General features: G+C 32.8%; 10 protein-coding genes and 1 non-coding gene across 19 annotated transcripts; 5 read left to right on the top strand and 6 right to left on the bottom strand.

Annotated features, from left to right (window-relative positions):
- Window positions 1-3262: 3262 nt before the first annotated feature.
- On the bottom strand, window positions 3263-59320 carry LOC140436121 (SUN domain-containing protein 1-like). 2 transcript variants are annotated; one of them, XM_072524829.1, is made up of 6 exons: window positions 59162-59320; window positions 43832-43894; window positions 43646-43763; window positions 20501-20613; window positions 15455-15675; window positions 3263-3575 (listed from the first exon to the last, which is right to left on the bottom strand). In XM_072524829.1, the coding sequence occupies exons 1-6, from the start codon at window positions 59235-59237 to the stop codon at window positions 3366-3368; spliced, it is 801 nt and encodes a 266-aa protein (XP_072380930.1). In that variant the 5' UTR covers window positions 59238-59320; the 3' UTR covers window positions 3263-3365. The 2 variants fall into 2 exon arrangements, with proteins under 2 accessions (XP_072380930.1, XP_072380929.1); XM_072524828.1 differs by having other exon boundaries at window positions 15455-15738.
- LOC140437289 (uncharacterized) lies at window positions 25135-28317 on the top strand. The gene is made up of 3 exons (XM_072526721.1): window positions 25135-25261; window positions 25678-25830; window positions 26085-28317. Exons 1-3 carry the CDS (start codon window positions 25235-25237, stop codon window positions 28095-28097), a joined length of 2193 nt encoding a protein of 730 aa, XP_072382822.1. The 5' UTR covers window positions 25135-25234; the 3' UTR covers window positions 28098-28317.
- A 5219-nt stretch (window positions 59321-64539) lies between the features above and the next one.
- On the bottom strand, window positions 64540-108780 carry LOC140437290 (uncharacterized). 2 transcript variants are annotated; one of them, XM_072526722.1, is made up of 6 exons: window positions 107691-108780; window positions 82349-82656; window positions 71300-71578; window positions 68430-68573; window positions 65515-65808; window positions 64540-65460 (listed from the first exon to the last, which is right to left on the bottom strand). In XM_072526722.1, exons 1-6 carry the CDS (start codon window positions 108740-108742, stop codon window positions 64604-64606), a joined length of 2934 nt encoding a protein of 977 aa, XP_072382823.1. In that variant the 5' UTR covers window positions 108743-108780; the 3' UTR covers window positions 64540-64603. The 2 variants fall into 2 exon arrangements, with proteins under 2 accessions (XP_072382823.1, XP_072382824.1); XM_072526723.1 differs by having other exon boundaries at window positions 65295-65460; window positions 65520-65808.
- Window positions 108781-136192: 27412 nt separating this feature from the next.
- rho-5 (rhomboid-5) lies at window positions 136193-829314 on the top strand. 3 transcript variants are annotated; one of them, XM_072526724.1, is made up of 17 exons: window positions 136193-136675; window positions 216932-217027; window positions 331481-331966; window positions 347273-347782; window positions 352552-352806; window positions 358516-359238; window positions 731611-732099; window positions 736563-736833; window positions 763184-763380; window positions 775029-775235; window positions 799432-799674; window positions 807066-807243; window positions 813868-813888; window positions 814112-814200; window positions 820176-820437; window positions 821060-821314; window positions 827896-829314. In XM_072526724.1, the coding sequence occupies exons 3-17, from the start codon at window positions 331512-331514 to the stop codon at window positions 828328-828330; spliced, it is 4590 nt and encodes a 1529-aa protein (XP_072382825.1). In that variant the 5' UTR covers window positions 136193-136675; window positions 216932-217027; window positions 331481-331511; the 3' UTR covers window positions 828331-829314. The 3 variants fall into 3 exon arrangements, with proteins under 3 accessions (XP_072382825.1, XP_072382827.1, XP_072382826.1); XM_072526726.1 differs by lacking the exon at window positions 813868-813888 and having other exon boundaries at window positions 136194-136675; XM_072526725.1 differs by lacking the exons at window positions 136193-136675; window positions 216932-217027 and adding an exon at window positions 304562-304683.
- Window positions 179640-179730, bottom strand: TRNAY-GUA (transfer RNA tyrosine (anticodon GUA)). Its single transcript is given in 2 exon segments — window positions 179640-179675; window positions 179694-179730. It is a non-coding gene; the product is annotated as a tRNA-Tyr (tRNA).
- Window positions 829315-853424: 24110 nt separating the features above from the next.
- LOC140437292 (mitochondrial 2-oxoglutarate/malate carrier protein-like) lies at window positions 853425-897926 on the bottom strand. Its single transcript, XM_072526727.1, has 4 exons — window positions 897669-897926; window positions 869519-869832; window positions 859725-860052; window positions 853425-853922 (listed from the first exon to the last, which is right to left on the bottom strand). Exons 1-4 carry the CDS (start codon window positions 897725-897727, stop codon window positions 853694-853696), a joined length of 930 nt encoding a protein of 309 aa, XP_072382828.1. The 5' UTR covers window positions 897728-897926; the 3' UTR covers window positions 853425-853693.
- A 6422-nt stretch (window positions 897927-904348) lies between these two features.
- Window positions 904349-956476, top strand: LOC140437293 (zinc finger-containing ubiquitin peptidase 1-like). 5 transcript variants are annotated; one of them, XM_072526730.1, is made up of 10 exons: window positions 904349-904542; window positions 904593-904847; window positions 925450-925567; window positions 936876-937042; window positions 944341-944548; window positions 947367-947651; window positions 949980-950261; window positions 951473-951698; window positions 955110-955333; window positions 956106-956476. In XM_072526730.1, the coding sequence occupies exons 2-10, from the start codon at window positions 904603-904605 to the stop codon at window positions 956148-956150; spliced, it is 1800 nt and encodes a 599-aa protein (XP_072382831.1). In that variant the 5' UTR covers window positions 904349-904542; window positions 904593-904602; the 3' UTR covers window positions 956151-956476. The 5 variants fall into 5 exon arrangements, with proteins under 5 accessions (XP_072382831.1, XP_072382829.1, XP_072382832.1 ...); XM_072526728.1 differs by having other exon boundaries at window positions 904349-904537; XM_072526731.1 differs by having other exon boundaries at window positions 904349-904516.
- Window positions 956477-969780: 13304 nt separating this feature from the next.
- LOC140437294 (2-phosphoxylose phosphatase 1) lies at window positions 969781-985883 on the bottom strand. Its single transcript, XM_072526733.1, has 6 exons — window positions 985435-985883; window positions 983351-983493; window positions 982024-982147; window positions 977364-977619; window positions 974626-974829; window positions 969781-970384 (listed from the first exon to the last, which is right to left on the bottom strand). The coding sequence occupies exons 1-6, from the start codon at window positions 985670-985672 to the stop codon at window positions 969895-969897; spliced, it is 1455 nt and encodes a 484-aa protein (XP_072382834.1). The 5' UTR covers window positions 985673-985883; the 3' UTR covers window positions 969781-969894.
- A 4208-nt stretch (window positions 985884-990091) lies between these two features.
- Window positions 990092-1093632, top strand: Rim2 (replication in mitochondria 2). Its single transcript, XM_072526734.1, has 5 exons — window positions 990092-990832; window positions 1042249-1042556; window positions 1064361-1064620; window positions 1078801-1079095; window positions 1090575-1093632. The coding sequence occupies exons 1-5, from the start codon at window positions 990786-990788 to the stop codon at window positions 1090721-1090723; spliced, it is 1059 nt and encodes a 352-aa protein (XP_072382835.1). The 5' UTR covers window positions 990092-990785; the 3' UTR covers window positions 1090724-1093632.
- Window positions 1093633-1100759: 7127 nt separating this feature from the next.
- Window positions 1100760-1115396, bottom strand: LOC140437297 (uncharacterized). The gene is made up of 3 exons (XM_072526736.1): window positions 1115212-1115396; window positions 1110653-1110805; window positions 1100760-1101064 (listed from the first exon to the last, which is right to left on the bottom strand). Exons 1-3 carry the CDS (start codon window positions 1115336-1115338, stop codon window positions 1100895-1100897), a joined length of 450 nt encoding a protein of 149 aa, XP_072382837.1. The 5' UTR covers window positions 1115339-1115396; the 3' UTR covers window positions 1100760-1100894.
- Window positions 1115397-1121712: 6316 nt separating this feature from the next.
- On the top strand, window positions 1121713-1130658 carry LOC140437296 (UPF0047 protein YjbQ). Its single transcript, XM_072526735.1, has 3 exons — window positions 1121713-1122120; window positions 1122186-1122322; window positions 1128882-1130658. The coding sequence occupies exons 1-3, from the start codon at window positions 1121961-1121963 to the stop codon at window positions 1129095-1129097; spliced, it is 513 nt and encodes a 170-aa protein (XP_072382836.1). The 5' UTR covers window positions 1121713-1121960; the 3' UTR covers window positions 1129098-1130658.
- Window positions 1130659-1153433: the final 22775 nt, after the last annotated feature.

Raw genomic sequence — 1153433 nt, forward strand, 5'->3', positions numbered from 1 at the left:
TCGCTCTATGAGTGCATCAACATCTAGAGAAATTTTAGGATGCACATTGATCAGTGCTAAACCAGTTAACCTTTCTGCATAAGTTCTATTTCTAAGCCGTCTTTAGACGCTTAAGCGTAGAACGCTCTGCTGTTGCTGCACTGACTAGCAGTGTAATTAATATTTGCAGAAATCTTCTGATATTTGGATACATATGAATATCGCAATTTTCTAATACTTCTAAAATACAATCAGGAAGTTTTCCATTATTTGGCACGACTCTTTTCCACTTTTGAATCCACAGTGGAAATTCTTGTTCTACTGTGGAATATGCAGTAAGTAGTTGATCCAATAGTATCCTGGAAGGTGCCAATAATTTTTTTTAATGCAACTTTATCTTCTGGTGTGTTATCAGTTTTAGGTAAAACAACTCGAAGATTAAATAGATTTATAACTTTCGGTGAAAGTCGTTCTTGTAAATCAGTTAAGATATTGTCTAAAAGGGGTAAATAAATAGATCTTCGGAAATATTCTTCGCAAGAGTTAGCAGATTGGTTTTGACGACAAGTTTGACGAGAAACTTTACGAGGCATTTTCAATTCAATGTCTAGTTGTTCAGCTATTTGTTTACTTCATAGTAAAGTTTGCTAAAAACAGATTCAGCATTTGATCTTTTATTTTGAAGAATGCATTTAATGTCCTCTATGGCCTCAGTAGCCTACTTGAAATCTAATTTTGGTCACTGAAGAAGACGACTAAGTGATATAGTTGTACCTAAAACATCACTAAGACAAACTTCTGTTTCACAGTTTCACAAATATCTTGGCCAGCAGCCCCCAGTTCCTTTATTTGTATTCACTAACATATCAGACAGAGCTAATGACACAAAAATATTCACTTTGATATTTATTATAGATAAATTATAAAATGTAGCACACAGTCTCAACAATTATAATACATATTCAAATTACAAACAACCAATTCGTAGACAAAACTGAAGATAAGAAATACCTAATACAAAATAAAAATGTGCTGATTTCATGCGAAAAGTCATGTCATGTACATTGAATGAGCAATAATGTGTGGGCGGTAATTCTATCTCATCTATAATCGAACGATTCTCTGGCACTCAAATGACTAATTGACAAAATTTGAAAATCGCGAAATCGCCAAAAACTCTTAATTCGTGGAAGTCTTAGTCGAGGTATTACTGTATTTAGAATTGTTGATTTTTTTAAAGAGCAATTTAAAAAGGCTTCCGTATAATTCTACACTTACCCCTAGAATAAATGAGTTTGAATCATTTCAACTCTTGACTTCCTGCTTATAGGGTTGATGGGTTTTAATTTTTTTTTAGGATTATTTGATTGATATTTAATTTTGTTTTTGGGGTGGTCATGACGCCCGTGACCCCCCCTTGGATCCGCCACTGATCGCTACTTATTCTGGGTTAGAGGTGGCCGAATCGATCAATAATCGATCCGGACGAGGCACAGTGTTTCGATTAGAACAAGTTAGCTGGACATAATTAGTTTTTGCATTTTTTTGTTTCTAATGACTTTATTTAATATTGTTATAAACATTTTTTCCAATTTTTAGGAAATAAAAATATTTTTATAGAGGAAATGAAATGTTTATGTTCTCATATTTAAAATTTGCATTTAATCACTAGATTCTTCGTCAGAAGTATCATCGACTGTATAATCTTATAACCAAATATCATGAGTAAAAGTTGTAAAATTTGCACATGTATTTACAGAAGGTGGTATTATTAAATCTAAAAAACTTAGAAGGGAAATTACCTGTCTTTTTTTGGGAACCTCTCTAAGGCTGTTAATTAGAGGGTCAGATGTGATCAAAAACATATTCAGTAATCTCTATTGTTAACAATATGTGATCGCTTTCGACTATTGTGCCCTCTGAATCTTCTGCAATTTTTATTGGGCTTCTTGGGCTTCCTCAGAAAGTTGTCCAATTGGCAGAAGAACCGATTGAATAAAATTTGCACTGTGCACTAGAATTTTGTGCACAGTAACAGGCATATAATACCATGAATAGAGACTCATACAGATTTCTAGTATCCTGTGCTAAATGTACAATTTTTTCTATATTAATATTATAACCAGAAGATAAAGCTCTAAGTAAACTGCCGTAAGGGTCACATCTAAACCTGTAATCCCAGCACTTAACTCGGCGTCCGCAAAAAATCTGCGGGCAGTATTTCTGTCATTTGTGTTGCCATACCCTCGCTTTGGTTTATCCACAATTAAGCCCATTTTAAAACTAATCTGAATGTTACGGGAACGTTCATATTAGCTTTGTCAGCCGCATTTCGCAGTTGCAATTTTTTTACTTTAAGGCTTTAACAAAAACCAAGATTATCCCTATTCGCCACAAATTCCCTAAACTCTTCAGTGTCGGAGTAGGTACACAAATAGAGCACTTTTGTGACATAGAAGTTTCGGTCAAAGCGTTGCACACTTTACCGCTAATCATGGCAAAAAGCAGTTCATGCTTAACAGATACCTTATTACCATCTATATTACACATTGTCGTCGGCAGCAATTCATTTATTTCGTCCAACACTTTGTTTGTCCCAGACACGGTAAAATTAGTAGGTACTTTCCTTGGAGAAAATAAACTTAATTGGACAATACATAGTAGAAGATTCTGCCGGGCAGTAGTACCACTTGCATCACGTAAATAAAGCGGTACCAGTTTTAGGTTCACAAAGAGCATAAAAAATTCGACCGATGTGGGTTTGTATAAGTTTTTGCCAGATGAAGTAGAACGTCTTCACTTATTATCTTTTAAGCTTAAAATCAAATCACACTTTTTAATACACTGTTTTTATTCAAAAATAGAGTACTTAATTAAGTACAGCTTTTACACAAAAGTACTAGTTTGGTCAGGTTATTTGCCTATTATGACGATATTTCCTGTTTTCATATTTTGATTTAGTGTGTTTGTCGTTTCTTAAATTGTTAGTAATAAATATCTGTTTGTAATATTTAAATTTAAAAGCAAAAATTTTACTTAAATTTTATATGTATGTATGTAATAATTGCCACCGTCCCTTTGACTTGTCAAAAACAAAACTATTTTTGTATATTGACCAAATAAATTCTATTCTATTATTTTTCTTCTTCGCCCTCTAGCTTGTAACCAGTAACATAACCACTGCGCTAAGGCCGCCACTTTTAGAGGGCGGTAGGATGCCATTTCAATTCATAATATTGAAGATGGTAAAATAAAAAATAAAATAAAATATTAATTTCTGTGTTTTTATTTCTTTATATTTCGTTTTTTTTTTCACATTAGTTATACCACGAACTCTAAATTTATTGCTTTTTTACAACCTATTCTATTAAAACTTAATAAATAAATTAGTTTTCTGTACAATTACCATGGACTCTAAATCTATAGATACATGTGTATTCGTCTTTTCCATAATTATTAAGTATATGTAGTTCAACTATTTCAAAAGCTTTGGTATCATTGCTGACGATTTGAAAAGTTTGATAGGGTCTCCCAGTGAGCTGGTACGTAAATGTTCCCAAAACTTCGGGCGTTTCTTCATTTTGATGGGCAAGACCCTAAAATAGAAAAAAATAGTAAAATAATAGTAATATCGGAGCCGTCTTTTTAAATTTCGTTTCTATTCTATATTTTATTTAATAATACACAAAAAAAAACGTGCGGTTTTGCCACTTTTGAAGGTTATTTGAAATAAATTAACACATTAATTTAAATTAAAAACGTTAAGATGATATTAAATTTAAGATTAATGTAGAAAGAAACAGAAAAATCGAAACAATTAGGGCTTAACGACACCTAATAATATTATTCTTCGTCTAATATTCCAACTGCGACTGAGGAATATACCTAACAGTGTAGTCTGCTATTTCTTGACCTACGAAAAACAGTGAAAAACAGTTAAATTACAAATTTAGAAGATTGGATAAAGAAATAACTTCAAAATGTATTTATCGAAAGATGGAAGGTATTAAAAAAAATCTAATAAAGAAAGTAGGAACCTGCAGTCTCTAGTGCAAGTGCTGTAATCAAATAAAGAGTTCTCATTTTATAAAACCTGATTCAAACATCATTCGCAATGTGTGTAGTGATGCTCTGTCACACGGTTATATGAAAAAGAGTGTAACATATTTGTGAATACTATCAGAACGCAATAGCAGTTATGCAGTAAATCCAACATAGCTTCTGTTTCTCTGAACCTATTATTACCCCCTTTACATGCAGCTTACTTCCGCGGCAGTGAGCAAGGGAAGTTTGCATCTTGAGTATGTAAATACGTTGTTGGCGCTGCTATTACTCATGCCACTGCCGCTGTCATTGTCATACGCTCCCTTCATTGGCGGTTTTTTAAACGAAAATCAAAGGACTTGCAGTGCAAATGACAGTGACTGTTTTCGTAAACTATAGTTGAGTGGAGCAGAAAATAACTCAATAGAAGAATTGAAAACGAAAAAAAAGTTGCCAAAAGACGCCATGGTGGAAGACAATACTTCATTGCAATAATCGTTAAACAGAATAAACACTTCCTAACTATTATTTGTGTTTATTACTTACCTTAATTTGGTCCTTTAAAATGATATTAATTGCTTTAAAAACTTTCGGCACAATAAGCAAAATTGCTGGTGATAATACGTTAAATAAATAATGCCAACTTTGGTAACTATTCCCAGTGGCCAAATATCGTAATGTTATAGCCAAGCGTATTTTTGGTGGTATTGGAATTCTTACTTTAGTCTGTTTTATCATGGGCTCAATTTTCTGAAGCAAAAATTTAAAATCTATGCGTGACATTCTGCAAAAGTTAAGAAACTATGCGGATTCCTCACAAGTCAGTTCATTGAAAAAGTTTGTCATATTTCCTCTGTAAAAAATGTTTGAAGCCAGTTTCAGATTATTATCCAAATAAGACTTTTTCGACATCGACGTTTTTTTTTCTTTGTTTTTCAAACGTAATTTCTATGCCCTCCATTACTGATGGTACAGTGATGCAACACTTTGGTAACTGTATGTAAACAGTCATTTGCCTTAAATGCTGCCGTGGAATTATTTCGGAGTAGCAGCAGCAATGGCTGCATGTAAAGGGGATATATGTTGACTCACGAGTTTCAATTAGTTGCAAAATACGTGTTCTATATTCACAAAATTGTAAAATTCAGCTTTTTAAAATTGGGACACAAATCGTAGTCTTGAGCGGCTGGTGTACTCTATTCACTGTCTTTGTATGTATGTACAGCGTTAACAGGCCTTTTAGGCCCATTGCTGGATGGATAATTTCCATCGTTTTCTATTCTTAGCTAACAGCTTCCAATCTCTGATTCCCATCTCTCTGACATCTTCCATCACTGCATCTCTCCATTTCTTTCTTGGTCTTCCTCTCTTTTTTTTGCCCTCAGGTACTCTCCAAGCAATATTCTTGACTAGTCTATTACCTTGCATTCTTTTTAGATGGCCGAGCCATTCTAGTCTACGTTTTTCACCACATTTGTTATTGTAGGGTTAGCATACAACTGATACACTTCTGCATTAGTTCGTCTTCTCCATTCTCCCTCTACTACTTTTCCACCAAATATTCTGCGAAGTATCTTTCTTTCCCATGCTTCCAATGTGTTCTGTACGGTTATGTTCATAGTCCATGTCTCGGCAGCGTATAGCATTGTGGGTCTAATTATAGTTTTGTATACTCTTATTTTTGTATTACGAGATATATCTTTGCCCTTAATTATTTTGCTCATGGCTCCAGCACACCTGTTGCTCTTGGTCAGTCTCAGGTTGATTTCAGTTTCTTCTTTACATGTCTGATCAATAAGAGTACCTAAGTACATATATTCATCCACCTTCTCGAATTATACAACTGATCCATTCTCCACCTCCAATTTAAAGGATCCCCTGGTGCTTATTCCTTTTTTGTTCGAGATCTCCATGTACTTCGATTTATTAATATTACCTTTCAGTCCCATTTTAGAGCTTTTCCGAATCAGTCTTTTTGTTATATTTGATAGTTCTTTTCCATTTCTTGCAATGAGAACCACATCATCAGCGTATGCTAAGCATTGGTGCTCCTTGTATAAAATAGTACCGGACCTATTTATCCCACTAATCCTTACAATTTTTTCTAGAACTATATTGAATAGCAATGTAGACAACGGGTCTCCTTGGCGAACACCTTCTTTCACTTCGAATTCTTCTGAGACTGTACCGTTGCATCTCACAGCACAAATGGTTTGTCTAATTGTCATTTTTACCCATCTTATTATTTTTTCTGGCACTTGGAATTCTTTTAGTGTTTCTATTAACTTGTTTCTGTTTATTGTATCGTAGGCAGCTTTGTAATCAATAAAAAGTACTTGTGCTGAAATGTTGTATTCATAGCAATTGGTCAGGATTTGTTTTAGCATAAAAATTTGATCGGTTGTTGATCTTCCTTTCCGAAATCCTCCCTGGTATTCTCCTAGATTCTTCTCTATATATATTTCTAATCGTTTTTTAATTAGTATGGCGAGTACTTTATACATTACTTCTAATAAGGATATTCCTCTATAGTTTATGCATTCAGTTCTATCTCCCTTTTTGTTTATAGGAATTATAATCGACTTATTCCATTCTTGAGGCATTTCTTCGGCATCCCATACTTCTAGTATTAGCTCACCAAGTTTGTTTATTAAGACCTCTCCTCCATATTTTATGTTCTCTGCCACAATGCCGCTCTCCCCGGGACTTTTTTGGTTTTTCATATCTTTTATTATTTCTTCAATTTCTTCTCTTGTGGGCTTTGGTATTTCTTCTATTACTATTTGAGGTCTAGGAACATAACAATTTTCTTTAGTAGTCACTTCGTCATTTAGTATCTCTTCGAAATATTCTTTCCACCTTTCACATATTTGGTCTTCATCCACTATCAGGTTTCCTTGCTTATCTTTTACATTCATCGTTCTTCCCTGGTACAAAGTTTTAATGTATTTTACTTCTTTATAAAAATTTTTTATTTCATTTTTCTTGTAATTTTCTTCAATGCGCTTAATTTTATTCTCCATATACTTTCGTTTCCGCTCCCTTAGGATTCTCTTTACTTTTTTTCGTTGTACGGCATGGCATACCTTTCTAGGTCGTCTTGTATTTGCGAACGTAAACTGTTTAATCTCAAATCTGATCTTTTTTTTTAACTCTGTTCTGCATTCGTCATTGAACCAGTGGTTTTTTCTAAATCTTTTTGCTCTTGGTATGTTCTTCGAAGTAGCTTCCTTTATAGTGTTTGTCATTTTCAAGAACTTTTGTTGTATGTTACTCACAGTAGTACTATCTTGTTTGGCGTAGGTTTCTTGTATATCCTTTTGATAGTCCTGCTTTACCTCAGTTTCCAGTTTCCAGTTAAATGTGTTTCCTGTATTGCTAAGATGTGTATTTTATATTTTTTTTAGTTCTTCTAAAAAAGTCTTTAAAAAACTGTCTTTACTAAACTGTCTTTATTATTAATAAATCAGCAAGTTCCTTAATACATGTTGACTTTCTTATTTCCTAGGCAAAAAAAGAAAACCAAGTAAAGAAGATTAAGAGGAGGAGGTCGACGCTATGAGTAGCGTCAGTAGTAGTAACAGAAGAAAAAGGAGAAGTAAAAGATGAATTTTATGAAGAATTAGTCATTGTATGAAGAAATGCCCAGACAAGATATTAAAATTATTATAGGTGACGCCAATGCAAAGGTTGGAAGAGAAGATATATAAAGTATAATTATATATATATATATATAATTTGTGTATTTTATAAACAAATTTTTGGTAGTCCTATGGGATCTAGTCTTTCACCCATTCTAAGTAGCTATGTCATGGATGATGTTATCAGTGATTGTATCAGTAATTGCACTTTTTTCATTCCTTTTATTAAGAGATATGTAGATGATTTAGTTTTGGCACTTCCTAAACACAAAATTCATGAAACAGTCAACATTTTCAACAGTCATAATCAGCATATACAATTCACAGTTGAGGAAGAGGTAGATAATTCTCTACCATTCCTTGACATGAGAATTGTAAGAAATACAGACAATATGTTGAAAACCAGATGGTTCAGAAAACCCATATGTAGTAATAGATTTATAAGCTATTACTCTCACCATCCAAATAAGATGAAAATGAACCTTATAACAGGATTAAAAGAACGTGTTTTAAAACTTTCTCATCCAGATTATCTACAGGAAGATCTTCAGTTATTAAAAAATATTCTAATTGAAAACTCTTATCCTCCAGATATGCTACATAGGATGCTTTTTTCTAATATTGGTAATATAAATAATTTAACACCATTTTTTGCTCAATCTCAAAACATTGTATCTAACAATCAGAACATCTATTATCATTCACTACCTTTTATACCATCATTAACACCTAAATTAATACAAACACTAAAGGTTATTGACAATATAAAAATAGCAACAAAGAACATCAAAACTATTTCATCTTTATATTCTAAAACTAAATATCCTATAGACAAATTTGAAAAAACGAATTTAGTATACAGCATTAGTTGTACTCAGTGTGAGGCTGAATATGTTGGTGAGACCGGAAGAAATCTTTCAAATCGCATTATTTCTCACAAAAGTGATTGCAGAATTAAAAAACCATCTTGTGCTTTGGCAGAACATGTAATCGATAAAGACCATATTATGGATTTTGATAACATTAAAATTTTATGTAGTGAAAGTAATAAATTTAAAAGGACTTTTTTGGAAATGGTTTGTATTAGCAAAAATGATAAGAGTTTAAACAAAAGATCTGAAATTCAAAATTTAAGTAAAATTTATAATTATATTCTTTCTTTATGATTTATATATAAAACTTGTAAAATGTCATATTTAATTCTCCATATATCTATCACATTCTTTCAGACATCTGTCAAGGGTGAATAAATCTTCTTCTTTTTGTTACTAAACAAAAAAGAATGTTTAAACGAAGTTTTACTTTTGGCAATATAATTGTCAAAAATAAAAATTTTATGTTGGCATTTATGACATTGAGGCTATTTGTAATTGGTTGCTATTTGAACTTATTTATAAATTCAATTATTTTTATATTAAAAAAATGTTTTCAAAATTATAAAAATTTTCAGAGAAACATTTATTAGATCAAAACATTTTTGTATTAAATATTTTGAACATGTAAGCAGTGATTTTTACTTACCAAACTAATTTTTATTTGGTAAGTTAACAAAAAAATTGTTTTTTCTTTTTAGTTCAACCTTGTAAGTATTTTGTCTTTTTTAGCTCTTGATAATAATTGTAAACACAATTGAAAGCTCGAGAATAAAAAAAATAGTTAACCAATAGCCCTATTATTGACTCCAACCCATCCAAAACAGTTATATATATTATATATATATATATATATATATATATATATATATATATATATATATATATATATATATATATATATATACATAACAGGGGACGAAAGTAATCATATTAATACTGGCCAAAGATTGATTACATTCGCAATTGAAAACAGGAAGAAAATAATGAGTACGCATTTCAGGAGGAAGAATATATAGATAAAATATGTTCACTTTAAAAACACTTTCTGATTCTTGAAAAGGCTCATCTTCGCAAAGTTAGTCAAAATACCTATCTCCGACGAGTTTAAAAACTCAGAATTAATTTACCTCTTTTCTGTTAGTGTTTGCTTCCTTTTTTTAAATTCTCAAATTTATGTCGATACCTTTCCAATTCTTCCAAATAAATTTTCAAACGTTTTAAGACGTTTGAAAGATCCGGTGCTTTCGACTGAAGTGTGTTAGAGACTTAATCGATAGTTTGTAGCATTTTGCAGTGAAAAACTAAGAACATAATAAAATTGTTGTTTTTAATCTTTTTTTTAAGTGAAATAGCTTCATTTATTTCATCTCATTTGTAATTTAACAGAATCGTTTTCGTTAGCGTTTTTACGAACCACAATTTAATGTTGAAATATGTTAATGAAACAAAAACATATTCCAAAAGAAAAGCTTAATATAAATTAAAAAATCCTAAATTTAAACAATTTAAAATTTTGAAAACAATGAAAATAAAGTTATTATTAAATATAAGTTATTTATGACCTAAGTGACGGGACAGTTCTGAATGTTTTTACCGGAACTTAATTCAGTCTGTGTTGTCGAATTTGTGCAGCTACCTCGAAAACATTTATACAAATTTAAGATTTTGAAAAGGCAAAAGAATTTATTCCTCAAGAAAATTTATTGCAATATATCCTGGGTCCACAACACGCGAGTGTATATTATTTATTGCATATCAACTCGATTTATGTACATGGGAATGTAGGGAAGATAGAAATAAAGGAACTGTAAAAGCGAGAAAAAACATTTGAGTTAAGTTTTGGGAGAAATTTCATTTGCCGTTGCTAAATTTTAACAAACGGCTTTGGTATCACAAACGACGGCACTACCTCTCATCGTGCATGGAGTGATACTAAATTATTTATAAAATTGACGGTTCTTGACGAAGAATTGATACAAAAATTTAAAATAATTTTTTATATAAAAGGGCATTCAAAATACAATATTACCTTTTGGAAATTTCGGAAAGGAGGCAATAAGATCTATAAAGAACCTCGGCCCTTTTCTTATGTAAAATTGGTTTCAGTTAAATTGATTGAAACTTTGCAGAGAGGTAGCTTTGGTCATGCTGATAAGAAGTTATTATTACATCAAGACTCAGAAATCAATTGTTTCTGAGATACAGAGATTAAAAGTGTCGGTTTTTAGTCCATTTGAATAATACATATTTGTATAATATATAGGGTCTTAGTAAACAAGTACAACAAATTCCAGGAAGTAATTCTGCATGATATAAAATAATGACATTTTGCTATATAAACGTATATCCGCAAATGCTTCGTTTTCCGAGACACGGGGTATTGAAATTTTTGTTGCAAACTGACGATTTATTTATTGGCTTATTTCTCTGAAACAGTGACAACTGAGCTTTATTGCAGAGATAGGCAAAATACATATAGTGGGTTTTAAGAGGTAGTTCTTGCGCATTATTTACATACAATTAAGAATTTTATATTCATCATTGGCGCGCATACGGGCAATGGTCTCAATTAAAAAAAATCATTTTTTAATTCTTCGTTTAATTTGTGACAAAAATCTATCTTCTTTTTTTCATATGAGGCGTAGTTTTTGTGAAAAAAAAATAATAGTAATAAAATAAAACATCTTAACGCGTATTTTCCATTTCTTTAATTTATTCTTAAGAACTATCAAAAACATTAAACCAGAACAATAACAGAAAGTACCACTAAATTTTCAATAGGAACAAAGCTACAATAAAACTTTCGAAATAACCTCCCTGAAACGTGACACAAGATTCAACTCTCAGCCTCATTAGTTTTCGCATTCCTATAATATATAATCCTTATACAAATATTTTTGGTGCATTTCTTAACTCTGCAGAGGGCTTTGGTCATGCTAACCAAAAGTTCTGATTGCCCCAAAACTCAGGAATCAGTTGAGCTATAGAGCTTCAAAGTGTCCGTATTTAGCTAATTTTTCAAAATCGTGAATTTAGAAACGTACCGTCCCATATATTCACGCCGATATACGGCATCTGAATCTTAATAAGATAAATCGACCTAATAACGGCCCAGTTAAGGAATATTTAACTTTAGACGTAAATATTAAGAAAACGAAATAATAGAGAAAATGGATTTAAAGTGGGGGAAGGGTGGGCAAAGTGGCTATGCTAAGGAATATTTTTTTTATCTTGAAGAAAATAAATAAGAAAAATACACTATACATTAACATACTATATCCTATATACTTAGCTACATAAGGCAATTTTAATTTTCACTTTATCTTGGTAAATTTTTTAGATACATATTTTTTAGCTTATCCCCACCCAAATGGCCACTTTGCCCTGCGGGGTGAGGCAAACTGGCCATGAGGTGGCCACTTTGCCCGATGTAAAATACAAAATTTAAACTGAATTTGTATGCTAAATGAAAGTGTATTTTCAAAATAAAAACATTATTGCCATCGTAGAAAAAGAAAGTTTCACACCGAGTTTATTTACAAACATCACAAATAAAGTTATTGTCTTCTTCTTCGCACCCAGCACAAGCTTCATGTGCCCATCGTAAATAGTCCGAACACTTTATACATCCTTAATTTCCCTTGACTTGGAATATAAGTCCCCGCAGAAAAGTCAATCAGTATCACTCACGTCACTGTTCGAGTCATTAAATAAAGCACGCTTTGCTGATTTTGATTTAATTTTCTGCTTTCCTTTAAATTTTTCTTTGCTTCCTTCATTCCTCTTATTACTGTGCTTTCCTTTTTTCAGTTCCAGCTTTATTTTCCTAAGCCTTTCCTTTTCTTCTTTTTCTGCTTTTCCTGCTACTAGTTCCATCTTGAAAGGGCTTGAGGTCAAAACTGCAGCTGTTCCTTTTTTTCACTTATTTTCTCGTTTGATAATATTTGCTTTAGGGATTGAAACAATATCCTGTGGGCTTACAGCAAAACTATAGTGCCCCTTGCCCTTAGAGTTGCTGATTAAATCACATGAAGTACTGAAATAAGGCAGTGGACTGGGCTGGAATGTTGAAGTACTTGGCTTTGGCGAGTCTTTAGAGATTAGAACGAATGTAGAGTTCAGATCCTACAGTGACATTTTGTCTGTAGTCATCGAAAAACATAGAAACTGAAGCGTTGGATGCAGAGGTTACTGGTCGAAAATCTATATCTCCAGAAGGCGGGTTCTCTTTACTTGCACGTGGTGTCTCTTGACGTCGAGGAATATTTTGTTGCGAATCTGCCAAATCTTTTCCTGGCACCACAGCAGAAGGTTCCTCTTGGTATTCAATACCCAGTTCTTGATTTTCAGCGTCTTGAAGAGAGATCGAATTTTGCAGGGAAATTTCTGTGGTCATGGCTGCAGCAAAATCCGCGTCAGTAAACTTCTGTCTGTTTATAGGAACTATGCCACATTTTCCAAACCCCTTTACCGTAATAGTTGGAGTAGCTGCAAATGGAAATGCCCCTCCAAGAAGTTTAGATACCTGATACTGTGTCACTAATCTACCAGGATTATTACGCAAGAATCTTTCACTCACTTGGAGATAATAAGTAGTGAAGAGCCCCATGAAAGAAACATCGAGTGGCTGCAGCTTATGACTACAGTGGACGGGAATGCAAACTACAGTTGTGTGATTTTCTCTAGCCCTTTCAACGAAACCTAGATTTTTTGTATGGGTGGAATGTCCATTAAGTATGAGCAAAACTGGGTCGTTTTCGGATGGCTTCGCAAAGTTCAAGACATGGTCAAACCATTGTGTGAAAATCTCAGTTTGCATCCACCCTGAAGGATGACAAACAAAAGCTGTTCCAGGTGAAGCACCGACTTGAAGTTCCACTTTCATCCGCTGTCTAGGGAAGATGATAAAAGGAGGAATAAAAACTCCCCCAGCTGACATAGAAATTAAAAATGTTCTGAGAACAGCTCTCTCCTCAGATATAAGAGATCCGACTTGCCGTCGCCCTTTTAGAGCAAAAACCTTTGAAGACTTTGACTGGATAGTCATAAGTCCAGTTTCATCAACATTGTAAACCCTATACAAGTGATGTTTTTGAACATCCTCCAAAATGTCAAAACACTTGGTTACATTCGTTTTGTTAAATGTTTGCGCCCTTGCTGCTGAATTCGCCTCAGGTTTTCTTAATACAAGCTCAGGATGGCGCTTTTTGAACCCAGTTACCCAATCTTTTCCTGCTAATTTCGTTTCTTTATTGAAACCATGGGGGTTGTTATTCCGTTCAGCCAGTTGGTAAGCAAGGCTGCACAAATCAGCTACGGTAATTCCAAGAAACGTATCTCCATCTCCAAGAAATAATTTACCAACTGCTGTTCTTGTTCTTCGTTGAAAACATCTCGAAAATGACCTAATACTTTTTTATTGTCAGTGTCGTCTTCATTTTTATTTAGTACGTGACGTTTTAGTGTGTTTCTAGGCACATTGTAAGTAAAGTGAGTATCTGTATCATCAATGTTTTCTGTAGTAGCTGCCAAATTGTGATTTTTTTTTTTAATTGTTGGAAGTTGATGGGTAATTTTTAGCAGGAGATGAACCATCATATCTATTCTTAACATATTTACCTTTACCTAGAGGAGACTGATTACCTGTTATCTATTTCGTTCGTTTTCGAATAGTTAATACACCAGTATTGTTTAACGGTGTAACCAATACCTGTCAAAAAAATAAGTGAGATATCCCACTGAACCATGGGGAAAGTCTAAAGTCTCACTAATACCGAGAACAGTGCTACAGAAATATCCCTCTTTCCTAGATAGACTAATTTTGTGAAAGACTAGATTGGCACAGAAGCTGTCAAAATAATGCCAATCTCCACAGTCACAGTAGGGACCAACGTATGCGCAAAACTTTTCAGTGGTTTGCGCCAAAGTGTATCAGTGCAATGTGCAGTTGCACCGGAAGTGTTGGAGGAAAATAAAATTTACTTCTATTATATGTCCTACCGGGATATTCACATGGATATCCTACCTAGGATATCCCACTTTTTTTACAGGGAAACATTAAGAAATGTCATTCCCATACCATATTCGTGTTTGTTCAGATTCAGACGCCGTATGTTGAATGTGTAGGACGGTACGTTTCCAAATTAGGATTTTGAAAAATGGACTAAAAATTGACGTTTGAAGCTTCAATTTGAGCTTCAGTCAATTTTAATTTCTATTTTGTTCTGGTTTAATGTTATTATTGGAAAACTATCATTATTTTTTATGTAGAATCACTACCTGAAGTTTGTTGTACTTATTTACTAACAAACTGTGTTTGTAACTTATACAAATATGTGTTATCCCAATGGAATGGACTAAAAACCGACAGTTTGAACCTCTGAAGAAATTTTGATCAGCGTTACCAACGCTACTTTTCTGCAAAGTTTTAGCCAATTTACCTGAAACTCCTTGTACATAAGAAGAGTGCCGGGGTCCTTTGATTGCCTACATAGCATAATGGCTTTATTGCAATTACTATTAGAATATTAATTTCAATTACTAAAAGGTATTTAAAAAAAAAAATAATTATTAATTTTATGCAATTATTGCAGCAGAAAATAATTTAATTTATGAAATGTTATTTTTAGTAGTTTTATTAATTTTGGCCAATTAATCAAGGCTCTCAAACCATAGTGCATTGTTGTTATGACAGCAAATTCATGGTCCCTTCCTGAAAGGGAATTTTCTTGAAATAAGTATTTTTAGTTGTAACCGTGTGTTTGTTCGATACATTGAACTAGTAATTTTCATCTTCTGCTTATTTGGTTTCTCCTTTTTGGTGACATTTTGTTTTGGAAACAAACGCTAGGCTTTAAAAAATATTTGTAATAAGTACATGTAACTATTTGTTCATTATTGTTTTCTAATACTTACATATACATGAAACTCTCTCGGCGCGCTGCTTCTATCTACATCTAGCCGAATGTGTTCCATGGTGACGGCCTTAATTTCAATTTTTCTACCTAACTTTATTCGGACTCTTCCTTCTGTACCATCAAATGCGAAACAATTACCTGGTAAAGTAGTGGGTTGTAAAATGCTCTTGGGATCAGACAGAAGGTTCATATTTATGAGAAATATGGTGGCATGCTCTACTAAATAAGGAGAAGTATTAGGAGTCGAAATCACTGATCCTCCTGCATATAAAGCAGCATAATCTAAAACATTGCGGTTAAATACTAAAAAGTTAAGAAATATGTAAAATTATAATAGGGTAACTGATAATAGTGTTTCTATACGTTAATTACTTTAGGCTACTGGTCAGAAATAGGTTTTTTTTTAAATATCACAATTTAAACTTAATTTTAAATCGTCGAGTAGAAAACTGTTAAGTTCCAATATAAGATAACGTGAGTTTGTTAGTTTTGAGGTTAGTTGTCTTATCGATCAGAAATTTGATAGATTAGATGTTCGCGTACTTATTTGCGAGTAAAGGTGGGTACACATATGCGAGCCGAACGGTATACGTACAGTACGCGTACAGATCCTTGAGAAATATTCTACATCGTACTAATCGCATACTTATCTCGATCCATGGAAAGCGACAAACCAACAACGAACACACATGTGCGAAATGATTCATTTTATTTATAATTTGGGTACTGATTTATGTTCCTGTTTTTGCTTGTTTAACAAAAATAAAATTACGTACAGTAATCATCGACGTATAAATAAATATTTTATCTTTATTTATACGTCCATGACAATAATCAGTTTACTGTTTTCTCACGTCTCTCTAGGAAGGAACACGTCATTCACACAATGTCGATTTGATGACACAATAAAAATGTTCGCTGCGTCTAGTAAGCGCCGTCCAAACTGAAAGCCGAGCTTCCTTTGAAGTCGTGAAATAAACCGCAACAATTTGGTTCGCGACGAGTCACGATGAAACAGTACGCAAGCGGTTTTTTCTGCCGTACACATTAACGAATATAGCGTTCACAAACGGTTCGCGAACAGTTTTGCTCGCAAATGTGTACCCGCCTTAATACGTTACTAAATTATCACGGTTACGTGACACCTCGGATAGCAGAAACTTACACTATTGTGATTATGTCGCGATACATATATTAAAGAACGCTTTAAATGCGGCGACTGATTCCTTATCTTTTACAACCGACCGTTTTAGTAAGATAAGCGTTTTAGTTGGGAAGCAGTTCGTTAGTAGAGCATACAGTGTTGTTTGCCGTAATTTGATTATTTTGTGATGTAGCCGTTCGTTAGTAGAGTGTAGAGTATTGTTTGCTGCAATTTAATTAATTATTTTGAATGGTGATGTGACGCCCTTGGAACAAGGTGGTTTAAAATATTGTGTACTGTACTGAACTGATGAAAATTTGTTGGTTCCAGCAACTTCTAATTTAACAGAAATTCTACTTTTAACTATATACAAAATAGTTGTGAATGAATACAAAGCATTGAAATATCTACAATAGAAATATAATAATAGAAAGAAAGAAATTGGAAACAACTGGCTGGAACATTAACTGCTGTGAGAAAACTCTTCAACATGGGACAATTCATTAAATGACTTGACCCACGTGCGGCAGATTAAGAGTGCGGATGAAAGACTGTTAAGAACCAATGTTGAAATAAAGCAAAGATGGTATGAGTACTTTAGAAAGTTGCTTAATGAAGAACACCAGAGCAGAGACAGAGGATGCGGGATCCCAAATAAGAATGTAATACCGGTGATAGCGGGAGATGAAATTGTCGAGGCGTTAAATAGGATAAAGAATGGTAAGGCAGTAGGTCCTGATGAAATACCTGTGGAGGTTTGGAAGGCTCTAGGAGAGGAAGGAGTTGATATTTTGTGGCAAATGATGACTGTTGAGTAGGATATATGAGGAAGAAAGGATGCCCAATACATGGAGAGAGAGTGTGATGGTATCATTGTATAAAGATAAAGGGGACATTTAGGACTGTAAGAACTATAGAGGGATAAAGTTAATGTCGCACACAATGAAAATTTGGGAAAAAACTTGCTCTTCACTTCACAATCCTTACCTGTTTAATCTTGTTATAAATTTACTGATAGAGAAAGTATGGGAGGGGGCTCCATGGTCAATGCTCTTTGCTGATGATATCGTGTTAGTAGAGGAGAGCAGAGAAATGTTGGAGAAGTTGGAGTGTTGGAGAAGGGCTATAGAAGACGGAGGACTTGCAGGTCGAAAACGGAGTATAAGTGGTTAACAGGAAAAAGAATTGTTGGTGACATAGAATTACTTGGAGAAAAACTAGAACGAGTAAGATAATTTAAATACCTTGGCTTCTACTGGAAAATAGGACACTAGATCGACAAATTGCTGACAGGATACAGGCTGGTTGGTTTAACTGGAATCGAACGAGTGGGGTACTTTGTGATCGAAAAATCGGGGAAGGGCTAAAAGGAAAGATACAAAAGTGTGATGAGACCAGCGTTGTTGTACGGCGATGAAGTGTGGCCTGTAGAGAATACTCAGGAAAAGAAGATGGAGGTAGCTGAAATGAAAATGTTGTGGTGGATATTGGGTAAGACTAGAAGAATCAGGATCAGAAACAACTTGATTAGGGAAAGAGCCAGGGTGATGACAGTTTTAAAAAAGATTCAGGAACAAAGAGTGCAATGGTTTGGTCATGTCAGATGTAGAGATTAAAACTATGTTAGAAAGGATAGAGCTGTTAGAAGTTGATGGAAGGAGAGGTAGAGGAAAACCGAGGAGAATATGGAAGGACTGTGTGGCAGAGGACTTGAGTGAAAAAGATTTATGTGAAGAAGACCCGATGGACAGAAATGAGTGGTGACGAAGAGTAAGGAACAGCGACCCCTGACAAGGGAAAAGCTGGATCGCGGCTAATTATTGTATAATGCGGAGGAAGTTGGGATGGCTTCTGAATGATTTATACTTACGTGTGAAGAGAATAGAGGATTGTAACGTTGACTACCTTCAGAGTATGGGAGCTGATATTTTTGAAGATTGGTTTAAAAACTCACTGATCCCTAACTTGGCAAATAGTATAATAGTGCTGACTACTGCTCGTAAGATACCAAATACAATATTAAAGAAAGCTAAACTGCTTTTTTAATGGAAAATGATTTGTACGTACAATTTAACAAATTATACGCCTTAGAGAGTATTGCCGAAAGATATGGACAGATTATATTGAGACTTCTCCCTATATTTGTATGTACAATCCTATAGAGTTAATTTGAGGACAATTAAAACCAAGTATAAGGCGTGCAAATATCTTTCCTAAATTTGATATGAAGCTAATTGTGGTAATTAAAAAGGAGGTATCTAATATTACCAATGAAGACTGGTAAAAAGAATTGCTAAAGTGATTAACGTTGAAGAATACCATAAGAAGATTGGGCACTTCCACACTAATGGTGAAAATAAATTTATTTTTGAATTGAATGATGATAGTGACACAGAAAATACGGAGGAAGGAAAAATGTATGTCTATACATATTTTAAGTGATTCCTTGTTAATTGTTGTGTCGTGCAATTAATATTCCGACAAATTACAAGTGTAATACTGAAAAGAGTTTTGTTTTGAAAAATTTGTTACATTTCTAGGGTTTTGTATTTTTGAAATATTTAAAAAAAGAACGGGGACAAGTTTGCATTTTTGATGGATTGCTGAATTGCTAATTTGAATGCATCCCATTGATCTATAATTTTAATTGTTGCATTATATCGAGACAAACACCTTGTACCAGCCAATTTATCAATTTTAAGAGGATGTTTATCTAAAAGAGCAAAGCATTTTGGTGGGATCAATTGACTTGCTTTCGTCAATTAGGTATAGTTGAGTACTTACTGCTACCTTCATGTGAGATTAAATTGTTTAATAATCATGGAGATATTACACTGAAACTAAACTGCTACATTTTGTTCTATGCAATTTTACATCATTTAACACTTGGGAAGAACGGTCTAAATTTTTTACCAAAATTCCTAAATGGTCCACGGTGGATAATAAAGAATGTTCACAAATGAAAGCTGCTATTTTTAATTCGACCATCTTCCTGGGCAGCCAAACTAGTGTTACACATTTTGCAGAAAGCCTTGGTAACATCTCCTGAAGTCTCCGCAGAAATCCAAGCTAGTAGTAAAAACGTCTAGTGTTAAACCACCAAATTCTCATAATTAATAATTCTTAATATATTTAATATAATTTAAGATTTTTCCAAAATTTATACGTAATCATTAGTTAAGTTAGTAGATAGAAGTAATTTTTTTTATATAATTGGTAAACAATTTTTACCAATAAAATATATAATTAATAATATATAGAAATAAAATTAATAGATAATTTTTATCATTTGAAACACTGCATATAAATTACTAAGGTCTCAGCTATCTACCTTTCAGCTCTACACGAGATTCTCAGGCCGATCTATATTTTTCGTTTTCTTTTAACATCATGAAGAAATTTCAGTTAATTTTCAACAAATGCGTAGAAACTGTGGGACTTTATTTTAAGGCAAAGAAACGTTTGAAACTTTGGTTTGAAATGAGTCAGTCACCACCACTATAAGGCTTTTTATAAACTAACCCATAGCACATAAAAAATGGGGGCTATATACTCTGAACTAGCCTACAAAGTAATTACTTGATTACTTGGATCGAAATGAAATTTGATTTTTGGGAAGCATTTAAAAACATAACCATAAAATCCCCCCCAATTTTTTCGCCTAAAAAATTCCCCAAACCAGTTCAACTTATAAAAATTCCCCTATTCGCTTTTAAATTGCCCCAAGATCACCAAACGAAGCTTTGTTAAGAATACGACTACCACTCCGAAATGCTGAAGATACTAGGTGTTGATTCTTCTTAGCTAGCAGTTAGGACTATACATATATATATATATATATATATATATATATATATATATATATATATATATAATATAGTTTTTGATTAAAATACTTACCATATAGTCCAATTTTGTCTGAATCGTAAATATCTAAGGCATCTGATATCTTTTTATCAATGATAAATTCATTTTCCAAGTAAGATGATGAAAGCTGCCTTTCACATTTCTTTCTACAACAAAATGGTTAACTATTTACAATGTATTCGTATACGTATATATATATATATATAATAACAACTTATCATAATAAAGTGGTGTTATCAAAGTAATTCTGCTTCAAAATGTGTAGATCAGTTTTCAGTTGCTTTTGATTGCAGACCTGTACTCTGTAGCAAACTGTTGATTCACATATTGTAAAATAACTGAAAAGCATTACTGTTTAATTTTGGAGAACTAATTTAACGAATTAAACTATTAAACCCATCTCTAACGTTGACTGAATGTCAGAATATCGGCGGTCAGGTTCGCTTTGCACTCTTCGCGGTCACGTTTATCCTAAAATAGGTCTCGCGAAAAACTCGGGTTCGTTCGAAACAATATTCCCATGAAATATTTTTGCATAATCATATTCGTGAGACACCCCCGAATAAGGTTGGTAAGAGCGTTTATAAGAGGACGTACGCTTGGTAGTTATAGATTTGTGAATATACTATTGACGTGCTTTTCGCCTTAGCCTTAGCTATTTCGCCTTAGCGCTTCACTAACAATTAAAAATCCCCTTTGGGAGCCGTATGAGACCTTGTGACCGGTGAAAGGGCTTAAGAGACCGTTTCGACTGAGGGGTGAGACTCTCGATCCTACGCTAAACAGTAAGTTACTGTGGTTAAAGCATGAAGATACTGGGACTAACAGTATTAAACGGGACCTTTGAGGAATTTCCTGAGTAATTATATATTAGAGTGCAATATGTCTGAGAAGAAGACCTTTGTAGACCATAAATAAATAAGATACACCTGGGAGGGGAAAGCAGCAAAAGTCACTTATCAGATGTTAAACTAACTTGGAGGCTTCATAAAGAAGTTCGAGACCAGCAACTGTCGAGGGTGAGAACGATTAATGACACTACGGACTTCAAAATGGCAGTGGATAATCTAAATGAAGCTGTCATTACAGCATTCCAAGAAACATGCCCTCTAACGGAAGTGAGTTTCACCAGAGATACTCCATGGTAGGATAAAGAACTGCCTGTGTTAAGAAAAAGGGCGAAAAACTTATTCAACGAAGCCAAAGTAACCGGGAGTAGGGGGAGTATAGAACCACAAAGCCAGAATACTATACAGCTAGAAGAGAAGCCAAGACAGACACTTGGAGAAAATACTGCGAGGAAATAGAAGAATTAAAAAGATCTTTTTTATTCAGAGGGATTCAAAACTTATAAGAAAAATTTGTCCGAGCCGAAAAAATAAATTTTTATAATTTGTTTAAATATAATTTGGATCACTTTTCGTATGGGCGACTGTTTGAATCTTATTTGGGGGTATCTCCCGAATGTGATTGTGAACAAATATTTTATGTGAATATTTTTTCGAACGAACCCGATCTTTCCCCTTATCTAGACAAGGAGAAGTCTCATATTCTGAAGACCTCCAAAAGAGCACGGACATATAAAAGTTGCTGAGGGTACTGTGTATGAAAAAAAAAGCTGAACACTTAAGAAACTTGAAAACGAAGTATTCCAAATGCCTGGAACCTCCTGCGCTAACCTCTTATACAAAGGGAAGAATTATCGATTTTTTTTTAAGTACTATTCGATTATGACTAGTGACGAATATATATTTTCAAACACATATCACAGTGTACTAAACTTAGAGCATGGCAACTGTTACAAACTGAAGATTTAAAGATTTCTCTAGAGAGGCTTCGAAATTTCATCGAACTTCTCTATGCTTGTAGAATTTTGGAACAAAAATACTTTGGTTTAAAGAACTTATGTTCAACCAAGTGCAAATTTTTAGAATAAATTGAGATTTATAGAAAATGAAAAATAACCCAAATAATTGAATCTAATATTTTTATACACTTTAGTAATCAACGTATCATTTAAGTTAATTTTTATTTCTTCTAGCTATTTAAATATGCCTAATACAAAATTTTTAGACTTTAAATAAACATTCAGTTGCTATTATGTAAAAATAAAAGATCAGTCTATTTAGGAATTTGCAACTCCCGTTTTGCCTACATTTTTTTCTACTTATTAATTTAGTTACCCTTAAAAAATAATGTCAGCTCGCCAAAAAATCTGAATACTAATACGAGCTCGTTTAATATATATTTTAAAATTAATTTTTTTCTCGTGGTTTTTTTGTGTAAGCCAGAACCTTTATGTCTACCCCTAATATAATTATGGTTGGCTTCAAATATTAGCCTGTAGACAATGCCTTGTTTAACATTCTTAACATTATTCAAAACGAAACCGCGGAGCCCACTAAATTATCTAGAAATAATAAAAACAGTACGGTACGCTGACATGTTATTAAAAAGGAGACAAAAAAAACTTGTATTATATAGAGGTTTTACCTTAATTAAATTTTGTTTGTTTTTACTTTAATATCAATAAATAAGAAGATTTGTAATATGTGGGAAGAAGAAACTATACCAGGCAGTGGTGAGAGTATACTAATAATACGATAAACAAATCAACTAGCGGAAAACACATCTATGCGATAGCGTTTACGATGCGACCGCGATTGGACGCGTCTGAAACAAATAAGTGAATCAGCACATACTTGTCACGACCTTCTTGGCGATCAAAGGAATTTGTACAGCGTTCTGAAATCGCGGCAGTGTTCCCAAACTTAAAAAAATAAAATCGGTAGAATTTGTTAAAAAAATCGGTAGATTGTGGTGTAAAATCGGTAGATTTTTCAAAATATACTATTTTGTTTAAATTTCATAATGTTTTGCAATTCGTTTATTTAAGAAAAAATAAAATATGGTTATTCATCTAAATCTAATAAAATAAAAAAATGAGAACCGAGATACTAAACTTAAAACGAGAAGGTTGGCACTGCTGGCACGTTGGCACTTGGCTGGCAGTAACATCCAACAGTAACGAAGTGGGAAATACGAAGTTGTCACATCAGTGTTGCCAATCGGCGCATAATTATGCGATTTGCGCATAATTTAATTCCCAGCGCATAATTTTCGCATCCTTCATAAAATCGCACAATTTCGCATAATCCAGCTAAGCAAAAGAAAAAGCCAAGGCCAAGCCACAGCTTACAACGTTTATAAGAAGAGTCCGCGTCTTCTTTTTTCCTTTAAAAAAAGATGTTTGTACTGACCTGACATTTTATAGTTATACAGCATTAACTTTAGCAAATAAAAATTACTTTATGGAAGAAAATTTCCATTCTATGGCGGCATTATATCGAAAATAAATTTACAACATGTAAAAATTGATTTTCGGCCACCTGAGTCACCTTCATTAAGAGTGGTTTAGGGTTAACCCGGGAGTGGACGGGTGGTCTGAAAAAGTCACCTGTGGAGTCCATCAGGACCAAAATTTAAATGACTTACAAATTTCAGATAACATTCACATAATGTTTTTAAGTATTTTGTCGGTTTACGTGTCTATTACTTAAGGACCTTATGTTATTCTATTTTTGTTGTTTTATTTTTCAAAAAATATAGGAATTAATCTAAAACCTTTAATTTTCTGCTTTGTTTAACTTTTATTAGCACTTGGTAAACAAATGTTTTCCAAAATTCCTACAGATGTTTTATTAAAATACAAATATTAACCTACACAAATTTGGTTATAACAATAAACAGAAAAATTCTCTGCTCAAAATACAACTTTGAATTTTACTCCAAATTGTTCTCTGTGCATTCAGAGCAACATGCTACAATGTTCTCCATACACAACCAGGACAGACAAAATGTGCAAAAATATCGCGTTTTCTATCTTTTTTAGTATTTGCAATTTCTTTTTTTTATTGGTGGTCATTTCTAATGGGCCTGGTATAGGGGTATTTGATAAGTGTAATGCTGGTTGTTGTACAACTCAAGCTAAATGAGGGTTCAAAGCTTTCCTCATATTTTATTTTGTCATATTCCTAAATCTTTCAAATATTTTTCAGCAATGTTTAAATTCTTCTGAATTGTTTTTTTTATAATTCGAACGAATTGACAGCAGCAACATTCATGAGGCCATAGAATAATACCATAGGTTAACATCTAGAAGTGTATCTAACAAAATTATAGGAATCTCTATTCCTTACTTTGTCAGATCATAAAATGTAATAATTTCTATATATGTAATAATTTGTAAGAAACCGAAAAAAACTGCATAACAAGTATATGAATCTCAATTTCCCATAGTAACAGGAGTAGGCGGGTGAGGTCTGCCAAGACATATTAAATATCTCAAAACCAAAAAATAAATTTGTTTTAAAAATTTCACCATTATTTGGAGGGAGCAATTATTGAAAGGTACTGAAAAGGAAAAGGTCATTTGTATAATATAAATAACATTTACATTAAAATCATTTTTCATTCTTTGTAGTAAGAATCTAACTATAAAGTGCCCTGTTATTCCCCAAGCAAATATTTCTCACCAGAAAAATCCCCCTATCTGACAATACCCAATCAATACACATTGAAGGAAAGGTTTCACATATATTTGAGTAGGTAGGTACTTCACATTTGTATTTACAGGGATTTCACATTAAATTACATATATAAATATAAGGCACAAATTGAAAAAAAAAATTAATTATTCAAGTGTACTTCTTCAACTGTTACTTTGTGTGTTGTGTTTGTGCAAAGAAACTAAAAAATATATAGAAAATGGATAAGTGGCTTTTCAGTTTTAAGGTAAATATAAAAAATAGTTAAAAGTTACAATCATTTATATATATATATATATATATATATATATATATATATATATATATATATATATATATATATATATATATATATATATAATAGAGAAATCACATAAGCATTAACCATAACTAAATTTGTACCTTCTAGGATGCATGTTCAATAGTTTAAAATAATTATTTTTTGTTCACATCAAAAAATCATTTCCTATACAATAATTAATGGTACTTATTGGTTTTTTTAAGTACCATATAGTTTACAATATCTTTATGCTTCTTCAAAAATCAAAATTACCAACATATACCTGCTGTGAATGAGAGGTAAAAGTTCAGTAGATTTTGTATAGATCTTTTAAGCTTCTTAAAATTAAATTTTGTGTTTTAATAAAGCAAATTGTTTTTTAGAGTAAACATCAGGAAACAGAGACAAATAAGCAGAAAGATTCCCCAGTACCACTTGATGTAGAAAAGCCAGGTTGCAGTCATCAAGTTGAAGGCTCCCCTATTTATCCTGCTCCCACACATTCTCATATTATGAGTGACAATGGCGATACTATGGTAATGTATTGAAGCAATTGATAATTTTATAAAAATTACATAAAAACACAGACTTCATATCGTATTTATTTATTAAAATTATATAGATAATATAATTAAATTAAACTATAAACTACAAATATCAGATATAATTACAGAAATTAGGTATAATATGAGAAAGATTTAAAACTACTACAGTAGTGAAATACATTTGTATTTGACTTTGACTAATATTTTATTGATTTACACCATCTAAATTATGATTATATTTTTAGAATGATCCTACACCAGCAAAAAAGAAAATAAAAATAGAGAAAGCATCAAAGAGTGAAAAAAAGAAGACTTTTAACAGCTCTTGGAAAAGTGTACCACAGTTTAAGAATTGGTTAGAAAAATCAATAAAACAACCATCATCTGAGGGTAATGAGTACGCCTATTGCAAGGTATGTGATTGTGATATTGTAGCTCATAAAAGTGTATTACTAAAACATTCAATAAGTGAAAGGCATAAATTAAATTGGACAAAAGTGGCGAGCAATACTAAACTCACTGAATTGTATAAACCAAATGCTGATGATGTAGCTGTAAAAACGGCAGAGTTAAAGTTATGTGCCTTGTTGGCAAGCAATAACCTGCCATTTTTATTAGTAGACACCCTAACTCCTTTAATTCAAAATATATGTTATGACTCGAAAATTGCTAAACAATTACACTTAAAACGAACCAAAGCTAAGTCAATTATTTGCAATAACTTGGGGTATAATTTTCTTGAAGAACTATATATTAAATTAAGGGAGCCAGGATGTTTTTTTTCTTTGGTTATGGATGAAACTACTGATATTTCAGTAAAAAAGCAATGTGCATTCACTACTATAATTTATGAAAATAATTCAACCAAAACACAATTTTTTGATCTTGTCGAGGCTCATGGATCAACAGCTAGTGATTTATATGGTATTCTAAAGAACTGTTTAACTTCAAAGAATATTCCACTGACTAATTTTGTAGGGTTTTCATCAGATACCACCAATGTTATGGTTGGAGAGTTTAACTCTGTATTTTCCAAGTTAAAAGAAGAATTTCCACACATAGTATGCATTAGATGCTCATGTCATATGGCACATTTAGCTACATCAAAAGCCTGTTTAAAATTACCTAGGCATGTGGAAGATCTGCTACGGAACATAGGCAGTCATTTTAATAGGAGTGCTTTGAGGAGACACAAATTTATAGAGTTCCAAAATTTTTTTCAAGTGAAAATTCACAAGATACTCTCTCCAGCCATAACAAGATGGTTATCTATTAAAGAATGTGTCGATAGAGTACTTGAGCAATATGAGCCACTTAGAGCATATTTGACAGAGTATGTATTTGAAGACCCGTCAATTACAACAGAAACAATGTTGGAAACCATGTCAAATTTGTTCACACCGGTGTATCTAGAGTTTATGTCATATTCTTTAGGACTAATGACAGATTTCAATTTACTCTTTCAGTCAGAAAAACCACTTCTTTGTAAGGTTCAGCCACAAACTGAAACTCTGTTGAGAACGCTGTGTTCTAATTTTATAAAGATGTCTGTAATAAAAAGAACCAACGACATATTTAGACTTAACCATGAAAACCCTACAAATTTTGTTAGTTTACATGATATTTATATAGGAGTTGCTGCAACAGAAAGCTTGAAAGAATTAAAAAAAAAGCCAAATTTGAACCAAAAAGAATTTGATAGTTTTTTTAAATGTATTTTAGAATTCTATATAGAGTTAGTTAGTAATATTAAAAATCGATTCACCTTTAACGACCCTATCTATAAAATAATTTCAATATTGGATCCCAAAATTGCACAAAGCTTTGAAATAAAATCATTACAATGTGTAACTAATCAATTCCCTATTTTAAAAGAATATGTTAATATTCAGGAGTTAGATAATGAATGGAGAAGACACGCTTTATTAGACTTTGAAAAATTAAATTTAAATTCAGATGACTGTGAGCAATATTGGTCTCAAATATTTAATTTAAAAAATGATGCTAATGCTTTTTTATTTCCGAATTTAAAAAAAACGCTACAGCTACTTTTTGTTTTGCCATTCTCTAATGCTAGTGTAGAACGTATATTTAGTGATTTGTTTAACATAAAAAGTGACAAACGGAATTTATTAAACTCTTCAACAGCAAAGGCTATTTTGGCAACCAAAGCAGGAGTTGAAAAGAATGGCGGTTGCTTAAAATTCATACCATCCAAAAAAATGCTAGGCCATAATACATGGAAAGACAATCAGTAGCTTGTATTTTAATATAGTATGTTTCTACTTTAAGTATACCTATGTTTTTGTTTTAATAGAATAATTTACATTAGTTTAAGATATTTAATCTGTTGTTTACTTGTAAGTACCATTCATAACTGATTATTAAAGCTAAAATATTACAAATGATGTATATTTTTCAAAATATCCTATTTTCCTGATAATATTTTAAGTAAAGAAAATAACTTGGCAAATAATTTGCAAACTTTTATGTCTTCAGTTTCTGAGGAAGAAATTAGTTGAACATGTTCTTTTTGTATTCACATTTTACCGATCTGAGGTATATGCAACAGTTTTCAATTGCAAAGGTACATTTTCTTTGCTGATATGAATAACAGGAGTATCATTGTTATCCTCAAAAGCACATAAGTAAACTCCTTCCACAATAAGTTGTCTCTAGGAAACATAGAAAAATACCATGGAGGAACTAGACAGGTTCATCAATTGCTCATGACACAGGACACAGTACATAAGGTATTCTGAAATAAAATAAAAAAAAGTTAAACTACATAATTATAAAAAAAGTATTACAAATATGTAGGAAAGAGTCATAATTATAATTTTTATTGTATTCAGTTTCCATAGATATTTTACTAGAACCTTGCAGTTCCCAGTTGCCACTTTAAGAGCATATTTTCATATGCCTATGATGATGGAATAGTTCTTATTCTTAGTACCATATAAGCATTAAAAAGTGAACAGGTTCCACAATCAAATGAATTGTAGTTAAATAGGATAAAAATATATATAATTATGTACTCACCTATTAAAATTAATCCAGTCTAGATGCGCCATATTCTTGTTTTTAAGTTATAACATAACCATCAAGGGCAAGGGTGTACCAGTATCACACACTTTTTTTGGGCATTTCGCATTTTAAGGCACTCTAACCTAGCCAAGCTTTTATATGACAGTTAACATACTCTTAAATCAACAAATAAAAATTAAACCTCAATCCTACTTATTTTCTTTTCAGTTTCTTGTTTATTTTGTTTACCATCATTTACCATTTTGTTTATTTGTTTTGTGACTGTGACACGCTTTCAATCCATTTTCAATCACTATTACAATGACAACTGACAGGACGTGACAGATGACAGTAAGGACATAAAAATAAGGTTTGTTTGATGTTTGTTGATTGCTTCACACGTTTTACAACACAGCGCATAATTTTGGACAAAATCGCATAATTTTTGACAGGGAGGTGCATCTTTCCATGCCCAGCCATTGGTAACACTGTGTCACATTTATATTGGGTACATATACTACATAAATATTAAGGTCTGGATTCTACTAAGTAGACGAGAGAAAAAAAAAGAGGACTTAAAAAACTTTATTTGTCATGTTTATTTTAAACCATATAATATAATCTCAAACTAAATGAAATATTGAAATAGACACCTGCTACTTGTTTCACCTAGGTTTGAATCACTTTCAGAACTTGACGACATAACTATTAAATTATTGTTACGCGTACAATAAAAAATTACGCTACTAATACAATAACACGACGTTACGAGTTACGACTTCACAAACCTCAACTGACTGAAATTTAAATCTTTAAATGAGTCTGTGACTAGGAATCGAATACTTATCCGAGAAACGAAAACTCAAGTATAAAACCTTTTTACAAGGAAATATTATTCAACAAACAAACTACCGAGTTTTTATGTGAGGTGCACTCGGAAGCTTAGATTAACTATGCGTTGTTCCGTTCCTAACTTGACAAATTCCCAGAACCAAGCGGTCGGGATCACAATGAATTTGGATTCATTTATTGCATTATTAGCTTTTATGACATCGTGTACTTTGTAAAGTACCGCTTAGGTATCATTTAAGAATAAATTTTTGAATGTTTTCACACGTTTTCGTGAATACACAAAAATGCTCAATGCAAATTACACGTATCGGAAGAAAAATTGTTTTGTCTCTTACATATTTCTTCTCAAATTTAAGAATAAGTAAAAATTTCTATCTGAATATAAAAATCGGTAGAATTTAAGCCTGTGTCGGTAGATCGGTAGAAATACGTCGAAATCGGTAGATCTACCGATTTATCGGTAGGTTTGGGAACACTGAATCGCGGCGATATAATGAGTTTAGCGTTCAGGACGAAGCAATTTACGTTTATCGCTGGTCGCGCCGATGCAAATAAAAATGGTTACAGCGGAGAACACATCTAAGGGTATGGCTCCACGAGCGACAGATTGTCGCTAGTAGTGTTGGTGAAAAAGTAACTATTCGTTACAAAGTAATCGTTACTTTCGAATACCCGAAGTAACGACATAACGATTACAAATTTTGGAACCAAATCGTTACATTCGTTACTTCGTTACTTATGAGTATTTTCTACCGAGTACAATATACCAGTACCGATTATAAAAGTAACCAAAGCGACTAAGGTACAGTAATCATACGCTCTGAATATACGTGAAAAATATACCGATACCGGCAGATGATAGATACATTCGGTGTTGCCTTGTACTTAGGCAAATAGAAATTCTGAAATTCTAATGAAAATGATTTAATATTGTCAAAGTAAACAAATTTATACATTAAAAATTTATGAAATAAAAGAATTCAATTTTTTCACTCTAGCCATAAAATAAATGTATAACCAGATGGTTATCTCTTTAAGGGCGACGATATTTTAAGATAAAAAAAAATTTATGAAGAATAGGTATTAGTCAAGTTTCATATTATTTCTGTTTATACAACGAGTATTATAAATATAGACAAGGCAATAACTTTTATTATCTGCATACCTCTTCAAAAGAAGGGTACCAATTAAGATAAAGAAAACTCTTTAGATTATGATTTATTTGTTGGGGCTGGAATAAAAGGTTCTTTATGGGAAAGGTTTTTTTTAACAGATAATTAACTTGTGTAAAATAATGATCACAATACTGTTAAAAAATATATTTGGAGAACGAATATTCATAATTTATCCAAAGAAAGCAACTAAGGGTAATCAATTAATCATTATCACTTATCCCAAAAATGTCTTTGGTATGAATGTTTATAGAAAGCAATACAAATCTAAACATTCTAATGCTTAAATTGTTAATGCCATCACTAGCCTTTCATGTGGTAATAGATTGATAATGATGAAAAGGGTTTCTTTATATTTTAACTTGAACCTCTTACACTCGTTTTGTTAGTTGTGCTCGAGCTGTTTAGTAGCTAATACTGTAGAGACTTTTTTTGCGTAAATACCCCAAAGTGTATTTGTTACGTTTAGAAGTTTTGTTGTACAAGAAAGTATTTTGGTTCCTGTTTTTTCTCTTAACAAAGGTAAGAGCTAATATATTGAATAATGCTACTGGTATTTTTAATTCAACTGATGAAAGACAAATTTTTGTTAAAGTTTATTTTCAATAAAATCTAATTTTAGATTACATACTATGGAAGGAAAATATAAAAGAAGCGACATCTGGTTACGTTTTTCTGTCTTGAGCAATGGCAAGGCAAAATGTAACATATGTGGAAATAGCTATTCCTATAAAGGAGGATCGACTTCCAATTTAAAAAAACATTTGGAAACAAAACAACATACCTTTGGTTTTAAAAATGTTCAAAGTCAGCCTTCTACATCAACAGCGACTATTGAAGGTAACTATACTATATCTTATAACATATTGAAGTGCTAATCATATGAAATAATTTTAGAAAGAAACATGCAAATATAACACCGCCCAGACGAACAGTCAGAGTCATGTTTAGTTTCTGTTTCTGGTGTATCAGTACAAGGCAGTAACACTAGTAAAGTAAGAACCATTAATTATCCATTTCAAACATCTATAGCTAGTCATTTTCTAAAACCGATTTCTTTGTTGAAAAAGCAAAAAATCAATGATTTAATAATAAATATGATTGTAAAAGATTTACAACCATTATCCGTAATTGAAAATCCGGGATTCAAGGAATTAATTGCCGGCCTTGAACCATCTTACTCGATTCCCAGTCGATTTACCTTCTCCAATTCTTTCTTGCCACAAAAATTTCAACAAAAACAGGATAAATTAAAGGCATTGCTCTCTAAGACTTCAGCTATAACTATAACTACAGATTCATGGACAGCTCAACATTCACAGACTAGTTACATTAGTTACACCGCTCACTTTATCGATAATGATTGGGGTCTATATTCTTGTCTCCTAACGTGCCATTAGTATGAACAAAGTCATACTGCTGAAAACTTAAAGGATGATTTATATAATGTTTTAAAATAGTGGAACATTTTCGATAAAGTGTTTGCTGTAACAATCGATAATGCGGCTAACATGAAGGCTGCAATTAAGTTAACTGGATGGGGCCATATAGGTTGTTTTGCTCATACAGTTAATTTAGTTGTACAAAGTGGTATCGAAATCACCGAAATCGCTCCACTGAAGAGAAAAGTAAAATCAATTGTTGAACATTTTCATCGCAGCACTAAAGCAAATAATAAATTAATAGATCTACAGAAACAAATTAATGCCGGTCAACTCCATTAAAATTAAAAAACGATGTAATTACTAGATGGAATTCGACTTATTTCATGTTCGAAAGATTTTTAAAAATTAAAGAACCTCTTAATGCTGCGATGGGAGTGTTACAAATTGGTGTGAAACTTTTAACGGAATTGGAGTGGTTAGAATTAAAAGAAATTTGTTTGGTACTAAAGCCATTTGAGCAAATTTCGACAGAAATGTCCGCCGAAAAAAATGTGAATTTATCCAAAATTATCGTTATAGTAAAGGGATTAGAATCAGCAATGCAAAAAATTAAACAGAAGATTACCACAACAAATGCAGCAGCGTTAATAAATCATTTCGGAAAAGAAATAGTTTTAAGATTTGGTTCTGTTGAATCTAATGGTCTAATGGCAAAATGTACGTCTTGAATGTACGTTCTGTTGAATCTAATGTCTATTAGACCCTAGATTTAAGACAAAACTTTTCTGTTCGGAAGCAAATCTTAAAATGGCAAGGGAGCGATTGGAGAATGAAGTCGCCAACTTAATTGGTACACAGCAAAGAACTGCAGAACTCACCCCACCTGAAAATGAAATGGAAACCGAGATAAATAAAGAAGAGGAAAATTTAATATGGGAAGATTTTGACAAAATTGTTCATACTCCAAAACAGACAGACTCAAAAATCAAAGCAATAATTGAAATTAAATCATATTTAAATGAAAATTTAATATATAGAAAAGAAAATCCTCTTGATTGGTGGAAATCTAGGATTTCAATATACCCGCATTTGGCAGAACTCGCTAAAAAATATTTAAGTATAATGTCAACGTCTGTGCCATCGGAACGAGTATTTTCAAAAGCGGGTATATTGATATCGGAAAGAAGGAATCGGTTGAAGGGAAAAAATGTTGAAATGATTATGTTTTTGCATTGTAATCAACAACTATAGATGTTTTAAATAAGATACTTTTTTATATTTAAGTTTTTCTGTATTTTTTTTAAGTTTACATTGAATGTACCTATATACATATTCAAAAGATATATTCTTCAGTATTTTAATATTTTATTCTTAGTTATTTGTTTTTTACACTAAAGAAATCTATATAGTTCCCTTAAATACCCCGTATATACATTTTTTTATATTTAGCAGTTTTAAAAATTTTTTTTTATTCCTAAAATCCTATGTTCATTTTGTTGTTGCGGGTCTCCGATTTCTTTGTCGTTATCAAGGATGATTTCTATTAATTGAGAGCTGTCGATTTGATCACGCAATCTCTCATCAATTGCCCTTTGATACTGATCTAAGTTTTCTTTTAGATTATTAATATTTATACCGCTTATTGATGGTTTTACGATTAATTTTATTCTCTCTAGTTTTAGATCTAAAACAATTTTTGCTCTGATTAGTCTATGGTCGCTGCCTGTTTGAAATTTATTTATTACACTGATATCTTTTATTGTAGCAATCTTGTTGGTTAGAATAAAGTCAATTTCGTTCTTAGTGATTCCATTTGGTGCTACTCAAGTCCATTTTCTGTTGGATTTTTTCTTAAAGAATGTATTTGCAATATGCATGTTTTGGTAGTGAGCCAACTGAACCAGTCTCTCTCCCCTTTCATTTCTCTCGCCGACTCCATACTTTCCCATGACTTGTTCCTGCTTGTCGTTTCTTTTTCCCACTTTGGCATTAAAGTCACCAATTAAATTCTTGAGAAGATATATTCTTCATTATTTTAAAATTTTATTGTTAGTTATTTGTTATTTTTATAGTAAATAATAATTAAAGAATGTGTTAAAACATTATATTTTTTCTTAATTGTATAGATTTTTGTTTATTTTGCTATATTTATTAGTTAAGAAACTTTGTATTTATTTGTAATCTAATTTAACATGCTTAATCACAATATATTCTTAATTTTACTTTATTCTTCATTATTTTAAATGTTTATTGTTAGTTATTTGTTGTTTATATAGTAAATAATAATTAAAGAATGTGTTAAAACATTATATTTTTTCTTAGTTGTATAGATTTTTGGTTATTTTGTTATATTTTTATTAGTTAAGAAATTTTTTATTTATTTGTAATCTAATTTAAAATGCTTAATCACAATATATTCTTAATTTTTTTTACTAAGTTTATTTATTTCTTGTGCTCTACCCCTACTCTTATTCCATACTGCTATGAACGTGGCCAAGATTTATAAACTAACGCAAAACATCAACGATAAGTACATAGTACTCATTTCATTTGTAATCTATATTCTAACATAACAACTAGTAATCAAAGTAATCAAAGTAACGAATAGTTACTTTGATTACTCGATACAAAAGTAACGAATTGTAACGAGTACTCGAAAGTAACGATATTCACCAACACTAGTCGCTAGCAGTAGCAGTAAAATTACGGCGGCAGTAAAGTAGTAAAATCATGGCTCCACGAGCGACAGTTTACAGCGCCCATATCGCCGCGTTTTGGTCTTGTAGTGGCTCCATGAGTGTTAATATGACGCAGCTACAATCAGTGGTATCTTGTCCGTTTATATAGTGTCCGTGTATATAGCAGATAAAATAAATAAATAAATAAGTAAAATAAATTCAGACCGATAATACAATAATATAGTATGTAGTATGGATAATCTATCATTTCAACAAAAAGTTGCTTTAATATTGGCATTAAGCCGTCGACGTAGGGTTAAAAAACAACGGAGATGGAGGATTCACCCTGTTCTAGTGCCTAGACAGACAGAGGGAAATTTTTTTCTTTTACACAACAAATTAAAAGAATATCCTGACAAGTTTTTTGAATCTTACAGGATGTCAATGTCTTCTTTTAATTTTTTATTATGTGAAATAGAAGATGTCATACGAAAACAGGATACATCAATGCGTGATAGCCTAAGCCCAGAAGAAAAATTAGCAATTACCTTAAAGTAAGATTTTAAATTACATATTTTATAATCATATACATGTATCTACCTAAAATAAAAAAAAAAAACAAAATATTTAACTATTTAACTTTCATTAGAATAAAAAGGGGCCGCCACCACTTCCACCACCACAAGTGACCACGGTCACAATCGCGTTCACGATGGCGATGGCGATCTCAGTTTATGTAAAAAGAGAACACATCGGACCGATAGCGACCTGCGATTTCATTAATATAAAATACAGTGGAAATATAGTGTATAAAATGTGCGATTCATAAGAAGAAGAAGCATTGCTTATTGCAGTATATTTGGACGAAGAAAGACAATTCAATAGAATTTAAAGGTAGGTACGTAACATAACTAATTCAGATAAAGAACAAATTTAACAGGTTAAACGCCACAGGAAAACTATTGTTTTTTTCTGTTGGGCCGAAGTTTTTTTTTGCTTGATTTTGGTTAGTAGTTGATCATTTATAACTATTATGGTAATTAAAATTTATTTTGAAAGTAAAAATTTGTCAATATTAGCAAAAGTTTTTGGCGGTCCACAGGGACCGCCGCGGTCCCAGAGTATAATTTTATTGGCATATCACTAGCGGTCTCCTCGCGGTCCAGCTGAGATGCTTGTCGTGTCTTGTTTTATTGTATTGGTTTTCGTCTGATTCGATAGAGGATCCCAACTACTCTCCTGAATATTTGAATTCCGAAGATGAGGTGATCCCGGTGGTTAAAAATGATCCTGATTATGTAGAAACAGTAGAACACACAAATAACATTGGTTCAAATTTAAAAGAACAAAGCGACTCAGCTTCTGAGATATCAGAAAATGAAGTTTACAGGCAGCCAGGTTGGAGCATTCCTCAAGGAATTCACCAAATTTTTTTACCTACTTATCAAGAGTCGGAAGGAATAAATCTGCTCGGTCACACGTGGGAAGTAAATGGCATTATTGTGACACACTGATTTCGTAAAAGACATTTGAAAAAATGATGGATAGAAAAAGTCTTAGCATTCATGAATATTTAAATACTACATATCTCAAGGAAGTTAAAGAAAATCGTTTAAAACTTCGATATATCATTTCAACAATTTTATTTTGAGGGCAACATGATCTTTCACTTTGTGGAAAATTCGAGAAGGGTTCTGTTTTTACAGACCTGCCACATTTTTGAGTTGACTCGGGAGACGAGATTCTGAAGAGTCATTTAGAATCTGGAGCAAAAAAGAGAAGATGCGAAACATGCTACGGCTTTTTCGGTTTTAGCTGACGAGAATGCTGATATTAGTGGCACACAACAATGATTAATTGGTGATCGATGTCTACGTTATAGTTAGAGTGCCCGTCTGCAAAAAGTTTATGATGGATACTCACTCCAAACTTTGGGTATCGCTTCATTAGACCGAGTCTGACACGGGTTCCCTTTACTCTTTTTCGTTATGCAATATATTCTTTCAATTAAATAGCTTAAAAATTAAGATACGAAAAGCACAAAAATAAAATTGTCTGATGAAAACTATAGGTCAATCAACGCTTCTAACTACTCGAACATGCCAGAAAAACGACTGTGGCAAAATTCATAGATAACCAGCTAATTTTTTCAAGATGCTTTCATCAACAGCAGCAAAAACAACTTTTCATTTTATCTGACCGAACTTGTTTCCCGGTTTTTTTTGTCTGATGTCTGATGGATGAAATGTTTAGGAAAAATTAGAGAAAAACGCACCAGAATCAAAAAAAGTCGCAGAGATATACGTTGCCATCCAGAACGATGAGAAAGTAAAGCCTCAAGTAACACACGACTATTTTCGTAGGCACTTTATTTCAAATTATAACTACTCATTTGGAAAGCCACAGTCTTGCGATACACTGGAAAGATCCCTAAAAATCAGGTTGAAGAGGACTGTAAAGATAAGGAAGCCGAAGAACAGGCAGGCTTGAAAACAGGAAGGTCCAGGACAGACCACTTTTTGTGAAACCCAGTGGTTGAGAAGAAGACAGCGTTTGATCAAGAAGTTCGCTTGCTCTATGTGGACTTAAAAAATGCATACGACCGTGTTTGCGGCAAAAGATGTGAAAGGCACTTGACGAAACCAATATAAATATTGAGATATTTAAAGCATTTAATAACCTATATCTCCATATTATAGCCAAAATAAAAGTTAGTGATGGAATATATGGAGTGGAAGGAATAACGAAAGGTTTCACAATTACGAAAGTATGCTGCCTATCCCCCACACTTTTTAAGATATACCCAGAGAGAGTTTTAAGAACATCTTGTTTTTTGTAGACATGACTGTCTGTTTTTCAATGTGCTTCTAGTAAGTTGTTTTCGTGTGCATTGGGTGTCCATCCTTTTCGTGGTCTTCCTACTGATCGTCTTTTTATTGGGAAACCATCTCTTGCCGTCTTTACACTATATTTGTTGTCATTCGGCTTATATGATCGTTCCATGCTATTCTTCTATTTCTTACCCAATCTTTGATGTTATCCACTTTGCATCTACGTCGTATATCGGTACTTCTAGCTCTGTCACCTAGTGTTTTACCATCAATTTTTCTAAGTGTTTTTATCTCTGCTGTTTCTAACATCCTTTTTGTCCTCTGTTTGTCAGGTAGTGTTTCTGCCGCGTGTGTCATTATTGATCTGATTACTGTTTTGTAAATTCTGCCTTTTATTTCTTTCGTGATATTTTTATTTCCCCATATTGTTTTATGAACATGTTAAATTTTCTGGTGGTTATATTAAGTTGGTGCAATATATGTTGTAAATCATCTTCACTTTGAGAGAGTATTGCATTGTCTGCATAGCAGATTATTTTAAGTTGTTTTTATCCTATTTGGTATCCTTTTTTAGTTCCTACTTTTTTTATTTTTATTATTTTTAGGTGTTTAAGTTTTAATAACACGAAAAAGGAAACACCGAACTTTATACTCTGTGTTATGCAGATGATGATCAGATAGTGTTCGCACAAGAATATGATCTAGAGTATATGACACGAAAGCTTATACAAGCATATAAAGGATAATGTTTATAAGTGTAGAGTAGAGTATTTATTTAACTACATAACAATACAAATATTGTTTGTAGCAAGTCGAAAAGAACATACATAGTATTAAAAAACTAATATAAAACGTAACTTAAATAATATATACAAACAAGAACATTATAATAAACAGAAAAACATTTATGGCAAAGTTACGGTAAGCAGTTCAGTCGATGTTCTGCAATGAGTCATATATTCTTCTGAGCAGTAAAAACAATGTTTAAAAGATATTTTTTTATAACTTTATCGAAACTATTACAGCTTAGCTGTTTTATACTTTTTGGTAAAATATTGTAATAATTATAATTAAGACTATTTTTTTCTGAAAGACTTAATCTACAGCGATTTGTTCGTATTTAGTGACAGTTTCGCGTATTGTGAACATGGACATCGGACTGCTTTATTAAATGAGCACGTTTTCTGTGAATTTCAGTTAAAACTTGAAATATCAACAAAGTAGGTAGCGACATAATTTTGAATTTGATAAAGAAAGGTCGGCAGTGTTCTAGATAACTAACCCCTGCTAAAATCCTGACAGCTTTCTTTTGCATTCTAAAAATTTGAAATGCATTTGTTGAATTGCCCCATATGATTACACCATAGTTTAGATGAGAGTGGAAAAAGGAAAAATATGTCATTTTTAATGTTTCAAAGTTGACAACCCTTGCTAGTTGGCGAATAACAAATAATGAACTTGATAGTTTTTTCTTAAGTTGTGAGATATGAGCCGACCAGTTAAGTCGATTATCTATGGTTATTCCCAATAGTTTAACAGTCTCTTTAACTAGATCATTGTGTAAATTACTTGCAGATATAACCAAATTTTGCGTTTTGGGCTAGATTTAGTAGAAACTTGCTCATGAGACATTTTTAAATCATCATTATTTTTTCCTGATATAACCTATGTCGTATCATCTGCGAATTGTATGGTTTTGTACGGAGATATGAATTTAGGCAGATCGTTGACATAAATAATAAACAAAAGAGGTCCTAAGACCGAACCTTGTGGGACTCCATGTTTTACGGATAGAAAATCGGAGAGATGACCTTTAGACACTACCGCCTGGTATCTGTCACATAGATAAGAAGTTATAAGCTTAAGAAGGATACCTCTGACTCCATAGTAATTTAATTTGTGAAGCAAAATGTCGTGTGAAACGCAATCAAAAGCCTTCGACAAGTCGCAAAGAGAAATTGCTACGCGATTGCCACGTTCAAGCCCATCAATCACCTCGCTCACAACATTAAATACCGCGTTCGTAGTAGAACGAGCACTTCTGAATCCATATTGTGAGTTACTAAAGTACTTATTTGACTCAAAATCGGAATAAAATTGTTGTTTGATAACTTTTTCAATCACTTTCCCAAAAGTAGAAACAATGCTTATGGGTCTGTAATTGTCAGTTTTTGAGGAATCACCTTTTTTGTAGATTGGTAGTACTTTTGAGTATTTTAGTATTTCTGGAAATACTCCAGTTGATAGAATTAAATTAATAAGATGAGTGAAAGGTGTTAAAATTATTTGGTAAGTTTCTTTTAAAATTTTTGTAATTAGAATTACTAAGAGACTCTATTATTTGAGAGACCTCTTCTTCCAAAACGAAAGAAAAAAAAAGAACTTGCTCGGAGAAGGATAATTTCTGTAATTGACGAGGACATCGACGTTAATATTGGGAAGAGATGTAATTATATTCTCTGCAATTGTAGTAAAAAATTGATTCATTTCGTCTGGAGGTAGATCAGGTTGTACCGAACTGGATCTTGTGTAGTTTCTTTCGAAAGTGAATATGGAGAAACCTAAATACAACTAGAAGATGGACAGCAAATTAAACAATGTGGGAAATATAATTACCCAGATTTGCAAATTACAAACAACGGGACACTAGATGAAGCTAAAAGACACAGAAATGCTTATATTGAATAAGTTTATATATTTAATATAAGCTCTGCTATATAAATAGCAGAGCTATCTCACACCTAAATAGTATTCTTTGGGACCAAACGATGTCCAACGGCAACACAAGAAGAATTTATAATACCATAATTAAAAGCATAGTTACGTACGACTCTGAAGTGTGGTAAATAAAGAATACAACAGAGACAATGCAATGCTTAACATAACCGAAATGAATTTCTGGCAGAGACTAGGAGTCGGAAGGAAACGTAGAATGCTATGTGTCAAAATGGCAACTATTGGAGAACAGCTTTCAATCTAAAAGCTAAAGCATTAAAGAACATTTCTATTTTTTTTTATAAAAACTGTTAAATTTTTCTTTACACATTTGTTATTTTTCCCGTAAAAAAATTAAGAATATATCCCATTACAGTACTTTAAGAACAGAGGTGTTCCCGTTTCCAAGTTCTTTCCAATTGCGAAAATTTTTAAAATTAATCACCGCAGAGAATATGGATCTGTTAACGGCGCTCTTCAATAAAATTTACTGTTGAGGACACGTCTCGTGGGACTGGATATAATCAATCTTTATTACATTTCTCGTAACTTCTTTAGTGTAATTAATTAGGGATCAATCCTCTAAAGACGTCGTCAAGAAGTGTACCTATATTCAAGGAGAAAATAATTTGTTACGGTAATAGTACGAGAAAATAAAGTTGAGTTATAGTATCTAAATGAGTAGATACAGAAGATTAATGTTTTAATGTCCGATGACTGAATTAATATACATATTAATGTATTTATTTATTCCTGGGTGATTAAGTGGATAGCGTTCCTCCTTGACGTGTAAGTAGATCTTGGATTGAATTCTGCCGAGGTGAAAAATTAGAATTTTAATAGTTAGTAAGATGGCGAATGTACATAATATTTAAAAGTCAGTATCGTAAAAGGCTCTTAAGTCAGGTTCAAACCTGAGCGGTGGGGATGGGCCAAAAACATGACGCACATAAACGACTAGAAGAACAGAGGCAGTAATGTATGGCAAACATATTACAGAAGATTCATTATCATCAACAGCTATTCCATCGATCGTCGGATGTAAGTCTTCCTTAGGTGTGTCCATTCATTTCTGTTTGTTGTTTTCTGCATCCATTCATGAACAGCCATTCGCTTGATGTCATCAGTCGTTAATTTAACTTAATTTAATTTCATTTTTCATTAAATCATTTTTTCACTTAAATTTTATTTAATTAATTTAAATTCATATTTAATACATTGCACACATACAATATTGGCCTTACATTTTATACCAGACAGCATCCTAATAGGGGTTATTATATTTTCAGCATTTAGTTTACCATGTACCGTTGACCTGAAGATGCATAGCAAATTATAGTATGCGAAACCGGTCGTTGGTGGTAGAATAAATTGATTGTGAATAAGTCGTGTTCTTATTTCTTTTACCTATTTGAAATGGACTCACACAGGCAACATCTTATATACTAAAACGCTAAGCCCTTTTCTTGTCCACCACTTTACTCAAAAACCATAAAACCATATTAGATAATTGAAATATTTTTTCGGAATATTATTAGTATTACGTATGAGATTGTCAAGATATACTTTTGGTACAAAAATTCACTTCCGGTTTTGAGATGACCGGAAGTTAAAATTTACTTTAAGTTTTAGACCCCATAATGTATATATGGATCGAAAGGTCTCGTCGAGACGAATCTAAATATATACTTCCGGTTACGATCCGACACCGGAAGTGACCCGAAACGGGCATAAAACGTCAAGATAGAGCAAATCTGACACCGGATTCGTGATCAGCATGCAAAATTAACTGCTAAATGATATCCATGTCGACATTTGATGAACTAAAAATTGCATTCCGGTTTTGAGGTCGACTTCCGGTTTTGTTTTTATTAGTCAAATCAATAGAGAATTCAACGTAGAGTTCAAAAATGTAAGTTCACGAAATTATCATTTATAGTTTTTGAGTTATTGATAAAAATATTTTTACTTCCTGTCATTGTATATATTGTATATTTTTCTCGCAAAATAAAAATTTCATTTAAAAAACTCGATGTCGAGTTGGTCCGCTAGTATTGAAGATTTTATTTATTTCTAGTTTTAAAAATAATTTAGAAACAGCTACGTTGTACCTCATTCTTATATTTATTAGAGATAATGAACTTTATCTTCACAAACAAATGCTCATAAACGAAACACTAAGACCTAAAAATATTTTGTGTATATCGTACTCCTATGAGGATTTCAAATAGATTTTACCGCATCTGCCAAGCCTCCTTTGAGTCGGGGCCTTGCTTCAATAGCTACTTAAACTTCTTCCTCGCTACGCTGCTCATGCTGGACATTTAAGGTCGTTTCTGGGGTTCATCGCGTTTTATTTTTGACTAGTGACTTTTGAGTAGTTCTTGTTTATATTCGATACGAGAAGTTAGCGAATGGATGGTCACTTTTCCACATACCGGAAGAAAGCTAATAAAACCTGGGTGTCGCCGTTATTACCTCCCACTTGTTCGTGTTTATCTTACAGAATAAGTAACCACGGCCGAGGTTGAAGAGCCTCTCCACCACTACGAGGTCTAACGGCTCTCTGAGGGGGTATTTTTATGTTACACCTGTTTTTTTTATACGAATCTAAGGATTTAAACATTAACTCATAGAGGTATTGAAAAAATTATGAATTCCTCAAAGGCCAGAAGAGTAATTTTTTTCGGAAACCATCTTTTATAAATCAATCGTTGCAATGGGCTTCTTATAGATCTATTTATGCATGATAGCAATTCCAGAATTCTATAACCCGGTAAAATTTTAAGTTATAGTTATTTCATGTAATCGAATGAACTATCTTCCAATAAAGTCGTCACAGTAACGCAACCCAAAAATATTGACAAAATCATTTTAAAGCCATCTACCTTAAAATGTATAATATGTAGTATGTCGGAATTGTCAGAACGAACGAGTCATATAAAATTAAATTATTAGAAGAATTTTTCCCCAAATAACAATAAACAACAATTGTTTAATTTATTGTTGATTTGTATTTTGATAATGATATCCGAAGTGGAAATAGAAACGCCAAATAAACTTATTTTGAAGTAAAATTGTGACTTATTCTTAATAAAAATAGTGAACTGTATTATTATTTAGTGTAAAAAATATATATAACTTACCGGTTTATTTCAATTTTGTCCAATTTGTTCTTTAAGTATTTCAGTTCGTATCTAATACTTCTCAGTTCATTATAAGTTGCTCCAGTTTCAATAAAATCCTTAAAGGATACTGCGTCATCTAAAATAATTGGGTTATTCAATAAATATAGGTATATAAAAGTTAGTCAATAAATGAAAACAACTTACAGTAAACTCCAGTAACGAAAAATATTATTGTAAGTATTGTAGTAATAAACGTAGCCCAAAAACCTAAAAAAAAATAAATAAAGAATAAATATAAATTTTATCTTTTATGGACCATCGGATTCAATACAAAGTTCAACCACGACGGTATCCTTTATGCCTTTTTATGTATTGAAAATGTCATGAGATAAGCAAAAAAAGTAAATTTTAAAGTTGAAGCAGGGTTTTTCTAAAAATCGAATTTTTCTAATTTTTCTGCAATTTTTCCAAGGAAAAATTTTTGTTTTCACGACCTGCCAGTATGACTTTTTTTGCAGGTTCCTTATCGTGAAAACTAACAAACTTTCAAGTGGCGTGAAGGAGAAAATCACGGCTGTTGACCTATTAACATTACATGTTTAAAACTTTTTTACAAAACAATATTTTCTTTACAAAAGAATGATATCATTAACTCGCTTTTACGTAAAATTAATGTTAACACTGTACTCCTTTCCTACTATATTATCTCCCCCCCCAAGGCCCCCATATTGTCTGCTATGATAGCTGTATGACAAGTATGTCGTAGATTATTTATAAATATTCAATTTTAAAAATATTTTTTGTATATATGTTGTATAGCAATAGGAAAAGAGTATAGTCCTCACGTCTTTGCTCACTTGTTCCAGTATAGTTGTTGAATCATCCTCACATCTTTGAAATCAAAATTCTTTAACGTCTGTATGATTTATAGAACAAATCAGTTTTTCATTAGGAGCTAAATGACAAGGAAAAGGTATTGCGTATGATCTATTATAGTGGTTTCGGTGAACATGATACTATTATTGCTGATCGTATGCAAGTTGCCTTAAATCTAGTAACTACTTAGAGCTAGAAAGAAGGGTTTTCAGCAAATCTTAATCCAACGATACTTGATTCATTCACTACTAGGACGAAATTAATAATTTAACACCCGACCATGAATGAAATAACAGTATCATTCTGGGAAGAGGTTAAGCATCTAGACATCACCTCTGAAATAACATGGGCTCCCTGGACGTGTTTTTGTAAAAGTAAAAGTAACACGTAAAATGATCTATTGGTCCTATATACAGTACAACAGACCCATAATTATTTAAGACGCGCAGAGATAAACGACTGAGAGTTAACACAAATTACTATACTTATACTAATATATAATAGCACTTTAAAATACTTTTACAATATTTTAAGCAGACTTCTGTTTAAGCATCATATTTCTGTGCTATAAAGAATAATTTTAAAACGAGCCAATTTGATCAACATATGTATTGCCTTTGATAGCCAAACTGCCTCCAAAAGATTTTGACGTCTATACCTTGTGAGTGCCTAACAGCTTGGAAATACAAATAGTCCCTTAAGCAACTGACGAAGCACAAAAAAGTAACTTTGGTGTGCGTAGCAGTGTAAAAAGGAATTGCTAGTAACTAAATTGTTGATAGTCTTACTAAAGAAGGGATTAGCACTCCTTTTATTTCTAAGGTGTCTCAAAGAGTCGCATCGCGAAAGATGTCCATTATTTTACTTTTTCAAAGTCAAACAAAAGATTATAAGAACCATTTGTTCGCTATGCAAAAATACTCTTAAGGTGGGTACACATATGCTCCGAATGCCGTCTCGAACCCCGTCGCGTTCTCAAGTGTGGACGGAGTCATGCAACCGCGTACCGTACCTCGACGCGACTGATAGTTTCTGCCCTTCAGGGACGATTTTTAAAAAATAATTATTTAATTTACAAATGCGAGAGAACTTTATTACTTTCTTAAAAGTTACAATATTAAAATCAGACTTTACTGTACAAGGTTTCAAATCAGACTGAATAATAATTAATTAAAATGAAATACATTACACATTGGAAAATAAAACAATAATTCGCAAGTTGCACTTTTATATTCAGGTCGATCATAGTTCAGGTGCTGACGCATCGGATTTAGGGTATTGGCTTATGGGGTCAACGACTATAACTCCTCCACCCTTAGTTTCTGGAATTTTTCATGGAATTGAAAAATGACCTAGGTTGGGCTTGTGGTAGGTTTTCTTCAGGATCATCTTGGATGTGAACATTCTCCATGGGAGTATCATCGTTTCTTTGCGAATTCGTTCTTCTTATACATTTAATACCAAAATATGCAAAAATTATTATAATCAAAAATATTATTGATAGGTTCCAAAAGTTAAAAGGACTAGTAGCTTTTGAGTTTTTAAGTATCAATGTTTTAATTTCTTCTTGTTTCTTCTTAACTAAATGAATCTGGTCCAGTTGGACATTTTCAATATGAACTTTAGGAATCTCTTCTTGATGAGGATGAGGAATAACTATATTCGGAAGTAATAGTGGCTGACTTTCAGAAATGAGGCGATTATTGCTAAATGTTTGGTCTTCTGTGCTAAACTGGCATTGGAAGGGAACTGTGATGAGATAATTTCCAGAAATTAATTGAAGATCTGTATTGGTACAGTTCATTTGGATTTTGGTTTTGGTTACCAAAACAGCGATGTAGTGGGACTCATCTACTTGTTGGATCATATTTTTTGAAATGTGAACTTCTATTCTTTGGCATCTCGTAGGATTAGATTTCAGTTTAAGAAGTTGGAATAGACAGTCTTCTTCATTTTTATTTTTCAGATGATTCTCGGGACAAAAGAATTTTGGCTTCAGATTGGAGCATGGTACAGATGTGTATTGGTAAAAATTTTCATTCATTATCAGATAGGTGTTAGGGGGTACTATGGTAGTTCGATTTACAGTAGGGATCGAGTATAAATGATAGTAGGAGTATTCGTCGGGATAAGCTATTGGAACATGGACAATGAAAACAATTGTCAAGTTAGAGTAGTACGCTTCTGTTTCTAAGATATTATAATATTTATTTATGTCTGATGTAATATTCGGATAAATTAGTTCGTTTCTTGAATGATATTTCATAATTTGAGTTAATATTGACTTCAGTTCATTAATCTTTACTATACTACTATTTAAAATACCTAGTCTCGCAAATGTTATAGAGTTTTCTATTTCTGTTAGCAACTGTAATATAATATTTATACTTATACTTAATTGGTCTAAAATATTTCTAGTTATAAGAAAATCTTCGAAATTAAAAATAAATTTATTAAGATTTGAACGAATAGATTCTAAACCAGAGAAAATTACTTCTTGGTTACTCTTTATGAGAGAAATAGTATTATTAAAATTCTCTACAATCTCAGTCGATAATGAAATTTGTTTATTAAGTTTATTTACAATTTTATTTTGGTTACTTTTTAGTTCTTCTAGTGCGTTATCATAATGTTTTGCGTCTTCTGTATCTAAGTTTCCTGTAATACATTTAATAATTGAGCCTAGTCCGTCTATAAGACCTCTTTTTGCTCTGTGATCAGGTAAGAGTGATTGGAGTTTTTGTTCAGCTAGTTGTAGCTGGAAGAAAAGGACACGGTCAAAATTTTCTAATTCGGAATAATAAGGACTACTAAGGCCGTCTTTAATTGCAGCTGTTACATTTTGATAGGAAAGCCTTAGGGTATTAATTTCTTTTTGAATTGGTTCTAAATTGACATAATGAATAAATGAATGAGTACTGGATTTAATTTTTGCACTACCTAATTTATAAGGGAGTATACCGGGATTGTCTTTAAGATTTGTAAAGGTGATTTCTTTAGTCTCGGCTTGTTGAAGGCCCAGGACCATCATCGTTGTCATTAGGAACCTGCAAGAGTTTTTTCCGGTTAGTTTTTGGTCGTCTTAAGTTTTGTTTATGTAAAAGTCTTTTTTGAGTAGCAACTTTAATTTTTGCATCTTTAACAACTTTATCTTTCATAAATTTAGGGTTAAGTTTATTTCGTACAAGTGTAGTGTTTTTCCTGTAAACATCACTGTCTTCTTCGTATGTGAGTGGTTCGTGTCGATCCTTATTGTGATATTCAATACTTTTTTCTTTTTGTTCGATCAATTTTTTATTAAGTTCTTTATAGATCTCTTTGGTCATATCTCTATGTTTTTGAATATAATTATTAATCAGTTTTTGGTCTATGTTCATATCAAATATTTCTTTAGTGTTAATGTGTCCATTTATAATATCTATAGGTTTTTGTTGAGTTACGGAATGTATTGAGTTATTATATCCTAAAATAGCATAAGGCATTTGATTTAAGATATCAATTTTTCCATCTGATTTACTTCTAATTATTCGTAGGTGTTCTATTAGAGTAGAATGAAATCTCTCTATAGATCCTTTAGATTGGGTACTATTTGTAGTAACATAATGAGTTTTTACTTTATGTATGTCGAAGAATTCTTGTACAACAGAGTTTTTTAATTCTGTGCCTCGGTCCATAGTTACGAGATCAGGAATTCCATGATGTGTCATGAACGTTAGAAAAGCTCTTACAATTTCAGTACTTGTCAAAGCTGAAAGTGGGTATGCTTGACCGTATTTAGAAAATGTGTCTATTATAGTAAGAAATTTTTGGCCTTGACTTTGAAAAGTGTCTGCAAATATTATTTCAAACGGTTTTGTAGCTGTGGGTGTAATCATTAATTTTTGATTTGGCGGATTACGATCATATTTATTTACTTGGCAAATATTACAATTATTTATAAAATCTGTTACATCTTGTTTTATTCCTGGCCAATAGTAGGTACGTTTGATTCTAGTTTCTGTTTCTAGAATACCTCGGTGATTGGTTTTTCCTTCATGAAATAACCTTATTTTTTCATGCTGTTCATCTTTGTCTACTAAATCTTTTAAGATGCTGTTACATTTTATTAACTTGTAGGCAGAATTTTTAAATGTGTTTTTTAACGTTTCTAATATTTCTGGTATAAAGGTGTCTTCTTTGAAGTATACAGCATATTTGTATTTTGGGTCAATGTAATTTTTAAATATATTAATAGTTTCTTGTACAATATTATTTTTTGAAATTTGGATATAAAGTCTTTTTCTGTTGGGAAATATTTTTTCAATTTTTGGTTTGGCAGCTGAGTGTAAAACAAAATCAATTACAATTTGGTGATCAAAAACATTGAGATGTTTATCAGAAATGAGCATTCCTAGTATTGGATCTTCTATACTAGTATGTACAGTTTCTCCATCATCATTGTTATCTTCAATGTCATTATCTTGGTCATTTCCTTGTTCTATGTTTTCTTCGTTAATGTCATCGTCGATATTTACAGCCATCGAAACGCTATCATCATCGTTTCTTGTCGGAGTTTTATTTTGTTCTTCCATGTATTTTAAAAATTCATTACAATGAATCTCTATTCTAGATAGGGAGTCTGCATTTGCATTGCAACTTCCTTTCTTGTATTCGATTATGTAATCAAATTCTTCTAATTTTAAACGCCATCTCACTAATCGTGAATTTGGTTCTTTTAGAGACATAAGCCACTGTAAAGGTTTATGGTCTGTCATAATTTTAAATTGTCTTCCAAATAGATAAGGTCTAAAATATTTAGTTGCCCATACTATCGCAAGAAGTTCTTTTTCTATAACACTGTAGTTTTGTTCGGACTCGTTTAATGTTCTCGAGGCATAAGCTACTGGTTTGTCTTGACCATTTATCAGTTGAGATAATACGGCTCCTACTGCTACATTACTTGCATCAGTAGTTAATATAAAATCTTTATCAAAATCTGGATACTGAAGTATAGGTTCATTAATTAATAAATTTTTGCAATCTTCGAAACATTTTACAAATTCTGGAGTGTGTTCTATCTTAGCATCCTTTTTTAAACATTTCGTTAATGGTTTAGTTAGTCTGGCAAAATCTTTTATAAATCTCCTGTAATATCCTAACAATCCTAAAAATCCTTTTATTTCGCGTGCTGTTTTAGGAATTGGATATTTGACAATTGCATTAATTTTATCTGGGTTTGGTTTTACACCTTCTGTAGTTACAATATGACCAAGATAGGCTACTTCTTTTCTTAGAAATTCACACTTATCTAATTGTATTTTAAAATTATTGGCTTGTAAACGTTTAAAAACTTTTTCTAAATTTACAATATGCTCTTGTAGTGAAGTAGAAAAAATAATTATATCGTCTAAGTAAACAAGACAGATGTCATCTTGAAGACCTCGCAGAATATCGTCCATAACTCTCTGAAAAGTTGCAGGAGCATTCTTGAGTCCAAATGGCATACGAACATATTCATAATGTCCATTCTCAACATTGAAAGCTGTCTTGGGAATATCGTCTGGGTGCATCTCAATCTGATGAAAACCACTAGCTAGATCAAGTGTACTAAAATAGTTGCATCTGCCTAATTTATCAAGTGTATCGATAATATTTGGTAATGGGTATTTGTCTGGAATTGTTTTCTCGTTCAGTTTTCTATAATCTACGACAATTCTCCATTTCTTTTTTCCTGATGCATCTGCTTTTTTGGGTACTACCCAGATAGGCGAGGACCAAGGTGAGTTGCTTGGTCTAATAATTCCTTGTTCTAACATTTTGTTTATTTGACTATTTACTTCTGATTTATGAACAAAGGGGTATCTATACGATTTACTATAAATAGGTAGTTCATCCTTAGTTTTTATAAAATGCTTAACTCTATTTGTAAATGTAAGAGGTTTATCCTCGCTATGAAAAAGATTAGAATATTTATTACAAATTTTTAGAATATTTTGTTTTTCTTCAGAGTTCATATGAGATGTACGGATTAAATTTTCAATATTAAATTTTTCGATTTCGTCAGCAGGCACTATGTCTGCATGGAATAATTCATGACAATTTTCGTCAAAGGGAACAGTATCAATTGGAGCATCTAAGGTGACAAAAATTTCATCTTGGGTTCGGTTATAGATTTCGACTAGAGCAAAACCATCTATTGCGTTCGAGAGACATGCAGGGATTTCACAGTTTTGAATAGTTTGGTCAGGGATAAATATACATCCTGATTTTTGAGAAACTGGAATTTTAGCTACACTACAAGATAAGGGGTCCAATTTTTGTTTAAAGATTATTTTTAGGTCAGATTTATAATACGTTATAGGTATACTAGAATATGGAGTAGTTAAATGAGAATTTACGAAATCTAACTTAGCATTAAGATATTTTATATTATCTAGTCCTAAAAGACCATCGAAACTTCTATGAAAATCAAAAAGATGGAACTTAATCTTACCTTCCTGATTAAATTCTGAAAAAATGGGGATTTCTGCACAAAAGTCTTTCTTTGTACTTTGAAATACTGCGGAAACAACAAAGGGTTCATAAAAGATATAATTTTTGTAGAAAAGGTTAGCTTTTTCGGGGTTTAAAAAAGATTTAGAGGAACCTGTATCTACCAATAACTTTAATGGAGGATCATGAATCTGAATATATGGCAGTTCTCTTTTATTTGTGGAAAAATTTAATTCTATCAAGTCGGTTGGTTTTGAAAGATGCTGTCTTGAAAATTTTGATGCTGCTCTTCGTTAACAATATCATAAGCTTGTTGATGAGAAGTCTGAGAAGTATTTTGGTGATCACTATTATTAATCGATTCGTATTCGGTATTATATAGTTCTTCGAATGTAAAATTTTGATTTGGATTTCTAGGGTTGTGGAAATTATTCCTGAATTGGGGAGTACTATTTCTAGTAGTTGTACTCATAGGAGTAGATGTGTTTGGAGCAAAATTGGGATTTGATCGCCAAGCGTTCTGAGCTGGCTTGTTAGAGTTGTGAAAGCTATTTCTGAACTGGGGAATACTATTCCTAGTAGATGTACTCATGTTAGTGGGTCTGTTGGGAACAAAATTTGGATTTGGTCGCCAAACATTTTGAGTTGGCCTATTAGAATTTTGGACATTATACTGATAGTTTTGGGGAGTGTTTCTTTGATACTGATGTGATTGTGAAGGTTGAAAATGTCTATTATTGCGAGAATTTATTTGGGAATTTAAATGATAATTATAGTTTGGGTTTCTAGAATATTTGTTACTATTATTATTATTATTATTAGTATTAAAATTTTTACTTTTTTGATAGTATTTAATATTATCTTCTTCTTTAATGAATTGTATAGCTTGCTCGATAGATTGTGGTCTCATTGCCCGAATTATGGGTCCTAAAGGTTCTCTTAAACCTGCTAAAAATGTTTTTAATGCTTGTTTGTTAAAGAAATCTCGTTTGTATGTACGTTCCTGACCAAGATGGTGTAAATCTATATAGTTACAAATAGAATTTAATAAATCTAACACCTTTTCATGAAATTGATAAGGTGATTCATTTGGCTTTTGTTTAAGATTAACTAGATCCTGATTTAGACAATTTTCGTCTCTTTGATCAGCAAAATTTAAAATTAATGTATTTTTTATACCATCCCAATCAGTATTGCCGCTAATCGCAATTATTTCTTCAGCTCTTCCTTCTAATTTATTTAATATACCGTTCAATAATAAACAATTTTGAAAGCTATTAGGATTAGTTGTATCAAAATAATATTGTAAGATTGATTCGGTAGCATTTATAAATCTATAAAGTTTATTGATATTGCCATCAAAACGAGGAATAATGGCTAAATTTGCGATATCTAACTTAGGTACAATAATAGTATCATTTGAAGTACTTGGTGAAGTCATTTTATTTTTATTTAATACTTTTCTTTCTTAATTATATTCTTATCAATCAAAAATAATAAGTAAATAATACGTACTCTTGACTATTATTTTCACAAAAGGATATAATAGACAAAGAGGAGTCTGAATATGAATAAAAATTATTAGCTTACCACATTTATGTACTTCTGCTTGTTTATTCTGATGTCCCTGGAAATTCTGGATGTCCTGATGGAGCCCAAAATCACTGACAGTTCGAAAAGTTTATGAAAAACGGAAACCGGTTCTTTTTTCGTCAAAGAGTTAAAACTCACGAATATCCGCAATGGAATTCTACGAAAAATCCACTAAGACTGCGCCACTGATAGTTTCTGCCCTTCAGGGACGATTTTTAAAAAATAATTATTTAATTTACAAATGCGAGAGAACTTTATTACTTTCTTAAAAGTTACAATATTAAAATCAGACTTTACTGTACAAGGTTTCAAATCAGACTGAATAATAATTAATTAAAATGAAATACATTACACATTGGAAAATAAAACAATAATTCGCAAGTTGCACTTTTATATTCAGGTCGATCATAGTTCAGGTGCTGACGCATCGGATTTAGGGTATTGGCTTATGGGGTCAACGACTATAACTCGCGTCAACAACGTACATCGAAGCGATCCATAGGTTGTCGGTAAAATGCCTTCGCATCAAAAGAACTTTGAGCGCGACAATGTACACCGCGAATTCATGTTTGGACTAGCTTGCGAATCTTTTATCGAATCTCCAGTCATTCAAAATAGTCAGTCTGTTATTTTGAAGGTTGAAGGTGTTTTTAAAGTTGAGTGCATCAAGATGGAATGGACGGAAGAGAATAGTTTACTCTTAATCGAAAATTATCGGGAAAGAGAGATATTATGGGATACAAATAATCCCAGATACTACAATAAGATAAAAAAAAACGATGCATGGGAAGAGATTGCTTCTAAAATGCAAATTACAGTGGATGAGTGTAAAAAAATGACCAATCTTCTATCTGGATTACGGAGAGAAAATCTTGCATCTTGCACATGCAAATTCAACTCAATTACTGCTGGAACGCTAAAATGTTTGGTACAAAGTACGGAGCGGTGTTCGGTTCGTTACTTATTTCAATGCCCCCTGTAACAACGTTGCGAACTTCTGTTGATCGCGTCGCTGTACGTGACGGGATTCGAGACGGTATTCGGAGCATATGTGTACCCACCTTTAGTGCTTCATATAACAACTTAACTTGGAGTAAAAACAGATATTTTTATTGGACACTGTTTACTTAAATATCATCTCTCTAATATGCTCAAAGTGGACAGATCTCTATCTAAAGATTCAGAGGAAACTGTAGAACATATATTGTATGCAAATACAGGGTATTTGTTCGCCAACGTCATAAATACCTGAGACAGGTCTCTTTACAATCTGATCAGGTAACAAATGCAGTTTTAAAACGAATTGAGTAGGTAACAAAAGCTAATCAGCTATAAACAAAAGATATTCCAGGTCGTAGTGTGGAAAGGTTTAAGCCGCGTTGACATGGGTAGGGAATCACGAATGCCAGCCACGCTTTCATAAGCTATACTCTGTGTAAACTATTACACTCGTGAAATACGAAGAGTTAATTTTTTTCACGAATACAAATAATTACGATCATGAGAAGATCAAACTTGTTTGATTTTTGGATAGTGTAGTCGGTTGTGTTAAAATTCAATAAAAACAAAAAAATTGGAATATCTCGGACATATTACACGTGGAGAGAAATACACCTTGCTCCAACTGATCATGCAGGGAAAGATCCAAGGAAAGAGAAGCATAGGGAGGCGTAGAATGTCATGGCTGCGCAACCTGAGAGAGTGGTACGGATGTACATCAAATGAACTTTTCAGAGCAGCCTTCTCAAAAGTTCGAATAGCTATGATGATTGCCGACCTCCGCCGCGGAGATGGCACTTGAAGAAGAAGAAGTCAGTTGTGAGCAGTACAAGGTCGAGGTCAATATCAATTTCAAATTATGTCGTATGATGTGTGTTTATAATAAGTATTGAGATTTCTTTCCTGTCTTTATTTCGTTCATTATGCAAAAATGGCAGAAATATTGCTCTTTATTAAGTTTATTCAAATACAACTAAGCATCGCTTTTGGGTGGTGCATTTTTTTTTCTAGTTTTATTAATTAAAAACAATATTCACACTGTGCTCAAATACCTAATTTGAGCACAGTGTGAATATTGTTTTTAATTAATAAAACTAGAAAAAAAAATGCACCACCCAAAAGCGATGCTTAGTTGTATTTGAATAAACTTAATAAAGAGCAATATTTCTGCCATTTTTGCTCCAAAGTTTTAAAAACATCAGGAAATACCCTTAATTTCTACGTCCACTTAAAACAAAAACCAGGTGTAGCTTTTGCAAGTAAGCACAAGGAACGACAGTTAGAATACGAACAAGAGTGAAGGCAATGCATCAAAAACAATGCAGTGGCTGCTGAAGATAAAACTCAGAATGTAGAGGGATGTAATAACGCAATACCTCGTTTGATTAAATAATGTTTTTACTTACCTCGATAAATTCTTTTAGAGCATCACAAACTGCATTCAAAATACATATAAATTTACTTATGGATGATTTAGAGACTCTAAATAAATATTCTAAACTTCTAAAAAAGTCTCCACTAAATATCGAGGTGTTATTTGCAATTTCAGTTTGGAAAATAGAGCTTCTCTCATATTATTCGATTTTTTTTTTAATTTTGGGGCTAACAAGTTATAAAAAATATTGATAATGGTATTTAGATTATCATCATCATCAACCTGTATGCGTCCACTGCTGGACATAGGTCTCCCTCAACTCTTTCTGGTGCGGCTTGCATCCAGTTATTGGTAACACGCTTTAGGTCGTCAGTCCATCTGGTTGGTGAGCCTCCTCTGCTTCGTAGTGCTTCTTGTCTTGGTCTTCACTCGACAATACGTTTTGTCCATCGGTTGTCTGATAATCTGGCGACATGTCCTGCCCATGCGAATCTTATTCACTATCTTTTTTGTGAGTGTTAATGTTTCCGCTCCATAAGTGAGTACAGGTAAAACACATGGGTCAAAGATTTTCCTTTTGGGGCATATTGGTAGATCCGATTTAAATACATAGTTTAATTTACCAAACGCTGCCCAGGCTAATCCTATGCGACGTGAGAGCTCACATGTCTGGTTATCTCTGCCCAACCGAATTTCATGTCCTAGGTACTTATACGAGGTAGTCTGCACAATATCCCTTCTATCAACAGCAATATTTCGATTTAGCAACAGATTAGTCATTATTTGCGTCTTGTTCATATTAATCTTTAGTCCGACTTCCAAGGAAGCGATATATAATTTTTCAAACATTATTATTGCGTCATCCATATGATCGGCTATAAGCACGATGTCTCGATGTCACGATCTCTCTCCATTTATGTTGATACCATGCTCGTTTAGATGTGCCTTCTTACAAGTATGTTCTTAAAGCGTCGTGAATAGCTTTGGAGAGACCGTATCTCCTTGCCGTACTCCTCGCTGTATACAGAATTTATTTGTTTCTTGTTCAGACAGTCTTACGCTAGCTGTTGCATTTTGGTAGATATATTTGAATGTGTTAGTGTAACGATGGTCTATTCGGCATTTTGTCAATGCTTTTAACATTTTCTGATGGCTTATGATATCGAATGCTTTCTAGTAGTCGACAAATATCAGTGCCAATGGTTTATTTGTATTCTGCAGACTTATCAATCAGGTTCTTTATCTCTAGTAAGTGGTCGTTAGTGTTGTATCCTGACCTAAATATCTCTATATCTAAAGATCTCTTGTTCTCTAGGCTGATAGAAGTTTAATTTAGTGTCCAGTCTTTTTTTGATAATTTTTGTGAAAAGTTTATATATGTGTGAAAGCAAACTGATGCGACGGCAGTTTTTTAGATCTGTTGTGTCTCCTTGCTTGTGTAATAAAATAATGACTGCGTTGTTCCATTGAAAAGAAGTTTTGCCTTGGTAGATGCATTCGGTGAAAAGCTTGGCCAAAGCCTGGATCATTTTATTTCCACCTAGTTTGATCGCTTAGATCAGTACTCCGTCATAGGCAGGGGATTTGTTATTTTTCACTTCTAAAAGTGCCGTTTTGATTTCGTACGGAGTTATTTCATGTCATTAATTCTGATCCCTGGTTTGTGATTTTGGGCAGGTGCTGATCTTGCCTTTCTTCGGCGCTCTCATACATTTCGCGATAAAAGGATTCGACAACCTCAAGGATTTTGGTTCTATCGGTAGTAATATTTCCATGTTTGTTTTTTATTTTTTACATATTTTTGTTGCCTATGTTGTTCTCATTTCGCCTCAAAATTTTCAACTTTTGGTTGCTTGAATTATTTTAGTTATTTCTCTTGTATTGTTTTCTCTTACGTCTTTTCGGATTGACTGATGGATATCTTTATTTAATTTCTTCATTGTTGTGTAGTTGGATTTCTCCGTCAGCTGTCTTCTTTTACCTATTAGCTCTTTGGTATTTTGTCTTAGTTTTTCTTTATTGGTCAGAACAGTCTCACAGCACTCCCTCTCCTTTTCTTCTAGAGCCTTCGTTAAGCCATTATTTGCTTGATCTACATTTTCTATTTCATCTTACAAGTCTTGTATATGTCTGTTTAGTGTATCTTTATACAGGGCGTTGTTTTCTAGGGGAATCCATTTCTCTTTTCTTATTTTTAGGATCATGTTTGTTCTTTCCAATTTGACATTTAATAGTATCTTAGCTCGGATTATTCTGTAGTCGCTTTCTATTGAAAATTTGTTGAGTACTTCGATGTCTTTGATCATTTCTTTTTTGTTTGTTATGATATTTTTGACACTGCCATCTGGGCTGATCCATGTTCATCTACTCTGCATCATCTTGTTTAAACCCAATTTTCGCATTAATGACGCGCATAATTATCGTGTATTCAGGTCCTCATAAAATTCTTCAATTTCTTTATCCGAGTGGGTAGTCGTTGGAGCATATGTCTGGATTACCTTAAGGTTATATCTTGCATTTAGTTTGAAAATAATAATAATAATACAATGGGGCTTATGCTGATAATTTCAACTATATTTTGTATAAAGAATCCTTTTTATGGATTCTATGTATAAGGAATCTTTATATATACTTTCTATGTATAAGGAATCCTTCGGGGTGTTTCGATATTGTAAATGTCTTTAAGACGAGATTCGAGATGTCTTTAATTAAAATAGTATGACTATTATGTATGAGTATTAGTATGAGTATTAGTAATATTATGACTTCGTTGTTGAATCCACTCTCTTGTAAACCATCGTCTTTTCTGCCCTTTTTTTGCCAAATTTTGTGAAATTCTGTCTGTTATCACTCCACACATCACACGACATTCTATTGCTCGTGATTCACTACCCATGTCAACGCGGCTTTATGCTACTAAACGACGCGTTTCAATCCATAATTTATTAATAGATTTTACCCGAACAAAATTATAATAATAAGAAATTTAAATACCATTATACTCAATACCTCAAAGATTACAATTTTTATCACAACGTCATTCGGGGAAAACTTCCAAATAACTCTCTAGAGATCTAGAGATACATACCTATAAAAATATTTTTTAATACAGTGTATAAAAAACTAAAATACTCTGTATATAATCACATATAAAATAAAGACCATAATATATCTACTCTTTGATTCCTAGTATAAAATTGTACTTAGTACTTCCCATATTATCCGTCATTGTACTTCCCACAATCATAACTCAAATATCAATACATTCTTCAAGACATCAATATCAATTGTGTCACGTTTTTTTTAATTGTTAAAACACCCCTGCTACTCCCATAATAAGTAAACGCTGTAGTCGCTGTTCGCTGAAGTTCGCTGTACGCTGTACGTTAATCACATTCGGACATTCGAAGTGTTAACGAGTAAAGTAGTTTCAATCAATGGTAGTTTGTAGGATATATTCGATATATTATAATATGTTATAATATACATACAAAATTCTAGATATCTAGCATTAAAACAATAAAGATAATATCGCTCCGCCTTGAACAACTATTTCTTTCTATAAAGTGGAGATGGCGTAGTTATGAGTTACGAGCACGTTACGACTATCTAACAGACAGAACAAAATTTCGACATTTTGATATTATAATGATTTAAATTTTAATGTACCTAAAGCACAGTATATTGCTTAAAAAGAATAAGCAATATACTGTGCCTAAAGTATATATAATTATTATATGTATTCTTGTTTCACAAAAATTTGGTAATGCAATATTACGTTTTACAATGGTGTCTATATGAGATTATTCGTTTTTAATGTATGAACAAAGCTATGACTATCACATATTGTGACATATTATGTGATATTATACACAAACAGACAACAATGCCCATTGTGTAATCGAATACCTGTTTAAAAAAAGTGTTTGCGTTTGTTAATTGAAAACTTGCAGATTAGTTTACTTTTGAAAACTATGAAAATGAAAAAAGTCTACGAATTTTATGCGTGTTGTACTCATATATTATGTTACAAACTGTTAAAATATTGGTATATTACTAACCTCTATGTATTATTTTGTTATTGTTTATGAGGTATTTTATTAACTTATTCCTCACTTTACAGGTAAGTAGATATCTTTAAAAATATAATCAATTATACAATGTAATTTTAAAACAGAATCGTTTTTATCTCACCTTTCTGAAAAATGTATTTTACTTACATAAATGGGATTCACGAGCATTGCTTCTTCGGTATACTGCCGGTTTTGGACATATATCGACGGGATCTAAATCCATTATCACTTTTTTTACTTTTAATAATTCAAACAATTAATTTTATTTACTTTTCAAGATTAACTCTCAAATTGAAATTGACTTTAATTAAACTCCATTCGCTTAGCTCGGGCATATTTTGACAGATTCATTTTCGGAAACCTACAGCACAACAATTCCTACTTCTCAGTATTAATAGCGCAAGTATCTTACTATTACAGACTTCTTTCTTTAAAAAAAGAAGAATTATTCTAAATAGTGGAAGTGTATACTAAACCCATAACATTTTGGGTAGTATATATTTAAAATATATATTTTAATTGTTATAATTTAACATAACTATTTGTTATATATGGTGCACACAAATAAATATTGATTGTCGGTAATTTGTAAAGTTCTATTTTATATACCATTTAGTTTGTTTACTATTAATTTTGGCTATAAGTACGTGTGCTTGGTTGTATAGTAATTTCCAGCCACTTCGAGTCTGTCGAAAAGTAACTAACTTCGCAAAAAAATAATTACTAAATTCACTAGACAGTTCGGACTGGAGATAGCGAACCGAGTTTAAAACCTTAAAACTGTCAAGAGGTTATGTTTGACATACCGATTTTCAATTGTTTAATTGTTTTTTGATGTCTGGAAAAGGAAATTGTTTCGGTGGGTAAGAGGCCAGTATTCTTTCTTGGCATGAAGAAGATCCGGGTTCGAATCCCACCAAGGTGAAACATTTTTAATTTAAGTGAATATTAAGATGCCGAATGGATATAAATTCCAACGTGAATAGTGACAAGAAATAAAAAAAATGGATTGTAATATTACAATAGAACATTTTAAACGGTATTAAGGTAGGTTATTAGTAGTGTATCAATTAGAAGTTCTGACCTTGCCGAAACGTCGTCAAAACAATGTTTTTTTTTTAAACCAAAACAACTTAACGCTCTTAACATTCTTTAATGAAAACGAGAGTACTAAAATCTAAAATCCTGTACCTTGGAAAACGAGAGTACTAAAATCTAAAATCCTCTACTAACAATCATTATTTTTCATGCAGAATAACTCTTTGAAGTTAGTTGCTCTTATTTACTAAAACTTTGTATCTTTTTCAAATATATATTATTCAAAACGATTAAAAACCGACACTTTGAACCTCTGGAACTAAGAAACAATTGATTTCTCAGTCTTTGGTCACTGAGAACTTTTGATCACCATGAACAAAGCTACCTCCTTGCAAAGTTTCAGCGAATTTAACTGAAACCACTTTTACATCAGAAAAGTGCCGTGGTCGTTTTGTAAAGAAGTTAGAAACAAAGTAAACTGTGAGATAAAGAAACTAATGCAAATATACTGGGAAATATTCTCAGTAGAAATGAAGAATGGCATATATGGAGGTAAAAAGAAGGTATGGACTATGATAAGAATAAAAAAAGAAGAAAATAAATGAGGAAATTCAAACAAACATTATAAAACCTCAAACCTAAAAGGTTGCTTCAATAATCTGTACAATAACACCGATATAAACACCGAAGAACAAGACCAAATATAGATAACACTTTACAAAGACATATTTTACTTTTATGTAAAAAACAGCAATAGTTAAAATACACACACAGATATAAAATGATGGAATATACCTTTATGTGTTTATAGGTACAGAAAGGTCTAAGAGCAAGCAAGCAAGTCAGCAATAGTTTAACCCAGCCTGAGAGACTTACACACCCCTTAAGTATGTCGATAGGGTGATAAAACTCATTGGAGCGAGGAGGATTAACTCGTGTAATCAGGAATCACTCCACCCCACCTGACGACACGGCGCTTTAGTCTTTCTCTCCTCGGTCGCTTAAGTAGGTCTTGGGCAAGCATATTTGGATGACACAGTAGTCTATTTTTGTAACAACGCTACTGAATGAGACAACGGTGTCTTTAATGTTTTTGATCTGGAGGTTTCGATGTATAACATAATTTGGCATATACCACGGTGCATTAGTAATATGTCTCAATACTTTAGATCGGAAATGCCGAAGTTTCAGTAAATGAGCATTTACAGCATCTGCTGTACCCCTAGACTAACTAAATCAGTACTAACATACGCAGCGAAAACAAGAGCTGAAACGTCGATTACAAAAAGAAGCAACATGGGAACCACAGAAATGAAAGTATTAAAAACTACAAAAGGATTGCTTATAAACAATATAAGAAGATCTTTCGAAATAAGCAATTGCCTGAAACAAGGAGATGCGCTGTCACCTTTCCTCTTTAATATCATCCTGGAGAAAGTAGGAAGAGCAGCACACCTTAAAACAGAATTACTGACAGTAAATGGACCAAAATTACTACTAGCATACGCAGATGACATTGACATTGTGGGAAACACTGTCACCAATGTAAAGGAGACTTTTAATAAATTGGAGGTAGAGGCAAAGAAAACTGGTTTAAGGGTAAACGAAGAGAAAACCAAATACATGTGCATCAACAGACAAAAGGGACGAGATAGAATAGGGCAAAATGTGACAATAGACACATATAACTTTGAAAGAGTGAAGAGTTTTAAATATCTCGGGGCAACAATCACTGCAGATAATGATATCGCGGAAGAGATTAAAGGAAGAATTCAGGCAGCAAACATATATATGTACAGCCTCCACAATACTATTAAATCTAAAAGCCTAACACGAACATCAAAGATTACAATATATAAAACGGTGATTAGACCGGTGCTCATGTATGGGTGTGAGACGTGGACCCTGACCAAAGAAACTGAAAGAAAACTTACATGTTTTGAGAGGAAAATCCTCAGAAGAATCATTGGGCCTTATCACGACATTAATAGCAACCAATACCGAATGAGAACAAATGCTGAGGTCAAGCAGATGTATAGAGCGAGCGATATAGTCCAAGAGATTAAATTCCAACGTCTAAGATGGGCTGGCCATGTCTATAGACTCCCTAATAACCGCCTTGCCAAATTAATATGGGACGAAGTGCCCACAGGAAGAAGACCCTTAGGACGTCCACGAATGCGATAGAGAGACAATATATGGTCAGATCTAAGAACAATGGGGCTGCCCACTGACCCAACTATTATGGACGGCCGTTCAAGATGAAAGCAAGTTGTGCAGTCAGCCAAAACCCACCCCGGGTTGTAGTGCTACGAGAAGAAGAAGAAGAAGAAGAATATAAGAAGAGCTGGGATGATAGAATAAATAGCACCATGTCCTACAAGAAGAAAAAAATTAATTATCAATCTCTGTGGTGATGTTTTATGGTAGAGTTGGCGACTTCTAACCACAGTTCTTTATGCTGCGTCTGGTGTGAAGGGTGTGAGAAGAGAAAAAGTGAGAGTACATAATTTAATGAAATGGGTTACAGCACGTAAGCAGTTCGCAGGAAACCATGATGGTAAAATACCGGAAGAGAGATGGACAAGTTATGGTAAGATACTGAAACCAAGTATGCACAAAAACGATGTTGTAAGAGTTACTGCTTAGTAGGGGCAGCTCGGAAGAAGCATACATAAAACAAGTAAACGGAAGCTAATCTTATTAAAATAAAAAGAATCAGAAGTATAGTAGCCAAATAAACTTAACCGCAAAAGCATCACCAAACATTATGCTCATTTTGATAGTTGATTTTTTCGTGAACAGATAAACGGATTCCGCTAGTTTTTTTTCTTATTTTAGATTTTTTCTTTGGTATTTATACTGTTGGCCAAAGGTTTACTCCAACTCTTTTGTGCTTATACCGGGTGGAAGAGAAGAAATATTTTCCTCATGTTAAGTTTGAGACAACCTGTAGGGAGGACAAGGTACAAAGGTGAATATACATTAAAATCATGCTGTAGTCTTGAAAAACAGAAAGAAACGTAAATTATCAGGGGGTTCCCCGTCTTCTTCTAATAACATTTCTGATCGACGCTTAAAAGTTATTCGTTGACCAAGTGAGCGGTATGCATAGTTCAACGTAAAAAAGACGAGATTGTTTAATGGAGGCTCTGTGATATTTTGGGCTGAAATTTTCTTGACAGAAAGAATAGCTTTGGTGTCTTTACGTAGCTACGAAGAGGGATAAACACGCGATATTAGTTTACGTTCAGCGGTGCTCCGAATAGATGGAGAATATACGGATCAGGTCAAAATCTTAAGTGGAGTGAGACAGGGGTGCATAATTTCACCACTGATATTCAATCTGCACTCGGACCACATTTTCGAAGAGGGTCTAAAAGATATTGATGAAGACATCTCAATAAATGGAGTCAAGCTCAATAACCTGCGGTATGCAGATGATACAATAGTGTTTTCCAATATCATATAAGGGCTGCAAAACTTAATGAACAAAATAACGGAAACAAGTAGAACATATGGACTGAATATAAACACCAGCAAAACCAAGCTAATGATCATCAGCAAGGAAAACATAACTGGAGCAAATCTGTATGAGAACCAAATGAGAATTTAACGTATCTCACAGTACAACTACTTGGGAACTATAATCAATGAATCGTGGGACAATACCCAAGAGATTAAATGTCGCATCGGAAAGGCAAAAAGTGCATTTTTGACTATGAGATCTGTGTTCAAGAGCCATGACCTCATCCTAGAAACAAAAATAAGGTTCCTTCAATGTTACGTGTACTCAGTGCTTCCATACGGAGTAGAAACGTGGACATTGAAGGCGGAAACTCTATCAAAACTTCAGTCTTTTGAGCTATGGTTATAAAGAAGGATCCTGAAGATACCATGGACAGACAAAGTCACCAATGAAGAAGTACTAAGGAGAATGAACACAACCGCGGATTTGGTCAACATCTTGAAGGGCCGTGAGCTGCAGTACTTGAGACATATAATGAGAAATCAAGGCAGATATGAGCTACTCCAGTGCATTTTGCAAGGTAAAATTAAAGGAAAAAGGGCCCCAGGACGAAGAAGAATATCCTGGCTTGCTAACCTGAGAGCATGGTATAGAAAGACCTCAACACAGCTATTCCGTGTAGCAACCAACAAAGTCATCATAACCAGAATGATCGCCAGCGTTCAGAACGAACAGGCACCCTAAGAAGAAAACTTTTGCGGTTAAGTTTATATCCTTGTAGACATAATTTAAAGAGATCCTATCCGTGAAGGTTTTCCTATAGATTATTTTTTCACAATATTACTCTACTAGTTTTATATACCATCTTCCCTTGTTATCATGGGGATCAAATATATTGATGCTAGCAGTAAGTTTAGCTTTGTTGTGGAGTTGTGTTAAGTTGTTTAGTCATTTATGCGAACTACGATTTAATGTAAACGTATCATCCACGTTTATTATATTGTAATAACAAATAAATAACACAGATTGATTTTGTTATTCTGTATTTACAAATATATAATAAAATAGTATACCGAACTTCTTTAAACTTTTCTTGAACCATCCTCAAAATAACTTCTAAAATATACCATTGGCAAACTTCTACTTTGACTAATTGCTCTTCTATCAGTACCTCCATAGCTATAATAATTATAAGGATTTCTGTAATATGCTAAAGGATAGGGAATGTGTTGATTATAATTATTATAGTAACCACTGGTAGAACTCCTAGGTGATCCATAATAATTATAATTGTATTGGGAATTTGGGTTGACCATACGACTTCTTGAATTATCAAATCCAATCAATTTTTCCTCAAACAAATCTTTATCGGGCTGTAACCACCACGTCAAGAATATAATAGAGCCTGCTACTAAGAGCAAAACAATAGTAGGCACTATAAAGTTGGTAAATATTTTGTTTTTTCTTATAAGTTTACAAGCTACTGTTATTACTTTAATAATATTTAAACATATCAAAGGAATATACCCGAAAACCCCTAATTTATGAAATATTGCCATCAGATCGTTATCTGTATTATATGAAACTCCATAACCTTGGTTATAGTTATTGCCGTAACCTTTTTTGTGATCATAGCTATAGCCCTTGTTGTAGTTACTATCGTACGAAGTTCCGTAGGAATCGTCATACTTATCATGAACACTTTCGAATAATGTGTAAGCACCCATACCAAAGAGTTTACCCAAAATTTGAGGTAAAATTGCCAATCCTTTCTCTATAATTTTAACTATAATATTAGAGAGAATATCGTCTTTTTTAATTTCTGGAAATATTGGTTTGTAAATAATTTTAGGGAGGGTTGGATACTGATAAGATGGTTCTTGATACTTCTTTAAGGGAAAATACTCAACTTTTTCATTTGTTCGATGAATAGCTTCTTCTAAAAAAAAAAAAAATTATTGTAGTTTAAAATTATCCAAATCAATGGGCTCACCTAACTGAGATTTGAGTTTGTTTAGTCTGTCTGTAATCTCGTTAAAGCCTGTTTCTCTTGTGTCTGCAGCAGTTCTTCCTTTGCTGTTTTCTTCTAGAAAGTATTCCCTTAACTTGGAGGTTACATCATCAAATAGTTGCATATCAGAGGAACTACTTGATACTTCAGGTGATCTCTCTTGCCTAGGTGGTCTTGATTCATCTAACGATCGTTTGTACCTTTTGGGATGAGATTGTATTTCCGGAGAAAAGGACGGTTTTGGTGTTTTGTCTTTGTTTCCTGAACTAATGATAGCTAAAAAAATATGTATTGTTATGATTATAATATAGTTATAAATTAAATAAATAAATCAAAATTAAATCTAAACTGATTAATATAATAAAACACATAGATTTTAGTCCACCGCAGTTGTTTTGAGTTATATGGACCTTTATAACAATACCTATATGTTTCCTGTAGTCGATTTTTTGGACTTACTTAGTTAATAACAAATTAAGGTTAAAGACAGTATATTTTGGCTTTGTTTGTCTATCAGCAAAAACTGAAGCATTTTAAACAAATTTAAGAGACAGAAACATGTAATTATAAGTCATGGCGTTTTTTAAAGTATTTCTATCCTTATTTTTTGCTTAATTAAACTCCTGGACAAAATTAATGCACCACTCATATTTTTTTCTCAATAATGTTTATTTATTGATAATTTACTGTACGGCAAGTTGCCTATGGACCTTATTTGACAGTCACAGTTGTTATGTAAGTTAATATTAGTCTTGTTTTAACAATAATTTGTATTAAACTTCGTTTTAGACTACAAGTGAGTTAAACTTTTCATACAAAATGCCGATTAAAGCAAAGTGCTTGTGAGAAACAAGCTTTTTATTGTGATATTTTTCATCACATGCATGTTTGGAAGTTCATTTGCATAAAAATCAAATAAAAAAATGAACCACCAAAGAAATTTGTCAATGGAGGAGGCAGTGCGAGCATCGACTCTCCTAGATGAAGGATATTCAATGCGATACGTTGCAGGTTTGTTAGGAAGACATCATTCCAGCATCAGTCGCAAGGTGAGGTGATATAATGAAAAAGGGTCGTACCATCGAAGACCAGGGCAAGGGCGAAAACGTTGCACTAATGAAATTGATGATCGTTTTTTGAGACAACGTGCTCTCAGAGATAGGAGAGTCATCAGCAATTTGCTAAAAAATGAACCAGCAAATGTTCGAAATGTCGCGATATCGTCTTGAACAGTTAGAAGACGTTTACATGAAGCAGAATTGAGCAACAGGAAACCGGCCAAAAAACCCTTGCTAACCAGAGAACACAGGGTTCAGAGATTGAATTTTGCAAGATTGCATCAAAATTGGACCATCGATGATTGGAAACGAGTTCTTTTCTCCGATAAGACTGGAGTAAGCCTAAAAGCTCCGGATGGTCGTGAGCGTGTCGCGAAGGAGAGGAGAAAGGTTTGCCAGCTGCAATATCTCTCCTAAAGTACCCTTTGGTGGCTCTAAAATGTAATGCCTTTGCTCTGTTTCTTGGACCTAATTTTTTATTCATGCAAGACAACGCTCTTCCTCATGTGGCTCGACAGGTTATTGGCTACCTAAATGATGTTGATATTCCATTATTAGAGTGGCCACCTAATAGTCCGGACATGAATCCTATAGAGCATCAAAAAAAGATTCAAAGTCGTAGACCCCCTATTGCCAATCACAACCAACTCATTGAGGCCGTTATTGAAGAATGGGAGAATATTCCGCAAGCTTTTGTTGAACATTTGATATCAAGCATGCCTCGACTCACAAATGCAGTCATAAGAAGTAGAAGAGGGCCTACACGGTATTAGTGTTGACCCAGATGCATTTTATTGTGATACTTTACTGATTTTTTTCTTTTTGCAATTTGAAGTTATGTTAGCTTATTTATGCATTTCCGGCAAAAACAAATTTTTAAAGAACCAATAAGGCAAATTAAGGTCATGATAAAGTCATGTTGGACTTATTTGTATGTGTTTATTATTATTTCAATGCAACTTAATTTTATTTTGTGTTCATAATGTAAATATTAATTATTAAACTGGACTGCCACACCCGTTTTTTTTATCTGTAGTTCTTCTTTTCTTCCAAAAGCTGGTTGTTCCTCTAATTTCTATTCGAGCTCGTTTGAAGCACTCAGCTTTCAATTATACCAGTATATACTTTAAATATAATTTCCATGCTTACCTAATTATTTCTAGTAGCTATTTTTAATTTACTTTTTCTAACCAGTTAATCATGTCTGGATCTATATCATCTGCATTTCCTGATTTTCTTATTATTATTCCTTCTACATCTTCTTTGGTACTTGTGATAATAAGCTTGCCTATTTCACTATCATCCCCTTTTTTTCTTTCTTGTTGCAGTATCTTTTACCATATGTATATCCTGTATGTTTCTTTTGAATTGATTTCTTTCATTTCTAATTCTGTATCTCTTTTCCATTTGTCTTTTGAAACACAATATTTTATTCCAGAACTATTTATTATTATTTCCAAAGTTCTTATTCAATTTTTTTAGTTTTTCCACGTATTTCTGAATCTTTGTTATGTTTGTTTTTATATAATCATTTACACTGACGATATCATGACCAATGCGATAAAATTGATACTAAAAAAACTCTTTTCTTTGTTATCAATAATTAGCAATAAGGAAGATTTTAATTGTAAGATAATACTAAGGTAAAAATAAATAACAAGTAGGACAAATACGGTAAACGCAACTTTCGTGGGCAATCCTTCATTCAGCGCTTTAGATTTCGATAGTGTTTATTTTGGTGAATATCTATTCTACAATAGAAATAAAAAACTGCAATAAATAATAGTGGAAGATCATGGTTAAATGGGAGTATAAAATGAGCTGTAACTTTGATCCTACCTTTTAATTCTTGTATTTCTTGTTCTAGCCGGTTTATTCCTGATTGTTCGTAGTACATTCCATTATAAGGTGGAATATCCATATCATTATAATTAATTGGCATGGGGTAGTAATCTGGTTGCTGTGGAATATATCTTTCTGTACCTGTAGAAAAAGATAAAATAAATTATAAAATTTAATTAGGAAATTAACACGTTCGCTACCAAGTGAATATAATGAGCGACATCGATTTTTCCGCCAATTTAAATAGCTACGTTCGGACAAAGCGGATTGCACTTTAGACATGGTCTATAGGAAGGCATGACTCATATCTGGGACGCGTAGTCTATAGGTAGCGGCTTGAGTTCGCTAAAAATTTAGCGAAAACACGTGCTATTTTTTAAATCTATTGTGCTCTTTGTTCCATTGGTTTTTAAAACATTTAAGTACTTTTATGTATTTTGTTTCATAACGTTGTTTATCAAACTCACATTTTTACATATATTTAAAATTAGGAGAATACATTGACATTAGGTTGCCAGACAAAAAGTGGCCGCAAATATTTTTAATTCAATTAATAATAATTAGTTTTTAGCAAGTATTTTATTTCTTTCATTTATTTTTTAAATAAACTATGCTGCTCATGACATATATGCATCTTTTTATATCAAATTAAAGCTAATTTTTTCTTAGTATGATGATATAAGTTTGCCTGAAAAAATGGTCGAAAATTAGGGTTTCCAGCTGTTAAAGACGCGAGGTATAAAAGATAAAGTAAAATAGAGTTAGGAAGCAACGACACTGGTTTGACAAGTGATAATGTGTATATTATTATATATCTATTGACGCATGCTTTAAAAACACACACAACCGACACTTCAAACCAGTAGCGTTGCGCGCTAGCTGCCTTTTATTTTATCTTTGATACCTCGCGTTTTTAATAGCTGGCAACCCTAATTTTCGACTATTTTTTCTCAGGCAAACTTATATCATCATATTAAGAAAAAAATAAGCTTTAATTTGATATCTTGCTAATTCTTGGATTATTGGAGTACATTACTGCCCCCACACCCTCTGAAGTTTTGTGAAACAGTGAAACAGTGAAAGTTGTTACTGAAAGCAATATTTATAGGTTTTTAAGTAAGACAAAACATGAAAATCTCAATGGAAAAAGGCACAGTAAAAAAACCAATTAGAAGAAAAACACTTTAGTGTCTCTTAAAATAGAATAAACATCCAAATATTTATTGTAATTTGCCCAAATTACGTCTACAAGACCCACGGCTATCGAGCTAGTCGAGTTTAAGTGCAACACTCTATGCCCTGGGGGAATTTTTACCGCGTAGATTACGTTGACGTGTGAGAAATTTGAATTCCCAAATTGGATTTTAAGAGAGGATCACTAGGCCGCACCGGCTTTGAAAACATCTTTATCTTTGGAGATCAATTGTATCTTTGGGTAGTAGTTTTATTGATAGTATCCAGTCAACGACATACTACGAGATAAATGTGGTGAGCCAGCAACGAAAAATAAAGATTAAGTTAGTGCCAAATGGATCATCTTGCAAGGGTAAAAACACCTGTTATCATTTATATTTTTCTTCAACTTTCATGTATTTAGCGTCAGTGCAGTGTTACAGTGTTTTGGAATGGGGTATATCCCCTTAATTTTTTTGCATGCTGAATATCGATTGTTTTTTATATACAACACTAAATTTATATGTATAGTTTAAGAAGCGAAAAAAACTACATAACGTGATATATTTATGACCCAGGTAAATGACACCGCACACATCTTATGGAAAATGTAGTTACTCAAATGCAATAAAGTTTACATAAAGAGATTTGTCTCGAAATTACAATCATTTCATAATATTGCACCAATTCTGAATTTTGATTAATAACAGCGTAAATTGTAATCAAAGTTTATGAAAATCTCATTTTTGAAGTCAATGAAATTGTTCGGTATTCATAGATACTATTGGTCTAGTCGCGATTGGAAACAGCTTAACGAGTCTATTTATGTAAATTTTATTGCATTTGAGTGACGTTACATTTTCCATAAGATGTTTGCGATCTCCTTTTAAATTTTCATTTTTTTTAAATAGTCTTTTTCTTGAGATCACCTTTAACACAAATATTTTTACCAGGTCATTTAACATTTTATAAAGGTGTAAGAAAAATCTATGTTTCGGCTAATAATAAATGTAGCTTGTCTGTAACAACACAGTATTTTTGATTTCTCTAATAATCTACGTTTCTCTTGAACCACATAGAAATAATTGCTAACAGGTTTGCTGAACCCATATATGGTGGGTGTGATTGTTTCTAGTTATTTGTTTATACACGTATTTTGGATTTAAGAGTTTTCTTTATCACTCGAAGAAAAGACAAAGTGGCATCCTTTATGGCAAATTATTTATGATTTTCCTTTTATTGTTCATTCCATATTTTTGGTTTAATTCTAGTAGCTATCATCTTCCTAATTTTTCTTCTCTCAAAATCTTTTGTTTATGTGGTAATAAGACTGTCGAAAGAACCACCCCCACATCTTTTCCGACTCTGAGCAACGCGGCCTCGTTTATTTTGTGTACTTCACACACTATCCATCGCTTATATACGCTTCATTCTAGTCATATGGGACCATGCTTCTGGTTTTGCTCTCATGCTATTTTTTACTTCCTTCAATGTTCGTGTAAATTAGGAGACTACACTCTAATTGTTTTTCTATCGATTTTATCACCATTTTGTCAATTTCTTCATTTGCCACATTATGTTTTTATTGTCTGACAATGCCATGTAAATAGGAATTTTGTTGATTCATATTCGAGACTTTTAAGTTTTATTATGATATTTTAATTACTTAATTATTTTAAAACCCAATTACTTACCTTCCGGACCATAATTAAATTCTGCAACAGATCTATCGTTTTGAAAATATGGGCTCCTAATGTCTTTCTCCATTAGCGATCTATCCAGAAATGAAGAAGGACCACCGTTAGAGAAATTTGGAAGAATTTCATTATCTCCTATGTGTTTCAATCCATGAGGTGGTGAAAACGGTGAATGCTGCGGAGAATTGAAAGGACGATAAGGATAGTCGTATGGTGAACATGGTTCCGATGTAGATCCTTTGTACCATGACGGATATGGTCCGGCCTTCTTTGTATCTGAAAAACATTATAATTAAGATCTTTATGAATAAATAAATAATTCTAGAAAATATATTTCAACGCAAAAACCTGGTATAAATAAACGCGTTTGAACATAACAACTGGGAGATGATAATTAGATGTTTGAAGATAATCATTGATAATCTGTTTGTGTTAATGTTTGTGATTCTTAATTTTTCTTTTTCATAAAAGAAACAATTACAACTTCTTAAAGTGATTTTTTTCAATTACATATGTCTATTAGGTTCTTGACGAACTGATTCTTATATAGTATATTTTTAGGCCATAATTTGGAAATATTTTTGGCTCAGGTTTCGTCCCGTAATTAGTCAGACATTTTCAAAGATAATGCGAAAGGGGTCGTAACTTTTATCCACATCAATAAGACGTCACATTTTTATACACATAAACATTGATAAATCTATAGAAAACTTCACCCCTTACTCCGAAAGGATAGCAATACTATAATTTAACTAAAAAAATACTATACTCAATCTAAAACTGGTACATGCACTCACAGCAGAAAAAGAAGAGAATGAGGTAAAAGAATTTTATACAGGAATAACAGACATCACAAAAGCCTCAAGAAACACCACATCAACAGTATACTAGGCGATTTTAATGTAAAAATCAGCAAAGAAAATGTATCTGATATCACTGGAGGATACGAATTAGGCACACGCATTAAGTATGGACGTAGTATCCAGTCGTTATAAATCTGAGACAAAAACTAAAAACAATACTCCAAAACAAACCAAAGAAGTTCAATATTGAAATACTTCGAAACAAAGCTAATAAAGAAAAAGTAGCAAAAGTAGTAAGAAACATTTATAACAAGAGACGAACAAATAGAAAATATATGGCAAACCATAAAAAATACCATAGTTGGAAGACTAAGAGAACAACTTAAAAATACGAAAAGTAAGAAGCGGACAAAATAAATGACGGAAGACATTTTGGAATTTATGTAAGAGAGAACAAACAGAAAAACAACTCACGTCTATATAAAGAAATCCAAAAAACCATAGATTCAAAAATCAAAGAAGCAAAAGAAAAGTGGATAATTGAAATGTATGTAATAATAACAAAAAACATAATACCCCCTCTAGCTAACAACAAAGGAAAAATAATTATAGAAAGAACCGAACAAATTCAAGTATGGGAGGAATTTATCGAAAAATGCTTTGTGGATGACAGACCTAAATTGCGTGGAAAATGAAGGACCCCCAATGCTAGACATAGAGGTAAAACATGCGATACAATGTGCGAAGAATTGGAAACCTTGCGGACTAGAAGAAATAGAAATATATGTAATAAAATAATAGATGCTATCAACATAAAACTACTAACACATCGTCTTAACAACATATATAAAAGTGGCGTAATACTAAAGGAATGGCGTACTCAGAAATCATAGTTATACCAAAGAAATCTAGTTTCCGCAAATGCGACGAATTTATTAGCTTAATGAGTCGCTCATTAGCTTAATGAGTCACTTACTAAAAATATTCTTAAAGATCATACAGAATCAAATTTATAAAAATGTAAAATAGATATAAGTGACTCTTAGTTCGGATTTAGAAAAGCCTTGGGAACAAACACTTATTTAAAAATGCCTCGATGACCAGAAAAAAGTATATCTCTGTTTCATCGACTACCAAAAGGCTTTTGATAGAGTCCAGCATAAAAAAGTGGTGTATGAACCACAGAAAATGAAGCTAGACGGAAAAGATCTCCGCCTAATTTAAAACCTTTATTGGAACGACAAGTGTCCGACAAGGTTGTTCCGAAAGCGCGTGATTTCGAAAAGTGATAAAGTGTGATAAAGTGTGGTAAAGAGTGATAAAGTCGAAATTAACTATTAGGGCGCGAAGTAATAAATAAGCCGATATATTATGTACACGTTTATCAGTAGAGCGGGGAGAGACGGTTTTCGTTTGTCCGGACGGTTCGTCTGTCGAGTTAAAATTTATAGCACCTTGGCTAAGTTTGAGTTATACACACTTGTGTTGCAAAATTTGTCAACCACATGTAAAAAATTTGTAATTTGAAGTGTTGGTTAAAAAAAATTGTACCTGAACTCTATTTAATTTATATAAGAGCGAGTTAGGAAAATTTTCGCCTACTTAAGTGTATAATTTAGAATATATCATTGGGGTCTATTGGTTTAGTGATTACATCGCTAAATTGTAAAAGTGCTAAGAAGATTGCTGATTTGTGTAGGAGATTGCTGATTTGTGTAGTAGTCTAGTGAGCCGTAGCCCAAAGTTTCAAGACCACAGCAGATTTGCTTCGAGTTCGAGGAATAGTCATCGTGGTGTACAATAAGACCTCAGCAGATTTACTTTGAGTTCGATGAATATGCAGTGTTTACCAGCCATCGTGGTGTACAATAGGACTGGTAGATATAACAGAACTTTTTAATAAATATTTTAAAAGAGTTTTACATCTATAGACTCTCAATTTATCAGTGCTCACCAGCCATCGCGGTGTACAATAGGACTGGTAGATATAACAGAACTTTTTAATAAACATTTTAAAAGAGTTTTACATCCATAGACTCTCAATTTATCTCTTTTTTAGTTAAATATTTTTAATTTTGTATGCTTGTTGTTTTTGGATAATTAAACCTGAACTTAATCAACTCATCTATTATTTTAATGTTACTTAAAGCACTAGATAAACTTTTTACCACCTCTTTATGAGGTGTGATATTGAACAAAAGCGTTGGTAAATAATTACAGTCCACAAAGGTCATTGGGTCCTATCTATTTATCAACAAATTGGCATTTAACCCCAATTTGTCCATGATCCTTCGATACTGCTTTTAAACGAAAGAGTTTGAGAGAAATTACAGGTTTTATATCCAAGTTATACTTATATGATAATTTTGGTTGATAAAAATGGATGAAATAACAGCTCGTTCAAAGAAAAAGACGGGTAAATCCAATATTACTCGGGTACAAACCTGGATTCCGGACCATTCGAATCAAATAAATAGTAAATTTGCACTAACTGTGAAACTAGATATGTTAAAAGAAGCATATCATGATTTTAATGAAGTTTATAAATATTTAGAAGGCATACTGACCGATGAAGGCATGTTAGAAATGCGAGAAGAGACGGACACTCTTATTATGGAGTGTTTTAATATTTTACGAAAATAGATTTATTATCTAAAGATAGTTTAAATTTAGAGTCAGTTAACATAAACTCCACAAAAAATGTATCGCCAGTTAGTAGCCGTTAGACTTCCAGAATTTTCGACCCAACCGTTTTCAGGTAAAATAACGAAATGGGACTCGTTTTTTCAAATATTTGAAACAACAATTTTAAAAAATGATTCGTTGTCAGATATTCAAAAAACTAATGTAGGTATCTAAAATCGTATGTTAGCGGTGAGCCGTGTAAATTAATTTCAAATTTTCCGGTTATAGCAGAAAATTTGAAGTTAGCTTTGGATACTCTAATAGAGAGGTATTTTAATAAAAATAATTTAACTAAAACATTATTTTTGAAACTCCTTGATTGTAAACCGGTACCGAACAATGCAAATCACATGCAGCTTAGACATTTATATGTTCATGTGTCTAATAAACTTAAAGCTTTAGATAATTTAGGTCTAACTGATAAGGAATCCATAGACTCTCAATTTATTTCTTTTTTAGTTTAACATGTACTTAATCAACTCATCTATTTATCCACAAATTGGACATTTAACTCCAATTTGTCCAAAAGTTATGCCATGTCTCCATTGCTCTTTAACTTGTTCTCTGAAGGCATATTTAAACAAGCACTAGACGGCGCTGAAATTGGCACAAAAATAAATGGTAAATATATTAACAATACCAGATATGCAGAAGATATCATTTTTACAGCAGAAAAATGGAAGACTTACAAAATATATTAGACAGAGTTAATAATGCAAGTGAAGCAATGGGACTGACAATAAATATTCAAAAAACTAAACAATGGTGATTAGCAAAACCGATGAAAATTGTCGTATTGACCTAAATAACACACAGTTAGAACAAGTTCACAAATTCAGATACTTAGGAGTAGTACTAAATGATAAGTGTGATCCAGATATAGAAATAAAAACACGAATAGAACAGGCTAGTAACATGTACAATAAATGGAAGTAAATGATCTATAACCGAAAACTAAGCTTAGACATCCGAATCATAGTTATTAAATGGTACGTTTGGTTAGTACTTTAGTATAGAGTTAAAGTCTGGACATTAAGGCTGTTTTATCGGTGCACCAAAACCTAGGGACAGTATTTTCTCTGTTATTTACCGACAAAATGTCTCGAAATTTGGACACGTTATTCGAAATTATGTTGCCTTTAAAATGATGGTTTTACTTTTTTTATTTTTTTGAAACTTCTGTTGAAAAATTGGATTATACTGTTTAACATTCTATTATAACCAAACTTTTTACGCCCATCACTTGAAAGAGTTTTTTTTTTCTGTAATCGTTGATTTTTGTTTCACTTTTCTGTGTCCAGTAATAATCGAGAAAAGCGTGTTCCAACTTTGAAGAAAATTGCTAAAAAATACTAAAATCTAATAGTGAAACGTGTTACTCATCATTGGCGCTAAGTTTCATCGTTATCGCCTTTGTGACGTCAAATCTCATGAACGTACGGTCAGTTAGTTCGTGTTAAAACTAATTTGAATGGAGAATAATGTATTTGTTGTCATTAAACTACCCGTCGGCCGGCGGCACTGAGTAAAGATGGTCTTGCGTAAGCAGTGTAGAAAAGTAAGTGATACGCCCATTTCAAATCGCAGTGTGCTTGAACTGCTAAAACAGCCTTCAAAGGCTAGAACCCTTTGAAATGTGGCTTTATCGCAGAATACTCAGAATATTATGGACACAATACATTACGAATCGAACAGTATTGAAAACCTTAAATAAAAAGTTAAAAATTTAAGATATAATAACGATTAAGAAAAAAAGATCTCGTCCTCTGCCACATAATGAGAGTTGACACATATTACCTGCTACGATTAATAATTGAATGGAAGATAGAGAGCCGAAGAGAAGTAGGCAGAAGAGGCATGTTATGGCCTCGTAATATCAGAATTTGGACGGGCATGAACGTTCAACATTTACTTATATGCATATGTCTTAAATATGAAAGATGAAAGCCAGGTCCGAAAATGGACGCTTGAAAAACCTTTGGAACAAAGACAGCCCAGGAGACCAAGAAAACGCTTCTTGGATGATGTGGGAGCAAATTTAAAGATAGTGAAAATAAGGTCAAGAAGAAGACTGACCCAGAATGGGAAAAACTGCTGGGGTCTTTTAAGGGAAAACAAGTCTGATCAAGGACAGTGGAACTATAAAGAAGAAAAAAAACTGACATATGCTATAACTTGAATAAAGTTCTTTACATTACAGCGGAGTAATATGTTAAAGAACAATAAAACCGGTAAAATTTAATATAATTTGATTAATTTTTCAAAACAGTATTTGTCTCTCTTGTAATGTTACAGTATACGAATTTGTGGATTAAAGTTCTATATGATAATATACCGCCACTTTTTTTTTCAAATTCTCTTTTTGTTCTTGTTGTGAATATGTCTTCTGATATTATAAAAATTATAAACACCTTAATTATCCAAAAATGTATAAAGGACAAAGACGCAGGAAAACACCATATCAACGCCATAATATATACACCGCATTCTGGAAAACCAACATTTATTCAACGGTAGAACGGAAATTTTACACATACAAAAGCCTTGATGGAAATCATTAAATCAAGAAACTTAAACCAAATTAAGACAAAATGTCTACCCCTTAATTTATTCAGAAGGATGTGATAACTCCGAAATATAGTAAATTTTAGACGAGATTTTTCAGAGAGTTGTGTGAGTTATTGGTAACAATATTTAAAGCTGTAATATATTGTTTTGGTTTGATTTTAACACTAAATGCATTATTTTATCATTGCTGTATATAGAATTATTAAAATACATCGATTTATGGCATAACGTGTATACGGTGTTATAATAAACGATATTGATTGACTGCAATTGTAGAAAATGTGACGAGATACTTACTTAGTGCTATACATATTATAAAAAAAATTCAATTTCACTGAAATAAATACAACAAAATATTTTTAATGTTTACAACTAAGCTCTTTCAAAATTATTGCGTTGGTCAACGAAATGTCCAGAAAATGCAATAAAATCACCATAACATACTTTAAAGGAAATCATTGTATGGTTACATTTTTATAAATCATCATCTCGTCATGGCATCTACACTCATGGCGGAGAAATTGCCTCCCTCTTTGAGCTCTTCGGATTCATTTGTCGAGGGGAATCAGTCCACATTTACTTTTTGGTTTACAGTTGGTTGTGTGACTTGGTTTTCTCCAATATATCTCTATTTTTTCCTCTTTTTGCATATGGATTTCCATTCTCTAACCCCTATATTCCTCCTCCTCCTCCTCCTCATTCATTGAGCTCTTGCCAGGGCGAAGTAACATCCTAAAAATTGTTAGCTTGTTGTTTTTATTGGCTGCAATCCTGTTCCATATGGACGGCGTTATGTAGGGATTTTTCCACCAGAGTCTTCATTTCATCTTCAATTGAAAGATGTTCTTGTTCTGCACTATAGTCCAAAACGATCAGTTATTTCAGAGAGGTGTAATCTTTATTTAAGCAAACAGAAGTCAAATGAATCATTTAGAAATTATGCTCAAAAGTTCTGTCAATTTGGTAACTTCTTAAATGAAGCCTTACGAAATAAGGTTAGTGAATTTGTCCAGTTTTGCCAAGCTAATGCCAAATACCAATAAAGGCACCACCACATCATACACAAAACACTGTCATTGCGGAGAGGATAGTGCAAACAGTTAAAAAAGGATTGGATAAAACATTAAATTTTGAAAGAAGTGTTCTAAAAATAAGACAGATGATTGCAAGCCAGTCGTTAAATTGTTTGTTTACGTGTAGAAATACACCCTCAACGGTTACAGGCATTAGTTCATCAGATAATTTATTTACAGTTAACCGTTGAACGCGATTTGATTTAATTAAACCAAATAATAATACTCGTATTGCAGAATCAAATTTGTCCAGAGGTATAAAACTATATAATATATTATTAACGAAGTTGTATATGTAAAGAATAAATTAACCAAGTTATGGTCCAGAGGTAAGATAGTACGAATTGTAAGTGCGTCAACATATTTAGTAGAAATAGGGGAAAATATAAATTTTGTACATACTAGTGATATTCGTAAATGTAAACTTGAGGAAGATAAACATATAAAACAAGAACCGATAGTTTCTAATACTGAAAAAGTTTGGTTAAACTGAGGTCAGACTTTCTACTATTCCAAAAGTTACTGCTACTGGTTCAGGTAAAGTAATTCAAACTTCTACCAAATTAACAAATGTGGAAATCTTGGAGGTAAACTAGGACGAATCTTTAAGATTTGTGGATAGTCGGTACGTGAGCACACCGGAATCAGCATGGAGGATTCTGGCATTTACTATGCATCATCAGTCCCATGCAATCATTAGATTGGCAGTCCACTGACGAAGGGGAAGATCTGCAAAGGCAACATCGACGCTAATGGCATGGTTCATTATAAATGCAGATTCAGAGAATCCCGAAATTTCTTTTTTCGTTAGATTCCTGAACACTACGTGTTCAAATAAGGAAGATGGGTCAAGCGCCAACGTGGAGGACACAGGGTGATTGGACTTATGTACGCCGTTAAACCATCGTTACTTCTTGCAACTTCTTATTTTAAACGGTAAGGGTGCCCAAAGTTTTAAGATTTGAGCACGGTCAATGGAGTGACAACACGACACCTTTAAAAATGCTGCCGCTGCACTTGGACTGCTCTTGGATAACAGGATGTGGCGATCCACTATAGAAGACGCCGTTTTATGTGCAATGCCAGTCAAGTTTCGCGATTTATTTGCGTACATTTGCGTTTTTGGTCCACCAAAAAATCCCCGAGAGCTGTTTAATAACTATAGGGATCATCTAACGGAAGACTTTCGTAACAGATGTAGCAATCAATAAGAGGACTGCATAAACTATGAAGGCTATCCCATGAAGGAAATTAATGACGTATTGGTCCTAAATGGTAAAAGCTACAGAGATTTTTAACTTCCGGAACCGGAAATTCGACTCTCCTTAGAGGAGCCACAGTACGAGGTTTTAGAATAAGTGCGAGCACAAGAAATGAAGATAACGTTAAACCCTAAGCAGATAGCAGCGTTTGAGGAAATCATGAGAGCTATAATTAACGACGACACCACTGTTCGAAAATGTTTTTTCATTGACCGTCCTGGAGGAAGTGACAAAATTTATTTGTACGAAATCTTGATGCATCAACTACGTGGAGAAGGTTTAGTTGTTTTGCCAGTGGCTACCACTGGAATTGGTGCCAACCTGTTGAAAGGAGGAAGGACAATGCATTCTTTGTATGGTGTACTAGTTCCAATTCACGAGACGTCTGTTTCTGGAATCAAAATGACATCCGATATAGCAGATTTACTGCAAAATTGGTAATTAAAGATTAATGTACAATGGCTTCTAAGCACGCTTTCCACATGATTGACAGACTTTTACGAGAGGTCATGACGGATGACATTCAAGACAAGAATAAAGTGCCGTTTGGTGGTAAAGTTTTGTTTTGGGTGGTGACTTTCGGCAGTGTCTTCCGGTTCTTCCTCACGCAACGCAGACCTCCATTATTGAAATCACACTGAAGAATTTTTTGGAAATGAAGAAAACTTGGGAGACGACATCATTGAAATACCTCCTGATGTTGTATGCAGCGACTACATTGTGATGTTTTTGGAAGAAAGTTTTCTATGAATTCTCAAGACGCTGACGTACTAAGAAGGGTTTCCAAGCGTGTAATACTTTGTCCAAAGATCCTCCATGTGGATAACCTAAATGATCAGGTTTTAGAGAGACTTAATGGTGAATTCCATATTTAAATCAGGTAATAATTCCGTGGACGCAGATGACGAGGAGGAACAATCTCATTATACGGTCGAATTCTTAAATTCCTTGACATCCTCCGGAATGCCACGGCACCGCCTTCGGCAAGGTTGGCGCAGTTGTAATGTTTCTTAGAAATTTGAACACCAAGAAGGGACTGTGTAATAGGACACGTCTTATTGTAACTGGTTTAGCGAACAATGTTATCAAAGCAAATGTTTTGTCTGGATCAGCAGAGGGAGAAGATGCGTTTATTTACAGGATTGATCTTTGCCCCTCTGAAACTAGACTTCCATTCAAGCTTCGTAGACATGAGTTTTCGATTAAAGTCACTTTTGCCATGACAATCAATAAATCCTAAGGTCAAACATTGGAACGCGTTTTTGGTCTTGGACAGTTGTACGTCGCATTTTCAAAAGTGAGAAGAAAGTCAAACATGAGCGTCAAAGTTATGGATACACCATCGCAAGGAAAATTAATCGAAGGAAGCGATAGAGTTTTCACTAAAAATATAGTTTTTAAAAATGTTTTGTAAGATTCTTCTTCTTTTTATGTAGACATAACTCTGTTTTTAAATGTGTAATTGTATGCAAAATTAATTAAATAATTATTTCGAAATTAAAATGAGTTGTTACGAATGAATAAATCAATGATTTGAAGTAATTTTTATTTTGCGTTTGTTTTATTCTTGCATATGATCTGCATTTCACGCATGCTTCATACAAAGTACAACGAACTTGCTCGTGTGAGTGGGTTTACTCCCGTGAATACGTTTACTCTTACTCCGAATTGAGAAATTATTAGAGAAGGATATGAGGAATTTATTCCCGTTTACTAGAAAAATTAGAGGGAGTAAGAAAAAATGGAAAGGGTCAGACAAAATTGAGTGGGGTGACTGTAAATGGCAGTTGGTTGGATCCCCATTACATGACGACGGGCAAAATCACTAGTTCCATATAATTATTAGGGGAAACAAGTGAAATCTAAAACTAAGTTTACATTTTTTTGGCCACTTATTTTATTTTTTACGCGCGAAAAAAATTTCACGTCATTCAGCATTCCATGCTACTATCGACACGTAAAAACAAACGATTTCATGGACTCCATAAATTACGTTTTTTTTTTCAATAGTTCTATACAAAAATACAAATATAGTATATATCTGTAAACTATTTTAAAATATCATGTAAACGAAATATAAATTTTTTTGTTTAATTGTGTATAAATGCATTTCAAATTTAAAGTTCATAATTTAATTGATTTATATACTTAAACTCCATTCGCTTAGCTCGGGCATATTTTGACAGATTCATTGTCGGAAACCTACAACACAACAATTCCTACTTCTCAGTATTACTAGCTCAAGTATCCTACTATTGCAGACTTTTTTCTTAAAAAAAAGAAGAATAATTCTAAATAGTGGAAGTGTATACTAAACCCATCAAATTTTGGGTAGTATATATTTAAAAAATATATTTTAGTTGTTATAATTTAACATAGCTATTTATTATATGGCGCAGATAATTAAATATTGATTGTCGGTAATTCGCAAAGTTCTATTTTATTACTATTTAGTTTGTTTACTATTAATATTGGCTATGAGTACGTGTGCTTGGTTGTATAGTAATTTCCAGCCACTTTTAGTCCGTCAAAAAGTAACTAACTTTGCAAAAAAATAATTACTAAATTCATTAGACAGTTCGGACTGGGAATAGCGAACCGAGTTTATTTATTATTATACGTATATATTTTATAATTTTAAATATTAACACTAACCTATTATTGGTTTAAGTGGCGCTTTGGAGCTGATTTCAGGAATGATAGAATGCTTAGCAGATCCCTCCTGAATCCGAAGAATTTCATCTATTTTGTTTCTTAACTGCCTAAGCTGATGGGTTGATAACTGCAAAACTGCTTCTTGGTCAATTTTAACCTCATCAGGTAGTTCTTTGGCTTCAGGGCCAATTTTGGGATGTTCTTTAACTTCAGGGGAGACATCTTCTTTTGGTTTTAGCTTGTCAATTGCACTTTGCAGCTTTTTGAGTTCTTCGCGAATGGAGTCCGTCGGTTTTTCTTCTACTTTTCTGAAAAATATAAATTAATATAATTTATTTACATTTATTTGGGAAGTAGGTCTTGTAATACTTAACAAAAAACTCTAACCGTTTTTTGTAGAATCTCAGATTTCAACAAATATTTTGTTATTAATATTTTTTTTTAAATTGATCTGAAGCTAGTTTCTTGTTTTATTATTTTCACTGAGAAAATGATGTAAATTACTCGAAAATTATGTAAATAATTATAAGAAAGTAATAGGAACAATCGAAAATCATAAGAAAATATGGAAATGATTTTATGAACACATAACCAAGATTTACTATAGAATTTTTATGGGAATAAGCCACAATTTTACTTTAAAATAAATTAATTTCGAATTCCGAAGTGGAAATCGAAACGTCAAAATAACCTTAATTTAAAGTAAGGTTATTTACTTTATGTGGCTTATTCCCTTAAAAATAGTAAATTGAATCTATTAGTTACACTATGTTCTTATATCTTGGTTATATGTTCATAAAATATTTTCCATGTTTTCTTTAGATTTTCGGTTGTTCCCATTTCTTTCATCAAATTATTTACTTAATTATAGAATAAAAATATGCTTTATTGTCACTAAAAATTGTATAATTTTATGGACAAAGCTTACAAAAAGTCAAAAAAATATGTTATTTTTGAAGATGCTAAATTGATTTAGTTCGAGACAGATCTTCTTACTTAACAAATCGATATGAAGGGACCATTTAAGGTTGATGTCTATAAAAATACCAAGAAATTTTACAGAATCAATAATACTGATCTGGCTGTTCTTACTAAGCAAGAGCTCCTTTGTAGGATGATGCTACTGTCTTATCCACGTTAAAAGAGAGTTAATAAGAGTCGGACCATGTTTTTATTTTAAGTAGATCAGAAGTTATAATTGCATGAAGAGTTGCAATCTTAGGGTTAATCCAGGTAATACTGGTATCATCAGCAAAAAGAACAATTTTTCCATCGATTTTTAAGTTAGTGATGTCATTTATAAAGATAAGGAAAAGTAGAGGACCCAGTACTGAAACTTGTGGTACTCCACATACAATGCTTTTGTGACTAGAGTCAGTAGCATTTGCTCTAACTAGTTGTTTCCTATTCCTTTAGTAAGTTTGGAGCCAATTTAAAGAAATACCTCGAATTCCGTAGAAATTTAGTTTTTTTATCAAAATGTCGTGATTTACACAATCAAAAGCTTTGACATAGTCATAAAAAACAGTGGCAGTACAAAGACTATTGTTTAGTGCTTAATAGACCTTATCTTATATACTAAAACGCTAAGCCCTTTTCTTGTCCACCACTTTACTCAAAAACCATATTAGATAATTAAAATATTTTTTCGGAATATTATTAGTATTACGTATGAGATTGTCAAGATATACTTTTGGTACAAAAATTCACTTCCGGTTTTGAGATAACAGGAAGTTAAAATTTACTTTAAGTTTTAGACCCCACAATGTATATATGGATCGAAAGGTCTCGTCGAGACGAATCTAAATATGTACTTCCGGTTGCGATCCTACACCGGAAGTAACCCGAAACGCGCATAAAACGTCAAGATAGAGCAAATCTGACACCGGATTCGTGATCAGCATGCAAAATTAACTGCTAAATGATATCCATGTCGACATTTGATGAACTAAAAATTGCATTCCGGTTTTGAGGTCGACTTCCGGTTTCGTTTTTATTAGTCAAATCAATAGAGAATTCAACGTAGAATTCAAAAATGTAAGTTCACGAAATTATCATTTATAGTTTTTGAGTTATTGATAAAAATATTTTTACTTCCGGTCATTGTATATATTGTATATTTTTCTCGAAAAATAAAACTTTCATTTAAAAAACTCGATGTCGAGTTGGTCCGCTAGTTATTAACGATTCCTTTAAAAAAGGTATATTTTTAGAGTGCCTAAAGACAGCCATTATTATTCCTTTTCAAAAGGGTGGTAAAAATTACTAATGTCTGCAACTATAGACCTCTTGCCTTACTACCGGTCCTATCCAAAATTATTGAGAGACATAAAAGCCCAACTTATGTCCTTTCTCATTAAAAACAACATTTTATCACAAAGTCAGTCGACTTTTTATCTAATGAATGTACCAGCGATGCTATGTTTTCTGTACTACACTAGTTGTTTCCTATTCCTTCAGTAAGATTGGAGCCAATTTAAAGAAATACCTCGAATTTCGTAGAAATTTAGTTTTTTTATCAAAATGTCATGATTTACACAATCAAAAGCTTTGACATAGTCATAAAAAACAGTGGCAGTACAAAGACTATTGTTTAGTGCTTAATAGACCTTATGTAGTCTTAGTCTAAAAGGGCTTAGCATTTTAGTATATAAGATTGAGACCAGGACTTCCAATACATTTGTTGGAAGATTTAAGAACATTTTTATGGATAGTCCATGAGTACTATAGGAAGATTTGCTTTTGATACTACTGATTGTTTGGATCAGTTCAGGTTTATCAACTGATCTTATAAAGAATGAATTTGAGATCTTTTTTGAATTGGGAAGATAGGAAATAGGATATTCTTGTGGCAAATAGTGGATGTTATATTTTTACTCACATTAACGAAGTATTCATTTAGGTTTTCAGCGTTTGGATGAGAAAATGTTTGAGCTGTGTTAGTTTTATTTATTATGGACCAAGTTTCTCTTGTAACATTTTTAGAGGTTCCCAGACGATTCTGATAGTACATTTTTTAGCTGTTTTGATAAGTCTTAGATAGGTTCCTCTGTACTTGGAGATATATTCAGTGACAAAGATGTTGGTAGTAAATTTCTTGATGTAAAGTAGTGAACACATATTCTTGGCTGATATGCGGATTACTTTGCTGTAGTCCAGGGTTTGTGATATTTTGACTTAATTGCAATTAAAGGAAATGCCTTATTAAAAATACAGACAAGCCTATCTAAAAAATCACTGAAATTATAGTCTACGTCCACAGAGAGAAAGTGCCACCCAGAAGTCAAGCACAAATTTTGGAATTTACGAAAGTTCTGAGCGGAAAAAAACCCTACTTAAACGTTGGCTTTTCGAGGATTGTTTCGTAAAAGTGTTAAACGTGGTATATACTGCTTCATGATTAAATAGTCCTGAATTATTAATTGTAGAGCGTACATCAAGGGGTGAGAAATCTGAGACAATATAATTAATAATGGTAGATGTTGTTTTAGTAATTTTTGTAGGAGAATTAACGTGCATTGTGAAACCATACGATTCGAATATATTGACCAAGGAAAATTGAATAGCACAAGCAACAGCGTAATTAATATTCATTTCATTTTCGATTTTACTTTTGTTGACATCGGAAACATTAAAATTCTTTTACTGATGTTATTTTTCTGTTCGTTTTAGCCTAACTCTTGCATCGGCAACTAAAAGGTTGTGCTCAGATTCAATATCCCAATACTCCAGAGTATGTTGTAACTGTACTGATGTGGTATTAAACCACTTGCATATGACCTTACTCTATTTTCACGATGGACTTGTGTAGTCTTGCCATGCACGTAACGATTATGTATACGTTCTTGAAGTCGCATTGTACTGATGGACAAAAGAAATCATAAGGCATTTGCTTAAACCCTTCCAGTGGAGGAACCAGATCAATGAATAACCCTTGACGAAACAGATCAAGAAGTAGTGAAAACTTGCACGATCCTTTATTTAACTGACTAGGTATTAAGAGCTTGCTTGGGATTTGAAAGATTGGGCAGAGTGGCAGCAGGAAATCCGGAACGACAGATTTCAATGCACTCCTTGATCGGCAACGGTAGGATTCGTTTGCTCATTTAATCACTTGTAAGCAATATTGAAATTTACGGATCCTGCAAGCTATTTTCAGGATTTCTATTCCCGAAACATCGTAGTCGTAGTTGTCAATATTTTCAAGTTATTTTTCAACTTTTGATGACATTACAGTATGAATTAACTTTAACAACACTGATTGTGATAACAGCAAAGTGTTTCTGTGTATTACTGATAACGAAAACAAAATAAACAAGACGTACACTACAGTCGAAGGATTCCTCGTAAAACATAAACCAAAAGAACATAATAACAATACAATCGAGTGATTGCCCGTAGAACGATTCCCCGATTTAAGTAAAAAAAAACAATGTTACGTAACGCGTTGTTCGAATCCCCTCCCATTCCCTGTAACGCACCTAAACGTTATACAAAATCCCCACCCCCAAATTACGTTACGTTATAGGTACTTGAACGACTCCAATAATAGACAGAAGAAAACATAGGAAAAACCTGTTAAATATTATTGTAATTGTTTAATTATTAAGACGACTTAATAAAAATAATTTTTATTATAACTATATATTAAACGGTGTAGAGACGTTGATAAGGACGTGTATTTGTGCTTTGTGGATTTTAGAAAAGCATTTGACAATGTCAATCATGAACAATTGATAGATATTCTGCGAAAGACAGGTATTGACGACAAGGACATTCGAATTGTGGCAAACCTATACTGGGGTCAAACAGCAAGAGCAAAAATTTGCAACGAACTCACTGAAAGTGTGCAGATCAAAAGAGGTGTCCGGCAGGGGTTTATATTATCCCCACTCCTATTCAATATTTATTCCGAAGAAATATTTAACAAATGTATGGAACATGCAAATGAGGGCATAAAAATAAACGGCGAGTTAACGAACAATATAAGATATGCCGACGACACGGTGATCCTTGCCAGTACCATAGACGAATTACAGCAGGTAATGGAAAGAGTTTATTCAGTTAGTGAGGAATACGGCCTGAGCCTCAACTTCAAGAAGAAAAAGTGGATGCTGATAAGCAGGAAGCAACAGCCTGCTCGACAGTTACGGATAAGTAACATACTAATTGACCATGTAGAATCTTATGTATACATTGGCACCAACGTAAATGCAAAATGGGAACAGGCCACAGAAATTAAGGCGAGAATAAAACGAGCTAAATGCTACATTTCTCCGATCTTACTGTATCGACGCATTCTTCGTATATCCTGGACCGAACATGACACCAACATAGAGGTAATCCCAAGAATCGGAAAGGAGAAAGAAATCGTGAATACAATTAAACAAAGAACAAAGATTGTCCAGGGAAAAATAGACAGTAAGCGAGGGCCAGGCAGGAGAAGACACTCGTGGCTCCAAAATCTGAGGAAGTGGTTCGGGCTCACATCGGTCGAACTATTCAGAAGCGCCGCAAACAAGATTAGAATTGCCATGATAATAACCAACGTTCGCAACGGACAGGGCACTTGAAGAAGAAGAAGAATATATTAAACATTTTTTGTTAAATGAAACGATATAACATAAAATATGTAAGAATTTATCTAATAAAGTATTGTGTTTGTATTTTAGAAATAAATGAAAAATTGTCATGCATATTATCATGGAATAATTAAAATATACTGCGAACATATTTGTTCAATTTGGCTTAAAATTAAATATTGTTGAATAAAATTGCTTATTCATCACTTTATAAATTAATAAACAATTAAATGATTTCAGCTAAATATGAATTACATTTTAAACTGAATGCATATTAGTACGTAAATTAATTTAAATTATCATTAATCAATATTGTAATAATAAAAAAATTACTGGTGGGGGTGCTTACAGTTTAAAAACTATTAAAGAATTGCTTGTAAAGCATCTTTTAGATTGAGAACATTATTAAATTTCACTAAATCTCAAAGTATATTTAAAATAAATATTCTCATGTGATTATCTACTTATTTTCATATGTTATTTATTTTCTTGTTTATTAAAATAACTTCTCTTCTTCATGTGCCTCATCATTTTACTCTGTCTGTAGCAGTTCTGAAAAGTTTTATTATTGTTTTTCCACTCCACTACTTTAAATTTTTTAACCAGGACGTGCGGCGTCTCACCGATTTTCTTTTTTCCTTCCAGTTTCCTATGAGCAATCACATCAACTCGAATTTTTCATGTCTTAGTATCTGACCAAAATAATTCATTTTTTTTCTTTCACAGTGTTGAATATTTTTTTTTCATAACGTTTCCGTGTTTTTTTACGTGCTGTGTTCATGATATTTTCCACATTCTTCGATAACACCACATCTCAAAGCTAGCAAGTCTTTTTTCAGTTGCGTCCGTAATTGTCCAGGCTTCAACTCCATATAAAATGGCAGAGTATACATAGCATCTCAATACTCTAGTTCTAATTTCTATTCCCAGTTTTTACTGATTTTATCTTATTCAAATGTTATTTAATATATACTCTGAATATATCTTCCAGCAAGCGCTAGGCGAACTACAAGAAGGCGTATTAGTCAACGGAATACGTCTAAACAACATTAGATATGCCGACGACGCAGTAGTTTTTGCAGATAGTCTGGACGGTTTGCAAAGAATAATGTCGCGTATATCAGATATAAGTAGAGAACACGGACTTGATCTTAATACGAAGCAAACAAAGTACATGGTAATCAGTAAGCGCGAAATATTAAATACACAGCTTTTGGTTAACCAACATCAAATTGACAGAGTGGACAGCTACACATACCTTGGTACCAACATTAACAGCCAATGGGATCACTCCAGTGAAATAAAACAACGCATAGGAAAAGCGAGATCGGCGTTCATAATGATGAAGTCTCTTTTCAGAAGTCACGATTTACCACTTGCTGCCAAAATCTCTCTCATTAGATGCTATGTATTTTCTAAATTATTATACGGAGTAGAGGCCTGGACACTTTCCGAAGCTTCTTTAAGAAAACTCGAGGCATTCGAGATGTGGTGTTACAGACGTATTTTAAGAATTTCATTGGTGGATCGTGTGACTAATGTTGAGGTCCTACGTAGAATAGGCAAGGAATGCGAGATTATTAACACCATCAAAGAGCGCAAACTAGAATATCTTGGCCATGTTATGAGGAATGAACAGAGATACGGCTTGTTGCAACTCATTCTTCAGGTCAAGGTATTTGGAAAGAGAGGACCAGGGAGAAGAAGAATATCTTGGCTTCAAAACCTGAGAAAGTGGTTTAATGCATCGACAACCGGACTATTCAGAATAGCAGCAAGCAAAGTTAGGATAGCCATGTTGATCGCCAACATCCGGAACGGATAGGCATCGTAAGAAGAAGAAGAAGATCTTATTCAAAGTGCTTTTGGCCATCTTAATACGTCGTTTTATTTAAAGGCTTTGATCTCATTGTTCATTTAGCTCACAATTAAAGTAATTGTATCTGGGTATTTTCTCTAAAGCTTTTTCTTTAACCCAGACAACTCTGTTCTTACTGATAATCATGATTTTTGTGTTCAGAACCATTTCATACTACTCTCGCAGTACTACATAGTGCGATCAATTAAAATTTACATCCCTTATCTCATGTCGCAAGGACTATTGTATCATCTGCGTATCTAAGATAGAAGAATAGTGTTCCGTTAGTTAATATGCCTTCATTGATGCCTTATTGTGCCTCTTTAAACATCTCCTTTAAGTAAATATTAAAAATTAGAGAGGATAATAGTCATCCCTGTGGTACTCCTCCTTTTATAGCTATCTCTTTAGATTTTTGTTAGTGGTTCGTATTATGGCTTTCTGAAATCGGAAAAAATTTGTAATGATTAATTCTCAAAGTCAACTAGACATATGAATATGTCACAGTTGATATCTCGACACCGTTCTATTTCAAATCCCAGTTGGTTTCCTGTTATTCTATTGACTACTTTGTTGTAGATACGATCATGTATCACTCGCAAAAAGACTTTTAAAACATGGTCTATGAAGTTGGTCGTTTTATATGATACTGGGATGAACTCAAATATTAGTTATTGTTTCGGAATTTCCATGTTATAGTAAATTTTATTGAATAATTCTACTAGTATATCAATGTGGTTATCTGTTGATAGTCTTAAGATTTGTGTAGGTATTTCATCCAGTCCCATGGCTTTATCATTTTTTATACATTGTAGTGCCTTTTTAATTTCCCCTTTAGTAATTGTAGGTCTATTTCTACCTCTTGGTTCTATTCTCTGCATTGTTTTGTCGTCTTCGTATAGCTCTTTTATATATTCTACTCATCCATTTATTTTCTCTGCACTTTCAGTTATTATTTTGTTGTTTTTCTCCATTATGTTTCCAATTCTTTTTTGTATATGCCAGTTGTTTCTTTAATTTCCCTGTATATGTTAAAGCTGTCGTGTTGTTATTCTAATCTTTCAAATTCTGTACATTTTTCTGATAGATAGCTGCAATTCCTTCGCTTCTTTGATTTTTTGTTTGATTTTTTTATTTACGTTTTGGTATTGCTGTTTATTTTTACCCTTGTATTACCTCCTTTCCGATATCAATGACTTTATTTCTTGTGTTATCCATTGTTTGTATTTAGGGGATGCATCACGTTTGCTAGCTCGCTAGCAGTTGTTGTTTTATGATATTCGACAGGATCTTTTCTAACTCTAATTCACCATTTTTTTGTAGCGTTAAGGTGGCTTTGTACTTTTTACTTTCTGCACTTCCTTGTGTATTTGTTCTTTGATCTGTTGGCAGAGATCAGCTTCTTTTAGTCTTCTTAGATTAAAATAATTATAAAATGAAACTAATAGGATTCATTTCTACATTCAAATAAACTTATATACAGCTGGTTTCTAAAAAAACTAATGTGACTCTTAAAGCATTTTTTGTAGAAAATTGAGCTGCGTATTTTGAAGGATAAATACTTATTATTTACATACTGTCACTGTCACTGCCAAATCTTAAAATTTGTCACATAACTTATTCTGTTCAACCTCAAAAAATGGCTCCACATGGTAGCAAAGAACTAAAAGCAAGAATTATAACGAAATTAGCGAAATGGTTGTTCACTTTCTGCCGCGCCGTAACGAACCATTTTAACGTAAACAGAACAGTTTTTAATATTAATAAAAGACGGAGAGAACAAGAAACTCTCGAAAGAAAACAAGGTTCTAGAAGACCAAAAATATCTACCGCTCATGAAGATCGTACGCTTTTGGAGAGATTAGAAGAGAATCCTTTTAAAGATACGAAAACTGCAAGAATTATGTCACAGTTTCTGCAGTAAAAAAACAAGCTCTTACACCACAACAAAGCAATCAAGATTTATATTTGCTCTAAACCATCAGCTACAAAATCAAGATTTTTGGGACAGGGTAAAATCTACAGATGAAAATATTTTATATGAAAATAAAAAAAGAGCAAAATTGGGGTGTATAGACCACATAATAATAGATTTAATCCTCTATATGTGATAAATATCGAGCAGCTGGTCATTTTAGCGCCAATGTATGGGGATGGATTTCATCTAGAGGAATGGGATGTTATGGCGTATGGATGGCAGGTTTGTTGGGCAGACGTATCTGAATATTCTAGAAATCATCATGTTTCCCAGTGTAGAACAGTTGTATCCAGAAAATAATTTTATCGTTTAACAAGATAATTGTCCTGTTCACAATGCAAATATAATAAACCCGTGGCTCCAGAATAACAACATCGAAACCTTACCATGGCCCAGTTACAGTCCAGATTAAAACCCAATCGAGAATGTGTGAAGGGTTATTATTAAACGGTTGTATCGGCGTAATTTTATACCTTAAAATGCTGAAGAGCTGTGACACGGTATAAAACAGGTTTGGGAAGAGCTCTCTGAAGCTGTGGCGCACCCAGGGGGGGTTTTGGGGATTAAAACCTCCCCCCCCAGGGCATATAAAGTAAACAATATATAAAGAATAGTAGGACAATGTAACTTGTCTTTCACACATAATACAAAAAATCCAAAACGCTGATTGAATAATTAAATTACCACTTTAAATATGTAGAATACAATAATTTTTGTATAAATAGACAATAATTAATAATATTTTTCATTATATTTAGATATCGATACCTAATATTAGGCTTATGAAAAAGTAGACAGAACGAGTCTGTTGCGAGTAGCATGTGCCTACAGGACTGTATCTGCGGCGGCCTTGTGGACTATCACGAGTTGTATTCCTCTGCATGTGTTAGCAGTAGAAAAGAGACATCTCTATGGGAGAAGAAAGCATTTGACAACAGCTATAAAAAAAAAACAAGAAAGGGAAAGATCAATGGAAATATGGCAAGAAGAGTGGAACAACAAGGAAGATGTTGCTCAGTGGACAAAGATGCTGATCCCGAGCCTAAGGGACTGGATGATTGTCTGTTTTAGGGCGTATCTTCATGGGTTCAGAAAGACAGATACAGATAAATGCCTATACTGCGAATATTCCGACATTGTTACTCACACAATGCTGGAGTGTAATAGATGTACAGTGGAAAGAGACAGAATGTATAAAGAAATAGGTATGAACCCTGTGACTGTAGGAGAGATGATCGTGAAGACGACGGGAAATACGGAGGGATGGAATAGTGTTCACAATTACATCCGAGCAATCATTAAAAAAAAAAGAAGAAGAGAAACACCAACCGAGCTAACGACAGAGATAAGATCTAATTACTATTTTAATTGGAATAAGTCGCAATTAAAATAAGTTTATTGACGTTTGAATTTTTAATCTTTGATCCTGCACGGATAACTTGTTTATACTCTAACAATTAATAGAAAAAAGAATAGCGGTTGGTACCGAAGTACATCTAGCCTTTATCGACCTAGAAAAGGCGTACGATACAGTTCCAAGACTTAAATTGTGGCAAGCTTAACAACAACTTGACATTAGTCCATACCTTTTAGGAATAATCACAGAAGTATACTGGGATAACACTACTTATCTAAAAATCGGATATAGACTATCAGAGCCAATAAAAGTAACTAAAGGACTAAAACAAGGATGCAGTATGTCACCCTTACTGTTTAATTTATATATTGAGGCAGCTCTCCAAAATTGGAAAAACCCCTGCCAATGAATGGGAATCCCCATAGGAAATGACGTATTGTTCTCCCTAAATTTTGCGGATGACCAACTCATCCTAGATCAAGATTCTTATGATCTAGAATTTATGATAAAGCGTCTATAGAGAGAATATTTAAAATGGGGGTTACAAGTCAGCATGAAGAAAACTTAATATTTACTTAGTTATCAATTCAGATGCAAGGTTTGAAGTGTTGATAGACGAGGACGTGGAAATCAAACAAGTGGAAAAATTTAAATATTTAGGTCCACTTATTGCTAAAAACGGCTTGGGAGAAACCGAAATTAAACACGAATTAATCAGGGACGTAAAATTGTAGGATGTCTGAACTCCTTATGGTGGGATCACAACATTTTCAAAAGGAACAAAAAAAGAATATGGCAAACCATGGTTGAATCAGTTCTTTGTTATGGCTCTGAAGTATGGACAATTAATGCAGACCTGAAGAGAAGATTGTTGGCAGTTGAAATGGATTATTTGAGAAGAAGTGCTAGAACATCAAGGCAAGAAAGGAAGACCAACGAATCTATAAGCAATAACATGAATGCTACAGAAACGGTCATTGACAGAATAGAAAGAAGAGGTTTAAAATGGGTTGGACATCTATTGAGAATGCTTGACGGACGTTGGCCCCAAAAACTTCACAAATGGAAGCCCCCTGGAAGAAGAAAAAGAGGTAGACCTCGACGCTCATGGAATGAAGGAATTAGAAGAGCGATGGAATCGAGAGGTTTGGAGGAGGAGCATGCCTTGGACTGGGAGGATTGGCAGAGGAAAACAGGAACACGGCAATAGCCGTCTCCAAAATGTATTGTATTTACAAGTTGGATTTATTTCAGACGTCAATAACCTTATTTTAACCTTCAATTGTGGCTTATTCCCATTAAAATAGTAATTACTTAAAACAACACAAGAAAATAGCTTTAGAACAATAGATAAGATCTAGATAAGAAAAGGGAGTGTTCCAAAAATGTTGTCAGCCTTACAGTGGCCACCCCACTTTCGGAGTACGGTACGTGCGACAGCCAACTGCGCACAAGTAAGAGAGGGCGGTTTTAGTTGGTAGGCAGTATAATAGATACCTGAAAGCGCGTACCTTTAGTACTTAAATTAAACTAAATCTTAAATTTTAGGGACTCAAAATAGAGGTAGCACAAAAAAATTTCAAACCCCCCCCCCCCTAAGACAAATTCTGGGTGCGCCACTGCTCTGAAGAAGACAATTTTATAGTTTCTTTCACGCAGATCGACCGAAGACTACAAGCTGTTATCAATGCTATACTTACCTAAATTTAGTATAGTTTTGGTCTTCCAGACCCTCGCTTTCTTTCGAGAGTTTTTTGTTCCCTTCATTTTTTATTAATAGGAAAACGGTGGTTCTACTTATGTTAAAATGTTTTGCTGCCTCTGATAGTGCCCAGTTATCTTTTAATTTGGTGACAATTCTTGCTTTAATATATTGTTAAGTCGTTTGTTTTATTCCTTAATTATAATACAAGTAATAACAACGCTATTTTATGTAAAAACTATCATTTATATACTCTTTATAAAATGAAGGATTTCAAAATAATATCAAAATTTAGACCTTAATAATTATTACAATTTATGAATTAACATATGGAATCAATTGTTTGTTGTTTGTTTGTTTATTTTATTTGTCTGTCATAATAAATCTAATAATGTCAGACCAATCAAATACAAAAATTTAATAATATACAGGGTATTTTATCTATTTGAAATAGGCAAGTTCGTATAAGCCACTCTTACATGATATACCCTGTATGAAAAGTTTTTATTGCAAAAAGTGCTTAACTAAAAATACAAATTCACAAGTCCAAGCGTTTTTTTGAACACGTCCATATTTATTTATTCTCGAATTTATTCCATTTGGCTGCTCCACTCTGTGGATGTAAACCAAAATGTGTATGTTTTTTTAAAACATACATTTTACATACATACATACATACATACATACATACATACATACATACATACATAAATTATCTCAGCTAAATTTAAAACATATTTTTTTCTACAGTGTACAAATTCTTGGTAAGATTTTCTTTGCTTTTCCCCCTACGGGGGAGCGTTTTAACAGGTAACGGAGGGTAAACGTAGTAAAAAAAAAGAAGTAAACTAAAGACGAACATAATCGAAATAAATACGAAGAAAAAAAGAAACTAAGAGCAGACCAGTTGGAAAAACAAAAAAAAACTGTAAATAGAAGAGTTGTTAAATGACCCAGAAGAGATTAGTAATTCCAGCGTTAAACTCTTTGAATACCTTAAAGATCAACAAAGAAAATACAGACAAATAAAGATGCGAAGAAAGACCTGAAGTTGAAGATCGCGCAATAGAAGACATAAGAGATAATGAAATAGGGATACCAACATATGATGAATATTTACACATCATTAAAAAAATGAAAATACCACTGTTCCAGATGGGTAATAGAATATGGGAAGTATCCGAGGATTAAAAAGAAGGAAGAGTTATACCAATATTTAAGAAAGGAGAAGTAACAAACTAATAACTGTAGAAGAATATCTCTACTGAGTACAATATACCAAATTCTAACAGCCCTCATCAGACAAAAATTCACTCAATTCACAGAGAAAAATCTTGGGGACCACCAGCAAGAATTCAGGAAAGGCAGATTTACTACAAACGCGATTTACATAATAACACAAACAATCGATAAATGCTACGAACACAACATAGAACTCCACACCATCTTCGTAGACTTCAGACAAGCCTTTGACTTTATTGGAAGAAAAATTAAAATATTTAATGAAATTAATAATCAATATATACCGGCAAAGCTAATCAGATTAACAAAAATAACTAAGGATAGATCTCGAGCTTAAATAACAACAGAAGAAGGTAGCACAAACTTAATTTCAATAGAAACATGAGTGCGACAAGGCGATTCCTTGTCAACCACACGATTCAACATAGCGGTAGAAGGAACAGTCAAGGCCAGTGAAATTAAAGGAACTATAGCTGACTCCTCAACACAAATAGTTGCACATGCAGATGATGTAGTTCTTATAGGAAGAAACAAGGAAAAATTAAAAGAAGTAGTAAAAATCCTGGCAAATGAAGCACGGGAAAGAGGTCCAGAAATTAACAAAGGAGAAATAAAATATCTATTCTATTCTAGAAGAAAAGAGTTCAACAATTTAAATATTTGAGAGTAATTGTAAATGGCAAAAATTACAAAAGTGAAGAAGTAACAAAGCGAATACTAGCAGGCAGCATAATATACTGGAGATATCATAGGCTAATGACGAACAAGAACTCACTCAGAAATACTAAACTGAAAATATATTGAGTTGCAATCAGACCAGTAGTTAATGTGCTTCACAGATAAAGTTGAAAAAAATTAAGAATATTCGAAGAAAATCCTTATAAGAATTGTGGGACGAATAAGAATGGAAAATAGAGAAATAAGAAGAAGAATGAACCGTGAACTAAGAGACATATTGAAGGGAGAAGAAATAGTGAGATTTATTAAAGCGCAGAGATCGAGATGGCTGGGATACATAGAGAGAAGGAAAAACGACTTACTGATTAAGAAGGTCACCAGATATAAGCCAGAAACTCAAGCACCAAGGGGAAGACCCATAGAGAGAGAGATGGAACGACCAGGTCATGAGATATCAAAATCCTGAAAGTGAGAAACTGAAGGGAACTATGCACAGATCCAGATGAGTCGAAGAAAATTGTAACGAAAGCCAAGTCATACAACAAACTCTGGCAATTCACAAGAAGAATGCGCAGTTATTCACCGCAATCAGCGAATTTGTGAGCTCTTAGTAAGAGTGGCAAACATTTCATCAGAAATGAAAGGCCTTGATGATAATGATTGTATATTTTGAATTATTGAAAAAAATACTTTACTGTATTAACATAGATTAATCAAATTTTGTAACTAAAAGTATCTTATTTATACTTTGTAAAACCATTGTTAATATAAAACTTATTGTTCTTATAAAACCAACATAGCTACGGCTCTTGCTTTGTTAATTGGTATTTGATTTAAACTTTTTATTGTAAAATTAATAAACTAGAGAGTAAAAATAATAAATTTGAGAAAATATATCAGAATGCGGTGAGATGAATATATCCACGACGTGATATGATACGAATAGATCACTATGAAGACAACTTAATTACAATAAATATATTTATACATTAGGTATTGTATAAAAAACATCAGTAATGGAAAATCTCGGATGCTATAATAAACGGTAATAAGTTCTTCTACAAGAGGAAGAAATATTATCTGAAGATAAGAAAATGAAGTACTTATGTTTAAAATAATATTCAACAAAAATCAATCAATATTAAAATCAAATATATTATTATTATTATTATTAATGAAATACTTAATTTAATAGAAAATAGAAACACAAATATATAAAAAATTGAATACAGGGTTCAATGATTTACAATAAATATATTTTATTTTTTCGCAGCCTAGGTAAACTTAAAAACACAAGGACTATTAAAACAAAAAGCTGCCATTAGAAAGGTAAGTAGAAGAAATTTAGTAAGAAATAAATGACAATATAAAAAAAATCAAAAGATGTGCAGCAAAAGCTAACATGAGATATACAATTAAAAGAATACGAGTAAAGGGGAATGTCAGGATAAAAATAAAACAACAGAAGAAACAAACTTCCACTGGAGTAAGGCAATGAAATATCGCACAACCGCAAAAAGAAAATTATAAGACCATTGTGCTGGGATAGAGATTGCGACGAGAAATAATTGAGACTTAGAAAAGCCACTTGAACGAATTATAACAAAGTACCAAATGTTGGGTAGTACCGAATTTAGTACACTAAACAAAAACACACCCATATCAAAAACTTGTAATTTTATTAAAAAAATATCAAATAAGAACAACAGTTACAAAAAACCTTCACTAACACAATCAATTATTGAGGAATTATTAGATACAATTGCACCGATTTATGTACCAAAATGTATTAAAAATAATTGATAATAATATGCATGAAATAGATTGCAGTCAGCTTCAAGCTCCGTTTGATTTGGAGGTTGCAATGAAATTAACGAAGAATACTACTCCTGGCTATGATTTTATTATTTATGAATTAAGTTATAATTTACCCACAACTAAGGAGCAATTACTTAGTTTTCAATAGTTAGTGGGAATGAGAGCAATTTTAAACCAGCAAATATTAAAACCTAATAAAGACAAAAATTTAATAGTCATATCGACCAATTTCTTTAATCTCGTGTGTAAGTAAAACCTTCGAATGATTCATTAAAGCTAGACTAGAATGGTTTTCAGATTCAAATTGTATTTTACCTAGTACGCAGTATGGATTTCTACAATACTATAATAAGGAATACTACAATTTTTTTTTTGACAAAAATATATCGTGGGCATACTGCAAAAACTGACCAAGTCAAATATGATGCTTTCGAGATAATTGATGTTGAATATTTTGTAATTTTATTTGAGTTTATTTCTAAATCAATTTAAAAGGATATGTATTTTTTCTTTCCAGGTATTAAATGGTTGAAGTTAGTGATTCTAAGTATCTCTAAAGATTGTATTAATCTTTTTGTTTTTCGCAAAAAAAATTGACTTGGTCACTTTTTGATGTAGAAATTTTCTCATATTGACATCATGGCCACAAAATGATAATTATTGATCAATAATAAAACACAAAGAAAATACCTATGTCTAATTTTATTTATTTACAGTGTAAGGCTGAAGTTTCAAATAAAAACATTTACTTTATTTTTTAAATTGGAAAATGATAACAAAAATGTAAAAGTTTCTATACTAGAATTAATCTGACTCCGAATCGGACAAGTAGAACTAATCCAAATCCGAATCGGACAATACTGATGGCTCTGGAGCAACATCTTTTTTTCCACTCTCTGATGGTATTGACTGATACCAAGCATGGAATTCAGAGGGAATTGTTCCTGTCTTACATAATTTTAGAAGATCCTGCTTTTTAAGTTTAGAAATAGGAATTTCTTTAGAGTATAATAGTTGAATTTCTTTTATAGGATTTATAACTCGTTTAGTACGTCCAACTACATTGAACATAAGAAATTCTGGATCACTATAGTTGTACTTAAATAGTATATATTGCGGTTTATCTGCTTCATATCGCATACATTTAATTTTTAGCACGATTTCCGTTTTCATCAATGGTTCTATTTTTAAGAGTATTAGCAGCTAGGGTCTTTATGTCAAGAAAATCATTATACCCTAATTCCTGTACGTTATATGGATCACTTCTTTTGTTTCGGCCTCTTTTGGAGCGTGCCAGTCTAAAAATGTTTAACCAATCATGCATAGTGTATACTGGAACATTCTTTTTAGCATTTTCTATGGCGCTGTGCATGGAATCTACTTCCATATAAGAATGCCCAGATTCCAAAAAATTATGCTGTACAATATTTAAAATGCTGTTTTGTACGATAAATAGAAATAATGCTGCAATAAACTGATTTCTGTTTTGACCGCTACAGGTATCAGAGAACAAACTTATTTCGATAATATTTTGTGGCAAAGATTTTATAAACTTAAGCAGGCATGTACCTATTTCTGAACTGCCCCTTTGACCATTAATTTCAGTCCATGCGTAGCAGTGGGCTTTTTGACTAGCTGCTTCGTAAATTGTGAGATTGTACGCGCACAGCTTTCTACTGTAATACATTGGTGAGACATCTGAAGAAGGTATTTGCAGAACGCTTTGTAAATCAAACGTGACACTTAAAAAACTATTATCAGTCATTGCGCGCTCTTTGTCTGATTTTTTTGCTAAATTTGCTTCGTCTCGTCTTTTAATGTGATTCTGATATTTTTCTTCTAAATCTGCAGCTTTTGTCTTCAAGTAGTTCGTGCATGTTAGGCACTGATCCTTTTTAGGCTTAAAAAAGGACAAATTAAAGTTGGTACCAAAAATGCGACGGTAAGTTATTTGAGATGCGTATTCCTTTCCCGTTTTCTTGCAATCTTCCACATATAGTTTGTACATTTTTACGATAGATAAATTAGAATCTAAATATTCTCGTTTAGTTGATGATCTACAGTAGTGAGATGCCATGGTTGGAAAACTTTGTACATGCGCTTTGATTAACGCTATAATATCAGGTTTGGTTTTATTAGCCGGTTCCTTTTTGCCACGTTTGTCGTTAGCTGCAAATATTCCTATATCATTTGCTCCAGAAAATGCCTTATAAACTGGCCCGTGGCTTATACACAAAGTGCGTAGAAAGAAATTCTTGCAAACTCGAATTTTTTTACCCTGGTTTAGGAAATGATAGTACCTACTTGCAGTTTTGAGAGCACCTGTTCCAGAACGAACTCTTCTACAAGTAGGTTCTTTGCTCGCAACACAACAGAGAATATAATCTTTTTGACGATTATAGTCTAATCTCCAAAATTCCGAGCATAACTGGTTTCTGAAATCATCATTAAAACTAAGAGAGCATTTGAATTTACAAGAGTTGCAATTAATAAATTTTGGATTTTTTGCTGCAATGACTGTTCCTTTTGATTTGTAAGGCAAACTTGACATTCTATTTTTCTTTTTAATATTTCTTTTCCATCGGGAAGGGTTAGCTCTTCTCCAACGACATTCTTGTTTTGATAAGGGTACATCACTATCAGTTGATTCAACATTTGATAAACCATCATCATCACTCGGAATATAGTTATCACTACTGCCGGTAGAAAAATCTGAACCACTATCAACGACCATTTTCTCAAACGTAGGTGACACAGGTATATTACTCACCTCAATAGAGCTATTATGTTCTTCACAATGTTTGGTATTCTCTTTTTCATTATCAGACGTGGTAGTTGAACATCCTTGCATTAGAGTAGTATTGAATGAACCTAATTAAAATATTAGTTTAGGATAAAAAGATCAGTTTTAAAATGTATATTTACCTTCCGTAGTGCTGGTTCCAGCTGACAAAATAGGAATGTGCTGTGATGTTGATTTAGAATACCATAGTTCTGAAACCGTTACTTATTATTAGTCACCCTAATTTGATCTCATTATTATGTTTTATATTTTAAAACAGCAAAATGATCAACAACAAAAATCTACATAGAATATTAACTTTGTATCAGCGGCATTTACTGTTGATGGTTAGGAAGTGGGGCGATAAATATTATTTTTTAAGGAAAACGTTTATCTGCTAAGGGCTAAGTAATAGATACTTTTATAATTTGTTGTCCTCATCATAACCTCAAAATTATTTTCAATAAATATTACGAAATTACAACACTCACCTGCGTTATTTTCATGTGAAGTACTAGCTTCGCCTTCATCTAAACACATTTGTACTAAAAACTTTCCCCTGGACGTCATAATGAAAGATAAACTTAATATTTCCTTTTCCAACACGTGATAATTCAACTGATAAACATACAACGTGTAGGTAAAACTAAAACATCAAAAAGTGACCAAGTCGTAATAGCCAATTGTCGCAGTTCAATGTTGATATGAAATGTGAATCACATTTCATGCAAAAGTGACCAAGTCAACATGATCATTTCTTCCAGTCTATTGATACGCATACCGAGACATAGACATTTGGATGTTATGTGTGTTGCGGCATCGTGCCTTTATATTTTGACTTGGGCACTTTTCCAGGTATTCGGTTACGTCTTTCGAGTGACTTGGATTGATAAACGAAAAATCGATAAAAATTGACTTGGTCAGTTTTTGCAGTATACCCACGATATAAGCTTAATTTATTTAAAAACTGTAAAAGATAGGTATAGGAAATACTAATACAGATCGATAGTAGGCGAAAAAAGCAATTAGGCGAAAATTTAAGATGCCAGTTTTATGCCAATTTTCGCAACCAATTTTGTATAATGAAAAAGGCAACTGTACACTGTAAACGATAATGCTGTAGGTTAATAAGTTCCTAAGTAATTAAAACTTTTATTCAAATTACATTAGAGGATATTGCACTTTATATACATGGTAGAAAAGTGTAATTTTCATATAAAAACCATTATAACTCAAAAACGGTTTACAATAGGTATATAGAAGAATTAACAAGAAATGTTTAAAATTTATTTATTTAACTCATCAAAGATAAGTGTGAAAAAAGAACAAACATACTAAGGTGTTTACCAACAGAAAATGTGATGCTAAATCCAAAACAGCTTTATTGTTCTACAATGCCTGTATTCGGTCAGTCGTGGACTACGGGTTTTGGATAAATGGATGAATTAATACGAATTTAAAAATATTAGATAGCGTGCAATACATATGCTTAAGAATATTTTTAAGTGCAATTGTATCAACGCCAGCAAACGTTAAGGTAACAGAATATAATGAAATCCCATTAGAACTACGTAGACAGAAATTTATAAATTTTCGTACAAAAATTTCTCTCGAGAGGACCTGTAACTCCTAGAGAGCGCGTTTCCAGGTGGCGGATAGTGAAATTCCCGACCCGGTTTACCGGTGGGTAGGAAGGAAATAAAATACCTCCCGTGGACTAACAGGTAATTGATCATGGACATCGGAGACCAAGATCCAACAAGAGAGGTGATTCCCATGACCACAGGGCGACTCGGGTCGTTAATATGTAAAATCCCTATGAAATGCCCAAAAACACACATATAAAAAAATCCACAAAAATTGTCTGAAGAGAATATCCACTTGGACTGTTAGGACTATGTCTCAATCAGGAAAAATCCAATGCGCAATCAAAGAAATGGAACGCAGGAAAAGAGCAATAATGGACACAAGCGAAATGAGGTAGCCTGACTCAAGTTATTGTGACATAGAAGAATACAGAGTATACTATTAAGGATCAGAAAATGGTAAATATGGATAGTATGGTATGGATATGGTAAAAATGGAGTCGGAATTATCACACATAAAAGTATAGCCAAACATGTCAACAACTTCATACCAGTGAACAATAGAATCCTCTTGTTACAACTAAATACGTCACCGATGAACACTAACATTATACAAGTCTATGCACCCACAGCAGACCACAGTGATGAGGAAATATCAGAATTTTACTTACAAATAAGTAACCTTATAAGAGATATACCGAGACATGAACTCCTTATAGCCATGGGAGATTTCAATGCTAAAATAGGTAACGGAAAAGAAGGGCAACATATTGGTCCTTATGAATTAGGAGAGAGAAATCAACGAGGAGAAATAATAAGTATTATTGGAATAGCTTTGGAATAACTGTATACGTGGAAATCACCTAGAGACAACGGGGAAGACGTTATTATAAGAAACCAAATAGACTATATACTTGTTAACAAAAGATATCGAAATAGTTTTAACAGTGTTAAAACCTACTCAGGCGCTGATATTCAATCTGGCCACAATCCTTTAGTGGGCATGTATAGAACCAAGTTTAAAAAACACGCGGTAAAAAAACTGAAATGTAGTGAAGTAAAAGAAATAGTCAGCAAAACAATAAATAGAAAATTCAAAGAAATCGATAATACAACGGAAAGCACAGAAGAGAAGATAGAATATCTTAATAAAACGATAGACGATATTAAAGACAATTTTATGAAGAACGAAGGAGGTAAGAATAAGACATGGATGACGACAGAGATTCTGCAGCTGATGGAAGAACGAAGGAAAAACAAGAACAATAACTCCATATATAAAATATTACAACGAGATATACAGAGTAAGATCAGAGAAGCCAAACAAAAAGAACTGGAGAAAAAATACCAAGAAATCGAAATTCTACAAAGTAAATACGACGAATTCCAAGTGCACAAAAAGGTAAGAGAAATTACAGGCAGATGGAAAGGTAAAAACAGAAGAGTAAATAAACTTGTTAATGACAACGGAGAGGTAATCGTGGACAAAGAGAGTATTGATAAGATCTGGAAAAAATACATAGGAAATTTATTTTTTGATGAGAGGGAGAACCAGTCCCCAATACCTACGAAGACAGGACTGTAACAAAAAAAAATGTGAAATAATGTAACAAAAACAAATAAATTAAAGCTGGCTAGCAGAATGTGCCGGAGAGTGACTACTTGACACTCAAAAGAGGATTCGACCAATTTGCATGCCCTACCGAGACCGTAAAGTGAGAATATGAATGACAGGATACTTAAAAAAAAATAGAAATAACGTAAATGAAAGTGGTAAATTATGGAAGTTGCTCTAAGATATGATTGGGCGCCAGGAAGGTATTAACATATACCTTCCAAGGTATCTTGTAAAGCTGTTTGCTGCAATAAACGGGAAACAGGTATTAATTAAAATATTTAGTTTTCACCACAAATTTTAATCCCTATCCAAATAGTTAGCCAATGTAACAAAAAAAATGTGGAAATATTCTAAATAAAAAAACTTTTTAGGCCTTCTCTGGCCCCTACCTCTAAACCCAAGTGTTTCTACCGAACGTCGAAGCAGAAGTCGGTAATGGGCACTTGTTTTGAGTTATCTAAACTATGATTGCAAACATGGACGCTTGGTGTCGCTGTTTAATACCCACTTAAAATTTAAGAATTAAGAAAATCATTAAGAGGATTTGAATTTAAAAATTTTATTTAAAAATGTTTAAGGATTATTGAAGTAACGGACTCGTTACAGGTCCACCTCTACTAGTGGCAGAAATAAGAGCAGCCATAATATCATTAAAAGAAGGGAGAGCTTCAGGACCAGAGGGAGTACACTCTGAATTTTTTAAATTCCTTGATGATGAATCTTTAAATTTTTTAAATTCCTTGATGATGAATCTTTAAGAATACTATTTAAAATATTTAAGAATATCTATGACACAGGCAATATTCCAAAAGATTGGATAGTTTCAGAATTTATTACGTTATCAAAGAAACAGGGAGCGAAAAGAATATAGGCTAATAAGTCTAATGAGCCATACACTAAAACTTTTTCTTAAAATAATACATCGCAGAATATACAAGCTATGCGAAGAGAGAAGATACACAGTTTGTATTCATGAAAGGCGTAGGTACGAGAGATGCACTGTTTAGTCTACAGGTATTATTCCAAAGATGCAGAGATACGACTTGCGATATCTACACCTGCTTTGTGGACTACCAAAAAGCATTTGACATAGTTCAACACCGAAAAATGATGGATGTTCTAACGAAAGCCAAAATAGATGATAAAGATCGGCGTATAATACAAAATTTATACTGGAACCAATCAGCCACAATAAGAACAAATTTTGGATATGAACCGACGGAAGCGATCCAGATTCTGCGAGGCGTTAGACAACGATGTATACTTTTACCTATATCATTCAATCTATATTCGAAGGAAATATTTAACGCCTAAACAACAATCGCTCTGCAGATGACACACCGTTACTTTTGAAGACAGTTTAAACAGTTTACAGCAACTAATAAATAAAGTAAATGAAATAAGTGAAAGCTTTGGAGTTCAAGTAAATATATCAAAATTTAAATTTATGGTCATCAGCAAAAATAAAATTAGACACTTCCAACTGCTTATCAAGAATACCCCATTGGACCGAGTAAAACACTTTACCTACTTGGAACAATAGTAAACGAACAATATGATCACTTACAAGAAGTAAAATGTAGAATAGAGAAGGCTAGGAGTGCATTCAAAAACATGGCCAAACTCTTTAAAAGCCACAACCTTAATCTGGAGATAAAAGTAGGGCTCCTAAGATGTTATATCTTCTCGATATTATACCACGGAGTTGTATCCTGGACACTAACTGAAGCGATGGAGAAAAACTTGAAGCCTTCGAGATGTGGCTATCTAAGGATATCATGGACGGACAAGATAACCAACGAGACTACTACGAAGAATGGGAAAAAAAGAGAGAAGTGATGTACACGATTAAAAGGAGAATGCAATTTATTCTGAAAGTGAGGAATTGGGAAAAGAAGAATATCGTGGTTAAAAAATATGAGGAAATGGTTCTCCAAAACATCAACTAATATATTTAAAGCATCAGTTAATAAAATAATTGTAGCCAGAATGATCACCAATATTCGAAACGAATAGGCACCAAAAGGAGAAGTACAAAAATTTGATAAAAACACCAAGAATCATAATTCCTTAATATACAGAATCAAATCAATTAAACAATATTTTAGTAAAATTAAGCGACTTTGTGGATTACACAGTAATTTACACCGACGCGACGATTGTAAAAATCAAACTGGAGTAGGATGTGCTGTGTATGTGCAAAATACCCACCAATAGAATAATTACAAATTATCTAGTGTTAGTAGCATCTTTATAGCTAAACTTATAGCTTTCGAAAAAGTTCTAGAATGGATTCAAGAAAAAAATATTAAAACAGCTGTGATAATAACAGATCGGCAATATATGCAATTGAAAACACAGATTTCAGTTCATACAAATCTACAATTTTATGTAATATAAAAAATAATTTGTCTAAAGTAGAAGTAGTATTTATATAGGCAAATGGACATGGAAGTATAATTCATAATGAGAAAGTTGACGGGTTGGCCAAAGATGGAATCACAAAGAGTGAGATCCTAACTAAAATGTTATCGAGTAATGCAACAAATGGCGTTAAAGGTAGAATATATCAAATATGGGAAAACAGTGGAACAATATTTCAAGCATGTCATAAAATTTATATATTTCTTTGCATCAACAACTCCCTTCCCCACCTGAATATATATTTAAATATAACCTACCAAAATATGCGGCACATCCGCAGAAATTAGGAATAGTGAATTCACCAGTTTGTTTTTGCAAAAATGTTTCTATTATAAATTTGAATCATATTTTCCTGGAATGCAAAATTAACGAGAGATATATAGACCAATTATATTACAGTCTACAATACGATCAAGTATGCTTTCCAATTAGTATAAAATATTTACTAAGTTTTGATGAAATGAGAATAATTAAATTACCGATTAACTATTTAAAAGAAATAAATATTACCATTTAAATGAAACAGTGATAGATATAAAAAAATTAATATATCATGCTAAAAAATAACAAATAAAAATCTTTGGCTAACGGACCTGCTTCCAAGCCATATTCTCTCTATCTCTTTCTCTCTCTCTCTCTCTCTCTCACACACACAAACAACAGAAGAAAAAACAGAGAACTCTACACGTAGTCATTATTAAAAAAACATTTACTTACATATCTCTTCCTCGTGATTTCATCAGCGTCTCTAACCTTTTTAAAAATTCAACATCTTCATTTTGCGGCAATGACTTTGATCCAGCTTTTTCGTCTTCATTATTTTTACCTATAAGTTTACGTAGTCGTGCTAGTTCTCTTTTAATTTTTTCTTCTCTAGTTTGTTTTATAAATTTCTCTTCCAATTCTTTTAGCTGTTCTTCCATATCGGGCTTTTTATTTCCATCAATTTCGTCCAAAAACTGCGAAATATCACTTTCCAGAGAACTAGCTCTTGCTTCTGATTTTCTTGAGGGTAAGTTGGGTTCTTCGTAATGAGTAGATCTTTCATTTGATTTAACTAAGGATACTTTCGGATCATCGTATCGAATAGATTTAGCGTTACTTTGCTCATTCGTTGCTTTGTTATCAACATCGGTTGTTTCCTTCTTAGTTTTCTCTTGATCTTTCTTTCCATCCGGCGGATTTTTCTGGTTAAAAAATTGTTCTTTGTCTTTATTTTCTACATTTTCTTTTTTCAGGTCTTTCATATTGCTCTCCCTTTCTCTAGGGGGTGGTTTATTTACTAAAGGTTGTAGAAAAAGAGATACACCTAAGATGTCATCTTCAGATTCTCTTTTTTCCTCACTAGATTTGTCTTCTTCACTACTTGTAGAATTATTACTTGTTATCACTTTTTTATCCTTCTTTTTATCTTTTTTATATTTATTTTTCAACTTGTCTTGTTTCTCCAATATCTGTTCTACCAAATCTTTTAGCATCTCAATTTCTTCTTTTTGTTGTTTAATTTCATATTCCAGTTTTAGTTCCTTATCTTTTTCATTATCTGTTCCTTCGCTAGTTTTATTTAATGCCCCTATTGCTTCTTGGATGTCAATTTTCAAATGTTTTAATTCCTTATTATTTTCTTTGGTAGGTTTTAAAATTTTTCTTTGTTCTTCCAATTGTTCTAATACATGAATCATATCTTGTGGATCATATTGTAGATTATTATTTAAAAATTTCCCTTTTTCTCCGAGCAGAGCTAAAATATTCTGCTGTTCCTTTAGCATAACTGTCAGATCGGTTAATTTTTTTAATTCTTGTTTTATGTCATTTACGCTATGGTCTATGACATTTGATTCCTGATGGACTTCAGGTTTTTCCGCCGTAGCTATAATATTATCTTCTCGGTGAATATCATCTATAGATCGTTTTCTTCTTTCTTCTTCTTGTTCTGTATAATCTTCTATAACATTAACAGTAGCTGATGTTGTAGCTTCTTCCTTTCTAATGCTATTTTCGAGTATTGGATTTTCTTCTGTTGATGCATCGTATTCTTGGTATTCGTTATTTATGAAGGAATCGGCTTTTTTAGCAACTTCTTTTGCAATTTCGTAGATAAAATTCTCGACGTCCATGCCTATTTTGTCTATGCCGGTTTTATATTTGAGTAAGCCATTTTCACCACTAGTAGTCACTGTTAGTTGAAATATGTTAAACAGAAAAAATAGTTTTATCACTACAAAAATCATTGTGCTAAAAAACTAGAACACTTGCCGACATTGACACAGATTAAATATGATATAGTATTAATTAAATTTTTGACATGGTTTTTCTACATTGTTTGCATAATGCTAATATTAGTAGTCAGCAGTTTTAGTTGTTTTTTTATAATTGTAAACATATAAACTTCTAATAATATCAACACTTTAGCTAATTAGGCCAGTTGTACAAATTCTTTGCCAAATTTATAAATATTTTTATCAACTTATACAAATTAAATGTACTGTGTGATCATCTTTTACCTACTATATGAGTTTCTTAAAAGCAAAAGATGTAATATTTGAAAAAAGGGCAAAAAACGGTGGTCAGTTCATTTTAAGATATTTTACTTTTAAAACATGTAAAATATATTTACATGTTTAAGGTAATTATTGTGCAAAAATCTTAAGTTTTCAAAAAAATTACCAAGGGGCTCAATTGAGTGGCTCAGAACCAGAGGTGACTATACAACAAATTCACTCTTCTGAGATAATTGAGGGTAAAGTTAATCGGTTATATAAATTTCTAAATAATGTAACATAACTATATTTTGGGGTTTTTGTATAGGAGAAACTAAAATAATTCAGGTAGAATAAAAAAAATTATTTCAAAATTAGCTTTATTTTTAAAGAAAAAAGGAAAAAAATGTTGTAAAGGCGGTTTTCGCACTAACAAACCTGAAAAATATTTTGAACCGGAAAAAAAGTATAACTCCGTCTCTTCCTCTTCCTCTTGAATCTGTGCTAGACCTGTATCCATCTCATTGGTACACTTGAGTGTTTTAAAGTAGTCGTTTTGGAAAGGAGGCACGTATTTTAACAATGATATTAGATCTTTATTTTTCTCTACTGTTATCCCTCTTCCTTCGGGAAATAATAAATCTATCTTCATGTATGAATTTGTTGAAGGAAGGCCACGTATCTTTTTCGTGAAGTCTACTTCAGAAAAATAACTATCAGTGTTATCGTTATATTTAAAATACATTTTTCTCGGCTCAGATTGTCGTAACTGAATCCAGGATATCTTTAGCTATTCTACTTTTTCTTCTGTGATTGCTTTCTTTCTATTTACAATGTCGTGTTCCAATTTTTTGGTACTGAAAAAATCATTTTTCTCCATTTTATGAGTACAAAATTTAGGCTCCTTTTTCTTTGAGATGTTTATTACGTTTATCCAGTCGTCTGGCACAAATATATTTTCGTAATATTTGCAAAAGTTGAAAAACTGTGTCCAGACACAAAAAATTTTGGATTTATTTCCTTTACATTGCTTCTTTGCATTTCATTAAGAAGACCTAAAACGACTTATATATTCCTATTCTGCCCACCACAACTATCAGAATATAAATTTAGGATGGAAGTTGTTTCAGGCAAAAAAATATAGGTACTTGATCAAACATGACACAATCTCTTGAGCACCACGCGAAGCAACACTTTGGTTCCATACAAACATATACCCAATGTTTTCAACTTCATTATGTACACACAAATTGAAAACCCACATCTGTCGTTTGTAATAAGCTACAGATGTAGACAGAAGGTTCTCTGTAGATCAAAAACTGCAACATGTTTTTCTTCTTTTTCTTTTTTTGCTGCTTCAGTTTTTTTCTTCTTTAATTGCTTCACAACTTCTGCTTTTTTTTGGTGTTCCTTTCCACTTCAATCTTAGTTTTCTCTTCCCCTTCATTTAATGTTTTGAGCAGAGTTTTAAAATAGTCGCATTTTTTATATGTGTAGTGTTATGAGAAGATATGTGTAGCTGTTTAACCTGTCAATTGGCTGTTGGTTTACCAAAAGATGTGTATTTAATATTTCGCGTTTACTAACTACCATGTACTTTGTTTTGTTCGTATTGAGATCCACTCCATATTTTTGACTTATATCTGATATGCGCGACATTATTGCTTTTAAACCATCTAGACTATCTGCAAAAACTGCTGCGTCTTCAGCATATCTAATGTTGTTTAAACACACTCAGTTAACTAAGACGCCTTCCTGTAGTTGTCCCAGTACTTGCTCGAAGATACGCTCCGAGTACATGTTAAATAGCACTGGAGACAGAAAGCATTCTTGTCTCAGCCGTTATAGTGACATTATTAAGACAACCAATAAGGTCGGTACAATTTTTAAGGAGGGCCATATTAACTGGCTTCTTCTTCATGTACCATCTGCTCTAAGAAGGTTGGCAACCATCATGGCAATTCGCACTTTCGATATCGCTGCTCTAAAGAGGTCAGCAGAAGTGCAGTTAAACCAAGCTCTCAAATTGTTTAACCAGGAGATGCGTCTTCTTCTGCGACTCCTTCTACCCTGTATTCTTCCTTGCATTATTAACTGCAACAAGTTATAACGCTCGCCCCTCATGACATGTCCCAGATATTGCAGTTTTCTGACTTTAATTGTATTTAAAACCTCTTTATCTTTTCCCATTCTTCTCAAGACCTCGACATTCGTGACTCTATCCACCCAACTTATTCTTAATATCCTTCTATAGGCCCATAACTCGAAGGCATCTAATCTGTCCGAAACATCTTTCTTTAATGTCCAAGATTCCAACCCATAAAATAATACGGAGAACACGTAGCATCTCAATAGTCTTATCTTTAAAGAAATTGAAATGTCCCTGCTGCAGAGTACTTTTTTCAGTTTATTGAAGGAATTTCTTGCCTGTCCTATTCTTGCCTTAATATCTTTTGTGTACTAATTATTTTCGTTAATTATTGTACCCAGATATTTATATTTTTCAACTTTTTTAATTTGTTCTCCATGTATTGTTATGTTTTCTTGGCGCTGTTGGGCTTTTGTAATTACCATAAATTATGTCTTTTTTGTGTTTAGGGACAGTCCGTTTTCTTTACTGACTTCTACCACTCATGTCAACCGTTTGTTGTAAATCCTCAAGAGATTCCGCTAATAAAATAGTGTCGTCGTAAAAAGTAAAAATTTACTTTTATACCCATAGTTAGTTCTTCTAGTGCTTCCTGGATTGTTTCCTCTGAATACAAATTAAACAGAGTAGGAGACAGGACACAGCCCTCTTTTACGCCCCTCTCAATCTGTATTTCATTTGAAAACTTTTACCACAGCGATCTGATTATAATAGATAGCGCTAATGATCCTGATGTCTCTCATATCTAAGCTTTTCTTTTCAAGTTATTCGATAAGACGATTATGTCTGACCTTATCGAAGGCTTTGTTGTAATCCAAGAAACACATATATACTAACTGATTAATATCCATGCACGTTTGCACAAGTACATTCACAGCGAACAGGGCTTCCCTAGGTCCAAGTGCATTTCTAAATCCAAAGTGTGTGTCACTTATGTCCTACTCAAGTTTGTTGCGTATTCTCCGGTGTATAAGTTTTAAAAATATTTTGTGCGTATGACACATTAAACTTATTATCCGGTGGTCTTGGTATTCTTTTGCATTTGGTTTTTTTGATAGTATTATGAATGTTGACATCAGCCAATCTCTGGGAATGATTCCTGTACTGTATATTGTATTGAATAAGTCGACCAATATTCCAATTTGCGGTTCTTCTATTAACCGTATTATGTCTACAGGTATTTCGTCAGGACCTGTTGCATTGTTGTTCTTTGTTCGCTTTATTGCCTCTAATACCTCATCTTCTGTTATGTCTGTGCCGTTGTCGAACTTTTCCTGCTCCAGTACTATCTCAGTCCTTTCGTCTTTAAATAGCTCTTGAATATATTCCTGCCATCTTTTAAACCTTTCGCCGACGTCTATATTTATTTTTCCGGTTTTATCCAGCAGTATGTTTAATTTTTTTCTTATTCCTGTTATTTCCCTAATTCTCTTATGAAGAGAACCATATAACCATATACCATCTTTCCTTTGCATCTCTGATCTTTCTCCTTATTTCTGTGTGTATAATATTATACATGTTTTTATCTTTGGTTTTATAAGATCTCCTTGATTCCATGAGATCCAGAATCTCATCGGTCATCCATTCATTTTTGTTCTTGATCAGCTTAGGTGTTAGTGTTTCCTAAATGACATTATGGCCTTTACCTGCTTGGTATATTGACTTAACATTCTACGTGCCTATCTTCATACACTATCTGTCGATATTAGTCTTCTTTTTGGACGATGTCTTACTAATGGGTATTTCACAGGGATTTCGTTTGATATCGACCTGAGAGGCCCTGTGGTCTATGTGTGATTTGCCTTCCCTGCCGGATCTTGGCCTCCGATATCCATGATCAGTAACAGAGTTACTTTTTTGTACAGCCATGACAATTGTACTAGGGATATCTGTGTAGAATCTTTAACCGGTTTCATTGAACTGTAAATGGGACATTCAAATAGTAAACTTGTTACTCGTAGAAATGTTACGGATGTATTTTATGGGAATTTGAAATTCTAAATATTGCTGTACTGTGGTATCTACGGACAAATGTTTACTAATAAATGTAAATAGTTGAGAATGTTGATAGAAAAAATGCTTGCATGTCTTCTTCATGAAACATATTATCAAACATATTTATTAACCATGCTTTTCTTATTATTATAGCAGTCGATTAGAAATACTCCAGTCGTCAGAGACGAAAATGCCACTGAACCTCTAAAAATCATACGAACAAGCTGAATTTTGCCGAAAATATTAATTTTGGGATTCCAAAAAAGATACAAAAACGTTTACTACTTTTACCCCCGGTCTTCCCCCTAAAAACCTTCTGGTAGTGGGTTAAAAACGCAAAAAATTGGTTTACCAAGAAAAAACGTGTGCATAAAAAATGTAGATAATTTTAAACAAAAATGTTTGTTAGCAGTCTCAAAACAACGATTGAAGCGACCGTCGATTTTGAATGTCAGTTACGCGCGCGAAATCAATGTTCGATAAAATTTGTCTCAGCTTATCGGTAAAAATTAGATATCTTCTGATTTTAAACTCAAGATGCGTTTTAAACGTAAATAGTTCAGCTTTCGTATACAATTTTTGTATTTGGCACCAAATAAACTCGAGATTTTATAAAGGTGTTAAATAAATAAACGTGGCTCGATTTTTGCCATTTTTTATGATTCTTATGAGATCAATACAATCTATCCCTTTCATTGACTGGCGAATATGAAGTTTAAATTACTAGAACCTATCTCTTAAAACCTATAGCATGAAATTTTAATTTGAGTTTTGGCAAAAAATGTGAGGCATTTGAAATATGCATTAAAAACGCTGGATTTAAACTTTCACATAACAAACGATCTAAAACCAAACTTCTGCTATAAACTACACCCAAAACCGTCTTCTTAGATGCATTTCCCGTGACGTGCGATTGTTTGTAATGTAAAACATTAAATTCTGCGTTTTTTATTAATATTTTAAATGCCTTATATTTGTTGCCACAACTCAAAATTAAAATTTCATATTATCTCAAAATGGAAAGTTTACTACGACTGGTAAAAAAAATGATCAATTTTATTGATCTCATGAGAATCGTAAAAAAATTTCAAAAATCGCGGCACGTTTATTTATTTAACACCTTTATAAAAACTGAGTTTATTCTCGGCAAAATACCAAAACTGCATACGAAAGCCGCACTCTTTACCTTTAAAATGCATCTTGATTTTTGTGGATAGGACACTTTGATCAAAAGATATCGAATTTTAACCGTCGAACTGATACAAATTTTATTGAACATTGATTATGCGCATAACTGACATTCAAAATCGAAGGTCGCTTCAAGCGTTGTTTCTAAGAGAACAGTTCATTCTACACAAAAAGTGATTATAAAAATTTTTGTTTAAAATTATCTTAGCTACATTTTTTACTTGAAACATTTTTTTCTACGGCGTACAGCTTGTCAAATTTAAGGTGATACTTGACAAATTTGTCTAGTTGCGTAGAAAATTAAATGAGAACACATTCGGAGGAAAAGAGATACATAATGCGCTCGGTCTCTTCGCCTCGTTGGTACACTCCATACTACAAGTTTACAGAGAGTGGCCTTATTTATTAATGGAACTTCTATAATATGTCTATATTTTATGTTATTTTGACGTTTTAATTTTTCCTTCGGAAATTTTTCTTAAAATACAAAATATTTTGTTTTGTTACTTGGTAAAAAAATTCATTCTTCTAATAGTTATATTTTATTTGACTCGTTAATATTGACCATTCAGTCATGTTGAAGTGGCAGTTTTTTCGAACACTTCTATAAATGTCTCGTTCTGTAATTTAATAAGAGGAATATTGGCAGAGATGAATGCTTTGCATTTGCGTTACAGTAAACTGTATAAGAATAAAAGAACAGTAGTTAATCTTATACCTGGAACATACCGACGAAACATTTATTACTTAATTTTTATACTACAGTTGTCGTAATATTTTATTTTTTATTTTAAACTTATTTTAAACTAAAATTGTGGCTTATTCCCAATAAAAATAGTAAATTACATTATTATGCCACAAGAAAATAGCCTACGAATAATTTTTATTTTAAATAAAAACACACACACACACAAGCGTACAACCCAGCTCCTACAGAGATATGTGTTCCAATGGAATAGTGGGACCCACATGTCTGAAGATCAAACCGGTCACACTCCCTTCGAGTGGTACCTATCTGACTCACAAGCTATCCTTCCATCCCTCTCCCTCGCAGAGGAGACTGTACTCATTTTTTACTTTGGAGACCCTGTTTAATAGAACATCTTCCGTATGTGGTTAAGCCACCTAATTTTAGGGGTAGCTGGAAGAGCTTTTCTCCCTTTGGATGACTAAAAACTGAATGACTACTTAGGACTCATGTTCCCTAAATGTGTTGTCCAGACAGTGGGCCATCGCCCATCGACCTGGGTCGATGTCTCGCTGTCCAAACTGTGTGTGTTCGGTCACTCAGTCGTCGAATTGGCAAAATGAATTTTGTTCTTCTCGGCGACTGGGTGCCCAAAAGGCCTGTCCATCCGCCTACGTCTGTCGGTACGTGATCTCAATGCTCAGTTTACGCGTCCTTCAGAAAGGTGTTTCGGTGCCACTGGCGCTCAAACTCACTGATTAGTCTGATGTCTAATACTACTTTTAGATACAAATTACTTGACTAAACAAGACACTTAAGATAATTTAATTTATAACTCACCACAAAAGACACGATTAAAATTAAAGTTCGTCTTCTGTCTCCGAACTACTATTTTCTAGAGAATCCACACTATCAGTGTCACTATCTTTTTGCAAATGTATTATTAAATCGTCTACAATTAAGTCTAGAGCTGGTTCCTTTTCCATTTAATAACGCTCATAGGAAATAGCATGCTCGCAATATTTTTTCCACTCATCTTGGGAAAATTTGCAGAAAAACTCATCACAATATGTTTCAACATTTTTAAATTTAAAATCTACATTTTTATCTGCCACATATTGTTTTAGAGCAGCCCACACTAACTCAATTGGATTTAAGTCCGGGTGGTAGGGAGGTAGTCTTAAGACAGAGTGACCTGCATTGTTCATAATTTGATCTATTTCATAAGTTTTATTTCTGGGTTTGTGCAAGAGGAATGAATATAAGTTTCATCCATGTAAATTATGGGCCAATTTTCTTCCCTATATTGTTTAATATTTCTGAAAAACTTCCTCCGGGGCACTTGTCTATCGGGTTTTTCCATTAGGATTTTCCTGTTATTCTTCGCTTTCTTCCATCGAAATCCCATATCTCTCATCACTTTTCTCACAGTTTTATGCGACCTGTATAAATATTGTCTTCATTAATTTTTTTTGTAATATGTCACAATGTAGGAACTCGTTTTTCCGTGACATAATTTATTATTATACGCCGAAGTAAACCTTTGTCAAAATCGCCCAAATTGGATTTTGGGGCAGATCTCATTCTTTTGTTAGGCGTCGAAAATGATGTAGAAGCACCTTCTTCTATATTTTTCATTTCACTAGAGATCCGTTTTATAGTGGCTATACTTATACTCCCGTTGCTAAGGAAGCACGCTCTTGAACTTTTTTAAAATCTTTAACATGCGGATTTTGCATCGCTTCTCTCTGCATAAAAATAATTACATTTGCTATTACCTCCCTCGTTTGCCCAGACAAGACTTTGCCTTCTAATTTTGAATGAAAATCCATGTTTATAATTTAAAATACTTAACAATAATTATTTAAAAAGTCAAATCTATTGTAATACGATATTTCTTCAACACACAGTAACTTTAAACATAAGTAAAATAAAAAAACTTTGTCCCAGACTATACAAGTACCTTGCACTTCGAAGGGTCAAGAAATAATAAGGACGAATTGTGTTGTGGTCGAATGCGCATCGTGGGTGGAGCCTAATTTCAAATCGGCCAAGTATCACGTTAAATTTGACAAGCAATACAGACTCTTGGTAAATCGATTTTTTTGTGTTTTTACCCCCTACGAGAGGAGTTTTAGGGGAAGTCCGGGATTAAAAGTGGTAAATTTTTTTGCATCTTTTTTGGGGTCCTATAATTATTATTCCCGGCAAAATTTAGCTAGTTCGTATGATTTTTAGGGGCCAACTCTCTGACGACTGAATTCATAATCTAATATTTTAAAATATTGCTTAATATGTGAGACCCAGTTGTAGCTGTTCTTATTTATTGAAGTAGTTACTGAAGTACTTTGAAGCTGACGAAGAAAACAAATAAGAGGATTGTCTCGTCATTCTTAATCCTGCGCATTGAAAATATATTTAGAAACTTTTTTCTAATAAATTTAATATTGATTTAACATAAAAAAAATTCGGAAACGTTAAACTTGCAGATGAATCCTTAAAGTACATTTTAAACGTTTTACAATGTGTTACTTTGATGACAGGTTCCTAAAACAGAAGTAATTCGTATACTTCGAACGAACACCCGCTGGGGCTTTCTTTACCGAAATTTTCATAATAATTATCCCTTTTCTTCCTGTGCCGCGCTACGCCTATCGAACTCCTCAAACATCCGTAAGATCATAATGTTCGACGATATTAAGATATTTCGCGTAACGTGAGATTTAGCTAGGCCTATTAGTACGGTAACATTCATTCGTTTCCAAATTTATGGCATTGTTATAGTGGTTTCAGTCTATGGAACACTGAGGAATATATAATGAGGTTCTATTTTAAATTACATGACTGCCGAGAATAAATCTCAGAAATGTCACAGGCAAACATTCGCCTCATGCGGGAATACACAACAGTTCGGCCAGGGTTGGGTTGACTTTTCCATTTATTAGGTCAATTAATTAGAGTTTACAGTTGGGTATCGTCAAATATCATCGTCATTATCTTTAGATTTTTAAAATGCAATGTCGACTCTCTGATATTATTTATGTTTTAATATCGATTCTTTGTCACGAGTCGTGATTTTGTAAAAACTTGTAACTATTTATATATTATAATACCAGAAAAAAGTATAAACACCATAATACAAATGGCTAAATATAGCAGATTTACATAATCATCATTTTGCACTTGACAGTTTTTATTTCATGAAATTTTATATACTTACAGCGTTTTTTACTTACATAAAGTACCTCGACAACTATGGCCGTTGGTAATATACAGCAATTTATTTAATAAAACTATAGTGCTAGTCAAAAGTCCGTTCCCCCCTCGTATCTTTTGAACGGTTATACTTATAATAGTGCAATTTGGAGGGAGGTAATAAACAGACGTAGGCTTCTTAACTAGTCATAAAAAGTGACGTAATAGTGACAGATGACGTTACAGCGCCACTGACAGATAATTTTAAATAGGACCTTTTGGCAAGTGATACCTAGTTTGAAAGTTATTGAAAATACCTAGTCAACCATACTAATTTTATTTGAGTTTACGATCATTTTGATGAATAAATTAAATACATACTAAAATTGTAGTTTCGCATTTAATTAATAAATATTAAAAACTCCGCCTCTGGTTACTTGTCAAAAAGTTGACGTTTTTTAATTCTCTAATTGTTTTTACGTCAACGGCCACCTTTTTGACAGTTAACCAGAGGCGAACATTAAAATATTTATGTGTATAATAATTTTGTTTGGATTTAAGATGATTTTGACGAATAAATTAAATAAATACTAAAATTCTAGTTTGGCATTTAAGTAATCAAGTTTTTTTTTTATTTTAAAGTTTATTTAACTCTAGTTGCTTTTAGTTTGCAAAAGCGTTTATAGCTCAATATTTAGTTTCTGGATCTGCTTAGTTTAGTCAAGTTGTTTTTAGTTAGTTGTTCTTAGTTAATATTAGTTTAATTATTGAGATTAATTATCATAATAACGAGACGTTTAAATTTTTACAAAGGCAGAATGGTACGTACTGTAGCCGACAAAGTAGCAGCTGTGTTAATAATTGGTGAATGTGGAAATAATTTCCATGCAGCGGAACGTCTTTTTAATGAGAGGTACCCCGATCGCCCTACATTAAGAGCTTATTTGAGGAAGCTTCTTCGGAAGTTTAAACAAACAGGTAGGGTTCAAGATGTCAAACGATCTGGTCGACCAACAATTAGTGATGACAAATAAATTGACATAATTTCAGAAATGTTAGTGAACCCTAATTATTTTCCAGCCCAAGTTGCATCTATCTATGGAATCAGTCAAAAGACAGTACACCGAGTGTTGGCTGAAAACAAATTTCATCCATATAAATTAAAAATTGTACCACAACTTTCAGATGATGACCACGACCAAAGACTAGAATTCTATGAAAATATGTCCAATAAAATTAAAAATAAACTAAAAAACAATTTGTTTTTTAGTGACGAAAGTACTTTTTCTCTCAGTGGAAATGTTAACACACACAATGTGAGGTATTGGAGTGACACAAAACCTCACGTCTTTCGTGAAACACATACTCAATTTCCAAAAAAAAAAATAAATGTTTGGGTAGGTATTTTGGGAAACCACATAGTTGGGCTTGTTTTTCTCAATACTAATTTAACCGGTGAAGTATATCTGGAGATGTTACAAAATGCAATTGAACCGTTAATACTTGAAATTCTGGAGGATAATCCAAATGAGTTCGGCAACTTGGAAATAACGTTTCAACAAGATGATGCTCCTGCACATCATTATGGTGCAGATCTTACCTAGATGGGGAATATCGTGGTAAATGAATTGGACGACGAGCCGCGATAAAATGGCCAGCTTGGTCACCAGACCTCACACCATTAGATTTTTTTCTGTAGGGATAGTTGAAATATAAAGCTTATGTTTCAGCACCCGACAATATTGACATTTTGGAACAACGACTTGTTGAAGAATGTAGGGTAATTTCCCCCGACACAATTGAACGAGTACGGCAAGAGTATAGAAATAGGATGCATTACTGTCAGGAAATAGATAGAGCACATTTTGAACACTTATTATAAGAATTGGTTGTTAAATATTTATTAATTAAATGAGAAGCTATAATTTTAGTATTTATTTAATTTATTCATCAAAATGAGCTTAAACTCAAACAAAATTATTATGATTGAATAGGTATTTTCAATACCTTTCAAACGACGTATCATTTGCCATAAGGCTCCGTTTAAAATTATCTGTCACAGTGGCACTGTAACGTCATCTGTCACTATTACGTCACCTGTTATGACTAGTTGACATGATACTATGAATAACAGGATAGGATCTTCCCGTAACACAAAATCGGTCGTGTTCGCGCATGCCGTCATTGGAGAGCAGAATTTGAATTCTTGTTAAAGTTAAATGGGATTTTTATGCATTCTGTGATGAAATTATTCGATTAGCTAAATAATAATATTAAAAAAAGGTTTAATAATTACAATAATCGTACACAAAAGGATATCTCCAAACTATTTATTAAAGATTATTTATTGACACATACAAAAAACTGACATTACGAACGTGCAGCTCTCCAATTACGTCACGACTTATGCGCAATATCCTATCTTCTTAATCATAGTATCATGACTAGTTGAGAAGACTACGTCTGTTTATTACCTCCCTCCAAATTTCACTATTATAACAATTACCGTTTAAAAGATACCAAGAGGGAACGGACTTTTCACTAGCCCTGTATATCTAAATCATGAAAAAACCTATACAGTTGAGTCCATGATTCTTTACCTACACATCATTTAAAGCATTCGAAATAAGTCGGAAATTTACTCCACGCAACAGTAAATGACAGAAAGTGGCTACTGCTCCGATCACGGATTATATTATAACATTTGACGTTATAAAATATAATCTAAAACGTTAGTTTTGCTTTAAAATTTTGGTGCAGAATTACAGGTACATTTGAAGTAACCTAATAAATTCTTTTAATATCGTTAGTGATTAATAAATAAATAAACATAAAAAATATAATTAAATATACAATAATATTTACAGTATGTTGATGGTTACATGGAGGTTACAGTAAAATTATTTTAAGAATGTAATATTATTTAGCTAAAATAATATTGTTGCAAGATTTTGAACGTATTTTTCATTTATCGTATTTCATTTTCGCACAAATCAAAGATGGGTGTTCTAAATTAGGAAGTAATTGTGTGTGTACTTATCCATTTAGTAAATATTATACTATTCATTTTATCGAGATAATCTGCGATCAAGGATTTGGAACAAAACAACAAACTGGCGTCTAAAATAAAACCTTTTGCTGAAACGGCATTAACCACAATAAATCTTTTTCATCATAACCACCAGGTTTATGTACACTTCTGCTATTGTCATCCAGCCACAAAATCATTTTATTTCCTAAAAATACAACTTATCGTGGATATGTACTATTTTTGTTTTCCATGTATTTACGTAAGAAACACGCTCGTTGTGCTGCGATATGAGTTTTTTCAATTAAAGCTGTTCGATGATCATCTTTTTAAATTTAAAGCCAAATCTTTTATTATTCTACTCGAGGATGTTTAACCGTAGAAACAATTTCTTTAGCCTGCAGCTCATTGATCAAGGCTTCACTGGTTATATGTTGTCAACATAAAGTTAGTTTACTTACTATCATGGTACATATTATATAATGTATTTCAAATTGCCATTTTGTTGGCATCAGATAATTCAGTAGTTTTCATTTTTAAGCGAGGACTGTTTTTCCCCGGAGAAGATAAAACAGGATTTTTTCTTTTCTTTTTCGTATATTGTATACTGCTTTTCTCAAAAACAAAGTTACAATATTATCAATATTTTTAATTGAAATTGAAAAAAACCAAAAATAAAAAGTTCCTAATTATAAATATTTCGTTATGTAATAAAGTTGACAAACAAATAATATTAATAATATATATGCTTGTCATAATTAAAGCATACATAAAGTATAATAGTGCATATTTGAAAATTGTACTTTTCATACATCTTGAACAGATGACGGTCCCCCATTTCTTTTCTCTAATTCAAAGTACTCGATTAAATTTAAAACGAGTTCTTGTGCTTGTAAGGTAAGAGTTTTTCCAGGCATAATCTAAAACAAAACTATTTCTTAACTGTGTGAAGAGATTAAAGTTGTATGTAAATTAATGGCAAAACAAAATCCACTTACCATAAAATTTCAAACTCCAATATAAAATTAGTTGTGAAAACAACTGTTTGTGTAATATAAATAACTTCTACATTCAAAAACAAAACACAAAAGTCTAACAAATTGACAATCACAAGTAAACAAAACAGAAACGTCACAAATTGTACTTAAAATCTAAAAAGATCTCCAAGCGTCTTTTTTGTACCTATTTCTTTTTGATGTACTGAGTCTAGAGCGCTCATAAAACTAAAATATGTCTTTAGCAGGCGGTAGCTGGTTTTTCTTTAGTTTCATGCGTGGAAGTCAAGACAATTATGCCAGATAAAAAGTATGTGTTTATTTTGCCAGGTATTAATGTCGCACGGGTAAAGAACCATGGACTCAACTGTACTTATTAAACAAAAATTAAAAAAAAAACAAAATAACAAATTAGGAAGCGCTTAATGAAAGACACTTTTCCGAATAATTTACTTACCGGTCTTCACTTTTAGTAATTAAAACCAAATATCGATTTTACATTGTTTATATACTGTTTATAGGTAAAAAATGACGTTTAATCTTTTGTATATTTTGTTTATTACATATATAGTCATTAAATAGTCCAGTCGGGTTAGACGAAAAAAAAGTCTTAACCTTGCATGACGAGCTGCCCGAAATATTATTTGAACCTTTAAGGGAGATCAATAGAAGTGTAAATTTAAAATCGCGACTAAATTGCACCACTGCTTTAGCCGCCATCTTGAATTTGAAAATGAAAAAGGATAACCGGTTTTGCTCAATATCTCCGCCATTTTCATCTTTTAGATAAAAATGGTGAGGATTGAAATTGTTGCAAATGCGATTTCCTACAATTTCTTTTTCACAATTTTTTGGTTCGATCGATACTTTTTGAGTTAAGGAGGAAAATAGTGTAAGGGAGGAGAAGCATAATTATCGAATTATCTCGTTTATTATTAACTTCATGATATGAATGAACGTAAACAAAAATATAGAGAATTATATTTTATACAATTTTAATCTCTTTCGCTGTCATTCGCTGCCAAACTTGATTTTTTAAATTTTATAAGGCCTACAGGTCAATTTTATGTTCTGAAATTATAGAAAAACATTCAAAAAATTCTAAAACTTTTCACAATATCCCTATGTCTAAAATTTTTTTTTGTTCCAATTTGGAATTTTTATTATATAAGTAGGTATATAATAAAAAATCAATAACTTCAATTTAAACAAACATTTATTGATAAACAAATTTTAACATTTTGAGAGGATCTATATATTTTTTTCATAAAAAGATTTGAAACAATTAATAGAATATACCTACATTAATTTTACAAATACCGCATCCAAAAGTTTTGTTTGTTTTACAAATTTTGCATCCGTTTTGTTGTAAGAAAATTGGTAATGCAGAACCGACAGATTTTGTGAAACAGATTCTGTTAGATTGAGTTTTATTGTGGTGTTGAATTCTATATAAAATCCATGCGTTAGAGATTGAAGCAGACAAAAGGTGAACAAAAATTTACCACTACCATTTATTGTTACGCAGTTTTGGTCTATAGTAAGCGATATTTCTATCCATTAAATCAGTACCTCCTATATGAGTATTATACTGCTGAAATGCGTAAGGGACGTCTTTACGCCGACATTATATATTTTTTTGTGCTGCAGAATAACGACATACCGATTTTGTAGGTTGAACGCCGTAACAATTTGAAGCGACGTGAACGATGGCATTATCCTTCCACTGGATAATTATTCATCAGAACTTGTATATTAATCAACGGATCCTCTAAATGATTTTTTCATTATTTTAAACAACGCGCATTTCCAAATTCTATTATGTCTAATGGTGCCCGTGCAACCATATCCCAATTCACTCATGGACCTAGTAGTAAAAAAGTTGTCAATAAAAAAGTAAAATTTTGATCTGAAAAATTATGCTTTATCCTCTCGGCAAAAGTTGTAACTACAGATCCACCTCTTCCTTTCCCTTGATAAGGTTTAGTATCCAGAAGATAACCATTTGATACATTCTCAGACCAAAATATAAACCTATATATAATAGGTTTCCTAAAATATGCTGTTTACAGCTATGATGGCTGTAGTACAATACTGATATGGTTTCACCAACCGGTACATATTTTATAAATTAATTGTTTAAATGTTCTATGAGTGGCCTTATTTTAGCAAACTTATCATTTTTTTGTTGCTAACTGTTACCCGAAAAATGTAAATTTTGCAAAATTTCTCCAAACTTATTTCTCGACATTGCGTTGGCGATTACTTCGTTTCTGAGATCCAAATCCAAACTCCAGTACATATCTTTTCTGGGCATTTGAGAATAACCAGAAATCAGTAGGATTGCAAAGAATCTTTGAGTTCTTTAATCGTAACCTCAAATGTTGTGTTTGCATTTTTGTGTCGGGAATACTTTATAGTCTCGTCTTTCATTTATGCAAAGAAATTCTCACACCAAAAAAGTGTAATCGATTGCACTTTCACAGTCAACATTATTTCGATTTGAAAGTGAGATATTTTTTGATGTTTGTCTTGGGACAAGTCACCTCTTTTAAAGTCGTTTTGTCCATTTGATTTATTTGCTCTTTTATTAGATTGAGCCACATTTATTAAAAGTTCATCATCGCTCGTCGAGAACATATCTTCAGAACATATCTCTTGTGTCTCACATTGTGAAATAAGAGTTGCCTCTTATAGTTGCTGGGGCGATCAGTATCTTTGATGAAAACTTATCAGAAAAATATTTGAAATTTACATCATCCGATGATTCAGAATCTTCATCAGAATCTTCCGCTGGAGGATAAATGTATATGTCTGCAGAATCAAACTGCTTCTCATTTAGGTAATCGATTAGATTTCCAGAATTCCAAACTAAAAAGAAAAACCTCATTTACCAACATATACAGCTAAGTTCCATTTTTGGAACATACAAAAACTAGAGGTTACTCGGTATATTCAACTTGAAGTTAAGCATTTAAACGATACAGATATATTGTATAGGCATATAATATTACTTAAACTTTCCCCAATCGCAATATTTCATAACAGAAGATAGCTATAATCAAACTAGAAGTTATACAACTGCACCTTCCTTGAAATTTTGATATGAATCACACAACAAAGGCCGCTTATACGAAACCAGTGGATAAATTCAGTATGCACATGTTGCTTTGACACTACCAAACACAAATAGTTTATCAGATTTAAGACCAACAGTAACATGTTGTAACCAGCAGCGAAACTAACAATTGTTCCAGATTTGGAACATGGCAGCGAATGGATTAAGGAAAAAAATAGTGGCTACATATAATTATTCGTTTATTAATAACTTTACGACATACATGTAAATTAACAAAAATGGAGAGAATTATATTTTATACAATTTTGATTTCTTTAATTTTTTGCTACAAATAACATTTGAGGTCCCAAGCCTAACAAACTTTAAACGGTGACGTCATTAGCAGCAATTCATAAACAGGAACGAACCTGCGACCTTAAATATTGACTTCAATTCAATAAACATGTTTTCCTGTCCACTATTTCCCCCTTAACTCGGAAACTATCGACAGTATGATAGTAAAAACGAAATTGTAGGAAATCGTATTTGAAACAATTTTAGTCCTTACCCATTTTGTCTAAAAGGTGAAAAGGTGAATTTGAGCAAAAACGTTTCTCCTTTAAAATCAACATTGCGGCCGATGCAACGGCGAAATTCAGTCGCCATCTTAAATTTACACTATTATTGACCCCCCTCTAAAGGTTAGAATAATAAAATTTGGGGCAGCTTGCCATGCAAGTCCAAATGATATCCCGACTGAACTGATATCCCGATTTGGTATCACCAAATTTATCAAAAGCATTTTTTAGAGCTCTGTATCAAAGAGTGTCACAGAAAAGGCTTTTTATTTGCTAATTTCTTTGGTTTATTATATCTACAATCTGTTACGGTTACGAATTCAGAGCCGCTCCTGTAAAAATTATTGGATTACTGAGTGTGTTTCCAGGAAACGATTTATTAATATTCAGGAAATTAAATTCGCTCGCCGATATAACGTAGTGGAGTACGCAGTTTCTCCTTTTTGGATTTACAGAGAGAAGTAAATGTTGGAATTCAGAATTGGGTTAAATGGACGTAACTGAGAATTGAGGATAATACCAGTTGAAGTGTTCTAAACTGGTTATGAACTATGTACTGTAATGAGTAGAGAATCGTAAAGCTGCACAAACATCCTATATATAATGAATGTTTTCTCAGTACATACCTCGGCGATGTTGAAACATCATTTTTGACAGTAAATCTTAACTAAACAAGTCTTACGTAAGGATTTCATGTACTTACCTAAGGTAATAAGTGTATGCTGCACTGTAAGAGTCGTTTTAGCAAATATCTAGTTTGTATGTCGTACTTATTGTTCGTATTTTATAATATTACCGACGATAAAGCTGAAAGCGCAGTAAAGGTATTTAAATAGTATACGGGGACTGCTATTTAAATTTTTAGATCTGATAAAACTATTGTAGAATCCTCGAATATGTCATCGGCGTCATAAAGTTGACTTTTGAATGGTATACGCCATAAGACCTTCTTGTGATATATTTAGTTACAGTATTGTAATTTTTTTATTTTGATAGTTTATAATGAATTTTTGTGCCACACATTTTTACGAATTTCGCTATGCATTAACATTATAACAATGTGCCCACTAAATCACTTCAACTTTAGTGATGGAACATCATGCAGATCCATCTTGTTTTGTTGGTTTTTAAAATTAATTTGTCGTAGTAGTTTGCTGTACAATAAATTTAATAAAGGTTATCCAAAGTATTGGGTTGTCCAGGAGAATTTATTATTCTGAGATTGAGCCGCGCTTGGGCGCTCGACATGCTCCATTTAATATTTCATGAATATTTGACTTAAAAAAAATAATATGAATATTGCATAATTTTACAATCACTCAAAAAAGGCTACTGCCAATCAATATTAAGACATGTTAAGATAACTTGTGGCGAAAAAAAAAGTTACAGTTAAAGACACGTTAAGAAAATTCAATCACACTGTTTCAAAATACGCCTATAAGATTATAGCACATGATGAAACAAGTCCAGTGTCCCACATATTTAGACCATATGAGTCAACAGTCACATATAATTAGATAAATTTAACCATAGTTGTTTGTGGGTAAATTCGGAGCAAAGAGGAACCAGTTGCTTCAGAAAAATGGGTCATGCACAGCTCCTCATCAGTATATCTGCTATATCAGAATGATACCATTTTATTATTAGATATATTATGTTCAGACAATTGGAGAAAACTAAAATCTGAAAAAGAATCATCCTTTATCACAAAAATTCATCGACTCAGTTGTCGAACAACCATAGTTGTTTGTGACTAAATTCAAAGCAAACAGTAGCCAGTTGCTTTAAACAAATGGGACATATGTACACCCGTAACCTTGCTACGGTCTCCTAGTTTATTTAGGGCACACACGCAATCTTATACTAGCTTAGAATTGACCCCTACAGAATTGAGTGCCCTAAGCGCTGCCTGACTATCTGTGAACAGGGCAACTGAACAGAACGTTCTTTCCTGCCTTTCTGTTTCTTCCACGCAGTGATGGATTGCAGTTATTTCCGCCTGGCAAACTGTCACATCCTTAGATAGACTTACCGGGAAATGTATCCCTTGATTTGTCCCTACTATGCCGGCTCCCACACCTCCGATGTTTTTGAGCCATCCAGGTAGGCTTGTATGGGTACACCTTTATTTCAGTCTTTCCTGCCTGGTACCTTAATTGTGAACTTATTGTTAAAGCTATATCTCGTAGCTGTTGCATCGAAAGGTTTCCCCCATCACAATATCGGCTTTTAGCTCCTCGATTAGCTTTCTGTTGTCAGTACCAAGCATCTGGCTTATATGTCGTTGACTATGGATTAATCTGTGCATCACTGATCTGGATTCGCCCTGGATAAAGATATGAAGTGGTGGTAGATTCAACATTACTTCCAACGATGAAGTAGGAGTTATTTTTATGGCCCCCGTAATATATGTGTATTACCTAGGAGCCTTATTGCTCCATCTGTCCTCTGATTCTTCTCCATATTTCTTTTTGTGTTCTGTAGAAATCGTGTTCTATCTGTTTTGGGAAGCTCTACCAGTGTTCCCTTTTTGTTTGTCTAATTACAGTATTCGTTTCATTTTTGATTCGTTTATAGTGGTTGTATGCCTGTTGTGTTTGCTGTGTTCTGTAGTGTAGAAAGGCTTTCTTCTTTTCCTCATATTTTGTCTTTACTTCCACTCTAAACCATGGGGTTTTCTTTTTTGATATGTTAGTGTTCGTTACTTTCCTCTCACCAAGTGATTCTGTTGCTGCGTTAATTATGTTATTTTTAAGTTTTCCCAGCTTTCCTCGATGTTATCATTTTCTAATATTTCATTCCCATCGATCTTATCTTATACCATTTTTCTGTATACTTAAGCATTCTGTGGATTCCGTATTTGGTACTTTGACTGATTATTGTTTGTGTTGGCGCCGCTCTCCTGGATATATTTGGAAGTATTTTGGATGATTGTTATGTTACACAATACTAGGCTATAGTTGCTACCTACATCTGCTGGGGGAATCTTACGTCGATTATTTTTGGTGGATGTATATGTGTATATCTGTTGGTTATAAGATAATCCATCTTTGATCTTTGCCCACCAGTGTTATTGAATGTATATTGGTGTTGATCTGTGAGGTCAAAAATGTGTTGTTAATTTTAAGTTCGGTATTCGTGCAGAAGTTTATCATTCTCGTATACTTGCAATGAATAAGGAAAGGGTAAACATATTAGTGATGCCTTGTATTATTCCTTTATTTATTTAATAATTTTTTTGTCTGAGATCTAAAAAAAATTAATTTTATGATTTATTTCTTTAAAATAAGCGATAAATAAAAATTTTTAGTAATATACAAATATTTAATTTTTTTGTTTTCTTATAAACCGTTGTTGGTTTTTTTTAAAAATAATTTATTTTTGTTGATAAACATATCTTTTCGTAAGAACACATTCGCGAAGAGACACATGCTGGTGGTTGACTATTTAATTAAGATATAAAGCTTAATGTGATACCCAGTTATCATCCACAACCTTAATATTTGTCTCTCTAATTTATTTTATCAGCAACAACCGGCATCTTATTATCTACGTTATCGTCTCAAAATAATTACTAGATCCTTTGTGAAATCAGAACTCGTTTTGCTAAATCACAAAATTGGGAACCGCCCCTATGCCATATCGTATTACCCACAACGTGTTTGTTTTCACCTGTTTGTATGCATGAAAGTAAAACACGAAACTCATTACATTGTTTGAATCCATAACTGTCGCGTCTCTTTTCATGAATTAGCTACATTGTGGTGGTCAGTGGCACCCAACCGTTTAATTTACAATTCCATTAGTTAATGGGTGTGTATATAAATGCAGAATACTTAGCGCAGAAATATCGCTTGATTTGCCTACCCTACACATATTCTCTAATTACCTTCACAAGCCCAATAAGCTGGAGAATATATTGCTACTTTCTAAAAAGTGTAAAAATTAAAATAAAGTTCTGTGTACACTCTTTCTTTCCCCTTTTCAAAAAGGCGGTGTGGCCTTCAGCGTTATGTAGTCTCTTTTTAACTTTAGTATCTTGACAGTTAAGTAAATTGAAGTAGAACAGTAATTAAAGTCACAATATTATAGCCGAGTAGAAAATTCGAGGAAGAATAACTAATTGAAACACTAACGGCAGTTTGAATATTATTATCTGAATAATGGCTATATTAGAGATATTTCTTTTGAATTCTCGGGGAAGACTAAAGGAAACTAATTTTAAAATTAGCAAAATATAGCATAGAAACTAGATATACAGACTTTACAGAAAGATAAGAGAAATCCTGGCAGTGGGATCAAAGTTATTAGAGCCAAGAAATGGACCTTCCATGGACCAATTGACAAAAGAACTGGGACCCATTGTACAAGTGTGCCAACTTAATATATTATAAGAAATAAGCAGAGCAAATGGGAAATTTTGCACAGATTATTAAAATAAAACTATATTGACCTTGTGGTAATATGAGAAAAACATACAGAAAACGAAGTCCAATTGACCTTAAAAGGAAAACTCCCAGACTGTGATCTATTAGGTGCTACCTACGGTATAGCAACACATGTAAGTACAAAAATAGAAAATGTAGCATTCATTACCACTTATACCAAGAACTATATCCACTACGAAACTGTGAAAATTGGCGATATCACAATAGCTAATATTTACAAGCCCTCTGTTCTCACCTGGCCTATGCATTCCTGACATATACGTAGAGGATTTTACCAGTCACCATAAAGTTTGAAAATACTGTGACAACGACAAAAATGGCTCGTTTCTTTTGGAGTGGTCAGAATAACATAACATCCACCTCCTATTCGACACCAAAAATAGAGGTATTTTTAGATCTGTAGCTTGGAAGATAAACTATCACTGATCTTTGTTTTCTTAACACGACAAAGTCCAACCTCTACCAACATCAAGAAAGGTTATGTCCAATTTCCATCATAGTCAGCACCGCCATATTCTGATCAAAATTGCATTAGCATTCCCGTTATCCGATCGTTTCCACACTCCAGATGGAACTTCAGTTTTCTCTAGTAATCTTAAAAAATAATTAAGCTATATCCCACCAAAATACATAAACTATGACGTATTGATGGGAGCAATAATGACTGCAGACAAAATAGCAATTCCTAGAGGATATCGAGAGTATATTTCTGGATGGTCTAAAGAGAGCGAAAAACTTTATAAGAAATTCTGTGAAGACGGAAAGAAGGAAGTTGCGGACGCATTACTCTACAACATTGATACCGGTCAGCGCGAGAAAAGGACTGAGCCAGTTAAAAATCTAGATTTAAAAAAATCGAGTAGAAAAGTCTGGTCACTGCTGTGAAAACTTGCAGGCAGTAACCCACCTGATCACCCAACCAATCTAGTAACACCAAAGTGGCGTCCCACATTAAAACTTGGCGACCCAAGTTAAAAAAGACCTCAAGACTTTAAAATACAGTTGTCTACTTGAAACAAAGTAATCCAACTACTTAACCTGTGAAGAAATCATGGAAACACTTAATGAAATGAAAAAGTTAAAAGCCCCTGGTTTAGATGGCATTCATGCTTAGTTTCTAAAGCACAGTGGAAGATTTACTAAGCAATGGCTTGCAAAGTTCTTCTTAGAAACTCTTCAGATGGGAAATGTTCCCCACCAACTCGAAAGAGCAAAAATGGTTGACATGATAACACGATACCATGTAAGACCAGGAGTAATATATAAATTAATGCGAGCGGTTCCATGTAGAAAGATCACTAATGCTATGCTATGCAACAGATGTTTTCAAAATTATGGGCGATAAGACTAGTGTCCAAATGAAACTGAATAATAACCTTCCACGAGGATCGGTGCTAGCCCCCCTACTTATTTGTCTTTATATAACAGACATGCTCGAAACCACATTAAAGAATTTTGGATATGCAGACAACTGGGTCCTTGCTATGATCCATAAAGAATTGGAAACTTCTGAGCAATCCTTAACGAACGATCTGGTTACTCTCGGGAGATATTTCCGCTGCTGGAGAAAATAGTCCAATGCCGCCAAGAGAGTAGTATGGTGTTTTCATTTAAACAACAGGCTTGACAATAACCAACTTCCAAATCATCATTCACAGACTCAGTCACAGTAAACACTCTGTAACGTAAATTAATCTTGGATGGAAAGAAAGAAGGTCTAGAAGTTATGTATTATTGTGGATGGCTGGCGTAAAAATTAACCCAAGGGGAAGTTTTATCTGAAAATTTAAGATGCATGAGGAATTCCAGGTCTACAGTCGTTCTCTATGCGACATCTCTCAGGTGTTTTGAAGGACACAACGGCGTGCTTTGGGAAGTGGGTCTACAAGATACTAATTAAGACTAATTAAAGAGGATACTTATGTCAGAAAAAAAAGTAAAAAAGAGAATCATACTAACTGAAAGAAAATTGACAACAAAATAGAACCAAATAAAAAGGAAAAAGGGCACCATCTTATCTTTTCTCTGAGTAATAAGGAAAACTTAAGGCTTCTACTTTTTGAAGGATTCATAAACAAATAAGAAAAATATGAAAACAATAGAACAAATAGGTTAAATATTTTTCTAAAATGTTCAAAAATATCCTATCCATAACAAAATGATACCTTCAAATATATTTCTTTATAAAAATTTACATCTTAGTTTTTTTGATGCCCTGGTAAAATGTTGAAAATTGTCATTGTAAGGCAATCATAAGTACTAAAAAATGCATGGCAAATTAGTTTCTTTTCTGAGAAGATATTCTTTGTTACATCATCGAATAATTGTATTTTAATAGCGAATTTCATTAGTATATTAAAACAGCATAAGCATCGAATATTAAAAATAGTATACAATTTTTTTCTATGTCTTGAACTTTTTTTCAGTTTCTTGATGAAATATAACGAAACTGTTTATACAGAAAATAAAATTAGAAATGTTTATTTTGCAATGGGTTGTCATTGATAGCCTTGTTATATAAAATCATCTCGTAATATGGTATTAATAATAGTGACAGGCTGATTGACACTAAGTTTTTTTGTCCAGCGAATTTTGTTATTTTAATCTTTTGTTTTATTTTTATAAGTTTTTATTTACTATTTGTTTCGGTTAATTTAATTTTTCTTCTTCTTCTTCCTGCACGATATCCTCATTGGACGTTGTCAATCATTCTGACCCTCCTAAATTTGTTTACAACGATCCTAAACAGTTCTAAAGATATTTTACCCGTGCACTGTCTCAGATTTTTCAGCCAAGAGATTCGTCTTCTACCCGTCCCTCTGCTTCATTTTAATTTATCCTGCATGATAACTTGTATAATTAACAATACCACTGCCTAGGGTAATTGCGAAGTGGATTGAGTAGCTCTGCGTTTACCATAGGTGGTCCCAAGTCCGGATAAAATGTGAAAGGTGATGGACAAGGTTAGCAACGCACCAATCGTAAAAACGAATACTGCTCAAAGAAACGATGTAAAGCCACGGAACCGGATTGATACTATGAAAAAAAAAATCACGGCAAGAAGAGAAGGACAAGCGAAAAATATCCAAAACCCAGATGAGAATTACTACATGGAATCATGGAATATCAGATCGCTTAACTCAAGGCACCAAGTGTTGAAAGAGAAACAAATAGACATTTGCGCTCTACAAGAAACAAAAAACAAAGAAAAAGGACAATCAAAATTAAGTGAATACATACTAATCTACAGTGGAGTAGCAAAAGAAAACAGGGCCAAAGAAGGTGTAGCCTTACTAATACACCAAAGGTACCAAAATCACATCACAGAGGGTCAATAAATATCAGAAAGGATTGTCACGGCAAATATAAGAATTGAACATCAGCGAAGTGTACAGGAAAATAACAATCCTCAAACAATAGGGGATATGACGAATTACAACAAGTAGTAGATTAAGTCAGAGGGGAGATGATAATATTGGGGGATCTTAACGTTCAAATACGTAATTAAGTAATACCAGGAATTAAGCAAGAACATAACGAGAATGTTATGTTGAGAAGACCAACATAAATATTCATTCAATAACACCCGTGGACAAAGATCTATAAAAGATTATGTGATAACCAACAAAGACATACATCCATCAAAAATAATCGACTTAAGCTGCCTTAACTCAGCAGATGTAGGTAGCGACCATAAACTAGTATTACGTAAAATTAGAATCATCCTGAAATTTATACACCCAAGAGAGCGGCGCCATCACAAACAAAATCAAAGTCGAACGACTAAATTCGAAATCCACGGAATACTTATACAGAAAAGGAATATCGGAGAAGATCGCTGGGAATGAAATATTAGAAAACGATAACATCGAAAAACGCCAGAAAAAGCTCAAAAATAACATAACTAATGCAACAAGAAAATCACTTGGAGAGAGAAAGTGAAGACAAAATATGAAGAAGAGAAGAAAGCCTTTTTACAATACAGAACATAACAAACCCAACAGGCATTCAACCACTATAAACGGATAATAAATGAAACGACTGGGACGAAAACAACTTAAAATAATCTGCTATGCAGACGACGCAATACTACTTTCTCAGAGTAAAGATGATTTACAACGTATGCTTCACTAATTTAATATCATTGGCAGAAAATTTAACATGGTAATTTCCCCAAAAAAGATAAAGTGCATGGTCCTAACAGCAAATTTACTAAAATGTAAATTGAAGCAGTAACGATAGATAATAGAACAAGTAATTATCTGGCTACGGAAAGCTCGAAACAGAAGTGGAAGATCAAGTGAATAGAGCAAACAGAGCCGCAGGTTGCCTGAATAAAACACTATGGAGAAATACAAATATCGAGAAAGAAATAAAAGGCAGAATTTACAAAACAGTCATCAGATCAATAATGATATATGCGGCAGAAATACGACCTGACACAGACAGAACAAAAAGGATATTAGAAACAGCAGAGATAAAAACACTTGAAAAATTGATGGTAAAACACTATGGGACAGAGCTACAAGTACAGATATGCGACGTAGATGCAAGGTGGAGAATATCAATGACTGGGTAATAAATAGAAGAGTAGAATATAACGATTATATAAGCCTTATGACAACAAATAGAGTAGTAAAGACGGCAAGAGATGGGTCCCCACTAGGAAGACGATCAGTAGGAAGACCACGAAAACGATGGAACGACAACTTACAGGCACATTGAAAAACAGACTGAGTCATATCTACAAAAAAAGAAGAAGATAACTTGTAGAATGTGGTATTTTTTTTATTCTTATTGCATGACCAAACTATGAGAGTTTTCAATGTTGTACTGTACAAATTAACACAGGTTTTGGCCTATTCTTTGTAAAATATTTTCGTTTAACTTAAACTTCCACAAAAGGAAATTTTTATGTCGTTATATTTTATGTGTTCTTCTGCCAATTTATTTATTTTTAAATGAATACTTTATTCCGCAATTTCCTGTTGCATTTAATTGTGATTTTTTTTAAAATATCTTAAACCATTTTCTTTTATGTCAACGGAATACAAATTTTGTTTTTGGAAATATTTCTAATTTTTTTTACAATATTTGTAAATATGCTTGTTTATCATAAAACTGTAAAAATTGGGACATAAATAAATTATATTTGCAATATTTACCGGGGTATATTTTAAGCCTTGTTCTAATAACATCCGTTAGAGCATTTAGTATATTAAAAACCGCAACATTAAACATTTTGTAAAAGGCAAAAAGCATAATAACAACATTTTAAAATGCAATCGCAACTGAATTATTAAAACCAGACATCCTGCGAAGGGGCGGCAATCTCCCCTATCGAGTCGTTGAACCCCCACCCCTTCATCGACGAGGCGCACGTCGATAATAAGACTATAGGGGTTGTATATGTATGTCGCGCAACACTAACACTAGGCAGCCTATTTGTACTTTTTCTTTAACAATATAGGGGCAAAAACAATATTTTATTAGTTTATCGACAATCGTAGCGTGCAACAAAGACTAATATTATGTGTGTGAGAGTAAAATCCGCAGAAATCTGCAGTGGTGCGAATCAGGAATCTTGTGAAATCGTAAAATGACAGCCAGTAATTCTCCTTGTCGGGATACTCTATTTTTGTTGTAAATAAACGCACCCTCAAACGAGGATTTTCGTTCGAGATCTAGTGTACCGTTTAATTTTTGTGAAAATATTCGTTCGAGTGGGATTTTCAAGTGTCGGAAGTTGTGTTTAGTGTTCCCGTTTTCACCACAGTACGCCATTTTGCAATTTCCTTTAGGCGTATACAGTTTATGTTGATGTCGGGTTTAGGCTGGAATTTGGTGGTACTTTTTCGGAATGTTGAGGTGGATTGATGCTGTTTAAGTTTCTTCAGAAGGTATTTATGCCACCTTTCTTTTATTTTTAACGAGTTTGTGTTCAAGACGTGCTATATTTGGCGGACAGATGTTTTTGACATAATATGCGCAGATTTTATATGCTAAGAATTTCCTTTCTATAACCTTGTGTAGATTGTTGCTAAAACGTTTAAATAAAACAGAAATGCAGATATTTTAAACCAAAAAGATCATAACTGTATATTAGTAAACATAAATAGTAGCGTTTTTTGTTTGGATACATTTGCGTTTGGACATTATGACGATATGTACTAACGTCAAGTGAAACATCAGCCTGGTAATTGATTATTTGTATGCAAATTTGCCGTGTATAATTTTATGTTTTGCGAATAAGCAGCGAGTCAAAACTGCTGTATAAAAACACCAAATGTAAATATGAAACATTGATTTATTCTAAATAACTGCATTTTCAAGCTTAGGATATATTAATCAATAAACCGTGGGCAGAATTAAACACTTTTAAAATTTAATATACAAATTTTTGTACTAGATTGCCTTTAGGCGTGTGTGCTACAATGTTATTGAAGCCTAAAAAGCCTCTTGCCTGAAAAAGTCTTTTGAAACAAATCTTGGCATTTAATGAGATCTAAACTTTATTTGAGTTGTGATTAGAATGAAATATTCTTAACTAGCCGAGTGATTTTACAGTTTGCTTTAAATGATTAAGGAATGCTTATTTAGCGTTTTTCCGTTTAGTGTTATATTTGTTTCAGGATATTTGCAGGTTTTTTCTTTGAATTAAATTTAAAATCTCAGTGTTTTAGTTTTTATTCTTGTTTTATTTGATTTTTTTATAAATATGTTATACAGAGACTATATTTCTTTGATAAATCTTACCTTTTACTTTTATATCAGTATAATTTTAAATTATTATTTAACCATCTTGCTTCGCAATTTATGGAGTCAACCAATATTAAAAATTCAATTTATAAATATAAATGAATCGGTCAATTTAAAAAGGTGCTACCTCCACTTTTTTAAATTTCACAGGAGAGGTAAGAAACTTCTCATCTTCATTGCTATTAATAACTTAAATGTTTTTATGTATTTTTTGGTTTTATGATTTACTATACAAACCGAGGAATATTATAAAAAGATATTTTTTAATTTTAAAAGACCTAGAAACCCAAATTTTTGTAAAAGAGATGACCCGTTTTCAAAAAGAACAGGTAATAAAAGTAAAAATAGTCAATATAATATGAATATTGTTTATTAGAAACATTAAACTGCTACTCTAAATTTAGAAAAAAAAAACAAAAAGAGTTCAAATAAATAAGTATAATTTAATTGTCTCCTTGTTCCGCTTCTTCGGCACTGGTAGTAGACCATTCACAGATCATGTTGTAGAATGGCTTGTGATTATCTGGAATGTCTTGTAAAAGTTTTTAATTTTTTTTATGTTTATCGGAATTTTCCCCTGATAGGCAGGAAGATTTTGATGATCAGGTACACACATGGGTGAGCTGCCCTTTTGTTGAGTTTTTAAATGTTGAAAGCGTTTTTCAAGAAGGCCATTATGAACTTCTTTACCAAAGCTTCCTGTGGAACTTATTTTTTTAAATCTAGTCACCATTTTTTAAAAGCAGCTACATCTATATCAGTAATATCTCTAATATCAAATTTATTATGACTAGATGAAGACACGATTAAATCTTCATATTCTTCTACAGAGAAAATCCTGTCGTAGCAACGATTTTTTCTTTTAACGGTACTGAAATCTCTTGCCACAATCATTAAATAAGTGGCCTCGTTGTGGAAAGTAAATAGTAATTTTTTTGAACTTCTCGGTCATTATAAGGACCAGAAGATATCGAATATTAGTATTATTGCGATTCTGACCTGGACATCCGTCACAAAAGAGATGCAGCTCTTTAAAGTTTTCTGGAATTTTGTTGTTTATATAGTCATCTAAAAAAGAGCAAACTTCATCGGGGCCTCTGTGTCCTTCGCCTTTGTGGTAAGAGTAAAAGGTTCCTTTGTTAGTTTTAAGATTGTGTATTTTGATTCCTCATACCATTTTTCCGTTTTAAAGGAGGAGATTTACTTACACTACTATCACTACAAGGACCCTTAAGCTAGCGGGGACAAATGAACACAATCCAATTTAACGTACGTAATATTTTTTTAACCATTTTTCACTAATTTATTACCACCCTAATAATTTTTCACCACCAAACCAACCTTCTGCGATTCTGCTGGTTTCAGGTTCAAGCTAGCAGAATTCAGAAAAACATAATAAACCATTATACTGTGGGTAGGATGGATATAAAAAACCCATTATACTGTGGGTGGGTATAACTCGCCGTTCATTTTGAAAATGGGTTATCTCAAAAGATGACTGGTTTTCAAACTGAACTGGTTTGTGGGGTATGCTGTATTTACGGTAATAATAATGAAAGTTGACCCGTTTTTATATGGAATAGACTCGTCTACGTGTATTAAATAGAAATTCGACAGAAAGTGGAAATGTCAAAAAAGTTGAGATGATCCCTTTTCATAATGACCGATTTAATTAAAGACTGACTTTCTTAGTTATTTCATAACTTATTGATTTCCTTATCATAAATGTTTGGATGGCATCGTAAGTGCATTTCCAAATAAGGAAGTGTGATTTGTAGTGAAAAACTTAGGGAAAGTTAACTGACGAATCAGATATGATAATTAAATAAACTAGTTAATTTACAGGTTTATTTAATACAATTATGAAAGTTGGACAAATGCCAGACGAATGGATAAGCAGTATATTAGTAACTGCTTACAATAACAAGGGAAATATATAACAATGTGCAAACTACAGAGCCATAAAACTACTTAGTGACACCATGAAAATATGGGTGAGAGTAATTGAGGGGGTCAGAGGCATAGTCGTCCAAGTCTCAATATATGACTTTCGAGAAAATCGACATAAGAATTAGTTTGTTTTTTATAAAATCTACACATATTTATTTATAAAACTGCTAATATTATGTTTTTATAGTATGTTTTTACATACTATTCAATTAATTTGAAGGTATTCAATCTTCAACGTTATAGTAATAATATCAGATTATTGTATTGTATGTGATACTTTTAAAAAAATTTTATTTAAAAAATTTGCTTTATAAAATGTATATCACAGAACGTTTTCGGAATAACTATTCCATCATTCGTGCTATCTAGATGTACATATTACGATGATTAACTTTGATATTTAAAAACTATAATGTTTAAGTTATAAAAGGAATTGATCACATGGCAACGTAGGACTCCACTGGGGTTACTGGTCCTTAAACGAAGTGTCTGTGAGGAGTTGTTGATCACACTTTTATTTTACTGCTACCAAAGACTATAAAATAGTTTTTCAACACTTTCTACATACAAAAAGTATTGTTTTTGTATTTTCTTACTTTGAGGGTTTGAATAATGAAGATTTAGCTTGTTTCTAACTTCCAACGTTTCGAATTTGGTTTTAATGGACATAATCAGGACAACTGTTGGGATAGTTGTTAATGAAATAAAAAATCACCTGACTTTAAACATAATTACTATTTTAATGGGAATTTTTCTAATAATTTAGTTTTACCTGACTCATTTATATTGTTAATTCAGACAAATATTATACATTTTAAAGTAGTCGACTTTAAAATGATATTGCCAATACTGTTGAGTTGCGTTCCTGGGACGACTTTATTGAAGATAGTTCATTCGAATACATGAAATTAACTTTAACTTGAGAATATCCGTCAGAAAAAATTATATTAATTTGTCTTTTAAAAGGCAAACCACATGCCACGATGACAGTAAAATCCTCTTGTCAGTGATTCCATAGTAAATCCTGAGGAAAAAACAAGAAAAAACCTCATAATACTAACCCGAAGTATTTGGTGTTACATTTAGCTTACTCTCAATAAACACCAAATTCTGATTTTATATGTTTGTTATTTAAAAAATATAAATGATGAATCCGCGATATGTTACTGACTTACTAAGAGTGGTATTTTCCTTTTATTAACTTCCTCTTTTAATGTGGGTATCCAGATCCTACTGCATTCTGCCGAGGAATTTGTGACACAATTGGCCTCATTTAGCATAATTAGACCCCTTTCTTTAATTTTTCCGTCTGTTTCCAGGACTATACTTGAATCATTTCATTGAACCCTATGTTCATTTTCCCATGCGTCGTTACATATTTGAGATCTATGAAATTCTCTATTTTATTATAAGATTAATGTTTACTTATTCTAACATTTATTGGCTAATGTTTTACCCAATTAAAACTGATCGCATTCACAAAATATATTATAAATACAATTTTTTGTTCTTTCTTGGTCATTGTTAGGTTTAGTTTTTAGATAAACTAGATCTCAATGTGTTTGTTGTTTTGAATGTTGCTAAAATGTTGAATTTATTTCCTATCTTTTTAAGTTTTTCTGATAGTCCTTTTATGTATCGTATTGTTATTTTTCTCGTATTATTCCATGTGCATCCTGTAGGATCTCGTTCTAAGTTGTTTTGTTCTATTCGGTCGATTGTTGAAAATTCCCTATTTATAAACGATAAGGGATAATCATTTTTTAATAAAATATATGTTAACAAATGTTTTTCTTCTAAAAACGAATTTTCGTTAGAACAAGCATTTTTGGCTCTATCTATCTATAAACTTAATGTAACACCAAATACTCACCATGTCGGGATAGTATTATGAGATTTTTTTCCTAGATTTTTCCTCATGATTTACTATATAATCACTAACAGGAGAATGTTACTGTCATCATGGAATGTGGTTGCCCTTTTAAAGATTACATACTATGATTTTTTATGACGGATATTCTCGAGTTAAAGTTGATTTCATGTAATCGAATGAACTATCTTACAATAAAGTCGTCCCAGGAACGCAACTCAGCAATATTGGAAATATCATTAAAGTCGTCTACTTTAAAATGTGTAATATATGTCTCGAGTTGTCAATATAAATGAGTCAGATAAAATTAAATTATTAGAAGAATTTTTCACCAAGTAACAAAAAAAAAACAAAATTAGTTTAATTTATTAATGTTTGTATTTTGAGAACGATCTCCGAAGTGGAGATTGAAACGTCAGTAAACTTATTTTAACCTTTAATTGTGGCTGATTCTCATTAAAATAGTAATTACTTTAAAATGCCACAAGAAAATAGTTTCAGAACAATACTGAAGAAGCTAAGAAACTTTAAACATATTATTACCTTATCTCAAGGATTCTAACATATTAGATAACAGGTTATGCATTACCAGACTGAATGATGCCTTCAAAAGTATCTGATTCATCTTCAGTTCTTCCTTGGATGGTCATTACTTAGTCTTCGTGAGATAAATCATCATCATCATCCAGCCTCAAGAGTCCACTGCTGAACATAGGCCTCTTCCTCATGTTTCCAACCCCGTCTATCTTGCGCCGCTCTCATCCAGTTTTTATCGAGTCTTCTTAAATCGTCAGTCCATCTTGTAGGTGGTCGACCGACGCTTCTCTTGTCTTCCCTTGGCCTCCATTCCAATAACCTCTTTGTCCATCGCCCATCTGTCATTCTGGCTATGTGTCCTGCCCATCTCCATTTTAGTCTGGCTATCTTCTCGATGATGTCAGTCACTCCGGTTCTTCTCCTGATGTCTTCATTGGTTATTCTGTCTCGCAGAGTTATTCCTAACATGGACCGCTCCATTCTTCTCTGCGTGACTCTCAGTTTGGTAGCTGCTGCTTTTGTTAAGGTAAGTGTTTCTGCTCCGTACGTCAAGACTGGGAGGACGCACTGATCAAATACCTTTCTCTTTAGGCATGTGGGCAGTTCACTTTTAAAAGTTTCTCTCAGTTTTCCAAATGCATGAGATAAAATTCGTGATGTATTGGCGGGATGAACGGTAAAAGCTGCCGTGTAAGATATTTTATTTTGTAGATTTTATTTTTGGCTGTTCACACAGCGCGCGTAAAACTAATTTAATTGGTCAGCCATATGACTTCTTCTTCTTTAGGTATAAGCGAGGTTCCTACAGCTCTGCCGCTTCTCGCATTTCGACCGCTATCGTTTTCTGTCCATCCATTCATCTTCTTTGACGGCTTTATCTCTCATTATGTACCGTACATTTTCTTCCCAGGCAACTGAAGGCCTTTCCCTTCTTCTTTGTTATGGTATGTAATTTAAAGCTTTCTTTGGCCATCTATCTTCATTTATTCATTTCACGTGACCATACCACACTAGTTCATTCCTGATAGGATCTTTTTTGGATACACCATATGCTCTCCTTAGAAAATCCATTTCTACTACTTCTATTCTTTTTCTATTTTTTTTTTTCGTAATCTGCCAAACTGCTGCCTCATAAGTCATAATAGGCTCTACCAAGGTTCGATGGATTGTTCGCTTCTTGTCTAATATCTTTAGACCATAGTAGAGAGTTTAGAATGTGTACCGCTTTTCTTCCCGGCTGCGTTCTGTTTTCGATGTCACTTTTGGTAGTGCCTTGTTTAGATATTATAGATCCGAGATATTTATATTCATTGCATGTTTTTGAGTATCTAATTTCTAACCATGAATCTTCTTCATCATCTCGTATATTAAGGAGATCTAGATCTAGATCTAAAATTTTGAAAGGAAAGAATGTACTGTAAACAGTTTTATAACAAAGTTTAAAGGGTTTATCTGTTTCAAAACGTAACCAGGTCATTCTGTTAGGCCCTTGTAGAAGATTTTTATTAACTAAATTATCTATAAGAGATATGGATTTAAAATCTTCTCTTTGTATTTTTACAACAGTAAATTTTCGGCTGACTTCAGCCACAAGACTCATCCAATCTATGGGGATGAAAAAATGAGTAAATTTTCTTTTTGTCTTTTCAATAAGAGCAAAATCCTTATCACACTCCATGAAAGAATGTCCGGAGAAACCAAAAAACGATGGTCTATTGTTTCAATACGAGTGTTTTGTACAATATACATCTAGAATTTCACTAAAGACATCTAAGTGTGTGACGTTTTGTGGCAAACTTTTAATATAATTGAGAAGGCTCCACAATACGTCCTGGAACCTTTCGAACCTTGTCTTCATGCCACATGTACATGGTACCCATACCAGATGCTAAATCATGAATTCCCAAAAAAGTAAAAAACCTTGTTACAAGTTAGGTAGGGTGTGGGTAAGGATTTTTGTAAATCAAAACGCTCTACGCTCAGGATGTTGTTGTGTTGTGCAATATTTTTGGCTGCATATTTTAAAGATTTTTCTGCTTGTGCTTTCCTCAAGGCATGTCATATTCTTGTGCTAAACGTATACAATCGGGAGATTTTTCATCATGTAATTTGTTTTGATTTTCAAGACTTTCGCACTTTGTTCAAGTATCGGAGTAAGGTTTATAAAAACGCAAGTTGAACTGTTTATTGAACACATCCAGATAGATACTGATTTTTACCACCGTTTCTTTTCGTTCTGTACAAAATTACAAGTACAGCTTGAACATTTTTACTACATTTAGACTTGGAGATAAATATTTTTTATTTGGATTGTGCCGTCTGGTATAGTGACTCACTGATCTGGTGAATGAGTTAATGTGTCCGTCCATTAATTTCATACGAGAGTCTTTGATTTTATTTGCTGGTTTTTAACGACCTCTTACATAGATCAACCTGAGCGACACCAGTTTCTCGGTTCTTTTTAATGGTGTTATAAAATGCTTCTAGCAATTATAAAGGTGCAAATAGTTTTTTGTGTCGTGAAGTTGGCCCTGTGCATTTTAAGATGACATTTCTGAAAACATGCAGCAATGAAAGCAATTTGAAAATCCAATTGTTCATTCTTGCAAAGTTCCAGAAATCAGTAAAAAATTGCTTATCGTTTTAAAAAATTTTACTGATTTTTGACAATGAACCTTTCCTCAATGTCCAACATATTTTTTACTCCGCCATTTCTTGGTCTATATTCTATTGTCTAATCTTTGATTTTATTTGCTGGTTTTTAACGACCTCTTACATAGATCAACCTGAGCGACACCAGTTTCTCGGTTCTTTTTAATGGTGTTATAAAATGCTTCGAGTCATTATAAAGGTGCAAATAGTTTTTTGTGTCGTGAAGTTGGCCCTGTGCATTTTAAGATGACATTTCTGAAAACATGCAGCAATGAAAGCAATTTGAAAATCCAATTGTTCATTCTTGCAAAGTTCCAGAAATCAGTAAAAAATTGCTTATCGTTTTAAAAAATTTTACTGATTTTTGACAATGAACCTTTCCTCAATGTCCAACATATTTTTTACTCCGCCATTTCTTGGTCTATATTCTATTGTCTAATCTTTGATTTTATTTGCTGGTTTTTAACGACCTCTTACATAGATCAACCTGAGCGACACCAGTTTCTCGGTTCTTTTTAATGGTGTTATAAAATGCTTCTAGCAATTATAAAGGTGCAAATAGTTTTTTGTGTCGTGAAGTTGGCCCTGTGCATTTTAAGATGACATTTCTGAAAACATGCAGCAATGAAAGCAATTTGAAAATCCAATTGTTCATTCTTGCAAAGTTCCAGAAATCAGTAAAAAATTGCTTATCGTTTTAAAAAATTTTACTGATTTTTGACAATGAACCTTTCCTCAATGTCCAACATATTTTTTACTCCGCCATTTCTTGGTCTATATTCTATTGTCTAATCTTTGATTTTATTTGCTGGTTTTTAACGACCTCTTACATAGATCAACCTGAGCGACACCAGTTTCTCGGTTCTTTTTAATGGTGTTATAAAATGCTTCGAGTCATTATAAAGGTGCAAATAGTTTTTTGTGTCGTGAAGTTGGCCCTGTGCATTTTAAGATGACATTTCTGAAAACATGCAGCAATGAAAGCAATTTGAAAATCCAATTGTTCATTCTTGCAAAGTTCCAGAAATCAGTAAAAAATTGCTTATCGTTTTAAAAAATTTTACTGATTTTTGACAATGAACCTTTCCTCAATGTCCAACATATTTTTTACTCCGCCATTTCTTGGTCTATATTCTATTGTCTAATCTTTGATTTTATTTGCTGGTTTTTAACGACCTCTTACATAGATCAACCTGAGCGACACCAGTTTCTCGGTTCTTTTTAATGGCGTTATAAAATGCTTCGAGTCATTATAAAGGTGCAAATAGTTTTTTGTGTCGTGAAGTTGGCCCTGTGCATTTTAAGATGACATTTCTGAAAACATGCAGCAATGAAAGCAATTTGAAAATCCAATTGTTCATTCTTGCAAAGTTCCAGAAATCAGTAAAAAATTGCTTATCGTTTTAAAAAATTTTACTGATTTTTGACAATGAACCTTTCCTCAATGTCCAACATATTTTTTACTCTGCCATTTCTTGGTCTATATTCTATTGTCTAATCTTTGATTTTATTTGCTGGTTTTTAACGACCTCTTACATAGATCAACCTGAGCGACACCAGTTTCTCGGTTCTTTTTAATGGTGTTATAAAATGCTTCGAGTCATTATAAAGGTGCAAATAGTTTTTTGTGTCGTGAAGTTGGCCCTGTGCATTTTAAGATGACATTTCTGAAAACATGCAGCAATGAAAGCAATTTAAAAATCCAATTGTTCATTCTTGCAAAGTTCCAGAAATCAGTAAAAAATTGCTTATCGTTTTAAAAAATTTTACTGATTTTTGACAATGAACCTTTCCTCAATGTCCAACATATTTTTTACTCCGCCATTTCTTGGTCTATATTCTATTGCCCGAAGCTTCCTACTAGCTCTGTCAGTAATTAAAGACATTTTACAATCATTCCATTTACCACTTTTGAAAGGTATTAGTTTTGATTATCGCATTTGCCGATTTGCCAAAAGTTATTGAAATACATATTGATATTGTTCATGCCCAACTTTTCAAAACACGGCAGTCATTTTCAGTCATTTTGCATGACAGTCCGATTATGCGAGCAGATACAGTTTTCTTTGTATTTCTTGAAACGTACGCTTCACCACAGTTTCGTTTGGTTTTACACACGGTATCAAGCCATTGTTCCGTTTTCTTTTGCTTCCGCCTTGCCGCTTTCTCGGCGTTCATTTTGAAAATAAATCAGAAAAAAAAAACAACTTTAAGGCTAATGTAACGTCGGGTTTTTCTTAAAATACGAGTAATTAAAACTAAAACAAGCACACTATGGTACCCAAAAACTCAAGAACAGCGCTTATATCTGAGACTCTCACCAACTACAGAAACACCGGCGCGTTGATACGGTTACAGAGGAGAAGAGGCGAACCTTGAACGAAAACACAACGAAAGCCTGTGGGTTCGTCCTTGCTTTTCTAGAAGATCATGTAGTTAAGTTTCTGACGTGAATGGATTGGTATATTATTTCTTACAGAATTTTAGGAATATGAAGGGCGAATTATGCTTTTATAATATACACAAGCATTCTTTAAAGGTTTGTGATAAAGATGAGACTGTTTTTGAAACGTCCACTTTGCGAGTTCGCCCTTACTCTTCCAAGCTCCTGATATATTCTTGTCAATTCATTTTAGCCCATTGTAACAATTCTGATTTTAACTAATATTTATCAAAATTAACATTGTACTTCTTTAACCAATCTATAATGTCTTATTTTAACCATTTAGCGGAAGGTTGTTTATTCATGATTTCACTATGGTAGGGTGCGTTATCCATGACAATCAAAGATGGATATTCTAAATTAGAAAGTAATTGTGTACTTATCCATTTAGTAAATATTGTACTATTCAGAAAATATATAGACTGTTGCGTTTGGATTTAATTCCAGTCTCTTTCTCAATCTTTAATATTGTTTTCGATTTTGTTTTCAATATGAAAACAAACTTAGAGCCCTAATGACAAACAGACATTATACAAAATTAACAAAGGATCCAACGAAGCCTTTGGAAAACAGAATATATAGAACTTTACTAAAGTTTAAAAATTATTTAACAAATTATCAAAGAAGATTAAATACACCTCATTACAGCAAGACACTCCATTTTTATGGAGTACCGAAAGTTCATAAAGCGAATACACCACTTAGACCTATTTGTAGTACCATAAATTCTCCTGTAGTGAACTGTCAACATTTTTATTTAATATTGTATAACCATTTGTAAATAATAATGACACATTTATAAATAATACACAACTTTTTTTAAATAAATTATCAAATATTGAATTTAATTAAAATGACGTTTGTACCACTAGATAAGACTTTAAAAATAATCAAAACAAAATTAGAGAATGATAATACATTGTTAATTAGAACAAGACTACATATATCAGCTATAATGAAATTATTGACATTGTCTACTGATAATTAATACTTATGTTCAACTAGATAATGGATTCTATAAACAAAATTTTGGTCTAGCAATAGGAGCTGCTTTATCTCCATTATTAGCGAATATATTTGGAAGATTTCGAAACAAATATTATTTGTAAAGAAAATTTAAAACCGACAGTGTGGTGGAGATACGTAGATGATGTGATGTGTTCTCAATATGGCCTCATGGATCAGAGTTGTTGGACATATTACTAAATAATATAAACGATAAAGAAGAGACAATAACATTTACCATGTGAAAACAATATACTAACACACTGCCTTTCCTCGATGTTTTAATCTCAAAGAACGATACTGAATATAAGACTCAGGTGTATAGAAAATTAACATACACTAACGGATATATGAATTACAAATCAAATCACAACATTAATGTTAAAAAGGAATCATTTAAATCCTTATATGATAGAGCCAAAATTACTTATTCTAACGAAAATTCGTTTTTTAGACGAGACATTTGTTAACATCTGTTTTATTCAAAAATGATTATCCTTTGTCGTTTATAAATAAGGAATTTTCAGTAATAGACCGAATGGAACACATTCAATTATTTTATTTAAATAATTTTAAATAAATTATTAGCTAAATTATTTTCCTTCTCTCCTCGCTTTATTTTTAGAGTTATATGTAGACAAGTTAAGTAATGTACACCGGACATCACCGTATGTACTAATCGAATGTCATTTTAAATCGAAGAAAATTATCCAGTAATAATGACTGAGTTACACAATATATTTTAAAACGATTCTGTCTCTTGGGAGTCCACGCTACAATATCGTTTGAAAGCTTTTAGACAGTTTGTAATATTGTAGAGCAATCTGATTATTACTAATACAGTAAAATTAATATTTATTTCTATAAAGTGACCGTGGCAGCAAATTCATCAGTTGTTTCTACAGTTTTAGTTCCTAGAGATTAGCAATCTCGTTTCTCGTTTATATGCACTTTAATTTAAATTGTAAATTATTTTTAAAAATCTCGTATGCTTTCTCTTGATATTGATTTTTATGGCATATCTGTTGTATATAATAATAGAATACACTTCAATAGGAGAAAACCTTCCACCTGCTTTGGGGTGCCATTCCTGTTTTGAGATTCATGTCGCCCTTCCATATATCTGTAGTGTATATTATAAGTGTGTAGATATCTATAGTAGTTTGTGATTGCCCTAGCAACATTTTCTCATTTTCTGTTTACCCTAGGAATCAACATATATTATTTAGTTGATGTAAGGTTGAATGCTCGAGTAAATGAACTTTGAAAAATTAAAGGCAAATATCGAGCACAATTTTAATAATCAAATCTTGCCCAAGTACTTTCGCTTTCTACAGCATCATCAGGGGCATTTCGTCAAATTTGGGCTATCCAGCAAGCGCAGAATGTAATAAACATGAATTTAAACATAAATTGTACATAACACTACACTAAAACAAGGACAAACAGTTTAAAATTATTCTACTCTACATTTTTGTCGTCAACAGGAGAGAGAAAGAGATTCTCTCTCCTGTTGAGAATAATTTTTTAATTATTTAGTGTAAGTGTAGTGTTACGTACAATTTATGTTTAATTTCATGTTTATTACATTCTGCGCTTGCTGGATAGTTCAAATTTGACGAAATGCCCCTGATTATGCTGTAGAAAGCGAAAGTACTTGGGCAAGATTTCATTATTAAAATTATGCTCGATATTTGCCTTTAATTTTTCAAAGTTCATATATTATTTATTTATTATTTATCCAGATTTAAGCCATACGACTCTCACTGTCTCTAACGGAAAACTCACTCATACCCAGATACCCACGGTATCTAAAGGATTGAGCTCTGTTTCCGTGTTATAGAACCCTAGATGACCTGGTATGCTAGAGTATCTCTCAAAGATATTCGTACGCCTCTAAACGTCCGTAGGAGATTTTTGGCAATGATACCAGTAATTGTGATAATGGATATTTTCTGAGTACTTTCTGTATATAATGATGAACGGACTGAGCATACACTGCTGGTATATGCTCAAACCGTTACTACAGATATTTGTCACCGGTATCAAAGATAGATAAAATAATGACATTAATCATGATATCTTAAATTAGGTAAAAGAAATTGGAATAAGACTTACTCACAATCAATTTATTCTACTACCAACGACCGGTTTCGCATACTATAATTTGATATGCATCTTCAGGTCAACGGTACATGGTAAACTAAATGCTGAAAATATAATAAAACGTATTAGGGCGCTGTCTGGTACAAAATTTATAGCAATTATGCCAATATTATATGTGTGCAATTTATTAAGTATGAATTCAAATTAATTAAATAAAAAATTATGTGAAAAATAATTAAGTGAAAATTATTATTAAATATTTGAGAAAACATAGTTTAAAAATCCGTTATGGTAAACTGGTTACAGGTGATCATCGTTTTTACTGCAATAATTATTTAACGAGTAACGGTAAAGTTCTGGAAGGGAAGAGTGATATTAACAACTAGGATAGGAATGTAGTTATTAATGTAAATTGTTTGTTGAAAATTAAATGCGATGTTATATTATTTAAATCCCTTCAATAAATATAAATAACTTTTAACTCCAGAGTTGAATCGATTTCATGAATTGCGAATTTCTAGTATCGGTCATAGGCGTCCGTTTTGGTTAGGTCAACGGTTGTTTCAACGCATAACTTTTTTTTTTATTTATCTTTTAAGCATTCGTGATACTAGATTATTAAATTTTTAGGTATTATAGTACTAGAAGGTACTCTTAATTTAAGTCTGTATAGTTCACCGTTTTACAGAAAAATCGATTTGAAAATTTTTCATTTTTTCGTCATGAAAGTTAAATTAATAGGTATCTTAATTAATTTTATAAATTTTTTTTTGTTTCAATAAATGCAGCACACAATTCGTGAAAAAGTCTGGAAAAATAAGAAAAAAATTAAATTGAAACAAAATTTTATTTAAAGGTTTTTAAAAACAAAGTATTTATTACGACAGAACGAGACTAATATAAAAGAATAAGTATCAAAGGTATATAGTTACAAAAGATGCTGAACAGTGGTCTTTGTAGATATTATCAAGAAAGTCTCGTAAGTACATTCCTGCTAAAGTGGGCCGGACAGCCTTCATGTAAAAACCATAAGTTTTGTTGAATATTTAAAGGCACATTAACAAATTAGGCAAAAAATTTTGCAAGAAATGTAAGTAATCAGCACCATTTAAACTTGCAGGGAATTCTACAGGTCCAAGTAAATATTCGTCAACTACTTCTATCCAGAAGTTTATGCTAAACCTATGCTGATGCTTAATTTCTTGAATAACGTGCGGATTGTCACCATCGTACGAATAATAAACAAAATGTATCTGAAAATATCTTCATTTTGATTTTTCTGATTTTGCAATCATCTAGCGAATTCTTCACGACTAGGAAACTCTTCTTGTAACAATGCTTGTACCTTTGTAAAATGAAAAGGATATAAATTTTCGTTATGTAAGATATCTCCTACGGACTATTTTGAAATTGTAGGATACATGCAGATAATCTACGAACGCTAATTTCTGGCTTTTTCTTAACTTCAAAATAACATTTTTATGTGTTGCTGTTACATCATTAGGTGGCCCTGTTTCATTATTTTTGGGATAACTGGTAGGTTAACTTCAATATTGTCAATTTTTTAACAATATCTCGAAAATTTCAATATAAAAACATTTTTCGGTACAAACTATCTTTCGGCTAAATCGTTTTCAATATTTATCAACTTGTAAAAAGAACCGAAAAAAACCAAAGATCAGGGCAATTTACACAGGAATATATATTTTATATACAGATTGAACGAATTTAAAACGGAACATACAATTTAATATATGTCTGTTTGAACTGCATTTGAAATAGTGGACCAATATAAAACTTGGACAAAAATATCTATCTGTCTCCTCTAAAGGAAAGAGGAGCTTGCCTAATAGTCGGAGTGATAGAGCCGAAATTTTGAACTGATCAGTAATAAGACATTTCTCTATTGGAATATATTCATTGTAACTGGGTTAAGACTTTGCCTTACAGGCGGACGCCCCTCGTGGTACAGAGGGTGGCTATACAGGGATGAAGTTGTAATTTTTTCGGAAAAATTAACGATCGATAATTTAATTTTAATTGGCTGAAAATTTGCCCAGAGTAAGATCTTGGTATAACTAGACGAAATCCCAAAGGGCGGACGAGAGAGTGGATACATAAGGGGTGGCGGACAGGGGTGAAATTGCAATTTTTTGGGGAAAAATTAACGATAAGTAATATGTTTGCCATTTTCATGGCTCATTATTTAGCCCCTAAAAACTCTAAATCGAAAAGAGCGGACAGCTGGGTTGGTACATCATCATCATCATCACTGGCTCGACAACCCATTTTTGGGTCTTGGCCTGTTCTAGGATTCTTCTCCATTCCGATCTGTTTCGTGCTTTTTTTCTCCAGTTTTTTATTTTTAAGGTTGTTATATAATTTTCTATTTGTTCTAAGTATCTCAGTTTCGGTCTTCCTCTTGTTCTTTTTCCTACTGGCATCTGTTTGAATATTTTGTTTGGTATTTCGCCTTTTTCCATTCTTTCTACATGTCCTATCCAACGCAGCCGTCCTATTTTGATGAATGTTATAATAGCTGGGTTGGTACAGAGAGCCATAAAACGGGATCAAATGTACCACTTGCCTGCGCATTTTAGGTCTCGGTAACAATTTTCAAACTGATTTTATTATGATATTTTTATACCGATTGATTTGAAAATTTGTATGCTCACTTCTGTTTCTATTCTGAAAAGCGTCAAGTAGAGTTTTCCTCAAAATTTTCCAAAAAAATTTCCGTAAATGAAAATTTTCGTAATTTTTTGAGGTAAAATCTAATTTGTAGAATCCTTTCGATTTTCTGTCAGTTATACCATGATTTTTTTCCAAAAATTTTCAAACGATTTTTCCGATAAGAAAAAAAATTTAGAAAAACTTTTCTAAAACATTTGATAAAACTCTACGTCATCATCTGAATCTTTTATAGAATATTTTGTAGTTTTAAAATGATATTATGATAATGTTTTTTTTTCAAACCAAAGTCATATTTACTTTAGAAATCACATTTTTTTCTTAAAGATACCTCTGGGCAAATTTTCAGCCATATTATCGATCGTTAATTTTTCCGAAAAAAATGACAACTACATCCCTGTATAGCCGCCCCCTGTACCACGAGGGGCGTCCGCCTGTAAGGCAAAGTCTTAACCCAGTTACAATGACAATGAATATATTCCAATAGAGAAATGTCATATTACTGATCAGTTCAAAATTTCGGCTCTATCTCTTGGACTATAAGGAAGCGATAAGTGGTTTGACAGCATAATAACTGCTTGTGTAGTCTAGTTTTTTCAGTGATTCTAGGCAACCTATTTGGGTGGAGTTTTGACTTGTTCTTGAAAGAATTCAGAATCCAGCAGCCCGCTGAAGTATTGGATTTTTATAATATAATTATTTGACAACCTTTTGTTGGCCAACCACCTAGAGCGGATTTGAGCCGAAATACATTGATTTCGTATGTTCCGTTTTAAATTCGTTCAATCTGTATATTGGTTACATTGAATGAATTTTGTTTTATTTTTTATCTAATATTTTTATTTTAAATGATATAATTTACAAATAATCAAAGAGAAAACAAATAAGTGTCTTAATAATTATATTTAAACTAAACATAAAAATATAAAGAAACGATATATATACAAAGCCATGGTAAAATTTAATATCACCCATGCATTTAGTGGAATTGATGAAAGCAATCCTCTTAACCGTAGAAAGGAATATCAAGAAGTTTCCAGACCTAGAGAGGACTTTAACAAGGAGATCTATCGTGCCTTCTTTTCAACATTGCTCTAGAGAAAGCCATTAGAGAAGCGGGAATAACATAAAGAGAAACCATTATTAATAAGAGTGTACAAATACTAGCGTATTCGGATCATCGATATCATAGCAAGAAGAAAGGCGGACTTGGTCCAATCGTTCACGGCATTGGAAGCAGCAGCACAAAGAATGGGGTTACAAGTTAATACTAGTAAAACTGAGTAACTTTTAATATTAAACATAGTCATAAAAATAACGAAATTTGACATATTGATATACATAACTTATCAAGCCAATACTCACGTGTCAGAAACGTGGACTATAACAAAAAGCGGTAAAGAAAGTTTAGACATATTTATAAAGGCATGCAGAAAAAAGGGATTATGATATAGGCGCTATAATTTTGAGATTTAACATCTTTATAGTGAACCTTAGAGAGAATGAACGAGATGGAGCCGTTAAAACACATTATAACCAAAGAGCGGATGGAGTGAGGAGAAGAGGCAGGCACAAAGCGCTATTTATGGATCAGGTAGAAAACGACTAACGAGTGTTATGAGTACGAAATTGGAAAACCAAGGCGAAGGATAGACAAAAATGTAAGCTAATCCTAGAACAGGCCAAGACCCACTATGGTTTGTAAAGCCAATGATCACGCTAAACACATACACACACACACACACACACACACACACACACACAAATCAATATTACAATTTTACAATTTTATTTTTTTTAGTACGCGCTCTAACCCCACTCTACACTAAAAATGTCATGGCATACATGAGATGACTTGTTGGTAGCTGAACTATCGAAGTCCTTTTTTATCATTTCACAGCCTCCTCTAATTACGATAATAATAATTTTGTGGTTGGGTATATTATTTTTTTGGTATATTTACGAGCTCGGAACTTGTAGACTGAGTGTGTCAATTTCAAACCGATATTGTCAATTGATTTTGAATACCTTTATTGGTATTGTGAGATAAAGCCATCATTGTAATTATCGGGATAATTAGAGTAATAATTAGGTTAACGCAGTGTTTATATTGTCTATAGACTAAGGTCGGAGTATGAATGAGAATTTGTAGGATTGCATGTTTTACATGCGTAAAAAAGTTTACAAACAGTGCCTTAAAACATATAGCTACTTATTAAGGATTCTTAATAATTTTCACCATCTTAAATAAAATATTACACATCATTTTACAGATCAGATCATATATGTATAACTAAGTTTGAACATAATAATTAAAAGTTTACTAGATTGCTAAATTAATATCTACCTAATTAAGTGACTATTAATAGACGCATCTTAAATGATGCGTCTATTACACTTCTTCATGATTCTCTAGAAATTAGTATGGATTCGTCGATAATTCTTTACCTTAGCTCTGCAACACTTGTTGGTTTAGTTTTATAACTTCTACTTTTCATGTATTCTTAATCAAAATAATATGATTCAAATTGAGTGAACGAAGAGGTCATTCAATACTATCTAATCTACCAATCCATCGTCCGCGAAATATCTGATCTAAATAATTCCGAACATTTACTTAATCTAATTATCGCTTAATTTATTCCTTGTTAAATTTCCTGCTACAAACAGCCCAATGAAACCTACTATACCCCACCATACATTTTTGTGGTCGTTGAGTATGGTTTTCACGTATTCAGTGTGGATTTACCTCACTCCAATACCTTAAATTTTGGCGATTTACTTTCCCTCTCAGCGTAAATATTGCTTCGTCGGAAAACATAGGTATTTTGTTAACGAACTTCTCGTCAGTTGCAATTGTATTCATCACCATCATCAAACAAAACAGAATTTCTCAAGAATGGAGATGAAGCATTCTAATACCTCTCTGCAAAAAGGGAGACAAATCGGACCCAGAAAATTACAGAGGAATTAATTTATTCCTCTATAACTAATTTATTAAACACAACACTAAAATTAACAACCAAAGTAATAACTAATAAATTGAATAAAGTTATAACACTAGCAGAAGAACAACAAGGTTTTAGGTCGGGAGGAACATGCACCGACGCTATATTTATAATGAGGCAAGTATATACAAGAGAAATCATTAAAATACAATAAACCGGCATATTTATGTACTACGGACCTTAAGAAGGTATTTGATCGGGTCAAATTAAAGGACGTTATCTACTTATTGTACGCAAAAGAGATACCTCAAGGAATAATCAAAACAATCGATAATATCTACCAAAATAACACAATAAAAGTATAAGTAGGAGAACTGACTGACTATATTGAAGCTGGCAATGGGATAAGACAGGGAGATTTCCTGAGTCCTATATTGTTTAACCTGATTATGGATGAAATAATAAAAAAAGTAAGACCTAAAAAAGGATACCAATACTACTGTCTCAGAGTGAAGATGATTTACAACGTATGCTGCACCAATTTAATATAATCGCGAGAAAATTTAAAATGTTAATTTCGCCAAAAAAAGACAAAATATATGGTTATAACAGCAAATTTACTAAGATATAAATTGGAACTGGAAGGTCAGATAATAGAACAAGTGGTGGAGTTTAAATATCTAGGCATCACATTATATAGTTCCGGAAAGCTCAAAACGGAAGTGGAAGATTAAGTTAATAGAGCAAACAGAGCCGCAGGTTGCCTGAATAAAACAATATGGAGAAATAAAAATATCGAAAAAAAAAATGAAAGGTAGAATTTACAAAACGGTCATCAGACCAATAATGGCATACGCGGCAGAAACATGACCTGACACAGAGAGGACAAAAAGGATGTTAGAAACAGCAGAGATGAAAACACAGAAAAATTGATAGTTAACCATTATGGGAGAGAGAGCTGGAAGTACAGATATACGATGTAGATGCAACGTGAAGAACATCAAGGATTGGGTAGGAAATAGCAGAGTAGAATAAAACGATGATATAAGCCGAATGATATCAAATAGACTAGTAAAGACGGCAAGAGACATTTCCCCAATAGGAAGACGATCAGTAGGAAAACCATGTAAACGATGAAACTTATTGGAGGTTCATTGAAAAACAGACAGAGTCATGTCTACATAAGAAGAAAAAAATACCTTTATTTAATTCTTGCAAGAACTGGATTTTGCAGGGTTTAAATGAATTCCTATTTAACACTCAAGACTGAAAAATGACGTACATTATGTATTTGTGCAGCTCCGAGTGAGGATGTATGTGGACCTTTAAAGAAACTCTTTGCAATAAATAAAATAAAGGTTTTTTTGTAATTTATAAAAGTTTTTAGTCAACCTGTTCAAATGCCATCTTTGACTAGTCCAGTTTCCTCAAAGCGTTTTACAATGTTTTATAATGTCGCGTTTGTATAGGAGAACGGTTTGGGAAAGTATCGTTGAACAAGTTAGCTACTTCAGTATAGGATCTTTTTATATCGCCGTAGCCACTCATCATTAAAACAGTAATTCGCCCCTTTTCATTAAAAACCATCTGTATTGTCCAGCTTGTAAAGACACATAAAACAACTGTCAGCTTTATTTATTAATACAATTTAGTTTACAAAACTTTTAAATAAACGATAAATGTCAAAATGGCACTATGTCAGTAAACGAACGTGAAATACAGCGAGATAACGTGTAATTTTTCGTGTCACCACCGAATTGCGTAAAAATTTGGATTTAGTTTCTATTTACCCTCCATTTCATTTTTGGACTTGTGGTTCTTTTTTATTTTTTAGGGCTGAAAACTACCCCTACCAGCAAAAAACGTATACTATTAAACAACACGATTCAAGATTTTATCACAGTTTACCTTGTAAATCTCACCTTTTAAAATAGTTATAATTAAAACAATGTCAACCTTGTCTCCAATGATTTGCATGGAATTTTTAATTTAGGTTATACTTACTCTCCACTTCAAAGTTGGACTTGTGCCGTTGGTTACTTTTTATTTTTTATGGGTGAAAACGACCCCTATTAGAAAAAAATCGTATAATTGTAAATTCAAGCAATATGGAATTATTTTGTAGTTTTCTTTAAGGGCAAGAACAAGTCACAAATCAGGAATGTATGCAAGCTTTGTACAGATGTATCTTAACCAATTTTTGTCTTGCAGAAATACAAAAACAAAAAAAATATTTAGAAAAGAAAAACCTATATTTTTGGTATCACTAATCCTTTTTAAGTAATTTTGAAAAAAAAATTTTAATCAAAATTTCAAAAATTTTCTTTTACTTTAAAACCAAACTTTCTTCAAAATAATCACTTTGAACTAGTCATACTTACATGTCATATTATACACAATACATAAATAAAGTAAGGGATGATTTTCACAGTTTTTTCACCAAAAAAAAGTGACTAACTTTATTTTGAGCGTAACTTGCTTAGGTTTGATGCCAGAAACTTTTTTAAAAACAAAAATAAAGCTTTTTTAAACTCGTTAAAAAAGTGTCGCGAGTTTTCCCCGAAAACTCCCCGAAAATGAATTTGATTTGAAATTGTGAAAATTAAAAAAGGTTAATTTTTTTACGATTAAGAATATTTTATCGATAAAATATTTAGTTTTTGAGTTATTTTTACTTGAAAAACGTCTAAAATTGTGTTGTTTTTTAAATGAACATTTTAACTCGCATATAACTCAAAAAGTATTAACTTAGTGAAAAAATTCTATAGAATAAAAGTTGCTTATAATTAGTCAATTTATCCACTTCCAGGCTTATTTTGAACGTGTTTTTTCACAACCACAAGGAGCAGCTTTTAATCTCCAGCCCAGAAATCAAGTCCAAAAGCAAAGTAGAGGGTAAGAGGAACCTAAATCCAAATTTTCAAGCAAATCCGCAGAGGAAAATTACCCTCCAACACGGTGATTTACTGACGTACACGTCTTTGTTAAAAAAGTAATATGAAGTTTCAACACTTAAAGCCTACTTATAAACTCATTGAATTTAGTCATAAGTGAGCTCAGATTCATATTATTATTGGATACATTTGATGAAATAATGAGATTCACGACGAATGATGACGTGACCGTCGTGAGCGTGAGTGACCTTCTTGGGCGTGAATATGACCGAGCTTTCACGATCAAACTCCATCGCTATATACCGATGAAATTTGATCGTGACTCACTAAAATTTACGATGTGAAGCTACTCCATCTATTGCATCAGTTGCAGCGGTTGACGTTACGTGACTAATTTCATTAACCGAGTACGGCCGCAGTATTACGCATGTTCTAGTTTTGAACCTTTGGCATGTTGCATGAGCTTTTGTTAATTTGATAAACTAGAGAAAAAAAATTCTCTGACGAAAGGTATAAAGTTCTTAAACAGATACATGCAAAAATTGGTATGCAGGTGAATTTTTAATTGAAAATCTTGAAGAATTTATTTAAGATTTTGCACGGTGTGTTAACTGTACAAAGATACTACGGTATATTTCTAAAGGCGGAACAGCAAGTCTTTTAAGACCTAAATGTTCTTTCCAATTTTTTGCCGGTAAAAGCAAAACAGACAGTCAACCTTCCTCCAAAAAACTTCCAATTAAATTGCCCCAGCTTCAAAAAAGGAAGTAATAATTATTTAAATTTTATTGCAAAAAATCTTCGTGCACTGAACATAACAGAAAGTAATTCTTGTTTATATTTTTAAAACTTTCTTGCAATTTAATAATAACCTATTGTATAACTTTTTAGGTGAGGGGTTTCATAAAATGTGCCCAAAAGTTAATCAATGTGGGTGCATATTTTCATAAACATGATTTGAAAAACTTATTCGCGTCTAGAAAAACTTTGACAAGAAAAATGCAACACAACAAAATGTAAGTTACAATCACTTCTTAGAACATTCCACCACTCAAACTACGGCGCACACACTCCCTCACTAGTGAGTACAGAAACATAATTAGTAACGAGATCCTGCTTGCTAACGGTAACCGTCTACGCTCCAGACGACCGCCAATGAAAATAGCACACACTGATGTGGAAAATAAGTTCAGCTTAACGACCACTTGGACGAGGTGTATTAACTCGAGTAAAAACAGGAGTCACTCCACCGCGCTACAATGCTCCAGTCCATCCCTTTCCCCCCTATAGCACTCTGATGCGCGATAGGGGCACAACTATTAGCCAAATGCTCTTCATGTGGGAGTCCTGGGTAATAGAACTCCAACATGGTTTCCTAACCGAATTCAAAACTCAGGACAGCGCATTGTCGCTATAATCCTGTTATCTTACTGTGGCTTATCCGCGAACTAAAATTGCTTACTTGGGCCTCAAGTCTCCGCTCTGAGCTAGGCTCAGTCCGGTGACTTGGTGCTCAAGGGGTTGGGCCCTACGTGCCCGGGTTTTTAATGGTTTTTGTTATTATTTTTTTTTATGGCTTGCGCCGGTTTTTGTTAGTAGTTTTTTGATTTTTTTGTTGGCCGAAGCCGTTTTTTTGTGTGTTTTTTGGATTTTTTTTTTGTAGGATGCCTGAAACATAAAATCAGAATTAGTGCGTATTAGTATAATAATTATCTACTTAAAATTAACTGGGTCCACGCTGTACGTTGCGATTGTCCATGAGTTTTTTGAGCTACGAACTATCTTCGTGGTGTGTTGTTTTTTTGTTTTTTGTAGTGTTTTCTCTCTGGTGTTTTGTTTTTTCTCTAGTGTATTTACTGATTTTCTCTCTAGTACGTTTGGTTTTATTCTACTATTTGTTGTTTGGGTCTCTTGTGCTTCCATCTGTGAAAAGCGTCGTACCTTATGATCTCTCGCAATATGTGACTAGGATGGTTCTCTATCTCCGCGAACTTTGTCCTTGCTTTTCCTTCATTATATCGGTCACTCTAATTTGTTGTAATTCTCTGAAGAGGAATCTTTCTGCAACGGATCTCGGTACGTTGACTGCTTCTCTTAGGCTGCTGTTATGTGCCGCTTGTATTTTCTTTTTTGTTGTGTTACATATGTGTTCCCATGCGAGAGATGCATATGTTAGTATAGGAAGAATTATACTATTTATTAATCTTATTTTGGTTTTTATTCTGAGTTTGCTTTTCTTCCTGTTAGGCCTCTTATTGATGCTTTTGCCATGTTGGCTTTTTGTATTGTAGCGGTTTACTAAACGTTAAGCCTTTGTCCATGATTACTCCGAGTATTTTGCTTCGCTTTTCCACTCGATGGGATTGTCTTGCACAGTCAGCTGTTCTTCTGGTTGTTGGTGCCTGTTTTTTAAAAGTATAGTCTGTGTCTTTTCGGAGTTTATAGCGATTTTCCATTTTAAACTCCATTCTTCTATGTCATCTAGCGCTGTTTGTAAGTTGTTTACCGCTATGTCTACATTTCTGTGTTTGGCCGATATCGCTGTGTCGTTAGCATAGATGCTTAGTAATGTACCTGGTGTTCTAGGTATATCTGCCGTATATATCGTGTACAGTAGAGGTGACAGTACCACTTCCTGTGGCACTCCAGCCTCCGGGTTCCCGAGTTGATAAGACTTGTTCTATTCGAACTCTGAAACTACGATTGCTTAAGTATGAAGAGATTAGTCTTGTCATTGCTCTACTGTAGCCGTATCTTCTCATTTTGTAGATCAGTCCTTTATGCCAGACTCTGTCGAAAGCTTTGCTTACATCTAGGAAGGCAGTTCCTGTGTATTGTTTATCATTAAATCCAGCTGCTATGTACTATGTTAATCTGAGTACTTGTAGCTCACTGGAGTGTTCTGATCTAAAACCGAATTGGGCTTCGGGTATTATATCTAATCTGTCTGTTTCAGCTTGGAGTCTGTTGAGTATTACTCTCCCTACAATCTTGCTGATTGCAGGTAGCAAGCTTATTGGCCTGTAGTTTTGCGGGAATGTGCTGTTTTTTCCGGGCTTTGTGACTCTGTGGCTCTTCCTCACTCTGTGACTGCGGACAACCACAAACCATCTGTCACATTTACAGAACAGTGTTCCACAAGATCCTACCAATGCAGGTCAGAGGATTTCCTAATGTCGACTCCAGAGTCGATAGACTATATAAATAAGTTAGATGTTTATTTGTAAACATATTATGTCTTATACAAAATATATGTAAATATTAATGTAAATGTGTCAAGTGCTATACGATAAATAAAAAAAAATAACTTCTTAGAAACATGAAGTTTCTTTAATCACCGATTTATGGACAGAAGTATACACAAAACGTATTTTTTTTCTCTATCAGCTCATTTTTTTATTTATGTATGCCGTTTTAAAAAGCAACAATACACTTTCAGAACTAGCAGCAGTAATTAACGAATCAAAACAATTCGTGGATTTTTAAATATACTCTCAGTTAAACAAAAATTCTGTGTGGGTTTTTTAGATGCTCAAAGTTACACAAAACTCTCCAAATTTTTAAAACATCATGTAACGACGAGATGGAATTGAATATAACTGTACACAAAATGTTAATTAGTATTTTTAAAATGTATATGCAGAATGTCAAAATATACTAATTTGAAACGATCCAAATTGACGGTTGGAAAACAATAACCGCCAAACAACTTGGTTATAATAACAGCTCACTATTTTAAAACAATCTCTTGTTGAGAACGAACGATTTCCAGAGTGGAAATCGAAACGTCAAATACCAATTATAAAATGTAAATTACAATAAATTGTGGCTTAATACCATATAAGCACAATAAACAGACAAAAATATCAGAGACACAACAAAATAAATTATGTTAGAAATAAGAAAAAATAAGTAAAAAAAAGGAGAGATTGTATAATCAATGAAATCCTACAACTGATGGAAGAGAGGATAAAAAAAAATAAAAAAGACGAATAGAATAGAATCAACAAAATCATTAAAAAAAAATCAAAGAAGCCAAAGAAAAATGGGTAAATGAACAGTATAAGGACATAGAAACACTTGAAAAAAAAATATGATAATTTTAATCTATATAAGATCAAAGAGATAACACATATTTATAAATACAAAAAACTGATCGCCGAAAACATAACATAACAGTTTGATAATAAATAAACAGAAAGAAGCAGAAATATGGAAAACCCACATATTATGCAAATGTTTCGTTGATAATCGCTACCCAAAAGAACAATCAGATGTCAAGTTAGGCGAGCCTGACATACTTAAAGAAGAATTATTTAAAGCTTTAGAAGATACTAAAAATGGAAAAGCGGCTGGAAAACTTATGATATTAATTGCCAGTAACCGTTTGGTTGAAGAAATAAGTTCCAATAACATATGATCCAACAATGCGTCCCCGAACATTCAACGACCACCTGTTCTAGGGCATAAGTCGAAATAGGTGAAGATTTTCATCGGGGTAATAATCAGGATATTCATCGGAGGAATGCCACGGCATTCCTTTCCTCAGGTAGCTTAGCTTCCTCCGTGGATGTGTTGTTGCTTTGAAAACCTCAGGGTCTTCTAACATTATGTGTGAAGTCTTCTAACATCTTATGTCTACAGTGAAGCGGTATTTAAAGAAGCGCTCTCAGATTCAATAGAAGGTATATTTATCAATGGAGAAGTTTTGAATAACTTGCGTTTTGCGGATGATACAGTAATAATGATGGCTAATGAATGCTGTCATGAATACGGGCTAAGGACGAATTTGAAAAAAACTAAATACATGATCATGGCTAAATCAGCAGATGCAAACATCCAATTGATTATTGAGGATACTGTAATTGAGAGTGTGGATACCTACATGGAACATGGATAACATCAAATGTAGACCAAACCAAAGAAATTAAGACACGTATTGAAATAGAACGTGCTTAAAAAGTTTCTTTGTTGTCGGGATATAAGGTTAGGACTACGCCTAAGAATGCTTTAGTGTTACGTATTCACTATTCTCCTTTATGGCCTGGAAGCATGGACATTAAAACAAGTGCATCTAAATAAGTTGGGCGCCTTTAAATTTTGATGTTACAGAAGAATCCTACGACTATCATGGACTCAAAGAATGTCAAACGCAGAAGTTACTAGAAGAATAGGAAATGAAGCTGAAATAATATTGACTATCAAAAGAAGAAAACTTGAGTACTTAGGCCATATTATGAGAGGGCAAAGATACTCATTATTGCAGACTATTATGCAAGGCATAATAAGATGCATAAGATGAGAAAAGTATTATGCAGTAGAGACCCTAGTTTGCAACTCAAAATAAGAATATTACGTTCATATGTGTTTTCGGTGCTGCTGTATGGGATGGAGGCCTGGACCTTAAAGAAAGAGGTAAGCGATCGACTTGAAGCATTCGAGATGTAGACCTACCGAAGAATATTAAAAATAAGTTAAGTAGACCGAATAACAAATGTTGAGGTCCTCAGAAAGATGAAAAAGGAAATGGAAATCATGAATACGATTAAGATAAGAAAGTTACAGTATCTCGGCCACGTTATGAGAGGGGATAAATATGTGTTGCTACAAACCATAATGCAGGGAAAAATACAGGGAAAACGAAGTATTGGAAGAAGACGCATCTCCTGGCTCAACAATCTGAGAAAGTGATATAATTGCAGTTCCGTCGACTTGTTCAGAGCTCAAAAGTAAAAATAGCTGTGATGATTACCAACCTACATAGAGGAGACGGTACCTAAAGAAGAAGATGCAAGGCAAAATTCGAGGAAAGCGAAATGTGGGAAGACCAAGAATATTGTGGCTTAAGAACTTGAGGGAATGGTTTGAATGCAGTAGTGCATAACTATTTAGAGCGGTAGTCAATAGGGTCCGTATAACCATGATGATTTCTAACCCTCGGTAGAAGATGGAACTTAAAAAAGAAGATTATGGTTAAATAAAACCAATTTTGTCACAAATTCCTTGGCAGAATGCAGTAGGATCTGGTTCCCCATATTAAAAGAGGAAATGAATAAAAAGAAAATGCCACTATTCAATAACATCGAGGATACATAATTGACGTCTTAAAATAACATATATATAAAGTCAGAACCTGGTGTTAATATCGAGAGTAAATTAACGTAACATCCTTAATTTGTCGTCCAATTCAATTTTAATTCTTAAAAATATTTCAATAAGATTTTAAAATACACACTCCATTTTTATGGTAGCAGCCACGTGCCATTTTTGTCGATATAAATCTACTAACTTTCTGATTTTTGAGTCTTAGCTCTGTATGTCAGCCACGGCGTTTTGTAAGTATTGTTTTTAGATTATTTTTATGTGATAACGATTGTTGGTTTTTCTCTTGTAGAAATAGCGATTTCCGGTGCTGATATTGTTCCTGTAGGCCTTCCAAGTTGCCGAAATATATTTTATGGATTTTGCCTGCTACCTGTAATTTGGATTTTGGCAAATTTGAGGTTGAGATTCCTTTCTGAGGATAGTTTTTATACAATTAAATTAAAAATTTCGTTAGTTTAATAATATAATAATTAGAGTTCGGTTCCGCACACACGGTACCGTTTTGTTGAATCGAGTTATTAAGTGATCAGGTAAAAAATTATGTGATAATTTTATAATGTTGTTGTTTTATTTTTACCACACAACATTTAGTTTATCCCAGGATGTATTTTGTTCAAGGGTGATCCATGAACTATAAATATATTTTTTTGTTGTCTTAATATTGAGTACTTCTTTACATACCTGAAGGTATTCACAGGGTAATAAATGAATACCTGAAATCCATAAAGAATATTTATTGATTGGTGGATTCCCGTAGAACCTCTGAAAGAAAGAAGCAATTTCTAAAGTGGTTTTTTAACGTACCTAACACTAAATATAAGACCATATACTTACCATATAGGAATAGTATAATGAAGTTTTTTCCTCATAATTTACTATGTGATCACTAACAGAAGAATTTTTATCATCATTGCATGTGGTTCTTTTTAAAGACAGATCACAAGCTATGATTTTTCTGACAATAATTCTTAAGTTGAAGTTGATTTTATGTAATCCAATGAACTATCTTTCAATGAAGTCGCCACGCTATAATATGAAATTTGAATTTTGTGTTGTGCCAACAAACATGAGGCATTTAAAATATGACTAAAAAACGCAAAATTTAAACTTTTACATTACAAACGATCGCACGTCTTGGAAAATGCCTCCGAGAAGATGGTTTTGAGTGAAACAGAGCAGTTTTAAATGTATCAGATCATTTGTAATGTGAAAGTTTAAATTCAGCATTTTTTAAGCGTATTTCAAATGCCTCAAATTTGTTGCCAAAACTTACTAAAATTTCATGTTACAGGTTTTAAACATTAGGCTCTAGTTATCGAAACTCCATAGTGATCGGTTAATAAAAGGGATACATTTTATTAATCTCATGAGAATAATAAAAATTGGTAAAAATCGCGCCACGTTTGTTTATTTAAAGCCTTTATAAAAACTCAGTTTATTTGCGGCAAAATATAAAAATTGCGTGCAAAAGCTGCACCCTTTACCTTCAAAACGCATCTTGATTTTTGTCGTTCGAACACTCGGATCAAAAGATACCGAATTTTTTCGTCGAGCTGATACACATTTTATTGAACATTGATTTCGCGCCCGTAACTGACATTAAAAATGGTCGATCGCTTCAAGCATTGTTTCTAAGAGAACGATTCATTCTACACAAACAACGTTAATAAACATTTTTGTCCAAAATTATCTTAGCTACATTTTTTATTTGAAATATTTTTTTCTCGACGTACAGATTCTTGGTAAATCGATTCTTTTTCCGTTTTCCCCCTCTACGAGGTGGATTTTCGGAGAAAGCCCGAGGGTAAAAATGGTAAACTTTTATGCATCTTTTTTGGCGTCCTAAAATTAACATTCTCGGCAAAATTCAGCTTGTTCGTATGATTTTTTGAGGTTCAGTGGAATTTTCGTCTCTGACGTCTGGAGTAGTTTTAAACGTAAAAGTTTTAAAACTGGATAAATATTTTTAGAATATAGTTGAAGTAACAAGTAGGTACATGACGCTAAAAATCATTTGTTACACCGCAAATTTAAGTAGTTCACTCAAGCCGTCATTAAGGTTGCGCAATCTTATGTACTATAACGACGACTTATTACCTAACAATGACGTAGATTATACACGATTATAATGCATTTATCGGTTTCTGTAATATGCCGCAATATAATACATTCCATTAAGAAATGCTAAACGCTCCCGCACATGAGATCCAATATCCAAAGGTAATCTCGTTTAGTCTATTGTTTGATACCTCCGTTACGTGGCGCCTAGGAATATATTAGCTCTCGTTAAAATATGCGTATTTAATAATCGATAACCTAATAATCTTTGTACACGTGATGATGGTTGATTGCTATTATTTCGAAGTCCTATCGCACTTTGAACTTTATGAAACGCTTTATTATATCGGTTGTAGTAGGAGTTTTTAATTACTTACATAAAATAAAAAGACATTTATTTGATTGATTGTCTTCCCGGTCCATCTATTTTAATTTAGATAAAACGTTTTGATATTTTTCGGTATTTTCGACATAACGAGAACACGAAGGAAAAAAATTTAAGTGGGTGTTTGTTAACGACAAAAATGGCTGTATGTAAAAATTTCCTCTGATTTCAGAGCAACGTAAAAAAAATATAGCGACAATCAACAAGATATGTAAAAAAAAGTAAAGCAATTCCAAAGAGAATTCTAATTTAGAGACAAATAAGCAGAGAGAACACATATATACATCAATGAAGTCTAAAAAGAGCGAATTCTTAAAAAAACTTAAATTTTAATGTAAATCAAAATCGATATCGTGCATGTATTTGTTCAAACTTCTTTCCTTGCGAGAACACTATCAAAAAACTACTTTACTTTTGAATTTGCTTCAGGAATAACATAAAACAAAATTAATACATACATACATACATAATCGTTCCTCTTCTACCGTTAGGTGTCGAGAGATATGCGTTTAGCTTTTGATGAATTTTCTCCATTCTTTTCTGTTCTTCCACCACTATTGTGTCAAGCAACGGTTTGATTTTAAAGCTGCTTCTTATTTCTTCTGCCTATCTTTCTTTTCCCTATCGTTCTTCTGAGTACGTATCTCTGCTGATTGTATTCTGCTCTGGTGTCTTCTGCTTAAAATCCAGATTTCTGCTCCGTCTGTCCACGTTGGCCTATATATTGTTTGATATATTGTTATCTTCATTTTTCTTGATATTTCTTTGTTGTTGAGGAATCCTCTATTTAGTCCTGGAATATTTTTCTGTAATCTTTAGTCTGTTAAGATCGTACTCGACTCTTCTTCTGTTATTTAAGAATGTTTTCCACAGGTATTTGTATATGTTTGTTTGCTTTATTTTTTGTTGATCTATCACCACTTTGATTACGGCTTCCGTGCCTTTTTTCCTTGTTTCACGACTACCACTGAACTGTTCCGCGCTGCAATAAATAAAGTAAAGATAGCCGTGATGATCGCCAACATCCGAAACGGATAGGCACTTTAAGAAGAAGACGTTTCACTATATGTGCCTTCTCTTTATTTACATTTAGGATGTATTTTTTGCTTCCAAGTTCCATTTTTCTAGATTTTACTTCAGTTTTCCTGTCGTCTCGGTGAATTGTACTATCTCGTCTACAAATACGCATATTTCTGCATTTATCATTTGCATTATATTTAATCATATATAGTATTTTTTAATTTTTAAAGGTTTTCTTACATTCGTCTACTATTATAAAGGATTCACTTTAAAGAAAAAGGCGAGTCTTGAGCTTTTAAAGACAAGCGGGGGTGTTTGGTATATCATGTCTCCACTCTCAGTGCGATTTGGTAAAAATTCAAATTAAATGAATAAATATAAATGAATTATTACCTATTGTAATGCGGTAAATGTTGGAATAAAGTAAACCATGATTTAGACATATTTTTGCGTCAAATAAGTGTATATATGATCGTTTGCGAGTTATACCGTTTTTATTAATTTTCTCAAAACCAGGAGTGTATTGTTTCAAAACCGTAAGTATTTCCGTTTTTACAATTTTTGCTAATAACTTTAAGTACTGAATCAGAATCCGTCGTCAGCTTTTCTCTATTTATTACAGTTTTTTCAATTTAAGACTGGTAGACAGAGGACGAATCGATTAACAAATATAACGAAAAACCAACCACACTTACCACGCAAATAAAATACAGAAAAAAAGATGGTACAGTAGTCGGTACTGTAGACTAGCGCGGATCTTCCTACTATGTTTTCTGTATTTTTTAAATTTAAGCGAAAGCGTTAAAAGTAAGCGGCCACTCCTTTTATACAGTATCAAAATCTTTTGTTTGTCAAGTTGTAATCAATTTAATTCGGTATTTTATGATCTGGCCGATTCCCTGGTGCCCGCATAATTATATACAATCATCTTGGCGGGAGCCGCAACTACGTATAAGATATGACGAAGTTTTTTTTTTCACAAAATTCAATCAGTAACTCTTCTTGCTAATTTTTATCACCCAGATCGAAATACTCTGCCCTATTAGGATATTTTTTCTTACTGACTAGACATTAAAATTGCCCATGTTGACATCCTTTTTCTTTGTGACCGTTAATTTTTCATTTCTTTGTAGAAATCTAAAACTTCCGTTTGCGATTTATTGGCTCTGAGTTGTAACGATGTGTTTCACCAAAAGTCCATCTTCCATCGACTCGCGCTAGAGAAGATAAAAGACTTTTGATGATATAAAACAATGTAAGCCACAAGAGAGAGGGAATTGAGATCCGCTAGAATACTGATGTAGCGAGAACTCCACCAGGCCTCTGGGTGTTGACTGGAGGCCAATCATCTGGAGTTCCGTCAGCGTGTTGATCTGATAACAACTCCACTGGCCCTAGGGTATTGACTGCAGGCCAACCGCTTCTGCTAAAGTGTTGATCTAGTGGCAGTTCCGTCTCTTCCGGCCCTCGGTAATAATGTAATCTTTCATTCTGCGTTTAAATTTTTCAAAAATACTTATTAGTTTTCTCAGGATTCGAAAAAAATGAATGCATTTAAAAAGCATTGGTCCCGAAATTTTGCGCCTACGCTCTTAATATAAAACAAAGTTTGTTTTTCTGAAATATTTATTAGACAACCTTATATTTTTATTAAATGCAAAAATATACATTTCAAAAAAATTAAAGTTTGATAAAATGATAACCAGATCATTTATCTTCTTCTATTGCGCATTTTAAGCAGACGACCGGCGATTCTTTTTGATGTTGTTTGCAGATCCAATTATTGCAGAGAGAACAATAGTCCCTTGTTCTTTTGTCCCTTTTCCTAGGACATATATAGCATCGATCATTTTTTGTTTTGCCCTCTTTGGTTGGGTTGTAGTTGTTTCTGCAGAAGTCGAAGCTTCTTCCGAGCATTCTTCGCTTCCAAGTATAAAATCCGCATTTTTCCCTCAATTGTTTCGAAACATAGGGAGTGTAAAATTTTTTCTAATCTGTGGCTTCATCAGGTTCAAAGCTAAGTTGCGTAAAAAATAGCGCCGTAGCAGTTATTTATATGGAATAGTACTAAGACATTTATTCCTGCTGCATTCATAATATCAAAGAAAATGGTTAAGGGCTATCTCCTACTGTTTCTGGTGACATTATAAGAACCACATATTTGATCTACAACGTCGACCTTGAACTTAGAATGATTGTAGTCCACTATCATTGTTGGTTTGCCAGTATTCTTGTCCACGCTGTCATCTGTATGGCTTGTGGATAGAACAAGGACATTTTTGAACTGACTACTGAAGCGAAAGGGCATGGATCTCTAAAGCTTGCAAGTTGTTCGTCAATGGTGAGATCAGGTCCAGGTATTACTGATTTCTGGTAGTTTCATATAAATATCTCGTATTGCTGCCAACTTATCGGTTTTCCTTTGCTCCTGATGACAATTGATATCATCAAAGCGTAGGCAACGTAGCAGAGATCGGAACCGATTGTAAGACATCGTACAATATATAGCGTCCATCCCAGTAGCCTCTGTTCTCCAAAAATCTCTTATGTTTATTCTGCCTGATTTACTAACTCCAAGAAGGTATACCATTCCAACAAATAGAGCTCTGATTTTACACTGATCAGTTTATTCAGCATCTCGTTTACGTTTGTACTTGGACTTGACATTTTCAATGTATAAATTTGTAGGATAAGTTACCACTTCTGTATATGTAAACAATATTGTTGCTAATAAAAATTTTAAAATATTCTGTTATGGTTTTGTAGTCGTACTGTTAGATGAACAAGGTAATAAATTAAAAAATAAAGAAGCTTAATGTACCAGGAAAAAGCCTTATACATAGAAATGACAAAGATATAGACAAAAATTAATCTCTAAAGTACAAAAATACAAAAAATACATAGAGCTTCGTTAAAAATGTCAAAATTAATTGTTTTGCCCAACAAATAAAGACTGAACCGAATGTACAGTTTGTTGTTACTAATTAATTTGATTATAGCTGTGTATAGGTTTTGTTTTGAAAGCTAATAAAATTTGGTTCAGTATTTGTATTTGCAGAACATTACGGCCTGCAATAATACATTTCGTTAGTTGCTTTCGACCAGCGAATCAACATTATTAGTATTCGTTTGTTGTTTAATGCTCTATAATTTAATTGAGAAAAATTCCCTTTGGGTTTAAAGCTAACTTCTCTAAATCGGTATAATGCTCTTTAGTCTTCATATAAAGCAGTCAATAATGTTTTAATTGAAAAATTTTAGATAACTTTTTATCCAACTTTTCATAATGAATAACTAACTCTTTAAATAAATATATATATATATATATATATATATATATATATATATATATATGTATATATATATATATATATATATTTATTTATATATATATATATATATATATATATATATATATATATATATATATATATATATATATATATCTATTTATACAGTGGGTGACCAAATTATTATTGATACTACACACATTTTTGTATGTTCTACTTTAAATGGTTTTTTTGACCAAAAAAATTGGTGTTCATATCTGTATTATATTATTTGGCAGTTCTTCTGGTATGATTATTAAAATTTTTGATAACCGGCAACACTGGTAGACTGCTTATGTATGAAATAATAATTGCTGTTGCATCTGCATCTTGCATCTCAGTTGGTCAACAGCTGTTATCGCAGTGAGGTTTCAAAATATTTGCAAGTTGTTTAAAACTTGTTTAAAGTGTTTCTGCTAGGTTTTCGTGTCAGATATATTTAACAGGTAATTAATATTTGTTATTTAGTCATTTTTGCTGCTTTTAATGACACGATTTTATTTAAAAACATTGTTCAAAATCAAAATTATTTTTTTAGTATGGGAAAAATTGCAGACTTGTCTCCAGGGAAAATTAGAGAAATAAAAACAATGTTACTTCTATTAAATTAAACCTTCCCAAAGAGTAATAGCAATTACTGCAGGTATTTCAAAGTCTGTAGTAAATGGAATTAAAATAAAAATTGAATTAAACGAGGCATTGGAACCGGGCCGTCTTGGAAAATGTGGGAAAAGGATCACTACTCCTCGTACTGACCGTAAAATTAGAGATATTTGTCTCAAAAATCGTAAAAAGAGTGTGGCACATCTGACTACGATGATAAATAATGAAGGAATTAATGTTTTCAGAAGAACAGTCCGACGAAGAGTGGCCGAAGAGAATCATGAAGAGAAAGACAGGAACTTTTTTTTAACGAATTGAGTTCGTGAACAGCGAATATTTTCATTTTTTCAGGCACGCTTCTCCGGCGAATCAACATTCCAGATTTTGGTGGACACAAGTGCGTTCGTCCGACGACGTCCTGGGGAGCAGTTTCATTCAGATTGCATTGTGGAGAGGGTTAAACATCCGGTTAGTGTCATGGTGTGGTCTGCAATCTCGACCAATGGTACGGGACGCTTATACATCGTGGAAGGTACACTGAGACAGGACCAGTATAGAATGATTCCCTGGTCAAAATAATTACATTTTTATGCACGATTCTGCACCGTGCCACAAAGCTAGAAGTGTAACTGCATTCTGAAAATATTGCAGTTGTGCCCTAGCCGGGAAACTCATCTGACATATATAGAGAGTATGTGGGGGTTAACCAAACGGGAGATCGCCAAAGGTATTACCACGAAGCGGCAGTTGATTGAAGCTTTTATTAAAGAATGGCATCATAACCCAAAATTAAAACACAATACAGAAGTTTGTATTCAGAGCATGCCCCGACGTGTAATTGCAGCAAAGGATAGCATCACTAAATATTGAAATTAGTGATTTTATGTAACAATTTTGTTTGCGAAAAAAATAAATGGTTTTACTCATTGTTTTTGTGACCTTAATACCACACTCTTTTATACAAAAAATAGATGCAAGCCTTAAAGCCAACAACTTGCTAAAAAATCCAGTTAAACTAGAAAATGAAGAAATCATCTTACTGTCCCTAATAATTTGGAGACTGTATATATATAAATATATATATATATATATATATATATATATATATATATATATATATATATATAAATATATATATATATATATATATATATATATATATATATATATATATATATATATATATAAACTCCTGGACAAAATTAACGCACCACTCATATTTTTCTCAATAATCTTTATTTATTGATACTGTACTGTACAACAAGTTGCCTATGGACCTTGTTTGACAGTGACAGTTGTTATGTTAGCTAACAATAGTCTTGTTTTAACAATAATTTGTATTAAACTTCGTTTTAGACTAAAAAAAGTGAGTTAAAATTTTCATAAAAAGTGCCGATTAAACCAAAGTGCTTGTGAGAAACAAGCTTTTTATTGTGATATTTTTCATCACATGTATGTTTGGAAGTTTATTTGCATAAAAATCAAATAAAAAAATGAACCGCCAAAGAAATTTGTCAATGGAGGAGGCAGTGCGAGCATTGACTCTCCTAGATGAAGAATATTCAATGCGATACGTTGCAGGTTTGTTAGGAAGACATAATTCCAGCATCAGTCGCAAGGTGAGGCGATATAATGAAACAGGGCCGTACCATCAAAGACCAGGGCAAGGGCGAAAACGTTGCACTAATCAAATTGAATATCGTTTTTTGAGACAAAGTGCTCTCAGAGATGGGAGAGTCATCAACAATTTGCTAAAAAAGGAACTAGCAGATGTTCGAAATGTCGCGATATTATCTCGAACAGTTAGAAGACGTTTACATGAAGCAGAATTGAGCAACAGGAAACCGGCCAAAAAATCCTTGCTTACCGGAGAACACAGGGTTCAGACATTGAATTTTGCAAGATTGCATCAAAGTTGGACCATTGATGATTGAAAACGAGTTCTTTTCTCCTATGAGACAGAATTTGTTTTGAAGCTCGTACGGAGTTGGTTTCCATACGTACGAGGTCTATGAATGCCCATTATTACTACGACAACATTATTGTCGAACATTTAATGCCTTTTGCTCCGTTTATTGGACCTAATTTTTTATTCATGCAAGATAACGCTCGTCCTCATGTGGCTCGACAGGTTGTTGGCTAACAAAATGATGTTGATATTCCATTATTAGAGTAGCCACCTAACAGTCCGGACATGAATCCTATAGAGCATCTATGGGACTATCTCAAAAAAAAGATACGAAGTCGTAGACCCCCTATTGGCAATCACAACCAACTCATTGAGGCCGTTATTGAAGAATGGGGGAATATTCTGCAAGCTTTTCTCTGCATGCCTCGACTCATACATGCAGTCATAAGAAGTAGAGGAGGGCCTACACGGTATTAGTGTTGACCCAGATGTATTTTATTTTGTTATTTTACTGATTATTTTCTTTTTGCAATTTGGAGTTATGCTAGCCTATTTACGCATTTCCAACAAAAACAAATTTTAAAAAAACAATAAGGTAAATTAAGGTCATGATAAAGTCATGTTGAACTTATTTGTAGGTGTTTATTATTATTTCAATGTAACTTAGTTTTATTTTGTGTTCATATTGTAAATATTTATATTAATTAAAGTGGTGCGTTAATTTTGTCCAGGAGTTTATATATATATATATATATAAATATATATATATATATATATATATATATATATATATATATATATATATATATATATATATATATATATGTATATATACTAAATATAGTTCACTATCTTAGTGGGATTGCAGTTTAACCATCACCCGCTTAACAACAGATATTCGTAACGTTATCGAAATCACCAAATAACTCAAAAATCAACAGTTTAACATACTCATATGTATGTTAAACAGTTTAACAAGTTTTAAACTGTTTTAAACAGTTTAATAAGATTTAAAAGTGCGCCAGAAGTGTAAGTGCCATATTTACCCTCTGGGTAAGTGTTTAAAAATATTATTTTAACTGAATTTCATTAAATCGCTACATAAAAATAAATTCACAACTGATGAAAAACAAAATAAATAAAACAGTTGAGAGTCGTTATCAATGTTCTTATGATATCGGTAGATATGTCACAGTACCATCAAAACCAATTACAACTCTTCCCTGACACTTCTGCTAATCAATTCAACCTTCAGCCGCAACGACCTTCACCGGCTCAAGTTAATACAAATTCAGCACCCTTATACACTCATTCAAATCAAATACAACATCCTCAGCATACAGTCGAAGACCCAAATTACTCTCCACAGCAGTCATCGAGCGAAGGACAAATGGAAAGTCATACAAATAAACATGAAACTCCCTCGTAACCAAAAAAAAAAAAGAAGTCACGAATAAATAGACCTACTCAACAAAATACATGCAAATGCAAATACTAAAAGAAACAGAAATTAACAACCAAGATATGAAAATAATTAGAAGTCTCTACTGGAATCAGACAGCAAATCTCAGAGTTGAAGGTGAACACACTGACTATGTGAAAATCATGCGTGGAGTGAGGCAAGGCTGTATTTTGTCTTCTCTAATCTTCAATCTGTACTCTGAAAGAATATTTATCGAAGCTTTACACGAAACTGAAAAAGGTATTCTACTAAATGGTTACCGGCTAAACAACATCAGATATGCAGATGACACCATAGTATTTGCGGACAACTTAGAAGACCTACAAGTTCTTATGAACAAAATCACGTATTACAGTCAACAATATGGACTCAATATAAACGTTAAGAAGACAAAGCTTATGACAATTAGCAAGAAAAGAATAACAGAAGGTCAACTCTACGTCAACCAATACCCTGTAGAAAGAGTGACGCACTACAACTACCTCGGCACCATAATAAATGAAGAATGTACCAACAACCAGGAGATTAGAGCACGCATCGGAAAAGCTAGATCCACCTTCAATCGGATGGGGCCTTATTCAGATATCTTTGATACAAAAGTAAGAATGATGCGATGCTACGTCTTCTCTGTCCTTTTTTATGGTGTTGAATCGTGGACCTTGAACGAAGATATGTGCAGAAAACTGGAAGCATTTAAGATGTGGCTATATCGGAGAATGCTTAAGATCCCCTGGACTGACCGAGTCACAAATGAGGAGGTCCTCAGAAGAATGAATAAGAACCGAGAGGTACTGACCACCATCAAATCCCGAAAGTTACAGTTCTTCGGACATATTATGCGAAATGAATCCAGATGTGCTCTCCTTCAAGCCATCCTACAAGGAAAAATATTTGGAAAACGAGATCCAGGAAGAAGAAGAACATCTTGGTTAAAGAACCTCACAATCTGGTTCAATACAACATCTGTGCAGCTTTTCCGCGCTGCTACAGTTAAGATAAAGATTGCCATGATGATCGCCAACATTCGTAACGGATAGCCACATCAAGAAGAAGAAACAAAATACACAAACCACAACAAACAGCAGATTCCAAGTACTAGAAGAACAAGTGACCGATGGAAACCAAACTGTCAACAACAACACTTCCAAACAAACATCAACTACTCATTTAAAAGATCAAAGACCACCTCCAATCTATGTCTACGAAGTAACCGACTATATGGCAATGATTAACTCACTGACAATAATCACCTACGCTGAAACTTATTATACAAAAAATCCAGATAGTGTAGTAAAAATAAACGCCTTAAGTCCAGAAATGTACAGGAAACTAGTATATGAGAGAAAAGAAAATTGTGTTCCACAGCTACCAACTTCAACAGGATAGAGCATATAGAATTGTAGTAAGAGGACTCCATCACACAATTGATACAGATGATATAAAAACCGAACTTGCGAAAAAAGGCTACCATGTTAGAAACATAATCAATGTTAAACATAGACTAACAAGAGAACCTCCTCCACTATTTTTTATCGATCTTGAACCCAACACAAATAATAAAAAACATACGAAATAGAATTTCTAATAAACTCAAAAATTAACATATTGGCTCCAAGACAAAAGAACAGTATAATCCAGTCCAATAGATTCCAGGACTATGGGCACTCCAAATGATATTGCTTAAAAGCATATAATTGCGTACAACGCATTGGTCTTCAAGATACAAAAACATGTACTAAACCTAAAGATACTCCTGCAAATTGCGCTTTATTTAATGGTAGCCATTCAGCCAATTACAGAGGCCGCACTGTATATAGAGACCTAGTAAAACACAAACACAGAAATAATGTAAATAATACACAGAAAAAATACCCAGACTACAATATAGCATACAACCCAGAAAACACAGTGCAGCAGCCAATTACATATTTATGAAGGTAGTTATTATAAAGTCGCTTCAGGAAATCCCCAAAGACAAAATGAAAACAGTAATAATAAAAACTTCGCTAATGTCAGACTTCCTAAATGAATTCAAAATGTCATTTAATTAGGTGCTTAATCATAACATCCTGATCTTCAACATGATAACAACAGTTATAAGCAAAATAACTAATTAGCTGCTAAGCAAATAAGAATAGATAGCGACCTGGAATGTCAACGACCTAACAAATCATGTCCAAGAAATTATGTTATTTTTAAAAGTTAACAAAATAGATATATTATTAGTTTCAGAGAGTTATTTAACTAATACAACAGTTGTCAAAATTTCATTTTACACCAAATATTTTACCCACCATCCCGACGGAACAGCCCATACAGGATCGGCAATCATAGTCAGATCATCTGTTAAACATATCATTTTACAAAGATATTCCATACCTAAAATTCAGAGCACTTTAATTAGAATAGAAAAGTTCTCGTGGTCGTTGATTGTCCCAGCTATTTATTCACCTCCTAGACATAATATCCTAGTTGAAGAATACGACAGCTTCTTCCAAACCATTCGCTCGCACTTCCTGGTAGCAGGCGATTGGAATGCCAAAAATACTCTGTGGGGATCACGACTAACCACAACGAAAGGTAGAAACCTACATCGATCATTAAAGAAAAACAATTTATTCTTCTTATCCACGAGACAACCAACATACTGGCCAGCAAATAACAACAAAATTCCGGATCTTCTAGATTTTGCAATATTTAAAGGTTTACCTAATACACATTCAAAAATAGAGCCTAGTTTTAACCCCAGTTTATACCATAACGCCATAATATTAATATTAAGCTCAACGATAATGTACAAGTAACAGCCATTAAGACTATCTCACAAAGAAACAAACTGGGAACAATTTGAAAACACCATTAACTAGAATATAACGTTAGATTACCGAATAAAAGAATCTGATGAACTGGAATTTGCAGTACAAAAGCTAATGGATGTAATACAAAACGCTGCTTGGAAATCTACTCCTATAAGTAAAAAGGGTAATCCTGAAGACAACAATGTACCATTACATATCAAACAAATTCTAACCGAAAAAAGGAGAGCGAGTGCAAAATAGCAAAGGTTCTTAAATCCATTCTATAAGACACAGCTAAATAGACTAACACACCAGCTAATTTCAGCGCTAAATCAAGCTCGTAATGACACCTTCAATTTTTATATTAACAATCTCTCTCCAGATTACTACTCTATATGGAGAGCAACTAAAAAGTAGCTGATATTCTTTCTTTTATTCTCCAACATTTGACCGATAACATTTTTACCCATGTAACCGGGTCTTCTGGCCAAGTTCTCTTCAGTCTGCGTTCCTCCATTGGTGGCTGATATAATTCACTGATAATTTGGCTGTGATACATTCAATTAAGAATTTTGGCCTTGTTGGCGTGAAGTGATATGACATCTTTTACGGTTGTTGCTCCTAGATCATTGTGAATGGTTGGATTGCACACATACGAAAGGACGTTGCATTTCTCTTCAAAATTTTTGTGTTTGAAGGTTTGCTACAGCCCCAGAACTACGCCGTAAGTCCATATTGGCGCAATCCATATAGGCACAATTAGGTCTGAGTCATATGGGACACTTTTTTATTCTTACTTTTATGAAAAAAAGTTATTCTTTATAAAAAGTTCTTATCAAAACCATAAATATCTTAAAAGACCATCAGATATCAAGTTTTTTTAAGCCGTATGTTTGTCAAAAAATACGAATTTCGCTCATGAATAAAGTACGTTTATATTTCACAATATTGAAAATTGTTATTATCAAAAGTTGTTTTGAATTAAAAAATATGTTGTAATAAATATGCAATTATATCCTTCTAATTAAAATTTTTTTTTCTGCACGGCATCGTGTACTTCTCCGGATATTTTGTGTAGTGCAAAGACTGTAACCGAAGGATTATTACCTACCAAGACCACATCGGTTTACGAAGCTTTTGAGCCTTTGACTTTTACACTTCTGTGCCTAGGCGTAAAAGTGCTTCACTTTTATGTCTAGGAGTAAAAATAATATTTTTATATTGTCAATTACGTCACAAAAATTATTACGTTTGTGACGTTTGAAAAAAACGGATCATTTACACATTTGCATTTACTACATTAAATTAATAATTATATTAATAAAAAAAAAATAAAAGTATCCTTCGAGCCGGATTTGAACCAGCGACCTATGGATTTCTACAAGTTTATACCACTACAGTCCACCGCTCTACCAACTGAGCTATCGAAGGTTGAAAACTTTATTTCTAAAATAGTTATTTGTTTTATGTCTTCGTAAGCTACTTATAAAAATGTTTTCTATGAAAAAATTAAAATCCAGAACAAAAAATAGAAAAATATATTAAATAAAACAAATGGTGCCACATGAACGGTTTATAAATATATTAAGTATATAATTATATACCATCGATAATAATATTGCACAAAATATCTTTTTTTTTTAATAGGGTAAGTATACAATTTAAATATGTGTTGTTCAAGAGGATGCTTATATAGTAATATTAGTAGTTTCTAAGGATGCCAGAGTGTCCTAGAATCCATACAAATATAATTTCGATGGGTAATAGGTATATTTCAGATATTCGTCAGTTAAAATAATTACTAATATTCCTAACTTTAACAACCGGTTTACTGGAGTTGGTTCACCATTCCGGAGATTTTCTGAAAAACGTAATAATCGTGGTAGTAAAAGAAAACGATTTCTACTCATGCTTTCTGCAAACACACCAAAAACTAAATAGACAATCAGTTTTCCAATAATGATCCCATGAATATAAGCAAGTTCTCCCGAGTAATATCTTTCCAAGACGTTTTTTTTATTTGGTCTCAATAAAAACTCAAAAGCGTAGTTATTTCTTTGTGTGACTATGTCATCAAGAACCTGGTCAGTCAACAAATATCAAAATAATCATCGTGAGCTAATATTGGCAACAATTAGTAATGAAAATTTACCTAAAATATTGAAGGAAATGATTTTCTGAAACAATTTCTAGCAAACTCCGCCTTCGAAAAACGAAAAAATTTCATAGATCTTGAATCATTTCCCATTTGAATTTCTTCATGTTTTCTGGTTTATAAACTGTTTAAAGTCGTCTATATTGTTTTCTGAGTCTGAACTGTCTGAGTTATTAAGTAGAAACTCATCATCACTTTTACACATCAAATCAAAATCCTCTACATCATTATCAGACAGTTTTTCTGTTTGATATAAATGTCTTTTATTATAATATCTTCGTTGTTTAGGACATGCAGATCATAATGTTTCTTTATCTCCATTTGTCATATCGTTTTCCAACTACTTACTACTTACAAAGAACCAAAAACAACTATCAAAACCGTCTACGAACTCTACGAACCACTGTTGACTATAACCTTCACACAGTGCCTAGTCTCCTACACTTAACAAAGGTTCTACTGAATTAAACAGATAGCTTTTAAAATATCTATACCTATCACTCACCAGAGCATGAGCGACACCTGACTGATATTACACGCTGGAGCATGATCGGCAGCGAATGTGTTAACCATACGATTTTTCGTCTTTCTCTTGATCCCCTTCTATTTTACCCTGAATGTTCAGTTAAGCTAGGATACATCTTTTTCCTTTCAATACATGACCAAAATATTCTAATTTTTTTCTGGATCATAAAATATGTGTTCACAAGATTTATGCATGCTCAGTTGTTTGACGTTAATTCCAGAAGATCTACAATATTTATACGTCATTTCGTATTTCAAATGTTTTAATATTTTTTATATTAGATCTTTTCAAGGTCCAAGCTTCAGCTCCATATAAGCAGTAGACGTAGCATCGGGTATGCGTATCATTAGTTCAAAATTGAGATTTCTATTAGTAGTAAATAGTCTCTTTTCGGTGCGCTTGTTAATCTCTGTGCTTTGATTAGGTCTAGAATCTAGCGTTGGTCCTACAAGTTTAGCTTTAGATACCATATGAAAACCATATCGAAATTGAGAATATCCCAATCAATCGTGGACAATTCCAAAGAGACTCATTGAGTCTACTGTTCTACTGTGATTTTATGTAGCGTGAAGTCTTCATACAAGCTACTGAACAAAAACAATCAGGGCAATAATGAAAATATCGGTGCTTTCAACTGAAAACCCCAAGCAGAAGAATAGCGTGGCACAGGAAACTTAAGAAGGTCGAGATAGAGAAAGACTTGATCTTAATTATTATATCTGTTGTCATTTTGTCTCTTCCATCAGTCTTCTCATTCTTATTTCGCCAGTTTACTTTTCTTTAATTAGTTCTCGAATTTTTCCATTTTTGATGTTTGTTTGAATTATAAAAGTGAATATCATTTTTTGATATCCAGAAAATAATAGTTATCTGAAGTATTTTACAATATTTGACATTAGTGTCATGAAGAAGTAATAACTGAAACATTTTGATATTACTCAAAAATTCGAACGAGACAAATCTTAAACCATAATGTTTCCTTTCTAAACTCTGAATCAATAAATTCCTCAATCCCAGTTGGAACGATTGCAACCTTGCTACAATAAACTATTGCAGATGTTGGCTGATAGCCAATATAGGTCCAGACATCAACTAGACATTATTTAATGTCCTATGGTATTCATTTATATGTTCTATCTGTCTCATGCACAAACCAAAGTCGCATGTTAGCGTTTAAATATTGGATATACATTAAAATATATAAAATAATATACTTATATATTTCTTAAAACGTATATATTTTTTAAAAGACTTATTTTATCGCCTATAAGTAAAATAAAGAATTGTTGGAGGAATACTTAATGAAAGTGTATTCAAGTGGTTATGATAGGCTAAAGTGGCCCAAGAGTACGCACGTAACATATTTTTTCCAATATAAGAATTTTAATTATCAAATAAGTAATGGCTGAAATATGTAATATATTAGATAGAGCAATGTCAATACGTTTTGATTGTAAAGTTGCATAAAACATAAAAATAATATTTAAATGGTTCTCTTGGAAATAGATTGTCTTAAGTGTACGCAGTAGGTTTTCTAAGAATGCGCATACCTTTTAAAAGCACAACAGAGCAAGGAACATTAAAAAAATGAAAAATGAGTTATCTGTTACTTATAAGTTTATTCATAATCAAAGTAAAGTAAAAATATAAAATTTAGAATGTTTATTACAGAAATTACAAAAGAACTGACCAACTAAATAATATGTTCAACTTTTTTGCTACCAGGCTTTACACTAAAAGCATTGGTCTTCACAGTCTTTATCTGGTGGTTCTACAAACTGTTCATTACATGTAGGACAAAATATGTATTTCTCTGATATTTGATTCAATTCCGATTTATTTTCTTCTTTCCTCTATATTTATTTTAGCACATTCCGTTTTCAACAACACCTTTCTTTTCTAATTTTTTTAGGATTCACTTCTGTTTCCATCTATTTTTCTTTTAACAGCCTTCTTTTTGTTTTAATTTTTTCTTTGAGCTTCTGCCTCTAATACCGCAAGAGTGTCCTTAAAGGGCGTTCTGGTTAAAATTTCTGATTTTTGAGCTATTCTTTTTCGAGCTTTAACTTCGAACATCCCATTTTTGGTAGTGGCCTAATTTCAGATATAGGCCGAATGGAAGTTGATGGCTCAACGTTGTCAATAGAAAAGTTAGTTAATTAAAAAATCTATTAATTTTAGGTATATTAAAAACATTATTCTTCTATGGAACATTTTTCGGATTGTCGAAGCGTTAATTTCTGTCATAGACAAAAGTTCCTTACCCTCTTGTCACCTGCAGCTTTCTTAGTTGAATTGAAAAAATGTTTAATACCATTCTTAACAGCATATTCAAATGCAAACTGCTTAAGATCTCTTTTGTCAATCCATAAAACCTTATATTATTATATCAACTTGCATTAGGTCTTGTGCTAGCCGCATTTTTATATCATTAGAGAAAACACATTTGAATCTACCTAAAGATCTAGGTACCGTGCCACATTTTAAGCGCTTGCGAACAGTGGCCTCAGGAATATTCAGTTCTCTAGATATCTGCATTTTCGATTTTCAGTTTTTAATATCAGTCCGTATTTGTTCCATCAGTTGCTCGGTAAAAATCACTTCCTCTGGGACGTTCTCTTGTAGGTGTAGGCACTTATTTTCTAAAGAAAAACAATGCTAACTGTTAACTAACTAACTAACTAGCTGTTAACGCAGCAGAATGATTTCTTTAGATTATAATATTCAACTATTTTTCTTCTTTACAGTAGGAACAACGCCAAGTTGTCCGCGTAGCAGTGCGTACCCAAGAGTACGCACTGCATACTCTTGCGAAAATGCGTTCTTTTGGGGTAACATATCAACTGGTACATAAAATAGTTTTTTTTTATTTTCGAAATAAAAAACGTAGTAAAACCATCTAAAATAAATAAAGGCAAACATAATCTGTAGAATAATCATATTCAAGTGTAATAAATATGCCTATTTAGATTTACCACACCACACGTTATTTTCAGCAAGAGCAAACTACCACTTCTAAAATATATATTTTAATAAAAACAAGTGTGGGCACTCTTGGGAGGGTGCGTAATCTTGGGCCACCGTACACTTCAATTAAAACTTAATTTGTAATCACTCCGGGTAGATTCGAACGTGCTTTATTACAATTTCCTTGCACCGAGGTCCGTCCCAGGGAGGGTTACATATGTCATATTAGGCATTTACAACCTAATGCAAAAGTGGCGAAAATATTTAATTTGAAAGCCACGTAGTGAATAGAGATCAAGGCGATCGTTTGTTGCAAGGTAAGGATTTCACTTAAAAAAAGGCGAGTCTCGACCTTTTCAGGACAAGCGGGGATGGTTTATACTCTCAGTGCAATGTGAAAAAAATTCAAATTAAAGAATTTCTGTTGTGCAACAGATTTGCACTATTCCAAAAGACAAAGATTCGATAGCACTCTTAAAATACTGAAAATAATGTTTGAAATAACTTTCATCTCGTGGCCACTTATTTCTTGGGAAATAAAGATAATGACAATTAAGTTACTATTATTGAAAGTATGCTGAGATCTTGCGAAAATGAGTACCGATATGTCTGTAAAGACCTATTCCTTGCTTTCGCATCTAGAGTTTTTTCTGATAACTGCAAATCTGTAAGTGATTTTTATGGCAACCACTTCCGATATCGACGATATCAACAATGGAGAAAAGGTACCAGAACAATTGCAATAATTGCAATACCTGCATGTTTGCCGACAACTGATTAATTTTTGTTAAGAATGCTGTAAAAATATTTGACAAAAGGAAATCAAAAAGACAGTATAAAAGAATTTATCTTCTGTTCTATTTTAAACAAAAAACAAGATGCAACAGTGGGCTATATACAGATTTCATATATTTTTAAAATTTAATAAAATAATTTTATTATTTATTTATTATTTTAAACAAGTTATATTATAATAAAACGTTTTAATAAATTATTATGTATGCTCTTATCGCCACCTGGTTAAATATTAACAAAGCATACGTTGTTTACTTCTGACAAACCTGTGAAATTCAGATGAAATATTAAATTAATAATAAAATAGAATTAAATATCAATTGACAGTAAATTTAATTATTGTACAAACTACTGCTATTGTATTTTGTTAGTTTTTTTATGCAGTTTTTAATTTAAACCTGTTTAGAATAAATATATTATCGTATAAAAAATATGACGTCGCCAAACTAAGGAACAAAGACACCGCTGACAACTTCCAGGCAGACGTGACAGCAAAATTATTTCAAAGCGAAAATCAAAATGACATTGAAATTGAGTGAGGAATAATAGAAGAAGATATGAAGGAAGCAGCTCAAAGGCGGTTAGGTCAAGTAAAGAAGGGGAGAGATAAATAATGGTTTGATGCCGATTGCAAGAAAAGCCTCAACAAACGAAACGAGGCAAGACTAAAATATATAGACAAACCAACTGACAAAAATAGAAATAATTATGAAGCAGAGAGAAAAGACGAAAAAATTGTGTAGAAGGAAGAAAAGGGAGCATATGGATAAAAAGCTCCAAGAGATTGAAGAACATTACATTAAGGGAGAAACTTCTACCAGGAGGCAAAAAGGAGCAGTGACCAAGGCGTAAGAAATCAAAATTATTACAAGAGTAAAGAAGGGCATCTAATAGAAAAAAAGCAGGGGAAGCTAGATTGCAAGAGCATTTCACAGATCTGCTAAATGCAGAACCGGATGGAAATAATAAGGAGCAAGTGGAAATGGTAGGGAAGTCAACGACTTATAACGCGGATATTTAGCCTGTTAACGAAAATCTGGGAGCGAGAGGAAATACCGAAAGTATGGAGAGACGCGATAGTATGTCCCATTCATAAGAAGGGAAATAAAGCAGTGTTCAAAAACTACAGGGATATCACTCTTCTGGATGTAGTATATAAGGTACTCACCAGAGCCATAAGAAGAAAACTGGAAAGGCACTTAAACTAGTGCCTTTCCAGTTTTCGTTACGTTCGTTAACGTCAGTTACGAACTGTAACGATCGTTAACAACAGTTAAAGCCCAACTTCCCATTTATAGATTTCAAACAAGCTTACGATTTTGTGATAAGAAAGCGTCTGTACCATGCCCTAAGAGTACATGGAATTCCGGAAAAGGTTATCAGACTAGTAAAAATGACTTTAATGAAGACTGACAGTAGAGTAAGGATAGAAGGAAGGCTATCAGGGAAATTTGAAGTAAGAAAAGGACTAAAGCAGGGCGATCTGCTGTCCACAACACTCTTCAATTTCTTGCTGAAGGCAATAATGAGAAAGAGTGGAATACAAATGAAAGGTATAATTTATGACAACAGAAACCTGGCCTTAGCGAATGATGTGGTGTTAATGGCAAGAACTAAAGGGGAACTGCTTAGGATTTTTAAACTTTTTGAAACGAAGGCTAAACGGTATAAACTGATTATTAACGAGCAAAAAACAAAGTACATATATGGAAATAAGGCAGACCACATATAAAGGCACACAACTTAAGACTACCACAAACAATGAGAATAAAGAGTATTGCTTTAAAAAGGTGACAGTTTGAGTATCTAGAAGTATAGCAAGTAAAGTGGAAGAAAGCTAAGAAATTGAGAAGCAGATTTCGAGAGGAAGGAAGACGGTCGGAGCTCTACACAAACTACTAAGCGCAAGAAATATTTCAAGAGAGGCAAAATTGAGACTATACCGAACAGTAATCCAACCCGCGGTGCTGTACTATGCTGTGTTTACTATCATTTTACTGTTTTAAGAAAGATATTCGGGGGAGTAAAAGACTAAACTAAAAGACGTTAGGAGAAGATGAACAAATAAAGAGATCGGAGACCGATCATCTTGCGAGAATGGCAGATGGAAGGTGGCAAAGGACTCGCTGCTGAGATGGGAAGGAAAGAAGAGAAGACATAAGAATATGGACGAAAACAGTGGAAAAATTCCAAGCCATGGGTCTCTAGGTCTTGTTGAGCCTGTATATATATATATATATATATATATATCTGGAGAGAGAGAGAAAGAATAAATATATATGACTAGAAACGAGACCAAGAGTAGTGAATCGATGTCAAGACCGCTTTTTTGTGACGCTACCCGTGAAGACGTCATCTTGCGACACTTGGTCCATGAAGCTCGCCTCAGCATTTTACTATAAAAAAAAGTAATACAACTCCAGTATACAAGCTTCGCTTCAATAAAACAATAATTGTTTATAAAAATTGTAAATAAGTTTTTAATTTCAGTGCCGTGTCTTTTTATATCATCTAAAATATTTTATTATCGAAGATAGTCTCCCATTTATTAAAATTAATGTAATTAAAGATCACCAGAGAAACAAAAATCACGAAACCGTAACATTCGCGGGATATATTCCGGCTTTTAAATTATCCAAATAGGTTTAGCAAAAAGGAAACCCGTGACATAACATGGTTGTTATATTTCATAAAAAGGAAACATTTTTTCTTCGGTTAAAAGAAAATTACAGGAAGCCAGAGACAAAAAAGTTGGAGCATCACCTGACGGGTTTCGAGTTCGTTATCTCTCTTGACCTCAAGTTATAATTATTCATTTCTCGTACCTCCAATTTCTAACTTCTGGATAACATTTTGAATTTTCCTGCTCATTTTTAATAACGGTTTTTGCAGACCGGAAAAATTTACTGAATGAAAAATAAATTGCCTGTCGCAAGTAAACTCGCTGTGAATATGTGGGATGTTATCTGTCTATGTTGAAAAGTTTTATTCAAATTTTTAGTAACCATGAGATGTACTTTTGAAAGCTATTTGTTTTTCTTTGATATAATATATTGATAATAAAATATTTTGTATATTGACTGTATAAGGTAATTCTTTTTTGTGGTTAATTTAATCGTTCTTACAATGAGTAAACAATAAAACAATTAATACAGTATAGTAATATGGTGGATAAAATAATGTATAAAATCAAATAAACGGCGCAGTATTGACAGATTAAAAAAAACAACACAAGTTAGATAACAAGCTTATTTAAGAAAATTATTGAACTTGGATTGATAAATACTTTCTTCATAAAATAAACAAAATATAAGGCCATACAATAACTTAATCAGATCACGAAATAATGGAGAATAATAGGGCAGATATGCGAGACTAAGACAGATATAATCCACAGTGCATGTGATATTCTCATTAGTATTGGATCAGATAATTTTTGGTATTTAACGTAAGCTAATGATGTACTATACTTGCAAAAAGTACTTAGCCCAGTCTGGTTAAAAAAAAGGTGGAAAAATGTTTCGCAGATATCTGAAGCTTTTAAGACATAGGTGGGGGATACTAGATGATAAATAGATGAAAAGATACTCCTAGTTTTACCTTGCGTTTTGTTTAAGCAATAATTTATGGTCACAATTTGATTTTTGTCTATAAATTTTTCCCTTATATTTTAAATAAAAAATATTTATGTCATTTTTTTATGTCAAAAATATCTTTATTTTCCCGTTTTTTTTTAAATAAAATTAATAAATAATTTACAGAGATATTTGCAAAAAAGCAGTTTTTTTGCACTAATTTATACATTTTATTAATTTTTTTATTAACAAAATAAAATGGTATTAATACATTTAAACATCAAGGAATTACCATCTTTTAGATTTGTGCGAAATTTCCCCCCGATCAGTAAAATATTTTATAAGTTATTTAATTTGTTTATCCCTGAGGCTAATTATTTAAACTATTGAGCTTGCCCTATGCATGATGCTAGACACATTCAGCAAATTTCATAGGATTCTTTAAGACTTAGACTATCTCAGAAGTTAAATGCATATTGAGTTTTCATCGAAATTATTTACAAAATAAACGTTTGAAAAAGGGGTATGTTTTTTTTACTTATAAACAATTGTAATAACTTCTATATTTTTCAAGCTACAGACTTGTACGTACAACCATTGGATAGCTGGTAAAAAAGCTCACATTAAAAAATAAAAAAACCTTCTATGACCAATAGGAACGAAGTTAGTGACTATTTTTAAAAAAATCATATCTCCATTGTTTATAAACATTAAGAAGTAAAATTTGCACAAATTTTGAATGAAAATCTAAACTTTATATTGAAACTTATAGCTATAAAATTTATCTAATTTTTCGAAACGACGGTACTTTCGAAAGATCGACATAGGAAAGTGGAGAGGATATCTGTTTCAGCTCCGTTTTTTTTTTCGGCATCGGAACTTCAAATTGCAACACGTAGGAAAAATTTACATTATCTCGGCTTCTTTTGCAGCTGCAAGCCTCTTTTTTTTATTCTGGGGTAGCTCGTCGAAATATGCATAACTACATAGTTTTCACTGGCCGGAAAATATGGGAAAACTCGGAAAAATTGAGTCCATTTGAAATTCACCCTAAACACTTACTTTATTTTAATTTGCTCGAATAGTCTGTCGCAGTATTAATAATGATGACATAATTTTCATCCCCCATAAATCTCGGAAAATCCCGGAAAATCAACATATGTTTTTTCATTTTATATCAATGATGTAATAATACTTATATATTTTATAAATTAAATTTCAGGTAATTTTTTACACATTATATTATTATATTCCTTATATTAATTATAATTGTTTGTATTTTTATAATTAACATTATTGATTTTTATTCTATTTTTCTTACAAATATGATATACAATATTAATCTAATCTGCCTTACTGCTTTGATAAAATAAGTCGATTTTTTCATCACTTGCCTTATTAAATTTTGCAATGTTTATTGAACTTTACTTTTTTTATTTTCTTTACATACATTGGTTTAAAAGTTAAAATTTGGTTCATTTATTCGACTTCACTGTCAGGTCTGAACCTTTTTGTTGCAGGTTGTTTTTCTTCACTTATTAAGTCAGTCTTTCCATACATTAACATATTAATGGGCGATCTTAATGCCAAGGTGGGTTAAGGTAAGGTAGGAGAACAAGTAGGAAAATATGGGCTTGGAAACAGAAATGACAGAGGAGATCGATTGATTCAATTTTGCCAAAGTGAAGACTTCGTAATAACAAATACCTTTTTCAAATTACCTCCTCGACGGTTATATACATGGACATCTCCACAACATACCAAATAAAAAATAGTGAGAAATCAAATAGATTACATTATGATAGCAAGGAGGTATCATAATGCTGTTAAATGTACTAAGACGTACCCAGGAGCTGATATAGGCTCAGATCATAACCCAGTAGTTACTGTGATAGAGGCGAGACCAAAAAAGATTAGAAGACCACACAGAAATACACTAGATTTAAATAAACTTAGAAACAAAAATATACGACAAGAAACAGGAGAAGAAATAAATGAAAACCTCCGTTCAGTGCAGCAACAAATTAACGATACAAACAACGTTAACCAAAAATTAAAGTACATAAATACAGCTATACAAACAGCAGGAAAGAAACATCTTACAAAAACAACAACAAAGAATAAGTTGTGGATGACACAAGATATACTAGACTTGATGGAACAAAGAAGAAAGATGAAGAATTACCCAGACAAATACAAAGAAATAAATAAACACATAAAAAACAGAATAAAAGAAGCCAAAGAGGAATGGATTAAAGAACAATGTGAAGAAATGGAAACCTATGAGAAAAAGTACGATGCGTTCAATATGCACAAAAAAGTAAAAGAGATAACAGGAAGCATAAAGAAATGCCAAATGAAATCGATGATTTTTGTATAACGAGACTGGGCTAACTGGCATTAGACTAGATCAGAAGATTTAAATAGTGGAGATAGACTCTTAAAAAAAGTTTAAAACTTTTACTAAACTAAAGCCTGTATTATAATATTTCTAAAACTGACATGGATATGGAGAAAAACCGAAGCCAAATCGAAAGATAAATATAAATAATTATTCATGTACAGTTGAGTCGAGGGTTCTTTACACATACATTTTATCTAGCATCATTGTCTTACTACCAGCTACCGAATGTTAATAAGTAAAGAAATATGTTATTTTTATGAACGCTCTAGGCTGAGTATATCGAAAAGACATAGGTACAAAAAAGATCCTTGGGGAAGTTTACAGATTTTAAGTACAATTTGTGACATTTCTGGTTTGTTTACTTGTGGCTGTCAGTGTGGAAGATCTAAGCGGTGAGACACAATTTGGTTTCAAGAGCGGACTGGGTATATGTGAAGCAGCTTTCTGCTTGAATACACTTGTACAAAACTACATGGATCAACGAAGGGATATAGTCACAACAGTCCTCCATTATGAAAAAGCGTTTGACACCATAAAACACGACGCAATGATAAAAATGCTACACAACGCTAACATTGACGAGAAAGATATAAGAGTTATCCAGAATCTCTATTGGAATCAAAAAGCACGAGTGAGACTGAACAAATCAACCAACACAGAAGAATTTGAAATTTTAAGAGGGGTGCGACAGGGGTGTATTTTGTCTCCTATGCTCTTTAATCCTCTATGTGGAGAACATTTTTGCAGAGGCACTGGAAGGCTCTGAGTGTGGAACCAAGGTAAACGGGTTCCCGATAAATAACATTCGTTACGCCGACAACACTGCAATATTAACAGACAACGAACATAATATGCAGTTGATGTTAAATAAAATAAACACTGTAGGAAAAATATATGGCTTGAAGATAAATGCTGGAAAAACTTAATGCATTGCAATAAGAAAAAACGCATTGTTAAGAATACAACTGCAAGTAGATAATGCTTCAATCGATCAAGTGAAAACATTTAAATACTTGGGAATGATGATGAATGACCAATAGGATCCTCAACAAGAAATAAAATGCCGCACCGAACAAGCAAGACAAGCTTTTATCAAATTTAAACCGCTACTGTATAACTGCAATCTTTTCTTCAATCTTCGCTACAGGATGGTTAAATGCTATGTATGGTCCATATTGTTATACGGTATGGAAACATGGAGGTTAAGAGTACCTTTCATTAATAATTTGGAGGCCTTCGAAATGTGGACACTGCGAAGAATGTTTCGCATACCACGGACAGATAGGGTGAGAAACGAGGAAGTCTTAAGAAAGGCAAATACTAAGAGAGAACTACTCAATTTAATCAAGTTATGAAAAAATGAATACCTCGGCCATATTCTGAGAGAAAAAGCAATCTCTTAACTAATCACCCAGGAAAAGATTGAATGCAAGAGGGGAGTAGGTCGCAAACAAATTTCGTGGCTACAGAACATAAAGAACTGGACAGGCATAAATGACATAATGACATAAATGGCATAAATGAAAAAACAAATAACACAGCAAAAGAATGAAGAATGGGAAAGAATCTGCTTAAATATTGAAACATATATAGGAGGTACAAGAACTTCGGAGTCATGGAAAGTACTGAGAGGATTGAAACAAAACTCAAAAGAAAAAATTAAATTGGGAAATATACAGGACAAAGAATGGAAGGACTACTACAAGGAACTATTAACAGAACAAAGACCACAATTCATTGGAAAAGAAAACAGGCGAAGACGAAGCAGATTCCCACAACAAGAAATAGAAATAACAGATAGGGAAATGAGAACGGCCATAAAAGCAATCAAAAATAAGAAAGCACCGGGACCTGGAGGCATCTCACCTGAGCTTATAAAATACGGATCAAAAAAATTACACCGGATGATACAATGGATATTTCATAAAGCCATAAATGGAGAACAGCTCCCAAAGGAATGGACGGCGGCATATATGACATCTATATTTAAGAAAGGAGATAGAAAACGATGCGAAAACTACAGAGGAATAAGCGTAATATCATCAATAGGAAGATTATATGGGAAGATACTACGAGAAAAGATAGAGCCAGCGATAAAAGGCAAAATCGGAGAGGATCAGGCAGGCTTCACGGCAGGAAGATCATGCATAGACCACATATACACACTGGAACAACTGTTGGAAAAGAAAAAGGCAAAAAATAGAGATATACACTTGGCATTTGTGGACCTGAGAAAGGCGTATGACTCTGTACCAAGGTCAGAACTATGGGAGGCAATGTACAAATTAGAAATACAGACGGAACTCATAGAAGCTACAAAAGCTCTGTATAAAGAAAATAAAGTGTCCATTAAAATGGGAACAAGAATCATAGGAGACTTCACCACAACAAAAGGGCTCCTGCAGGGTTGTTCCACATCTCCAACCCTATTCAAAATATACTTAGAGAAAGCCTTGACTACATGGAAAAGAAAATGCGAAGGCATGGGAGTACCGGTACGGAACGAATACCTATATACATTAAGTTTTGCAGACGATCAAGTAGTGATTGCACAAGACCAAGACGACCTCAGCTACATGATGAAAAAACTACAAGAAGAATATACCAAGGCTGGCCTAGATATTAACCTCGCGAAAACAGAGTACCTATCTACAAGTGAAGAAGACATAGAAGATCTACAGATTGATGACAACGTAACAATCAAAGGAAAGGATAAATTCAAATACCTGGGGTTTATAATCACGAAAAAGGCAACAACAGAGGAAGAAATTACACAAAGATTAGGACAAACAAGAACAGCAATCCGACAACTTAACTCAGTATGGTGGGATAGACACCTAAATATGAAGACAAAAACGCAGATTTATAAAACATTAGTGCGAAGTATTATGACATATGGGGCTGAAAATTGGATCATAAACAAGAAAACCAGCAGTAAGATAGTAGCAACAGAGATGGAATGCCTGCGAAGATGCTGCAGAGTAACAAGAATGGATAGGAGAAGTAATGACGAAATAAAGCAAAGAACATCAATAGAAACAGACATACTAACATATATAGAACAAAAAAGACTAAAGTGGTATGGACATGTAAGAAGAACTAGCGACAGCAGATGGATAAAGAAAATAACCGAATGGAGCCCCATAGGAGGGAGGAAAAGAGGACGACCCCGAAAATCCTGGAGGAACGAAGTAGACGACGCCATGAGTAAGAGAGGACTGAACGATGGAGAATGGAACAACAGAGAGAGATGGAAACGGTTGAGCGAGGGAAGGCAGTGAATACTGTAGAATCCCTAAATATATATATATAAAAGACAGACGTCTGGCCTTAAGATAATTCGCCAACGCACTATAGGTGCACGGTACTATAAGAAGAAGAAGGCTGTCAGTTTGTTGGATTTTTTGCTGTTTTTTTTTGTCCAGTTTTTGTATTTAAAAGTTATTTATATTACTCAAACAGTTGTTTTCACAACTAATTTTATATTTGAATTTAAAATTTTATAGTAAGTGGTGTCTTGACTCACGATTAGTTTACCGTGAGACATATTTGCTATAAAATATTATTTTATTAAATTAAAATAATATACGACGTCAATTTTCATAAAACTATTTATTGCTTACTATACATGTTTACAGAACTTAGTTTCGTTCTATACTACTAAAAATACATTGCAAATGCCTAACAGAAACCCCTAGTAGAGGGGAGGGCGTTACTAAGAACTATATAATTTTACATTGGGGAAAAACGTTAATTACAAAATCCTTCATATTGTCCTTATCAGAACCATATACAGACGCAGCGGATGCGACAACAATAGCCGACGGATTTGCCGGGTACATATTTTTTAAAGGGAGGGGCTACAATAGATAAGTTTTCCCTAGAAATATGTAAAATTAATAAATATTTTAATCTTTTAATACATTTCTGGAAACTAAAATTTATCCAAAACTTAAAAAATTACAACTATGAATCTAAATAAAATAAAATCGAAAAATAATATGAACTAAATTATAATGAGACAGAACAAGTGTATTTTATTTTGTTATTAATTTACGTACGAAGTTAACCTCATTCACACAGTTAATAAATGGTTTTGTTTTGGACAGTTTCAACAAAAGTGAAAGAAATGACAAAGAAAATATTTTATTAATTTTTTTTAGATTATGCCTGGGAAAACTTTTTCTTCATAGGCACAAAAACTCATTTTAAATTTAATCGAGTACTTTGAATTAGAAAACAAAAAGAATGAGGGATCGTTGGAACTGTTGTTATCTGTTCAAGAGGTACAAAAAGTACAATTTTTTCAAAAACATCCTTGAGTAGAATATTAAAAGATTTGGGCTTTGAATTTAAAAAAGATAATCATCGAAGAGATTTAATTGAAGGAACTCATATCGCAGCACAACGAGCGTGTTTCTTACGTAAATATATGAAAAATAGAAATAGGACATATCCACGAGAAGTTGTATTTTTAGACGAAACGTGAATTTTTTTTAGGGGAAATAAAATGATGTCATGCCAGGAAGATAACAGCAGAAGTATATATGTAAACTAGGTGGTTATGATGAAAAAAAATTATTGTGGTTCAACAAACGGTTCAACAAAGGTTTCAGACGCCAGTTTGTTATTTTGTTACCAATTCTTGACTGCAGATTATCACGGTGAAATGAATAGTACAATATTTACTAAATGGATAAGTACACAATTAGTTCCTAATTTAGAAGACCCATCTTTGATTGCCATGGATAACGCGAGCCAATGTTTTAGATTCTTTAAATTACAAAAATATTAATTTACCAAACACAAACTATAATAAATCGTATTACGTGAACAGTCGATATATTCATGCAATGATTTTCTAAAACTTTTAGTCCACGATAGAATCCAGTTTGGTAACAAAACATCAGCGATGTGTTCTAATTGCCTTAAGAGAAGGACACACCAAACATAAATGAAAATTGGGTCCATGTAAGTGCAAATCAAGACATAATACTCTTCTGCTTAACAACAATAATGACACGCCGTTAAGTGAGCAAGGCTCAGGTGAAGGGAGCACAAATGTACTAAATAGTAGCATATCTAACTCTATATCGGTAGAAGAGGTTTTGTTATCTATTATGTACGTTCTTATTTGTGACAAGCAAAACAATCTTTTCGAGTTGCAAAACTTCTTTCATAACGGAAGGCATTCAAAGAAAACTTATTCGTTCTATTCAAAATACTAATTTATTAATATTCGGCATAACTAATAACATTTCTTCTGTCAAAAACAAATGCCAGGTTTTAATCAAATCAAAATATCAATGCTAATCTGACTTACTATATTTTACTAGAAATTACATGTTATGTGCCAGCTAATGTTCTAAGTATCTTTGAGTTGCAATTTCCTCACAATATAAAGTTTGCGTTACGTTGCGATACGTTGTTTGATACAAATAGAGAACAAAATTAAAGATTCCACTTCAAATGTTGCAAAAATAATCAAAAAAGACTTTTATGTCGACGATATGCTAACATCTAACGACGCTGACTATTCAAGAAGCTCAAGAGATTTTCAGCAAGGTATCCAATATATTAGAGAGTGATTGCTTTCACCTGAGACAGTGGTGTTCTAATAACTCAAACACTCTGAAGGATATAGACAATTCTGAATCAGCTTTCGATATTTTAGAGTTTTCAAGCCTTGATAGTAAGACCAAGACTTTAATGGTTAATATGGCCGTGTTGGAATAATAACTTATGCTATCATATCAATACAAGTTTGTCTAAACAAATAATCACCAAGAGATCCATTTTATCCTCAATAGCATAAATCTTTGATCCTCTAGGTTTATTAAACTCATGTACTATTATAGGTGCAACCCATGTGCTATCATTATGTGCAATAAATTATTATGCAACGAAAACTTATTGTGCAATAAATTATCCTGGGATGACAATATACCTGAAGGATTGTATTCTAAATGGATCAGCTTGCAAAATCAACTTTCTTTATTAAACAATTTGTCAATATCACGGCATGAAATATTATGTAATCCAACATAATTGCAGTTTCATGGTTTTTGCGATGCATCAGAGCTTGCATATAGTGCCTGTGTGTACATTAGGAGTTCCGATAAACATGGTAAGGTAGAAGTTGTTGGTAAGGTTTGTTGTGTGCACAATCCAATGTTGCTCCCACAAAAACCATCAGTATTCCTTGTCTAGAGCTTTGCAGTGCTTTGCTATTGGTACGCTTATTAGATGAGGTCAAGACATCAATAAATTTACAATTTAATCAATATTTTATTTGGTCAGATTCAACTATAACATTGGCTTGGATAAGACCCAGTTCAAACTTGCTTAAAACTTTCACAGGCAGTCGTGCCTCGGAAATACAATCACTAACGAGGAATTGCCAATGAAAGTATATTAAATTAGTCAAATATTAAATTATTAATATTTTTTTTATTTATTTAATAAAACTCCAACAGGAATCTTATGATTATTGCTATCTGATCATTCACTATGATCAATAATCAAGTTAGTTCTATATACAAAATAAAAAATTCTGAAATGAACAATTAATGAAATTACAAACTCTATTAGTTCAAAATGCACAAGATGTTTTGAGCTTTTCATTTGATTGATATTATAACTTCTCTAAAACGTGTAGAGTGACAAGTTACATGTTTAGATTTTAAACAATTGTACTGAAAAAAATAAACACAAAATCGGTGTTTTGACATTATTGGAACTAAAGTATTGCCTAAATTCATACCTATTCTTAATTCATAATTTAATAATTATATAATGAAATTAGAGATATATCTAATAAGTATCTCCCATCAAAAATAAAATATTTTACGCGTTGGTGGTAGACTCAAACATTCTGACTACAATTTCAATAATAAACACCCTATTCTAATTAATGGAAATCATTATTTTACAAATTGTTGTTTCAAGAATAACATCTTACTACACGGTGGTGCTTAATTACTTCTCAGAAAATGTATACGATGCATTAACAGACAAGCTACAGGCTATTATTCTCATTTTGGTGAACTCTGGGAAGCCGGAGTAAAATCGTCAAAACAAGATTTAAAAAGAATTTTATTAAAAACTGCTCTTATTTGTGAAGATTTTCAAAACTTAATTATTCAAATATAGGCAATTTTAAACTCACGCCCTCTTTCTCCTATTAGTCCAGATCCTAACGCCCCCAGCCCCTTAACACCTGCTCACTTCCTTATTTGTAGATCAACGATAGCAGTTTTAGACCAAGATCTAAGCAATATAAAGGTCAAAAACCGATATAAACGACTAAACCCATACCAGCACATCCAGCAGAGGTGCCAAAGCTTTTGGGCAAGATAGAAAACCCAATACATCTCGCAGCTACAAATCAAGGGACGCTGGAAAAAAAAATCAAGATTCTCTCACAAAAGGAGCCTTGTTGTCATCCTTATAAAAGACGACAACACCAATCCAACCCATTGACAGCTAGGCCGAATAGTCCGTGTACATCCTGGAAAATCCAATGTCATTCGAGTAGCTTCAATTAAGACTTCCACTGGCGTCATCAAATGTGGATTTAACAAAATATGACCACTAGATGGTTGAAAGAAGCCTTTCAAGGTGGGGAGTATGTTAGAGCACTTTGTTCAACTCCGTTCCTTTACTCCTTTGTCAAACAAGTCAAGAACTAGTCAAGAGACCCGGCAGTTCATCTTTCGACATTAATTGCAAAAGACATAAATAGTTTGTTTTGTATAACTAGTTTTGAATATAGTCGTCAAACCACGTCTACTAATTATTATTAATTAAGAATTCAATTCAATTCTTTCCAACTATCGGACCCTTAATAATAAAAACTAATACAATATTATAAAAGATGAATAGACTATTTGACTTCCCGTACTAAATAAACACGAAGTTAAAACAGAAGTAATTTCCTTGAATAAATATTAAACAACACAGAAACTCTTTTCTAATGCTTTTAATTTTTTCAATTTAGACCATATTTACTCAAGCATTTACATTCGACACGACGCCAGGCTATCTAGAACTGCTAATGAGATACCTTATCGCCTCAAGCACGTACAGTCACTGTTTCACCTAAAACTGTAGGGAAGTCGCACTAAGTTGGTTTTCATGTAAAATTAAAACATCGCTATAGAATGAACTATATATGTACATTTCCTTTCATCTTTTGAAAAATATCTCTAATATTAATATTACATGCATATGCTCCGGTTAACGAAGCGAAGGTCAACAGAAAAACAAACCAGAAGGAGCATTAAATCTTGTTACGATGGATAAGTTGTTTTTATTACAGATACAACTTAATACCGAGACAATTAATTTAATTACATTAATATGCTTTAAATAGAATATATTTACACATTAAAAACTTCGTAAAGTACTTATGACGTGAATAACAAAAAATATATTCACCATAATAAGATCGTCACAGAAAGTACATATGCTGCCGTTCTAACATGAAAGATCCTATTTGCAAAATTTGGTAAAATGACTTTATTAGCTCACGGCATGCGTAAACATATTATCTATGTATGTACAAAATGAAATTGTCCTATAAGCTTCTCAAGTGCTTTATTATATACCTAAATGGTTTATCCTATCTGACTAAGAAGCAATGTTCACTAACATAAATAATTGTCCTATCTCACATATACTAAGAAATATTGTCCGTTTTGGACAATAACGTATACCTCAGCACAGAGGTTATTGCTTACATCATACTAACAAACTCTGAACTATGAGCTTACAATACAATTTAATCTAGGCCGTAATTGCAAAACTTAGGAAATTCAATTGGAAAATATATTATTCGGCAATTTATTACGTTGTAGGTAAATGAACTAATTATTAAAATATTACACGATATGTTTTCACAATGTTTCCATTATACACAGTGAAACTATAAAATATTAAAAAGTTAAGAATAATGTGAGATTACCAATTAAGGGATTAATTTGTGATTGAAAGTGAACACTCGACATATTCATGCAATGATTTTCTGAAACTTTCAGTCCACGATAGATGCCAGTTTGGTAACAAAACATCAGCGATGTGTTCTAATTGCCTAAGAGAAGGACACACCAAACATAAATGAAAATTGGGTCCATGTAAGAAGTGCAAATCAAGACATAATGCACTTCTGCTTAACAACAATAATGACATGGTAGAAGAGGTTTTGTTATCTATTACGTACGTTCTTATTTGTGACAAGAAAAATAATCTTCTCGAGTTGCAAAACTTCTTCCTACCTATCTCACATATACTAAGAAAAATTGTCCGTTTTAACTTTAGAAATGCAGTTAGGACTATTTAAGGTAGCATTTTATACTGAACGGCATCAGTTGGACAATTTTGTGTAGTATGACAAAAGCATGTTTGTAACATTACTTCAAATAATTAATTATAAAAGGTATTCGTTATTGTCAGAGTATTCTCATGTTTTTTGTATTTTAAGTCAATATACATTGTGAGAAATGGATGAAGGGTAAGTTTAATAATGTTACGTTAGGTATAAGAAATAACTGATCGTAATTATTGTTTGTAGTAGTAGCAAAAAATATAGACGCATATGAATATATTCACCATAATAAGATCTTCCCAGAAAGTACATATAGAAAGAACTACTTACAGAAAAAAATACTAGGTCTGGTAATATATATATATATATATATATATATATATATATATATATATATATATATATATATATATATATATATATATATTGTTGTACTTTTGAATATCCATAAGCAATAAAAAACCGATATACAAATTTTATTACTTAAATAAAAATTAAAATTATTGATATTTCATAAAGACACGGGCATATAAATTTTCAAACATCCTGTATAAGACAAAATATGTATTTTAAGTTGTTCGAAGAATTGTTCATTAGGCCTCAGAGACAAGACTTTCAAATATTATCGATAAGAAATTTAAATAAGTCGGTTATTGTGGAATGGATTTACCCGGAATAAAAGTGTATATAGAAAGTGTAAACAATAGACCGGGATTTGCGGTGGTTTTTTCTCCCCGAAAGATTATATCGGTAAAAGTTTATTAACAAAAGACATTGAATTGAGAAACAGGTATCGTTTGTAGCTATTAGTAAGAAATATTTGTAAAGCAGATAGATTTAGTTAGAATAATTAAAGAAGGTTGTTTTCTGGAATAACCCGAATGACGTTTTATAGAGAGAGTTGGTTGGTAACGATATACGTCACAAGAGGTGGATGATTTTTATTGGTCAATTTTTGAATGCAAGGAGGTTGGTTTTGGCTATGAGATAGGAGAGAGAAAAAAAGGTGAGTTAGTCAGTTTTCGTCGTCCAAGAAGGAAGGAGCTTTGTGATTTGTGTTTTTTTTGAAGTCCCGAAGACGTAATTTACCGGGTGTGTTTATTTGCTGTGTAAAAGCTGACCAGTGTGAGGAACGGGGTACAGAGAGATAGAAAACCAAAGGGTATAAAAATATTAATAGCAGACGAAGCCGGAAACATTTGGAGTTATAAACAGGCGCGGAGATTGGCTCAAAAGGAGGCTGGATAGACTAACACGAGTTGTTGGGTTGCAGATACAAGGACAGATAGGAGAAAGGTGTACGTCATCTGGACCACAATAGGAGCAGAAGCAGAGAAAGGATTTTTTTGTTGTGGCGTGGCCATAGAATTGCAACGGCAGAGAAGGAAAGGTCAGTCAATTTTCATTAGAGTCGGAGTGTGATTTTCATTTATTAATTAAATAAATTGAATAAATAATAGAGACAGTTAATTTTGCGATCACTTAAAAAAAAAAGAATTATAAAAAGAGCTTAGTTATAACACATATTAAAAATCAATGTAAAATAACATTTGGGTCCATGATAGAAAACAACTTCTCATATATTTAAAGTTAGTATATTGCAAATATTACAGGATTGATTGTTATATAAAATTTCATTAAAATAAAGGACATCTCACATATAGTTCAGTTGAAATTCTATGTATTTTATTCAGGTCATATTACCTATCCTGATTAGGACGCCAATTGGAAAATATTTTGAATCCACGATCAAAGGTACAATTTAAATAGCCTGAGATTGTAATTAATTAATGCTGATTTATTGTGATTAATTGGAGATTAGATCATTTAATAAATATAGACAGGATTTTTCCTAAATAAGCAATATAATACAATTTAAATAGCATAACAATATATATATATATATATATATATATATATATATATATATATATATATATATATATATATATACACTCGCGATCATAAAATCCGGGTCACCTTGAAAATTTCAAGTTTCTTAAATATTTTTGCCTCTGGTGCAGTAATAACCTCTTTTTAGGCTAATGTATTTTTTATTTGTCATCAATGTTTGTTTTGAACGAAAAAAAAACCGTTTTTTATTGTTTTTATTGAAAAAGTAGAAAACAAACCAAATTGTTGATAAAACAGACATACGAAAAAAAATGGATAATACAGAACGTGGTGAAACATCAGTGAAATTTCAATGTCTAATATCGTGTATTCCCTCCCCTTGCTTCAATAACCTCTTGCAGACGACAGGGCATACTCTCAATTTTTTTCCTAATTACATGTTGTGGTTTGTTATTCCACTCTCTCGCTAACATATCCTTAATCTCCTGTGCGTTGTTAGGAGGTGTATGGGTTTGAATACGATTTTTCAAATTGTCCCAGAGATGCGATGGGTTTCAAGTGCGGAGACCTAGCTGGCCAGGGTAACCTCGTAATTCAAACCTCGTTTAAGTATTGCATACTGATCCTGGCAACGTGTGGTCGCGCGTTGTCCTGCATAAAAACATAACATGTTCTTCCAGAATCTCCGTAACGTATCTTCGTGCATGTAAGGACCCATTTTCAATAAAGGGTAATTCTGTGCGGAACTCTAAAGATACACCTCCCCAAGCCATGACTTAGCCTCCACCAAATGGCATTCTTGGAGCAATGCAAGCTTGTGAAAATCGTTCACTGGTTCTCCTCCAAACTCTTACACGTATATCGAATCCAGTTAGGCAGAAACTGGATATATCTGAGAATAACACTTTGCTCCAATCGATAATTTATCAATGCGCGTATTATCGAGCAAAAGCTAGTCGTGCAACTTGATGCGCTGGTTGAAGTGGCGGTCCTGTAGCCATTACACGAGAAGATAGTCCAGAAGAACGAAGTCTTCTCCTGTGAGTGTTGCAACGCTAACATTGCGATTTCGTACTTCCTGTAGACAATTTTGATGCGTAACCGCAGTTGAGGTCCGATTTCGTAAAGCCTGAAACACAAGGAAACTGTCATCTCGTGCCGTGGTCGTTCTTCTTCGCCCAGAGCCAGGTCGTCTGGTTAGTAAACCCATCCCCTGAAAGCGTTGAAGCACTTGTTGAACCGTGGAAAGGCTTACGCTAACTTTTCTTGCGACTTGCCGTTGAGTATGACCGTCTTCCACAAGCGCAACAATTCGTGCCCTTAAACAACAGTAAAAGGCATTTTTGGCAAAAAATAAAGAATATCAAACACTAATAATGGCACTAATAAACACTAATGGTGGTAATAATAAACATTTGTTCGTTGCGTTTGAACAGAAAGTCGAAGCACAAATGAGACATTTAAAACAAGCGGCAGTTACAGGTACCGTTCATTTTGGGAAATGTGCACATTTTTACGAAATCGACACTACTGGAATTCTTTGTTACAAAGTAAACCGCTAAGCCGACAAGAATTCTCAGAAACATGCATTAGTTTGTATTTGTGTTATTATTATTTACGATAAAGCTCGGTAAAAATCAAATATCGGTGATTTTCAAGGTGACCCGGATTTTATGATCGCGAGTGTATATATATATATATATATATATATATATATATATATATATATATAATACAATAGTAAATTAAAAATAATTATTAATCCTCTTAATCGACGATTTAATTAGTAACGTCACTTACAAACCGATGATTGCTGAATTTCTTGTTCCTACTTTTGACTTAAATTGAGTTATATGAGTTTACTTTTTGGGTCTGGAAGAAATTTTCGACGAAAGCAAGCTGTTCATAAGTCACCCTTTCGTCAGAGGGTGAAAATAAAGTTTTAACCCAGTTTTTGCTCATAAATCCTAATTTACGCTTCTTAATGTAACTGAGTTATAGGTTCTTTCTTTTTTTGTTGTTTAAAATATATAGTCTCGGAGATTAAAACATTAAGTTGATATTTTTAGATGTTTATACCAAATGCGAACATAACAGAAAGTGAAATGGGGTTAAACAATTAATGCTCTAGTTAATTTTTTTCAAGATGGTGAACTATTACTGATGATGCGTGATAAACAAAAAGAAAATCAAAAAATTCCAAAAACAGGACACTCATCTTGAAACACCCAATCGAAAAAAGAAAACAAATACAAACCGATTATTGGAAGCAACGAATCGTCTACTGTAAACACCATTCCTAGACAAGGTCATGTACATGTGTCCTGCATAGGTGTTGATATGAAAACCGATGATCTTCTACAATTTTTCGGTGAGACGGTACCCGATATTACCTTTAACTGCGTGGAATGGCATAGAACTTACAAAATACTCCACATATAAGGTATCTTTCCCTATCGATAAAATTGACGAAGTCTACAGACCCAATATCTGGCCCAAAGGATCTGCCGTTAGGAGATTTAACTTCAAAAGAAATTTTCAGCACATAAAGAAGACGGAGGAAGAAACCTAGAAGCTTCTACAAACTTTTATCAAAGTAAACTAATTCGACAAGGTACGGTAAGCATGTTTCATGTTAATTTGCAGTGTATTTCAAATAAAGTCGATCTTGCGGATCAAAATTTATGTCATATGTTTTTCGGAGCACTGGCAAAGGAAAGAAAATTTACAGTTAATTAGCATCTCCGGCTCTTCATTAGCTAATTTCTTTTGTAGGTAAAAAAGAAACAAGTCGGAGTTGGAATTTATGTAAATCAAAATCTTGTGTATTTTTCTCTTAATCTAAATGAATATAATGTAGAGCAAAGTTCAGAGTTCTATGCAATTTATGTACCTTCAATAAAAACCAATATTTTAACTGTATACACATCGGGTAAGACTGACTTTAACTTGTTTTTGATGAATTTTGAGAATGTCATAACGTCCTTACTTAGTAAAGCAGACAAACTGATCATACTTGGTGAATTTAATATAAATTTTAAAATTGAATCTGATCCTTCATTTAATATTCAAAATCTATTAACACCTTTTGGTCTAAAAGTAACCATAAACGATTATACTAGAATCGCATCCCAGTCCAGTAGTTGCATCGACAACATTATGAGAAATTGTTCTGAAAATATCTACAGAGTGGGCGTATCTGAACCTTGTCTTTCTGACCTCGAGCTCAATTTTTAATTTTTGATTGTGAGCATAAAGTTGTTGTCACCAATCAAACATTTCAACGGTTTATTACTTCTTCTGGTTTACAGAAGCTTAAACGGCTTAAACGTGTGCTTGCTAGTACAAATATGAACTTTTTCTATGATATCAAAATAATTATCCTGATTTTTTGACAGTCTTTCTTTCCGAAATTTATAACAATTTAATATTAAAGCATTTTCCACTACAAAAAGAACGACAAACTGCTAAAAACACTCGTGCAATGGTTTAATAATGAACTAAGGTCTTACAGATCTAATCATTCTTTTATTAAACACATTGCAGATGCCACTAAGGATCCCGATTTGTTCACAGTATATAAACAACAAAAATTTAAATATAATTGACAATTACAAATTGTTAAAAAGTCAGCTTACTGTAATTTTTTTAATAATTCCAATAATAATCCTAGAAATTGCTGGAAAATAGTAAACTTCGAAAGAAACGACACAAGATCCAGTTCGGTACAATTTGATCGACCTCCAGAATAAATAAATCAATTTTTTACTACAATTGCAGAGAATATAGTTACATCTCTTTCCACTATTAATGTTCATGTCCTCTTTAATTATAGAAATAATCCTTCTTTAAATAAGTCGTTTTTTTTTCGCCCTGTTGTGGAAGAAGAGGTCTCTCAAATAAATAAGTCTCTTAGTAATTCTAATTGTAGGGACGTTCACGAAATTAATAGCAAAATTTTAAAAGAAACTTGCCAAATAGTTTTATGACCTTTTACTTATCTTATTAATTTAATCCTATCAACTGGAGTATTTTCAGAAGTACTAAAATAGGCAAAAGTACTACCAATCTACAAAAAAGGTGATTCCTCAAAAACGGACAATTACAGACCCATAATCATTTTTTCTATTTTTGGTAACGTGATTGAAAAGGGTATCAAACAACAATTTTATTCATATTTTGAGTCAAATAATTACTTTAGCAACTCACAATATGGATTCAGAAGTACTCGTTCTACTACGAACGCGGTATTTAATGTTGTGAGCGAGGTGATTGAGGGGCTTGAACGCGGCAATCGCATAGCAATTTCTCTTTGCGGCTTATCGAAGGCTTTTGATTGCGTTTCACACGACATTTGGCTCCACAAACTAAATTAATATGGAATCAGAGGTATCCCTCTTAAACTTACAACTTCTTATCTATGAAGCAGACACCAGGCGGTAGTGTCTATAGGTCATCTCTCCTATTTTATATCCATAAAATATGGAGTCCGACAATGTTCGGTCTTAGAACCTCTTTTGTTTAATTTTTATGTCAACGATTTGATTAAATTCATATCTCCGTAAAAATCCATACAATTCGCAGATGATACGACATACGTTATACCAGGAAAAAATAATGATGTTTTAAAAATGTCTCATGAGGAAGTTTCTACTAAATCTAGCTCCCGGTTTGTTGCAAACAAACTAAAACTTAACTCTGATAAAACGTAAAATTTGGTTATATCTGCAAGTAATTTACACAATGATCCAGATAACAAAGAGACTGGTAAACTATTGGGAATAACCATAGATAATCGACTGAACTGGTCAGCTCATATCTCATAACTTAAGAAAAGCTATCAAGTACATTATTTGATATTCGCCAACTAGCAAGAGTTGTCAATTTAGAATCTTTAGTTGTGTTGACGAATCGAGCAAGTGCGCACACTGTTTCGCTTAAAGAGTATACAAAACCAAAATATCAACTTCAAGGTAAGCTTTGTTTTTTATTAATAGTGTATAATTTCGAATTTATTTAACTTTGCTCATAATATTTTCAAACATTCTTCTATTTAAAATCATGTAATTTTGAAATTGTATAGTTTTCGTGAAAAAATTTACTGGTATATGATGCAATTTTTATCAGTGTAATAGTATATTTCAGTAATTGTATACTATTGCAGATAAAGTTGAACAAAAAATTGATTTATATTCGTAATTGTATTGTTTTAATCACAAACTTTACATCGGACTGTGTTTAATTATGATATTGTATTCTTTTCGACGTATTATTTAACGTTGGTTTTCTGTTATGTTTTCGTTAATGTCGATTTTCGTTAATAAATATTTTTATTTTTTAGATTCATCTTCAACTTATAGTGATTCTGACTCAACTAATTCTTCAAACGATTATGACTTAGATGATAGTGTAGCAGACCCGGATTTTAATCCAATGACAGAAAAAGCTCCAAACAATTGGGATTCGCAGCCTACTGCAGAAGAGCAATCACTACCGTTGCAGTCTCAAACAATGCAAACAAATTCACCACCCAAAAAGACACATAAACGCAAAGCTAACCCAAATACATGGAAAACAAATGTCTTAAAACGATTGCGGCATTCAGATAAAAATTATGCTACAAAAACTAAAGTCGTGAATGCTAAATCTGTTTGTCTAAAAGATAAATGTAGACAAAAATGCACAACTAAATTTACGGAAGAGCAACGGACACAAATTTTTGATGCATACAAATCTAGCAACAGACCAAGAAAAAACAATTTGAAATTTTTCTTTAAAGATTGCAATAACCAAAAAGTTCGTGTATGTAAAATTTTTTTCCTAAATACTCTTGATGTATCTCTCTCAATAATAAGAACAGTGCGAAATAAGGTATTTGATATGAATAATCCGATGGGTTTACTCGAAGACAGGAGAGGTAAACATGAACATCATCACTCTGTTGACGAGTCATTAGAAATATTGCTAAAAAGTTTATTCAATCGATTCCTCGTGTCGAGAGCCATTATATTCCAGCTAATTCTAGCAGAGAATACATCTCAGGAGGTATAAATCATAGTGATATTTATAGGGATTATGTTAAAATGTGCACTGACAAAAAAGAAAAGTATATTAACTATGTTATGTTTTATAAAATCTTTAATACGGAATTTAATATTAGTTTTTTCATTCCAAAGAAAGACGCGTGTGAAGATTTTACTGCCTACAGTAATGCTGTTGGAAGTGAAAAAGAAGTAATGAGAAAGGTATACGAAGACCACATAAACGAAAAAGAATTATCACGGTTAGAAAAAGAAAAAGACAAAAACGAAGCTCAGTGTAGATCATCGCTAATTGTTGCTGTTTATGATCTTTAAGCATCATTGCCTTGTCCAAAAGGCGAAATTTTAACTTCTTATTACGTCTCGAAATTAAATGCTGACAATTTTACCATCTTCGATTTAAAAACAAAAGATGTTGAGTGTTTTTTCTAGCATGAGGGGCAAAGCAACAGAGGAGCTAACGAGATAACCACATGCGTTTTTAAGCATATCCAGGAGTTATCTGCACGTGCAAATGAAGATATAGACATCATTTTTAACAGTGATAACTGCACAAGTCAGCAAAAAAACAAGTTTTTAATAAGTATGTACATTCAGTCTGTGGCAGTCATTCCTACCCTTAATTCAATTACTCACAAATTTCTCATTAAAGGGCATATGCAAAATGAAAATGATTGTTATATTACGTTTCTTTAATAAGAACAGCCAAGAAATTCGGTAATCCTTACAAAGCAAATAAATTTACATACGATCAATTTAAACATTTTAAGAATCTCGCTAATGATCTAGGGCGTAGCTTTTCTAAAAACACGGAAAATGAAACTGTTAAAGTGAATAAGTTACAAAAGCTAATCGTGGCAGTTTTTTTTTATAAGACTTCATACAGTCAAGAACATTTTAAAATGGTAAAAGGGGCATCTGGTAATTCAAAAGCTCTAAGAAAAAACTATTTATTTAAATCAATATACCACGTACCTATTAAAATTTCACAGCAGAATAAAAATAGTTTATGGGGTTTACTGCAAAAGAAAACAATTCTTGGTTATTATCTTGTATTCTATGAAAATCTTTGAAAAACTTTCCCGTTCCTTTTAATTTGTTTTTACTTTAATTGATTGTTTGTATTTAATAGTAAATGTGACTTTGTTAAATAAAGAGTTTTGCCTTCGGTACATTCATTTCTAAGACTAAGTTTCATTGTATGGTTAAATTTTTTTTGTACGTTGTAAATTCTTACGTTTGTGCCATATTACTCTTTGTTATAATATTTTTGAGAACAAAAATTTGCTTATAATCCTAATTTTTCATTGGACAAACCCTATTTTATCATAATAGTACTTTTTAAACATCTGTATAATAATTAAAATTAATAATATTTTCTCTGAAAAGTAGCAAAATTCAAAACATCTTATTTTAAAACTTTATTATTATTATATTATTATTTTTTATTATTATTATTTATATGGTTAAAATGTTTTCATGTTTTTTCGACATAGAGAAGATAACACAAACAAGCTAATACAAACTAAAACAAAAAACTGCTAATGTTTATTGTGGAAATTTTTATTTAGCGATAAATCTTAAAAATGCTCTCCTGAAAAGTTTGTAAATTTTGAGATTGTACAGTTTTCATCCGAACGGACGATATTATATCCTTAGTAGTGATCCTTTTCCAAGTTAACATGCTCCTTTTTCTAACTTGACTGCACCATACCTAAACATAACTTTTCACTTAATAAGTTATTTTAAATATATAATGAAATTTCAAAAAATTCGTAAAAATAAAAAATAACAATAAAATAATGTTTAAAGAAAATCTTGCGTAATCGATTATTTTTAATTGCATATTACAATTCTATTCATCAAAATACACACGAAATAGTGGAAATAATATATGGGACAAAACATGTATTTTCCAGTATAATTGGACTTGGTTTGAGCAATCAAATACTAATATATAAAGATGAGATTTCATGCTGTCGCAAGTCGGATGCTTAATAAAATATAGTTCAAGTATAAATTTATTAGGCACACGCCTTTTTTTTATTTTTAAATTGTTTAAATGAAAAACCATCCTATAAAATACTAGAAAATTTGAGAAATAGTAAATGGAAGGTCTTATGATATTATAGTAAGTACATTTTAAGATTGTGATAGTTATTAAAAACATGTCTTTTAATATTAGTTCATTTTTTATTCTTACCAGTCCCATATTTTTAGAAATCACTTTCATTTATTAAACAGTGTAAGTAACTGTAAGCGATAATCCAATACAGAATTGGCTATCGGTTACACCGAAACCAATTCCGAATTATCTTCCGTTTTATCTCAAAATCCGATTCGGGATTGTCGCAGATTTTAAACGCTTACACGCAGCTCTGGTAGCAGGAAAATCAATAGAAACAGCTAAACGACTACTTACAATAAGTGTTTTAAGAAAGGGAGGTTGCATTTTCATTAAGTTTGAAACTTTAAAACCTCGGAACAGTTTTAAAGATGTTGAAAACTTTTCAAATAATGGCGAGAACCGATCTGGAGTCAAATATACGAATGATACCGCCAAATTATCGTTCCTTATCCTTTACACTCAATTTCTTGCTTGGTGATTCGATGTGGTTTGGTTGAGTTCAGTAGGTCACATATTAAGGACACTGGCTATATTGCTTTATAAGCACGTACATTTTCTGTTTTAATTACATTTGATTCAAAGATACAAGATTAAATCTTGTATCTTTGAATCTAGCATCATCTATCCGTAAAACATTTTAATTAATGATTAATTAAAATGTTTTGCGGACAGATGGAATAATGATTACCTTATAAAAGCATTAGATCTTTTCTACACACTAAGGTATTATGTACTTAATAAAATATTGTTGTATTTTTATTAATCTAATTTATTGTTTTTATTTATTATCAAAGGTTCTACACTTATAACACTTACAAGTTTATTTAAAGTCTTTATTTGTACAATATAACTAATTTATTTCATACTAATAATTTTATAATTTATCTACGTTTATTACAATACGTGCGTTACATTTTAAAAATTCGACGCGATGTTCAAAAACTAACTGTCCCTTTAACTAAAATGTCTCATATATATATATATATATATATATATATATATATATATATATATATATATATATATATATATATATATATATATAATAACCGTTAGTTCTGGAATTACGGCGAAGAATCGATGATCTTCCATCCAAGCACCTCCATTAAAAGCAGGTTTTTTATATCGGAGGGGGACCCACCCATACATCTAGAAATTCGTCGGCGGATGTCGACCTTCCTGACCCTTGGCGAAAAGACTGGAATGTCAAGCCATACTGGTTTTTTAGCCGAAGGAGACCCGTGGATCTTCTTACTAGAAGATACTTGAATGAATAAGGATATGAGTAATAAATATGTTTACAGTTTTGAGTCATGATGCGTCATTATCATTAAATCATTAAAGGAAATTAGCAAAATGGAATCAGTATTTCTTCCAACTATTTAATAAGGATAGGCTAGAACTTATAAACGATAATAGACACGACGATATTTATAACAACATTATTACCAAATCTATTTTTTGTTGCATTTTAATACTATGTACAACTTTGTAGTTATGAGAGTTAACTACAATTGTAGTTTAAAATACATGTATTTTGAACGATTTCATAAGGCATCATAAAAAGAGGAAAATAAATAATAGGCAAAAAATGCTATATGCACGCGCGACGTCCCGTCCCGCACTTTCTCGTGCATTTTGTCCCACGGAACTGAACGCGGGATGGGATGGGACACGGGACGGGACTGCGATTTTTGCTACGGGATAGCGATTTTTCTGTGGGACGGGACTGGCGCTTAGTTCTGCAGGACGTCCCGTATACCCCGCAAAAACTGCACTTTTATTATTATTGGAATGATTTGATAATTAAAGTTATACAATGTATATTCCTTGACTATAGTTGACCATGTTTTTCTTTCCTCTGCTTGTTTTTCTCATTCTTATACTGCTAGTTCTTTTAAATGCTGATTAACACTATCAATCCATCTCCTTCTGGGCCTACCTCTCCCCTCTTCCCGCTTAATTATTTTCCAAGAACTGTTTTTGTATTACTCTTATCATCCATTCTTTCTATGTGTCCCAACCAACTCAGTCGTTTTCTTCGTATTTCTTTTGTAATAGTCTATTAAATATTCTATTTTTCTGGTTCATTCTTATACACCATTCCCCATTCTCCTGTATGGGTCCAAATATTTTCTTTAAATTTTTTTTATTTAAGAAGTTGTTCTTCTTTTTCACTAATATAAGTCTATTTTTTTAATACATAAGTTACTACGGGTCTCATAACTGTTGTGTTTTTCTTTATTTTTTAGTTAATAGATATTAATTTGGACTTTATGATATTCTGTAGGCTGTAAAAGCATTTGTTTCCAAGTGTAATTCTCCGTTACCTCATCAATGTCTTATTTCCTTCTGTAACTATTGATCCTAAATATTTGAAATATCTACTCTACCAAATTTTTGTCCGCCTTAAGATATACGAGTGCCTTTCATTAGTACTTTTCTCGAGCTATTTTCATGTACTTTGTCATTGAGCCATTAACTTGATTTGATTGAGCTCAAACTTTTTTAGTCGCGGCACCCTTGTAGGGCTAAAAATATTTCGAGACACACCAACCCTTGAAGCGATTTGGGAAACGACAAAAAATGAAAAAAATACAATCTGATGCTCATTTGATTTCAATATAAACTTTATTTCAAATCAATAAAATACAGTACATTTGATATTCAAATACTCTTACTTAATGTGATGAATGAAACTGTTTCGATGATGTTTTCATTATATCCTTTATAATTATGGGAATCTTCGTAAGTTTGACCCACAAATTCCTTGATGCTTGAAGTTTGCTTTTGTATTTGTTTTTAATGTAAGCATATACGGAAAAAGGAGACTTACAGAGATAAACTGATGTGAAACACATAAGTTTTTAAAAAGAAAAAGAAAAAGTTAAGATTTGATTTCACGTACAGTGCATCTGTGTATCCTCTTATACGTATTTCGCCCTAATAGGACTCTTCAGAGACGGATATTCACAGTCGCTCTGAATGTGAAAATAAATCTTTTCTGTCTTAGGAAGCAACTCTAACATGGCTTCGTATAGACGCAAATAGCGACATCTGATATTAAAATCCGTAAATAATTTTCTAAACCAAATTCAGATTTTTGTACTTAAAAACATTTGTGTTTAAGACACAAGTTGTTCCCTGCAACCTTGTCAACATTATTTTCTGAATATACCTGCATCCAGAACTCTTCTTGGCTTCCTTCCCGGTATTTGAGTTTTAAACTGCTATCTTCACCGATGTCAAGTAGATTTGGAAAAACTTCATTTGTCATTCCGACAGGTTTATTTTTTGGGTCGCACGAAAATGGGTCCATCATCCAGCTATATAAGTCATCTGAGTCAATGTCAGGAAAATAGTTTAAAATACTTTCTTCCAAACCTTGCAAATGAGCAATAATAATTTCTCAAAGATGTTCGTTTGAGATTGACAATTGACATCTTTCAATTCTTGGATGAAAGACTCCTCTGTAAATGTGATAATCAGTGGATCTTTTAGTTCAAATAGTCTCCCTAAAATTTTTACCCTCGATAGCCACTGGACCTCTGTGTGGAGCAAAAGATTGAAATGATCCATACCCATATCTTCAGCGCCAACTTAAAAAGGCGAGCTTGAAGCGGACGGCTCTTCACATGGTTAATTATTTTCACAGAACCATCCAATACGTCTTTCAAATCGTGCGGCATCTTTTTAGTTGCCAAAGAATGCCGATGTAAGATACAATGACTGCTGGAGGCATTTTCAGCCACTACCTTTATTCTAGACAAAGCCCCTCTAATTTTACCAACCATTTCAGCCGCTCCATCACTGCAAATATCAACACATTTACACCACTCTATATCATTTTTTCTTATATACTCGTGGATAGCCTTGAAAATTTCTTCACCAACTTTTAAGCTCTTCACACATAAGGAGTTCTTCTTCTATTTTCATCCCGAATGGAAACCTCACCAACATAAGCTAAACAGCAAGTCCAGCAACGTCGGTACTTTCATTAAGCTGTAAACTGAAGAATTCACAAGTTTTTAATCTATTTATAAGCTCTCTCTCTCTCTCTCTGTCTCTCTCTCTTTCTCTACAAAGTCTGAAATATTGTGAACTCTCTTGCTTATAGTGATGTTTGATATCTGCACATAATCAATCTTCTTGGTCATATCCGGACCTAACATGCATTGTACGACATCCTTCACGCAAGGTTTAATCAGTTCCTCAGCAATGGTATTGGGTTTTCCAGATTTTGTAATGTGCAAACCAATAATCATGCATGACCCTGCCTGAAGAGATGAAGGACGACGTTTAAAGGTTTCTTCGGCCTTATTGGCTAAACCAAGATGGTTATTTACCAAATGTCTTTTTAATTTAGATGAAACCAAGCACCCATTAGCAACAATTTTGTGATAATGAACACATTGGCCTTCTTGTGCCTGTTTGTTGCCAACTTGAATAAAGCCATATAACGTGAGATAGCTAGGATCATACCTTCTTATTTTTTCCCGAATTCCTTTTTGGTCAGGAATCTCCTTTCCACGAATTGAGGGAGAACAACTTGGATGAGCTGTACTCGAATGGATCTCGTGGACATTTGCATCTTCTTCATCTCTGCTAGTTGTCACTGAATTAGTTGATTTAGACGCTTCAGTGATTTCACTAAATTTTTTTTCAAAGACCCAGATTTCAGCCAATTTTCCATTATTCTGGAATGAAAAATGTCCTAAATAAAAGAGAGCTAAACATTGTCAACATTGAAAGGTATTTTCCAACCGTAATAGTGCCAGACATAATTACTTACGTCGTCACTTTTCTTTTGCAGTTATATCTTAAACTTCCACTTTGAAATCTACCTCTAATTTTTACAAAACTCACTTATCGGCTGCAAGAATTAAACTATGGAATGAATGCAAGTAGCAGTCGCGTTGGTCGAATTCGGCTGTTTGTTTCTCGGTCGCCATCGAGAATACACAAGTACAAATAGTCAACATGTTTCGATTGGACTGTGGCGCAGCGGCCGGTTGTTCGACTTCACTTAAATGTTCCAATTCACCCTTGGCAAATGCTTGAGGCACCCCAGGGTGCCGCGTCACTCACTTTGAGAACCTCTGTTCTAGACCCATACTATGTGCCGCTTCTTTAAAATATGTATAAATCCTTTCTATTTTTTATAAAGTCTTTTTATGTTCAGCTAATTATGTCTACATCATCTTCGTAAGCTATGACTTGGTTGATCTGTGTAAATATTGAACCTTCTCTATCTATAGGGGTTTTCCTGATAACTTTTTCTAACGCAAGCTTAAAAAGTGTTGTGGATCTCCTTATGTTAGACCTTAGTTGATATTAAATTTCTCGGACAGTTGATTTTGGATTCTTATTTTTGCTTTGGTGTTAGTTAGACATAGTTTGACTAATCTGTTTAGTTGTTTGGCACATTAAACTTATGCGCTATATAATTCGTTTCTAATTATTGGGTGATACGCAGCGTTTGCATTATTGTAAATATTTGGTTTATAAATTGACCTACCTTTTCTGAATCCTCCTTAAAAATCCATTGCTGTTTCTTTCAATATAATGTTTAGCCTTACTTCTAATAGTTTGCTAAATAGTTTATGTCCAAAGTTTAGTAGTGATATTCCCCGGTTATTATTGCAGTCTAACTTATCTCTCTTCTTATGTATAGGGCATATCACTGAAATTTGTCATCGTTTCGGCATTATTCCATATTTTTCACATAATCTATGCCCTCCATATTTTAAAATTTCCACGGTTATTTTATCGCATCTTGGGGTCTTGTTATTTTTCATTTTATTTATTATTAAATTTCTTATTTCTTCTTCTGATGGTGCATATAGGTCTGCACGAGTCTCTACGACTAATCTTAGCTCTTCTATTTCGTAAAGTTGATTTTGTTTATTCAACAGTTCTTCGAAATATTCTCTCCACCGTTTTAGCACTGCTTTTTCGTCTGCTTTTAGCTCACCCTTTTTGTCTTTGTGCAATTTTATTCTTGGTTGGATGCCTTTTTTCTTAAAATTTATTTCCTTATAGAATTGTTTTATATCATTTTTCGGTTCATGTTCTTCTAGTCTTTATTTTGTTTCCCCCTTTCTAAATCTTAGATGTTTTTATTTAATTGTCGTCTACTTGCAATATATTTCTCTTTGGTTTCTTCCGTACTGTTGATCAAAATTTTAAGCTTGATTTTTTTGTTCCATTAGTCATCAACAGTCTTTGTTATCACACTATCTTTTTGGCTAGGTTCTTTGCTTTCCTTCACTACTTCTTTTGCAGCTGTTATAACTGTCTGCTTTTCTTAAAACCCTTCACTTATCTTCGATATTTCTGTTCTGATCTTCATTTACTTTATTACACTGTTCAATTATTTTTTCTATTTTTATATTTATATCTTGTTCTTTTTTCATTATTAGATGAAAATATATCTGAATCATATTTGATCATTTTTTCACATCTCTGTTTCTTTGGCGTTCATTTTTTGTTTATATTTAATTAGCACAAAATGGTAATCGGAATTGCAATTTGGGCATCTGTGACTTCCCACAACTGAAATATCTGAAGATATTATAACTAAATAATTGTCTATTTTGATGTTCCCTTGCCCTTCATTTATGTGTCTAAAAGTGAGCATATGTCTATATAATTTTATTAGTCATAGATGAGTATTTACAAATGTAAAGTAATATTAAAACTAGTGACCTTAAGATTTTGTGTCATCAGCATCTGTCTGCCTAATGCATTAACACATATTTATATTTTGAAGACTGAAGCGTGAGGCTCTATTGTAAATAATAACTAAATAAATAAAAAAATTAAACATAACGCAAATTTATTATTAAATTATTTTTTTCAGATATTAAAGGTCATCATGTGGTAGGCGGGGCTAGGGGGGTTTACCCCCCTATAGACCTGGCGCCGCCATCACGGATCACCACGGCGACCGACACAGGTGAGTTATTGTACATAGGTATAGTATAAGCATTATTAAACTCGAAATTCCAAAAATTGCACTTTGCCAAATCTAGGAATGACTTTTAAAATCCTACAATCGTCACGTCCACTTGATGCGCAGCAAAATTACCGGAAATTATCTTAGTAAGAGAAGTAAACTAGACTATATTTAAAAATCAGGTACTCGAGTCCTGGCGTTCATTCATCTTTTTCTATCCGGATACTTTCTCTGTCTGCCCGCTGCGCAGACAGAGAAATTATTATTCCTAGTCTTGATAAGTAATAATTCTATATTCCGGTTTTTTAAGTGTAAATTGTTATACGGTAAGGATTTATGGAGTGAGTAATATCGGATCGAAATCTGCCATCTCCTGAAGTACTGCTCATCCATAGACCGAGCGGATACACCAGCGTATTCTAGTCTAAGTAGCACTAGTAGCAGATCCATTTAGAATTTTAAACTACTAAGTTAGTCTTTTTTTTCTGGTCGGGGTATGAACCATCGACCGCTAGTTCTAGCCCTGGCTATCTGACCAACCTAATAGTAAATATTTATCATAGAATATCAGTGGTATTTAGTTACTTCAAAAAATATTTATTTATATTTATTTATGTTGTATTCTTTATACAGAATTATTTTATTTTTATCCGTCCTTCTTTTTCTTGTCACTTTTTCTATTTTATTTATTTATTGTAGTATATTCGCTTTGTGCGTGACTGACGCGACACCTACCGCTTTCATCTGACAGTTTTAGACCTACCAATTTTCAGGTTAAACATATGACATATGTTTGACATTGTTAAATACAAGCGGAAATGACAATTATTAATAATTAACTTTTTAATTATATGTTTTCAGTTTATGTACAAAATAAATGTAGTATTAAAAACTGGGTTTCTCAAAATTCATCATAATATGTATATCTTTTTAACCCCAAACGGAAAAGAAAGGGAAAAATCTAGTACTGACAAATTAAGTTTTTCACGTAAAAGAGCATATAATTAAAAACAGTAATAGTAAAAATTATGATATAAAAGCTAAAGCCATCAGGCACTCTGCAGTTAGCTTGAAGCCTTATAAGATATCATTTAAGGTAAATTATTTAAATATTTCCAATTTCAATTGCATAAAAATGATGTTATGTGATATTTACTTTTTCATATTAATAGCACGGATCCATCTGCTTCTTTTCTCTAATTTATATGTAATTTTTGGAAACCTATAAAAACTAGACTTACTATTTTTGCTATTATTAGCACAATTAAATACGCAATATGTATTTGCACACATTTTTGATAAAATTTATGCGTAAAAAGACTCCAATTTTGTCATATTTCGCCGCTACGCACGCTGGCGTCGTTTCAAGGTACCCCTACCATGGTCACGCACGGAGCGAATAATATATTAATATACAACTTTTTCTTGCTTAATCAGAAATTTGTTTGAGTCGATAAACATTAATTTAGAAATAAACTATAATTACATTATTTTCCTGAAAATTGTAGTTAGCTGCCAATCGTTTATATTATCTTAATATAATAACAAGTTAATACACTGGGGTGCAAAATTAACCGGACACACAGATTTTTCCTAAAAACTGGCGGTTAAAAAAGTTTAAGATGTTTCCAATTGAGGATCCACTCTTTTGGCATTTTCTCTTCTCTCCATATTCTGTGTATGACCTCATATATCCTTTTAGTTATTTCCTTTCTCCAAAATTTTTCGAGTATTCTATCACATCCAGGGGCCTTGTTACTCTTGGTTATATCCACAAATTAGGGGAGTTACTTAAGAAGCACCTCAATATCTTTCTTTAACATAGGTTAGATGAACGTTTTTAATGCGGTACTTACTCTGAATCAGAGAGAAAAATTTTAACAAACAAAGTTAAAATTTAACATAATGTCAGTTTCGCCAGGTAGGAAATCTTATGATTTCTCTTGTTCTTAAACATTTAACGTTATAATTTTACTTTAGAGTAAAAATTTAACGGAGTAAAAATTTAACTTTACACCGGTCCTCTTTTTTCTTTCACCTTCCCTTATATAATCAATCGCATCCACTTCTATTTTTCATTTAAGTTGAGTATTTCTTAACTTCTTCTGTGATATTTTGGAATTAAATCACATTAATTTTGTTCTAAAAAGAACAAACTCTAATAATTAATAGTAAATACTGAAAACAAACGTCGGAAGTGTCAACACCGCAAATGTCAAATAAGTGTTACCAATTTATTCCAAATTTTCGATCGCATATAGACTGTGATCCTGATAAGTGTGCTATAAAACGCCTTATAATCCACTTATACGAATTAAATGAAACAAGTTATGGTGTATTTCTTTAAGTTTACAATAATAGAAATATTTAAATAATATTTCTACGCATATATAATAAAATCTGTCTAGTGGCTGTAATTTCAGTGTACCTACTTGGCTAAAAGATTCTGAGAAGAAGCAGACCTATGAATTAAATATTTTGTGTTGGTATCATTTGACGTCACTTACTATGACGCGGATGACGTGCATCGGGATTCATACTGATGTAATTTATCGCAAAGCGTTCGCCAGAGTCAAATGGCAACACTTATGGCACATACTAAATGAAGTAGGCGTACCACAATATTTAATTTCTCATTAAGGTAAATTAAAATCTCACAGCTAGGATGTCCCTTTTTAGTTGCATCCGTAATTATTAAGGCTTCAACTCCATACAACATGACACAGAATACATGGTGTCCAGAAACTATCCTGACAAACGAAAACTGCAGGGTCCTCAAATAATTTTAAGACGATTTAACTCAATTTACCCAGTCCGAAAATGCTTCCTAAGGGAGCTAGAGTTCTTTGAAGATGGCGCCTTGTAAGTAGTTTTTTAAAAAAAAACTCCAGAATGCTTTTATTTAGAAAAATAAAAACTGGTACGGTTATTTATTTTCCAAAGTTGAATCGATTCCATTAAATGCGAATTTCTAGTACCGTTCATAGGAGTCTGTTTTGGGTAGGTCAACGGGTACTTTAACGCATACGTTTTTTATCTAATAGTTTTAAGCATTCGTGGTACTAGATTATTAAATTTTTAAATATTATAATAGTAACAGGTACCGTTTTCGAGAAAAATTGATTTGAAAATTTTTCTTTATTTTGTCATGAAAATTAAATTAATATTTTTTGCACTAGTAAGCTTTGAACTGTCGACAGAACTATAACATATATTTTTTCATATAAAAATGCTTGCACGTCACAATTTATATAAAGTCACGTCACTTATATTTAAAATTTTCCAGAACGTCAACCTTAGAGTTCAAATTTTCCTAACACAGCTAATAATACGAAACCCATACGGAACTGCTCGATGTTTCATAGGCGTCAACATGGTGTAATTATCAGAAAAATAAAATCATCATTATACCGAAAATTTTAGAATTATATTGATTAAATAACCAAAAACCTTTGTTATTATTAATAATATAAATTTTATGAAATAAGTCTTTCAGTCTAATATTCCACAAAATAATAATTTTAATTAAATGGATTAGACAATTGTCCGCAACTTATACAGGAATACTTCAAATTTTATTGACAGTTCAGCGTGTGGCAAAAGTGTATAAAGTGTTGCCGCTTTTTTAGAGTAAGAATTTGGTTTCTGTTTTGATTTCTTGCACAATTTGATCATAATAAAATATATATTATTAAATTGTTTTTATAAATACATATTAAATTTAGATTAATAGCTTTAAAAACTAATTATTGTTGTGTATTGTGATTGTGCTATGCCAAAACAAATAAATAGTCTGTAGAAAGCTGATAACATTTCATATAAGATAGATTATTTTGAACAAGAAATAATGACGGGACTTTTTACTATTAAAGCTCTAAAAGAGGTAAGTTTAAAATTTAGACTATATAATTTTGTATTAAAATGTTTTCTTTTGGATTTTAGTGTGTTGTAGTAGTATTAAAACTAAGAGTATTTACTGTTAATATAATAGTTTGATAAATAGTTGACATTTTAAAAATTCCTTACTTACTAACTATTCTGATGTTTTGGCAACGCTGTGGGGTTCGACGTCGTAAATCTTGAATGACGTGCAAGCATTTTTATATGAAAAATGCTATACGTTTTTAATTGTTAAACTCTTGTTAGTTCGTGAAGTTTCTCTTTTCGTTTTTGTTTGGTGGCATTCAAACACAAAAATTTCAATTCCACAAAAATGAGATGTCAAAAATGACAAAAATGATGTTTTTACTAATGAGAAATACGCTGATATACATTTAGTTTATTGCGAAATAAGGTGTAACGCTCGAACAGTACAGGAGAAACGCTGAAAAATTTTCCGGTTAAGAAAAACAAGTTCCCAAAAATAATGAAACATAGCGAAATAATGATGTAACAGCACATCAATATGTCACTTTAATGGAAGTTTAGGAAAATGTAGAAATTAACGTTTGAAGACTATCTGTCATGTCATGTCATGTATCCCACAATTTCAAAATCTTCCTTAAGAAATATCTTACACAACGAAAATTTATATCTTTTTATTTTACAAAGGTACAAGCACTCCTGCTTAAAAAATTTTCCTTCTTAAAAAATTTTCAAATCGATTTTTCTAGAAAACGGTGTATCCTACAGACTTAAAGTAACAGTAGCTTTTAGTAATAGAATATCTGAAAATTTATTAATCTAGTATCACAAATTAGTGCAAGTTACACACAAAAAAAATATCCGTTAAAATACCCGTTGACCTACCCAAAACGGACGCCTATGAACGGTACAAGAAATTCACAATTAACGAAATCGATTCAACCCTGGAGGATAAATAATCGTATCAGTTTTCATTTTTCTAAATAGTACCGTTCTGGAGTTATTAAACAAAAACTACTTACAAGGCGCCATCTTCAAAGAGCTCTAGCTCCCTTGGGAAGCATTTTCGGACTAGGTGAATTGAGTTAAATCGTCTTAAAATTATCTGAGGAATCTACGGTCTTCGTTGGTCAGGAGAGTTTCTGGACACCCTGTATATAGCATCCCAATACTCTAGTTCTAATTATTAGCCATTTTTAAGAAGAAAATTTATATTATCCCTATAAATCTAGATAATAATGGTTCTGTATCATCTAGAACAACATAATAGTTCTGCATTATCTGTACAGATAATATAAGATTTAGATATACAACGGGTGTGAGAGAAGGCATATTTTGTGAACAGGTCCTTTTTTCATAAATGCAAATATGTAAATTATCGCAAGGCGTTCGACAAAGTCAAATAGTTTAAAAACGCAATTTCGAATATCTAGGCTACGTACTGAGAAAAGACAACAGATATGAAAAGTTAAAAGTATAGTTCGTCCCAAACCCTTCTTTCAGTGTGTCATAGTTGATCGAATTCTCTCTAACACATTAAGCTAGAGGTGACAGAAAAAAACGTGAGATTATTATACATAGAACTTAGAAGATTATTTATCGTAAAGCTAATTCTACTTACGGATGTATAACTGGTTGGAGTTTAGAATACGCTAAATAGATATCCAATCAATGATGCGCATAAATATAATTTGACGCAGATTTTCTCGATCGTGACAGTATTTTCAAAATGTCAACTGATAAAATGATAATTATCATTCCAGGTTAGTATTATCAGACATTTTATAGTGAAAATTTAATTTTGTATTTATTGTCATAAAAATATTTTAAATATGCCGAAATACCTATATCGAGAAAGAACAAAGACTAATATTAGAATTATTAAATTATTTTCAATTAGAAAAAGAGAGATTACGATCCAGCAACTGTCAAATTTAACTAAAATGTCAGGCAATAATTCTCGACATTCTTAAAATCCTATATGACGTCAAAATTAGTGACGCACTGAAAGAAGGGTTTGGGACAGACTGTATTAATGTAATACTTATCAGAAGCAGTTGTGCAAAAAAAGAATTTTTTGGCTAAACAACCTGAAGGTATGATTTCAGCCAAATACCAAAGAGTTTTTCCGCGCTGCTCCAAAAAAGTAAAAGTTGGTAACCAATGATGGTGACCAAAATTCGGTAACGAATTGGCATTCAGAGAAGAACAAGAATCATCCAAATTTCTCAAAAAATATTGGCTAGCACAATTTATTTCACCATCTCAAAATTAAAGTAGTGAATTGTTGATGTCAAATGAATCCCAAAACTTGACTTCCAACTAGCCAATCGGCCTGCAAATAATACTATTTTGTGACGTTTTCACTAATTTGATAAATAATCTTATAATTAAACTTTATGATAGGGCAATACTATTGTAAAAATAAAATAAATAAATACTATTGTCTATACAAAATCAAATACTATTGTTGCCGTAAAATGTTAATATTTAAAATATATTACTCCTATAAATATTGAAAACATTGAAATAATTTTTCCGGATCCTGGACATTCATTTCTCCCTCCGGACAAATAAATGTCTAGGATAAAGTATTTGGGATAATTGAAAAAGTGAGTTAAAGGAGATATCGACAATTACAGATCCTAAAACTTGGGTGAACTTATTTAAACATATTGGTACTACTGTTCATTTCTCGGATTTTGCCCAGTGAGTGATATTTAAGGTGATATACTCGAGGTACATTTACAGTTACATTTGAGCAGATTTCTAGACACAGACAAGTAAGAATTTTAAACACGAACGTGTTTTTTTATCACCTAAATAGAAAATATTCAATACGGAAAGTCTTTACTTAATTAACATTCCTATAGTACATTTGAAATTGATTGATAGCACAAATTTTATTGTCGGTACGTGAGATAAAACTCAATATAACATTATAAAACAGTGACGGAGATTTTCTAAAATGAAATATTCAGCATTGTTTTCAAAATGTTTGGGGTTTACCTAAAACTTTTAAACATGCCAATTTATTTTAATTCTTGTCTTAGATTTTGTAGTGATTTTAATCAACAGATGGTATAGGTACGTAATCTCTACAGGTACAAAATATTTAAAATTTCCAAAAAGGAGAGGGTTAATTTATAAACCCTTAACTTTCTTCGAAAGGATTAAAATTTCCAAGTGGCACAACATGTTTTGAAGATTGTGAATCATTTTAGTTAAGATTAACGGGTTGTGTTTTTAAAGTCCTATGATTATAACACACAGAATTGTTCGTTCTATAATAAAAATCGATATTAATAAGCGAACTTGTGTAGTACAAATGTCGCAAACGTCTTATTTTACTCCTGTGAAATAAAAGTGTCATGGCCTAACCGTGCCAATGAAAACTTTAGTGTTAAATGTACATGATACTCTTATACATAAACATTTTACAAGCACTGTTCTAGTACTGTATAGTACTGTATAGTTTTCAAGTGTTCAGATATGACCGGAATTGAAGAAGCAACTATTTATGAACTTTTAAAGCAACGAAAGAGTGGAAGTATTACAGACGCACCTAAAACGTCAACAGGGAGAAAACCCATTCATAAATCGATACTTTGATACAATCGATTCGAAGAAAAGTTTATTCATTATATTTACAAAAAAAGATTTCTACTTTGGATAAACTTTAAGTAGATATTAATAAAGACGAATCTTTGCCAAACATTAAAATAGTTACATTGTGGAAAACTTGACGTGAATTAGGATTCGTTTATGAGAATCACAATAGAAAATCTGCGCTCATAGAGAAAAAAGAAATTATTTATTGGAGGAGGCAAGATTTAAGGAAAATTTAAAAATTGAGGCGAGAAGGCAAGAATATTTTTTATTTAGAAGAAATATGGATTAATAAAGGGCGTTTTTTAAAAAAACTTTGGCAACATAAAGTGGTTACAAATGCTCGTCAGGCATTTATAGAAGGTTTGTCTACGGACTTAAAATTTCCAAATGGTAAAGATCGCCATTTAATTATCACTTATATTGGATGAGATAAAGGATTTGTTGATGGAGGCTTGCTAGATTTTATTTAAAATTCTATGAACCACTACCACGGAGAAATGACTGCTGATGTTTTTGAGGAATATTTCAGTCAAATGATGGATTTATTACCGACAAATTCTGTAATAGTTATGGACAATGCCAGTTATCATTTGAGACTAAATAGGAACCGTTACTTTCCACTATATGCAGAAAGCAAGAACTCTTGGATTGAGTAATGACCAAAGAAATAGTAGTGCCAGCATGAGGTTAACTCAAAAAAGAGTTATTGCAGCTATGCAAACAATATTCACCAAAATTTAAGAAGTATATTGTAGATGAAATAGCAAAAGAACATAAAGTTAAAGTTTTGCGATTACCACTTATCTTACTTATCAAAAATTTCGTCTGACAATTGACAAAAAGCTATAAGAAGTGTCATAGCAGAAAAAGAAACATTCTGTAAACTCGATATGTTAATAGAGGAAACAATAGAACCAATCATTATTTCTGAGGGAAATAAAGAAGCTGATGATGATAATGATGCCTCCTTATCAAAAAAAGACAACCTGTGTATTTAGGTTGCGATTATATATTTTAGATTATATATTTTTACTATTAATTATAAGATTAAATGGCGCTAGTATCCGAAATAATAGTAATTATATCAAAATTATTGTAGGAACAACAGCACGAACAGTGTCGAAAGAATAAAAGGAAATAACTACCCGAAAGAAATCAGAGAAATGATAACCGAAAAAAGACAACTGAGACGCAAGTGGCATCAGTCTAGAGCACCAGTTGATAAAACTAGATTAAATATTGCCACACAAAAATTAAAAAGAGAAATTCAAAAAATTAAAAATGAATCGGTTAGCATCTACCTAAGTGAACTATCAAATGATAGCGCTACTGATTACTCATTGTGGAAGGCTACCAAACGATTAAAGAGGCCAATCTTACAGAATCCACCAATTAGAAATACTAATGGTAGCTGGGCAAGAAGCAATATACAAAAGGCCAACAGGTTTGCTGACCACCTAGAAATACTTTTCAACCAAATGAAGAACAAGAAATAATTAACTGGGAGCTCCCTGATCAAGATGAAATGGAGATTAGCCCTGTAACACCAAAAGAAGTATATTTGGAAATAAAAGAAAATATAAATCCAAAGAAAGCTCCTGAATTTGATCTAATTACTGGGGAAGTGTTAAAGCAACTTTCAAGGAAAGCTATAATAAAATTAACACATCTTATAAACGCTTCCTTTAGGCTGAGGTAAGTACCAAAGATATGGAAGGTTGCAGAAATTATAATAACTCTAAAACTAGGAAATCCTCCACAAGAAGCTTCTTCATATAGGCATATTTCACTGTTACCTGTCATGTCCAAATTATACTCTTGAAGAGACTAAAACCGATTATAGAGGAAAAAAATCTCATTCCTAATCATCAGTTTGCGTTTAGAGCAAGCCACTCAACGATAGATCAGGTGCATAGAATAACAGATATAGTAGAAAAAGCTCTAGAATAAGGAAAAGTCCGTTCCGCTATTTTCCTTGATGTAGCGCAGGCTTTTGACAAAGTGTGGCATGAGGGATTATATCATAAAATGAGATGCTACTTACCAAAACAATATTCTGAACTAATAGAATCATATATATCCGACATATACTTTCGAGTTAAATATGAGAAAGTATATTCAGAATTAAGAGAAGTTAAAGCTGAAGTTCCACAAGGAAGTGTCCTGGGGCCAATGCTATACCTGCTCTATACCAGCGATATTCCATCATTAGAACCTAACACAATTGCGACATTTGCAGGCGACACATGCATTCTGGCAGTCGGACAAAACCACGAGGATGCAGCAACCATGCTACAGAACTCTGTTGATCAAATTAACATTTGAACCAGGCGATGGCGTATCAAATTGAATGAAACAAAATCTGTTCCACGTCCGCAGAAGTAGAAATTAGGAGATAAGTTAGGCAAGAATGTGTTTTGTTACCCTTGCTATTTAATTTTTATTCCTAGAGTTTCTATTTAAAGAGGCACTGGAGAATTCCAAGAATGGATTCAAGGTGAATGGAATAAATATCAATAGCATTTTGATTTTTTAAGGACTGGTACGTCTCAAATTTTGATACATAGCCATTTGCTGAAGCACGTACCAATACTTTAAGGGGGTAGGCGCAAAATTTTGGGCCAATGCTTTTTAAATGCAATCATTTTTTTCGAATCCTGAAAAAACTAACAAATATTTTTGAAAAATTTAAAAGCAGAATGACAGATTACATTATTACCGAGGGCCGAAAGTTCCTTAGAATAAACAAAAAGTATTTTTGAATGAGATATTTGAAATTAAAAATCACACTAAATTTTCTCTTTTTTTTTCACTCCTATAACTTATTAAAATAAACATTATAGAAGTTTTCAGGGACTTTCGGCCCTCAGTAATAATGTATTCTTTCATTCTGCGTTTAAATTTTTCAAAAATACTTATTAGTTTTTTTAGGATTAGAAAAAAATGAATGCATTTAAAAAGCATTGGCCCGAAATTTTGCGCCTACGCTCTTAAATCCCCATTTCTTGTGTTAAGATTGAATATATTGCTTATTTCTAAATTTATTTAAATGAAATTATCATTTCATCGATAGCTATATACTCAGTTGTCGCAGCATCAGCAAATGTTCTACTCAGTAAATCAAGAAAAGGTCGTACTTTTATAAATGGGTCATCATTATTCTCAGAAATTTCATTATTATTGTTGTAGTGTAAATATCTTTTTATCTCTTCATATCTTTTTAGGGGCATAGTGTTAGGATAAAAACTCAGACCTGGAATGGATGACTAATACATCTGATAGGGAGGATATTTTATGTATTTCATCATGATGTTTATAGCAAAAAATTGTTTCATTTTAGGTGTTAACCGAAAATGAATGTTCCAGATTGAACCGCATAACGAATGGTTTCTGTAGTAATTAACTCGAAAATTTCGTCAGGAAATAGTTTCACAAGGGAGGAATATGGCGTATCTCCATTTATATTGACATGATGGTTACCTTGAAAAATCGGTGGATTGTTTATTAAGGCATTATCCTTTTCTGAATACCAGATTACGGAATTTTGTATTGGTACAGAAGGCTCAAATGACAATGTTGGACCGGTTGCTCTCTTCTTACTGTATTTCTGTTGTCGGTATCTCAAAGCCAGATGAATATTATTATAGTCACTATCAGTATAAGAGCTATCATTTGATTCGGAAAGTTCTTCCATGGTATCTCTGTTATTTTGCAATTCCAATAAGAAATCCAATTCTTCTTTTGATTATTCATCATTCTCAATTTCAATTTCCTCCAAATCAAAATTGTTTGGATTTTGCATACAGCTTAAAATGTGTACTCTGTCTGTATTTCTGCTATAAAATGATGATGCAGGTATCTCTAAACATGGTACCTTATTTTAAAATGAAAATAAAAACAAAATGATTTTAACATTTCTGCACCACGTACACATTACACTCGTATTTTCACGTAATTTACTCAACACACCAAAATAATACTTTTGATTTTATTGTACGATATTGTGTCTTAGATATTTATTCAGTACTCACCAATTTTTGTCGCACAAAATTATGTTAAATAAAAAAATACAGTGTCTGGATTTTTAGTATTATTAATTATTAAGTGTTACAAGTTTAAAGTATTATTACAATATTTTAAACGAAACGTACACAAATATATTTATGTCCTTGAAGAGGTTAAAACATTGGCGGAAAAAAAATGGAGGCCTTTAAAATTTCGATCTGCCAGAGAATCCCCAACATTTCATGGACATCGCATACCTCAAACAAAGAAGTACTGCAGAGAATAGACAAGGAATGAGAACTTCTTAACACAGATGAACATCATACGTAGGTCACATACTGAGAAATAATAAGTATTAATATGCTCAACTAATAGTAAAAGAAAAGATCGAGGAAAAGAGTGGACTAGGAAGGAAAAGACTATCGTGGCTAAGAAACATCCGACAATGGACAGGGTTAAATTTTGAACAGCTAATAAGAACAGCTGAAGACATAGAATCATTGTAGTAGCCTACCTCCATTAAGAAGAGGGCACTTTAAGAAGAATAAGGGTGTAAATAATTATATATAGACAAAGAAAGATAATTCAGAACTAAAATTTATAAGAAGTTTATTTTTACTTCTGGTGCAAAAAATACGTCTTTTGAATGCGAAGAGCTATGAGCCATAAAATAAGCTTTTTAAAAAATACCACGTTTTTCACAGGAGAACAGGACACCCATTTCTAATGATCAATTTACATATTTTTTCTTCTTCCTTCCTTCTTGGCTTTATAATCCTCGATGAGTCTTGGCTGTGTTTACTATTTTCTTTTAATCTTGTCGGTCTTGTGCAGCAATCTCCCATGAATGCACCACCCATTTTACGTAAATCACTCGTTACTGAATCCTTCCATCTTTTTCTTAAGTGAATAACTGAACTTTTGCCATCGGCCTTTTTCCAGAAGGTTGTATTTAGTAATCTTTCATCATTCGCTCTCAGTACACCTCTGCCCACCTTATTCAATATTTTATTTTTGTCTTGATGTATCGTACTATGTTTTCGTTTCCATAGAGTGCTTAGAATTTTTGGTTATTATCTTTTTCACTCTCCCGTTATCTCATCTCTACAAGATCTAAAAATTGTCCTGAGGATCTTTCGTTCGGATCAGCTTTATATACCTTTGTTTTAGCTATCTTTAGGTGTTATTATGGCTTAAGTAGCGTCGCTAGGGAATAATACGCTCTATTTCCTGCCATGATTGTACATCTTTTTCATAACTGGTTAAGGCTGTTATAACTGCTCCCAAGTATTTGAATTCTTTGACAACTTTGAAATTGTATTCATTTAACGAAATGTTTGGTTTCTTTCGTATCTCTGGTGAATTGTGTTTTGTGTCGTCAACAAAAATGTTAACCGCACCTTCGCTCTCTGGACAGCGAAGCCATTTGTTAATTCTGGTTCTAAGATTAATACTTTTGTTGTTTCACTCTCGATCAATGTCTACGTTTCACTTTTATACGTTATTATGAGGCAAATTACAGCTTTATATACATGGACGTATAAACACAGATGGACCCAGCAATAAGATACCTTAAACACACACTGTTTTGAAGCTTCGATATTCCTGGACAAGGGGGTAAAGGGGAGTAAAACGGGTATCGATAGACTGTGATACTTCCTCAATGAGCATAAGCGTGCTTGAATTTTTACTCGCGGGGATAATTATTCAGACGTTAATAATTGGAAGTAGTAATAATGTATAAAACACGTTTTTATAGAAAAAATAAAATACAATTTTATTTGCTTTAAAATTAATACAATAAAATACAGTTGAGCTCAAGTTAATTTTTTAATAGGTATCAAATAATCCTACGATAAAAAAAACAATTAAAAAATATACATTTGTCAAATTTAAGTACATACTTATATTTATTGATAATTGTATTAAAACATATTTTTTAAAATTGTGACAAATTTGTTTTAATACAATATGAATAGATTTCTCGTAGTAAGGGTTTCTGCTACAAAAATATTTATTGATCATTCCAAAGCTGGCATTTGACATAAAATTATTTGCAAATATACCTACTTATTAAAAAGTAGGCGTGAAACTGTATAAATTATTGGAAAGCTATTTACCGAACAGAAATATTAAAGTAAAAATGGTAAATAGACATAATAGAAGACATTGGTATAGAAATAAATTTTTATTGATTGCGAAATAAAACAGTCTTAGTAAGAACGCTTCTTATGCGCACGGTCTTAGCATCTAAAGTAGTCCTCGTTTCATGATGAATTCCAATTTTAAAATATTTCTCAAGAACCAATTTTAAAAGTTGCATAGAGTGACCATCGATTGTATCTTCATCATACATATGGTCACCAAAATGCTCATAGATTGATTTTGGGACATTTTGTATTGTTTTTATTAATCAAAATATTCATAAGGTTTTTAACTAGTTTGTTGTAGATATTTATAGTTTTATTAAAAAATCTGAAATATTTTTCAGCTTCCTTACAAGTTTTAATAACCAAAAAGGATGCTTTTGAAAGGTTTTTTTATACTGTTTTCTCTGTTGAAGTTTAGAGTAAGTTTCATCATTAATCAATATTATTTGGAAACCTACATAGAAAAATAAATGAGTTTTATTCATTTCACTAATTTATTGTTAATTCATAAGAAATATTAAATTAAAAAGCTACTAAACAGATCTTTTTAATCAGATGATGTCTACTTACAATTAAAAAATGTCTATACTAATTTCATGAACTAATATCTTGTTCAATACATTAGTTAATATGAATAAACCCAATGGTACGCCTATGAAAGACATATTTTAAAATGTAAACACACAGGCTTCCTCAGTTCCTCATCTTAAATAATGTAAACAAACAGTACTTACAAATTAAATGAGACATTGGGATGTAAATATTTCGTTTTTTTTTGCAAATGCAAAACTGTAGCACCATTATTATAATTTGTTTATTTCAATATTTACAAATATCACTTAAAATACAGCCAAAATATCGAAAAACAACTTTTCCTCATCTTGGGTAAAAAATAAACAAACATGGACATGACATGGAACAGCATTTGAAGTTTGACGTAGAGCCATAAGACAGAGAAATGTAAACACCGTTGCCATTAATAAATAGGTTTCAGTGCTTCTACATATAAAATAATTGGTTGATATCTGTTATACGCTATTATTAAATGATATGCACACTATGTGCACATTTGATGTTTTAATTACAATTAAATATATTAATATAAGTAATAAATTATTATTTTGGTTTGATAGCACCTGTAGAGTATAAAATAAATATAGTAATATTTTCAGCGATACGTGAATAAGATATTTTAATAAAAAAATGTGACAACATTTGAAGGTGCTGAGAATATGACCTAGACAAATAATGTTGGCTTCACATTTTTATGTAAATAACTGAGTCCATCTGTGTTTATACGTCCATGTTTATATACCTTTGTTTTAGCTGTCTTTAGGTGTAATTATGGCTTAAGTAGCGTCGCTAGGGAATAATACGCTCTATTTCCTGCCATGATTGTACATCTTTTTCATAACTGGTTAAAGCTGTTATAACTGCTCCCAAGTATTTGAATTCTTTGACAACTTTGAAATTGTATTCATTTAACGAAATGTTTGGTTTCTTTCGTATCTCTGGTGAATTGTGTCTTGTGTCGTCAACAAAAATGTTAACCGCACCTTCGCTCTCTGGACAGCGAAGCCATTTGTTAATTCTGGTTGTGTTTTTTTTAATACTTTATATAATTATTAATTTGATTTCCATTTTACAACAATGTTAAATATTTTAAAATATTGATTTTAAATTTTGCTAATATTACTGAATATTAAATATGTAAGGGTTTTCAAACAAAGGTAGCCATTATATTTTATAACAAAATGAGTATGTTTTTATAATGTATAATTATATACATTGTTAATAATATTTGATTATACTTTTATGACAGAATGATGTAATTTAAAAACGTATAATAGAATTATATCCAATTCTCTCCAACATTAATTAACAAATTATATTAATTTGTGCAAACAGTGCCCATAATTTAATATTTAATTTTTTTAATACATATTTCATTATACAAAATAACGCAATATACCGAAATATGATCATATTCAGAGTTTAAAAGTTTTAACACTAAACATTGTTTTATATTTATATTTTAATCTGTTTTCACCAGTTAACCAGAAGCTTCGGCAAAATTAATAAAAATGTTATTATCTGTTTTATCTTTCGGCTTTATATAATTTGGCTATAATAGAAACGGGAATTAATCCACAGAAGGTGTAGAGTTTTTAATAAATCAACAGTCCACGTACAAATGGTGAAGTAAAAAATGTTAGATACTCATAATAAGGGGTTATAGCTTTTCTTCTTCTTATTACGCCGTCTCCATTCGTAGGTTGGGATCCAAATGGCTATTGTTGCTTTGGGAAGTGCTCAACGAAAGATTTCTGCACATGAGCGGTCAAACCATCTCCTTAGGTCTTTTAGCCACGAGTTCTGGCATCTTCCTACTGATTTTTTATCCTACATTTTACCTTCCAGTATGATTAAAAGTAATTCGTATCTTTGAGCTCTCATCACATGTATTTTTTGTATTGTCAGCCCAAGTATTGTATTTTGATCTCTTTGATCATGCTTGGTAATTCTTTTTGTTTTCTCATGCGCCGAAGTACTTCATTTTTAGTAACTTTTTTTACTTATGAAATTCTTAGCATGAATTTGTATATATATCTCACAGGCATCTATTCTTTTTTCTGTTTCAGACTCCATTGTACAACTTTCATAGCCATATAGCAAGACCGAGAAAACATAACATCGGTAATTCTAGACTAAGGTCTGATCTTGTAAACATTTTTTTTTTGGGTTTATACTGGCTGTTAATATTTGCTCTCAAATGTTTTGTGGAAGTTACCTGTTCTATCATTTGTCCCTTGGCATACAAATGTACGTTTGCTGGTGTATTTAAAAATACTAGAATTTTAGTTTTGGAAACGTTTAGATGTAAACTGAATATTTCGTTATGACGAACTACCGCATTTATTATATTTTGTAGTTCTTGTGCGGTGTTTGCTATTGGGATGGTATCATCAACGTACCTGATGTTGTCTATGCTGGTTTTGTTAATCTTGATTCCACCTTGGACCTCGTCTATGCTTTTCTGAATACAGATTTCGAATAAAGATTAAATAATACCGGTGACAAGACACAGCATGGTCGCACTTCTCGTTGGATTTGTATATCTTTGAATGTGTGCGGTATTTAAATCGTTGTCTTCTGGTACCAATATAGTTCTGAGATAATTTGCAAGCCTTGTTCGACAAATCCAGTTGTTTTCAGAATTCTGATAATTTTTTGATAAATGCTTTTCTATAATCAGTAAAACATATTTATACATCTACATTCATGATTCTGCATTGTTGTGTTAACACATTCATTCCAAAAAGAACCTCTTGTGTTCCCAGTCCGTTTCGAAATTTAGTTGTTTTCAGAATTCCGATAATTTTTTGATATATGCTTTTCTATAATCAGTAAAACATGTTTATACCTCTACATTCATGATTCTGCATCATTGTGTTAATACATTAAATGCAAAAAGAACTTCTCGTGTTCCCAATCCGTTTCGAAATTCAAATGTCTATATTGGCTTTTCTGTTTTTCAAAACTTTCCCTGCATGATGGAGAACAAGGTCTATCGTCGTCAATAAATGTCTGAATGTCCATCTTCTATTTTCAAATTGTCATCTCTCCAGTTTGTCTTCTGTACCTATAATTATTTTGATATTATTTCTTAATACTGTTTTTTGTCTCTTTCTGTGTCTAACTGTTATTTCTTTCACTTTCTTATGGACATTAAAGGTGTTCTATCTTTCCTGAAGTTGTTCAGTTTCAAGGCGTTTTGTGAACATCCAGTTTCTTTAGCTTCCTTGCACTTTTTTCTAATTTGGTTATTGATTTGTTTGTATTCTGTTGAGTTTGTTTTATATTTTCGTCTTACTTCCATTAGGTCCATGATCTCTTGCGCTATCCATTTTTTGTTTGTTTTATTTTCGTGAACCCAATATCCTTTTCTTGTATCTTTGCTATTTTCGTTTTTAGAGCAGTTCATGCTATTTTAACGTCTGCATGTACCAAGTTCTCTATTGTTTTTTTTTCTCAGCTTTCCACTTTTTTTTTATTTTCAGGGTTCTTCAATTGTTAGATGTCTATTTTGTTGTCACTTTTTCCTTTTTCACTTTCAAAAATCTTTTTAGTCTAAATTATATTATAACTGGGTTGTGATTGCTATGAATGTCAGCTCCAGGGTATGTTTTAGTAGATTTTATTGACTTCTTAAAGTAGTGGTCTAGCAAAATGGAGTCAATTTGATTCCTAACAATTCTATCTTCTCTGTCTGCAAGTGATTTCCATATATCCTTCTAGGATGTTGTTTAAAAAAGTTGTTGGCTCTGGATATTGTAGAAGTATAATTAAATTATTAAAGCAGATAATACAGTTATCGCAAGAATACGGTGGCTGGTAAGGTTAAAAAGTAACCTTAAATACTTTTTTATTGAAGTACTACATCGAACACAATGAAATTTAAATTTCCCAATTCTCTTGCTCAAAGTAATAACGTACCGTTTTATTTCCTTCGGTTTGTTTTTTCCCACATTTATCGGTGACTAGACATTGGCTTACCAAGCCAAACGATCCAGGTTCAACAAAATTTTTTTAATTTATAAATTAACTGAGCAGCCACCGTGCTTTGGAGGGTACGTAAAACTGTCGGTTACGTAAGTAGTCCTTAATCTTAAAACCTGAGGCACAAGTTTACACGAATGGAAATTTACAATAAGTAAATTTGTTATAACAACAAACGGTTTCCCCAAAAAAATAGAAAGCTAATATTATTGTAAGAAGCTATCTGCAGGATTTTGGATTTATTTTAAGCGTTTTTCCTCTTTTTTGTTTGTGTGGTTACAGATATCTTATATTGTTGTCAGATACAGCTACTATCTTGGTGAAGTTTAGCAGACTGCTGGATACTATGAGTTATCTTCTCATATTATACAGTGGGTGATCAAATTATTAGAGCCACCCCATAAAATTTTACTTTTTGTTTAATAATGTAATTGAGTAATTGAGCCGTAAAATATATTTTTGTAGTTAATTCTGTTTTACTGTAATTTCGAATCTAATAAAGTTTACAAATCTTAAAAAAAAAGAAACGAGTTATTACATAAAAACACTTAAAATTATGCCTTAAGCCTAACAGGTAATTGGTAGTGTCACTCTTTATGCAGCAACTTCTTGGCATACTTTCAATGCATTTCTGGCAATTTTGTTAAATTGTTCCACTTCTATGCCATACTAATATTAAATGCTCGATCAATTGACGCAACGTAAAACTCTTATTCTGGAATCACTCCTGGACCCGCTGAAGCCTTTTTGTTTGCAGTATTCTCAAATACTGGTCCTGCCGCATTATTCCTTCGACAATGTCGAGTCTACCAGTTCCTTAACTGCTTATGATATACCACACCATGATGTTCAGGGGGTGCTATATCGTCCTCAAAATTTAATCCGCTTTGTATTTTTCCCTTCTCCTCACAAATTTAGCTTTATCCATGAGGATCTGCACGGTAGATTCGTCCGAAAATGAAACCTAGAATATTAATATTATTTAACTGTAGACTACATAAAAGAAAAACACTGTTAAGTAACGTTATTTACCTGTTTCCAATCATCAATGGTCCAATCTTTAGCCCATTGAACCTTTTTTTTCTACATGGCTAGTGTGAGTTTTTTTGCAGGGCGACAGGTTCCCAGATCCTTTATTCGCCCACGAGCTGTCATTGGTAAACTATTGATGCCAGACTCTTGCATAATTTTCGTTAAAATCTTTCGAGGTTGTTTTCTGTTTGCCAAGACAATATCTCGAATTTTTCTTCCATCCCGTGGTGTTGTAATTTTTTTTCGACTACATTTTTGTTTACTCCGTGGAGTCAAATCCAAATTTTTGTCACATTTTTTCTTTACACGGTTCACAGTTGCTCTTGAAACTTCATAAATTGATGCTATTTTTCTCTTGGGGTGATAAGTGTTCAATAAAAAAAGGTTTTAATTTCCGCTATTTTGCTTGGTGAGATGTCTTTGGCTTTCCAAAGTGTTTTTCATGATGTTCTGGTACCACTGGAAACTATTTATTATAACTCTAAACACCAAGAATACAACATAATAATGCATACGAGTTGCAGGCTAGACTGGACAGCACTGACAAAAAATGGCATCTGAGTCACGTATTGCCACGCTCGCTGTGTTGCCACTATTGTTAGACTATTTATTGTACTTTCATAAAGTCTTACAAGAAAATAAAATGGAAACAAACGCTTTAATATATTACACAGCTTAATTATATACCCTTTTTGTAAAAAAATGAATTTTACTAGGTGGCTATAATAATTTGATCACCCACTATAACTTCAGGCTTGGAAACAGCGCAGCGTGAAGCCAAACCAGAGACTAGCTGGGTTGCTGGTTGCGTAGGTAGTGACATTAAATATTTGCGATATCGGAATCATAGAGGGATATCTATTACCTCCTGCCAAATAGTAACATGTTTTCAAATTACGTTATATTCTTATAGCTTTAATTCTATATTTAAATGTAAATATTCTTCAATATTTTTATAGCTTTATTTACTTCTAAATTTTGTTAATTAAATTTTATTTATACCATCATTTTTTGTATATAATATATTATATTTTCATTTAGAGTGAATATTGTTGAAATTAATATATCACTATTTGTTTCATGAAAAACTTTAAATAAATGATTATAAGATTTATTCTCATAGGTTTTCTAAAGTTGACATGAAGTACAATTATTCACAAACAGCTAGTCTATTTTATTTTATGTAAACTCTCTGAAAAATATAAATACGGTTAATTTTGTGCTTATCCTTTGTGATTCACTAATTTTTTGCATACCCTGGTGTGTATGTGTAGAAAACATATTTAAATATTTATTATAGTTTTATGTATTTTAATAAACAATCATTAGCGTAAATAAACATGTAATAAAACAAAATTAAAATTTAATAAACTTTGATCAAATAAAAGTCAGATATCGAGCACAGTTTTATTAATTAAATCTTGCCCAAGTACTTTCGCTCCCTAAAGCATCTTTAGGGGCATTTCGTCAATTGCGGCCTATCCAACAAGAATAAAATGTTATAAACAAAAAATTAAACATCACACTACAATACACAAGGACAAACACTTTAAAAATTTTTTAAAAATAGGCGAAGCTACATGATGTATGGAAACCGGAGACAGAATCTTATTCAATTCGGAATCCTGCCTGCTCTACCGGTTGATAGCTATCGAGTTTCGACTTTAACCTGTTAGTTATTACTCTTATAAACAGTTTGTACATTTGGGACAGCAGAATATTGGCCTATACTTCTTCAGATCTCCCCTGTCTCCCTTTTTAAAGAGAAGTATTGTCAAACTTTCATTCCAATCATCTGGGCTTCTTCTCTGTGAAGACATTCGTTGAAAAAATTTTTCAATTCTTCGAGAATAATTTCACTCCCCTCCTCAACATTTCTACAAGTATTCCATCTGGGCCCGGAGCCTTATTGTTCTTTAGTTGTGCCATAGCTTGTTTTATTTCGAAGTATTCTATGTTAGGGAGTATTTCTGAGCTGACATTCGTTATCTTTTTCTTAAGATCTTCCTTTGCAGTACTATCTGGGTTCTTGTTCGAGGAATATAAATCACGGTAAAATATTTGAGTAACTTTTAGCATTTCGTTCTTTTCTCTTATTTCTTTTTCATCTTTATTTTATCATTGAAGGATAAAGATGGAAAAGATGGAAAGAAATAGATAAGATGAAAAAATCTCTCTGGTTGAGAAATTTAAGACAGGTTTGATAATAGACCAATTTATATACGCATCCTAAGATAGAGATCAATATAACAGTGTTATAAGCATGGTAGTCGTCGATGTTCCATAGAGATATGGTACTCTAAGGGCGTGTTCTCACCAAAAGCAACCGACGACCGCAACGCAATTGCAATGCACAGCAACGCGACTCTTCGCTAATGTTTAAATACACGTATAAATAGTACTAAAAGGCAACTCAACTGAAACGCAACCAATTGCTAATTGGTTGCTGGCAGCACTGCATATCACGTCGCTGTCGCCAGTTGCGGCCTACAGTTGCCAAGAATAACTTAGTTATGGCGGATGAGACAGCAGGAACTTTGAATTTTGTGGCCCTCGTTGAAGTACACATATTTATATGCTATGACAAAGGCATGTTATTCTCGTGTCGACATCAAAGAAAAAGCCTGGGGAGAAATTTCTAAAATTATATGTGAACAAATATTGCATATTTTTAATTATATTAATAAATCCAACAAGACGTGGCTTTTTCTGCTTGGAATATCACTTTTATGTAACGTTATTATTTTAACAGGCTGTGAAAAACATTTGATTTGTTTAGGTTTTGACATTTATAATTCTATTCTTTTGTGAAAGTTGTGTGTTGTTCTTTGATAAACATTATAACCGATATATACATTAACAATATAAAAATATGCAATGTTTTTGTTTATTAACTAAATACACGATTAAAGGTATATTTAAAGCAGGCTGCTGATATTATTAGTAAAATCAAGACAAAAACACATACTTGGGTATATTTTTTGTTTTTAATATATTGGTTTATACAGTGTAATTTCATCGATACGGTATAGACCCAGCAGGTGTAATGAAATAATCACAAAGTTTCTCTCTGATATTCTGTCCCACGGAATAATTCCGATTAATCTGGGGTTATGGTATGTCATTCATTGGAACTACTATTAGATCTTGATTTGAATCAAATTTCGTTGGTTGGATATATTTACCTTATTGTATCCAAATAAAATTGTGCAAAACACACTTTGCTTTGATTACAGCATTTATGGTTTTTTTCTTTACAGTAAATTGGCACTTCAAAGAGACACAATTCGATAATCGGTAGTTAAAAACCCCTTTTCTATTGTCTAATACGCGTTTTGAATAAAGTCTCATCAGATAGTTTTTAACCGAAAAGGCTTCATCTCTACGAATTAATAAGGGCAATCATCATTTATTGGTGGAAGTCGAAGATTGGATTGGAGTCGAAGAAAGCTGTGCAAAAATTAAATCTAATATCTTAACCTCGGCCAAGGAAGTTCTTGGCAAAAGAAATATAAATCAAAATCGTTTCCAAGGCGAAGAACTTTATGATTTTTTACAGAAGTGAAGAAAAAATGTAAATAAAAGAAAAAATCTTACCTGAAATACATGTCAACCAAAACACAAGAAGCATACCATAATTATAAGACAATTAGAAACGAAACACATGCACTTGTAAGAAAAATAGAAAATAATCACTGGGAACGCTTTTCGAAAAAAATGGAACATGATTTTTACGGTCTGTAAAAGGAAATATGGTTACTCACAAGAGGTCAAAGATCAGAGGTAAAGGAACTAATAGAACCAAAACACATAGAAAAGGATACGTGGATTGGCTACCTAAAAAAGCTCTATGCAAAGGAAGAACAAACGACGCTAGAAACGGAAACACCAAAAATTACTAGAAATGAAGAACTTAAAATAAATGTACAGGAAGTTCGGAAAATACTTGAAAATACTTTTAAGGACTCTTCTTAATGAAGTTTCCAACATATAGGTATCTAACTCTTCCATAATTTTAATATTTAACCGTTTAACAGTAACAAGACACTTTTCTGTTTTATAAAAATCATATATTATTCGGCGAATGTCCCTAATTTGAGATTCAGGCAGATTTGTAATTGCATTTATTACGACTTTTTCTGTCTCTTTGACACCAAGTCAAGCTTTTCATACAATTTCCAAACACGGAAAAAAATATTTGCATTTGTTTAAAAATAATATCATTTCAAAAACTAAGTTAGGAATTATACTCAATGATATTAGAAGTATTACACCTAGAAGGAATAAATTCTTGAACTTAATTTTTTGGCAACAGAATGACAACATTTAAAACATGCTATGATAACAATATTAATGTTTTATCTTTTCTACTTTTTGTAAAAATAAAGTTTTACCTTTAAATTTTTTTGTGAAGGTACCGATTTGTAAAAACCGGTTTGTATAGAAATTTTTAGATATTATTATTCCTCAGTCTAATTGTATTCAGTGTAAGAAAATGCCTCGAGTTCGAAGACATCAAAACTACCACCATGTAAGCGATTTTGACAGGGGCAGAATTATTGCATATAGAGATATGGGTTTGTCGTATCGCGAAATAGGCCGTCGCGTTAATTGTACGGCAATGACAGTTATGCGTATCTGTCGTGTGTGAACAAAGGAAGGTAGAGGAACACGAAGAAGACCTACTGATCAACAGAGGCGTACCACAGAGCGTCAAGATAGGCGCTTTAGATTACTTGCTCTTCGAGACCATTTTGCTACTACGCGTCAAATTGCTGACCAATGATTTGGAGTAGTACGTAGACCTGTTAGTATGCATACACTATATCGTCGCATTCGAGCCTTTGGACTGGTTTCATTCCGCCCACGACTAGTGCTTCCTTTGACTGCGGATCACTGTCATCAACGTTTGAATTGGTGCAGAGAACGGCAGCATTGGGTGACAGAATGGCGATGAATCAAGACTATGTTTAGGAATGCATGATGGTTGTAGGATGGTAAGACGCCGCCGTGGAGAGCGACGAGATATCGGGTTTGCTGTTGAGAGACATGTACACAGGACAGTTGGAGTAATGGTTTGGGGGGCTATTGCCTATGGTAGCCGATCACCACTTGTGTTTATTCGAGGCAATATGACAGCTGCGCGTTATGTTGATGACATCTTACAAACCACTTTACTGACTTATATCGACGGCCGTCGAGACGTCCTTTTTCAGCAAGACAACACGCGTCCCCATATTGCTCGTCAAACTATGGACTTTCTCCAAGAAGCTGGCGTTAATGTTTTGCAGTGGCCATCCCGTGCTCTGGATTTAAATCCTATCGCACATGTATGGGATATGATGGGAAGAAGACTGTCCACTTCATCCTCCACAGACTCTGGCACAGTTAATACATGAAGTTCAAGTTGCTTGGAACGAGGTGCCACAAGCAGACATCGATCATTTCATTTCGTCAATGCCTAGACGTATACAGGAGTGTATTCAGCTACGGGGTAGCCAAACACATTATTAATTTTTTTTTGATTACTTGTTAACTGCTTTTGTGAAATTCAGACCGCTCCTATGTAATCAAAACCTAAATTTCGAAATACGCTACAGAATGGTCAAGTGCTACATATGGTCCATCTTGCTTTATGGCATGGAAACGTGGACTTTGAAAAAAACATCTATCAACAAACTTGAAGCATTTGAAATGTGGTCATTGAGAAGAATGATGCGCATACCTTGGGTGGATAGAGTTCGAAACGATGACGTCCTTAAGAGAGCCGGCGTGGAAAGAGAACTCTTTGAATTAATTAAAAAACGCAAGATTGGTTACCTTGGGCACATATTGAGAGGAGCAAAATATGAAATACCACAGTTAATCCTACAAGGGAAGATCGAAGGTAGGAGAGGAGCCGGCCGCAAACAATTATCCTGGTTAAGGAATATTAAAGAATGGACAGGAATACACAATACAGGCGAGCTGTGTCACGCCGCCAAGAACAGAATTCTAGTAATGAGATAGTCGCCTACGCACTTTGGTGTATGACATGTTAAGAAGAAGAAGTTAATAAAAATTCTTGACAACGTTATCGTTTCATTCTTGATGTAAATCTACCATGTTGCCAAAAAATTAAGTTCAAGAAATTATTCCTTCTGGGTGTAACACTTCTAATGTCACTGAGTATACATGTAATTAGCATTTAAAAATTAAGTTCAAGAAATTATTCCTTCTGGGTGTAACACTTCTAATGTCACTGAGTATACATGTAATTAGCATTTCAACAAGATTTTTATACATGATTAACGAAAACGAATTTATCTTGATATTTCATGAATTTGATTATTGTGCTAAAGTTCAGTAGATTTATTGTAATGAAAGATAGCAAGAATTTCTTATTCGTATTTCACAAAATTGTTATCTTGTTTACATTTTTTAGTAAGCTGATTTTCATATACATAAAAAAAATTTAAAAAACCTAATGTTAACATGTTCAATATATAAGACTATTAAAACCTACGTTTCGTTATAAATAAACTACATAATATTTTTACCTGTTGCTTGTGAAGTTTGCCGTTTGATATCTTCTAAAGTAACCCCTTATTTTTTTGTTTTATCAAAATATTTTAATAAATTAAATATTTTTTTATTTTCCACGATGGCAGACATTATCCAAATCACCAGTCACTTTGCAAATAAAGGCACAAGAAACAAACAATTATTTTAAATTGTAAGTGGGCGTGTCGACCACTTACACTTTTAAGTAAACGAGATCCGGTTGGTGCGTTGGTTCTTTAGGTTTGGCGTCCACTGTATCAATTTCTTTATCGTATATCATTTTTATATATCGTCGGTATGTACGAATGTATTGTAGTATTTTTTATTAAATCTAATTTATTGTCTTTATTTATTATAAAAATGTTCTAACACTTAGTTTATTTAAAGTCTTTTTTTTTAAACTAACTGCTTTTCTTTTAACTAGCCTTTTTTTCAGACCATCCATTCACTCTTGCAGCTGATTCGAACTGTTTATGTAGTTGTTCCATGACGATTTTCTGTCGAAAGTTGGGACTATTACATGAACAGAACCTCCATTTCCTTCAAATTTCGGCCGTGTTTCCAACTTATATTTCGTCTGTTCTTCTTTTGTCTCTACTGTAATTGGATTGTTTCCTCTCTCTGCTGTCCCTGTTTCCTCCATTTTACTTTCAATCTCTTTCCATATCTTTTCTTCGAAGGCCAACATATCGGCAGCAACTTGGTCTTTTAACGAAGATATTCTATCGTCGAGGGCAGATATCTCAGAAGTGACTATAGAGATTTCCAAAGAGAGCAGAAACTTTGCTTTCCAGACAAGAAATCTCGTTAGAAACTTTGTCTTCTAATGATGCGATGTCACCAGTAACTTTGGCTACATCAAAGGAAACTTTCGAAATATCGTCAGAAACTTTGTTCTCTAATTTCGAAATCGACGAGATGACAGCATCAAATATATAAGTTTCCGAGTCTAAACCCTCTTACTCACAATCGTTCTTTAGTCGTTGGACTAACTCAGCCTTTTTTACGGTAGAAGCTAATTCTCTATCCCCAAAATGTCTTTTTAAATTCGTAACTGTGAGCTCATAAATCGTAGTCATTTTCACAATTTTTATATATTCACTTCTGGACACCACTGTAGTATTTTTTATTAAATCTAATTTATTGTCTTTATTTATTATAAAAATGTTCTAACACTTACAAGTTTATTTAAAGTCTTTATTTGTACAATACAACTAATTTATTTCACACTAATAATTATATAATTTATATACATTTATTACAATACGCGCGTTACATTTTAAAAACTCGACGCGATATTATCTTCAGACTAGCACTAACTGTTTTCAACAAAATTCCCTCCTTAAATATAAAATACAGTTAATCGAGAATCCCTTCGAATTCCGACGGCGATCCTCTCGAAAAGTCAGGTTGGTAAACTGGTTTTTTAGCTGAGCGGCAAAATTACTAGAATAGAATAGAATTAGAAATAATATGTTTACAGTTTTATGCGTCATAATATGTATCGTAACAGTATGAAAGTTTTTATGTTTTGGTATTTTTGTTCTACTAAAAAATGGTTAGAAGGGATACAAATTACGGTGTACTTGTAATCTTAAATTAAAAAATTTATTTTAAATTTTTAAAAATTTCGCTGTTGTATACTTTCTTAAACTCTGGTTAATATAATGACATCAATGTCAAAAGCAAAGTTGCAAATAATAAATAGCTTTGGAACAAGTCCGTTTATCCTAGCATTTAATCACGAATATAATTATTCTCTTCGAAGCTAGTTAATCGGGAAAGTAAATTTCCCATCTTGAATAATGTAGCAGCCCGTATCCCTTTTCTATTACTTACATGCGATTAGGCCCTTTAGTTCGTTCTAAAATTGTGTAAAGTTTAATCCGACCGTCGCCAGCCAACTTTGCATTAGTTTGGTTAATTAGATTAAGGGGTATCCAGACGTAGCTCTGCTAAACCACTGTCGTTTTTCTTCAAACTGCAATATTTTACCAAAAGAGAAATTGCAGTATAATTTTGCCCCAGTTGTTGCTTACTTAATAAGCAACACACTTACTTAATATGTATCATTTTCTATAGCTTTTAAGGACGTCAGACATCAGACATGACATCAGTTGTCCAATTTTGTTTAATAATAACATTTTCTGATGTATAAGTTGACAGGAACGAGTTGGCTAGCAGGTTTATTTAATAGAGTTATGGAAGTGGAACAAAGGCCAGATGAATGGAGAAACAGTACCGGTTTACAAAAACTGGAAAGATATAAAAACTATGTACAAACTACAGGGTCATAAAACTACTTAGTCACTCGATGGAAATATGGGAGAGAGTAATTTATAAATGGTAAAGAAACCAAAATATCCGAAAATCATTTTGAAATTATGCAGATCAAATCAGATCAAAAATAGATGCAATTTTCATTATAAGCCAGCCACTAAAAAATATATAAATAAAGAAATAAACGGTCATACGGTATTCATTGATATTGAGATAGCATATGATAGAATCATCGAGAGATTTTCTGGTGGATGCTCAATAAGGAAGAAGTTGAATATGTGAAGATTGTGAGAGACTTGTATAAGGGAGTATCAATTAGTGTTAGGACAGGTGTTGGAGTGACGGATAAATTTTATGTGATAGTAGGATTGCACCAGTGCTCAGTGATTATGCCTTATTTATTCTTACCAATCCAGATATATACGCATGTTTTATTGACTATAATAAAGCATTCGATAAAGTACGATATAAACAATTAATGAATGTCCTGAAATCAAAGAAGATTGACTACAACGTCCTAAGGATCATATCAAATTTATACTATAAACAGCGAGCAAAAGTACGTGTTAACGAACAGCTGTGAGATAAAATTGAAATTAGACGTGGAGTGAGACAGGGATGCGTATTGTCGAAGAGATCTTGAAAAATGCTCTCGAGGGTGAAACAGCTGGAATAAAGGTAAATGGAGATCCCATTAACAACATTAGATATGCGGACGACACTGTGATCTTAGCCGAAAATATTGAAGATCTTCAGAGACTGGTGACCAGAATAGAGTATTGAAAAGAGTACGGTCTAACAATGAACGTCAAGAAGACGAAATTTATGAGAATATCAAAAACTTAAAGAAATAACGAGAATCTTCTAATAAACGGAACCAACGTCGGACCAACAAGTGGACAAATATGCATATCTGGGAACAATGATTAACTTTACAAATGATTACATTCAGGAGATTAAAATCAGAATAGAAAAGGCTAGAGCAAATTTCAACAAAAGGAGAAGAATGCTATGAACAAGGGATTTAAAATTGAAACTAAGAGTTAGGTTGACGAGGTGCTATATTTTTTCGACTTTGTTTTAAGGATTGCAATCTTTTACCTTGAATGCGACATCAATGAAAAATCTGGAGTCATTCGAGCTGTGGGTGTATAGAAGAATTCTAAAAATATCTTGGACAGAACACGTCACAAACAAAGAGGTTCGGAGAAGGATGAATAAAGAAATAGAAATTTTAAATATAATTAAAACAAGAAAATTGGAATATCTCGGACATATTACACGTGGAGAAAAATACACCTTGGTCCAACAGAACTGATTATGCAGGGAAAAATCCAAGGAAAGAGAAGCATAGGGAGGCGTAGAATGTCATGGCTGCGCAATCTGAGAGAGTGGTACGGATGTACATCAAATGAACTTTTCAGAGCAGCCGTCTCTAAAGTGCGAATAGCTATGGTGACTGCCGACCTCCGCCGCGGAGATGGCACTTAAAGAAGAAGAATTCTTATTACTTCTGGATCAAATAACAGCGAAACTACAGGGTAATATATCATAGTGTTTTATATATGCTGATGATTTAGTGTTAGTAGAAAATAATAAAAGGAATTTAAAACAAAATCTGGAAGAGTACAGACAATCTCTTGAAAAAAGTTGAAAATTTCGTAATGGAATGTTCATTTAAAGAGTGGTTGCGAAAATTAATAGTTTTAAGCACCTAGGATCGATATTAAAGATAGATATAATAGGGAAATAGAAAGAGATGCATGCAGCAGAATTAGCGTTGAATGGATCAAGTAGAAGGTAGCGAGTGATGTGTTGTGTGACAAAAAGGTTCTTATGAATGACGTTATGATGTACGAAACTAAATGTTAACCAGTTAAGTTAAAATAAAGAGCAACAAAGAATGCGTGTGGTGGGAATGATAATTCTTAGATGGATGAGTGGAGTGATAAAAAATTGTAAAATTGAAAATGAGTATATTAGGAGAAGTCTAGGGGTGGCACCAAAAGATGCCAAAATGAGAGATCACAGGTTAATATGGTTCAGATACTTTTAACGTCGAGACGTGAATCACCCAATATGAAGAATTACCGATTGGTAAGTTGCTGGGAGGATTAGGGGGAAAGAACAACGAAGACCTGGGGAGAGAAGCTTAGGAAGGATATGACGGTAAAAGGGATTGATATTGTTAGGGAAGCCTACACAACAATAACAAAAATCGATAACTTGACACACTAAAAATCAATAACAAAAACAGAAGATTCAAAAGCATTCATTTATACAAATGCAAGTAAAATTGGGCAGCACCTTAACTAGGTATCCCCTGTATAAAAACCAGACCACCAAATTTAAAAAAAAAACAAAGACCTAAAAAGCTTCTTAAATATTATATGAAGTTAAATATACCTATAAATTAATAAAAAATAATAATAAATGAATTCCGGAAACAGAATTATGTGCATATAACCGCTTACCGTCTTGGACCAATATATACTGTAACAATAGTAATGTGACTAATAAGTATAAAACAATATTAAAGTAGGATTATAGAAAAACTGGTGATATGTTTCCATATGGCTCTCGATGGTGAGAAATAAAGAATTTCAAAACGGTTAGGTCTAAACTACTGTATTGTAGTCATATGGTCATGGAAAAAAACAAATGCTCATCTGGTCTGGAATTCAGATGGAAATCTGAAGAGAGAAACCACCAAATGGAAATGTCAACAAAAAAATAATAAATAAGAAATTCTTCCCAAATTGATTCCCCAAACTAAACTAAATTAATGTTGATTTCAGCTTTTGGTTCTGGGTTGGCCGGCTAAAAACAAAGCTCTCATTTACTCTATTGCTCTTTTCTCAATTATAACAGGTTTTTATAGGGTATTGTAATTATTAAGAGATGAACAAAAAGAAAGAAAGTCTTTGACAAAAACTAATATTATAATTTGAAGTTTCAAGTTAACCTTGAGAAATTTGTAATACTTTTAATAGAAAATGTAAGCTGAATGTTAAATTTAAATTTATTTTTAAATAGTAAGATTATATGAGTCAAACTAAATAATTTTACTAGAAATACAATTTTGATAATGGCAAAAGGAATGAAATATAAAGGATTTGCCATATGGCTGGACAAGAATTAAATCTTAACTTACCAAAATTAGGTTAACATCAACCGTTTTCCTTCTCCAAAATAAGTAAAAATAACTCCTTAAACTGCTAAATAAATATCTTCTGTATGATAATAAGCTAGCAAACTGCAAGATCAACAGGGGAACATCATCACAGATAAAAATCAAGAAATATGTATATAGGCCAAATACATACAAGAAGTCTTTGATGATAATAGGTCCGAACAAACTCCGTCCTACATATGTAATGTAAAATGATAAAACCACTTCACCAATCACATCAGATGAAGTGGAAAAAGCAATATCACAACTAATAGATGGTAAAGCTCCTGGACCTAACAGTGCATATGCTGAACTGATAAAGCTATTTAACACAGACGGTACTCAACGCTAAATGATAGCAATATTTTAGAGGCTTCGTTTTTCAATACCATTTATACCAGCGGACAACTACCTAATGGTTGGTCTAATTCACTGTTTATAACTCTACCTAAAAAAACAACATCAAAAACCTTTGCTGATTATAGAACCATCACTTATTGAAAATTTTTCTGAAGGTAATACATAGTCGTATCTAGAATAAATGCGAGGGATACCTGGATGACACACCGTTAGGTTTCCGTAACGAGTTTGGAACGAGAGAGGCACTGTTTGGAATGAACGTATTTGCTCAAAGATGTCGAGATATATCTGTAGACATATACTGTTGTTTTATTGACTACTTCCGCAAGGCATTTGATCGTGTTAAGCACTCTATATTGATCGAAGCTCTAAAAGACATTGGCTTGAACGGCAGAGATGTTCGAATAATTGCAAATTTATATTGGAATCAAACAACATCAGTTTTAGTAGATGGTGTGGAATCACAGGTTCTTAATATTAAAAGAGGAGTACGACAGGGATGCCTCTTGTCACCTCTGCTTCTCAACATTTACTCCGAAAGAATTTTCAGAAAAGCACTTTCTGAAAAACAAGAAGAAATACTTTTGAACGGTGAAGTCATCAATAATTTGCGATATGCGGACGATACAGTACTCCTAGCTTCTAGTCAAGAAGATCTGCAAACACTACTTGATAGTGTCTTTGAGAGTTGTAGGGAGGCAGGTCTGGATCTAAACATACGGAAAACCAAAATACTTATTATAAGTAAACAACAGCATATAAAACCGTCTATATATGTGAATAATACTAAACTTGAGCAAGTTGATAAAATCGTTTACCTTGGACAGCAAATAAATTGTAACTCAGAAAGTCACGGCGAAATTAGATCTAGGATAGAGCAGGCTAGAGCGGCTTTTAGAAGGATGTCCAAGGTTTTATGTAACAGAGACCTAAAATTGGCATTAAGGATCCACCTACTTCGCTGCTACGTGTTCTCGGTCTTACTTTATGGTGTCGAGTCCTGGACTGTAAATAAAATCGATCTAAATCGCCTTGAGGCTTTCGAAATGTGGTGCTATAGAAGAATTTTAAAAGTTTCCTGGGTGGAGAAGATTCGAAACTCCACAATACTAGAACGTCTCAGCAAGACTACTGAGATCATAAAAAGCATCAAGCAGAGAAAGCTGGAGTATTTCGGACATGTAATGAGAGGTCCCAAATATAGGTTGCTACAAAATATCATGCAAGGAGAAATAGTAGGCAAACGCAGTCCAGGACGAAGAAGAACCTCATGGTTGAAGAACTTGCGAGATTGGTATGGTGTTGATACAAGCATGCTATTTAGAGTGACAGTGAATAAAATTAAGATAGCTATGATGGTAACCAACGTTCTGAAAGGACATGGTACATGAAGAAGAAGGTACTCAACGACTAACAAAAGTAATCAATGACATATATTTAAACGGAGTAATACCGGAGATAAAAGATCATGGCTGAAGTTAACGTTTATTGTTCTACCAAAGAAAAAAAATCCGGATCCTTTAAGTAGGTAGCAGTAGGTATGAGAGGCTCTTTTTAGCATACAAGTGCTATTTCAACGATATAGAGATGTGAATTGCGATATTTATGCATGCTTCATTGATTACCATAAAGCATTTGATACAGTAAAACACAAGCCGATGGAGATATTAACAAATATTGGAATAAACACCTGTGATCTAAGAATTATTAGCAATCTTTACTGGAATCAAACGTCGTCTATCCGTACAGAGGCAGGAGAATACGATGATATCAAAATTAAACGTTAGGTCCGACTAGGATGTATACTATCACCCTTGCTGTTTAACATATACTCTGTGGAACTAACTGTTCAAAAAGCAGTAGAAGATGTTGAAGCCGGAATTCGAATTAATAAAGAATGTATCAATAACATTAGATATTAGCTGACAGTTATAAAGCCCTCCAGGAGTTAATGAATAGAATCACAGTAGTCAGTCAGAGATATGGACTTTCACTGAACATTAAGAAAACAAAATGTATGATGATCTCTAAGAAGAAACAGCAAATTAAAAGAATTAGTGTGAATGGTCAACCAATAGAAAGTGTAAAAACATACATCCTACCTTGGTACGAACGTCAACGAAAATTGGGATTATTCCCTAGAAATAAAATCTAGGATAGAGAAAGGAAGATCTGCATTTCAAAAAATGGCTAAGCTATTCAAATGCCACGATTTATCAGTACCCATAAAAATCAGGTTACTACGATGTTATATCTTTCCTATACTATTGTACGGAGTTGAGTCGTGGACTCTCAAAGACGACACCTGCAAGAAAATTGAGGCTTTCGAAATGTAGCTTTATCGTAGAATCCTGAAGATATGCTATACTGACCACGTTACTAACCACGACGGTTTATTAAGAATGCAAAAAGGAAAAGAGTGGCTAACCACAATAAAAACAGCCAAAATTGAATACCTCGGTCACATCATGAGGAACAGTGAGAGATATGGGTTGCTGCAATTAATTCTTTAGGAAAACGTAGAAGAAAAACGAGGACCAGTAAGACGAAGAATTTCCTGACTTAAAAATCTACGTACGTAGTTCAACACAACAACCACAAATCTTTTTAGAGCCGCAGTTTGCAAAATACAGATTGCCATGATGGTCGCCAACATCCGAAACGAATAGGCACTACAAGAAGAAGATAATAAAATTATATCTTTAATAAAACAGAATTCTTTCCCTAATTTTGCCGACACAATCTAAACTAGCTCTTTATGGTTCAACGGTACCAGCTGGAATACCTGACAGCACATGAAAAAATAATTCAAAAGTTACATATTGACATCGATTAGATGTCTCGAAAATTTGACTGTTCCGTGAGTACGTACTCCACTCTCTGTAGGTGCTGTGAAAACCAGACGGTGCTCATCCAAGCGTGACAGTATCCAGGAATGAAAATATTTTTGGTAAGGTGACAAACTTTCAAAGAAACAATCGGCTATCGACAACGTTTGTATGCCGAATTTTACAGAGAGTACCCAAAAATTCAACTGCAAGTAGCAGATCGATCTGATTCCAGAGACTAGATACCATCAGAAGTGAAGTCAAACGGGAGATTAATAACCAAGAATTAGCTATAGATCAAGTCCCTAATGAAGTACATAAGCAGGTTCCAGAGCGTTTTATACAAGAAACTCGAGTTGATAATACACAGCAGAAAAACTCGTTCTACTATAGCCTAGTGAGTAAAATAACACGTGCCGTAAAAGAGTTTAATGATACAAACCCACTTAGCAGACTACCGCTACCAAAAATAAACTCTTCTAAGAAACTACGTGCGCTGTTACAAATTGTGAACACTGAAGTCCTATCCAACTACGTCGTAGAAGCCTATACATTGGTATATATATACATATGCTGATATACTGAGCAGCAACGACAGGGTACTGATGCCTACCGGACAAATATCAGAGTTGCATCCTGGGAGAACGGCTGAGAAAGAAGATTGAATTATTGCGTAGGCATATTGGTCAAATCTCGGAACATATTCCAGGAATAACAAGTAGAAAAGTAATCTTATCACATCTAGTATAATAATACTGACTTGTATGAATTTCGAGGATTCGAGACATGCATTAATACACGATCAGGGTATGAGAGTTTCTATTATATATAGTGACTGACATACTTTAAATTCCAACCACTATCTTTATGTCAATATACTTTCTTAACATATGAATATATTTGGATTATGCAGTATCACAGAATAATAAACAATCAGAATGCCCACTCTGCTTGAAAAAATAAGTACGCGCATCTCGTTCGCGCAGACGAAATCAGCCATGTTTTAAACGGAACCAGTGCTGTTCAGTGACATTTTATCTATTGTGCATAGAAAAATTAACCCGGTTTAATTTATTTACGGCAACTATAGACATAATATGCACTATTTTATTCTTACTTTTAGTTGAAGAATAGATTAAATTATTTCAAATGTACTAAATTATTAATCTCTAAAAATTTAAATTACAGTTCTGTCGTAGCTTGTTACAAATTTTTCAATTCGAGTCTATGTTTCCGTTTAAAATATGGCGATCGCGTGCTGACAAACTTCAAAGGCGGCATGTGAGAGTGGGCATTCTGGTTGTTATTTATTCTGTGGCAGTATGTTGATTTTATTTGCGAAATATTCACGGTGTTATAATTTTTTTATTATTAACATATAAATATTATTTTTATCATTAACTACACGTATTTGAAAGAAATAAGACACTTCAAAAAGTTTGAGAAGAACCATAACCGAGTTTTAAATTTTTCTCACTTCTGGTACCACGAATATTGCCCGCATTATACGAGGCTAGTGGATAGCAGGCTAGATATTTCGGTATCCTAGCCTGAGTTACTGTCCTGGCTTGGTTCATGCTAGAAAGGTTTAGATGTGGCTAGGAAATTTTCAGCTAGTAGCTAGTACTATTGTGAGATCAATAGAGCAACAAATCCCTTGTCAAAATGGTAAATATTTCTAAAAAAAAAACAATGTTCGACTGAAACAGTTACTTAGGAAACTGTGTCAAATTGCATTGGATGAATTAACAGAAGCTTTATAACAGAAACAAAGGAATAAACATGGATTATCCTCACTGGTTTTAGAAGAACTTCGCAATGAAGACTTAAATTATATCAGTATTTTACGAATCATGACAGATGTGTTTGAAATTCTGTTGAGTCTTGTTGCAAAATATTCAACGACAGCATATTATTATGAGAGAGGCTTTACCAGCAAGAGTAAAGCTAGAGATCACTTTCGATTTTATTTCATCCAGAATTAGTTACAGATGACTGTCACTTTTATCGGGTTTCAAGGTGTTCCATACCTAAATTCATACCAGAGGTATGTGAAGAAATCTTCAAGGCATTCATGTTAGTGCTAATAATAACTTTATATTTGTATTTATCACAAAATTGCAAATAAGATAATCAACAAATTATCCATTTCGGAATGCTAAAGCAATAGGATTCTCATTCTCCTGGCGTAAAAAATCTAAATTAATCTCGTCGATTGGATTTTGTTGATGAATAATTAATATTAGCTTCATTGTCTGTAATTATTGATAAATTCGACTCTCCTGATGTGGCAATGGTACATTATTAAATGTTATGTGTGAATATAAACAGCAATGACTACTAGACGTCTAGTAGGACTATTTGGATTTTGTCATAGATAATTATTAGCTTCATTTTCTGTAATTATTGACAAATCCGACTCCCTGATGTGGCAGTGATACAGTTTTAAATGTTATGTGTGAATCTAAAAAGCAATGACTACTAGGCGTCTGGTATGTAAATGTGGTATTGATTTTGTCCCGAGTCATAAAAGCTCGTGCAGTAGATAGCATTTTCAGTTAACTACTCACAAAATATGGGTACATATGGCTACATCTACAGGTGAACAGTAAAATGCTCACCCGTAGATGTACCATTTATATCATCCTTTATCTACTTTATTTCCCTAACCAAAGATGCCACTTCTGAAATTTTTCTCTTTTTCGTAGTTGACATTTTATCATTCGATTTACTAGTAGTTTTGGAAAACAAATTATCACTTCTGGTAATAGTGGAAGTATGTACTCCAATTATAAAAAAGTGTTCAGTATTGTTCTTATGGCGTTAGTAGATAATGACTATTGCTTTCGTTATGTTAATGTTGGGGTTTGCGATTGATATCAGATGGAAGTGCATTTAAAAAATGCTCCATATATAATAAACTGGAGAATAATCTTTTACCAGAGGGTGCAGTGATTGTTGCGGATGCCACATTTCCATTAAAAACCTATAGTATGAAACCTTACCCCGATGACAATTTAACACTGGAACAAAAAGTTTACAACTAGCGACTATCAAGAGCGAGACGAATAGTGGAACATGCCTTTGGTATATTGGTAAGCCGATTTCCTGTATTCCAAAAACCAATTGCAACCAATGTAGAAACAGTCGAAAAAAATGTATTGGCAGCATGCGCTCAACATAATTGGTAGAGAAAAGAAAATCGAAATTATTTAATCAGCAGTGATGTCGACCGGGAAGATACTGATGCAGGAAACACCTCCCATGGCGCTTGGAGCACGGAAACTGCAGGACTTGAAGGCTTATGTCAAAAAGGGAGTAATCATTCTTCGTTGTCAGCAATGGCGAGAAGAGAGATTTTTAAAACCTACTTTAACAATGATGGTGCGGTGCCTTGGCAATTAAAACTGTTTTCTTGACTGTTTATTTATGTGCGCGCTACAGAGAAAACACGCTGCTTTTCAAAATTTCCCTGTGTGCTGACACCCATTTTCTTCACTATAAATAAATACTGTAAATAATGCAATCTTACTTACCGTTGTTTTCTTTTCATTGGTACACATTTAATAAAACTGTGCATTTCATCGAACCAGTTTAATTTTGACTCGTCCTTAAAACCTGCTTCAGACCTGGTTGATTTTTCAATTTTTGACAGTTTCTGACAATAGATTGCTTGTAAAACTAATAATACTAGCTTGCTATCCTAGCTTGAGAAACTAGCATCGTGTAATCCGGGTGTATAGAGCAGTGACATCATACCATGGCGACAAAATTTGAGTAGATGTAAAAGTTTCTTTTATATCCAAAATTAAATATAAAATGCCATACCATTTTAAAAAATAAACCACTTGAGAAAGTTATTATTTTAATCTAAATATGTAAAAAAATTCAACAAAAAATTATACAAATTTTCTTATTTTGGTCATAAAGAAATAACATCTAAAATAATGAGCTTCTAATTAAAACGAATTTACATATTAAACATTGTAGTCACAATTTCTTGAAAAATGTTTCCCTTAAAGTGCACATTATTTTAATATATAGTCATAGTTACTTGGCTCATAAAACTTTGATCCTTTTAAGTCTTGGGGATACGGATTTATAAACTTATTCAACTAAAATAAAGAAAATTGCATAAGCATACAAAACTTCGGAGTAGATGAATTTAATGATGAAATAAGTTGCAATATTTTAATAAAACAAAGGTAATAAGTTTTGAAAAAGAGTTTTTGCTTACATATTTATAATTTGTACTTTATGATTAAGTTTGTACTTTAAATTGAAATTTGTTGAATTATGCTGAAATATTAAACTAATTCTGATAAAAGAAAGGATCATCATCATCATCATCAATTAGCCTATATTGATTTATTACACCGCTGAACGTAGGCCTCCCGTAAAATTTTCCACCTATTTCTATCTTGTGCTTCTTGCATCCAGTTTGTGGTGATGCGCTTGATATCATCCGTCCATCTAGTCGGTGGTCGTCCTCTACTTCGATATGCCACTTGCATTGGTTGCCATTCCAGAATCTTTCTGGTCCATCTACTATTCGTTAATCTGGCAACATGTCCGGCCCAAGCCCATTTAGCCATGGCTATTTTTTCAACTGCATCTGTGACTCCTGTTCTTCTTCTTATTTCTAGGTTTGGTATTTTATCTCTGATGGTAATACATAATATTGATCTTTCCATAGCGTGTTGTGTAACTCTTATTTTATCTATTGTTCTTTTTGTCAGAGTCAGTGTTTCTGCACCATATTTAAGAACCGGTAAAACGCACTGGTTAAAAACCTTTCTTTTTAAACAAACTGGGATAACAAACTTGAAAATGTTATTCAATCAAGCCCATGTGAGACCTATCCTTCTTTGTATTTCAGTTGTCTGATTATCTCGGCCTAAGCGAATCTTATGCCCTAGATATTTGTAAGCTATTACTTGATCGATGCTATGGCTCTCAATCAGAATTTTACCACTAACTACAAGGTTGGTCATATATTTTGTCTTTGAGGTGTTAATTTTAAGACCAATTGTTTTTGACACTTTATAGAGCATGTGCAGCATTTTTTGTAGCTTTATCAGCTCAAAAGAAAGGATAGTTAAATGAAAATCGAATCAAATCTTTTCTGTCCTTTCTTTTATTTCGGTTTACTCTTTATTAGTACTAGAAACCAATTCGCCAAAGATTTTTGCTTAGATGAGGAGATATGTTGTGGAGCGAAACTTTTAGATTCTCCATATCTCTCTTATATTTTTTGGCATCGTCTGTTTTGTCTTGCAAATTTATAGAAGACACAGATTAAAGCAAAAATCTGAATTTTGGTTTTGTCAATAGAAATCTTCGAATTTTTACTTTTGAGATTTAATTCTGATAACTTATCTTTAAAATACAATAATGATTCTTCTGGTGGAAATTACAGAGATGAATAACTGTGTTTTACAATAGTATTTTACTTCTGATTTTTTTGTATACTCTTAAATAACAACTCATAAAATAGAGTAATTGGTACAGTTATTCACCAATCACTAATTATTGCTCAGTTTAAAGTAAATTAAAATACTAAAGTAGAACTCCAAATATTAATGAATATTACTGACGTCAAACAGTTCTTGGATCGACAAATAATAGTAGAAAAATGAAATCTCGATCCTATAGATTATGTTTGTCTGTCTGTACATCCGTCTATCTAGTTTCAAATTAAAAAACTGTAATAAAAAAGAGAAAAACTGACGACATATTCCGACTCAGCACTTAAAGTTATTACGACAAAAACTATCAAAATGGAAATAATCACTTTCGAGTTAATAATCACTTTCGTGTAGTAGTGTCTGGGGGCTCGGGAGACTGAGACCTCGGAAGCCCTGAAGAAGACATCAGAGAGGATGTTAAAAGCTCGGCCCAATGGATATTGACGCGGTTCAACCCGGAAGACTGATGAGTTTAATATTAATTTTTATAATAGTATTAATCTTAGCTCTAGGTTTAATTGTATTAACCGCGGGAATCTTTCCGAACAAGTACGACACGATAAATATAAATATGTACATAAAATTCATAAAAATTATAACTGAAATATACGTACAGTATTAAAAAAAAACAAATGTGCATTCAATCTGAAATATTTCTCGTTAAGTAATACTAATCGCAATCCATATCTAAATCGTCCTTATCCTCTGAATCATCTCCTATATTATTTATCACCGTTTCAATATCTTCCTGCAAATTGTCCACCGCAAACATTCTTAACGTTGTTCACATAATTATGCCACTGCTCTTTAAATACGCGTTGGTAAGCTTCTTTTATCAATCGTTCTATCGTATTTTCTTTAAAATCGACTTTGTTTGAAGCCACATACCTTTTCACTTGGCTCCACACCATCTCAATCGGGTTCAGCTCGCAGTGGTAAAGCGGCAGTCTCAAAATCTGAACTCCATATCCGCAATTGTTTCAATTTTGTACTTATCGTACTAATTTCTAAATGTGGCTACAGTATCCAGTAATTTACTTTTTAGGTAATCTTCCTCAAAGAAAATTGTTTTTTCAGATTAGCCAATCCTTGATTTGCCTTTTGTTCAACAATTTTTTCGGGAAATCAAATTTGCGGGAGTGGTATGACGGGTTATCCAAAACGACAACGTTTTCTTTGTCTTTCGCTAAGTTTGGAATTAACATTAATTAACATCTCAAACAATTTTTCATAAAGATCCCGTACATTTCGTCGTGGTAATCTGCGGTTCCCTTCTTGGCCAAGACAGTTAATTCGGCCCATGCCACAAAACCAGTTACGCTTCCAGCATTAAGAAGAACAAACTGAGGACCTCTTTGGGTTGGAGCTTTCAGTCCAATAGAGAGCCCTTTTATGAAGGCATCTCGTGGATTCTTGATCTTTGTGTCCCTCCATTCCTTTTTGACTGAAGCACCGACGCCGACAATAGTGCAAGACTTATCGGTATAAACAAGGTTTACATTATCCATCTTCCTTAATGTTTCTATTTGTTTGAGGTACTTATGTCTCCAGAATATGATATCTTTTCTTATCTTTCCATCATTATCGAGTCTCTTGTTTTTTTACCATATTCAAAACCAATATCATTTAGCAGTTTACGAAATTTAGTTTTTGAAAAAGCTGGTAGGTCCTCATCATCCTTCACTCTGTTCATTATTCTGTTGACGGTTGGTGTTATGTTTAAAAAAAAAGTCATTGACAATTTTTTTATTCGAGATTTCACTCCCTCCTCGTAAGTATTCTCACGTGGATTGGATTGGACTGGAAACTATTTTTCTTCCTTTTTTGCACCGGTTTCAGTTCGCCTTGCTGGGCCTCTTCACGATGTAACACTGCCGTGCTACAATGATATATACAAGGCCAGAATCGCTCACTGTCGAAGAGAATTGGGCGGGGTTTTCTTAAACATATAGAAACTATATCGTATCTTAAATTCAAGCACAATTAGATAATATGAAATTATAATTTATTATTGAAAGTTTTCAAGAAAACTATTCTTTATTATTTCTTAGTAATGAACAAAAAGAAAACATTAAAAGTTACGTCATCCCAAAGGGATTCCAAAATATTATTTTATGTTAACATTATCATGAACAAAAAATCTTTGTATCGTATTAAATTAAGAATTGGTTATAAAGAAAATGAATGTATATATATATATATATATATATATATATATATATATATTAACCCCAAATTTCGAAATTTGTTTACATTGAAAATAATATAGTTATTTATCAACTAGGAACAATAAAGAAAATAAACCTTTAAATTAAATTAGAACACTTCACTATATTTTCATTTTTTTTGAGTTCATAATCATTTCTGTTGTCTTGAAAGTAGGTATAATAAAAATTGGTACAACCTTAATCTGCTCTGTTTCTCTTCTTATTTAATCAGTCACCAAATAAACCATTGATTCAGCTACGTACTATATCAAATCACCACCATCCTAAATAAGAGGGGTTAGGTATTCCATAAAAAGATACCGCTACTAGGTCATGATCTGGAATAACTCCATAGCAATACCATTGTTTCCTATTTAAACAATGGCAATACTATCTTGCGACGAGTATTAGAAATATAATATCAGCATTATAGCCTCTCCAATAAGGGTCTCTGAAATTGAGACCCACTTTGGAAACACGTCTTAACGGTTGGACGGTCTTAACAGAAAAAAGCGAAGCGCTATCATGGCGCCTGATTCTGGAAATTGGGCGTGAGTGACAAGTTGAAAAATATGCTCATCTACCGGATATATTTGGGAATTACAAAAGAATCCTTGAGTCGGCTACAGGTAGGTACTTGACAGATAGATGGGGTTAGAAGTTTTATTTAAAAAAAAATTATTGAAATTTATAATGATTTTCTTTTAAATCTTTTGAAACGGTTACAACGAATGTCATGAAATCTCACACGGCACATGTTCAAAACTTTTTCCACAGTAATAGTCAAGTTGTCATCATTTTTTAAGTTCAGATAATAGTTCACTACATTTACCACCACACGTTTTACTTGCACACTAAGAATCATACCCTGTTTAAAATTCGCGACAGATACTGGCAAGGGCTCCATGATGTAAATACCTTCATCTGCTTGCAAAAATGAAATAAAACTGAGCTTTCATAGTTTTTGCCAACAAGTTTTTGGTCTAATGGCCAGTACCCTAATTGACAAAGAGTTTGCTTTGCGTAGACAATGGGGATTAAAATTGATTTTGCCGTTATCGCGTAAGAAATACATTGCCTATCTACCTGCACTGCATTCTGGGGGATTCTGCAATAAAAACATAAAAAGCAGTTTTAAATGTCTCACTAAAAGTTTCTTCCTCCAATGACATAAAAGTTTTACAATGTATTGTATTTTTTTGAACTATTTTAATTTGTGTAATGTCGTGTAATGTGTGACCTGTTTCTATGTTGTTGTTCGTTTGTGTCTGCTTCTATTTTACCCTATAACCTTACAATTCTGGTTATTTACCACCGTATACTTCAATAGATGGCTTCACTCAATAATTTTTTTATAAAAAATTGTCTTGGATAATATAGTGAGCCATATTACATCACTTTCATTTAACAAAATCTCCAATAAATCAATAAAAACACATATTTTGTAAATTTACCTCTAAAATAAATCTAATAAATTTGATAAATCTAACATCACTTACAGTTGAACAATCACATCAATGGACTACCTAAGCTCTGATGTTACAATAAGCGGCGATTTTAAAAACCGTTCCAAACATTTCTAATTTGTGTGTATTAGTCCCATAAGAAGTTGTGGTTTGTGAATTTGTGAGGTAAGAATATCAAAGTTTTTTGTTGCTGTTTTTATCAGGGTTATTTCAAAATTAATCAATAAATCATTGAATTTATTTACGAAGTTAAAAAATATTTAAATTATTATTTTAATCTTTTTTAAATAATTACTATTTAAATGGGAATAAGCCACAATTAAAGGTTAAAGTAAGTTTATTGATTCAACCTGTATTATTGATTCCCTAGAAAAATGCTATCTACTACCAATGTAAAAAATGGCCGACGCAGATATAAGGTTTGTAATAGATAACTGAAATATTGTTACCTGCTAATCTCATTCCACATAAAAAATTTTATTTAAAATTTATACTCGCTTTAAAATCTCCTAAAGATAGCTGGTTTAATCTGTGATATGCATAGCATCCTTTTGTATAAAAAACAATAACTCAGTACATTCCGCTTTTATCAAACTTTTCGTATAAAACAACTTTACTTCACTGTTTCAATTCTCAGAGTTTCAGAGAGATGATCAATATCCTTTCGTCCTTTTATCAACATAATGCAATGCACGTCATAAATTTGGTTTTAAAGTTGTGAATACTCGTATAGTACACTTCTAAAGTGGAAACTTTCAGTCTTGAATCTGATGTAATGACCCACAGTCGATTTGTTGGTAACTCAGTGTAGTCGACTTCTTCAGGGGTAGTTACAGTTTCCTACATTGATAAATTGTTTTCTACTATGAAAATAGGCTAAAACTTTACAAGGTATGTATGTTAGAACAAATATTAGTTGAAGGACAAACACAATGGCGACTTATATTATAGTAGAAATTTACCAGGTCTGTATAAGTTTATACTTACAAAATTTAAAAAAAATCAAATATTTGAAAATTACAAAATTTCTATTTTGTATATTTCTCATCATCATCATCATATAACGGGGGTCCTACGGATTGCCGCTTCCCGCATTTCAGCCTCCATCTTTTCCTATCTCTCCAATCTCCCTCTTCTAAGCCTCTAGATTGCATTGTTTTTGTAATTTCTCTTCTCCAGGAATTTGGTGGTCTTCCCCTTTTCCTTCTTTCTGGCGGAACATACATTAAGGCTTTTTTTGGCCACCGCTCCTCCTCCATTCTCATCACGTGACCATACCATTGTAATTGCCTTCCTTGTATTCTATCTGAAAGAGTATCTCTAATTCCTGTACGGTTTCGTATTTCCTCATTCCTGATTCTTTCCATTCTCGATACTCGACATGACCTTCTAAGATAATCCATTTCCACAACGTCTACTTTATCTCGTTCATTCTTTGTCATCGTCCAACATTCGGCACCATATGTGGTAATTGGTTCTACAATTGCTCTGTATACGCGAAGTTTGGTATGCATCTTTATTTTATTAGACCACAGTAATGAATTCAGTATTCGGATGCATTTTTTCCCTTGGGTTATTCGGTTTTGTACATCTATCTTAACTCTGCCATCTGCTGATATGATGCTTCCTAGATATTTATACTGGTTGCAGCCTTTTATGACTGCGTTTTCAAGCCTCAGATCTGTGGTATTTCATCCAATTTTTAAATATTCTGTTTTGCTTATATTTACAGTAAGCCCCCATTTGGCATATTCCTCAAATAATTTTCGATTCATATAATTTATATCTTCCTCATCGGTTGCAACCACCACCTGATCATCTGCAAACAACAATGTATACAGAGTTTCTTGTCCCACTTCGATGCCCATAAATCTACATTTATTTCTCCAATTCCTCAATGCTTCTTGGACGTATATTTTAAAGAGTGTCGGTGACAAACAGCATCCTTGCTTTAGGCCTTTAGTGACTTTAAATTCATTTGAGGTTCTGGTTCCAATTTTTACACAACTAACTGCATTTTCGTACAATTTATATATCGCTCGGATATACGTCGAATCCAATCCGGACCTTTTGAGGACCTCAAACATTTCCTTTAACGGGACACTATCATATGCTTTCTCAAGGTCTATAAATACCAAATGGGTCTCTCTACTTCTTTCGACACGCTTTTCAATTATTTGTCGTAGGATAAATATATTATCAAGGCAGGATCTCCCGGTACGAAAGCCGCTTTGTTCTTCAATATCTTGTATCTGTCTTTCAACTCTCTTCTTTAATATTCTGCCGTACAACCGGCCCACAGAGCTCGTCACACTAATACCTCTATAATTGGAACAGTCTCTTTTATTCCCTATCTTATATATGGAGCTTATATAAGATTTATTCCAATCTTTAGGAATTTCCTGGTCTCCACACATACATTTATTGAAAAGGTCTACTATTAATTCTAAAAGTGCAGTCGGCCCATATTTAACCAGCTCTATGGGAATGTCTCCAGGCCCTGCGGCTTTTCCGTTTTTAACCTCTTTTAAGGTTTCCGTCTTTTAAGGTGTATATTTCTACAAATTGAAATTTACCTTAAGATAGAGTAAAACAAGAATATAAAAGAATGATTTACCGCAGTAAACGTACATCAAGAGAATGGGACCACAATAATAATTTTTACAAGAGTATATTTCGTAAATTAATTCAATTTTTCCCTAGATTTTGGGAAAATTTTGAGGAGAATTCCAAGGTTCATTCTGGTCATTTTTGTCTCTTTTTGTGGTGTGGGTAAAACGTCTCGTCGGATCGTTACGAAACGTCTCTTTCCTAATATTTAATAAAACTGAGTTATGTGAAACCTTCATTCTGTTATAAATTATGTGAGTAAATGCTTTTATAACGTGGAATATTAAGCTAATAATTATCTAATCTTCTGCTTAAGATTTGATTTGATGACAGCTGCGACAAATATTTATTTTAATTAGTCTGGTACTTCCATGTGTATCACATATTTTATTTAAATATATTATTTTATATTAATCTTATGGAGACAATAACTCTCCTCAAGATCAAGTAAAGTTAGCAACATTTCTAAATGTTTAAATACTATTTATCGACAATCACGAAATATTTTTTATAAACTTTTTATATATTTGTTTTATTAAATAAATTTTCTATATATTTTACTTTACTCAGAAGAATAATGTTAAGTAGTGGAAAGATAATATATTTCCAAAGTATATTTCCCGCACAATACACCTAGAATTTATTTACCACAAAAAATTCAGAACACGCTCATGATCGTGCTGTCTGTTACCCCCTAGTGTATAGTTCTCCTCTTTGATATTTTATATAACGACGATGCATGCAATAAATACATTATTAAAACGTTCATATTTCGGTTTAAATATTAAATATGAACATTGTAAGGTATCATTAAAGGAGCTAAACAAACGTTTTGTTTCATGTTCTATTTCGTGCACATTTATGACAAAATTCAGCGGGAAAATATTCCTATATGGAAGACGCTATGTTATACTTTAAACATTCTTTGTTTAACCCTTATCCGGGCAAGGTCCGAGACGCCAATTCTTTTATCATAAACTGATAAAAAATTTTTTATTGAATTTTATGGATCACTGAATTTGATTAGAAGTATGTTTCCTTCAACATAGTCATGAGCTATTCAAAATATTCATTATAATTTTTTAAATTATTGCATGGAAAGAATTTTGTCACGTAAAGGGGCAACACGGACCCGTCGGATCCTATTTGTATTTATACCTAAAGTATAAATATTTGTCACAGAAGTTAATCTGGCAGTCAGGTAATGTTTTTGTGGATTATCTAAACGACTTTTATGATTACGGGAATACAATAATAAAGTCTAAACGTGTAACAATCAATGTAAACATCTCTTTGATGTGAACATAAAAAAGATGCTTAAATACAATGGGTGTTATATATATTCTAAATGAATTTTAAAAACTGATAATCGTTGGAATGCAATAATACTGTTGATTAGGTACCTATACTATACATATTTTGAAATAAATAATGCATTTGCTATCAGTCGTTTGATATCGATGTTAGTGTCGACAACTAAGCTCCTAAAATTATATTGAATTACAGTGAAAGTGTATAGTGCGAATGCAATGTTCCGAAAATCATTATCAACTGCAGAACTGCACGATATTGCTAATAATGTATGTATATAATAATCCGTTAATGAAGAATCTCCTGAAGTAGGTGGCATTGAAAAAGACTCTGAAATTGAAAATCATCTTTCGGAAGCAAGTGAAGAGGATGATCAGCAAGTAGTATTAAGTGATAACGAAAAAGAATGTATAGCTACAGGTTTCCAGATTTCAGAGTGTGAAATTTTTGAAACTATTGGAAGAGTCAACCACAACCGACAGGACTTATGCGATTCTACGACATAATAAAAAGCAAAGTGCACAAAGTAATGTTAGCCCCTGGTCAAAGTGTAGATGGTCCTGTTGATTCCTTTTATTTGTTTGTGGACGAAAAAATTGTGAACGTAATTGTGAAGTGTACAAATAAAGAAGCCGAAAAAGTCCTGGGAATAGAGAACTGGAAATATTAAAGCTACCATGGGGTTAAAGAGAATTAAAAAAATTGCTAAGATTTGTTCGATTTGATGATAAGGACACGAGGTCTAAACGAAGAAGGAACGTCAAATTAGCTGCAATACGCGATGTGTGGAATCAAGTCAACCAAAACTTTCAGAAATACTATTTACCAGGAAAAAACATAAAAAACATAACTGTAGATAAGCAACTTGTTCCGTATCGAAGTAGGTGTCCTTTCAATCAGTATATCGAATAATCCAGATAAGTATGGCATGAAAATATGGCGGGCCTGTGACTCGGAAACATATTACCCTTTAGGTGAAATACCATATACAGGAAAAAACGGAAATACAGTAGCCAAAAGAGGAATGTGACTTGCGATAACTATTTCACTGATATTGCTCTTGCATATGAATTACTAGCAAATTCACTAACTCTTGTAGGCACAGTGAAAAAAATAAGAGATTTGTTCCTTGTGAATTGCTACCAAATAAGAACCGTTTAGAGAAATCTTCAATTTTCGGATTAACTCCATAAGCATCTCTTCTTTCTTACGTTCCGAAAAAACAAAGAAGTGTCCTAGTCCTGTCTACCACGCATCACAATGCTTACTGTGCAGATGATGTTGACAATAAACCAGATATGATACAAAATGTGGTGTCAATACGCTAGACCAAATGGTTCATAAAAATATGTGCAAAAGACGAACTAACTGTTGGCCTTTTGCATTTTTATGAATATTTAAATATATGAATAATAATATATGAACATTAGTGATGTTTGTATTTTGAGAACGATTGCCGAAGTTGAAGTTAAAACGTCAATAAACGTACTTTAACGTTTAATTGTGGCTTATTCCGATTTAAATAGTAATTGTTTTTTTAATCTCATACTTAATATTAATTTAATTTGTCATATCAATTTGCTATTCTTGTTGGGAATAAGCTAATCTTGTTGCTTAATCCCAACTAAAATAGTAAATTGATATGACAAAGTATTAATTTTTAAAAGTAAAATAATAATATTCTTCTGACGTTTTATTTGTTTTGTAAAGATTGTTTTTGTCGGTACTTTAGACATGAGCTGCCAATTAGCATAAACTTTTCTCAGAAGGGTTTTCACACAATAATGAAAGGCGACAACACCGTAATCTTTTTCCAGGGTATGCGTAAACATCAACCCCCCTTTTCAAATAAAATGGCCTGGTAGATTCACAAGTTTTTATTTATTTACTAATTAAGTCTTTATTTGGCTCCAAATGTTTATTACTTGTAAATTAATATGTTTTCTACAAATTTTTTCTTGCATTTCATTATTTTGTGCAAATCCTTCAGGTAGATCACACCCTCGAGGTAGACCGCATACTATAGTAGCACCTTTTTTTGATCTAGACAATTTAAATTTAACTTCAATAGAAAGTCAAAAAAGAATATTAGAAATATATGGGTAAATATGAATAGTACATTCAGGAACAGTAGTGGGCCCAACGGACTCGAGTTGCTTTGTTTACTTAAGTAAAATGTGTTGCCCGGATAAGGGTTAATGATAACACGTATATAAATATATATATATAATTAGCCCTTTGAAGAAGGGTAATCCTTTCGAATAATTGTTTTGTCTGGTAATGATTATTCTGATAATGAATATTGCATCTAAGGTGGATGTATTATTTCGGAATCCTTGCTGTGTTATTCATCGATGACACTGTGTAAAACTTCTTCTGACAAAATTTTTGTAAATAGCTCTAAGGCTATGCTTAATATGCTGATCCCTCCATAATTTTGAGGTCGGTTTTTATTCGTTTTTAATGTAGTTATATTTTATTGCCACTGTTCTGACGCCTTTGTCGTTTTATATATCTTTTTAAATAGAGTTTGTGTTCACTGATGTGTCACCCCATCATCATTGGATTGTTTGAGTGTCCAATCCTCAAGCCCATACAAAAAGGGTGGAGAAACTATAACATCGAAGCATTCTTATCCGGAGTATTATATTGATATTGCGATTACAGAAAAGTTTTTTCATTCTGTTAAAAGTTAACCGTGCAATGTCAATGCGGCATTTTATTTCCTTTGTCTGATCAGTATCCTCTGTGATCCATGCTTCAAGATACTTATACGAATATTTTGGAAATTTTTGGATATACTTTGAGTTTTATATTGATTTGAAAATAAGAACACAAAATATGCAATCGCAACTATTTGAAACAACGCAAGGAGTTAGATAAGGAGGTAATTTAAACCCAGTTCTTATTATCATCGTAATAGGTGCGATAGTGGCAGAATGTAAGACAACCTAATCCTATATGACATAGAATGGAATGTAAATGATAAATGCAGATATATAAATACTTGCAGATGACACTGAAAAATAAAACTCAGAAGCTCAAAAAAATGCAATTTAAATGTAAATAAAGAGAAAACATAGATAATGGCAATAACAAGGAAAACAGACACGGAAGACCTAATCGAAGTGGTGATATATAAATACTTGGGAACAGTAATAAATCACAAACGAAGCATCGAGGACGGTCCCAAAAACAGCCTAGAGAATGCAGGATAACTATTTAAGGCACTAAATAGAGAATTCTTTAACAACAAATTATCACGTTGACACACTGAGCATGGATTTTAAGCAGAAGAAATCAGAATAGGATATAAGCAGCTGAGATAAAACACCTAAGTAGATCGATAGGGGCAAAAGGACAGACAAGCTCAGAAATGAAGAAATAAGACATAGACTTAAAACTAAACCGTTGCTTGACACAATAAAAAAGAAAAATTAGCATGGTTCATGCCATAATAGCAGACCAATAAAAGAGTGAAACAGCGACATAGCAGAGATATTAAAAAATAAGACTAAATCTTGGGAAGCAGCAACACAAGGAAAACAACAAAAAATTCGGAGAAAATTCAAAGAAAACAAACAAGAATAAAGAACGATTATGTATGTATATATTGATTTCATTACATTAAAATTAAAGTCTTTATTTAATTTATACCAAAAATATTTAAATTTTGATGTATTATAGTCGCTAATATTTTTATAAATTGGTAAATCTTTTATTAAAGAGCCACAGGCGTAGATTGTATTTGTAGGTTTTTAGCGTGTCTTAGATGTTTTGCGCAATGGAACATCAATCAATCAATCAATCAGTTTATAACGTTCTACGCCGTCTTCTGATTTTTAGTCTCCATTTATCTCGGTCGTTCCAAAGGTTTCCTTCAACTCTCCTCTCCCTTAAATCTTTATCGATTCCTTCTCTCCAACTTAATCTCGGTCTACCTTGCTTTCTTTTTCCATACGGTGTCCAGTTCAATACTTTCTTTGGTATTCTGTGTTCATCCATTCTTTGAACGTGTCCATACCATCTTAGTTGATTTATTCTAATGTTCTCTGTTATATTGTGCTTAACACCCATAATTTCTCGTATTCTTTCGTTTCTAACTCTGTCTAATCTTGATTTTCCAGCCGCTCTTCTCCATAAGTCCATTTCTGTTGCTTCTAATGCTTTTAAGGTTTTTTATTTTAGTGGCCATACCTCACTTCTATATGTAACAATGCTTTTTATAATGCTGTTATAGATTTTGTGTTTGTTTTCTTTGGAGATTGTTTTGTCCCACAGTACACTGGTTATTTGTCTAATGGCTTGTCTTCACTGGTTATTTCTATGTTTAATTTCTTCGCCTAATTTGCCATCGTTCGTTATTTGCATGCCTAAATATTTGCAGTTTTGGCAGTGATTAATTTCTGGCTGTATTTCTTTCAAGATTAGATTTTGTTGAATTTCTCCAATACACATATATTCAGTTTTCTTGATGTTTACCTCAAGCCCCCATAGTTCGTATTCTTCGATAAGTTTACGGGTGATATATTCGAGGTCTTCATAGTCTTGGGCCATCACTATCTGGTGGTCTGCAAAACTCAATGTCTACAATATTGCGTCGTTTAGAGGAATTCCCATGTTTTTGCATTTTCTTTTCCACGTCTTCATCGCTTGCTCCGAGTAGATCTTAAACAAAGTAAGAGACACGCAGCATCCTTGTTTGAGTCCTTTGCTGATAGTGAAACCCTTGGATACCTCCTGACCTTTCCTTATTTTACTTATGTTATTCTTGTAGAGGTCTTGAACAGCCTTGATTAATGTTACACTAATATTTCCAAAGCTTTCCAGAGTTTTTGTTGCAGTACACTATCATAAGTTTTTTTAAGGTCCACGTAGGGGAGATGTATTGGTTGATTTCGTGCTACTTTTTTTTCTATTAGCTTGATAACAGTAAACAGATGGTCAATAGTTGATCTACCTGCTCTAAAGCCGGCCTGTTCTTCGGCCTCCATATCACAGAATTCATTAAATACATCTTTACTTCCCTTCTTATATATTGTCGTCATAAACCATGTCCTCCACTTCTCCGGTATCCTCTCTCCGTTAATATTTTTGGTAAAGGCTGGCTAGCTGTTTGAATAATTTGCTTGTACCGTAGCTCAGATTGAATATTGACAGGGCCTAGTGATTTTCTATTCTTTAATGCTTGTCATACTCGTGCTACTTCTTTGTCGTCAATCCTAATTGGGGAAGGTATTGTATGTACTTGCACCTCTGATTGTGTTTGAGATGTTTGCAAATATGCTTTTTCTTCCGCCAGTAGATTTGTGAAGTATTCGTCTAATTTATCTAATCTGATCGGTGAGATGATGTCTTTAAGTCCTATCTTGTCGAAGAGATCGAAGTATTTTCCAGCTTTCGGTGCTTCTGCTGCCCTCAAGTGACTATATTCGTTTTTATTTTGATCAGTATTTATATTTAAGTGTTTGTGGTATTTATCTCGTTTAATCTTTATTTTGTCTTTGATTTCTTTATCCTCCCAATATGGATTCCTTCGTTCGGTTTTTTCATATTTATCCAGGGCTTCTTCTGCTGAACTTTTGAGACATTGTTTTATGTAATTGTATTTATGTAACACTATCAAAGTTTTCTTGTAAGAGCTTTCCATGGAGTCGCTTTTTGTATATTGCCTTTGTGCTTTCATGGTTGAGCCTAAATTGTATTTGGTTTCTATTGTTTTTTGCTCTTGTTCCTCGTTGTGTTCTTTTTTCTTGGCTAGTCGTATAGGCATTATTTTAGCCTTTACTAGGTAGTGGTCGCTTCCACATATTGTGCTTCCTCTAAACGCTCTTACGTCTTGTATATTGAGTTGCGTTTTTTGTCGGACGATCACATAGCCTATAATGGATTTCAAATTTCTTGATTGTTGAACCTGAAGGGAATTTATGTATTTCTCGGTGCTGAAAAAAGCCGTTAAGTATTCTCAGGTTGTTTTGTTCACATATGTTGATAAGCCTATCTCCATTGTCATTTCTAGTATATTCTCCGAATTGACCAACTATTTTATCTTTAACTTTTTTGCCCGTTCCCGTATTTAGGTCTCCTAATACGAGTATTTTTCTTGATATTCCTATTTTTGATATTTCATAAGATAGTTGCTCAAGGAACTCTTCTTTATCTCTTAATAAAACGTCCTCGTTTACTGCATAGGGTCAGGTTAAGTTTGATGATGCGCTGATTCAATGCTTCCCAGGATATTATGCACCTTCTAAGTCTTTTTCTTATAAGTATGGCCACTCATTCTTCTTCTTCTTTAGGTGCTGTGTTGTTAGCGAAGGTTGGCGATGACCTCTGCAAAATCTTCCCTATTTTGCGCTTTCCTTATTAAACTTTGAAAGTCTAATCCTGTCCAATCTTTGATGTTGCGCAGCCAGGTCATTTGTCGTCTACCCGAGACGCGTCTGCCTTCTATTTTCCCTTCTATATTAAGCTGAAGGAAGTTATACCTGTCGTGTCTAAATATGTGTCCAAGATAAGACGTTTTACGCTTCTTGACAATTTCTTTGAGTTCACGTTCTCTATTCATACGCCTTAAAACTTCTTCATTTACGAACTTTCTTCATACGACTATATACCCATATCTTAAAGCTCTCTAAACGTCGTAACGAGCTGACTGTTAACGTCCAAGCTTCCACGCCATATAATAGTACACTAAATACATAACACTTGATCATGCCGTATCGTAGGGACAAATCAAGCTGGGTAGTAACTGTCGCATCTTTAAGAAGGTGTTTCTTGCCTGTTCTATTCTATATTTAACCTCTTGTTCTTGATCTAAGGTTTCATGTATCCAACAGCATAGATACTTAAACTTTTCACTGTTCAACTAGATTGTTGTTGACTAGTATGCTTATAACTGGTGTGTGTTTTTTTTTTTGAAATTAGCATTGTTTTGGTTTTTTTTACATTCACCTTAAGGCCGTATAGTTCTTCTTCTCGTACTACTTTGGTTAACAGAATACCTGATATTGTTCAAGATTTTTTCATTGACTTTTATTCCTTCTTGTGCTTCATCTAGAGCATGTGCAAAGATGTCCTCTGAGTACAAGTTGAATAATATTGGTGATAGTATACAATCTTGTCTAACTCCTCTTTGGATGTTTATGGTTTTAGTATCACCCATTTCAGTTCTGACAGAGGCGTTTTGGTTTCAGTAGAGTTCACGTATTGTATTATTGTCGTTTGGATCCAGGTTCTTTTTTTGAAGCATTCTATTAGCTGATCGTGTGTGACTTTGTTAAAAACCTTTGACACTCTTTGACAGGCCACACATTGCTGGGCTCATTTATCTCTCTATATTCCTGAGAAAAAGTGGTCGTATTCTCCTAGGTTTTCTGAGCCTTGCCCTTTCTTTTTAGTCTCGGTAAGTATTAAAATATCCATTTTGATTTATGGGCTTCCGAAATTACTTCGTTTAGGTTATTGGAGAGCCCTTGAACGTCTCAAATACCAATATTCATAGTTCGTTTTCTAAGCTTAAGTCGTCTTCGTTTGTTCAATCGTTTTCGACGCCTGTTACTGGAAGTTTTAACCTTTAAAATTTTTAACAAGTATCGAAGGGTTAACACGGTGCCTCAACCCTCATCCTGGAGGACCGGAGCTTTAATTTCGGAACATGAAGGCCGTAACTAATTAAAGGTAGCACTAAAAACTAATCGCCTAAATCCTAAATTCGAAATTGTATTGCAATAACATAATGTAGCTTTAGTGAATTATTCAATTTGACCAGGTAGTCGAAAAGATGAATAAATCTGTGAACATATTTGAGCATATCATGTAGAAAAAATTCTCTTGTATACATTTATTGTAATTATACTTTATATTGAAGAATTCCATATGGCAGAAGATCGAGAAGCCTTCTCAATGGTGATGAGATAATTCAACGTCGGATAATTCTGAGATGGCACGTGAAGAAGAAAATTAAAGAATTGTTACTACTCATTGGTATGCAAACAGTCGTTTGGTTTGCTGCTAGTCATTGCTGAGCTTTGAAAAACCAATCCTAAATGATAAACAATCATCTACACCAAGAGAATATAAGTTTGTATATGGCTAGCAATATAATTAAATTGAATTTGATTTGAAGATTTGTTAGATTATCCTCTCCACAGCCCAGACGTTAATTCCAATTCCGAGTTTTTTACTTTTCTGAAAATCAAGGACGCACTACGTGGACATAGGTTCCAGTAATTCAGAAGATGATCACTTTTACAAAAAATATCTATTTAATGTTTTATGCTAGTTTAAAAAAAAAATGACACCATATGTACATAACATATTTGCATATTTAAATATTAAAACCATCACTCATTTTAGCAATAAATTATATTATATGACATGTTTAATTAATTTTTTCCCAAAGTTATATGCCAGATAAATTTCTAAACTTTATTTAATTATGTGTTTAATAGGTTTAATTTTCTCCCTGCATATAAAACACAATTTAGAGTTTTCAATAATATCTCGCAATCTGGACGCCTGTGGTAAAACAGCACACAACTGGTCTCTTCTTTCGCTTCAAAAACAAACGGCAACTTTTATTAGTTCCGTAATTAATCCAAAAAACGAGCTCCATAACATCCGATTACTAAGAATGGTTACATTGTTCGCAACAAAAACGCCCCAATTAATTTAAATACTTCAAAAGTTGTCGTGAAAAGTTCATAACTTTAAACTGAGTTGGCACATAGATAAAAACTTGTAAGGAAATAATAATTGAGTTTGAAAATATCTCACTGAATGGCGATTCGTTCTTTGTCTTGATCATAAAACTTAAAACTATGAATTCACTTCAGAAAACAGAATGACAAGCGAAAATAAATTGAGTCTCGGATCCGCTTTTAAAATGTAAAATCTTTGGGCTTATCAATTATTGGTAAGTTGATTGAGTTAAAGGACTTTAAAATAACGTGATATTTTTAAAATTTATATTTATATCAACTTAAATTAAATAAGATTCAGTCATCAACTTGTCCCTTAACTCTATTACTAAAGTAGTCGGTATTTTTAAAACTTTAAATTTTTTTTTATATATTTGGTTTATTAACATAATTTACTACAATGTTTGTATAAAACTGTAAGCTTATACTTTCATATTCATCTACAAAAAGGTTCACTGACTGTCTGTAATAAATTCTCCCACGCAAGTAAAGTTCTTTCTTTAATTAACGAGAGATTAAAATCAATACTTTTACTTCAAGAACAGTATGAATTTGTCCCTGGAAGAGACATACGAGAACATATTCTCAATCTCAAATTATAAAGACAAATTATAGAAAAATCTAGAGTATTAAATCTAGAAACATATTTGTGCTTTGTACACTATTCGAAATCGTTCGATAATATAAAGTGTCATAAAATGTGGCGAATACTAAAAAAATAGGCACCACTGAATATCTAATATATCTATTAAAACAACTGTATGTCAACAACACAGCAAATATCATCAACACATATTCCGATATCTTCAAACTAAAAGTCGGCGTTCGTCAAGGATGTGTTATCTCTCCCACGCTATTCAATATATATATCGAACACATCATGCACGTTGTCTTCAATGGATGGCAATGAGGAATAGCAGTCGAAAAATTAGCAATTTCCTCTATGCTGACGACTCTTTAGCACTAACATCATCAACAGGTAAACTTTAATAGATTATGAACAAACTAGATACTGTTAGTCGTGAATATGCCTTTAAAGTTGATCCACAGAAGTCCAAGGTGATGATCATTGATTGAACTAGAGAAAACCAGGCGGAAATACGAAACGTAGCAAGGTATGAAGTGGTAAATCGTTTTAGTTACTTTGTTCTGTTATCACAAACAATGGTGGATGCGAAAAAAAAAAAATAGATCGACCCTTACAATGGCCAGAAAAACAACGGTTGAACTTACTAAAACCTGGAAAGATACAGCCATAACCAAGAACACGAAACCCATGCTGCAGAAACTTGGACCATCAAAAAGTCCGACTCACGACGTATAATGGTCTTCGAAATGTATATATATCGTATAATGATACGCGTATCCTGGACAGCGCACTTCACAAAATATCTTAATATTAACAGAAGTCGACATCAACACTAGGCTTACCATAATCATCAACCAAAATATATTGAGGTACTTTGGACACATTACCAGACGAATGGAAGACATGGAGAGATTACTGGTTAAAGGCAAAGTAGATGGTAAAAGTTTTTTTTTCTCAACATTAAGTTTTTTGGCTTATGTCCTTTATGTGAAAAGTGATTTAAATAGATACGAATAATGGATATGGAAAAAAGCATGATTCGGATTCCATGCAACGACGTTTAGTACAGATTTTCTAAGACGTTCTGCTTAGTACTCTGATAATCCCTTATGTCGTAATTTGATTACGTTTCGTAACTGGGATGATTTAGTCATACAAATTTCCGATTTTCATATTAATTAATTCACATCGCTGATTCTAATGCAGCTAAAAGACTTTTTTTGATATATACAACTTTAAAGTTGTTGAATAAATATTACATTCTAAAATTTATACAAGTTTTAAAACTATGAGTTTTGTTTCAAGGGAAGAAAATAACGAAATTTAGAGAATGACAATGTGCAAAGTAATGCACTATTCTCCATTCTGGATTAGGCATTTACTCATTTTGTGTGAAATTCATGCAGGCACACAGATGGAAATAAATACATTACCGTCGTGCACGATATAAAAGAAGGGATTTTATTCGCGTAGAGCATTTTCATGGTGAAAACCAGATGGATTTATGAGAGAAGAAAAATGATTCTCAATTTATTCGCAGTTTTCCGGAAGTACGGACACGTTTCTGAAGTTTGTGTTGACCTTAACTCGGTTCGCGAGGTTTGTTTAACATAATAGTCTTTTGTGTGGTGAAAGTATCGAGGAGTTGCGAAATATTTGCAAAATACCCAAACTCTTTTGGAATAATAACACAAAACTCTATTGAATAACTTGACTAGGATAGGATAATATCAATTAAAAATATACGATTTAACACACTATACTAGGGCGGTCCGACAAGTACTTAGCCTACAAAAGAAAAACGAAAATTTTGGAAAAGTGGCGATTTATTTCTCAACATAGTCTCCTTTTAGCTCGATACACTTAACTGGTGATTTTCCAGCCTCTTTAACATTCCGAAAAATACGTTTTCTCGAGGTCTGCAAATTATTCTTCCGTAGCAGCCATGACCTCGTCAATCGACGTAAATTTCTGTCTGGCGAGTGCCTTTTTCGAGTCTGAAAACGAAAAGAAGTAGCACGTGGCCAAATCTAAAGAATACGGTGAATGAGGCAATAGTTCTTAGCCCAATTCGACCATTTTCGTCATGGCGACGGCGGAGGTAATAGCCGGTACCTTGTCATTGTGGAAGATCACTTTTTTCCCAAATGGGGTCGATTTTCTGCAATTCGGCATCGAATCGGCTAAATATAGCCCCGTGACCGTTTTGCCCTTCTCCAGGTAGTCGATGTAGAACACCCTTGCCGATTACCAGAAAATGGCAGACATCACCTTTCGCCTTCTTCGGAGTTTCTTGGTCTCAGATATGTACCAGTGGATGCGTATTTTGTCGACGGTTACGAAATAATATAAAAACTCCTTCATATTACGCGTAAACGGCGTCAAACACTGCTGTGAAGTGGACTCGCGGCGGCGCTTGTTGTCCGCAGTGAGCAAACGCGGCACCCATCACACCGACAGCTTTCTCATATCCCAAATTTCATGCAGGATATGACATACGCGGTCTTTTGAGATGGCTACTGTCTCAGCATCTTCAGTTGTCCATCCGCCAATACGAGATCCTAAATTTTTGTCGCGTTATACTCCGTGGTAGCCATTTTCGAGGCACGAGGCACAGTAATCAAAAACCGACGTGCGACCACGTTGAAACTCGTTAAACCACGATGTTGAAACTGGTATCCACCAAGAACTCTCAAACATAGCATAGCTCTAAGGATGGATTTATTAGCCAAAAGCGCTCAGCAAGAAATTAAAAAAATTGTTACACACTTCAAAATTTTTTCTATTCCATACTTTCATAATAAAAACGCTTATTTTATTAGTCCTTGATGTCGAACTGCAGACTTTTCTAAATATGAAATTGCAGTATACACAAGAGCATGGTTAAAAATTTCACACCATGTTATATTATAACATAAACAACCCTTATTTTTATTTTTTATTATTGTTACATTGCATGTTTACAATCTACTCCTCTATACACAGAGTAATAAGTTAATAGTCTGTAAGTAAATGAACGTGAGGTAGTTACCGTCCAGTGATAGTTCTCTAAGTATTATTGCGGTAGGTCTTCTGGTCATATTCTCTTCAATCTTGTTTCGGCAAATGGTTGGGTGAAATTATCAGTTCGTTGTTGTGATCAGTGGTGCGATTTTCATATTTTATTAAGTGATTCTTTATTATGTTCTTAAGTAGTGGGATGTCCAGATCATTGTGAAGTGTTTGGTTAGATACATACCATGGAGCTTTACTGATCATACGGAGTATTCTGGATATAGCCCTATAGTTCTGTTCCATATGCAGAAACTGGTATGAGTATAGCTTTGTATAGAAACAGTTTATTTTCAAGAGATAACTGAGACTTTTTGTTAAATAGCCAGTTCATATATTTTAAATTATGAATGTTTTGCTTGTGTGAGTCTATTTCAAATAGGTAAAAGAAATAAAATTAGAGTTACAATCAATTTAATTTTACTACCAAAACGACCGGTTTCGCTTTCTACACTTTGCAAAGCATCTTCAGGTCAAACAGTACAAGCTAAATTAAACGCTGAAATTATAAAAAGCCCATATTAGGGTGCTGTCTTATAAAGATAAAGATCAAAATGGTTATAGTAATTATGCCAATATTACATGTCTGTGTTTATTAATATGCATAAAATTGATTTAGCAGACAAAGTGAAAACCCACAAATTGGTAAGAGATAATCTATTTAATTTTAATAAATTAGAAACAAACAAAATACTACTTACATTCCGGTATAAGAATTTTCAGATATTGATTTGTGATACATAGTTTAAACTATCCTGTAATTGCTGATGATGGGTGATCTTCGGTTAATGTTGTAACTGTCTGAGAATTAACGAGGAAGTTTCTTGAGGGGAGAGATGTTAACAAATGAAATAGGAGTAAGGTATATGTGATTGTTTGTTAAATGAAAGTGATGTTTTATATTATTTAAATTATTAAAGTTATATAAAGGTATATTTTAGAAATGTGTGTTAATTTATTGAAATTTTTTACAGTATGAGAACAGTTATATGACAATGAATGAAATTAAATGTACTATTTTGTGGGTGTGCAATTTCTTTGACTTGTAATTATCAAATTTATTGATGAAAGACAATTAATTTCTGTTTTTGCAGAAAATTGTGATGTCATATGTTAAAATTATAAAACTAAAAACAATTAAGGACAATTAGGGACAAACAGAACACAATTAAAAGGGCAAAACAGACATAAAACTTAACTTAAAAAAGGGGGCTTATTGGCACTACATCACTTTTTAGGGGAGGAACTGGTAAAATTGAGTTTTTGTTGTCTACTAGTATTTTAAGAGGTAAATTTGACAAGCTAATGTAGGTCAAAGTGTGACAGTTCTTCTTCTATTTCTTAGTGTTGTAACTAAAGTTAACTAGTTTTTGAAGCAAAAAGACCTTACTGAAATAGAAGTTAAACAATTAAATGAAAATTGTAAGCTAATATGTATAATATTGGCATACTTTTAACAATCACTAAATGAATTAAATTTAACTTTAAATTTAAATGTGACAATCATTTATTGCATATTTGGATTAATATTCTGTTGCCAAATGCTCATCCAAAGTTTGTTTTTGTAATTCTGATTTTTAAAACTTTTTTATGTTGATTGTCTGATTTTAAAATTTTATTATATAAAAATTATTTTAATTTTTTCGATTGTCACATTTAAATTTAAAGTTAAATTTAATTCATTTAGTAATTGTTAAAAGTATGCCAATATTATACATATAAGCTTACAATTTTCATTTAATTGTTTAACTACTATATCACTAAGATGTTTGCTTCAAAAACTAGTTAACTTTAGTTACTTAGTTAACACTAAGAAATAGAAGAAGAACTGTCACACTTTAACCTACATTAGCTTGTCAAATTTACCTCTTAAAATACCAGTAGATAACAAAGAACTCAATTTTACCAGTTCCTCTCCTAAAAAGTAATGTAGTGCCAATAAGCCCCCTTTTTTAAGTTAAGTTTTATGTCTGTTTTGTCCTTTTAATTGTGTTCTGTTTGTCCCTAATTGTCCTTAATTGTTTTTAGTTTTATAGTTTTAACATATGACATCACAATTCTCTGCCAAAACAGAAATTAATTGCCTTTTATCAAAAAATTGGATAATTACAAGTCAAAGAAATTGCACACCCACAAAATAGTACATCTAATTTCATCCATTGTCATATAAATATCCTACGACTGTAAAAAATTTTAATAAATTAACACACATTTTTAAAATATACCTCTTGAATAAATATAAATAACTTTAATAATTTAAATAATATAAAACATCACTTTCATTTAACAAACAATCACATATACCTTACTCCTATTTCATTTGTTAACATCTCTTCCCTCAAGAAACTTCCTCGTTAATTGTCAGACAGTTACAATATTAACCGAAGATCACCCATCATCAGCAATAACAGGATAGTTTGAACTATGTATCACGAATCATTATCTAAAAATTCTTGTACGGGAATGTAAGTAGTATTTTGTTTGTTTCTAATTTATTACAATTCGATAGATTATCTCTTACCAATTTGTGTGTTTTCACTTTGTCTGCTAAATCAATTTTGTGCATATTAATAAACACAGACATATAATATTGGCATAATTACTATATATAACCTTTTTTGATCATTATCTTTATAAGACAGCACCCTAAGATGGGCTTTTTGTAATTTCAGCGTTTAATTTACTTTGTACCGTTTGACCTGAAGATGCTTTGCAAAGTGTATAAGGGAAACTGATCGTTTTGGTAGTAAAATTAAATTGATTGTGAGTAAGTCTAATTTTATCATATTTTTTAGTTTAAGATCTAGTTGTTTCCGTTTAGTTTTAATGTGCGTTGTCCATGTAAGTTTTTCATCCAGATACAATCCCAAGTAATTGACAACTGGTTTTATGGGGATATTAGTATTATTAATGGAAACTTGTGGACGTAGATGTAGATTTTTTTGTTGTAAAAGTAATTTGTATTGATTTGCTGGCATTAAAATTGATCTTCTATCGCTTAAGCCAGTTTTGTAATGGGTCTAAATGATTTTGTACTTTTTGTGATGCTACATTAGGGTCGATATCCACTGCCAAGATTCCCGTGTGATCGGCAAAAATAGCTAAGACGGTATCATTGCTGGTTAGAACGTCTGCTGTAAACATCTGATACAGAAATGGGCCCAGAACGCTACCCTAAGGTACGCCAGATTGTATGATGTGGTAATTTAAGTAGCTGTCGTCAAATTTGACTAGGAAGTAACGGTCAGTAAGACACGATTTTAGTATAAACTATAGTTGGTCTGGTAGGTGTAATTTCAGTTTGTAGAGGAGACCCTTATGCCTTACTCTATCAAATGCCTGTTGTATATCTAGGAACACTCCAGCGCAAAACTTTTTTTGTTCAAGAGTTGTCTTAATTATATTTACTATTCTGTGGCATTGCGAGATGGTTGAGTGTTCATGTCTAAATCCGAATTGGTGTTGTGATATAATTTCATTTATGGGAACAAGTTACTCAATTTTATATAGTAGCCTTTCTAATACTTTCGACATTATTAGGAGCAGGCTTATAGGACGATATTAATTTGCTTGCGTTGCGGGCTTACCAGGTTTTGGAATCATAGTAACTCGAACAAATTTTCATTTTATTGGAAAGTAGCGAAGACGTAGTATGCTGTTTTATATTATTGTTAATAACACCACTACTTTTCTCGGTAGCTTCTAAAGTAATTCCCCTGTTATCAAATCATAGTCAGGAGCTTTCTTATGATTTATCATTTTTAAATTTTTAAACAACTCTTATAAATTATACAACTAATATTCAATTAACCATTGTGAAAAAAGTGATCAATGATGATAGATTTCAAATCCTAGATGTACAAAAGCAATATGAAACATTGGCAAGAAAGGACGGTTTAACTACCTCAAGTAAGGAAGAACTTAAATGAGAACTTCAGTATATCATAAACATAACTTAATCTTATCCCAATATTTTATGTGACGAGATTATTAGAGCTTTCAAAAGACTAGTGAAAGAGAAAACACCTAAAAATCGGTCTCGTAAAAGTTATGCTCCGTCCTTCAACTCTCAGCAGCATACTTAATTAAATATATATTTTACTCGTAAAATAATTACAAAAGAATCAAGCAATTTCCTAAAAATGAATTATTCCAAAGAGATTATACTGACTCAGGAAAAAGTTTAATAGAAGCAGGAAGTGAGCAGAAAAAAATACATGCACACTAACGGCATGCATATGGTTGTAATGAAATAAAAATAGTCTATTACAGTTGAACTTTCAAGGAATAAAAACCAGAATTGTAAGGGAAGAAAAATGATTCTCAATTTATTCGCACGAAAGTAACAACACGCTCGTGAAGTTGAACTGACCTCAGTTACATTTCTCTTGATTTGTTAATATAAATGAGTATTTATGTACTGAAATATCAAAACGCTTTTAAAGTAATAACACGGAACTTAAATGAATAAATTTATGAGAAATTGTTAAAGAATAATACAGTGGTTAACAACAAAGAAGTTTCATAAATATTATATTATATAATATAAATATTATACGAAATTTAAAAGCTCTGACGAAACACTTTATTAAACTTATTAAACTTAACTAAATAATTATTCTTTATCGAAATAAAATTAGCACACGTTATGTTGAGAAAATCTAGGAAACTTAATATTGTTTTAAATCATTGAGCCTTATGTGGGCAATATGATATATCTATACCTATTATATATCTATATCTATAGCTATTTAAAATTTAAAACAGATCCCCTTCAAAGAAAAAAATGAAAAAATAATTAAAGGTGATACGTATTGGATAAAGTGTTTATGGCATAGCGGAGCGACGTGGGATGAATACACTTATATATAAGCTTATCGCTCACTTGTGCTCTGCACCGCGGAGCGAAGTGTGGAGGAAAAGGTTGTTATGTATTTTCTTCATGTAGTTATAGTAAAATTCCACTATTTGGAAGAGTGATTTCATCGTTTAAACGCCGAATGTTCTAAAATTTAAATGTACTTAGCGGCCCCCGAAAACTACCTGTTTAATTTGCGTTTTCTCATCAGAAATCATAGAATGTATAATAAGTACTTTATTTGTACTTCTCTATAGCAGACGTAACCACAAGATGCCGTACAGTGTAGCCGATTCTTGTTCACAAGTAGCAGTTATGGTCATACAAACCTGAATTCTTCGACGCAGCGATTATTACCGACATAAAAATTAAAAAACAATGAGTTTTTTCAATAGGAAAAATTGAGCACAAAATTGTATTAAAATAAATTTTATTTACAAGTTCAGTTTTATTACATATTTAAGTTTATAAAATAAAAATTGATGTTACATTTCATTCCCATTCCGTTTCAAAAACTTGGCAACTTGGGAATTTATAAAGCATTGTAGCGGTAATACCACCGCACCTGCCGAAGCAAGAAACGTTCATTTACATAGGCGGTGCTGGTGGGAGTGCTTCTGTTGCCTTTTGTGATTATATTTTTTGCGGTTGAAGTTTGTGGTGATAATCCTAGTGTTATTGGAGTTTGTCGTTTTACAGTAAATTTTTAATTATATTTTGTGATTAATAAAATATAATGGACGCACAACCGAGTTGTTTTAAGAGAAGACAGCAAAATGTTAATGAATTGCATGATGCAGTAAAATGACATCAAATATTAGCCAAGCGGTCGATATTTGTAGCAGTTTAACAAAAGTATCCATTAGCTCTATTTATGATGTGCCTAAAAATACATCGAAAAATAAAAAGCAAGTAAAACTTAAAACTAGAGGTAGAAAAAGCATTGTTTTGGATGACTAAACAAGACACTGAAAAAATTTCTCAAGGGCTCGAAAACAATTACTTTTTACCCGAGATATCTCGTAGAGTATTAATCAGAACTATGCGCGAAATAAACTTTCAATATCTAAAAACAGAAAAAGTGTGTTATTAGAAAAAAAAGAAGTTATTGTGTGGAGAAGAAAATATTTTAAAGAAATACGCACACTTCGCAGCATTGAACGGAATACATATTATTTGGATGAAACCTGGATTAACGAAGGTCATACAGTTGGAAAAGATTGGCAAGATTTAAATGTCAAAGATAAACGTGAAGCATTTATAGAAGGCTGCTTTACAGGATTAAAAGGGACATCAGGAAAGGGACGACGTTAATCATTATCCATATAGGATAATGATTCCTTGATGATGGTTTGCTTTAATATGAGTTAAGAAAAGCAGGAGATTATCATGAAAAAATGATTTCCAAAATATTTGAGCGCTGGTTTAAGAGAATCTTAACAAAATTAGAACCTGGTCAGGTCATGTCAATAGACGTTTTACAGTAACTTCCGCGACAGCTGGGTAGCATCAGTAAGCTTTCTGCAAATTTATTTGTTTTTTTATAGCTTTTTGTAACAATAAAACACTGAAAACTGTGTTTTCGAAAATTCCACAAAATTTATTATGAAATTTTATCACTACAGCTGTTTCGGCAAAGTACCTTTCTCAAGTGATCTATTTTTGGTATGCATTTACATATTATAGTCTTTAACCAAATAGGTTGAGGAGGGTAGAACTGTTTGTCTCAAGTTGGTTAAAGACTATAAAGTGGTTTCGTTAAAGACTATAAAGTGTAAATGTATACCAAAAATAGATCACTTGAGAAAGGCACTCTGCCGAAACAGCTGTAGTGATAAGATTTTATAATAAATTTTGTGGAAGTTTCGAAAACAGAATTGTCAGTGTTTTTTGTTACATAAAATGAATTTACATCAAGTAACGGTCGAATCCATCAATTTAAGTTTTTGCTTATGACATTCTGTATTTTTAGGGGAATGTAGGGAATAAGCCACAAAATTATATTCAAATGTTTTATTTACTGACGTTTCGATCTCTATAAAGAGACCATTTTCAAATGTATAAATGATAGATATATTTATTTTTTATAGCTTTTTGCTTTTGGAATTCTGTATTTTTAGGGAGAATTTTGAAAATAAGCCACAACATATCCTATTAACATGGTTAATTTACTGAAGCTTCGATCTCTATTCCAGATACCGTTTTTAAAGTTAGAAAAAAACGGAAATAAATAATATAAGATTATATAAATAATATTATATAAATATATAATAATAAACAAATAAAATAAATGTAACTATCGTGTATATCTTTGAAAACGGTCTTTGGATATAGAATCCGAACCGTCAGTAAAAACCTGTAAATAAGTTTATATTGTGGCCTATTTCAAACAAATAATATTTAAAAAATATAATATAATTAACGTTGAAATAAAAGTGAGTGTACGCCAGTGGATTTTCATACGTCTTTCCCCACTTCTCTGCCTTCAAACGATGAAATCACTCTTCCAAATAGTGGAATTATAGTTGAAATATACCCACGCGTATCTATGCGATACAACGCGCGGCACAGCGAAGAAAAGGGACACGGATTGCTACCGAATATCCAAGGCGAAGAAATTTTGTTCGGTGCGCTTTGTATTGCACTAGTGAGCGGACGTCTACGGAAGTCATGCGAAAACTTTTCTGAATTTCGTGTTGAATTGAATTAAACTGAAAGTTTAATTCAATTAAACTGGTTAACGTACCCCTTCGTTAAACATATCCTCTGTCATCTCATTCTTCACATGCTAACATATTAAACACGCACATATTAGGATAATATAAACCACCTCTGTCTCAAATCAGAATTTCACATTGTGTTTCCCAAAACTACGCAACAAACTATGTATGTCTCACACACACCTGATTCTCTAAATCTTCAGAACACCGCTCATTCGTCAAATTGCAACAATATGATTCTAAAAGTCGAGAACAGTATTCTTCCCCATTTCTTGAAAAAGTAGCAGCAATTCTATTACAATAGTGACAGTTATTAACTTCACTAATAAATAATGTCAAAATACTTAAACTAATTGCAGATAACGAAAGTAAAAGCCTAGATTTAATAACAGCACTATTCAATAAAATATATGACACAGGTAAAATACCAACAGACTGGCTAAAATCAACATTCGTAGCATTACCAAAAAAATCGAATTCCTCACAATGCGATGATTATCGAATATTAAGCTTGATGTCTCATGTCCTTAAAACTTTTCTCAGAATTATCCATACACGAATTTACAAGAAGTGCGAGTTCCAAATGAGTGACACTCTACTCGGATTTCGAAACGGATTGGGGACACGAGAGGTTTTTTTGGTTTAAATGTGTTAACGCAACGATGCAGAGACATGAATGTAGATGTATATGCATGTTTTATTGACTATCGAAAAGCATTTGACTGCGTTAACGATCAAAAGATGATCCAAATTCTAGATGTATATGCATGTTTTATTGACTATCGAAAAGCATTTGACTGCGTTAACGATCCAAAGATGATCGAAATTCTGAGAACAACTGGAGTTGACGAACAAGACTTGCGAATTATCTCGAACTATATTGGCACCAAACGACAACAATTGAAATAGAGCACACAACATCCGAAGACATACAAATTCGACGAGGAGTGAGACAGGGTTGCGTCTTATCACCGCTACTCTTTAATTTGTATTCGGAGTCTATATTCAGAGAAGCATTAGACGAGGTCCAAGGCGGAATTAGGATTAACGGAATCAGCATAGACAACATCAGATATGCTGATGATACCGTCTTAATAGCAAGCAACGCACAAGAACTACAAAATATAATAAATGCGGTAGTTCACCACAGCGAAATGTTCGGTTTACATCTAAACGTTTCCAAAACTAAAACTTAAGTATTTTCAAAGACACCAATAAACATACAGGTTTATGCCAAGGGTCAAATAATAGAACAGGTAAATTCCATAAAATATTTGGGAACAAATATTAATAGTCAGTGTAATCCAAAAAAAGAAATCCTATCAAGAATCGAACAAGCAAGGAAAACATTCATGAACATGAAAACATTTATTACAAGATCAGACCTTAGTCTACAGCTTAGAATCCGAATGATCAGATGTAACGTTTTTTCTGTCTTACTGTATGGCTGTGAAAGTTGGACAATGGACTCTGAAATAGAAAAAAAATATATGCCTTTGAGATGTATATATACAGACGAAGGTTGAGGATTCCATGGGTACAAAGAGTTACTAATGTTGAGATACTTCGTCGCATGTGTAAACAAAAAGAATTACTAAGAATAATCAAAAAAAGAAAATGTAATACTTGGGTCATGTGTTGAGAGGCGAAAGATATGAATTACTTTAAGTTATACTGAAAGGAAAAGTACAGGGCAAAAGATCAGTAGAAAGACGCCAGAACTCGTGGCTGAAAGAACTGAGGAGATGGTTCGATCGCTCATCCGCAGAGATCTTTCGCGCAGCAGTTTCCAAAACTACAATTGTCATTTGGATCGCCAACCTTCGAAAGGAGACGGCACAATGAGAAGAAGAATAAATATTGTATGTGGTTTGGCGGTTTTAGGTTTTTCAGTACCATCTGTCTGTGAATTGTTGTCATTTCCGCTCTCTAAATGATCATCTAGACTTTCAAATCTGTTAGAAATAGTAGTTGGCGAATTTAACCAATAATTATTAATTTTCGTTTGTTTCATTGTTCTTTTATCAGGACTAATTCTGTTAATTTTTTTTTGTTTGCAACTGCTTCTCATTTTTTTGTTTGACCTGTTTCGTGTGTATATTGATTAAGGTTTTGGGGTTATTGGGTTAATTGTTGGTTATATGGTGTAGGTATTAAGGAAAAGTTTGGTACATTACCTTGTATCTGTTGTTGTTCAGTGAGCATCTGTGGTTGTGCAAATTGCATTAGTTAAGGTTCATACTGACCTGTTTGTATTATGGTAGATAGCATCATATTTTCTGTCGTTTGTGGCATTATTTGGAGCGGCTGCATTACGCGCGTAGTTGTGGAGTTTATTTAGATGTTTTCTTCTTTATAGTATATTTGTTTAAGTTTTGGTGACTTACTACGAATCCAATTATCAAATAATCGTAGGTTGGTTGACGCATTTTCGCCATTAGCTCCTGGACCGGACTATTAGTTTATTATTTATTTATTTGATTTTTATAACCGACACACTTATTGTTCGATAACTTGATCAATATTATAAATATATTTTTTTGGTTTTATTGGTTTTTTCACTAATAAACAATTAGCACTAATGAGCTGGTTTTTAATTGATGCTTATACTTCGAAAGTTCAAATGAGACTGAGGTATATATCTTCCTCTTCTAGTTCCATGACCGTTATAGATCGTTGGATATCATGTTGGCTACCATATTCGCTATCGTGACTTTATTGACAGCAGCTCTAAATAACCATGTAGTTGATTTTCCATACTATTGCCTTAGATTTTTTATCCATGATGTTCTTCTTCTACCAGGACCACGATTACCTTGGATCTTTCCCTGAATGATCAGATGTAAAAGATCATATTTTTCAGGGTGTCTCATTATGTGACCGAAGTATTCCAGCTTGCGTTTCTTTATTATATTGACCAGTTGTGTTGTTTGGTTCAGCCGTCTAAGGACCTCCTCATTTCTAATTCTGTCGACCCAGCTTATTTTCAGTAGTCGTCTGCAGAGTAGAGTTTCTCTACTCTGTCCAGTGTGGCATCTCCGACTTTTATACCGTCATCCTGTATATAATTTTGTTTGCTAACTATCATATATTTAGTTTTCTTAACGTTGAGTTTTAATCCATACTGATCACAAGTTTGTTTTATTCTGTTCATTAGATTTTGAAGGTCTTCTCCGCAATTAGCAAGCACTAAGGTATCGTCGCCATATCTAATATTGTTGACGGTTACTCCATTCACAATAATACCTTCGGTTGTCTCCATTAAGGCTTCCTTAAATATTTCCTCCGAATATAAGTTAAAAAGTTATAATTTTCATTACAATCAATTGTGGCGTAATTCCATATAAAAATAATATCTAATATATTTTTAATAATGCTAATATCTAAGTTAACTCCCACAATTGAAGATATTTCTCAGATTATAAATAAAATATCTATAGACGTTTTAACTCTCTTGTCAAAAAATCAGAAATATTAGGTAAAAGCTAATAGCAATAATTGTCTCTTATACAATTCCAAGCAGTTCTAACAAAAACTTTTAATGATCAAAGATTTAAGTGATCGGTAGCATGTCATCAACTTTAATTCACTGTTTGAAGAGATTTTTTATCTTGTAAGTCTCAAAACATAAAATCGTCAATACTAAGGACTTTTTTCATCAGGATAACAATAATTTGGCCTATTAGGCCAAAAAATTCCGAACGAAAGCCGTCAGAGACGATCGAGACGCCAATTAGTCAAAAGGCCCGTTAGTCTGATGGGGATTTTTCAATTTGAAATGAAAGATGTCTGGCAAGAAAAACTTCCCTTATCTCCGAAAGTGATGTTTAGATTTAAGAAGTTTCGATGAAACTTTCTCTGTTTAAAATTTTACGACAGAGTTATACATCACTTGGGATTTATTCAAGTACCTAGCCATCAAGACAAAATATCAGTTTTTCTCAGAGTAGGTTTCAGAGAAATGCTGCTACATTTAAACTGAAGTTTTGATTGTTAACATTAAATGATACAAGTTTTAAATTTATCGAATACATTTTGTCAGTGCTTAGCAAACTAGTACCTAGAAAATTTGAACAAGAAAGTTATTTTGGAAACATGCAATGAAATCTTATTTTTTAAAGCGTCTTAGTTTTATCATTTCTGAGAACGATGGGAGCTCTAAAAAGAATTTTCCTAGACAAGAATAGAATTATCATAAGTATATCTGTAGAGTGTCATAAAATTTAGTTAGCTATCTGAAAGAGGAAAGTTGATAAAACATAATAGTCCCAGTCTATCTGTAATAAAATCATCAATTTTACGTAAATATCTTATACAGGTTTTTGAAGGTTCTAAGAGGTATATGAGGGGTAGCTGATGAAAAATCGTTAAATACGTGCAGTTGATTTTGCTTTGTTTCTTTTTTACCAATCATAAAAAGTAAAAAAAATTATTTTTTACCTATAAAACGAAAATGGTTCAAATAAAAGTTGTAAATCTTAAAAAGTTCTTTAATTTCAGAGTTTTTAAATTAAAATACATAAGTAAACATTTGACCGAGATAATTGCAAAAAACCTTTATTTTTGCTGTAATGATAAATATTAATGTTATAATAATAATAACTCTGTTTTTTAAATAAAGTCACATAACAAACTACTTGAAATTATGGCAATTATTGAGTTATTGAATTGTGCTAAATCTCAGCTTGATCGGATAACTAGTTTGTAAGTTATTCAATTTGTTTATCACAGGTTGGTATTTAGCAGATCGTAATATATTCTTTAAGTCTTCAATTTTAAGATAATATAAAAAATTTTAACATTTTATCAAAATTGTTACTAAAAAACGCATTTAAAAAAAGGGCTGACTTTTAGCTTATAAACATTATAATAATTTTTTTGTTTTGTTACGCACTTGCAGGTAGGCCCACAATCTTAAAAAAGAACCTTCTATGACTAATAGGAACCAAATTAAATTTTTTATTAAAATCATATTAACAATAAGAGCTGAAAATTAAACTGATTATAAAAGCAGCTGTAGATTTTATGATTCAATTTATAAATGGCATATACAGAGAAGCTGTAAAAAGTTATAACCCGTTAAAGTGATCGTACTAGTAAAATACCGCCACGTTCAAATGGAGGGGAGAACTTTCCGTGCTCCATTTGGAGGTCGATTCTAAAAAAATGGTAAATATTATACAAACAGGAATATTCATATGTCGTATACCAGCCATTCTATTATGCGCATTTTAAGCTCATCAGATTGAACTTGCTGGTTTAGTCGAAATGAATAATATATATAAAAATAAAAATAAAAAATAAAAACGTTTATTGCCTTAATTTACTTATTTCACACTTAAATATTTCAACCTAATATATCATAGTCTTCTTTCATGACGTCCCGTTTCTGCACCGCCTACTGATTGGACTGCTTCCTCGCGAACCTAGAATTTTTCATGGACTTCTTGGCTTTTTTTTCTGTAGGTTTTTTCCTAATTGGCTGTCTTCGACAACCATCCGTCTAGACCCTGATCATATGGTCGATCAGTCTGTGTTTTGATCTGTACATCCTTTGGATCTGATTCTTGGCGAAGATGTAACTGGTCTTAAGGAGTCTTCTTGTGGCTTGGTGGAAGAAGTATCTTGTCCTTTTCTCAATCACCTCCCTCAGTAGTGTATACTGGAGCCTTTCTTTGATGGTTGCATTTGTTATTCTTTCTTTCCATATTGATCCATCGATATTCCTGTAGCATGACGTGTCTGTAGCTTCTAGGTTTTTCCAGTTGGTTTTCAACGTGGAACTCCATACTGGGACAGCGTACAAAATTACCGATCTAACATAGGCGTGGTATATCTGGATCTTCTTGGCCTTCGTTGGTGGACTCAACCTAAAAATATAAGGAAGTATTAGTTTCTTTGGAATATTTGCTTTTACCTTGATTTGTTGAGTGTTCTTCACGAGTTGAGTTTCCTGTCGAGATAGATTCCTAGGTATTTGACTGAATCTTCTAATTGGATTCTGTTTCCTCCCATGGTGATTTCTACAACCGGTGGATTTGTCTCGTATGTAAATATGATGAATTTCGTCTTTTGGATGTTGATCTTGATTTTCCATTTTTCTGGGTTTTCTGTTATTTTTCCAAGGTGATTTTCTATGTGTTGGACTATTCTTTTATCATCCTTTCTTGTTGCATATATTGCCGTGCCATCTGCGTAGAGGGCTGTACTTGTTCTTGGATCTGTTGGTAAGTCTGAAACAAAAATTTTGTATAAAACGGGCGAGAGTATACTGCCCTGAGAAATGAAGAACATATCCATTCGTATATCGGTGATTAATTAAAAACCTTTCAGTCAGTCACTGACTAGTGCATTCAAGATTATATAGAAGCAAACTTACTACCATGATATTTTTTGTCTCTTTTCTATAAAGGGCCCTAGATGGCATCTGATATGTTTTATAAAATATCTAAGAACCGTCATGTAAAAATAATTTGCATTTTTCTACTTTAGACAAATTATAAAATAATGTGTAAATAACATAAAAACGGGAGTATTCACATCTCGTCTACTTGTCTTTCTATTATGCACATTTCGCTTTTTTTTAGCTCGTCAGATAGAACTTGCTAGTTTAGACGAAATGTAGAACATATGTTTGTCGATCTAGCTGAGATTTAACACACTTTAATAACTCATTAATTTCCATAATTTCAAGTAGTTATATTACATGTCATTATTTAAAAAACAAAGTTATTATCATTTATAATTTACTGAAAAATAATGGTTTTTTGCAATTATCTCGGTCAATTATTTATGTATTTTATTTTAAAAACTTGTAAATTTAAGAACTTTTTAACTTTTCTAAAAAGTATACAATACGTATATTACCTACGATATGTTGACGATATATTCAGCATTTGGCCCCATGGCAGGAATGCTTTGATGTCATTTCTAACCCATCTGAATGGTATACATCGTAGTATCCAGTTCACGATGGATGTGGAAACTGATTCATCCCTACCTTTTCTCGACGTTATCATAAAGAAAAACCAATCCCAAGGATTTCATCACCCCGTTTATCGAAAACCCACCCATACCAATTGTTACTGGCATGCCAACTCTCATCATCCACCTTTACAAATTAATTTAGTCATCAATACCCTTGTCTCCAGATCAATACGCCTTTGCGATGATGCAAGTAGATCCGCTGAGCTCTCTGATTTAAAACAAGCCCTCATCCAAAACGCTTACAGCGAAAATCACATCAATAGGGACATTCACAGATATCCATCTTCCACTTAATCTTAACCCAAAGACTCAGACCCGCATCATACGAAAGCTTTTCTTCCTTACCTCAAAGGTGTCACTAACAAAATCGACAAAATTTTTAAATCAAGAGGAATAAAGGCAATATTTACCCCCCAACAAAAACTTTCATCTCTTCTCCGATCAAATATAGACAACATTCCAAATGAGCAACACGGAATTTATAAAATTCCTTGTGCAAGTGCCCCCGATATTATATAGCCCAAACAAATCGTAGAATCTAAAAACAGGATTTATGAAAATTCCATTTCTGTTTGCAATTGTGATTCAATTTCAGTTCTACGTCAACACCATCTTCATACAGGTCACAAAATTAATTTTGAAAACTCTAGAAATATATCCATCATTCGCTTCTATAAACCAATAATTATCCGAGAAGCCATAGAAATTGAAAAAAGATCAAATTGCCTTAATAAAAGAGATGGCGGCATACGGTTACCTTTGACATGGAGACCTCTCATAAAGAAAATATCGTGCGCTCCACCCGCCAATCAAAATCCTACTGTCAGAAATATTCGCGCCAACCCTTGCGCCAATCCCCGCCCTAATCGCCACGCTAACCCCCACGCCAACCTCCACCCAAACCACGTCACCATCGAAGGTATAAATGAACCGTCCTCTATCCCCAGTAGCAGTAATGCACTGATTAGTGATTAGTGTAGTTGTGTATGGAGGCTCGGGAGACGGAGACCTTCGAAGCCGTGAAGAAAACTTCAGAGAGGATGTCGAAAGATCGGCGCAATGATAATCGACGCAGTTCAACCCGAAACACTGTTGAGTTTAATATAAATTCGTGTAATATTATTAATCTTAGCTCTATGTTTAATTGTACTTACTATTTAATGCACAATTCATGCTCACTTAACTTAACACTTAGTAGTTTTGAGGTTCCTCCTAGATAAAAATTGTTGAATTTAAAAGATATTTTATGAATGCAGTTATTTGATCTTTTCTGTGTGTTGTTTGGTTTGGTTTTGGACAGAATAAATCTCAGTGTGTTGGTTGTTTTAAATGTTGTGATGTATTTATTTCCTATCCATTTTATTTTTTCTATATAGCACTTTACATATATGTTATTGTTGTCATCTTCAATTCTGTTCTTGTGAGCATTTCTTTTGGTGATATGTTGTTTCCTTTTCTTAATCTTGTGAAATTAAAGCCGTTATTTAAGCATTTTGTGTAGAGCACCTGCAACTTGATTATGATTCAGTATTCTAGTCGCTATCTCTTTACTAATCTCATTAGTTTTGTTGATCGTGTTTTACAGGTATTTAAATTACTTAACATTTTCGAAAGTATCATTATCATTTATTGTTATTGGATTCTTGCATTGACTAATCTTGTTTGTTCGTGAGACTTTAAGAAACTTAGTCTTTCGAACATTTATGATTAGTCCAACCTGTTTAGCCGCTGTCTTGAGTTGTATATACTTTGCCTCTATTTCCCTGGTATTTCTTTCCAGTAGATTTATGTTGTCAGCATACGTCAAAACAGAGTGCCTACTTGAACTTTTCCACTCGTGCCTTGTAGGCACGCTCTCGTCATATTTATTAGTTTCTGAGGTATATCAAATTATCAATATACACTCAGTCATTATTAACCACAAACTTGCACTCTCTTCTTCTTATTTCTCTTTATAATCAGTTTTGCTTGTTCATTAGCGGATTATAACTCTATGGAAGGTTGTCACTTCATCGTTTTTGCGGTTGTCTGATACTTCTTCTGCCAATTGGTGACTCATATCTTGCTATTTTGACGACACGGGTCTCCCCCATTCTGCTTATGTGTTATTCCATTCTTTTTTTCTATTTAGTGTTTATTCATTTTTACACTGTACGTTACATTTTCTTCTAATGTCTTCACTTCTCTTTAGATCTCTCAGCGTATTTCCTGTAAGTCTTCTCAGTACCCTCATCTCTGCCGTTTCCAGTAGCCTTTGTGTTGTGGCTATGTCGGGTCTTGTTTCTTAGGCGTATGTCATTATTGGTCTTACACTGACTTAACAAATTCTCGATTTTAACTCAGTACTAATGCGTCTATTCTTAAGGAATCCTGCCAGTATATTTGCTTTTTGTACTTGATCTCTCACTTCTTTGTCCAGGTCTGCATAGCTGGACAGTGTAATTCCAATTTATTTTATTTTCATTACTTGTTCAATACTGATACCATCAATTTCTATTTTACATCTGGTTGGTTCTTTACTAATTAATATTGTTTTAGTTTTCTGAGATGAGACTTGCTCTCTCAACGCTATCATATTCTCAAAGAGATCCCGCCGCTTAACTTGCTTTTAAGCTTTGTTGTTATACTTCTTTTTCAACATCTCCATAACTAGTTATATCTATTCCCAGATATCTAAACCTTGCTTCCTGCTTTATTATTTTCCCATCAATTTTGATTTTATATCGTAGTGGGTATTTTGATGTTGTCATACATTTGGTTTTTTCTGCTGATATCATATTGTATTTCTTGGCTGTTTGTATTGTATTGAAGATGTGTGTTAATCTTCTTTCTCGGCGGATAATGCGGCGTCGTCTGCATAACATAATATTTGGATTTCTTTGTTTCCCATTCTGTAACCATGACCTTTACATACTGCTTATATTACTTCGTCCATTATTATATTAAAGAGAAGTGGGTTTAACGAATCACCCTGTCTGACTCCGCTTTGTACTGATATACACTGTGCTAGTTTTCCATTTATCTTTCCTGTATTCGATTATGGAAGTAGATGTTTTCGATGGTTTGTATAATATTGATTGGTATGTTTCTTTTATACAGTAGATGTAAGACGTCTTCGACTTGGATGCGATCGAGACCCTTTGTCAGGTCTATAAAACATAGATATGCTGGTTTATTGTACTCGATGACCTTTTTTGTGATTTGTCTTAGTACAAATATAGCGTCTACGCAGTATCTTCTGGATCTGAATCCTTGTTGTGCATCTGATAAAGTTGTTAGTTTATTGATTTTATTGGTTAGGACTTTTGTGGTAAGCTTAAGGGCGGTGTTTAGTAGATTTATACCTCTATAATTGTTGGGGTCTTCTTTATCTCCTTTCTTGAACATTGATATCATTATGCTGTTTCTCCATGCGTCTGGTATCTTGTAATGCAATATTAGTTTTTGTATAAGTTTTGTCATCTCAAGGGTTATACTTTTTCTTCCATGTTTTAGAAGCTCGTTGGTTATTCCGTCTGGTCCTGGTAACTTTCTATTTTTAAGTGAATTTATGGCTATATTTACTTAGTGAAATCTGATTTCGATTTCGTGTCTTAATTCAGGTATGTTATTGTGTTGATTATTATTTTCCTTTCCTTGAAACAGTTCCGTCAGGTATCTTTTCCATTCGTTTGCTGGTATGTTATTGTATTCCTTCAATTCTGCCATTTCTTTCCGTTGGTTTCTTATGAATCTCCAAATTTGTTTTTGTGTACCGTAAAAGTCTCTTTCCATCCTTTTTGTAAACTGTTCTCAGTATTAATTTTTTTTCTTCTTACCAACTGCTTTGTTATATTTCGTATTCTTCTACAGGTGTCTCGGGATTCTGGAGTACTTGATGTTTTGTACTTCGTGTAGGCCTCTCGTTTCTCTTTACATTTCTCTTTTATTTCTTTTCTGTACCATGGTGTATTGTTGTTGTTTCTTTTGTACAGTATGACTTTACGTTTTCCTAGAGCTTCTGTTTCTGCTTCTTTAATGTTGTTATTAAGTTTCTCCTAGCTCGCGTTTATATCCTATTATAGATATCTTCGATATCGTCTATTTGTTTCAGCTGTATCTTTTGTGCTAGCCCTTTATATATATATATATATATATATATATATATATATATATATATATATATATATATATATGCCGGTTTAAAACGTCGTTCGACCTTATCAAACACGTCTTACCTCCGTTGCTTCCTATTTTCCTAATCCAATTATTGCAAAGCGTCTGAGACTCACGGCTGTAGTGGCGCCCTGTTTCCAATTGGTCTTTGACCTTCATCTTTTCGGATGTTTTATCACTTGCTAGTAATTTGTAATGTTTTATTCTATAGAATGCCAGTGAGAAATGATATTGCTTTTTTCGGTGTTAATATGCTTCTTTCTATTTTGTTTGTTGCCCATTCCAGATGAGCCAAAATTCACTTCCAGATAGTTATAGTCTTAATAGCGTGTTATTGTTCTACCATTATTTAATGTTAGATCACTAGGTCCTCCTCCTATACAGAAATATTTGATCTTTTGGATGTCGACCTTTAAACTTCAGATTACCATACTCTTCAATTAATTTGCTTATTATTTTTAAGACAAAATATATAAACAAATTTAAAAACGATAAAATTATACCAAATACATGTTTCAGATTAAATCTGTAAATATTTCAATGTGTTTTTTGTTTTTTTTTTATTAAATCTGTAACTTTTTTATCATCCTATAAGTTTAGTCTAGACTTGAATGAAATAAATGATTTTTCACTTAGTTTTAATCAATAAAGATTAAGAAAGAGCGGAAATTTGAAAAAAACTTCAGTTAAAATATTCGTTTGGCAATAGCGGTTTGGCATAGCGACAAATTCTTAAAAATTATGGTTTCTTTGCCAGTTTGTTCCAGAAATGAATTATCCAAGACGTCGTTTGCAGACCTATATACCAGAAACTTGTCCCGATGATGAAACTAATGGTATTGCTTGATACTCAAAACCGGTAACATATAATATTGGTATTAGTATTAAATATTTTTTATCTGAACCATTTATTTAAAATGATTACGTTTGTAAAATACCTAGCTTATTTTTTTTTTGAGCATGGAGAGCGTCTAAACAACATTAGATATGCTGACGACGCAGTAATTTTTATAGATAGCCTAGATGGTTTGCAAGCAATAATGTCGCGCATATCAGATATAAGTCGAGAATATGGGCTGGAGATCAATACGAAAAAAACAAACTACATAGTAGTTCATAAGCGCGAAATATTAAATACACATATTTTGGTAAGCCAACAGCAAATTAACAGGGTAAACATCTACACATATCTTGGTACTAACATAAACAGTCAATGGGACCACTCTACTGAAATGAAACAACGCATAGGAAAAGCAAGATCAGCGTTCGTGAAGATTTTTTTTATAATTATGTTTATTTAAAATCTACATCATTACAGATTATTAAGTAAATGTGTTACAAGTTTTGCGCGTGAAGGAGAGACATGCAATGATGTCTCACCTTATTCTATTTTGGTTTAGTTTTGAAGTAGGTCTTGGGGCCAGATTCTATCTAGTCTTCTTGTGGCTGGACCATTGTTGAATAATTCCCTTACTAGCTCATTTTTATGGTGAATGGTACGTTCATTTTGTGACTTCGTGGCTCGACGGATTTCTTCTCTGATGAAAGGAATCTTTAAGTTATAGTGAAGTGTTTGATTACTTACGTACCATGGTGCATCCACTATCGATCTTAGCACTTCACACTGGAATCTTTGTGATACATAATGTGATATGCAGCTGCGGATGATTACCGCCGAGCCACCATGAGTTGTACCATCGGGATGAGGTGAGCTGTATGTGGTATAGAGCGGAATATTGAACGTAGTTAAATCGGTAAAGTGAGTTTTTGAAATAAGCAGAACGTCAATTTTATTCAAGTTTAAAAAAGTAATTACTTCTTGCTTATGGTTTAGCAGGCCATTAGCGTTTCATGTGGCAACTGTAAGTATGTTTAAGAATTTCTTTGGTTAATGACTTGTGTTAGTAAGTTTAATATCATACTATTTTGACTCATGAGTTGCGAGAACATGTTTGTGAACTCGTTTAGGAATGTTAATAGTTGTTGTTCTATATTAGTTTTAGGTTCTGAATCGTAATTGGTTTGATGTGCTGTCACGTTTGCATATGTTCTTTGATGATTTTGTAGAGTGGTGTTTAGCTGATTTGTTTCAGAAATACATGTGGGCTATTGAATGTTGGTCTTTGAGGCTGTTGCTTACACAGCTGTAGACTACACAGCCCTTATAGTTAGCAGGGTGATCTTGTTTGCATAGTGCACACTTAGCTGGAGTGCTTCTAGGTTTTTTACAATTTTTTGTATTATGTTGTCCTCTACATTTGATACAGTAATGCGGTTTAGTGCAATATGTTTTACTATGGCCGTATGCTTGACATCGCATGCATTGAATGATTGAGTTTCTCTTATTTGGTGCCTCGACTGCTATTTTGGTGTGACATAAGAATTCTAGATTAAATTTGTCTTGTTGTTACTGCTAGGTTCAAGGTCTATAAAAAACAAAGATAAGGGTTCCTTTGTTTGTCTGTGTCGAATGTTAGTTATAATACGAACTTAATGACCGGCTTTTTCTAGTTCTTTTGTTCATAATGACTTCTGAAATATCTGTTGTGGGTATTGAGTGATGGATATGTCTTATTACCACTCTATAGGCACGTTCTTCCTTTATTTGGTAAGTGTGGAGAATAATTTCTTCTTCTCGTAAATGTCTTATCAGTTTATGTATCAGTTTATGTATGTATCTATTGTATATGTTGTAATCTTGACAGTGTCTTTTGGTAGAGTTCTGGTAGAGTAGGTTTCTTCCTCCACAATTTGTGCAAAGTTATCGACCATATCTTTAAAGTTTTTGACGCCATATACGAATATTGGAGGTGGTTTTGGTATTTTCTGTTGTTTTTCTGTTTCAGTCTGTTCAGAGCTCTCGGCGTTTGATAATCCACTGTATCGATTTTGTATTTTTGTTGGTGGTGAGCTTGGAGAATTGGGATCGTTATTTTGTTTTAAAAATTTACGTTTTTTGATTACTTGCCATGAGTTTTTCTTTTGCGTTTTTTGATCGTCGTCTTCGCTGAACTCTATATCCTGTTTTCTGAATGTGAAATTGCAAGCTTTAGCTTTGTGTTTAAGGTCTGCCCTACAGTAGATGGGTTGCTTGGGTTGTAGTAAATTGGTTGGGGTTGAGGTGGAAATTGTTGTGGTTGTGGTGGAAGAGCGAATTGATTTTGTGGAATGTTTGATATAGGAGTATTTGTGGGTTGCCAATATATGTGGTTTGGTGCATGTTCGGATGTGTATTCTAGTGGAGAATATTGTTGGGGAGTTGGGTACATGTTCCTGAATGTTTGTTAATAGTGGACCTGCTGCTTACCTGCAATTTCTGCTGATACTACAATAGACACTGATTGTTTGTGTTCCGTGTGTGTGAATTATTCATTGTAGAAAACAGAATTTGGTACGCCACTGCCACTTTACTGTTTATTTTAATAACTAGAATTTTAATAATTAGATTTTAATTATTCTTATCGGTGGTCACTTTCTGCTATCGCACTCGGCGGAATACGTCCTTACTCTACGATATTCAAGTGAACACTGTTCGTAAAGATGAAGTATTTTTTCTTAAGTCACGATTTACTACTTAGTACCAAAATCTCTATCATCAGATGCTATGTATTTTTTACATTATCGTACGGAGTAGAGGCATAAACGCTCTCTGAAGCTTCTTTAGGAAAGCTCGAGACCTTCGCGATGTGGTGTTACAGGCGCATCTTATAAATTTTATGGGTGGATCGTGTGATTAATATTAAGGTCCTACGTAGAATGGTCAAGGAATGCGAGATCACTAACACAATCAAAGAGCCAAATTAAAATATCTTGGCCATGTTATGAGATATGAACACAGATATGGCTTATTGCAACTCATTTTTCAGGGCAAGGTATTTGGAAAGAGAGGACCAGGGAGAAGAAGAATATCTTGGCTTCAAAACTTAAGGAAGTGGTTCAATACGTCTACACACGGACTATTCCGAATAACTGCAAGTAAAGTTGGGATAGCTATGCTGATCGCCAACATCCGGTACGTAGAGGCACCGTAAGAAGAAGAAGACGACTTAATTCAATGTAGTTTATTTTGTGGTTAGATTAGATTAGATTAAGAGAGGTGGCCTTTCGGCCTATTCCACTGCTACCTTTTCAGATCTATTGTGGTCCTCTAGTCCTAGATAACATTCTCTAGCCTGACCCTTTTTATAAAGTCTAGTAGCTTCGAGACTGTACCTTCCATGTAGCTATTTGCCGGTGGATTTTCTTCTCCTAATGCAAAGAATCGCACATTTGCCAGACTGTCACACTGACATTTTGTGGTTATAAACGTATATTTTTTAAACTTTTTTAACACATTGATGGAGAGTAGGAACAAGTGAAGTTCGAAAATTAACAATATGTGTTTTTTTAATTTTTAGATTATTATAAGTATAGTTTTACTTATAAATATATATATATATATATATATATATATATATATATATATATATATATATATATATATATATATATATATATATATATACCCGGTATTTTACGCGTCACGCCCTTCCAGTAGGGATCTATGAAGGAGTATCACCGAGCCGCAAGCCCTTATCTCTTGCCGTAGTGCTCCACCATAGGCCGATCAGGCACCAGCATATTCTAGTCTAAGCCGCAGATTCATCTAGAATTTTAAACTGCTGCGTTAGACTTTTTGTTTTTTTGTACACCAAGCTGGGGACCGAACCCACGTCCATTGAACCACTCGCAGTGAAGCGAATGAAAAGCCGGCCGCCCAGCCCGCTTGGCTATCTGACCGACTTTTTGTGCTTAAATAAACTTAATTTTGATTAATTCAGCACCTCTAATTAGGTTGCGGCTATAAACGTCATGGCGCCAGCAGACTCTAGACACTAGACACAAGTAATGGGACGATGACGGCTATAACAACAAAAATTTAAAAACGACGTAAATGTCATGTTTAATGACTCAAATAATCAATTTTTTGTGCGCAACAAAACACAAATTTTAGTTAATAATCAAACAAAAATAAGTACTGCTACATCCAGTAGATGAAAGATTAACTTTTTATACCATTTAATGGTTTATAATTCACTATTTCGATTGGTTTTCTCTTTCCTTGTTGTCGCCGGTGAGCTGAGTTTACCATACTTGGGTGATAAGCTATTGTTAGACATAGCACATTCCATTTATCTTTCCAATTGAACACGTATATCTGATTTTGACGTCGCCATACATGTTCTTCTCTTCTAAGCTAACGAAGTGTTATTTCTTGCGGCAGACTCTTCCTATTTACAGGAAGAATTCCTGTCACCTGTGTCTTTTTGTTAAGTAATTTGTTAGCTGACAGTAGACTGTAGTTGTCATGTTTTCATCGATTTCTGGATGGTCTTTATATATTTCTTTATTCAAACCTCATTTGCTCAAACCTCCTTCTAGACGTTTGTGATGGGAATGCTGGGTGTTAATTTAATGCATCAATGAGTTTTATAATTCTGAATAATTTTAGTTAGGAGCGAAGCAAACACAAATCTAAAAATTATAGCATTATTTTTGAAATTTGCCTTCCTACTATGCCTTGTACGTGACCATGTTTGATTGCAAAGGTTTATTTCGTAATAATTCGTATATTTTATAATCATTTCCATTACTTGGAAATCCCATATATTTTCGCCTAACCTAAATTAGAGAAACATATTCGTCTATATTCAAAATAATTCCAGCGGCATCTACATCAAAAGAAAATATTCTTATAGGTGTTGTATTGGTGTACCATGCCTAATCATATTCTGGTTCTTCTGGTGCTTTATATTCCTAATGTGTAGCTGATTCATTATCGTCACTACCCGAATTTTTATTTTCAGTAGTGTCAGCATCAGATTCAGATTCACTACTCATTTTCTAAAAAAGCTTCTGCAGCCTAGCCTGATCTTTTTCAGAACAATTTTTTTGTAAATAATAAAACATTTTATTTCATAAAAATTCACAAAGAAGTAAAAACTTCTAGTGTATAATGGTATATTATTTTATTAAAAAATAATTAAAATTTATCCAAAAGGATTACAATTATTCCAAAATGTTTTCGGTCCAGTCGAATCATTACCAGTGAATCATTTTAAAAAGTAGTTAAAACTAGCTACTGAAATAGGTTTAAAAACCTTTAAATTAGATGACAATCATGGTTATATTTATTAAGGTGAGGACACAATGTCGAAGTTATGAGACTACACCTAAAGGGAACATACTTTTTCACTGCTCGCAAAAGGGGATTACTTTGTCCACTGGGTAAAACAAGCTAACTTTACACGAAAACAGGTGGAAAACGAACTTTAACCTAAAAAATTTTTTCCAAAACAACACTACACTTCTATTTGTACGCCGGTAAATTCACATTCGTGCCGCTATAGCCGTAGTGTCTAAAAACGACCGTTTCGTTTTGGACGGCTACTGCCGTCGTGTCACATAGTGAACTTTGCTTTGACGGCTACAGACACAAGTGTCCGTCAACATGTTGAGATAGCAGTGTTAAAAAGATTAAGCAAAGAGAAAATAGCCCCTTCCTAGAGCACAAAGTTCAATTGTTCGATTTTGTAAAACGGATGCCATCAACTTGAGTACTTTCAACTTGAAAAGTTGATATGACAGCAGGGGTAGTTTGCATAAGTTTGGGTAGAGCAGGGAACATAAAGGGTATGACAGCATCCAAAGGGCAGATGACTATCCTATTCTGACAGAACTAAAGCCCCTGCGAGTCCGTCTTTAGAAGAGGTTGGCATGGTAGCCGTAACCGTGGGATTCCACGCAGTACCTGTATTGCTACACGAACACCTGCCCGTGGTCCCTGTGAGGGCGAACAAGTGCACGCAGGTGGAATAACGGACCACCTCGCACGTTTGTCAGGTAACCGCCAAAGAGCCTACTCTTCCACCACTCGTCTTCACTGCAGGCAGGTCTTACAAGCGCAGGTCCGGTCTGGGATTGGTCGTATTGAACTTGCAAAACCTCCAGCAGAGTTTATGTGAAACGAAGGCAGTGGTCACACATGAGCTCTTCTCCGATACTAGGAACCCGTTGACCAGTGCGACTTATGGACTCGTCTCACTTCTAGTAGCGCCCATACCTACTACCGACATCTCAAACGACGGTCACGTTACTATTTCTACATACGGACATAGGAACTAGGTCGCACCCTGTGTTTATTGCTGCGAATCCGACATCTCGAACGATGACTCACCATCTCTTATTTCATCCCATTAGTCGCCTCTTACGACAGGTAAGGAGCATCACCCTAGCGTTATTTGTTTCGTCCATTCGCTCGTAGGAAGCTATTAGGACTCGGCCGTCGCTAGACAGCCGTATCCAAATACCAATATCTATTAGACATTACAGTTACAAATAACGGTCTAATCAAACACTATCCGTGAAATATTGATACCTTTGATTCTCGGTCAAAGATTCTTAAAGATTTTCGGATTAAGAAAAGAAGAAAATGGATTGTAAATGAAATATGTAGATAAAAATAAAACTAAGGTGCTTAAAATGCACAGAAAATATTAAATACTACGCATTTAATACTTAGATAGTGTATGAATTTCTTATTCTATTTTTTTTTAATATTATTCGAAAGAGGTAGGATGTGAATGTCTCAGACATAAAAGGTCATGTATCATGTCACAAAAAGGCGTAGACAACTATGCCTTCTGGGTTACGTGATTAAAAAAATTAAAAATTACGTGACTAAAATCCGGTATTAATTTATCTATAACTGAAAAGTTACAACTTGTATAACATTTGATTACATTCATAATCCAAACGAGTGCGGTCCTGCTGAAAATGTGACATAGTTCGAATACGACTAAATCCACTTAAATCGTTCTTTTTATTTTCAGGTAGGGGCAAATCTATAAACAGATTGCATTCACAGAAACTTGGAAATATTTCGGTATATATAAGATTTGCCAAGTTTAGTGTGTAAGTTGGATTGATTGCGGGTATTATTTTATGTCGTGTTTTGTGTTATGCCATTCAATTTTCCCGGAAATACCCTGGATAAAACTCCTGTAAAAAGTGCCAAACTTACTTAATGCGGAACGTTTTAGATTAATATATTGCTTTTGTGTTTTATGGTTCTTTTTATTATTTGTATAAGAACGTAAAAGTTTATTACAAATACAGTTCCGAGATTGTCAGAAATAATAAAAAGTGGATACGCCAACTTGGTGGGTATGCTTTCCTTACTTATTTAACGTTATCTTTTACAGGTATGTCATTTTAATAGTCTTAATATATTGAGTTCTTCTTCTTCACTTTTTTTAACCCATATTCATCTACTCCTGGACCTAGGTTTCACACAAGTGTCTCCACTGGACTTTGTTATGTGCTTTACTAATCCGCAGTAGTTCCCACCATATATCCATCTTTTCTGGGGCCTATATCTTTTGATGTTGGTTTATCTTGGTTTTCACTCGATTATTCTGCGTGTCTGTCTTTTTTCAGATCGTCTGGTCCCGTTTCCAGATCAACGTTGTTTACTTTTTTGTTAGTTCTGTTTGATCTGTGAAGCTGGTTCCGTTTATTATTTTGTATCGCAGTGAAATCCCCAGAATTGCTCACTTCATCGCTCTCTGTGATGTTCGCAAGTACATCCAAATAACATAAAAAATAAATTAAAATTGAAAAAAAGATTAACGCCATATAGAAAAAACTTGACAAAAAAGAAGAAGTACCAAAATATAGCATATTCGAGATATCATCGAAAATTCCCGAAATGTCTCGAAAAGTCTGGAACTTCAGGCAATGTATATAAACATAGGAAGTTGACAGTACAAGTAACATTTGACTTTTCGAATATTTGTCATTGATATAAAGTTTATAACAAGTATTATGATATTGTTGCTGTTTAAATAAATTGATTTAAGAAGTGTAACATTGGTGACAGCGGTGGGATCAAAGAGATATTAAATAATTGTTAATGGTTAATAAAAGATCTGCTGAATTTGACAAGTTCGGACCTCCCGCATGAAGAAAGAAGAAGAAGACAAACGTAGACAAGACGAGAAAGAGAAAAAGGAGGAGAAGCATAGAAAAGTACATGTAGAAATCATAAATGGTTTATCTCAAATTCATGAAAATTTTAAATTAGAGGTAAGCCAATTAAGACATTGTAAAGTTTTTCGTAATAATTCTCGGCTCCTTTTAGGAAAATTATATATTTTGCGTATTTTACTTAATACAAATTTGAGAGTCAAGGCTCCATTTTCAAGGAAAAATAAGTCTATAGTTCTGCGGTGGATATTTTTTGTGCTTTATTGAACTTAATATGTTTTTTCTTGCCCACAATACATTCAACTGTTGCCATTGATACTTCTATTAAAAAAGAACAAAACAAAGACAAAAGCTTCCGTTAAAGGGAGTATTTTTTTTAGTCCATCATGTACTTTTCAGATAATTTCTTGTTAATCTTGTGAGACAGGTCCATGAAGTGAACCACAGTAAAAAACTAGTTAAGAAAATAAGTACGAAAACTATCCATACAAAGCAATCGATCACAAATTTAACAGCCGGTACCATTACAACATTGTTACTAACATATTAGGATGTTTCGAAAGAAAAGTACTAAATCGAATCTATGGAGCAGTTAATGACAATCGAGTGCGGAGAAGACGATACAACTTGCAACAAAATGACCCAGCTAGAAACACGCTCCTTCATAGACCCATTGGTCAAAGAAGAAGAGGAAGACCCAGAACAAGGTTCCTTGATAACGTCGATAAATACATTAGAAATATGGGAATATGTGCTTAGCGGAGGAAGGCGATGGATAGGGACGACTGAAGAGAAATTCTTGAGGAGACTAGAACCCACGCAGGATTGTAAAGCATAATGATGATGATACTATAACAACAACGAGTTAAACACTGACTATAAAAACTGTTCGCATGTTTTAAATTAACATTTATTAACATTGTTGCGATTGACCATTTACCTATGCTATGTAATTCTCAGTAAGATATTAAATAATACCAGGTCATTTAATTTGTAACCATGAACAAAAATCTAATATGATCACAAGTATGCATTCGATGGTAAAAGCTTTCTAATTCTTTAGGTAAAAGCTTACAGAAGAAAATCACATAGATAGATAGATAAGTTTATTGACAATTTTTACATAGTAAATACCACATGTCATGTCACAATATAAATAACAATACATAATATAACATATACAGTGAAAAATAGAAATATAAAAATATTTAAAAAAAAAAACAATTCAGTTAGGTGTAAAATAGTTTTTATAAAAACGACCACACTCAAACAAATTCCTGTATACTATAGAAACAGTGTTCCAGCAAGAAGTGTTTTGCTAATTTATAAAATTGTTTAGAATTCATTGCCTTTTTTTTTATTTTTTTTTTTTTTTTTTTTTTATTTTATTAACGCATCAACCACGCAGGGTCTTTAGCGTATTTAGATTAATACAATATAGATACAATAAGTAAAATATACATTAGTTTACAATAATAATAATAATAATATCTTTGTATGTTATAATGTTCATTTTAGATCTTTTGAAGGAGTTGGCAGTCTTTAAGATAGGAAAATATTTTTCGGGTGTCTGTATTTTCTTCTAGGGCATCTCTTAGGGAGTTGGGTATGTTATATTTTAGTCGTTCACTATTATATTTGGGACACTGTATTAAAAAATGTTTAACCGTTAGAGCACTGTTGCACACTTCACACACTGGTTTATTTTTGCGCTGGAATAAATAGTCATGAGTAAGTCGTGTATGGCCGATACGGAGACGGGTAAGTATCACTTGCTCTCTCCTGTCTTTTATTTTTGGTTTCCAAAGATGTGAATGTTTGTTGACTTCGTATAGCCTTGATGGAGTGTTGTTCCAAGTTTCTTGCCATTTTTGACTTATTTTTTGTTTTAGGTATGGTTTTAAATCGTTTTGTACCAATATATTACTTTCTTCGGACATCGGGTTAGTTGGTGCGTTCTTAGCCAGTTTATCTACAACTTCGTTACCTTCAATTCCTATATGAGAAGGCACCCATAAAAAGTGAACTTGGATGTTCTTATTTGCAATGTTTTTAAGTTCTTTTTTAATTAGAAGTAGAAGGGGGTTGTCACAGTACAATTGAGTCAGTGAGGATAATGAACTTAAAGAATCTGTGATTATTATATATCTTTCTTTGTTTTTGTTTTGTACTAACAAAAGTGCTTTTAGGATTGCAAATAATTCAGCCGAAAAGATGGTTGGAATTGATGGCAATTTGACACTAACTGAGGAGTCTTCCGAATAAATTGCTGCTCCAACTCTGTCTTCATTTTTTGACGCATCGGTGTATACGTTGTAGGTATTGCCATATCTGTTTAATAGTGTATAAAACTTTTGTTTAATGACGGTTGATGATATCTCTGATTTTCTTAGGCTTGTTAGACAGATGTCGATATCAGGAATAGATATTGTCCATGGTGCTGGGTTGTGGATTGAAGAGGTATCATAGGTTTTTGGAAATTGAAAATTTAATTTGGATAAGTATGATTTTATACGAAAGTAAAAAGGATGATCAATTTGATGTGTTTGTTGAAATTTATTTGTAAATCGATCAGCAAAAACGTTATGCAGTACTGGATTATTTCGGTTTGATGACACTGCCGCTGCATATGTTAGGCTTAGATATTGTCTTCTGAAAGAAAGAGTTCTCCACTTTCCCAATAAAGACTTTGAATGGGACTTGTGTAGTGAGCACCTAAAGAAATACGTAGACATCTATTTTGGATAATATCCAGTGACTTCAAATGTGTTTTTTTGGCGGAGTTGTAGACGATGGCTCCATAGTCAAGTTTTGATCGAATTATGGATTTGTAAATAAGTATTAAACTTGAATAATCGGCACCCCAGTTTTTAAAGGCAAGGGATCGTAATAAATTTATTCCAGGTAGACAGGATTTTTTTAGCTGTTGAATATGTGTCTTCCAAGTTAATTTTTTATCAAACGTCATACCCAAAAATCGGATTTCTTCTACATGATCTAGTTTTTGTTCGTGTAGATATAATTCTTTTGTTTGGATTTGATTTCTCTTTGAGAAACATATTGCTTTCGTTTTTGTAGTGTTAAACTGAAGTCCACTTGTAGCTGACCATTTCTCAATGTGTGTTAACGCTTTTTGAATGTGATTGTGAATCGTTGCTATGTTTTTTCCTCTACAGAAAATAACTAGGTCGTCAGCGTATAATCTAGCTTTGACGGGGTTTTCAATTTGTGTTAATATCGAATTTATTGCTACTAAGAATAAAGTTGTGCTTAAATTTGATCCTTGTGGTATACCATTTTGTTGAATTTTTGTTTGAGAATATGTTCCGTCAACTCGAACTTGAAATTGTCTGTTTTCAAGAAAATTTGAAATGTATTTTAATATGTTACCCCTTATTAACCAGCTGCTGAGTGTTTTAATGATTGAATATTTCCAAACTGTATCATATGCTTTGCTTATATCAAAAAATATTCCAACACAATGCTGTTTTATTGCAAATGCTTCGTGGATTTCTGATTCTAAGTCAACGAGATTGTCTAAAGTTGAGCGATGTTTTCGGAAACCACATTGTTCTGGAATAATTAATTTGTTTGCTTCTAAATACCACATAAGCCTATTGTTTATTATCTTTTCTAATATTTTACCTATGCTACATGTGAGTGATATCGGTCGATATGTTTGTGGATCTGATTTTGGTTTAGTTGGTTTTTGAATAGGTATTATGATTGAATTTTTCCATGATTTAGGAAATACGTTTCTGGATAAGATTATATTGTAGATTTTGAGTAGGTGTTCTTTAGATTGAGGGCCTAAATTTTTAAGAAATATAAACGGTATATTGTCGGGTCCAGGACAAGTGTTCTCACAATTCTGAAATACATTTTCTAATTCTTCCTTTGTTATTTGTATATTGAGATCGTTATTGTTTTGATCGTAATATTCTATAGGATTTTTTTCTTCTTTTATTTTGATTTTTATGAAATTGGAAGTATAATTTAAGTTACTTGAGTTATATTCATAAGTAGATGCTAGTATATTGGATATTTCTTCTGGGCTTTTATAAATAGTGTTATTTTGAGTTAAAAAGTTTATTGATTTATGGGGTTTGGAACAAGACATTTTGTTGACTTTTTTCCATATAGCTGTTATAGGAGTTGAACTATGTATTGTGGTGACATATTCTCTCCAAGAGTCACGTTTGGCTTTTTTAATGGTATATCTAGCGACTGCCCTTAATTTTTTGAATTCTATAGAATTTTCTTGAGTTTTTTGTCGTTTGAATTTATTAAAAGCTTGTTTCGATTGTTTTAATGCTTCTTTGCAGTCATGATTCCACCAAGGTACCGACTGATGTTTGTGATCGTACTTAATTATTCCAACGTACTTTTTTGCTGATTCTGTGATTACGTTTGTCAGAGAGTATATTGTTTTGTCTATATCTACATTGTCATTTAGGTTTTGCAGGTTGTTTTCAACGTAATTTTGAAATTCTGTCCAATTTGCGCCTTTTAAATTCCATTTTAGTTGTTGCGGGGTAGTTGATTGTAGTTCATTGCTTATTATGATAGGGTAGTGATCACTATCATATAGATCTGGTAACACATCCCACGTAAGAGTATGTGTAATTGATGGTTCGCAAATACATAGATCTATACAAGAGCCTTCACCTGTTCTTGTGTCAAAGCGCGTATGTTGTCCGTCGTTAAGAATATTTAGGTTGACTTCTTCTATTATTTTTTCTATTTTTCGACCTAGAGATGTTAGTTTTGCTGAACCCCATAACGGATTATGTGCATTGAAATCTCCAATTATTATCCTTGGAGCAGGTAGTTGATTTAATAAGTTTGAAATTTCTTTTGAATCGGGTTCTTTATTGGGGGGAATGTAAATATTGCAAATTGAAAAAGAAATTGTGTCTGTGACTCTAATTCCAATTGCTTCAATAGTTGTTGTGAGTTTTATCAGTTTAGCGTCAAAGCTATCTTTTATGTAGATTGCTACCCCTCCGCTTGCAATTTTCGAATTTTCTCGATTTCTAAAAAAACAATTGAAATTCTTCAAGTCATGAGCTTTGTTGTTTTTGAAGTGGGTTTCTTGTAAACATATCAGACTAGGTTTATGTTTTGAAATTAGTAATTTTAACATTTCTAAATGGGTGTAATACCCATTTATGTTTCATTGAATTAGAGAGTTGAAAATGATGTGTTATTAATTTTCTATTGATGCGTCGCTTTCTAAGTCTGTTTGAAGGTCTAAGTTGATTTGCTTTAATATTTTATTTTTTATTCGAGTGCATTTGACTTTAATTTTTCGGTCCTTTAGGTAGGGGTATATATTAGTTAATAGATCTGTGACCTCTGCTGTTTCTTCTGTATACATTTTGGTGACACTTAACGGGTCTGGTGAGTTCTCACAGTTTTCAAAAAAGTCTAATAACTGTTTGTAAGTTATAGGGTAGTTGGAATTTGGGTTCTCAAATAAAGGTTTACAGTATCTTAGCATTTCTTCTAGTGTTTTTTGTGGTTTGACATTTTGATCTGATTTTACTTTCTTCTCCTTATTTTTTGGTGTAATAAAAGTAGGTTCCTCTGTAGATGTAGTAGCTGGTGGAGAGACTTGGGAGATTGTGCGTTTGTTTTGTGCTTTCCCTGTGTTTATATGCGTTGCCTTATTTTCTATATCTATTTTTGGGTAGTTTGTTGTTTCTGAATCTTCTTTGGTTAGCTGCATGTGTGGTTTTTCTTGTTGGCTATATTGTGGTTGGGTTTCTTGTTGTGTGCTTTCTTCTTTTGATTGTTGTTGTTTAGTGTTTGTCTGGGTTTTTTGAGTTGATAGATTAGTTGTATTTTCAATTGGGTTTATATTTGGAACTGGATTATTTGATGTTGAATTATCTGTTGTAATCGCAGTAGACATTGGACAATTTTTTGTTAAGTGGTTGGTTTGTTTACATGTTTGACAAGCTTGGTTATCTAATGAAAGGAAAATTCTGTATGTCGTTTCCTCATATGTGATAAGAAAAGAATCAGGTAAGGGCTGGTTATTTAGTGGAGATATGTATGTTTGGCGTCTGAAACTCAAAATATGTTGGAATTGTGGTGTTGATGTGCCTATTCTTAGGAATGTTATAGGTGACAGAAGATTTATTCCATGTGATTTTAATGCGGATATTAGGACTGAGTGTGGGATTGAGGGACAGACATTGGACAATACTAATCGCTGACTGGGGCTAATTAGTCTACGAGCTTGTAGGAGTTGATGGTTTATTTGAATTTTTTCATTTCTGTTTATGAAATCCTCAGCTAGTTTTTCGTTTGCTAAATAAATACATACTCTATTATTTGATAATTTTGAACAGAAGGATATCTGGGTTGGTTGTATCAGATGACTCAAAGCGGACAAGTAATCATCTAGTTTGGTATTTTCAATTGAATCAAAAATAATTGCTTGTTTTCTTGATGGAAATATATTGGATTGTTGTGTTTGATTGGTTACGGAAGAATATGTAGGTGATCCATTAAATTGATATGATGAGGAGCTGTTTGGTGTATTGTTAGTTGTAGGAATTTCAGATTGAATAGAACTATCCATTTTTAATTATCATTTGTAACTGGAGTACGGTCCTGGCAAACAACCTTCTTAGTCTGCAGTGGAACAGGTTTGGTATAAATACCTGTCCTAGATTTTGTAGGTTATCCAAAATAATATTTGATAATAGTAAAAACTGTTATGTTTAAAGTAACTTACTATCTCTGTTGTGTTTATTTTTGTTATTTCACTGCTGGATCACTAATTAACGAAAATATTTTTAGTATTTCACTAGTTTTTAAATTAATTATGAGAGCTCGATTTAAAACACGTATTAGCTACTATGTTCAGAGTCGAATGATACCGGTACTATTACAACATTGTTACTAACATATTAGGATGTTTCGAAAGAAAAGTACTAAATCGAATCTATGGAGCAGTTAATGACAATCGAGTGCGGAGAAGACGATACAACTTGCAACAAAATGACCCAGCTAGAAACACGCTCCTTCATAGACCCATTGGTCAAAGAAGAAGAGGAAGACCCAGAACAAGGTTCCTTGATAACGTCGATAAATACATTAGAAATATGGGAATATGTGCTTGGCGGAGGAAGGCGATGGATAGGGACGACTGAAGAGAAATTATTGAGGAGACTAGAACCCACGCAGGATTGTAAAGCCATAATGATGATGATACTATAACAACAACGAGTTAAACACTGACTATAAAAAACTGTTCGCATGTTTTAAATTAACATTTATTAATATTGTTGCGATTGACCATTTACCTATGCTATGTAATTCTCAGTAAGATATTAAATAATACCAGGTCATTTAATTTTTAACCATGAACAAAAATCTAATATGATCACAAGTATGCATTCGATGGTAAAAGCTTTCTAATTCTTTAGGTAAAAGCTTACAGAAGAAAATCACATAGATAGATAAGTTTATTGACAATTTTTACATAGTAAATACCACATGTCATATCACAATATAAATAAGTCACTTATGTATACATAGAAAATAACTAAGAAATTATACAACAATACATAATATAACATATACAGTGAAAAATAGAAATATAAAAATATTAAAAAAAAAAACAATTCACTTAGGTGCAAAATAGTTTTTATAAAAACTACCACACTCAAACAAATTCCTGTATACTATAGAAACAGTGTTCCAGCAAGAAGTGTTTTGCTAATTTGTAAAATTGTTTAGAATTAATTGCCTTAATATTAATATTTTTGTTCAGGTTTAAAAAACAATTATACAGATTATAATCTATTGTATTAAGTTGTGTAACACACAGTCTGGAATATGGTATAATGATAATACTTTTGTTTCTTATATTGTACTGATGTTGATCAGTATGTATTTTACATTTGTATATTATTATGAACAGTTAACAAACTTTCAAATATATATTGTTATGATTCTAAAATAGATCAAGAATAAAATCAATTTTTGTATGCACAATACCATGAGATCATAAATATTCAAGACCCTGTATAGGTTAAGAATTTGTAAATATAATGATTTATAATTAAGAAATGTTTTCGGAGAACAGTGGACTTCAATAGTGAATAGTTTCTAAGAACAATTTGTATGGAAAAACATTTCGGGATTATTTAGAAAGTCCACAAGGAAACTAAGTTCCTGTAGTTGGCTGTATACCATATAATAAAAAAATTTCCAATAAAATCCTTTATAAAAAGGTATATAAAAAACCCAGTCGGGCTATGTTAAAAAGACAAAACGTTTTCGGAATAAGTATTCCATCATCAGTGTCAATATATTACATGTAATATATTGACACTGATGATGGAATACTTATTCCGAAAACGTTTTGTCTTTTTAACATAGCCCGACTGGGTTTTTTCATGTAATATTACATGTAATATATTGACACTGATGATGGAATACTTATTCCGAAAAGGTTTTGTCTTTTTAACATAACCCGACTGGGTTTTTTCATGTAATATATTTGACACTGATGATGAAATACTTATTCCTACAACGTTTTGTCTTTTTAACATAGCCCGACTGGGTTTTTTATATACCTTTTTATAAAGGATTTTATTGGAAAATTTAGAAAGTATTAAATATTGTTTAAAATCTTTATACTTGTACATGATTTTGTACAAATAATTATACATGGTTTTGTATCAAATAAGAATTTCAAATTAATGTTTGATAGACAATGGTTTGTATATTATTTTTCTTCGAAGGTAAAACTATGAATTAGACGTTATCTTTTACAAATACGGATTTACCTGTAGACACAAAAGAAAGGTTAGTCGGTATTATCTTCTGTTAATTTAGGGAAAAACCTAAGTGGGTAAGACACGCTTGATTTCTTAAAATTTAAAAATAGGAAATTTTGAAGATCGGTAGAAAGAATGAATGTGTGTGATTGGCTAGGAAGAACGAGGGTAGGAGAATAGGACAGTCGATTTGAAAATTGAACCAGGAGATTTCAGTCATTGTATTTTTACCATCCATAACGAGAAGTCCAGTTTGATAACAGTGTGTGAAAAATAAGTATTAGTTGTTGTTTGTGAGTTGTTGGTGATAGCATAATAGTTGAAGGCGAATCGTGACCAGGTCGAGAATATCAAACTCCTTGTGTCCGAAGAGACTCCTAACTCTGTAAGTAGAGAAAGAAAATTTATATAAGTTTATAGGAGATAACCAGTCGAGGCGAGAAAACCATTTGGTTGAAAGAGTGTCATTATTATTATTTTGAAACGAGTCGGAGGTTTAATTTTGGGGAGAATCTGAACGAGTGCTGTTTTGAGTAACAGTTTTGGAGGGAGGAAGCAGAGCCACACGTGGTTGGAGAATTGGACAGTTTTGCGGGAACACAATCCGGAGACTAAATCAGTGTCCGTCGGGAAACATCGCAGAGAGTAAATCAAAAAGGTCGGTCAAATTTTGTGAAATAAGCGTTGTATTTGTACCATACATTTTTTTTAAACCCATATCATAAAGTAATTGATTAAAAAAAATTGAATTTACAAATCAGATAATTGGCACATAATAAAATTTTATTTCTTTTTTAAGAAAGTTAATTAGAACAATTTTTACAGTAAATTAAATAACTTGGTTTAAAAGGGAGATAACAAAATTCAGTTTTCTTTTGTTCTGAGGAATAAATAATAAATTGTGCACGATCTTTATTTTCATATTTCTATATGGTATTAAAATAAATGGTATTTTTTTAAAAAAAGATCATAAATTGTGTATATATTATTTATTCTCCTTGTCTATCCTAAAGAAAGCCAGATCCAGAAAATACTAGAAGCCACGAGTCGAAGGTAAATAATTTTTGTTTGTAGTAAAGAACCCTGAGAAATTAAACCTAATTTAATTTAATTTAATTCAATTAAATTTAACTTAATTTAAACTTAAAAGGAAGAATGCCATACGTTTTAAACAAGGATTTTAGCTGTCGCGATATTCTTCATTTCAACAAAATGAGAAGAGTTCTATGTACCAGGGATTTAAAACTGGAACTAAGAGTTAGGTTGGCGAGGTGCTATGTTTTTTCGACTTTATTTTATGGAATGGAATCTTGGACCTTGAATGCGACATCAATGAAAAAACTGGAATCATTTGAGCTGTGGGTGTACAGAAGAATTCTGAAAATATCATGGACAGAACACGTCACAAACAAAGAGGTTCTGGGAAGGATGAACAAAGAAATAGAAATTTTAAATTCAATAAAAACAAGAAAGTTAGAATTTCTCGGACATATTACACGTGGAGAGAAATACACCTTGCTCCAACTGAGTATGCAGGGTAAGATCCAAGGAAAGGGAAGCATAGGGAGGCGTAGAATGTCATGGCTGCGCAACCTGAGAGAGTGGTACGGATGTACATCAAATGAACTTTTCAGAGCAGACGTCTCAAAAGTCCGAATAGCTGTGATGATTGCCGACCTCCGCCGCGGAGATGGCACTTAAAGAAGAAGATATTCTGCTGAGTCAATAATTCGGATTGCTGCTTTTTGAAAAGTGAAAATTTTGTATGCATAGGACGAGTTTTCCCAAAGAATTATGCAATATGTCAGGATACTATGAACCATTCCAAAATAAACTTAATATTAAGGTATGACTTATACGATATAATTACGGTAGTTACGATATTCACAGAACGACAAAGGTTACGTATAAATCACGATGGAATTAATTTCTAGTAAAATAATTCAATTCTAAAAAACAATAAAATAACGACGCCGCTGGAACTGTGAAATTTTCCAACATTCAACAGTTTTAAAATCAGTTTAAATATGATTTAGAATAAGACAAAAATAAAAAGACCATTCCTATTAAGAGAGAAGTCAACGTAAGCTAACATATGGCATCTAACTTACCGACAATAAGTTAAATGACCTTAGATTCACTGATAACATCGTAATTATAGCGAGCACATTCGAGGAATTACAAACTATGATGGAGCAACTCGGATAGAGCAAAGTTATACATCGAGTCATGCATTACATAAATCATATTGTTAAAAATACAATAGTCCCTACAATTGATTCTACATATTGCGTTTACAGCAGTAAACAGAACGAACGTTTATTTCTCAGAAAAATTTAATTCTCTTAATAACCAAGAAGTAATGAAAAGTAAGTTACTGAATCGTGAGTCTAAGCTGAGAATCTACAAAACAGTAATTAGACCAGTGGTCACATATGGATGTGAAACGTGGACCCTCTCAACCACTGATGAAAATCAATTGAGCATATTTGAGCGCAAAATACTAAGGAAGATATTTGGACCAACCCAATGCAGCGATAGTTTGTGGAGAATTAAAATGAACCACGAGCTGGATGAACTAATGCAGAGCGCAGATATTGTCAGATTTGTAAAATCACAAAGACTAAACTGGCTTGGTCACCTAGAAAGAATGCCAGATAATCGAGCTGTAAAAGTAGTCCAGAGATGGAAGCCCCAAGGAAACAGAACAACAGGAAGGCCCCGTAAAAGATGGATAGACGACGTAGAGAGGGATCTTAAAACCATGAATATCAGGCAGTGGCGAAAGAAAGTATCCGACAGGGCAGAATGGAAGAACATTGTTAAGCAGGCCAAGACTCACAAAGGGTTGTAGCGCCATTAGAAGAAGAAGAAGAAGAATAACCAAGAAGTCTTTTTAATAACGGAATTAATTAATGTCCTGATATTATGTCGAAATTTGTTTAATAAAGTAAACATAGTAAACTAAAAGACAACAGATGAATCAACAGCTGAATCAACAGATTTCTGCAACTACATAACGAAGCAAATACTTTCTTTTAATACAAGTTAATAATATTTAAGCGCCAATAAAAAACTAAAAATTCCATCAAAGAAAGAACTGGAATACAAAGTAAATGTTTAACTTGCACAGTAGGGAACAGGACAGGACAGGTGATAACACAGCCCAACAAAATGAAAAAATTTGGTTCTTGAGAAATAACTAATTTTAAGTATTTTTACTATTTAAATGGGAATAAGCCACAATTAAAGGTTAAAGTACGTTTATTGACGTTTCAATTTCCACTTCGGAAATCGTTTCGGAAAAACGTATTTTGATAACGATTTCCGAAGTGGAAATTGAAACATCAATAAACGTACTTTAACCTTTAATTGTGGCTTATTTCCATTTAAATAGTAATTACTTTAACATGCCACAAGAAAATAGCTTCAGAACAATATTAAATATTTTTAATGTACTGATTTCAAAAATGACTTCTTTTTTCCATGGTAGTTTTTTTAATCGATTATATAATTTTAACTTCGCTCAGAAAGATATATACAATGGCACCTGGAAATCACCAGATGGACTTACAGTAAATATGATAGATCATGCTATTGTAGACTCAATAAACCAATCGAATATAATAAACGTCCGCACCAGAAGAGGAGCAACTGCGGATTTTGATCACTACTTGGTCGAAAGTAGGGTAAGGGCTAGAATTTTAAACATTTAAAAGAGGAAATAGGTTCTAAACATGAACGATCATCATCCAGCCTTAAGAGTCCACTGCTGAACATAGGCCTCTTCCTCATGTTTCCAACCCCGTCTATCTTGCGCCGCTCTCATCCAGTTTTTATTGAGTCTTCTTAAATCGTCAGTCCATCTTGTCTTCCCTTGGCCTCCATTCCAATAACCTCTTTGTCCATTGCCCATCTGCCATTCTGGCTATGTGTCCTGCCCATCTCCATTATAGTCTGGCTATCTTCTCGATGATGTCAGTGACTCCGGTTCTTCTCCTGATGTCTTCGTTGGTTATTCTGTCTCGCAGAGTTATTCCTAACATGGACCCCTACATTTTTCTCTGCGTGACTCTCAGTTTGGTAGCTGCTGCTTTTGTTAAGGTAAGTGTTTCTGCTCCGTACGTCAAGACTGGGAGGACGCACTGATCAAATACCTTTCTCTTTATTCTATATTTTTCTGGTTATCCCTGCCAATCATAATTTCATGTCCCAGGTATTTATATCTATCTACGAGTTCTATTTCTTTTCCACCAATACTGATGTTCTGGTTGGGTACCAAATTGGTCATGATTTTTGTTTTCGAGATATTTATATTTAAACCTACACTTTCTGTAGCCACAACGAGTTCCTGTACCACCTCTCTTGCCATACCTAGATCTTCAGCTATTATAAGTATATCATCGGCGAAACGTAAGTTGTTTAGATATTCTCCATCTATTTTTATTCCCTTCGTCATCCAATCCAAATTCTTAAAAGCATGTTCTAGCACCGTATTAAAAAGTTTAGGTGGCATTGGGTCTCCTTGTCTAACCCCCCGTTCTATTTTTATGCGATTACTGTTAGTATGTAATCTGACAGTGGTTGTTGCCTGCAGGTATATTTTGTATAATAATTTAGTATCTATAATCTAGCCTGCATTCTTTAAGCGCCTGTAATATTTTGCTTAGCTCAACTGTGTCAAAGGCTTTGTGAAAATCGATAAATATTAGAACTAGAGGTTTATTGTATTCCACTGCTTTCTCTATTAGGGTTTTTATACTTTGTAGATGGTCATTTGTTCCGTAACTTTTTCGGAATCCTGCCTGTTCCCTTGGTTGATGAAGTCTCTAATTTTCTTTCCATTCTCTTAACTAGTATTCTCGTAAACAACTTATATATATGGCTGAGGAGGCTAATCGGTCTGTAATTCTCTAAATTTGCTTTGTCTCCTGCTTTGTGTAATAAAATCGTTATATCGTTAATCGTTAAAAATAAAATGTTATATCGGGCATTAAATCTGATCCTTGGTTTAATACCCCATTTTTTAGTGTAATTGGAGGTTCCGTATTGTTATCTTGTTTTCTTGATCTATATAACTCTGTGTAGAACTCTTTGACTATTCTTAATATTTCATCTCTGTTCGTTGTTTCTCAGTTTGTTAATTTATATTTTCCCCTTTTGTACGCTCCTCTTCAAAACTTTCATGTTCTTATTTTGCTCTATTGCCTGTTTTGTTTTTTCTACATTATAGTTTCTTATGTCTTTTCTTATTGCCTTTGTGATCGTCTTATTTATTTGATTTATCGCTTCTTTGCTTGTAGTGTTATATCCTTTCATTTGTCGCCTTAGTTCTATAAGGGTTTTCGTGGGTTGACTCAGTTTTTCATCTTTTTTGCTTGTCGGACAATATTTAGTTTGAGCCTGTTGCATTGTGTTGACTATTTGTTTGTTCAATATATTGATGTCTGCTGTTGTTGTATCTTTCAATGAATTAACAATATATTTTTCGAACTCCTGAATGTTAGTTGGTTTTGTCCATTTCTTTGGTTGTTTTTTATTTATCATTTTGAGTCTTTATTTTTCGGTTGATATCGTTACTTTAGCTCTTACTAACCTATGATTACTGCTTGTACTGAACTGGTTGAGCACATTTACGTCTTTAAATAATTCTTTTTTGTTTGTTAAGAAAAAGTCGATTTCGTTCCTTGTTTTTTCATCAGGACTTTCTCATGTCCATCCTCTGTGTTTTTTATTTTTAAAGAAGCTGTTCATTTGATAAAGATTGTTTTCCAAAAGGAAAGTCAGTAGTTGTTTGCCTCTATCATTTCTGCCTTCGCTTCCAAAAATTTCCCAATATTATTTCAGAGGGGTCTTCCTTAGTGCCTATTTTGGCGTTGAAATCACCACCTATTATTAAGAAGTGGCCAGGATTTTCCTTGATTGCACAGGATATTTGGTCGTAGAATATTTGGACTTCTTCGTCTGGATGTCCTGTAGTAGGGGCGTACACTTGAATGAACTTTAGGATATATCTGGCGTTTATTTTGATGTTTAAGTAGACCACTCTTGTTGAGATTTGGTTTATTGACACAATTCTGTTAGCAATTCTTTTGTGAATAAAGAAGCCGACGCATCCGACTGTCGATTCCTCTTCTCCTTTGTAATAAAATAAATGGCCTGATGGGAGTGAGGAAAGACTCTCTCCCTTTTTTCTAACTTCGCTGATACCTACAATATCCCAGTTCACTTTTGAGAGTTCTTCCTCCATTTCTTCGAATCTTTCTTCGGTAGAGAGTGACCGAGCATTATATGTGGCGATGTTGAGGTTTATCTTTTTGACGCACATTGAATAGGGTTGGTTTACAGTGGTCGGGTTTTTGGCATTTAAACACCGTGCTTGCCTAGCATGTTGGTGAGTATTCATATTTATTCTCACGAGTAGCTGGGGAACGTTGGTCGATTCCTGTAGAGCCCCGCGTACAGGAACAAGGCTAATATTCAATGGGATTTCGCCCGGTGTCCCAAGAGCATCGTTAGCGGCCGCGTGACGTGCAACCATTCAGTTTTTAGCACGATAGCTTCCATCTTAACTTACGGATTTTTTGCATCTGGTTTTCTCCATATTTTTGTTGGGTAGGATGGGGAGGGAAAGAAGGTGTGGATGGGAAGAATATATTAGAAAGAAATATAGTGACCCGTCTGCCTTCGGAAACCTAATCGCCCTTCGGGGTCGGAAGAAAACAAGAGTTAGCCAAGAGAGGCTGATAGAAAAGATTAAAGACATTTCACTCAAGACAAGTTGAAGAAGAGTAAAATGTGAAGGCTCTTATGATCCGCCAGGTGCGTTTCATAGGAGTATGAGTATTGATACATTTTGTGTTCCCGCTCATACTTCGGGGTGTTGACTACAGACTGTATGGCTCGTCCAGCATGCTCGTCCGGCATGCTTGTCCAGCATGCCATGCTCGTCCAGCAACATGAATGATAGGACTCAAAAATACAAACAAAAATAGAGATTATAAACAAAATATAAACATCAAACTAGAAAAGGGACTAAAATATGAACGAAGAGTGGGAATGGTGCAGAAAAATCATGAAAGAGGCAGCTGAAGAATTACTAGGCATGGAAGGTAAACAAAAAAGAACAAGAACGAATGACTGTTTTGACAAAGAATATTAGATTATAACAGAAAGAAAAAACAGAGCATATATACTGATGCAACAGGGGCACAGAACCCGACTAGCAGAGGAGGAATATAAATAACTACGTAAGAAAGAAAAGAAAATCCACCGCAGAAAGAAAAGAGACACTATGAACAAAGAACTACAAGCACTACTAAAACTATTTCAAGATCTAAATAAGCCAATAGAGATGGGAAAAATTTATCAGAAATTAAACAAAAGCAAAAAAGATTTCAAAATAAAACAAGTGAAGAGATAAGGAGGGTAATGTATTGACAGATCAGCAAGAAAATCTAATAAGATGGAATTCCTAAATACGACTGAAAATGTTTTAGATTATATTGATAAAATTGGATGTTGGTTTATATTATCATTTAACGTTTTTTTTAATATTACTTTAATTATAAGTTCTTAATATGCCATACGCTAAATAAAAAATAAATTCTCCGCTACTGACACGATTCTTGGTAAAACTCATTGGAAGTTGGAACTTAAGAAATCACGCGTATGACTGATTTCGTTATTTATTTGTTGGAGTTTAACAAAAATCGCCAAATTCTAATAGAGCTTCGTAGGTCCCACTGCTAGACAACAGGACCAACGTTGAAATGCCAAAATTCAAAATTAGAGATCCTACAAAGGTAAACAATCAAGAGAAAGACCACGTATGACGTTAGGATATAGATCGATGGAAGGAGTTGGGAGAGGCCTATGTCCAAAAATGAATAATAAAAGGCTAAGAAAAAGAAAAAGAAGATTAAGTATGAACTAATATGTTAAAAATTACATTAAAAAATTGCTTTTATCGTCGTATTTTATATTTGCCTAATGTGCCTAAATATTCAATATATTGAATATCTTGAATATCTTGAACACTTATTATATCTAACCTCTAAATTAAAAACTATAACACCCGTCTCATTTAACTCACTAAATAAATTAAGTATGGATATTATATTTTAACATTTAAAATTTGTTTATTAGAAAAGGCTTCTATCCAATTTTACTTTTAACTCTAGTATAATTTCATTCTATTTTTTTATTACATCCAGAACACTACTGCCACCTTGCAGTTACCATCTTCACTTCTCTTTAGGCGAGACGAGCCTTATCTAGAAATTATGGATTTCTCCGACAGTCTACATAAACTAAGTACAATAGGTCGAGACAAAACCCTTTTAATGGGCTCTATATCATTTCCTTCCGACGAGGCCGAAATTAAATTCTGCGACTTCCTTTACCCAACGCCAAGAACTCTGTTCATAAAATTTTAGGCCAGTGTGTTATTAGCAGAGATGTTTTTTGTTTTGTTTAATAAAGGGATCAGTTAGGAATTTATTCGTAATTTGAAATATTTCATTAATACAGCATGACGGTTTTATGTTGGTATGACAGTATTTACATTCACCCACTAGATCTAATTTTCTCCTTCTCTATTTGGCCATTCCTGAATAATTCTTATTATAATTAAAATAAACAATTTGTGGTTTTTAAAGATTTCTAGTATCAGATGAAAAAGAGTAATAATATATAGCAATAGTTACATAAAAGAGTAATAAAGCTTTTATAGTATAAAATTTTTGCTGTTATTAATAAGAGACGATATTAAGGTTAAAACAAACAGAACAAAGCGGATTACCAGTTGAAATATACGTTTATATTTCGTCTCTTTACAACAACAATTATTCTGGCCCTAATAAAATGAAACTATTCTAATATAAATGTTTTCTGGACCGCTATATTAAACTAAAGCAATTTTTGCTATGTAGTACGATTTTATTGGCAAATAAAAGACGCTATAAAAAGTAAAATAAATTCTGTACCTATTTTTACGTTTGGAAAGTTTAAAGCCTGTTTGTTTAATAGCGCTTACGTTAGAACGAAGTTGTTATAGTTAATGGTTTTAATGCTTAATGTTCTCCATAATTTAAGGAACCAAAGTTATGGCATAAAGGGTCAAGCCGGTTAAGATAGTGAAAAATGTTCCCAGCGATATTCCAAAAATAAAAATACCAGGTGGTTCTATATAAAGAAGTATCCGTCCAAAAAATTTTTTATTGTTTTCTCCAGATAGGTTATTGGATTATTATATATTATATATATATATATATATATATATATATATATATATATATATTACATATTCATATATCCACTAGGAAACTAAGTTCCTGTAGCTGTATCAGCAAAAAAATTTTATTTCAAATTTTTAGTAAAAGGTATAAATAAAATACCTTTTACTAAAAATTTGAAATAAAATTTTTTTGACATACATATATGTTCCGAAAGATTTCCCGGTTAGTACAATTAAACTTAAAGCTAAGATTAATACTATTACAAGAATTAATATTTAACTCAACAGGCTTCTGGGTTGAACAGCGTCGACGATTGTCACTGCGCCTATCTTTCGACATCCTCTCTGACATTTCTTCAGGGCTTCCGAGGTCTCAGTCTTTCGAGCCCCCAGACACTGCTATACTGATCACTAATCAATGAATTACCGGTGCTGGGAATAGCTGCCGATTCTTTTATACTGTCGATGATGACGTGGTTAGGATGGTGGCTGACGTGGGAATTGGCGCTGGGATTATCGCGAGGGTTGGCGCGAATATCTTCTGACAGATGGATTTTTGATTGGAGAATGGAGTGGACGATATTTTCTTTACGAGAGATCTCATATGTCGAAGGTAACCGGATGCCGTCATCTCTTTTATTGAGACAATTTAGCCTTTTTTCAATTTCTGTGGAGTCCTCCACATTCTGATCAAAGACGAAATTTTAAATTAGAATAATGACAAGAAATAATAAAAATGTTGAGTGTTAAGAAAACTCGCACTATGCCTCTGCATCAGTAATCTGACGAAATGGTCAAAAGACATAATATAACTGTTCCTAAATATCTTTCAATGTCTGTCGCTGATAATCAAAAAGATTGGAATACTTTAATTCCTTTATTCTTGTTACCGAAAGAGAAGTGAAGGTCTTATTTTTGAAACGTTACCTTTCTGCGAAAAAAAAATGTTCATCCATGACATAAAAATTTGAAAAAAAAATTGGAAAAAAATTACGAATTTCCTTGTAAAAGTTTACAGCTTCAAAGTGATAAAGCCAAGACCAGGCTCGACATGCGTGCTACTGGTACACCTTTCGAAAGAGATGACCCAGTATTGTTATACAACGTACATGTAACGTATGCACTATCCACATGTAAGAAAGGACTTTTTCCGAAACTTTGTCCTGCAGGAAATAAACGATCTAAGACGTTACGAAAATCGTTCTAATTCACTAATGTTTATATTTTGAGAACGATTTCCGAAGTGGAAATTGAAACGTCAATAAACGTACTTTAACCTTTAATTATGGCTTATTCCCATTTAAATAGTAATTACTTGATCTATCATATTGGCTTTAATCAATCCCTGATGGAACCGTTATTCGAGGCGAATACCTATAAGGGAAGGAGCAGTGTTACGACAGTTCCGTGAGATTTTTTTCCATATAAAAAGGGTCCCTTGACAAAAAAGAAGTATTAAAGAAATCTAGAATTTTTAAAATGTTTAATGTCTGGGATATCAGAAAATGTATACAAACAGAGGAAGTTGACAGTTTAATAAATAACAGTTTATACAACAATAAGTTTATTGTTGTCATTGTGTGAAAGTATTGTAAAGAAGTTGGTGTTGAATAAAGTTATTTTAAAGAAGTGTAACAGTGATAAACTGCGTTAGGCTTTCACGGCCATCGTCTAACTTGTTAAACTGTTTGTTCGGGCTGTTAGACCGTTGTCTTCTGAGATTAGTTCTCGACGTTTCGCCAACACTAGGGGTTGGCATCTTCTGGAGATGTTACTGCTTCGCTTGTAACCTGAAACTGACGTACGGGGGCAATATTTATATTTCCCACTCGCCTCCCCTCCACTGGTTTCGGCTTGAGGGGGCGTGTCGTCGTTCGTAGTAGCTTTTCTTTTGCTTGTGCTTATATATTTCCACCGCTTCCCGATACAACCGTGGGTAGTACTATGAAGTTTTGTCCAACATCTGCGTTTCTTCAAACAATATTCGATGTTCTCCGCTTCCCAAAGCGTGTTGGCCACGGCAGATTTGTTGATATGTCCCAAATGACAATGGCTTTTACGTTCATTTATCCTTGTGTTTGTGTGTCTTTTCGTGGTTCCCACATATACCATTCCACATGTGCATGGTATTCATTATACTCCAGCCGTCGCTAATGGGTCACGTTTGTCTTTCACCGATCTGAAGTAGTCTTTGATTTTCTTTGTAGGCTTGAAAATGGTCTTTATGTTGACTTTCTTAAGTATTCGTCCAATTCTGTCTGTTACCCCCGATATATAGGGCAATAACGTTCTAGAGATGTTGTTCATCGCTCTATGTATTTCTCTTCTGGTATAACCATTAGAGGTGAGCGCTTTTTCAATATAAAGAAGTTTACTTTCGAGATGCTGTGGTTCACAAATTCTCTTCGCCCTCTCCGCCAGAGTTTTGATGATACCTTGTTTTTGGCTTGGATGATGATTTGAGTTCCTGTTTAGGTATCTGTCCGTGTGTGTATGTTTTCGATACACTTTATGACCTAAGTAACCTTCCTTCCGATTTACTAATACATCTAGGAACGCTAGTTGTTGATCTTTTTCTGTTTCCATCGTAAATTGAATATTTGGATGTAATGTGTTTATCTCTCTCTTGTCGTTTCCTCATTGCTGAGGATCGTGATTTCCTACAATGCGGGCTGTCAATTCTCTCCATCTCTTGCGATTTTGGGCTGCTCTCATGGACTCGGAAAACGTCTCTCCAGTGGCTTTCTGTACTTGATCTGACCATCGGATAGGTGAGCGTCCTCTGCCTCTACGTCCTTCTACGTTTCCGCATGTGTTTATATAAGACAGAAATTCGTTAACTTTTTCTACTCTGTGACCCCAAATCACAAAAGTGTCATCAACGTATCTTAACCATACCCTTGGCTTGTATGCTGAGTCCATTACCATCTTCTCTAAATGCTCCATGAACAGGTTGGCTACGACCGGGCTTAGTGGGCTTCCCATTGCTAGTCCATCTACCTGTTCATAAATCTGGTCTTCCCATGAAAAGTACGTGGTAGTGAGGCAAATATGGTATAATTCCACCATATCCTGGGAAACTAGTCCCTTAATTAAATTCAGGACGTCTTCTAGGGAACTCTTGTAAATAGGGAAATAACATCAAAGCTAACAAGAATGTCAGATTCCTGTAAAGTTATTTCGTTGATCTTGAAGCTCACAATAGGGCGTAGAGGTAAATCGTCTTAGTGGATGTTTGGCAAGCCATACAAGCGTGGTGGGACTGCTTCGCTGTTGCATATTTTTGGCTTTATATCCTCTGGTATGGACGAAGATTTTATAAGTTTATTGATTTTCCGTAGCGTGACTGCTGTGGGATCTTTTTTAAGTTTCTTATATACCGCAGGATCTAGAAGATTTTGTATTTTCGTTTTTTAGTCGGTTGTCTTCATTACGACGGTGGCGTTTCCCTTGTTTGCTGGTAAAATTACAATATCTTTGTCTGCGTTTAACGATTTTATGGCACGGATTTCTTGGTGGCTCAGGTTATTTTTCGGTGTCTTAGCTTTATGCAGAATTCTCGCTGATTATGTCCTTATTTCTTCAGCTTTTTCGATTGGTAAGTTGCGAATCGCATACTCTATATTAGCGATGATATCTTCTTTAGTTATAACTTTAGGTGCAATCGCAAAATTTCCCCCTTTGGCTAGCAATGATGTTTCGGCTGGAGTTAAAACTTTATCTGAAAGGTTGACCACTGTCCTTTCCGTGTTTTGTTTTGATTCTACCTCCTTCTGTTCGGTTAAGCGTTCGTATTTGTTTTTCTGACGTTCAGTGTTCCTTCCTAGTTCATTTTCCATTTTCCTGTAACAAATGGATTTAATCTTATTCCAATCTACATATTTCAACCTGCTGCTCAAAACGTAAAAACGTGTTTTACGTTTAATTATCATTAAAAGCTCATTAAATATTGTAATGGGTTACACAAAATTCTCTAAAATTAAACAATACAGAAATATCTGTATCGAAACTAGAGCATTTATATGGTAAATTGTTTAATTTACCGAGTTAGGTTCAAAATTGATTTATTGACTCATTAGGAATAATTTATGTTGTCGAAATGGTATCAACTAATGCAGATGTACCTCACGTAGTTGCACTTACTGCAGATGATCATAGTAAACATGATATATTCTGGTCAATGCATTGTATCAGAATAGTCCAGGACACTAAATTATACATTATTAAAATAAGGAGAAAACATTTTCCTTTATAATTAGGATAGTAAAGTATGCGTTGGAGTCTTATCAGAACAGTCAACGAGTAAGCACCTTAAACCATAATTATTCGTTTATGTTTTTTGCAAAAGTTAAAAACGCATTTTGTCAATGTGCATTTTAACGATAAACATTGGTAAGGTGACTTTTTTTAAATATATATCGACAACTTAATAAGTAGGCCAGTATTTTCTTGCCTCAAATAATTAATATTTTGGCGTACAAAATATTAGTAACCACATCATGGCATTCTGATCTACATATATTAACTCACCTTAGTTCTGCACCAGATCAACAATTTCTACAACCTAAAAGTTACTCTACCGTAACGGAACAACCAACCGCTAATGCTTTTCATCAAGAAATCGATCAATCGTATTTGATGTAATTGACAACACCAAAATTGAAGATTGCCTTCACAGTTTAAGCCTAATACATCGACCAATCAATATTATTTTCTGTTCAAGGCTATTCAACAACAGAATATGCATTTACTTAGCAAATGAAAAATTAGAAAAATTACCAACCACGTAAAAATCAAAATTAATCAACAACTCTTTCAAGCACGTCGACTAATCACGCCCAGCCAACTATAGCACTTCGCAACCTGTAACAGTAGCCATTTCGGATTACAGTAATTACGGTGTCGAATAAAAAGCCACTTTTGAGAACAAGCACAAAATTTTCAGTCAGAAAGCCAGTGCTAGTTAATCATGACTATTATAAGATCGACAATGGCGGACAAGGCTAAATCGGGCCCTAGGCAACATTGTAATTCCGGGCCAATTTTTCAGACATGACACATATTTTGTGTTTTTTCAAAGCGTATGTAATTCTATTTAATTATCAGATTCAGAGAAAAAACATTTTAATGGTTAAAAAATTTGTCAGAATTTTGTTTAAAGTTGTTAATGTGGCAATATTATTATTTTCCTTAATAAATAACGACATGGATACAGGAAAAATAATATTTTCTTTACTTATAAAAGTCTTAAATTGTTTTTCCATTTCTGCTAGGTTTAAATCTTGTTCATAACATTCTTATTCTTCTATTAAAGAGTTACTAATATCACTATCATGAAAATTGTTTTAAATTTAATGTTAATCACCGCAGATAATGTGGGCAGTGAAGTTTCTATGTTATGACATTTTTTATGTATATTTTTCCAATCATTCGTCCGTTTTGTCATTACTTTTTCTTATAATTTGTTTTGACCCTTCGTTACAATGAATAAAAGAGGATTTCAAAGATTCATTTATTGAGTTTAATGAATTTTTTGTTTAATACTCTCGAATTGCGTCTGTTAAGTATCTGGCCATAATGCAATGTGGTTTACAAAACTTTTAGTTTCATCATTAATTTGAGATAACTTTAAATTTATATTTTCTTCTTTTATTTTATCTTTACAATCGGAATTGCTTGGTTTCTCCTGCTGATCTTTTTGTATAATAGTTTCGGACACAAATTATGTTTCTGGAATTTAAACAGGCGAAATTTGTGAAAATGATGATGATTGTTGTAATTTTTCTCCATCTACGGTTAAAAAAATTTCCAACATTCTTTTTATTTGTTTTGCCACTTTATTTCGATCTGCTTTTCGTTTTATTTTTTCATGCCCACTAAAATTTCTATCGGAACTCATTTTAAAGACTATGTACTAAAAAGAAAGAAGAAAATGATCTTCAATTAAATTTATTTTACTCAAAATCTCAATGACAATTTGTGGTATTTTATATTAAATAGCATTTTAATTAAATAATTTAATACTTTTATAAATTATTTGTTTTAATATTTCAAAGATATTAATTAGTCAAATTACTATTCCTTAGGAGCAGCAGCTTTTCTGGCCTTTTGATGAACTTGCTATAGCTTTGGCGGTCTTTGGCTTAGGATGCATTTGGTTTTTTAGTATGACTGCCTTTATTTGATTTCTTCGCTTTGATTGGTATTTTTACTTTGGCCTTTGCGAAAGTCAGAACTGGGGATGAAGGTGTTTGATACTGCTTCTTTAGCCTTAGCCACTTTCTTTACAGATTTGGCCTTTCCGCTGGTAGCAGAACGTTTGCCGGCGGTGGCAATTTTTTTCGGTTTAGTTGTTACTCCAGCTTTTATTTTTCTTCTGAACTAGGCTTTGTACATCTAAAACACTATGAGATACACGATGAGATAGAACTTGAAGATCCTGACGCTCTTTTTCCCTTTGTTTACATTTTTTGATGGACGGTGCATTTTTTCCGCATCTACTTTGTAATTTGCAGCTATATATTTCTTGATAGCTTGAATATAATAACCACCTCTTTTTGAATTTTTTGCCTTCTTTTTATTTTTGAATAGTGAAGGTGTTTGAGGCGTTCCAGATTCCGACATAGCTGAAGAGGCTGATGATTGGTTTTCGATATTTAGGAATTTAAGAAAGTAGTAACTATGAATCGAAAACAATCTATTTGCAATTAAGTCTAGGAATTAATTGCACAATCTTCAATCAAAACTCACATAAGATATAATATGTAACGTTCAGGAGATTTATTTAGAGCTACTATATGCATAATCACGGGAACGCTCGTTCACACTTGTCGACTTTATCTGCATAATTAATTATAATATAAGATCGAACATCAATATAATTTAGGAAACCGATAAATTTATTTACACCAATATAATAATGGGAAAATTAATAAGGATGTATTTTTGAAATAATAAATTGGAATGCAAGCTGATATAACTGAAAACAATTCAATAAAGGAACGTTTGGTGAGTGATTTTATATTTGTATAATTCTTTGGAGATTTAGGAATCACATTTACTAAAATACATTTTTTTTATATGATAATACTTAATCCAAATTTAGCTAAGCTAATTTTAGAAATTTATTACTAGAGTAATAGTTTTGATTTCATTTTACTAGGTGACCTTTTCAAATTTTTATAATATTTTTATACAATAAAATAACGTATATATAATGTTTTGTCTTATTTCTCCTGCACCTGGTATATCTTAACTATAGGTGTTTATATAATATTTTTCTTCAGGACTAAATTATTTTTTTTGTCTATCTCTCTCCCTTTCTAGCATGTTACACTTGTACTATCAGCGGATTAATAGTTCTAACAGGCATTGCTCCCGACCCCATCTTTTGTTTATTGGTCATTTGTCTGTTATTTTCTTGTATATGTACATTCTAATATGTACATCTCATCCTCTTTATATTTCCTTTCTCTCTATTTCTTCACTAAGTTATAGTTAATCAGCGTGGTCACCGGGTCAATTAACTTTCCTTCTGGATTATAATTACTTGCTTGTAGTTAATTCATTCCGCTTTTTATCTTTCGTTTGATCTAATTATTAAGCCCAATTTCTTATCTTTCCTTTTCCTCCAATACAGTCTTTTCATATCAAAAAAATATAACCCCAAGTTAAAGGGTCATACAACGACTATTACTCTCTAACGTATGTCCGTTTATTCCACTTTTAATCTTAAAATCTAAATTGCAAGCACTTGGTGTCAACTTTTTGTCACCCTTATCATTTCATCGTTTCTACGGATAGGGACATCAAGCCCTAAATTCCAGCATATATTAAGCTTCAGGCGGCAAACCTATATTACCCCTTTAACCAAATATACCTTACCCAATCACTCACAAGGAGACATAATATAGAATTAACTTATCCTTAGAAAATCAGACTTGTCAAATATGCAAAAATAGCAATCATTTAGCAAAAGACTGTCCAGTAAAGATATCTGTATCAAGCGACACAACTTCAGTACCTCACAATACAGAAGCAGGCGAGAACCGTATTGAAAATAGGAACAATCAGGTGATTAAAGAAATACCTAGTGACATCTAACGGAAGCAAACCCAACTGAATGAACAAGCTGTGCAATATCAAACACTAAGCACAAAACTTATAACTAACCAAAGTAGTGTATTACTATTTTACTCTGTATAGATTTAGGGCTTTTTCTAATTATATTCGGTTATTGTTAATATTCTATCGTTAAGTTCTAATTTTGTAACACAATACATACACGCTAATAACCCTGCGCAGTTGATGCGCCATTTATGGAAAAATAGTAGGCTTTCTTGTGATATAAATCAGTACTCGGGGAATGTACCTTTGAGAAATGTTATACACTATTTATATCTGAAATTTAGCTGAAAAGTTGTCCCTGTTTTTCTGAAGGATAGAGGTATAAAACTATTTTTAGTGAAGTCACACTGCGACTTATAAGTTAAATTGTCTTTCGTATCTATTGTGAAATATTTTGTTAAATAGTGTGTTAAATATATTGGTCGGTCAGATGATCCAGCGGATCAAGCGGACAAAACGCATTCAGTTCACGGTTAAGGTTCTAGTGGATTGATCGTTCAAATCCTGGCCAGAAAACAAACAGGTTAAAGTAGTAGGATAAAATCTGAATGGATCTGCTACTTAGACTAGAATACCCTACTGTATAAAATCGATCTATATCTGAGCAGTACGGTAAAAGGTAGGGGCTTGTTGCTCGGTGTTACTCCTTCTGTAGGTCCTACTTTTCAAGCATGTATCATTAAAACTGAAATTAAGATTAAATATATTGACTCATTTTTTATTATTTCAGATGTCCTGACAACGGGCCCAGGGCCACCAGAATGCCTGCGGACGACGACTATGGCCGAAGACAGATCTCGTTGCCGCAATATGCCTCTCAATGTCAGTCGCCTTCTCGGTCCGCTCATTGTCCTGCTGGTTGCAATTCTGCCGAAAAGCAGCAGGATACTCTCTCTTCTCATCGCTATTCGAACGATAAGACTCTGCTGGACACACCGGCGACCAATGATCGTGAACGATACGTTGCCGCGACGGAACGATTCGCACAGGATCGCGCAACCCCTTCGGAACGTTACTCCACTGATCGGTTCGGTTCGGAACGTAGTAACTCGGATCGGTTGCCGTCGGGTGAGCGGTATCAGGGTGTATCAGAACGGTTTCCTCTCGGAGAGCGACCGCAAACGTCTATTTCGAATGATAGACTTCTGCTCAAGGAACCACTGCAAACCTCAGGGCACTGTCAAAATGAGAATAAGGCGGTTTATCAACCAGAGAGGTACAGTTTTGATATTGTATTTTAAAAACATAGTTTTAACAATGCAACTATAACCGTTATTCTATTTTATGTGTGTGTGTGTGTGTTTGGTGAGTTGGCTTGGAAACTAGTCCTTTAGCCACAGAATTGTAATGTAAGATATTAGATTTTAAATAGTGTAACCAACTTTAAATAAAAAGTTACATATTAGTTCGTATACTTCTCTACTATCTAAGGAGAGTAAATGGGTGATGTTTATGGGAGTCTGAATTTTAAGTTCTGATAGTTTTGAATACAGCTGATCTGTTTCATACCTATGTTTATCGCACTTAAAAAGAATATGGTTGATGTCACATTGTGATATATTATCGCATGAGCACACCCCAGAAGGGATAATATTTAACTTAGCCAAGTGAGCTGGGAATGCACCGTGATTAGTTTTCAGTCGTGTAATTGTGGCTGTTAACTTCTTTGGCATTGCATATTTGAAAATATAGTCAACATCTTGTGGCAAGGTAGGGTGGATAGTATAATATTGATTATTTGAATTCGTTGCTATGTTTTTCCATTTTTCTTTCCAATTTATAAAAATTTTGTTATAATAATGTTGTTGTAAGTCCTCCAATGTAAATATGGGAATATAGAGTCCAACATGGGTCGCATCTTTAGCAAGCTGGTCAACCAGTTCATTTCCCTCGATACCAATGTGACTTTTAACCCAAATAACTGTAATATCTTTACTATATGTTTTATTTTTAATAGCACAAAGAATATTATTTCTTTTATGTTGAGTCATATCTGAGTTTAATCCTTTAATGACCGATAATGAATCTGATAATATTACTGCTTTATTTAAATTGTGTGAATCTAGCCAATCTAATGCTTTTTCGATAGCTACCGCTTCAGCAGTATATATTGAACAATGTGATGGAAGTTTAATTTTCAAAGATTCGCTTTTATGTGGAATGTAAACAGCGCAACCTGTGGCACCATCCTCTTTTTTGGAACCATCGGTATACATTATTACGTGATCATTATAGTCACTCAATATGGATCTAAGTAAGACAAAGTTTATTTGTGGGGATTCTGTGTACTTTGGTATAATGACTTTTGGTTTATTTAATGTTACCTGAAAATTAGCTTTATATATTGGTAATCTTTTTTCTTTGCCATAGATATTAGGATACTCATTAGTTTCTAAGAAAGCATCAGCAAGTGGAGGAGAATTTTTTATGCGCCAGTATTTATTTGAGAGGTTTTCAATAGATAACTCATACAGTTGACTAAGTAGATTATTATTATTTAATCTTAGCTTCAGGATATGTTTAATTGCCATAATTTCTCGACGATTTTGAAGAGGTATTTCATTACTTTCAGCAAGTAGTACAGGGCAAGGAGTAGACTTCATGGTGCCTAAGCATATTCTTAGACATTTAAACTGAATGCGGTCTACAGTTAATAAGTTTGTGTTACTGGCGGCACCATACAGAATGCAACCATAGTCTACAATAGATCGCACGTAGGCTCTGTAAAACATCAATGCAACTTTAGGGTCAGCGCCCCATCTTCGATTAGTAACACATTTAAGAATATTAATACCTTTTTCACACCTACTTTTTATATATTCCACATGTTTTGACCATAAGAGTTTGGGATCAAGAAGAATGCCAAGATATTTGTATTCTTTGACAATAGGTATATCATATCCAGACAACTTTATTTTGTCAGGCGTACGAATCCTATGTCTAGTGAATATCATTGTGGCTGATTTGTCAGGGGAAATGGTCAGTCCATGATTTTTTACCCAGTTATTAACGTTTTGCATGATGGATTCCAGAGCCTCCAGGCAGTCAGTATACGAGTTACGCTCTGTATAGATGCATATGTCATCAGCGTATTGGATGCAATTGATTGTGTTGTCAAAAATGCCATGAATACTTGCTGAAAATATGTTGAACAATAACGGACTTAAAACTGATCCTTGTGGAAGACCTGTATGAGCAATTCTAGGACCGTGTAGTTGGTTTAAATGATCTTTAATATATATAACACGATTATTATAAAGATGAACAATATTAGTCGCTATATTTTGAGGTAATCCTATATCATATAGTTTTTTGTGTAAAATGGATAAATTAACAGAATCATATGCCCCTTTTAGGTCTAAAAACAAACAAGCAAGATAATTGTTTCTGGAAAACGTTATTTGAATGTCGGTAACTAAATGTGATATTGCATCCAGTGTACCAACACTAGCCCTAAATCCATATTGTGTACTTGGAAGGATACTATAATGTTCTACAAGCCATTCTAATCGAGTCTTAATAAGTCTTTCAAATGTCTTGCATATGCAAGACATTAATGATATCGGTCTGTAAGAAGAGGAGAGTGTTTTATCTTTATTAGGTTTAAGAATTAAACAAATAACTATTTCTTTCATATGATCCAGATATCTTCCATTGAAAAGCCAATCGTTGAAAATTGTTAGTAAACTTTGTTTAGCTATAAGAGGTAATTCATATATTATGTTATAAGTAATTTGATCGCGCCCCGGAGCCGAGGACTTTGAAGACTTAAGTGCAGCCTCAAATTCTATCATATCAAAACTTTCCTGGAAAATATTGTATTTACTAGTTTTAATGTTATCCTGAATAGGAAGGTCAACATATGGCGGAGCAAATTTGTCGAGCAACTCTTCTATTAGTTCATTTGGCAGGGGATATCGTCTTGTACGGTAATTTTTATTCACTAGTTTATTAACAAAATTCCAAATTTTACTGATGGGAGTATTTTTGTTTAAAGTATTTACAAAGTTAATCCACGAACTTTTTTGTTTGTTTGTAAAGAGGAGTTTACTTTTGGCTTGAATTTGTTTGTATTTAATATAGTTTTCAAAATTTGATGCTTCAATGTATCTTTTGTATGCAACTTTTCGTGAAATGATCATATTTTTGCATTCATAATCCCACCAGACTGGAATTCGAGATTTTGGCTGAAAGGAATTTTTGATATTCATAGAAAATGAGGCAGCATCGTCAATTGTCTTTAACAGGAAGTCAAAACGTTCCGCTGAAGTGATATTATCGGTTATATTTTCGGATAATGTTTTTTCTATATGGCCTTTAAAGATATTCCAGTTTGCTGAAGACTCTTTCCATTTGGATGAAGGAATTATTGTACATGGGTGATAGTCCAAGTCGATGGTGATTACTATAGGTAAGTGAGTTGAACCCAGAGTATCGGAAACAGGATCCCATGTGGTATATCCAATTAGATTTGGTGTAACAAGGGATAGATCCACCATTGATGGAAGTTCATTAGGTCTTGTTACTTTGGTCGGTCTACAGTCGTTTAGCAGAACTAAATTACTGTTATCAAGCGCGTCTACTATACACTTGCCCTGAGCGGAATCCTTCAAGGAACCCCACCTACTGTGGTGTCCATTGAAGTCCCCACCAATGACAACCCTACCACTAAATTGAGTTAAAAGCTTTTCCCAATCTCTATTATTGACTATCACTTTGGGTGGTTTATAAATACAAACGATTACCAATTTAATTTGTTCTATAAAAACTGCACACGTTTCAATACCTTTATTAAAGTTTTTCGTTACATTAATTTCAGTAAAACAAAGGTTATTTGATATGAGGATGGCTACACCACCGTAACCATCAGATCTATCGCTTCTGATAACGTTGTAACCTGTTAAACCAAAATTTTTATTTTTAGAAAGCCATGTTTCATTAAGCAGAATGACATCAACAACATTGTGCTCGAGATAATTAAGTAAACTAGGTTTATGTTTATTTATAGATTGACAGTTCCACTGCAGTATGTTAAATGTCCTGTTGTTCCCCATCGCTTTCAATATCTGTTAGGTTGTTCAACATTTTTTCAATTTCTTCTTTTGTATTTTTTTGTAAGTTAGGTAAAAATATTTTAGGGTTAATTTTCTTGATGATATTTTCTATCAAGGCTGGAATTTCATTGATTATTTTACATTCTATTTTTTCTTTATACGCCATAAACTCGTCCCTGTAGGGATTAGGGATTATAGGTTGGGATGAGGTGTTTGTAGCATTTGGAAATCTTGGGAAAGTTGGTGCGTTTTTGATCGCAGTAGGAGATATAGCTTTACGCTTGTTTCTTGTTTTTTTAATGGTAGGTACATAGGTTTGATTTTGATTTGTACCTTCAGGGATGTTAGGGGTTAAGGCGGGGAAATTTTGTATAGTATTGAGGATACCGAATCTATTATTTGTAGTTACCTTGGCGTATGAAGGATTGTTAGCTATGGTTTCTGCCTCTTTAAAGGTAGTGTTTTCTAAAGCCATTATTGATTTTATTTTGTATTGGTGTTTAAATGCAGGACACTGTTTAGAGAGTGAGTTGTGTTCAGTGGAGTTGCAATGTAAACAAAATAGGGAGTTAGTGCATGTTTCATTATTATTATGAGTTTGACTACATTTTTTACAACGATTTGATGTTGATTTGCATTGCCGAGCAGTATGACCGAAACGAAAGCAATTAAAACACTGAACAACCGGATATATATATTGTTCAACATTAAACCTAACCAAGTCTAAATTAACAGTCTTAGGAATGCTATTTCCTTCAAATGTCAGAATGACCATCTGGCGAGGTACAAGAATTGTTTCATTATCCGAATCAATTATTTTCCGTTTTAACCTTTTTACTTCGACAACATTTTTATCTGAAACAATATTTTCTAAAATATACTTTTCATCCAAAAACGTATCGACTTCCCTAATAATTCCCTTCTTTTGAGTAAAAAATGATGGAATATACGCTACAAGTTTATTATCCTTAATAAGCTCATGTTCAATTAAAGAATTTGCGCAAGTATAAGTTTTAAAAATTACTTTTACCTTATTTCTGCCAACAGGTTTAATGTCTAGTACATCGTGTTTAAAATATTGGTTTTTAAATAGATAATGACCGACACGTACTGGTGATAAACGGGACAAGTTTTTGTCTGTAGATTCTACAAAGACATTATAATACCCTGAATCATTTATTTTATATCTATTATTTAAATTAATATACCTTTTGTCTTCCGTATCCATTGATGATATATTATTCTGGGGTGGCTCAACACCACCCCCCGATTCACTCATAATAATAAATAATTAGATCCTACCTTTTTTGAAGATCGGTTGGTTTATTTTCAAATTAAATACCTATTAATTTGATAATAGCACTAGTTAAGGACACGGCACAGATTTATCGAACGATGTTCACCTGTTAACTGTCCAACGAATACTGTGTATTCTATTTTATGTATCTTATTTTTATTAATAATCGTCCAGTCGAGGTCGAAGCTTGGCTAACTTGGTCTTTGTTGTTTAATTTGACAGTTATTTTCGTAGAAAATTTTGTTTCATTTTATTTAATATATTTATATAATATATATTAATTATTATTGAGGCATTGCTGCATAAATTGCGGCTAAAAATACGTTATTATCTTTATTTCTATGTCGTATGCACATAAACCCAGTTATATATCTGTTTCTCTGATATTTCTTCGGCAACTGCGACAGACATTATTAAAAATTGTACGGAGGCGGACGCAGACGTGATCTCCTGTCGTTCTTCTGATACACTGATGATCTTCCTCGAGTATCTGCGCTATATAAACCATGCTATATTTTTCAGGGTGTATCAGTTAGTCAGAATTGGTATTAAAATATAATTCGGTTGGATACATCTAGGCAGAATTTTTGTATTTCGTAATAATAAATGTCACTTGCCATTTTTTTACACGTAAAAGTATCGTGTGTTTTTGTTTCAATATGGAAGTCATGTGTTGCTGAGATTTTAATGATTTGATCTGTAATAGTATTAATATACGGTAAGAAAGCTTCCGTTGTTTGTCGATGTTGCGGTTGACTATTTTTTCATGTATAGATAGACAAATGTTTCTTGAAGCATAACCGTTCTATTTCGGTGCTTTTTCGATATGTTTAAATGCCTTTCTCAAATATTCGTTTTATCACAACAACAAGAAGCACAACTCCTCTGTTTTATCTATGGTTCAAATGGTGATTCGAATTGTTATTTTAAATAATGGTACATGTGCGATGGTTTTCGTTAAACTCTCTTCTTAAATTGTCAGTTCTATTTTCTCTCCTCCTTTCTCTCTTTGTCAACCTTAATCTATTTACGCCTAAAGGTAGGTCTTCCTTAATTGCCTCCATATTTCTCTGTCCGGCAAAAATCTTATTTACTTTCATTACTGCTCGTCTACTGCCATCAACCCATTTCTTTTGGGTTGTTTCTGTACTCCTTATAATCTTTTTGGTCTCCACTGGCCATCCTCTCTGGCTATGTGGTGAGCCCATCGACATTTTATTTTTAGAACCTCCTCCACGATGTCCTTGACTTTTGTTCTCCGTCTTATTTCGGTGTTTCTAATCTTGTCTTAAAGTGAAACTACAATCCTATTTCGCGTCATTGCTCTTTGTGTTTAATTTAGTTTCTTAATCTACTTCACTGTAAGTGGCATAAGGGTCTAATGCATAGGTACACACCATCAATATACAAGTGTTTTACTTTCCTCTTTAAGTTTATAGAAATGGAGCTGTTTTTTTATTATGTATGCCAATTTACCAAAAGAGGCCCATATTAATTGTGTTCTTCTGTATAGTTCAGCATATTGATTTGATTTTCCTATCTTGCTGACACGATCTGAGTATTCATGGTGCTTGACGTTTTTTATAACATAATTTTGTATTGTTATGTTTGTCTATTTTTGACTCATTATATTTGTTTTGCTATAGTTCATTGTTAGGACTATTGCTTCGTATATTTTGATTACTTATAACATTTATTTTAACTCCAGGATATTAGTTACTATCAAGACTACGTCATAACATCATAAGAAATCAACATCTGAGGTAAAGGTTGATTCAAACCAACAGTCAAGGGTAGATCAGATCACAGTCAAATCACCGTCAAGTCAAGGGCCAACTAAATCACACACAGACAGTCCAGGCAGATCACTGTCAGTCTACTTCAACATTCAGGTCGATCAAGATGTAAAAAATGTAAAAAAAATTTTACTTGTAAAAAATGTAAAAAAACAATTTTTTAAATTGCTATTTTCCAATACTAATCAATTTAATTTCGACTGCTTATACTAAACACAGTGCTTAATATAACGAAACTGGAAGGAAATTAGAAAATATTTCCGTTTCTCTGCGACGGTCTTTTTTTAACCATTTTTATTTTATTTTATATTATGTTCTCAACTCCCAACAATAATTATTGTCTTACGAAAAACTGAACATGACTGAACCTGTCGAGGCATGAATTATTGTGAAATTTAGTGTGAATGATTGTTATAATAGTGTTGTGAATTTATTAATTGTTATGTCTTTAATTTATAATGTCTTTATCAAAAGGTTCTTATCTACATTTATTAACCCCTTAACGTACACATTAATTTTGAAGATATGGTCAAAAAATGATCGAATTTTTTTTTAGTAAAAATGTTTTGTTTTGGTTATAAATTGAATAAAAAAAATATTTTCAATGGCGTAAAACCTTTACTTTTCGTGGGGGGGGGGGGGGGGTGGCGGGTGGGTATATGCAAATGAAGTTTAAAAATTTTGTTCAGACGAAATACTTTGAAGGTAAATAGTAGTATGATTTATATGAACAATACAAATATTCCAACATATTTTATTGACACACACACACACACAATATTGTATTTTAGATGAATTGTAATTAAATTTAGTAAAACAAAAAAATACACACATTACTCTAACCTACCGAATACTATATGCAAAATTTACTTACCAAACAATATAATAATATGTTGAAAATAAGGCAAAAATTAGTTCAAATGCAAAAAAAAATAAATATCGACTTCAGACGACTTTACACCGGCAAGACAGAAGGCTTGTATCAAAACAAAAGTTCGACAATAATATCGGTTATAAATGATGATGATTGCAAATTGCAAGTTATATGAGATAATAAATATATTTTAAAGTAACTCAATACTGACTGAGTCATCTATTTTATAATAGAAAAATAATTTAGATATATGCTTGCTTACATATGTGTCTTTATACAAATATCCGCTTTGCAAGGCTTGAAAAATTTTATGGATAAAATTTAACCGGCGCCCGTGTCCCAGACGAGCGCGTACAAAATTACCAGTAAGGCGCGCCCGTGTCTGAGACGGGCACGTACGTTAAGGGGTTAAAAAGCACAATAACTGATATTAATTTATTTATCACTAAAGATACATAATTTATTAAAAAGCGAACGTAACATTTATCGCGGGCGCGAATCTTCTTTATTAACTGACTTCTTCAATCAAAGTTCGGTTATTTTATAAGCAATCCTGATATTCGAGAACAGCATCGAAAGATCGCATTGTCTTGCATCGAAAGATCGAGAAGCTTAGCCGGGCTCATTCACCATAATTTTGGTTCTAGACCTCCACCGAAATTTCTACAACAAAACAGAATTATTAGTCATCATATATTTATAGTTATTTTTAGGCAAGGATATTTATCGTAACAATAGGTACGTTATAAGTATAAAAGAGGAGATAGAAATTCAAATCACCAAAGAGGAGATAGAAAAGGCAATATTCAATTCAAAAAACAATAAGGCACCTGGACCAGATGAAATCCCATCAGAAATACTCAAATTACTGGATGAAAGGGGAATTTCAGCACTACACAAAATATTTAACTTAATTTATGAAACTGGCTGCTATCCTCAACAGTGGTTACGCTCTACCTTTATTCCCCTGCCCAAGAAAGTCAATGCAAAAAGATGTGAGGATCACAGACTCATTAGCCTGATGAGTCACACTTTAAAGATATTCTTAAAAATACTACATCAAAGAGTATACAAAAAATGCGAATGGGACATCAGTGACTCCCAGTTCGGGTTTAGGCAAGGTTTAGGAACACGAGAAGCAATAGTAGCAACACAGGTGCTGGTCCAAAATTGTTACGATCAGAAGAAGGATGTGTTCCTATGCTTTTTAGATTACCAAAAAGCGTTTGATCGTGTCCAACACCACAAGTTAATGCAGATCCTCAAGAAAGTTTATATAGACCAAAAAGACATAAGATGCATTGAAAACTTGTACTGGCATCAAACGGCACAGTTAAAAATAGACAATTCTATATCCAAACCCATACATATAAGAAGGGGCGTTCGACAGGGATGTGTGCTTTCCCCTCTTTTATTTAACATTTATTCGGAAGCCATATTTCAAGAGTCTCTGGAGGATGCAAAGATGGGAATCAAAGTGAATGGAGTACTGATCAACAACATACGATATGCTGATGATGGTGTCTTAATTTGTGACAACATAGTCGATCTTCAACAACTTGTCACTATAATCGGAGAATACAGAAAGCAAATGGGATTAGAGATTAATACCAAAAAAACCAAATTTATGATCATCTCCAGAAACTTGGATGCACTTGAAAACTCCACCATAACACTGAATACTAAGTCCATTGAAAGAGTGAGTAAATTTAAATACCTGGGATCGTGGCTTTTTGAAGACTGGGCATCGGACAGGGAAGTAAAATGTCGCATTGAGCAAGCTCGACAAGCTTTCGTAAAATTCAAGAAGGTACTGACTTGTTCAGAGTTCGATCTTCAACTGAGACTAAGGTTTACTAAGTGCTACGTGTGGTCAGTGCTGCTATATGGCGTAGAGGGCTGGACACTAAAACGAGGAATATAAACAGATTAGAAGCTTTCGAAATGTGGCTCTATCGCCGTATCCTAAAAATACCATGGACAGCGAAAATCACAAATATGGATGTTCTTAAAAGAATAAACCAAGAACGCCAACTTTTCGAAACCATCAAGAAAAGGAAAACGGCGTATCTAGGTCACATCATGCCGAATGAAAAATACCAGTTCCTCCAACTTATAATCGATTGTAAAATTGAAGGCAAGAGAGGAATGGGACGCAAGACAATGTCCTGGCTCCGAAACATAAGGCAATGGACAGGGATTAACGACATACAATCTCTGATACATATTAGAGAGAAATAGAGAATTAATGGAAAATGTGATCGCTAACATCCATTAGTGGATTTGCATCTAAAGAAGAAGAATAAGTATAAAGATTACGAATTGACAAAATTCGTTATAAGGGTTAATAATTCCTGCCATGTTTTTAATTTTCGCTGAGAATCAGAGTATAATGGATGTGATAAAATATAATCTTTCTTCACGAATGCACTCAATAATGAACAAAAAAAAAGCGACGAAATATGATACAACAACTAAAAACAGGTGGCTGACTGACTCTGTCCTATTCACATCAAGAAGTCACCGTCTTGATCGCTGGCTGAGCGGCTGGACGGGCAGTGATCTTGACTGTATCGTGACTGTGACGGTACCATGCTCGTGCTCGTGTGTGGGAATTACCTCATTGGAAAACCACAGAAGCAATCTTGACTGTACCGCCTCTGACTGTTACGTGACTGTTGGTCTGTGTGGTGTTTATATCTTTAGACGGGTCTCCTTGTCACACTCCCCATTTTAATTTTATGGATTTGGTTTTTATACTTATCTTCCATATCTTCTAGTTGTATTTATGTTGTTGCATTTTCATTTAGAATTCAATACTATCGCATGCTTTCTGAAAATTTACAAAAGGCACATACAATGTGTCAATTTCAACGAACAAAAGCTGATATCGAAAAATACTTGAAACTGTTTCTAGAGAAGTAAGGGGGAACTAAAACGACATGAAAGAGAACTTACCCCCATCAACCCCCTAGACCCCAACCACCACAAGCAAAAAAGTTTAAATTGCAAACCTCTACTTGTGATACATCATTGAAAAGACTATAGAAAATGTTATCCAATGGTATAAATAATAATTATACAAAGTGAGGCAATAATTGTGAAACATTGGCTTTAATGGAAAATTTAATGAGGTTTTTGTTGAACTACAAATTTGTTAAAGATGTCAATTAAAATGTTTAAATTGGGTTCCATTGTTTTGTAAACAATAATACAGCCTATTTTTAAATTGTGCACGAACTTTGGCAAATGTTGTTCTAGTAATATCGCGACATGCTTATGTAATTCTTTCTAGAATTCCCCAAGTGACGCAGATTGAGTGTTATAAACAACTGACTTGAAGTAACCCCATAGAAAAAAGTCAGGTGGCGGTAAGTCTGGTGACCTCGGTGGCCACTAAATAGATTCTCTCCTTCCAATCCATTTGTTCGGATAATTAGTATCCAACCAGTGCCTAACTGAAGCTGCATAGTGAGGATCGTCCCTTTGGTTCTCTAATTCATTCACAATTAAAGGTTCGATGGTGTTTTCCAGCACATCGAGATAAATGTCGCCACTTAAATTGCCTGGTATAAACAAGGGGCCAATTATAGCATCGCCTAATATTCCTGCCCAAACCTGACCTGACCTCAATTTGGGATGCTTCATTCAGTAATCTTGGGGCATCCCTTTTTTTATTTTGCACTGATCCTGTTTCTCTATGCTTTTCAACTAAATCGCGGACGTACATATGACTTACATTTTTGTCCGGATGCCTTACATGAAATATTTGAACTGTTCGTAAATAACACTGATTCCGGGAGGCAAATATGAAAATGATCTCACCGCGTTCAGGTATACTGTAAACCATCGTGACAACTACAGCTGAATGAGAGTACCGATCGTAAAAATGATGAAAAATAATTACATTTAAAATTCTCAAATAAACCAAAAATATTAAATCTGACAGAACCCAAAAAACAGATGTTTTCAATTTGTTTTGAAAAAACGGCTAAATGAGTTTTTATTTAACAAAAAAAATTCCTACCGGCACTTATCATTAAAAATAATAGTGTGGGAGATAACATTACAAATACAAAAGTCATAGTAAGCCGGCTGATATTAACACCCTCTATAATTATTAAACAATAATTATACAGTATTATCAATATAATCAACAAAAACCTCATTAAATTTTCCATTTAAGCCAAAGTGTCACAATTATTGATTCACCCTGTAAAATTATTATTTATACCATTGGAGAGCATTTTTTATAATCTTTTCAATGATGTATCATAAGTAGGATTTTGCAATTTAAAATTTTTTGGTTGTGGTGGGTGGGGTCTAGGGGGTTGATAGGGGTGAGTCCTCTTTTATGTCATTTTAGTTCCCCCTTACTATCCTAGAAACAGTTTCAAGCATTTTTTGATATCAGCTTTTGTTCGTGAGATATAGCCCATTGTAAGTTTAGAAATTGACATACTGTATATCCGTACATTATAGTCTGTAGACTTCAAAACTAGCGTTCTTATAGTGTGCAAGTAGTCTATAGTGCTAAAATATTTTCTGAATCCAGCGTGTTCGACAGGTTGGTAGAAGTCGAGCTTATTCGTTCGCGGTTTTTTTAATCTTGGTTAGCAATCTATAGAGTTGTGATACCAGAGATTTTTGTCGGTAATTTTTGATGTTTATTCGATCTCCTTTCTTAAATATAAGGATGAATTCAAAGTCAAACCATTTGGGTTAGGAGAGAGATCTTGGAATTTAGGGAATTTTTGAAATTGAATACAAAAAATAGAGGAAATATTTTAGAAAAAAGAAATACGGTCGTTTTATTAAGACGTTAAAAAAAACTGAAAGGGATACCAGAATTACAATTCATACATAAAAAAAGAAGATGGAAAAAAATCAATGAGGGGTATATGGAAGAGACATTTTAGTGAACTACTGAATGGGCAAAATACAGATAAAAATGAAAATTTCCTTATACAGGATGATGGCATAATAATAGAACTGCCTACTAAAGGAGAGTTTAAACAAATATAATCAATGGGCTTAAAAATAACAAAAGACCAGAAGAAACAGAAATAGCTGCGGAAATGCTAAAGAATGGAGGGGAAGAACTGCAAAAAAGATGTATAGTCTTATCAAGAGGATACGGAAAGGGAAAAATATGTTCAAAGATTGGTCTAAAGCTTTATTATGCCTCATATACAAAAAGGAGGATATATTGCTATGTGAAAATTACAGAGGTAATTGCTCTGTTTTATATTTGTTACAAGATATTAGCGAGCATTAAAATTCTAAAATGAATCTGCGGCTTAGTCTAGAATATGCTGGTATCTGATCGGCCTATGGTGGAGCAGTACGGCAAGAGATAAGGGCTTGCGGCTAGGTGATACTCCTCCATAGATCCCTACCGGAAGGGCGTCGAACGCCTAAATACCGAGTATATATATATATATATATATATATATATATATATATATATATATATATATATATATATATATATATATATACTCGTATATATCTAAATACCGAGTATATATATATATATATATATATATATATATTATTATATGTATATATATGTATATATATACCGTACTGAAGACGACCAATAGTCAGAAATACGTATATACGGTTGCCTTCCATCGATATACCATTTTTGGTTTTCTGTTTTGCGAGACATGCCATTACTTTTTACTTTTATATATATATATATATATATATATATATATATATATATATATATATATATATATATTAGCGAGCATGCTGGGAGAGAGAATCAACAGATTTGCTGATGATAAACTAGGTCAGTATCAGGCTTATTTTAGAATTAATAAATCAGTGACAGATCAGATTTTTACACCAACAGAAACCAAAACTAAATGCTATGAATATGAGGTAACCCTTCATGCATCGTTTATAGATTTCAAACTATAGTGTTATATATTAAAGTATATAAAAGAATAAAGAGGAGTAAAATGTATGAAGCACTGAGCTCAAGAGCATACCCGCAAAACTGGCTAGGTTATTAAGAATGACTCTGAATAGCACAGAAAATCATGTAGTATGAAGAGGATTTTCATCGGATGAGTTTGAAGTGAATAGAGGTCTTAGACAATGAGATCAGTTATCCACGGTTCTTTTTAATTTGGCATTAGTAACAATAATCAGAAATAGCATAGTTATAAGAACCGGATTCATCTTTAACAATGAACCTCAATTTCAGGCCTTCGCTGATGATCTTACTATTCTAACAAAAACAAGAAAAGAACCACAAAATATTATAAATAGATTAAAAAGGAAGGCAAAATATTTTGACCTAGAAATAAACCAAGAAAAATCAAATTACATGATACTCGGAAATACAGAGCAAAAAGAAGAGAGACAGTTTACTTGCATATTTAATGAATCAATGGAATATAATTTCGGGAGAGTGGTCCATTTTACTTATCTGGGGGTTATTGTAGAAGAGGTCAGAAAGAATGGGAACTGAATGCCAGATTAGCAAAGGGAAATAAAAAAAGAGAAGCCCAAGACCCCTGATGAAATCCAAATTTGTATGGAGAAAAACAAACTTAAGGATATATAAAAGAGTAATAAGGCCCACAGTGACCTATGGTAGTGAAGTATGGACAATCAAAAAAGTAAATACGAAGAAATTGGAAAGATGGAAAAAGAAAATGCTTAGCTAAAATGTTTCTCTAGAACAGAGATGAATGGAGGAGGATAGTAAGCCAAGTTAGTAGACAAGGAGCCTAAATAGACAAAAACCCACCCCAGTTAATACAAGTTTTGTAATATATAAGTATTATATTGTATTATGTTTATTGTATTAGTTGTATTTTAGCCCTAGGCCTTCAAAGCCTGTTAGGCCTGTCATCCATATAACGAAACCAACACAATGACATTTTATCTTCCAATTTAAGTCTTGTTAGAATTTTTTCGTCAAAAATTTTGCAATATCCGGACTCGACAGTCTTCTCATTGCCACCCTATCGGTTTGTTAAAGCCTCTGTGCCAGTGTGGACAAACTTATGCCATGTCGTCTGTCAACTGCTATTAAACAATGAAACTACGCCGCAACTCAATAATATATCATTAGGTCTAGTCTGTTGATATTTGATGTAGTTCTAGTGTGATATATTTTATTTTCTTTTTCTTGGTACAGTCGCGACGGTAGCACTTCTTTCTGTAGTACATTTTTCTCTTAATTTAAATTTTCATTTAATTTAATATTTTATTTTGTGCAAATTAACGTTTTCAATAATTTTAATTACTCTGAATATTTAATTATCAGGGATCATCCGAGTACATCTAATTTATGCATGCTAGCCTTAACATATTTTAGATAAATTTTCTGTTTAGATTATACAGGGTGTTTCAAACACAGCCCCAATTATTTTTCAGTTTTTTACCTATCCTAGAGACGGTGTTACCTTTTTTTGAAACATCCTGTATATGTGATTTTATTCTATTAGTTATATCTTATTGATATTCGTTGTTCTAGGTACAATTATGATAGGTCAACTAATCCAAGGTTCCCCGAGAGGTACACACCGATTCAAAATATTGGTAGTTTGGATAGGTACCACTCACACGGAACAGTGGACAGGTATTCAAGGACTACAACGCCTACTGACAGGTATCACACCTTATCGACTGATAAAGAAAGAAGCGCTAACAACGACGACCGTTACGTTTCTACCACAGATAGACACATGTCAAACACGGAACGTCATATGTCGAACACGGACCGTCATACTAATAGCGGTTCCAAGACAGAACTTTGTAGTAGAGAAAGGGAGAGATCGACGAGTTCGGATAGAAATAACAAGGAAAGGGAGTATCAAAACCGATATGAGCAGTACGTTAATGAGAGGCTGGGACAGGATCGCTTTCCAGCTATACCTTGCCCGGAAAGGTTCGCTACGCAAGAGAGAATTGAGCGACCAGAGAAGATGGCTTTTTCTCAGGTTTCTTATTTGGAACCACCTTCTCCAGCACCGGCTAGTGACAGGTTTGTTTTCTCTTTTAATAAATTTTTAATATGTTCATATTTATAAATATTTTGACCTTAAATCCTTCAATTATGTGAAATAATGCTTGTATTTTATCTTTTTTTTATTTTAAATTGAAATGAAAGACTGGCTGGTAACGATAAGATTCGTTTCCAATCAACCGACATGTAGAAAGGACATAAATGCAGTTCATAAAGTTTCAAATACAACTTAAATAATTTACTTAAAGGATGACTAAAACATACGATGAATGTGGGCTAAAGCTTAATACTTCTAAAACTACACAAAACAGAGGTCAAAGCAATAATGATCAGTGAGTACGGAAAACAGCTACAAAGAGTCAACATTACCTAATATTCGGAAGACAATAATAATGGCAACTGCAAATTTAAGCAAAGAAATAAAAATTCGCATTTAAAACACCTAAGTTACCTTCTACAAGCTAAAGAAAATTATAACTAAAATTAAAGCAACGAAAACGGGTAAGCATTTTGGATGCTGGATACTGGACAGGATTTGAAAACAAAATATGTTGAAGTGTATAATGTAGTATAACGAATAAAAATCGATATAATAGTGCTATCGGAAATTAGAAAAAATGGAAGCGGAAAAATATCGTTACAAATTATGGCAATGTTTATAGTATAATTAACAAAAGCAAACTGGCTCTAGTGGCTGTCTCCATAGGAGTGCATAAAAAGCTCTTAAATCTCAGTAAGTCAATTAACGCTAGAATAACCAACTTAGAATAAACTTTGATCAAATAAAAGGCAGATATCGGACACAGTTTATTAATTAAATCTTGCCCAAGTACTTTCGCTTCCTAGAGCATCTTCAGGGGCATTTCAGGGGCTAGATGCCTGGTGGAACTTTGACTGATCTCCACCAATTGTTCAGGGGAAAGCTTATTAAATTCCTTTCCCCGTGCGTGTCCAGTACCAAATATTTTAGGACCATGGACTGTAAAAGAGTTTCCTTCGATATATGCAAGCAGACTTCACGGCGATGATTCCTTATGTGTTTGGTTTTATAGGGGTTGTACTTAAGAGAAATAAAGTAAATACACATTTAATGTGTAGATTCAACCTAACAACCTGTGGGAAGTAGAAGTAGGGGTAGACCAAAACTCAGATGGAGGGATGGTGTAGATGAGGATGGTAGACAAATAGGCGCAGCAAACTGGCAACAGTTGGCAATGGATAGAACTGACTGGCGTAATAGACTTGAGAAGGTCGAGGCTCTTTTATAGGGCTGTAGCACCAATGATAATGATGATGACACATTTAATAACTGAAATATTTACAAAAGCACTATTACTAATGAAACAGTTCGCTTTAATACATTCTTCATTTTTATAACGGCGTTTTAGGGGCGCGCGATTATAGAGAAAACTAAATGCACTTTTTCACCGCATTTTTGAGAGGCGAAGAGAGGGCTTAGGACGCGTAGGTACCGGCGGGCGAGTACCGCACAACTTGAGACAAAAATCACATCTGCAATTCCATTTGGCATGAATTTTTATCTTATCTAAGAGTCAAACGGTCAGCGTCAGTTTTACCTAGGAGGCCTTCTAAGATATTTATGGCATAAATACCCTGCAGGCAAAAAGTACAGTCTGTCGCATAAGATACAATTCAATATTTGTGCGAACGAAAAATAAACTAAAATTAATATAAAATGTTGTTTTTACAACAATGCCCTAGGAAGTGAAAGTACTTGGGCAAGATTTAATTAATAAACAGTGCTCGATATCTGCCTTTTATTTGATCAAAGTTCATTTATTCGAGCATACAAACTTATATCAACTTAGAATGAGGCTTATTAGATTATATAAAGTTCTATAGTTGTATAGACCATATACGTATAATCGAATAATCGTATTAGACTATACAGGGGACACATCTTATAATAGGATCGTATGTTTCCACGAATGACTTATATGACTGGTTTATGCAGGTACTTGAAAAGAGATCTTAATTGAGAATGTTAATGGACAAGTTATTCATGAAGTAAACCCAAACAAAACCAAATTTTTCGTCTTTAGTTGTAAACCACATCCAGATGCAGAGCTTTAATTAAATAGAGTCCAAGGTAAAAAAGTTAAATTACTGATCACAAAATTACATATTTGGGAACTGTCATAACGGATAAAACTAGATCCAGACATAGAAATAAAACGAAGAATAGCAATTACTAAAACTACTTTTATGAAAATTAAGACATTTCTTTGCAATAATCATCTCAGTTTAGAATTAAGACAAAAAATGTTTAAGTGCTTTATTTGGTCTGTACTTTTGTACGAAGCAGAATTGTAGATACTAAAAGTATCAAGTATGAACAGAATTGAAGCATTGGAAATGTGGATTTATAGATGGAGGCTGAAGATACCTTGAACAGCAAAAAAAACTAATGAGAAGGTACAAAGAAGGGTCAACTTCTTCTTCTTCTTAGCCTTCTCTAGTCTATTTTTGGACGTAGGCCTCTCCCAACGCCTTCCATCGAGCTCTTTCCTAAGCAACATACTTTCAGTTTGCTCCGGCTATTTTTTTGATGTCGTCCACCCATCTTATCTGTGGTCTTCCTCTTGGTCGTCTACCGTTGTAAGGTCTCCAATGTTGTATTGTGGCGTTCCAACGTTGGTCTTTTTGTCTAGTAGTGTGACCTGCGAAGCTCCATTTAAGTTTGGCAATTTTTGTTGTGATATCCTTAACTTTTGATTTTATCTTACCCAGTCGTTCCTCTTTTTCTCTGACAGTCGTATACCTAACATTGCTCTTTTCATTGTCCTTTCTGTTGTGGCTACTTTATTCATATTTGCCTTGATTAGGGTCCAGGTTTGACATCCATATGTTTGAACCAGCACTTACTGGATACAACAACTTTTTAAAAGATTAGAACTTCATTCAGAATAGTAAACTGAAAATTTATAGAGCAGCAATTAGACCAGTAATCACATATGGTGCCTGACAGAGACAGATGAAGAAATATTAAGAAGGCTCGTAGAGAGAAAAATAACTCAGAGAATATCAGGCCCACTTAACTTAAGTAATGGTGAATTTAGAAAATTAATAAACCCCGAAATAATAAAGGAGAAGATATAGTCAGAATTATTAATGCACAAAGACTCAGATGGTTGAAAAATCTAGAAAACAGGTCTAGAAACAATAATGAAAGAAATAACTAAATAGAGACCAGTAACAGGTAGACCACGAGAAAGAAGCACATAAGTGAGGACCTTAAAAAAATGGACGTTAGAGAATGAAAAGCCATATGCACAAAATTCGAAAAAAATGAAGAAATATTGTAGAGGACGCAAGGCACGCAGCAATTGTAATCCAAAAAGTAAATTTGAACTAATTTCCCACAAAACAAATGAATATGAAGAGCCCAAAGAGAGTGGCCATCAATCCGCCAGGAGTGTATATGCCATTATGATTCTTAATAGACAATGAAAACTGCTAATATAATCTGATCAATATTATGTCATTTAGTAGTTACTATTTTCTCACTTTAACTTCCTATGACAAGATTTTTTCCTTTTTTTTTTTAGCTCGTTCATTCTTTTTCTTCTTCACGTGCCATATCAGAGTTATCCAAAGTTGGCGATCATAATTGTGAAGGCTTCTTGATCTTCTGCCACATGGAATAATTATCATGTGTTTGATATCTGAGTCTATTCACAAATCATTTTTAACCAAGAAATCTGTTTACTATCTCTACGACCTTCTATTTTGCCTTCAAGGATCAATTGTAATATTCTACATCGAGTTCCGCTTACTATATGTCCCAGATAAGACATTTTAAGGTGTTTAACAGTCTTTGTATATCTTTTAAAGACGTCTTCAAAACTATAAATTGGTCAACATATGGCATCAACGTTAGTGGCAACAAGTTAAACCACCTCAGATTCGCTGACGACATCGTGATTATATCGAGCACATTCGAGGAATTACAAATTATGATGAAGGAACTCGCAGACAGCTCTGAATACGTCGGAGTAAAACAAAAACAATGCCCAACACAGACGATCTCAGATGTATAACTATAAATGATAGTGAGATAAAACAAGTCCAGGAATATATCTACCTAGGCCAAATTCTGAAAGTTGACAAAGAAAACCAAAGTGAGGAAATCACTAGAAGAGTATATACTCGTATCTAGGTACATTATTTCTATCTAGGTATAATATCTAGATACATTATTGCATACACTATTAGTTACACTACTATATTATTGATATAAATAGACCTAATACCATGTATGTATGTGCATAAATAGTATCTACTATTATGACGTATATTAGGTTCACTTATTTCTACTAACCACCAATGATCAGATATTAGAATAAACCGATGACAGAAATATATTTTCTTGGCACGAAGGATATTGAAACGACGTTATAACATTAAATAATTATTCAATTCTCATATAACGTATGCAGCTAGCAAAGAAACCAAAAATTAAAGAATGAAAATGAATAGAAGAAAAATTACAAAAATGAAAAATATAATTATTTTAATCATACCAACCATAAGTGCGATTATATGGGATGAATACATTTATCTAATATATAGCCCGTAAATAAAGGAAACGAAAAAAAAAATAAAATAGCATAGAATAAAATAATATATTCTAAAATAGCGCAGAATTGGACAGATTTACCTAAATTTTAATATTTGTAATTTATAAATTATTTAATCGTAACCATTTTCTAAAAAAATTACCTTTCCATTTATTATTAAATTTACTGTTGAAATTTTGTTTTCAGATTCTTTCCACCTCCACCGTTATCTCCTGAAAATACTCCCAGTCCAGACTGCTTTTCAAACAATACTTTTCCTTCGCCTACTGCTGCGGTACCACCTCCAGAACGGTTCATTCCTCCGCCACCTTTGTCTCCTTCACCAACTGAGGCGTTTGCATCAAAGAACGCTGTCGAGCGTTATGACAAAATCCAGAGATACCAGGGATATTCCTCCTCGCCAAATATTTCGACGGATAGATTTCATAGTAACGATCACAGGTAAGAACTGAACCGCATCAAAAGCGTAGATATGAATTTATTAACTGGTCTTCCGGTTCAGGGTCTTTGATGGCCCCTTCCAAAAATACTGCCGATATTTAGCTACTATTATTATAATTACCTTTATTATAGATGCGAAAGAAAGAATAAATTGCTACAGATATTTGATTGTTTTACCATCTATCGCATTGAAAATACATGTGCTTACGGACAACTTAAAAACATTTTGAAAACAAAACTGAAACCATGAACTAAATGAGGGGTCCCTCTACTAGCGTGGTTAACCTTGCATTCGAAGAGTATTTATGCGTCAGTCCTAAAAAATAGTAAACTCAAAACATATTTATCTAGATATGTTAACATGGGTATATTTAAAAAAAAAATGGTATATATGAAAAATTGTATTTTTTAAAGTTATTCATCTTATTTTAAAATTTCAGCCAAATACTAGATTTTGTACTACAAATAATTTAAAAAAATGTTTTGATAGAAAAGTAAGTTCCAATGCATCTCAACATATATGTTAGGTTAGGTTCAATTGCTTTATTCGATAGCCTCCTTACTTTTTTTCTTAGTTTTTCCAGTTTTCTACTCCACCAAGGTGTTTGTCTCGTACCCATACTTGGTTTTAATTTGGCAGTTCTCCTAGAATGATATGAGAATTGCTTTCCTGATTCGATCATTCGGCTCTTCAATATCTTAACTTGTTTCCTATTAGTAATTACTAATTGTATTTCCTATCTTTGCTTCCAAGTCGGTTTAATACCATTCCCAATTTGTCCACTTCGGGCCCTTGTAGCTAATTAAGGGTGATTTACCTATATCTAAGGTAGTCAACGTGTCGGTAATCCGAGCTCGATGGCTCTTTCGACACATGCCAGTTAACAATTTCGTTACTAATTTGTTCAGCACTTATAGTTATTTCAATAACGGCCTAACTTTTTCTGTTGGTAAGGTAGATAAAGGTGGGTTTATTAACTTTATTATTCATTATGAGCCTTTCTCCTTTTATAGTTAAAAAGGTGCTCACCTCGTTCATCGGTCCATTTGCTTCCCCATGCCATATGATATAAGTTGGCGTCATAGCCATCAATGACTTCATTGATCACTTGCAGTCCTTCAACAGAGTTCGATTACTTTTTGAATCTCCATAGGAGGGGATCTGTTGCTGCTCTATCACCTGAGAAGTATGCCGAGCATACAACTATATCCCATCTGCCCGCTGCCTCGCATATGATGATTTAAGCGGCAGTCACATCTTCCGTGCAGAACCTGAAAGTAAGATGTAATTCATTTATTTCCCAAGTAAAATACAGGCCCAGGGTTTTATCCCATTTGAGCACTACAGTACCTTAGTTGAGACGGATCCTAGATTTGGCCTGTACAAGTAACCCAAGGCTCCTGGATTAGTGCTACATATGTAGCTTTATTGGCGAATCTTCTGCCAAAGGTATATGAAGCAACATTGACATGTTGAAGATTCGTCTGGATAAATTTAATCATTGTTTCCTTTTCGAGGGTTTTTCCCCCCAGACTTTTTTCTCCAGAAAGCTTGGTTTTTAGACAGGTTTTTATTTGTCTCTCCTTTCGATTTTGCGATTGTCCTTGCGAGGAAGAGGATATTTACACTTTCTCTTTGATCGGTTTTCTTTCCGGAGAGTTTGACCGTCATCCGCTTGCTTTCGTTTTCTTCGGCCTTAATTGTTCAGAGGAAGAAAATGTTTCCTTTCTCCTGACATCGTTTGGTCTGATAATGATCTGACCAAAGTCGAAGAAGGGCTTGAAGTATAATTTATCCTTCATAAAGGCCTTCATAAATGGATCGTCTATTGAGAAATTCCAAGTATTTCCTAGACCAGATTTCTCGAAGTAGAATACTTTCAAGTCCTGGGTTCTCAGACACAGATTAATCTTCCTTAGTCTGTTTTTTTTAGAATTTTTTCAGCAGACACTAAGGTATTTTTTGTTTGTAGCTACGTATGCAGTACATACCTAACGAAGAGTTTTGACATCAGATCAGTTCCTTCGGTTGAGTTTTTCTTCTTTGTAGTACCTCATAGAAGTTTCTCATACGATGTTCTTGATTTCAGATGCCGCTGTAACAGTTTTGTGCCGAATTACTTAGTATCTTCCATTTTCTGTCAAATACATCTTGATAACATTTCAGAATCTGTTATTCTCCTACTTTGGATATGTCTTTTTAAGGAGTAGTGTTACTAGCCTCCTGAACATCCATTTTTTTTTATTTTTACTGTTGGTGCCATACTGTTCCCACGAGTAACTATGAAGTAAATGTTCACGCTCAGAGCTCCGCTTGAGCAAGTAGGGCTTCTTACAATCGATGGTCGCCTGATATCCGGAGGGGACCGTTCTAGGCCACGTATCGTGTGGTTATGCATCATCCAGTACGGTGTCTCATACTGTGGATTACGGGTTTGGCCTCTGATTTTTACCATCGGTTTTTAAGTAAGTGCAGATTATAACCTGGGAATGTAGGTATAGTGAAAATAATGATGAAGGATAGATAACCTTTTCTTGGTTGTATTCATAATAAATACATATAATACATATTATATGGTGATGTGACTAGACTAGGTATGTGGCTGTGAAGGCAAAAGGGTCTTTTATTAAAAGTTCTGTCAAAGGCGGTGGTACAACCACATAAGGAATGTGGATAGGACGATTTAAATTTCTTTCCCAACCACACTTATTTCCCTTAACAGTCCTTATCTTGTCCCGTCGCGCTCAGCTTACAAGAATTAACGGCCGTGACCGGATAAGAGCACGACTGCCTTTCCGTATATTTGCCTTTTACGACAAGAAGAAGAAAAGCTGTGGAGATATTCTTATGGAGTGGCCCGAGCCCCACGTGGGGAATCTACATATAAAACAACGGTTATCTGTAAGCATAGCTTCATTCCAACGATCTTGGTACCGTTTTTTTATTACCGAAACGTCTTAATGAAATCTTTCTCCATTCATTACTCACAGCTTCACAACTAGGAGGGAACAGTCGAAATGAGACTAAAAAGTGGATTTTAAAGAAAATGTTACACTTGACCTGTTGGTATTTGTCCATAATACTCTCACTAAATTAGGTACTTATCGTCTCTTTTGTTGCCTAAATATTCACGAATAACTCACTTGAGCGCTTCCCAAGCTTCTTTTTCTTTACATTTCATTACATGTAATGGTGGAAGTAAAATGTCTGATAGGTCTTCAAAAGGCTCAGGCAAAATCATTTTTGTCGCTAGTGTTAAGGTTACGTGGTTCTATCTCTACTGTGCCACTTAGATAAAAAAAACAGTAATGATTTATATAGCCTAACTGGATTCCTACGAGAAAAGCAATCACTTTCAGATCATTACAGATGTTTTTTGTGTTTATTATATTTTATCGATAGAAAGAAGATGCTTGTCACTGTGAAGTAATACAGTTTTTAAACTAAGTTTTTAAACTTACAGGAGTCTATTAGCAGTTTACACTCAGTTGGATCACGATCCCGATACCCTGATATCACGTTGCAAAGGCTTCTATTGTTGTAGTATAAATCCCAAAAACTTTGGGTTCCCCTGCGACAAGTCTAGATCTCGAATGAGGTCGCTTAGTTCTGTTTGACTCAATCTGTTCCGTTTATTTTTTTTTTCTTAAAATCGGGTCATACTATGTACAGGAATTTTTGATTTTTATTCTTAATGCTTTCAAACAAAAATAGCAGTCAACAGTATGATTTTTAAGTTCTTGCCAAATCATGGAAATGATGTGCAAATGTAAAATGCTTAAACCGTATATTGTTTTTTTTTCTCAGCCTTTCTCGTAATATAACTGAATAAAAGTTGCAACACATATCAGGATCCCAGGTGTCCAAACATCCTGGTCTCTTACAATACCAAAATAATGGTAATGAGCAGTTTTCACAACAGGTGTGAGGCTAGGTCTCTGTGATAAAAATGTTATTTCAGCACGATATAAGAGAAACTATGCACTGAATTGACATTGGAGCATAAAGTATGTAAAAACTCTAATAAATTTTACACTAATCACAACATAAGCAATATAAAACTCACAAAAAAAATTAAATCAGCTATGATGGTTAATAGTTATTTAAGCAGCAAGTGTATTAATAAGGGCGATTAATAATTGAGATATTTTAACGCGTGAGCGGAGCGAGCGCGTTAATGTTCGAGATTGTTAATCGCCATTTTAATTCATGAGTTCGTTACAAAACTTTTCCGTCGACCGAACTTTTTAGAAAAAAAGATATCTTAGATTAAATTTTTATTTACTTAACGATAAACAACAATTTTTTTAGCTTTTATTAACTCTATTCAAAGTTTAATTTTCCTTAGTGGTAGTTTTATTATTGTAAACATTAACATTCGAAATAATACAATTACTGAAATTAAAGGAAGGTATTGATAAATGATTATCTGCTGTATAGCATTTTGACAAATTTATATTTAGACCTATAAGCGTTATAAGTCTTCTTGGACCTCTGTAAATTCTGTGATTGAAGAAGAAGCAGTGGTGCTGAAGGAAGTACTTTGACAAGGTTTAGTGGTATTTTGTCTCAAGGGTTTTTCAGCCGTCTCAAGTTTATTCTGCATGTAATTATCTATATAACCTTCTGCTACAGCAGTCGATTTCCAGCCACCTAGTCTTTTAATAGCTGAAAAGTCTGCACCACTGTCACACAGTATTGAGGCAGAGGAACGTCTAAAACAATGCCCAGTGTAGAGACGCGGGCGCTATAATTTTAAGAATTTAGCAATACCGGAATGAATTTTGAAAAACGTATTTATGCCAACTGGCTGTGTGGAACATTTGTTATTATTATAAAAAATAATTTTAAATTTTTTAGTGGGAACATAAATAGGTGTATGTTTGGTTGCCTACACCACAGGTCACTGCCAATTACAGAGCGTTTAATTATAAATTTATGCAAGCAATGTATGTTGTGTTGCTTGTAATGAAATCGTTCATTAATAGAAAATCATTCATTAATAGGGGTCATTAATCAATGATTTTGAGGGTGTTAAAATTGATCATAAATGGACGGTCGACGAAAAAAACTATTAACAGCTGAAAAACGTTTTGGCACATGTGCTAACATTCAAAAACTAAATTTTTCCCAAACTGAAAACATGCCAATCCTAGAATCAACATAATTACTATTTAAATGGGAATAAGCCACAATTTAAAGTTAAAGTAAGTTTACTGACGTTTCAATTTCCACTTCGGAAATCGTTCTCAAAATACAAACATTAGTAAATTGTTTTATTTTATTTTACTACTGTTTGTATTTTGAGAACGATTTCCGAAGTGGAAATTGAAACGTCAATAAACTTACTTTAACCTTTAATTGTGGCTTATTCCCATTTAAATAGTAATTACTTTAACATTCCACAAGAAAATAGCTTCAGAACAATATTAGAATCAACATGTAACTTTATTTTTTAACCAAGAGCTAATTAAACAATTTCATAGTAATTATTTAGAAATTTATTAATTTAAGTTAGTTGGTATGGTTTGAAAAATACATATACTGTAATACTCGTCATCTGATAATCTCATCAATAAAAAAAGGTGAAAATTAGATAAATTAAGGCATAAGTAGAATTAATACTTCCAACAGTATATAGACCATTTAGATTAATGTAAGTTAAAATGTAAGTTAAGTATAGTATAAAAGTTTTCTTTTTTTTACAGATATAAGGAAAGGTATAACCAGAATTATGCCGACAGGTATCAACAAAACAGTCAGCAAAACTTTAGTACTGATAAGTATGTAAATACAGATGGGCGGTTCAACGCGGAGCGTTACATCCCACCGAATGCCCACATGCCGGTTGAGAGGTACGTTCCGCAACCTCAAGAACCGTACTTCTCAACCTACCAATCGTATGGTTACAAACAATTTAACACTAGCGATCCATACATGCGTCGAGATTTAGCATTCCATTACCGATTACCACTACCATACGGTACCAATTATCAAAGGATCCGATTTACCGGAACACCCGGTAGGTTTAAGTGTTGTCCCTACCAGGAGGGATATCAGATGTGTAAATCCAGTCCTGGTTCCAGTTCCAGCAGCTCGGTAACAAGTCAAGGAAATCAGAAGGAAGTACCATGTGTCAATAGCAGTCTTCAGGAAATCCAGTGCCAAAATTATCATGGAAAGGAATATTTTCAGCAAGAGAAAGGTATACAGTGCGGGAATGCGCAGTGCGAGGCGCGTGCAAAAGGGGCGAAGGGACAATGTCGGCATAGTATATGCGTCAGTCCTTCGGTTGAGTACGTCGGGGCTTCCGGGGGTAGACACGTGTGCGCCACACCTCCACCTAGAGGTGGTATTACTTCAGAGACTACCGTGTGTAACGAGAATTGTTATCCCAGAAGATCGCAAAGTACACTCACTGTTACTGTGTGGTAAGTACTGGCATATTGTATACTTAATAATATTAGATAATAATAAATATATGATATCTATTAAAAATATTTGCTACCATATTCTAACGGTTCCTTCACGTATTTGTCTATTAATTACTCTCTGCCGACCACCTGTTACAGCTCTGGACTAAAGTCCACTTACTACTGCATTTACTAGTTCATAATATTTACTTTCCACACTTTTAGTATTATCATACACTGGAGTTAGAAAACTGAGTCTCTATCCAAACCACTCGATTTGTTTCCACCGCACATCAATCAGCTCGAATTAGTCTTTGTGCAGTTATTAAGAAAATACTTTAATTGAGTTCTATTACATACATTCTGTCAGATCGTTCTCTAAATTATTTTTCTCCTTTAGTTTGGCATGGGCTTAAAAAGACAACGTTTATGTTCCATTAAGCTCAGTTCGTTCGTTCCAATTCGGTTTATTGAATCTATTCTGACCTTGTTTCACTCAGTGATCGTAATTTTGTAAACAATAAAATTTGTCAGTAATTCCAGATAAGATACGGTATTTATCTGGATGCTTCTATAAATAATTCTCGAATTAATGTTACTGCAATTTAAAATACATTTAGTTATGGGTTTTATCTAAAATTCATTATTAATATTATTGTCTATTTAGGTGCAAATATAAGTTCGTGATGTGTATGAGGGTTATTGTATCATAATATTGCGAAATTATTATCTAAATATATGTTGTATTAATTGCAAAATTACCAACTAAATTATCGAAGGTATGTCGTATTAATTAGTCTGTATCTGCTGTACTCTATATAGGTCATTCGTATTAGAATATTACTAGGTTTCGAATGTAGTTTAATAATTTATAACATATATATTTATATATATATATATATATATATATATATATATATATATACATATATATATATATATATATATATATATATATAAATATATATATATATATATATATATATATATATATATATATATATATATATATATATATATATATATAGATATCTATCTATATGACTCTTTAGAAATCCTAGACAATAATAGCCTGATTAAAAATAATGAAGATTCACCCAATATACAAGAAAGTAAAGTTGACGGCAATTTCAGTGATCAGTTAACCCAAAGAAGTACAGTCTGTCCCAAACCCTTCTTTCAGTGCGTCACAAATTTTGACGTCACATAGAGGATTTTAAGAATGTCGAGAACTATTGCATGACATTTTAGTTAAATTTGACAGTTGCAGGATCTTAATCTCTCTTTTTCTAATTGAAAATAATTTAATAATTTTAATTTTAGTCTTTGTTAAATTCATATTTAAAATATTTTTATGACAATAAATACAAAATTAAATTTTCACTGTAAAATGTCAGATAATACTAACCGGGAATGACAATTATCATTTTATCAGTTGACATTGTGAAAGTACTGCCACATGCGCATCATTGATTGGATATCTATTTAGCGTATTCTAAACTCCAACCAATTATACATCCGTAAGTAGAATTAACTTTATGATAAATAATTTTCTAAGTTCTGTGTATAATAATCACAGACTCACGTTTTTTTTTGTCACTTCTAGCTTAATGTGTTAGAGAGAATTCGATCAACTATGACGCACTGAAAGAAGGGTTTGGGACGAACTATAAGAGAATATTGAATGAGAGAGAAGAATCACATAAAATGATGAGAGTTCCGGCATCAAAGATGATTTGTATTAGCCATTCTTTCTGAAATTAATAATGATAGTTTGTAACTCAGTACTGAGAATGCACCACTGGACAGATTATTTTCAGGAAATGAACTCCTTCAAACCGATTGGCAATTTATGTTTGAATCAAATGATATTAGTAGTAAGAAAATACCCATGAGAACTGCAGCAAATATGTCATCCAAAGGTTCTGGTCAAGGTTTTCTCAGATGTAACTGTAAAAGGTTTTGTGGCGACAATAAATGTTTCTGTAAACAAAGGAACAACCAATGTAATTCAAAGTGTCATGGATCGCTGACATGCAAAAAAAAAGAAAATTTAGTTCTAAAAATTTTTGTATTTAAAATAAAATTTATTTATTTTTATCTGTAGTTATCTGCATTTTTTAAATAAAATTAGAAATTTCGCTTTGTGGGTATTTGTATTGCCCATTACGCGAAAGATCGTCATGTGTGTCTGATGGTCATCGTAGTTTCGCATTGTGGGTCTTCGCTATCCACAACGCGTTCTGTGCACGTCAAAAATACCCGAAACGCGATGTGAGAAATAAATGAAATTCACAACGCGTGAATAGATTAGATAATATGATATGTATAAAGTCTAATATGATATTAGACATTGATAGTTAAGTTGTATAAACAATTAATATAATTTAAAAAAATATATTCAATAAAACCATCTTAAAATAAAAGCTATTATGCAGTATACCTAATCGAATGATATAACATACTAAATGCTCACAATATCCTTGATCTAGATCTTTCACAGTGAAGTGAACGCGATTCGTCTGCCTAGCCAGCTTGGTTATCAGACCGACTACCGCCTACACCGTGCGTTTTTAAAATTTTCTTAAATAAATTTTATTTATAACAAAAAAAAAATTGTTCCAGAAGTAATTTGCACACTGAATAATATACTATCATAGATTATATATTATTAGAGCATTATTTTGTAAGATAAACAAAATATTTGACATTCTTCTAGATTATTATATTGCTGTTTATTTACTTATTGTTGTTTATTTAGTGAGATTTTAGTTAAGTGTCCGATAATTTCTGCTTTTTATATAGGTATTCAAATTCGATATCAACTAATATTTAACTATATTCTACAATAAACTGCATGTTGGACTTTAATATATATATATATATATATATATATATATATATTATATATACCTAATATATACCCAATATATATTGGGTTTATATAAATTTATATTTAACTCAATCGTTCACCTATTTCTCCGCCACTGAGCTCAGGTTATTTCAGTATGAACCTACCTGTACGCGACCACTCCCTCTCTCTTTATCTTATGGTTGTCGCTATACTGTATTCAATTGGCAAACACATGACAGTTCTATGTTCTATGTTCTATCAGTAGTAAAAGTAAAAGTGATGATACATTTGTGTGATAATCGCGCAAAGTGCTGAAAAATTACAGATTATAAATAGTGAAATAAAAAATGAATTAATAATCTTGATATTTTTGTGAAGTGACTAACTAAAATAACTTTTGTGATCAGTAACTAAAATAATATGGAAGGAGAAGATGAAATACCATTAGAATCCCTGTAAGTAATCACATTTTATAGTTGAAAATTTGCAGGTTAGCTCTGTCAAAACAAAAATAAACCTACTCAATTACCATCAAATAATATAATATTATTTATTTTTGATTTAATTTGAAATTGGGAATTTAATTTAAACTTAGAATGCTCTGAACTCGAAGCACATCGGGAAATTACATTTAATTTGTATTGTGTTGTTTCCAGCTGTTTTGCTCATTTACCATGTCTATCTGTATTAATTTCGAATTAATTAGTGTAAACACGAAGCCTGTTTCTTGGTTGTATAGTTTTTGACTACCGTTTAAATCCACATAACTTCTATTTTAATATTTTTATTAAACTGAACTACAGAAGAGGCCACATTTTTAACTTGTTGGTACTCGTTGCTAGGGCAACGGACTTCTAGGCCATGGGCGTATCGTATTGGACTTTCATAAAGACTACATAAAGGCATAGAAAAGAAAACTAGTGTTAAATGAAACCAAAGCATTATGTAGTTTTTTCGTGAAAAACGCTAAATTAATCCGAAGAGCTAATGAGGTAATTGCTGTCTTTTGTATACGGACTAGCATTATTAAATATTGTATCTAATTAACACTTACAATTAAGTAGATACACCAAAGAATAAACCATATACATGACGTTGTTATGTAAATAAAAGTTCAAAACTATATTAATGCCTAAAAAGCTTAAAATAGTCAGTTATCCATAAACATGAAACATTTTAATTTTATTTTATTATATCGATTTTATAATTTTCATATTAACCGAGCTTTTTACAGCTTAGTCCAGTCGTCAGAGACTTGACCCCTAAAAATCATACGAACAAGCTGAATTTGGACGAGAATAATAATTTTAGAACCCCAAAAAAAAGTGCAAAAACGTTTACCACATTTACCCCTGGGCTTCTCCCTAAAACCCACCTCGTAGGAGGGTAAAAACGCAAAAAAATCGATTTACTAAGAATCTGTATGCCGTAGAAAAAAATGTAGCTGAGATAATTTTAAACAAAAATGTTTATACTTAATCACTTTTTGTGTAGAATGAACCGTTCTCTCAGAAACAACGCTTGAAGCGACCATCGATTTTGAACGTCAGTTGCGGGCACGAAATCAATGTTCAATAAAATTTGTATCGGCTCGACGGTTAAAATTCGATATCTTTTGATGAAAGTGTCCTATTGACAAAATTCAAGATGCGTTTTAAAGGTAAAGAGTGCAGCTTTCGTATGCAGTGTTTGTATTTTGCCAAGAATAAACTCAGTTTTTATAAAGTTGTTAAATAAATAAATATGACGCGATTTTTGTCATTTTTTAAGACTCTCGTTAGATTAATAAAATTGATCACTTTCATTGACCAGTCGTAGTAAAATTTCTATTTTTGGAGATCAGTCTTTAAAGCCTTCTTCTTTTTCTTCTTCTTCTTTTTATACAGACATGACTCTGTCTGTTTTTCAATGTGCCTCCAGTAAGTTGCCGTTCCATAGTTTTCGTGGTCTTCCTACTGATCGTCTTCCTATTGGGGAACCGTCTCTTGCCGTCTTTACCACTCTATTTGTTGTCATTCGGCTTATATGATCGTTCCATTCTACTCTTCTATTTCTTACCCAGTTCTTGATGTTCTCCACCTAGCATCTACGTCGTATATCTGTACTTCTAGCTCTGTTCGATAGTGTCTTACCATGATTTTTTCTAAGTGAAAATAACATGTTAAATTTTCTGTCGGTTATATTAAATTGGTGCAGCATAGCAAATTATTTTAAGTTGTTTTTCTCCCATTTGGTATTCTTTTTTAGTTCTTACTTTTTTATTATTTCGTCTTATCCCATTCCCATTCGTTCTTCTGCTAGTGTTATAATTTTATTCAATTTATTTGTTATCACTTTGGTTGTTAATTTAGTGTTGTGTTTAATAAATTAATTTCTCTGTAATTTTCCGGGTCCGATTTGTCTCCCTTTTTGAAAAGAGGTATTAGGATGCTTGATCTCCATTCTTGAGGAATTCTGTTTTTTTCTATTATTTTTGGATTAGTTTTAATAGTTGTTTGGTCAGATCTGGTCCTCCGTACTTTAGGAGTTCGTTTGGTATTCTGTCCTCTCCTGGTAATTCTCTATTTTTTAATTTCCTTAATGCTTCCTTTACTTCTTCCTCCTCAATATTTATTTCTTCGTTTGTCGTCACCTTTGGTGTTGGTGGTTCATTATCGTCAGCTTTCGTCAATTCAGAAAAGCTGGGTTTGGATGTAGATTATAGCAGAAGTTTGGTTCCATTACAATAAAAGTTTAAATCCAGCGTTTTTTAAGCGTATTTCAGATGCCTCATATTTGTCGCTAAAACCCAAAACTGAAATTTCATGCTATAGGTTTTAAAGGTTAGGCTCTAGTAATCGAAACTTTATAGTTGCCATTCAATGAAAGGTATAGATTGTATTGATCTTAGGAGAATCATTAAAAATGGCAAAAATCGCGCCACGTCTATTTATTTAAGACCTTTATAAAATATGAGTTTATTTGTGGCAAAATACAAAAAATTCTTTACCTTTAAAAAGAATCTTGATTTTTGTCGATATTGCTCTTGAATCAAAAGACATCGAATTTTTACCGTCGACATACTTAATACAAATTTTATTAAACATTAATTTCGCGCCCGTAACTGATATTCAAAATCGAAGTTCGCTTCAAGCTTTGTTTCTAAGAGAACGGTTCATTCTACACAAAAAGTGCTAATAAATATTTTTGTTTAAAATTTTCTCAGCTACACTTTTGATTTAAAACAAGCCTGGGGATAAAAGTGGTAAAATTTTTTGCATCTTTTTTAGAATCCCAAAATAATTAATATTCTTGGTAAAATTCAGCTTGTTCGTATGATTTTTAGGGATTCACTGGCATTTTCGTCTCTGACGATTGGAGTACTGTGATTAATTACATTCGAAACAGACGAAAGTATCTTACTACCAAACAATTTTTTAAATAATATAATTTGAATGAGATACTAATTCAAAACTCATTTCATGAATTATCGTTGCAATCGCAGACTGCTGGACTGTCGTCTTATTATGATCAAAAATACTATTTTAAAAAAGAGACCATTCACTTTTTGTTGCTAAGTCGTTGTACCAAAACATAATATTAAATATCCACAAGGAACATAAAATTCATGTATTTGGCTGTATATCGTATACCACAAAAGCTTTATTTAACAATCTTTTATAAAAGGTATATAATTAAAAAGTCCTTTCGGGCTACATCACAACAAACCATTTTCGGACTAACTAGTCCATTATCAGTACATTTACCAGGTGTACACGAGTCAGACCATTACATATGGGTGTAAAAACCCTTAAAATTGTTCAAAATTTGTTATTTATTGCATCTTTGTTAATAAGTTGGTGTGATTTAATGCAGGACTCCCAATTTGTGGGTTGCTGACCCTGAGCCGATGTCTCTGTATGAGCTATAGATGGCAACTAGAGCCCATTGTACTTTCGATTGTACTCTGTGCTCATTATATAGATGCAGTTCTTTTATCTCTCTTGTGTGTTTTTAGGTTTGGTTTTATACAGGATAGATCTCAGTGTATTGGTGGCTTTGAATGTTGTTGTGCTGTACTTAATTCCCATCCTTTTTAATTTTTCGGGTAAGCCCTTTACATATGGTATTGTTGTTATCTTCTCCTGAGTGTTTTGGGTTGCTTGTGTGTTTTGTTGTTTCCTTTCTTCAATACTGTGAAGTTCCTTGTTTATAAATGATAATTGTTACTTAATCATTTTTTTGTTAAAACCTTGGTTATCGGGTTTATTTTTTCTTCCTGAAATGCATTTCCATTAGTAGACCAGAGGTAGTCTACCAATGGAAATGCCAAAAATAAACAGACCGGATCTGTTTTAAAGTGGTTATGAAAAGTGGGATTTTTGCAAAAAAAGTTAACAAAAAAAAGGTAAAAAGTGTGATAACTTCAGTAGTAATAAGTGATTTCCCGCCCTGTCAAATAGATCGGAAAGATGAATAAAAAATTTAAAATATTTAAAAATTACTAAAAACATGGATTTTTTCTACTTTCATTGCTTATAACTTCAAACCAATTCATTTTAGTGCAAAGCCGTAATGAAATACAGGTTGTTAAAAATGTTTTAATTTATTAATCTTGCTGCAAAACCACATACAAAACAAGCTTTTTCTTCTGTTTTCCAACCACTGAGAAATGTAAACCGGTTAATTTTAATAATCTCATGAGAATCGTAAAAAGTGGCAAAAATCGCGCAACGCTTATTTTTTAAAACTTTTATAGAAACTGACTTCCATACTATGGCAAAATTCAGACATTGCATAAGAAAGCTGTATTCTTCACCTTATAAACGCTTTTTGATTTTTGCCGATATGAGATCAAAAGATATCGAATTTTTACGTCGAGTTATACAAATTTTATTTTAAATTGACTTTGCGTGCGTAGGTGACATTCCAAATCGCGAGCCGCTTCAAGCATTGTTTCTGAAAGAACGGTTAATTTTACACAAAAGGTGCTAATAAATATTTTTATTCACAATTATCTCAACTACTTACATTTTTTATTTTAAATATTTTTTCCACGACGTACAGATTCTTGGTAAATCGATTTTTTCCGTTTTCCCCGCTACGAGGGTTAGTGGTTTTAGGGAGAAGCCGGGGGGTAGGAGTAGTAAACTTTTCCATATTTTTTGGGGTTTTAAAATTAACATTCTCTGGTAAAAATATATTGGCCATGTATTTGTAGAACAAGCCGTGTTGTTCGGACTTAATCAAAACTGGCAACAGCGCTCCTATCCCTTTTCCTTCGCTGCAACAATGCGCTGTCCAAAATTTGACTCTGCGAAAGATTGCACACAATAATAGAGAGTTTTTGTAACTACCTAACGTAACGTATCTTCCTATACGTAAAGAACTAACGTATCGAAGATGAACGTTAAATTGAGAGTTAAAGTTCTGCACGTAACGTAACGATGGTGTTGCCCTCATCGAATTAGTGATAAACGAATAAGTTGTCAGTGCCAGTCTTATCCTTGTCACTTAACCCTATTTTTGATATTTAAAATAAATAACAAATCGTTTTTTGAACAATTTTTAATTTTGGAGATGGACGCGATATTAAATGTAGGTGCCTTTATTGATGATGAAGAAGATGAAGACATAGAAGATGCGCTTCTTCTCCACATCTTGCACGACTATACGGCCGCTTTAATTTAGATACCATTTCTGATATACAATGTAAAATTCTTTTTCGCTTTTGGATTAAATTCCACATTTCTGGATGGTCGTAAGGGTTCTGGCCTACGACTTCCTTCAACAAGAACAAATCATCTTCATTACTGAAGTGAAGTCGTTTTCTACTGCTCTCCATTAATTATAAAAATCAAAACAAATAAACTTATCCACAAAAATGTAAAAAAAACACGTGCCACGTGTGCTGATGAAATGTGGATGTTGAAATTTTGGTAATTTAATTTCATCATTCCGGCAGCCTTGTATACTGTTTTGTTTCCCTTTTCGGCCAAAACTTTTCCTGATTTTTTTATTCAGAAAAAGGCTGTTTCATCTGAGTTGAATACACGTTGTTTATCTTTTAAGATGTCAATAAAAGCATTATCGATAAGATAACTCTCAGCCTCAACGAACCAGCTATTAATATTTTCCCGGTTAACATTTCTTCTCATAAAGTGATAACCATTTTCATCCTGGTGTTTCAGTACTTCCAAATTTCAGCTTTTATTTCCTTTGCTAATTTGCCAACACTATTCAAAAATGTTTCTTTACTATCTGGAAAACCACATTTGGCCATACATCTCGCCCATTCAATAAGTAGAGGCAGCTTTATATGGCAGTCCCCTATTTAAATTTTCAATTTATGCCAACATAAAAGCATCAGAATAATTGCCAAGTCTACTCTGTGAGATCTTACCGACATCTATGTGTTCCAAATATTCGACACCACTGTCGAATACTGGAATCGAACAAAATAATCTGATGATTTTTCTTGCAACAAATTGGTCACCATAAATATATCACTTTATGAAGGGATAACCTTTGCGGATCTCAGTTCCTTAAATCGATACTCCTGTCGACCTATGGAACATTGTTGGTTTCTTGTACCAAAAGTGAACATCCCTTGTTATAACCACGTTTTAAGTAGAAAGCCTAAATAATAATTATGTCTAAACGGAACAATGTAATTTTAAAATACATATGTACAGGGTGTCCAGAAACTCTCCTGACAAACGAAAACCGGAGATTCCCTAGATACTTTTAAGACGATTTAATCCAATTCACCTAGTCCGAAAATGCTTCCTAAGGGAGCTAGAGCTCTTTAAAGATGGCGTCTTGTAAGTAGTTTTTTTTTAATACCCCTAGAACCCTTTTATTTAGAAAAATGAAAACTGATTCGATTATTTATCCTCCGGAGTTGAATTTATTTCATTAATTCCAAATTTCTAGTACCGGTCATAGGCGTCCGTTTTAGGTGGGTCAACGGTTATTTTTTACTGTATTTCAAGGTATTTTGTTGTTGTTTTTATCGGGGTTATTTCAAAATTATTCAATAAATAATTGAATTTATTTACGGAGTTAAAAAATATTTAAATTTATGTTTAATTTTTTTAGGGCTAGTGATTTTATCCCCTAAAAGGTTAAATATATTCGTTTTTTCGTAGTTTAAATAGTTAATAGTAGTTTTGTTGTCATTACTGAAGAATTCAGTAGTACTGGGTATCTTCAACACATGTTTTGAGCCATTATATAGCCTTTATATGCACAGATCTAGAAATTAAACTTAAAAACTATTTCAATATTCAAAAAACATTTTTTTAAACACTCATTATGGCAATTTGATATAAAGGTTTCCACAGAATGTTATATTACAAGTTAAACTTCGAGAAAACGGATATCTTTAGTCCTCTATAAATCTTGTTTATCGGAAATCCTTTTACAGGATAAATTCACTGGAAACGAAAAAAGAATAAAACATTAATTTAAATATTTTTCAACTTCGTAAATAAATTCAATGATTTATTGATGTATTTTGAAAGAACCCTGATAAAAACAACAACAAAATTCCTTGAAATACAGTAAAAAACAATTAAAGTTTTAACCAAACAATAACATAACCTTAAACCTTCTTACCTCACAAATTCACAAACACCAAATAATGCCAATCGCACAGAATGAACGTTCAGAACCAAAAGACCTTATTTAGGTATTTCCAACTTATTATGTGACAAATACACACAAATTAGAAATGCTTGGAAAGGTTTTTAAAAACCCCGCCCATTGTGACGTCAGACTTAGGTAGTCCAGTATGAATAAACGAGATCGTGCGCTGCTCGAGCGTCTGGCAAAAATTGTGATAACTTTTTGATGATTCAATTTGGAAATCTGAAGCTTTTTAGAAACTTTTTTGGATATTAAGTTTTATGGTACAATTTGTCAAAAAGGGAGAATAAAAAATTTGTAATACAGATTTTTAATTGGAAAAAATTAGCAGAAGAATAGCACACAATTTAAAAAAAAAACGGTATGCTGTATATCAGAGGAAGCCAACCCGTCGATCGCGGACAAGGAAAAAATTATCGGTATAATTTATAATATACCTACCTATTCCCGTCCTTACGATAATTATTGGAGTGCTAGCAATTTTGCATCGATCATCGCGAGCGACTCATGAAGTGTCCACTTTGTATGAGTAGCACGCAGGACGCGGTAGTTAGAAGTTGGTTATAATGGACATTGCATAGTTACTTATTTTTATTCAGATGGTCTTTGACGATTTCTCAACAACAGAAGAGTGGCTAACAATGATATCCATAAAAGTCAGAACACGAGGCATTGATTTATTCACGGAATTCAAATATTTTGTCGGTAAGATTAATCTGTCTCTTTTTAACCTCGTTTCAATAGCGACAGATGGGGTTCCGGCAATGATTGGTGTTAATAATAGATTTATATCATTATGTTACAAAGATGAAGATTTCCCGAACTTCATTATACCACTGCCTTATTCATCAACAGGTCCTGATCAGATAAAATTGTCAATTCAATAAGATGCAAATCTCTGAAAAGATGGCTGTTTAAGCAACAACTGGATGACAAAGAACCAGATTTAATCTTACACACCGACGTAAGGTGGCTGAGTCGCAATCAGTTTTTGAAAAGGTTTCGAGATTTGCTAAATGACATTATCAAGTTTCTTGAAGAAAGGGTGATAATCATCAGCAATTACGTGAGTTAGACTGGTAATGTAATTTGGCATTTCTAGCAGATTTCATTGGTAAACTGAGCACATTGAATCTGGAACTGTAAGGCAAGAACAAAACATTAAAAATGATGAGTTCTATTGCATCATTCAAACTTCAAACAGCATCTTTAATATTTGATATTAAATATTTATGAACATTAAAGATCACATGGAAAATCACCCTGCATATGTTTTCAATTCACAGAAGTATACAGCAGAAATTAAGTCGGTGGTATCAGACCTTGAAATCCGTTTTATAGATTTCAATAAAATTGAAAGGTTGGTCGAATTTATCAATTATCAATTCAATGATACTATTCATGACACTTTTGAAACATCCAAACAATTTGCAGAGATATTCCAAATGGACCAACTTTTTCTTGAAAATGTAATAATTGCTATGCGCTGCGATGTATTTTTGAAATAGAGGTCAGGTTCACATGCATTCATGTTTTGATTCAAACTATTTATATGAATCAGTGGTTTTATATTTAAAACAAACGAAGAGTAAAGAGCGTTCTAGCGTGACTGATGCTCATACGTTGGATTCTTTAAGGTTGGCCATTTCCAACTACAGGCCAGACTTTAAGAACCTAGCAAAAACTGTTCAAACGCAACTCTCACATTAATTTTTTTTCTTATTTAATATAGTTGGAAAAATAAATAAGTACTTTTATTTTATTTAGGTATTGGCGAGCAATAAAACTAATCCATCCAGAATTTTAGCGTTTAAAGCCGAATCGGTGCAGTGATTCATTTTCGGAGATATAGTGAGCGACTCTGAGATATTCAGCTCACTTTTAACATTAAAATTCTGGATTAAAAGTTTCCTAGTCGGTAGATCGCAAAGAATTAGAAAGACAGACAGTATATCTCGAGTCTGATTAAGTTGGCCACCCCTGCTGTATATAGTCAAAAGAGTAAGAGCCCGTTCTCACTATGACGGACCGTCTGTTTTCTCGGCCCGTCTGAAGAGACGGATATGCCAGTGACAATACAATTTATATGACACTGTTCACATTAAGACGGTTCCGAGAAAAAGGACGGAACCGAGTTTTTAGACGGGCGTTTTGCCACTGCGAAGAGCCGTCTAAACACCCGGATCGGATGTAATGTGAACGGCTCTGCCGATCAGACCGCACCGATGTACTTCCCTTCTTAACCCGCGGTCCCCGCGAATTACCTTCACAAACACACATTACCTTACGCAAACATCATTTCGGCTTCTACGCTCGTAAAAAATGGAGTTAGATACGTGTGCAATGATATCGCTTATCGAAAATAAAACTGTCTTGTGGGACAAAACGTCAGAAGGATATAAAGATAAAAACTTAAGATTAGCAACATGGCGCGAAATATTACAATATTAAATCCTGAGTTTGGACAACTTGAAGAAAAAGAAAGAAAAGAATTTGGTGAGTTTGTTTAAATTTTTTATTTACTAAGTAGTTTACGTGAAAGCGCTAAGTTAAAGTTAATCAATGTATAGAAATATTTTTGTTTGAAGTGACATAAAGGTTATTTTTTCTTTTACTCGATATAAAAAACTACCTGTATTTGGATTTCTGTCAAAACTTTTATTTTGACAAGTTCTAGGGATGTATAAATTTTCGTTAGAACACCGTGTAAGTATATAAATAATATCTAGGTAAAAACATATTCATACAGCTGCTTCCTGCCAAGGTATTGAACCAATATCAGACACGAAGTAATCGGCAAATGCTGTTCGAATCACATTCGCATTAGGACCACCTCTACTTTGTATATTGGGATGTGTTATTTCATCTTTTTCCGTAGAAATTGGGTGTTGGCTATGCTCTAAATTAATGCCGTCTTTAGAATACCAAAGGCACATTCAACATATCTTCTAGCGCGGCTCAATCGATAGTTAAAAATTTTTTTCTTATGATCTAAATGTGTACCTCCATAAGGTCTTAAAAAATTTGATGTCAAACCAAAGCCTTCGTCGCCAATAAGTACAAACGGTAATTCATCATATATATTTTCATGTACAGGTCTAGGCTTTGGTATATTTAATGAACCATCATTTAACTTTTGCCAAAACGTACTATTCTTTAGTATCGTAGAATCACATTGCTTCCCATATGAACCCACACTTATATAGTTGAATCGGTATTCTGAATCGACCACAGCAAGTAATACAAAAGATAAATACTCTTTGTAATTAAAAAACATAGAACCACTATTGCTTGGTTTTATAATTCTAATGTGTTTTCTGTCGACGGCTCCAAGGCAATGAGGAAATTTAGCTTTTGTTTCAAATCCATTTGCAATGTCTTCCCATTCTCTCTCCGAATCAGGCAACTTCATGAAATCTATGTGTAATCTGTTCCAAATAATGGCGCTGATTTCTTTTATTATTTTACCAATAGTGGAAACTCCTACCCTATACGAGTAGTGGAGTTCCCTAAACGAACACCCAGATGCAAAATATCTAAAAAAAAAATAATCTCAATAAAAGATTATTGAGAAAAGAAAAGAAAGATGAAAAAAGATCTGGATCTGCCGCTAAAAGGTCCCGAAATTATGTGCACGAAGAGCGATTGATGTTTTTAAAAAAGGTTTATGAGTCGAGACCCACCGAAGAGTCAATTCAAACGTCAAGCACCGTACCGAGCACCAAAGAAAATGTAGAAAATTGTCCGAGTAGAAATAAAAAGTTTTGTACACCGACTCGTAGGAGTACGAAAGACAAAGAGATCGATGACAAGATGGTTAAATATCTGGACTCTAGGATGAAACAGGAAAAAGAAAATCCTAATTTATTATTTTTCAAAGGAATACTACCTGCTGTGGATTCGTTCACGATGGATGAAACTTTAGAGTTTCAAGCAGGAGTCTTAGTTCTGATACAGAAAATTAAAGGCCGAAATAGAGTAGGTTACCAAACATATGATTTTCAAAACACTGGTTGGCAAGATCAATATCGTGGATACTATACACAAAATCCAGTTAACCAGCAGCCGACAGCTTTCATACCATCACTGTCGCCCACCTCCCAGACATCTTATCAAGCCAACCAGCAGTCGACAAATTTCATACAATCTCCGTCACCAACCACTCAATCATCTTATCATTCTCAACGGATTCCACCTTCAACAACAACATCCACTGTACAATCACCAAACTCACAGAACTTGGATAAATATTTTGAAGGACTTTAGTCATTTATTAATGTACGTACTTTCGACGGGGAAAAGCTCATAACCTTTTTCAATAAAAAAAAGTTAATTTCGAAAATTTAATTTGTGTTTCATTTAACCACTGCTTAGTAAAATTTATTTTGTTAATTTAAAACAATGTAAACAAAGCAATGTAAAGAATTAGTTTTAGAATTAAACAAAAAATTTTACCTTAAATATATGGACAGTCTTTGTTGTGGACAAATGCACTCTCTGAATCGTGTGTTTTGTACTAATATGTCCATTGCAATTCGCCCAAAGAGATCATTAAAAGCAGAAATAGACATTCGGAAGTAGGTAAAAAACTTTGTTGCATCATTTCTTAATTCACCCATTAATGTTTCAAATGTTCCCGCTAAAAATCTTTCTCGTAGAATAGGATGCACCCAATGTTTTCTTTTACGTCGTCTTCTTCTTCTTTGTCTTAAATACCACCACAGCAGTGGAATATCGTCGTCCATCATATACCGTTTACGATGATTGAACTACCGATCGGAGCCGACCGGTGCATGCTGACGTCTTCCGTCTAAACAGACGGCCCGTCGTAAGTGAGAACACTCACGCCCGGCTGCCGTCTTCCGTCTAAACAGACGGTCCGTCATAATGAGAACGGGTCCTTAGGATACATCTCATATTGTCAAAATAAGAAATCGAAATATTTAAACCGAGCCGAGATATCGCCAGTTAAATATAAAATTTCATTAAAATTATAAAATAAAAAGTTTCCCCACTCAAATCAAAAATTTTTACGCAGAATAGTCGTACAGATTTTCATTACGAACAATTTGGTACCAAATTTGGCCGGTAGCCAGATAATTATGGGCTTATCGAAAACTAAAGTACTTTGTGGGCGTTCGCAGCTCGCCTATAACAACCCGATACAAAATATTTCGTAGTTGAATTACGCAATCTCTTGAAAGATTCATATTACTTTAATTAACACAATCACTTATTTAAACAAATAGTATATACGTTTATTTGTCTATGAGATCATCACTAGTTGTATTTATATTTTGCCACACATTTGTGAACATTAGTCATCAATTTATAGTCAATTATCATCGGGAAATACATTAAATTGGAAGAAAAACCTGTTGTGTTTTAAGATATGCGGTTATATAAGTAGGTTATAAATATTACCAGCATCGAATGTTAATGCTTTATTTAGTATTTAAAAATATAGTTGTATTTAAATATTTATTTTCTTCTTCCTATCGAAACGGTTTTTGGATATGAATTAGACAAATAATTTTGACCGAATTAGCATAAAGTGGAGTTATTGAATACGTGAAGGTTTTTATATCGTCTCTGACTCTAGTCTGTCTATTTCGTATCTGTCTCCCCTTATATCATGCCCAATGTACGTTAGTTTACGCTCCTAAAGTTGTTCTTTTGGTCCAAGGTTCTTTTGGTTTAGAAAAATACATTTCAAAAGCTTCGATGCGCTTTTATAGCGAGAGATTAAGAGTCCAGCTCTCAAAGCAGTGGAGAAGAATTAGGAATACATAACAGCACAGCATAAGAATTCGAAGTATTATGTCTAGATCCCGCCAGGGATGTCTAGATCCCAGAAGTTTTTCATTCGGATAAACGTTTTATTGGCCTTTTCAATTCTTGATAAAATCTCTTTCATCGAACCGCAGGTACTTATCATTGCACCCAGGTATCTGATGGATGGCACCTGTTCAACGATTCTGTCATGTTTTCTGAGGAGAGCTTGTGTTGTAATTTGGAGAAAACCATAGTTTTCGTTTTGGTGATGTTTATATATAAGCCATAACGCTCACTACATTCTACAATGTCGTCTATAAGTTTCTACAGTTCTGACAGGTTGCTGATAAGAACGACTGTGTCATTGGCATATCTTGTATTAATTGTTTTTCCATTCATTGTGATTTTACTACTTTTAAGAGACTTTTCGAAGATGTTTTCCGAGTACAGATTAAAGAGAAGTGGGGACAATCCAAACTATCCCTGTCTTACACTTTTTCTTATAGCTATCTTCTCCGATATGTTGCTCTTCACCCTTACTTGAGCTATTTGCTATTTGCAAAAACAATTCTGTTATAATTTGTAAGTCACCCTCACCAATTTGCTGCGACAATCTTCCCCATGTCTTTATTTTGATCTCTATTTGCCTTTATTCGCATGTTCGACATGAAGCGATAATAGAATTGGTCTGGGTTCATTGGGTTGGACCAGTTCACAGAAGACAGTGCATTCGCTCTTGACAGTTTTCCTGTCCATCCTACCTATTTTTTGAAGGCAATGACTTCCCCGCCATGTGTTATTTCTTTGAATTTCTTGGAAATCTTGAAGTTATATCTCCTTTTCCAGGTGATGTTTTTACAAGCTGCAGCAAGTACTGTTCTTAAGATCTTTCTTTCTAAGATAAGTGGATGATTTGCAGCTGTTTTAGAAATAGTCCATACTTCTGACCCATGCCAGCAATGCTAGGATAAGTGTCTTATATTGGTTTTTTTCATGACCTATTAAGCATAGGAATAGTATCAAAATTACCAAAAATATTTTAGTTTTTTTTTCATATTGAAAACAATGATTAAAAATATGTGTGTATATGTTTTTACGTACCTGTGACTTGAATGTACTGTATTTTAACGTTTGTTAATTAATCATAAATACAAATTTTATTTTTAAAATTATTTACAGGAAAAATTTTATTATTCTAAAATACCTTGCGTTTGGATAGTATATAGCACTGTAAGTGCACGGTAACCATGGCAACCTTTGACACACGGTTAGTAATTGCAATTTCAATGAAACATGCATCCAACCCTTCAGTCAAGAAGCGAAATAAAATTACACCAATACAATGGTTACGCTTCTTGGGATAAAAATGAAAAATTCTGTAAATGAAAAAAGAAGTAAATGAAATAAAAAAATTGTCAAGTTTTTCATATTTGCCAATATTTAAATAAATAATCAAATAATCGGAAGGTTTGCTCAGTGAATTAAAAAGATCAAAAACTAGTTTGGCAGCAATTCAGAAAACAAGGTGGCTAGGGAAGAATATCCGGGACACAAAAATGCACACCAGCGTGTCAAGTGGTTTAGATATAGGAAATAAGGAATTTAGGGTGGCAATCATAATCGATAATAAATTGAGCTTAACAGATTTTCAAGCATTTAATGAACGATTGTAAGATTCGAATCAAAGCACACTTCTTTAGGTGAAAGTATCCATAATAAACGGTCACTGCCCAACGAATGAACAAAATGAGGACATTAAAGTAGCTTTTTTTTCTAACTTCCTGAAAGATAGAAAATAAATTCAACATTTCAATAACATTCAAAACAACAAACACATTGAGATCTATTTTATCTAAAACTAAACCTACCGATGAACAGGAAAGAACAATGAATTATATTTATAAAATACCTTGTGAATGCGATCAGTTTTATTTATTAGAAACATCAAGGCCATTAAATGTTAGAATATGTGAACATCAATCTTATATTAAAAATAGAGAATTTGATAGATCTCAAATATGTAAACACGCCTGGGAAAATGAACTTGGGGTTCAATGGAATGATTCAAGTATAAGTCCTAGAAGAAACATATGGTAAAGAGAGAAAAATCAAAGAAGCGGCTCTAATTATGCTAAATGAGACCAATTGTGTCCCAAATTCCTTGGCAAAATGCAGTAGGATCTGATTACCCATATTAAAAGAGGAAGTTAATAAAATTAAAATACCACTATTAGTAAGTCAGTAACATATCGAGTATACACCATTTATGTTTTTAAATAACATACATATAAAATCAGAATTTTGTGTTTATTGAGAGTAAACTAAATTAAAGACCAAATACTTACCATGTCGGGATAGTATTATGAGGTTTTTTCCTTGTTTTTTCGCCATGGTTTACTATAAAATCTTTTTAAAGAAGAATCACGTGATATGATATTTCTGACGGATATTCTCAAGTTGATTTCATGTGATCGAATGAACTATCTTACAATAAAGTAAGGAACGCAACTCAGCAATATTGGCAATATCATATTAAAGTCATCTACTTTAAAATGTACATTATATGTCTGAATTGTCAATATAAATGAGTTAGATAAAATTAAATTATTAGAAGAATTTTTCACCAAGTAACAAAAAACAAAATTTGTTTAATTTATTAATGTTTATATTTTGAGAACGATTTCCGAAATGGAAATTGAAACGTCAATAAACTTATTTTAAACTTAAATTTGTGGCTTATTCCCATTAAAGTAGTAATTACTGTATAATACACCATTAGAAACATTAACCACCCGGTTAATTTAATACCTACTGTGGACATAATCACTAATACCAATGCACACAAGACTGTGACTACCCAAATTCTTCTAAAATATTGTATGTTGCCTTTCATACAGGAACTAACACCTAAGCTGACAAGAATTTTCAAATTCTATCAAAAAAACCAATAAAATTGTATTAACAGTTAATTCTATTTTTTCAAAACTCAAAGATCGAACCCCTAAAGAATAGATATCAGATTTAGTTTACAGCATTCTTTGTAATGATTGTAACAGTAAATATATCGGTCAACCTTCTAGACGTCTCAAGGACCGCATCACTACTCATAAAAGTGACTGCAGGCTTTATCAGAATAGGTGTTTAATTAGCTAACCATGTTTACACCCAAAATCACAGAACGAATTTTGCAGATGTCAGTCCTTGAAAAAGAAACATCCTATAATAAAAGACTTTTTTAGACATGGTTATCATCAGTTGGCTCTACAGCCCTTAGTGGGCGCGGACCTGCCTCAAAACATTCTTCCATTTTTCCCTGTCGAGTGTCTTCTTCATCCCCTTAATCCAATCTCCCTTAAATCTTTTTACACATCGTCCAGATATCTGAGTTTAGCAACCCATCGTTTTCACGATATCTGCATCACCAAAAAGTCTATAGAGTTTGAAATTATATCGCCTTCTCCGCAGATCCTGTTCGTTAACTCCGCCATGACCTCCATATATGTTCCTCAATACAATTTTAGTTTATTGGATATATTTATAGTCCAGTCTTCAGAGAGTTAGTTGACCTCTAAAAATCATACGAACAAGCTTGCAGAGAATATTAATTTTGCGACCCCAAAAAAGATGCATAAAAGTTTACCACTTTTTCCCCCGGTCTTCTCCCTAAAACCCCCTCGCAGGGAGGTAAAAACGCAAAAAAATCAATTTACCAAGAATCTGTACATCGTAGAAAAAAATGTTTCAAATAAAAAATGTAGCTGAGATAATTTTAAACAAAAATGTTTATAAGCATTTTTTGTGTAGAATGAACCGTTCTCTTAGAAACAATGCTTGAAGCGACCGTCGATTTTGCATGTCAGTTATTTGCGCGAAATCAATGTTCAATAAAACTAGTATCAGCAGGATGGTACAAATCACCGTGCGAGGGGAGTTTTAGGGGAAGCCCGGGGGTACAAGTGGTAAACTTTTTGCATCTTTTTTGGGAACCAAAATAATATGCTAGCCAAATTCAGCTTGTTCGTATGATTTTTAGAGGTTTAGTGGCATTTTCGTCTCTGACGACTGGAGTATTATATTTTTGTTTTTATTTAACGGTTTATATTCTGTAGGTTGATCTATCCTCTTTATGTGATAACAATTCCATTTTCATTTTGTCAGTCATTTTTTATATACTTTTGTGTTTCTTATGTTCGTTTTCCATTGTCTAATCTCTGATTGTTTTTGATTTCCCTATTGGTTGGTTGAATCTAGCTAAAATTGGCTGTTATCTTTGCTCTGACAAGTCTATGATCGCTACCTGTAGAAAATCGATAGATTTGTTTGTTGATAATATGTAATCCATCTTGTTGTTCGTGTTATCGTCGGAATTTATCTATGTTCAGTTAGTTAGGTTAACATTTTTATTTTAAAATGATATAACCTCTACCATTTTATCGTATATGTACTTTCCCATTACCTCTCTGTCTCTCTCTTTCTCTCACTTCGTGTTCCCCCAGTATTGAGGATCGTGATTTCATCCCATACTCCTAACAAATTTTCTCCATTGGTTTCTATCTCCAGCTGCTCTAAGAGTTTCTCAGAATGAGTGGCCTGCTTAATTCTGAATTTGGTCGGACCATCTGGTTGGCGACCGTCCTTTTGGTCTTCTCCTCGAAACGTTTCAAAAGACAATCTGTCTAAATTATCGTGACATCTGCGAACCACGTGACCAGATAACTGTAGAATTCGCTGCAGGCAAGTTGTAGACAGCCTTTTCTTTTAATTCTAAGTTGGTTTAGAATTAAAACGTCTGGCGGACGAGCTATTCAAGGTATGCACAGCAGTATTCTCAAACACCACATCTCAAAAGGAATAATTTTTTGGAATTCTTGGGCGCGAAGAGTCAAAGTGTCCGCTCCGTAAAGAACTATTGAGCGTGGAAGTGAATTTAGCAGTCTCATCTTAATTTTTTGAGAGATAGATCTGTGTTTTCAAATTTAATGCCTTGTCATACCAATGCGGTCTCTGAACTTCTGCTTCGCATTTGGCATCGCTAGTTATGCTAGATCCGAGATAGTTCAAGTTGTCTACTATCTGGTAGTTTTGTAAGAGGTGTTAGTCTTACTCTCCAGCTAAATAGTTAAGGTAGCTCTGTTAGAAACCAGACTTAGTAAAACACAGGTTTAATTAAAATAAAAATATATTCTAAATAAATAAATGACAAAATAAAATTGTTTTCTTTTGTACAAAATAAAATAAAATATTAATTCTGGCGAAGTTATGACGGTGCTACGATCCGTTGTTAATAATAATAGTCTCCCGTTTTTATACCGCTGTCGCGGCTTTGGGAGTATAGCTGGGTAGTCTGCTATATCTAGGGCCTACGGTATACAAGGAAGGTAACATGGCCAGTGCTACGCTTCAACCGTCTATTATTACCCCTGGTTTTACCCAAGGTACTCATTTTTATTCAGGCTGAGTCGACCTGGGGCCTATAGACATTTTTAGAATGTCTAGATGTTCTTTGCCGGCGGTGGGATTCGAACCCCGGACCACCAGCTTGCGAGGCAAGCATCCTACCGCTTGCGCTACGCAAGCGTTGTTAATACTTGCGAAAAATAAATACAATTAATGTAAAAAAATGAAACGAAAATATGATACGCTAGTATACACAAACACGCCAAGGAAAAGTCATAATCTGGGTTAGAGGTGAACGAATCGATCAGCACTCGATCTGGCAAGGAGGGAATTGTCTGATCAACACTTACGGTACGGTTCGGTCTCAGATTAACATTCAGACTGGGTTTGGGAGCTGCTACTAGATCAATACTCTAGCGGTCTAGCAGAAGCGGTTGACCTTTAGTTAATACCCTAGGGCCAGTGAAGTTGTCCCCAGTGCAATACTCTGATAGAACTCGTAGGACGGTTGGCCTTTGGTTAACACCCAAAGGCCCGGTGGAGTTATCACCAGATCAATACTCTGGCGGTTCTTGATTCTCTCTTGAGTCGTGCGTTGTTTTATACCCTTACCGGTTTTCCATCTCCAGCGCTCATCAATGGAAGTGGAATTTCGTGGCGGAACTGCATGCGTGCAGAGTGGCGGTAAGCCGGCGGCGGTAAGCCGGCGGCGGTATCTGGCGATGCACATCGTTACATAAGGTTGAATCGCTCTGCCACCATTATTTTCGTCATGCCTTTATTAATTTTAAGACTACCTTTAGCATTTCTTGTTCATTTGCTGCTAGTGTGCTGAATTTGCAGTGTAGTGTCCTCAGCAAATCTTAAATTGGAGATTCTGGAGAAAAACGATATTTATGCATAAAATAAGCAAAATATGCAAATTATGCTATTGCATAAATGATCTTCCCTAATTATCTACTGGTAGCGGCTTCTTTTTTGTGTAACGGAATATAAATTGAGGTACACCAATTGTTTTGTATAAAACTTAATGAGGTCGCTGGTTAAATGATATTCGATAAATAATAATAACGAAAAAATGTAATAATTTGTTTGTAAATCAATTAGCGAAAAATAGCAAATAAAACTGTCAATAAATTAGGAAAGAAACTGGTCTTACTCATTATTGTTGTCTGTACAAAGAATATAGACTTACCTTTTGAAATATTGATGTCGTAGCCAAGGAAATCTCGTTGGTACCGTCGGGGCGCTGGCCGACGCTCGATGGCGAGAACCTATCACGCACTAGGTCTGTCTCGATCGCTGTCTGGGGATGAAGTGGCTTGAGTTGAGACTTAAGACGGTCAGAAACCACCCTCTGACCACGCTTCGAGGTGGTCGGTAGCAAAAGGACAAACCCATAAATCACTCTATTGTATTGTTAATTGTGACCGTAATACGAAACCGTACTTGTACACTTGTGTGTATTGGCGACACAAGACAAAAGAGAAGTCAAATTCTCCGCACTTAAACATAATACATGAGATGGCCAGTTTTTACAGGAAACAATATATTTACCAAAGTCGTTAGGATACATAGCATTATATTAGATCACATTACAGTACCGTAACAGAAATATTAATAGTAAAAATATGAAAAGAAATAGTATATACTTTCCCAAACACCAATTAAATGGCCATTTTCTCGAATTTCAAACAGCGACAGAGATAGAATTGATGATATATGTAATCCTTTCTCACCTACCGACTGCAGCATTTCTTGTGGTATTGTGTCAATGCCTGGGTATTTGTTTCACTTCTGCGATTGAATTGCATGTTTTACTTCAGAAAGCAAAACAACAGGTTCTCTAGGGTAATCGGATGGTCATAGATTTTCTGCTTCAGTCTCGTTATTTCTATATAAATCGCTAATATATTCTCCACTCTACTTTTATATTATTTTTTCGTTTCCTAATTTGGCGTTGAAATCTCTTATTAACATTACTAGTCCTGACGTTTTTCTTATTCGATTAGCATATAATAATTTTATAAAGTATTACTTGAATGACACCAAAAGTCTTTTCCGAAGCTGTGGAATCTATGTGAGGCGATCAAACATATTATTTATACCTAATCAATCATTTAATTATGTACACAAATTACCTTATTTTATCCATAATAAAAAGATGAAACTCAAATGGCCTTGTCATGTTATCTTCAGTGACGTTCATTTCCTTCTTTTTGTTTGTTTAAAAATAACAAATTTGATGTACCTACGTAATAAATAATTTGTAATCTTTCCTGCTTCAGATATCGTGGTGTAATATTTTTGCAATGCCGCGTCGTATCTCCTCTTAACGGAAATAGGCCGATTAAAAAGCTTACACGCCGCAGCGAAGAAAGGATAAAATTCTGAAAGAACGATGGGGAGTTTATAGCCCAGTGATTTTATATACACTTAAATCATTTGAGTTTAGCTTATTTATTGTATTTAATGGTAATCCAAAAGAGACAAAATGTTCCTTTACCTATAATGATAAATTGGAAGATATTAGAATGAATAGGTAAATCATAATAGGTTTTTATACAGCTCCGTCATATAAACTTTCACAAAAAACTGTTAGAGATTATTTTAGAACACACTAAATTTTCACCTAAATTTACCATAAAAATACAATAGAACTAGTTAATAAAATACAACATTTTCAGTTACCTAATAACTCCAGATTAATTTCATTTGACGTAAAAAATCTTTTTCCTAGTATCCCCCCTACACAAACTTTTATTTTAGTAAAAAACCTTTTAGACCAAAATAGTACAAATCCAATCATTACATCTGAAATTTTACATCTTCTTGAAGTTTGCATAAACCAGGACTACTTTGAATTTAATAATGAAATATATACAAATAACAGTGCAGGACTTATAATGGGCAATCCTCTAAGCCCATTGCTATCAGATATTTTTATGGATCATCTAGAGACAAAGATTTCAAAACATCCCATATTCAAACAGTTTTTATATTGGTGGAGATAAGTAGACGACGTACAGGTTTGTTTCACAGGACTAACAGGCAACTCGATCAATTTTTATCGTATATTAATTCACTTCATAGTCATATTGAATTTACAATAGAAACAGAACAAAATCAATCCATAAATTTTTTAGATTTAAAAATTATCAGACTTAAAAACAAACATGACTTCTCCATATTTCATAAACCTATCCATACTGACACGACTATTCACAATTCATCATCACATCCCACACAACATAAACTGGCAGCCTATCATAGTATGTTACATAGATTAACAGAAATTCCGATGTCAAAATATAATTTTGAGACAGAATTAAATATCATTAAGCAAATAGCAGTAAACAATGGATACAACTAACAAACAATTAATAAAATGTTAAATCAAAAACTACACAAGAAAGCCCTGAAATTAGTATTTCCACCACCAGAGAAAAAACCCAGTACCTTCTGCTCGATTACATATACAGGCAAAATATCAACAAAAATAGCCAAACACATAAAAAAGAAAGGAATAACACCAGCTTTCAGAACAAATAACAACCTAGGCAAATATATTAAAAACAACAAGAGCCAAAATAAAAAACACTTACACAGTGGTGTGTACAAACTTAAATGTGGCGACTGCCCAAAAACTTACATCGGTCAAACTGGTAGAAATTTTAATAAACGAATAGCAGAACATAAAAGGGCTTTCAATAATAGAAAAACAGATTCTACATACGCACTCTACCTTCTAGATCATAATCATTCTTTTAATGACGAATTTCAAATTCTTCACATTCAAAATAAAGGCTTTAAGCTATCTTTCTTAGAATCTATGGAAATCAACAAATTAAAAAAATTAATTAAAATCCTTTGTAAAAGGTATATATTTTAAATATATACCTTTTACAAAGGATTTTAATTAATTTTTTAATATATGGTATACAGCCAAATACAGGAACGTAGATTCCTTATGGAAATTAAAAAACACAGATATAATTCTGCATGACCAACTTGAGACAAACAGTTCTCCCCTCCTCAACTTATTTCATTAGAGACTATAAAGTGTAAACGCATGCCAAAAATAGATCACTTGAGAAAGGCCGAAACAGCTGTAGTGATAAGTGTATTTAAAATAAATTTTGTGGAAGTTTTGAAAACAAAGTTTTCAGTGTTTTATTGTTACATTACAAATACCTTGGCTGCTGGAATACATACAAGATTGACCCAGAACAAAAAATGAAAGCGAGAATTGCTGAATTTAGAACTTCACATAAGTATGTTGTTCCGAATATAGTAGTACCCGATACAGTATGTTGTACTCAACCAGCAGCCTTTTTTAATTCAGGATACTTCGGTTATAGTCCGGCATCCGAAGCCCATTTTCACCATTTATTCTAATAAGCAAATTTTTCATGAGTAGCTTCATTTTGACGAGACTCCCAACTTTTGTCCTTTTAACAATTTGCGTTTGTGGTAACTAACAAGGGTAGCGAGATGAAATATGTTGATATGACAATTGTATAACAAAGGTATCACGAGACGGGTTAGTGTAATTTTCATCCAAATAAAACAATGTCCTATTATAGAATAAAACAGGCATGTAGCGCTGGTCCGACAAGAATTGTCATTTTCGTTTAAAAGTGAAAACATATTACTTGAAAAGGTCGTGAAACTGTTTTCTTGTGGCATGTTAAATAGTGTGTTTATATGAGATTAAGTCACAATTTATTTATTTTTTTTTCTATCGGCTTTGGATTGCTTGATCCATTGCTTGATATATTATATACATATGGGAACATATGCACACTTATGCAAGTACATACGCACATAATACATGTATTAATAAATAAAAAACAAAAAAATGCAAAAAGGAACTGGAAACATTAAATTGACCAGTAGGTATACTCTTCACAATTTATTGTAATAATAATTACATTTTAAACTACAAAAATTTGACGTTTCGATTTCTGTTTTAATAATTTGACGTTTTTATATTTGACAACGATTTTAGAGATTTGAGACGAATCTATAATAATTGTTTATTCCAGTTAATGATGTCAATCCATTTTCATTACTTGGCGAAATGTATTACTGTATACTCAATAGAATAGATCATACTGAATAGTATTTAATACAAAAAAAATATTGTAGGTGTACCACGAGATCGTCTATAAAGAAATTAAGGCTTTGGACAATTTATACAGTAATAAGTATTGTCGTTAAGCGTATCACTCTTAGATAGGTAAAAAATAACGAAACCGCTTCGTTATTGCCTGTCGTACAGATATAAGTATCTAATAATAATCGATTAAAAATATTACTTGCTAATTTTCAACAAGTATACTTTCGTTAGTATTTTTTTTACCTTAATTGTGTGTTTACAGGTAGTTTATTTTTATTTATACTTATTACTAACGTATAAAAAACATGCGCACAAAAAAGTATGATGAAAAGGCTTAGGCATCTATGTATGTTCGTTGCTAATACACAGTAAGCAACGCTGTGCGTATGCATAGTTGTACCATTGTGACTCAGCTCCAATTGCAAAACGCAGAAAATACATTTATTTTTAATTTCATGAATTTCAAATGTTTATTTAGTTGGAGGACTACGATAAAGTACCACATAATTTCTAGGATAATGTGGGTGTTAAATTATATAAATATTTCGTAACCAACAGAAAAATAATCAGTTCGTTAGTAATTATTTTTCATGACCTCGTTAATCATACATGCTAAAAAGGGGGGACTCTTTGACAAAACCTTGCATTTTGTAGGACAAGTATTTTTTCGGTTAATTTAGATAATTATCTTGAGAATTAACAAAAAATACCCAGTTAGTAGTAAGCTTTTGAGAATTATCAAATCAACATATTATATCCCTGCTACCTCTGTTAGTTACATTAATCGATAACTTTCGTATTGGAAATTTTTGGAGGTCTCATTGAAACGAAGCTATTTACGATGATTCTGCTTGATAGAAATTAGTTTTACATTCGGTATTTTTACAACTTTTGAACGTAATACCAGGATAACGTACCACGCAATTTGTAGGACAATTTGGGTGTTAAATTATATAAATATTAATTTACCAACAGAAAAAAAATCAGGTGGTTAGTAATTATTTTTCATGACTTCGGTTATGATACATCTTGGAAAGCGGGACTCTTTGATAAAACTTTGCATTTTGTAGGACAAATATTTTTTCGGCTAATTTGGATAATTATCTTAAAAATGAACAAAAAAAACCCGTTCGTAATAAATGTTTGAGAGTCGTCAAATCAACATATTTCATTCTTGCTATCCCTGTTAGCTACCACAAACGCAAATTGTTAAGGGCAAAAGTTGTGGGTGTCTTGTCAAAATGAAACTACTCACGAAAAAATAGCTAGTGAGGAATAAAGGGTGAAAATGGGCCCAGGATCCCGGACTAACAAGCAGTCTTTTTTAATTCAGGATAGCCTTTGGTTATGGTACAAATTTTTAAAAATTCAGTAATCCGCATCAATTTAAATTGTAATTGTAAAGTTTAATCTTACATCTGTATTAATTCTAATTCTCCAGCTGTTTTTTTGGTTTGGGTAATAATTATATTGGATATGGAAAACTCACTTTGAAATATGTTAATTTCAAATGGATTTAGAAAAAAATCGAGAGACGGTTTAAAATATTTTAAGTCTTGAAATCTATTTTAAAATTCCAAATCAATATTGCTTCTAGGTTTTTTTATATACTCATTGAGTTTTTCTTGTTTAATATTGAAACAATTATTTTTATTTTGAGAAAAATTACAAATTGTGTTAATTTTAATGTTTTTTTGAAAAAGTTAAAATTTAGTTTCAAACCTAAATATAAACTGTAGGTCAGATATTATTTTTTCTTTCTATAATATTAGTCAAAAACATGAAGTCTTTTGACCACTCGTCATAATTTAATTCTGAATAGGTCTTTTAGAAATGCAGTTATCAAATTAAACAAATCTACAAATTGATTTAATATGCTGTAGCTAATTATCCATCTAACAATTCAAAAGAAATTAATGTCATTTGGAAGTTCTTCGTCCTTTAATTCCTCAAAGAAATTGGTCGATAATGTTTTGCATTGATGCGAATGTAATTGACAATGTGTAACACTGCTTTTATAACATCAGGATATTTTAAATATTTTGTAACGTGATGTCCTCAGTGAATTATGTACTTTACTATATTAATAAATAATTACTTAATAAATTACTTAATAAATTAATACTTTACTATTAATTGTGTACTTTTGCAGTAAGATATTTTGTATAAACAATATTTGACGTAATAACAAATCTTATATACCGTAGAACGGGGTGACTTTGTTAATTTTTTTTATATTTTCTTACGTAACTTTTGAATGGGTGATCCCAAAAATGTGGAAAAATGTCCATTGGGATGCATCTTATGTTTATGTAATTTATACTGTTAGTATATATATCTTTAAATTGAGGATTTTCTCAAAAAAAAAATAAGTAATGGTATATCAAAATCATCCATTGATGTGGGGTCACTTTGATACCCTATTTTAAAATAGCTTGGACGATGCATAAAAGCTGTAATGGTGTCAATGTCAACCCATTTTTAAATCGATCAAGCCAATTTTTAGATATTTCAATTTTAATTTTTGGGGTGACTTTGACAGCTGCTATAGGGACAATAATTAGTATATAATAAATAATTTTACAGGTAGCTAATACTTTATTCAGGTAAAAAACATCTTAGCAAATTAGTAAAACAGTATAAAATAGTAAAAAAAGCCAAAAGAATGTATATTGAACGGAAACAAAATCAAAGTTATTTTTCTTTAACATCAACTCTGCCAGGAAATGTACATGTAGTTGCTGTTTCATTTGTTTCAACCGATGGGGTCTTCAGAATTGCTAAGATATCATCGAAAGGAGCGTTAAAAACGTCGGTCTCCACAACTTTAAAATGTTTATGGGTCTCATCCAGTGATTTAAGTCCAATGAGTTCGTATTCGTCAAAAGGTAATTTCTCTTGTATCCTTCCGGCATATACGTAATTTTTACATTTTTGTTTACTTGACATAATTTTTACAAGCACGTAAGTTCCAACATTCAATTCAGCAAGGGAGGGTTTTGTATTCATCTCATCTTCATATGATTGGTCCTCCACAGAATCTTCATTTTCAATTTCATTTTCGCTTTCACTATTATAGCTGTTTAACTCGCTATCGGAGGAGCTGTCATCTGCCGTTATATGTCGACTTACACTTGGATATGAAGTTTCTTTTTACTTTGCCGTTTAGTAACTTCTATCTTGGACTTCTTATTCATCAGATAGTCTGTGAGGCTGTCGTTAATCAGAGGTTCTACATAATCAACATCATGGTTGATTGGTGTAATCTAAAATGTCGAAGTCGTGAAGTACAATATATTTTTATTGACATCTACTAAATTATTACACTATAGTTTTTGAGGTAAACATTTATAATACACTCCGTCCCAAACTAGTCCCGAAGCTATATTTATGTCTCTAAAATGCTACGATTCATCAAATAAGTGTATTACCCTCTGCATAAAACAAAAACTTGACTTTTGAAAGCTTTGAACCGAGGAAATAATTGCAATCATTTCCTCATTACCTATTAGGCCATCTATAGTTCGCAAGAAGTTGAACAAATTGTAATTAAGCCACTAATCGATATGTTTTACAAATATAAACGATGAAACTATAAAAATTCAGGAAATTAAGAGTATAGGCGCAAAATTTCGGGCCAATGCTTTATAAAAGCATTTATTTTTTTCGAATCCTGAGAAAACTGATAAGTATGTTTGAAAAATTTAAACGCAGAATGAAAGATTACATTATTACCGAGGGCCGAAAGTCCCTGAAAACTTCTATAATGTTTATTTTAGTAAGATACAGAGGTGAAAAAGAAGAGAAATTTAAGTGTGATTTTTAATTTCAAATAACTTATTTAAAATGAAACTTTTTGTTTATTCTCAGGGACTTTCGGCCATCTGTAATAATGTAATCTTTCATTCTGCGTTTAAATTTTTCAAAAATATTTATTAGTTTTTTCAGGATTCGAAAAACATGAATGCATTTAAAAAGCATTGGTTCGAAATTTTGCGCCTACGCTCTTAAGATTAATGTGAGATTACAAGGTATTGGACTAATTTGTGATTGAACAATATGCTATTCCGTTGTAATTAAGTAACCAATAAATACATACACCACATCATACATATTCAAGATCCTCTCCAACAATCAAGATTTAGTTATAGAGAAGTATCGCCAATCCATTTACAGATTAATATGGTGGCAATACGAGAGATGAGAAAATCACAAGAAAATATCTTATATTTTTATTATTTTATAGTATAGTTTGAGAATCATTAAGGTTGACTTTTTACCCAGCATTGCTGGCGTTCCGTCAGTTCGTACATCAAGACGTACATCAAAGTTTTCATTATAGAATTTAATGCATTTTTAGTATCAACATCGCGGATTTAATGCAATACAGTTCTTTAAATCATTTTTTAAATTACCTTCAAGAGCTGTATTAATTTCAGTTATGCCTTGTTCGGTTGTATCTGGAGATGTAAAACTTTTAGCACATCTTTCAATTTTTTTTATTAAACGCTCCCCCTCGATATGGGCGCTTTCCGCGAGCAATATTTTAGGTAATAATAAAACTGGCTTCAGCTTCATTATTAGCTTGATTGCTAAAGATCGTCAAAATTGACTGTAGTTTGTTTAAGTTTGATTTAAAGAAGCAAGTTTATCTGATTTTTTTTTTAAATTTGATGTTTACTAATTAGAAAATTGAGGATGATTAGTTTCAAAATGTCTTCTTAAATTCTAGCTTTATAATTTTTGACCGTAAATTACGAATAACATAAAAAAGAAATTCTCCTTCCACTCATGATTAAAACTTTTATTTTTTGCTCGTGTTTTCTTTTTTTATTTTTGCTGTCAGTCGTCATATTTTCAAAAGAACTGAAAATAAATAACGAAATTATTTAGAAAATACAACAGATCACATGGTATCATATTTTCTTTTATCCAATAAAAAAATTGCGAGCTGCAGTTTGGTAATCCCTGATATTATATGTATAAGCTAATAAAAATGTAAAAAAGAAAACGTTGTTAATTACGTAATCTAAAACTTATATTAATTTAGTTATCAAATCGTTTGGTGTTAAATATAAACGTACAAAACCAATAATTTTTTGTTTTGTGAATGTAAAACTGAATGAAATGCATGCCATTATCACGAACCATCTGTTTTAACTCATAATTTCCACCCCACCAATTGGTAAAACGCACTGTGAAAATTTTCATTAGCATCCGAACATTTTCATAAATTTGGGTCAGTTCCAGGTATGTTGCAATAAAATATCCCATAAATTTCAAATTACATCCGTTTCCTCCCCAGTGGTGTAGATGACTACGATTTATCACCCGGTAATTGCCGTTTAAAATTTATTTTAAAATTTTCCAAATATTATTAATATTTGTTAAATATTTTTTATCAATAAAAGAACAGTTTTGCACTTTTTTGTTTTAAAATTGCGTATTTAAAATTTTGCCCCTAGTACCGGGGTAATTTGAATGCCAATGTATTTTTTATAAGTTTAAAAAATCGTGACATGTTGGTGAATGCCACAGAGCTAGAGTCTATGTGTGGGTACACATATGCAAGCCGAACTGTTCGCGAACTGCTCCTGAGCTGTTCGCGGACAGTTCGTTGAAAATATGTTTATGTTCGACTATCCAATACCCTAAGTATCTAATAACAAACCGAGAATTAATTTACTTCGTTATTCTAAATATTTCGGTATTTTGTTTACATTATCTGTTATTAATTTCTCTCGTTACTTTTGAATAAGCTGCGCTCGTTCAGCAATTTTGTTTAACCGAATGATCTCATCGCACACTTAGCAGAAACAATTTATAGTCTCGAATACCGTCCAAATTTAACTGCGAACATTCTTTGTGTTCGTCCCAAAAACCGACAGGCCGTGGTTCCTGACGAGCAACGAACGAACAGCTAGCAAGCGGTTCGTCTCGTCGTACAAATAGACGAATATAGCGTTGACAAATGGTTCGCGAACAGTTCTGCTCGCATATGTGTACCCAACTTATCATGATAAGCAGATTGTTGTGATGTTATAGGAAAAATCAAACAATAATGGTTATACGCAATTTTTCCCTTGTTGTCATATTTGAAATTTAAAAAAATATATAAAGAATATTCTGATTTTCTTGATATGTGATTCCTATTACAGCGCGCAGTTCATTTACTAGAACTAGTGACGAGCTTATGTGACGTCATTATTAGATTTGGTGAGACTGACTGCTGCAATAAAGTAGCGTTCCCCCAGTGCGACAGAGAAAACTGAGGCAAAGCAACCCATGCATCTGTCTAACCGGGTTTATCGACCACGTGACCTTCTCATTGGTCATTAGGTCACGTGGTCGATAAATCCGACAAATAAGAAAGAAATGAGGGACTGCTTTACGTCAGTTTTCTCTGTCGTACTGGGAGAACGGGCTGGTATTGCAACGATCAGTCTTCTTCTTCTTCGCGTGCCATATCAGAATTATCCGACTTCCCCTTATAGTCTATCTTGCATTATTCAAATTATAATCTGGGAAGACGAAATTTATTTCTTAAAACCCATTTAAGGCCGAAACTTTTATTCTCTTATATTGATGAAATATTTAATTTTTAGGCTTATTAAGATTGACAAAAATAAAGTATGGAAAAAATTTTGGAAAAAATACGATACATTTTTCAAAAAATGGTGTCCTTTTAAAAGCCCGGTGGCATAATCAATGGTTGTGAATAACAAATAATTAAAAGTACAAAACAAAGTTTTTTATTCTAATTATTTCAACAAATTAAAATAAAAAAATCTTAAATAGCTAGTTTGTATGATATTTATAAAAAGATTGTTTTGGATGTAGTGCTACATTATATTTATTGCAGCAAAAATTACATTTTACATAAAAGATTACATAAAACATTCATAAAAGATTCAAGAATCCCTACTGTAATTGTGCGACGATCCTGTAAATGATCTATTTGCCATCGCTAATTCTATGTAGTTGCCAGGCATTTTGTTCTGCTAGATCCACTATGTGGCTTATTATGGGAAAATATCATTATTTGCCACGGATGGCTACTCTGTGGTAAGTGGTATTTTCATCTGCCTGATCGACGACACCCATGTTTTCATTATACTGTTTTATAATATTAGGTTGACCAACAAGCACCTTCTTTTTTCTTTTTGAGAATACCGTTGTTCTTCCTCTGTTGTATATATTTGATTGTGATTTGATTGTGGACATTATGGAAACAACATTATTGTCATTCCATTTGCAAACTACTATTTTACTTTCCTCTGCTGTGCAGTAGTCAAACGAACCCCTTTCTTTATTTTTCAGTGTGTCTGAATCCTCAATATCACAATCTTTAACTGGGCGATTTTCTGTTATTCTGTTCTTCTATTCTGTTCTTCTAAAAGCAGCAGCGTGGTAAAATAGTTGTCAAAATATATATAATAGGGTAATTTGGAAGACTTGACTTCTAGGGCATCAACAAACTGTAAGACAACACTAGGTCCCAAACCAAGAAGTTTATATTTATCTTGAATAGTGGATAAAGATTCCTGATAAGGATCAAATCACTCCACATAACCTAGCCTAGTAGTCCCTATCCAAAACTTATATCCCCATCTGATAGGTTTACCACGGATAAACTGCTTGGATCCATGTTTTCCATAATAATAATATTTAAAAATTTGCCCTGTGTATCCAATTTTGCAATATCACAGCAAGGAATATTCTGTATGATAAATTTGAAACGGTTTCTAGACATTGCATTAGCTACAAAGTCGTGAATAGAATCAAGGGATTCTTCCCAGTACATATCTCGCCTAGGAACACTCATATATTCATTATATAATAAAATTCCAATAAAACATTTAATTTCGTTTGCTGTAATATCGCCTTCACGGTTATGTATATTGGCGTACATATTTGAAAATTCAACAAGCATCTGAATAAGTGTATCATCAAAAAATAGTAAAAAAGTATCTGACGGAGAAATGATGTTTTTGGATCTTCTATTATACTCCAACTTGAAATCTTGCTATGTATATTGTATATCTCTCTTGGTCCATCCATAGTTTTTGCGGCGTTTGCTCTTCTGTTCTTTTACATTTACTGTGGGAGCTAATTGTTTTCTAGACTTTGACGTATTATTTTTAGAGTGCGGCAAATGGATGTCGTCTTCATCTTCATTTATATTGGATTTGGTATGGGTTTTTGTATCATTTATGACTTTCTCTGCCTCTACTCGTAGTTAAATTCCTGACAAGTTACTTATTTCTACAGCATCTTCATCAAAGATCATTCATCATCACTTCACCACGTCAAAGGTTTTGTCCAGTACATAAAAAAATATTCATACTGATTATAGCGAAACACGCCACCGTTCTTTATAAAGAACACCAAACTTTGATAGCCAATATACAAAAATAATAAAAGTTTTTCTATTATATAACTTTTCATATATAATACTAAAGGCATTTTAAATACATACATAAAATATCTTTAAAATTAAGCGATCTAAACAATATATTTACTCACCTTCTATCTGTCATGTTTGGAAACTATAAACAGTGTTTCAGGTAACCTCAAAAATTCTGCAGAAAACACCAGATTTATATAACAATTGTTAATTTTTTTAACAAAAAGGCTTCTTGTTACACGAAACAGCACGCCATTTCCTATTAACTAGTAAAATAATTGAATTATAGGCATCTTTTTAGCGAGGTCTTTTAAAAGGACGGTGGCCTTAAATGGGTTTAAGCAGTTTATCTCGTAGTTTGTGGTTTGTATTCTTAAGCTGACAATGCAAAATGAAATGTTAAATTATGATCTCTTTTGGAATAAAATTACATAAAACAAATGTTTTACTTTTTATAACAATGCTTAAAAATTAAAATCAAGTTATATTTTATATGTATATTCAAAAAATATTACAAACAATATGAAGACAATACAAATATATATTACATTGGTACAGTTACGAATTAGTGGTGCAGTATTGCAATTAGTAATGGCTTTTACAGGTCTTGGTCTTATCTTAGGTGGAGTACATAAAGCTGCATTCTTTTTTGCTAGTTGAGAAACTCTGCTGAGAGTAGAAATACTAAGATTCAAAGCTGATTCAACTTATTATAGTTATCTTTGTTTTACACTCTTAAAGACAGAGAGAAACAGTGTAGCCCGTAGCTGATGTGGTAAATACATATCTGTACCATAGAGGTAAAAGGTAGTAACTCCATTTTTTTTAAATATCAGATAATGTCAGATAATTGCCCCAATCAAAACCGCAATGTTATTATTAGGTACTTAATATTTTCTACACTTTTTTATTTGCTGGTAAATGCTGAGGCAAAAGACCTTTAGTCACAATATTATACAATATATAAACAAATTTTCTATCACACTAAGACAATATTGTTTAACTAATATACAATGTTATAATTATATAAATATATGATTTCATAGTCTTCAGATTTAAAAGGATTGTAATAATTTTCTGGAATTCATCTTATTTACTCATTATCTCAAAACTTCACTAGATGGACATACGACCATTTACCTCTACGGTACAGATATATATTTTTTATTTGGCACCAGCGCTCTCCTGCGAAACTAGACAGAAGCAAAAAAACTTTGCTACTGAGGAAAAATTTGTTGCGTTTATTTGCCGTCAAGTTTGTACCAGTGGGTTATGACGTCAATAAATCTATGACGTGCAAACCTAATTATTTGAAATTTAGTTTAGACATAATATTGGTAAACTGAAACCTAAACAAATTGCAAACGCAAAAGCGCCAATTGAAACCTAACCAAATTGCAAACGCAAAAGCGCCAATTGAGTTTAGGGGGTGGTATATGGAGAAGGAGATGATAAATTAGAGAAGAACTAGCAAAGAAGTTATAATAAAAAGAATGGCTTAGCTCAAAAGAACACAGACACAAAACCTCAAGTACGAATTCGGGCTAGCCTCACTACACTAGAATTTGGCTTTGAGATAAGGGGAAAAGAGATCTTTTAACCAAAAGAATACAATATAATAATGCACCGGAAAATCTGGAACTATAAAAGGGGTAAGATAAGAGAATATACGGAGATGCCTAGGAAAATACTAAAATGGGCGCCAGCTAATTTCTGAAGGAAATTAACAAGAAAAAATAAATGAAGTTATGAACAACAAGGAATAAAGTACTATTGATTTAATACCCTGTAATAATGTTTAAAAACCGAAAAGACACTATTGACCTTGTTCTGCTATATTATAACTGTAAGCAGGAACTGAAATAAAAGCAAAACTACTTGTAACAAATATATTTATAATATTAACAACTAACAAAACTGATGGTGGAACAAAAGTATGGTCAACAGACTCGGAAAGATATATATATATATATAATTTTTAAAAACCCTGATACATAAATTTCTTCCCTTCCCTTTTAAAAACCGCTATACAAAAATCATGAACCCCTTCCCTAACAATGAATCTAATTTAATTAATTAATAGCTATTTACCTAACTTTTATAGATGTTACAAAAACTGTAATAAGTACTAACCTTGGTATATGCATATACAAAGTTGTAAATTACAAGAAAAACCTTAACCCTGAGAAACTAGTTGTTACTGTCTGTCACAACACTACAGCGGTCCTGGATAAGTCCCCTTAAGACTCTGAGGATCCTTGAGGCTCCGAAAAAAAAACTAATGAAGAAGAACGCTGTGGTTCTGGAGACAATCGGTTCCTGGTTACCAATGGGTTGAATTAGGTGTTTGGTTAAACTAATTCTAATATTAAACGGTATCCTAATCGGGTGAAATCTACAAAAAATAACATTTAGAGAAACATTAAGGCACCCAAAGATGACTGTCAACACATACTCTTACATCGAATTACCACAATAAACAAACATTTTATTTCATCAGCTGACTGTCATCCTGTCTATTTATTGCGTCTGCGCATTTAAAGAATATCTAGTAAATTAGGCATGAAAGTTTTTATACCGAGTAGGTATACAAAAAAAAAACAGAAAAAACTAATTAGGTGTCCGATAAATTAACGATCTAGGCTCAAGGCCACATGATACATATGAGAAAACTCTGATTTTACACTTTTAATATTTCAAAAGACAATGAAAATATCAATAAAATGATAGGCCTATAAAACTAACTGATTTAATTGCTCACCTGGGTTTTAAATAATTATTTCGGTAGATTTGGAAACCGGGTTTTAAATATTCATTTCTGAAAATTTGGAAGCCGTTTTTTTTCAATCAAGATTCTTTATCATTTGTTCCAATTTCTCCCTTGATGTTCGGGGAAAATATTAAATCCAATCCCAGATTTTCTACCCGATTTTAAGACGAAAAGTGCCGGTAAAGGCTTGGAGAAATAAACCTCTCAGTGTGAGTTGTTGGCCAAAAACTGACCTTAGCTGCGCGCCTCTTGACCTGTAGTTGTTACACTTGCGCATCGTTCTCGTCTATTGCCCATAAACGTTTCATAAACGGGATTCTGAGGGGTTTTAGGATTTTAATAATAAATTATATTAATTAATTATATGTTAGCAGTTGTGACTGCTACAAAACACAAATAGAAAAATATTGAGTATTTATACACACGCGACTTTGTGTAAACATAAGTCAACATAAATAGAACATTAAGAACAGAGTTAACTTTGTAATTGCTAGGTAAGGTTAGGTTAGGCTAGGTTATTCAGTAGAAGACAAAAGTATTATCTGTAGTTTTTGGAAAGTGCAACATGATAAATTGGTTGATTTAACATAGCGAGAACCCAACGCCGCATACTACATTCCGCTATTGCTTTTACTTCTAGTGTAACTGTCACGTGTTCTGAATTTTATAAAATAAAACTAAATTTTTTCATTGTTAAAAAAGAAACGTTAAACTTTTCTTTTCTAACATTCCTTATATAAAAGAAGATCCTATTAGGTAATTATGTATATTATGCAAAATAAACATAATTGTATATAATCGCCGCTCTATGCGAAGGCACGTTAAATGAAAGTGGATCATTTTGGCAAAAAATATCATATTGTGTTGGACACAACAACACACTGGTCTCAGGTCTCTCAACCGGACGAAATGGCAGGAATACTATTCAGATAAAGGCAAATAATATAAAAACATCCAACCTATACTTCCCGTCAAGACATGGTTTAAGCAACTTTCCAACAGAGGCTTCATCAAAACTATTTGTCGAATAAGAAGCAATCATTGTATGACTCCAGTCTACAAAAGGAAAGGACTGCCAAATAATGGTGAATGTATATGTGGAGAGCTAGCTTATCTACAATATATTATGCTGTTAGAATTTCCTTTACATTTTATTGAAATATAAAATTTTTATACCAATCTCGTTCAAGTTAATGTTTAATTACGTTCTAATCTAGCACATCTTTTAGAGTCAAGGAATCTAGATTTATATAAAATTTTATACAGTTATATTAATTATTTAAAATTAAAGCTCCGACGAAAAAAAAAATAAATAAATGGTGAATAAAAAAAAAATCGAAAATAAAAGTTACTAAGAAGATCTAAACTTTCGAGGTGTCGAATCGAGTTTATGTCTTAGCGTAGTAATAAAAAAAAATAAATATATATAAAAAAAATAAATAGTAAAAACAGAGTAAACAAGAAGTAAGTTTCTAACATTTCATGTATTAACTGTCAATGAAAAACGAATGGTTTTAAATGTAGATACTAATCCTATCTTGTGTAAAGATAGAACTCAAAACAAATTGACTGGCCAGTTGGTTGTTAAAACCAGAGCCAATAAAACACACACTCCTACGTACATTTTAGCCATATGCTCCAATTTTTTTAATTAGTGGTTCTTGAGACAATCCAAAGATAAAAACTATAAAATATACATAAATAATGATTTTTCATTACGAAATTAACAAAGTAGCTAATTAATGGTGTAAGAGTATAATTCTCTCATTCCGAATCCCGAGAGGTATTATTAAAAATGTATTAATACAATAATGGAATATACATTCATGTACAAAAATATCCAATATTTTGAAATTATTGTAACTATGTTCAATATTTTATGTTATTAAACACTTTTGTTCTGAAAAGACTTTATTTACCACGTTTTAAGTTAATAATTTAAAAAAAATTAACCGCATTTTAAGTAAATAATCTAAAAAAAATAAACATTGAAATTATTGGAATGGAAACAAAAAATAGCTTGAAAACAAGTATTCTTTAAACGTCATATTTTAAGGTTTTTCTTAAAAAACAATAAAATTATTAGAGAGTATTTACTCCTCGAGCATTGACTACTGCTTGTAACTATCTTGGAATGCTCTGAATTAAATCTTGAATATATGCTTGAGGAATTGCATTTCATTCTTTTTGTGCTATAATCCTTAGCTCTTTAGTGTCATAGAAACAGGATTTCTGTTAAAAATACGACGTTTTAAAGTGTCCCATAAATAAAAAACAAAAAGAGAAATCATACGATTTCTACCTGGCGAAACCGAATTAAAAAAAATCTAATACCGTCATTATGTATCCCATAAATGTTTGGATTTAAATCCGGACTATATGGTGGTTAAATGGTCGTGTTTTGACACCCGTACCATAACCAAATTTTTTAATGTGTTTTTTTGTAAAGTTCAGTGTACAGTCTTTAATGTGCTTTTTTTACCTTAACCTAAAGAAATCGCTTAAAGAAAAGTTGTAGATTGTTACACCAAAATGAGGTCTCTCCTAAGTAGTGGTACTTTTTAAAAACTTGACCATTGCTCATAAATGTTTACATACTTCAAAAATACTTGTCTTTTCCATTCTTTGATTTGTCATAAGCGTGTACAAAAACAGACAAACAGTCTTTTCATCCGGTGTCCCGGGTACTGCAGACATCTGTAGTACCCGGGGCATTGTTATGCTTGGCGAAAGATATAACGTGCTTTAATCAATTAGCAAGTAATTATCCAGGGAAGAATAATTATTGTAGGAAAGAGTTTTAATCCGACCGTGCCATACTGCGGATACCGACACCACGAATAAGAGGGCACTACTATATACAATATCTTTATACAGTGTCTTACCACCCGGCTTTTTAACGTAAGAGATAGAAAACACAGTTACCTTGTAAAATAAAAAGAGATGAAACTCGTAGAGGTGAGAAATAATCGATAGAAACCTATAATTTACATTAAATTACATTACCACTATCGATAGTCTCACACCTTTAGACGTTAGCTTCGAACGAAATCACCTCGGTCATAATTATTATGTGTAACGTCGTATGTGTGACGTATTTCCATTTTTTAATTTCGCATAAAGTAAAAACTGATTGACCACAATAAAGCAAAAATGTGAATAAAATAATTTAATTAATAGTCATTATTTAATCTAAAGTTTTAAATTATTAACTAAGAATAATTTCTACTATGATTTGAACGGGAGCAGAACAATAACCCAAACTGTCACTAAATAATTATAAAAGTCTGATGGATCAGAGTTCAAGGCACGATGTTCTCATCCAGGCGCTCAGGGTTCGAATCCAACTTGGAGGTTTTACTTTTTTAAAAATTAAAATTTGAAATTATGCAGATATATCGTTTTGCTTTAAATCACTAAACATTTATTTCAGTCTTTATTAGAAGTGTTTATAGTAAAACATAAAAATCTTATTGAAAAAACAATGTCGTACTTTCGAAAATATAGTAAAAATTCTTCAAACATAAAAGAACGTTCTAAATAAATGTACTTACAAAAAATGTTTAAATAGGTAGAAATTCCATAAAAATATTCTAAATAAACGTATTTTATTCTAATGAAATGTATTTACAATAAATGATCGAATAAGCCTCCATTAGCAGCAGAACAATAACCCAATCCATTATAAAAGTTTCGTCTAACATTAGTTAATGTTTCTGTACTAATACCTCCCCTTTAATCAAAGATCTTTTCTCTTAATTCTTGGAGAGAATTAGGCCTATCGTCTTCAATTCCATATAGTTTAGACTTGATATATCCCCACATAAAAAATCACAAGGTGCAAGATCAGGTGATCTTGCAGGCCAAAAAATATCTCCGTGACTACTAATCAATCGATTAGGAAAAGTCGTACTGAGATATTCACTGACGATGCGAGAATTATGTGCAGGACAACCATCGTGTTGAAACCATATGGAATCGAAAGGTATTGGTAAATTACGAAGGGCTGGGACAATTTTATTTTGCAGAAGTTCCAAGTATTTCCGCCCAGTCATCATACCGTCTATAAAAAATGGACCAATGACATGATTCCCTATTATTCCTCCCCAAACATTTACTTTTCGAGGACGCTGGGTACGAGCGACATAAATCTGACGAGGATTTCCTCGAGACTAATACCGAGCATTCATTGAATTGTGACGGCCATGCAATGAAAACTTATATTCATCGGTGAACAAATGTTCTCTAAAAAATGTTCATCTTGATGTGACAATTCCATTGCAGTTTGACAAAATTCTAAACGTCTATATTAATCTCCAGGGAATTGTTCGTTGGATTTATGAAGTTTATAGGGACGGTATCCATGTCTTTTCAAAATTTTACCTACGCTAAATCTTGAAATTCCATATTGTTCTCCGAGACGAGATGTAGATTGGGTAGGATTTTGCTCAATACTTGCACAAATCAAAGTGTTCCTTAGTTCCAAATCTGGATTTACCTCCTTTCGTCTACGAACTCCTCTTGGAGCGAACACTGATCCATAAGTAAAAAAAAATACGTATAATAGACTGAATTGTTGATCGTGCTGGAGCCGGCCTATTTGGAAACATATTTATAAATTGTTGTCTAATCATGTTATCTGATAATCCATTCACATGCCAGACCACAATTTGCACTTTTTCCTTGACCGTTAAAACCATTTTTACGAATTGTTTTTTCAATAAAAAGTTTCTGTTTACCGTGCAAAAACACTTCTCAATATGTTATTATTTGATGACTGAAGGCTTGATGATTTGGTTAGCTGTAAAGCAGGCAGCTGATCGCGCGAATCCATTCCAATGTTGTCAATTGTTTTGAAAATCATTACCTGTACAGAGGAATTGATATTAACACTGAGAATTTAGTGATGGATTTGACATTAAACAGTCTTCACCGGATTATTTTGCATTCACAACTGAAGACTGTAAAACTAGAATTGAATTTGAAATGTTTTGTATTTCTATTTTATAACATTGGAATTAGAATAAATTGTAAATAATTAGTTTTTCGAAAACTTGTTACCTAATATGTATCATATTTTTTATTATTTTTTGATTGAATAAAACAAAAATTTTATCCTTGGTGTGAATTGAACCCAACCTTCTTGTCAATAGACCACGTCTCTAACTATTACACCAATTCTACATACAATAATTGTTTTCGGACAGAACATACCTACGTTTAGTTTAGTCAAATATTTCAGTTGAGTTATTTTTTTTTATTAAATAACTTAAAGATTTATAATTTAAAATCGCTACTTATTAATGTTTTTTACTATAATATCTCTTAATTTATTCAATCATTTATTCTAACATCAGAAATTATTAAAATAAAATATTTTCGAGGTCATCCGTATAATTATGACTGAAGTGAAATAGCCACGTTTAAGAACTAGTTTATCTCGTACTATCTCACAACTTAATCTATCTTCTATCCTTTCCGCTATTTTGCCGGGTGGTAAGACACTCATCACTGTATATAAAATAAATAGGTTAACTCATTTTGGAACATGATCAGTTTTAATTATAATAATTTTATTGTTCTGTTGTTTGTATTGATTAAATTTTTTTCTGACAGTACTGTCGCTTACTACTGCAAGAACTCGATATCGCGTTCTTGCAGTAATTTTAAGTATAAAAATATGCGTCATCATCATCATCGTCATCCAACCTTCTGCGTCCAAAGTTAAACATAGGCCTTCCCTAATTTCTTCCAGTGTATGTACATATAATTTAATTAATAAAAATTATTTAATAATTTATTTTATAAAAATCTATATATTTATAGTTTTAATATGTTTCTTAATCAACCAGTTGTTATAGACTCTTAGATCATTAGGCTAGATGGAAATAAAACATATAAATATGATCCCTATAGTCTGGTTGATCACCTCCACTAAATAAAACAAAGCATTAGCACACAGATATGTAATTATAATTTACAGGCAATAAGATATAAAATTATGATCTGCTGTACAGCGAAGGAAACGATGGAGCCCTCTCCGTAGAGAAGAAAACGTTGAATTTCATTTGAAGTTTATGACGTAGTTATTTCAGAAATAGAACACAGACTTCACACAGCATTTAATAGTATTCCAGTTACTTTACTCCAATAAATTTTAATACTACAAACAAAATTTTACGGGAAATATTTCTAACTTGGTGAAAACGGAATATTCTGTTATAAATTATTCAGTTCAAATTTAAAACTCAATTGGAAGTTGTGTATAAGAGAGTTTTTTTCGATGGTGAAGTTGCAACTGCGTGTTTACAGCTTTTTATTAGCAATATACTTTGTGAAATATTGTCCGAAAGTTTAATATTTTGTGTAGGTATTTGAGTACCATCGAATGCAAGCGTTACATTTTAGCGTGAAAAATAATACAAAACTATTTTAAGGCACACTATAAATAAGTATGGTTATATTACAAAATATTACAAAAGTGTTAACTTGGTGTACAAAACTATGATAAGCTTTTTTTTATTTTAAAATTGACTTCACTATTGATTGATCCACGGATCCGCCGCTGGATAGATATTGCAGATAAAAAATTAACGTTTTTTTTTGGAAATGAAAAAACTTGCATTTAAGTATTTTAGAAAATTCAATGACAGTTCTACTGGAAGTACAATACAATACAGTAGGTAGCGGAATGCAGCAGCATTTATCACACATTTGGCATAATATACTCATAGATTCATTTTGTTTAGCTACCATTTCAGTCTTTGTCGTACTATCCTTTACAATTAACGATTGAATTTTTCTATATCTAATGTAAAATAATTGATAAAATATATTTTCAACTTCTTTACGTGCGATCTCCGCGGCAGAGGTTAGCAATCATATGGCTATTCTAATTTTAGATGAAAAGTTTGATGGATGAGCATCTAGTGGAGATGGGAAATTTAGCGATAGAAGCTATAAATTTACATTTCATTTATTGTTTCCCACCTTTAGACGTAAGAGTTTGGAAACTACCGCTGTGACAGTGACAGTTTTAGTTGACATCCTCCTCTGATACGTCTAAAGGTGGGAAACAGTGAACAGAATGTAAATTTATAGGTTTCTCTCGCTAAATTTCTCATCTCTAATAGTTTCATCTCTTTTATCTTAGAACTTCATATGTTTTCCATCGTTTGCGTTATTTTGCCGGATATTAGAGCGCTTATCACTATATTTATATAAATATGTAACTACTAATATTTGATATAATTTCTAATATAAAATACAAAAGCCGCAGTACCTATTTTCCTGGTGTTAATTTTCTTAGAACATAGATAAATACTTAATCAGCTTGACCACGGGAGCGAACTAGTTTATGGTTTTCGGAGCGAACTAGTATGTAATAAAGAGGGTTTTTTGACCTTGGGAGCGAACTAGTGTGCTTCGTACCCTTCAATTGAAATTAGAACATATATAGTATTTTTTAGACATACCACATACTGAGGAAAAGCAAGATCAGGGTTAGAAAAAGGAACATCCCATAGTATAAAAATTTTGGGATTGCTACATAAGAATATAATCAAAGAATTGTATTTTTTAATCTTTGATTTATATAGAAATTTTAGCTAAAATAATGTTCTGCGCCCCTGGAAATTCATAACAATAATTTTCAACAATATTTGATTGCTATTATACAACATCAGTTGCATTTGTTGGGTTGTTTAAAACGAATTTATTTTATAATATTACCGTATTTGTAATTAAGTAATTTTTTATTTCAATTTATTTTAAAATATGGCCATGTAATTTTGTCCCCGCTGCTAAAAGGGCTTTTAAAATATATCATCTGAAATACGTCACTATTCACTAAATTTAAATACTCCTTGTTGATTATACACTTAAAGGAGTCGTTCGACCTTTTCATACTTCAGTGTTCAGTTTTAGGATGTGTAGAATTTCTTTTCTACAATAGTGTGTTCGATAAAGATCTACGCGATCAACATGACATACCGCCTTATAACGACATCTTTTGGTAGAACTGCAGTTATATTCAAATCGAAGATGCCAATCAACCTGAAGAATATATATATATATATATATATATATATATATATATATATATATATATACATACATAAAACTTTCCCTCCATTTCTGTTCTATCCCATGCTTTTTCTCTCCAATCTCTCACACTTATTTCGCACAAGTCTTGCTTTACTGTTTCCAACCATTTCTTCTTTGGACGTCCTCTTCTTTTTTCTCAATTACTCCCTCCTTTAGTATTGGTTTAACATTTGTCTGGTATTCGTATAATGTGACAAAGCCAACTAGCTTCTTGGGCTCGTATTTTTTCTGTAATTATTGGTTTTCCGTACATCCTCATTATTTTTTTTATTTTTTTGTCTTCTCCAAATATTTTCTGAGCATCGCTCTTTCTTAGATCTCTACTTTCTTTTCTTCCTGCTGGTTGATACTCCACTTTTCATTGGCAAACATTACCGTGGGTCTGATGACTGTCTCGTCTACTGATAGTTTAGCTCTTCCTGACACATTTTTTTGCTTTCATTATTGAATTTACTGACCCTAACACTCTGCTCAACTTTAACAAGCTTTTGTCTATCTCTTTTACTTATTTTCCCGAATTAGTTATGGTTATTCGTAAATATTAAAAATATCTTACTTCTTCAAAACTATAGACAGCCTCTGCTTCTTTCATTTTGATATCATTACCCTATCATCCGCGTACGCTATGCACTGTTCCTTGCTATTGAATATAGTCCTGGTTGTGCTCTTATTTGATCTTCCCACGATTTGCTCTAATACTAGGTTAAATCAATACGTTGACAGCGGATCCCCTCATTTTATACCTATTCACTGTGATCTGCCTTAAAATATTTTTTCCATTGTTAACCTATCTCTCGTGTTCCTTAGCGTCATTCCCACTAGCCTTATGAGCTTTGCTGATATTTCCAATGTTCTCATTGTCTCATATAGCATCCTTCCGTTTATGGAGTAGTATTCATGTTTAAAATCGATAAATAACATATTTAATCCCAAGTTTTGTTCGTAATTATTATTTTAAATTATTTTTAACCTATCTCTTTAATTAGTAGTTATTCTTCGTGGTCTAAACACTTCCTGGTATTATTCGTTAACTTTGTTTTCTTCCTCTTTATAAGCAATTCTACTTGTTCATTGGCGGATTAATACCTCTATGAAAGGTTCTCACTCCATCTTTTGCGCGATCGTCCGATACTTCTTTTGCCGATTGGTGACTTATCTCTTGCTATTTTGACGACACGGGTCTCCTCCATTCTGCTTGTGTGGTTTTTTCATTCTTTTTTCTATTTTGTGTCCATTCATTTATACACTGTACGTTACATTTTCGTCTAATGTCTTCACTTCTCTTTCGATCTATCAGCGTATTCCCTGTAATTTATTTCATCCCATCTCTTATCTCTGCCGTTTCCAGTAACCTTTGCATTGTGGCTGTGTAGGGTCTTGTTTCTGAGGCATATGTCATTATTGGTCTTACATTGGCTTTATAAATTCTTGACTTCATCTCAGTGTTAACGTATCTGTTTCGCTATATTGTGTTATTAAGGCATCCTGCCAGTCTATTTGCTTTTTGTACTTGATCTCTCACTTCTTTGTCCAGGTCTCCATAGCTAGACAGTGTAATTCACAGGTATTGTATTTCCATTACTTGTTTAATACTGATGCCATCAATTTCTATTTTACATCTGGTTGGTTTTTTGCTGACTACTATTGTTTTAGTTTTCTGAGATGAGATTGTCATATTAAATTCTGTTGCTCTTATGTTAAATCTGTGGACCAGTCTTTGCAGATCTTCAAGACCTTATATCTTATAGACCACTTCTGGTAGTTCTATACCTCTATTGTTTTCGTACTTCGTTTTGTCTCATCGTGTAGATCGGATAAATAAGAGCGCTATTCCATTGTTTCGGTATTTCCTCCTTTTGCCAAACTGCTAATATAGAGCGAAAGATTCTTTCTTGTGGCCTTTCACCGCCTTCCTTAAAAATTTAGGTTAGGATATCACTTTCTCCTGCCCTCTTTTTAATATTTAGGTCTAATTATTTTTTCACCTTTATTTAGAGTAGGTTTCTCGCCCATCACCTCATCATCTTCTTGCCAATACGGCTAGCGTAAAATAAATATCTTTACTTGCTACGACACTTCTCGCGAGATTCGCCATAAATTAAAATCAGTTTGCTCTTTTCTTATAAATTATGAGCTGTAGTAATTTTTAAGTCCGCAATAAACAAATCTGTTTGTTTCATAATTCATATTAATTATGATAAAAAGTAAGAACATATTTTTTTTGTTAGAATTCAGTAGATTAAAAAGTCATTTTTTAATGACCAACAGGTACATGCACCTACAAGTACCTACGAGTACATCATTCTTTCATTCTAAACATGTTTATCAAGCACTCACAAATACTCACTCCTAGATATGTTAAAATTCTTAAACTTTTGTCTTAAATAATATATTAATAAAGCAGGATTAGAATATAAGAACATCGAGTTGACTCAATAATTCTTTGTTGTATTTTTGAATTACATACACAACAATTTACAGAATCATTTTCGTGTAGATAATAAAATTCATATTAAAAAAATCTCTCGTCGGAATTTGTCAAATGTCGTTCTTGATGTTACCATAAAATTTACGATTATGGTGTTGAGGTCCCGAAATGTCATTTATACCGAGGGAACAATCTGTTGTACTGAACTTAATCAACTTGTCCCTTTTCACCCATTTACCGGCCCATTTGTTCTTCATTCTATATATTTTCAGCAACTCAAGTTTTTTTATATAGCTACTTGTTCTCCTTTATCCGGAAATTTTTTGTGTTGGCTTCTTTTTGGGAATATGTTTTAATAGCGCTTCAGAAGAACAGGATCTGACTTGGCTAATATTTTTGTGTATTACAGGACGTGCAGGCGAAGAGATAAAAAATTGAAGTGATGAAATTAAAGTGAAGTGAGAAGTTTTAAAGACGCGTGAAAGTATACTCTGAAAATAAATTATTTAAAAATATGTTTAAAACATTAGTTCTAAAATTAGATTTCATTATTGAATCTAGCATACTATCCTACGTGCTATTAATTTTGTTTTGTTTTTTGGCTTTGGTTTGGAACCTTTAGCCACCGTTAAATTTTTGTTTACTTATATTTCCTAGTATAATGTCGTGTCTTTTATATTTTGCATACTGGAATTTAAAGAATGCCCCAAATTATATGTTAATACTAAAAATTATTCTCCATATTGAATTAACCTTTCCAAACTTTCAGTGTGAAATGCGTATTCTTGTAGCTACAATGAACTATCAAAGTTGACAAATTTATTTATTTAACTGTATAAATTTATATTATAGACTGAGTCCTTAATTTATAATCGCCTTTATATGTATACATATATAATATACAGTTGCGGTAATCTGAATACTGCATATAGCACTCATAGGTGGTGCCAAGAGAAAAACAGAGGTTGTTCTGCTAACAGAGAGAGAGACCGAACATAGTATGAAATTAGTACCGACATACGAGCTTGTTTTTAACACCCATGCTTGTTTTTTAGATTTAATTCTAGTTTTGTCGAAGTGGCATTCAGTTTTGATAACGAAAACGTTAAATATACGTTTATTGTTTTATTAGTAATAATTCTGGTTTTATTCGCAAAAAAACAGAATAAAGAAATTGATATTTCAAGTTAGGAAAATAGTAACCCTAACAACTGAACATAAAATTCAAATTATTTACAATTCACAACATTTTTTTTAAATTTGAAAAAATTGGCTGTGTCAAGACATATAGAAAATGCACGGATAGTGATGAAGATGAAAATTAACCAGCTCGTGCTATAATTAATGAAGAACTCAAACTGAAGAAATCAATTTTCCTTGTAACAGCACCTTAATTTTAAGAGAAACTGGTATTAGTGCTAGAACTGTACGAAATATTTTAAAAAGAAACAAGTCCATTGCTACAAATTGCAAAAAAACTCTGGAAAAAAAAATTTTCTGTGCTGATTATGAACGATGGATGGTGTTTTGTGAGGACATGATAGAACACACTAGTCGTGACGAAGATTTCCAGAAAAACATCTTGTTTACAGACGAGTCTTTTTTTTCTTTATTTGGCCATCATAATCCATGTGATACCTTAGGGTATTCTACAGAAAATAAGCACATACGTGTTCCTTACAAAACACAATACCGTCAAAACGTCAATGTCTGAGCTGGTATTTTAGGTGACAATGGTATCGGTCCTTTTTTCATTGTGGGCACTTGTGCCATAAAAAATGCCACCTCACTCTCCTGATCTTGAACCTTTGGATTTTTTCGTATGGTGTTATGTGAAGCAACAAATTTAGGAAATTTAGACGAATTACGTCAAAAAATCATTCAGGCCTTTCAAAGCATAACACACGAAATGTTGTCGAACAACCGAAGGCAATTATACAATAGATTGGGCTACTGCTTGGCTGAACGTGACGGACTTTTTAAAAATATAATTTAAAATAGTTATTATTAAAATTATAAAATTATTATTTTTTAGAACAAATTGTTTTAATTTATGCCGTTAATAATTCATTGCTATTTTTTATGAATTGAGATTAAAGAAACTGTTGTTAATATAAGATATGAACCTTCTTTTAAATCTTGTAATCACATCCTTAAAATATGCCCCAGAGCATCTCAAAAATAAGTTTTCTTTCGGCAACAATGTACAAAAAAGACTGACCATAGCTCTTCCGGGTCTATCACAGACATGTGGTTACATGTTTCTCTCGGACATACAAGTCAAATAAAAAAACCAGATGGTTTTTTTTTCTTTACTCATCTTGTGCTTTGACAGAGCATGTAATTGACAAAGATCATATGATAACATTCAAATTTTGTGTAATGAACATAATAAATTTAATACAACCTTTTTAGAAATGGTGTGTATGAACAAAAGGTCAGAAATTTAAAATCTAAGTAAAATTTATAATTCCATTATTTCTTTAAAATTCATTCATAAAACCACTCAAACATTACAAATCTTCTTTATTCTCTATTAAAAATTTTTTAACAAAATTTTCATGTTGGCAATAATTGCCAAAAAGAAATTAAACTACAGACTAACTTTCTCTCGAAGTTGGCATTCATGACATTAAGGGTTATTTGTACTTTTCTGTTGATATATTATGAATTGCAAATTATGACCCTTATGATGTTTTTTAACTTTAATTTGCCTTGGGCTTAATTTTGAAAAACAAATAAATTTCTCTTGATTAATTTTTAATCTCAGGGCTATTTTTTATCGGTAATTTTTCTACGTGACTTCAAAGTAAAGGTAATATCTATACTATTGCCTTTGAGGCAAAGATGGATAATGGGAAAATAAACTAAAATAAATAAATTTGTGATAATAAATTATCAAACAATTTTTAAAAATTACTTTCTAATTATTTAATCAAATAAATTTATAATTAAACCAAACATATAACCTATGCTTTCCTACGTATAATTAAACTTAAAAATTCTCTAATGTTCATACACAAAGTATCAATACTTATTATGACTTAGTATTAGTACTCAAAAATAAGATCTATTAATTAAATTTTATATTTATTATGAAAGCGAATAGCTGAACAAAATGTTGAAACAATTAAATTAATTATGATATCGTTACGAGTGTCGTTGAAACTCCTTTTTTAATGTATATCAGATCGACCTTTTATTTACACAATTTTTATATTGGCTCCTTTTCTCTTTCGACTGTGCTCTGACCATCTACTGCTCGTATTCTTGGATGCTTCAGAGCACACACACACACTGAGGAGAACACACCCCTGTTCTCCTCAGCTGGTGAAAGTCTCCCATACGAAATAACGCCGCTACAGTTTCTCCAAAACACCCCCTGAATAAACACCTATCCCACAGGAATACACTTTTTTACTAATCGAAAGGATTTTCACTATACCGATTAGGACTACATAATGCTACACCTGTTTTTCTTACTACAGGATGTAAATTCCGCTTTGACCTGCTACCAATCCCTTTGGCTTGTTCCACAGAAACATCAAACACTATACACAATTTTTATTTACAAGCAACTCTGCTCACTTTTATTGCAGGCTATGGAGCAACAAAACAGCCAGCATCTTAAAAACTTCAGAACACACTAAAATCTCCTCCGGCATCGCAAAATCGGCTTGGCGTCGTTTTCCTCTACCTTTCGCTTCTATCAATCAGATTCCAGTATCATACACTTCACACCTATAATTCCAACCAATCACATTCAATACTTTCTCAGTAAACAAACTCGTCATGACCTTATATCATTTGGTATTTCCAATATCATGAATAATTCCTTTCTTTTTGTTTACAAGTCTCGATATAACAATATAATTAAACATCAAGATTATTAGCTACCCTCATCTTTTACTAAAAGCTTTCTCCTTACTTTCAAAATTCTGTGTATAAAAGATTTCTACTTTGTATTCAAATAATTCCTATACCTGTGCCTTGGCCTAATTGTTTTTTAAAAACCGACTATTGCTGTCATATCGATATCTATCTGCTTTATCATAGCTTAGAAAAACCATTACTCATTCTTATCTATTATATATATAATCTATAGATTAAAATAAGATTCAGCTTGTGGATAGGAAATAAACAATATGTTTCGAACGTTGAAGTTCTGACATTTGTATATCAATGTGTATAATGGAAATTTCAAACTGATTTTCTAAATAGAATGACTCATTTTAAACTGCTTGACTTTACCTTTTATCTCATATTTTTTGTTTTTTTAAATTCGATGTTCAACCCATTGAAAAATGGCCTCGAAAAACAGGCTTCTTTGGAATTTTTAATTATTGTTATTTGCATTTTACGTTTATCTTTCTCTTTATTAATTTCTTACGTAATAACCCAAGTTATTAAAAAAAGTAGTTTCGAAACGAAAAAAGATACTTTTTTTTTAATTTGTTTAAAAAATGTAAGTGAATAAGTTGCCATGGAAAATTTTTGAGAAAATTTTAAACATAGCCTATTCGCATCATAATATCAAATAAAACAAGTTTCAGCCTATGGGTCACCCATCTATATTTATATTATATTACTGTTGCATGTAGCCATACACTAAGTCAATAAATAAATAACCAGAAAATAAATTTACAACCAGAAGTTATGATGGTTAAACAGGAATTTATATCATAATTCCGTACAAAGTAGATTATTTAAACAAAAACAAAAAACTATTATTAATCACATATCGGGTAGACATATCAGATATAAATGTTTTGATTATTTTTTGTTTGTTTTGATCAGTGTGTTCAGTTCAGTACGTGTTTTAATTAAAGTGTTTATTTGTTTTAATTAGGTAGTCTGCTTGTAACTTATGAATTCTATGTTTATACTGCCTTGGAGTATTTTATCGTACAAAATTGCTTGAGTGCCATCGATTTTATTGCAAATTCAATTCTTTACGTAGCTCCAGGCTACTGGATGAAAGCTTCTATGCTGCCTTTATTTCAGCTGATCGAACATTCATGTTTCTATTTATAAAAGAATTCCACCAGGGAAAAATAGCTGATATAGACAAATTCGTTAGTTGTTCGTAAATATTTGACAATTACGTGACGATTGATTGGGATCTAGTAATTATCTCTGTAGGTTTAACTTTTCATTTAATTAACAAATCTGCCGAACTATGGCGAAGTTTGAGCATCAATCCTTTTTTTTTTGTAACAGTTAGTTAGATATGTATGTGCATTTTTAGGATTTTCCCAGTAAACCAAATGACTGACTGTTTTTAATATTCATGGTTGATAGTGTTGATTAATTGAATTAGTGAAATTTAACGTATATTTGCATTATATATTTCTGATTAATTACCCTGTATTCTTCAATTATCAAAAACCTATATATAAAAAAATACCAGATGAATTTTATTTCAGAATCATACATCTATTTATTTATACATCTAGAAACAAAAATGAGGTCTCTTCTTCTCTGTCCTGTCAACATTCCTTATTTAAGAGTTTTTTCTATGGTTTACCGAGACAACCTTAGAATCCTTTTAGTATATATTCCATTTTTTTATCAACTCATATTCATATTGTCATATCGAGTCATCATTTTTTTAAATGATGTGAATCTCCTCAATTTTTATTCTAACTGGTATTCTTACAGCAACTTCAGCAGTACATATCAATACATAGTTTTCAGTTGGTTGTAGTGCCCTGTACAAAGATCCTAAATATTCACATTTTTGTATTTTTGTTTATTGTAACATTTCAACTCAGTGAAGACAGTTTAATAACTGCCGTGCTTCTTTTGATTTTATTTTGTACATGTTGATCATCCCTGCATCACATGTAAACGTTTTGATTAAATATTTGTATCTCGTCGTGCAAGGTAATGAGCTGTGATGCAATACTACGTTCACATAAAATTTATCAGTCGTACCAATACTTATCCTAACACTAGCTGTTCCTCTTGGACAACTTGGCGGCGAATACTGGGAACGAGGGAATACAGCGATCAGCTGTATGATTGTTTTGCAACATAAGTTAGGTTAGATTCAATATGAGTAAGCACTTAACCCATAGAATAAAAATAGACTGAGCGCTGCAATACAGAACTGTTTCCAGAGTACGACAGAAAAAACCGACCCGAAGCAGTCCCTGCATCCCTTTCTAATGGGCTAGGTTTATCGACCACGTGACCTAAATGACCAATGGGAAGGTCATAGTCGATAAACCCGGCCCATTAGAAAGAAATGCAGGGACTGCTTTGCATCAGTTTGCTCCGTCGTACTAGGGGAGCGGGACTGTATTTCAGCGCTTAGTCTATTTGTATTATATGTCTATGGTTTATCCACCCTTCCACTCGACCTCAAAGGTCTGTTGTGGCTCATTCCTAAGTTAAAGTGGTCCCTTCTGCCCAGCCTTTTTAACAAAGTCTATTATGACCTCAGAGGACACTTCTACAAAGTCGTAGGGGTCGAGTTGATAAGGGTCAAATATTGAACCTTATCCTATCTAACTCTGGGCAGTTTCACAGAACATTTTCGCCGTCTCGTCACTTTATAACAGTTTTAGATGGAATAAAATAGTGATATCTGACCCTAGATACATCGGGCAGGTACTTTAAAATGCGAGTGGTGTGGGGTCGTATTTACGTATTTAACGACCCTGCACCACTCGTACTTTAAACATCTGCCATGGTTCACTTAAAACAACAACAAAATTGATGGGACGAACTATGGAACACACTTGCAATGGGTATTCGCTGTGTGCATGTACTTGGAGGGGATACGAGAAACGATCGTGCGCGTGCAGCGGTGAAATCTTGCAACTTTGTTAGCATATTTCCTAAGTAGTTATTGAAAAAAATGAAAAAATGTTTACCTTTTAATAAACTCATAACCTTAATCTTAAATGTCAAATAATGAAATTTAAACGTAAAAAATATACTTACGAATTTTTAGAGTTAAAAATAAATTCAAAACTTTTCCAAGTTAATTATTGGTATACATTGCAATAATTATTGTATTAAATAAATAGGTTTAAGTCACTTTAATTGCAGCTAATATCTTCTTCTTGTAGTGCCTATTCGTTTCGGATGTTGGCGACCATTATGGCAATCTGTATTTTGCAAACTGCGGCTCTGAAAAGATTTGTGGTTGTTGTGTTTTTTCAGCCAGGAAATTCTTCGCCTTCCTGGTCCGCGTTTTCCTTCTATATTTCCTTATATAATTATTTGCAACAACCCATACCTTTCGCTGTTCCTCATGATGTGACCAAGGTATTCAATTTTGGCTGTTTTTATTGTGGTTGACAACTCTTTTCCTTTTTGCATTCTTAATAAAACATCCTGGTTAGTAACATGGTCAGTATAGGATATCTTCAGGACTCTACAATAAAGCCACATTTCGAAAGCCTTAATTTTCTTACAGGTAGCGTCTGTGAGAGTCCACGACTCAACTCCGTACAACCGTATAGAAAAGATATAACATCGTAGTAACCTGATTTTTATGGTTACTGATAAATCGTGGCATTTAAATAGCTTAGCCATTTTTTGAAACGTAGATCTTGCTTTCTGTATCCTAGATTTTATGTCTACGGAATGGTCCCAGTTTTCATTGACTTTCATACCAAGGTAGGTGTATGTTTTGACTCTTTCTATTGGTTGACCATTCACACTGATTCTTTCAATTTGCTGTTCCTTCTTAGAGATCGTCATACATTTTGTTTTCTTAATGTTCAGTGAAAGTCCATATCTCTGACTCACTTCTGTGACTCTATTAATTAACTCCTGAAGGGCTTCATAACTGTACGCGAATACCACCTTGTCAGCTAATATAAGACTAAAATATTAATAGTGCTAACACCTTCGCTGATTTATGCCACTAGGTGTCGCTCTTCGGCACCTTGCGCATAGCGAATACCTTGACTCACCTTATTAGCAACCTGTATTAAGAAAACCTAGCATATATTCGAATGGACGGATGCCTATTTGGCAAATACACTTTGGAGAAAGCAGTATGCCAAGGATGCGTTTTATCCCCCTTATTATTTAACATCTCCTTGAGAGGTAGGAGTAAACCTAGGCGGTGTCAAGATATCTAACTTGCGTCTCGCAGACCACGCTACAATTCTAGCATCTACTCCATAAAAAATTACCAACTTATTAAAACAACTCAAAATAGTAAGTACTAAATTTGGACTCATGTTTAACTACAACAGAACCAAAATTATGGTTATTGATCGTCAATAACACTTTCCTGAAACCCGAATTATTGCGAAGTAGTTAATAAACCAGGCAGTTATGAATCCGAAATTCGAACATGCATTTAACTAGCAAGACCAGCAATGACTATATCAAACTGGGTATGGCGTGATCGTGCATGACTATAATAAACAAAAGGAGACTTGTTTCAACTCTGGTCTTTTCCATATTTTACTATGCATGCGAGACATTACAGCAAGATCTCGGTCGCGCCAGACGTTCCTTATTTTCTCACACGTAAAATGTATAAAACAACGTAGTATTAGTGTACAGGGTGGTGAATCGTCAAACGGGCCATGGGAAACTTAATGGGAAATTCTAAGTTGTTGAATTCCTGCTTCCCAAATTATTTTACACCAAAAGTCATGTGAAACTATTTGTAGAGGACTGAAATCTGTATCGAAAACAAATGTTAAAATTGTTCTACAAATTAAACGTATTTCAAAATTTTGCAAAAATACATTTTTCAGGTCACCCCTAAATGTCAGGCCACACGCAGTGCAAGAATATTTGTGACATGTTGTGTTTGCCAGATTGATGTTTCTGATATTTGTCAGATATTTGTCAGTAAAGCGCGAAACGCGTTCAACAATATGAAAAAGTGGTTCACAAGGCAAAATCTCAATGGAACTAAAATTAAGACTGGTCAAGTGTTATGTCTTCCCGGTCTTGTTGTATGGAGCAGAGGCATGGACCACAACGGAAGCCACCCTGAAGAAACTAGAATCCTTTGAGCTGTGGATATATCGCCGTATTCTTCGGATATCCTGGACAGACCACATCACTAACGTGGAAGTAATGCAGAGAATAGGCAAAAGCAAAGAAATAATCTTCACCGTAAAGAAACGGAAGCTTGAGTACTTCGGACATGTCATGAGGCATACTAAGTACCGGCTGCTACAGTTAATAGTCCAAGGAAGAATCGACAGTAGGAGGGGACCGGGAAGAAGACGACACTCATGGGTGCATAACCTGCGACAATGGTTCGGACTAACATCGACCGAACTGTTCAGAGGTGCCGTAAACAAAGTCAAAATAGCCTTGTTAATAGCCAACGTCCGAAACGGATAGGGCAAAGGAAGAAGAAGATATTTGTCAATATTGACAAAATTTCTATTTTGTGATTTATTGTTTAAAAAACAATAAAGTTGATTAAAAAATGTACTCAGTTGAGAAGAAAGTAGCAATAATAAAAATGTTTTATTTAGGCAATAGTGCGCGAAGTGTCAGTTCTTTATTTAGCGTAAGATATCCCAATAGACCAATTCCAAGTCATTCAACAATTCAAAGAATTTTATAAAATTTTGAAAATAATGAGACCGTGATTTCTAATTGTAACTGTACAAACAATATTGTTGAGGTACCAAGAAATTTAGAAAATCAAAATGAAATGAATGTATTAACAGCAATAGTAGAAAATCCTAGATAAAGTTTTCTGACCATTGTAGACCAGCTTAATATTCATAATTCCACGGCCTTAAAAATTTTTAAAAGGAATAAATTCCGTTCATATAAATTTCAATGTCATTAAGAACTAAGAGTACTATAATTATAGATACTACATCCACATTAAAATGAACCAAATGTTTAAAATTATAGGATTTGGTCGACAAGAAAGCCTGAGGATATTATTCAAAGCCATACCTAATATCGTCGAAAAATAAATGTCTAGTTAGGAATATGTAGATACAATATTATTGGACCAGTTTTCTGCGAGGAAAATTGAAATTCAAAAAAATTTTTAGACTTGCTACAAGCAGAGATTTTACCGAGACTTGCAGAAATATCTCCAGATAAAAAAGAAATTGGGTTTTAAATGGATGGATGCCCTGCGCACAATTAGTGTTGCCCAAAATCGGTCTTGGTCTTGCAGTCTTGGTCTTGTTCTTGCGTTTTTGCAAGACCAAGACCAAGACCAAGACCGCCTAATTTTAGCAAGACCAAGACCAAGACTGACCGTGCAAGATTTAAGCAAGAACAAGACTAAGCCTGCGAGACTCTTGCGTCTTGCAGTTAGGACTGAGTGTGGTTTTAGTGAGTATAGTAATTCGGGTACATGCTTAAAGACTCTATGAGACGCAAAAAAAATATGTAATAAAAATTTGAAAAACTGGACTTATGCGCATTACAAACAATACCATAAACATACATACCGAATTAAAACATTCATTAAAAAAACACATTTGACACGTGCTCAGAGGTCATAATTACAATGTAAAAATAAAATATTTTGTACATTCTTTACCAACAGACGACTACTTCGCTCTGAAATTAATTGTCCATATTTTGAGAATAGCCGCCCTCTAATCATAAAAGCAATCTTGTTGCATTGCGACGCCGACAGTAATATCGTATCAATATTTTATAAAATATGTCATCCTAGCTAATAAAAAATATAATTGTTACGGACACCCACTTATTAATTTAATTTTATATCAAGATCAGGTGTATTAGAATACCAAGACCAAGACCAGGTGTATTGGCGCAAGACCAAGACCAAGACTGTCTAAGTCTCGTCTTGTTCTTGCATTTGGGCAACACTACGCACAATAACTGGGACGTTTAGGAATTCTTTAAAAACAGCTTTAATAATTGTTTGATTGAGCCTAACTGTAACATTAAGTGGCCTCCGAGATCGGGAGGTCTATATCTAACCGATTATTTTATCTGGGGTATCTAAATTCAAAAATCTATTCTGACCGAAAATTTAGAGATATTGAAGCATTAAAAATGCGAATTGTTAAAGAGTATGCAAAAATAACGACACGTTTTCTGGCTAATACCAGACGAGAATTTTATAATCGATTGGGATACTGTTTAGTACAAAATGGCGGATTGTTCGAACATTTGTTATAGTTGTATGTTTAGAAATTATCATAAATTTGTTTTTAGAAATACGGATCACAGTAAAACTATACTGAAATTCTTTGAATTGTTGTATAACCTGGAATTGAATTGGAGTGTATTAGAATATTTTACGTTAAATAAAGATCTGGCAGTGCTCGTACTATATTGCCTGAATACCTGATTTTTCGTCAACTGAGTACATTTCATTAACTTTATTGCTTTGTAAATAATATAATTTATTGTTTACAAAGTAATATTTATTGTTCAGTAGTAGTAGTTGTATTAAGGAAAATTTATTGTTGATAATTTAATCATAAATATTGACAATTCAAATATTGTCAAACATATTACATCAATATGATCAAACGCAACACGTCACACACATTTTTGCACTACGTGTGGCCTAACTTAGGAGTGACCTGAAACATTTATTATATTTTTGCAGAATTTTGGAGTACGTTTAATTCGTAGAAAAATTTTAACATTTGTTTTTAATATAGATTTCAGTCCTCTACAAATACTTTCTTACGACTTTTGATGAAAAATATTTAGAGAAGCAGTAATTCAACAATTTAAAATTTCCCATTAAGTTTCCTATGGTCCATTTGACGATTCATCACCCGGTATACTTTAAGTGTATGCATAGCTGCTAGCTTAGTCAGGCGCGGCGGCCAATTCCTAGGTACCCGGTGCTAAAGGTAGGTACAAACAACCCTAACTTTTCTTATAGTCTCAGTGCTTATGTATTTTTACGTTTTTTGTAGAAAATATTGTAAAAAATTAATAATTAATATTGCCAGACTCATTTCGTTGGCGGTAACTTTTACCAGAAGCTTTAAAGCTTAAAAAAAATAATGGAACTTTCCTTATTTCCTCGCCATTATTGGAAATGCTCGTATTTTTAATTATCTAATATGAGAAGAAAATGTACCAGGCCAGAATGGAATTTGGCATATATTAGCTTAATAAAAGTTAATAAAAGACAGTGTAAAAACTATAGGGGTAAAATTTTAAAGTTGTTTGGAAAGGTTATACGGCAAAATTTTGAAGGAAAGAATAAAAAAGGAGATGACGGAAGTAAAAGAACAAAGTGGTTTTTGTGGTGGTAGATCTTGTAGGACAATGTTTTTGTCCTTAGTCAAGTAATAGAAAAAAAAACAACCAGAACTCAATACCCAAATCATATTTGTTGACTTAGGCATACAAGAATATCAAGACTGCAACATGTAGAATGCGACACAATAAGGGAAATAAAAAGGTGGAAAAAAGTCATAGAGCGAACCGAAAAGCGCTAGGGTGTTTGATACAGTGGCACTGTAAACAGACAATATTTAACCCCCAAGAAAAACCTTCATATCTTGTCCGATCAATCAAAGTCAACATTCCAAATGAACAACTCGGACTTTATAAAATTCCTTTATAAATTCCTATATATATATATATATATATATATATATATATATATATATATATATATATATTGTTGTACTTTTGAATGCCCATAAGCAATAAAAAACCGATATACAAATTTTATTACTTAAATAAAAATTAAAATTATTGATATTTCATAAAGACACGGGCATATAAATTTTCAAACATCCTGTATAAGACAAAATATGTATTTTAAGTTGTTCGAAGAATTGTTCATTAGGCCTCAGAGACAAGACTTTCAAATATTATCGATAAGAAATTTAAATAAGTCGGTTATTGTGGAATGGATTTACCCGGAATAAAAGTGTATATAGAAAGTGTTGTAACAATAGACCGGGATTTGCGGTGGTTTTTCTCCCCGAAAGATTATATCGGTAAAAGTTTATTAACAAAAGACATTGAATTGAGAAACAGGTATCGTTTGTAGCTATTAGTAAGAAATATTTGTAAAGCAGATAGATTTAGTTAGAATAATTAAAGAAGGTTGTTTTCTGGAATTACCCGAATGACGTTTTATAGAGAGAGTTGGTTGGTAACGATATACGTCACAGAGGTGGATGATTTTTATTGGTCAATTTTTGAATGCAAGGAGGTTGGTTTTGGCTATGAGATAGGAGAGAAAAAAAAAGGTTGGTTAGTCAGTTTTAGTCGTCCAAGAAGGAAGGAGCTTTGTGATTTGTGTTTGTTTGAAGTTCCGAAGACGTAATTTACCGGGTGTGTTTATTTGCTGTGTAAAAGCTGACCAGTGTGAGGAACGGGGCACAGAGAGATAGAAAACCAAAGGGTATAAGAATATTAATAGCAGACGAAGCCGGAAACATTTGGAGTTGTAAACAGGCGCGGAGATTGGCTCAAAAGGAGGCTGCATAGACTAACACGAGTTGTTGGGTTGCAGATACAGTGACAGATAGGAGAAAGGTGTACGTCATCTGGACCACAATAGGAGCAGAAGCAGAGAAAGGATTTTTTTGTTGTGGCGTGGCCATAGAATTGCAACGGCAGAAAAGGAAAGGTCAGTCAATTTTCATTAGAGCCGGAGTGTGATTTTCATTTATTAATTAAATAAATTGAATAAATAATAGAGACAGTTAATTTTGCGATCACTTAAAAAAAAAAGAATTATAAAAAGAGCTTAGTTATAACACATATTAAAAATCAATGTAAAATAACATTTGGGTCCATGATAGAAAACAACTTCTCATATATTTAAAGTTAGTATATTGCAAATATTACAGGATTGATTGTTATATAAAATTTCATTAAAATAAAGGACATCTCACATATAGTTCAGTTGAAATTCTATGTATTTTATTCAGGTCATATTACCTATCCCGATTAGGAAGCCAATTGGAAAATATTTTGAATCCACGATCAAAGGTAAATAGTACAATTTAAATAGCCTGAGATTGTAATTAATTAATGCTGATTTATTGTGATTAATTGGAGATTAGATCATTTAATAAATATAGACAGGATTTTTCCTAAGTAAGCAATATAATACAATTTAAATAGCATAACAATATATATATATATATATATATATATATATATATTTATATATATATATATATATATATATATATATATATATAATATGCTAAACTAAATAAATATGCTTTGTAATTCGTTAGGAGTATCGCAGTAGGTCGTTTCGCATACACAGCAGTTAAACAGAAATCAATTAGACGGTTGTGTATATTTTCAAATCCAACAACGAAGGAATAAAAACAACAAGGGTGAAAACAAGCAACGGGCTATACGTCCGTTATACGGGCAATTAATTGGGATTCAGAATAAAAGGAAAAAGTGGAGAGAAGAGTAAAGAAGTGCCTAATATATTCAGATCATGATTTGAATACATAGTGCCTAATTAAATAAAAATGGCCGAGAGGATTAATTTGAAGATTCGAATAGCATTCGACGGGGGTTTTTTACTTATCGGGATTACCCGTTGAAAAAATATGGTTGTCTCCGGATTTTACACGTTCCGACTTTATTTTAAGTCTAAAGAGATTAGAATGTGACAAGATTATGTATAACCAATGTTAAAAACGGCCAACAAGATTTGCAAGTTATTTCTATAGAGACAGTTGAATGTACTCGCAAGCGCTATGTGCTTTTGAATTTATAATAAACATGGAATTAATAAAGTAAGTTTTCCTCTGTAAATGTATTATATATACATAACATAATTTGCTTTCATATGTATATGTGAGGTATGTGTTCATTAAAAGTTGTTATTTGTTAGTGATTTAGATAATTTTTGTTGTTATTTGTATACATATATGTAAATATATAGACGGTGTGATACATATCGAAAAAAAAAATAGGTGTATACATTCTTTTTCTACCATTGCTTTATTTAAAGTTTTATTTAAAAACTTAAGGATTTATTTTCTTCATGTTGTTCGCATTTCTTTCAGGTTCATCATCATGATGACGTCTAGCAGATCACAGATTTGGTTTGGAAATAAGTTTTTTAGTCATTGATTTATTTTCCCATTATTTTTGTGTGCGTTGTATTATAATACTACCTTATTGTAGTAATTACCAAGTGCTCTGCAAAATATTCACCACTGTATTCAAACATTAGCCAAAAGTCGACTTGATATTTTTGTGTCCTCGATATCGTCACCTCAACTTCTCCGTGGGCGTCTTATCTTTTTTCTCTGTGGCGGATCCACTTCAATATCTTTCGGAGCTATGCATTGAAAATTAAAATACGGTTTCGGATTTTTTCTAATATTAAAATTTATTTTTAAGCGATTTTAACTAGAGATAAGTAGTAAAGGTTAGGATTTTAGTTCGAACTATTTGCATAGATTGTTTAGAATAAGAAAATGGGTAATTTGTTTTTCTGTCCAGCCAAACACAATTCTTCTTCTTTAAGTTCCATCTTTTATCGAATGTTGGAAATTATCATGGCGATGCGGACTCTGTTGACTGCCGCTCTAAAAAGTTCTGCACTACTGCATTCAAACCATTCCCTTAAGTTCTTAAGCCAAGATATTCTTCGTCTTCCCACATTTCGCTTTCTTCGGATTTTGCCTTGCATAATAAGTTGTAATAATGAGTATTTTTGCCCTCTCATCACATGTCCTAAGTACTCAAGTTTTCGTCTTTTGATGGTTAATATAATTTCCGCCTCATTTCCTATCCTTCTAGTTACTTCCACGTTTGACATTCTTTGAATCCATGATATTCGTAGGATTCTTCTGTAACACCAAAATTCAAAGGCGGCAACTTATTCAGATGGACTTGTTTTAGTGTCCACGCTTCCAAGACATAAAGAAGAGTAGAGAACACGTAACATCGAAGCATTCTCAGGCGTAGTTCTAAACTTATATCCCGACAACAAAGAAACTTTTTAAGTTTAATAAAATGCACGTGCTATTTCAATGCGTGTCTTAATTTCTTTGGTTTGGTCTACATCTGATGTTATCTATGTTCCTAAGTATTTATAGTTATTAACACTGTCAATTGCAGTATCTTCAATAGTCAGTTGGATATTTGCATGTGCAGATTTAGTCATGATCATGTATTTAGTTTTCTTTAAATTTATCTTCAGTCCGTACTCATGACAGCGTTCATTAAGGCGTTGAATGCTAATACATATATCCGAATATTTACAACCGACAATAATTTCAAGAATGTGATGCATACACTATTTTGACCGATATTATATGACCTTCTTATCTATGTTAAATACCGAGTGACAATGAATTAATGAATCGGTGTCTTGTAAAAATTGTGGGAGTCGGGAGTTCGGATAACCGGTCGTTCGGTTGATCGATGTTTCGGTATCCATCAGGTAAGAGCCCATCCTCAATTCTAAAAGTTGTAAAAATTTATTACACTAATTATTTTTGCTTCTTTATTAACACAATAAATGGTAAAACTTTTTCAACGGTTACGTTAATAAATTAAAATAATAAAAACTAAAAGTTTAATTCAAAATATTTGTCCTTCACCTGTTGAAAGTATTATAACCTATTTTTTGTTTCTTCTCCAACATTCCGTACCATTTTCTTCTACGTATATGTTGTTACATTTTTGAAAATTTAAAAATATATCTTAGTTTTTATTCTTATGATCACCAATATTGAAGAATTTGTCAAACAATAAACATTTGAATTTAAAAACTTCAAAGATGCATCAAACATGAAGGTTTAGAGTTTTCGTCTGTAGTAGGATGAATCATCTTCCTTTATACTGCTAGCAGTATCATGAATCATGAGCCCTGAGCTATTCCATGGCAGTAGTTCACACCCCGACCACAAACAGTCTTAAATAAAACGTTTTAATAATTATTAATTATTATTAATATTTAGTATACATTTAAATAATGCAACAATGTAAAGTTTTTCGTAAGATAAAACGGCATTTTCCTATTATAAAAGCAGGAAGGAAAAAGGAGTATATTTTCTAAGGAAATCCCGCTGTTTAATTTGTACACTGTTATCATAAACCAGCAAAAACAAGATCGTTATATGTTTTTGAAGTTTAAATTTAGATTGTTTACCATTATTAAACGGAAATTATCCTTACAGAAAAGTCCTTGTACGTTAATACATAATCATTGAATTAAAATTTCTCCAGTGAATTAGGCGCCCTTAACCGCCAAAAAGACGAGTGTCTGCAATCGATAATGTCAAATTTGAGCAAACTGGGTCTCGTAATGACTCTGAGGGCTGATTAGCTTTTGGCTCGTTATATGAAGAGGAGGGTAAATTAGGTCGAAAACATTTCTTGTGATGAACTCCGTTTCCCTCTTACTCTCCTTTTGCTCTATCCTTCTTTTGCCCCTGTAGATTTAGATTACAGATACATTCTATAAATGGATCGTTTTATTTAACCCTAATATTGTCACGTTAACTGCTCTCTGCCTGTTGAATACGGTCCTTAACGAGATTCCCAAAGAAGGACTTATGTTGAGATACAGTTCTTAAGGCAAAAGTATCATCTATATTCTATGCAGTGAACAAAATTAGTTTAACTGCAGTTAGAGGAATATGGACCATTTTAGAAAAGAAAATAATTATTAAATATTCTCTTTTTATGGCTTCTTAGGTAATCATTATCTTTTACTCATTTATTCTTTAATATACAGGGTGAGTTTTTAGTACGACATTGGTCAATAATTCCATTATGGTACACAATATTCAAAAAAGTTATTTAGAAGAAATGTAGGCAATAATATTTTCCAGGCTTAGAAAATATGGTAAATTCTGCAGGGTGGATAGGATCCCCTGTATATTTTTCATATATACATTCCACTCATAATCCCTGTTCTTATAATATGAATTTTCATACTATACAGGGTTTTAAATAAACACCCTGTATATCAAAAAGTAATAACTAAATAATTATTCATTTTCCATAATAAGATTAACACTATGTTCTTGTTTTAAAAATTAAGTTTAACACAAATCGTTACGAATATTCGTATTCGCTACTCCAGTCGTCAGAGACGAAATTACCTTTGAACCTCTAAAAATCATACGAACAATCTGAATGTTGCCGAAAATGTCAATTTTAGGACGCTAAAAAAGATGCAAACAAGTTTACCACTTTTACCCCCGGGTTTTCCTCTAAAACTGCCCACGTAGAGGAGGGAAAACGGAAAAAAATCGATTTACAAAGAATTTGTATACTGTAGGAAGAAATATTTTAAATAAAAAATGTAGCTAAGGTAATTTTGAACAAACACGTTTATTAGCATTTTTTGTGTAGAATTAAACGTTCTCTCAGAAACAAAAATTAAAGCGATCGGTGATTTTAAATGTCGCTTACGCGCGCGAAATCAATGCTCACTCAAACCCGTATATCGCCTCACGGCTGCTCCAGACCAATCTCGACAAAATAAAGATTTGGTTACAAACATAGGGAATTAAAATTAACGAAAGCAAGTCAGTATATATAACGTTCACTAATCGAAAAGGTACATACTACAACAACAGGATGATGTAAAATACTTAGGTATGCACCTGGACCGCAGATTAACGTGGAAGAAACCCGTATTCACGAAAAGAAAACAGTTGGGTCTGAAACTCAGTAAAATGTACTGGCTAATAGGAAACTGACTCTGGACTTTTGGACTCTGAAATAGAAAAAAGAATAGATGCCTTTGAGATGTATATGTACAGACGAATGTTGAGGATTCCATGGGTACAAAGAGTTACTAATGTTGAGGTACTTCGTCGCATGTGTAAACAAAAAGAATTACTAAGAATAATCAAAGAGAGGAAAATGCAATACTTGGGTCATGTGTTGAGAGGCGAAAGATATGAATTACTTCAACTTATACTGGAAGAAAAAGTACAGGGCAAAAGATCAGTAGGAAGACGCCAGAACTCGTGGCTGAAAGACCTGAGGAGATGGTTTGACCGCTCGTCCACAGAGATCTTTCGCGCAACAGTTTCCAAAACTACAATTGCCATTTGGATCGCCAACCTTCGAAAGGAGACGGCGCAATGAGAAGAAGAATAGGAAAAAGATCACAACTGAATTTGTACAATAAAATCCTAGTATACAAGTCACTGATAAAGCCAATATGGAGTTATGGGATCCAACTGTGGGGATCTGCCTCAAGATCCAATATCGACATACTGGAGAGATTCCAATCGAAGACCTTCCGCATTTTCACAAATGCACCGTGGTACATGCCCAATGAGTTCATCAATCGCGATCTTCAGATGAAAACTGTCAAAGAAGAAATTGCCAGTTACTCCCAAAAATATGACAGACGACTGCAAAACTACCTCAACAGGCTAGCGAAGAACCTTATGAGGCCCCAGGCAAACAGAAGGCTAAAGCGTCTTACTCCAAGCAATCTACCAACAAGATTTTAAACTTTTAAATTAATTTTTTTTTTTATTATAAACATTATAAGTATTAGAGTCACAAATCATTTTGTTACTAAAATTATGATTTAATAAGTTATTGTCCTGGACGGTCTCCTGCAAGTCTCTTGTAATCTAATTAAACAATTTACTGATTGTAATCCTTATTACAGATTGTAAATAAATGGGATGTTCAAAAAAAATAATCTGACACCTTTGCTTTTACTAATGCGGTGATGATGTGACCCCAGTTGGCTGAGTTGAATACATTTCTCACATTAAACATGACGAGACGAGAACACGACTGCCTCTCCGTTTAGTGTTGCCTTTTACAACAAGCAGGAAACGACTGTGGGGATTTTCTTCCTGAGTGACCCGTGTCTCACATGGAGAAGTTATAACCTAAATGGTTAAATATTCATGAAAATCACTTTTACCAGTGATCTTTTTAAATATTTTATAAGATCTTTAAAAAAGTTTCTATAAGTTTTCCATGAAAAACTTATCGTTTTCCGGTTATTCAACATGATATGTTTTGATCTTTGTATTCGATGAATAAAAGTCGACTTTCGAACAGCCATAACTTTGTTAATATATGCATAAAAACTTTCTTCGCTAATTATGTAACTTGATACATTCGCGCTTCATTCAGTGTTTTACAATTCCTCGTTTATCTCAGATTTTAGAACAAACTCATAATAAGCGCAAAGTTAAATTTAAGCAGGATACATATATATTATATAACCACATCGTATTACAAGATGAGACGTGACGCTTTTAAGCATTGCTTCAAGGAGCTCGGATTTTGGTTAATTAGGTGCAATATGCAACAAATTTCTGAAGACCACAATTTTCAAGTAGCAAAGTAACTTCATCGGGGATTTTGGAAAGTAGATTACAGCAGAATTGTACAGTAAATAATTTTCTGGATGTCAGAAATAAATCTTGTTTGTGGTTTTTGTGCACTTAAATATTTACATACCAAGGTTAGGTACAAGGATCATAATATAGGTTCTTAAACGATTGTAACATTAACGTGACTATTTACTAGCACAGTTGTAGAAAGATTATTTTGATAATTATTGAGTAAGAAATCGGAAATAAAGTAATATGGGACAATAATTCGACTGACAATGATATATGTTACTAAAACAATGTATATACAGGGTGTGGCAAAAATAATCAACTGATGTTCTTTTGCTGTATTCTTTTAATAAAAAGCTTTGGTTTTGCTTGTGAGGCGATATGGACTCGGGGAGAGGAATGAACGTGGAGATCGGCTGGTGATTTTTGTATAAATGAGGAACTCATAATTGCAAATACCTTGTTCAAACTAAACGTAGATAATGCACATGGAAGTCACCAGCTGACAATAACAACAAAATAGTCAGAAATCAAATAGATTATATTATCGTCAACAAAAGATATAGAAATTCTATAATATCATCCAAAACTTATCCAGGAGCGGACATATTCTCCGATCACAATCTGGTTGTTTTGTCGATAAGAATGAAACTAAAGAATGTATAGCACTCTAGCTTCAAGAAAATCATGGTTACAAGGCGACTCAAACAAGACAACACGTATAAGGGAAATCAAAGAAGATAATGCAGAAACTCTAACTATTGACCAAAAATGGGGAAGAATTCAACATGCTCTTGTGTCAGTTGGAAAAGAAACCCCTTAAACAACTTGGGGGAAAACAAAACCTTGGATGTCAGTAGAAAACTTATGGAAGAACGAAGAAAACATAAAGCAAAAGACTTGAATAAATACAAAGAAATTCAGAACATCAGAAAGAAAATTCGAGAGGCAAAAGAGAGGTGGCTCTCCGACAGATGCAAGGAAATAGAAAATCTGGATAAAAAGTGTGATAGCTTTAATTTACACAAAAAAATCAAATAAATGACAGGTTCTAGAAAAAGCACAAGGGCGACTATCCTTAAAAATGATAAAGGAGATATTATTACTGATATGAAGGAAAGATTGTGTCTCTTGACCAATTATATCAAAAAGCTATTTAATGATCAAAGAGAAGCTTTAGAACTAGCATTAGAAACCACAGAGGATACCGGATCACCAATAGGACGGGAAAAAGTCGTCTACGCCATCAAAAACACAAAAGAGGGCAAAGCTACCGGACCAGATGATGTGATCATCGAACGACAACTTACTGGAGGCACATTGAAAAACAGACAGAGTCATGTCTATATAAAAAGAAGAAGAAGCAGAAGAAGGCTGCAGGCCTGCGGCTCTGTTGCTCTATTCACTTAATCTTCTACTTCTGTTTTGAGCTTTCCGTAGCTAGATAATGTGATGCCTAGATATTTAAATTCCATCACTTGTTCTATTATCTGAAATTCCAGCTTAGTAAATTTACATCTTAGTAAATTTGCTGTTATAACCATTCATTTTGTCTTTTTTAGGGAAATTAACATGTTAAATTTTCTGGCGGTTATATTAAATTGGTGCAGCATACCTTGTAAATCATCTTCACTCTGAGAGAATAGTATTGCGTCGTCTGCATAACAAATTATTTTAAGTTGTTTTTCTCCTATTTGGTATCCTTTTCTAGTTATTTTTTTTTTATTTCATCTATAATCAGGTCGAACAATAGGGGACTCAGGGAATCTCTTTGTCTTATCCCATTGCCAGCTTCAATAGGCTCAGCTAGTTCTTCTTCTACTTTTACTTTTATTGGGTTTTTTTGGTAGATATTTTTGGTCGTTTTGATTAGTCTTTAAAGTATCTCTCTTACGTACAATAAGTGGATAACATCCTTTAATTTGAATCGGTCTAATGCCTTCTTAAGGTCCACGAAATATAGATATGCCAGTTTGTTGTATTCTAATGATTTCTCTTGCACTTGTCTTATTATAAATATAGCGTCGGCTCAGGATCTTCCCGACCTAAAACCTTGTTGTTCTTCTGCTAGTGTTATAATTTCATTCGGCTTATTTGTTACCACTTTAGTTGTTAACTTTAGTGTTGTGTTTACTAATTTTATTTCTCTGTAATTTTCTGGGCCCGATTTGTCTCCCTTTTTTGAAGAGAGGTATTAGGATGCTTGATTTCCATTCATGAGGTTTTGTCCTCGGTACTTTAGAAGTTCGTTCAGTATTCTGTCCTCTGATGGTGATTTTCTGTTTAATTTTCGTAATGGTCCCTTTACCTCTTTCTCTTAAATATTTATTTCTTTATTTGCAGTCACCTCTATCGGGATCAAAAAAATAGGGATCAAAAGTAGTCTGCACATGTTTTCTTCTGAATGTGTTTCATTTTTATTAGTCCGTTCATCTCTTTTCTTTGTTCTCTGATTGTTCTCCATATTTCTTTTTGTGTTTCGTAGAAATAGTGTTCCATCTGTTTTGGGAAGATCTACCAATGTTTGTCTAACTAAAGTATTTGTTTCATGTCTGATTCGTTTATAGTGGTTGCCTGTTGTGTTTGTTGTGTTTGACATTGTAAAAAGGCTTTCTTCCTTTTTTCACATTTTGTCTTCACTTCCTCTCTAAACCATGGTGTTTTCTTTTTTGATATGTTAGTGTTCGTTACTTTCCTCTCTCTAAGTGATTCTGTTGTTGCGGTAATTATGTTATTTTGATAGACTTTAGAACTACAACTGTTACATTCTGTTAGAGTTTTCAACGAAGATATTAGTTTTTTTCCCATACTTTGCCTATTCGTTTATTTTGTCTTGGATGAGCCGGAAGATGTTGTTTTATTCCCACATATATTGTCCGAGATATAGATATTACAGTTTTCTTTCTTTTACGGTCTTTCCATTTTTTTTCAAATATGACTGTAGAGTTACCTCCATGACAATTAGTTTAAACCCTACTAACAATGAAGTATATTTCAGAGTTTAAATAAAGCAGGAATTTATAATATATAAACAAATTTTTAATAATATAAAAAACAAGTTAATTTGTATAACAAATTCTACAATAGACGCGTGGTGTTCATCCTTTTGAAATTTTGCATTTAGAAGACAAAAACGTCCTTACAAATTCCGTTTTCCTCCAGAAGTTCGAAACAAGCGTTTTTGCTATCGTTTAAAAACCTATAAATAACTAATTGGTCGTTTGAATTTTTTACGCAACGCTTTTAAAAACTCTTATGTCTAGACACGATATTCTCCAAAGTTTAATGGTTTCTTTAAAGCTGTCAAGTTTGATTTACAATGCTGAAGGTGGCTTTAGAGAATGAGTATACACGACATAAGAAAGAACAGTAATTTTCTACAGTTAACGCTTTTTTTAAGTCAATACGACATCTACGCTCTATACAAGTAATATTTAATATTTTACATCGAATCGAAGTTTCTATATACTGGAAGAGGGGGAAAATTTTCAAGTATGAAGAATGTGAGTATGAAGAATTCTTATAAATGACTGGGTTTTACATTAAAAAAATAAAGTAATATTAATATTTGTATTTTGAGAACGATTTTCGTAGTGGAAATTGAAACGTTAATAAACTTATTTTAAACTTCAAGTGCGGCTTATTTCCATTAAAATAGTAATTAATTTAAGAAGCCACAAGAAAATAGCTTCAGAGCAATATTAAGAATCCGTTATAGGCCCAGCGTTATTCAATATTTTGGGAGATTGGAAAATTCTTTACGAAAAACTGGTTCAATCAAATCAAAATCAATTTTCAAACTGAAAATTCAATCAAATTTTTACGAAGATGTAGAGATAATATCGTAATACCAAAGGGCTTGAAGTTACGTCTAGCATATTTAAGCAGAAGGTTGGAAAAAAATTTACACAGTACTAGTTTATCCATGATGCGAGAAAGGATACAGTTTCATAAATCCAATTTATTTTTTGTTAAACAAGACATTTGATTTTGATCAAATTATTTTTAGTTTGCATATGGTATATGAAAATTCATACGAGAAACAAAGAAATGTACATTTAAATGATTATAATATTAAAAAAAAATTTTCAATAAAATCCTTTATAAAAAGGTATATAAAAAACCCATTTGGGCTATGTTGAATTGACAAAACGTTTTCGGAATAAGTATTCCTTCATCAGTGTCAGGTTAATACATGGAAATAGCCACTAAATATGGGGGTAAAAACCCTTTAAAAATTGCTAAATGAAATTTAGTTTATATTATGTCTAGTTTATAATTAAGATGGTAAAGTTACCGTAAAGAAAAAACAAAGGAAAAACAGGCGATGGTGGACGACGCATTTATTTAAAAGAAGAACCCTACAAATGAAGTTAGATTTACTAGTAGATTTGGCGTTAGAATCTAATACTGGACAATGTTTGCTCATTTTCTTCTTCACAACTGCTGAATCTATCAAGATTGCTTGAAATCGACTAACATGCATCTTCTTTTTTTGTTTTTGAATAATAAAACTTATTTTGTGGATCCCATAGTATAGGGTTTTATTCATACAAATCTATTAATTGCAAACATTGTTCATTTGACCACTCCATTTTACACATAAATCATTAAAATGAATAAAACTCAATAAATCTGAACTTGTCTTGAAAATGCAACAAATCCCCACGCTATCCGTCTAAACTGAGCGCAAACGCACACGTATGTTTCTTTGATGTGTGCGAAAAAACCGACACCACTCTGGCTCGCAGCATGTGTGCTCAAGTCATTCGCGAGAAGCAACGCATGCGGCAAGAGGTTACGAAAGCGCCGTCCACATTTGCACACGTATGTGTATTCGTGGCTGCTCACCGCATGCGTTTGTAGGTCTGTACGCGCCTTAATGTCATACCTAAATATTTCTCGGTATCTGCATAAGGTACTTGGATATTGTTAACTTTAACTGGTACATATATTTGTTTGTTAGTAAAATTAATGTCAATAGATATTTAGCTTCTTTCAACCTGGTTCTCTATTTCTTAGTCCAATAATGAATTTGGTTAATTGGTATTTAGATCTTGTTGGTCGCCTCTTCACTAGTCTTCCCTACTGCTTGAAGACTGCACTACTGCACTAGTCTTATCAGCAAAGGTGGACTTATAGGTATAGGAATAGATTCAACACACTGCCCTGTAGAATACCTGTTTTAAGTCTAGAGAAGAAGATTCCTGCTTAATTCTAAATTATTGTTCCGTTATGTTGGGAATACCGTTTGGGCATAGAAGTTTTTAATTTATGCATTCAACTTTCATGTCAGACTTTATCGAAGGCATGTGCAACTTCAAGAAAGGTAGGTGAAGAGGCTTTCTTTTCTTCTAGCGATTTTTCGATATTATTTGAGATTCTGATTTTGTGGTTTAATAATTAGATTAATGCTTTTTGAGTAGAAGTTTGTCGAAAAGCTTCGATATTACAGGAAGCAAAGATATCGGTATGTATGACGAAACCCAATATACCGTAAAATGGGGTGTAGTTGACTGTTGGGGTGAATTTGACTGAAAAGTTCGAAAATGTTTCCTACATGCGCATTTTTTTTTGGTTATAAATATTAGGAAAGTTTATGCTAATTCTGTTCATTGTAAATGTATGTTAAATATATTTTATCTAAAAATAAAGAGTTTTTTTCTTTTATATACTAAAAACGCGGCCTCAAAATTAACTACTTAATTTATAAGAAAATATTCTTAAACTTTGGGGTATAAAGATCATTATACTAAAAATATAATTGGCAACTGTTGGTAATATTTCAACGAATAATTAACTGTAGATAAAAATTCCAGTTACTAATTATGAATAAATTTTTAAGTTTCATTACAATCTTCAACTCACGCACTTTTCGCTTGAATTTGGGGTGAAGTTGATCGCCGGGATGAAGTTGTCCATCAGGTCAAAACTTGCGGGATCTTGAATCGTACATCGAATTAGCTCTGCTTTATTGTTTCATTGATAGTTTGGTTTGAAACGCGTACGGGAAATAACGCGTAAAATATTTTTAAAGATAATTACGTACTTATTTGACAATAAATTTGTATGCCGAGGGTGTATAAGCGTAAGGATGGCGCAAAAATTCTTCAACAATACAGTCTGGAAACTTTGGAAAAGTGTTTATCAGATTTAGTTGGACAAATAAGGCAGAATCGAAAAAATACAAAATTCAAAAGGGGACGTTAAGAGTGTAGGCGCAAAATTTCGGGCCAATGCTTTTTAAATGCATTTATTTTTTTCGAATCCTGAGAAAACTAATAAATATTTTTGAAAAATTTAAACGCAGAATGAAAGATTATATTATTATCGAGGGCCGAAAGTCCACTAGAATTAACAAAAAGTTTTTTTGAATAAGATACTTGAAATTAAAAGTCACACTAAATTTTTTCTTTTTTTCACCCCTGTAACTTATTAAAATAAACATTATAGAAGTTTTCAGAGACTTTCGGCCCTCGGTAATAATGTAATTTTTCATTCTGCGTTTAAATTTTTCAAAAATACTTACTAGTTTTCTCGGGATTCGAAAAAAATGAATGCATTTAAAAAGCATTGGCCCGAAATTTTTTAACAGAATACATGGACGATGCATTAAACAATATGGTGGTCTAATTGTTTTTACCAAAGTTGAAGAAAATGATTTTGTGGGTGGAGTGATTACTTGTGCGAATTGGGGATTTCCATTAAATACATTGGATCCTCGTTTAACTGCAAAAGTTTACCTAGACCGTCTTGGTAAAAACTCACTCTTTAAAAATAATTTTTCTGGATACGATCAAAGGGTTTTTGGAGGAACATAAACAAACTTTAATTGAACGCTTAAGCAACAACATAAAAAGAGCTCGTGCTGCCGTCGATGCTGAAACATTAACAATTTTTTTTGAGGAATTAAGTAAAATACTTAAAGGTCTCGAGCCTGCTACAATATTTAATTACGATGAAAGTACTTTAAGTGATGATCCAGGGAAAAAGAAACTAATGTATCAAAAAGGTGTCAAATAGCCAGACAGTATAATAAATTATACTGAAAGTACTGTCACAATTATGTTATGTGTTTCGGCAACTGAAGATATATTATTGCCTTATGTAGTTTATAAGGCTACAAATTTGTGAGATTCTTGGCGCCAAGGAGGTCCTAGAGGTACTCCATGTTGTGAAAAGAAATGCTGCAGTAAAGGTACGCGTTATAATCGATCTTATGATGGATGGTTTGAAGCGATTTCTTTTACCGATTGGTTTAAGACTATATTTTTGCCTCATGCTCGTTTAATTGAAGGAAAGAAGATCTTAACAGGAGACAATCTTTCGAGTCATTTTACGAAAGAACTGCTCAATATTTGTAAAGATAATAACATTGCTTTCATTTGTCTTCCACCAAATGCAATGCATATCTGTCAACCCCTCGACGTTAGGCTCTTTGGACCACTGCAGAACTATTGGAAACAATTACTTTACGATTAGAAGAAAGCCAATCCAAACTGATCGTCTGTTGAGAAGAGTTTGTTTCTAAGATTATTAAACAACTTTTTGAGAAAATGGCGCCGTCTGCTGTAGTTAACACTAGAAAGGGTTTTTATGCTTGCAGTCTTTGTCTAAAGACAAACTTTTGGCAAAAATTCCTAGTAAAAAGCAAACCACTCATCGCCACAGTGTTGATGTATCAGAGGTACTATTAGATTTTTTTAAAGAACAGAGTAATCCCAAAAAATGTGAGCCTACAGGAAAACGAAAGATTCTGAATGTTATACCTGGAAGATCAGTAGCCCATGTAGACAGTCAAGAGAAAGAAATTGACGACGATACCATGGCTTTTTGCAACCAATGCAGAAAGGTTTTTGAAAAAGCGATGAAGCAAGTTCCGGAACAGAGAGCATTAATGAAGATTTTGACCAAGAATACCATGGAGTTGCAGACATTAGTGTAATATTACTGAGGAAACAAAATACTTTCACATTAATGATATAGAAGCAAACTAAGAAGAATATTGAACATTTTGTGGGACAAATTTCAGCGATTAAAGATGATGAAGCTAATGTTAAGTTCCTAAAATTCTCAGAATTAGGAAAATGTATATGGCCTGGTATTCTTGACGAAGACAATGTTCCTCTAAATAACATAAAAAAATATTGAGTTGCCAAAAATTTGCCGGAGAGCCGAGCTGTGTTTTGTTTTGGACTTGTATGCATATAATTTTAAATACATAGGTAACTTTCTTTTTGTAATAAAAAGTTTTTATTAAAATGTTTATTATAATTTAATATCATTTTAGTGTGTTTATCTTCACCCCAGTTAACTAAAAAATCATTTTTAATAAGTAAAACAAGTAGTTAGTATTACCCCGAACGACCAAAAAAGCAATTTATTTTTTCTAAATTCGATTTTTTAAAACACCCGATGTTTTTTCTAGAAGATCAACAATCGACCAAATATTTACTATCAGACAAATGCTAGAAAAGTATTGGGAATATAATAAAGAAGTACACCAGATCTTTATAGATTTCAAACAAGCATATGATTCCATAGATCGCTTAAAACTGTGGAGTGCAATGATGGAGTTAGGCGTACCAAAGAAGCTGACCATGATTGCGCGAATGTGTGTCAACAATTCCTTTGCACAAATTAGAATAGGAGGCAAAACTTCAAAGGCTTTCGGCATAAGCACCGGACTCAGACAGGGAGACCCGCTGTCCCCACTACTATTTAACCTAGCATTGGAATATGCAATGCGAAAAATCTATACCAGAGTCAAACCAGACATAACTGCCAGAGGAGCAAAGATTATTCTCGCATTTGCAGATGATGTAGATGCAGTAGCACAGACAACACTGGAAGTTAAGGATATATAATCGAACTTTGAAGAAGCAACACTAAGCGTAGGAATGAAAATAAACGAAGAAAAAGCTAAATACATGGTCGTATCAAAAAAGGAACGACAGCGAATAAGACAAAACATTACCATAAACGATCTTAATTTTGAGGTGGTCAAAGAATTCAAATACCTAGGAGCAACAATTACCAGTGAAAACACAGGAGAACGGGAGGTTGAAATACGAATACTGGCGGGGAATAAATCATTCTTTGCCATTCAACATCTAATGAGGTCAAAGCTTCTCTCAAGGCGTGCCAAAATCCAAATGTAGAAAACCATAATACGACCAGCAGTGACATATGGAAGTGAAACATGGACATTGAGAAAGAAAGAAATCAATAAGCTATTAGTATGGGAACGCAAAATCCTGCGAATTATATATGGTCCTTGCAGGGACAGCGTGACAAATGAATGGAGGAGCAGATACAACAATGAAATAGAGACTCTCTTCGGGAAAGGAAACATCGTAAGATACATAAAAGCCAATAGATTAAGATGGGCAGGCCACGTGGTACGGAGTGATGACGACAGACTGATTAGCAATGTGTTTTGGGAAAGACCAGATGGTATAAGATCGACAGGAAGGCTTAGAAAAAGGTGGAAAGACGCAGTCAGGGAAGACCTGGAGAAGATAGAAGTAAGGCCATGGGAAATAATAGTACAGGATCGGAATCAATGGAAGGCAATAGTAAACGCGGCAAAAACTCACGAAGAGTTGTAAAAGCCAATGATGATATGATGATGTTTTTTCTACTACAATTAAAGTTAAGACTAATACACATATTATGCAAAAATGAATGATACATTTTATTTTGCACTAAGTAAATATATTTAGTTAAAGTTGAAAAACGGTCAACTACATCCCATTTTATGGTACTGAATTTCATGGTTTATAAATTATAATCACTTTAGCTACTTTCAATAACCTTGGTATACATTTGAAACTGAAATCAGAAAAAATTCGATTGGTTAAATTTACGGTAGCTTTACTTTACGAGGAATATTTTTCTGTGGCTCATCTGTAATTAAATCATAACTTGGAACTCTCTTTGGTTTATAGACTATCGGATTTCCAATGAAGTTCAACCACAGTTTTATCCCTTAAGCCTCCGAGAGTACTAAAAGATGAAATCAAGGAGAGTTTCCTCGGGAAATTTGCGTGAAAATTGAATTTTCTTTTGCAGAGAAAAATCTTCTTTTGCAAAAAAATTATCTCCCTTATGCCATTTTACGAACTGATAGTGGAGTATTGATTCTATTTTTAAAAATTTTGACATAAAGGCTACTGGTGCCCCAAGGGTGTTAATTATGACCTAAACATGTAATGTTAATAGGTCAATATACGTGATTTTCTCCTTAATGCCACTTGAAAGTTTGGTGGTTTTTACGATAAGGAACTTTAAAAAAAGGCATAACAGCAGGCCGTGAAAAAGGAAAATTTTACCTTGGAAAAGTTGCAGAAAATTAGGAAAATTCGTTGGACCCTAGCTCAACTCTAAATTTCCTTTTTTTTGCTTATCTCAGATGACATTTTCAGTACACAAAAAGTCATAAAGAATAAAATCGTGACTAAATTTCGTATTAAAATCCACGGCCTATTAATAATTACTTCTTTACGTGTAGAAAGACTAATTTCTCCTTCTAGTTAAACAGGTTCCTCTCATCTTTTCTTTTGTTCTTGGCATGTATTGGCAAATGTATATGTAGCAAATCTCTCTGCTTTTTGTGCATTACTTTTGATACAATTTCCATTTTAAAAAAGTATGTCAATGTTTACATTTATTAAAGATTGTATACATTGACTGAAATCTACACTTCAATTTACACAATTTACAAAAATTTCTATTAAAGTCGATTTGTCCTACTGTCTCACCATGTATATCTAGCACTCAAGTATTTAAATAATATGTATTTTTTATAGTAAATTATTTATGTATTGTGTTTAGCTGGCCAATGGCAATGAGGGTTGTTTGTTATAAAGAATTTGATTACATTTTTTATCTAAAGTAGACATTTTTATTTTGTTCATCACAGCATATGTTTATATAATATATTTCATTAAATTAATGTTTGTCAAAGCCTATTTTATAAATCTGAACATGTCGCATCAACACTTCAATTAGAAATTTATTTTAAATTCTTTTTATGTCTATTTTTATTTAATTAAAGCTGATATGAAAATACAGTACATATTTTACCGTAGATTTTAACATAAAATTTAATTGAATAAAAACACAAGCCATGGATACAATATAAAATTTATACACTGAAAATTATCGAGTGAAAGAAAAAAAAAATGGTATAGTAGGCGGTACAGTAGACTAGCGCGAAGCTTAATACTATGTTTTGTGGATACATTTCTGTAAGAAATTTACCCAAGTGTTGCTACGCCACTGGGAGCAAACAATTCTAATTTCGTAAAATCTACCGAGGTAACTTTCTTCTAGTAAATTCCAAAGAAATCGCTAGTATAAAGCATTCAAATGCTGTCTTTAACCATTGAAAACTGGTACCTTGGAAATCCACGTTAGCAATCATTCAAAAGGGGTTTTTAGCTACCGAATAGAAATTTCGAAGAAATTTCCCTTGGCACCTGATAGGTGAGGTAATGATAATTTGAAAGTAGTCACGTAGTCAGTATAAAATTGTATCCCAGCTTAGCTGGTCGCGGTTAGAGGTTTAACTCTCGCATATTAGTTAGTGTTAGTTTCGTATTCGATCAAATGGTTTAAGAGTTTAGACTCTCGCGATTAAAATAATTCAATAAATTAACTGTGTTAACCTGTTAACGTATTAACAAAGCATACGTTGTGTACTTCTGACAGACCTGTCAAATTCAGACAAAATATTAAATTAATAATAAAATATCAAGAAATATCATTTGATAGTAAAATTAATTATATAAACTAAATAAGATCTTTACAAATAATAATTGTATTTATATGCAACTATTTTAAAACGAGAACTGTCGAGAATTTAAATACATGGATTAATATTGTTTAATTGCTTAATCGTATTAATCGTATAACATTTATGCCTTTTAAATTTGACAATTCAAAATCTTTTGAAAAGATTTTGAATGGTTTTTCGCCAACAAGAACATACATAAATACACCTGGTATCAGCACACAAGAGGTCTAAAATCGATAATAGATTATTTCATAACAAGACAACAAACTAAGTTAAGAGTACAGGACGTAAAGGTGAATAGAGGAGCAGAGTGCGGCTCGGACCACTGCCTGATAATAGGGAAAATATATACAACATTCGTAGACAGGAACCACACAGACATCAACAAAGAACACAGAGAAAAAATACAAAGAACTACGTACACCTTAGACAACCTAGATAACGAGAGCACACAGTTACTTTAATCCTGGAGACTAACACAAAAACTACAGGAATCACACAGATCAACGACGGATAATTACGGATAATAAGAAGAGAAAGGTTTAAACAGACAAATGAACAAGTGGAAGTAGAAGGAAGAATAGAAATATCAATGGTACAAGTGAAAGAAACCAAGGCATAATAAATAGAATACCAGAGAATACATAGGTAGAGTATTTTGAGAACTTATTAAAAGAGAGAAGAGAAAGGTTTAAACAGACAAATGAACAAGTGGAAGTAGAAGGAAGAATAGAAATATCAATAGTACAAGTGAAAGAATCAGTTAAGGGAATGAAATTAAGAAAATCTCCAGGCCCAGGCGGAATACGTCCAGAGTTGATGCACTATGGATAACATGTTCACATTAAAAATTGCAATGGAAAAACGAGTGCAGAGAAATAGAGAAGCCCATATAGCTTTAATAGATTTGGAAAAAGCATATGACAGTTTACCGATTTTCCAACTATGGATAGAAATGGGTAACTTGAAAATAAACCCAATTCTTATTAACGCCAATCAAAAATACTACGAACAAAACTTTGCAAGAATTAAAGTGGGACAAGAAATCACCTCTCCTTTTCAAACAACAAAGGGACTAAGACAAGGCTGCTGTCTGTCAACCACCTTATTTAAAATATATTTGGACAGATCCTTAGTGAAATGGGTAAAAAAATGTAGAAACATGGGAAAACGCTGGAAGAAAACACGTTATATACACTTTTCTTTGCGGATCTTCTACGATCTTAGCTATATGGTAAGAAAACTTCAAGGAGAATATGAGGTGGCAGGTCTAAACATGAATAAGACAAAATGTGAATATCTCTTAGTGGGAACAGATGAAATATGTGACCTAGTATTAAAAGACGACAAAATCAAAGGCGTGCAATCCTGTAAATATTTGGGGGTTATTTTCAACAAAAGGGAAATAGCGCATGAAATCAGGGAAAGAATAAACAAGAGCAAAGCAGCGACCCGTGCCTTAGACTCTCTTCTCTGGCAAAAAACAATTCGACGAGAAACCAAAAAACACATTTACTGTAGTATAGTCCAAAGTATTACACTTTACGGTTCGGAAGTATGGGACGTCACCAAAGCTAATATAAACAAACTTATGACGACAGAAATGGATTATCTGAGACGAAGCTGCGGTAGATCGAAACTGGAGAGAGTTAGAAACAAACAAATAAGAAACGAAATAAAAATTCAGCGAAATATCAATGTTAAAATAATGTCAGAGTACAGGTGGCCTAGAAGAGTACTGGAATGGATCCCTCCTGAAAGAAGAAAGAGAAGACGACCACGGAGAAGTTGGCGCAACGATATTGATAAAGCAATGGCGGCAAGAAACTTAGAAGAGGCAACTGCATATGACAGAAATAGATGGAAATGGTTGGCGGGCAATCGAATCATTTATTGACACATATTTTTTTAATTTGTAACTTCTCATTTAAGCTTTGTATTTGGTTGGTTATTTTTCATGCAGTTTTTAATTTAGGCCTACTTAGCGTAAATATATGATGATTAGAAACGCATTGATCGAGACTATCGAATCTATGTAAAAAACCGCTATTTCGTGACGTTACCTGTGGCGCTAGTTGCGTGACGCTCACCTTAGCATCTTACCGTGAAGAAAAAAGTAATACAACGCCGGTAAAGAAGCTTCGCTTCAAAAAATCGTAATCAAGGTTTGCTGTGAAATTGCTCATTCCTAAAGCTAATTGGTAGTTCATCATCACGAACAGCTATTCAACTCATTGTCGAATGTAGGTCTCCCTTAGGTCCGTCCATTCGTTTCAATTGGTTGTTTTTTGCAGACATTCAGGACCTACATAACTTTTGCATACGTTTAAGCTCTCCAGTATACATAAGGACATCACAATTTTTGACCATGTTTATAAGATTAACAAAACTGTTTTCATCCAGCCGGATAAAATTTCGATAGATACCGGGATCTTCTATTCCCAATTTTTGAATTAGAAGGTTCAAAGTTCCTATACCCTCTTGCCTTTTTAATAGCCATTCTTTTGTCCATGTAGACCGCTTTTTCTTTAAAGATGTTCTCTTTATTGACCAAAACGCCAATCCCTTTTGGATATTGATGACTTCTACACTGATTATTCATCTGTAATATAGAGTAGGTTATTACTGTAATTATTATTCAGTTCAAAGCTAGAATATACCTTTAAGTTTATTATTTGTGCACAAGAATTTATCTTCCTGTCCAAATATATTACTAAAAAAATAAACAAATGAATATGTTGTAAGTGATAACCTTATCAAAGATAATGTCAAAAATGTCATTTCTTCGTTTCTTATGTTACGTCTAATTTAGTCTTCTTTCACCAGTGGCCTTTATTTATAACAAAATTATATTTAATGTCAGTCATATTAGACACTACGCATGCGTTTCACAACAATTATGTTACGATTTAACTGTAGGTGTAAAACAAGGAGTAATGGAAAATTTGTATTCTTCTTCTTCTACGGCACTACAGCCCAAAATGAGCCTTGGCCTCCTTTATTTTTTGCCTCCACCCTTGTCTGTCTGTGGCTGCTCTTCTCCATACACGGACTCCTAAAAGTGCTTGTGTGTCGCTGCTTACTGTGTCTTCCCAGCGCTTTCTTGGCTTTCCAACTGGTCTCTTTCCCTGCATTCTGGCGTTCAGTGCTCGTTTTGGTAGCCTATCCTCTCCCATTCGTATCACATGTCCGGCCCATTGCAATATTTGTATTCTAATGAAGTCTGACAGGGGTGTTTCCTTATACAGTTGATAGAGCTCGTTGTTACATCGAATTCTGAAGATTCCGTTTTCCCTCACAGGTCCTAGTATTCTCCTCAGTACTTTTCTTTCGAATGTGTCGAGTTTGTTTTTGGATGTTTCTTTCAGGACCCATGCTTCGCTGCCATAACATGCTATTGGCCGAATTAAAGTTTTATAGATTCTCATCTTTGTATTTCTGTGGACACTTTTAGACCGAAATATATGGGAGAGGGCAAAATAAGCTTTGTTTGACTGCGTTATCATTTTTCGTATTTCTCCATCCTCTGCTCCATCGGCATATATTTCTACTCCCAGGTATGTAAATTTTCCAACCGTTTCAATGTCATCTTCATTTGAAAATTTGTATAATTGTTATATTTTGAAGAAAGTAGACCAGTTTGACAAGTTCTTATATGGGAGTGACTAAGTATCCAAAAGAAGGAAGGCATATTCCATCGCCTATCTCTATTACGATTTACTTCGATGGATTAGTATTATTTGCTAACAAACATAAAGTGGGATAGTTAAATAAAGTATACAGAAGCATTTTTTAGAACAATTTTCAGAAGTCAATAGAAAATAACACATTGAAGTTTACATGTCTGTTAGCTACTATAACGGTTGACGTAAAACTTCTAGAGTCAACTCCTATGTACTCGTACCGCTACAATTACTTGACTGGTTAGATTAATTTTAATTTTCTGCCATACATATAGTTTCAGCTCAAATCTGCTTTTAGGCCGAAAATTTAAAACGTATTGTATATTAAAAATAAGTAAAAGTATGAATTCTTGTTATATTTTTGTAACTATCCAAAATGAAACCGATATTTAAACTTAAAACGTTTAAACTTTGGGTTTCCAAGCAGGGAACAGTAAAATAGGTTAGATCAATTAGTGCCACTGTGTCCGACAGGACCATGATTTCCTGTAGGTCAATAAACTGTGTAAAACTAGGGTAGCAAACACGAAGAAACAAGTTTTATGATCTCGTGTAGACCCTTTCAGGAAAATTTATAGGGCCAATGAAAAGATAAACGTCAAAAAAATATCGATGTCGACATTAATTATCCGGATGTATATTAACACGCAGTACACGGATGGCTATCACCTTTGTGTAATTTGCTGGATTAAGTTATTTACTTCCTCTTCATAAGAAATCACAAAACGGTCGTATTTTTTCTTTATGTTCTTAATTTAAAGATTAAAAGCATTATTATTGTCAGCTGATTTAATAATCTTCCCTTAACTTCTTTTTTTTAAGAAATTTTGCGTAATAGTAAAGGTCTTAGATATTGTTTCTCCACATAGATTATTGTCAAGACCATGACAGAAAATACTATGTGTGGTGATGGCAAAAAAAATTAGACATCGATATATCGTATCATATGATACATCGAATAAAGATGTCTATCGATATATATATATATATATATATATATATATATATATATATATATATATATATATATATCGGCAAGAGTATATCGATATATGCAATATATCAATATATTATTATCTAATTAAATAACTTTAAAAACATAAATTAAATTGTGGAGTACTGCTGAAAATTTAAAAGTAAAGAAGCACTTACATAATATGTATAAAACCATTCAATATTTTGAATACGAGAAAGTATAAGTATAAAGGTTTTTTAAACAGTTACATTAAAATAATAAATACATTGTTTACATACATTTTATCTGACTCATTTATATTGACAATTCAGACATATATTATACATTTTAAACTAGAGGACTTTAAAATGATATTGCCAATATTGTTGAGTTGCGTTCCTGGGACGACTTTACTTGTAAGATAGTTCATTCAATTACATGAAATCAACTTTAACTTGAGAATATCCATCAGAAAAATCATATCATGTAATTCGTCTTTAAAAAGACAAACACATGCCATGTTGACAGTCAAAATCTCCTGTTAGTGATTCCATAGTAAATTATGAGGGAAAAAGCAGGAAAAAAACCTCATAATACTATCCCGACATGGTAAGTATTTGGCCGTGCATTTAGTTTACCTTCAATAAACACCAAATTCTGATTTTATATGTTTGTTATTTCAAAAACATAAATGATGTATCCTCTATATGTTACCAACTTACTAATACTGGTTTTTCCTTTTAATAACTTCCTCTCTTAATATGGGTAACCAGATCCTACTACATTCTGCCGAGGAATTTGCGACACAATTGGTCTCATTTAGTATAATTAGAGCCGCTTCTTTAATTTTTTTTACCATCCGTTTCTTTTAGGGCTATATTTGAATCATTCCATTGAACCCTATGTTCATTATCCCATGCGTGTTTACATATTTGAGATCTATCAAATTCTCTATTTTTAATATAAGATTGATGTTCACTTATTCTAACATTGAATGGCCTTGATATTTCACCCAAATAAAACTGATCGCATTCACAAGGTATTTTATAAATGTTTCTAGTACCTAAGTCATAGTTTCCTACATTTTGGATGTTATCATTTCTTATTTCTCCTACCTTAGCGTTTAAATCGCCCATGATTATGAGTGGTTCTGTAGATGAAATATTTCTTATTGTATCTTCAATAACGGAGTATACGTCTTCCACTTCATTGTCTAACGCGTCTGAGGTTGGCATATAGACCTGAAGAATGTGCATTTTGTTTGGTGATGCTAGTAAGGTTATAAGTCTATCTTTTATCGGTTGGTAATCATACACGTATTGTGAAACTTTTTCAGTCACCATAATTAGAACACCATTTCTTCCTGTGTTATTTGCTCCCGATATGTATAAAACATGATCTACCGTTCGGAAGTGTCCTTGTCCTTTCCAATGGGTCTCCGAAAGTTCGCATATTTCTATATCCTCTCTTTCGACTTCTCGTTGTAGTATATGCAGTTTGCCTGGTTGCAATAACCTCGTACAGTCCAGTTTGTTATTCCCATCGCTTTTCTTAACTGAAAATCTGATTTTCTTCCAGGCGCCAATTTCGCATGTGTTGCCTGGTTGCTCACAAACACATGCGGTAGCCCATTTGACACTAGTTGGCCCGAAAGCCAACAGTAGAAATCATTCCGCTCTAGCCTTAATGAAGTAATGTCATAGCTGCTGCCCTATGCCATGTCCTCAGTTGGTCCGCGGGTGCTTATTTGGTAACACCTTATTCACACCTATCCTACATATCTGTAGGATATTTCTTTATCAGCCAGTGGAACGAGCGGTGTAGGGGTTGAGGACTCCCCTGCCCGTTCGTCTTTCGCGAAGTACAGAAGAGTCGCTACTTAATTCAGAACTCCTCCTCCACGCAACCTGGGACAGACACAGGGGTTATTATTATCAAAATTAAAAAAAAAAGATAGAATGAGATATTAAAATAAATGAAGAAAAACAACATGTATGTAATAGAGCAATCTTGTACACGGTATATTGCCCAGTCACATTCAAAGGCTCTATTTCACCATAAGTTGTCTTAAATCCAGATGATAGAAACACAACTCCCTCCTTCGTCGACAGTATCTCCTTCTAATACAAACATAGGTCTAGCCTAAATAAATCAAACATTCTATCGATTTAAATTAAACAAGAATTTCACAGACTATTTAAGAAATATGGCAATACTTACAACATATACACTGATGCATCAAAACATGAAGATGGAACTGGAGCAGCAATTTGATAACAAGAAATATTGATAAGCCACAAATTAGCACCAACCACTATCATATTTTCTGCTGAATTATTTGCTTAAAATGCACAATAATCTCAGATTTCCTAAATTTAATAATTTCACTATTTCAATTGTTTAGGGATAATCTTCTATTGGTTATCAAGAAAAAGCCCAAAAATATTGAACATACTAACATCCAGATTATCTTTTCTTTATTGGCATAGACTAGGTGTTAATCAGCCAGTTACAACATGACTAATACCTTAAATATAAAAAATGTATGACCGTAAGGTCCATAAAATATCAATAACGAAGAGCTGAATAATGTGCTTTAAGAACTAAAATTAAAATAAGATACAAGTTAATATAGCATCTTTTTAACATCATCAGTGTGTCCAAAAGACGGTACACATAATATAATTAAGATTAACTTAATATGAGTGTTCTCCCATACCGAAATTGAAGGTAAGGAAGCTGTAGATAGACTGGCTAAAATGTGCACCGAATAATCCCGTCTCAGAAGAAAAGGGTATATCTATACTCCTCCTCCTCCTCCTCATTCCTTGAGCTCCTGTCAGGGCGTGGTGACACTCTAAATATTATTGGCTTGCTGCCTCCATTGACTGAAATCCTGTGCTATATGAATGGCGTCATGTAAGGATTCTCCCACCAAAGTTTTCATTTGGTCTACCCATCGTGTTGGAGATCTTCCTCTTGGTCTTCGGTCTTCTACCTTACCTTCTACTATTAATAGTTCCATGATACCCGTTCTTCTAGCTATGTGGCCGAAGTAAATTACGTATGCTCGTTTTACTTTTTGTAATAGCCCGTCTTTTCTTTCAGAATTGACAGGTTGGTTCTATGTTCTGTCTTCTATAGACCTACATTTCGAAGGCTTCGACATAGTGACCTAAAACCATTTCAATTTTTAATCAAAAAATATTAGCAAAAGTGACAACAAATTTGGAAAAAAAACCTAAAATAAATAATACGAAGTAAATAAATTTGGACGACTATTGAATCAAAAACTAATAAACGGAACAAATAACACTAACAGTATTGGTCACTCAAAACTAATTAACGACTAATGATTCCAATGTAAAAATAAACTTCTCTGTAAATAATAGTGCAATAGGAGCCTAATTGTAAAACATCTGCTACATACGAAAGCTGCACTCTTCTCCTTTAAAACGCATTTTGACTTTTGTCGATTGGACACTCTGATGAAAAGATATCAAATTTTTACAGTCCAGTTGATATAAATTTTATTTAAAATTGATTTCGCGCGCGAACCTGACATTGAAAATCACCGGTAGCTTCAAACGTTGTTTCTGAGAAAATTGTTCATTCTACACAAGAAGTGCTAATAAACATTTTTGTTCAAAATTATTTCAGCTACATTGTTTGAAACAATTTTTTCTATTTTTTCTACAACGTACAGATTTTGATTAAATCGTTATTTTCCGTCTCCCCCCCCACGAGGGGGTATTGTAGTGGGTAGCCTGGAGTACGAGTGGCAAACTCTTTTTTGGGTCCCAAAATTGACATTCTTAGTAAAATTAAGCTTGTTCGTCTTGTGTTTATTGATCAAATCTCTGACGACTGACTATTTAGTTCGTGTACATCTTTATATGTAACGAATAGTTTTTAGCCCATGCGTGGGGAAAAAGTACTCTCTAATCCAGGAATTTATGTAATGTGGCCTAGGTTATAAAAGGCAACCTCAGGAGCAATCCCCCAGTTCATTCAACAAAAAATTTTTGATTACTGTTTATTTCTGAGCGCTTATAGGTGCAAAATACGTATTTTTTGAGTTTTTTTATTTTTTGCCTAAATTAAGTGTTGTAATGGGTAATTTCTGTATAGATTATGAAAGTACTCTAAAAGACCTTCAATTTGAGCCGGTATACGTTCAATTTAATTTATTTGTTATTGCAAAAATGACGAATGAAGGTCAAAATTAAAAAACGTAATATTTATTGCAAATTGCTTTTTTATTTATTTCAAATGTATGACATTCCAAATAAATGAGCCGTAGTAGGCCTAGATCACTTAATTTGTTGCTGAGATACGTTAATTAGTTTATCCCACGACATGGTAGAGGGCTAATTATTGTTTCATTCTCTTCCTAAAGCCGTACATTTTCACAAACACTGGAAAATAATGAAAAAAATTTTTAACCTGTTAAAAACAATTATTTATGAAGTTGTAAAATTGCAGTTATAAACATTTAGAGCTGCAGCGCCCCCTATGTACCCTACAAATTTCTAATTTGCAGATTATTGTAGCTGGCTTTGAGACGAAGATTTAAAAAAAAATAGTTTTCTACGACCATTAGGAGCCGAGTTAACATATTTTTTTTTTAATCACAGAGGCTTTATTAATAACAATTAAGAAACGAATCTGGCGTCATTTACTACTTAAAAACCTATATTTTCAAGTATTTGTATTCTCCTTAAATTAAAATCATTATTTATTGTTAAAAATGACGAATAAAGTTTACCTTTTTTCAATGTAGCACCGAAACCGCATGTGGCAAACATTGCAGATGCCGTAAGCACGACCTAAAATGTACAAGAATGTGCGAAAATTGTAATGGAGAGAGTTGCGAAAATTGTCATACTGCTGAATATGAACTAGATGACGCAGAACAAGAATGTGAGAGTGAGATGAGTGTTTTGGATGAATTGTTATATGATTCTGAGGAAATTGTACAACCTACTAAAAAAGAAAAATGAATAAAAACTAAGCATATTTCTGATTTTATAAATATTGAATCTCATTTTTAAAACCATATAAATAAATTACAATGATTTTACTGTTTATATCTTTGTTTTACTAATTTATTCCTTCTGTCAAAGTAATTTGCAATTTAAGATATACGTATATATGATAATTGTATATGGTGTATTGTATATGAAACGTATTCGCTTCCGTGCGTGATCATGGTAGGGATACCTTGAACGATGCCAGCGTGCGTAGCGGCGAAATATGACAAAATTGGAGTCTTTTTACACATAAATTTTATCAAAAATGTGTGCAAATACATGTTGCGTATTTAATTGTGCTAATAATAGCAAAAATAGTAAGTGTAGTTTTTATAGGTTCCCAAAGATTACATATAAATTAGAGAAAAGAAAAAGATGGATCCGTGCTATTAATATGAAAAAGTAAATATCACATAACATCATTTTTATTCAGTTAAAATAGGAAATATTTAAATAATTTACCTTAAATGATATTTTATAAGGCTTCAAGCTAACTGCAGAGTGCCTGATGACTTTTGCTTTATAATCATAACTTTTACTATTACTGTTTTTAATTATATGCTCTTTCAAGTGAAAAACTTGATTTGTCAGTACTAGATTTTTCCCTTTCTTTTCCGTTTGGGGTTAAAAAGATATATTATGATGAATTTTGAGAAACCCAGTTTTTAATACTACATTTATTTTGTACATAAACTGAAAAAATATAATTAAAAAGTTAATTATTAATAATTGTCATTTTCGCCTGTATTTAACAATGTCAAACATATGTCATATGTTTAACTTGAAAATTGGTAGGTCCAAAACTGTCAGATGAAGGCGGTAGGTGTCGCGTCAGTCACGCACGGAGCGAATATGGTTTATTTTAATTTATTAAACCAATTATTTAATTTCTTATGAAATTGTACTAAAAATCTAGTTTGACCAAAAGTTTTTAAATCATTTTTTTTTTGAGTTTTTTTGGAAAATAGATTGTTTTTAAATAGAAATTTTAATCATTTGAACTTTACTTTAACAAAATTTTTCATGATATTTTAGAATATTAATTTTTTAGAAAGGGAATGTTTCATGGGGTTGTTCTCAATAATAATTTTGTAGTAGATTACGTTTAATAGTATTGTAAAAGTTAATAAAATGGAAAAAAATTGAATAGTAAAAAAATTTTTTATGGGGTTGGGGATGGTTTTTTAAGGGTGAAAGTATTCCAGATGTTATTATTTCGACGAGCTACCCCAGATTAAAAAAATATACATGGAATCGGTTCATTTTTCACCGAGATATGAAAATTTTTCTGAGCGTCGCCAGATTTTTTTTTTAATTGTTATTAATAAAGCCTCTGTGATTAAAAAAAATATGCTAACTCGGCTCCTATGGGTGGTAGAAAACTCTTTTTTTTTTAATCTTCGTCTCAAAGCCAGCGACAATAATCTGCAAATTAGAATTTTGTAGGGTACAGAGGGGGCGCTGGAGACCACTCACGTTGTTCCCGGTAAATGGTTTATGATTTTACACTAAACTATTTCTATATACAGGGTGTTTTGGTCTTTTCATTTTAATTTTATTTAAAATTTGGGGATCTTATTAATATATATATATATATATATATATATATATATATATATATATATATATATATATATATATATATATTGGAAATAAGATTTCATATTCTTATATTATTTTGTGTGGTACACAGTCAGTTTGGACCGTGAATAGTTGTGTTATATATTTAAGTTTTTTACTCTTCGGCCATGTATGAATAAGTATTAAAATATAACTGAGATATTGCTTCTAGTTTCTCTAAGTTACAGATACATTCCCAAGAGTAAACTAAAGCATTCGGTTGGAAATAAGATAATGTCGTATTTTAAATTTTAAGAGTTTCAGTCGCTAAAAGCAACCGTTATAAATGTTTAGCTAACTTTCTGTTTAATTTAACTTTTATAGCCCTGCAACGTGAAGTAGTTTAGAAAATTTTATTTTCTTGAGTTTATACCTCCACTGTCATTAAGTTTTTGTAATAAAATCAATAAACTGCGCGGTAATTTGCAAAAGTCAATAGCAGTTTGTTTGGTAGAAATAAGTTATGTCTACAATTGAAGTAATTATCTTTTTTATTGCGTTTTTGGGATTATATAGAGCCATCAAAAAAATTGTAAATTAAGGAGGCCATGAAATCGCTTAATTCTACGGGTGGGTAGTAGCCTCGTCACCATGCTGAGTGACGTGTCATTTATTGTTTGATATTGTCAATGTAAAGTTTGGTTACTCCTATATTGTAACAATCATTTTTTGAGAACAATAGTATTCAATACAGCAATTATTAATTAGATGTAAAAGTAAACCTATAGTCGCAAAACTACTAACTGTGACACCCGTCACCCATGAAGTGCGCAATGAAATTGCCAAATCGCGAGCTTGATGAAAAGTAAAACTTTCTTTGGGGGCCAATTGTTTAAGACTTCGTCTCAGTCTCTCAGGTGTGAATACGTTTTATCTTAAATGGAAAATCTGAGAAATGAGCTTGACTGGAACAAATAAAACAGAATTAGCCCAGTCTGGTTAAAAAAAGGTGGAAAAATGTTTCGCAGATATCTGAAGCTTTTAAGACATAGGTGGGGGATACTAGATGATGAATAGATGAAAAGATACTCCTAGTTTTACCTTGCGTTTTTTTTAAGCAATAATTTATGGTCAAAATTTGATTTTTTGTCTATAAATTTTTTCCCTTATATTTTAAATAAACAATATTTATGTCATTTTTTTATGTCAAGAATATCTTTATTTTCCCGTTTTTTTAATTAAAATTGATAAATAATTTACAGAGATATTTGCAAAAAAGCAGTTTTTTGCACTAATTTATAAATTTTATTAATTTTTTTATTAACAAAATAAAATGGTATTAATACATTTAAACATCAAGGAATTACCATCTTTTAGATTTGTGCGAAATTTCCCCCCGATCAGTCAAATATTTTATAAGTTATTTAATTTGTTTATCCCTGAGGCTAATTATTTAAACTATTGAGCTTGCCCTATGCACGATGCTAGACACATTCAGCAAATTTCATAGGATTCTTTAAGACTTAGACTATCTCAGAAGTTAAATGCATATTGAGTTTTCATCGAAATTATTTACAAAATAAACGTTTGAAAAAGGGGTATGTTTTTTACTTATAAACAATTGTAATAACTTCTATATTTTTCAAGCTACAGACTTGTACGTACAACCATTGAATAGCAGGTAAAAAAGTTCACATTAAAAAATAAAAAACATTCTATGACCAATATAAACGAAGTTAGTGACTATTTTTAAAAAAATCATATCTCCATTGTTTATAAACATTAAGAAGTAAAATTTGCACAAATTTTGAATGAAAATCTAAACTTTATATATTGAAACTTATAGCTATAAAATTTATTTAATTTTTCGAAACGACGGTACTTTCGAAAGATCGACATAGGAAAGTGGAGAGGATATCTGTTTCAGCTCCGTTTTTTTTTCGGCATCGGAACTTCAGATTGCAACACGTAGGAAAAATTTACATTATCTCGGCTTCCTTTGCAGCTGCAAGCCTCTTTTTTTATTCCGGGGTAGCTCGTCGAAATATGAATAACTAAATAGTTTTCACTGGCCGGAAAATATGGGAAAACTCGGAAAAATTGAGTCCATTTGAAATTCACCATAAATACTTACTCTTTTTTTAATTTGCTCGAATAGTCTGTCGCAGTATTCATAATGATGACATAATTTTCACCCCCCTATAAATCTCGGAAAATCCCGGAAAATCAACATATGTTTTTTCATTTTATATCAATGATGTAATAATACTTATATATTTTATAAATTAAATTTTAGGTAATTTTTTACACATTATATTATTATATTCCTTATATTAATTATAATTGTTTGTATTTTTATAATTAACAATATTGATTTTTATTCTATTTTTCTTACAAATATGATATACAATATTAATCTAATCGCCTTACTGCTTTGATAAAATAAGTCGATTTTTTCATCACTTGCCTTATAAATTTTACATTGTTTATTGAACTTTACTTTTTTTATTTTCTTTACATACATTGGTTTAAAAGTTAAAATTTGGTTCATTTATTCGACTTCACTGTCAGGTCTGAACCTTTTTGTTGCAGGTTGTTTGTCTTCACTTATTAAGTCAGTCTTTCCATACATTAACATATTAATGGGCGATCTTAATGCCAAGGTGGGTCAAGGTAAGGTAGGAGAACAAGTAGGAAAATATGGGCTTGGAAACAGAAATGACAGAGGAGATCGATTGATTCAATTTTGCCAAAGTGAAGACTTCGTAATAACAAATACCTTTTTCAAATTACCTCCTCAACGGTTATATACATGGACATCTCCACAACATACCAAAGAAAAAATAGTGAGAAATCAAATAGACTACATTATGATAGCAAGGAGGTATCATAATGCTGTTAAATGTACTAAGACGTACCCAGGAGCTGATATAGGCTCAGATCATAACCCGGTTGTTACTGTGATAGAGGCGAGACCAAAAAAGATTAGAAGACCACACAGAAAGGCACTAGATTTAAATAAACTTAGAAACAAAAATATACGACAAGAAACAGGAGAAGAAATAAATGAAAACCTCCATTCAGTGCAGCAACAAATTAACGATACAAACAACGTTAACCAAAAATTAAAGTACATAAATACAGCTATACAAACAGCAGGAAAGAAACATCTTACAAAAACAACAACAAAGAATAAGGGGTGGATGACACAAGATATACTAGACTTGATGGAACAAAGAAGAAAGATGAAGAATTACCCAGACAAATACAAAGAAATAAATAAACACATAAAAAAGAGAATAAAAGAAGCCAAAGAGGAGTGGATTAAAGAACAATGTGAAGAAATGGAAACCTATGAGAAAAAGTACGATGCGTTCAATATGCACAAAAAAGTAAAAGAGATAACAGGAAGCATAAATAAAAGCCAAATAGGTAAACATATTGAAAGAAGAAGTAGAATACGCAATAAGAAACGCTAAAAATGGAAAAGCAAATGGACCTGATGAAATTCCTACAGAACTGTTGAAGCTTTTAAATGATAAATCCGTAACCATTATATTAAATTTTGCAGCGAGGAGCTAAAACAGTTTCCCCTCCACTTTCCTATGTCGATCTTTCGAAAGTAACTTCGTTTCGAAAGGTTTTAAGTTTCGAAAAATTGGATGAATTTTATAGCTATAAAATTCAATATAAAGTTTAGATTTTCATTCAAAATTTTTGCAAATTCTACTTCTTAATGTTTATAAACAATGGAGATATAATTAACAAAAAAATTGTCGCTAACTTCGTTCCTATTATTCATAGAAGGTTTATTTTTTGTGAAATGTGAGTTTTTTTACCAGCTATCTAATGGTTGTACGTACAAGTCTGTATCTTGAAAAATATAGAAGTTATTACAATTGTTTATAAGTAAAAAAAACATACCCCTTTTTCAAACGTTTATTTTGTAAATAATTTCAATGAAAACTCAATATTCATTTAACTTCTGAGATAGTAGAAGTCTTAAAAAATCCTATAAAATTTGTTAAATGTGTCTAGCATCATTCATAGGGCAAGATCAATGGTTTAAATAATAATTAGTCCCAGGGATAAACAAATTGAATAACTTTTAAACTGTTTGACCGATCAGGGGGAAATTTCGCACAAATTTAAAGGACTGTAATTCCCTAATGTTGAAATATATTAATAACATTTTATTTTGTTAATAAAAAAATTAATTAAATTTATACATTAGTGCAAAAAAACTGCTTTTTTGCAAATATCTCCGTAAATTATTTATCAATTTTAATTGAAAAAACGGGAAAATGAAGATATTCTTGATATAAAAAAATGGTATAAATATTGTTTATTTAAATTATAAGGGAAAAAACTATGGATAAAAAATCAAATTCTGACCGTAAATTATTGTTTAAAAAAAAACGCAAAGTAAAAATAGGAGTATCTTTTTATCTATTCGTCATCTAGTAACCCCCACCTATGTCTTAAAAGCTTCAGATATCTGCGAAACATTTTGCCGTGAAATCGATGATTTTTGTATAACCAGACTGGGCTAAATATTAAATAATCATATTTCGTCTTCCACTTTTTGTGGAAAATGAAACGTTGTCTCAAAAATAACGCTTGAATCGATCGGTGATTTTGAATGTCTGATACGCGCGCGAAATCAACTTTAAATAAAATTTGTATTAGTTCGACGGCAAAAATTTGATTTCTTTTGACAGATTGTCCTAGCGGCAAAAATCAAAAAGCGTTTTTTTTTAAGTTTAAGAGTGCAGCTTTCTTGTACATTTTGCCGAAATTAAAGTCAATTTCTATAATATAAAAGTTTTAAATAAATAAACATTGCGCAATGTATGCCATTTTTACGATTTTCATGAGATCATTAAAATTTATCACTTTTCCATTAACCTGACACTATGGAATTTTCATTTTTAAATCCCAACCTTCAAAACCTATGGCATGAAAGTTTGGTTTTGATTTTTCGCAACAAATGTGGGGTATTTGAAATATGCCTCCTAAAAAACGCTGAGTGTTTTTTCCTTTTCGAAGGAGCGTCGTGGTAGATGTCGTCAACATGCTGATGATTCAATGGCTTCACCATCATGGAGAATATTTGACAGTTGGATGGAATAATAAAAAATGTTATTGAACCTGTAATAAGAAGATTATTCCTAGGATACCGACGATTTATAAATTAAGTTGAAATTAAAATTTTTAATCTGTTAAATAAATATCTTCCTCGTTGTAATATATTTTTTATCCAAAACGGTTAAGAATGAATTTACTATATTTGTGTTAAAGATGACGATAACTATAATTTTAAATACCAGCATACAAAGTAATTTTCATTGTTGGATGATCTATTCAACTATTTATTAATCTTTCTAAAATACACAAAAGGCTTATTTATGACTGGAATAAAATCATCGGTAGCCAAGCAAGCCAAGTTGACGAAAGGTATATATATTTCACTATGGATGATATAGTTGTAGTGAATCGATGGTTCAAACCCTGACCAGAAAATAAAAATGCTAATGTAATAGTTTAAAATCTATTTGAATGTACTACTTAGATTAGAAGACTCTGGTCTTGGATGAACAGTATGGCAAGAGATGAGATTTTGCGTCCCTGTGTTACTTATTCCATAGATCCCTAATGGTCGAACGTTTAAGCTTGAACAACCGGAATATAAATGGTTTTTACTGACTACATTTTACTATAAAATCCATATATTGGTTATGTGGTAATTAATTATCCAATTAAATTATTTAAAAAACGTTATCGACTTTTTTTCATTTTTTTTAATAAATTTCTCAAAACTTTCTCAAGTTAACAAACCAAAGTAATTGTTTAATTTATATTTTGAGGACGATTTTCGAAGTAGTAATCGAAACGTCAAAATATGCGTATTTTCAAGTGGATGGTTAATTTCCATTAATTAATATTAAAATGTAAAAGAAAATAGTTTCCGAATAAAAATGTCGGTAATTATGTATATACTCCAGTCGTTAGAGACGAAAATGCCACTGAACCTCTAAAAATTATACGAACAGGAATTTTGCCAAGAATAAAGGAGAAGGTACAAATATGGGCTACCATTTTGTTTATTGCTGATTTCTTGACTAATTTTTGATCGAAAAAGTTCAAATTACATAATTGGCATGTAGAATTGTTTTGCTCTTTTGTGCTAGTCCGTTTTTTGGGCCTAGTAAGATATTTTTTTCTGTAATGTCATAAAAACACTCACGGTGTCATTTAAGTATGAAACGGAAAGGTGATATAAATATGGGCTACTAGTAAAAATATTTTTATTTTTATTTTATAATTTTTTATGTACAATAGTCACACACATATTTGTCTCTTTTTGCACCAGAACAATCTATATGTGCCCACAAGTTGCACATAAGGAACTGAATCCATTTTTCACCTCCATAATCCTCACAAAATTTTCCGTCACAGAAAATACAATTTACATCCGTATTTTCCGGATCTGTTACACCAGGAATCTCTTCCAAATCCATATCTTCATCAGCTGGTTGAAATTCCTGCTCTTGTAAGGTGAAGAAGTTATTACCGTTGATTTTGATGATTTTCTACCACGATTTGTAGATTTTTTCCTGATCGACGGCACTGGCGATATTTCAAATGGACTTACAAACTTCTGCAAACCAGAAGGACCTGGTTCACTGATGTTGCTTGCTTCTGGTGTTTTTGGTAGGATAGCAGGTTCAATAGCTTGCGGTTCTACATGGCTATGGTTGTTACTCTCAATTTCTGCTGCAATAAAATCTGCATCTGAGAACACAGTCTCATTCAATGGATAAATTCCAGTGGCGCTGAATCCATTTACAGCACTTTTTCCAGTTTAGCTTTTAAGGTATGCTTTGCAAAAAGTTCTCCAATATCGTACTGAGCGAGGGCGCGGTTATTATGACGTTGCCATTGCCTGATTTCTTCGCTATAGTATGCCTTGAGCGTTCCCATGAAAGTTGGTTGTCTAGCGGTTGTAGTTTGTGTGTTGAATGTGGAGGTAATGAAATTATAACTATGTTATTCTCCCTTGCCAGATTGATTACATCTAAATTGCGAGTATAGCTGTAGTGTCCATCCAATATAAGAAGTACAGGAAACTCTTAAGAGGGTTTAACGGTATCTATGAAGTGTTTAAACCACTGTGTAAATAAATTAGACTTCATCCAACCACTAGGATGAACGGCTGATATCGATCCAGGAGGAGTACCTTTCATGAGTTGCACATTCATATTCTTTTTTGGGAAGATTAACATGGGTGGGATAAAATTCCCTTCAACACTCATACATGCAATTAAAGTGATCAATGATCCTCTCTCAGCCGAAGTCAGCGATGCGATTTGTCTCCTTCCTTTGCGCCCCACTATTGCTGCAATTTTATTTTGCACAATGGTTAGGCCTGTTTCATCTACGTTGTAAACCTGATTACTGGAAAAATTGTATTTATCATATGCTTTTTCCAGATGATCAAAAAATATTTGAACATTCTCTTTGTTAAAGCTAGCTGCCCGTCCAAAAGACATTCCAGTTGGTCTCCTTAAAGCCAATGTATTTTTTATGACGCGCCAAGAACAAATCTAGCCAACCTCTACCAGCTTTTTTAACTGCATAAAGGGATGATTTAATCCATTTGATTCAGCCAGACTAAATGCCATTCGTTTGATATCAGTCCGCGTTAAACCATAGAACTTCGCTTCCATTTGAAGGATATAGTCCATCAAGCATTTTTCTAAATCTGGGCCACGAATAGTTTCCCTTCCCTTTCCAGTTTCTTAAGTACTGCTCCATCTGGACTTAGTTCGGTCATTTTTGCTAACCGTTGTACTGTTGATCTCGGGACATTATAAGTTTTAGCTGCTTTTAATGTACCCATCGTTTTATCTCTCACAGCTTGAATAGCAGATTTCATGCTATCTGGATCCCAGGACTTTCGTTGTTTTGGACTTACAATACTTTTTCTAGGCATTTTTAAAAGAAAAAACCCTGTAGACTAAACTGATACAAATATGGGCTAGCTCATACTTGTTGCACCACACAAATATGGGATAGCTCATATTTGTAGCACCACGCTAGCCCATATTGCAACACAATAAAACATATATTCAAATATTAATAACTAAAATGCAACACAAATTAAAAGAAAAAGTCAAAAATATTATGAAAATATCAGCCTTTCGCTTAAGATGTGTAATAAAATAATAAATTTATTCTTAGTTTTAACCGAAAAAAAAAAAAAATAAAATAAAAACATGCCAAAAAAATTTCTTTAACAGCGTCAACACTAACATGTGATTGTTTCAACGGTCACTGGACCTTTTACAAAAATTAAAATGCATTTTAAAGGTAATGAGTTCAGCTTTCGTATGCAGTTTTTGCATTTTGCCGCAAATAAACTCACATTTTATACAGGTGTTAAAAAAATAAATGTGGCGCGATTTTTGCAATTTTTTATGACTTTTATGAGATCAATACAATATATCCCTTTCATTGACTGACCACTGAAGTTTCGATTATTCGGGCCTAACCTTTAAAACCCATAGCATGAAATTTTAGTTTTAAGTTTTGGCAACAAATGTGACACATCTGAAATATGCTTAAAAACCGTTGGATTTAAACTTTCACACAACAAACGGTCTAAAACATTTAAAACTTTTTTTCAATTACACTAGTACGTTTTTCAAAAGAACAAAACTTGCAAAACTGTAATAAACTACACCCAAAACAGTCTTCTTAAATGCATTTCTCGTGACATGTGATCGTTTGTAATGTAAAACATTAAACTCTGCAATTTATATTCATAGTTCCAATGCCTCGTATTTATTAACACAACTCAAAATTGAATTCATTTCATGTCATAGGTTTTAAAGTTTATTCTCTAGAAATAAAAATTTTACTACAACTGGTCAATGAAAGTGATTAATTCTATTGATCTCACGAGAATCGTAAAAAATGTTAAAAATCGCGCCACGTTAATTTATTTAACATCTTTATAAAAACCGAGTTTATTCTCGGCAAAATACAAAAACTGCATACTAAAGCTGCACTCTTTGCCTTTAAAAACCATGTTAATTTTGGTCGATAGGATATTTGGATCAAAAGATATCGAATTTTTACCGTCCCGCTGATATAAGTTTTATTGAACATTGATTTCGCGCGCGTAACAACATTCAAAATCGACGGTTGCTTCAAACGTTGTTTGTGAGAGAACGGTTTATTCTGCACAAAAAGGGCTAATAAACATTTTTGCATAAAATTATCTCAGCTACATTTTTTATTTAAAACATTTTTTTCTATGGAGTACAGATGATTGGTAAATAGATTTTTTTGCGTTTTTACCCACCTACGAAGGGGGTTTTAGGGGGAAGTCCGACAACTCTGACAACTAGACTAGTAGCTAAAAAAATCTTAGATGTTCCTGTAGTAAATGGCAAAATAAAATATAACTAAAAATCGATTAAAATAACAAATAGCAAGATCTTAGAGAAATTCAAGAATCATTTAACTAAATTAAATTTAAACTAATGCGATCCTGGCACTCAATGACATGTAAAATTTTAATTAAAATTTAACCTATTACTTTTTTCAAAACTCTTGTCTCGTAGATTATTGGAAAAATATTTTTTAAAGATTATTATACCTACTGCAACAAATAATATCCTAATGTAAAATGTTTAACCTGAAATCCCGCCTCAGTTTCCAATAACCGTCTCAAATTAGTGTAGTCTTCCTCTAAATTAAACGAGCCATTTGATTTTAATCAATATCATTTCAAAATTCCATAACTATTATTACTATGTCTTGCAGGATTGCAGCAGGTGACTCACGCTAAATTAATTTTCTACTAATAATGTTCCTCAAATGCTCGATCACTGTAAGTTCCGGAGTATGCCGTAACCAAATCATAGTCTGAGAAGGTATTTACCTCTGGCAAATGCTAAGTTACTTAGTAAAGGTTTGTATTAGGAGCGATTTAACGAAATATTCTTGTTGATATAATCAGCAAGTTATAGAGATCATCAAAGGGACATCGTCCACTTATGTTTAAATACCAAGCTTGTAATATAAAGAGTCAATTTAGGTTCTAAATGTATATTAAAATACAGTATGTTGATATCTTTTGAATACCCAAGTTCAGTCAAGCTCATACATTTTAACCTTCTACTTTTAGTAGGTTTTATAACCTTCCAATAATCTCCATCATTGGATGTTGGCACTCACAGGGGTGAATATGTCTCTGTCGGTTGTAATATGTACTGGGTATGAAAATAGTGGACCGCCAAGAAATTAACGCCCCACTTTGAAATATTAAAATATTTTATTAGTGTTAATAAAAATTTCCGTTGTAATGTTATATTTTGCAAGCCCCTTGTATATGCTATTCGTACACTCTATATTTACTGACTGTGTTTTATCGTTATAGTTTTTTTTACAACAAATCAAAAAGAAGCAAAAATGTACTTATTCTATAAATTTAATAATTTCCAAGTGTTCACGAATTTTATTCGGCTACTGTTTAATTGTTGATTATTGTTAATTGTGTTTATTATGGAGCGTCAATCACGTAATTTAACCCGAGATGAATGTGCCCAAGCAGTGATACTGTCGGAAGAAGGTTGGATTTACCGAAGAATTGGTCGTCGGTTTCATATGTCCCACACATCCCTCTCACGGATGTTAGAAAGATTCCTCGAAACAAAGGATCATACTCGCAGACCAGGACAAGGACGAAACCGAGTAATTACCCCTATTCAAGATCTATTTTTAAGAATTTCTGCTCTTCGACAACGTTTTGTAACACATCGAATTCTACAAATTCAGCTCGAGACGTGCATGCTATACAAATTAGTACTAAAACTGTTCGCCAGCGACTTTCTAGGGCGGCCATTCTAGGTGTTAAGGGAGTACAACTTAACACCTAGAATGGCCGCCCGAGGTTCTCTATGAACTGCAGAGCATCGAAGGGGGAGACTACATTTTGCCAGAGAACACGTTAATTGGTTAGAGGCTGACTGGGGGAACGAGTGCTATTTACTGATGAATCCCGATTTTCTTTGTACAACTATCGACAGACGTGTTCGTGTGTTGCGACGATCCAACGAACGATATGCTCAGTGTAACTTCTCACACACCACATTTTTTGGTGGATGATTTGTTATGGTGTGGGGTGGTATTTCTTTGACCACACGTACGGACCTACTGGTCATACAAAATGGAACTGTTACAGCTGAAAGGTACATATTGGAGATCCTGTAGCAACAAGTAGTACCATTTGCTCCTTATATCGGTGAAAATTTCTTACTAATGCAATATAAGGCCAGACCTCACGCTGCACAGATCGTCAGGAATTATCTAGAAGAGGTAGAATGGAATGGCCAGCACACGGTCTAGATTTAAATCCGATTGAAAATCTCTAGGATATCCTTGGTAGGCGATTAAGAGCGACACCGATCCAATCAAACAACTTACAGGAAGTGGGAGAGAGGCTGATCCAGATTAGGAGAGAAATAGACGAAAATGAAATACGGCAATTAATTTTAAGTATGGGCCAACGATGTGAGGCTATTATACGTAGTACAGGTAGAAACACTCGTTATTAAGACTTTTTTCATATTTTAGTTTACTTTTCTTATCATTATTTTTTTAGAATTTTCCGTTTTATTTTTTTTTCTCCACTACTTCAACATTTTCTGATGATTAGACAAATTATTATAATTATTAATAAAATGTAGAATAAATCTGATAAAGTTTTATTTTTTATTCTTTGCCCGTTTACAAATAAAATTGATTTATTGAAGTGGGGCGTTAATTTCTTGGAGAAGTGTATTTTTATATTAGGCAACTTAATGTCAAAGGGTTGTAACCTGTCTTGGGGGTAACCAAAGATACTTTTTTTCTTATAGGAAATAACTGATATATAATTTTCAAAAGTTCTGACACTACTTTCTTGTGCCATGTCTAAGTTAAATACTATGTTCATATGAAAATTACATTTTTAACTAACCAATGCTTGACTTTTCGATTTCCACTTTGGAAACCGTTTTCAAAAAGATTATTTTAAAACTTCTGCGAAAATGTATAACCAACAAGATGTTGTTTGTAGGTTATGTTTTCCAAAATTGACAGCATGCTTGTGGTTGAAAAATATCAGGGAGGTGTTTTTATCCTTAGAATATCAGATTCTAACTTTTTTGTGTATTTTCTGTATTATATGTGTGTGCAAAGTGTGTTAACGTGGATTGTATGTTTGTGTATTGTGTGTTGCATATGTATGATGTGTAAATTGTAGGTGGTACGTCTTTGACTTGCTAATAATCCGATATCGTTGGTTTATTCTTGTTATTGACTTCTTCTTTTAGTATTGGCAACCAAAGCCTGCTACATTCTACTGATTCTTTGACTTTTTTTTATGATTATTGATGCATCTTTCCATTGTACTCTGTGCTCGTTGTCCCAAGCCTGTTTGCATATCTGGGATTTGCCGAAGTCTCTGTATCCTGACTCTTAGTGGTCTTGTGGTTTCTCCCACGTAGAAATTGTTGCCTTCATAGGGTATTTTATAGATGTAGTTCTTTGATATTTCTTGTGTGTTGTTGAGTTTGGTTTTGGACAGGATAGATCTCAGTATGTTGATTGTTTTGAATGGTTATGTTACTTGTCTCCCATCCATTTTAAATTTTTTGCTAATTCCTTTACATATAGTATTGTTGTTACCTTTGAATCCAGTTTTGGAGCATGAGTGTTTCTAGATTACTTGTGGTGTTTTGTTGTTTTCTTTCTTCAATCTTGTGGAATTCCTTGTTTATAAATGACAATGTTAGTTTTTATGAAGTTCCAATATCAGTTCATTATGTCCCATAGGTTAGTTCTAGGTATTAATGCTTATGTCCTTTTGAAGCATATAAATGCTAAATGGAATGATCTATCTTGGACATTCGTGTACAATATACTTCTCTTCTTCTACGGCACTACAGCCCAAAATGAGCCTTGGCCTCCTTTATTTTTTGCCTCCACCCTTGTCTTCCCCTTGTTCCGAGGCAAATGTTTAGGTTTCATAACAGTGTGTTTTTCCGGGAGTGGGTTGTTAGCCCACTGCCCAACCTTCCTCCTTTACCCGGGCTTAGGACCGGCAATGGTGACTCCTGAGCTACTCAATCCACCCATTAGTCACCACAGGCGGAGTACAATATACTAGTTGTTTTAATATGCAAGTGTGATATAAATCGTTTTAAAGAGGATACTCTTTAAAACGATAATGCTGCAGCTAAACCTACCCTTACCTTTTATAATCCTGTTGTCAAAATAAATTTCGATTCCCGAAGTAGAAATCGAAACGTTAAATATACTTAATTTTAAAGTAAAACTGTGGCTTATTCTTAACAAAACTAGTACATTGCAAAATGCTACAAGAAAATAGCTTTAGAACAATATGACTTGAATACTCATGGCAAAAAGCCAATAAGGTCTTTTTTATTTCTTAGTTCTGATTTCTGCTTTCTAGAGACAGCATATTTCTTTATAGTGTAAAAGATGTCAGCCCTCAGAATTTATAAACCACTCCACGATTAGACCGTTGCGCTAAAAGAAAGGACCGAAAGTCGTTTTTGCCCAAATGTACTGTACAAAAACCCCTTTAACATTAAATACACCCGGGGATCAAAAAGTTGCTTTTATACACAAAAAGATTAAAAAACTGGCACATATCGCGCCTCCGGGGAAATCTAAATCCATAAATTATACGCCTTTTGCAGATCAATAAAAGTGTTCGAGAGCTGATAGAATTTCTCGTGGAACTAGCTCTAAGTTTATGTAATAGGCAATAAAAAGTTTAACCCCAGAAGTGATTTTGAGGTAATAGCGTGGTTTAAAAAGGGTAAATTTAAAATGTAGTCGCATAAAATCGGGATGTGAACAGGAGTTCGTTTCGTAAATGCTGATTCTCCTAAGCTAATGTGTGTATGTGTATGTGTATGTTAATAAAAAGCTTATATATATATATATATATATATATATATATATATATATATATATATATATATATATATATATATATATATATATATATACAGGGTGGTCCTTAAGTAATTGTACAAACAAAAACCGTAGATTCTGCACTTTAAAATATTACGATTTAATCCAACTTGCTTTAATAAAATGTTGATATTAAAAAACATACAGGGTACAGATACAGATACAGGTATTGAATAACACATATGTGTCTTGTTTCATAATACTTTTGCTACAAATCCAACCCAAAAGACTAAGCATTTTTACAAAACATCATCGTTGGCCTAATAACCGATATAGTTATAAATATAGTAAACACACAGGCAATTTTGTTCAGCATAATATTAGTTCGTTAGTAAATCATAATAGTCCATTTGTTCTAGATGTAATTATAGTTTCTCCAATAAGTAACCAATGAACGAGATACATCACAGTTTAATACATTATTTAACCTCTGCGATAAATAAGATGTAGTTTTATAATATACCATAAGATTTGGAGATGTATCCAAAATATAATAAAAATAAAAATAAAAACGTTTATTGCCAGACTAAAAATATTTACATATCAAAAACTTAAAAAATGTTTGCCTTCTTTCTTCTTCGGCGTACCGCTCTTGCACCGCCAGCGCTTGTAGATTTTTCCTCTCGTCTTCTGGATTTTCCTGGGTGGTGTCCTCGTGTGCTTCTGTAGGTACTTGAATCGGCAAACGTACCTACTTCCCTGCACGCCTGGTTAGACCCTGATCAGGTGGTCGATCAGTCGGTGGGTGGATCTAAATATCCTCTGGATCCTGTTCTTCTCGAGGATATCCCTGGTCTTTCGTAGTCTTCGTGTGGCCTGGTTGAAGAACCACCTGGTTCTGTTCTCGGCCACTTCTCTTAGTGGCGTGTATCCTAACCTGTTCCTAATCGTCGCGTTTGTAACTCTATCCTCCCATGCTGCTCCGTCGATGATTCGGTAGCATGATGTCTCAGTTGCTTCTAACTTTTTCCAGTGTGATTCCGCAATGGAGCTCCACACTGGTATAGCATACAGAATCACCGACCTAACATATGCTTGGTAGAGTTGAATTTTCTTCGCCTTCGAGAGTGGACTGGACCTAAAAATGAAAGGAAGTATTAGTTTTTTAGTTGTATCCAAAAGAATGTATTCATCCATTATACATTATAGCCACCATGTAGCCCAGAATTTAATCCGCTTGATTTTGGTGTATGGGGCGCATTAAAACAACGTGTCTATAAGAATTATATTATATTAAACATTCGCAGCCAACTATGGGAAGAAATAAATACTGCAGCAGTTTCTTTAGAACCAATCATGCTATTTAATATGAGACGATCTTTTATGAAATATATTAACAAATGAATTAAAGAAAATGTTGGACGTATCAATCACTTACTTTGGCAAACAGTTATGTTATTTAGTTTAACTATTTCTTAATTTGGTTTGTAAACAAAATGTTTGATTATGACTTTAATTTAACGTAAAACGTAAAATGTTTGATGCAAAATCCTATTATTCTGTTATTTTGTCAGATCCTATTATTAATTATCCTGCTGATATATTTATTTAATTTAATATTTCGGTAACCATTAACTTTAGTCAAAGGTATTTTATACCAAAATTCAAAAGTATGAATGCCCTTGTCTATTTTTTTTTTCGTTGCCTGGACTAATTGCCGCCTTAAATTATAATTATGCAGCTGATTTGTAAAATGCGATTATCACGAAAACTGTTGAGTTTTGAACTTATTAACACGTATACCTTTTTTTTTTGTTAAAATAATGTATTAATAATATTTTTTGTCAGAAATACAGATAACTTAAAGGGCAAAAAAGTTAAGTGCGAATTTATGCCACATATGTGGCATATGTGGCGCCCTGTATCAGCTACATCAAAGTGTGCATCAAAGTATAATTTCTCATATTTAAAAGTACCTATAATAAATCCATTCTACGATCTGGATCGTCTTCTGTTAGCTCCAGCACAAAAGTCAATTTATATGGATGAAGTTTTTCTTCGTAGAGACACCTTAGGACAGTTGTGTGACTTACGTACTTAGGACGTGAACTTGACGTTGGATTCTCTGCGACACTTAACAAAATATCCACTTTCACCTCATCTTCAATGAAGTTCGGTTTTATTTTTAATGGTTTGACATGTCCAAGTTCTCTGAATATATCTCATAAATTTTAGACACAGTATCTTGTGCAATATTAGACAACTGGGGATACCTCTGATTAAATAAGTTTGCTACTTCAACTTGACTTCTTCAGTTCTCCCCGTAACCGATTATCATTAAAATCTCAATTCGGTGAGTCTCAGTTAAATATTTTTTGCAAGAAATTAGCTTTTAATTAGGAATTTATTATTTTAATGTAAAATGTCAACACACCAACAACTGATTGATAACAATCCGCATTATTTATCGATTTAGTTTAATTAGCAGACTATCTAGAGAGTGTTTACTTATTCATGACAAAAAATGTTACTAAACACAATTACTAAACAGAAATTTTCCCCAATATACTGACACTTAGAGTAGAAGTGTATTGTCTGTATTTAGCTAATTTAAAATAATACCATAACAGGTGATACATTATTAGTTTAAAATTTCACCTTGTATTATTCATTATAGACACTACATGATATAGTTCGTTGAAATCAGGTTGTTAAGAATCTTTTAAAAACATAAAAATATACAGGGTGTTTCATTAAAAGTATGGATTATGGACTATGCCAGACTTGCTTGGATCACCCTGTACTTTAAATTTATGTTTAAAAAGCGCACATTTAAATTTAAAAGTTAAGTAAATTTAGCGTTTCGCAGAGTTTTTTATTATTTTCTATAATAAGGACACAAACAATTTTATTCCATAAGTGGTTTCCACACTGTATTTTAATTTAATTGAATTAGTTTTTTTTTACTTACTAAGTGAGGCTGTTTGTCAAAATGTTTGATTGGTAGCAATTTTACATAAAAATAAATAAAAACTAAAACTAAGGCACACAATTTACACATATTTGACGTTTACAGTTTAAATTAATGTGTATAATGTTAAAATAAATAATTTTTGTTTATTATATCCAACAGATTTATGAATTTTTTTTTTTTTTTTTTTTTTTTTTTATTTCAACTTTAACGTGCTCGGCTACTATGGCCACTTACACAGGTACTATAACATGAATTTTCATTACACAAACATTAAGTGTTACATTAAGAATATGTTACAATAATACGGAATGATAATAATATGTTATACAATGTCTAAATTAAAATCTAATTATATTTTTTGATATAAGTGTTCATCTCTAAGGAATTGTAGCACAGCTTTTATTTGGTCAGGGTTGTTTAGGATATCTCGTACTTCACTTTTGAGTTTGTATTGTAATCTTCTGGCCAGATGTTGATGGCATTCAGTGAGAATATGTTTGATTGTCAAATATGATTGGCAGATTTGACAGGAGGGACGGATGCTAGAGGACATTAGGTAGCCGTGTGTGAGTTTTGAATGTCCTATCCGAAGTCGTCTTATCACAATGAGATCTCGTCTTGAGAGGGCTGAATAGTCAAATGTAGGCTGACTGGTTATTGACGGTTGTATTTCGTGTAAGATCGAACGGTTAGAGTTCCAATGCTGCTGCCAAAGGAGTCTGGTTCTTCTTTTAATATATGATTTTAGGTCCTTACAAATTTGAATTTTATCGGTGATTTCAGGTGATGCTGTAGCAAGTTTAGCATAGTGATCTGCAGTTTCATTGCCTTCTATACCAATATGTGATGGCAGCCAGATTATGGTAACTGTTATGTTTTGGGACAAGATAATTTGGTAAGAGTCTAGGATCTTTTGGACGATTGGATGATCAGTAAATATATTTTTGATAGAATAGATTGATGCTAAAGAATCTGTGCATATGGCAACCTGCTTATTAGGTGGAGATATATGGTTAAAAGCTTGCAATATACTAAATAATTCGCCAGTATGAACGCTGCTGATGGCTGGTATAAGTGATGACTTAATTAGTGAATGAGAGGTTGTAACAGAGCAGCCTACTCCTGTGTCATTTTTTGAGGCATCCGTGTATAATATTAGGTCGTATTTATTTGTATCTATAATGTCTTTAAATGCATTTATAATGATCTCTTTCGGATGTTTATTTTTATCGAAGTTGGTGAGCGAGGTGTTAAATTTGGGCGTGGACATGATCCAAGGAGGAGATGGAGGGAGATAAAGAGGAAGGGTATGTGTAAAAGAGATATCATTAAGTGTCTGTGCTAAAATTAGTGGAATAGGTTTTATTGGTGGTAAGAAATTGGTATTGTGTAAATTATACGTGGACATTACAAATAAGGGATGCACTGGATTAGAGGGGTTAGCTGATACCGATGCTGCATAAGAGAGTAGCAGTTGTTTTCGTCTTATACAAAGAGGAGGTTCGTTAGCTTCGCAATAAAGATTATCTACAGGACTAGATCGAAAAGCGCCAATACAAAGACGAAGGGCTGTGTTGTGAATTGAGTTTAGAAGGTTAATATATGTTTTGGAGGCGGATATATATATGTGACAACCATAATCTAGCTTGGAGCGTATTAGTGATCTGTATATTTTAAGAAGTGAGTTTTCGTCAGATCCCCAATAATGATGTGATAGAGTTTTTATTATGTTTAGTCTTATGCTCGTTTCTCTTTTTATTGCAAATATATGTTGCTTCCAAGTTAGTCGTGAGTCAAACGTTAATCCGAGAATTTTGCATTGTTTAACAACTGGAAGAGGGACATTGTTGATCAAAATAAGTGGAGATGGAGAAGGGGGACGTCTACTAAAGTTTATAATTTTAGATTTTACATTGGATAAAGATAACCCCATGTCACTAGTTTTTTTTAAAAGTGTGTCAACAGCAGTTTGAATAAGCTTCGAGGTGGTAGAAGAGTTTTGTCCATGACAGTAAATTACTAGGTCATCAGCATACATGATATGTTTAATAGGGGAAATGAGGTGAGAGCATAAATCACTTATTGCTAGATTAAAAAGTGTAGGACTTAGTACCGATCCCTGAGGTACGCCATCAGTTTGAGTATAAGTAGAAGATAAAATACCGTTGACAGAGACTCTGAACGATCTAGAAGATAGAAAATTTCGTATGAAGTTAAATATATTACCATTAATATTAAGAAGGATAAGTTTGTTTAATATACATTGCCTACTTATAGTGTCAAAAGCACCTTCAATATCAAATATGGCAGCTACGACTTCTTGTCTTTTGTTTAAGGCCTCTGATATATGAGTTTGGAGGATTACAAGGTTGTCTTGGGTTGAACGGTTCTGACGAAATCCTGACTGTTCACTAGCAAATATCTTATGTTTTTCAATGAACCATAGGAGTCTTTTATTAATCATTTTTTCGAATATTTTGCACATTGTACAAGTTAGTGATATAGGTCTATAAGAGTTGGCCAAGGAACGTTCTAGGTTAGGCTTTTTAATAGGTATTACGATAGAGGTTTGCCATTGATTGGGAAATTGGTTAGATGACCAGATTAAATTATACATCTCAAGTATTTTGAGTAGGCTACAGTTTGAGAGCTTTTTGATTAATATGTAAGGAATGTCGTCAGGACCAGCGGCATTGTTTTTACAAGTTTGAATAACTGATACTAGTTCTTCAAAAAGAAAGGGAGAATTAAGATGTGTGATGTCCATTATTGTTTCGGGTGAGGAACAGGGTGGGGCGTTAGGTAATGGTTTTCGTAAGGAGGCATCTATTTTACTTTTGAATTTAGTGTCGAAGTGCGTTGCTAGGGTTTCACCGATTTCTTGATTGTCAGTGATTGTAGTGTTATTTACAGCAATACTAGAGATTTTGAGGTTGGTGTTGTTTCCTTGGATTTGCCTAATCTTTTTCCAGAGGTCCGCCGGATTGGTGTTTGAATTAATAGAGGATACGTACTCTTTCCAAGATGATTTTTTACTTTGTTTTATAATAAATCGGGCTTTGGCTCTGGTTTTCTTTAGTTCAATAAGATTCTCCAGATTTTTGTTTTTACGGTAATTTTTAAGAGCTAATTTTTGTTGTTCTGTTGCAGTTTGGCAAGATGTATTCCACCAAGGTACTGCCTTTCTTTTATGGGAAATACTATTTTTGCCTATGTGCAAATTTGCAGCTTTAAGTATGGAATCTGTGATTAATAATAGATTATTGTTAATATTGTCAGATAGGGATAGAGAAGGTAAGGTGTTATCTGTTTGTGAAGTATAGTCTATCCAGTCGGCATTTTTTAGCCGCCAGAAGTTTCTGGTTATAGTTTGTTCATGGTTGGAGATATCAGATGATACAAATATTGGAAAGTGGTTGCTGTCATATAGATCATCGGAAGTTTTCCAAGTTAGTGAAGTATATGTTTTTGGGTCGCTAAAACTAAGATCTATCGCCGAAAATGTGCCAGAGGAAAAGTTCAGATGCGTATTAGAGCCTGTATTTAGTAGACAGGAGCCTGTGCAATTGATAACGTTTTCTATGGTTTTACCTTTGCCATTAGTATGGTTTGACCCCCACATAAAGTTATGAGCATTGAAGTCACCTACTAGAATATATGGAACGGGGAGCTGATATATAAGATTTAGAATTTCAATTTCTTTAAGGGGGTAGTTAGGAGGAATGTAAACACTGCATATCGTAAGTTTATTAGGACACCAAGTAGTTACGGCGATAGCCTCGAGTTCGGTGGTGATGAGAAGATGGGATGAATATATTTCACTTGAAATAAAAATAGATGTCCCACCACTGGCTCTGTCACAATTAGTTCTGATATAATGATATCCTTCGAACTTTTTTAGTGTAGGAAGCTTAGATATTTTTGAGTTCGTTTCTTGTAGACATATGATATCGGGTTGTTTTTCTGTCACTAGTTTTTGGATTCTTTCAATACGGGGAAAGAACCCATCGCAGTTCCATTGGATTAAATTGAAGGTGAATCTTGAGTTGAAGGGGTAAGGGGCAACTGAGATAGTTGTTCTGGCTGTTGGGAGATAAGGATTTTGGTTTCATCATCGGTTAGGAGTTCAGATGAGACGCTGATATTATCAGAGTCATCTGGGTTTAGCTGTCTTTTGATTTTCTTTTGAAGTCTCGTAAGTCGATTTTTAAGGGATCTTTCCTTAGTTTCTGAATGGAGAAATGTTATGTCTTGTAATAGCCCTTCAATATTTGACGTAAAAACAAAAGCTTCATTAAGTGGACTAGGATTACCATGTGTATTTTCTAGGAAAGCAATAAACTGAGTCTCCGTCAAAGTTAGACCAGATGGATTATTTTTACAAATGGCCGCTATGGATTGTAGTGAACTAGCTGTTAGATTATGTTCCTCTGATTTTGTAGTTTTTGCTTTTTTCTTGTGAGGTTTGGAGATAGTGTTTGTTTTTGTGGATAACGGAGGAAGCATTTGGTTAGACGCTGGTTCGGGTGTACTTGCTGAAGATAATAGAGAAGGAATATCAGAATTGCTGTCTGTTGATATAGCTCTTTTTTGTCCTTGTGTGGGTGGAATTAATGGGTGTATAGTTTCAGTATCTATTTCAGTGTGGGTTTCTGTGCAATTTAAAGTAGTTAGGTCTGATTGAACAGGAGTGTTTACGTCAGAAATTATATCAGTAATTTCAGATGTAGAGGGCTCTAGATGGGGTAGTTCAGTTTGAGAAAAAGTAGTTGGATTATTGGTACATGAGTCAGCGGTATGTCCGACCTCTTTACATAAAAAACAATGCAATTTATCCGTAGAAATAAATATTCTATAAGGTGTGTTTTCGTATGTAATAACGAAGTTTCTATCTATTGAAAAGTTCTCTTTATCGGGGATAATATACGTTACTCTTCGGAAGCTCATTATGTGTGCATAACCTTCTCCGAGTGCACCACATTTCACAAATGACACAGGAGAGACCAGCTGTAATCCAATATCTTTAAGGGCTTTCTCAATGATGGAATGTGGAATTGAAGGAGATACGTTAGATATTAGAAGGCGTTTAGCTGGGGTGATAAGTCTTCTGATGGGAACTACTGTAGAGTTGATAGAGATATTTTGATGTGTTTTTAGAAGGTTATCGACAACTGTAGGCGAGGAAAGATAAATACAGATGCGGTTATTTGGAATACGTGATGCAAAGGTAATGTTTTTTGGGATAACAATGTCCCCTATAGCTTTAACATAGTCAAATAAAACAGTATTTGGAATAGCGTGCATTAAAATGGCTTGCTCCTTACGTGGGAAAGTAGGAGGTGGAGGTTTGGATAAAGTAGCAGCGACATATGATTTTGTGGGGAGGACTTGTGGAGTTGTGAGGTTTTGATTTGAGTTCATTTTTGTGAGTGTTCCTGGATACCAAAAACACTTCACTTAATTTTTAGTATTGCAACAGTCGTCCTATTAGGACACTGTGGATAAAATAATAGGAATATAACAGTTACCTGTATCTGCAGTTTTCCTTCAGTTGAATATAATAATATTATAGTCCAATAATAATTGCTTTTTCCATAACACACAAAATAATTCGAATTATCACATCACAAGGTAATGTTTACTCGTTGGCTACATCAATGGGAATCTTGAATACTAATTAATTGTAATATAACTATTAAATACTGTTTAATATACACACAATTATTAAAAATTAATAGGAGAACTTTTAATTATCAAGTTTAACTTTGACAGTTATTTGACAGTTCAGATTTATGAATTGAAGTAAGGTTAGTCATTTATTTGATGTACAATTTTGTTTTATATAAATAGCTAGTTAGTACAATTTTTTTGGTCATTATCATATTAAGTTAAACACTTTAAGTAGTTTATCAGCAATCAATATTATTAATAAATTAAACCCCAATTGTTTATTATCTGATTTTGTGTTGATACAATTATCGCACTCCGTTATGAAAGCCATCTCTATAAAGATTCTCTTACTATACTTACTTTTAACACCTAAGATTTTAAAGTAATTCATAGTGTGATTATTATCATGTACATGTGTAGCAAGAGTGCATCTTTCAAGGTATAACGTTCAGTCACATTTGTGGGAGGTAATCCGATCTTTGATGGATCGTGAAGTTTCTCCTATATATTCTTTATTACAATCTATACAAGGGATACTGCAGATTATATTTGTTGTTTATTCTTTAAGATGTCTTTCCTTCAATTTTGAGAACACTTTATTTGTGGTTAGAACTATTTTATTTGAAATTTTTACATCTGTAACATTTTTGTTCTGTTAAAACTGGAGTGATTTCTTTGATATACAGTAATGAAGCAAATTTTTGCTGTCCTTTTGGGATGTAGTGTGTTGATTTATGTTATTGTATTTTTGAATTGTTATGGATCAATATATGTGGTGTTAAGTTTCTTTGACCAGGGCATGTGGATAAGAATTATCAATAAAACTTTGAAAAGAATGTTAAGGTTTTTTTAAGGAATTAAATTTACCTTTATGGAATGTTTATGGTTTGAACCAAAAAATTGACAGAAAATCATCAATATAGTCTCCAAAAAAATCAAAGGAATCAGTTTCTAAAGCACTTAAACAATAAAGAAAGGTAAACAGATGGAACAATTCTTCGTGTCTCTGTACAAAAACATAAGACATTTTGAACAGTGCATAAACCTATCACCATCATTATTCTGGCTTTACAACCCTACGTGGGTCCTAGCCTCCTCAAGAATTTCGCCTTTCTCCGCGAAGCACGTATTCCCATATTTCTCATGTCTTCATCGATGTTATCAAGGAACCTTGTTCTAGGTCTTTCTCTTCTTCTCTGACCAATGGGTCTATCAAGGAGCGTTTTTCTAGATGGTTCATCTTGTTCCATCTACATTACATGCCCTATCCCCCTTAGACGTCCTATGTTAATATGTTTTACGATATCAGGTTCCTGGTATATTCTATAAAGTTCGAAGTTGTATCGTCTTCTCCACACTCCATTGTCATTCACTGCTCCACTGCTCCATAAAATCGCCTTAATATTTCCTTTCGAAACATCCTAACATGTTTTCATTATTTTTTGTTAGAGTACAGGTCTCTGAACCATATGTTAGGACTGGGCGTATTATTGTTTTGTAGAGTTTTACTTTTGTATTTCTCGATATAATTGTGGATTTAAGGAGGAGGTTGAACCCAAAATAGCATCTGCTGGCCGTGCAAGTTCTGCGATTTATCTCTGCGGTAGTATTTTAGTGTTAATGAGCGCTCCCTGGTATACATATTCGTTCACTGCTTCGATGACGTCGTTTTCTATAACAAGTGGTCGTAGTATTTGTGGTTGCGTGCTTATTTTCATATACTTCGTTTTGTTGGTGTTTATTGTTAAACCCATCTTTGTAGCTGATTCTTTTAATGCAGCCTGTTATTTGTTTTAAAAGGTTCAGACAGTTCTCCCTGAATTCGTACTCTACATTTAACGTTTTCAAGAGTTAGTTTTGTTAAATTTACCAACTAATTTGGTAGTCCTAGCTCTTTCATTGCTTTGAATATTTCTCTTCTATTCACAGAGTCGTAGGCTGCTTTGTAGTCTATAAATATGTGATGAGTATCAATGCCATATTCTAGTGTTTTTTCCAAAATTTGTTTCAGGGTTGCAATCTGATGAATTGTCGATTTACCACATCTGAAACCAGCCTGGTATTTTCCTACTATCCGTTCTGCATACAGTGGTAATTCCTCTGTGGTTAGAGCATTCAAACATATCTTCTTTTTTGTGTATGCTGCAAAGTATTGCTATTTCCAATAATTGGGGACGGATTTCTGTGTCCATATTTCTTTTATAAGCTGCTGTAATGCCACTTTCTTTATACAGTTCAGCTGGGAGATTATCTATTCCGGGTGATTTGTTTCTGGCTAGTTTTTTAACTGCATCTTTAGCTTCAAGAATCGTTGGTGGTTCCTCTTCACTCTGCTCTGTTTCTTTTACCTTATCTCTTTCGTCTTCCAGGTTTTCTTCTTCTTCCTCTATATTAAGTGCCTGGTTAAAGTATTCCACCCATCTATTCAATATATCTTTCCTTGTTGTTAATAGGTCGCCATTTTGACTTCTGCATTGTCTTGTGGTTGCCTTGATATCTTTTCTGTTAATGTTAACTTTCTTATAGAATGCTCTGAATTCTTTCTCTCTGTTGATGTTTTCTATATATTTAAGTTCCTCATTTAGGTGCGTACACCCACATCAAGCTAATATTGTCAACACATTTACTAATTACTCATTGTACCTATTTATGGGTAGATTGTAAATATAAATTTAAAATAAAATAAAAAAGTATATTTTATGTTGTGCCACAAAGGCTACGGCTAGGATGCATAATGCTACTTATTTTGATAAATGACCTGTTTAAGATCTTTAGCAAAACACTTTGTGGTGAATTTTTCGGGTTGGTTGCTGGGAACATTTTTTGATGTCAATTGTTAGACATATTTCAGTATTTACTTTTTATGTGTGCTTACTTAATTTTTCCATACTTTTTAGAAGAAAGGAAGTTTTATGTACTTATATACGACTTTGGTTCCAGAGTAGGGCGTTTGACAATCTAAAGAATAAATTACACCCTAATCTGTCGCCAATATTTTTGGCATCTTCCCTAGAAGATTTGTAGGCCCTCAAGATATTCGTATCTTTTGTTAGATACACTCGCTGACATCGTTGATAATCTGTTTGTAAATTTATGTAGAAGCTCAGACTTTGCTTCATTTTCAAATTAATGGTGCTCCTGGAAAATAAACATTGAAAATGCATCTCATGTTTCATCTTTGGTTTGAGCACTTCGTTTGGCTTTTTAAATATTCCAATGCCGTTGGGGCTAGATCAAATTACTGCTTTTATGTTTTCCTTTTGTACCTTTTTGTACCTTTTTGGTTCGTTATTTGTTATTGTGGAATCGTGGACACCAAAAAAGAACGACATTAAGCAAATATAAGTTTTTTCTGGTTGTGTCGTATAATATTAAGAATTTCATGGATACAGAAAATCACCAATACTAAAGTGATAAGGCGCATGAAAAAAGCAAAAGAAGTAATAACTATTAAACCTACCTTGGACACATTATGAGAGGTAACAAATACCAACTACCAAATAATTTAAATTGAATTCATAATGTAGAGAAGAATCAGCGGAAGAAGATCAATAAAAGAATACATTTTTAGCTGAGAAATCTGCGTGAATGGCTCAACACCACTAAAAACTATCTACATATTTAGAACCTCGGTTTTGAAGGTGCGACAAAATTTCAGCGGAGACGACATTTAAAGAAGAATTTCGTTGTTAGGATTAAATTTATGCCATGTAAGTTTATAACTATTTCAGTTTGGTCTTGCACTGTTTTATTAATGATTAAAATATTGCTAGTAGAGACATTGCTATAATTCACCCGTTTGATCTTTAAATCACCAACGATTCTTTGTGGATAGTCACTCAATTTTTATTTTATTTTATGTTGTGATGTAGTAATATTCCCACAATTACCTTCCTTTTCTCTTTATATTCCGTAATCACTGTACATAAATCAATTAACCGAATATTATGATTACATGAAAATAAAAAAAAAATAATGGTGTGAAGCATCTATTTTAAAACTTAGATTTCCTTAATGTCCATTGTCTTTATCATTTCCAAATAGCGATTAATTTTTATGTCAATTAAGCCAATTTCTTTACTAGAAGATTTTCAAATAATAATCAGAACCGAAGTTTAAATGTTCTTCTCAGTTTAAATTAAACACAAAGTATAAAAATCTTTCGCTCACTTCCACCATAATCTCCGAATAAAATCGTTAGAGCAGATCTAAAATAAAACTGGGGAATTTCTGAAAGAAGCTAAAATTACCATTTGGAAGTGCGGGCATGTCTTTGGAGTCGGTCGCAGGGGTTATCTTTTCCGATGTAATCATAAAAAATAAATCATATGAAATAAAATCCATGGAATTTTATTGGTGCATCGCGTAAACGGCTGACGAATGTGGTTTTTATATCTTTTTCCTGCGTCACATGTATCTTTTTTGACGTTCTTATGAATTCCATTTTTGAGAAAACAATGACACTTTAAAAATTGCGCATGTATTAAAAAGTAATGCGCACGGTTTAATACACAGAGATACTCCCCAAGGCAGCTAGTGAATATATCATCAATATTTTTTTTTCTCTGGTTATTTATTAATTTAAATTACTTAATTAGGAAATAATTTTCTTTCAAATAATAATAACGTGTATTATCATTGTTCATGACCAATCACCATTATTAAGGTCTAGAAATATATATTACAGCTAAATGTACAGTCGGGAATAAAAACTCGTTAATTTAAAAAAATTCACTCGATATTGCAAATATCATTGGTATAAAGCAGATATAGAACTGGGCCCAACACACTGCCCTGTGGTACTCTTGCATTAATATATTTTTCATCTTTTACTCTAAAAACTCGATTTTATATGTATGATTCTACCAACTGTGTATATTGGTTGGGCAAAAGCTTAGTTAATTTGTATATAAGCCCCTTGTGTCACACCTTATGCCAAAAGCCTGCGCCATATCAAGGGAGACAGTGGAGTAGACTTTTCCTTCTTCTAACGTTTTTTTCAATTATGTCCGTCATTCTGTGGGCTTGATCTATAGTTAAGTGCCTTTCTCTGAAGCCAAACTGGTGAGATGGAATTAAGATTTTGTCTTTTATAATTCATCATCATCATCATCATTTGGCTCTACAACTCTATGTGAGTCTTGGCCGCGTGTACTATTTCCCTCCATTGTTGTCGATCCTGAGCAGCTATTTCCCATTTCTGTATTCCCAGTTTGCGTAGATCACTGGCTACTGCGTCCTTCCATCTCTTTCTTGGGCGACCAACTGACCTTCTGCCATCGGGCCTTTTCCAGAATGTGGCGTTCAGGAGTCTTTCGTCACCCGATCTTAGTACGTGGCCCGCCGATCTTATTCGGTTTGCTTTAATGTAGCGTACCATGTTTTTATCTCCATACACTGTCTGGAGTTCATCATTGTGTCTTCTTCTCCATTCTCCTGTTGTCTCTTCTCTGCAAGGCCCATAGATAGTCCACAGTATCTTTCTTTCCAGTACCAGTAATTTTGTCGTTTCCCGCTGGTTCAGAGTCCATGTCTAGCTTCCATACGTTATTGTGGGCCGAATTATTGTCTTGTACACTCTTATTTTTGCTGGTATTGAGAGTATTTTTGATTTAAGTACGGTCAGAAATGAGTAATATGCCCTGTTTCCTGCAATTTTCCTGGCTGCCACGTCCTTTTCATATTTATTTTCAATGGTTCTGATCGCTCCCAGGTACTTGAATTCTTTGACGACTTCAAAGTTGTATTCATTGATTGTTACGTTTTGTCTAACCCTTGGTCTTGGGTTCTTCGTAACCACCATGAATCTGGTCTTGTCCTCGTTGACCTTCAGACCAACTTCCTTGGCTCCGTTTTGCAAAAGAGTGAAAACTTCTTTTGCATCTCTGGTGGATTGTGCAATTGTGTCCACGTCATCCTTAAACGCCAATAGTATTTTTGATCCTTGGACGGCAAATCCGTTTGTCAGTTGTGTTTGCGCTTTCCTTAACGCATGTTCCAGTGCAAAATTAAATAGCAGGGGGGCGAGAGGATCTCCTTGTCTAAGCCCGGTGTCAATGAGGAATTCCTCCGACTTGGTGCTGCCAATTATGATTCGTGCGGAAGCGTTCTCTGTGCTCACCTGTGCTAATCGTACCAGCTTTCCAGGTACTCCCATTTCTACCATGGTCTCCCACAATGCTTCTCTACTAACAGAATCGTAAGCTTGTTTAAAGTCCACGAAGATTTGGTGTACATCGCGGTTGAATTCCCAGTTTTTTTCCAACACCTGGCGTAGGACGAATATCTGGTCTATGGTCGACCTTCCCGGTCTGAATCCGCTTTGGTAGTCGCCTATTATTTTCTCTGCGTGTGAAGTTAGCCTTCTAGACAGTATTATGGATATAATTTTGTACGTTGTATTGATTAACGATATTCCTCTATAGTTCCGACATATTTGTTTGTCTCTCTTCTTGTGGATAGGTACTATATGGCTTTAATGCCAGTGCTTCGGTATTTCTTCTTTTTTCCAGACTTCTCTTATAAGATGATATATCTCAAGGTTTAGCTTTTTTCTCCCCCTTTTTTTAGTAGTTTCGTCTGTATGCCATCTGGTCCTGGGGCTTTATGGTTTTTTAGGGATGAAATTGCGGACTTTACTTCAGCTAGTGTGGGCCCTGGTATTTCAGGTTCGGCTAACTGGTACTGTCTTTTATAATTGGTTTCAAACTTTTAAGTAATAATTTTTCGAACAGTCTTCAAATTACAGGAAGTAAGGAAATTGGAAAGTCTGAATAAGGCATTAATAAGATAGGTAAGTTTAACTAAGGCTTTCCTAGGTGCTTTCTTAAAGTTGATCCATTGACAACTTCTTTTGGTCTTTGCCTTCCTTTAGCTGAAATGTCCTTTCAAGATATCCAGCAAATCTATTAGCTTATTGTTAATTTCTTTTTGCCCAATTTTCATTCCTTATTAAAGGGTTTTACAGGATCGGTCTCTTTAGTCTCGCAGTTGCTCCCCAGAGTGAATAGTCTATTTTTCTGCCGGCTTAAAATTCACTCAGACACCCAATAATTGTCTCATTTTTAATTTTTTTCTCTTTTTAGTTGCTGCGTTGCTTTGTTCCGTCTATTTTTGTCAGGTGGATCTCTAAATGGATGCCAGATTGTTCTGAATCTTCTCTTTTCAATGATATAATCCCTTATTTATCTAGGGTAGTTATTACCTTTAGTTTTAGCATCAATTGTAGGTGTATTATCCCATGCAACTTTGTTGGATATATTTAACAAATGTTTCAGTCTCGGCATCTAGTCGTTCTTTGGTTTTTAGTGGAACAAACAAATTAATATTAACGAGTCTAGGAGCAGTTTCGATTTGAATAGCACCATTGCTAAGTATTAGGCGCATTCTCAGAATATCATGGATGGACCGCGTCACTAACACGCAAGTACTCCAAACTTTAGACAAAAGATGCGAAATTCCAAATGAGATAAAAACTAGAAAGATGGAATACTTGGGGCACATTGTGAGAGGTGAAAAGTACGAACTTTTAAGAAATATTATGCAGGGCAAAATTAAGGGCAAAAGAAGTGTGGGAAGAAGAAAAATATCGTGGCTTCGTAATCTACGTGAATGGTTCGGGTGTAGTTCGATTGAACTTTTTAGGCGCGCTGCTAACAAAGTCGCAGTGGCCATGATGATTTCCAATCTCCGCTAGGAGTGGCACGAGGAGAAGAAGAAGATTGCTAAGTGTGCTTAGAATAGCAGAGTGGTCGGGATGTATATCCTATGTTTCCTCGACGTGCGTATAGTTTACTGAGACATTTCGAATTATAAAAAAAAACAATTAAATCTGGTATTTATTGACCAATATGACGGCTTTCCAGTTATAAGTGCTTTACATTTTAGCTCGTATGTTGCTTCTGGAAGTTTTCTCTTTTGTCGGTATTAAACTAGACACCCAATAGGTATGCTTGGCATTAAAGTCACCCCCAATTTTAAATGTCTACTCTCCAAAAGATCTAAATATTGGTGCTTTTTGAGAGCATGCCTTGGTGGGAAATATAGAGCTGCTACGATTATCTCATATGTTTTAGTGCTGACATTCACATCAGTGTTCTTTTCATATTTGTATTACATTTTGGAGTTCCACATATTTCTTTAGTTTTATTGAATAGTACATTCCTAATCATTTTTCATTGTTTATCTATTACCTCACACACACAACCTACGACTAACCTATGTTATATTTTTGCATTTTTTCTTTTTTAATTTCTACCAAATTCTTAATCTTCTGCATATCTACTCTTACCTCTATTATACTCGTAGCATTTTTCTTATCTGCTATAAAATTATATTTTTCTTCCAAAACTTGTTTGCATAAAGTGTTAACAAATCAGTTGTCTAACATAATTCAAGTATTGTCAGTCTTTTCTGTATTCTTTTAACATTTAAAGTTGTAACTATAAGACTATCAAAGAGAATTGAAGTACTATTGTAAAAATAATACCTCAATCAGCCATGGGAGCTTATCGTCTATACCTTGCCTAGCTCAGTATCTCAAGGATGAGTTTGTCTTGTCTTAAACTAGGGATTGAACCTGAGTTCTCAGTTGATAGCAAATAAGACAAATTTTAACCATACATATTTATTTAAAAGAATAAAAAAACAATAATTAACCCTGCCAAAGTTTAACAGTTAATAAGTGATACTTATTGCTTCGATGGGCTGCTTGTGTGTTCTAGCTGTTAGGTCCTCCAATTAGAAGTTGTGGCTTCTGGAGAGCTGCAGTCACATGTGGCTGTATGTCCTGATTAGTTGTTAAAATCCAATATGGCTAATCAATTTGATCTGGTCCTTAAATCCAAATAACCCAATAAAGTTTTGATATGCTAATAAACTAAAATATAAGGAACAACTTGCATTAGAAACATATCAAAAAAAAGGTTTAACTTCCTTGCCATCTTACAAAATTACACTTAAACAAATAGCGTATGGCCAGGATAAAATGAAATATAATTGTTACTACTTAGTTAAATTCTGTTAAAGAGTTCTAATGCATATACCAGAAAAAAAAAATGTGCTTTCGAAAGAAAGTAAGGTTACAAATATTGGAAATGCGGTCAGAATTATAGAACAAATATCACAATGAAAGAACTTACCCCAAGAGAATTTGTAGAGCATAAAAATAAGTCTTATAATAATTTTTGCCTAATCCCACCACCTTATAAAAGTTGTTTTGACAGAAAGTAGGAGACTAAATGGTTTCAATATATAACAAATCTGTGCAAATTTTAGCATATGCTTGTCGCCAAGTGCTCGGTCAAGAGTGACCAATGAGCACTCTTGGCGCGCATCGCCCCGCCTTCCTTCCTTTTCCAATTTTTTCATTGGTCTTTTGGTTTGGAATCTTGTAAAATATTATGTATAAATATTAGTTGATTTCCAAACCAAAAGACAGTCTACCTCGGTCTCTCCTAGAGCCCTAAACTCTAGGGAGCCGACTAGCGGGGCTCTGCTCCACCTACCTCAGACTCTGAGGCTTTGTCTTCGTCTCTTACGATTGAGTTTTATTTTATCCTTCAAAAAGAAACAATTCAACGTCCCAACTAGAATAAGGGATAAGTGCCTAGGGTGTTTCGCACATCGAATTCACGAAATATCCTAGAGCAGAGCGTATAGCAGAGTGGATAAGTTCATAGGTCCACTCTAGCTACGACGACATGGCGCCCAACAAATGGATTAAAATCCGGACCTACGACCCAGTTCCTGACCCACAGAAGGCAACACTCCATTGACTTTAACATGGGTTAAAGTCAAGTGAACAGTGGGGAGAGCCACGGAGTGTTAGAAAGTTATATTCTAACACTCCGCCATCGAGCTTTGCAGCAATCCTGATGCCTTCAGTGTACCAGGTGTCTCAGCGAGCCAGCCTTCTGCGACGTTTTGAAGCCCCGGAAGCTACGAAAATCCTGGAGTAGCCACAGTCCCTGCCTGCTCTCCAGATATGTGGTCCGCGTCACCACGGAGCCCCAGGCAAACTCGCCTACGTGACCCCAGGATAAGCGGATGGAAGCCGGATAGCAGAGAAGAAGACGAACCCGCTGGGAGGAATGGTACACCGACCGTGGATGGAGCATGCCGCAGAGGGAGATGCAGTAACATCTGGCCCCCCTAGGTTCAAGATAAGTGTTGTATGTGAGTTACGAACCTTTTTGAATTTATTTTGGACACTTTTAAATTACTATATTCATTGTTCTATATATTTTTCGCATTTCTTAAACTTGTAATATTTTAAAATTTTCAATAAAATTTTCCACAGCCTCAGAGTCTCGAAAGGAGGGGGGATGTCGCCAAGTGCTCGGTCAAGAGTGACCAATGAGCACTCTTGGCGCGCATCGCCCCGCCTTCCTTCCTTTTCCAATTTTTTCATTGGTCTTTTGGTTTGGAATCTTGTAAAATATTATGTATAAATATTAGTTGATTTCCAAACCAAAAGACAGTCTACCTCGGTCTCTCCTAGAGCCCTAAACTCTAGGGAGCCGACTAGCGGGGCTCTGCTCCACCTACCTCAGACTCTGAGGCTTTGTCTTCGTCTCTTACGATTGAGTTTTATTTTATCCTTCAAAAAGAAACAATTCAACGTCCCAACTAGAATAAGGGATAAGTGCCTAGGGTGTTTCGCACATCGAATTCACGAAATATCATAGAGCAGAGCGTATAGCAGAGTGGATAAGTTCATAGGTCCACTCTAGCTACGACGACATGCTGATGATATCAATATTGTTGGGAGAACGGAAAACGCAGCACGAGAGGCGTACGTAGCATTAAAGGAAGCGGCTACAAAAATGGGTTTAATAATAAACACCAATAAAACAAAATACATGAAAATAGGTACGCAACCACAAACACTACGGCCACTTGTTATAGAAAATGATGTCATCAAAGCAGTTAACGAATTTGTATACCTGGGAACGCTCGTCAATACTGAAAATGACACTACCGCAGAGATAAACCGCAGAATTTGCACGGCTAATAGATGCTATTTTGGGCTTAATCTCCTTTTTAAATCTACAGTTATATCAAGAAATACAAAAGTAAAACTCTACAAAACAATAATACGCCCAGTCCTAACTGATGGTTCAGAAACCTGGACTTTAACAAAAAGCAATGAAAGCATGTTAGGATGTTTCGAAAGAAAAATACTAAGGCGCATCTATGGAGCGGTTAATGAAAACGGTGTCTGGAGAAGACGATACAACTTCGAACTCCATAGGATATACCAGGAACCAGATATCGTAAAACACATAAAGATAGGTCGTCTGAGGTGGGTAGGCCATGTAATGCGGATGGAGCAAACCGACCCATCTAGAAAAACGCTCCTTGATAGACCTATTGGTCAAAGAAGAAGAGGAAGACCCAGAACAAGATTCCTAGATAACATCGATGAAGACATGAGAAATATGGAAATTCGTGCTTGGCGGAGGAAGGCGATGGATAGGGACGACTGGAGAAAAATTCTTGGGGAGGCTAGGACCCACACAGGGTTGTAAAGCCAAAATGATGATGATGAGGAGACTAAATGAAGTTAGCACAGATGTCATAGGATGTTGCTATAGATATCATGAAACTAGCTTGTCTGTCAACACGGAACAGAATAGTCTGCCGGACAAAAAGTAAGAAGGCGAATATTTATTCTACGGGACAGAAAGAAAGAGAAAATAAAGACAGAGTAAGAAGAGAAAAACAGGGCGCCAACTACTTTTAAAATAAAAAATAGTAAAAATTAAACTGAAGATAAAGAAATTAATAAATTAATAAACAAATTAAACTGAAATAATTATTTAAATATAAATTAACACAGATGTGACGTTTATAATGTTACAAAGTACTTAATAATGATACTACATTAATTAATATACTAGTACAACAACTCTTAAAACAGCCGCGATTTACTGGCACAAAAAAACGCAGACTATCCCATCCCTAAATAACAGTTTTTCGTTTGTCGCATTTTCGATTGTCTGATTAATCAATATTTTAAAAATATTAAAGAATATACATCAAAACCTCAGAAAAAGTTTAGCGACGCCAAGTTCCCCGTTCCCAATTCTTTCGTTCAATCTTCATTGCCAATGTTTAAATATATTTTGTAGACTTTACATGAAGTGGTATGGAAACACTAAGATAAGATTGTTCTTGCTTTCCAAAGGTTATTGAAGTGAGGTTTTGATATTGCTCATCCGTCAAAAAACCGAAAGATAACGCCTCTCCTCTCCGCCTAGCGTGCCGTTTTTCTCAACACATGAAAAAAACATGAACATCAGCTTTAAGAAATGGGTCAAGGTGTGTTATTCATTCCGTATTCTCAGTCCTTGAATGTGCAAATGTACCTCTATTGTTCTCTAGGTTGGTTTACGCTGCATACGAGGTATCTTAAAACGTGCATAAGCACTGTCAGTGTATAATAACAAAAATGAAATATAAACTATAATAAACGTTTATCGCCCTAGATATGAGTTTGTTTAAAGCCGGAAAAAGAAATGTTACGAAGAATGTACCTAATAATTCATGAGCAGAATAATTTTTGATTGTATTTTAAACAAAAGACCTTTGGAAAATATATTTCTTATATATACCAGGCAAAATTAATATTATTTTCTTCTGGACGTAAGTTTAAATTAATTTAAAATTAACTGATAAAACTTACCAACAAAATCATCAATTAACCTATATTTGTCCACTGCTGAACGTAGGTCTCCCGTAAAATTTTCCACCTATTTCTATGTTGAGCTTCTTGCATCCAGTATGTGGCGATGCGCTTGATATCATCCGTCCATCTAGTCGGTGGTCGTCCTCTGCTTCGATATGCCTCTTGCCTTGGTCGCCATTCCAGAATCTTTCTGGTCCATCTATCATCCGTTAATCTGGCAAAATGTCCGGCCCAAGCCCATTTAGCCATGGCTATTTTTTCAACTGCATCTGTGACTTCTGTTCTTCTTCTTATTTCTGGGTTTGGTACTTTATCTCTTATTGTAATACCTAATATTGATCTTTCCATAGCGCGTTGTGTAACTCGTATTTTATCTATTGTTATTTTTGTCAGAGTCAGTGTTTCTACACCATATGTAAGAACCGGTAAAACTTACTGGTTAAAAACCTTTCTTTTTAAACAAACTGGGATAATAGACTTGAAAATGTTATTTAATTTACCAAAGGGAGCCCATGTGAGACCTATCCTTCTTTGTATTTCAGTTGTCTGATTATCTCGGCCTAAGCGAATCTCTTGCCCTAGATATTTGTAAGCTATTACTTGGTTGATGCTATGGCTCTCAATCAGAATTTTACCGCTGACACTAAAAAAAATATGATATATAATAATCTGTAATTACCATTTAAATGGGAATAAGCCACAATTAATGGTTAAAGTAAGTTTATTGGCGTTTCAATTTCCACTTCGGAAATCGTTCTCAAAATACAAACATTAGTGGAAATTAAAACGCCAGTAAACTTACTTTAACCTTTATTTGTGGCTTATTCCCATTTAAATGGTAATTACTTTAAAATGTCACAAGAAAATAGCTTCAGAACAATATTAAGAAATAATAATCTGTAATAAAACGCCAGTTTTTTTTTTAATTAAATCACAATAATTTTTCACTTGAATATTATTTGTTTCTTTTAGCTTGTATTTGGGTACCATACACACACTTGTTATATCCTAGGGCATAATAAGCGAGCGTTATGACCTATAACACTCTTTTGTATAAGAAAAAAAAAGCAAATGTCTTAGAACGAAGTTTTTTTTATTTTAAACAATTTTGAAAGTAGTAAATGTTATAGAACTAACATTTTTTAACCTTAACAATCTTTATAAGTATTAAAAGTACAATTTTTTAATAACTTATTATAAATAAATGATATAAATTCACAACTGAATATAAATCCCACTGACAACTACATCAACTAAAAATGAGGCACACGAAGAAGAAGATGGGTTAAATGGGAAAGTAGAACAGTATTGTCAATAGTTGCTTGATGTAACTATTTCTCACCTGTGTCTGTGTTAATGTTATGTGTCAATGCAATTATAGGTTGTTAGGTTATGTTGTTTAAAAAGTGGATTGTGAAACTTAAAACTTGTGAAAAATTGGATGAGGACATCTAGGGTCAGGTATAAAGGATCGTCATGAATCGGTCGACAGATGGTATGGAGTATAGAGGGATGAGGCAGCAGAGCGGGCCGTACCCTTTACTATGGATAAGCTTGTCGAGTCATTCTGCTCTCTCAGATCCTGAACTGGATCAGATACCACGTATCGACGACATGATTAAGAGATCAGGAGGTTTATCTCCGAGGTAATTTGGTTTTTGCAAAGGGAAAAGCACGGCTGATGCAATCAGTCCATAGCTGGGCGGCCCTCAGTTCTTCGATGTTAGGAGTGCATTCAATACACTGCAGTGGAACGAGATAATGAAGGCAATGGAGAAAAGAGAATGTCCTGGTTACCTGATGAATGTGGTGGCGGAGTATCTGTCCGAGAGAAGAATTATGGTGAAGAAGGGCACGATCGTCGACGTGACGGCCGGGGTCCCCCAGGAATTTTTCTTAGGCGCGACTCTATGGAACCTGACGGGGTTATCAACTGTGAATAAAGAGAGGATACAACCCCTTTCGCATTTGCGAATGACCTAGGAGTGGCGCGGGATGAACATGATCTCAATACCGGATTCGGAACGCATCCGGCATCGTGAAGAAATGGATGACACAGTAGGGACAGAAACTCGCGGCAGAGAAAACCGAAGCCATGATTCTGAAGTGGAAGATAAACAGACAACACAAGAAACAAGTAAAGTATCTGGGAGTGACGTTGCACTAAAATGGAAAGGTGGGAGAGTACGTGCAGGAGGTGACCCGGAAGGCAGGGAATTGTGGGGCTGTGTTGGGGAGGATCATGCACAACATTGGGGGACTCAAAACCGAAAAGAGGAGAGCCTTACACGGTGTTGTAAAGTCGATAGGCCTCTACGCGGCACCAGTCTGGAGTGTGGCGTTAGAGATAACGGAGTACAGGAGGCTCATAACACTACTGAATAGAACAAATCTGTTGCAAGTGGCATGCGTCTCCGGAACTGTTTCTGCGGCAGCCTAGTGGACCATCATTGGATGTGTTCCCCTGCATGTGTTGGCAATGGAAAGAAAAGTGTTATACGAGAGAAGAGGCCCAAACCTTACTATGGCTGAGAGATGCCAGGAAAGTGAAAGGTTAATTGAAATATGGCAAGAATAATGGAGCAATACGGAGAATCTGGTACAGTGGACAAAGATGCTGATCCCGAACATAAGAGATTGGATGGACTTTGGTCTCAGCTGACTGGATTATTTCCTAACGCAGATACTACTCACAGGACACGGGTGTTTTAGAGCCTACCTCTTTAGGTTCGGATGACACGGATGAATGCCTATACTGTAGACACTCGTACACTTTGACACATACGATGTTATATTGCAACAGGTGTTAATTGTGTTATAGTTAGAGAAGTGATTGAGAAAATTATTGAAAATAAAGCAGGTTGGACTAGTATAAAAAAGAAGAGGAAGAAAGACTTCAGAACTAACGACAAATGTAAGAGAAAAAGATGCTTTTGATTGAGGGAATACGTTTCTATAAAGGCGAAAAGTGAGTTAGACTGTATGACTGTATGAGTCAGACTGTGGTAATTATAGGTTGGAAACATTTATTTGTAAATCTGATTTTTTTTTAATCAAGTCCTCTAGTCTTCTTTCCTTCTTTCTCTAGCCTTATTTTTCCTTCTTTAAATATTTCTTACAGCAGTCTGTCTTACCCTGCTTTTTGATTATTTTTTAGTATTTTATTACTTTTTCCTATTCTGCTAAGTATTGTTTTATTTATTTTATTTTTTGTGTTTTTATTATTGTTATTTGTTCCATGTTGTTTAATAAGTCTTTGAAGTATTTTGACCATCTGCTTACTTTATCTTCTATATCCCCTAAGGGTAACCGTTCTTTATTTCTACACAAATTTCTTAAATCATTGATGATTGTCTGAATTTTATTTTAATTTCTTTTCTTTTAAAATTGTCTTCTTTTATTTTATCAAGATTAAGCACATATTTACTAACAGGCACTTCTATGCTTATGTAGTTAATTATAGATAATGTGTCTCTGACCTATTAATTCCTTAATACTAGTATACTCTTTTGCTGGTATATCATTATTGGTAATCAGAGCCAACTACAATCTGTAGATGAGATTGCTACACATTTTTCGTCATTTAGTAATATGAGGGCTGCTTTGTTTTTCTAATTTTGCTGTCTGCTTCTTTCACGATTATTTATGCATCTGTCCATTGTAACATGTGCTTACTGCCCCATGTTTCTGGCCCTAGGATCTGTCAAAGGCTCTGTTTTTAACAGTTAATTTTCTTGAGGTTTCTGCCAAATAAAAATTGTTGCATTTACAATTTATATTGTTCTGAAGCTATTTTCTTGTGGCATTTTAAATTAATTAATATTTAAATGGGAATAAGCCACAATTAAAGGTTAAAATACATTTATTGACGTTTCAATTTCCACTTCGGAAATCGTTCTCAAAATACAAACATTAGTTTGTATTTTGAGAACGATTTCCGAAGTGGAAATTGAAACGTCAATAAATGTATTTTAACCTTTAATTGTGGCTTATTCCCATTTAAATATTAATTAATTTACAATTTATTTTATAAATGTTGTTCTTTAATATCTAATTTATGTTGTTGGGTTTGGTTTTGGAAAGAATATATCTCAGTGCGTTTGTTGTTTGAAATGTTGTGTTGTCATGTTTTATATTATTACTGTTATCTTTAAATTCCTGCTTCCCATGCAGAAAAGGCAGTGAGTTTTTTTTCTTAGTGAATTTGACTGAGTTTTCTTTACAATTAATGTTCATCAATAATTTATTCAGTGCTTTTGGTCCATAAGGCCAAATGGAGACCAAATCCTCTGCAAATCTCCATCACACTGTAAGTTTTTAGTCTTGTGTTTACATAATGTTTTGCTCAAATTCTTTTATGAAAATATATGCTAATAATGGATATAATGAAGAGCTTATGGCTCATACAAAATCTTGTTTATTTAGATCATTATGTGATTGAAAAAAATTGTTGTCAGTGCATACTTTTAATAGCTCCATTATAGCTGATACATTCAGATATAGTTTGGTTCTTATTATTTTTTAACCTTTTTTCGCAGAGGCACATTAGTAAATAGACTTATAAAGTCAAGCCTGGCTAACATATTGTTGAGGCACATTAGTGAATAGGCTGATAAAGTCAAACCTGGCTAATCGATGAAAAACCTGCTATGTTAGTAAGGCCTTTATGTTCTTTCGTTGAAATTTTTTTTTGTAAATTCTCCATACACATAAAAAAATTAATTTTTAGACGTCTTACACTGTCGACGAGACATCGCACACTTTAAATTGTAAAATACAGAACTACAAATAATCATTGTTTATATGATATTGAGCCATTGATATAAGTATAATATTTGACGACTTCAACGATTGATGCTAAATAGTAGCTGATCTGGTCTATCGGGTATCCGTTTGTTCAGGATTCTCGGCTATCGCCTTAACAGGTTCACTGCATACGTAATCTAATAGGAACATGCCATGTGCTAGGAACTTTGTTTCAACAAACAGTGGTAAGAGTTGGTTGTTGGTATTTTATATGATGTTTTAGATGTTTTAGACATTATATGCCACATTTGGGAGCAAATGTCAGAAGGACGCAAATCCGCGTCGGTAGCACCACACTTTAAATTTTCACACCAAATGCTAACGGTCGCCGATCCGCGTCTTATTTTTAAAATAAAAGGCTACAAAAAAATTATGTTTTATTTGAAAAGTAACAAAACATACATTAAAAATAATTTTTAATATACATTCTAAAACAGAGACGACCACGCCAAAAACTACTGATTCATCAAGGGAGAGATTTTTGTTAGGCTGATATGTCATTCATTTTTTGATTAAAATAATTTAACAATGGACGAATTTTATACAGCTTGTCCTCTATAACTTCTCCTATCTCTGGATTTTTGGCAAAGTGCAGACACCGAAGAATTGACAAAAAACGGTCTCTACTCATATTTTATGGGAAACACTTTACATTAAAAAGACTAGCAGTTTTCCAATAATCTTTGTTGGTTGGTTGGTTCTGTTGGTTTTCCATGTCCCCATGTGTAAGAGTAGCCCAAAAAATTCAAAAGATGTCTTACTGTGTGGTGGCTCTACCAACAAGTTGCAACATCTAATACACTCAAATTGTCTCATTCCATCATGGTCATTTTGCCATTCATGTGTATTTGGATTTCCTGCATTTGGATTTAAATTTTCATTGGGTTCTTCCCCATAACCTGCATCTGGATTTAATTTTAAAATTAAATTTTCATTCGGTTCCTCCTCGTTTTGCATGGCTTGCACAATACCCGAAATATCGTCTTCACCTACAAAAATACAAATTTAAAACTTTTTAAAACTCACTTGTTTCCAACTTACCCAACTCATCCCAATCCTCATCGTCTGTAGATGGAATATATTCGCCTTCCGATGAAATATAAATTCGCCTGATTGTGTTAAAAAGTGTTCAAGTTCTTCTTCTGTTAACTTTTTAGGGTTTTTTACGGATATTTTTTTACGTTTTGGCCGAGAACAACCTGGCTCTGCGTTCTCCATCATTGCAATAGTCAAACACGTGTCAGAATAAAAGGAAACAACAAAAGTGACAACTGTGACGTAACTTCCGTTACCTAATGTTACTATTATATTCTGATGTACGAAATAAACGCACAACTCTCGTGCTAATAAAATATCATACTATAAAAATAGAAGTCATGTTTAAAGCGCGGATCTGCGCCGTTAGCACCGAGGAGAAAAGGGTCGGGTTTATTGTGTTTACCTAGTGATATATCGCATTATAAAGGTATATAATTTTAACAAAAAATTAAAGAATTGAAATGGAAGGGAGTTATGTTTTATTGCTATAGTATATTTATTTAAGTACGGTTTATTTTGGTACTCACAACAAGTAGGTGATTAGAAAACAATTATTTATTTTAATAAAAAAATAACTTTTTTTTACAATTCATATTATGTATCCAATTTAAAATAAAAATCCAAGTAAAAATTTAAAAAGATATGTATCATTGTCGACAGTCAGTGTAATTTATAATTTTCATCAATAAAAATTACAATTTTTAATAACAGTATTTACAAACATAACATAATACTAACTAACTGCGTCAATAGCATCAAACATCACCAAACAAATCAAACGAAAAAGCTGCGCAAGCACTACAAAGATTAAAGAAACTTAAACAATTTAACCAAATGATATCCTTGCAGCAGTATAAAAAGCTATAGGAGATAGAGTAACCTTTCCTTGTCCTTAAGTTTTACTGATGATGTGGTGTTAAGATAGTTAGGGCATGAAATTATAATCACACAATACCAACAATTGCATTTTCCTAGAAGAAGGAGACGAAGAAGAACAACGAAACCTGATGGGAGTGGCTTATACAATACATGCTGTGAAAGAGAAAATATTGGTACGATTCAAAATATAACTCCAAGATACTTTTTAACTTTAAAATATGGCAAAAGAAATAGTGTTAACCCATATGAGAAATGTTAAGCAATACAAACAGCGAATAGAGGATTATATGACCCAAATATTGACAATATTTACATTTTTCCATGAATCGAATGATATAATGACCATTCTGATCATGCGCTTCCCATATATGTCGTAAGATGAACTATTATTCTATTAAATTCCGTTCAAGACAAAGTGGCGGGGAAAGTTCGTATCCCAGACACAGGAAGGCAACTTTGATAGAACTTAAATTGCTATTAGGAAGTTGGTACTACGCCCCTGAAGTATTGGTGGAGAGTTTATATATGGCATATCTGCCAAAGTCTATAGGACGTCGTATTAGATCAAACATTTTGCCAATTGGTAGACGGTTTCGAGAGCTAAAAAAATGCCCTATGAACATTTATCTACTATGCTTAGTCTTTTTATGTTTACAAGAATGAAGTTATTAAATCTTTGTCAGTTGTTAATAACAAGAAGAATTTTTTAAATTATTCCTTGTAGATACGAGCGAAATTTTGACAGAATCTATTTTCTCTGCTCTACTTCTTTCTCTACTTCTTCACATTTTTTTCATTTTACGTCATTTTCTATTCGACTAATATTATGAGTATATATTTTCGTTTACATATTATTTACCTCTTTATTTTTATTTTAGTTCTGCTTGTTAATGGATTTTTAATTTTTATCACTGTGCCTCAATAAATGCTTAGTTTTATATCTGCCTTTTCTAATGTTGTAAATGTGTGTTTTTTTTTCTTCTTAAGAGCTATACACATTTCGCTTTATGGCTTTTGTACTTTTCCCATTTCCCGGTATTACTTACACGTATGCAATCAAGTTATAATAATTTATAAGGTGTAATTATATATTGTTAACTTTTTTGAATAAGTAAAATTGTACTAATTTTTTAGTGCCCAACAATTTTCTACGTACTATTTTCCATTACTTTTTTTTTACATTTATCCAGAAAGAGAGAAAAAGAATAATCCGAAAAACGTTCCCTGTGGATAAAGAAAAAATACCGAAGGGAATTTTCATTTACAAATAAAAGTTTGAAAACAATTACGAGAAGAAAATTCCTGATTCAGTAAATACACAGAATATTATTGGTAGCGATAAGCATTATAAAATGGAATTTAAACGAGGAAAAATAAAAATCGAAGATAAACTTCTCTTTGGGAAATATTATGATAAAGTTTCGAAAACTTTACTATCCTTCGCTTGAACTCAAACTAGTTATTCTTTAGAAAAACCACTTTTCAGCGAGTTTTCTACCGAATGAACAGAATATATTTTAATTTAAAGTCGAATTTGATGACATCAATAGAGACACTTGTTGTCGAGAGATGTTATACGTGGAAAAATTATATTTTGAAGTACTTATGAAGTTTGAATTCAGTAAAGGAAATTGAAAATCTATAAAGTACTCATATTTATCGTGTTTACTAGTGTTAATAAATCAAATTTACTATTTTATTATTTTTTAATACTAATATTACTAATTTTACTAATTTTGATTTTTACAAGAAAGCACTTTTTAAGATACAGTATAATGTTTCAACAAATACATTAGCGGCTAGAGAAGGATGATACAAATAATTCTTAGGTAATTGTACTTCCAAGATGGAAGAAAGAACATAAGAATTATGTTCGAATGTTAAGTTCTAAATTATTGACAATCATATTCATCGAATACAACAATCCAAACATGATGTTGAATAACCGGAAAACGATAAGTTTTTCATGGAAAACTTATACAAACCTTTTTAAAGACCTTAAAAAAACCTTTAAAATTACAACTAGTAAAAGTGATTTGCATGAAAATTAAGGTAAGTTATAACTAAAGTATAGTCAGCTTATATTTTTTGTGGCGCAGAAAGTAACAAACTTACCCCCGACAAAACCATCCTGGTTAAAGTTATTGGTCGTTCATTTACAATTTGACTGAGACGTCTACTATACATCGCGCAATTTGTGCAGTAGATGACACGACACCGATCAAACTGAGAGAACCAGAAATGCTCATAAACCATCTTATTAAAGACGAAAAAATGAGCGCCAGGATGGGTAAACCTCTGCACGGGCGACATCCTAATGAATTCAGTCAAGTCTATGTCGACAATATAGCGTCGATCTATTGGCAGACATCAGGAAAGATGTTTCATGACACAGAAAATTTATTACTTGCATTCAGGATCAGGTTATACCAACAAAAAATTACCATAAAAATATCATCAAAGACCCTCAAGTCCAAAACGACAAATGCCGATATGGATGTCAAGCCCAAGAGACCGTCCAACAATCTTATAGGGGCTGCCAGGCATTTGTTGGAACTGAATATAAGAAACGGCACGATTTAGTAGGGAAAATCCTTCATTACGAAGTACCTATTAAACTGAGACTTATCCAAGCAAACCATCTCCCATATTATTAATACGTCCCAGAGACTATGCTTGAAAATGACAACTTCAAGCTATATTGGTTCCGCACTGTGCTCACAGACCAAACAGTAGCACACAATAGACCAGATCTCGTACTAGTTAATAAACTAACAAGACAAAAAACACTAATGGATGTGTCGATACCTAACAACAATAAAACGAAAAGACCGCTAAGTACAAAGATCTGGAAAGACAAATAAGGATAAATTGGAGAATGAAAAGTACTCAGACGATATCTATTATTCTTTCTACTACTGAAGTCATTTCGAAGAACCTCCTAGAAAACATAAATAAGCTGAGTCTAAATGAACATCTTTATAAGACCATGCAGAAAGTTGTACCACTGTCGATGTTCAGGTGTCGAAAAGTTTTGGGAGATACTTCAGCATACCAAATCACCTAGGGCTCGATAACACGAAAAGAGCCATACCAGAGCTCACATACTTTTGATTCCGTAGGTATCTGGGGTGAGTGAATTTTTCCCTTAGAGGGAGTGAGAGCCGTTTGGCTAAAACTGTAAAACCTGATAATAAAACCGATGCTGAAGAAAAAATGTCGTCAGAGTCTGGATCTTCACTTCGTAGATTTATGACAATTTGATCTATCACCCTGAAATAACTTTGGAGGCAGTTAAAATCTTAATGAACAAGAGTCTCTTTGTGGGTGCTATTCTAACCTCTTGGCAAAATGTGCGGGTACTTTTATTACAGAAGAAAAAAGACACAAAAACTCGAAAATTGCAAACCAAAATGTTTGTTAGCAGATCTGTACAAACTAGTTTCCAAAATAATTACCAACCAACCAATATAATAGTTGCCAACCTGTTGAACAAGTGAGATTTTGCAAAGCTTATAGTACCATAGAACCCCTATGATAAAGAAGACTAGAAATCGGACGAAAGAAGTTCTCTTGGCTGCGAAACTTACGCCAATGGCTCGACATCAGGGTGGCCAGCAAAATTATACGATTAGACCAAGATAGAGACGAATTCCAGTTGAGTTCAATTCAAACAATTAAGTTCCAACCTCCGACGAGGTTGGTTTATTGCTATGTATTATGTCGTTTAGACAGGCCGCGCTATTTTATTAGCTTTTGTATTTGTCTTCAGTATTGTATTCAGTATTGTTATCAGTATTGTCTTTAGTATTATCTTCAGTATTGTCTGCATAATATAGTATTTTCACCGTCATCCGTATTTTTTATTTTATATTTTTTCCTTTGTGCACTTCCATTATTACCTTATCCATAACGATTTTATATACCAATAGACATAATGAATCACCTTGTCTGATACCACTACACTATATACTTTGGTTTGCAAATGCATAATCTACTCGAGCTTTAATTGTGTTTTCTCTATAATAATTTATTATTTAACTCCCTTGTAAAGTTTGTTTAGCAGAAAATGGTTGATTTCAATTGGCGCGGTCGTAAATATTATTTAATTTATTGGACTTGGCCCATTGATAAGACCGGTCCGGAGCGATAAGCAAACGAGGTAGACAGAGTTGGTTTTTTGACAATTAACTGACTGACTAGACGGTATTCCTATAATAAAGCAAAGGATCCACAAAATGTACAATAATTACGATGACAAAAACAAAAAAAAAACGGATGTAAAATATATTGCTTAGCCTTATATACCCGAATAATGTTTTTAAATGAGTTTTAAAATAAATTAAATCTATTTTAATTGCTAAGATTATAGAAAAACAAACAATAATAATAATTTATGGTTCTGAAACGAACCGTTTTTTCTTTTCAGAACCGGAGGAATCGGCAAATCCTTTAGGTCGCATCGAATGTGTGTCAAACCATGTCTCGCCGAGGTAAATTATCGGACGATTTTCAGAACGGACTTTTCTTATCAAAGTTATATACTCATAACGCCATTTTTGTATTCTATGAGATTCCATAATTACTTGTCTTTTGTCAACTATACGATATCGAAAGCCCATACTTTTCAAAATTTACCATAAGCTGGAGAGGCTACAGCTTATTTGGGTTTCGTCAACATTGAGCCGTTGCTTCAGAGCTCTTAATGTAGGTATGCGTTGCTCTTCGTACGTGGTATAGACTTTTCAACGTAACAAGTCCTTATCGGCTTCGTTCATACATTTGGTGGAACTGGAATCTTTACGTTTTTTTCTTGTTTCTATGGGCTTTGATGTAATTGTTTTTATGGTGGTCAGAGGCATTTTCGTCAAATCGCATATTTCACTCGTAGCGGAAGTTGTGTCAAATCATCTCTTAAGTAAGGTACTGTATATAGTTTTTACAATTTGCTTTGCATCCACAGATAAATGTTTCTTTTTTACCGGAACACTAGAAGAAGCCCAATTATTATTAACGTAATGAATAAAATGAGTAATACTACTTAATACTTCCCGTGATACATAAAGACAAACAAATTTTATCAAGAACTCGTATATAAATACTGGTTGGTGTTCAGTTCCATAAACTTATTATATAAGTACCTGAAAATCACTTAAAAGGTGATTAGCAAACCAGTCGCGCACTACCATCGAATTCGAAAAACCCTCTTATCAGTAAAGTTTCTTCAATATAAGCCTTATTTGGATTAATGAAATTATAATGAGTTTGGATTGTATGCAATTAAATCAACATTAAAAAATTTAGATTGACAAATTTTACCAGGGAACATATTTAAATTTTACCTGACTATGGGCCTTTTATACTGTTATCGGTTAACCAAGTCAATCATTTACTGCTAAACAAACTTTAGAGTAATTTATTTCGAAAGACGTGAAGGGATGGCGACACCCATTACAGGATCCAGAAGAAACAACACTGACACTGATGATGGTATTATTTCTTTATCATTCATTTTTGAAATATAAATAGGTAGGTATTAAAACAAAATAATACTTCTTTGTTCTAAGAAAGTATTCTATTCATCGCAAGTTTTAAAACACTTCATTGTTTTCGGGTGACTTGCCTTCTGTAAATATATGCCTCTCCGCTTTTTTATCATTTTTTTTACTGCAATATCATAGAAAAAGGAAATATAAATCAAGGTTCAAATAACAATGTTCTCAAGCCAAAGCGTTTTCTGTAATTATATTAAGACATTTATCCGCTAAAGCCAATAAAAATTAGGAGATGTTCGACAACTAACCGCATTACTTAACTTTTGGTCAAAGCTTAAACTAATATTATAAAAGAAATTAGATTTTTTTGTTATAATTGGTTAGATAAAATTAAATTTTTTTAATAAACTTAAATCATTACATCTTTTATCTGTATGAAAGATTGGAATAAATAAATTTTTGTGGGTGTTCACAAATCAGTCATTTAAATGATAAAATGATAATAGTATTCAGGAAATTAGATTTGATTTTCTTCTATTGTAGGTAGTTGTTTTGATTTTAGTTTCTTCACTTCTATTCTAAATTCTGCCACGAACAAATTGTGATCATAATTTATATTCGCTGCTGGATAAGTTATAGCTGTTTTAGATGTATGTTTATATCTTTGATTTACCATTATACAGTGTGTTCGTAAAGTATGGAATAAATTCGATATTTCCTAAATGAAAAGCCTTTTCAAAAAAATCTAAAACTCGTCGATTTTTAAATTTAATGTTCTACATTTTACAATAAAATTTCATTATACAAGGTGATACACATTACAGTGATGACGTCATCGTCTCTTTTTTTAAATTTAACACCTTGTATTTTAGGACATTTTTAGACCGATAAAAATGAGCTGATTCCAAAAAAGTATAATACTGAGGCTCTAACTGAAAAGCTCTAATTGAGAAATATTGTTTATTTCTTTACAAATTCTTCTTTTTAATTTTCCAATATTTGCAGGTTTCGTTTTATTAACAACATTCTTTAAATGATCCCACATAAAATAATCCAAAGGATTGAGGTCTGGCGACCTCGCTGGCCATTCAATATGTCCACGTCTTCCAATCCACCTGTTCAGAAAAATTTCGTTTAGGTACCTTCGAACATCTAAAGCATAATGCTGAGGCGCACCATCCTGTTGAAACCATAAACTTTTATCAAAAACTCCAATATTAATTGTACTGGGGAATAAATTAACTAAAGTAGGTACGAGATATATACTTAAAAACAAAAGGTATGCTGACCCGTTTAAATTACCTTCGAAATAGTAGGGTCCAATGATTTTATTTCTTACAATACCAGCCCATACGTTTACTTTTTGCGGGTATTGTGTATGATGTTCCCGCATCCAGTTGGAGTTTTCTTTTGCCCAGTATCTACAATTCTGACGGTTGACCTCGCCGTTTAATTTGAATGTAGCCTCGTCGGAAAAAATAATATTTTTAACCAAGAGAGGGTTTCGGTGGCTGTTATCCATCATTATTTCGCAAGATTATATTCTTTTATCTGGATCATCCTCGTTTAATTCCTTTACAACTATGCATTTTACTTACTTTACTTACTTTTACGTACTTTGTGTACCGTTGTTTTGCAAACATCGAGATCACTACTTACCTTATGAACAGACGTGTGTGCAAGTGTGCATCTTCTTTAAAAGCAAGCAGCAATCATTAAATAAATTACACACTTCCATCTGAGTTCGCGATTTTTGAGCGTGACTTTACACTCAAATTTATTTCTACTTAAAATTAATTCTAAGCAGTAATACAGAACATTCACAATTGTACTACTTAATTGTTATTGAACGTTACTAAAAATAATTACAGTATACCAAAAACTAGAAGTAGCCTACTTTTTTGCAATTGATAGTAAATAATTTATTTTCTAAACGCATATCTTTCAAATTATATCCATTAGTCCATTTTGATCGATCTAAAAATGTTCTAAATTACAGGGTGTTACATTTAAAGAAAGAGCCGATGACGTCATCACTGTAATGTGTATCACCTTGTATAATGAAATTTTATTGTAAAATGTAGAACATTAAATTTAAAAATCGACGTGTTTTAGATTTTTTTAAAAAGGCTTTTCGTTTAGGAAATATCGAATTTATTTAATACTTTACGGACACACTGTATAATCAATTATTGCATTACGTATGATCTTTACGTATGTAGTACTATTTTTATCCCTTTTGGTGATTTCCAGGTATATAATCTGCCTGGAGGTAATTCGAAAAATGTGATCATCATTGCCAAATTGTTTTCTCCTGTAAATGTACAGAGTTTTTTAGCTAGCATTTTTTTCTTTAAGGTCATAGGGTCTAATTTGGTTTCTTTATCCTTTCTCTTCTCTTCCCATTATTATAAGTAATTATTTGCTACGGATTTTTTGATCAGAATGGCTACGTGACTGTAAGAATTATGTATATCTACTTCTTAGTCACTTGTGGGTGCATATAAATACAAGATGTTTAGATTTGCTTTTATTTTTTACCAGCATTATTCTTTCATTGACTGGGCCAAAGTTTGAGATATTTTGTATATTTAATGCATGTCCAGTAACTCCCACTCCATATTCCTTGACAAGGTGACTTAAATAGTATATTCGATGTTCTTCAATGTCACAGTGGCTTGGTTTAGGCCAGCTCATTTCACTTTCTCCTAAAATTTTGTCTAGTTGAAGCATGATTGTCACATTCAATGTACCTAGACTTATACGTTGTTGGCAGTTCATACTTACTCACCCCGTAGATCCAGACGAGGTATTCCGAATCCGGACGCTTATTCCGGATAGTTATTTAGTTTGAATATTACTATGTGAATAAATACTAGGATTGCTTTGGAAACCTTTACAGCGGTCATTACCCATAATGCCTTTCGGCCAATTTCGGACCGATTTCTCAACCCCAGGAGAGTGAGTTGCCGTACCACTTGTCAATTCGTCCACCCGAAGCTGTTAACTGACAAGTCGGGAACTGCTTATATCAATAGTCAATTGGTGAAGTTTTCGTCATATATGCAGTTGCCTAGAGTGTGGTACGAGGAGCAATCAGTAAAATTTAGGCGCCTAATGAGGACCAGTGATGAAGAACCATCTCCTGTGTATGACACTGGATGTGATCATTCCGATAAAAGGTGTTATCTCTAGGAGCTACGTACACCCGTATATCTAATATATGTTTTGATTTCACTCAGATGTTTTTAGGTTACTCTTTTGGTTTTATTGGGTTGGCTAAGGTTACTTACTGCGGTCTCGACTTTGTTATATATGTCACAGTGTTACCGACAGATTTATGCAAAAGTCAGCTAATAGAAATTGGTATTTTCGTCTTGTATCTATACGATGGAAATAAAATGCCCCATCAGTTTTTTACCACTACTTAATCTAACTGAATTCTGCATCTATTGCCTATATGGACAAGTATATAATCCCCAAAAGAATGCAAAATCGTCTGTGTTAGCAATGAAATTGATTTTTGGTTGTGTAATATTATATCTGAGAAAATTAGAATCTTAAAAAATCTCTTTATTTTTTGTTCTGTTCCATCAGTGTATAGTGATTAAATAAAAACGTTCTTTAATAAAAACAATCAATTGCATGATAAACAAATAAAAAAAGTTATTCAAATTGTATCCCATTTTTTTTCTTTTATGTAGACTGAAGTATTTCCCCAGTACACATTCCGTATTCACGTTTTTTTTTTTCAATATGAAGGTAACGATTATCCTTCGTCCTCCTTTTGTACACCACTTATCGTCGGTTCTCGACGTTTGATGCTTTAAAAGCGCTGACATGACAAATTATATTGGATTTCGACAATTTATCTTTCAAACAGCAAGCAGTAGCACTTTGTATTAAATTTTTTTAATGCCAAGAATAAACACGAAAAAACCTCGAGTACAGATTTTATTTGACAAGCAAAATCTTCAATGTTATGCTTTATTTTGAAATAGGTTTGAGAGCATTTGAGTGTTACCTTAACAATGACGGCTGCTCTTGTCATCGGTAAATCATTTTTTGAGGCGAAGATAGCGGAAACATTCCAGATAAAAAAGTGTTCGATTTTTTTTAACGGAATATCTTGTAACTCTAAAGAGTGGATTCCTTAAGGTAGGTGTTTGTTTTTAAAACGAAAATTTGATATAACTAGAATTGCCACGTCTTCTAATTTGTTATTAAAATTTATTTATTAAACTTTTATTTTAATTTCGTTTTAATTGCCTCGAATAAAATAAAACATTCACAGCATTCCACACTCGGAATTTAAATAGAAATGAACTATTGGAAATATATTATTGGTTTGTCGGTCAAATCGATTAGAGAACGTTTCCAGTAAATATAAAAACACAAAATTTATTAACGTAGGAGTTGTTGATTTTGTAATAAATACAAGATTAACAATCAAATTAATATGATAGTTAAAATATTGACTGAGAATATTAAACGATTAAACTCAGAATAATAAACGATAGGTGTCTTGTCTCCAATCCCGTTCATCATGCGCCGCTCTCATTAAATTGTCATTCATTATGCTTAAGTTTTCGGTCTACCGTGCCCAATAGTCTCAATTTCCATCGACCATCTGTGATGCTTGCTTATTTATCCTGATTACCTCCATTTCAGTCTGGCTTTACTTTCAACGATGTCCTGCACGCTAGTTCTTTCTGTCGTATCCTTGTTTATAACTTTGTCTGGCAGACATATTTCAGCATGGATTATTCTCTTTTTCTATGTATTACTGTCAATTTAGCCGCTGAAGCTTTTTTTAGATCGTTTTTGTTTCGTACTCTAGTATTGGTACAATGCATTGATTATAAACTTTTGTTTTCTAAATTTTTTGAATTTGTTTTTTGGGTTTTTTTTTATTTTTATCGTATAATGACTTTGGCATAACCAATTAGCCAGAGTATTTGTGGTAGTTACAATTTTTGATTTTATTATCTAAGCCTATTTATAATCTAAATTTACAGAGAGTAATATGTTCGTATACACATTCAATTTTGACGTGACAACGTCTTAAATTAGGTTGTGGCTCGGAGTCACTCATGAAAAAGTGTAACGCCCGCTCACGTCTGTTACGATGAGTCACCGAACGAGAGAGAGGTCCGCCGGACCGGCGAATGCCTTGCGTCTCTCTCCCACTCAAACATGATCGGTCCGCTGCGCGCGCAGCACTAGAGAATTAGGCGCGTTGAATCGGTGCGTGCTTGTGTCTCTGTCTTTCTCGAGCGTTCTTGGCGTTGGAAAACCGAGAAAGCGTCATAATACAAGTTCACACGTGTGCTTAAAGTATCGTCAGCTGTGTCTGTAGTGAAAATGTGGAGTGCTTAGATTCGTCATTTACAACAACTACAACAATAAAGGTAAATAATTGTACACTAATATTTCATTATCGTAAACTATGATTGATTGATTAATTGTTAGATTGACACAAAAGTTGAGAAACTGAGTTTATAGGTTATGTCATACTATTGACAAATGTTGATAGTGTTAAGTAAATTATTAGTTTAAATCACTCTGCAATCAATCGTAATTTAGTCGATTCAGTCATATGAATAAATATTCTACCGAGAAAAAGACGTTGTCACGTAAAATCTTCGCCCGTAAAACCGACTTTACAGGCAACCGATTTTTTAATATATTTACAATTTTTAATTTTAATACCTAAAACTACTTATAATTTAAATTTACAAGACGTTATGTACCATTTCGTAGATACATTGTAATAGCTGCTTATTATTTGAAAAAATAATTGTATTCAAATTGACAGGCAATGGACAATTTAGCTTAATTATGTAGTTTTTCATACATCATTTTGATACTTTGTCTGTACTGTCCACACTCCAATATAAGGTGCTGTAGATCTCCCACTTTACCACAGGAGCAATATGGGTTATCAGTGATACCTATGCTGTTTGTATGCAGGAGTGAGTGCGTGGTTTGAACTTATTCTGTTTATTGTTTTTATAAATAACCTGTTTGTCTCATATTTAAACCATCTTTCTTTAGGAATTAGTGGTTGGCAAGTTCTAAAATTTATTTCAGTTGTACTTTGGTTGTATAAACGTTGCCATCTCTGTTTGCAATTGTTTCTTCTGATATAATCTATGTCTGCTACTGGTAGAAGTATGTTTTGTTAAAGCTGCAGATTTAGCTAATTTGTCGACTTCTTCATTTTCTAATATTCCAGAGTGTCCTTTAATCGGGCTACCTGCGGAAATAATATCATAATGTAACCTCTTTATTTCTATCTCTAAAAAACCTAAACCTATGGTTTAGGTTTTTTGTGGTTTTGATAGAATTGAGTTTTTCCACAATGCTTCTACAATCAGTCAGAATGATATAATTATTCATACCAATAGAGGCTATATATTTTAACGCAAGTAATAAAGCTGATAGTTCGGCATTATATATTGAAGCTTGACACCATTACAACAGTGCGTGCTGCAGCTCCCGAGGAATTACTTTCCCTCGTAGTGTGTATTGGCAAAGACGAATGCATCCGTAACTGTGTAGTGTAGAAAGAGTGGTCAAAACTGCTTAAGCATATGCAGCAATTGTTCAAGCCTAGGATGTGATAATAGGTATACAACCATCGTAGACGCAGATGTAGAAGAGGGGGATGTTGTATTTGAAGAGGACTTAAACTGATGAATAAGTTTACATGAACTCATGAATGAATTTACTTGAAACTTATTGTATTATAATTATCATTATTATGCAAGAAATATTTCGAGTATTTAAAATTATTTTGTTGGAATTTACTGTTGGAAAGATAATCATGCGACATTGTCCATAGAAAGTTAAGAGTAAGTTTCTCCGTACCACAGGTTTATATGGTGTAAACCTGTGGCAGCCTCTTTACTCTTAAAAAGTAGTGCCCCTTGAGAAGGTGGTGAGGTTGACGTTCCTTCAAGTACTTATCAACATACCACCAGCTACTGAAATAGCAAATTACGTTTTTACCCAAACCCAATTCTGTTAAAAAGAATTAGTTTCCTCAGTAATAATATTACAATTTATCCAAAAAATATTAAAAATATGAAAATCCTCTGCTTTCTACACCCTCCGTAACTCTGGAACATTTGATTTTAGAACAATTATGCATATAATCTTTCTTGTTTTAAATTTGACGTAGAACATTTTTGTATGTAACCTTCTTTACGCTAAACGGCATAGTTTTCGAAAAACGTAAGAAACTACTAATTTACCGACTTCTTACCCATTCCGATGCTCCAAACTGAAATATATATGGACCATATAGAACAATTTGGTGTTGGAGATTATCAGGGTTTGGGTGTCGGGTTTGGGTTTAATTATGCCATATTATACATAGTACGCAACACTGCTCAAAATGAAAGTTTCAAATATCCTTCTGTTGTTGGCCTGTGCTCTCTAGTATACCAAAACGGTAATACAACTCTGTATTACCTGGAGTAGTATTACAAACTGTATTAAAGAGTGTAAAAGTCGTTTTATAAAGACTAAACACGTCAATAATAATGATCTTAATTAGGTATTACCCAACCTTGACTAAGATATAGGTACATGCTCTTGTAATGTTGCGCTCCCGCTTCATTAGCCCAACTAAATTTTTATGTTGACTTTTCCCCAAAGGAAGACGTTTTGTACTTTTTAATTTATTATAAGACCTTATACACGTACAATTGACCCATGTCGCGTATCGAACTACATTACGTACGTTGTCAGCAAAACTTTTAACTGAATTGAATTAAACTCTGTTTATTTATTTTCTTTCTTCGCTTTTAAATATGCGACTCGCATTCCTTATACAAGGTCACAAACAGTAAATGTCTATTGTATTACGATAACATTTATATTCTCGTGTTTACTAATTATATTTCTAATACCATTAGGCATTGAACTAAAGTTAAATCGAACACATGTAAAACAAGTTTAATTTGAATTTATAAGATCTCTCTGTGTCCTTATATCACACTCTCATCCCTTGAAATTCCCTAAATATGGTACAGCAGCCAGTCTACTAATTCTATTAACTGTTAAACATAGGAATCCTCTAAGCTTCTCCATGTCTCGCGATTCTGAGCTGGCATTATCCAGTTTTTAATAATATTTTTACGTCATCGCTCTAACCCGTTGGTGGTCCACTCTGCTACGTTTGTCTGCTCATTATCGCCATTCTAATATTCTTCTAGTCCACCTGTCGTTCGATTTTCTCGCCACGTGACCTGTCCATTTCCATTTCATTGTAGTTACATGTATCACTATGTGTTCGTTCTTCGTCTGATGATGTTATTGGGTATCCTATCTCTTTTAGTGATTCCAAGCATAATTCTCTCTGGGCTAATCATAAATTTTCTCTTGCTTTTTTGTTTATGTTAGTGTCTTTGCTCCGTATGCGATTAGGTCCGTTAATACGTATTATTCATATACTTTTCTCGTCAGGCATATGGGTAATTAATTCATAAATATCTCAATTAATTTTTAAAATCAGCTCCATCTAAACCCATTCTACACTGTATCTCAGAGACAAAAACTTTATCCAACAGGTAATTAAGTAATCGATATCTTCAAAATTATCCATGGACTACAAAATTTCGGTAATACAGAATACGCCTAGGAGGCTAGCACAGAAGATACAGCTAAAACAAATAGACGACATCGAAGATCTGGGAGCGAGCTGGGAGAAAATTAAAAACAACATTAAAAAATTAGCAACAGAAGCTCCAGGACAACGCAGAGTCATACTAAACAAAAGAAACAACAACAATACACCATGAAGAATACGAAATGAAACAAAGCAGTTGGTAAGAAGAACTAAAAATGAGCACTGGGAATAGTTTACAAGAAGGATGGAAAGCGACTTGTACAGTACACAAAACAAATATGGAGATTCATAAGAAACCAACTGAAAGAAATGGCAGAATTGAAGGAATACAATAACATACCAGCAAACGAATGGGAAAGATACCTGACGGAACTGTTTGAAGCAAAGGAAAATAATAATTAACACAATAACGTACCTAAATTAAGACACGAAATAGAAATCAGCTTTCAGGAAGTAGAGATAGCCATTAATTCACTCAAAAATAGAAAGTCACCAGGACCAGACGGAATAACCAACAAACTTCTAAAACACAAAGGAGAAAGTACAAACCTAGAGATGACAAAACTTAAACAAAAATTAATATTACACCGCAAGCTACCAGACGCATGGAGAAACAGCATAATGATACCAATGTTCAAGAAAGGAGATAAAGAAGACCATAATAATTATAGAGGTATAAATCTACTGAACACCGCACTTAAGCTTACCACAAAAGTCCTAAATAACAAAATCAATAAACTACCAACTTTATCAGATGAAACACACGGATTCAGATCCGGAAGATCCTGCGTGGATGCCATATTTGTGCGAAGATAAATCACAGAAAAGGCCATCGAGTACAATAAACCAGCATATCTATGTTTTATAGGCCTGACAAATGCTTTCGATCGCATCCAAGTCGAAGACGTCTTACACCTACTGTATAAAAGAAACAGACCAATCAATAATATACAAACCATCGAAAACATCTACTTCCATAATCGAATGCAGGCAAAGATAAATGGAAAACTAACACAGTGTATACCAGTACAAAGCTGGTGACTCGATAAGCCCACTTTTCTTTAATATAATAATGGACGAAATAATACAAGTAGTACGTAAACGTTATGGTTACAGTATGGGTAAAAAAGAAACCCAAATAATATGTTATGCAGACGACGCCGCATTAATCGCCGAGACAGAAGACGACCTCCAAAGATTAACATACATCTTCAATACAACAGCCAATAAATACAATATGATAATATCAGCAGAAAAAACCAAACATCTAAATAGCCACTATGATGTAAAATCAAAATTGATGGGAAAATAATAAAGCAGGAAGCAAGGTTTAGATATCTGGGAATAGATATAACTAGTTACGGAGATGTTGAAGAAGAAGTACGATAACAAAGCTTAAAAGCAAGTAAAGTCGCAGGATCTCTTAATCACACAATCTGGAAGGACAAACACCTAAGACAAGACACAAAAACAGGAATCTATAAAGCAGCAATTAGACCTATATTAACATACACGGTGGAGATAAGACCTGACACATCTAAAAAGAGACTACTACCAGAAACAACAGAGATGAAAATACTCCGACGAATATCAGGGAAAAGTCTGTTGGATAGGGAGAAAAGCGAAAACACAAGAAGAACGTGCAATAAAGAAGACATAAATGGATAGGTGAGAAAACAGAAACAGGAGTGGAACGAACACATAAGTAGAATGGCAGAGGATAGGATAGTACTACTAGCATGAGATAAGCCACCAAATGGACGAAGAAGTATTGGTAGACCAAGAAAAAGGTGGTGCGATAATTTAAATAATTTAAGAGGCTAATATTGAATAAGAAACGGGCTTTAAAGCCTACGTAAAAGAAGGAAGAAGAAGAATACGCCTATTTGGAAAACGATGTCGGTATTCACGTACTGCTTTCCTTGCATTCCCCTTAAAAACCCCATAAATGAAATTCATATCTGTATACTCTTCACAATTACGGAGGATTGAAACAAATATTCTACAGTACCTACATATTCGATTAATTTTCGATTAAACCTTGTATATAAAATCCTAGCAACCACTTCCATATTTAAAAAAAAATAGAGTAGAAGAAATAAAGCTAGTGGAAGTTGAACCAGACTTCGGCTAATATACATTGGACTTAACTAATATTGATTGTTTTATTTAAAAGGCAAACTTCTCAATATTTTAATACAAACTGATATTTTCCAGTATTAATAATTATTGTCCCAATATTTTTGCCATTCTACCAAACAAAATTTCAAACATACGAAAATAGAAATAGATGCTTACTCTAAATATTAAAGATAGTGTTTATTGCTAGCTACTGGAATTTAATTTTTATAAAAATTATTTTCCTCCTTCGGAGCTGCACCGTCGTTGACAAAATGTTAAGTGCGCTTTGTTCCATAAAGATTTCATACAATTTACGGTTGTCGCAGACTTAAATATAAAATTTATAAAATACTTATGAGAAAAGAAAACGAGGCTCAACTCGAGGAAATCTCTTATTAAAAATGATCGTTTAAAGAACGGACAAAAGAGGAAAAAAAATTAAGGAACTTTAGACGTTGTGAGTCCATCGCTAGAAAAATATTATATTTGCACTCGTTTCGACGCTTTCTTGTTAAATAGCTTTTCTAGGTCAACGCCACTGCAGCATGCAATAAAAATATTGAAAACAAAAATATGGTAACTATTTACAATTTTATGATTCTCGTTGTACAATTTTTTGTTATATTATTGGCGTATCTGGACGTGATAAATTGTCAAGATTTACCTGTTAGTAAAAACTACGCTCGTTTTGACATTGCCATAACAAGCATAAAAAAGAATCATGAGTGTGTTGCTTGTGTGAGTCCATTTCAAAAGGTAAAAGAAATAATAAATTAGACTTATTCACAATCAATTTAATTTAACTATCCAGACGATCGGTTTCGCTTTCTACAATATGCAAAGCATCTTCAGGTCTCGATACAAAGTTAAATAAATGCTGAAATAATAAACCCATATTAGGGTGTTGTCTAATAAAGATAAACAAAGATAGATGATATAAATTACAGTAATTATGCCAATATTACATGTCTGTGGTTTTTAAAAATTAATAAAATGTTTAAGCAGACAAGGTAAGACCCACAAATTGGAAAAATAGTCTATTAAACTGTAATAAATTAATAAATGAACAAATAAATAAAACATTACTTACATGCCGGTACTCTATTAATTGATGGTTGAAAGAACATGGTTCAAACTATCCTGTATTGTTGATTGGAGAACTTAAGTCTGCTATTGTAATTGTTTGACAGTAAACGGGGAAGTTCTTGAGGAGACAGATTTTATCCAATAAAGTAGAGATAGGTGTAATGTGATTGTTTGTTTGATGAAAGTAATGTTCTATACCATTGAGTTATTTAAACATTATTTATATTTATTCTAGAGATATATTTATGAAATGTGTGTTATTTATTGAGATTTTATTTTATGAAGGTGACAGTTGTAAGACAATGAATGAGATTAGATGTACAAATTGTGTGGGTGTGCAATACTTTCAACTTGTAATTATCAAATTTCTGACAGGTGGACAATTTCTGCGGACAGGTGACGCAGGCAGAGGAATTTCCACCTCGCACGTAGACAGGTCGCCGCCGAGGATCTCTCCTCTACCACTCTTAAATCTCCAGATGGGTACGTGCCGGGACACCGACACCACGATTGGTGGCGTTAGGAAAAAAGAGATGTGTTCGGGCCCAGCTGGTTCAACCTCGCTTGGTTCTCTTGGAATGAGAGTAGAGTGGTCCCCGAGAGTCTCGTCTCGGATACTAGGAATGTAGACCGGTGACCGTGACGCCTAAACGTCTCAAGTGCGTTTCTACAAACCCGACACCTCAAGCGACGGCTCTCCACCTCTCGATTCCTACCCATTAGTCGCCTCTTACGACAGGCAGGGCCTTCTTGCCTCGGCCGTATTCTTATCTCTGCGAGCCGAACGGAGACCAGGCCAACCAGTTGACCACCCAAAAAGTTATCCTCCAGTTGCTTTGTTGTTGATAACTTATAAAGTATTAGAAATATTAGTGTACAACCGTTACGGCCAGTGATAGCGAAAGATTTTACAATTTAAAAAGTAGGTTTTAAAATAAACCGATTCGACATCCACTTCGAAAATCGTTAGATTTCCACCTCGGATATCGTTTTTAAAATGCAAATTAAACAAAGTATTTTTTTTGTTACTTCAAAATAGAAAAAATTCTTTAGTGTCATGATGAGGCGATTTTATTGGGCAATAGTTAATTTTATTACATAACGTCAACTTTAACTTAATAATACCTGTCAGAAAAATAATGATAGAATGTGCTTAAACATAGTTAAATTGTGTTAATACTATTGGAGAAAGTGTTATTGAATTTAGTAGGTACGCTCTCCAAAATTCGTACTATGTCAAATGAAATATTGTTGTCCGATAAATCAAAAACTACATATGAACTTGCCCAGAGAAAATTTATTGGCTGAAGCTTTTTATGTACTTATTTTTTCCATCCAAATAAATCAACATTCCACAATGGTCCATATTTTGGGCAATATATTGAATGTTGAGAACAAGACGAACATTAAAATTTTAAACTTAATAATTGTAATTTTATATTAATAATACCAAATAAATTAAAAAAAAATTATGATAACATTTGTTTAGCTCCTGTCTTAAATTTGTAGTCAAAGAAAAAGCCTGTACAACTTGAGCGTAGAGCATACATCGTTTTCGGTTGATGTACTCCGCCTGCTACGGTCATGATCAAGCTTCTGCCTGTATATATATATATATATATATATATATATATATATATATATATATATATATATATATATATATATATATATATATATTATCTCTTGTTGTACTCTATATACTAATTCTTTGAATATATTAAATATAAATATTTTTCAAATGTATTAATCTATTCTTTTTTTTTTAGGTAAGTATTATTCTGCGCCTGAATACGTTAGTACGTAAGTACCATAATTTTATTATAGACTTTAATAATATTACTTTAAAGTTAAACGTATAGTAGACATAATTTATTATACATAGATCATTGGAGAAATTTGGATAACGTGAATAAAAAGAAAAAAACCTTGAAGTGAATGAAATCTAAATAGATCAATGAAAGTTAAAGATATTTTTCTTTTGATCATATACTTCGGTGTGCCAATACTTCCTCAATAAAAAAAAGTGAAACAGCTGAAAAAACTTATTATTATTTCCTTATTATTATTATTTCCCTCCATTTTTTGGTCCCTTGCTTTCTCTCTCCAATTTCTTACGTCTATGTCTGACAAGTCTTGCTTTACTGCTTCCAACCATTTCTTCTTTGGACGTCCTCTTCTTTTTTTCCCATTTCTCACTCTTTCAGTATTGTTTTTCGATTCTCTGGACATTCGTATAATGTGACCAAGTCATCGTAACTCTTTGGGCTCGAATTTTTGCCGTAATTGCTGGTTTTCCATACATCCTCATTATTTCTTTATTCGTTCGTATTTTCCAACGATGGCGTTCTCTATTGACTATCTTTCAAAATAAACGGAATAAACCAGGAGTTCTCAACAAGTCCTCACTTACAATTTTATGTAATTTACAAATATCGTTTGTTAATAATTTTACATAAATACATACATTATTTGTTTCTATTAGTAACTTATCAACTTTTATCTTTTATTAGTAGCAGTAGTCTAATAAAATGTACATTAAATAAACATTTGTTTTAAAGTTTAAAATAACTCCGGTAATTTCTACTAACTGCCAAATTTAAAATGTTATTTATGTCCCTGCTATGCTAATTACTGCCATATTGTGTAAGGAATTTGTAGTTTTGGTTGATATCAACTGCAAATACTTTCTTGTAAGTTATTCAGTAATTAAGCAGCAATTACAGTAATTCTTGTACAGAGTTTAAAAGCTTGATACATCCAGGGCTTTATTAGTCTTTATTTGTTCTTCGGAGCGCGTAAACATATTCGAGTTACGATTATTTGTACCGACTTGAATGTACTGTTACTGTTTTGTTATTGTTATTATTTGTTGGTGGCTGTTGTTGTGATTTGCCGGTTTTGCAATATTTGACGCCGAATTTTTATCGCAAAATGTGTGAAAAAAAAAAAGGTTGATAAAACAATTACATCTCATAGCGATGCTTTTGTTCGTGGTCTAACAACAGGATTAAAAGCTCCAACAGCTCGTGGTGCACGGTTGTTTTATTGCACGTAGGATCTACCAGTGGATTTGTTGATGGAGCAGACCTCACGTTTTTGACAAAGAAAAATACTCAGGACTACCACGACGAAATGGATGTACCGACCTTCGAAGATTGGTTCGAAAATAATTTAATGGTAAATTTGACAGAAAAAACTGTTGTGGTAATGGACAATGCCTCCTATCATAGCAGGAAGTTTGAACAAATTCCCAACAGTTCAACACTAAAATAAGATGATTGATTCAAGAATGGCTTCTGTCAAAGGACCTATTTTTTGAAGAAGACTACCTAAAATGCGAGTTACTTGATGTAGTCAAGGCCGTCAAAGCAAAATATGACAGGTACATAATAGAAGATATTGTCAAAAAGCACAATGTGAAGATTCTGAGGCTCCCACCCTATCACTGTGAACTCAATACCATCGAAATGGTTTGGAGTGAAGTGAAACGGTATATAGCTGAACGCAACGCAAATTTTAAAGAAGCTGAAATGCGAAATTTAATTACAGCAACGTACCAGGTCATTGCGCCAGAGAAATGGAAAAACTACGTAAACCACGTAATAGCAACAGAAAAAAAAATGTGGGAAATTGACAATTTGTTCAGTTGTTCGGTAGAATTCAAATCGATCGGACGTGTGTAAATTATCGGCGTTAATAGTATCGATAACAAAACTTTTTTCCTATTTGTTTTGTTGTTTTGCGATAAACAATTAATTTTGGTGAAACTATAGGTGTTTTTTCATAAAGATGAGTGAATTAAATGGGGGCAGCAAGCCCCCCGACCCTCCCCCTTATGATAAAGATGAAAATCAGGTTGGTATGATGGAATTTACAAATATGGAAACAATTTCACAAAAACAAGAGAACCAGAATGTAAGTACTAATTTAATGTCTAATTCTTTGGGAAAAAACGATAATGGTTCTAACGTTAATGAGAAGGTAAATAATAGACAGGTTTATTTATATACAAATAAAGATACCGGACCATATCATGTTTACGTAGAAAATTTCTCGGGATCTTTCACCGGTAAGTTAAATGCTTTAAGAGTTGGTGACATTATTCTTTCTGCGTTTCCTGAATTGGACTCAAAAATTACAAATATTGATTCTATTGGTCGTAATAGAATTAGGATTAAATTAACAGACTACAAAAATGCAAATTATTTAATAAATCAAAAAAATTCATCAGTATTTGTTAAAAATAACTTAGAATTGTATATACCTAAATTCATTCTGTTCCGACAAGGGATAATTAGAGATATTGATACCGAATTTTCTGAAGAATATGTAAAATCAAAAATTAAACAGTATGATAGTCATTGTAACTTTGAAATTGTAAACGTTCGGCGAATTAAACGCAAACAGGAAGTAATTGAAAATGATTCAAAAAAAATAATTTACGTTCCCACAAAATCGTGTATTGTTTCCTTTAAATCTCAGATATTGCCGCGTTATATTTCAATAAATAAAGTTATTAAAGAGGTTGAACACTATACACAGAAAGTTTTAATATGTTTTAATTGCCTCAGATATGGGCATTTAGGTAGTCAGTGTAAAGGTCGCCCAAGATGTGGTAAATGCCAAGAGTCACATAATACAAAAGAATGCCAAATAAATGACTATATCCCAAAATGTTTCAGTTGCCAAGGAAATCACTATACAACAAATTTATCAGTGTGTCCAGAGTTTAAGAGACAAAAATTAATTAAGGAAGCTATGAGTTTTTCCAACATAAGCTTTTTTGATGCCAATAAACAGGTTCCCAAAACTTCCTATGCAGATATTTTAAATAAAAGCAATACGAGCCATCCATTTGACTTACTTGTTCAACCCACTTCTTCTACCTATTTACATTCTAGTTCTTCCTCTACTTCTGTTCAGAATATTCCAAAAGTCAACTCCTCTAGAAAACAATTTGCTTCCCATTTGCTTTATAACAGTAACTCAAACGAATTAAAAGATAAATCTAATAAAAGGCCAAGGCCAAATACTCCTGATCCATCTGAACAGATCAGAAAAGAGATTATTTCTCAGGTTAATGTTCCCAGTACTTCGGGAGGAATATTAAGTAGCCCTCAATACAAAAAAACAATTATCACAGATCGACAGTCAGAGGTCCTAGATCCTAGTATAATTAATGTAATTTTAGAATTGGTTATGAAAATTGTTAATTCTCTACAACAAACAAATAATTTAAATGTTTCTAAATCAGAAATCATCCAACTAATTAGTAAACATGTAAATCCAGATGTGTTATCAAATTCGCAGACCTAAACTCAAAATTAAATGTTTTGCAATGGAACTGTCGTTCGGCAGTTTCAAATAAAGTAAATTTAGAATTTTTACTCCATCAAAATCAAATTCATATTGCCTTATTATCGGAGACATGGTTTAAGCCTGGTTTGTATTATAACTTTAAAAACTTTAATTGCTTTAGAACAGATCGTATAGATGGATATGGTGGGTCAGCTATTTTATTGAAAACAAATATTAAATGTCAAGAAATTAGATTTAACATAAATATTCCTATTACATACACATGTATTTCCTTTAAACTACCATCAACAAATAAAACCATTCATCTTGTATCCCTATATAATGAACCGAAAAACAAAACTACAACACAGCAATGGCTATCCTTTTTTAAAATTATACCAAAACCCTTTATTTTGGGAGGTGACTTTAACGCGCACAATGTCGCATGGGGCTGTGAAGTTGATGACACATCTGGAAAATCATTGTTGGATGCTATCGAGCAGTGTAACCTTGTATTTTTAAATGACGGTTCACCCACCCTTGTTCCTTTAACCACACATTCACGAGCATCTGCAATAGACCTCACAATATGTACTCAAGATATTATAGCGCTACTGAATTGGAATGTTTTACAAGATCCCCATGGATCAAACCACCTACCCATTATCTTTTCAATTTATCACCCAAAGGGAAAAGAAACCCAGAGACTACACAAAATCTGGAATTTCAACAAAGCAGATTGGAATTTGTATTCATCACTCTTTACATCTCTAAACCAACCCAGGACGTATGGTGATCTAATTGAAAACTTCTACTTCTCAGCCAATACAGCAATACCACAATACACGAATATTACCAACAAACATCACATTCCAAAACCTTGGTGGGACAAAACGTGCCAGGAAACAGCCCGATGCAGAAAATTAACTTATATTAAATATAAGCAAAATCCCACAATAAGTAACCTAATAGAATACAAAAAGATGGACGCATTAGCGAAGAAAACCTTTAAGGAGAAGAAAAGGAAAAACTGGAGGGAGTATTGTGAAAGTTTGAATCAAAATACTCCCATCAAGGAGGTATGGAGGAAAGTAAATTGCTTCAAAAATCGCAAACAATCCAATAAATTGCCTATTGACCCGGACGAACCATGGATAACAGAGTTTTACCAAAAAATTTCTCCAGATTGGGTTCCGAATGATATTACCAACTCCATAGCCACTGTTTCTAGAGATAACCTTTGCTTAGATCGTCCGTTCTATCTATGGGAACTAAGAAGGGTCCTCAAACAAAATAACAATACTGCTCCTGGTAAAGACAATATATCTTATTCTATGATTTCTAACCTGACAAATGAACATAAAATCCATCTACTTCATATTCTAAATAATATTTGGCAGAAACAAGCACCAATTCCAGAAAGCTGGAAGGAGTATATTATAATACCTATAAGAAAACCTGGCAAACGTGATGACGATTACAATTCATATCGCCCAATATCTCTAGCTTCTTGTCTTCTTAAAACCCTGGAAAGACTAATTAAAAATAGATTAGAGCATTGGTTAGAATTTAATGACATTCTCCCACACTCCCAATTTGGTTTTCGCAAGTTCAAATCCACGCAAGATGCCATAACTGCTCTCGTAACAACAGTTCAAGTCAATTTCACGGAAAACTCATCTACTGCAGCTGCATTTCTGGACGTATCATCTGCTTTTGATAATATAAATTTGGATATCCTTGAACAAAAGTTATTGTCAGTCGGGATACCTATAGGTATAACATCCTTTTTGAAAACTTTGTACTCAGAGAGATTGATTTACTTAAAAATCAATGAGAAATTTTTTTCTCCTCGACTGTCCAATATAGGCCTGCCGCAAGGAAGTATTTTAAGTCCACTTTTATATATTTTATATAATATAGATTTAGAAGTCATTGTTCCTATTAACACAAAAATACTACAATTTGCAGATGATGTGGTACTCTATTCATCAGACAAATCAATCGATGTTTCTAAAAATAATTTAACAACAGCTATATCAACAATACATGCATATTATCAATCAAATGGATTAACATTATCAGAATCCAAAACAGAAATCTGCTTCTTTTCTAGAAAACATAGAATTCCAGAAGGATATATAAGTTGTGGTCAATTCAAATTTCCAATTAAAAACTGTATCAAATACCTGGGAACTTATTTAGACAGAAAACTTTTGTGGAAAGACCATATTCATCATATCATTAAAAAAACCGAAAAAACTATGAATATCCTAAGAGCTTTCTGTAAAACAAACTGGGGTGCAGATCCCAACATTAGTTTAATGTTTTATCGATCTATGATACGACCAGTTTTCGATTATAGCTGCCACTTGTATGGAAACGCATCGAACACCCATTTAACAAAAATTGAGGTACAGAAAAATAAGTGCCTACGCTTGTGCCTTGGGTATCTGAAATCTACACCAATTAATGTAATGGAAATTGAAGCTGTTGAACCGCCATTGAATTTACGGAGGCAGTATCTTACCGACAAATATATAGCTCGTACCATTAGCAGAGACCAAGTATTTCTTAAAGATATACACAATCTGGCTGTTTTAGATTTGACTAAAAGGTATTGGTTTAAGAAAAAATCTCCACTCGTGGCGGTAAGCTATAGAAATCTGTCTAAATTCAAAGAGGTACTTTATAAGGGTCATCTTCCACCAGTTTATACTGAAAAGCCTCATGTACTGTTCTCAATAAAAATCAAGACAGAATTTCTCAATGATGTCCAAGGCCCCATGTTTAACGCAGAAATTCAGAAGAAATGGCCTAATTATTATTATATATTTACTGATGGTTCACAAAAAGGAAATAACACTGCTTGCGCAATATACCAACAGAATTCTGGACTACAGCATAAATATAAGTTACCTGATGAAGCCACCATCTACACATCCGAAATGCTGGGTTTAAAGTTTGCTCTTTCTCACGCTTTGACAAACGAAATGAAGAACTGTGTAATATTTACAGACAGTAAAAGTGCAGTAGAAAGATTAGGTATAACAAATAAATCCAAGCAATTGACTCATCTAGATATAGAGATTTTAAAATTGTACTACGAGGTTTCAAAGCTCGGAGGAGAAGTTGTTATCGCATGGATCAAAGGCCATTCTGGGATAATGGGTAATATAATAGCAGATGCTCTGGCAAAAGAAGCATTATCAAGCGGAGAAACCATAGACAACAATATTTTACCGGTATCAGATATAGATGTATATAATAAACATCGGCTTAAATTAAAATGGCAAGCCAATTATACGGAATCCGAAAGTCAGTCATCATTTAAATATTGGCAACCCACACTTCTTAAAAAAAGGTGGTTTCATTCAGAGTCCAACAGAAGTTTTATTAAAACTATTAATAGACTAAGGTCAAATCATGCTCTAACACCTTCAAGAATGTGCAAAATGAATTTAGTAGACACTCCAAACTGTACTTGTGGTAAATATGGAGATTTAACACATATCCTGTTAGAATGTGTAAACCAACAAGGAAATATTACGTGTTTATATGAAAATTTACGAAAACTAAATGTCTGTTTCCCATTTCACATAAACGAATTAATTTTCTCTGGAAACGTAGAAATCTATAATTGTATTTATCAGTTAATAAGAAATTGTAAATATAAACTTTAAACAATATAATTTACTAACCATAGAATTAAGATGAAACTTGTAAGCAATTTGCGAACTCCAATCATGTAATAAACCTTTTAATACGAAAAAAAAAAAAATAAAAAAAATAAAAAAAAAAAAATATATAAAAAAAAAACAAAAAAAAAATGTAAAACAAAATTATTACAAAGGATGACCAAAACAAAATAAAAAATATATATAAAGAAAAATAAGAAAATAAAAAGAAAAAATAAAAAAAAAATAATAAAAAAAAAAATAATAAAAATAAAAATAAAAAAAAAATAAAAATAAAAAGAAAAATTAAAACTCACATTTAGTACTAACTCGAACTCTGATTGTTGTTCTGTGAATACAAATTACAAAATAGTCTGGTCAATTGGCTATGCCAAGGCCATAAAAAAAAAAAAAAAAAAAAAATTTGTTGGATGATATCGAACCAATTATTATAAATATATACAGTGATGAGTGCCTTAAGAACCGGCAAAATAACGCAAAAAATAGAAAACATAATACGTTGTGAAATAAAAAGAGATGAAAGTAGTAGAGGTGGGAAATTATAGATAGAAACCTCTAATTTACATTAACTTACATTAGGACTATCGATAGTTTCCCACCTTTAGACGTTAGCTTATGAGCTAGTTGACTTCAGTCATAATATTACAAGTATGACGTCGAATATTTACACTTTTTAAATTTCGCATAAAGTAAAAACTGATTGAAGGCAATAAAGCAAATGTAAGTCAACAGTTTAATTAGTAGTAATTTGATAATTAATTATGTGTTGACGAATACAGAATAACAAGCTATGATAATTCTGTATTGAGAAGAGTGTATGCGATAGTTTATTATTGATCAATATTTTAATTTTGGATAAAAAAATACTCCTACTTAAACTGTTTTACTTACATTACGTGATACGTATTACTATAAAGTCAACCAGCTCATAAGCTAACGTCTAAAGGTGGGAAATTTTCGATAGTTCTAATGTAATGTGAAGTAAATTATAGGTTATTATCGATAATTTCTCTTTCATCTATTTTTATTTCACAACGTATTATGTTTTCTATCTTTTGCGTTATTTTGCCGGTTCTTAAAGCACTCATCCCTGTATAACGGAGATAGTGATGACAGTGACGATAATAATAATGATAATGATAGTGAAGCAGAAACTAAATGTGACAGCGATTGACAGAAAAAGGAACTAAATATAATGGTGTACAATTACCATTACTTACACGCGAAATTAAATACAATGACTTCTTTTATTTTCTTACTTCATATTTTCTAATTTATTTATTAGTTTTATTTTCTGATATTTCTACGTTTTGTTACTGCCAACATATACAGTGTGGTTTTTAAAAGTCTTTCCCCCCTTAACTTTTGAACGGAACAGTACATAAATAAAATGTTTCTTTATATTTTAGTTTTATTTTATTCGATTTTTTTTAAATCTATAAATAAATGGTTTGTATCGCTAGCACATACTGTAGAATTAACAACAAACTGCTTGTGTGACATAAATAAAAGGCATTTCTTAATTTCTATATTATTTTAATTTATCCTTAGTATGTTGTAGCAAATATTATTTAGGTTTGAGAACCACTGACAGAAGGAAGCTATTCAGGGTCGTTAGTGGGCACTAGTGCTTAAGCTACCCTCAACACAAAAGATGGATTAGGCTAAGTAGTAAAAACTGACGTTTATTTTAATACAAGTTTGCAAAGAAGTATGGCATCGATGTTGTGCATTTACCCTGTACAGACTAGTAACTTTGAGACAATCTATAGACCATTATACGTAGGTGGTCCGATAAGTACTTGGCCTCACCGCCCGATGGCTCCACAATCTTAACAGAAATCTAATATCGTGTAATACATTCTCGGAGACCGCTAATATCAAAGTTTTAGTGGAATCAGACTCGTAGTTTTGTTTCGACCGCGTGAGAAAGCGGACGTATTTTAGAAAAATGGAAAAAGAGCAATAACTATCGGTGATTCGATTCTGGTTTGTGCAAGGAAAGTCGCTCAGCGAAATCAAAGAGCGCTTGGATGCTGTGTACGGTGACCGTGCTCCTTCAATGGCAACCCACAAAAATTGGTTTAACGAGTTTCAACGTAGTCGCATATTGGTTTTTCATAAGCCAGACCCAGGTGCTTCCAAATCGGCTACCACAGAAGATAACGTCACAAAGTTCTACGATCTCATATTGGCAAACGCCGACTAAAGTTACGCAAGATAGCTGAGACAGTAGGCGAATTTATACATCGTTTATTGACGAAACATGAATCCATTGGTACACAGCAGAGACCAAAAAACAGTCAAAACAGCGGCGGCACCGGTCGAACGTGCCACAAAGGAGGGAAGACCGTTCTATCGGCCGGAAAGGTGATGGCCACCCTTTTTGTGGGATTCACGAATTGCAGAAAAAACGACCCCATTTAACGAAGAAAAAAGTGCTCTTCCACCATGACAACAGACAAACTCATACCTCTTCCGTCGCAATAGCGAAATTGGTCGAATGTGGCTACGTACTGTTGCCTCATCCACCATATTCTCTAGATTTGGCCCTACGTGATTTCTTTTTGTTTCCAAACTTTAAAAAAAGCACTCAGTGGGCAAAAATTTAAGTCGAAACAGGAGGTCATTGCCGCCACGGAAGCCTACACTTTCTTTTCCCCAAAAAGAAAGACATATGTACTTTTTCACTTTATTGCAAACTTTAACGTGCTTACAGTTGGATAGGTCACACAACGACAGTCAGCAGAATGTACTCTGTCGATTGAAAATAGAACGCTTTTAAATATACAGCCTCCAAGATCTGATTACAATAATAATATGACAATAACAATAACATTCTCAGCATTGGCCTAGTTTCAATTCGAAACGCAAGTAAATAATTAAATCTAAAAAGTTTTAAAAATTATTAAAATATTTATTTAATAATAAAAGAATTATTATTAAAATAACTTTGTATTGGAACAAATAACTTTGGATTTGTTTCCCTCGCCTTACAATAGTATTCAAGCAGTGATATTCGTTGAAGCAGAGCGTATTCGTCGATATACGCACATACACTCAGCATTTCAATTGCTTCTGGTATGTTCAGACTGCTTTAACTCAATATACCACAGTTCATCTCTGAAAAAATGATCGAAAATTGTTAAAAAAAACATTTAAAAAAGGGCGTTTATTTTCATTTGCTTGTTTTGAAAAGTTTTTCAGTAGTTTTTTGTTTAATTTGATATGAAATTTTACGCGTTGTTGTACAAATTTTTGTTTTCTTTTTCGATGAAACAACACACACGAATACTTGTGTAAATCGTATAAATCTGTTTTAAAAATTAAATTCAATCATATTTCATCGCTGAATTCGAAGTTAAAAAACCTTATAAATACTCACAATTCTGCTGTTTAATTATTCTTTGAAAAAGCGAAAAAAATGGACCTATTTAGCTAAGTGTACCAATTCGCATAACATTTATATCTACTAATAAAAATCATCATGAAACATTTATCAAAGAAACGGCGAGGATGCCGTGCCTTCATCGCTTAAATTCTTTTGATTTATGTTGGAAATGAACCATTTTTGGCGAAAGGATAATATCCAGAACGAGGACGAGCCTATACGGGAACGCTGGGCATTCAGTGGATTTATGAAGGAAGCTCAACATTCTGGTTTAGGGACACGGCGTTATATTTAGCCAGAACTGTATAATAAGTTTTCCTATATACTCTATACGTGGCATTTGATCCTAAGGCATTTATTCAGAAGAAAAAAATTCGTTTTATAAGCGTTATTTAAAATAACACGATAATTAAAAACTCACATCAAATAAAAGTAAATAAAATACTGAAAATACACTCACAGTAGCAATTTTAGCATCAATCAATCGTTTTCGAGTGAAGTATCTAAATATGTTTGGGATTATGTATGTTTTAAACGGATTTAAAAAGAAAAAATATTTGTCTTCAATTAGTTATCAAGAATATACGATATTTATTTTATTTATTTACATCTTAGACAAGGAAAGATAGAGGACAGGTAACACTCATTTAATAAACCTTCGAAAAGTGAAGCCTGTTTCGATGTGACCGCCATGTTTTGGTGCCTGTACGTTGCCATTACTACCTCTCGCAGGGTTACCAGGTCTACTGTTTTTTTATTAGATCTACCGATTTCAACTACAATTTACTGAAACATTATATCGATCCACTAAAAAAAATGTAATGATAAAATCATGTTCAAAAAATAATCATTATGTCAATGTTCAATTATAAATTTTGAAAAAAATCTATTTATTGATATATATCCATTATTCTCAATCTACTGAAGAAATAAAATATGACCTGGCAACCTTTCTGGTACCGATTTGGCTTTAGTCTATTCCATACGATTACGCGTCCCCTCTCGCGGATTTAGGCGTAATTTCAAAATATATAAAATTGCAAATTTTCTTTTAAAGAAACCAACATATAGCTGTAACAAACCAACATACCCAATGTAACCTAAATTAGCATCTTACTATTTTGTTTTGTATAGTAATACTAATATCAAAAATTTAACTGTTTCAAAAAATAAACTACAACATAATACATATTTTTCTAAAAAGGTTTTGGCTTAATTGTGATGTAAAAACGACAATTATTCATGCTTTCAAAGAAGTTTTGACATTCCATCAGTTTCCTTGTGAAAATTGAATTAGATATTTTACACAAAAAACACCGACAATGTAAATACTTTGGATCCCATCCTGATTCCTGTGCTAGAGATGCAGCAGACAATGAAAAGTCAACAATAGTAAGTGAAGTGGTTGCTAGTGACGTTAAAACAGTGATTAAATCCAAAATTCAGTGTAAGTTGATGACTCCCAATAACTAAACTCCCAGAAACTAAAAGAAATTAAAAATCATCTCTAAAAACGTGGAGAAAGCAAAACACAAGTCTTGCCAACCAGATTAGAATTGATCGATTACATTTAGGTCATAAATAGAATAACACATGCATATTTATTCTACGCAACGGAATCAACCGGGATGTGATAGATGTAAGACAACTCTAAACGTCAAACTCTTATTTAAACTGTGCAAAATTTATCCAAGAAAAATCCAACAATAATCTTTCCGACGATCTAAAAATATTAATAATAAGTTTAATTTAATTCCAGTTAAAAAACCTCATAATACTATCCCGACGTGGTAAGTATTTGGTCATACATTTAGCTTACTCTCAATAAACACCAAACTCTGATTTTATACAGTGTGGAAACCACTTATGGAATAAAATTGTTTGTGTCCTTATTTTAGAAAATAATAAAAAACGTTGAGATACCTTAACTTTTAAATTTAAATGTGCGCTTTTTAAACATAAATTTGAATGTACAGGGTGATCCACGCAAGTCTGGTATAGTCCATAATCTGTATTTTAAATGAAACACCCTGTATATTTTTGTTTTTAAAAGCTCCTTAACAACCTGATCTCAACGAACTATATCATGTACGGTCTATTATGAATAATACAAGGTGAAATTTTGAAATTAAGTATAATTTTCTTCAAGACAATTAATTCATAGAATACCCTAGGTAATTAATTGGATTACATTAAAATAAATGCTCAAAATGTTCTCCACCTTGCTCTTGGCAATAGCACAGTCTCCTATAAAGCTCGTCCCAAACTTTGTTTAAAGTTTGAGGTGAAATATTCCGTACTTCTGTAGTTACCCTCTCTTTGAGGTCTTCAATGCTAGTTGGTTGTGTTGCATATACTTTGTTCTTGAGATAACCGCACAGAAAAAATATCCAAAGGCGCAAGATCTGGCGACCTAGCTGGCCACTCAATAGTACCCCTTCGCCCAATCCATTTATTGAAGAAGATTTCATTCAAGTAATTTCTCACCATTAAAGCATAATGGGGTGTTGCACCGTCCTACTGGAACCAGACAGTTTCATGCGGTAGGGTAGGATCTATTGGATTGGGATATAAGTTAGCCAACTGAGAAAGAACATCGTCTCTTAGCATGCTTAAATAGTTTTGCGGTGTCAAATTATCATCTACAAATATAGAACCAATAATATGACCCCCTATAATACCTGCCCAAACATTCTACTTTTGAGGATACTGAGTGTGTATCTCACGCATCCAATGAGGATTCTCCGCTGACTAATATCTACAGTTTTGTCGGTTTACCTCTCCGTTCAATGTAAATGTTGATTCATCAGAAAAAATAAATGTGCCAAGAGCTATTTCATTTGTGTTAATTTTATCCATCATTCTTTCGCAGAAATCCATTCTACGATCCGGATCGTCTTCTGTTAGCTCCTACACAAAAGTCAATTTATATGGATGAAATTTTTCTTCATGGAGACATCTTAGGGCAGTTGTGTGACTCACATTATTTTGACTTGCAATTTGACGTGAACTTGACATTGGATTCTCTGCGACACTTAAAATATCACTTTTACCTCATCTTCAATGAAGTTCGTGTTTCTTTTTAATGGTTTGACATGTCCAAATTCTCTGAATTGTGCATAAATTTTAGACACAGTACCTTGTGCAATATTAGGCAACTGAGGATACCTCTACTTAAATAAGTTTGCTACTTCAACTTGACTTCTACAATTCTCCCCGTAACCGATCATCATTAAAATCTCAATTCGGTGGGTCTCAGTTAAATATTTCATTTTTATTTTTGCAAGAAATTAGCTTTTAATTAGGAATTTATTATTTTAATGTAAAATGTCAACACCAACAACTGATTGATAACAATCCGCATTATTTACCGATTTAGTTTAATTAGCAGACTATCTAGAGAGTGTTTACCTATTCATGACAAAAAATGTTACTAAACACGGTTACTAAACAGAAATTTTTCCCAATATACTGACACTTTGAGTAGAAGTGTATTGTCTGTATTAAGCTAATTTAAAATAATACCATAACACGTGATAAATTATTAATTTCAAAATTTCACCTGGTGTTATTCATTAAAGACCCTACATGATATAGTTCGTTGAAATCAGGTTGTTAAGAATCTTTTAAAAACATAAAAATATACAGGCTGTTTAAATAAAAATAAGGATTATGGACTATGCCAGACTTGCGTGGATCATCCTGTACATTTAAATTTATGTTTAAAAGGCGCACATTTAAATTTAAAAGTTAACATGTCCCAGAGTTTTTTAATATTTTTTATAATAAGGACACAAACAATCTTATTCCATAAGTGTTTTCCACACTGTATGTATGTTATTTAAAAAATATAAATTATATATCCTCGATATGTTACTGACTTACTAATAGTGGTATTTTACTTTTATTTAATAATAACTTTCTCTTTTAATATGGGTATTCAGATCCTACTGCACTTTACCGAGTAATTTACGACACATTTGGTCTCATTTAGCATAATTAGAGCCGATTCTTTTATTTGTCTCTTTTTACCATCTGTTTCTTTTAGGACTATTCTTGAATCGTTCCATTCAAATCTATATTCATTTTCCCATGCATGTTTACATATTTGAGACCTATCAAATTCTCCATTTTTAATATTAAATTGATGTCCACTTATTCTTACATTTAATGGTCTAGATGTTTCACCTAAATAACATTGATCTCATTCACAAGGTATTTTATAAATACAATTCTTTGTTCTTTCTTGTTCATTGTTAGGTTTAGTTTTAGATAAAATAGTCTCAATGTGTTTGTTGTTTTGAATGTTGTTGAAATGTTGAATTTATTTCCTATCTTTTTAATTTTCCTAATAATCTTTTTATGTATGGTATTATTATTTTCCTCGTATTTGTTTTTTCTTTTGTATGCTGTAAGATCTAAATTGTTCTGTTTTATGCGATCGATTGTTGAAAATTACTTATTTATAAACGATAAAGGGTAATCATTTATTAATAAAACAGATGTTAACAAATGTTTCACCTCTAAGAAAGGATTTTAGTTAGAACAAGTAATTTTGGCTCTATCGTATAAGGATTTAATGAGTCCCTATTTAATAATGATGTTGAGATTTGATTTGTACTTTAGATATCTGTTAGTATGTATTGGTTTTCTATACACCTGAGTATCATATCCAGTATTGTTGTATTTTGAGAACGATTTCCGAAGTGGAAATTGAAACGTCAATAAACTCATTTTAAACTTCAATTGTGGTTTATTCCCATTAAAACACTAATTACTTTAATATGCCACAAGAAAATAGCTTCAGAACAATATTGATAATAATGAAATTTTGTGTGACGGTTAATAGTTTTCTTTCTCGGAATATGAAGGTCCTAAGTTTGGCTTTAGTCTGGAAAATAAAATCACAAAAATCTTTTTTTAACTGTTTATCTGTGTTTTTAGTATTGTGTCAATAATAATAATAATTCTTAATGTTTGAAACTGGCATTGTCTTATTTTAAATTTAATTACAAAACTTTTATGTTTTATACAAAATTATTTTAAAACTAATAGTTCTTGAGAATTGTGCGAAAATACACACAACGCAAAAGTCTAGGGATATTTTTATAAATAGACGTATTTTGTTTATCTGTAATCAACTTAAAAAAAGTAATACAAAATTTGTAATTTAAAGTGTTGTTTAATATGTCAAAAACCATAAATTGCAAAAAAAACAGAAAATTGGAGCAAAAAAAAATATATTGCAAATCACCCATGTTTTACATACCACCATAAAATGTCAAAAATACGAAATATAAACTTAAAATAACGTATGGCCACCACGTTGGTTTATCACAGCTCTACACCTACTGATCATGCTCCGAATCACATTGTTAATGTCTGCTTGAGGTAGTTGTGTCCATTGATCTCTCAGAAGCTGTTTTAATTGAAACTCATTGTAGATATTGCCCATATGTGGAGTAATTCTTCGTTGGAGCATGTCCCATACATGCTCAATGGGATTCAAGTCCAGTGATTGTGCTGGCTACGGCAATACATCAATACCCTCGTTATCCAACCAGTTTGTTACAATATAGGCAAAATGTGGTCGAGCGTTATCATGCATAAAGTAAACATTTTCTCCAACAGCAGCAGCAAACGGGCGCATAACAGGTTCAAGAATAGTGTCCAAATATTGCTGACTTGTGAGCAAGCCAAGTGGGAAAATGAGGGCATTTCCTCCGTCAATCATGATTCCGTCCCATACCATTAATGTACCACCTCTGTATGCATACACTTCTTAAAGATGTCGTAATCGTTCTCCATTCCCGGGTTGTCTCCAAACTCTTGTCCGACGAGAATCTGGATGAAATCTATATCTAGACTCGTCATTAAACAAAACTGTGGCCCAGTCATTGACAGTTCAATTCTGAAACTCTTGACACCAGGTTAATCTTGCAGCGCGATTGCCTCTAGATAGGGGTGGACATCTCAGTGGTCGCCGACTAAAAAGATTGGCTTCAGGGAGACGATTCCTCACAATACTGCTGCTAATTGTTACATTATATGCAAGCTGTAATTCATTAACCAGCTCGGGTGGTGTGATTGTTGACTGCCTTCTGGCATTTAAAATTAAATATCAGTCTTGAGCGACGGTCTTAGAGCGACCACGTCCTGGTTGTTGCTCCGCTGGACTCCCAGTGTCTCTAAACCGACGCCACAACGACTTGGGCGACACCCAGCTGGTCAGCAACTTGAGTTTGTCGCATACCAGCTTGAAGGAGGCCCACGGCTCTATTCATCTCGTTTAACGTTAAATGTTGTCGTTGCATGGTAAAAAGACAATATATTTAACTCACCTATTAATCAAGAATGGTATAAAATGACTAAAATTAAAAATAAACAAAACATAAAAATGTCGATTTTTTTGGCCCTTATAAAAAACATTCTAAAACACGTATTGCTATCAGTTTTACAATTGTTTTTTTGATAAGAGGTGAGTGTCTGTATCAACAATTATAGTACAAGCAAATTTATATGACCATGAAATTTCTGTCATTGGTATTGGCAAATTATTAAAATATCCGTAGACTTTTGCGTTGTGTGTAGTAGGAAAAATATCAAATTTTTTTATTTTTTTTTATATATTGTTTAATAAAAAGCTAATCCTACATTTTACAATTTACGTATAGTGTAATAATTGTCATTTGTACTGATATTTTGGAGCGATTTATGCAAAAAACTGCGATTATATGCTTCACACCCGAATATCGTTATTTTAAACAGATACCGCTTGTACTACTTGGTAATTTGTTTTTCTCATTAATCGTGTAAATTGTGTTAACGGTCCAAAATTGACAGCGTTCCTTAAAGTAACAAATCTAAAGTGTAACGGGATATTTGATGTACAAAACAAACAAGTAGTAAGCTTAAACAAAAATAAAAATCCGAAAAATAAATCTAAACTTGTTCTAGATTCTTTGATGTTCACTACTTTTGAAACCTCTCTATAATTCTGAAATATGACACGGTAATGGATTTTATACATTTTTATATTACGTAAACACAGTAAGATATGAAGGATAAACTCTCGAACACTATTGATTTTTTCGTCATTAAACCAAAAAGAGAAGCAGTTCAGGTCGCCTGAGTCTCAAGTAGTTCAAGCAAATAGTCAGTTTTTACGCAACATGTGAAACACATATCTCAAAACGAAGGAGAGTTTATCAGAACCGCGTATCGTCTATTTGCCGCATCCTAAATTTGCACAATGTTAAAAGATTACGATCCTTACTCTCTCTTGCGCCTTTCAGCAGTAAATCGTGTTGCCTTATTTTTGAACTGGCACTAAAAGTTGTTCGCCTCGGTGTAAAAAACAGAAGGAAAAAAGAAGCATTTCTCGGGTTTCACGGTGGATCTACGTCCCTATCAACTGTACCCGCAGCCTCGAAAACAATCTTTATAAATACTTAAATCCTTAACGTTTAACAAAAACTAATAAATTATGCATGCTAGGCGTGCTTGCTGTATGGAAGGCATTTAAATAAATCTTTTGCCGGCTGAATTTTAAGACGTTTTCAAAAAAATATGAATCTGCACCAAGGGACTAGCAATGTTTTTTCTATTATTCACAAGGAATTTTACTTATTTGTGTGGTTGATTATAGGATCATACAGTTTGGGTGTTAAAAACATTATATTGAAATATCAGTATAGAATTGACATACAGTGAGAGGCAAAATTGTGGAATAAATGTATTTTTTCGGTAATAGGTGACTTTGGAGACAAATCTGGAAACAGGCCGATTTTTATTATTAAATTACGATTTTTTGGCATAGGTATCGTAAGCTAGTTCATTTGAAAGGTTATTCAATTCTCTATTCAGTGATTTAACCCCACATTTGTTGCATGATAAATTTAGGGTATTCTGGTCGCGTCGGTTCCTGAGACCGGTTTTACTGTGTAAAATATTCTGTAATTACTAACTATAGGTTAATTTTTTTAGATTAAAACAAAATACAAAGAAGAAGCAGCTCTAAAATTGAGTAGTAAAAAAATGAAAAAACATTGCTGTAGTAAACTACTAAAAAACGCCGTACAATGATAAACTAAATTATTTACAGTCCTTACGTATGCCAAATAAGTGTTCTAAACATAAAAAAACGCGTGTTTAAAAACACCGAAATGTTCGCATCTATATTTTGTTTTTCAGTTCTTCTTAGATTTACAAAATTTGCATCTTCCGATTCGCCCTCTTTCAACTGGAGCTTTGGTAGTATCCTGGTTTTTTTCTTCTTTTAGACGTAACCGCATCAGTCTTAGAATATATTGCGAATTGGACCTTTTTAGCATATCGTCGTCCTAAGATGCAAATTGCCTAACTCACTAAATAACAGTTTTGCAGGAGAGCTAAAAAACTTTGCCAATTTTAAATTTAATTAGAAGAAAGTTAAATTTAAATATCTTTTTACATTGCTTGTTAAAAAAAAACTGGTAATTACATTATGTGCAATTTCATTGTAATTTTTATTTCTTTACTACAATTATGGTTATAGGCAATTTGCTTATTTATTTTTTGACTATTTTAGTACTTAGGTCATTTTCGTTCAACAAATCACTTTAAAAAACCCATTTATAATTAAATTATTTGTATTAATAACCAACAGTCATGTTTTAAATCCATTAAATGTTCAAACTTTTTCTTCTGAATTGGTAAAGGTGCATCGTAAAGTTGGGGGAGGGCACCATACGGTGGAACAGTTTTATTTTTATTCAGGCGACGTGGCAAATGTTTCCAGTCTTTTGAGTGGCGAATTATAAACATAATGGAACCATCTGTGCTATATCTCGAAGCTCTAATAACAGTACTGCTGTATCTCCTATGGTACTTTTGGGTCTTATATAATTTCAAACTTGCATGTTCTCAAAATTTTAAAAAATTGTATAGTCTAGGTACTGGACGGTGTAGGGTTTTGGGTTGAGACGTGCTGATTGGCAGATTTTTACGTAATCAGCTGGGACATTTATAATTCTCTTTTTGAGCTTCCTTTCAATACTTAAATGTATGGCATCGCATTCCATTTGCATTCCGTATGTCCCTTTTCAAGATAATTTTGCTCAATTGTTTTTTACTTTCTCTTGATAAGTTTAAAAGGACACTTAAGAGCAATGTATTCCTGTTCTGACAGGTGCAACCATCACTATAAAAAATAATCTTACTTCAGGCTTCATTTTCCTATATTACATGGTTTCTGACGGAGCTGTATAACATTGATGTAAAAAAATCGGTTGCCTGTAAAGTCGGTTTTACGGGCGAAGATTTTACGTGACAACGTCTTTTTCTCGGTAGAATATTTATTGATATGAATATTATTAAATTGCACAATAGGAACAAGGAATTGAATGAAAATAAGAATTGCACAAATTTTACCTATAGAAATATATTTTGTTTACTAAAACATTGTACATGTAAACTTAAACTTAACTAATTTCTATTTGAGTGATTTTGTTGAGGATAGGACGATGATAGGAGAAATATGAAATGAAAGGAAGTGTTTCTGCTGTAATGTGTCTTGCGAAAGTCAAGGAAATCGAAGGAATCGGCACGCACCGATTCAACGCGCCTAATTCTCTAGTGCTGCGCGCGCAGTGGACCGATCATGTTTTAGTGGGAGAGAGACGCAAGGCATTCGCCGGTCCGGCGGGCCTCTCTCTCGTTCGGTGACTCATCGTAACAGACGTGAGCGGGCGTTACACTTTTCCATGAGTGACTCCGAGCCACAACCTAATTTAAGACGTTGTCACGTCAAAAATGTTGTCAGTCCCCCTTGTCCCTCGTGTCAAATGTAGCAATAACCATCCTTCGTTTTCAGATTGAACACTGTAAAATTGTGGACAACTAGTTTTGTCTTGTAGTGTAGGGAGGAGACAGTGGACTTTAGACATAATAATACAGACTGCAAATCCATCGTGTACACATTGCTATTTTCTGCTTCTTTGTCTTTTTGTTTTTCATTTCGAGCTTCCTCTTTTTTCACTTGATGTTCTTCAAATATATCTTTGCACATATTTCCTGTTTTATACTTGTCGCATTTGTCTTTTTTTTTAGTGAAAATAACGCAATGTTTTGATCGTCATGCATGTTTGTAAAAGATGCAACAGATAATGGTAATAAGTTGTTCTTGGTACACCATTCGTTTTTATTAAGCCTGTAAAGCTCCAATTTGGAGGTCCAAATTGGCTCTAAATAAAGCTTATTAGTAGTATTTCCTACAATAATGGGAGTCCATTTTGGGTAAGGTATTTCAAAATAATATTAAGCCGACGTTTCATTTCAACTGCCTGGGATTATTCTGTTGTTCTTTTTGGTATGCTAAAAGTATTGCAGAACATTGTTTTGCATACTTTTAATTTGATACTTTATTTATTAAGAAAGTATGAGTATGAATACGCTCCTCTTGACTAGTCTTCTTGCTTTCGCCTTTTAGTTCTTTTAGTTGGGCCTTTATTAACCAATGTAGTAATGTAAATTTGCTTTTCGGACCACGACAGCTTCCAAAAATGATTAAAAAGTTTGATTCTGTCATCATCTGTCAACTCCTTACACTTTAGGCCAGTTTTTCTTCACATTTACACCTATCCCACACACTCTTCATTTTTTAACTATCTTATAGTCCCAGTTTCATTCATTTTTCCGCTTTCCTAGATACTGTTGTCCTAGGTCCTTTTATGCTTTTCTGAGTTCTTTTTCCATTCATTTTGATTTACTTGGCGTCTCTTTCTTCTGCTTCTGCTTTTAATTATTACTTCATTCCCTTGAATTTCACTTTCATCAGCTCTAGGCACAAGGAAGTTACTTTCTTTAGTATCTCCCTCAGAGTCGGAAGAATTTAGTTCTTCTCCATGTAGAATATCATAGGTGGGATCAGTCGAGTCGTCATCATCATTCGATATTTGCCCCTCAAAATTGGCACCACCCTCAAAATTTAATACTTGTGGCAAAGGAATACATTCGTTATATTAGCTTTTTAGATTACAAGATTCCTCCAGAGTTAGGAAGTTGTTTAGGCAAATCCATTATTGAGTCCTGCAAATTTTCGCAACTGCTTTGTAAGTTTTTGATGGCTTCGTCAGTTATCATTGAGATGATACACATTGTACTTTCCATCTAAATACAGCAGAAGTGCATAAATTTCATCTGAATTTGTAAAATTTGCATCCCTGTCTCCAGCAAAATTCATTTCGTTAGTATATAAAACAATTGTATTAATAATTTCTTCTTCTAAATCTAATCTTTTCTTCTAAAAAGAAATATTTCCAAATTTCTATGGAAGTTTTCAAGTTTTTGGTGTATATAGTTGGTCCTGGTAAAACCTTGGTAATTTTTGGTAACGGAGATATGTTTTTCCATCTTGTTTGCCTATGATTACACAAAAACTTAAAGTATTGCTAACTGATGGCTCGAAATAGGCGTCTTTTTCGTCCGAGTCATAAGCTTTTAGAGGCGCCTGAATGCAATCTGCTTCATCACATCCCGACTCGGGATCCAAATATTCTTTATCTTATCTTTGTCGACGATTTGGTTGGAAGATCAATTTGCTAACTGATGACTGGAAATCTTATCTTCATCAGAATCATCGCCCGACTGCTCAATGTCTGTGGCGGCTGATTCTAACAAATATTGAAGTCGCTGTTCTTCTTTTTCATAAGTATTCATGTACAAATACCTAAATTATAAGCTAACGGGATATAATTACGGTTATAATTTAATTACCTTGTTTGTTTTTAGTGTTTACGATAGTGCGTAAATAGTCGCGTAGGTGCCTGAGACTGATATTAACTGCTAACAACAACATCACACTAATTAACGGTGCCGCCACTCTCGATAAAATGTGAAACGTTAAACGAAGTGGGGAAACTCCTAGTTCAGCGGACTCTTTCAAGCATATTTGGGTTTTTTATGGATATTTACAGTGTCTATCGGTCTGTGAGACCCTACGCGACTATTGGAGGGTGAAACATTAAAATAATTATTTTACTGGGTGGCCAAATACATATTTAATTTTTAAATTAAATGAATTGTCACAACAAGTCTGTATGTCATCATCATCATCATATAACGGGGGTCCTACGGCGATTGCCGCTTCCTGCATTTCAGCCTCCATCTTTTCCTATCTCTCCAATCTCCCTCTTCTAAGCCTCTAGATTGCATTGTTTTTGTAATTTCTCTTCTCCAGGAATTTGGTGGTCTTCCCCTTTTCCTTCTTTCTGGCGGAACATACATTAAGGCTTTCTTTGGCCACCGCTCCTCCTCCATTCTCATCACGTGACCATACCATTGTAATTGCCTTCCTTGTATTCTATCTGAAAGAGTATCTCTAATTCCTGTACGGTTTCGTATTTCCTCATTCCTGATTCTTTCCATTCTCGATACTCGACATGACCTTCTAAGATAATCCATTTACACAACGTCTACTTTATCTCGTTCATTCTTTGTCATCGTCCAACATTCAGCACCATATGTGGTAATTGGTTCTACAATTGCTCTGTATACGCGAAGTTTAGTATGCATCTTTATTTTATTAGACCACAGTAATGAATTCAGTATTCGGATGCATTTTTTCCCTTGGGTTATTCGGTTTTGTACATCTATCTTAACTCTGCCATCTGATATGATGCTTCCTAGATATTTATACTGGTTGCAGCCTTTTATAACTGCGTTTTCAAGCCTCAGATCTGTCGTATTTCCTCCAATTTGTAAATATTCTGTTTTTCTTATGTTTACAGTAAGCCCCCATTTGGCATATTCCTCAAATATTTTTCGATTCATATAATTTATATCTTCCTCATCGGTTGCAACCACCACCTGATCATCTGCAAATAACAATGTATACAGAGTTTCTTGTCCCACTTCGATGCCCATAAATCTACATTTATTTCTCCAATTCCTCAATGCTTCTTGGACGTATATTTTAAAGAGTGTCGGTGACAAACAGCATCCTTGCTTTAGGCCTTTAGTGACTTTAAATTCATTTAAGGTGCTGGTTCCAATTTTTACACAACTAACTGCATTTTCGTACAATTTATATATCGCTCGGATATACGTCGAATCCAATCCGGACCTTTCGAGGACGTCAAACATTTTCTTTAACGGGACACTATCATATGCTTTCTCAAGGTCTATAAATACCAAATGGGTCTCTCTACTTCTTTCGACACGCTTTTCAATTATTTGTCGTAGGATAAATATATTATCAAGACAGGATCTCCCGGTACGAAAGCCGCTTTATTCTTCAATATCTTCAATAAGTCTATGTAATTCACTTAATACAAAATATATTTTACTACTGTATGAAAACAAAAAAATATTTATTTGATAAATAACAATTGTTTGTTGCTTAACTTAAATATTTAAATTGCCACCCACCTGCCTCTTTATAGTCGAATCGACTACAACAAACTTTTTGGACATTGTGAATCATTTATGTAGTTCTACTTTGCATGTAAATTTTGTGGTCAAGGTAAGGTGATTTAGATCATCCTCATTGATTTCTTACTTACTCACTTGATTTACTTCTCATTTCTTAATAATCATAAAACTAATAGGGGAATCAAGTTTTTTGGAGGCCTATGTAATTAGAATAACTATAAAGGATAAAATTCAGTATTTTATATTATTGCTTACTTAAAATAAACGTTTTTCGTAGATTTTATATACAACTTTCAACATTTTAACACAAAAGGCTTAGCCCTAAAACTTGCACCATAAAACTTTTACAGCTTTCCAAAATATGGTCAAGTGTCCCAGTAACCGTAAACACTACGAAAAAGGGAAGAAGAACATCAAAAACGGAGAGAATTTAATTTTAGCCGTTCGACTTTGTGTTAGGTGATATACCTTTTACACTACTTGGCTTGGTTGCGACCGAAAAGTTCGGTTTCCAACAAAATAAATGAGCATCGTCCGCGAAATCACTTTAGAAGTAACAAATGAAAGTAGAAGTTTCCTTCCAACGAGCACCGAGGATTGAACAGCTAGGATGTTTAAGACTGTTTATAGTCCTGTATCAACACTAGATATTACAAACTAATACCATTTGCGACAAAGTGTCCTAAACGCAAAATTCGGGTGCATATATTAACTGTTTTAATGGTAGTTCTCTTAATGATTCTCGAAAATGACACTGTAATTTTAAAACAACAAATACACATTATAATTTTGTTCAATAGTAAGTTGGATGAACTACATTAACTTCTTTTCAAAGTACTATTTTTGAACTTAATTCAGTTTCTTTATTTTTTCAAATTATTGTAATTATAAAACAGGAAAAAATGCAAATGTTCTTGGACTACTTTGAAAAAGTATAAAAAAATCTCAAATATCTGGGAAACTAATAAAAGTGAAAAAATCTCAAATCTCTGGGCACTAATAAAAGTGTCAAAGAAAACCCAAAAAAATATATATAAAAACTTAAAAAAAAAACAGTAGGACATCAAAAAATGTTTCCAGAAAGACGGATAAAGAGACGAAATTATCGTAATTATGAGAATCGCAACCAAACAATTATAGAGTTTTAATTCCGATACACGTCCTTGTCTACGTCAAAGATCTAATTTGACATTGTTGCCAATTTACAAAAAAATTCCTGAATTCATTTTAAATCAAATAATATGACATCATTATTGCAGAAGTGGATTATACAACAAAACAAATTAATAGTCAATGTCAATAAATAAAAAAATAGACAGTTTTCTGATCTATACATATAATATACATTCAAAACAGAAGTGGATGACTTCAGAAATTCTAGCATTAATGGAAGAGAGGAGAAAAGCCAAAGGAAGAAATGAGCCAAAATAGCAAGAACTACAAAGTAGAATTAAAATAGAGATAAAAAAGGCCAAGGAAAAGTGGTTAACAGACATCTTCAATATGCATAAAAAAATAAAAGAACTAATAAATACCAAAAAGCGAGCACACTATGGGATACTCAAAGATGATAATGGTAAACTCATTGCAGATATCAAAGATAAACTAAGATTTTGGCAAGAATACATAAAGAAACTATTCGACGATGATAGAATGATACAAGAAGAACCACAGGAACAAATAGGACCGAAAATAATAATGTGCAAATTAGAACAGGCAATTAGAAATGTAAAGACCGCAAAATCAGTAGGCCCAGATTAGGTACCCACTGAGCTGATTAAATGCATTGACGAAGAAACACTGCATATACTTTTAGATCTGTTGAGAAACAATTGAAATCAAAAGAGGTGTTAGACAGGATTGCGTGCTGTCTCCATTGCTATTCAATCTGTACAGCGAAACTATTTTTAAGGAAGCAATATCAGAGGAACAACAGGGTATATCAATAAACGGTAAAATCTTAAACAACATAAGATTCGCAGACGACACCGCTGTTTTTGCAGACAGTCTAGAAGCATTGCAACGCTTAGTAAATAGATTATATCAAGTTAGTATCAAATATGGACTACAAATGAACGTTAAGAAAACCAAGTCCATGATTATTTCTAAGCAACATACAGTAGGAAGGCTAGATATCGAGGGAAAACAAGTAGAAAGAGTGAATAAATACAAATATCTGGGAACCTGGGTAAATGAAAACAATGACCAAGGTAGAGAAATAAGGACACGCATTGAAATTGCAAGACAAGCATTTAGAAAAATGAAAACAATGTTTGTCAATCGAGACCTTCCTCTGAATCTGAGGATAAGAGCATTAAGATGCTACGTGTTTTCGGCTTTGTTGTATGGAATAGAAAGCTGGACACTAAAAGTGGATAATATAAAGAAGTTGGAATCATTTTAGATGTGGTGCTATAGAAGGATTTTGAAAATACCATGGACCCAACGAGTTACAAACGCAGAAGTGTTAAGAAGGCTACAAAAGGATTGCGAGGTCATAAAGCACATCAAAACAAGAAAGCTGGAATATTTAGGCCACATTACCAGAGGTGCAAAATATGAGATATTAAGGCTCATAATGCAAGGTAAAATCAAGGGTAAAAGATCCATAGGAAGACGAAGAATTTCCTGGCTGAAAAACCTAAGAGAGTGGTATAGTTGCAGCTCAGTAGATCTCTTTAGAGCAGCCGCCAATAAGGTACGGATAGCTGTGATGATAGCCAACCTCCGATAGGAGAAGGAACTACAAGAAGAAGAAGAAGATCTATACATTATAATAAATTGTCTAATCAGCCGATCCTAATGGCCACTCCAAAGTCCCTGCACCAGATTCTTGTATAAACTCCACGGTTTTAAGGGCAATATGAAGTCTTGCGTTTTCCTGTTGAAACATCTCATCGGGAATGGATTGTAGACAAGAATGTAAAACCAGTTGCAGTTCTTCCCCAATATATCCTCGAGCTGTCAGAGTGCGTTAATAAGAACTAGATGTGATCTGCTTCCCAAACATATACGAGCCCCTTCTCATATCAGTTGGTCCAAGTTAGATTAATAAGAAAATTAAATTTTATTGAACAAAAATAAAAGGGTAGCGTAAATTTTAGAAGGTTTATGCATCGAACAACTTTTTGAATTTCCTAATTATTATAGAAAATATTTTATAACGTAATGAAAACTATTGATGAAACATAATAATAATAAATTAAAAAAAAAACGCATAGAATGTGTAATATTAACAAAAAAAAATGTGAAAGTTTACCACTGAGTTACATCACCTTTATTTTTAATGACATCCATACTTTTTCGAGGCATAGCTTTTACCAAGTTCTGAGAAAATTCTAATGTAAACGAATCCCATATTACTTGCAATTTTTTCTTCAATTCGTTGACGGACCTAGCAGGATGTTTTCTCAAAGCTTTTTTTATTTCGCGCCACAAAGTCTCTATCGAGGACAAGTCGATAGTCGATTTTCTAAAATATTCAAATATTTGTCCGTGTTTACAATCCCATCGATAAAATGTAATTTTCCCACACCTTTAGACGACATGCTGCTCCAGATCATGACAGATGTAGGAAATTTGACTTTTCCTTTCAGACAGTCGGCATGGAATGCTTCATTTTTCCTGCGAATGTCGCGACTCCTACTGTCTCCAACACACACTTTAAATCTGGACTCATCACTCCATTGTATTAATTCCCATTACGACTGAGTCCAATCTTTATTCTCTTTTGGCCATCTTAGTCTACTTTTCGTTTTTTTGTAATATTAAAAGTGGATTTTCCTTAGCATAAAATAAAAGGAAATATATTACAAACAATTCGTACTAATTTTTTCAACTAAACTTACTTTGTAAGTACCAAATCCTAATTTGTGGGCCTCTCGGTGACATGTTGATCTAGAAACGGGTCTTACAATAACATCACTTCAAAAAACACTGAACTCCATATACTTTGCTCGTCGATTTTTTTCTATAATGCGTCTTAATGCCCTTCGATCTGCTTCGGTTGTTTTACTTTTTCGTACATTTCTAAGTTTTGTGACGACCGAACCTGTAGTTTTGTATCTTCTGAGTATATTTCTTACACTATAGCGTAACAATTGCAACATATACGTGATTTCCGAATTGTATTTTCCAGAATTAAAAAATTTAATAATGATTGAACAAATTTTCTCATCGATAACTTTACCCCGACCCATTGTACAATCCACAAACGGCAAAAAGCTTTAAAATACTACAAAATACATTTGACATTAACTGACAGGATTATTATTTTGATGTCATTTTTCCATAACTACCTCTGGATTTAACGTAATTATGAAAAAATCAACGTATGTTGACATAAGTGAATGCATAGCCAGGGTTTAGTGAATTTTTTTTATTGCTGAAAATAAATAAAAAACCATAAGAGTAACGTTTTTAATAAATAGTAATAAAAATGCCATATTAATTAATATGGGAACTTATAAAAACATGCAGAGTATAATTTTGTTTATGGTGATCGACTTAAATTGCAAATTCCATAGGTGAACCAATTGATATGGAAAGGGGCTCGTAGCACACCATACCATAATACGTGGTTGTCTTGTTGTATGACGTTTAACAGCCAAGTCTATATTTCATCTCTCATCTCGAAAACTACTTACCCTTATGCGTCCATCATAGCGACTCAAAGAAATCCTAGATTCATTACCGAAGCAGACAAAATTCCATTAGCCATTCCAGTTTTGCCGAGCTCTGCCTGATTCTAATCGTCAAGCCTTGTGCTGTGGTGCCAAAACTAATACCAAAAACGGACTATAGCTCGCAGTCTCATTCCAAGTAATCTTTGATGAACTATTCTTCTTGCGACTACTCTTTCTGTAGCTGAACGTAATAATCTCTTACTTGATGTACACTGCCCCGTCTATTTCTGACAGCAAGAAGTCTAAGGTGGCGTAAATCACAGCCTTGCAATATTCTAGGAATAGTCCAGAACCTCCATGATGCCGATAAGTCTCATCATTGGATCACTTTCTTCAAAGTCTTAACAACGTTGATGGATTAGCTGCAACTCTTCGTGAAATTTCCCGTAAACCCAAACCGGTCTCTTTCATGCTTAGCGACGAAGTCGCTTAAATGAAATTGCTGATAACCACGGACTCTTGGCATTTTAAATTTTTAAGGTAAATCAGAAATAATCCAAAACGACTAAAAATTACAAATAAACTAAAGTAAAATACACCATATTCTAATTTAATCTAATCTAATATTTTTTCTTCAGCTTTATTTCAGTTTCAGTTTTCTCATCTATACATTACAATAAATTGTGCATATGATGGTTTTATATAATTTGTGAACAGTGTAAAAAAAGTGTGGTGCTTAACAGTTACACACTAGTACATGCTTTTGTTTTGCAGATTTTAGTTTTTTTTACTTTTTTTATCAATCAATTTTTTACTTTTTTAGAAAAACTTTGTTTTATCATCAGTTTAAACCTATAAAATATAAAGCTTAATTTTAATGCTCAAAAAGCCATAAGATGCTTTCAGTACTCATTAATCACTTTCTATGTCACAGCTGCTACTGGAATCACTGTTGCCGTTTATATTAATTTTAGTAGGTAGAATTTCCTGTCTATCTAATATATGCTCTCGATTATACCACTTTTTAATTACGTTTTCTGTATGACTAATCGAATTTTGCCATATCTGGGGTGTACAGTTTGTAGAGCTTCTTTCCACATGTTTAAAGCATTACATTCTTTATAACCATCTCTACCAATATGTCCAACAAACAAATTTGCAATTTTTTATTTTTGTCAAAAAATTAAAAATGAGTGGCTCTTCCTTGTTTTTCTATAAACTTAGTTACTCTGAGCGGCATTGATCGGCACAGAAATAAACTTTCTTATCTTTTTTCAACATTTATTATATTTTATATTATTATATTTTATTTCAATTTTAAATTAATTCCATATGTTATAACTTTAATTCCTTCAGCTGGAAGATTTCTAACCCTTTTCTCAATTTATTGGACTCACTTATATTAACCTTTTTACCATTCGAGCAGTATCAAACAATTTCATTTAAAGACGAAGTCTTACATTAGCTACAAATATATACTATTCAATTTTACCTTGTCCTAGATGTGAGCAACATAAAAGGACAATTCCATATATCTAAGATAATTTGTCACAAATTACACTTTTTAGACCACACTCCATACGATAAAGAGTAATATAAGCTGCCTAATGCATACGTCATTCTCTTAAACATGACCTTTAACAACATCAGTAATTTTACATCTTTTATATCCAATATTAAATAATTAAAAATTTTTAAATGGCAACACCTGAATTGCTGTTATCATTTTTAACATCATCAAAGTTTTGAATCTTTTGGCTGTAGTAATGCTATGTTTAACTAATATTGTTTCATGGTACATTGACATTTTGTTTTCGACACCGTTCATGGGTATCTTGTCAATCAGTTACCAGCTGAAGTTCGTTTGAAGAGGTTTACTCTCCGGACACTGGAACTCACTTAAAGCATGGGTGTATGTTACCTGAAGTAAAATTTAATTAAAATAATAAACATCAAATAATATTAATAACATTATGTACAATCTTTGGTAACTTTAAATATTTTAAAGGGTTAAAAGGTAAAGGGTAAAAGAAATGATAGCGAGGTAAAAATTTGATCACTATATATTTTTAGACAAGGCTGACAAAGCCTTAACTAAAGACTTATGATCGAAATAAATAACTGTTAATATTCCAGTCGCCAGAGATTTGACCTCTAAAATATACGAACATATGATACGAACAAAGCGAATTTTGCAGAAAGTGTCAATTTTTGGGATCTCAAAAAAGCTTCCCCCCAAAACGCCCCTCGTAAAGGGGGAAAACAGAAAAAAATCGATTTACTAAGAATCTGTATGAAGTAGAAAAAAATGTTTCAAATAAAAAATATAGCTGAGGTAATTTTGAACAAAAATATTTATTAACACTTTTTCTGTAGAATGAACCGTTCTCTTGGAAACTCTTTTAATACTACACTAAGATTGTTATATCCACAAAATTAAAAGCGTTTAAAGGCGAAGAGAGCAGCTTTTGTATGCAATTTTTGAATTTTGACGCAAATCAAGTCAGTTTCTATAAAGGTGTTTAATAAATAAACGTTTAGCGGTTTTTACGTTTTTTTCGATTCTTAGAGATCAATAAAGTTCATTGACTGGTCACTACTGAATTTTCATTATTAGAGCCTAATCTTCAAAACGTACAGCCTGAAATTTGGGTTTTGAGTTTTGGAAACAATTTTGAGGCATTTTAAACATTTTTGTTTAAAATTATCTCAGCTCCAATTTTTTATTTGAAATATTTTTTTATACGGCGCACAAATTCTTGCTAAATCGATTTTTTTCTTTTTTCTACCCTTACCTAGGGAGTTTTAAGGGGAAGCCAAGGGGTAAAAGTGTTAGATGTAGATGCAAAACTATTTTGCATCTTTTTGGGGTCCCATAATAGACATTCATAGCAAAATTCAGCTTGTTCGTATGATTTTTAGAGGTTCAGTAACATTGTATTGTACGCTGCTGTATGGAAAATTTTAGAGCTAAGAAACATCCCGCAAAAAATAATTTCTATTATAAAGTCACTATATACTGATGCGAAATGCAGCGTGACACACAATGGAATCAACAGTGACAAATTCGACGTACTTACTGAAGTTAGACAGGTATGCGTGCTCTCTCCGTTTCTTTTTAACATAGCTATAGACTATGTTCTCTCCAAACTAGACTTCGACACAAGAGGGATACAATGGACGTTAACCACACGCCTAAGCGATCTAGAATACGCGGACGATATCTGCCTATTAGGTCAAATGTTCCAAGATCTGGCTTACCAATTGGAAACACTTTCCACTGAAGCCAATAAAATAGGTTTGAAAATCAATATTAGTAAAACCAAATCCATGAGAATAAATGCAAGGAACAACACGCTATTTACTATCGACAATATGCAGATTGAAAATGTGGAAAACTTTACGTATCTTGGAAGTGTCATAACAGAAAACGAAGGTACAGAAGACGATATTCGTATGAGGATACGAAAAGCCCAACAAGCTTTCAGTACCCTCAACCCTGTTTGGACAACCCGGTTTGTACAAGGACAAAGATCCGAATATTTCGATCAAATGTCATGTCTGTTCTACTCTACGGATATGAAACCTGGAAAGTGACAAACACCCTCACAGACAAACTGCAGGTTTTTGTTAACAAATGTCTACGAAGAATTGTTCGTATATTCGTATATTTTGGCCTAACACCGTCAGAAACGAAGATCTGCTACACCTGACCGAACAAAAGAGGGTACAAAATGAAATTAAGTCCAGAAAGTGGGGTTGGATCGGTCACATACTCCGAAAAAATAGTTCCAGTATCGCAAAGACTGCCCTAGAGTGGAATCCCCAAGGGAAAAGAAAAAGAGGTCGCCCCTTACAAACTTGGAGAAGATCCATCATGGACGAGATAAGAGGCCAAGGAAAGTCTTTGAATGAGGTGAAGGCCTTAGTGCAAAATAGAACCCGATGACCCGTTTTCACTGAAGCTCTATGCTCCACTTAGGAGTTCAAGAACCAATATATATATATATATATATATATATATATATATATATATTAATTAATTAATTAATACGAAGTGTTGCATTTTTTTGGCCATTAGTATATAAGAAGTTATATAATCAAACAGTAATTAAAAAATCTTGGCATATAATTGAATTTCAACAAGAGTATTCGCACAATTTAAATACGTGTTCGGAAGGAAAACGTTTTATTACTCACCATGGAAATTCTAAAAATCCATATTAGTCTACTATTAAAACATTTTAGAACAAATATCATTAAAAGTTAAACCTTATATTGTAATTTTGGCAAATAAAATGTTTCCGTTTCTAATCTACCAAATTATACATTTTTCTGACCAATTTTTGACAATTCCAGTTTGTTCTAGATCAATATTTCCACGACTATATATCAAATGGTTTGAAAAATACGTTTTAGTAAAAGATGTTAAGGATTTTTGCAGGTTTTATTGATGATTAATGCCGCTATTTTCTTTTTGCGAGTTATTGGAAGTTATTGGGAAAGAGTTGAAAAATGACACATCGTCGTTGCGAATTGTTATTGTTAGCAGGCTACGAGCATAGAATTACAAATCATTAATTCTTCAGAGCTTTTACGGAAAATAAAGCACGGCATTTATCATTTCGTTTTTCTTTTTCGATCGCAAATTATCAAATAATGCGATATATGTTAGACTACGGATTGTGCAAAACCACAAGAATGATTTACTATATTTTTTTAGAACTGGTTCACTAAATGGGGAAAAATAAAATGAAAACATTTCACACATTAGTGAATGATTTATCTTGTTTTCTAATTACTTAATTAAGACAGTATGATTACACATAGATAATGATTGATGTTGATGGATTTTTTAAATTTCATTGTTTCAATTGATTCTTGCGCTCAACAGTTCCTTTGGAAGTCTGTTTTCTTCCATTCTAAATGCATGGAATCCCGATAAAATACATTGTAGGCGGAGATACTGAGATAAAGGTGGTTCTTTTTGTTTGTCTCCCATTTGATATCCTTTTTTAGTTCTTTAGAACAATAGAGGACTCAGGTAATCTCCTTATCTTATTGTCAGCTTCAATAAGGTCAGTTAGTTCTTCTTTTACTTTTACTTTTATTGTGTTGTTTTTGTAGATATTTTCGATCGTTTTGATTATTCCTAGTGGTATCTCTCTTGCGTACAATAATTGGATAACTTCCTTTAATTTGACCCGATCAAATGCTTTCTTAAGGTCCACACAACATAGATATGCCGGTTTATTGTATTCTAATGATTTCTCTTGCACTTTCCTCATTATAAATATAGCGTCGGTGCATGATCTTCCCGACCTAAAACCTTGTTGTTCTTCTGCTAGTAGTATAATTTCATTCAATTTATTAGTTATTACTTTGGTTGATAATTTTAGTGTTGTGTTTAATAAATTAATTCCTCTGTAATTTTCCGGGTCCGATTTGTCTTTCTTTTTGAATAGAGGTATTAAGATGCTTCATCTCCGTTCTTGAGGAATTCTGTTTTGTTATATTATTTTTTGGATTAGTTTTAATAGTTGTTTGGTTAGATGTGGTCGTCCGTACTTTAGGACTTCGTTCGGTATTATGTCCTCTCCTTGTGATTTTCTATTTTTTAATTTCATTAATGCTTCCTTTATCTCTTCCTCCTCAATATTAATTTCTTCGTTTGTCGTCACCTCTGGTGTTGGTGGTTCATTATCGTCAGCTTTAGCAATCTGATATGCTATTTAGTTATCTTAATAATAGAAATCAAGCTATTCATTACAATGGTAAGACATCGATCTTAAAACAAAACAAAGGGGTACCACAAGGCTCTATATTGGGTCCCAAATTATTTAGTATATATACTTCAAACTTTCCTGCTAATTTTCTCTCCTGTAACCAGCACTATTTTGCTGATGACACTCAGATCTACTTATCTTTTAAGCATAATGAGTTTAAACAGGCAGTGGCTAGAATTAATTATGATTTATAAAGAGTTTCTCAATTTTCTTCTAGCCATTGTCTTCGTCTTAATACAACAATAAATCTGTAGGTATAGTTTTTGGTCCAGTGACAGAAAGAGAAATATTTCTGAGAGATTTTGCTCATATGATCACCATTGATAATTCTTCGAGAGAATTTAAGGCAACTGTCAAAAACTTAGGCTTACATATAGATCAAAACTTAAGATTTGGTGGTCATATGGACAAGTGCTTGCAGAAAAGTTATGTAATTTGAAATCTGAAACCTTGGCACCAACGTAAATGCAAAATGGGAACAGGCCACAGAAATTAAGGCGAGAATAGAACGAGCTAGAGCAGCATTTAGCAATATGAAAAAGCTCCTCATAAGCAGGGATTTGTCTCTTCCCCTAAAACTACGTCTAGTTAAATGCTACATTTTTCCGATCTTACTGTATGGTGTGGAGGCCTGGACGCTGACGGAGACGCTCACGAGAAAACTAGAAGCATTCGAAATGTGGGTGTACCGACGCATTCTTCGTATATCATGGACCGAACATGTCACCAACACAGAGGTAATCCAAAGAATCGCAAAGGAGAAAGAAATCGTGAATACAATTAAACAAAGAAAGCTTGAATATCTAGGCCACATATTGAGACACGATAAGTACCGTCTACTGCAATTGATTGTCCAGGGAAAAATAGACAGTAAGCGAGGGCCAGGCAGGAGAAGACACTCGTGGCTCCAAAATCTGAGGAAGTGGTTCGGGCTCACATCGGTCGAACTATTCAGAAGCGCCGCAAATAAGATCAGAATTGCCATGTTAATAGCCAACGTTCGCAACGGACAGGACAACAACACAGGGCAGGGAAGAAGAAGAAGAAATTTGAAATGTATATTCCAATCTCGTCATATATTGACTAAAGGCTTAAAAAAGTTGCTGAGTGATACCTTGGTGTTCTTCTCATTGCGCCGTCTCCTTTCGAAGGTTGGCGATCCAAATGGCAATTGTAGTTTTGGAAACTGCTGCGCGAAAGATCTCTGCGGATGAGCGGTCGAACCATCTCCTCAGGTCTTTCAGCCACGAGTTCTGGCGTCTTCCTACTGATCTTTTGCCCTGTACTTTTCCTTCCAGTATAACTTTAAGTATTTCATATCTTTCGCCTCTCAGCACATGACCCAAGTATTGCATTTTCCTCTCTTTGATTGATGTTATCACACTTTAATTATTGTGATACTATTTATAATTCATGTATTACAGAACGTGATAGTTATCGTATACAAAAAATGCAAAATTCTTGCCTTCGTTTGATTTATGGTATCCGTAGAAATCAATCAATAAGTTACAAACTTAAAGAAACAGGTTGGTTAAGTATGAAACTCAGACGACATTTTCATTCAGCTTGTCAATTCCAAAAAATTATTATTTTTAAAAACCCACCATATCTCTATAATTAAATAAAATTCCGTACTGATGTGCATAATATTAACATTAGACATAAAATACCATTTCTATCCGTTATCATCGTACACAGCACTACAAGCGATCCTTTACATATAATATAGCCCAAGTTATGAATAATTATACCACTGCTCTCAATTTTACTCTACTGCTAACAAATTAAAAAAGTTCGTTATTGAAAAATTACGACATATTGCATAGGTAGGGTTTGATAACATACATAATTATAATGAGTAGAACTTACATTTAGGGCGCATATTAATTGAATGCTAGATTAAATTATTTTTATATTTTCCTACATTTATTTAATTTAGATTTTGATTTCGTTTTTATATAAATATTAGTACTATTGGTTACAATTCTAGATATTTTTTATTATTTTTTTGCCCAGGTTAGCTGAACAGACAGGATATATCAGTGCTTCGCACTGTACATTTCCTGAGCTGAAACTCGCCTGGAGCTTTTTTAATTAATATTTAATTTATGTAAATAATATTATGTGATGAATAAAGGCCTGTATTATTATTATTATTATTATTAATTAGGGATCGAAAGTAGTCTACCCATGTTTCCTTCTACATGTGTTGCGTTTTTATTAGTTCGTTCATCTCTTTTCTTTGTCCTCTAATCATTCTCCATATTTCTCTCTGTGTTCTGTAGAAGTCGTGTTCCATTTGTTTTGATAAGCTCTGCCAGTGTTACCTTTTTATTTGTCTAACTAAAGTATTCATTTCATTTCTGATTCGTTTATAGAGGTTGTATGCCTGTTGTGTTTATTGTGTTCTGTATTGTAGTAAGGCTTTCTTCTTTTCTTCACATTTTTTCTTTACTTTCTCTCTAAACCATTGGGTTTTCCTTTTTGATATGTTAGTGTTCATTACTTTTCTTTCTCCAAGTGATTCTGTAGCTGCGTTAATTATGCTATTTTTGAGCTTTTCCCAGATTTCCTCGATGTTATCGTTTTCTAATATTTCATTCCCAACAATCTTCTTTGATATTCTTTTTTTGTATAAGTATTCCGTGGATTCCGTATTTAGCCCTTTGACTCTGAATTTTGTTTGTGTTGGCGCCGCTCTCTTGGGTGTGAAGTATTTCATGATAATTGTTATTTTACATAGTACTAGGCTACGGTCGCTCTCTACATCTGCTGAGAGTTGAGGCATCTTACGCCAATTATTTTTAATGGATGTATACCTCTGTTGGTTATAAGATAATCTATCATAGATCTTTGTCGACGGGTGTTATTGAATGTATATTTGTGTTAAGATGGAGTACCACACCATTACCAAACCAATGTTCGGCATTACCTCAACCGAATATTTCCAAATCGGATGAGAGGGAGGCAAGGATCGATAGAGTGGCGAGCACGAGATCCTGTTGTCTTATGGGGATCTGTGAAAAATATTGTATACAAAACCCCCCGACTAAGCTAACTTAACAGACGAATAATGCTTGTGATTTCGGTCACGCCTGAGATGTTGAGTAAGGTTAGAAGAAATTTCTAATTAAGATTAGGATGTTGCCAAGATATTTGCGGCGAGCTAATACATTCACATTAATGTATTTTTTTACATTATCAAGAAATAACTGTATCACTAGTTTTTCAGTGTGTTGTAGCAAATTTATAGCACAAATCTAAAAACACTTAATATTTCCAAAACAGTTAAAGATGTGTAGGACATTTTACATGAAATATATCTAGAATGTTCTGGGAATTTTAAAACTTGAATAATATACAGGTTATTGTATTTGAAATAAGAAAGTTGGTATAGGCCACTGTTATATGACACACCCTGTATAAAAAGTTTTTATTAAAAATATTCGCAACTTAAATTACCAATCGACGTTTCCAAGCGTTTTTTTTTGTCACGTCCCCATTAATTAATTATCGATTTTATTCCATTTGACTGTTCCACCCTGTATATATATATATATATATATATATATATATATATATATATATATATATATATATATATATATATATATATATTATAATTTTATCTGATTTTCCACCCATTTTTCTCATTTATAAGACCTAGTATTCATCTCAGTACCTTTATTTCAAAAATGTCCATGCGGTTTTCAGATTTTTAGCTTAAGTCAATACAGTGAGTCACAACTCACTATCGGTAGGATTATGGTCTTGCAGATTCGTATCTTAGATATTTGATATACGTCTCGTGATTTAATTTTCCGGCATTTGTGATGTTGACTCCTAAATAGATAAAGCTATCTAGTTTTTCTAGAAAGTTGTAAACTGCCAGGTAGGCTCGTATTGCGCTCTCCAATCGGCTTTGTACTATACTCTGTTTTTTAACCAGGAGGAGTAAACTAAAAAGACAGATTCACACCCAAGAAAGTTACTAGAAAAGTCACCAAATATATCTTCTTTTTTGGTTGCTTGTCTCGGCCTTGCGGTAATCCAGTAATCAGTATTGGACAACCTCACACATCGATTCTAACCTAATTTTGTTTGTTTATGTTTGAATAATAATTTTTTCCAATTCACTTCCAATATATATTATTTAGTTTTTCTAATTACAATAAAAAAATGTTAGACTGTTATGAAGAAGTTGAAGAATTTTTAGAGTTTATTTATCACATTGTAGAAGAAAATCGTCTGGAACGTATATGAAAGCCATATATTCGTGATAAAATTATATCTAAAATCCAATCGAATTTTACAATATTTCTTCAGTGCATTAACTTAAACAAAAAATATTGTATGCTACTTTATAAGAATATAAGCAGTTTTTATGGGATTGCCCATTTTTCAAATGTACAGGTATAGACTTATTTTCATTATTCAGGCTCCATTAAATGAATTGTAGCTCTTTCTGGTCATAGAAGGGAGATTATGGGTATTGTTGTTGAACTTAAAAACTTTCTCTCTTATACACTGATTATAATACAATGCATAGAAGCCATCCCCCACTGGCATGTTTAGAATCAGTGCACTAGATGTATATATGTATATTTTTAGGTAATGATCAAGAAAATAGATACAATAGTGCACATATAAGAACAAGAAATATTGTATTGTAGAAAAGCTATTTTGGAACCTGAAAAAGACAGTTTCCTTGTTTTCAAGAAGGTCTACAATCCTACAAGGAATCTAGACTTGGATCGAGCGGTAGAGATTGCCAGTAGTTTGGAAACGATCAGAAAAGAACAGTAATCAATTAAATTACAATAATTCAATTAATTTTTTACAATCTAATAAATCTAGATCACATTGCTCAAAATATTCAAAACTCAAAAGTAAAAAACATACTAATACAAGTTAAAATGTAAATTCAAGTACAAATATTACACATTCTAGTTCAAACACTAAAACAGGTAAATGTTATCGTTGTGGGGATGCTTCTCATTTAGCCACTCAATGTAAAAAGAACAATTTGGTATGTAATTTTTGTAAGAAAAGAGGACATTTACAAAAAGTTTGTTTGAAAACTAAAAACATAAGTGCTGTTGAGGAAATTTTAAATGTACATTCAACTAATTCAAAAGATAAATTTATTATTAGTTTGAAAGTAAATAACAAACCGATACAGGTTACAAAAGGAGTTACAACAATTGTTTACACAATATAAAAATTTATTTGATAAATCTATTGGACAATTTTTAATTTCTGATACCAAAGTTATACCTACCTTACGTAGATCTCCAAGAATATGTAGTAAACCTATTGTAAAGATGAATTTGTAAAGAAATTCATTGTTAAGGAAGAAAATGTTATATTTGATGCATATATTTAAGTTTGTATTACAGATGGTAACAGAAAAGAAAAGAAGGAGAGGACCGGATGGCAGAAGGTTGAGGTTAAGATTCATAGTTTTTAGTATTGTACTTACATATTAAAATAAAGTAGTTTTCAAGTAATATATATTTCATTCTACACTATATACACAGTACACAACAAAAAACAATCGGTATTGAGCGATTATTTGGTATAAAAATACTAAAAATTAAAAAAAAAATAGGTTGAAGAAAGTTTAACTTCAAAGTTCAAAATCGGTATACATAAAAAAATGCATTTTCTCAGCTTCCAATTGAGCAATTTTCTTCTTTTTTTTTAATTCAAAGTAACTTGAGTAGAGCCAGCTAAATAGCGCATTATCAAATTCCAAATATGTTTTAATTTTATTATAATAAATAAATAAATTTTTTTATAACTAACACACAACTACCTAACTAACGCACTTCTAAATGCCAAAAAGGCTTTAGTTTTGTTGTAATAAATTAATTTATTTATAACAAAATAAAACTACATAGGTATTTCTTCCTACGTTGTGGAATTTTTTTTACAAAAACTTACCACACGTGTACTTTTTAACTTTATAAATAGAAATATTCTCATTTGAATGGTCTATAATTATTTAAACAATCTTTGTTTAAACAAATTAAATTTTTTTGTTATTTTTTTTTACCTGGCGGGGTACTTATCAGTTTCAGCGGTTCTGATTTCGCCCCAGAAGAATATGTCATCTGTGTTTATATTTCCTTGATCAAATAAAGACTATTTAATTAAACAAAGATTGTTTAACTAATTATACAGCTTTCAAATGAGACAATTTGCATTTAGAGCGTTAAAACGTCTACAACATAGGAAAAAATAAGTAGTTATATTTTGTTAATTTATTTTTAACAACATTAAAGCATCTTTAGGATTAATTGTATTAATGGATTGATGGAAATGGATTAATGGTATTTATTGCTATTTTGCAGCAAGGGAAATAAATTAAGACATTTTTAACCTCTATTCGTATAACAGGAAATTTAATCATTACCTTTATTTTATTTTTGTACGGCTTTGCTTTAAAATGAATAGTTTTAAAGTTATAAGCGAAGAAAATAGAAAAAAAATCGATATTTTCAGTAATTTTTAAATATTTTTAAAGGTCTTTATCTTCTAATTGATTCCCTAATTCAGACATAATATATTTTTTGGGTAGCACGTTTTATTTACTATATAATTGTGGCTAACCTATATTTACGTACTTAAAATTGATTTGCTTCAAGAATTTATATAATAATGAACGACACATATTTGGAAGACCTGGGCGGTTGTTTACTTCACTTAAAATTTTATTTAATGTACTGTTTTTATATAAATACAAACGAAAAATTTAAAAAATGTAAGGAATAACGCAGAAAATACAGAAAATCGTCGATATAAATTTTGAAATTTAAAATTTCACAAATGTCATTAGTGTCAAAATGTCATAATTTAGTGGAGTAAACTTGCCTGCGGTTGGACCAATTAGAAACAAGAATTACGGCGCGGAAAATTTGAATTACTCCTCCTGGTTAAAAAACAGACCATAGAATTTTATTATTTTTTGGATTTATTGACAGACTTATTTGTTTAGCATTTAATTTAAGTTTCGTACACGTATTGCTCACCTGTTGCTTTGGTTCTGCTCATGATATTTATGTTATCTGCATATGCTCCAGTTGGAGTGGTTTATTGATAAGTGTGTTATTTCTATATTCTGTGGTTTTTTTACTACGTATTCCAATGCTAAATTAAACACTATTGGTATCAGTCCATCACTCTGTTTTAATCCTTGTGATTTTTGAAATGGGTCTGTCATCTCATATCACGGTGTATCTTATCTGAGCCACTGTCTGTCATTGTCATTCGGATGACTTATAACTAGTTTGGGCGGTATTATAAATTTACATAATATTTTGTATAAATTTTTCTTGTTTATTATGTCATATGCTTGTTTAAAGTCGACAAAAATATTATAGTATGTCATGTTTCCAGGCTTTTCTTAAAACCTTCTTAACCTGTTTAACCACTCACAACCAAAGCATACAATTTTTGTGGCTTTAGCACTTAGCTATTTAGCCAGATACGTGTTGAGAAATAATAAATGAAAAATTACTAATATTAATATTCTAATATAATTAATCGGTACTAAAATAAAAAAAACTAATAATTGCTAATGCAAAAAGTGTATCTATTTTAGTGGAAAAACCTTATAAAAATCCCTAAAACTGAATCAAACAAAAAGAGAAAATGATAGCAAGATAAAACAAAACAAGAATATGAGGCATTTTTACATACATTGAGTAATATATTTATGGCTGAAAGCGATTATAATGCCAAAAATACCCAATGGGGATTACAATGAATTACACCAAAAAGTAGAAAACTATATATGGCTACGATGATTTAAAACCTACCAACAAAAATAAAAGTACCCGATCTAGTGGACTTGGCGCTACAAAACAAGTTTATCCAAATAACTTAAGTGCAAAATCTTGCTTCAATCGATTTTTAGATCAATTATCTAATAGTTATGGCAATTAGTTCCGCACACTAATTTGTAGATGTTCTCATGCATTGATGTATCAGTTGCATGTTGACCTGGACATATGTTTACATTCTGAATTAAGTATCTCTGAAACCCTACAAAATTATTTAATAAAGTGATTGGCAAGCTACACTAAATTTTGAAAAAAAAAGAAAATAATGTTTAATTAAGTTATAAATAAAAGTAGAAATATTGAAATTTAAAATGATTTAAAAACCTTATGTCGATGAAACAACTAAAAACTGCCTCTGAAAATCTGCCAAAAAATGTAACTGATCCCAACGCACTCCTCTGTACTTAAGAGTTTAAGTCTTTTGGAAGCCATCTATTTTACAATGCGATACCAATTCCAGAATTATGTAATCCTGTGCCAGCTTAGCCCGCACAGCCACGGACAGTGGTCAGTCGTTCCGTATTCTGCGTTCTTTTTCTCGAGTTCAGACGCATACATGCTTTCAAAATAGTGAACCTGAGACATGTTCTCAGATAGTTCTTCTTCCGACGAAGAAAAATCATTACTTTTGATGAGCATTTTGCTGAAGAAAAAAAGGAAAAGGAAATGCTGGGTGCACCTAATTAACAGCAAGTGAGAAGATCAAAGAGAATTTAATACCATTTTTGCTGAATGTTCCGCCAGTCTGTCAAGATCTCGGTATTTCTACACTAGCCTGGAGTTCACCTTAGGACTACTAAGCTCTTAAAGCCTCCATAGTCGCTTGACTATCTGTACATCTATTCATCCGCTTCAGTTCGAAACCCCTTATGTTAGCTTCTCTTGCACAGTGAAATATTGAATAAATTTCTGCTTTGAACATAGAACTTCTAGTGAAATAAAATGTTACATTTCTACCACTACTACTGAATATTCCTACATCCTCTTTCATCTCCAATGACTCTTTTGCAGATTTAGACCCATCTGTGTATGAACTATGTATAACCCTGCAGGTTGGGATATGTGTTTCTTCTGTCCCATCCTACTCTTTGCAGATGTTCACTTGAAAAGGTACTTCATGACTGTATCTGGGTACCATATGGTCAGAAGTCATCATATATACGGTTTTTCTGATTTCATTTATGTTGTTACTATGTCCTGACTATTACGTTGCTTAGGATTTCTCGCAGCAAAACTGTCAATAACAAAAATTTGACATATAAAGTTATTCTAAAACCCATTTGGTGTCATGGAATTTAACTATGGGGAACAGCAGCTAGATCTAGTATCAACATTCTTGAAAGATTCCAATCGAAAGTCCTTCGAAGGATAATTAATGTTCCATGGTACGTTATAAACAAGACGATCGCACAAGACCTCAAAATGATAATTGTCAACGAAGAAGTCATCAAACTCTGCCAACGATATGAACAGAGACTAACAAACCATTCCAATAATCTAACTCAAAACTTAATGACACTAATTGGACGAAGGCTCAACAGAAAGACCCCAGCCGAACTGTAACCTATCCAAAGCCCAACCAAACCCTAAGACATATGTCACACTATTCCAGTGCCAAAAATACACAGAAAATTTTCAATGGGAAATTTTCTACACGACATTTTTTAAATACTGTTAAATATATAATGTTAAATATATATAAATATTAAATATATAAAAATCTGGCACTTTAAGTGCTAGATTTTGCATGACTGAGTAACTTTTTCACATGCTTAAATTGTAATTTTTCTAATTTTTGTAAGCTTCTAGGTGGAAAACTATTTTCAAAATGCAATGTTTTAATTAAAGAGACTGTCTTAGTAACATAAGTTAACTAACTAATAGTAATCTTGTTTATATGACTTAAGTATAATAATAATTTGAAAACTATAAATTATATTATTATAAAAGAAATTGGTCTTAGTATTAAGCATTTGATTAAAATTTCCAGATTTCAATCTTTTACCACCTTGACGTGCTTAGTAGCGCTTCCTGAATTTCGACGAGGTCGAACCTTATTCAAAATTCTATCAAATTCAACCTGAACGTGTGCGGTCGCCATAAGACATAAGACACAATGGGACATTACTAATTCATTATCTCATTCTGTTATAAGAAAGGGTGGGTCAGCGTATTAAGGAACGGATACTCTCTAGAAGCTACTCATCATTCGGTTTCATGGGCGGCTTTGAAGCAGGCGGATTATGAAGAGGTTACGCTAGACGACAGTGGTGTGGGGTATTTTCTTTGGTTAAGCTTTTATACTAAATATTTTTGAATATTCTATGTTTTCGAAAAAAAAAAGTCTATTAAAGTTTATAAAATACAGTCATTACTTCGTCACATTATGAGTCACTCTGAAAAATGTGAACTTTGCATCTGATCATACAGAAACGACTACTTCATAAGTAGAGCTACTCTCATAAAGCGATGGCAGCGAGTATGAAAGCCAATATTATAGAGATCAATATGAATAGATCTTGCAATAGAGAGAAAGCTGGAAGTTAACAGATACAGAAGTTAAATTCATTTAGAAACATTGGCTCAATGGGGACTGCGAAAGATGAATAAATAGCAAAAGAAGAATGATTAGTGAGAGAAGGATGTAAGAGAAGATTTAGAGGATATGGGTAATGAGAATGGTTAGCGATGGAGAGAGATTAAGAAAGTTTTTTTGGGGGATATTGTGAATCAGAGATACGTTGTCTGGGGTATTAAAAGTGTGGTTATGTTTTTTCAAATGTTAAGAGAAAATGGAAGTGTTTTTTTTTGTGCTGTAAAGAGCGTGAAGACAGTGATTTACTGGTTCTTCGTATATAGGTAGCATCACAATCTGAACATTTTAGTTTATAAACACCACCCATTGATGGGGTCCCTACAATTAGATAGGCACTAGCCCAAATTTTTGGGTACTTTAAATGAAATGTGGATGTTGTTAACTGAACGTTTAATGAGGTTTCGAATATCTCCAGAAAGACTCTTATCATGATATGGTAGTGAAACATAATTAGGTTTAAGGGTAATACTCTGTGGAACGCAGTCTCTTGTAGGTTTTAAGACGTGTTCTATGGATGAGTTTATTGATGATATTGTGGTCGTATTCGTTATTGGCTGCTATTTTTCGGAAGGTATTAAATTCTTTGGTATAGTTCGACTGAGATAGTGGAATGGTTTCAAGGCGATGGATGTAACTGTGGAAAGCTGCATATTTATGTGACATGGGGTGATTTAAAGAGAAGGGTATTATATGATCGGTCTGTGTAGGTTTCCTATAGATACTGAAGTCGAAGTGGTCATTTAATCTGGTGATGGTGAGATCAAGAAAGTTCATAATTCAAATTCAAAATTTTACCAGAAAAAACATTTTGCCGAAAATTTAGTATTTCATCCTCATTTTAAGTGCAGAATCCATTTTAAAAAAATCTAATGTACAGGGTATTGTTTTTGGGTCGGAATCAAGAAAATATACCGTATGGTGCAAAAATTATGAACCAAACAAGAAGTTGGCAAAATAGATAAAACACCCAATATCCATGTTATTGATGAAGTTAGACTCATTAAATAACAGGGATCTCAAAGAAACACGCTATATATATATTTATATATATATATATATATATATATATATAAAATATTGCAACATAAATAAATATCTTTAGCACCTAAATATAAAAAATGTTGGTTTTTTTGCAAAACTTGGGTCTCTCAGACTTGGGACAATAACTAATGTTTCCATGTTTCTACCAAGAGCCAGCAACGACCGCAGGGTTAAATATTGGTTTAACTAATAAAAGAATTTAAATACATATAACGTTAGAAAGAGACAAACATAAATTCTTACATAACAAAAAGATTAAATCTTATTTCATTAAACAGATTAAAACAGATTATACTGGCCAACGATGAATAAACTTTTTTGATAAAATTACCTCTATCTTATGTATTTTAGTGTGCTGAGTCCGGAAATCATATTAAAAATGCTGTATCATCTACCATTCTTTCACAATTTAACATTTAAAATTGCATGATTACATTTTATTTTGTTTAACGAGCAGAGAAATCTAATGTTACTTGGTTGGTAGCATTGTTAATGAATTGCACAACACTCTTGTTCTTTCTCCTCTTCATTAACAGCTGTATAGTTGCTTTATTCTTATAAACATAACTTCACTTTGCAGTTTTTGACCCATACGCTTTTAAGTATGGCTAATCGCGGTTGTAAAAACTGTCCAAATACATTTTGTTACATATTATCTGGTGATTTTGTTAATAAAAAACATCAGAGAAACATTATTGACTGTAAAAAGGTGTATTTTGTGTATGTATGTTATGTTTGTGTTGAGGAATTAAAGAAGTGATCGAAGAAAGTACAAAAGCTTTCAGATTTGCATTGCTTATGGTATGGAGAGAGCAAAAAAATCATTCAAATGATTGTTATTTTTGTACTGTCGATGTTTCTGAATATAACTACAAAAATACGAAAGTGATTGTTTATCCTAACATCCCGTCTCCTATCCGTCCGGTAGAACATGGACCTGAACTGCCAGTCTCTGAGCCTCCTCTACGTTTTGATGACATTTTAAATACTAGTGAATCAGAATCTGATGAAAGCGGTGTAGGAAGTGATGGTGAATTTCAGTGTCCTTCAGAAAATTGACAACCACAGTTGTTTACACAAGCTAAGTTAGATGACTTAGTAATAGATTAGGGTTTAACAAAGGAAAAATCAGACTTGCTTGACTCAACATTAAAAGCAAAGAATTTAATTTTGCCTGGTACATCTATTTATGAGGAGAAACAATGGACTGAGTATTTCACGAAATTATATGGAGAAGAAGAAGAAGAGAACAGAGAAAGAATCATTAACGAAACTCACGATAGAGTACTAATATCAGAAGAAGAGCTACAAGAACATATAAAAAAATTAAAAAACAGAAAAGCACCTGGTCCTGATCAGATAAACAATGAACTGCTAAAATATGAAAGAACACTACGCAAATGGCTCCTAATTATTCGTCATAATAAATACCGGAGTAGTACCAGCGGAATGAAAAGAAAGTCTCCTGCTACCGATACTTAAAAATGGAGATTCGAGAAATCCTGAAAATGATAGAGGCATTAGTCTGATGAATAGTACATTAAAATTGTTAACGGCAGTCATAAAAGATAAAATAGAGGAAAAAGCGAACATGGAGATGAACAACAAGGCTTCCGGAAGAACCGCAGCACAATAGACGAAATTTTTGTTATCAGACAAATAATAGAGAAGTCTATTGAATATGGAAAACCAGCATACATGTGCTTTGTAGATTTAAAAAGTGCTTTTGACAGGGTAAAGCGAAATGACATCTTAAATTTATTTCAAGCTGAACAAATAGACCATCAGCTAATAAAGACAATTAATGAAATTAACAAGAACAACAAGACCAGAGTTATATATCCGCCAAGGATACTCGCTCAGCCCATTGTTGGTGAATCAAATAATTCACGAAGTAAGAAAACGACACGGATACCCCATGGGCGCGCATAAAATCACGGTACTATGCCGATGGTGCAGTACTAATTGCTGATAACGAAAATGACCTATAAAGGCAGCTCCACACCTTCAATATCACAGCAAACAAACTTAATATGAGAATATCAGTAGAAAAAAAGTAAATGTATAGTGATCAGTAAAGAGCCGCGTAGATGCAAACTAGAAATAGACGGCAAAATTGTAGAACAAGTAATGAAAGTTAATTACCTAGGAGTAAAGATCACTAGTGACAGGGATATAAGAACAGAGACCACAAGGCAAGCATCAAAAGCGGCAAGAGTAAGTGGTTGCCTCCGAGAAACAAATATCTGACCACGGAAAGCAAAATGAAAGTATACAAGACAACAGTAAGACCAATCCTAACATATGTAGCGAAGACAAGGACCGATACAAGAAAGACGAAACAACAAATCAACAATATCGAAATGAAAGTATTAAGATCAATAGCGGGCATATCATTAAGAGACAGATAAACCAACAAAAGTATACGCAAACAATGCAAAATTCAAAATATTAACAGGTGGATAAAAACAAGAAAAAAAAACTGGAACGAACATGTAAACCGAATGGGACCATATAGATTAGCGAACATCTGTAAAAACAATTAGCCGTATAGCAGTAGACCCGTTGGAAGGTTGCCAAAAAGGTGAAAGGCTATACAAGTCAACAACGACTGAAACAGAATAAGAGGCGGACAAACAGGAGTAATTCTAGTCGCGCGAAAAAGAAGAAGATCTATTTATAAGTACGGAAATCACCAGTTTGCTCAGTTTTTTAGGCAGGAAGGGGATTTGGTCTACTGTCATGATATTGGTAGTCTAATGAATGAGGTTATTATTAATTATAATAAGGATGATTGGAGGCTTTTATAGACTCTTTAAAAACAAGTTTAAAAGCTGTACTCTTATACAACACTTCCTATTGCTCATTTAGTCTATATGAAAATTTTGACACAATTCTACAGAAAATCAGCTATTCAGCTCACAATTGGATGATCTATGGAGATTTAAAAGTTGTTTGCATGCTATTTGGTCAACAAAAAGATTTACAAAGTTTCCATATTTTAATTGTGAATGGTACAGTAGAGCAAAAGATAAATACTGGTCCACAAAACAATGGCCCATAAGAAATGTTTTAACAGCTGGCGAGAAGAACATTTTGTACAAAACTTTGGTAGATCCAAAAAAGATCCCCTCCTTCCATCCCTACACATCAAGTTAGGCTTAATGAAACTGTTTGTCAAGGCCCTGCCTAAAGATGGAGAATGTTTCAAGTACTTGAGTAGAAAGTTTCCCCATATATCAGAAGCCAAATTGAAAGAAGCTGTTTTTGGTGGACCAGATATTCGTAAAATGAGGTTCGACTCCACCTTTGAAACCAAGATGACTACTAAGGAAAAAAAAGCTTGGATTGCATTCAAAAAAGGTGTAACTAAGGTTTTACGTAATGTGAAAGACCCTAACTACGAGCTTATAGTAGCTAATTTATTAGATAAGTTTTGAGATAAGATTTAGGATGTCTAATGAACCTCAAAATCGACTTTTGCATAACCATCTTGACTTTTTCCTTGAAAATCTGGGTGATGTCAGTGAAGAACAAGGCGAACGATTTGATCAGGATGTCAAGTTGATGGAAAAACGATACCAGGGACGTTGGAATACCAACATGATGGGTGATTACTGTTGGTCACTTCATCGGGAACAGCATAGTGCCTCTCATAGAAAAAAGTTGAATTAAAAAGTTTTACAGGAAAAATAGAAAGAAAATGCAAAAGCATTGATTCCTGAAATGATTGTACATGCCTATTCCATTACAAGATAATAATTAGATAAAAGGTATTATTTTAATACTTGATGCATCATTTTAATTTGTTTCGGTATTTTGTCTTTTTCAAATTATTATATTGTAAAATAGTAAATATAATATAATAAAAAAAGTACTAACCAAGGACAGCAACAGAAGTATAAAGACATGGTAGACATGCAGTTAGAGTCTAAGACAATAGCTCCCACTAAGGAGAAGACAATAAAAGAAAACATTGAAGACATGTGGGGGAAAATTAAAAATACTGTCTTAGAAGCAGCAGACCAAAGTATACAGAAAGAAAACCTTAAACATAGAAAACCATGGATGACAAATGAAATAGTACAAGTTATGGAGAGGAGGCGGATGGTAAAAAACAAAAACCTAACAAGATACAAAGAACTCAACAGGGAAATTGAGAAAAAAATAAATGTAGCTAAGGAAGAGTGGATAAAAGAAAAATGTAAAGAGGTAGAAGATCTGCATATGAAGCATAAATATAGAGAACTACACAGAAAGGTTCAAGAAGTAGCTGGAATATGGAAACCCAAACACTTATCGATTGTAACAAACAAGAAAAACCAAATGGAATTGGACCCTGAAAAACAGAAAGAAATATGGGAGCAATATCTTAAAGATTTGTTTGGTGATCAGAGAACAGAAGAGCCCCCACAAATAGATACAGATGAAAAATTAAACATTCTCACCGAAGAAGTTTTGCAGGCAATAAAAGACGCAAAAAACAACAAGGTACCCGGCGAAGACCTAATAACAGCCGAACATTTAAACACCTAAGTGATAATGCTGTCAGGAAATTAACATCCCTCTACAACATTATATATGAACATGGCATAATACCGCATGACTGGCTAACATCCACATATATAGCTCTTCCTAAAAAACAAAAAGCAAGGAAATGTGAGGACCATCGAACTGTATCCCTAATGAGTCATGCCGCTAAGATTTTTATGCGAATAATTTATAACCGAATTCAAAATAAGTGTGAAGAATACCTGAGTCGTTCTCAATATGGCTTTAGAAAGGGTACAGGCACTAGAGAAGCAATTATGGGATTGACACTGATGGCAGAAAAGTATCTTGAGGTTCAAAAACGGCTGTATGTGTGCTTTGTCGATTATAGAAAGGCCTTTGACCGCATCAAACACGGAAAATTGATCGAGGTGCTAAAAGAAGTAGGGTTGGACGGACATGACATAGCTATCATAAGTAATACATACTGGAACCACACAGGATGCGTTCGAACAGAGAACGGAAACACCAAGTATATCAATATAGAACGAGGAGTGCGTCAAGGGTGCATTTTATCCCCCCTATTATTTAATGTATATGCCGAACATATAATTAGAGCTTCTCTTGAAGATCGCCCTGAAGGTGCCAGAGCCAATGGAAGCATCATTAACAATATAAGATATGCCGATGACACCGTAGTATTAGCAGAAACAGAAGACCAACTAAAAATATTGATGAACATATTATAGTCAGAGAACTAAATAGTCAACTAGACCACTCAAAAGAAATTAGAAGAAGCATTGAAATAGCAAGATCTGGTTTCATGAATATGCGTAAAATTCTCTGTAACCCCAAGCTATCAGTCTCAATAAGATTGCGAACACTAAAGTGTTATGTGTGGTCTCTATTACTATATGGCTGTGAGACCTGGACATTAAAACAGTATGACGTCAACAAATTAAATTCATTTGAAATGTGGATGTACCGCCGAATGCTAAGAATAAGCTGGACCAGCAGAACTACGAATGAAGAAGTACTGAGAGCAATGAACACACGCCCTGATCTGGTCAATACTATCAAAATTAGAAAGACGTCATATTTAGGACACATAATGCGCTATAGGGAATTTGAGCAGCTCCAAGTAATATTAGAAGGCAAGATTGAAGGTAAAAGGGGCATAGGACGAAAGAAAAAATCTTGGCTACGAAACATCAGAGATTGGATCCACACAAAAGGAAATGAATTAATTCATCAAGCCCAGAATAGAGAGAAATTTGCCATATTGATCGCCATCCTCAACAGAGAAGGCACTTAGGAGGAGGAGGATATTGTGGGAAAACTGTGGGTGATTTTTAGATTTTTTTAGCGCCAAAAAATACATACGATTCACATAAATTTGTAAAAAAAATTCTTTTTTTTTGTTGGCCTGTGTTATCTACGAGATAAAAGTCTCAGAACCCTTTTAAAAAATTTTATGTTTCAGAATAAACATCTAATAAGAACTGAAATTCTAATATTTTCATTTTATTTCTCTATTATATTTTGGGGGCTATTTTTGGTAGAAATACTTGCAATTTTAATTATTTTCTAAGAATTTTATCAATATCACATTCATTTCGTTCCGGAAACTGTTTAAAAAATGAAAAATGTCCGAAAAAACGCGAAAACAGAAATTCCGCTTAAAAAGCGGAACTTTAATTTACATTTTAATTACCTTCGTGATCGGTAATACTTTATCAGTAAATTTAATAACTATATTTTCAATCTAATTAAATGCATTTTTGAAATTAACAACTTATCTGAAAAATAAAGAAATGACTGTGGAAGATGTTGAATGTATATAGAAACCCAGAAAACAAAAAAAACATGTACATATCACAATTATTTATTTATGGTATAGGCATAACAACCAGTAAATCTTAAGCCGCTACCTATATCATACTCTGAAATATACTCAATGACATTAGAAGTGTTACACTTAGAAGGAATAAATTCTTAAACTTAATTTTTTGGCAACAGAATGACAACATTTAAAACATGCTATGATAACAATATCAATGTCAATATTTTCTACTTTTTGTAAAAATAAAGTTTTACCTTTAAATTTTTTGGTGAAGATACCGATTTGTAAAATCCGGTTTGTATAGAAATTTTTAGTTATTATTCCTCAGTCTAATTGTATTCAGTGTAAGAAAATGCCTCGAGTTCGAAGACATCAAAATTGCCACCATGTCAGCGATTTTGACAGGGGCAGAATTATTGCGTATAGAGATATGGGTTTGTCGTATCGCGAAATAGGCCGTCGCGTTAATTGTACGGCAATTACGGTTATGCGTGTCTGTCGTGTGTGGACAAACGAAGGTAGAGGAACACGAAGAAGACCTACTGGTCAACCGAGGCGTACCACAGAGCGTCAAGATAGGTACTTTAGATTACTTGCTCTGCGAGACCGTTTTGCTACTACGCGTCAAATTGCTGACCAATGGTTTGGAGTAATAGGTAGACCTGTTAGTATGCATACACTATATCGTCGCATTCGAGCCTTTGGACTGGTTTCATTCCGCCCACGACTAGTGCTTCCTTTAACTGCGGATCACTGTCATCAACGTTTGAATTGGTACAGAGAGTGGCAGCATTCGGTGGCAGAATGGCGTATTGTAGCATTCAGCGATGAATCAAGATTCTGTTTAGGAATGCATGATGGTCGTAGGATGGTAAGACGCCGCCGTGGAGAGCGATGAGATATCGGGTTTGCTATTGAGAGACATGTACACAGGACAGTTGGAGTAATGGTTTGGGGGGCTATTGCGTATGGTGGCCGATTACCACTTGTGTTTATTCGAGGCAATATGACAGCTGCGCGTTATGTTGATGACATCTTACAAACCACTTTACTGCCTTATCTCGACGGCCGTCGAGACATCCTTTTTCAGCAAGACAACGCGCGTCCCCATATTGCTCGTCAAACTATGGAATTTCTCCAAGAAGCTGGCGTTAATGTTTTGCCGTGGCCACCCCGTGCTCCGGATTTAAATCCTATCGAACATGTATGGGTTATGATGGGAAGGAGACTGTCCACTTTGCATTATCCTCCACAGACTCTGGCACAGTTAATACATGAAGTTCAATTTGCTTGGAACGAGGTGCCACAAGCAGACATCGATCATCTCATTTTGTCAATGACTATACGTATACAGGAGTGTATTCAGCTACGGGGTCGCCGAACACATTATTAATTATTTTTTTTTTGATTACTTGTTAATAAAAATTCTTGACAACGTTATCGTTTCATTCTTGATGTAAATCTACCATGTTGCCAAAAAATTAAGTTCAAGAAATTATTCCTTCTGGGTGTAACACTTCTAATGTCACTGAGTATAATATAACTGCTTAAAATATCTAAAAATTTTAATAGATATACATGGGACTAAGGGTAAACTAAGCATCATATTAGCTACTTAATTATACACCAGTCTATTTGAGAAAAAATCATTGATTTCACATTAAAATGATCGATGAAAAATCCGTGAAGACGTACAGCTGATTTTGCTTTGTTATTATGTTTCTTATACAGTTTAGAGAAAAATGGTTTAAATTAAAATTGTAGATCTTAAAATAATCTTCAATTTGCGAGGTTCTTAATTAAAATACACTAAAAATTCACCAAGATAGTTACAAAAAAAACCTAATTTTACAGTGATTTATAAATGTTACTAACTTTTTGCATAATGGCATATAATATAACTACCTAAAATTGTGGTTATTAAAGTGTGCTAAATAGATCGATCGATTAGTTATATAAGTTATTCAATTTGTTTATCCCAGAGAGTGATAATTTAAACAACTATTCTTGCGCAGACACTCACTTTAGAGGTATTTTGTAAGTCGAAATCGATTTTATAAGGGTACATTTTTAAGGTATATTAAAAAACTGCTTGAAAATGGATTCACGTTTTAGCGTATAAAGTTTTATAATAACTTTGAAATTTTTTATGTCACTCGCTTGTTAGTAGGCTCAATGAAAATCTGGTGAAAAAGCACACTTTTCAAAACAAAACAAAATTTTTTATGATCAAAATTATTATGAATTATAATCAAATGAATTATTTTATTGAAAGAAAAAAAACTATAAAATTAAATAAAAGAAATAAATGTATTTTTATAATTTATAATTACTATTATACAGTGTGATCCAATGAAAATTTGAATTTAACCCCTCCAAAAACTCAAAAACCAAGAGTTTCTTCAAAATTAAAAAAAAACACGTCAATTTGTATTGGGAGGGGGACGAATTTTTATGCAAAATTCATGCCCTCAAACGTAACCCCCTACTGCCCCGCATCAACCCCCAGTTTTTTTACATAGCAAGTGTTGTCGAGTGGCACAGCATTTGAAAGTTTTTTTTTCTATACACGATACGCTATTTTTTTAAATTTTCGGAATAGCTTTGAAGATAATTTTGGATTTAACTAATTTATTGGTTGAACACTGTAATAACAAAAAACATAAAATGTCATCAAATTAACCAATTAAATGTTCGAAATTTCCTCCTGTGACCTCCATACAATAATACACAATAGCTTTGAAGATAATTTTGGATTTAACTAATTTATTGGTTGAACACTGTAATAACTAAAAACATAAAATGTCATCAAATTAACCAATTAAATGTTCGAAATTTCCTCCTGTGACCTCCATACAATAATACACTATATTGTCAAAGCCTCTTCGTACATTTGCAAATACCTCCAGTGTCAATAATTGGCATTCTGTCACAATTCTTTGTCGCAACTCTGCAAGATCTGCAGGCGAAGTGGCGTATATTTTTGATTTTAGGTGTCCCCACAAAAAATATCCAAATGCGAAAGATCCGGTAATCTGGCCGGCCATTCTATTGGACCCCTTCTGCCAATTGAACTTATTGGCTTACACAAATTGTCTCACTCGTATATCATAATGTGAGGTTGCCCCTTCCTGTTGGAAAGTCAGTTCATCCTCTAAAAGATTATTATCAGATTCCAATGTATCAGTGATGACCGGATCAATAACGTCTTCTAACAAATTTAAATAAGTTGTTACGTTGAGATTTCCTTTAAGAAATAATGGTCCAATAACGTGATCTCCTAAATTGCTAACCCATACATGTAATTTCTAAGGTGTTTGTGTATATATTTCCATGAATAAATGAGGATTACTGTTGCTCCAATAACGACAATTATGTCTATTTACTTAACCATTTAACATAAAAGTACACTCATCGGAAAAACACGTATTGTACAATAGATGTTGGTTGTTATTTATAATTTCACTAAATTCTTCACAAAATTGAAGCCTATGATCATTATCATCTTCGTTTAATTGAAGAAGTAATCGTAGTTTATAAGGGTGAAATTTATTTATCCATTATCCATTTATAAATGACCCAATAATGCCACTTCACTTGCTTCATTTCGCACTCGACGGTCTACTTCGGGCTTTATGTTGTTAACGTCACCTGTAGCTTCAAACTTACGTTTTTTCTGGGTGGTTCGTATTAAAGATCCTTTTAGTAGCCTTAGCACACTTATTATATAATATAATAATTATTATTTCCATAGTATAGATTATTTCTATAGTAAGCTTAACTAATTCTATTCTTTCTTCACTGTAATATTCCATTTTTGTAAGCTTTTATAATAATATCTCTGATTATTCAGTCGTTGACAAATGTCAAATTAAAGCTGACCTGGTAAACACTAAAGAAGATAATTAAGATTCATTGTAGATAAAATTAGTATCTACACAATAGGACAAACATGAAGAATGTTCGAAATGAGAGAGAGAGAGCGTATAACATAGATTGCTGGATACAAATATCAGAGCTCTTACCTGTATTATAACAATGTCTTAAACACTAACGGTTCAAAAAGCTATCCAAAGGTAACAAACGATTCATTAAAGAGAAAGAGAGAAAAACAAATAGAATAAATAAAATCAGTAGAAATACACAAAAAAAATAAAATTCCTACTACTAAATACTACTTACTAGTTAACAAGTCTTTCAAAACGTCTATGTGCGGGTTATTGCCCATTCCAGTAACTATCACGAAGATCCTGAATTAAGAGATGTGGAGATGTGGCAACCATGTGTCAAAGGCTACCCAAAGAACTATGTGAAAACTTAAAACACTTTTAATTTATACAAAAAGAGCACTACTATATTATAATTGATTGCTGTTATACCAAAAGCAGGACAAATCTTTGACAAATAATTTGGAGAGCACTGTATAACATTGTGAGGAATAAATCCTTGACGGATTTTTGAGGACACAAAACACTAAGCACTGTTGACAATGTTGTCATTTATATATTTATACGGACGGCGAATTTTTGTCAAAAGTGGAGTTAAATACTAAATTAAAATTATTGGTAAATAGTGTTCGAATGGATTTATTCGAACATTCATAACCTAAAAAAAAATCATACCAAAAAGTGATATTTTTACAAAAAGAAAAAAAATATTTTTAACACAGTGGCGTGTCGATTTGCAGGTTAATTGAATTATTGTATTGAAGGTCACTAGGAATATTTAATTAGTTAATTTGGTGAAATTTTATATTTTTCTTGTTATTATTGTATTCTGTAACTATTATTGAAGAAACAAGTAATAGAGATTTGCAGATTAAGACAATAAATACTATCATTTAAATAAATTTAATTTCACATAAAAGCTTTTACTAATAATATATTAGGTACTATTACAAAAAAAAATTATATTTATAAAAATTACATTAGTTTCTAATCATACCCAAAAATCGACTACTACCCGGTCATGTTAATGCTGTCTTCCTGAATTTCCTGTCCCCCAGCCAGTTGGTCTATGTCGTTTTAACTGAGAAGAACCACGTGTTCAAGTCGAGCAAGGAAACATGTTGCTCTTTAAGTATTAACATTTACCACCATTGTTATCGACCTAGTGTCGTATTATAATTTAAATTTAAATATCTAAACCATATATTGATGTCGCCACTGCAATTTTAGTGTTAGCTACAAGTACCAAAAGAAGGCACTGAGGATGATCTGAGCTAGATCGAAAACGTTATGTAGGTATCTATAAATTTTGGACGACACTTTTAAAAAGTTTTAATTAAATGTTTTTAAACCAATATACAAAGTTTGAAGTTTTTTACTTCCGTATACCAACTACTGGGATTTTCCCATTGATTTTCTTGAAACTTGAATAAATCGTAAAAGAAGATCTAGATTTTATGATCCAACTGATAGATGGCATACACAGTGAAGAAGTAAAAAGTTATAACCAGTTAAACTGACGGTACTCGTAAAATACCGCTGCTGAAAAGTGAAGGGGAGAACTGTCCGCTGCAATATCTCATTGGTCGTAGAAGGCTCTGTGTTTTTTTGGAAAGTATGTCTTTTCACCCGCTCTTCATTAAGCCCACTTACAACCGTGTGACATAAAAAAATATCAAATTTATTAAATGTTTAGAAGCTTATAAGTGAGTACTTTTTCTAACTGTTTTTTAATAACAAATTTAATAAAATGTTAAAGTTTTTTAATAAACCTTATCAATGAAGTTTTAAAGAATCGATTGCGATTTATAAAATACCTCTAGAGTTACTGTTTGGGCAAGCACATTTGTCTAAATTATCACCCTCCAGCATAAACAAATTGAATAACTTATAAACTATTTGGTGGATCTGTTTGAAATTTTGATGCTTTAATAATTTATTAACTGCGATCATTTTAACTAGTTTTAATACATGTGTTTATACAAAAAACAAAGTTAAATTGCCACAAAAAAAGTGTTTTTTATAATTATCTCGGTCAATTGTTTATGTATTTTATTTTGGAAACTCTCAAAAAAGAACTTCTTATGATCAACTTCTATAACTTTTATTTGAAATATTTTTCTCTAGAATATATAATAAACTTTTTATAAGCAAAAAAAACTATGTTTTTTACTTTTTTAAGATTGTTAAAAAAACAAAACAAAATTAGCTGTACGTCTTCATGGATTTTTTATCAGCTACCCTTCATATACCTTTTAGAACCTTCAAATATCTGTAAAGTATTTTTTCAACTTTTTTTCCTCATTGACTAGGGTAATTGGGTTTCCGAAAAGCAGAGCATTTATCTATATTTCAAGAGATACTCTAAATATTATTTGTTTTTTGTTTTTAATTTCGCACTGACAAATTCCTTGAAATATCATTAAGCCGGTGTTAAATCATACTTTTCCTGTCAACAAGTACAAACAAGATTCTCACGTAACCGAACACTTTTCGAAGTTCTTCTGAAAATTAAAAAAAAAGAACGAAGTAAATTATGCCTTCGCCTTAGCTGTTCTAAACACGATTAAGAAAATGGCAATTCCCTTCCAAGGTAAACGCTTTTGCTTTGATTGACGATCAACAAGCATGAAATTAACTTGCGTACGATTTTTCCCGGATAATATCGTCTAATAAATCCGGAAAATCTCTGGTGTTCTGTTTTACTCTAAATTGCCACCATAAAATTATCGTTAAAAATAAAGACATACTCTATTTTAAGCAACTACCATTTTTGAGCTTATTTAAAATTAAAAAGTGGTGTCTGTATACATATATCTTTTTATTTGAAAAAAATCATTAAACCATGATGCCCCAGAAAATTTTGGCATTCGAAGGAAAAAATTAATATAAAAATGAGCCCAATATACATAGTATAACAATAACATAGTATATATATATATATATATATATATATATATATATATATATAAACTAAGGTACACTCGAAGAGTGGTGGGTTTTTCGGTCAAAGTGGAGAAATAAATGACAAAGAAGGTGGCTACTTCATCTATTTATTGAAGACGTTTCGCTTTCTGCTCAGAAAGCATCATCAGTTCATCTAAAAAGAACAATACGAAACCAAACATCCATAGAGAAGTTAAAAAAAGTGTGTTACCTTACAAAGACATGTAGCGGTCAATGATGTTAAAAATATTAAAAAGCTTATGAAACTGGACCTTTAGAGTTAAAGTTGTATAAAACAATTAATTGAAACTAGGTATAGTTTGCAATTTAACAAAATTAGCACAGCAAAAGAACATGTGATAAACATACATGTATATAAAAAAGTTATTATAAAAACTTAAGTAAAAAACATTAAGGTTTATTTTATAGTGTAAAGAACTAGAAAGGTCATGAGAATGCACTTCCAACAATTTATTTATAATCAATTAGATTTTAATTTTAACTTTAGGTAACATTATTGAATTATTTAAGATTAATATAGTAATAAAGATAAAATGAAGTTACCAGTCTTAAGCTTACTGAATCTCGCAGGTAAATGAATTTACAGGTTTAACACCCACGCACACAACGTGAATAGATATGGCCTTGAGGTCAAAATGACAGAACAGCAAGGCAAAATACCAACCTCTAATATAATAGAGCGGTACATTCATAGAATGTGATAAATTCGGTTGACAACTTGTCGTTAAAAATCCAAAAAATGAAAGGAAAAGGTGGTTAAGATCACCATTTACACTCCAGTGATTGATTTGTTACCAAAGAACAAAGCGTGCGAGGTCAATCCAAAATATCATATATTATAATATTTATGACGTCACTGGTTAGCCAGCCAACAGGTGAAGATTAATTCAACTTTCACAGTCCAAGGTTCAAAGCATTTGGAACTGTAATGAAAAAGATTCTATGAATCAATTTCAGTTTAAAATTTTACCAAACAAGTTAATCAAAAGGAACAATTACTTTAATTATGTAAAAGTGATATTGACCAAATAGTTAATAAAATGTAAGTTGATAAATCTAAGTTAATAAGGAAAGAATAATTTATTTTATTCTATTTTTATTTAAGAAAGCGAAAAGTCTTCAAAAATAGATGAAGTAGCCACCTTCTTTGTCTTTTATTTCTCCACTTTGACCGAAAAACCCACCACTCTTCGAGTGTACCTTAGTTTATTTTGGATTGACGGTCGTACTCCTTTTCTCGATATATATGTATATATATATATATATATATATATATATATATATATATATATATATATATATGTGTATATATATATATATGTGTATATATATATATACATATATATATATATATATATACATATATATATATATATATATATATATATATATATATATATATATATATATATATGCAAGTATAACTAGACTTTCAAAAAATTAAATAAACATACTAGAAAAGTGGGAGAAACATATGAGAAAAGTTAGAATGACCGGCATTGATATAAACATCCGAAATAATTATTTAACAGCTATGAATCGCAAATATAGTGCTTCAGAAACTTGCTGAAATAAATGCTGTGTATGTGTGTGTAGATTAGATTTTTTCTAAATATTTGTTGCATACAAAGAAAATATGGTTAAGATCTCCACAAGAACTGCAGGATGGTGCCGGTAATATTCCAAGCTTAAATAAATGCGACGGGAGTCGACCATGATTCGTTTTTAAGTGAAATACGCTTGCCGAGAAGAATTTGATAGTCTAGTAACTGAATATGTAATGGAATGGAACTGGTAAAGTGGGGTGTATCTGGAAATGTGTATTTTGCGACTTTTCAACAATATTCTCCCATTGCTGTTCCCATTTTAGCTTTATTTTATTTTTTATTGACTTAAATATATCCCTTACTGTATAAATATTGCAAAAGACTCCATTCTGCACTGCTTCATTAGCTAGAATATCAGCTTTTTCATTCGCTGATATACCTACATGGCCGAAAAAACTTTTTGGTTCATACCTAATATTATTAGACACAATACACGTAATTGTACGTAAATATACGTAATTATAAAAAGTGCGTAGCTTTTCAATAAATATAAAATGAATTATATAATTTTATTTCAATTATATTAATATACATATATATATATATATATATATATATATATATATATATATATATATATATATATATATATATATATATATATATATATATATATATATATATATATATGTATATTTAATTTAATTATATACAAAAAAAATTATATCGTTAAAATCTATTTTTCGCAATCCATTCTCGAGGAGCCAAGCAAAATGGAATAGCGGGCTGTAGTTGCAATAATTAAACAACTTCAGGGTAGACAGTCAAACTATGACTTATAAAGGATTCTCTTTTAACTTTATGTTCAAATGTATAGGGGCAAAATTAAGATAACTTACCGCAGAACACAAGGTTTGTTACTACTAAACCACTGAATAAACTATTAAATTAAAATCAGCAGCCATTGCGACGACAAACTAAGGAATGAGTGCAAAATCTTGGCGTTTGGATATTTTCTAAGACTAATTAAAATCTGAAACTTGGAGACCGAAGGAGACTGTTGGAGATTGAAACACCAAAACATATTATGAGACAAACACCAGTAGGAAGAAGGTCAAAGGGAAGACCCAAACTTAGATACATGGAACAAGTGGAGCAAGATCTGAAAACACTTAAGATTACCAACTGGAAAAACAAAGCAAGGAACAGAACAGAATGGCGGAAAATCCTAGAACAAGCCAGGACCCAGAAAGGGTTGTCGAGCTACTGATGATGATGAATTAAAATCTGAATGCTAGTATAGACGTTTTTATTAGGTACTTGAGGGTGTATCATTTTTAAATTCTTTGGTATATATTGAAATCCCCTCGTATATGTTAAAACATTGAAGAATATTTTGAATGTATTTCTATTTACTATCATACGTATTAAAACACCGAAATATTCTTTAGATCAATTCAACTTAAAATTGTAGATCTTAGGGTGTGGCCTAGGGCCTAGCTGTTATATTAATTGTTCTTAGTTTTAAGATTTAGTATTGACATATGACAGTTAGCACTATTTTTGACATTTGGTAAATACCTAATCATATTTGAGATTTTATTTTTGTTTTTTAAAGAAGGTTAACCTCTATTCATAGTTTCACTTAAAGATAATTTTTATTTATAATAATTTGTTTCTGCTACAAATTATCGCCCAGTAATAATTATAAGTTTTGTAGTATCTCCAACTAGAGTTTGTAAACGGATAGGACATAGTAAGTCTGTTTTTGATATTTTGTATTTTATTGTTATTATCTATTATTATTATTATTTATCTATTATTATATATTTCTTTCATCCAGCAGGAAGATTCTTCAAAGCGGCGTCCTTATTTTAAATAGCTTTGAGAACCTTCTTGTGTTTTGTATGTCCAGGAGATTCATGTAAGTACTCCTTTTTGTTTCATTTTTGTAGTTACCCCAATCCAACCCCCTTGCCATTCACTTATCCACGACCGAGCTCTCAAATAAACCCTGAGTAGCCGTTCGTCAACGTTTCGATTTGTTTTGCTTGCCCTATTAATATCTGCCTAGTAATTTCTGTCCCCAATTTTCAACCCCCCCATAGTAATACCCTATGATAGGCAAAATAATCGTTACAAGGGAAAAAATATATAGCTGCGTTCATAGTACGCAGTTTGTTTAGTGAGAAAAACAAAGTTTTAACGTAATCATACCCAGACAAAACCAATAGTATGGGGATGTAATAAAAACAGTTTAGTTATATGTACAGTGCTCACCAAAATTTTAAATTCAAGAAAATTGAACCACTACAAAATTATCAATACCTTTGAAAGAAACATATTGAGGAAAAGGATATATGGACCCGTTAGCAACAATGCTGTGTGGAGAATAAGCTTCAATAATAAAGTCAATATCAATATTATTACGAACCCACTATAACAAATAACTATGAAAACATACAAAGACTGCGCGAGCAGGTCATAAAAAACAACCATCAGAACGTTTAGTAGAACTATGGTGGCGCGTCGGCCAATTTAAACACCAAAAAGGGTTAAAGAAATTAAGCTACGATGCCACGATATTGAGAAAGCATAACTGAGGGAGAAAACCCGAAGAAAGGAATATTTGGTGGCGAATTATGGAGGGAGCCAAGGTACGATTTGGGCTATAGCGACATTGGAAAAAGAGATTTTTAGCTAAACAAATTGATAATAATCATTTCTAGTATTAAAATACATTATGTTACCGTTAATGATGCCCAGTGAGTACATAAATCAAAATGAAAAGTATCACAAGACTAAAAACCTGTAATGCAAACCTGTATTAAGTAAATATCTCTAAATGCCGCTAATATCTCTAAATTAATAGTAATTTAGAGATATTAGCGGCGACAGTCTTATTTCTACAAAAATAAATAGGTTAAACATATTGTATGCCCTCAAACCAAACAATCACATAAAGAGATCCTACAGATTTATTGGCTCAGATTCTAACTTCCAGAATAATTGTAATTTGAATAGCCGTAATCTAATATGGGGATCTCTAAAATTTTGGAAAACCTAATAACTTTTAAACCTAATAACCTAAAAAATTTAAACTTGATAAACGATGGACAACCAATCCGTTACAATATACATACCGGCTATTCAACAGCTATTGTTTTATCATTATGTGACCCCATATTACTACCAAAGCTTTTATGATATCTAATACCGTTTTTGTATGATAGTAACTACTATCCTATTAGAGTTTCTTTGGTCTATAACCATTCCAACGTTTTTCTAATTTTTCTATGCTGCCCTTGTAAAATGATTTATCTTTACCCTCAAGATAGGCTTAATTTCGGCGAGTACTTCTTCATCGGAGCGGTATCTCTTGCCACGGAGCATTTTTTTTTTGGTCGGAAGAAAGGCGGTAGTCGTTGACGGCCAGATCTAGAGTATACGGTGGGCGCGGAGATAATTCAAAGCCATCATTCGTACATTTTTGCCATCGTTTTCATCGACTTGTGACACGGTGCATTGTGTTAGTAAAACAACAATTTTTTTCTTCAAAACATGAGGCCTTTTCTTTGCAATTTTGTTCTTCAAAGTGTCCAATAGATCAATGTTGTAATCAATGTGGACTAATTTCAAATAATCAATGAAAATAATTCCTTGCGGGTCCCAAAATGCCGGGGCCATAACCTTTCCCGTGTTTTGTTACTTCTTTGGTCGCTCTGGACGGCTTTTTCCTAATGCTGTCCACAGAGAGAAGCCATGGATCCATGATTCATTCATTGTGACATGCCGATGCAAAAACTCTTATTTCGATCCAACATGTCCAAACATCGCCAAGACTAATCAATTCGTTGTTGTTTTTGATCTGGTGAGAGAAAATGCGGTACCCATTTGGAAAACAGCTTTCTCATACCCAAATGTTTATGTATGGGTTGGCTTTCCAGGCGCTCAGCCTCATTGGTGTCGGTACGACCGCGTTTGAATAGCAAACCATCGTTTAATGGATTATAATCGATGGAGCACAGTCCCGGTTACACTTTTTGAGCTATTACTAAGTTTGGACGCTATTTTTCCCTTCAAAGAATAGTGATAAATCAACACACGAAATTACTTTGAATTTTTTGTTTATAAAAATCACAAAAGTTGCATCACTTTAAGCACTGTAACTCGGTAAATAATAATCCGAATGATATGAAATTTTGATAGCATTATTTTTAAGGTTGGCACTACCGTATTGTTAGGTGGATAATTTATTAGAGTCGTTATCTCATGGTTAGGCCCGTAACTTTGATTATAATTATGTTGATCCGATGTGCTTTACACATTACACATTACAAGGCAAAAATGGAGATGGGCAGGACATGTTGCAAGAATGAAAGACGACAGTTGGACAAAAAAATTGCTGGAGTGGAGACCACGGGCTGACAAGTGACAAGCGAAGCCGAGGAAGACCCCCAACGCGATGGACCGACGACCTCAAAAGAATCGTGACCAATTGGATAGCAGAGGCGCAGAACAGAAGCAGATGGAAAAGTCTAGAAGAGGCCTATGTTCAACAATGGACAACTCAGGGCTGATTGATGATGTACTTTAACAATAAAAGAAAATTATATCTTTCCTTATGTGAACATCGCCTGGTTTTATTTATTACTTTTTATATGATTTTATGTCAATATTATAATTTCTGTCATATATTTAGTTATTTCTGTTAGGATTCTTAGTATAGATCCGTTTGGCAGAATATGCAGTTTTCCTAGAAACACTCTTTTACCTGAAACTCTAAATTATTGATACAAGAAAATCGATTCAGTATAAAAGAATGATTAATTCCGAGAAACTACGTAGCCATTCCAAGTTGTAAAACTTGAAATACTTAGAATTTTCTTAGAGCAAAGAATGTAATTGGCCAATTATACCTTATTTTCTTTTTATGGTAGACGGTTTAAATAATACAGATAGAGAACTTAGTGATGTGCTTAATTTTCCAAAGTAATGAATGTTACATCAAGATAATATCTAAGAGATCCCTTAATTTTGCATCAATTTTCTTCTTTGTTATTTCTTATTACTGTTACAGATTTTTAGAGGATGTACACTTCAGAAATTAGATATATACAGGGTGATTAACTTTGGTAACAAAGTCCGTTATATCTGTTATTGTAGAAGAAAAAACAAAAAAAAAACAAAAAAAGTTATTTACATAAATAGGAGGTAGCTGTAAGATTCGCATTTTAAAATTTGTTGCAAATAAACAGGGTCATCTATAACACTTCACTGCATCAAATAGATGTGTTCTTTGACTATTGTGTTGTCAATAGGGTACCCGGATACCCATCAACGTACATTTTGTTGAATAATTTTTTCCTAACCAATACAATAACAAGTTTCCTGCCAGTGTTGTCTTACGATTATTTATCAATATTTGATAGAGCTGCAATTGGCTTATCTTAATAAGTTTCTATCGCTAGTTTTGTCGAATGGTGTCACATGGTCTGCTGACTTGAAGCTCGTTCTTAATCAATGGCATAGCCAGTACCTCAGCAAGCTGGTGCAAAAAGCCTCCTGTGGTTCGTTCTCATTGGTATTATTTTATCATTATTTAATAAAGTAATCAACAATATAAGCAGCAAGTGAGAAGATGTCGAGGATATTGTCAAAAAATATCAAGATACCACCTACACGTTACTCGTTGTGTAGTGTATCTCGCCCAGATTTGATCCATTGTATCAACACCAGTTTTATTATGAAACAAAACCATTTGTGATTTCTTATGTACTACACCAGACGTCTTATCATCATAGTACATCGAGCTGAGCAAAATCGTAGCCTTTTCCGTAGTTTTTATTCGGTATATATAAAGATATCGTATAATATAGATGAATTTTTTCATGAAAGCAAAAAAAGAGTTGACAAGGGTTCTCGTGTTTTCGAAGCTTTTAGTTCTTGAGGAAGAATTTAAAGTCAAATTTCTTTTTAAGTGCCCATGATAGTGAGGTTCGTTTTCTACATAACATTTCCACCACACATTTATGCCATATATAGCAAGCTTCGAAAGTATAAACTGAGTGAACATTGTTCTCCCTCGGAAAGAAAAAAGCTGTTCACCGATAGTTAAATTTGCTGTTAGCTTATAAATAGCAGCCAGTTTTGCATTTAGCATGTTCCAAAGATCAGCAGTTCTGGCTAAGTGTAGGTTTATCATAAGCTGTTTGTGCAGGACGTGTATTCGATTGGAATCGTCGTTGTCCCAATTATGTATGTTTGTTTTCAAGGTTCTAGAGGTATAAAAGCATCTAGAGACTCTTTTTTCTACTATATCTAATTATGAAGAAACAAATTTACTTAACAGGGAATAGGCTGTCTGCGTTTTATAAGTGGGTTGATGGCCAGTTGGCCAATAGTTTAAATGTATTTGGTTAGTAACATAAGGGTTTTAATGAAACACGTTGTATTTTATTTCAAATTAAAAATCCAATTCACTTCCTCGTTACAAGAATACAAAGTATTCTTGATATACTGAGTATTTAAAAAGTTATTACCAACACTACATAAAAATCGTAGCAAGTTTAACTCTGTGTAGAATTAAAGGAGAATGAGAACAATGATCTATTGGATCTAAAGTTTTTTAACAGTAGTCAAAAATTATAAAACTGATTAATTTTGATATTATTCAATAAAATGTACTATTCATTAAAATAACGATTGCCCAATCAAATCATCAATAGCACCCCATATTAGCAAGATCCAGGGCGATTATTTAAAATTGTCGAAAACAGAAGGGTTATATATCTTCTTTATTAAGATTTTTTTTAAACTATAATTAAACTTAATATACTATGGTAGGGTTTAGTGGCGTACAAGAAATTTTTTTAGGGGGTCTCACTAATGAACTATAATCCTAACTTGACATTTTTCTAACATGACTATGACATTCTAACATTGTATTATGCGGATAGTAATCCTTCACAATTTTATTTACAAGAAATAAGATCAATCAACCTAAAAGTAGGTAATAACAAATTTACCAACAACAAAAAATTACTTAACTAGAATTAATTTTACAAAAATATAAAAATAAAATAATGAAATCAATAAATAAATGTTCAAAATGCCCCCGTTTTGTTGTAATAATAATTGTCACCTTTTTCTTAAAGATCTTACACAACGGAGTATATACATTGGCTTTAGTTTTCTAAAAGCTTGATCAATGCTTTGTAATAATTCTTCCTTAGTTTTAGTTTTATAAATATTCTTTTTTAAAAATCCCCAAATAAAAAAAAATCAATAGGATTTATTTCTGGTGAACGATGACCATAAATTCCAATAAAACATTATGAACATTTTCATTTAAATAATTTCCAACGAATTTGGCATTATAGACAGGTACTCAAACTTTTTGAAACCAAAATGTATTTCTCTCTGTCAAATACTTCTCATCCAAAATGTTATTTAAATTCGTTTCTAAGATACCTATCTTCTAAGATCTGGCAGCAGTTAGTTTATCAATATATACATGATAAACTAACTTATTATGCTTCTCAAAACAACTTACGTTAAAACCGAATATCCTTTACCTCGTGATTCCCTGGACTAAGGGATATTTCTGCACTGGATATAAGAGCTTCATCGCTAATTACCTTCAAATAAAAATTTGGATTTTCAATATATTTTCCTTTTCACCATTCTGCAAATTGTATCTTTCTCAAATACTCGTTTAGGTATAATTTTTGTCAGACAGATGTACGATACGTCATAAATTTATATTTTCTTAAAGTTCACCTAGCATTTGTCTTTGGAATACATATTTCCTTCTCAATTCGGCGTTAAGTCAAGTTTTTAAATTTCTCTTGTCTGGTTGCCTCCTTTCTTGATATCGTAGAAAATATACCTACCTAATTCAAATGCAACAATAATATTCTTTTGACATTCATATGTCAAATGCACGTCGTATTTTTTATAATTTTTAAAATTCATGTTTTAGTTGACAACACTTTACATCGAAACAGTAATTGTGACAGATAAGACAGATAACACAGGTATTGTTTTATTTGTCAGGCGAACATTTCCAAAGAACATTCCTACTCTAAGAAATGCACTTTCTTACAAGATGTAAAAATATGTCATTTTAGGTAAAAAAATAATGCAATTGACGGAAATAAAAATTACGGAAAAGTACTATTACCACACTTCAATTTTTTTGAATTATTTCGTATGTCGTAAAGTGTTTTTAGTAATATTTATTCTTGAAATATTAGTTAGGTAGGTAATTAAACGTTCACCAATCATTATTGTGGGTTGGTCATGATTGATTTATCAAAAAATGTCAATTTACCATTATTTTATGTTAATTCAGTCATCAAATAACGCTACAGAAAACAAAAGAATTTACTTTAAATATAATTTATAAATAAAATTTAAGTAAAGAAATATTTTTAAATACAATTCGGACTCTATATTTCATATTATCACCTTGTTTTTTTAGGTTTTTGTACACTTCATTCTTAACATAACCCCAAGAAATGAATCCATTTAATTGAAATCTGGTGATCTGGGTGGTCATCTTACCGGTGCGGTCCGTCCCTTCCGTTCCATTTTTCCCAAACTGATCGTTAAGTTCACCACATACTAATTATTTATATGGTAATAACTCGTTATGGTGCACGATTCGCAATAAAATCTAAGTACATCCCATCATTTAAGGTATACTCAAAAAATATGGTATCTCCCACTACTTGGTTTCCGACAATACCTGTCCCACACATTTAGCGACCATCTTGTTTGACTGTTACTATGTGGTATGGATTTCTTGTTGAATAGTAGTGAAAGTTATTTCTATTAAGAGAACGAATTTCGTTTCGATCGAATGTAGCTTTATCTCCAAATAGGACATAATCAAAAAAATCTCTTTGCTGATTTATTTTTCCTATGGCCCATTGGCTAAATATTAATCGTTTCTGAAAATCATTATTTTTTAATTCTTTCTGCTTTTGAATATGATAACGGTGCATTTTGTTTTTAGAAAGAATTTTTTGAAACAGTAGTTACTAAGTTCTTGTTCTGTGGAAATACTCCTTACACTGGTGTATGGGTTTTCGGTAACTGTCATCAAGACATCCTTTTCGTTTTCCTCTGTGAGACTAGTTTCTGTTAATTCATATTTTTTATAGTCACTGAACCACTGCCGTTAACCCGATCTTTTAATTTCTGAAAGGTATGTGTTCTAGATTCTGAAAACCGTTCTTGATAAATTCTAACTTGAGAAAACAGAACTACATAAGAAAACCCTGAAATAAGTATTTCTACCACCAAAGAAAAACCCCATTACCTTCTACTCGATTACATATACAGGCCAGATATCAACAAATATAGCCAAACACATATAAAAGAAAGGAATAAGATCAGCTTTCAGAACAACCAACAACTTGAGCAAATGTATTAAGAACAACAAGAGCAAAAAAAGCACTTACACAGTTGTGTATACAAACTTAAATGTGACGACTTTCCAAAAAACTTACATCGGTCAAACTGGTAGATTTTTTTAACAAACGCATAGTAGAACACAAAAGGGCTTTCAATAATAGAAAAACAGATCTACGTACGCACTTCACCGTTTAGACCATAATTATTCTTTTATCGACCAATTTCAAATTATTTACATTCAAAATAAAGGCGTTAAGCTATCTTTGTTAAAATTTATGAAAATTTACAAATTAAAAAAACCGATATACTTCTGAATGATCAACTTGAGACAAACAGTTTTCCCTTCCTCAACTTATTCAGTTGAAGGCTATAAAGTGTAAACGCATACCAAAAATAGATCACTTGTGAAAGGGACTTTGCTGAAACAGGTGTAGTGAATAAATTTTGAGGAAGTGTTAAAGGCCAAAGTTTTCAGTGTTTTATTGTTAGTTACATGATATATATTTTATACTATATAATAAAAAGTAGATTGATCAAATACTGGGCATGAAACTAAAAAACTAAGGCCATATTCGGATTTAGCTCCTAAGCATCTATAAAAATCAGCTTTTTAAGTAAACTTATTAAATGTGTATATTAAAAAAATTCAAGTGTAGATTGTACTTATTGAACAATTAAAGAAAATAAGCAATGGAATACAATGCAAGTTGAAAGCAATGAAAATTCAATATATGATTTAAAATTATCTCAGTGCCCTATCTACGCCTCTAATATATCCGCATTTGATTATTGATTTTTTTATCTCTTTAGGTATTTTTTTTTTCACTGTACTTTGCATAATCATTATTTTCGTTGTTTAAATGTTAACATTAAACCCTCAAATTTACTAAATGTGCCGTAATAATTTAACAAGAAATCCCTCAATTTCTTCCATCTGCGATTATTATTAGCGCACATCCACTACTAAAAATAGAGCAAAAGTAATATAGTATGCCCAATTTCACCGGGAAGAAAGGTCTAGAGAGAGCGTAGTAGAATTTAGGTGCTTAAAAGCTAAAGGTTCGAAATATTAAATTACGGCCTGAGAATGTAATTTTAACAAATTAGTTTCTCATAGTCGGAACGAGCGAAGATGTATATGCACGTCTTGCAGAAGGTAAAATGCAATTTTCCGTAGTGACAATCCAATTTGTCGTCATAAAAGTGAGCAACGAAAGAGCGGGAAAAGATAGGAAACCTATCGCGAGAAATCGCCTACACAGTGTTTTAGCCGTGACTATCGTATACTACAATTCATTACATATTTAAGTACAAGTACACAGTATTTAAGGTTGCTGAAAAGTGTATGCTTTAACAACTGTATTCAATAAACAAAATAATTTGTCTTTATTTTTGACAGTCAAAAAAAATAATATTATTACATGGTAAACTTTTAATAATTTGAAATACATCTACTGGCAAATTTAATGGAACGCAGGTATATTTTACGAAATTTTCTCTGTGCTATATTACATTTAAAAATAATTTACAATTTACAGACATTTTTTACGGTCAAATCTTAAAAGAAATTTTCAATTTCATTGGGTTTAGATATATAGTGTGCAATTTGAAGCTGTTTAAATACAACAAAAATATAAAATACAAGAATGTTTGGTTTAAACTCACTCGCATATTTTGAAAAGTTTTAAATATTGAATGATAAACTTAAATTAAAAGGATTTTTTATAAACATCTGTCTCCTACGAACCTTTATGACTGCAGCCAGCCATTATTAGAGTTTTTGAATAGCCAAAATTATTGACCCGTATCTTCTCTCCAGCATGATCAGTTCAAAATCTTTTTATCTGGGTTTAAATCTGGCGAACATGCAGGCCCACTAATGGACAGTAGTACCAATAGTAAATCCTAAATCCATAACATAATTTAGCGCTTTCTAGAAATTTTATTATCAACTCATATATTTTTGGGTTATTAGTTTCTAAAAAAGATATGAAATTATAAGGATTGGCTTCAGTCATACAGTGTTTTACTGCACTACAACCTTGCCGGTCTCGCGCCGATTTCCTCCAGGCTCTTACGTCTAGCAAATTTTCCGCGTCCACTGTCACTTCTTTCTCCCTTAACGAGCCCTTCCTTTTGGTTTTGCGCCATGCATTTCGGCAATCTTTTTGTTTCTATTCTCACTATATGGCCAGCCCATTGAAATCTCTGAAGTTTAACGAATTCTGAGATCTGTGTCTCTTTGAACAGTATACTTGATATATCCAAGGGATGAAATTGAAGGGTAAAATCGAAAGTAAAACTGCGTTCTGGTAGGACGACAAATATGTTGGCGGAAAAGCATTCGTGAGTATACCGGTTGTACCAGTGGTTATAACCAACCTTCATTAGTGGAGTCCTAAACTGTACTAAAAGAAAAAATATCCAGAAAAAAAAATGTACTCCATATAATCAACGACTTAATAAATAAAACAGTTTTACTGTGCGGTAATCTGTTTCTTGTGTAGTTAATGAAGTTAGGTCTAGGTTTACTGGATTATGTTAAATAATATTTGCAATTTTGATGATCAGTTGTCTCGGCATTGCTTTGGTGGTCTTTCTGATAGTCTGTTTCGTCCTTTGTTGTCTTATATCTTCATTTCTTATATCTTCATTCCTTATTTCTTTTCACCTAGTTTTCCTGACTCTATGCCAAACATTTTCCTGTAACACACCAAAGTAGCATGATATTAAAAAGGCTAGTTAAATTCAAAATATTGCCTCTGAGGATGAAGTTATGCTAACGCTTTTAAACGTCAACAATATGAACAAAACTCGTCTGCAACGTCAGTTTTAAGTACATCCTTAGTGGAAAGAGATGCAAGGGCATAGTAGATTTAATTTATTTAAAGAATTAAAAAATTCCGGACTTGTGTTGTCATAGATACCTGGAAATTTTTCAATTAATGAGACAAAACGAATATTAAATGCTGGACTGTCTTTCATATTTAATTTTTTTAATAAACACACATGCAAAATGCAAGTAGCACGTGGCAAAAAGTAGAACAAGCTCTATTTTTAACGATGTGGTATCTATTGGTACGCCCATGCCAGAATGTGGCAACTCTCTGGGTCATCGCTTAGGCAACACTTTTTCTCCTATGTCATGCATCCTATGGATAAGATAGTGTGGTACCTTGGATTGGGGAATGCAATAGATGCATCACACCGTGTGATGATGAATCAGTGTTTTTTTTTATTATACCTTATTCACACGTATCTTATGGTCTTATATACCCACAGGACGTTGATTATTAGTTATTGGGACGCGCCGGGTTGGAGATGGGAACTTACTCGTTGAGTCTCTCCGGCGACATATATTGTCGGTCTCAGAATCACAGTTTCAGACAGTCATGGACAACAAAGCAGTACTTCATCACCAATACTCGAACTGAGTTCAAGATCATTTTTGTATTAATTCATCAAAATTTTCTGATCGGACTTATGAGTGACTGAAAACAATGCGGTACTATTCGTACAAAAAATGGTCCTTCTGCTAATAATCTTACACAATGTATGCTGATAATTAAAAAGAACATTCTGGATACGTCTACCACTAAGACGTAAATCTTTATAGTACGTATCGTTGATTTATCGATTTTTTTCTTATATTGTCATCTTTAATTTAGGCAATGTACAATTTCATATACATTTTAATATTAAATAAACATTGAATGTTTGTGGAAATACTATAAACTAAAATAAAATTTCACAAACGGATCTGATTGAAAAAAAGTGATTTGTTTTTGCAATTTCTCTGGCTTTGGGGATTTGCTAACTGAATTATATTGTATCGTTTTAATATTGCTACACATCGAATTGAATTTTTTTAAATAATAATTTAAAATTCTCTCTGTATGATGATAAAAATTATTTTCATTTTGCCAGTTTTAATATTTTATGGTTTACGTTTCCAACTGTTTCCATTTATTGACTTTTTGATTTATATATAAATAAATAATTTTTCTATTTTTCTATCTATTCTAGTGTTTTTATCTATATTCTAGTATTATTATTGTTACTTTGAGGAAGAAAATTTTATTCGAGTTATACTACCAAATTGTTTACTAGTTAATATAATAGTTTTATTTATTTTTGATTGTCAACTAAAAACGGGACTTGGCACTCCAAGAATGACCAAGGAGAGGTAATAGCTTTTTTATCGTCTGCGCACGGATTTTAATTTAATTTGATTTGATTTTGTTTTGTTTTGTTTTGTTTTGTTTTGTTTTGTTTTGTTTTGTTTTGTTTTGTTTTGTTTTGTTTTGTTTTGTTTTGTTTTGTTTTGTTTTGTTTTGTTTTGTTTTGTTTTGTTTTGTTTTGTTTTGTTTTGTTTTGTTTTGTTTTGTTTTGTTTTGTTTTGTTTTGTTTTGTTTTGTTTTGTTTTGTTTTGTTTTGTTTTGTTTTGTTTTGTTTTGTTTTGTTTTGTTTTGTTTTGTTTTGTTTTGTTTTGTTTTGTTCTGTTTTGTTTTGTTTTGTTATGTTATGTTATGTTATGTTATGTTATGTTATGTTATATTATGTTATGTTATGTTATGTTATGTTATGTTATGTTATGTTATGTTTTATTTTATTTTATTTTATTTTATTTTACTAAGAAATACGCATGGGATAAAAAGTTATTCTTCGAGTTAACTATCAAAATAATATCAAAGGGCTTGGTCCAGCATATTCAAACAGAAGGTTAAAAAAATTCTACACAGATCCAGTTTATCCATGATCCGAGAAAGACTACAGTTTGATAGATCCAATTTATTTTTTCTTGAACAAGACATTGTAAGCATTGAAGATTCGCTTTTCAATCTGATATCAAATTCTAATTTTGATCGAATTATTTTTACTTAACATATAGAATATGAAAATTCATATTCGCTCCGTGCGTGAATGACGCGACACCTACCGCCTTAATCTGACAGTTTTGGACCTACCAATTTTCGGGTTAAACATATGACATTGTTAAATAGAGGCGAAATTGACAATTATTAATAATTAACTTTTTAATTATATTTTTTCAGTTTATGTACAAAATAAATGTAGTATTAAAAACTGGGTTTCTCAAAATTCATCATAATATATCTTTTTAACCCCAAACGGAAAAGAAAGAGAAAAATCTAGTACTGGCAAATCAAGTTTTTCACGTGAAAGAGCATATAATTAAAAACAGTAATAGTAAAAGCTATGATATAAAAGCTAAAGTCATCAGGCACTCTGCAGTTAGCTTGAACTGCACCTGCAACTGAAGCTGCACCTTATAAAATATCATTTAAGGTAAATTATTTAAATATTTTCTATTTCAATTGCATAAAAATGAGGTTATGTGATATTTCCTTTTTCATATTAATAGCACGGATCCATCTTTTTCTTTTCTCTAATTTATATGTAATCTTTGGGAACCTATAAAAATTACACTTACTATTTTTGCTATTATTAGCACAATTAAATACGCAACATGTATTTGCACACATTTTTGATAAAATTTATGCGTAAAAAGATCCAATGTCCAGATCAAGTGTCCAATTTTGTCATATTTCGCCACTACGCACGCTGGCATCGTTTCAAGGTACCCCTACCATGGTCACGCACAGAGCGAATAAGAAATAAAGAAATATACATTTAAATTAATTTAATATTCCTTTAGAACAAAATAGTATACATACTTTATATAACCCCAATAGACATTTAAATGCAACGTAGAGTTTAATACTGTTAAATTATTCAATTATATTCAAATTCTAATAAAATTTTAGTAATTTTTGACATAAATAGTTTATTTACAAATATGCCATTAGATAAGACTTTAAATATAATCAAAACAAAATTACAGAATGATGATACATTTGGCAACCAGAACAAGACTATATGTATCAGCTATAATGGGTTATTGATATTACGTGCTGATAATGTCTATTTTCAACTAAATAATGAATTCTATAAACAAAATTTTATTCTACTAGTGGACTCTAGTTTATCTCCATTATTAGCCGATATATTTATGGAAGATTTTGAAGCAAATATTATTTCTTTAAAATTTTATTTTTAAAATTTTAAAACAAAATTTAAAACCCACAGTATGGTGGAGAAGTAGATGATGTATTCTCTATATGGCCTCATGGATCAGAGTTGTTGGATATATTCCTGAATTATATAAACGATAAAGAAGAGACAATAACATTTACCATGAAAAGGGAACATAATAACACACTACCTTTTCTGGATGTTTTAATCTCAAAGAACGATACTGGATATAAGACTCAGATGTATAAAAAACCAACACATACCAACAGATATCTAAATTAAAAATCAAATCACAACATCAATATTACTCCAGCCGTCAGAGTCGAAAATGCCACTGAACCTCTAAAAATCATACGAACAGGCTGAATTTTGCAGAGAATATTAATTTTGGGAGCCCAAAAAAAAATGCAAAAAAGTTTACCACTTTTTCCCATGGGCTTCCCCTTAAAACCCCTCTGGCAAGGGGGTAAAAACGCAGAAAAATCGATTTATCAAGAATCTGTACACCGTAGAAAAAAATGTTTCAAATAAAAATGTAGCTGAAATAATTTTACATAAAATTGTTTATGAGCATTTTTTGTGTAGAATGAAGCGTTCTCTTAGAAACGACGTTTGAAGCCACCGTAGATTTTGCAGGACACTTACGCGCACGAAATCAATGTTCAATATTGATTCGTGCAGTATTTGTATCATCTCGACGGTAAAAATTCGATATCTTTTGATTCAAGTGACCTATCGACAAAAATCAAGATGCGTTTTAAAGATAAAGAGTTCAGCTTTTGTATGCAGTTTTTGTATTTTGCTGCAAATAAACTCAGATTTTATACTGGTGTTAAATAAATAAACGTGGCGCGATTTTTGTAATTTTTTATGATTCTCACCAGAACAAGACAATCTATCCCTTTGATTGACTGGCCACTACCGTGAAGTGTGATCGTTTGTAATGTAACAAACGATCACACGTAACATTAAAGTAATTACTATTTAAATGAGAATAAGCCACAATTAAAGGTTAAAGTACGTTTATTGACGTTTCAATTTCCACTTCGGAAATCGTTCTCAAAATACAAACATTAAGTGGACATTGAAACGTCAATAAACGTATTTTAACCTTTAATTGTGACTTATTCCCATTTAAATAGTAATTACTTTAACATGCCACAAGAAAATAGCTTCAGTAAAACATTGACTTCTGCGTTTTCAAATGCCTCATATTTGTTACCACAACTCAAAACTGAAATTCCATGTCATATTTTTTAAAGATTGATCTCTCAAAATGGAAATTTTACTACAACTGGTCAAAGAAAGTGATCAATTTTATTGATCTCACAAGAATCGTAAAAAATGGCAAAAATCGCGCCACATTAATTTATTTACCACCTTTATAAAACTCGTTTTATTCTAGACAAAATAAAAAAACTGCATACGAAAGCTGCACTCTTTAACGTTAAAATGCATCTTGATTTTTGTCGATACGACATTTGGATCAAAAAATATCGGATTTTTACCGTCGAGCTGATACAAATTTTATTAAACATTGATTTCGCGCAAGTAACTGACATGCAAAATCGACGGTCGCTTTACGCATTGTTTCTAAGACAACGGTTGATTCTACACAAAAAATGCTTATAAAAAATTTTATTTAAAATGATCTCAGCTACATTTTTTATTTGGAACATTTTTTTCTACAGTGTACACATTCTTGGTAAATCGATTTTTTTGTATTTTTACCCCCTTGCGAGGAGGGTTTTAGGAGGAAGCCCAGGGGTAAAAGTGGTTAACTTTTTTGCATCTTTTTTTGGGTTTCGAAAATTATTATTCTCAGCAAAATTCAGCTTGTTCGTATGATTTTTAGGGGTCATCTCTATGACGACTGGACTATATTAAAAAAGAAATCATTAAATCTCTTTAAGGACAGAGTTAATGGACAGAGTAACGATCTGTCCATTAACCATTAAATGCATTATTCAAATTGCCTGCAATTATGTCTTTAACCGTTGTATCCGTATCCACTTCCAAATCTAAAAGTTGATATGATTTTGTTATTTTGTCTTGCAGGATATCTTGTTCTTTTTGTGTTTAATGTCCGCATTGCTACAAGCTCATATATCTAGGCCTTAAGAACGTTTTATACACCCTATACTTTTACCTACTTGACATGTTTTTGCTTTTTACCAGTCTATTCAAAGCATTTCAGCATTTATTTTCAACTATTAATCTTTTGTTTCAATTTTCCGCTGTTGTTTACCGTTGATACGTAATCCTATTTTTTTCCTGATTTCGTGTAAAGATGGATTAACATTAGGTTTTACATAATTATTTCTATTATAATAATAATTATATAATAATAAAATATTTTATTTAAAATGTAAACTTTTGAATAAACATTTTTCCTGTTTTTTGCCAATCCGCATGCTCATAGTTTTGTATGATTTCATTATAAAGCAAAGTAGGTCGTCGGCATATACCTACAATAATTCTTATCAGATCCACATAATGACTTAATGACCCCTTAATTTGCATAACCTTAGACACACTATACGGAACAGCTGAATAGATGACGGTGAAAAAGGATTGTTTTAAAATATTTCAAAACGACATAGGTTAGTAATTATTGTACATGTACAAGGTGGTGGAAATTAATGTCATAGGAAAATGGGTTTCATATCGAATGACTGTTGGATTTTTACATCAATTTCAAATCAAAAAATTGTTATGACATAAATTTAGGAAATTACGCAAAATGATTGATGGAAAACATAATTTTTTGTTGGATCTGTAGGTGTAACGGACAGTACTATATGCCATAATGTTCGAATTAACAAAACAGCTTCAGTACGTCTACAAAAGTTACTATGATATCTTATTTATACAAATAAGATTATATTTATTATAAATATGTACTCCAGTCGTCAGATACGAAAATGTCACCGAACCTCTAAAAATAATACTAATAAGCTGAATTTTGCCGAAAATGTCAATTTTAGGACGCTATACAAAAGATGTAAAAAAGCTCGGGGGTAAAAACACTTTTACCCCCGAGCTTCTCCCTAAAACCGCCCACGTAGAGGGGGAAAAATCGATTTACCAAAAATCTGTACGCCATAGAAAAAAATGTTTTAAATAAAAAATGTGGCTAAGATAATTTTGAACAAAAACGTTTATACACATTAGAATAAACCGTTCTCTCAAAAACAACGATTGAAGCGATCGGCGATTTTGAATGTCAGTTACTTACGCGCGCGAAATCGATGCTCAATAAAATTTGTATCAGCTCGACGGTAAAAATTCAATATCTTTTGATTCGAATGTCTTATCGACAAAAATCAAGATGGGTTTTAAAGGCTAAGAGTGCAGCTTTCGATAAGAATTTTTGTATTTTGCAGTTTTTATAAAGGTGTTAAATAACCGTAGCGCGATTGTTGCCATTATTTATGATTCTCATGAGATTATTTCAATGTATCCCTTTCATAGCCCGGCCACTATGTAATTTCCATAAATAGAACCTAATCTTTAAAACCTACAGCATGAAATTACAGTTTTGGGTTTTGGCAATACATGTGAATCATTTGAAATATGTTTAAAAAACGCTGAATTTAAACTTTTAGATTACAAACGATCTAAAACAATGAATACTATTAAGTTTTCAATTCTCGCTTTGAAAATTAGTAGGCTCTAAAAAGAATCTTACAAGCAATCCCAATCTCAAATTTATTTAATTCTCCTTTCTTTCCACTCAGAGCATTGTTTATCATCATGATAATTTTTTTAAATTGTCTTAGCTACATTTTTGATTTAAAATATTTTTTCTACGACGCACAGATTCTCAGTAAATCGATCATATGTAAAATTCTTGAGTATGTGTTTGATAAACAATTTACATGGAAAGAAAAAAATTGAAAAAATCGATTTACTAAGAATCTGTGCGTCGTAGAAAAAATATTTTAAATTAAAAATGTAGCTAAGACAATTTAAAAAAATGATCATCATGATAAAAAATGCTCTGATTAAAACAAAAACCGAATTTTTACCGTTGAATTGATACAAATTTGATTTAAAATTGATTTCGCGCGCGTGGTTCTGTCGCTTCAAGTGACATTTTTGAGAGAATGATTTATTTAACACAAAAAGTGCTAATAAACATTTTTGTTGAAAATCGTATTATTCGACCAGCTTAAAGAAGTTAAAAATCACCGAAATCGTCGTCTTGAGCTAAAAAGAGACTATATCAAAAAGAATTTTCGGGAAAAACATGTTTTTCATTTCAAAGAAGGTTAATATCAGACCATCAAGATTTTTTTTTTAGTCAAGTTTGCAATATTTTTATCCAGTACAAATATTAACCAATGTTTTATAAACTTGTTTAAATTTTATTTAATATCCTTGTTTTAATAAAACTTCCAACTCAATTGTATGTCCGGAAGGATTTTAAAAACAGATTCTCGATATTGACTTTTGATACTTCCATTTTACGCCCTTATTCCGAATATTAAGTAATAAAATTTCTATAGCCCATTTTATTTTATGTTGGGTTTATAGGTGCTTATATTGAAAATGCATGAAATCTTATTATAATATTCTACTTTTCCGCACTAGGTTGGTTGTAAATAAAGCAACCAATAATATGTACTAAGATAATGTTAAAAGAGATTTAGAAAATAAAGCTAACAGGAATATTTCAAGATCAATTTGACGACAGTCTAACCCAGCGGTGCTCAAAGGGTCGATCGCGATCGACTGGTCGATCGCCAAAGTTTTTGAAGTCGATCGCGATTCACGGAGAAAATACGGGGACTGTCTTGACTCACCACACGTGCATGATCGAAATAATTATAATGCTATCTCTTCATTAGGAAGTTGCGATAATGCCGATTCGGCATATCAGCATTCACAGATAAATTATGGTACATTCGTTCAGCAAATTCCCAACTGTAAACAAACTCACGTGTTGATATTCGCCCTCTCATTCGTCAAGAGGCTATTAAATACAATTTAATACTCTGTAACACTCATCTACTTCAAATCGAAAAATGGCTCAGTGATCTGGCTTTCCTAACAGATTTAACAAATCATTTAAACCTCCTTAATGTTGAACTACAAGGTAAAAATAAAATAATGATCGATACGGTGAGCGCAATACATGCTTTTGTCAACAAATTGAAATTATTGATTAAGCAAATTAGCAGAAAGGATTTAAACAACTTTCCATCATTGAAAAAAAGGGTAGCCGATCATTTGAATTATGTTTATTATTTGACGGAGCTGCAAGCACTTCATAGCGAGTTTGAAAGACGCTTCGCTGATTTTAAAAAACATTCGTCATCATTTGCGTCAATAAATGATCATTTGCGTCCAAAATGAGGTACTGAAAATAATTTCGGATATACACCTTAAATCCAGAGTGACCGATACGAAATGTTGGTCTTTCATATCGTCTGAGAAATATCCGTCTTTGAGACAAGTAGCTCTGCAGCTCACAGCATTCTTTGAATCAACATACTTGTGTGTCTCCATTTTCCCAAATGAAGATAGTGAAATCAAAATATCGTAATCGGCTAACTGACGAACATCTCTCTGCATGCTTGCGTTTGGCCCTCGGTAATTACGTACCATCATATAAAATACTTTTGGATGATATGCAGTGCCATGCATCAACATCCAAATAAAAAAACATGACTTTAATTACAACTCTCTGTAGTTACAACTGTTTATCAATTAGAAATATGCAAAAGTTTTTATTTTCAAAATTGTTTTTTTACTATGCTTTATTTTTAAACCAGGAGGAGTAAACTAAAGAGACAGTTTTACACCCAAGAAAGTCACTAGAAAAGTTACCAAATACATCTTCTTTTTTGGTTGATCATATCTGCCTTCGGCTATAATCCAAAAATATTATATTATATTAATGCGTCGCTAAAGAGTTCTAAAAACAACTGTTTTTTATATAAAAGCAGACTGAAAATCTAAAAATTAAAAGAATAACGCAGAAAATACAAAAAATCGCTGATATAACTTAATTAACCTATGAAATGCCATTATTGTCAAAATTTCATAACAGTGGAGTAAACTTGCCTGAGGTTGGACCAATTACAAACAAACATTGCTTACTTGGTTTAAAAACAGGGTATAGCAGTCGATCTCCGGACACTGGCAGTTTATGTGGTAGATCCCATGCAGTATAAGTCTGAGCACCACTGGTCTAACCATAACACACATACTACTACGGTCCTTTTAAAAGGCAATCGATCTATTTCCCTTAAATTGATAACTTAAACTTACCGTTGATAGATGGGTCGCTTTAAAAGTTTGCTTACTTACCGGCATAGCATTGTTTTGTTTTGTTTTTTAATTAAACATGGATGTTGCTAATTGGAGGTAAGTTTTTTTTAATTACAAATCAAATGTGGGCGTTTTACATGATTTTCTAGTCCTTGCTTTACTTACGTGAAATTATAGTGGAAATATTGCTTTGAATTTTTTATTACTTTCTTGTGTACGGCCATTTTTGTTTTGTTCTTTTAAAAGGACAGTAGTAATAAGCACTACAAAATGGTTATTTTTTTAGGAATGCGTTAAAATTGCAGAACTTGAGACAGATGAGATTCCAACGTCTCCTGATGGTATAAGTAGTTTTCTTCCAGACAATGCAAATGATAATATAACATATTGCGATTCAGGAGACGATGATGTCACAACGATTGACCATTTACCAGGAAGCCAGCTGAGAAACGACGTGAAGGTTATTTTCGACAATCAAAATCATAGTGCAGAAGAGTCGGATTTCGACGACAACGTCGTACCTCTTGCCACACTACGCAAAGAAGAAACAAAACCTTCGATTATTCTCGAAAAACTAGGATCTGCACCATGGCTTATAGGTGATATGTACCAGCATCCTAAAGATATTTACTGGAGACCATAAATCGGACCTAAACAAAATCGCACGCCATTACAGCTCTTAAGGCTATTTTTTGACGACAACCTATGTAATATGATAACAACAAATACAAATACATACGCGGCACAAAAAACATGACTAGTGATGTTACAGATAATGAAATTAGGTGATTTGTGGGTGTGCTTATTTTGAGTGGCTATGTGGTGTTCCCAAAAAGATATATGTATTGGGAAAATCGTGATGATAATCAGAATGAACAAGTCGCTGCAGCTTTATTGAGAGATAGATTTCCCCATATATTGAAAATTCTTCATGTGTGTGATAGTAATAGTTTGGAAAAAAGAGACAAGGTTGCTAAAATATGGCCATTATATGATGCATTGAATAATTTTTTTTTAAATCACGCTCTTTTCGAGCTACAACATAGCCTAGATGAAGCTATGGTACCATATTTTGAAAGGCACCCTACGAAACAATTTATACGAAACAAACCCATTCGTTGGGGTTATAAGATTTGGATGGGTACTCTCCGTCTAAGTTATATTGTATGGTTTACACCGTATTAAGGCAACTCAGTGCAAATACCAGCCTCATACAAAAACTTGGATCTTGGTTCGTCGGTTGTTTTGTCTTATGCAAATGTGCTTCAATCACGCTGGCCAAAAACGAGATTCCTCCTTTTTTTGGATAACTTCTTCTCATCCATGCATCTACTAAATGAGTTAAGAACTAGAGGTCTTTTCGGTACAGATACAATAAGGGACAATAGAACACTAAAATGTCCCCTATTCGCTCCAACAGCTATGAAAAAAAAAAGGAAAGGAGAACTTACGATTACAGATTACATAAAAACACAGGAATTGTGATTTGTCGCTGGCACGACAATAGTGACATTACAATTGAATCTAACTTCTGTTTAGTAAAACCACATCACCTACTCAAACGGTTTTTTCATAAAGAGAAGAGACACATTTTTGTTTCTCAGCCAAAGCAATACAATTCTTTTAGAGGATCTCTATTAGAGGGAAAAAATGATACTTTCCGCTATTAGTACATCGAATTAACATGGCTATTCAAAACACATGGCAATTGGACCGAAAAGACGAAGGAAGCCCTGATCAGCATGAATTTTAGAGAGTAAGACCCTTAACACGGTCTTGCATTCAAGACATGATGGTATGAACCATTTAATTGTTTATCAAGAAAAACAATCTTGTTGTAGACTTCGCAAGAAAAAGGTTCAATTTTTCTGCGAAAAATATAAAATACCATTACACCCTAAACAATATTTTAAGGATTTCTATACTTTGTAATTATTTTTGTATTAATAAAGTTTTACTTTCTAATATATACTGCTTCTTACTGCTGTTCTTTTAAAAGAACATGACATATTTTGACAGCTAATGCAAAATAAGACCCATTTCCTTATATTTCCTTTAAGTAAAGATAAAATTAAAAAAAAATAGTTTCAGTAATATGTGGGATAATGCACCACATATTGTAAGCAGAAGTTAAAATAATTTACTGTTTTTATTGGGAATAAGCCACAATTTGACTTTAAAATAAGTTTATTCTGAGGTTTCGATTTCGACTTCGGAAATCGTCCTCAAAACAATGATGTTTCGTTTCAACCTTTTTTCGAGCCAAAATATAATTTGTTTTTATTTTTGGGCCAAATTGAGGTGCAGTCGCATTTTAGATATGTTATCAAAGTAAAATTCTGTCAGGTTAAAACTATAAAACTAAAAAAAAAAAACTATAAAAAAAAATAATATAATTTGAATTTTGTACACTTCTTCTATTGATGTTAAGGATTTTCAACAAAATAAAAAACGAGGTAGTTATCTGGATGGACATTATTGTCTCGATCCGAAAGAACGAGAATGCCTTCGCGTTCTCTGCATCCAAGATTTTAACAAGAGGTGATGTGATGCCAAAATTCATAAATCCAAAACTTATAATTCCAAAATTTGTAAAGCTAGAATTCGTAAAACCAAAATTTCACAAGAAGGAATATTAATAAAGGAAGACAAATATTTTATGTATTTTTTTCCTCAATAACTAAACAGGGAGAAAATAGCTTTAGTGTTTTTTTACACTGAAAATTGTTACAGATAAAAAAACCTTCCAATAATAACTAAAAATAAACCTGGTTGACTGATATGAGGATACTATATGTAGTTCTTTGCACAAATGTCTAGTATAAAGTGAGGATTTGATTTTTCAAATCTCCTCTCTCTGTCGGAAGGATTACCTCAGATTCGTGTCATGTGATATCTCCCAATTAATCCTATGAATTGAACAAAATAGATTTTGGGGAACGGTAAATGTTTGTAGAGATTTAAGTTCTTAAGGAGAATCAATTAAATTCAAGGCCACTGAAACTTCTTCTTCTTCAGGTGCCATCTCCGCTACGGAGGTTGGCAATCATCATAGCTATTTTAATTTTTGAGGCAGTAGCTCTAAATAGTTGTTTTGAGCTGCATCCAAACCATTCTCTCAGGTTCTTAAGCCATGAAATTCGTCTTCTTCCGATGCTTCTTCGGCCATCTATCTTTCCTTGCATTATGAGTCGCAGGATGCCATACTTCTTGCCCCGCATCACATGCCCGAGATACTGTAGCTTTCTTTCTTTAATTGTAAGTTCAACTTTCTTCTCTTTACCTATTCTTCTCAGTACTTCATTGTTTGTAACTCGTATCTACCCAGGAAACCCTCATAATTCTTCTATAGGTCCACATTTTAAAAGCGTTAAGTCGTCTCATTGTGTCTAGATTTACCGTCCATGATTCCACTCCATAGTATATATAGTACACTGTATACGTAACATTTTGTTAGGCGTACTTTAAAAGCTAATGTTAAATCTTTGCCACATAGGACCTTTTTCATTTTCATAAAATTAGAACGTGCTTTTTCGATTCTGACTTTGATTTCTGCAGTGTAGTCATTATTTTCTGTTATAAGTGTTCCTAGGTAGGTGTACTTTTTTACTCTTTCGATCTGCTGTCCCTCTACTATCAAGATTTCGTTAGTATTATGGTTGTTTTAACAAATTTTCATAAACTTCGTCTTTTTGATATTGAGCGAGAGTCCCTACTACACATTACTATTTTACTTATGAGTCTTTCCAGGTCTTGTAAACTATCTGCTATTATTACTGTATCATCTGCATATCTGATGTTGTTAACTAAGACTCCACTTACTCTTATGCCGACGAGTTTCTCGAATTACCTCTTCAGAATAAGCGTTAAATAATAGAGGTGATAGTATGCAGCCTTGCCTGACTCCTCTCTTTATTTCCATTTTCTGTTTGTCTCTTTTTCATTTCGAACTATTGCTCGCTGATTGTAATAAAGGCTTGTTATTAGCCTTAAATCTCTTTCATCTAGGTTTTTATTTTTTAGAATTTCCATGAGTCGGTCACTGAAACTAAACATTGGAAAATATATTATTGCTTGTTTTTTTTTAATCCTATACCGGGTCGGATAAAACTTAGTGTTTTGTGAATTAAATTGAATTTAATTTGCGTGAATTAACTCTTAATACAAATTCTACTTTTGAATCATTACGCATTAAAGCACAAAAATCCTCTATTGGAATAGCCTGCGGCAAGTTTGGAGGATTATCATTTTGGGAACAAAAGGTATGTGGTATTGTCAATGTCAGTTTTGGGTATCTCTTGAGTAATAGCATCATGTGGAAGTTATCAATATAGCTCTGACAATTCAAGTCTCACCAAAAGTCTAATATAGCTAAGACTTGATACATTGCCAGGGCATTATTCTACATTGTCCTATAAAATTCATCGTTTCCCTTCATTTTAAAATTACTCAAAGTGAAATAATTTTCATCATCTAAAATAATAATTTTTTCATTGGCAAAGTGTACCCACCTCAGTTGACGACAGCATCTTGGTATACGAAAGAGTTGCGTTTAGGAGAATTTGGGGCACTTACTTCACTTTCGATATTTTAGACCATTCCTCTTTAATTCTAATGATATCGTACTCTTAGAAGATCAATATTAACGAGCTAGTGTCCTCCTTGACATTCCAACCTGGGTGTTTGCTCTTCTCACCAATATCTCTGACCTCTGTGCAATGAATGCACGTAATCTTCCACTTTTTGGGAAATTCAGACATGGTATTCTCTGCTAGCACTCCGCTATTGTGCTTTAAATGGTTGCAACTTATTTTGTTCTATATATGCATATTATTTTGTTTTGGTTAAAATTAAAGCCAATGAATTTTGTGCCAAAACTTTTTGGACATAAGTTATATGAAAAAGCCTGAATAGAATTCAAATGGGACACAGTATCTGTGCAGAAAGTCTGTACAGGTGGGAGAAATCTCCATTGCCAAACTGCGACTGTAGAGCCTGCAAGCCAATCCATTCGTCATCTGATTGAGAAATGTGAAATAAGAGCATACATACCCTGATGATCCAATGGACTTCTTCTCTTCAATTCTCAGATCTTGAGTGGATAGCTGCATCTACTTTTAATATATAATAACAATATATAATTATATAACCCACTCTATGTATTTTTGAAATGAATATGTTATCATGTATGCCAAACGCCAAACAAGTAACGGTCGCATCTTCATTAAGCTCACAAAAATTGAAAAATACTTGTATCCTTGAATTTTTTTCTTCGTTTTTAAATATTAATTAATACAGTTTACTTAGTTCCAAATGTTTACGTTATGTAGAGATTTGCCTTATGAAAGTTAAATTTGTCATTATATTGGTATTTTTGTTTTTAGGTTATGTTTTTCGATATTTTCTAATTGACTCTAAATTATAAACTGATTGGACCTAATTTTAACCACTTTATTTTATGCTTACGAATTAGTCCTCCGCTAGATTAACAAGAACATATACGACACACATTTCTCAGTAAAGCACGCATAAAACTTTCGAAATCACAGAAAAACTTACCATATCAGTGGATAAGTTTAGGATTCTGCCAGGATTTTAAATAAGTTAGTTCGACTTTTGAGAAATCAAACTCAATTTAAATGCATGAGAGGTTTAAAGCGAAGGAGGAAATATCTTTCAAATTTGGAATTCTACGTTATTCAACTCAAAGGCACATACAAATTGATGCAATAAGAGATCAGAATCAATGTAAATACTAACACCCAATTCACTTTTACTTGAATAAAATTTCAAATTATAAACATATATACAAGTTAGCTGAAAAGTACGAGAGATGTCTAGGTTAACCTACATAATAAGGATATACAATAATAAGGATATAAACTCTTTAGCTTAAGTTTCGGCTTCAATATTGGTAGCTGTATTCAATACATTTTTTTTTAATTAAACAAATTATGTTAATTTTTACGTTACAAACAAAATAAAGCCAAATATATTAATTTAAATCAAATACTGACAAATTGAGATATGCTGTTAAATACTTAAAAGTACAAGATTTTAAAATGGTATTTTTAAGGTGTTGCCCTCAACCCTTATTGTTTAATTTTTGGTTTGTAATTTTTGTTTATGAGCGTGTACTTTTAGGTCTAAATATGTGGTTTTGATACGCAGTTTATTGAAATAAAAATGAAAGTATTTTGTTGCTACTTATTGTATGATGGTTGAGTATTTGCTTAATTCCTGTCATTGCCAATGCGGGCATTACAATTTGTTAGGATGGTTGTTGGTCCGTCATGTGATGCTTTGCTTATTAATTAGGCTTTGAATGAACTCTATACAGAGTTGACCACTCAAAAGGGTCCACCCTGATATTGGCCAATATTATTTGGATTTTGTGAAAATGTTCAAACACGTCGATTTTTATTTCAAAGGGGTATTTTACAATATCACAAACCCTTAATTTTATATATCGAATAGACCACCATTAGATAGGTATTTCGCTGGAAAATTTAGCCATCCATGATTTTTCTTGTCATATTAACCCCGTTCTTGCGAAAAAATATCAATTTATTAAAAGTGTGACACCTCTAAAAAAACTAAACGTAGCGCATATGTTTTGTTCTGTAATTGCAATTTTTTCCGTCATGTCAAAAACTACATTGACAAAAAGTTACAAGTAGGTTAGTTATTTTAACTCTTTTTGATAGCGTTTATCAGCGATATTTTAAATTTGTTAGAAACGGTTTACTTTATCGCAGGACGCGTTGGAACTCTTTCCATATTTTTTTAAAAAACATTGAAATTATTAAATCAACTTCATGAAGATAAGTAACGGTCTACTCTATTTATTTGCGGTAGAAATAATTCGAAGTCGCTTAGGACTTTAGTATTTTCTGCAAATAGTGATAACTTCTGCAAAGTTTTTAACTTTGTCATAATTTCAAGTTCGAATACTTTATTATTTCTTGAAAATATTCTGTGAATATTGGCGGCTTCCTAAATCAGCAATTTGAATAGGTGAGCGAATAAAATGCTGGTTGATGAGTAGAAACAGCTGTTCAGCTAAAGTATCTGCTAATAGTTTAAGAGTTCAAACTTGACTGCCCTTCGACTGAATCAATGAATCCAACGTTTTAACCTTGTTTAGGCTATTGTGCCTCTTCAAGGGTAGTATTTTTGTTGGATAAACGTGAGTCTCTCTCCGAGACAAAGTGGAGGCTTTAAAACAGGAGTGGCAGAAGGATTTCCTACCTTTTGGACGCCGGTTGTACCAAGCCCGTTACTAAGTACAAGTCCCATTGGAAAAACGATCCCTTTCAGATAATTAGCCTTTTTGTTTTGTTTGGATTAAACGCTTGGAGGAAAGCTGTGGCTGTGTCCTCCGCCCAAGATTAGGTATCGTTGTGTAATGAGATTGGGAAACCAGAGAACTAATCTCCTCCTGTCCTTGTGATTTTGAATTCGACTCTTAAGGAGTGTACGGGGTGCTCACTGTTTGTTGTTTGGTGTTGTGGATGTGCGAATTTGTGTAGTTATTGGTTGCTTGTTGTTGGCTTGTTTCTTTTGATGTTTATATGTTTATAATTGTCTGCTTGGTGGAGATAAAGTGTATGTATGAGTAATTGATAAGTGTATATATGGATAAATAAATATGTGTGGGTAAATAATAAGCGTATATAGGACAGTGCATGTGTGTGGTGTGTTGTGTGTTTATATGCGGAGTTGAGTGAAGGTTTAGTTTATAGAGTTATTGTAGCAGGAGGTTGATATGGCGTACCCATACAGTGTGTTGGATATTTGGTTGAGATAACGGATAGAGTCACTCCCCTTTTCAGGGAAGATATTAAAAAGAATCATGGACGTGAAGTGAATTAGGGATTTCATATCCGAGGATAGGCCGTAAGAAGGGATTTGTTTGGGAATGTGTACAGGTTGTGTTTGTTTTGAATTTTTGGGTTGTATTCTTTGGTGTGGGCATTTTTGTGAAAATGCCGGGTGGCCTCCATTCCAGTTGGGACATTTGGGATCAGCTATCTTGGGGCATGCAGAAGACCTGTGTTGTTGTCCACAGAATGGGCAGATAAATGATTTTTTTGTGCATTTGTTGCTGAGGTGTTCGTTTTTGCAAAATTTCGAACACTATTTTAGTCGAACCGGAATGGAACTGCTTGATTTTGGGACCTCGCAATTCAGTCGTTCTTCTTAAATCTTAATACCGTTCGAGAGTGCATCGGCTAATTGCACTGAAAATCGCTTTTCTTCGACTGAAAATCGCACTTTTTTATGGTAATTTCGGTAAACCAATTTCAGTCGACCAATCAGTTATTGGGAAAGATGAAGAGATTTGTGACGTGATTGAACGCACATAATTGATTCTGGCAACAGATTCAAAGGAAAGAAAATAGACGAAAAATGTACCTTGTTAGACGATAGATTTGCTCAGCTGACTTGTCATGCCCAAAATAAGATAGGGATGTTTTGTCTCGTTCTTTAAGGTATTTCAAGACAAGTTTTAAGCATAAATGGACTACAGCTCGTAACATTAATGAACATTTTTTGAAAAATAATAGGGAATTGCTTAAAACATTATTAGAGTTTCCCTCATGCTATTTCAAGACAAGTTTTAAGCAGAAATGGACGGCAGCTCGTTATACTGATGAACATTTATTAAAAAATAAGGAATGGCTTAAAATATCATTAGAGCTTCCTTCGTGGTCATTAGTCAAGCCCAGTCGTCCAGATAAACAGTTCCATGAATTAAGTGGAAGGAGAAAGCGGTGGAGAACTGAAGAATTGCGGGCTCATGTGTCTATTAAGGAATTGATTTTCGCTGCTTGTGTAAGTCAGGGCACTTCCGGGAAAAGATACTTCAAAGACAATTTTAAAGAAATAACGCCGACGAAATCAGAAAAGATCAGAAAAACAATTCCGTCTAAAAAAGACCACGTGGAAATGAAATATTCACCACGGGAAGCGTTATTTGTAGAAGATACTTTCACAAAAAGCCAGATGTGCTACCCAGATGATGACAAAATAACTATTAAAGGGACCAGTTTTAATATTTAACAAAGAAGTCGTTACTCCTGTAGATTCCTGGCAACTTTCCTCCATCTTCTCCCTTATAATCTGTAGGTCTTCTTCCACATCATCAATCCATCTCCTTCGTGGTCGTCCTCTACTTCTTGTGCCCTCTGGTTTTGAAAATGGTCATCTCTTCTTGGATTCGTGATCTGACATCCTAGCAATATGTCCATGTCCAGCCCATCTAAGTCTCTGCACTTTAACGAATTTCACAATATCTGGATCGGTGTATAACTCAATGTTGTATCTTAGACGCCGTAGCCCATTTTCATTTACGGCCCTAAAAACCTTTTTAAGAATTTTTCTCTCAAAAATACCAAGAAGTCTTTCATCATTTTAAGATAAGGTTCACGTTTCAGCCCCATATATTAAAACCGGTCTTATTAAGGTCTTGTATATATTGAGCTTTACTGCACGTTTTATAAATTTTTTTGTTTATTGTTTCTGGAAACCGTAAACAGTAAACTGTTTGCTATTGCTATGCGTCTTTTTATTTCGTCGCTTGCCGTGTTTGTTGCATTTACTAGCGACCCAAGATATGTAAATTCTTTGACTTACTCAAAGGTATGATTGTTAATTTGAATTATCTGTTTAATATTTCGGGAGTTTTTAGAAATCAACATATATTTGGTTTTTTTCTAGTTTACAACCAGTCCTAATTCACTTGCCGCGTCCGCAAGCCTTGTAAAACACTCCACCATATCTCTCATACTTATGTCCACTATAACTATATCGCCAGCGAATGCGAGAATTTGCGTCGATCTATTAAAAATAGTTCCATTCATTCTAATGGAACAAGTATACAAGTGTATACTTGTTCATTACTTGGCAAGTATTGACAGTATTCACTTGGCATTGACACTATCAACAAGAGAACTAAACCTAGCTATTCACACTATTGTTGTATCTTCTGGGCTTGGGACCGGCAATAGCGGAGTTGTTTTTTCAACAGTTCAGAATTTTCTATTGCGTTTTCTGTTGTGTCTTCGAAGATTCACCAACCAATATATTTAGTTATGTTTAAATTTAATATAATATTCATTAAGAAATTAATGTTCCAATGGTTCACATATATGCAAAAGGCTTTCTTTTTTTTTTAGGCAAAAAAAAAGAAAAACAAAACTGACTGCGGTGACGGTGAAGAAGGTGACGTAAAAAACTTGACAAATATACAAGACAACAAAAATAGAAATATTACACAAAATTATTGGAAAAACAATAATTAACGGAGAAAGAAGCAAAACATAACAAGAACATGCAAAGTCAGAAGCATAAATAACTCAGTAGTAACAAAAATTGTACAAGCGTCAAAATATACGTGTTAAAATGTAAGTCAATACAGAACAAAATAAGTCACCGATAGACTCCAAATATATGTGAGATCCATGTGAAAATGGAGTGATAGTATTAATTAAATTAGTTAAAAATAAATACAACTAGGCTTCTGTCCACTATAAAGGCAAAATAAGGAAAACTATATTCCTTTGAATGTAACTTTTTAATTAACTCTAATTTTTTAATAAAACACTTTTTACAGCCAGTCAATAGCTTCAGAAACAAAATGATATTGTACAGTTTCGTTTGTCCACCACAAACATTTTGTGAGATATTTGAGCACCAAGGGCCTATACTCTAGTAATCGAAAATAAATGTCGGGTCTACACATGTTACACATTTTTATAGCTCTGAAAATGATGGCTGAAATTTAGTCGGTTTTATTGCCTACCTTATTACCCATAAACTTGTCGAATACATCAAACGTAGTCCTTAATCTTTTCTTTCAATGTTTTGAAGGTCACGTGACAGCTGTAAACACCTTAAAATATCCATGTACCGTAAAATATTCATTTGTTTGCTTATATTGTAACTTTTTAGCTGTTTTAATAAAAGTATGAAACGGAGAGAACAAAGAAAACATAAGTAAAACCTAAGGTTCTAATAACGTAGACTTGGAATATCTTAAGCTTCTAGATATCCTATTAGGTTTCTATAAGGTAAAAACATATCAACAGCTTAAAAAATACGAAGCTACTTTGATTAAGGCTAAAAACGACCAAGAATTGATTTTGTCACTAACAAATTAGTGATTATTAATAGCGGATATTATCTACATTGTATTGAAATATATATAAAAAATAGTTTTTTTATTATAAATAAACAATGTTAAACATTTTAAAATTATTTTTAATTCTAAACATAAATAATTCTGTCAATAACAATTAGTTTATTTACACCATATAATGTATTGATCAAATGAACAAATATAATAAAATCACAAAACAGTGTTGCTCAATTTTCAATAAATAATGAAATTCATTTCGAATCATTACTTTGAATTTGAGATGTTAATATTGAATAATATTAAATTTTATCCGTTTCTTTAAGGAAATATTAAGTGAAATAATTTCTTAGCGTTTCGTGAATTAACTGCCTACATTTGAAGTTGCCTACATTTGGCACAACTCAACGACCGTAAATAAATTATCATCTGAGTAGATTTTAATATTTTTAATTTTTAATTTTAATATTGAATTAATGCACAAATTTAAATTTTTAACTTTAGTGCAGAGAAAATGTTGAAACGTTTTTTTATTGTAAATAAACAATGTTAAACACTTTAAAATTATTTTTAATGCAAAACATAAATAATTCTGTCAAAAATAAAAATATTTTACTCTCGAGTAAAAATCACATTTTTTAAAACACTGCATATACAACTAATAAAAGTTGATATCTTATGGTATATGGTAGAGATCAGTATATATATAACTGTTTGTATGGGAAAATACAACTGCTTTTATTTTTCTTACAATACATCATTGTTTATTATTATATAGTGTATACAATACATCATTGTATGTTTTACTTTCATAATTTCTCTTATTCTGTTGTTCATTTCTCTTTCTAGTCTAGATTTTCCAGCTGAACGTCTCCAGAAATCCATTTCCGTTGCCTCAAGTTTTCTCTTGTATCTTTCCTTTATTTGCCATACTTCACTACTGTAGGTAATTATACTTTTAATGATTATGTTATATATCTTGTGCTTGTTATTATTAGAGATTGATTGATCCCAAAGGATACTATTGAAAAGGGAAATTGCTTTGGGAAAAGGGAAATTGTGTCGTCTACGTTGCCTTCTTTTGTGATGATCATACCTAAATATTTATATGTGTTGCAATGTTTGATAACTTCTCCATCTTCCAATATGAGGTCCTCCGATACACATATACTCGTTTTTTTTTGGATATTGATTTGAAGTCCCCCTTTTTTATATTCCTCGATTAATTTTCGAGTCATATACTCAATATCTTCATAATCTTGTGCTATCACTAGTTGATCATCTGCAAATGACAAAGCGTATATGCTTTTGTTGTTAATCGGTATTCCCATATTTCTACATTTGCGCTTCCACAGTTTTAGACCTTGTTCTAGATAAATTTTAAATAATGTCGGGGAGAGTCAGCAGTCCTGCTTAAGGCCTTTATTCATTTGAAATACACTTGGCAGATTATTTTCAACCTTTACCTTTGAATTAGCATTAGCGTACAGTTCCTCCGTCGCATCATGCTTATGTTTATTTTCTCTAACGCTTCCCATAATTTATAATATGGTATGGTATCATAAGCCTTTCGTAGGTCTACATACAATAAATGTACTTCCTGATTAACGGCTATTTTCTTTTCAATAATGTGTGTAATGCAAAACAAATGATCAACAGTAGATCTACCAGCCCTAAATCCTGCCTATTCCTCAGCCTCTAAATCTTTATATTCGCTTTCTATTCTGTTTTTAATTACATTTCCGTATATTCTACTGATCGAGTGTTTTCACGGCAATGCCTCTGTAATTGTCACATTCATTCCTTCTGCCTTTTTGTGTATAGTGGATATGAATGATGTCTTCCACTCCCCTGGGGTTGTCATTCCATTAATGCAGTTTTGGAACAGTTTGGCTAAACTTGTATATAGTTTGGTTGTACCGTGTTTAATTAACTCTGCAGTGATGTTACCTGGACCCGGTGCTTTGTTATTTTTTAGAGATCTACATACACCTTCCACTTCTTTCATTGTTATTCGTATGGGCAAAGTTAAAATATTTATATTTTATGTTTAGTTGATATCTTTAAATTGTGGTCTATCTTCCCTTAGGAGTTTCTCAAAATATTGGTCCTAGTCATCCATTGTTATTGTTGACTCTATGTCTCTCTTCTTATCTTGTCGTAAAGATTTTAAGACTCTCCAACTTTCTGTGCTTCTTCGTCCTCCTAGATGTGAATTTATCATGTTACATTTTTGTTGCCATGCTTCATTTTTCTTCCGAAATATCATTTTTCGTACTTTAGCTTGAGACTCCTTGTAGATTATTTTATCCGTTATATTCTTTATATTTAAGAATTTTTGATAATTGGTCTCTTTTCTTCTTTATTTCTTATTATATTTCTTCGTCAAACCAATATGGAAATTTTCTTTGATTCTGGAAGTTTTCATCCATACAATTTCATCATATTTTCTCAAATTTAAGCGAAACGAGAAAAGTAAATAGATTTTTGTGTTAACGTTGAAGTGTGAAGTTTGTGTTAAACTTCACTGTATGTTTAAATGAACTACCACAGTAGTAGAGGTAGAGTCGTATACAATATTTTTTATAAGGGTATAATGTAACTGTTTGTATGGGAAAATAAAACCGTTGCTTCTACTATTCTCCTTATAATTTCATCATATTTTCTTACTTATTAGACCTTCCTAGGACTTCAAATAAATATTTCAAAACCAAAATAAGCCAAATCGATTCAATCGTTCTCGATTTAGTATAAAAAACATTTATAAAAATTATACGTAATTTTATGATATTTTATATGTAGTTATAAAATATCACAAAATGACTTTTAACAAACGGATCAAATGAACTAAAACTCTAGAGGTGAAGTTAACAAAGTTTATTCTAAACTTAAAGACCAATCCGCACTCTTGTCTTTAACGGATGTTGTTTATTGTATACCGTGCGGATCATGTGAACAAGTATACTATGGTCAAACATCAAGATGCCTTAAAGACCGCATTACATCCCACAAGTCTGATAATAGACTGCATCCTGAAAGAAGTGCATCGGGTGAACATGCATTTAAAAATGGGCATCAGATAGATTATAATAACATCAAAGTAGTAGAATAGGAAAGTAACATCACCAAAAGACTTTTTCTTGAAATGGCCTACATTTGCCAAAATAACAATGCAATGAATCATAGAACGGATATTGGTCATCTAAATGAAATGTTCTCCTATTTGTTACTACTAGATAAATACAACAATAACACAAACAATAATTTATCAATTGACATTTAAAGGAATTTTTGTTTTACAAATAAAGTTTTTTGTTTTTTTTTTTTTCTAAAGTTAGTAATTTTTGTATACACCCTGATACTGGGGTCATACAAAACAAAATCTCAATCAATTGTAACGTTTTTATAATTATGAGCTTCTTTAGGTTAATTGAATAAGCTGTGTCGAAACACAGACAGGTTAAAATTTCACTCCTGTATGATATTAATAAATAGAAAATAATTTATATTGCCACGATATACCTAATGATAGGCCTATAATTTGCTGTACTGCCAGTTGCTTGATATTGGAGGAGTGGGATTTTCACTTGTCAATACGAATATTTTTAAATTTATAACACGAAGATTTTTAAAAAACCAAGAATAAAAACCACTGAATTGTTTTGACAAAAACCAATGGCGATAGAGTAAAATTAACAATAATGTCATGTATGTGTTTAGAATGATTAAGTGTTATGGATGTAAAGAAATTTTTAAATTTTAAACATAGAAATAGGTTTTTTATATTGAACAAAGATGACAGGCTGTGATAAATTTTATCAACATTACATTACATCATTGATGATACAACCTCGTTAAGTTTGTAAGTAGTGAATTTTTTAATTAATTATACCAAAGCTAACAATTTATTCATCACATTTGTAGCTCCCTGATGAAGGACATAACCAATGTCCGAAAGCTTGGAATAAAAATTTACAAGAGTACACATTTCATATTTTATTGCTGCAAACCCAATATTTATTGTTTACTTCCTTACGTTGTCAGCAAATACTTCTGGTTCATTATATATATATATATATATATATATATATATATATATATATATATATATGTGTATATATATATATATATATATATATATATATATATATATATATATATATATATATATATATATTCAAGAATTTTTTGCTGATTCTAAATAAGTTATACAATTCTAAGTATATAATATTTTATTTTCATCATAATATTTTCCCTGTTTTGAAAAAACAAAAAAAATAACTTTCAAAGGAAGATAAGTAAAATTGTAAATGTTTACCTTCAGAAAAAAAATTGAACAAATTTTATCTTTGCATATTAAACTAAATTTTTGCAACGTTGTTTTAGTGGCTCAGCCTTTTTGCTCAAGAAGCATTTTTCGGTCTGAAGTAGGTTATTTTTTGTTACGCTATCAAAAGGTAATAAGAGTCCGACTTACATAATCCTATCGAAACCTTATAAAATATTAGAGTAAGTAACTGGGAATATAAAAATAAAAACTCCTTCCATTATATTTAAACAAACCGAATACGGCTTGCGGCTTTTTAAAAGCTTTTTTACAGGCGACATTTCAGACCGAATTTTACCGTTCTTCGGGCACAATCTATAAGGACAAATTAGGTTTTGTGTCATTTAACACGAAAAGAAAAAGTTGCTTAGTGCTACAGTAAAAAAATATAAAAATAAATTCGCCCTTTTCCAGCGAAAAACATTTTGTGGGTTCTTTGTAGCCGGTGTTTCACAAAAGTAGTTATTTTGTATACGTAGCATGCGAGTTTATCGAACACAAGTTAAATAATCTGTATGATAATATCAATGTTAGATTTAAGATACAAGCAGAATGTTTTTTATACAACACGAAATATTTCTTTCTTGATTTGCCAAATTTATATATTTGGCAAATTGTAATATATAGGTATACCTTAAAAAGTTGAGAAATTATATTTAAAATTTTTAAAATATCGACTCAAGTAAAATATATTAAAGGAAATATTATTCAAAAAGAGTGTTTTTACTGACATTATAATTAAAAAGATGACACACATATTAGAATCATCAGTTGTTCAACTGTTAAACAAATAGCAAGGAAAATCAAAGGAAAATGAAAGCAACCTAATTGGTGAATCAGAGGAAAACATGGAGGAAACAGAAGCTATATAGGAAAAAGAACTAGAAATAGAAAAGGTACAGACTGGAAAAGCTGTTGGAAGGTATAAAGTTAGTCCATAGATGTTGAAATATATAGAAGAAACAAAGAAAGGATAATTATACATCCTAAATCTAATATGGAAGAAAAAAATATTGCCGAGTGAATAGTCACATGCAATAATGTGCAATAATTAGTAAAACTCATATTTGATAAACTATTTGTAGAGTCTGTGAGATATTCTTGGGATGATCAGTTGGGCTTAATATATGGTACAGAAAATGAGTCTGAAAAGTTAGTAAAAGACTGAAACATCAGTAAGCAGTATTGCCTTACTGAATGAGTGTGAGGCATTGGACCGACGATGAATTTTTGCAATTAATTTCTTTTTACAAAGAAATAGAATTCTTGTGGAATGTTAATCACAAGTTATACAGAAATGGCGAATAAAAAAAGTTTGTCTGAGGAGATTTTTCAGAATGGTTGTCTGGAAAACTCGGAAAGTGTACAGAATGAAAAAGCATTAAATGCAGCATTACCACATATACAAGAAACTAAAAAAAGATATCTAAAAAAAGGCCTGTCACAAAGTCAAGACGATGACTCTACTCTCAAGGAAGTACTTGAAATCATGAAAATTCTGAAAAAAAGGTTTTGATCGTTTTAGAGAAATCGCATTATTACAGAGGACTATTGAAAAGAGAGATTCGTAAAGCGAATATTTACGATAAGGACGAAGCAACTGTCGTTAAAAATAACTTTTCTCCATCAGGAGAGTCTCAGACAAGTCAAAATTTTTATAATTCTTTCAATCAGTTTATCATTCTAAATATGTTTCCTTTAAATTATCATAAATGGCTGGACATACTTCGACAACTATTTTCCTAATAGTACATGGTTAAATGTAATGTGGAAAAGGTACTGCACACTACTATAAGCATCTCCTAAAAGAGAAAAGTATATTTAGGTAATCCAAAGATGTAGGTAAATATTTGCTTGCCTACCTGAAGCTAGAAAATAACCATTATCCTGCCGGCACTGGAATTGCATCACATAATTTAATTAATTATAATATAATTAATAATATATAATAATATAATATATATATATATATATATATATATATATAATAATTATAATATTAAGTGGCAGGCGATTAATATAGGGCACATGACTCTAAAGAGATTTTGTCTTTGGCGGGAGTTTTTAAAATTAAAAATAGTTCGAGATATCCATCTCCTTAGAGGCATTTCTTCTGCACTTTTTGAGTCTCCTAAATCCAACACTTCAGTCGGACTAACTAAGTTATACGGATCCTTATATTCTCGATTAAAGTATGGATGAGAGATTTGATATGATGGAATTAGATGTAGCGCTCACAAGCCTAAAGATTAATAAAGCACCCCGCACTGATAGGATACCGACCGAGTCTTATAAAAATCTTTCTGTTACTAGCAAAACAAACTTATTGGTTGATTTTAACGCATTGTTTAATCGAGCATTAGTTTCAAATCTTTCCAGAATGCGATCATTTTTCGTTTGCACAAGAAGTGAATTCTAGAGAGTTGCTAGAGAGCTTCTTGAAATTTGCAATTCTTGTCCACGACGCCGAATTGATGTTTCTGGATCTTCACCAACACTATCAAGCATTGCTTCGATATTGACATTCAAGCCGCTTGTTATTATATCTAATGATAATACGACCAGTATTGTATACCTATTAACGAATAATACGACCAGTGTATTTATGATCAACTAATGATTCAGTCTCTTTGAATGTTATATTTACTTATTAGCCCTTTCATAGTTAACGAAGTTAAATCAATATTCTGACAATATTTTTTACGAAATTTTTTAACTGTGGCCCGCCAAATGTTCATTATTGTTACCATACTGTTCAACAATCAAATCGCGTTGTTCTTTCGTGTCCAGCTCTATTTTTACCAACCCTAAACTGTCATCTGTCAAAATGTTTTTGTTTTTTTTTGTTGCGTGAATCTTGAGTGAATTTTTCGTGAATTTTGGGACAACAACTTAATCTATCTTTTTCGACCTTTTCCAATAAAATTAAATGTTTTCTAAATGGCTTTTTATTCAAGCCACGGTACCTAGGTAAACATTTTCTAGCATACTGCCAATTTGGTTACTATTTGTCAATCTAAAATCGTAATTGTATATTCAAATATCATATGCAGCTTCAAATTTGACATTGCTTTAGTTATTTTTTTGTATGTATTGTAAAATCGTGTGTATAGTGATGAAATATCTAAAATTCATAAGACCATTATTCATTTTTATTTGTTAACATTCTTGTGACTTTTCCAAAGTAAAAACTGTTTTTATAATTTAATCAAAACAAAATTCTGTTATATTTTATTCTATTCTAACTTGATTTATCGAAAACAACTTTAGATGAAAACTTTTTTGTAAACTATATCATAAATCGCAATATACGAGTTACGATAGTTTTTGTGCACATTTTTACTAACAGTTTACCAAGTTTTCGAATTTAAAGTTGTCCTTTCCACATAAATTTCATTCTTTTATATCAAAAAATGATGTAGCAATATTTCTAAATCATTTTTTTTTATTTTTCAGGTAAGTATGAGCTGTAATCACTGTTGGAGTACGCGTAAGTAATAAATACACTTTTGGTAACAATTTCACTTTATATGACTTTTAAAATTCCTTCACCACGGTTTTTTAGTTCCTTCACCATAGTTTTTAAAACCTTCACCACAGTTTTAAAAATCTCACACCACATTTTAATAAATTCTCTTCCACATTTTTCAAAATTATCGAAATATACAATGTTTAACATTTTAATTATACCTAGTCTTGCCATAAATATTGATACAAGGTATTTAACTAAAAAATTTAAATTACTAGGTTGATTTAAAATATGGTTGGACAATTTATTACTAATATAATAGACTAAAACCATTCATCGATCGGTGGACGGCAAATGTTTGCTACTAATAAATTCGGGTATATCATTTTAGAGCTAGTGTTGAGTTGTTTTTGCCATATGCGCAAGTGCAGAGTCTTGTCGGGATACCCATGGTCTATTTTTTAACATGTGTGGTTTAGAAGCTCCACTACATTTGTTAAAATATACCGCTGATATTTCTCGCTGGTGTTTTAACGCCATTTTTACAAAAATGTAAAGAAGTGACGCCTTCATAGGACACTTCCCACCAAACCATCACTGAAGCAGGAAAATGTCCTCGTTGGATCCGTGGCACCAGTTCACGGACTTGCTTGGATGACCGTGCATAAACAATATCGTTTTGCTTATTGAATGTTTTCTCCAGAGTAAATGTTTTTTATCTGTAAAGAGGCTTTTTTTGGTACAACGACAACAGGCGTCTTGATTTTTTTTCCTATTTTATTTTAATGCAACGATAAAGCGTTGTCTTGTTCATAGATATTGAAAACCCCAATCCCAAGTCTTATTTAATAATGTAACTCATGGATTTCGGCGAAATATTCATTTCCCGAGCAATATGTCTTTGTTTTTGGGAAGGTTTTGTTAATGTTTGACTTAACAGCGGTAATAGCCTGTAGCGCACAAGCTACGCAGGGCCGGCCGGATCTTTTTCGGTCACCTCTCGTATCCAAAAACAATTTAACGGTACACTACACAAAAACACGCGTAATATTTAACGGTTTTCGTAATTCAAAAATACGAGCTCTTTCTATTCCACACTTATGAAGAGCAATGACAGCAATGTCTTTGTCTGTCAACTCTATTGTACCGGCTCAAACTAGACTGGAATGTTTTGCCGTGTTTATAGTGTACATGTCAACAGTCAGTAATGTCAACATAACTTTTAGCTACGTCTATTTTATCAGCCGTATAAGTCGCATTTACACTTTTCTCAATATTTATGGCAGGACTATGTAGTTTAATGCCAGGAAAGCTACAAAAAGGAAAGCTACAAAATTATGATTCTGGTCCTTTTAAGTTAGCCTGAGAAACATTAACGCGACTTTATAGTGATCCGATAAACATCTCCCCGAAGATGAAGACTATGACTCCCCAAATTGAATGGCATCCACGACTTAATACCGTATGTTCCTTTATCTTGAAGTCAGGTCTTTAGAAAAATGCTTAATTGAAAGGTAGCGATAACGGATAATAGGACAGGAACTGAAGACGCAGATGATGACGACCAAATAGATTATAACTAATCTTGGATATTTTTTTTTTATTTAATTAATGGCTTTGGATAACTTGATCCATTCAGTCACGATAATGTATTTGACTACTTGAATTTATTAATGATGTATTGACCTATTACATTTGTTAACAAAATAGTACTTCGCATAGAGGTAAATTAAAAATATAATGTTAACATCAAACAATAATTTGTTGCTCAAAATTATTTTTAAGACATTGTTGAACACACTTAAATTAAAGGTTACAGCACATTTATTTTATTTTCACACAATATCCATAAAAAATTATTAATAGAAATTTAAGAAGGTAAAAAAACGGATATAGTCAAAGTTAAAGGTAATTTTTGAAAAAGTTTTATGTGGATGTATATGTATGAAGACTGCATAGAATTAACCATGAATTAACCCAAATGCACCCTAGTGCTTAGAGACATATTTACAACTTTCTCAAACACACACCCCTTTAAATGGTAGCACTCCGCGGTTTTTTTATATTTGGGGGTCCATTGGCCATATAAAATAATAAAAACCCTTTATTTAACGTTGTAGTTCCTTTCAGCCCTATTTGTTTTAACATTAGCAATATTGTGTCATGCACCTTAGCAAAGACGTCTATAGATGTTACTGTCCATCTATGTGTCAAAATTATTTTTCAATAAATTTTCCATAGTGTCTACTGTTCTAACACTTGTTTTTTTTTTAATAATAAAACCTTTGGTAAAAACGGTTTAATTTATTTCATTGCAATATTAATTTGTTCTATTTTTTCGAAACTAACATCCGTAAGAGAAAAATCACGAAGATTGTAAAATAAATGTCTAAATGATATTCATAAAGTCTGAAGTATGACCTGCTTTTCCTTATGTTTCAAATTCTTTACATTTTACCGGCCTTTTATATTTAATTTATGTTTTGTAGCAATATCTATTTTATTTGTAATACACAAAATCAAATTGAAGATTCATATATTTCTTTAATTAATTTTACAAATTACTTATTAATTTTCAAACCATGTTTTCACAGAAAGTAACTAGTTATGACTTCTTAGTGCAAGATATGGCATCGAGGTATACTTACCGTTAACAGTTTAAATTTCAAAGTCGTTCATTACAGTAATGGAACAACGTTGCCATATGATGCATCGTTAAAATAAGATCCACACAAGTCCCCTGGCTTTGTCTCGCTATGACGTCATGCGCAGAGTCGATTAAAATTAGAACGGCAAGTGAGCATACCTTGTTTGTTATAGTATCATGGCTCATACTTATATCTTTGATAAAACGTAGGTGTGATCTAGGAAAAGTCGCGGTAGGAAAGATGGCTAAAATATGCCAGGTTGATCAACTGCTTACTATTCCCAAAACTAATATACAGATATGAATATTGGACCCTACGACAAGCGGAAAAAAGAAATTACGCCACTGAAATGTTCTATTGGAGAAGAATGTTGCGAATTTCGTGGACCGACCACAGGACAAATAATTCAATTTTAAATAAACTAAATGTCAGCAAATAGCTCTCCAGCCAAGTCTATCTCCAGCAATTAAAATACTCTGGACATGTTATGAGAGCAGACACAGAAAACAAGAAAAGATTTATTATCCAAAGAAAGGTAGAAGGCCGAAGATCACAATAAGATGGATCGACCAAATTACAGGAATTTGCAAGAGACTTATGCATGAGTTAAAAGAAATGACTAGAGATAAAAATCTTTGGAGACGCACAATATACGACGTCACGATGACCACTACACTTCTTCCTGGTGGTCAGAACTGAAGAGAAATATTTAAATAAAAATAATGAATTCCTTACTCGTGTGAGTCCTTTTCAAACTGAGTAGTAGAAATAAATGACAGACTTACTCACAATCTATTTAGTAAGCGACGACCGGTTTCGACCACTACAGTTTTCTGGCCATCATCAGGTCACAGGTAAAGTACAATCTTTATAAATCTAAAAAAATTACATATTGTAATACTTCTAATTTAACCAAACCTTACATCAGGCATGGCACAAAAGGTGCTAATATTACTTAGCTAATAAGGTGTTAGATAAAAATTGAGGGGAGTGGTTTTTTGATTAAATTTAAAGGTGAAATTAGTTAAAAATAATATAAGCAGTACTTATGTACATTCCGTTACAAGGTCAATCGTTAAGATCTTCTTTACGTGCCCTCTCCGTGACGAAGGTTGGCAATCATGATGGCTATTCTGATCTTGGATGCTGCCGCTCTGAAGTTGCTAGTTATCGCTCCTATTATCTGAATAGTTATAGATTGATGTGCATCCGTACCATTCCCTCGAGTTACGTAACCATGAGAATCTTCTCCTTCCTACACTTCTCTTGCGCTGGCTTTTCTCTTGTATAATTAATTGAAGTATATTGTATTCTTCATTACGCATAACATGCCCCAGGTATTACAGCTTTCGTGTCTTGATGGTTTCTAATATTTCCATTCTTTTTGTTGACTGTTCTCATGACTTCGTTGTTTGTTACATGATCGGTCAATGATATCTTCAGGATTCTTCTATACACCCACAGTTCAACTGCTTCCAACTTTTTAGTAGTCGACGCGTTAAGTGTCCATGCTTCTATCCCGTAAAGCAGAGTCGAGAAAATATAACACCTTGCCAGCCTAACTCTCAAGTCTAATTTCAGTTCTCTTGAACAAAGTACCTTTCTCGTTTTATTGAAGTTTGTTCGTGCTTTCTCCATTCGAACTTTGATTTCTTTGGAGTAATCGTTTGTATGATTAATTATTGTACTAAAATAATTGTAGTTTTCAACTTGTTCTAAAGTTTTACCGTTAAGTATCAGGCTTTCATCATTATTTTGGGGTTTGGATTATTCTTTTCCATACTTAACTATCTTGTTCATTAGCTTTTGAAGGTGTTGGAGGTTGTCTGCTATAATGATAGTATCGTCTGCATATCTAATGCTGTTAATTAGTATTCCATTGACCACTATTCTTGCTGTTTTGAGAGCTCTCTCAAGAGCTCTTTTCATAATTTCTTCAGAGTATGCATTAAATAGTAGTGGTGACAATACATACCCCTGTCGCACTCCTCTTTTAATTTCGAACTCTTCTGATGTGTGTTCATTAATGCGTATGTGCCTGCTGTGTATAATATAGATTTGTTATAATTCGAAGGTCATTGCATTGTAATTGTTTTGCTTTTAGGACGTTCATTAGCTCTTTGTGGTGGACTTTATCGAAAGCCTAGTTGTAATCTATGAAACAAACGTACATATATTGGTTCACATCCAAGCATCTTTGGATTAGTACGTTTAATGCAAAGAGAGCTTCACGGTTACCTATGCCTCTACGGAATCCAAATTGGGTTTCTTCAATATTCATATCAAGTATTTGGTAAATGCGTTTATGGATGATCTTTAAAAACAATTTTAAGTGTGTGAGACATCAGGCTTATAGTGCGGTGGTCGGTGCATTATCTAGCATTTTTCTTTTTTGGGAGACAAGTAAATGTTGAGGTCAACCATTTATTGGGTATGTCACCCAACTAATAAATTTCATTAAAGAGCTTTAAGAGGATTTACTATTTCTTCCTTTGTAATTTCTATACTTGTTTCCTGTCCTCGAAAGATATGTCTTGTAGGTTTCCTCTTTCGTCGTCCAAGAGCTCTTTCTTTCCATCGTTTTAGCTTTTCGTCAGTCGTTATCATAGTATTTCCATTTTTATCTAAAAGAGTTGTGTTAGGTTTCTTTTTTGCAGCCCTAACATTTCTTTAACCATTTTATGTATTTGTTCTGAAGATCTTCTATCTCTTTACATTTTTCCTCCTAGTACGTTTGTTTTGCCTCTCTTATCATTTTTCTGATTTCATTGGTAATGATTTTGTAATTGTGACTTTTTTTGTTCTTGGCTTGTCTTCTTTGGTCCATCCTGCCGAGTATGTCGTCGGTCATCCAGTTGTCTTTCTTTCTTATCGGTTATTTTAATATCTCTTTGCATGGAACGAGGAGGCAGTTTTTTAATGTTTCCCATTGTTGGTTTATCTCGTAGATATTAGTATCTAATATATCAAAGTTTTCGTATAGTTTCTGTTGGAGTTTGTTTTTTATCAGCTCCTTTCAGTTTTCTAACATCTAATTTTGGAGTTCTTTTGAGTTATCTAATACGTTTAAGCTTAAGCGATTAGTAGGTTATGGTCTGATGTGACATCTTCTCCTGGATATGTTTTAACTGAGTTGATGGTGTTACGATATCTCTCTTTAAGCATTATATAATCGATTTGGTTTCTTAACACTTTTTTCGGCTTATCTGCTGGTGAGCGTCATGTATATAACCGTCTCATAGGTAATTTAAAGAACGTGTTTGTGATTATTAGACTTTGTTATTGGCAGAATTGTATTAGACGATCTACCCTAGTCCTTTATCTTCTATTATTATTCCAGCTCTTCCTTTGCCGACTTTTGCATTGAAATCGTCCATAACTACTGTGATTTCACTGGTCATTTTCAGTGCATCTTCAATTTGTTAGTAGAATGTTTCTACTTCATCTTCTGTTGCATCCGTCTTTGGAGCATATACTTGGATCAAATTTAGTTTTGTGGGTGATGTCCTTATTTATAGTAGCATTGCTCTTTCCGAGATTGGGACAAAACCCTATATTGACTTGTTGACCTCTGTATCGACAATAATTGCTACTCCACGTCTTTGGTGGTTGTCAATGTTTCCCGAGTAATATAAGGTACCGGTTTCTGTCGTTAGGCCACCGTTAAGTTAGGCCACCACGTTTTGCTTACACCTAATATATTTCTATTCATTCTTCTCATTTCTTGAAGGATGTTATGCATTTTACCAGGTTAATACATGCTTTGACGTTCCAGGTACCTATTTTTGCTTTTGATAATTTTACTTTTTCTTGTTTCGATATTTGACAAGAGTTTCGCCGATTAACGACCTGGGAGTCCTTGTCTGTTCCTCCCCTGTCGGATCTTGGTCTCCGATTCCCATAATCGTTTTTTTTTCTTTTAGTACTCATTGCCATGATAATTGTACTAGAGATATCCAATTGAATCTTTAATGTAGTGGTTTCTCCTTAGCTTCTACATCCTTCTGCCGTTGACCATTTACTTGACTCATTCGCCTTTGGTGCCAATTTCTTAGCGCCAGGACATAAGAGTGCCCTTCCACTTACCAACTCATCCGCCTGAAGCCGTTGATCAGTAAGTGTGGGATTGCTTATACCGGAAATCGCTCGGTGAAATTTTCGACATATCTGGCTACCCTCACTTAGTTTAGCCTGCAGACCAATGCAGTTGCCCGGGGTGTGGCACGTAGAGCCCTAAGTGAGAGTTAGTTGTTTTATGGGAACCAGTTGTTATCAAGAACCATCTTCCGTCTATGACGCTCGATGTGGTCGTTCCGATAAAAGGTGCTACCTCTATAACATAACTCTACACTCCATTGTTAAGATGGACTGTTTCAAATGCCCATTTATGTTTAAGTATCGTCTGTGGGTTTTCAACTTATTGTACATTGATTTAAAAAAGGTATGGTTCTTGAGCAGCTAGTCTAGAAGCTACTTTTTATTGTGATTGAACGTAAACAGAAAAAAAAAAAGAAAACAAAAAGGACGTTATTGTTTGTAACTTTGGCAGTGATGTTGTATTAAAGAAATTATTTACCTTTATTCTTGAGATATATTTATGAAGATATGTGCTTATTTATGTTTTTTTAATAAATTTAAAAAGAATTCTTAAATTTATTTTAAAAATAAATCTTCATGCTCTCATTTGTTCATTTACTAATGTTTTTACGGAGTTATTCACTGGCTAGAATAATAACTTTGGCAAACTTTCTATGCAAACCCCTTTTTCCCTGATTAAGAGCCATATTACATACATCATTTAGAAATAATAACTCATCTTAAAATTAAATAAATAAATAACACATATACATAAATATATCTCAAGAATAAAGGTAAATAATTTCTTTTATAGAACATCTCTGTCGGACGTCGTTACTAAATAAATAGTTTGTGAATAAGTCTGTCATTTATTTCTACTACCCAGTTAGAGCTTTAAATGTTTATGTGATTCCTGGATTTGCTGGATAGCCTAATTTTTTTGACTAAATACCCCTGAAGACGCTATGAGAACGAAAGTACCTATGCAAAATTTAATAAAAGAACTATGCTCGATATCCGCCTTTGATTTGTAAAATTCGTATATTCGAGCATGCATCCATATCTTATTTAATATAAATTAGTTGAGCTGCAGCAAAAAACTAAAAATAGAGTTGGTGATATCCAACCTCCAATTGGTAAAAGAAGAACAAAAGGATGAATTATAGAAAATGTAGAGATCAATATATATATATCAATTAACAAAACGTTGTAAATTTTGTAGAAAGCATTGTATATACATGCTCATAAAATAAAGCTGGGTTTTATAATTTATTGAAATCCACGACATCAAATATTTTAATTATCATCGTATTATTGTTAAACAGTTAGTCAGTCCTGTACCCAAACGCATTAACCAAATTCCCTTTGTATCTCCGAAATAATCTAATTCATAATAATGCCTGTCCTAATATTCGCTATAAGGATCTAATAATATCAACCATGCAATTTCCTGATTACCGCATATACAATATCCGAACATAATGTAGGACGTGAAACATAAACGAAATAATAACCGCTTATGAACTAGGCAGCACGGGCGGGGACCGCTAGATGTCGCTAACCGCATCTAGGTTGGTCGACGGACCAGCTTCGTCTTTTCGTTAACGGAAAGCTTAATCGGGCGACAAAATCAGGGTGGAGAACTATAAGGGTTGCGACAAATATAAGTTTTCAGATGCAACAATTATTAGCATTGGACATAGCAACATTTAAGAACTGGTAATCAAGAACGAGCTAATTGTAAAAACAAATAAACAGTACTAAATCAAAGAAAAAGTTATCTCAGTACTATAATTAAGATTTTATAATACTAGAACACGGGTGCAGCATTAACTGATAAATAACACCGACCTAAATATCGTCCTTCGATATTTGGAGGAATATGGATATACGTACTTATTGTTTTATTTAATCGTTATGTTTACAAAAACTGAATACTGTACTGTATTTCCATATTCCCTCTTTGTAATAAATATTGAAAAAGAGTATGCTCAACTTAAAACTATAGCATCGGTAATTGGTATTCTGTATCTCTCTTCAAGTTTAATATCCTTAACATTTAATGAAACATTGTGATATGCATAATTATCATGCATATGCACAAAATAGCATCAATGGTCATCACAATAACAAACGAGGAAGCGGATTTTTATTTAATAAAACTCAAACAGAAATCTTATGGTTATTGCTATCTGATCATTCACTATGATCAATAATCAAGTTAGTTCTATATACAAAATATTACAAAAACTTATCTAATTTTACATTCAGCAATATTCCTTAGGCTCTAAAACATTATAGTACTACTAGCTAACGGGTACACTTTAGCCGCACTTTGCTCTGCTTTTTCACTTTCGCTCACTTATAGCACTAACTCAAACGGCTTCGTTCTCTTAAGTCTTCTTATTTGCTTGGCGTTGTCTAGGAGTTTGATGGCCTCGACATTCACGTGGTTGGAGAGCCTTTGTTCATGACTCTCGGCAAACATACTTATTGTCTGGATAACCGTATCCAACTGAAAGTCTCGATGAAGATCACAGTTTCTGAAGTACCATGGAGCGTTAACGATGTTCCTTAATAATTTATTCTGATATCGTTGTATAATTTGGATGTTACTTTCTTTTATACAGCTCCATAGCTGTATCCCATATGTCCATATCGGTTTAAGGACTTGCTTATATAATAACAATTTGTTATAAGTAGACAGAGTGGATTTTTTTCCCATCAACCAGTACATCTTTCTGAACTTAATTTCTAATTCCTCCTTTTTTTCTTAATATGTGATTTTCAACGTAGCTTGGAATCTGTCATACGCAAATATTTTGCCGTATTTGCATAAGGTATTTGGTTTCTATTTATACTAACTGGGATATATTGTTCTCTTTTGTTAGTAAAATTAACATGAACAGATTTTGTTTCATTCAATTTGATACGCCATCGCCTGGTCCAGATGTTAATTTGTTCAACAGAGTTCTGTAGCATTGTTGCTGCATCCTCGTGGTTTTGTCCGACTGCTAGAATGCATGTGTCGTCTGCAAATGTCGCAATTGTGTTAGGTTCTAATGATGGAATATCGCTGGTATAGAGCAGGTATAGCACTGGCCCCAGGACACTTCCTTGTGGAACTCCAGCTTTAACTTCTCTTAATTCTGAATATGCTTTCTCATGTTTAACTCGAAAGTATCTGTCGGATATAGTTATATATGATTCTAGTAGTTCAGAATATTGTTTTGGTAAGTAACATCTCATTTTATGATATAATCCGTCATGCCACACTTTGTCAAAAGCCTGCGCTAGATCGAGGAAAATTGCGGAACAGACTTTTCCTTCTTCTAGGGCTTTTTCTACTATATCTGTTATTCTATGCACCTGATCTATCGTTGAGTGCCTTGCTCTAAACCCAAACTGATGATTAGGAATTAGATTTTTTCCTCTATAAGCTGTTTTAGTCTCTTCAACAGTAATTTTTCGTATAATTTAGACATGACAGGTGAAATAGTCCTACATGAAGAAGTTTCTTGTGGAGGTGTTCTTGGTTTTCGTGTCATTATAATTTCTGCCCTCTTCCATATCTTTGATACATACCTCACCCTAAAGGAAGCGTTTATAAGATGTGTTAATTTTATTATAGCTTTCCTTGAAAGTTGCTTTAACGCTTCCCCAGTGATTAGATCAAATCCAAGAGCTTTGTTTGGATTTATATTTTCTTTTATTTCCAAATATACTTCTTTTGGAGTTACAGGGCTAATCTCCGTTTCATCTTAATCAGGGAGCTCCCAGTTAATTATTTCTTGTTCTTAATTTGGTTGAAAAGTATTTTCTAGGTGGTCAGCAAACCTGTTGGCTTTTTGTATATTGCTTCTTGTCGAGCTACCATTAGTATTTCTAATTGGTGGATTTTGTAAGATTGGCCTTTTTAATCGTTTGGTAGCCTTCCACAATGAGTAATCAGTAGGGCTATCATTTAATAGTTCTCTTAAGTAGATGCTAACCGATTCGTTTTGAATTTTTTAAATGTCTCTTTTTAATGTTTATGTGGCATTATTTAATCTAGTTTTATCAACTGGTGCTCTAGACTGATGCCACTTGCGTAGTCCTTTATTACTTCATTATTACTGCGACACAGACCAACTGCTGAACTGACAAGAATCACGTCACGTGTTCCTGTCGAGCAAGGAACCATGTTGCTTTTTAAGTAATAAAATTTACATCCAATTACATCCAATGTCATCGACCTAGGGTCGCATTATTTTTTAAATTTTTTAATATTATAATATGTAAACCATATATTGATGTCACCACTTCATTTTTGTGCTAGCTACATGTACTAACAGAATACACTGAGGATGATCTGATTCAGATTGAAAACGTTATGCATTTCTAATTTTTGGACGACACTTTTAACAAGTTTTAATAAAAATTTTTATAGAAATATACAAATTTGAAGTTTTTACTTTTGTATTAGTTTTTTAACTATGATATACAGCCAACTACTGGGATTTTCCCAATAATTTTGTTTTGAATATTATAATGTTGTCCAAAGTACTTCGTTTCAAAGGTACAAGATAATGGCCTTTTTGATGAATTGTTGTTTTATTTGTGAGCTTATATATTGGGGTTGAACTTTTTTGTGGATGGGCTATCCGATAATACGTTCGTCTTCCTTCTTCTTATTGTACCGTCTTCTAACGGAGGTTAGCGATCACTTCTTTAAACGCTTCCCTATCTTTTGAGACATTACGTATCTGTTCAACGCTGAGATTAATCCAATCTCCGATATTCCTCATTGAAGATTTTTTCTTCTTTCCCAAGCACTTTTTCCTATACTCTTTCTTGCATAATAAAGTGTAGCAGAAAGTATTTATCGTTTCGAAGTATGTGACCCAGATACGATGTTTTTCTTATTTTTATTGTACTTATATTCCGCCATGTCTAATTCGCCGTAACACTCCATTTGAGACTTTTATAGTGCCACTTATATAGCCACATTTCGAATGCCTCGAATTTTTTTACGGATTGGTCTTTCAGAGTCCAAGCTTATACGCCATATAGCAGTTGCGATCATACATAACATTCGACGAACCTCAATCTGACAACCATACTCAATTTCTTATTTGTATACATTGACTTGTATTTTATAAATTATTTTTGAGCTATTTTAATTCTGATCTTAGTCTCCTCAGAATTACCTAACTGTGAGTTAATAATTGCTCCGAGGTGTTTATACTTGTCGACTCTCTCTAACGCCTTACCCTCCAATGTCAGATATATGTTGTCAACAGGAGTTTTCGAGATCACCATGTATTTGGTTTTGTCTATATTTATTGTTATTCCCATCTTTTTACTTTCTCTGTTAATGATTTCTGCACGAATTTGTAAATCGTATCTATTTTCTTCCCTGATTGCGATATCGTCTGCAAATCTTATGTTACTAATGATACTCCATCGAATCCTGACACCTTTAGTTCTTTTTCATAGTACCTCTTGAAGTATTAGGTGGGTGTACACATTAAATAATTGTGGCGACAGCACACATCCCTGTCTGACTCCTCTTTGAATTTTTACTTGGTTTGTTTCACCATCCTCCATCCTTGGAGATCCTTGGGATCTAGGTACATGTGTTTCAATGCATGTATGAGTTTACCATGTTGAACTCTGTAATTTTTCTAATAGTATCGTCATTACTAACAATGCCTCTCTTGTTTCTATTCCACCTCTAAATTCAAACTGTGTGGTCTGATTCTAATTTTTCTTCACATTTTTTATATATACGCTATTGAATAACTTTGAGTAGTATTTTTTAAGTGTTGCTCATCGCAAGGATAAAAAGATAGATGTTAACCATTCATCAGGAATTTGGTTGTTGTGGTATATTTTATTAAATAATTTAGTTAGACACTCTATATTTTCGTCATTCAGGATTTTTAATATTTCTACTGGAATTTCATCAGGACCTGGCGCTTTACCACTTTTTGCGTTCTTAATTGCCTGTTTTATCTCTGATATTATATAAGTATATTTTCATTGGATAGTTATGTTTCAATTATTTCTTCCCTATTATTTGTAAAAATGTCCTTGATGTATTTCTCCCCAGTTTGTTGTTTTTCTTCTTCTGATAATTGGAGATCTTCATTGGAGTTTCTTATAACTTGTGGTATTCTTTTCCGTGTATTACCCACAATTTCTTTCAATTTATTATGTAGGTTATGAGTGTCGCATTTCATAATAAATTCGTCTATTTCTTTGAAATTTTTTATCATCCAGTACTCTTTAGCTTCCTTGATCTGCGTTTTCAGTATTTTCTTCATTTTCTTGTATGTTTCTTTATTTTATTTTTTTATTTTTGTTTTTCTTCTATGAGCATTATAATATCTAATGTCATCCAATCTTTTGTAGCACTTAGTTCTTTTGTACCCACAAACGTTGCACCAGCGTTAAGTACTGCCGGTAAGTATGTTCGGCTTTATCCAAAGCAAATTAACAACAACTGCAATTTTTATTATAAGGCAGTTGATAAAAAAATACAGGAATAAAGAAACAAACGCTTATATGGTATTCATTAATCTTGAGAAAGCATATGATAGAGTTCCTCGCTAGATTCTGTGGTGAGCACTCAGCACAGTAACAGCGAAAAACGATAGGGTAACATTGCCTGGTGCTTAACGTATGCTGATGATGTAGTATTAGTGGGAAATAATGAAAACTTGAACAGTGAAGACAAGCTTCTAAGTAAAAGGTTTAAAACTTGGTATAAAAAAAACTAGAGTAGTTAGGATCGTTAGTACAGAATAATGGAGAAATAGATGAAGATACATGCAGTAGAATTAGGGCTGAATGGATGAAGTGGGAGGAAGCGAGTGCTGAGTTTTGTGATAGAAAAATTATAACGAAGCTAAAGGAAAAATTCTATCAAAATTCCATAACACTAACTGTGATGTACGGGGCTGAATATTGGGATGTTAAAAAAAGGGAAACACCGAATGCATGTGGCGGAAATGAGAATGGTTAGATGGATCAGTGGTGTGACAAAAAAAGGCAAAATTAAGAATGAGTATTGTGGGGAAGTCTAGCGGTGACACCAATTAATGCTAAAATTAGATAGCATAAGTTCAGATTGTTTGGTCATGCTCATCATCGAGACGTTTATCTTTTCATCATCATCCAGCCCCATTTTCACATCCATTGTTGGATATAGGCCTCCTCCAAACGTCTCCAGTTCTCTCTATCTCTAGCTGCTGCAATCCAGTTTGTTTCTATTCTCCTTAGGTCGTCGGTCCATCGGGTGGGTGGTCTGCCTCGACTTCGCTTGTCGGCTCTTGGTCTCCACTCCAATAATCTCTTCGTCCATCTTCCGTCTTCCATTCTAGCAACAGGTTTATCGTTTAGGTCATAATATATTCGGTATAATCTCTCTTCCTTTTTAATCCATCACACGCTTTAATCGGATTAATAACAACGGAGAATTGATGTAATGCTCTTTTGGAAATGTCTGTTTTTGTGTTTCAACATATTCTTTATCCCCTCTCCTTTCCATGATGTTTTATACGTCCCGATCCGACTAACTGTTCTATCGCCACTACAAAACGCTCAAAAGATATTTTGCCTAATAGAAATCTTACCTTGCAATTACAGTAAGCTATATTTTTAGCAATTTTGCGAAAAAATTAATCACGGATGAAGTAATAAAATTTCCGAGTAAGGATATTTGAATCATCAATTTGGAGAATGATTAGCAATAAATTAACCGTGTCTTTTCAAGAACAAAATATGATTGAAATGTCAGTTGATAGTTCAGATTTCTTTCCTAGATGGCGCTAGAACTTATTGTACTGAACAAAAAGTGTGAGTTGTCGTCCTAGCCCTTTATATAGATAGATTATTAATATATTTTGTTATAATAACATTACAAAATTAAGGTCAATACAATTTAAAAAATAATAATTTTTTTCTTTCAAACTGTATTTAAATATTTAAAAATTTTAGTAATTTTGTCAAATAAATTTTTCATCATAATCATTTACATCTTCATTATTATCTTGTATTTTTGTTTAGTGACTTCATTTTAATTATCATTTCAGATTTCTTTCCTAGATGGGACTAGGAGTTTAAATCTAAACTAACATAAAGCTTCACATTATTTTGCTTCCTACCTTAAAATTACAGTAACCAATATTATTAATTATATTAATATGTAATTAATATTAATCCTATTATTAATTAAAGGTATCGTTTCAAAAACAAAATATGATTAAAATGTCAGATGTTAATAGTTCTGATTTCTTGCCTAGGTGGCTTAGTTACCCTACCGGACAAACAGTGTGACTTGTCGTCCTAGCATTTATATATATATATATATATATATATATATATATATATATATATATATAGATAAAGGCTAGGACAATATATATATATATATATATATATATATATATATATATATATATATATATATATATATACACGTAGATTTTCCGATTACTCCTAGAATATTTTCCAAAGCCTTATTTTTATACCTTTCCTTCACTTTTGATAGAAAATTTAATTTTCAAACAGTTTCAAGTCTATCCATTTTTAACGATATCGTTTAAAGATACTTTCCGAGATAGCACGATAGAATATTGATAAAGAGAGGTCTATAGTTTCGTTCTAAAAATTTTCCTGAATTTTTCACAACTTTTTTAGTTGAAGAAAATACAAATTCTATTTATAAACAACCTTCCGGAGAAATTTCTGCAGAAATAATGTCTGACTAGCTACAACCAGCTTAAGCTATTTTTGTATTGATTCTGACTGAAGTAATCTACAAATACTACACAATACTTACACATATGAAATATATCAAATTTCGCTCGAAGGTTTACGTTATGTAAGTATTATAAATTGATAAAAGGTATAAAAGAATGTATTAGCTAATAACTGTAAAATCTTCAATACGTCCATACATAATAAGCTTCTATTCCATAAGCAATTATTAAGACTTATAATCAGTAGTAATATCCCTAGGACATTGATAACAGACGAGATAATTTCATGACAATCGAAAGCTCGTTCCTTGGTAACAGCACGAAGCCGAAGGCTGAGTGCTGTTACCAAGCAACGAGCTTGAGAAATTTGTCATGAAATTATGAGGCATTCATCAATGTCCGAGGGATATTCGGCGGATAATTTTTCGAAAAAAAATAATCATAACTCAATATAACGAAACATTTATTTAACATTTATTTATTTAACAAATTTAAGTTAACATTAGATTCGTTGCTGTTCTCTACTATAGAAGATCTATTACCGTTATTATTTATACTTTGAACATTCTCATTGCCGAAACGTGACATTTTGAAATTTATTTGGATGAAGTTGTCAAACTCGATCGTGTTGTCATAGGGATTGAAAATTGCACTGAATGCAATTATCAGTCTTGGGTGAAATTGTTCCACATGACACAAAATGACGAAATTTGAATGGTTGTTAGAACAGTCGAAAAATTATCAATGTGATCAACTTCTAGAGGTATGCCACGGTAGCAATATAAATAATTTAAAATTTTCAAAAGAAAATAAATTAGAAAGGTACGTATGTACATTATAGGTACACTTTAACTAATGTACACATGCATATTATAAAGCTTCTTGGAACATATGCCTTTTTAAAGATGTAAGAATGAAGACTGTGGGCAGAGTTATAAATTTAGAATAGGGCTGAAACTTACGAGCAGCGGCTTCGTAGTGCTATCCATTTAAGAATTAATAATTAATACTATTTAATGTAGCCTCCAATATAACACAATATTAAGAATATTGCATTATATTAGACGAGAGACCAAAGACTAGAGATGAATGAGATATACCATTAAAACAAGTGCGAAAGCCCACATCTATATTAAAAGTGTTTTTATTTATTTATGAATGAATTTTAATTGCAAAGAACCGTGTATGTACCAAAAAATACATAAAAAGGTCGGCTGCTGGTTAAAAAAAAAGTACCATTAACCGCCAAGTAGACAAGATAAAGACGACTTTACTTGGAATGTTAAAATACTATATATTATTATCTTAATGCCTTCAACACAAACAATAATTCTGAACTAAGAACTGTCGTTGCCTTGTCCTTCGTTAAACCTACGGATGATTTGGGTTTGTTATGTAATGTTAATAAAATAGGTAATACACCTCATCTGTATATACACTGGTAAACGATCTAAAAACGTTACCGACAATCATCTCCGAATTCGAAACGAAAACATATCACGGACGTTACTGATATACGAGAATAAATATTTTATTAGATTCTCATGTATTATGGGAGTATATTGTAATCGTTAAAATTATTTTATTACATAGAGAACTCTACAAGAGGTTACATGAGAAATTGGGACAGTGCAATCATACTCACGTGCAGAAGGAATTAAAATGTATTAATGTGTAGACAATACAAATGATATAAGCAAGTAGTATCCAAAGAAAGAAATAAACCAATAAATAAGAAAATATAGACAATAGCATAATAAATGAAAAGAAATTATAAAATCAAATAATAAAAAATCAGCGACAGAAAAATTACAAAATAAAAACGCTCTAGTATTAGGTGCTATACAGTGTGGAAAATACTTATGGAATTAAATTGTTTGTGTCCTTATTATAGAAAATAATAAAAAACTCTGGGACACGTTAACTTTTAAATTTAAATGTGCGCTTTGTAAACATAAATTTAAATGTACAGGGTGATCCACGCAAGTCTAGCATAGTCCCTAATCCTTATTTTTAATGAAACACCCTGTATATTTTTATGTTTTTAAAAGATTCGTAACAACCTGATTTCAACGAACTATATCATGTAGGGTCTATAATGAATAATACAAGGTAAAATTTTGAAATTAATAATTTATCACGTGTTATGGTATTATTTTAAATTAGCTTGTCTAGATAGTCTTCTAATTAAACTAAATCGGTAAATAATGCGGATTGTTATCAATCAGTTGTTGGTGTGTTGACATTTTACATTAAAATAATAAATTCCTAATTAAAAGCTAATTTCTTGCAGAAATAAAAATGAAATATTTAACTGAGACCCACCGAATTGAGATTTTAATGATGATCGGTTACGGGGAGAATTGTAGAAGTCAAGTTGAACTAGCAAACTTATTTAATCAGAGGTATCCTCAGTTGCCTAATATTGCACAAGGTACTGTGTCTAAAATTTATACACAATTCAGAGAACTTGGACATGTCAAACCATTAAAAAGAAAACCGAACTTCATTGAAGATGAGATGAAAGTGGATATTTAAGTGTCGCAGAGAATTCAACGTAAGTTCACGTCAAATTGCACGTCAAAATAATGTGAGTCACACAACTGTCCTAAGGTGTCTCCATGAAGAAAAACTTCATCCATATAAATTGACTTTTGCATTTCTGCGAAATAATTATGGATAAAATTAACACAAATGAAATAGCTCTTGGCACAATTCTTTTTTCTGATGAATCAACATTTATATTGAAGAGAGAGGTAAACCGACAAAACTGTAGATATTAGTCAGCTGAGAATCCTCATTGGATGCGTGAGACACATACTCAGTATCCTCAAAAGTTGAATGTTTGGGCAGGTATTATAAGAGATCATATTATTGGTCCTATATTTGTAGATGGTAATTTGACAGCGGAAAAATATTTAAACATGCTAAGAGACGATGTTCTTCCTCAATTGGCTAACTTATATCTCAATCCAATAGATCCGACCCTACCGCATGAAACTGTCTGGTTCCAGCAGGACGGCGCAACAACCCATTATGCTTTAATGGTGAGAAATTACTTAAATGAAATCTTCTTCAATAAATGGATTGGACGAAGGGGTACATTGAGTGGCCAGCTAGATCGCCAGATCTTACACCTTTAGATTTTTTTCTGTGGGGTTATCTCAAGAACAAAGTATATGCAATACAACCAACTAGCATTGCAGACCTCAAAGAAAGGATATCTACAGATATACGGAATATTTCACCTCAAACTTTACATAAAGTTCGGGACGAGTTTTATAGGAGACTGTGTGAGTTTTTGTAGAAAAAGTTATTCATCTGGTAAATATTATTTTCTAGCAAAAATGACAAAAGTTGTTTAGTTATAATAGTTAAATGGTTTGATTTACTTTCATTAACCCTGATTCGCCATTTTCTTAACCCCATCTGAATAGTGTTTAAGTGGTCTTGTAACCTAGGTACTTCGAAGGCATGTTTATGGGAAGGGAGGATGACAGTGGCATTAGCAAATGCTGCTAATGGTCTCTGATCAGAAGAAGACAGATCAGCTGTGTATAATAGGTACAAGAGTGGACCAAGCACTCTACCTTGAGGTAAGCCGGAGTTTATTTATAGGTCTCAATGCTGTTATTACCGTACCATATTTTATCTAAAAATTTGTCTGTTATGTAGTATTTGAATATCCTATACTATGTAGGTCGTAGTTGTCGTTTAATTTTATATAGCAAACATGTCTTGTCTGATGTCCAAGAAGACTGCAGAATAAGGGCGTTTTTTCTCCAGATCTTAGTTTATGATATTAAAAACTCTGTATACGTACCAATTGCAGTGTGTTTTTGTCGAAAACCAAATTGAAGCTAAGTAATTTTCTTCTAGGTAAGAACTCAATTTAGTTATTATTAATTTTTCAAGAATTGGTAAGGAACGAATGGGTCTGTATGAACTTATGGATTCTAAAGATTTGTCTATTTTATGGATTAAAATACCTTGAACCACTTTCCATTGTAATATCCTAATGTTTCCATTGTAATATCCTAATCTTAATACGTTGTAGATTTGTGTTCCGTCGATTAAATCCAGTAATTAGCTCATAATCAGGAGCTTTCTTACTATTTCGTCAATAATTTCGGTTTTTATACAACGTTGAATAGCTAGAGATGTCTGGTACGAGCAGTCCAAATATCTATGAATATTTTCTTCTGGTTTTAACTTGGAGGGAAATGTAGTAAAGGTAGTTTTCATGTGTTGGAAAAATATATTTTCCTTTTCTCCTTCCTCGTGCCCAATGTCCGTCACTCGTTTTGATAGGTGGTATATTGTGTTGTGGTCGTAACAATCTTCTGGTTGCCTTTCAAAGGGTATAATCTGTGGCTTCTAATGCTGATAACTATCTAAGGTATTTTGCAGTTGATGTATTTTTTAGGACACTTAGCTTTTTTTTCAGATCTTTCTCTGTTTTTTTAATTGCATCTTTATTGGTCGGTGTTTGATTATTTTGCCAGGGACAAAGTTTCCCTTTTCTTTAATTTTTTGTTTAATGACATCAGGATAGAACTCCTTCTTAGGATTATTGTTGAGTGGTGTCACTTTTATACTTTCTATCTTTAGACATAAATTTAGGTTTAAGTTATTAGTAATAGATTCTTTCCCTTGGACCTTTAATGTGACCTGGTGCTATATATTTCTTTGTAAAGAAACTAAATTCTAGGTAATAAAAATTAAATTTAATACATGCATGTTGCTCCTGGCTTCCCTACTAATACCTAAATTTGTACTAGATTACGAGATAATTACTTCAGCATTTAACACAAACACTTTTTTCAGTTATTTTATTTAAGTTTCCTAATGTCGCTATGAATATTAGTCATTTATTGACTATCAAAAATATGATCAACAGCAATGTTTCCATGGTCTACTCGACAACCCTTAAAATTGTAAATTGTAACGCTACCTATTTTTGTAGTCACCAATAACTTCTGGCTGATGCGACATTTTCTGTGATAAAAAAAAAGAAATATTGGTTTAACTTAATAAAGAAGATGATTTCGTTTTGTGTAAAACATGTGAATTGTACATACATATCAAATAAATGTTCATCGTAATAAAAATGTCGTCGATGTTCTTTTTGGTATAATTGATTCATTTGTCACGGCAGGTAGTCTGTTCTCCGTCGAAATACAATTTAAAAGTTGAGATGAAGGCTTTTTAGACATCCTAAAATTCATTTAAGCCCAATTCGATTGCAAAAACTTTTTCAAAAGAATGCTGCGCGTTTCACATTTCATTTAATTTCATCCTAAACAGAATACTTCGGAAGTTGGAAAATCCAGTATTCTTGAAAATCAATTTGGAAATGCCTAAGTTAACCGATGTACAACTTTTAGACGTTCAAGATATTTTCCTAATTCTGAATTCTCCGTGGATATATAACTACTTTGGTGTGGTTTCCTTTACAACGAAAGTACGTGTTGTGAGTTCAGTAAGCAACTCTCGCAATCCAGAGATTGACGAAGTTGCCGACTGCGTTTTCCCTTCCTTCCTTCCTTTTTTTGTTTCGCTTAAGCGTTGGTAAACATGACAAAAAGGGCGCTGACCTTTTATTGACGTTTAAAATTAATTTACCGGATCAACGAAAAAATTCTGCATTTTGATAAAATCCACTACAAATATCTGAAGATACGGGGGTTGTTTATATCAAGACAAAATTGAAATCATCAGTCATCAGATTAGTTGTCGGTTTTCTGACAATTTGTGAACACAATTTCAAAATGTCACAAACAGTCTATTTTTTTTTTTTCGAAGTTCCGATTTTCTTAATTATTATATAGACTGGGGAAATAAGATTTCTCTCGGGACTGTGACTAATCTAGATATCTGACAATTTTTAGTTATTATAGGCGTATATAAAGAAAACCTATATTGTTTCCGTATAAATTTCGGCGTCTTTTTTTAATTATTAACAATTTAGTGTAAAAAATGCCATTTTTTCGATTTTTTGCTTACAATTAAAAAACTTAATATTTAAGATAAAATTACAAATTTTATGTTTTTTTTTGGCTTTAGGGTAAATACCCACACAGCCAGACACAAATTTTTAAAAACAGATACAAGGATTACACAGGGACTCTTTTCGCCCAGGGGCCGATCAGGGCATTTTTATAAACGATAAAAGGTAGGCCTTGGACAGATAGGTATACGTACATTAAGGAAAGACATCAGATATTAACAAAGGTGGTTATATTTGTATATTCGTTGTTCTGACGAAAGACAGCAAACAATCGTAAATTTCTTTTCTGTCTAAAGTAAGAAGATGCAGTATATTATATGGGCTTTCAATGTTTAATTTTAAAAGTTTTCTGAAAAGCTCATTAGATTGAGCTCTATATTTTAAACATTCAAAAAATATGTGGTCCAGGTCACCGATTTTATTACAGGCTTCAAAAAGGTCACTCTCAAGTATTTTTATTTTATGTAAATGTGCTGGATAACATGTGTGACCAAACTTCATTCTGCTGATAGTAGTTATACTTTTTCGACTGTAATCGTATTCATTGTACCAAGGTTTAATTTGGTTTCAAGTCTGGTGTAACGTGTTGGATTTGTAAAGCTGTACTCTTGCCATAAATAGGACCATTTCTTCATCATTCTCTGTTTTGCTATGATTATTTGTTCGTCTGTAGTTAATTCGTAATTTATTTGTTCCCCTATTACTATGCTTTCTTTCATTCAGCTCATTTTTTGTTGTTCCTGCGTGTGCTTTGACCCAGAAGGATTGGGTCATTGAGTTTGATTTTAAAATTTTAAGAACGGAAAGTGAATTGGAAAAGATTATAGCATTTTGATCCTCTTCTTGATGAACATATTCTAGTGCTTTTAGAATTGCTATTGCCTCAGCTGGGAAAATAGATGTGTTTTTGTTTAACTTATATTTTTTCTGTATACGTTTAGGTATTACGAAAGCGCAACCTGTACCATCGGTGTTTTTTGATCCATCAGTGTATATAGTGACGTAGTTTGGATGTTCCTCTAAAATTTAATTTATGACTATACTATTAAATGATGCTAACTCCGAATAAAGGGGTATATTCACATCACAGGAAACAAAGTGATCAAAGTAGTCGGTCTCTACCTTTGTTTGTGGTTTTAAGGTCACGTTTCTTAATCCATCACAAATAGGAGGAGAGTGTTTATGAATGCAAAAAGGCTTAGTTAGGTCGTATTCGTTTAATTTATATATGCTGCTAATGAATGGTGAGTTTTTCTTTAGCGACTTAATAATCATTTTTTCAGCTAAAAATGATTTTCTCAGTTCTAATAGAGGTTCGATTGCTTCAGCTCTTAACGGTTCAACTGGTGTAGATTTCATTGCTCCCAGGCGTATTCTGAGTGATTTGTTTTGTATAATATCCAGCTTACGTAGATTTGTTTTATTGGCTGTTCCATAGAGTGTACAACCATAATCAATTATTGATCTTATGTAAGCTTTATAGAAGATTAGAGCTGTTTGAGGTTCTGCACCCCACCAAGTTCGCATAATGGATTTTAAGAAGTTTAGCCCTTTATTGCATTTTGTCTCTATTTGTTCAATATGAAGTTTCCAGGTTAATTTTCTGTCTAATGTGATTCCTAAGTATTTGATATTGGTATCCACCGGAAATTCTATATCATCTATTGTAATTTTCTGCATCGGTTTCATGTTATGCCTGGTGAATATTACAACTTTGGATTTTTCTGCGGAGATTTGAAGCCCTAAATCACTTATGGATCTTAAAACGAGTTTCGTGCTTGAATTCAAACGATTAATGCATTCGTCGAGATGTTTGCCACGCGTATAAACAACAAAATCATCGGCATATTGTATAATAGTTGCTTTAGATATGGAGGTGTGTAAATTAGTAGTATATATATTAAAAAGTAATGGTGCAAGGACTGATCGTTGTGGCAAACCTAAATTTGCAGTTTGGTATTTTACTGAGCACCTATAATGTCCTCTGAGCCCTACTTCCCTGTTTATATATAATTTGCATATCGTGTTAGCAACTTCTTGAGGGATTTGTAATTGCATCATTTTTTCCCGTAAAATGAACCAGATGACATTGTTGTAGGCACCTTTAACATCTAGAAACATCATTCCATTATACTCGGTTTCAGTTAAGTCTATTTGTATGTCTGTAACTAAGTGTGTCACCGCATCTATGGTGCCAAGACCTTTTTTAAAACCATATTGTGTAGTTGGCAGAGCGCCGGTTGTATTTAACCACCAATCCAATCGGTTTTTAATTATTCTTTCGAAAACCTTGAGTATACAGGGCATAAGTGCAATAGGTCTATATGAGTCACATAGGTGGGGGTCTTTGTTTTTTATACTTTCCCCATTGATCCAGATATCATTTAGAATTTTGATTAGAAGCATCTTGGCATTGTTTGGTAATTGGAATATCATAGAATATCTAATATCATCATATCCAGGTGATGGATTCTTTCTGTTTTTTATGATATAATTTAATTCTGGTAAGCTAATAGGTTGACTAAAAATTTTATGGTTGGTGTTGTCTTTGTTTTGAGAAAATGTGTGAGGTATCATCCATAGCATTAGCTGGTGTAATTTTATCTAAAAATTATTCTTGCCATTCATAATTATCCGATGTATTACCTTTCCTATATATCCTATTCATTTTTCTGGCCTGAGTCCATATGTTTGCCAATGGTGTATTCCTATTTAAGTTTTCACACCAGAGCTGGCAATGTAGTTTAGCTTTAATTTTTAAAAACTTTTTTGTTTTTGAAATTTCGTTTTTACATTTGACATAATTTTCCATAGTGCTTTGTTGCTTATACGTATTGAGCATTTGTTTTCTTTTTTTAATAGCCTCTTCGCAGTTCTGATCCCACCATGGTGGAAGAAGAGTTTTTTTGTTCGGTTTAAAGGGTTGGTAACAACCCTTTAAAAATACTTTTGAGAACGATTTCCGAAGTGGAAATTGAAACGTCAATAAACGTACTTCAACCTTTAATTGTGGCTTATTCCCATTTAAATAGTAATTAATCTAAATTTTATGGCTCTCAGGAAGTTTAGAATATAACTAGCTAGGTCAAACACTGAAAAGATCAAAGTAAAGCGAGGCCGTTCATCAAGTACGGAAAATGCAGATAACGTAATTCGCTATCCTCTTACTGTAAGACCTGATGATGCTACCAGAATAGATGCGTTAGGTCACTGACCACTTTATACCGCTAAAGGAAGATGTAGATTTTGTAAAACTGGCTTAACAACTGTGCAGTATGAAAAATATAACATGCGGCTTTGTTTTACACGGAACAAAAATTGTTTTTTATCATTCCACCATTGGAATTGGGCCTATATTTATAATTTTTAGTCTTAGGCAAATTTACGAAAGTGGTATAAGACGACTACCACTGAACTGTTCCGCGCTGCAATAAACAAAGTAAAGATAGCCGTGATGATCGCCAACATCCGGAACGGATAGGCACTTTAAGAAGAAGAAGAAGTCTTAGGCACTTTATACGTAAAGTTTTTCTATTAAATCAATAAAATGTCTTTTAGTTAAACAGTTCTTTCCATATGATTAACTAAATTTTGAGATCTTCATTTGTTAGTACCAAATAGTGTTTCTTGACTGGCAACGTTGCTTCTAGGCAACGAATTTAAAAACCACTTTCCCCTTTCTCCTTTCGGTTTTTTTTATACCACAGGGTGTTATTGAGTGTTATATAAGATTATGTACCCACTGAAATAATTTTACGACTTTTCTATATCTATCTTTGGTGTTACCAGATACCGGTTTAAAACTGTTAAAACAATAAGCTACAACTATTTAAAACTTCGTATACTAAAGTATAGCGAAAAAATAAAGTACTTTCCAAAACAATAGTTAATAGCTATTATCATCCAATACACAATAAACAAGTCCGAGCTTGCGTTATTACACCTCAATAAAACGAATTAAACTACTAAAGTGACTAATTCCTGCATGCTGCATGGTTAATTCCCCGAGAGTTAGATTGTTTTACGCATGGGTGTGGTTTTGTTTAGATTTCCAGGCTGTTCAATAAAATAAAAATATTAATTCTCTTTATAGTAAACTCGCCAATGTGCAATATTCTTAATTTTGGACATGTACCTAAATTCACTGTTGCAAAAGTTGACAGAGCACATACGATACTTTGAACCAGTTAATTGTGAGTTTAATATTGAAGATACATGTTCAATACTTTAACAGACTGTAATTCTAGTTGTAATATATAATTCTAACTGTTTAAAGCAATTTCGTAGATTCGATACTTTACTGGACTGGGGATGTTATGTACAACAACAAATAACACTAGTTTTTTGTTTTTTTTATTTGAAGAAAAAAATAATTAAATTAAATTAAATTTATAAGTTATTTATAATTTATTACCCCATGAAACGAAGCCGAAAAATCACTTGAAAAATCGAAAGATTGTTGGGCGCTATTTAGATAAAATGTTTATAAACAAAAAAGTTATGGCAAATTAAACCCGAAAGTTATAACGAATATTTTGCCTTCCACATAGGGTATTACTATGGGGGGTTGAAAATTGGGTACAGAAGTTACTGGAGGTGGAGATAAGGCAAGCAAAATAAACGAGACATATCAGGCGCTCAGGTTTTATTTGGAGAACTAGGTCGTGGATAAGTGAATGGCAAGGAGGTTGGATTGGGGCAACTACAAAAAATGAAACAAAGGGATACTTATATGAATCTCCTGAACAAATGGACAAACCAAACACAAGAAGGTCCTCTAGCTATTTAAGATAAGGACGCCGCTTTGAGGGAACTTCCTGCTGAATGGAATAAAAGGTTCTTCCTTTCTAAAAAAACACAAGAGAGAGGTTAGGAGACTTTTCTAAAATAAGTAAACAAAATGGTTTAGGGAAAAAAATTAAACATTTATTTTTGTTACAAATATGATGGTAATACAAAAAAATACTATATAATTAGTTACAAAGATAAATAACAAAAATCACAAAGAAAAAACACTTACCATGTCCTATCAGTTTACAATCTCTTAAAGTTGGAGATACTACAAAAACTTACAATTGTTACTGGGCTATAACTTGTAGCAGAAATAAATCATTACAAATAAAAAATTTATCTTTTTAAATGAAACTATGCATAGTGGTTAACCTTTTTCTAAAACAAGCCAAAACAAAATCTCCGATATGATTAGATATTTATCAAATGTCAAAAATATAAAGCTAGTTGTCAGATGTCATTATTTAATTTTAAAACTGAAAACAAATAATATGACAGAAAGCTAGGCCACGCCCTAACACATATAAATTTAATTATTACTATTTCTTAAATTACGAAAGCAATTATTAATGAAAAAATGATTATCTTTACTTTAAAAGTCGAAACAAAAAAAGTTACCTGGATTTCATTAAAATTTCTTTACTTTCAATATCTGGACTTCACTGAAATTTAGAATTTCTAGGGTTAGAACTGGAGTTAGATTCACCGCCACACGAACAAATTCATCTCCAAACTGTGATAGGATAAAACAAAATTGAGGTCGAAAATAGCACACTGGACAATAACCTTAGACTCGGCTTCTTAAAAACTGGAACCATGTTGGTATTTTTAAAATTTGTTGGAAACGCCGTTTTACAAATATGTCAGATGAGAGACGGCTTACAAATAAAAAAACGGTGATTAGTCTTATTGGAACTGACACATTATTTGGAGTATAAATCACTTTTTCTAACAAATTTTGCCGGCTTCTTCAAACTACAGACCGACGTCTGTTCTCAACGACCAGCGATGCAGACCTTCTTAAACTGCACAATTAACTGCCCCAAAACTAACAATCTTCCATAACATAAGACGAAAAACAAAAAACATTACAAATTTGACGAAAAATTCAATAAAACCAAACACGCCTTTAACAGCGGCCGGCATTACCGAGAGTGAGTAAGTTCTTAAAAATCATTCGCTTAACTTGGTATAAACAAAATATATAAACGGGAATATTTATTTGAAACGCAGAATATTAAGAGGCTTCGATCAAACAAAGAAATGCGCGTCCGTGATACATAAACAAACTTAAAATGTGTTTATATAAACTCGGCCACGCAAAAAGGATTGAAAATACTTTTTGGGTGTTTTAACGTATACGAGGTGATTTCAATATATACCAAGGAATTTTAAAATGCTACAAAGTAAGCATGTTTTTCAATTATTTATAATTATTAAAATAAACGATAAAAACATTTAAAACACATTTCATAATGTGAATTTTTATGTAGTTACTTCATTTGCGAAATATAGGCACAATCGGTCAAATTCTTTTTAAACAATTATATTTGTTTATGCTATTTGAGAGAACAGATGTCATTTTTAAATGGCTGTACAGGTGCTTTATCAATTGTTAGAGTGTTTTTTGTTGGTCTGATTCTCTTTATAACGTCTCAAATGTTCATGTTTTTTAAAAACTATAATATTCAATTGCTTACTTGAAATACTTAAAACAGAATGAAGTACCATTATATTAACAATACCCCTAACTTATGCCGCGCAGTATATTAATCAATACTTAATAATAAATATAATGATTTTTATTAATTACATTTTTTTCTATTAATACGAAATAGAACTCCGCCTATGATGTTTTTTAATAGATTTACAGCTTTAACGGAAAACAAGCTGTCAACAAGGTGTGCTCGAATGAATACCTCGAATATCTGGAAAATCTTTTCTGATTTTTGTTTAAAAACAAAATATATCCGGAAACATAAAACAGCAGTGTTCTCACAAGCTGTTTGAATTACATTTACTTGAGAAGTAATTTAGCTAACAAGTTTTTCTCTCACAAATTCAATGAAAGAGCAAACAACAGCACCACTATTTCGAGTTTTTCGTTCAAACTTCTTTACAGGCCTCTCGTTTCGAGAAAAATTATTGCTTTCGTTTCTATAAATCACCCACATATTTTTTCTTAATTTAAAGTTACTTCTACCCCAATTTCCTCTAATGAAAATTTTTTATATCGCGGTCTGGGATTGTTAAAAGTGGACTAGCCGCTGGTAAATGACATTTAGAGATATAGTACACATGCTTTCGTGAAATACTTCTTTGCAAAATTGCTAAAAATTTTATAATCTTTTTGATTTATTAGAAATTACACTCCTTATTATTCTATGTCTTTTATTTTTTTTTTATTTTCTAATTTGGCGTCTTTCATTTTCTTCTCATTTTACTGATGTTTTTTTCTTAATATTTATCTCATCATTCACCTTTACAAATTAATTCTGTCATTAATTCCCTTGTCTTCAGATCAATACGCCTTTGGGATGTTGCAAGTAGACTCGCTGAGATTTCTAGTTTAAAACAAGCCCTCATCCAAAACGGTTACCACGAAAATCACATCAATAGGAGTATCCACAGACATCAATCTCTCACTCAATCTCAACCCAAAGACTCAAACTCAAACTCAGACTCATAGATAGACCCTCATCATACGAAAACTGTTTTTTCTTACATCAAAGGTGTCACTGACAAAATCGACAAAACTCTTAAATTGGGAGGAATAAAGATAATATTTACCCCCCAATAAAAAGTTTCACCTCTTGTCCGATCAATCAAAGACAACCAATCAGACTGTTCCTTGTGCCCACTGCCCCTATCTTATATAGGCCAAACAAATCATAGAATCCAAAATAGAATTTATGAACATTCCATTTCTGTTCGCAATTCCAATTCAATTTCAGCTCTAGGTCAACACCATCTTCATACAGGTCACAAAATTGATTTTGAAAACTCCAGAATCACAGCCTCGATCCGCTTCTATAAACCATGAAAGTTTTATAAATCTGAGAAGCCATACAAATTAAAAAAGGCCAAATTGTCTCAATAAAAGAAATGACGGCATCCGGTTACGTTCGACATGGAAACCTCTCATAAAGAAAATATCATCGGCTCCACCCTCCAATCAAAATCCTGCCGTTAGAAGTGTTCGCGCCAACCCCCACGCCAATACCCGCGCCAATCCCCACGCCACTTTCCATACCAATCCCCACGCCAACCACCACTTAAATCACGCCGTCATCGACGGTATAAATGAACCGTCCGCCGTTCCCAGTAGCAGCAATGTAATAATTAGTGATCAGTGTAATAGTGTCTGGATGCTCTGGAGCCTGAGATTTCTAAAGAAGTGCTGATTGAAGAAGTTCACCTGAAGAAAAAAGCATTCGATCAGTGTATACTACCAATCATGACATACTGCTGAGAAACTTGGGCACTAAAGAAAGAGATAATATCGAAATTCAAAGTCACGCAAAGGTCAATGGAGCGATGCATGCTAGGTATAACAAAGAGAGATCGAAACAGAATAGAACGGATCAGACAGAAAACCAAGGTTATTGATGTAATCCATAGAATTAACTCGTTAAAATGGCGGTGGAAGGGACATTTAGCGAGAAGAACTGACAATAGGTGGTCCACTAGAATTACACTGTGCTATCCAAGAGGCGTCAAGAGGCCAAGAACACGTCCAAATTTAAGATGGATTATGACATAAGGAAACAAACCGGTACAACAAATATGTAAGGGTGGCTACACCATAATCGGTAGAATATGCTGAGAATGGTGATGATGATATTATCTCTCTCTCTCTCTCTCTCTCTCTCTCTCTCTCTCTCTCTCTCTCTCTCTCTCTCTCTCTCTCTCTCTATATATATATATATTTATATTTATATTGTTTCTAAACAACACACCACAGTGTGGTTTACGCCGCTTAATTTCTCTTGATCTATTTTATGAGGGCATCTAAATAATCAAGATTACATGCACGGATAGCACAATCCAAAAAAGCAAAATACCTCGACATTCATCTTAATAGACTACTTAGATAAATCACATCTTCAATAAACGAATTTGGATTAAAATTAAGACAACTTTACTGGCTATTTGAAAGAAAATCTGAACTATCACTAAAAAAAAGTTGAACAGTAGACGGTACTGTAGACTAGCGCGGAGCTTCATACTATGCTTTCTGTATTTTTTAAATCTAAATAATATATTTAATATTAAATAAGTTATTATTTAATTTTTTTTTATATTTTAAATAAATTCAATAAATTATTATGCTTGCTCCTAACCCCACCTGTTAAAGTATTAAAAAAGCATACGTTGTTTAATTATACCAAACCTGTTAAATACTGACTAAGTAATAATAATAAAATATAAATAAATATCATTTGATAGTAAACTGAATAATTATATAAACTAAATAATATGTTTAAAAATAATAATTGTATTTATATGAAATTATTTTAAAACGAGAATTCTTACAAAAATTTAAACAGACGATATTAATAATTAGTTGGATAACATTTATGACTTTTATTAAATTTTGACAATCGTTACGAATCGAATCTGTTAGTGACAGATATTCTTTTAGTACTTCTCATTTAATGTCTATATTTTGTTAGTTATATTTCATGCAGTTTTTAGTTTAAACCTGCTTAGATAAATACTAGAAACAAATGGATCGAGAATAGTGAATCGATGTCAAGAACTGAGATGCACGTGTATTGAGATGTGACGAGACTGCACGTATATTGAGATTACATGTCACCTATACAGAACAACAAGCATCAAAAAATGCAATTTTTTCATGGTCTGCCTTTATTTTTATATACTTTTTCCACCTTCTTTGGCATTATTGAAATAGTGAATAGATTGTTAGTTATGAAACATTGTTCGCCTGGTAATGAAAATGACAATTTGTGCTTTTAAGGATGATTAATTTTGTATCATAATCTCCTCTTTTATCAGTACATTCAACTGTACATACATACAAGCAAATTACGCAGCAAATTAAATAGAATGAATAGAGATCTGGTTGCCAATATCAAAAGATCTAGCTCAGTGTTTCCCAAAGTGGGGGTCGCGACCCCCTAAATAGAAATAATAGAAATTATAGAAATAGAAATAGAATAGAAATAAATAATTTAAATATAGAAATTAACAATTAATTATCAGACGAAATATAAAACTAAATATTAAAGTCCGTAAAAATAAAAGAGTAAAACAAAGTCAAATATTATAATCTTAATGAGAGCTATGCGCCTGTTTCTGTGAAACTAATCTTTCAAATCTAGGCTGTGTATTTGAGACACACACAATTATATCATTTTCAAGTACGAGACGATCTCTAACTCTTGTTTTAATGGCAGTCATAGACGAGAAACTTAACTCACACAAATATGATGTTACAAATGGAACCAGACATTTTACAGCTTCACTCGCCAACTGGGGGTATTCCTGCATCTTTTCGGTCCAAAATTGGTCCGAGTTCTGAGAAAAAAATTGGAGCTTCAACATTCCATCACTTGATATGTCAATAAGCTTTTCTTTCATGTTTATTGGTATTTCAACATGCTGAAAGGAATCGGCTAAAAACGGATTTAGTATCCATCTGCAACTGTCGTAACTGTTTTGAATTTCTTCGGGGAAATAATCACAGAGCTGTTGTTTTAAATTGAGCAAAGTAACATGCATGTCAGTTGTAGTAGTAGTCAGTAGTTTCAGAAGCCGAATAGGATCGGGGGAAACTTATTTTCATATAGGGACTTCTCATCTTTCAAATACATTAAAAGCTCTGCTCTTAAGTGAAATACTCTTTTTAAGACGTTGCCCCTTGAAAGCCACCTGACTTCGGTGTGATAGAGAAGATTTTCAAATAAAGCACCCATGTCTTCGCAAATTTTTCTAAAAATATGGGTCTGCAAAGCTTTTCCTTTAATGGAATTTACAACTTTAATGATGGTTTTCATAACACAGTCCATTTCAGGAGGTAAAGCTTTGGACGCAAGAGCTTCTCGATGTAAAAAACAATGTCTCCATTTGGCATTAGGCATTATTTCTTGTAATTTGACGACAAGACCAGATTTATGTCCTGTCATAGCTTTAGCGCCATCTGTGCATATAGCAATACATTTACCCCAGTCAATATCATATTTACTTGTACGTTTCACAAAAGTGTTGAGTAAACATTTTCCAGTGGTATTGGTCTCCAATGGGGAACAAAATAAAATATCTTCTTGAATGCCATTATTTGTATCATATCTTACAAACGTAATGAATTAAGCACAGTTAGATATATCTGTGGATTCGTCCATTTGAAGAGAGAAGTACGTGCATTTATTAAGATTTTCCACAACTTGCGCTTGAATATCTTCTGCCATATCACTAATTCTTCTTTGGATAGTATTATTTGACAGAGGTATTGTATTTAATTTTGCAGCCTCTCTTTCCCCACACATTATATGTACCATTTCAACAGCTGGTGGAAAAATCAGATTTTCAGCAATTGTGTGCGGATTACTAGTTTTGGCAACACGATAAGCAACTTTATAACTTGCTAATAATGCTTTTTCATTAGTAGTGGTTGCCAAGGGAAAACTGTCTTTCTTTCAAAGAATTCTACGGGCTTGTCTTTTTTATCTGGATGTTTGCTATTTAAATGTCGAAGTAACTTTGATGACTTCATGCTTTCTTTTGACAAGACTTGTCCACAAATAACACATTGTGGTTTATTGGAAATAACGGTAAAACCATATTTAAGATATTCATCAATGTAGTATCTGTTTTTCTTTTTATTGCTGCTACTGCCACTTTCAGACGTAGATGGTTCTGCACTTCTTTTTAAAAACTTATCCATAATTTATAATTTATCGTAGACGTAAATACGTAAACGGGAATACGTAAGTCGTAAAATATTTACTCATTACTCAACACCGCGTTCACCACCATAGGCTGTTTGTATTCGAACTGAGGTTTCGTTGCGCATCGCCGCTTCTATAAAGCCAAAACGAGGCTACGAGAACCTTCCAGAGTGCCATCTAGTAGTGAGCGCTTTCGCGATTATCATGGAAGAGTTTTGCGATGTAGACACAAGCTAATATGTCGCGGTGTACAATGTGCAGTCGACTTCTTATTATTTATTTTTATTGTAAATGCTATTCTGGCAGAAGTACCTACTACTAATTACTAGTAGTAATTAGTATGATCGCAATCATTAAAATAATTGTATTAAAATAAAATAATTGTTTTTGATTTAAACTTAAACAGTAAAGTAAAATTAAATTTGAGAAACCATCAGATAATTGTAAATTAGGCACGCGATTTCTGTCAAATAATATTGAATAAATGAGTGGGGGGAAATCGGGGGGTTGCGAACAAATTTTTTAGCAAAAAGAGAAACTCTGATCTAGCTAAAAGACTAGAAAGCTAATCGAGAAATACCAACTGTTGTATAGTAACAATACATGTTTTTTTTTTAATTTAGGAACCAAATATCTCAAAACTAATAATATGCAAAAAATTATTCAAGTTATAAATTATCATATTCTAATATATAAATTATTCTTTAGTGATAAATTTGAATTAAAAACCTGCATTTACGATCCCTCAATTGGTAGACTTTTTTGTGTTGATTATAATACTATTATATTACTATAATATTATACTACAATATTATAAAAAAAAATATTGAAATGGATTAATAAATAGCGAATATATTTTACAAAATATATTCAAATGAGAGTGCTAATATTAATTCAGAGATATCAATAAATGTCCTAATAAATAATTCCAACCTTTTTTATTCCTTATTTGATTCAGTGCATCCAGTGCATTATTCTTCACAATTCAATATAATGAGATTTATCGAGACCGAAAGCATCGACATTAGTGATGGTTGGGTTTGAAAATAAAAGTCTGGCGCATCAAAACTTCATCGTATTTTGTTCAGTGAAACTTATTCAAAAGCGTCATCCAATATTTTCATCAATCCGAAGTGGAATAAAAAAAAACATTTTTTTTTGAAAAATAAACAATTCTATAGAAATATGAGATATGTACGTTAAGGAATTTTTCAACGATGATGTAACAAATATCAGGCTTCAAAATTTTTAGTTTACAGTGTGTTCAAAATTACTAACACTAGTTTCTTTGCAATAATAAAGTCTACTTTCAAATTTCTGTCTTATTTGTCTGATGAAATATGGACATGGATGAGTTAATGTTGGAATTATTTCAAGTTTTCTGCCTTTAATAAAAAATACGTTTGCAAATTCACAAATATTCACATCATATATGTCAGAAGGATATTTCAGGATCAATCCAAAGGTTGTTGTTTGGAATCAAAACTCAGATCTATATATAATATAGAATTTAACTCATTAATGATGTCAGTTTATTATTTCAGTTTCACCATTAATGGAATCGAACACGGATCTATACATTACTCAGTATATTATTCCATGGTAATATCTAAGCATGATACTCGATGCTAAACTAAGATGTGCACCACATGTGATAAAAATCAAGAAAAGTTAACATGTATTTGCTAATGGGTCGCTATTGTGGCTCTTGTTGTATCAACAAATACTTAAACTACTAAGGCTTAAGTAAGATATTGACAAATATTGGAATAAACACCTGTGATCTTAGAATTATTAACAGACTTTACTGAAATTAAACATCGTCTATCCGTACAGAGGAGAATCCGATGATATTAAAATCAAACGTGGGGTCCGACAGGGATGTATACTATCAGCCTTGCTGTTTAACATATACTCTGAGGAAATCTTTCAAGTAGAAGATGTTGAAGCCGGAATTCGAGTTAACAGAGAATGTATCAGTAACATCAGATACGCGGATGACCTAAAGGTATTCTCTGACAGTTATCAAGCCCTCCAGGAGTTAATGATAAGAATCACAGAAGTGAGTCAGAGATATGGACTTTTATTGAACATTAAGAAAACAAAATGTATGATGTTTTCTAAGAAGGAACAGCAAATTGAAAGAATCAGTGTGAATGGTCAACCGATAGAAAGAGTAAAAACATACACCTACTTTGGTATGAACATCAATGAAAATTGAGACCATTCCCTAGAAATAAAATCTAGGATAGAGAAAGCAAGATCTGCATTTCAAAAAATGGCTAAGCTATTCAAATGCCAGAATTTATCAGTAACCATAAAAATCAGGTTACTACGATGTTATATCTTTCCTATACTATTATACGTAGTTGAGTCGTGGACTCTCACAGACGCTACCTGGAAGAAAATTGAGGCTTTCGAAATGTGGCTTTATCGTAGAATCCTGAAGATATCCTATACTGACCACGTTACTAGCCAGGACGTTTTATTAAGAATGCAAAAAGGAAAAGAGTTGTTAACCACAATAAAAACAGCCAAAACATGAGGAACAGCGAAAGGTATGGGTTGCTGCAAATAATTCTTCAAGGAAAAGTAGAAGGAAAACGAGTACCAGGAAGGCGAAGTATTTCCTGGCTGAAAAACCTGCGAACGTGGTTCAATACTAATTGCCAGACATTTCGAGGAAACTTTAGAAATCATATTACGTTGCAAAATTATAAAGATATTGATAGTCTTTGTCAATTCTTACAAATAAGAGAATCGCGGCTACGAGACAGAAAAGCTAGAAGAACTCAAGTAACACAGGATTACAAAGAGAGGGAACAGAATTATCGTCAAGAACGGCCACAAAGAGACTTAGAGACTCGTCCAGAACAGAAGAGAGAATTACAAACCAAGGAACCAACAATGGAACAATGATATATTTAAGGAAGATCGTAATAGAAATACGTATACAAATTCTAGAGACAATTACAGGAGAACAAATAAACAAGGTTTTCGGGACAATAGATACAACTTATAAAGGCCAAGAGAAGTAAATAACACGCTAGTAGAAGAGTATGTGGAAGAGAGACAATGCGATGATAGCAAAAACACAGAAAGACAACATGAGGGTTTTCACGAAGGCGCTCACTAAAAACGAAGAAGCAAACTGGAATTTTTTGTCATCCAAAGAAATTTATAAAACAGGCAGGACATAAGGAAAAAGAAAATGGATCAAATTTAAATTTTGTGAATGGATTTATAAATGAAACACCCATAATATTTTTGATAGACTTCGGATCTGAAACATCGCTGGTAAATAGAAAATTAATAGAAGAAGTTAATTTGACAAATTTAATTTACAAAATACCTAGGCTGAGTTTAGTGGGCGCGAACATACGAACGTTGGCAACGATAAATGAAGGAATACGAATTAAGGTACGACTGGGAAAAAATTATTTTTAACTACAATGTGTAATTATGCCTAATATGTCGCATGATATGATAGTAGGTGTAGACGAGTTATCGGGAAACCATGTAGTGATGGATTTTAAAAATAAAACCATGAAAATTAATGATGAAGTAGTTAAATTGGAGAAAAATTTGGATAAGGAAAAGACGATGATAAAGAGGAAGAGAGATGAAGCGGATAAAGGAAAATCGGTAGAAACAAATGTGGCAACGAAACAAAGATGAATAAGCATGAGAAGGCATAAGAAGAAAAATTTAAAAGAAATTAATGACTGGAATTCCTCAAAAGAGATGTGTCCAGAAGAAAAAGAAAAGAAAAAGATAGACGAATTTATTGCCTAGAATTCCTCAAGAGGACAAAATATACCTGATGATTGGAATGTTAGATACATCAGTTCAATATTCAAGAAAAGGGATAAACATCGAAAACTGAACGCCCTGAACTGACCGTGTGGTTTATCCAAAAAAGATCATATCAGGAATGAAGATATTAAAAGGAGGGCAAATACTGTATATTCCAGTGTAGACTGAATGAAGATAGATGGAAAAATAAAGCTTTAAATTGCATACCACAACAAATAAGAAGAAGGGGAAGACCTTCAGTTGCTTTGGTAGAAAATGTACGGTACATAATGAAAGACAGCGAATGGCGGTCGAAATGTGAGAAGCGGCAGAGGCCGTAGGAACCTATATATATATATATATATATATATATATATATATATATATATATATATATATATATATATATATATATATATAATATATATATATATATATATAATATATATAATATGTATAATATATATATAATATATTTTTTTGTTTGTTTTTGTTACTGTTTTTTTAATTTTTTTGGTGGCCGAGGCCGGTTTTTTGTGTATTTTTTTGGTTTTTTTTTTGTAGGTAGCCCTGAAACAAAAATCAAAATTAGTGCAATATCTATACTATGACATTGAAAATATATAAAATATGAAACAATATAATAATATAGAGCTTGTCCTCTTTAAGACAACCGGGCCCACGTTGTAATTGGCGATTGTCCACGAGTGTTTTTGAGCTACGAACTGTCTTCATGGTGCATTGTTGTTTTTTGAAGTGATTTCTCTTTGGTGTTTTGTTTTCTCTCTGGTGTAACCGATGCCTCATGCTCTTCTAGATTCGTAATATTGAATTAACTAGACACAGTTTTGGTTTACTTTGATTTGCTGTTTTATTTGTTACAACTTTTTTCGAAGTTTTTAAGTTTTTTAGCATTTTATTTGTATAAAAACGATAAATACTTATTTATGTACCATAAATGTTTCTCCGACAACTTTAAACTTCTCATATTTTTGAATAGAATAAAAAGTTTCTTTTTGTTATTATAAATAACAACTGGATTCTTTCTGGATATTCAAGAATAGTCCGTGCACATTTATTTTGAACGAAATTCTTCGATCTTTCACAAATAGTGGAAATTCGCGTTTGTCTGCTCCAGACACAATAGAGACAAGTAACAATGATATGAAATAGTATTTGTTTGCATATTTCTATTCGAGAGTAGAATGGCATTCTTTATCGATTTGGCGGGAATTGACAGAGATCTTAAATCTATGTATACTTATTTTTAGCTTGATCTGTTTGTTGATGCATCTGTAATAGAACATTTAATTGCATAAATTTGGTTTTTTTAAGTGTCAGAAATGAATTATAGTCAGCATACGAGATCGTTATATCCAAAAAAGTGGGAATTAGATTTATAGAATATGAAAAGTCATGAGAATGCGGTTGACACCTTATGAAAGAAATATATTGATGACAGAATATTAGAATTGCAGCGGACCTATATTGCAACCAGAAAGCCATAGTCCAAATGTAACCTCAGTTATCAGAGGAGTTAGACTGATCTGTGTACTAGCTATCTAATGATTAATATATGGTAAATATATCTTCTAGAAACCTATATTTATAAACTTTTTGTTCGACGTTTTCCCATTATGAGTTTTTTAACCTTTCACAGCTTTCTATTCTCCCAGTCACCCTCTCTGAAATCTCTCTCCATCATACTATTTCCTATAAATGTTTTCCAATGCAACGTCCTAGGACGTGGCATTCTTTGAAACATGACCGTATCATTGTAGTGCTTTCTTTTCCAAGTTTTTTGTCATTAAGCATTCTACTTCCATCGGGTTCCATATTTCCTTAGTGCTTATTCTCTCTATTTTGGCAATTTGAAGACAACTCATAAAGTCCAATTTGACTGTTATTTGTTATTGTCACTAGTCATACTTCCGTTCTGTATAGGGTAATGTTATCCACGTTGCTGTGAAAGATTTTTTTTTGTTTTCTTTGGTGAGCGTATTGTTCCATATCAAATAATGAAGCTTTTAGCTTTTTTTCCCAACCTTTTTTGATTTCTATATATCGCAGATATGTATCCTCTTTATGTACTACCGATACTAAATATACTACTCTAAATCCTTAAAAGTCTGACAACTGTTGATAGTCTCGTCTTCTAAGCTTGAGTTTAGATCTGCAACCTCTCCTTTTATACAGAGGTATTCCATATTGCTCACATTTATATTTGCACTCCATGATTTGTACTTTTTTTAATCTTCGTATTACATATTCCATGTCCAAAATGATCTGATCGTCTGCGAAAAGTAGTAAATGCAATATATTTTCTTGTTCTGGTATGCCCATTTTTAAATGGACATACCAATACAAATAAATTATATATGTCAAAAAGTGTAAGTGATAGACCACATCCTTGTTTGAGATCTTTTGTTACAGCGATTGGTTTTGTTAATTTATTACCTATTTTTATTTTTGATTTTGTCGCCTTATATAATCTTTGTGTTATATTTATTTTTTTTTTCCCGACGTTCATCCTTCTCATTGCTTCTTATAGTTGTTTTCTGAGTCAGTACACTCACTTTTTTCAAATCTATGAAAGTTATGTGTCGTTCAATGTTTTTCTCTTTTCTCTTTGTTTTTCTCGATGACTTCTCTCATGATTGTCGGGGCATGATCTGGCTTTCCGGAATCTAGATTGTTCTTTACTGTAGTTATCCGTATGTTGGTCTATTTTATCTTTATTATTGTGGAAAAAATTCTTGTACTTCAAAAAAATGTACTTTCACATATGTCTCTTGTTTTTAAGACCCTGCGGTTTTCAATGCTTTCAACTCCAAAAGCTGTTTTCTTCTCTAGACATTTTTCTTTAACGTCTTTAATGAACCAAGGCGCCTTTGATTGGAATTGTACTTGTTATATCTTAGATTTAATTTAAGGTAATTTTATCTTGTAGTCTTTTTTGGTATAGTAATTTTATCAATTCCTCCTGCAAATTTCCTATTTTTAGTCGCCAACTTTAGTAAGCTTGCCAAGTACTAAATAGTGATCACTTCCATCCTTTGCTGAAATTAGACTCCTTACATCTCCTGCTGAATCAAGGGACAAATAAAAGGACTTGACTTACGTGAGGTAGATTAAGGGCGATATGGAAATAAAGCAAAGACAGTATGAATACTTTAGAAAGTTGCTAACCAGGGATAATGAGAAATAAGGATGTCGATGCTTTAAATAGGATGAAGAATGGTAAGGCAATAGGACCTGATAGAATACCTTTGTACGTTGAGAAGACTCTAGGAGTGGAAGGGATTGATGCATAGTGGCAAATGATGTACTATGTATACAAATAGGGGAAATTCAGGACTGTAAGGACTATAGATGGATGAAGTTAATGTCGCACACAATGAAAATTTGGGACAAAACTATAGAGCGAAGGTTAATAAGAGAGACATCGATAGGAGAAGAACATTTATGCCATGAAGGACAACAGATGCCTTATTTGATTTGAGACAGTTAATAGAGAAATGCTGTAAGAAGAAAAGAGAGCTACATTTGGTATTTGTAGATCTTGAGAAGACCGAAATTTTTCCAGTGATGGCTGGTTTGCGTCAATGCTCTTCCCTGAATCTCTATCTGTTTTATCTTGTTATGGATGAACCGACAGAAAAGGTAAGGAAGGGGCTCCGTGGTCAGTGTTCTTTGAGGATGATATCGTGTTAATGGAAGAGAGCAAAGAAATGTTAGAGAACTTGGACGGTTGGAGAAAGGCTATTGAAGAGGGATGGCTTAGGGTTAGCAGGTCGAAAACACAGTATATGTGGTTGGAGAAACAGGAATGGTTGGGGATATCGAATTGCTTGGAGAAAAACTAGGACGAGTAGGATAATTTAAATACTTTGCCCTAAAAAATTGCCCACAGGATACAAGCTGGTTGGCTTAACTGGAAGCGAATGAGCGGGGTACTCTATGATCGAAAAATCGGAGAAGGGCTAAATAGAAGGATATATAAGAGTGTGGTAAGGCCTGCGTTGGTGTACGGCAGTGAAGTGTGGCCTGTAAAGAAAGTTCAGGAAAATAATAGGGAGGTAGCTGAAATGAAAATGTTATGGTGGACGTTGGGTAAGACAAGAATGGACAAGATCAGGAATGACGTGATTAGGAAAAGTGCCGGAGTGGCTACAGCCTCAAAAAAGATTCAAGAACAAGGACAGCAATGGTTTGGTCACATCAGACGTAGAAATGAGAAGAAATGAGAACTATGAGGAATGAAGGACGAAGCGGTTAAAAGTTGGGAGAAAGAGTCAATGAAGAAGACTCGATGGACAGAAATGAGTGGCGAAGAAGAGGAAGTAACGTCGAACCCTAAATAGGGAATTAATGAGGTAAACGAATAAGGAGGAGATTCCTTACATCTAATAATTATTTAACATGCATTTAACTATTTCTTTTATTAGTCTTACATACCTTGTAGGTTATAGAGAGATCTTTATAAGATAATAAAATATGCTCAGCTATTTTCCTAGACATAGCAAAAGCATTTGATAAAGTGTGGAACGAAGGCTTATTACTAAAACTAAAAAAAAATATCTTCCCATCCAATATGTCCATTTAATACAGTTATATTTGGAAGACAGAAGTTTTAGAGTTAAACAGAAAGGCGAATATTCAGAACTACGACCAATCAAAGCAGAAATCCCACGAGGCAGTGTTCTGGAATCCATACTATATTTATTATATACCTGTGACATCCATGTTACAGAAAATATTAAAGTGGCCACATTTGCAAACGACACTGCAATATTAGAAGTCGGAATTAGCATAAACAACAATCATCCAATTAGACTAAGCAATAAAATCGTCCCGTACAAGAAAACAGTTAAATACTTAGGGCTACATTTGGATAGTAAATTAAAGTGACAAGAACATATCAGAAAGAAAACTCAAGGACTAAAACTGAAATACAACAAGTTATATTTGTTATTATATAGAAGATCACAACTTACAATCAAGAACAAAGTATTAGTTTACAAATAAATGCTCAAACCAGTAGGGTCCTATGGTTTACAGTTATGGGCTGTACTATTATTATATATATTATTATATTATATATGAGAGTAACTATGCTTGCTTTCAAAGAGTCCAAAACCCAATCTCAGAAATATAGTCAACGCTGCCTGGTATATCCGCAACAAAGGCCTACATCTGGAACTTCGTATAGCAACAATTAAAGAAGAAATAAAGAAGATCACCAAGTATCACGAAAACCGACTCCACAAGAGTCACAAAAACCGACTACTTCGTTGCCTCTTCAAGTATATTCACCGTCTGTATCCAATAACTTACAATTAATATTAACTGCCAATTTCACTATGAGTCTCACATCTTTTTAATTTATTTTTTCTTAAATCACCCTATATACGAATATGACTTCAGTTAATTATGTGCCTTTATTTCTAATTATGACATTTAAAAGACTCCGAAAATTGTCCCTTTTCCGAACTTGCATCTATATCAAAATCGACCGACTATAAAAACATTAATTGTGCCAAATGGCACATAAGTAAAATGTATTCAATTCATTAGTACCTACTATTAGTGATATTGCCCATCTAGACGCTTCAATTACATAAAATTTAAACGTTTCTAAGGCAGTATAAGTATCTCCGCTAATTTGTACGAAACTGTTCGGTTAGAATTACCGGTTTTACTGGTATGGCTATATATCGAATACTCATTGCCAATTCCATTACCTCCCTTAAATGTTTCAGCCAATTAAAGTTTGCATTATTTATATGAAATGTATCGATATGTAGATTTATGAAACGGAGTCGGCTGTAAAATTTAATTCTAGGATAAAGTGGAAATTTCCGAATTAAATACTTACGTACAATCAGTTTTACATTCATATTCGTTGATTAGAATAGAAATTAAGCATATTGGTGGTTACATTTAAATTAATAGACAAAAACTCTACAAAGTTAAAAATACCAAATTTAAAAAAGTCGTCTCCTAGCATAGTGAAAATTAAAAAAAAAACAGAATTAAAATTGGAATACGTAGTACGTTGGACAAGTAACCTTATACTCAAATAGTTACTATATAATCCCTTTTATAGCGTAGTACGCCTTAGGGTTCATGGTCCCAAAGCCTGTCTATCTCGCCAGTCGTTTTCACTTAAATTGCTTTTTACACTGACCGGCAAAAAAGTGGCCACCCTATAAATTTCCGAAAATAAAAATTCATTGGAAGTTTTATGCACTGTTTCATATTGTATAGTCAACTTTATTTATTTTTAAAACAAAAAATGGCCATTGCTGCTTGATTCCTTAGCATAATTTATTTAATTAGAAGTCTACAAAAGAAAATACTGTAATATCGAAACAAATTGCAAACAATAAAAATTACGAGTGAACTTCAACAAAATTGTCCAATATCGGGTATTATGCCCTTAATCATCAATAACCGTTTGCATATAATTTGAAATGGAAAGGAACAAATTTTGAATAAACACTTGAGGAATACGTTCATATTCTTCACGAAGCATGTTTTGAAGTTCTGCCAGACTTTCTGGCTGGCCTGGTTGCATAAATCATGCATAAAGACGAAATTGTCCCAATAAATGGACCAAATAGAACTATTGCTTCTGCCAAAACATCCTCTATTTACCAGTGAGAACTCAGGAGGCCATTTATGAAAATAAGTTCAGTTCGAGCTTCAAATGAGATTCCAGCCTAAACGATGACACCACCACGGTTAAACTTTCTTCTCTGTGACATAAAATCTTGGGCATATTTATCATTTTTTCGTCTCCAAACCCTCTCAAGGCCATCGCCAGACTTCAAACAGAACCACGATTCATCAATAAAGAAAATTCGGCTCAAATCCTGTATATCCCAGGGTTGATGTTGTCGAGCAAAAATTAGTTGATTCCTAGAGTGTCTGGGTTGTAATTTGGGAACAATAGCCAGCCTTTTTGTCATTCTTCTTCTTCTTAAAGTGCCTATCCGTTCCGGATGTTGGCGATCATCACGGCTATCTTTACTTTATTTATTGCAGCGCGGAACAGTTCAGTGGTAGTCGTGTTATACCACTTTCGCAAATTTTGAAGCCAGGAAATGCGTCTTCTTCCCGGTCCTCTCTTACCATTCACTTTCCCTTGGAGAATCAGCTGGAGAAGGCCGTAACGTTCTGGATTTCTCATTACATGTTCTAGATATTCCAACTTTTTAGTTTTGACGGTCATGAGAATTTCACATTCTTTCCCCATTCTACGCAGGACCTCCACATTAGTAACTCTGTCAACCCAGGATATACGTAAGATGCGCCTATAAAACCACATCTCGAAAGCTTCGAGCCGATTCATAGATGCAACAGTCAGTGTCCATGCTTCCATTCCGTAGAGCAGAACTGTGAATATGTAGCAGTTCAATAGACGGCATTTTGTTTTTAATGATATGTCTCTTCGTTAGAATGGTTCTCATTCTAACGAATGCTGCTTTTGCTTTTATTATTCGCTGTTTAATTTCTGTTGAGTGGTCCCATTGGCTATTTAAATTGGTGCCTGGATATGTATATTGCTCGACTCTTTCGATATTCTGTTGGTTGATTGTAAGTTGAGCGTTTAGTATTGGTTTTTTACTAATTGTCATAAATTTGGTTTTCTTTATGTTAAGAGCTAGTCCGTATCTGTTGCTGACTTCTGTTATGCGATTTGTTAATATCTGTAAGTCATTCAGGTTATCGGCAAAAACTATAGTGTCATCTGCATATCTAATGTTATTCAACCATTCACCATTTATTAGTATTCCTTTCGCACAACCGTCTAAAGCTTCCTTAAATACCCATTCAGAATAAATGTTGAACAACAATGGAGACAAAATACAGCCCTGTCGTACTCCACGTTCTATTGCAATTTTATCAGTTAACTGGTCTTCTATTTTGATTTTGGCCGTTTGATTGTAGTAAATGTTTCTGATAATTCTAAGATCTTTGTTGTCAATTCCAATTTCTTGCATTAGAGTCATTAATTTGTCATGTTTTACTCTTTTTTGTCATTAGTCCTATTTTATTGAGGCGTCTTCTAACCGTTCTACTTACATTCACATTTCGAACCTCCTGCAGACAGTTTCTTGCAGCAGTTGAGATTTCTTAAAAGTTCCATCCCAATAAAACGATCTCTTTGCGAGGTAACTCTTTTACGACCGGAACCAGGTCGACGTTAGTATGTACCAATCTCCATAAGGCGATGGAAACTTCTCCGTACCGTAGTTCCCGGAATACCTAAAGTTTCGGATACATAAACTTGACTTCTTCCATCTTGTAGCAATGCAATAACTCGAGCAACATCTACTGTATATAACACCATATCATAAATATTCACTTAGTCGAAATCCACGTTTAAAAAGCTAAATTACTGTTTGATTAAATGTTTTCAAAAGATAAACAGCGACTACAGAAAACAACAACATAAACGTCAAAAACAAACAAACATGATCGCAATAAATATTTAATTTTTTTTTTTTATTATATTGCATGTTTACAATCTACTCAATACACAGAGTAATAAGTAACTAGTCTGTAAGTAAATTAACGTGAGTTAGGTACCGTCCGGTGATGGTTCTCTAAGTATTAATGCGGTAGGTCTTCTGGCCATACTGTCTTCAATCTTCTTTCCACAAGTGGTTGGGTGAATAAATTATTTTTATCGGTTCGTTGTTGTGATCAGTGGTGCAATTTTTATATTTTATTGAATGATTCTTTATTATGTCCTTAATATTGTTCTGAAGATATTTTCTTGTGTCATTTTAAATAATTACTATTTTATTGGGAATAAGCCACAACTAAAGGTTAAAATAAGTTTATTGACATTTCAATCTCCACTTCGGAAATCGTTCTTAAAATACAAACATAAATAAACAAATTTTGTTTTTTGATATTTGGTGAAAAATTCTTCCAATAATTTAATTTTATCTGACTCGTTTATATTGCCAATTCAGACATATATTATATGTATATACATTTTAAAGTAGACGACTTTAAAATTATATTGCCAATATTGCTGAGTTGCGTTCCTGGGAAAACTTTATTGTAAGATAGTTTAGCGGTTACATGAAATCAACTTTAACTTGATCCGTCATAAAAAAAATTCATAGCATGTAATTCGTCTTAAAAAAGATAACCACGTGCAGTGATGACAGTAAAATTCTCCTGTTAGTGATTCCATAGTAAATTATGAGCAAAAAAACCAGGAAAGAAACTCATAATACTATCCCGACCTGGTAAGTATTTAGTGGTATATTTAGTTTACTTTCATAAACACAAAATTCTGATTTTATATGTTTGTTATTTAAAAAACATAAATGATGTATTACTACTTACTAATAGTGGTATTTTCCTTTTAATAACATTTATATATTTTATTGTGGCTTATCTATAATATAAAAATGAATCGCAAAATCTTTTGGTAAGCGCATAACTCAACAACGCATGGACCAATCTTAACAATTCTTTTTTTAAAATGTTCCTTGAAGTCTAAGGATGGTTAGAAGAGAAAAATTCAAATAATTTCCGGGAAAACCCTAAAACAGCCCGTTTCTTTTTCCCATACAAATATTTTGTAACTAAATGTAGTCAATTCGAACTTTTTTGCTATTTAATGAAGTTTATATTAAATTACAAGTACTAACTGTTGGCTAAACAATGTAGGTGTGTTCCTAACGTCGAAAAGTCAATTTGCGCTCTATTGTCGCTGCACAAAGTTCAAATTCAATCAAATGTGTGTGCGCGTTCGTGTTCGCATTGGAGGATCTAATGCGTTCACACAAAGGTGATAATATCGTGAACCGGACCAAATTGAAAAGTAAGAGCTATAGATTTGATTGGCCTCGCAATATTCTTTCTTTGGTTTTAGTTTCGGAACGCGACATAAATTGCATCAGTTTTCACGTCGTTGCAACTGTCAAACAAACTGAATTAAAAAGCGTTTATTTTCTTTAATAATTAATTTATTATTAATTTAATTATACTATATACACATACAACACTGTTTTGGCTTAAAGGACTTGACTCCAAGTCATATCAAGTTAAAAAAAAAGTTAAAAAAAAACTAAAACGTAGTGTTATATCCTCTTTGATTATATTCTCTTTCACAGACAAAGTAGAGATTTCACAGACAACAACAACCTGTCACATTGCCGGTGTACATTGGTGTACACACACGTGTTGTTTTTCTTGGATTTTCTGTTACCTTATTTACTCAGTTTTCTTTTGCCAACTTGATAAACGAAACAAATTCTCCAGTTTATTTTTGATTCATTGTTTTATATCGTGTTTTGTGCAAAGTGTTTTAATACCTGTGATTGTTTGGGATGAATGCACCATGGCATATAAAAAGTCTTTGGAGGCTTTAGATAGAACCTTACAAGATCTAAGGAGCAATCATAACCCATTTGGTGGTGCAATGATTTTATTAGCAGGAGATTTTCGTCAAGCATTGCCAGTGATTCCACGATCAACGCCAGCTGATGAACTCAATGCATGTGAAAACATGTCAAGGTATTACACTTAAGCAAGTATATGCGTGTCGAGTTGCAAAATGACTAATCTGGAGACATATTCTCTAAACAATTCATTGACATTGGTTACGTCAAATTTTCTATAGACACCTTGACTGGTTGCATTAACTTTCCTCAAAGTTTTTGTCAGTTAACTCGATCAAAAGATGAACTTATTCAAAAGGTGTTTCCAGATGTTGCTGAAAATTGCAGAAACCATGATTGGTTTAGCGAACGGGCTATATTGGCTGCAAAAAACATAGATGTAAATGAAATAAATTTCAAAATTCAAGAACAAATTACAGGCGAATTGAAGATATATAAATCAGTTGATTCGGCTACTAACCAAGATGATGTCGTCAACTATCCGCCAGACTTTTTAAACTCGCTGGATTTACCAGGATTGCCACCTCACAAACTTCAATTAAAGGTTGGATCGGTAGTTATAATGTTGAGAAATATCAACCAACTGCGTCTTTGCAACGGCATACGGTTAGCGATAAAAAAATTATTGAACAACGTGATAGAAGCAACTATACTAAAAGGAAAGTATAAAGTATAAAAATATAGAAAACCCATGTTTTTCACGTGGTTAATTGTATGTTGCCTGTTTCCGTGTTAAAAAACCATCAGATTTGTTTGTATATTCACCAAGTAATCAAACAAAAAACGTTGTATATCGTAAAGCACTACAATAAAAATAAAACAGATTTTTATTAATAATTATGATTCACTTGATTTATAATAAAGCGATAACTGAAAATACTTATTCGGACCGTGCAAGTTCGGAAGAGCGACACCTGGTGTCGTAAATCAGCAAAATTTACTGCGCTTTCATGTTAGATCGAGGTTACCGGATAAATGTCAAGGACGTAGCCACAAAAAAGAATAAGAAGAAAAAGTAAGATTGAGGTTATGTAGGTATGTTATTAAGCGGTAAACGTTGTATGTAGTGTAAATACAAATAAATATATTATTAAATTACAGCATTACTGTTAATATGGATGCAATAATAAAAACTGGATTTGAGAAAGTAAATCACCAAATAATTTTCAACCAAGCACTGAGTCAAATTAAAAAGCTTTAGTAGTGGCAAATCATGTTAAGAATGTGGAAGAATTTAGAAAAAATGGACAAAGCTATGTAATACAAGCAAGTGTAATTAGACAAACAAATCTGAGCCATATGATTTTTGGGTTAAAATGAACTCTGAGTGAGTGTTATGAAACTAAAATTTACACTTAAAAGTGAACTTTTATTTATTATTTATTTCAAACTGACTTTAAAATCGGGCGGAAGAATAATGCATAATTTAGGTTATGTTACTTATGCTTTTTTATGATATAAATCCACTTTTCTCTTTGTAGTGATTTGTGCTTTGAAGTTGGAAACGAATAAAACTTAAATTGACAATTTTTTGTTGTATTTTTACAATTTATAACACATCATTTACTAAATCCAATTTTCTTCAGTGACAGAAGGTGTAAATAAACAAACGAATATGAAATATGACAATTTGACAATTAACAATATGAATTTATGAAATCTATGAAATGTGCAGTAAAAAATGCAAGATTTCTCCGCTACTCGCGCACGATCGTTTCTCGTATCACATCCAAGTACTTGCACGTCGCCAATATACGTTTTATTTCATTATTCTTTATTACATCGGTTATTAACCCTATGTTAATAATAATAATAATAAATAATTAGTTATCTCTATGTTTTGTCATTGAAGTACCCACTTTATAAATATTTGTCACCTTTAGGTTCCCACTATCCCTTTAGATTATTTTTCAATCAGGTTTGAACCTTAAGTTCCCCTCTTAGTTTGAAGCCCTCTGGGGCAGACATCTCAGTCAGGGTTTTTAGTGGGTCCAAAAGGGTGCCCAAAGTTCGTGGAAGCGAAGATACTTAGGTCATCCGAGCTGACCCTCACACACCGCCCTATCATCATGGTGACGGTTCTGTTCAGGAGAATTAAAGAAATAAACTGCCACATTCCAAATCTATTTGACAGAACGAAGTCTGTCGGGTCCGCTAGTTCCCATTAAAATAGTAATTACTTCATGTCCTTAAGTAATGGAATATCCAGATCATTTTGAAGTGTTTGGTTAGATATATACCATGGAGCTTTACTTATCATACGGAGTATTTCGGATTGGAATGTTTGATGTATCTTCCTATTTGAAGGTTTACTACAGCCCCATAGATCTATTTCTTATGTTCAAACTGGTATGAGTATAGCTTTGTACAGAAGCAGTTTATTTTCAAGAGATAGCTGAGACCTTTTGTTAAATAGCCAGTTCATATATTTTTTAATTTAAGATCTAGTTGTGTAGGGGAAAGGATGAGGTAGCTGGTTCGATGATTTAAAAGTAAATATTTGAAAAATTATAGTCCCACCTTCCTACATTTGGTAGATAAAAAATAAATAAAACCTCGAAGGACCAGCGACCATTAGGTCGCAAAATTGCGGATTAGTAATAATATAGTGGATAATAAAGTTAAAAGTAGAATAATTAAAATAAGAATTAAGCTAGAAGTATTTTTATTGTATTATTTACATGCATAAATAGTACAATCGGGATTGCCAACAAATCACCCTTTTTAATAATAATAAAAACATAAATGTTCATATAAAACGTTCTTAAACCGCACAACTGTTTATATTAATAATTGTTCTTAAAGCTAAATACAATACATGCGATTTATAGAACAAGAAAGTTTATAGTTTGTTGAATATCCGGCAACCCTGTAATTTTTCGGACCGGCATTCATGAAATGTTGGCACACAAACTGTCGATTTTCTTCTGATAAAAGAATAATTTCAGGTACTTACATATTCGATGCACAGACACTGAATTTAATTAACTATTTAATAAAATAAGTTACTTGAAAGCTGCTTCTATTTGAGAAGCGTGAGAATTGTAACTTGCTTCTATTTGAAAAGCTGAAAAATAAGTTTGACTTACGTGCTTCTATTTGAGAAGGCAAAGACGAAGTGATTTTAAGGGTAGTTGGGTTTGAATATTTTGAATCTTAAGAACTGACAGGCGCAGAAGATACAATGCAGCAGAAAGAAGGCGTGTCATGCTGATTGAATGTCTTAAAATTAGTGAGATATATTAGTGAGAATAACAATCATTATTAAAATTATTATGGAAGAACAAACTATTGTAGAAAATATAATTAATTTTCTACATACTGGGGGGCGGGGAAAATTTAAAATATATACAATGATCGAAACGACCGTTAAGAAAAGGTTTAATCAGAAATTGGAAGAGGTGCTAATTTTATTATGGGGTGAACATATTCACCTTCTGCTGTTTTTTACACGTGCAGCGCGAACTTTACCATCCTTTCCAGTCAATAATTCCAATATTCTACCTAGTGGCCAATTTAAAGGAGGGCGATCTTCAGATTGTATGAGAACTAGCTGATTGATCGCCAAGTTCTGTTGGGGTAGTTGCCATTTGGGTCTATGCTGTAGACGGTGCAAATAATCCACAGACCATTTTCTCCAAAACTCTTGTTGGAGTTTGGAACACACTTTCCAATAAGAAAGCCGATAAGTAGGGGTCCTAGAAAGGTCCCTTTCTGGGTAAAAAATAAGGGGAGCTCCAATCAGAAAATGACCAGGAGTAAGAGGCAAGAGATCATTAGGATCGTTAGAAAGGGGATACAAGGGACGACTATTTAATATGGCTTCAATTTGCACTAATAAAGTTGAAAGTTCTTCAAAAGTTAGGCAAGTATTGCCGAGCAATTTGGTTAAATGAAATTTAGCACTCTTTACAGCTGCTTCCCAGAGTCCGCCCCAATGTGGAGACCTGGGAGGGATTAATTTCCAGGTAATTTCAGTGGAAGAAAGAAAATTCTGAATTTCGTGATTATTTTCTTTGGATTTCAGAAATAAAGATAAGTCTCGTAATTGATTACGAGCTCCAATAAAATTGGTGCCATTATCAGAGTAAATTATTTGAGGATTTCCTCGACGACTAATAAATCGTTTTAATGAAGCAATAAAAGCTTCCGTGGACAAATTGGAGACAAGTTCTATATGGATAGCCTTGGTTACCATACATATAAAAATGGCTATATAAGCCTTAGTGGTAGGGGCCTTCCTTAATCTAGAGGAGCGAATCATAATAGGACCAGCAAAATCTATTCCGGTCTTAGAAAATGGACGAGCCTGTTGAACTCGATCCAAAGGCAAAGGGGACATTATCTGTGATGCAAATTGAGCATTAAATCTATGGCAAATAACACACTTTTTAATGATAGTTTTAATTCTTCGTATACCATTTAACGGCCAATATCGAAGACGAAAATTTCCAAGGACATTTTGAGCTCCACTGTGTCCTAAACGCATATGTTCCCGATTAATTAGTAGATCGACAACATGGTCATTTTCAGGGAGTAAAATGGGAAATTTCTGAGAAAAACTTAATTCGGTATATTCAAGTCGACCTCCTACACGGAGTATGCTATTTTCATCAAGGAAGATATTAAGAGGAAGTAATTTGGGAGTTGAAATAGATTTTCCCTCCTGTAATAGTTTGATTTCATTGGAAAAAGAATAAGCTTGAACCTGTTTTATAATAAAATCATGGGCATTCTGAAGCTCTTCTACTGTTAAAGGACTGCCAGAAATGTTTATCTTTTTAAATTTGAGAATCACTTTAAAACTAAAAGCGATTCCTTTTTGCATGCTAGAAAATTTCGAAAATTTTAAAAATATAGATTTCCAGAATTCTTCTGGCGATTCAGTAATGGGAAATGATACTTGCATACATTCAGGTACTTCATTTAGAAGTTCAAAAGAATCAATGGAATCAAAATCATTGGTTTGAGATAAAAAGGGAGGACCATGAAACCAGAATTGACGAACATCAGATGAAAAATTTCCACGCGACAAATGATCAGCGGGATTTAACGGAGATCTGATATGTCGCCATGTGGTATTCCTGCTATTATCACGAACAGTAAGGACTCGTTTTTTAACAAAAGGAGATATCTCTAATTCAGACCTTTTAACCCATGTTAAGGCAACTAATGAATCGGACCATAAATTAATGGACTCAATTTTGATAGTATCATGCAAAATTTGTATAATCCGAGAAGATAGGATGGCAAGTAACTCCATAGAGCACAGCTCTAATTTAGGAATTGTAAGTTTGTTCTTTAATGGATTGACTCGGGACTTTGCGGCAATTAATCTTGAAGAGAAAGTATTATCATTATAGCTAACCACAAGGTACATACAGGCTCCATAGGCTAGTTGACTAGCATCACAAAAGCCATGTAAGGAAATGGAACATATGGTTTTGTTGTCAATTAAATATCTAGGTATAGACAAATTGGAAATGTCAGATAACAAAGAAAGAAACTTTTTCCAACTTTGCAAAATAGAATCGTCAACAATGGGCGTGTCCCAGGATATTTGGGATTGCCATAGTTTTTGCATAATAAGTTTTCCCTGCACGATTAGCGGATTGATCACACCCAGGGGGTCAAACACAGAAGAAATGAAAGATAAAATACTGCGTTTAGTTAAAACAGCAGGTTCTTGTATATTAGTAGTACGAATAAGTAAGAGGTCAGACAGAGGGTTCCATTTTAATCCTAGTATATTACTAGGGGAGCCATTAATATTAAAACCAATTTCGTAGGACGAAGTTTGTGATATCGTAGATAAAAATTCAGAAGAGTTGGATTGCCATTTATGAAGCTTAAATCCGTGTTTACCCAAAATAGTATTAAGCTCAGAATATATTGTTTCTAGAGATGAAAAATCGTTAGTACCTGACAAAATATCGTCCATATAGGTTTGTCTAAGTAGAGCATACCGAGCATTAGGGAAGTTAGGATATCTCTCAGCGATATCCTTTAAGACACGCGTAGCCAAATACGGTGCACAATTTTGCCCAAAACTAAGACTTGAAAGTTGAATACAGGTGAAGGGATCAGAAGAATTTTCTCTCCATAAGAAATTTTGGAAATGACGTTGTAATGGATTTATATGTATAAATCTATACATCATTTGAATATCAGCACAAATGACAAATTTGAAACAACGGAACCTACATAATATGTCAAAGAGATTGTCCTGTACTTGGTAACCTTTTGAAGTTAGGTCATTTAAGGACACTCCGGTATCAGTACGGGCACTAAAGTCAAAAACTACTCTCACAGGCGTTGAACTGTGTTTCCGTATTACAGCTCTGTGGGGGATAAAATATTTAAATTCATTAGTAGGATGATTGTAAAAAGATAAAGGGATTACTTGAGCGTGATTTAAAGTAAGATATTCATATATAACATTCTTATAGTTTTGAAATAAAACTGAATCACAATTGAATTTTTTCTCAAGAGAGATAAATCTTTGGCGTGCCATGCAAAAAGACTGCCCCAATTTTGAGGGCATATTTTCAAGGAAGGGCATATCGACCTGGTAACGACCTGACGGTAAAATAATAGTCGTGTTTTTGAATATTTGTTCTGCAAGTTCTTCGCTAGAACAATGATTTTTTGATAGTGGAATAGTTTCTAATTCCCAGAAACTTTCCATACGACGGGTCAACTCATTTTCTCTTTCGAATTGAACATCATTAGTTGTAATAAAAGAATGAGAAACATTATTTTGGTTTAAGGAAAAATTTAAGCGGCTCCTAGGTATAGGACCGGCGATAATGTAACCCAGATAAGTTTCAACTAAAGAGGGGGATCTAGGTCCCATATTAATAATATTAGATTTAAGTAAATTAAAATAAATATCAGCACCAAGAAGTAAATTTATAGGTCCAGTTTTAAAGAAAAATGGGTCGGCAAGTTCGGGTATTATATGTTCATGTAATTTTAGAACCTCAGGAGATATAGAAAATTGGGGGAGATTATTTGTTATTTTGTTTATAACAGAACAAGAAACGTTAAAACTAATTGATGGGTTAACACGAGAACTAAATTGTATATCTAGCACTTCTCTACTTTTAGCACAATTGGTACTACCTAACCCAGAAATATTTACAAATTGTGTTCGAGAGGACAGCTGCAAATTTTTTGCAAAGGAGCTTTCAATGAGACTCATTTGACTAGCAGAATCTAATAGTGCTCTTGCCACCTTTTGTTGACCATTAGAGCATCTGATATTTACAAGAGCTGTAGGTAAAAGAACTATGTTATCAGAAATAGATACAGTATGGAGTGAAGCTTGCTGAGATGAGGGATGAGCATATTCAATAAATTCATTACTTACAGGGTTCATATTTGGAGACAAAGATTTATTTACAATATGTACATTAGATGGTTCTGTTCCATGATTGTTTCCTCTAAAACGAGAGGTCGTATTTATATTTGGAACGTTATTATGCGTCTGAGTACTAGGGGATGAGTTTGATTGATTATCAAAATGTAAATAAGTGTGGTGAGGTTTCCCACAAGTGGAGCATCTTTTTAAGGATTTACATTGCGGTATTGCATGAGTGTTACTGAGGCAATTTATGCAATATTTCTTAGATTTGACAAATTGATATCTTTCTAGAGGTTTTAAAGTTAAAAATTTCGAACATCCATAAATAAGATGATTAGACTCTTTACAATAAAAACAATTAGCACGGAAGTTGTAAGATTGACGTTGAAGGTTATTTACATTAGAAACTAATGAAACCTTATTTTTTCGGCTGTCAGTCTGTCTGGAATAAGATTTGGAAGAATTGGGTTCAAAAAGATTTAAATTTTCTAAAACGGATTGTCTTTTATTCAAAAATTCAAAAAATTCTTCCGCAGTAGGAATGATTCCTGTATCTCGCTCGCTCTCAAACGCTTTTCTAGAATTAAAGTCAAGTTTTTGTTCTAGCAAAAATATAATTAAACATTCAAATTTGATTTGAGGAGTATGACCTGTATTATTTATTAAATCGAAAGTTTTACGAGAGGTAATATAGAATTCCTTCAAATCATTTGCTGTGCTTTTTGATAAACTTTTTTGTTCTACCAAAGTTTGGTACAAAGAAATTAATAACTTAAAATTATCGTCATATGTCTTTTTTAAAATATCTAGAGCAACGTTTAAATTCTGATTAGTTAGGCTCAGACTGGAAATCAAATCTAAAGGAGGACCGCGCAGTAAGCTTTTTAGATAATAAAATTTTTCCCCGTCAGTTTTTAATTTAGAGTTATTCAGCACTACCGCTGAAAAAAGATCGAAAAATGAGGGCCATTCTTGAGCCAACCCTGTAAAAGGTTTAATGTTTATTTTTGGCAAAACAACATTAGAGGATTCAATAATATCACTATTGGATAATTTTTCCTTAAGTTTTTCAATATTGGATCCAAGTTGAGCAATAGCAATCTCGAAACGATCTGATACTAAATTTTCTGCATTTACTTCTACATCGCTAAAATCTTCAAGTGCAATTATATCACTTTGAAGATTTTTGTAACTTTCGTAGGTACTTAAAATATTTTGAAGTTTTACATTTAATATGCAGATTTCCTCCGATCCATCAAGATTTTTAATATAGGATTCGATCCTAGACAATTGAATTTTACAACCTTTACGTTTATTTTTTATAGAGGTTAGATCCATTTTAAAATACGAAAGGATTAAAAGCCACTAATCAGAAAATAAGGAATGCACTACGCAACAAATATATGTTGATAGAATATAAGCAAACTGGTAAAATTCAAATTAATTATTAATAATCATTAAAAACCTAGAAAATAATAGACAGAAAATAAAATATTACCAGTTACAATGATAATATCAATAATAATATCACGAAAATCACAATGCAGACATCGATTATAAAAATAAAACAATAACAAACAGTTCAAAATATATAAAACGAAATATAAATACTCAATATATTATGTAGATAAATACTCAAATACAGGTATGATCGTAAAAATGAATTCTTAAAATTACAAATGTTTACGAAAACGTTTTAAAATAAACTTGCAACATCAGGTAGTGTTTATTTACCAAACACCCCAAAAGGTTTGTAAGTAGGCAGGTATAAACTTTCGGCAAGACTTATAAAATCAGTCACTAAATGCCGATAAAGCTAATGTTTTTAACACAAACACAACAGATGGTGTAGAGATAAAGGAACTGGACCGTTAGTTCTGTTACTATCGCGTACTTAGGGTTGATGCAGTTTCAACAGGGTTGCCGGTTCGCAAAAATTTCTGGAAACCGAACACTCCCGATAAAGTTTTAAAATTATTTTGTCCGTTATAAAATCACTGTCACTGTTTTGAGTTTTTAATAAAAGATTGTTCAGGTGCACTCGAAGGTGATTAGCGGCATAAGTTTAGAAATTGATAAAACAATTGTGAGCAAAAAGTAATAGAATAATTATGATAAAAATGTCATTTTGACAAATAACGTGCTAGCTATTGAAAAGTAATAGAATTATTATTAGAGGAATGAAATCTGACAAGAAATCCGGCTCGATAATGACCAAAACAAATGTAGGGGAAAGGATGAGGTAGCTGGTTCGATGATTTAAAAGTAAATATTTGAAAAATTATAGTCCCACCTTCCTACATTTGGTAGATAAAAAATAAATAAAACCTCGAAGGACCAGCGACCATTAGGTCGCAAAATTGCGGATTAGTAATAATATAGTGGATAATAAAGTTAAAAGTAGAATAATTAAAAATAAGAATTAAGCTAGAAGTATTTTTATTGTATTATTTACATGCATAAATAGTACAATCGGGATTGCCAACAAATCACCCTTTTTAATAATAATAAAAACATAAATGTTCATATAAAACGTTCTTAAACCGCACAACTGTTTATATTAATAATTGTTCTTAAAGCTAAATACAATACATGCGATTTATAGAACAAGAAAGTTTATAGTTTGTTGAATATCCGGCAACCCTGTAATTTTTCGGACCGGCATTCATGAAATGTTGGCACACAAACTGTCGATTTTCTTCTGATAAAAGAATAATTTCAGGTACTTACATATTCGATGCACAGACACTGAATTTAATTAACTATTTAATAAAATAAGTTACTTGAAAGCTGCTTCTATTTGAGAAGCGTGAGAATTGTAACTTGCTTCTATTTGAAAAGCTGAAAAATAAGTTTGACTTACGTGCTTCTATTTGAGAAGGCAAAGACGAAGTGATTTTAAGGGTAGTTGGGTTTGAATATTTTGAATCTTAAGAACTGACAGGCGCAGAAGATACAATGCAGCAGAAAGAAGGCGTGTCATGCTGATTGAATGTCTTAAAATTAGTGAGATATATTAGTGAGAATAACAATCATTATTAAAATTATTATGGAAGAACAAACTATTGTAGAAAATATAATTAATTTTCTACAAGTTGTTTCCGTTTAGTTTTAATGTGCATTGTCCATGTAAGTTTTTAAATATTTAACTTCAGACGCAACATGAAACAGTGCATAAAACTTCCAATGAATTTTTATTTTCGGAAATTTTTGCCGCTCAGTGTATAATTGCTTTGGTAATTCCTTGTCGTGTAGCCATGTTGTAGGTGGTCTGCCTTATTTTCTCTTCTCCGGTGGTGTAGTAAGGTAATTTACCCTGAACATAAAAACCCTACAAAAATAAAATAGTTTGCTACAGTGTTTTTTGCTAATTTCTAAATTTCTAAACACACTAACCATCTTTGGTGAATTACCTCGCGATTTTCAACTTTAAATATTTACATTATTCTAATGCACGTAGTATTTTTTATATCTACCTATAAATGATGATGTAACTTGATATGAAGAACATCGTAGTATTATAATTAGAGCGTGGGTCAATATTATGTGTTTACAAATATGTTTCGTTTACCAGTCGTGATTATACACAAAAGTTAATTGTTAGTCAATAAAATAATATAGTAAGTGTAAATACAATTTTCCATGAGTTCAATTACTAAGGACGACAAGGCACCTCATCATATCACCAACCTATTCAATAAACGCAGTGGGATCCATTACAATGTCTTTTTTGGGAGTCGTTTTTCTTTCATTAGCCTTATGTCTCCGTACCATGTTAATTATTGCTTTTCTATACGTTATATTATTGTTTCTTGTAATTCCATTTACCTTCTAATTTCTTCGTTTTTAATATTCTACAGTCTAGATATTTTTCAAAAGTACATTTCTATTACTGATAGGTCGTTTTTTGGCTTTTTTGTCAACTTCTGTCAACATATAAGTCCGAATCATCAAGCGATTCTGTAATTCCTATGCATATATATATATATATATATATATATATATATATATATATATATATATATCTATATATCATCATCATCATGTGCAGCTTTATCAACCGTTTCCAATTACGGTGCAGCCTCCCTTATTTCAATGTTATTCTATATTCGACGATGTCTTAGTTATACGTTGTTCTAATAATTTGCGCTCATTTGCGCCCATATTTTTCTATCTTGTGCTATTCGAGACCACGTTGTTCCTGTTAATTTTCTAATATCATAATCCCATCTGAGATTTGGGCGCCCCTTTGGTCTCTTAGCGTTCCTGGGGTACCACATAGTTGTTGGATCTGAAAGTTAATACGGAATTACAATATATATATATATATATATATATATATATATATATATATATATATATATATATATATATATATATATATATATATTGTGACGATTAGGGTTTATAGAAAATAATTTATAAGTTATATACTACATAATATTAGATATTTGGTTGTTTTAAATAAGTTATATACTAGAGAATTTAATAAAAATATATTTATGTGAGGGCATTTTTAATAAATTAGCATATAATAATTATTGTAAAAAGTTGTATTTAGTAATTTTAATGTTGTAAATAGATTTAAGTGAGCCATGTGCCTAGGCAACCAACTATACATACTCCAAGTGTCAAATTAAGAATCATAATACGAATATAAGTGGGGTTATTATAATAATATATTGTTTGAAATGTGTATTTTATTAAATTAGAGTGTTAGTTACTAATTTAATTATATATTCTGATCTGAAAAGCCTAAATGTAAACAAAATTATTAATAGAAAAGAATGGAATTCTCTGGATCTCCGGAGATGGCCATGTTTGCGAAATGGTTTGTTCCAGAAAATTCAGACATGTATTAAATAGATCTAAATAGAACATGATATCTTACGAGATGGTTCTAGAAATCCAAAACATATAAATACCCGTGATTTGGATTCAAGATGGCAGTTTTTTAGCAGTTTTATCATGAAAGTTAGTTAGAAGATAGATACATTTACTTAGTGAAGTCAATTGTTCAGAAGTTTTTGGAAGTTTTTAGTCAGAAGTCAGGCCAGTTTATTATGAAAGTTATTAGACACAGTTAGTAGAGTGAAATAAATTGTTCAGAATTTTCAAGAAGTCAGTCAGAAAAGTTTAGTAAGAAATATGAAAGATTATTTGGAGTCAGAGAATCAGGTACAAATAGTCAAATTGTTTAATATAGTGAGTTAAAAGAAGATTAAAAATTATGCATATATTTAATGCACATTTATAATTATACACAAATAATTATTGAAGATTAAAAAAAAAGTATATTGGAAGAAATTAAATTATATTATGGTTGGAGATTAGTATAAATCAACTTATAATAATTGGATATTGCTATATTGAAAAGAAAAATAAATATAAATGCTGTTTGCTGGTTTGGTTGGTGGTGTAGAAATGCTGGTGAAGAAAACTATATCTTAAATTGGTAGAAGCTGATAATTGAAAAAAGTAATTTCACAAAAACAAGGATAACCGAAGTACGAAGACTTTCAGTGGTGATTAGAATATATATAGTGGAAAACAGTTCATTTAGGCATTCAGTGAAAGAAAGGTACAAAATTTTGTTAATATAATTTAGTTAATGTCATAACAATTTCAATTTTGAAGATAGTTTGTTTAAATTTAACATTGTCTATAGAATTTAATTAGTTTTATAAGAACATCAATTTAAAGATAGTTTATTTTAAATTTACATTGGCTAGGTTAGATATATATGTGTGTTTCATAATAGTTATAATAAAGATAATTTAAAAAAGTACTTACAAGCTAATTCTTTGAGAACCGCGATAAAAACCCTATATATTATATTATTAAAAATACTCATTGCTCATAATTCAAACAAAAAAACACATCATAACAATTTGGCGCCCAACGCGGTGGCTCTCTATTTAAAAGAATTAGTTTGGGAAGATAAGTGCTCTCATATAATTAAATTAATTATCAGTAGAAAAAAAAAATTATAGATTTTATTTTAATTATATTTGAACAAGTAAAGTCTCAAAATGTCTCAAGGAAAGAAAGGTACAAGAAGCAAAAAGAATGAAGAAGATGTGGAAGTAGAAACACAACCTATACAAGAGGAGAGTTTAGTTCAAGCTCCACAAGATACTGCAGAAATGAATCCAGAAAGAGAGGAAAATGTCAATATGGCAGCTTTGATGTCATTATTGATGCAGATGAACAAGACAATGGAAGAGAATACGAAAAAAATAGAACACAAAATGGAACAGAATTCACAAGAAGTCAAAGAAGACATAAAAAAAATGGAACAGAAAATGGAAGAGAATTCAAAAGAAATCAAAGAAGACATAAAAAAATTGGAAGAGAATTCAAAAGAAGTCAAAGAAGACATGAAAAAAATGGAACAGAAATTGGAAGAGAATTATAGAAAATTAGAAAAGAAAATAGAAGATAATAATAATAAAATTGTAAAACAAATGGATAAAAAACTTGAAGCTGCAGAGAAAAAAGTAGCAAATGAAATAAAAAGTATACGGAATGACTACAAGAAAAGGATAGACAATGAGAGGACAGAAGTAAAGAGGATTATTCAAGATAATAAGATAGATATAGAACAGAAAATAGAGTTACAGAAATGTAACTTAGAAGTAAAAATTAACGAAGACAGGAGAAACACAGAAGAAAAATTAGACGATATACAACAAAATATCCAAATAAATTGTAATCAAATAAGAAATGTGGAACAGAGAATAGATGATATTTCACAAATGAGAGACATAGGGAGACCTTACTTAAATTTAACAAATGAGACTGGGATTAAATTCTCTGGTAATATAAAAAATTTGCATCCTAGAGTATACATAAATAGTTTAAAACATAAATTAAGATTTGTGAATAATATTAATGATATTAATGATTATATTAGAGTGACATTAAATGACAATGCAGCAACTTGGTTTGCTAGTATTGAAAATGATTTAGATAACTTTCAAACATTTGAAAATAAATTTTTAAATTATTATTGGGGTGAATTAGAGCAAGCAAAGTTTAGAGAAATTCTATATTTTGGAAAGTATAATCACAATTTAAAATCAAATATGGTAGATTATGCATTAAAACTGATAACAGTTGCAAAATATTTAGAACCACCACTTAGAGAGGATGAAACAGTCTTAAATGTATCTAGACATTTTGATGCTGATGTTGTGCAAACCGTAACTGTACAAAATATTCAAACAATAGATAGTTTCATTAATTTTATTCAAAGAATACAAAGAGGCAATATGACAAGTAATACTAACAACAGAAAAAACAATAATAACTTTCAATATAAAAAAAATGATAATCAACAATATAGACAATCATATAACAATAATACTAGGTATGGTAATAATTTACAAAATTTTAATAATAATAACAGTAATCAAATTAGACAAAATTGTAATAACAATACTAGTTATAATAGACAACATTTTAATAACAGTACTAATAATAATAGACAAGATTTTAACAATAGAAGAAATACAGAGCGACCTAACTATAACAGACAGGTAAATTGTGTTCGAAGGAATAGAAGCTGCGAAGACAGGGAACGAAGTACTACAAGGCAGGAAAATGTGAGTAGAAGTCATAGTAGGGAAAGACATAGTACATCAGATCCAAGTGGTCAGATACAATCTGACAATTCTAATAATCAAAATTTTGTGCAGTAAACTTTCTGAATTACAAGTTAGGCCATTGCTATTATGAAAAACCTTCTGAATTTATTTCTTTAGATGAAGATAAAATTATTGAATCCATTAATTTAATTTATATAAATGCTTTGGCCAAAAATAAAATGATTAAAATTATGATAGATACTGGTTCAGAAAGTACATTAGTCTCGGAGAATTTTATTTTTAATACATTAAAACTATCAGATATAATAAAGATTCCAAAAATTAAAGTTATTGGTGCAAATAATAAGAAGTTGGGTGAAATTGATAAACTAGCCAATTTTAAATTTAATATTCTTAATAAAGAAATTAATATGCAAGGATTTATTGTCAAGGATTTATGTGTTGATATATTAATGGGAAATGATGAATTGGAAAAGAAGAAAGTAAAGATAGATTTTGAAGAAAAAATGGTAACTTTGGAAGGGCAAATAATTAAATTTATGCAGAAAGATGAGGTAGAAGAAGGAATAAGAGTTGATAGGATATTATTAAAAGAAAATAATGATGTTTATGAAGAAGAAATGTATTTTGATGATAGGGAAATGTCCCAAAAGAATGTAAAGAATAATTATTGTAGTGAATATTTAAGGAATGGAAATTTTAAGCAGATGGATGCCTACGAGGCGGAGTGCGTAAAATTGGAAGCAAGGAATAATGAGTACATAATGAAGAATAATGTTATTTGTAAAGAAGAAGATATGATGAAAGTTTTAAATTGCCCTGAAGAATATAAATCAATAGTCATTTCCATATTGCAGCAACACAAGGGACTTGTCAATAAAGAAAATAGAATTGCACAAAATTATATCCATAATATAAAGGTTAAAGAAGAAAAAGATTTTAAAACAAAATCATACCCAATACCATATAAATACAGAGAAGAAGTAAACAAAACAATTAATAATATGTTAGAAGATGGGATCATTGAGAAGGCAGACACACATTTTATTAACCCCATAGTAGTAGTACGAAAAAGATCAGGTGAAATCAGGTTATGTTTGGATGCAAGGAATATTAACAAGATTACTGAAAAGCAATTTGAAGCACCAATGAGTATAGATGGAATATTAGGAAGAATTACAGGAATGTCATTTTTCACTAAAATCGATTTACAGCATAGTTTCTGGTTAATACCTCTAGAAAGAAAAAGTAGACAGTATACAGGATTTCAGATAGATGGAGTAGTATATCAATTCAAAGTAGTACCATTTGGACTTCAATCATCTTGCAGTGCTCTATGTAGATGTCTTCATGATATTTTGGATCAATATGAACATTTTGTAATTCACTACATTGATGATATATTAATTTTTTCTAAAACGGCTGAAGATCATGAGAAACACCTAAAAATTATAATAAATAGATTAGACAAAGTTGGACTAAAAATAAATCAAGAAAAATGTACATTTTTTCAAAAAGAAGTAATATATTTGGGTTATAAACTTAATACTAAGGGAATCGAAATGGATCCAGAACGGACACAAGTCATTCAGGAATATAAAACACCACACAATTTAAGAACTTTAAGAGGATTTATTGGAATAATTAATTATTATAAAAGGATGATACCAGATCTAAGTATAAAAGAAATTCCATTACTTGAACTACTGAGAAAAGGTGTAAAATGGAGATGGGATCAGAGAAGAGAACTAGCATTCCAAGAAATTAAAAACATTTTTCTGTCAAATTTGAAAATATACTATCCTGACTATACACAGCCATTCATACTAAGAACAGATGCATCAATAGAGAGATTATCAGGGGTATTATTACAAATACATGATGGGGTCGAATACCCAATACAATTCATTTCAAGAATCACAAAGCCACATGAAAAGGGTTACTCAGTTTCAGAATTAGAACTAGCAAGTATAATACACTGTGTCACAAAATTAAGATTATATTTGTTGGGTAATGAATTTACTATAGAAACAGATCACCAAGCTTTAACGTCTATATTAAATAACAAATATGGAAACAGTAGAATACATCGGTGGAGTCTAATACTTAGTGAATACTGCTTTGAAATCAAATACATTTCTGGAAAATCCAATATAGTGGCAGATGCTTTATCAAGGTTAGAAAATACACCACAAAAAGGGCAGCGAACAATAAAAATTGGATTAAATCAATTAGTAGAAAGTACTGGATTATATTCTAAAGAAGAAATTATAAGAGATCAGATCAATTTGAGTGAAAAACAAAAAGTCCTTAGGAAAGATGGGGTATATTATAAAATAATAAATGGCATAGAAGTATATGTAATAACTAGAACTTTAGCAAAGAAAATATTGAAAAATTTACATAACAATTATATGCATATTGGTTCAAGAAAGCTATGGATGCTATTTAGGGACAATTATTTTGCAAAGAATGACATAAGTATAGCAAAAGAAATTACTACCCAATGCCCAATATGTCAACTAAACAAAGAAAAGAATTTCAAAAACCAGAACACATATAAATCTAATGTTGTATATGAAAAGTTAAATACAGTTTCCATGGATTTTATTTCAAATTTAGTTCTCAGTCCAACAGGAAAAAAGCATATACTAGTGATAGTTGATTTATATACAAAATTTATTAAACTATATCCCTGCTCTAGAACAAATGTTAAAACATTAAAATTATATATTAATCAATTTTTCGAAGAAATAGGACCATTTAGAAATTGCATAATAGATAATGCTACATATTTTAACAACCAAAAATTTCGGGCATTTTGTGAGAAAAAGGGAATCAACATTCATTTTACAAGTATCAGACATCCTCAGGCAAATCCTGCAGAAAGATATATTAAAGAAGTTATAAAATATTTAAGGATACTGTGCCAAAACCAACATGAAACTTGGCAGCAACATATACCACAAGTAGAGTATTTTTTAAATAATACACATAATTTGAACACAGAGGAAGTACCAGAATATTTAATGTTTGGCCATATAGGAAACAGAAAGTGGATTAGTGAATATAATCAGGATATGTTAGAACAAGTAATGCAGAAAGTGAATAACCGAATTAGGAGGAAAGCTGAAAAATATATCAGAAGACAAAATCGAAATATAAAAAAACCAATCACATTTCAAAAAGGAGACCTAGTGTTAATTCGTTCACTTAGAAAAAGTAATGTTAAAGAAAACCGTTGTAAGAAATTACAACCAATGTTTGAAGGTCCATATACAATTGAAAATCAGAATGGACTAAATAGTTATGTGTTAATAGATGCAGAGAACAGACTAAGAGGCCTGTTTCATATCAATGACATCTTTAAGTATCATGAAGAGATTGAATAATGTTTTCTATACCTTTAACACAAATATAATAACACTAATAACTTACTGATATATCCATTTTATTCAATAGACTTGATTTGTTAAATGGTAGATGGTAGATTTCATTATTTTGAATCAATTTGACATCATACTTGTTGAATTTTGTATATATGGAAATTAATTTGTACCCTAAAAATCATAATTTGGGGTTAGATACAGAATTGATTGTGTAAATGTCTGTATAAAAAGTGTAAAACTTACCAATTTATATGGATGAAAGCCTTTTGAATGGAAACAATTCCTAGATTTTGTCTATAAATAAACAGAACACAATATCCATTATATTTTTAATTAAGGTTATATTTTATTCTCTGATAAAATCCATTCTCCATTTGACATGACAGTTTGACCATAGAATAGCCGAACTGTGATCCGTTGTTCTCTGTTTTGACATAGACAGCGAACAGGGATGTATTTAACACACTTTAAATAATAAAAAAAAAATTGAATTATTAATTTATTAAATTTAATAAGGTATGAGAAAATTAATATTTAAAAAAATAATAAGTAAATTATTTATTTTAAATATTATTTTTGGGGTATTGTGACGATTAGGGTTTATAGAAAATAATTTATAAGTTATATACTACATAATATTAGATATTTGGTTGTTTTAAATAAGTTATATACTAGAGAATTTAATAAAAATATATTTATGTGAGGGCATTTTTAATAAATTAGCATATAATAATTATTGTAAAAAGTTGTATTTAGTAATTTTAATGTTGTAAATAGATTTAAGTGAGCCATGTGCCTAGGCAACCAACTATACATACTCCAAGTGTCAAATTAAGAATCATAATACGAATATAAGTGGGGTTATTATAATAATATATTGTTTGAAATGTGTATTTTATTAAATTAGAGTGTTAGTTACTAATTTAATTATATATTCTGATCTGAAAAGCCTAAATGTAAACAAAATTATTAATAGAAAAGAATGGAATTCTCTGGATCTCCGGAGATGGCCATGTTTGCGAAATGGTTTGTTCCAGAAAATTCAGACATGTATTAAATAGATCTAAATAGAACATGATATCTTACGAGATGGTTCTAGAAATCCAAAACATATAAATACCCGTGATTTGGATTCAAGATGGCAGTTTTTTAGCAGTTTTATCATGAAAGTTAGTTAGAAGATAGATACATTTACTTAGTGAAGTCAATTGTTCAGAAGTTTTTGGAAGTTTTTAGTCAGAAGTCAGGCCAGTTTATTATGAAAGTTATTAGACACAGTTAGTAGAGTGAAATAAATTGTTCAGAATTTTCAAGAAGTCAGTCAGAAAAGTTTAGTAAGAAATATGAAAGATTATTTGGAGTCAGAGAATCAGGTACAAATAGTCAAATTGTTTAATATAGTGAGTTAAAAGAAGATTAAAAATTATGCATATATTTAATGCACATTTATAATTATACACAAATAATTATTGAAGATTAAAAAAAAAGTATATTGGAAGAAATTAAATTATATTATGGTTGGAGATTAGTATAAATCAACTTATAATAATTGGATATTGCTATATTGAAAAGAAAAATAAATATAAATGCTGTTTGCTGGTTTGGTTGGTGGTGTAGAAATGCTGGTGAAGAAAACTATATCTTAAATTGGTAGAAGCTGATAATTGAAAAAAGTAATTTCACAAAAACAAGGATAACCGAAGTACGAAGACTTTCAGTGGTGATTAGAATATATATAGTGGAAAACAGTTCATTTAGGCATTCAGTGAAAGAAAGGTACAAAATTTTGTTAATATAATTTAGTTAATGTCATAACAATTTCAATTTTGAAGATAGTTTGTTTAAATTTAACATTGTCTATAGAATTTAATTAGTTTTATAAGAACATCAATTTAAAGATAGTTTATTTTAAATTTACATTGGCTAGGTTAGATATATATGTGTGTTTCATAATAGTTATAATAAAGATAATTTAAAAAAGTACTTACAAGCTAATTCTTTGAGAACCGCGATAAAAACCCTATATATTATATTATTAAAAATACTCATTGCTCATAATTCAAACAAAAAAACACATCATAACAATATATATATATATATATATATATATATAGATATATAACAACAACTATATATCTATATATATATATATATATATATATATATATATATATATTGTAATTCCGTATTAACTTTCAGATCCCAATCTCGATATTTGTCTATCAGTTTTCTTGACATGTATTCTAGTGTACTTTCTATTCTCTTTCTCTTGTGCGATCACTGATCTGATCGTCTGCTTATTGTATTGTATAACACCACATTTTTTCTTCCAAGTCAGCAAGGCAGCAACCTTGTCTTAAGCGTTTTGTTTGTGTCAAGGATTGTGATATTATATTCCCTTTCTTATTCTGCCTCTTTTATAGTACAAACGGAATTTGGTGAGAATATGCAGATGTTATTTTAGCTTTAATCCCTGAGTCATATTACCGATAAAAGCAATGAATGCAAATATAAAGGTCCGGACTTACACTCACGATTATTTACTAAGAAAGAATAATGTTTAGTCTGATAACCACATTACCTGAATTGGAAAGTTAGTGAGTCATAGATATACCACGTTTTTATATTATCATTTATTACTGTAAACATTCAGTTATATTTCAAACCTAGCATGTGGTAAATGGAGTTGAGTTTACTTCAGTGAAGTGAAAATTCTTTATTTAAAGAGATTAATAATAGTTGGCGAAATATCCGGAAAACCGAACATTCTAACCAGACCTGCTGTCTAAAATTAAAGGTATTGATGTCAACTGTTAACACAAATGATTTTCAAAAAAGTAGCGTCTCTTTAACAAAAGCTATAACTCACAAATGGGAAAAAATTATTAAAACACCGGAGAACCGACGCGACGCCATGGATTTAATTAGATTTTTGTCTTTGAAATCAGCATAACTTTGGAAGAGTCCAAAATGGTTCATCTGGGGTCCAAATTAAAGGTACTGATGTCAACTATTTACACAAATATCTTTTAAAACAGTAGCGCATCTCTAATTAAAAATGTAACTTAATAAACGGCGAAACAACGGCAAAAACCAGTTTTTATCGATTTTTAACGGCCTTATACCACTTTAAAAATTTTGGAACATAGTTTTAATGATTTTTATAGGCGTTTAAAATTTTGAAACGCTCAAATCAATTTGAATTTCCTGCAACTCTTATTTTTTTACAGCAAAAAAACCTTTAATTAAAAAAAAGAAATCTATTTTGGTAAAAAATTAAGCGAGTTATGGCCAAAAAACGATTTTTTGGTGTTTTATTAAATTTGGAGGTTATGTGTCCATATTTTGTGCTAAAATTTGGTGAATCTTTTTTTTATGATGTCGAACACTATCTCAAAATTTAAGGTCAAGTTTCCGCTGGGGAAATTATAACATTCTTATCCGGTTATGTCCTTTGCGTACTTTTGTGACCAATTAGAATTGTATCACAGAGGAAATAAAAAGAAGTGTAATCTTAGCAAACAAGTGCTACTTCGGGCTAAATAGGCAACTAAAAGGCAAAAACAAGCCAGAAAAAATAACAATATACAAAACTTTTATTTTACCAGTATCGACCTGCAAATACGAAACAAGGACTGTTAAAACTTTCGAGCAACCTCGTATAATATATCTGCAGTTAAATTTTACCCGACCTTTTATCTAACACCGCTCGAGAGGGGCTACAGGTAGTTGCGGACAGAAGACAGTCTCATCACAACATCGTTACAATAAGGACGCTAGTTTTAAATTTATCGCTTACAAAATATTTTACATGTGCCTTTTTTATTTCTTCAATACAGTTTAGTTTAAGTGATTTGTTTTTGTATTACTCTACGTGAAATTCTAATAAGATTTAACTTACATCCCCTACAAGGACCATCTCTAAAGCGGATGAAAACCTTCTGCATATGTTTAAAAACGTATGATCCTGGTGGGAAGATTTGGGGGCATATTTGAAAATGTTATGTTGAAAATACAAACACATATCTGGTTGAAAAGATGAAGTAAATGTACTATTATCAGGATAGGAAGACCAAGATAAGAAGGACATCTGATACAACCACAACAGGACAATTCCCTGAGACCAGTCTTTATGTCAGGGCAGAGTGAAGAATACGTAGAGGTAGTCCAAAATTAGATGGAGGATGCAGCCGATGAGAAAATTTGTACGTCAAATTGACAAAGAATGTCGATGGGTATAGCTGGTACCATACATTACATTATTACACCTATGAGTCTTGATTTATTTCTCCCTTTTTAGATGATTTTTCTATAAAAGTAAGCATTCAATTTAAAATATTAACCTTATATCTACAAATGCCGGAAGTATTCGATTACAGGACATATTTAGTTATATTTTTTCGATATCTCCCGAACTGAGCTCTGCATTTAGTAATCTTGACAGCATAAACTGCGAACGCATGGCTGATAATCGATGGATAGTTGGTAATCACGAAAATGCATTTGTCTGGAAATGTTCCCAGAAATCAAATGCGACATGTATAATCGGATAATGGCTGTGAATTTTAAGCTGCACAGTATTTTAACAGGCTGGAATAACCCAGTTAAACACGGACACTTTGGTTGATTTATTGTACACCGCAAATCTTTGAATAAACAGCTTCTGAGCTAATATATTTCTATAAAAATCTATAAAATCAAATAAGGCGACACCATATGGGAAACTTTTTTATTATTACTTTTATGAAAAATATTTATTACTTATAAAAAGTTCTGCATGTTCTAAAACCTAAAATAGAATCTTTAAATATAAGTTTTTTCATTCATATACGCGGTTTCTAAAAAAATATGAATTGTGGATATTGTTAACTCTACATAAAATTTCATATTTATTGATAATATACTGTCTGATATATGTCTGAAAAAATGTAATTTTTGAATAACATTGTATTCTAGGTTTTAAATCATTCAGAATATTAAATTCATTCTTTTTATAAAGAATAATTTTTTTTTTAGTTATAGTTACAGTTTCAGAATAACTCAAGTTTTCCATTGGTATCGTTGAACAAGTTGGCTACTTAACTAAGATCTTCTATTGCCGTAGCCCCTCATCATTAAAACAGTAATGCGCTATTTTATTGTATCCATCTTTATTGTAGAGCCACATAAAACAACTGTCAGATTTGCAGTAATGTTTGCAGGATATGCATATGCTTGTATGTGACTATGAGAAGGTCACGAACGATCCGTTCACAAAGATCTGATCTTTCCGAAGACCCGTGATTGATACAATCACATTCTGTGACCCTATCGTTCGAATGACCCTATGAATCATGCCTAATGAATGACGCTGTCTAGTGTTTACGAAACGAACTATGTGATTGCGACACGTTGCTCGGTCAAATTAATGCATGAACCGCGAACCGCAAAGGATTGTTCAAACGCCGATTTCAGTTTACCAGAACGGTGAATTTTCGCTACAAAACTGTAAAATTACATACATTCGAATTGTCGAGTCAATAGTCCCGTAGTCTGTTCTGTTTATAAATTTGTAGGAAATAAAATCCATTTTAATTGTTGCATTATCATTCATTCATGAACATAACAATATGAAATTTGTAATTTTACTTAACTTTTTCAAGTATTTTTTTTTATATTTTAATGATTTCTGAAGATGATTTGAGAAATACAAATCTTAATATCACCCTTAAACTATATTTCATTCTTAAATTTATAGTAACAATATCGAATTTTACACGTAAACAACAATATAATTAAAGCCGTTCTAATGAACAAATCTCTATGAACGGGTCCTGCATTATCATTAATTCATATACTCTCAGAAAGATTCATAAACATATCAATATTAAACTCTACACAACAAATTTAATTAGTCGTTCATATGAACGGATCTATAGGAACGGATCATTTTAATGAATGACCTGGAAGACCCGGGTCACCGAAATGAACCAGGTCTTCCCATCTATGTGTACAGTAGCAGGGAGTACATATAAATTTGCCTCGTATCCATTACGTTAGTATCACAGAATAATAAATGAGAGGAGTATGTCATTTTTTATTAATGACTATTTTCATTATTTTTTTTTCTACTATGTAGACTTTCTTTAAGTTTTTTGTACATCGCGCCACCCAAGAATTCCATATCTAATTCTAGACTCACCTAGTGCATAATAGAATATTTTAAAATATTTTAAATCAATTTTAGATTTGAGAAATTTGAACTTTGGAACTCTCAAACACTTTCTTATTTCATCTATATGGACCTCCAATCTTAAATGAGAGTCGATTTTTAATCCAAGATATTTTATAGTGTTACTTGATTTTATAATTATATTTCCCTTCGTGTTTTTAATTGTTATAGAACTATAAGAAGGTAGTGTTATTTTGTAACTGCAGAACGGAACAAAAAACGTTTTTCGTAATTAATTGTTAAACCTTTATAATTAAATCATTATATTGGTTTGACCATATCTAATTTAATTTTATTCTTTATTATATTTAAAATTGCAGTGTCATTTGCAAAACTTACTATCTTTCCCTTGGTATTGAGATTATACAGATCGTTGACATGGATATTGAATAATGAATAGTAGTGGTCCTAATACTGTACCTTGCGGGATCTTAAATGAAGTTTATTACTGTTAAGATTATTTACCCTAACAATTTATCGTCTGTTGTCCAAGTAAGACATCAGGAAATCATGAGCATTGTCGCGTATTCCACTATTTTCTAGTGCTTCTAGTAGTTTTGTAGCATTTTTAAATTCTTTGGTATATATTTAAATCCCCTCGTATACGTTAAAACACCCAAAAAGTGATTTCAATTCTTTTTGCGTCGCCGAGTTGATATAAACACATTTTACAGTTTGTTAATATATCACACACGCATATTCTTTGGTGTTTTCTCTGATCGTTTTCTGCTTAATATTGCGTTTCAAGTAAACATCCACTTAGATCGCTGAGAAGGTTATGCGGGGAAGCGAGTGATTTTTTAAGAATTACGTCACTCTCGCTGGAGCCATTGTCAGGGGCAGCTGTCTTCATTGTTGGTCCAAATTTTGCGTCAAATTTGTAAAGTTTTTTCGTTGTTTTATCTCTTTTCATGGAAAATGTGTAGCAGTGTAAAGTTCATGTGAAGTTTAAGTGAAGGTTTGAAAGATTGGTCATTGAGTCAAGACGCTACGAGTGTCGAAGTTAAAAAACCAGCAAATTTGTGGAAAAAAGTGAATTATACTCAATGTAATGTATCAATTTTGAACGAGTAATCACTGTTTTTATTTGTAAGCCGTCTCTTATCTGAGATATTTGTAAAACGGCGTTTACAACAACTTTGAAAAATACCCACATGGTTCTTCCATGTGGGTATTTCAGTTTTATAAGAAGCGGAGCTTCAAATTTTTCGTTCAGTGCCCCTACTTCAACCTCAATTTGTCAGTCCTAAGAAGCCGTTTTAGAATTTTTTTTGCAGTTTGGAGATAAATTTGTTCGTGTGGCAGAGAGTGTAAAGCCAGTTCCTAACTTCAGAAATTCAAAGTAAAGAAATCCAGGTAACTCTTTTGTGTTGATTTTTAAAGATAAACATTTTCTAATAATAATTGCTTTCATAACAATTTAAGAAATTGTAATAATTAAAATTGTTGATTTTAGGATGTGGCTTAGCTGTCATTTTCATTGTTCTCAGTTTCAAGATTAGGTAGTATTGACGTATGACAGTTAGCACTATTTTTGACATCTGGTAAATATCTTAATCATATTTGAGAGTTTGTTTTTGTTTTTTTTTAGAGGTTAACCTATATGCATAGTTTCATTTAAAAAGATATTTTTATATTTGTAATAATTTATTTCTGCTGCAAATTATCGCCAAGTAACAATTGTAAGTTTTGTAATATCTCCAACTTCTAGAGTTTGTAAACGGGTAGGACATGGCAAGTATTTTGATATTTTGTATTTTATTGTTATTATCTATATTCGTAACTGTTTGTGGTAAGATAACAATAAATGTGTAATTTTTTTCCTAAACCATTTCGTTTATTTATTAAAAAAAAAAGTTTCTAACCCCTTTTGTTTCATCTTTGTAGTTGTACCAATCCAACTCCCTTGCCGTTCACTTATCCACGACCCAGCTCTCCAAATAAACTGTGAGTGCCGTTCGCAACAGTTTCGTTTATTTGCTTGCCCTATTCCAATTTTCAACCCCCCATAATAATACCCTATGTGGTAGGCAAAATATTCGTTACAGTTTTGGATGACTTACAGTATTCAATGTTTTTGCCAGGTCTAGATATACACAAGCAGTAGGTTGGCTATTGTCAATTCGATTGTATATTTGATTGATGAGTTCTATTATAGCGTCATTTGTCGAAATACCTTCACGGAATCCAAACTGCGAAGACGATAATATGTTGTGTTTATCAAAGAAGGATATTAATCTGATTTTAAGACATTTTTCAAAGATTTTTGTTAAAGTGATAAGTAGCGAGATTGGTGTGTAGTTTGACAAAGTTAGTTTATCTCCCCTCTTGTGTATAGGAATTACTTCTTGTATAAGGAACTGTTTCCTTAAATTTGTCTGGACATTGACCAGTTTTGAATTATATATATATATATATATATATATATATATATATATATATATATATATATATATGATATATACATATATAATATATATATATATATATATATATATATATATATATGTATATAACAAAAAGAGATGTAACGGGTACTAGTGAATATTAAAATACAAAACGATAACACTGGCAGATTCCATTTATTTCAGTGAGGAAGCAAATAAAACTCGAGTGCCTTATAGTAAGTGCCTTTTTATTAAAAGTCTAAGCTTTCGTCAATGTTTATAGACTTCATCAGAGTTTAAACTACAAAAACAAAAAACAAATTATGACAATTGGAGCTTACTAAACTATTACAGTCTTACCCAAATATTAGCACAAAAACTCAATGTGATTTGGGTGGTAAAACAAAATCCTAACTTACATCAAAGTATACACAAGACATATTATTTTAAAATTATTGTCAAAACAGTTATTCAAAAACATTACTGATCCAATCACGTTACTTTAAGAATGGAAGTAATAAGCAATCACAAAAGGTGAACAATGTCAACTTCGATTGTTTGATTTAATATTAAAAATAGCGAAATAATAATTAAAATGTTGTGACAACGCCAAATAAATGTTGATGCAAATAAATGCAATCAGTTAAGCTGTTATAGTAACATAACGTGCCTGAATACGCTAGCAGTGACCTCTATACGAAGCAGCAATTAGCATATTAGCGTCATTGCGCGTGTTTAAGCTATAAGGCCGTTTTTCAATTTCGATAGCGATTCACAAATGATTCTCGATTTTAAGGATGGTTGGGAGCGATGGTTTTTGCTTTTTCGAAATCTATTTTGTGGCCTGTCTGAATATGATGTTGGGCTAGGGCTGAAGTAGTATCGGAACGTTTGACAGATATAGAACGTTTGTTTGTCTGTTCTATGTATGTACGTGGGCAACTGGAACAAGGTATCTCATAGACACCATGGTCTTCATTGGGGATTTGACCTTTTACGGATCTGACCAGATGGGATAACTTAGAGTGAGTAGTGAAGATGGTTTTGATGTTTAGAGGGTTAAGAGTTCTACTGATCTTGTCAGCGACACCTTTAATAAAAAGTAGCAAGATTTTGGGTTGGTTAGGCGGCAAGGTTTCTTTTTTGGATAGAATGGGGTTTAGGTGTTTTTTAATGCTCCTATTGATTTGGGTTTTGTGGTAGCCGTTTTGTAAGAGTGTTTGCCTTATTGAATTGATTTCGGATGATCTGTGATTGTTGTCGCTAATTCTTATGGAACGGGAAACAAGAGTGTTGATAACTGAATTGAGTTGGGCGGGGTGATGATGTGACTGGGCATTGAGATAACGGTTTGTATAAATGGGTTTCCGGTGCGCGGAATAGGAAAAACTGTGAGCTGGGTTTTTCTGAATAAGAACATCAAGGAATGGCAAAGATGCTTTAGACTTAACTTCCATTCAGGTGGGAAAGGAAGAGATCTAATGTGTCTTTACCATGAAACCAAATGACAAAGTGTCATCAACGTACCGTAACCAACAGATGGGTTTGAGATTTGATGAAGACGGGACTGTTGTTGCGCAATGTCCCATGTAGATGTCAAATATTACGGGAGAGAGTGTGGATCCCATCGGGAAACCTTTTATTTGACGATAGAATTGATTTTGGAATGAAAACGTCGAGTATTATATATATATATATATATATATATATATATATATATATATATATATATATATATATATATATATATATATATATATATATAAATTATTATTTATACATTTAAATTTTTAATATATATCTTTATTTAAAATACTTTACTTTCATATTTTTAATTTACTGCAAATTTCACCATACTAAAGGTCATTTTACTAATATGTAGGGCACGGTAATTTCTGTAAATAAGATAATATCAAATAACATAGAAATAATAATCATAGGTCTTTCCGAGAAATGCTTTTAGTGAAGAATGCGTGGAAAAACTCCAAGCGATAAATTTTATTGATCTAAATTTAAATATACGAAATTGTGAATAATGGCAAGTCTGTTATTAGTGGTAAAACTAATTCTGTGAAAATTAATATTGATCCGATAGAGCAGATATTTTTTACATAATAAATATGTATATTTAAAAATGATACACTTTTCATCGTACCGCTATGATGTTTTTTCATGTACCTATTGATCGTACTTTCTCGTTTCTTTTTCTGTCTATTCAGATGATTCGTCATATTGTACAGATATTTTTTTATCTCTATTGCAACTGTTATTCGTATTTCTTTGTTTATTATTTAATTATCTGCACCATATGTCATAATTAGCCGCACCAAAATTTTGTAAATCTGTTTTTGTTTTCGTGCTCATTGGTATATACCACCAAATGAGGTTTAACTAATTAAAAAGTCTAATTACTGTTTTTTTCTTCCTAGTCTTTGTTGAATTATTTTTTCCCATTGATGCTTTGTAGACAAGGCGAAAAGCTCGGGTTCGTTCGGAAAAATATTCCCATGACATTTTTTTCAATATCACTTTCCTGAGATGACTCAAAATAAAGTTTAAGAGGTCAGCAGTTCAAATTTTTTTAAACAAATTGTAACAATAAATTTTTTCGGCTAGGATAATTATTTTTTACATTTTTTTGGATAATTATGAACAAAAAAGTTCGGTTGTAAGTTTTCTCTAAAATGGATCGTTTTCGAGTTTAGAAAAACCCAAAATGACGATTTTCATGGCTCAAAAACACTTTTTATTTAAAAAATATTACTTTTTAAATAATCAAGTGTCTTAATTCAAGTTCAAGTCTTATTTTATCAGCTGCCGATGAACATTCTAGACTTATTTTATTTCAAAACATTGGTTTTTAAATGGGAACAAGCCTCAATTAAAGGTTAAATGAATTTTATTTGCGTTTCAATTTCCACTTCGGAAATAGTTCTCCAAATACAAACATTAATAAATTAAATAAATTTTTTTTTGTTACTCGGTGAAAAAAATCTTCTAATAATTTAATTTTCTAGTCTTCTAGTCATTTATATTGACAATTCAGACATACATTATACATTTTAAAGTAGACGACTTTAAAATGATACTACCAATATTGTTAAGTTGCGCCTTTGGGACGACTTTATTTATAAGATAGTTCATTCGATTACATGAAATCAACTTTAACTTGAGAATATCCGTCAGAAAAAATCATAGTATGTAATTCGTCTTTAAAAAGACAAACACATGCCATGATGACAGTAAAAATCTCCTGTTAGTGATTCCATAGTAAATTATGAGGGAAAAACCAGGAAGAAAACCTCATAATACTATCCAGACATGGTAAGTATTTGGTCGTGCATTTAGTTTACTTTCAATAAACACCAAATTCTGATTTTATATGTTTGTTATTTAAAAAACAATTTTCTCTGACGGATATTCTCAAGTTAAAGTTGATTTCATGTAATCGAATGAACTATTTTATAAGTAAAGTCGTCGCAGGGGCGCAACTCAACAATATTGGCAGTATCATTTTAAAGTCGTCTACTTTAAAATGTATAATGTACGTCTAAATTGTCAACATAAATGAGTCAGATAAAATTAAATTATTAGAAGAATTTTTCACCAAGTAACAAAAAAACAAAATTTGTTGAATTTACTAATGTTTGTATTTGGAGAACGATTTCCGAAGTGGAAATTGAAACGTCAATAAAATTAATTTAACCTTTAATTGTGGCTTATTCCCATTTAAATAGTAATTATTTTAACATGCCACAAGAAAATAGCTTCAGAAGAATATGGGTTTTTAAATATTAATGAAGCGCGTAAGGCAGGGCGGGCGCTCATTTGTACAATGAGAATTCAAAATTCAAACCAGCAAAAACGGCATAGCTGCATAAGAGTCTCAGTATTGCCCAGCGGAAACTTAACTCCAAATTTTGGTATAATGTTCGGCATCACCAAAAATAAAAATTCACCAAATTTTAGCCCAACAAAAATCGTATTTTGGCCATAATTCGCTTAATTTTTCACCAAAATAGATTATGTTTTTGTTTTATATTAAAGGTTTTGTTGTGCTCTACAAAACTATTTGAATGGAAATGGTAGTTGGCGGAAAATTCAAATTGATTTGAGCACAGCAACGAAACTATTCGTTCTGTGCAGCTGACGTTTAAAGCGGTCATATCTGCCAAATTTGTCATCCCCGTAAGGTCCGCTTGCAATTACGCTAGTTTCAGTACTAATTTCAGTACTAAAAATATTAGTTACAAGTCGATTTACTACGAAAAATATGGGTTTTTGTGTGCAACAATCTTAATTTTAATTAGCATGTAGGCATACGCTCTACCAATTTTACATTGATAACCAAACAATGAAGTTTGTTTTATGATTAGAGTAAACAAAACCGTTGATTGAATATCCGAATTCGGATATTCAATCAACGACAAAACATACAGGTAAATAATGATGGTAAAAAGAAGTTAAAATTATGTGCATTAGCTTTAATTATAATAATGATACTTAAAAAAAAATCAAACACTTCTTAAAAAAAGCTATATGCAAATAATATTAAATATGTTGAATGAAGAATTATTAGTAGAGGACTTTTTGGCATATACAAACTTTTTACGCATGAAATTTGTTTAAAAAATTGTTAACACCAGTTAAGAATAACCTCACGCTTAGATAATATTTTCATCATTTTTAATAAAAGAAATTAGGACATGCTCTAATTTTCAGTACTGAATCGGTGCGCGCATCTAATTTTAGATGCAATATTTTTAGCATGGGTGGAGCATAATCATGCTCCAGATATCCACGTTGACCGGCAACTTTTTAGTAATTCTACAAAGAGGAAAGCTGTAGAAGATATATGTGAAAGATCTTTAAAGATTGTCCACAAGGAAGGAACATTTCAGCAATTTACCGCTGGCGACGAAAGACATTTCTTGTGTTCGAAGAACTATCTCTGCAAGATGAAAATCCACATCATCATTGCCCAAGTCACAGGAAGAAGTTCTACAAGTGTTAGTGAACTTAAATTTAAAAACAAATACATTTGTAAATAATACTTTGTAGATGGCTACAAAAATGGTTTTTATGTTCCTCTAGTATTTTGTTTGTTAACAAATAAATCACAGCAATCGTACAAAAGAACTTTTGATACATTAATAACAATATGTACAGATTTGAATTGAAATTTCAATCCGAAGCGAATAATTTCTGTTTTTGAAATAGCAATTTAAAATGCAGCCAAGTTAGTGTGGCCCGACATTATTATTTTTTTTTGCAAATTTCATTTAACAAAAAATTGGTACCGAAGAATTCAAAATTTAGGTTTGTCCTCGGAATATAAAAATCAAACTGTTATTGGAAAATATTTAAAATTGTTTTTCGGCATTCCTTATTTAGATCCAAATGATGTTGGTGACTTTTTTTCTGATGAACTCTTTTTAATATTACGCCAGAGTTTTGCAATTTTGTGATTACGTAGTTGATAATTATTTAACGGAAGATTCAACATTTCCACCTTACATGTGGGCTTCAAATTCATCATCTCTTATATTTACTACAAACGCATGTGAATCATTTCACTCGAAATTTAACGAATGTTTTTATAAATCACATCCTGACATATTTAAATTAACAGACATTTAGTTAAATTTTCAAGCAGAAGTATGTGTGAAAATTAGAACTGCACGTAGATTCGATACAAAAATTGATAAAACGACAAAAAAAAAGTTGATTTTATTGAAAATAGGCTAAATGAATATTACGTTAATCAAAACATTACTAAATTAAAAAAATATAAGGTTGAATGCTCGAATAAATATACTTTGATCAGATAAAAGGCATATATCGAGCACAGTTTAATTTAATCTTGCCCAAGTACTTTCGATCCCTAGATCATCTTCAGGGGCATCTGAAATAAGCCAAGAAACGTTTTTTTTATAACCAAAGAAATTGATTAACTTCGATAAAAACTCGAAGTTTATGGTTGATAAAGAGTTTTTATGTGATTAACGTTTATAGACTTACTTCGTCAATTGCGGCCTATCCGACAAGAACAAAAGGTCATAAACATATAAATGTACATCACACTACACTACAAAAGGACAAACAAACACTTTAAAATTATTTAAGAAAGGCTACATTACTTGCAGAAGCCGGAGACAGAATGGCTCCCGATCTAACGGAAATGTTGGGGTGACATGTGACAAATGACAGCTTGGATGAGCAGTCACAATCGTAGATATGTGATCTGCACCTTTTACAATTCTATAAAACTAAGTATTGACCAAAAGTCAATATATATATATATATATATATATATATATATATATATATATATATATATACATATATATATATATATATATATATATATATATATATATAGAAAAGAAATTTAATCTTTGCAGATTAGTTAAATAGTAAACTCTTAAATATTGGGGAAATCTGCAAGAAATACTCTAATGTGTATCAATTGTTTCGCCGAACGTTTTCGCCAAAGAGAATTAATTTGGCTTCTTCAGGGCTGAAAGAGAATAAATTATAATTAGCTACCATATATTATCTATTAAAACATTATTGATCTTACCGTAACTTAGAATTGTAGAGTTAGTATATTAAAAAACTTTGCTAGTAACATAGTGGTGTTTTTTGTTACTATGTGCAAAAAAAAGTTTTTTATAAGAATTGAAATGTATGGTAGCTTCGAACTTGACACGTAAAGGCTTACTTTTTTTTGCACATAGTAACAAAAAACACCACTATGTTACTAGCAAAGTTTTTTAATATACTAACTCTACAATTCTAAGTTACGGTAAGATCAATAATGTTTTAATAGATAATATATGGTAGCTAATTATAATTTATTCTCTTTCAGCCCTGAAGAAGCCAAATTAATTCTCTTTGGCGAAAACGTTCGGCGAAACAATTGATACACATTAGAGTATTTCTTGCAGATTTCCCCAATATTTAAGAGTTTACTATATATATATATATATATATATATATATATATATATATATATATATATATATATATATATATATATATATATATATATATATATATATATATATATATATATACCTATATTTCATCAGTGACTTCCTATAGTAGTGTCAGTTGGACTTTTGGTCAATACTTAGTTTCATAGAATTGTAAAAGGTGCAGATCACATATCTATGATTGTGACTGCTCATCCAAGCTGTCATTTGTCACATGTCACCCCAACATTTCCGTTAGATCGGGAGCCATTCTGTCTCCGGCTTCTGCAAGTAATATAGCCTTTCTTAAATAATTTTAAAGTGTTTGTTTGTCCTTTTGTTGTGTAGTGTGATGTACATTTATATGTTTATGACATTTTGTTCTTGTCGGATAGGCCGCAATTGACTAAGTAAGTCTATAAACGTTAATCACATAAAAACTCTTTATCAACCATAAACTTCGAGTTTTTATCGAAGTTAATCAATTTCTTTGGTTATAAAAAAAAAACGTTTCTTGGCTTATTTCAGATGCCCCTGAAGATGATCTAGGGATCGAAAGTACTTGGACAAGATTAAATTAAACTGTGCTCGATATATGCCTTTTATCTGATCAAAATTACTAAATTAGACTTCATGAAGTCAGTTTGCAATTATTTTACAGCTAACTTTTAAAATCTAAAATATAGTGTTTACTATTACTTATTTTAATCACTAATAAGACATTAGAATTAAGCATTGTTATTGTTTAATTGTAGTTTTTATTATTGTATATAAGTTAATGTAGATTTATAAATAAACTTTATTCGATTATATTGTTATAGTTTCATTATTTAATCATTTAAAATTTTCGCTCAAGCTTTGGGAATAAGGTTTCTTTTTGAATACAATAAAGTAAAATATAAACTATTTATGTCCACAAAAATATTATCTAAGTACCTAGGTAGCGTGGGGCAGTTCGTAGTCGCTTTATATCCTACTGAACCCATTAAAATTTAGGTAGCGTGGGGGAGTTCGTAGTCGGCCTTTAAAAGTTATTTTACTAAATAGCTGGGATCAATACCTTTAATTTGGACCTCAGATGAACCATTGTGTACCCTTAGAACTTGAGTTATGATGATTTAAAAGACGAAAATCTGATTAGGACCGTCACGTCGGTTCTCCGGCGTTTTCATCGTTTTTCGCCGTTTTTTGAGTTATAGTTAGAGATACGCTACTCTTTTGAAAATCATTTTTTGCGATCCGTTGACATCAACATCTTTAATTTGGACTCCGAATGAACCATTTTGGAACAGGAGTTATGATTATTTAAAAGACGAAAATCTGGTTAGAATTTTCTGTTTTCGGGATATTTCGACATTTTTTCTTTATATTTCTAGTTAAATTATTATTCAACTAACTTTTTTTTAAAAACTGAAATTAAAACCTTAAGTCGAACCCTAGATTGGTATCCTAAGCAATATGAATCAAAAATTGATAATTTGATAAATAAAGGTTTTTCTATTTGTTTACTATTTTAATGGGTATTTATCTTAATGTTTACGTATGAAACATTTTTTATGCGTGGTTATGGTTCTTTGAAGAGGTAATGAAACATATTATATTTCTTTTTTTTTAACATTACATTTAAATACTAAGCATGAAAACTGAACAAGCGGATGGAGTGTAGAAGATTCTTGGCTGCATTTTATTTCTTGACTACTTTTTACCTCTTGACTTTTACATTTCATATATGGGCCCTGATTCTATTTCATTTCGATGTCGAAATTTAAAAGCGACTACGCCATGACAGTCGCAATCGCTAGCGATTCTCATTCATTTCGATTGTAGTTAAAACTGGGGATATTTACTTTATCATTTTGACACTGCTGAAAATTTGGGTTGGCCCTGTTGTTTATTGGCTGCACTAGGCTTGTTGAATGTTTGTTGTTTGTTTTGTTTACGTTTCGTGAACGTCTTTTTTTTCTTGTTTGTGTTGTTAAATTATAAATATTGGCCATTCTCAATTATATTTTGAATTGAAAGAAAAGATGGCAAGAAAAAAAGGCGATGTGGGAGATCCTTAAGTTATAACCACTAAGATTTGACTTAGTGGTTATATTCTAATATATTTTTAAATTTACTGCAGCTTAGTAATACTAACCCTAAACATTTTGGGTATCCTAGAGGCATAAACACCTTCTTCCAAATATGGTTCTAATACCCTTATTAAATAATTTGCAGCTTGTTTATTAAGCCGGAATTGCTGTCTAAATTGAGCATCACTTAGTGAAAAAGAATTTTGAGTATCCCGTAACATTCTTCTTATCCTCCGTTATGAGCGTCGGATATCTATCCTCTCTAATTCCTCCAAAACTAGCAAATGTCCGTAAAACACAGCCATATTAATACTTTTTGCCTCAGTTTTCCTTGCAAGGATCAAAACACCGCCTACCTAAACTGAACCTAAGTTCACTTCTCCCAGTCGAGTCAGTCATGTCAGATTAATTTCGACTCGAAATGAAATTTCAACCACTTTCTTGAAGTTGAAATTAATTTCGATAAGTCGAAAATTAGTGACGTCGTTTGGTTAGTTCAGCTGAAATCCACAAGGTTCGCATTTCGACGTCGCCATATTAATTTCGACATGTTTTGAAATCGAATCGAAATCTGAATTAGAATCAGGGCCCTGAAGTCGACTTTGGATCAAATAAATACCTCGTGTAGCATTTTCTACATAAATAGCTACCTAGAGTACGTGCGACATAAAAAACAGATAATTGTTCATCTTCTGATTCAACAATCTGGCACTTATTGGAAAAAATCACGCAACTAACACACTGTTTAGCTGCACTGCCAGAAGACATTCTGAGTCGCAATGAAACAAAAAATTTAAAAATAGTATATTAAAATGGATAAGTGGCTATTGAGGTCTTTAAAACACGCAAGATTTTTCGAGCACGACGGCGCAGCCAGAGTGCTCGAAATAGAGCAAGTGTTTTAAAGACCAGTTATCCACGAATACTTTACGCTATTTTTTTAACACTTTGAAATCATTTATTATTACGACAAAAAATTGAAATAAGAGCTTATAATGTAAAATGGTTGAATTTGTGATGTACATTAGTATAAAAAAAATCAGAAAAACAAAAATTAATTTGCAATCTGCCACATCATATTAATTGTTATTACTGGTTGTATATTGCTTGAAAGAAGAATGAGCAGAATGTTTCAAACATTATTGGGAGTGCCATTAATGGAAGTACAACCCCATTGGCTTCCGAGAATGTCGGTAGTATTAATTTAAACAGCATTTCATCTGATTTCAAAAACGGAAGTATAGATATTTCAAACAATATCAACTGTACTTTTCACATTCATTTAAAAGATTAAGTTTTCCAACTATTTGAATAAAGCTTGGAAACGGGCAGGGTTTCTCTAACACTGTCCAAGTGTAGCTAAATAAATATTTCCGCTGGGTCCAAGTAATTAAGTATAATTACTTCAGATTATTCCTTCGACTTTTGGGGTATTTCCATTAAACGGTGGTTCTTTTTGTTGTGTGTATTTAAATAAGCTACTCTTATTCAGTAGAAATGTATTGCAATTATAAACAATATATTTAGTATAGGTCTTTTGATGATATAATTACCATTTATTTTATCTCTGCCTTTGTATAAGAAATATTATAACTTACAATATTGTTAAATACGTGTTCGGATGATTCACGTCCGGTGTGGCTGCTTTGGTCAGCAGTTGAAACTTAAGTACGATATTTCTGTGTGCAATCTTTAGCAGAGTCAAATTTTGGACCGCGCAATGTTGCAGCGAGGAGTAAGACGTAGGAGCGTTGTTGCAAGTTTGGATTAAGTCCGAACAAAGCTTTTGAAATATTTGTTAGTAATATTTTATTCATATTTATTTAGTTGACGTTACAAGTTATGTACTCCTGCCAGGTCAGATAAATATTAAAAATTGTTGATTTATGCCATGGTAACCTAAAATACCAATAAAAAAATATATATTAAAAAGAAGCATTTTTTAAGTTACTCTAGTCATTCATTAGATTTAAATATCCAGGAAAATTACTAGATCAACACCTTCGATGGGATTATGAATTAAAGTATGAATAACTTTTGATTAGTTTTCTCCAGGAAGTCCTTAGTTTTTTACTAAAACTCTGCTTCTACTGTCTCTAAAGACTTTATAAGTACAGTATTCTTCTTTCTTGTTTTTTATAAGTTACATTTTTGTTAAAAATATTTTTTTCAATAAAATACTCACTTTTTGGGTTATTTGTAAAAAATCGTCTGAAAACGTAGTTTTTATTTTGAAAAATGAACATTTTCACTGACAAATAACTCAAAAAGTATTGACTTAGTAAAAAATTTCGTCGTGGCGAGGAAAATTACACTATAAAACGGTGATTTAGGTACTGGCGTATCATTCGTTCTTACAACTTCTACTACGTTATAGTTGTTTCCATAATATTTACACAACCTAACGAGGAATATTTGTTCTTGTATTAGACAAACAATCTAAGTCTGTAAATGTTCTTCATTTAATACCTTTTAGAGAGAAATAGTATTAATCACTAAGAGTATTTTATATATTCCTAAATTGCATAACCCAGTGTTCAATATGGTGGTAATATAATACATACCCTGTTATATTTAAATATTACTATCTAGTTATAAATTCTACTTCATTCGAAATAGGTTGACGGTATTGCAAATATATCAGTAGCAAATTGTTTCCATGTAACCCAAAAGTTTTAATTGCTACAAAACTAAAGATATAACTAATACTTTTCCGTACAGAGTACACGTTTAAATTTTCGTCCCACTTTCTGACTATCCGCTTTGTTACGTCCTTTGTTCGGTAGTAATGAAAAGCTCCTTGCGCCCGGCACTGTTTTGGGGATTTAGAGCAACATAAGAGAACACAAAAAGAAAGTACAGTTACAGAAAAAGATTTAGGGCATTGTCAGACCTATAAAAACGACTTATCATTTCGTTTCGAGCTCAACAGTGAAATATATTTTATAGTTATATAAAATAGATTGCTTATATAAGAATATAAGAAAAAAATATAAATACAAATATACAGGATGTAAGGCGTTGAGTACGTTACTCTGTTGTGTTTATGATCTCGATTTTAATTTAAAATCATTTTTATACATAGCTTTGTCAATATATATGCAATAGTGCTAATAAACCAATAAAACCAACTAAAATAATTAAAAAAAAAATCAAAAGTTTTAGCAGTAATTTACAGTCCCTAAACTTTCCTCAGACAAATTCCGGAACTTATTTAAGTTCTTTAAGGGATATTTTTTATTCATCCAGGGACATCCGATTTAATTTTTAGCTTTTCTATATTTTTTATCATCTTTATATTCAAAATCTCGGCTCCACTTATTCCAATGGTATACTCACAACTTACTGCAATTAATTATTTATTAAATAATAGAAGCGAAAATAATGTGCAACCTCCGTTAACCTCTTTTTCTTATCGGCTTGCTAGCAAAATGGCTCCAATAAATTCGTCTTTCTGTGCCGTGCTTGTATTCAAGCGTTGGCTATCGTCATATTGACAAGCTGATGAAATGATTCTCGGTCGGCAGCTAGATGAAACAGTTCCTCGACCGTTCGACCTGTCCACTGTCCAATGTTACGCAACCAGGACAGTTGTTTTCTTCCGACCCAACGTTTTCCTTCGATTTTGCCCTGAATGATTAACCAGAGTAAGCGATATTTAGGTCCTCTCATTATATGACCGATGTATTGGACCTTTCGCATTTTGATGATGTTGATCAATTCTCGCTCTTTGTGCACTGTTTCTAGCACGCGTTCGTTAAATATGTGTGCTGTCCACGGGATTCTGAGCATGCGACGGTAACACCATAACTCAAACGCTTCTAATTTGTTGAGATTTTTTATTTTTGTTGTCCAGGTTTCACATCAATAGAACAAAGTGGACCAGACGTAGCACTTCAATATATATACGTAGACGTGTGGTCAACGACAGACTTCTACTGCATAATACAGAACGCCAGTTAATAAAGTTTTTCCGTGCGAGTTCTATTCTGGTCGAAATTTCCTCGTCACTTTCAACCCTGCAGTCAATCCAGCTACCCAGATATCTAAAGTGTTCTACCCTTTCCAGGATTTTGTTATCTAATCTTAGCACTGAGTCTTCGATATTAATTTTTCCGACCACCATCCATTTTGTTTTTTTTTGCGTAGATTGTTAAGCCCTTTTCAGTGCATTCGTTGTTTACAGCATTCAACAGGGTTTGAAGATCTTCTAGACTCTCTGCCATTATTGCGGCGTCATCGGCGTATCTGATGTTGTTAATAATTTCACCACCGATCTTAACACCTTCGCGGCGATTATTTAACGCTATTTCAAAAACTGGTTCAGTGTAGGCATTAAACAATATCGGTGACATAACACTGTCTGACACCACGCTTAATAGGAACTTTAGCTGAAACCTCTTGGTCCACCTTAACACAAGCGGTCTGATTGTAGTAAAGATTTTTAAGCAATCTAATGTCATACGTGTCCAGACCAACTGAGTCTAAGCATTGAAATAATAATGTATGTGGTACTCTATCAAATGCTTTTTCGAAATCTATAAAACATACGTAAATATTTTTCCTAAACTCAATGCTCTTTTGTAAGAGTATTCGCATGCAAAAAAGAGCTTCTCGAGTACCCATACCGTTTCGGAAACCAAACTGCTCATCACCAGTTATCCCCTCACAAAGTTTATATATGCGACAATGCAATATTTTCATAAAAAATCGGTTGCCTGTAAAGTCGGTTTTACGGGCGAAAATTTTACGTGACAACGTCTTTTTCTCGGTAGAATATTTATTGATATGAATATTATTAAATTGCACAATAGGAACAAGGAATTGAATGAAAATAAGAATTGCACAAATTTTAACTATAGAAATATATTTTGTTTACTAAAACATTGTACATGTAAACTTAAACTTAACTAATTTCTATTTGAGTGATTTTGTTGAGGATAGGACGATGATAGGAGAAATATGAAATGAAAGGAAGTGTTTCTGCTGTAATGTATCTTGAACGCCAAGAACGCTCGAGAAAGACAGAGACACAAGCACGGAAGCACGCACCGATTCAACGCGCCTAATTCTCTAGTGCTGCGCGCGCAGCGGACCGATCATGTTTGAGTGGGAGAGAGACGCAAGGCATTCGCCGGTCCGGCGGGCCTCTCTCTCGTTCGGTGACTCACTGTAACAGACGTGAGCGGGCGTTACACTTTTTCATGAATGACTCCGAGCCACAACCTAATTTAAGACGTTGTCACGTCAAAATTTTAAGCGTGTGACTCATTACACTGATAAGTCGATAGTCGCTACACTGTCTGGCATTCTTTTTCTTGGGAATAGTTATAAATATCGATTCTAACCAGTTGTCTGGTAATTTGCCGCTGCTGTATATCTTATTAAAGAAGGATGTGATAATCGCAACACTCTCATTATCTAATAGTTTTAACAATTCTGCAGGTATTTCGTCAGGACCAGAAGCCTTCCTTCGTTTCGCTTGGTCGATAGCCTTCTGAACTTCTGAGATTAGAATCGGTGGGCCTATATCTCGGTTAGATGTTCCAATCAATGGAAATCAAAAATTAAAGAAAGACAATGAAAATTCCACAGTGGAAAGAAGTGATGAAGAAAAATGTAGAATATTTGCTGATTACTTGATTTACGAATTTTCACCTATTAACAACAAAATTGACACAAGTAGAAAGTACCTATTGTACATTCCAACCATCATTACTGTAGTTACCTTTTCCATACCACAAGAACAGTGAAAGAATAACCAAGGAAAGGATTTGTATTTATTATCTATTTATCAAAGTGATACGATGCTTAACATAACATCAGTTTGCTTTTCAAAAAAAAAACATTCAAGTGTTATAATCTTAAAATATTATTTTACAGACGGAGAATAAACATCAACCCAGCCTATATAGTTCAAAAACTTTAAGGAAAGAATGTGCAAAACTACATACATCTCAAGATTATCAAAATTCACCAATAAACATGCATAAAATACTCTTGTCCACTACTATTTTAAAATAAACTTATTTTATATTCGTTTTCCTAATTCTTCTTCTTCTTTTTATGTAGAGATGGCTCTGTCTGTTTTTCAATGTGCCTCCAGTAAGTTGTCGTTCCATCGTTTTCGTGGTTTTCCTACTGACCGTCTTTACTAGTCTATTCGTTGTCATTCGGCTTATATGGTCGTTCCGTTCTACCCTAAACGTAATTAACAGTTAATTATGTTTATTTTACCTATAGGTATAGTATATGTATTATTTTTTTACATTAGAACTTGACCAAGGAAATTTACCGCTTCTTATATATTATAATCTTCATTTTCTGTTCATTGTATATTGTAAGCTTTATTTTCTTTTCATTTTGTAATTGTTTGTTATTTAGAGTCAAAACATCTCCTAATAATTTAAAGAAGACAAATTTCCCTAACCAAGCTTTTTATACGATCCCTTCCCGATGGTTGTTCCCACGTCCCTTTTTTCACTCGAATTCTCTGGTAAATTTTATTCAAAGTCCGTGACAGTATATTGACGTAGATGGAAACGAAGAAGTTTGACCCCTTTAATCCTACTCCAGGCTACGGTGTTGGCCTACGAACCCTACGAATTAAATCCCAAGACCCGTATCATTTGACGGACACTTCGCTGTGCTCGCGCTTCCGGTCTCCGGAATATATTGCTTCCGCTCGAATATTTGTTTCGATTTCTGCGGTTCTATTTATTGATATCTTATTTCTATTAATCTGATGGTAAAATGGTAAAAAATGAAATACCAAGAATAAAAATATCAAATTTTATTTTGATAATTCTATTTCGTTGCATTGTATATTTAGTATTAAGATTGTAAATCTAATAACACGTAAGAGTACGTTAGTAAGTAAATAACAAACAGATTTAAGGAAATCACTAGATGAGAACTATATTGGCAGCTCTGTGTGAAAATCTAAATAAAAATACACCATTTACGAACATATGAAAGTAAATAAATCCGAAAATATTGAATGGAAAGACAATATTACACCAGCTTATGCTATGAATGACACATCACACATTTTCGTCAAACAAAGACAGAACAATACCAACCATAGATTTTCGGTGAAATAATTAGCTTAACAGAATTAAATTATGGTATTAAAAACAGAAAAAATACATCACCTGGAGCACATAAGATATCCTATGATCTTACATTTACCAATAAATGCAAAGTTGTTCCTAATCAAAATTTTAAATGATATATGGATCAACGGCAAAAGTGAAGGATAATGAAAAAAAGCTACTGTAACACCCATATGTAAGCCAAACAAAAAACCACATCGGAAAGAAATAAATATTGGCCTTTTAAATGAAACAGTGATAGATATCAAAAAAATCAAAATATCATGCTAAAAAAATAAATAAAAATCTGTGGCTAACGGACCTGCTTCCAAGCCATATTTTCTCACACACACACATAAAATATGTGATTCATACAGACCTATCGTACTTATGCCATGTATACTTAAAACTTTTCAAAGAATAATTAAAAATCGAGTGTAATGGTGCATTTCCAGCTACACTATATGGTTTTAAAAAAGAATTTGGTACCATCGATGCAGTGATACATATAGTTACAGGCGTCCAAATAAGCCTAAGTGAAAATGAATACTATGGATCGATGTTTTTGGACGTTAAAGGAGCCTACGACTGTGTTGACCAGTTTATTTTACGGGAAAAGATAATACCACTACAAGTTCCAGTTGAAGTTACTAACACCATATGCAAACTCTATATAAACAGACAAGTAGAATTCAGAGAAGATAACAACTATCCAGTAAAATACAAATCTGCAACTTTAGGGTTACTTCAGAGATCTGTCCTTACACCAATTCTTTTTAATACTTACATCTCTACTATACACACTTCCTTATTAGTCCAGTCGGATTAGACGAAAAACTACCTAACCTTGTATGGCGAGGTGCCCCAAATTTTATTATTCTTACCCATAGGGGGTGTCAATGGTAGTGTATCCAACCGTTGCGTTAGCCGCCATCTCGTATTTAACAAAGAACCATTTCGCTAAATATTTCCGCCATTTTTAACTTTTCTACAAAAATGGCAAGGACTAAAATTATTGCAATGCGATTTCCTACAATTTCTTTTTTACATTTTTTTTTCGGGCCGTCGATATTTCCCGAGTTAATGGAAAAAATAGTAGAAAGGGGGGAGCATAATTATCGAATTATCTTGTTTACTTTTAAAGAATATATATAAACAAAAACGGAGAGAATTACATTTTATACAATTTTGATCTCTTTCATTTTTTTGCTGAATTCATTATTTGAGGTCGTATGCATTGCGGTGATTGGATATTTAGAAATTGGTTTTGTTCAATATCTCGGCCATTTTAAACTATTGACAAAACGGTAATAACTGAAATTGTTGTAATTGCGAGTTTCTACAATTTCTTCTTTGCAAATTTTTTCGCGCAGTCCATATTTTCTTAGTCGTGGGGGAAAATAGTGGAAGAGAGAAACATAATTATTGAATTATCTCGCTTATTATTAACTTAACGATATGAATGTGCATAAAAAATAGGTAGAATTATATTTTATACGATTTTGTTTTCTTTCATTTTTTTGCAGAAATCAATATTTTGCCGTGCTAGGCAAAAAGGCGATAACCAACATTTGAGAAAATGGTGGCAAAATCAATTTCAAAATTTAATGCTAAAATTTTGGCCCGTTAGGGGGACTAACTAATAGTAAGGACTAGCTAATAGTTTTTTTGTACGGATATGTGCTTCAGTTTATTAAGCGAGCAGTTAATTATATTTTAAAACAAAGTTTTATAGAACACTAGGTAGATAACCCTAAAAAATTTTAATAATTATTGCTATAAAACTAAGTCTATTTACGGTAAGTATGTGGTTTTCAGTTGTGATTAGTATGAAATGAAAATCTTTTCTGTGTATTAAAATTTATTAAATTTTAAAAATTAAAGATAATATAAGTTAGTTATTCTCATCATTGTCCAATTCATCATTTACTACCAGAATGGTTGACCAAAATTCTAGTCTATTTCCAGAAATTATTTTATTGCCTTCTCCTTGACAAAAATTATCTTGAATTAACTTCCCATAATACCATAACATTAGTAATTAAATTTACTAATGTTTGTATTTTGAGAACGATTTCCGAAGTGGAAATTGAAACGTCAATAAACGTATTTTAACCTTTAATTGTGGCTTATTCCCATTTAAATGGTAATTAAATTAACAATAAACGAGATAATTTAATAATTATGCTTTCCGCCCCCCCCCCCTCCTTACCTCGAAAAATATCGACCGCACAAAAAAAAAATGTGTAAAAAAAAATTGTAGAAAATCGCATTTTCAACAATTTAAGTTCGTATTCTTTTTGTCTATAAGTTAAAAATGTGCGAAGAAATGGAGCAAAAATGGTTTTCCTTTAAAAACCCACTTTTAAAATCAAGATGGCCGCTAACGCAATGGCGGAATTCAGTCGATTTTAAATTTACACTAATATTGACCCTTCCTAAAGGTTAGAATAATAAAATTTTGGGCAGCTCGCCATGTAAAGTCAAATGATATCCTGACTGGACTATATCTAAAGCAAGTATTACACAGTAAGCTGATGATTTTATTGCTTATGTATATTGTAAATATCTCATACAATGTATCAACCTTTTAAACTCAACTCTGGGACCCATTCTAAGCGCCATAAGTGATTTAGGTATACAAGTCTCCGCAGAAAAATTCAAAGTGGTAATCTTCACCAGACATAATAGATCCAAATAGATATCCCAGGGAATACCAATATCCATAGAAAAATACCAAGGATTATTCCTAGACAAAAAACTTACTTGGCGATTGCACATTGTACAGATTGAGACAAAATGCAATAAAGGTTTAAATTTATTAAAATCCATTATGCGAACTTGCTGGGGAGCTTATCACCAAACAGCACTACTTTTTTATATAGTGTATATAAGATAACTCATTGATTATGACTGTACACTTTATGGAACAGAACAAACCTACGTAAACTGGATGTTATACAAAACGAAGTACTAACAATATGTATGGGAGCTATGAAATTCACACCTCTCAAACCCCTAAGAGCAAAAGCCAATTAACCCCTTTTTTGGAGAATAAAAAACTCTTCCCCTATTTGTGAATGACTAAGAAATGTGGTTCTACAAAAAACAACACAAATAGAATTCGATTACTTCAGCTGCTTTGCTCTATGTGATGTAGATATTCCTAATTACTCTGTATTCATCATCATTCTGGCTTTACAACCCTGCGTGGGTCCTAGTCTCCTCAAGAATTTCTCGTCAGTCGTCCCTATCCATCTCCTTTCTCCGCCAAGCACGTATTCCCATATTTCTCATGTCTTCATCGATTATACTCTGTATTAGCGTCATATATTAAGGCAACATAAAAACTTTCACGCAATTTATACCGATGCTTTTATGCCAATAAAATCATGGCTGCATGGAAAGCCTCCCCGATATCAAAATGAAACTTTCAAACTTTTATCACAACTGATTTTTAATTATTACCGTAATTATGGCTTTACTCATTTGCTGTCGATACTTTTATTTGATGGAAGTCAAATGAAAATATTTTTTTTATTTTAATAAAATCTCCAACCAGATTCCAACTCACGACATTTGAGTTTTTTCACTCAGAAAATTAACGCTCTTACAGGATTTTGACAGAATAATAATAGTTTTGTTCCTTATTGATTACTCTATAAAATAAGTTTTAAGTATTGTTCACCTTGTTTTTAATAAAGTCTTGGAATTTTTAATTTTTACCATATTCAAAATTTAGAATTGTTCTTAGTTCTATTACATAATATACATCTCGATTATCCTCACCCTTTATTCTTGCATTCTCCCATTTTCTCTCGAGCCAAGTCCTTTGAAATGAGAATAAAAGAATGCCGGCTTTATGAACTTCGGCATTATTATCATGCCCTACCTGGAACATCAACATTTTGCTAAAACAAACACAAATTCTGGGTAATTACTCATTGTCTCTACATTCTGGGACAAATCTACCACCCACACGGAGTGTTTTGCGCTGTATACCTATATACATAATCAAAAGGGCTCTACGTTATCCAACTAAGGTCCAAAAGCTGAGACCCGATTCCCAGATGTTCCATTAAATAACTGACGAAATTATTCTGGCCGAATTAAATGTAATGTAGTAGTATCTCATTGAGGCGGCAATGGGCGCTTCATGGAGATGGAAACGGCCGGGATAATCACAATGGAAGGAGGTAATGGAATCAACAAATGAAAGATCCTGTTTTACTACACTACAACTACAGGATGATGCCTAATACCGTAGATTAGATTTTTTATAGTCCCTCATAGAAAGTTTTTTTTAATAAAGCAAAACAAAAGACTTCACGAATACAATATTAATTAATGAAATATCGGAACGTCCGAATACATTAATAATGTGGATATTATTAAAATAAATATTTGTTATATATTTTTTTCATACAGTCTGTCAAACCTAGTTTGAAAAAAAATGAAATTTGTAAATAAAGAAGTGTTGAATATTGTGTACGTATGCTCCTCAAATCGGTCTGGGAGAGAATGAAATTAAAGGTTTCTATGATCAACTAGGATACATACCTACTGAGTGATATTCCATCAGCGGAGAGAGTCATAATAGAAGGTGATTGTAATGTACATGTGGGCCAATTCAAGAAAGGATATGAAGCATCACATGAAAGATTGGGCTTAGGATAAATTGGTTGTCTTGGACATCGAAGTAAAAAAGGGAAACTAAACAAAAATACCGGAAAGTACCACAAAAAAATCAAGTGGTGCATATTGAACGATGAGAAAAAAGGTCTATTTGGGGAAAGAATAGTAGAACAAATGTCCTGGAACATGAAAGGAAGTCCTAATACAATTTGGAGGATTATAACCCGTATTATTAGATACACTGATGATGAACTACTTGAAAAAACCCCAGGTAAGACATTTGAGAATAAAGAGAGCTGGTGGTGGTCACCAGTCTCATCATCACCGATCAAAGCTTAAGTAATTGAACTTGACAATGCCAAGTGCGCTTTTGCCGAAACGTCCTCAAAACAATGGTTTTTTTATAAACCGAAGTTTTTCAGAGCGGCTCAAATGTGAAAATCTACAGAAATCATAGCATATAGCACCCTCGAAAAACTCAAATCCAATAAATACATATATATATATATATATATATATATATATATATATATATATATTATATATATATATATTATATATATATATATATATATATATATATATATATATTATATATATATATATATATTATATATATATATATGTATATATGTATATATTTATAGTATATAACAATAGGATGATAATAGCTGTCTAAATCATATAAATGTCGAACAGGTGGTTCATTGGGTTAGCAGCTGAATATTAAAAGTCAAAGTGTACTCTTGTCAACATTATCGTTATATTTTTTAGATTTCTCTAACATCTTCAGACGAAAGCTACAATACTGTTACAAAATGGTAAAATTGTATAATTTTCAAAATAAAATAAAACACTTACTGTCAAAGTTTCTGTTAAAGAATGATGACAGTTTTCGGTTTTAGGAGAAAAGTTATATTTAAAATATGAAATTTATGTTAAGATCAATTTTAGACAAAATATTATTATGTTATTGGTTTTTATGTATAAAAAATAAACTATATAATGCCTGACTGTTCTTAAAGGAGAAGCATATGTAAAGAATCAATGTTCAAAAACACAAAAAACTGTGTAGGTACTGGAATTATTGTGGTTTTCAGAAATACTAAGAAATACTATACTTTTTATCTTGAGCAAAGAGTTTACAACTATAAGTTACCGTCAGATATAGTGCATCCGTACTACAGACTCCAGATTTTAATTTTTAAGCTATTCTCGTTTAGTATTTCAAATTAAAAAACTTTAAAGCCAGTTAAAAAAATAAATTATAATCGCATAATCGTACTAGTTTTAAAGTTTTTTCTAATATCCTTTATATGTATATCATAAATTATACCTCTATATTGCAGTTGTATACTTTCTTGCAGTTATGTTAACATTCTCGTACGCTCCTGCGAACAAATGTGTTCAATTTTGTTACGAAGGTGGAACAAATTATATATTATACTAACAGATAGTGATTGCCTTGCTCAGGTGGGAAAACAGACGGAAAGGCCGAGTCTAAAAGGGTCTAATGAATATCTGTAGCGAATATAGCTACGTTCTTCAAGTGTTTGTCCCTTAAGACCCTTACAAATACAACCGTACGATGAACAGCCTAAAGACTTCTTTTATTTTTATTATTGGAAATCTTCGTGATACTGTGAACAGGACCGTCTTATAGGTATTGGATTTCGAGGGTTAATAAAAGTTTTCTATTAATGGTTTCTTTACATAAGAAACTTAATATTTCCTATACTGTTTAATCTAGTACTAGGAAAATGAAAATAAAAGATAAAATAATAATGGATAAAAAAAATATATTTATGGAGCAGTTCCAATTATTGGTTTCGTTAATTAAATAAAAACATTTAATTTCAAAAATACATAATGTACACAAGTTACGTTACAACTCCATCCATAAATCGCCTCCCTTCATTTTATCCATTCTGCCTTAACTCTACTACATACCTATCCATATACTTCTTATATATCTGCTGTTGCATTAGATATGGCGAATGTTCCAACATATCATCTCTAACATTATTTCTAGTTTCCAAGACCAGTCCTCATATATTGCTTCATATGGGCGTTAAAGTCAACTTCTATTATCAGTCTCTCCTCTTGTAGAATATGTCTAAGTGTATCTTCTAATTGATCAAAGAACTCTTTCTTTTATTCTCATCCAGACCGACTTGAGGAACATACGCACACAACATTAAATACAAATGTTACTGACTTTTTTTTTATCGGCAATTATACCAATTCCATTCCTAGTGTTACTTTTCTCTATATTCCACAATTTGTATTCTGTATCTAGTTTTTTCGCCCTTTGTCCTTTCCACTTCGTCTCTTTAATGAAAGACATTTGTACCATCTTTCTTTTAAGCGCATCTACCAACTCCATGCTCTTACCTGTAAGACTTCGAAGATTACAAAATCCTATCCTAATTTTTATAACCTATAATGGTGTTCCTCCTGAAATATTCCTCACCCGGATTTCCGAATGGAGGCTCTGTTTGCTTCCGGAACAATTTACCTCAGGAGATGCCATCATTTCAGTATATTTTTTGTTTTGTTGGAGAAGGTTTTTCTTTATTATGTGTTGAAAAGCTTTTCGGACATTTATTGTCTGTATAATTTTTCTGTCAGCATTGTTTTCAGGACTATTTGGCCAACACACTATCATCCATCCTTAGGCGTGGCATCCTGACATCCAGCCAGGAGGCCCTGGCCTCCCTCATCAAACCTCTCCATCCATTCAGTCTGTAGCCATTCTCCTCTACGATCGATTACCAAGGAGATTGCTAGCGTCATCATCCACATCATCCTCTCATCGCTTTCTCAATGTTCCAATAGGTCTCTTCCCCTGCATTCTTGCATTTAACAGTTTTTTTGGAAGCATATTTTCTTTCATCCTAAATACATGGCCTGCCTATTAAAGACGCTATAGGCGGACATACTGAGATAAAGGTGGTTATGTATGTATATATATATATTATATATTTCATAATTGTATCTAATTCGTCACCTGTTTTTCTCATTTATAGGGACTAGTATTCGTCTCAGTACCTTTCTTTCAAAGATGTCTATGCGATTTACAGACTTTTAAGTCAAACGCCAAGTTTCACATTCATAGCTCACTATGTTCACGTGTTTCTGTACTATAAAATTTTGTTTCTACGGTTTTAGAATTATCCCCCCTATACTGCTTCGACGACGAGGTAATGATGTACAGGGTTTTCCAAATTGGTATGATTTTCAGGGCATACCGAAAACTAGAGATGATAGAAAAAAGTAGTTAAGATGTCATGACTTCTTTTTTCATCAAAGTAAAGATTGCCCAATCAAATCATCAATATCTCCCTACCTTAGCGAGACACAGGGCGATTATTGAAAAAGGAAGGATTATCATGGAAGGATTCAGTGGCGTACAAAAAGTTTTTAGGGGGTCTCACTAAAGAAATATAATACCAACTTATGTTTTTTATATCGGACATCTTATATATTTTGACATTTTTCGTTTAAATTTTTAATTGTCTTTTACTTGATGTCACATATTATATATCTATTTTCAGTCGTTGGAGCTACTCCAACAAGAATACTGGAGCTACTCCAAATAAAAGATCACGTTATTAAAGACAGTTAGAAACTAAACATTCAGTTATCCGCATAATTTTATTATGCGGATAATAGTCCTTCGCAGTTTTATTTACCCCAAATAAAATCAATCAACTTAAATTATCTCTCCCTCTCTCACTCTCTCTCTCTAGTTCTCTCTCTCTCCCATGAGTTCCATCCCTCCTTGTGAAGTATTGGGCGCTTATGCGTTTCTTGGTCAAAAGTGTAAGATTGCTGACTGGTCAGGTCAACTCAAACTTAAAATATAGAAATAACAAATACACGAAATAGGCCCCCGTTTGGTTATAATTAATAATTGACACCTTTTTCTTACAGATCTTGCACAATTGAGTATATGCACTGGTTTTATTTTTCTAAATGCTTGATGAATAGTTTGTAATAATTCTTTCTGGTTAGTGAGTTTTATAAATATCGTTTTTTAAAAATCCCCAAATAAAAAAATTACGAGGATTTAGTTCTGGTGAACGAGGACCATAGGAATTCAGCATTATGGGCTTGTGCTCCGTCTTGTTGAAACCAAAATGTATTCCTATCAGCCAAATATTCCTCATCAAAAATGTCATTTAAATGCCTTACTAAGATACCTCTATATCCGACAGCAGTTAGAATCAAATACATGATAAACTAATTGATTATGCTTGACAAAACAACTAACGTTAAAACCGAATCTCAGTGACCTTCCGATCCTCTCAATTAAGTGAAGATTTGAGTTCCAATATAGTTCATTATGTCAGTTAAATATCCCTGCACTGTGTATGCTAAATATTATCATTGAATAGAAATTTGGATTTTCAATACATTTTCCTATTTTTTCTTCTTCAAGTGCCATCTCCGCGGCGAAGGTCGGCAATCATCATAGGTTTTCCGACTTTTGAGACGACTGCTCTAAAAAGTTCATTTGATGTACATCCGTACCACTCTCTCATGTTGCGCAGCCATGACATTCTACGCCTCGCTTCTCTTTCCTTGGGTCTTTCCCTGCATAATCAGTTGGAGCAAAGTGTATTTCTCCCCACGTGTAATATGTCCGAGTTATTCCAATTTTCTTATTTCATCATTATTTCTTTATCCATCCTTCTCAGAACCTTGTTGTTTATGATGTGTTCTGTCCACGATATTTTCAGAATTCTTCTATACACCCACAGCTCGAATGATTCCAGTTTTTGCGTTGATGTCTCATTCAAGGTCCAAGATTTCATTTAATAAAACAAAGGCGAAAAAACATAGCACCTCGCCAACCTAACTCTTAGTTTCAATTTTAAATCCCTTGTACAAAGCACTCTTCTCATTTTGTTGAAATTTGCTCTAGCCTTTTCTATTCTGATTTTGATTTCCTGAATGTAATCATTTGTGGAGTTAATCATTGTTCCCAGATATGCATATTTGTCCACTTTTTCGACGTTGGTTCCGTTTATTAGAAGATTCTCGTTATTTCTTTGTGTTCTCGATATTCTCATAAATTTCATCTTCTTGACGTTCATTGTTAGACCGTACTCTTTTCCATACTCCGCTATGCTGGTGACCAATCTCTGAAGATCTTCAATACTTTCGGCTAAGATCACAATGTCGTCCGCATATCTAATGTTGTTATTGGAAACTCTATTTACCTTTATTCCAGCTGTTTCACCCTCAAGATCTTTTTTCAGGATTTTTTCGGAGTAGGCATTAAAAATAATTGACGACAATGCGCATCCCTGTCTCACCCCATGTCTAATTTCAATTTCTTCTGACAGCTGTTCGTTGACACGTACTTTTGCTCGCTGTTTATAGTATAAATTTGATATGATCCTGAGGTCGTTGTAGTCAATCTGCTTTGATTTCAGGACATTCATTAATTCTTCATGTCGTACCTTATCGAATGTTTTATTATAGTCAATAAAACATGCATATATATCTTGATTGACGTCCAGGATCTTTGTATCACTATATTAAGTGAAAAAAGAGCTTCACGTGTTCCTAGGCCTTTGCGAAAACCAAATTGTGTATCATTAACGTCTATGTCCAGTTTGTGATATATTCGGTAATGGATGACTTTTAGTAGTAACTTTAGCACATGAGACATCAAGCTAATGGTGCGGTAATCGCTGCATTCTCTGGCGTTTTTCTTCTTGGGGAGACAAATAAAAATCGACGTTAACCACTCTTTGGGTAATACACCTGAACTATAAATTTGGTTCAAGAGTGTCACTAAAATATCAATGTGCTCCTCATCTAGAATTTTTACGATTTCTATAGGAAGCATGTCAAGTCCAGGGCTTTTCCCACTCTTCATTATTTTTAATGCGTGTAATATTTCTTCTTTTGTAATATATGGATCTATTTCTTCTGACGTAAGTACTTTGTGCTCCAGATCTCCTCTTTCATCATCGATGAAAGATTTCCTATTTACCATTCTGCAAATTGTATCCTTCTCAAATAATCGTTTGGGTATAATTTTTGTATGACAGATGGACGATAACGCCTCAATTTATGGTTTCTTAAAATATTCCCAGCACTTGTCTTTGGAATACCTATTGCCTTCTCAATTTGGCGTAAAGTCAAGTTTTTAAAAATTCTCTTGTCTGGTTGCCTCGTTTCTGGATATCTTTGCAAATATAATTCAGATGCAACAGTAACATTCTTTTGGCATTCAATTTGTATATCTGTATATACAACTGCAATATAAACTCATGGACAAAAATATCGAATATTTTGGAATAATTCGGTTATTTTTAGTTTAATTTATTAAGTTTAATTACATACTGTTTTTATTTAACTAAGTTTAAAATAAGTATCCCACCAATTCGACACTGCGATGAAGCCCAAGTAGTATATATTGTAATTTTGTACGAGGAAGGATATACACAAAAAGATATCGCACGACGTCTCAGCAGAACTCAATCTATAGTTTCGAATACTCTAAAAAGGTACCACGAAACAGGAAATTTTGTATGAAGGGCTGGTCAAGGACGCCCAAGGTGCACAACCGCAATTGATGACCGTTTTTTGGTTCTTAATTTTACACGAAATCGTTCATTAACATCGATGCACGTCAGAAATGAGCTATTAAATGTTAGACAAGTCAATGTAAGTTCACAAACAGTTAGACGAAGATCAAAAGAAGCAAACTTAAAGCCCAGACGCCCCGCAAAAGTTCCACGTCTTCTCCAAAATCATAAAGCTCGGCGTTTGGAATTTGCAAGAACACATATTTAGTGGAATATCAACAACTGAAAAAACGTTATTTTCACTGATGAGACCAGAATCCTATTATGGAAACCAGATGGTCAAAACTACGTCTACAGAAGAGTTGGAGAACGATTCGCCAGCTGCAGTCTCGCTCAGACCGTTAGTTTTTGAGTTGATGGTATAATTCTTTGCGAAGGTATTAGTTGGGAGCTACGTACTGCACTTGTGGAGGTGATTGGACGGATGACTAGTGATTCTTACGTTTAAAACATCTTGCAAGATCATGTTTTGTCATATGTTGGTTACATTGGATATAAAAGATTCACGTTAATGCACGATAATGCTCGACTACATGCCGCTGCCGCAGTGAGTAATTATCTTGATGAGGTCCAAATTCGAAGATTGGATTGGCCACCGTTTAGCCCGGATTTAAATCCAATAGAGCACATGTGGGATCACCTAAAACGCAGCAAAGAAATTCCATTCCAAATACGATAGAGCAGCTTCGGCTTGCTGCACAGGATGAATGGAATGCAATTTCCCAAGGATATGTCCAAAATTTACTTGCAAGCATGCTGAGAAAGATGCAAGCAGTAATAAGAGCTAGAAGGGGGAATACTCGTTACTGATCATGCACTTCTTTCAGTTTAAACCAGTTGTTTAAGTAATTTAAATTATCATTTATGTTTAGAGTAAAATTACCTTATTTACCTAATATTAAACATTTATTTTTTTCACAATTTTCTCCGTATAAAAACTTAAAATTGTTGTTAAAATAAACTCTATTTTACAATAAACGACTTGATTGACCAGAATTTATTTTGAAGAAACAAAAATTAGAAAATTTCAAAATATTCGATATTTTTGTCCATGAGTGTATAACTGCATATCGTATTTTTCATAATTCTTAAAATTCACTTTTTTGTTGACAACACTTTACGTCGAAACGGTAATTGTGACGCATAACACAGACGACACAGGTTTTGATTTATTTTCCATGCTAACATTACCAAAGCCTACTCTGTTAAATAAACATTCTTACAAGATGTAACAATATGTCATTTTAAATAAAAAAAAAAATAGTAGACATTAACATTATAAAAAAAGGAAACGAAAAATTTAATAAAATACAGTGTTTATTGCGTAACCATTTTATTTATAAAATATAAAATCAATACTTTAAAAATAATATTTCACTTTGGACCAACAATAAGTATTTATTTTATAATAAAATTTTAAAATGCGTTATTGAGTGTTTTAAGTACCTTTAACATGACGTTAATTATAAACGTTTGCAGAGTAGCTTCAACAACTAAAAATAGATATGTCTTTGTGATGGGTAGCTCTTTCGGGGCGACAGACTCAGTAAAACACAGGTTTGAAATAAAAATAAATCTATTAATTTAGTATATATACAATAAATAAAAATACATCTTATGTGATATCAGATGAAAGAGAATTAAAAATGTAAATGAAATATGATGTCAAAATATATATAGTGTCCCGTATAAAAAAAAACGTAAGATAGTATTATATTTCCTTTAGTCAGAGCCCCTTAAAAAAACCTGTACGCCACTGAACCCTTTATTAATATATCAGTCAAAAGTTTTATTAAAGTTTTTTAAATAAATAAGATATATAACTCTGACGTTTTCGAAATGTCAATAATCACCCTGTATCTCGCTAATTTAGGGGCTATGGATGATTTGATTGGGCAATCGTTACTTTAACGAAAAACGAAGTCATGACATCTTAATTACTTTTTTCTATCTCCTCTAGTTTTCGGTATATCTTGCAAAACGTCTGAAAACTGAAACATTTTAAACGGATGGAATAGAAAAAATCCGTTCCTGTACATATTTCAGAAAGGCAGAAACAGAAATGTAAACAGTGGGAAAATCTAAATATTACCGACGATCAAACGTTCGAAAAACAATTCCGATTACCTATTAGTTCCAGAAAAAGAGGCGGAGCGTGATCGCATGCTCTGTTAGAGTTTGATTCGAGGTCCACGTCCGCGGGATATTCCGACCTTTTTGGTCTTCGGAGTAGCCCACGGCCAACACATATTTGTTTTATTTTTCCGGGTCGTAATAAATGGAAAAAGAAAAAGGGAAAGTTAAAGGAAGTTACAGTTGTACCCAATTTCGTAGTTTCCTAAGAACACAAGAGAACGTGTGCTTTGAAGAAGAATGATTTTTCGCTGTTCGAAAATATTAAAACTTTGGTATTATGAACTTTGCAAGGTCATTAGATAATAAACTCTGTAAATTAAAAATTAAAAAGATTACAAATACACCCAAAGCATAATTTGTAGGTATTTTAATTTGTTGCTATTAAAATGTGACTGCTTTAAATCTCTAATATTGGCATTAGGGCATTTTTTTTAGAAAAGATGGAAAAATCTTTATTATTATACATTTCGTGCTGTATTCATATGGTCATCATCATATATTGCATAAATTAAAAGCTGTTGCGTAATTGATTGTATAGAATTTTTCATATAAAAATGAGGCACGTCATTCAAGATTTACGACGTCAGAACCCTACAGCGTTGCCAAAACTTCAGAATAGTTAATAAGCGAAGAATTTTTTAAATGTCAACTGTTTAAGAATACAATACACTAGTCAATTGGATTTTTAAAATAAAGAAAATAATCACATTTTCAAAATTTCAAAATTGATTCTAAAATTCATTATTTTTAACAGTCTTATGTACTAAAATACATAAGAAAACATTTTAATACAAAAATTATATATTCTAAATTTTAAACTTACATCCTTTAGAGCATTAGTAGTAAACGTCCCGCTATTATTTTTTGTTCAAAATAATCTATTAAAGCTTCTCAGCTTTCTACAGACTATTTAGTTGTTTTTGGCATAGGACAATCACAAATCACAACAATAATTAGTTTTTTAAGCTTTTAAGCTAAATTTAATATGTATTTATAAATGCAATTTATTAATATATAATATATTGTGAATCAAATTGTGTAAGAAATCAAAACATAAACAAAATTCTTACCTTAAAAACACTTTAAACAGGCAACACTTAAAACAATTTTGCCAATCGCTGAACTGTCATCGAAATTTGAAGTATTCTCATATCAGTGGCGTACCATTGTCTAATCTATTTAAGTAAAATTATTATTTTGTGCAATATTAATAGATATTAGGAGATACATACATTTCTTAATAACAGGTTGTCAGTAAAAAAGTGGCCGCAAATTGTTTTAATTAAATGAATTGTAATTAATTTTTGAACAAAAATTTTTCTCATTTATTTTTTAAATAAAATTCTGCTTACGACGTATATGCATGTTTTTTTTTATATCAAATGAAGGCTATTTTTGTTCTTAATATGATGATTAAGGTTGTCTGAGAAAAAATGGTCGTAAGTTAGGGTTGCCAACTGTAAAAAACTCGAGGTATCAAAGATAAAGTAAAAGAGAGCTAGCGCGCAACGCCACGGGCTTTAAATGGCATTTTTTTAATGCAAACTTTACTTTAATCACCGCAATAATAGTATAACGAGCTTCAAATATTGATCAGAATAATCTGACACTCGCTATCCTTCTCAAACGAGTGTCGTTGTGCGCTAGCTGTCTTTTTTCTTTATCTTTGATACCTCGTGTTTTTAACATGATAATAGCTCATCCATTTGCAAACATAATTTCTTGAAAACTTTGGTATACAAAGAATAGGTAACGTTTTTTTAGTATTTTACATCGAAAAAGAATTTCTAAATACATGGTGTTCACAAATGATACGCCATTTCTATAAACTTAAAACAATAGTAAGAATTTTAAATGAAATACCCAGTATTTTATAATTTTAATAAAAAAATAAATCAGTTGTCTCTCAAATAGTATTAGAGTTTCGTATACCTAAAGTTAATACTTTTGGAGATAATTATAGTTTAATGTTAAAGACTATTTCACTCATCTTAAAATTTTCACATAATCTGACCAATCACAAACCAAAGACAGCTTGTGTTATCGCGAAAACACCAACTGTCTTTCAATTGTGATTGGTCTATCAGCTTCGTGTTTTCAACGACGTAACCATGGATACCGATCGCAAAGCAAAGTTTGACGTTTGCCAAAAAAATTATTGTAGCTGTATACCTCAAAATGAGTCGTTTCGGTGGTACTTCAAACGAAGTTATAAACCAAAACATTGAAGAAAATATACCGAGTAACACAAGAAAATCTAAATCTTATATATGAAGACAATTTATGATGTTCTGTGTGGATCGCAACTACAAATTAGATGCAGAAAATAACAACGAAAGACTAGCATTCATTCTAAAAGACTGGGCCTTCAACATGCGAAAAATTGATGGTAGTGATTACAAGGAGAGTGTTATTAAAACCATATGGAACACTACTGCAAAATTGGTACAAGAAAAATATTTTTGTGAGTATCAGAGACATATTGATCCCTTCAAAGATATAACCTTCGAGGAAGCGAGAGCGGCTCGTGATAGTAAGAGAAAATTGTTGCAAACTGTATCCGATATAAGGAAAATGAGTTCTGTCGCTATGACTTCGGATGAATATAAAAATATGTGCTTACAATGGGACGAAGACACGTCAGAGGGACTCCAAAAGAAGTTTTTTCATATAGCTGCTGTAGAATTAGCTTGGAGAGGTAACGAAGCAAGTTTTTCCATGTTACATTTTTTCAAGGAAGAGACTAACAACAAAGGCTGTTTAACAAACAGAATTGCATACAACCCGATATTCTCCAAAACCCGCCAAGGTGGTGATAAAAACTGTGCAGATAATAAATGGCTTACTCAAAATTTGAAGAATCCTGAAATGTGTCCTGTGAGATTATACCGGAAACTTATATCGAAAAGGGAAACTATTACCAATGATAGACTTTTTCTGACTGCGAATGGCAAGTGGAATAAATATAATAATAGTAATTGGTACAAGAATTGTCCTATTGGTATTAATACAATATCCAAATGGACAAAAATGTCTGCAGAAAAGATAGGATTAGACACTAAAAAAGTGAAAATAACGAATCACTCTAATCGTGTCACTGCAGTTAGTCAGTTACTACAATCTGGCGTTAGTGAACAACAAGCTATGAAAATTACTGGACATGGAAGTTCGAACTCGATGAAACCGTATTTACATCTTAGTGCCGAACATCATCAGAACATAGTGAATACTTTTAGGAATACTCCAACTACATCAAGTAATAATAGCAACAATACATTGTATCCACCTAATAACGGTCATACTATTCAAAATTTTTACAATTGCACCGTTTATAATAATTGTAGTCAAGAATAATGTATTTTTTTCGTGTACAAATTATTTATTGTTATAGGTAAAAAATAATTATAACAAATTATTTATAGTTATAATAAATATTTCATGATTATGACTAATTGTGAATTATTCAAAAAATGGGTAGATTTGGGTTACCTAGATCAAATGTATTATTATTAAATTCCTTCCTCTCATTCTACTGAATTTTTGACCTATCACTTTGTTCATGAAATAGTCTAATAAAATACCACTCGTTATTTAATTTAGCTTATAAGTCTGTCTTTTATTTCTAAACTCAACTGAGTTTCTTAAAGAAAACACTCAGTGTTTTCAAGCAACTCAGTTTCGTTTAGAAGTAAATCGACAAACTTATCGCGAAAATTGAATCACTAGTGGTATTACTATTGATAAGATATTTATTGTTTTGTTTTATCAAGCCATGAAATGAATATGTCATAATTGTCATTATTTGTGCCAATTGGCACTTCTTCAAAGTAATAGAAATAGCTCATTTCGTTAAGAATTAAACAATGAAGAATACGTAACTTTTTTAATACATGGAGAATGGGACAGCTATTACTAGAACATGTGCTTTATTTGATAAAAATAATCCAGATTAACCACGAACTACCCATGACACTGTGGCGAGATTACTTAAAAATTTAACACATTTTGGTCCTTTTTAACAAAAAGTTAACAAAGCGAAGCCTGCCGTAGATAACTACATAACAATAATTATAGAATTAATGTTCTGAGTTACTAAGCTGCTTATCCCGAAGCCTCGTTACGTTGTACAGCGAATTAAAACTAAAACAGAAAAATCATCTCTATTCTGCACCGCAGTTCAAAGTTTAAGGGAAACAGACTATAATAAAAGAATAGAATTTGTAACGATAAAATGTCAAGAAGATAATGAATTTTTGAATAATATTATATGTTGTGACGAATCAAAATTTACAATAAACGGAATGTTTATTAGGCACAATTCGCATTACAGGAGCGAAGTAAACCAACATTCAACAAGAGTACGTGGATTTCAGGAGCAATGTGAGTTTAATGTCTTTTGTCATAATGAACATCTATAGTCTTTAAAAATGACAAAGAAATGCCTAGAGGCGAATCTGAACAGTTTACTAGATGTGATATTTCAATGAGTCTTGTAAAGTGGAATGACAATAAAGGTGTCCTGACGTTGTAGTAAATGTAATGTTCCATACGCGATAGTTTTAAGTAATATATGTTTGCATTATGTATTAAATTGTTCAATATAATCTGTTGTCAATGTTTTTGTATGTGTATTGTATGATACCGTTTGATGATACCAAGGCACACAATTGTGAGGGTCTTTAAAAAGGTCCTGAGGGTTCTTAAAAATTCTGAACAAATTGTAAAAACAAGACATTGATACTCTCCTGTAATACCTTATCTTGTCGGAGTGTGTAAGGGTTAAAGATAGTGTAAGCTCGTCATGAAATACCCTCTATATGTAGCTTGCCTGTTCCTCAATCTGGTATTTGTGACAATCTTTTGTATATATATATATATATATATATATATATATATATATATATATATATATATATATATATAAATGTTTTGGATGGGTTGGAGTCAATAAAAGGGGCTATTGGTTAACTATTTATTATCTCGAGCTTTCAATTGTGTTTATAATTATTATCAAGAGCTGCTAAAAAAGACAAAATATCTTACAAAGTTGAACTAGAAAGAAAAAAATTTTTTGTTAACTCACCAAATAAAATTAGTTTGGTTAATAAAATTGCTGCAAATACATTTCAAAAAAAAAATTAATATAAAAATGTCCTTATCTAATAAATGCTTCTCTAAAATTTTAATATAATTTTGAAAACATTTTCTTAACACAAAAACAAGTGAATTTATAAATAATTTAAAGTAGCGACCAATTACAAATAAGCCTCAATGTCATAAATGCCAACTTAAAATTTTTATTTTTGACAATTTTATTGCCAAAAATAAAATTTTGTTTAAAAATGCTTTTTTGTTTAGTAACAAAAAAGAAGAAGATTTATTCACCATAGATAGATGTCTGAAAACAGATATATGGAAAATTAAATCAAAATGTGATATTTTTCAAGTTTCATATATAAATTATAATAATTTGAATTTCTGATCTTTTGTTTAAATTATTATCACGTTTGCTAATACAAACCATTTTCAAAAAAGTCCTTTTGAATTTATTACTTTCACTACATAAAATATTAATGTTATCAAAATCCATAATATATATATATATATATATATATATATATATATATATATATAGTTAGAAAGAAGTTAGAACAGAAGCATGTTAACTTCGAAAAGGATCACTACAGAAGCAATGCGATCGTTGTCCAGAAAGACTTGTAACGATAAGACTACCAAAGAGAATTGAAATACTATTTTAAAAATAATACCTCAATCTATGCTTCGCCTAGCTCAGTATCTCAAGTGTGAGTTCGTCTTGTCTTAAACTAGAAATCAAACCATGAACCCTTAGCTGATAGCAAATAAAACAATTTTTAATCAATCATATTTATTAAAAATAGAAAACAATCAACCCTGCCAATGCTTTACAATGAATATAGTGAGGATGATACTTAAGGCAACGATGGCATCAATGGGCTGCTTGTGTGGCTTCCCAATTAAGTGGTTACGTCCTCCAATAGATTCAATAAATTTTCATAATACAGCCAGTAAAATGATACGACCAATTAATACAGCCAATAAACCGTGAATATGATCGATAAACTAAAATACAACAACTGGTATTAGAGACACATCAAAAAAAAGGGGTTTCACTTGCTTGCCATTTTACAAAATTACAATTAAACAAATAGCGGATGGCAAGGATAAAATGAAATATAATTATTCTTACTTAGTTGAATTCTGTTCAGATCCCTACGTGCATATAATCGAAAAACGTGCTTTCGAAAGATGTGAGGTTACGAATATTTAAAATGCTGTCAGAATTATAGAATAAAGATTACAATGAAAGTACCCCCCCCCCTAGAAAATGTTGCAGACCATAAAATGAAGCTTATTATAATTTCTACCTTCTTTTATAAATTTCAATTATACACAAAAAATAATCCCACCATTACAGGTGATGTCATAGGATGTTCCTATATGATGGAATTAGCTTTTCTGTCATCATAGAACAGAATATTTAGTCTACCGGACAGAAAAAGAGAGGGCGAATATTTATTCTACGGTACAGAAAGAGAGATAAAAGAAAGACAGAGACAAGTTACAGACTAAAAGTAACACCGGTAACGGATAGTCCCCTGTAGTAGTGCGATGCTCTTTGACTTTTTTTGTAGATTTATGTTATCCAATTCGTCTTCCTTTAGTTTTTCATTCTACAGCAATTTGATTTTCAGTTATACACCCAAAAACTAAGATTTTTTTTTCACTTTATACAGTTTTAACGGTCCATTTTTAATCAGTCAGCTAGAACCTGCTCCAGCTAAAACTAAACATACTGTTTTCTGTATTTACTTCTAAAATGTTTTTAATTTTTTTAAAAGTTTTTAATTGATGATCATTTCCAGGAATAATTTCTTAATTAATTTGAATTTAAATTAAAATTTCCAGGTTTTCGTGGTTATTTTTTCTTAAATATATCAGTATAGTTCTCTAAATATGTTTTATAACTTCTATTCTTTTGTAGATATTTAACCTGCAAAAAGAATGGTTAAATATTTATTTTGGCTGATAAATTCACAAGAAATTAGTATATAAACTCAATAGTGCAAAGGCAACAGCTTAATTAACTTGTTGAATAAACATTAAAAGCGCTAAAAATAATTGAAGTAATAATAGTTCCCGCATTTTAATAGGTTTTATACTGATTGGAAATAGCTTTTAGTACAAAAACAGCCAATATTAATCGAAAAATGCATATTTTTTTCTTTTAATTTACGCAAATATCTACCAACTAAAGCACTTTATTTTTCACATTTATTTGAAATGGGAACATATTTACAAATTAAAAACCCAACAGCTATATGATAGAAAAACAATATCCCAAACACACAAATAAAATTGAGCAAATATGAAAAATGAAATTAATTTCACTACGATATCTCTATACAGGATAATTCGATGCAGTCTAGGAATTTTGGTTCTAGCTTAAAAGTAGTATATTGTTTTATTAGGAGTAAAAATGGTACTTTTTATGGCGAGGCAGTACGTTTGACGAGCGTAGCGAGATTTTGCCATTAAAAGAGACAAAAGAAGTAATTTTTACTCCGAATAGAACACAATATTTTTTTTTCAAACGTCGCAAATAATGTTTATGTTACTATGGTTACTTCTATTGATTGTCACTTTGACAAATAAAAATCACCGATTTTTGCGCTACTCGTAAGTTTTGTGAACGTTTGTTCTTATTATCGCCCAAAAATACGAGTATTAGATTTGATTCCGAAGATCTCACGGCATCGCGTATTTCTCCAGATATTTTGTGTACTGCAAAGACTGTAACCGAATAATTGTGGCCTACCAAGTTCATTGAGGTTTACGAAGCTTCGTATCGTCATTTTATGCAATGGCGTGATGAAAACAATATAAAATGTTATCCCGAAGAAGTGTTATTAGCATATTTTTCGGAAATTGGAACAAATATGAAAAGTTCTACCATGTGGTCGCATAATTCAGTGATACGAGCCTTAGTGAATATGAGGCAGAATATTAATATTAGCAGGTATCTTAAACTACCTGCTTTTTTAAAAAAAAAAAAACAAGGTGAAGGCTATAGGCCTAAAAAATTAAGTGTTTTTGTTAGTAGTTGTCAACGAAAATTATATTCATATTTGGACTATCTGGGACTCTGAGATGTAATGAGATGTCAATTTGAAGATGGAAAATATTGAAGATCATGTCACTTTATTACACGTGAAAATTTCAGACAGCAAATGAGTATTTAAAACAATATAGAAAATATGCGGCTCTTCGTCCAATGGTTGCAATGAAAACCGATTGTTTTAAAAGTGCCAGAATGGGGTATGCTATCAAATGGTAGCAATACACTGGCCATTGTTGACGGAGTAAATCAGCCACACTATTGGTAGACAAAGGAGCTGATATTATTTGTGAAGACACGGCGGTTGGAAATCGAGCTGTAGCTGAAGGTTATATTGAAGACTCGCTCTCCAATAATTTGGTATATTCTGAAAAAATATTGAAACCACAGGTAAATCACAATCACAATCTTCTACAAGTGGATCATCTTTGCTTTCATCAAGGTCGTCCAACCTAGATGTAGATGCATAAGAGGATTTTTTGATAGCGCAACAATAAATAGTTGCACCATTAATGTAAATATTGTGAATAAATAAAATTAAGTTTTGAGTTATTTTTTCCTTCTTTTGGAAAATAACATATTTTTGTACTTTTGTACATTGAACATTTTGAACATTTTTATATTGTCAATCACGTCACAAAAATACATACAATACAAACATATTGATGTAAAAGATATTTATGTGCACGCGACATGAAATAGCCCAATGCCGCAATTTTATCCTTTGCATTTAATATTACAATTTTCAAGAAGTAGGTATACAAGTTTATGATTTATATTAATTAAATTTAATCTTGTATCCACCTTTTTCTTATTTTTAACGACAACACTACGTTTGTCAATTTTTGATATGGCACTTTTATAATTAATATTGCGCCTAATTCTTAAAACTAAATTTTTGGAGCTCATCTCTATGATACGTCCATATAACAGTCACCTAAAGAAGTCCGTTATAATTTTTTTTTATATAAAAGCTTAAAAATAACCAGCGTCTTTTAAGAATTTATAAAAGTGTTGTTTGTTTAAAGTTTTTTGGCCGACATTCTACGAGTTGCGCTTCATGAATGTCGTTGGTATCTTGTAATTTTTAATACAACTATTTTCTTTCGGGGAAAGGCAAGCTGTTACCTTTGACTAAGACTAGTAGTGGGGGTTTAATATCATTCGATTTTTTTTAATATGCAAGAAGCACATTTTATGTACAGTTTATAAGTCTTTTATTAAAGTGATACCTTTTAAAACATTTATAACAAATTTCATATCGTTATCTCGATTTACTAGGTATAAGTTTAGTTTCGCCACAAATGTATATGACTGATTTAGAAATTGACGTCTGGGTCGCTTTCTGCTACTGTGGAATGTTAACAGAAAGCTTATACAGTGTGTCCGTAAAGTATGGAATAAATTCGATATTTCCTAAATGAAAAGTCTTTTAAAAAAAATCTAAAACACGTCGATTTTTAAATTTAATGTTCTACATTTTACAATAAAATTTCATTATACAAGGTTATCCACATTACAGTAATAACATCATCGGCTCTTTTTTTAAATGTAACACCCTGTATTTTAGGACATTTGTAGATCGATAAAAATGAGCTGATTTCAAAAAAGTATAATACTTGGGTCTAATGGATATTATTTGAAAGATATGCGCTTAGAAAATAAATTATTTATTATCAATTGCAAAAAAGTAGCCTACTTCTAGTTTTTGGTAAACTGTAAAAATTTTTAGTAACGTTCAATAACAATTAAGTAGTACAATAATTGTATTAATTCGGGAATGTTCTGTATTATTGCTTAGAATTAATTTTAAGTAGAAATTAATTTGAGTGTAAAGCAAAGAATTAAAATACTCATGATGATTGGGTATGGAGACAAATCGCGAACTCAGATGGAAGTGTGTAATATATTTAATGATAAATATCCAGAAATACCCATCACGCAGTCAACAGTAAGTTAAATTGAAAAGAAATTTCGAGAAACGAAAACGGTTGAAAATGCACGCAACTCAGGTCGTCCCTCTGTAAATTATGTTACAACATTAGATGTTCTACTTGCTTTTGAAGAAGATGCGCACACTTCTGTTCGTAAGGTTAGTAGTGATCTCGATGTTTGCAAAACAACGGTACACAAAGTACGTAAAAGTAAGTAAAGTAAGTAAAATGCACAGTTGTACAGGAATTAAACGAGGATGGTCCAGATAAAAGAATACAATTTTGCGAAATAATGATGAATAACAACCACCGAAATCCTCTCTTGATTCAAAATATTATTTTTTCTGATGAGGCTACATTCAAATTAAATGGCGAAGTCAACCGTCAGAATTGTGGATACTGGGCAAGAGAAAACTTCAACTGGATGCGGAAACATCATACACAATACCTGCAAAAGGTAAACGTATGGGCTGGTATTGTAAGAAATAAAATCATTGGACCCTACTATTTTGAAGGTAATTTAAACGGGCCAGCATACCTTCAGTTTTTAAGTGGGTATCTTGTACCTAACGCGACTAAGATGGACAGGCCACGTGCACAGACTGCATAACGATAGACTGGTAAAACTGATATGGGAAGAGATTCCCACAGGCAAAAGACCACTCGGACGTCCCAGAATGCGATGGAGAGATAACATCCAAGCAGATCTCCGGAAAATGAACATTCCATTTGACCCTATGTTGATGGAAGACCGAACAAATTGGAAAACAGTTGTACAGTCAGCCAAGACCCACCCAGGGTTGTAGCGCTACGTGATGATGATGATGATATCTCGTACCTACTTTAGTTAATTTATTCCTCAGTAGAATTAATCTTGGAGGTTTTGATAAGAGTTTATGGTTTCAACAGGATGGTGCGCCTCCGCATTATGCTTTAGATGTTCGAAGGTACCTAAACGAAATTTTTCCGAGCAGATGGATTGGAAGACGTAGACATATTGAATGGCCAGCGAAGTCGCCAGACCTCAATCCTTTGGATTATTTTATGCCGGTTCATTTAAAGAATGTTGTTTATAACACGAAACCTGCAAATATTGGAGACTTAAAACCAAGAATTCGTAAAGAAATAAACGATATTTCTCAAGAAAGTATAAACAAGGTTCTACAAGAATTTGTACAACGTTTGAGTTACTGTCAAATACAAGGGCTACAATTTGAACATTTAAGATTAAGTCATGTATTAATTACTGGATTACTTTCAAGTTATTTATTATAATTTATTTAGAATTTATTAATATTATAAATCAATAAAAATTAATTTTGTAAGCGCATATCTTTCAAATTATATCCGTTAAACCCGAGTATTATACTTTTTTGAAATCAGCTCATTTTTATCGATCTAAAAATGTCCTAAAATATAGGGTGTTACATTTAAAAAAAGAGCTGGTGACGTCATCACTGTAATGTGTATCACCTTGTATAATGAAATTTTATTGTAAAATCTAGAACATTAAATTTAAAAATCGACGTGTTTTAGATTTTTTTTAAAAGGCTTTTCATTTAGGAAATATCGAATTTATTCCATACTTTACGGGCACACTGTATAAAGCTTATATAAATGAACATACATTAACCGCAAATGGGGTACACCTTTGGTACCTGATAAAAACTAAGGTTGTCACCTTTCATTTTTTTTCGGAAACGATCGATTTACTTAAAAATTTGAGAATGAGTAGTAGATAGTCTCAGGATCAAAATCACCCCATCTCTAGGGTGGAAATTTTTTATTATATTTTGACCAAAAAAATTGGTAGAAAAATTAATTGTAACCAAAAAATATTTCATACTTTTTTTGATAAATTAATAATCTTCGATAATAACTCAAAAATTATTCGTTTTATCAAAAAACTGTAATTAACAAGAATATACCTTTTGACAAAATAAACAAAACGTTTTTTTTTTTTAATTTTCTTTACGATCAATATTAACCGACCTATACTATAATTATAGGCTAGCTCTTCATCGTCGAATACTAAATTTTGGAGTTTCAAAGTCAAATTGCGAGAAAACTATGCATTTTTCGAGGATAACTTAAAGAAATTAATTTAAAGTATTTACAAAGACCAATCTCTTTAAAAAAAAGTCTCTAGCACCAAAATTGAGTGACTTATGATGAAAAGAAAGTCACCCCCTATTTTTTTCGATGAGAAAGTGAGCGGAAGCAACCCCCTAATTACCACCCTAATTAAAATTAGTCGTTGGTCTTGTTCAGTCTTCATTATTGATGTATTATTAATACGCCCTAAAAGTTTGCCTGACTTATGAGAATAATTAGTTTTTGAAAAATGGACTTAAACGCGAATAAAAAACTTTTGTAGTTTGGTAAAAACTGCCCTCTTCTTCAAAATGGAAAGATTAGCATTAGAGATACGAAAAAAATATTTATATATAAAATTGTAGCCTTTTTAATTTACAAAAATATGTAAGTTTTCAAAGCTTTCAAAGTTATCCATTTTTGAAACTGAGGGTTTTAAAAGGAATTAATATAATAGCCTTAGGATAATAGGGTAAAAAATAAAAAAAGTTATTGATTTTTAAACAACCTATATATTTATTAACATAATAAACAACTAATATATTAAACAACCAATATATTTTTTTGAAAAAAAAATGGAGAAATCCAATTAGAAAGATAATAATTTAAGTTAGCAGTGTTTTCTTGTATTCTGTACATCGCCTGCTCCTGAAAAACTTTTAAAAATGATATTTTGTCACTGCAAGAAAGGTTGCGGTGTCTCATGTTACTGCAGAAAGCTGTGGTTATTTTGCAACCCAACTTGCTCTGGTTGTTCTGGTGATAATTGCAGTAATAGACCTCCAATAATAGAAGATGACGAAGAAGATGGTAAAAAAGCGACACAAATGGCGAAAATGAAGTTTGAAAATAAATCATCCGATCCAAATTTTACCCTCCTTAAACTTTTTTTATGAGTTTTATCTATTAGTGCTGGTTTTCAACTTTAAAAATTTTTGAAGGATTGTAATAGTCAAAAATTGTAGTTACAGTATCAGGCAATCATTATTATTTAACCAAATTTAATTTTTTTAAGCTTTTTTATAGATTTTTGCAAGAAAGGGTAGTTTTCACCCTTAAAAAATAAAAATCGTCCTTCAGCACAATATAAATTTTGAAGTAGAGGATAAGTTGAACTCATTACCAAATTTTTATGCAAATCGGTCTTTTCCGAAAAAGGTTTTGCGAGGTTTTGTCCTATTTTAAAATTCGTTTCCTGGACTAATAGATACAATGTGTTACATTAGATTCTTCTCTGGATCAGGAATGATTTTCATTTGGCAGAAGTGTGAAAAAAATTATATTTGGAGTCCAAATTGAATTGGAGGACCTTCCATACGTTTCAATACAGTACAGTAACATAATATAAGTGCTTAATACAAATCATAGAGTTTTTTGTGTAATAAATAATACATGAAAGATCGCTATGATTTACTTTTTTATATACCTTGTATAACAGTACTAACACTAATAGCTAGACAAGTTGGTCTGTTTAAAATCGCATCGGTGTGTGCTAAATGCGGCAAACATGTTAATTTCGGAATTAAACTCCCTGTATAATAGTTAATAAAAGATATAAAATAACCTAAATGGCTACAGTACTACTGGTGTAGAACAGACAATTTTCAGAGAGAAATAGTATTTTCGAGTATAAATAGATTACGAAAACTGGTCGATTTCCATCCTTGTTAAATATTCATGTCAAATCTTTCAAAAATGTATGTATAATTAACTATTTATTTATTATATATATATATATATATATATATATATATATATATATATATATATATTAGATATATTAGATATATATATATATATATATATATATATATATATATATATATATCTAATATATATATATATATATATATATATATATATATATATATATATATATATATATATATATATATGTATTTATTATATTATTCCTTGCGTTTACAACTATGTAAATTAAAATATTTTTTCTTTTACAGGAGGGGAACGCCACAATCAACAATCCCGCCAACACAACCACCGAAAACCCAAGACCAGCCGCATACGCCACCCGCCCAAAAACAACCCACTCAACGGCCGACTACCCCAATTCCACCGCCAGAACCAGTCAAACAAGAAAGCGGAGACTATGCCACGAACGGCGAGAGCCCTCCGGTCATCAAATCTCCTCAAGCAGCCTCTCCACCGATCAGAACGCCGGTACATCAAAGAGCGATATCTCTACCACCAGCGCCACCTGCCGAACGGCCGAGACCTGTACCACAAGCCCCGCAAAGACCCATAGGGTATTCACAGAGCGAAAGACTTCCGAATCGGGAGAGACCGGCACTTAATAGGCAGATGAGCAGGAAGGAGGTCATTAAGAAATATATAAGAAAAGAAACTGCAAATTTCTTTGGGGTAGACGAAGAAAAGGAACAAGAACAAAGAATGAGGTGGTACGATAGACGTAGAAGAATGGCTTATAGGTAAATAATACGTTTTAAATTGAAAAAGTAACTAATAAACGATTTAAACGAGTATTTTGTAATGGAAATTAGTGTAGAGAGGACTATCATAGTTCAGATATCTAATAAACATTTATTATTTTAAAATGCGAAAACGAAAACTTAATTTCATAATGGCTTCGAAAGTTATTTTTGTATTTCATAAAAAATGAAGCATTATTTTATATAGAACCATCATCAAATCGTAATTAAGATATGCCATGGAATGGAATCACATATTTATAGGGGTTTCACATTGTGAATGTAAAGTTTGGCTAGGCCAATATTTTTAACAAATCTATATAGAAAATTAAGTAAAAACGGATATAAAAGTAAATAACTAGTTGCAAAACCCTGTGAGTTGCAAAAATAATTTTTGTTTAATAACATAACCAGAGAAACCGTTCAGTATCTTTTGTATGGCATTTTTATTTATCACCAATTTACAACTGTTAACACTGAAAATGCTGCAAAGGGTGTTGTTTTGTTTATTGCAAAGAATAGTTAGTGTGTGTTCAAACTTGAATGAAAAATATTTTCAATAATTTTGAGTTTTGAATTTCACGTAAAAATATAATTTTGGTATTAAAAGAATTATGTTTATCCTTCATAAGCATGTTGTGACGTTATGGTATTCGACGTATGGTTCCTATCCATTTTTCTCTCTCCTGCGTGTGGTATGCTGCCTGAGAGAGAGAGAGAGAAAGAGAGAGAGAGAGAGTAACCGGTGGTACCCTTTATGTGGTCTAACCATGAAAGTGGCGATCTTTTATTACCTACTTTTTCTTTAACCACCAATCTCTATTTGGGTTGATAATTGTGGTAAACTTAGTGATAATGTCGAGTGCTGTTATTATTGAAATATTTGTGCGGTGTGATGTTCAGGATATGCATATCATTTTACGATAAGCCCACCTTTCAAAGGTGTTATACGTTGTGAGTCCGACTATTTGATGGTCCAAATTTCTCAGCGTAGGTAGCGATAAATACCAAAACAATAAAAGTACGCAAGACTGCATTCCTTGGACACATACTGAGGAATGATAAATATAGTTTTCTACAGGTCATCATGCAGGGTAGAGTCGATGGCAAAAAGGGAATATGTAGAAAGAGGAAGTCATGGCTACGAAATATTCGAGACTGGACAAACATGACTATAGACGAATTATTCCACGTTGCAAAAGACAGAGAAATGTGGTCGCCATCCTCCGTTAATGGGGACGGCATAGGAAAAAGAAGAAGGTAGCAATAAGAAAGATAAGTGCTCATACCATTTGATGTTTTCAATGTCTTTCCAGATTTTAGTAAGTTTGGCAGTTGCTGATCTAGCCATTGTAAGATATCAACGTATTTCTTCTATCTCTAGGAAAGCAACGGGAAATCACCTAGATACTAACTTTCCCAAGAAACAATAATGGAAATGGCTGATAAATACAACGGCCCCGAGTACAGGTGCTCCTTAAATGGAGCAGGGGTACTAAGAATCTACCGATCAGCTAGAAGCATGAATACATTTTCTGATAAAAGAAAAATAGGAACATTGAATGTAAGAAGCATGTACGAACCAGGAAAGGTTCACAAAAACCATAAAAGAAATGAAGCGCCTAAATATAAGTATACTTAAAATATGAGACTAATGAAATAAGATGACTAGGGTCTGGAAAGTAACTATAGACGATCATATTGTATACTATCTAGGAAAAGACAGTTCAAACACCAAAATTGTGTAGCGATAATTGTAACGAAGGATGCAGATAAAGCTGTACAAAAAGTAGTCCTATTCTCAAACAGGAGACTAATGTTACAAATACAAAGAAAAACAGTATGTGAATATATGACAAGCATATGCACATATGCTTGTCACACAAGATTATCAAGAAGAAAAAATTGAAAAATTCTATCATGATCTAGAAAAAGCGAATGATTTTAATGCGAAGATTAGTGAAGAAGAACAGGAAGATATCATAGGAAAATATGGTCTGAGAATACGAAATGAAAGACGAGATATTTGTCATATTTTTGTGTAGAAAAGCAACTAGTAATAACAAACACAATTTTTAAACTTCCAAAGCATCATCTTTAGACCTAGAGATCGCAGCAGATACACCTGAACGTGTGGATCGTAACCAAATAGACTTCATATGTATAAATAAAAGAAACAGAAATTCAGTATTATAAGTATTAGCAGTCAAGACATATCCAAGTGCAGATCACAGTATTTTAGTAGGAAAAATAAGACTGATATTAAAAAGAGTTACAAAAACTAATAAGCAAACAGTTACTATTGATGGAGAAAAGATGAAAAGGTTGCTGATGTGAGCACATATTCATGAATATTAGGTAAGAAAGGTCTTATACTCACAATCCGTGTTTAGTTTTAGGTATTTATTAAGAGAAAGATTGGGCAATCGGTTTCGCTGTTTACAAGTTATACAGCATCATCAGGCCCTCAAGAAACTAAAGGCTGAAATAGATGATATATGTAAGCCAATATGTATACATCTATTTAAAGTGGTACTAAGTATATATGAAAACAGTCTGTATACAGCGAGGAGTACGGCAAGGAGACACCGTCTCTCCAAAGTTATTCACGAAGCTGTTAGAACATACTTGTAAGAAAGCAGATCTGAACTAGCATGGTATCAACATAAACGAAGATAAGCTCAGTCATTTGAGATTTGCAAATTACATCCTCCTTATAGCCGATCGTATGAATCATGCAATGATAATGTCTGAAAAAGTATATTACGCTTCCTTGGAGATCGTACTAAACGGCATCGTATAAGTACTGAGGACGTGAAATTCGGTTGGGCAGAGATAATGTGAGCACGTCGCATAAGATTAGCCTGGGTAGCGTGTGATAAATTAAACTATGTATTTAAATAGGACCTACCCATATGTCTCAAATAGAAAATCTTTGACCAATGTGTGTTGCCTGTACTCACTTATGGATCGGTAACATTAACACTTACAAAAAAGATATTGAACAAGATTCGCGTGCCTCAGAGGATATAGAGGACCAGATGTTGAGTGTATCTCTGAGAGACTGAATCACAAACGAAGAAATACGTCATACAACGCAATCGAAAAAATCGCGTTCTATGGAATTGGGCAGGACACGTTACCAGGTTATCAGACAACCGATGTACAGACCAACACAAGAAGCACTACGGACCAGAGGACGACCACCAACCAGATGAACTGATGACCTGCAGTAACTGGATGCAAGCCACACAAGACAGAGACAGATGGAAAGAGCTGAGGGAGACCTATGTCTAGTAGTGGATGCATACATGTTGATGCTGATGATGATAATGATAATGACAAAGTGAATTGCCCGTCTTTTTTTATTTATTATGGTTTGGGATGCCTCTTAGAAAGTGCAGTAGGAGGTGCTGTAGAAATTTTATTCCAGAGTTTTCTATCTCGGAATTTAGTTTCTTAATTATATATCCCAATTAATTTTATATATTCCTCTGTATCTTTGTCGGCTTTCATCTTCTTCTTTATCCCAATGGATCTGGTTTTTAATTCATTTCATGTCAAGAAATGTGTTCTTGATGCCTTAGTATTTTAGTATTTATAGTAATTATAAGCAAGATATTAGTTACGTTTGTTCTACTTGTTCTGCGACTCAGTATTTTAGCATTTGTAGCAATTATTAACAAAATATTAGTTATGTTTCTTTCGCACATTAGTCTTTTTAATCGTTCTGTTTTATATTTTCTACTTCTTTTAACTTATTGCTAACCTTTTTTACTTCCTTTTTCACAACTTTACAAATTATTTTTTACATATTGAGTGATCTGCTATTATAATCCTATTTGTTTTTCTTTGTGAATATTTTAAATATTGCTGTTTTTTAACTTATTTACGTCTCTTACCAATTTCCTATATTTTTTTATTGTATCATATAACGTAAGTCGAATATTAACAAGGTCATTGAATCTTCCAGTAGTCGGTTTTTTTTACCACTTCCTAAATGTTGTATGGTCTTCTGTTGCTAAAGAGACCTTACAGTTCTAAAAATTTTTTTGTTATTGTTAAATTCTGTGTATGCGATATTGTGTGCTTTATAGAAAAGACAATCATCGTGTTTCTTTAGCTGAGCATCTTCAAATCAAATTTTTTCTTAGTTTTAAACAGTTTTTCTATTTTAAAAAGCCTTTCGTTATATTAACTGATTTATTACAACTACAATGTACAAATATTATGTTACAAAGAACCGATCTACCAAAAAAACCTTTAATATGCATAAAATAGAATTTAGTCTCTTATATAAACTCATTCAGAACTACAGGCCTGTAGCTTAACAACATGCAATTGAGGTAACAATCTAATTCTCAGAGAAGTCGTATATTGAGCTAATATCTTGGTTGTTACATTAAAAGTTTTAATTTAGTTTTATTATTTTAATTTAACTAAAACGTAATGTTTTTCTCCAGAACAATGGGTCCTTTAAAAGAAGAATATTGTACGCCGAGTATCAGCCGTTTTTCGCAACACCATCGACGCACTCACTCCGAGGCGGCGCCTCCTCCATCACAGATAGGATCCGGTCAGCTGACGACGGAAAGACCCGATGTACTACCTGGTCCATCGGATATCCCAGATTCAACCACGGTGCCTCCCGAACCTGTTCGAACTGAACCTTCCATAAGACGAAAAGACTCCGTAGCTAGAATGACTTGGGATGGATTGTCCTATGTTGTAACAGTAAGTTTTGAAACGCTTTGTGTTAACTACTTTAAACAATGATTTTAATTGTGTTTGTACTAATAAATAAAAAATGCTACTCTAATCAAACTAAGGGATAATAAATTTTGTTTATTTTACTTGAGCAAAATAGAGGATCCCACACTCAGCCGGAGTTGGTTGAGTAAGTTCCTAATTTGTTGTAGAGGAGATGCACTACCTATTTTAACTGAACACGATAGAATGTTTTTAAGTTAATAAAAACGAGACGAGCAAGCTGAATTTTCAAGCTGAGAATGTCAATTTTGGGACCCCAAAAAGATGCAAAAAAGTTCACTACTCCTACCCATGAATTTCCCTCTAAACCCCCATCGTAGAAGGGGGGAACGGAAACAATTCATTTACCAAGAATTTGTACGCGGTAGAAAAATATGTTTCAAACAAGAAATGTAGCTGAGATAATTTTTAACAAAAATGTTAACAAAAATTAGCACCTTTTCTGTATAATGAACTTTTCTCTCAGAAATAATGCTTGAAGCGACCGGCGATTTTGAATGTCAGTTACGCACGCGAAATCAATTTTTTACATAAAATTTGTATCAACTCGACGGTAAAAATTCGATATCTTTTGATTAGAGTGTCCTATCAACAAAAAACATAATACGTTTTAAAAGTGAAGAGTGCAGTTTTCGTACCCAAAAGTGCCCATTCGAAAGAAGAGATGAAAAGTAAGGAAAATGATTTTAATTAAATAAATTATTATTTTAATTAAAATAATAATTATTTTAATTATAGTAACAACAGTTTATTTGTTTTTCGGTGAGAATACCATATGCCATGAATCATGGAAATCAGTAGAAAATATTGCTTATCTAAATCATACATTTTGCGCTTTTAAAGATAAGCAATTAAACGGACCACTTTGTGTAGCGTGGTTGTCCAGCTATCCGGTGAAAGGCATATATCTTATTACTAATTGTAACTTAAAATAATACGGTGTGCGTATGTCAGCAATTTTATGTCTTTCTCTGACTACATAATGATAATAAGGCTTTGTGGTTATTTAGTAGTTATCCTGACTTTACAGTTAAATTTTAATTGAAAATGAAAATTCAAAAATTAATCCAAGGGAATATCTTGGACATCCGTGCAAAACAAATTGTTTTAGATGTATTTAATTATCATCTAAATTTATGAAGTGGTGAAAGTATTAGAAACCGATAACGTAAGTGCTATGACGGGAGTAAGTTTTAGTACTATTTCTAAAATATGCAAAAAAGCGGCTGAAGGAGGACTAAGGCTCATAAAAAAAAAACAAGCAAACATATCAAAAGTAGAGTGAACAGCACAAAGTTCACTTACGATGCAGTAGTTTATATACGACTACGTGCCATCGTGCATAGTTTTTTCTTTAAAAATTTACCGCCGACATTGAACAAAGTTTTTGCACTGGTTAAAAAAGACCAAAGATTTAGCAAACATGTCACGCACGATAATGTGGAGAATACTCCATGAACTGAACTTTGTTTTTTGCAAACGAAGAGTAAAGTCAAGAATGACTGAACGGCCCGATATTCTAAAATAGAGGCATCAGTATTTGCGTAAGATAAAAAAATTTCGTTCTCAAGGATTCATCGTCGTTTGTTTGGACGAAACTTGGATGAATGTTGAACATAGTGTTTCCAAAGAATGGAAGGACCTCTCAGTGGCTTCAACCAGGGATGCGTTTGTTAAAAGGTTGTCAACAGGCCTAAAACAGCCGACACAACGAGGCCCCCAATTTTTGTAGTGCATGCGGGTTGCGAATTGGGTTTTGTAGAAGGTGCTGCTTTTTGATGAGATGGATGGTCCTATATTTGAACAATGGTTTAAGGAAAACACATAAAATACACAACGCTTCGTACCATTCGAGGAGAGAAGAAGTGATTCCGACACAAGCCTTCAATAAAGATCAAATTAATTCATGGTTGCTGGAGAAAGATATCATTTTTGAAGATTATTTAAAATCAGAGCTCATGGAAGTCGTAAACACATACAAAGAAAATTACATAAAATGTAAAAGAGAAAGATGTGCAAAGAGAAATATGTTGCCATTCTGAGACTACCTCCATACCATTGTGAGTTACATCAAAAACATACATCATAGTAACAGTCAAAAACTGGAAAAACTAATGTAAACTTGCTATTAAGGAAGAACAAAAATTTTGGGTTATTAACGAGTTGATGGACGATATTGATCCTGTGGTAATAAATATGACGGTTGACACTGACAGTAATGAAAGTGATAGCGATGATAGAGAAGGTGAGGATGATTTTAATATGCAGTGAGTAAATTATGTGATAGGGTGCAAATCGGTAAATAAGACTTTCTCCATTCTTCCGGTATTTTATTGTATTGTATAATTTTATTAATTAATGTTGTTAATTTTTCTGTCATTGCTGCTCCACAATATTTCAGTAACTCGTTTGGTATCCCGTCTTTACCTGTGCTGCTTTTCTGTTCTTCCTGTATATTTATATTAGTTCTTTATTTGTGGTCATTTCTGGTGTTTCCATTTCTAGCGTCGTTTGTTCTTCCTCTACATAGAGCTTTTTTAGGCAGTCAATCCACGTATCCTTTTCTATGTGTTTTGGTTCTATTAGTTCCTTTACCTCCGTTCTTTGACCTCTTATGAAGCGCCATATTTCCTTTTGCAGACCGTTAAAATCATGTTCTATTTCTTTCGACAAGCGTTCCCAGTGATCATTTTTAATTTTTCTTACAAGTGCATATGTTTCGTTTCTAATTGTCTTGTAATTATGGTATGCCTTTTGTGTTTTGGTTGACATGTATTTCAGGTAAGCTTTTTTCTTTTCTTTACACTTTTCCTTCACTTCTGTACAACACTATGGAGTTCCTCGCCTGGAGGCCGATTTATTTTATTTATATTTCTTTCACCAAGAACTTCCTTGGCCGAGGCTAAGATATTAGACTTAATTTTTGCCCAGCTTTCTTCGACTCCATCACTTTCTGTGATATATGTGTTTTTTAATCTGCTGTTAAATTATTAATCTTATCTTCTAAAGATCGATAAGTTCAAAGTTACCTCAAAAAATTGTTTTTGTCCTAGTGAATTCGAATTAAAAGCTGTTTTTCTTTGTGTTTATGCTTAATTCGAATATTAAATATAATAAAGTTGGAATAATAACAACATACTAATTTGTAAAAGTGAAACATGCGAAATTCGCCCAAACACACGACAATATTGGATTTCAAGAAATTAATCTTTCTCGAGTTGTCAGGCCCCCACGCTACAACAAACAAGAACCGTAAAAGTCAGAAGCGTACCGCAATTTCTGGGTCTGTTAATAAAACAAAATGTCTGATAAAACAAATGTATCTAAAAAATTGAGTAAACTTTAATTAAAGCTTTGTACAGCTTGAAATACAGATTTGGTTTTAAGCAAATATATTTGGTTAATAAGCAAAAGCAATCGAGGGAAATATTAAAGAAAAGAAAATTTAAATTAATCTGTAAAATAAAAAAGAAAGAAATTGGATAGGAAAACAAAGAAATGATAAGTGGTCATGTAAAATTAAGTATGAAATATACTTATTCAATCAGGAATTATTGTAATACAAGGAACAGTAGTGGATTCTTTTGAGCTTTAAAAGTAAATAGGTAAGTTCAAAAAACATTAAAAACGAAATTAGGGAATTAGTAACAATTAGTAAAAGGTATGGAGAAATCTCTTTACCGACATTAAAACCCATTAATGCCCAAAATTAAATTTTTATCAAAATTGAATCAAAACTTTAGAATGAAATAAAGAGAGGTTGTTTTTAATAGAAATGTGCAAAATTTACGTTTTTTTTTTCTTTGTAACTGTCTTTTTTTTGACGTATGATATATCATACGCTGGGCAATGAAGGACACAATATTTCATAAGATATGTTTTATTTTAAAATATTTACAACGTGTGCTATTTGACAAAACATTTCTCGGGATGAAGTCCTACATTACATTTAATGCATCGATATTTGGTACACTTGCCACATTTGCCGCATCTTCGTTGTTTTTCAATTTTGTCCACCAAATGACCCACATTATCCAAACGAATTTCATCAGCAACATGTTTTGAAGATTTTGGACGTACTCCACGTGGTGTTGGAATATCTGGAGCTGTCAGCAGGGCCCCCACAATTCGTCTGTAAAATTCTAATAAAGAAATTGCCTCAATGTTGCGGTAAAGAAGCCACATGTTGACTATTGCCTCATTCAAGCAAAATCTAAATATCGCCCAATACCATTTTTTGGATCGAATTCGAATCATATATAAACCTCTTAGCTTATCGAATAAGTCTACACCACCCATTCCCTTGTTATACATTTGCACAACGTTTGGTTGAGGGACCGCTATAATTTTTCTGTCTTTTCTGGACCATCTGTTACAGTTTCCTATAGTAAATATTTCTGGAGTTGAAATATTAGTTGCCATAGTAACTTCTTTATTGTCATTCCAGCGAACAAGAGTGAGCTGATGTTCTTCGCTATATAGAGCGTGGGAAGTTCCACGAATTTCTTTTTTTACTTCTTTGAGTGGGGCTTTTTCAATTCTGTCTTTTCTTATTGTGCCGATACAGTGTATCTTTTCATCTCTCAAGTTTGTCAGTAAAGTTAAAGATGTAAAAAAATTATCAATATATATAACAGATTCTTGTGGTAAAAACCCTATACACAGCTTTTCGGTTACGGAACTTCCTAATGAGTTGCCCTGTAATTTATCTCCACTTCCAGTATAGCGGATGGGTTTTCCTCGGATAAACTGCTTCATTGAATGATGCCATAATACGGCTCCATCGCTTCGTCCACTGAGAAACTTCCGTTCACTGGCTGGAGGTAATGATGAAAACGTTCATTTAGATGGTCAATTAGGGGTTGAACTTTGAATGCTTTATTGGTTTGTTGGTACAACGTATTATCGTTAAAGTGTAAAAATCTATGAATCTGTTCAAATCTGTTTCGACTCATAGTATTACTTACTAGATGTGAGTGGGAGTCCCCTCGACATTCCCAATACATTCTTCTAGAAGGCAGTGGATGGTATCCAGAGAGAATAAGGATGCCGAAGTATTTATATAAATCATCAACGGACAAAGAGAAAGGGCAGGATTTTTGTGAAGCATACTTTACCGTTTCTTTGCAAAGATAGTCCATAAATTTTTTATCAAAGAATAATTTAAACACATCGATTGGCTTCAAATTTTGTTGTCTCCATTCATTTAGTATATGGGGTTCTATATTGTTTTTGAAAACATCATTTATGGCTCCTTTCTCTAGTTCTTTTTCTTCCCACTTACGATCTATTCTTTTCATAGATTTTTTTCTCTTTTCAGAAGTTTGTGAAATTTCTGCAACCTCCCTTTTTCTTTTCTTACCTGATTCGTGAGTTTTAGCCACAGTTGTATTTGACATCACTGTTTTTTCAATTGCTGTATTTTTTCGAGAAACAGCTGTAATTTCCATGCTTTGAGACAGTGTACCTCGGCCAATACTTTCAAAAGTGTAATTGAACTGGTCTTCCTCATCACTTCCGGCATCGTCTCTGTCAGAATCATTTCCATCATTTGGATAATACAACGTGAGTTGAACTTCATCACACTGGTCAATTTCCTTAGCCAAAGTATCGTCATCTTCTAAACTCTCATATATTTTCAACAATTCATCTGCATCTTTGGGATTATTAGGATCATATTTTTTCGTCATTTTTTTCTAAAACAGAAACAATATTGATTAGTTACCATAAGTGCCCAGCGTATTATATATCATACGCAAGAATCAAAGATCTTCAAAATACTCACCAGTATAAATTTCAATACTATTTATATCACTATTCGATATTTAGAAGCCTTTCTAGTTGAACAGTACAAAAGATTTTTCAAAATAAGCCAAGAAAGTCATACAAACTCTGCTAAAATGAAAACGGTGTACTATAATATAACCTAAGAAAACTTGGCGCAAAACTAATCACTCTTCACCGCCAAGCGGTTATAAATTTCTCATTTTATGATAAACAGTTACCTTCTATCATCTACTCTGTAACCTATATTGGGAAAACAGCTAATTTATACTTTTTTTTCTAACTAGTAGATGGCGAAATATGTAGCAGTGTCTCGCGTATTACATAAAATACGGTGGGCATTAATGGGTTAGAAAGGTACCTTTGTCATGATTTAGCAACAGATAAATGAGTTTAATCTTCTTTCAAATATATCTGGAACAAGTATTAAAGTTTTAAAAGGAGAAATGTAGAAATAGATATTACTCCTAGATAACAATATGATATAGACTCTGTGCTTTGCGGATGACCAGATAGTTTTAGCACATGATTACTACATCAAATAAATAATACAATTTTGTTTAGAAATCCTAGATATGGGGTCTAGAAGACAACATAAAAAGACAGAATATATATGTTGGATAGGCCGCTGTAGGTGGCTCATCTCTTCTTGAATGTTTTTTGTTAGCTAGATGACTCACCACGCTGATTATGTTGTTTTGGTTGTTTTTGCTCGAAGGACCAATGTAAAAGGGTGATATTAAATGTGTTCTTAGACCACCTCAGGATGAGGGGAAAATACAGATAGATATAAAACTTACTTTGTAACTGACGACATCTAATAGTAATTTAAAAATTGATAAATTATCCTAGAAGCGTCATTAGCTGTGAATATTGGAAAAGTAATTTAATTTGGGTTACGACACGTTATTTATAAATTTGTAAAAGCTAAATCGCTTCTTGGCAAGTTCAAAAACATAGCTTGTTTCACTATAATTAAAATATTGATACAGTGGATACAATTACAGCAAGAAAACGACGGCTAGGTGACTTAATACTTTTCTATCGAATTACTACACTGAACATGAATGATGAAATCTTGAACAATTGTTAAAATACATTTACATATTTTGGCAGAAAGGGTGCCGTTCAGATTTCTAGGTGTGATCTCTTCTTCAATGTGTCAATTTCGATATTGCTTTTTTAACAGATATTTCCATGTTCTATAAAAAATTAAGGAGTCATCAATATTGTAGAGGCTTCCTTGTGCTTCTTTTTCTGATCACTCGATACATTGGTGTGTGAATAAGGCTGATGAGGTTTGATTTTTCCTTAAACTTAGTCTATGTTCGTCTAGTCTGTTAAGGATTCATCGATTTTTTTATATTATATGTTTTCGCAGTTATATTGTTACAAGTTTTTTCAGAATTTACTGTAAACTTCAGTATTTTTTAATGAAAATATGAGATTAATTTTGCACAAAAACACGAAATTTCTATAAAAATTTTGATAACATAAATAAGACGAGTCTGAGACTGTGGTTTCTCAACATTGTCGGAAAATTGTAATTTTGCTAAAATCCATTCGTTTAAAGTTAATAAAACTTGTGTCAAACTATTTGCCCCTATGTTTATGACGTTCAGAGCTTCCATTATATCTAGAGCTTTCATTAGATATATAAATTGTAATTCAAATGCCACATCTAAAACATTTCGAATTATATTACTGAAATCTGATATAACAAGTATAATCAACATTATATCAAACTTGACATTCAAAATATCCGACCTTCCAACAAAACAGCCTACGCTCCTGGCTCGGAGTTCCGCTCTGACAAATAAGAGCGGTTAAAGATTAGGGACACAGAACAAGAAATGGAATGGCAGTCAAGACAAAATGAAGGAATTAATATATTTGATAAGTATCCGTACTTCTTAGTTTATTTCCTGAGGCACTACAATCCTTGAAAACAATTTAATGAGAGGATTGGGGTAGAACTTAGCATACGATTTGGTAAAACTGAAGTCTAAGGTTTGACAAATTAATGATTTCCAAATGGAAAGAGGCGACAATAATGTTTAATTCACAAGATTATTTTAATTGGCATTTAAGTTAAGTATTGTTAACTTGATATTTATTTAATTATGTTGGGGGAAATAAATCGAATACATAATATATCGAACATTTAATCTTTCACACAAAACAGAAATTTTACTTTACTGAACTCTAAGGGTACGAACATACCGAAGATACATGGATGTGTACGATGGAGGTCGCGGTCGATACATCGATTTTAAAACAAACCTTCATTTTCTTATGAGATCGCACATACCAAGGATGTTTCACCCGTTGACCCTCGTGACCTATCGTCGCGGTTTAAAGCCAAAAAAAATAGTTTGTTTTACATCGCGATCAGGCTGTTGATCGCGTGGGAAATTGCAAGTTTAAGAATTAACTTAAGTTAAATTACAGACTTATTCTCATATAAGCATAAAATATGTCTGAGTGATGTTTCTTAAGCTCTTTAAATAGGTAATGGCATTCTCCTATATACTGCCTTTTTTATTTATGGGTTGAGCCGAAAGCTGGCGATTATAAGAATTAAAAATGATCTACTACTTTTTACTTGAAGACATACATTCTCTGTCGTCACTACGGTTGCTCATGTACATAATTTTATAATGTAAAAAAGCTAACTTTCTCGGAAGACATGTCAGTAACCTCAGAAACCACAACGAACACTGAAAGGAAGGTATCTTCTGTATGTTCTGCCTATCATCGATGTAAACCTCAACCGCGACCGCGACATCCACTGCGCACATCCATGTCTTACTCCAGTCACTGGGCTATTTACTTCCCAATTTTGTTAGACTGGACAGGGTTCATTTGAAATTTGGTGAGTTGATGGGAAAGGGCTTAAATAACAAAACATATATAACACCGATGTGTGCTTCCGCCCCAGAGGTGGTTATTACCCCTTCCCGTGGTGGAAATTCATTTGCTCAAAATAATCACGGGAATCGATAGATGATTAAATTCTAAGCAACTTTTGTTTTATAGAGTTTTTTTGGAAAGTCAATACTGTTTGAGTTATTTATGGTTGAAAACACCGAATTTTTATTGAAAAAGTCACGTTTTTTACCGGTTTTTCATGAACAACTCAAAAAATATGCATTTGATCAAAAAAGTATGCAAAACAAAAATTAAGCTTATAAAAAAAGATATTCTAGATACAATACGAAGGAAGATATGGTCGGTGAAAGGATACTTTTTTTGCTAATATTTGGATCAATGTATTTAACGTTAAATTGTAAGAATAGGGTTAATTTTTTGTTTTTCATAGTCCATGAAAAGAACATTTGAATAAATAATAAAAAAAGTCATTTGGACTTTTCCATTCGGACCTTTTCCCATGGCTGGAAGAATTTCGATTCACTTAGGTGATGAAGGTACGGAAAATATTTTGTTGCAGTGGTGTATGCAATTTCAGTTGAAAGTAAGTTTATTTTGACGTTTCGATTTCACTCGGAAATCTTTTTTAAAATACAATACCCAAGTGGAAATGAAACGTGAAAATAAACGTATTTTACACTGAAATTGTGATCAATTCCCATTAAGGGTGGTAAACTAGTTTTTGTAGTTATAGTTTGTTTCTCTCTTTTCCTCTCTTTCTTTACATGTGTTTCCTCGATAGTCTGGATGAGGTTAATTTATTAAAGTTAAAATCCCTCCGCGCAAAAAAACTTTTTTTATCTTTCTGTGATTTGCTAGATTGAATAAAAATGGTATGTCTAATATATATAACACATAATATAATTCTGACAGACTTGTTCTTTTCTTCCTTTTCTTAGTTCAGATGAGACTGCTTGTTTCTGGCACTTGAAATCCTTGTATCAAACTCTGTCATTTCATTAAATTTTACTAAAAAGTCCCCTGCTCTTAATAAAAGCCAGCAACTATCTTAGGTAGATTAGAAAGTTTAAGGATTTGTTCCGTTTCAATACTTACATTACCATTGTCCCTTGGCCTCATGTTATTAAATATTTTACATTCACAAATAGCATGACAGCTTCTTCGTGCTGTTTTCTCAGTTCACAGAGTCCAATTACCTTCTTTATGACCGTCTTTTTTTCACAGAGCCAAACTATCTCGTGGACCAACATCCAGGAGATAAAGCGCGTCGGAAAAACCCGATAAGGGGCCTTCTTTAAGAGCCACAACCTCTATCTTGGCATAAAAGTACTGCTATGTCTTATCTGGTCTGTTTTAAGGAGTTGAATTGTTCTTGAACGAAGATATGTGCAGAATATTTTAAGAATTTGAGATGTGGCTACATTGGTTAGTTACCAGTTACAAATGAGGAGGTCCTTAGAAGAATGAATAAGAATCGAGGGGTGCTCACCACCATTAGATCTCGAAAGCTACAGTATTTCGGCCACATTATGCGAAATGAATCGAGATATGCTCTATTACAAACCATCCTGCAAGGAAAAATATTTGGAAAACGAGCTCCAGGAAGAAAAAGAACATCCTGGTTAAAAAACCTTAGAACCTGGGCCAACACAACATCTGTGCAGCTTATTCCACCAATATTCATACCAATAAGCACACCAAAAAGATGATTGTCTTCTGCTCTCGTATGCTAAGATCTTTTAGAGTGGACTAAATCCTCGCCGCCTCGATGTTTAGGGGTTACCTTTACACGGTTTTGTCCATCGTACATTTATACAGCATCTTTTATCGTACTGCAGAATGGTAGCTCTTTTAATTTTGCCATCAAGCCGTCGATACAGATTAATAACTTTATCTTAACCAGTCCCTAATACCTTCTAATCATTTTATCGGTGTAAACTATTGGTACAAATACTTACCTCAATCTGAAACCTCGCGGAGTGCCGGAATTTCTTCTTTTTCAATTGCTGTCTCTATTTATGGAGGTTGGCGATTATTCTGGCAAATTTTTTCTAATTTGCAAGTTCTTTAGAATATTTTCCACCCAGAACAACATTTTTCTTTCAATGCCGCGTCGTCCTTGTCCAAAAAACCGGATTAAATTTTCATTTTTATGACGAATAATTGTTTAGTAGATGGTTTGATCGGGTTAATTTTTTCGTGACGGTAAGTTCGAATATTTGAGAAACCTGAAAATGGGATCATCAAGTATGGACATAATAATATGTGTGAAATATTAACCACATAATTAAGTCACCATTCGTTGTTAGCTTTAAATCCCACATGTTGATGACAGATTACCAACGAAATATTTAATTCCGATGGAAGAAGTCCAATTATAGCTTCTTAATATTTTCTTAATATTTATTTAGCGTATGGCTCAATACGTGGATGGAGTAAATACGGTAATAATTGTAAAAAACGTAAGTACATAATCCAAAAATACAAACATAAGATTATATAAAAACGAACATAGACAAAATATAGATAAAATACAAGATAATACAAACAGATAAGGTTATATCTTTAAGTCAAGTTGAGCTATCCATTCAAGGCTTGCAGGCGTAGTTTTGAAAAAGTCTTTTGAGTCCCCTTGATATGCCCTCAATTCACATGTCTCCACTATGTGTTGGATGGTTTGATCTGGAGCTCCACAGTCGCAGCTGGAGGTTGGCTGTTTTCCCCATTTATGTAGGTTGTGTGCGCATACTGCATGTCCCGTTCTAATTCGGTTTAGGCTCTTCCATATGTTTTGTGGCTGGGTCAATAAGGTTGGATACTTCAGGTGGGGCTTCCTCAGTCCACAGCGTGCGCCATCTGAAGGTAACATTGAAATCATCTGCTGTTAGCTGTTGGGCTGTTCTTATGGGTGGTTTTCTGGATGGGACTCGGTTTGCTGCTAAACTCGAAATGTCTTCATGGATTGGTAGTTGCAAGTTGCTATTTACTTTCGAATACTCCGTTATCAAGGTCTTTTGTCTTCGTAGAATAGGCGGAGGAATATGGCTAAGGATCGGAAGCCAATATAGTGGAGTAGTCTTGATGCAGCCGCTAATCATTCTCATTGCTTTATTAAGCTGCGTATCAACTATTTTCACATGACGACTATTTAGCCAGACCGGTGCACAGTACTCTGCCACAGAATAAACCAAACTTATCACAGATGTTCGTAGTGTGTCCGCAGATGCGCCCCAGTTGGTACCACAAAGATTCTGGATAAGGTTATTTCTACTACTTATTTTTTGTGCAGTTATTTGTAGATGTTTTTTAAACGAGAGAGTCCTGTCCAAGGTAACCCCCAGATATTTTGGATAGGGTTGGTAGGGTAGTGCTACATTTCTCATTTTGACCTCTAATTTTTGGTTTGCCTGTTTGTTATTGAGGTGAAAACAGCTTACCTCAGTTTTATTTAAGTTGGGTATCAGGCGGCATTTTGTGAAATATTCATATAGTTTGTTGAGGTCGTTAGTCAGCAGGTTTTGAGTAATTTCAAACTGTTTATGTAGTACTGCTATTGCTAGGTTGTCAGCGTAGCCAAACTTTCTTCCATCAGTGTCAGGTAGGTCCGATATATATAAGTTAAAAAGCATCGGACCAAGGACTGATCCTTGGGGTAGTCCATTATTTAATTTCCTCTCTTTGCTTTGTCATTACCGTGGATTACCTGGAAGTATCGATCAGAGAGCATGTTGTTTATTAGTTGCAATATTCTTTGGCATGAGATTATTTTGGTTAGTTTATAGAGGAGTCCCTCATTCCATTCTGTGTCGTAGGCAGCTGTCAAATCCACAAAGACTACAGCCGTCTTTTGTTACTTTTGGAAGCCTGCTTCTATATGCGTAGTTACACTTAGGACCTGATCTGCGCAGCTTCGATTAGGTATGAAACCTGCTTGTTCTAGTGGGATATTTTCAAGAATTTGTGGGCCTATTCGGTTTAGGATAAGTCGTTCCAGCAGTTTATAGCAGCAACTGAGAAGTGCTATAGGGCGGTAGCTTTCAACTTTATGGTGGGGTTTATTGGGTTTTAATACAGCAATTATTTTGCTCTTTTTAAAAGCTTTTGGTATGTTTCCAGTTCTAAGGATCAGTGAATAGAACGCAGCCAACCATTTTCTTGTCCTTTGACCGCATTGTAGTAGGAACTCAGGATGTATCCCATCAAAACCCAAAAGGAAGAACTTTGGGTTATGTCCAGCTGTTTGACGTAAGTTGTTGAGTTCCTTTTTTATATATTTTGTATGTTCTTTGTCACGTGGAGCCCTAGATAGGGTCACTGTTCTGCTAGCTATTTGGTCGGAGGACAAAAAGTGGGGTTTCTAACGGGCGGGGCACTTCCCCTAGCTTTTTAAGTAGGTTCCAAGATTGTCTGCTCGATCTTTTAAAGTCCATTTTCTCCGTTGTTTTTATCCATTTATCTCTCCGGGCTTCATTTGACGTGTGACGTGTCATATCAGTACGGCGTACAACCACCTGGTCAACTTTGGTGTCTGTGTTCTAGAACTCCAGAACAGTTGTGTACTCCTGTCGCTTATATTGCTAGTAGACGAGGTGCATGCTGAGGCTTAGACCACCTACTAGTTCAGGTACACTTCAGATGTAGGATTAGCCGACACGCAAACAAAATTCAACCAAGAAAAGAAATTCTAAATCTGGCAAAACTGAAAAAACCCGAATCTCAAAAGAAATTTAAAGAAGAAATAAAGAGGAAGCTGACTGAATATGAAGGAAATGAAGAGAAAACACTAGAAGATCTTCTTCTTCTTTAAGTGCCATCTCCGCGGCGGAGGTCGGCAATCATCATAGCTATTCGGACTTTTGAGACGGCTGCTCTGAAAAGTTCATTTGATGTACATCCATACCACTCTCTCAGGTTGCGCAGCCATGACATTCTACGCCTCTCTTTGCTTCTCTTTCCTTGGATATTTCCCTGCATAATCAGTTGGAGCAAGGTGTATTTCTCTCCACGTGTAATATGTCCGAGATATTCCAATTTTCTTGTGTTAATTGTATTTAAAATTTCTATTTCTTTATTCATCCTTCTCAGAACCTCTTTGTTTGTGACGTGTTCTGTCCACGATATTTTCAGAATTCTTCTATACACCCACAGCTCGAATGATTCCAGTTTTTTCATTGATGTCGCATTCAAGGTCCAAGATTCCACTCTATAAAACAAAGTCGAAAAAATATAGCACGTCGCCAACCTAAGTCTTAGTTCCAATTTTAAATCCCTTGTACATAGCACTCTTCTCATTTTGTTGAAATTTGCTCTAGCCTTTTCTTTTCTGATTTTGATCTCCTGAATGTAATCATTTGTGGAGTTAATCATTGTTTCCAGATATACATATTTGTCCACTTGTTCCAGTTTTCGATATTATTATAAATTTCGTCTTCTTGACGTTCATTGTTAGACCGTACTCTTTTCCATACTATTCTGGTCACCAGTCTCTGAAGATCTTCAACATTTTAGGCTAAGATCGCAGTGTCGTCCGCATATTTAATGTTGTTAATGGGAACTCAATTTACCTTTATTCCAGCTGTTTCACCCTCTAGAGCGTTTTTCAAGATCTCTTGGGAGTAGACATTAAAAAGAATTGGCGACAATACGCATCCCTGTCTCACTCCACGTCTAATTTCAATTTCTTCTGACAGCTGTTCGTTAACACGTACTTTTGCTCGCTGTTTATGGTATGTATAAATTTGATATGATCCTGAGGTCGTTGTAGTCAATCTTCTTTGATTGCACATTCATTAATTTTTTATATCATACTTTATCGAATGCTTTATTATAGTCAATAAAACATGCGTATATATCTTGATTGACATCCAGGCATCTTTGTATCAGTATATTAAGTGAAAAAAGAGCTTCACGCGTTCCTAGGACTTTGCGAAAACCAAATTGTGTATCATTAACGTCTATGTCTATAGTTTGTGATATATTCGGTTATGGATGACTTTTGGTAGTAACTTTGGCTCATGAGACATCAAGCTAATGGTTGCATTCTCTTGCGTTTTTCTTTTTTGGGGAAACAAATAAGAATCGACGTTAACCACTCTTTGGGTAATACGCCTGAACTCTAAATTTGGTTCAAGAGTGTCACGAAAACATTATCTGCAGCAAAATCAATGCTAGGAATTAAAGAAAGGAAAGATGACCAATGGCTTGATGATGAAGGTAAGTCGGCAATTTAAGAACATAGAATATATTTTACTAGATGAACTAGACATGAACATGGAAATAAACTTTAGAGAAGACGAAACACGAAATGCATATAAATTTATAAAACAAATGAAACAAGGATGTAAACCAAAAACTAATCTGTGCATTAATAAAAACGGTGAAATAATCAGCAATACTAAAATGTAACCCTGTCTTACATCTTCCCTCACATCTAATGGGAAGGCCAGTTCCTATTGAAGATCTCAATGTAAATTCGGTCCACTGTAAACCGATTCACGCAAGATTTTAGTTTGCAAAATTTATACTGTATAACCAGAAATATTAGAATGTGTTTTCACAAGAAAGTTATGGTTAAAAAAGTACAAATTAGATTGCCATAATACTGCTCAGCCTTGAAGATATAGGAGGGGAAAAAGGAGATATGTAAAAAAATAATTTAAAACCGATTTGGATGTATTCAATATATAACAGATGTTTTATTGTTATTCTGTTAATCTAAAAGTGTTAAATTTTAAAAAATTAGTCTTTATATGGAATTAACCGGTCTAAAAAAAATTGACGAGAAAGTATCCAGAGATGTTTTGTAAAAACTTTTGGTAAAATAAAGAATTTTTTTAAAACCTATATATTCTTCTTCCTTCTTATATGTAGGCTTTAAAGCCTGTTTCTTTTTTATTATTAGCCTAATAAATTGTTTAAATTATCGCACCATCTTTTGCTTGGCCTGCCAATATTTCTTCGTCCATTTGGTGACTTGTCTCGTGCTATTCATACTATCCTATCTTCTGCCATTCTACTAATGTGCCCGTTCCACTCCTGTTTCCGTTTTTTCACCCATCCATTTATGTCTTCTTCTATATTGCATGCTCTTATGTTTTCGCGTCTCTCCCTATCCAACAGACTTTTCCCTGATATTCGTCGGAGTATTTTCATCTCTGTTGTTTCTAGTAGTAGTCTCGTTTTAGATGTGTCAGGTCTTGTCTCCGCCGTGTATGTTAATATAGGTCTAATTGCTGCTTTATAGATTCTTATTTTTGTGTCTTGTCTTAGGTATTTGTTCTACCAGATTGTGTCTTTAAGAGATCCCGCCGCTTAACTTTCTTTTAAGATTTGTTGTCATACTTCTTCTTCAACATCTCCGTAACTAGTTATATCTATTCCCAGATATCTAAACCTTGCTTCCTGCTTTATTATTTTCCCATCAATTTCGATTTTACAGCGTAGTGGGTATTTAGATGTTGTCATATATTTGGTTTTTTCTGCTGATATTATCATATTGTATTTCTTGGCTGTTTTATTGAATATGTGTGTTATTCTTTGAAGCTCGTCTTCTGTCTTGGAGATTAATGCGGCATCGTCTGCATAACATAATATTTGGATATCTTTGTTCCCCATTCTGTAACCATAACATTTACGTACTGCTTGTATTATTTCGTCCATTATTATATTTAAGAGAAGTGGGCTTAACGAGTCACCCTGTCTGACTCCGCTTTGTACTGGTATACACTGTGTTAGTTTTCCATTTATCTTTACCTGTATTCGATTGTGTAAGTAGATGTTTTCGATGGTTTGTATAATATTGATTGGTATGTTTCTTTTCTACAGTAGGTGTAAGACGTCTTCGACTTGGATGCGATGAAACCTAGATGAAATAAATAATGTCTTGTAATAAAATATGTACCTTACTGACCGTAACAAAAATAAATTATATTTTATACTAAAAGTCTTTGAGGGCGCTCTAAAATGATATTATGAGATAATGGATAAATGTGAATTTCCCAATTACGAAATTTTAATATTAATTCAATATTGATGTTAATTAAATGTTGAGTTTATCTCTTAAGTTTATTTCACTTCAGAAAATTTTATTACGAACCTTAGATCATTTTCGAGTGTGCGCTAAAAAATGAAAAAGTTTGTTTTCCAGATTCAGTCATTAAAAACTTTAAAGCATAAAGTATTTCACCATCGTATACACATAAGAGTTAGTTGAAGTTTGGAATCCTTTTACCTCAATTAGTGAAGTGATTTATTCCTCTTATTCCAATTAGCCATTAGCTTTAGTTTGGAAGCTTTGAACTTATATTACACAGCTCGAAGAAACCTTGTTTTAAATTTAACTCGCTAGTTGTTTAGTGGGAAAATATATAACGATTTTTTTTTTTAATTATGAAATAGTAAATGGCTGCTAAGATCTGAATGTCCGTTGTGATGTTGGCTAAAAATAAATAAAGCTATCTACTTTTTTAAGTTGTCAACTGTCAGGTAGGGCCGTGTTGCTCTCTTCGATCGGCTTTGTACTAGGATTTTAGTCATGTTTGTGTTTATTGACAGACTTATTTATTTAGCATGTGATTTAATTTCCGGTTACGTTTCTCGCCTGTTACTTTGGTTATGTTTATATTTATGGCATCTGCATATGCTGTCTGATGTTTCTAACTACCCATTCCCATACCCAGTGCTAAATTAAACAGTGTTGCCGCCAGCCTATCAATGTCAGCTGAAGTAATAGATGGTCTGATCCGCAGCATGCACCTCGTATACTTTTGGCGATCGCTTTTCTATCAAGGCGTGGTCTATTTGGTTCACAACATCTCCTTCAGTGGATATCCAGGTGCCTTTTTGTGTGTTTTTGTGCGGAAATATGGTAGAACTGATGATCATCTTTTTATTAGCTGCAAAGTTAAAAAGATATTGATCGTTATCATTCGTGTCTCTATGTAGGCTATGCCTTCCAATTATTCCGATGTATTCTTTTTCAATTTCTAACTTTGCGTTTGTGTCAGCTATAATAATTTAGATGTCGTTTTTGGTGTTAGGTCATATGTTTGCTCTAGTAATTAGTAAAAAGCTACTTTACCGTCCTCTTCTTTTTCATTCGTTGGGCAGTGAACGTTTATTATGAATAGATTACAGAAGTGAATCTTTATTCGTATCCTACAAATTCGTTCATTAACTGGATGACAATCTGTTATGAGGTGTTTTAGTTTATTCTTCTTCAGTGCCTTATCCGGTCCGGATGTTGGCGATCATCAAGGCTATCATGGTTTTGTTGACTGCTCTGCGAAACAGCTCCGCTGAGGTTATCCCAGGTGACGGCGTCCCGTTCCTCTTCTGCCAAATACTTTACCCTGCATAACGAGTTGAAGAATTCGATATTTTTCTTCGTTCCGCATCACGTGGCCGAGGTACTCAAGCTTACGTTGTTTAATTAAATTAAGCACTTCTTTTTCTTTTGTCATGCGCTGTAGGACCTCAACGTTGGTGACATGGTCCACATAAGATATTTTTAGTATCCTTCTGTATATCCACATCTCGAAGGCTTCGATTCGTTTTTCAGTGGCTTGCGTCAGTGTCCAGGCTTCAACTCCATATAGTAACACTGGAAGAACGTAGCACCTCACTATACGCATCTTGGTTCCCAAACTGAGATCACTGCATCACAGCAAGGATCTCAACTTAATAAATGTAGACCGTGCCATTTCAATTCTGGATCTAATCTCTTGAGCGTAGTCACATTGTACGTTGAGGGTAGTTCCGAGGTAAGTGAATCTGTCGACTCTCTGGATCTCTTCGCTACCTGCCATTAGTGTCCCGGGATCTAAATTTGTACGGCTGACAACCATAAATTTAGTTTTCTTAATATTAAGGTTCAGTCCGTATGTTACGCTCATAGTTCGCACTCGGTCTAGTAAGGCCTGCAGATCGTTTAGGCTGGTTGCTAGTAACACAGTGTCATCGGCGTAGCGGATATTATTGATGTATTCACCGTTCACTCGGATTCCCATGTCTAGGTTTGTGAGGGCTTCATTAAAAATCTTCTCAGAGTATATATTGAAAAGAGTCGGCGATAGCACACATCCTTGCCTTACTCCTCGCATGATCTTCACTTGGTCGGTCAGCTGGTCTTCGACCTTGACTTGAGCACGCTGGTTCCAGTATAAATTCATGATGATCCGAATGTCCTTCTCAACCAATCCTACTCTTTGTAGTGCGGTGACCATCTTCTGCTGACAACGGTCAAATGCCTTGGCGTAGTCAATAAAACAAATATAGACATCACAACTGACATCGCGGCATTTCTGAAGTAGGACTTGTAAGGTGAAAAGTGCTTCACGTGTACCCATGGAATTGCGGAATCCGAATTGCATTTCACCGACATTTTCTTCGCATTTCTTGTAAATTCTGGCATGTATGATTTTAAGAAAAATTTTAAGTGCATGACTCATAAGACTGATAGTTCGGAAATCTTCGCACGTTTTCGCAGATCGTTTTTTTGGTAGCGTTACAAATGTTGACAATAGCCATTCCTCTGGGATATTACCTGAATCGTATATGGCGTTGAACAGTTCAGTTAACTCCTTCGTGCTCACTTCACTCATCACCTTAATAAGTTCAACGGGTATTTCGTCCGGGCCTGTAGCCTTACCATTCTTAGACTGTTTTAAAGCAACCTTTACCTGGCTTTTTAGAATTGACGGCCCTGTCATGCAATTTATTTCCGGAAGGTTGCCTCGGTCGTCCCAGAAAAGTTCTTCGATATATATATTTTCCAGGCAACCAACTTCTCATTGACTGTCGTCGCCAGATTACCGTCTTTATTTATGAGGAGGTGTGTGTTTCTCCTCTTGTATTGACCAGTGGCTTCACGAATCCTTTGGTGGATATTTATATGATCGTGTTTCTCTTGGAGCTCCTCGATTAGTTTACATTTTTCTTACATCCATGTTTCCTTGGCTCTTCGTATTTCTTTTTTAATTGTCTGGTTGGTTTCTTGGTATTTCTTCGCGTCCCTGTTTTTCATTAATCTTCTTTGTTCCATCATCTGCAGAATGTCATCAGTCATCCATTCTTTATTTTTTACTCTTTTTTTTTTTCCAGATGTTCTTTTCCCGCATTCAGCATGACGTCTTTGATATAACTCCATTTTTGTTTCACACTCTGTTCTTGTTGTTGAGCCGTTTCTAGTTTTTATCTCATTGTATCTCTCACGTTCTGACGAACTACGGGGTCTTTTAGAGTGTCATAATCCAGGTTCTGTTTAGGTTTATTTTTGAAGAGTTTCTTTAGTTTGAGTTCTATCTGGCCCACTAATGGGTTGTGGTCCGACGAGACGTCTGCTCCTGGGAAGGTCTTCGCCGAAGTCAAGCTGTTCTTGAATCTTTGGTTAATGAGAATAAAGTCTATCTGGTTTCTGATGATATTGCTGGCTGTATCTGCAGGTAACTTCCACGTATAAAGTCGTCTCGGGGGAAGTTTAAACCACGTGTTAGCAATGGTAAAATCTTCTTCCCGGCAAAATTGTATGAGTCGGTCTCCTCTTTCGTTTTTCTCGCCTAAGCCGTGTTGTCCGACGATGTCTTCTACACTGCTTTTGCCAACTTTGGCATTGAAATCACCCATGATGATGGTTAGCTCGTTCTTCTTGGTGTGTTTTAGAGCTTTTTGTACAATTGCGTAGAACTCCTCGATATCCTCTTCTGGTTTTTCTGATGTTGGTGCGTAAATTTGAATGATGTTCGTATTAACGGGTCTGAATTGCAGCTTCATCAGAATGACCCTGTCAGAGAGAGGTATGCGACCTCTTTGCTCAGAATCACCGCTACGCCATTCTAGTGATGTGGTTTGTCGTTTCCCGCATAGTATACCATATGCTCATCCACACAGCACTGTCCCGAGCCTGGCCATCTCATCTCGCTGATTCCCATCACGTCGATATTTAGTCTTTTCATTTCTTGAATGGTGTTGTGTATCTTTCCCCCTTCAAACATACTTCGAACATTCCAAGTACAGATTTTTTGAACGTTCCACGTGCACACTTTATCTTTATTAGTGTTTACATATTGGTAAGGATTTCGTGGGTTGACGACCTGGGAAGCCTTACATTTTTGTGTTCTTCCTCCCCTGCCGGATCTTGGTATCCGAAGTCCATGATCAGTATTTTCTTCAACATAGTTTACATTAACCATGATGAATGAACTAGGGACTATTTATGGGGTGGTTTCCCGTTGCCTTCCCCATCGTAGTGTTACAACCGATTGACTCATAATGTGAGTGGCGCCTATGAGTATTTAGAATTAAGCCTACAGGATTTTTTTATTTTCCCACAGCCTTAATCCAGTAATGACATTACTGCTGCCTAATGTCATGTCCTCAGTTAATCCGCGGGTACTTATTTGGCTTAGCCTTATTCGTACCTGTCCTGTATATCTACAGGAACTCCCCTATCAGCCATTGGGACGCGCCGTGTCGGGGTTGAGGACTTCCCCGCCCAGTCTGTCTTGCGCAAAGTGCTGAAGGACCCCTACTTAATTCAGAGTCCCTCCTCTACCCAAGCTGAGACCGGCACGGTCTCAGCTTGGGTAGTTTAGTTTATTACCGACGGTTAGGTTAGAAGAAAGTATAAAGTATGTAATAATCGGTGATTTAGTATTAAAATTTGATAATATTGGAAAGTATATTAGAAGAATATTGGTTGGATATTGGAAGAAATTAAAAATTATATTATGATTGGAGATTAGTATAAATCAACTTATGATGATTATATGGTGATTGGATATTGGTATATTGAAAAGAAGAATAAATATAAATATATAATATATTTTGTGATTGGATATTGGTATATTGAAAAGAAGAATAAATATAAATGCTGTTTGTTGGTTTGCTTGGTGGTTTATAAATGTTGGTGAAGAAAAATATTTTAAATTGGTGGAAGCTGATAATTGGAAAAAGTAATTTCACAAAAACAAGGATAACCGAAGCTGAGAACGAAGATATTGAGTGGTGATTAAAATCTATATAGTGGAAAACAGTTAATTTAGGCATTCAGTGAAAGAAAGGTACAAAATTTTGTTAATATAATTTAGTTAGTGTCATAACAATTTCAATTTTGAAGATAGTTTGTTTAAATTTTACATTGTCTATAGAATTTAATTAGTTTAATAAGAATTTTAATTTAAAGATAGTTTATTTTAAATTTTACATTGGTTGTGTTAGATATATATGTGTGTTTCATAATAGATATAATAAAGATAATTTAAAAAAGTACTTACAAACTAATTCTTTGAGAACCGCGATAAAAACCCTATATTATTAAAAACACTCATTGCTCATCATTTACAAACAATACATCATAACAATATATATATATATATATATATATATATATATATATATATATATATATATATATATATATATATATATGTATGTATATATTATGTTGGTACTAAGTATTCACTTTAAGTTGGTTAGAGCCCTGAATGTAACGAATGAAAGTATGGTTTCTTGTATTGATTTGTTTCTTCTACTGATTCTTGTGATACTAATGTTTACAATATATGTATGTTTAATTTACCTCTAGGCGAAGTACTATTTTGTTAACAAATGCAATAGGTCAAATACGTCATTAACAATATCATTAACAAATTCAAGTAGTCAAATAGATCATCGTGACTGAATGGATCAAGTTATCGAAAGCCATGAATTAAATAAAAAAAATTACTGAATTTACTTTCTACATTACAAACTCCTAGAGGGGATTTTTTTGCAATAAAAGATTGGAAATTCTCATTTTAATGAAATTTTACGTTGAGCTATCTCCTGGGGACACGGTAAAAATTAGGGCTCTGATGTGGCGCGGATTGGTCGGTATATATTGTTACCTCGAGGGTTCGATTGCCAGCTAGTATAGCGTATCATATCTTAATAATTTTAACAGATACACATCTAGCAGATATTTGTTTGTACAGTACATTTACTGAATTTTGAAAATTTATACATAATAACATAATATACAGGGTGAAATGGGGCGAAAATTTATAGCGAAATAGTATTAAAATTTTTGTCACTTTAGTAGTTTTTATGTTAATAACGGCTAAGTTTAGTATTGCAAGTCTGACAACATTTCTTGTCACACTCTTATAATTGTTAAGTTACGACAGTTTTGTTGTTTATCGAACTAATTAAGTACATAACAGATCGTAAAGGATATTTTTAATGAAAAAAAATCGTAAATAATACAAAGCGTACCACAAATTACTAAAAGTAAAATTACTTATCAATTAAAAAATCAATTACTATTACAGATTTTCAAAGTGCGTGCTGTCTTTCGCAATTAAATAAATGATTCATACTTCAAATGATTTATATACATTATTTAGCATATCTGGTGTTAATCAAAAACCATTTAAAAATCTATCTTGGTTAGTATTGGTGATTTAGATAACCAATTTTGTGTCAAAAAAAGTACGAGTACCGATAACATAATAACCTATATTTAGTCCCCAAATGTTAACAATCCGTCAGGGTTATCAATTGCTTAAAAAATCTTCCAACATGTCATAAAATGTGACAGGTAGCTCTATTGGACACGGCTTTCAGTAAAACACAAGCTTAATCTAAATAAAACTATATTTAAAATAAATAACAAAATAAAAAATACGAAAAATAAATATTGATGATGCTGGGATGGTTAAAATAAAAGGACAATGTATTTGTCAATACGCGAACATCGGGGAACGCTAATCAATACTTAATCTAGGATGAAGGTGGCTGAATTGACCATTAGTCAATACGGACTAGGAACGGAAAGCGACCAATCAATACTTGGCCGCTGACGATTAGGACTATTTGGCCTTAGATCAATACTCGAAGAGCCGGTTGAAGTTCTTTTCAGATAAGTTCCCCGGTTCGCACTCGCTTCTCTATAAACATAAAAATTAAAATACAAACGTTTGTTGCCTTAATAAAATTTAACATTGCACACTTAAGATATTTCAACCTAAGATATTTTAGCCTCTTTCTTTTGATGTTCCGCTTGTGCACCATTTACTGTTTGAACCGCATCCTCTTTGCGTACCTGGTTATTTCTCTCATTGACTCCTTGGCTTCTTTTTCTGCAGGTACTTGTTTTTGACATCGTACCAACTTTCCTTCGATTATCTGCTGCTGTAAACGTCGTTTTATATCGTTGCCGTTGGTCTATGTCCAACTCACATGAAGGGTAGTGGTAGCTGTCGGTGGGAGTGCATGCTTACAAAGAGATGCCAAGCCTGCGGCCAGCGATGGTGATGTCATCGTTACAAATGGCATTACCTAACTAATTTATATAATACATTTTTGTTTTAAAATTGACTTGCTATTAAATTTGTGAAAATTGTAATTTTGCTAAAACTATGACACGTAGATACCACACGTAGATACGACACGTAGATAGGACAATTGATAATAATCAAATTGTAAATTTTAAACACACTGTAAAGAAATATTTAATAATCAATCATGTAATACATTTGACTAATGCACAAGTATATAAATGTAAAAGTAAATTTGTTATAATTTATTAGATAAGTAGATAATGACTTTCTTCAAAACTTCACATTTTAAGAAAATGCGTATTTATTTAAAGGTAATTCTGGTGAAAGTGTGCCTTATTTTTATGGATAATCATAGAATAACAGAAAATACTTGTTGTCTCATAAGAAAAAATATATATTCTTAAGAAAATGTAGCCTTTATCAAGATACAAACTACCGAAGTGGCAAACATTTTAAAATTGTTTCTCTATAAACTCCAGCCCCGTTAGCTGATTCACTCTGATATATGTCAACTGCTTCTTCTTCTTAAGGTGCCGTGCATTTCTGCGTAGGTGTCCACCGTACATCGTCTTGTCAGGTGAGATGTTAAATAGTCAGGATTAAATAATTCTGTTTTTAGCAGCATTGCGAAGCATTTCATAGCTGTGGATTCCTGTCCATTGTCGAATATTGCGCAGCCATGACATTTTTTTACGTCCCAGACCTCTCCTACCCTCTATCTTCCCTTTGAGTATCAGTTGCTGAAAAGTATATCTTTCTCCTCGTAATATGTGTCCCAAGTATGCAGTCTTCTTACTTTTTACATAACTAAAAAGTTCCCTATCCTGTAAGCCCGCTCTCCTGAGTACTTCCTCATTTATGACCCTGTTCGTCCATGATATTCTAAGCATTTGACGCAGGCACCACATTTCAAACACTTCAAGTTTGTTAATGGAACTGGCCTTTAACTTCCATGTTTCCATTCCGTACAAGAGACCACACGTAACACTTAACTATCAACTGCTATTAGTTTGATAATGATAACTTTTTATGCAGTTTACTATTTTTATTGGGAATAAGCCACAATTTTACTTTAAAATAAGTTTATTTGGACGTTTCGGTTTCCACTTCGGAAATCGTTAAAACATTAATAAATTAGACAGTTTTTGTAACGTGGTTAAAAATGCTTCTAATAATTTAATTTTAGCTGACTCACTCATCTTGACTGTTCTGACATATTATACATTTTAAAGTAGACGGCTTTAAAATGATATTGCCAATATTTTTGAGTAACGTTCCTGGGACGACTTTATTTGAAGATAGTTTATATAAAACGATAAGAAAAAAAATTAACATATTCAAAACAACAAACAGATTGACATCTATTTTATCTAAACCTAACAATAAACAAGAACAGACAAAGAATTGCATTTATAAAATACCTTGTGAATGTCATTAGTTTTATTTAGGTGAAACATCAAGACCATTAAATGTGAGAATAAGTAAATACATGATTTATTTTTTAAAATAACACACACATAAAGTTAGAGTTTGATATTAACTTTCAGAGTAAACTAAATGTAAGACATAATACTTCCATGTTGGGATGGTATCATGAGGTTTTTTCCTGGTGTCATTCCTCATGGTTTACTATGGGATCACTAATATAAGAATTTTACTGTTATCATTGCATTTGGTTGTCTTTTTAAAGACAACTCTCATATTATGATTTTTCTGATGGGTATTCCTAAGTTCAAATTGATTTCATGTAATCGAATGAACTGTCTTTCAATAGAGTCGTCCCAGGAACTCAAACAAAAAATATTAACAATATCATTTTAAGGCCATTTACTTGAAAATGTATAATAAATATATTATGTCTGGATAGTCAATATGAATGAGTCAATTAAGTATTAGAAGAATTTTTTACCAAGTAACAAAATCAAAATTTGTTTAATTTATTAATGTTTTGTATTTGGAGAACGATTTGTAAAGTGGAAATCGAAACGTCAAATTTAACTTATTTTAAAGCGAAATTGTGGCTTATTCACAATAAAAATAGTAAATTGCATTAAGGTGCCACAAGAAAATAGCTTGAGACCAAGATATATTTTTACTATTTTTACTAAGAAATTAGCCACAATTTTAAATTCTCGATTTCAAATTTTGTTTATATTTATAGTTTCAGAACAATGTTAATATATTTTTAGCAGAAACAATTCGACTGACAAATTAATCTAGTAACAGATGTTTATTAGAACCTAATATTCTCATTTTTATTTTATATGTTCTCATTATATGTTCTCATAAATATTAACCATATTTCTTAATTTTATTTATAGACCTTAACAAGGCATAGACCCAGGCCGAGATCTCAGCAATCTACTTGGTCTCGCAGTTTTCCACCAGAGACACCTTCAGTCGCTTCGTCGCCAGAAGAACAGACTTTCTTCCAAAAACCTGTCGTCCCCAGTTCTCCACGTACACCGGAAGGGGGAGACGCGATAGATAGTTCTGAAGCAGTAGTACCTAGATACAGGTAAGGTATAGTGCCGTTCAGTAGAAAAACGCCCTTTTTCCTACTTTTAATAATTGTCTTGAAATCCTTCGTAAACATCACTGTCATTATCTCACCTAATGTGAATAATTGTTGTCTCATATGCTCGAATATGATTATAACAGTTATTTATTACATTTATTTTTTCACTTTTTATATGTTAAAAACTGCCTATTAAAATAAAAATTACCATTGTTGTAAATTTTTTCTCGCGTAAAATCCATGACTTTTTGATAGCTTGTTAGACATTCCACTACCATAATTTTCCAAGCTCAAAATGTATCCCGCTTAAACCAAATAAAAAATACACGAATTTTCGACAGTGTAAATAAAAAATATCTTCCCAGTATGGACCTAATCACTAATATATGTCCGGTACTGATTTTTTTTTTTTCTTCTTCTTCCTACTTTATAAATAGGCAAAATGCCTGTTTTACTTCGGTTTTTAGCATCAATTGACGTTGTCTGACCATCTTTTCTTCGGTCGTCCCAATGATCTTCTTCCATTTGGCGATTTGTCTCTTGCTATTCGTACTATTCTATTTTCTGTCATTCTTTCGATGTGTTGATTCCATTCCACTTTTCTTCTTTTGGTCCACGTGTTTATTTCCTCTTATACCACATCTCGCTCGTATTTCCTCACTTCTTACTTTGTCTCTTAGAGTTTGGTTTGTTATTTTTCGTAAGACTTTCATTTCTGTTGTTTCCAGTAGTCTTTGTGTTTTCGCCGTATCTGCTCTTGTTTCCGCTGTCTACGTTATTATCGGTCTTATTGTTGATTTATATATCCTGGTTTTCGTTTCCGTTGTGAAGTATTTGTTTCTCCAGATTGTGTTGTTGAGACATCCTGCTGCTCTGTTTGCTATGTTCACGTGTTTTTGTACTTCTTCTTCCACTTTTCCGTAGCTTGACAGTTTTATTCCCAAGTATTCAGTTTTCATCACTTGTTCTATTATTTTGTTATTTACGACTAGTTTACATCTTCTCTTTGTAGGTCATCTTCATTTTCGGCTGTTATTATGGCGTCGTCGGCGTAGCATATTATCCTTATTTCCTTTTCTCCCATTCTATATCCTCTTCTTTTTTTACCTTTCTTTATATCCAGTATCAGATTAAATATTAATGGGCTCAGCGAATCTCCTTGTCTAATGCCAGTTTCATATTTGATAGGTTGCGATAGTTTTCCTTTACATCTTACCATAGCTATCTTATCTTTATATATATTCTCAATGGTTTTTGCTAAATCCAGTAATATTCCCTTTTCATATAATAAATGTATCGCGTCCCGAATTCTCACTCTATCAAACGCTTTCTTTAAATCTATCAGACACATATATGCTGGTTTGTTGTATTCCAGCGACTTTTCTTTTATTTGTCTTATTACAAAAACTGCATCCGTGCATGATCTTCCTGTCCGAAAGCCTTGCTGTTCCTCTTGCAGAGGAGTCGCTATTATTCTTGTTGTCAATTTAAGTGTTGTATTTATTAGATTTATTGCTCGATAATTATATTATCTCCTTTTTTGAAGAACATCACCATGATCGCTCTCCTCCATTCATCTGGTATTCTGTTCGTGGTGATTATTTTATTAATAAGAAGTTGCAGTTGTTGTACAAGATGATCACCTCCATATTTTAAGAGTTCATTTGGTATTTGATCTTCTCCTGGTGACTTTCTGTTTTTTAATTTGTTTTTCCTTCTTTCACATCGTTTTGGGAGATTTCGGTCTTTTCCTCAGTTATTATATTTGGCGTTTCTGGTAAAGGTTCTTCGTTTTGTTTTTTAAACATTTCTGTCAGGAAGGCCACCCATGTATCCTCTTATATGTGTTCTATTTCAACTAGTTATTTCATTTCGCTTCTTTGTTGTCTTATGAAGCGCCATACTTATTTCTGTTGTCCATAGAAATCCATCTCTAGTCCTTTTGTGAATCTTTCCCAGTAGTCTGTTTTTGTTTTTCTTACCATTTGATGAGTTTTAATTCTTATTCTTTTATATTCTTCATATGATTCATTCGTGTTTTTCTGACTTATATTTTAGGAAAGCTTTCTTTCTTTGGTGACATTTTTGTTTCTCCTCTAGTGTAAACCATGCTGTTTTCGTTGACCACTTTTTGTTTATTATTTTCGTTCCAAGTGCTTCTCGGGCAGCATCCAGAATATTTTTCATAAGTTTTCTACAGCTAGTCTCTACATTGCTTTCATTTTCGATATTCTCCATTTGCATTTTCTGTTCTAGCCTTTTTTAATATAATGATTTTATGGAGTCATCTCTTAAATTTTCTATTTTTATTATTTTCTCTGAATTGGTTTGTTTAAGCTTCTCTTTTCATCTTTCATTGAATCTAATTTTACCAAGTACCAAATAGTGATCGCTTCCCACATTGGGTGACGTCAAACTTCTCACATCCACTATCTGTTTATGGTGGGTAATATTTCTGTTTGTGACCACATAATCTATCATTGATCTATGTCCTCTTGTATTTTCAAACGTGTATTTGTGTTGAATTTTATGATCAAAAAATGTGTTGGTTATCCTTAGTTCGTTTAATGTGCAGAATTCCACCATTCTCTTTCCGTTTTCATTGATAACTCTTTCATTAAACCTTTGTTTTATTCCTGATATTACTTCGTCTCCTATTCTGGCATTGAAATCTCCCAATAATAAAAGTAATTCATTTTGCTTCACTTCTCTTTCCACTAATATTTGTAGCTCAACATAGAATTCTTCTTTATGGCCTTCAGGTTTGCGGTCTTCTGGTGCATATATCCCTATTATGTTAATAATTTTGCTGTTCGCTCTAATTTTTACAAAAAGTATTCTCTGAGATATGTACTGGCACTCCTTAATTTGATCTTTATATTTTGTTTTGATCATTATTGCTACACCTTCCTTTGCTCTTTCTTGTTTCGGAACCCCACTATATATTAGTAAATATTCTCCAAGCCGTGTCAGTTCTCTCAACTCTCTTTCTATTTCCTGATCTAGATTATTTATGCTTTTTATGTTCCACGTCGCCACTCTCATTATACTTTTCGTTTTCCAGTTCGTCGTCCTTTTTCTCGCCTTTGTCGTTACCATATTTTCTATCCTAGTCCGAAGCTTGTCACCGGTTCTTTGAGCTTTTTTTTTATTTTTATATACGGCAGGCTGCTAACCTAACCCTACAACCCTCCTCCTTTATCGGGGCTTGGGACCAGCAACATCACCCACCAAGCTACTCGATCCACCTAGTGGGCAATGCAGGCGGAGTTAATTATTTAATTATTTTTTGATATCGCTTTTTTGAGCCTCAGTTCCTGGTCTAATATCAGCAACAATTGGTTTATATTTGTGTTAAATGTAAATCAGTGATTTAAGATGAATGTTATAAGTCGTGTAATTTTAAAAAGCGTAAAGAAGTCTATGCTGAATCATATATTTAATACTAATTTTACCAAAAAAAAATAATTAATACCCATCTAAAGAGTTTATAGAATGTAAAAGTTTTTCCAAGCATTTTTTGATCGCTTCTAACTACCCTTTCTGACATTACTGTACCCTTCTCATCATTATTTTTAATTACAATGCCTCCCCAGACAAATACATCTCCTGTCGGATGTTTTAAATGTAAATTTACAAACTCATTCATTTTCATTTTTAAATAAAGTACGTAAACATACCCGGACAGATACTACGAGTATTTGTTTAATGAAAATGTATTGCACAAAAAAGGGATTTCGAATGATGTTATGTATAAATTGCTGTTCATTTGTGTATCGTTTTGTATTCATTTTTGTTTTACAATATGTTTTCGTAATTTCCTGAAATGCACAAATGTTACATAAACTACAGTGCTGGCTAAAATTTCCGTAAAATTTCCACTTAAAAAGCAACCTTTTTAACTTATCTAATTGATTAGTTAAAATGTACACGAGTTATATAGTGCTTTTCAACTAAAACTATCCACTTTAAATAACTTTTGAACTTCAAATTTTTAGGAAAAGCGCAAAAACACGTTAATTAATATTTGAAGGGGGAGACATTATGTCATATTTAAGTTTGCTGAGAAATGCACCCTCTCGCTCCCCATATTATCCTTTTATTTTCTTTTAAATTACTTCCTACTTTTTTTATTATACATTTGGACTTTACTTGTTGTGCTGATTTCAAAAATGTATAATACATTCGGCTTTAAGTGATTTTTCTTTTAACAAGATAGTATCACTCTCACCTTAATTGACTATAACAAAATAGGTTGTAGTATAATATTTTTCTTAAATATTTAACTGTACTATTTTTAGCATTTTCAAAAACCAAGAAACAAAAAACTTCGCTTTTTATTAAAGTTTTATCAAAGGTTTTCGATATTTGTGCATTCATTTTAATCGGTTAATAGTCAATGACAATTTGTTATAACTTGTACAGATTATTTTGATACGTGTGAAATTTGATCAATGAAATGATTTACACTTTGCAAGAAAGAAGTCAAATTGTAGGCTTATAGAAAAAAATAGAATTTTTAATGAAACACACCACAATAGACATGCAACTCATAAGTATGTAATTGAACTGTTGCAGAAATTTAGGGCAACAGGGTCAGTTTGCAATAAAAAACGTAACCGACAGGGAGTCGTAAATAACGAAGCAATCGAAGTAGCTGTTTTAGGGCAATTTAACTAGAGGCTGAGCAATCACAGTCACTGTCAACAATAAGCAGAGCAATCGGTGTTTCATCTTCTACAGCCTTCCGAGTCCTCCATAAATTTAAGTTTTATCCATATAAAATTAAATTGGTACAAGGATCAAATGAAGAAGATTTTGATCGTCGTCTCGAATTGTGCGAATTAATGACACAATGAATCATTAACAATCCACAATTATTATTAAGCAATATGTGTTTTTCGGATGAATGCTCATTTTCATTAAATGGATTGGTGAACAGACATAATTGCCGATACTGGGCTGAGAGTGATCCACATATTGTGCGTGAATTTCACACACCGCATCCTCAAAGGTTAAACGTATGGTGTGGTATCCTAGGTAATCACAATGTTGGACCCTTTTTTATAACTGGAAACTTAAATGGTGCATCGTATCTTGGGTTAATTAGGTAAGTGGTTGTTCGTATTAGAACAATAGTAGAAAATGATGATAACGTTTCGAAGATTTGGTTGTATTTCAACATGATGGAACTCCTCCACACTTTACTCTACCTTTGAAAAATTTTTAAACAAAAGTTCTCCCGCTCGTTGGATAGGTAGAAGAGGACAGATGATGGATTGGCCAACTAAGTCACTGGATTCATCTGCTCAACCAGAATCTCTGGATGATCGACAATAAATAATAGAAGATGAATGTCGACAATTAAAAGGAGGCGTGTTAAGTATTGTCACAGAATAATTTAAAAATAGATTATACTGTTGTGTGGAAGTGAATGGCAGTCATTTTGAACAAAACACCATTAAAAATGGAAATAGTCCTGGGCCAGACGAAAAACCTATTGATAATAACCTTACAAAAAATTTAAGTGAAATGCATGGACCTTTAATGTGGAAGTTTTTTAATGTGATAACATAAACAGGAAATAAGAAAATGAAAATCTAAAATGAAAATTTCAAAATCATCAGAAAATAATTATGAAAGGTTAATAGTTATTGGCAAAACTCTTGAAAAAGTAGAGAATTACAACTCTATTCTTTTCACCATAATTAATCCCAGGAATAATTATTTCAAAGAAATTTGAGTGCGTATGAAAAATCACCTACAAATTTCAACAAACTGAGGAAGGTGCTTTGTATAAGGGATCTGAAGCTGGATTTAAGAGTTAGGTTGGGAAGGTGTTAAATTTTCTTGATATTACTATATGGAATGGAGGCGTGGAAATTGAATGTGGCGGCAATTAAGAAAATATCATGGACTGATCGTGTAAGCAACAGTACATCATAAGTAAAATTCATAAGAGTATGGAAATAATAGATATCATAAAAACCAGAAATCTGCAGTACCTGGTTCATGTTATGCGTGGTGAAAGATATTACGTGCTTCAATTAGTTATGTAAGGAAAAATCCAGGGAAGAATAAATGTAAGGAGAAGCATTTCGTGGCTGAGCAACTAACGGAAATGGTATAGGGACTAATCTATCGAACTTTTCAGGGCAGCCCATCTAAAATCAGAATAGCTGTGAATATTGTCAACCTCCGCCGCGGAAATGGCATGTAAAGAAGAAGTCAAACAAATAAAACGTATGGATTCCTTTTGATAGATATAATACAATATTCCTAGAAAGGATTAAAATAAAATGCAGAAATTTATTATAAGGAAAAGAATCTGCCCTTATTCCATTTTTGCAACTTAACTTCTTAGAAAATTCATTCTTAAAGATATATTTCGATAGAATGTCTTTTACGGTCATGTTCCAACCCTGACTTTTCAAGTTGAATCGAGAATATGATTTAATGATTTCTTGATCGGTTATCCTGTGTATTCTTTTTGCTTTTATGTTCTCTACTAGCATACGTAGAAACCAGGGTTGTTAAAAAACATCATACTGTGGAGAACGAGGGGTGGAATCCTCTGAACATCTCTAAGGATAAAAGAAATATCCATCGGTATACTCATCAGGATGATGTTCTATTGCTCAGCCTTGGGTTTGTTCCCTGCTTATCTTTTTCCCACGCCCATCCCAGAAAGCTACAGGAAATAAAAATTTATATAAATATATTTTTAAAGGAAAAAAAAAATTTCAAAGCTACAATCCAAAGCTTGCTGGTAACCGGTATAAAATAAATAAAGATAGTACTCTGCTTAATTTTTTTTCATCAAAGTAACGCAGTCCTCCAGAAAGGCTACTACTGCATCTGGATCACAGGTGTGGCGAGGCGTGTGGCTAGTACTGTTGCCAGTACTGGTAAAATTTTAACCCCAAGTTAGTGACTAAAAAATTATAAAAAAAAATCACCTGCCACGAGAAAAACCGCAAGGGAAGCTATCATAAACTAAGCTGAGTACCCAAAGGAGAAAAAGGTTGTGTTGAGTCTTCTACTTGTAGTGCCTATTCATTTCGGATGTTGCGGCAACCTTGAGTGTCAATCAAGAGGCAACAACCTGGAGGCAACGACATATGGGCAATAATGCACCGTTGCTCATTAAAGTACACTTTCCTGCGTAGGAATATTGTCGGTAAGAACAGAAAGGGTACAGAACGATTATCCAAACCGTTGTGAATTTAATTAAGAGGTACTTGAATTACTGGTGTTATTTAAATATGTAAATATATACGGTATAAAAAAATGACAATCGTAGATCAGGTGATTGAAGAAATTGGAAAATATTGATAATAATAATTTAATTTGCGCTAACAAAAAACAAATATAAAAAAATATATGTCAGTTCTAAGTTTGACACTGAATGCGCACTGAAATTCACTAGTAACTACTCACAACGTACCATAAACATAAATTCGTATCGTCATAAACATAAAAATCATATTGACATAGACATAAAATGGACAGACATACATAGACAAATAATCCAACATAAAATCTTTGGTACTGAATAGAACCGTATAATAGTATATCTACTGGTGCATCGCCGTAGTTCAGCTACTTTTTATCCAAAATTACAAAAACTAAAAAAACTTAAAACGAAAAGAAAAATATCGTCAGTGCGTAAGTTTTATGTCGTATGCGAAAATAAAACTTTATATGAAGCCAAGCGTAGCAAATGCGTGTCTAATGGCACCTACGAGAAAACATAATATTTAACAAAAAACAAATTTACTATAGAGATTATTAAGTATTGCCTGGCATATTAAAACCTGAATGCTGAGCTCAACAGATCTTCAATATTTATTTATTATATATACTTAATTATCAAAAAAATCCCACAAGAGTTATTTTATGGCTACAGAAGTCACATCTAAATATAAGTGTATAACAAAAATTCGTCAATAACGTGATCTTTATCGCATGGAACAGTATGTAGTTACTGTTGCTGTCCAACGGTAGGTTCACAGATATAATAATATATAATCGTTTTTGGCGTGTGCGTGTAAAAACACTTGCAATAAGTTGTTTCATCTGTCTTTCCTTGTCTAAGCTCGATTCGTTTACCTCCTCCAGTGGCGGAGCAAAATGTAGCATGTCAAACGAAATAATAGTTATAAAAGAAAATTATAAATTATTTTTCATTAAATTTCTAATAACGGAATATACGTATAAATTGCGAAGAAGTATTTTTCTAGCTTGCAGTACAATAGAACAGGATATAACGAAAAGTACATTTTAAAAGGATTTTGAAATATACCCAAAAAAGTGTTAATTATTTAACCCACTTTAATTAAAAAATGATACAGATTTTTTAAGTTTCAAGCACTGTAGGAAATTCTGAACTGTTACAACGTACTGACCTTGATTAATTAGATAATCAGTCAGCGTCTTCACTGGAACTGTCTTCATCATTGGAATCTTCCGCCAAATCGATGATAATCCTACTTTTATTTTCATTATATGTGACCATTTTTGCCCAGTCGTCCTGAAGTAATTTTTCAGTATGGTTAACACAACTCGCCCACACTGCAGGTGTTGCCTCAGCTAATGCATCGCCCCAAACTTTTTTCACTGTTTCATCTCCACGTCCATGTTCTCCAATATGACGATCATAGTATTGTTTAGAAATGCCCCAGACCAACTCAATCCGATTATATTGACAGTGATATGGAGGCAATCTCAAAACCTGATGTCCGTGTTCTTGGAGTAGCTCGTCTATAACGTACCTGGTATTTTGTGGTTTATTCTGGCGACAAAGACTCAATAGCTCTGTCTTGCCCGAATCGTCAAAAATTATTTTTTTCGCTCGTAACCATTCTTGTAAGTCCGATTTTTTCCAACTGGCATTCGGTAACTTTTCTATTAAAGAGCTATGGTATGAGGCATTATCCATAATAATTAGAGATGGTTCCTCCAACATTGGTATCAGCTTTTCGGAGACCCACTTTTTAAAAGACTCTTTATCCATAGAATCATGATAGTCTGCACTCTCCGATTTCGTAGAAAACAATAATCCAGCTGAAGTAAACCCTGATGCTTTTCACACAGTCATCTTGCCAAGTACGTTTATATGCCCCTTTTAGGAATATCCATGTTTCATCTAAAAAAACGAACTGAAGTGGGCTTGGACTTAAAAAATTTCTCATATAATGCCTCAAAAAATACAGTCGTTTGGAGACAATACATGGTTGCTCACATAGCACTCGTCTACTATTTTCTAGTTTGTATGAAAACCCACCATTTTTCATAAGACGCCACAAACTTGTATCAGAACCGTCATAGAGATGCTTGTTTCTTAATTGTGTATTTAGAACTTTAATTGTAACGTGCTCTTCTTTTGCTTTCATGCCATACAGTACATTTCTAATCTCTCCTTTTATAGAATCGCTTACATCATTAGTCTTTTTTTTTTGTACATTACGTGACTCTCCTGGTGTAGTAAGAGCTGCCCCTGTCTTGTATTCACTCTTTATTCTTGTCACTAAACCCGGCATTTTTTTTATTAAATAGAACAATTAGTTATTCACAACAAAAAATAATAAGTAAAACTGTTCGGAACAAATTCCAACAATGACTGACTAAAATCGACTAAAACAACATAAAATATCAATGGTAATTGCTACAATTATAAACCTATTAGCCAGCTCATTCAAGAACAATGCCACAAGTCATTATTGCAATGGGTATCGGAAGAGAGAGAGTTAATTTATAATAAACTGGAATTTTTAAGGTGTCGAGAGTATTATTTTATGTAATGGAATTCCACACAGTAAGAGCTCAAACTATTAATTAATTAAAAACTGTTTACTTATAAAAACTATTTCATCAGCTACTTCAAACCTGCACAGATCAGGGTAACATGTTAAAAAAAACACGTCACTGCCAGCTATCTGTATTCGTAAAGAGGCCGAACTTATCACCGACACCGTATCGGCCAAACGCATCGGTGTTATTGCTACAATACTGGGAGACGTGAGTGGTCTCTTCATTCCCTTCTCATCGCACTTTACCATGACGAACGTGACTCGCACAATTGAATTACGCATCTGTGTATCAGAGAGAGACGAATATTAAAAATTCCGTAGTAGCTTATTTCAGGCACACGCCAAGAACGATGAAAACGAGTATAGAAAACTTTTACCTTGGCTCTGGAGTACTAACAATCTCCACGAACTATCATCCAGTAAGACATTACACAATCAGAAGTCGCTTGGCAAGTTTATATAAATACGGAATCAATTAAATTGGTGTTAGTCTGGTGGCTTTAGAATGAAATTTGGTATAAATGGTATAGTTTAGAGCAAAAATACCAAGCAGAGATTAGTGTAACGATGAATCAGTCGATTGAAACGTTACATTCTTAGACTGGCTCTATTTCATCAGGGTACTGCCCCTAAGTGCTGATTGGTCTCACTATTGCCGTTTAAATCTTTCAGAGTTTTTGGGTTAGGCTATAATAGTTATTTATGTACCAAGGGTATTAAATAGATGTTTTTGCCCAGCGGGCGACGATATTACAAACCCGAGGACCTCTGACCCGAGGGTTTGTAAGTCGCCCGAGGGCATATACATCTAATAATACTCCCCGGTGCATACAAACTTTTATGTCATAATAGTTCGTTATTGCATCTTGCATCCGAAAATTCGATTTCATTTTGACAATATATTTACTAGTAGACATTCTATCGCCCATGTTATGTTGCTGCGCTACGGAAATCTTATGATCTGTTTGTTTGTATCTTTACGCCCGCGCTGGCGTAAAGTACACTAAAGTACACTATTACGTAGTTGGTAACTAAGCAATAAAAACACAATAATAAACTAGTATGACATAAAACCTTTTATGACCTTGCTAACTAAGTATACTAGATTTTTCTGAAATATTTAATGGAGCTAGTGAAATTTATTCCTATATGTATTCCTTAGTCTCAAAGAAAGTCGCATGACGATCGTGTAACCGTAAACACACAGCATCCATATTTTTTTGCATAATACAATAAGCAGACTTTAGGCTTTATTAAGAAAAGTCCTAGATTGGTATGTGGATCGACGTTTTAAATTATACTGTCATCCAGTTAAATCCTAATTAAAGTAGGTTGTGGCATTTATATTTACCGATTGGCAATGTAGCAATTTTATTGATCATAAATGTCGGTACAGAACTATTTTACAATTACTAAGATAAAGGTAGTTTGTAAGCGTATTACATTGTTTAAAAGTTAGGTTACGTATGTATATATTATTATATATAATGTTATATGCTAGCCCACGCCATTTTTTATTTCTGTATTTTTTTTTCGATAGATTTATAAAATATTTACAATTTTATCTTAACTTCTGTTCGAGATAGATTTTTTCTTTCTTATTAAAATATCAATATTTACAACGCTGATGTTGCGACGTTTTTACGTCCCAAACATTCCTTATTACATGCAGCTCTTAGTACTTATATTCAAAATACTAGTAAATGCTTTAATATTCGTTTTTTTGATTTGAGAAATTATAGATAAGATGAATATATTAAATTTTTTGAACGTAGTACAACGCCCAAATAAACAAACATTCTAAGCATTTTCAACCATCACATTATTTGTTTTCAGGGAAAGAAGTGAAAGAGTAAGGTATGCAGAACCGCCAAGTGCCTCTGGATGGAGGATAGAACACGACCACGACGACGTAGTTTTAAGGCACGGAGAAAACAGACCTAGCATTGGGAGATCTCGGATCACAACCAGTATGTTAGAGAGAGCATTAGACAATTCCGATCGAAGACAATATGGAATGGGTCTTGTCGGACGAATGTTCGCGTAAGTTTTGCCTTTATTATATATATTAAATTAATCAAAAATTCCAGTTAATAATACCGGTTCTTCTAATACCCGATTGAGGTTCTTCTTAATACAAAATCTTATATTGGCCAAAAACATTTCCATAGTGGCCAATTACAATTGAATCCGTTTTTATCGTAGTTTTATTGAATCAGTTAGAATATTGAATATTGTAGTGTTTCTATTTAAGCCTTATTCTGAACGAGATATCTAGAAAATATAGAATAGAAGAAGTTGAAGTATTTCCCTTAAATAATACAAACCACCTGATTACTTCATTAAAACAGTAACTAATCCATTTTGTAAACATAAAACTAAAATAACTTAATTTACGAATTTTATTATATAGAATCCTTATTAGCCAGATCAGCTAAAAAAAAGTTAAATGAAAAGTTAAAAGACTAATAATTTTATTGTCTCAAGTTGGTTTAGTGTCCACGTCTCACTTGCATGCATTATTATGGAGCGAATTACAGTTTTACATACCTTTGTTTTACCTGTCTTTGTAGTCCAGTTGTCAGAGATTCAACTCCAAGATATTATCCAAGATATTATCCAAGATATTTTTAACAGCTTAGGAGATAAGCAGTCTCCATGTTTACGATCTTTTATCGTTTAATATAATATCATAAGAGAGAAAATTTTGCCAGCAATATTTTCGACTGGTATGAAAGTTCCTTGCCTCGTAATTTTCGCGAATTAAATTTTGACACTTAAATCACGAGACGGCAGTCGAGCATTTGGAAACTCGAAGGTTGTTGTTCTGAGATTTTCGATCAACTTCTGGTGATGACTCTTTCATGAATCAAGATGATGAATCAAGATGCAAATATGGTTTTAGAGAGCTTGCATTTGAGTGACCCGCTAATTTAATTAACTCCTGTTCAGAAACACCTGTCTTGAACAAGGCTGACACAGCTGAAGATCGATGAGAATGGTTTGTTATTTTGTGTTTTTTGTGTCTATTCCAATTTGTTCAGCTGACGTTTTTGAACCAAGATCCATCCTTCCAGTTGGAGTGAACGGCAAGAAAGAGTCCGTCTGATAAAATCGTTGATTTTTTTTTCCAATAATTTCAAAAATAATCTAACTGGGCATAAATTTTCGTTTGATGAATTTCTTACCAGCCATTTGCTGCTTGCCAAACTTTTCGTACTGCCTTGATTTGTTTTGGAAAAAATGCTGTTGTATTCAATTCGGCCTGTAAATGGCAGCTAATCTGAAAAGCTCGACGTAGATGGCGCTTGTGTAGTTGGAGGTCACGTCAACTCTTCAAATCAATTTACTTGTAAGTAAATATTGCGTTTATTTGGCTGTGTGAATTTAATTTGAGAAAATAAAATGCTCAATGTTGTGTTGTGCCTTTGTGCCCATCGAGAACATCAGGACACAGGTTGCCCAAAGATATTCTGATGACAAAAAAGTGGATTCTAGCAATAAGAAGGGATAATATGTGCCGACAATAAATGCACGTATTTGGCTGTATGCCATAGGTATAACATATTAAAATGAAGTAAAGACTTCTGTTGTATGTTTTTATATTAAATTAATTTAATATATGTACTAACATACAAAAGAAGTCACCACTGTTACGTTACATGACTGTATTAGCTCAAACCCAAATACAAATACTTCACTATAAAACTCAGATGAACATAAATATTTTTATTTTGGTCTGAGCTATAGAAATAAAACATTAAGATGATTACTATAGTTTACCTTTCGATAAGGGCTTCCCTTTTTCCAGTAACTTTGGCATTACTTCTCATTAATTCGTTTTTTAACGCACACACAGTCCAAGATCCGTATTTTTCTGCCATAATTTATTATTTATTAAATCGTAAACAAAAACACCATATACAAACTTCACGAACTGTAATAACGTTGACCATAGATAAATAATATTATATGACGTTGACCCCCAACTACACTAGCGCCGCCAAGCGGAAGCAACGGCGTACATAGCTGCCATTCTCCCATAACATCAAATTCCTTCTGGAAAAAGTGAATCTTGCAGTTTACGGCCTCATTGCCTCTCCAGCAAGTTCAAATGAGCAAAGGTAAAAAAACTTTTTTTGTGCTCCATCGGGGGTTTCCTCGTCGTAGGTTTGGATGATTTTTAATAGTTCTTCGGTGGATAATGCTTTTGAATTGAGTTTTCTTTTTTCTTGGACACTTTGAAGCTGCCTCCGCTTGGTATCTCTGGCCAATCTTGCAGATTTAAAAGATATATCTGTGAAAGGGTCGATTTTTGTGCCGTACTCCGTTAAATATATTTCTTGTACTATTTTTTCTGTAGTATTCCACATTGACTTTACAGACGACTCTTTATAGTCTTCGCCATTGCCTTTTTTCATGTTAAAGGCATAATCCTCGAGAATTTTTGCTAGTTCCGTTTTGGTAGTACATCTTTCAAGCGTAAAATGTCTCAACCGTAGAAACTCCGAAATTTGGGTCCAAATAGAGCTTTTGGACCTCTGCGTGTTCAATGGGACATTTTCCGAAACCAATTTTTTGATGTCTTCACCTGACTGGCATCCAAATCTTGATTTTTCGTCTGGATTCATTATATCTGTCCAAAATTGATTACGCCTTAATGACGTTTGTCAAATTGACAACAATAGGATTACCAGACACCTTCGTGACGGATCTGTCATAATTTTGTCGCTGAGAAATCACGGGCAGGAAGGACTTTAACGTTAGGAAACATGGCGTTGCTATGACGTTTTATCAGTTAAAAATAGTCTAGTAAAGTAGTCACTGTCAAACCATTCGATCTTTTGGTTTTTAATTTAATATTAATAATTATTATTATTTTGATAATTTAACTTAATATTATGTTCTAACATATCATTATTATTCAGTAACTCTTCCATGTTCTCAGAGAGAAAAGGTTTAAAGTGCGTTTTCCATTTTCCCAAAATATTTGGGAATATTATATTTGTCTCTCGTGACATATGTTTTTACATAATTCGTTTTCATGTAATTTTTCGTTTTGATGGTATTATTTGTTTTTTTATTGGTTTGTAATTTGAACTTAAATATTATAATATAATAATAATTTAGTATAATATAAGGAACGGCATGACACTGTAGGGAAGATCCTTCGTCAAGAGCTAGCTTTCAAACTGGGACTTCTCCAAACAAACTATCTCCCATATTATCAATACGTTCCTGAGAGCATGCTTGAATGACTATCACAAACTGGGATCGCACTGTGCTCATAGACCATCCAGTAGCATATAATAGACCAGATCTCCTACTAGTTAATAAACTAACGAGACAAACAACACTAATTGATGTGGCGATACCTAACAACAATAATATGCATGTTAAGTATAACGAAAAGATCGCTAATTGCAGAGATCTGGAAATACAAATAAGGAGACAATGGAGAATGTAGGGTATCCAGACGATATCTATTATACTTTCTACTACTGGAGTAATTCCTAAGTACCTCCTAGAAAACATAAAAAAAGCTGGGTCTAAATGAACGTCTATATAAGACCATGCAATGCAGAAAGCTGTGCCAGTCTCGATGTCCAAATGCGTACGAAAATTTTTGGGAGATGTATCTGGACCGACGTTTCAAGTCACCTAGGTCTCTATAACACGAAAAGAGTCCCACTAGAGCTTAATCCTTTTGATACCCTATCTAGGATGAGGGAATTTTCTCTGTAATGGGAGTGTGAGCCGTATGGCTCACTCTGGTATGGTGATTTTGTCAATTAACCTAATACTGCAAGGTGCTGAGCTCTATATACACTCGCGATCATAAAATCCGGGTCATCTTGAAAATTTAAAGTTTCTTAAATATTTTTGCCTCTGGTGCAGTAATAACCTTTTTTTTGGCTAATGTATTTTTTATTTGTCATCAATGTTTGTTTTGAAAGAACAAAAAATGGTTTTTTATTGTTTTTATTGAAAAAAACAGAAAACAAATCAAAGTGTTGATAAAACACACATACGAAAAAAATGGAAAATACAGAACGTGGTAAAAAATCAGTGAAATTTCAATGACCAATATCGTGTATTGCCTCCCCTTGCTCTAATAACCTCTTGCAGACGACGGGGCATACTCTCAATTTTTCTCCGGATTACATGTTGTGGTATGTTATTCCACTCTCTCACTAACAGATCCTTAAGCTCCTGTCCGTTGTTAGGAGGAGGTGTATGGGTTTGAATACGTTTTTTCAAATCGTCCCAGAGGTGTTCGATGGGATTCAGGTCCGGAGACCTAGCTGGCTGGTAATTCCAACTTCGTCCAAGTATTACATACTGATCCTAGCAACGTGCGGTCGCACGTTGTCCTGCATAAAAACGGCGTTTTCTCCAAGCCCTGCCATGTTGGGCATAATATGTTCTTCCGGAATCTCCGTAATGTACCTTCGTGCAGTTAGGGACCCATTTTCGACGAAGGGTAACTCTGTGTGGAAGTCGGAAGATATACCTCCCCAAGCCATGACCGAGCCTCTACCAAATGGCATTCTTGGAGCAATGCAAGCTTGTGAAAATCGTTCACCGGTTCTCCTCCAAACTCTTACACGTCCATCGGATCCAGTTTAGCAGAAACGGGATTCATCTGAGAATAACACTTTGCTACAATCGTTAATTCTCCAATGCGCGTATTGTCGAGGAAAAGCTAGTCGTGCAACTCGAGGCACCCGGCGAAGTGGCGGTCCTCTAGCCATTACCCGAGAAGATAGTCAAGAAGAACGAAGTCTTCTTCTGACTGTTGCAACACTAAAATTGCGATTTCGTACTTCCTCTAGACGATTTTGATGCATAACCGCAGTTGAGGTCCGGTTTCGTAAAGCCTGAAACACAAGGAAACGGTCATCTAGTGCCTTGGGCGTTCTTCTTCGTTCAGAGCCAGGTCGCCTGGTTAGCAAACTTGCCTTCTGAAAGCGTTGAAGCACTCGTTAAACCGTAGAAAGGCTTACGCCAACAGTTCTTGCGACTTGCCGTTAAGTGTGACCGTCTTCCACAAGTGCCACAATTTGTGCCGTTTCAACAACAGTCAAAGGCATTTTTGTCAAAAAATAAACACTAACAATGGCACTAATAAACACTAATGGTGGCAATAATAAACGTTTGTCCGTTGCATTTGAACAGAAAGTCGAAGTACAAACGAGACATTTAAAACAAGCGGAGTTACAGGTAGCGTTCATTTTGGGAAGTGTGCACTTTACCGCGAAATCGGCACTATTGGAATTCTTTGTTACAAAGGAAACCTCAACAATTCTCAGAAACATGCATTAGTTTGTATTTGTGTTATTATTATTTACGATAAAGCTCGTTAAAAATGAAATATAGGTGATTTTCAAGGTGACCCGGATTTTATGATCGCGAGTGTATATTGAACAATTAAAAAAAAATTTTTCAGTATACGTGGTATTGCAATATAAAGATGAGGTGAAAAGACGGGTATTGAATGAATTGTACTATTGGGGGAAAGGACGGGTATTGGGGGTATTTCTCGTCTGCATATTTATTCTCGCTAGGGTATTCAAAATCTTTTACACAAAATTAGATTTTATTCCAAACCGAAATTGATAATTTATTTTAAGTTGACAAGAGTTTTAAAATTATGTGCCGAATTAAATACAGATTAGATTATTACAAACATTTTTTATTATATTGTTACACTTTTAATTTTTGTTTGTTAATTTTATCCAAAAGATAACACATTACATTCGTTGGTATAACTTCTACTTTTGGAGTTTAAATTCAAGTTAATCATGTCTACTTTTTGTAATTTCGAATTCCATAGTTCTGTAAACATGTATTTCTTTTAAAATAAACGTTTTTGGTTTATCTCACTAAAATAGATATTATCATTCCAATAAGATATTACTTGAAATGGAAACCTCAACTGACGTAATTCTCATTCTGACTAGTCCTCTATTGAATAATATATCGCAAATTTTCTTCATAACCTGAATAAATACAAGAGCAAAACAGAACAGTTTTACTGGAAATAATTTTGCTTAATATAAGTCAAAACTAAAATTAGCGTTTTATATTTTGGAATGAAAACTTTATTCTATTAGGCGAAACATGTGAACAAAAATAATTTCGAATACGTGCTCGAGAAATAAAGAGTAACTTAGTTTATTTTTTAAGCAGCATAAACTACAATATACGAGAAATATGAAAGATTACTTTGTTGCACCCACATTTTTATTTTATAAACGGTCATAAATAAAAAAGAGATAAAATTGCTGATTTATGTTACACTGGAAAAAACCGCAATGGTCCAAATAAATAACTCATCTTGTTAAATTGTGACATTTTTTTGTGAGGGAGCTAGAAGCTTATTCTTCTACTTCTGTTGGCACTACAAGTATTTTTGGATTTTGGTCCTCTTTTACGCGGACTTCCTCCGCTCGTTCTTACTTGGGGGTTCTATCTTTGTATTATTCTTACAGCGCGATTATCTGGAATTTGTGACATCATAAATTTGACAATATGTACGTTCTACATTAGTTATTCGAACTCATGGTTCATTTTAATGCTCCACATACTGTCATAGTCCAGTCGTCAGAGAGTTGACCCCTAAAAATCATACGAACAAGTGAATTTTTCCGAGAAAATTAATTTTGGGACCCCAAAGAAGACGCAAAAAAGTATACCACTTTTACCTCCGGGCTTCCCCCTAATATCCCTCTGGTAGGGGGGTAAAATCGCAAAAAAATCGATTTGCTAAGAATCTGTACGCCGTAGAAAAAATTATTTCAAATAAAAAATGTAGCTGAGATAATGTTAAATAAACATGTTTATTAGCACTTTTTGTGTAGAATGAACAGTTCTCTCACAAACAACGTTTGAAGCTACCTTCTATTTTGAATATCTGTTACGCGAGCGAAATCAATTGATCCAAGTGCTCTATCGACAAAAATCAAGATGCGTTTTAAAGGTAAAGAGTACAAATAAACTCAGTTTTTATAATGGTGTTAAATAAATAAACGTGGCGCGAGTTTTGCCATTTTTTAATATTCTCGTGAGATTAATAAAATTGACCACTTTCATGAACTAGTGGTAGTAAAATTTCCATTTTTAGAGATTAATGTTTAAAATCTTTCACATGAAATTTCAACTTTGAGTTGTGTGAACAAATATAAGGCATTTGAAATATGAATAAAGAACGCAGAATTTAATGTTTCACATTACAAACGATCGCACGTCACGGCAAATGTATCCAAGAAGGCGGTTTAGGATGTAGTTTATATTAGTTCTTTTGAAAAACGTACTACTAAAAAACTGAAAAACACGTTTTCAATATTTTTTAAAAATCTATCGAATGACACCAAGCACGACCACGCACGTCAACCACCTGGGGGTGGGGCCGGGGACAATTTTGAAATATTAAATGAAAACCACATTTTTTATTTTAGATTGGGATTCTACGTGAATATCTGAATTTTCTTTTAGATTTGCGATAGGTGGCGCTGCAATCACGTAAAAACATATACAGATTAGACGTCTGCAAACTAATTTTTATGGTACTGAATTAAGTTTTTTAGGAATGTTTTGAAGAATCAAACTCTGCAATAAAAAGCGGGAGTCCCGATTTAAGATTTCAAAGTTGAACCATGTCCCACCCCCCGGGGGTGGGGGTATGGAGTCATGTTTGATGTCATTCAATAGATTATTGAAAAATATTAAACACGTATTTTTTGGTTTTTCTGTTGGAAGTGTATTTCTCGAGATATTAAGCCGTTTCCATAATTTTTCTAGGGTATCACGATAAATCGTTTTTTCCGATTATAACGCCATTTATCAATAATTCGAAAAAAATATTTCTTCTTAAAGTTACATACTTATTTTTCTTAATAAAACTAAACTACAATAAAAAAGTGAGTGTTCTCATAAGATTTCAAAGTTGCTCCCCATCACGTTCTAGGGGGTGTGGCTGAGGGGGTTGTGTTTTGTTGTAATTCAATAGATTTTTGAAAGATATTGAACACGTATTTTTCAGTTTATTGATCCAATGTTTAATTCCCGAAATATTCTATTGTCTCGCTTTTTTTATCACATCATACATATAAATATAAATATAAATATAAATATAAATATCAATATAAAAAATATTAATTTTGCTCAAGAATAAAGTATCTACCTTTATTGTTTACAATATCGAAGATTGTTATCAGAAAAAATTTATCAGGATTGAAAATGATATTCTCATATGCAATTGCATGAATTTACAAAATTTTTTCATTTCTCGACTTCCTTCCAATCTACCTCCAAGTGTTTGCAACTCAAAACAGTTGGTTATAATTTTTTTACGGCACTTTTAAGGTGCAAAATTGTTTTTTGATTATTTTTATTGTATCCAGTCAATATCTTAGGCTTCTTCTTCTTCTTAGCCTTCTGTCGTCCATGTTTGGACATAGGTCTCTCCCAACTCCTTCCATCGGTCTCTATCCTGAGCAACATATTTCCAATTTGTTCCGGCTATTCTTTTAATATCATCAACCCATCTCATCTGTGGTCTTCCTCTTGGTCGTTTACTTTCGTAAGGTCTCCAATGTTGTATTGTAGTATTCCAACCTTGGTCTTTTTGTCTAGCAATGTGGCCCGCGAAGCTCCATTTAAGTTTGGCAATTTTTGTTGCTTTGTCCTCGACTTTTGTTTTGGATCTTACCCAGTCGTTCCTCTTTTTATCTGACAGTCGTATACCTAACATTGCTCTTTCCATTGTTCTTTCTGTTGTGGCTAGTTTATTCATGTTTGCCTTGGTTAGGGTCCAGGTTTGACATCCATATGTCATGATTATCTATCTATCTTAGGCTATTGAGTAGAATATTGAATGAAAGTACATACAAAAAGCTTTAATTTGAGCTGTGCTACATTTAATTTGGCCCAATAGTTTATACAAAATTAATGATTGAATTCCAAAAATGTGAATTTTTCGCCATTTTTAATTTATGCAATAAAAAACTTTTGTAAAATTTTTTTTATGCAAAAAGCCTTATATTGTAGCTCTTTTAAGTACAAATCGAATGACACTTACAAGCTTAGCTCTAAAATAATCTTGGTATGTTGCATTTTGGTTGGCAAAAGAGTGAAAAAGGGTTAGAACGAATCACATCGTAACGAATGGTTCCTCCTGAGGTGTCAGAGAGTGTACTATGTAAATGTACATTAGAATCTGTGCGCAATAAACAGTGTGGTTATTGCAAATATGGTTTAAAATGTACGCGAATATGCGAAAATTGTAACAGAGATAGCTGCGATAATTCTCCGACTGTTAATCGTCATGAAAATAACGATCTGAATGAGAGTGATGACATTTATTATTTTGGATGTAATATTAAACGATGACGACAATCAAATTGTAAATAATATAAATTAAAAACGAAAAATTAATGAATAAAAAAAATAAATAAAATTATTGAATAGTGTTAATATGAATTATAATATGAATAATAAATTAATGAATAAACTTTGGTGAGTGTATTTTACATTTATTATTTTACACCCCATTCTTTAATTAAACATTATATTCTTTAATTCAAAAAATTTAATATTGCATGCACTAAATACATGTTATTAAGTAAATGTGATCTTAATATTAACATAAACAGATACAAAGAGATACACAAAGAAATTCGCCAGAAAATTAAAAAAGCAAAAGAACGTTGGATAGTGGAAAGGTGCAACGAAATAGAACAATTGCAGGAAAAAGGAGATAGCTTTGGACTACATAAGAAGATCAAAGAAATATCGAATATACACAAAAGCCACCACAGAACAAGAATACGCAACGACAGAAACGAATACATAGAGTCAGAAGAGGAGATAGCGATGGCGTGGAAAGAATACGCAGAAAGACTTTTTAATGACGAAAGACCAACACAACCAACGCGCAAACTTCCTTCCGAAAACTTATCGGGGCCATCATTAATGCGAAGTGAAATAGAATATGCAATTAGAACCACAAAGATGCATAAAGTAACAGGTCCAGATGAAATTAATATAGAAGCAATAAAACTACTAGACGAGGAGAATATCGAAATCTTGGTAAAGCTGTTTAATAGAATTTATGATACTGGTTACATTCCGCGAGAATGGCTGCAGTCATCCTTTGTGATGATCCCAAAAACAGCTAATGTCACAAAATGCAATGAACACCGCTTAATCAGTTTAATGAGTCACTTGCTGAAACTCTTCCTTGGGATATTACACTCAAGAATGTACAAGATACTAGAAGAACTTAGCGGGTCAACACAATTCGGTTTTAAGGGAGGACTAGGAACAAGAGAGGCAATTTTATGTTTGAACACTTTAATACAAAACTGTTTAGATCAACGAAAAGATGTCTACCTCACCTTCATCGACTACGAGAAGGCATTTGACAATGTTAAACATGATATCATGATGGATCTACTACATAGGGCCAACATTGACCAGAAGGAGATCAGAATTATTCAGAATCTATACTGGAACCAAATGGCAAAGGTGAGGATTGATCAAGACCAATATACGGATGAATTTGAAATCCGGAAAGGTGTCCGCCAAGGCTGCATACTCTCTCCGATGCTTTTTAATTTATATGTTGAAAATATATTTGCGGAAGCATTAGAAGACACGGAATTAGGCATGAAGGTGAACGGCATACCAATTAGCAACCTACGCTATGCGGACGACACAGTGATTATAACTGATAATTTGGAAGATCAGCAGTTATTACTTGATAGGGTGAATAGCATAGGTAAAAAATATGGCCTCAAAATCAACATTTTGAAAACGAAATATATGGTCATTAGCAGAAACCCTCCAGAAAACCCGATAATATGCATAGGTGACGATCGCATAAAACGCTTGAAAACTTTTTAATACCTTGGCACCACAATCAATGACCAATCGGATCCACAACAAGAGATAAAAACCCGAATACAAATGGCAAGACAAGCTTTTGTGAAATTCAGACCGCTCCTATGTAATCAAAACCTAAATTTTGAAATACGCTACAGAATGGTCAAGTGCTACATATGGTCCATCTTGCTTTATGGCATGGAAACGTGGACTTTAAAAAAAACATCTATCAACAAACTTGAAGCATTTGAAATTTGGTCATTAAGAAGAATGATGCGCATACCTTGGGTGGATAGAGTTCGAAACGATGACGTCCTTAAGAGAGTCGGCGTGGAAAGAGAACTCTTTAAATTAATTAAAAAACGCAAGATCGGTTACCTTGGGCACATATTGAGAGGAGCAAAATATGAAATACCACAGTTAATCCTACAAGGGAAGATCGAAGGTAGGAGAGGAGCCGGCCGCAAACAATTATCCTGGTTAAGGAATATTAAAGAATGGACAGGAATACACAATACAGGCGAGCTGTGTCACGCCGCCAAGAACAGAATTCTAGTAATGAGATAGTCGCCTACGCACTTTAATATTTAATATAAAAAAATATATTATATTATGTAAAATAAAGACGATTAAGAGTAATTTAAAAAGAAACGTTAATAGCCACTAAAGTGTAAATCGCAGCCAAAAAAAAATCGCCAATGTTCATAAAATTTTCCGCTGCTCCAGATAAAAAAGAATGAAATTGGTCCATATTATAAGTTGTTCCGAGCGCCGCGAATTTGAAGTGCGCCGGGCCACTTCCTTCCTTGCCTAGGAGAACTAGTCAAAACCGAGCTGATTCGGCTACCAGAAAAACCAGTAATCATATTTTTGACTAGAAATAGCGGTTTTTTTTTTAATAAAAATAATATCCTCATAAAATATAGACCTTAAACTATTAAATGGCACCAATTTTAATTCTTAATTGTTATAAACATAGTAGCTGTGATGTTTTAAACAAATTGAGCTAACTTCACTTCTGTTTGCAGCCTCACTAATGCTCCATTGTTTTCATATAAACTTTATAGTAGCTTAACTAGGTTAATAGAAATATTAATATTAATTGGCCATGGTAAATACCATGTTATCTAATCATCGAAGGCTTCCTCGTAGTTCACGAAACAGGGATACATGGGGATGTTGCAGTCTCTTGATTTTTCGATAAGTTGTCTTAGATTAAAAATTTGCTCTCGTTTTCCTCTTCCCTTTACGAATCCGGTTTGTTCAGGAGCTTTTTGTCTGGCGTTAAATTGATCTAATCTATTGTGTACTCGTATTATCTATATGATTTTACTTGTATGTGTTATCAATGAGATTAATCTGTAGTTGTTGCATTCTGTGGTGGAACCCTTTTCATCTTCTTCGAGTACCGTGCCCAAATTAGGCGTGGATAGTTTCCATAACTGTTTGACGATATTGTTCTCTATCTTGCGCGGCATGTAACAATTCATCTGCTGATAAATCACTCTGTTGACGAAGGTTTTGGGTCCATGATTATTTCTTCCTACCAATTCCTCTTTTTCCCTCGATCTTTCTGTTGAGTATTAACTGTAGTATCCAGTATCTGGTACCTCTTTATCTCGGGCTATTATATGCCCCAGATATTCAAGTTTTCTTTTTTTTTATCATGTTCATCAAGTCTCATTTTATCAAGTTTTCTTTATTTTATCAAGTTCATCACCTTCGCCTTTATCTACTCTGTTTAAGACTTCGATGTTTAAAGGCGGGTACACATATGCGAGCAGAACTGTTCGCGAACCGTTTGTGAACGCTATATTCGTTAATTTGTATGACGGGGCAAACCGCTTGCGAGCTGTTCGTTCGTTGCTCGTCAGGAACCACGGCCTGTCGGTTTTGGAGGTTTTACAAAGTGCGGCCTCGTCTCTTTCAGATACAACGAGGTCATCTACAAATGCTCATTCCGATATCTGTATCATTTCCAGGTTTCTATGTCCATCATATATTTTCGAAGCCTTTTCTCCCACTGCATCATCTAGTACAATCTTAAACAGGATAATGCCTAGTACACCTCTTTTTCGTAAGCCATCATTGAATCTAAACTCGTTGGAGTGGAGAAAGGGTGGGGGAGAGTGTGAAAGTATTTGTGGATAAATACCTATAACTTTCGTTTGGATCAACCGATTTTAGCGAAATTAGTGTCATTAGAAAGAGTGTGGATGAATTAATTTATATCTGCTATAAAATAATTGCATTTAGTTTTAATTGTCATAGGTAGAGGGTACTTTCGAATAGAAAAAATTAAAATTTGTTTTTCTTCAAAATGTTTAATCGAAACACCTATTTATTGTAAATTATAATGGAACTGAATTAAATTCGTAACAAAATGGCGCAAACCGCATGTTAATAGCTTTTGTCGAACTCGAGATATGAATAAAAACGCATAAACATCAGTAAGTATAGTATTGACTCACCCTGTATTATAAATTAAATTAAAAAATAAGTCAGTAGGTACTTTCAATTTTTTTTATAGCAGAAGAATCTTAAATGTCGATAAACATTTTGACCATTGTTATTTCATATGATTAATAATAGTTTTTTCGAAACTAAGTAGGCTACGACAATGAATTTGACGGGGAGTTCATATTGTTTATTTATTGACAGCAGTCAAAATATTGTTAAGACGTGTTATATTTTAATTCGAATTGAAGATTGCATTTTTTTCAATAGATATTAATATTGGTAATATTAGTAATTAATTATCAGTACTAATAATTCGTGATGAGTATATCAAATGCAGAATTGTATGATATGATTGGAGTGTATTTCGAATGTCACCAAAATGCCGCTATTGCCTCACGTATATATTCTGTAAGATATCCTGACAGGAGACATTATGGCAAAGAAGTATTTGAAAGAAAGGCAAGTAGATTAAGAGAAACTGGTAGTTTTTATCGTCCTTGTTGTAAACGACCTAGTAGAGGTATGACCGAAGATAATTCAATCAATGTTCTTGCTATAATTCAACAGAATCCACATATAAGTAGTCTGCAAATCTCTATAGAATTAAACATACCCAAAACTACTGTTCTAAGGATTTTAAAACATCACAGGTTGGTTTTTCATATTATAAAGTGAACGTTTAGGTCAGAAACTTGGAATTCCATTTAAACTTTAGATTCAACTGTTATTTTAATATTCCGATAAAAACGGCAACACGGCGCTTTTATTCTTTTATCCGTTTCTTAAAATTATGCACGATTTATCTTGTGAAACAATTGTGGATTTTTCAAGATTTTTTGAGTTTTAGTAAATATAGTAGTTTCTTTTTCACCAATATTTGTTGTTCTGTTTTTTAGACTGCATCCTTATCATGTAGTTCTCCACCAAGCTTTACATGAGAGAGATTTTGATGCAAGGCTGGATTACTGCAATTGGATGTTAGGTCTGCTAGAAGAACAATCGCATATCATGTCAAAGATTTTGTGAACAGACGATGCTACGTTTAATAGTGCGGGTGGTGTCATATTATGCTAATCTGCATAATATCCATTATTGGGCTGAAGAAAATCCGCACTGGATACATGAGGTGCAAGTTCAAGCTAGATGGAGTCTTAATGTTTGGTGTGGTATAGTTGATAGAAAGATCGTAGGTCCATATTTCTTTGATAAAACTTTAAATGGCGAAACAAATTGGATTTTCTGGAAAATCAGTTGCCTGTTTTACTGGAAGATATTTTCTTACACACAAGAAGAGATATGATATTACAACATGACAGGTGTCCTGAGCACTTTTCCAGACGAGTTCGAGCTGATTTTTATGCAAGTTATCCAAATAAATGGATTGGCAGGAGTTTCACGGCCAGCTAGATCTCCAGACTTAACATGTCTGGACTTTTATCTGTGGGGAAGATTGAAGGACTTAGTGTACCAAACTCGACCAACCACGCGAGACGACATGAAACAGCGCATTATAAACGCAATAAATAGTATATCAACAGCTGAGTTTAATACAGTTCCATTATAATTTACAATAAATAGGTGTTTCCATTAAACATTTTGAAGAAAAACAAATTTTATTTTTTCTATTCGAAAGTACCCTCTACCCATGACAATTAAAACTAAATGCAAGTGTTTTATAGTAGATGTAAATTAAATCTTCCACACTCTTTCTAATGACACTAATTTCGTTAAAATCGGTTGATCCAAACCAAAGTTATAGGTATTTATCCACAAATACTTTCCCACTCTCCGCCACCCTCAAAAGTACTTGAACAACTTTGTGCGGAGTTTAGGCCTCTTTCTAGATTACTTATTTAACACTTGGTATAATTGGGTATATTTCACAAAAAACTGGTTTTCAGATTTTTCATGAATAGTTTCTGATATATATATAGCCGATAGATCGGCTTATTGGACCACCCGGTACATACAATAAATATTTTGAAATAGGGAACGTAAAAAGATGTTCGACTTTATAAAGTACTTAAATACTTATTAATTTGCAAAGAACAAATTGAAATTATTTTGATTGTGGGAGAGAACTATAAAACGGATAGAGAAGCTGCAAATCTTTTTAATAATAGGCATCCCAAGAGATAATAAAAGACAAGAAAATACTAAATAACTTCAAGACTAATGGAAGTATTAACAAGAATTTCAATTTAAAAAGGCGACAACTGGCTGCCAACTGGGACACGCAGTTGGAAGTAATGCTATCGGTCGTAGAAAATCCGCAGCTGTCATTGCGGAAATGGAAGTTATTGCTGCAAAATAATGGAAGTAAACATACAGTGGCAATCATTTTAAAACAAAACAAAAATAGACGAATCAAACCATAATTCGTTCACACATTGAAAGAAAGGATTTGTGATAGACGATTTGAATTTTGCTCGGTCATCCAAGGAGAATTAGAATAATAATATTTATGACAAATATAGTTTCTTTTATTGACAGCTCTTCTACCTGTTCTGCTATATGGATATTATTTCGTCTTCTGCGGCGTCTATTATTCTCCGTCTGCGTCCTGAGCTCAGGAAAATGTTCTTTCCTTTTTTTGCAGGATGTTCAACTTCTTATTGATGATTATATATTTTTAATCCTTACAGATTTTTGTGATTAAAAGGAACTCTAGTTTGTTATTTGGTTTCTTTGCAATATTTTTTGGGTCTCATGTATTGTTTTTTTTTTCTGTTATCTGTTGTATGTTCTTACTTAATAGCTAAATGAACTTAGTCTCTATTAATTTCAAAGGATTAATATTTTCAGATATACTGATGACAAAAGTTTGATTACAGTTGATATATCACATCCCCAAGGAATCTTAAGTATTACTAATACATAAATATAAACAGAATGAGGCGTCTAATTATAAAAAATAAAACGTATCCTTAAAAACCAAAATATCATTACAGCACTGTAAATTACTAGAGTGAAACAAAAGAATCTTCTTCTTCTTCTTTTTATGTTGACATGTCTCTGTCTGTTTTTCGATGTGCCTTCAGTAAGTTGTCTTTCTATCTTTTCGTGGTCTTCCTGCTGATCATCTTCCTATTGGAGAACCGTTTCTTGCCGTCTGTACTAGTCTATTTGTTGTCATTCGGCTTATATGATCATTCCATTCTACTTTTCTATTTCTTACCCAGTTCTTGATGTTCTCCAGCTTGCATCTACGTCGTATATCTGTACTTTTAGCTCTGTCCCATAGTGTCTTGTCATCAATTTTTCTAAATGTTTTCATCTCTGCTGTTTCTAATATCCTTTTTTCCTCTCTGTATTAGCTCTGTTTCTGCCGCGTATTTCATTATTGGTCTGATGACTGTTTTGTAAATTCTGCCTTTCAGTTCTTTCCCGATATTTTTATTTCTCCATCTTATGTTATCCATCTCATGCAGTCTGTTTGTTCTATTTACTTGATTCAGTTCCGAGTTTTCCGTAGCTAGATAATGTGATGCCTAGATATTTAAACTCCATCACTTGTTCTCTTATCTGACTTTCCAGCACCAACATCTTATTAAATTCGGTGTTGTAACCATGCATTTTGTCTTTTTTGGGAAAATTAACATGTTAAATTTTCTGGAGGTTATAATAAATTGGTGCAACATTGTAAATCGTCTTCACTTTGAGAGAGTAGTATTGCGTCATTTGCATAGCAGATTATTTTAAGTTATTTTTCTCCCATTTGCTATCCTTTTTAAGTTCTTACTTTTTTATTATTTCATCCATAATCAAGTTGAACAATAGAGGACTCAGGGAATCTCCCTGTCTTTTTCCATTGCCAGCACTAATAGGGTCGGTTAGTTCTTCTTCCACTTTTACTTTTATTGTGTTGTTTTGGTAGATATTTTTTCGTTTTGATTATTCCTAGAGGTGTCTCTCTTGCGTACAATAAAGTGGATAACGTCCTTTAATTTGACCCGGTCAAATGCCTTCTTGAGGTCTACGAAACATAGATATGCCGGTTTGTTGTATTCTAACGATTTCTCTTGCACTTGCCTCATTATATATATAGCGTCGGTGCATGATCTTTCTGGCCTAAAACCATTTTGTTCTTCTGCTAGTGTTATAATTTCATTTCATCACTTTGGTTGTTAATTTTACTGTTGTATTTATTAAATTAATTCCTCTGTAATTTTCCGGGTCCGATATATCTCCATTTTTGAAGAGAGGTATAAGGATGCTTGATGTCCATTCTTGAGGAATTGTGTTTTGTTATATTATTTTTTGGATTAGTTTTAATAGTTGTTTTGTCAGATCTGGTCCTCCGTACTTTAGGAGTTCGTTCGGTATTCTGTCCTCTCCTGGAGATTTTCTATTTTTTAATATCCTTAATGCTTCCTTTACCTCTTCCTCCTTAATATTTATTTCTTTGTTTGTCGTCACCTCTGGTGTTGGTGGTTCATTATCGTCACCTTTAGCAAATATGGATCGAAAGTAGGCTACCCATGTTTCGTTCTGAATGTGTTTCTTTTTTATTAGTTCGTTCATCTCTTTTCTTTGGCCTCTGATCATTTTCCATATTTCTTTTTGTGTTCCGTAGAAGTCGTGTTCCATCTGTTTTGAGAAGATCTGCCAGTGTTCCCTTTGTATTTGTCTAACTAAAGTATTAGTTTCATTTTTGATTCGTTTATAATGGTTATATTCTGTTTTGTTTGTTGTGTTCTGTATCGTAAAAAGGCTTTCTTCTTTTCTTCACATTTTGTCGTCACTTCCTCTCTAAACCATGGTGTTTGTTTTCATTTTTGATATGTTAGTGTTCGTTACTTTCCTCTCTTCAAGTGATTCTGTTGCTCCATTAATTATGTTATTTTTGAGTTTTTCCTAGCTTTTCTCGATATTATCGTTTTGTAATATTTCATTCCCAACGGTCTTTTCTGATATTCTTTTTCTGTATAAGTATTCCGTGGATTCCGTATCATAATCTATTATCATAATCTTCCGTATTGTTGTCAAAAAATGTGTTGTTTATTCTAAATTCGTTATTCCTGCAGAAGTTAATCATCAGTTCTCCATTTTGGTTTTTAACATCCTTATTATGTTTTTGATTAATTTCGGGTATTACTTGATTGCATATTCATGCGTTAAAATCTCCAATATTATCATCTTCCATCTGACTTGATCTAATACTTGTTGTAATTGGTCATAAAACGTTTCACTTGTTGTTTGAGGCTTGTTATTTTCTGGGCCGAATACTCCGATGATGTTCAGATCTTCCTTCTCCATTCTCCATCTTTGCTGTTACAATCCTTTCTGATATGTATTGACACTCTTTGATGTGATGGACAAAAGAATGCTAGACCCAATTAAAATTATTTCCAAAGAATAAAATATTAAAATTAATATATTATAAAAAATATATGGATGTATTCAGGAAACTATTAAGGTATTCGTTTAAAATAGAGAAAACATTGTAGATAATCAATACTGCTCACTTAAACATTGCATTTGTATGGGATTAAGCCACATTGATTGTAATGAAAATTACATTTTACATTTGTTTTTGGCGTTTCGATTTCCAATCCGTAAATGGATTTTAAAAAATTAATAAAATAAATAAATAAAAATAAGTAATAAATAAAAATTATTTTAAAAAATTGATTAATTTTTGCTTATTAATTGACACTTTGTAGCATCCAATTTGACAGATGAATTAGTCTCGATCTTTTAGGCAAAATAGCAATGTTTTTGAGTTGAAATTATGGGATTGATGTGTTACCCTCGGATTAATATTCCATACAAATAAATATTTAACTTAAACATTTCACAAGAAAACAGCTTCAAAACTGTTCGGTTAATGATGTAACCAGAAAATCGGGCCAGTTGGTCCATGTTACACTAAGCAGACGCTTTAATATCTCCTTAGTTCATTAAATTAAGATCTTTCTACAATAATATATAGTTTTTGCTTATCTTATATCTTTTTTCCATTCTATATTATTTTTTTGCTTTTAATAAAAAAATAATTAATGTGAAAAATAAGAGATTTAACATCGTCTGTCTATTATGAACTAGGAAGTGGGATTTTCTTTTAATTAATTTTTGTGTATTCTCTAACAATATCTCGACAGTTGTTTATCAAAGAAAATTTAAATAGTGCCCGCACTTCTAGGTTAATTGGTAGGAAGAATATTGGATTAAATTACAAACTTCTACTTAGAGCGAGTGCAGACAATTTACAAAGGGTAAACTTCTGTTGCTTTTGTTGATCATTAATCAACGAATGGTTTAGTATAGGGTTATATTTTTGCATATACAGATTAACAGTTAATTAAAAGTATAGAATTATTAATAGGAAATTTCAAAATTGATTTAGTATGAAATTGAAACTGTCAATAGAAAAACCAAAAGAAAAATCAGTTATAATTTTTTTATTTTGCTTCATTAGCTGTTAATCTTCACCAATTCTCGTTTTTTCAAATACTTCCCCTATTTGAGTTTCGGTTGACTTTTCCCTTCAGTTCTTAACCTCTGACTTTCTTACCTACACGTTTTTATCATCTTAAGGTACGAACATACCGAGGATACATGGATGTGAGCAGTGGGGTTTGCGGTCACGGTCGAGGTTTACATCGATGACCAGCAGAACATACCGAAGATACCTTCCTTTCAGTGTTCTTTATAGTTTCTGGGGTAACTGACATGTGTTTTGGGAAAGTTAGCTTTTTTATATTATAAAATTATGTACATGAGCAACAGTAGTGACGACAGTGAATGTTTGTCTTTAAGTAAAAAGTAGTGGATCATTTGTAATTATTTAAATCGCCAGCTTTCGTCTCATCCTATAAATAAAAAACTTAATATCTAGGACAATACTATCACCTATTTAAAGAGCTTAAGAAAAACCACTCAGACAGATTTTATGCTTATATGATAAGTCTGGATATATTTCAGTAAATTTATTAAACCATCCGTATCATCGGCGAATGTCACGTGGTTTAAAAACCACCAATAAACTTGTAATTTACCACGCGATTAAACAGCTCGATCGCGATGTAAAACAAACTATTTTGTTCTGGCATCGGCATGTCTGTAAACCGCGATGATAGGTCGCGAGGGTCAACGGGTGAAACATCCTTAGTATGTGCGATCTCGTAAAAATATGAAAGTTTGTTTTGATATCGATGTATCAACCTCGACCGCGACCTCCATCGCACACATCCATGTATCTTCGGTATATTCGTACCCTTAGGGTAAAAACATAGTGCAGCAGCGAGTCAAGAGTCAACTGGCGAGTCTACCTGCACTTCTTGCTGATTCCACCATGGTGTCCGTTTCTTTTTCCAATTGGTTCTTGTGGTCCCACATACCAATTTTATTGTATTTGTCATATTATTTATAAATTATCCCCATTCTTCTTCTACTACTTCTGTCATTTCTCCTTCTTTATCCAGTTCCTTCTCTAACTCTTCCTTATATCTGATTATTACTGTTTGTTATGTATGTTAGTTATTTACTTATATTTCTTATTCTTCTTAAATGTACTTTCCAGTAGGTAGTGATCACTGCCTATTTCATAGCTTCTTATCACCCTTACGGCTCTTATCCAGCTCCACTCTGTTTTTTGTACTATAGTATAGTCAACAGTTGATTGTTTGTATGTAAACGTTTCTTGTTTGACTTCTCTTGTGATTTTATGTATCGTTTTCTATTGGAAATCTGTATTCATGATCTTCATGTTATTGTCTATGTATAAGTATGAATATGGCGAAAGAAATGTACTAGGGCCAAGATTGCTGAACTTCTTACACCAGGAAAATTTATCTATGATGAACTCTTTTTTCAATAAAAAGCCTCAGCATAAATGGACATACATCAGTTCAGTGTCAAAAATGAAATAGATTATATCATAACAAACAGAAAAGAAATAATCAAAGACATCGAAGTACTCAACAAATTTTCAATAGGAATCAACCACAGATTATTCCGAGCTGATACTATTAAATGTCAAATTGGAAAGAACAAAGATGGTCAGACATATACAAGACTTGCAAGATAAAATAAAAGATGTAGATCAAGCAAATGATGGCATAACGAAGACTCTAAAAGGAATGGAAAGGAAGTGCTCTCCGACCGTTCTGACCCATAAAGAAAAACTAAGCCAAAATACCACAGAGATAGTAAGTAAAATAAGACAGCTGACGGAAAAATTGGGCTGCAACTACACAACAATGAAGAAATTAAATAAAGATATCCACCGTTCAAGCCGAAAAGACGTAAGAGAAAACAATTGAAGAGAAATAACTAAAATAATTTAAGAAAACAAAAGTTTTGAGGCTAAATACGAACAACATAGGCAACAAAAATATGTACAAAATAAAAAACAAAGATGGAAACATTACTACTGATAGAACCAAAATCATTGAGGTTGTCGAATCCTTTTATCGCGAAATGTATGAGAACATCGACGAAAGGCAAGATCAGCCCTGCCCAAAATCACAAATCAGGGATAAGAATTAATGCTAGAAATAACTCCATACGAAATCAAAACGGAACTTTTAGAAATGAAAAATAACAAATCCCCTGGCGATGACGGAGTAATTATCGAAGCGATCAAACTAGATGGAAATAAAATTATCCAGGCTTTGGCCAAGCTTTTCACCGAATACATCTACCAAGTACAAACTCCTTCTCAATGAAACAATGCCGTCATTATTTTATTACACAAGCAAGGAGACATAACAGATCTAAAAGAAACAACCGCCCTATCAGTTTGCTTTCACACATATATAAACACAACTTCATAAAAATTATCAAAAAAAGACTTCTATCAGCCTAGAGAACAAGCTGAATTTAAATCTGGATACGACCACTTACTAGTGATAAAGAACTTGATAGAGAAGTCTGCAGAATACAACAAACCATTGACACTAATATTCGTAGATTACGAGAAACCATTCGATACCATAAGTCTTTAAAAAATATTAAAAGCATTGACAGAATGCCTAACAGACCATCGCTTTACTAACATGATCAACTATATCTACAAAAATGCCACAACTAGCGTAAGACTATCTGAACAAGAAACAAGTAAATTCTGTATACAGCGAGGAGTACGGCAAGGAGACAACGTCCCTCCAAAGCTATTCACGACGCTTTTAGAACATACTTGTAAGAAGGCACATCTGAACGATCATGGTATCAACATATATGGAGAGAAGCTCAGTCATTTGAGATTTGCAGGTGACATCGTCCTTATAGCCGATCGTATGGATGATGCAATAATAATGTTTGAAAAATTATATCACGCTTCCTTGGAGGTCAGACTAAAGATTAATATGAACAAGATGCAAATATTGACTAATCTGGTGCTAAATCGAAATATTGCTGTTGATGGAAAGGATATTGTGCAGACTACATCGTATAAGTACTTAGGACATATAATTCTGTTGGGCAGAGATAACCAGACATGTGAACTTCCACGTCGCATAGGATTAGCGTGGGCAGCGTTTGGTAAATTAAACTATGTATTTAAATTGGATCTACCCATATGCCTTAAAAGGAAAGTCGTTGGCCAATGTATGTTACCTGTACTCACTTATGGAGCGGAAACATTAACACTCACAAAAAAGGTAGTGAATAAGATTTGCGTAACTCAGAGGGCTATGGGCACCAGATGTTATCTGGCTCTCCATAGGCGTCTATGTCGTAGAACAAAAACAACAGATGCCATCGAAAAAATCACGACGCTAAAATGGAATTGGGCAGGACACGTCGCCAAATTATCAGACAACCGATGGACAAAATTATTGTCTAGTGGAGATTAAGACAAGAAGCAATGCGGAGCAGAGGACGCCCACCAAATAGATGGACTGACGACGTGAAGCGTGTTAGCAATAACTGGATGTAAGCCGCACAAGACAGATGGCAGATGGAAAGACCTGAGGGAGACTTATGTCCAGCAGTAGACGCATACAGGTTGATGGTGTTATTGTCTTAATAGAATTCAAGTGATAGTTTCCCATTATTGTTGATTTTGTCCTCTCTGTATGGTCTTATAACATTGTTCCATTTTGCTACTCCTTTTCCTACTCTAGCATTCATATCTCCTGCGATTAGTATTTTCGCTATATAATCATTTATTACTTCTTACAGTTTGTCACAGAACTCATTCTTTTCGTTTTTTGATTGTATTTTAATCAGGTCCATAGCATATAATTAGGTTTGTATTTTCTTTCTTTGTGCCCATTTCTATATATACTCTAAGTATACGCCCATTGAAATATATCCAATTCCTTTATATTTTTATTTTTTATTTTTTATATTTTAATTACTAACAATTTAGTGAGAAAATAAGATTTTTTCGAATTGACTATGCAGATCACTGTCATTTGGCAAGGATGTTTCGCTTTTATAATGGTGACTCACTGGATCGAGTGGTATTATAAGCATTTTTAGTAGCCAACTTAAAAATTTTAATTCAAATCTATGATAGTACATATTTTCATTTTCTTTTAATATTATTATTTTTAATGTATATTGTTTACAGTGTAATGTGTTATAATCTTCTTTTTACTCTCACAGATAATTATCACATCAAATCCTTGACAATCCGTCAATTTGTCTTCACTTTTGTTAATTATTCTCAGTCCGAACCTACCAATAACATCTTCGATTTTTCGTTCTTCTACTTCAGCGTTAAAATTTCTCATTCATATTGTTATGTCTCTGTTATTTGTATTATCCAGCTTGTACTTTTTCTTTAACTTCCCTACTACATCAATGGATTTATATCACTGTAAGAGGCTTTTATTTGACCTTCATTTTTATCTGCAATGAGAACATACATTAATAAAAGTAGTGATAGATAAATTTTCTTCATGTCATCTACGTTTCAAAAACTTATTGATTTTTTTAGGCGTTCCTTCAGAAAATCGGTAACACAAGACGATAAGATTCGAGAACAACTTGATGACATGGAGGACCACCGACCGATGTTCACTTATTGGGTGACCACTGTGCAAATTTTAGTACTTTTCATTTCTATTATTTGTTACGGAGTTGGACCTTTTGGAGTTGACCTTCAGTCAAGATCGGGACAAGTTTTGGTGACTAGTTTGTCTTTACAACAAGTGGACTATATGGAACCTGCAAACTTTTGGTAAGTTTTCTTTTCATTTATTGTACCTCGTTAGTTAGTGCACCAACTTTTAATATTGAATAAGTTAATGTTCTAAACAAATATGAAATTAAAAAGTATTATTATAAATCAATAGAATGGGTATCGAAGAACCCAGCAACGAATTTAGCATTAACCTTTTTGGTTTTAATCTAGAGAATACTATCAATTTCCATACCTGCAGATCTGATTAAATTTCACGGTATAGGACGTGTATTTTTACAAATTCTGTAATATTCGACCTAAATTTGACACACCATATAGGTCCTAAAAAAACTATACACCAACAATACTACGGCCGGATTATCCGCAATTGGTGACTTTGACATATTATCCCTTAGTAGGGTTCTCCCATCTAAAAGAACCTCTGTACCATGTTTCAAGTCTTTGACTGTTCCTTCAAGGTTTATTGCAGAGACAGACAACTACATAATTTCAAGAATAGTCTGTGAAACCCCGCTTTTATTTAAGCTACTTTTGCTCGCATTTGAAATTCTTTATAACAACGCCAGTACATAGCCCGCTATTATGTCATTAATCTTATCTTCTCCATGTGCCGTCTCCTAACGGAGTTCAGATATCATTGTGAATATTTGTATTTTATTCACTGCTGCTCTAGTTGATTCTTTTGAACAGCATTGGTACCACTCTCGCAAATTTCTTAGCTTTATTCCATTATAATCGTTATTATTTCTTCCCTCTCATCAAACGTGCCAATTATTGAACTTTCCTTGTTGTGTTTCTTTACACTACTTTTCCATTTCTCTCGTTATCTCATTCATGGTTATTTCCTCGATCAATATCCCCTAAAACCTTCTATAACAAATATGAAATTACTTCAACCTGTTTATACAAAGTGATCCATTTAGATTGGAAATGAAAAATTTTTATTATCAGTTTTTCTATTGCAACAATTTCTACGCCACTGGATTTAAGTCATGTCAAAAATTTCATTAAAATATATTTATTAATAAACAAGTTATCATAACTTAAAATATTAAAACTTAATAAGCTACGAGTTAACATAGAAGACCCTACTCAACAGATAACCATGAAAATTATCATTTTTTAAATAATTTTAATAATAATCTACCACTGCATGAAAAAAATGTTTAAAATAACATAAAAATTTTATAAATGTATTACATTATGTAATATTACTTACATTAATAACTTTACTACTTTGTAAATGCTATAACACCTAATATTTCAACTTAAATCTTAGTTGTCATGAAAATGAACAGAACATCTTACTGGATAAAAAAATTTAATCATTAAGTGGAAATTCATGAATTGCATTTTCCATAGGTCGGTTTTTTTTTAATTCTTAAAAGGACTGTTAATTCATGGTTAATAATTCGCTCGTTTATTATACCACGCCAGATATTTTATTTTATAAATAGGTACTGGTTTTTACAGTTTATTGCCCAATAAACTTTTTATGTCCAATAGTGTCAATTTTGTGACGGTACTACTGCTTTTGTAGTGAAAGTAGCTTCGTCGCTAAACAAGAAATTTTGGAAAATTTATATTTTTTAAATATTCTCCTTGGACCCATAAACAATATTCTATATTTATTGCTTCGTCAACTTCCTGCAACTAGTGTAAGAATTTTGGTTTGAAAGGTTTAATAATATTTACCCCAAGACATCCCTGTATACTCTCTCGAGGCATATTAACTTTTAAACTAGCATTAGGGGTAATTTCTAAAATGATTTAATCATTTCCTCTTCTTCGTTATAAGGGATTATTTTTTAATGTCTAATATATTTTAACCTTCGGAGTACGCAGTCTGGGTCAAGCCTGACTCGTAATTTTATTATTTTTTAATATTATATGAAATTTTTTTTTTTTTTTTGTAAATCCAATTGATCCTAAGTTCTCTTTATTTGTTTCAAACTATTTTTTCTTGTATCATTCGTGAACAGGCAAATTACAGTTTTTCCTTTATGATGCCCTGTCAGTCCTGATACGGTTTTCGTATTTCGAAGAATATTTTCAATATGTTTGTATGTAAACATAAAATGCAGCCGTCTCTGTTTACCGGTGTACACATTCAATGCCAAGGGATTATATTTGTAGAAATATTAGTAGCTAAAAGTTAACCTATGGAGTAAACGTAGTGTCTTCGCTGTAAAGCGGTATTTCACGTTTGTTTATTAATTTAATTTAAGCATCCATTATGAAGTATGCAGTATTACATTAAAATGTGGAAAAAGAATATACTTTGAGTGAAGCTGAGTTGTATGCCTTACTCCTGTCAGATAGTGAAGAAGATGACGTTCCAGAGCTGGACGAAAGCTATAGTTAAGCGAGTGATAATGACGGTTGTGAGTTGTGAGCCGGAAGCACATGAAGGTAATTGATCAATTACTGAACTCGCGAACGAGGAAGTTCTGAAAATACAGATAGTGAACGATCTAGTGCGTTTGATTTTATGTGAGAAGGACGAACATGACGTTATTTAGCTCCAAAAAAGAATAAGATATTGGCATGTCATTTAGTACAGAAAAACATAGATTTCGCTACGAAAAGTCAAAATATTGAGACATGCATGGATGCCTTCCATTTATTTTTGTCTTATAGTATAATGTCAATGATCCTTGAGTATACCAATAAGAGAGCTATTGAGTTCATAGCTGCGTATAACAGTACGAACGAGAAAAAAATGAAGGTTAAGATTGAAGTTGATCTACTCGAAATGCGTGCTTTCTTTGGTATAATTTGGTATATTATGTGGAAGATTCAGAGAGTCTCATGTGAAGGTGCATAATTTCTGGTCCAATACAAATAATGCATTTACGCGTCCTATTTATAAAGCTTCTCTGTCGGGATAGATTTATTAGTATTTTGAAGTATATTCGTCTTGATAATTTGGATACGAGAACAGAAAGGAAAGAACGAGATGAATTAGCTCCTATTCGAGAAATTGCTGATCTATTTGAACAAAATTGTAGGGAATCATATGAACCATCTGCTTTTGGTACTGTCGACAAGCAACTTGTAGATTTTACGGGACGGTGTACATTTCTGATTTATATAACTAGTAAACCGAAGAAATACTGTATAAAGGCTTGAACCCTATGTGACGCTAACAGTTTTTATTGTGACGCTAACATTGGTATATGTAGGCCTGGTCGAAATATTACAACTGACAATTTTTTTGCAGACATTGCTTTATCTGAAGAACTCTTATTCTAAAATTTAACTCTTTTCGGTACTATTAGAAAAAATAGGAAACGTTTGCCCAAATCATTTCTTGAGATGACAGATTGTTCACTGTATTCTTCAAAATTTTTGTTTACTAGAAACATTACTTTAGTTTCATATGTAACTAAGTCTAACAAATTTGTCTTAATATTATCGACCTTACACAATAAACATGAAGTTTCTGGTGAAGACCAAAATTTTAAACCAAAGATTATTTTGGATTACAACAAAACCAAACGTGGACTTGATATTTTAGATAAATTGATCCGAGGATACACATGCAAAAGAAGATGGCCTTTACGTATTTTTTTTTAACTTTTTGGATATTGCATGCTACAATGCTTTAGTTTTATGGAATATGAAAAATCCTGAATGGAACACCCAAGTAAACATAAAACATCGCAGAAACGAAGAGCTGAATCAATACAAGAGGAACACACCATAAATCCGTAATCGTTGCAATAGAGACTACCAGTATTAGTGTAAAAAAGCAAACAAGTGCCGGAATCTGCAATAAAACAAGGTCGTTGTTATTCTTGTAGGGGTAGTGACAATAAATATTCAAAGACATGTGACTTTTGTAAAAGATTTGTTTGTAATACTCATTCAAAACGTGAAGAGGTAAAATTAAATGCAACTACTGCCAAAAAGACGAGGATGGGGAACTATCTTATAAAATTTAAACAAATACAATAATTTAGGATTATAATTTTTATATTCCTTTGTTTTTTGTTGAATTACAGATACTCTTTAATAATACTGACTATTTAAAAGACCCTTATAAATAAAATGAGAATGGGTCACGCTTGACCCATAATCGTAATCTAAGTAAGTAAAATAATCTCCGTACTACAGGGTATCCAGAAACTCTCCTGACAAACGGAAACCGCAGATTCCTCAGATAATTTTAAGACGGTTTAACCCAATCCACCTAGTCTGAAAATGCTTCCTAAGTAGCTCCCTTGGGAGCTCTGTGAAGATGGCGCCTTGTAAGTAGTTTTTTTTTAATAACTCCAGAACGCTTTTATTTAGAAAAATAAAAATTGAAGTTGAGTTGAATTGAGTTGAATCGATTTCATTAATTGCAAATTTCTAGTACCGTTCATAGGCGTCCGTTTTGGGTAGGTCAACGGGTATTTTAACGCATAACTTCTTTGTCGGTAACTTTTAAGCATTTGTGATACTAGATTATTAAATTTTCAAATATTCTAGTACTAAAAGTTACTCTTACTTTAAATCTGTAGGATACACCGTTTTCTGGAAAAATCGATTTGAAAATGTTTTAAGCAGGAAAATCTCCTTGTAGCAGTGCTTATACCTTTGTAAAATGAAAGGATATAAATTTTCGTTGTATAAGATAATTCTTGCGGAAAATTTTGAAATTGTGGGATACTTGACAGATAATCTTCGAACGCTACTTTCTAAATTTTCCTAAACTTCATTATGTTGCTCTGTTTCATTATTTTTTGAGAATACTGAACTTGTTTCTCTTAACAGGGAAATTGTTCAGCGTATCTACTTTACTGCTAGAACGTTATACCTCATTTCGCAATAAACTAAATGTATATCAGCGTATTCCTCATTAGTAAAAACCATTTTTGTTGAATTGAAATTATTGTGTTTGAATGCCACGAAAGAGTTTGGCAATGAAAAACGTAGATTATAGTTCTGCTGACAGTTCAAAGAATACTAGTGCAAAAAATATTAATTTAACTTTCATGACGAAAAAACGAAAAATTTTAAAATCTATTTTTCTCAAATACTTTGTATCCTACCCACTTAAAGTAAAAGTACCTTTTAGTACTAGAGTATCTGAAAATTTAATAATCTAGTATCACAAATGCTTAAAAGTTACAGAAAAAAAAATTTATAAAACGGACGCCCATGAACGGTACTAAAAATTCGTAATTAATGGAATCGATTCAGCTCTGGGGATCAATAATCGTACCAGTTTTTATTTTTCTAAATAAAATCGTTCTGGAGTTATTAAAAAAAAATATTAAAAAAAACTACTTACAAGGCGCCATCTTCAAAAAACTCTAGCTACTTAGGAACCATTGTCGGACTAGGAGAATTGGGTTAAATCGTCTTCAAATTATCTGAGGAATCTGCGGTTTTCGTTTGTCAGGAGAGTTTCTGGACATCCTGTATATTAGAGTTTGTAGCATGTAAAGTTAATAATTTAAGCGCGTTATTTTCATTAAGTTATTTAAAGTTATTTTAAACATTGTTTCATACAGTGGTGGTTTATTATTAAAATTATTTACAAAATAATAATTTTCATGGTTATCTATTGATACAGGGTGCGCTTTGGTGACTGGTAACTTAGTGAATTTAAAAATTTTAAGTTGTCATAACTTCGTATTAATAAATATATTTTTACCGTAGCATATTTTTATGAAATGTTTGCCATAGCTCTTTAAAGCCACTCTAAATCCAGTGGCGTGTATTTTTATTTGAATTTTTCGAGTCGAAGAAAAATTAAAATTCTCCATTTTTGACTAAGGAAAAGTATAGTAGTATGCCGTAGAAATTTAAATAAACATTTTAAGTATGTCTCAAAGTAGATCATGATATTAAAAAAAAGTTGGTTAAAATTGGTTAACAACTTCAAATTTTATAGAGGTGTTTCCAATGTAAATGGGTCACACTGTATATTCTTATTTAAGTATTCAACTTTTTATTCCATACAGCAATATTGAATACAGTCCATCTAATTTACAAACCGTTGCACGTCATTATCTACGTCAGAGATCGAAGTTGACATAGTTGCCAAAGTATAAAAAAATCCTGAATCCATTTTAAATCAAATAGGTCACATAATTATTATTATACTCTTTACAACGTAAAGACTATTTAAATTCTTACGTGACATTTTTGAAATAAAACACACTAATTTTGTTCTAAAAAGAACAGATTTTATTAAATAGGTAAAAATATAAAACAAGAGGTATTCACTTTAAAATTCAAAATAATAAAGTACAAACAGTGTCAACACCGCAACTGTCAAATAAGTGTTACTAATTTATGCCAAAATTTCACCTTCGTTCGATTACAGTTACAGTGTGTTCCGAACAAATTTTCTTCATAAAAACGCTTTATAATGCATTTATACAAATTAAATGAAAGATATTGTTGTCTATTTCTTTAAGTTAACATTAATAAATATCTTTAAATATTAGTTCTACGCGTATATAATAAAATATGTCTAGTGGCTGTAATGCCAGTGTACTCGGCAAAGTGATTCTAAAAAAGAACACACCTACCGCCTAAATATTTCGTGTTGGTATCATGTGACGTCACGGGCTATGACGCCGATGACGTGCAACGGTTTGTAAATTAGATGGACTGTATACAAAAGTGTTCCTGTTCTGTTACTTTGAAAGCGCCGTGCTGACAAGAAACTTTATCATTTTATTGAAAACGTTTCTCTCTTGTTTGGAGACTTTTGTGTGGTATTTAAGTCCTCAAATATGTATAGTGTTCTACTGTACTTATTTGAGTTCGGTAGGTATATTTTGCTTCTTTTTAGAACTGTATACTTCGCATTTTTAATGTATATTTGAGTCCCTAATTCTTACAGAAACTGTTTTTACAGTTGACCAATCTTTGAGAGTTTTTCTACTGTTCTTGCAAGGATGAGAAATCTTAATATTGTTCTGAAGCTATTTTCTTGTGGCATTTTAAATTAATTATTATTTAAATGGGAATAAGCCACAATTAAAGGTTAAAATGTTTGTATTTTGAGAACGATTTCCGAAGTGGAAATTGAAACGTCAATAAACGTATTTTAACCTTTAATTGTGGCTTATTCCCATTTAAATAGTAATTAATGAGAAATCTTGATTATCACTTTGTCATTGATTATGATTACATCTCTTTGCGATTTCATGTCTTTTTCAAAGATGAACTCGCTATATTTGTTAAAAAAATGATGAAACGCTTCTCACCACTGGCGTAGACGGAAATGTAAGAATATAACAGAAAATCTTTTTGAGGAATATAAACTTTAGAAATAAACTTAGTTATGAAATTGAAATTTTTATTTATTATTCATAGATAATGTGTCTTGCTTTTTATAATAATTCTTGCTTATAATGTCTTGCTTTTTAAAATAAGCATTATTGTTGCTTATATATTAATTATATTGTTTGTCGTTTTAGGTTGGGACCTAGAGCTGGTGACCTTATTCATTTGGGGGCGAAGTTCGCGCCTTGTATGAGAATCGACAATAAAATAAAAAAGGAAATAGATAAAATCCAGGCCAAAGAAAGAGAGACCGCATGCTGTATCAGAAATGATGACTCAGGATGTGTCCAATCATCGCAAGCTGATTGTTCAGTAAGATATATTTTATGTTTATAAATAATTCTCTATAATCCAATATATCTACGTTGCATTTTATAAATTATTTAATTGAAATAAACCATATCGCTACTTTGATTGAAATCTATTATATTTACAAAAAGTCGAAACTGAGAACGTTAGGAAACTGCGCTTGATCATAATTTTTTATAGGCCGGCCTTTGTCAAATTTACAAATTTTATCCACAGATAAGAAGGATAGTTGACCATTTTCGAGATCGTTTAAAACAATATGGTATGAAAACCATAAATGGTTATGCGGTAGTTATTTTAAAAATTCACTTTTTTGTTGGCTTTGTCTATTGCTTTCAAATTTGGAGCGAAATGTTTGGGTGAGTCAGGGATATTCAGATTTGAAAAATTTATCAGCTAGTATCAAAAAACATGAATATTCGAAAGAACATTTAAACAATTGCTTAGATTTAAAAAGGTTATAAAAAATAGGCAAACTATTGACAGTGCTTTAGCTGGACTACTACTTTATCCAATAAGTTATATAAAAGTTGCAGAAGAGCTTGCATTCGCGGTAGATATGACAGCCATAATTCTTCAAATATGGGTAATTGTTAAAAAAATATTAATTTTGCAGTTAAACGCAATCAGGAAATCCAGGACCATTTTAAAAAAATAGAAAGGGTGTCCACGGGTTTGTCAAAACAATACAAAAATATTTAATAGATTGTGTTGCTGATTACATAAAAAATGAAATTTCAAGAGAAATTAATGAAACTCAATTTATTTCTATACTAGCAGACGATACTATTGATATTACCGAAAAATCACACTGTATGTTAACAATCTGTAGTGGTAACAAAATTGGTCAGATAACAAAGATTTTTGGTGTTTTTTTGATATTAGCGAGAATAGATCTGCAGACGCTATATACAGGGTGAGTCATGAGGAACTTTACATACTCCTACCATATGTAGAGTCCCTCAGGGAGCATATCATGTGGCCACTATAAAATATCAACTCCTCTTCTTTATTAATTAACAGGGTGATTTGTGTAATTGACCATTTATTTCATTTTACTGTAGTGTTTATACGGCTCATTTGATTTTTGCATGATACAGTACACTACTATCAAGCATTCGACTGGTATTAGCTAAACTAAAAAAATCCAGGACTGGCTTTGGAAAAATTAATTTAGGGATTCGTATTAAATATTACACCCTGTATAAATTTTTTTTAAAATGCAATAAGTGATTTTCAAACTACATAAATAGCCAATGAAAACGACATATGCGACAATGTTGTCGCACTTTTATTAAATTTTTAGTGAACGATCAAATCTTACCAAAAATAGAACAACCATAATGAAGTATCAAATTATAAGGTATTAATTTAAACAAATGTTATAAATTTCAAACATTTTAATTAAAATAAGTTCCTACAACATAATCTAATACGTAGAAAATTAACATCTTTACTGTCACTTTGTATTATCTCTACGATAGAATCAATTGTTTTTCAATTTTAAATTTTTACTCATAGACCGTATTGGGACATTATTTTGGATAAATAATAAATTAAATTGATTAAAAAGTCAAAACTCTTGTATGTGTTAGTTTTTGTTGATTGTAAATGATTAAAATTTTATGTCAAATAATAATACATTGCATCAACTGTACTAAATAAAAATAAATCTAAAAAAGTTTAAAATGAAGGTTGGCGTTGACCGTTTGACGTTTCTTGATATTTTATACCCATTGTCATTATTGTCGTTATCAATTGTTATTTATGTGTACAAGAATACATATTTCTTCTGTCATATCTACGTTAAGTACATTGTGTGAGTTTTGGTAGAGCTTTTGTTACTTTCGTTCAAAATGCCACATCAGTTTTCGACCACAGAATATGCAGATATAATATTTGTTTATGGATTCTGTAATGGGAATGGTAGGGCTGCTAGTAGAGAATATCGCAGGAGATTTCCTAATCGTCGAACTCCCAGTCATCCAACATTTGGGTCAGTTTTTAATTATTTGCGAGAAAATGGCACTTTTGAAGCGCAGGAAGATGACATTATGGACGCCGTTACTATGAACCCTACAATAAGCACTAGACAAGTAAGTCGAGAACTCAATGTTACTCAATCAAAAGTAAGTAGAGTCTTACAAAAAAATAATCTATACCCATATCACATTCAAATGGTTCAGCGACTACATGCTGGAGATGAGATCGATAGGTTGGAGTTTTGTAGATGGATTAACAATAATCGACCAACGCTATACAGGACACTATTTACAGATGAAACCCAATTTACCAGAGACGGGATAAATAATTCACGAAATTCACATGTGTGGGCAGAAGAAAATCCCCATGCTATTCGAGAACGTCGTTCTCAGTTAAGGTTTTTGGTTAACGTGTGGATTGGTGTCATAAATAACCAATTAGTAGGTCCTCACTTTTTTGATGGTCCTTTAACAGGGCAGGTCTATTTGAACTTTCTACAAAATATTTTGCCGAATTTGCTTGCCAACGCGAACGTTGCTATCCGAGGGATGTATTTTCAGCATGATGGAGCACCCCCACACTTTTTACTAGCAGTGAGACAACATCTCAATAATGTTTATGGCAACAGGTGGATAGGACGTGCAGGTCCTATTTCGTGGCCTTCAAGATCCCCTGATTTCAATCCCGTTGATTACCATATTTGGGGACGATTGAAGCAACTAGTTTACGCAGTGAATATTAATAACCGACAACAATTAATTGATAGAATTATACATTGTTGTAATACTATTAGAAACGATCCCCAGAGTATCCGTAATTCAATACGTCAATTAACAATTCGGCAACAAAAATGTGTACAGGCTGCAGGGTTCCATTTCGAAAATCTATTTTGAATTATTTTTATTTTGTTACCATTATTGTATCTTTTCCAGCTCTAATTTATGGGTTTATCATAACTATGTACATATTTTTAGTTTTTTTAAAATTGTTCTTCGTTATTGTTAGTAGTTACTGTTTTTTGTTGTGCAGTGACTCAGTTTATCATTTCAATTAAAATGTTTGAAATTTATAACATTTGTTTAAATTAATTACCTTATAATTTGATACTTCATTATGGTTGTTCTATTTTTGGGTAAGATTTGATCGTTCACTAAAAGTTTAATAAAAGTGCGACAACATTGTAGCATATGTCGTTTTCATTGGCTATTTATGTAGTTTGAAAATCACTTATTGCATTTTAAAAAAATATATATACAGGGTGTAATATGTAATACGAATCCCTAAATTAATTTTTCCAAAACCAGTCCTGGAATTTTTTAGTTTAGCTAATACCAGTTGAATGCTTGATAGTAGTGTACTGTATCATGCAAAAATTTAAAAAATCAAATGAGCCGTATAAACACTACAGTAAAATGAAATAAATGGTCAATTACACAAATCACCCTGTTAATTAATAAAGAAGAGGAGTTGACATTTTTTAGTGGCCACATGATATGCTCCCTGAGGGACTCTACATATGGTAGAAGTATGTAAAGTTCCTCATGACTCACCCTGTATAGTTTAATTATAAACATTTTGAGCCATGTGATTACAAAATTAAATTGATTGCTCAATGTTATGATGGTGCAAGTGTAATAGCCGGCTTTTTAAATGAATTGCAATCAAAAATTAAAGTAGACGCTCCAAAAGCTTTTTTTGCACATTGTTGTGCTCGTAGATTAAATTTAGCTTTGCAACACGCCTCAAAATGTTTTAGAAATTGTAGGATATTTTTTGCAACGGTTACATCAATTTCTGCTTTTTTAATCATTCGGCGAAACGAACATTTATTCTGAATTCAATTCTAAATCGAAGTATCCCAACAAACTGTAAAACTAGATGGACTTCAAAGTCGAAAATTGTATACGTTGTTAATTCAAAATGGAATGAGTTAATTACAGTTTTCAATCAAATTATCGAAGACGAAAATTCGGGAGCTGAATTTATAAATAGTGCTTGAGGAAATTTACAAAATTTGAAAAATTTTGAGTTTGCTTTTATTCTTTGCTTTTATACTGATTCTTTCAACTAAGATGTTTCAGATATCATCGGCTTGACAATGCTACAGGAAAATCAATTAATAGATTGATTAAAACGTCATCTCTAATAATCTTCCTTATTAAGTTTTTCGGTGAATATAAAAACAGTTTACAAGGAAATATCAGAAGAATCACTAAAACATTTACTGCGTTTCTCATCCATATACGCTGTGAAAAGGTATTTTATGCTCTTGTATTATCTTAAAAACAAATGCAGAAATAAACTACAATTGGAATCCGATTTGAGATTAAAACTAAGTAAAAACATCGACCCAAATAATTATAACAAATTTAGTAGCCAAAAAGCACCACCAACCTTTACATTAATACAATATTTTTAATTTGCATAATTTTTTTTCAGTACTTAAATAAATTGTTCTAAATTTATTCCTGTGCTCTTTATTAAGGGGGTCCTTAAAATTGTGCTTGATTTTCTAGGGGTCAGCTGCCTGAAAAAGGCTAAGAAACGTTTTTTTATATGATAGTATTATATATTTATTTTTTAGTTCACTGTTTTATGGATGAACAGGGAATAAAATGGATAACAACTGTATTCAACAACATTATACGGAAATAACTGGAAAAATACCCCAAAGCTGGTTAAAGTCGACCTTCGTGACCATAGCAAAAAAAGTAAATGCCAAGACATGCGAAGACTACAGAACAATTAGCCTAATGAGCCACTTACTTGAAACGTTCTTGAAAGTGATACACGGTGAATATATAAAAAATGCGAAGAACAAGTATCATGGACGCAGTTTGGATTCCGCGATTCCTTAGGCACCCGAAAGGCTTTATTCGCTGTCCAAGTGCTTATCCAAAGATGCAGGGATGTTAACTGTGATGTGTATACTTGTTTTATCGACTACAAAAAGGCATTTGATAGAGTAAAGCATGATAAACTTATAAACATCTTGAAAGAAGTGGGGTTAGATGATATGGACTTAAGAATCATCTATAATTTATATTACAACCAAACAGCCAATATTAAAGTGGATGACCAATTGACAGAGGCAGTCTCCATAGATAGAGGAGTGAGGCAAGGATGCATTCTGTCCCCGGTGTTATTTAATATATACTCTGAATATATCTTCGAGCAAGCGCTAGGCGAACTACAAGAAGGCGTATTAGTCAACGGAATACGTCTAAACAACATTAGATATGCCGACGACGCAGTAGTTTTTGCAGATAGTCTGGAAGATTTGCAAAGAATAATGTCCCGTATATCAGATATAAGTAGAGAACACGGACTTGATCTTAATACGAAGAAAACAAAGTACATGGTAGTCAGTAAGCGCGAAGTATTAAATACACAGCTTTTGGTTAACCAACATCCAATTGACAGAGTGGACAGCTACACATACCTTGGTACCAACATTAACAGCCAATGGGACTACTCCAGTGAAATAAAACAACGCATAGGAAAAGCGAGATCGGCGTTCATAATGATGAAGTCTCTTTTCAGAAGTCACGATTTACCACTTGCTACCAAAATCTCTCTCATTAGATGCTATGTATTTAGGCCTGGACACTTTCCGAAGCTTCTTTAAGAAAACTCGAGGCATTCGAGATGTGGTGTTACAGACGTATTTTAAGAATTTCATGGGTCGATCGTGTGACTAATGTTGAGGTCCTACGTAGAATAGGCAAGGAATGCGAGATTAGTAACACCATCAAAGAGCGCAAACTGGAATATCTTGGCCATGTTATGAGGAATGAACAGAGATACGGCTTGTTGCAACTCATTCTTCAGGACAAGGTATTTGGAAAGAGAGGACCAGGGAGAAGAAGAATATCTTGGCTTCAAATCCTGAGAAACTGGTTTAATACATCGACAACCAGACAGAATAGCAGCAAGCAAATGTTGATCGCCAACATCCGGAACGGATAGGCATCGTAAGAAGAAGAAGTTCACTGCTTTAGTTACATTTAGTACCAAGCACTCTCCTCCTTTATTAACTACTACTACTACGTAGTGGGGCATAATTTAGCATTTAATTTAATACTAGCATTGGCTTTACCCTATAGCTTTTTTCACGGCTTCAATGAGACTGTGATTAATATTAATATTTTTTATAAACTTTTAAAGAAAGCTCAAAAGAATACTGTTATAATCCATTTCTTTTCCTCAATAGATTTTTATGGGTAGTATGCTAATTTCTAATAGTTTGATATATTAAAATGTGATACCAAACATTTCTAAAATTAGGAAATACTATAAATTCTTGATTATAGCAAACGAAACACCAAAGACAATCTCAGGAACCTAAGGATTTTTTAAAAATACATAGCATGATACTTTAAGTGTTGCCTATTTCTATTGTTATTATTGACTGACACATATGCTTGAAAAATTTTAAACTACAACGTTTTTGTCTCAAGATTTTAACCCACAATCTTTTGATTATAAAGTGAGAATCCGATACGATCGAATTTTTGAGTTTTATCTTACTTTTGTATAAAATATTTGCCTTTTCTGTAACGTTGATATTTTGGATTTTATAAATAAATTTAAATTGGCTGTTAACTTTTTTATAACAATACTTTTCTTTTAATTCTTCCAAAGTTGAGAGGATTACGGCCAACGGTAAGTCAAAAAGTAATACTCGTTTTTCTGCAAATAATTTTTGAACGTTCTTATTAACATTTATTTGTTTTAATCCCATAAAGACAAACTTGAATGCAGCATTTTAATTTGCTTATGTTTGACGTGTCGATTTCCAATTCGAAAATCGTTTTCAAAATACAATTTTAATTAGCGTATTACAATTTTGTAATCATTGTTAATGGTTGTATTATTTTTATTTTAGAAAACAATTTCTACGTGGAAGAAATGGAAAATGGGTGACTCAGGTCCTGGGGGCAGGATATCTGGTTCAGTATGCGGTTTGGATCCTAAGTAAGCATTTTTATTATCAATGAGAATTATTTATAGTTAAAATAGGTCCAATAATAAAAAAAATTTAAGTAGAGTTAAAAAAAAATTTATGTGTACAGTGTAAATTTGTCTTTTCATAGATGCCTGATAATCGGAAGTAAAATATTTTTGCGTTATTATTAATTTTTGTCCACGCTTACATATGGTTTGTATAGACTCTAATCAACTTCTGTGCGACCTTTGATGGTTTTTCTTCAATTGGTCCTTTTAGACGTGTTTTAATTTTTGTAACTACAGTTTTATTTTTGATAAATGTTACTGTTTTTCTTTCATTTTATTTTTTATTCAACTGTGGTGTAATAAAACCACAAAAGTTAATAATGCTTTATGACACTCTTATGGGGCTCTTCATTAAGGTAAAATCCAGCTATACACGAGTTCAGTAACTTTCCTTTTGGTTTCAAAAAAGTGACGTAAAATCTTTCTACCAAAATGAGCTGCTACTTTTTTAGCAAAAAAAGATTATTAAATAACAGGCGAAATGAAAAAACAGAAAGGACCCTTGAAATTAAAGACGATGGTTCATTACTACGGACCCCCACAAAGCTAGGAGTAGAAAATTAAATCAAGAATCTAAAAAAGTTTAGGGACAATAGAAAAATGAGCAGAAATATTTAGAGCAGGAAAACTACATAAACACGGCATCATTATTCAGCTAATCGCGCCCATTGCCTTCAGTATCTTCCAATGTTCTCCACACTGGGTCGATTGTAGCCAGTTTCCCGCTACTCTTTTCACCTCGTCTTAGGTCCATCTAGTTGGTAGTCATTCTCGGCTTCTTTTATAGTCTTTGGGTCTCCATTCCATGATTCGTCTTGTCCACCGTCTATCTTGTGTTCCTGTCCTGCCCAGTTCTTAGCGTCATGATTTTTTCGATGACGTCTTGAACACCTGATCTTTGCCTAATTTGTTGATGTGTTATGTGGTCTCGGGTTATGCGGTTTACGTTAGCGTTAAAGTCTCTGCTCCATAAGTTTGTACAGTCAAAACACATTGGTTACAAACTTTTCTTTAAGACACATGGGTATTGGACTTTTTAGAATATGGCTTAGGTTGCCAAGTTCTGCCGCTGTCAGATCTATTTGTTTTTGTAATTCATGTATTTGATTACCTCTGCTTATTTTAATCTCGTGTACCAGATATTTGTAAGTATCTGTCTGTGTATCCAAAAGAATCTTGGCTCGAGAAGTTATGTACAGAAATAGAAGACCCCCAAAAAAAACACGTCAGTGTCAATCTCCACAAGAAACTTACATATACTTCCAGAATTAGGAGACTGAAATATGCTCACGTACTTAACGGAAACGGAAGAATTTATGATCACGAACAAAAGTGTTAAGAATGGGAGAGATACATCAGTGACCTTTTTGCTCGAGAAAATGATAGACATACACATACTACCTGTGACAACCGGTTAGACAGAGGTCCCAGTATACTGAAATCAGAAGTCAGAAAAGTAATACAGCAAGGCAAAAATAATAAAGCACCTGGACAAGATCAAATCTCTGCTGAGCTACTTAAACTTTTGGACGAGTAAAACATTACCTACTTAACCACTTTCTTTTACAAAATTTACAACGAAGGAATAATACCAGAGGATTAGTTAGAGTCCCTGTTTATAACATTACCAAAGAAAAGCAAGCCCACCAAATGCAGAGATTTTAGACTAATCACTATATTGAGCCACACACTTACGATACTTTTACGAATTATACAAAACCGAGTATTCCTTCTGTGCGAAAGTAGAATAAGTAATAAGCAGTTTGGATTTAGAAATGGTCTAGGAACTAGAGAGGGTCTATTTTGTATTCGCGTTCTCTTACAAAAAGCTGTAAGTTTCGAAATAACGTTTATATCTATTTCATCGACTTCGAGAAGACATTCGACCGAGTACAACACGATACACTTTTCGATAGCCTGTAGGCAACAGGACTTGACCACTACGATATAAGACTGTTAAAATACTTATAATACAATCAAGTAGGCTCTATCCAAGTTGGAGATAGTGGTACTGTAAAACTACCTGTCTAACGTGGAGTACGACAGGGTTGTGTTTTGTCACCCAGTTTTTTTAATCTATACTCTGAAGATATCTTTAGGGAGGCTTTGGATGACAGACAAGAGGGAGTAAGAATAGGCGGAGAAGTAATCAACAACATCAGATACGCTGATGATACAGCCGTTCTGGCAGAAAATTTACAAGATTTCCAGACATTACTAAATCTAGTCAGTGAAGCAAGTTATCGGAGAGGCCTTAAAATTAACATTTCAAAGACAAAGTAGACGGTGGTTGGAAAGCTTAATATAGATCAAGGTTTGCTTTCGCTTAATGGAGAGGAGATAGAACGCGTAAACCATTTTAAATACCTCGGCAGCTGGTTAAAGGTAAATTGTGACTCTGATGAAGAGATAATAACCAGGATCGAAATATCACGTAAAGCTTTTATGACCTGGAAACCAGTTTTATGTAACAGAAATCTGTCAATACATTTTCGCTGTCAAAAAGGTCTTAAAATGTTATGTGTGGTCTATCCTATTATATGGTTGTGAGACATGGACATTAACAACCACAATGCTTAACAAATTAGAAAAATTCGAATTGTGGTGTTATCGACAGATCCTAAAAATATCAACAATTCGAACACTTTTGCTTACAAACATCATAAAGAGAAGAAACACAGAATACTTTGGCCATGTAATTAGAGGACCCGAATACCATCTACTTCTCCTTATAATACAAGGAAAAGTGAAGGGAAAGAGATGGATTGGTCCCACAGTAGAAGAATTATCTCGCACAGCAGTCGATAAAGGACGGTTTCAGGAAATTGTAAAGATGATGATGGTCAACGTCTGAAGACGGACACGGCACGACATTGTTGTATGGTCTTATTGCCAATAGTTATATTTCCGCTCATTGCGAAATTTGTCAAAGATTATCGTTGATCCTGCTCTTTCATACAGAGTTTTAAGCGAATATTTCATAGAATTTGTGTCTTGTAAGTTATCTGCGATTAATGCAATGTTATCCGCAAACCTCATATGTTTTAATCTTATGGCTAATTTTGGTGAAATATCTCCTTGTCTTACTCCTCGCCTAAGCTGAATTTTTCTGTATTTTCGTGTAGTCGTATATTTGATGTAGCTTTCTTATAATTGTTACTGATTAGTGATGTGTACCTGTAATCTATCCGGCTTTGTTTTAGGGCTTCCAGGTACTGTTTCAACATCTACAGAATCAAAAGCCTTCTAGTAATCTTCTCGTAATCGACAAATGCATGGACGAGTGGTATGTTGTACTAGATCCAATGTTCAATGAATATCTTTATGATACGCAAATGATCATTTGTGTCATATCTTGCTCTGAAGCCTGCCTTTTCTTTGGGCTGACAGTAATCAAGTTTAGGTCAATTTACTCTTCACCCTTCGTTAAGAGTTTGTACATATGAGTCATGAGGTTGGGTGTCTATAATTTTCTACTTTAGTAATGTTACCTCTTTGTGTATCTTGGATGAAATAATAAAAAAAGTAAGAACTAAAAAAGGATATAAAATGGTAGAAAATCAACTTAAAATAATCTGCTCTGAAGCTATTTTCTTGTAGCATCGTAAAGTAATTACTATTTTAATTGGAATAAGCCACAATTGAAGTTTAAAATAAGTTTATTGACATTTCAATTTCCACGTCGGAAATCTTTCTCAAAATACAAACAAAATAATCTGCTATGCAGACAACGCAATACTCATCTCTTACTGTTTTGTATAAAACTTAAGAGGTCGCTGGTTAAATGATATTAGAATAATAATGGAGAAAAAATGCAAAATTTTGACTGTAAATAAATTAGCGAAAAATAGCAACTATAACTATGAATAAATTACGAGAATTAACTGGTCTAAATCATACTGCTGTCTGTACAAATAATATAGACTCACCTTTTGAAATATTGATGTATTCGTGGCAGGCAGAAGAATTGGTCGCGATGCGTCACGACGCCATCCAAGGCACAGAAGAAAAGGATGTCCCGTGCTGACTGTTCGCTGTTTCGGTGACTACCCTCTGCCCACGCTTCGGGGTGGTCCGTAGCAAGAGCGTATACCAATAAATCACTCTATTGTATTGCGATTTTGAATGGCGATAATTTAAGTTATTTGTCACGGTAATGCAATACTTTACACGTTTTGTATGTATTGGCGACACAAAATAACAAAAGAGAAAGTCAAATTCTCGGTACTTAAAACCAGACATGTGTTTAAGCCGGTTTAACAATTTTACGAGATTTTACGAAATAACCGGAAACAATATATTTTAAAGCAAATAAGTTAGAATATGCCATTGAATTTAGATCACATTATAGTACAGTGAAAGAAAAATATTGTAAAATATGAAAATAAATACCACATACTTTTCCAAACACTTACTAATATCTCAAAGTAAAGATGATTTACAACGTATGCTGTGCACTAATTTAATATAACCGTCAAAAAATTTATTAATTTAATTTTGGGAAAATTAACACGTTAATTTCCCCAAAAAAGACAAAACTGTATGTTTATAACAGCAAATTTACTTAAGATGTAAATTGGAGCTGGAAGGTCAGATAATAAAAGAAGTGATGGAGTTTAAATATCTAGGCATCACACGATCTAGCTACGGATAGCTCGAAACAGTAGTAGAAGATCAAGTGAAGAGAGCAAACAGGGCCGCAGGTTACCTGAATGAAACTATATGGAGAATTAAAAATATTGGGAAAGAAATGACTTGACAGAGAGAACAAAAAGAGTGCTATCAATAGCAGAGATGAAAACACTTATAAAGATTGATGGTAAGACACTATGGGACAGTGCTAGAAGTACTAAAGATATACGACGTAGATGTAAGGTGGAGAACATAAAGGACTGGGTAAGAAAAAGAAGAGTAAAATGGAACAAACTACAACAAATATATTAATAAAGATGGAAAGAGGTGGTTCCCCAATAGGAAGACGATTAGTAGGAAGACCACGAAAACGATGAAACGACAACTTACTGTAGGCACATTAAAAAATAGATAAAGTCATGTTTATATAAAAAGAAGAAGACCTTTTTGTGTAACAGGACTATCATTGTATAACTTACACACTTCTAAAATATAGGTCACACTAGGAACATGTGTATGTTCTTAAAAAACTTGATTGTGTATACATTTTTTTTAAATAAGCTAAGTACTGTCAGCATGCAACATGTCATCTGTCATCTTCTGAGGGTCGTCTTGTAGGAGGTTATAAAAACCTCATGGTTGTAAAATTCACATTTAAAAGGTGCTTCGTATACCAATGGCTGCCTCGTTGAAACGACGGAAAAAACTTATAAGGGTTTTCACCCTTATAACGGCGTTAGCCTTTTAGGTTTTTTATTGTGTTTTGTTTGACAATTACTTTTCTATTAGGTATTTATATCCTCCTATAAGACGAAGTTCTTAAGATGACATGTGACATGCTGAAAATACTTAGCTGATTTTAACAAAAAAAATTTACACACTTTTAAGTTTTTTGAGAACATGCACCTGTTATCAGTTTGACCTATATTTATTTAACAGTTCGCTTACTGATTTTAGTAAGATTCCTCCTTCTGTTAGTAGGACTCCTTCTATTATTACCTCATTAACCAGTCCATCATCATTAGGCGACCGATGGTTCTTCATTATCTTTGAAGATGCTCTTACTTTTCGCACTGTAATGGGTAAAAGTTTTCAGATCCCTGATTGATGAGAGTGCTTACTCGTGACGGAAAATTGTCTTGTGTTCATTGGCTGCTGTAGAGATCTTTATAAAACTCTCTAGTTGTTTTAAGAATGTCCTGTTTATCTATTGTTGCCTTTCCGGTTTTGTCTAAAGTATACCATGATATATCGTACGGTATTTGACAAATTATCATATATTATTAATATTAATTTTATTTTAGATTCTGTGACGCTCCCGCCAGCGTCCATCCTTACGAATGGCCGGACGATATCACGAAATGGCCGATTTGTCGAAAAACCAACACTCAGTCCTCGGTTCAGAAAAGTAACGGGCCACGCGACAAACTCGCTGAACACATGGTCTGCGAAGTCATAGGACATCCTTGTTGCATCGGAATTCACGGCCAGTGTAGAATAACAACAAAAGAATACTGTGATTTTGTTCAAGGGACATTCCACGAAGAGGCATCGCTTTGTTCACAAGTAAGTAATATTTTTTATATAATTTACGTTTTAATATCAATAACTAAAAACAAAAATAAGGAAGGAAACTAAAACAGTAATAAAGAAAAAGAAAATATTTGCAAGTTTTGTCTTCAAGAATTTAAAACGACTGCAAACGCATATTGGGATGTGTTAAAATACAGAGGAAAGATATCAGTGATCTAACAACAGCGACACTTTTCTAACAACAAGTCACTTTCAGTAATTAAGAAATTGAGACATAACGGTATTATCAAGTCTTAAGTGACTTGGTATGCTGGAGTACCTTCCACAAATTTTCTTATACATCTGGACATCTTTAATGTTCTCTAAGAGGCTCTTCCTAATGACATCCGTATTTGAGACAGTTATAGCTGTGATCTCTATACTTTCCATTCTCTCTATTGCCTTCTTAGTATTTTTTCAGGATCTCTATACTTAGCGACTTTCTCTTTGTTTTCACACACAGATTATTCTTGTTATCTATCGCTACATCAAAATGTTTTGGTTTTTAACTTTGTAGATTCGGTCTATTAGGGGCCACTGGTTGGTAGGTCAGCACAGTAACTAGTAGTTATATATATTTTTTTACATAGATTATTACTGTAATATTATTTTCCAGGTGTCTTGCTTAAACGACGTCTGTGGAATGATCCCGTTCTACTTTCCCGACGTGCCTGACCAGTTTTACAGGTTATGGACATCGCTGTTCCTACATGCTGGAGTGCTTCAGTTAGTCATCACTGTTCTCATACAACATTTTTTAATGAGAGACCTGGAAAAATTGACTGGCAGTTTAAGGATAGGAATAATATATATCGGGTCTGGAGTGGCCGGCAATCTGGCTAGTGCTATTTTTGTACCTTATCGTGCAGATGTAAGTATATTTTATAAAACATATAAAACATAAAGAGATAAATTACAAACCCGATCGATTTTGACAGAAAAGTCACAACATTGACGACTTATGAGTAAAGTCAGCATTAAAAGCATTTAGCTTTTTTGCTTTTTAGTAAAAAATGCCTATGTTACAAATATTTTGCTTAGCTTACTTATTTTAATAAACTATATCCTATATTCCTTTTCGGCTGAAGTACAATTTCAGGTAATTTCGGTCGTTAAAGCGCCGTTAAGAATTTTAATTCAGCAATGGGCAAAACGGAAAAACTCATTATTCGTACTATTCATACAATAGGCTGCACTAAGTTGAGTTTAAGAAATTAGTTAGTAGTTTTCTTTAAATATACAATAAAGTTTTACCAGCAAATTTATCATTTTCGTGTAATTTACTTTAATATCCATTTTCGATTAATTAATCATTTTGAATTTATAAATTAAATATTTTTGATAACGCCTGTCCGAATTTAAGCATACAAAAAATCACCTAATACACCATTGTCTCCGCAACCTATTTTGACAGGATGGGGAACGTGGCTATATTTTGAACTTATTTAGAAATGTTCCTGCTATTAAATAATTAATAATGTAACTAGATTGTGAGAGTTCGAGTTACATACTAGCAACTAAAAAAAGTCTAAAGAATTACCAACACAGGTATTGTTTTTGCACACTAATTATCAATTTATTACAACGTTAACTGAACCACAAAAACGAGATTCTGTGAGTGTAATACAATAAAAGGAATTACCAATTCAAAACTCCGTTTAACAATTAAGAACAATCAAGTTTAACAATTAAAAACAGTCAAACAATATATGCGTTTGTTTTGTTTTACCAAAACATATCTGATGTTTACATTGTGATTTTTTACCTTCTCCAGAAACTACCGGTCTGTATTAAGTATCAGTACGTATAGTAAAGGATTCTCAATATCCCAGAGACCTAACTTGAAGGAGTATCATATGCCATCTAGGCCCATTATCATATAATCATCATAGAACACAACAAGTTTCCTACCAACTCGTGCCAAATAGAGAAACTGCCCTTATAAGTCTTCACATGTTTCAGTCCATCCGGGCACATATTCTGTGCAATACTGCACTCACAAACCTCTCGTAATATTTACTGGTTCGTGCGATCCAGGTCGAGGTGTGGTCTAGTTGTTCAGAGAACTTTTTTCAGTTTGGTTTTCTGATATTTCAAGGACACTTCTTCCAGCTGTTGGTGGTCTAGAATTAGTATTTTTTGAGACAAAGAATATATCTGGGTTGTATTCTTTTCCCCGTGCAGCTGATTTAAATGTTCCTCTGTCGTTGGCATCAAAAACTAGATATGTGTTTTGCTCTTCAGGCCATTTGACCAGTGCATCCCTATTTTCATCATTTGTGGTATACTTCCACTTTTCCTGTTGGCTGTTAAAGTCATCGATATATAGAGTAGGTATTGGATGAGTCTTTACTACTTCTGGTTTCCATGTAGTAGTTAGGGGTTTATATATGTTAACTACGGTAGTCTCAAACTTTTTTGACTACTTCAGGTATACTTTTTTCATGAGAATTAGTAAACAGGAACCGTACCTTGGATGGTAATATATTTTAAGTATTTGTGCTTCTTCTTATTGTTCCGTCTTCTAACGAAGGTTGGCGATCACTTCTTTAAACGCTTCCCTATCTTTTGCAACGTGAAATATCTGTTCAAATCTGAGGTTAATCCAATCTCTGATATTCCTCAGCCAAGATTTCTTCTTTCTTCCCAAAAGCCTTTTTTCCCTCAACTCTTCCTTCCATTAAGTATTTAGAAGAAGATATCTGGTCATCAGAATGAAAATCCTGAAAAAGTTTTAATACAGTATTGATTTAAAGCCATGAATAAAGCCAGTGCCTGTATAAAAATATCAAATACAATGTCATCTATTTTTAAGCTAAGGAAACAGTACTCGTACGGGCATTCGATAAAAAACTCGATGGCTGGTATTTGCCATTTAATTAATGCACTACAGGTTATTTCCTGTATTCACCATTGTTTGTAGGAATAATGCCAGTTTTAGACTGGTATTAAGTCAAAGTAATTTCATAATACAATATTTCCAAATACTTTTACCAGCCAGAGTATGGTTAATGTAGTATTGCCGTCTCACTTTGATATATTGGAGTCTAAACAGTTTCGGAAAAGAATAGGTATATACATTAAGTACATGTCTACATACTCCAACTTAACTTTAAGTATAATCAGTTTACTAATAGGCCAGCCATTTTTTTCGTAAAATTTTTTGTAAACAAACATGTTAGGTTAGGTTAATAATATAAATAACAATAAAGTGCGTCTGAACAGATAATTAAGATAAAAATACCAAAGAAAAAAGTTATTGAAAAAAGAAATACAAAAATAAAGGAAAAAGTGTTTCAATCAGCAAATAAATTTGTAATCGATTATTATTAGGATGGTGATACTAAATTTATGGTGATCATTGAAAAGAACATTCAACATATCGACCTGAATATTGAAGCCGAACGTGCTGAAAGAGTACACCGATTTAAATATCTGGGATATACAGTAAATGATAAGTGGGACCCAGACGTAGAGATTAAGATCCGAATTGAAATAGCAAGATCCAAATTCATCAAAATGAGAAAGCTCTTAAGCAACCGCCACCTAAACGTTAACCTCCGCTGGCGCGCCACGAAATGCTATGTACTCTCTACGCTACGGCACATAAAGAAGAAGAAGATTATTAGGATATCTGTACGAAAAGAAACGACGAAGCGGTGTCGTTATGGAGTATGTAAGAGTGATACACGCTATAAATCATTTGAAGTCAATACGTGTTATTTTATACATCAATTTCTTTATAAACAATCTCGTGCTATACCTACAATATTTTATTTGTATTAAATACTATTCAGTACATACATTTGTCATTTTTAGCCTTAAAATATTAAATGCTCTATTTTATTGATTATACACTATAATAATAGTTTTTTAATTAATAGATTTCGGCAAGTAATGAAAATCGATTAAGTTATTAATTAGGATAAAAAAAATATAGATAATATTTATATAGTAAACAAGTTGTGATACCTAACCTCTCAATTGTTGACCAAAACTGTACGAAAAACATGGTGGCTGCGCATGCGCTTGTGAGAACATTTAACAACTATTACTAAGGTCATTTGATACAATTTACAAACAATTTTGAAAAGTTTTTCCAGCTTTTAGTTCCAACCATATATATTTAATGAGTTTGTAATGTTGTTACTTTCTATTTACTACTTTAAATAAATCTTTGACACATATTATTATTTTACTTTTTTAATTCCACATCTCGGGAGAAATATTTTTTAAGTAACTCACTATTTTGCACAAAAAAATGGTATAATCTTATATTCACGAGCGGACGAGCCTCATTATGTGCCATCATTTACAATAGGATCATGCATCGAGTTAGAATCTATGGAGAAGCTATGAGCATTGTAACCTCAGAAACCTTTTTTTGATGGTGCTAGAAAGGTCACCAATGGAGACACTGCTGACGGCAGCCAGATGGTTGGTGGAGAGCGAGTCGTGGGTTCGAAACTAGCTTTTGAAACCAGGAATGGGTCCAACGGACGAAATAAGTAAATATACGATAAGAGATATTGGAAAAGATACAGAAATGAACAAAAAGATAGATGGGTAAAATTACCAAAGATAAGACAAGATAGGGAACAGGGCGCCACTTAATTTTTTGGGGTTTAAGGAGAAAATTAAGAAACCTTAGAAAAGAAAAGAGATAAGGAAAGATATTTAGGTTCAGAGATCAAACCCAAGAAAAGATAGCACAGTTAATTATTGAATAAATTTGGTCAACACTCTACATAAACAAAAAATAAATATATAAGGTATTACACTTACTTACCTACGAAACTTAATAAGCCTGATCTTTCTACTGGTCAAAGGTATAGTTATATTTAAAGGTAAAAAGCAAATATATCAGGGAACTTTGTTAGGAGTCACAACAGAACAAAATTATGACGCTGCTGAATGCAACACAAGTAATAAAAATACACCAACAACTATAAAATGGTGGTATACATATAAAAATAGGCAGAAATATAATTAGAAAATATCTTTACAAAGATATAAGTATAACACAAGCATGCACAAATAAAGTTTTGGCGTATCTTGAGATATTACAGCAAAAAAAAATGAATAAAAAAATTATAACAAACACCAAAGATAACAAAAATTAATAAAATCTAAATTTACAAAAATACAAAAAAGTTACTGAAGTGAAAACATAAAAATTTAACCAAACCGCACTTGGTTAAGTCGATTATTTGGTTCGTAACAAAAGAAAAAGTATAGAATGTTCTTTAATTGACTGCAAAATTCAGTAGCTACTCTCAACTACATTTGATGACATGTATGATCGTTAGATACGTCCAGATAATGGAAGATGATATTATGCTATACCATGTTACTTGCCCAGATAGGTGGAGATATTAAAATTATGTCACTTACAGTAATTCCTGGCGACTGCTGCTTTAATTCACTGAAATTAATACTGTACTTGTATTAAACACTGAATTTATGACTATATTTAATCTAATATAGTATAGGATGAAGAAACTCAAAATAACAAGTGTATACACACTTATAAAGAAAATGCACAGAGACGGTAAGGTAGCAGATACGATAATGTGAACTAAGCGTCTTAACTCGACGAATGCCCACCGATAAGTCGTTTTCTCTACGAGTGCCCACCGAGAAGTAACTTGGTCCTTCTAAAATTTTACCAAGCTACCCAAGAAAAGGTGAGGGTATCTTCCCCCCAAAAATGATGGGCCAGCTGTATCTATTTCTAAGAAGATAAGGTTCTAATTAACATTGAACATAACGGTATACTTCTACCTACAAACGTGATGGAATATGAAATCCCGAGATTGGGTCTTTACAGAAAAATTACTATACTAGCCTTCGGAATATTTACAAATCTATCATAAAAGACCCGGATTAAGACGGAAAGGATTAAAAACCTTTCGGACGCAAGGAAATTCCGGGCATTCAATAAAATTTTGAAGACGGTAAACCGAACATAAGCGTATCATCACGGGGATAAAAGGAATAAAAATAATTAATATTTTAATTATATAAAAAAATGTTACAGCATATTAACGTGTGTATTAAAAACGGCGTCAGTAGGTGTGGCTAACGATAATACCAATATAGCGGTGGGATCAAGGCCTGATTCAATAATATTAAAACTACTATACAAATATGACTAGTTATTCAGAAGATTTAATCATAATCTAAAAAAGTACAATACATTTTTAATAAACTATGATTTATTTTTCCCGCGGTAAACACTAAAAACACGACATATTATACATAAAGATAAATTAATACAGTCAAATAACAAGTTGTATCTGAAAGAGATAATAATATAAATAATATTTTAAAGGGTAAAATGAATATACGGTACTTAAAAATGAACTGACACTTAAAAATTTAGTTCAATTAACAAAGTTGGAAAAGCTATTATTAAAAAAACAAAATTGAATATCTGCCGAATATCCCAATGGAAATACTGTGTAGAAATAAAAATAATTATGTTGCAGTAGTTAATAAGAAATTTTAAGATATTTAGGATGAAGATATTTGAGTATTCTCAAGAATAGCACGATCTACCTTACTTATAAGATTTGTTATGAATACTATTAATTTATTTTCTGAAATATGGGCCATTACTTTGTTTACATATTTGTATACTAACCTGTGGAACGTTATTCCTGAAGATTTTTTATTAACATTGCTTCTGCTACTGAAACTACGTTGAGAACAAGAAACCGTTATTATGCACTATCACAATATAATATTACAGTTTTTATAAAAGTATTATAAAACTAAAAATATTCGAAAAACAACAAACGTCAACAATCATACACGATCTGTCAAAACGATCATAACAATATGGCCGAAGTGAGGTCGTTTTTAGTAACGTGATGCCCTCTCCATAGATTCTAACTCGATGGGATCATGTTATATCAATGAATACCTTATTTGAAAGCTCGTTTCATATATTTTTGACGACACCTACAAAGTATCTTATAAGTGGCGCTTATCGCTCTTAGTTAAGTTAATTTAAGTTTTATTATTATTTAGAAAATAGGATTTGGCAATTAATTGATTCACTATACTAATTATTGAAACGAGTATTTTAAGGTTTTTGGGCTGAAATTAGTAATAGTGCCATAAAAGGAACGAGCTTTCAAATGTGGTAGTACTTGTCATAAGATCCCATTTAAAATTATTTTATAAAATGGCGTCCATCCAATATTTTTAATGATGTCAGTTAAACATTATAAAAATTATTAACAGGGCTTCATTCAGTTATTATAAATATTTTAAGTTGAATTTTATTGTTCGGCTTATTATGGGAGGAGAGTTTAGACGCGCACTTTGTAAAATCATGTTATATCAATTTTTTCGCAAAAACTAGATTTTGGGTTGCTTAAACTATTACCGTACATGTATTTTTCTTTTCTAATTACTTTTATTGATATATTTTTTCTTTTTTAGGTCGGCCCCTCTGGCTCCCAGTTCGGACTGCTCGCCTGTTTGATAGTGGAAGTGCTAAACGCATGGCCGATGCTAAAGCATCCCAACCAAGCCTTGTGCAAGCTCCTCTCCATCACTCTGGTGCTCTTCTTTGTCGGCTTACTACCGTGGGTCGACAACTACGCCCATCTATTTGGTTTCGTATTCGGCTTTCTTCTATCCTATGCCTTTCTACCATTCATATCCTTCGGCAAATACGACAGACACAAAAAGATATTTCTGATATGGGTGTGCCTAGCTGCCGCATCCATCCTCTTCATCTGTCTGGTACTGTTATTTTATATCATACCAGTATACGACTGCAAGGTCTGTTCGTATTTTAATTGTTTACCTATCACTAGAGATTTCTGCGCGTCTCAGAATATTAATTTTAAAAGGGAGGAGCCCATAGTATGACAAAAGAGTATACGGTTTTTAACCGTATATTTTGTTTTGATTATTTTTGTTGACGAACGGAAGTGATCATTTATTTTTACCTTTTAAATAATTTTGTCTTGCTGTTGACTAATTAAACAAGCGAGGGAGATGGTTATTTGGCAAATTGATTAAAAAGTAAATACAACGGAAATATTTAATTAACAGAAAATACATAGACAAGCATAACCTACGTTAAGTTTTTGCGACGAATTGGTTTTGATTTAAAGCAACAATTTAGTGGTAAATTTCATTCTTGTCACATTTAAAGAAAAGGAGTTAAAAAAAAATTAAAAACAAATCATATAGGAGAAAAATTAGGTGAAGAGTCCCTTAACTTGTGACTGTAAAATCTGGATATATGTAAAACTTGTTTTAGTGTAAAATCAACTATACTTAAGGTTTTTTTTGTTTATAAATATTGTTCTGTCAAAATCTTAACTTAAATTAAATATCATTTTCGAAATAAAAAAAAATTGCGCAAATTTTATAAAATCTTATCCATCAGCATTTAATATTTACTATGTTACAAGATTTATGTTTTATGTTTCAATCATGTATACCGGGTGAAAGTGCAGTAAGATAAGCAACGCTAAGTACAGCCTCTCATTGTAGTATCTTGTCGCTGTCACTCACATGAGCAATAATATTTTAGATCAAGCAAGCCATTAAGAAGAACTTCCATTAACAACCTATGAGCGGTCATATCACTTTTTCACGTTTAGGTCTCTAGATCGAAATCGAGTTAAGAAGCAACTTCAAAAATGTATGCTGCCTTTTTACAACGGCAAAAGACATGGCTGTGTTTAATCAACACAAATTAAGAACAAACTTTTAGAGCAAACCGAACTAAAGAAATTGGCGACAAAAATAATCACTCCTTTAGAGCTCTATTTTAGATCTACATTTGATATTTAATACTCCGGTTGTGATAAATTGGAAATATTCACTGGTAGCATACTTATTATATATATACAGTGTGTCCGTAAAGTATGGAATAAATTCGACATTTCCTAAATGAAAAGCGTTTTTAAAAAAATCCAAAACACGTCGATTTCTAAATTCAATGTTCTACATTTTACAATAAAATTTCATTATACAAGGTGATACACATTAGAGTGATGACGCCATCGGCTCTTTTTTTAAATGTAACACCCTGTATTTTAGGACATTTTTAGATCGAAAACTCATAATTCACCATACTAGAGAGATTTTAACGGGCTGGTCATGGGTGACGACGATATGCCAAAATTGTATAGTAAAATTCGGAACAGAAGACCAAAAGTGAGACCAAAATAAATATGGGAGAATGTAGAGGCAATGGACGCACAAAGTTTGATAGATGTATATACTTTAAGGTAAGCTGAACCGTAACGCCATTTTCTAGGAAAACATTGCATGACGCCAAGACAGACTTTGGGCTGTAGCCCCATAAGAGGAAGGAAAGAGATATTATTCATGTACCTGCACCTTTTCTGCCTTGGATTTTACCCTCAATATTAATTACAAAGAGATTCAACAGATTTTCTGATGATACACTATCAGTGATCAGTGTACAGATCAGTGACAGATCAGATTTTTACAGTAAAAGAAATCCGGGCAACCTGCTACGAATATAAGGTAACGCATTATGCATTGTTCATAGATTTTAAACAAGCGTATGATAGAATAAGAAGGAATAAAATGTTTAAAACACTGAGCTCCTTTGGCATACCCGCAAAATTGGTTAGGTTAGTAAGAATGACTCTGAATAGCACACGAAATCTTGTAATATGGGGAGGATTTTCATCGTATGACTTTGAAGTAAATAGAGGTTTTAGACAAGGAGATCCGTTATCCACACTGCTTTTTAATTGGGTGTTGGAAACAATAATCAGAAATAGCCGATTTAAACCACCGCATCCATCTTCAACAATGAACATCAATGTCGTTGATGATCTTACTATTCTAACAAAAACAAGAAAAGAATTACAAAATGTTATAAAAAGATTAGAAAAGGAGGCAAAATATTTTGACCTATAAATAAACCATGAAAAGTCAAAGTACACGATACTCTGAAATACAGAGCAAAAAGAAGAGGGGCAGTTTTCTTTCATATATAATGTATCAAGGGAATATAATTTCGAGAGAGTGGTCAAAGAATGGGAACTGAATGCAAAGCAAAGGGAAATAAAAAGATGGGAAAAGACCACGGATGAAATCCAAATATGTTTGGACAAAGTATGGAGTATGAAGTATGGACAAAGAAAAAAGCAAATAAGGAGAAATTGGAAAGATGGGATAGGAAAACGCTCAGAGCTATATATGGAGGCATAAACACGGTGCGACGAACAAACAGGGAGCTAGAGGAACTGTATAACGAATCAAGCATTAGTCGCTTCATAAAAATACAGAGAGTGAGATGGATGAGGTTCCTGATGAGAATGGAAAGGAAGAGGATATTAAAGATGATTCTCATCTTAGAAGATCTCAGAAGAATTGATAGTTGGAAATAAAGAACAACAAACAGGGATGAATGGAGGAGAATAGTAAGCCAATTTAGTAGGCCAGGAGCATGATTTGACAAGAAGCAACCCCAGTTGATACAAGTTTTAGAATATATAAGTATTATATTAATTTTATTAATTGTATTTTAGCTCTAGGCCTTCAAGACCTGTTAAGCTTTGTAAATAAATTAATCATTTCACATAATGTGTTCAAAATATGCTGCTGATAAGATATTAGAGTAAACCAACGATTCGGCTTACGTAATTTCAGTTATCTATTTGTTTCGGCTGTGGATTAATTTTTGCAACTTAATTCGACACAAAAAATAATATTTTTAGCTGTGATAAACACAGATGAATATAATCTTCAGTATCTAGTATATTCTTTCCTCATATATAAATAAGAAGTCCATCATGAGTTCGGCATATGTAAATTCGACTTTAATCCAAATTTCGCAACGATTTTTGTTATATTTCAAATTTTATTAAGGCTAGTTTATACATGGGATAGATTTGTGAACTTCCTACCAATATACTCCTTACCCAATAATTTAAAAGATATAGCATGAATAATTTAACATTTAAAAAAGTTTACAGTCGTTATAATTTTCCAATTGTTTTATTTCAATTTTTAGTAGTAATTTTTAATAACAAGCCCCATATACTTTAAAATATTTGTCGAAAAAACATAAAATACAACTCGTGTGGTAAGTCCATTAAACACTTGTTAGAACGTGTGGACGCAACTCTCCGACGCCTGCGTAATAGACTATTTACCATATACATTATATAAACGTATCACTTTGTCAAATAAATATCTCCTCAAAAAAACTTTAGAAAGGTTGTATTGAAATATAAGATGACATATCGTGTTTGTAGAAAAAAATGCGCCAGTATTTAGTCAACTAGCTACAGAAATTATTTGAATCATTACAAATGTATTATAAGTTTAACCTGTTTGTTTTATTTATTTGCTCAATAAATATACTGTTTTTTTTTTGTTTTTCGTTTTTATTTTTATTTATTTTTTACTTACCTTCCTTGTAGTGGTCGGAAACTAAATATGTGGGAGATGCGAGGACAGTGTCGTGGCGTATGTAATGGATATTGATTTGTTTAGTTGTTTGTGATATTCTAATTTTTTTAATATGAACAATTTCATGTAAATTTTTCGGACAACATAGTGTTTCAAATATACAACTTTAAAAATATGTGATAAAAAGACTATATATCGCGGTAATCCATAAGACACTTCTTATTTCTATATATAAATATGCAATGAATATTTGTTTTTGTTGGCAACGAAACAATGCTACAATGAACTTTTTTGCTGTTGACATGCTTAGTTGAAAATACCCTGACAGACACTAATTCTAGCTTTGAATAATAGGTTAGTTTCCAGGATAACGATGGAATTTATATATGGCTAGTTGGAAAATAAATCCTGTACTTGATTTAAATGATTTGATATATTTTTTGATACCGAACAAAAAATATATATTAAATTAATGCAATACCTATACAATTTATAAAAATTTATATTATATTTTTTAGTCCGACTTGATGAGACTTAAAGCTGTGTTAATTTCAAAATATCGTAAATAGTATGTACATTTAAAAAAATAAATTAGTAGTAAAGTTATTTTGTTCATTGAGCTAAGGGCTTACTTTCCATCCAATTAAATTTATTAACGAACAGACGACTTCTTCTTTATGTACCAAGTTATTTCAGAACGTTGGTTACCACCATGGTTGTATTAATAAAATACCAATCTCGCAAATTCTACAACCATGAAGCCTATTCTTCGCTCTGGACCGCGATTACCTGCTATTTTCCCTTGTATAATATTTTATAGCAACCTACATTTAGGACCTCTCATTACATGTCCGAAGTACTCTAGCTTTCTCTTTTTGATGCTTTTTATAATCTCGGTGATCTTGCTGAGATATTCTAGTATTGTAGAGTTTCGAATCTTCTCTACCCAAGAATTTTTTAAAATTCTTCTATATAACAACATTTCAAAAGCTTCAAAGCGTTTTGGATCACTTTTTATTTACCGTCCAAGACTCGACACCATAAAGTAAGACGGAAAACACATAGTAGCCAAGTAGGTGAATCGGCAAGGACAATTTTAGGTGTCCGTTACATAATTCCTTGAACATCCTTTTGAAAGCTGTTCTGGCCTGCTCAATTCTGGATCTAATTTCACCGTGACTTTCTGCGTTACAATTTAACGATATGCAAGGTAAACAATTTCATCAACTCGCCTAAGTTTTGTACCATTTACATATACAAACGGTTTTATATTCTGCTGTTTACGTATTACGAGTATTTTGGTTTTTTATATGTTCATATCCAGATCTGCTTCTTTACATCTTCCAACGACACTGTCAGAAGTGTTAATAGATTTTCTTGACTAGAAGCTAGGAGTACTGTGTCATCCACATATCGCAAACTATTAATGATTTCGCCGTTTACAATTATTACTTCTTGTTTTTGGGAAAGTGTATTTCTGAAAATTCTCTTGAAGTACACGTTAAAAAGCAGGGCGACAAGATACACTCCTGTCTTACTTCTCTTTTAATATTAAGAGCCTGTGATTTCATAGCGTCTACTAAAACTGATGCTGTTTGATTCCAATACAAATTTGCAATTATGCGAACGTTCCTGCCATCCCAAATAATGTCTCTTACAGCTTCGATCAATATAGATCCGTTAACACGATCAAACGGCTTTTGAAAGTCCTTAAAACAGCAATATACGCCTACAGATATATCACGATATCTTTGAGCAAGTTCTTTCATACCAAACAATGCCTCTCCTGTTCCAAACCCATTACAGACACCAAATTATGTGCCACTTATGTATTCCTCATATTTATTTTAGGATCTATCCTTTTTAGGTAGAGCTATGCACGATGAATTGGACCAACTATTAGGTAGGTATCCGCTGGTATAAATAGTATTGAAAACTGAAGTTATGGCCTCTAGAACTATTTTTATAATATATAATAACTATATATTGTATTGTTTATAAACTTGTATATTTTAATTGGTATTTTATTAAACGACGAAAGTTCATAATCAGAAAGGACTGTAAACCAAGTCAATATACATTCAGAAAACTGATATATGACTTAATAAAAGTAAAAACATAGTAAAAGTGCTGCTAGTGATAAAATGGAACGTAAAAATTAAATGCAGAGAAAATATGCTGGAAATAAATAATACTAAACAGCGATTTTAAAAATATAATTGCAAAAAAATGAGATAATAATAACCAAGCAAGATAATCTGATAAAAACTGCCAAAAAAAAAATAAATGACATTAAATGTCAACAAAGAAAGTATGAAAAATTATGTAGAAATTTCAATAAATTTAAGATGATAAATCCTTGCACATTTTTAGAATCTCGATGCAGTTGATCGCAATAATTGGATTGTTTGTATGTCTTAAGGAAGCAGTAACTCAAAAGAAAGAGATTTATCGACGTAATATTCTAGCGAGCAAGATATGTGCATGGTATAAGATCAATGCAGAAAATCTAGAGAATCTAGGAAATGCGGAAATAAGAAAACAAAGTGTAACGTAAGATAATTGAAACAAATGTGTCGATTTTTACAAATATAGTAAATCTACGTGGTAAAACTGAAATTAAAAAACAAATTTTCATTTAACTAATTGGCAAAACATTTAAATATCCCAAATATTATTGATATTTATTGGGTTAATTAGTGAGCAATCACAAAACGTTGTAAAATAAGTTGTTATCCATAAAAGAATATTCGGCCCAGGTACCACCTTCTAGAGTTGATAAGTGACTCTTTGTATTCAGTGAAGGCGACTTAGTAACAAGGCATTTACTTATCACCCACACCAGAAAAAGTGATTAATGCGCTACTTACCTTAATTCATAGATAGATCCATATTAACAGATAAACATAGATTTATATTATACTATAATCTGGTCTTTAAATACCAATTAGGTATTTTCGATCGGTATATTCGATCGAATCGAAACTTACGGTAACAAATAAAACAAGTTATTTTCATTAGAGTCTCAGCACCTAACATGTGGGCACTCCTGTCCTTTTCTCTGATTTTGTTCCACACTAACTTTATGTCAATAAGTTACATAATTCCCCCAACTAGTTCAGGTTTATAAATATGGTTGGTACAAGAAAAGCTCTGTTCTCAGTACAAGTCCCATTCCAGACATTCAGAGATGTCTCGGGATGTATACGCATGTCTTGCTGATAAGGAAAAATCGTTTGATCGAGTAACAACACGTTTAGATAATACCAATACTAAAAGAAGCAAGAATTGACAACAAAGGTCTGAGAATACTTGGAAACCTCCACTGGAATCAAACTTCATATCCCAGAATTTAAGGTGAACATACCGAATACGTAAAAAATCATGCGTGGAATGGGGCAAGGTTTTATTTTGTCTCTTCTAATATTCTCCAGTCTCCTAGTCTCCAGATCTTGATGTTGACGAAGCCGCACTAAGTCACCCTCCTACTGGCGATTTCCTCTGGAGTTTTCTTACATTGGCATGCCTGCTGAAGTACTGAATCTCGGTCTAGTCGACCTTGCCTTTCAACGGCATCATCCAATAATCTTCGTGTCCTCTGTGATGCGGATTCTCGCTGCTACCCACTTAATCTTAATTTTACCTTAAAATAATTACACTAATGAATATATTTGTCAATTTTGCTAAAAAATTAATTATTGATGAATAATTAAAATTTCCGAGTAATGATGTATGAATCATCAATTTGTAGAATGAATTAGCAATAAATCAACCGTATGGTTTCAAGAACAAAATATGATTGATTAATACTCAGTATGTTGAAATGTCGGTTGGTAGTTTAGATTTATTTCCTAGATGGCTCTAGGATTTATTGTCCCGGACAAACTGCATTTTCGCTAGGCGTGTCGTTCTAGCCTTTTATTGTATTAGATTATATCTTATACACGTCACAGGTCCATGTAATACTTCGTGATTGGTTTTCAACAGTAAGACTGGTATGTAGAGAGGATTTTCTCCTATAATATGTCTGTTATAAATGGTCGTACTATAACCAATTGGTGTAGATGTCGAGTTACAAAATCTTGTCTGAAGGTTATTAAACATATATAGTACTATTCACAAAAAATATTTAAAACGTTTTTGTAAGTCTCATGAAATATAAATTTTCCATATTTTGTGCAACAATATGTTTATTTCCAACTAACCATTGTTTCAATATCTGGATACTAGCCTATCCGTTTTGGAATCAGCTGACATTGACAATATAGAAAAACTAATTCATTACCATTCAAAAGTTAACGAGCATTCAATTAAAATTAGAATGTTTTCTTATATTGGCAATATCATTTGATGAATTCTTCAAAAACTTATGTATATTATATCGTATACATTCCATAGTCTTATTTCTATGTGTTACATTTAATATAAATAAAAAAATTATCAAAAATATTTTCATGATATAGATAATCTGTAAAAATAAGGATGAGTGAAAATCCAGAACAAGGAGTATGTATATAAATGATATATAAAGCAGTATGTGTTTTTCATTTAGATGTGGAAAAATTAATTTTTGTAAGATTGTGACAAAATTATTAATCTCCCCCAGAAGTTCTTTATTTGTCTACATAAGTACATTGAAAAACAAAGAATTTATTTCACCACTGTTGTAATATTTTAGAAAGTTAATTGTCATTTTTTAATATTTCAATTCGTATGAGATGAAATAATGATCTACAAAAGTAGTTTTAAGTTTATATATTGAAATATTTTAAAGACTTGTCTGTTAAAGGTTGCGAATTTTTTTATTGATGTTGTTTTATTCATACTCGACGATTTAGCTCTAATATTACTAAAATGATAGTTTTTGCTAGACATTTATTAAATTTATGAAAAATTAAGCATCTTGCAAGGAGTTGTAACAATACTTTTGTTACGGCTAAAATACCTACATCGGCTGAACTGACTTTTCGTCGTATACATTTGTCGTGCATAAATTAAGAACGTTTTGACATAAAAAAATTAAAAACAAAAGATAAAAATACAAAACTTTATTTATAAAGTCATAGTACCTTAAACTATTTTTCAATGTAGTTGCCTTGGTTGTCAAGTCATTTATTGTATCGTAGAATCAGTTTTTCAATCAAGGTGTTGTAGTCTTCCATCGCCAACGTCTGATCCAGGATATCACTACATATTTAAGCTCTTCATCGTTTAGAAACTCCTTTCCATCTAAGAATTTCTTCAGGTTCGGGAACCGATGATAATCGGAAGTCGTGAGGTCTGAACTGTAGGGAGGGTGCTTGAAATTCGTATTCTTGATGATTCACAGGACCGAAAATTGTCGTAAATCAGGAATACCTTCGTCTACAACATGCCACGTCGTTTATTCTGTATTGCACTTATTAATCTTTGAAGGCTTTCCCAATAGGCTTCTAAAGTTATTGTTTTACACTACGTGGATTAAACCCTTAATGTCCCAACACCCAGTTACTATCAGTTTTCTTGTTTCAAATTCGGTTTTTTTTTATTTTGACGGTGACTCCGTGATGGCACACAAATTTCGTCTTTCGTTACCATGCGGTCGAGAATTTTGTCATCAACACTGTCATATTATCAGATCCAGAAATCATCAAGGGCTGCTCCCATTCATTTTGGCTTCTGTCAAAACTTTTGATACCCACCGATCGCACATTTTTTATAGCCAAGGTGCTTAGTGGAAAAGAGTCATGCAATGTGATCAAAGTGAATCGCCGGTTTTTCTGAATCTACTTTTTCCCTTCAACTCCTTGGACACAAGAGATGGTCTCCCACTCCGTTCTTCATCGTGTTATCGTGTACACTGATTCTTCCTTGCTTGCACTCTTTTTCCTCACTGAAGATTCGTTCATTACATTTTCATCATAAACAGCCTTTATTTGTCTATAAATGTCGATAGGGCGAACATTTTGCACATTCAAAAACTGAATCACACTGCGTACTTCAAATTTGGCGAGATGTTCAATGGCGCCGCCGTTTCAAAATGTTACAGAATTAAGACACGTGACCACACAGTAACGAGAATTAGCGCACACTGATTCGACAGACAGCAGACAGAGGTAACAGTGGCGCAGGAAGTTGCAACGGTGGGGATGGGCGTAGCCGCCAAAATTTATAATCTCGGAGATTCAGATTACCCAAACTAAGAAATCCTCAACTTTGTAACTATTTTTTACATCCTAATATAAAATCTTAAGTCATATAAAGTAATAACCTTTCAAAATTGCAAAGACTTCTTCGGTCTATCGTAGATAATTGCTTTACCAGACAATGCATCGTCAATAAACGGACAAAAACAAATACCGTTTCTTTAGATTAGTTTTAAATTTGTCGAAAAAGAGATTATATATGTGATTTTTTTACTTCTTATTAACTATTTATACACGAGATTGAAACAAAAACGTAAGAAAGCATTGTGGGTAAGTCGTAAATACACCGACAGAGAAAAGTGAACGAATTTGAAAAGTGCTACGCAGATGTAAAAAATGTTAATGACCAACTCAAGATTAGGGATCCCGCCATTCTGATGGATAACCTTGATAAGATAGAAAAAGGCAGACAAAGTAATGTTATTGGGGATTTTGAACTAAGCGATAGAAATTAAAGGTGAGACTAGTTCGCTGATTTTTTTCAAGGAAAATAATCTATATATAATGAATACCTTTTTCAAACTACCTAAACGGAGATTTTATATGTGGAAATCTCCAGCAGGAAGCTTAAACGGATAAAACAACAGCGATCTTCTAACAAACTGGATTAGGATTTTATTAGAAACAACAGTTGGGTAATTGCAAACATTCTAGATAGCTATTTTGAGAATAACGAACAACAAGAATCCATCGAGGGCCATTGGAACCAAATCAAAACGATTATAAGCCGCTCAATATAGCAGCAGAAGTATATAAACGAATTACTAAATAGCTAAGGACGAAAATACGAGCTGCAAAAGAAACATAAATACTTCGAAAACAAATATTTAGATATTGAAGAGTTACAGGGAAAATATTATGCATTTAATATGTATAAAAAATAAAAGAAGCCGCAGGTCAGTATAAAAACATACAAATAACATCGTTGATAGACGCGGCACACTTAGTATCACAGATTATCACTGATTTGAATAAAATAGATAGATGGAAAGATTATATTGAAGAACTATTTAATGATGAAATGCCCGATCTTGAAATTAAAGAGCTAGTGACAGGACCTGACATAACTATGAACAAAATTAAAAGGGTAAGAAGATTAGCAAAGACCAGAAAAACTACGGGACGGGATGAAATACCGAGTGAAATAATAAAGCTTCTCGGAAGTTCAGATAAAAGATCTCCCCTTCATATTTTTAATAAAATTTTTGATACTGGCTATATACCAACGGATTGGCTGTTATAGACTTTTATGACAAGACATAAAAAAGTAAATGCAAGGAGATATAGTAACTACCGAATCATCAGATTAATCAGCTATGTTTTAAAAATATTTCTTCGAATTTTGCACTCAAGGATGTACCAAAAAATAGAAGAGCAACTTAGTGAGACACGGTGTTTGTTCTGCAATAACCTTAGAATCAGAAAAGTACGATTTAGTATTTAGGTTAAATTACAAAGATGCAGAAATGCCGGACTTCTAGTTTATATGTATATTATTGATTTTGAAAAGGCCTTTGATCGAGTAAAACATACTAAAATGATAGCCATTCTTCAGCAGGTAGGTAATAAAGACCTACGTATCATTAAAAATCTTTACTGGCAGATAATTCTGAAGGGCTTCAAATACGAAGAGTAGTAAGACAGATATGCATTTTGTTTCCATTAATATTTAACATCTATTCGGACTTCGTTTTCAATAAAACATTAGATAGTGTTTAATGTGGTATCAAAATTAATGGCGTCAAGATGGCGTTGTTAATTGCAAACAGTTACGAAGAACCTCAACGCCTGATTAATAGTACTACCACAACGTGTGACGAATGTGGACTGAAGCTAAGTACCACAAACGCAAAGGTGATAGTTGTCAGTAGAACCAACAGTATCAGTTATCTTAGTAATCTAAATGAGAACTGAGACAACAGTAAAAATTTAGAATACGTATAGGGAAAGCTAGAGCTGCATTTTATAAGATAAAGAAAATCTTATGTGAAAACAATTTCGCTTTATAAGCTGTAAACTGCATTATATTGAGTATGATTGACAACGTATAATAAGGATTTCTGCAGTCTTCATAATGAACCCTTTTTTATTCTGGACTTACAGTGTTGCTGATTGGCCCATAATGCACCAGTCCGGCGTAAGAAAGTACGAATTTTGTATATCTATTGATATATGTAGAAACTTTGTAGATACGATATCACAATAAAATATCACTTTGAGACTGAAAATTAGATTCGTGACTTAACATTCTTGTATACCATAAAACTCATTCAGTAAATTTTCTCAATAAAACTTCTTACTATAACATACCAATAAAGTAATAAATAAAACTGCCACTGGTATTTGCGATAGCAAATTCTGGATGAACCGGCCACTGGTATTTGCGATAGCAAATTTTTATGTGCAATGAAAACAAGATCAGATAATATTTAGCTTCCTAAAATAGTCTACTTTGATACCTTTAAGTTCTAGCTAGAATTACGAAACATTATTTCCCCTTTATCACAATCTATGTGATTACTTATATTTTTTTACCCCAACTCAAATCTTAAACACTATAGAACTGTACGACTTCAAAATCTGTGTTAGAAAATTTTCACAATTTTCGCTTCAAAATTCGATCAAAGCTTTGATTAACTTATGCTGAATCTACAAAAAACAAACCTCTTTCAGGGTAAAATGTACAGTTTCTCACTCTGAACGTATGCAAAATAAACCTCCGTATTCACGACATTCATTACTGAAAGATTTAAGCACTCGAAGAAAATCTACAAAGCAGTATTTTCTGATATAGCCATAAATAGCTGAAAAATAGTACATTATTTTTAAATAATTATCAGCCAAAAATGACTCCACAATATACAATGCCTAATTTTAAGGCAATCCCAATATATTTTTTTCCATAGCTAATGTTAAAGTGTTGCTATAACAACTGTTTTGAGTAGATAAAGTATCACTTTAACCGCAAGGGTAGATAAAGTGACACTTTAACAGCAAGAGTAGATAAAATGTTTTAATTTTTTTTTATTCAATAAAATTTACAAATTCAAACACATTAAGGATTAAAAACAACTGAAATTTAACAACTAACATTAGAAATATCTATTTTTGGAGCATCACAACTTGTACTCGTTTGTTTGCTTAAACACTTGATTCGAGGTACTGGATTGATTTTCTGGTCCGCCAAGTATACACTTGGATACAGCAATCTTATTGCTTATTGACTCTTCAATGTAAGATTCTGTAACAGATGACGATTTCCATCCACCTAAACGTTTAACTTTTACTAGATCAGCTCCAGAATTTGCGAACATAGTAGCTGAAGAACGACGGAAACAATGCCCCGTGTACATTTCTGAATTTGCAAGTTTCAAAAAATCTGCAATCTTCTTGGGGATATTATATATAGTGTTAATCACCACTGGTTGAGCAGTGCACTTTTGCTGTCGGTAATTTACAAAAAACTTACTGTGAGGTACGTTTTTGGGGCGCAAGGCAATATACTTTCTCACAATTTCCAAGAAACTCAGTCCCATTTTATTGTCAGTAATACAAAACGACCTTTCCTATTTGGTTTTAGTATCAGATAATGAAACGATTATCACCGATTTTCTGTCATCCACGTTAAACACTTCTAACTTGTACAATTCATCGGACCTAGTCGCTCCATACACACCAAAAATAGCAATAACCTTCATCAACAAATAGACGTCATCAGGAGCTTCTGTCAGAAATTTAATAATGTCATCTGACTCCAGGATTTTGGACTTTTTAGCTTTGTATCCTCCACTCAGGTTTTTTAGTAAGGTGGTTAACTTGCTGAATTTAGAAATGTCACAATTTTCATTCACCAACAACTTACGCTTCAGCATCGAATAATACGACCATAATGACGATGGCATCGCTTTCTTCGACTTTTCAGAAAAATACGCCAGAAGTATTTTTTCACTCACGCCATTGATATACTTAACGCTTTTCCACTTTTTAAAAGACTGGTATTCTTTCTCATACATCATCCTAGATTTTTGTGGCAACAATAAACTTTCTGCTTCCAACGCTGCATTTTCTACATCTGATGGCAGGTTTTTCTTTTCTTGTGTTAATTCTTTACCGTCCATTTCGTATTTATTCACTTTGTATACAAAACGCAACAATATTCTCCGCAAAAACCAAAACGTAACATTTGTTTGACATTTGTTGACAGAGTAATTCATATCCCTAGCAACGGAGCAACACAATTGCGATTTTTGTGCTAAAAATTACAATTTTCTTTGAAATTCTATTTTTCACCTGAACTTGAAGTCTTGCTATAGAAAAAAATGTTGTATTGCACACGACGATAAAATCGCATTATCTTCTCGATATAATTAGCTAAAAAACGCTTTCGAAGATAAAGTACAATTTTATCGTCTTGTACAATAAATAACTATAAATTGAGCTATCTAATGCCGTTGTGTAAAAAGTAAAGTTATCCTCAGAATCATATCTTTTAGACTGGAGGAACATTTATCAGCGGGTGCTACAATTTATTGCCATTGATATTGGGAACTAAATTGATAAATATTTAGGATAATTTCTAGAGTAAAATATCTGAAATAGTGGCATTCAATACCATGGGTCTAGCAAGAATTATCATAAACGATATTTTATGAATTTATGTAGGTAGATATTTTTAAAAAAATAGAAAGCTAGTTTCAAAAAAGATATGATATAAAGATTATTTTTGTTGGTTCTTTTTAAACCTGAAAGTTTATATAGATCATTGATTTTTCTTATATGAATACTAATCTATTTGTAAATTGTCAAAAGTCTCTTGAAAGAGAAGTATTAATAAATGACATTCTTGTTTCAAAAGATTACCTAAGATGTATATTATAATGTAACAAAGGTGCGTCTGATAATTTCTCGTCAAAATTATGATTACTTTTGAATTTTCGTTTGGAGTACATCTCTATACTTATTTAACTAGCTCAAAATATTTCGCTATGTTGTTTTAAATTCTGCATTGAACAATATCTACTGAAATTAATATTCGTACTTAAAAATTAGTCAAATGATAAGCGAGTTTTCGAACAAATACTTGTATTAATACGGTCAAATTCAAAATTTGATACTTAAATCTTAAAAAGTGTACAAAAAATGACTTAAATAGGACCCAAAGTCCTAAAAAAGTCTAACTAAATATTTATTAAATGTCAAACTAAAGGTAGTACACTTTCTGTGTGAAAACAAAATTAAAATATTAATTTAACAAATCAATAAAAATCCTGCACAAGCTTCATTCTATTCTCTCCAGGGCGTTTTAGAAGATACAGCTTATTGGAACGGATTATATAATACGGAATAATAATTGTGTGCTTATAATTTATTTACATTAAAGAGAAATCACTAGCTTACAAACGCGATTCGTGATGACACCTAAACAACACGAGAACGACTGACCGTTAACGACCAATACTCATAACTCTCTCCTATATATGATGTTGCTCATATAAAATTAAAGCGTCACAAATCGTGGAACGCAATATTAGAGAGTCTCAAATATGCAGAAATTTCTTCGAACTATGGTTAGGTGTATGTCAAACACTTCCTTTTTTTCTAGTTTTGTCCCATTTCTGGATAATTGGGTATTATACTCCAATAAGACGACTCTGCTTTCGACTAGAAACGCTAATTCTGTCTTGAGCGGATAGTACCAGTTTATTAATTCTGTTTTGAGTCTTATCGTCTTATCAATAAATACTTAGCTAACATTTTCATCTTCGAACAAGTTTCACATTTCGGAAACCGTTCAATACAGCCATAAGAATAAAAAAAAGAGAATTCAGAACATTTTATAAAAGAATTAACATCAACAGAAAAAATCAAGGCAACTGCAAACCAATGCAGAAATGTGAACGACGACCCTTTAACAACAAGGAAAGATGTAATAAATCAATGGATAGAATATTTTAACTGGATACTTAGTATAACGGAAGAAGAACAAAACCTAGAAGGCAAAACAGATGAGATAAGCGGAACAGAGGAGAGGACAGAGGAACCACCAACGATTCTTGAAGTTAAAGATGCAGCGTATAAAATATTATCCGCTATAGTATGCTACCGTATGGCACCATATGCAGAACGAATAATAGAAAAATACAAGGTTGAACAAAACTAAGCCTTGAAAAAATTAAATGTAGAGTACAAATCTAGGAAGAACTGCCTGATCATATGAATACATATGTCACAAATCTCAACCACCGGTGCAATATATAACAAATCAGTGCAAATCCTTGCCTATTCTGATGATATCAATATTGTTGGGAGAACGGAAAACGCTATACGAGAGGCGTATTTAGCACTAAAACAAGCGGCTACAAAAATGGGATTAATAATAAACACCAATAAAATGAAATATATGAAAATAAGCACGCAACTACAAATCCTATGACCACTTGTGATATGAAGAAAATGACGTCATCGAAGCAGCTAATGAATTTGTATCCCTTGGAGTACTCGTCAATACTGAAAATATCACGGCAACAGGTGCTATTTTGGGTTCAATCTCCCTTTTAAATCATCAATTATATCGAAAAACACAAAAGTAAAACTCTACGAAACAATAATACGCCCAGTTTTCAAATGAAAACATGTTAATGTTTCGAAAAAAAGTACCAAGGTGAATCTATGGAGATAGCACTTAGCATTTTATAGAATATACCAGAAACCAATATTGCAAAATACATTAAGTACGCTTGAGGTGGGTAGTGCATGTAATGATAAGGGAACAAACTGATCAAGCTAGAAAAGTGCTCCTTGATAGACTCATTGGTCAGAGAAGAAGAGGAAGAGCCAGAACAAAGTTCTTTGATAACATAGATGAAAATATGGGAATACGTTTAGAAGGCTAGGACCCCCACAGGGTTGTAAAGCCAAAATTATCATGATTATGAAGTTTAAGTTTGTACGACATTTTGCATTTACTTGAACTCATAATGGATTTTCTGAATACTAAATATTCAACAAACGGAAAACGTTTTTTAGTAAATCAGTAATTTAGAATGGGGTATATAGAGAGATGAGCTATGCTTGAATATTGTCCAATTCTTTTACTTACAATATTATTGTTTTAAATTTCTTTAATTTGAATTTTTAAAAGATTAGGTATTAAGTATTTTAGTGTATAACTCCTTCCCTTATAATATTATCAAATTATTTGCGTATTTTATCAGTATTTGTCAGTTTGTATTGTAATTTACAATTACAATATTTTTTAGGACTGTTTATACAATGCAGACTTTATAAACTAACTATATATTATACTATTGATACATAATATATAATATGGCAAATACAGATTTTTAATTTGTTATATCGATTGTAAAGACTTTACTAGGTTTGTAAGTATAGTTGTAAGTTTTATTACTGCTTTTGTTAAAAATATCGCACTTGTTTTTATTGATTTCAAGATAGTTTTGGCGAGAAATTTTAAGATCAAAGACGTTGAATTTATATATTACGACTGATAATATTAAAGACGTTTATGTTTCAAAATTGTAAATTTACATTGTAATATTATAACATCAGGTGTTACCACTAAGACCAAGCCTTAACATTATAATAATGTAATAAAAATACTTCTGCACATAATTACAAATGATGCTTTTATTTCTTGTGTAGATGTAGAATCCAACAATTATTCCTTTCAAGTATTATTCAATCATTTCAGAGAAAAACGAGCGTAGGACACATAGATGTGGGAGATGCGCCACATCGATTCAAAATTATGATAGACGAGTCATCGCCTACCTATTGAAGTATATTAGTTTATTATCTTTTTGTATGTGGTCGCCTCCCGTCAAACTCGCGATGGAGCGATTTCAGCTGCTTGGTAGATTTTATCAATGGAGGTTGATTTTGGCATCCTGTAATGAGCCTACACATTTCATTAAGTGCTACTTTTTTTGGCATGAGCGAATCAGACCGAAGAAGCATAATCACCAGCAGAAAACGAGACTACCACTGCCGTTCTCTTTAGTATATGTGGTATGGCAATCCAGTTCGAGCCTGTAATTTTACGGAGGATATTTCTACCACAGACTTTCATTTTTGTGTTGGTAGAGTATTGTTTATACATCAATGCTCCATCCAAGATACCGCTTAAGTGTTTAGGATAGTGGAAGAGTTCCAGCAGTATTTCTCTCAGCGTAGATAAAGTTCATGGCATCTTTAGCAGCTGGTCGTTGCTATGATTATTAAAAAGTTTTGGAGCCAGTACACTGCCTTCTGGTAGGTCACTTTGGTGTATTAGCCACCTATTTCAACCATCTTGGAATTCAACAACAACAGCGGTTCTAAAGAAAGCTTCTAATGGCCGAGTGGAGTGTATAGTCTTTCGCCATGAGGTATGCGTTTTGTACTAGAACTCTTAGGTTGACTGTTTATAGGCAACAGTGAGGTTTATGAAAGCAACAACTGTGATTTTTCGAATTTCGTAACTATTTTCAGTATACTGGGTTAGGTTTAATATTTATAAAGTAGCATTTTTGTTCTGCGAAAACCGGCCTGTTGGCGAATGAGAAGTGACTCTAATACAAATGATACGCGATGTTGAATCATAGATTTCAAAGATGTGAGAGAGGATCGATATAGGATGGAACGTCTTCAGATCTTTTGGTGGTTTTCCGGGTTTAAATTAGCATTAACCTTCTGGCTTTTCTGCATGAGTTAGGGAAATGACCAGTTACTAGACAGTCATTAAGGAGTACCAGCAGTAATTTTTTAGTTTTTACACCAAAACGGTTAATGTGCTCTGCAAAATGTAATCAAGGCCTGCAGTTTTCCTTATTTTATCTTTGGCTATTGCCACCTTTAACTTTTGTATATTGAAGAGGTTGGCACTGTTGGTTGTTTTTTCTTCCTCGTTCCTAATTATTTTGATACTTATTTTGGAAGTTATCTCTTCAAGTTAACCGTTTTCTAGAAGCTTGACTGACCGTTACAGACGCATGCCTCGGAGAGTATGTAGGATCACGATTTAAACCGCTCAGAACGCTCCATACTTTGTGGCTACTTCTGTCCATATCTAAATTCTTAATTGTCTTTAGGTAGTTTTCTCTATTGGCTGTTGATATTGAATTAATTAGATTTTGACCGATCCAAACCGTGTTCTCAGAAAAGGAATTGTCTTAGTTAGGTATACTGTGAACATCTTTAACAAACCAAATGTACATTTTTTAAATATTTAAATGTTCCATAATTTTGGTTTAGTGATCAATAATGAGAATGCTTTTTGAATGTCGTATTTTGATTATGGACTAATTTTAACAAGACTTCTACGACAACCAAGTGTAATTATGCGGTAGAAAAGTTGGTCATCGTTAGTACTCACTATAAGCTTAAGAAAAATATAACAAAACGGAGACGAGGTAAATTTTAGGACATATAACTGTTACTTTTCTGTCCGTGAAACGGATCCTTCCTTTTAACGGTTACAATTAAAGCAAGCCATAAAAAAGAAAAGAAATTTCATAAAGTTAAAATAACCAGAAATAATAATGAATAATAATTACAGTTTAGTTTATTTAGACAATGGTTCTGTGAAATTTCCACTTCAGAAAAAGTTCTTAAAATACAAACATTATTCCCATTTAAATAGTAATTACTTTAAAATGCCACAAGAAAATAGCTTCAGAACAATATTAAAATATATAACTATTTATTAATAATTTTTTTACATAGTCATTACATCTAATAGTTTTTCTGAAATTCTTATGATTGCCCCTGTTGACTATGCAACTAGTAATATTTTAGTTTTCCTGAAGTTCAAAAATTGGAAGTGGTGCATTCGCCAAAATTTAGACTGTCAAAAACGCTCTCATCAAAATTTTAACTGGCGACATGCATCGACGAAATGTTAATTAGTTAAGGGCAATGTTCATGTAAAATGTATATATCTAACAAATCCACGAAGTATGGCCTCAAATTAGGCTATTATTGATGAATGCTCGAAACCCTTATTTCTGCAATAGTTACATCTACACAGATAAAATGTGAAGCGATGGAATAACATTACCCATCGAACCACAGTCCGTTCTTCGCTTAGTTGGTTTACACCAACGCTTAATGAATTTACACCAATGGAGCTGCTTTATTAGTAACGCAAAAAGGTTTATCTTATAAAGGCACTCTGAAAAAGAACAAGCCGGAGATATCATAGGAAGTTTTACCATCGTATCGCCTAGTGAACCAGTGGCATCTAGCTTATGTGGGTTCGTCAAAAAGGCATTAAAATTAATGGTCTTCCTATTAATTAACCAAAGATTTGCTGATAATATTGCCATAATAGTGCAGAAGAGCTGCAAGATTTAGTGAATATCATAAATAGAGTGTAAGAGGAATACAGACAAGACAACCGCTTATGGAAGCTCAGTTGAATATAAATAATAGAGTAGTCGAACGGGTTGAAAGAGTTAAATACCTTTTATCAACATTAAACAGCAAGTGAGATTGTAATCTGGAAATAAAGATAAGAGTAGTAACGGCTAGAAACGCCTTCGTTAAATTTGACAAATATCTCCTTCGCCGTGAAGTTCCTTTAACCCTTAGAATCCGGGTCTTTAAATGATATACATATTGCCCATCCTGTTATACGGAAATGAGACCTGGTCACTTAAAGTGATACCTATATCTGAATAGTGTGGAGGCTTTCGACGTGCGGTATCTCAGAAGGCTGCTTAGAATTGCATGAGTGAACCACGTAATAAATGATGAGGTCCTAAGAGCTAATGTCAAAGATAATTGTTAGATCTCGTCAAACAGCGGAAGGTTTTATACTTGGGTCATATTCTACGAAATAACAAATATAATTTCCTGTATATCATCTTGATAAGTAAAGTTGAAGGTCGAAGAGGCCCTGATCGCAAGCAACATTCTTGCTTCAGAGACATAAGAAACTGGTGCAGCATACCTGATGTCAGTACGATAATAAGAAGGCAGCATGAACGCCTACAGGCTACATAGAATACAGCATTTATTGTGTACTATCGGTAGTTATTTGGAAATCTCTAGATAAATGTATTTTTAGTTGGATCATGCAAAAGACGTTGGAAAAATATACGTGACAATTATTACAAACAAAAAAAGAAAGTGACTCAAACACCGGGAAGTGCTAGCCTGGGAAAGAGAAAAAGAAGTCCGTTATTAAAGCAGTTAAGTTTTATACAGGCGGTGGAATATGAACGACGGTACATGAAATACTTTTGCTATATATTTAATGTCTAATATGTATTATTGTAGTGCTCTTATCAGCAACAGAAATGCAAAAGTTGATTGTAGTCCGGAAATTTGTAGTGGCAACTCTAATGCTGAAGCTATTAATTGAGAGTTTAGAGTATCTATCAGCTTGGGAATAACAAGTGTAGCGTATCTTTCAAACACAATATCTTTGATATTGTGTTTTGGGGGACTATATAGGCCAATAACTGCCAGGCCATAGTTTTTGATCCTAACGTTTACCACCGTTGCCTGAATATCTTCAGGTTCAAATTTGGCTTCTTCGTTATGTTGAAGATTTTCTCTGATTACAACAGCACTAGAGTGCAACAAATTTAAGTTTGGGAATGTGACGTAGTGTTTAGCGCAGATGGGCGGACTGTTTGTACCAGTGGCTGGCGGAAACAGGTAGATTTAAAATAATTTTTCGTAAGTATATTCAATTAAGTTAAGAATGAATTTGTTATTTTTTATTTTCATTGTTTTTAATCATTATGAAGTTTATAGTCCGATGCACTCGAAAAATAATGAGGGAAATAGTACTTTAATAAATAACAAAATTCCCCAATACTTACAATTTATTAACATTACCACGAAGGAAGAGTTTCAATAAACTGTTATTGTTATAACAATTGACTTTTTAATTATAAACATGCACCTGATTGAAAAATTCACACGCACATTAACGCACACAGCGTTAGGTACAAATCCAGTCTCTCCTCCAGCATAAACAATAATCAGCCTTTTGCCCTTAGAAATCGTTAACCGAAAACCTTAGATCTGCCCAGTGATATGGTGCAGTATGGCAGCTGTGCACCTATATATCTTTCATCGGTATAAATTATGGTTCTACCCTCAGATCGAAATTGAATTAGCTGCTTTAAATATTCTATTCGTTTTAAACCAATAACAACTTTTTATTAGGACACTCCAATTGTCTTCGGATTTTCGCCACCTGCAATTTGTTCGAGATGATTTGAAGAGTATCTGTTCAAAAGTATGATGGTTTTTTTTGTTCCTATCTTTTTAGGAGCCATATTGTTAAATAACTATTATTAATAACTAAACTAAACACACTATAGATATACTAAATGACTTAATAATACACTAATTACTACTACCAATATACTAAACACTAATCTAAAAAAACTAATAAAATATCCAACACGATCAAATCAATAAGTCAGACACTCTCTGCGATACGTACCGTTCGCGTCATAAAAAACTGGTACAACTCTTATAATCGAAAATCGTATTTTTTAAGTTGTGTAAATTGAGCTTTTCACATGTGTCATTCTAATTTCGAAGGCAACGTTGCCAGTTCAACGAAAATATTATATCAAACCAGCTAAAAGCAGGGCTGTGCGACAGGTCGCAAGTTTTTAGTATATTAAAATCTAAAACAATATCGAGCGTTCTCGATTAGTCAGTCACATTTATATTTAAACATTTATTTAAACATACATCTCAAAAAATTCTATTAATTTTGAAATTTTCCATTATCTCAGTACCCATACATTGATTCGTGTTTAATTATAATTTGTGAAAATATTTCATTTTGACAAACTTGTCAAATGTGACTGATGGCAAGCAATATTTTTTATGTTTAATCGTTCGGATATGTTCGAGAAGTTTTCAGTTCTGTTATAAGAGGATTTTTTAAGACAGACGATGATATCTTACTCCGCTTAATTTTATTCTCATATTCATTTATACACCGTAAATCATTTAATTTTGAAAAAAATATGCATGTCAATGGGTAGGTAAATGTTTTTTGTTTACATTTTATACATAATAATGTAAAAAAGTAATAGTCTCTTTATAGATAAAAACGGATTACAATTAGGGTGTAGATTCAACCTCCATAAGGAACATTACAGTGAGATATTGGATTGTAATATAATACTGTCACGTTTTGAAAAGCATTTTTCTATGTAGGATAAAGTATAATGTTAGTTTTTCACATTTATCGTTTATGTAATAAATAATAAATTAATTTAAGTAGTTTGCCTGTTACTAAACTTATTGACATAACATACAGTCAACAGTTTGTGTTCGGTAAGTAATTAAGTAAAGTATAAAATTACAGTAGATGCATTCCAATGTTTCCTGTGCCAATACCCTACGTTTAAATATCGTTCAACATTTTGGACATTAACTTAATCCTCTCTCCGGTTTTTAAATTTATTAGATACGGTTTTTTGTTGTTAATAATAAAAATAATACCTATCCAAATACTTTATACATTTTTGAACGTTATTTTTTACGTTTTAAGTTTTATTTAAATTTACTGAAATTTCGTTATCTGTGATGGCAACAACGAATTAATTCACGAACCATTGTGTCCAGTCTGAACACAGGTTTACATTGGGAAAAAAAAGTGTACCAGTTTTATATGACGGGAAGTGTACTTCTCAAACTACGACACTGGCAAGCAGTACACTGGTCGTTTCCATGGTAACACAAGTAAACACGATTCACTGCGCATCGTCGAGGTATCAGTCATATTCCCAAACTTAAGTTTGTTGCAGTATAATTCCACTTGCATTATTTTTAGGTTGTATGGTGTGTTAAACTTTGTATCCCTTAAATCTAATTAATGATTGTTTAGTGAGGTGTGTTTCAGTTATTAAACACGTCAATTTTGTTCATATCTATGGTTAGTTGCAATTCTTGTAGCCTTTGCATTAATCCGTTAATATTCCAACTCATGAGTTTAAGACCGCTGGCCATTTATATATTTTTTTTTTGGGATGGCTCCTTTACTACCATATTCTACAGCAGTCAATATTTTCTCAATTCTTTTAAATACCTTCTCCTGGTCAGTCGGATTTTTCGTAACCACTTGAAGGCTGGTTCCTATAGTGGAGTTTTGTTGGTTATTAGATTCCCTAATTAGTTTCCCTTCTAATCTTAGTACCTTGAACAATCTATACATATGTATTATTAGCGCTTACTACTGAGGACTTTGTATTTTCTCTGATTCTGATTTCTCACGGATTTATGATTTGTATTTGCTCTAGTTTCTTACCTCTGGACATATTGAGTAGGAATGAATTTTTTTGAGCGATTCATTTTAATTTTTTTTTAGTTCCTTCGCCACTTGGCATCCCCGACAGTTAGCAGGTTGAGACACTCCGCAGTGAACGCATTTAGGCTTCTGGCTTGCGGGTTTTGTACATTAGCGCCTGTGGTGTTTACCGGCATATTTAACACATTTAACCGCTTTAGCGCAATAGTGCCTTGTATGTCCGTAGCCTTGGCAATTTTTGTACTGAGGAATCAATTTTGAGTTCTTGATTGCATCAATAGTAACGTTAATTCCTAAAAGATTGGTAATCTAAAATATTCTGCCAACGCTTTCTTTATTTTCAAATTCCAACATAAACATGTTTAGTGGTTCCTTAGTTCTCCACTTTAGCTTGCTTACAGCTCAAGTTATTTTGAAGGCTCTTTAGCGCAGGTCCTCACTTATCTTCTCTGTGCTATATGCAGAATGTAAATTTTTGCCATCAATTGGCCTTTTCTATAACAATCAGTTTTCTATAACAAACACTATCTGTTGCATTAATTAATACTATTGCTATTTAAGATTTTACATTGATGCCAACCATTGCCATACTTATCTTTTCATGAAGTGTATTGAAATTTTCCACTCCATCTAATATAACAGGTGGTGGTTGTTTTTCTATTGGCTTGTTAGCCACTTTGTTTTGTTGTGGAGAGAATAACTACGTATCTATTTTCCTCTTTTTGCTTTTTCTTTCCTTTACTCTAATCCATTCGGTTTCTTTCGCCAATTCTTCCTCATCCGTGTCGTATTCTATTCCCTCTTCTTCTTTTGATTTATTTAATATTTTGTTGCAATTGGGCGTGTTTAAAGATCGAGTTCTTAATTACCTTACACATTAAATTAAGCGCTCGCACTGTAGATTTTTATATTCTTCTGCCAGGTTATCATTTTCACTCTTCGTTTGTCTCCATGCTGCGAATAATTGCTGTTCGTTATTTGTTCTTGCATGGTTAGGTGTAATCGGAGCTGTTGGTATTTCAGTAGTTCAAACGGCGAGTTTAATTTAAGTTTTCTCGAATAAGAAAAATAAAGGAATGTACTAACGGTCATGTATACTCTTTTAATATTATCACAGTGTAAACATCTGTATAAACATTACTCTATACATAACCAGAAAAATAAAGTTGAAACAACTATTGTATAAAAATAATTATAATAAAAATATAATATTATACACAATGACATACATTTTATTAAAAATAATCAACACAAACACTATGCGCTCCACTACGTCCGTCATATTGCTTTTTGGCATACATTCATTGGGATGTTCCAAAGTCAAATGTAAATTATTTAAAGTTGAGCTGGTTTACAAACCTCCTCTACGACCTGTCTCCCCCAGGACATACTTATAATATGCGGAGTTCAATTGTTCCAGGAAAATAAATGTAAGAACGGTGTGTGGACCAAGTCGTAGATAATATGGAAGGAAGCCCTTCCAGAGAGCAAATAATCCTTCGTTTCTTACTACTCTTCCAAGTACGTCCACCAGACCAGTGTACTCTGGAACTCCATTAACGGTTTTCATGTTTTGTAACCTAAAATAAAAGTTACTCTTAGGAGGGATTGTATTAAATAAAATTATATAAAAATATAATTGCTTACAAATGGCACTTCTACTGTGATGGTCTAAACAAAAAAAAACAATTGATCGATTACTGTTTTCATCCTTTAATATAGCCATTGTAATTTGCGCGTTTATATTGATGTTCTTACTAATGATCATTATTTTTATCTTCTTACAATTTAGTTTCAGACCGTATTTGTAACATGTTTCTGCAACATTAACAATGACTAGCAGCCACTACCGCTATTACAAATATCTAGTAATAACGAAGGCAGCGATTTTGTGATCGCATCACCGTCTGTTGAACCACATCTCATTCATTCAGAAGAGTTAAAAAGACAGTAAGAAATTTAGACCTACCTAAACTTAAAGCAGAAATATTAGCTTCACGGCTAAACAGTGGAGTTTATTTAAGACCGATGTTAAAATAAGTGACCAAAGAAAGCGACATGAAATATTTTCTGTATTTTTTACGCAGAAAGACGGATTTTGTTCTTACAGTGATGTGAAAGGTTTGTTTGATGAAATCGAAATCTCTTACATTTCTTCTGAATGACGTCTTTTAATCGACAACTCTACAAGAAGCTTAAAAGCAGTTCTTCTTCAGAATGAGATAAATTTCCATCTCTTCCTTTGGCTCATTCTGTAATGCTCAAAGAAAATTACGAGAGCGTTAAAATGGTGCTTAAAGTTTTAAAATATAAAGAGTACGCTGGCCAGTGATAGGGGATTCCAGAATGGTTGGTTTTCTTGTGGGAATGCAAAGCGGATACACTTAACATCCGTGTTAAATTTGCTAATGTTTATGGGATAGTGGAACCTATACCTCACTACCAGCAGCACTCATGGCCTCAACGGAGCTAGTTTCAAATAGGACAACATAACGTCAAAAATAAAAAAAACCATTTTTGGAGCCCAAAAATGTTTTAATGCCTCCATTGCACATAAAACTTGGTCTCATGCGGCAGTTCGTAAAGATTCGTCGTCAAGATTCTGAGGCCTTTTAGTATTTAAAATCATTTTTCCCGTAACTGTCAGAGAATAAAATTAAAGCTGGTATTTTGATCGATCCACAAATAAGGAAAATATTGGCCATTGAACAATTTCTACAGCTGAGTATCCACGAAAAACAAGCTTGGCTCAGCCTTAAAGCAGTGATGGCAACAGGAAAGCCGACAATTATAAAGAGCTTATTTCTAATAAGCTTGATAGCTAAATCATGAGTAGCAAGATATTCAGAAGAGCAAGGGGAATGCTTTTACCAAGATTTTGTAACGTTATAAACGTCACACGTTTGTTATTTTCCTTTAAATAATTATTTTATTTCAATTTCTTTCGATTTTATTCATTTATCAACTTGTCTCTTCTATTTTACTATTTATATTTTAAAAATAGTTGGCGTTCAACTTTTCACTCAACTCTTCAACCAACTAAATATCCTATTTAATCTTTATTTTTTATTTTCAATGTTCATTTATTTCAGTTATATTTCCTGTATTTGACTCTACTTTGTTCTATGTCACAGACATAGAAAGAATAAATTTCTACGCCTCACTTCAATAGACAAAGTATATCTGTGATTTGGCAACTTTGCTCTGTCATGTCATTTCAATTCTGTAGATGTGGATTATATTAGTTTTTATATTATCTTTTGCTTATTTAAGCTGAATCTTCTACTCAAAATTCGTTTTATATTAAATGTTTTCCTAAATTGAGTACTTACATTTCTAGTTAATCATTTTTTTTTATATCTGTCTTTTTATAATTTCATTTTTTATACATACATAACCTCCTCCGCACATGTTTCTTTCAACATTATAATTCGTATTATATGCAGTTAGTATCTATAATATAATTTAACTAATTCATCTAATAATAATTATATTCATTTTGTCCTTGCGAATCTGCTATTTAAAATTATAGTTATTTTCAATCTCCATAAAGCAAAGAAATATTTTAAACACATGCAGTAACTAACACAAGATTTATCATTCTAGTTTTTTGACCTAATTTTTGTCCGCCTTTTTGGGTGAAGAATTCCCGAACCACATGGTCGACGATTGGAAGTAGAATACTGCAGTAGGTGGCCGCTGCTATGGAAACTCAATATATCCCTGGACTTTAACACCAAGATAAACAACTGGAACTAGCAACAACCAAATACATTCTGCAATCCTGTGTAACTACTTGAAGGCAACATCAGAAGCAATAAGTACCATTTTATGATTTATAAAGATAGAGGCAAGATTTGCTTGGTTTGATTTTAATTTAATAATACAATTTTAATTTTATATTTATTTATGTACAATAAATATGATTAATTAATATCTTAGTTTATTTGTCCAAGCCAAACTCATTTTTCAGATTTACTTCTAAGATAAAACGTTCTCACACCTGAAAGACTGAGCTAAACGAGGCCTAACAATTGGCTTCCAAACAAAGTTGTGAGTTTTATTGTTCTATATTGGCTCCCAACTTTCGGCGGTAGTTATATTGTTACACATTGGCGCCCACCATTTCTGATGGGTCGTTCAATGGTTACAATGTAATAAATGGCGAACAACGGTATCAAGGACAATATAATGGAAATAAGATAGGTGACTACGTTTGGGAGGCCCATATGAAAAAGTTCTTGATTACATAAAAGAAATACCAAAACTATTCATTTTCCAAGTTTTGTTTGTATTTTTAGGTTTTATCTATGTCATCTTTTATAATTACACTCATGGACAAAAATATCGAATATTTTGGAATTTTCTAATTTTTGTATTTTCAAAATAAATTCTGGTCAATCAAGTCGTTTATTGTAAAATACGAGTTTATTTTAACAATGTTTAATAAACAATTTTAAGTTTTTATGCGGAGAAAATTGCGAAAAAAATAAATGTTTAATATTAGGTAAATAAGGTTATTTTAATCTAAACTTAAATGATAATTTAAATTGCTTAAACAAATCGTTTTAACTTAATGAAATGCATTATCAGTAACGAGTATTCCCCCCTCTAGCTCTTATTACTGCTTGCATCTTTCTTAGCATGCTTGCAAGTAAATTTTGGACATATCCTTGGGAAATTGCATTCCATTCATCCTGTGCAGCAAGCCGAAGCAGCTCTATCCTATTTGGAACCATTGTCGTATGCTGCGTTTAAGGTGATCTCATATGTGCTCTATTGGATTTAAATCCGGGCTAAACGGTGGCCAATCCAAACTTCGAATTTGAAACTCATCAAGATAATTACTCACTATGGCAGCACCATGTAGTCGAACATTATCGTGCATTAACGTGAAACTTTCATATCCAATGTAACCAACATATGACAAAACACAATCTTACAGGATGTTTTAAACGTAAGAATCACCAGTCATCCGTCCAAACACTTTCACAAGTGCGGTACGTACCTCCCAACTAATACCTTCCCAAAGAATTATGCCAGCAACTCCAAAACTAACAGTCTGGGCGAGACTGCAGCTGGCGAATTGTTCTCCAACTCTTCTGTAGAGGAAGATTTGACTATCTGGCTTCCATAATAGGATTCTGGTCTCACCAGTGAAAAGAACGTTTTTCCAGTTGTCGATATTCCACTAAATATGTGTTCTTGCTAATTCGAAACGACGAGCTTTATGATTTTGGACGAGACGCGGAACTTTGGCGGGGCGTCTGGGCTTTAAGTTTGCTTCTTTTGATCTTCGTCTAACTATTTGTGAACTCACATTAACTTGTCTAACATTTAATAGCTCATTTCTGAGGTGGTGCATCGATGTCACTGAACGATTCCGTGTAGAATTAAGAACCAAAAAACGGCCAATAATTGCGGTTGTGCACCTTGGGCGTCCTTGACCAGGCCTTCGTATAAAATTTCCTGTTTCGCGGTATCTTTTTAACGTATTCGAAACTATAGATTCAGTTCTGCTGAGACGTCGTGCGATACCTTTTTCTGCATATCCTTCCTCGTACAAAATTAAAATATGTGCTACTTGAACTTCATCGGAATGTCGAATTGATGGGATACTTGTTTTACTACTACTACTAAGGATTTCCACAGTTTTCACTGTCTTCCTTCACTCAACCGTTTTCTCCAATTTTCCCTGTCATTCCAGTCTCCATCTCGCAGGGTTCTTTTCTCCATAGCCTCGTCGATTTCATCTCTGAATGACCTTCGAGGTCTTCCTCTCTTTCTTCTTCCAATCGGGCTCCATTCTGTGATTTTGTTTATCCAGCGTCCTCTGTCCGCTCTTCTGACGTGGCCGTACCAGGATAGTCTCTTCTCCTCTATATAGTCGATTATGTCTGATTGCACTCCCATTCTCCGCTTAATCTCTGCGTTTTCAATTCTGTCTCTTTTTGTAAGTCTACAGCTTCTCCTCAGGAACTCCATTTCTACTGCTCTTATTCTACCTCTATTTCTCTTGTTTATTGTCCAGTTTTCGGACCCATATGTCAGGATACTTCTTGTCAGGGTGTTATATATTCTCTTTTTTGTCTTTATCGTAATGTTCTTATCCCACAACACTGAGTTTAGTTGTCTTATACAGTTTCTTGTTTGTCTCAGTCTGTTGTGTTCCAATAAATGGAACAGATAAATTCAAGTATTTAGGAACCATAATATCGAACCAGGGAACAACAGAAGAAGATATAAACAACAGACTGAGACAACAGACAACAACATACTTGTTTTAAACTTGATTAAATCAAGACAGTATTTAATTAAACCTAATAAATTAAACTAAAAATAACCGAATAAGTATGATTTTTCCTTTATGTGAAGAAGGTTTTTTACGATGAAATGTACGAATGACACTAACCACTGAATAAAAGTCAAAATAAACATCAAACTATCGTAAACCAGTTGGGTACATCAGCCTACTATATGAGTATTATCAGTAATCTAAAATTATTTTGAAATAATAGTGACTACAAAAAAAAATTGGAAAATTCAAAAATATTCGATATTTTTGTCCATGAGTGTATAAAGTTAATAAAAATATATAATTCAAATTTTTTTTAATATAATTTAATTTAAAAAATAGAGCTTTTTCATAAAATTTTAAATTTCGTTCTGGTACGAAAAGAAACTTTATTAGATAAAAATATTTTTTCTTTCTTAGTTAGGCATAAGTTAGGAGAATACAACATTGAGGGGGTAAAAAACTTTATATACTTGGGATCCCTAGTCACGTCTGACAATAACATTGCGGAGGAAGTGAAGAGACGAGTACTCACATACGGCTCAGAAACCTGGACACTCACTAAAAGAGATGAAACGTTGTTAGCCACCTTTGAAAGAAAAATCTTGCGACACATATATAAGGGCACAAAAGAAAACGGAATATGGTGAAGAAGATACAACTCTAAACTATACAAAATATATCAGGATCCGGATATTATAACGTTCATTAAAATAGGATGGCTGCGTTGGATAGGACATGTAGAAAGAATGAAAGAATGCGAAATACCAAAGAAAATATTCAAACAGATGCCAGTAGGAAAAAAAACAAGAGGAAGACCGAAGCTGAGATACTTAGAACAAATAGAAAATGATATAACAACCTTAAAAATAAAAAACTGGACAAAAAAAGCACGAAACAGATCAGAATGGAGAAGAATCTTGGAACAGGCCAAGACCCAAAAAAGGTTGTCGAGCCAGTGATGATGATGAGTTAGGCATAAGTAATCAAAATCAGAGTTGCAGAACTCAAACTCAAAATTCTCGTTGACCTGTATTATATTCACTTTAAGTGCACACGGATATAAAAGAGCCGAATATACACTTACCTAGTTTTGCCTATGTCCAAAGGCATAGAAACTATAGTGGTGACAAGACCAGATATCATGGAAGACACGAAATGTAATGGTATTCCATCTCTCATAGCTATATATTCTACTATAAGTTGTTTAGCTTGTGAATACGTCGATAATTGCGCAGCATTTACAGCAACAGCACGACCCATGGTAGGTATAGCTCCTCTCCATAAGGTAACGAGACCTTCCTCTCTGTATATCCTTACCAATGCATCGCCTACGTTTTTGTAGTTTCTTCTTTCTTCTACTGGAAGACGTCCATCTGCTGTCATACGAATAAGAGACACCTCTGCTGGTGTACCTAAAAATAAAGAATCATAAATAACAAACTTTATTTTGTAAGCAATAGATGTATTTAAATTAAAACGAATAAACTATACCAATGGTGTACCTAAAAATAAAGAATCATAAATAACAAACTTTATTTTGTAAGCAAGAGATGTATTTAAATTAAAACGAATAAACTATACCAATGTCTGATAGGTAATGCTGTAAGGATCCCTTCACATTTAGCGATTAAAGTAAAAAACGAAAAAACGTACTTATGAAAAAAAAACCTTAAATCAAAATTTTTTAATAACGTAAGTTACTTATTTTGACTCTCGTAGTTTATTGCCATAATTTAAGCATGATACTTTGACATCTATCATGGATACATTATATACTGAGTTAAAAAAAAATGAACACCTATGAATTCATTAATTTTTACATATCAACTTGTCTTGCCATGAACAAGTGATAAAATGTTCAGGTTTACTTGGTAAGTTTTTGTAGAGCCTGGACTCAGGAATTAAGAAGTCTGGCTTAATCCAGGTCGCCTATTAAGAGATAAATTCTATAGTACTTTACTAGAGCCATCGCAAATCACTGGTTTGGAGAGCATGGAAGGATGGTTGGTATATCGCTGAATACGACAGTTTGGCCTTTTTTACTACCCGACAGGTAGTCTTTAGTAATAAATTAGACACAATTTGACAGATAACCAATCTTCTACTGACCAAGAAAATTTAGATTTTACCCACATGTGCCTGGCGTGCTTTCGCTTGTAATAGTGGATTTTGTTTGCCTTTAAGAAAATATAATTTTTTAAACTACGAGTACACTTTAAATTGTTACTTGCGACGGCATTCCCTTGACAAATTTAATCCAGTTTCATGATTACATTTAGCTGTAACTTGGATCAAAGTATTTCTACGACCTTTTTTACAAACTCCTAAACTAATATTCTCCTATGCCTATCAAAAACTAGTTTCCGATAACCAGCACTTTTATCTTTTTTATCTGTTTCCCCATAATGCTTAATTATATTTCACAGTATAGTTTTAGGAAGTTTATAGGTCACTTCACGGATGGTTTTATTGTGGCAATACTTTTTAATCACCACCTTACGAATTTTTGAATTTGTAGAAGAATTTGTACATTCTATAGAAATAGTACAGCGATTCACTCAATTTGACAATAAATCAATGATGTTTTTTAGAGTGTCCGGCTGCATTGATTTCACAACCTTTGTCTTATTTTGTTCGGTTTTTAGCAAACACTTCATATTGCCCTACTATTTAGTTGCGCCTAATTTTTACATATATTTTGATGTTCCTTGTGACATTGATAGATATGGGTTGCATAAAAAAAGATAATTCATCAAGCTGTTTGCTTTGCAAGTTGTAGAAGGCACAGTCGTAAAAATTTGAATTCAGTTTCGCCACTTAGGAAATCGTATGATGTCTCTTGTTGTTAAAAAAAGATTAATTAAGTTTAGTGATTATTTATCATTTTAAATATTGCTTATGAAGCATTATTATCATAATTATTAAAAAATCATAATAAATTAACAGTCAAACACATGAATTTGTTATATATTTTAATTTGTTCTGATATATAGTTATTAGGGCTCGTATGTTTTATGGTTTAGAACATATGTTGCGGAAGGAGACTTCAACGCGTACTTTATATTGAGCGATATTAGTCTAGGCGGGATCTGTTTTGGATTGGACATTTTCCATAGGAAGCTATTTTTTTGCTGAAATCCCTTCAGGATGTGCCCAATATCGATAATCACGATATGCGCCAGTCACAAACCCTGTGCTAAATTTTTTATTTAACAAAATCTGAAAACAATTGAAAATTTCTCATTTTTTTGCTCCTATTTTCGTTTATAATTCGGAAAATATTAATCCTAAAGAAAAAATTATAAGAAGTTAAAAGTTTCGTTATTTAATTTTACACAATGTTTCGTTAGCTAGAAATTGAAAGTTTAATGTTCTTTGTTGAAAAAATAGCAATAATTGGAAAAAAAAAGTACAAAAAAATGAAGTTAATCCTTTAAATGTTTTCAACTTTCTAAACTTGACTTACAAGCTCCATATTCCGCCTAGAAAAACCTTTTAATATGTTTAAAACGTGTGCTAAATTTTGTTAAGATCGGTCGGATAGGTTTTGCATAATAATTTTGCAATCCAGCCTACTGGAAAAAATCGCAAATTTTCAAATTTATAGTGGGCCCTAAATAAGGCCCTCAGATAGTTGCAAATTTTTTACACTTAAAGGAAGGCTCAAACTATCAAACGCTTTTTGTAAAATTCAAATCGGTTCACTATAAGAGCCTAGAAATTTTTTTAAGTTTACAACATTTTTTATATATATTAGGCTTATAAACAAATTGAATAACTTTACGAGCTTTAAACATTTCAATTTCAAAATTTATACACTTAAAGAACATTAAAAGACGCTTCTTTAAAAAAAAAGATACATTCGGCTTACTGGTTGCCGAGATATTGAAGGTCAAAGTTGGCATACATTTGCCGTGTAACCATAAGTGATAGAGGGCTCGTTTTTAAACAAATACCTTCGTCTTGTCAAGTACTTTTTATATGCAAAGTTTTACGTAATGCGCTTCATGGCAACATCCATAAAAAGACAAATAAAAAACCGTTTTGGCGTAAAATGTCGCTCGGAATGCATGAGAGGTGGTGGTGGGGGACATTCACTCGAAATGTGAATCGGCGAGTTCAAAATCATAGCGCGCGCTAAAAATTGCATTATCTCGGCTTCTTGTTAACCAATTTTGCTCTTTTTTTTTAATCGCTGTCTCGGACGACAAGGATTTCAAATATCATATTTTCAAATACCATTTTTAATTGCAAATTGGGAAATTTGCAATAAACAATTGTATGTTAAACAAGTAATTGCATTTTTTCTTCATGCATTTTTTTTTGAGCTTGCAATTTATACATTGAAGTAAATTGTTACTTTTAGTAAACAAATATGTATTTATAAATTGTTAATAAATAATTTAAATTGTTAAAACAAAGGCGAACGAAAAAAAAAATTTTTTTCATAAATAAACTTTATTTTGACTCATCTTTGCCTAAAAAATGTTTAAAACTTTAAAAAAAATTCTAGGCTCTCCTAGTGAACCGATTTGAATTTTACAAAAAGCGTTTGAAAGTTTGAGCCTTCCTTTATATGTAAAAAAATTTGCAACTATCTGAGAGCCTTATTTAAGGCCTACTATAAAGTTGAAAATTTGCGATTTTTTTTCAGTAGGCTGGATTGCAAAATTATTATGCAAAACCTATCCGACCGATCTTAACAAAATTTAGCACACGTTTTAAACATATTAAAACGTTTTTCTAGGCGGAATATGGAAAGTCAAGTTTGGAAAGTCGAAAACATTTAAAGGATTAACTTCATTTTTTTGTACTTTTTTTCCAATTATTGCTATTTTTTCACCAATAAACATTAAATTTTCAATTTCTAGCTAACGAAATATTGTGTAAAATTGAATAACGAAACTTTTAACTTGTTATAATTTTTTCTCTAGGATCAATATTTTCCGAATTATAAACGAAAATAGGAGCAAAAAAATGAGAAATTTTCAATTGTTTTCAGATTTTGTTAGATAAAAAATTTAGCACAGGGTTTGCGACTGGCGCATATCGTGATTATCGATATTGGGCACATCCTGAAGGGATTCCAGCAAAAAAGTAGCTTCCTATGGAAAATGTCCATTATGGTCTGAATTTCTACAGATCCCGCCTAGTCTATATTATTATCAATTCAATGTAACGAACGAATTTATAAAGAAATCAGTTATAAGTACACTGTACACAATAAATAACCGAAAAGATAATGAAATATAATTATGTACTAATTTAAAAAGTATGATGGAAAATCCCTACAATTATAAATGTACACCGCAATGATACGTAAATAATTTAAATTACATAACAATGTTTTATTATAATCACATTCGTTCAACATATTTGTGATAACAAAATAACATTGCTATCAAAAAGTCAACTGTACTATTTAATGTACTAAACGGATGACTCCTTCACTAATGGAACCTAATGGATTTATTATTTATTATGTCTTGTTTCATTCGTTATCGATATGTAAAACTAAGATTAAAGACGGTATTGATCCATTTACAAATTTTTATGTAATCTAGTCACTAATAACACGATTTAGGCTAAGGTTTTGTTTCATTAAAATTTTAATTTGAACAAGCTAATGGTCTTTTTCGTCTACTGAATATGAATATAACAAAAGATCATTTTCATTTATATTAACGTACACATAACATATACACATAAGAAAATAGTTCGATAAGATTTAAATCATCTGGAGGTTCAGGAACCAGCAAAATCTACACCGTGCTCTAGTGGTCGTACAGCGGATAGGTTAGGGTGCCATATTACGTTCTTGTTTTTTAGCCATGACGAGTGATAGCCATGATCAATACTGCAAAAGACACAATAAAATCCATATCATAGGAACAGCAAATTTAAATGATTTTTTCTGCGTTTTGACCATTTTTTTAGACTTTCAACATAACAAACACGCGATCCCCAAGATTTTTCATCGTTGGCCTGTGTTATATTTCAAAATCTCGATCAGTAGATAGAGTATTTAACATAGTAGGTCCGGATTCAATTCCCACCGGCGCAAATACCCACACTACTGTCCTCTTATACTATAGGCCCAAGAAATAACAGACTGCCCTGCTATAACACTATGCTACGCCAGCGGTATTAACAGACCATATTATTCCAAAATTGTCATTAAATCAAACTTCTTTTATAGGGTGTAAGCTATATACTAGAATATTCAGAAGGTGTGAAGCGGATATGAGTAATAGACAGTTTGGCTTTCGTAACGGCTTCGGAACAGTGGAAGCTCTATATAGTTTCACAACTCTTGCCCAAAAATGTCAAGACCAACAAAAAGATCTTTTCGTCGCATTTATAGACTACGAGAAATATTTCGACAAAGTTAAACATAATATTCTCCTGGAATGTCTAAAGTGAAAAATACTCGACAAAAAGATATTAACATAGTGCGAAATTTCTATTGAAACGAACAGTCTGTGGTAACATTAGATGAAAATAGCACGGATGCGCCACAGATAAATAGAGGAGTGAGACAAGGCTGTGTATTTTCACCATTACTATTTAATATATACTCCGAAGAGTTATTTACACAGGTACTTAAAAAATGTACAGAAGGGATCAAGATAAATGGTGAAAATATAAATACCATTCGTTATGCCGACGATACAGTCATTATCGCTAAAGTGAGAAAGACCTGCAGGCGCTACTAAACATAATTTGTGATACTGGGGAACAGTTTGGTTTAACAATAAACATAAGGAAAACAAAAACCATGGTTATCAGTAAGAGGGTAAAGTCATAACAATGATCCAATTAAAAAAGAAGATATTGAACAAGTGGACAAAATGAAATAGGAGTCTGGATTACCGAAGATCTAAATCCGAAATTAAAAATTCGGTCAAGAATAGAGCAATCAAGAGCGGCCTTTTTGAAGATGAGGAAATTTCTGAGTAACCAAAGATTCACTCTGCAAATCCGATATCGGATGGTAAAATGTTATATCCACTATATTCTTCTTTATGGTGCTGAAACTTGGACTGTTAATGTTGACTTAACGAGAAAGCTGCAAGCTTTTGAGGTGTGGCTTTTTAGGAGATTTTTGAAAATACCATTGACCGATCATATTACGAACGAAATGGTGTTGCACAGAATGGGAAGAGACAGAGAACTTTTGACCACCGTTAAAAGGAGAAAAGCAGCATATTTGGGGCACATACTTAGAAATGATAAGTACGAGTGAGTGAGTTGTTGCAGCTGATTAAGAATGGTAAAAAAGAAAAAGGAGTTCTGGTAGATGATAAATATCCTGGCTGAAAAACATTCGCGACTGGACCGGGTTAAACACACAGACGCTTTTAAGAAAAGCAGAAGATAGAGACGAATTTCCAATGGTTATAGCCAACCTTCATTAGTGGAGTCGGCACTAGAAAAAGAAGTAAGTTGTATATACGAAAAAATCATATATATGTCCTTGTCTGCATTTTTTACAGAATACCCACTATTTTCCGATGTAAACTTTTGACCTATCTCCACTCCACAAATATAGTGTAAACTTCTTACGTTTGATTTTAACTTTTTTATGGCTTCCTAAATGCGATATAACAAAAGATTATTTATATATTCCTAGTGATATTGGGGTGTAGAATTGTGTTATAGAGGTAGCACCTTTTATCGGAACGACCACATCGAGAGTCATAGAAAGGGAGATGGTTCTTGATAACTGGTCCTCATACGACAACTAACTCTCATTTATGGCTACACGTACCACACCCCGGGCAACTGCATTAGTCTGCAGGCTAAATTGAGTAAGGGCCGCCAGATATGGCGAAAATTCCACCTAGCGATTGCCGGTATAAGCAATCCCACACTTGATGACCAACGGCTTCGGGCGGATGAGTTAGTAAGTTAAAGGGCACCCTTATGCCCTGGCGCCAAAGGCGAAAGAATCAAGTAAATGGTCAACGGCATAAGGATGCAGAAGGCAAGGAGAAACCACTGCATTAAAGATCCAATTGGATATTTCTAGTACAATCATCATGGCAATGAGTCTTCTTCTTCTCATGGCGCTGTCTCCTTTCGATTCGATTTCCATCGCTAGAGAAACTACTTGAGCAAGATTTAATTATTAAAACTGTGCTCGATATCTGCCTTTCATTTGATCATACTTCAATTAATTATAAAAGGGAAAATCCAGGGCAAGAGAAGTGTAGGAAGGAGAAGAATCTCATAGTTGCGTAACTTGAGGGAATGGTACGGATGCACATCAATCGAACTATTCAGAGCGGCAGCATCTAAGATCAGAATAGCCATGATGATTGCCAAACTCCGTCGCGGAGATGACACGTAAAGAAGAAGTTATGTTAAGACCTGAGCTGTTTTATTTAATAGCCAATGTAATAATTTATTTCTAAATGATCTTTAAATATTAACGATACGGTATTAATTGCAGAAAACAAACAACAACTACAAAATCTGCTGAACAAGGTAGTGAGAGAGTAATGTGCAAGTGGGACAAGTTCTTGAAAAAAAAAAACGGAGTACAGTAGGCGGTACTGTAGACTAGGGGGAAGCTTCATACTATATTTTTCTATATTTTTAAAATTTAAAGAATATTTTTCAACAAAGTCGAATAAAGTAATTTTATTATTTATTTATTTTTTTATACATTTTTTATAGATGTTAACAAAATTTCAAAAGTATAACGGGACCATGGATCGTTATTTCAGAACAGTACTTCCGTGACGCTCCTTCAGCATTTTACTGTAGAGAAAAAGTAATATGGCCAGCACGGTGAGTTTTAAAAGACTTATTATACAAAATAAAATCAACCAATATTTTATTGCGGAGTTGTTTTGTGGGATAAAAAACTAGAAATTTAAGTCCAAAATCAAAATCATCCATAATTCAGTCATGGCTTACATAAAATTTGTAAAAATTTAGACACCTAAGTAATTAATAATTTGCTTTGGAAAATGAAAATATCTCAAAACTAATAAATTTAGACATCGGCATTAAATAAAAATTGAAGTATAGTAATGGTACTTTTAGATAGTGACATAAAATACTATTTAAAATTACTGAGATAATAATGCACTTGCGTTTTGACTCACCCTGTATTCGATATAAAGAAAATTAGTAATATCAATCATTTTTGAAAATTTTGACAATTAATAAAAATTATGGCAGCAATAGATCATTGTTACTGTGTTTCTTTTTAATTATACAGGGAGTTGAACTTGTTACGAGGGTGTTCCATTTAAAAAACATAAGTTTAGTCTGCCTCTACGTTGTCGAACATCCTGTAACATTGTAACTAATTTTGTAATATGAGCCTCAAAGTTGCCTACAATTTTTGTTATTAACTTTTATTGCTATCTATTATTATAGCGGATCTACTGAGCTTTATCATACTAATCAATCACCCTATTGATATATACTACACAGATACATAGATATACATATTTATTATCAGCTTATTACAATAAGCAATTGGATATAATACTCTTAAGCTTGAAGAAACGGGATTCAATTAATAAAATTCTCTTTTTTCAAAAAATGCTCGATGGATGATTTTGAGCTTAAATTTATAGTGTTTTATCCCACCAAATAATTCCTCAATAAAATATTGGTTGTTTTGACTTTGCATAAGTCCTTTAAAACTCACCGTGTCAGAATAAAAGTTTCGGTTCAAAAATATTTATCATATAAATGTGATCATACAAAGTACATTGTTTGCCATTTGTTTCCGTAATAATAGGTGATTACATCGTCTGCTTATAGCCACAAAAACTCTTCTTTTGTAGGTAGAAAGTATAGTCGTGTGGCCAACCACAGAATTTTAAATCTTGTGCAAGTTTCATCTACTTGTGCTCTCTCCCTGCTTTCTCTTCCTATTCACTTATCAAATCCATGAGTCATTAAACATCATTTCAACATAAAGAATAGTGTTAACTTTAAAATAAGCTACCTGTATAGTCTAGATAATTCCAACACTGTTCCAATGATGCTATGCGAAAGATTCGAAGCAGGTGTTCATCGACGGCTCGAGATTCCATCAGCCTGGACGTAACGAAGGGTGTATATTCCACTTTGATAGAATTCCGGAATACCGGGACAATATAAATAGCAGAAATTAAATTGGAGAGAGTTAGTCTCATAAATATATTTGTAGCGTAAAGTAAATAAAATGCTATAAACTAATTGTTTTTTAGTGTTAGTGTTAAAAAACTGTAAATAAAAATTAACAATGAACGTCACAATAGTATAAGGTATTTCCAACATACAACGCAACAAGAAATTATTTGAGAAACGTTTGGAAAAATTAATTGTAAGTTTCGTTAAACAGTCAAACTAAATTCCACAAAAGGAAGCATAGGCCTATGTCCCTTTGAGCATATACAAAATGTATGAAAATATGAATGATTCACAGCAGCGGATTTAGTAAATCAGTTCACGATTAATATAAAAACTATGCGTTGTAACGTCTTACTAGGTTTTATTTGTATACAGTTTCACCATTAATCCGTTTTTTTTTTTAATTTTCTCATTTTCATTTCATTTTAATCACATGTTTTTCGTTGTTTTTTGTCATGTTATATTTGATAAAACGATTTCCGATCTGCATATTATCTTTTCTTAGGTTTTTTCACATCCATTATAAACTTCTTTTTCAACGGGTCTTGATCCTTTTCTAGCCAGATAGCCAAAGGCAGATTCTTTTTTAATTTTGTTAGTCATCGTTTCCAGTTAAATACATTCCTAAAGTCTTCGTTTTCTTATTCTGGTCTAGTTGAATTTGCCTATTTCATTCAACTGCATTGATCACAGCATAGTATTTTAGGACCATTTACTATGTTACTTAAAAATACTCACCAACAAAAGCGCCACAAACTCCGGCAGTCATTCCCATCAGCAATTTACCAATGAAACCAGGTGGTGTTCCGTCGGCAGATTTGAAGGTGTCGAAGAGGTAGGTATACACTCCCAATCTTGTGCCTGTGTATGTTAATTGTCTTAAAAGTCCAGCAGATAAACCATTGTATAGAGCGAAAACGCCTTCTCTTTGAACTATCACTTGTATTGCATGTAATGTACTTCTGTATTCTTTGGGTTTTCCACCAACTCCGCTCAACTGCATTCGGTTCTTTACCAGATCCAGCGGTTGGACGAAGCAAGTCGCTCCCATTCTGAAACAAAATATTAAAATCTTTGATTATAGATAATTTATAAAAGAAGAATATCAAATGATGATCGGTGGTGGAACCATTCAAGAAGTGGTATGACAGCTGAACTCAGCATCACAAGAGCTGAAATTACAGAATATACTGTAAAAAGAAGTAGAATTTAGAACGATATGAATCCAAACTTTTTTTCTTACTAATTTGAAAACATGATGCCATTCGAATAACGATACCTAAGAGATATAGTACATATTATTTTTGTGTAGAAGCGACAGGTGTTTTTCCGTTTTACTTGCCTTCTTTAGTTTGTGTAAAATAAAAAATTATTTTTTTAAATCAAAATCAGCTCGTAAGATCTTGTAGAGAAAAAAATGTTTCCATGACCTTTTACTTGCTTTCAGTCAGCTTCACATACAGCCGTCACCCTAAGCTCTCATATTCCAACGATATAATATACTCAGGATGGAACCTATGACAAACGACGGAACTGACGTCAATAATATTAAAACTACGACAAGCGAGAAATGTCATGAGTGAGATAGAAGAGGCTTGTAGTCATGCTTGTTCCTAATGCGGTGTTGCCTCATCAAAAATTTAGTTGTGATGTGAGTTTTATGCATCGAGCAAAAAGACAAAAGAGGGAATGTAAAGGTAGTGGGGGCAAAAATATTGTTAGACAGGAAGTGCCATCTTGAGAGGCCAAATTAAAAAAGGAAAGAGAGTCTTTCCTTATTTAAGAAATCAAATTTAGTTGGGTTATGTTATTATGTGTCCCAACTGTCACATGAAATCTTAGTTATATTGAAGTTTTTTAACAATTGTTTCACATTTTAGACTGTTATTGTTAATATTTAATTAAAATTTTCTCGTCTAAGACACATTCTAAAAACTATTTTATAGCTACTGTTAATAAGTGTCGGAAAATTTAAATTTGGCGCGTTCGCATTTCCGGATATGTCCGCCATCAGAGGCCACTTTTTTGGTCGCCTTTTCATAACGATTAGATTCCCTCTTTTGTCTTTTTGCTCGATGGTTTTATGATAACAATGTATATTAGGTAAATATTATTATTTTGGACAATAATTACGCAAAAGTTGTGGTTGATTTTAAATTTAAACTTGCAGAATACCATAGGAATATAAAGTTAAAACCTTACTTTAAACCGAAAAATTGTTATACTTGGTCGCTACATAATCCATCCGTGCTAATAATATCTTCATCAGAATCACTGTTTGTTGCGTCGTCACCCAAGTGAATTATAATTTGATCAATATTGAAGTTTATTTTGACACAAAGGTATCCTCAATTGAAACGTCACATTTTTGTGACGTCATAATTTTGACGTCACAATTTTTTTCAATTCTTCAACAGAAAATTCTAAAAGCTCATCAGATACCTAATTCCATAACGTCATTTAATTTGAAGCTGACATTTCTTGTGCCATCAAAAATGCAGTTCAAACCAGTTCAATCGGATTTAGATCCGGATGGTACAGTGGCAGTTGTAATACGTCATATCCAAAACGTCTAATAATACGATCAAGTAAAAATAATGGGAAACTCTAAGAAAATTAAAATTCAAGTGGGCAAAACATGACAAAAAAACCGACTTTTCTGATTACTGCAGGAATACTGAGAAAATTACTAGCAGAAGGTAAATAAATATCTTATTTAGACGAAACTTAGAAACAGTAGATTGTTAATAATTTAAAAACCATGCCAAAGTTTCTGCAGAAAATGTGTAGGTTTGCATATTAACGAAAAAAGTAGTCAAGTACCTAGCTATTGAGATGTCCTGAACCCCCTGCAATTTTGCTTATTTCTATGGAGTGTAAAAAAAACTGGAGTCCAGGATGTGGTGAGATGGACACAAGCACGACGCCGCAAATGGAGAGATCATGTCGACAGAATGGATTCAGGAAGAATCGCGAAATGGTCAAAAACACATAAATCCAATACAAAAAGACCACTAAGAAGACCCCCGATGAGGTGGTATAACAGCTGGACATCAACATAATAAGAGCTGGGATGATATAATAAACAAGACCATGTCCTACAAGAAGAAGAAGAACTATGTACTTGGCTGATTTTATTTCCTATACTTATGTTTAAAATTCCGCATATAATAGTCAGTTTGTTTAACTTTTATTCAACACCGTTACTTTGTTCAACATAGCCACATCACATCCTATATACTTAAAACTTCATATTTATTTTATTATACGATTATTAATGACCTTTTTTGGACCCCACTTGTTTTTGTTTTGTGCGCGCACATTTTCATTTTTCAGACCTACAAGCATTAAAAAATTATTTTTTACTGCTTGATATAAAGAATGAAGGCAGAGAAAGGGCGAATCTATTTTCATTCCTATATGTATTTATCTATGAATAAATTTAAATTTATTTATATATACCGCCAAAATTACATTAAATGATATCAACATGTCAAACGATTGCATACCAACATAGCTAACACGACTACATTCTCATGAACTTTTCGCTTTTGGCTGGTATTGGTGAAAAATAGTCATTTATAAACAATAATTTTGACATTTTGCCAGGACAAGGGAATCTCAACGCATCTACTTTATTTTTTCATATATAAGTGATCCCTCTAACGCTAATTAGTTCGAGTATTTTTAAACGAGATTGGTTATAACTGACTAATAGCATTGTAAAAAAAAATCAAGGATAAGCAATATCATTCACCTGATATATACTAATAAACAAAGAATTTTTAAAAAAATGACCAACTTGAATGAACAATTAAATAATAAAAGTTAATATCTAATTTCACAGGTTTTGGTTAATGTCACACCTACTTCATGAACAACTATTAATTTTGAGAAATTTTTATTTACTTTATTTATTTATTATAAATGTAATACAGTGTGTGTGTGTGTCATCGAATTTCCTGACTGTGGACTTAATCCATTAGCCGAACTTATTTTTGCTCTACAGATATTTATGTCACATATTACTATTAAAATAAGATTTTGTATTTTAAAGATATACCTAGATTCTATAACAATAAATGGATAATTTAATCTTCAGCTACAATCATACAATATTACACATTTATATAGATATATCTATATCATAAAATATATTCTAGTATTATTCAACATTATTCTTTATTGTGATTTTTTTATTATTATTTTCTTTTTTTTTTTATTTATTTATTTATTTTTTTTTTATGTATTTATTTATTCTTTTTTTTTTATTTTTTATTTATTTATTTTTTTTTTTTTTTTATTTTTTTATAAATTACATTATAAGGAATGTCAACAAGGAGTACTTCTGCTCAGGGGTCTTTCAGAGCAATGCACAAACACAAGACTAGACCACGGAAAGATAGGTAAACAAATGGGATAAACACAGGTATTAATAGTTCACAATTTTAATTTTATATTAAGTATGTGTTTAATTAGGATCTCATATACACGTTCGTCTAAACTAGATAATATTGTTTTTAGATTAAAAGGTCTTGTAATATTGGTTTCTCTATATACTTGATTCATGAATTGATTTATTTCTATTATCTTTAGTCTACAGTTTAGTATCATGTGTTCTGCAGATCCTAACTCACCACATTCACAAAGATTACTATCACTAAGACCTATTTTAAATTTGTGTTCTGGAACTAGGCAGTGTCCAAATCTAAGTCTGCATATGTATGAAACAACGATTTTTTCGCTGTGGTAATGATTAAACCATGATTTAGCTGGAATATTTAATTGTATGTTTTTGTAGAATAGCCCTTTAGTTGAGTTGTTATACCATTGTTGCCAGGTTTTGGTTTTATTGCTGGTAATATTAGCGTAAACATCATTTAATGTTAATTTATATTTACTTTCATTTTCTTGTTCGGTGGCCTTCTTAGCTAAAGTATCTACTATTTCATTGTGTTTAAGATTAGAGTGAGCTTTTACCCAACAAAATGATATTTGTTTGCCCTTAGCCCTAAGTGCGATATATGCTTTAATAATGTCAATATATATGTAGTTTGATATGTCCTTCAAACTTTCCAGTTTAAGTAAAGCACTTTTGCTGTCTGTAAGGATTAGAAATTTCTCTTCGTTATTGTTTATACTGCTTATATACTGCATTGCTCTCAGTATTGCAATAAGTTCTGCTGAAAATGTTGTAAAATTATCATTAAGTCGTATACCCTCTTTATACCTTGTCCTAGGGTCCCACACGGCAGCGGCCACTCTCGAATTCATTTTTGAGGCATCGGTATAAATTTGGTAATATTCCGGAAATAAAGTTTCTATATCCACATTAAACATGGCATTCCTTAAGTAAACTGGAAATTTCGAGTAATCTCTCATGTAGGTTGGTTGTATGTTTGGTATATTGTTTAGATTTATCTGAAACATGGATGGCAGAGTTGATGTGTATAGTTTATTTTTAAATTGTCTTATTCTATTGTAACTTTCGGCAAGAAGTAATGTTGGCTTTTTCCTCCAGTATTCAGTGGTTAGGTCATTTATATAAAGTTTGTGGCAGTTGTTACATATTATGCTCTCTTTAGTTATCATTTTAGTTATAAATTTTTCACACATAGTTTTCCTTCTTAACCATAGTGGTGGTTCATTACATTCTACGCTTAGGTTTGATATTGGAGTACTCATCAAAGCTCCTATACATAATCTGAGGCATTTATTTGAAAGGATGTCTATTTTTTGAAGATGGGTTTTGGCGGCTTGATTGTAAAAGTAACATCCGTAATCTAATATTGATCTTATGTATGATCTATACATTAGTAATGCTATGTTGGGATCTGCTCCCCAGGTTGTATAGTTTACTGCTCGTAACGCATTGTACCCTTTGTCAGCTCTTGCTACGATGTACTCAATATGATCTTTCCAAATCATTTTCCTATCCAGTATAATACCCAAATATTTAACTTTAGGTTGAACTTTAAACGAGACATTTTGCAACTCCACTGCTTCTGGAATGTTTCGTTTTCGGGAGAATATGCAAGCTTGTGTTTTTTTAGTAGATATGTTTAATGCTATTTGATCTAGGTCTTCTTGTAGATGTTTAAATACTGTATTTATTTTACTACTGCCTTGTTCTATTTCCAATTGATCTACATATATGCATATATCATCTGCGAATTGTAATATTTTACCTTGTTTGCTAGTAATTATGCTTTGACCTATATGAGCTGTGTAAATAGTGTATAATATTGGACTTAAGATGCTCCCTTGAGGTAACCCGATGTTTGAAACTCTCGGTCCAATTAGTTTGTTATTAATTTGAAGATAAAGAGTTCTATTGATGTAAAGTTGATGAAGTTTCCAGCAGAGTATATCTGGCAGTCCGATTTCTTTCATTTTGTGGTATAGAAGTTGTAGGTTCACATTGTCATATGCATTTTCTATGTCTATGAATGTAGCAAATACCGACTTGTTGATGGAAAATGAGTTATATATATCCAGTATTAAGTGCGTTAAATTTTCCATCGTAGAACATGATTTTCTAAAGCCGAATTGTGTTGCAGGTATTTTAGAATTTTTTTCTAACCAGAATTCTAGTCTACATTTAATCATTCTTTCCATTGTTTTTAACACACATGATGATAGAGAAATGCCTCTATACGAATCCGGACAGTTTGGTGGTTTGTGTGGCTTAAGAATTGGAACTATAATGTACTCTTTCCATGCACGTGGTATATCCATACTCATCCAGACATTGTTTATTACATTTAGTAGTTGAACTTTCTTATGTATGGGTAAATTATACAACATACTATAGTGTATACCATCTAATCCTGGAGCTGAATTATTATGTCTTTTTAGGCAGTTCTTTAATTCTTTCAGACTAAATGCTTGTGTGAGAAATATGTTGTCTGTGTTTGCTTCGTCATTTTCATGTCTATTATCCGTAGGGTTCCTGTGATTAATTTCTCCTTGTATAACCCAAGGTCTAGCAATTTTATTAAAAAATATATCTGTCCACTCATTTACAACTATCGGATTATTGGGAGGGTTATAAACGTTTTTTAATTTTCTTATTTCCTTCCATATTTTGCTAATGGGTGTATTTTTATTTAAACTATTACAAAAGTTTTTCCAAGAAGCTCTTTTGCTGTCTAAAATAATTCTTTTTTTATAAGCTTCTGCTTGTTGGTATTTTAAATAATTATCGTAATTAGATAGTCTTTTAAACTGCAAAAAAGCTTCTTTTTGTTGTCTTATAGCGTTCCTACAATCATCATTCCACCATGGTTTATTAAATTTTGCATTGGGCCTCCTTTTCCTCTCTGGAATAGAGCATTTACTAGCTAAATTGATTGAGTCACAAAATGTGGAATATTCTTGCTCTGAACCATCTGATATATTATTATTCTTTTCATTGTTTAAGAGATAGGTAAAGAAAGCCCAGTCTGCCTTTTTAATATCCCATGTAATTCTAGATCTAGATATATCATTAATTTCAATGACACCATTACTATTAGTAACGTTATTATCAGTATTATGGTTAAATTCTATTACTATTGGGTAGTGATCAGAACCCAGACTCAAAGTTTCTGTGTGCCAATTAAATTTGTAATAAATATCCCTAGAGCAAATTGTTAAGTCTATAGCAGATCTATTTAAATTCATAGGTCTACGAATTAATGTTTCTGACCCATCATTTAGGAAATTAAGTCCACATTCCTCCATAGCCTCAAAAAGATAAAGACCTTCTTGATCGGTGACATCACAGCCCCACATTTTATTATGGCAGTTGAAATCTCCCCCTATTAAAAAAGGTTTTTGTAAACTAATAAAAAATTTAACCCATTCGTTTTTTGACACACATAACTTGGGTTTTGCATAAATGGAATATAAATTTAAGATTTTATTATTTATTTTAATCTGTACTGCAACGCACATGACATTATTTATTTTATAAAAATTTAAATTGTTCTGAAAATTAATATTTTTTCTTAATAATATCGCTACTCCTGCATAACCATCTGATCTATCTTCACGGAAGATGTTATATTGGGAAAAGCTTATCTTTGAATTCGGTTTTAACCAAGTTTCACTTAAAAGAATAGCTAAGAATTTATTTTCGAAAATGTACTTTTCAAAATGGCCTTTATTGTTCACTATTGATCGTGAATTCCATTGTAAAATCTTATTATTTACTAGGGCCATTTAAAACTTTTTCTATATTACTTTTAATGTCGTCTAAAATTTGTTTGTTTGCTATTGGAATTAAGTTTTTGTCTAAGAAATTTTTAAATATTGTTACTATATTATCAGTAATTTGTTTACTAGTTAGTGAGTTTTGTTGGACTATTTTTGTTTGATTTTGATATAATGGGTTGTTTATAATTGGTAGCGACGGGTAAGCAGAGGCGCTTGCAGTGTCCAGTATATTTTCGTGTTCTTTTGAATAAGGATAAACTGATTTATTTTGAGCTCCTTCGCTCCATTTTCTTTTGGTTGTCACTGTGTACCTATTTCCTGTGTTTGTTGAATTCAGGACTGTCCTATAGCTACTGCTGTATTTTAATTTTGCTTCTTCAAAAGGTAAATTTTCATTTGCCATTATATATTTAATGCCCTTTTGTTTTTCAAACTCAGCGCACTTGTTTCGATCTAATGCTGAATGGTTTCCGAAACATAATATACAAGTGGGATCTGTTAAATCGCATACATCTGAATCATGTTCCTGTCCGCACTTGCTGCATCTTTTCTTACCTCGACATTGTGACGTAACGTGTCCGTATCTAATGCAATTAAGGCATTGTATTACTCTCGGAACGTAAGGTTCCACTTGGTATATCATTCGTTCAATGATTACTTGTTTTGGAATCATTTGGCCTCTGAAAGACACCACTATCGTACCCGTCTCCACCAGTTGATCATTTTCTTTTCGCTTTATTCTTTTAACGTTTATTACTTTAAAATTGCCGTATCTTGGAACAATAATACCTTTTAATTCGTTTTCTGAAATATTTTTGTCTACCCCTTTAATTACCCCACTCTTTTGAGTAAAAAAATTTGGAATATATAAATCGTAATTTCTTTCTATTAACTTTTTACATTCCACTAAAATATTAGCGCTTTTATATGTGTTACATTCAATTTTAATTTTATTTTTTCCTATAATATTAATATTAACAATATTATCTTTAATTGCAGGTACTGCACCTAAAATTAATCGTGCTGTCGCTATGCGATGCAATCGGCCAATGTTACCTTCCTTATTCTGCATAAAAACAAAATAAGGACCTTGGTCACCTTGACTGTATTTATTTTTCACCTCTGACATTATGGACTGGCCTATATTAATATTTGTTTTATTGCTTACCTGATAATCTGGTAAAAAGTTTTTTGAATTTGTTATCGGTACCTGTTTTGATTGTGTATTAATATCAATATTTATAATTTCCTCAAACTGCTTTTGTTTTTCATTAACTTCATAATCCATATTACTAGCAACATCGTCAATCCTTCCTCTATCAGGTGGATTTCCTCTGCCATCTGAATTTAATTCCATTTTTTGGTCAAAACAACAACAACTCTATTAATTAGCACTTCGATACCACAGAGAACTACTCGCTTCCGCTGCTACAATCGAACTGTGTAATACAGTGGAACCTGCTTAATTCGAACATCTCTAATTCGAAATCGTCTTTTATTCGAATTTTTATTCTGGTCCCTAGCATTTCCTATACAGGGTGAGTCATGAAGAACTTTACATACTTCTACCATATGTAGAGTCCCTCAGGGAGCATATCATGTGGCCACTAAAAAATGTCAACTCCTCTTCTTTATTAATTAACAGGGTGATTTGCGTAATTGACCATTTATTTCATTTTACTGTAGTGTTTATACGGCTTATTTGATTTTTTTAATTTTTGCATGATACAGTACACTACTATCAAGCATTCGACTGGTATTAGCTAAACTAAAAAATTCCAGGACTGGCTTTGGAAAAATTAATTTAGGGATTCGTATTAAATATTACACCCTGTATAAATTGTTTTTAAAATGCAATAAGTGATTTTCAAACTACATAAATAGCCAATGAAAACGACATATGCGACAATGTTGTCGCACTTTTATTAAATTTTTAGTGAACGATCAAATCTTACCAAAAATAGAACAACCATAATGAAGTATCAAATTATAAGGTATTAATTTAAACAAATGTTATAAATTTCAAACATTTTATACAAACAAATAATAATACATTGCATCAACTGTACTAAATAAAAATAAATCTAAAAAAGTTTAAAATGAAGGTTGGCGTTGACCGTTTGACGTTTCTTGATATTTTATACCCATTGACATTATTGTCATTATCAATTGTTATTTATGTGTACAAGAATACATATTTCTTCTGTCATATCTACGTTAAGTACATTGTGTTAGTTTTGGTAGAGCTTTGTTACTTTCGTTCAAAATGCCACATCAGTTTTCGACCAAAGAATATGCAGACATAATATTTGTTTAGGGATTCTGTAATGGGAATGGTAGGGCTGCTAGTAGAGAATATCGCAGGAGATTTCCTAATCGTCGAACTCCCAGTTATCCAACATTTGGATCAGTTTTTAATTATTTGCGAGAAAATGGCACTTTTCCTAGTGGAGCGACATGTAGATGAAGCGCAGGAAGATGACATTATGGACGCCGTTACTATGAACCCTACAATAAGCACTAGGCAAGTAAGTCGAGAACTCAATGTTACTCAATCAAAAGTAAGTAGAGTCTTACAAAAAAATAATCTATACCCACATCACATTCAAATGGTTCAGCGACTACATGCTGGAGATGAGATCGATAGGTTGGAATTTTGTAGATGGATTAACAATAATCGACCAACGCTATACAGGACACTATTTACAGATGAAGCCCAATTTACCAGAGACGGGATAAATAATTCACGAAATTCACAGGTGTGGGCAGAAGAAAATCCCCATGCTATTCGAGAACTTCGTTCTCAGTTAAGGTTTTCGGTTAACGTGTGGATTGGTGCCATAAATAACCAATTAGTAGGTCCCCCCTTTTTAATGGTACTTTAACATGGCAGGTCTATTTGAACTTTCTACAAAATATTTTGCCGAATTTGCTTGCCAACGCGAACGTTGAAAAAAGTGCGACAACATTGTCGCATATGTCGTTTTCATTGGCTATTTATGTAGTTTGAAAATCACTTATTGCATTTTAAAAACAATTTATACAGGGTGTAATATTTAATACGAATCCCTAAATTAATTTTTCCAAAGCCAGTCCTGGAATTTTTTAGTTTAGCTAATACCAGTCGAATGCTTGATAGTAGTGTACTGTATCATGCAAAAATTAAAAAAATCAAATAAGCCGTATAAACACTACAGTAAAATGAAATAAATGGTCATTTACGCAAATCACCCTGTTAATTAATAAAGAAGAGGAGTTGACATTTTTTAGTGGCCACATGATATGCTCCCTGAGGGACTCTACATATGGTAGAAGTATGTAAAGTTCCTCATGACTCACCCTGTATAAGTAATGGTAAAAGTCGTGAATAATTCGAATTATATTTTGGATCAATCGAACTTTTCTACAAGCTAAAATGACAATTTCATGCTGGAAATTTCCGCCAAAACAGGTTAGTATTCTTTCCTGTCCTAATGCGCCACTTGTTTCAAGGTATTCAAGGTCATTGTTCATTGTATCTGTATCTGTAAATACGTTAGTATGTCACTGCGTTTTGAGCAAAAGTGTCGTTGTATTGTAAACTTCGAACATACACGTTATCGGAAAAAATAGCGGCAATAAGGAAATAGAAAATTAGGAAAGGGGACGAAGAAAAAATCTGAGATTGCCAAGGGCACTGGAATTAATCCTATCTAGTTAAAGAATAAAAAATTTCTCAAGAGTGAAAGCGAGTGCGGTAAACAACGAAAAAAGTTAAGGGAGTCAGAAAATTCAAATTTGGACAGTTGTGTTTTAAAATGATTCAAATAAGCCAGGGATAAGAAGATTTCCCCTGAGTGAGTGGTCCCCTTATAAGAAGCAAAGCTGAACAATTTGCTATTGAAACGGGGGAAAACAATGGCGAGTATAAGGTGGCTAAACGTCTTCAAAGAACGCAACAAAAATTCATTAAAATCCATTTTTAGAGAAAGTGGGGCCGTTAATCAGCAAGAAGCCAACCAATGGGAAAAAAATTTGGAGGAGATGATTCAGGATATAGATAAAGAGATTTCTTCAATGTTGACGAGACGAATCTTTTTTCAATGCATTCCTGACAAACCACTGGCAAAATGTCACGGAGGAAAACTAAGCAAAGAAAGAGTAACTCTCCTAATTGGTGCAAATATGGACGGATCAGAAAGGCTGCGTCTACTGATGATTAGCAAATCAGCCAATCTTCGTTGTTTTAAAAACGTCAAGTCAAAACCAATGGAATCTGTGAACAGCGCAAGAGCTGGGATGACTAGCGATCTTTTCGAGAAATGGCTGATGAAATTAGACAAAAAGTTCATAAAAGAAAAAAAAGTTATTTTGTTTATTGACAACTGTATGGCACACAACACTATCCCACTGATGGAAAATGGTTATTTGTTTTCTTTTGTTTTTGTTTTGTTTTTTTTTTTAAACATATTGACGGAAGATTGAGACTCCATTAAAATAAAGTTAGACATTCTTCAAGCCTCTCGAATTTGGAAGAAAGCTTGGAACAAAGTAACACCTGAAACAATCAAACACTATTTTAAAAGAGCTGCTTTCGAAAAAAAGGAGGAGAACGCAGAAAACGCTAACGACACTTTAATAGGGAGGACGTCATTGCTGATCCTGTCATTTCTTATGAAGATTTTGTCAACGCGCATGAATATGTTGCAGTATGTGGTGAGATAACCGATGCAGAGATCATCGTTGAAGTTCTTAAGAACAATGATGAGAAACAAGAGAGTAATGAAGACGACGCTTCTTCAGTTGCGGGGTAAATACATGTTTTGAGTGCGACCGAAGCAAAGAACCAAATTAGACAACTTAGACGGTACTTTGAAAGTAAAAATAGCGTAAGTCACTCTATTTTTAGTTCAATGAATATCTTAGAATCTCTTGTCACTATCACTTGTTTTATTGTTTTATTGACATGTTCTCACTGGGCGATTTTTATCGGCCGATTTTTTCGGTCAAAATTTAGCCGATTTCGCAATACCCGCTAGTAATGCGAATTTCAACGTGGTCGCTCTAGTCTCAGCGACGAATCCAGGCCAGGTCCACCCAAAACAGCAGTCATACAGCAAAACATTGATGCGGTTCGTCAGCTAATTAAGGATGACCGCCGTGTAACATACACGTGGATAGAAATACACCTTGCTCCAACTGGTTATGTAGGGAAAGATCTGGTGGAAAGGGTAAACTTTGTTGCCAAACTATCCACATTTAAGAGAGGCGTATTTGAACACCTAATTGCTTCAAAATATTTATTAAGGACCACTGAAGCAATAAAACAATTAAAATGTATTTTTCCTTCAATTTATTTATAGTGAACTTAAGGGCTAATTCAACATTGACAATTATCGCAATTCTGATAATACTAAAAAGAGTTATACAAATATCATTAGCTTTACAGTGCTGGGAGGCAGTAACAGAGATACATAGAATTGAGAGAAACAAACTCATATACGCTTAACACAAAACACCGGGGTTACAAGCGCATTTATCACTTACGCACCACGCACTTTTCGGGATCACACCCCACCCCGTCTTTACTTGCCGAGAGGCAAATTAGCACTGTCTGTCCTAAGTTATATAACGAGGGGAGGACGGGTCCCTGATGTAGGGAATCAGTCGCACACACGTTAACACGATAGCTGACGACCTGGGCGCACAATTTGATAAAATAACTATAATATTATACAGGTTGTTTTTACAACAAGATCCAAGGAAAGAGAAGCATAGGGAGGCGTAGAATGTCATGACTGCGCAACCTGAGAGAGTGGTACGGATGTACATCAAATGAACTTTTCAGAGCAGCCGTCTCAAAAGTCCGAATAGCTATGATAATTGCCGACCTCCGCCGCGGAGATGGCACTTGAAGAAGAAGAAGCCGTGTAACATACCGGGAGATAGAGGTATCTTTGGGAATTTCAAATACCAAAAGATCCTTCATGAAGAACTGGGTGTTACGAAGTTGATTTCCCGTTGGATCCCTCATTTGCTCACACAGAAGCAAAAAGCGGTTCGCGTCAATGGGTGTCGAAAAATATTGGAACGGTTCAACAAAGGAAGCTTAAAAAACGTTTATAGTAATGTTAGTGGCAATGAATCTTGGATGTATTCCTACAAACCGGAAAATAAACCAATTAATCCGCTGTGTGGGTCTTTCACGATGAGGAAAAGTGATCGGTTCTCGAAGTGTGTCAAAGAAAATGGTCACAACTTTTCTGTCAAAACCTGGTCATGTGGCAACAATTGCTTTAGAAGATCGAAGAGCGATTACTTCTGATTGGTATATAACCGTTTCTTTACCAGAAGTTACCGCGAAACTCCGACAAACAACACAAAACACAACGAATCATCCTACATCAAAACAATGCAGTGCTCACACTGCCCAAAAGACGATATAGTTTTTGAAGCTTCAAAACATCGAATTGTTAAACCATCCACCGTGTAGCCTCAACCTACGACTTCTTCCCAACGACTTCTTCGAGTTCCTAAAGATCAAGAATTCAATGCGTGAGCAGCGATTCCAGTCGCCAGAAGAAGCCATCGATGCCTTTAAAACAGCGATTTTGCAGGTGGCAACTGAAGACTGGAATAACTGTTTTACCAATTGGTTTGAACGTATGCAAAAGTGTATCGATCTTGGTGGGACATATTTTGAAAAGCAATAAAGTCTATATATTTTTTGTCTTTGTGGCTATATGCAAAACTTTAAAGACAACCCTCGTATAATATAAACTTACTGAAAGCTACAACCGATTTATCAATAAAGGTATTAATAATGAATATTTTTATAATTCATTACGTCGACCAATTCAGCTAAATGTTTTTAACCATTTCGTGTTTTATACATCTATCATCTCGTTTGACAAACCGATATTTATCTACTAATAAAATTTAATAACTTTACACCAATGAACGACCTGTGTATATAGACCAAGAACTCAGGGTCAAAAATTATCGAAATGAAAAAGAATTCATAAATGAAGTTTTATGGCTGGATATTATATATATAACTAGATACACTGGATTATAGAACAGTAATAAAACGGTCAAGAATTTTCATTATTTCTCATAATATGTCGAAAGTATTCTAATTTAAGTTTTTTTATTGTGACAAGCACTTCAGGTTCTGTTTCCATTCTGTGCAATAAAAGAGACTGGTTTTTTTAGCAGTAATTACGAAAATCAAATTAAAATTAGAAAAAAGCAGCCATAAGAGAAAAAAATTTGTATAAATTTGAAATGTTTAAACTTTAAAAATTTGTGATAACCGAATTGTCGAATAGGGGTGGATGGATTTATTGAAAAGTTGAATTCTACGAAGAATACATTTATTTATTTCTGGAATTTATTAAATTAAAAATGTAAAAATTGGGTAGTCAAATGCTCGGGATTGAACCTGGGAGGTAGTGAGGTTTGCCGAAGCCTTGATTACAACAAAACTCTAAAAAACGCTTCCAGTTCATAAAACGTCCCAAATCCTACTTCCACTTCCACGTCGGGACTCTTGGGCAATGCTTGACGTACTGTCATCGTTTTAGTTTTTTAGCGACGTGGGTTTTCGGCGCTAAAAAACTGAAACATTTCGGCTAAGGGAATAACCCCTGGCCGAAACATGCTGATCCTCCAGGTTGGGGGAGAAAACAGGTAAACAGCAGACGACACAAAATCGGAAGGTGAATGAACCAAACAGGGAAGACTAATCTTAAGAGTTGTGGCAGACAATTAGTCTAGAAAAAGGAAATACTGAACAAAAATCTCCACTGGTCCTTCAAGTTGGAGGTTGGGACGATGAACCTGCATTTCATCTCTCGGAAAAAAACAACTCACAAAGAAACTAGACAGCCTCGGAGCAGGGACGGATCAAACGTAAAACGAATCAAGCAATGGAACTGAAGAAATACAAAGAATACAAAAATTTAACATAGATATCCTTACCCTAACGGATACCAAGAGAATATTGACATCGGAAAGTATATGATCATCTACGGAAGAGTTCCAAAAGAAGAAAGAGCACATAAAGGGGTAGGCATGCTGATAAAAAAGAAAATAAAATGTACATCACCAACATTGACATCATAAGTGAACAAATTATGAAAATATACATGAACGTCATGGTAAGAACAATTATAACCATATATGCCCCTAGAGATGACCAAACGATCCAGGTTAAACAACACTTCTTTGAAGAGGTTAGTTAGAAAGATTATTCATCGCTTAGGAAATAACATATAAAAAAAATTAGTTAGAGATTTTAATGGCCGAACATCAAAAGAAATAAAGATAAGATACTTAGTGGAACAGCATGAGGAAAATACAGTAGATGATAACAGAGAAAGATTAATAGACCTGTGTGGAGAATATGATCTTCAAATAACGCACGGCTTCTATTCATATTCATACAAGATATTCACACCTGTACAAGTAACAACCAGCAAGAGGAGATAGATCGATAATAGACTACATAATAATGTAGCAGAATGCATCAATTCAGACGATGGATGTAAAGGTTTAAAGAAATTTTACTAACAACAACTACTTATTGGTTATACATTTTCTAGAATTTTTAAAATAATATCATAATATTATCAGTTCTATGAATGTATAAAATACGAATTGTGGTATGTAAATAAACTACAAATAGGAACACGAAACAGAATTTTAAAATTGTCAATTTGGTTAACAAACGAAATGTTTTCAATCAAGTATTCAAAATTAAATTAGAAATTCAATCATTTAATGTTAATAGTAACATTTTTGAATCAGAAAATAAAATTTGTAAGAAAGTTATAAAAACAGCGAGCTGTAATTTCGTGGGCTCAGGCCCGACCAGAGGGGGCAGGGGGGCAGGGGGCAGGGGGGGGCAGGGGGGGCAAAATCCCCGGGCCCGGCCGTTAGCAAATTTAAAAAAATTCCTTTTATTAAAATTTTACAACAGATTGAATTTGCTTGCGGTTTTAATTATGAAATTATTATAAGGAATATTATGCATTTGGAAAAGGCAATATGCAAGAAATTATTTCTTTGCATAAGTTACAATTAATAAAAATATATTGGGAATACATTGCGCGTGGGAGCCCCTGATCGGAAGCTCGCTCTATCGGCTACTGCCACACGATTCGCAGAAGCGCTGACCTTGGCGCGTGAAAGTGTTGGTACCCATCAACTACAGAAGTCAACTACTTCAAACTATGGACGCTACTTTGGATGTTGAGAGTAGTAATATAGAGAGCCTAATTGATGATTTAAGTGCCTTAAGAAATAACTGGGACAAGATATTGTCTGCTTGCAAACACGTTGAAAATGCTTATGGTACTGAACCGGAACTCTCCACTTCCCGTGCGAGAAAGAGGAAGACTTTTCACGATGAAACAGCTACAGAAGATGTAATGTTAAATTTATCCCCGGAAGAACGCTTCAAAACAGAAGTTTTTTACACAATAATTGATGTTTTGGTGGCCAACCTGAAAACGAGGTTCACAGCACTGAGAGAAATCGAAATGAAATTTTCATTTTTATGGAAGTATAACGAAATGGACGAGAATACGATCTCAGAAAGTTGTGTAAGATTCGCCGAAGAGTACAATTCAGATGTAAGCAGGGATCTAGTTGATGAAATGATTTACTTGAAAACTGTTAGTAAATCAAAATTCTCAGATACGTCGCTGAAACCAGCAAAACTTTTGAAGGTCGTGTCCCTTAATGTGACAAATCTTTTCCCCAACGTGTGCATTGCTCTTCGCATATTCTGTTGCCTACCAGTATCCGTTGCTCAGGCCGAGAGATCATTTAGTGTTTTGAGCCGAATTAAGAATTGTTTAAGATCTACTATGGGTCAACAACGATTATCTGATTTGGGACTGTTAAGCATAGAGTCGAAACTTGCAAAAACTCTTGATTTCGACCACGTGATCCAAAACTTTGCTGATATGAAAGCAAGAAAAGTTATGTTGTAACTAACAGTTCTATTGTAAATAATTAAAAACAAAGTTTAATTGTTTTAATTTTCTTCCTTCCTGTGTCAATAGCATGAGTGTTCACTATTACATATCCCAGTTTATGAGTTATCAGATTTTTGGGAATTTTCGTTCAACTGGGTTTGGGGGGGGGCGGCCGGGTCTCATCCCCCTCTGGGCGGCCCTGCGTGGACTACTTAAGAATGTCGTGGCGGACAATTTTTTTTTTGGTCGGAAAATATGAAGAAACTATAAGGTAAGTAACCTTTGAGTCTCCGTAAAAAGCGTCAATTTGGCAATTATATAACAAATATGTAAATATTTTTATTGTTACGTCTAATTGGAGGCCTATACCTACAACTTTGCAGTGTCCGACGGCAAAAAATTCTGTCTGTATTTTTTCCATCAAGCATACCTTCACTTTTTAATGCCTTTAAAAATAATTACGGGGTTAATTTGTTTTAAAATTAGTCGGGAAAGTAACATATTTCGGTTGTGTAACTTTCAATGTCGCAACATGTTTGTCCGTCTACATTTTTCTCGTGTTTTACACTGATCATCTGCAAATCAGATGTCAAAATGTAGTGCTATTAACCATTGTCAAATTAACGCTTTTCACAAAACCTCTATGGAAAACGCCACAGTTTCCGAGAAAAAAATATGTGTCAGGACAAAATTAAGTAATCAAGGAATATATATCTTGATGTTTTTTCCTTTGATCCCATCCGTTGATGAACTGTAGACTAAAAGTAAAAAGAGATTTTGTAAAAAAGAACCAGTGTTTTAGTAATAATAAAATTCCTTATAAATCAGTTTTCCTATAGTAATATATCCTCATTGGACATTTGCGACCATTTTTGGTCATGAAGCCACGAGCTGCGTCGTTTATCCAACCTTCTGCTTATTTTTAACTTAGCATCATATTTATCTTTAACAGATCTCTTTTCAGGAATTCACGATTGAATAGAAGGGCATATGATATGGGCAAACTAAGAACGGATGCAAGTAGAATATGTAGAAAGAAAAAGAGAGAAATGCTAAATAGAAAATACAACAAATTACAGACTATAATAACAGAAGAGAGACTAGAGAATTTTACATACAAGAAAGCAAGCAATACTCTAAAGGACACATGACAAGAACAAAAGTGATCAAGAACAAAAACGGGGCAATTATCAGCGAGAAGGAGAAACTAATGAAAGGAAGGAGCATTTTCAAGAGCTCTTAAACCCAGAAAAAGAACAAAACCAAGAAGAAGAAATAATTCAACACACAGCAGAACAACTAGTTGAGGAACCAAGATTGAAAGAAACTATATACATCATAAAACATCTGAAAAATAACAAAGCGCCTGGCGCAGTTGGAATAACTGCAGAACTGATAAAGAATGGAGGACATGTGCTATGGAAGCATATCCATAAACTAATGGATACTAGAAGCATACTTGGATACATAAGCATACATATGGATACTAGAAATCATTCCAGAGGATTGTAAAGTAGGAACCATATTTCGTATGTACAAGGGGGGAAACAAACGACATTGCGAAAATTATAGGGGCTTAACAGTGTTAAATGTTGCCTACAAGATATTATCAGGAATTATATACAGCCGTCTTGAATCGTTTTCTGAATAAATAATTGGTGAATACCAATGTGTTTTCAGACCAAAGAGGCCAACTATAGACCAAATACGTTATGTTAAGAGGTATACATTAAAAATTTGCTGAATATAACATACCAATTTACAACTTGTATAGTGGTTTCAAACAGGCGTTTGATGGACTAGATAGACAAAAAATGTTAAAACAACTATCCATGTTAGGAACACCGAAAAAGTTAGTTAAACTTATACAAATGACTTTGGAGGGTTCTAATGTCATGGTGAGAATAGGTGGAGATATGACAGAGGCATTTTATATTGAAAATGGAGTTAGGCAAGGGATGCCTTATGAACACCATTTTTTAATATAACGTTGGAATTTAATATCAGAAAACTTGATATTAAGGGCTGTATTAATACAATATCCATTCAAATATGCGCATATGCGGATGATGTTCCGCAATTGAGCTGTAAAAGTAATCCAGAAATGGAAACCCCAAGAACATAGGCCAGGAAAAAGGCCCCATAAAAGGTGGATAGACGATGTAGAGCAAGATCGTAAAACCATGAACATCAGGCAGTGGCAAAGGAAAGATCCACAAAGGGTTATAACGCCATTAAAAGAAGAAGAAGGTCTCTTTTCAGTCTGGACAACCCAGAGAGTGTGTAGCGATGAACGTGATGTTGAGTACCATTCATCTTCATAGACCACTGACTCTAGTCATTTCTTTTACTTCATACATTAGTCTTTTGCAGATTCCTGTAATTTGATTAATCCATTATCCATTATCCGGAGTAATACCTTAATAACACTCCGTAATAATTACGCCGTCTACCTTTACTTGAATGGTAGGTCAATTTACTTTTCTTGACTGTTTGCTAGAAAGCCTGTGTCATCTATAAAAGGCAGATTGTTTATTTTTACGTCATTTATTGAGATGCACTTTTGATATCCTTCGAGTGTTCGCTCTCCTCATAATATGTTCTCCATATAAATTAAATGTATTCATAGTTGCTTCAAATATTGCTGATTACATGCTCATATTTACATGCTCATGTTAATTAAAATAGAAAAGCATATCTCAAAACATTGATATTAAACAAGCACAACGAAACCAGTATTATTTTTTAACTTATATTAGTTGAATTTTTAAATAAAGTGATTTTCAAAAAGATTATTAACAATCAGATTATTATTAAGAAAGAATTCCATAAATTAAAATATATAAAAGATAATATTGTCTGTTAAAATAATATAAGCCTTAGTCAAATCACCTTTCTGCCTTCTCTCACGCAATATTAAATGTTTATTCTAATCTATTTTTGTAGTCATTAAAACTCAGTATGTAAATAACTCTATCATTATTCTAAGGATATGTTAAGACCTTGAAGTAACAAAATCAATTATTTTGAAAAAAAAATTGTTACGTAAAGATATGAGTCATATTTTTAACCTGTAAACATGTTTTTATTCACATGTTTATGTTTTAGATTTTACGAGAGGCTTCTATTTACCTGAACGGACCTTCCAGAAAACGGTCGAACCGATGACCCGGATTGACCTTCTAGTATAATCAGGCTGAATTCTCGACCGGCTGTGTTTTGATATATAATAACGGAGCTTTCATGGAAGGGACAGTTAATTCTGAAGACGCGCTCGCGAATTTAATTGTTACGTTCGGATATATATATAAATTATTGTCAGATAAGTTAATATAAATAAAAAATAAATTAAATTCGTAAGTGTTATAAATATTGAACCTTTTAATAAATTCACAACAAATGGTGTTAGAAGTGGGATCGAACATAAATTAGACTTATAATAATAATACAAGTGAATATTTGTAAATTGTGAAAATGACGACGATTTATGAGCTGACAGTGACTAATTTAAGAAGACATCTCGAAGACAGAGAATTAGCTTCTACCGGAAAAAAGGCTGAGTTAGTCCAACGACTAAAGAACGCTTTGCTAGAAGAAGGACTAGATCCAGAGACTTATATATTTGAAGATGCTGTCATCTCGTCGATTTCGAAATTAGAGAACAAAGTTTCTGGTGACATCGCATCATTAGAGAACAAAGTTTCTGACGATATTTCGAAAGTTTCTTCTGATGTAGCCAAAGTTTCTGGTGACATTGCGTCATTAGAAAACAAAGTTTCTAACGAGATTTCGTCCCTGGAAAGCAAAGTTTCGGCTAACATCTCTTCGGAAATCTCTAAAGTAACTTCTGAGATGTCTGCCCTCGACGATAGAATATCTTCGTTAAAAAACCAAGTTGCTGCCGATATGTCGGCCTTCGAAGAAAAGATGAAAGAGATGGAAAGGAAGATAAAGGAAACAGGGACAGCAGGGAGAGGTAACAATTCGATTACAGTGGAGATAAAAGAAGACGAGACGAAATGTAAGTTGGAGACACGGCCGAAATTTGAAGTGGAGTGGAGGTTCTATTCATGTTAAAGTCCCAACTTTCGACGGAAAATCATCATGGAACAACTACATGAAACAGTTCGAATCAGCCGCAAGAGCGAATGGATGGTCTGAAAAAGAAAAGGCTATAAACCTGACTATCGCTCTTCGAGGAGATGCCTTAGATGTGCTTCAGACCATAGTCGTAGAGGAGACCGATGATTTCGAACAACTGAAGAAGAGGTTAAATATGCGATATGGCCACGAATCCACATTTGGAGCATGTATATCAGTCGCAGCTTAAAAATCGTAGACAGAAGAAAGATGAGGCTCTTCAAGAATATGAGGTAGATATTGCCAGATTAGTACGATATGCTTATCCAACAGCTCCCGAAGACATGATGGAAAAGTTGGCCGTTCAAACGTTTATTGATGGTCTTCGTGATCATGAAATGCAGAGAACACTACGATTAGCTCGTCACAAGACGCTGGTTGATGTCTTATCCGCCGCCCTCGAATACGAGTCAGCTACGCAGGCCTCTGGCGGGTACAGTAAAGTTAGGACTGTAAAAGAGGAAGGAGATGAAGATAAACTTGACCAGCTCGTTAATATGATGAAAAGCATGACATACAAGAAAACGAAGACCATCAGATGCTGGAATTGTGGCGAAATAGGACACGTACGAAGCTCCTGTAAGCACCCTAGGTACGACGCAAATCAAGAAACTCACCATCAGGAAAACTAGAACGGGTCGGCTTTGGGGAGGCAGCTTCGACCCAGAACTTTTCCAAAGACCCTCTCATACTAATAGCTTCTTTGAAATGTCGTGAAGATAGTGTATATGTAGATGGAGAAATAAATGGTAAAAAGCATGCGTTGTTGGTGGATACCGGAGCGACCAGAACCATTATACGCCCGACAGTTATAAACAGCCGTAAGAAACTGTCACCAACGAGGTTGCGACTTCGGACCGCTACAGGTGAAAATGCCAACATTCATGGAGAAATCCAGATACAATTAGGAATTGGAGCAGAAAAGTTCGTCCATACTGTTATAGTTGCTGACATCGAAGAGGATGTTATATTAGGAATGGACGTAATGAATACGCATGGATTCCAATTGGATTTTAAGAATAAGGTAATCAAAGTTGGTAACGAGGAGGTATTTCTCCATCCACATAATGACAACACTGTGCAAGCAGCCGTTAAAGAAGATACAGTCGTGCCTGCGAGAAGCGAAACGATTATAGTAGCGCGGCTACAGGGAATTGTGGACGAAGCTAAGGAAATTCCTGTGAGACTTATCAATGTCAACGACTACACAGTGACCATAAAGAAAGAGACAAAAGTAGGAACTTCTGTACCTGTGACATCCATATTCCGTCAGGCGACAACATCTGATAATTCCAACGACAAATTCGACCAAATGGTTGCAGTTGCAGGACAGTCTCTAAATCAGATGGAGAAAAGGAAATTAAGGGAATTTCTTCGGCAGTACCGTGATATTTTCGTACCGAAAGGAGGAAAGACGGGAAGAACTACCGTTGTTAAGCATAAAATTGATACTGGTAATGCTAAGCCAATTCGTCAAACAGCTCGACGATTACCACAGGCGAAAAGAGAGGAAGCTGAAACGATTGTTCAGGAAATGAAGAAAGACGGGGTGATAGAACCTTCTACGAGCCCATGGGTCTCTCCGGTGGTCCTGGTTAAGAAGAAAGACGGAACGACGAGGTTCTGTGTGGATTACCGTTTGCTGAACAACGTTACCAAGAAAGATAGTTATCCTCTGCCTCGGATCGATGACACATTGGACACATTGGCTGGAAGTAAATTGTTTTCTACTTTGGATTTGAAGTCTGGATACTGGCAGGTAGAAATGGACCCAGTAGATAAAGAAAAGACAGCCTTCACCACAGGATCTGGATTGTGGCAATTCAATGTTATGCCATTTGGACTCTGTAATGCTCCTGCGACATTTGAGAGGCTTATGGAAAATGTGTTGAGAGGGTTATCTTGGAAAACATGCCTGGTTTATTTAGATGACATAATCGTCTTGGGGGAGACATTCGAAGATCATTTGGGGAATTTAGAAAACGTTTTTAATCGACTTAAAGCTGCCCAATTGATGCTAAACCCCAGGAAGTGCCAGCTATTTCAAAGTAAAGTCAATTATCTGGGTCATATAGTCAGTAAAGAAGGAGTGGCCGTGGATAAGGGAAAAATCGATTCCATTAAGGAATGGCCAGAACCAACTGACAAACATCAAGTGAGAAGTTTTCTTGGACTATGTACTTATTACCGGAGGTTTATTAAGAAGTTTGCAGATATCGCTAAACCATTAATGCGACTTACAGAGGAAGCAAGAGAATACCGCTGGGATACAGACTGCCAAAATGCCTTTGAGACCTTAAAAAAGCATTTAATAACAGCACCAATTTTAGGGTATCCACTGCCAGAAGGAGAGTTAATCTTAGATACAGATGCAAGTAATGTGGGAATTGGAGGAGTGCTGTCTCAGATTCAAGGAGGACAGGAACGAGTCCTCGGATATTTTAGTAAAGTTCTTTCAAAACCTGAGCGGAATTATTGCGTCACGAGAAGAGAACTTCTAGCAGTAGTTAAATCAGTAGAGCACTTCTATCAATACCTTTATGGTAGAAAGTTTCTAATCCGAACCGACCATGCCGCCCTTAAATGGTTGATGCAGTTTAAGAATCCAGAGGGTCAGATAGCCAGGTGGATCGAACGACTCCAAGAATACGATTTCAAGATTGAGCACCGGGCCGGAGTTAGCCACAGATTCTCTTTCCAGAAGGCCATGCCCAGCAGAGTGTTCCCACTGCAACAAAACTGAATCCAAGGAAGCAGCAGTGGTAAGAATGACGATGGTCAATGACGACTGGACGCCTACTAAGATAAGGGAAGAACAAGAGAGAGATCCAGTTATACAGAAAATCCGAAAATGGAAAGAGGAAAACCGTCGACCAACTTGGCAAGAAATATCAAACCTATGCTCAGTAGTTAAGACGTATTGGGCCCAGTGGGACTCATTTATCATCGAAGATGGCTTGCTCAAACGAGTCCTGGAAAATGATGACGGTTCAGAGAAGACAAGACAGTTGGTGATCCCAAAGAGCAGAATAGCCGAAGTACTTCGTCAGTTACTCGACAGTCCATCAGGAGGGCATTTTGGTGTAAAGAAGACTCTTCAGAGAATTCGGGAACGGTTTTATTGGATGAACAGTTCCGACGATGGAAAAGACTGGTGTAAGAAATGTATTATTTGTGCTACGAGTAACGGGCCTTATCAAAAAAGGAGAGCCCCTATGAGACAATATAATGTTGGAAGCCCCTTTGAAAGAATAGCTTTGGACATTGCTGGGCCATTTCCAGAAAGTGAAAATGGAGGCAAGTACATGTTGGTAGTAATGGATTACTTCACTAAGTGGGTCGAGATTTACGCACTTCCAGACCAAAGGGCCGCCACCGTTGCAGATAAGTTGATCCAAGAATATATCAGCCGATTTGGAGTGCCTCTGGAGATCCATAGTGACCAAGGCAGGAACTTCGAAAGCGATCTATTCCAAGGAATATGTGATAGACTAGGCATGAAGAAAACAAGAACTACCGCGTATCATCCGCAATCGGATGGTATGGTAGAACGAATGAATAGGACAGTTGGCAAGTATTTGACAAAGATGGTGTCCGATCATCAGCGAGACTGGGACCAATACCTTCCGTTCTTCACAATGGCCTACAGATCTGCTGTTAACGAATCAACAGGCCAGACACCAGCCAGAGTCCTATTCGGACGCGAAATGCGACTACCTTGTGATCTAGAGTTTGGGTGTCGACCTGGAGAAGATGTAGCAGGTGAAGATTATGTGATCGAATTACGAAGAAGAATGGACGATGTACATGAGTTGGTCCGTTCCCACCTTCAGATCGCTAGCGACCGAATGAAGAAATGGTACGATACACAAGCCGAAAAGGGTTGCTTTAAGAAAAACGACAAAGTCTGGCTCTATAATCCCAAGAAGCGAAAGCTTTCTGTAGCCCTACCCAACGTTAAAATGCGAAAAACAATCACAAATTTTAATATGAAGCACTTACCTAGCAAGTTTATCCACATTCCTTTTATGTGTTTCTGACTGAAGAACTTTTTTGCAACCTTTTCCCTATGGACTAGGTTTAACAAAACAACCATTTTCACTTAAGTACTAACTCCATAAAAATAAAAAAAAAACTGTTCCTAAGTCGCCAAAATACAACTGTTTAATCGCTTGAATAATTATAAACTACTGAAAATTAGTTTCTTCAACACAGCTGTTGTAGTAGTGTGTTCATCACGTGAACCAATCGGCAAATTTCATTGGTGGTAAAGCAAACAGTGAGTTTTGTGGGTAAACATTCAATGCAAAGAGCGAGTTCTACAAATAACTGTAAATTTCTCAACAGCATTTGTATGCTAAAGAACGAGTTTTGGGTAATTTTGATTATATCATTCGATTCCTATTTAAAATTGAAATAAAATAATCAAAAAAAATAATTTTCGAAACTTTTATCAGTTAGCGAGTTTTGCAAATAATAGCCTCATATCAACTTCTAAATCTATTCTCCCTACTCAGATAGTTCTATGCAAGTTAAAAAACTTCTACTTCAGGGAGGAAATAGTCTTTATGAGAGGGTATTAATAAATTTTATAGACATTTAAATACATCAATTATTAGTGGTTCACCTATTTAGAAATGGAAATTTGCATTTATATATGTAGATTATATAATTAGAGAAAACTATGACTATGTCAAAGCTTTTGATTTTGTAAATCACGACATTTTCATAAAAAATTAAATTTCTGCGGAATTCAAGGAATTTCTTTAAACTGATTAGAATTTTACTTTGGGAATAGGAAACAACTGGTTAGAGCAAATGATACTGACTCTAGTCGCAAAAGCATTTTATGTGGAGTGCCACAAGGTTCAGTCTTAGGACCTCTACTTTTCCTTTTCTTTTTAATGACATCACTAATTTAAAACTCTATATTAACATTTTTTTTGCTGATGTTAACTGTATCACCAGAAGCAACTCTAATATTGCAACTCTTTATGCAACTATAACTTCTGATCTACTTACAATAAAAACCTGATCTGACTCGAATTTACTCTAATTTAATGTGGATAAGGCAGTAGCATTATCCTATAAAAGAGTTCTCAAACCTTGCATTCTACATGCAACATCCAGGTTAGTATAGTTGATTCTGTTAAATTTCTTGATATTTTTATAGAGAGCAACCTTAAATAGTCCCTTCATATCTATGTGTTAAGTAAAAAATTAGCCTGAGACTGCTATGCAATAAGATCTGTTTCGAAGGAAATCAATTTAGGATCTTCCAAAATAGCATATTTTTCTTTGTTCAAGTCTCATCTTTGATATGGTCTTCCTTTTTAGGGTTCTAGTACAGCTGCCCAATCTGATGTTATTTTTAAATTACAAAAAAGAACAATAAAGCATCTGTTTGGAATCAGAAGAATTACACTTTGCAAAAGCTACTTCAAAATGTTTTTCAAGCAAGCCCTAATCATGATTACTCCACCAGAAATTTAACCTTTGATTTTTATTTACTGATCCCACCCACTGACTTAGTAAAGAAATCTATATTATATTCTGCAAAAAAAACTATATAACATTCTCCCTTTACAACTTACATCTGCAACATCTTTCCCCAAGTTCCATAAAATGACAAAAGCCTATCTATCTGAGGGACCATATTATTCAATAGAAGAGTTTCTTAATGAATACATAAGAAATTACAGTACTTTTATAAGTAACTAAAGTATTTTTATATATATTTATCATATGCAGCAACTTATTAGTTAATAAGGTTTTATTATAAAAGTTGCAATTTATTTAACTTTTGCAATAGATTGTTTATTTTATTATCTTTTATTTAGTGATATTGAAGATTTATGTAATTTCAGTAAATTGTAATTATTGTTATTTTCTGACTTTTTGTAAGCTTTGTCCATAAAATTGTACAATTTTCAGTGACAATAAAGCAAGCATATTTCTAATTATAATTCTAAGACAAAGACATGAATAATTACTGACAGTTAATAGATAAGAATATCTATAAAAATATACAAACACATTTTCTGTTTCATAAATACATTTCCTTTTATCTTTTTGTATCAATGAAAAGCAATAAAATTTTCAATGTGATTCATCCTGTTTCTAAAAAACCTTGAATACCTATAAAAAACAGCTTATACACCATATAAAATTTAAAATAATATTGAGAATTCCATTGTGTAATATTTATGGTTTTATTAATTATTAGAGAAAAATATTAGTGATGCATTTGGAAGTCAATAGGAATCTATGATTTATAATTTAGGTAATTGACTATAATCATGTGGTTTAAATGGTTACATTGCAAATAACATTCCAAGTTTTCAAATTTACTTTACCCTTCAAAAATCGAATTGCGTAAGTATTTTGAAATGAATATGTTTTTATGTACAGAACATTTCAAATTGCTAAAATAAAATATATAATTTAAAAGTAAAAGTTGCATATTATAATCAGTATTGTAAATTTGAAAATATCCAATATAAAATGTATCTTAAATAATATGTGAAATGTTAATTGATTTAGTAATTAAAATATGTAATGAATTAGATATCATTAAAAATTACCCTGCAGAAGCTCCAAACACGAATTTCAAAACATTAGGGATAGTCTTTTGCTCTGACATTTTGTACTCGAATATTTGAATTTTCCTGAACTTCGGCAGATACAAGGGAGTCACGACGCGACAGAGGTGAAAAAGGTCACCGGAGCGGAATTTTTAAGTCTCAGTATACTGATATATCAGTATTTATAATTTTAACATTTGCCAAGCATAAGTTCAAACGCGAAACAACTTTTTGAACTAATCTTGATCTGTCAAAACAGACTGTCAGTGTCAGTGACATAGGTTTTCCTTTCTTACAAATTATTTCATGCATCAGTACCGGGCTAAGTATCAACGTATACGCACTATCATAAATGTGTAACAAAAACAAATAGGAGTGTCAATGTTTTTGTAACAGGTATAATTTATGAGCTTATAAAAACAGATTTAAAAAAAAATAAATGAAACAAATGAACGGGGTACTGTGGGTTACACAGATTACCAGAAATACAAAGAAGAGAATTTATAGCACCTTGGTACGCAGTATAATGACCAATGGAGCAGAGAATTGGGTAATAAATAAACGAAACAGGTCCAAAATCACAAACTAAAATGGAGTTCATGAGAAGAAGCAGCAGAGTGACCAAAATGGATCGCATCAGAAATTAGGAGATAAAACGAAGAATGGCAGTAGAACAAGACATACTCAGCTACATCGAAGAAAAACGTTTAATTTGGTATAGACATGTGAGAAGAACAGATCATACAAGGTGGATAGCAAAGATTTCGGATTGGAGCCCAATATTAAGGAGGAAAAGAAGTAGACTCCGAAGATCATGGAGGGATGAAGTGGACGAGGCCATGGAAAGACGAGACCTTAGAGATGGAGAATGGCAGAATAGAAAGGACTGGAGACGTTGGCTGAAAGAAGGAAGGCGGCGAGAGCTGTAAAAATCATTATATGGATAGATGGAGAAAAAAAAATAAGGTTTTCGAGGCTAACTCCATCCTCACTTCCTGAAGAAAGTTACATTAGTCGCCACATAAACTAGAACATACAGTTTTACATCGACGTTATATGAAAGTGTCTTCGATGGGGGATGGGAGGAAATATTTCATGATCTCTGATCTTTTTTAATGCCATTGTTTTTAAAAGAATATCATGACGATGTTTCACATCTGCCAGTCGTTCTGTGACGACCACGATAGTTTAGGCTACGAAGTCAAAATATCGTTTTTTTTTGTTCCTATATCCATTTAATCACATTTTACACTCCACTACAATTAAATAGGTCAACATTTTTAAAACCTATGGTCTTACATATCTCTTCTCTTGTTCTTCCTAAATCAGGCAAAACACTTGGTATTCTGCTACTTGCTCGTGAGAACTTTGTACGTAACATTGTTCTCTCACTAAACTCTTCAAGAAGTGCTATAGAAAAGCCAGCAATTTTCTCATGGGGAATTTAAATATTTCTGAGGACTAATTTTAAATAATAGGTCGTTTTTATTTAATGCACTTATAAAGTCGGAAATAAATGTTCTTCTCATCCCATATGTTATAAACTTGGGAACAGATACTTTTATACATTTTTTTTATTTTTATTATTAAAACAAATTCTAATATTAAATCAACTGACAACACTGTACACAACTGTACAGCGTGAAATTAGTATTGGAAAAACTTTCGAACGATAAAGATGGATACACGGCCACAGAGGGAGGATCCTCCTGCTATTGCTTTGTTGCGAAGTTGTTGTATTTTATTCTGCTACATAGGTTTTAAATCCATGTGTTGACAAACTTAAGGCAAATGTATGTTACGCATTATTTTTATAAAAAAGGTTTACAAATAATAATTGAGATTATTGGGATAATTATTAAAATAAATCCAAAAAAAACGAGGCTTATATGCCAAAAAAATCGCTCGACTTTTATTTTATAGGTAACTAAGGAAAAAAAGTGGCTACCAACATGGCTTACCTTGATGTCGTTAAAAACAATTAAAAAACTGGAACTGTCACTATCACTGTTACCACCATGTTCTAGAATCAACGGTTCAACCTTGACCTCAATAATATAATTAAGTTCCCAGAACTTTTTTTCTACTGTAATATGCACATGCTTCACACAGTTTATCTATTTCTCCGAAGTAATGTCGTTAAGGGCATCATTTAAAAGGATTTTGACATTTTGACATCACATCAGCTCAATTGGATTAAGCTCACAATGATACGCTGTCAAACGCAAAACGGTTTTATTTTGAGCTTTTGCCACCAATAACATATTTATTATATTCAGCCTTACGCGGTGCCACTAATTGTAAAAGTTCAACCTTAAGCATGTCCTCATCGAAGTCGATATTTTTGGATCGTAGCCAGTCTTTTATTTTTTGCTTTGTCCATGCTGTAGTAGGTACTTTCTAACTTTTTTGCGAATGGTAAGGAGCATTATCGAGAACTATTCCACAGTGGTCTTTTAAAGGGGGCAAAATTTTTGCAAACCACTTGTCAATTCCGTCGGAGTTCATTTCCTCATAATAGTCGCCACTCTTTTTTGTTAAAACATCCATAGACTACCTTCTACAAAGCCTGTTTCACTCCCAATATGTATAATAATCAGTATTTTTCCCTTGCCAGATGGATTTTTGAGACCTGCTGAAAGACCTTACAAAAACGCCTGCCTGTAAAATTTCACCGTTTCGTCGACCCCCACATGAGATTTTGTATGCCCTGCGTTTACCTACGTTTCAATTAAATAATAAATTTTCTTGTTTTCCTCCCAAAATTTTGTAATGGATTTTAAAAATTTCGTCTCCATTAAATAATCTCTTCTCGTTCTAATAAAGCACTGTTTCTACCCCTAGGTACGTATTTAAAATCTAATGATTTTAGAAATTTATGGAAAGCACTGCGTTTAAAATTTGGTAAGCTTTCGTTGTCGTTAAAAGCTACAAGAACTTTGTCTATAGTTATTATCTCGTTTTGAAAAAAAAAAAATGATGTGCAATTCGTCGTATAGCAATTTTATCAAGATTGTCTATTTTGTGCAGTATGTTTTTTCTAGGCTTGTTCTTTTTCGGTGAAGAAAAAGGAAAATCCTTATGTACTTTTCTATTCCCTAATAATTCTGTACGCAGAAGCTTTACCTACTCCGTTGGTAGAAGCAGTCTGTTTAACTATTTCCGATATTAAAGCTTCAGGACGCGATTCCATTGTAGATGTATAAATATTATATATAACCCTTTGTTCCGTGCTACTAAGTGCACGTAATTTTGACCGCTTTTTAGGAGTAAATTCCTCTGCAGAATCCGTAGAACTCGACATTGTTTGTAAAACTATAAACTAGACCGAAAAACTGCAAACAGTGTAAATACGGAGTGGTCATCTTCTCAATAAATATAAAAGCAGACTATAAGAAGTATAATCACGCAATAAGTTCACTTAAACGCTCAACGAAAATGTGCAATCACCATGAAAACTATTTATCAACTACATTTAGAAGACAGGTTGCAGCGTGGACGTGATTGGTCATAAGATTTATTGTTGTTATAATTGTTTATGTCAAACAACACATTGTTTTTATAAGGGACTACGACTACGTGCTTTTTACATAATTTTTTTTTAGTTGATTTCATCAATTAGAAGTATCTTTGTTTGTGTTTAGATTTTTGAGTTCGTATTTGGCGATTTTTATTTCATTATGAATAGTACCATGTTACATATTGCTGTTTATTTTTAAAATGTTAAATGTTATGTTAATTGCCTTGTTGTTTTGGAGTGCTACGTGCTATCTTTTGTCGTTGGATAAATCTCAGATAATTGTTTCAATTAATTTCTCCATTTTGCATTTCCTGTACCATACTTTATTTAGAGGCCGATACAGCTCTTTAGATAGGCACTGGCTTGCTTGCTAAGCCGGATGGCCTGGGCTCGATTACTTCACATGCACCAGAAATGTTTCTATTTTTGAAGTTATACTTCTATACGCGCGCTCCACGTTGGAAATTTGTATGGGAGTGAATCTGTGAAATCATTACATATGTAAGATAATGAGTAAGAGAGAGACAGAAGATATATTTTCTGTCTCTTCCTCTCTCGAATATAAAAATGTTCCTTTTGTATACATAATTTAATATTATATATATTATATAAAGATATATATATATATATATATATATATATATATATATATATATATATATATATATACATATAATATTATACATATAATAAAATATTTATTAATATTATTATTTATGTGATATGTTTTGTATCATTTATTAAATGTTCATAATTATATTAGTCTTTTGTATTTCAAAATAATAATCTCAATAAATCACTGTATGATCCAGAACTGTCAATTTTGAAATGCGTTTGTGGCATGTCCCCGGTAGTATAGTAGTCAGTATCTCCGCCTATCACGCGGGAGACCGGGGTTCGATTCCCAGTCGGGGAGGACTTTTTTATTAATATTATTACATTATTGTTATTTTTAAATACTTATGGATATTGCATTTTAATTTGTATTGTATTATTATATGGAATTATGTTGCACTGTATTGTAGTGTATTTTTTTATGTATATTATTGTCATTTTTACATACTTATGAATATTGCAGTTTAATTTGTATTGTATTATTATATTAATAACAAAATAAACAATGAGTTTTACTGCAGAGGATCTGTAAAAAAAATTTTGCATTCAACTCCTTTCATACATATATGAAAATAAAAATATACATTTTCATCAAAACATTGATTCAATCCTTCATTGTTAGTAAGTTGTTATTAATTCTGTTTCTCTTTCTGCTATGTCCTACCTATAGAATTACATATGTACCTAATGATTGTGCAGATTGACTCCCAAATAAATTTGTAACGGCGAATGCGTGTATAGAAGTATAACTTCCACCGGCAGTCCCACTGGACTGCCACTCCCGTTTTTTTAATTTAAGTGAGCCACCAACGAGCTTCGGGGAGCACGCAAATCAGTTTGTAACCGCTATGTTAGTAGTCGTTAACCCTAAAACATTAGCCAGAAGGTTATATTAAGAAGATGCGTGATTTACAATAAGCCAATTGACTGCAGTACAATCGGTTATAGCAATAAACGGCGTCCAAATTAATATGCTTTATTTACGCTGTCTATGCTACAGAAATATTTCCTGTTCCCGGCACCCATGTTAGATACACTTATTTGTCCCAAAAATTTACTACAGATATGGTTACAGTTTTTCCCAGTTCCTTTATGAGTTACGGTGAATATAACTTTGCACTGAAGCATTTGAGATATATATCTGCATGATTTTCTGTGAGATTTTTTATTCTTGATGCAATCATTAAAGATATTTCCCCTAGTTTTTACCGTAAATAAGGTCATTTTTGTTATGAGTGTAGTTTGTTGTTTTCTAAGGTTTTCAATAAACGTTAACTTCATGTTTCTGAAAGTTTCATTTATATATTCCAGAACATGACTTAATCTATAAATTTGGATAATAAAATCCACAATATTGATGATGATCAGTCCCTCTTGAAGTTACCTTGAGAATATACCATCTGGTTTTACTGCTTTTTCCACACCTAAACCCAATGAGATATTATATATAGACCCAGCCCAGCAGCGGGCTAAGCTTGATATATATGCGGGTGTCATAAAGACCTATCGCTTGGAGGTTTGATGTATGTTTACTACAACAGTGGCGTGCTGATTTATTTTATTACGAGTTTAATTTTATTAGTCAAAAAGAAATTTATGAAACAAAATTAGGTAGAAAAATCATATTTAAATGATTTTAATACCAAAAAACAAAAAATTTCATTGAAATTAAGTATTTTAAATGTATAATAGTTTATTTATTAAATAAACTAAACTCCTCCATTGACTACATAACAAATAAAGTAATATTCTTAGGCAAGGAAAGAGGGGTATTGTTTATAAAACAATATACATTTCACAAATGGCTTACCTATAAATTGATATTGTTTTTAGCTAAATAGTATAGGCCTCTCATTAAATAAAAAAACAGTCATTGACAAAAATTATCCTATGAAAAATTATATAATTGAAACACAAGTCCATTCAATATTTTCCTTCGCTAGGAAAGAATTTGTTATTACATCGTACTAAAAAATAAAACATATAAATAATAAAAAATATCAAAATAATAATTAAAAAAAAAACAAAAAAATTAAAAATATAAAAACGAATTAAAAGAAAAAAGACAAATTTTGTTTTTAAAACTAAAAACATAAAGAAAAACTTGTAAAATTATTGTTAAGGATATTAAAAATGTAAAACAAAAATTACAAAGTGCAGAAATTCTCGATCTCAAATAACAAAAATTGGTTAGGCGAATGGATCCAGTAACAATCAGTAGTCATATTTCGAATCATACACATACATACATTCAAATGTGTGTAACGCCTTCAATAGGAAAAATTAATGAAATAAGTATTATTTCGTGGTAGGGTAAATGCGCCAGTAATTACGATATGCCAATCTTTACTTCAATCACATTGGGATCAAAAATAGCAGTATACAACATTAATAATACTGTACATAAATTTTACCAAATGGGTTAGTACAACTCTGTTGGGAGCGTATGTTGGTTAAATCAATTTTGGGACAGTAGAGTAGTGGAACACGCACGCACCAGCTGTTTTTGACATTTGATGTAATGATCACTATTCATAAAGTAGGATATTGAATGAGTAGGCAATTTTTTATGCAATTTTGTTATGGGGGTTGCCAGAAATTAGGTCATGAAGCACTTTTCTTTCTTCCGTATTCGGACTATTTCCTCAACCAAAATCGAAGTTCCGCAATCAAAACAATTGTGATCCAATGAAGAAAGAACTTGAAACGTAAAGTAAAAATATCATTATTAGTTGTAAAGTATGATAACTGTTATTGTTTATTTCAATTCTAATAATATTTATTTTAAGATAATTTAAAATGGCTAGTAATATACCAGACTTTAGTCATTGCTGTGAGATTTGTGGATTGGAAGGCCTCTCAGAAGATGAATTTAGGATTCACACTCATACTGCTCACGTTGAAGCTAATGGTGTATGCCCTTTTTGTGAATTAGCTGCTACTTCTGTGGCAGAACTTATTTTACATGTCAATCAAGCACATTTGGATTTTCTAACGCCTGAATCAGAACAAAATATTAGCTTTATAGATGATCCTAGCCCCAGGTAAGTACAACCCTACATAATTTTACATACCAATTTTATGTTTGTTCAATGTCATGTTATTTATTCAATAATAACTCAGTGGCCTACTTTATGCATGTACTTAATATATTTCGAAATATGTATAAACTAAAATATTAATATGTGATACAGGATTTGAATTAACCAGGAAAATATAAAACCTGTTTGATTTAATTTATTTTCTAATATTAAGGCTCAGGCCAGTTACCTCAAATGGTACAGTGTCGTGTCACTATCACTGGAGGCCCAGGTTTTTTTTCCGTAGTTCGATTCAACCTGAAAAAAATTAGTACTTTGGATAACACCAGAGGTAATAATAGGCAGTTGAAGCTTAGCACTAGCACTATGTTCTTTGTCTACCATAGGACTAAGAAATATCAGATTATAAAAATACATCCTGCTATACTCCTTAGTTCACTACTTAGTACTGTAATGGGAGACTATTATTAATATTGTGGTTCTGTAAAAATCAAGGCTACAAGTTGCAAGTCATTTCATTGTAGAACAAGTTTTTTCCCATCTGTCATCAATATTTTCTAAATATATTATTTTTTCCTCTTTTTTAATTGTCATTTTAGAATGTTGTATACTATTGAAACAATCATAAAGATATAATATTTATGTTACTGTAAAACTTTTTTAATATATGAATAAGAATATTGTTTTAAACTTGTGTGCCAAAAATATCATGTATATTACCTACACAAACACCCCAGTTCTATTATACTTATTTGTTTCATTCCTTTTTGTAACCCTACAAGGGTTTTCAGCTATTACTTATATTTACGCAATAATCTGCTGAATACACATATTTGTTTCACTGCTCATTTTTTTAATTTGTTTCATATTTTATATTTTGTATATACTAAAACTCCAGAATTTTAAAGACAATGTGTATTATTATTATGTGTGCTATAATTCTATAAATATGAGAATATGAGAAGAATCAAACTTATTGACCTCAAATATAATTGTAAAAAATATTTGTTCTTTCATTAAGATCTTATGACTAAATTTAAGTTTGGCTAGGTGTATTGACCCAAATTATATAGGATTTTGGCCATACCAAGAGGACATATGTACCAAGTTTCAAGACTCTAGACTCAAATTCAGTAGTGTTCTTTCTTACAAATGCAATCAAACTTATGAACAGAACGAAAAACCACCTGTCGGGTCCATAATAATTATAATTTAAGTGTGTTGATGGTAATTAATGTTGCTATTCTTTCTGTGATTCCTACATATTCTTCAATTTCATAATGCATATTTTTTAAATAGGAGAAGACTTACCCCATCTAAACTTTCATTATCTCTAACTTTATGGTATAGTATGTTCCCAGATTGTTGCCATATGTAGTCTTTGCTTTTCTATATTCGTATTTCAATCATGTCAGATTTTAGATGTTTAGCTACAAGTCCTAACAACTATATATATATATATATATATATATATATATATATATATATATATATATATATATATATATATATATATATATATATATTATATTGGGACAAAAAAAAAATAATTGCATAATTCAGATAATTGACAGTATATTTTTTTCTAATAACATTTTTTAATCTATTAGTGTATTTTAATCTAGTAATGTACAGCTGGTTCCTAAAAAACTGTAACTCTTAGTAAGATTTGATTATTTTGAGCAGTGTATTTGATTGGTCTGACATTATATTATATTTATTATGACAGGCAAATAATAAAATAAACAAACAAACAACAAGCATTTTATAAAGAGTATATAAATGATAGTTTTTACATAAAATAGGGTTGTTGTTATTATTTTTATTATTATTAAGGAATAAAACAAACGGCTTGGAGGGAACAAGAAACTCTCGAAAGAAAGCGAGGGTCTGGAATTTATATATATTATATAAATATATATATATATATATATATATATATATATATATATATATATATATATATATATATATATTTATATAATTTATATAAATATATATTTATATAATATATACCAATCAACAGAGGAGTTCGCCAGGGAGATGTTATCTCACCAAAGCTATTCACACTTGGACTTGAAGACATGTTCAAAGACATTAACTGGGCAGATAAGGGAGTAAATGTTAATGGAAGAAAACTGAGTCATTTAAGATACGCTGATGACATTGTAATATTCGCTACAAGTTTCGAAGAACTACAGACCATGATGACGCAACTATTTCAAGCTTCGGAAAAAGTAGGTCTTAAGATGAACTTGGAAAAAACAAAAATAATGACAAATTCACAGAACATTCCAGAAATATCATTGAACGACATAAATTTAGAAACAGTAAGCGAATACATCTACCTGGGACAGATAATGAAAATTAACAAAGAAAATCAAACTGCCGAAATTACCAGAAGAATAAGGTTAGCGTGGGCAGGATTTGGAAAACTGAGTTGGATCTTGAAAAGCACTAAAATAGAACAGTATTTGAAAACCAGAATTTACGATCAGTGTATCCTCCCTATACTCACGTATGGTTCACAGACGTGGACACTTACCGAGTCCAATATGGATAAAATAGCAAAAGTACAAAGAGCGATGGAAAGATCATTGCTCGGGGTGAGACTTATAGACAAAAAAACAAACAAATGGATTAGAACATGCTGCCAAATTAAAATGGAGCTTTGCAGGACACAATGCCCGACTGAAGAATAAGAGATGGAACCATGAAATACAACAGTGGAGGCCATGGTTAGGAAAGAGAAGCAGAGGAAGACCACAAATGAGATGGGCTGATGATATTAAGAAGATCGGAGGACACAACTGGAAGCGAGTGGCGCAAAATAGAAGACACTGGATTGATTTGGGGGAGGCCCATGTCCAAAGTTGGATTACTGAAGGCTGAAGAAGAATATATATATATATATATATATATATATATATATATATATATATATATATATATATATATATATATATAAAAATTGTATATGAATGCAATATGAATACAATTAGAATTCATGTTTGTAGCTCTTTGCTAGCATGTGGAGCCATTTTTTGAGGTTGAACAGAATAAGTTATCTGACAAATTTTAAGATTTGGCAGTGACAGTGACAGTATATAAATAATAAGTATTTATCATTCAAAATACACTGCTCAATTTTCTACAAAATATGCTTTAAGAGTCATATCAGTTTTTTAGGAACCAGCTATATTACTGTGTATTTTTTATAATTAGTTAATTACTAATAATATAGGCTCAATCAGACACAAAACAAAATATACTCACACTGACAGAACTAAATTAACATTAAAAATTTTTATTGGCAACTAAATATTGGGACATAGAATGAATATTTATTCTTAAAACGAAGTACCATCGCCCTTATGACTTTGTGACCGCTTAAATTCTGTTGAGCATTAACTCGACTAAGGACCTGTACTATTTAGGGGTAAATTCATTCCAAATCTGCTCTATTTTGTGCTTTAAATTCCTGTTATGTGCGTTGTGGGTTGTTCCTTAGGGTGTTTTATTTTATGTGATGTTGTTTCAATGACATTTAGGTCAGGACAATAAAGAACGTTTATATTGTGGTTTCCAAACCAGTACGTCGGGATAGCTCCATTCTACTGAAAAAAATATAATTCTCGACAACATTTAATTTCCCAATTCTTGGCAGTAGGCTTTTTTGAATTATTTTCTCATATTTTGCAGTATTTACGGTAACCTCAATAAATTCAAAACATCCTACCCTTAAACACCCATACAACTCCAAATCATCTCTCCTTTAGGAAGTTTTACACCCTGTTTCAAACAGTTCTTATGAAAAGCATCAAATTTTAATTTGTCACTAAAAATTACTCAGGACCAATATTCTTCTAACCAAGAGATTTAAATTTTGCTCACATAAGCATGGCTTGCTTTCGTTTTGTTGTAAGCTTGTTCCGTTTTCCTCTGCTTTTAAGAAAATATAATTTTTTAAACTATGAGTAGTACACTTTTAAATTGTTATCTGTAATTTAACCTTTAATCCAGATTTAATTATTCGCTAATGAAAGCATTCCCTTGACAAATTTAATTCAGTTTTACTTTTTAATAAACTTTTAATAGTAATTTAGTAATATTCCCTTATTACTAGCAGAAAATAGTTTTTGGTGGCCCAGGCTTTTAACTTTGTGATCTAAGATACTTTCTGTTTTCACATAATTGTTAATTATATTGTACACTGTAGTTTTAGGAATATTAAGTTCATCCACTTCTTTACGGATTATTTTATCGCGACAATGATTTTTAATCACTATTTTATTGAAATAATTAAGCAATGTACTCAATTTGACAACAAATTAACTGGTCTTATTTTGTTTGGTTTTTAGCAGTTATTCCATACTGTCCCACTATTTAGTTTTCACTAATTTTTACATATTTTGATGATCTTTATTAGATTAATAGGTTATATTGGGTTGTATAAAAAATATTGATGGTGTTTTGTGATTATTTATCATTTAAAATATTGCTTATTTAACCAATTCGCCCAGTCTGATATGATTAATTTCCACCAATTATTTTTATTTCACTCCTGTGTTGTCTTATGGAACACGATGAAGGAAATCGGAATAACTCAGAGGTTAATAGAAGCCGTAAAAAACCTTTACAACAACAACAAGGTAAGAGTTAAAATCGGCAATAAATACTCCAACGAATTTAAGACCACAAAAGGCTTATTGCAGGGATGCTCTACGTCTCTGACACTGTTCAAGATATTCTTCGAACAAATATTAAAACCATGGAAAAGGAAATGTGAAGGGATGGGAATACAAATCCGGGACAACTTCTTGTACACATTAAGCTTTGCAGATGACCAAGTGGTAACGGCTCAAGATGAAGAAGATCTGTGCTATATGCTCCGAAAATTAGAAAAGAAATACACAAAAAATGGACTGGAAATAAATCTAGAAAAGACCGAATATTTAATAACAGAGCAAGAACCAGTGAGAAACTTGGAAATGGACGATAATAGGGAAATTAACGGCACTGACATTCAAATATTTAGGATTCATACTCTCAAAAAATGGAACTACTGAGCAAGAGATAACCAGCAGATTAGCACAGACAAGAACATGTATTAAACAAATGAACGGGGTACTGTGGGATAGACAGATTACCAGAAATACAAAGAAGAGACTTCCTTGGTACGCAGTATAATGACCTATGGAGCGGAGAATTGGGTAATAAATAAACGAAACAGGTCCAAAATCACAGCAACTGAAATGGAGTTCATGAGAAGAAGCTGCAGAGTGACAAAAATGGATCGCATCACAAATGAGGAGATAAAACGAAGAATGGCAGTAGAACAAGACATACTCAGCTAATCAAAGAAAAACGTTTAATTTGGTATGGACATGTGAGAAGAACAGATCATACAAGGTGGATAGCGAAGATTTCGGATTGGAGCCCAATAGGAAGGAGGAAAAGAGGTAGACCCCGAAGATCATGGAGGGATGAAGTGGACGAGGCCATGGAAAGACGAGACCTTAGAGATGGACAATGGCAGAACAGAAAGGACTAGAGACGTTGGCTGAAAGAAGGAAGCTGTAAAAATCCTTATATAGATAGATAGTGTTGTCTTATAAATCATCATGTTTATTTTTATTGAACATAATTGTCTGATTCCAATATTTTTGTAAATGTGTAAATGTTCTTTAGAAATGCTGCTTTCTTATACTGACATTTTACCTTTAACATCTCTAGTGAATCGAGGCGTTTTAATTTGAATTTATTTCTGTTTACTGTTTTAGAACCTACTACTTTGTGAACTGATTCTAATATATTACAAAACTACTCTCTTTCTTTGCCCTTACATCCACCAGTTTTGGCGCATTGACAAATTTTCAGACAAATATATGAAAAAACACTAAATGAAAATAAAATTAGTAATAAAACTTGCGAAAATAAGTAAAAAACTCGGTAAGGTACTCGGAAAATTTAGTTATGTACATACAAGTATTAAAACTACTGTTACATATTGTTCTAAGATGTAGGTACTAAACATCTTTTTTCATTAACTGTCGTGATTCACAGAGAATTATTAAAAAAATATTTAAATCTATGTATGTATTTGTATATACGGGTCTGTTAAAGTTGATAATTCTTACCTTCTTTATCTTCACTCTTCCAAATAAACTTTCACATAATTTTCTGTTGTTTTTTATTTTGAATTTGTTCTATCTTCCTAAAATCATCTTATGAGTCCTTTTGCAAGAAACATCTTCAGTTATGATAGTCCAGTATTGATAGTTGTTTGATGATGGGATGTGGAATTTCATTTTCACATTTAACTTCAAATGATAATCGAACAGTTAAAATAACAAAAGGATGGAATATTAGAAACAACAAAATATTTCCAGTGAGATACTTCTGATGATCATCTTATATTTATGCTATTTGCTTATGGTATACACACTACACTCAAGATATTAAAATGTGTAATGTATTGTGAATTTTCATTAATAAATGCAAACATTAAAGTTACATTAAATAAATTACAAAATTCCTACAATGGGAGTGCATAATCCTGTTTACTAGAAATAACCAAATAGGAAAATAATTAGTGCTTTATTAGAAGTCATTATCACGATATATTTCTAAATAATTTTATTTTGTCATTAAATGGATGTCTGCATATTGAATTGATATGTAATAAAAATTCCAGCTTTTCATGAAAAACGTGTAAAAAATGAGCGGTAGACAATGGAAAATAGTGGCATAGGACCGACAAGAGTGGAAGGCAATGGTAAATGCAGCGGCGACGCACGAAAAGTTAAACACTATTGATAATGATGATGGTAATATGTAATAAAATGGAAAAATAATCCATTTAATTTGTTATTAAGGACCTACCGGCCCTTTTTAAAATCATGTTATATGTTTTCGTGTCTGTCTGTCCATCTGGATGTACAATAACTAGTGAAGGAGTCCTGTAATCTTGAAGCTTGGTATATGGGTTCCTCTTGCTCCATTTAAGAACCCTATTGCCTCTTGCTCCATTGAAGATCCCTATTGCCTCTTGTTCCATTGAAGAGCCCTATTGAAGTTGTCAATAGGTCAAAGGTCACAAAATTTGCGTGATAGAGGGGACATAGAGGCTTACTTGGTGTATACAATATAAGGTGTATTTTAGTTTGTCCTATTATGTAGTTGTTAACATATTAGGACAAACTAAAATACACGCAATAATCAGATAGTTGACAGTTTATTTTGTTTTAATCATGTTTTCAATGTATTACTATATATTTTTTATAATTAGTTAATTACTAATAATATAGGTTCAATCAGCAACAAAACAAAATTATACTTACTCTAACAGAACTAATTAATTATAAGCAATGTTTATTTACTTCTAAAACAGAGTAGCATCGCCCTTATAGTTTATGGCCCTTAGACTATTATTTACTCGAATAAAGATCTGCTCTGTTCAGAGGTAAATTGCAAATCTGCTCCATGTTGGCTTTAAGTTCATGTAATGTTCATCGTGGGTTATGACAATTAGGTCAGGACTGTTAGAAGACCAAGAAAGGACATTTATATTGTGGTTTTCAAACCAGTTGTTTGCGATTTTGGCCGTATGACAGGCCGCTTCTTCCTGCTGAAAAATATAATTTCCGCCAGCATTTAATTTCATAATACTTGGTAACAGGCTATTTTGTTGGTATTTGTTGACATTTCGCAGTATTTACGGTACTCTCAATAAATTAAAAACATCCTAACCCTGAAACTGCCATACAACCTCAAATAATCACCAATTTTGGAAATTTTACGGTCAGTTTCGAACAGTCTTTGTAAAAAACCTCATTTTTAATGAGAATAACTCGTTTGCGGTAATCATCAACACATATGTCGCATTTTGATCACTAAAAATTACTCGGGACCAATCTTCTACTGACCAAGAAAGTTTAGATTTTATCCAAATGAGTCTGGCTTGTTTTTGTTTTGCTGTTAACAATGGCTTTTGACTAGAAGACAATATGTTAAAATATATTAAACTACTAGTAAACTTTTGAGTTGTTACCTATCATTAAACCTTATAAAACTTTAATCCAGATTGATGTTTCTACTTGCGATATTTCCTTGATAAATTTAATCCAGTTTCCTGATTCCATTCAGCTGTAACTTGCCTATTTCTTCGACCTTTTTTCAAAGTTTACTAATATTCTATTTCTAGCAGAAACTAGTTTTGGACGACCCGGGTTTTTACCTTTTTTTATCTGAGATACTTCATGTTTCATTATAATGAGTAATTATCTTCCACACTGTAGTTTTATGGATATCCATTTCATCCGCCACTTTAAGGATTGTTTTATGGCGGCAATAATTGTTAATCACCAAGTCACTAATTTTTAAATTTGTAGAGATACCAGGCATTATTTTATTGAAATAATACAGCGATTTTATACGAAATAATACAACTTCTCTTCGTTATTAATGAACATAAAGCGACATACGAGATATCACATGACAGTAGAAATATATATAATTTGCTTATTCCGTTGGTCTGTCTGTCTGTCCGTAACGAAAACCCCAGCGCCGGCATTACATCATATATATCCGTTGTTATTGGTCAGATTAAAGCGTGTGATACGTTCAATGAAAGGGGGGATAATGATTATATTAAGACATAAAAAGCAAACAAGGTGACTACCAAAGGGCACTACACCTTATCTTCGTTATTATTGAAATTATAGTGATAGAAGATATATCACATGACATTATGGATGATAAGAGACACACTATAAGATAAATGTGCTTTTTTGACCTGAAGAAGGCCTCTGACTGAGTACAAAATAAACAACTGATCGAATCCTAACATGCGACATAGCAAATGAAAGGGGAAGGAATAACGTGTATATTAAGATAAATAGAAATAATAAGAAAAAATAAATTAGTTTTTAGCTGTTGCCACCCGTGGAGAAACGATGACGACTATTAGACCGAAGTCTGTTTGTCACTAAGTGGCAAACACGATACTATAGCTTATCTGTAGTGTACCTTTTTGTGCGCCTTTAAACGTTTTATTTTGCATTTTTCATATTCATTCATAATATCAAAATAAATCTGCATAGAATATTTTTGGTGTGACATAACAAAAGCATAATAAGTTTGTAACGTTGAATTCTCATATCTGATTGGGCATACAGTCTATTGCAGTATTTTGTTATATCAAAGTCTGTGTGGCAAGTTATGGTTATTAATAGGTTGCGATGAGCACATAAGCAAGTTGTCTTCGACTTAATGTTTATATGGATATCGCACAATTACTAGCAAGATGGCCAGTCCAGCAACATCAATCGACTCATCCATTTCCAAGACGAAATTTGTTATTTTGAAGCTGTGCCACCAGTTCTTGTTTTATGTATCCTGCGAAATCCCCAATCCGTTGCGAAACTGTATTATCCTAAAGCGTGACTGTAGAACGATGCTTTGCAGGTTTTTCTTCGAGCATACATTGTGTTATGTCTACCACACATGGTTTACTTAACTTTTCAGCGATTGTGTTCGTTTCGCTGCTTGGGTAATGCAGACTTTCTTCATCTGCCTTGTCCGTTCCGAACGTTGGCAATCAACATGGCTATTCTGACTTTGTTTACGGCAGATCTGAATAGTTCAGCAGATGACAATCCGAACCATTGCCGCAAGTTTTGTAGCCACGAGTGTCTTCTCCTCCCTGGATTCGTTCTGCTGTCTATTTTCTCTTGAACGATCAGCTGTTGTACTCTATATTTATTATGTCTCATAACGTGACCCAAGTATTCCAACTTTCTTTTCTTTATACTTATTTCTACCTCTCTCTCTTTACCTATTCGGCGTAGTACCTCTTCGTTGGTCACGTGCTCAGTCCAGGATATACGTAATATACGTCGGTAAGCCCACATTTCGAAGGCCTCTACTTTTTTCATCAATGTTGCGGTCATTTTTAACGCCTCTATTCCATATAACAAAACCGGGAATACATAACATTTCAGAAGTCGAATTTTGAGAAGTAGGGTGAGGCTTTTAGAGGTGAAAATTTGCTTCATGCTAGTGAACGATGCTCTTGCCTTTTCTACTCTTATACGTATTTCCTTCGCTTGATCCCAATTTAAGTTAACTGTTGTTCCTAAGTAGATGTACGAATCCACGTGTTCAATTCTTTCATTGTCAATGCAGACCAGACAATGTAATTAACCGAATATGACCGTGACGCTTCTGTGACCTTTTCATTCACAGTCTGAATCGCATACGTCATAGTTTTTTGGTTTCTTAATAGTTGTTCTTTTTTTAGCACAAAAAATCCTTTACTTTGAAGTCGGGATGTACAGTTTACTCTTAAAAAATCAGAATATAAATAGTTATAAATAAAAACATTTTTACTAACAATCGTTATATTTGTTATTTGACAATTAATTATCTAAACCAAAAACGTTGTTGTCTGCTTATTCTCGTTTTTTAAAATAAATGTCACAAATAAATTCAAAAATCGATGTAGACAATATTTTTAAGATGCCTTCACGAAACGAAACTGATATAGAGTAAATAATTAAGAAATCTGTTAATTTGTGCTGACCAAATTTTAATTTGCTAAAAGGTATAGTGAATACGTCAATTGTTACAGCTGTCTCACTGTAAAGAACCCCATATTATATTACCCATTAAAATGTATGGAGAGCTATCAAAATGTCGTGGACCGATAATATTTTGATTTTCTCATTAGTCAACGGCGTATTTGATTTTCACCTCGTACAATTATTAAATGATGTTACATTTATGAGTCACCCTCCCCAATTTCTTGTCAGAGTATAGTACCCTATATCAACCTACGGTGGAGAATTTTGGACTGTGTCAAATACAGAAATTTTAAACCCTCCGAAAGGACTACCTAAGATGATCATGGCATTCATACAGGTTTTAAAAATTAAGAGAATTAGAAATGAAGAAAAAAGCCGTACAAATATGTAATGAGCATGCTCAATGAGGGATGGCCAAATGTACTAGTACATTCTTAAAGAATAAGGAAAATAAGACATTCATGAACATGAATGAAAAAAGTGGATCTTGCGATGTAGGAAAATGGCCTCGAGGAGGGTGATTGGATAAATAGGCGCAGATGTAGATTAAAATGCAGGAAGGTGCAGGCGCCGTAGAAACCCCGGCAGTGTGTACAAATATGTATCCGTGGCGTGATCGGGTCTCTTTAGCAAGCATTATTAACGATATAGCCTAGCAACATTTTAGTGCTGTAACTTTTATGTTGTAACGGGTAGCTCTGTTAGACACCAGACTTACTAAATTGTAAAAGACATGTTTCATCTAAATAAAAATATATTAAAAAAAAAATAAAATTAACTCCTATACAGGGTGAGTCATAACTATTAGGACATAGACTAAGGACAGGTTATTTGGACCAAAATATGGCTATTGGGCCAAATATGCCTTAATAAAATGTTGCTGAGAAAAAAGATACAGTTAATTTTTGTTTTTCATTTTTTGCTAATAGTTTCCCTGTATATTTATAAATTGCTATCAAAATTGGCACAGAGGCATAATCTTAGACAAGAAATAGTATTTTATTTACAATTTTACGTTTTGTCATAGAGGGCGCCACGTGGATCATTCCTAATGATCAAATTGAGTCTAAAATTTTTATTAGAAAATATGACGTAAACATCATTTTTACGTAAAATTGGTACTTTTGTTTAAACATGATAATTTCTACCGTTTTCGATAAAAACGCAGTCGAACTGCTTAGAGTCTTAAAAAAGGATTTCAAATATTATTTCATTTATGAAAAGTATGCTTTGGACTGTCAGATAATTGTTGTTGGTAAATGTCATTTGTTCAGAGTAAATTATTTTTGATGTGACAGTGTAGTGTAATGTTGCATTTTTTAAAAGTAATCATTACTTTTTTTGATTTAAATGCCTCGTCACAATCATTTTATCAATGAAGAAATGCGAGATATGATTTGCGAATACGCACAAGAAAATTTTTGTGGTCGCTCGGCAGCCAGAAGGTATGGAATGCTATACGAGAACAGAAGGCAACCAAATCACAAAACATTTGCAAGATTATATCGTGGTTTAGGTGAAACTGGGTCATTTCACACTAAAAATCGGGGTGGCCGACCGAAACAAATCACAGCTAATCAAGAAGATGAACTTTTGGTTCGAGAGTAGATGCAAATCGTGAAATAAGGTCACATCTATCAGCAGCAACAGGAGTAAGTCAGTCGTTTATTGTTAGAATTCTAAAAAAAGAGAACCTCAATCCTTATTACTTCACTCCTGTTCAAAATTTACTTCCAACAGATCTTCCACGACGGTTAATTCGTGGAATACAGGGAAACTATTAGCAAAAAACGAAAAACAAAAATTAACTTTAACACCCTGTATCTTTTTTCTCAGCAACATTTTATTAAGGCATATTTGACCCAATAGCCATATTTTGGTCCAAATAACCTGTCCTTAGTCTATGTCCCAATAGTTATGACTCACCCTGTATATAAGATGTACAGATGTACGTATTCATTCATTGAGCCCCATGCTCTTCAATTTGATCATGGATGAAATCATCAAAACCGTTAACAAAGGAAGAGGATACAGAATGGACAATAAAAAAATCAAAATACTCTGTTACGCAGACGACGCAATATTGATAGTCCAAGATGAAGATAGTCTACAAAGACTGGTCCACAGATTTAACATAAGAGCAAAAGAATTTAATATGACTATCTCATCTCAGAAAACTAAAACAATAGTAGTCAGCAAAGAACCAACCAGATGTAAAATAGAAATTGATGACATCAGTATTGTACTAAGTAATGGAAATAAAATACTTGGGAATTACACTGTCTAGCTATGGAGACATGGACAAAGAAGTGAGAGATCAAGTTCAAAAAGCAAATAGACTGGCAGGATGCCTTAATAACACTATATGACGAAACAGACACATTGACACTGAGATGAAGTCAAGAATTTATAAAGCCAGTGTAAGACTAATAATGACATACGCCTCAGAAACAAGACCCGACACAGCCACAACGCAAAGGCTACTGGAAACGGCAGAGATGAAAGTACTGAGAAGAATTACAGGAAATACGCTGAGAGATCGAAAGAGAAGTGAAGACATTAGAAGAAAATGTAACGTACAGTGTATAAATGAACGGACACAAAATAGAAAAAAAGAATGGAATAACCACATAAGCAGAATGGAGGAGACCCGTGTCGTCAAAATAGCAAGAGATAAGTCACCAATTAGCAGAAGAAGTATCTGACGACATAGAGGTATTAATCCGCCAATGAACAAGCAGAATTGTTTATAAAGAGGAAGAAGATAAAAAGATAATAAAGATATAAGATGTACAACAAAATAAAATACCAATACTAGTAAATAAATTGATGACGCTACGATCCGCTGTTGATATCTGCGAAAAATAAATATTGATAATGCTAGGAAAGTTGAAATAAAAGAAAGATGTATTGGTCAGTACCCAAACATCAGGGAAAGACTAATCAATACTTAGTGTAGGTTAGAAGTGACCAATAAATATTTAGTCGCCGACGGGTAAGACAATTTGGCCTTAGAACAATACTCCAAGACCCGTATTAGGAGCCCTTACCATATCATTACTCTGGCCCAAACTCCGTTCTCTGTACAATAAAAATAAAAAATAAAATAATAACGTTTATTGCCATTAAAATATTTATATTATAACAAGATATTTCAAACTTAAAAATTTTATCTTCTTTCTTCTGATGCCCTCTTCTGCACCATCCACTGTTTGGACCGTATTTTGATTGTTCCTGTCGTTGACTCCTAGCATCTTTTTCTGTAGGTACTTCTTTTGGCATCGTACCTACTTTCCAGATTGGTCTTTGATTTAACCACCTGGCTAATTACTGATTAGATATTCGATCAGTCTATGTTTAGTTCTGTACATCTTCTGGATACGATTTCTGTCGAGGATGTTTCTTGTTTTCAGAAGTCTTCTTGTGGTTTGGTGGAAGAAGTACCTTGTCCTGTTCTCAGCCAACTCCGTCAGTGGTGTGTACTGGAGCCTCTTATGGATGGATACCTTTGATACTCTATCTTTTCATGTCGACCCGTCGATTGTCGACCCTTCTTCTGAAAATATAACGAAGGATTCGATTTTTAGCTATAGTTGCTTTTACCTTTGTTTCTTGAACATGCTTCGTGAAATTTAATCTTCTGTGGAGGTGGACTCCTAGGTATTTGACTGATGTTTTCGAGTGTATGACGTTTCCTCTCATCGTGAGGTCGACAACTGGTGCGCTGGTTTGCTGTGTGAAGATGATGTCTTCTCAACGTTTATCTTGATTTTCCATTTGTCCGTGAATTCTGATATCCTCTCGTCAAGACGTTAGAAAAGTGGTTTTCTAACGTCTTGACGATCCTTCTATCCTCTTTTCCTGATGTGTAGATTGCCGTATCGTCTATTTGTTTTTGAATCTGCTGGTAAGTCTGAAACAAAAATGTTGTATAAAATGGGCGATAGGATACTGCCCGGAGGCATTCCTTCTTAGACTTCTTGCATCCTGAACATTTTTGGGTCAGCTGAAAAGTTCTATTAGTTAAATATGAGTCACATATGTTAACTAAATAATGTGGCAATCTAGCTCTCTCCATCTTGTGAATGAGGGCTTTCTTCCAGAGCGTATCGTACGCCTTTTCAATGTCGAAGATGGCCATTCCAGTTTTCTGGTTTCGGTTGAAGCATATCTTCGTGACGCTGATTACTCTTGCTAGCTGTAGTAGGTCGCTGTTTCTTCCTCTTCTGAATCCTAATTGGTCCTCTTGAATTATTCTTCCTCTTTCCGCATGCTTCATTAGTTTTCTGTAGATGATCTTCTCCAAGATTTTTCTTAGTGATTTCAGGAGAGATATTGGCGTGTAGTTTTCTGGTCTTCTTTCGTCCTTTCTTGGTTTTAGTAAAGGGATGATTTTTGCATATTTCCGGTTGTTGAAAATCTGAAAATGCAGTGCAGTTGTACTATCATTTTCTTCGGAAGTTCCTTGAGTGCGATGTTGTGGATGTCTTCCGTTCCTGGTAGTCTGTTTCCTTTTAATCTTCTGATCATTTTAGCATCTTCTGTTAGATTTAGATGATCTTCTTCCTCTACTAAAAATTTGTTCTGTCTTTTTATTCTTTCGTAGGCGTTGTTGACTTCTTGTTTGATTGCTTCGTTCGACATATTTTGATTTTACCTCTGTGTTGCTGCCATTCTTCTTGCGATTGCATCCACTTTTTGTTGAGTTTCGTAGTGAATTCCTCCCTCGTCGAATATTTGTGGCATCTTCTGTTTTGTCCTCTTCTTGGATTTTAACATCTTCTATACGTTTTCATGGTTTTCTTCTGCTTCCTAATATTGTTGTGTCATTTATCCTCGGTGATGCTTTTTAGTCTTGTCGTTATTTCTTCGGATAGTTCGTCTCCGTAGATCTTAAATTCCAGTGTTCTAGTCCTTTAGAAGGCTCTTCTGGTCATATTTCTCTCCTTTATTATTTCCTTTAGCTCGTTCGGAATGATTGGTCCGCTCTGTTGTTCGTCTTTTCCTTTGGTATGTTGTTTTCCATGACTTGCTTGATTCTTATTGTGATTTCTTCTATTTTTCTTTCCGCTTCTTCTGTTTATTCGAATTCTCCTCTTCATTTCCATTTGATTTAGCTGTCGTCTGTAGTTTGGCCAGTTCGCATCTTTCCATTTCCATCTTTCTACCGGTTCGATCGTTGGGAGGTCAATTCTTGATGTCATGATTCCGGTTACTGGTTTATGGTCGGAACTGCATTCGTAGTGAATTCTTACATCTTCCTTAATAACTTCTTTGGTGACGAATATGTCGAACGTTGAGACGTTTTGCCTTGGATTTGGGTTTCATCATCTTTTGTCTGTCCTCGTAGTATTTTAGAAGAAGCTCTCCTGTTCGTGTGATGTCGACACAGCTCCGTTCTCTGCCAATGTTTACGCTGTTTTATACCTTTGCGAGTGTTCTATCTTGCGCGTATCGAATGGTAGTGGTAGGTATCGGTGGGAGCGTGTGCGTATAGAGATGGCAAGCCGGCGGCGAGAGCTGGCGATACCATGGTTACAATGCGTTCTTAGAGATTTTTATAAAAAAAAACGAATGCTCAAGAACGGACGATGTTGCAATTTTAATGCGGTCTCATGTTTCTTTAAAAAAAATGAAACATTGTATAGAAAACTAAAAAAAATTAATTATTATAGATAGATAGAACAATGGTGGAGAATGTCTATCTAAAATAAATTCTGTATACTTCTATTTCCGATATTCTTTCTCTCTATAATACGGATATTTGATATATTTTCTGAAACGTAATTTTCATTAATTTTACAATTTCTGGAGGATTTATTCATTGTTAACATTTTCCACAGTGTCTTATGTTTTCTCTCTGATTTAGCTGGCGAGACATGCATGTTTAATATCGTGATATTTACGTTTAAAATATTCATGTGGAAAAAGATTAAATATTCATCTAATATCGACTTTGTATCAAACATTTAAAAATTTCATTCGGTGTTCATTAAAATTAAACGTGGTTTCCTTTTCATTTGTACTTGAGAAGTTTGTTATTATAGTAGATTTATACGTTTGCCTTGTGCCAGTGACATGGAAAATATATTGTGAGTAATTTATGTTTAAGTTGGCCGGAGCTTGTTTTCAAGCAATCGTAAACTTATTTTTTAACTTCATACAAATACACTCTCGTAGCACTAATTACTGTTTCCCGTATTCTAGCGCAATTTAATACACCTCCGCACTTTTGCACTATTTTATTTGTACCAATTCAAATGTTTTAGTTTTTTAAGTCGTCTAGTAACATATTATCCAAACTACAGAATATTTGAGTTCTCATGCTGGTGAAGCATTTGCTCGTGAACCCTTGGTTTTTTTCCTAATCACTTCATTGACGGTTTCCAGATCCAAGTTCTATGTAGCTTATCATTTTAAGTATAACAAGGGGAATCGCTATGCGTCGCTTTTCTATTGCTTCCACTGGTTCATCCCCATAATTGAATATCATAAATCCAAATTGGTTTAAAGTTTTGTTTCGTTAAAGCTACATTGTACATTGCTAAGATGGAGTGTTGACCCATTAACCAATATCTTTTTCTGTATTTTAGCTTAAGCTCGTCATCATTTTGCTTCATATGTGGTTTCCCTCTTAGCATCTAATTAAGGCACCGTTAATTAATAAATATATTAATTTATTTATTATTAAAGTACTCGAAATAAATATTTTTTTGCAAAATACATTGCTAAAATTCAGCACAAATCTTTAGAAATGAAAAAATTACCTATATTGGGTATTTCCATTTCTGCTTCTAATCACGTCATGATATCTGCAATTCACGCTTACAAGAAGATTTTGAACGCTGTTTTAGTCTAGGCCATTCCAAAATTCATCCAGAAGTCCGTATGCTTGTTACGTCGGTTCGGTTGAGATGGTAATTGCCTCCCAAGCATATCCCAGACATGTTCTATGGGGTTAAGAAGATCGGGCCGACGTGCTGGCCAGTCCATTGTTTCAATACAACTTAAAAGAGGTAATCTCGAGCAAGTGGGCTGCATGAAGTCTAGGTAATGTGCATCAACAAAAAATGTTGGTCAGTATAAGCGGCAAAAGGTATAACATAATCCTGAAGAATGTCCAATTTGTAGCGCTCAGCAGTAAGATTTTCATTATTGAATACCAGCAAGTCCGTGCGTGCTGTTAATGAAAAGTCTGTCCACACCATAAGCGAGACTCTACCAAATAAAATGGTATTCGTTATGTTACATTGTGCATATCGTTCATTTGGAATTCTAAAAACACGAACTTGTTTATCACTTGTATGCAAGCAGACGCGTGACTCATCTGTCCACAGAACTCGTTCCCAATCCTCTTCTTCCCAATTTACATGGTACCTACGATGATCTCTGGTTAACACTGGACCTCGGGTAGCTCGCCTTGCTTCTAGAAGTCGTTGTCGAACTGTTTCCAAACTTATTTGGATGCCACCTGTGTTTTGAAGTTTAGATTGCAACAGTCGTGTTGTTACAAATGGTTGGCTTAGAGCGAAATGCTTTAACAAACCTGTGGTCATTTAAGTCAACCTTGGACGAAAATTCAATACAAATTAAATGGGTCAATTCTCTGTTAGACGTAATACAGTCTAGCTTGGACTGAACTATTTCAAATAAAATTCCAAGGATTATCGCATTCAAATCCGAATCTGAATCCGAAATCAGAAATTCGCTCAAGAATAGAGCATTCAAGAGCAGCCTTTTTGAAGATGAGGAAATTTCTGAGTAACCAAAGACTCAATCTGCAAATCCGATATCGGATGGTATAATGTTATATCCACTCTATTCTTCTTTACGGTGTCGAAGCCTGGACTGTTAATGTTGACTTAATGAGAAAACTGGAAGCTTTTGAGATGTTGCTTTTTAGGAGAATTTTGAAGATACCATGAACCGATCATATTACGAACGAAATGGTGTTGCACAGAATGGTAAGAGACAGAGAACTGAGGACCACCGTTAAAACGAGAAAGGCAGCATATTTGGGGCACATACTTAGAAATGATAAGTACGAGTTGTTGCAGCTGATTATAAAGGGTAAAATCGAAGGAAAAAGGGGTAGACGACAAATATCCTGGCTGAAAACTGGACTGGACCGGGTTAAACACACAGACGCTCTTAAGAAAAGCAGAAGATAGAGACGAATTTGCAATGGTTTTAGCCAACCTTCATTAGTGTAGATGGCACTAGAAGAAGAAGAAGATCGCATTCAAAAAGTGTTTCGTGTTATAAAATAAAAAACCAAGATGTTACGTATTATTTATTAAAAAATTATAATAGTTCTAGTGATTTTAAAATAGTTTCTGTATATTTATCTAAATATACAGAATAAAAATATGATGTATATTTATCTAAATTGATAACTTCTCTGCTCGCTAGGGTAGAAATTTCATTGCGTATACAGTTAACAGCTTACCGGGTGTTAAGATAATGATGGCCCCAGCAATCGACCTTAGTTATGGAATATATATATATATATATATATATATATATATATATATATATATATATATATATATATATATATGTATATATATATATATATATATGTATATATATATATATATATATATGTATATATATATATATATATGTATATATATATATATATATATATATATATATATATATATATATATATATATATATATATATAAAACAAATATTTTCTGGGAAGGTGTTTAAATCTCTGCTTGAATATGAGATCAAAACCAGAGGTCTGGGATTGATGTTGTTTAAAGTTGCATATCTTCTAGGGATGTTGACTACATTGATCCATCTTATTCTATTCACAGCAGCTCAAAATAGACCAGTTGACGTTAGACTAGTCCATTTCCTAAGATTGGCCAGACAGGATATACGTCTACGTCCAGGGCCTCTCTTGCCCTCAATCTTGCCATGTAGAATCAATTGTAGACATCGGTATTTACTATCACGCATAATATGGCCGAAAAAACCAATTTTCTGTTTTTTACAGTGTTAATAATTTCTTTTTCTTTTCTTAGCCTCTAGAAAATAGTTGTGTTAGTTGTGTGATGTACCTATATATGAGACCCTTAACATACGTCTGTAGCACTACACTTCAAATGCCTTTAATCGTTTTAAGGCATCTTCTGTAAAACTCTACTCCGTAGAAGAGGACACTAAAGACGTAACATCTAAGAATTCTTATGCGTATATTAATACCTAAAGATAAATTGCAGGGAATCTTTCTAAGGCTGTTAAAAGAGGTTTTGTCAATGCAATTTTTTATTTCGTAGCTGCTATTCCAGATATCCTTAATATTGCAACCCGAATAGTATATTTTCTCCACTCTTTCTAACGGTTTAACGTTTACTGTAATTTGGGCGTTTATGTTGGTGTTCTTAGTAATGATCATTATTTTTGTCTTCTTACAATTTAGTTTTAAGCCGTATTTGTTACTGCATGTTTCTACAACATTATTACTTCAGTCACTCGGGCTATTTACCTCCCAATTTTGTCTGACTGAACCGATTCACTTGAAATTTGGCGAGAAATGGTAAAGTGGTCAAATAACAAAAGTAATATAACGCCGATATGTGCTTCCGCCCCAGGGGTGGTTGCCACCATTTCTCGTAGGTAGAAATTCTTTTGCTCAAAATAATCACGGGAATCGATAGAGGATTAAATTCTAGCAACTTTTGTTCTATAGAGTTTTTTCAGAAAGTCAATAATGTTTGAGCTATTTATGGTTGAAAACTGCGAATTTTCATTGAAAAAAGTCACGTTTTTAACCGGTTTTCAATGAAACATGCATACATATCGCAGTTGATATTGCCAATTTTATTTTTAACGTCTTTTGGAGTAGTTAGATTAATTTTCATTCTATCATATCGAATAATTACTGAAAGGGTATCATCTGCATTCACTTTCGGATTAAAGATAATAATATTCGGATTAAAATAATAATTTTTATATAATATGAGCTTGTTTTACTTGTTTACTTTAAACACGTTTTTTTTTAGCGAATACGGTGGAGGGATAAATGGCGAAGACCATTGGAGTCTAGCTTCATATTCTAGTAACAATACAAATAACATAGGTGCTGTTAAAAGTAATATTAATATAAATTCCAATCCTAAGGTAAGTGTACATTACTTTAGATTTTACCATATTTTCTAAATGTATATGCGAATGCGTATATTTGGTCACTATATTATTTTGTGCTTTGTTTGTTTAAGACATGCTTAAATAATTTTATCTAAGTCATTGGATAACAGTATAAAACTTTTTAAAAATATTATATAATAACTATATTTCACCTTTTATTCCTGTCTCTCATGGCCTTTTCAATAATTCGATATTTTCTTAATCCAACTAATGTTTGATAAAATATTGGGTAGGTTATTCGCCTTAGTCTCTAACTTTCATATTTTTTACAAAGCTATTTGAGGAACTTATGATTGTAGTTCGAGACAGGTCTATAGAAAAGCTGCTTCAAATATTAGAGTAGCCATAATCATTTCCAAGAATCAGAGATGGCACTTGAAGAAAAAGAAGAGTATTATATACTCTATTTAATGGTAATAAACCACTATTTGAATTTAATTTTAATTAAAATCGTAGTGCATTCCCATTAAATATAACAGATAATATATGAATGTGCCGAGTGTGGGCAATGCCGAGTACTGGCAAACTGGCCGAACAGAAAGTGTCACACTGATATGGGTTCCAGGTCATAGACGACAATACACGGCAATTAAAGAGCTGATGAACATGCCAGATGAGGATCCGCTATAAAATACTTCCGAACCCATAAGAGTGCTAAAAAGTGTCTTCCGCTAGTGAAAAAACGCTTGGATCCGGATATGACATAACTCTTACTTGGAAAATATACATGGCATGCGCCATTTAAGGGACACATTAAGGAGACTTAAACTGCAGAATCTGTAGCAGAGAACCTAAAACAATCAACCATGACTTTCATGACTACGAGGCACTAGATCGCAGGAGGCAAATACTGTTTGGAGACTATCGATTGATTCCAAAATCATATGGTATCTATCCTCTAGACTGGTATAGGCTGATACAGGGTTCCAGAATCCTGGAATGGGTGTCATGAGGGAATGGAAGATATACAATAAGCCAATTGGCTGCAGTAACACCACCAGTTTCTAACAGACGGCTTCTGAAAAAAAAATCACAGAATTTTTCGAAATAAATATTCCATCTTTAGTGTTGCTACCTAAAATAAGTATAACCACAAGAAAAAGGTGAAAAGTTAAATTTTGACTAAGGTGAAAGGCAAATGTGGTTAATACTTACAAGGTAAAAGATAAACATGTTTAAAGCCACTAAATACCTGGGTGAAATCATTAAAATGTTATTAAATTGGTATTAGATTACATGATTTCTGCATCCTACAAAATTAGCATGTTTTTGAAGTTCTTGAGGGGAGAAATTACAAATTAGTGATGCCAATGATAAACGCTAACATTATAAAATTTAAAGACAAATACAATTAAGGACTAAACAACACATATACAAAACAATAATTCTGCAACAACTAAACAAATTATATCATGGGAACATTCATCATCAGAGAGAAAATTAAGAAGAATAATATACTATAGACATACAACTAAAATACAACTAAAAGCAATTTATGATAAACTAAACAAGTAACTCACTAAAGAGTTTGATAAATGGATGTGTGACTTTGTTTTATCATTTTTCATATTTGTTTAACCAATTATGTTCTTCGTTCCCCGGTCCTTTTGCTTGGTTTCTGTTAACACGGCGATATTTACGTTAAATTTGATGATTTGTTATGCAATTTCTGTTTTTTATTTGAAAATCCACGTATGTTTCATGTTCCGAATCTCATTTTCCTTTTCCTAACCAGTTGTCATAGTTTAGATCTGTCCGGGCTCAGATGCAAGAATTATGTTAGAGTGTGTCGCGTGTATCCCTTAGTCAAGGAATCCCTACAGTACATTCAACCAGCATTATCTAAAACTATAATTGATGGTTCACTCAGACTAGGTAATAGTTTCTCCTCAAGCCATTTAACAAACATATCTGCATTCATGTTTTCATGGTAATCAGCAGATTTTAATTTTGAAGAAAAAATCAAATCTCAATGTTAATTGTTTTCACGTATTCGATACAAAATATTGCGAATTTCAAATTTTTCTCCATCAGGTAAGTCAATGCTCCTAGAATGTTTACGAGTTGTTTTCTTGTCTTCGTGATACTAAGTCACAGTAAGATCTTCTTGAGTATCTCTGATAGTCTTCATTACAGTTTTTAGCTTACTTTCACTTATCCCGAGTGCGTCACAAACGCGTTGATTTATAAATAATAATGACTTTAAAGGTCCACCATTGTTTTTTTTCATGGTAAAGTATTTATGCATATTTGCAATTAATTCATCAATATAAAACTTACGTCTAGGCATGATGGTCACTTGAAACTACACGTTTGAATTACAATATACTGAGTTTAGATCAATATGACAGAAACTTTCTTACTGTTTTCTTACAAAGATCCTAAACACATTAAGAAAATTAGCCTAATGATGATTAGGAATGCCGATTGCAATTTAACTATGTTTGATAAAAAGTTTAGAAATGGTTGGAAATCGTACAAAAACAAATTGAAATGTTTCCCACAATTATTTTATTTTTAGTACAAGTATTTTCATTTGAAAATAAAAAGTTAAAGTTATTTACCAAAACCATACCTTTAACCTGTAATCACAGACGTTTCAAAAACGGTACACTCTAGCAGGCATATGGTAAATCTAACCAACACTATTTAAATTGACAAAATGTTCTAATTTACTACGAAGTATTTTTTAACAAAAATTAGAAGTGATATTTTAGTACTTTGCACATCTACTTAGGTGAAAGAAATCTACGTTAAATAATATTATGCAATAATACTATTTATTAAAAGAAATGTATGCAAAACTATGAACAGGGAGTTAATGATACATATTTATTTTATACCTAAAATTTAGCAAAGTGTTAAACATTATGGAGAACACCAGTGCAGTTTACCGTGCCTTTTGCTACAAGGAAAGGTTTTCTGCGAATTCCATTAATCGTTTAGAGGTGTAAGTTGGTTGAACTACTGACTGTAGCTAAACCCTATTCATTCTACAAATGCCCAATCGTCAACATAACCACGTGTAAGCCAAACAGGGTCGTACTGATGTACGACCTATGTATCATATGATTTTTAAAAATATTTAATTTTGATACTGTTAGTGTAAGAATTTCTTGAAATTTAATCATTATATCACAATTAAACTAAACTCTAAAAAATAACACGACCAGTAAATAACTTAACAATAACTATAACATAAATATAACACAATATAATTAACTTAAAAATCAACACGATACAATTTGAATTTAAAATGATGGCAAATTAGGATCTGTAACATGAGAATATGTCTCGCTTACGGTAATAAATTCATTTTTATAGCCTCTTGACGAATGAGACGGCGAATATCAACACGTGCTCATGTTTACTGATGGGAATTTGGTAAAAGAATATACTTTACAGTCTATAACGGGTATAGTCATGAGGTACGGCGAGAACGTGGGAATAAGCCTTGTGAGTAGAGCTTCTGTTGTAGAGGCTTCTCGATATTTATTTGGACATACAAGTATTGGATTATAACGAAATATTTAACTTGGTGACACTAAAGTATTTCTAAAAAAGCGCTAGGTATTGAAAATTCGAGCTCGATATATTGGTGTAAGAATCATATAATTATAGAAATTCCTTGATAAAGATTGTACTTCATTTTTAATTTAGCCTGTCCTTGACGCACAGAATATTAAATAATCGTTTAATTATTTTTTTAGACAAGACTTAATTATTTGAATGAATATTTGATATATAGTTGACGTTCTTGTTAATTTTATTAAAATAGGAAAATATAACATTCCATATGTATTCAGTAAAATACAAGACAATAGTTTTTTGTATTTTTTCAATTTGTATACATTTCAAGACTAAAGTCGACGTTACACTACATGATTTATCACAGGACAAAGTCATATGAGGTGGGTTATGATTCCTCATTTCTATGATGTTTAAAAAAATCATGTTTACACATGATTTTTTTAGTGTGATAACTGTTGTGACTTATGATATGATAACAATGAGGTTATGTTGATTAGTGTCGTTGCAGATGCGGTCGTAGCATTTGAGATCACGGCTATTATCGTTGCATGTGCGGTCATTGCCTAATAAACAAATAATATTTTTACCTTTTTCTACTACTATCACATGAATAATTCTATAACCAAATTTTTGTAAGATTTATATAATATTTACCATAGACGTTGATAAGAGGAGAAAATGTTTACTAATAATTTTATTACGGCAAAAAGTATTTTGATATAAAAAAACTTGCTTCTTTTGAGAGTTTAGTGGGATTATGTGCACTAATTTAAAAAATGAAGATAGTTGATTTAATAAACCTTAGTGTCACATAAATAAAATATTGTTCTGGAGCTATTTCTTTGTGGCATCTTATGCAATTTACTATTTTAATGGGAAATAACCCACAATTTAGGTTGAAAATTAAATTTATTGACTGATTAAAATGGTAGTTTATACATGCAGTCTAACATCTGGAAAAACAGTTTGGAGAGCTTGAATAACAGCATCTTCAAAATCAAGCGTCACTGTTGTTGGTTTCCATCCGCCTAGTTTTTTTGTGAGTTTTGTAAACAGCCTTCTATACGTTTTCATTTTTTTGTCTACTTTAAAATGTATAATATATGTCTGAATTGTCAATATGAATGAGTCAGATTCAATTAAATCGTTAGAAGAATTTTTTTGCAAACAACATAAACAAAATTTGTTTTATTTTTAACAATATTTTGTATTTTGACAACGGCATCCGATTTGGAAGTCAAAACGTCAATAAATTTAATTTTCAACATAAATTGTGGCTTATTTCCAATTAAAATAGTAAATTACATAAATAAAATATTAACGAATTGTTGATTATTTCTATATAAATTGGCTACCTTACTGTTTGTGTCAAATGTTAAAAAGGATTATAAATTTAAAAATTGGAGTTCCTTCCCTATGATGCTTTCATGTCTTTTTATATTTAATGTTTATTAGTTAAGTACAAACATTTAAAAAAATCCTTCACATTTTATCCAGGCTTAGGACTGGCTATGATGAATCATAGGCATGTTTAATTTTTTTATCTTTTTTTTTAACTTTTTTTATCTATTTTTTCTGTTTTTTTTATCTTTGTTTTTTTTTTGTCATTTTTTTATTTTAATGTTTTTTAGTGAAATTTTTGAATATTTGCCGCGGACACCAAAAATGATTTTATATCACAAGAGCGCTGCTATAATTCTGTTGCACTCTTTATCCTATTATCCAGTTGAATATACATTTCTTTTCGTTTCTGATTTTCTAGGTTTAAGTCCATTCTATTTAATATGAAATCGAAATATTCTGCTTCTTTTCTTAAATTTTTTATGATAATGTATATGTTTGGATGAGGTTTCTTTAACATTTTGTTTAACCGGTTGTTCCATCCTTCCTCGGCATTATTTGTTCGGTGTCGGAGGCCATGGCAGTTCCACATATTCATGCTAATCACCGGATTTTCTAGCCATTCGTTAACGAAGTAATCATACAATTTTGTCAAATTTTCATCTTCCGGAGAATCAGATTGAATAATTAGCCACCCGTCTTCTATTTGCTCCAAAGGTAAGTATGCCAATGCAGAACACATTCTTAAATGAAGTCGAACGTTATCGTTGTTAATGTATTGTGTTGTCAGTCCGATCGACTGAATGTTCCTCCAAAGCGACTGATTAAAATGGTAGTTGCATCCATGCAGTCTAACATCTGCGATAATTTCTTTATTAAAAGATAAATATAATAAAAATTCAGCCATGCCCGTTCCAACGTGATCTAGTGAAAAAACTGTAAATAAAGCAGGCCCGACCAACTCAGGTTCTACCAGTCAAGAACCCATTAAAATGTCATTAAACAAAAACACAAGTCTACCTCATTCATACATGAGTGATAAACAAAAAGAAAATAAAAACAATCTTAAAACAGGACACTCATCTTGGAATACCCAACCGAAAAAAGAAAATAAATACAAACCGATTATTGGAAGCAATGAAACGTCTACTGTAAACACCATTCCTAGACAAGGTCATGTACATGTGTCCCGCATTGGTGTTGATATGAAAGCCGATGATCTTCTAAAATTTTTGGGTGAGACCGTACCCAATATTACTTTTACCTGCGTTGAATGGCGTAGAACTGACAAATACTCCAGATATAAGGTATCTTTCCCTTTCGATAAAATTGACGAAGTCTACAGTCCTAATATTTGGCCCAAAGGAGCTGCCGTTAGGAGATTTAACTTCAACAGAAATTTTCAGCACACAAAGAAGACGGAGGAAGAAACCTAGAAGCTTCTACAAAATTTTATCAAAATAAACTAATTCAAAAAGGTACGGTAAGCATGTTTCATGTTAATTTGCAGTGTATTTCAAATAACACTCCGGCTTTTCATTAGCTAATTTCTTTTGTAGGGTAAAAAAGAAACAAGGCGGAGTTGCAATTTATGTAAAAGAAAATCTTATGTATTCTTCTCTTAATCTAAATCAATATAATGTAGAGCAAAGTTCTGAGTTTTGTGCAATTTATGTACCTTCAATAAAAACCAATATTTTAACTGTATACAGATCGGGTAAGGGTGACTTTGACTTATTTTTGGTGAATTTTGAAAATGTCATAACATCCTTGCTTAGTAAAGCAGACAAAATTATCATACTTGGTGATTTTAATATAAATTTTAAACTTGAATCTGAACCTTTTTTTGATATTCAAAATGTATTAACATCTTTTGGTTTAAAAACAACTATAAACGATTATACTAGAATCACATCCCAGTCCAGTAGTTGCATCGACAACATTATGACAAATTTTTCTGAAACTATCTACAGAGTGGGCGTATTTGAACCTTGTTTTTCTGACCATCGAGCTCAGTTTTTATTTATTGACTCTGAGCATAAAGTTGTTGACACTTATCAAACATTTCAGCGGTTTATTACTTCTTCTGGTTTACAGAAGCTTAAACGTGCGCTAGCTAGTACAAATGTCGACTTTTTCTATGATATTAATAATGATCCTGATTTTTTAACAGTCTTTCTTACCGAAACTTATAACAATTTAATATTAAAGAATTTTCCACTAAAAAAAGTACGACAAATGGCTGAAAAAACACCTGTGCAATGGTTTAATAATGAATTAAGGTCTTACAGATCCAATCTTTCTCTTGTTAAACACATTGCAGATGCCACTAAGGATCCCGATTTGTTCAAAGTATATAAACAACAAAAAGTTGAATATAATCGGCAATTAAAAATTGCTAAAAAGTCAGCTTACTATAATTTTATTACTAATTCCAATAATAAACCTAGAGACTGCTGGAAAATGGTAAATTTCGAAAGAAACTACACAAGATCCAGTGCGGTACAACCTGATCTACCTCCAGACGAAATGAATCAATTTTTTACTACCATTGCAGAGAATATAATTACATCTCTTCCCAATATTAACGTCGATGTCCTCGTCAATTACAGAAATTATCCTTCTCCGAGCAAGTCCTTTTTTTTTCGTCCCGTTCTGGAAGAAGAGGTCTCTCAAATAATAAAGTCTCTTAGTAATTCTAATTGTAGGGACGTTCACGAAATTAATAGCAAAATTTTAAAAGAAACTTACCTAATAATTTTAACACCTTTCACTCATCTTATTAATTTAATTCTATCAACTGGAGTATTTCCAGAAATACTAAAATACTCAAAAGTACTACCAATCTACAAAAAAGGTGATTCCTCAAAAACTAACAATTACAGACCCATAAGCATTGTTTCTACTTTTGGGAAAGTGATTGAAAAAGTTATCAAACAACAATTTTATTCCTATTTTGAGTCAAATAATTACTTTAGCAACTCACAATATGGATTCAGAAGTGCTCGTTCTACTACGAACGCGGTATTTAATGTTGTGAGCGAGGTGATTGAGGGGCTTGAATGCGGCAATCGCATAGCAATTTCTCTTTGCGACTTGTCGAAGGCTTTTGATTGCGTTCCACACGACATTTTGCTTCACAAATTAAATTACTATGGAATCAGAGGTATCCCTCTTAAGCTTATAACTTCTTATCTATGTGGCAGACACCAGGCGAGTGTCTAAAGGTCATCTCTCCGATTTTTTATCCGTAAAACATGGAGCCCCACAAGGTTCGGTCTTAGGACCTCTTTTGTTTATTATTTATGTCAACGATCTGCCTAAATTCATATCTCCGTACAAAACCATACAATTCGCAGATGATACGACATACGTTATATCAGGAAAAAATAATGATGATTTAAAAATGTCTCATGAGGAAGTTTCTACTAAATCTAGCTCATGGTTTGCTGCAAACAAACTAAAACTTAATTCTGATAAAACGCAAAATTTGGTTATATCTGCAAGTAATTTACACAATGATCTAGTTAACAAAGAGACTGTTAAACTATTGGGAATAACCATAGATAATCGACTTAACTGGTCGGCTCATATCTCACAACTTAAGAAAAAACTATCAAGTTCATTATTTGTTATTCGCCAACTAGCAAGGGTTGTCAACTTTGAAACATTAAAAATGACATATTTTTCCTTATTCCACTCTCATCTAAACTATGGTGTAATTATATGGGGCAATTCAACAAATGAACTTCAAATTTTTAGAATGCAAAAGAAAGCTATCAGGATTTTAGCAGGGGTTAGTTATCTAGAACACTGCCGACCTTTCTTTATCAAATTCAAAATTATGCCGCTACCTACTCTGTTGATATTTCAAGTTTTAACTGAAATTCACAGAAAACGTGCTCATTTAATAAAGCAGTCTGATGTCCATGTTCACAATACGCGAAACTGTCACTACCTACGAACAAATCGCTGTAGATTAAGTCTTTCAGAAAAAAATAGTCTTAATTATAATTATTACAATATTTTACCAAAAAGTATAAAACAGCTAAGCTGTAATAGTTTCGATAAAGTTATAAAAAAATATCTTCTAAAACATTGTTTTTACTGCTCAGAAGAATATATGACTCATTGCAGAACATCGACTGAACTGCTTACCGTAACTTTGCCATAAATGTTTTTCTGTTTATTATATAATATGTTCTTGTTTGTATATATTATTTAAGTTACGTTTTATATTCGTTTTGTTAATACTATGTATGTTCTTTTTGACTTTTTACAAACAATATTTGTATTGTTATGTAGTTAAATAAATACTCTACTCTACTCTACTGCGAAAACAGTTTTGAGAGCTTGAATAACAGCATCTTCAAAATTAAGCGTCACTGTTGTTGGTTTCTATCCGCCTAGTTTTTTTGTCAGTATTGTAAACAGCCTTCTATACGTTTTCATTTTTTTGTTTGGTAGAAGCGCATACAATACGGGAACAATTCTTGTTTCATCGTCAGTGCTGCTCATGCTAAACTGTTTGTAGGAGCTCTTAAATGTACCGTCGATAAAAAATCTGTTTTTGTTGCTAACGTTTCCTTTGCTTTCGAAGTCGAAAACATAAAATTCTTTCTCCTTCTTCAGTGTCGTCAAAAAAACTCTGACCATCTTCTAATGTCAACATTTCCAGTGGGATACGCTGGTTCTGGTCCGACACCAGTTTGTAAATGTATTGAACGACAAAGTGTAGACTTACGTGAGGCATACAAAGGAATTTCACTCACAAAATCGAGCCCTTTTTTAAATAGTTTTTCGAACTGTTCCCTGTAAATGTCTGGGGTTGCAGTGTCTTCTTCTCGAGCTCTCTTTTTTGAAATGTACGTAGACTTTTTTACTTCTAAGAGAGTTACATCGGGGACACAGGTGTGTTGGTTGACTTCGAGTAATTCCGTCAGTTTTGTCTTCATCCTCCCTTTACAGTTGTGGTGACGTTCTTTTACACATACCCAAGTTACAACATCTTCCATATTCTTCCTATGTTTTCGATACTGATATCCAGCGTGAAGAATCCTTCTTAGATTTCTAGCTTTTAAGTAAAATATCTGATCGCAAGTGCAACGTTACCTGCCAAAATATTTTGGATTGACCGCTTTTGCAACGAAAATTACCTTGACCGCATATGCAACGACCGAATCTGGACCTATTTCATGTTGATTTTTCTTTTTGTTTATGGTCATATAGATATTAGACACAGTATAGGTAATAACTATTAGATTTATAAACTATTACAATGGACAATGAATCTTTGCTTGTATTGACTTCCTGACTTTTAATAATAATACGCCGGCAATAACTGCGTAGGTACAGCTAATATTAAGAAGAAACTGATCTGACGCCTTTGTACTTGCAGGTGGCTCTTACGAAGAGATAGTGGACGGGGTATATCAAATTTAGGGTTAATATTATATTATACTAAATTAAAATATAAAACTAAATAAATAATAAATGAAAAATACGGCACAGAGAAGACAATAGGCGCAATATCAAAGCAACAAACAAAAAATAAATAAATGAATAAAAGATGTTGTCTCTGGCGAAGGGAATGTCACTGAATTGACATAAGAATAAGTCGCGATATTTAAATATGTTGGTGTTACCGGTATTATTACCGAAAATCATAAGGTTTTATCATGCGGAATGCGTACCGTTCTATTCTCCTGTGACGAGCTGTGACTAGTCGCATGACAACGCTTATGACAAAATCATATGACAAATCACACAGTGTAAAATGTAAATTTCACTCCATGTAGTGTAAAGTCGACTTAAGACTAAGTTTTGACAAAATATATGTATGAGCATCCATGCATAAATTGTGCACATTTTTGTGTTCATCGACCCATGCCTTGAGATAAGTGATGAGACGCTGAGTCCATTCAACTTTCCCCGTCTCTTCCGTCCATCGTCTTTGCTAGTCATCTGTCGCTATTGCTCTCTCTCTCTCTCTCTATCTCTCTCTCTCTCTCTCTTTCTCTATTTCTCTCCCACATACACACATATTAATATGGTTGAATGTTGAACGGTCGCCATTTTGAAAAAACGCGTAGGAATCACCAGTAATTATAAAACATTCGGAGCGACACAAGAGATTTAAAATTATATATCACTTGCTACATGATCCCATTTAAAATAATTTTACAAGATGGTATCCTAAAATAATGTACAAAGTTGGCGTAGTTCAGTTACTCAAAAATTTATTCATTTAGGTTTTATTGTTTAGAAAATAGTTGGGGGGGGAGGTGGACTTTTGACTAATACTGTTGATATTCGTGTTTCCTGAACTAATTTTATCCTCGAAATATTTGAGTTAATAAAGTCATGATTTTTGCCATGTTTAAATTAAACAACACACCGTATTTTTTAGGTAAATGGAGGTGGTGCAATCAGTCCGAATAAAGTCAGCCATGGTCACGGGTCTCCTTTACGTTCGAATTTAGATCTTAAATTGAAAAACCCTCCCAGCACGCTCCAGTGCCCGATGTGCAATTATACTAGTACAAATCCGAATAAATTAGAAGAACACGTAAATCGGTAATAATGTCTTATTGTTATTTATAGTGTTTTTTTCTACAAAATTGTCTCTATGAATTAACAGGAGAGTAAATAGACTACAAGTTATTAAACAATCTACTCATTCCAATTACACTGGTCTGCAAAAAAAAAATTTTTCTTCGTTTTGTTTTCATGAATAATGTCTTTATGTTTGGTGCTCTAAATGCGAAATTTACAATGGGAATAAACACAACACATACTTTTCATATAATCTTCATTTAATCAAAAAACGATATTATTTGACAAACAACTATAAAAAAAAGTTATAAAGTACTATGTTTAAATTTTATACTAAAAAATACTATTTTTTAGGTATAGGTTATGGAAGTATCAAAGTTTTACTAAATCTATCTCAGTATGATGATAAAATAAAAGTTTTTTGTAGTTTTCTTCCTTCTCATTGCTGCAATTGGAGATTCTCGGTAAATTGCATAACAAACAACCAACAATCGATCAACAGCATTGCTGCTGGTCATTTCCCATTGTATGTGCTCAATGTGCCCTGGTGAAACCTTTCACCATGTTCATCTCATAGAGCATCCAGATTTTCAGGAAAATTTAAGTGCAAATCTAAAAAATCAATCTTGAGTGACATATTGTATCCTAGATATTCATAAGCACAAAGAAGTTCTTGAATGATTTCTGGGTAGTTATCAGCTTTCCTTCTTCTTCTTTAGGTGCCGTCTTCTTAGCGAAGGTTGGCGATGACCTCTGCAAAGTCTTCCCTATTTTGGGCTTTCCTTATTAAACTTTGAAAGTCTAATCCTGTCCAATCTTTGATGTTGCGCAGCTATTTGTCGTCTACCCGTGCCGCGTCTGCCTTCTATTTTCCCTTCTATAATAAGCTGAAGGAAGTTATACCTGTCGTGTCTAAAATCAAGGAAGTTATCAGCTTTCCTATTGCCAAGAAAATTATGACACACTTCTATTAGAGCTGTACAAGCTCTTTTTTCTGCTCTATTTAACATCAAATATATCAAAAGCTCTTGTATTTGCAGACCAACAAAAGTACTTTCTTTCTACTTCGCGTCATTGAGTCGGAGAAACTTAGCTTTAAGGTACTGAAATCTTTTACCATTTTTGTTCACAGCTTTTACGAAATTTTTCATGAATTCCAGCGGTATGTGAAGTGGTGGCAGAAAAACTTCTAGTCTAGTGCCACTAGAGGTTTTTGATATACATTTTTAACTCCAGGTGTTAAGTTGTTTCTTTTTCGCCAATTTTTCACTACGTAATCTCTTGCACGACTGTCATTTACACAAAAAAAAATAGCAAAACTTAGTATATCCTCTCTGTAAACCAGTAAGTATAGCTACGACTTTCAGATCAGCACATATGTACATTAATCATAACATTTTTTATAGCAGTAGCTAGCAAACTTTTCATATCATCATTTTAAAAGTTACGTTTTCCCTTGCTACTTGATTTTTTATTTGAGCCCATATAAGTTCGATAGGGTTCAGCTCACAATGATAAGGAGGGAGGCGCAGAACAACAATGTTCTTTTCACGAGCTATTTCATCGACAACGTATTTCTGGTATTCGAGTATAAGCTTTTGCAAGATTTAATAATTCTGCTTGCAATATATTGTCATCGGATGATATATTTCTTTGAGAGAGCCAGTTCATGATGTCAGCTTTCATTAAATTTTCTCCGAATTGCATACTTAATCAAGCTGAATACGTTTTCTTCCTTTCAATTTTTTTCAGAGATGTATCTGACTTAGCTTCTCGTTGTTTGAATTGTTTTAGAACACTTTTCGTAGACATTTTAATCAAATCGCTACTTCTTCTTCTTCTTGTGGTGCCTATCCGTTACGGATGTTGGCTACTAGCATGGCAGTTCTAACTTTATTGACCGCAGCTCGAAATAGTCCTGAAGTGGTCAAGGAAAACCATTTTCGAAAGTTCTGGAGCCAAGATATTCTTCTTCTTCCTGGTCCCCTGTATCCGTAGACCTTTCCTTCGCCTTCCATATTTGTCACTATAAAATTAACTCTATAAAAACGTATTAACTGCTTCAGGTTAACTATAGTACTGATGTATTTTAGTAATAGCAAGAAACAAAGTGGTTATCAATAAATCAGTTGTTGATCAACAAAATAATGGGAATTCCCAAACAATTAAACAAAGTGGAATTGTGTTTGGGAGCAAACTAAAGCATCTATTGTTTTATGTTAAAACGTAAAGTTTGAGTGTTAATAAAATTAAATGATTTATTAAATGAGTTTTTAATTCTATAAATTTTCTTTTTTGTCTGAAATATGAAAACCTTAAGTATCTATCATTAATTACTGTATACCTTATTTTATCTAGCCTCAAATTATTGTCGCTCAGATATTGGGCTGATACTGCAATTTGGGTAAAAAAAACACTTTATCTTGTAATGTAATAAGTAGACTTCGGCAAATATGCATATTGCATATTTTGCATATTGTGCATATTTTATGCAAATATTTCATATTTTGGCATATTTGTATAAAAGTTTGCATAAAGTGCATAAAAGTTCAGATTTTTATACTGTATTTGAAAATTTTTAAACATACCAATTTATTTCAATTCTTGTATAAAATTTTGTAGTCATTTTAATCAAGAAATGATCTAAGTACGTAATCTCTACAGGTACAAAACATTTACAATTTCAAAGAAGATCAATTTAAGTAGCCCTCAACATTCTTAGAAAGTCTCGGTCACTGAGGCATTCAGTTATTGGATAATCGCTAAGGGTTCGCTCATTTGCATTTTATGATCTAATCCCCAAATCTATCTACAATTTATTGTATCTTAACAGCAGGTAAACGGCTAATAGTTTTGTTCCTAATTTAGGGATTTTCCAAAATCTCCCAGTTTATTGAATTAGGTACCTAAACATTTCTAATTTGATGCTCAGATTTGTAAATCATTTTTGTTTTGATATTCAAAGCGTAAACACTCGTTGTGCGCAACAAAAAGGAAGATTGTGATTTTATAATGCCTAAAACAACCAGTACTTCAACTTGGATTAAACCTTATAAAGAGCTGTCTATGGATATGGGAAAAATCTACTGTGCAGTCTGTGGCAAAATTGTAAGTATCTAATATTTTCTATTAAATATCTAATATTTCATACATACAGGATGTTTCCAAATGACACTTACAACGTTTGACTGTAGATACTTCTCGAAAAATTGAACAAAACGATATAGTTAATGAGGAGTCAAACTTATTTACTTTTCGAGATACAGGGTGTTAAAATTAAAAAAAATTAAATTCTTTTAGTTAATAACAACAATAACTTTAAAACCAATAAACGTATTTACTTGAAATTTAGTACTCGTAGGTTGTTTTTAAATGAAAAATAGCTTCCTTTAGTGAGAAAAAATTGTCCATGGTACAATACAATGGTGTGTATTTAGAAAAATTTTTCACCTTTACTTTTTTTTATGAAGTCAGCTATTCTAAAACACAATTATTTTTATTGTAATTGAATTAACAAAAAAAAAACTTTTGTTGAATTTTAAAATGTTATATGATGTACTAATGGTTAGTAACAAAAACTAATTTGTGGATTAATACTGCATTTAAAACACTTAGCGAGTGTTTTTTTTTCCAAACCAGTTATTTGATTAACCAAAAACACCTTGTATATTTTTATATTTTAAAGGTTGGGTTAAAATAAAGGTTTTTATTTTTATTTATAGATAGCATGTGAGAAGAAATTTCAGATAGACCAACATGTGAGAACTGCTTCACACATTGCAAAAAAAGGAAAAATAGGAGGAAAACATCAAACTTCAATGGCTAAATGTTTCCAATCTACTTCAAAAAAATTAGATGAGCAAGAAACTTTTAATGAAGACTTGTGTCGCGCATTAGTGTCTGCAAACATACCGCTTTCAAAATTAGCAAATGTAAATTTTAGTTCGTTTCTAAAAAAATATTGCAAACTTAATGTTCCAAGTGATCGGTCTCTAAGAAGAAATAATGTGAACGGGCTATACTCGTCGGTGTTAATTAATATTAAGGAAGAAATTGCAGATAATTATTTTTACATATCTGTAGACGAAACCACTGATTCCTCAGGAAAGTATATTGCTCATTTATTGATTGGTGTTCTTAAAGAAGATACCTTACCAAAATCTCATCTTATTTCATGCCAGCAACTTGAGAAAACAAATGCTTTAACAATTTCGCGTTTTATACAAGAAACATTAGCAACTTTTTTTCTTCCGACAACTATTCCTTCTAATAAATTACTGCTTATTTTATCGGATGCTGCTCCTTATATGGTGAAAGCAGGACAAAATTTAAAAATATTTTTCCCAGATCTAATACATGTTACTTGTGTAGCGCATGGATTAAACAGAGTTGCAGAGGAAATACGAAAAAAGTTTCCTCTTGTAAATACCATGATATCCAGTGTCAAAAAAGTATTTCTTAAATCTCCTATAAGAATTCAACTTTATAAAGAAATGCTACCTAACATTCCTCTTCCACCACAACCTATTTTAACGCGATGGGGAACATGGTTAGAAGCAGCTAATTTTTATGCAGATCATTTTGTTAAAATAAAGAACATAATTGATACGTTAACAGATGAAAGTTCCCAATCTCTTTTGGATTCTAAACAAACTTTTCAGAGTAACTTGCTTCAACAAGAACTTTCATTTATAAAATCAAATTTTAGTTTTGTTCAAAAAACAATTACTCAGTTAGAATCACCAAAACTGTCATTGTTCGAAAGTACAGCATTAATAAAAGAATTTGCGTCATGTTGTCGGAACGTTAGAGGTAATATTGGAAAAGATATTTTAAAAAAATTTGAAGCTACTATGGAAAAAAATAAAGGTTACCATATTCTTTCTGAAGTAGTCAGTGTTCTAGCTGGAAATATTTCGGAAACAATTAATTTAGAACCAAATGTTTTGGTTAGTTTGAAAAATGCTCCCGTTACATCAGTTGATGTTGAACGAAGTTTTTCCATATATAAATATATGTACTCAGACAGAAGCCACAAGTTTTTGTTAGAAAATTTTGAACACCACTTGGTCATTTATTGTTACCATAATTCTAAATAAGTTTATTCATACTTAAAAATGATGTAGTTACTTAAAATAAATGTAAATCTTAATGAATAGTAGGAAATATTTAGTTATGTACACTTTTTTTTTAAATAAAATTGTTACTATTTTACGATTTTTTTATTTATTTGTATGCATATTTTGTAAAATATTTGCATATTTTCGGGTAAACACGTGCATATTTATGCGCATATTTTCTACATTTTTATTTGCATATTTGCCGAAGTCTAGTAATAAGCCTTGACAAATATTTTCTGATAAGCATTTTGAAATAAACGGTATTTCAGCTAAAGCATATTTTAATAAAAAGTCAATATATACGATTAAATTGCTATAGATCTCCTTCTGGTAATGTTAATGTTAATAGTTCCTTTAAATCCTTAGAGGCGGTTTTGGAGAAGACAGTCAAATTTAATATATATTTAATTATCCAACATATATACTTGCTCGTAATATATATTATAAAATGATTTAAATAAAACGAATTCTAACTACAATACACTTGTAGAAATATCTTTACTGTATCGGTTTACTGATATAGAAAGTCTTAAGGTCATCTAGAGTGGCAAGTACATCAATTTCATGTATTGATCATATTTTTTTAAAACTTTACTTTGTAAGGTCCTACATGTGTACTTGTAGGACTTGATAATGTTGTTAACGACAACTCAACAACAAAAATGGTTTTATATCTGTTTTTCGGTTGAATAATTTCATTAAAAACTGTAATTTTAGTTGAAGTTGACAAATTATTAGATATTCTTGAAAAAAAGTATAATTTTTTAGAAATATTTTTTGATATATAATTAAAATGGTCATTAAAAGACAATAAATTATCCAATTGAAAGCCAAGGTACTTAATTGTTGTGAGGATTTCTATCTTATCATTGTCAATTTGAAGATTAATAGTATTTATATCAATATTTGAGTATTTTTATTTAGTTGTTATTATCATAGCCTTCGTCTTTAACACATTTAACTTTAGTTTGTTGATCTTTAAATATTTATTAACAGACTGCAATGCCGAATTCATTCTAGATACAGCATTTTTAAGTTTGAATCAAAACATGCAAGTAGGGTGTCATCTGCATACAAATTAAAGAAATCACATTTAACAAACAAGTTTATATCATTTAAGTACAATATAAACAAAATAGGTCCTAAGACACTACCTTGAGGTACCCCAATATTATCACTAATTTCAGAAGAAGTAATATCATCAATCCTCACTTGTTGCTTTTTATCCGATAAGTAATCTTTAAACCATTCAAGAACATTTCCTCCAACACCATAGCCTGCTAATTTAGTGAGAACTATATTGCGATCAGTAGTTTGAAAAGCTCTTTTTAAATCAAGGAATACTACCTGTACATAATTATCACTGTCCAATTCAGACATGAATTTACAAAGTGAAAGTTGACTTTTTACGAAAACCTGACTGATTATTCATTAATATTTCATTTTTGTCAACGTGATCAATGACTTTATCATATACTACCAACTCTAATAATTTCTCAATGGGTGTACTAATTTTTAATAAATCTGGAATTTTGGGTAATCTAAGAGAATTATTTATAAAATTTAACCTAATGTGACCATTAGTTACAATTTACATAGCAAATGAAAGGGAGGATATAACGAATATATTAAGATAGGAAAAACAAACAAGGCCACTACCAAAAGGGCACTACACAGCATCTTCGTTATCAATATTTCAAGTTGTATCGTTATTCGGTAAATATTTTGAAATTACGCATAAAAGTTGATTTTGTTAGTGTAAACTAATTGTAATGTAAATGTAAAATAATTGTAATAATTGTATATGATGGCGCAATAAATGAATACTATATTTTGCCATATAAATAATAGTACTTTCTACTGATAAATAAAACGATTCGTGAGAAATTATCCTGTAAACATTCCAAAACATTTAAAAATGCACAACGTTTTCAATATAAAAAGACTGATATTAATATAAGAAGTTTTCAGTTCTATCGGCACTCCCCCGATTACAATACCTTCGTGTTTGTTCTACATGTTCTTTTTACGGCAAGTTTATAATCTATCAGAACTTCTGCACCAATTCTATTAAATGTTTTAGTCAATAATAATGTATTATTAATTATATCATATAATACAGTTTATCTTTGATAATAAACAGTAAAACCTCTTCAGAAATGAAAATTATGATGCAAATTAACCTCTTTTTAATTTCAGAAGTCATTTTGATGTGACTTCGCCGTCAGTGGGCAAAATTACTACAACCTCAGATCAGTATGTGTGCCCTTTATGTGCGAAACATTTTCAATCTGCTCCCGATTTGGAACTTCATGTCAATATTGAACATCGTGATATTCTTTCGCCAGCAAGTCCGTCGACTCAATCCTGTCCAGTTTGTGGTATTACGCTTGATGGAGATATAAACGTAAGCCAAATATTCAAACATAAAATGACAATTTTTATCTTTAGTCACAAAAAGGGAAAATAGTTTTAAAAAATGATACTATGAGTAATGTAAAAATATTTTTGTTTAATTTTTATGTATTGCTTCTCCGACATAATGTATTACTAAATCAGCCACATTTTACGAATATCCTTCTGTACATTTAAGATACATGTTTAAAGAAGATGCAGTTCTAATTCTCTTCCCTACAATGATATTTTCTTCTTAGAAAACCAGTTTGCTATAGTTGCTGCTATAGAAGATTTAGATCCTTTCTCTTAGTGTCGTAATGTTCTCTTTTAAGATTTCCCATGTGCAAGGTGCTTTTCTTTTTTGTGCAGATGGTTGTGACACTTCTCGTAATATTGGAATTGCGTTTTTCTGCTACCGTAGAAATGCCTCTCCTATAGCATTTACGTCTACATTTGGTTGAGTAAATAATAATCGATCTACGAGTTGTTTTAGGATTAGTAGCTTTATAATATATTTTAGAAACCTTGCCTTTAAGTTTTTCCTTTAACTTTGAGATGAGTTCCTTCAACAAGGTTGGTAACACCTCACTAGGGATTGTGGTATAGGATAATCATGCGTGTTGAATTGTAATGAATTCACACCAAACTCTTTTAATTGGCCGGAAAAAACAACATCAAGAGATTGTGTCAAGTGGATTGAATGTGAGTGTTTAACAAAATTTTCAATATACTGATAAACGAACTAAAAATTAAATTGTGCGCTTTATTAAAGATCTGATAGATCCTTCTTGAAACGTATCATTATCTGTCTATCTGTGCGATAACTCTTGAAGGTAGAGCTTTGAATCTTGGCCCAAGAGAAGACTTATTGAATTTGAGATCAGTCTAGATCCGTCTTGAGAAAATGTAGTCTTGAAATTTGAGATGTAGTTCCCAAAGGATTAAGCAATAACCAAACAAATTGGAACATATTCCGAAGTGTATTAACAGAACAAATATCAACGAATTTGCCAATTAGTAGAGAAACACAAATTCAAAACGCAGTACATCTTACTACTTCCACACAAAAATCGGTATGGGGTGCTACTCCTGAAAAAAAAATATGGAGCAAAAACATACATTTTTCTTTGGCTGAAAGAAAATTGATTGAAAACTAAACAGAATTACCAAAAGGCTGAAAAAACGGATAAATACGTTTTTTTTTTTAAATGAGACGTTTTAAAAATTTAATTTTTTAAATCACTTCCGGGTTTTCAAGAAAACAGAAGGTTTAAACAATAGTAGTTAGTCCAGTTAGTAATACCGAAGCTCTTAAGAGTACGTAGTCCAGTAATTAGACCGAAACTACTTATTGTTTAAATAAAACACACCACAAAGGTCCGTATGTAATTTCCAAAACACTTTGTTCTTTTTGGTAACCGATATGTTCCGTAATTAAATATTGAAACACTAGCGTCCGCATATAACTAATTACCGAATCACTTGAACTCAACAAACTTTATATCCAGTAAATAAACAAGAAACAGAAAATTATTTTTAAAAAATAACACCAGTCAAAAAGAGTGTCCTAAGTCCCAAAGAGCGAAGCACTTTTTACTAATACATGTTAACCGTTGAATTTTGTCGTTACTTAATCCTTAAAACACACTAAAATTTGATTTATCCATATATATTTTCTTACAAAAAGTTGGGTGACAAATATATCAATGTCACGAGTTGTTCGCCAAATATATTAGCATGAATTTACCTTTTATCAGGAAGTTTTAGGGTTTTTGTTACAAAGAAATTTATAAACTTGGATAAATATGGGTTTCTTTATTGATGGTCAAAACTCAACTATCTTAAAACTAACTAACTAAGACCGTCTTTATTTTCTATTATAAGTTTTTGTATCAGATAACAAACACTTTTTGGATCACATAAGTCGCAGGTGGCTATTTCATCCCTCATACTCCCATAGGGGCCACCGTCATAGAGGGTACGGTTTGGTACAATATATATATATAAATGTCGTGTCACCATATTTGTCCACGCTAATATTCGACACCGCTGAACCGATTCTAACGGAATTTGGTCGAAGTATATTGTTTGGTCTAACTTAAATGATAGGATAATATTTATCTCGATGAATGACCCTTATTTTTTTAAATTATAAAGTAAGTTCTTTTATGACACGGTTGTAGCAGTTTTTATAAGGCACAGTTGTCTACAGTTGTAGTTAATTTATTCTACATATAAAAATCTAATTGTGGCTTAATCCCATATAAACATGATATTTAAATAAAATAAATTTTATTAAAAAAATTGATTTCGCGCGCGTAACTAACATTCAAAATTGCCGGTCGCTTCAAGCGTTGCTTCTGAAAGAACAGTTCATTCTACACAAAAAGTGCTAAAAAACATTTTTATTCAAAATTATTTCGGTTACATTTCTTGTTTGAAACATTTTTTTCTCCGCCGTGCAGATTCTTGGTAAATCGATGTTTTCCGTTTTCCCCGTGCGAGGGGGGATTTAGGGGAAGCCCGGGGGTAATAGTGGCAAATTTTTTTTCATCTCAAAATTGAGTTTGTTCATCCAAAAATTCAGTTTGTTCGTATGATTTTTAGAGGTGGAGTGACATTTTCGTCTCCGATGACGGGACTATACACGCAAGTTATTGTTTAGTTATAATAAAATATTCTTATTTAAACTAATTTTGCTTTATATCCTTTAAAGGTCACATTACATACGATTCAAATTTATATTTGCCAAACATTACCTTCCCAACTTTTTTTAAACGCCCACATAATGTTTTATTTACCTTTTAATGGTCAAATATTTATTACAGAGCGAAAGAGCTGTGAGACACGTCGAATCTCATTTTCCCGCCGGTTCTCCCCAGCCCTCAGACCGGGCGGCCCTCAGGGAACGCGAACAAAGAGAATTCGAAATGCTTCGAGCTCAGTACGGCATGGATAATCAGGGAAATTTTAAAGAACAAACGATAACGAATATGCAAAGAGCTGTTTACGCAGGGGAAATGAGCGTGTCTGATTATTATGAAAGAACTTTGGATCTAAGAGCAGCTGAGAGTTGCGGAATAGACGATGGGAGTTCCGTAACGAGAAGTATTGTAAGTATAAATATTTTGTAGTTTAATATTTTAGGTCATCATACCTAATATAGATCATTCTACTCATAACTGCTTATCATCATTATTACTTCACAAAAACTTAGGTTCAGAAAATAGCGATAAATAATTGTATATCGGTAATTAGTTCTCAGAGAAAATCAACAGACTGCATCATCCACATGAATGATAATTTAACTCACGAAGAAAAAGACGCCTTACATAATTTAAAGAACAACAAAGAAATCATTGTGCTCTCAGCTGACAATGCCACGGTAGTAATGAATATTCAAGACTACGAAGCAAAAATAAACGACATCCTAAACGAGACGACATATCAAAGAATCTCGTCGGACCCCACAACATATCTAGAAAAAGTAACAAAAGCCAAGATTAAATCTCAGATATCAAGAAAGAACATCAGTTACATCTCATACCCAGAGAGAAGTCGTCAAGATGTCCAAAACTTTACGGCCCACCCAAGGTACATAAGGCAGGATTACCATTGCCACCAATAGTTAGTTCTATCGGATCTCCTCTAAAGCCACTGGCAAAATTTCTGGCTGAACAGCTACAACCATATGCAGAAGAAGCGGATTCTTACGTCAAGAATGCAAGCCACTTCATCGAACGTATAAAAGATGTGAGTCTTTAGCCGGGACATTTGTTAGTCAGCCTCGATGTGGTTTCACTTTTTACGAATGTTCCTATAGATGAATCAAGCAGAAAATATCCAATACCACAGGATACTCTAAATCTAACAAAGCACTGCTTAAATAACACATATTTCATCTATAAGGAGCAAAGATATAAGCAAGTTGAAGGAGCACCGATGGGTTCACCACTGTCACCGGTAATAGCAAACCTTTTTATGCAAGAAATAGAACAGCGAGCAATAGAAACAGCCGAACACAAACCCAACTTTGCTTAGCTACGTGGATGATACTTTTATAATCTGGACACATGGAGAAGAAAAACTAAAAGTCTTTTTAGAACACATCAATAATATACACCATAAAATCCAGTTTACTATGGAACCGGAAGAAAACGAACAACTACATTTTTAGATGTGTTAATAATAAAGAAGGAAGACGGGCACATAGGACACACAGTATACCGAAAACTCACACATACCGACAGATACATACATGCAGATTCACATCACAATCCTGCACAATTACATTCAGTCATTAAAACCCTGATGACACGATCCGAAAGACTGACAGATGAAGAACATAAAAATAAAGAGATGCATAATGTGCGCTAGGAAAAAACGGCTTTTCAACATATACCATTGAAAATGCTCATAATGCTCAAAAAAAGAATTAAGGATCCCACAGAAGAGGAAAAACCGATTGCAAAAGCCATTCTACCATATGTAAAAGGCACAACAGAGAAAATAAGGAGAGTGCTAAGAAAACACAAAATAGAAACGATATTTAATACCGACAGAAAAGAAGTATACGAAATTCCATGTGGGGACTGTGACAAATCGTACATCGGACAGACCAACCGAAGAATCAATGTTAGACGGGAGGAACATCGAAATGCCATCCAAAGGAGCGAAAAAACGTCGTACCTTGCCCAACATGTCTCAAACACAGGGCATAAAATAAACCTGAACCAAACTACGATGCTAGCTAACATTGAATTTAAAAGAAAACGCGAAATCAGAGAATCAATAGAAATAGAAAAAAATCCCAACAGTCTAAACCAAAGAGATGGCGCTCAAAGGCTTCCAACAACATGGAAAACTATATTAAAGAAAAAAAGTCAAAATACATCAGACCATAGGACCGACAAGTAGAACCCCGCCTACCTACACATGGACAGGACCAATCACAAGAAGCCTTGCGGCTATACAGCGACCAGGAGAGTCAGTTAACTCAGTCAGTCAAGCATCAGCGAGAAGCGCTACTACCTGACTTGAAAATGGCAAGTGCGACCTTGCCGAAACGTCGTCAAAATAATGGTTTTTAATCAAAACCAAAATTATTCAACGCGGAGTCAAACCCGGAAAACTACAGAAAGCATATATATATTTAGGATGTTTGATTGCTGAAATCATTATTTTAAATTCGATTTACTCTTAAATAAAATTCATATTTTTTGGCATACCTTCTATGAGATTTTAGATTTTAGAACATGCAGAACTTTTTATGAAGAATAACTTTTTTGCAGATAACTTAACAGACACACCGTATATATACTACTTATTATTACTTACTAAGAACCAAACGGCAACACGTTTTCATTTCATTCATACAGTTAAATCTTGTTGATTTTACAAAAGAACATTAATTTATTATCAATATTTAACTGTGGTTTTAGGTACCGAGAGTGAGAGCAATAAGTAATAACGCTACAAATGTAGTACGAACTCTTCTCTGTACTTGTGTGGACCACTATGCTTCGTCTTATGGCGATCGAGGCTGGGGGTGCGGGTACAGAAACACCCAAATGCTCATTTCGAGTTTACTCACTCATACAGGTTACAACGAGAAATTGTACAAACTGTGGCAGGATCAGAAACCGCCTCGAAGTTCGGTACCTAGTATATCTAGGATTCAGGGATTAATCGAACAGGCTTGGTCACAGGGTTTTGATATTCAGGTTAGTAATATGTTAAGATGATATACACGTTTACGTTATTTATACTTTATAGTTTGATTTCTGTCAAATTTAAATTTATTTTTAAAACTAGAATGACGTATGTGAGGATACCTCTTAAAATGTCTGAAGGGATCATTTTGATACAGGAAACACAGACCATCGATTTTTCGTCTATAGACATTATCTCTTTTAAAGATAAGCGCGTTTAATTTCAAATTATTTATTACAAATGACTACTTTCATCTCTATATCCGAATGCTTGCTTAAATATCGTATTTAGATGGGATTAAACCACAATTGACTTTAATTACATTTTACATTGGTTTTTGACGTTTCGATTTCTTCTCCAGAAATCGTTTTCAAAAAAATATAAATTAAGAATTTATTTTGATTAAATTTATATCAAGTTAAATTTCTTAATTTTTTGCAAAGACGGACTTGGATTTTGTTATAGGTAAACAGATTTGTTGATTGTCATTTATCAATGAAGCACAATATATATATATATATATATATATATATATATATATATATATATATATATGGATGGCCAAATATATGACCTAGGAGGTCAATTTCGTTAAACTTCCCGTGATCGAATCGGTATCAATAAAGTTTTATGAATCATTTCAGCATATCCCTGCCTCATCAGACACTTGGGCTGATACAAATTCAAACTCGGAAAGTCCAACGAATGTCTCCTAAAACTTAACCACTGCAGTGGTTAGTGTACAGAGTTGCCACCTCTTTGGCGGCCATGAGCGAAAACGATTTAATAATATCGTTTTCTGTCCTCGGGGCTATACTAAATGTGTAAAAGATTAAATCCTTTTGCAAAAGCTAATATATATATATATATATATATATATATATATATATATATATATATATATATATATATATATATATATATATATGTATATATATATATATATATATATATATATATATATATATATTTATATATGTTGTATGTATATATCTGCGCGCGTGTGCTCTTGTTTGTGTGTCTCTTTTCCCTAAAGCTGTTTCCTATTACCTTTCTGTTTACCTTTTAGCTGTTACCTTTCTTATTATCTTTTATATATTTGTTGTCGAATATTGTTTTTAAAAAGTAGTAACTTTTTTTAATTATTAGTTTTAAAAAAGTAGTAACATTTATTTTTAATCCGAATCATCTATATTTTTGTTCTTCTTCATTGCTTTTATAGGGATCTGAACAATTAGAGTGCAGATTAGTAAATACGAGAAAATGGATTGGAGCTACTGAAGTAGTGACGCTGCTCTCCTTCCTTCGAATAAAATGTCAACTAGTAGATTTCCACAAACCGACAGGACCTGGCGGATCACATCCTGAGTTGTTTAACTGGGTCCTCAAGTATTTTGAGAGTTCGGTAGGTGGAGAGTTTACACCTCCATTGTATTTACAACATCAAGGTAAATTAAAATCATATTTATATTATTCTAAAATTGTTTTCCTGTATTTTTATTTGACGTTTTTACTTCCAGATCGGATATTTTCAAAATATAGCCAAGTAGAATGTACGAGGCATGTTTTTTAAGTAAGTACCGTTTTGCGATTCCGCTGCCGCAGCGCTACGGTCGGCGTTCCGCGCATGAGCGCTGGTTACCTACATCTCTTGTCTACGCACTGACGCCATTACACTCTGATTCTTCATTGTATACTTGTTTACTCCAGTGTTTAAGATGCCTCCAACAATCGTGAGTCACGCTGATTGTGAAGTACGGGCTGTTATACGATTTCTTAGTGCTAAAGGCGTAAAACCGATCGATACTCATCGTGAGATCGTTGAAGTTTACGGACAAAACATTATGAGTGATGGAATGGTAAGGAAATGGGTGAGAACATTTAAAGATGGCCGCACAAATGTGCATGATGAAGAACGGAGTGGGCGTCCTTCGGTCGTTAATGAAAATTTGGTGCAGAAAGTGGACGAAAAGGTGAGATAAAACAGACGCTTTACAATTTCATCATTGTCCGACTGCTTTCCTCAGTATTCTCGTAGTGTTTTGTATCGCATTGTTACCGAGAACTTGAATTACTGGAAATTGTGTTCACGTTGGGTTCCAAAAATGTTGAGGGATTTGCACAAAACCCAACGTTTAGGCAGTGCATTGACTTTCCTTGAGCGGTACCACAGTGAAGGTGAAGATTTTTTAGACCAAATTGTTACTGGTGACGAAACGTGGGTGGCCTACGTCACACCAGAATCGAAACAACAATCCATGGAATGGCGACATTCATCATCACCCAAAAGAGTGAAGTTTAAGCAAACAATTTCTGCCCGGAAAATCATGTGCACAGTTTTTTGGGACAGAAAAGGAGTATTGCTTGTGGAGTTTCTGCCTCGTAATGAGACAATCAATGCAGCGTCTTATTGTGAGACATTGAAAAATCTGCGTCGTGCAATCCAGAACAAAAGACGTGGCAAGTTGAGTAAGGGTATCGTTTTGCTGCATGACAATGCCCGTTCACATGTGGCTAATCAGACCAAAGATCTCATCAAATCATTTAAATGGGAAACTCTAGATCATCCTCCATACAGCCCTGATCTGGCGCCCAGCGACTACCATTTGTTCCAGCACTTGAAGAAACACCTGGGCGGTCAGCGTCTTCAAGACGATAACGAAGTCAAAACATTTGTGATGCAGTGGTTAACAAGTCAGGCGGCAGAATTTTATCAGGAGGGTATTCAAAAACTGGTGCCACGTTATGACAAGTGCCTCAATATTCACGGAAATTATGTACAAAAGTAGATTAAGGTACAGGCTTTCATGTAAAAATAAAATTATTGCCATATCTTTGCACGTCTTTTTTTAATTCCAAAACGGTACTTACTTAAAAAACACGCCTCGTATTTCTTAAACTAAAATTGTTAGTTCAAAAAATTATAAACAGAGGTCACTTTTCAAATAAACTTGTATTTTGAAAATAGGTTCCAATCTGGAAGCAGGCGAAATGTGAAATATATGTTTTATAATGGTTGTGTATTCCTGATAGTTTTATTTAAAACAAGTTATAATAAGAGTTATATTAGTGCCTTATTATTACAGATATCATCTGTAATAATAAGGCACTAATAAGATCAATAATAATAAGTTTGCGCTCCAAAAATATTCTGAAACTGAACGGAAAAATCTGAACTGCTAGCGTCATTGTTTATTTACACGATAAATCATATGATAAGGGTAACGATCCTTATATAGCTTAGGTTTCCATCACGCTCTTCCGCGCATTTTAGTTTTGAGGTCGACATCGATGTCTCTTCCGGCCAGTTCCCGGAACTAGTTGGAATGACTATGGTTTTCTATGTCATATAGCATTTAATTTTTCATCTAGCATTCTCTGCGTGTTTGTGCGTATACTCTTTTTACATATCTTACTTCGGATATACACCTCAGTCATCTGATCCTCAGTTTTATATTTATTTTATTAAATCGAATACGTATTATGTTAAAATTAATTGTGATATGATAAGATAAACTTTCTTGAATTTGTTGGAAAAATATACTAATAATGCAGTTGGTACAAGTCAAATTTGAAAAGTAAAACTAGGTGTTGTCGACTCAAGGTCCGTTAATCGATCTCATTAAGAAAAATAACCTTGTAAAAGTAGGAAAGGCCACTCTTCTCTTCTCATCTAAAGCGGGACATCTTCTTATCTCTATGGGCAGTTTAAGGACTTCTCTACAGGTCAGGACTACAAACCATACAAGGATTATAGTATCTGGTATACCCATAATTAGCTGCCTTCCCTTGAAATTTATTCCCCTAATTTTTTGAATGTTTTGCCTATTAGCCCTGGCCTCCGTAAATTTGTTTTCATACAACTGTATCAAACTAGCCCGATGGAGTTAGTAGTACGGCTGCCAGTGCAGCCTGTTTCATTCTACCTCGCACACCGGTCCTAGAACTCCACTCTGAATCCTTTATTTTGTTTTCCAAGATAGACTAATGTCATCTTCAGATCCTCACTTTGGTATCTGTAGGGTATACCATCACACGTTTGGATTTAGAGATTTGTTCAGACTTCCTTCAGACAACCTTCAACTAAAGTATTTCTCCAAGAAAGTTCTTTGTGGTGTTAAAGGACTCTTCCTTACCCGTTAGGACCAGTTATTATTACATGGTGACTCAAAGTAACTTTCCATGAATCGACTTCCTTGATATCGAGAAGTAAATAGAGCGCCATTAATAAGTTTTATTAGGGCATGGTTTATGGACCAAATTTCATTCTCAGACAGCACCCATTAGATCTTAGGGATCACTGCTCTCTTGATTCTATTGTGTCACATTTGTAGCTTCTATCATCACAATATTTTGGGAAGGAAGTTATCATGACCTGGTTAGTGTCAGCACTCTGTTCTCTCATGTTCCGGAGCTTTCTTCTTGGACCACGGGCCAAGCACTGCCGACATTATTAAGTTTATTGGTGTTTTCTATAAGACTACACGAATCGTCCTCTAATATTGGTTTTTGTCCTGATGTAGTTCTCTTGTAGACTCTTTTCGAAGTCGTTCTGTTTGTTTTTGAGTTCTTCTTAGGTGGTGCCTGCAGTAGACAATTATATGGCCAACGCAACGGCTATGCAGGGTTGAGCAGACACAATACATCTTTAACGTACGTATTGCTATTCGCTTGGTCTCCGGGCAGCAGTCTGCCCATCTCAACCCCCATCACAACGTCAAAGTAAAACCGCACGATGGATAGGTAAGGGTACAAATGTGGTCATTTTTGAAAATTTTTAAAAATATTTTTAAAAAAACTCATATTTTAATACGCTTACTATCTTGTCTGTCTAATAACTATTTAAAATATTATTTCAGGCCATAGTCGAACGATAATGGGTATAGAGATTCATAGAGATGGTAGTTTAATATTATTAGTCCTTGATCCAAGTCATTCGCCGTTACAAATGGCGCAGCTCGGAGATACGAATAGCGCCTCGACGGCCCTAAGATTGTTGAGGAAGAACGAATCTGCGATGAAAGCTAGACAATACCAAATAGTTGCGGTATTAGGGATGATCGAAGCCGATTACCAATATCAGGTATGTTATAATCCACTTATACAGATGAATTTCTAAATAATGGCAAGTTAGAAACATGTGAGCTGAGCTAAAAAATCATGGAGAGTAGACCTTTGTGGTCGGTGAAATGTTATTGTAGCGGTCGTAACTTTCTGTCACTTACCAACGATGCTCCTCTAATATCTGTGTTATTTAAATGTCTTATTTCATTGCACTAAAATCCAGTCAGTTAAAACGAAACCTTGTCAGTCTTTCGTGTGGAGATATAGCTGCTTTCATTTGTGTATCTTTTTTCTTAATCAAGGGAGATACAAGTGATAGTAACTCATTGTACACTGATTCGTTAATGCGCAGAAAATTCTTATAATCAGTTGGTTTATGTCTTAATTTATTAAGAAGATTGATATGAGTAATTTTATTTCTTCTCTGCAACCATTCCTTACACCATTGTTCGCGTTTCTTCCGTCTGTTTTTACGTTTCCCAAAAATTACAAAAAATAAGGAGAGACAGGGTCTCATCTTCTGGAGAATCGATGGTGATCTGACAAACTTGTCAGGTTGAAAAGTGTGTGTGCTCCTTATACCTGACAGGCGTAACTATTCAGGCGTACCTGTTAGGTATAAAAGATAGTGAGTGGCTGGCCTTACACTAATAAACTTTAACAGTGGCGTATCTTGTTTTAATTATGTGAAATAGGGTTGCGTTTGTCACCTTTTTTGTAGAGTGGGTGTATATTTATATTGCGTAATCGGACTTTCTTCAAAAATAATCTGTTGTTTTCTTCTGTTTCAGCAAAGTAAAATAATCCGTGGTTGCAGAATACCACAAGATCGGTGAGAATGGCATGACGCCACTAGGAGTCTTCAATCAAATTTATAGTGTTAAATTATTACGAGATCTAGTCACTTAATTCATCACTTCTTTTCTTCTTGAAGTACACGTTTGGATCGTTATGTGTTACGGAGTTTTGCAAATATATCAATCGAGATTTTCGGGATCAAAAGGTATTGAATCATTAAAAGTATTTACAAAATTAACTATTCAATTTGCGACAGCAGTTTTGTAGCAAAGTATCTTTAGCAAGTGATACAAACAGTGTATCTATAAATCTTATTTTCGTGCCTTTAAAATACAGCCTTAATAATGAAGAATAAAGTCGAAACCTTGGGACTATTAAATATATATATGTATATATATATATATATATATATATATATATATATACATATATATTATAAATAAATATATATATATATATATATATTTATTTATTTATATATTTATATATATATATATATATATTTATTTATATATTTATTTATATATTTATATATATTTATATATATATATATATATATATATATTTATATATATATATATATATATATATATATATATATATATATATATATATATAGTTAACTGCGCAATTTTCCTATGCCATTCGGGTTTCTGTCGCGAGTATCTTCAATTAGATTTTATTATTCTTTTTTTTCTCAAACGTAAAGACTTCCGTTTGTTACTTCTATTCAATATTCTTAAAGCAAGTGTATGAAACTCTTTCCAGAACGACTATTTACACCATTGTAGTGTACAATGAACCTGGATTGGTAAAAAGGAGTCCCAGAAGTTTTGTACTATTTTGGGTAACATAAAAATTAACCCAGGGGGATATTCCGCATTTGAATTAAATTAAACGAAGAAACCCAGGTTTAAAACCGTCCACAGTGCTACCAGCTCTCAGGTATTTTGAAGGACACAATGGCGAGAGTTGGGAAGTGTGTGAGCATATCTAGTCTCTAGTAAAAATTATCAAAATTATTTATTTATTTTCCAAGAGAAGGTAAGATTGTTTATTTTTGAATAAATCAGAAGCTCAGTATGACAACAAAATGGAGATATCTTAAATTACATTTTAGAGAAACCGAAATGTCCATATAAAACGTTATATTTTTAAAATATGTGTCTATATAGAATTTAATCATGACTTCTCTTGATGGCCTAGTAAATATTGAATTTCGAAATTTTTCTCTGTATTAAATTTTTCTCTAAAATAAAATAAAAAATAAGAATTTATCTTGAACATGGCATATCATGATATGCATCGAATTTACCTCTTATTACAATCTACCTACATTGATTATTAAATTTCTAGAAGAAAATTCATACAAGAAAATAAACAATAAAGGAATATATCCCTGATATCCTGATACACTTCACTGGTCACTGGATACTCTGAAGGGTACATCAAGAAAATTTCAGCGTATGTTAATTTTCTTTAGCAGATATCAAAAATAATGAAAGTGACTTATAGTAAATTATGGTTGTTTTCACATACACTTTGATTGTAGTCTGTACGGGTCCATTTAATGACAAATAACTGAATAAAGCTTTCCAGAGGTTCCACCTAAAGTTGCCATAGAAAACTAACTAATTAAGGCGAACTGTGTCAGCTCGACATGTTTATCATCTTGATAACAAGAAATATACCAGAAATTAAGAAAACCATAATAGTATACACAAAAACTTCTGGCAGGCTAACGAAATTGTTCGTCTGCTAGAGCACCAAAATCTCTAACTCGAGATGGCTTCTCGACACTCAAACGGAAAGTGAAGTCCATAGGTTCCTTCACTCCTAGCATCTGAACTCTCTCTCACCCCGCGCCAAACGCCTGATTGGCACAGGAACGATTACATGTGATTGGTCAAATTTTAATTCAAGCGCAAAATCCCTTGACCTTTTACTGTCTTTCGCCTATTTGGATGTTTCGTTCGGATATTATTTTAAAATTTATGGGGAATTGAGCGAGAAAAACGAAATAAAAGAAGGACAGTACCTATCTCGTTAGAGGAATCTGGCAGTACAAATAAACATTTAGATTATCCTTATTATCTTCGAAGATTTTAAGACATAATTCTCAAGATAAATGAAAACCTCATGAAATTTATATGTTATACAGAGTGGAAAAAAAATGCTACAACATTGATTCATAATAATTGTCAAGTTCTGGTGCTAGATAGCGGTTCATGTTAAAACCTTAAACATGTATATCAGATTTTATTTTTACATCTTTCCAGATAACTTAGCAATCGACGATTCCTGTTGATTGAATTATCTTATATAGGCAGTAGACTATCTTTTTATCTAAATTTTTTAGGTTGTTCTCAAAAATTGTTTTTGAATTTAAATGACATCACGGGCTTCTATTTCGTACTTTGAGTTTGGATATATTTTTCAATTTAAGATGGTAAAAAACGCATAAAATGACTTTCCATCTAAATAAGAAGTAGAAAGTCTGTCTATTTCTGTCATATAACACTCGAAATAGATAAAAACGTCTTTTGTCTGCGAAATTTGGAGGGGTGATAACACATAAAATAGACATTAACGTTAAAAAGATTAGCAGAAAATAGGGAAAAGCTTGATATATCAATTGTTGACCTCTATTTCAATCAAAAATTTAATAAATTCATGTACTTCCAATGTAAATAATAATATATCAATAGCACAGTGCTTGTACATATAAATGACTTGAGAAAGATACTTGCCATTGAATTTGTTTTCGTAAATTATGTAAAAATTTTAAAACAAAGTTTTCACTAATAGGTTTATTATTGTCGGTTCGAGAATTTGATTCAAAAGTCTCGATTCCTTTTGTTAAGTTTACCCAGCAAACATTTTTTGGTTAAAATGTTGCTGGCCTAGTACATATCAACAAAGGGTATGTTCTGGTTTAACATAAAATCGCTAAGTTTTAAAATTTGTATTTTACCTAAAATAGTCATATAATCTAATCGATATAAATATGTATATTCGACAATGCTTAATTATCTTCTGGAAATTAGGTTTATTATCTAGGTTTTTGTATGGTTCTATTTTATATTTCCGCCAATATCAAAACCGTAGGTTGTATCTACAATGGTTTTTTATATGAATGTTGAGCATTTGAAGTGAATATAATCTGAAATAGTGAGATTTTTTATGCATATCATATTTATTTCACCTATGTGATGCTTTCCACGGGTGGAGTTCCTCGTATTTAATAGTAATTTGTACGTAAGAGGCCATGCCCTTTGCCAATAAAAAGAATTAATGCAATCATATAATGTATGGTTTTATTTTACTTTTATTTTAACTTTGGTTTTATTTCTTTAGAACACAACAATATGTATAAGTGTTCAAAATGTTTACCATTCATCTCAATAAAAGTCAAATAACGTTTTTCGATCGAATAAATACTGCGAGCTAGCATCGCGAGATTTGTATTAACGCATTTTCAATACCCCAAACAGAAATCCGTAGGAGTAATGTCTGGTAACTTTTGAGGCCACGTTTCGTTTTTACCTCTACCGATCCGTCCAGAAATATGCTGGCTTAGGAAAGCGCAAACTTCCAGACCAAAATGCGCAGGGGCGCCATCCTGTTGCAAAATGATGTTTCGTCCTTGGAATTTGTCATCTTCATCCAAAATTCTACGTAATTCTTATAAAAGCTCCAGGTACCTTTTTAAATTAACGGACTCTTCGAAAAAAAGGGGGGCCAACAATCTGTCGATAATTAATACCTGCCCAAACCATAACTCCCGGACAATTTACTTCCTTTTCCATGATTTCGACCCACTAAAGGCAGCTGTGCTTATTTACCCTCTCATTAACCTTCTTGAATTGTGCTTCGTCACTCAACAAGATTGGTCTCTCGAAAAAAGGGTCGGCTGCAGAAACCAACGCGCGAATGGAAATCCTGCAGTTTCAGCTCCTGCAGCAGCAGACCGATATCTTTTATAATCCTACGAAGCGTGCGAGGTGGTATGTCAAGCTTTAAAGATATTCGTTTGGCGGAGAAGCGAGGGTTTTTAACGTATTGTTGTGCGACTGCCATGGTATTCTCATGCGCACAACACTACTGGGTCGTTCAAACTTTTTGGCTAAATCCACATAATTGCGATTCAGAAAACGTGCATTAGATCATCTTTCTGTAAAATTTTCTTCAATAGCTTCATAATCGCGATCCTGAGAGTAAAACTGTTAAATAAAAACACACTTTGTTCTAACGTAAACGTAACTTGAACGATCTCTGTCATTTCACTCGAAACACAACGACCAAACTCACGAAAAAACCGATTCGTTCGTCTTGTGGACGACTAGCATACTGACTTATGCCCAACTGGCTTTGTTGGTAAGGAACGCGGGAGAGAGCGGTGGAATTCGCCTATGAGTCGGTTTCGAGGACGCAAGTGGACTTACGCCCACCCCGGTAGATATTATTTTTCAAAAGTATCTACCCTATTCACATAGAAATTACAATACAAACCCAACGATTATATACCTATATACAGATATAAAAATAAACTGACAGAGTCGAACCATCAAAAACGGACAGATTTTAAAAGGGGAAGATGATATTTTAAATAAAATCAAAATGTTTATGCGGATTTATATATATATATATATATATATATATATATATATATATATATATATATATATATATATATATATATAATTAAAAATTTACTGAGTAACTTTTAAATTATGGACTCACATCTCTTCATCTAAATCAAATTGGATGTCCGGTCCGATAGGAATGATTATAGGTTGACAAACTTCTTCAACATTATCAAAAGTCCATAATCTTTCTTCTTCTTTGTCGATGTGTTATCTTTCGTTACTTCTTTTATAGAGTTCGATATAAGTTGTCACACATCCTTCAATTTAAAAGCTGTATTTTGTCTGGTCACTGCACCTTTTACTGAAGCCCACATTAACTGTAATGGAATTAGCAATATTAAGTTGACAAACGTAATACCATTATTTCTGTTCTTTATGCTGTTTCGTCAATGAAATATTTTTGAAAATACGATTTATATTGCCTTTCAATTAGTAATAATTCCGGTTTAAGCATAGCGGTAGAATACGGTATTATTCTGCGTGCGAGCCAGTCAATAATATCTATTTTTTTTTTCATGTTACCATCGGTCTGTAACTTTCTCACTAATTTTGAATGATAATACTTATAAAGTATTTAAAAAAATGTCACTTGTACCTCTTTACGCATATAATGAATGTGTTTTTGGACATAGCTGATATTTCAATTTGAAAATAATAATATTTGTTCTGGGAATTATTCGGCACTGCTTTAAATTTTAAAATGTAACTACCTACCTATAGATTTCGATCAAAGGGAACTTTTAGGTGGAATCTAGATGTCAGAACCGTGCAAAAATCTAGACTATTCACACAAACCAATGCTTATTGCCTTATATATCCCTATAATATTAAACCAGAACAAATCCGTCGCATAATAAAAATGATATCCGTGCTCAGTTATAGCAAATTAAATAAAGCACGAGGACCAATGGACATGTTGTACGTATTGTTATAATGCTGGGCCAGAACTGCCAGATACCTGCATACTCAATAATTATATAGTAAGATACCACTGGTCTTCCTCTTTTTCTATTGTTAAAGTGTACTGTATTTTGTTTATAATTATGAAAAATGTAATTGGTTCCAAGTTTTTAAAAAATAATAAAATTATTATCATGTTAAATAATCAATAAAGATTCAATAATATTTTGTCACTAGGCTTGCAATACCTCCAATGTGATCTCTGCCTAAATCGAGGTTTTTACCCAAAAGTGGCGCATTGGAGATTGCGTTATATGTTGAAGTTCTTTTAAATAGGATTTTTATGGATTGTGTGACATTAGAGATATTGCTAGTAGGTGCGGCAACCTTCATTGCTCCTGTTTTCCCATAAAAAATTCGATTTAGGCAGATGCCACATTGGATGTATTGCAAGCCCAGTAGTAGCAGTTGAAATCATCGCTTCCTTTGTAATACATCTTAACAGATTACACTTGATTTGGTATTGTAAAGTTTTTATAAACATTAATTATGTCTGCGAAATTTTTACAAAGTCAACAAGATATTTTAATAAGTTTCAATGAACATTTTTACATTGCAATTCTGCCAAATTGTTCTTTATTTGTTTTCCTTAACTGTAAAAGATCCGAAGACAACAGAAATGAGTTTCTGCATTTATTGATATTGGCAGACAAGGTGTGCGTTCGACTTAGATGATTGATTAGGAGAGATATCTCTAAAAAGTATGTATACAATAGAAAAAATAATTTGAGATTATCAACACAATATTTTTATTTCAATCTGACAGAACCTTAAGCCCATATCAGTTCTAGAGTTAAGTTCGCAGTGGTAGGAAGGAAATCAAAATACTAAAATTATCTATTTGTTGCCATTTCGTCAATAACATTCGCTATTTTACGAACCGATTTTTGTGTACATTTACAATTTCTTATAACTCTTTGTTTCATCATATCGTCTTTAAATAGTATTTCTTTCTCCGAAGCCCACTGTTCAAATTATTTCAAAATACATTAGCATTTATATTTTTGTGGTAATCACCAGTGTGACCTAGTTAGTAAGCCAACATTCAAAAAGTTGTCGGCATTATCGATATGGGTAATTGACAGTCATCTGTACTATCGACAGACTATGATCTACTGGGCGCTACCTACGATACAAGTCCCCTGCTCTCACCTGGCCTTCACATGTGCTTAACCCCTACGAACACCCAGCCATATACGTAAGGGTATAACAGTCACCATGAGATGTTGAAGTTCTTTGACAATGACACAAATAAATCGTCCCTTTTGGAGTGGTCAGAAGAACATAGCATCCACCTCCTTGACTAATCGTAGGCTAGTCCCCTCCAAAGAGCGTAAACTACGAGAGATTGACAGGACTACCGCAGCGAGTTTATTCCTAAATTATCTGAGACAGCGAAGAAATGTATGAAAGATTTTGTGAAGCCATGGATTTTCACTGGATATGATACCGTCTTAACGGTACTAAAATTGAATCCATCAGGATTCAATACCGTTACCTCAGGAGAATTCCTGTAAAGGACATTGTTATTGGGGTTTATATGCCCAGGTGTTCGACAATTGTTTATTTCCAATGTTTCGTCTGCATCTACGGTAGACATTATCAACGGCGATGCACAAGAAGACGTAATCATGAAGTAGTATCATCAATTGTATATCAATCAACGACACTTTATTTTTAACTTTTTAATATTACAAAAAAACTTAATGAGATAGTTCCCAATGATATATTGGACCAAAAAAATGTAATCCGTTTGGATGTTTTAATTATTGTAATATTTTTTAACAGATATATATATATATATATATATATATATATATATATATATATATATATATATATATATATATATATATATTGTTTAGACATGGGAGACCAGTAGGTTGGTAAGTTTCCTTAATCTGACCAAATATTCACTGTTTGTTGGGATTTTTCCACGATTGTGATCTTATGAATAAATTGATGAATTTGTAGAAAAATAAGCAACATTTTAAATTTTGCCATGGAAGTGAATAGCTGATCAAGACTATGCTTAGCGTTAGATTGATTGTGCTTAAAATGAGAGTCAATTTTTGTGGCGGAATGAGAGTATTTGGTACACCTTGTACTAATTTGTTATTTATGAAATAAAAATAAGTTTAGAAATAATTCGCAGTTTTATTTTTCGAAATAATCTAATAATAAATATTTTTCAACCATGTGAAAAAAAAAATAACAAAAAATATTTACAAAAATAGCACTTAGTATTAAAAAAAGTTTCCTAATTCGCAATTCAGCTACATAGATGGCGCACCCAACGAAATAGAAATTCTCGAAATTTTATTCAATGTATACCCTTTGTGATTATCAATATATAGTTTTAAAATGTACTCTTTACTGAATATGATCTGACTGAATAAAACGTAGAATTCATTCAGAATTCTAAAGTTCATTGAATAATCCGACTAAGAACGGTATCAACTTTGTGAGAATGTAGATGTAATTGCTCCAAAGTAGTACCGGATGAATAACTCTTTCATAAAACGTAAAACTTTTCCATTAATATACCACCATATTTGGTCTTGCATTAATGGTCAATGGTACTCGAATTCACATTCTAGCTCATTGATCTAATATAATCACTAAATTAGACTCTGTCATCGACCAAAATTCTGATGAACTGGGTTACTAATACCGCTCTTTGTAAGAGGCGGGTGCCTTTTATCAAAAAAGGTCGATGTGTTACCCACAAGTTGAAACTTGTTTTAATCGATAGATAATGATGCCAATATGCTATGTTAAAAAGTTCATCGAAAGTTTTTTACGTGATCCTATTTATTTATAACATAAATGTATTTTAGCGTTTTCGAGGCCATTTTTCAATAGGTTGCAGATCAAAATTAAAAAAGTAAAAAATATGACATAAAAGCTTATGTCAAGTAGTTTCAAAATGCGCAATTCCATTTTGATTTTATACTGAAATGTCAGTTTAAAAAATCCATAAACGAATTGATATAAAGTTGCGTTTTGGGATATATAGACTTGAAGAACGCCTGAACTTCGAAACACATTGATTATTTCTTACTCACAAACTGAATCTTTTTTTAATCGAAAGAATATGTGGCTATTCAATTAGAGTAAAAAGATTTTAGTTAGTTTTATGTGATATTCAGTCATACTTACCCCCACCAGTGTTTCATTGTCACTTGGCTAAAATGTGTACTTTTAAAATCTGCACGACAAAACTTCACCATTATTGGCGTTTTTTATAGTGTTCTTAGAAATGACACTAAGTATACAGATCAGTACGTAACAAAAAGTTACTTTGATCCATTGCATTCTAATCCAATTAAGTGATTGTTAATATCTTAATATTGGATATTATTTGAAATCAAAATTTTATAATTAAAAATTACAAAAACGGAATATTTCTTGGGTGCCAAAAATTTTCAATTTATATAATAATAGAATATCCTAGACTATTACTTTAAAATTCGATGGCATAATCTCTTCAAATATTTGTACTCTACATTTTGTATACAGAACAAACCAACTGAATGCGACCGTAGAAAATCTGGCGTTTATAAAAGCTATACCGATAGGATTTGTGAATGAATTAGTATGAATATCCATTATTTCAATAATTAACTCAGTTTATTAAAACAATTAGAAATATAATAATATCTCCGTTTAACCAATAATCGGAAAATTATTTTAATAATTATTTCAATCAAAGTATAAATGATAAAAATTTATTATGTTTAAGAGAGAAAAAAATACGAGATATGGCTAATGGATTAAGTCCGAAGGTAAATTTTTTTCTACAGGCACACACACGCACACATCCGCATACACACATAAAAGAAAAATTAAAATTTTCAAATGACTCTTTAATAGTTCTTCACAATTAAGACTTCGATAAGTCCATAATAACTTCTGTATGCAAACATTCAAAATTATAGTTACCAATCTCTTTCATCTTTTAGTCTCAATTATTTCATCCCATAGATATACTTAAAGTTTTACCCCATGTTTTTGATTCTGTAATCTGTCTATGATGCCATGAGTTTTGTGTTCCTTTCATTGATAACTAGACCCATATTACCTGCTGGATTTGAAAGTGCAGTGAACATCTCTTTAGATTTACAGGTTTGGTCTTGCGACAAGGTCTAAGTCATATGCATAGGCCAATATCTGGATAGGTTTATTAATTATTATATCCCGACTGTTCAGTTCTGCTTTTTTATCATTTTCTCTAGCGCAATGTTAAAAATGAGGCACGTCCCTGTCTCAGTTCTGTGTTGATGACGAATTTTTAGGATAGCTATCTTGTATTTTTTTGACATTGTGCTCTTGACTATCGGTTTAACAGGAATTTTGAAGTCTTTCATTTGTACACAGAAGTTTTGTATAGCGCTATTATAACCTGCTTTGAAATCTACGAACAGGTGGAAGATGTCGATATATGCCTTGGTGCTGTCAAGGATTTGTATCTTCGATATTGTGGACTGACCAGCTCTCAATCCACTTTGGTATTCAACCAGAATATCTTCAGACTATAGGATCAGACGAGCATAAATTGTGTTAGATAGTATTTTATATATTGTATTCAAGCTAACCACCATTTTTTCTTCTTCCCATACTCTTGCTCTAATTTTGTGGATTTTGTTGGTTAAGTGTTCCTCTCCATATTTGTAAAATTCGGCGGATTTCATCATTTCTTATCGCTTTGTTGTTTTTTAGCTTCCGGATTACCTCGTTGGTTTCCTGTTAGGTGGGTACATCAGTCTCATTTAGGCCAAGGTTTAATTGCGTATCTAGAGCATTAATCATCACCAGCAAATCCTTGAAATGTTCCGCCCATCTCTTTTTCTCCTTATTAGCTATTAAATTTTATTTCTTGTTCCCATACAGATTTAATCTAGGTTTAAATTATTTTCTTGTACTGTTTATTCTTTCTATACGTTTCTTGTCTCTTTCTGATTTCTTAGTGAAATTTTTCTGGATTTCTCCAGTTCTTTAGTTTCACTATCATGGTTTTCCTAAATATCATCATCATCATCATCCAGCCTTCATTTATCACGTCCACTGCTGGACATAAGTCTCCCTTAAACTCCTCCATTCTTTACGATTTTGCGCTCTTTGTTGCCAATTTTTGGTGATAGGCCTGATGTCAGCCCAACGTATAGGTGGTCGTCCTTTACTATGTTTGTCTGCTCTTGGCCTTTCCTAAATATACACTGTATTAATTTTAGGATTAGTCTCCATCATCTTTTAGTCTCAATTATTTCATCCCATAGATATATTTTAATTAAATGAAATCGTAGGCTTCCACGGCCAGAGTCAGAATTATAGTTTATTCGTCTTCCGGGTTTGGACCGTGTCATTTGTGAGTGACCCAAAAGTGGGTTCATCTCGACGTTTCGCTACAATTGTATGTAGCTTCTTCAGGAGAACAAAAAAAGAAAAAGAAAAACAAGAGACAGGAAGATGGGTAGTTGAATGGGGAAGATGGGTAGGGCACACCGACATCTACATCCCCCTTTACACCCTAGGACGACAAATTCAGAATCTTCGGGTAATACTCCTGTGGCTTTTCTTCCGTATATTCGAAGTGTCACTGATAGGATTGGCAAAATTCTTCGCAAAGAAGGTATCAGGACTACTTTTCGACCACCCAAGAAAATCTCACAATATCTACCCTCTCCTAAGGACCCATTACCGCCCCTATCTTCCTGTGGTGTCTATTCTATTCCTTGTTCCTGTGGACAAGTGTATATTGGCGAAACTGGTCGTTCCGTCAAAACTCGTATTCAAGAGCATCAAAGATGCATTCGATCAGGTCTTTTCTCCCATTCTGCAGTTGCAGAACACTGCCAAGAAACCGGTCATTCCATATTATTCGAAAAAACCCATATTATTTCTAAGACCCCCTTCTTTTATTCCAGGAAAATCCGCGAATCTCTAGAGATCCGAAAAAATCCACATAATATCAATCGAGAGGAAGGATACTACTTGTCTCCCATCTGGAATCTCAGTCTAGAGCCGCCGTCCGGTCCCGCTACCACGATGCAGCCACATGATTGGCCAGCGCGCGCTTCTTGACGTTCGCGCCACGGAGTGTGCCGATACGTCCCGACACGACAGGTCACCGCGACTATAAATAGAGCGGTAGCGGAGTAATCGTCGGATTCACTCCCTGCCTCTCGACGCGTTAGTGTTCTGAGCTGTTGGACGTGAATCCCTGTCCTGGCATTTGGTTTTCACCTCTGGCTGCGTTGAGTAGTTGAGTTACTGTGACCAAATGCCCATCTTGGTAGTTAGTATTCGCCTCTGGTTGCGTTGAGTAACTGAGTTTACCGTTGCTAACTACCCATCTTCCTGTCTCTTGTTTTTCTTTTTCTTTTTTTGTTCTCCTGAAGAAGCTACATACAATTGTAGCGAAACGTCGAGATGAACCCACTTTTGGGTCACTCACAAATGACACGGTCCAAACCCGGAAGACGAATAAACTATAATATTTTAATTAGTTTATTTACATTTAAGAGTTCATTATGAGTTTCAAGACTTCCGTGTTAAGTTCTTAGTACGGAAGACTCATAATAAAACTAATGTTATTCGTTAAAATCGCAAAATAGATCAATATATTCAGTAAATACTGATTGATTGATTGATCTCTACTATGTTGAGTCTCGTCACTCTCGGCAATATTGCGACATTCACCATTTAAATATTAAAACCTATAGAAAAATTGAAGCACTATGTAGACTCATTCATACATTTCTTATTTTCATAAAGACATTTTGCAAAATTATGTTAAGAGCGTAGGCGCAAAATTTCGGGCCAATGCTTATTAAATGCATTCATTTTTTTCGAATCCTGAGAAAACTAACAAATATTTTTGAAAAATTTAAACGCAGAATGAAAGATTACATTATTACCGAGGGCCGAAAGTCCCTTAGAATAAACAAAAAGTTTTTTTGAATGAGATATTTAAAATTCAAAATCACACTAAATTTTCTTTTTTTTTTTCACCCCTGTAACTTATTAAAATAAACATTATAGAAGTTTTCAGGGACTTTCGGCCCTCGGTAATAATGTATTCTTTCATTCTGCGTTTTAATTTTTCAAAAATATTAATTAGTTTTCTCAGGATTCGAAAAAAAAAGGAATGTATTTAAAAAGCATTGGCCCGAAATTTTGCGCCTACGCTCTTATAGTCCAAAATCCCAGAGCGATCAGACATAACTTATTTTCACACAGATGAAACCTTAGAGTCTGAGTAGCGTCTCGTGTGCTTTGAATACCTGCGTATTTATGAAACTTGCTGAGTGACACCTGGGCAGGTACCAGGTGAGAAAGGTAACTAAAAATAAGAGCTATTTAACTTAAATTTATATAACTGATTTTTATACATATTTTGTAGAATATTATTTTGAAAATACTGTAATAAGTGTCAGACATTTGTCATGGACCAGAACTTTTGTCAGACGCTTTAAAGCTCCACTAAAATTAAATGAACTTTACTTACTTTTACATGTCTGATTTTTAAATATGTTATTAATTTAACTATAATAAAGTTATATTTAATCAGTCAGACAAATTAAAATGACCAAACATCCCTCAAACACAAAAATTAGTTAACCAGAAGTATGAGCGCGAGAGTGCTGTGCGCATGAGCCTCAGAGTAAAAAATTCAAATACATTAAGAATACTTACTGTTTTCGATCCGATTAAATATTTTTGCATCTCTATTTAAAAATCAGACATGTAAAAGTAAGTAAAGTTCATTTAATTTTAGTGGAGCTTTAAAGCGTCTGACAAAAGTTCTGGTCCATGACAAGTGTCTGACACTTATTACAGTATTTTCAAAATAATATTCTACAAAATATGTATAAAAATCAGTTATGTAAATTTAAGTTAAATAGCTCTTATTTTTAGTTACCTTTCTCACCTGGTACCTGCTCAGGTGTCACTCAGCAGGTTTCATAAATACGCAGGTATTCAAAGCACACGAGACGCTACTCAGACTCTAAGGTTTCATCTGTGTGAAAATAAGATATGTCTGATCGCTCTGGGATCTTACTCTATTAAGTTACACTGAATTCCTACATTCGCATTAGGGGTTTGTTCTATATAATTATAATATCATTGATAAGTTTTAATACTATTTCCTAAATCTAAAATCACATTTTCATCGCATACATGCGTCTTTAAAATTAGTTACATTCAACGAACTAAAATAATCATCATGTAAAAACCTAACGATATCTTCTATTTTACACAGGCTTATTTTTGCACCTGCGTTTACAATATTTTTACAAAAACTAACTTGTCTAGTGATATCTTTTCCGTTGCTGAGCAGTCTAAAATATATACCTTGAGTATTATCCAATTCCTGTTTTTCTTGATACACTTCAAATACAATTCTGGCTGCGTATCTCAAAAGGAACGGATCGTTTTGAAGGCCCAGAGCTGTACTCAGTTGCTCCAGAGTATGATCATGGCCAGAATAAACCACGAGGTAAGGTCCGCTATTAGATACCATTTGAAGCATGTGTTGGACGATGTGCCTAATCAAGCCGTATGATTTTAATATACAGTATCTCTTCCAGAATGCGTTTCTCCATTTTTGGTAGTTTACCCAGTCGGTGTAGGCGAATATTCCCACTACGTTTTGACGTCTAAAATGTAAATTTTTATAAAATACAGTTTAAAGTAAATGAAAGAATATAGAAATGAGAGAAAATTAAGTCAACATTTTATGCTATACGTATGATGTAGTGCTGTAGTAAATTCGCTAATCCCAGTCCCAACTTTCTAATGAATTTAGTAAGTTAGTTACTTTTTGACAGACTAGAAGTGGCTGGAAATTAGAGACCGACCGATTAATCGGCTTCGGCATCGGCTTCGGCCACCTTCGGCCAATATTTAAACCTTCGGTCAAAATTCGGCTTCGGCCAAAACAAAGCCGAAGGTTTTGCCGAAGGTGAAACATGCTCTGTCAGTATACTATACTAAAGAAATTAAATAATCTCTGAACAATACGCTTCGGCGAGTCTTTGATAATTTGAATAATATTTACTTACACCCTATTTTCTACCCTCAACTAAAACGGTTTACAAACTTTCAGGTCAGGTAGTAGGTGTAGGTAGGCTATAAATTTTAACAATAGGCCAAGATGTCTCAAAGATCTTCATTTGAATATTTCTCACGTAGTAAAATTCTGATAATAATTTTACTACTTTAGTTAATTTTGTATTTGTTAAAACTCACGATTGCTGGTGTTTTGACTAGATACCTAAATGACAAAACATCGACCATCGACTATGAATGCAAATATTAAATATTTTACAACAGTTTAAGTTTATTCTCTCGTAGGTGCAGTAAAGTGCTTATTTATCCGTGAAATATATATTATTATAATTTACGTTGCAAAATCAGTTCAGGTTTTTGTTCTAGTGTTGTAAAAATAACTTTTGGTAAGTCTGTAATTTTTATTTTAATATAATTTTAGTAAATTCAAACGTTTTTTAGATAATGTCAATAAAAAATCCAATTTGGGATTATTTTGAAAAAAGTGGCAACAAAGCTGCATGCAAACTATGTTCAAAGTCATTATCGCTTGGCAGTTTAATACCTAAAAAACAAACTATTACAAACATTAAAAATCATCTACAAAAAATTCACACAGAAGAATGGAAATCATTTTGTGACATTGAAATGGGAATAAAAGTTCGAAAATTGGAACATATGAAAACTCCGCATGATGTTACACAACCAGTTTCCAGGACATTTCAGCCCAACCTACATCAAATAATGGAACTTAAGTCACCTGCTCTATGGCCTGATGATCATCCGATATCATCTAGGATTGATAAGGGTATCATGGACCTTATTATTGTCGACATGTTACCATACTCTATCGTTGAAGGAGAAGCTTTTCAGCGTTTAAATTTTGGAGATCCTAATGTTACTTCCAAATACAGAAAAAAAACGGAAAAGTTTTTTAGAACTAGTTTAATGCCAGCTACCTATGACAAAGTTTGGAAAAAAGTATCAAATTTAGTTTCTAAAGCCGAATGGATAAGCTTTACGTAAGATATTTGGAGCAATCCTGCTAAAACCTGTTCTCTTTTGAGTTTTACAGCTCACTTTGTTCATGGTTCAAAACGTCTTAAAGTTATATTAGGCGCTAGTGTGCTTAATGATGACCACACTAGTATGTTTATTGCAAGTAAACTTAATGAAATAATTAAAAATTTTAAAATAGAAAACAAAATTCATATAGCTGTAACTGATAACGCAGCAAATATGGTCGCGGCTATTCGTATTACACAATTTACGTCTCTAAGATGTGTGGTTCACTCATTACAACTTGTAATTCATGATTCTTTGTTAAAACAGGAATTAATCGAAAACACAATTAAAAAATGTCGTAAAATTGTGGGACATTTTAAAAGGAGTGAACAAGCGTGCAGGTACCTGAGGCAGTTTCAACAAACTTGCAATTTGCCACAGCATATGTTAATTCAGGATGTGGAAACAAGATGGAATAGCACTTACCTAATGTTGGAGCGGCTATTCGAACAGAAAGTTGCAATAAATTTTTATATGGCTGAACGTGGTGGTATTGAAGTTCCCAGTTCAACAGAATGGGAATTGATCAACAATTTAATTTCAGTTTTAACTTGTTTTTACCAAGCGACGCTAGATCTTTCAGCCGATTCTGCTTGCGTATCATTAGTTATCCCACTAATAAAAATGCTAATTGGTAAAGTTTCTGCGAAAGAGCAGGACTCTGAGGAGATAAGTTTATTAAAGCTACGACTTCGTGAATCATTAATTAAAAGATTCACTAATATTACAAATTTGCCACAATTGTCAATTGCGACTCTCCTAGATTCTCGCTTTAAATCAAAATATTTGACAGACGAGGAAGTAATTACATGTAAAGCAAGTATTTTAAAATTTTTACGTGAATCTGATAGCTCTAAGTTTAGTTATACAAATAAAGTTCCTATGGCTATCGCTTCAACATCATCATCTACAACTACACATGTAGTAGATCTGGAAAACAATAGTCTTTGGAATTCACATGATACTTTTGTCACAGCCGTTCTAGATAAAACAATAGAAATTCATAACGACAACGATTCCAATGCAGATTACCTAGATTCGTATTTACGAGAGGCTTTGCTTTTAAGAAGTGCCGACATATTTCATTATTGGGAATCAAGTCCCTATATTTCTTTAAAAACTGCAGCCAAAAAATTTCTATCGGCACCACCAACGAGTGTACCTAGTGAGCAGTTATTCAGCTCTGCTGGGCAACTATACGCTGACAGAAGAACTAATTTGTTGGGAGAAAACGCTGACAAGCTTCTTTTTCTTACGTATAATATTAGGATGTTTGATTTCGAATATTAACTACCAGATCCAGTAATCAGAAATACTCACTTGCTTTAATGTTATTTATTTTTATTATCATAATTTCAAATTTTTGTTTATCACTTATCAGTTAATAAAAATATAATGCACATTATTTAAATTATTAACATATAATAGGTATATTTTTAGTCACCTTCGGCTTCGGCTTCGGCCGAAGGTATCCTACAGGCCGAACTTCGGCATCGGCTTCGGCCAAAAAAATCACATTCGGTCGGTCTCTACTGGAAATTACTATACAACCAAGCACACGTGCTCATAGCCAATATTACTTATAAACAAAAATAAGATGCCTTTTTGGTAGTACACAAACATAAATATGATAAAACTTTAAAGCTAATTACCACCGCTCAATACTTATTTATTTATAATATTTTGAGGAAATAAATTCCACAAAACTAGGCAGGCATGTAGGCAATCAGAATAAGTTAAGATAGACATACAACCCTTCTTTCAGTGCGTCACTAATTTTGACGTCATATAGGATTTTAAGAATGTCGAGAATTATTGCATGACATTTTAGTTAAATCTGACAGTTGCAGGATCGTAATCGGTTAAATGTGAAAAGGTTATTTTTTTTTTAATATAGAATAAAAACTTTAACAATTCAAAATTGTTTTTTAATTTACATATTAAAGGTCCCGTCCTATATATAAATTTTTATTGCGCATTACATTGGAACGGCAGTTTGTCATAATTCCTATTCTATACATTCCAAGGAAAGTGCTTAATTAGCTAAGATTTACCATCTCCAATAATTCAAGTTTCATCATGGTTATTGAAACACGTATATAGTTCATCCCAAACCCTTCTTTCAGTGCGTCACAGTTTATCGAATTCTCTCTAACGCATTAAGCTAGAAGTGACAGAAAAAAACGTGAGTCTGTGATTATTATACATAGAACTTAGAAAATTATATATCGTTCACGGGTATTTGCATATTAAAGCGCATTCTACTTACGGATATATAATTGGTTGGAGTTTAGATAGAATACGCTAAATAGATATCCAATCAATGATACGCATAAATATAATTTGACGCAGATGGTCTCGATAGTGACAGTACTTTGACAATGTCAACTGATAAAATGAAAATTGTCATTCCAGGATAGTATTTTCAGACATTTTACAGTGAAAATTTAATTTTGTATTTATTGTCATAAAAATATTTTAAATATGCCGAGATATACCGAGAATGAACAAAGACTAATATTAAAATTATTAAATTATTTTCAATTAGAAAAAGAGGCTGGGACAACTTTATTACAAATAATATTAAAATAGTTTTAATAAATTGTTAACCTAAGACGCATCTATATTTACTGGAGAGTGGCGGTATAGTATGACTTAGCCCCCGGCGGTCCATGAACTAAATCCGGCACTGTGTAACTGGCTGTATGTAACAAAAAGTGCCTTATCGCTAAATTTTGCACAGAAGAAAATTTTAAAGTGCGAAAGTGCTTTAAAGTAGTCTTACCTTATACAATTGACAGGTGTATCGCAAGGAAGGCCATTTCTGTGACAGACAAAAGTCAAAAGGGCGTCTCTAACGAAATGTGGATCTGTATTAACAGTTGTAGGTTCTCCATTAACAGAAAATAAAGCATTTCCTGTTGATTCCGATAGTGCCGCTACAGCTGGATGTGATTGAAGTTGGTGTGATATACTCTTTTTGACGTTTCTAAAATATTAAATATTAGATAAACTTTAAATATCCGACATTGTTGAAAAATATTATTAAGGACTGTACTTAAGTCCAGTAAAGAAATATAACTTCGCAATATATCTAAAGTAGGCTTGTGATTACTTCCTTAAACAGCAAAAGAAGAAATGAAGGGTACAGGAAAAAAACCAGATACGTCACTTTTTATTGAAAATCTCGATAGAGGCGCCATTAAATTCTTCGAATGACGACATATATTTTAGAATACTAAAACTGGGAGAAACTACCGTAGTATGACGTAATACAATGTCTAAAATATAGCGTACCGAATAAAAATCAGCTTAGTAACCGCAAAAGTGTAAGTTCTTGTTTGTTTGTGTGATTATTAATAAACGATTATGGCTAATAATTATTCGGAGGGGTCCGTTGAGAACAAAATTATGCCTTCAAAAAAAAAGAAGTCTACCGGCCGGATGTCAGGTCTCTAAAATGATGAAGTTATCGACTCATGAAGCTGAACAGCCTTGTAACCGCTTAAGGTTGAAGTGCTTTGAGGTAATTATTAATGTGACACAAAGAAAAGAAATATTGAGAAATTTTAATGCTCTGCGCTCTCACGATGAGCAAAATTATTGGGCTGGTTTAATTACGGCCTTATCTATACAGCATAGAAGGCCTCGTCGAAACGAGAATACTGCCAGTTTCCATGATGCAAGTTATGCGTATCGGGACGAGTTCACGATTGTGATATTCCCGTGCGTGTCAAAGCTTTTTGTTCCATTCATGGGATTACAAAAAATAAAATAAACTATATAAAGGAAAGCCTCAAACGAAGTGGTGCAGCTCCTAAGTACAGACATGGAAAGAATAGTGCAACACATAGGAAGCTGGATGACTTAACAAAAGGTTTGGTATGTGACCATATCGAAAGTTGTAAGGGTCGTCAGAGCCACTATAGTCTGAAAGATACAAAAAGACTTATTTACCAGAAGAGCTCAAAATAAAAAAAAAATCCTCTTTAAGGAAAAGCATATAAATGCTAAAGTCTCACATCGTACAGAACAATTTCTTAATAAGGAATTTAATATTGCTTTTGGATACCCTAGAAGGGACACATGGGCAACGTGTGATTAATTTCAAATTAAGCTTAAAAATTTGACTGATAGTTCGACTGATTGAGTTTGAGTTCGACTGATTGACTGACTTGATGAACTTGGACAATTAACTGCTATGAACGAATTGCATAAAAGAAAGGCTGAAGCGATCTATTCAAGGAAAAAGCAAGCCAAAAAATCTGAAAAAAAGCAACAAAAATGAAGCATTCTGCATTGATTTTTCAAAACTTGTTTCAATTCCGAAAATTGCCACTAAGGATGAGTACTATAAACGCCAATTGTCTATGTATGCCTTTAATGTATGTACATGTCCTCTTTTCTGATCAGTCTATTTTTTATACCTATCATGAAGGAATGGCTAAAAAAGGATCAAACGAAGTTGCATCTTTTCTTCTTCATTTTATCAATAATTACTTACAAGACCATGTTGAAGAACTACAAATCTTCTACGACTCTGCCGGAGGAAAAAATAAAAACTTACTAACTACTATTTTTCGATTTATTCATTTTGCAGTAAACAACAAAATTCACAATCTGAAAGAAATAAATATCACATTCCCCTTAAGAGGACATTCCTATTTGGAGTGTGACAAAAATGTAGGATTTAGCCACCGCCGTTTGTTATAGTGAGCGTGTCAAAACATGGTACTGGATTGGAGATCATTTTTAGACACAATATATATATATATATATATATATATATATATATATATATATATATATATATATATATATATATATATATATATATATATATACAAAAATGCCCATTTAAAACTCAGAGTTTGAAGGAATTAGGGGCATCATCTGATCATAGCCGCTTTATCTACTACCGTTCAACATACAATGGACCAGCACTATCTGGATTAATACGAAAACGCTTTGACCAAAACTCAGCTTTAAGATGTGGAGAATTTTTGCTGCCTGTTCCGATATACGATGGTAAGTTATAAGAAACTTTTATATAAAAATGAGATTTATTAATTTTTTTTTAATTTTTGCTACAGGTCCTTTACCAATTCCAAAGGCTAAGTTTAACGACCTAATAAGTCTTATGCGGTTTGCAGTCCAAAAGCAGTGGCATTTTCCCAGAACCTGGCTCATCTCTAAAGCCTCCTGGTATAAAATCAAACCTGGAAATCGGCAGCTGGTTTTTCAGTATTTGTATTGAGCGGCAGTTATGTAGAGCACAACGGTCAATGCATAACAGTACCCGGTGCGGTCACAACCACCTAAACAGCGTGTACACAGCGGTGTAGAAAGCCAAGGGAATGACTACTACACTATTTTTCCCAGGAATACGACTGAGGCTAGAAGGTGAGAGGCTGGAGGTGAGAATACGAACTAAATGATGGCCCCGAATACGGGCACCTCTTAAATAAGGCAGGGGTGCGAAGAATCTCCTGCTTACAAGCTAAAGAAATGAATAAAACTTACTTATATAATTTCTCAGTAACAGGACATCCACAATCTCTAAAACAGAAACTCATACTTTGGCTCTCGTACATAACAACTTTTTCTAAAGTTTCTGGAGGAATTAAACCATATAAAAATGCTAAAACTGATTGAAATGTTCTTCTATAACGTGTGCTGTGTATCATAACTTCAGTAGGTTTTAACGAATGCAGTTTCGGCCAAACGTCTTTATAGTTTTGCTTAAGTAGATTTCCCAGCTTAAGCAGTTGGGATACACCTGTAACATGAAACATATTTTAAATCAAAAATCAGATTCTTTTTTTTATTTATTATTACAGTTTTTATTTAACTTTGTTCATTTATAGAAGAGAATTATAATCTAAAAGACACAAAAGCTTAGCTTCCTCCGTGGATATGTCAGTTGGTGCTCTGGAAACCTCATGGCAAGCAATTTGAACATCTGTTACATACCTGAACATTTTTTACTTATAGTAAGTTTTGGATTATTTTGTATTATTTATGTTCATTATTCATTTAGTATTATTTGTTTTATTAAAATTTTTTCTGTTTTGTTATGTATTTAATTGTTTTCAAAAAAAAGAGTGTGTGCTCGTAAGCATGTATAGTACATCCACTAATAATCTTCCAACATAAACATGTCTCATTCTGGTATCAAAGAGACCGCCTTTCAAATCAAGGTTGTCAGACATATTTCCTAAAATTCCTAAGGTTATATTTAAAAAATATTCTCTATTCTCTATTCGTTATTATTCAATTGCTAGTCAACGAACGACACTCTTAAAAATTAATATGAACATATTCTCAAAAAATATATATATATATATATATGTATATATATATATATATATATATATATATATATATATATAAATTAATTAACTAGGTACTAATATTTCCATGGACTCTTCACTAATGAATTAAAGCAACCGTGAACTTTGTATATATTACTTATATTCTAAGTAATTTTCGAATATTGGCAACATTGTAGTCTGGAGAGAATTTGAACGTTCGACGTTGCCCTGTTGGTGAATTTAGCGGTAATACTTTTATAGATATAATGATCGACTTTTAAGAAATCAGACAACTTTTAAGAATCCAAGTTCTCAAAAACGCTTTCAAGAATTGTATTATTTTTTTCCAAATTTCATTGATTTTATACCTTACCTGGAAACATGAAAAATTGCAGATATATTAATAATGGTATTAAGGTTATATTCACTAATTTTAAACTCATGCATTATGGCAACAGCGAAACGCAAAGCCGTAAATTCTAATGAACACCTGTTTGTCTGGCTATGTGACACCCTAAAATATTTCCTTTTGCAGAGGCGGAGGCTTATTATAAGGTATAAGTAATATAAGTTATAAGTAATATTATATTTTTCTAGGATGGCATTTTTTAAGATGCATCAACTTCTGTGTTATCAATAAATAATGACAATTATGTTAATGACAGCTCCGAATTAAAAAATAAAGATTTGCACGTACAATCCCAAAGAATAGTTTTAAATATGTATGAGTGTTTGAAAAAAGAAAATATTGGGACGGCTAATAATGCAATTGTTTCGAGAATTCATGTATTAAAAAAATCGGGTATAAGACGATATATACAATTATTAAATTAGGCACAGTTACAGATCATTCCTTAAAACGAAAGCGACCAAATAAAAAATTGGGTAGGATTGACACTGCTGCAAAAGACGTTATTCAGCGAACAGTTTACAATTTTTACAAAGAAAATAGAGTGCCTACTTTAGAACTGATTCGTGAAAAATTAAGAGATTTCCCTGAATATAATTATATATTCCGCCGAATTCAGTGATTGTTATGGATAATGCGTCGGATCATTCCCGCATATTAAATAAAATACCTAATAATAACACGAAAAAGGACGAAATTTTAAAATTTATGCAACTTAAAAACATCACTGTTCCTAAAAAGATTCCAGTAAAGAAAGAATTAATTAAAATGATCAAAAGTCGGAATTTTAAAAACGAATACGTTATTGACACCATTTGCAGCAGACCATACTCTTTTGCGATTACTCTCATACTATTGCATTTTTAATCCAATTGAAATGGTTTGGGGTACCGTAAAAAAACGATTGCGAAAATATAATCAGTCACCAACATTAAGCGCAATGGCCATTGAGAATATTCGAGAAATAATTAGTGGCATTAATAGCGATGTGTGGAAAAATTGCGAAGCTCATGTTGCAAAAATAGAAAACGAATATCCTGTTTTACCGGCAATAGCACCAATAGTTATCCAACCTGGGAACGATTCGACTTCAGAAGACTCTGACGATTCTTTTCAGTCCTTCTAATTAATTTCTTTACAGCTATCGCGATGCATCTTGAACACTAGTATTCATTATTATACAGTGTGTCGCATTTAAGATGAAGACACCTCTATATATCAGCTACTAAAATACATACAGATTTGACATTTTGCACAGTCATACATGTTGATAGTGCACATTTTTTTAAAATAGTCATCTGAAATTTAAATTTTAAACGCGGCTTTGGCTGTCTAAAGATGCATCTCGGGACAGCCAACTGTCCGTTTTAGAATCCTGACTACAATTGAAGAGCTTATTTCCAAAGTGTCTTACATCCATATAATGAAATCCATGAAATTACAGATTTTCATACAAATTTAACATACAAATTATACAATTTTACAATTTTCATATGCACTTTTAAATGGTAAATAAGAAGTTGTTTTGGTACATATAACTTTATTCTAGACTTGAAGAAATCTATAAAGTTTAAAAAAAGAAAATTAAAAAAATCGAAATTTAGGATTTAAGACACTTTCGAAATAAGCTCTTCAATTAATGAAAAAAGTAAAAGTGCGAATTTTGACATAAAACTTTGTTATGTGGGGTTATAATAATATTTGGAACATCTTTTCCAAATAACTTTTTCAGATATCTCTAATTCGAAGCAAAATATTGAAGATTCACCCTGTTTGTGCATTAACAGTAGGCCGTGTTTAAAAATTAAATTTCAGTTGACTATCTTAATTGCTGGATAGACAATATTTTAAAATTTTCTGACAGAATGAGCCATTATTTACAGATAATTGTAAAAAAATATTATGGTTTATGTAAAAACTAAATAATAAGTCCAATATTCTTATAAATCACTAAAATTAACAAGCTTTAATTTGAAAGAATTAATTTGTTATTTATTCGATGTGAGCCCGCTCCCATTTGAAAAAAAAACTGATTCTGTCCTTTGAAGAGTGCTATTCAAAAATGCCCCGTTTAAACAAATCGAAGGTTGAAGGGTGCCGGACATTTTTGCCGGAAACAATTCAAATTCAAAAGATCACCTTTTTCTGCTACGGAAAATATTGCTCCGATTTCTCACCAAAATCAATGTTGATACTTTAGTTTAGATACTCTTGAATCTCAAAAATACTCATTTACATATTTTTCAAGCCTCGAAAATGCATATTAGGTATCGCATTTTTCGGATTTTAAATCGCCTATATCTCCAAAACTATTAACTTTTGAGAAAAATGACATAGATCTTATTTAGAGTCACCCAAAAACCTAAAAAATATTTTTTGGAGCACAAAAGGTGATATTTTGAATTTGTTTAAAAAATTGTTTAAACAATTTCTGCCCAAAAATTGAGAAATTTTCCTGAATATAATTATGTAAAAATTAATAAAAATTATATGATTTTTCTTGAAATATGCGTTTGATAACTGATCCCTTTTCTTAATTTCCACGCCAATGGTCGGCATTGGCATCAAAGAATCTCAAAAGCCGACGCTTGGCAAATTGACGATGGAAAAAGTATAAGAAGTTATAGGTACATCTATTATTATGACTTCAAAGAAATAAATATATTTTAGTTTTATTTTTATTTAAATATTAAACTTATTTTAATACTTAAAATAATACAAAAAATTAAACATAACGTTAATTTTCCATTTAACAAAATTTTTAATTACGGCAAAACTATCAGTCCTAGTTATAGGACATCCGTATATCATTCGAAAGAGAATTTTTTTTTTTTAATTTAATAATTCATTCATATACAGGGTATTCCATTTAAAATAAGCGCCATATTACACATTGAACAATCCAATAATGAAACTACAAATTTTGACCACCCTGTAAAAAAATGTTTAATAATTAATCATGAAATGCATTCGATCAATATCCAGCTATTTAGATGTATGAGTTCTTTTATTATAATTGCTTAAATAAATTAAGAATGAGTCCACGTTTATAGATTTACATTTTATTCGACATAATTCGACATAACTCAGAACACTCTGTACATAGGTATAGGGAAATCTTATGAAAAATACCTTATTTTTTGCAGACAATTAGAAAATCCAATAAAATACAGGGTGTTCCATAAGAAAAAATATAACTTTGAAACGCCGCGCTTTATTGTGACACTCTGTATATTTCAGGATAATTTTTTAAAATGTAGCCTTTATCAACCTACATACTATACATTTAAAATTTTTTTAAAATCTTTTGCTGTTTCGCTGTAATCTTCCGTCTCGTTAGTGGTGACTCACCCTGTATATATATATATATATATATATATATATATATATATATATATATAACATTACAGTAGCAATGCAATTTAATAATACTGTTTTTTTACATTTATATAATACATACCTTGCATAGTTAGTTGGCCTAAATGACACTGACTAGGGTGCATTGGCAAAAATGGAAAACCATGAAATGGTCCTGGTCCAACCCATGAAACTTTCCCAGGAAGGGATTGATTATGTAAATAAGCCTGGGAATAAAAATAATTTATCTTTTATTTTTAGTTTAAAAAATTTATAGAAAACCCCATTTTACAATAATTTCAATATCTAATAATAAATATGATAAACATACATCTATAAGTTTTAAAACACATATAAAAGAAACTAATATATAATAGAAAAATATATGACATTGTTTGTATTGGCTTAAGTTATAAAAATAACTATATTCATTGAAAAAATATCTGGAAAGTCTATGTAGATGATAATGAACTTCAATGTTCTGTCAATACAGAACAGAGTAAAAATATTTAATGAAAAAGAATGAAAAGCAAATCACTATATTACAACAGTTCAACAGGGATGTTTAATTTAAAGTTCACTGAGAGCGCTGGACGGTTGGTTATATATTGTTTATTTATATGCTCAAAAGGTCTTATTGGTCTAGGGCATATGCTCTGTATTTTACATTATTACAGTTTCACAAATTTTACATTCAATTACTCATATTTTACGATTTTCATTTTCTTTATTGTATGGATCTGCAATATGTATTTACTATTCTTCTCCACTCACCTCCGTTTTTAGTTATTATTTCTTTCCAGCCAAGTATTCCAATACCTCTTATGTCTTGTACAACAATGTCATACCACCTTTTTCTTGAGCATCCTTCTGTGTTCTTACAAAATTTGTAATGTTGGACCTCTCATACGATAATTCTAATTCATATTTGTTCTTTTTTGTCTTTGGTGACATTGTTAGTTACTTTAAAAATAAAGCAAATATCAGCCATTTTTCTTCTTTGTTCTAAGGTGTTTAAGTATCTTTCTGACTTAAATCCTGTGGTAATTCTCAAACAGAATGTTTTAGAGAGAAAATACTAATGTATACTGAAGAAGAAACCTGACAAGGGAAAAGCATAGAATTTTTGACATATTTATTTGAAAACGAACATAATTTCTTTTAACAAATCCAAACATTCTCATTACCCATAAACATACTCAAGACAATGATAAGTCAACTATAGTGATACATTTTTTAATAAATCCATTAGATATTTTGTGTATATATAATAATTTTGAAATAGGTAATCCACATAGAAACAATATAGCCTCAAAACCTGTAAGTTTTGTGTATAAACTTTAAATTATTGACCTTAAACCTATTTATCATTAAAACATTAATGCTAAACTTATTTAGTTTTAGATGATAAAAATAAAGCTTATATTTACCTTATATGTTGTTAACATTTCAGTACTGGGTGTCCCACAGTTTATGGAGGATATTTTCTTTATATGCTGAAGGGGACCTCGATCTCCATGTCTTATGAGTATTAAGAGACCTTTAAGTGACCATTTGCTTGTGTGAATAGCACCTAAAATTTATAATTATCATCAAGGGTTTTTACAAAACCTAATAAAACAAGTTTTATTTATTTAATAGAAATTTGTGGTTTGAGCATAACATAAGATAGGAAATATATTGTCTGTCATTGAATCAGGTATTCTGCAAGATATGGTCCTAGAAGGACTGCTTGTAATGATATAAACAAACATATGTCAGAAAACACAACCTTTGTAATTATATTTTTTGCAGATTTGACGACTTTATTGTTAGTCTCTAAAAATTTAGATATTACTCTTGATTATTTGCCATCTTAACTACACACACTTGTAAATGGTAAACTGAATCTTATAAATAGCAATACTTCTCTCTCTCTTCAGTCCTGACCCCTCGGAGGGAGTGTAGTGATTATTGTGATGTTTTGTATTATCTGTATCCAAATATCTCTGTCTCTGGTCATTTCTTTTAATTCATGCATAGGTCTTTTGCATATTCCTGTAATTTAGCAATACTTAGTAGCAACTACAAAATCTCTCCACCCATGACATTAAACAAAGTTTCCATTAATTCAGTACTGAAATAAAATATTTTAGTTGCCATCTTCTTCTTCTTCGTCGTTATAAGCAATTCTGCTTGTTTATTGGCAGATTAATACTTCTATTATTGAAGGTTGTCACTCCATCTTTTGTGCTGTCATCCGATTGGTGATTTATCTCTTGCTATTTTGACAACATGGGTCTCCCTCATTCTACTTATGTGGTTATTCCATTCTTTTTTCTATTTAGTATCCATTCTATCAGTATACACTGTATGTTACATCTTATATACTAAAACGCTAAGCCCTTTTCTTGTCCACCACTTTACTCAAAAACCATATTAGATAATTAAAATATTTTTTCGGAATATTATTAGTATTACATATGAGATTGTCAAGATATACTTTTGGTACAAAAATTCACTTCCGGTTTTGAGATGACCGGAAGTTAAAATTTACTTTAAGTTTTAGACCACACAATGTATATATGGATCGAAAGGTCTCGTCGAGACGAATCTAAATATGTACTTCCGGTTGCGATCCGACACCGGAAGTGACCCGAAACGCGCATAAAACGTCAAGATAGAGCAAATCTGACACCGGATTCGTGATCAGTGTGCAAAATTAACTGCTAAATGATATCCATGTCGACATTTGATGAACTAAAAATTGCATTCCGGTTTTGAGGTTGACTTCCGGTTTCGTTTTTTATTTGTCAAATCAATAGAGAATTCAACCTAGAGTTCAAAAATGTAAGTTCACGAAATTATCATTTATAGTTTTTGAGTTATTGATAAAAATATTTTTACTTCCGGTCATTGTATGTATTGTATATTTTTCTCGCAAAATAAAAATTTCATTTAAAAAACTCGATGTCGAGTTGGTCCGCTAGTTTTCTTCTAATGTATTTACTTCTCTTTCAATCTCTTAGCATATTTCCTGTAATCCTTCTCTGTACTCTCATCTCTGCCATTTCCAGTAGCCTTTGTGTGTAGCTGTGTTGGGCCTTGTTTCTGAGACATATGTTATTATTGGTCTTACACTGGCTTTATAAATTCTGGACTTCATCTCAGTGTTAATGTGTCTGTTTCGCCATATAGTGTTATTAAGGCATCCTGCCAGTCTATTTGCTTTTTGTACTTTATATGTAACTTCTTTGTCCAGGTTTCCATAGCTGGACAGTGTAATTCCAAGGTAATTGCCATCTTGATCAAGGTTTTTGCATGAAAAATCATATTCATATTCAAATAGTTACATGTTGTATTTGATATAAGATCAAAGAATGTAGACGCATATGCATATGTGTCTATATTCTTTGAATATGATGTTTGCCTATAAAGGTTAAGCATTCACTTAAAACATTTGTGTATAGAAGTTGACTATAATTAAATATACGAAAATTCTTGTTGATCAAATATGTCTTTTAGATTTACTAACCTTCATCTCCTGTTACAAGATCCTCAGGAAAGTTACATATTCGAAATATTCTCTTAGTTTTAGCATCTAGTGCAAGATTCGTGTATGAAGTGGATGAAATTACTTCAGGTTCTGGCGTTTTCTGTTTTTCTTCTAAAAACTTGTAAATACCGACAACGATTAATAAAATCCACAAGCTCATCAAGAGGTAACAGTGTATTGCTTTGTTCTGAGGCATTCGAAATGAACTTAGAAACATTATTTTTATGAGCAAATACGATTTTCCATCAGACTGCAGTGGTCATTTATTAATTATTAAAATATCTTTAATGTACTTAGTACATGTTAAAAAGAAACAGACATCTTTTCATTGATCTCTTTGCATTTTTAGAAATATATGTTGATTATCCTTGATATTTCAAACATATTTTTTGTTTTATTTTGACTGGAGTTGACATTGACAGTGACAGTTAGTAGTTCATACCTGGTCTGGATTGTAAGGTTTTTTTAATGTCAACTCGAATATTAAGCTTAGGTCTTTATTGTACCATTTTTATTATTTAGAAAATAAGATAGAATTTAATATCAAAATCTGAGAGATATATGACACTAATTAATTGATCAATAAAATTTAAGAAACACAAAAAAATTTATAACTATAGTAGTTCCAATATACCTTACAATCTGAAAAATGTAAACAATACACAGGGTCGTCCTTCACTTTAGATTAATTAAAAAATAAATTTTATATGATTGCTGAATTTATTACTTATACCTACTTTTTTTATATTTAAACTACAGATATCGATGTAACTTTAAAGTTCTACCTACTAAACACCTTTAAATTATGTAGGTACATGTATTGTTCATAGAAAATAAATCGAGTTTGACTGAGTGCAGGCAAATAACACTATATATGTAAATGTGTAAAAAAAATTTAAAAAATAGTGTTAATTGTTGATGTAGATAAGTGACTTAAATGATTTATACAGTTCTATAATTGTTGTATTATTATTTATCTAATATTTAGCTATATCCCTAACTTATGCCGCGCAGTATATTTAATTAGAAATATAGTCTTTGGTTTTTTATACGTATTTTTAAAGAGAGTTGTTTAAAGAAAATGTAAATATTTTGAACAGCTACAACCACTCATATTTTATAAAATAGGTACTAAAATTACCATCGATCTTATTACGTCAAATGTTGAAAATATATTTCTCTAATAAATATAAGTGGTTGTCCTCCCCTTTATTTATCTTCATTGAGTTTACATTACACTAAAACCTTAGTTCTACAGTTTTGACAAATGCCTAGCTAGATAGGGAGAAAAAAGCATAACACACTGCGACCTTTATACTGTATGTTATGTTTACCTTTATCATTAAATTTCTCCATCTATCCTGTCCCTCATGTTGAGAATTTACAGCCTCGAGAGAGGTTTCTTCATATAACCTGATGTGTCTGGTTTTTGCTCTCTGATTTTAGATACCGCAGTCTTGCAAGGCCTTCGTAGTGGCATAATATGTGCAGTGTGGTCTTACTGTCTTCTCGATAGAACCAACAAAAAGCCTCTTTTGACGAACCCATATGACTCAAATGCTTTTTGAGCCTACAATCCCAATCAGTAATTTCACTATTAATAACTTCTGGACTGGGGCTTAGTAGATCTGCTGTATATTCATCCTCTTCTTCTTGTTGCGCCTCCTTTCGAAGGTTGGTGATCCAAATGGTAATTATAGCTTTGTAAAGTGTTTCACGAAAGATTTCTGTTGATGAGTGGTCAAAGCATCTCCTCAGGTCTTTTAACCATTAGTTCTGGTCTTCCTACTGGTATTTTGCCCTGCACTTTATCTTCCAATATTATTCAAAGTAGTGCATATATTTCACCTCTCAACACTTGACCCAAGTATTGCATTACGTCATATGTTGAAAATAGATTTCTCAAATAAATATAAGTGGTTGTCCTCCCCTTTATTGACGTGACAACGTCTTAAATTAGGTTGTGGCTCGGAGTCATTCATGAAAAAGTGTAACGCCCGCTCACGTCTGTTACAGTGAGTCACCGAACGAGAGAGAGGCCCGCCGGACCGGCGAATGCCTTGCGTCTCTCTCCCACTCAAACATGATCGGTCGGTGAATTAGGCGCGTTGAATCGGTGCGTGCTTCCGTGCTTGTGTCTCTGTCTTTCTCGAGCGTTCTTGGCGTTCAAGACACATTACAGCAGAAACACTTCCTTTCATTTCATATTTCTCCTATCATCGTCCTATCCTCAACAAAATCACTCAAATAGAAATTAGTTAAGTTTAAGTTTACATGTACAATGTTTTAGTAAACAAAATATATTTCTATAGTTAAAATTTGTGCAATTCTTATTTTCATTCAATTCCTTGTTCCTATTGTGCAATTTAATAATATTCATATCAATAAATATTCTACCGAGAAAAAGACGTTGTCACGTAAAATCTTCGCCCGTAAAACCGACTTTACAGGCAACCGATTTTTTATCTTCATCTTCTTCCTCTCTTTAATCATGCTTAGTAATACTTTTTGTTTACTCATGCGCTGAAGTTTAGTCTATTGTTTAATCTTTTGGATGTGATCATTCCAAGTCAGCTTCTGATTAATATTACACCAAGCGGATATTGATATCAAGTACCTAAATACTTGTTATCACTTACAAATTAAATCTGATTCTCTGAGATCTGGTGAAAATAGTCCCTGTACTGTTTTTTTTTATAAAGGTGATAACTGCTGTTTTTTAGAGTTGATCACTAGATCTTCTCGCTCACACCAGTTGACTACTTCCCTCAAGGCAAGCTACGTTTACTTCGAGATTTTTTTTGCATAGCGTCCTTTAACAACGATTTCCAGGTCGTCTGCATATCCAAGACAGTGGAAACCTTCCCTGAATAACTTCGCTAATAGGGAGTAATTAAAAATTATCCACAGCAATGGAGATAGTACTCCGCATGTGGGCAATAACTTCCTATCCTCGCCCCAATGGTGGCATCGCCTATCGAGGATACACTAATCATATTCATTAGAGCCGCTTTTGTCCATTGACAGCTGAAGGAACGCTTCGTTTCTTCTAAGCGCTTCCGTTATGGACTCGGAGACGTTGTTAAATGCTTCTTACACGCTTAGGAAAGTCGCTACCGGTATCTATTTGTTTTTCAACAACTTTAAGAGCGGTATGTTAAGATCATTCAGCGCTATGTCTTTCGACTTTCCTGACTGGTATGCATATTGACGATCGTTGTGTGAAATCTCTCTCATCATTTCGTCCCTTATGTGCATATTCATTTATTCATTAATCTTTCCAGCGTTTTGCTAGAAAAGAGGATAGGATTAGTAACCTGTATAATAGGAGTATTTGCTTGAATGACTAATAACTTTAATATCGCAAATGTTGCTATTAGAGATTCCAAACTAACTAAAAAAAATACACTGCATTCTACTCGTCTCTTGTCTCAGATCCTTCAGCAGTCTATAATACCCATATGAAAGAATAACCTGATAATCCTCTTACATTTCGAGTAATTTTGATTTTGTCTCGTTTGTTTATTACCTAGTTCTTTACTCACATACGTCAATATACTGCATAACACAGTGTTAGGAGTAAGTTGTCTTTTTGTGTTTCTGATAATCTGTATCTGTAAAAGCTATCGTAAGCCGTCTATTGATAAATGTCATTGTTTGCGTCAATCTACTAGTTATTTTCTTCTCTATTAATTATTTGTTGAAAGTATAAATCCCAAATTTTCCAGTTTCTTTAATTCCCTTGTTCTCTTCTACTTCTAATTTTTTACTGGTTCTTCTTTTGTTGTTGATAATTGGTCTTGTCTACGTTTAATACTTGTCCCTCTTTTTCTATACGCGTGTTTCAATTTTCGGATGACATTTGTTAGATCTCCTTCTTCTAATAATAGTAGTAATTACAACTTGGTAATGTTCGAATTTTTTCTGGAAAAATTTAGAGCAGCGTCGAAATCGTCGGGAATCCTTGCACTTCTTTTGTGGCTATGCATATTTGTGTATTTATTCCTTAAATATTACCATTTCTTCAAACTCTTCCATAGTTGTTTTCTGTAAAGTGTGCCATATGCCTTTCTTAATTCGACAAATGCAATGTAGGCCGCTCTCTTTTTCGCTGTTTTTCTTAAATAATTGTTGGGGTGTACCTACTTATATATGTGGTCTATGCAAAACGGCTATAAGTCCTACTTAATCATCTCCGTTTTAATTTGAGATATATTTTTCTAATTTTTTCATAGAGCTGTGACACTAATGACCATGTAGTTTAGCATTATTTTGTATGTCATATATATATATATATATATATATATATATATATATATATATATATATATATATATATGTTTTGGAACATTCGTCTGTTCTATCGTAGTAAAAGCATTAACATTAGTAATGTTTAAAAAACCAATTACCAATTGATATTTAAATATAAGTTGTTTTTATAATCATACTATGTAGAAATACATCTAAAATATAACCGGAGCATACATAACATTTGGATTACATACCAGAGAACTACTACATACTTGGATGAGAAAATTATATATTTTAAAATCTTAATACGATTCTGTCTAAACCATCGTGCAAATATACGAGTGCGCACACTCCTCGATGGCAGGAATCAGATGAAAGAGTTCAGTGTAAATGTTGATGTTTTGCTTTTGCAATTTTGCAGTCACAGGTTAAGTCTGCAGCGGTAAAGTTGAAAACTTCGATTACAGTGAAAACATGTTTGTATTATTCAAGGACGATCTCATATTTTTAAATCGACATTGATGCATTCGTTGGTAATCGGAAATCAGTTAATGCGCTTGATATAAACACTTCAAAACGCGAAAAAGTGCTTTATCTTTTGTAAAGTGCGCAATTTATCGATTTGAGTCTTTGAACAATTTATATAAATTAATTTGCGACAAGAGTACTAAGCGAATGTTAATTATTTAAAAATTATAATTTATTTTTTATTTGGAAAATTAGGGCATCCTTATACCGGTAAACAATTCCACGTGATCAAAGCATGGTATTAGTCGTAAGGGGGGATATGTCAAGAGATATTTTATAGGAAAATAGTCTCTATTTCTAAAATGTTGAAGAATGAAGTTTCGTACTGAATACGGGGAGTTTGTCACGTAGTATCGTGTTAAGAATCTTATACAAATACCTACCCTAAGCTAGGAATATTAACCCTTTTCGTCTTTACTGTTGTGATTTTTTTCGAGTTGTGTTACAAAAATGTTACTTTTGTACTGATTATAAACAAGTGCTGGTTATCAAACTTTGTGAAAAAAATTAACCCTAATGTTTATGTTCCAAAATTATTGTGATTTTGTGACATGACTCAAATACAGAGAGACACTGTTATCCATTTGGTGGCTGGAGGGTATGTATTTTTAATTTTAATATTTATGTTTTGAAGTTCAATGTTTACTTTTTACCCACACAATACATTACATAATAGCAAATGCGATTTAGGCAGATAATACATAGTCTATTAAAACATAAGTAAACAAAGTTCTCGAAGTTTTTGATTGATTTTATTTGGATTGGATCTAAAATAGGCAGTTATTTATATATGTTAGGGTACGCTTGCAATCAGCTGATTGTTTATTTACATTGATTAGGCTTCACATGTCCTCTCTCCAAATACATTTTTTAATTTTTTTTATCCTATAGTAATTGAAAGGTTTTTAGGAGTCTTCGTTATAAAAAACAACAGTTCAATGATATTATATTTAAATATATTAAAAACATTCTTTTTAGAAAGTTGACAGCTGCAGTGTATTTATCTATTTATTTACTTTAAGGACCAGCTTGCATATGGGGAATTTATTTTGGCTACCTTTTTCAAATTAAATGAATTTTTTAAAGGATAAATAAGTACATATAAAAACTTTATTCAAGTATACTTACATTTTTTAAACAATTATTTCCGCTTATATAAATTCTTTGAAGTTTAAATCCAATATTTTGAAACAATTTGAGTCAATTAAAATATTACATAAAGTCTATTTGCTAAATGATTTCAAGGATTGCATTTTGAGTAGCTAATGTACTAGAAGCAATCTACATAGTTGACCTACTGCACATAAAAATATTTTATGATTATAAACATAAAAGGAAATTGTTTTTATTCATCAGCAAAAAGTTTATTATAAGAAATACAATAATAATATATTCTTCTTGTATCTTTGTGCACTTTTAAGCTTCATATTATGATTTGGTATTCCTTATACACTTTTTAAGTTGTTTAATGTCTTGCTATTAAGGTTCTTTGGATAAGCTTTTGAAATGTTTGATAATTTTTCATTTTTAATTCCATAAAAAGCAATCAATATTGAAATAACTTCTTTCCAGTTTTCAAGCATGTCAGCATTTTCTTTTCAAACATTGTGGTTATTTTTGTGCCCTAATATTGGTTTTTTTTGTTTATAATGTAGTATTTATTGTAGTTTTCATTTATTTCCCTTCATTTGTGAACTCTACAAATATTTTACCATTATTTTGTTGCTTCGTTGGTGATATGTTGTTATTCTCGCAATATTTGTTTCCCTGATTTTATTTCTGTAGTATGTTGATTAATTGATTATACAAATGTTTTATTTAAAATCAATTAATGTGTTTGAATGTTACAAAGGTTAGTCCAGCTACATACCCTTCCAGGTGTGCTCCTCTCAGCAGCACAGTTGGTGAATACAATGCATTTTTGGTGAATATAACTACAGATGTGCTGCTACAGCCTAAAGGTTCATTATAATGAAGTTTAGTCTTCAGTACAGAGTCTCGTATAGATAAAGAATCATACATAGAAGTAAGAACTTCTTGTGTATAATGGTATATTATTTATTAAAATAATTTAAAAATTCTATCCAAAAGGATTAGAAATCTTCAAAACGTTTTTGGTCCAGTCAGACCATAATTAGTGAAAAAATGTTAAAAGTAGTTGAAACTAGCTGTGTAAACAGATTCATATTTCTCAATATAATTGCAGATTTAAGAAAGAGATTGAGCCCTAGGAGCGCTCATTAACACTGAAAATAATATTACAGCAGAGATAAACCACAGAATTTGCATAGCCAATAGATTCTCTGTTTTACTCAAAATTTGGTTTGAATTTTGCCTTTGGATTAACTTAAATTATAGCATACTTGTACTGTACTCCTTATTTAATTGAGTAATGGAATATTTTATTAACTAGTCTCTAAAGTAACTAAGAGAGTCACCTGACTATACAATAAAATTTATAAACGAGCTATTTCAGTAACGTGGTATGAAAATATATATTATGCATCAGGAGAAATTGTATTTTATCTCTTGTATCAATGTAACAATAAAATATACTTAGTTTTACAGATGATACATATAATTAAATGAGTTAATAATCAGATAATATATATTTACTTTATTATTAAAGGGCTCTAAAATAAGTAACAGATAATTACCTATTAAAGGAGTACTGATATGATATGAATATTTATTCAAGAAACATATTAACTGAATAAACATTCATTACTCTAAATTGCAATCTGGTATTCCACATTAATTGCAAGTATACATTTTTTATACTTACATGTCATGGTATGTATAAGGGACATATTTGCAGCCAAAAAGAGATCAATTGTAGAAAAAAAAATCATAGCATTCCTATTCACTCACATTAAATTTTGTAATATTGGTATAAGTATGCTACAGATTAATGGGGCCAGTTTATATGATCAAATTGCGCAAACTTACATTTCACAACAAATTTTTATGTACTTTGCACAGTATTTAGCTATAAAATAGTCATTAAGTTGATTGTTGATATTGAAGAAAATGAATGAAAAAAGAAAAAGGAATAAGAGGATCTGGATGAGAGAATGGTCAAAGAAAAAATGTCTTTTAGCAATGCCAACTCTTTCCAAAAAACTTCATGTCAGATCAAAATTAGACTCTAAAAATTATTTACAAATGAACTGCACTACTTTTGGTGGCAGTTTCAAAAGAAACTGTAATAATTGCACAATGTGTGGCTGAATTACTTACATGATGCAACAGTCACTATAACTGTAACTCACTATAACTTATAGCTGCCAATCATTCGACAGTAAAATTAAAAAAAAATTAAAATTTCAACAACTAGTTATACAGCCCATCAAATAACAGCATGTACTACTTGTTCTTAGATTACATGTTGTGAAATGCTACATATCTCATATGCTCATTTTAATTTATGGTGCAGAGATGTGATCTCGTCAAAGTCAGATCACTGAATTGCATTGAAGCATTTGAAATGTGTACTTTAAGGAGACTCTTATGAATGTCATGGACGGCATATGATATGAAAGAAGCAATTTTAAGAATCATAGGTTATGAACAAGAATTTCTCAACATATTTAACACTAGCTGCCACTGTCACCAAAAGTTGTTTTGTGCTAATTAAATCAAGTGCCGCTGTCACCTTTTGGCAACCAAAAACTGAGAAATTAGATAGGGTCCTTTTCGTATTGACACCATACTAAAGTTACTGAATATGTAAGGGGCAGTGTTAAGGAAAGAAAAAAATTTCTACCTTGCCCATATAATTAGAGGAAGTAAATACTGTATTTCTAGCTAATCTAGCAAGGAAAGATACAGGGGTGCCTATACAGCGTTTCACGTTAAGAAAATAACATTAGGCTTATGGAGATCAGTGTTGCCAAAACTTTCAGGCATGCGGTTTACTAGATTGTCGATATATTTTTCGAATTTCCATTTTCAATTAACATTTAACTGGAAAGTCATAATAACAACTGAAGAACCACAAAGCCTTATTATCATTATGTAGTCTCAGAGAACTTGCAATTAGTAATTAGATATATGCATTCCAAGCGGTCCGTTTATTTTCTTTTAAATCTTTAATAGCCGGCAAAGTGTATGATTTAACTAAGCAATATTTTCTACTGATTTGTATGATTCATGGTATATGGTATTCTTACCGAAAAACAATTAAACTGTCGTTACTATAATTAAAATAAGATAAAATAAAATTATATTTTGTAAATACTATTTATTTAATTAAAATCATTTCCCCTACTTTTCATCTCTTGTTTCGAATGGGCACTTTTGGTCAATTACGTTAAAAAACATTAATTTAATTCATGTCTGTGAAAACGAAAATACAAATTATACAACCCTGAATTATGCTTGTGTTCATCGTGGTATCGCTGCGCTTCTATCGTCCATAAGAAATACATGGCCCTATCTCCGCAATGTTATTTTCTTAACTTGGAACGCTGTATAGGTCCTGGACGAAAACAACATTTGTGGCTAAGAAATATAAGGGAGGGATTGTTGTAATATCAGAGACACATAGCCACAATATTCGCAAGAGCTGAAAACAGCTATAAATGGTTTGAAGAGTCTTGCCTACTGTTTGAAGAGTTTGAGAACTGCCAACATGTGGCCAAGCAGATTTCACGCAAAGAAGATATGAATATATTACTAAAACAGTTTTTGTATATATATATATATATATATATATATATATATATATATATATATATAATGTAAATACATATTACTAAAACAGTTTTTGGTTGTTTCTAGGTAACAATTGTGCATTTGATCTCCCATATATATCCAACACAGGTGTATGATATTATGATATTCTATAAATAACATTGTTTTCTTTATTTCAAATACAATGTACTTTAAGTATAGATAATTACATCAAGTAGCCAAAAATAGAACAAATGCTAAATAGGAATATTTTTATAAGAAAATATTGTTATTGACTGATTGAGAATCCCTAGTTGACTCATTATTTGTTAAGAGTTGACTTTATACTCGCACATACATTTTAACAAATAAACAACAATTGCCTTACATTACAAGGATCTTAATCTAGACCTTGTTTTGGTTTGCTTGATTATGTTGATTAATAATATTTTTATTAATCTATCCAGGATATGTACATTTCCTTATCAAAGGCAATATTTTGAATTACAATGACTGAATATTCACTCCTTTATAAATAACACATATAAATTGTTTCTGTAGATTAAACATTTAGAGAATATTGTTTTGGTGTTGCTACTACTATATTGTTTTTTTTATGTGGCCATTCCCTTCTATTTCAACAATATTTTAACATCGTGCATGCAACAACGACATAGGACGTTTATTGGAGACCACATCCTAAGCCACAATACAGAGGAACTACTCTGCATGTTAAATAAACTACAGTCCCACTGACTATTAGTTTGCGGTGGTTTTAGTCAAGTGTATTTTCTTTTCTTGTATAAAATAATCTGAAACAAGAATATGAATGAGTTATGAGACGAATTTTAGAATGCATTATAATGACTTTTTAAAACTTTTATTCTGTATCTTATCCGCTAGTAGAAAAAACCTGGGTATCGTGTTTTAATTTTAAATTTGATTTCTTTAGCAATGTATCAAACAGTCCATTTATATAATAAAAAGATCATGGATAATTTTGTGTTAACCAAAAATAAAGTAATGTAGCAAAATTAACAACTACTGTTTAATATAGGGAAATGCGCAACTAAAAATAAAAAGTTCCCCGTTAAAAATAGTTCCCGCTCATTTGTATTAATTTTAATTGCAAAACAACAATTCATTTATTTATTTACGTACATGTTTTACTGTTAAGGTATATTCTCCAATGCTTTTTAATCCGATTATAACAATACAAATAATTAATGTTTGTTAAAGCATACAACAGATTACTTTCAATGAAATAATAAAGGGTAATAGTCAACACAATAATTTTATTATAAAGTATTTTCCACCTAAGAAGACCGCTTTGCAATTAAATGCTGGTAACTTGACTACTAGCGGACCAGATAAGCGGCAATATATTTTACACTACCTTTATGAATAACATTTTACTGCTCTGTTGTTTCAATCAGCACTGCTCAACAAGTTATCGTTTATTGGTTTGAATATTTTATTGCAATAGTACGAGTACGGAAGTACGGAATATTTATTTAAACAGTGAATTTATTACATGTTAATTTTTTTAAATTTCTTCCGATGTATCATATAATGTAGGTTTATCCAATAATCAAAGTTATGCCTTTACAAAAACGTATTATTTCAAAAATAAGGATTGTAATCTCCTTTATACACACTTTAAAAATTTGTTTAGTAATGTATTTCTTAAATCCACTCAATCATTGAAAAATGATTCATGCTATTTAAAAATATCTTTCTGTTAAATGGTCGTGGGTTGTATTGGTGTTATTTAATAATTTAGCAAAATAAATAATCAGCAAAAATCTTATTTAAAACATGCGGACGGTTTTTGCAATCACAATCAATGCAGTGTTTATGCTTGTTTAGCATTGGCTGTTAAATAATTTGTGTTCGATTGTTTCGTCTGTTGTACAACCCTTGTCCTTTTTAAGGTGTAGTAGTTGTATATAAGTACCTATTTTTTTATAGTAGTGTAGTGAAGCGGTACTTTAAAGTAAAATGAGTAATTTGGAAGAAAATAAAATACAGTCGAAACGTAGAGTGTTATCTCCAGAAGAACGGCGTTTAGTTCTGAAAGTCGAAAGTTATTTCAATTTGGAAAAAAATAATATGGGTCCATTGACATCTGTTATGGCAGTCCAGAAACGCACATGCGATGCTTGCGGTATCTCAGAGAGGACATTCCGAAGAATTAATAACATGATTAAGGATGAAATAAATAACGTAAGCAAGAAAAATCGTCGACATCCAAAAAATTTAGATTTGCACCAGCCAATTAAACTTGCAATTAAACATATTATATATATATAATATGTATAAAGCCAAAGAACATGTAACAATTAGTGCTGTGTTACAAAAAATAAAAGACAAGGAACTGTGTGATATTAGTTTAACAAGTTTGTGGAGAGTGCTGAAACATTTAGGTATTCGATATAAAAAGACAAATAATAGACAAGTATTGTGTGAACTCTCTAATGTTGTTTCAAAACGGTGGCATTTTTTAAGAAAATTACAGACTTTGCGAAAATTTTAACAGAATTATTGTCGGAACCATATACTTAAAAAATCTGATAACAGATAGCTTAATAAACCTACTGGTGCATACTTACTTATTAAATTTAAAAAAGAAGAATAATCAGAAATAATGAGAGTACATAGTAAGTTATTAAATAAGTGTGACAAACTTCAGGGGTGATTCTGTATGAAAAAATAATGACAGTTTGCTATATAAACCATGTCAGTAAATGCTTCGTTTCGGAGATACGGAACCGGATATTTTTAATGAAAAAAATATTACGCCACTGAGTTATTTCAAATAAAAAATCATTTTTGTATTTTTCGTTAAATTTTTGACAAAAAATCTCTCGCCTGTTTTTCATATAAGGCGCCTGCCGGATTTATACAAAAAAATAAAACTATCTAATAAAATAACATTAAACCAGAACAATAACAGAAATTAACACTAATACAATTTTTAAAATAGGCACACAACTACAAGAAATGTTTAAAATTACCTCCCTTAGACATGACACAAGATTCAACTCTTCGCCTTATTGATTCTCACAGCCGGCTATAATTCGATTCCTCAGATCATCAACATTTTCGACGGTGCAAATGCAAAAATCTAGAGGATTTAAATCCGGCGATCCAGTAGGCCAATGTTTTGTACCTCCCCTACCTAACCAACGATTTGGATATACTGTATTAAGTGATTACATACATTAATGCTAAAATGGGCTTCTGCTCCATCATGTATGAACCATAAGTATTGTCTCAGCTGTAGAGGAACTTCTTTAAAAAGCATAGGTAACTCTTCGTGTAGGAAACTAAGGTAAGATTTGCCTGTTAGTCATTGTGGGAGGAAATATGGACCGATTAAATGATCATCAATTACTCCCAGCCATATATATATATATATATATATATATATATATATATATTATATATATATATATATATAATATTTACTAAATACTGATGCTGAAAATAAGCTTAAAAGATTCCATGTGGATTTTCCTTAGCCCATAAGTGTTGTGAACATTTTGTATGCAATGTCGTCTAAAAGTAGCCCAGTACGTAAACAAAATGCCATTTTAAAAATTATGAATTTGATCGATTCGATGACGAATCCATTGGCAGAAATGTAGGCGCCGAAAATAGTCTCTAGGTAGTAGAGCTTGCATACGTTCGATATGGAACAGATACAATTGATGTTTTTTGAGAATTTTAAATTCAGTGATGTTGCTTACATTCAATATGTTGGCAATTTTTGCTAGTACTTGTTTCAGGCGACTCTCCAATTAATCCAGAACTGCTTCTTCTGTCTAGTTGCACATCTCGTACTTATCGAGGTCGCCCACAGTCTGCCATTTGTTTTTTAAATATACTGCAAGCCAAGTAACATAGCAATTACTTCTCCAATCAATCTATGATATTGGATATTTTCTAAAAGTTTTATATTGCCATATGTCTCTTTCATGACGAGGACGACCACCGACTGGATGAACGGATGATACAAAGCGCATTACCACAAATTGGATGCAAGAAGCTAAAGACAGAAATAGGTGGACAATTCTACGGTAGGTCTACGTTCAGCAGTGGACAAATATAGGCTAATTAATTGATGGTGATGTCTCTTTCATATTTGCAGAATGGGCTAAAGGTACCGAAGGAAATTAGTTACCCTTATGTAATAGAACAGCTTTAAGGCTAACTTTGGATGCGTCTAACTTAAATATCATTACTATACACCAACTCTCCTTCTTGGGCGGAAAAAAATCTTAAAATCCGCTTGCCTGCTTCTAAAGTAACATGGTTTAGTACTTTTGAGAAGTAAGTTCCAAACCTTTAGGCGCGACCCCAACAGTTCCGATTGTTTTTTAGATAAATTTAAGTCACGAACCAAATCATTAAGGTCACCTTGTGTTAATAAATGAGCCTCAGTCGCTACCTCAAAACTAGGATCTTGTATGTCATAATTTTCTTCTTGATCTGGTTCAGGATTTGTACTGTCACTAACTTCTATGGATGTTTGAGGAGACGGTATTGGTAGTTCTTGACTATGCGTGACAGTCCGGATCGCTGAAGGCAAGTTGGGATATTTTAAAGTGTTTTGGACTTATTTTTTATCCTTGTTGTATTTGTTAAGCAAAAGTAACAGTTTGAAGTATGATCCGTCGGTTGCCTTCACACTATTGGAACTGCAAACGGCATGTGGCGAAAACCGTTGGCCCATCCAGTCAACACTCTACAGCATGTTACACAAGATATGTGTGGGCCCAATTTTTGTCCTGACCATCTACCTTATAGTCAAAATAAAGTTTATAACACTTTTTCATCAAAGGAGTACAATTTCTTCTTTGCGATTTAAAAGTTAACTCACCACACACACAAAAGTTAACAAAACGTGTCCGGGTGGTTTAAACATCTATGAGGCATATTTAACTATACACACATCACAATTTAAAAGCACTGTAACTTGAACTTGAATGAAGCTTACTATAAGGTGATCACACAGCACTGTGTATAATGGGCTTGGGTCAACAAGAGCGAGCGTGTCGCGACGTGTCTGTAACCTTGTATGCGGGCAGACAGGCAAGGTTCCTTATCATAACATTGAATATACTTCGATGAGCAGATACGCTTTCGTCCGGAATATCGTAATGAGTTCAGTTTTACCTTAAATTTTTACCTGAAGAAATAACACTTTCGTCCAAGTCAAATATTTTTGCATATACACTTTCGTCCAGGCGTCGAGCTCCGCGGGGATCAATCCCATAATTTAAAAAAAAGGTTGTCTTACTGCGTTATAAAATTCATTATCTTAGATTAGTGAATTTCATTTACAACTTACAATATAAATCGCAAATAATAATAAACTTTTTTTTTCTGAATAATGGCTTTGGCAGAGCCAATTAGCCAGACTTGTTTGTGTTTATTGTTAAAATCGACTGAATTTTAATTATTATTGATTGCAGATTCATAGTCAAAATTTTCTTGTTATCAGTTATCAATGTTAGTACTACATATACCTAATATTTTTATGGATACATAAATTTTGTTTTGATTTTTTTGTTTTTTGATTTTTTTTTGTTCTTTTTTGGATTTATTTTTTTGTTTTTTGTTCTATTTCTATTTTCTTAATTCTTTTATTTTTTTTTTAATTTGTGGTATACTTTTTTTTTTGTTTTTTTTTTCAAACCATATTAACGATTAAGTATGCCTATATACTATTTACAACGTATATTTACATATTTTGACATGTTTGTAAATGCAATGAAGAATTTCCATATTATTTGAAAATATTAAAATATTAAGGTTTGTTGGAAAACAACACTAAGAATTTATTAATTCCTTATAAAGTTCGTTTATATTAATAATTTGTAAATCACATTCTAATATAATATGTGTTAGATCGCCTATTTTGCCACAAGTACAATTGGGAGTATTTGATAAGCCGATTCCATGCATGTAAGATGGCGTAAAAGCATGATTTCCTCTCAGCCGATTAATGGTCTTTATAAAATATCGATTAGATTCTGTGTAGAACCATCTTATTGAGGGTATCCTAGTGTTACAATGATAAAAGTTTAAGCCAGTCTTACATTCTCTGTAATGTAAATGCCAATTATTTTTAAGTTTTTGTCTACTAACGGTGTCAATATCTGTCGCTGGAATTAAATTTCTGTTTACTTTTTCTCCAAGCATATATGCTGATTTAGCCAAATTGTCAATATCTCATTGCCTTTTATTCCTGAATGGCCCTTGATCCATGTAATTATTACATTTAATCCTAACTGTATAGTTTCATAAAGAATTTGAAGATTTTTCAGTTCAATGTTGTTTATGTGTTTGACTGTTTGAATGTTATTAAATCTGTCTATAATAAACTTTCTTAAAAACTAAAATAATGGGATGTATATTTAACATATTCCAGCCTAGTAATAGTTTTTTCATTAAAATTTTCTATTTTACTTTTCAAAAATTTCTCACGAGCTACAGTTTCAGGTTCATAAGGCCTGTTACATTTATGAATACTTTGAATTCTAATGTAGATCTCATTTTGATATTGATTGGTAGCCTCTAAAAACATGAATATATTCGAATGGTATGTATTAAAGGATTTATGTAAATATGAATGGAAAGATTCACATGCATTGGTTGTTCTCGTAGTTTCTGATGATTTTGCAGCCCAGAGTATCGGTGGAAATATTGAGTTTTCATCAACATATGTTTCAACTAAATAATCAACAAAAGCATTTAGTTCGACACTCTCGGGCATAATTTCGATCAGATCAAAAACTAAACAATCACCGACTTCTTGGTGATCTAGAAAAAGAAGACCAAAGCATTGATTAATCCATTTTCCCACTTTAGTTCTGTTTTTGTAATCATTTGTGAAGCCAATTTCTTGAATTTTACGCCACTAAGCCTGCGAAAGATGGAATCTACATCCGATTATTTTAGATTGACCCCAAACTGATTTAACAGCCTTATGAATTGATTTTTCAAAATCAACGACAATATCTTTTGGAAGAAATGTTTAAAGTTAGTTCTGAACATTTGGTCCTTATCAAATTGAGACATGTTTCATATGTAGATGATAATTTATCTGGCAATAAACAACATACTAGTGGAATGTAGTGGCCATTGTAGTATCCATCAATTGTAAACATTTGATAATAGAATTTTGGGCAATATTTCAATGTACCATCCATATATAGTCTAGAACACTTACATAAATGTCTGAGATTTGTCTCACAAGATGTAATAGTCAATTTTGCACTCTTATCATTTACCAATAAAAAGTTTTAATTTCTAGACGTGATGATAGGGTCCTCTAATTTTTCCAATGATTCCAGTACTTCTTCTAACGTTTTTGGTAAAACTAGGAGTCATTTTCTTCTTACATTATAAATACTTCGTTTCATTGATTTCAAATTCATAATAGTTAAATTGGTATTTTCTTCTTCACCTACAACACGTTATAAAATTTTCCTGGGTTGAGTATTATATCTTCTGCAGCTTTACGCTTAGCTGCTACTCTTACAAACTGTTGTTATACGCAGTTGGCCTCCAGACTTTCATGAGAATGATTTAAGTTTTGTCTAGAAATTACTACATCATCCCCAAGTGTGTAGACGGTAGCATTACAATCTTTGGTACGACATCTCCAGCGTGATTCCCCACTTTTTAACTTTTCGGCAAAATTGAATTTATAGTTATTCACGAATAAAAGAGGAGCACCTCTTTTCGTTTCACTTTTTTTCACCACCATACGTTTGTCGAAATTCTCCATAACGTTTCAAGAATAAATGATTTTCATAACACAATTCAAGACTATAGCAATATAAACACTTTGAGAATATTTTCACAAATCAATAAACAAGCAAGCAATTTAATTAAATCCAGCCTGTGAGAAATGTTCACCCCTAAGAATTACGTTCGTGTGTAACAATTCATTGAAGCGAGGTGTATTAACTCGAGTAAAAACAGGAGTTACTCCACCGCGCTCCAATGCTCCAGACCATCCCTTTCCCCCTATAGCACTCTGATGCGCGACAGAGGCACAACTATCAGCCAAATGCTCTTCATGTGAAGGTCCTGCGTTACGAAAATTTACCTGACCCTTTGGACGAACTTGTGTACCTCAATTTTAAGGGCTTGGACGAAAATGTATACCTTCTTTTATGACACTCATTATTTTGGACGAAAGTGTAATCGCCGACATCGATGTGTATGTTATATGATAACTGAAAATGTTTCACTTAAATAAGTTATTTTTTGGAAAAAGTGATATTTTAAACACCTATATATTGATGTTTAAAAAATACGTAAAAATAAAGTACAATTTTTAAAGTAAAACCTTGTGTGATAGGATATTTTTGGTTGCATATTTGAATTCTACCTACTCATCAAAATAGACAAGAAATAGTGGAAATAATATATGGGACAAAACATGTGTTTCCCAGGCTAATCAGCATAAATCGGTTTACAATTAATTTTAAAAGAAAATGAAAACCAGTGGAATTATTTTTTCTTAATTATTATGCATAATCACGATAATGGGTTTATGATTTAGTGTCATATATGTACCCGATCCGTGGCACCTATTATCAAATATTTAAAAGTTTCCATGCATCATTGATAAATTAACACGTTCCTTAGATTTTTTGTTTGAATTTTGAGTTAACACTAATCTCGCACAGTAAAATTAACGTGTAAGTATCACGTGTAAAAGTTGCAGATATCACATGTTTGTCAAAACCTTGAACTCGCAAAATTTTGCAATAGAATTGTGTATATTAAGTTCTTTCGACACAAAGTTTTGGTTTTTGAACATAATTGGTATAATTATTTCTAGACGTTATGCTAGGTCATTATCAATAGAAAATAAAAATAAACTCTAAATGTTTTGAAACAGACTTTATTGGTAACTGTCATACCAAAAGTATTTCAAATTGGAGGGCGGTTTCTACGCACAGACTGCAAGCAAGCAATTTAATTGAACCCAACCTGTAAGACTTGTTGACCCCTTAGAATTACGTTCGGGTGTAACAATTCATCGAAGCGAGGTGTATTAATTCAAGTGTAAACAAAAATTACTCCACCGCTCAAACCCACAATAAAGATATTAGAACAATTAAAATAGAGATTATAACAAAACCGATTGAGATGAGTATGACACGTAGCTCGAGTTTAACAAACAATACCAAACACGAGTACTGAGCAAATAAGCTGCTATTATAATATTAAGTTATCAATATCAATTAAAGATTTATTACTATTACTTCCGCTTAATGCTTTAAAAAATTTTAAATTCGGTGATTTCATATTACTTTATATCTTTTTTTAAATGGTACTTTAGCAATTGCTTGTCCATAATTTTCATCTTTTAAGAAACGCTTAAAGAGGTAATTGTTTCCAAATTTTCACGAGTAGGTTACGCCGTCAATCCACATATCAATAAATACAGTGGATACATAAAAAATTCTCCCCCAATAATATCTTTTACTTGTTATAAAGTAGGTCTTCTGCCAGTCATTGAACTTTGTCACAGACAAATTAGCGAATTCTAATCTTGTTTTTGTTATAAATAAATACATTTTGATGACAGCGATAAAATTGTTGCTCTATGACCTCAATTGATAATTAGATTTGAAACTCAAGGACATTTCTAAACTAGAAAAACGCGTAGTAAAAATTATTGCTAGAAATAAACCTTAGTTAAAAACTGAACGATAGATACAGAGACATGCATCGGTTTAATTTGTTACCGGAGAGATGCAGTCACATGGTAAAAATGCAAATAATTAGAAATTAATAATATTGACAATTCCTCTTTTTATAAAGCAGCCTTTTAAAAGTCTTAAAAAACATAGTTTCTTTCTATAGAAATATTTTATATTTCTCTTAAAATATCAAGTATCATAAATATCACAAAGTAATCGAATAAACTAATCCAATAAAGTAATCAAATAGAATAATTAGATATCATATCAAATATCAATAAAGTTATATATCGTAAACAACATCAAGACAGTCCCTACCTAAGTCCTTTTTGCAATGAATTAACTGTGTTGAAAATAAAACAAAAAATCAAGTAAATGATAAATACTCAAAAGGAACAAAAAAATGTACTGTTTAGTTAATCTATTTCGATTTAAACATGTTTAAAATAGAGACTGCAAAAATTATAAATTAACATTAAAATAAAATATGCATTATCATAGTATGTAACCAAAAGATTTTAAAAAATATCGTAACTATATAGAGAAAGACTCATAAATATATGCCAACAATATGAGTTAAAGATTTTGATTGGTTTTTCGCCCACAAGAACATACAACAAACTAAGTTAAGAGTACAGGACGTAAAGGTGGAGGAGCAGAGTGCGGCTCGGACCACTGCCTGATAATAGGAAAAATATATACACCATTCGTAGACAGGAACCACACAGACATCAACAAAGAACACAGAGAAAAATAGAAAGAACTACGTACACCTTAGATAATCTAGATAACGAGAGCACACAGTTACTTTACTCCTGGAGACTAACACAAAAACTACAGGAATCACATAGATCAACGACGGTGAATACGAACATATAAAAAACTGGTATTGGTGGGATAAAGAAGTGGAAGAAAAGATAAAAAGAAAGAAGGAAGTATATCTAAAGTTATTACAACAGGGAGACTAACATACAAAACAACAATATAAAAACTTGAATAAAGAAGTCAAACGAGAAGTGATTAAAAAGAAAAATAGTGCATGGGAACAAAAATGCCATTACCTAGACAACCATATAGGAGGGACAAAGAGCTCTGAAGCCTGGAGAACTATAAAAACGATGAGAATAACGACAAAAAACCAAGTCATAATAAATAGAATACCAGAAAACACATGGGTAGAGCATTTTGAGAACTTATTAACAGAGAGAAGAGAAAGGTTTAAACAGACAAATGAACAAGTGGAAGTAGAAGGAAGAATTGAAATATCAATAGAACAAGTGAAAGAAGCAGTTAAGGGAATGAAATTTAAAAAATCTCCATGCCCAGGCGGAATACATCCAGAGTTGATTAGGTATGGATCATCAAAACTGTTTGAGATGATCCGAAAATTATTCGAAAGATGCTTAAACGGAGAAGAAGTTCCAGAAGAATGGAGACAATCGTATATCTCTCCAATACACAAGAAAGGCACAAAGATGGATCCTAAAAACTATAGAGGGATCGCAGTGATTGCTACTATAGGCCGACTATACTCAAAAGTACTACGAAACCTGATAGAAAATGATATTAAAGACAAACATGGATAATATTTTCACATTAAAAATTGCAATGGAAAAACGAGTGCAGAGAAATAGAGAAACTCATATAGCTTTAATAGATTTGGAAAAAGCATATGACAGTGTACCGATCTCCCAACTATGGATAGAAATGGGTAACTTGAAAATAAACCCAATCCTTATTAACGCCACTCAAAAATATTACGAACAAAACTTTGCAAGAATTAAAATGGGACAAGAAATCACCTCTCCTTTTCAAACAACAAAGGGACTAAGACAAGGCTGCTGTCACCCACCTTATTTAAAATCTATTTGGACAGATCCTTAGTGAAATGGGTAAAAAAATGTAGAAACATGGGAATAACGGTGGAAGAAAACAAGCTATATACACTTTTCTTTGCGGATGACCAGGTAGTAATTGCCGAAAACAGCTACGATCTTAGCTATATGGTAAGAAAACTGCAAGAAGAATATGAGGTGGCAGGTCTAAACATGAATATGACAAAATGTGAATATCTCTCAGTGGAAACAGATGAAATAAGTGACCTAGTCTTAGAAAACGACAAAATCAAAGGCGTGCAATCCTGCAAATATTTGGAGGTCATTTTCAACAAGAAGGGAAATAGCGCAGATGAAATCAGGAAATCAGGGAAAGAATAAACAAGGGCAGAGCATCGATCCGTGCCTTAAGCTCTCTTCTCTGGCAAAAAACAATTCGACGAGAAACCAAAAAACACATTTACGGTAGTATAGTCCAAAGTATTACACTTTACGGTTCGGAAGCATGGGACGTCACCAAAGCTAATAGAAACAAACTTATGACGACAGAAATGGATTATCTGAGACGAAGCTGCGGTAGATCGAAACTGGAGAGAGTTAGAAACGAACAAATAAGAAACGAAATGAAAATGGAGAGAAATATCAATGATGACATAGAAAGAAAACAATTAATCTGGTTCGGACATGTTAAAAGAATGCCAGAGTACAGATGGCCTAGAAGAGTACTGGAATGGATCCCTCCTGAAAGAAGAAAGAGAAGACGACCACGGAGAAGTTGGCGCAACGATATTGATGAAGCAATGGCGGCAAGAGACTTAGAAGAGGCAACTGCATATGACAGAAGAAGATGGAAATTGGGAGCGGAGAAGCGGCGAATAAATCTGTTATTATATATATCGTAACTATATTCAGTCTCTTGTAATATTATGTAACTAAGCTGTTAATCAGATCAACTAGATGTTGACCTCAACACCAGGATTCTCAATCAGGACAAAATTTGGATTCCCAACGGGATAGAAATGTCTCTGAATCAGGACGAGCCTGGGACTAACTTGGGACTACGTGGGACCTTAATTAGATGGAGAAAATACAAAGTTGAATATGCAAACAAGCAAAAGATACAAATATAAAGAAACGAAAGGAATAAAAAAAGATCTTGCCATTCGACAGGAGTCCCGAAACACAAGTCGAACTTCTCTTAATCTTGATGCACAGCGGAAAATGAAATAAAACTGAAAACATATGCCTTTTTTCTAGAAAAATATTTAAATATACAAAGGTACCATGAGTGGCATGAGTTGGTGTTTTCTGGGTGGTCAGGATATTTTTCTGTAAATTCTTTAAACGGATTATGCGGCTTGTTTGAATATTTGCAAACAAAACGTGACGGGACCGAATCGCTACATTTCATCGGTATTTATCCACCTGGAGAACCACACATTTGTCGCTTTGAAGTTCGAATTACCAAAATTTAGGCTATTTCTTCAGGTTTTTCCTTTAAACCGCTGATACGAACATTTCAGGCCTTCTTCTCAGTAAAGTTTTTGGGTTAATTTGGAATTAGCTTGCCAATCGTTGATGAAACGATTGGATGATCGTCTTGATTTTTTAAAAGTTTGCTCGCCTGGGCTTGTGAAATGCCAAACTTTCTAGCCATTTCGATTTGTCTGCATTCGTATTGTTTCGCTTGTTTAATTACATTAACTTTTTCTTTTAAAGTAAGATCCTTTCTATTCGAATTTAACTATGATATGATTCGCTTGCAAACAGGTAGATATCTGGGTGAATTCTAAATTAACTGTTAAAAATGTACATATTAATAGACAACGAAGTGTGTGGGCAATAGAAATTTTTAGAAAAATGAAAAAGTGCTTTATGACCTGTAGATGTTTCGAGGAAATATCGAATTGGTACTCATAACAAAGTTATAAAGTATTTATTACCTAACAGACCTTAATAACCAGACATCATTTAAATTTTTAGGAAATTGTACATAAAAAGTTATTCGTTTATCTGGAAAATATTCTATTAAGCGATGTTATTTTATTAAAACGTATTCCTATAAACCGTAAATTTATAAAGGAGTAAATAGAAACGTTTTGGGACCTCAAATTTCTATTCCTTAAACCGGGATATTCCTATAACCGGTATTCTAATAAGCGGTTTCGACTGTCCATGTTAATTAGCACTTTTTGTGCGGAATGAACCGTTCTCTCAGAAATAACACTGGAAGCGACCGACGATTTTAAAAGTCAGTTAGCATGCGAAATCAATTTTTTAAATAAAATTGATGGTAAAAATTCGATATCTTTTGATCAGAGTGTCCTAATAAAAATGGATTTTAGAGGTGAAAAGTGTTTCGTATGCAATTTTTGCATGTTGCCGCAAATAAAGTCAGTTTCTATAAAGCTGTTAAATAAATAAACGTTTCGCTATATTTGCCATTTTGTCTGATTCACATGAGATCAATAAAATTTCCACTTCCATTTATCGGTCGCTATGGAATTTCCATTGTTAGGGCCTAATCTTCAAAACCTATAACAAACGAATTCGATTTTGAGTTTTGGCAACAAATATAAGGTATTTGAAATGTGCCTAAAAACGCTCAATTTAAACTTTCACATTATAAACGATCTCACGTCACGAGTAATGCTTCCATGAAGACGGATTAGGTGGAATTTATAGCTGAAGTTGTGTAGTTTTGTGATCTTTTTTGGGGACCCAAATTTGACATTCTCAGCAAAATTCAGCTGGTTCGTATGATTTTTTGAGGTTCTTTGGCATTTTCGTCGCTGAGGACTGGAGTAATACATCTGAAGCACAGAATATTTAGGTAAGAAGTACACTGGGTGGTAAAAGTAAAACGGACATTTTATTACCACGGCCAACAACATGATTTCTTGGTAACTTTTTACAAAAATAAAAGTTATGTACTGTGTTTTTATAAAATCTAATAAAATTAACGAAATTTGGAGGCAAGGGGCTTTTAAGCCTAAATGGGCACGATTGCGACCGGCAATAGATTTAATCCTTACAGCACGGCCAATATTAGATACTTACTTACAGCTTTAATCTATTTAATTAGGAGTACACATCTCAAACGATAGTAAAAAAAGTCCTTAAGTGTAAGTGTATATTCTTGGAATAAATCCTTATATTTTATTTCCATTTTTAATTATATAACCTAGCCCAGCGTTTCCCAAAGTTTTTTGGTCCAGGAGCACTATTCAGGACAGAAATTCTGTAGGGGGCACTTACCATGTTGCACCTGAAACCTATATAGGTGCTACAGGGAACGAGAGATATTAGTTGGGGAGTGGGGATATTAACCATTACATTTTCTATTCACATTATTAAATTCTTTTTTTCAATCGCAAACATAAGAAACTTAATTACATATAACGAAAAACAAAAATTAAATGAACACACAGATCCTATTTCTAAAATCTTAAAAAACGTAAGTAATGTCTTCATTTCAATGTGGAGAATGAGGCTACCTTGATTTGCACAGGTTAGTAATATCCGGTTGAATTTGGGATAACTGCAATCGAATGTCAGGTTCCTCATTCAGTCTAGATCTATATTTGGTTTTAGTGACCACGTAGGCAGAGAGTGCTGCTTCACATAAGTATGTTGTTGCAAAAGGGAGAAGAAGAATTTTCGCTTTATCTGACAAAATTTTAAATTCGTCTTTGAGTTGACACCAAAAATCTACTAGCGATTTACTTTCAAAATGTTTTTTTTTTATCGCAGAATCCGATGTCAAATCTATCAGGCATTCATACTGCTGAGATGTTAAGGAAGCTGGTTTTTTAACATTGCAAGGTATGGATCTGCAAGTTTTCTTTGCTGAAAAATTGCTGTCAATTAGGAAGGTTCTAACTTCAGCTATCATTTCAAAGAGCCTAGCTAAACATTTGCTGCGAGAAAGCCATCTTACTTCCTTATCAAGAAGTAAAGACGAATGTATACTGCCCATGTCATCGCACATCACTCTAAACGGCCTTGTATTCAGTGGTCGTGATTTGATAAAATTAATTATCTTCACGGTTTCGTCCAAGACTACTTTTAAGAAAGGCGGCATTATTTTCACAGTGAGGATATGGCGGTGGACGATACAGTGGCTACTGCGGCATTCCTTGGCTTTTTCCTTTATTCTTGAAATGTCTCTGATGCGGCGCGAGATTGTATTATTTGAAAAAGGTACCAGCCTTACTAGTTTCTTGGCTTTATCGTCCAACATACATCAATTATTAAGAAATAAGTGGGTTTTAATTCTGGATGCACGTTTTCAAAATGACGACGCATTTGAACTGTTTGGCACCGGTCTCAGTGAATCCAATTTCTAAGTAGGAATCACTGTATTTCCTTTTTACATTTTTTTTTTCTTGTGGAGCTGATATTCACAGAAGAAGGCAGTTCGTTGAGCATTTGGCATCACAGACTTTTCAGCCTGTTGAATTATTTCCACATCAGTAATCGCTTCAACACTGCAATTGAAAAATCGTATCATCCAAATCTGGCTCTGGATAATCACAATATCCATATTTTAACACTTTCCGCACCTACGCCCAGACATATACGACGTTAGCATGTTCTATAGCAGGGCCCGTGCCGTATATGTAACGGCGTAGGCATGCATAAATATATAAACTGTCAGAAAAATCGGGGTTATAGTAGGCTTCTCACTGATTTAAGGCCACTTTGATAATTGTTTAAAATTTTGTAAAAGTGTATTTACTGCATTTATAGAAAAGAGAGGTGCACCGCAAAATATATCTCTTTAGGTTTATATGGACGTAAAATTGGATTTCGAGACCTTGAAATGCTTTATTTAGCATAATGTTCTGTTCTTATCAAGGTGATAAGGCAGTGATCGCAAGTGTTCTCCTCAGCACATTGCAGCAACAATTCAATTATCAGTGGACGGACAGTATGGCAGTATTTCAAAACATTCCGTTCACGGAACAACGAAGCTAGAGGTGTTTATTTTTGCATTTGTATAATTTGTATAATGTTTATGTTTATACTTCAATAATAAAACCTAATTAAAATAATTTTTTTTACAAAATGCTAATGACGTTACCCATACGTCATTGGGGGCGGACGTAATTTCGGCCGGAAAAAGAGCAGGTACTAAAAGCCGGTAGGTAAATTCGGCCGGAGGTTTTAAGTTGCTTCCTTATCTCATAGGTATTTTCGGCCGCAAATCAAATAAAATAACAGAATGCTTTATATTAAAATATTTCTTTATTTCAATAAAATTATTACATCAACTTATTTCTATAAATTAAGTAAACTATAAATTTTTAAAAAACGTTTTGATGTGATACAGATTTAACGAAATTAATTCTAGAAATATTGTCAGATCGAAGCATATTTACCATGTTTTCGATAAATTTTAGTTTGTTTTTTACTTGTTTGTCTTTAATTTTTGCTGGAATATTTAAATTTTTTATTTTTAAATATGCATCGATCTGACAATCTTTTAATTTTTCTATAAAAATAAATATAGAAGGGTGACTTGAATAAAAACTAGAATTAAAGTGCGAATGGAATGATTCGCAGGCATTTGTGGTTCTTTTAATTGATGGGTTTTCATATGCCCATATATTTGGTGGAAAATGAGATTCTGGCGCTATGTAGTTTTCTAATAAATAGTCTGCGTATTTATCTATAAGTTTATGGTCCGGTTTGTATGACATGAGATCAAATATGAAACAATCTTCAACTTCAGAGGGGTCTAAATAAGTTAGCCCAAAAGTATGAGTAAGCCATTTGCTTTCCTCGCAGTTTTTATCTTTATACATTTGGGTTAACCCTAATGATTGTATTTTCCTATACCACGCCTGGTGCAAGTGGAATCTACAACCATTTAGTTTGGTTTTGGGAAAGACAACTTTTAATGCGTTATGAATTGCGATTTCAAAATCCACAAATACCTCCTTCGGTTCAAAAACAATATTATAAAGTTCAAAAATTTTAGATTTTACCAACAGAAAAAGTCTCATATATGTGTCACTGGTCTTATTGGGCAACAGACAATACAAAAGAGGAACATAATGCCCATTTTCCAGTCCATGGATGGTAAATAACTGATAAAAATATTTTGTACAATAAGAAAATGTGCCATCCATGTAAAAATCTTTCATTTTACATAAACTTATTATATTTGTATGGCAAGAAAAAACGATGATATTATCAGCTGTGCTGTTAATAAACAAAAAAATTTTCACCTGTTGTGGTTTTCGGTCCATAACTATCGAGTACAGAATGTACATCGTGAATATCCTTAGGCAGGGCTGGTAAGAGCTTACGGCGGCTGTTGTACAAATTTCTTCTTATTAGACTGACATCTATCGATGACAAATTCTCTGGCAAATGATTTGATAGAACGCTTTTAATAATTTTTGAAGGTTTCTCCGATATGTCTTCCTCAGCTTTGCGCTTGCATGAAGTCGTCACTATTTTTCTCTCCAACGTAGTTTCATCGGACTCGTGGTTGTGGATTAATTCACTTCTAGTAACTGTGTATTCCGCACCAACAGTGTACAGTTTGGCTAAACATCTTAAATTTTTCTTTATACACCTCCAACGTACTTCACCACTTTTTAATACGTCCTGTTTACAAAACTGAAACTTTTCTACAACTAGTAAGTCACAACCGCGTGAACTCTTAATTACTGAAACAGATGCCATCGTATACAAATAATATATTTTATGCTTTCTATCGACTAGTAGCTTCAAGATAAGTTATAATACTGACTAGCTATAATAATTTTATACCTGTTATTTGTGAATTTTATACATTTAAAGGAATAATCTTAAGTAGGTACAACATAGTTATTAGAATAAAGAGATAAGTAAATTAAAGGTATTTCCGACAGGTACACAGGATTAGGTATTTCCAAATAAATACACAATTAATATTTTACAGAAACTATGAAGCGTAATTACCAATATTTTAATCTCATCGTAAACATCAACCCCTCGGCCGAAATTACCCCTGTCATAAATGGTACCCCTTGATTTATGCAGGTAGGCCAAGGGATTACCGGCCGAAATTACGCCCGCCGGTCATTGGGCCCTGCACTATAAACATTTATGCGGAGGGCCCACGCCGTCACGTATACGGCACCAACTTTTTTCTTGTCAAATATCTCAAAACAAATAAAGCATTAATAAATCATTAAACGTAAGCAATAACAAAATGCTTTAAGCATTTTCCGCTGTTGGGATTTGAAGACATGCCTTGATTTTTCATGGGCGCCGAAAGTGTTAACTTTTAACATAATACACATACCTGTTCGATGTTGAAGCCATTTGGAGTGACTGTGTCAGTGGTATTAACTATTTTTCTGAAGTCTTCGACCGGCGATTCATTGCTGATCAACAAAATTAGGAATCTTTTTCAAATAACAATTGGCGAATAACTGCAAATACTGCGCGAACTAAACTGACACCGCAAGGATCGAGAGACAGCACAAATGCACAATACAAGAATGAAACATGACTAATAATTTCCATCCGTAGGTACACTTTGTTTGGCGTAGTAAAGAGAGGACGGTTTTAAACCAGTAAGTGCCGTCTGACCGTGAAACGTCGCCGGTGAGCGGATGTCAAACCAGTATTTTAATTTTGAAACGCTTATCTATTTTTTTTCTAACGTTTAACCGTCTATTATCGCCATATAGCGGAGCACCTGTAGATGCTTCGCGGAGCGCTCGGTGCTCCGCGGTGCACAGTTTGGGAAACGCTGACCTAACCTATTTCGTTTATTAATGCATTTCGGCCGGCGGTACAATCGCACACGAAAGATATTAAGATATTATGTCACTACGGGAGGCGGCGCAATCCTACCCAGTGATTAGGGACCATTCGAGTTAGTTCAGCGTAATCGTGTCCTGAGCTAAACAATGAGCTTTTGGACACGTTACAGTCTGGGGTCGCTCAGGAAGGTGTTCATTTTGAGGAAAGTTGCTCTTCCCATTTCTACCGTTGTTTCTATGCTTATATTAGAACCAAGACGAAAGACGTACTATTAAAATAGTCTATGAATCCCATTTTTGGCGTGTACCTACTTTTTTCATTATTTAGATCTATTGCACCATCTGAATTAGTGATAAAACGAATTATGATCTACTTAATATTATAATACTTTATATGCCTATAAACTGTGTTTTATTTTGTGAAATGATCTACTTATAATAAATACTTTATAATATGTCTATGCACTGCATTATTTTGCTTTATGTATGTATTAGTTCAACATACTACATTACGATGTTTGTATACCCAAACAATATTCATAATACTAAAAGTAGCTAAACACCGGTGTGGTACATTAAGAAACCTGCTTTATCCAATTTATACCTTAAGTGAACAACTATTTGTGGCACTTTGCATAAATCCTGGGTCATCAAGTATTTATAGGACGTTAGCCCGAGAACTTGTACATGTTGTACATATAGAATATAAATTTATTTTTAATATTTTCAATTACAATTCTTTTTTTTTTGGGTAATACTATTAAAATTATGTTGTTAGTTTTGTATATCGGTGTAGACTAACAAATTATAATTTAGTGTGCAAGAGTACACCATAGTACGGGTGGTTCAACTATTTAAAAATATTGTTTAACATGATTAATCTAAAAATTTCTTAATTTATGAACATTAAATATAGTTTTTCAGAAATTTTTTTAACCCGTATTATTAGCAATGAACAATAGTTAACCCTACTTAAAATAATCTGGACAGACCATACACCATAGGCGTATCAACGCTAGAACTTGCGATTACTGCATGCAATAATGTGTAGACATTTGGGTTCTTGTAAAGCTAGTTCTTAAAGGACTAGAAATAAATACATTTATTACTTTAATATATCAGTGATAATGTCAATAAGTCTATTTTAATTAATGTGTCTTATTATACTACATATATATTTTCATTATTATTGCATCAAATTAAATAGTTTGAGTAGTTTTGTACTCTACTCTAGGTAGAGTTGATCCGTCTTTCGTGTTTACGTAGTTACTATGTAATTTATTTTCACATTTTATGTTTTTTTTAAACACACCACAAATACATGTACAGATTTGGCGACTCAATAGGGTCCCCCTTAGTAATATCCATTGGATTTTGTAAATACTAAAACAGGTAGATTTTTATTCCAAAAGGGACATATTTTAACGATATAGGTATATGTCATTTTTCAACACCTCCCTTCCAGTACCACAAACCTTTAATGTTAAATAGGGAATATACCACGTGTGGCACATCACTAGACAGGTTTTTCGCTGGAAAACTCAGGCATTTATTATTTTTCCATATTAATTCGTTCTTGTGAAAAATATCAGTGTAATATAAGTATTACACCTCTTAAAAACTAAACGTAACGCATATGTTTTTTTAGAGTCAATTTTAAATGTTTCCGTCACGTCAAAACTACATTAAAACGAAATATGCAACAGTAAAGGGGCTGTGAGAGTTCGGCGTATTTTCCCATGTTAAATCCCATAAGAAATCGCTAAGGTCCATTCTGCTCGTTTTTGGCTCATTTCGTTGTGGAGGCGCGACGGCTCGTCCGATCATGACACAAGGTTTCGTCGGAAAGGGGAGGGGGTAACGAATACGTTAACACAAAAAACAAAGATGGCGGCATTGCCAAAAGGAAACTAAGCTTGTAACGTCTAAACGGCTCAACCTACAACAACGTGCAAGGTATCAATGGAAAGGGGAGGGGCCAATAAATACGTAGACACAAAAACAAAGACAAAGACATTGCCAAAAGGACACTAAGCTTGTAACGTCTAAACGGCTCAACGTTCAACAATGTGCAAGGTATCAATGGAAAGGGTAGGTGATAACGAATATGTAAGTACAAAAAACAAACGCAATGACAATGACAAAACGGCACTATATCGTTTCTCTGTTGTTATTAGTCAGATTACTACGTGTAACATGTTAAATGAAAGAGGAGGTGGTCTATTGGTCCGATTTTGACGTATGAGACGTCAAATGAAAGAGGATGGGATATCGAATATGACAACAATAAAATCAAACATGGCAACATTGCCAAAACGGCACTATATCAAATCTCCGTTGTTATTGGTTCAATTACTACGTATGAAGCGGTAAATGAAAGAGGATGGGCGAATGAATATGTTATCACAAAAAACAAACGCAAAGACGTCATTCACATCATTTCACGTCAAATGTCACGTCCTGCGTCGAATGTCACGTCCTGCATCGAACGTCACGTCCTGCGTCGAATGTCACGTCATTCACGTCAAATGTCACGTCCTGCGTCGAATGTCACGTCATTCACGTCAAATGTCACGTCCTGCGTCGAATGTCACGTCCTACGTCGAATGTCACGTCCTGCGTCGAATGTCACGTCCGGCGTCGAATGTTACGTCCTACGTCGAACGTTGTTGTACGTTGAGCCGTTTAGACGTTACAAGCTTAGTGTCCTTTTGCCGCCATCTTTGTTTTTTGAATGAAATGAGCCAAAAACGAGCAGAATGGACCTTAGCGATTTCTTATGGGATTTAACATGGGAAAATAAGCCGAACTCTCACAGCCCCTTTACTTGCAACATTAATAGGAAACTTTATTAAATATAACGTACATAAAATGAACTAAATTGTAAAGTCAGTTTACAAAAAATTTATTGGTAACGTTCATGTTCACAACCTTGCTTATTGAATTAAAGAACGAGATTGACAATACATTAAAATCTATCGTCAATAATAAAATATTGAAATGACTTGGTTTCTATAAACTTTGAATTGCAGTGTTGGCGGAAGAATAAACGAAAATATTGCATAATATCGTGGCAACTAAATTTTCGGACAATTCAAGATATTACTATTTTAATATGAGGTTACATCGTCACGCGCCTTTACAACTTGTCTGGCATTGTTCTTACTAAGGATTGACACAGGTCAGGGTCGAAACTATACAATAATTCACCCAATTTTCTCTTCAAGTCGGTGACGGTTCTCTGGGGATCATTGCGTAATTTCTGTTTCATGCCACTTATGCCACAGTTTCTCAATAGCATTAAGGTCTGGACTGTTCAAAGGCCATGAGAGGACTTTAATGTTATTGTCTCCAAATCATTTTTAGTTGTTTTAGCCTTATGGCATGCAGCACCGACCTGCTGGAATATAAAATTCAAGTAAAATCTTAGGGAATGTTTTATTTTTACTTATGATAACCACGCAAACATCAAATTTCGATTCGTCACTTAATATGACTTTATACTGTTTTTTGCTTCTCTGTTAGCAGATGTTTTTCTTTCGCCTAAAACATTACGAGTAATGAAAAAATTACGCATTCAATAAAAAATTACGATTCAACCTTATAAAAAATGATTTCTGATTTGTGTATCCATTTCCATCCATCCACTTCCACTCTAACGATAATGCTTAAGTACTTCCGCGACTGTAGAGGTCCAGCGCCCCCGACGCAACTGTTCTAAAAGTACGATCTGAAACTGATTGCGCCACTAACTGTTTTATGATCTTGGCCACAATATATTGCTTAAAAATAATTCTTTTTAAGCAATATACTGTGTCTTGGCAGTGTAAAAGCACGGAGATTCGCCCACGAGGCGATCGGACTGGTTTCGAACATGTAACGAACAGTAACTGGTTTCGAATAAGTCTAAAATCGATTCTCTTTGACCTTCCTACCATAGTCGCAGTTGCGTTGCAATTTATTGTAGTGCATTTATTAAATAAATGTTTGGTGTATTTGGTAAACATTTTAGGATATTTAATATAAGATTAGTCATTATTGGTCAAAAAATCTTTTTTAGATTATTTTGAATAGGAGAAAGAATTTATATTAAGTAACTGAATAATTGAAACAATTTACAGATATTTCTATTTTAAAATTTATTTTAATTTTGTGTACAAATTAAAATTGACAGTTGGATATAAGTAAAAATGAAGACGCTATTACAAAAAATATTAATCTATTGATTTTTCAGAATAAGGAGCTTTTTCACATTGGAAATTTAACGAAAAATCTGAACATGATATTATATCTTCAAATTTCTATGGTAGCCAAGAAATATATTTGTGAAAAAAAGCATTGTTTTATTTTTGGTCCAGAAGAACTAAACATCTATTTTAAAACGTAATTTTTTAAATTGTTTTTTTTATACCCACATTTTGCCCCATTTAACATTTTATTATAAGCTGATAACATTGTCTTATAACTCAATTAATCACACAGGTTTAATTTAGGTTGTAAACTGCTTGCAGATGAAACTAGTTTTCAACCGTTATTTTAAAACAGTTGCGTCGTGGGCGCTGGACCTTAGCCATATCTAATTATTCAGCAATTTCTCGTATTTTTTACTCTATAATACCTTATAATCCTATTACGGGGGTATTTTGAATGGTTAGAGATGACCGACCAGTGTCGTAGAGTATATGATTGAAACATTTATTTGAACTAAATAAATATATTTTTTAAATTGTACTTATGTAAATTGTATATTTTAAAAAACTTGCCAGTTTCTTGCCATTTGTAAAAGATACATTTATTTAATTAAGGGGAAAGGCGCCAAATGTCGCCTGGCAAAATTTCCGATGTGTTTTAAATGTATCCATTATTTTCGAATCCCGAGAAAACTAATAAATATTTTTGAAAAAGTAAACGCAGAATGAAAGATTACATTATTACTCAGGGCAGAAAGTCCCTGAAAACTTCTACAATGTTTATTTTAATATGTTATGTAACAGGGGTGAAAACAAAAGTAAAAATATAGTATAATTTTTAATTGAAAATATTGCATGCAAAAGAAACTTTTTATTTATTCTAATAAATATTTCATTCGGCCTTTAAATTTTTCAAAAATGCTTTTTAGTTTTCTCAGGATTTGAAAAAAAAATGGATACATTTAAAACACATTGAACATTTTAACAGGCGACATTTTGCGCCTTTCCCCTTTAATACCTTACGATTACAACTACTATTACTTACCTTATATAATTACGATTAGAAAACTATTCAAATTCAAAATAAATAGGATCAACTTCGGAATCCGAGTCGTCTTGAGGGTTAATAATTAGCGGTTGTGTCTCTACGGTCGCATCAATTATGTTATCAAGATCCCACATTTTTTGTTCTTCTTCTATTACATGTCTTACTGCATCTTTCCAGTTTTGTTTCGTAATATGTTGTAAAGACTCGTATAACAATTCACGTACAGCTTATATTTTAAATGACGTATTTTTTCTAGCCACATAACTTTTCATTTGTGCCCAAATGAGTTCAATTGGATTTATTTCGCAGTGGTAGGGTGGAAGTCTAAAGACTGTGATGTTTCCCCTTTCCGCCATTTTGTCAACTACGTATTTCTTGAACTTAGATTTGTGTTGCCGGGCAATTTTTAAAAGTTCTGCTTTTACCATTCCATCTTCGTAAGGCAGATACTTATTCCGCAGCCAATCAAGAATATCCTGTTTCTTCCACGCAGTCGTTGGAAGTCTTTCTACTAGTCGTGAATGATAAGGTGCATTATCTAATACTATAATTGAATTTGGTGGTATGTGTTCAATCATCTGCTCAAAATACTCTTCGAAAACATCAGCTGTCATCTCCTCGTGATAGTCTTTTGTGTTTTGGACTGAAATTCCAACAAACCATGCTTAACAAATCCTTTTTCACTGCCAATGTGAGAAATTATTAATCTACTGCCTTTACCAGAAGGTGGGGAGATACCAGTAGACCAACCTTCCATAAAGGCTTGCCTGGAGCTTAATATATTTTTATCTGACCAAATTTTTTTTTAGAGTATGACCTGAGTTTACCCACGTTTCATCCTGGTAGAAGATGGGCCTTCCTTCAGCCCGGAATTTTCGTATGGATCTTAGATAATTTCTTCTTCAACATATTATCTCCTCCCGGTCAATCAAAAGTGATTTTCGGTCTGATTTCTCCCACCGGAAATTTAATTCTTTTAAAACTTGCCACAATTTAGTTCGTCCGATATGAGGCAAATCCGGGTCGTCTCTAACTTCTTGTAAAATTTTGTTTAGGTTTGGTATTTCTTTTTTGAAAAAAGATCCATGAATTTTCCTTCGAATACCATTTTTGGCAAATTCATCAATTTCAATAGGCTTTTTCCCTCTCTTTAAGTGTTCGTTTGTGTTTGGGTTAGCTGTACCGTGTTTTTTTCTTTCTGATAGGAACCTATATATAGTTGACTCTCCTACGCCAGTCATGTTGGCACAACTTTCGACTATGTTGCGAACAGTGTTTGTGGGATTCTGAGAAACCAGAGCATCGTGAACATTCAGGACAATAGTCTTCTCTCTTGGTAAATAGAAAGACTTACTGACTGTACGCAACAGTACCGGTGTAAAACTTGATGATGAAGCCATCACAAACAATCCAACAAAACGAGCACGAGCGAAAGGTACATATATGTTCGTAGGTATATGGAATAAAAATCACTCACGCACTGCATATAATTCGCAAAAGTATTCGAGACGCTAATTACTGCCGTAAACGCGGAAACACCGACGAGCCGTAAATTACATGCGATCAAAAACGTACTAAACAAAAAAATTGTTTTCATTCGTAATAAATTCACCCTTTCAAGTTCAGTTTCGAATATAATTATATTATTAAAAATCTGGGGAATTCCATCCTAATTATCTTGCAACGAATAGTACCTTCGGATATGAATTCCAGGTTTTCTAGTAAAGTGATTAAACGCGAAGATTAGTATTGAAATATCCAAAGAGATAAGGTATTCTTATTTACAAAATTGTTAATGGTTAAATTCTTATTTTTATTAATATAATATAATAACCAACATTAGTCGTGAAAGTTTTAATTGTTTTTTTGCTAAATATATTAGTATTAAAATATTATCAATATTATATATAACAGTATTAAAACATTATATTATTATATTATTATTTAATGAATAAACACCTTAGGAACGCCTATGATTTACGACCGTTTTATGAGTTTGAGGCACATTTCGTGGTCTCAACAATTTGTGAACGAAGAATAACAATATTTTTTAATTATCACTTGACAAAATTCAGTATGTGTCGCACTTCCTTTTGCCATTTTTGAATAAATATTTTATAGCGCAAGCAACTGTCAAGAAACTTATGATATTTATTTTATACATGATAACTAGATAATTCCGAACATTTAATTGCCACGATATTATGTAATATTTGTTTTGTTTTTCCGCCAACACTGTAATTAAAAGTTTATAGAAAACAAGCCATTTCAATATTTTATTATGAATGATTGAGTTTATTAATATATTGTTGATCTCGTTCGTTATACAATAAGCAAGGTTGTGAAGATGAACGATTTCAATAAATTTTCGTTTGTTCGAACATTTAGTTGTTAGGGCTCATACTAAATATTTCAGTATTAATGCATTATCTATTTATTTTAATGTTGTTCAAATGTTGTTAGACGACCTTTCTGTCATACATGCTTATGACAGAAATTCTCTGAGTAGTCTATAATTTCAAAATTGATAAACACCATAATAATATATGTGAATCGTTCTGGTAGTATTTCTTTTATTTATTTTTAAAGATAAAAACATTATACGAGTTTACCTACTTGCGGTTTATTTGGTCAGATCATTCTCTTATCATCTACAAATATTTCTCACTTTTAAACAATTGAATATTTAACATACCATTTTGTTTTCGTATATACTGATATACTAATTTTGTAAGCTGATATATCTTTTTTTCGACAAGCATTTTAAAAATTTCACTAGGATTAAAAATAATATTTTAATTTTAATATAAGAAGATTATTGTGTTTTAAATTTAAAGGTATGTCTGATGGCAGTTTGTTTCTTATTATTAAAGTCATTCCTAGTTTATTTTTAAATTACAAAGCAACACTGCAAATATCGCACTAATAATACTCAAAAAAATGCAACTCAAAATGTTTCGAAATTGACATAACACTATATTCACACGTAAAATTCAATTCCCTATAAGTCAATAAAACTGTCGTTTTAATAGTGTAATAAATGAATAAGAGATGGCGCCATAAGACGGTATTCATGACTGACCGACTGTCGTCACCCTCCTTACAATATCCATATCAGAGAACAACCAACATATATGTGTTGTTCTGTTATTCTATGTCCATATCGCGTTTCGCGTTATCTTTAGTTGCGACCAACAGTGATCGGGAGCACACGTGTTGCTTTGCTCATCATTTCGAGTTTCCACAGTATTGCTAAATCAGGTATGTAATTTTCATAGCTATACGCTATATTTCGAGTTATTACATTCTTGTTGATTTAAACCTAACCATAACATTGTTATTTTTCTAGTTATTACACTATTACTGGTTTACACCAGCACTTTTTAAATTAATATTTTTACTAATGACACTATTATTGGTTCAGTTCATTATTTTTGACATGCTACATTATTGTTGAATCATCACTTTAAATCATTTTTGTTGTTGTTTGTAAAACATTTATTAATCATTATCTATTTGTCGATCACCGGATAGTAATAACTCATTTAAAATATGTAGCAGTGTTATTAAGAAAGCTTACCAACAACTTTATTTTATAAATTTAGAGTTACTACACTCTTTGTGATATTCTTGCATTAATTACCTTTATACTTAATCTAATAATATTACTTGATCCATTTTTAGGTTTAATACCTAAGTCGTGGGTGATTACTTGTTGCTATGGCAACAAATACTGAGGATTGCGAGCAGGAAATCTCTTCACCGTCGCTATTGTTACTGGAGAGTACAAATAATGAACCTGGTGCAAAAATAGAAAACAGTGACTTTGGGAAAGTACAACCACCACCTATACCTTCACCATTTACGAGTCATCAAGTACTTCAAGAAATTGACGCAAACATTGAAACATATAATGAGATTGGGAGTTGTACTCTGTAATGTATAGAAAAAATTATACAGGCTAATCCTGGTAGAGAACCGGATTTTATATTTTATTCTAGTAATTGTTGCGGGCACCAAAAAAAATTAATACGTCCTTACAGCATATGCGAACGCAGTACAGAAAATGAATGTCAAAAGCATAACCCATAAATTTCTGATTTGCGGTCACTCTCAAAACGAGGGTGACAATGTGCATAGCGTCATAGAAAAGCAAGTAAAGTGTATCGTAAAATCTGGTTCAGTGTATGTCCCACAACAATATATGGCATTAAATGAGGAGAAAGACAAAATAAAATGGCATGATATTAAGGTGTTTCGTGTTGAAAACGAACATCCATTTTCTTTCTTTTATAAAAACTCTTACGAAGATGAAGACTACCAAAAAGTTTTGAACTGAAAATCAGACTTCGTTATTTGCTAATGGTTTGACACGAGAGTACACAAGCAAAATACCTTTAACTCAAAATAAGAAAAGGAACTTAAAGGAATTACTTGACAAAAATGTAATACCCAGGAGTTATCGTGAAACTTGCTATAAGGCTTTGACCGATTAAACATTAAAATTGTATTGAATTGTAATCAGTAATAATTTATTTTTAGAGTGATTCAAACTAAGTTTAAGTAATTTGTTTTTTTTTAAGTATGTCTTTTTAATTGACTACAATTTACTTAAATATGACTAGATCTTTTTTTGGAAGGTTTATTTTGTTAAATACATAGATAAAGTACAAAATGTTCAAGAATACTGTATTTTGTTATCTGTATCTGATTTTGTTTGATTATAATATAAACTTAATTAAAAACAGTCTTGATTTATTTATTAATATCAAAAACAATAGTTCTAGGTAATTGTTAACGTGTAATACAATCTCTTTAGATCCAATGTTAATAAATGCATTGTTCCCAATTCCCAAAATTGTTGTTAAGTCAAAAAACTAACGTAAACCGCAGAAAAAAAAATAGTAAATCAAATTGTAGTTACAGAAAATCTTTCATAAAATTTATGATGTCATAACTAAATTATTATGTCATTATTTATTAATAATGTCATAACTAAAAATAATATTTCATTTCGAACATTTTGCTCAGAACAATACAGTGTTAACTCAAAATTTTTAAATAACTTCACTGTCAGTTTTATTTAGCTAAGAGTACAAAGAAATTTCCTTTAACATTAATTATAAACATAGTACGCATTATTTTTTTTAACTGCAATAGGAAATGATAAATGAGTTTTTCGTTGATTCTGAAAAATCATCTTTTTTGAGTTACGACACTATTGTATTATTAGTGCGATATGTCTGTGAAATAATTTTCCTTTAAATAAGAAATATCGACTGAATACCTATGATAATGTAAAACAGTAATATGTGCAATTCTCAGAGAAAATTTTTGCGTAACAACAGAAGTTAGTTGGTACAAAAGGTTTAGGAATTAACCCGCGCCATTACACGCGTGTTCTATTTTAACGTAGGTGCACGCGTGTGAGCGTCCTCCTCACATACATAAATTCTACTTATTTCGAGGAAGAATGAATGTCAGCATGTATAAAATTATAATGGTTTATACTTATATATAATAGAAAGTTTTCATAAATGAAAATATTTTTATTAATATAACAAAACAAAGTGATAAAATATTATAAATCAAACAAATATTATAATTAGATAACAGACAAATAAGATAGTGAATACAAATGAAAAGTTTGAATTCTAAAGATAATGAATGCATTTACTCAGATTATTCTTCCTTTATTTTGACAGACAGCACTTTGTCTGAGTTTACCGGTTCTTACTTGGCTGGCTTACTGGTAGTATCTTGCCTAAATGCACACTTCCCATGGCATGCTTCCAGCATTTCATCAATTGTAGCATACTGTCCTATTTCATAATTAGCCTTTCATTTTTCCACAAAACTGTCAAACACTTTTCGTATGGGCGTTAGTGTGTCCGTTTTCCTACGCTCTTCTCTGTCGGTAAAATAATTAAATCAGCGTGTCCTTAGTAGAAGACGAAACCGATTTTTCCCCATTGTTATTCTGAACATTACTGGCCTATCCGCAGCCCATAAGTCACCCACACTTACATGAGTACTTTTCTGGGCCCCAGTGAAATAGAGTAATCCGACAAATACTTTTTTCTGCAGCCGTCCTGAAAATAAAACTTTCGGTAGCTAGGTACATGCTGACATTTCACTATCCGTGTTATAATTTTGCATTTCTACTCATCAATTCCTTTATTCCTTTACTATCATAGACAGAGGTTTTCCAAAGTTTCGTTTTTTTCTTCATTTTCAGTTTTAGCAAGCCACTGAAGTAATTGACGTTCTTGAAGCGGATCCATCTTACTAAAAGATTCGAATTAAAAATTACAATGGTTTCCTAACCTAACAATAATAATGTTTTAATAACCATAAACTTACCCAAGTATTAAACAAAAACATAAAAGTTTCTTTGAGATTACAAAAACGTGATTGCACCGGCAGTGAGGAATACTCTCACATGAAGAGGGCTGTCACTTCGTTCAAGTATCACAGCATACTGACCGCCTGAAATTTTAATGTCTTCACAAATAAGATAATACTAGAGGAACTATCAAACAGAAAACACTAAAAACAGAGACCAAACAGGATACTGCAAAGTGAATAACATCATAAAATATAAGATCGGACAAGGGTGAATGAAAGATGCATTGAAATCGGCAAGCTACAAGCTAAACATGGTCTATTTAACATGCACAAACAAATAATAGAACTTACTGGAGAATCGAGAAAACGATTCGTACATTGCACTACACAGAGATGAAAATTTATTAACTATTCAGGTGGAAGAACATGAAGTGTGAATAAAATATATAGAGAGACTCTTTAGTGACAGTAAGAAGATCCGGCTAAAAAAAACATAACGTGAACTTATGATAGCCAACTATAATGAAAACCGAAATTGTTAAGGCCCCAAAAGAAATGAAAGCGGACAAAGTAGCAGGACCCGACGCAATTTTAAAGCTCATAAATACGTATATACATAAACAAACCTACTTATATGGAATCATCTGTTATTTCTTAACGACTTTAAACGAATTTAAGAAAAACAACATACGAAGCCAAACAATTTTTATTTTAAAGCAATTTAATCACCAATACATAAAAAATAAAGAAAACAATAAATTCCTGAAATAATCACTTGAAACGTTTTATTTTAAGTCAATAGCATAAAAATTTTATTATAATTTGTTTTTATTATAGTGTTACCATCCCTAGCCCCAATGCATATGGGGTGCATATTCCTAATAAAATTGTTAACATTTAGTTGTGGTAATTTGTTTCATTCTTCAAGAGCAGCTTGTAGTTGCTGTGCCGTATTTTGTGGATTATCCCAGCGAGATCTAATTCTTCTTTTAAATATATTCCGCAAATGCTCTATAGGGTTAAGGTCGGGTGAGCAAGCAGGCCACTTCAGAACAGTGATATCTTCTGGTTTTTCTGTTTCTGTATCTTCAAGGAAGTCTGTAGACACTCTGCTGGTGTGTGGAGGTGCATTATCATGCATGAAAATTAAATTTTCTTCCATTGTACCTCTACAAAGCCTATCTACAGATTCTAGAACCAAATCAACGTACCTGATTTTACACGAGTCTTGATTTCGTCTGAAAATAGCACATTTTACCAATTTCCAATGTTACAGGTTTGGTGTTGAAGACACCAATTTAGGCGATTAATCTTGTGCTTCCTGGAGACTCGGGAATCCGTAACTGTCTTCTGCTCTGAAACTAAAACTAGAACATTTACACCTGTAGCTTCCAAAAGTTGACTTTGGAGCTGCGGGTGAGAAATCTTTGAGTCTCATCTAGCTACTTGGACAATAAAACGATCGTGGCGAGCTGTTGTTACTTTTTGGTGACTTTGTCTCGGTCTATTCTTGTTTAATCTCGGTCCTAATTCCTGATACCTAGCATAGTTTTTTGACTCAGCGCCCTGTGTCACGCCTACCACTGCAGCTATGTCCCTCTGAGACATTCCTAGCTCTACAAGACCAATAATCTTTCCCCTTTGCACTTCTGTTAATCCCACATAAGGCATATTTTCGTTTTTCAACTCAAAAGTTAGTTTATTTATTTTCGTACAATTTACAACTAAATTAGATTATCTATATCGTACCATTCTGTGTTATCTGATCTGATTGTTTTATCTGTTTATTTTGAATAAAAACCTTTATTCTCCTCAACAATAAACAGGTTTTTCAAAAGAAAAAATATTGGTTTTGATATACATGGTGATTCCGTATAAGTTTGGTATTGTGTAATATAGACATACTAGTATTCTTTCAAATAGATCAGCAGAAGAACCTACCGAAAGATTGGCTAACATTGATTTTCATACTTATTCCAAAAAAAATCTAACGCTAGCTAATGCGAACAGTTCCAACTGATAAGTCTGATGAACCACACCCTAAAAATGTTGGTTCTTCTATAAAAATGCAGAGATCAGAGGAAGAACATATACATTTGCTTCCTAGATTACGCAAAAACTTTTTACTGTGTCAAAAACTCAAATGAAAATTTTAGATGCAAACGGACACGACAATACAAAACGACATGCAGACTCTGTTTTGCCTACATAAGCACCAAGTAGCGTCAGTAAGATTGGAAAGCAGCCTAACCATGGAAACACCTGTTAACCGTGGCGTAGGACAAGGATGTGTCCTATCACTATGTTCAATGACTATTCAGAATGCATGTTTCAAAGAGCACTAGAGCATAAAAGTAAATGGAAAATCCCTGTCCTATGTAAAATACGCTTACGACACAACGGTGTTAGCAGCCATCCCAGAAACCCTTTAACATCTATTAAACAAGCTAACCAGTGAAGGTGACAATCTCGGCTTGAAAATTAACACGTAAAAACGTAGATCATGGTCGTAAGTCGAAATCTCAATTGGTAGACAAACATTACTATCTAGAATAAGCCAATAGAACAAGAGACAAAATTCAAATACTTGGCTGCTAGATAACAGACAACCTGGACCCAGATCTGGATATAAAAACAAGGGTAGTAATGGCAAGTGAACTGAAGTGAAGTTATACTGAACCACAGTACCCTCAGAATAACCACCAGGTTCTGATTTGCCAAATGGTAGGTGTACTCTGTCTTGTTGTATGGAGTAGGAGTTTGGACCATGAAAGTCAGTACAGTGAACCGACTGCGAAATTTGAATTATCGACGTATATCTTGAGTAGATCACCCTCAGAGTTGAAGGTGAACACATTGACTATGTGAGAATCGTGCGTGGAGTGAGGCAAGGGTGTATTTTGTCTCCTCTAATCTTCAATCTGTAGTCTGAAAGAATATTTTTATCGAAGCTTTGCACGAAACTGAAAAAGGTATTCTACTAAATGGTTAGCGGCTAAACAACATCGGATATGCAAATGGCACCATACTATTTGCCGAGAACTTAGAAGACCTACAAGTTCTTATGAACAAAATCACGTATTACAGTCAACAATATGGACTTAATATAAACGTTAAGAAGACAAAGCTTATGCTAATTAGCAAGAAAATAATAACAGAAGGTCAACTCTACGTCAACCAATCCCCTGTAGAAAGAGTGACGCACTACAACTACCTCGGCACCATAATAAATGAAGAATGGACCAACAACCAGGAGATTAGAGCACGCATCGAAAAAGCTAGATCCACCTTCAATCGAATGGGGGCCTTCTTCAAGAGTCACAACCTCTCTCTTGATACAAAAGTAAGAATGCTGCGATGCTACGTCTTCTCTGTCCTTTTTTATGGTGTTGAATCGTGGACCTTGAACGAAGATATGTGCAGAAAATTGAAAGCATTAGAGATGTAGCTATATCGGAGAATGCTTAAGATCCCGTGGACTGACCGAGTCACAAATGAGGAGGTTCTCAGAAGAATGAATAAGAACCGAGAGATACTGACCACCATCAAATCTCGAAAGTTACAGTTCTTCGGACATATTATGCGAAATGAATCCAGATATGCTCTCCTTCAAGCCATCCTGCAAGGAAAAATATTTGGAGAACAAGGTCCAGGAAGAAGAAGAACATCTTGGTTAAAGAACCTCAGAATCTGGTTCAATACAACATCTGTGCAGCTTTTCCGCGCTGCTGCAGATAAGATAAAGATTGCCATGATGATCGCCAACATTCTTAACGGATAGGCACATCAAGAAGAAGATCACGTCACAAATAACTAAGTTTTGAGAAGAATGAAAAAAGAGCACCTCTTAACATTAATTACGAGGGTAAATGCCGCGTACCTAGGATATGCTTCTCGACGACAAAGATATGAGCTCCCAAAACTTATCATAGCATGAAAAACAAAGTTCCTCAGAGATCTGGCCTGGAGTGTTACCGGTTGAAGAACATCCCTGATTGGACAAGACTTAAGTCACATACACTCCTGAGAGAATGACACAAAACCGCACGCAGTTCGCTGAAATTGCTGCCAGCCGCCCACTGAGAGACGTTCCTTGAAGAAGAAGTTGGTATCGAAGTTTCAGTTCCTTGGCGGCTCTGTAACAACCGATCTTGAATATAAGATGCCAGATCAGCCTTTCAATGAATAAAAGAACTTCTCACAAACATAACCCTATCATTAAATGTCCGTAAACACTTTATTGTATGAAGTCCAAACTTACTTACTGACATAATACTAGTCAACTAAAGGCTTTCGAAAAGAGGTATTTCGAAGAAGGTTATAGGTGTCATTGATAGAACGCAGAACGAATGCAAATGTGTTAAAAATATAAATATGGAAAAATCTCAGCATTATTAACGTAAAATAGGTTATCTAGAACATATACACCGAGGAGAGCGAACCAATCTTCAGTAATACATCATTTTTAATCAGGTTATTGAATATGAGAATTGATTGAGACTTTTCGTAAAGAATATTTAACATTGTAGGTTTTTGCTAAATCCCCGAGGGAGATATTCTAAACTGTTTTAGTTTGTTGTTTTAAGAATCGCGAAAGATAGAGTGACCACCTTACATAGAGGTATTAATCCTCCAATGAACAAGCAGAATTGCTTATAAAGAGGAAGAAGAGTCGCATCGTGTGCTTACCACAAACTCGCGAAAGATGGATTTTCCATTTAGTAGCCAACTTTGATTTGGTCGAGCATTTAATATCTTGGCTATGACCATATTGGAAATGCAATGACTGAGCTTGATATTAAATTTAACGCCTTGTTAAAAATATTTTTCCCTTCTTACTTACTCCATACTTACTCCGTGTTGTTACAACAATTCGTGGGTTTTAGCTGACTTGACAACATGTCTCCATTCCTCTCTGTCTTGAACAGTTTCTATCCAATTCTCCACGCTCACAGGTTTAAGGTCTCAGCCATGTTATCTCGCCACCGGACTCGAGGCCGTCCATGTGTTCTTCTTCCAGTTGGGACTTCTTCCCATACCAGCCGTTCTATTCTTTTTTCAGAATGTTTTCTAAGGTGTCATGCCCACTGGAGTCTTTTGGCCTGTATTTCTTTTATTATGTTAGAGTTTGGATATCGTTCTTCGAGCTCTTTGTTAGTTCTTATCCTATATTGTCCTTCTGCTCTATCAAGCACAAGCCCAAAGATCTCGCTTAGGATTTTTCTTTCCCAAACACCTAGTCGCTCTTTGTTTACCTTTGTTATCGTCCTCGTTTCGCTACCATACATCATTACAAGTCGTTATGACTGTTTTCAATAGTTGTATCTTTGTTACTTCTTGTTAGTTGTTTCGATTTTATAAGCTGTTGAAGGGCGTAAGGTCTTCTGTTGCTGGTTGTGACCTATTGTTTATTTCTGCTGGATTTTTCCCTTTGCTGCTTTACTCAATATGAAATTATAAAAATAGAAAAAAAGTATGTAGTAGTAAATTAGTAGAAAAGAAACCTCCAATAACAACTTACACTCATAATTTTTCGGTTGATGTGTTAGTTTTGGCAAGTTTCTGGCAACAAGCCTGCTGTATAATATATGTGTTTGTAATCATCTGCAGTTTAAAAAGGTGTGAATGGACTGTTTTCCCAAACACTATGCTTTAAAATGCGAAAATAGATTAAGACTTTATTCTTAGAATTTGCAATATACTCGAAATTTTATATTTGTTTCTAACACAACTTACAAGGAATCTATAATCATGGTAAATTGAAACGATTTCATTAACATTTTTCTCCGATGATGTTTGCAGGATTATATAGATTAAACGATTAAGTTATTCTCGGACATGAATTCGGGAATACGTTTAAAAATATTTGACGAAAACATTTTATTTACTGGCACTAGGTCACGAACGCGACTAATATATGGGTGTTGTTAAAAATGTGGGAATTTACAATAAATTGAAATATTTAGCAATAAAAGGGACCTTAAAAATGAGGAAATTCTGTTTTGTTTAGTTTCTATAGACAGTGTGATCGATTTAGATTGAAAACACCTCTATAAAATTTGAATTTGTTAACCGATTTTAACCAATATTCTTTAAATATCGCGTGATAAAAGATCTACTTTGGGACATAATTAAAAATGTATTGTTATTTTGAATGCTGTCGTGATTTTGTATTTATTTCATTATTTATTCATTTTTTATTTTTCTGATAAGCCCTTTATATATGGTATTGTTCTTATCTTTAAGTGCCTTCTTGTGAGCATTTCTGGATTGCTTATGGTGTTACATTGTCTCCTTTCTTCAATCTTGTAAAATTCCTTGTTTATGAATGACAATGGGTTATCATTTTTTGTTAAAACTGTAACAGTAAAACTTCAACTAACGTTGGGAGTTAATTGTTTTACCCTCGACTAGCTCTAGTTTATCAAGTGCAGATTCGTCTTATCTTAACCCTCAACTGGCGTCGTGGTATATTCTGCCGTTAACGCATCGTGGAGTCTACCGGACCCCATTTTTTTTGAGTTTTTTGTGAAATTAATAAAGATTTTTTATTTCCTTATAATTTGTAATTATTTAAGCTGGAATAAAACCATGTAAGCCCCATTTCCATTTATTTTTCATTAATAATGACAAATGCTAAAAAAATGTAACAACTTATTTTTCAAGCTTTTCTGACTATTTCTTTCTTGATTTTTTCGTTTCCTATAAAGAACAAAGAACTAAAATATATAAACTCTCGTAATTAAAATATATTATTATCAACAAAACTGCGAACTATTTACGTAAAAGTAACATTTATCTCAATGCAATTCTTGCAGACATGCCCTGCAGTCGCCGCACATGGGCCAGGAACATTTGCTGCACATTTTTGTTTTTTTGTCATTCTTTCGATCACAGATACCATACCTCTTTCGTTTCTGGTTCCGATTATTTAATTCTCCCCTCTGCTTCAGGTAAAGCTTTCTTTAATATTCTACTGATACCCATGCGAAGCTCCATAGGTAATCGAAAATTGAACAGTCTTATATTGAGATATGGTTCTGCAAGTTATCTTGCAAGAATTGTGTAAAAGGATTTTCTCTCTATGGCTTGGTTGATTTTATAACATCCATGTAAAATGTGTGTTAGTGTGTAGTCATTGGCCATCGCCTAGTTTGCCGGTTAGTAGAATATGTGGGACGTTTTTGATCTAGTGCATCCACACCGCCTTTTTTTTATTATACAAGCAAATGATTTCGGGTTTACCAGATTCTATGATTTCACATTCGGTATGGTGCATTGATGATATTAATACAATTGCCTTTCCTTTTTTTAACGTAGGAAATTATAGTGTAGTCATTTGTAAAACCATAAATGAAAGATCCTTTAGCTGTGCTCCGACTTGGAAGGAACTGCATAGGTATTTCCTTTTTGTTTCCCTTGAGCTTGCCAACATCGGTCAGTCCTCGTTTTTTAATGCATCCATGACTTCTATGGATGCATGAATTCAAAATCATGAATTTGAAAATGTACTGTCCCACAAATTCATTATAGGGCATCTGAATCTCAGCATCAAACAATTGGATGATGGGTACTAGGTACTACGAATATAGGTACTAGGAATATTTGCACGACTACGACAACCAATGAGGCTAAGTGTTGTATCTTGTGTTACGTATTTAAAATTATATTAGTGGTACTTTCTGATATTGTTCTGGTTTAATGTTATTGTATTGTATGATTATTATTGTATTAACAGATGTGAAAGAGACATTAGCTCCACACAGTTCGGTTTCAGACAAGGATTTGGCACAAGAGAAGCACTTTATAGCTTAACTGTCCTACTTCAGAAATGCAGAGATCAGCAAAAATATGTCTTCCTATGCTTTATAGATGACCATAAAGCGTTGGATTGTGTTAATCATTCAGAATTAGTAAGATTGCTCCAGGAACGTTCGATAGATGAGAATGACCTTAAAATCATAAAGAACCTTTATATGAATCAAGTGGCATCTGTGAGAGTAGGACTGGAATCTACATCATATTTCTCAATCGAAAAAGGTGTACGACAGGGTTGTGTGCTGTCACCCCTCCTTTTTAATCTTTACTATGAAACGATTTTCGATAGAGCCATAAGTGACACTGAAGATGCAATCAAAATCAACGGACAGACTATTAGTAATCTTCGCTATGCTGATGATACAGTCATAATAGCTGATAGCCAAGAAGCGCTACAATGACTAACTTAACTACTAATAGATAATAGACTAATAGATAATAAGACTAATAAATAGAATAAACACTGAAGGAGAACGACTGGGCTTGAAAATTAATATAGACAAGACGAAGGTAATGGTGGTTAGCAGAACACGAAATATGCAATTAAATATGAGAGTAAACAATAAGAACATCCAAAAGGTCCCCGAGTTCAGATATCTCGCTAGTTTAATAACTGAAGATCTAGATTCAGACATAGGGATACGTAGCAGGATTGAGCAAGCCAGAACAGCATTTACTAATATGAGAACCTTGCTAAGCAACAACAGCCTTAACTTATCGCTTCGATATCGCTTTGTAAAATGTTACATTTACTCCATACTAGTGTATGGTGTAAAAACCTGGACCATAAAGGCCAATGTGATGAACTGATTGGAGGCCTTTAAAATGTGGGTATGTATTTACAAGACTACTTAAAATTCCCTGGACAGATCGCACACAAATGTCGAAGTATTAAATCGAATGGGCAGAGAACGAGAATTGCTGCCAATAATAAAAAGAAGAAAAACTGCTTATCTGGGTCATATATTTCGAAATTACAAGTACCAGTTCTTAAAGCTTATTATGAAAGGGAAGATAGAAGGAAAACGGGGCATCGGAAGAAAGAAATACTCATGGCTTAAAAACATAAGGGATTGGACAAACCTCGATGCCCATGCACTCTTTAGAGTCACACAAGACCGAGAGGAGTATGCCAGAATTGTCGCCAACATCCATTAATCGGATAGGGCACCATAAGAAGAAGAGAAAATAGTTCTTCAGAATGTATTAAAGCCATGGCAAATGCGCATTAAGATGTACTATTTTTTTGCATAAAAACGGAGCCTCATATATAAAAAAAGAATTTTATGTCAAAAATGCTCAATAACCAACTCTGAAAACTCACCAAATTTAATTTGCATATCTCAACATGTTTCAGGGCAATAAATAAATCGATAGTTTGTAAGAAACATTTCAACACCCCGTATCTCGAAAAAGGAAGCATTCGCGGCTTGCAGGCATACGTTTATATAGAAAACTGTCGTATTTTTCTTCGGCCAATACTGACAGAAAACTGTCAGTCTAGGCCCAATCATAACTTTTGATCAGCATGACCAAAGCTACCTCTCTGCAAAGTTCCATCCAATTTAACGAAAACCACTTTTACAGAAGAGGAGTGCCGTGTCATTTATTTAATTTATTTAATTTAGTTTTGTAAAATCGACCTACCTCCAACAATAACTAACCAACTCCTTCTTTAACTTTAGGAATCAGTTGTGAGCATACATTTGTTTTCTGTTTTTTTTTTTATTAATTATAAAGTTCTTTAACCTTTTTCTACAATCCGAAGGTGTCGCCTTGATCTTGAACCAGTTAAATATTTTTATCCTCTAGCTGCATTATATTATGTCGCAAGTAGTTGTATTATGTCGCAGATTGCTTCTAATATTAAGTTTATAAATCGTATTTTAATATACAGTGTGGAACAGCAAAATTGAATAATTTTTTTATTTTATTAAAAGTACATATTTTAAAGAACCCAAAACAGATAAATTTTAGATTTTACTAACACCTTTGGAGTGTGTATTGTAACCCATAATTTTCTAAAAGGGAAGGATTGGTTTGTTTATAAACACAGGTCGAAGTTGCTCTCCTATTTCACAATTCTGTATGTGCTTCCGATAACAGAAGACATGTAGAACAGATAAAAATGAACTTTCACTAAACCAAATAATGATACCAAATCTGATGCGATAGTTCGGTATGAAAAAAATTCACACAGTTCGTTGGAAAGCAGCTTCAACAATGCATGTTAGCCATTCATCAATTGTATACACATTAAAATTATACCAACTCGGAGTCTCGTGAAAGACGATTTTGGTCTAAGAAGTTATTTCTGTGATCAAATAATGGAAATGTTATACAACAATTGTGATTCGATTAGAACATGTCTTGTTTTATAATGAGTGCAGTTTTACATACGAAATTTACTTTGTTGCTTTCTCCGATCCGAATCAGATTCTGAAGACAGTCCAAACTAACTTGGAGTCAATAAGATTCGATTCCAGTACCTTTGATGTCGCCTGACTATCAGGAGTAATTTTTATAGATTTGTCCCTGCAGTTCCTTGTGATTAGTTCCTGTAGGCACATTTCTATAGCATAGATTTTCTCTTGGAAGATAATAGACTGATTACCCAGGCTTTTATTCAGGCTTAGACTCGGTTTCCAGCAGGATATAATACAAGTTTTTTAAATTCATACTTCATAATAATAGTTTATTCCATTTGCCTGTATATTATCTACACTGTATATTGTTAAAATTGCTTTATCTCATATTTTGACGATTTGAAAGTTATTTTCTGTAGTTATATAAATAGTTTATTCCTCGAATTTGTTTATCCTTATAAAAGATAAAAATATGTTCAAATGTCTAACATAACCTTAGAGGTTACGTGATTTTTGGAATACATCTTAATCTTAAGTGTGGTACTCCCCATTTTCTTATGAATGTTACGGAGTGAAAATTGGTATAGGGGTATTTCATTATTTTATTTAGTGTATCTAACAATTTTAAGGAAAAATATATATTATATATACAAACTGTTATTAAGTATCAACTATACATGATAAGAACACAAATAATATTAAAATTCTTATTAGACGCTGATGTGGATACTGCGTTTTCAGTTGGATACGCTGTCTGTACATCAGCAGAAACATTGGATGTTGCTTCAAGGAACTCTATCTATGTTCTGTTCTGATTCTGGATATGCTCGGAGGAAGAGCTTTCAGAATCAATGTTTTGCATGATTTTGTCTTGTAAAGCTCGCCACTCACGTTCCAACGCCGCAGTACGATTTTGTCGAATGCTACAAAATTGAATGTAATTTGATCGTGTATTTGCACCATTCGACTAAATGGGCGCGGCGCGATTTGACGGCAGACAAACAAATCAGTCTCCAGCAGTACGACAGAGTTGGTTGGATGTTTAGTTTTGTTCGCCATTTTATTTATCAATGACTGAGTATGTCCAGATGATGTTGCAGGTTTTGTGAGGTTTGTATGGGATCTTCATTTACAGCTAGTATTTCTACCTTTTCATCAAAGAAAGCGATTCTAGTATTATTAGTCTCTGGTATATTGGCTCTGTAGAGTGTGAAAAGCAGCGGTCCGAGAACACTACCCTGTTTGAGTAGGAGGAAATAGTTACTGCATAGTGCTATTTTTACTTTGTAAAGAAGACCTATGAGCCAAACTTTGTCGAAAGCTTGTGAGATGTCTAGGAATATAGCATTGCAGTATTTCTTTTCTTCAAGACTCTTTGATATTTCATTTATCATTCGATGGACTTGTTGGGTAGTGGGGTGGTTTTCCCGAAAACCAAACTGATGTTAGTAATGTTAGGAATTCATGATCTGCGTATATCCTTTGTAGCAGCAACTTTCAAAAACTTTACTTACGGTTGGGAGTAGGCTGATGGGTCAATAAGATGTTACTTCATTGGGATCTTTTCCGCAAGCTTAGGATGCGGTTAAATATATCTGTTAGTATAGTAATGGTCTTGCGAGGAAGTTGTTTTAGTACTTGTGCCGAGATTAAATCATAACCTGTGGCCTTTCTTGAGCTGAGTTTATTTATTTCTTTCTTGACTTCTATAGGAGCAAAACTTTTGATGACTAAATGGTACCAGGAAATTCTCCCTATATTTATTCCTTGGCTACTACGGCTAAATATTAACAATCGTCCGTAGCGTTGATGATAGTATTCTTCCTTGAGTATACCCCTTCGTTAAAGTTCAAAGCATTAAGATTTTCTCAGGACATCACAATAGTAAGGTATCTTTAAAAAATCTGTATGATTTGTGCGAAAATTTTGTTTTCATTTTTGTTCAAATTAATTTGTTGCTCTAAAAACAGCAAAAGAAGGCAAAATCGTTAATTGTTTAATATATATATATATATATATATATATATATATATATATATATATTTTGTATAACACCTATACGGTGTTTGTATACTGCTATCTGGTCACAAATGACCAATTATTAGTTATTTTCTGACCTAACTTAAAATACAGCAAATGCTTAAATCTAAGGGCTTACCCTATGGCTTACTCTTATTTTATCTACACTCGCGATCATAAAATCCGGGTCACCTTGAAAATCACCGTTATTTCATTTTTAACGAGCTTTATCGTAAATAATAATAACACAAATATAAACTAATGCATGTTTCTGAGAATTGTGGTCGCCTTAGTGGTTTCCTTTGTAACAAAGAATTCCAATAATGCCGATTTCGCGGAAAACTATACACTTCCTAAAATGAACGGTACCTGTAACTGCCGCTTGTTTTAAATGTCTCATTTGTGATTCGACATTCTGTTCAAACGCAACAAACAAACGTTTATTATTGCCACCATTAGTGTGTATTAGTGCCATTATTAGTGTTTATTATTGTTTATTGTTTGCCAAAAATGCCTTGGACTGTTGTTGAAATGGCACGCATTGTTGCGCTTGTGGAAGACAGTCATACTCAACGGCTAGTCGCAAGAACTGTTGGCGTAAGCCTTTCTAAGAAGAACGACCACGGCACGAGATGACCGTTTCCTTATGTTTCAGGCTTTACAAAACCGGATCTCAACTGCGGTTATGCATCGAAATCGTCTACAGGAAGTACGAAATTGCAATGTTAGCGTTGCAACAGTCAGGAGAAGACTTTGTTCTTCTGGACTATGTTCTCGGGTAATGGCTACAGGATCCCCACTTCGCCGGGTGCATCGAGTTGCACGACTAGCTTTTGCTCGACAATACGCGCATTGGGGAATTAATGATTGGAGCAAAGTGTTATTCTCTGATGAATCCCGTTTCTGCCTAACTGGATCCGATGGATGTGTAAGAGTTTGGAGGAGAACCGGTGAACGATTTTCACAATTTTGCATTGCTCCAAGAATGTGATTTGGTAAAGGCTCGTCCATGACTTGGAGATGTGTATCTTCCGACTTCCGCAAAGAATTACCCTTCATCGAAAATGGGTCCTTAACTGCACGAAGGTACATTACGGAGATTCTGGAAAAACATGTTATGCCCACCATGGCAGGGCTTGGAGAAGACGCCGTTTTTGTGCAGGACAACGCGCGACCGCACGTTGCCAGGATCAGTATGCAATACTTAGACGTGTTGGAATTACGAGATTACCCCGGCCAGCTAGGTCTCCGGACCTGAATCCCATCGAACATCTCTGGCACGATTTGAAAAAACGTATTTAAACCCATACACCACCTCCTAACAACGCACAGGAGCTTAAGGATCTGTTAGTGAGAGAGTGGAATAACATACCACAACATGTAATCCGGAGAAAAATTGAGAGTATGCCCCGTCGTCTGCAAGAGGTTATTAGAGCAAGGGGAGGCAATACACGATATTAGTCATTGAAATTTCACTGTTTTACCACTTTTCGTATGTCTGTTTTATCGACAATTTGGGTTGTTTTCTGCTTTTTCAATAAAAACAATAAAAAGCCGTTATTTTTTCTTTCAAAACAACCATTGGTGACAAATAAAAATCACATTAGCCTTAAAAAAGGTGATTACTGCACCAGATGCAAAAATATTCAATAAATTTAAAATTTTTAAGGTGACCCGGATTTTATGATCGCGAGTGTATCAACTAATGCACTAAACTCACATGCGATAACATCACAACACTATACTCTGTTTTTACACTAAACTGTTACAGATTTACACTAAACTAAAATGGTTTTGTCTTTATCAGTCTTCTCTTTAGTTCAGTGTTGTCAAGAAGCTGGATTGCCTCGACATTCACATGGCTATGCAGCCTCTGCTCGTGACTTGCTGCTGTTCTCTTGATTACTTACGGTCACAGTTTCCATACCCAGGTCCTGGTGGAGGTTGCTGTTACGGATATACCGAGGAGCATCAACAATGTTCCTCAGTACTTTGTTTCGAATTCTCTGGATAATATTTAGGTTACTAGCTTTGGTACAGGAAGGCCCCAGGAAGGAAGGAACTTGGGTATCATTTATATTAATTGAGAAATTTTCTATTTTTTTTATTTGTAAAATTAATGTGTGCAGATTTAGTCTCATTTAATTTTATTCGCCAGTTTCTGGTCCAGGTGTGTATTGCATTTACTGATAGTTGCAACTTATCAGTCGCTCTTTCACTAGTGTCTCTTATCGCTAGTATGGCTGTATCATCCGCGAATGTGCAATAGTGTTTTGTTCTAGCTCTGGAATGTCACACGTATACAATAGGTACAGGATCGGACCTAATACGCTCCCTTGTGGCATGCCAGCTTTGATCTCCCTTAAATCGGTGTACACTTTTTCTTGTTTTACTCTGAAATATCTATTCGCAATGTATGATTCTAAGATTCCTGAATACTGTTTTGGCATGAACGTTCTTAGTTTATAGTTTAAACCCTCATGCCAGACTTTATCAAACGCCTGTGGTACGTCCAAGAAGATTGTAGAGCAGACTTTCTATTCTTCTAATGTTTTTTCTACTATATTCGTTATTATGTGAACTGGATATATAGTGGAATGTTTACTTCTGAAACCAAATTGATGATTTGGTATAACATTTTTTCTTTCTTTTATTAGTTTTAATCTGTTCAATAGAAGTTTTTCAAATAATTTTGACATCACCGGAAGGAGTGATATTGGTTGATAGGATGTCACTTTATTAAGAGGTTTACCTGGTTTGGCGATCTTAATGACTTCGGCTACTTTCCACTAACTAACTTAATAGGAGGATAATGAATAATTTATAATATAATAATCTTTTTGTTGCCTTCCATAACGAATAATCTGTGTTCTGGTCAGCTGTTAAATTACTTAAAAAGGAATCAATTGTTGAATTTTTTATATTCTATATCTCCCTTTTTATTTTTTGTGTAGCATTATTTAGACTAGTTTTGTCTCGTGCAGCTCTGTATTGATGCCATGTTTTTCTTAACTTTCTTTTTTCTATTACGAGTGTTCTGATTTCTTTTGGATAGTTCTTCCCTTTTGTTCTAGAAGTTATTGTGGGAGTATTTTTCGAAGCTACCTGTTGGATATTTTTTTATAAAATTTTCTAATTCGTCATCAAGTTGCCTCGTGTTTCTCAATGGCACAGCAAGATTAATTTTGTGTTCAAGGTTTATTTTGAAGCTCTTCTAGGTAATTTTTTTTATTAGTCAATATTGGATTGAACTCTTTTTGATCACTGTATTACTCATAGTTAAAATTATCTGTGAGTGATCATAGTTCATGTTCCAGCCGTCATTGATATCCAGATAGTTAGCTGAGATATTTTTGTAAATAAAGAAATCTATCAGGTCTGGAAGTTTGTTCTTATCGGTAGGCTAGTATGTTGGTCTACCAGTAGATATTACTTCAATATATAAGACAAAAAATAATGAAGATATGGTAGTTTTACTGCTAGGAAATTAAAGGTGAAGACTTTTGCTGTTAATATGCACCAAAGAAAGTTAAAAAAAAAATCATTTCTATAACCAAAAATCGTTTTGCAAAATTACTGTTATTTTTGACTCCTAAACAATTAGAATAGCTTTTAAAGTATTATTTGTAGACGAAATACTTTTTCATACTTGAAAAGCTGACAGTTTTATACAAAAAACGCATTTTTCGCAGTAAATTGAAAATAATTAAAAAATCACGCCGAAATTTCTGCAGAAAACGTATGTTTTGTTTACTATAATTATATATTAACGGAAAAGTCGTCAAATATTGAGATGTCCTGAACCTCTTTAAATTTTGCTTATTTCTCTGGAGTATAAGGCCTCCTTTATGCTATCGGGATATAATTCTGCACAGGCATATGAGTCATCCACCTGCATTATGTTTAATTAGTTGTTTTCCTTATCGGTGAGGGTGTATAGATATAATAATACATATATATATATATATATATATATATATATATATATATTACAATTATTATATTACAATATTACAATTATATGATAATTGTTATAATAATACAATTTGCTTTAGAAGATATAAGACGAAATATACATTGTATGATTCATTTGAGGCCAAAAATAAATAGCCATCTATGACACTTACTTTATTCTTGAACGTTAAACATCATAACTTGCACTATTTTTGTTTCCTTATTCCCCCGATTTGTATCAGATCATTCTTTGTTTCAGGGTGGCGGGAACAACCGGTGCCATCGTGACCTGTCCCTTGGAAGTAGTGAAAACCCGTCAGCAATCTTCAAAAAATGGTTTCGTTGTTGTCCGTGACCTTCCCAACGTCCCCGGCGAAACTAGTCAGCCGAAAACGACGTGTAGGACCGTTCCCGATCAGAGGCGTAGGTTATGGACAACATGTCAATATAACCGCCCTCAAGTTGTAGCTCTTTCAGGTTATTCGTTTACCCCAGCGCATTCCCTCAGCATAGTCCAATGTCTCAAGCATATCGTCCAACATGAGGGGCCCATGGCTTTATTTAAAGGTATGTATTTGCGTTAAGTAATTCGTAAAATATAGGAGATACAACATAGTGTTGTATGTGTCGTTGATCGTATGTGCTCCAGTTACTATCGTAATGTGTACTCCCTGATTACTTATTCATTCCATCGATCTGTTTAGAGATGAATTTAACTTATTTAATTTATGATTGAAATTCCATTTTTAGTACACGTCGAAATATTATCGAAGGTACTCCGCAGATCAGATACGCCTTTTTAATCAAATAAATTGCTCAGTGCCGGCCTAGCAGCCTTAGAAGATGGTGCTCCCGATTGCTGTTATCACCAGATGCGAAATTCGTGCTGTGATCCGTTTTTTAAATGCAAAATGGGTTTTACTCATTGCCCTTCATCGTCAATTAATCGAAGTTTATAGAGAAAAGTGCATATCTATTCAACATGTTCGCAAATGGTGTAGAAAATTCAGTGAAGGCCGAACGGAAATTAAGGATGAAGATGGAGCGGAAGACCTTCAGTTTCATGCGAAATTATCGAAAAAGTTGAAAGAATATTGCTTGAAGAACGGATTTCACCATTAACGACCTTTCCGACCGCTTTCCGCATTCCTGAAACCTCCTACACCACAATTCATAAGATATTAACAGAAAAATTGTGCTATCATAAAGTGTGTTTTGCCGTGGGTACCGCGACTACTTACAGAAAATCACAAACAGTGTGTCAAGCAGTTTTTGTAACAATGAGAAGACAACAAGGAAGAATTTTTTCTACAAGGCATTTTGATTTCTGTCGATAGGACACTCTGATCAAAGGGTATCGATTTTTACCATCGAGTTGATACAAATTTGATTTAAAAAATTAATTTCGCGTGGGTAACTGACATTCAAAATCGCCGGTCTCTTCAAGCCTTGTTTCTGAGAGAACAGTTCATTCTACAGAAAAAGTGCTAATAAACATTTTGGTCAAAATTATCGCAGCTACGTTTCTTGTTCAAAATATTTTTTTTCTACGGCGTACAGATTCTTGGTAAATCGATTTTTACGTTTTTTCCCAGGGGAGTACATATTATTTTATGATATTATTTTTTATATTATTATTAACGTTGGAATCAGCTTTGTATATTGTATGGAAAATGTAGCAATGTAAGACAAAGACAAAGAGGAATTAAAAACAGACCAGAAATCGATGATGCAAAGCTTGCATTAAGGAAATAACTAGATAGAGAGAGAAAAATATTATTTATAGTTTTTACTGTTATTGCTATTCTATAAACAATATCAAGGACCGTAAAAGTAGAAAACAGAAAGCATATTTTAACATTACTAGTAACTGTTAGACCCAAGCCTCAATAACAAAAGTATCATTCACTTAATAGCAGCTGTTTTTTCCGATGTGACAAAAATATAATTTGTTTTTGAATGCAGTAACCTTCGTTAATTTATTTCAAAGTGAATAATTCCCTTGGGATTAAGCCAATTAATTTAGGTTAAAGTTAACATAGTACAACTAGGGTGAACTTTGCCAAATTAACATCAAGCAGTAGATTAAAAACAATAATGTTCGTTAATATAGTTGATTTTATCGTATGATAATGCAGTAGTTGCCTTGAACTGACCATTAAATATTTTTTGCTGTTGTCAATGGTAAAAGTAGCAATTTCAAAATTACTATCTCCTTACAGGTGTTACAAATCTAGTTTTGTTTCAATAATGTAACAAACCTAAGTATTGCATCGGTTATTAAATGCCCAAACATTTCTTTTTTGAAAATAAACTTAATAGGAAAGTCCGGATAAAAAATTATATAATTAAATTCATATTTTATAATTATATTCATAAGTCAATTAATTAAAATAATAAAATAGTAGCAATAGTAAGCATAATCTATAGCAATAGTAGTAAAAATAATAAAATATAAAATAATAAAAAGAAGTGTTGAGGGAAAAATTAATTTTACACACAACAATTACCATACTCAAATTGTTTTGGCTATAATGTATTGTCCATGAACTTTTATTATCTAATTAGATATTTTGCAAAATGAGCAGACGCAAATAAACACTTAGATTATTATGAGAAAAGAAAATACTGTAAGAAATTGTATTTCAATATTTGTATTTTTTTATTTGAATGGTATATTTGTATCAATATAATTATTCCCTTCTTCTTTATACTTTATAGAAGACATTATTTTATGTGGAGCTTAGATTAAATCTTTGTACCAAATCCTCTCCTTTTGGTAAATTTCACCTCTATTCTCTAGATAAAAGCAACTTTTTTATGGGGAATTTAAGGAATTCTCATGGCTACAATCGTCAGAACTACAAAAGATACAGGTTCCAATTTGAGTAGGTATATGTTATGTCCAAAATTCGCTTACCATCCCTTAAGAGCTCAGGCGCAAAATTTCGGGGCAATGCTTTTTAAATGCGTTAATTTTTTTCGAATCCTGGGAAAACTTGTAAGTATTTTTGAAAAATTTAAACGTAGAATGAAAGATTACATTATTATCGAGGATCTAAAGTCCCTGAAAACTTCTATAATGTTTATTTTAGTAAGTTACAGGGGGTGAAAAAGAAGAGAAAATTAAGTGTGATTTTTGATTTAAAATATCTCATTCAAAAGAACGTTTTTGTTTATTGACGTTTCAATTTCCACTTCGGAAATCGTTCTCAATAATTTAATTTAAACATAAGCAAAGAGGAACTAAAGTCTATAAGAACTTTAAAAAATGACGACTCCATAATCATCCTACCAGCAGACAAGGGGAATGCAACTGTGGTAATGTATAGAATTCAATATGGAAAAAAAAACGTTTTTGTTTATTCTAAGGGACTTTCGGCCTTCTGTAAAAATGTAATTTTTCATTCTGCGTTTAAATTTTTTTAAAATATTTATTAGTTTTCTCAGGATTCGATAAAAATAAATGCATTAAAAAGCATTGGCCTGAAATTTTACGCCTACACTCTAAAATTTAACCCTTGGACCTCATCCTAGAAGTGATTGCCGCAGTCGACTCATATAAGGTCCTTCGGTGGCCTGCTTGGAATAAAATTGTTCATAGCTACAGTCTCCTTTATTTTGCTCACCACGACGGAATAATATAATTTTCATATACTAACTTGTCTCTGGAAAGTACGCTAAAAAAACATTTGGATTTAAGAAATTTCTCAGCCTTAATAACTTTTCTGTCCGTTTTTCTTCAGAAAAGTCTTAAGGTTAAAGAGGTCTTAATCAGCCCAAAGGAGCACAAGGAGCTTCATTGATAAGTTTTATTACTCTATTTCTACAATCAATCTTTTGGGTTAGAAGTTGCATCTTTGCTCTTTTTGATAACTGTTTCATTGGGAGTATTTCTGTTAGACCTAGTCCGTTGAGCATATCAGTTTCCCTTTAACAATTGGAAGAAATTTGAAAGATTTCGTGACATGACCTTACTAGTGTCAACATTTTTTCCATTCTGATCCCATGGGATCAGAACAGACCAAATGGATTTTTATAGGAAACAGGAAGTATCGTACGTATAGAGCTCCAATTGGAGATATAAAAGGAAGTGCGGCCTGATGTCTCAAGCAGACCGTTTGCAACATTTATTTTTAGATAAGCATACTTTCATACATCGAGCAAGTACTATACGCGTTGCTTTTGTCTTAGTTGCCTGATAGTAATTTGCCTGGCTCAAGCTGCATTACGATAATAGGAAGTAAATATGTTTGCTACAAAAAAGGAACAATAAATATTAACCAAGAATGGTCTGATTTGGTTTCGAAAATTAGTTTACGGATTTTAATATCAGATGTATACGAAGCCATGCTAGAGTTGCTTCTTAAGACAGAAAAGATTTATTTTCACGTTCAGAGCGACTGTGAATATCCGTCTCTGAAGAGCCCTATTAGGGCGAAATACATATAATCGGATACACAGACGCACTGTACGTGAAATCAAATCTTACAGTTCACCAAAAATAGCTGAAAGTCTGAAATTCTAACTGCCTGCGCGAACAATGAAGTGAAAACGCACTCGGAAGGAAAAAGATAGGCTGTACGCGCGGAATAACTTTAAAATATAGGTACAATCGGAGACACAAATATAGAAACGTAAAGTTTGAATAGTTTCTAATAGGTCCCGTACACAATTATTATTACTGTCATTATCAAAAACCGCTTGCGTTGCTATAAATTATGACATTGTTCTGAAGCTATTTTCTTGTGGCATTTTAAATTAAGTACGATTTAAATGGGAATAAGCCACAATTAAAGGTTAAAATATGTTTATTGACGTTTCAATTTCCACTTTTGAAATCGTTCTCAAAATATAAACATTAGTGAATTTAATTTAAATCCCATTTAAATAATAATTAATAAATTATGACATTATAAACCAAAAATTATATTTTTATATTGACCATTTATACTTTATATTATCATTATTTTGGCCAAAATGTTTCGGAGAAAAAGGGCGTAGTGGCACCAGTACCTTTTGTTAAAAGCGGCCTTTATCTTTGAATATTTACCCAAAGCACCCCAAAGTATGAAAAAAGTGTAAACTCTAAGAACAGGTCAATTTACAGAGAACTGTGTACATATTTAAAAATACGAAAATAGAATTCAGACTTTTCCCTTCAGATTCTATTTAAACTCCATGTTTAACATAGGTACACAACAGAGATTTACAACTTTGGAAACGATTCTCCTTTGCGGTTCGTAAGTACTTATTCATTTGTCACCGACTTCCTGGTAGGATTACATGAACTACTATTGTTTCTTGGTTCCTGTAGCAGCCTTGAACAATAGTCCAGTTGCTACTACATTTACCCAACTATTTAATCTTCACGCTGTTGGTCTAAGTATTATCGAAGGGCAGAGCTTCATTAATTACTTGAGGTGGTCTCTTTAGAGACCTGGATGTCCATCTAAGGCACTCGATATGTTTCTGCCGCATACGAGCTCGAACTTGATCTTTGAATAATCGTGTCCTGAATATTTTAAGATGAAGTTACTACCATAAACAAGACTAACTATAGGTAACTTTGGATGGTAAAATGTTTGTGACAAATATTCATAAAAGTAAGTAATGTAAAAGTTAAAGACGGAGTAGATGAAGTGAAAACAGGCGAGTGATAGAAACATTTCAATAAACTTGGAAGTTAATTCTATAATACCTACAACGAAGACCAGGTATGATATACAATACGTAATCTTGGATAGTTAAAAAGAGAGAAACACAAAGAATCCAATTGTTTCCCAATATTTGTTTGTCAAGGTCTCTCCTTTCATAAAAAAGGAAAGATCTTGGTATCCATGATGCTGTAGGTATTTGCAAATAGATGTCTGCGTATTTTATTTTTAGCTCTTTTTAATGATAGGCTTTTATTTTTTCTAATGGTGTAGTGATTTTGTGTAGTAATTTGAGGTTTACTTTTATTTATTAGCTTTCCGTATTTCATGTGTAGATAGATTATAATTATGTCACCTTAAATTTATACTATAATTACATGACTTCAGACATTTATAATCGTTCCAAATTTATATGGAAAACAATATAATTCAGTATATGTACACTGTCTAAAGTAATCCTTGAAGCACTATTTTAAATTTTTAATTCAGTGGCAACTGATACGATAAAATGTAAATAAAAATATACTGATAACCTGTAACACTAACCGTTTGAAAAAGTGGTTTCTACCGGTTTTTATTTATACTATATGCAAATTTAAACTTGATAATAATAAAACACGTAATATTTGTTTCATGCCAATTTAAATCAAAACATTGAATTATATGGTATTGCAATCACATTCAGTGATATTCTATGATGATTTTTAAAATATATTGAAGTTTACAACACCCCTGTTCCTTTTCATGATTGATCCAAAATATCTGAACTTGTCTACCTCTATTTCCTTACCGTTTGTCATTATTTTATTATTTGGTTGGTTATTGTTTTTTAAGAGTTTGGTTTTCTCTGTGCTTATTCGGAGTTCGATCTCGTGTCGGAGTACTGTGCCAACTTGTCAATTTTTATTCGCATATGACTTCGGTGTTCAGTTAGCTGGCAGATGTCATCCGCAAATTCAAGATCTTCTTACTGTTTGAATAGGTTCCATCTAATGCTTATTCGGTCGTCAGTTACTTTTCTCATTACCGAATCTATCATAATAAGGAATAGGTAGGGGATAGTACATAACCCTGTTTAACTCAACTTTCTGTGGCTATTTCTTCTGTTACTTTACCTGCGTGTTCCAGTTAGGCTTTGTATCTTTCGTAGAAGAGTTTAACACTTTGGCTGCTGGCTATAAATTTAAAGTTTTTTGTCAGAAACTGAAACTATATTTTGGTGAAATTCACAATATTTAATACTAAAAACATGTAAACACAAACATTTAGGTATTTTTTTGAAAAAAAAATCATGTATAAAGGCCGTGTCAAAAAATGGTACACACAGTTTGTGACAAAAATAAACGCGTAGTTATCTTCTTAGAAACTGCGTGTACCATTTTTGGACACAATGTTCATTTTTTTGCTTGACAGTAACCAGTGGCAAAAAAACAATTGGTACACAAGAACTTCTCACAGCATGCTAGACAAGATGTTTTAACACGTTTTGTTCCTTTTATAGCAAAGTTACTTTCATTTCTATAACTATTAATTTTATATATAACATTTTGTACAACGACCTCTCTGTTCCACTTCGGAAAGTTTGTGATTTCTTTCTTGGTTAACGCGACGATCCTCCAAATTTTCAATCTGAAGATTTTAATCACAAAAAATTTCTGAGGCTATTTCTTCTCTAAATTTAGTGACACTTATTTTTTTGTTTGATATATAGCCTCGTATGCAGTATGTGCATTTATAATAGATGTATGAACCAAAACTTCTATTGAGACTTTCCTATACCATTTAATTCTCTTCGCACTGCTGACGAATGTGATGCTTTTGGATCAGAGACGTTTATAAATGATTTCACATTATTATATCGCACGATTGTGGAAGGCTTTCTAACCACACCCCTTTTTGTTGGCACATCCACTATTTCAGGCACAGCCTCCGTAGTGAGAAACATGACATCTCTTTTGTCTTTCCATTTTCCAATTATGACTTTACTTTTGCTCTGTCTCATGACTAATTCACCCCTTTTTAATTTAGCCTTACTTACTACTTTCGGATTATGCTTCCTGTTTTTTCTCAGTGTGCCTATTAAATGTGTATTTTTGTTCAGAAGTTCGTGCGCTAAATTCACGCTAGTGTAATAATTATCTGTGCACAGAACGCGACCTGAATGTAAAAGTGGTTCCATAAGCTGCAGCACCACTTTTATACCAATTGGCTTTTCATTAGGTGTTTGCTCTTTTCCTGTATAAATTTTAAAATTTATGTGTAACCTTTCACTCCACACAACTTATTACACCGTATTTGTGCCGCTTCCCCAGTATATATTGACGAAAGCTCAGTCATCCTCGAAAAGGAATCATCATCTCATCTATACACACATTCTTGTCAGGAACATATGCTGATTGGAACTTCTTGATTAGCAAATTTTGCAAGGGAAGGAATTTTTTAAGCCTATCATCATCGTTGTTTGAGAAATGCAAATTGGACAAAAAGAGCGCAAACCTTATCCTGGACATGTGACCAAATTTTCCAATTTTATTTTTGTACAGCATATTGGTGCTAAAATAATCTTTCAAAGTGGGTTTACGATTCAACCCCATCCAAATTAGAAGACCTAAGAAATAAAATATTTCTGATTGATTTGTGTTTCTCCATTGTCCCAATAATTTTGTTTTTGATGTTTCATTTGTAATTCCTAATATTATTTTCTGTTCAGCGTATTTGTTGGTTTCTTCGGCAAAAAATGATAAGACTTCGTTGTCAATAAATAGTTTATAAAAATGAATCGGATGATCTCCTTTCCTCTGTGCAAAATAATTTTGGGAGAGTCCTGAATTTTCCGTGAAAGTAAATGTCTTTACTGCATAATTATTCCAAATGACATTAGGATTATTATTAGTATTATTTAAAAAAATTTCAGGTTCAGAATCGTTGTTGAGAGATTCTAGATCAGATTCAAATTTTGACTCTTGCCCATCACTGTTAATTTCTAAATTAGAGGAAGAACACGAATCTCAGTGAGTCAAGCCTGCACGTCAGTAATATGCCATTTGCTGAGGGAGTCTCAAACTGCTCTGCCAGAATTTTAAAAAATGGGTCATAGTACGGCCATCTGTTGAATAAGTCTCAAACTGCTTCTCCAGAATTTAGCCGTAAACTGTAGGAGCCTAGATGCACATATAAAAGCATTAGAATTGTGTTCACCAAGCGTACACACAGCTTGAAACATTACCACTTCATGTGAAAAAATTTGGTACACGCAGTTTCTGGTAAACATCAACTGTACCAGAAATGGTACACACAGTAGACAAAGTGTTAATAAAGTTTATGATTTTTAGGGGTATGCCATATAATTTTGGAATATTCCACATCTGTATCCTATTTACACGGTCGAAGGCATTTTCAAAGTCGATAAAACTCACATCTATATCTTTATTCCATTCATTTGCTTATTCTTAGATAATTCTAAGGGTGCAAATGTGATCAATGATGACGAGTTTGGCACGGGAGGCTGCTTGGTTACTTACCAGTTTTTTATCTAGTTCCGGCTTCAATCTATACAATATGATTTTGATCAACACATTGGATGAGGCGCTTAGTAGTGTTATTGCATCAAAATGCAGAGTAGTTCCTCTGTATTGTTGCTTACGAATACTAAGTCATCGGTAGATCTTAAATGTATTAGTGTTGCATAAACAAATACCTTAATCTAATTAATCCATACATGATACATGTTAGTAACTCCTTGTAAATTATTTCCCAGCGAAAAACAAAAACAGCGTCTATCAGTTTAACAAGTTTGTTTACGTGTCTATTTTTATATAGTATTTTTTATGTTCATGAGTTTCGGATGAACTGTTTTCTGTACCAAACATTCACTCGATCCGATAAATCTCGTGTTTGCATGCTTTCCGGCATTATTTTCAGTAGAGATTATGATGCTCCGGTCACGAAACACAAAAACCTTGATAACAATGTAAATATTTTACGACAATTTAAATAATTTATGATTTTAACAAATATATGCTTGAATAAATCGACTGCTACCTATTTGGGGTACGAAATAATCATGGGATCGTATTTTTTAATTCTTTTTGAGTTATTGTGTTATATAAACTAAATAGTTGTCGTATATTATAAAAATGTGACATATTAATAATACAAAATGATGTTTTTCTTCGGTGGTCCAGACTATTTTACCAGATACAAAACAAAGTTGTTAGTAAATAAAACCTTAAAAATAATTTTTTAATAAAAAATTGTGTCATCATTTTTTTTTACCTTTTTCATGTGAATGTTGGTTTCCCTAATTAAATACCAATATTAATCCCCTTTTGTCTAAGTCCCTCACCATGTTTTCATGGTGTGACTAAGAAGTTTTATGACCGTTTAATTTAAAAACATTGCTATACATCCCCTTTATTTTTGTATATACAACCTAATTTGATGATTCTCCGTTTCCATGACAGTTACTTCATTTACCTAATTCTACTAAAGGAATCTGGTAGATAGTTTGATTCTGTTTATCCTAACATTGGTCATACTTCCCCAGGAATATTATCCGATTCAACTGCTGTACTTTTTTATGTAGTGCTGGAGCAACTTTTTCGCTTATTATTTTACACATCATGGCTGTTACTTTGTCTGCGGCGGTAGCTCAGCAGCTGTTACTTTTCGTTTTCTTCTTCTTCTTCTTGACTGGATTTACAACTCGGGGTGAGTCTTCGCCGCATCCACTATAGTCCTCCATCTTCTACGATCTTGCGCTTCCATTTTCCATTGTTGCACCCCAATCCTAGATAAATCAGCTTCAACATCATCCTTCCATCTTTTTCTGGGATCGCCTACTGATCTTCTACCATCTTCTCTCTAAAAAAACATTGTCTTTAGCACTATGTCTTCCTGATCGTATCACATGACCTGTTCATCTTATCTGGTTAGCTTTTATATGTCTGACGATGTTTTCAGTACCATAGAGAGTCAGTCACCAATTCAGAATTGCGGCTTCTTCTCCACTTTCCTGTCAATTCATCTCTTTGGGGTCCAAATATCATTCTAAGAATATTCCTTTCAAATACTAGCAGCTTATGTATTTCCCGCTTTGAATATTTGATATTTTTTTGGTATAGTCATCACTTACTTCGATCAGAATGCGCAAAAATGTATTGAGTTGTGATTAAATTAATTCATAAATATTAAATGTAATAAAAATTTACCGATAGCAATTGAGGGCACAGTAATAAACAAATAGAATAGTGATAGTATGGATATTATCAATGTCGTTTATATTAAAATATTCTTCTTCTTCGCGTGCCATATCAGAATTATCCAACGTTGACGATCACTATTGCGAAGGCTTCTCAATCTTCTGCAATATGGAATAATTGAGTAATTATATTAAGATATACGTGTGACACTCCAGAGCTAGAACAAAACACTATTGCCAACTTCGCGGATGATACAGCTATACTAGCGATAGGAGGCACTAGGGACGAAGTGACGGATAAGTTGCAACTATCAATAAATACAATACATACCTGGACCAGAAAATAGCGAATAAAATTGAATGAGACTAAATCTGCAGAATCTCTGTTAGAATAAATGATACGAAAGTTCCTTATGCAACATAAGCAAAATACTTGGGCATCACTGTAAACTAGAGGCAGCACTGGAAATTCCATGTCAAAAAGAAAAGAGGGGAGCTTGATATTAGATACAAAAAATTGTATTGGCTGATAGGAAAAAATTCAACATTATCCATTCGTAATAAATTATCCATTTACAAGCAAGTACTATTCATAATAATTTATCCATTTACAAGCAAGTACTGAGGACAGTATGGGTATATGGGTGCCAACTCTGGGGCTGTACCAAAGCTAGTAATCTACATATTATCCAGGGATTTCAAAACAAAGTACTGAGGAACATTGTTGATGCCCCTTGGTATATCCGTAACAGCAACCTCCACCAGACCACCAGGACCTGGGTATGGAAACTGTGACCGAACTAATCAAGAGAACAGCAGAAAGTCACAAGCAGAGGCTGCACAGTCATGTGAATATCGAAACAATCCAGCTTCTTGACAACACGGAACTAAAAGGAGGCTCATAAGGACAAAACCATTTGAGTTAGTGTAAATGTAAAACAGTTTAGTGTAAAAAGTAGAGTATAGTGCTGTGATGTTATTGCATGTTAGTTGTAGTGCATTAGTTAATAGATAAAATAAGAGTAAGCTATAGGGTAAGCCCATACATGTGTTATAGAACAAAAAAAAAAGAAAAATTAAGATCGAATCTGGTATAATTGCCGCTTGAATCTCAAAAATTTCTGTAGGCGGCGATTATCTGGCGGTCTTAAAACAAAATGTAGAAGGCGTCTATAATTATTACACACACTTTGGGATATATAGGAATCTTTATATGGGTTAAGTAGTTTATATCGATCATCTGATGAAAACAGATTTTACGAGAATACTATAGTAACAAGACGGCATCTAGTTAAGTTTAATAGTGTGTACGGAATTGAGTTTAGTTCTGATTGATATTTGTGTTATTTGTAAAATTTTAAAATATTACTTAGATATTACTTTTAAATTGTGACGTCCGTGGTGTGACAATATCCATGACTCTGAAGAAAAAAATGAAACCTCATCATCGGAAAAATTTACTAATCTGCCAAGTAAAACATAAACGACATTTTCAGTACCTCTCTGACGGTGCCAAACGCATGCTAAAAAATGTTTATGAAGTACTCTTTTCTGAACCTTTTAAATCAGATGCTATTAGGGAAACATGCTTTTTAACGAAAAAAATCGGCCGTTTATGCGATTATAGGAGAAACATCTTCATATAGGAAGAAAAGAAAGAGTAGTGGTAAGTTTAGAATAATTCATAATTCATGGTTCGAAAAAATTATTCTCCGAGAATTGCTTAGAATTCTCCGAGAAGTTCTGTAGCTACTGAGAGAAAATAAGCAGCTGAATACATCCTAATCGATGACAAGTTACAATCGTATCTGGCGCTGCTCCGTCTAACAACAACGATTTCTGTTCTTTCATGGAACCACGTGTACTCCTAGACTAAACCGTTGTTATACCAGCTTCATCAATGCTATACATTTTTGTAAAACTAATTTTTTTTTAACTTGACATCTAGGGTTGAATCCTTTTATTCTAATTTTTGAGAGTCCTTGAGTTTTTTAAGGGATGTACATATTTCACTTCCGTAGTTTCTATTCCATAAAATATACGATCTACTTGTAGACATAATTGGCTTCCACATTATTTAGAAAGTACTGGTTTTCTTTCAATCTAACCAGCGTCTTTCTAGAGTTGTATCCACCTGTTTGACATAATCTTTCAATGTTGATTTCGGAACTTAAAAAATTTTGAGACTTTCTATCCTCTGAAGATACACACCTTATACCGCAAATTTTCGCACTTTAGTTTAACACTCACTCTGTCAGATCAATTGGTTTTGTTCGTTCAGTCATCTAGTCACGTTAGGAGTGTCTTAAAGTTGTACCTCTGGATTTATGTGCTTATGAAGCCTTTTTTCATGGCTCTTAGTTGGTTTTTTATTAACTCAGTGACGGTTTCTACATTTAAGTCTTTATGGAGGTTAACGTTACCATACAAATATAGAACATCGTATATATTGCATTTTAGATGCATTATTCGAGCAAAAAGTCAACGAAAAACACTTACTTAATACGTACGAAGTTGTACAACAACTCGATGGAGATGTATACATCACCACCCTAAAGAATAAAAGAGCAGTCATAAAGCCATCAGTAGATCTTAATGAGTATAAACCTCAATATTTAGGGGAGAAATTGAAACATCTAGAAAACGCGTTGATACATAGCTGATATACTCTAAGTGGCATCAAACGATCTATATATCCAAAAAAAGCCAACCGTCATAACATTCAACGAGTAGGTACCAAAAGTTAAATATTTTTCATCTTATATTTAAAATAAAAAGAGCAAAGATGATTCTAAAAACAAGAAAAAAGAAATGGATTCCCCCAGAAAACAACGACCTGCATGAAGATATACTAACCAGACATATATAAGACTTGCAAGATAAAATAGATGATATAGATCGAGCAAATGATGGCACAACGAAAGCTCTAAAAGAAACAGAAAGTGAATGCTGCCCGACCGTTCTGACCCATAAAGAAAAACTAAACACCAAAACAAAATACCAAAGAGCTAATAGGTAAAAGAAGACAGCTGACGGCTCCAACTACACAACAATGAAGAAATTAAATAAAGATATCCACCGGTTAATCCGAAAAGATGTAAGAGAAAACAACACAAGAGAAATAACTAAAATAATTCAAGAAAACAAAAGTTTAAAAGTTTTGAGGCGAAATACGAACAACATAGGTAACAAAAATATGTACAAAATAAAAAACAAAGATGGAAACATTACTACTGATAAAACCAATATCCTTGAGGTTGTCGAATCCTTTTATCGCGAAATGTATGAGAGCACCGACGAATGGCAAGATCAGCCCCTGCCCACATCACAAACCAGGGATCAGAATTAATGCCAGAAATAACTCCATATGAAAATAAAAAGGCCACTTTTAGAAATGAAAAATAACAAATTCAATAGCGATGACGGAGTAGTGATCGAAGCGATCAAACTAGGTGGAAATAAAATCCAGGCTTTGGCCAAGCTTTTCACCGAATGCATCTACCGAGGAAAAACTTCTTCTCCATGGAATAATGCAGTTATTATTTTATTACACAAGCAAGGAGACATAACAGATCTAAAAACTACCGTACTATCAGTTTGCTTTCACACATATATAAACTTTTTACAATACATAATTATCAAAAACAGACTAAATTAGACCTCTATCATCCTAGAGAACAAGCTGGATTTAGATCGGGATACAGCACTAACGACCACGTACTAGTGATAAAGAACCTGATAGAGAAATCTGCAGAATACAACAAACCATTGGCACTGGTATTTGTCGACTACGAAAAAGCATTCGATACCATAAGAAATCGAATAAGAATACCGAATAGACCATCGCTACACTAACATAATCAAATATATCAACCAAAATACCACAGCTAGCGTAAGCCTATCTGAACAAGAAACAAATAAATTCTGTATACAGCGAGAAGTACGGTAAGGAGACACCGTTTTTCCAAAGCTATTCACGACGCTTTTAGAACATACATAAGAAAGCACATCTAAACGAGCATGGTATCAACATAAATGGAGAGAAGCTCAGTAATTTGAGATTTGCAGATGACATCGTCCTTATAGTCGATCGTATGGATGATGCAATAATAATGTTTGAAAAATTATATCACGCTTCCTTGGAGGTCGGACTAAAGATTAATATGAACAATGCGCAAATAATGACTAATCTGGTGCTAAATCGAAATATTGCTGTTGATGGAAGGGATTGTGCAGACTACATCGTATAAGTACTTAGGACATGAAATTCGGTTGGGCAGAGATAACCAGACATGTGTGCTCCCACGTCGCATAGGATTAGCTTGGTAGCGTTTGGTAACTTAAACTTAAACTATATATTTGAATCGGATCTACCCATATACATCAAAAGGAAAATCTTTGACCAATGTGTGTTACCTGTACTCACTTATGGAGCGGAAACACTCACAAAAAAGGTAGTGAATAAGATTCGCGTGACTCAGAGGGCTATGGAGCGCCAGATGTTGGGTGTCTCTCTAAGAGACCGAATCCCAAATGAAGAAATACGTCGTAGAACAAAAACAACCGACGTCATCGAAAAAATCGCGTCGTTAAAATCGAATTGGGCAGGACACGTCGTCAGAGTATCAGACAACCGATGGACAAAACGTATTGTCGAGTGGAGATCAAGACAAGAAGCAATACGGAGCAGAGGACGCCCACCAACTAGATGGACTGACGACCTGAAGCGCTTTAGCAATAACTGGATGCAAACCGCGCAAGAGAAATACAGATGGAAATAGCTGAGGGAGACCTATGTCCATCAATGGACGCATACAGGTTGATGATGATGATGATGATGATTTAAAATGTGACCGAACGAAGTGTTAAACCGTTAGCGAAACATTACAGCAGGTCTATCTTCGAATCAATGAAGAGGATACAAGAATATCTTAAACCGGCTAAACATTCAAGAGAACTATTGTCCACAGTCCACATCAATCCATCCATCCATTTATGCACCTAAACAGGAGTTGGTTTCAGTGCAAAAAACACGAAACATCTAAAAACGATCTGAAAATTCCAATACCATACATGGCATTGCTTTATATTATTCCTGTATCGGGTCAAAAAATTCTGGTAGATACTTATCAATTATTATCAGAACATAAAAAATGAAAAAGTGCAACCTCGCAAATGCAATTGAATAGTTATCTCTTTATCTTTTGTTATTTCCAACTTTATAAAAATTACACAATATTTAGAACACATTACAATGCATTAATGAAAATTTAAAACTCTCTAATTTTTTGTACTGCATATACCATCTTTCATAGAGTTAAAGCAATAAATATATTTTCCTATTTCCATTACTCTTTTGTCGGGTGTGTTGTTAATTTTGCAAACAATAAATAGCACATTTCCAATAAAACTCAATTACTAAATTGGTCTGTAAATGGATACATGGTCAATATGTCTCGAATAGATCAAATGCAATTAGTTCATTTCTACTGTTAATTTCTTAAGTATTTTTCTCCTGCATCGTATGTGCTCTTGCATCACGGTTAATTAACTAGAATTGTACTTCCCATAATTAAAATGTTTCTTATCAAATTTAGAACTCATTATTACACAAGAATTGGTATATTGCTGTTATCTATTGTGGCACATAACGATGGAGAATGTTTGAGGCATTGAGGCACACAAAATTAATGAGACCATGTTTCTCATAATCGAAAGAGATGTAGGTGTGGTTGTTTGGATCATTTTTACTAGTACATAGACAAAAAAAACATTGAAAAGAAAAAAATATTAGATGATAGCTACTAGAGCTAAACCAGAATTATGAGATAAACAATACACAGAGAAATTATAAATAAAGTTATAAAATATTTACCAAAAAGGGCAGAAAAGAAGTTATAAAAAATTTGCCAAAAAGGGCTCCACGTTGTCTTTTTTGTGAGGGCCAAAGAAAACTCACAACCAAAATACATATATAAACAAATAACAGTAAACAATAACCAATATGCATATATAAACAAATAAACAGTATCAATCACACTTACCTTGTATGTTCGCTCAGCAAACCTGTTAGTAATTATTTATAAGTGGCCCAAGCGAAATGAAGATTGTGAAATAAATTAAACAATAATTGTTACGTACAAGCTATATTTATTATCAGCCAAAACATAGATTTAATTGGACATATTGATTTAGATCGTACAAACAGAAATGTCCATTACAAATTAATACCTTCTTACATCTTCATAGACTGTTTAATATAAATTTCCCTCGATGACCTAGTAAACATATTTAAAAATGATCTTAATATTGAATGTTATTTAAAAAAAAAATGAAAATTGAAAATTTACGTAGGCCATCTACATTCAAAATTTAGTGTTGAGTGTATACATATCATGTATACACAAAAAACAATAGTGATCGAAACAAAACAAAAGTACCGGATGTACCCCTTCAAAAATCACACTACACTACACTCGGTGCATTAGCAGAAAAATAAAAATAATAAGAGATGTTTCCTTTTTCATATTGAACATCAAACGGAAATGTTCTGCTTAATAATTATCTGCTGATGCAGTATAAAAAAGGCAAAGACTATAAAAAGAAAAAAAGGAAAAGACAGTTAACTCTAACATGGCTTCGTATAGACGCAATGTAGCGACATCTGATAATAAAATCGTAAACTAATTTTCGAAACCAAATTCAGAATTTCGCTTTAATCTGTGCCTTCTAAGAATTGCAAGGCAAAACAGACGTTGATAAAGATGTTATGAGAGACATGGGGAATCTAAAAATTGCATTCCACAACATATCTCCTCAACTAAGCAAAATTCTTAGCGAATTGGTTTCTAGTACTCGTACAGAGTATATCGAAATAAAAAGGAAAAGACAGTTAAGATTTGATTTCACGTACAGGGTACAGGTACTACTTTTGTAGCTCTCATAACAAAAGGTTTTTTACAGGCTTAGGTAGTTAACCCAATGCCAAACCCCCTTTTCGGACGGCCATTTCACCCGCTCTCGTCAGTTCCCGATCCAACTTTCCACCCGGGTTAGATACCGGATCTCCAGTTGGGTTGCTCCCAAAAATAAAATTTAAAATATGTGAATTAAAATTTTATGCACAACGAAATTCGAAATACGTGAATTAAAACTTAATAAGTTTTTTGAATCGTTACCCTATAACTGTATTAAAAGCTTCTTTACCATTCATTTGTCATTACTTGTGTCATTGTTAGATCGGTGTAGCAGTAGGTACATTGTATTTTTTTAAATAACAAATAAATATTTTTTAAAGGGAAAGATTTTAAGTCTCGTTCATCTGCAAGTTATAGAAGCCAAGAAGTGAGAATTAGATTTGAAACCTCAGGACAATCTTCTAACTGGCCTCCAGGGTCTGAGTTACAATATGCCTGTAGAAAGTGTTCAGTTGCAGTCTACTTAGTCTATTTTGTTCTATTTTTCTTTTTAATGAACCAAATTAATACAAGCTGAAATTTTTTATGGGGAGATGGTAGTGATTCTTTTTATAACAAAAAAATATAAATAAAAACTTGTCCTGCAAGTGTTCAGTGAAAGTGTTATGTATATATGTATAATTTTGAAGTTATACTTCTATACGCGCGTTCGACGTTGGAAATTTGTACGGTAGTGAATCGGCAAAATCATTACATATGTAGGATGTAGGTAAGAGAGAAAGACAGAAGATATATTTTCTTTCTCTTTCTCTCGAGAATAAAAATGTTCCTTTTGTAAATATATTTAATATTTATTAATATTATTATTATTTTTCCATTCTGTTCAGATTTGTCTTGAGCCTCGTTAGGCATGTTAAATTATAAATTAAAACTTGTAAATATCTCAACAAAGTTCAAATGTGTACTTATATACACAACAAACAACAATTAAATTTTGTATCTGTCAATGTCAGACAAATTGACAGTTGTATCACCAAACAATATTTTTATTTTATTAATATTATTATGATGGCAAATTAAACATATGTGTAAGTAAGTTAGGTATATTGTCATTTTGTCAAACATTGTCAAACAATGAATTTTACTGCAGAGTATGTGTAAAATTTTTTTTGCATTCAACTCCTTTCATATATTTCTATATGAAAATAAAAATATACATTTTCATTAAAATATTGATTCAATCCTTCATTTATTATACTCGTATTACAGGTCAAATGTTGTTTATATACAGCAAACGATGCACAATATACCTATATACCTAATTCTGTTTCTCTTTCTGCTCTCTCTTACCTATAGCATTACATACAGATTGAACGAATTTAAAACGGAACATACGAAATAAATGTATTTCGGCTCAACTCCGCTCTAGGTGGTTGGCCAACAAAAGGTTGTCAAATAATTATATTATAAAAATCCAATACTTCAGCGGGCTGCTGGATTCTGAATTCATTCAAGAACAAATCAAAACTCCACCCAAATAGGTTGCCTAGAATCACTGAAAAAACTAGACTACACAAGCAGTTATTATGCTGTCAAACCACTTATCGCTTCCTTATAGTCCAAGAGATAGAGCCGAAATTTTGAACTGATCAGTAATATGACATTTTTCTATTGAAATATATTCATTGTAACTGGGTTAAAACTTTGCCTTACAGGCGGACCCCCTCGTGGTACAGGGGGTGGCTATACAGGGATGAAGTTGTCATTTTTTTCGAAAAAATTAACGATCGATGATATGGCTGAAAATTTGCCCAGAGTAAGATCTTGGTATAACTAGACGAAATCAAAAAGGGCGGACGCGAGAGTGGATACATAAGGGGTGGCGGACAGGGGTGAAGTTGCAATTTTTTGGGGAAAAATTAACGATAAGTAATATTTCCGCCATTTTCATGGTGATAATGTTTTTTTTTTTCAAACTAAAGTCATATTTACTTTACAAATCACATTTTTTTCTTAAATATAAATATTTTACGAATTAATTTTTAATTGAATAAATGTTTGATATTTGATATTTTATTAAATTAAAGTAATTTTCTAATGTTAACTATTAAATATTTTTTGTATAACAAATAGTAATTTTACTTATTTTTTATTACAATAAAAAGGTTTTTAAATTTATATTGCTTAAATAATGGTTGTACAGATATAAGAAAAATTTGATTTATCATTACATTAATAATCAAATACGAAATATATTATTTCTATTTATCAATAGGTAAAATTCAATTTGTAGAATTCCTTTAACATTTTACAAATAATTATTAATAAAATTAATTTAATAGTGGAATTATCAATTTTTTAAGTTTTGAAATTTACTTTGTAGATATTTTCAATATTTTTTTTAACTTTTAAATTGATTGAATTTTTTTTTCATTAGTTAATTATAATTTTACAAATTCTGTTTGGACATTAATTTTGCATCATTATTATTTTAAAATATTAAAATAATAATGATGCACGTTCCATTTAGACCAGTAATTCTAGACGCATGCGCTAAATGTAATAAGTATCAAGATGCTTTTATCCAACTTGGTGAAACTGACTTCGATTGTAATGAAGTTTTTGAAACCTTAGAAACTTTCATATGTCACTTATATGGAATAGGACTGACGAGAACAATTCCAAAAAGAAAAGTAAACGATGTCAGATTTTCACTATTTAACCGGCAGTATAAGTTGCATGATGTAAACGAGCCTTTAAAAAAAAAACTAAAAAATTTCGATGCTTCAAGCTTACCACCATGTCAAGATGAATTACACCAACATCTACTGCGAGTATATTATATTTCAAATATTTGGACAAATGCTCATAAAAAAGTACCAACAGAATTGATTGTTGAAGAACATGGTTGGGAGTTTTAAGATGAAACATATAAATTTAAATGGTTTAGTGGACCTCAGATGCCAGAATCAGTTCGAGAAGTAGTGATTGAAAATGAAGCAGATAATGAATGTGATATTATTGAAAGTGACGAAGATGATGAATGTGATGACATCAATGAGAGTAAGAAAGTTTTTTAGAGTTAAGAAAGAAATTTTTAAAGTTTTTCTAAATTTTTTTTTCTTATCGGAAAAATCGTTTGAAAATTTTTGGAAAAAAATCATGGTATAACTGACAGAAAATCGAAAGGATTCTACAAATTAGATTTTATCTCAAAAAATTACGAAAATTTTCATTTACGGAAATTTTTTTGGAAAATTTTGAGGAAAACTCTACTTGACGCTTTTCAGAATAGTAACAGAAGTGAGCATACAAATTTTCAAATCAATCGGTATAAAAGTATCATAATAAAATCAGTTTGAAAATTGTTACTGAGACCTAAAATGCGCAGGCAAGTGGTACATTTGACCCCGTTTTATGGCTCTCTGTACCAACCCAGCTGTCCGCTCTTTTGGATTTAGAGTTTTTAGGGGCTAAATAATGAGCCATGAAAATGGCGGACATATTACTTATCGTTAATTTTTCCCCAAAAAATTGCAATTTCACCCCTGTCCGCCACCCCTTATGTATCCACTCTCGCGTCCGCCCTTTGGGATTTCGTCTAGTTATACCAAGATCTTACTCTGGGCAAATTTTCAGCCATATTATCGATCGTTAATTTTTCCGAAAAAATTACAACTTCATCCCTGTATAGCCACCCCCTGTACCACGAGGGGCGTCCGCCTGTAAGGCAAAGTCTTAACCCAGTTACAATGAATATATTCCAATAGAGAAATGTCATATTACTGATCATTCCAAAATTTCGGCTCTATCTCTCCGACTATTAGGCAAGCTCCTCTTTCCTTTAAAGGAGACAGATAGTTGAACGATATTTTATACAATGTCTATCACTTTGTATGGATTTATTTTTGTCCAAGTTTTATATTGGTCCACTATTTCAAATGCAGTTCAAACAGACATATATTAAATTGTATGTTCCGTTTTAAATTCGTTCAATCTGTATGTAATGATTGTGCAGATTGACTCCCATATAAATTTGTAACGGCGAACGCGTGTATAGAAGTATAACTTCTACCGGCAGTCCCACTGGAATGCCACACCCGTTTTTTTTTTGTATGTTTAGTACTTTCGCAATCAAATAATAATTATTTTATATCATATATTTGGTTGGTATACCAAATTGGTAGGTATATTCTATTAAGTAATAAGTTATCATGCCTATATATCAAACCTAATTTGATATATAGGTATGATAACTTATTACTTAATAGAATGATATGCTAATGAGCGAGGTAAAGGCTTGACACTTTTGGTCTATTCTCATTTTTTTATTTGAATAAAATTTATTATAAAACAAATATTAAAATACAACATTTACTAGGTTGTTAAGATAAATAATACAATTATAAAGATAATCATCATGGCTACTCTGATATTCGATGCGGCTGCTCTAAGTAGTTCGATTGTTGTGCATCCATACCATTGTCTTAAGTTACGCAGCCATAAGATTATTTTCCTTTCTATATTTATCCTGCTTTGGATCTTCCCGCATTTATAATTTTAATTATAAGCATTTTAATTTTTTTTCCGTTCACAGGTCTTGGGCCCAATCTTGTTGGCGTCGCTCCGTCCAGGGCCGTTTACTTCTGTACATATTCGCAAGCTAAGGCCTTCTTGAACGGGGTAATGCCTCCGGATTCTCCGATCGTCCACGTATGCTCAGCATCATGTGCTGGATTCATGGCAAGCACCCTCACCAATCCCATTTGGTTTGTAAAGACTCGTCTCCAATTAGATTTTAATAGGAATAGTAATGTGACTGCTATGCAAGTCGTAAGAAGGATATATGCTTCTTCGGTAAGTTATAAATATTGCAATATTTACAATTTTTAAGATGTGCTTTATCTTTATCGTATGCTTTATATGTATGTGCAAATATGTATGTTATTTTTTGAATTCAATATTTTAACTCTAAGCGTAATTAGAGTGTTTGTTCTTTTTTACTCTGACCTCAGTACAAGGATTCATTATCAATTATTCTATATTTGTTTACTGCTTAACGTAGGCATCCCGTAAACTCTTCCACTTGTTTTTGTCTTAATCCTCTTGCATCCAATTCGTGGTGATCTATCTAGTTGGATCATATAAAGCGCATCACCACGAATAATTGGATACAAGAAGCTCAAGATAGCAATATGTGGAAAAGTTTACGGGATGTCTACGTTTAGCAGTGGACAAATATAAAAGATAACGGTTTGACAAAGAAACACGGAATACAGCTAAACAGCAAAACAAAATGGGCGCCAATGAGTTTTAACCTAAAACTCATGAAGGAACTCAAGATTAAATATATTAAATAAATATTTCTCTTAAAGACCTGGCAAAATGCGTCAGAAAACATCAGCAAAGTATCAACAAAAATTACGAAAATCGACATATTTGTCCATAAGCGGTAAAAAAGGTTACATACCGTAAAATGGGGTGAATAGAAACAGTTTTCAACTTTGAATATAAATATCGTAAAGTATTATGATGTAAGACATTAAAAGCTACCTTGGTTTATGGGTCTTGCAGTCCTTTAGAAACCTAAACCCTTATATTTTCTTTTAAGTACAAGGAAAAAAATTTAAAAAATTTAAACATGCTATGTCTGTTCACCCCATTGAGTGAGGTAAATAGAAACAGACACTGTTTTCCAAGTATATTTCAACTACAGAACCTGAGGGCTTATAGAAACAGTCAGCACTGTCATGGGTGAAAAGAAACAACACTTGTTTTGATAAAAAAATTATGTAATGTAAATATCAAATAATAAATGACCAAATATCAAATAATAAAATGAATCATTGCTAGTTAAGTAAATCTAATTAATAGATGGCAAAGTTACTGAGATCATCAAGGAAACTAATGTTTGTTTTCATGAGTTTCTTCATTACATCGTCCCTCAGGAAAAAGCACTCTTCTTCAGTTGCTAAAAATGTGTTGTTAGAAATTGATTTCTTGTAATAAAATTTAACATTGTCTTCAAGGCAAGAAATTTTGCTAATGTATATTCGAAATACATTTTTAGTTTTCCCATATACTTTCACAATTCCGTCAATTTACCGTCATATTCTTGAGCATAGTTTGTCATATCAGATTCTTCAGAGTCGGATAGAATAAGTTCTGCATCACTATCTTGGAGAGAGTACTCTGACTCTTCAGATGAGGAATTAACATTTTTATGTTTTTTTACTTTTCCATATTTGTTTTTTGACCTGATTGTTATTTTATTTTTAGACATACTAGAACTCCCATTGTCAGTGCTTGTAGTAGCACCACCAGTAGGTTCGACCTGAACTGAATCTTCTGGAATTGGAAAATCTGCCACATAAACACTGTTTCCAGGTTAAGAGAAACTTTCACACGTTTTTTGCGAGGTGCAGTTGCTTCTGGTTGTCTGAGAGCTTTCAGTAGTTCCTTGAAAGTGTCGTCAATAGCAGCGACAGGAGATGTGGCTGTTGGAGTTGTGGCTCCTGAGTCATTTAAAGATGTATCTTTAGTACTTGATTGCGACAAAGAGGCACAATACCACATTTTCTAAAACCAGCAATTATGTTCTCTGATTTACATGCTTTACATAGTTTTTTAGTAAACTAGGGAACATACTCTTTTGTATAGTGGCTTCATATCTGCCAGGTCCTTTTTTCCAATCAACAACAATTGACCGCCATGCAATTTTCATTGGCCGAAATAATGCTATATCTAACGACTGTGTTAGATTCGTCGAGTTTGCTGGTAGAAATATGAAATGAACATTGTTCTCTGAACAACTTTTTATGATATCAAGTGACAGGTGGTTAACTGAGTTGTCTCCGATCAAGTATTTTTTACCGTCATATCGTCTAAAAAATGGAAGTATGATGGTTTTAATATAATATGAAAAACAGAAGTTGTCAAACCAGCCACTTTTGGTCCTATTATACCTAGACCCCTCAGGACCGCCCTCTATCCAACTTTCATACAAGTTTAGGGCTTTATACACTACGTAAGGGAACACAATTTGACCATCGGCAGTAGCAAAAAACATCACTGAGATGGAGCTTCTAGTAGAATTCATCACCCTTTCAGGATATTTACATCCTCGTCTAGCTATTATTTTACTTCTGCCCGGATCATCAGATAAGTTAGTTTTGTCACAATTATTATATTCGATGGAGGAATGTTATGTTTTGGCATAGTTGGAATGACAAGCTAGCCTGGTGCCTTTTCAAGAAAGAGTAGACAAACTCCCGACCAGGTAAATTGTCTTTAAATTGCTTTATGGTCTTGCCTTTGAAGTCAAGCGAATCTTTAAATAAAAGTCTCAGAGTGAACGACTCAATGGGATAGCCCCATTCACTGCAAATAATTTGGCGACTCACCAAAGTTTTTCCCTCCTCTTCAGTTAAAGCGGTTTGTCCCCCCCCTCTTTTTTAGCTGATCACCCTTTCTGAAATGTCTATAAAGAACACTATAGTTGATGTCATATTTACTCTCTGCTTTCCTGAGGCTGAGACCATTGACTATCTCATTGGCTACGGCTTTCTAAAGAACTTCTGGATCTTGTATTTTGTTTGGTTTCACAGGTTTGTAATTCCTTGGGACGCTGAAAGCAAACAAGTATATTAGATATTTTGTCAAATACAATAGGTATCCTAAATTATTATTATGTTTCAGTCCTGTTTACCACTAATAAAACAAAAAAATAAAGAGTTTTGTATTTGTGGGGTGAATAGAAACACCTGTTTACTGTGTTTCTATTCACCGCACACATCCTAAATATGTGACATAAATACATACATGTAAAGTTTAGAAAATGACGAAATATCTGCTTAAAACAAAACGTATTATTCTTGCAATAAATCTGACTCTTAATGCTGCCAAACATATAAACTTATTTTTCCCTTCAAATTTAGAGTGTTATCAACTTGCAACCAGAAATTTACCCCTTTACCACTACTTTTAACCCCCTGAAATGTGACATAAAACTATTTTGGAAGTTTTGTTACTATTCACCCCATTTTACGGTATTCAATATTATACTTTAAAAGATTTACATCGTCTACAAAAATAAAATAATAAACTTTGAAAAATGGTTTATTAATACTCAAAAATTTTATTAACAAATACATACATATTAATAAAAAAAAATGAGGACACATATTGTGATCAATAATCTTAAAATTAAAAAAAATATATTGCAATCTTTAAATAATTTAATTAAACTCAATACGCAAATAACTTTAATTAAAACTTTAATATCTCAACATAAAAAATGACAATTAAATGAATATTTGACTGCAACCTGAACGAATCCCATTGGCCGTTGTTTCGTTTATACTAAAATTAACGTTACTAAATTATACGTTACATCTAGTAACATACTAAAAATAAACTCTCAAAAAAAACGTTGCTTATCAATAAAAATAAGCAAATTTAATAATAAAAACTAACGTCTCTAATCGCAAAAAACATTATCAATATGAAACATTGAACTCACGTAAAAGTTTGCTGACACTCAAAGACAGGGCCAATGACCTAGAGAATGACAGATGTCAGAATCCGAAGGAACAGGTAGTAAATTCATCATACCCGGTCGGAATTCCTTTTCTAGCAAATCAGAATGAATGGTGGTTAACCCCGTCGGCAGAAATCCAATATTAAAATAGGTCTATATAAATATACGTAAAAAAAGGATCTCATAATATCACAATTTATTAAAACGCAGAGTGAACACTTACCACAAAATTGTGAGTTTCTCGATCATAAATGCATATTGATATTCCAATACTAACTGGCAACTTGGAACTGGCAAGATTGGATTTTAGCTTTTTATTAATTAGACCTAAGCTAATTAAGTTTTGGAAAGGGGAAGTGTAGTTTTGTTTAAAATCTTTGTTCTCTTGATAAAATAATAACCATTTAACTAAATTATGAGCAATGAGCAAAACCGATAAAATTCTCAGATGGATTATGTTGAATGAAGTGATTTAAAAAAAAAGGAATTCGTTTATCTTGACGTATGAATGCTCTAACCCCAACACATAATTTATTACGAAAAGGTAGACTTAAGTACTATACGTATTCTAAGCGACAAAAATTAATAATCTCTAGACATAGTTAACTGAAAATACAGTCTCGTAATAAGTTTTAAATTCAACAAATTCAACATGCAACATCAACAATATATACATACAACCAACAATAAAGAAGAAAAGTGCATCAACAATTCATATTATAAAGTAAAAAAAGTGCATGTAAACGCAAATAAAATGTTTTAATTTTAACATAGAAAAGTTTCATTCTAGAAAAATCATTGAAAAAATCTTTAAAATAATTTATTTGTGAGATCTAAAATATTAGACGAGTATAACATCCAAGTGCTCGAGTTCGTAAATGTATACCTAGTTTATCTTTCACCAAAATCTTCATATTTTATACTTTTTATTAGTTTTTACCTTATTCATATGATACGAAGTTATTTGTATTGGCATTCCTCCTATCATCATTTCCCCAAACAACCTCATTTCCCCAAACAGTCCTAATTTCAATGAGCGTACACGACAGGATACCGAACGGAGGGTGGAAGATATACTCTATAACCCTGTACCGCACATGGAAGCTTATCCTCATCCGATGGTAACTCTTGGTAACTGTGCAAGAGGACACCGTCAGGTAGATGTGTAACACTGGTAAAAACACTCTCCTCCTTTGACACAAAAGATGTCTCAAAAAACTTCCAGAGTAACATGCCGCTGCTAACACACATAATTAATGCATGTTTAATATTGAAATCCTTTCTGACCCCTTGAAAAGTGTTTATCTACAGAATCCTACAGACAAATTTCACTCTTAAACACTGTAGGTAAAGTCTATAGAGAATATATCGAATTTTGACCAGGATGAACGGCATGTGGAATGCAATTTTAGATTCCCTTGCCGAGTAATTTATCCAGCTGTTTGTTTCGCAAGTTTTAGGAAACACAGTGGTAAAAATTTGAATTTGGTTTCGCTAGGTAGAAATCGTTTGATTTCTCTTTTTGTCTATAGAGAATCCTCATGGAGAGACTCATAGAAATCCTAGAGGCACACTTCATCATTGAACTGATTGAAAAACTCCACCGTATTGGACTGCGTACATCCTTCGTAAAAGTTGTACATTCCTATCTCTCCGATCGGATAATTCTAGTCAAGGTAGCTGACAAATTCTAAATGCCATTCACTCCACTAGCTGGAGTCCCCCAGTGCTCAACTTTAGCTCTTACAATAGTGACATCCCTCACGCCATAAACAGGTCAGAGTCGATCTTGCTATATGCTGATGATACAGCACTCCTTTCCGCAGGTACCCTCCGAGGGACGCTAAGACACTCGTCTGTATTCGACAGAGCTCAAAATAAATTAGACAAAATTGTAAGATGATGCAACATATGGAGAGTCACATTCAGATCTCCCTGCTGTAGAGCGGACGAGAGGAACCAGATAGTTATCTTAGGAGAAAGGCTCGAATTCAGACCCTCGGTGTCCTATTTAAGAGTCTATTTTAGTGGGACAATCAATTTTGACATTGATATCAAACACACTCTAGATAGAGTAAGAAAAAGAGCTAATCTCCTTAGTCCACTGTCTGGTAAAACTAGGATACACTAGTTCTAAAACTAACAAAACTTTTATCAGGCCAATTATCGAATACAAGGCGTGTATCTACGCGTCAATTAACACGCGCCAAAGCAATAGCATCTTGGCCATTGAAAGAAAAATCCTGCGGAAATGCATGAGAAAACGTTTCGACTATCTGCCTGCACTAATCCACCCACTCACCAACTTTCCCACTATTGAGAGCGGAATCCGTTCTCTCAACAAGAGATATGTATCACGCACGATAGACAGCTCTAACAACCGAGCCAAAGAGACCCTTAAAACTCCTTGCCATCGCCTAGGACACATACTCACCAGGATCCCCATAAAAAAGTTTCATTCGTCAAACTTCTACGTTTGACTCGTAACGTACTTCCTGATAAGTACCATGACGTCCTAGAAGCTACTCCCATAAAATGTCGCAGGTAGAATAAGCTGCACCCCAAAAACACTCATCTAAGAGAGGTTCCCATCGTATGGCTGATAACAGCGAAGGTGCTTTCTTCTCGAGACAAGTTTTGAATTCTTCACCTACAAAATAAAACTTTCACCCATCTTCTGCTTTCCCCCGCTCTGCTAGCAGCAAACTTTCACTCTCTCTTGCAGCTAATATTGCTCTTCCCACTAAACTCCTGCAAAAAGAAAAGGAGGCCCTACCTTGAAGAGGTATAGTGCCTAAACAAGGTTCATAATGTTCTAGATTCGATTTGATTCATCTTTTTCTGCTTGTTTGGGGCAAGTATTTATTTTAGTATATTCTCAAAAGCTTTCCTCTCAGTTCTTATCTAACTTTGATTTTAAACAAATGTCCTGATGGGTCCCTGGACGAGAAGTGAGTATCCCTGTTGTTCCTTATATTTGTTTTTTCTTGATATAATTTTCTCTTTTTGTTTGATTCAGTTATAGGGATTTTATGAGGTTTTTTGACTCGAATAGATACACTTTTTGCACTAGCAATTAATAGTATAGATTATACACTTATGTATGTATACACTGTATAGTATAATGTACACTTATGTATGCACTTATGTGTATATGCATACACTTTTTTTTTTCTTTAGTATTAATTATATCAGAATATTGATATTAGTAATTTTTCTTTTATTATATCTCAATATGTAATTGGCTAAATAGCTAAGTGCTAAAGCCACAAAAAAAAAAAAACTTTGATATAAATTAATATAAATATCAAAACAATCAACTGATACCATAAATTCCATACGAGATATCACAATATTAGTAAAGATATTCACCAAAATTATATCGTTATTATTGCTTCGTTGTATATTTATGTATATTTATTCTCATATATAATTGTCATTTAATCGATACATCTCAAGATTTTTTTATCTAACAAGGATATTCATGAAACCTTATTTGGGTAATTTTATAAATTAGATACGTGGGTTGCTGGAAAATTGAATGCCAACATTTTAATTAAGGCGTTTGTTATTCGGAGTATGTTTTCATATTAAAATTCAATTATTTTGTTTTCGTTATAAAATGGAGAATTCCGTTATAGACATTTTACACACTTAGCTAATTTCACATTGTTTTAAAAAATACTACAAATAAGACTAGCTCTAAAGTCGACTTGATAATTAAATATAGGCGGAGCAAACCATTTAGTGAACTAATAAGTCGTTTCAGACCACCCTATCTATGAAAAAATCATTGAATCATTTATTAGTTTCATTTTTAAGGTATATAAGAATACATAGCATTTTTCTTCAAATCATATTTCCATTGTTTATTAACATTAAGAGCTGCAAATTGAAAGGATTTTAAATGAAGGTCTTAGTTTTATGATCCAATATATAGATCGCATACAGAAGGTGTAAAAAATTATAACTCGTTAAAGTAATGGTACTCGTAAAATACCGCCACGGAAAAGTGGAGGGGTGAACTGTCCACTACAATATCTCTTCTTTTATAACACGTAGAACCTTTATTTTGTTTTAAACTGGATGTAAGAATTGAAGTTTAATGTTAAGCTTAGTAAAATTACACATATACTGTTAAATAGTCACCATTGCGAGCTAAATAGACGAATCACGTTGGGATGGGCGGCATATGGAAGGATGAGAGACATTTTTAAAACAAATGCCCCAATTCACCTGAAAAGGAAGGCATTTAACCAATGCATCTTACCAGTCTTGACCTACGGAACGGAGACCCTAACTTTAACGAAAGCTACTGCCGAAAAACTGAGGGTAACACAAAGGCGAATGGAGAGATCAATGCTGGGCCTGACCTTGAAAGATCGCGTGAGAAATGAGGAGATACGCCGACGAACTGGCGTAGACGATATTATACCGCGAATCAATAAACAAAAGTGGAGGTGGGCTGGACATGTTGCTAGAATGGAAGACGGAAGATGGACGAAGAGATTATTGGAGTGGAGACCAAGAGCCGACAAGCGAAGTCGAGGCAGACCACCCACCCGATGGACCGACAACCTAAGGAGAATAGAAACAAACTGGATTGCAGCAGCTAGAGATAGAGAGAACTGGAGACGTTTGGAGGAGGCCTATATCCAGCAATGGATGTGAAAATGGGGCTGGATGATGAGTCACCATTGATAGTTACTGCTAAATTGATCTCTACAGAAATCATATATAGTCCAGTCGTCAGAGAGTTGACCTCTAAAAATCATACGAAGAAGCTGAATTTTGCAGATAATATTAATTTTGGGACCGCAAAAAAGATGCAAAAAAGTTTACCACTTTTACCCCCGGGCTTCCCCTTAAAACCCCATCGCAGGGGGGTAAAATCGCAAAAAAATGATTTACCAAGAATCTGTACACCGTAGAAAAAAATGTTTCAAATAAAAAATGTAGCTGAGCTAATTTTAAATAAAAATATTTATAAGCATTTTTTGTGTAGAATTAACTGTTCTCTTAAAACGCTTAAAGCGACCGTTGATTTTGCATGTCAGTTACGCGCGCCAAATCAATTGTCAATAAAATTTATATCAGCTCGACGGTAAAAATTCGATATCTTTTGATCCAAATGTCCCATCGACAAAAATCAAGATGCGTTTTAAAGGCAAAGAGTGCACCTTTCGTATGCAGTTTTTGTGTTTTGCCGAGATTAAACTCATTTTTTAGAAAGGTGTTAAATAAATTAACGTGGCGCGATTTTTGCCATTCTTTACGATTCTCGTGAGATCAATAAAATTGATAACTTCAATTGACCAGTTGTCGTAAAACTTCCATTTTTAGAGATCAATATTTAAAATCTATGACATGAAATTTCAATTTTGAGTTGTGGTCACATATATGGCATTTGAAATATGAATAAAAAACGCAGAATTTAATGTTTTACATTATAAACAATCACACGTCACGGGGAATACATTTAAGAAGACGGTTTTGGGTGTAGTTTATTGCAGAAGTTCTGTTCTTTTGAAAAACGTACTAGTGTAATTGGAAAAAAGTTTTAAATGTTTTAGATCGTTTGTTGTGTGAAAGTTTAAATCCAGCGTTTTTTAAGCATATTTTGAATGCCTCACATTTGTTGCCAAAACTCAAAACTAAAATTTCATGCTATAGGTTTTAAAGGTTAGACTCGTAAAGTAATCGAAACTTCATAGTGGCCAGTAGATGAAAGGGATATATTGTATTGATCTCTTTAGAATCATAAAAAATGGCAAAAATCGCGCCACGTTTATTTAACACCTGTCTAAAATCTGAGTTTATTTGCGACAAAATACAGAAATTGCACACGAAAGCTGCACTCTTTACCTTTAAAACGCATCTTGATTGTTGTTGATACGTCACTTGAATCAAAAGATATCGAATTTTAACCGTCGAGCTGATACAAATTATATTGAACATTGATTTTGCGCGCGTAACTGACATGCAAAATCGACGGTCGCTTCAAGCGTTGTTTCCAAGAGAACGGTTCATTCAGCTACATTTTTTATTTGAAACATTTTTTCTACGGTGTACAGATTCTTCGTAAATCGATTTTTTTGCGTTTTTACCAACCAGAGAGGGGGTTTTTAGGGGGAAGCCCGGGGGTAAAAGTGATAAACTTTTTTGCATCTTTTTTGGGGTCCCAAAATTAATATTCTCGGCCCTCATTTGGTCGTCAATTGGATTATTTATTACAATGGGTTGTACTTTATAACTTTGCATGGACACATAGGACTGTTCAGCTTTTACAATATGTTGTTCTGAATTTTTTCGGCTTTCTACGGACAAATTATTTATAATATATCGGTAGAGTTTTAATTAACTGTATGACACTAGCACTCACAACTATTTTCTGTCCTCACCTTTACTTTGACTTGATGCCACATAGGTATGCTCAATAGAGTGGAGCGAAAAAATTGATATTTTGTTTGACATATAATACCTGCGAAAAGTTGACCCTACCTATAGTATACTTGCTCCTAAAATTTCAGTAGAAAATAAAAATATCTTCAGGGCTCTACCGCGCATAAAAAAAAGAAAAAAAAATCAAGAAAAATCGATTTTATTTATTTTTTACTTTTAATAAATAAAAGAAGCTGCTTTTATCGATGTTAATTATTTTCTATTATTTTAGTTAAAAACAATGTCACTATAGCTCTATCTGTCACCCAAATAAAACTATGAGCAATCTTTTTGAAAATAAAACAGATCAAAAATCTCATCAAATAATGTTCAATGTTCGCCTAATAAAGCTACGCCACTGGTAAAGGCTTCCCGTGAAATGTTCTTTTCCTGTGAAATGTTTTTTGATCTGTTTCGTGCTAGATCGGTTCGACGAAGTTAGTTCGAAGAAGTAATAATTAATCGGTACGTAATGAGTTTGCCAGTGAAAGACACTAGGGGCACTACTAATTGTTCTATATTTGGTGCACCTGCAAATATACTTTCTAATGTTTTGCCAACTATAGAAGATGTTATGAAGCGATATCTACTTATTAGAAATGAACTAAAAGGTATGGATTCCGGAAAGGATCCTAGTGTTCTATTTATTTCTCAACTACTTACCAGTGAAATAGAAACCATCTGGGAAAAAGCCTCAGTTCCCACTGTATCAAGCAATCGCATTATTCGATTAATTCGTGATATCCTAAGTAAGTACCAAACTCTTATCAGATTTCCAAAACAAAAACGTAATGAGACATAAGTTAAGAGTAAAAAAGTTCAAGGATGATTCAAGAAAACTCTTTGATATCGCTGCATGTAAATGTGTTCCATTTGATTCATGTGTTTGTGATAAAAAACATAAAATACCACCTCTAGAAAGAGACTTTATACAAGATTAACGTTCAAAGAGAAAATTTGTCATTAGGAACGTTGATGTACTCGATACGGAAAAACTACAAGCCAAAGAAGACCGACAAATTAAGGCCAAGGAGTATGAAAGAATTTTTAAAGAAAAAGAGAAAAATTATCTTAAAGATCACAGTCCGCAGTATAATGTACAAGATAATGTTACAAATTTCAAGGAAGACAATATATCCTATTCATCCGATTTTGAGTTGTCGTATGAACTTAGAATATTTCAGACAAACACGAGGTTAAACCTGAAACTTCAACAATCATATCACGTCGCAGTCAGCAACTGAGATTATCTATTCCCAATTTAACACGGATTTCGGATCAATTTGGCATATCAGACTGGTCTGCAGCAGCACTTGCATCTGCACTACTGCAAGATCTGGGAGTTATTTCGAAAAAGACACCTCTTTCGTTATTGACCGAAGTAAGCTCCGAAGAGCACGTCAAAAACACCGTTCTGCTCTGCAAAGTGAATTCGAATCATCCACCGCAGAGATAAAAGGATTATACTTCGATGGCAGAAAGGATAAAATTCTGTGCCAGGAAAAGGCTGGAGATAAACTTCATCGCAAGATAAAAACCGAAGAACACATTTCATTACTTGAAGAACCAGGTTCTAAATATCTAAATCACATTACTCCAACGTCAGGTACAGGAAGACATATTGCACATATCTATATTAATTTTTTTTGAAGAATCCGGTATTGGCACAGGTAATCTTTTAGTAGTAGGCTATGACGGTACAGCAGTCAACACTGGGAGGAAGAATGAGGTTTTACGACTTTTATAGACAAAACTGAAACGTCCTCTACAGTGGTCAATTTGTCTGTTACACATGAGTGAATTGCCCCTCCGGCATATCTTTCAATATCTCGATGGAGAAACTTCGGGACCTCGTGAATACTCTGGCACTATAGGTAAACTATTGGAGTCTTGCGAGAATTTGCCAGTAGTCCATTTTGTTCCTATTCATACCACTCTACCACAATTAGATGCTGCAGTTATAAGGGACCTTAGCAGTGATCAAAAGTACTTATACGAAATTTGTCATTCGGTTTCTAGTGGAAAGTGCTCGATAGATCTAGCAACTCGTAATCCGGGTAAACTATCACATGCACGATGGGTTACAAAGGCAAATCGTATATTGTGTGCTTACGTCGAAAGTGAAAATCCCTCTTTGGTTTTCAGATCTTTGTCTGAATTTGTGGTAAAAGTTTATGCGCCAGTGTGGTTTAATATTAAAACAAAGCCATCGTGTAGTAAATGAGCAAGATACGTCTTTAAAATGATTCAATTGTGACGCTACCTGAGCAACGAGTTAAAAGCCGTCATAGATCCTGTTATCAATAGAAATTCGTATTTTTGTATCCGGAGAATCTTCTCCTAGCAATGCTTTCTGATGTTCGTCCTGCCATAAGAAAACTTGCTTTACGCAGAATGTTGAAGACGCGCACAAAAATACCTACTTTGGACACGAATGTATGAGAATTTCTAATTCCTGATTTAAATTTCAATACTAGTGAATATTATGAACTTATTGATTGGCAATCACAATACACAACAATAATTAGTTATTAAAGCTATTAATCTAAATTTAATATGTATTTATAAATACAATTGATTAATATATAATAAATATTATGATCAAATTGTGTAAGAAATAAAAACATAAAAAAAATTCTTACTCTAAAAAAGCGGCAACACTTTATACAATTTTTCCACACGCTGAATTGTCATTAAAATTTGAAGTAATCCCATATAAGTTTCGTCCGATTGTCTAATTTATTTAATTAAAATTATTGTTTTGTGGAATATTAGACTTAAAGAGTTATTTCATAAAATTTATACTATTAATAATAACAAATGTCTTTGGTTATTTAATCGATATAATTCTAAAATTTCCAATATAATGATGATTACATTTTTATGATTATTTTACCATGTTGACGCCTATGAAAGATCGAGCAGTTCCATATGGGTTTCGTATTATTAGCTGTGTTAGGAAAATTTGAACTCTAAGGTTGACGTTCTGGAAATTGTAAATATAAGTGACGTCACTTTATATAAATTATGACGCGCAACGTTTTTACTTTGAAAAATGGTATGCACGCACAGATTCTTAATGACTGATACTACCTATTAATTTTAATTCCCTCAACATTAGTCGTACCTGATTCATCCCTAAGCGGTCAGGTAGAAATTTAATAAGTGTTTATCGATTAATAATGGCAATAATAACACTAGTCCTTTAACAACGGAAAAACCAAGACGATCTATTTTGAGACAAGCTATACAAAAAACACTTAAAAAACCAAAAAACCGAAAATTGCAGGTAAAGATGGGATACCAAATGAATTGTTGAAATATTGTGGAGCTGCAATAATGGATCAACTGGCAACATTAATTAACAAGATTATAAAACACAATAAAATGCCAGAAGAATGGAGCTAGTCCTATTATTTGGCAGAGTACTTAGTACTTACATCTTTTTTATAACAGAGAGATTCCGTTGGATGCTGGATATTATAAAAACAATTATTGAAAACGACTTTCAAAATATCAAGATGGATGGAAAAAATGTAATTTTTATTATAATTCATTGTGGTTTATTTCCATACATCAAATATTCAGTGTAAAACATTTGACAAGAAAATATTTTCAGAACTATGTAATATTGTTATTTCGTGTTATTTCTTTTCAATATAATGTGTTCAAATTTATTGGATGCATGCTGGATTAACATTTTTCAAAATAGTCCGGATATGTAAGAATTAAAAAATGAACTTTATATTTAGGTCTATTTACAAGTGCTCAAGCTAAACAGTATTCAACTTTCATAAAGTGTATATCATCACTTGTACAATATCTACAATGCATGTAACATACCTGCTTAATCGAGGTTTTTATACTGAAAGGCGCATTGAGAATTGTCGCATCATCCTTAATGTAAAAAACTCGATAAGAATACCATTTAAAGCAACCTTCAAAGATGTGAAAATATCCAATGCTCATTTTAGTGTAAAAACCTTTATTTAAGTAGATACGTTACTTTGGAGGTATCTTCGGTTCTTATTTGAAATTAAACTTGAATTTTTTTCAGGGCATCCTAGGATTTTATAAAGGCATAACTGCTTCCTACATGGGTATATCGGAAACGATCGTCCATTTTGTGATATATGAAGCCATAAAAGCCAAACTGATAGCGCACAGATCGCACGTCAGCGATGAAAGGAGTTCAAAAGATTTTTTGGAGTTTATGTTGGCCGGCGCAATTTCGAAAACTGTTGCTTCTTGCATCGCTTATCCACACGAAGTCGCGAGAACTAGGTTAAGAGAAGAGGGAAACAAGTATACTGCTTTTTGGCAGACTTTAGGTCTGGTATACCGAGAAGAAGGTAAAACTTTTACATTTTACTGTTGTATTTTTATTAATCTAATTTATTGTTTTTATTTAGTATCAAAGGTTCTACACTTATAACAGTTACAAGTTTATTTAAAGTCTTTATTTCTACAATATAACTAATTTATTTCACACTAATAATTATATAATTTATCTACATTTATTACACTACGTACGTTACATTTTAAAAACTCGACGCGATTTTCAAAAACTAACTGTCCCTTTAAATATAATGTCCCATATATATATATATATATATATATATATATATATATATATATATATATATATATATATATATATATATATATATATATATATATATAATGCCGTTAATCGAGAATTACGGCGAAGAATCGATGACCTTCCTTCGAAGGAATTCCATCAAAAGCAGGTTTTTTATATCGGAGGGTGACTCCTGGGTCTAGAAATTTCTGCCGGCAGGTATATTTAGGATCTAGAAAAGACGAATGGGTTAGAAATAATATATGCGTCATAATATTTATTGTAACATTATTATAAATTATGCTTTAATATTTAGACGTTTTAATGTTAAAACAGAAAATAAAATATAATAATTTTTTCACTTACAATCACTATCAATAGTCCCTTCTAATTGTAGTTTTGTTTAGTATTTCTATGTTTCCAATAACATTTATCGTAAAGTATGTCGACTACACGGAACGTTTAGTCGATTATACGGAAAAATCTTAAAAAATTATCTATCTATCTATACAAGGATTTTTACAGCTGTCGCCGCCTTCCTTCTTTCAGCCAACGTCTTCAGTCCTTTCTGTTCTGCCATTCTCCATCTCTAAGGTCTCGTCTTTCCATGGCCTCGTCCACTTCATCCCTCCATGATCTTCGGAGTCTACCTCTTTTCCTCCTTCCTCTTGGGCTCCAATCCGAAATCTTTGCTATCCACCTTGTATGATCTGTTCTTCTCACATGTCCATACCAAATTAAACGTTTTTCTTCGATGTAGCTCAGTATGTCTTGTTCTACTCCCATTCTTTGTTTTATCTCCTCATTTCTGATGCGATCCATTTTTGTCACTCTGCAGCTTCTTCTCATGAACTCCATTTCAGTTGCTGTGATTTTGGACCTGTTTTGTTTATTTATTACCCAATTCTCTGCTCCATAGGTCATTATACTGCGTACCAAGGTGTTAGAAATTGTCTTCTTTGTATTTCTGGTAATATGTCTATCCCACAATACCCTGTTCATTTGTTTAATAAATGTTCTTGTCTGTGCTAATCTGCTGGTTATCTCTTGCTCGGTAGTTCCATTTTTTGAGAGTATGAATCCTAAATATTTGAATTTGTCAGTGCCGTTAATTTCCCTATTATCGTCCATTTCCAAGTTTCTCACTGGTTCTTGCTCTGTTGTTAAATATTCGGTCTTTTCTAGATTTATTTCCAGTCCATTTTTTGTGTATTCCTTTTCTAATTTTCGGAGCATATAGCACAGATCTTTTTCATCTTGAGCCGTTACCACTTGGTCATCTTCAAAGTTTAATGTGTACAAGAAGTTGTCCCGGATTGGTATTCCCATCCCTTCACATTGCCTTTTCCATGATTTTAATATTTGTTCGAGGAATATCTTAAACAGTGTCGGAGATGTAGAGCATCCCTGCAATAAGCCTTTTGTGGTCTTAAATTCGTTGGAGTATTTATTGCTCTTACCTTGTTGTTGTTGTAAAGGTTTTTTACGGCTTCTATTAACCTCTGAGTTATTCCGATTTCCTTCATCGTGTTCCATAGTTGTTTTCTGGGGACCGTGTCATATGCCTTTTTTAAATCTATGAATGCCATGTGTACTGGTCTATTTTTTGCCATTTTTTTTTCAATTAATTGTTGGAGTGTATAAATGTGGTCTATGCAAGATCTTCCTGCCGTGAACCCCGCCTGATCTTCTCCGATTTTATTTGAGATAGATTTTACCAGTTTTTCTTTCAGTATTTTTCCATATAACCTGCCCATACATGCATAAAAAATTATGAAATATAATAATAAGCAGGATTCCAAGCTGGAAGATCATATCTAGATCATATTTTTAGTACAACTCAAGTGACTGAACAAAAGTATCAAGGAATCATCCTTGATACTTTTCTAAATCCTTGAACTCCAAAAAAGTGTTACCAAAAGTAACACTTTTATCAATCTTCAACCACACAATAATACGGAGTTTACATTTTTTACAACAAACTTTCAGGGTACACCACACTCTAAATTCCATCATATTGATGGTTGCCACTGTTTTAATTAATCAAATTTTCACATTTAGACACATTACTCCGGTTACATTGACTGCTTTGTTCAGACTTCCGTACTAATATGTCATTTTAATCAGTTGCTATCAAAAAGTCCTCACAGACACTTCATCTAAGCACTAGCAACTCCAGTGGAGTCCTACGTTACCATGTGACCAATTCCGTTTATAAACATCCTAGTTTTTTAATATCAAAAATCTGATTCAAAGTTAATCTAAGTACATTTAAAGGGTTTTTACCCATATATTTAGTGGCTTCAAACATGTAAATCCAGTAAGTATTAAACCACAAAAATTTTGAATAAAATCCTTTGTATAAAAAGGTATATAAAAAACCCAGTTGGGCTATGTTAAATTGGCAAAACGTTTTCGGAATAAGTATTCCATCATCAGTACCAAGTTAATACATGGATGTAGCCACTAAATATGGGGTTACAAACCCTTTAAAAATTGCTAATTGAAATTTAGTTTACATAATGTCTGTTTTACAATTTAGATGGTAAAGTTACCGTTGGATTGGTAACATGGCGACATATGACTCTGCAATAAGTTGCAAGTCCTGAGACGGTATGTCTACGAGGACTTCAATAAAGCAACTCCTTCCAACTTGAAGTCCTCGTAGACATACCGTCTCAGGACTTGCAACTTATTGCAGAGTCATATGTCGCCATGTTACCAATCCAACGGTAACTTTACCATCTAAATTGTAAAACAGACATTATGTAAACTAAATTTCAATTAGCAATTTTTAAAGGGTTTGTAACCCCATATTTAGTGGCTACATCCATGTATTAACTTGGTACTGATGATGGAATACTTATTCCGAAAACGTTTTGCCAATTTAACATAGCCCAACTGGGTTTTTTATATACCTTTTTATACAAAGGATTTTATTCAAAATTTTTAATATATGGTATACAGCCAAACACAGGAACTTAGTTTCCTTGTGGATATTAAACCACACTTTTGTAATAACCTTGGTCAAAATTTTAACTTTCACGTTTACTTTAATTAAAGTGGTAATACTTATTTTAGGAAGCTCTGATGATGGAATAGTTATTCCGAAAACGTTCTGTGATGTAGCTAGATATTTAAAAATGTTTTAATAATTATAATGTTTATTACTTTAATTATATAATTTAAGGATCATCTGACCTCATTGTGGGGCTAGTTTTAAATACTATATAGAGTAAGGTTCAACTTAACAGTCAACATGTTACTCATTTGTTCTTATTTTTACGTGGTAATACTTATTTCTAAGGTTTTCACTGATGATGATCCGATAGGATTGAAAACGTTCTGAAATTTATAAATCCAGTTTGAATAATTTTTAGAATTTTTAATAAATTTTATACCATCTTACTCAAGAAGTTTTTCCTTCATAATAAGCTTTTTAGAATTACAGTATATAGCCAACCACTGGGAATTTCCCATTTAAATTTTAATATTAATATGTAATTACTTTGCTTATATTATATAGGTTAAGATGTATAAGAAATGTTTAACGTAGAGGTGTGAATCATCCATACTAAAGAGTCAGAAATTTCAGTCGTTAGAGCTGTTTCCATCTGTGTAAATAATGATAGTCTGGATATGCCAACTGGTTATAATTTTTACTGTTTCTTTAATATAAGATATTATAAAGTTAAAAACCTTTTGTAATAACAAAATATAATTAAACTAAAATAAAGCCTTTTACACGGTCAGTTCCGTTGTCCGTTCAGTCCCATTCACTTGTCATTTGAGCGTTCTGAAATATGGACGAAGAAATATTTGTATAGTCGGTTCACTCAGCTGGGGAATATTTTGACAGATTCTACAGAAGCCTACGATATCATATTAATAGCTGAATTAAACCTACTGTTGCAGACTTCTTTAATTGATAAAAGAAGAATAATCATAAATAATGGAAGTGTATTTTCATTAATTTTGATTAAAAACTGTCTATTTGTAAATATTAATCCATAATGGCTAAAAAATTCAATTTTTTTTTGTTGATAAGCTATATGTGAATAATTGTTTACTTTATGATACAATAATTATTGGCTATAAGCACGTGGCACTAAGCATAAATACAACAAAGACAAAGTTACTTGTGGTTAGTAAACAAGACCTCGGCGCTATACAACTAATTGTCAATAATGAACCGATAACAAAAGTTAGCCATTTTAAATACCTAGGATGTTGGATAAACGAGACACTAAATCCGGATGAAGAAATTAAAACTCGTATAGAAATTGCAAGAGGAGCATTTATGAAACTTAGATCTATTCTGAGCAATTCTCAGCTGAACTTACAGCTGAGAATTAAGTTCCTAAAATGTTATGTGTATCCTGTATTACTGTATGGATGTGAAACCTGGGTTATGAAGGTTCAACAAATTAGAAGCCTTCGAGATGTGGTTATATCGTAGAATGCTCAGAATATCATGGGTTCAACACATTTCAAACAGAGAAGTCTTGAACAGAGTAGGTCAAGGTGAAGGCGACTTTATATATATATATATATATATATATATATATATATATATATATATATATATATATATATATATATATATATATATATATATAACGAGTTTATTACAGCTGCCGCCGTTTCTCGGAACCTAGCTTCCAACGCTTGCGATCGTTCCAGTCATCTACTTGTAGACCCCTATCTTCCATTGCACCTTTTATTTCTTGTCTCCACGATCTTCTTGGTCTTCCCTTTTTCCTGCGGTTGGTGGGGATCCACTGTAACATTCTCTTTGGCCATCGTTGATCATTCATCCTTTCTACATGGCCATACCATTTCAGCCTTTTGCATTCTATAGTTTCCAGGACGTCAATGTCTATGCCCATACGCTCTCTGATTTCAGTATTCCTTACTCTATCTCTTCTAGTGAGTTGGCAACATCTCCAATAATTCATTTCCATTGCTTGTATTTTGGATGCGTCATTTTTCTTTATTACCCAAAGCTCTGAACCATATGTAGCAATGCTTTCTATGATACTTTTGTATATCCTAATTTTTGTGTTTCGGGTGATGTGGTTATTCCAAAGTATACTATTCAGTTGACGTATTGCTGAATTTCCTTGGCCAATTCTAGTAGCTATTTCTTTTGTATTCCGACCATTGTTTGTAATGTTTACACCGAGATATTTATAGCTATCAGTATTTTGAATTTGTTTGCTTCCTAGTTCTAAGTGCTTTCCTTCACCTCCCACTACTACGTACTCTGTTTTTGATGGATTAATTGATAAGCCAGACTTAGTATATTTTTCATCTATTTTTCGTAACATGTAGTGGATATCATCTTGATCTTCTGCAAGTATTACTTGGTCATCAGCAAAATGCAAGCTGTACAGTGTATGGTCTCCAATTTTAACACCCATAGGTTCACATTTTCTTTTCCAAATATCCAAAACCCCCTCCAAATAAATATTAAAGAGTGTAGGTGCAATGCAGCAGCCTTGGCGAATTCCTTTGATCACTTTTATCTTTTTTGTCACTTTTTGTCCAATCTTTATTACACTCGTCACATCATCGTACAACTCCCTTACAGCATTAATGTGTCTCCATATTATGTTCCAAACGCTTTTCTATTGTTTGTTTTAGGCAGAACACATTGTCTATACAAGAACGACCAGTACGAAAGCCACTCTGATCTTCAACGTCTTCCCAGCAATCTTCAATTCGGCTTTTAATTATCTTCCCGTAGACTCTACAGATTGAGTTAGTTACACTAAGCCCTCGGTAGATCTTACAATCTTTTCTGTCGCCTTTATTTTTTGTAGAGATTGCTGATATATGCAGTTTTCCATTCTGAAGGCGACTTAATAAAAATGCAGGAAATGCAGGAAGCAGATACAGGATAATGCAGTTGATACTCAACGGAAAGATCGACGGAAAAAGAGGAATTGGTAGGAAGAAATACTCATGGCTCCGAAACTTTCATCAATGGACTGGCTTATCAGCAAATAAATTATTACATGCCACGCAAGATCGAGAACAATATCGGCAAATCGTCATGGAAGCTACTCACGCCTAAAACTTGGGCACGGTACTCAAAGAAGAAGATAAGCACGTGTGCTTGATTGTATAGTAATTGCCAGCCACTTCCAGTCGAACTCATTCTCCAACGTAGCAACAAACTAACAAACTAATTACTACATTTACTAAGCAGTTGGGACTGGGATTAGTGAACCGAGTATACTTATTACATTGTTGTGCTCCTAACTTATACTACCAATAAAAATACAATCAGAACGGACTAAGCCGCTAAGCAATGAAATATCCGAAAAAATATTTATAGCGTATAAATATATTTAAAGACCTTGATTTTAAACTCGATAAATTCGGTAATAAAATTGTGGTGTTTTAACGTTGCTTTTTCGTCATATTTCACGTCGTTATTTGCAAGTATTAGGCAGAACAACAAGAAGAAAATGTCGAAACATTTGAATGTACACTGAGCAGTAAAATTAACGGACCACCTTAAAATTGGGACATTTTTGATATCCTAATTTCCTAAACCTGTTGTCCGATTTGAGTGATTGTTTTAATATGTTATAGCCTTATTGTTTAAGACTATCGCTGTAATATATTGTTGCTAGACATGTAGATGTCATTGTATACCGGGCGTAACAATCATACTGTGTTTTTTTCTCAAAGTTAGGAAGACCCTGTGGAATATTTTAACATTTATAAAGTATTGAAATTAAAACTTAATTGTAGCCTTAGGCTTTTTTAACATTTCGTTACTGATTCATTCGCTTATGTTCGATAATAAAAGAGATATATACTTTTAATAAAAAACGTTTTTATTAGCATAACGCAAGAGGTATAGGTTATAACCTATACGTATATATATCATTAAAGTAACAAAAATAAATCAATACAATACGTGTCAGTAGCGCGTGTTCTACTTCTCCTGACGGCTTCACATCGACGAGACATACTCGAAATAAGGTTTGCTATTTGGTCCTAATCAAAATCATTCCAAATCTCGAGAGCTACTGTTTCTACTCTTGTATGGTTTTAGGAGGTAGCAAACGATGTCGTAGTCTTCTGCCAATTATGTCCCACAAATGTTCGATCGGGTTAAGATCTGGACTATGCGGTGGTCAATTCAAAGTCTAAAGATTTACTCGTTGTAAATATTCGGTTACAGTTCGTGCAACGTGAGGTCTTGCATTATCGTGCATTAGCAAAAAATTGTTACAAATATAAGGAGCGAAAGGTACAGCATGCTCAGATAAAATATAGAATATGTATCTTTCACTGTTTAAAGAACTTCCATGTAAAGGAACAAGATCTGTCCGCGCTGTTAAAGAAATTCATCCCCAAACCATTATAGACCCTCCAATAAATAAATCCGTTCTACGTATGTTGCACTGGACATAACGCTTATTTGGTCGTCGGATTACGCTTAAATGTCGATCGGAACTATTCGCTCCGTGCGTGACTGACGCGACACCTACCGCCTTCATCTGACAGTTTTGGACCTACCAATTTTCAGGTTAAATATATGACATATGTTTGACATTGTTAAATACAGGCGAAATTGACAATTATTAATAATTAACTTTTTAATTATATTTTTTCAGTTTATGTACAAAATAAATGTAGTATTAAAAACTGGGTTTCTCAAAATTCATCATAATATATCTTTTTAACCCCAAACGGAAAAGAAAGAGAAAAATCTAGTACTGGCAAATCAAGTTTTTCACGTGAAAGAGCATATACTTAATTAAAAACAGTAATAGTAAAAGTTATTATATAAAAGCTAAAGTCATCAGGCACTCTGCAGTTAGCTTAAAGCCTTATAAAATATCATTTGAGGTAAATTATTTAAATATTTCCTATTTCAATTGCATAAAAATGAGGTTATGTAATATTTACTTTTTCATATTAATAGCACGGATCCATCTTTTTCTTTTCTCTAATTTATATGTAATCTTTGGGAACCTATAAAAACTACACTTACTATTTTTGCTATTATTAACACAATTAAATACGTAACATGTATTTGCACACATTTTTGATAAAATTTATGCGTAAAAAGATTCCAATTTTGTCATATTTCGCCGCTACGCACGCTGGCATCGTTTCAAGGTACCCCTACCATGGTCACGCACGGAGCGAATAGAGGCAAAATCTAGATTCATATGTAACAGAACGTTTTCCAGTCGTCATTTGCAAATGAATCAAAAAACATAATGTTGAATTAATCAAATCATTTGTGCAAATGAATCAAAAAACGTAATAGTTGGGTTTTAATTGCAGTATTTTGTAAATGCTAGAATATGCCACAGCGTGTTGCGATCTTTGAAAAAAACACACAGTCTGATGGGTACACCCGGTATACAATGACAATTTACATATCTAGCAACAATATTATTACAGTTACAATTACTATTGCATATTAAAAAATCACTTAAATCGGACAACAGGTTTAGTATATTAGAGACATCAAAAATTTCCCATTTTTAAGGTGGTGCGTTCATTTTGCTGCTCAGTGTATATCGTATATATTTAAAAAGTACTTATTGTAGGTTAAAATAAAATATAGATACTTAAAAAATTTTATATTTTGAGAATTTTATTTTTAGAATTCTAAATACTTAAATGGGAAAATCTAATTTACATACTATTATCGCAAGCAATAAGTTATTGTTTACGGTTGTTTAAAACAAATATTATAGTTGTGTACATATATACTCTGATAACAGAGGAAGAAAATCATAAAAATAGATAACCTTAACTAACGATCGGTCTTTTCTCAAATATGTACAATAAATATTTTATTTAAAAAAATTGTATAATTCAAAAACGCCACTATTTAATCATTCACAGATTTTCATAAACATATTAACATTTAGTTGGAATTATCAATATTAACAGCGGTAAATACCAGATTTTTAAATCGGTGGGTAAAATATAAACTGCTAAAATTACTACCCAACAGAAACAGAGAAATTGAAATAAAGACAAAATTAAATATAAAAAACTCGATAAAAACAATTATAAAGAGACTCGCTAAGTCAAAGAGCAGTGGTTAAAACATAGATGCACAGAAATTGAGGAGCTTGAAGAAAAACATAACCATTGAAACTTCATCATTTTGGTTTTAAAACCCTGGGTGGGACCTAGTCTCCTCAAGCTTCAAGTTTCTCTCCAGTCGTCCCTATCCATCTTCTTCCTTCTTCAAGCAGGAATTCCCATATTTCTCATGTCTTCACCGATGTTATCAAGGAACCTTGTTCTGGGTCTTCCTCTTCGTCTCTGACCAATGGGTCTATCAAGGAGCGTTTTTCTAGCTGGTCATTTTGTTCTATTCGCATTACATTTCCTCTCCAGCTCATACGTCCTATCTTAATATGTTTTACGATATCTGGTTCCTGGGCTTTCCGAGTTTGAATTTGTGTCAGCCCGAGTGTCTGATGAAGCAATGATGCTATCTATATATATATATATATATATATATATATATATATATATATATATATATATATATATATATATACAAATATTAGTGAATATATTTAGCTGAAAGCAAAGGCTTGCTATTGCTCTGATGAAATAAAAGCCATATATTAGTCAAACCAAAAAGTCTAGCTAATGTCTCCAAAATCTTCCCACTTTCAGTGGTTCGCGCACAGAGGTGCCATCTGCTTTGGTGACAAAGAACTAAACAATTAAATAAATTGTTTTCTGTTCTCTGGTCTGTCGAAAATTTGCAAATATTAGTTACTTTCAGCAAAAGCTTGCTATTACTCCGATAAAATAAAAGCCATATATTATGGCATTAAGACCAATGCCATAATGTATGGCTTTACGAAGTAGAGATACTGAAATAACGGTTATATCGGTCTATTGATTCCGATTCAGCCGTGAAAAGTTTGACTAAGTTAAATTACAAGTGGACTTGAACAAAATTGTCTAATATCGGATATTATGCACTAAAACATCAATAACCGTTTGCATATGATTTGGAAGGGGAACAAATTTTGAATAAAAACTTAAGGATGTCGCAAAGATGTCCGATGATATTCAGATCAGGGCTGCAGGCTGGCCTACCTAGAGTATTAATTCCTTCTTCCCCCAAGTAATTTGTCACGATTCTTGCAGTATGCATTATGCTGCATGAAGACGAAATTGTGCCCAATAAATGGACCAAATGGAACTACTGCTTCTGCCAAAACATCCTCTATAGTCTATATACCGGTGAGCATTCAGGAGGCCATTGATGAAAATAAGTTCAGTTCGAGCTTTAAATGAGATTCCAGCCCAAACCATGACACCATCACCGCCAAACTTTCTTCTATAGGACATAGAAGCTTGGGCATATCTTTCATTTTTCCGTCTCCAAACCCTCTCTCGACCATCGCCAGACTTCAAACACAACCACGATTCTACAGTAAAGAGAATTCGCCTTTAATCCTGTATTTCCCAGTGTTAATGCTGTTGAGCAAAAATTAATCGATTCCTACAGTGTCTGGGTTGTAATTCGGGAACAATAGCGGGCCTTTTTGCCATTAGTCCTCTTTCATTGAGGCCTCTTCTAAACATTCTCTCACATTCACATTTCGAACCTCCTGTAGACGTTTTCTTGCAGCAATTGCAGTGCAATGGCGATTTCTTAAAAGTTCTATCACAATAAACGATCATCTCTTTGCGAGGTAACTCTTCTACGACCGGAATTAGGCCGACGTGAATATGTACCAAACTCTCCGTACTGTAGTTCTCTGAATACCTAAAGTTTCGGATACATAAACTTGCCTTCTTCGGTCTTGTAGCAATGCAATAATTCTAGCAACATCTACTGTAGATAACACCATATCTTAATTATTCACTTAGTCGAAATCCACGTTTGAAAAGCTAAATTACTATTTAATTAAATGTTTTCAACTTAGAAGATAAACAGCGACTACAGAAAACAACAACATAAACGTCAAAACTGTCAAAAGCAAACATACCTGATCGAAATAAATATTTAAATTGAGACGCAATATGAAACAGTGCATAAAACTTCTAATGAATTTTTATTTTCGGAAATTTATAGTGTGGCCACTTTTTTGCCGCTCAGTGTATATATAGATCAGTTTAATATGCTAGATCTTCTATAAAGCTGGGGTGGTACATTAAATCATTTTACGAATTCTATTGTTCTACTAATGTAGAGTTTTTGTTTTATTAATATCATTCATTATTTTTAGGTGTACGAGGAGTATACAGAGGTTTAACAACCCAGCTAGTAAGACAAATACCTAACACCGCCATAATGATGGCGACATACGAGGCTGTCGTTTACATCCTAACCGCCAGATTCAATACAGAATTCTACGGGAAAGAAGAAGAACATTAGTATTTCGAAAGAATTTTCTTAAGTCTTAAACAACGAGAGGGTGCTATCAAAATGGAGGGGTATAAACGAGTTATGTATTACAAGAAGGCTTTACTTAAGTACCTTTATATATATTTTTGTGAATCTTTGTATAGAAAATCCAGAGTATCCACTAGGACTTCTTTTAGTTAGATATGTGTATAAATGAGAAGAATTGACAAATTAAAAACCTGTTTAAGTTTGGGAATGTATATATAATAATTAGAAAATTTAAATATTATAATTTTGTTATTGTGTAAAAAGGAAAAAAATAAAATATCAAATTAAAAAAAAAACTATTTTTCCTGAAAACTATATGATCGGTGCAAGTGTGTAGGCAGTAACTATAACTATTAGAATATCTAGATTTCTAATAGAAAAATATTATTACAGATACAACTAATATTTTTGTGTCGATTGTAGATCTTTATGAGATTGGACTTAAACTTGGTGTCGTTTTAAAAATGTTCTGTAAAAACCATTCTATTCTGAAAGTTTGTTTTAAATTAATTCGTCAAAAAACCGAACTCAGAAACGTAAGTTTTCCACAAAAGAAAAAAATGTAGTTTGTGCTTGCATCCAACAGTGTCAGATTTATATAAAGTAAAATACTTGTTTCATCCAATTGAAGTCATAAATAAAACGAAGCTACGGTTTGGCCCATTTGGATTTGGAGCAAACACAATTTTAAAGTTTAAAGTCATCCGATTTCAACCAAAATTTTATAAATGTCGTGTAATATTTTTAAAAGATAAATGAGAAATTCTATTAATAGTTTTGTTATTAAAAGTCACCCCACTACTGGATTTAGATAATTATGACCAAAATTTCATGCAAATATATTTATCAATAACGAAATGTGAAAACTTGGAAAACCACATTTACAAAGATTCTGTATAATAGTCGTGGAAAATTTAGATTTCAAATAACAAAGTAATAAAAGATATTTTTGGACAAAATTTAAAATGTTTACTTTCACTGATCGATATTTAGAGTACGTACTCTTCGTAACTAACTGACCCGGCGATTTTCGTACCGCGTTAGGGCCTGTATACGAGCTCTAATGTCTTCGCGTTAGCGTCGGCTCAACCGAACAATGGCACTACCATGGATTAAATTATACGAACGATATTGCCGTCGGCGAGTCCGCGTTATCTCAACAGCAAGCGACAGCAATAATAAGTTTAATAACTGAAACTAACAGAGAACAAAAAAATACTCAAAAGACTTTCTGTACAAAAAATGCTTAATCAACTTAATGCTTTCTGATAAACAATATTTTTGGTCTTTTTTGATGTGCGTAAATATACAACGAAGACGATTTTCAGACGCGCCAAAATGCGACGTATATTGTCCATGTGGGAAACATGGAAATTGGCAAGTTGATTCCGCAAACTTCCAACGATTGGCATTGCGATTTGTTTATCGTCATTGCAAAATATCGGTATACGCGAGACCAAGACGTATTTTCCTTCTTTGTATTTTCCCTTGATGGTAGTTGTCTCAAAGACATTCATCACCTTTTTCAAAGCCAGTCTCGTTCCATTGTACAGTCGAGGTTGATTAATATTACACAGCATAATTTTAACTGATTTTTACTACTTTTTAATTGTAAATTTTGAATTGTGGGTCCAGGCCATTCCAACACCTTTAAAACTCCCCCTCTGTGGGGGGGAGGGGGATGGAATTGTGTTGTGCTCTCTGTTGTTGTGTTCGATTTGCACGACCTTGTTCAGCTATTCTAAGTGTATCCACTTCATTTTCTGTGACTCTAGAATGCAATCTGCCATGTCAATACAAATCATTTTCGGTGTCACGTTGCTCATTAGTGTGTTTAGCAAGTTAGATTGTCCTCGTAGAACATTTGCGTGATTTCTACAAGCTAAGTCAGGTCGTCTTCGTATCTTAAATTTAAAGTTCTCGTGCACTAACTACTAAACTGTTTCACTAATGACACTACAAAAAAAGTAGTAAATAGCAGTACTTTCATGTAGTCACAAAGGAAATGAATGACATATTTATTTACTGTCAAATATTAATGGTGCGTTCAAAAATTTCCTTAAAAAGATATATCAAACTATATAAAAAAGTACTAATACGTCCTTATAATAAACTAAAATAAAAATAAAAGCATAAATGACAGACCAATCAATTTACCCAGCACGCTACGTTTCATATATATATATATATATATATATATATATATATATATATATATATATATATATATATATATATATATATATATATATATATATATATATATATATAACCGGACAAGTGTATTAAAGTAAATAAACTTGAAGATAGCGACGGTTTAGTGACCTCAATCCAAAGGAGTATATATGTAATTGTTAGTATGGAAAAATAAAATGGTTGTTTTTACTATTTTCCTTACATTTTCATCAATACCGACAAATTTGTGTCGCTCTTTTTGTACTTAAAGTAAAAAAATTGGTTGAAATCGATAAATAACTTTAAATTTTACAGGGGTGTTTACAATCTAAATAGGTCACACTATATATTAAATACATTCAATTACTATGTAACTCCATTCACATACACTCCAAGTTCAGTCCTACAAAATAAAAAAATGGCTAGACGATTTAACAGTCGATCCTTAAATATTGGTAAATTACGACATTATAAAAAAAACATAAAGGAATAATTAAGTGAACACCATGGGGATATAAAATCAATCTTTTTAATGGAAATTGGTAAAAACTGTGGTAAAAGTATTTTTGTTTTTATTCGTCCTTACAAAGATTCAGATCCTTATACACCTTCCTATATGTTATTTTAGTATCAACTATAATATATCTTGCCAATTTCTTAATATTAAAGAATTTTAAACATTTGTACCAACATTTTGAACTTTCAAAAGTCGATTGCCTGGCTCTATGCATTTTTTATTGCAGATTCTGTAAATTTGTAGAACATTTTAGTGAGCTCTAATTGAAGGTCAATTTGAATATTCCCGCATAGTTGGAACAAAAAAATATAAATTATCCACATCTCAGACTGCAATTAACTGAAAAACTCAAGGGCACATCATAATGGTCACACACGAACACTACTGTACGTTAAGCCATTTAGACACAGGATCTAAGATACTTTTGGTACGCCGCCATGTCTATTTTTGTAATACCGTTGCATTGTATTAGTTAAATCATATCACGTGACACCTCATACGTCATATATGCTCTTTGTAAATGCCGCTACATTTGATTTTATATGTCATCAAATTCCTCATCCCTTCCCCTTTCCAACGGGGCCTCATACGTCACGGTCAGACGAGAAATATATTTCAAAATTTGAGCACTTTTAATTCTTAGAAGCATTGACAAGCATGCTATTTAGGGTTGCAGGAAATAAAATTAAGATAGCTATGATGGTAACCAACGTTCTAAAAGGACATGGTACATGAAGAAGAAGATTGACAAAGGAGCAATAAAATATATTGAGTAGTTGAATAACAAAACTTCCAGTTTGCGTAATAATTTCTATGATTTTTGATTATGACGATTGTCTTAATTCGTATTAATGGCTTTATCAAATTTGACTTTTTTTGCTATTCTTGACCTGAGGTCAATGTCAAAGGAAATGTGCGATAGTATATTAGAATTTATCGAAAATAACTGAATTTGTGAATTTACACCCGTTACGCCGTCTGTAGAAAATATAATATAATATGTACGAAATAATATATTCCTAATTGATATAGAAATAAGAAAAGAATAAGTGAGTAAGAAGCACCATTTAATATTTTGCCCGTCTTTCTAAAATCAATCTCTCTAGCAACCTTAATTAATCATCTGGAGGTATAAGTTAGTAATTAAATTTCAGATATTAGAGTAATAAGAATTTAAATATTTAATAATTTTTATTCTTATTTGATACTCATATTTTTTTCTTCTTCTTTAAGTGCTCTCTCCGCTACTGAAGGTTGGCCATCATTACAGCAAATTGATCTCTTGTCTTTTGCAGATTTTTGTAGTGAATATGTATCCATTCGTTTCAAATCTCTTACATATAGAAAGATGCCATCCTGTTGATTTAGATTCCGCATGATGCCTATTACTTTTGTTTTCTCTGTATTGACTTTTAGTCCCTTCAATACTTTAAACTATAAAAATTGAGTCGTCAGCGTACCTCTAGTTACTTAAATTAAGTAATGACTTTCTCCATGTTCCATTCACCAGATTCTGTTTTAGTCATATTACTCTTTGAAAGTGAGTTAATGACTGAAATGGTTCTTTTAAATATCTAAAAATTGTATTTTTAAACTGTTTCAAACCTAAACTTATTCCCAAATAGACAGATACTAAAACAAAAAGAAAATCGGAGAATCAAAACTAATACAGTTTTTAGACAACTTTTTAGCATAAGTTTTATTGAATGCATTGAAAAGAAAAGCACTTCAAAAGTGTGTAAAGCATTTAATTCCTAGCTGAGCGCTTTCGTCTTACAAAGTCATCTTCAGAGTTATTTTCAAAATTTAAATAGTACCGCTACAAAAGAGAGATCCCCTGGTTCAAAAAGTGGAACAAAATTTTTTCTTCAAAATTTAAAAACTTTATAATGATCGGTATATTGTCTTATTTTCCGTTATGTAGGAGCCAAGGTATTTAAATTCTCCTACTCGTCCCAGTTTTCTCCAAGCAAGTCTATGTTCCCAACCATTCCTCTACCACCCAACCACATATACTAAGTTTTCGACATGCTAACGTTAAGTTCTCCTTTTTCAATAGCCCTTCTCCAACACTCTAACTTCTCGTCCAACATTTCTTTGCTCTCCCCTACTAGCACGATATCATCAGCAAAGAGCATTAACCAAGGAGCCCCCTCTCTTACTTTCTTTGTCAGTACATCTATAACAAGATTAAACAGATATGGACTAAGTGAAGAGCATTGATGCAAACCAACCGTCACTGGAAAACTTTCGGTGAATCCCCAAGAAGTCCTTACTTTGGTTTAAGCTTTACTGTATAAGTACATACTTCTCAGGAACCCATTTCTCCCTCATACATCTTCATAGTTCTTGTCTAGGAACTGTGTCGTACGCCTCTCTCTCTCTCTCTCTCAGTCTCTCTCTCTCTCTCTCTCTCTCTCTCTCTCTCTCTCTCTCTCTCTCTCTCTCTCTCTCTCTCTCTGTAATGTAAAATATAGCTCTCTTTTCTTGCGCCGTATTTCTCTATCAACTGTCTCAAGGCAAACAAGGCATCCGTTGTTTTCCTGGCATAAACCCAAACCGTTCTTCTTCTATCGATGTCTCTTTCCTTAACTTTCGCTCTACAGTTTCTCCCAAATTATTATTGCTACAAAATATCAACCCCTTCCTCGCCTAGAGCTTTCCAAACGTCTATCAGGTCCTACTGCCTTCTAATTCTTCATCCTGTTTAACGCCTCGACAACTTCATCTCTTTCTATCCCCGGTATTACATTCTCCCGGTGTCATTAGGTTATACCAATTATAAATATCAGTGATCAGTGACACGGGGTGATGGCTGAAACCCGTTACAGTCCTGAAACATAAGAATGGTCGTGCTCGTCCGCCATCCATCTCGAATAAATTGTCAGCAGTTTTTTAAGTAGTTTCAGCAAAACATATAGATCATATATAAATTATTTTGCTGAAATGGATATCACAGTCTCAACAGTTTTTTGTTTTGTCATATTCTTTGAATTCTGTTTTGTCGTGATGTCTAGATTGATCATGATATTAACCACCAATGGCTACATGTAAGAGAGTTTCGCACGAATACTGATGACAATTGAGAAAATAAGAAATAAGCAAAAAATACAAAAAAAGACATAATAATGATTCCATTTTTATGAAGACAGCTCGAATGCATCCTATTCTAACTTGCTGAACCAGTTTTTCTGTAATAGAAGACTGGGTTACTAGTGTGTTTATTAATTTGTAACCCTCATTCCATGTGTGTCTGGCATTCAAACATCTTCCAGGTCCTCTACATTTATATTTACATATATCCCAAGCCTTTAAACACTCTTGCCCTTAAATGCGCCTATTTCAGCCTTCCTTATGTTCAGATATGAAAACAAATTGTATAATCATTATCATCATCATTCTGGATTAACAACCCTGCGTGGGTCGTAGCCTTCTCAAGAATTTCTCTCGATTCCTCCCTATCCATCGCCTTTCTCCGCCAAGCACGTATTCCCATTATATTGTATTGCATTGTACAATTGTATCTTTTTGTTATATTTTTGCTCGATGTGTTAAATATATTGCTTCCTTCTAAAAAAATAATCCAATGGTATAATATTATATTTCTTTCTATAAATATTCGTACTATTTACTACCCTTAATAGAAATTAACCATAATTCAAGTACGTTTTATTTGATGTTTCAATTTCTACTTCGGAAATTTCAAATAAACGTATTTCCAACTGAAATTGTGGTTAATTATCGTATTAAGGGTAATAAATAATATTAATGCCACAAGAAAATCGCTTCCGAACAATATTAAATATTAGTAATTGTTTTAGGTTAGAGATACATTTTTTTTTCTTTTTATGGATAAATATACACAGTGGTTCAATAGGAATTTGATTAGTACCCTTTAAATTATTAGCTTTTTAGAGAGTTTACATTTTTCTCTTTCCAGAGTAAAATTTTAGTAGAATATGCAAGTATTCATGTCGCTTTATATATGTAAAAAGTTTTTTTTGGTAGATGTACATATTTGTTAAAAGAATATATTATTATTAAGAGTATGTTGTTTAAGTATAGTTATATTACAGATTTTACTTAGATTTTTTCCATATTTGGTCAACTGTTAAAAGAACTGAAAGTTTGATATTATGTATTGTAAAGTTATTAAATAAATGAATGTACTATAGGAACTGAGTTTTTTTTGTTATTAAGTTTTTAGCATGAAATTACAACGAATGAAATCAAGGTACATCCTGTCTACTTACTAAAACAGAAAAGTAATTTTTGGGTAAATCTTTGAGAGTAGAAAATCTAACTGGTGCCTCCGTTCAGACCTCTCCTGTCACTTTTTTCTTCATCCTCTTACGTTTATCGTTTTAAGGTCGTCTTCTATGCCTTCCAATCATCTTTTTCTGGGACTTCCTGTCAGTTTCCACTGGAACATTTTCTTTCATATTTTTGTAGCATCTTGTCTCTGAATATGAACCAGCCATGCCATTCTCTGGCTTTTTATAAATGGAATAATATCATACTCTAAGTCGCTCTTCAGTCTTAGTCCCCCGGAGTGAGTTAATTGGTGGTCATGATGTGGTCTGGTCATTTTTTTTTAACTGTTTCGTTAGTCTTTTGAAGAATCCTGTGATTTAGTTAAGAGCGTAGGCGCAAAATTTCGGGCCAATGCTTTTTAAATGCATTCATTTTTTTCGAATCCTAAAAAAACTAATAAGTATTTTTGAAAAATTTAAACGCAGAATGAAAAAATACATTATTACTGAGGGTCGAAAGTCCCTGAAAACTTCTATAATGTTTATTTTAATAAGTTACAGGGGTGAAAAAAAAAAGAGAAAATTTAGTGAGATTTTGAATTTCAAATATCTCATTCAAAAAAACTTTTTGTTTATTCTAAGGGACTTTCGGCCCTCGGTAATAATGTAATCTTTCATTCTGCGTTTAAATTTTTCAAAAATATTTGTTAGTTTTCTCGGGATTCGAAAAAAATGATTGCATTTAAAAAGTATTGGCCCTAAATTTTGCGCCTACGCTCTTAATCTAACTTGTTTGGGTCTTTGGCCTTATACCTTTCATTGAATGATGAGTCTCTTCATTTTACTTAGACTTGGCTAGAGAGCTTTTTAGATCTCTTAAAATCGAATTATTTATTCTATGTTTAATTCTTCTGCAAGACATTTCAGTGGCGTCTATCTTTCTACTTCCGATTGTCTCTGTCCAGTGTACAGTGTCCCTGTTTTTGTGATCATTGGTTTCAGATACCAGTATGAGTTTATAACATCAAACATATCAATTTTGGTTATATGTGGATTATTGTTGTATTGTGTATTCACCATCCTGATTTTTTTCTTTGATATGTTTAACTACAGATCAAATATTTGACTTTCATTTTTAATCCGTTACATGAGATTAATTAACTCGTCTTGACTGTTCGCAAGAATGGCAGTATCTGTGTGTTAATTGATTGAAAAATAAACAAAACGCAGATTGCTCATTTTTCAGTCAGTGATTAAGATATCCTTTCCCATCCTTCAATCGCTTTACTCATAATATCTTCTCCGTATATAAATAGCTGTGGATACTATACATACCTTGTTCTGGATAGAATCCATTTGTAAGTGTGTTAAGCACTTTTCCTGATTGTGGTGATGTTTGTGTAGCTCATTTATAAGTGAAATCTGCTGTTGTTGATCAGGAATCAGATAATAAGAGTATATTGCTTAGGTATAGATACAGGATTTCGTGGGCACTTGTTAAACTCATGCTTGTGTTGGTTTTCTCCAAGACTTTCCATAGTTTATTTTGAGGTAAGCTGTTATACGGTTTTCTAGAGTCTATGTAAATTGGTTGACACCTTTTTCTTTTCAATAATTGATGTAATTCAGAATCAATTGTTAATCTTATTGCCTTGTATCCAGTTTGTCCTTCAGTTACCATATTTTTGTGTTCGTTTTCTATTATGTATTTCTGTATTTTATTAGTTTTTCATATATTCTCCACCGAGTTTGTCTCTACAGTTGTAACATTCGGCACGTCTGCCTTTGTATAGTAAATATGAAAGATTTCTTTCATTCCACTGGAATTTTTATTCTATTAGTTTAATTCTAGAATAGTTTGGCTAGACTTTCATACAATTTTGTTGTCTGTATTTAATTAGCTGAGCTAGGATGTTGCCTAAGCCTGGTGCTTTATTGTTTTTTGTGGTGCTGAGATGTTTATATTTTGTGTGTCGTTGTTATCTTTAAATTATGGCCAATCCTTAACAAGAAGTCTTTTAAATTAATTGCTTTGTAACTGTCTTTTCTTCTCCAGGCGTAATGACTTTAAAATCCTTTCTGTACTCGTACTCCTTCCTAGGTGTGTTAACCATGTTGCACTTTTATTGCCAAGCTTCATTTTTCTTTTGATATATCATTATGTGCACTTTAGTTTGAGCTTCTTGTATATTGTTTAAAACCAGAATTTCATTGCGAAAAGCTAGAGGCAGTTGCTATCAGAGATCCAGTAAAGTCGTGGATATTTTCATGTTAAAACAGGAGGAATACTGGGTCCGTTACTTTATCTTTTGTATGTGAATGAGTTGCCGGAGTGTTTTAAAGGCCAACAAGAGCTATTCATCTATGTCAATGACGCCAGCATGGTTGTGTCTGCTAGAACGTTGGATTGAGTGATTTGTAAATTAAGAGATATAATTAGGTAGAAAACACAGACAAAACATAAACTCAACTGTCGGTTTAGTGGCTACCTACCAAAAATTATTAGATATTTGTATGATATTCTCCTCCAAGGGCATCTTTTTTTGCTAAATTAATTGGTTTTTTCCAAAGTTTTCCTGTTTTTTTCATATAATAATTTTCTTTCTATGATAAACTGATTGGACTTTTTTGTATTCTACCATTCATGTCCCCGATTAAGCTAAGGCGTTAGTAATCTTTTTTAAGTACGTTTCTTATTTCGTAATCATATATGAAAGGTCGACATCAGTCCTCCCTTGTGTTTTACTAGTGTTCGCGCCGAGTATTTTATTTCTCAGGTATCAATCATATCTGGAAGACATTCAACAATCCGCCATCTGAGGATTCGCTAGATGGAGGACTGAAACAATCTTAAACGAGAAAACATTTTTATAGTTGTTTTAATAAAATTGTGGATCCGCATTTTTTGGATTAAAATTATGTGTCTGTTAAGTACTTGTATTGCATATAGTTATTTTAAAATAACAATCGCAGATAGTCGTGCTATTCATATCAAAAATCATTAATAGCAAAAACTTCACTTCTGTTATATTACATAACAATGATAAAGGCAGCCATAATAATAAATATGATTTATTATCTTACCATACATTACAAATAGGCAATCTTTTTAAATATAGATAAGAATGAATAAGCAAAAAAAGATCTGGGTATTTAATATTTATCGATATCTATACTTTCATCAACCTTCTATATATTACATCGTAGTTTATGAATGTTTCCTTCCAGTCTTTGAAGTCATTGCTAACGTAGAAAGTTTTCGAAATGGCTGCTGTGGTTCGGCAATATTTCCGGATGGATGATGTATCGAACCAGTTCCAATGGTCGAGTTGATTCTCATCTTTTCTTCTTTGTAGTCATCCTGAATGATTTGTAAAGCTGAAAATATAAATACAGTTGTCATATAATATATATATATATATATATATATATATATATATATATATATATATATATATATATATATAAGCTAAGACTTAGCAAATACCTAAATACAACATGTTTGAAATTTAAAGATAAAATATAAAAAAATTTATACTTATGCTATGCTAAAAATAAATTTTAATTGAATTAATCTGGTTTAGTTTTATTCATTATCCAAACATTAAAGCAAGGGTTAACATTGATAACACAAGATTATTTTGCTGATATTCATACTTTAATTTATTTCAGAGTTTTTACTTAAAAACATTTTGTTTCTTATTTTTATTTCTGAAAATTGTTTAATTACATTGTTGAAGTTGATGGTGTTTGCTACTTCACGTTCTATCGAGAGAGAGGATTGTTAAACCATTTAGCCGGTTTTGGCTCATCGTGAATCTTAAATAGCTTTTTATGAGTTTCAATTTTGAAAATCTCCTTTTATTAGAAGCAATAGAGACACGCACTGTTCTAAAGACATTTGGAACAGATTCCATCAGGTCCATATCAAGAATAACCTGTACTATCTTTAATGTAGTCCAATTTCTGGCCTCTTCACTTATTCTTGCAGCTTTTATCTCTGGGCGAAGTCTTTTGATTTCATTAACAATTTCTTGCTTGAATTCTTCGAAGGATTCACAAACTTTCACAATCATTGAGTAAATACTCGACTTAAACGACTTTGAATTTTTCGAATACAGTCTCCATTCTTTATATTCTAGTTTGAAGCTCTTGATGTAGCTTGTTTAAACATTCAAGCAAAGATATTTTAGTTTGATCTTCGAACGATAGTCCGGCATTTTCGGCTATTTCTCCAGGCATTATTTTTTTTTTAAACGTCTCCTACTTTTTTTTCAAGGGAGATTCCCATTTCATAACATTTCTCCAAAGCAAACTGGAGAGCTTTCGTGACCAATTTATATCGACTGCCTTCCAAAAGGACTTTCAAACTTTTGAGTTTTATTATGATTTTTTCAAGGCTTAAGCCCTTCGTCTGTAAATACCTCTGTGCACTGTTTATTTCTTGCAAAATCTACCCCATGTAAATGAAGGAATCCAAGAAATTTGAAATCACAAATGTTCGAGAGTAAAATTTCAACAGAGCCCCCTGTGTTAATATTTTCCTTGAAGTCGCACAATTTTTCCGCAACTTGAACTAATTTATTAGAATATTTTAAAATGGGTTTCACAGGTGGCTATGGAAGGTTGTCACTCCATCTTTTGCGCGGTCGTCCGATACTTCTTCTGCCTATTGGTAACTTATCTCTTGCTATTTTGATGACACGGGTCTCCTCTATTCTGCTTATGTGGTTATTCCATTATTTTTTTCTATTTTGTGTCCATTCATTTATACACTGTACGTTACATTTTCTTTTAATGTCTTCACTTCTCTTTCGATCTCTCCAGCGTATTTCCTGTAATTCTTCTCAGTACTCTCATAACCAGCAACTCTTACTCTCCAGTAACCTTTGCGTTGTGGCTGTATCGGGTCTTGTTTCTGAGGCATATCTATGTCATTATTGGTCTTACACTGGCTTTATAAATTCTTGATTTCATCTCAGTGTTAATGTGTCTGTTTCGCCATATAGTGTTATTAAGGCATCCTGCCAGTCTATTTGCCTTTTGTACTGGATCTCTCACTTCTTTGTCTAGGCCTTCATAGCTAGACAGTGTAATTCCCAGGTATTTTATTTCCATTATTTGTTCAATACTGATGCCATCAATTTCTATTTTACATCTGGTTGGTTCTGTGCTGACTACTAGTGTTTTAGTTTTCTGAGATGAGATTGTCATATTAAATTCTTTTGCTCTTATGTTAAATCTGTGGACCAGTCTTTACAGACTATTTTCATCTTGGGCTATCAATATTGCGTCGTCTGCGTAACAGAGTATTTTGATTTCTTTGTTTTCCATTCTGTATCCTCTTCCTTTGTTAACGCTTTTGATGATGAAGAGCATAAGGCTCAATGAATCCAATTGTCTTATTCCGCTGCCTATTTCTATAGGTTCTGTAAGTTGTCCATCTATTCTGACTTCCATTTTGTTGTTTTGGTAGATGTTTTCGATAGTTTTTATAATATTTAGGGGAGCTGCTTTACTGTACAGAAGACGGATTTTTTTTGTGTCTTATCCTGTCAAACGCTATCTTTCCTGTACATCGTTCCTGTACTTTCGTTCCTGTACATTTATATTTAATTTGTGATAATTTCTGGTTTTTCCGGTTCTAGCTTCATTTGTTCTTCCTTTGCGTATAGCTGTTTTAGGTAGTCAATCCACGTATCCTTTTCTGTGTTTTGGTTCTATTAGTTCCTTTACCTCCGTTCTTTGACTTCTTATGAAGCGCCATATTTCCTTTTGACTTAAAAAGACCTTAAAAATCATGTTCCATTTCTTTCGAAAAACGTTCCCAGTGATCATTTTTTATTTTTCTTATAAGTGCATGTGTTTTGTTTCTAATTGTCTTGTAATTATGGTATGCCTCTTGTGTTTTGGTTGACATGTATTTCAGGTAAGTTTTTTTCTTTTCTTTACATTTTTCCTTCATTTATGTACAAAACTATGGAGTTCTTCGTCTTGGGAACGATTTATTTTTATTTATATTTCTTTTTTTTTATTTATATTTGTGGAGTCATCCTGTAAGCTTTCGACTTTTATTTTTGTGGTGTATTCTGGTTTTTTGTTATCACATATATGTGATTTCATTCGGATTTTGCACAATACCAATTTATGATCGCTTCCTATTTCTGCTGATGTTAGTGCTCTTACATCCAAGATTTGAGAGGGCTATAAGTTTCTGTTCCACAGAATATAGTCTATCATAGATCTTTGTCCTCTACTGTTTTCAAAAGTGTGTTTGTATTGTTCTTTGTCAGGGAAAAATGTATTAATAATATGTATCTCGTTTATACTGCAGAGGTCTGTCAGGAGGTCTCCGTTTTCATTTCTGATATTTTCGTTATATCGCTGTTTTATTCCTGGAACTATATTATTGCCAACACTGGCGTTTAAATCACCCATAATGATTATATATTCATCATTTGGAGTATCGTTTATTACAGTCTGAAGGTGTTCGTAAAAGTTTTTTCTTGTGGCGGTATCTCTGTTGTTCTCTGGTGCATAGATTGCTATCACATTCAGAGGTTTGACATCCAGTTTAATTTTTACACTTACTATTCTTTCAGAGGTATATTTACATTGTTGTACTTGGTGTAAAAATTTTTTGTTTACTAATAGGGCGACTCCTTCTTTGGCTCTGGTTTCTTTCGCAACACCACTGCAAATCATCAGATAGTCATCTAGCATAATTTGACCTTTTCCTTTTTTCTTCGTCTTTTGTAGTGCACATATGTCTATATTTTTTTCTACAAGCTTTTTTGTAATTTCCTGCTCTCTTGTGTTTAGATACTTTATGTTCCAAATACCGATGCGAAGTATTTTTTCGTTTTCCATTAATTCTTTGTCCTCTTTCTCGCGTTAGTCGTCGTAATGAAACCATTCCTGTTCAGATGCATAATCCTGTTTCTACGAGCTGTATGGTTTTAAAGTCTATCAGTAGGGTGCTAACCTGGCTGTAGACCCCCTCCTTTATCCAGGCTTGGTTCTGTCGAGCTACTCGATCCACCCAACAAAACTGCAGGCGGAGTTAGAAAAATATAAATAAAAGAAAATAGAAAGTAAACAAAAGTATTTTATGTTATTTACCATATTGTAGTTTTATATGTTTAAAAAATTTTTTGGAAGCCCCACAAATTAGATGCCTGGCACGGGCCGCTCCCCCTTAGTCACGCCACTTTCACCAATGCTGAGCGTACACCAGTGGTGCTCAGACATACTGCATGGGATCTACCACCACATAAACTGCAAGCGTCCGGAGATCGACAGTTATACCCCGATTTTAAACCAGGAGGAGTAATTCAAATTTACCGCACCGCAATGTTTGTTTGTAATTGGTCCAACCTCAGGCAAGTTTACTCTACTGTTATGAAATTTTGACACTAATTGCATTTCATAGCTTAATTAAATTATACCGGCGATTTTTTGTGTTTTCTGCGTTATTCTTTTAATTTTTAGATTTTTAGTCTGCTTTTATATAAAAAAAAAACAGTTGTTTTTAGAACTCTTTAGCGATGTATTAGTATAATATAATATTTTTGGATTACCGTCGAAGGCCAATATGATCAACCAAAAAAGAAGATGTATTTGGTAACCTTTCTAGTGACTTTCTTGGGTGTAAATATGTCTGTTTAGTTTACTCCTCCTGGTTTAAAAACAAAGCATAGTAAAAAAACAATTTTGAAAATAAAAAACTTTATTGCGCATTTCTAGTTAATAAAAAGTTGTAACTACAGTGGGTTGTAAAAGTCATGTTTTTCATATTAATTCTATTTGGATGTTGATGCGTGGTACTGCATATCATCCACAAGTATTTCATATGATGGTACGTAATTACGGAGGGCCAAACGCAAGCATGAAGAGAGATGTTCGTCAGTTAGCCGATTACGATATTTTGATTTCACTATCTTCATTTGGGAAAATGCAGACTCACATAAGTATGTTGATACAAAGAATGCTGTGAGCTGCAGAGCTACCTGTCTCAAAGACGGATATTTCTCAGACGATATGAAAGACCAAAATTTCGTATCGGTCGCTCTGGATTTAAGAGGTATATCCGAAATTATTTTCAGTACCTTATTTTGGACGGAAATGATCTTCATATTGAACGTAACGGATATTTAAGTCGCTCTTTTTTCCACATCTTGACAAGAAAATGGATTAGACATGAATGTTACAATATCTGTCAGTTTTTTAAAATCAGCGAAGCGTCTTTCAAACTCACCATGAAGTGTTTGCAGCTCCGTTTCGTAATAAACATATGTAATTTAAATGACCCTTTTTTTCAACAATGGAAAGTTGTTTAAATCCTTTCTGCTAATTTGTTTAATCAATAATTTCAATTTATTGACAAAAGAATGTATTGCTCTCATCATATCGATAATTGTTTTATTTTTACCTTGTAGTTCAAAATTAAGGAGGTTCAAATGATTTGTTAAATCTGTTAGGAAATCCAGATCACTGAGCCATTTTTTGTTTTGAAGTAGATGAGTGTCGTCCCCTCGTTCTTCTAAAAAAGATATTATTTCGGGAAGTAGCTCCTGGAACCTATCTAAAAATTTTCCACGGCTCAACCACCTAACATCTGTATGCAGAAGTAAATCAGTGTGTTCTGCAGAGTCGCTATCTTCCAATAGTTGGAAGTTGGAGTTGCAAGCTTCGCGCTCTGATTGAATTCACAATTTTTCATCTTCATGATGTCGTCCGTATTTAAAATTTTGGAACACAAAACTTGCTGGTGAATGATGCAATGATATGAAAAAAAAACGATGGAAAGTCATCGTTAGCTCGACATAATGCAACAAATCCATTGTTAACCCCAGTCATGGATTGTGCACCATCTGTTGTAATACACACGAGTTTGTAAATCGGTAGCTCGTATTGTTTCACAAAATTTAGAAAAACGTTGTATATATCTTCTCCGCGAGTTTTTTCTTTCAGAGGCAGCGTTGTTAACAGTTCTTCTTTAGCCAACATGTCAGAAAATACCATCCGAATGACGAATGAAAATACACAACTGGGCTGTATCAGTCATATCGGTTGACTAGCCAAATTGCAAAGAAAAGTAGGTACATACACTTCATAATATCACTTTTAACTTGGCTTTCCAAATCTTTGCCCATGATTTCGATACGTCTAGTAATCGTTGGACGTGATAACTGGACTTCTTTGATGGCGGACATAATATCTGTTTTATTTTTGAAGTCCTGAAATAACACATTCGCAGCCTCAATAAATACTTCCTTCACTACTCCTCATTATACAAATGTTTTTTTTATGTTGTGCCAATATATGAGAAATTTTGAACGACGCAATTGTTGCAGCTACTGATTGTTTAACAGGCCTAGTGAACATTGATTGTTCCGTCTTCAAACTACTTTTCAAGTCTTGTACTTTCCGTTTTCTAAACAAACTGTTTTGCGGAAAATCATTTTCATAGTTTTTATGCAAAGTTTTATAATGCCGTTCTAAATTTTCGCGTTTGGGCAGAGCAACGGAAGACCGACAAACAAGACAAACACACTTATCTTTCACCATAGTAAACAGGAATTCTTTTTCTCACGCATTATTAAAATTATATGTTTTACTCTTTTTCATAGCACTTATATCGAGTTTCAAATATTAATGTAAAGAATAAATATATTACAAAAATGTTTTTACTAATGAATGATTAATGCTTGACTAACAGCAATACAATGCCGATACAGCACACTCCCAGTTTAAATTTATCTGTGAATGCTGTTATGCCGAATCAGCATTATCGCAACGTTAGGGTGAAGAGATAGCATCATAATTATTTCGATCATGCACGTGTGGTGAGTCAGGATATTAGGCATTATTTTAGTTTCGTTTATGTGGACTATTATCTTGTTTTTATTCTTGGGATTTTCAATTTATATTTTCTCATTTTCTAATATTTGCGTCTAATACAGTTCTCGTATGTTCTCCGTGAATCGCGATCGACTTCAAAAACTTTGGCGATCGACCGGTCGATCACGATCGACTCTTTGATCACCGCTGCCGTACACTGATGATCTGGTTCTTATTGCAAGAAATGGAAAAGAACTGACAAGCATAGCAAAAAAACTAATTCAGGAAACCTCTAAATTGGGACTGAAAATTAATATTAATAAATCCAAGTACATGAAAATCTCGAGTAAAAAAGAAACGAACACCAGGGCCCCTTTAAATTAAATGTGGAGGATGGATCAGTTGTAGGTACAATTTGAGAAGGTGGATGAATATATGCACTTAGGTACTCTTATAAGAGCAACATATGTGCTGAGGCCATGAACAAAATAATTAAGGCCAAAGATATACCTCGTAATAGAAAAATAAGAGTATACAAAACTATAAATTAGACCCACAATGCTATACGCTGCCGAGACATGGAAAAAACCATACAGAACAGATTGGAAGCATGGGAAAGGAAGATACTTAGCAGAATGTTTGATAGAAAAGTATTAGAAGGAGAATGGATCTAATGTAGAAGTATACCAACTGTATGCTAACCCTCCAATAACAAAATTAATGAAAAAACATAGACTAGAAGGGCTCGAACATCTAGAAAGAATGCAAGGTAATAGGCATGTCAAGACTATGAGGAAAACTCTTGAGTCTCTTGAGACTCTTGAGGGAAAAAAGAGAGAAAGACCAAGAAAGAAACGGAAAGATGTAGCGATGGAAGATATCAGAGAGATGGGAAGCTGACAGCTAGGAACAGAAAACAATGAAAATTATCCATCCAGCAATGGGCCTAAAAGACCTTTTAACCCTATACATACATATAAAAATAGATCTTATCATATTGCATTAATACATCAAAGTAATATTTGGGTCTGCCCCTATGTGGATTTATACAAAGCTCTATGTTTATGAATTTTCTGATACTTTTATAATTTGATGTATGTACTCTTTGAATGGACAATTTACCAAGATAACGAACCAAATTTTTAAAACTTAGACAAAAACTTTCAAAAAAGTACTAATTAGTTTCAAAAGGAGACGGCGGCGACTAGATAACATCTGGACGATCGGTCTTTATGGAGAAACTGTTCAAGACACTGCGAAGTATTGGCTATATATAACTGTCGTCAGACCTATGTTTACGTACAGCACTGGTATGGTGGTCTAAATTCTAACAAAAGGCGATCAGCGAGAAGCTGAATAAGCTTCAACGAGAAGTATGCTTAATCATAACAGGAGCGATGTCGACTACCCCAACCACCTCCTTGAAGGTCATACTAGACCTCCCTCCGTGTCATAAACGGATGGGGAAGGAGACGAAGGTAGGAGCATACAAAAGACGGATAAAATGTCAGGAAGCAAGGAGAAATGATACCGGGGCCAAATCTGGAGAGATAATAAAAAATTATCCCGAGTTAGAAGTGATATCAGTTGCAATGCAACCTAAATATAATTTCGAATAGCCGCTTACTGTGGTCTTTGCAGGAAGTGACGAATGGGAGTCGAATAAAGCGAATCTTATAATGGCAGATCAATGTTGGTATACAGCTGATGAAGGAGAATCTAAAGCTGATGAAGGAGTAGTATAATAGCTGGAGTATACGTAAGCAAACCAAGTGAAAGCCTAGGTAATTACTCCACTATCTTCCAAGCGGAAATTTATGCTATAAAAATCTGCTTGCAGGAACTTATAAAGAAAAACTGTGGGTTTCAAATATTCGAAGTCTTTTATATATGAACCTTCTAATGAAAGAAAAGATCCAAACATCTACTAGATATGCGTAAGAATGATCGACAAATTATCTTAGGTGACGTACCTATGCGCTTCAAGAGGCACATGAATAAAATCGGACTGACAAAAAGTGCGGATTGCGGGTTTTAGTAGGCTAAACACGAGACGGTGGAACACTTTCTGTGTGCAACTCCCTAGGATTGGAGAGGATAAGGCTCAATACATTTGAGCATTATGAGCGTATTATTTGAGTCCTACGACTGAGAAGTGTCATCAAAGGTCATAATAGACTTTGTTAAAAAAACTGGACTGAAAGGAGAACTTTAACCTAGCGATGAGCCACAAAGACCTCTTAGATTGAGTAGAAGAGTGGTTAAGCTCCCACACATATTAAACTTAACCTAAAAATAGGACAGGAAACTTATGAGATCAAAATAACTAATGGGGTTAGACAGGGATGCATATCGGTTGTTTAATCTGTATGCAGGAAGTATATTTAATGAAAGGGGAGAAACTAAATAATGTCAGGTATAAGGATGATGCGGTGATATTTTCTGATAGTTACGAAAGCCTAATGCACAAAGTAATAGAAATTAGTTGGAAATATGGTCTGTCTCAATACAAATAAGGTAAAGTATATGCCTATAAACAAATAAATTTTCCCCCACAATAACTTATTAACGAAATAATTGAAAGAACGAAGACAAACACATATTTAGATACACCGATAAAGGCCAAAGGGGTCGATTCTTTTGAAATCCGATAAAGAATAGACAAAGCAATATCATGTATGGTTTGTTAAATTAATACACAAGTTGATAAAAACCAGTATTGAGAGATTGTTTCTGTTTTATATTCTTCATCGAAATGGTTTAGAAATATATACATGCAGAATTCATCATCTAGTTATTTAATTAAATCTGAAAGTATCTCATCTGGGTCTCATACTTTTTCGTTTTTTGCATTCCTTATTGCCTGCTTAATTTCTGTGTCGGTTCTGTTTCGTTGTTGATATCATCCGTAAGATGTAAATGTAGGAGTCATTCCAAATGCAAATTTAATGTAAACCATGCGTTGAATGTTGTAGTACTAGTAATAGACGCATCAATTTTTAGATCTTCCAATAAAGTTTCAAAGAGCACATATCAATTACCAATACCAATGTTCGCAAACTTATTTTTATCATTCTAAAATTTTTCCATAAGATCATACAAAAATCAATTACCTATTCTTACCTCGTTCCAGATCCATATTGTCCATATCCTGATTCTTAATTAATTTAAGCCTTTCTCGAAATTTTTCCGCAAGTTTTTTTCTGCAATAGTCCGCCTCAATCTCTTGCTTAGTTCTTGGCACACGAATTTTTACACAACAGCAAAACAGAACGACTAAAAATAGTGTTAATTACATTGAATTAGGAAGGATAATTACTGAATATATATATATATATATATATATATATATATATATATATATATATATATATATATATATATATATATATATATATATATATATATATATTCAGGGTTTTGAAGAGTGTGAATGAATATTTAATGAAAATATTTTCATCTATTTTCTACTTCCCGTTATACCGGAATTTGGTTATAATTTCGTCTTTTTTAATGGGACACCATTTTTGTATATATGTTTGTATATTTTTTAATTTTGGAAATATTCACGTTATACTGAAAATTTTTTGTTAATACTTCTCTATACTTATTGTAAACCGTTTTTGAGTTATAACGGATTTTATATGAAAATTACACTTTTCTACCAAAAGTTCAATATTCTCTAATGTAATTTGAATAAAAGTTTAAATTTCTTAGGAACAAAATCGAAATCTATTAACCACATACAGCTTTATCGTTTGCAGTGTAAAGTTGCCTTTTTTATTATACAGGGTCTGTCAAAATTGGCATAAAACCGGCATCTTAAATTTTCGCCTAATTCCTTTTTTTAATGGGACACCCTGTATGTGATTCAATATTTTAAAAGAATATGTTCCTCACAATCGATTTTTATTAGTATTTCCTATGGCGCTTGCAGTTTTCAAATAAATTAACTTTATACATTTTTGTCACAAAAAATTTTTGTCACATTTTTGTCATAAAAAATTTATTTATCAAGTAGCCTATGGAATATTTTGACAAATGGATTGTTAATGTTTAATAGTAACTTTGTTGTATGCCGTTGGGTGACAGTTATAATAATAATTTGCTTAATTTTGTTCACTAAATAATAATGGCTCATTTAAGATATACAAATGATGATTTTTTAAATTTAATAATAATTTACGGTGGGTGTAACAGAATAGTTTTCAGAACTCACTGTGTTTTTGCTAAGAGATATCATAAGAAGCCTCGACCAAATCATAAAACTGTAAAACGTTTGTTGTTTCCAGTTTGGTCAGTTTATAAGTAAAAGGAACAAGCCAAAAGCTACATCGATAATGAAGACTTACAAATAGATATGCTGGGATATTTTGCAGCTAATCCAAATTCATCCTTAAGTTAATGTGAGCAATTGTTACAGCAGGTATCGACTGGAACAATTCACAGAATTAAAAAAAAACATCATGGACCCCTTATTTGTATACACTAGCTCAACATTTACATCCTGGAGATTATGTAAGACGTGTAGAATTTTGCGAATGGGTTTAAGTGAAATGCCAAAAAGATCAAGATTTTACAAAAAAAAATTGGTGTGATGAATCTAAGTCTACAAAAAATGGTATATTTAACCGCCATAACAGTCACTTCTGAAGTGATGAAAATCTTCAGCTTACGTGCGATAGTAAATTTCAAACGTCCTTTTCGTTTAATGTTTATTGTGATGTGAAAAATAATTATATGTGAAAAAGATACTTATTCGCATTCATGATTTATGACTAAAATTTTAACGTGAGCGTTACTACATTTTATACCAAGTAATTGTACTAGCACTGCACGCTTTACATACAAATGGGGCTAACGAGACTTGGTTTCAGCAAGATGGAGCACGGGCTCACAATATTCGAGGAGTCGGCACAGTGCTTGATAAAATATTTATCAATAGATGGATAGGTAATAAAGGTCCCTTGCTCTGACCACCAAGATCCCCACAATTGTCACCATTAAATTACCTACTATATTTTAGGGATATATTAAAAATAAGGTGTTTTCTGAACCTGTCACTACCAAGGAAGATATGATAAAAAAAGTCCTTCAAGTTTTTAACGAAATAGATAGAGAATCAATATCAAAAGTTACTAATGAAAATCTAGTTAAAAGAGTTCATAAATGTTTGGAAGTTGAGGGGCAACATTTTGAACATTTATTACATTAATAAGCTAGTGGCTATTTTACTGAATTCTGCACTGTCGGATACTTTCCTTCGCCACTGCCTGATGTTCATGGTTTTAAGAACCCTCTCTACGTCGTCTAGGGAATACTATACAGATTATTAGTAAGAAACGTATTCTTCTAAAATAATAAATCATATACAGGGTATCCTATTTGAAAAAAAGGAATTAGGCGAAAATTTAGGATGCCGGTTTTATGCTCATTTTGACAACACCCCGTATAACCAAAAATGCAATTTTACGCTGTAAACGATAAAGCTATATGTGTTTAATAAGTCCCTAAGAAATTTAAACTTTTATTCAAAAACATTAGAGGATATTAAACTTTATGTACATGGTAGAAAAGTGGAATTTTCATATAAAAACGATTATAACTCAAAAACGGTTCAAAATAGGCATATAGAAGTATTAACAAAAAATGTTTAGAATAGCGTGAATATTTCTAAAATAAAAAAATATACAGGGTGTCCCATTAAAAAAGGAAGTTAAGAACAACTTCCGGTATAACCGGAAGTAGAAAATAAATGAAAATATTTTCATTAAACACTTCACTCTTTACACTTTCAATTCAATTTTCATGATTCAGTTATAATATTTCTAATCGACCGTTTATCTGCCGCACCCTGTATATGTGGTTATCAAAATTTGGTTACCTATTTATGTATTTTTTTCCAAAAATGTTTAGGTAATTCAACATTGGAAAAATTCTAACCTGCAATTTAGAAATGTGCTTAATATTGGACATAGAAGCAAAGAATATAGACGCAAAATGCGTCTATATTCTTTGATAGAAGTATTCTCAATATTGAATATCCAATATAAGATACGTTTTTATTTATCTGTACTGAAGATCGTTTTTCTTACATAATGTTTAATAACAAAAGAAAGCAATAGAATGAAGCAAACATGGCCTCTGAAATTTCGGCTATACTGAATAAGAAAATGAGATAATTGAAAGCGACGAAGGCATATGATGTAGCGAAAACTACATTAGAATATTATTGTAGAAAGATATTGTATTAAGAAAAAAAATTCAGTGGGATACCTCGAAAAATCAACTATATATCGTAAGCCAGTGCTTCACGAAGCATTAGAAAAAGAGTTGATTGCCTACTGCTTGGAATTTGAAAGCATATCAATAGATGTTCGCCGTTTATCTTTTCAGTTGACTTTGGCCAACAATTTGCCATATCCGTTTTTAAAGCGTAACAAGGATATTTCTTTTCGAGCGTCACAAGGTGTATCTGCAGCTAGAACAAAAGAATTAACTAAAGCAAATATTAAGAAATTTTATAATATTCGGGAATCAGAACTAAAAAAAAATAAAATTTAATTTTAACAGGGTTTATAATGTTGACGAGTCTGCAGAAACTGCAGACTCGTCAACTGCAGAGACGAGACGATAACAGCAGTTCAATACAAGCATACTAAAGTTATAGGCTTAAAAGATAGGAGCATTAACAATTTCTGACAGAGGTTCGCTTGTCACAGTTCCCCAAAGATGATCTTGATCCTGAATGATCTTGATGAAGATCCTGTCATTTTAATTTTAGACAGAGACTAGTCGCACACAAGAAACTTGGATGTAATTAATAAGGCTTTGCCTATTTTACCTGGTCCATCAGGAATTAAACAAAATAAAGCTGGTGCAGCTGCTTTTATTACTGGATCGCCTTATAAAAAGACCTTAACAAAGCACAATCGCCTAAAATTGCAAGTGGGGTTAAGAAAGTGGTAAACTTTAACTCGAATGCATGCAGAGAATCAAAGAAAACATAAAAGTTGGCATTATTTACGAAAAGAACTCAAGCAAAAAATTAAATTAAAAAATAAAAGGAAAACAAAAGACGTTTCTTCGGACACATTAGAATCTAAGGAAGAAATAAAATTCGTTAATTCTAAAGTTGACGTGGATCAAGAAGAAGAGGATGTGGAATGTATAGACTGCTTTGAATATTTCGATAAAGCTGGGCAACAATGGATACGCTGCTGTAAATGCTACAGAGGGGGTCATGAAGATGAAGGCAACAATAATTTCATTTGCGAATTTTGTATGGATGGATAGTCACTATTTATCTTGTATTAATTATTTTTATACTTTTCAGGATGATAAATAACATTTACTGAAATAAAATTTATATTTTGTAATCACCAAAATAACAAATACATTGTTTACGTTGTACATGTACATCAAATATGCGTTTCCCTAATATTGGATACTCTATTCAATATTAGGCGACTATTTTGTAAACTGTCTAATTTGTTTTTTTTTATTAACATTTTATTACCGCCTGAAGGTATCTTCTAAAATTATTTTAATCGTACCAATACATAATCTCTTTACTATCTTTCTACTACTGGTAGTTATAAAATATATACATAGTAATTTTAAATTTGAAAAATTTCGATAATCAAAAATCAGTTTTTAAGTTATAATTGATTTTTGCTTACCTAAGATAGTGAAAGCAGAGAAACAGAAAAATATATAATGCCAAATCCGAAATCTAGGCGATTCCAAGGCAGCTGTCTCTATCCACAGTTCATTTTCTTCATTTGGGTTGGCGTAAAAAGTCGCCATTTTTGTTTTCTACATACATCGAAAAATGAACAATCACATCAACGAAGCCTCGTTTAATGGCTAGCCAGAGGGTGTTGATTAAAAGAAAACACAGGGAAGCATGTGTGACGCTCCTTAATATCCAGACACACCTAGATTTTTGCTAATTTATCAGGCATGCGATAATATAATCCAGGCGATGATGAGAACTTTTAGATTGTTAGTTAGCGGAGTTATTGCATTTACATTAATTTCAAAATATTTTAGAAATAAAACAGCGTTTGTGTTAACACTTCCTATAACTTTAAAATATTTAACTGTAAATCTATTATAAAACTGCATCTATAAAATATCTATAATACTTCTGATAAAATAAAATTAGAAGAAGTACAAATACATTTTTAAGAACAATAAACGAGTGTTTGAATCTGTGAATATCAAACATTCAAATATTCAGGGAGTGTTCTCTTTAAATTGGGGTTTAAAACTAAAAGGCGCGGATGGATTTCTTTTTTCTGACTGAACCTAACCGAACCTAACAAATATTAATCAATTATTTAATTATTTTAACCATAGACATATAATACAAATAAACTGATTGTTGCAATACTAGCCCGTTCCCCCAGTGCGACAGAGAAAACTGACGCCAAGCAGTTCCTGGACCTCTTTCTAATGAAGCGGGTTTATCGACCACGTGACCTTCCCATTGGTTATTTAGGTCACGTAGTCGATAAACCCGGCCCATTAGTAAGAGATGCAGGGACTGCTTTGCGTCAGTTTTTTCTGTCGCACTGGGGGAACGGGCCTGTATTGCAACAGTCAGTCTATTTGTATTATATGTCTATGAATATAACCTAATCTAACTTAATTTAACCAAACCCATAGACATATAATACAAATAGACTAGACTAGAGAAAACAGACGCAAAGCAGTTTCTGCATCTCTTTCTAATTGCCGCGTTTATCGACCACGTGAGCTAAATGACCAATGGGAAGGTTGAGCCTTCCCAGACTTCCTTCTAGGTAATAGTTAGGCCTTCAGATTCCTCTCGGTCTTTATCTATCTGCGTAATTCCAAAGAAAATGGACGCTTCCCAGAAGTCCAAATTTAGGGTCATTTCAGATTACCGATGCCTTAACGCAATTACATTTCATGTTAGATACCCACTACCTAACGTTAGTGACTTATTAGATAAACTTGGATGGTGTCAGTACTTTACGACATTTGATCTTGCTTTCGGTTTCCATAAGATCGAAATGGCGGAAAGTGAGATTTAAAATCTGCATTTAACGTCAGAATGCCTCAGTAGAATACTAGAAAATTATGGATAACATCCTGAGAAGTATACAAAATAAAAAGTGTTCGATGTATCTTAATGTTAAAATTATTGTAACATGAAGAATATATTTGTTATATTTAGCACAAGTCTTCATATGCATCTAGTTTATTTAAGACATCTGATCAAGTATTTCAACGAAAGAGCATCTGACTTAAAAATACAAATAGACAAATCTGAGTTTCTAAAAAAAGAGGTCATCTATTTAGATATTGTTGTAACACCAGAAGATGTTTTGCAATACCCAAGACTTCTAAACAATTAAAAGGGTTTTTAGAACGATACTGTGTTCATATTTTTTGAATCGAAGCTTCTATAATGGTGCTGTATTACTTTTTTCTCTACAGTAAAATGCTAAGGTGCGCGTCACGGAACTAGCGCCATACGATGGCGTCGTCACGTCATAGAATACGGTTTTTGACATCGATTCACTAATCGCGATCAAATCATTTTTAGTCACCATATATTTACTCAAAGCAGGTTTAAATTAAAAACTGCATGAAAAATAACTAACAAAATAATATAGACATTAAATGGGAAATAAAAAATTAAAAGAATATCTGTCACTAAAAGAGTCGATTAACGATTGTCAAAATTTATTACAAGTCATAAATGTCATCCGATTAGTAACAACATTGAATCATCTGTTTAAATGTTTATAATAATTCTCGTTTTAAAATAATTTCATATAAATACAATTACTGTTTTTAAACATATTACTTAGTTTATATGATAATTAAATTTAGTAATAAATGATATTTATTTATATTTTATTAACAAAAAGAGAAATCAAACGATTTCTACATAGCGAAACCGAATTCAAATTTTTACCACTGTGTTTCCTAAAACTTGCGAAACAAACAGCTGGATAAATTACTCGGCAAGGGAATCTAAAATTACATTCCACATGCCGTTCATCCTGGTCAAAATTCGCAGTGAATTCAGTTTCTGGTACTCCAAACGAAGTAAGTAATAAAACATAATGACGGTATTAGATTTTTGTTTTGATACAGGGCAGCGACAGCCGCTTATACGTATTTCGACCTCTTTAGGTCTCCTCAGAACGGGTATACCTAGCACTATACCTAGCACTGCTCTAGCAGTGGCTATACCGTTCTGAGGAGACCTAAAGAGGTCGAAATACGTATAAGCGGCTGTCGCTGCACTGTATCAAAACAAAAATCTAATACCGACATTATGTTATATTTTATTATTAATATTTGGTCTGATTTTTACAGGTTTGTTATATTTGTTATATGTAAATAAAGTATGCTTTGTTAACACTTTAACAGGTATCGTTATAAACAAACATAATAATTTATTGAATTTGTTTAAAATATAAAAAATAAATAAAAAATAAAATTACTGTATTTAATTTTAAATATATTATTTGAATTTTAAAAATACAGAAAACATAGCATGAAGCTCCGCGCTAGTCTACAGTGCCGCCTACTGTTCCACTTTGTTTTTTTTATTAAATTTAATTATTTTTAATTAAATTAAATTAATAATTTTAATTATTATTTATTTTTTAATTAATTATTTTAATCAATATATAAATAAAGATTTATAGTTAATTTTAAAAAATGCATCAATAACATTGAATGTTTTAAAAATTTACTGAAAAGGGGGGCATGAGTTACAATCGCGACGTCGACATCAGGAAGAGGCCTCGACTGAAAACGACGCTTTACGACGAAGAGGGGGGAGGGTATTAAAAAGTCCCAATCTTTTTACGGCGTAGTTTATAAATGTTCTCATAGTATAACGAGCGCATTTGAAGTTCCATACGAAGTAGGAGATAATTCCACAACGAATCTAAGTTCCTGTAGTTGGCTGTATACCATATATAACAAAAATTTTTATTAAAAATTCTTTATAAAAGGTATATAATTAAAAAACCCAATCGGGCTATATCACAAAACGTTTTCGGAATCCATATTCCATCATCAGTGCACTAGGTGGGTATACATGTATTGAGCCACTAAATATGTGGGTAAAAACCCGTTAAAAATTGTTTTTTTAAATTTAGTTTACATTATATGGTGGTAAATATTATTATGTTAAAGTTAGCAGTGAATTTGGTAACATGGCGACGTATGACTCCACGTGAAGTTTTAAAGTGTTTAACAATCTCTCTATCTTTATAACCTCCGTAGTACCTACTTCCTCGTTAGTTTTCATTGCCGTCCAAGATATTTTCAACATTCGTCTGTGAATCCACATTTCTAATGCTTCAACTCCATTCGATGCTTGATCATTTTAGTGTCCACACTTCTAACCCATACAAAAGTATAGACCAAATATAGCACTTAATGATTCTTTGTCTTATTACTCCGATAAAAAGTATTACTCCTATAAACTCCGATAGTTATTACAAAGAAATGTCTTCATTTTCAAAAAAGTGGTTTTAGTCATTACTATTCATTTTATTTCTTTGTCTGGATTTAGTTGGTCCGTTATGACGGTTCCTAAATATGTAATTTTTTGAACTCTCAATTGATGCTCTGCTATGGTTATGGGTTACGACTAAAAACTAAAAATTTTACATTTTCTGACATTTTCAATGATTTCTGACAGAATTTGATTTTTATTCCATACGACTGTCTCTCAAGTGCTTTTTTAAATAAATGGTCTGAAACATTGAAAAATGTTGGCAATATTGGCAATTTTGTCTACCTTCTCGTTGTATGCAGATTTCGTCTGTGTAATCTCCAATTTTTACGGTGACGTTTGAATTCGAACATATATTCTTATTGTAATGACACGGATATCTATCATATATTCCTATATTTTTTAGCATCTACATTAATTAATTTTACTCGAGTAAAATTCGAAAAGTTGTCTCGAGTTCACATAGCACTTCTAAAACCAAATTGGGTTTCTTTAAGATCTTCTCATTTGCACCTAATTCTGTTGTGAAGTATTCATAGGAAAATCTTAAGAGTGTAGCTTATTGTGGATTCATAGACGGATTCTAAAGATATCTGCTAAAGACTGTTAAACACCGGAAAATGTCTTATCTCGGTCATATAGTGAGCGGAACTCGATATACATAGAAAACTACAACTGATCCTTAAAGTCAAAATAGAAGACCGTAGAAGTGTATTTAGAGAAAACAGGATTCTTGGTTAAAAAACATTCGTGAATGGACACAGATATCAAATGTAGGACAATTATTCCATGCGGCAGAAGATCGAGAAGCCTTCGCACTGGTGATGGCCAACATCGGATACCTAATTTCTGATATGGCACGTGAAGAAGAAGAAGTAGCTCATTAGGCTAATTAATCGATATTCTGAGCATTTCCTAGCATTGTACAGCATAGTCATCCACATATAGATACACATTTACACAATATCAACTACTGACAGCACCAACATTGAACGAATCTTGCAATATAATCATAATTTACATTGAACAGTTTTTCTTTTTCGCCACTGACTTTTGCCCATCATGTCTTCTTCACTTAAACCTTTTTCTCTTAAGTCCTCTGCCACACAATCCTTTCACATTCTCCTGGCTTTTCCTCTATCTCTATTTCCCTCAACTTATGACAACTCTATCCTTCGTCCCAGATAGTTCTCATTTCAACCCCTGATGTGACCGATCCATTTCAGTCTTTGTTCTTGAACCTTTTTTGAGATTGTAGTCACCTCCAAAGATAAAGAATATATTATTGTCACCTCGACTCTCCCCGATTTTTCGATCACAGAGTATAGCAGATTATTGAACTATATTGAATATTGCTTACAATATATATATATATATATATATATATATATATATATATATATATATATATATATATATATATATATATATATATATATATATATATATATATATATATATATATATATATATATATATATATATATATATATATATATATATATATATATATATATATATATATATATATATATATATATATATATATATATATATATATATATATATATATATATATATATATATATATATATATATATATATATATATATATATATATATATATATATATATATATATATATATATATATATATATATATATATATATATATATATATAAAAATTGAATTCATGTAGTACTTATTAATAATTACATATTTCTTTGTAATTTTTTTATAGTAATTATTTATTATTTATTTATTTATTTTCTTCTAAATGAGTATTTCGTATTCAATTTTTATGATAATTAATTATTTACGATTTTATTAAATTGCAAAACCTGTCACTTCGATAACTTCTTTAATTAACACTAACATTTAAATCTCCCGCTATACTCCCATCGTCAAACCGATAATTATCGAATTGTCACTAATCACAACTAACGGTGTTGCCGAGTCTAAAAACATTTTACAAGAGTTCATGAAATTGGAATTAAAAAATTAGGTCATTAAAAACAAACTTAAAACAACAGAAAATATGTTGACTTATTTTTTAAAACAAATTTTCACAAGCATATGACTCATATTATATATTTGAATTTTGATTTATAAAAAAATATTCACAAAAAATTGAAATTTAATTTTTTTAAACTTTGTTTTTATTGTTTATTAAGTTTAATAACTATATAATAGCCTAATAAATAAGTAATCCTAATATTATTGATCTATAAATTTTAAAAGGCAGCGCCTTTACCTTTTATCAGATTATTAAAAATTACCAACATATTTTTGATTAAATAATTTTCTATTTTATAATTGTTGTATTTTATAGTTGTTTACATTTTTGGATTACATTTAAATCCAAAGTGTTCACATAATATTAAAACGAAGAAATGGTTATTATAGTAAATAGAAAACAATAATATTTTAAACAAAAATAACAAAAATTAAAGAAAATTAAGTAAAAGTAATATTTTTATTCGAAAATAGATAGATATATATTATTTTAATATTTAACTAACCTTACATATATTTAAAAGTTGCCGCTATTTTTGTATTTGATACCATAGATTCCGCCCACTTAACTTCTGGGTAAATGGAACACAGAGACCTATTGAAATTTTACCGCGTTCTTATTTGAGATGTGGCAACACTGATTTGTTCATTCTGACAGAAACGTGAAACGAACTGCTGTCTGCTGATAACCGCTCGTACTGCGGCAAGATCTTGTAACCTTTTATTTTTATTGAAACTGTTTTATACAATTAAAAAATCACTCATGATTTGCTCATGATAATAATGATTTTTCTGCGATATAAGTGTGTATCAGTAGTGTTTGTTTGTTGTGATTGCCTGTGAGTACAATACAAAACAGCAAACTGGCGAGCGACAGTGGTGATAGCAAGTCAAACATGGCTTCTTCTGCAAGATTTATCCAAAGCCCTACCGCATGGTGTCAGCGGAAGGTGAATTTAAGGCCGCAGCATCGGGGCGTACATTTGGTTACGGAGGAAATTTTAAGACAGTTACCAGAGTTAAATTCATTTGTCATTGGGTTGTGTCATATTCAAAGTAAGACCATCCTACCTAAGTTGTCACTCCTTTTCTTAACTTTTTAAATTTTTCTTATATTTCAGTATTGCACACGAGTGCTAGTTTAGCTTTAAATGAAAGTTGGGATCCAGATGTACGAGATGATATGGAGATGATGCTAAATAAAATTGTTCCTGAAGGTTTACCATATAGACATTCTTGTGAAGGTCCTGATGACATGGTAATATTGTTTATATTTAATTGTTGTCGTTAGATTAATGCTGGTAGTGCAAATAAAATTGATTCTTTAAATCATGACAAATTTGTCAATTGCACAAGGGTATTTTAATCATTAATGTTTCCAACAAACAACACAGTAAAGAACTGTTTAGAAGTTTATTTCCTTTTTAGATATATTTTTTTTAAATAATCAAGATACATTAAAATTGGTGCAGTGAAATGTCAAATATTGAAATTTTACTGTAAATGGAAATTCACTCTTATAAACACAGTTAGATAGAACCAGAACTATATGTTTGACAAAATATTGTACAAATAACAGAGGTACATAACAAGCAATTAAAAAGTAGAACCAACTTCAGTTTGGGCCAATGCTTTATTGAAATTGTGTAATATTTTTATTCATTATATATTTAGCATGGTAAGATAATCAACTGATATTTAAGTTTTTTGTCTATCTACTCCTGTAAGATGTGCCCAGGATGTCCTGCTTTACATCCTGCACTATTGTTTTCAAAAATTTCATATGTTGCAAGACTATAACTGAAAAATAGATTGATACTTTTTGTAAAGAATATATTATACACTAGTATGTAATAAAGTTCAACTTAAATTTAATTTAAGTTGACGTTTAAAATATGCTAATAAAATTTAACAATAAATTGTAATATCAAAACATGAATTTTATTTGAATCAAATGAGAGTTTATTTAATATATCATTCAATTTTAAATTCAACTGTAGCTTATTTAACACATTTTGTTCAGTTCTACCAAATATGAATACTTTAGAATAGATAGAAAAAAAGATAGAGCTATTTTACATAACCCTAGAAATATTAGATTGATTAAACAGACACAACCTCAGTGCACTTTCATGTGTCAAACAGTGACATGTAGTTCAGTCAGTGTTCCCAAACTTAAAAAAATAAAATCGGTAGAATTTGTTAAAAAAATCGGTAGATTGTGGTGTAAAATCGGTAGATTTTTCAAAATATACTATTTTGTTTAAATTTCATAGTGTTTTGCAATTCGTTTATTTAAGAAAAAATAAAATATGTTTATTCATCTAAATCTAATAAAATAAAAAAATGAGAACCGAGATACTAAACTTAAAACGAGAAGGTTGGCACTGCTGGCACGTTGGCACTTGGCTCCTTGGCTGGCAGTAACATCTAACAGTAACGAAGTGGGAAATACGAAGTTGTCACATTTATATTGGGTACATATACTACATAAATATTAAGGTCTGGATTCTACTAAGTAGACGAGAGAAAAAAAAAGAGGACTTAAAAAACTTTATTTGTCATGTTTATTTTAAACCATATAATATAATCTCAAACTAAATGAAATATTGAAATAGACACCTGCTACTTGTTTCACCTAGGTTTGAATCACTTTCAGAACTTGACGACATAACTATTAAATTATTGTTACGCGTACAATAAAAAATTACGCTACTAATACAATAACACGACGTTACGAGTTACGACTTCACAAACCTCAACTGACTGAAATTTAAATCTTTAAATGAGTCTGTGACTAGGAATCGAATACTTATCCGAGAAACAAAAACTCAAGTATAAAACCTTTTTACAAGGAAATATTATTCAACAAACAAACTACCAAGTTTTTATGTGAGGTGCACTCGGAAGCTTAGATTAACTATGCGTTGTTCCGTTCCTAACTTGACAAATTCCCAGAACCAAGCGGTCGGGATCACAATGAATTTGGATTCATTTATTGCATTATTAGCTTTTATGACATCGTGTACTTTGTAAAGTACCGCTTAGGTATCATTTAAGAATAAATTTTTGAATGTTTTCACACGTTTTCGTGAATACACAAAAATGCTCAATGCAAATTACACGTATCGGAAGAAAAATTGTTTTGTCTATACATATGTACATATTTCTTCTCAAATTTAAGAATAAGTAAAAATTTCTATCTGAATATAAAAATCGGTAGAATTTAAGCCTGTGTCGGTAGATCGGTAGAAATACGTCGAAATCGGTAGATCTACCGATTTATCGGTAGGTTTGGGAACACTGAGTTCAGTAGGCATGTCATACATGCCACTGACTTGTCACTACTTGTCATCGCCTTTGACTGCAAAGGGTAAACATTAGTTTTTCTGTTTTTTCATTTATAAACAATAATATTTTTCACAGCTATTATCAGTAACACTAATATTTTTTATTTTGGTAGGGCAATGCAGACAACTCTAGTTTTGCTATAATTATACAAAATATAATTGGTTGTGGCAAACATATTGACAATTTAAATTATTTGAACAGTTACAAGAAATATTCTATTTTATGTCAGATTAGGAGACTATATGAGGTTTGATAGTTTTGGGTTAGGTTGGTTAAATTATACCAGCAAGTGAGTTTAGATGATTACATTAATACAACATTTTCTAGAAACATATTTCACAATTGAGGCAGCCACCAAAAATACCAGAAAGTACATTTACTATATCTTCTTCTAATGGTGCTACAACTCTTTGTGGGTCTTGGCCTGCTTAATAATGTTCTTTCATTCTGCCCTCTCAGATAGTTTCATTCGCCACTGCCTGATGTTCATGGTTTTAAGATCTTCGTCTACATCATCTATCCACCTTTTACAGGGCCTTCCTCTTGTCCTATTTGCTTGGGGTTTTCATCTCTGGATTACTTTGACAGTTCGATTATTTGGCATTCTTCCTAAGTGGCCAAGCCAGTTTAGTCTTTGTGACTTTACAAATCTAACGATATTTGTGCTATGCAATAATTCATCCAGCTCATAGTTCATTTTTATTCTCCATGAACCATAGCTACAATTGGATGGTCCAAACATCTTTCTCAATATTTTGCACTCAAATATTCTCAATTGCTTTTCATCATTGGTTGAAAGCATCCATGTTTCACATCCATTATGTGACCACTGGTATAATTACTGTTTTGTAGATTCTAAGTTTTGACTCACAATTCAGTAACTTATTTTTCATTAAGTCTTTGTATGCATATTCAAAAAGATGGAGACATATTTGTAGGTATAGTTGTGTACCTTTAGATTCTCATGTCGATTTAACTTTGTGCTCTTTATATATTTTGTTTTCTTTCATTTATATTTAGTATATTTAGACCAAATGCAGTAACTTCCTGTTTAAAATCTATAGCTTTTTGGGTTAATTTTCTTCTATTGTGGCTTATTGGCAATGTCATCTGCATATGCTCATATTTGAGTGGATCTTGTATTAATACAGTTGTTCATATCTAGATTTCTGAGAATAGATTTCAAAGTTAGATTAAAAAATGTTGTTAATAAGGCATCATCTTGCCTAACTCTATTTTAATATCAGATGCCTCTGTCATAGCTCCATCTATTCTCACCATGGCCTTGGCACCCTCCAAAGTCATTTGTATTTAACTAACTTTTTTGGTATTCCTAACATGGATAGCTGTTTTAACATTTTTTGTATATCTATTCTAACAATTATCTATTCTATGTTAAATTCAGCAAATTTTTCATGTATACCTCTTAACATATGTATTTTGTCTATAGTTGACCACTTTGGTCTGAAAACACATTGGTATTCACCAATTATGTCTTCTGAAATTGATTCAAGACAGCCTATATAATTCCTGATAATAACATATAGGTGATATTTTAACACTGTTATGCCCCCATAATTTTCACTGAGTTGTTTGTCTCCCCCCTTGTACATAGGAAATATGATACATTTACTATATATAACCACCAAAAAATTACTTATAAATAAGGTATGTTGCTAGTTTAGTTACCATCAATTGTCCCTGAGTATAATAATAACAATAATTATGTTTATTTAGGAAGCTTACATTACTATATAGATTATAAGAAACAAAAAGCATACTAAATACTGAATAATCATAAAAACTCACTTGAAGTAGAGCTACCATAAAAGTAGAACCCCTTGTGGATATTGCTAATATAAAGTTCCGTTCTAGACTTATATTTAAAAAATTGTTTGTAAGAAAAATACTTAAGAATGGTATGCAACCCACCAAAAAGCAAAAATTGTATATTACTTCCATATACATGTAGGAAACCCAGAGCACAATTTAACCCTGCGTTGGTGTGGTGCCTGAAACTTACGTGCCTGGTGTGGTGGGGTGTGACATACCCTTGCGGCATATTATGACATCTATATAAATCAGTATTGAAGAAATTATGAAAATAACAATGCTACTCGATAGAATGATATTTTAGTAACAGCTACTGAACAATAGAGGGCGGTAAGGTGCTGTTTTTGAGAGAAATTCCGTTTTTTGCATGCGTGGAGTGTATCATACCCCACCACACCAACGCAGGGTTAAGGATGAGGTGGAGGAAGACTTGAGAATGTTGGGAGCATGAAACTGGAAAGCCAAGGCGAAGAATAGGAGAGAATGGAGACGTATCCTTGAGCAGGCCAAGACCCACCATGGGTTGTGGAGCCAATGATGATGATACATGTAGGAAAGTGGATAGTGGTTAAGTGTACAGCTGGAGATAGTCAATATCAAAGGGAGGCTACCATTTTCTTGAAGACATACTTGCTATTGCTAAATAATACCACATGATGAGACAAAAAAATGGGTATTACTAATGATGGTGCAACTGCATACTGCCTGTCGTAATGACAAAATTTTCAACAATTTTTGGTTTTTTGTAAAGTTTGAATCTAATTTTACTATTAAAAGAATTGTTTGGTTTTTTTTTGTTGTGATCATATTTAAGTTACAAAACTTTTAATAGAAATATAAAGTTAATACAGAAAATAATATTTATTGTTACAACTAAAATAAAAAAAGTATAAATGTAAAGGTGAGAGGTACAACTAAACCAATTTTAATATCCACTACACTATAAACAAGTTTTGGCAAAACTGAGGTTGAAAATATTGCTACACCAAATTTCTTTGGATATATTCTATAATTTTACAAACATCCAACTTATTTACTCTACAAATTATGTCCATAAATTACCTGGGTCTCTTTAAGTAACTTGCTTTAGATTTGTTAGCTAATATCATCATTATCATCAATGGTGCTACAACTCTTCGTGAGTCTTTGCCGCGTTTACTATTGCCTTCCATGTTTGTTGGTCCTGTGCTAGTAATTCCCATTGTCGCACTCCCATTTTCTCTAGATCTTCTTTGACTGCATCTTTCCACCTTTTTCTAGGCCGCCCTACAGACCTTCTTCCCTCTGGCCTTTCCCAGAACACATTGTTAATAAGGCGATTGTCGTTACTTCGTATCACATGCCCTGCCCATCTGAGTCTATTGCCCTTTATATATCTGACTAGATTTTCTTTTCCGAATAGAGACTCTAGCTCGTTATTGTATCTGCCCCTCCATTCGTTTGTCACGCTGTCTCTGCAAGGGCCATATATCATTTGAAGAATTTTACGTTCCCACACCAGCAATTTATTTATTTCTCTTTTTGTTAGCGTCCATGTTTCGCTTCCATACGCGACTGTTGGTCGTATTATGGTCTTATATATCCGGATTTTTGTGTCTCGTGAAAGAAGTTTTGACTTTATTAGATGTTGCATTGCAAAGAAAGATCTGTTTCCTGCCATTATTCTCGTTTCAACTTCTCGCTCTAATTTGTTGTCATTTGTGATTGTTGCTCCTAGATATTTAAATTCTTTAACCACTTCGAAGTTGTGATCATTTATAGTAATGTTTTGCCTTATTCGCCATCGTTCTTGTTTTGAGACGACCATGTATTTTGTTTTGTTTTGACTAATATGCTCTCTAATATTGTTAATTATTTTTTCATTTATCCTTATATAAATTTAAAGCAATAAAGTACAAATTGAATAACAACAGGTAGATTAGAATTATAAATTTAATTATTATTAACTTGGACTCATTAGCCCTTTAATTCTGTCAATTTCTTTTTGATGAGATTCCGATTCATCATTTGTGGAAGTGTGTGGGATCTGCTTCAGCAAATCTTCGTAAAACGCTCGTGCCTTCTCACATATGATGCTTTGTGTTAAGGTTCCTTCTTGAAGCTGCTTCTCTGTCACCCACACCATTAGTAGTTTCTCCATCTTTTCATGAAGATAAGTCTGGAGCTTAGAAATTATTGTAACGCCCCTAGCTGGCATTATACCATTTATCACCTCCTTCCGTTTAAGTGCAGTACATATCATTGATGTGGTACGCCCTAAACTAAAAATAAAAAAGTTTCCCATACGGTGTGGACACTGTGGACTGAATTGGACACACAGTGTATATTCAAAGTACGAAAATGGAGGTGAATCAGTGAATTTAGGTATCAATAATAATCAAGTCATATGGCTCTTTATTCGATGTATGCTGTTGTGTATGGACAGGTGGCTTAAGTTTATCGTTATATATATATATATATATATATATATATATATATATATATATATATATATATATGGTTTTTCGTACTTTATTTTAATTTTCATATAATAAATATAATTATTAGATATTTATTTAAATGTGACAACCATTTTCATTACCAAATTTTTTTTTACCTAATTAAGTAAACAAAGGATTTTTATTGTTTTTTAGCCCGCTCACGTAAAAGCATGCTTTCTGGGTTCCAATTTAACAATTCCTATAACGGAAGGTAAGTTAAATCTCGGCACGTGGCAGGGCATCTGGCTCTGCGAACATCGGGACCATGCGGGTTCTCGAAAACTGATGGTTACTCTAAACGGTTGCCTTCGAGACAACGCCTGTACCCCCTTGTCCCCAGTGAGCCCGATGGCGAGTACCAGCAGTTAGGGAAAGCACTCGGGGCATTCGCTGTCCAAGCACTGATTGTCCCGAGTTATAATCTAAAAACCTATAAAATTCACGTCTAGTGAAAATCACAGACTTAAAATAAATAAAATATTACGACAATATGTACATAGTTGTACATTGTAATATACTGTTTTCTTTTATATAGATAAGTGGGGTTGACATTATTTTTACGTGGAACATCATTTTCATCTTAAACGAAAGTTGGGAGAATTTTTTGTTATTTTGGGAGAAGAATCGATTAATGTGCCGTAATATGAGAGTAAAGTCAATATTTTACTAGTACTTACATATTGTTAGACTTATTAAAGTTCATTTTTTAAATTTGTACCATCTACTGTGAAATAAGTGATTCCATCATTCAATGTAGGCAGATCGTTTAAATATCATGTTACATATATTCACACCAAGTTGTTAAATCTCCTACAAAATAGTTTAAAAGTACTTTATATGATTTTTGTAAGTAGCTTAACGATTATGTATGTTTTTTCGTTGCGTGAAAACTGGTTTTTAATTATTAATTAAATGCAATTATGAGTTTTAAATATGTATTTTTATTAACTAATTATCTAATTTTACTTAAAAATGTTAAATGCTATGCTATTTAACATTTTTAATAAATCGGTAGATGATATGGGACAACTATAGTTATCTGCATGTTTTCAGCGTTTAGGATATTTACAGCAGACAATTAGTTAAAAAACGCATAGGTACTGTGTTTTACTGCACAATGCTAAACAAACTTTGTTAGCTGTCATTTTCTGGCATCAAATTCAAACATATATTTGATTTGTGACATATGCTCCTACTGTGCTTATAAAATACTCTAAAGCTAATGCACGTGTTCTGACAGTATGCCATGGATATATAGTGTAACACATTATTTTTTCTTATCTGAGATCTAAATGCTGGAAACACTAATGGGTAAAATGTAAAGAACTATAATTTAATTTGAAAAACATCTTAATGTTTATTGTTTGTGAGCTATGAAATAAATACCTTACTTCACATAAAATATTACTAAATATTAGTTCTTTTAATGAAAGTTTGGAAATGATGTTCCACGATTTAGGTGCTGTGCATTTATTTACTAGGTAATAGGAGTGATAGTAGATCGAAAGCAGTAAGGATAAATAAAAAATTGGATTGTCTTTAAGAATAATTCCAAGTGTGTTCTAGAATGTAATTGGCGAAAAAAATGTTTTTAATTTTTTTTCATACTGTACGCGGTTTGTTGAAATTTTTCAAGTAGACTGTGGTAACGTATATTAGAGCCTCGGAAAAGGATTTAATAATAAAGACTGTTGTTCTGAACGAATAAGTCACTAACCGTTTAATCTCATTTATATTTTTGACGAAATCGAAAATATGTAGTAGAACTACATATAATTATTTATTTTTTAAGAATTAGACGGTTTAGTGATACTCAGAATTGCAGAACACATTGTATTAAATTTGGTAATGGCAACATTACTAAAAAGTAAAATTGTAATCTTTATTTTGTTTTCGTTTTTTGTTTTGGAATTAAAATTATAAGTATCTGTTTGTTTTTTTTATTTTATTTTATTAAGTGTAAGGTGGAGGATGGTATTTTATTTGACAGGAAAGTCATATTTTCTGTACATATCACAGAGTAGAGCTTTTCTTTTAGATGTTTAGATTATTTTGTTTTTTTTTTTACTTATAATATAACATAATATACGATGTTATGATTTTTCTTAAATAGATTTCAGAAATGTTAATAACTGTATACTATAATTGTATAATATTTGTTGAAGTGTTTTGTTTCCTTCCATTCATTTTTATCAGATTCGTTGTAATCTATACATCGTAGATGATGTGTATTATGTATTTCAATTATACATTTGTTTTTACTATTTAGGTAAAGTCTGTCTCAAAAGTTTTTACGCCTTGGGTTTGTATCCTTTAAACGATTTATTTGGATTTGATTAATTTAAAATTAATAAGGAACCTCAGGGGGTATGAATAGTTCTTGTTACTGTGTGCGTTGCATAATACAAGTATAATGTATAGTTTGTCATTGTCGTATAATATTGTCTATAAAGGATATTGTAAGCAAAAAACTACTGAAATGAAGAAAAACGACGAAATTTACAGCCTCAACGTTTGGACAACCCTTAACAGCAAAGATTATTACTTCTTCTAGTGCCAACTCCACTAATGAAGGTTGGCTGTAATGATTGCAAATTCGTCTCTATCTACTGTTTTTCTTAAAAGCGTCTGTGTGTTCAACCCGGTCCTGTCGCAAATGTTTTCCAGCCAGATTGTCCTCTACAAGGACCCCTTTTTTCTTCGGTTTTACCCTTCATAATCAGGTGCAACAACTCACACTCATAATTTCTAGGTATGTGCCCCAAATATGCTGTTTTCCTCCTTTTAATGGTGGTCAAAGTCTCTCTGTCTCTTCCCATTCTGTGCAAAATTATTTCGTTCGTAATATGATCGGTCCATGGTATTTTCAAAATTTTTTATAAAAATCCATATCTCAAAAGTTTCCAGCTTTCTCATTAAGTCAACATTAACAGTCCAAGTTTCGACACCAAGCTTCATAAATTGAAGTTGGACGAAGATGAAACAACTATACATATTAGCAAGTATAAAATGAAGTATTAATGTTCTACGTAACTATATTTCGGTTTTTTAAGCGTAACTGATTTTGCGGTAGGGATATAGGGAGGAGTAACACCTAGCGGCAAACCCCTATCTCTTGCCGTACTGCGCATCCATAGGTCGATCAGATACACCAGCGTATTCCAGTCTATGTAGCAGATCCATTTATATTTTAAATACTACGTAAGCCTTTTTGTTATCTAGTCAGGACCTGAAGCATCTATCTGCTAGATCATCTACAGTGAAGCGAATGCGATTCGGTCACCTGACCCACTTTAGGTAGTCCTGTAATACACAAATATTGCGCATTAATTTTTTTCTGACCGAACGAACTCTTAAAGTACGGAGAACCAGATCTGACCAATCACCTATTAAAACTAATCAAAAAAATAATATTCTCAAGAATGGAGATCAAGCATCCTAATACCTCTCTTCAAAAAGGAGACAAATCGGTCCCGGAAAATTACAGAGAAATTAATATATTAAACACAACACTAAAAGTAACAACCAAAGTGATAACAAATAAACTGAATGAAATTATAACACTAGCAGAAGAACAACGAGATTTTAGGTCGGGAAGATCATGCACCGACGCTATATTTATAATGAGGCAAGTGATCATTAGAATACAACCGACATATCCTTGTTTCGTGGACCTTAAGAAGGCACTTGACCGGGTCAATTTAAAAGACGTTATCCACTTACTGAACGCAAGAGAGATACCTCTAGAAATAATCAAAACGATCGAAAATATCTACCAAAACAACACAACAAAAGTAAAAGTAGAAGAACTAACCGACACTATTGAAGCTGGCAATGGGATGAGACAGTGAGATTCCCTGAGTCCTCTATTGTTCAACCTGATTATGGATGAAATAATAAAAAAAGTAAGAACTAAAAAAGGATACCAAATGGGAGAAAAACAACTATGCAAACGACGCAATACTACTCTCAAAGTGAAGATGATTTACAACGTATTCTGCAAGAATTTAATTTAACCACCAGAAAATTTAACATGTTAATTTCCCAAAAAAAAAGTCAAAATGCATGGTTACAACAGCAAATTTACTAAGATGTAAATTGGAGCTGGAAGGTCAGATAATAGAACAAATGATGGAGTTTAAATATCTAGGCATCACATTATCTAGCTACGGAAAGCTCGATACTGAAGTGGAAGATCAGGTGAATAGAGCCGCAGGCTGCCTGAATGAAACAATATATAGAAATAAAAATATCAGGAAAGAAATAAAAGGCAGAATTTACAAAACAGTCATCAGACCAATAATGACATACGCGGCAGAAACAAGACCTGACACAGAGAGGACAAAAAGGATATTAGAAACAGCAGAGATGAAATCACTTAGATAAATTGATGGTAACACACTATGGGACAGAGCTAGAAGTACAGATATACGACGTAGATGCAAGGTGGAGAACATCAAGAACTGAGTAAGAAATAGAAGAAAAGAATTGAACGATCATATAAGCCGAATGACAACAAATATAGTAGTAAAGACGACAAGAGACGGTTCCTCAATAGGAAGGCGATCAGTAGGAAGACCACGAAAACGATGGAACGACAACTTACTGGAGGCACATTGAAAAACAAACAGAGTCATGTCTATATAAAAAGAAGAAGTTTCTCTCTGAAATTAGGAAATATAGATTAGTACATATCCTGTTTTTTTCTTAAGCTCAAATGAGTCCTGTTGCCCCAACGAAGACTAACAGTTTCCTCCATGGTGGTTTTAAGATTTCTTCTGGTTAAATCGTCAGTTTGCCATTGAATTCCCGCCTCATATAAGGCATATCTATACTATTGCATTCATAGAATACTTTACCTTAGGGGATAATTCTTTAATAATGACTGACGAATTTGACAAATCATCTTTGGGGTACCTGTCTACCTATAGACGGAGTAAGGGAAAGTGGTGACGAAGTTAATACCATCCGTGTTATCAGTTAGCAATTCGGTCCATGCGTTAAAATGGGATCATCGTTTCAATTTATTGCCGCTAAAGTTAAAATCGTCGCGTATTCTCTGAGAGAAAAAACTATTGTGTTAAATGTTCATGACTCTCTTGTTCATCAACCTTTAACAACGGTTAATAATGTAGTGACTATGTGCTCCGGTATGACAGGTGTTAGTGAAAATACCGTTTGCAGATTTTTAAGTGAAAGAAAACAAGGAAACATTGACCCCAGAAGACATGAAGGAAAACAACCAATGGAAGTTGATGACTTTCATAGAAACGTCCTTCGGAGAAAAGTTCATTCGTTCGATTTAAACAAGGAGATTTCTATATTGGATACAATATTAAAGGCAATGAGAGATAATAATTTTTCTCACTTTGGTCGCGATAAGTTATGGAAATTACTTACGAGAGGATATTATTTTGAGTGATTTCAGTTTGACCACTTTACCTGTTGTTTACAGATTAGTGATGATTTGCATTTGTAATGAGCTGCCAGTTGCAAACAAATAAAGTAGAGCGAGAGCGATATCAATGATTTTTGACAATGTAATTGATTGAAACATTATTTGGGCAAACATTTTAACTAAAACTTTTTCCGGACTAAAGCCGACATTTCCAATTTTGCCTGTTGTTGGATATCTTTGGAATCGACTATACATACTAACTACAGTTGAATCGTCAAGACTGCCTCTTGAACACAGCACGCGAAGTTTCTTATTTTCATTTTATACAAATTTATATATAATTATTATAACAAAAAACTCTCGCCCATGTGAATATAACTTTAAATATACATACTTTTACAAGTTAATACTGAAATAACTTCCAAAAACACCAAAAAATCAGTTAAATAGGTAACACACGCCGCACGTGCATGTAAGCTAACGATCTATCAACGAGAAAAATGAGATAGTAGTATTTCGGTGGCCATTTAAGAATGTGAAGAGTTAACAGGAAATATTGTTTTTTATGACAAATACGTAGATTTTTTCTTATTTTAACGACTCATAAATCACCCAAAAGTGGAGTTAGCAGCTTTATACTTTTCAACTGTCATGTTCTCAGTTGATCCGCGAGTATTTGGTTATACCTTATTCAAAGCTATCTTATATATATCCATAGGATATTTCCTATTAGCTATTGAGACGCGCAGTGTCTGGGATGAGGAATTCCTTACCCAATCTGCCCTGCGCAGTGTAGAACTCTCCCACGCAGTCTCAAACTGACACTGAAAAGGAAATTACTACATTATATTTTTAACTGGATTGCACCTCTGATGCCCTATAAATTTTGGGTATGGTAGGATTTTAATACTTACGTGTTTATCTAATGATAATGATAAGAAAATAAATGGTTTAAAACTGGAAAATCCAAGATGAGACAGACTTTAAAAACAAAATGGATAAGCTAGTATTTGATTGACATTTATTACCATCATTAATTACATACTCATTGATAAATGCTTTTGAGTTATCGAATTAAAAATAATTTTTAAAATGCAACTTTTACTAGAGAAGACAGTTCTCGTAAATTTTTTAAACGAAAAGCTCTACTTCTAAATAAAAAAAATGCATGTAATATTATTTCTCGTACCACATGCGGACAATAATTTGATCGGTATAGACGTTTTTATTTCGAAATTTTCAATGTGTGACAGTTTACTTGATTCAAATGTACATATAGTAACATTACGGGTTGTATATAATGTGTGTTATGGACTGAATATGTCTGTCTTCCTCTATCCCTCTAGCAATATTCAAATAGATCACCAGCTGTATTTATTTTCAGTTATTAGATATGTGGCAAAAGTGCGAATATACCAAACTAATAAATAATTAAACACTTATTTGAACGTGTATAACATTTTTTAAGTTTATATATCTTATTATTATTTTTTTTAATAATAATGCGTTATCCGGGAACGGTGTAGAGTGAGTATAATACAATCGTTTTGTTACGGATCATGCGTTTTTGTCATATGTATTTTTTTATATAGCCATTTTTTATTAGCCACTTTCCCAATGTACCGTTTTTATTTTTTGTTAATTAACCCTGTATAACTTAAGGGACTCACAAGAATAGCAGAAAAACAATTAAACCCTCATTGACAGGCAGGTCACTCGTGGCAAACAAGTTTGATAAGAATCTAGATACAGGAAGAACTAGAAATTGATGAAAAACATTCCTAAGAAGTACAATACAAGTAAAAGTCAATATTGATGATGCAATTCAGCGAAAACGTATGCATCAATATTGTAAAATATATGTGCAGGTGTCTTTTTTAGTGAAGATCTTGTGCTATTGACATACAATGTTCGATACAAATCCGGCTATAAACTGGTCTTTTATATATAATTTACATTTATACGAGGCTTGTTCAATTGAAACACGTATTTGGTCCAGAAAAATTAAGTTACATATCCTATTATTTCAGCAACCATTGTATAGCGTGGGTAAATATGTGAAAATCGCAAGGCGTTAAATTGGGACTATAGGGTCGATGATCTAATATTCTTTATTTCTTTCATTGTATATTTTCTTTCACTACTTTGGTAACCTAAGACCGAAAATTTCCGTACAGAAAAATAACACTACGTGAGAGCTTCCCTGGACGTCGTCTTATGGCTTGATGCAGGTTGTTCAAGGTTTTATTATACAGGTTTTGATCTGAACTCTAGATGCTCTAAACTCTATAAGGAAAGATCCTTCATGGTTGAAAAAAATTTTTATTTACCACACTCTGTATAAATTTGGATTGTTTACAACAAACGCCATTTTTAACTCAGAATACTTAAAATTGCAGTCAAATACAAATGATAGGAACTGATCAGTGTGACGTTTACAAACATAACTAACATTCCAGTATGTCAGTTAAGTCATTACAATAGTTTCCAAGGCTATCCTGACCAAAGATGAGTTTCAATTGAACAGTCATATAGATGGAATGGACATGACTCCTAAGTCAATAATCCCCAAACACACACAATTTATATTTTTGTCAGTTGTATAAATATCAGAATTAACAAGAAATGTTATCACTCTCATCAACGGAGATGACTTTACTTATAATGGGTCAAAACACATGAGGGAGCAGGACTAGGGGTTAGTGGTATTATAATACCAATTGTCCTCAAATACTTCTTCAAAATTCTACTGGTATTATTAGCAATCTATTTTTGTGCTTAGGAGTGTCCAAAAGTATTTCAAAATCTTTCATGAAGTTAGTCCATCCTACTGAGAAGTTGTTTAGGTCAAAGTCAAGTAAAAAACGTATTATAAGCTTCTCCATACGCAAAAATACTTTCAGAGCTTCAGCAATCTGAACTCACGAGTGATTACAGATGTTTCTCACTGGGCACTGCCCACGCAGATATCTCTAAAATGGGCAAAGTGCTCAGAATGACAAGTCCAGATCTTTTGGATTAAAACATATATTTAGGATATATATGAAAGATAATACAGTGTGGAATGGTCTACTAGAATAACTACCTCGTTAGAGTCAACAATCTTCAAGAATAGTTAAAATCAGTTAATAAATACATGGTCTTTCTATACCATGCTCTGTACCATAACCTGAGAGCATGGTATAGAAAGACCTCAACACAGCTATTTCGTAAAGCAACCAACAAAGTCATCATAGCCAGGATGATCGCCAACGTTCGGAACGGACAGGCACCCTAAAAAGAAGAATAAATACATTTTCTTATCTGTATAATCATTCGGAAATCATTGTTTTATTTAATATTGAGTAATAGTTCAATGCAATTTTTTAATATTTCTCAAGTTGTAATCTGTGTATGTTTTTTGAACGTCCCATTAAATTAATTTAAATCTTAATCTTGTAAAAATATTAATAGCTAAATTATTTAACACACTTAACACACACGTTGCGAAAGCATTTGTTAAAAAATAGAACATTTTTCGTCTAAATAATCCAAATTTTTCTAACATACAATCTACGTTTCTCGTTGAATTATTGATAAGTTCGCATGATAGTAATAGAGACATTTTTTATTCATTCAACTTAAGTTTTAAATACATTTTTCCCGCAACAAACCCCAAAACACATATTTCGGGATCATATCGTTTAATATGACATTATTTTTTAACAACTCCTTGTCACGCCATGTTACCGTTCAAATATGCACCCTTATTTTTTGTTATTGCGAGGTTGAATTGAAAATAAATCACTAATTACGATTTCATTTTCATTTTGGCGTTTGTCAAACGATATTCTAAAGTGTTTTTTCACGAATCGAAAAATACTAGTAGTTTGTAATTGGAAAACGGAATAGAAATTAATGCGTTTTACTTTGATAGAGATGTTTTTATTATTAAATTCGTGTACGATTTTCCGTCAAGCATTCCTATTCAAGTAGGGATTTTGTAGTTTGAGTCCCACCGAAAGTTTTCGTTTCAATATTCATTCCTGGCAAGAACGTCGAGGTTTTTTTTTTTAAAAATATGTATATATGTGTACAAAGTTCTCTGGTTGATTTAGCCTGAATACACGACAAAACTTTATAAAACGGTAGATAATAATAATAGTTGGTGGATAACGGATTGCAGCAGATTGTAAAAAAGTGTCGTCTGGCCTCGTAGAACTGTCTGTATATTGCAACGTGAAAGATTCTTCTTGTTTTGATGTAGACATGACTGTCTGTTTTTCAATGTGCCTAAAGTAAGTTGTCATTCCGTCGTTTTCGTCTTCCTACTGATCGTCTTCCTGTTGAGGAACCGTCCTATGCCGTTTTTACTACTCTATTTGTTGTCATTCGGCTTCTATGATCGTTTTATTCTACTCTTCTATTTCTTACCCAGCGCTTGATGTTCTCAACCTCACATCTGCGTCGTATATCTGTGCTTCTAACTCTGTCCCATATTTTCCATTGTTACCATCAATTTTTCATCTCTGCTGTTTCTAACAATCTTTTTGTCGTCTCTGTGCCAGGTCGTGTTTCTGCCGCGTGTTTCAGATACAGGAACTTAAACCTTTTCCTCACTACACCATTCACGCGCGCAAACTGGATATTTTTCAGTCTTTGCTGAGCTATATCGCCGTTTTCGTGAATACTTTCTATTGGTTCTTTTTTTTTCATCTTCGATACTATGAACTGTAGCAGGATTAAAATTCATAGTTTTTGGGGGATCGGGGGGCTACGTTGTTCCTCGTACTTTTTTCTTCCTGCCCACTCCTGTCGTAACAGAAAGTTTATGGTCACTTCCCATAGAACCCCGCATGCCGGGGAAGGCTAATGAAACGACAACTTCTTTCTACTTCACCAAGTGTTTGGTCTATGTTATTTCAACGTGGATGGGGAGTGGAGGTTTGCTGTATTTTACATCATCTTGGCCGGCCAATTAAGGCAAGTCTTCACATCGTTAAGTATTTCCCAATTAGACTTTGACTTACCGATTCTATTATCGTATTGTTTCTTAACTCCTATAGTAGTCCAGTTATCAATATATTTATCTGATGAAAATACTTTTTGTTGACATTCCCGGCATTAGTGTACGCCAGAGCCTTGTTTGTTGCATTAAACTGATTCGTTTTAAATTCCTACTTCTCCATCCAAGCCAATCAATCTATTTCCGCCTCATGCCAGCTCGGAGTTGATGTGAGTCTTTGTGCGGCTTATACAAACTTACTTATAATCTCTAAATCAAGATAGAAAGGTTCTAAATCACCATTGTTGTAGGTAATACTGTCTACTAACTAACTAGGTATCTACTAACCAACCGTAGGAAACTATCTTTTTAAAAATAAGCTCGTTTAATTGACTATTACTCATTGCAAATGATTGATTTTATCGTGCACATGACTGATAGGATAATTAGTACTGTTTTAAAATATTCCATAAAGAAAATTGTTCTTTTCCATTTTTTTCTTATATATTAAAAATGTCGATTAGCGCAAGCGGATTCTACATTATTTTACAATGTAGTTAAAAACTTAATTGGTTTTAGTTATTGTTTTTGTCTAATTTCAACTCACTCTAGTGATAGTTTAATTTTTTCGGACTAAAAGCTACATATGTTTGAAATCGGTATCAACCGTTGATTGACATATTGATAGAGTTAACTATACTCAAATATGTTTGCTTTGCTTATCCCTGTTTTAACGTAGGTATAATTATTTTTACTGAGTCATTCCAGCACTTGCGATGCGTATGTTGCATGTTTATATCACCTTTTACATGGTCTTTCTTATGGCAAATCACTAGTTTTCTAATATTTAAATCTGTATATTCGCACATTTTGTCAAATATGTATGACAACGATGCATCGATTAAATTAATATTACAATAATTATTACACGTTTTAAGAGTTGCTTCACAATAAACCACTATTGTTTAATCGAATAAAGGCAAAACGCAAAGTGTTGATTTTTTAGGCCAATAGATGTTACAAATGTTTAAGTGTAAAAAAACTATTATTCTTTTAACAGATACCAGGTGGTTATATAGAACATTGTCAATATTACTTATCGGTCCTTCTTATATTGCTAATAAATTCGTATCCTTGAAGAATTGTAAAATAATTTCCTAAAGTCACTGTAAAAATTAATCCTTGAAGACTTTGATAAACAATATTTTCAAGATATGTGACTTTTATGTTGTAAAATATTGCATGCTATCTCCCGAAAAACATTCTCACATTGTTTTTGAAGTCCACTTTTTTATATTCTTTCAATTAATTTAAGTTTTAAATTAATTTTTTGGCCATATTGTCTTTTGGATGAACATGTGTATACCAGATCATTTTTCCCAATCTTTCTATCTAATGTTTGTATAATCACACTCGTTTATCTATATAAATTACTTTTCGCAATATTTACACCTAAAAATTTTAAATTATTCTAAATTGGCAAAGATTTGCAAGGATTTCTTTGCTTTGTATTTTCGATTCAGCATAAAATCGTTAATTTTTCAATTGCTTGTATCTAGAGTATATAGTTAAGTGGTAAATTCGGCAACATTGATGAGACTATGTTCACTTTCAAGTTTTAAATGTTTGGCCGTCCGAAATTAGAATACATTGATAATAGGTTGCCAGTCAAAAAGTACCCGCAAATATTTTTAATTCAATTAATAGTAATTATTTTTAAACAAAATTTTTATTTCGGTTCATTTATTTTTTAAATAAAATACGCTGCTCATGACGTATATTTTTTTTTATATCAAATTAAAGCTAGCTAATTTTTTCTTAATATGCTAATATAAGGTTGCCTGAGAAAATGGTCGCAAATTAGGGTTGCCATCTGTTAAAAACGGGAGGTATGAAAGATAAAGTAAAAGACAGTTATCGCGCAACGCTACTGGTTTGAAGTGCCAGTTAAGCATGCGACCGAACAGTCTCTAGAGCTAATTGACGACACCATCTTTGTTTTCATTGTTAATTGTGTGTCTATCTTACATCAAGTAAGTATAGCAGCGTCTCTTTTTGGTTGGGAGAGAGCGGTTGTATCACTCCCCTGTTGGGGAGTGATACACGGTGAAGGTTGTTCCCTTTCTGACAGGTATCATAATAATTTTTTTGCTTATTTAAAGTACGCCGTAGCGTGTTTAAATTCAACTTTCAAAAACGCGCGTGTTTTAAAGTTATACTCCATTCGCTTAGCTCGGGCATATTTTGACAGATTCATTGTCGGAAACCTACAACACAACAATTCCTACTTCTCAGTATTAATAGCTCAAGTATTCTACTATTGCAGACTTCTTTCTTTAAAAAAAGAAGAATTATTCTAAATAGTGGAAGTGTATACTAAACCCATCAAATTTTGGGTAGTATATATTTAAAAAATATGTTTTAGTTGTTATAATTTAACATAATTATTTATTATATGGTGCAGATAAATAAATATTGATTGTCGGTAATTCGCAAAGTTCTATTTTATTTACTATTTAGTTTGTTTACTATTAATATTGGCTATGAGTACGTGTGCTTGGTTGTATAGTAATTTCCAGCCACTTTTAGTCTGTCAAAGAGTAACTAACTTCGCAAAAAAATAATTACTAAATTCACTAGACAGTTCGGACTGGGAATAGCGAACCGAGTTATACCATGGCAACATCAACAGTTTTAAATATTTATCTGACCTGACAGGAGTACATAACTTGTAACGTCAAATAAATAAAATATTGCTAACAAATATTTCAAAAGCTTTATTCAAATATTTGGAAATCTTAATCTTTTAAATTAATGTGAAAAGTACAGTTGGTATTGTTTGAAATATTTATACTTCCGTTTTTTAAATCAGAGGAAATGCTGTTTAAATTAATACTACCTCGGAAGCCAATGTAATTGTACTTCCATTAATGGCACTACCAATAATGTTTGAAACATTCTTCTTTTAATCAATATACGACCAATAATAACAATTATTCTGATGTGACAGATTGCAAATTAATTTTTGTTTTTCTCATTTCCATAATAACGAAAGGTATACTGATGTACATCACAAAATCAACCATTGTACACCATAGTTCTTATTTCAATTTTTTTTGGTAATAATACATGATTTCAAAGTATCAATAAAAAAAAAATAACGTCAAGTATTCGTGGATAACTGGTCTTTAACACACTTGCTCTATTTCGAGCACTCCGGCGCAGCCGTGTTTTAAAGTCCTCAATATCCACGTATATTTTAATATACTATTTATATCACCATTATATATTGTCGTATTATGTCAATATGTATATACAGTGTGGAAACCACTTATGGAATAAAATTGTTTGTGTCCTTATTTTAGAAAATAATAAAAAACGTTGGGATACCTTAACTTTTAAATTTAAATGTGCGCTTTTTAAACATAAATTTGAATGTACAGCGTAATCCACGCAAGTCTGGCATAGTCCATAATCTGTATTTTAAATGAAACATCCTGTATATTTTTATGTTTTTAAAAGCTCCTTAGCAACCTGATCTCAACGAACTATATCATGTAGGGACTATTATGAATAATACAAGGTGAAATTTTGAAATTAAGTATAATTTTCTTCAAGACAATTAATTCATAGAATACCCGAGGTAATTGATTGGATTACATTAAAATAAATGCTCAAAATGTTTTCCACCTTGTTGTTGGCAATAATACAGTCTCCTATAAAACTCGTCCCGAACTTTGTTTAAAGTTTGAGATGAAATATTTCGTATTTCGGTAGTTATCCTTTCTTTGAGGTCTTCAATGCTAGTTGGTTGTGTTGCATATACTTTGTTCTTGAGATAACCCCACAGAAAAAAATCCAAAGGCGTAAGATCTGGCGACCTAGCTGGCCACTCAATAGTACCCCTTCGTCCAATCCATTTATTGAAGAAGATTTCATTCAAGTAATTTCTCACCATTAAAGCATAATGGGGTGTTGCACCCTCCTGCTGGAACCAGACAGTTTCATGCGGTAGGGTCGGATCTATTGGATTGGTATATAAGTTAGCCAACTGAGGAACAACATCGTCTCTTAGCATGCTTAAATATTTTTCCGCTGTCAAATTACCATCTACAAATATAGGACCAATAATATGTTCTCCTATAATACCTGCCCAAACATTCAACTTTTGAGGATACTGAGTGTGTGTCTCACGCATCCAATGAGGATTCTCCGCTGACCAATATCTACAGTTTTGCCGGTTTACCTCTTCGTTCAATGTAAATTTTGATTCATCAGAAAAAAGAATTGTGCCAAGAGCTATTTCATTTGTGTTAATTTTATTAATCATTCTTCGCAGAAATCTATTCTACGACATGGATCGTCTTCTGTTAGCTCCTGCACAAAAGTCAATTTATATGGATGAAGTTTTTCTTCATGGAGACACTTTAGGACAGTTGTGTGACTCACATTATTTTGACGTGAACTTGACGTTGGCTTCTCTGCGACACTTAACAAAATACACTTCGGTCACCTCATCTTCAATGAAGTTCGGTTTTCTTTTTAATGGTTTGACATGTCGCAAGTTCTCTGAATTGTGCATAAATTTTAGACACAGTACCTTGTGCAATATTAGACAACTGAGGATACCTCTGAATAAATAAGTTTGCTACTTCAACTTGACTTCTACAATTCTCCCCGTAACCGATCATCATTAAAATCTCAATTTGGTGGGTCTCAGTTAAATATTTCATTTTTATTTCTGCAAGAAATTAGCTTTTAATTAGGAATTTATCATTTTAATGTAAAATGTCAACACACCAACAACTGATTGATAACAATCCGCATTATTTACCGATTTAGTCTAATTAGCAGACTATCTAGACAGTTTTTACCTATTCATGACAAAAAATGTTAACACGGTTACTAAACAGAAATTTTCCCCAATAAACTGACACTTAGAGTAGAAGTGTATTGTCTGTATTTAGCTAATTTAAAATAATACCATAACACGTGATAAATTATTAATTTCAAAATTTCACCTTGTATTATTCATTATAGACCCTACATGATATAGTTCGTTGAAATCAGGTTGTTCATAATCTTTTAAAAACATAAAAATATACAGGGTGTTTCATTAAATATAAAGATTATTGACTATGCCAGACTTGCGTGGATCACTCTGTAAATTTAAAGTTATGTTTAAAAAGCGCACATTTAAATTTAAAAGTTAACGTGTCTCAGAGTTTTTTATTATTTTCTATAATAAGAACAAACAATTTTATTCCATAAGTGGTTTCCACACTGTATGTCAATACCAATGTATGTAATTATCATTAGAGATGATGTGTTCCAGTTAATAATGGTTTTATAATACGTTGCGATGTAAAACGGGACAGAAACCTATTTGTTCTAGAACATATATTACATTTTGCGGTTTAACTAGCGTTTAACCTCCTTTCCGGTAGAGTTCAATGAAATGAATAGTACCGAACCGTACGTCCCCATCTCTTTTCGTACGGCTCATCTATACGTCGGCCCGATACACAAGCATATTCTAATTTATGTCGCAAATCCATTTTAAAATACCTACTACATTAAATTTTTTGTTTTTCTGAATTCCTCCGGGATTCAGTCCATGAGCCCACTAGAGACTACACTACTCACATCGAAAGCTATGGTTTTTTAGAACAGTGAGCGACACATAACTCACAGTTAATCGAACGCCGTGCACATTCGTCAAAATCAAAGGAATGATTCTCTATGATAACGGTTTGTTAGGTTCTGCTTAGTTGCGCGCACTGCAGAGCGATAGCAGTGTACGTCGACGGTGTGCACTGGAATCAATTGCGATTTGATTTGGACGCAAACGTTCAGCTATCGCGATTTCCAGGCGGAACTGCTTTACTGATCTAGAACATCTGTTGTTAAATATATACTTCATACAGATTTAGAATGGGTCTTCGGAAAACTAAATAAATAATATTTAACAACTAAATATTCGAGGAAACATCAAAGGGGAAAAAGAACAAAAAAACAGCAGCAAACCCAAATACTGACATTTCGCTTTAATAACATTTATTTTAGGTTGGGTGTTTTGGTGAATGATATTTTCCTGAAATTATAAGATGTATTCGCGGTTCAGTACCGACTTTTAAATTACGCTGACAAAGCATAAATCAAATTTTGTTTTGTACATTGTTTTACTTTGTAAAACAGTGTAATGTCACCAGTCAAACACTCTAATGAAGTTGAAGTACTACAAATTGTAACTCTATCTAGTGAGGTTTTTATACAGAAAGATATTACAAGGCGCCTCCATATAACCCAATCTGATGTGTCAAAAATTTTAAAAACATATCTTAAAATAGGAAATTACAGAAGGAGACTGACGGACATACCGAACTCGTGGAGGTGATTTGGGGAAGGATAGCTGACATTTACATTGAAAAAATTTTAGAAGACTATGTTGTGGTCTTCTAAAATAACCCAAGATTATATGGGCAATCATAAAGTCCAGATTTAAATCCGATCGAGCATTTGTTGCTAAAATGCGTTTAATTTTTTTAATTATTCACTTAAAACGTGTTAAAAAATTGTGACATCCGCACCAGCCATATGCGCCAAACACATTTGTAATAAATGGCTATGCCTAATCCTAAAATTAACACACTCTATCGTAGTGTTCTTATAGCTATATAATGCATACAATTTTCGTCCAAAAGAGAATTTTTGCTAAAACTAATACATCATTTTTTTCTTCAAATCGTTTTTTAAACTGCAGTTGGAACGTAATAGTAAAACTGCAGTTAGGTATCATATATTTTGGTATCAGACAAAGTTTCAGTCGTACAAAACCTTATCATTGACCATCTGGTATTATGTTTATCGAATTAATTTCAAATCTGGTAGTACATGTTTTTCGCCCAAAGGGATAAGATACTTTGCAGAAATGTGTTTTTCAGTCAGATATATGCATGCACATTGTTATGATCACACTAAGTGGAAATAATTTATTTTAAAATGTGATGATATGTTAAATCAAGTTTGATACGTGTTTGAAAAAGTGTTGAAATTTTTTATTTAATTAGAAACTTAGCGTTTATTGGCGAACGTAACAAAGTTTTGGATGTATATGTTTACAGATACTTATGCTGTCACTGTAACGTCATTGGATGACTGTTATCATTAGAACGAGTTTTGTGCTTGGCCATTCTGCAAAAAGTCTCTTAATTTGCAGGATTTTTTGACGGGCACGCGTTGCTTTACATATCCGTCCCTATATTTATTACAATAGTGACCGATAATAAATAAGCTACAGTATGTTTTTATAATGAAATAGTAATCTACTGTAGAGATAGTGAACTGTTTGTATTGACCACCGTAGATGACTAAGTGATCTATGTTGTTCATTATTACAATCTTATATATGTACATGACCTTTAAAAGCAGTTTCGACTATTAGAAATAATACCAATGCTTTAGTTAGTCCGTTATCTTGTCAATAGCTATTTCAAGCATGCTGATTAAAAATTCTTTGATTACTAATGCATAAAACACGTTTTTGTTTTGAACCCAAGAATGAAGACGTTCTTAGAGGTCATGAACCATCTTAAAAGTTTTCTAGTAGCTATAACTTACTAAGTGCGTAACTTCGTGGTTGAACTAACAACCTTCAGTGACGTTTTTAGTGACATATTTTCACAGTATCACATTCCCTTTTGATTACAGGAGTTTTTATAGAATTAAAAAAGACCATCCTTATTTTGTAAACAAAGAAGATACTATACAAGAAAATGGTTAAGAAGTATGAATTTTTGAAGTTTTTTCTTGCTGTAGCTAGAACAAATTCATCTTTATGGTATATGATGGTAAAAGAGTATATAATTTCACGTTTTACTTGATTTTAATTTTTATACCAATAAATTTTCTAGAATTATTATTTGTACTTCTTAACTGAAATCGAAATATGTATAGGTAAAGTATGTTGTTTTCCGCTGATTTTCATTTAGTATTTAAAAGTGAAAATAGTGTTTGTTATATGTACTATAAACAGGACCATATCTGAATGTTATACTGAAATTCATATTGAAATGAGTTTATCTTTCTTTAAGGAATGTATAATTCAGGCTTTAAAAAGTTTCTTGTTGATTTTTATTAAATAGCCTAGCACTAGTTAAAATCTAATTAAGTTTTTTTTTTGGTTTTTTCCAAACATTTTGTTCTCGCATTTTGCTGCATCCTTTATTACAATATTACAATATTACAATTAATCTAATTGTAATAATATGCTAGTTTTTCCCTTTTTGACTATCTGTGAAATTATTGTATCTGCAATGAACATGAACCATGCTATGTTTCAAAACCAACTTTCAATGTTTTACGCGAGAAAATAATATTCAATAATAATGATTTTTATGAATGACCGTGACCATTATGTTGTTGCGATTATATTTCACAAGCTTTCTAATTATGTTTGTTTTGTCGCATACCTCATATACAATACGGTATTCGACAAAATATAAAATTATTTATTAAATCATGTACAATAATAAAAATCGTATTTGCATTTTTTTAGTAATTTTGGGACTTATTTTCCATTTTATCACACTTTATTAAAACAAGTTAAATAAAAAAATTATAATATTTATTATTTTTCAATGTTTGATTAGTAAAAAAAAAACAACTTACTTTATCGTATACTCACTTATCAGCTCACAAAAATTTAAATGTTTGTAACTAGTAGGAAACATCTTTTGTAAAATGCCAAGGGATGGATACAAGGCTCTAAAAGTAGAATATAACTTATGCATTATTAATTTTCGGACAAAGATGTAGATAAGTCACCAAAATATTGTTAAAAATGGGTACTATGTTAATATTGTTTATTATTTCGGATAGCGACTTAAAGAAAAAAATACGCGTTATTGTAAATATAACATTTTGCCGCAATAGGTTTAAAATAATTTCGAAAAAGTACTCGTAAAGTTTAGGAAAACACTGAATATGGAATAATTAATTTTATGAAATATATTAGTCCTTACTAGAGATAGAAAATTGTACCCTTTTTTTATAAAAATTATCTTGGACTTAAGTATATTAAAAAAATACTTTCTTATTTTGAAACAGCTTTTTACTTGTACCTTAAGAGTTTTAAGATTTTGTTAAGAGTGAGTATTTTATATTTTTTTCTTATTTTGGAACTTTTGAGTTCGTTTATTTTTGTTATCTTCGCTTCCATTTTTTTACATTTCGTTTTAATTTTTAGATATTGCACATATAATAATTTTTTGGTAATACGTTTTCCATACATCTGCAATCTCCTTGTAAAATAATTGTTTTAAAAAATAAATATATAAAATTATGCTCAAATAATACGTTATTTGTGCATATTGTGCATAAAATAATATGTCTTGCATAATAGCAAGTCAAAATATGAACTGAATATAAAATAATGCAACATTCTGTTATGACTAACAACCGTCATATTCCTCAATGAGGAAATTTTGTAACAAAATTGTATCAAGTAGGTACAAAATTAAGTGAAAAAGACAACATAATATAGTCACAGTAAAACCGCATGAAAATAGTTAAAAACTAAATTATATTTAACAATAAAACACTGAAAACTTTGTTTTCAAAACTTCCACAAAATTTATTATAAAATCTCATCACTACAGCTGTTTCGGCAGAGTGCTTTCTCATACTTTCTCAAGTGATCTATTTTTGGTATGCGTCTACACTTTATAGTCTTTAATGAAATAGGTTGTGAAGGGGAGAACTGTTTGTCTCAAGTTGGTCATTCAGAATTATATCTGTTTTTTAATTTGTTAATTTCCATAGATTCTAACAAAGATAGCTTAAGGCCTTTATTTTGAATGTGATGAATTTGAAATTCGTCATTAAAATAATGAATATGATTTCCATATCTCATAAACCTACCCATACTGACACGACTTTACACAATTCATCATCCCATCCCACACAACATAAACTGACAACAACTTTGAGACAGAATTAAATATCATTAAGCAAATAGCAGTAAACAATGGATACAGCGAACATACAATTAATAAAATTTTAAATCAAAAACTACACAAGAAAGCCCTGAAATTAGTATTTCCACCATCAGAGAAAAAACTCAGTACCTTCTGCTCGATTACATATACATTCAAAATATCAACAAAAATAGTCAAACACATAAAAAAGAAAGGAATAACACCGGCTTTCAGAACAAACAACAACAGGCAAATATATTAAAAACAACAAGACCCAAAATAAGCAAGTACCGGGTACCGTTAGACCTGAAGATGTATAGCAAATTGTAGTATGCGAAACGTCGTTGGTGGTATAATTAAATTGATTGCGAGAAAGTCTTATTTTATTTCTTTTTACCTATTTTAAATTCATGGCAATTAAGAAAACACAAAATATACATAAACTACTACTAGATATTACATAAATTGAGCAAATATCCTCGCAAAAATATCTTGGAGTAGGTATGGATCACAGAAGATACTGATCAAGCAAAAGAAATTGGATGCCACATATAAGTTGCACGGCCAACTTTTAATAGAACAAGAAAACATTTTTGCGTATATGCTAGATGTTATATTTTCTCCACCCTATGATATGGACTTGAGGCTTAAACACTGAGATAATCTAACACTAAAAACCTAGAAGTATTTGTAATATGATGTTACCGACGTATTCTGAAAATATCATGAATGAATCGCAAAACAAACGCGAAAGTTCTCAAACAACTAGGAAAACAATGTAAAGTTTTGGACTCAATAAAAACCAGGAAGTTCGAATACTTTTTACATATCATGAGAAGTAAAAGTTACGAACTCTTAAGGAATATAATACAGAGCACAATCAAATGTAGAAGAAGCGTATGAAGACGTAAAATTTAGTGGTTACGCAATCTCCGTGAGTGGTTTGGCTCTAGTTCAATTCTCCTCCTATAGGAGCTGTACTTGAAGAAGAAGAAAGTATTTCTTCTCCCGAGACACATTTCTTAAACAGTTTACCGATTAGCTCGACAAGCATTTAAGTTTAATAGAATTCCCAGACCTGATGTTTTCCATTCATCCAAAGTGGTAACAAATAAAATGAATGAATTTATAACTCTAGTAGAAGAATAACAAGGTTTTAGATCGGAAAGATCATGCACCGACGGTATATTTATAATGAGGCAAGTGCAAGAGAAATCATTATAATACAACAAACGGATATATCTATGTTTCGTGGACCTTAAGAAGGCATTTGACCGGGTTAAATTAAAGGAAGTTATCCACTTATTGTACGCAAGAGAGATACCTCTAGGAATAATCAAAACGATTGAAAATATCTACCAAAACAACACAATAAAAGTCAAAGTAGAAGAAGAACCAATTGACCCTATTAAAGCTGGCAATAGGATAAGACAGGAAGATTCCCTGAGTCTTCTAGAAGATTCCCTGAGTCCTCTATTGTTCAACCTGGTTATGGATGAAATAATAAAAAAAGTAAGAACTCAAAAAGGACTAAAAAATAATCTGCTATCCAGATGACGTAATACTACTCTCTCAAAGTGAAGATAACTTGCAACGTATGCTGCACCAATTTTATATAACCGTCAAAAAATTTAACATGTTAATTTCCCCAAAAAAGACAAAATGCATGGATATAACAGCAAATTTACTAATATGTAAATTGGAGCTGGAAAGTCAGATAATAGAACAAGTGATGGGAGTTTAAATATCTAGTCATCACATTATATAGCTACGGAAAGTTCGAAACTGAAGTGGAAGGTCAAGTGAATAGAGCAAAGACAGCCGCAGGTTGCCTGAGTGAAACAATATGGAGAAATAAAAAGATCGAGTAAGAAATGAAATGCAGAATTCACAAAACAGTCATCACACCAAAGAATAACATACGAGGCAAAAACACGACCTGGCACAGTGAGGACAAAAATAATGTTAGAAACAGCAGAGATGAAAACACTGAAAAAAAAATGCTGGTAATGACACATTATCATCATTTCTACATAAAAAGAAGAAAAAATGAAGAAGACTACCGTATTGAGATCATCTTCAAACCGTTCCTGCTTACGAATTTTCCCATTGTCAAGTTTACCCAATGCTTTTTTTGCTGCGTTATAAATATGTAGCTTTATTTGTTCTTACAGATACTCGGCACTAACATCTTCTACAGACTGTAGTTTATTGGAAAATCTTAGTTTATACAACAATTTTACCGTTAGTTGTCTTAAACTTTTTCGGATATACCTAGTATCAATTACCTTGGTTATAAAAAATAAATACCACTTGCGCTAGAAATATTAAACCCCAAATAATAATAAAGTGCTGATAGTTCTGGGAAATAAGATTTTTCAAGGGACACTGACCCCTCCAGGCAAACGACATCGACAGTTGTTTTGAGTAATATGGACCTCTATAAAAAGAACTTATATTATGTTTCCTGTAGTCAATTTTTTGGATTTAATTAGTTATTAACAAATTAAGGACAAAAATGGTAAATTTTTGCATTTTATGTTTATCAGCAAAAAGTTTGAAACAAATTTGGAAGTATGTAATAAACTTTTAAGCCATATAAAAACCTTTAAAATGGCGTTTTTTAAAATGTTTCTATCCTTATTGGTTGCTTAGAAAATTGCAAAATAAAGCATTTTTTTACAAATGAACTTAGAACCTTCATATTACATGGAATCTTGGAAATTGTGGTGCTTAAAATATGATCAAAATTTCAAATTGATCAGTCAAATAGTTTAAAAGTTATTTTATTAGTTTATCACAAATTAATTTTTTTTGTAGCAATATAAGTCAACAAATCATATTAAGTTACAGTAATTCTACGGATGGCTTATGAAAGAAGAAGATTTATCCTATCAATATTATTAAAAAATTAAGGAAAACAATTTTGAATATTGCAAAATCATTTTTTAAAAACATTTTTTGTTTTGTTTTTGCTTGTAAACAATAATTAGAATAACTTTTTACGTTGTCCTTTGACGAAAATGTTGTCCTAGGACAATTTGGGACGAAGTTATTCCCATTTTTTTAATAATTCACAACAACTTTATAGCAATTGAGAGATTTAATTAGCTTAATTTGAAAGAACGTAATTTAAAGTTTTAATGTTCCAAATTCGAAAAAAGATATTGACTTTCATCGGAATCATCCACAAAGCTTCAAAATATGGTCCTCAAATCGGCCGGCTTTGAAACTCGCTCGGGAACATTGGAGGAGAAAGGAGCTGTTAACGGTATCTCTGGTTCTTGTTTATGAATTTTGACGTTCCTTTTTTTTTAATTTGCGTGTACTTTTTGCGTACATTGCGGATGTATATTATTTAAATAAATAAATTGTTAAATAAGCCATCTAATTTGTTTAAACAATTATTTTTTTTATTTTTTTTTAGTGTTTTAGGTGAACTTCGTAAATAATTTCAATCGTAAAATAAATTCAATCGTTTCTAAAAATAGCAGTGGTTTATGTATTTCTTTGAAAATAAAAAAATCTCAAATAAACTAGGTGTTTTTCTTGCTAAACAAGCTATTAGATGAATTAAAAGCTGGAGTTTCAAATAAAAATTTCTGCATTGCTGAAGTTGAGAATGAATATATTTGGCATTGCTGTAGATTTTATTAAAACAATGCTAAAGATTTCTTTGAATGCGAAAACAAAAAATTTGTATATATTCATTTCCACAGTACCTGCTGCTTATTTTTTCATCTGTATGGTATTCTTAACCGAAATATTATTCCATATTTAACATTTCATAATTTTACGAGTACTTTTCTGTGCGTGAATTTAGTCCATTGTTATCAAGATAACTGTTTCGGCAAAAATACGGCTTTTTAAAATCCTAATTGCCATCTAGAATTTTTCGTTTTGATTTGTTTATCTTCGAGTTTAGAAGAACTGGATTTGGTAAAGTATCAAATTATTGAATTATATTGGTAGTAACCTGTACTCAACACGTTTTATTAGAAAGGTAAAAAGTATATAAAGTTTAAATAGTGTAAATCTGAATCATTTCAATACAATAACAATCAATATTTAAGTAAATATATCGTTAGACCACTGTTGTATCATTTGTATCCAAAAATCACCTTACTAAATGATACATTAAGTGCCTAAAATACGATTTTTCTGGATACAATTACATCCCCAAGTTCTATTTTCGCCTTCATTATTAATTTCAACAGCTCATTTTTTTAATTTTTTTTATCGGTCGTACCACTGTCAAACATTTACTATACTTTCTTATTTTTATTATCTTTATTCTTTTTAAAAATTTTGTTACATCATGTTTAGATTAGATCAGTCCATACCGT

Source organism: Diabrotica undecimpunctata, chromosome 3, assembly GCF_040954645.1.
Source record: "Diabrotica undecimpunctata isolate CICGRU chromosome 3, icDiaUnde3, whole genome shotgun sequence".
Lineage (NCBI taxonomy): Eukaryota > Metazoa > Arthropoda > Insecta > Coleoptera > Chrysomelidae > Diabrotica > Diabrotica undecimpunctata.

What these genes read in the sequence shown, in the direction of transcription:
- LOC140437289 (XM_072526721.1), top strand. Translation starts at nt 25,235, where the DNA reads ATGGATAAGTGGCTTTTCAGTTTTAAG. An exon ending in AGTGGCTTTTCAGTTTTAAG is followed by an intron (nt 25,262 to 25,677) that starts GTAAATATAAAA and finishes ATTGTTTTTTAG; the next exon opens with AGTAAACATCAGGAAACAGA. An exon ending in GTGACAATGGCGATACTATG is followed by an intron (nt 25,831 to 26,084) that starts GTAATGTATTGA and finishes TTATATTTTTAG; the next exon opens with AATGATCCTACACCAGCAAA.
- LOC140436121 (XM_072524828.1), bottom strand. Translation starts at nt 59,237, where the DNA reads ATGGATTTAGATCCCGTCGATATATGTCCAAAACCGGCAGTATACCGA. An exon ending in TGCTCGTGAATCCCATTTAT is followed by an intron (nt 43,895 to 59,161) that starts GTAAGTAAAATA and finishes ATTTTTTTTTAG; the next exon opens with GTTTTTGGGCTACGTTTATT. An exon ending in AGACAAAATTGGACTATATG is followed by an intron (nt 15,739 to 20,500) that starts GTAAGTATTTTA and finishes GCAATGTTTTAG; the next exon opens with ATTATGCTGCTTTATATGCA.
- LOC140437290 (XM_072526722.1), bottom strand. Translation starts at nt 108,742, where the DNA reads ATGCTAAAGGAACAGCAGAATATTTTAGCTCTGCTCGGAGAAAAAGGG. An exon ending in ATTTAATTATGGTCCGGAAG is followed by an intron (nt 68,574 to 71,299) that starts GTAAGTAATTGG and finishes CTTTTTCTACAG; the next exon opens with GTACAGAAAGATATATTCCA. An exon ending in AGAAATACAAGAATTAAAAG is followed by an intron (nt 65,809 to 68,429) that starts GTAGGATCAAAG and finishes ATATTTTTTTAG; the next exon opens with CTATCATTAGTTCAGGAAAC.
- rho-5 (XM_072526724.1), top strand. Translation starts at nt 331,512, where the DNA reads ATGCCTGCGGACGACGACTATGGCCGAAGACAGATCTCGTTGCCGCAA. An exon ending in ATGGAACCTGCAAACTTTTG is followed by an intron (nt 799,675 to 807,065) that starts GTAAGTTTTCTT and finishes TTGTCGTTTTAG; the next exon opens with GTTGGGACCTAGAGCTGGTG. An exon ending in TTGTACCTTATCGTGCAGAT is followed by an intron (nt 821,315 to 827,895) that starts GTAAGTATATTT and finishes TTTCTTTTTTAG; the next exon opens with GTCGGCCCCTCTGGCTCCCA.
- LOC140437292 (XM_072526727.1), bottom strand. Translation starts at nt 897,727, where the DNA reads ATGTCAGAGCAAAAGACTATCCCTAATGTTTTGAAATTCGTGTTTGGA. An exon ending in GTGTTTGGAGCTTCTGCAGG is followed by an intron (nt 869,833 to 897,668) that starts GTAATTTTTAAT and finishes ATTTTGTTTCAG; the next exon opens with AATGGGAGCGACTTGCTTCG. An exon ending in AGTTTGTGGCGCTTTTGTTG is followed by an intron (nt 860,053 to 869,518) that starts GTGAGTATTTTT and finishes CTTTATTTTTAG; the next exon opens with GTACACCAGCAGAGGTGTCT.
- LOC140437293 (XM_072526729.1), top strand. Translation starts at nt 904,603, where the DNA reads ATGGCTAGTAATATACCAGACTTTAGTCATTGCTGTGAGATTTGTGGA. An exon ending in ATAGATGATCCTAGCCCCAG is followed by an intron (nt 904,848 to 925,449) that starts GTAAGTACAACC and finishes GTTTTTTTTTAG; the next exon opens with CGAATACGGTGGAGGGATAA. An exon ending in GTTCCGTAACGAGAAGTATT is followed by an intron (nt 947,652 to 949,979) that starts GTAAGTATAAAT and finishes CTGTGGTTTTAG; the next exon opens with GTACCGAGAGTGAGAGCAAT.
- LOC140437294 (XM_072526733.1), bottom strand. Translation starts at nt 985,672, where the DNA reads ATGTTTCTAAGTTCATTTCGAATGCCTCAGAACAAAGCAATACACTGT. An exon ending in AAATGTTAACAACATATAAG is followed by an intron (nt 982,148 to 983,350) that starts GTAAATATAAGC and finishes TTTTATTCCCAG; the next exon opens with GCTTATTTACATAATCAATC. An exon ending in GTTACTGAGAAATTATATAA is followed by an intron (nt 974,830 to 977,363) that starts GTAAGTTTTATT and finishes TTAATATTTTAG; the next exon opens with AAACGTCAAAAAGAGTATAT.
- Rim2 (XM_072526734.1), top strand. Translation starts at nt 990,786, where the DNA reads ATGACTCAAATACAGAGAGACACTGTTATCCATTTGGTGGCTGGAGG. An exon ending in GCCCATGGCTTTATTTAAAG is followed by an intron (nt 1,042,557 to 1,064,360) that starts GTATGTATTTGC and finishes TTCCGTTCACAG; the next exon opens with GTCTTGGGCCCAATCTTGTT. An exon ending in TCTGGTATACCGAGAAGAAG is followed by an intron (nt 1,079,096 to 1,090,574) that starts GTAAAACTTTTA and finishes CATTATTTTTAG; the next exon opens with GTGTACGAGGAGTATACAGA.
- LOC140437297 (XM_072526736.1), bottom strand. Translation starts at nt 1,115,338, where the DNA reads ATGGCGACTTTTTACGCCAACCCAAATGAAGAAAATGAACTGTGGATA. An exon ending in CTCTGCTTTCACTATCTTAG is followed by an intron (nt 1,110,806 to 1,115,211) that starts GTAAGCAAAAAT and finishes CACTATTTTTAG; the next exon opens with TCGTTCTGTTTTGCTGTTGT. An exon ending in CAATATGGATCTGGAACGAG is followed by an intron (nt 1,101,065 to 1,110,652) that starts GTAAGAATAGGT and finishes TTATATTTTCAG; the next exon opens with CTTTACAAATCATTCAGGAT.
- LOC140437296 (XM_072526735.1), top strand. Translation starts at nt 1,121,961, where the DNA reads ATGGCTTCTTCTGCAAGATTTATCCAAAGCCCTACCGCATGGTGTCAG. An exon ending in TGGGTTGTGTCATATTCAAA is followed by an intron (nt 1,122,121 to 1,122,185) that starts GTAAGACCATCC and finishes CTTATATTTCAG; the next exon opens with TATTGCACACGAGTGCTAGT. An exon ending in GTGAAGGTCCTGATGACATG is followed by an intron (nt 1,122,323 to 1,128,881) that starts GTAATATTGTTT and finishes ATTGTTTTTTAG; the next exon opens with CCCGCTCACGTAAAAGCATG.